This window comes from Penicillium canescens (genome assembly GCF_028828765.1).
Source record: "Penicillium canescens strain IBT 15451 chromosome Unknown utg000003l_segment0_segment0, whole genome shotgun sequence".
NCBI lineage: Eukaryota > Fungi > Ascomycota > Eurotiomycetes > Eurotiales > Aspergillaceae > Penicillium > Penicillium canescens.
In genome coordinates this window covers 2,325,757-3,254,851 of record NW_026703965.1, presented here as the reverse complement: position 1 = coordinate 3,254,851, position 929,095 = coordinate 2,325,757, and the positions used below count along the sequence as shown (strand labels likewise).

At 49.4% G+C, this 929,095-nt stretch overlaps 359 protein-coding genes across 359 annotated transcripts; 172 read left to right on the top strand and 187 right to left on the bottom strand.

Annotated features, from left to right (window-relative positions):
* Window positions 1-26,892: 26,892 nt before the first annotated feature.
* On the bottom strand, window positions 26,893-28,943 carry N7446_004683 (uncharacterized protein). The gene is made up of 4 exons (XM_058513432.1): window positions 28,473-28,943; window positions 28,249-28,402; window positions 27,191-28,191; window positions 26,893-27,142 (listed from the first exon to the last, which is right to left on the bottom strand). The coding sequence occupies exons 1-4, from the start codon at window positions 28,880-28,882 to the stop codon at window positions 26,968-26,970; spliced, it is 1,740 nt and encodes a 579-aa protein (XP_058374761.1). The 5' UTR covers window positions 28,883-28,943; the 3' UTR covers window positions 26,893-26,967.
* A 238-nt stretch (window positions 28,944-29,181) lies between these two features.
* On the top strand, window positions 29,182-30,853 carry N7446_004682 (putative C2H2 finger domain protein; the record flags this gene model as incomplete). The annotated part of the gene is made up of 4 exons (XM_058513431.1): window positions 29,182-29,294; window positions 29,353-30,197; window positions 30,229-30,388; window positions 30,421-30,853. The coding sequence occupies 4 exons, from the start codon at window positions 29,182-29,184 to the stop codon at window positions 30,851-30,853; spliced, it is 1,551 nt and encodes a 516-aa protein (XP_058374760.1).
* A 171-nt stretch (window positions 30,854-31,024) lies between these two features.
* Window positions 31,025-33,000, bottom strand: N7446_004681 (uncharacterized protein; the record flags this gene model as incomplete). The annotated part of the gene is made up of 4 exons (XM_058513430.1): window positions 31,025-31,475; window positions 31,527-32,064; window positions 32,119-32,889; window positions 32,946-33,000. The coding sequence occupies 4 exons, from the start codon at window positions 32,998-33,000 to the stop codon at window positions 31,025-31,027; spliced, it is 1,815 nt and encodes a 604-aa protein (XP_058374759.1).
* A 498-nt stretch (window positions 33,001-33,498) lies between these two features.
* N7446_004680 (cysteine protease ATG4) lies at window positions 33,499-34,940 on the top strand (the record flags this gene model as incomplete). The annotated part of the gene is made up of 5 exons (XM_058513429.1): window positions 33,499-33,625; window positions 33,710-34,009; window positions 34,066-34,234; window positions 34,281-34,508; window positions 34,571-34,940. The coding sequence occupies 5 exons, from the start codon at window positions 33,499-33,501 to the stop codon at window positions 34,938-34,940; spliced, it is 1,194 nt and encodes a 397-aa protein (XP_058374758.1).
* A 365-nt stretch (window positions 34,941-35,305) lies between these two features.
* On the bottom strand, window positions 35,306-35,867 carry N7446_004679 (histone H2B family protein; the record flags this gene model as incomplete). Its single annotated transcript, XM_058513428.1, has 3 exons — window positions 35,306-35,484; window positions 35,554-35,625; window positions 35,693-35,867. 3 exons carry the CDS (start codon window positions 35,865-35,867, stop codon window positions 35,306-35,308), a joined length of 426 nt encoding a protein of 141 aa, XP_058374757.1.
* Window positions 35,868-36,429: 562 nt separating this feature from the next.
* N7446_004678 (histone H2A) lies at window positions 36,430-36,932 on the top strand (the record flags this gene model as incomplete). The annotated part of the gene is made up of 3 exons (XM_058513427.1): window positions 36,430-36,482; window positions 36,536-36,828; window positions 36,880-36,932. The coding sequence occupies 3 exons, from the start codon at window positions 36,430-36,432 to the stop codon at window positions 36,930-36,932; spliced, it is 399 nt and encodes a 132-aa protein (XP_058374756.1).
* A 489-nt stretch (window positions 36,933-37,421) lies between these two features.
* On the bottom strand, window positions 37,422-37,888 carry N7446_004677 (NADH dehydrogenase [ubiquinone] 1 beta subcomplex subunit 9; the record flags this gene model as incomplete). Its single annotated transcript, XM_058513426.1, has 4 exons — window positions 37,422-37,447; window positions 37,515-37,635; window positions 37,688-37,820; window positions 37,869-37,888. 4 exons carry the CDS (start codon window positions 37,886-37,888, stop codon window positions 37,422-37,424), a joined length of 300 nt encoding a protein of 99 aa, XP_058374755.1.
* Window positions 37,889-38,276: 388 nt separating this feature from the next.
* N7446_004676 (uncharacterized protein) lies at window positions 38,277-40,266 on the top strand (the record flags this gene model as incomplete). The annotated part of the gene is made up of 11 exons (XM_058513425.1): window positions 38,277-38,440; window positions 38,504-38,559; window positions 38,616-38,687; window positions 38,744-38,799; window positions 38,873-39,220; window positions 39,292-39,684; window positions 39,744-39,803; window positions 39,855-39,909; window positions 39,962-40,029; window positions 40,096-40,167; window positions 40,222-40,266. The coding sequence occupies 11 exons, from the start codon at window positions 38,277-38,279 to the stop codon at window positions 40,264-40,266; spliced, it is 1,389 nt and encodes a 462-aa protein (XP_058374754.1).
* A 584-nt stretch (window positions 40,267-40,850) lies between these two features.
* N7446_004675 (uncharacterized protein) lies at window positions 40,851-41,462 on the bottom strand (the record flags this gene model as incomplete). Its single annotated transcript, XM_058513424.1, has 2 exons — window positions 40,851-41,266; window positions 41,315-41,462. The coding sequence occupies 2 exons, from the start codon at window positions 41,460-41,462 to the stop codon at window positions 40,851-40,853; spliced, it is 564 nt and encodes a 187-aa protein (XP_058374753.1).
* Window positions 41,463-41,913: 451 nt separating this feature from the next.
* Window positions 41,914-42,678, top strand: N7446_004674 (protein-L-isoaspartate O-methyltransferase; the record flags this gene model as incomplete). Its single annotated transcript, XM_058513423.1, has 2 exons — window positions 41,914-42,015; window positions 42,061-42,678. The coding sequence occupies 2 exons, from the start codon at window positions 41,914-41,916 to the stop codon at window positions 42,676-42,678; spliced, it is 720 nt and encodes a 239-aa protein (XP_058374752.1).
* A 320-nt stretch (window positions 42,679-42,998) lies between these two features.
* On the bottom strand, window positions 42,999-44,613 carry N7446_004673 (DnaJ and TPR domain protein; the record flags this gene model as incomplete). Its single annotated transcript, XM_058513422.1, has 2 exons — window positions 42,999-43,592; window positions 43,645-44,613. The coding sequence occupies 2 exons, from the start codon at window positions 44,611-44,613 to the stop codon at window positions 42,999-43,001; spliced, it is 1,563 nt and encodes a 520-aa protein (XP_058374751.1).
* Window positions 44,614-44,917: 304 nt separating this feature from the next.
* N7446_004672 (putative mitochondrial translation release factor (RF-1)) lies at window positions 44,918-46,300 on the top strand (the record flags this gene model as incomplete). Its single annotated transcript, XM_058513421.1, has 3 exons — window positions 44,918-45,008; window positions 45,062-45,234; window positions 45,293-46,300. The coding sequence occupies 3 exons, from the start codon at window positions 44,918-44,920 to the stop codon at window positions 46,298-46,300; spliced, it is 1,272 nt and encodes a 423-aa protein (XP_058374750.1).
* A 102-nt stretch (window positions 46,301-46,402) lies between these two features.
* N7446_004671 (putative mitochondrial tricarboxylate transporter (Ctp)) lies at window positions 46,403-47,735 on the bottom strand (the record flags this gene model as incomplete). Its single annotated transcript, XM_058513420.1, has 9 exons — window positions 46,403-46,460; window positions 46,509-46,658; window positions 46,712-46,747; window positions 46,801-47,058; window positions 47,121-47,268; window positions 47,335-47,466; window positions 47,517-47,537; window positions 47,595-47,649; window positions 47,703-47,735. The coding sequence occupies 9 exons, from the start codon at window positions 47,733-47,735 to the stop codon at window positions 46,403-46,405; spliced, it is 891 nt and encodes a 296-aa protein (XP_058374749.1).
* A 433-nt stretch (window positions 47,736-48,168) lies between these two features.
* On the bottom strand, window positions 48,169-51,001 carry dhh1 (DExD/H-box ATP-dependent RNA helicase DHH1). Its single transcript, XM_058513419.1, has 4 exons — window positions 50,499-51,001; window positions 50,368-50,440; window positions 49,716-50,312; window positions 48,169-49,663 (listed from the first exon to the last, which is right to left on the bottom strand). The coding sequence occupies exons 1-4, from the start codon at window positions 50,540-50,542 to the stop codon at window positions 48,845-48,847; spliced, it is 1,533 nt and encodes a 510-aa protein (XP_058374748.1). The 5' UTR covers window positions 50,543-51,001; the 3' UTR covers window positions 48,169-48,844.
* Window positions 51,002-51,348: 347 nt separating this feature from the next.
* Window positions 51,349-55,498, bottom strand: N7446_004669 (DNA repair protein SMC6). Its single transcript, XM_058513418.1, has 12 exons — window positions 55,340-55,498; window positions 54,378-55,289; window positions 54,100-54,327; window positions 53,489-54,048; window positions 53,329-53,422; window positions 53,010-53,275; window positions 52,285-52,941; window positions 52,119-52,221; window positions 51,901-52,059; window positions 51,697-51,839; window positions 51,596-51,644; window positions 51,349-51,545 (listed from the first exon to the last, which is right to left on the bottom strand). The coding sequence occupies exons 1-12, from the start codon at window positions 55,418-55,420 to the stop codon at window positions 51,399-51,401; spliced, it is 3,399 nt and encodes a 1,132-aa protein (XP_058374747.1). The 5' UTR covers window positions 55,421-55,498; the 3' UTR covers window positions 51,349-51,398.
* A 316-nt stretch (window positions 55,499-55,814) lies between these two features.
* On the bottom strand, window positions 55,815-57,472 carry N7446_004668 (M20 family dipeptidase; the record flags this gene model as incomplete). The annotated part of the gene is made up of 5 exons (XM_058513417.1): window positions 55,815-55,998; window positions 56,049-57,166; window positions 57,226-57,293; window positions 57,360-57,391; window positions 57,441-57,472. The coding sequence occupies 5 exons, from the start codon at window positions 57,470-57,472 to the stop codon at window positions 55,815-55,817; spliced, it is 1,434 nt and encodes a 477-aa protein (XP_058374746.1).
* A 514-nt stretch (window positions 57,473-57,986) lies between these two features.
* Window positions 57,987-58,583, bottom strand: N7446_004667 (mitochondrial 54S ribosomal protein mL58; the record flags this gene model as incomplete). Its single annotated transcript, XM_058513416.1, has 1 exon — window positions 57,987-58,583. One exon carries the CDS (start codon window positions 58,581-58,583, stop codon window positions 57,987-57,989), a length of 597 nt encoding a protein of 198 aa, XP_058374745.1.
* A 397-nt stretch (window positions 58,584-58,980) lies between these two features.
* N7446_004666 (uncharacterized protein) lies at window positions 58,981-59,973 on the top strand (the record flags this gene model as incomplete). The annotated part of the gene is made up of 1 exon (XM_058513415.1): window positions 58,981-59,973. One exon carries the CDS (start codon window positions 58,981-58,983, stop codon window positions 59,971-59,973), a length of 993 nt encoding a protein of 330 aa, XP_058374744.1.
* Window positions 59,974-60,354: 381 nt separating this feature from the next.
* Window positions 60,355-62,356, bottom strand: N7446_004665 (cystathionine gamma-synthase; the record flags this gene model as incomplete). The annotated part of the gene is given in 6 exon segments (XM_058513414.1): window positions 60,355-60,474; window positions 60,523-60,565; window positions 60,612-60,795; window positions 60,850-61,636; window positions 61,654-62,232; window positions 62,312-62,356. The coding sequence occupies 6 exon segments, from the start codon at window positions 62,354-62,356 to the stop codon at window positions 60,355-60,357; spliced, it is 1,758 nt and encodes a 585-aa protein (XP_058374743.1).
* Window positions 62,357-62,556: 200 nt separating this feature from the next.
* N7446_004664 (rRNA-processing protein UTP22) lies at window positions 62,557-65,852 on the top strand (the record flags this gene model as incomplete). The annotated part of the gene is made up of 1 exon (XM_058513413.1): window positions 62,557-65,852. Exon 1 carries the CDS (start codon window positions 62,586-62,588, stop codon window positions 65,850-65,852), a length of 3,267 nt encoding a protein of 1,088 aa, XP_058374742.1. The 5' UTR covers window positions 62,557-62,585.
* A 205-nt stretch (window positions 65,853-66,057) lies between these two features.
* Window positions 66,058-67,215, top strand: N7446_004663 (uncharacterized protein; the record flags this gene model as incomplete). Its single annotated transcript, XM_058513412.1, has 1 exon — window positions 66,058-67,215. The coding sequence occupies one exon, from the start codon at window positions 66,058-66,060 to the stop codon at window positions 67,213-67,215; it is 1,158 nt and encodes a 385-aa protein (XP_058374741.1).
* A 470-nt stretch (window positions 67,216-67,685) lies between these two features.
* Window positions 67,686-70,510, bottom strand: lreA (uncharacterized protein; the record flags this gene model as incomplete). The annotated part of the gene is made up of 4 exons (XM_058513411.1): window positions 67,686-69,145; window positions 69,195-69,633; window positions 69,684-69,778; window positions 69,853-70,510. The coding sequence occupies 4 exons, from the start codon at window positions 70,508-70,510 to the stop codon at window positions 67,686-67,688; spliced, it is 2,652 nt and encodes an 883-aa protein (XP_058374740.1).
* Window positions 70,511-71,153: 643 nt separating this feature from the next.
* On the top strand, window positions 71,154-72,215 carry N7446_004661 (putative RAS small monomeric GTPase; the record flags this gene model as incomplete). The annotated part of the gene is made up of 5 exons (XM_058513410.1): window positions 71,154-71,196; window positions 71,306-71,354; window positions 71,405-71,421; window positions 71,469-71,903; window positions 71,950-72,215. The coding sequence occupies 5 exons, from the start codon at window positions 71,154-71,156 to the stop codon at window positions 72,213-72,215; spliced, it is 810 nt and encodes a 269-aa protein (XP_058374739.1).
* Window positions 72,216-73,351: 1,136 nt separating this feature from the next.
* N7446_004660 (Zn(II)2Cys6 transcription factor domain-containing protein) lies at window positions 73,352-75,080 on the top strand. The gene is made up of 3 exons (XM_058513409.1): window positions 73,352-73,719; window positions 73,770-73,867; window positions 73,928-75,080. Exons 1-3 carry the CDS (start codon window positions 73,612-73,614, stop codon window positions 74,613-74,615), a joined length of 894 nt encoding a protein of 297 aa, XP_058374738.1. The 5' UTR covers window positions 73,352-73,611; the 3' UTR covers window positions 74,616-75,080.
* Window positions 75,081-75,217: 137 nt separating this feature from the next.
* Window positions 75,218-76,771, top strand: N7446_004659 (uncharacterized protein). The gene is made up of 2 exons (XM_058513408.1): window positions 75,218-76,171; window positions 76,230-76,771. Exons 1-2 carry the CDS (start codon window positions 75,660-75,662, stop codon window positions 76,726-76,728), a joined length of 1,011 nt encoding a protein of 336 aa, XP_058374737.1. The 5' UTR covers window positions 75,218-75,659; the 3' UTR covers window positions 76,729-76,771.
* A 1,246-nt stretch (window positions 76,772-78,017) lies between these two features.
* Window positions 78,018-79,087, top strand: N7446_004658 (nicotinate-nucleotide diphosphorylase (carboxylating); the record flags this gene model as incomplete). The annotated part of the gene is made up of 3 exons (XM_058513407.1): window positions 78,018-78,173; window positions 78,241-78,296; window positions 78,358-79,087. The coding sequence occupies 3 exons, from the start codon at window positions 78,018-78,020 to the stop codon at window positions 79,085-79,087; spliced, it is 942 nt and encodes a 313-aa protein (XP_058374736.1).
* Window positions 79,088-79,350: 263 nt separating this feature from the next.
* N7446_004657 (putative anucleate primary sterigmata (ApsB)) lies at window positions 79,351-84,037 on the bottom strand (the record flags this gene model as incomplete). The annotated part of the gene is made up of 3 exons (XM_058513406.1): window positions 79,351-82,008; window positions 82,059-83,805; window positions 83,841-84,037. 3 exons carry the CDS (start codon window positions 84,035-84,037, stop codon window positions 79,351-79,353), a joined length of 4,602 nt encoding a protein of 1,533 aa, XP_058374735.1.
* A 231-nt stretch (window positions 84,038-84,268) lies between these two features.
* On the bottom strand, window positions 84,269-88,691 carry N7446_004656 (Sec7 domain protein; the record flags this gene model as incomplete). Its single annotated transcript, XM_058513405.1, has 1 exon — window positions 84,269-88,691. The coding sequence occupies one exon, from the start codon at window positions 88,689-88,691 to the stop codon at window positions 84,543-84,545; it is 4,149 nt and encodes a 1,382-aa protein (XP_058374734.1). The 3' UTR covers window positions 84,269-84,542.
* A 988-nt stretch (window positions 88,692-89,679) lies between these two features.
* Window positions 89,680-91,245, top strand: N7446_004655 (unc-50 family protein). Its single transcript, XM_058513404.1, has 4 exons — window positions 89,680-89,930; window positions 89,995-90,100; window positions 90,254-90,592; window positions 90,641-91,245. The coding sequence occupies exons 1-4, from the start codon at window positions 89,824-89,826 to the stop codon at window positions 90,950-90,952; spliced, it is 864 nt and encodes a 287-aa protein (XP_058374733.1). The 5' UTR covers window positions 89,680-89,823; the 3' UTR covers window positions 90,953-91,245.
* Window positions 91,246-91,339: 94 nt separating this feature from the next.
* N7446_004654 (PDGFA associated 1 family protein) lies at window positions 91,340-92,206 on the bottom strand (the record flags this gene model as incomplete). Its single annotated transcript, XM_058513403.1, has 3 exons — window positions 91,340-91,966; window positions 92,038-92,105; window positions 92,158-92,206. The coding sequence occupies 3 exons, from the start codon at window positions 92,204-92,206 to the stop codon at window positions 91,340-91,342; spliced, it is 744 nt and encodes a 247-aa protein (XP_058374732.1).
* A 424-nt stretch (window positions 92,207-92,630) lies between these two features.
* N7446_004653 (putative MFS monocarboxylate transporter) lies at window positions 92,631-94,046 on the bottom strand (the record flags this gene model as incomplete). The annotated part of the gene is made up of 1 exon (XM_058513402.1): window positions 92,631-94,046. One exon carries the CDS (start codon window positions 94,044-94,046, stop codon window positions 92,631-92,633), a length of 1,416 nt encoding a protein of 471 aa, XP_058374731.1.
* Window positions 94,047-94,597: 551 nt separating this feature from the next.
* On the bottom strand, window positions 94,598-98,238 carry orlA (putative alpha,alpha-trehalose-phosphate synthase subunit Tps2). The gene is made up of 4 exons (XM_058513401.1): window positions 98,003-98,238; window positions 97,468-97,934; window positions 95,158-97,414; window positions 94,598-95,102 (listed from the first exon to the last, which is right to left on the bottom strand). The coding sequence occupies exons 2-4, from the start codon at window positions 97,864-97,866 to the stop codon at window positions 94,936-94,938; spliced, it is 2,823 nt and encodes a 940-aa protein (XP_058374730.1). The 5' UTR covers window positions 97,867-97,934; window positions 98,003-98,238; the 3' UTR covers window positions 94,598-94,935.
* Window positions 98,239-98,583: 345 nt separating this feature from the next.
* On the top strand, window positions 98,584-100,149 carry N7446_004651 (uncharacterized protein; the record flags this gene model as incomplete). Its single annotated transcript, XM_058513400.1, has 1 exon — window positions 98,584-100,149. One exon carries the CDS (start codon window positions 98,584-98,586, stop codon window positions 100,147-100,149), a length of 1,566 nt encoding a protein of 521 aa, XP_058374729.1.
* A 311-nt stretch (window positions 100,150-100,460) lies between these two features.
* On the bottom strand, window positions 100,461-105,970 carry pld3 (phospholipase D; the record flags this gene model as incomplete). The annotated part of the gene is made up of 3 exons (XM_058513399.1): window positions 100,461-100,467; window positions 100,531-100,599; window positions 100,653-105,970. The coding sequence occupies 3 exons, from the start codon at window positions 105,968-105,970 to the stop codon at window positions 100,461-100,463; spliced, it is 5,394 nt and encodes a 1,797-aa protein (XP_058374728.1).
* Window positions 105,971-106,592: 622 nt separating this feature from the next.
* Window positions 106,593-107,944, top strand: N7446_004649 (uncharacterized protein; the record flags this gene model as incomplete). The annotated part of the gene is made up of 2 exons (XM_058513398.1): window positions 106,593-107,082; window positions 107,137-107,944. Coding segments are annotated over 2 exons (1,209 nt in total), but the record flags the coding sequence as incomplete, so codon positions are not given.
* Window positions 107,945-108,378: 434 nt separating this feature from the next.
* N7446_004648 (60S ribosomal protein uL15) lies at window positions 108,379-109,136 on the bottom strand (the record flags this gene model as incomplete). Its single annotated transcript, XM_058513397.1, has 3 exons — window positions 108,379-108,597; window positions 108,782-108,980; window positions 109,105-109,136. The coding sequence occupies 3 exons, from the start codon at window positions 109,134-109,136 to the stop codon at window positions 108,379-108,381; spliced, it is 450 nt and encodes a 149-aa protein (XP_058374726.1).
* A 343-nt stretch (window positions 109,137-109,479) lies between these two features.
* chl1 (DNA helicase) lies at window positions 109,480-112,406 on the bottom strand (the record flags this gene model as incomplete). Its single annotated transcript, XM_058513396.1, has 8 exons — window positions 109,480-110,196; window positions 110,251-110,421; window positions 110,470-111,135; window positions 111,187-111,819; window positions 111,867-112,033; window positions 112,084-112,174; window positions 112,242-112,246; window positions 112,295-112,406. 8 exons carry the CDS (start codon window positions 112,404-112,406, stop codon window positions 109,480-109,482), a joined length of 2,562 nt encoding a protein of 853 aa, XP_058374725.1.
* Window positions 112,407-112,910: 504 nt separating this feature from the next.
* On the top strand, window positions 112,911-115,473 carry N7446_004646 (uncharacterized protein; the record flags this gene model as incomplete). Its single annotated transcript, XM_058513395.1, has 5 exons — window positions 112,911-113,020; window positions 113,091-113,826; window positions 113,875-113,994; window positions 114,045-115,412; window positions 115,462-115,473. The coding sequence occupies 5 exons, from the start codon at window positions 112,911-112,913 to the stop codon at window positions 115,471-115,473; spliced, it is 2,346 nt and encodes a 781-aa protein (XP_058374724.1).
* A 416-nt stretch (window positions 115,474-115,889) lies between these two features.
* Window positions 115,890-116,897, top strand: N7446_004645 (uncharacterized protein; the record flags this gene model as incomplete). Its single annotated transcript, XM_058513394.1, has 8 exons — window positions 115,890-115,935; window positions 115,982-116,008; window positions 116,060-116,069; window positions 116,125-116,137; window positions 116,190-116,232; window positions 116,279-116,341; window positions 116,396-116,805; window positions 116,865-116,897. The coding sequence occupies 8 exons, from the start codon at window positions 115,890-115,892 to the stop codon at window positions 116,895-116,897; spliced, it is 645 nt and encodes a 214-aa protein (XP_058374723.1).
* A 421-nt stretch (window positions 116,898-117,318) lies between these two features.
* N7446_004644 (putative spindle poison sensitivity protein Scp3) lies at window positions 117,319-119,054 on the top strand (the record flags this gene model as incomplete). The annotated part of the gene is made up of 3 exons (XM_058513393.1): window positions 117,319-117,484; window positions 117,575-117,696; window positions 117,777-119,054. 3 exons carry the CDS (start codon window positions 117,319-117,321, stop codon window positions 119,052-119,054), a joined length of 1,566 nt encoding a protein of 521 aa, XP_058374722.1.
* A 2,402-nt stretch (window positions 119,055-121,456) lies between these two features.
* N7446_004643 (uncharacterized protein) lies at window positions 121,457-121,870 on the top strand (the record flags this gene model as incomplete). Its single annotated transcript, XM_058513392.1, has 2 exons — window positions 121,457-121,665; window positions 121,723-121,870. The coding sequence occupies 2 exons, from the start codon at window positions 121,457-121,459 to the stop codon at window positions 121,868-121,870; spliced, it is 357 nt and encodes a 118-aa protein (XP_058374721.1).
* A 979-nt stretch (window positions 121,871-122,849) lies between these two features.
* Window positions 122,850-125,850, bottom strand: N7446_004642 (putative RSC complex subunit (RSC1)). The gene is made up of 5 exons (XM_058513391.1): window positions 125,623-125,850; window positions 125,409-125,571; window positions 125,291-125,359; window positions 123,963-125,237; window positions 122,850-123,904 (listed from the first exon to the last, which is right to left on the bottom strand). Exons 1-5 carry the CDS (start codon window positions 125,760-125,762, stop codon window positions 122,981-122,983), a joined length of 2,571 nt encoding a protein of 856 aa, XP_058374720.1. The 5' UTR covers window positions 125,763-125,850; the 3' UTR covers window positions 122,850-122,980.
* A 501-nt stretch (window positions 125,851-126,351) lies between these two features.
* N7446_004641 (ubiquitin-specific protease OTU1) lies at window positions 126,352-127,335 on the top strand (the record flags this gene model as incomplete). The annotated part of the gene is made up of 1 exon (XM_058513390.1): window positions 126,352-127,335. One exon carries the CDS (start codon window positions 126,352-126,354, stop codon window positions 127,333-127,335), a length of 984 nt encoding a protein of 327 aa, XP_058374719.1.
* Window positions 127,336-127,439: 104 nt separating this feature from the next.
* On the bottom strand, window positions 127,440-129,033 carry N7446_004640 (serine/threonine protein kinase CDC7; the record flags this gene model as incomplete). Its single annotated transcript, XM_058513389.1, has 4 exons — window positions 127,440-128,117; window positions 128,169-128,229; window positions 128,283-128,727; window positions 128,781-129,033. 4 exons carry the CDS (start codon window positions 129,031-129,033, stop codon window positions 127,440-127,442), a joined length of 1,437 nt encoding a protein of 478 aa, XP_058374718.1.
* Window positions 129,034-129,432: 399 nt separating this feature from the next.
* On the top strand, window positions 129,433-133,274 carry N7446_004639 (condensin subunit YCS4; the record flags this gene model as incomplete). The annotated part of the gene is made up of 6 exons (XM_058513388.1): window positions 129,433-129,668; window positions 129,753-130,255; window positions 130,305-130,428; window positions 130,476-130,617; window positions 130,668-133,052; window positions 133,104-133,274. 6 exons carry the CDS (start codon window positions 129,433-129,435, stop codon window positions 133,272-133,274), a joined length of 3,561 nt encoding a protein of 1,186 aa, XP_058374717.1.
* A 203-nt stretch (window positions 133,275-133,477) lies between these two features.
* On the bottom strand, window positions 133,478-135,377 carry N7446_004638 (putative oxysterol binding protein (Orp8)). The gene is made up of 6 exons (XM_058513387.1): window positions 135,200-135,377; window positions 135,064-135,140; window positions 134,966-135,005; window positions 134,843-134,912; window positions 134,733-134,792; window positions 133,478-134,683 (listed from the first exon to the last, which is right to left on the bottom strand). Exons 1-6 carry the CDS (start codon window positions 135,274-135,276, stop codon window positions 133,739-133,741), a joined length of 1,269 nt encoding a protein of 422 aa, XP_058374716.1. The 5' UTR covers window positions 135,277-135,377; the 3' UTR covers window positions 133,478-133,738.
* Window positions 135,378-135,792: 415 nt separating this feature from the next.
* On the bottom strand, window positions 135,793-137,258 carry N7446_004637 (ubiquitin C-terminal hydrolase 37; the record flags this gene model as incomplete). Its single annotated transcript, XM_058513386.1, has 6 exons — window positions 135,793-136,325; window positions 136,378-136,559; window positions 136,608-136,789; window positions 136,837-136,936; window positions 136,988-137,082; window positions 137,133-137,258. 6 exons carry the CDS (start codon window positions 137,256-137,258, stop codon window positions 135,793-135,795), a joined length of 1,218 nt encoding a protein of 405 aa, XP_058374715.1.
* Window positions 137,259-137,517: 259 nt separating this feature from the next.
* On the top strand, window positions 137,518-141,835 carry N7446_004636 (uncharacterized protein). Its single transcript, XM_058513385.1, has 3 exons — window positions 137,518-138,301; window positions 138,352-141,315; window positions 141,368-141,835. Exons 1-3 carry the CDS (start codon window positions 137,679-137,681, stop codon window positions 141,552-141,554), a joined length of 3,774 nt encoding a protein of 1,257 aa, XP_058374714.1. The 5' UTR covers window positions 137,518-137,678; the 3' UTR covers window positions 141,555-141,835.
* Window positions 141,836-144,145: 2,310 nt separating this feature from the next.
* N7446_004635 (serum paraoxonase/arylesterase family protein) lies at window positions 144,146-145,515 on the bottom strand (the record flags this gene model as incomplete). Its single annotated transcript, XM_058513384.1, has 2 exons — window positions 144,146-145,108; window positions 145,204-145,515. 2 exons carry the CDS (start codon window positions 145,513-145,515, stop codon window positions 144,146-144,148), a joined length of 1,275 nt encoding a protein of 424 aa, XP_058374713.1.
* A 479-nt stretch (window positions 145,516-145,994) lies between these two features.
* Window positions 145,995-149,255, bottom strand: N7446_004634 (ZZ type zinc finger domain protein; the record flags this gene model as incomplete). The annotated part of the gene is given in 3 exon segments (XM_058513383.1): window positions 145,995-148,049; window positions 148,064-148,228; window positions 148,399-149,255. 3 exon segments carry the CDS (start codon window positions 148,528-148,530, stop codon window positions 145,995-145,997), a joined length of 2,352 nt encoding a protein of 783 aa, XP_058374712.1. The 5' UTR covers window positions 148,531-149,255.
* Window positions 149,256-150,281: 1,026 nt separating this feature from the next.
* N7446_004633 (uncharacterized protein) lies at window positions 150,282-152,237 on the bottom strand (the record flags this gene model as incomplete). The annotated part of the gene is made up of 2 exons (XM_058513382.1): window positions 150,282-151,581; window positions 151,633-152,237. 2 exons carry the CDS (start codon window positions 152,235-152,237, stop codon window positions 150,282-150,284), a joined length of 1,905 nt encoding a protein of 634 aa, XP_058374711.1.
* An 853-nt stretch (window positions 152,238-153,090) lies between these two features.
* On the bottom strand, window positions 153,091-154,194 carry N7446_004632 (putative RNA binding protein Rnp24; the record flags this gene model as incomplete). The annotated part of the gene is made up of 1 exon (XM_058513381.1): window positions 153,091-154,194. The coding sequence occupies one exon, from the start codon at window positions 154,192-154,194 to the stop codon at window positions 153,091-153,093; it is 1,104 nt and encodes a 367-aa protein (XP_058374710.1).
* A 205-nt stretch (window positions 154,195-154,399) lies between these two features.
* Window positions 154,400-157,007, top strand: N7446_004631 (exosome non-catalytic core subunit RRP4; the record flags this gene model as incomplete). Its single annotated transcript, XM_058513380.1, has 5 exons — window positions 154,400-154,482; window positions 154,538-154,654; window positions 154,704-155,488; window positions 155,784-155,961; window positions 156,044-157,007. The coding sequence occupies 5 exons, from the start codon at window positions 154,400-154,402 to the stop codon at window positions 157,005-157,007; spliced, it is 2,127 nt and encodes a 708-aa protein (XP_058374709.1).
* Window positions 157,008-157,550: 543 nt separating this feature from the next.
* On the top strand, window positions 157,551-159,158 carry N7446_004630 (IFRD domain-containing protein; the record flags this gene model as incomplete). Its single annotated transcript, XM_058513379.1, has 2 exons — window positions 157,551-157,741; window positions 157,910-159,158. 2 exons carry the CDS (start codon window positions 157,551-157,553, stop codon window positions 159,156-159,158), a joined length of 1,440 nt encoding a protein of 479 aa, XP_058374708.1.
* Window positions 159,159-159,668: 510 nt separating this feature from the next.
* On the bottom strand, window positions 159,669-162,580 carry N7446_004629 (oxysterol-binding protein related protein OSH3; the record flags this gene model as incomplete). The annotated part of the gene is made up of 2 exons (XM_058513378.1): window positions 159,669-162,497; window positions 162,545-162,580. The coding sequence occupies 2 exons, from the start codon at window positions 162,578-162,580 to the stop codon at window positions 159,669-159,671; spliced, it is 2,865 nt and encodes a 954-aa protein (XP_058374707.1).
* Window positions 162,581-163,091: 511 nt separating this feature from the next.
* On the bottom strand, window positions 163,092-167,490 carry spt6 (chromatin-remodeling histone chaperone SPT6; the record flags this gene model as incomplete). Its single annotated transcript, XM_058513377.1, has 4 exons — window positions 163,092-163,342; window positions 163,390-167,041; window positions 167,095-167,262; window positions 167,317-167,490. 4 exons carry the CDS (start codon window positions 167,488-167,490, stop codon window positions 163,092-163,094), a joined length of 4,245 nt encoding a protein of 1,414 aa, XP_058374706.1.
* A 616-nt stretch (window positions 167,491-168,106) lies between these two features.
* Window positions 168,107-170,412, top strand: ste7 (MAP kinase kinase Ste7). The gene is made up of 4 exons (XM_058513376.1): window positions 168,107-168,522; window positions 168,589-168,746; window positions 168,794-169,331; window positions 169,382-170,412. The coding sequence occupies exons 1-4, from the start codon at window positions 168,235-168,237 to the stop codon at window positions 170,024-170,026; spliced, it is 1,629 nt and encodes a 542-aa protein (XP_058374705.1). The 5' UTR covers window positions 168,107-168,234; the 3' UTR covers window positions 170,027-170,412.
* Window positions 170,413-170,944: 532 nt separating this feature from the next.
* Window positions 170,945-173,210, bottom strand: N7446_004626 (uncharacterized protein; the record flags this gene model as incomplete). Its single annotated transcript, XM_058513375.1, has 3 exons — window positions 170,945-171,467; window positions 171,521-172,679; window positions 172,910-173,210. 3 exons carry the CDS (start codon window positions 173,208-173,210, stop codon window positions 170,945-170,947), a joined length of 1,983 nt encoding a protein of 660 aa, XP_058374704.1.
* A 1,045-nt stretch (window positions 173,211-174,255) lies between these two features.
* On the top strand, window positions 174,256-175,629 carry N7446_004625 (RPAP1 family protein; the record flags this gene model as incomplete). Its single annotated transcript, XM_058513374.1, has 1 exon — window positions 174,256-175,629. One exon carries the CDS (start codon window positions 174,256-174,258, stop codon window positions 175,627-175,629), a length of 1,374 nt encoding a protein of 457 aa, XP_058374703.1.
* Window positions 175,630-175,946: 317 nt separating this feature from the next.
* Window positions 175,947-182,136, bottom strand: N7446_004624 (anaphase promoting complex subunit 1; the record flags this gene model as incomplete). The annotated part of the gene is given in 3 exon segments (XM_058513373.1): window positions 175,947-179,705; window positions 179,717-180,385; window positions 180,418-182,136. The coding sequence occupies 3 exon segments, from the start codon at window positions 182,134-182,136 to the stop codon at window positions 175,947-175,949; spliced, it is 6,147 nt and encodes a 2,048-aa protein (XP_058374702.1).
* A 385-nt stretch (window positions 182,137-182,521) lies between these two features.
* Window positions 182,522-184,531, top strand: N7446_004623 (uncharacterized protein; the record flags this gene model as incomplete). The annotated part of the gene is made up of 2 exons (XM_058513372.1): window positions 182,522-182,548; window positions 182,648-184,531. The coding sequence occupies 2 exons, from the start codon at window positions 182,522-182,524 to the stop codon at window positions 184,529-184,531; spliced, it is 1,911 nt and encodes a 636-aa protein (XP_058374701.1).
* A 1,579-nt stretch (window positions 184,532-186,110) lies between these two features.
* Window positions 186,111-188,782, bottom strand: N7446_004622 (translation initiation factor 2A). The gene is made up of 4 exons (XM_058513371.1): window positions 188,403-188,782; window positions 188,255-188,324; window positions 188,125-188,196; window positions 186,111-188,069 (listed from the first exon to the last, which is right to left on the bottom strand). Exons 1-4 carry the CDS (start codon window positions 188,425-188,427, stop codon window positions 186,287-186,289), a joined length of 1,950 nt encoding a protein of 649 aa, XP_058374700.1. The 5' UTR covers window positions 188,428-188,782; the 3' UTR covers window positions 186,111-186,286.
* A 263-nt stretch (window positions 188,783-189,045) lies between these two features.
* Window positions 189,046-190,240, bottom strand: N7446_004621 (uncharacterized protein). The gene is made up of 2 exons (XM_058513370.1): window positions 190,110-190,240; window positions 189,046-190,037 (listed from the first exon to the last, which is right to left on the bottom strand). Exons 1-2 carry the CDS (start codon window positions 190,178-190,180, stop codon window positions 189,245-189,247), a joined length of 864 nt encoding a protein of 287 aa, XP_058374699.1. The 5' UTR covers window positions 190,181-190,240; the 3' UTR covers window positions 189,046-189,244.
* A 618-nt stretch (window positions 190,241-190,858) lies between these two features.
* N7446_004620 (uncharacterized protein) lies at window positions 190,859-191,788 on the top strand (the record flags this gene model as incomplete). The annotated part of the gene is made up of 1 exon (XM_058513369.1): window positions 190,859-191,788. One exon carries the CDS (start codon window positions 190,859-190,861, stop codon window positions 191,786-191,788), a length of 930 nt encoding a protein of 309 aa, XP_058374698.1.
* Window positions 191,789-192,992: 1,204 nt separating this feature from the next.
* On the bottom strand, window positions 192,993-194,344 carry N7446_004619 (uncharacterized protein; the record flags this gene model as incomplete). The annotated part of the gene is made up of 2 exons (XM_058513368.1): window positions 192,993-194,251; window positions 194,308-194,344. 2 exons carry the CDS (start codon window positions 194,342-194,344, stop codon window positions 192,993-192,995), a joined length of 1,296 nt encoding a protein of 431 aa, XP_058374697.1.
* Window positions 194,345-194,587: 243 nt separating this feature from the next.
* N7446_004618 (ESCO family N-acetyltransferase) lies at window positions 194,588-195,799 on the bottom strand (the record flags this gene model as incomplete). The annotated part of the gene is made up of 2 exons (XM_058513367.1): window positions 194,588-195,710; window positions 195,768-195,799. The coding sequence occupies 2 exons, from the start codon at window positions 195,797-195,799 to the stop codon at window positions 194,588-194,590; spliced, it is 1,155 nt and encodes a 384-aa protein (XP_058374696.1).
* A 1,705-nt stretch (window positions 195,800-197,504) lies between these two features.
* On the top strand, window positions 197,505-198,599 carry N7446_004617 (18S rRNA pseudouridine methyltransferase; the record flags this gene model as incomplete). The annotated part of the gene is made up of 3 exons (XM_058513366.1): window positions 197,505-197,547; window positions 197,811-198,070; window positions 198,123-198,599. 3 exons carry the CDS (start codon window positions 197,505-197,507, stop codon window positions 198,597-198,599), a joined length of 780 nt encoding a protein of 259 aa, XP_058374695.1.
* Window positions 198,600-200,022: 1,423 nt separating this feature from the next.
* Window positions 200,023-202,198, top strand: N7446_004616 (VOC family protein; the record flags this gene model as incomplete). Its single annotated transcript, XM_058513365.1, has 3 exons — window positions 200,023-200,198; window positions 200,252-200,599; window positions 200,665-202,198. The coding sequence occupies 3 exons, from the start codon at window positions 200,023-200,025 to the stop codon at window positions 202,196-202,198; spliced, it is 2,058 nt and encodes a 685-aa protein (XP_058374694.1).
* A 1,328-nt stretch (window positions 202,199-203,526) lies between these two features.
* On the bottom strand, window positions 203,527-207,716 carry N7446_004615 (uncharacterized protein; the record flags this gene model as incomplete). Its single annotated transcript, XM_058513364.1, has 4 exons — window positions 203,527-203,548; window positions 203,620-205,019; window positions 205,086-207,295; window positions 207,353-207,716. 4 exons carry the CDS (start codon window positions 207,714-207,716, stop codon window positions 203,527-203,529), a joined length of 3,996 nt encoding a protein of 1,331 aa, XP_058374693.1.
* A 764-nt stretch (window positions 207,717-208,480) lies between these two features.
* N7446_004614 (putative ubiquitin conjugating enzyme (UbcD)) lies at window positions 208,481-210,178 on the bottom strand (the record flags this gene model as incomplete). The annotated part of the gene is made up of 6 exons (XM_058513363.1): window positions 208,481-209,328; window positions 209,382-209,565; window positions 209,684-209,713; window positions 209,834-209,879; window positions 209,942-210,019; window positions 210,078-210,178. The coding sequence occupies 6 exons, from the start codon at window positions 210,176-210,178 to the stop codon at window positions 209,189-209,191; spliced, it is 579 nt and encodes a 192-aa protein (XP_058374692.1). The 3' UTR covers window positions 208,481-209,188.
* Window positions 210,179-210,281: 103 nt separating this feature from the next.
* On the bottom strand, window positions 210,282-211,990 carry N7446_004613 (acyl-CoA dehydrogenase). The gene is made up of 4 exons (XM_058513362.1): window positions 211,734-211,990; window positions 210,756-211,671; window positions 210,589-210,698; window positions 210,282-210,539 (listed from the first exon to the last, which is right to left on the bottom strand). The coding sequence occupies exons 1-4, from the start codon at window positions 211,936-211,938 to the stop codon at window positions 210,493-210,495; spliced, it is 1,278 nt and encodes a 425-aa protein (XP_058374691.1). The 5' UTR covers window positions 211,939-211,990; the 3' UTR covers window positions 210,282-210,492.
* A 421-nt stretch (window positions 211,991-212,411) lies between these two features.
* On the bottom strand, window positions 212,412-214,809 carry N7446_004612 (uncharacterized protein; the record flags this gene model as incomplete). The annotated part of the gene is made up of 4 exons (XM_058513361.1): window positions 212,412-213,235; window positions 213,290-213,566; window positions 213,613-214,450; window positions 214,511-214,809. The coding sequence occupies 4 exons, from the start codon at window positions 214,807-214,809 to the stop codon at window positions 212,412-212,414; spliced, it is 2,238 nt and encodes a 745-aa protein (XP_058374690.1).
* A 246-nt stretch (window positions 214,810-215,055) lies between these two features.
* Window positions 215,056-216,469, top strand: fen1 (multifunctional nuclease RAD27; the record flags this gene model as incomplete). Its single annotated transcript, XM_058513360.1, has 5 exons — window positions 215,056-215,068; window positions 215,119-215,204; window positions 215,275-215,279; window positions 215,334-215,895; window positions 215,948-216,469. 5 exons carry the CDS (start codon window positions 215,056-215,058, stop codon window positions 216,467-216,469), a joined length of 1,188 nt encoding a protein of 395 aa, XP_058374689.1.
* Window positions 216,470-218,867: 2,398 nt separating this feature from the next.
* N7446_004610 (histone H1/H5 family protein) lies at window positions 218,868-220,110 on the top strand (the record flags this gene model as incomplete). Its single annotated transcript, XM_058513359.1, has 7 exons — window positions 218,868-218,934; window positions 219,030-219,055; window positions 219,212-219,234; window positions 219,342-219,472; window positions 219,592-219,707; window positions 219,758-219,916; window positions 219,979-220,110. The coding sequence occupies 7 exons, from the start codon at window positions 218,868-218,870 to the stop codon at window positions 220,108-220,110; spliced, it is 654 nt and encodes a 217-aa protein (XP_058374688.1).
* Window positions 220,111-222,185: 2,075 nt separating this feature from the next.
* Window positions 222,186-224,874, top strand: N7446_004609 (1-phosphatidylinositol-4-phosphate 5-kinase; the record flags this gene model as incomplete). The annotated part of the gene is made up of 3 exons (XM_058513358.1): window positions 222,186-223,282; window positions 223,331-224,291; window positions 224,341-224,874. 3 exons carry the CDS (start codon window positions 222,186-222,188, stop codon window positions 224,872-224,874), a joined length of 2,592 nt encoding a protein of 863 aa, XP_058374687.1.
* Window positions 224,875-226,668: 1,794 nt separating this feature from the next.
* On the bottom strand, window positions 226,669-228,631 carry N7446_004608 (putative transcription initiation factor TFIID subunit 12; the record flags this gene model as incomplete). Its single annotated transcript, XM_058513357.1, has 2 exons — window positions 226,669-226,923; window positions 227,030-228,631. 2 exons carry the CDS (start codon window positions 228,629-228,631, stop codon window positions 226,669-226,671), a joined length of 1,857 nt encoding a protein of 618 aa, XP_058374686.1.
* A 7-nt stretch (window positions 228,632-228,638) lies between these two features.
* Window positions 228,639-228,842, top strand: N7446_004607 (uncharacterized protein; the record flags this gene model as incomplete). Its single annotated transcript, XM_058513356.1, has 1 exon — window positions 228,639-228,842. The coding sequence occupies one exon, from the start codon at window positions 228,639-228,641 to the stop codon at window positions 228,840-228,842; it is 204 nt and encodes a 67-aa protein (XP_058374685.1).
* A 577-nt stretch (window positions 228,843-229,419) lies between these two features.
* Window positions 229,420-230,827, bottom strand: N7446_004606 (trans-hexaprenyltranstransferase; the record flags this gene model as incomplete). The annotated part of the gene is made up of 2 exons (XM_058513355.1): window positions 229,420-229,581; window positions 229,637-230,827. 2 exons carry the CDS (start codon window positions 230,825-230,827, stop codon window positions 229,420-229,422), a joined length of 1,353 nt encoding a protein of 450 aa, XP_058374684.1.
* A 516-nt stretch (window positions 230,828-231,343) lies between these two features.
* N7446_004605 (proteasome regulatory particle lid subunit RPN3) lies at window positions 231,344-233,406 on the bottom strand (the record flags this gene model as incomplete). The annotated part of the gene is made up of 3 exons (XM_058513354.1): window positions 231,344-231,487; window positions 231,555-232,852; window positions 232,929-233,406. The coding sequence occupies 3 exons, from the start codon at window positions 233,404-233,406 to the stop codon at window positions 231,344-231,346; spliced, it is 1,920 nt and encodes a 639-aa protein (XP_058374683.1).
* A 139-nt stretch (window positions 233,407-233,545) lies between these two features.
* Window positions 233,546-235,332, top strand: N7446_004604 (uncharacterized protein). Its single transcript, XM_058513353.1, has 3 exons — window positions 233,546-233,985; window positions 234,037-234,399; window positions 234,453-235,332. Exons 1-3 carry the CDS (start codon window positions 233,921-233,923, stop codon window positions 234,760-234,762), a joined length of 738 nt encoding a protein of 245 aa, XP_058374682.1. The 5' UTR covers window positions 233,546-233,920; the 3' UTR covers window positions 234,763-235,332.
* Window positions 235,333-236,840: 1,508 nt separating this feature from the next.
* N7446_004603 (SMP domain-containing protein) lies at window positions 236,841-239,695 on the top strand (the record flags this gene model as incomplete). Its single annotated transcript, XM_058513352.1, has 2 exons — window positions 236,841-237,310; window positions 237,382-239,695. 2 exons carry the CDS (start codon window positions 236,841-236,843, stop codon window positions 239,693-239,695), a joined length of 2,784 nt encoding a protein of 927 aa, XP_058374681.1.
* Window positions 239,696-240,367: 672 nt separating this feature from the next.
* N7446_004602 (putative cytoskeleton assembly control protein Sla2) lies at window positions 240,368-244,241 on the top strand (the record flags this gene model as incomplete). Its single annotated transcript, XM_058513351.1, has 12 exons — window positions 240,368-240,375; window positions 240,432-240,478; window positions 240,544-240,561; window positions 240,663-240,738; window positions 240,824-240,981; window positions 241,075-241,155; window positions 241,210-241,267; window positions 241,322-241,506; window positions 241,564-242,609; window positions 242,661-242,810; window positions 242,868-244,082; window positions 244,155-244,241. The coding sequence occupies 12 exons, from the start codon at window positions 240,368-240,370 to the stop codon at window positions 244,239-244,241; spliced, it is 3,129 nt and encodes a 1,042-aa protein (XP_058374680.1).
* A 1,315-nt stretch (window positions 244,242-245,556) lies between these two features.
* Window positions 245,557-246,702, bottom strand: N7446_004601 (Mating-type protein MAT alpha 1; the record flags this gene model as incomplete). Its single annotated transcript, XM_058513350.1, has 3 exons — window positions 245,557-245,777; window positions 245,843-246,220; window positions 246,273-246,702. 3 exons carry the CDS (start codon window positions 246,700-246,702, stop codon window positions 245,557-245,559), a joined length of 1,029 nt encoding a protein of 342 aa, XP_058374679.1.
* Window positions 246,703-248,143: 1,441 nt separating this feature from the next.
* N7446_004600 (DNA-(apurinic or apyrimidinic site) lyase APN2) lies at window positions 248,144-250,221 on the bottom strand (the record flags this gene model as incomplete). Its single annotated transcript, XM_058513349.1, has 6 exons — window positions 248,144-248,950; window positions 249,010-249,785; window positions 249,835-249,967; window positions 250,022-250,067; window positions 250,118-250,130; window positions 250,194-250,221. 6 exons carry the CDS (start codon window positions 250,219-250,221, stop codon window positions 248,144-248,146), a joined length of 1,803 nt encoding a protein of 600 aa, XP_058374678.1.
* A 219-nt stretch (window positions 250,222-250,440) lies between these two features.
* N7446_004599 (cytochrome c oxidase subunit VIa) lies at window positions 250,441-251,248 on the top strand (the record flags this gene model as incomplete). Its single annotated transcript, XM_058513348.1, has 5 exons — window positions 250,441-250,675; window positions 250,755-250,779; window positions 250,839-250,998; window positions 251,055-251,062; window positions 251,203-251,248. The coding sequence occupies exons 1-5, from the start codon at window positions 250,492-250,494 to the stop codon at window positions 251,246-251,248; spliced, it is 423 nt and encodes a 140-aa protein (XP_058374677.1). The 5' UTR covers window positions 250,441-250,491.
* A 793-nt stretch (window positions 251,249-252,041) lies between these two features.
* N7446_004598 (putative ubiquitin conjugating enzyme) lies at window positions 252,042-255,557 on the bottom strand (the record flags this gene model as incomplete). Its single annotated transcript, XM_058513347.1, has 2 exons — window positions 252,042-255,340; window positions 255,395-255,557. The coding sequence occupies 2 exons, from the start codon at window positions 255,555-255,557 to the stop codon at window positions 252,042-252,044; spliced, it is 3,462 nt and encodes a 1,153-aa protein (XP_058374676.1).
* Window positions 255,558-255,997: 440 nt separating this feature from the next.
* N7446_004597 (YoaK family protein) lies at window positions 255,998-256,762 on the bottom strand (the record flags this gene model as incomplete). The annotated part of the gene is made up of 1 exon (XM_058513346.1): window positions 255,998-256,762. One exon carries the CDS (start codon window positions 256,760-256,762, stop codon window positions 255,998-256,000), a length of 765 nt encoding a protein of 254 aa, XP_058374675.1.
* Window positions 256,763-257,693: 931 nt separating this feature from the next.
* On the bottom strand, window positions 257,694-259,457 carry N7446_004596 (uncharacterized protein; the record flags this gene model as incomplete). The annotated part of the gene is made up of 1 exon (XM_058513345.1): window positions 257,694-259,457. One exon carries the CDS (start codon window positions 259,455-259,457, stop codon window positions 257,694-257,696), a length of 1,764 nt encoding a protein of 587 aa, XP_058374674.1.
* Window positions 259,458-259,790: 333 nt separating this feature from the next.
* sC (sulfate adenylyltransferase) lies at window positions 259,791-261,963 on the bottom strand (the record flags this gene model as incomplete). The annotated part of the gene is made up of 5 exons (XM_058513344.1): window positions 259,791-260,986; window positions 261,037-261,182; window positions 261,413-261,595; window positions 261,670-261,697; window positions 261,795-261,963. The coding sequence occupies 5 exons, from the start codon at window positions 261,961-261,963 to the stop codon at window positions 259,791-259,793; spliced, it is 1,722 nt and encodes a 573-aa protein (XP_058374673.1).
* A 781-nt stretch (window positions 261,964-262,744) lies between these two features.
* N7446_004594 (uncharacterized protein) lies at window positions 262,745-265,995 on the bottom strand. The gene is made up of 3 exons (XM_058513343.1): window positions 265,868-265,995; window positions 264,033-265,808; window positions 262,745-263,926 (listed from the first exon to the last, which is right to left on the bottom strand). The coding sequence occupies exons 2-3, from the start codon at window positions 265,456-265,458 to the stop codon at window positions 262,806-262,808; spliced, it is 2,547 nt and encodes an 848-aa protein (XP_058374672.1). The 5' UTR covers window positions 265,459-265,808; window positions 265,868-265,995; the 3' UTR covers window positions 262,745-262,805.
* A 931-nt stretch (window positions 265,996-266,926) lies between these two features.
* N7446_004593 (uncharacterized protein) lies at window positions 266,927-267,819 on the bottom strand (the record flags this gene model as incomplete). Its single annotated transcript, XM_058513342.1, has 3 exons — window positions 266,927-267,440; window positions 267,497-267,594; window positions 267,643-267,819. The coding sequence occupies 3 exons, from the start codon at window positions 267,817-267,819 to the stop codon at window positions 266,927-266,929; spliced, it is 789 nt and encodes a 262-aa protein (XP_058374671.1).
* A 566-nt stretch (window positions 267,820-268,385) lies between these two features.
* On the top strand, window positions 268,386-269,073 carry N7446_004592 (LYR motif-containing protein; the record flags this gene model as incomplete). Its single annotated transcript, XM_058513341.1, has 5 exons — window positions 268,386-268,436; window positions 268,525-268,689; window positions 268,834-268,896; window positions 268,956-269,005; window positions 269,064-269,073. The coding sequence occupies 5 exons, from the start codon at window positions 268,386-268,388 to the stop codon at window positions 269,071-269,073; spliced, it is 339 nt and encodes a 112-aa protein (XP_058374670.1).
* Window positions 269,074-269,690: 617 nt separating this feature from the next.
* On the top strand, window positions 269,691-271,874 carry N7446_004591 (uncharacterized protein; the record flags this gene model as incomplete). Its single annotated transcript, XM_058513340.1, has 3 exons — window positions 269,691-269,702; window positions 269,816-271,043; window positions 271,150-271,874. 3 exons carry the CDS (start codon window positions 269,691-269,693, stop codon window positions 271,872-271,874), a joined length of 1,965 nt encoding a protein of 654 aa, XP_058374669.1.
* Window positions 271,875-272,984: 1,110 nt separating this feature from the next.
* N7446_004590 (arrestin family protein) lies at window positions 272,985-274,522 on the top strand (the record flags this gene model as incomplete). Its single annotated transcript, XM_058513339.1, has 5 exons — window positions 272,985-273,046; window positions 273,107-273,250; window positions 273,314-273,623; window positions 273,687-274,118; window positions 274,190-274,522. 5 exons carry the CDS (start codon window positions 272,985-272,987, stop codon window positions 274,520-274,522), a joined length of 1,281 nt encoding a protein of 426 aa, XP_058374668.1.
* A 1,396-nt stretch (window positions 274,523-275,918) lies between these two features.
* Window positions 275,919-278,502, bottom strand: N7446_004589 (putative histone-lysine N-methyltransferase (Ash1); the record flags this gene model as incomplete). Its single annotated transcript, XM_058513338.1, has 4 exons — window positions 275,919-276,675; window positions 276,729-276,928; window positions 276,981-277,354; window positions 277,410-278,502. 4 exons carry the CDS (start codon window positions 278,500-278,502, stop codon window positions 275,919-275,921), a joined length of 2,424 nt encoding a protein of 807 aa, XP_058374667.1.
* Window positions 278,503-279,004: 502 nt separating this feature from the next.
* On the bottom strand, window positions 279,005-281,129 carry erf2 (palmitoyltransferase ERF2; the record flags this gene model as incomplete). Its single annotated transcript, XM_058513337.1, has 2 exons — window positions 279,005-279,993; window positions 280,047-281,129. 2 exons carry the CDS (start codon window positions 281,127-281,129, stop codon window positions 279,253-279,255), a joined length of 1,824 nt encoding a protein of 607 aa, XP_058374666.1. The 3' UTR covers window positions 279,005-279,252.
* A 1,976-nt stretch (window positions 281,130-283,105) lies between these two features.
* On the top strand, window positions 283,106-283,896 carry N7446_004587 (uncharacterized protein; the record flags this gene model as incomplete). The annotated part of the gene is made up of 4 exons (XM_058513336.1): window positions 283,106-283,246; window positions 283,309-283,352; window positions 283,537-283,738; window positions 283,846-283,896. The coding sequence occupies 4 exons, from the start codon at window positions 283,106-283,108 to the stop codon at window positions 283,894-283,896; spliced, it is 438 nt and encodes a 145-aa protein (XP_058374665.1).
* Window positions 283,897-284,362: 466 nt separating this feature from the next.
* pmt1 (protein mannosyltransferase 1) lies at window positions 284,363-287,450 on the bottom strand (the record flags this gene model as incomplete). The annotated part of the gene is made up of 5 exons (XM_058513335.1): window positions 284,363-284,875; window positions 284,962-286,425; window positions 286,480-286,763; window positions 286,823-287,112; window positions 287,185-287,450. 5 exons carry the CDS (start codon window positions 287,448-287,450, stop codon window positions 284,363-284,365), a joined length of 2,817 nt encoding a protein of 938 aa, XP_058374664.1.
* A 675-nt stretch (window positions 287,451-288,125) lies between these two features.
* N7446_004585 (SURP domain-containing protein) lies at window positions 288,126-289,786 on the top strand (the record flags this gene model as incomplete). The annotated part of the gene is made up of 3 exons (XM_058513334.1): window positions 288,126-288,213; window positions 288,262-288,315; window positions 288,375-289,786. The coding sequence occupies 3 exons, from the start codon at window positions 288,126-288,128 to the stop codon at window positions 289,784-289,786; spliced, it is 1,554 nt and encodes a 517-aa protein (XP_058374663.1).
* A 577-nt stretch (window positions 289,787-290,363) lies between these two features.
* N7446_004584 (guanine nucleotide exchange factor SEC2) lies at window positions 290,364-293,381 on the bottom strand. The gene is made up of 3 exons (XM_058513333.1): window positions 292,917-293,381; window positions 292,244-292,853; window positions 290,364-292,186 (listed from the first exon to the last, which is right to left on the bottom strand). The coding sequence occupies exons 1-3, from the start codon at window positions 292,922-292,924 to the stop codon at window positions 290,771-290,773; spliced, it is 2,034 nt and encodes a 677-aa protein (XP_058374662.1). The 5' UTR covers window positions 292,925-293,381; the 3' UTR covers window positions 290,364-290,770.
* Window positions 293,382-294,042: 661 nt separating this feature from the next.
* Window positions 294,043-294,683, top strand: N7446_004583 (DNA-binding protein; the record flags this gene model as incomplete). Its single annotated transcript, XM_058513332.1, has 4 exons — window positions 294,043-294,066; window positions 294,130-294,224; window positions 294,284-294,294; window positions 294,400-294,683. 4 exons carry the CDS (start codon window positions 294,043-294,045, stop codon window positions 294,681-294,683), a joined length of 414 nt encoding a protein of 137 aa, XP_058374661.1.
* Window positions 294,684-294,944: 261 nt separating this feature from the next.
* coq4 (ubiquinone biosynthesis protein COQ4) lies at window positions 294,945-295,857 on the bottom strand (the record flags this gene model as incomplete). Its single annotated transcript, XM_058513331.1, has 2 exons — window positions 294,945-295,591; window positions 295,656-295,857. 2 exons carry the CDS (start codon window positions 295,855-295,857, stop codon window positions 294,945-294,947), a joined length of 849 nt encoding a protein of 282 aa, XP_058374660.1.
* Window positions 295,858-296,163: 306 nt separating this feature from the next.
* Window positions 296,164-297,786, top strand: N7446_004581 (uncharacterized protein; the record flags this gene model as incomplete). The annotated part of the gene is made up of 5 exons (XM_058513330.1): window positions 296,164-296,355; window positions 296,421-297,017; window positions 297,084-297,201; window positions 297,257-297,371; window positions 297,465-297,786. 5 exons carry the CDS (start codon window positions 296,164-296,166, stop codon window positions 297,784-297,786), a joined length of 1,344 nt encoding a protein of 447 aa, XP_058374659.1.
* Window positions 297,787-297,890: 104 nt separating this feature from the next.
* Window positions 297,891-299,219, bottom strand: N7446_004580 (ketopantoate reductase family protein; the record flags this gene model as incomplete). The annotated part of the gene is made up of 1 exon (XM_058513329.1): window positions 297,891-299,219. The coding sequence occupies one exon, from the start codon at window positions 299,217-299,219 to the stop codon at window positions 297,891-297,893; it is 1,329 nt and encodes a 442-aa protein (XP_058374658.1).
* Window positions 299,220-299,532: 313 nt separating this feature from the next.
* N7446_004579 (Sas10/Utp3/C1D family protein) lies at window positions 299,533-300,310 on the top strand (the record flags this gene model as incomplete). Its single annotated transcript, XM_058513328.1, has 3 exons — window positions 299,533-299,713; window positions 299,766-299,932; window positions 299,984-300,310. 3 exons carry the CDS (start codon window positions 299,533-299,535, stop codon window positions 300,308-300,310), a joined length of 675 nt encoding a protein of 224 aa, XP_058374657.1.
* Window positions 300,311-300,704: 394 nt separating this feature from the next.
* N7446_004578 (uncharacterized protein) lies at window positions 300,705-301,653 on the top strand. The gene is made up of 2 exons (XM_058513327.1): window positions 300,705-300,981; window positions 301,091-301,653. Exons 1-2 carry the CDS (start codon window positions 300,770-300,772, stop codon window positions 301,437-301,439), a joined length of 561 nt encoding a protein of 186 aa, XP_058374656.1. The 5' UTR covers window positions 300,705-300,769; the 3' UTR covers window positions 301,440-301,653.
* Window positions 301,654-301,923: 270 nt separating this feature from the next.
* Window positions 301,924-303,461, bottom strand: N7446_004577 (UBX domain-containing protein; the record flags this gene model as incomplete). Its single annotated transcript, XM_058513326.1, has 5 exons — window positions 301,924-301,968; window positions 302,024-303,029; window positions 303,095-303,213; window positions 303,265-303,317; window positions 303,377-303,461. The coding sequence occupies 5 exons, from the start codon at window positions 303,459-303,461 to the stop codon at window positions 301,924-301,926; spliced, it is 1,308 nt and encodes a 435-aa protein (XP_058374655.1).
* Window positions 303,462-303,661: 200 nt separating this feature from the next.
* On the top strand, window positions 303,662-304,806 carry N7446_004576 (cytochrome oxidase assembly protein SHY1; the record flags this gene model as incomplete). Its single annotated transcript, XM_058513325.1, has 4 exons — window positions 303,662-303,902; window positions 303,987-304,496; window positions 304,550-304,655; window positions 304,707-304,806. 4 exons carry the CDS (start codon window positions 303,662-303,664, stop codon window positions 304,804-304,806), a joined length of 957 nt encoding a protein of 318 aa, XP_058374654.1.
* An 85-nt stretch (window positions 304,807-304,891) lies between these two features.
* On the bottom strand, window positions 304,892-306,513 carry N7446_004575 (uncharacterized protein; the record flags this gene model as incomplete). The annotated part of the gene is made up of 5 exons (XM_058513324.1): window positions 304,892-304,991; window positions 305,041-305,577; window positions 305,632-306,055; window positions 306,123-306,372; window positions 306,430-306,513. 5 exons carry the CDS (start codon window positions 306,511-306,513, stop codon window positions 304,892-304,894), a joined length of 1,395 nt encoding a protein of 464 aa, XP_058374653.1.
* A 291-nt stretch (window positions 306,514-306,804) lies between these two features.
* N7446_004574 (uncharacterized protein) lies at window positions 306,805-307,849 on the top strand (the record flags this gene model as incomplete). Its single annotated transcript, XM_058513323.1, has 4 exons — window positions 306,805-307,135; window positions 307,209-307,386; window positions 307,447-307,598; window positions 307,668-307,849. 4 exons carry the CDS (start codon window positions 306,805-306,807, stop codon window positions 307,847-307,849), a joined length of 843 nt encoding a protein of 280 aa, XP_058374652.1.
* Window positions 307,850-308,214: 365 nt separating this feature from the next.
* N7446_004573 (RNA-binding protein) lies at window positions 308,215-309,310 on the top strand (the record flags this gene model as incomplete). Its single annotated transcript, XM_058513322.1, has 3 exons — window positions 308,215-308,728; window positions 308,789-309,017; window positions 309,085-309,310. 3 exons carry the CDS (start codon window positions 308,215-308,217, stop codon window positions 309,308-309,310), a joined length of 969 nt encoding a protein of 322 aa, XP_058374651.1.
* A 366-nt stretch (window positions 309,311-309,676) lies between these two features.
* racA (putative Rho GTPase Rac) lies at window positions 309,677-311,045 on the bottom strand. The gene is made up of 6 exons (XM_058513321.1): window positions 310,830-311,045; window positions 310,750-310,782; window positions 310,642-310,700; window positions 310,398-310,578; window positions 310,032-310,264; window positions 309,677-309,962 (listed from the first exon to the last, which is right to left on the bottom strand). The coding sequence occupies exons 1-6, from the start codon at window positions 310,860-310,862 to the stop codon at window positions 309,893-309,895; spliced, it is 609 nt and encodes a 202-aa protein (XP_058374650.1). The 5' UTR covers window positions 310,863-311,045; the 3' UTR covers window positions 309,677-309,892.
* Window positions 311,046-311,302: 257 nt separating this feature from the next.
* On the bottom strand, window positions 311,303-311,798 carry N7446_004571 (putative quinol monooxygenase; the record flags this gene model as incomplete). Its single annotated transcript, XM_058513320.1, has 3 exons — window positions 311,303-311,450; window positions 311,565-311,677; window positions 311,742-311,798. 3 exons carry the CDS (start codon window positions 311,796-311,798, stop codon window positions 311,303-311,305), a joined length of 318 nt encoding a protein of 105 aa, XP_058374649.1.
* A 796-nt stretch (window positions 311,799-312,594) lies between these two features.
* N7446_004570 (uncharacterized protein) lies at window positions 312,595-313,248 on the bottom strand (the record flags this gene model as incomplete). Its single annotated transcript, XM_058513319.1, has 2 exons — window positions 312,595-312,739; window positions 312,767-313,248. The coding sequence occupies 2 exons, from the start codon at window positions 313,246-313,248 to the stop codon at window positions 312,595-312,597; spliced, it is 627 nt and encodes a 208-aa protein (XP_058374648.1).
* Window positions 313,249-313,375: 127 nt separating this feature from the next.
* N7446_004569 (transcription factor domain-containing protein) lies at window positions 313,376-316,054 on the top strand. The gene is made up of 7 exons (XM_058513318.1): window positions 313,376-313,733; window positions 313,820-313,926; window positions 313,988-314,314; window positions 314,365-314,802; window positions 314,852-315,117; window positions 315,172-315,678; window positions 315,734-316,054. The coding sequence occupies exons 1-7, from the start codon at window positions 313,551-313,553 to the stop codon at window positions 315,949-315,951; spliced, it is 2,046 nt and encodes a 681-aa protein (XP_058374647.1). The 5' UTR covers window positions 313,376-313,550; the 3' UTR covers window positions 315,952-316,054.
* Window positions 316,055-316,356: 302 nt separating this feature from the next.
* Window positions 316,357-318,781, top strand: rgd1 (putative Rho GTPase activator (Rgd1); the record flags this gene model as incomplete). Its single annotated transcript, XM_058513317.1, has 9 exons — window positions 316,357-316,521; window positions 316,601-316,654; window positions 316,715-317,321; window positions 317,373-317,581; window positions 317,631-318,138; window positions 318,189-318,332; window positions 318,389-318,483; window positions 318,543-318,613; window positions 318,670-318,781. The coding sequence occupies 9 exons, from the start codon at window positions 316,357-316,359 to the stop codon at window positions 318,779-318,781; spliced, it is 1,965 nt and encodes a 654-aa protein (XP_058374646.1).
* A 998-nt stretch (window positions 318,782-319,779) lies between these two features.
* On the bottom strand, window positions 319,780-320,946 carry N7446_004567 (uncharacterized protein; the record flags this gene model as incomplete). The annotated part of the gene is made up of 3 exons (XM_058513316.1): window positions 319,780-320,293; window positions 320,363-320,467; window positions 320,594-320,946. The coding sequence occupies 3 exons, from the start codon at window positions 320,944-320,946 to the stop codon at window positions 319,780-319,782; spliced, it is 972 nt and encodes a 323-aa protein (XP_058374645.1).
* Window positions 320,947-321,747: 801 nt separating this feature from the next.
* Window positions 321,748-322,516, top strand: N7446_004566 (uncharacterized protein; the record flags this gene model as incomplete). Its single annotated transcript, XM_058513315.1, has 4 exons — window positions 321,748-321,852; window positions 321,945-322,000; window positions 322,053-322,200; window positions 322,265-322,516. The coding sequence occupies 4 exons, from the start codon at window positions 321,748-321,750 to the stop codon at window positions 322,514-322,516; spliced, it is 561 nt and encodes a 186-aa protein (XP_058374644.1).
* A 600-nt stretch (window positions 322,517-323,116) lies between these two features.
* Window positions 323,117-324,453, bottom strand: N7446_004565 (translation initiation factor eIF1). Its single transcript, XM_058513314.1, has 5 exons — window positions 324,304-324,453; window positions 324,008-324,082; window positions 323,823-323,915; window positions 323,632-323,765; window positions 323,117-323,576 (listed from the first exon to the last, which is right to left on the bottom strand). The coding sequence occupies exons 1-5, from the start codon at window positions 324,329-324,331 to the stop codon at window positions 323,562-323,564; spliced, it is 345 nt and encodes a 114-aa protein (XP_058374643.1). The 5' UTR covers window positions 324,332-324,453; the 3' UTR covers window positions 323,117-323,561.
* A 355-nt stretch (window positions 324,454-324,808) lies between these two features.
* Window positions 324,809-325,566, bottom strand: N7446_004564 (uncharacterized protein; the record flags this gene model as incomplete). Its single annotated transcript, XM_058513313.1, has 8 exons — window positions 324,809-324,889; window positions 324,957-324,973; window positions 325,038-325,135; window positions 325,185-325,196; window positions 325,269-325,285; window positions 325,343-325,374; window positions 325,432-325,482; window positions 325,530-325,566. The coding sequence occupies 8 exons, from the start codon at window positions 325,564-325,566 to the stop codon at window positions 324,809-324,811; spliced, it is 345 nt and encodes a 114-aa protein (XP_058374642.1).
* A 999-nt stretch (window positions 325,567-326,565) lies between these two features.
* Window positions 326,566-331,625, top strand: N7446_004563 (mediator of RNA polymerase II transcription subunit 12; the record flags this gene model as incomplete). The annotated part of the gene is given in 7 exon segments (XM_058513312.1): window positions 326,566-326,722; window positions 326,737-327,120; window positions 327,171-327,768; window positions 327,821-328,025; window positions 328,085-328,717; window positions 328,770-329,074; window positions 329,124-331,625. The coding sequence occupies 7 exon segments, from the start codon at window positions 326,566-326,568 to the stop codon at window positions 331,525-331,527; spliced, it is 4,686 nt and encodes a 1,561-aa protein (XP_058374641.1). The 3' UTR covers window positions 331,528-331,625.
* Window positions 331,626-332,411: 786 nt separating this feature from the next.
* Window positions 332,412-333,504, bottom strand: N7446_004562 (uncharacterized protein; the record flags this gene model as incomplete). Its single annotated transcript, XM_058513311.1, has 2 exons — window positions 332,412-333,174; window positions 333,230-333,504. 2 exons carry the CDS (start codon window positions 333,502-333,504, stop codon window positions 332,412-332,414), a joined length of 1,038 nt encoding a protein of 345 aa, XP_058374640.1.
* Window positions 333,505-336,447: 2,943 nt separating this feature from the next.
* Window positions 336,448-339,712, bottom strand: N7446_004561 (uncharacterized protein; the record flags this gene model as incomplete). Its single annotated transcript, XM_058513310.1, has 5 exons — window positions 336,448-338,757; window positions 338,806-338,987; window positions 339,047-339,137; window positions 339,193-339,325; window positions 339,378-339,712. 5 exons carry the CDS (start codon window positions 339,710-339,712, stop codon window positions 336,448-336,450), a joined length of 3,051 nt encoding a protein of 1,016 aa, XP_058374639.1.
* Window positions 339,713-340,649: 937 nt separating this feature from the next.
* N7446_004560 (CIA30 family protein) lies at window positions 340,650-341,800 on the top strand (the record flags this gene model as incomplete). Its single annotated transcript, XM_058513309.1, has 2 exons — window positions 340,650-341,013; window positions 341,100-341,800. The coding sequence occupies 2 exons, from the start codon at window positions 340,650-340,652 to the stop codon at window positions 341,798-341,800; spliced, it is 1,065 nt and encodes a 354-aa protein (XP_058374638.1).
* A 189-nt stretch (window positions 341,801-341,989) lies between these two features.
* N7446_004559 (phosphoribosylaminoimidazolesuccinocarboxamide synthase) lies at window positions 341,990-343,078 on the bottom strand (the record flags this gene model as incomplete). Its single annotated transcript, XM_058513308.1, has 3 exons — window positions 341,990-342,363; window positions 342,469-342,844; window positions 342,929-343,078. The coding sequence occupies 3 exons, from the start codon at window positions 343,076-343,078 to the stop codon at window positions 341,990-341,992; spliced, it is 900 nt and encodes a 299-aa protein (XP_058374637.1).
* A 173-nt stretch (window positions 343,079-343,251) lies between these two features.
* Window positions 343,252-346,025, top strand: N7446_004558 (putative anaphase-promoting complex subunit Apc5; the record flags this gene model as incomplete). The annotated part of the gene is made up of 7 exons (XM_058513307.1): window positions 343,252-343,960; window positions 344,007-344,100; window positions 344,150-344,564; window positions 344,615-344,738; window positions 344,793-344,899; window positions 344,958-345,094; window positions 345,148-346,025. 7 exons carry the CDS (start codon window positions 343,252-343,254, stop codon window positions 345,869-345,871), a joined length of 2,310 nt encoding a protein of 769 aa, XP_058374636.1. The 3' UTR covers window positions 345,872-346,025.
* Window positions 346,026-346,474: 449 nt separating this feature from the next.
* Window positions 346,475-347,683, bottom strand: N7446_004557 (uncharacterized protein; the record flags this gene model as incomplete). The annotated part of the gene is made up of 1 exon (XM_058513306.1): window positions 346,475-347,683. The coding sequence occupies one exon, from the start codon at window positions 347,681-347,683 to the stop codon at window positions 346,475-346,477; it is 1,209 nt and encodes a 402-aa protein (XP_058374635.1).
* Window positions 347,684-349,164: 1,481 nt separating this feature from the next.
* Window positions 349,165-351,207, top strand: N7446_004556 (allantoate permease family MFS transporter; the record flags this gene model as incomplete). The annotated part of the gene is made up of 7 exons (XM_058513305.1): window positions 349,165-349,414; window positions 349,477-349,572; window positions 349,640-349,845; window positions 349,910-350,329; window positions 350,425-350,773; window positions 350,829-351,009; window positions 351,156-351,207. 7 exons carry the CDS (start codon window positions 349,165-349,167, stop codon window positions 351,205-351,207), a joined length of 1,554 nt encoding a protein of 517 aa, XP_058374634.1.
* A 1,068-nt stretch (window positions 351,208-352,275) lies between these two features.
* Window positions 352,276-352,643, bottom strand: N7446_004555 (uncharacterized protein; the record flags this gene model as incomplete). Its single annotated transcript, XM_058513304.1, has 3 exons — window positions 352,276-352,478; window positions 352,528-352,541; window positions 352,606-352,643. The coding sequence occupies 3 exons, from the start codon at window positions 352,641-352,643 to the stop codon at window positions 352,276-352,278; spliced, it is 255 nt and encodes an 84-aa protein (XP_058374633.1).
* Window positions 352,644-354,507: 1,864 nt separating this feature from the next.
* N7446_004554 (unsaturated glucuronyl hydrolase) lies at window positions 354,508-355,039 on the bottom strand (the record flags this gene model as incomplete). Its single annotated transcript, XM_058513303.1, has 2 exons — window positions 354,508-354,699; window positions 354,962-355,039. 2 exons carry the CDS (start codon window positions 355,037-355,039, stop codon window positions 354,508-354,510), a joined length of 270 nt encoding a protein of 89 aa, XP_058374632.1.
* A 2,178-nt stretch (window positions 355,040-357,217) lies between these two features.
* On the bottom strand, window positions 357,218-359,580 carry N7446_004553 (glycosyltransferase family 2 protein; the record flags this gene model as incomplete). The annotated part of the gene is made up of 3 exons (XM_058513302.1): window positions 357,218-358,471; window positions 358,524-359,243; window positions 359,299-359,580. The coding sequence occupies 3 exons, from the start codon at window positions 359,578-359,580 to the stop codon at window positions 357,218-357,220; spliced, it is 2,256 nt and encodes a 751-aa protein (XP_058374631.1).
* Window positions 359,581-360,169: 589 nt separating this feature from the next.
* N7446_004552 (glycoside hydrolase family 12 protein) lies at window positions 360,170-361,558 on the top strand. The gene is made up of 4 exons (XM_058513301.1): window positions 360,170-360,561; window positions 360,612-360,670; window positions 360,727-361,145; window positions 361,195-361,558. The coding sequence occupies exons 1-4, from the start codon at window positions 360,264-360,266 to the stop codon at window positions 361,424-361,426; spliced, it is 1,008 nt and encodes a 335-aa protein (XP_058374630.1). The 5' UTR covers window positions 360,170-360,263; the 3' UTR covers window positions 361,427-361,558.
* A 1,366-nt stretch (window positions 361,559-362,924) lies between these two features.
* Window positions 362,925-364,382, top strand: N7446_004551 (uncharacterized protein; the record flags this gene model as incomplete). The annotated part of the gene is made up of 2 exons (XM_058513300.1): window positions 362,925-363,396; window positions 363,454-364,382. The coding sequence occupies 2 exons, from the start codon at window positions 362,925-362,927 to the stop codon at window positions 364,380-364,382; spliced, it is 1,401 nt and encodes a 466-aa protein (XP_058374629.1).
* A 1,198-nt stretch (window positions 364,383-365,580) lies between these two features.
* N7446_004550 (DUF2406 domain-containing protein) lies at window positions 365,581-367,662 on the top strand. Its single transcript, XM_058513299.1, has 5 exons — window positions 365,581-366,404; window positions 366,473-366,550; window positions 366,611-366,724; window positions 366,782-366,835; window positions 366,895-367,662. The coding sequence occupies exons 1-5, from the start codon at window positions 366,224-366,226 to the stop codon at window positions 367,596-367,598; spliced, it is 1,131 nt and encodes a 376-aa protein (XP_058374628.1). The 5' UTR covers window positions 365,581-366,223; the 3' UTR covers window positions 367,599-367,662.
* A 597-nt stretch (window positions 367,663-368,259) lies between these two features.
* Window positions 368,260-369,001, bottom strand: N7446_004549 (DUF3602 domain-containing protein; the record flags this gene model as incomplete). The annotated part of the gene is made up of 5 exons (XM_058513298.1): window positions 368,260-368,391; window positions 368,469-368,591; window positions 368,707-368,776; window positions 368,886-368,916; window positions 368,980-369,001. 5 exons carry the CDS (start codon window positions 368,999-369,001, stop codon window positions 368,260-368,262), a joined length of 378 nt encoding a protein of 125 aa, XP_058374627.1.
* A 13-nt stretch (window positions 369,002-369,014) lies between these two features.
* Window positions 369,015-371,009, bottom strand: N7446_004548 (putative mitochondrial phosphate carrier protein; the record flags this gene model as incomplete). Its single annotated transcript, XM_058513297.1, has 8 exons — window positions 369,015-369,027; window positions 369,190-369,202; window positions 369,585-369,652; window positions 369,715-369,734; window positions 369,785-370,130; window positions 370,197-370,450; window positions 370,505-370,669; window positions 370,731-371,009. The coding sequence occupies 8 exons, from the start codon at window positions 371,007-371,009 to the stop codon at window positions 369,015-369,017; spliced, it is 1,158 nt and encodes a 385-aa protein (XP_058374626.1).
* An 894-nt stretch (window positions 371,010-371,903) lies between these two features.
* On the top strand, window positions 371,904-372,494 carry N7446_004547 (putative cystathionine beta-synthase (beta-thionase); the record flags this gene model as incomplete). The annotated part of the gene is made up of 2 exons (XM_058513296.1): window positions 371,904-372,008; window positions 372,060-372,494. 2 exons carry the CDS (start codon window positions 371,904-371,906, stop codon window positions 372,492-372,494), a joined length of 540 nt encoding a protein of 179 aa, XP_058374625.1.
* A 284-nt stretch (window positions 372,495-372,778) lies between these two features.
* On the bottom strand, window positions 372,779-373,344 carry N7446_004546 (vacuolar ATPase assembly integral membrane protein VMA21). Its single transcript, XM_058513295.1, has 3 exons — window positions 373,224-373,344; window positions 373,077-373,168; window positions 372,779-373,021 (listed from the first exon to the last, which is right to left on the bottom strand). The coding sequence occupies exons 1-3, from the start codon at window positions 373,313-373,315 to the stop codon at window positions 372,882-372,884; spliced, it is 324 nt and encodes a 107-aa protein (XP_058374624.1). The 5' UTR covers window positions 373,316-373,344; the 3' UTR covers window positions 372,779-372,881.
* Window positions 373,345-373,648: 304 nt separating this feature from the next.
* On the top strand, window positions 373,649-376,996 carry N7446_004545 (DEAD/DEAH box helicase; the record flags this gene model as incomplete). Its single annotated transcript, XM_058513294.1, has 1 exon — window positions 373,649-376,996. One exon carries the CDS (start codon window positions 373,649-373,651, stop codon window positions 376,994-376,996), a length of 3,348 nt encoding a protein of 1,115 aa, XP_058374623.1.
* A 615-nt stretch (window positions 376,997-377,611) lies between these two features.
* N7446_004544 (tRNA-dihydrouridine(20) synthase (NAD(+))) lies at window positions 377,612-378,997 on the bottom strand (the record flags this gene model as incomplete). Its single annotated transcript, XM_058513293.1, has 1 exon — window positions 377,612-378,997. One exon carries the CDS (start codon window positions 378,995-378,997, stop codon window positions 377,612-377,614), a length of 1,386 nt encoding a protein of 461 aa, XP_058374622.1.
* Window positions 378,998-379,640: 643 nt separating this feature from the next.
* ipp1 (inorganic diphosphatase IPP1) lies at window positions 379,641-381,060 on the top strand (the record flags this gene model as incomplete). The annotated part of the gene is made up of 4 exons (XM_058513292.1): window positions 379,641-380,048; window positions 380,116-380,235; window positions 380,294-380,721; window positions 380,773-381,060. Coding segments are annotated over 4 exons (1,098 nt in total), but the record flags the coding sequence as incomplete, so codon positions are not given.
* A 165-nt stretch (window positions 381,061-381,225) lies between these two features.
* Window positions 381,226-381,974, bottom strand: N7446_004542 (mitochondrial 54S ribosomal mL53 protein; the record flags this gene model as incomplete). The annotated part of the gene is made up of 3 exons (XM_058513291.1): window positions 381,226-381,588; window positions 381,665-381,814; window positions 381,963-381,974. 3 exons carry the CDS (start codon window positions 381,972-381,974, stop codon window positions 381,226-381,228), a joined length of 525 nt encoding a protein of 174 aa, XP_058374620.1.
* Window positions 381,975-382,115: 141 nt separating this feature from the next.
* N7446_004541 (uncharacterized protein) lies at window positions 382,116-382,642 on the top strand (the record flags this gene model as incomplete). Its single annotated transcript, XM_058513290.1, has 2 exons — window positions 382,116-382,435; window positions 382,540-382,642. 2 exons carry the CDS (start codon window positions 382,116-382,118, stop codon window positions 382,640-382,642), a joined length of 423 nt encoding a protein of 140 aa, XP_058374619.1.
* A 94-nt stretch (window positions 382,643-382,736) lies between these two features.
* On the top strand, window positions 382,737-383,402 carry N7446_004540 (uncharacterized protein; the record flags this gene model as incomplete). Its single annotated transcript, XM_058513289.1, has 2 exons — window positions 382,737-382,782; window positions 382,834-383,402. 2 exons carry the CDS (start codon window positions 382,737-382,739, stop codon window positions 383,400-383,402), a joined length of 615 nt encoding a protein of 204 aa, XP_058374618.1.
* A 263-nt stretch (window positions 383,403-383,665) lies between these two features.
* Window positions 383,666-385,002, top strand: N7446_004539 (replication factor C subunit 2; the record flags this gene model as incomplete). Its single annotated transcript, XM_058513288.1, has 4 exons — window positions 383,666-383,790; window positions 383,844-383,922; window positions 383,977-384,789; window positions 384,838-385,002. The coding sequence occupies 4 exons, from the start codon at window positions 383,666-383,668 to the stop codon at window positions 385,000-385,002; spliced, it is 1,182 nt and encodes a 393-aa protein (XP_058374617.1).
* Window positions 385,003-385,654: 652 nt separating this feature from the next.
* N7446_004538 (uncharacterized protein) lies at window positions 385,655-386,853 on the bottom strand (the record flags this gene model as incomplete). Its single annotated transcript, XM_058513287.1, has 5 exons — window positions 385,655-386,323; window positions 386,376-386,467; window positions 386,519-386,587; window positions 386,682-386,703; window positions 386,770-386,853. The coding sequence occupies 5 exons, from the start codon at window positions 386,851-386,853 to the stop codon at window positions 385,655-385,657; spliced, it is 936 nt and encodes a 311-aa protein (XP_058374616.1).
* A 200-nt stretch (window positions 386,854-387,053) lies between these two features.
* Window positions 387,054-388,768, bottom strand: N7446_004537 (sugar transporter family protein; the record flags this gene model as incomplete). Its single annotated transcript, XM_058513286.1, has 4 exons — window positions 387,054-388,138; window positions 388,190-388,382; window positions 388,438-388,611; window positions 388,676-388,768. The coding sequence occupies 4 exons, from the start codon at window positions 388,766-388,768 to the stop codon at window positions 387,054-387,056; spliced, it is 1,545 nt and encodes a 514-aa protein (XP_058374615.1).
* Window positions 388,769-389,530: 762 nt separating this feature from the next.
* Window positions 389,531-390,008, bottom strand: N7446_004536 (uncharacterized protein). Its single transcript, XM_058513285.1, has 2 exons — window positions 389,883-390,008; window positions 389,531-389,832 (listed from the first exon to the last, which is right to left on the bottom strand). Exons 1-2 carry the CDS (start codon window positions 389,977-389,979, stop codon window positions 389,603-389,605), a joined length of 327 nt encoding a protein of 108 aa, XP_058374614.1. The 5' UTR covers window positions 389,980-390,008; the 3' UTR covers window positions 389,531-389,602.
* Window positions 390,009-391,129: 1,121 nt separating this feature from the next.
* On the top strand, window positions 391,130-393,081 carry N7446_004535 (cytochrome P450; the record flags this gene model as incomplete). Its single annotated transcript, XM_058513284.1, has 7 exons — window positions 391,130-391,328; window positions 391,408-391,540; window positions 391,593-391,784; window positions 391,848-391,999; window positions 392,053-392,300; window positions 392,349-392,620; window positions 392,688-393,081. The coding sequence occupies 7 exons, from the start codon at window positions 391,130-391,132 to the stop codon at window positions 393,079-393,081; spliced, it is 1,590 nt and encodes a 529-aa protein (XP_058374613.1).
* A 1,238-nt stretch (window positions 393,082-394,319) lies between these two features.
* N7446_004534 (FAD-binding oxidoreductase) lies at window positions 394,320-396,276 on the bottom strand (the record flags this gene model as incomplete). The annotated part of the gene is made up of 6 exons (XM_058513283.1): window positions 394,320-394,412; window positions 394,478-394,542; window positions 394,591-395,566; window positions 395,624-395,831; window positions 395,888-395,980; window positions 396,038-396,276. The coding sequence occupies 6 exons, from the start codon at window positions 396,274-396,276 to the stop codon at window positions 394,320-394,322; spliced, it is 1,674 nt and encodes a 557-aa protein (XP_058374612.1).
* A 481-nt stretch (window positions 396,277-396,757) lies between these two features.
* N7446_004533 (carotenoid oxygenase family protein) lies at window positions 396,758-398,322 on the top strand (the record flags this gene model as incomplete). The annotated part of the gene is made up of 2 exons (XM_058513282.1): window positions 396,758-397,332; window positions 397,407-398,322. The coding sequence occupies 2 exons, from the start codon at window positions 396,758-396,760 to the stop codon at window positions 398,320-398,322; spliced, it is 1,491 nt and encodes a 496-aa protein (XP_058374611.1).
* A 362-nt stretch (window positions 398,323-398,684) lies between these two features.
* Window positions 398,685-399,461, bottom strand: N7446_004532 (SDR family NAD(P)-dependent oxidoreductase; the record flags this gene model as incomplete). Its single annotated transcript, XM_058513281.1, has 1 exon — window positions 398,685-399,461. One exon carries the CDS (start codon window positions 399,459-399,461, stop codon window positions 398,685-398,687), a length of 777 nt encoding a protein of 258 aa, XP_058374610.1.
* Window positions 399,462-401,398: 1,937 nt separating this feature from the next.
* On the bottom strand, window positions 401,399-402,297 carry N7446_004531 (alpha/beta hydrolase; the record flags this gene model as incomplete). Its single annotated transcript, XM_058513280.1, has 2 exons — window positions 401,399-401,941; window positions 402,055-402,297. 2 exons carry the CDS (start codon window positions 402,295-402,297, stop codon window positions 401,399-401,401), a joined length of 786 nt encoding a protein of 261 aa, XP_058374609.1.
* Window positions 402,298-403,866: 1,569 nt separating this feature from the next.
* N7446_004530 (Intradiol ring-cleavage dioxygenase) lies at window positions 403,867-404,878 on the bottom strand (the record flags this gene model as incomplete). The annotated part of the gene is made up of 2 exons (XM_058513279.1): window positions 403,867-404,089; window positions 404,151-404,878. 2 exons carry the CDS (start codon window positions 404,876-404,878, stop codon window positions 403,867-403,869), a joined length of 951 nt encoding a protein of 316 aa, XP_058374608.1.
* A 336-nt stretch (window positions 404,879-405,214) lies between these two features.
* N7446_004529 (Pea pathogenicity protein 2) lies at window positions 405,215-406,000 on the top strand (the record flags this gene model as incomplete). Its single annotated transcript, XM_058513278.1, has 2 exons — window positions 405,215-405,342; window positions 405,412-406,000. 2 exons carry the CDS (start codon window positions 405,215-405,217, stop codon window positions 405,998-406,000), a joined length of 717 nt encoding a protein of 238 aa, XP_058374607.1.
* A 256-nt stretch (window positions 406,001-406,256) lies between these two features.
* On the top strand, window positions 406,257-407,864 carry N7446_004528 (aldehyde dehydrogenase; the record flags this gene model as incomplete). Its single annotated transcript, XM_058513277.1, has 3 exons — window positions 406,257-406,741; window positions 406,819-407,212; window positions 407,286-407,864. The coding sequence occupies 3 exons, from the start codon at window positions 406,257-406,259 to the stop codon at window positions 407,862-407,864; spliced, it is 1,458 nt and encodes a 485-aa protein (XP_058374606.1).
* Window positions 407,865-411,797: 3,933 nt separating this feature from the next.
* N7446_004527 (dienelactone hydrolase family protein) lies at window positions 411,798-412,736 on the bottom strand (the record flags this gene model as incomplete). Its single annotated transcript, XM_058513276.1, has 3 exons — window positions 411,798-412,308; window positions 412,362-412,443; window positions 412,496-412,736. The coding sequence occupies 3 exons, from the start codon at window positions 412,734-412,736 to the stop codon at window positions 411,798-411,800; spliced, it is 834 nt and encodes a 277-aa protein (XP_058374605.1).
* A 426-nt stretch (window positions 412,737-413,162) lies between these two features.
* N7446_004526 (putative isopropanol dehydrogenase) lies at window positions 413,163-414,305 on the bottom strand (the record flags this gene model as incomplete). Its single annotated transcript, XM_058513275.1, has 1 exon — window positions 413,163-414,305. One exon carries the CDS (start codon window positions 414,303-414,305, stop codon window positions 413,163-413,165), a length of 1,143 nt encoding a protein of 380 aa, XP_058374604.1.
* A 721-nt stretch (window positions 414,306-415,026) lies between these two features.
* N7446_004525 (fungal specific transcription factor domain-containing protein) lies at window positions 415,027-418,098 on the bottom strand (the record flags this gene model as incomplete). Its single annotated transcript, XM_058513274.1, has 8 exons — window positions 415,027-415,228; window positions 415,584-415,764; window positions 415,831-416,522; window positions 416,591-416,673; window positions 416,746-416,886; window positions 416,940-417,040; window positions 417,115-418,038; window positions 418,092-418,098. 8 exons carry the CDS (start codon window positions 418,096-418,098, stop codon window positions 415,027-415,029), a joined length of 2,331 nt encoding a protein of 776 aa, XP_058374603.1.
* A 1,620-nt stretch (window positions 418,099-419,718) lies between these two features.
* Window positions 419,719-419,997, bottom strand: N7446_004524 (uncharacterized protein; the record flags this gene model as incomplete). The annotated part of the gene is made up of 1 exon (XM_058513273.1): window positions 419,719-419,997. The coding sequence occupies one exon, from the start codon at window positions 419,995-419,997 to the stop codon at window positions 419,719-419,721; it is 279 nt and encodes a 92-aa protein (XP_058374602.1).
* Window positions 419,998-420,302: 305 nt separating this feature from the next.
* Window positions 420,303-421,996, top strand: N7446_004523 (uncharacterized protein; the record flags this gene model as incomplete). Its single annotated transcript, XM_058513272.1, has 8 exons — window positions 420,303-420,428; window positions 420,492-420,849; window positions 420,904-421,210; window positions 421,263-421,318; window positions 421,386-421,499; window positions 421,547-421,778; window positions 421,829-421,880; window positions 421,952-421,996. 8 exons carry the CDS (start codon window positions 420,303-420,305, stop codon window positions 421,994-421,996), a joined length of 1,290 nt encoding a protein of 429 aa, XP_058374601.1.
* Window positions 421,997-422,764: 768 nt separating this feature from the next.
* N7446_004522 (FAD-binding oxidoreductase) lies at window positions 422,765-424,322 on the top strand (the record flags this gene model as incomplete). Its single annotated transcript, XM_058513271.1, has 4 exons — window positions 422,765-423,547; window positions 423,592-423,786; window positions 423,846-424,112; window positions 424,167-424,322. The coding sequence occupies 4 exons, from the start codon at window positions 422,765-422,767 to the stop codon at window positions 424,320-424,322; spliced, it is 1,401 nt and encodes a 466-aa protein (XP_058374600.1).
* Window positions 424,323-425,136: 814 nt separating this feature from the next.
* On the bottom strand, window positions 425,137-426,692 carry N7446_004521 (cytochrome P450; the record flags this gene model as incomplete). The annotated part of the gene is made up of 4 exons (XM_058513270.1): window positions 425,137-425,322; window positions 425,381-425,512; window positions 425,572-426,183; window positions 426,234-426,692. The coding sequence occupies 4 exons, from the start codon at window positions 426,690-426,692 to the stop codon at window positions 425,137-425,139; spliced, it is 1,389 nt and encodes a 462-aa protein (XP_058374599.1).
* Window positions 426,693-427,545: 853 nt separating this feature from the next.
* On the top strand, window positions 427,546-428,084 carry N7446_004520 (uncharacterized protein; the record flags this gene model as incomplete). The annotated part of the gene is made up of 2 exons (XM_058513269.1): window positions 427,546-427,680; window positions 427,740-428,084. 2 exons carry the CDS (start codon window positions 427,546-427,548, stop codon window positions 428,082-428,084), a joined length of 480 nt encoding a protein of 159 aa, XP_058374598.1.
* A 501-nt stretch (window positions 428,085-428,585) lies between these two features.
* On the top strand, window positions 428,586-429,866 carry N7446_004519 (SNG1 family protein; the record flags this gene model as incomplete). Its single annotated transcript, XM_058513268.1, has 1 exon — window positions 428,586-429,866. One exon carries the CDS (start codon window positions 428,586-428,588, stop codon window positions 429,864-429,866), a length of 1,281 nt encoding a protein of 426 aa, XP_058374597.1.
* Window positions 429,867-430,236: 370 nt separating this feature from the next.
* N7446_004518 (ankyrin repeat domain-containing protein) lies at window positions 430,237-431,091 on the top strand (the record flags this gene model as incomplete). Its single annotated transcript, XM_058513267.1, has 4 exons — window positions 430,237-430,413; window positions 430,484-430,612; window positions 430,633-430,923; window positions 430,966-431,091. 4 exons carry the CDS (start codon window positions 430,237-430,239, stop codon window positions 431,089-431,091), a joined length of 723 nt encoding a protein of 240 aa, XP_058374596.1.
* Window positions 431,092-435,161: 4,070 nt separating this feature from the next.
* On the bottom strand, window positions 435,162-435,530 carry N7446_004517 (uncharacterized protein; the record flags this gene model as incomplete). The annotated part of the gene is made up of 1 exon (XM_058513266.1): window positions 435,162-435,530. The coding sequence occupies one exon, from the start codon at window positions 435,528-435,530 to the stop codon at window positions 435,162-435,164; it is 369 nt and encodes a 122-aa protein (XP_058374595.1).
* A 29-nt stretch (window positions 435,531-435,559) lies between these two features.
* On the bottom strand, window positions 435,560-436,618 carry N7446_004516 (uncharacterized protein; the record flags this gene model as incomplete). The annotated part of the gene is made up of 1 exon (XM_058513265.1): window positions 435,560-436,618. The coding sequence occupies one exon, from the start codon at window positions 436,616-436,618 to the stop codon at window positions 435,560-435,562; it is 1,059 nt and encodes a 352-aa protein (XP_058374594.1).
* A 298-nt stretch (window positions 436,619-436,916) lies between these two features.
* On the bottom strand, window positions 436,917-438,944 carry N7446_004515 (NUDIX hydrolase; the record flags this gene model as incomplete). Its single annotated transcript, XM_058513264.1, has 5 exons — window positions 438,867-438,944; window positions 438,110-438,266; window positions 438,004-438,030; window positions 437,326-437,694; window positions 436,917-437,203 (listed from the first exon to the last, which is right to left on the bottom strand). The coding sequence occupies exons 1-5, from the start codon at window positions 438,891-438,893 to the stop codon at window positions 436,917-436,919; spliced, it is 867 nt and encodes a 288-aa protein (XP_058374593.1). The 5' UTR covers window positions 438,894-438,944.
* A 593-nt stretch (window positions 438,945-439,537) lies between these two features.
* Window positions 439,538-441,203, bottom strand: N7446_004514 (MRS7 family protein; the record flags this gene model as incomplete). The annotated part of the gene is made up of 2 exons (XM_058513263.1): window positions 439,538-441,087; window positions 441,149-441,203. The coding sequence occupies 2 exons, from the start codon at window positions 441,201-441,203 to the stop codon at window positions 439,538-439,540; spliced, it is 1,605 nt and encodes a 534-aa protein (XP_058374592.1).
* A 467-nt stretch (window positions 441,204-441,670) lies between these two features.
* N7446_004513 (glycerophosphocholine acyltransferase) lies at window positions 441,671-443,375 on the bottom strand (the record flags this gene model as incomplete). Its single annotated transcript, XM_058513262.1, has 2 exons — window positions 441,671-442,400; window positions 442,453-443,375. The coding sequence occupies 2 exons, from the start codon at window positions 443,373-443,375 to the stop codon at window positions 441,671-441,673; spliced, it is 1,653 nt and encodes a 550-aa protein (XP_058374591.1).
* A 700-nt stretch (window positions 443,376-444,075) lies between these two features.
* Window positions 444,076-445,716, bottom strand: N7446_004512 (DUF2841 domain-containing protein; the record flags this gene model as incomplete). Its single annotated transcript, XM_058513261.1, has 5 exons — window positions 444,076-444,524; window positions 444,593-444,778; window positions 444,832-445,305; window positions 445,372-445,576; window positions 445,630-445,716. 5 exons carry the CDS (start codon window positions 445,714-445,716, stop codon window positions 444,076-444,078), a joined length of 1,401 nt encoding a protein of 466 aa, XP_058374590.1.
* Window positions 445,717-449,141: 3,425 nt separating this feature from the next.
* N7446_004511 (glycosyl hydrolase family 79 C-terminal domain-containing protein) lies at window positions 449,142-450,883 on the bottom strand (the record flags this gene model as incomplete). Its single annotated transcript, XM_058513260.1, has 3 exons — window positions 449,142-449,964; window positions 450,034-450,558; window positions 450,606-450,883. The coding sequence occupies 3 exons, from the start codon at window positions 450,881-450,883 to the stop codon at window positions 449,142-449,144; spliced, it is 1,626 nt and encodes a 541-aa protein (XP_058374589.1).
* Window positions 450,884-452,055: 1,172 nt separating this feature from the next.
* Window positions 452,056-453,168, top strand: N7446_004510 (uncharacterized protein; the record flags this gene model as incomplete). Its single annotated transcript, XM_058513259.1, has 1 exon — window positions 452,056-453,168. The coding sequence occupies one exon, from the start codon at window positions 452,056-452,058 to the stop codon at window positions 453,166-453,168; it is 1,113 nt and encodes a 370-aa protein (XP_058374588.1).
* Window positions 453,169-453,901: 733 nt separating this feature from the next.
* Window positions 453,902-458,051, bottom strand: N7446_004509 (cohesin subunit SMC1). The gene is made up of 6 exons (XM_058513258.1): window positions 457,936-458,051; window positions 457,795-457,888; window positions 454,789-457,744; window positions 454,430-454,737; window positions 454,015-454,381; window positions 453,902-453,948 (listed from the first exon to the last, which is right to left on the bottom strand). The coding sequence occupies exons 1-6, from the start codon at window positions 457,964-457,966 to the stop codon at window positions 453,931-453,933; spliced, it is 3,774 nt and encodes a 1,257-aa protein (XP_058374587.1). The 5' UTR covers window positions 457,967-458,051; the 3' UTR covers window positions 453,902-453,930.
* A 296-nt stretch (window positions 458,052-458,347) lies between these two features.
* Window positions 458,348-459,223, bottom strand: N7446_004508 (uncharacterized protein; the record flags this gene model as incomplete). Its single annotated transcript, XM_058513257.1, has 1 exon — window positions 458,348-459,223. The coding sequence occupies one exon, from the start codon at window positions 459,221-459,223 to the stop codon at window positions 458,348-458,350; it is 876 nt and encodes a 291-aa protein (XP_058374586.1).
* A 175-nt stretch (window positions 459,224-459,398) lies between these two features.
* pdx1 (uncharacterized protein) lies at window positions 459,399-460,802 on the top strand (the record flags this gene model as incomplete). The annotated part of the gene is made up of 2 exons (XM_058513256.1): window positions 459,399-459,732; window positions 459,865-460,802. 2 exons carry the CDS (start codon window positions 459,399-459,401, stop codon window positions 460,653-460,655), a joined length of 1,125 nt encoding a protein of 374 aa, XP_058374585.1. The 3' UTR covers window positions 460,656-460,802.
* Window positions 460,803-461,408: 606 nt separating this feature from the next.
* Window positions 461,409-461,712, top strand: N7446_004506 (uncharacterized protein; the record flags this gene model as incomplete). Its single annotated transcript, XM_058513255.1, has 2 exons — window positions 461,409-461,523; window positions 461,603-461,712. The coding sequence occupies 2 exons, from the start codon at window positions 461,409-461,411 to the stop codon at window positions 461,710-461,712; spliced, it is 225 nt and encodes a 74-aa protein (XP_058374584.1).
* Window positions 461,713-462,675: 963 nt separating this feature from the next.
* On the bottom strand, window positions 462,676-463,116 carry N7446_004505 (ankyrin repeat domain-containing protein; the record flags this gene model as incomplete). Its single annotated transcript, XM_058513254.1, has 1 exon — window positions 462,676-463,116. The coding sequence occupies one exon, from the start codon at window positions 463,114-463,116 to the stop codon at window positions 462,676-462,678; it is 441 nt and encodes a 146-aa protein (XP_058374583.1).
* An 802-nt stretch (window positions 463,117-463,918) lies between these two features.
* N7446_004504 (uncharacterized protein) lies at window positions 463,919-464,167 on the bottom strand (the record flags this gene model as incomplete). The annotated part of the gene is made up of 1 exon (XM_058513253.1): window positions 463,919-464,167. One exon carries the CDS (start codon window positions 464,165-464,167, stop codon window positions 463,919-463,921), a length of 249 nt encoding a protein of 82 aa, XP_058374582.1.
* A 163-nt stretch (window positions 464,168-464,330) lies between these two features.
* N7446_004503 (uncharacterized protein) lies at window positions 464,331-465,202 on the bottom strand. The gene is made up of 2 exons (XM_058513252.1): window positions 464,931-465,202; window positions 464,331-464,875 (listed from the first exon to the last, which is right to left on the bottom strand). The coding sequence occupies exons 1-2, from the start codon at window positions 465,106-465,108 to the stop codon at window positions 464,340-464,342; spliced, it is 714 nt and encodes a 237-aa protein (XP_058374581.1). The 5' UTR covers window positions 465,109-465,202; the 3' UTR covers window positions 464,331-464,339.
* A 2,424-nt stretch (window positions 465,203-467,626) lies between these two features.
* N7446_004502 (glycosyltransferase) lies at window positions 467,627-470,298 on the top strand (the record flags this gene model as incomplete). Its single annotated transcript, XM_058513251.1, has 7 exons — window positions 467,627-467,693; window positions 467,740-468,289; window positions 468,335-468,571; window positions 468,616-469,377; window positions 469,426-469,792; window positions 469,847-469,985; window positions 470,039-470,298. The coding sequence occupies 7 exons, from the start codon at window positions 467,627-467,629 to the stop codon at window positions 470,296-470,298; spliced, it is 2,382 nt and encodes a 793-aa protein (XP_058374580.1).
* Window positions 470,299-471,770: 1,472 nt separating this feature from the next.
* On the bottom strand, window positions 471,771-473,754 carry N7446_004501 (WD40 repeat domain-containing protein; the record flags this gene model as incomplete). Its single annotated transcript, XM_058513250.1, has 4 exons — window positions 471,771-472,535; window positions 472,596-473,179; window positions 473,236-473,363; window positions 473,447-473,754. 4 exons carry the CDS (start codon window positions 473,752-473,754, stop codon window positions 471,771-471,773), a joined length of 1,785 nt encoding a protein of 594 aa, XP_058374579.1.
* Window positions 473,755-474,584: 830 nt separating this feature from the next.
* On the top strand, window positions 474,585-476,439 carry N7446_004500 (M18 family aminopeptidase). Its single transcript, XM_058513249.1, has 6 exons — window positions 474,585-474,731; window positions 474,779-474,840; window positions 474,891-474,992; window positions 475,045-475,180; window positions 475,229-475,321; window positions 475,367-476,439. The coding sequence occupies exons 1-6, from the start codon at window positions 474,611-474,613 to the stop codon at window positions 476,371-476,373; spliced, it is 1,521 nt and encodes a 506-aa protein (XP_058374578.1). The 5' UTR covers window positions 474,585-474,610; the 3' UTR covers window positions 476,374-476,439.
* Window positions 476,440-476,565: 126 nt separating this feature from the next.
* Window positions 476,566-477,813, top strand: N7446_004499 (DSC4 family protein). The gene is made up of 2 exons (XM_058513248.1): window positions 476,566-476,853; window positions 476,950-477,813. Exons 1-2 carry the CDS (start codon window positions 476,633-476,635, stop codon window positions 477,782-477,784), a joined length of 1,056 nt encoding a protein of 351 aa, XP_058374577.1. The 5' UTR covers window positions 476,566-476,632; the 3' UTR covers window positions 477,785-477,813.
* Window positions 477,814-478,276: 463 nt separating this feature from the next.
* On the bottom strand, window positions 478,277-479,346 carry N7446_004498 (ATP-dependent Clp protease proteolytic subunit; the record flags this gene model as incomplete). Its single annotated transcript, XM_058513247.1, has 5 exons — window positions 478,277-478,695; window positions 478,786-478,927; window positions 478,996-479,021; window positions 479,102-479,120; window positions 479,179-479,346. The coding sequence occupies 5 exons, from the start codon at window positions 479,344-479,346 to the stop codon at window positions 478,277-478,279; spliced, it is 774 nt and encodes a 257-aa protein (XP_058374576.1).
* Window positions 479,347-479,680: 334 nt separating this feature from the next.
* On the top strand, window positions 479,681-480,952 carry N7446_004497 (uncharacterized protein; the record flags this gene model as incomplete). The annotated part of the gene is made up of 1 exon (XM_058513246.1): window positions 479,681-480,952. One exon carries the CDS (start codon window positions 479,681-479,683, stop codon window positions 480,950-480,952), a length of 1,272 nt encoding a protein of 423 aa, XP_058374575.1.
* Window positions 480,953-481,248: 296 nt separating this feature from the next.
* N7446_004496 (uncharacterized protein) lies at window positions 481,249-482,280 on the top strand (the record flags this gene model as incomplete). The annotated part of the gene is made up of 2 exons (XM_058513245.1): window positions 481,249-481,363; window positions 481,430-482,280. The coding sequence occupies 2 exons, from the start codon at window positions 481,249-481,251 to the stop codon at window positions 482,278-482,280; spliced, it is 966 nt and encodes a 321-aa protein (XP_058374574.1).
* Window positions 482,281-482,589: 309 nt separating this feature from the next.
* On the bottom strand, window positions 482,590-484,013 carry N7446_004495 (NADP-dependent oxidoreductase). Its single transcript, XM_058513244.1, has 5 exons — window positions 483,751-484,013; window positions 483,589-483,704; window positions 483,367-483,537; window positions 483,186-483,317; window positions 482,590-483,124 (listed from the first exon to the last, which is right to left on the bottom strand). The coding sequence occupies exons 1-5, from the start codon at window positions 483,924-483,926 to the stop codon at window positions 482,655-482,657; spliced, it is 1,065 nt and encodes a 354-aa protein (XP_058374573.1). The 5' UTR covers window positions 483,927-484,013; the 3' UTR covers window positions 482,590-482,654.
* A 2,797-nt stretch (window positions 484,014-486,810) lies between these two features.
* N7446_004494 (LysM peptidoglycan-binding domain-containing protein) lies at window positions 486,811-488,431 on the top strand. Its single transcript, XM_058513243.1, has 3 exons — window positions 486,811-486,890; window positions 486,982-487,160; window positions 487,219-488,431. Exons 1-3 carry the CDS (start codon window positions 486,873-486,875, stop codon window positions 488,222-488,224), a joined length of 1,203 nt encoding a protein of 400 aa, XP_058374572.1. The 5' UTR covers window positions 486,811-486,872; the 3' UTR covers window positions 488,225-488,431.
* A 1,437-nt stretch (window positions 488,432-489,868) lies between these two features.
* On the bottom strand, window positions 489,869-491,741 carry N7446_004493 (uncharacterized protein; the record flags this gene model as incomplete). Its single annotated transcript, XM_058513242.1, has 6 exons — window positions 489,869-490,330; window positions 490,407-490,744; window positions 490,790-491,164; window positions 491,219-491,415; window positions 491,471-491,541; window positions 491,592-491,741. The coding sequence occupies 6 exons, from the start codon at window positions 491,739-491,741 to the stop codon at window positions 489,869-489,871; spliced, it is 1,593 nt and encodes a 530-aa protein (XP_058374571.1).
* Window positions 491,742-492,196: 455 nt separating this feature from the next.
* N7446_004492 (uncharacterized protein) lies at window positions 492,197-493,557 on the top strand (the record flags this gene model as incomplete). The annotated part of the gene is given in 4 exon segments (XM_058513241.1): window positions 492,197-492,409; window positions 492,438-492,546; window positions 492,564-492,957; window positions 493,020-493,557. The coding sequence occupies 4 exon segments, from the start codon at window positions 492,197-492,199 to the stop codon at window positions 493,555-493,557; spliced, it is 1,254 nt and encodes a 417-aa protein (XP_058374570.1).
* A 1,649-nt stretch (window positions 493,558-495,206) lies between these two features.
* On the top strand, window positions 495,207-496,142 carry N7446_004491 (uncharacterized protein; the record flags this gene model as incomplete). Its single annotated transcript, XM_058513240.1, has 1 exon — window positions 495,207-496,142. One exon carries the CDS (start codon window positions 495,207-495,209, stop codon window positions 496,140-496,142), a length of 936 nt encoding a protein of 311 aa, XP_058374569.1.
* Window positions 496,143-496,587: 445 nt separating this feature from the next.
* On the top strand, window positions 496,588-499,918 carry ams1 (alpha-mannosidase; the record flags this gene model as incomplete). The annotated part of the gene is made up of 2 exons (XM_058513239.1): window positions 496,588-499,235; window positions 499,288-499,918. 2 exons carry the CDS (start codon window positions 496,588-496,590, stop codon window positions 499,916-499,918), a joined length of 3,279 nt encoding a protein of 1,092 aa, XP_058374568.1.
* A 394-nt stretch (window positions 499,919-500,312) lies between these two features.
* On the bottom strand, window positions 500,313-501,298 carry N7446_004489 (chromatin modification-related protein EAF6/MEAF6; the record flags this gene model as incomplete). The annotated part of the gene is made up of 3 exons (XM_058513238.1): window positions 500,313-500,585; window positions 500,701-500,928; window positions 501,101-501,298. The coding sequence occupies 3 exons, from the start codon at window positions 501,296-501,298 to the stop codon at window positions 500,313-500,315; spliced, it is 699 nt and encodes a 232-aa protein (XP_058374567.1).
* A 306-nt stretch (window positions 501,299-501,604) lies between these two features.
* On the top strand, window positions 501,605-502,479 carry N7446_004488 (low-affinity Cu transporter; the record flags this gene model as incomplete). Its single annotated transcript, XM_058513237.1, has 4 exons — window positions 501,605-501,688; window positions 501,757-501,961; window positions 502,131-502,308; window positions 502,362-502,479. The coding sequence occupies 4 exons, from the start codon at window positions 501,605-501,607 to the stop codon at window positions 502,477-502,479; spliced, it is 585 nt and encodes a 194-aa protein (XP_058374566.1).
* Window positions 502,480-502,657: 178 nt separating this feature from the next.
* N7446_004487 (putative F-box and JmjC domain protein) lies at window positions 502,658-504,262 on the bottom strand (the record flags this gene model as incomplete). Its single annotated transcript, XM_058513236.1, has 2 exons — window positions 502,658-503,849; window positions 503,979-504,262. 2 exons carry the CDS (start codon window positions 504,260-504,262, stop codon window positions 502,658-502,660), a joined length of 1,476 nt encoding a protein of 491 aa, XP_058374565.1.
* Window positions 504,263-504,749: 487 nt separating this feature from the next.
* On the top strand, window positions 504,750-506,277 carry tif1 (putative eukaryotic translation initiation factor 4; the record flags this gene model as incomplete). The annotated part of the gene is made up of 5 exons (XM_058513235.1): window positions 504,750-504,783; window positions 504,951-505,025; window positions 505,086-505,154; window positions 505,207-505,565; window positions 505,624-506,277. The coding sequence occupies 5 exons, from the start codon at window positions 504,750-504,752 to the stop codon at window positions 506,275-506,277; spliced, it is 1,191 nt and encodes a 396-aa protein (XP_058374564.1).
* An 850-nt stretch (window positions 506,278-507,127) lies between these two features.
* On the top strand, window positions 507,128-507,634 carry N7446_004485 (uncharacterized protein; the record flags this gene model as incomplete). Its single annotated transcript, XM_058513234.1, has 1 exon — window positions 507,128-507,634. The coding sequence occupies one exon, from the start codon at window positions 507,128-507,130 to the stop codon at window positions 507,632-507,634; it is 507 nt and encodes a 168-aa protein (XP_058374563.1).
* A 3,891-nt stretch (window positions 507,635-511,525) lies between these two features.
* Window positions 511,526-512,113, bottom strand: N7446_004484 (uncharacterized protein; the record flags this gene model as incomplete). The annotated part of the gene is made up of 1 exon (XM_058513233.1): window positions 511,526-512,113. One exon carries the CDS (start codon window positions 512,111-512,113, stop codon window positions 511,526-511,528), a length of 588 nt encoding a protein of 195 aa, XP_058374562.1.
* A 1,662-nt stretch (window positions 512,114-513,775) lies between these two features.
* Window positions 513,776-515,807, bottom strand: N7446_004483 (fungal specific transcription factor domain-containing protein; the record flags this gene model as incomplete). Its single annotated transcript, XM_058513232.1, has 5 exons — window positions 513,776-514,601; window positions 514,663-514,830; window positions 514,885-515,465; window positions 515,534-515,616; window positions 515,675-515,807. 5 exons carry the CDS (start codon window positions 515,805-515,807, stop codon window positions 513,776-513,778), a joined length of 1,791 nt encoding a protein of 596 aa, XP_058374561.1.
* Window positions 515,808-516,665: 858 nt separating this feature from the next.
* Window positions 516,666-518,006, bottom strand: N7446_004482 (metal-dependent hydrolase family protein; the record flags this gene model as incomplete). Its single annotated transcript, XM_058513231.1, has 1 exon — window positions 516,666-518,006. One exon carries the CDS (start codon window positions 518,004-518,006, stop codon window positions 516,666-516,668), a length of 1,341 nt encoding a protein of 446 aa, XP_058374560.1.
* Window positions 518,007-518,641: 635 nt separating this feature from the next.
* N7446_004481 (major facilitator superfamily domain-containing protein) lies at window positions 518,642-520,501 on the top strand (the record flags this gene model as incomplete). Its single annotated transcript, XM_058513230.1, has 7 exons — window positions 518,642-518,787; window positions 518,843-518,936; window positions 518,996-519,120; window positions 519,186-519,444; window positions 519,511-519,774; window positions 519,871-520,278; window positions 520,346-520,501. The coding sequence occupies 7 exons, from the start codon at window positions 518,642-518,644 to the stop codon at window positions 520,499-520,501; spliced, it is 1,452 nt and encodes a 483-aa protein (XP_058374559.1).
* Window positions 520,502-521,084: 583 nt separating this feature from the next.
* On the bottom strand, window positions 521,085-521,483 carry N7446_004480 (uncharacterized protein; the record flags this gene model as incomplete). Its single annotated transcript, XM_058513229.1, has 1 exon — window positions 521,085-521,483. One exon carries the CDS (start codon window positions 521,481-521,483, stop codon window positions 521,085-521,087), a length of 399 nt encoding a protein of 132 aa, XP_058374558.1.
* Window positions 521,484-521,804: 321 nt separating this feature from the next.
* Window positions 521,805-522,294, bottom strand: N7446_004479 (uncharacterized protein; the record flags this gene model as incomplete). Its single annotated transcript, XM_058513228.1, has 2 exons — window positions 521,805-522,164; window positions 522,229-522,294. The coding sequence occupies 2 exons, from the start codon at window positions 522,292-522,294 to the stop codon at window positions 521,805-521,807; spliced, it is 426 nt and encodes a 141-aa protein (XP_058374557.1).
* A 3,514-nt stretch (window positions 522,295-525,808) lies between these two features.
* Window positions 525,809-530,644, bottom strand: N7446_004478 (uncharacterized protein; the record flags this gene model as incomplete). Its single annotated transcript, XM_058513227.1, has 2 exons — window positions 525,809-530,442; window positions 530,491-530,644. 2 exons carry the CDS (start codon window positions 530,642-530,644, stop codon window positions 525,809-525,811), a joined length of 4,788 nt encoding a protein of 1,595 aa, XP_058374556.1.
* A 296-nt stretch (window positions 530,645-530,940) lies between these two features.
* N7446_004477 (5'-methylthioadenosine/S-adenosylhomocysteine nucleosidase family protein) lies at window positions 530,941-532,082 on the top strand (the record flags this gene model as incomplete). The annotated part of the gene is made up of 2 exons (XM_058513226.1): window positions 530,941-530,947; window positions 531,004-532,082. The coding sequence occupies 2 exons, from the start codon at window positions 530,941-530,943 to the stop codon at window positions 532,080-532,082; spliced, it is 1,086 nt and encodes a 361-aa protein (XP_058374555.1).
* Window positions 532,083-533,127: 1,045 nt separating this feature from the next.
* N7446_004476 (terpene cyclase/mutase family protein) lies at window positions 533,128-535,221 on the bottom strand (the record flags this gene model as incomplete). The annotated part of the gene is made up of 1 exon (XM_058513225.1): window positions 533,128-535,221. One exon carries the CDS (start codon window positions 535,219-535,221, stop codon window positions 533,128-533,130), a length of 2,094 nt encoding a protein of 697 aa, XP_058374554.1.
* Window positions 535,222-536,539: 1,318 nt separating this feature from the next.
* On the top strand, window positions 536,540-538,281 carry N7446_004475 (cytochrome P450; the record flags this gene model as incomplete). The annotated part of the gene is made up of 4 exons (XM_058513224.1): window positions 536,540-536,662; window positions 536,728-537,447; window positions 537,520-538,022; window positions 538,113-538,281. The coding sequence occupies 4 exons, from the start codon at window positions 536,540-536,542 to the stop codon at window positions 538,279-538,281; spliced, it is 1,515 nt and encodes a 504-aa protein (XP_058374553.1).
* A 788-nt stretch (window positions 538,282-539,069) lies between these two features.
* On the bottom strand, window positions 539,070-539,900 carry N7446_004474 (alpha/beta fold hydrolase; the record flags this gene model as incomplete). Its single annotated transcript, XM_058513223.1, has 1 exon — window positions 539,070-539,900. The coding sequence occupies one exon, from the start codon at window positions 539,898-539,900 to the stop codon at window positions 539,070-539,072; it is 831 nt and encodes a 276-aa protein (XP_058374552.1).
* A 382-nt stretch (window positions 539,901-540,282) lies between these two features.
* Window positions 540,283-541,400, bottom strand: N7446_004473 (fumarylacetoacetate hydrolase family protein; the record flags this gene model as incomplete). Its single annotated transcript, XM_058513222.1, has 3 exons — window positions 540,283-540,753; window positions 540,862-541,073; window positions 541,171-541,400. Coding segments are annotated over 3 exons (870 nt in total), but the record flags the coding sequence as incomplete, so codon positions are not given.
* A 411-nt stretch (window positions 541,401-541,811) lies between these two features.
* N7446_004472 (RraA family protein) lies at window positions 541,812-542,553 on the bottom strand (the record flags this gene model as incomplete). The annotated part of the gene is made up of 2 exons (XM_058513221.1): window positions 541,812-542,438; window positions 542,500-542,553. The coding sequence occupies 2 exons, from the start codon at window positions 542,551-542,553 to the stop codon at window positions 541,812-541,814; spliced, it is 681 nt and encodes a 226-aa protein (XP_058374550.1).
* A 403-nt stretch (window positions 542,554-542,956) lies between these two features.
* On the top strand, window positions 542,957-543,362 carry N7446_004471 (uncharacterized protein; the record flags this gene model as incomplete). Its single annotated transcript, XM_058513220.1, has 2 exons — window positions 542,957-543,004; window positions 543,132-543,362. 2 exons carry the CDS (start codon window positions 542,957-542,959, stop codon window positions 543,360-543,362), a joined length of 279 nt encoding a protein of 92 aa, XP_058374549.1.
* Window positions 543,363-543,536: 174 nt separating this feature from the next.
* On the bottom strand, window positions 543,537-545,120 carry N7446_004470 (glycosyltransferase; the record flags this gene model as incomplete). Its single annotated transcript, XM_058513219.1, has 3 exons — window positions 543,537-543,852; window positions 543,914-544,531; window positions 544,591-545,120. The coding sequence occupies 3 exons, from the start codon at window positions 545,118-545,120 to the stop codon at window positions 543,537-543,539; spliced, it is 1,464 nt and encodes a 487-aa protein (XP_058374548.1).
* Window positions 545,121-545,518: 398 nt separating this feature from the next.
* Window positions 545,519-546,703, bottom strand: N7446_004469 (uncharacterized protein; the record flags this gene model as incomplete). The annotated part of the gene is made up of 1 exon (XM_058513218.1): window positions 545,519-546,703. The coding sequence occupies one exon, from the start codon at window positions 546,701-546,703 to the stop codon at window positions 545,519-545,521; it is 1,185 nt and encodes a 394-aa protein (XP_058374547.1).
* Window positions 546,704-548,533: 1,830 nt separating this feature from the next.
* Window positions 548,534-550,005, bottom strand: N7446_004468 (uncharacterized protein; the record flags this gene model as incomplete). Its single annotated transcript, XM_058513217.1, has 5 exons — window positions 548,534-548,847; window positions 548,901-549,358; window positions 549,413-549,536; window positions 549,589-549,715; window positions 549,772-550,005. 5 exons carry the CDS (start codon window positions 550,003-550,005, stop codon window positions 548,534-548,536), a joined length of 1,257 nt encoding a protein of 418 aa, XP_058374546.1.
* Window positions 550,006-550,887: 882 nt separating this feature from the next.
* On the bottom strand, window positions 550,888-563,235 carry N7446_004467 (uncharacterized protein; the record flags this gene model as incomplete). Its single annotated transcript, XM_058513216.1, has 6 exons — window positions 550,888-553,832; window positions 553,908-555,746; window positions 555,803-558,784; window positions 558,844-561,855; window positions 561,908-562,798; window positions 562,857-563,235. The coding sequence occupies 6 exons, from the start codon at window positions 563,233-563,235 to the stop codon at window positions 550,888-550,890; spliced, it is 12,048 nt and encodes a 4,015-aa protein (XP_058374545.1).
* Window positions 563,236-563,801: 566 nt separating this feature from the next.
* N7446_004466 (FAD-binding oxidoreductase) lies at window positions 563,802-565,393 on the top strand (the record flags this gene model as incomplete). Its single annotated transcript, XM_058513215.1, has 3 exons — window positions 563,802-564,318; window positions 564,372-564,873; window positions 564,934-565,393. 3 exons carry the CDS (start codon window positions 563,802-563,804, stop codon window positions 565,391-565,393), a joined length of 1,479 nt encoding a protein of 492 aa, XP_058374544.1.
* Window positions 565,394-566,142: 749 nt separating this feature from the next.
* Window positions 566,143-567,460, bottom strand: N7446_004465 (Gfo/Idh/MocA family protein; the record flags this gene model as incomplete). Its single annotated transcript, XM_058513214.1, has 3 exons — window positions 566,143-567,131; window positions 567,178-567,311; window positions 567,357-567,460. The coding sequence occupies 3 exons, from the start codon at window positions 567,458-567,460 to the stop codon at window positions 566,143-566,145; spliced, it is 1,227 nt and encodes a 408-aa protein (XP_058374543.1).
* A 396-nt stretch (window positions 567,461-567,856) lies between these two features.
* Window positions 567,857-569,021, top strand: N7446_004464 (zinc-binding alcohol dehydrogenase family protein; the record flags this gene model as incomplete). The annotated part of the gene is made up of 2 exons (XM_058513213.1): window positions 567,857-568,428; window positions 568,496-569,021. The coding sequence occupies 2 exons, from the start codon at window positions 567,857-567,859 to the stop codon at window positions 569,019-569,021; spliced, it is 1,098 nt and encodes a 365-aa protein (XP_058374542.1).
* Window positions 569,022-570,269: 1,248 nt separating this feature from the next.
* On the top strand, window positions 570,270-571,865 carry N7446_004463 (Zn(II)2Cys6 transcription factor domain-containing protein; the record flags this gene model as incomplete). Its single annotated transcript, XM_058513212.1, has 1 exon — window positions 570,270-571,865. The coding sequence occupies one exon, from the start codon at window positions 570,270-570,272 to the stop codon at window positions 571,863-571,865; it is 1,596 nt and encodes a 531-aa protein (XP_058374541.1).
* A 622-nt stretch (window positions 571,866-572,487) lies between these two features.
* N7446_004462 (cytochrome P450) lies at window positions 572,488-574,370 on the bottom strand (the record flags this gene model as incomplete). Its single annotated transcript, XM_058513211.1, has 7 exons — window positions 572,488-572,715; window positions 572,788-572,895; window positions 572,948-573,012; window positions 573,070-573,289; window positions 573,348-573,981; window positions 574,005-574,225; window positions 574,284-574,370. 7 exons carry the CDS (start codon window positions 574,368-574,370, stop codon window positions 572,488-572,490), a joined length of 1,563 nt encoding a protein of 520 aa, XP_058374540.1.
* A 659-nt stretch (window positions 574,371-575,029) lies between these two features.
* On the bottom strand, window positions 575,030-576,058 carry N7446_004461 (isopenicillin N synthase family dioxygenase; the record flags this gene model as incomplete). Its single annotated transcript, XM_058513210.1, has 2 exons — window positions 575,030-575,680; window positions 575,750-576,058. 2 exons carry the CDS (start codon window positions 576,056-576,058, stop codon window positions 575,030-575,032), a joined length of 960 nt encoding a protein of 319 aa, XP_058374539.1.
* A 455-nt stretch (window positions 576,059-576,513) lies between these two features.
* N7446_004460 (FAD-dependent oxidoreductase) lies at window positions 576,514-577,905 on the top strand (the record flags this gene model as incomplete). The annotated part of the gene is made up of 4 exons (XM_058513209.1): window positions 576,514-576,656; window positions 576,706-576,844; window positions 576,902-577,097; window positions 577,163-577,905. 4 exons carry the CDS (start codon window positions 576,514-576,516, stop codon window positions 577,903-577,905), a joined length of 1,221 nt encoding a protein of 406 aa, XP_058374538.1.
* A 421-nt stretch (window positions 577,906-578,326) lies between these two features.
* On the top strand, window positions 578,327-578,860 carry N7446_004459 (DUF924 family protein; the record flags this gene model as incomplete). The annotated part of the gene is made up of 1 exon (XM_058513208.1): window positions 578,327-578,860. The coding sequence occupies one exon, from the start codon at window positions 578,327-578,329 to the stop codon at window positions 578,858-578,860; it is 534 nt and encodes a 177-aa protein (XP_058374537.1).
* A 277-nt stretch (window positions 578,861-579,137) lies between these two features.
* Window positions 579,138-580,494, top strand: N7446_004458 (wax synthase family protein; the record flags this gene model as incomplete). Its single annotated transcript, XM_058513207.1, has 2 exons — window positions 579,138-579,907; window positions 579,963-580,494. 2 exons carry the CDS (start codon window positions 579,138-579,140, stop codon window positions 580,492-580,494), a joined length of 1,302 nt encoding a protein of 433 aa, XP_058374536.1.
* A 470-nt stretch (window positions 580,495-580,964) lies between these two features.
* On the bottom strand, window positions 580,965-582,911 carry N7446_004457 (uncharacterized protein; the record flags this gene model as incomplete). The annotated part of the gene is made up of 7 exons (XM_058513206.1): window positions 580,965-581,038; window positions 581,097-581,528; window positions 581,591-581,981; window positions 582,043-582,150; window positions 582,205-582,463; window positions 582,523-582,690; window positions 582,763-582,911. 7 exons carry the CDS (start codon window positions 582,909-582,911, stop codon window positions 580,965-580,967), a joined length of 1,581 nt encoding a protein of 526 aa, XP_058374535.1.
* A 1,287-nt stretch (window positions 582,912-584,198) lies between these two features.
* Window positions 584,199-585,427, top strand: N7446_004456 (uncharacterized protein; the record flags this gene model as incomplete). Its single annotated transcript, XM_058513205.1, has 6 exons — window positions 584,199-584,298; window positions 584,348-584,491; window positions 584,553-584,620; window positions 584,676-585,050; window positions 585,132-585,261; window positions 585,312-585,427. 6 exons carry the CDS (start codon window positions 584,199-584,201, stop codon window positions 585,425-585,427), a joined length of 933 nt encoding a protein of 310 aa, XP_058374534.1.
* A 1,914-nt stretch (window positions 585,428-587,341) lies between these two features.
* N7446_004455 (uncharacterized protein) lies at window positions 587,342-588,700 on the top strand (the record flags this gene model as incomplete). Its single annotated transcript, XM_058513204.1, has 1 exon — window positions 587,342-588,700. One exon carries the CDS (start codon window positions 587,342-587,344, stop codon window positions 588,698-588,700), a length of 1,359 nt encoding a protein of 452 aa, XP_058374533.1.
* Window positions 588,701-593,386: 4,686 nt separating this feature from the next.
* Window positions 593,387-595,885, top strand: N7446_004454 (putative cell wall protein; the record flags this gene model as incomplete). Its single annotated transcript, XM_058513203.1, has 1 exon — window positions 593,387-595,885. The coding sequence occupies one exon, from the start codon at window positions 593,387-593,389 to the stop codon at window positions 595,883-595,885; it is 2,499 nt and encodes an 832-aa protein (XP_058374532.1).
* A 431-nt stretch (window positions 595,886-596,316) lies between these two features.
* Window positions 596,317-598,188, bottom strand: N7446_004453 (PWI domain-containing protein). The gene is made up of 5 exons (XM_058513202.1): window positions 598,069-598,188; window positions 597,920-598,010; window positions 597,699-597,863; window positions 596,684-597,644; window positions 596,317-596,598 (listed from the first exon to the last, which is right to left on the bottom strand). The coding sequence occupies exons 1-4, from the start codon at window positions 598,170-598,172 to the stop codon at window positions 596,757-596,759; spliced, it is 1,248 nt and encodes a 415-aa protein (XP_058374531.1). The 5' UTR covers window positions 598,173-598,188; the 3' UTR covers window positions 596,317-596,598; window positions 596,684-596,756.
* Window positions 598,189-599,300: 1,112 nt separating this feature from the next.
* On the top strand, window positions 599,301-601,859 carry N7446_004452 (serine/threonine/tyrosine protein kinase MPS1; the record flags this gene model as incomplete). The annotated part of the gene is made up of 1 exon (XM_058513201.1): window positions 599,301-601,859. One exon carries the CDS (start codon window positions 599,301-599,303, stop codon window positions 601,857-601,859), a length of 2,559 nt encoding a protein of 852 aa, XP_058374530.1.
* A 713-nt stretch (window positions 601,860-602,572) lies between these two features.
* On the bottom strand, window positions 602,573-603,617 carry N7446_004451 (rRNA-processing protein NSA2; the record flags this gene model as incomplete). The annotated part of the gene is made up of 5 exons (XM_058513200.1): window positions 602,573-602,588; window positions 602,643-602,855; window positions 602,937-603,479; window positions 603,532-603,542; window positions 603,615-603,617. 5 exons carry the CDS (start codon window positions 603,615-603,617, stop codon window positions 602,573-602,575), a joined length of 786 nt encoding a protein of 261 aa, XP_058374529.1.
* A 459-nt stretch (window positions 603,618-604,076) lies between these two features.
* On the top strand, window positions 604,077-604,841 carry N7446_004450 (mitochondrial 54S ribosomal protein bL21m; the record flags this gene model as incomplete). Its single annotated transcript, XM_058513199.1, has 1 exon — window positions 604,077-604,841. One exon carries the CDS (start codon window positions 604,077-604,079, stop codon window positions 604,839-604,841), a length of 765 nt encoding a protein of 254 aa, XP_058374528.1.
* Window positions 604,842-605,124: 283 nt separating this feature from the next.
* On the bottom strand, window positions 605,125-607,068 carry N7446_004449 (GMC family oxidoreductase; the record flags this gene model as incomplete). The annotated part of the gene is made up of 1 exon (XM_058513198.1): window positions 605,125-607,068. The coding sequence occupies one exon, from the start codon at window positions 607,066-607,068 to the stop codon at window positions 605,125-605,127; it is 1,944 nt and encodes a 647-aa protein (XP_058374527.1).
* Window positions 607,069-607,497: 429 nt separating this feature from the next.
* On the bottom strand, window positions 607,498-608,107 carry N7446_004448 (uncharacterized protein; the record flags this gene model as incomplete). The annotated part of the gene is made up of 2 exons (XM_058513197.1): window positions 607,996-608,107; window positions 607,498-607,930 (listed from the first exon to the last, which is right to left on the bottom strand). Exons 1-2 carry the CDS (start codon window positions 608,103-608,105, stop codon window positions 607,498-607,500), a joined length of 543 nt encoding a protein of 180 aa, XP_058374526.1. The 5' UTR covers window positions 608,106-608,107.
* Window positions 608,108-608,215: 108 nt separating this feature from the next.
* Window positions 608,216-609,625, bottom strand: N7446_004447 (VOC family protein; the record flags this gene model as incomplete). Its single annotated transcript, XM_058513196.1, has 1 exon — window positions 608,216-609,625. The coding sequence occupies one exon, from the start codon at window positions 609,623-609,625 to the stop codon at window positions 608,216-608,218; it is 1,410 nt and encodes a 469-aa protein (XP_058374525.1).
* A 3,133-nt stretch (window positions 609,626-612,758) lies between these two features.
* On the top strand, window positions 612,759-615,419 carry N7446_004446 (fungal specific transcription factor domain-containing protein; the record flags this gene model as incomplete). Its single annotated transcript, XM_058513195.1, has 8 exons — window positions 612,759-612,888; window positions 612,947-613,351; window positions 613,408-613,844; window positions 613,895-614,043; window positions 614,103-614,123; window positions 614,174-614,523; window positions 614,589-614,760; window positions 614,810-615,419. The coding sequence occupies 8 exons, from the start codon at window positions 612,759-612,761 to the stop codon at window positions 615,417-615,419; spliced, it is 2,274 nt and encodes a 757-aa protein (XP_058374524.1).
* Window positions 615,420-615,536: 117 nt separating this feature from the next.
* Window positions 615,537-616,574, bottom strand: N7446_004445 (acyl-CoA thioesterase; the record flags this gene model as incomplete). Its single annotated transcript, XM_058513194.1, has 2 exons — window positions 615,537-616,391; window positions 616,449-616,574. 2 exons carry the CDS (start codon window positions 616,572-616,574, stop codon window positions 615,537-615,539), a joined length of 981 nt encoding a protein of 326 aa, XP_058374523.1.
* Window positions 616,575-618,410: 1,836 nt separating this feature from the next.
* N7446_004444 (TLC domain-containing protein) lies at window positions 618,411-619,495 on the bottom strand (the record flags this gene model as incomplete). Its single annotated transcript, XM_058513193.1, has 2 exons — window positions 618,411-618,944; window positions 619,016-619,495. The coding sequence occupies 2 exons, from the start codon at window positions 619,493-619,495 to the stop codon at window positions 618,411-618,413; spliced, it is 1,014 nt and encodes a 337-aa protein (XP_058374522.1).
* Window positions 619,496-623,786: 4,291 nt separating this feature from the next.
* On the top strand, window positions 623,787-624,769 carry N7446_004443 (RTA1 domain-containing protein; the record flags this gene model as incomplete). Its single annotated transcript, XM_058513192.1, has 3 exons — window positions 623,787-623,985; window positions 624,056-624,148; window positions 624,219-624,769. The coding sequence occupies 3 exons, from the start codon at window positions 623,787-623,789 to the stop codon at window positions 624,767-624,769; spliced, it is 843 nt and encodes a 280-aa protein (XP_058374521.1).
* A 1,839-nt stretch (window positions 624,770-626,608) lies between these two features.
* N7446_004442 (esterase/lipase family protein) lies at window positions 626,609-627,353 on the top strand (the record flags this gene model as incomplete). Its single annotated transcript, XM_058513191.1, has 4 exons — window positions 626,609-626,691; window positions 626,733-627,009; window positions 627,058-627,114; window positions 627,165-627,353. The coding sequence occupies 4 exons, from the start codon at window positions 626,609-626,611 to the stop codon at window positions 627,351-627,353; spliced, it is 606 nt and encodes a 201-aa protein (XP_058374520.1).
* Window positions 627,354-627,369: 16 nt separating this feature from the next.
* N7446_004441 (uncharacterized protein) lies at window positions 627,370-627,691 on the top strand (the record flags this gene model as incomplete). Its single annotated transcript, XM_058513190.1, has 2 exons — window positions 627,370-627,480; window positions 627,527-627,691. The coding sequence occupies 2 exons, from the start codon at window positions 627,370-627,372 to the stop codon at window positions 627,689-627,691; spliced, it is 276 nt and encodes a 91-aa protein (XP_058374519.1).
* Window positions 627,692-628,638: 947 nt separating this feature from the next.
* Window positions 628,639-628,930, top strand: N7446_004440 (uncharacterized protein; the record flags this gene model as incomplete). Its single annotated transcript, XM_058513189.1, has 2 exons — window positions 628,639-628,702; window positions 628,731-628,930. Coding segments are annotated over 2 exons (264 nt in total), but the record flags the coding sequence as incomplete, so codon positions are not given.
* Window positions 628,931-628,968: 38 nt separating this feature from the next.
* N7446_004439 (uncharacterized protein) lies at window positions 628,969-629,424 on the top strand (the record flags this gene model as incomplete). Its single annotated transcript, XM_058513188.1, has 3 exons — window positions 628,969-628,996; window positions 629,046-629,243; window positions 629,288-629,424. The coding sequence occupies 3 exons, from the start codon at window positions 628,969-628,971 to the stop codon at window positions 629,422-629,424; spliced, it is 363 nt and encodes a 120-aa protein (XP_058374517.1).
* Window positions 629,425-630,089: 665 nt separating this feature from the next.
* On the top strand, window positions 630,090-631,136 carry N7446_004438 (SDR family oxidoreductase; the record flags this gene model as incomplete). Its single annotated transcript, XM_058513187.1, has 1 exon — window positions 630,090-631,136. The coding sequence occupies one exon, from the start codon at window positions 630,090-630,092 to the stop codon at window positions 631,134-631,136; it is 1,047 nt and encodes a 348-aa protein (XP_058374516.1).
* Window positions 631,137-633,750: 2,614 nt separating this feature from the next.
* On the bottom strand, window positions 633,751-635,827 carry N7446_004437 (putative C6 transcription factor (OTam); the record flags this gene model as incomplete). The annotated part of the gene is made up of 2 exons (XM_058513186.1): window positions 633,751-635,479; window positions 635,547-635,827. The coding sequence occupies 2 exons, from the start codon at window positions 635,825-635,827 to the stop codon at window positions 633,751-633,753; spliced, it is 2,010 nt and encodes a 669-aa protein (XP_058374515.1).
* Window positions 635,828-636,765: 938 nt separating this feature from the next.
* N7446_004436 (DNA-directed RNA polymerase II subunit RPB4) lies at window positions 636,766-637,396 on the bottom strand (the record flags this gene model as incomplete). Its single annotated transcript, XM_058513185.1, has 3 exons — window positions 636,766-636,893; window positions 636,998-637,125; window positions 637,206-637,396. The coding sequence occupies 3 exons, from the start codon at window positions 637,394-637,396 to the stop codon at window positions 636,766-636,768; spliced, it is 447 nt and encodes a 148-aa protein (XP_058374514.1).
* Window positions 637,397-637,730: 334 nt separating this feature from the next.
* On the bottom strand, window positions 637,731-639,390 carry trm5 (tRNA (guanine) methyltransferase; the record flags this gene model as incomplete). Its single annotated transcript, XM_058513184.1, has 4 exons — window positions 637,731-638,698; window positions 638,743-638,817; window positions 638,870-638,971; window positions 639,036-639,390. 4 exons carry the CDS (start codon window positions 639,388-639,390, stop codon window positions 637,731-637,733), a joined length of 1,500 nt encoding a protein of 499 aa, XP_058374513.1.
* A 931-nt stretch (window positions 639,391-640,321) lies between these two features.
* On the top strand, window positions 640,322-641,295 carry N7446_004434 (uncharacterized protein; the record flags this gene model as incomplete). The annotated part of the gene is made up of 3 exons (XM_058513183.1): window positions 640,322-640,788; window positions 640,840-641,182; window positions 641,239-641,295. 3 exons carry the CDS (start codon window positions 640,322-640,324, stop codon window positions 641,293-641,295), a joined length of 867 nt encoding a protein of 288 aa, XP_058374512.1.
* Window positions 641,296-642,293: 998 nt separating this feature from the next.
* On the bottom strand, window positions 642,294-643,426 carry N7446_004433 (uncharacterized protein; the record flags this gene model as incomplete). The annotated part of the gene is made up of 2 exons (XM_058513182.1): window positions 642,294-643,159; window positions 643,207-643,426. 2 exons carry the CDS (start codon window positions 643,424-643,426, stop codon window positions 642,294-642,296), a joined length of 1,086 nt encoding a protein of 361 aa, XP_058374511.1.
* Window positions 643,427-643,685: 259 nt separating this feature from the next.
* N7446_004432 (ankyrin repeat domain-containing protein) lies at window positions 643,686-645,026 on the top strand (the record flags this gene model as incomplete). Its single annotated transcript, XM_058513181.1, has 1 exon — window positions 643,686-645,026. The coding sequence occupies one exon, from the start codon at window positions 643,686-643,688 to the stop codon at window positions 645,024-645,026; it is 1,341 nt and encodes a 446-aa protein (XP_058374510.1).
* Window positions 645,027-645,660: 634 nt separating this feature from the next.
* Window positions 645,661-647,391, bottom strand: N7446_004431 (cytochrome P450; the record flags this gene model as incomplete). The annotated part of the gene is made up of 4 exons (XM_058513180.1): window positions 645,661-646,652; window positions 646,711-646,963; window positions 647,014-647,186; window positions 647,235-647,391. 4 exons carry the CDS (start codon window positions 647,389-647,391, stop codon window positions 645,661-645,663), a joined length of 1,575 nt encoding a protein of 524 aa, XP_058374509.1.
* Window positions 647,392-648,258: 867 nt separating this feature from the next.
* Window positions 648,259-649,545, top strand: N7446_004430 (uncharacterized protein; the record flags this gene model as incomplete). Its single annotated transcript, XM_058513179.1, has 5 exons — window positions 648,259-648,405; window positions 648,462-648,825; window positions 648,892-649,009; window positions 649,066-649,130; window positions 649,199-649,545. 5 exons carry the CDS (start codon window positions 648,259-648,261, stop codon window positions 649,543-649,545), a joined length of 1,041 nt encoding a protein of 346 aa, XP_058374508.1.
* A 397-nt stretch (window positions 649,546-649,942) lies between these two features.
* On the top strand, window positions 649,943-651,202 carry N7446_004429 (uncharacterized protein; the record flags this gene model as incomplete). Its single annotated transcript, XM_058513178.1, has 3 exons — window positions 649,943-649,991; window positions 650,060-650,315; window positions 650,389-651,202. 3 exons carry the CDS (start codon window positions 649,943-649,945, stop codon window positions 651,200-651,202), a joined length of 1,119 nt encoding a protein of 372 aa, XP_058374507.1.
* Window positions 651,203-654,111: 2,909 nt separating this feature from the next.
* On the bottom strand, window positions 654,112-657,251 carry N7446_004428 (PX domain-containing protein; the record flags this gene model as incomplete). The annotated part of the gene is made up of 7 exons (XM_058513177.1): window positions 654,112-654,339; window positions 654,401-655,544; window positions 655,592-655,688; window positions 655,742-656,369; window positions 656,436-656,744; window positions 656,816-657,045; window positions 657,140-657,251. The coding sequence occupies 7 exons, from the start codon at window positions 657,249-657,251 to the stop codon at window positions 654,112-654,114; spliced, it is 2,748 nt and encodes a 915-aa protein (XP_058374506.1).
* A 776-nt stretch (window positions 657,252-658,027) lies between these two features.
* Window positions 658,028-660,713, bottom strand: ace1 (putative C2H2 transcription factor (Ace1); the record flags this gene model as incomplete). The annotated part of the gene is made up of 5 exons (XM_058513176.1): window positions 658,028-659,222; window positions 659,275-659,559; window positions 659,611-659,849; window positions 659,927-660,177; window positions 660,242-660,713. 5 exons carry the CDS (start codon window positions 660,711-660,713, stop codon window positions 658,028-658,030), a joined length of 2,442 nt encoding a protein of 813 aa, XP_058374505.1.
* Window positions 660,714-662,865: 2,152 nt separating this feature from the next.
* pex6 (AAA family ATPase peroxin 6) lies at window positions 662,866-667,572 on the top strand (the record flags this gene model as incomplete). The annotated part of the gene is made up of 3 exons (XM_058513175.1): window positions 662,866-663,239; window positions 663,305-667,046; window positions 667,101-667,572. Exons 1-3 carry the CDS (start codon window positions 663,050-663,052, stop codon window positions 667,570-667,572), a joined length of 4,404 nt encoding a protein of 1,467 aa, XP_058374504.1. The 5' UTR covers window positions 662,866-663,049.
* Window positions 667,573-668,952: 1,380 nt separating this feature from the next.
* N7446_004425 (GABA permease GabA) lies at window positions 668,953-671,258 on the top strand (the record flags this gene model as incomplete). The annotated part of the gene is made up of 15 exons (XM_058513174.1): window positions 668,953-669,035; window positions 669,093-669,126; window positions 669,185-669,254; window positions 669,311-669,552; window positions 669,605-669,719; window positions 669,771-669,849; window positions 669,901-669,935; window positions 669,987-670,015; window positions 670,065-670,097; window positions 670,149-670,173; window positions 670,231-670,432; window positions 670,487-670,564; window positions 670,619-670,895; window positions 670,950-671,028; window positions 671,089-671,258. The coding sequence occupies 15 exons, from the start codon at window positions 668,953-668,955 to the stop codon at window positions 671,256-671,258; spliced, it is 1,551 nt and encodes a 516-aa protein (XP_058374503.1).
* A 357-nt stretch (window positions 671,259-671,615) lies between these two features.
* N7446_004424 (uncharacterized protein) lies at window positions 671,616-675,380 on the top strand (the record flags this gene model as incomplete). The annotated part of the gene is made up of 7 exons (XM_058513173.1): window positions 671,616-671,822; window positions 671,892-672,037; window positions 672,112-672,239; window positions 672,306-673,018; window positions 673,408-674,166; window positions 674,703-675,002; window positions 675,084-675,380. 7 exons carry the CDS (start codon window positions 671,616-671,618, stop codon window positions 675,378-675,380), a joined length of 2,550 nt encoding a protein of 849 aa, XP_058374502.1.
* A 1,399-nt stretch (window positions 675,381-676,779) lies between these two features.
* On the bottom strand, window positions 676,780-677,133 carry N7446_004423 (uncharacterized protein; the record flags this gene model as incomplete). The annotated part of the gene is made up of 1 exon (XM_058513172.1): window positions 676,780-677,133. The coding sequence occupies one exon, from the start codon at window positions 677,131-677,133 to the stop codon at window positions 676,780-676,782; it is 354 nt and encodes a 117-aa protein (XP_058374501.1).
* Window positions 677,134-678,468: 1,335 nt separating this feature from the next.
* Window positions 678,469-680,361, bottom strand: N7446_004422 (cytochrome P450; the record flags this gene model as incomplete). Its single annotated transcript, XM_058513171.1, has 5 exons — window positions 678,469-678,945; window positions 679,004-679,727; window positions 679,796-679,812; window positions 679,873-679,981; window positions 680,042-680,361. 5 exons carry the CDS (start codon window positions 680,359-680,361, stop codon window positions 678,469-678,471), a joined length of 1,647 nt encoding a protein of 548 aa, XP_058374500.1.
* A 1,030-nt stretch (window positions 680,362-681,391) lies between these two features.
* N7446_004421 (uncharacterized protein) lies at window positions 681,392-682,235 on the bottom strand (the record flags this gene model as incomplete). Its single annotated transcript, XM_058513170.1, has 4 exons — window positions 682,151-682,235; window positions 681,961-682,089; window positions 681,814-681,908; window positions 681,392-681,752 (listed from the first exon to the last, which is right to left on the bottom strand). The coding sequence occupies exons 1-4, from the start codon at window positions 682,229-682,231 to the stop codon at window positions 681,392-681,394; spliced, it is 666 nt and encodes a 221-aa protein (XP_058374499.1). The 5' UTR covers window positions 682,232-682,235.
* Window positions 682,236-683,507: 1,272 nt separating this feature from the next.
* On the top strand, window positions 683,508-684,459 carry N7446_004420 (SDR family NAD(P)-dependent oxidoreductase; the record flags this gene model as incomplete). The annotated part of the gene is made up of 2 exons (XM_058513169.1): window positions 683,508-684,204; window positions 684,260-684,459. 2 exons carry the CDS (start codon window positions 683,508-683,510, stop codon window positions 684,457-684,459), a joined length of 897 nt encoding a protein of 298 aa, XP_058374498.1.
* A 961-nt stretch (window positions 684,460-685,420) lies between these two features.
* N7446_004419 (uncharacterized protein) lies at window positions 685,421-686,266 on the top strand (the record flags this gene model as incomplete). Its single annotated transcript, XM_058513168.1, has 1 exon — window positions 685,421-686,266. The coding sequence occupies one exon, from the start codon at window positions 685,421-685,423 to the stop codon at window positions 686,264-686,266; it is 846 nt and encodes a 281-aa protein (XP_058374497.1).
* A 110-nt stretch (window positions 686,267-686,376) lies between these two features.
* On the bottom strand, window positions 686,377-687,414 carry N7446_004418 (uncharacterized protein; the record flags this gene model as incomplete). Its single annotated transcript, XM_058513167.1, has 1 exon — window positions 686,377-687,414. The coding sequence occupies one exon, from the start codon at window positions 687,412-687,414 to the stop codon at window positions 686,377-686,379; it is 1,038 nt and encodes a 345-aa protein (XP_058374496.1).
* Window positions 687,415-688,389: 975 nt separating this feature from the next.
* N7446_004417 (uncharacterized protein) lies at window positions 688,390-689,048 on the bottom strand (the record flags this gene model as incomplete). The annotated part of the gene is made up of 2 exons (XM_058513166.1): window positions 688,390-688,661; window positions 688,757-689,048. 2 exons carry the CDS (start codon window positions 689,046-689,048, stop codon window positions 688,390-688,392), a joined length of 564 nt encoding a protein of 187 aa, XP_058374495.1.
* A 585-nt stretch (window positions 689,049-689,633) lies between these two features.
* Window positions 689,634-691,016, bottom strand: N7446_004416 (TauD/TfdA dioxygenase family protein; the record flags this gene model as incomplete). The annotated part of the gene is made up of 5 exons (XM_058513165.1): window positions 689,634-689,753; window positions 689,808-689,941; window positions 690,007-690,498; window positions 690,560-690,765; window positions 690,820-691,016. The coding sequence occupies 5 exons, from the start codon at window positions 691,014-691,016 to the stop codon at window positions 689,634-689,636; spliced, it is 1,149 nt and encodes a 382-aa protein (XP_058374494.1).
* A 1,053-nt stretch (window positions 691,017-692,069) lies between these two features.
* Window positions 692,070-693,983, top strand: N7446_004415 (putative transporter; the record flags this gene model as incomplete). The annotated part of the gene is made up of 5 exons (XM_058513164.1): window positions 692,070-692,327; window positions 692,402-693,571; window positions 693,630-693,748; window positions 693,815-693,898; window positions 693,959-693,983. The coding sequence occupies 5 exons, from the start codon at window positions 692,070-692,072 to the stop codon at window positions 693,981-693,983; spliced, it is 1,656 nt and encodes a 551-aa protein (XP_058374493.1).
* A 172-nt stretch (window positions 693,984-694,155) lies between these two features.
* On the bottom strand, window positions 694,156-694,551 carry N7446_004414 (uncharacterized protein; the record flags this gene model as incomplete). The annotated part of the gene is made up of 2 exons (XM_058513163.1): window positions 694,156-694,384; window positions 694,457-694,551. 2 exons carry the CDS (start codon window positions 694,549-694,551, stop codon window positions 694,156-694,158), a joined length of 324 nt encoding a protein of 107 aa, XP_058374492.1.
* A 2,968-nt stretch (window positions 694,552-697,519) lies between these two features.
* N7446_004413 (putative phosphoinositide-specific phospholipase C) lies at window positions 697,520-700,227 on the bottom strand (the record flags this gene model as incomplete). The annotated part of the gene is made up of 4 exons (XM_058513162.1): window positions 697,520-697,685; window positions 698,296-698,896; window positions 698,949-699,720; window positions 699,811-700,227. 4 exons carry the CDS (start codon window positions 700,225-700,227, stop codon window positions 697,520-697,522), a joined length of 1,956 nt encoding a protein of 651 aa, XP_058374491.1.
* A 683-nt stretch (window positions 700,228-700,910) lies between these two features.
* On the top strand, window positions 700,911-701,759 carry N7446_004412 (glutathione S-transferase family protein; the record flags this gene model as incomplete). Its single annotated transcript, XM_058513161.1, has 2 exons — window positions 700,911-700,962; window positions 701,011-701,759. The coding sequence occupies 2 exons, from the start codon at window positions 700,911-700,913 to the stop codon at window positions 701,757-701,759; spliced, it is 801 nt and encodes a 266-aa protein (XP_058374490.1).
* A 263-nt stretch (window positions 701,760-702,022) lies between these two features.
* N7446_004411 (mitochondrial 54S ribosomal protein mL54) lies at window positions 702,023-702,817 on the bottom strand (the record flags this gene model as incomplete). Its single annotated transcript, XM_058513160.1, has 2 exons — window positions 702,023-702,273; window positions 702,334-702,817. The coding sequence occupies 2 exons, from the start codon at window positions 702,815-702,817 to the stop codon at window positions 702,023-702,025; spliced, it is 735 nt and encodes a 244-aa protein (XP_058374489.1).
* Window positions 702,818-703,556: 739 nt separating this feature from the next.
* Window positions 703,557-704,873, bottom strand: N7446_004410 (NAD-dependent epimerase/dehydratase family protein; the record flags this gene model as incomplete). The annotated part of the gene is made up of 1 exon (XM_058513159.1): window positions 703,557-704,873. The coding sequence occupies one exon, from the start codon at window positions 704,871-704,873 to the stop codon at window positions 703,557-703,559; it is 1,317 nt and encodes a 438-aa protein (XP_058374488.1).
* A 691-nt stretch (window positions 704,874-705,564) lies between these two features.
* On the top strand, window positions 705,565-706,942 carry N7446_004409 (spherulation-specific family 4 protein; the record flags this gene model as incomplete). The annotated part of the gene is made up of 3 exons (XM_058513158.1): window positions 705,565-705,794; window positions 705,955-706,312; window positions 706,622-706,942. 3 exons carry the CDS (start codon window positions 705,565-705,567, stop codon window positions 706,940-706,942), a joined length of 909 nt encoding a protein of 302 aa, XP_058374487.1.
* Window positions 706,943-711,168: 4,226 nt separating this feature from the next.
* N7446_004408 (endo alpha-1,4 polygalactosaminidase) lies at window positions 711,169-712,122 on the bottom strand (the record flags this gene model as incomplete). Its single annotated transcript, XM_058513157.1, has 1 exon — window positions 711,169-712,122. One exon carries the CDS (start codon window positions 712,120-712,122, stop codon window positions 711,169-711,171), a length of 954 nt encoding a protein of 317 aa, XP_058374486.1.
* A 3,254-nt stretch (window positions 712,123-715,376) lies between these two features.
* Window positions 715,377-718,193, bottom strand: agd3 (putative extracellular serine-rich protein; the record flags this gene model as incomplete). Its single annotated transcript, XM_058513156.1, has 2 exons — window positions 715,377-715,643; window positions 715,707-718,193. The coding sequence occupies 2 exons, from the start codon at window positions 718,191-718,193 to the stop codon at window positions 715,377-715,379; spliced, it is 2,754 nt and encodes a 917-aa protein (XP_058374485.1).
* A 1,919-nt stretch (window positions 718,194-720,112) lies between these two features.
* Window positions 720,113-728,888, top strand: gtb3 (glycosyltransferase family 4 protein; the record flags this gene model as incomplete). Its single annotated transcript, XM_058513155.1, has 4 exons — window positions 720,113-720,190; window positions 720,278-720,367; window positions 720,424-726,249; window positions 726,282-728,888. The coding sequence occupies 4 exons, from the start codon at window positions 720,113-720,115 to the stop codon at window positions 728,886-728,888; spliced, it is 8,601 nt and encodes a 2,866-aa protein (XP_058374484.1).
* Window positions 728,889-729,369: 481 nt separating this feature from the next.
* dapB (dipeptidyl aminopeptidase dapB) lies at window positions 729,370-732,199 on the bottom strand (the record flags this gene model as incomplete). Its single annotated transcript, XM_058513154.1, has 3 exons — window positions 729,370-729,449; window positions 729,517-729,786; window positions 729,841-732,199. The coding sequence occupies 3 exons, from the start codon at window positions 732,197-732,199 to the stop codon at window positions 729,370-729,372; spliced, it is 2,709 nt and encodes a 902-aa protein (XP_058374483.1).
* Window positions 732,200-732,649: 450 nt separating this feature from the next.
* Window positions 732,650-734,923, bottom strand: N7446_004404 (chaperonin-containing T-complex subunit CCT4). The gene is made up of 7 exons (XM_058513153.1): window positions 734,805-734,923; window positions 734,706-734,757; window positions 734,633-734,655; window positions 734,547-734,576; window positions 734,467-734,496; window positions 733,841-734,413; window positions 732,650-733,788 (listed from the first exon to the last, which is right to left on the bottom strand). The coding sequence occupies exons 1-7, from the start codon at window positions 734,850-734,852 to the stop codon at window positions 732,934-732,936; spliced, it is 1,611 nt and encodes a 536-aa protein (XP_058374482.1). The 5' UTR covers window positions 734,853-734,923; the 3' UTR covers window positions 732,650-732,933.
* A 248-nt stretch (window positions 734,924-735,171) lies between these two features.
* rpt1 (proteasome regulatory particle base subunit RPT1) lies at window positions 735,172-736,677 on the top strand (the record flags this gene model as incomplete). The annotated part of the gene is made up of 4 exons (XM_058513152.1): window positions 735,172-735,266; window positions 735,341-735,455; window positions 735,514-735,743; window positions 735,798-736,677. The coding sequence occupies 4 exons, from the start codon at window positions 735,172-735,174 to the stop codon at window positions 736,675-736,677; spliced, it is 1,320 nt and encodes a 439-aa protein (XP_058374481.1).
* A 518-nt stretch (window positions 736,678-737,195) lies between these two features.
* On the top strand, window positions 737,196-739,983 carry N7446_004402 (uncharacterized protein). The gene is made up of 6 exons (XM_058513151.1): window positions 737,196-737,339; window positions 737,405-737,459; window positions 737,522-737,595; window positions 737,652-737,815; window positions 737,872-739,260; window positions 739,312-739,983. The coding sequence occupies exons 1-6, from the start codon at window positions 737,298-737,300 to the stop codon at window positions 739,529-739,531; spliced, it is 1,944 nt and encodes a 647-aa protein (XP_058374480.1). The 5' UTR covers window positions 737,196-737,297; the 3' UTR covers window positions 739,532-739,983.
* A 380-nt stretch (window positions 739,984-740,363) lies between these two features.
* Window positions 740,364-742,111, top strand: N7446_004401 (uncharacterized protein; the record flags this gene model as incomplete). Its single annotated transcript, XM_058513150.1, has 3 exons — window positions 740,364-741,132; window positions 741,218-741,280; window positions 741,387-742,111. The coding sequence occupies 3 exons, from the start codon at window positions 740,364-740,366 to the stop codon at window positions 742,109-742,111; spliced, it is 1,557 nt and encodes a 518-aa protein (XP_058374479.1).
* Window positions 742,112-742,286: 175 nt separating this feature from the next.
* On the bottom strand, window positions 742,287-743,923 carry N7446_004400 (argininosuccinate lyase ARG4). Its single transcript, XM_058513149.1, is given in 4 exon segments — window positions 742,287-742,886; window positions 742,942-743,223; window positions 743,237-743,773; window positions 743,838-743,923. 4 exon segments carry the CDS (start codon window positions 743,890-743,892, stop codon window positions 742,378-742,380), a joined length of 1,383 nt encoding a protein of 460 aa, XP_058374478.1. The 5' UTR covers window positions 743,893-743,923; the 3' UTR covers window positions 742,287-742,377.
* Window positions 743,924-744,664: 741 nt separating this feature from the next.
* On the bottom strand, window positions 744,665-745,984 carry N7446_004399 (uncharacterized protein; the record flags this gene model as incomplete). The annotated part of the gene is made up of 1 exon (XM_058513148.1): window positions 744,665-745,984. The coding sequence occupies one exon, from the start codon at window positions 745,982-745,984 to the stop codon at window positions 744,665-744,667; it is 1,320 nt and encodes a 439-aa protein (XP_058374477.1).
* A 606-nt stretch (window positions 745,985-746,590) lies between these two features.
* N7446_004398 (uncharacterized protein) lies at window positions 746,591-747,375 on the bottom strand (the record flags this gene model as incomplete). Its single annotated transcript, XM_058513147.1, has 2 exons — window positions 746,591-747,192; window positions 747,282-747,375. 2 exons carry the CDS (start codon window positions 747,373-747,375, stop codon window positions 746,591-746,593), a joined length of 696 nt encoding a protein of 231 aa, XP_058374476.1.
* Window positions 747,376-748,627: 1,252 nt separating this feature from the next.
* Window positions 748,628-749,072, top strand: N7446_004397 (uncharacterized protein; the record flags this gene model as incomplete). The annotated part of the gene is made up of 3 exons (XM_058513146.1): window positions 748,628-748,657; window positions 748,713-748,923; window positions 748,981-749,072. 3 exons carry the CDS (start codon window positions 748,628-748,630, stop codon window positions 749,070-749,072), a joined length of 333 nt encoding a protein of 110 aa, XP_058374475.1.
* A 1,940-nt stretch (window positions 749,073-751,012) lies between these two features.
* Window positions 751,013-752,038, bottom strand: N7446_004396 (uncharacterized protein; the record flags this gene model as incomplete). Its single annotated transcript, XM_058513145.1, has 3 exons — window positions 751,013-751,410; window positions 751,454-751,523; window positions 751,751-752,038. 3 exons carry the CDS (start codon window positions 752,036-752,038, stop codon window positions 751,013-751,015), a joined length of 756 nt encoding a protein of 251 aa, XP_058374474.1.
* An 846-nt stretch (window positions 752,039-752,884) lies between these two features.
* N7446_004395 (uncharacterized protein) lies at window positions 752,885-754,542 on the top strand (the record flags this gene model as incomplete). The annotated part of the gene is made up of 4 exons (XM_058513144.1): window positions 752,885-753,058; window positions 753,133-753,874; window positions 753,929-754,128; window positions 754,186-754,542. 4 exons carry the CDS (start codon window positions 752,885-752,887, stop codon window positions 754,540-754,542), a joined length of 1,473 nt encoding a protein of 490 aa, XP_058374473.1.
* Window positions 754,543-755,284: 742 nt separating this feature from the next.
* N7446_004394 (putative C2H2 transcription factor) lies at window positions 755,285-757,239 on the top strand (the record flags this gene model as incomplete). Its single annotated transcript, XM_058513143.1, has 5 exons — window positions 755,285-755,987; window positions 756,035-756,288; window positions 756,338-756,444; window positions 756,497-756,792; window positions 756,845-757,239. 5 exons carry the CDS (start codon window positions 755,285-755,287, stop codon window positions 757,237-757,239), a joined length of 1,755 nt encoding a protein of 584 aa, XP_058374472.1.
* Window positions 757,240-757,315: 76 nt separating this feature from the next.
* On the bottom strand, window positions 757,316-757,760 carry N7446_004393 (uncharacterized protein; the record flags this gene model as incomplete). Its single annotated transcript, XM_058513142.1, has 2 exons — window positions 757,316-757,418; window positions 757,477-757,760. 2 exons carry the CDS (start codon window positions 757,758-757,760, stop codon window positions 757,316-757,318), a joined length of 387 nt encoding a protein of 128 aa, XP_058374471.1.
* A 1,277-nt stretch (window positions 757,761-759,037) lies between these two features.
* Window positions 759,038-760,896, top strand: N7446_004392 (uncharacterized protein; the record flags this gene model as incomplete). The annotated part of the gene is made up of 3 exons (XM_058513141.1): window positions 759,038-759,110; window positions 759,171-760,179; window positions 760,236-760,896. 3 exons carry the CDS (start codon window positions 759,038-759,040, stop codon window positions 760,894-760,896), a joined length of 1,743 nt encoding a protein of 580 aa, XP_058374470.1.
* Window positions 760,897-761,355: 459 nt separating this feature from the next.
* On the top strand, window positions 761,356-762,933 carry N7446_004391 (cytochrome P450; the record flags this gene model as incomplete). Its single annotated transcript, XM_058513140.1, has 3 exons — window positions 761,356-761,571; window positions 761,629-761,652; window positions 761,704-762,933. 3 exons carry the CDS (start codon window positions 761,356-761,358, stop codon window positions 762,931-762,933), a joined length of 1,470 nt encoding a protein of 489 aa, XP_058374469.1.
* A 2,391-nt stretch (window positions 762,934-765,324) lies between these two features.
* Window positions 765,325-766,870, top strand: N7446_004390 (uncharacterized protein; the record flags this gene model as incomplete). Its single annotated transcript, XM_058513139.1, has 3 exons — window positions 765,325-765,781; window positions 765,857-765,987; window positions 766,097-766,870. Exons 1-3 carry the CDS (start codon window positions 765,706-765,708, stop codon window positions 766,868-766,870), a joined length of 981 nt encoding a protein of 326 aa, XP_058374468.1. The 5' UTR covers window positions 765,325-765,705.
* Window positions 766,871-767,243: 373 nt separating this feature from the next.
* Window positions 767,244-769,929, bottom strand: N7446_004389 (putative actin polymerization protein Bzz1). The gene is made up of 6 exons (XM_058513138.1): window positions 769,753-769,929; window positions 769,678-769,704; window positions 769,080-769,607; window positions 768,950-769,030; window positions 767,749-768,883; window positions 767,244-767,698 (listed from the first exon to the last, which is right to left on the bottom strand). The coding sequence occupies exons 1-6, from the start codon at window positions 769,792-769,794 to the stop codon at window positions 767,304-767,306; spliced, it is 2,208 nt and encodes a 735-aa protein (XP_058374467.1). The 5' UTR covers window positions 769,795-769,929; the 3' UTR covers window positions 767,244-767,303.
* Window positions 769,930-770,310: 381 nt separating this feature from the next.
* dbp5 (ATP-dependent RNA helicase DBP5) lies at window positions 770,311-772,084 on the top strand (the record flags this gene model as incomplete). The annotated part of the gene is made up of 6 exons (XM_058513137.1): window positions 770,311-770,395; window positions 770,496-770,652; window positions 770,717-771,214; window positions 771,268-771,505; window positions 771,556-771,756; window positions 771,812-772,084. 6 exons carry the CDS (start codon window positions 770,311-770,313, stop codon window positions 772,082-772,084), a joined length of 1,452 nt encoding a protein of 483 aa, XP_058374466.1.
* Window positions 772,085-773,018: 934 nt separating this feature from the next.
* On the top strand, window positions 773,019-774,293 carry N7446_004387 (uncharacterized protein; the record flags this gene model as incomplete). The annotated part of the gene is made up of 1 exon (XM_058513136.1): window positions 773,019-774,293. One exon carries the CDS (start codon window positions 773,019-773,021, stop codon window positions 774,291-774,293), a length of 1,275 nt encoding a protein of 424 aa, XP_058374465.1.
* A 238-nt stretch (window positions 774,294-774,531) lies between these two features.
* N7446_004386 (uncharacterized protein) lies at window positions 774,532-776,930 on the bottom strand (the record flags this gene model as incomplete). Its single annotated transcript, XM_058513135.1, has 6 exons — window positions 774,532-774,894; window positions 774,950-775,241; window positions 775,295-775,715; window positions 775,766-776,505; window positions 776,655-776,870; window positions 776,926-776,930. 6 exons carry the CDS (start codon window positions 776,928-776,930, stop codon window positions 774,532-774,534), a joined length of 2,037 nt encoding a protein of 678 aa, XP_058374464.1.
* A 399-nt stretch (window positions 776,931-777,329) lies between these two features.
* On the top strand, window positions 777,330-778,884 carry N7446_004385 (putative GTP cyclohydrolase II; the record flags this gene model as incomplete). The annotated part of the gene is made up of 4 exons (XM_058513134.1): window positions 777,330-777,446; window positions 777,501-778,457; window positions 778,539-778,820; window positions 778,879-778,884. The coding sequence occupies 4 exons, from the start codon at window positions 777,330-777,332 to the stop codon at window positions 778,882-778,884; spliced, it is 1,362 nt and encodes a 453-aa protein (XP_058374463.1).
* Window positions 778,885-779,441: 557 nt separating this feature from the next.
* N7446_004384 (dihydrodipicolinate synthase family protein) lies at window positions 779,442-780,431 on the top strand (the record flags this gene model as incomplete). Its single annotated transcript, XM_058513133.1, has 1 exon — window positions 779,442-780,431. The coding sequence occupies one exon, from the start codon at window positions 779,442-779,444 to the stop codon at window positions 780,429-780,431; it is 990 nt and encodes a 329-aa protein (XP_058374462.1).
* Window positions 780,432-781,847: 1,416 nt separating this feature from the next.
* Window positions 781,848-784,949, top strand: N7446_004383 (basic helix-loop-helix domain-containing protein; the record flags this gene model as incomplete). The annotated part of the gene is made up of 1 exon (XM_058513132.1): window positions 781,848-784,949. One exon carries the CDS (start codon window positions 781,848-781,850, stop codon window positions 784,947-784,949), a length of 3,102 nt encoding a protein of 1,033 aa, XP_058374461.1.
* A 515-nt stretch (window positions 784,950-785,464) lies between these two features.
* On the bottom strand, window positions 785,465-785,662 carry N7446_004382 (uncharacterized protein; the record flags this gene model as incomplete). The annotated part of the gene is made up of 1 exon (XM_058513131.1): window positions 785,465-785,662. The coding sequence occupies one exon, from the start codon at window positions 785,660-785,662 to the stop codon at window positions 785,465-785,467; it is 198 nt and encodes a 65-aa protein (XP_058374460.1).
* Window positions 785,663-787,924: 2,262 nt separating this feature from the next.
* On the top strand, window positions 787,925-789,965 carry N7446_004381 (ferric reductase family protein; the record flags this gene model as incomplete). Its single annotated transcript, XM_058513130.1, has 5 exons — window positions 787,925-788,528; window positions 788,580-788,641; window positions 788,698-789,289; window positions 789,355-789,516; window positions 789,568-789,965. 5 exons carry the CDS (start codon window positions 787,925-787,927, stop codon window positions 789,963-789,965), a joined length of 1,818 nt encoding a protein of 605 aa, XP_058374459.1.
* Window positions 789,966-791,602: 1,637 nt separating this feature from the next.
* N7446_004380 (glycosyltransferase family 32 protein) lies at window positions 791,603-792,649 on the bottom strand (the record flags this gene model as incomplete). The annotated part of the gene is made up of 1 exon (XM_058513129.1): window positions 791,603-792,649. One exon carries the CDS (start codon window positions 792,647-792,649, stop codon window positions 791,603-791,605), a length of 1,047 nt encoding a protein of 348 aa, XP_058374458.1.
* Window positions 792,650-793,833: 1,184 nt separating this feature from the next.
* N7446_004379 (acyltransferase family protein) lies at window positions 793,834-794,979 on the top strand (the record flags this gene model as incomplete). Its single annotated transcript, XM_058513128.1, has 1 exon — window positions 793,834-794,979. One exon carries the CDS (start codon window positions 793,834-793,836, stop codon window positions 794,977-794,979), a length of 1,146 nt encoding a protein of 381 aa, XP_058374457.1.
* A 502-nt stretch (window positions 794,980-795,481) lies between these two features.
* N7446_004378 (uncharacterized protein) lies at window positions 795,482-796,816 on the top strand (the record flags this gene model as incomplete). The annotated part of the gene is made up of 1 exon (XM_058513127.1): window positions 795,482-796,816. The coding sequence occupies one exon, from the start codon at window positions 795,482-795,484 to the stop codon at window positions 796,814-796,816; it is 1,335 nt and encodes a 444-aa protein (XP_058374456.1).
* Window positions 796,817-797,979: 1,163 nt separating this feature from the next.
* On the bottom strand, window positions 797,980-798,627 carry N7446_004377 (CFEM domain-containing protein; the record flags this gene model as incomplete). The annotated part of the gene is made up of 3 exons (XM_058513126.1): window positions 797,980-798,275; window positions 798,329-798,467; window positions 798,547-798,627. 3 exons carry the CDS (start codon window positions 798,625-798,627, stop codon window positions 797,980-797,982), a joined length of 516 nt encoding a protein of 171 aa, XP_058374455.1.
* Window positions 798,628-801,864: 3,237 nt separating this feature from the next.
* On the top strand, window positions 801,865-803,487 carry N7446_004376 (ABC transporter permease; the record flags this gene model as incomplete). Its single annotated transcript, XM_058513125.1, has 4 exons — window positions 801,865-801,954; window positions 802,010-802,197; window positions 802,254-802,910; window positions 802,968-803,487. The coding sequence occupies 4 exons, from the start codon at window positions 801,865-801,867 to the stop codon at window positions 803,485-803,487; spliced, it is 1,455 nt and encodes a 484-aa protein (XP_058374454.1).
* Window positions 803,487-806,147, top strand: N7446_004375 (ABC transporter ATP-binding protein/permease; the record flags this gene model as incomplete). Its single annotated transcript, XM_058513124.1, has 6 exons — window positions 803,487-804,144; window positions 804,201-804,376; window positions 804,434-804,963; window positions 805,027-805,142; window positions 805,201-805,388; window positions 805,473-806,147. The coding sequence occupies 6 exons, from the start codon at window positions 803,487-803,489 to the stop codon at window positions 806,145-806,147; spliced, it is 2,343 nt and encodes a 780-aa protein (XP_058374453.1).
* A 435-nt stretch (window positions 806,148-806,582) lies between these two features.
* On the bottom strand, window positions 806,583-807,581 carry N7446_004374 (putative catechol dioxygenase; the record flags this gene model as incomplete). The annotated part of the gene is made up of 2 exons (XM_058513123.1): window positions 806,583-807,273; window positions 807,337-807,581. 2 exons carry the CDS (start codon window positions 807,579-807,581, stop codon window positions 806,583-806,585), a joined length of 936 nt encoding a protein of 311 aa, XP_058374452.1.
* A 1,671-nt stretch (window positions 807,582-809,252) lies between these two features.
* N7446_004373 (kinase-like protein) lies at window positions 809,253-810,026 on the top strand (the record flags this gene model as incomplete). The annotated part of the gene is made up of 1 exon (XM_058513122.1): window positions 809,253-810,026. The coding sequence occupies one exon, from the start codon at window positions 809,253-809,255 to the stop codon at window positions 810,024-810,026; it is 774 nt and encodes a 257-aa protein (XP_058374451.1).
* Window positions 810,027-810,248: 222 nt separating this feature from the next.
* Window positions 810,249-811,562, bottom strand: N7446_004372 (uncharacterized protein; the record flags this gene model as incomplete). Its single annotated transcript, XM_058513121.1, has 3 exons — window positions 810,249-810,569; window positions 810,633-811,113; window positions 811,183-811,562. 3 exons carry the CDS (start codon window positions 811,560-811,562, stop codon window positions 810,249-810,251), a joined length of 1,182 nt encoding a protein of 393 aa, XP_058374450.1.
* Window positions 811,563-812,688: 1,126 nt separating this feature from the next.
* N7446_004371 (GMC family oxidoreductase) lies at window positions 812,689-814,503 on the top strand (the record flags this gene model as incomplete). The annotated part of the gene is made up of 1 exon (XM_058513120.1): window positions 812,689-814,503. One exon carries the CDS (start codon window positions 812,689-812,691, stop codon window positions 814,501-814,503), a length of 1,815 nt encoding a protein of 604 aa, XP_058374449.1.
* A 1,434-nt stretch (window positions 814,504-815,937) lies between these two features.
* On the bottom strand, window positions 815,938-816,767 carry N7446_004370 (uncharacterized protein; the record flags this gene model as incomplete). The annotated part of the gene is made up of 2 exons (XM_058513119.1): window positions 815,938-816,672; window positions 816,753-816,767. The coding sequence occupies 2 exons, from the start codon at window positions 816,765-816,767 to the stop codon at window positions 815,938-815,940; spliced, it is 750 nt and encodes a 249-aa protein (XP_058374448.1).
* Window positions 816,768-818,481: 1,714 nt separating this feature from the next.
* On the top strand, window positions 818,482-819,069 carry N7446_004369 (uncharacterized protein; the record flags this gene model as incomplete). Its single annotated transcript, XM_058513118.1, has 3 exons — window positions 818,482-818,582; window positions 818,632-818,919; window positions 818,976-819,069. The coding sequence occupies 3 exons, from the start codon at window positions 818,482-818,484 to the stop codon at window positions 819,067-819,069; spliced, it is 483 nt and encodes a 160-aa protein (XP_058374447.1).
* Window positions 819,070-819,392: 323 nt separating this feature from the next.
* Window positions 819,393-820,538, bottom strand: N7446_004368 (Zn(II)2Cys6 transcription factor domain-containing protein; the record flags this gene model as incomplete). Its single annotated transcript, XM_058513117.1, has 1 exon — window positions 819,393-820,538. One exon carries the CDS (start codon window positions 820,536-820,538, stop codon window positions 819,393-819,395), a length of 1,146 nt encoding a protein of 381 aa, XP_058374446.1.
* A 759-nt stretch (window positions 820,539-821,297) lies between these two features.
* N7446_004367 (uncharacterized protein) lies at window positions 821,298-822,697 on the top strand (the record flags this gene model as incomplete). Its single annotated transcript, XM_058513116.1, has 2 exons — window positions 821,298-821,410; window positions 821,482-822,697. The coding sequence occupies 2 exons, from the start codon at window positions 821,298-821,300 to the stop codon at window positions 822,695-822,697; spliced, it is 1,329 nt and encodes a 442-aa protein (XP_058374445.1).
* A 414-nt stretch (window positions 822,698-823,111) lies between these two features.
* On the bottom strand, window positions 823,112-824,371 carry N7446_004366 (pepsin-like aspartic protease; the record flags this gene model as incomplete). The annotated part of the gene is made up of 1 exon (XM_058513115.1): window positions 823,112-824,371. The coding sequence occupies one exon, from the start codon at window positions 824,369-824,371 to the stop codon at window positions 823,112-823,114; it is 1,260 nt and encodes a 419-aa protein (XP_058374444.1).
* Window positions 824,372-824,993: 622 nt separating this feature from the next.
* N7446_004365 (uncharacterized protein) lies at window positions 824,994-827,061 on the bottom strand. Its single transcript, XM_058513114.1, has 3 exons — window positions 826,921-827,061; window positions 826,519-826,811; window positions 824,994-826,396 (listed from the first exon to the last, which is right to left on the bottom strand). Exons 2-3 carry the CDS (start codon window positions 826,646-826,648, stop codon window positions 825,159-825,161), a joined length of 1,368 nt encoding a protein of 455 aa, XP_058374443.1. The 5' UTR covers window positions 826,649-826,811; window positions 826,921-827,061; the 3' UTR covers window positions 824,994-825,158.
* A 303-nt stretch (window positions 827,062-827,364) lies between these two features.
* On the bottom strand, window positions 827,365-828,898 carry N7446_004364 (putative nucleolin protein Nsr1; the record flags this gene model as incomplete). The annotated part of the gene is made up of 3 exons (XM_058513113.1): window positions 827,365-827,838; window positions 827,880-828,290; window positions 828,344-828,898. 3 exons carry the CDS (start codon window positions 828,896-828,898, stop codon window positions 827,365-827,367), a joined length of 1,440 nt encoding a protein of 479 aa, XP_058374442.1.
* A 769-nt stretch (window positions 828,899-829,667) lies between these two features.
* Window positions 829,668-831,574, top strand: N7446_004363 (dolichyl-P-Glc:Man(9)GlcNAc(2)-PP-dolichol alpha-1,3-glucosyltransferase ALG6; the record flags this gene model as incomplete). The annotated part of the gene is made up of 3 exons (XM_058513112.1): window positions 829,668-829,905; window positions 829,960-830,122; window positions 830,191-831,574. 3 exons carry the CDS (start codon window positions 829,668-829,670, stop codon window positions 831,572-831,574), a joined length of 1,785 nt encoding a protein of 594 aa, XP_058374441.1.
* Window positions 831,575-831,706: 132 nt separating this feature from the next.
* N7446_004362 (copper metallochaperone COX17) lies at window positions 831,707-832,348 on the bottom strand. Its single transcript, XM_058513111.1, has 2 exons — window positions 832,086-832,348; window positions 831,707-832,031 (listed from the first exon to the last, which is right to left on the bottom strand). The coding sequence occupies exons 1-2, from the start codon at window positions 832,239-832,241 to the stop codon at window positions 831,891-831,893; spliced, it is 297 nt and encodes a 98-aa protein (XP_058374440.1). The 5' UTR covers window positions 832,242-832,348; the 3' UTR covers window positions 831,707-831,890.
* Window positions 832,349-832,618: 270 nt separating this feature from the next.
* On the top strand, window positions 832,619-833,872 carry N7446_004361 (GTPase-activating protein RNA1; the record flags this gene model as incomplete). Its single annotated transcript, XM_058513110.1, has 1 exon — window positions 832,619-833,872. The coding sequence occupies one exon, from the start codon at window positions 832,619-832,621 to the stop codon at window positions 833,870-833,872; it is 1,254 nt and encodes a 417-aa protein (XP_058374439.1).
* Window positions 833,873-835,018: 1,146 nt separating this feature from the next.
* N7446_004360 (transcription elongation factor DST1) lies at window positions 835,019-835,939 on the top strand (the record flags this gene model as incomplete). Its single annotated transcript, XM_058513109.1, has 1 exon — window positions 835,019-835,939. One exon carries the CDS (start codon window positions 835,019-835,021, stop codon window positions 835,937-835,939), a length of 921 nt encoding a protein of 306 aa, XP_058374438.1.
* A 676-nt stretch (window positions 835,940-836,615) lies between these two features.
* Window positions 836,616-837,011, top strand: N7446_004359 (uncharacterized protein; the record flags this gene model as incomplete). Its single annotated transcript, XM_058513108.1, has 1 exon — window positions 836,616-837,011. One exon carries the CDS (start codon window positions 836,616-836,618, stop codon window positions 837,009-837,011), a length of 396 nt encoding a protein of 131 aa, XP_058374437.1.
* A 131-nt stretch (window positions 837,012-837,142) lies between these two features.
* Window positions 837,143-838,524, bottom strand: N7446_004358 (putative pectin methylesterase; the record flags this gene model as incomplete). The annotated part of the gene is given in 3 exon segments (XM_058513107.1): window positions 837,143-837,345; window positions 837,363-837,714; window positions 837,892-838,524. The coding sequence occupies 3 exon segments, from the start codon at window positions 838,522-838,524 to the stop codon at window positions 837,143-837,145; spliced, it is 1,188 nt and encodes a 395-aa protein (XP_058374436.1).
* Window positions 838,525-839,320: 796 nt separating this feature from the next.
* Window positions 839,321-842,354, bottom strand: N7446_004357 (uncharacterized protein; the record flags this gene model as incomplete). The annotated part of the gene is made up of 2 exons (XM_058513106.1): window positions 839,321-841,902; window positions 841,955-842,354. 2 exons carry the CDS (start codon window positions 842,352-842,354, stop codon window positions 839,321-839,323), a joined length of 2,982 nt encoding a protein of 993 aa, XP_058374435.1.
* Window positions 842,355-851,242: 8,888 nt separating this feature from the next.
* On the bottom strand, window positions 851,243-852,581 carry N7446_004356 (MBL fold metallo-hydrolase; the record flags this gene model as incomplete). The annotated part of the gene is made up of 5 exons (XM_058513105.1): window positions 851,243-851,535; window positions 851,588-851,953; window positions 852,016-852,163; window positions 852,216-852,459; window positions 852,544-852,581. 5 exons carry the CDS (start codon window positions 852,579-852,581, stop codon window positions 851,243-851,245), a joined length of 1,089 nt encoding a protein of 362 aa, XP_058374434.1.
* A 188-nt stretch (window positions 852,582-852,769) lies between these two features.
* On the top strand, window positions 852,770-853,345 carry N7446_004355 (uncharacterized protein; the record flags this gene model as incomplete). Its single annotated transcript, XM_058513104.1, has 1 exon — window positions 852,770-853,345. The coding sequence occupies one exon, from the start codon at window positions 852,770-852,772 to the stop codon at window positions 853,343-853,345; it is 576 nt and encodes a 191-aa protein (XP_058374433.1).
* A 220-nt stretch (window positions 853,346-853,565) lies between these two features.
* Window positions 853,566-855,733, top strand: N7446_004354 (ABC1 kinase family protein). Its single transcript, XM_058513103.1, has 2 exons — window positions 853,566-854,372; window positions 854,429-855,733. Exons 1-2 carry the CDS (start codon window positions 853,630-853,632, stop codon window positions 855,624-855,626), a joined length of 1,941 nt encoding a protein of 646 aa, XP_058374432.1. The 5' UTR covers window positions 853,566-853,629; the 3' UTR covers window positions 855,627-855,733.
* A 779-nt stretch (window positions 855,734-856,512) lies between these two features.
* On the top strand, window positions 856,513-856,826 carry N7446_004353 (uncharacterized protein; the record flags this gene model as incomplete). The annotated part of the gene is made up of 2 exons (XM_058513102.1): window positions 856,513-856,532; window positions 856,589-856,826. 2 exons carry the CDS (start codon window positions 856,513-856,515, stop codon window positions 856,824-856,826), a joined length of 258 nt encoding a protein of 85 aa, XP_058374431.1.
* A 270-nt stretch (window positions 856,827-857,096) lies between these two features.
* On the bottom strand, window positions 857,097-862,044 carry N7446_004352 (uncharacterized protein; the record flags this gene model as incomplete). Its single annotated transcript, XM_058513101.1, has 4 exons — window positions 857,097-858,083; window positions 858,133-859,473; window positions 859,700-861,950; window positions 862,004-862,044. 4 exons carry the CDS (start codon window positions 862,042-862,044, stop codon window positions 857,097-857,099), a joined length of 4,620 nt encoding a protein of 1,539 aa, XP_058374430.1.
* Window positions 862,045-862,802: 758 nt separating this feature from the next.
* Window positions 862,803-864,008, top strand: N7446_004351 (t-SNARE syntaxin; the record flags this gene model as incomplete). Its single annotated transcript, XM_058513100.1, has 4 exons — window positions 862,803-863,058; window positions 863,112-863,293; window positions 863,343-863,915; window positions 863,976-864,008. The coding sequence occupies 4 exons, from the start codon at window positions 862,803-862,805 to the stop codon at window positions 864,006-864,008; spliced, it is 1,044 nt and encodes a 347-aa protein (XP_058374429.1).
* A 319-nt stretch (window positions 864,009-864,327) lies between these two features.
* Window positions 864,328-866,836, bottom strand: N7446_004350 (Zn(II)2Cys6 transcription factor; the record flags this gene model as incomplete). Its single annotated transcript, XM_058513099.1, has 9 exons — window positions 864,328-864,802; window positions 864,859-865,112; window positions 865,159-865,578; window positions 865,631-865,670; window positions 865,718-865,946; window positions 865,994-866,523; window positions 866,574-866,674; window positions 866,730-866,753; window positions 866,828-866,836. The coding sequence occupies 9 exons, from the start codon at window positions 866,834-866,836 to the stop codon at window positions 864,328-864,330; spliced, it is 2,082 nt and encodes a 693-aa protein (XP_058374428.1).
* Window positions 866,837-868,907: 2,071 nt separating this feature from the next.
* Window positions 868,908-871,257, top strand: N7446_004349 (Zn(II)2Cys6 transcription factor). Its single transcript, XM_058513098.1, has 4 exons — window positions 868,908-869,369; window positions 869,426-869,453; window positions 869,506-869,967; window positions 870,018-871,257. The coding sequence occupies exons 1-4, from the start codon at window positions 869,017-869,019 to the stop codon at window positions 871,206-871,208; spliced, it is 2,034 nt and encodes a 677-aa protein (XP_058374427.1). The 5' UTR covers window positions 868,908-869,016; the 3' UTR covers window positions 871,209-871,257.
* A 430-nt stretch (window positions 871,258-871,687) lies between these two features.
* Window positions 871,688-873,259, top strand: N7446_004348 (putative FAD binding monooxygenase; the record flags this gene model as incomplete). Its single annotated transcript, XM_058513097.1, has 1 exon — window positions 871,688-873,259. The coding sequence occupies one exon, from the start codon at window positions 871,688-871,690 to the stop codon at window positions 873,257-873,259; it is 1,572 nt and encodes a 523-aa protein (XP_058374426.1).
* A 671-nt stretch (window positions 873,260-873,930) lies between these two features.
* N7446_004347 (putative phosphatidylglycerol specific phospholipase C) lies at window positions 873,931-875,368 on the top strand (the record flags this gene model as incomplete). The annotated part of the gene is made up of 2 exons (XM_058513096.1): window positions 873,931-874,509; window positions 874,562-875,368. 2 exons carry the CDS (start codon window positions 873,931-873,933, stop codon window positions 875,366-875,368), a joined length of 1,386 nt encoding a protein of 461 aa, XP_058374425.1.
* A 626-nt stretch (window positions 875,369-875,994) lies between these two features.
* N7446_004346 (FAD-dependent oxidoreductase) lies at window positions 875,995-877,212 on the top strand (the record flags this gene model as incomplete). Its single annotated transcript, XM_058513095.1, has 1 exon — window positions 875,995-877,212. The coding sequence occupies one exon, from the start codon at window positions 875,995-875,997 to the stop codon at window positions 877,210-877,212; it is 1,218 nt and encodes a 405-aa protein (XP_058374424.1).
* Window positions 877,213-878,007: 795 nt separating this feature from the next.
* On the top strand, window positions 878,008-879,051 carry N7446_004345 (SCO family protein; the record flags this gene model as incomplete). The annotated part of the gene is made up of 3 exons (XM_058513094.1): window positions 878,008-878,472; window positions 878,550-878,874; window positions 878,930-879,051. The coding sequence occupies 3 exons, from the start codon at window positions 878,008-878,010 to the stop codon at window positions 879,049-879,051; spliced, it is 912 nt and encodes a 303-aa protein (XP_058374423.1).
* Window positions 879,052-879,290: 239 nt separating this feature from the next.
* On the bottom strand, window positions 879,291-881,985 carry N7446_004344 (uncharacterized protein; the record flags this gene model as incomplete). Its single annotated transcript, XM_058513093.1, has 4 exons — window positions 879,291-879,715; window positions 880,168-880,637; window positions 880,694-881,453; window positions 881,517-881,985. The coding sequence occupies 4 exons, from the start codon at window positions 881,983-881,985 to the stop codon at window positions 879,291-879,293; spliced, it is 2,124 nt and encodes a 707-aa protein (XP_058374422.1).
* A 658-nt stretch (window positions 881,986-882,643) lies between these two features.
* N7446_004343 (putative G-patch domain protein) lies at window positions 882,644-885,241 on the top strand (the record flags this gene model as incomplete). Its single annotated transcript, XM_058513092.1, has 7 exons — window positions 882,644-882,785; window positions 882,886-883,184; window positions 883,274-883,349; window positions 883,413-883,615; window positions 883,668-883,728; window positions 883,786-884,132; window positions 884,183-885,241. 7 exons carry the CDS (start codon window positions 882,644-882,646, stop codon window positions 885,239-885,241), a joined length of 2,187 nt encoding a protein of 728 aa, XP_058374421.1.
* A 205-nt stretch (window positions 885,242-885,446) lies between these two features.
* Window positions 885,447-886,040, bottom strand: N7446_004342 (uncharacterized protein; the record flags this gene model as incomplete). Its single annotated transcript, XM_058513091.1, has 1 exon — window positions 885,447-886,040. The coding sequence occupies one exon, from the start codon at window positions 886,038-886,040 to the stop codon at window positions 885,447-885,449; it is 594 nt and encodes a 197-aa protein (XP_058374420.1).
* Window positions 886,041-886,907: 867 nt separating this feature from the next.
* N7446_004341 (uncharacterized protein) lies at window positions 886,908-888,281 on the top strand. Its single transcript, XM_058513090.1, has 3 exons — window positions 886,908-887,236; window positions 887,295-887,435; window positions 887,485-888,281. The coding sequence occupies exons 1-3, from the start codon at window positions 886,925-886,927 to the stop codon at window positions 887,935-887,937; spliced, it is 906 nt and encodes a 301-aa protein (XP_058374419.1). The 5' UTR covers window positions 886,908-886,924; the 3' UTR covers window positions 887,938-888,281.
* Window positions 888,282-888,883: 602 nt separating this feature from the next.
* Window positions 888,884-891,450, bottom strand: N7446_004340 (DUF3433 domain-containing protein; the record flags this gene model as incomplete). Its single annotated transcript, XM_058513089.1, has 2 exons — window positions 888,884-891,327; window positions 891,408-891,450. 2 exons carry the CDS (start codon window positions 891,448-891,450, stop codon window positions 888,884-888,886), a joined length of 2,487 nt encoding a protein of 828 aa, XP_058374418.1.
* A 2,604-nt stretch (window positions 891,451-894,054) lies between these two features.
* Window positions 894,055-894,372, bottom strand: N7446_004339 (uncharacterized protein; the record flags this gene model as incomplete). The annotated part of the gene is made up of 1 exon (XM_058513088.1): window positions 894,055-894,372. The coding sequence occupies one exon, from the start codon at window positions 894,370-894,372 to the stop codon at window positions 894,055-894,057; it is 318 nt and encodes a 105-aa protein (XP_058374417.1).
* Window positions 894,373-894,447: 75 nt separating this feature from the next.
* On the top strand, window positions 894,448-896,990 carry N7446_004338 (putative pH signal transduction protein PalI). Its single transcript, XM_058513087.1, has 3 exons — window positions 894,448-894,978; window positions 895,032-896,456; window positions 896,509-896,990. Exons 1-3 carry the CDS (start codon window positions 894,789-894,791, stop codon window positions 896,511-896,513), a joined length of 1,620 nt encoding a protein of 539 aa, XP_058374416.1. The 5' UTR covers window positions 894,448-894,788; the 3' UTR covers window positions 896,514-896,990.
* A 300-nt stretch (window positions 896,991-897,290) lies between these two features.
* Window positions 897,291-899,448, top strand: N7446_004337 (potassium channel family protein; the record flags this gene model as incomplete). The annotated part of the gene is made up of 3 exons (XM_058513086.1): window positions 897,291-897,458; window positions 897,532-897,638; window positions 897,702-899,448. 3 exons carry the CDS (start codon window positions 897,291-897,293, stop codon window positions 899,446-899,448), a joined length of 2,022 nt encoding a protein of 673 aa, XP_058374415.1.
* Window positions 899,449-900,562: 1,114 nt separating this feature from the next.
* N7446_004336 (uncharacterized protein) lies at window positions 900,563-902,629 on the top strand (the record flags this gene model as incomplete). Its single annotated transcript, XM_058513085.1, has 6 exons — window positions 900,563-900,950; window positions 901,020-901,308; window positions 901,362-901,774; window positions 901,822-902,245; window positions 902,298-902,551; window positions 902,622-902,629. The coding sequence occupies 6 exons, from the start codon at window positions 900,563-900,565 to the stop codon at window positions 902,627-902,629; spliced, it is 1,776 nt and encodes a 591-aa protein (XP_058374414.1).
* A 1,034-nt stretch (window positions 902,630-903,663) lies between these two features.
* Window positions 903,664-904,420, bottom strand: N7446_004335 (uncharacterized protein; the record flags this gene model as incomplete). Its single annotated transcript, XM_058513084.1, is given in 3 exon segments — window positions 903,664-903,945; window positions 903,964-904,298; window positions 904,312-904,420. Coding segments are annotated over 3 exon segments (726 nt in total), but the record flags the coding sequence as incomplete, so codon positions are not given.
* A 438-nt stretch (window positions 904,421-904,858) lies between these two features.
* On the top strand, window positions 904,859-905,531 carry N7446_004334 (uncharacterized protein; the record flags this gene model as incomplete). Its single annotated transcript, XM_058513083.1, has 5 exons — window positions 904,859-904,871; window positions 904,964-905,110; window positions 905,169-905,320; window positions 905,378-905,474; window positions 905,506-905,531. 5 exons carry the CDS (start codon window positions 904,859-904,861, stop codon window positions 905,529-905,531), a joined length of 435 nt encoding a protein of 144 aa, XP_058374412.1.
* A 2,000-nt stretch (window positions 905,532-907,531) lies between these two features.
* N7446_004333 (serine hydrolase domain-containing protein) lies at window positions 907,532-908,810 on the bottom strand (the record flags this gene model as incomplete). Its single annotated transcript, XM_058513082.1, has 2 exons — window positions 907,532-907,666; window positions 907,722-908,810. The coding sequence occupies 2 exons, from the start codon at window positions 908,808-908,810 to the stop codon at window positions 907,532-907,534; spliced, it is 1,224 nt and encodes a 407-aa protein (XP_058374411.1).
* Window positions 908,811-909,540: 730 nt separating this feature from the next.
* On the top strand, window positions 909,541-909,798 carry N7446_004332 (uncharacterized protein; the record flags this gene model as incomplete). Its single annotated transcript, XM_058513081.1, has 1 exon — window positions 909,541-909,798. The coding sequence occupies one exon, from the start codon at window positions 909,541-909,543 to the stop codon at window positions 909,796-909,798; it is 258 nt and encodes an 85-aa protein (XP_058374410.1).
* Window positions 909,799-910,256: 458 nt separating this feature from the next.
* N7446_004331 (fungal specific transcription factor domain-containing protein) lies at window positions 910,257-911,651 on the top strand (the record flags this gene model as incomplete). The annotated part of the gene is made up of 2 exons (XM_058513080.1): window positions 910,257-910,626; window positions 910,699-911,651. 2 exons carry the CDS (start codon window positions 910,257-910,259, stop codon window positions 911,649-911,651), a joined length of 1,323 nt encoding a protein of 440 aa, XP_058374409.1.
* A 458-nt stretch (window positions 911,652-912,109) lies between these two features.
* Window positions 912,110-913,426, bottom strand: N7446_004330 (uncharacterized protein; the record flags this gene model as incomplete). Its single annotated transcript, XM_058513079.1, has 1 exon — window positions 912,110-913,426. The coding sequence occupies one exon, from the start codon at window positions 913,424-913,426 to the stop codon at window positions 912,110-912,112; it is 1,317 nt and encodes a 438-aa protein (XP_058374408.1).
* Window positions 913,427-913,577: 151 nt separating this feature from the next.
* On the bottom strand, window positions 913,578-913,841 carry N7446_004329 (uncharacterized protein; the record flags this gene model as incomplete). Its single annotated transcript, XM_058513078.1, has 1 exon — window positions 913,578-913,841. The coding sequence occupies one exon, from the start codon at window positions 913,839-913,841 to the stop codon at window positions 913,578-913,580; it is 264 nt and encodes an 87-aa protein (XP_058374407.1).
* Window positions 913,842-914,865: 1,024 nt separating this feature from the next.
* Window positions 914,866-916,671, bottom strand: N7446_004328 (general substrate transporter; the record flags this gene model as incomplete). The annotated part of the gene is made up of 4 exons (XM_058513077.1): window positions 914,866-914,977; window positions 915,030-915,282; window positions 915,346-916,376; window positions 916,436-916,671. The coding sequence occupies 4 exons, from the start codon at window positions 916,669-916,671 to the stop codon at window positions 914,866-914,868; spliced, it is 1,632 nt and encodes a 543-aa protein (XP_058374406.1).
* A 1,218-nt stretch (window positions 916,672-917,889) lies between these two features.
* Window positions 917,890-919,500, top strand: N7446_004327 (glycoside hydrolase family 43 protein; the record flags this gene model as incomplete). Its single annotated transcript, XM_058513076.1, has 1 exon — window positions 917,890-919,500. One exon carries the CDS (start codon window positions 917,890-917,892, stop codon window positions 919,498-919,500), a length of 1,611 nt encoding a protein of 536 aa, XP_058374405.1.
* Window positions 919,501-922,445: 2,945 nt separating this feature from the next.
* Window positions 922,446-923,575, bottom strand: N7446_004326 (uncharacterized protein; the record flags this gene model as incomplete). The annotated part of the gene is made up of 2 exons (XM_058513075.1): window positions 922,446-923,411; window positions 923,471-923,575. The coding sequence occupies 2 exons, from the start codon at window positions 923,573-923,575 to the stop codon at window positions 922,446-922,448; spliced, it is 1,071 nt and encodes a 356-aa protein (XP_058374404.1).
* A 2,208-nt stretch (window positions 923,576-925,783) lies between these two features.
* On the top strand, window positions 925,784-926,680 carry N7446_004325 (NPP1 family protein; the record flags this gene model as incomplete). Its single annotated transcript, XM_058513074.1, has 3 exons — window positions 925,784-926,037; window positions 926,109-926,222; window positions 926,275-926,680. 3 exons carry the CDS (start codon window positions 925,784-925,786, stop codon window positions 926,678-926,680), a joined length of 774 nt encoding a protein of 257 aa, XP_058374403.1.
* Window positions 926,681-929,095: the final 2,415 nt, after the last annotated feature.

Here is a 929,095-nt window from a genome sequence, read left to right as displayed (position 1 = left end):
TTTAAGGTGTACTTTAGCATTTATAAGGTCGCGGCGAAGACCTTCGGAGTCCGTACGAAAGCACTATTGTGGTCTAAAGTTCGAGGTTCGCTACACCGAATACTTATCCGAGAAGATCTACGATTAGAAGCTTTTATGCTACTATTTTCGCGTAAACCTTAACCGTCTCCTCATAAGAGAGGGCTTAATTAATATCTTCCTTTTCGAACACCGTTTTCCGACACCGAATCACTTTAAAATTAGCTATGTACTAGACTATATATATCGGCTCTAGGTATATTAACCGGCTAGCTAATATAGTGGCCTTTTTAGCCTAGTTAGTAGACGTATATTACTTAAGTATAAAGGTATATACCTATCCTAATTAGGTAGAGCGCGGGAAATTTATATATCGGAGGGTACCTAAGGGTCGCTAAGGTTAGACCCTAACGCTCTACGGGTAGGGTTACGGGTTATAGCTAGGTCTACTATTTATTATACGCTAGGAAAAACCATAAATCACGCGCCACTAATACAAAAATAACCTAGTGAAAGTAGAGCACGTAGAAGCAAATAGCTTAGGTAGTATGTTAGTTTTAGAGGCTATACCAATAGGTTTATAACCATAAATAGCTAATAAAACTAGCTTAGGTCGAGCGACGACGCCGAATTAAGTTAATAAGAGGAGTCTATAATAATCCAGCCTATAGAAGAACGTAGAATATAAGAGAAGTAGATGCTAGAGAGGTTTAAATAGCTATATCTTTAAGTAAACATCGTCGTGATATTTTTTTTAACGTTTTACTAGTAGAGGTAATAGGTAGGTAGCTAGAATACGTTATTATTCCTACACTAGTTTCTTAATAGATAGGAAATAAGTAGTAATAACAATTTACTAGTTATAAAAACGGACGGGGAAGAAGAGAAGCTTCGAACTTCCGAGGACTATATAACTACGCTAAGGACTATTAGTAGTCACGTGCCTATAAAGTTATGTGACCGTAGCGGACTAAGACGCGAGAATAACGCGGGGTATAGCGCTCGCTTAAGAACGGCGCACGCTTAAGGAATACGTTATTTTATTCTATAGGTTTTAGGTTATAAATTGCGAGCTCTTACTTAATTTAGTCTAAAGGGATTATAAAAGGGAAGGGAAAATATTAGAAAGTGTAATAAATCCTAATATTAAATGTAGTTTTCTTTTTAGATGCCCTTATCGGATTTACCTAATTAGATAGAGGGTTATTAAGCTAGAAAGTTATATTACTCTTTATATCGATTATAATATAGCTTTACTTATTAAGATATAACGTATTCTATAAGCGAGTAGTCACCCTAAAACGCCTAAATACGATATATTCTACACTAATATCTTAATATCGACGTTTTCTATATTATTTAATTATTTGCCGATAGCTATTAATAGGGCTTTTTAACACTATATTAAATTTAACGAAATCTAAAACCTATAACGTAACTCACATGCGAGTGTGCCACCTAGCCACTACCCACTAAATTTAAATGCAATTATCTTAACCAAAACGCTATTAAATTCAATAAGCTAAAAACGAGGTCTATCTAGACATGCATTTCTTTTATGACCCTTATTTCCACATGCTCCACACTTCGGTAAGGCCCTCGTACGTGGCTGTAAAGGTGCCGGAGCCGGTCTTGCCTCACGGGAGACCTATGCTAAAAGTATATGCTTCGGCTACGCTATTAATAAAGAGGCCTCTAAAACTAAGAGGCGTTCTTCGGAAGTTATCTGCCTTATAGATCTAGTCCTTTTCCGCTTCTTCGTCTTGTTTATAGCGCGTAAATCGCTTACTTCTTTCTCGAGCAAAGCTACCGATTGTATTGTGATTTAGCACGTTTTTAAAACCTAATCTATCGTGGAATTAAGCGGGCTCAGTAGGCTTTTTAAGCGCTATTTTAGCAAAGTTTTAATTATACGTAGTTCAAAGGCGTTTTTAGATCCTACTCGCTCCCCTAGCTCGAAGGGGGTGTTAGGGTTCGAAGGCAAATATCGAGCCTCGAGATTACTCGATCGGGGTTATAAGGCATTAAACCGGCGGCGGCGAAGCTATTCTTGATAGTCTCCGATTTAATTGCCTTAATTCATACGGATAGGTAGGCCTCGAGGAAATCAAGTTTATCGATATAATTGATCCGGAGCCGTATTTTACTTTCGATAAGCTAACCGTACGAGCGCTTTAACACCGCAAAACAGCCGATATCGAGAGGCTATAAAAGGTGAGACGAATATAGAGGCATATAAATTAGGATAATATCGTTTTTCTCGCAAATTTCGTCGAATTTCGCGGTTAAATAACTTCCGTGACCGTCGAGTATCAAAAGTCTATACTTACCCTTCGTACGCGAGGAAGTAGACAGAATAAAGAGCTTTTCGAGCCACCGAACGCTAATTTTATCGGACGTCCACACGTTCGGACTAACCTCGAGTCTCTAATCATTTAGAAGGCCGTCGAACTAAGATTTAATAAAGACTTTGCCCTTAAAAATCACGCACGGAGGAAGCGCCTACCCGAGGTATTTATACACTTAATTATAGTTACCTACGCGCGATTTCCTAGCTATAAAAGCGATCGCCGACCGTAGTATTCCCTCCTCGTAATAACCTTTGCGGTTGCGATTAAGCCTATTGCGAATCCGGTCTCGTCAAAGTTATAGATATTATCGGGATCGATACCGTAAGAAAGGATCTTTTTTTAGACGAGAGAAAACCATTCATAGATAATTTTAGGGTCTTCGCACTTTGCACGCTCGTAATTATATCCTTTTAAGAATCGGGAATAAAGGTTTAGATGCCTTTTTACGAAGTTTGTAACCTAATTCTTATCGACCGAAATAACCGGGGTAGATCCACGCGCCGCGAGTAGTAAATCTACTATTTCTCGTATAGTAGAAGGCCGAGGGGCTGCTCTGCGAGAATCTATAGAAAGAATCTATTTTTAAAGAGATTCCTCTTCAATTTCCGTCAATTTTAGATTATTTGCGCGAGAAGACGGGCGGTTTTGAACCCTATTAAGGCGTACTATGAGAGTTAAACGCGGTACGTTAAATTGGCGTGCTGCTTCGCGAATTAAAGCAATTTCTTGCTTCTAAATAGACTAAATAGCTAATAAGATCCTACCCTCTTGCTCTGTACGTTTTTGAGAGGATTGAGTACGAATTGGTGGCATAGTAGGTAGTTGAAAAAGAGAGGTCTAATTAACTGACGCGTTTTTATGTGGGGTGGCCAACTCGGGGGTGTGGCCAACTCACTAGTGAATTACGTTAATACCTATTTTCGAATTAATAAGCCGGCTATAAGTGCGCTTTAATACCGTAAGATAGCTAATATCAAGAGGCTATAAAAGGTAAGAGAATACAGAGGTATATAATTACGATAAATATCGTTTTTCCCGTTATTATTATCGAATACCGCTATTAAATAACTTCCGTAGCTATCGAGTATTATAAGTCTATACTTCTCTATACGTAAAGAAGTAGACGAATAAAAGAGTAGGAGGCCGACGAACTAAGATTCGATAAAGACTTCTGCCTTAAAATATTACCTACGGAAGTAACGCCTAACCTAACGTATATATATATACTTAATTATAGTTACCTACTCGCGATTTCTAGGCTATAAAAGTGATCTCCGAATATAGAATTCCCTTCTCGTAATAACTTCGCGGTCGTAGCTAAGCCTTTTATAGAACTAGTCTCGTCGAAGTTATAGTTATCGTTGGGATCGACGCCGTAGGTAGGGATAATTTTTAAGATAAGAGAAAATTAATCTCTAATAGACTTAGGGTCTTTATATTATAAGTTTAACATTATGCCGTTTTAATAAATAAGATAATAGGATTAAATTCCTTTCTACGAGCTTTATACCCTACTTTTCGCCGACTATAATAACCGGGTTAGATCTACGCGACGCGAGTAGAATGTGAGCCACTTCCTATATAGTAGAGGGCTAAGGGGCTAATCTACGAGAATCTATTAAGAGTATATATTTTAGAAGAGATTCCTCTTTAATTTTAGTTAAGTTAATTTACGCGTAAAATAGCTCGTTCTATATAGCTAGATAAGCGGTTGTATAAAGTCGGACGTAGCACTTTAAATGTACGGGCAGCGAGAGAAATAGAGCGTATTTCTTATTTCTTAATAGACTAGGTAGCAAATAAAATCCTACCTACTTACTTTATATAATTACGAGAGTATTAAGTACGAATTAGTAGCATATTAGGTGGTTACATAAAGAGACTCTTATTAATTAGCACGTTTTTAGATAGGGTAGTATAGTATTACGGTAAGCTAACACTAATGTGTTAATACCTATACGATATCGATCCTCTATAGTTATGAGAGATCCGTGTATAATTCCTAGGGACTCTATAATAATCCCCCCCCCCACCCGGCGGGTCCTATATAGGTGTCTATACCTATACGAGCCTATTGATAGAACGTAGCCTTTTAAAACCCTAATAGGAAAAGGTAGCTAGTTCTAACTAGGTTAAATATAGTTACGTATAGATAGGGAAACGATAAGGAAATAAGAGGAAAGTAAAGGGTAGTTACAGGTAAGACGGTTAGAGCCTAAGCTAATAATAGGATAGGGCTAAAAACCTTTATAATTTCCTAATTAGGGTGCTAGCGAGCTATTTACTTATACTATATACTTTATTATATTGACCTAACACTTTCTTAATCTTAATAGGGGACAGAAATAAGTAAGAAATAATGGATTTATTGGTTAAGAGACGGGCGGGGAAAGAGAGAAGCTCCGACCCTTCGAGGACTATCTAACTACTCTTAGGACTATCTAGAATCACGTAACTAACTAGGTCAAAGGCATCTTAACACTTAGTGTAGCCCACTTGCCTAAATATAGCATAGCCTAAGTATATTTAATTAGATTGATTATAGGGCTTTATTATAATTTTACCTTTATAGATATAAATCCTCTATTATTAATCTTCTAATTTCTCTTTTTTACTATCTCCTCTAATAGTGATATGTTATTATATTATTATCGTTTCCCTAGGGTTTCTCTAGATTTACTATTATATCTCTAGATATACTTAATAACTAATTATATTCCCTAAATCTAATAATATATTACTAACTAGCTATCGTTTTACCGTCCTTATAGTCGATATTTCTTAATTACGCGCTAAATACTATATCTTCCTATATATAAGACTAAGGCTATAATAAGTATTAAGATCTAGATTGAGGCTAAGTCCCTATATCTAATCTAGCTCCCCCTTCTTATTCGCTAACTCCTTTTAAAGCTAAAAGTGTAGTATCCATCTCCGACTTGAAAGACTAGGATAAATATTAGAACCTCTTTTTCGCTATTAGAAAGCTTAGCTATCGCTATTTTTAAAGCGCCTACCTCTAGCAGTCCTACTCTTTATAGGATTCTTATCTTTAGTCTCTATTATACCCTAATAGGTAGAACTAGGAAGAAAAACTATCTACTCCGCCATTTTACCTATCTTTATTACATAGTATAATATATATACTAACGTAATTCACTACCGAACTAGACACACTACCAAGCTAGACACCCCACCTAAAAACGCGTTAATTAATTAGACCTTCCTTGTTTAACCATCTACCATGCCACCAATTCGTACTCAATCCTCTCAAAAACGAGAAGAGCAAGAGGGTAGGATCTTACTAGCTATCTAGGCTATTAAGAATCAGGCTATCTCGTCTATTCGTGAAGCAGCGCGCTAACTTAACGTACCGAATTTAACTCTCGCTATACGCCTTAATAGGGTTTAAAACCGCGCGATTTCTCGCGCTAATTCCTATAAATTGACCAAAATTAAAGAGGAATCACTTCAAAAATAGATTCTCTCTATATAGATTCTCACGGTGTAGCCCCTAGACCTTCTACCGTACGAGAAATAGCGGATCTATTACTCGCTGCGCGAGGATCTACCCCCGTTCTTTCGGTCGGCGAGAATTAGGTTATAAAATTCGTTAAAAGGCATCCTCTCCTTTCCTCCCGATTCTTAAAATAGTATAATTTCGAGCGTGCGTAATACGAAGACCCGAAGACTATTAGAGATTAGTTTTCTCTCGTCTAAAAGACTATACTTTAATACGGTATCGACCCCGATATATCTATAATTTCGACGCGACTAGTTTCGTAATAGGCTTGATTATAACCGCGAAGGTGATTATAAGAAGGGAATACTACGGTCGGCGAGCACTTTTATAACCCGGAAATCGCGAGTAGGTTACCGTAATTAAGTGTATAAATTCCTCTAGATACGCGCTTCCTCCGTGCGTGATCTTTAAGGGCAAAGTCTACGTCGAATCTTAGTTCGATAACCTTCCGGACGACTAGTGATCGGCCTTCGTTAGCTCAAAAAGCTCTTTATTCTATCTACTTCTTCGCGTATAAAGGGTGTTACGGACCTACCAGGCACCAATCGATTATGGGGCCGCAACTTACTGATGGGCCACCGAGAGCCAACCAATCTATCTGTCATCAGATCACGTGCAGTACCTTATACTCCAGGCACCCCGAGTATTCAAGGAAAAGAGAAACGTGATCATGCTCAGTGAGCATGAGCATGATTTACCCTGAGCGGACCCACCCGGCAGACTTTATCCTGTACATATGTGCCTATATATGATGGACAGGATCTACGCGCCACCAAGGCCACTTTCGGCCTTCCGTTCGCCGTCTCATTGTATACCGCAATAACCAATGAGACGACCACCACGTGACTTACCAGTATACCACACGGTGGTGCCAAGGACTGGTACACCGATGGTATACCAGTTGGACTACAGAAGGGAATCAATTGGTATACCCAGCCAGGGGGCAGGGTATCACCACGAAGGATATATAAGGACACTCATTCATGTACTTAGTTTAGTTCTTCGTGTTCAATCATACATTGTTACTTGTGTCTACTGTTCAGAACCTTTGGTGACTCGTACAACTTGATTATAACTTGACAACACTACGAATAGACCCGTACTTCGGTATAGGTTAGTTCGGCGCTCTATCTGGCATCGCTCCTCGATACCCTCAAAAGGACTTAGCCCGTATAAGGCCTGTTAGGCGACGGTACAGTTGAGAGACAGATCGTTGACGTTGGAAGCAGAGAAGCATCAGGCAAGTATAACCCAGGAATCTTCTAACATAGCGACGACCCGTTAGTCGTGCGTAACAAAGGGGAAGTATAGACTTTTAATACTCGACGGCTATAGAAGTTATTTAACCCCGAAATTCGACGAAATTTACGAGAAAAATAATATTATCGCAATATATATACGCCCGTATTCGTCTTACCTTTTATAGCCTCTCGATATCGGCTATTTTGCGGTCTTAAAGCGCTCTTATAGTCGGCTTATCGAAACGAAAATACGTGTTAGAATTAACTATATTAATAAGCTAGACTTCCTCGAAGCCTACCCGTCCGCGAGAACTAAGGCATTTAAAGCGGAGACTATTAAGAATAGCTTCGCCGCCGCTAGTTTAATACCTTTTAATCCCGGTCGAGTGACCTCGAAGCTTAATATTTACTTTTAAACCCCGATACCCCCCTTAAGCTAAGGAAACGCGTAGGAGCTAAAAACGCCTTCGAACGACGTCTAATTACAAAAGCAAGCTTCCTTAATTAAAGCTTTACTAAGATAGCGCTTAAAAAGCCTACCTAGCCCGCTTAATCCCGCGATAAATTAGGTTTTAAAAGCCTATTAAATCATAATATAATCGACAGCTTTGCTCGAGAGAGAAGTTAGCGAATTACGCGCTAAAAACGAGAAGAAGAAGCGAAAAAGAACTCGGCCTATAAGGCAAATACCTTTTAAAGAAGGCCTCTTAGTTTTAGAGGCCTCTATATTAACAATACAGCCGGAGTAAGCAATTATAGCACCAATACCACGCTAGGCAAGACCGCCTCCGGCACCTTTACAGCCGCGTACGAGGGCCTTACCGAAGCGTAGAGTATATAGAAATAAAGGTCATAAAAAGAAATGCATGTCTAGATAGACCTCGTTTTTAGCTTATTAAATTTAATAGCGTTTTGGTTAAGATAAATGCATTTAAAATTGATAGGTTAGGTGGGCTGTCCAGCTCGGTAGTGTCCAGTTCGGTAGTGAATTACGTTATTCCTAGACCTTTTTAGAAAAGTAGGATACTAGCGAACTACTAGTAATCTCCTACTAGGACGATAGTCTATTATTAAAGAGATACCGCTAGTACGCTAGCTATAATAAATAGATATGTGATTTCTATAAATATAGTGTTATAATAGTAGCTAATTAGCGGTTCTTTATAGGTAAAGAAGAGTATTCTTAATAACACGGTATATTTATAGTATATTGTCGACTAGGTTAAGTCCTTTAAGATCTTCGACCTAAATAACACTAATTTTAGTAAACTAGTTTAGGCTATCTAGGCCTTCCTTGCTAGTTTTAATATCCTTTTAAATAGTTACTATAAGTAATTTCGTATTACTTTAGATAAGAAGCCTTAATAGGGAGGGAAGAAGTAGTAATAACGATAGTTTATTAGTTAAGAAATAGGTAGGAAAGAAGAGAGGCTTCGACTATCTAAGGACTATCTTAGAACTATCTAGGATTATATACCTAGGTTATATAATCTTAATAATGCGCTAGCGAAGGTAAAATATTCTATTATTATTTTTGAATATTTTACAAACGGTTTAATAGGATATGATGAAGACTTATAATACGGTTATTTATAACTATTATAGATTACTCTAGCTAATCCCTATTACCCTTAATATATTATCGCTTTACTATCTAGTAACTAAAGCTTCTACTTATCCTAGTGCCTATCTTTCTAACGATAGTTACTATATTTATGCTTTCTATACCGATATTATTAAGACAATAATTAGCTAGGCTAAAGTGTAATAACTTATTAAACGTTTAATTCGACTAGCTTAAGATAGATATAACTAAGGGTTTTCCCGTTAAAGCCTATCTTATTTAATCGTTATCTTATAGAGGTTCCTTTTACTATTAATAATTTAAGGATAATCTAGAACTTCTTTTTATTCTAAAAAAAATTTATTTCCTAGTTATTATCTTCTAGGTCTAGCATAAATAAAGTTTTACTAACGTAATTCACAAGCGAGCCGCCACCCCAAGCGAGCCGCCACCCTACCTAAAAACGCGTCGAAAATTAGCATTTAATTTATTCAACCACCTACCATGCCACCAATTCGTACCCAATCGCCCCGAAATCGTACAGAGCAAGAGGGTAGGATCTTATTAGCTATCCAGGCTATTAAGAACAAAGAAATAAGCTCTGTTGCTCACGCTGCTCGGACTTTTGAAGTGCCGCGTTCAACTCTACGCGACCGCCTCTCTGGCTGTACAGAACGTGCTACTGTACGCGCAAATTCACATAAATTGACCGAAATTGAGGAGGAAACACTTCAAAAATGGATTATCTCAATGGATTTACGTGGAGCAGCCCCTCGGCCGTCTACCGTACGAGAAATAGCAGATCTACTACTCGCGGCGCGTGGATCTACCTCCCCTTTTCGGTCGGCGATAATTGGGTTACAAACTTCGTAAAAAGGCACCCAATCCTATCATCTCGGTTCTCAAAACGATACAATTTCGAGCGTGCGAAGTGTGAAGATCCAAAGATAATTGGAGATTGGTTTTCGCTTGTCCAAAAGACTATACTTCAATATGGTATTGACCCCGACGATATCTATAACTTTGACGAGACCGGTTTTGCTATGGGCTTAATCGCAACCGCGAAGGTTATTACGAGAAGGGAATATTACGGTCGGCGATCGGTTTTACAGCCCGGAAACCGCGCGTGGGTGACTACAATTGAATATATAAATGCGTCGGGGTGGGCGCTTCCTCCTTGTATCATTTTTAAGGGCAAAGTCTTTATCGAATCTTGGTTCGACGGCCTTCCGGACGATTGGAGACTTGAGGTTAGTCCTAACGGATGGACCTCCGACGAAATTGGACTTCGGTGGCTTCAAAAGCTCTTTATTCCGTCTACTTCTTCGCGTACGAAGGGGAAGTATAGACTTTTGATACTCGACGGCCACGGAAGTCATTTAACCCCGAAATTCGACGAAATTTGCGAGAAAAACGATATTATCGCAATTTGTATGCCTCCGCACTCGTCTCACCTTTTACAGCCTCTTGATATCGGCTGTTTTGCGGTGTTAAAGCGTGGTTACGCTCGGCTTATCGAATCGAAAACGCGTGCTAGAATCAACCACATTGATAAGCTAGACTTCCTCGAAGCCTACCCGTCCGCGCGAATTGAGGCATTTAAATCGGAGACTATTAAGAATAGCTTTACCGCCGCCGGTTTAGTGCCTTATAGTCCGGATCGAGTGATCTCGAAGCTTAATATTCGCCTTCGAACCCCGACACCCCCCCGGAGCCAGGGAAGCGAGTGGGATCCAAAAACGCCTTCAAACTACGTACAATTACAAAAGCAAGCTTCCTCAATTAAAGCTTTGCTAAAAGCGCGTTCAAAAAGCCCACCAAGCCCGCTTAACTCCGCGATAAATCAGGTTTTAAAAGCCTGTCAAATCACAATGCAATCGGCAGCTATTCTCGAGAAAGAAGTAGGCGAATTACGCGCTGCAAACGAGACGAAGAAGCGAAAAAGGACTCGGTCTAAAAAGCAAATAGCTTCCGAAGAAGGTCTCTCAGTTTTAGAGGCCTCTACCTTAGTAGCGCAGCCAGAGCAAGCGGTTTTAGCACAAACCCCCCGTGAGGCAGAATCGGCTCCGGCACCTTCACAGCCACGTAAGAGAGCCTTACCAAAGTGCAGTATATGTGGAATTCAGGGTCATAAATTGACTACATGTCCTAATAGAACTAGTTTTTAGCTTATTGAATTTAATGGCGTTTTGGTTGAGAAAAATGCATTAAAAATAAATAGATACAGGTAGGGTGGCGGCTCGCTTGGGGTGGCGGCTCGCTTGTGAATTACGTTATGATATAGATAGAAGTATTATTCTAGTAGGGCTAGCTAGTACATATATTTCCTATAGATATTCCGGGCCAGTCGTTGTATTTAAACCTCTCTCGCTGGGCCGTGGAACGGACCAGCGTTCAGTCTCTTCATACAATACACCTGTAATATACGTATAATTGGGCCATCTACCTCGCTTACCTACCTAAACCTATAGACTGTGGTCTCACAATTATATATTAGGGCCCTATACTACTAAATTTCTTAACTATAACGCTATAAGATATTATGCCCTATTAATATCTAATCATAATAGGATACTAGCTATATCTAGGTTAGATATATTGGGTTTAATACGGATATATTTTTATGTGTCGAAAATATTTGAGTACTAGGATATCTTAAAAAGTATTAATATGCCGGCGATGCATATATTTCTTTATTAAAGATTATGTTCTCCTGAACTTTTTACTCCTACGAAGTAAAGGAGTTAGGAGTAATATAATTAAGATATACTCCTAGATAAATTACTACAAAAAGTTATAGGATCTAAGAAACATTTAGATTTTATAGTAACTCTTCCGGATATCCTATAAAGTAATAGCCTTAATGCGTTATTTACCTATTAAGGTATTATCTCTAGATATTATAAATCCTATAAATTCGACCTGATCTAATAAAAGATATATTTATAGGTTTTCCGTATAGCTATATATATTATAACCTTTATAACACTTAATAAATATATACTATATAGGCCTTATAGTCTATCGAGAAGAGTAGGATATTATTAAGATATACTATATAAGCGACGTTAAAAAGCCCTCTTAAACGCTATATAAATATCATTATAGAAAGTAGCTAGTATATTCGTCAGACTAAATAATATTACTATATATTTAAAGTAGCTATAATAAGTATAAAAGGGCTATCTTCTACTCTTCTCTTTTATAGATAATAATGTAATAATACATACCCGCTCAAAAGCATCTTCCCACTGCACTTTTTTGGGTCCCCTCTCAAAATATATATATCACTTACACTGCATATAGCACCACTACTTTTGGGTCTATAATGCTATAATTAAAAAATGAGGTTGCTTAGTAATAGCACAATGAAAATTTCGCTTAATATTTTGTATCATACCCCTTAGCCTTCCGTACTACTTTCAAACGTCTTCCTATACTTAATATCAGCGTATCTATCTTTGCTTGATCTAATGCCTTCTAAGCTTCTACTAGACATTTTTTAAAGCCAGTCTATCTCCTTCCTTCCTTAGCCAATCAGCTCTAGAAACATTGCAAAAATCTTTAATTTCAACCAACGCTAAACCGGTTTAATTAGGTTTAAATTAGGTAAGTGCGCGGGCTAATCCTCGACGCATACTCCGTGCCTTTTAAACTATTCTTACGTCGCCACCGCTAGATAAATCTTTGCGTTATCTTGCTAAAATACTAAATTAGGGGTATAGATTGGCATTAGACCTTTTTTAAGCGCTTCAATATACGATTTTGAAGTATAACTCCTCCCCGAAGGCGATTCTTCCTCCCGTTATATAATAATTAAGTCTATCCGACTACCTAGCTAGATTCTAGCCTAAACTATTTGCGAAATATCTTTAAGGTGTACTTTAGCATTCACAAGGTCGCGGTGAAGACCTTCGGAGTCCGTACGAAAGCACTATTGTGGCCTAAAGTTCGAGGTTCGTTACACCGAACACTCGTCCGAGAAGATCCACGATTAGAAGCTTTCACGCCGCTATTTTCGCGCAAATATTAGCCGTTTCCTTGCAAGAGAGGGCTTAATTAGTATCTTCCTTTCTGAACGCCGTTTTCCGAGACCGTATTGCTTTAAAACTCGCTGTATAGTGGACCGAGACGGATAACCGGGTGTCGCAGCACTAAGCTATTTATAGGTCTAAAACGGGTGTCGGCGCGCTTATAAATAGAGGCAAGTAGAAGTTCGAGAGCTTAATATAGGAGGACGGCCGGTTCGGGGAAGGCTTTCAAATAATTGATGCTCCTCGAAGCGTTTTAACGTATTGTAGATCGTCCGACGGCTACATTCGAATTTATTAGCTAGCTTTGACTACGAAATGCCGTTCTTATAGCCAAATATAATAGCTGAACTTTGCTCAGTAGATGGTTCAGCCGTTTTACGACGTTTTGAACTTATTTCCATTAAAATCGGACACGTAGGAGAGGTGAGGTGTAGGAAGAAAAATAAAAAGGTGGGTTGGTTGCCGGGTCAAATTGTAGTGGGGCAGTGGAAAGATATTTTTGACTAGTATCTGTAGCTTAGCGGGAAAGTTAAGCGCATCTATATAATTAAGTAAGTATATAGATTAGATACTACAATAGATTTAAAAGTCTTTTATTAGGCGAATATAGGGCGAAGGCCTAGAGATATACTATTAGATTACTAATTATAAGTTAGAATAGCGTAGGAATTATAAATAGCTAATAGATTATAATAGCATTCTAAGATACTAGGTATAAGTATTTTATAAGCGAGTAGTGTACCCTAAAACGCCGTACTAAATACGAGATATCCTAATATCTTAACAACGTTATTATTTTATTTTCTTATTTACCGAAAGCTATTAATAAGGCCTTCTAACACTATATATCAAATTTAACGAAATCTAAAACCTATATTGTTACCGTATCTAAAATTACTTTACTATAAGCTAGAATTATATATATCTTATTCACTATATTACAAAAATTCTCTAAAATCCCTAAAGAGCCTAGATATCGCCTAAAATTTATTACGCTAGTAGGCAAAGTCCCTATAGACTATAGTTATTAAGATACTAGGTTATAATTTATCCTATTTAGTATAGTGTTTTAGGGTACACCACTCGCTTATAAAATACGCTGTATCTTAGTAAATAATAGCTTACGTTAAAGAATTACTAAAAATCTACTATAATAACCTTATAATATATTTTAGTCGAACTTATATTACTAAATTAGAAATATATAAATTCTATCAGGTTAATATATAAAAGGATATAGCCTAATATATTAAAGAATACGTAGTATACTAAGAAGGTATTATACTAAAGTATCGATTTTATAGCAAGCTCTAGTTATTACTTATTCTCTAGCAACCTAGGCTTTATCCATTGATTATGGATACTTTATAAGGATAATACTATTAATGTAATCTTAGTTATTATAGATAGGTTCTTAGAATACGTAAGTAGTATTCCTACCTACCTATTACGTTTATAATTAATACTATATAGTAAGCTAACAAATTAAGCTCTAAGTTAGACCGCCTAAAGTATATTTAGCAAATTCTAGTCTAAACTTTATAAAAGCTACGTTAAGCTAAGATTTTTAATAGTAATTTATCTATAAATTAACGACTAAATAGAATTAGATAAACCAAGTAATAAAGAGCTATCTTTAATACTTTATTAATATAAATTAAATTAAATAGTTAACCCTTCCTGTAATAGCTTAATTCGCTACTAATAATAGTTGTAAACTCTATAATAGGTCTGATACCCTTTAAAGTATTATATAACTACAATCTAAACTTTTAATTATATACTAAGGATAGGACTTTAAGTTAGCCTTACTAACTATATTATAACTAGCAAGGTCATAAGAACTACGTGAAAACCTCTGAAAAGCGAAGCGTAAAGTAAGCGAGGCGAAACACTATAATAAACGCTATAAACTAATGTAAGTATAAAAATGTAATTAACGTATTTCCCAAACGAGCTGGCCAACCCAAAACACCATAGTAAATACGATATATTCTACGTTGATATCTCAACAACCACGTTTTTATTTTATTTTATTATTCGCCGATAGCTGTTGATAAGGCTTTTAAGCACTATATATTAATTTTAACGAAATCTGAAGCCTACATTGTTACGGTATCAAAATTTACGTTAGCTAGGAGCCACAAATATAAATATTTGATAATATCTCAATTATTAAATTATAGAAATTCTTTAAACTCCCGTTAGAGACTAAATAAAGAGCGTTATATTTCAAGAAAAAGTCCCTATAACCTACCGTTGTTGCGATACTATGGTGTTTTGGGGTGGCCAGCTCGCTTGGGAAATACGTTAGTCGCCCTATTAACCTATAACCTCTAGCTAAGAAACTTGTTAAAGGAACTTACTCCTAATATTATTAGGCCCTTCTAAATCCGTAACAAAGTTAGAAAATAAGCGTACTAGCTAGCCCTATTAGAAGAATACTTCTACTTATATGATACATTTTTTAGTCTCCCTATTTTAAGAGTAGTATTAGCGAAATATTAGTAAAATCCTTTCTATACTAGAACTAGATAACAATAAATATAACGTTAAAAAGGGTTATGGCGAATAGGATTCCAGAATAAGCTATACTACTTGAAAAAGGATAGCCCTCTAAATATAACTAATAGATATTTTACTTAAATAGCCGTGTCACAGGACCGCCCCCACCCTCGCGGGTAGGGGGCGTCCCACAGCCATAATGTAATTCTCAATATCTTCCACTTCTAGCTATTTCCTAGGCGCGTAAGGTCTAGGATTATAAGCAGAGGTGTCGAATGCTTAGGGGTTATCTTTCGATAAGGTAAGGCTTATATAGTATATTATTATATAAGCGACAGTGAGGTGTAATAATAGTCACGATAGTAGGCGACAGTGAGATATAGGTATGATTCAATTGATAGATAGAATAAAAGTAGATGGTTATTTTTCTTAGGACCCTTTCTCGAGGTCCTATATATAGCTGACCAGCTTACCTAATAGAATGGCGTAGAATCACCTAGTTCTATAAGGTATTACAAATTATAGGTCAGAAGATCATTAGTATAATAATCATCGATCATAAGACTATAGTCTTAGGATCATAGGAAGGCTATTAGGTTTAAACCATTAATAGACCTTCTAACAATAGGCATAGCTATTAAGCTTTTATATAGATAAGCTTATTGATAATAAGCTTAGATCAAAATAAATAGGCTTATTATTAGCACGCTTATACTAACAAGGATCCATGACACAAAGCCTACCGATAGCCTTATTAGCCAATAATGTATTATCGTCCTCATTTTCAAGCGTTTCCACCAATTCCTTACCTGCTATTTTCACTGCGTCTTTCCGCTAAGCACGAAGCTTCGACTTATCTTCTTTCTTATACCTATACTGTACTAGCCTATTATCTAAAATTGATAAAAGGGGGCTTTTCGTAGCTCCCTTTACCTATCGCTTACTTTTGGCTTTTTCTAGGCGTTTTATGGCTAGGGCGCGCGTAAGCCTTATCTCCGTAAGTTCTATATTATAAGACAATTTTCCGGCATCAATTACGCGCCATATTTACATCCGAATTTTTCGTAAATTAGGAGCCGGGGTATTAAGTAGTAGGAAAACCGTATTCTCTAATTTTTTAATGCGCATATATGAATTAGGCGGAGAATTAGTTGCTAAACTTAGGAATTCGCGGGCGGGTGACGGTAACGGCTCGTTATATATACGTAAGTTCTCTTTATCTACATATTGTCCTAAATTATCTAAAACTTATGTAGGATCTAGTGGCTAGATGCGCGGATATATCGAAAGATAATTGTGTCGCCTAGTGGCTAAATACTAAGTTTAGAAAGAAAAAGCGAATAAATTAGGATGGCAATCGGAAAGTAACCTATTACGAGCGATTCGATTAACTTACTAATACTAAAACCGCTAAACTAGGGGAATATATCGTTAATGTTATAAAGTCCTTAATTATCTAGTAAATAGGCGGTATACAATAACCGCCCTTTATCGGTAATTAGACTATCTAACTTATCGTAAGTTTACTAATTAGAAGGCCAATATAAAAGCACTACTTACGAATACTATATATACTAACTATCCTATATTTACACTATTCACTAATAAATTACCGAAGAAATAGGCGTAAAACGCACTAAAAAAGTTAATACTCTTTATATAAGGAAGCATAGGAATAGAAGCTTTTATAACTACTTACCCTATTACGTCTCCCCTTCTAGTTTATCGAAGTATCTAGAGTCTCGGCAGCTTATTGCCTTTATCTAGCTGACCCCTATGTAACTAGAGGTTCCTTCTATAGTAACAATTTAGTCTCGGCTACGGGTATATATTTAAAAATAGTAGTAATCTATCCTATAGAAGGTTCTTCCTAATATAAAGCTTTCACTTATATTAGATTGCTAGATATCTCTATTTCGATAGGCCTTTATAGCTATCATTAACTATTTTCTTAACTAGGATTAGGTGTATTGAGAGATCCTTCTTAGATTTAAGCCTTTATCTAGGTCCTACTTACGTATAAATCTAAGTGATATAGTTTTAAAGCTCTTTTTAATACTATAAGGTTTTAGATCGAGTGCTTATAGTCACTACTAATAATATACTAAATAATAACACTATAATATCGAGTATCTAAGGATTATTGTAGTCCCTTAAATTTAATAATATTTCTATAATTATTTAGGTTCCTTATATTGCCTATTTTATCTAGCTTAGTCTAAAGAACCTTCTTAGTAAGATAAAAGTAATCTAAAGAATGAGAGTATAGAGATAAATTAGTCTAATAATTATATCCGATCACTTCGTGCTTGGTAATACAAAAGAAAAATTATGAATATACTTAATAAGGGTATACTTTATTATTATACCATTCCTAATATACTAACTCTTCTTATCTAGATTTAAAAGCTATCTATATTAATATAAGCCTATAATAGCGGGAGTTATTCTAATATAGGATATCGAAACTCGTTAGAATCCTTAGGAACCTTTTTAATGCTCTAATATACTAAATGGCTCTAATTAAACTTAATAAGTTTTATTCCTAGTATAATTAAGACCACTTTATGTTAAGAATAATAGCGATAGATCGAATATAATAGTTTATTGGGTATATTAGCTTTTTACTACTGCTTTATTAAAGTATTTTTCATTTTATATTCCTATCTTAGCTACTATATATAGTAGGTCAGCTAAAAAGGCTAACTAGAAGGATAGTTTTTGATAGACGCTAGAGATATAAAAAGCCTTTTCTATAATATTTTAACCTTAAACTCTACCCTTATTAGTTAAGTATAATAGATTAGGTTTTAGTCTAGGAAGTATACTAAGCTAGTTATTCAAGGATAGGGGCTAGTATCCTCTTACTAGTCTAGGGAGATAATTAGGCTAGAAACCTAATATAAGATATATAATTTATAGCTACTAGCTATTATACAGTCCTTTAAATAGTAGTAATATTACCATTTAGAGGGGAGTAAGTTCCTTATAAGGATCTTAACTAACTATACTACCTTATATTACTTTATAACTATAAAGATATTAAATAGATATTAGGCTAGGTGGTTTTAGTATCTTATAGTATTTAGTTTTATTATTAAATATAGGGCTAGTAAGAAGAATCTAACGGATATACTTAGGATCTAGATTATATACCTAAAGAAGATAAGGCGGTAGATAATTCTATACTACTAACGCTATAGTAGAAAATTTATTAGGGTTATAGGTTAGTAGACCCTAATAAGATACTATTAATTAGTAAAACTATAATAGGTAGAATAGATAGTATTTATTCTATTACTACGCCCACGTTAGGTAATAACCTATATAGGCCCCTTATAAATAGGGATAGTCTATTATATAGAAGCCTTAGACTATTTACTAAAGACCTCTAGCTATAAGACTAGGTATAGTATAGGCGAGCAGTCCTAGTTAATTTAAGAAGAAGTTAGAGAGTACGCCTCTAAGCTATAGGAGCTATAAAGGGCAAAGAACCCTTATAAGACGGTTAAGTGCTATATATAGAAAGACTATTAGTTAATAACCTCTAGCCGTAAGAATAGGCGTAATATAGTTAAGAGCACTAGGGCGACTTAAGTAGTTAAATACCCTATCTACTAGTTATAAAGGCTATAAATAGAATAACGGTATATCTAGACTTACTACGCCCCTCTCTTATTAAGTCAATTAAATATACGTAAGCGATAGATCCTATAGGCATTAAAAAACTTAATAGGATAAGGGTAGGCGTATAAGAATAACCTAGTTAGACTAGAGGGTATAGGTTAGACAAAGACGTATGGTAGGCTACTACGCTATAGTCACCGAGTCTACCTGCCGAATAACCTAGCTTTATAGTAGGAGATTATAAAAGTACACTATAATAATCCGTAACGGAGCTATTATTAAAAGAAAAGGACCTAGGGAGCTATCAGCTAGCGATTTTACTAGCACGATATAAAGAGCTTTGTCTTACTATACGTCTAAGAATACGTGGCCTATTAAAGGAACTTAACTAGGCGATATAAGCATATAGGCTTTTATAACTAATACTAGTACTATCCTAATTAGCGGAATAGGTTACTTATATGCCGCCTTTAAAATAGGAAGGTAGGGTATATAACGTAGTTTTAGTGGTAGTCGATATATGTATAAAGTACGTATTATATCTTATATATACTAAGTATATCGATATATAAGAACTAGACTTCTCTAAAAACTAGATTAGGTCTAACCTCTATAAACTAACCTAACTTAATAACCAACTTTTTCGTTATTTTTCTATAAAATTTATATAATGTAATCGATTGTAGACTTTGCTATCTATACTTATAGTTATTCGTAGTTAAACATAATTAATAATAGAGGCTTATATATACCTATAATTAGCACTTTAATTAATAATAGCTATTAAGTGTGAGTATATTAATAGAGTAAAATATATATTTTAATACCACACTTTCTATATATTCCTCCGGATACTAATATAACGCCCTACCCAAAAATTTAGGCCTATATTATTTTCTACCGGATATATTTCTACTACCTTAGTCTACTACCTACCCACTAGAATTCTAGTATAAACTTAAAGTACTTTATTTTACTATATAGCCCCCTAGTAAAATGAAGCCACTCCTATACCCTCCTACCGGTATAGTGTTTTTGTGGCTTGGTATTATCGGCGGGGACTCGGAAATAGCTTTAGGCTTAGAATTAGACCGCGAATTAGGCTATAGGGAAGCTATTGTATAAATCAATAAAATGCGAGAGAAATAGCTAGGAAAATAGGAGGTTTAAAGGTGTAAATGACATTTATTTTGAATTTCTTATTAGTAGTAATTGCAGGTACCCAAGGTGGCGATATATATGTAGGGAGTGGTCGTAATAAATAAAAGTTCGAGGAGGAGAGCGGTGAGGAAAGCGGTCAATAGGTGCCTAAATTTTTAGGTAGGGGGTTGTTTTAGCATCTAAAGGGTTGTGTTTATATCAATCCCCAATATATATAGGTTAGCCTTTTTTTTTAATATAATCATATTAAAATACAAATTAAAATTACCTATACATAAGAAGTAAAAATAAACTTAGAACATGTTATATTTAAAAGCCTAGCTTTCCATTATGCCTATTTACACCCAAAATCGGGACGTATTGGGTACCTAAGAATCCACTGGGTCTAAAATCTAGACCTAAAACTAACCCAAAGATGGGCTGGGTTGGGTCCAGGTCCAATTGGGTCGTGGAGACGTCTACGCTGTTCGTATAAAGGTACCTTTGTAGGGGACGTTATCGATAAGAGTTGGTAGTAAACTGCGAGACCGCGGAGTAGGCCTCGGAATTAAGTAGGTTTAGTCAGTATAACCCTGAGATGATCTCCGTGGGTATATAGAAGAACATATGATAATATTGGGATGGCTGAATGAACTAGACTGCGACATTGCCCGTGGACAGGCGTGTGGGCAATGCCTATGGACATTATATAAGCGGGCAATGCCCTTAGTGGGCCTGCCCGTAGACGCGCCTATGTCAGGACCCTGACCTGCCAGGTGCCTTATGGATGCCTGAAGATATATACCGAGCGTTAGCCCTCGCAGTTGCGAGGGTAGCTGATCGCACGCATGGGCCAGGATGGCCTTGCATGTCGCTAAATACATTAGCTAAGCGCACCATGTATTTATTGTGCTCGCTGGTCCTCGCATGGAGGACCAGCAATTAGTCTCTTAATACACTGCACGTACATTCGCCGATAGACTCTACTTCCCGAACTCATACCGCTAATCTAGGACCTCGCAGGGCCCTAACAGCCTAGGGGTAGGGCCGAACGCCTAATGCCCATTACGCCCGTCTATAGGCATTATATGCTAGTAAGATTTAGTAAACTTATAACCTATATTATTTTGCAATTTTCGTCTATATTCTTAAGGTACTTTAGTTACATAACTTCTTGGCTAAAGAAGCCATCTCCCCCTTTGATGCCTAAGGTAGCTATTAGGCTGGGATCCTCATTATAAAGTAAACTCTTTATATATAATATGTTCTATCTATTACTAAATAGTATTTATAAATGTCAATAACTTAGTTAAAATAATTATGATTTATACTAATAGTATATCTATTAATTATTATCGGGTTTAGTACGCCTCCTTAGTCTCCGTAGCCTAGCGCGTTTCTAAGTGCCGCTTTTATCCTTATAAGAAGGAAGATAGGGACTTATTATATTATTAGTATTAATAGACACACTACGCTATTATCTTCTAGTTACTAGAACTACTATGGTAGGGTAAGGAGGGAGATAGGGAACCCGTTAGCTTTCTATTATATATTTATCCTTAATAATTATAATAGGTTTATTAATATCTTTATCGTTAGAAGTAATAGCCTTAGATTCTTCGCTAGTAAGCTAGGCCTCCTTTTACTTATCCATCTCTTATACTATTATCTATATAATATCTTCGTTTATATAAATATTAGTCTTACAGTTATAGCGCGATTTATACCGAAATATTATAATATCGTAAATTATTACGGAATTAAGTTACCTACACCGATAATAGTAGACGTCGTGTGTAGAGTTAAATAGACGCTTAACCCCTATGCTAGTTATAGGAATTAAGAGAATATCGTGGGCGACACACGAATATGATAGGGAATTCCTATTTATGCTTTTTCTAAAATAGTAAAGTGTTGATTTTCTTCCTTATTAGATATGATTAGTTTATAAGCGATATATAAGTAATATAAAAATACGAAAATTAAGTTACTAGTTAAGCTTATAATCTAAGCTTACTACTAGCTTAGATAGAGGATAGGGCCTATAATTAAAAAAGTTTTTTAATATTACTAGTACTAGTAGTATAATGCCTATATAAGAGATTTACTTATTAGGACCATATTGAAGAGAGCTACTAGATATAAGGATATTATAAAGTCTATACCTATAATATATATCCTAGTCTAAATCGTCTCTAGACCAACCCTATCTTACTTAAGAAGAAGCTTAGTTTATATTATAGCGCTACAATAATACTAATAGTGTAAAAACCTCTATAGATCTCCTTCGTCGTTAAGTAGTAAACTAAGAGCTTCTTTATACATAAATAACGACCATGCTACCTAGTAATTAAAGAGAATTAATTAATTTTTTCGATAGTCTTGACAAAGGACAAAGAAACAAGCAATAACGTAAGTTTATTGGTTGAGAGATAGACGGGGAAGGAGAGAAGCTCCGAACCCTTTGAGGACTATCTAACTACTCTCAGGACCATACAGGGTCACGTGACCTCGACAGATAGCCTCCTAAAGTCGTATTATTTAATATATTATTAGATATAATAGAGAGAACCCGACTATAAATATCGTACTTTTTCAAAAAGCCTAATAAGTATATTACTTAGATTTAGCCCTAAATAATGTCTATTAAGCGGTTTAAATCTAAGAAGGATTTCGCGGTAGTTCTAGTCCTAATTAATAAAATAGCTTATAATTACTATAAAGGCCTTCCTTCTTCTAAAAGGGCGAAGTCTAGTAGGTAAGTGCGATAGAGAGCTTTATATTTCGGGGGAGGGTATAGATAATTATATAATACTCTTTTATCAATAACGTATTTCCCTACCGAGTGGGCCACCTACACCGGTCTATTCATTTTAAATGCATTTATCTCAACCAAAACGCCATTAAATTCAATAAGCTAAACTCGAGGTCTATTAGGACATATAGTCATTCTATGACCCTGAAGTTCATATACACTACACTTCGTTTTTGCCCTCGTACGCGGCTGAGAAGGTGCCGGAGCTAGCCCTACCTCACGGGATCCTTCTGCTAAAACTGCTTGCTCTGGCTGTGCTATTAAGGCAGAGGCCTCTAAAACTAAGAAGCCTTCTTCGGAAGGTATTTGCCTTATAGACCGAGTCTTTTTTCGCTTCTTCTTCTCGTTTTTAGCGCGTAAATCGCTTACTTCTTTCTTAAGAATAGCTGCCGATCGTATCGTGATTTAATAGGCTTTTAAAACTTGATTTGTCGTAGAATTAAGCGGGCTTAGTGGACTTTTTGAGCGCTGCTTTAGTAAAGCTTTAATTAAGGAAGCTTATTTTTGTAATTAGATATAGTTCGACGGCGTTTTTAGCGACCACTTACTATCCCGGCTCGAAGGGGGGGTCAGCGTACGGAGGCGAATATCGAGCTTCGAAAGCACTCGATCGGGGTTATAAGGCATTAAGCCGGCGCTAGCGAAGCTATTCTTAATAGTCTCCGATTTAAATACCTCGATTCGCGCGGACGGGTAGACTTCGAGGAAGTCTAATTTATTGATATAATTAATCCGGAGCCGTATTTTGCTTTCGATAAGCCGAGTATACGCGCGCTTTAATACCGCAAAACAGCTAATATTAAGAGGCTATAAAAGGTAAGACGAGTGCGGAGGCATATAAATTGCGATAATATTATTTTTCTCGTAAATTTCGTCGAATTTCGGAGTTAAATAACTCCCGTAGCCGTCGAGTATTAAAAGTCTATACTTCCCCTTCGTACGCGAAGAAGTAGATAGAATAAAGAGCTTTTCGAGCTATTAAATTCTAATTTTATCGGAAGTCTACCCGTTAGGACTAACCTCGAAGCGCTAATTATCCGGAAGGCTGTCGAACTAAGACTCGATAAAGACTTTGCCCTTAAGATTACGTACGGAGGAAGCGCCTACCCCGAAGTATTTATACACTTAATTGTAGTTACCTACGCGCGATTTCCGGGCTATAAAAGCGATCGCCGACCGTAGTATTCCCTTCTCGTGATAACCTTCGCGGTCGCAATCAAGCCTATTGCGAATCCGGTCTCGTCAAAGTTATAGATATCATCGGGATCGATACCGTGAGAAATGATCGTTTTTTAGACGAGAGAAAACTATTCTTTAATGATTTTCGGGTCTTCACATTTAGCGCGCGCGTAATTATAGCCTTTCGAGAATCGGGAGGAGAGGATTAGATGCCTTTTCACGAATTTTGTGACCTAATCCTTACCGACTAAAGGAGCGGGGGTAGATCCACGCGCCGCGAGTAGTAAATCCGCCATTTCTCGTACGGTAGAAGGCCGAGGGGCTGCTCCGCGAGAGTCTATAGAGAGAATCCATTTTTAAAGCGATTCCTCCTCAATTTCGGTCAATTTATGTGAATTTGCGCGAGTTTCAGCGCGAAAAGGATGGCCGGTAACGCGTCGCTGTAGTGTTGTACGGGGTACGTTAAACTAACGCGCTGCATCACGAATTGATAGAATTTCTTGCTTCTTAATAGCCTAGATAGCTAATAAGATCCTACCCTCTTGCTCCGTACGATTTTGAGAGGATTGAGTACGAATTGGTGGCATGGTAGGTGGTTGAAGAAGGAAGGTCTAATTAATTGACGCGTTTTACGTTAGGTGGCCCACTCGGTAGGGGTGGCCCACTCGGTAGGGAAATACGTTATAATCTATAATACGCTAAAACGCTATTTAGAAGATAACACCCTTGAAAATCGTAAGAAAAGCGGCCGTCCCATAATTATTAGTGAGCACGCTTACTCTTACCTCTATTTATAAGCACGTCGGTATCTATTTTAGACCTATAAATAGCTAAGCGCTACTATAGCTTAGAATCCGTTACCCTCTACTATACGTCGAATTTTAAAGCGATTCGGACTTAGAATCGGCGATCGAAATAGAAAATACTAATTAAGCCTCCTCTTATAAGGAAGAGGCTAAAATTTGCGCGAAAATAGCGACGCGAGAGCTTCTAATCGTGGATCTTCTCGGACGAGTGTTCGGTGCAACGAACCTCGAACTTCGGACCACAATAGTGCTTTCGTACGACCTCGGAGGGCCTTCGAAAAGATCTTATAAATGCTAAGGCTTACGTAAAAGATATTTTATATATAGTTTAGGCCGGAATCTAGCTAGGGGGTCGAATAGACCTAATTATTATAGAAAGAGACGAGGACTCGCGTTTAGGGGGGGGGGGGGGGGTTATACTACGAAGTCGTATATTTCGACGCTCGAAAAAGGTCTAATACCAATCTACACCCTTAACTTAGTATTTTAGTAAGATAACGCGAGGATTTATCTAGCGAAGGATATAAAAGAGTGGTTTAAAACTCACGAAGTATACGTCGAGAATTAGCCCGCGCACTCACCCGATTTGAACCTAATTAAACCGGTATAGCGCTAGTTAAAAGTGAAGCTTTTTGCATTTTTCTAGAGCTTATTAGTATAGGAAGGTCGGAGATAGACTAGCATTATTTTAAAAAAAATGCTTAGTAGAAGCATAGAACGCATTAGATTAGTCGAAGATAGATACGCTAATATTGAGCATAGGAAGACGTCTAAAGGCAGTACGCAAGGCTAAGGGGTATTATACAAAATATTAAGCAACCTAAAATTTAATTATAGCATTATAGACCATAAAATGGTGGTGCTATATATAGTGTAAGTGATATATATATTTTACATAAGGACCCGAAAAAGTGGAGTAGGAAGGAACTTTTGGTAGGGGATGTATCTTAGAAGAATTAATTATTTTAACATAGTAAATAGGGACCTACAAGTATTAGGCGTAGTAATTTGAAGTAGAGGTAATCTATTTTAAAATAAGGTATAGACTACTATAGTATATAATACGCTAGTTAGACAAAAGAGTAAAATACGTATAGGTGTGCCTATAGACACTACCGAACGGCCTATTATTTTGATAAAGTAGCTAATCTTAATAACCTACGGAGTTAATAAAAATTATTTTACCTATAAAGTATCCTAAATAAAGATTAAGATAATATACTATAGTAAATCTAGTATTATTATATTAGGGAATTATGATATTAATATAAATCAATTATTTTTATGAAATACCTTGTTTAATAAATAGCTAGTATAAAATCTGGAAGTCAGCTAACACTTTTAATTAATTATAAGATAAAGTTACTATACCTAAATATATATTTCTATAATAAACGACTTTAACTATATACTAGAGAAACTACCTACCTATAAAGGTATATAGTTTATTAAGATAAGGATTAGTATTAAAGCACATTTACAAAGTTTAGACTATATTATTTTGTATAATTTTATATAGCTTTTTATATAACACTAAGATCGAATATATTATTACTAGAATATAGTGTTATAAAAAAGAAATAGTAATCTATCCGAATAAATTAGTAAGTTATACATACGTTATATAAAACTAGGCGGACCTCCCCTTAGCCAAAATGCCTTATGCCCACCGTGGACGGGCAATAGGCCTTACCTCAAGGCATATAGACAGGCATTGTCGCAATCTAAACTGAACGCCTATATAAGTCCTTAGTAGCTATAATCTCTAGCTAATATATCCTTTAAAATAGGGTTATACAGTGAGTCGGCAAGTTGGAAGAAATGGTGTTCATTCAATAAGGGACACCAAGCTAGAGAGAAGGAAGAAAGAGAACAGGAGAGACGCCAGGAAGCCAGTATAACCACTCCGCTTTCGTCCAGTCATCTTGGACCCGTGTATTCACCGGTTCCCCCTCCAGCAGCCATGTATCACATATACTATATAAAGTAACCCCTAGGCCTTATAGCTATCGGTTTAAATCTATGTCTGTATTAGGATAATTCCCCTGATATATAATAATATAACGCATGTAGGTGTTGACTTGTACATACGAGTTGTGCTAGATCCAGGACTATGTAGATAGGTACCATGTCCACTTGCCCTGGTGGGCACAAGGGCCGGGGATTAGTCATCTGGATACTCATCCTTCATATTACTTATAAAAATCCTACCCCTTTCATCCCATCGTTTGAAATGCTTGCCCGCAATAGCGATCAGGCTCTGTGGCAGTTCTGTTAGGTGAGGTTTAATAAGTTCAATGTTTTCCTCGGCCACATATCGAACACTTCGATCCTCCACGCTAGATATGGTTAGCCCCCGAAGGGAGACGTTGGATTATCATACTTACAGAACATGGTAGAAACTTTGGTGCCTGCCAGCCTGTAATCGGTCAATGCCCATCCTCATCATCCACTGTTCACCCGCACCGCATTCGGAATCCCAGCCGGTGATGATAGCCCTGTAATGATAGCGACGGTGGCAGAAAACCTGACCCACAGTATATCGAATATTTGCGTTGGTACCAGTTCGGGTATGAACCTGCTTTGGGATCTCATCCACGGCCCTCATCACGTGGAGGCTCTCTAGAATATGCTCATGCTCAAATAGGCCGTGGAACAGAGGAGCAATGTATTGCTCGATGAGAAATATGTCCGAAGGGAAATCAGTAGCGAAAAGCTCCATCAGCCATGGCAATTGGTGACGCAGATCCGTCGGTCTTGAATCACCCGATAGGAGCATCACCGACCAAAGTGCAGCATATCTTGCACTCACGGCATCTACTGAAGTAGAATGCAAGTCTGGATTTTGAGATGCGATACGGACCGAGTTCAGAATGTTCTTGCCGCAGCGCAAGACAATCGACGACGTTAGAGACTCGCCAAGTGCGGTAAATTGGTCCGAGTTGGACATTCCGAGGAAGCTTAGTTGATTGCGCAGATCTGAAACGGAAGTTTCTCGTGCGCCTCGGAATGGGTCCAAGTACATGGGCTGCCCCTGACCCATATTAGACAAAGAACGCCCATCCATGTCAAATCCTGACCGGGGGGTGATTATGACATGGACATGGAAAGGAAACCCGCAAGGACGAGCATTGAGGCCCACTCCCTGCGCAACAAAGCAATATATTGCAGCTGATATCAACGGTAGAGAGTTGTGCCCAACATTCTTTAGAGCTAGCCCCAGGAAATTATGCTCCAGGGAGTGGTATTCCCGCTCTGGATCGAGGCCTGTAAGGTTGTTCGCTCTTAGCCAGGATGCAATAGCCAGGGCTTTTTGGCGAGGAGTGAGAGAAAGGTCTAGGTGATCTGCGACGAAGCGATCAAGAATCCCACCAAGCGAGCCTCGTATCTTTGGAAATCAGTCAGATACAGGTGAACAGCAAGAGACCACAAGGATCGAACTCACATCGTCCAAGTCCCCATATCCGCTTTCAGGAATGAAGAGATCAAAGCAGCCCAAGGCTCGGTCAAGTGACACCGGCTCCCCGCGCCTGAGTTTCGCCCACTCCGGCACTGCAATGCTCCGATGGAGACAAGTCAAGAGTGCGCGAGCATAATACCTTTAGATTGCCATAAGCACCGGTCAACTCGACGGAAATAAATGCCAATTGCACAGGATCAGTAGCCCACCTTCTGGCCAGATGATCATCCCCGAATGCCACCAGACTATGCCGCAAAAGAGTGTCTTTGGCATCGTATCCCATATTTATCACAGAGCGAAACTTTTCGATGCGGCCCGTTTGACTAGCGAGGATGCTCCCGAGAAGCCCAGTGACCGAGCGATCGACTTGATACTTGGACACAAAAAGCGCCTTCCAATCAATAGACGAGACTGGGCAAAGAAGCTTGTGAGGCATATCATGACGCCTATCCCAAAACTTGTAATGCGACTGACAATAGTAACGCCATAGTAAAGGCTCGTTCGTCACATTTTGAAATCGAGAGTTGGTTTGTTCGAGGGCGGCACAGGTCTGGGGAGGGCAATCACGTAGGATTGAACTCAAGATCTCGTCTGGAATATGAATGAGAGACCAAACCATCCCTGGAAGTTGACAACGGATGTTTGAGGGAAAGATGGAGAAAGGCAAGGTCACATTTCCTAGGGATCAAAGGTGATGATGTTTTGACGGCAGTTCCTTGATAAGGTGATGCGCCAAGGCTCCATGGTTTTCTTTCTCCCCTCAAACAATTCGAGCTTCGAGCTTCAAGGCTTTTGAGGTCTCCTCTTGATAGACACGAGACCTTGAAGCTCTGGCAGGATACGTTGTTTATCTCTTGTACACTTCTCTTCACATCTGACCTTATTATCCTTTGCATTTCTTCCCCCACCCCCAGGGCCATGGGCCAATTCCATTCAACCAGCCAGGCGAGCTCTGACGCCTCAGAGCAGCAAGGCCAAAAGACCGACTACTATGAGCTACTTGGGGTAACACGGGCTGCAACCGACGATGAGTAAGTTTACACACTAAGTGGTCATATCCGGCGACTAAAAAGTTGTCCGTCTTCACAGAATCAAGAAAGCATACAGGAAAAAAGCTCTCGTGCTGCACCCAGATCGAAACTATGGCAATGTTGAAGAGGCTACCAAACTGTTTGCAGAGATTCAATCTGCTTATGAGGTACTCGCAGATCCCCAGGAGCGGGCATGGTACGATTCACACAGTGATGCCTTCCTGGGGACAAGCGGGGGTGCCGATGATCAACACTCGTACAATGTTCGAATTACAACCACTGATGATGTCCTCAAGCTCTTTTCGAAGTTTAATCCTCGAATGGAATTCTCCGATGCCCCGACTGGGTTCTTCGGTGGTCTCCGCGAGCAATTCGAACAGCTTGCGTTGGAGGAAAGGCTTGCTTGCCAGTGGGAAGCTCAAGATCCTATTGAATATCCAGCATTTGGATCTTGTGATGATGATTTTGAAAATGTTGTACGGCCGTTCTATGCAGCTTGGAGTGGATTCTCCACCCAAAAGTCATTTGCCTGGAGGGATGCTTATCGTCTCTCTGAAGCGCCTGATCGCCGGGTGCGACGATTGATGGAAAAAGAAAATAAACGCCTCCGTGATGAAGGTATTCGAGAATTCAACGATGCGGTCAGGTCCCTTGTGGCCTTCGTCAAGAAACGTGATCCTCGATACAAAGCCAACGCCCAGAGCGAAGCCCAACGCCAGGAGACTCTCCGCCAGTCTGTGGCTGCGCAAGCAGCGAGATCACGAGCGCTTAATCAGGCCAAGATGCGTGACCATGTCCTTCAAGAATGGGCGCAATCGGAGCAACCAGAGGCAGACGACAGTGAGAGCGAGGAGAGCGAGGTTGAAAGTTTTGAATGTGTGGCATGTCACAAATATTTCAAAAGTCAAAAGCAATACGAGGCCCACGAACGCAGTAAAAAAGCACCTCAAGGCTGTCAAGCAACTATGCTGGGAGATGCGAATGCAGAATGATCAATTAGATTTAGAGTCCACCGATGGCTCAAGCGCCAATGCAGTTACAACTCAACCTCTTGAGGTGGGGGATGATACATCCCCCCGGCCGACGTTGAAGTAGTCTGTTCTCAGCTTGAAGAGGCAGGTATCAGTTCCGACCGTGATACTAGGGCGCAGGAAAGCTTGCCTGGCCTAAAAAAGACATCAACGTCCGGCCCGAATGCAGTTGAAGACTCTCCCCCGGCCACAGATGACGAAGATTACGCTTCGAGGGAATCAATCGAAACCAGACTACGAACTGATATGAGTCTTCTATCAGGAGAAATACAAGATTCTGTCACTGCACTGTCTGATCAACTGTGCGCTTCTGATGTCATGGGGCAGTCATTGGCGCCTAAGCTGGGCAAGGCCAAACAGAAACGGGCTAAAAAGGCCGCCAAGGAAACAAATCAATCTATGGCTTTTGTATGTGCAAGGTGCAAAGATTCTTTCGCTTCCAAGTCTAAGCTGTTTGAGCATATCAAAAGAGAGGACCATGCACAGCCATTGTCGGGGACTGTTAGTCAGAAGGGCAAAAAACGTTAGATGTCGCCTTATGGTGCAAGTATACCATACGTGCAAATAGTGGGCCACGGTCATTTTGTAGAGGTCAGAACTTGGCCTCAATTTGTATATTGTCTATCAAGGGGAGTCGTGTCGCTCAAATCTAGGTTGGGTAAAACAAAAACCCCTTCCAGACATGCACAAAGTCCATATTTAGCCTAACCCGGCCCGGGAGTTTTTGACAACATGGGCAACGGGCTGTAGGATGCCCTTGTTGTTGGAAGCTCCGAGGGCAGTACCTGTACTCCATCCCATCTTCTCCAGCATGGCGCGGCCTCGGTTTCCGGCTCCAATTTCCGGGGCAGAGGCGCCAACCACATCGCCTTCCATATAGGTTGCAGCTCCCCCAGATCGTTTAGTTTTGAAGGATTTTGGTGGGTCTGTGCCCCATGATCTGAACAGCCGGCGGTTGAACTTCCTCCCAGACAAGAGATCGTCGACGTTGGAAATGGTTTTGGGGGTGTATGCAGGAGTACGCGCGGTCTTGTTGAGAACAGGGAACCGATCCATTCCATGACCGCGTGACTGTGATTTCAAATTCAGTGCATTGGCCAACTCGTGTATCAGCTTTCTGCGTTGTTTGGTCATGGGTGGCAATGCCAGGCTTCAATAGAGTTAGCTAGGCCTAGTAACAGTTGAAATAGAGTAGACAAACCCGTTTTTGGGAGACAGGAGAAACGATCGTAGTTCGTTCATGAACTGCTCCATATTCATCTCCTTGGAATACTTGGCTTTGAGGTCTGGATTCCCTGATTTTCTGCCAAGTAATCCCTGCGCTCGCAGTTCTTCTCGCTCCTTCTTTCTCAGTTTCTTTTTCCTTCTGTCGTTTTGCCAGGCTTCTTGTAGCTCAATCTCAAATTCACTGTCGGATAGCACCAGCTCAGGGACGGCTTGCTTGCCCTTGGGCTTTTTCCGCAGGCTCGGTCGATCAAAGTCCATGATATCAAACCCAAAGTAAGGATCGGAGTCAAGGGCATCTGCGAATGCCGATGCTGAAGGGAATGAGGGCTTTCCAGACCGGGCGCCTTTCTTACCTGACTTGGAGTACCCGGTCGCTAGGTCCTCGAGCAGTATAAAATCATCCAAATCATCATCAGAATTCAAATCATCGAAGATATCCTTTTCATCCTGGTCAGTTCCACTCGATGTCGCGCCTGATTCTTGTTCTGTGTCAAAATGCATTTGAGCCAGCACTGGATACCTGCATGTCAGCATTCGCCTTGACAAGAGGCGTGGTTCAGACTTACCATCCACTGAGCCCTCGGCCGTGTATGTATTGGTTTGATTGTCTGCGGGTAATGATCTTGGGGGCTCTCTCTGAAAGCCAGCGGGGCTAGAGGCCGACAGGTCCAGCTGCGTCGCAGCTTTTTCAACGTCAATGCCCTCCTGGAGATCGGCGCTTGTTCCCTTGATAATTTCTGCATAGTATTCGCTGTCTATGTTGGCGATGTAGTCGGCGACTGGATCGATGTCTGTTTCTGGTGGCCAGTTTGGTTTGTCTGTGTTGGATTCTGCGTCGTCTTCGTCGTTGGCAACGGGTGGCAGGTCACGGTGTTCAGGTTCAACCACCAGTCTAGATAATGTTTGGGACAATTCAGCAGCGGCTGGCTGCACCATCCCTTGAATCTCTTGCTGGTTTGTTTCAATAACAACGGGTTTGGTGTTCTTCCTCCGACCAGTGAACACAACTTCGTCTTCGCTCGAGTCGTCGGAATCTGACAATTCAACTCGCAGTGTTGGGTTCGGGTGCCCCGTGTTGGCAACTTCATGCCCTTGTGAATCAAAAAAGAAGGGGACCTCGGGATCATCTACCCTATGGTCGAGTGGATTGTCGGTCATTAGTTCTGATGCGTCTCTGGTGGACTTCTGGTCCTCATCTTCCTGTTCCAGGGTTGGTTCCAGACTTCCTGCGCTCACGAAATTGACGGCCTTGTGGCGGAGGGCATTTGACCATGATCGCTGGTGGCTTTCAGTGTTCCGAGCTTCTTGCTGCATGGTAAACTGGGGTGGCGATGGGTCTACGGATGATTAGTCTCAACGAAGTAAAATAGAATCAAAGACAGATGAAGTATACCTCTGCCCACTGGTGCCCGCCTGGTACGGGCCTTAAACTTCCCATGGCGGGCCATGGGTGTAGATGAGATGGTTGAAGGAAAAGTTGTTCTGGCGGGATTTCTTGCTCGACGTTAGTGGGCCGGGCGGTGACCCCAAGTCAGAGAGCCATTACAGTCATTTTTTACAGATATCCATGATCTTGTTTGATGTATGTAAATCTCAAATCTTTCGGTGTCGCATCGATGCAACTTAGGAGAAACCATCCTTTTGACCCTTTTAGCCATCAGGGATCGGTGACGTCTTGGCTCGTGACTGTGTTTAGACCCCTCTAAAGATGTGTAGAAATAGCTTGAACTACAGATGATTCTACTTCTTTTGTATTGTTTTGTGTTCTTACATATATCTCTGTGGTATATTTGTTATTTTGCGTACCTCTGTGATTTCCTTGGATGTTGATCTAAGCTCTAGTCCCACTCCATGGGTAGGTAGCCTTGCATATATATATCCCCTCCGATCATCTCCCCACACCGTCTTAAAGCCCACCTCATCACCATCTACAAACCACAACAGCGATGACGGTGGACATGGAAAAATGCAAACGCATAGTGCAATACTTCTGGGATCCAGAACCCAAGAATGATGTACCTACGGCGTCGATATGGTGCCTGGGTAGAGAGTATGCGACCCCGCAAATCACCGGTAAGTCCTAACCAGACCTGTCCGATGAGTCGGTGGAGATCTGAGTGCCGAATACACGCCACTTGTTTCTAACAGTCAAAGAAGATGGCCCGACAAGGCAGTCCGCAGAAGCTGGCATATCGAGTGAAACGACAGGGAAAGCCTGGCCGGAAGCATTTCTCTCTGATTTTGGATCGAGGCAGTGGATGACATACCGATCAAACTTCACACCGATACCACGAGCAAAATCACCAGAAGCGGCGTCCTCTATGACACTGAGTGTACGGCTTCGGAGTCAGCTCATGGACTCCCAGGGCTTCACATCTGATACCGGGTGGGGCTGCATGATTAGATCTGGGCAAAGCCTTCTGGCAAACACGTTCGCGATCTTATTGTTAGGGAGAGGTGAGAGACAAAGCTTGATATACAGGGGAAAACCAGAGTTAACATTCGCATACCAGACTGGCGCAGGGGAGACAGACCAGAGGAAGAGTCGAAGTTGATTTCAATGTTTGCCGATCATCCAGATGCTCTATTCTCAATACATCGATTTGTGAACTGCGGCGCAGAGTCATGCGGGAAATACCCAGGAGAGTGGTTTGGACCGTCGGCAACAGCCAGATGTATACAGTAAGTGATGCAACAAAGCAAATCGCTTGATACTGAGAGCAGACAGGCTACTTTCAACCCAATGTGAATCACCCAAGCTTAGGGTCTACGTCACCAACGACACATCCGATGTATATGAAGATAAGTTTACACAAGTTGCGCGAGACATGACTGGCCGCATCCAGCCAACACTTATCCTCATAGGAATCAGATTGGGGATTGATCATATCACACCGGTGTATTGGGACGGACTACGAGCTGCACTGCAATACCCCCAATCAGTTGGTGTGGCAGGGTAGGTCCAAATGCAATCGTCTAGACATTAGGCGCATCTACTAACACTTCACAAACATTAAGCGGGCGCCCTTCTGCATCCCACTACTTTGTAGGATCTCAAGATTCCCACCTGTTCTTCCTCGATCCCCACTCTACTCGACCCGCAACACCATATCGACCTGATGAACCCTACACTTCAGAAGAACTTGACAGCTATTACACCAGCCGACTTCGGAGAATCCACATCAAGGACATGGACCCCAGCATGCTGATCGGATTCCTCATCAGAGATGAGGATGACTGGGCCGACTGGAAGCAACAAATTGAATCTACTCCTGGGCGACAGATCGTGCACATCTTCCCCGGACATGCCCAGCCAGATCATGGCCATGGTCGCGCAGGGGCGCTTGATGAAGTGGAAGTGCTGGATGACTCGGATGCATTGGAATAAAATTGGAATTACCTAGTTGGATATCAGTTTTGCATCCCGAAGCTGCTGTAGCTACACAAGGCCCCTCGCTCGTACAGAACTAGTTGGAAAGATAGAATCATGATGCAATGCAATCACGCATTTGGAATTTCGCGTTCTAGTAGGGGAGGTCAATCCGTGCCTGCCCCATACCCGAGTTATGTTACACCGCATTCACATATCGGTAACCATCAAAGAAAATCGCCCATCGGGGAAAAGAAAATTCAAGCCATCCCATGACGCATTAGAAACCCGCAAAACACCCATAACCGACCGCCTCAGAGCCCATAACAGATCAAGAGGCAGTAAAAACAAAGCAAGCTCAAAAGAAAACGTAAGGAACCCGCTTATTTGGCGGAGGAAGAGTACTTGGTAACGGCCTTGGTACCCTCAGAGACGGCGTGCTTGGCAAGCTCACCGGGGAGGATGAGGCGTACGGAGGTCTGGATCTCCCGGGAGGAGATGGTGGACTTCTTGTTGTAAGCAGCCAGCTTGGAGGCCTCGGTAGCAACACGCTCGAAGATGTCTGAAATTTAAAGTCAGAATATGAACCGATTGAGACGCGCCGAACGCGACTTTGGAGAACAAAACATACCGTTGACGAAGGAGTTCAGGATGGACATGGCACGGGTGGAGATACCAGTGTCGGGGTGGACCTGCTTGAGGACTAGAATGGGGTCAGTACAAATGCGCCCAGCAAAATCTCCAAAAAAAACAACGCGCAAATCACTCACCCTTGTAGATGTAGGAGGAGTAGGTCTCCTTGCGGGTCTTGCCGCGCTTCTTCTTCTCGCCAGAGGCAGCGGTGGCAGTCTTCTTGCCAGCCTCCTTCTTCTCGGCAGGGGCCTTGCCGCCAACGGGGGCCTTGCCACCAGTGGAGGGCTTCTTCTCAGCAGCCTTGGGAGCCATTTCGAATGTAGTTTTGAAAGGGTGGGTAAAAAGAGGAAGATTGAAAGATCAAAGGAAGATGAAGGAAGCGTGTGGATGGGAAGCAGAGATGGAATGGGGGAGGAAAAGTAAGTGAGACGCGGTGACGAGGGGAGGCGCGGTCTTTATACTCGCGCACCAACAGGCAGTTGATCCTGGGGGGTGCAAAGGAGGCCGAATTTCAATACGGTAATATGGTGGTATGATTTGTATGATTAAAGAGGGGTTGACGCGTCTTAGGGCGGGGAAAGTGGACCAGATTCACATCAAGACGGGTGTATGGTATGGTAATAAGTCTAAATTACCAAACCTTACCCAAATGGGAATGTCTGATCTGACTGATCATTGGCTGCGCTCTCTAAGCGAGTGCGTGATCTGGGAGGCCTCTTGATGCCGCCCAACGTCACCCTCACCGCGTCCTTATAAAGGTCCTCCGCTTCCACACGCTCTCCCACCTGCTCTTGCGACTTTCCCCTTAACTCACTCATCATCTTTCGACACTTAACCCTTTTTTCAAACCCCCTTCAAAAACTCATCCATCAAAATGACTGGCGGAAAATCCGGCGGCAAGGCTAGCGGCAGCAAGAACGCGCAGTCGTAAGTTGTTTATCCACGCGTTTTTCGACCTCAAAAATATTGACATCCACAAGCCGTTCCTCCAAGGCTGGCCTGGCCTTCCCCGTTGGCCGTGTCCACCGTCTGCTCCGCAAGGGCAACTACGCCCAGCGTGTTGGTGCCGGTGCTCCCGTTTACCTCGCTGCCGTTCTCGAGTACCTCGCTGCTGAAATCCTCGAGTTGGCCGGTAACGCCGCCCGTGACAACAAGAAGACCCGTATCATTCCCCGTCACCTCCAGCTCGCCATCCGCAACGATGAGGAGCTGAACAAGCTTCTGGGTCACGTCACCATTGCCCAGGGTGGTGTTCTGCCCAACATCCACCAGAGTACGTTACCCCGCACTTCTTGCCATCTTCAATTACTAATATGGTTTCCAGACCTTCTTCCTAAGAAGACCCCCAAGGCTGGTAAGGGTAGCCAGGAGCTGTAGAGCGGTGTCTCTGTTGTTTTCGCGGGTTCTTTGTTTTCTTTTCCGGCGCGGATTGGTTCTTTGACACGATAATGGGGTTATGGGACGGGCACGTTATGGCTCTGCGTTTTCTCTTTTTTTCATCAATTTCCTGGTTGTACATTATGTCTACGGACATGGAATGATACCGACGACCTTAGCTCGTTTGAGGGATTTCAACTTTCGGATACTAGCCCAGGGACAGACCCAAATCAATGAAAAGACTCTAGGTCCTTCAAGTGTTGACTTCGTTGTGCCTCGATTCTGTTTGCTTTCTTTGCTGTATTTTGGTTGTCGCGTCGACTTGTATAGATTCAAATCGTCTGTTTTCCTGCTTTATTGTACACAAGTATATCAACTGATTATCGGTATCGATTCGCGAATCTATCTGCATGAATTACGCGTAGTTCATGTTCTCGATTAAAACCCCAGTCTTCCATTTGATATTGTATTTCGCACTTCCGCTGTCCATTAGTGGGCTCCTGAGGATTGCGCATCTGCATTTGTAAAAATATTAGCGTTCCATGACAATTTTCGCTTGCCAGAGATGAAGTATCGACATACATGGCAGGATTCGAGCGGGCAGGTTGCGTTCCCATTTGTTTCCGCCGGGCGCAGTGGGTGCCCGGTAAGGATCCGGGTGCTTCCAGTTCTCCAAGAGCTTCTCCGTTTCGCGCAACAAGACCTGTTCAATTGTGTCAAAGATGGCGCAGTAAGAAAGGGATTGGATCCTATACCTGCTGTTGGCGGGGATCACGGACGTCCTTGTTCGCTTCGAAAAGGGATCGGATATAGACTGCTTGTCCGCGCCACACCTGCCGGTGGACAGCCCAGTCAAGGGCCAACTTCAAGGACCGCCTGTAGAGCGACCTGCAAATGTCAGTATATTCCTCTTGATTAGAAGGGACGGCTACCCACTGAACAGCGGAGGTGGACATGCTGAGATCTCAAGTCTTGTCCCGGGCCCAATTCCGGTCAGAAGAAAGGATAAACGAGAGAAGGTGGTTCGCTATGAGATTTAAGTCTGACAACAATTGCAGACACAGTGGTTCAGGGTTTCCAACGGGGTTGAGTGGGTTTGTCGTCAGGTTGACTATTCTGTGCTTCCTAATTCGTTCATGAAATGCTACAATGGTCCGTGTGGGCAGCCGTAGGATGTAAGAGGAATAGTCCTCTGCCGAAAGGGAGCCCGGTTTTACGTTACCCGATCTAATCCGAGCTTGACCTTCACCTTTTGACCTTGAACTTCTTCTCTGAGAAGCCTCTTTTCTCACTCTTTCCGGTCGATCTTCCCGGTAATTGTTTGTTTTTTTTTATTATTCAATCATGGCTTCTCGGCTCTCTCTTGCGCGCCTTTCGGGTTTGTCGGCTGTGGCCAGGACTACACCTCGGGCGTCTAGTCAGTTCCGCAACCTCAAGGGGTTGTCCACTTTGACGCGCAAAAAGGTGTCGCCTCGTACGGCCTCTGGTTTACTCCAGGTTTCATCGGGGTAAGGAAAAACGCACCTACATCATACCTGGTTGGAGCATGTTTAGCTCATCAAATTAAACAGCATCAATGTCTCGCTCAACATGGCTCCTCTGGGAGGCCACCAACTCAGAACCTATGGTAAGGTCGATTTTGTCGCGACTCTGTTCAATATTGTTAACCAATGTTTGTTGTAGCCGACTCCATCGTCAAGGTTCCCCAGATGGCCGAATCGATTACAGAGGGTACCCTGAAGCAGTTCTCAAAACGTATGGCGCTTGTTCTTCAAATCAGCCATTGTTCACCAGTGCTTATTATAATATAGAGGTTGGCGATTATGTCGAGCGTGATGAGGAAATCGCGACTATCGAAACGGACAAGGTACGTTGGCATACTGGGAGAATTGACAGGCATTAAGGGTTTGCTGAGCTAATTTCTTTTCTTCCGTGATCAGATTGATGTCTCGGTCAATGCCCCGGAGTCTGGTACCATCAAAGAATTCCTTGTGAGCGAGGAAGACACTGTCACCGTTGGACAGGACCTCGTTAAGCTGGAGCTCGGTGGTGCTCCCGAAGGAAAGAAGGACGAGGGTGCCGAAAAGCCCAAGGAGTCTGAGCCTAAGAAGGAGCCCTCTCCCGCTCCTGCTCCCACTGAGGCTGATAAGCCCAAGGAGACTCAGGCCTCAAAGCCTGCGCCTCCTCCGTCAGAGAAGCCCAAGGAGGCCCCCGCAAAGAAGGAGTCACCCAAGCCGCAAGGCGTCGCTGAAGCCAAGCCTGCCCTTGGGAGCCGCGAGGAACGCCGGGTATGTTTTCGCCATGTTTCGCCATACTGCGCACACCGACATTGCTAACATGGTACCTTCCATCTGCTCAGGTCAAGATGAACCGTATGCGTCTGAGAATCGCTGAGCGCCTGAAGCAGTCTCAGAACACTGCTGCGTCTCTCACCACCTTCAACGAAGTTGATATGTCGTCTCTGATGGAATTCCGGAAGCTGTACAAGGATGATGTGCTCAAGAAGACCGGTGTGAAGCTGGGCTTCATGAGCGCCTTCTCCCGTGCCTGCGTCCTTGCCATGAAGGACATTCCCGCTGTCAATGCCTCAATTGAGGGTCCCAATGGCGGCGACACCATTGTCTACCGTGACTACGTTGATATCAGCGTTGCGGTTGCAACTGAAAAGGGCCTTGTAACTCCTGTTGTCCGCAACACCGAGGGCAAGGACCTCGTTGGAATCGAGGAGGCTATTGCCGAGCTTGGCAAGAAGGTAAGTCTCCCAGAGCTGGTATTCTTATGTAGTTTTGCTAACGGATGATCAATCTGTAGGCTCGCGACAACAAGTTGACTATTGAGGACATGGCCGGTGGTACCTTCACCATCAGCAATGTAAATTTCCCTTCCAGATAGATCATGTCCAGACAAGGCTAACTTGAATAGGGTGGTGTCTTTGGTTCCCTGATGGGTACACCTATCATCAACCTTCCTCAGACTGGTAAGTTCCACCATCTCTTGTGTGTCTCTTGGGTCTAACACTCTCTTTGCAGCTGTCTTGGGTCTTCACGCCATTAAGGATAAGCCTGTCGCCATCAACGGCAAGGTCGAAATCCGCCCGGTATGTGACCCCCTCCCCTAGTAAATCACTTTTAATGGGATCTATCTCACTAACATTTGCCGGCAGATGATGTACCTCGCTCTCACCTACGATCACCGTCTTCTGGATGGTCGTGAGGCTGTTACTTTCCTGGTCAAGGTATGTCATTACTCTCCATCTTCAAATATGGTCAAAACACTAACTTTCTTACAGGTGAAGGAGTACATTGAAGACCCCCGGCGCATGCTGCTTGGCTAGATGATATTCACTGCCGACACTGCCCTTGTTGCCCTGCGTGTTCCCGTGTCTAGAGCGGCCTGTTGCGCCCTTTGTAAATTATTAGGTTTCCAAGATATAAATGCCATGTTAAGGACATGCCTTCTAGCAGGCTTAGTCTGGGTGTTGTTCTCACTCGTGGTTCAATAGATACAGTGTCTTCTACAGAGGGTCGAGTCTTCGATTTGACGTATTGGCCGTCAGGGCCTGGGGTTGAAGGAAATGAAATAAAGCAATTAAAACATGTAAAGTTCCCATTTGAGCGAAATATTGGGTTCCCTGACTTTTCTTGCTCGCCCTTTCGGGGCGGCTGCTGGACTTTGCGCGTCAGGATACAGTGTGCTATGCAGGTGCTGTCACATACACTCGCATCTCGGATCCTCTTCAGTAGATGAGTTTGCTTCAGGACTGGCAATATTCAATCACCCGCTGTGTTTCCTCATGGGTCAAACCGATCAGCTGGCCCTGCTCTACTTGCACAAGGAGGGGTACATCCAGGACGTCCATGAGATCCTCAAAGAACCCAGTCAAACGGTTGTGCAGTAATTGGACGTCGAAAATCCGGTCTAGCTCTTCTCGGCTTGCTGGGGCTGCGGTGCCGTAGGGGGTGGCATATGCTCGAGAAACATTCCACGGCTGACCTCCCAGTACGCGTTTAGCTCGTCATCGTTGGTTGTCCATGAACAAAGCCTACGGAGATGCTCCGGGAAGCGGTCCCTTTCTTCCAATATCGCATGCGCCATAAGATGGGCACCGAGGTCAAACCAGCGTTTCTTGGATACATTCTCGATTGAGGTATGGCAAAATTGCATAAATTCAACTGCAATGTGGGACAGGGGCGTGAAATTTGGGAGGGGGCGGCGATCCCTGGGGGCCTCGTAGCGGCAGTAAAGATTGACGATATGGAAGACCCGCAGTTTGAGGTCGAGGTCCCAGGGAAGGGCGGATTCGAATTGGTGGCCCTCGATAATCCAGCGGAAGGCTAGAGGAGTCAACACATGGTTTCGTGATACAACCAGAATGGACTTACTTTCAACCGATTCCACGAGCCATTCCACATCTGGGCAGATCTCGGGATTTCCAATCATGGCAATGAGTCTGCTGACGGCCAGGCAGACGAGGTAGTCCAATATCATCAGATCTACCTCCGCTCGGACATTGGGGGTTTGTTCCGCCATTTCAATATTAACCGGAAAAGAGTATCAATGATGCGGGTTTTCCAGCGCACTGGGTAAGTCCATGTTGCCGTAGGATAGGGGTGTTGTTCCCACGGCGATTGTGTACGAGGCATGGTCAACAACTGGGCAATCTGATAGCTAAGAGTTAGGTCTTACTAATCATCATAGCTCCCCCACTTGCCTAGGTGAGCACTCTCCCGTCTCTATGCTTGTTTATACAGTCTATGACGTTCGGATATGATGATATAGAGCTGAACACATTTAAAGGCGTATAAGGTGTACAACCGTCACGTGTGGAGTGTCGTCATTGCCGTACACATGATGATCCATGGGTATATATATGCATCAGTGATATCCTCTCCCCATCACATCACTCCATGATCCTATGCTTGGACTATTCAGAAAAAAGGCCCTGACAGTAGAATTAAGGCGCAAAACAACGTCTATCAATATGGCATGGTACTGTTCCGGTTCCACCAACACCGAGCTGATCGAGAATTTATTTAAAGCCGAGTTAATTCAGAATGAGCGTGTGAAAGAAGCCATGATAGGAGTAAGTAGATCCCTCATCCCCTTGAACATTATCTAACGGATCCAGGTTGATCGAGCTCATTATGCTCCATCTCGGCCATACTCGGACTCGCCCCAGCCCATCGGGCATGGAGCTACCATCTCAGCACCGCACATGCATGCTCATGCATGCCAGTATCTCATTGATTACCTCAAGCCTGGCTCTCGAGTGTTGGACATTGGATCCGGCTCAGGATATTTGACCCACGTCCTCGCCAACCTGGTGACCGACTCATCCGGCAATGAAGTCCAGGGACAGGTGATTGGAATCGATCATATCTCCCAGCTGACAGACCTGGCCCGCGATAATATGAACAAGTCCGAGCAAGGCCGTGAGCTGCAGGCATCCAAAAAAGTCGAGTTTATCACGGGTGACGGTCGTCTCGGATGGAAAGAAGGTGCACCATACGATGCAATCCACGTCGGGGCTGCGGCCGAGAAGCTTCATCCGACCCTGGTGGACCAGCTACGTGCCCCTGGGCGATTGTTCATTCCCTTGGAGTCGGAGGATGGCGGAAGCGCCAGGGATATTTTTGGCGACGGCCAGTTTATCTGGGTGGTAGATAAACGGGAGGATGGGTCCGTTCACAAAGAAAAGGTCTTCCAGGTCAGGTACGTGCCCCTGACAAATGCTCCAGTACGATGAAGGAAGGGACCAGCGGGTTAAGGATTGGCCTACATTCGGCTTTGCGTGGACTGTTTTTCTTGCTCTTACGATCATCCCTGCGTATATCACAGAGTGCGGGGCCATGGGGCCTCTGGACAAATCACCCATTAAGGGATTGCTAGCTCGCCGACAACAGATGATAATAACAGAAGTATTTCATTGCAACACTTATGTCCTCATAATGACGCCAAGCCTCAAATACATGCGGGTGGGTGTCCAAAGTCACTAAGCGGGAAACTCCGCAACACGCCATGTTCTACACAGAAGAAGAGAAAGAAGAAGACAAATGTTAAAGACTATTAGCGGAATCCGCCTGGAAAGTTGAACCCTTGACCGCCAAATTTGAACTGTGGTCCACCTCCCTGTTGGAAGAAGAACTGCTGACCACCACCGTGACCAAATGGATTGCCTTGGCCCTGGAACGGATTTCCACGCTGCGATTCAGGATCATTGGGATCGTCACCATTGTCGAACCGTGTCCGGAGTTCCGAATCAGATAGAACCTCATAAGCTTCGTTGATAGATGCCATCTTCTTCTCTGCTTCCTCCTTGGTGACACCCTGGGCGTGTGCTTTGTCTGGGTGGTGTTGTTTAGTGAGTTGGCGATAAGCTCGCTTGATCGTTCGATCATCCGCGTCCCGACTGACACCCAGGACCTTGTAATAATCCTTTTGCTTCGAACGCTTCAGGAGGGCGTGAGCCTTTTGATGGAGAGATTGAACCTCCTGAGAGCTGGGGTGGTGTTCCTTGGCTGAGTCAAGCGTGCGTATAGCATCTTCAAACCGGTCTTCGTCTAAAGCGGCCTGGGCTTTGTACAGAAGACCGTGGAGTGAGTGAGGAACAAGTTGTAGAGATTCAGAACAATAAGGGCCAGCCTTTTTAAGCATTCGCATCTGATATACACGTCAGTCAACTAGTCAAAATAAGCGGATGTGAAAAACATACCTCACGGAAAGCCTCGCAGGTCTTCTCGACGAGGAATATATAAAGGTTGTTTGGCGCCAGAGGGTGAATATGGCCAGCCTTCTTTGCCTCCTCAACGTCTGTCTTGGTGTCTGTAATCAATCCACTGGATTCGGCATCCCCGACCATGAGATTGACTGCGTTGCTGAACTTGCGCGCCTCTAGGACGGCATGCAATCTCTCCAACCGCTTGACAAGCTTCCGTTCACGTTTATAGAGGCGATTGCAGGCCTTAGAGTCGGGATCAGCATGAAGACATTTGCGGATCTGAGCAAGGCCACGGTCACTGTCCCCTAAAGAGTAAAACAGCATGGATGACATCTGCAAGTGAGACTCGATCAAGCTAGGTGAAATTTGCAATACGTGCGCCAGGTCGCTGATACCTTCTTCTGTCTCGCCTCGTTCAAAGTGGCAATGGGCTCGCGCCTGCCGTAGAGATAGCGCCGTGTTTGCTTTTAGAATGGCCACATTTGCCTCAGAGATGCAGCTCTCCCAGGCGCCCTGCTTTTCGGCACTGAGAGCCAACGTGGCCGCATCACGCGCAGCCTCCAACTCCTCGTAATCAGTAGATGACTTCTTTCCAGCCCGTTCGAGGTCCTGCAGGGCTTCTGCCCAGTGCGCGGACCGTGCCTTGAGGCGGGATCGTTGTAGGAGAGCGCCCTCAAAGTCTGGCTTGAGCTCCAGGACGCGATCAAAGTCATTTGATGCCTGAGAGTTCTTTCCAATTGATAGATACGCCGCGCCTCGCTGGAAGAGAGTGATATAGTTGGTAGGGTCACGCGAGACTGCGGCGTCGAAGTATGCCACGGCGTCTCGAGGCGAACCCTGTGCGAGGTGGGCTTTCGCAGAAGAGATCAGTTCAGAAAGAGGCGTATCCGGTGGGATTTGAAGGGCATATCCGGTGGAAAAACACGCCAGAAAGGCTGTGAGCAATTCCAAAGAAACGAGCATCTTGGAAGTATGCGGCGCAGTACCGGAGGTGTATGAGACGAAGTAAATTCGAGTAGAATTGTTGATTAATCAGTCTCACTAGGGGCGCAGGAAGTAGGTCATAGTCCGAAAGACAGAATCAAAATGGGCCAAAACGAAGAGAACAAAGAGGACTTTGGAGGGCGAAGTTGAATAGCATGTCGCATACTCGAATCCGTGGCCTTTACAGTGTAATGTTCCGTTACCGTCATGTGACATGGATTGTTTCACGAATTCCAAACCCTCCGAACTCCTCTGTCTATTGGCATCCACATTCCTTCAAAGTATGCTCGGCTTTCAGTCGATATGCCGCCCATGTCTTCTGCGGCCAGCTAGGCTTGGTTTGACACTGTCGCCTTTGCGCGCCATCAACACAGGTACCTGGTCTCCATGTGCTATCGCGATTCAATACAGCTAATGCGTGCCAAAGCATCGGAATCCGCCCCGTCACCAGCCCTCTTAACTAGAGCTCGTCTACTCACAGCCGAGCACACCAAACTTTCTGACCGATTGGGCGAGTCCTTTGATGCCAAAACTGCCAAGCGAGCTGGGGAGCTGGCACCGATTGCCAATGTCCTAAAAGAATGGGTCAATGCCAATGATGTATGTGCCGTCAATCAATCGAGCATCTGGCCCTCTCCCTAATACACATTGTCTAAAGTCTATAAGTGAGCTCAAATCTTTGCTGGACGATCCCAGTACGGATGCGGAGCTGCGGTCACTGGCAATTGAAGACCTCGAAAGCAGTCAAAATGTCCTACCAACGATTTCGGATCGACTGAAAAAGTCCCTGATTCCCCGGCATCCATTTGCAGATCTCCCATGTCTGCTTGAAATCCGTCCAGGCGCGGGCGGCGACGAGGCGGGCTTGTTTGCATATGAGATGTTACGGATGTACATCGCTTTCTGCACTCGAAGAGGCCTCCGCCCAACCATTCTGAAGCAGGAAACAGAGGTTGGGCCATCAGAAGACCGTCTAAGCGAAGCGGTGATAGAAATCGAAGCCGAAGGAGCATATGATCTCCTGCGAACGGAATCGGGGGTACACAGGGTTCAAAGAGTGCCCGCAACAGAGACAAAGGGTCGTACTCACACCAGCGCCGTTAGTGTGATGGTATTGCCAAGCTTCCCAGAAAATGGTAGCGAGATGGACAGTGCTCTGAACTTTGAAGATCCGACCAGCGACTACTATATTGACCCTCAAGAGGTTCGCGTTGAAAAGATGAGAGCTGGTGGTGCTGGCGGGCAGCATGTGAACAAAACGGAGTCCGCAATACGACTAACTCATATACCCACGAATACTGTGGTCTCTATGCAGGACGAACGGTCCCAGCAGGCCAATCGGAGGAAAGCATGGCAGGTGCTTCGGGCAAAGCTGGCTGAAGCCAGACAAGAAGCCCGAGAGCAGGAACTTGTGCAACTCAGACGAGGCATTCTGGGCGGAGTGGCTAAAATGGGCCGAGGTGACAAGATCCGAACATATAATTTCGGCCAGAGTCGTTGCACCGACCACCGCACTGGCATCACGATCCATAACCTGGACGGTGTCCTCGATGGTGGTGATGGGCTGGATACTGTGATGGAGAGTGTACGCACCTGGATGGCTGATCGCGAAGTCGAGGCCATGGTAGCCGAGGATCAGGCCAAAGAAACAAAAGTAGGCACATAACAGTGTCAAACCCGCATGTATTTTTTCTGTACAATAAAATAAACAGATACCATGTACGATATAGCAGGCAAGCAAGGAAACAATCTATTGAACAAGAACAATCTAGAGATACTTCCGCTCTGGGTCTGCGATATCCAGTAGATCCATAGCTTTCTCATACCTATCTAGCAGTTAGCCATAATCCTCAACTTGAGATATCAAAACTGACATGGTGAACACAATTCCTCCACTCATGATCAATCTCGCGAGTCGTGGAACAGCTCCTGACCAAAAAGTCAAAATACCCTCATCCTTGAAGATTCTAGCTGCACAGACAAAGCTGTTCTTGTAGTTCTTGCTGGCCTCAAGAGATTGCATTCTAAGGAGAATATTAGTATATACCAAGGGGCTTTTGTTATTTGGGTTGCCAACCTTGTCTTCACCGTGTCCAGGGGTTGCGTCACATAGCTGTATGCATGTTAGAGCTCAGAATCCTACTGCTTGGACACAAAATGACCTACACAGTGATCAAACCCGCGATTCCTCCGATAGCAAATGTACTGGCAGTACCCAGCTTCTCGCCCGGCGCAACATAGCCCTCTGCAAGTTGCTTCAATGTCGTATAAGCCGTGAACCGGGTAGCTGAATTAGCAGCCTGTCTTGCTGTGGTGGGGACGAAGCCCTGGAAGAAGCCTCGAACACCTCTCTCTTGGAAGATGATTTTGCTACCGTGCAAAAAACCGCGCATGCGAGGGTTGCCAGACTTGCGGTCATCAATCCTATAAGCCATGTATGATTAGAGCCAAGAACTTCGCCAAAGAGGAACATGGAGGCAGCTGACAGTTGAGTCTTGATGCTCTCAAAGGGGGTGACGGCTAGAAGAGACTCGGTGAATCCAGCACCAAAGCCAGCCACGACCGTCCTTGGTCCCGAAATCTTGCCGTTCTCATCCTGGAGAACGGACTTGATGGCATCGAAAGCGACGAATCCTATTGTGTGATCCCTTCGTCAGTCCATGTGCCAATGGCTCATCGATTGCGGAAAGAGAGGCGCACGAATACCCGCCTTAAGCGAGTTCCCAATGATCAGTGTTGTACATCCTGCGTACCACTGGCTTCCGAATGGCGGCCACGGGAGCTTCTTGCCGTGGGCAAGTTGGCGATTGAGTTGCGTCCGGGTCTTTGCGACTAGTGAAGAACCTTAGCGTGGAATTGTTGAAAGCTATAGAATGGCATACATTCAGCAGGATAGGTGATTGCTGGAGCACGCAAAAGTTAGCTAGCTACCTGGACTGGGGGATTATTGAGCTCTTTACCGATCTCCACGGCTCCAGCAGTGGACCCCGCAAGGATGGAGCGGAGGGCGCTGGGCTGTCCATTGGTGAGTTTCAGAGATCCAACAAGAATGTAATCGGAGAGCGAACCTTGGCCTTCTGATCTTTATTCGCTGTTGCCATTGTGGCTGAATGCTGGGTAAGATCGGAGAACTGGGTCCGTTGGACCTCGGAGTAATGATGATATACGGCCACCCTCACGTGCCCCATGCGCACTTCTACACTACGGTTACTGGGCATTAGATTGGAGGGACTTTGTCAATTCACTATATGCTTCATCTAGCTAGATCCATTCAGCAAACAGTGCTCCTCCAAACTTTTTTTTTTTGGTTTTCGTGTTTTTTTGCGTGGTTGTTTTTGCGAGATATCAGGGACACGAGGGCTAGTGTCAATTCTGGGGTCAGGCATCAACTCATTCTCTTGAAACCCTCTCGACACCCTGCGTTATCTGTGGAACCACAGCGCCATGGCCAATGACTTTCGAGTATAGCTGTTGGGTCAAGAAGTTGGCGACATGACAGACAAATGTAAATGTGGATAAAAGTTCCCAGTCGGTGGCTAAACAGGGGAGTGCCGACAAGGAAATGGGCCATGGAGATCTTCAAGGTAAAAGGGTGAAATCGTCACACATTGGGAGCGTGGTAAACAGAAAGAGACCGACTGAGGGAAAAGTCGCATGGGATCGATGTAGAGAAACCGCTTCTTCGAATCCTGTGGAACGCCACAGAGAATCAACCAATAGATCCAAACCATGAACGCCAATTGCCCTGCAAATCTGTGAAGAAAACAAACAATCACGTTGGGCATATGTACACCCCTTCATGGAACGAAGCAGGAGCGAAAAGCATGGTGGACGCCGGAAATGCACGAGTTTCATACCGAAGTTCCAATCCAACTCATGGCGAGATCCGTGAATCAGTGGAACCACGAACAACAGAAGAAGAAACATATGATACACGTGTCGCGCCAGAACCGTATCATTATGACCAGATAAGAAACTCAAATGCCGGGATAGTCCAGCAAGACCTCTGCAAAGATAAAAGGGGATAACAGGGGAAGAAAAAGTGAGGAAGAGAAATAGTGATACTGCAAAGAAAGAAGTGTCAAAAGCGGAACGACTGTGCACCGATAGAGTAACGAGGAGGTGAAAGAAGCTCGATCGCTGCAAAGCCGAGTCAAGAATTAAACCACAGGGTCAAGATGACCCAATGATTTTACACCGTGGCACGTCCTTAGGAAATTGGCGCTTGAGATTGACCACCCATTTGACCTTGAGCAAAAGCTATTCTGTTGGGGTCACTGCCGTGTTGCCCACGGCGCTGACCTTGGCCACGACCGCCACGATAAGAGCCTCGTCCTCGATTGTTGTTGTAGTATTGTCCGTTGTTCGGGTGGTTGCTTTGGCGACGGGGCTGACGGTCTCCGTTGCCCATGTTTACAGATCCAGCCCCAGTTTGAGGCGGGGGGTTGGAGATTGGGCGAGGAATGTTCTCAGGGGAGTCGTACACGTAGAGCTTCTTGTCGATGTTCTGAGGGATAGGCTGGATTTCTGTGCCTAATTCTTGTTCGATCTTGTACAGATTGAACCGATCTTCCCAGTTAATGAGGTTGATAGCAAGACCCAAGTGTCCGAAACGGCCCGAGCGACCAATACGGTGGAGGTAGGTTTCAGCATTCTTTGGGAAGTCAAAATTGATGACAACATTGACGGCCTGAATATCGATACCGCGAGTCAACAAGTCGGAGCAAACCAAATTGCGACACACGCCATTTCTGAAATCATGGAACACTCGGTTACGGTGCTGCTGAAGCATTCGAGCATGGGAGTAAAAGCATGAGTAACCAAGTTCAGTAATTTTCTTCGCAAGCAACTCAACCCGGTTGGTCGAGTTACAGAAGATGATTGACTGGTTGATCTGGAGTTTGGAGAAAAGGGTGTTCAGACAATGAACCTTTTGCTTCTCCTCAACGAATGCGTAGTACTGAGTGATACCGCGCAGAGTGAGTTCATCCATGAGATTGATCTCGTATGGGTTGCGCATGTGCTTGTCCTGTAGGAAATTAGTGGTTGAGCCAATAAAGATATGTGTCATGGAAAATTACCTTGAATGATTTGACAATGAGGGGGAAAGTGGCACTGAAGAGCATGGCCTGACGGTCTTTCGGGTGGAACGACAAGAGTTGCTCAATGACGGGGGTGAACTCGGGAGACAGCAATTTGTCGGCCTCATCCATCACAAAGGTCGGGCATTCGGACAAGTCGGCAACGCCTTTGCTGGCCAAGTCTAGTACTCGTCCGGGAGTTCCCACAAGAATGTGAACAGCATCATTCAACCGGATAATGTCATCCATCAAGCCAGTTCCACCGGTAGTGACCATGACGTTGATGCCCAGATGCTTTCCAAGAGTCTTGCAGACCTGTGATGTCTGAAGAGCGAGCTCTCGTGTGGGGACCAGGATCAAGGCTTGCGTCTTAGTGCTTTTAGGATTGATGCGCTCAAGAGTGGGGATGACAAAAGCAGCGGTCTTTCCAGTACCGTTCTTGGCTCGGGCCAGAATGTCTCTTCCCGTGAGGGCAACCGGTATCGTCTCTTCTTGGATGGGAGAGGGCTTTTCAAATCCAGCCTCAAAGATTCCCATCATGAGCTCGCGCTTGATATAAAAATCTTCAAATTCGAGGCCTTTTGTGGCGGTAACATCCTTTTTTCCCCAGTTAGTTTCATCTTCACCCCCGTGAAAATCACTGGTGACGAACCTCGGTTTGTGGTCGGGCATCTTTCGGGGGAAGATTCAGTGTGTCCTGTAGCCTCTGCTCGGTAGGAGCTTCTCTAAGCGGGCCATATTATTAGTATTTGTTTTGAAACGGACAAAACATGACCGACTTACCCTAGCTTGGTATTGCCGAGTTGTGCAGCAAGTGCGTCGGTCATTGTGATATGGGTATGAGGGAGGGGTAGGAGTTTCAGGAGAATGGAATTTCAATCAAGTCAACAAATCGGGGTTTCAAGGCCGAGGGAAGCGTGCAGATCTTGCGAGAGTTGACCGTATTGCAAGAGTGTTCGAGGCAGTCAAGCGTGGTGCTTGATTGATGGAGGGTGATCAAAGGTGTGGTCGGAGGTAGGGAGAGAGAAGTAGTCAATGACGGAAATTAGTGATATTTCCGGACGTGCTCTGAGGCCGATTGCGACTGAAAAAAAGTCGTATTGTAGGTGGACAGTAGATCGAATGGTCAATCAACGAAGCCTTTTGTGTGAAGCTGAGGGGCTTTCTAGTTATCGCAGTGAAGGGGGATCACAGATAGAAGGGTGGATAGAAGAGACCTGGTGAATTCGCAATAAGGTCTAGGGCTAGAGGTTTAGATGGTGATGGCGGGGAGCGAGGAGACTCTGGACGAAGTCGAACGAGGCTAAAACGGTCCCGCCGGTTCTTGAAGGTCACGTGAAATGACCCTCACTAGCACCATCTGTTCACATAAATTGAATCCAAGCTCAAGAGCTTGTTACTTTGGGAGTCTTATTTATAAATCTTCTCAATTCCCAATGCAGGGATGCATGTAACAGCGTATCATACAATATACAATGTTGATTAGTAGAAGAGAACGTTGACTAATATTCAACCCTCCACGTGACTACATAGCAAAGGAACAAGAGAGAAACGAAGCAGATGCCTATATGGGTTGAAAATCAGAAGATCATATGGTATTACTTTAGTCAAGGGTATTTCGCTGCAAAAAAAAAAAAAAATTTTTGGGAACTCAAAGGGAGAGCTGCAACAGAACCTGGAAGATTAGCGCCGGAATGATAAAGTAGTCTGGCCACGCTCTGGCTCTGCCAACTCTTTCACCCTAACATCAGGAGAGATAGTGATATCGGTTTTCGTGCCAGGCGTGATTAAAATGAACTGTCGCCCGATAGAGCGTCTGGCGGCAATCATCTGCGCAGAGGATTAGCGAGTTGTCTCTACCCGAGAGATTGTGGACTCACAAGCATGTCAATGGCCATTTTTCGGTTGATATGGTCCATGTACACATCGCTGTTGATAACATTAATAAGAAAGCCCAAGAAATATCTGGGTTTGAACGTACAATTCATCCAGGCAACGGATAGGGGAACCCATGGCTTCCCAGAGAGCCAGCAAAAGACACACTTGCGAAAACGACTTTTCACCCCCGGAGAGCGTCTTCGCACCCCGTCCAGTGCTGTCATCTTTGGTAATGTCGGGCTCAACCTGGAGAAGGGGTGGGGTTGGTCAATTTCACAGTCTGGACCTCGGAAGGTGATATCCTTACTTGTAGATCCAACCGTTTCTCACTATGATCAGCCAGAAGCCGACCCCGGAAGCTTCGCTCACTGAGTAAGTAGGTGAATTGAGCTTTGGCTCGAGACGAGATGTGAGATCGGAAGATTTCCCACCGCTTCTTACGGTTACCAAGAGTGTTTTTGAAGATCTGTAACAAGATGTTAGGGCAAGACCAAATTCTACAACCGTGGAAAGGACAATAGATACCTGAGCCAAAGTCGAGAGTTCCTGGACCTGTTTCGTAGCTCGTAAATAAGCTGCCTCGGTTCTCCCTGCTTCAGCAGCAATCTCTTCCCGAGAAGCCCCCAGTCTAGAGTTTTGATAGTTAGACTAGATCACCACAAAACAAGAGGCACAAGGGAAAAATACATACTCCGAACTGTAGCGCTCCAGGTCTCGGATCAACCGGTCAAGCTTTCGATCGAGGCTCTCCGCGGTTTCCCCTTCGTCCACAGAAACTCGAGATGAGACCAAGCTTGCCTTCTCGTTGTATTCGACAATGCGCGCTGCTACTTGCTCTCTTTTGCCGTGAATAGTCGCCCTTTCTTGCTTGTCCTTTTCAATGTTTGCAATGGCGGCGTTCTTATCACTGAGAAGTTTGCTTTTCTTTGAGTTGACAAGCGTGTGCTCGCTTTCCGCAACTCGCAATTTTTGTTGAAGGTTTCCAAGCTCAGAATCCTTGGAGGACAATTCCCGCCTGGTTTCCTTCAGTGTCTGCATAATGGCCGCCATGGCTGTCTCGCTGTCTTTGTAAGAACCTTCATTTAGTTGCTTCTCATCTTCCGCTTCCTTGAGAGCGGAGTGAAGTGCATCGATGCGTCCGTCTTCTGCATTTTCTTTATCAAGGGCATCCCTGAGTTCTTCAACATGGTCTTCCTTGCGTTGCATGGAAATTTGAAGTTCTTTCTCTCTCCTCCCATGCCTCAGATATGCCTGTTTGCAGGCCTCGGCACGCGAGCGAGCGGAAACCATTTCTTGTTGGAGGTCGTTCAGCTGGCGCTTAAGGTCATTAACAACATCGCGTTGTACACTAAAAATAAGAAAGCTGGTCAGTGGCAAGATCTCAAACGTCAAGGCCCTGTGGTTATAGGCTCGTACCTGATTTGTAAAGCCAGGTCTGATTTCATGCGCGGGTGAGCACTGTACATCGACACTGGAGCTTGACTTGGTTCACCGGCTCGGCTGTATGACAGATGGATTCCGCGGCGTCTATCTCTCGCATCAATGCAGTAACAGCGTTTCACGTTCCTTGGGCGTGCACCATCGAAGAGTACGGAGGATGCTTCTTCTAGCGTTTCTATTAACAACATTTGTTCAATGCCATGGTTGATGATCAGTTGTTTCCGAACTAATTGGTTGTCAATCTAAGTAACAGTCAGCAATGATACCTATCCTCGGTTGTACAACCTCAGCTTACCTGGAGGATTCTCAAAGCAGTGTCGAATTGAGGATCTGGTTCATGCGCCGAGGTATCCAAATGGCCGCCAGTGCCAATGAATATCGGAGAGTTACTATCATGGGTGGTGTTAGCCATTTAGCCCTCGCAAAATATTTCTGCGATATACAGATATACTTACCAGCCTACTCGTCGCATGATACTAGACAGAATGTTCATGTCTCTTTTTGAAGTCACGATGAAACTGCCAAGTGTACCACCGAACGAACTCTCCAAGATGGAGGACCACTTTGGCTGTAGCAAGGTGACGTGGTGACCGATTGGACCGACAGGCCGAGATTCGAAGGATTGTTCTTGCTGAATGGCCCTGAGCAAGGTTGACATCTTGGGATGAAATCCGGACTGCCTTGCTCCACCTTCTCGAGTGAGTGTTTGCAAGCGGTTCTCTGCTTGATCAAGTTCCAATTTTTTCTCCTCAATGGGTCCTTGAGTTGCTTCAAATTCCTTTCGGGACGTTTCGACGTCTTCCCGTAGACGGTTCACACTGGAACGATGCTCGTTGTATTCTTTTTGAGCAGCAGCGGCGTCATTTGCAGCTTGTTCGCACGCCTCTTGTTTTCGGGCATAACCCCCGCCGCTTGCATCGGCGAGACGCTGATTCTCTTCGTAAACTTTTTGCTGTGTTTCCTGGATTCTAGTCTCTGCTGATCTTAGGTATTCCCTGATCTGACGCTGTTCGGCCTGGAGAGAGGGTTAGAAAGTAGTCAAACCGGGTGAAGGCTCAGATCTTGCCTGTAGATCATGTCGTCTATTCATCTCCGCGTCCAATTTTTCCTTGATCTTTTCCTTTTCGCTTGTAGCTTCTTCCAATGCCGCAGCAGCTCGCCAAGAATGTTCAGCAGCGGTTTCACGCTCTGTCTCGACCGCTTGGAAGGCATCATCAAACCTAGCGAGTTCGGACTCCGCGTTGATAATCAATTCATCCGCCTTCGCAATTTCTTCGGTCAGTGAAGCGTGCATCTGAGGCTTGTTAGACAGCAGAGCTGGAAATGAGGAGAAATGGCACTGACTCGTTCTTGCTCCTCAACCTGAGCCCAGACCATTTGGCTTCGGAAGTTCCTAATACGAGCTCTCAGGGAATCGTGCTGGTCAGAGATCTGTAGCTTTTTCTTCGCTGCATCTTTGCGGGTTTCAAGCACGCGGATGTCTTGTGCCGTAGTTCTGAGTTTCTCCTCAATCTGGTCCACAGATTCCTCGATCAAACGATAATCCTGGTCGAGTTGTTCGAGCTGCACACCTTTAACAAAAAACTTGTATTTCTCAGCCGGACTTGAGGTGCTGAGGAATTGGCGAGCCATGTCCTGAGAGAGCACGTTCATAGGATTGTCGATCTGCAAGGAGAAATAGTCTGTGATGGCGTCCAACTCGGCTTTTTTGGTGGAAATTATGCGCCCATTCTCCGCCTTGATCTTGAATCCACTGGAACCACTTCTAGAAAAGTGACGTTCGACGATGATAGATTTTCCATAATCATCCGACATGTAGGCACCATCGCCTTGGTTCTTGATACGAACGATGATTGTGCCGTTCTCTTTGCCCTCTTTGATGAAGTTTTTGAGGCTTTGCCCTCGATTTGTGGCAGAAGCTTTGCCACCAAGACACAGAGTAATGGCAGTAAGAATAGCACTCTTGCCGCTGCCATTCTTTCCCACGATGAAATTGATCAGAGGGCCCAATTCCACGTTGAAGTGGTCATGGCACATGAAGTTGTAACATTCGACGCGCTCCAAGATCCCATGTTCAGCAGGCACGTTCGCCTCATCGATAAGGTGGGCATATTTGTCTTGAATTATTTGTGTCTGGCGGAGTTCTAGCTCGTCCTCATCATCGAGAAGCGCGTCATCGTTGACGGAGAGATATAAGTCTCGGAGGGTCTCATCGTCTTCGGGGTCTGGCGGGTCAGATGTTCGTGGCCGTTTTCTCTGTTAATGATGTTAATATCTTATCATCGATTTTAGCTCGAAAATCATACCGTGTGAGGAGAATTCATGGTGGATTGATCGGATGCATCGTCGGAGTCGGCAGACGTCTGCAGGCGCTTGAGGGATGGCATTTGAAAAACTGAGAATGTCGGCAGATTCAGCAGCTAGCGCATGGTCAAAAAAGTCAACGTCAGTCGGGTTGGCTGTAGACACAAAGAGGTACTGATAGTCGCGTCGCGCAATTCGCGTCAAATGTGGCCCTTACTAAGCAAATTGATAGGCGGGGGGACCTCACAGAGGGGCCCGACAAGTGCGATAAGAGTGAAATATCAATTTTACTCTAATTAGGTGTAAAGTACATCTGGACAAGATGATAATTTATACTATTGGGAAGGTTTAGACCACTTTCAGTGTTATTTCATTATTCTGTGGGTGATCACCAAGTCTGAGCATATATCTTATCATTATGGTCAGCCGAGACAGCTGAATGTGTACTGTACGTCGATGAAGAACTGGAGTAGTGATCTACGCCGAGGTAGGCTCTTCCGCAACGTAGTGCAGATATGCTCCCAACAGCTTGGTTCCCTCAATGTAGTTTCTCTTGTCAAGCTTTTCGTTGACAGAGTGAGCGGCATCAGTCGAGCTTCCCATAGGGAGAAGCAAGACATTCTTGCCAGTGGCTTGCTCAAAGGTCAAGGTGACAGGAATGCTATCAACGGTTAGAGACAATGTCAAAATTTGATAGTAGGAGAATCTTACCTTCCACCCTCGCGAGTCATATCAGGCTCAACGCCAAAGACCTGCTGGACAGCCTTGCCAGCGGCAGAGAAGTTCCAGTGCTTCGGGCTGGCGACCCACCACTTACCATCATGCTGCAGCCACACATCCAAGGTGTTCTTGCTGTTCAGCTTGGCAAACTCGGCCTTGACATGATCAAAGACGAGCTTGTTCACGTCGGCACTCTCCATGTTTGGAACAGTGCGAATGGAAAATTTACCAATGACCTTGGCGGGAATGACCGTCTTGGCACCTGGGGCAGAGTAAGCACCTTCGATGCCGTGAATAGACAGAGAGGGGTATCTCCATCTGGCCATGAGAGTGCGCTCCTTGGTCGGGTGGATGCCAGTCTCGCTGCCCAATGACTCGTGGAGGTTATCCATAGTGTAGCTGATGTTTCCATATAGGGTCTTCTCATCCTCGGAAAGAGGAGCCACAAGGTCCATGAGACCCGGAATCAGGATGTTGCCTTGAGCATCAACAAGCTTAGACAGAACGTTAACCAGATCGGTCATGGGCTCGTGGGCAGAGCCGCCAAAGACACCACTGTGCAGGTCCTGCGCAGGACCCGACACGCTGACAGAGTAGTAGTTGCAGCCTCGCAGACCGTAGGTCAAGCAGGGCTTCTCGGTACCGAGCCAGTAGTTATCAGAAATGCAAACAGCATCCGCGTCCTTGAAGAACCTCTTGCTCTCGGCTTGGATGAAGTCATCTAGGCCCTCGGATCCGTACTCCTCCATACCTTCAAAGCAGCAGAGCAAGTTGACGGGGAAGTCGATGCCAGCCTTTCGGTGGGCATCAATCACGTTGAGCCATCCAAGAACGGGGCCCTTGTCATCTGTGGCACCACGACCGTACATCCGATCTTTCTCGTCGATGGTCAAATCGAACGGCTCAGTGGCCCAGCCGTCTTCCTTGAGAGCCGGCTGCACATCGTAGTGTCCGTAGACCAGAATGGTGCGCTTGCTCTTATCGTTACCATACCTCGCAATCACCACTGGGGGGAGCTCGAGGTGCTCCTTGCCGGGCTGCTTGCCCAATGGACGCTGGTGGACCTCGGCTCCAAGAGCTTCAAGCTCATCGGCAAGAAATTGGGCCATCTTTTGCGAAGAGCATATCAGAATACGATACTATATTTGGGGGATCCAGCCCTACTTACCCGGAAGACATCCTTTCGGTTCTCATCTTGCGCGGAGACCGAGGGGATAGCAACTGCTTTTCGCAGACCTTGACAAGAATCAGCTTATTGGGGACCTTTCAAGAATTGGCGGGTGACGGGTCAAGGTAACGTACGATCGATGAAGGAGTTAGACGAGTCGTCCACCCTGAAGAAATGTCAGTGTTTGAAGAGGTGGGCTAGAGAGCTTGACTTACTGCTTGAAAAAAGGCTCCAACTGCGGCGCCATTTTGGAATCACTGATGTACCCGTAGTAGAAGCGACGAGAGGAAAGGCTAACAGAGGGAGAGAAGCGAGAGAAAAGCCCGATTTTTGCGAATGGAACGCGACGGAGGGGAAAGAGGGGCATGTCCGTCTTTGCCCTGAGGTAACCGGGGAGAGTCCAATGTCTAGAGTGACTTCTTATCACGTAATTTTTTCGCCCTATCACAGTCTGGGCGATTCAAAGGAGCTACTTTTGACAGTTCCACTTTGTCCAAGCGAAGAGGTGGTATATTTACGTTTCTGATTTAGATATCTTTTATGTTATTATTTGACTGAAATCTGGTTATATCCATGTGGGACGGTATGAGGCATAATAAAATAGTATGAAATACAACGATGCTACATAGCTCGAATAGTAGAATACATGGGGTTTCTTTACAAAGTCCAGGGTCCCCATTCCTGTCTATGGGAACCGACATCTCTCAAGACTTACAGCGAGTGGGACATACAGATAGAAAGTTGTCACTGCCGCTGGCACACTATGCATCTCGTCCCCAGGCCTCCCGCCTCAACTGTCGGTCCTCCCGTGCCATGCGACGCTTAGGACCCCATCGCGATTGCACGGCCTCCAAAATCCGGGCTTGGATCTCCCTCTTCTCTGGACTAGCCTGGCAGACCATGGCAATGAAAACGGGCGAGCATTCAAACCGTTTGGCAAGCTTGTTTCGGCTCCAAGTCATGGGATCATTCAACCGGAGATTGCGGATTTCTTCAATATCTGAAGGGGTGAGGTGATATTTCCTCTCTGGCATGGATTTGTAGACGCTAGGGAGGTCTTCAGCGTTGGTTGTCACGGTAGTAGGGTTCGACGATCTGCGAACATCATCGGCAGGCAGAAACTTGGATGGCGTGTGATAGACGGACGGAGCGCTTGATGGCGGGTTATGGATAATGTGATCTCGACCCTGGTGAGACGGGCCGAAGGAGGCATCGGGCTTCACACGTAGACGTTGCTTTGTTCGCCGGTATGAAGATTGGTTCCGTCGGAATACTAGCGCCAGCGAATCGGACAAGGAGGGTAGAAGAAATGGAAGTGTGAGGAACGGCCGCTTCGTTGCGGCAATGGAGGTCGCCATGGTCCCAAACAAGAGCCAATTGGTCAGGAACTAGAAGAGAGAGTACAATAATTAGTCAAGCACACAAGTGTACAATGGATATTTAAGATATTGACATACAAGGTGAGAAGGAGGGCGAGCTGGAGGTAGATGGACCAGGGTGGACGTGTTGGCATCTCAAGTCCAAGCCCGAACTTTTTCCTCCTGGTCTCGTGACCCCCCTTGACCTGGACAATACCACAAGAAAAATACAGCGTATTTAAATTACTCAATACGAACATACGTCAATGTATTCCCGACCGTTGGGGAATTGATCACCTGGTCTACATCCCAGATGTCATCTTCTATTCTATAGTCTCACTAACTCTAACCCACACCAGACTTTCTTGGTCATGGAGGTTTGACGGTAATTATCGCCATGTCGGACTCTACGGACTCTACGGACTTGCGCCAGTTCTCGCAATACCCTCAGTCAGATCAGAATGTGTCGGACTCAAAGAGTGGACGGGCCCCGAAGCCTGCCGCTTTAACCTGGAGCCAAATGAAGGACAAACAACCCGGCCTGGGGTCTACCACGTCCGGGACGAGTAAGGACATAGGGGGCTGCATATCGCCTGTGAGCTCATCTGAAGTCCTGCGAACACCAAACCAAGACACGAGATTCATAAGGCACCCTTCCTCTCCTGAAAGCTCGTCTCAACTACCACCCCGCTTGCATTCTCCCGCCTCTCAGATATTTGAACGAAGCGTACAGGAAGATATAGTATCAGCACAAGCATCACCATCGATACCCGCGCATATTCGCACAGAGAACTATATCCCTCCTGTCCTTGAAGCTTCCTCGGCTGCCATCACAGATGACCACCTTGATCCAGACTCGGTCGAGATCGTGACCCATAGCCTCCACCAGCCCGCGGGTGTCCCATCTGCAGAGCAATCAATGTCGTCCTCATCCATTGATGCCCATCATCTGTCTGATATGGAAGATATCTCCTCAAGCTATGGAGCACTAGACACTGCCGATGTGCGTCGGTTGAGCTTTATCTCCTTTGCAGATGTTGTCAATGCCGAGCACGCAGAAACAAACGAAGTCCATACCAGTGTTCCAATCCGCGAGCGAGGGATTAATCGATCACCGTCCCCATTGCGGTCTCCCTCTTCTTCGCATGGATTCGGTACTTCCCCGCCAACAAGCATTGCGACCTCTTTTACAGGGTTTGACATGCCCCCTACTCGGTTGCCTACTGTCAATTCTGCCCAGAGCCCGGTCTCTTCCAGTTTTGGTGGTGATCTCAATGTTGAGACGATGCGACAGGCCTTGAGAAGAACCGGCAGTGGTGATCTGGGTGGCGTGACAAGCCAGGCTGTGAGTACTATAGGGATCGATGATGTCTCGGACCGCACGTTCTAGCGCATCGATCTCTCGTACATATTCACTCTTTTTCCACCTTGTGATCTTTGGCGTTTGATTGGGCAGTTAAGAACAATGGAGCTGGAGCAGCATCTTGAATGGGATGCAATTTCAAGGATTCGTAGGATCTCGATTTTCCTTCCTGAGAATTCGTATATTGAAATGATAATGCTGTCTATTTTTCTACGTATCATATTAAATAACTCAATACACGGACCTCAGGACCTTTAAAGACTGCATATCCTCATTGATTGACACCGACGGCTCCTGTTGGGGGTGGGAATTTCCCCATGGTGCATGGAACAACCGGAGAATAAATGATCTCATTCTTAATTGTTCTAATAGTTGGGAAGTAAGACATGCGATATTACTTGTCTTTTTTCACTTTCGGACATTTTGCACTGCATCTAGAGCCCGCTGTACCCTAGCGCGTAGATCTGGCACCTCCTCTAGCCCGACACTTACTCTCACCAAATCAGGATCCACGTTGAAAGATCTTGCCTATTTGCATGTTAGACATTATTAGCAAGCATTTGAGGCGGTACATACCCAGTCCAATTCACCGTAATGAGCAAGCAGAACATATGGAGAGCTGGAAAATTAGCAAGATTCTTTCAAGGAGGCTCAAGTCCACTCACCTCAATGTGAAATTGGTACCGAGGCTGGGACCCTTCAACACCTCCAAAGTATCAAAGAAAGCAACTGCTTCATCCGTTGTGTGAAATGTGACAGAGAATAGTCCACCATAGCCACCGTTGGGGTTGCGGAGGCCATCGTAAAAGGGTTTTGTGGGACTGTATTTGGGGTAATACACATTTTTCACTATAATTTGGTCAGTATCATTGTTAATATAATATCGGTTACGACTTGGCGTACCTAACGGAGATTCCTTCAGCATAGCCGTGATATTCTCAGAGGTGCAATTGATCTTGTCGATACGGGACATAAAGTCACGGCTATTTCTCTCGAGGAAGACGGCATCTTCTGCCCAGTAGATGTCTTCAAAGTCCCGGTCATAAATTTTCTTTAGGGCTGCATAGTACTGCCCATGGGGATTGAGCACTGCACTTCCTCCCATCACATTGCTGTCTCCGCTAAAGATCTTTGTCAAACTGCTGACGACAATGTCTGCAAGGTGGAGAACATTGATATTGATGAAGTTGCTGATAGTCTCGTCAACCACCACGGCGAAATCGTACTGGTCTGCCAGCGCACGGATGCGTTTCAAGTCTGGTGTTTTGAGAAGAGGATTGCCTGGTGCCTCAGTGAAAAGCCCGAGGAAACGTTCACCGGCCTTCAATCGAGATTCCAAATCATCCAGGTCTTCTGAGGAGCCGTGGCCATAGAAAACGCAGCCTGGTCCCCACTTTTGGAGGATTTTTAATGTATCCGTGTAAGGAAAACCGAAGCAGATTGACGGCAATTCGCCTCGAGTGGCCAGCAAGGTCTGATGAGCGTTGAAAATGGCGCTCATGCCTGAAGGATAGAGGAGGACATCGTCCTCGGAGATGCCAGCGACACGCCCTTCTGATGAAGTGGTCTCTAGAGCTTCGGGTAGCTCGACATCGGCCGTCAAGACACCTGCGATGCGTTTGCGAACAGCTAGCTTGGCCTGGTTGGCGAGAGAGGTGCTGAGGTTTCGACCAAACCGCTCCTCGATGAACTGAGCGTAGTCCCGACCATCTTCGTTTCCCCTGGGGGCGAGTCACCAATAGAGCCCTTTCTCGCTCCATTCTTGGCTTGGTATCTTCGGGGACCCTTGCAAGGACGTTGCGAAATCGACTCTGCCGTCGCAGAGCCCTTGTCTTCCACCAAGAATCCATCCTCAAGGGCACCAAGGCAGAACTCGCCCCGTCGGCTCGAAATACCATTGCCAGAGTGTTGCCATACCTGCTTGGCGATGGAGGCGTACTCTTTTGGATATATGACACACGACAAGGTAGACGTTACCGCAGTGGATCCGGCTTCGGTGTGCGGGGATGGGATGAAATTGATAATGCGGACTTTGTGCGCCTGTTCAGCAGGGATTTTGCCGAGCAAAAAGGTATGGCAAATACGCGCTGTCTTAATTGACGCAAAGAGGGTCGCAGTCTCGAGGTTCAGATCACCGACACGACGGACGATTTCCTGGGCGAGCTTTTGAATAATAGGGTGAACGAAGAACCGGGGATAGCCACATTTCATCTTGGTCGTGACCCAATCTTCTCCTTCTTCGTAGCCGACGTTTGCTCTCCATGTTGGTAGTGATACGCTGACGGCCTTGTAAATATGAGTTAGACCTGAAGTAGAAACAATTCAAAGGCCCATGGAGGGGTCTATCGCGGGGTTCGAAACATACATGGTCAGTGTTGGGAGGCACAGTTCCTCCCAAAGCTTGCAACATTTTCGAAGTTCAATCAAGCTTTTCAAGAAAATCTGGATATGTAAAAAATAAGGAGAGAAAAGGCAATGGAGAGATTGACTCAAATGATGTACTCAACTGCGACTTCGGCGATGTGTACCTAATGAGTCAGCACTGACGATACCAATACCAGATTACCGTACCCGTTATCTTAAAAAAAATCATTCGACAGTTTACAAACTGCTTATTTTCTACTCGGCTCTCCAACAAGATGTCGGCACACACAGTCAAACGACGGAAGCTCAGCCCTTCCCCAGAGAATGCCGCTTCTTCGTCTCATGCCAATTCCTCGACCGACGCGAAACGGACGTCGCCGAAAGTGACTGACAAAATGGATCAACCCAAACGACAGGCAACCCGAGGGAAAGATGAGCGCTCTGCAGAGCTTGCAATGGCCAGCGGCTTCTACAAATCCAGCTTCTTCAAGCTGCAGATGGATGAGCTGCTCACGGGATTGAGACCCAACTACACTAAGCAAGTCTCCAAGCTCCAAGCAACCCTTCACCAGATCAAAACCACCATTGAAAACATACCCGAGAAAGCTGCGCGATCCGTGACCGATGCCGAGAAGGAGCTGCGTGCCTCTGGCGTATTGATTCCATGGCCCGAGCCGCGGCCGAACAAGGATGTCAAATATACCATGTCGTATGCGAAGCCAGCCAACGTCAACGTGGTGGGTAGTTTCGCTTTGAAGACTGGCGCCCGCACTTTGGAATCGCGCCCCGTTGATTTGGCTGTGACCATGCCAAGCTCACTCTTCCAAGACAAGGACTATGTCAATTTCCGATACTTCCATAAGAGGGCCTACTACATTGCGTCCGTGGCTGCTGGTATCCAAGAGACTGTGGCGGCTCTTGGGTTTGATGTCAAATTTGCTCCTCAGGACGGAGACAGCCTTCGTCCCCTTCTCTTGTTGGAACCACGTCAAACTGAATCGGCTCAAAAATCCATCCGAATCCTGCTCGCAATCGATCCTACGCTATTCCCAATCATGCGAACACTCCCAATGAAGAACAACATCCGACAGGGTTCTGCTAACAGCTCTGAACCTGGCGAGCCGACTTCGTTCTACAATGCTAGCCTCCGTTCAGATGCCACTGTCTCTCTCTATCACAAGTCTCTCTACGCGGCTTCAAAGAAGTGCGACTCTTTCAGTGATGCATGCATTCTTGGTCGCACTTGGCTGCAGCAACGAGGCTTCCATACTCCTTTCCAGAATGGAGGTTTTGGAGGCTTTGAATGGACGGCGCTTTTGTCTCTGTTGTTTGAAGCAGGTGGTCCCTCGGGACAACCGGTCCTCTTGCCTTCATATAGTTGCTACCAGATTTTTAAAGCCACCATTCAATTTTTGGCTGGCAGAGACTTGACTACTCCTCTGTTCTTTGGCCAAGAGGTCCTAGTACCTTCTGGGGTCCCGGTTGTTTTCGATGGCCGCAGAGGCTTGAACATTCTTTACAAGATGACTCCTTGGTCTTATGCGACACTACGCCATGAGGCCGCCACAACCTTGAAAATGCTCAACGAGAGCCGAGAAGACAACTTTGACAAAGTCTTCATTCTCAAGGTCGATGAACCGGCTCTAAGGTTTGACCGCTTAATCTCGTTCCCTGAGTCGTTCAATGGGGAGACCCTCCGAGCTCTCCAGGAACAGACAGCTCTGTGGCAGGTCCTTTCTAGGGCTCTAGGTGACAGGGTCAAACTTGTTTCCCTCACGAGCCACTCCATTGATTCGTGGCCAGTTAAATCCAAGCCGAACAAAAGATCGAACCAGGGCGTGTCTGTGGGACTTTTGCTTAATGCAGAAAATGTCGGACGTATCGTTGACCACGGTCCGCCCGCAGAGGAGAAAGAGGAGTCAGCCTCATTCCGATCCTTCTGGGGTGAAAAATCAGAGCTACGTCGATTCAGAGACGGCAGTATCTTGGAGAGTCTTGTGTGGACTGATCAATCAGAAGAGTCTATCATCTACCAGATTCTGGAGTATATCCTCCAACGGCATTTCAAAATTACAACAGAAGATTTCGGGCTCATGGGCGATGAATATGATCAGCAACTCAAGAAGTCCGGTGATGATATTTTGGCATACTCTAGCCCTGCTTTCCAGTCAATCAATGACGCATTCAAGGACCTGGAGAGATATATTCGTGACATGGAGGAAGTGCCATTGACCATTCGTCATCTGGCTCCGGCCAGTCCCCTCCTTCGATACACTGCACTGAGACCTAACGGAGCCGCCGACGTTGTTCTTCAGTTTGAAAGCTCTTCTCGCTGGCCAGACGATTTTGCGGCAATCCAAATGACCAAGGTTGCATTCCTCCTTAAGATTGGTGACTCTTTGGAATCCTCCGGCGCTGCTTCTTCCTGTCGCGTTGGCTTGGAGAACGAATCGAGCAAGGTGGTCAATAATGCATACCTGGATATCCCTCACACTTCGGGAGTCTTGTTCCGCTTGAGGATACACCATGACCGAGAACAGATATTACTTGAGCGCAATCTTAAGGATCGGACTCTCAGCCCCCGGGAACGGGAAGAGGCTGCTCATGCCCTGTTCGCTTACAAGAAGTCGTTTGTTCAGACCCCACGTTTGACCCAGGCACTGCGAAGTCTATGTACCCGCTTCCCTCTGCTGTCGCCTACCATCCGTCTCACCAAACAGTGGTTCAATTCTCACTTGTTCAATGCCCAGATCAGCGAAGAGTTGATTGAGTTGCTGACGATTCGGGCATTTACTCAGCCTAACCCCTGGGAATGCCCATCGAGCGTCATGACTGGATTTTTGAGGACTCTCCACTCTCTGTCCCGGTGGGACTGGCAACAGGAACCGTTCATCGTTGACCTGGGAGGAGAGCTGAGCCCAGAAGTGACTGAAAATATTCGCACTCGTTTCACTGCGTGGCGTAACATCGACCCTGCAATGAACAGCCTGGCGCTGTTTGTGGCTTCAGATGTCGACCCCGAAGGTGTGACATGGACACAATATGAGATGCCCTCTAAGGTTGTGGCTGCTCGGATGTCCAGCCTGGCCAAGGCTGCTGTGAATCTTCTGCGAACCCAACCTCTTGATATGGAGGTCTCTGATCTGTTTGATACCTCTCTTGCTCCCTACGATTTCGTGATCCATCTCCGCCCAAAGCTGTTTGGTGACCGTTCTTCAGTGGCCAAGTTCAAGAACTTGGCGGAACCCCGCTCTGGAATGATGGCAACCGTGAAGTCATTTGTTCGAGATGTGCAGGCCTGTTACAGCCAAAGCATCCTGCTTTTCCACGGAGACGAGCGCTGTGCTGTCATTGCTGGAATTTGGAACCCCCAAACTTTGAAGCCGCGGAATTGGCACTTGAAAACGGCATTCTCAACAGCCCCAGCAGTGGACTCGAATACTCAGGTTTTGATTAATCAACCTGCCATTTTGAACGAAATTGCTCGGTTGGGTCATGGTCTCATTGAAAACATTGAGATTCATGGCACTGCAGAGGAATAGACTTGTTATTTAATCAAAATTGACAATATTTGCATATATGATCTGCCTTTCTGTAGCATTATGAGCAGTTTTAATCGACCATGAAGCCTAAGATATCTGTCTGTTCGGCTGGCTCCTATGTACTTGTATTATGCGGCCTGAGGTGTCAATAATTGATAACCTATCTACCCTCACGATGTTGTCTTCTTTCACCTCTCACTTCGTAATGGCGTCTAGAACTCGGGGTCGAGGCATCCATGCTTCATTGCAGCCTTGGAGCAACTCTAGTTTTCATTATCAAGTCCGATCTCAATTGCAGCCCGTCTGTGTGCGGCCCAGTCAACTCTTCTCAACCTCGGCTTCAAGTCAACAATCTCGCCGACCCTCCCCATCATCACCTTCGTCCTCCGTCTCATCTACCACTATAGTCACAGCCCCTTATAAAATTGAGGTCAATGCTCCTAGCAGCACCTTTCCCGCCGAGATCGTCACCCCTGCTCCCATCTCTCCATCCGCTGGACTTCCGGACAAGCTGAAACGCTTTGTTGAAATCGGCCGCACATACCTCACCTTCTACAAGACAGGCTTGAAGAATGTGTACCGGAACTACCGCATCTCAATTCCCCTCCGGAAAGAGCTGGGTCTCTCAGTATATCTTCCCGTGTCTCCTCCACGGACAGTCTCACACAATAACGCCAATGCCCCTTCTATAAGAAAAGAATCACGACTAGGACGGGCGCAATTCCAGCTTGTCTGCCGCTCAGCTCGTGATGTCCGGCGCATGATCCCCTTCACAATGATCTTGATTGTCTGCGGGGAATTCACGCCGCTGATTGTCCCAATCTTCGGGTCCGCCATTACTCCAGCTACATGCCGAGTCCCCTCGCAGGTAGAGAAGGAACGCGTTAGCGCAACCAAGAGAAAAATCGCTGCGTTGGACGTTCATGTGACTGCCTCCAAGGACAACTCTTTGAGCCTGCTTCGATCTAGTAGTGATGAGCAATTGCATCTTCTCGCTAAGCAATTTGCCGACCCAGCTTGGGCGGCGAGCGCTGACCCTGCCTCTGTGCTGCGTGCCGCTGCTGTTTTTGGCCTGGTCAAGCGTCATGACCGAGCTGCCGCGACACTTCTGGCTGGTATGATCTATCGGCCCCGGCTCGCGCGGCATGTTGAGTACCTGGCCATTGATGACGGGATGATTCGTGCTGGCGGCGGCGTTCGAGCTATGAATGCGGCCGAGGTTCGGATCGCGGTTGAAGAGCGTGGTGGAGTTGATGTCTCGGCCTGTGCCAAAGACCGCAGCCAGGCGGAGAATGTCGAAAGGCGCTGGCTGGAGCAGTGGCTGGCTATTCGTGGAGGCAGCCCAAAGTCCAAGAAGCAGTAGCTCTGGGGTTGCGGATTTTGAGGACCCCTCTGTCTGTACAGTATAATTGCTTCTAGAGGATCCTTTGTACTAATTTCAACCATTTTAAATCTCACATAATATGTCGGGAAATCGTGCTGCTATCAAGGTCTACCAAGAGTTCCTCATAGAGCATGATTATCTGAATTAATATATACCATTGGAAGCTACTCGGCATTGGAATTTCGAGACGCGGAGTGGCTGATTGTTTAAGTAAATTTCGTAATATCAAATTGCCAACATTTGCTAACATTCAGAGAAATCAACAAGACATGATGCGTATGAAAACAGTATAACACCAACTTGGCTTGAAAGACAACACTTGTGGCAATTTCGACCAAGTCAATGGGGGTATCAAGAAACCAGCTCTCCAAAAAAAAAAAAAAAAAAAAAAAAGGAATTCATGTTACGAAAATAAAGCCAGAATTTAGACAGACACTGCTTTATAAGTTTCAAGCACCCGCAACTGCCGACGCAGAAGCCCCAGCCTGCGCCTGCGCCTGACCACGGACTTGCTTGGCCCACCGCAGACCACAACTGTTGCAAAGATCACGATTTCCACTAGGACCGCGGCGCCACTCTGGAGTAACCTTGGTCCTGCACATGGCGCACGTCTTTTCTACGGAGGCAGCGCTCTGCTTGCGCTTGCGCTTCTTGCGTCGGGCCAGCAGACGTTGCAGTTCATCTGCCAGAGTGCGGTTCTGCTTCTCTAGTTCACGCAGCTCGATTTGCCAGCTTGATCCGCGGGTGGGGTTGAGTTCTGTGAAGAAGGTTGCTGGGTCGGCAGAGGATGAGATGCTGCTGTTCCCAGTTGGCAGACCGTTGAGTCCAATGAGGTTTGAGAGGTCGGGCTTTCGTTGGCCAAGAGCTCCGTATTGGCGGGGCGGTAGAGGGTCATCAACGGTGAGGGTTGTGTTTCGTGCGGTGCCGGGGAGCGCAGCAAGGTTTTCGTCCCCGGCAGCTGTTATAGCGGTGGAGGATGGAGGGAAAGATCGAGCAAATCGAATCTGGGCGACAAGGAAGGACGGTTTGACTCCTTTTCTGGCATCACCAGCGTATATAGTAGTATGCGCCGAGAGGACGTGTCCTTTCTTGTGCTGCATCTGGTGCCTGAAAGACGGGAGATCCTCGGTGTTCTTGTTGCTGCCCGCGACGGCGGTCATGCCCGCCCCCTGGCCACGAGACGCCGCATCCAGAGCTTGTGTGATTGTGGCAGGACCACCAGACTCGGGCTCCATGATCTCCTGTAAGCCCTTTCCAATAAAATCATCGGGCGAGCGGCCGAGAACCGGCTTCACTTTAGTAGTGATGAATAGAATGACACCGGACAAAGAAATCTTGGCCCAGATGTCGTTTTCAGCCAGCGCGGCAGACGAGCCCAGTCGGGCAATTTGATCCAGTGCGTAGACCGGTCGAGGACGGCCGGTCAGGACAAGATGTCTCCGGCCATGACTCCGGTCAATGTGCCATGCACCATGACTCTCGAACCACATGTATCCCCGGTACTTTTGTCTGATACGATATACCACACTCACTGGAGCAGCTGTCGTGCTCGCCCTCAAGTCACGCATCACGGGACCAATATCGCTAGGATGGCAGATCGTAGACAAGGTCTTGCCAACCAGCTCGACCGGGTCATACTCGAGAATCTTTTGGCAAGACGGCGATAAATACAGGAATTCACCGTTGAACGAAACCACATGGATCACATCATCGGTATTCTCAACCAAAATGCGATCCAAGTAGTGACGGCTGACTTCATTGCCAGATGCACTCACTGCATTGAGGATGGCAGTCACTTCATCATGACCAAATTGCGCCACGAGGTCTGGCCTAGTTGTGTACGCGTCTGGAGGTGGGACCACATACTGAGGCAGTTGATCCCGTTGATAGTTAATGCTATAAGTGCCATCTACGTAGTCGTCAGTAGAGGCACTCTCCATAAAGCAATCCAGGCATACCAGGGTTTCTCCTCGTAACGGCATCGGGCTTTTCAACCAGGTCGACTTGGAACCCGACGTAATACCGATACTCCTCCGAGTCCCACTGGATAGGGATCATAGTGATGAGATTCATAAACGGCTGTCCGCCCTTGCGATAGTTAATTATACTTGCTTGGATCTCACTGCGATCATCAATGGTTGACCGCAGCCGGTAGACCGTCTGTCCATCAACAAAAGTCCGCTTCGCACCAGGGGAGACCTTGCCATCAGGCCCTTGAAGGAATCGACAGTTCCGACCAACAATCTCCTCCTTGTTATAGCCTGTCAATCTTTCAAAGGCCTCTGAGACATATATAATGGGCTGATCTTCGCGTAAGATATCACACATCACAAAAGCACAGGATAGATCCACTGCGCCAATGTTGATTCTAGGATTCGGGCGCATTGCCACACGACCCTGGATGGGTTTAGTAAATATCGCTATCACGACGCATTTACAAAACGTACCAAAGCACCCAGTACATCAAATCCACTACTCGAGTAGATACCGGTATGCTCGGTCTTGCCAATCTCGGGCTTTTCCAGCCCCGGCGCGATAACACCTGGAGGCGCAGTCTCCGCGTCAGTCATACCCTGTGCCAGAGCCAACGGCTCGAGTACCGGGCGCACAACTCACCTTTAGCGGGGACGGGTTTCTTGGGCTGGATCGCGACCGGTTGTGAGGCACGGTACGGGCTCGCAGGCTGCAGCCGGCGCTCCTGGGGTGGGGGCCGATGAGGACGCGGCTGCATCTGTAACTGCGACCGGTCACTCATCTGGCCTGAAAAATCCGGGTCGTCAAAATTGGCCGTGGCATCGGTGCTAGTATCGTGGGGTTCCTTGCGTGCTAGCGGGGCCGCCTGCGGGTGCGGCTGTGGAAGCTGAGAATGGGTCTGGGGGTAGTAGGAGACCGGCATTGATTGTGGGAAGGACTGGTAGGCGGGCTGGAACTGTGACTGTTCCAACTGCGTCAGGCCCATGGAGGTTGCCGGGTAGGTTGTCGGGATACTGTAGGTATAGGCGCTGTTGGGATCCAGGCTTGTGGGCATTGAGACCGGGTTGGGCATCGAGTCGTAGGTGAGCATGACATTAGACATACGTCCTTCCAGGTCCTGGGGTGGCCGCTCGAAGCTCTGCACGGGTAGATTGGCGTCCTGGGGTAACATGGCGCTAAAGGCATAATTGCCGACATGGGTGGGAAAGGCCATGTAGGAAGGATCCAGGGGCTGTGAACCCCCGGAGTCCTGAGATTCATCAGGACCATAGTCAAGGTTGAAGTCCATAGAGTTGGCCATAACGTCCGTGGGGTTGAATGCAACGCCCGGACTGAGTTCCAGAGCCCCGGGTTAGCTAGGGACCAAAGTCTGGGGGACCTCCACTGTTGGTCTTTGGTCTCAGTCTCTGTGGTCTCTGAGGTCTTTGAGATCTCTATATCTTCGAGGTCTTGGTTAGTAGTTGTAGTCCTCTCTGAGAGAAGAGAAAAGGGTGTCTCTCCTCTTCTCAAAAGTGCCCTGTCACTTTGTGTGGACCCCGGAGAAGTACTGAGCGCCAATAAGCAACCAACAAACCCAGAGATGAGAATTGTTGTGGATTCTAGAACTCAACAAAAGGCGTAAGTTAATGTTTCGGTATTTCTGTGTTCATCTCTCTGGGTTGAGTTGAGTTGTGTCTGTGCCTAGAGGAAGGAAAAGGTGGGAAAGTGTCAAGAGGCAAAATCGCAGTTGATCTATCACAAATGCCAACTTAACTGTCGACACGAGTATCTCCAGCAGTCAAAGATCGTAGTGGTACAAGATCAGACGCTATTGAGTGAAACCTGAAGCATCTACTTGCGGTACTCTTATCTTAGCCCCTTTTCCTCTCTTCTTTTACCTTCTTCCTCTCTTCTCTCCTTGTTTTGATCTCCAATGTCCCCCCACGTTTCCCCATAGCGTGGCCATGGACAAGATCTCAATCACCATCTGTGGAGATGGCGGATGCGGTACGTTGCAGCAACCTTCTTCTTCTCCTGGGAATATCCCGATACCGTGATTCGGTGCCGCCTCTCCGGGTCTGGTGCGCGATCGAGATCTGATCAGATCGGGAATCAGGCAAATCGTCCATCACCCTGCGGCTGGTCCACAGTCAATGGATTCATGAGTGAGTCTCGCTGCCCCTGCAGGAAGCAATCTCTGATAGCTCATCTTTAGATATGACCCAACAATTGGTACGGCAGCCCCCCGATGCAGCGAGTTCACGTCTGATCGATTGCAGAGGACTCGTACTCCGTTACCCGCAATGTCGATGGTCTCCCCTACTTCCTCTCTATCACTGATACAGCGGGCCAAGAGGAATACCGCGGCCTATGGACGGCCTCTACGCTGAAATCCGATGCCTTCCTCCTGGTCTACGATATCACCAATCCCTCAAGTCTCGAAACGCTGGACTATTTCATGGACATGATTAATATGGAGGCGGAGCAGCGCGTGGAGGACAACGAGCGATTGCGCAAAGAACTCGGGCCCCAGGCTGCAAGGGCACAAATCGGCATGCCACCGCCGGTCAAGATTCTCGCCGGCAACAAATGCGATCTGAAAGATGATCGCGCGGTGACCTCACGCGACGGGCTCGAGTATGCGCGCAAACACGGATGCGGATTCATGGAGACCAGCGCGCGCGAAATGGTCAACATCGAAGAGACATTTTCCCGTAGGTGCATCATGACAGTCAACAAGAAAAAGGCTAACGGTGGTAGATCTGGTCCGTCGCGTTGTCGAAGCTCGTCGAGTTCATTGCCAACAAGATACACCACGTCCTCCCCAATGTACTGAGCCGGCGCACACGACAGCCTTACCGCGGACCAGTGTAGATGCCACGGTCGATGGTCGAACCCGAAGTCGCGTCTGGCGATTCATCAAACGTCGGAAGACAACGGAACCATACGAACAGGTCCAGGAACAGAATGCAATGGCTAGGACAGAAAAACAAACAAGGAAGCATTGTCTCTGTTGCTTCCGTTAGGATCATTGTCTCTATATCTATCTGTATATCCCTGTATATTAGCAGTCCTGAGAGTTCAAGGTACCATATACATATATCGTCTCCCCGGGAGCATCGACATGTTGCACATGGAAGTTATATCGAGAGCAACGGGAGCCCACCTTCGGCGCGAATGGACTCGGAACGTGTCTCCGGGGGGACCAGGGACATTTAGTTCTCCACGGATCGAATGGCCCGAGACCATATGGCAACGATCAGGCACTATTTTGACCAGAGCCAATGAGGGTATCCGCTGTATATTTCCGGATTCATGCATTGCCTGAAGTGGTAAGGCCTTCCGCCAAGCTTTGTGGATAATGAAGTAATGCATCGCGCAGAATTCGAAGCCGGAATGTGAGCCGAGAAGAGTACAAGTATTAATCCTGGTCTAGGCTTGATGATGCAACATTAAACATGAAAGACCAAGATTCTGTACGAGCAGATCCGGGGGATTAAGATCAGGTTAGAGTGGTTAACGTCATGGACTCGAGTGGCGCATGATTACTTAGATTATGCTTCATTGGTAATCAGGTGATGAATCACGATTTCGGACTACAGTACTTGGTGCTTAGGTTGTTACCTAGATAGCTGCTTATTACTCAGGTTGGTGTAAGAGCTTTGAAATTCCTTACATTTCTACTCCACGGAAGATTCCCTCGGCAGGGTCTTGCCGAGTCGCCGTGCATAGAATTATACACGTTATTATGCAGTTGAGCGCTAAACATTAGACCTATAGACATATTATTTTCACTTGGGGCATTCAGGTATACTTTCTAAATAACGTTCTATGCTTTCTATAATAACCACTAATTGTCCCGATGATCGTATTCCGGAAGTGTAGTCCATTCGGATATACGTCAGAAAGACTCCGAAGGCCGAACAGGAAGCTCCGTCTCCGTTGACTAGCGAACTCTGACCAAATGCCGAGTCTTCCAGACTTCTCCACTTCGAGTAAATCGTTAAAGAGAAAAAGGGAAAAAAAAAAAAAAAAAAAAGATTAAAAAAAAACCAGGAAAAAAGAAGTGGAGTACACGTTATGATTCGATCCGATCTTATGCTTCGACATGTACAATAATCCATGACTCTTGTAATCAAAATTAGTTGTAAATCCGCAGCAACCCCCCTCTTTTTCAAGTCCTTATATATGCACTGCTCCCCTTTTCTGACCCAAAGATCATCTGCATCAGTCTACTCTATAACTTAATTATCTTCAAGAGTCTGGTTTCCATCCTCGACATTATTATATCATTGACCGTGATTGACGTCGATCAGTCCTGGTACTCGCCGGATCTGGAAGTATAGCTCGAAAAGCTCAAAACCCCCCCCAAAAATCCGGGTCATTATATCTTTGTCCTCGACATCTTTCCCTATATACATTATGGCAGCGCGCCAATCAACACCAGCCTCGGAGCATTCGCATTCTGATGGTGGAATTCGCAAAAGAGTATGCAAGGCCTGCGATCGGTGTCGTCTGAAGAAATCCAAGGTATGGAGCACATAGAAGACGAGCAATCGTCCATAAACTGACCCGGACAGTGTGACGGATCTAGCCCTTGTTCGCGATGCCGAGCTGATAACGCCATCTGCGTCTTCGGGGAACGAAAGAAGGCGCATGATAAGGTGTACCCCAAGGGGTGAGCTGATAGAAGCTGTATACTTCCGTTCAAATCAATACTAACTACGATCTCCTCTAGATATGTTGAAATGCTCGAGCAGCAACAAGCCTGGCTAGTCAACGGTCTCCAGGAACTATATCGACGCAACCTCGACGGCGAAGGCTGGCCCGGCGAGCAGCTGAAGCTCGAACCCAACGGCCACCCACTTACACACGACCTGCTGATGCGTCTCGGCGCCCTCGATGGCAGCAAAGGCGAGCGTTTTGAAGAGCACCCCGAAGCCCTGCAGCAGGATCTATGGCGCACCAACACAGGCATGCAGCGACAAGAATCATCCGACGGAGGCTCTGACAGTCCACAGTCCCCCGCCCGCTCGCGCTTCTCATCCGATGCCTTCTCGCAGCACACCATGCCGCCAACACCGCCCACATATAGCCCATCAGCACGCGCACCCATCAAGACTGAGCCACAGATGCCCAACACTCCACAGTTTGCGCAGCCGATGCCTATGGGGGTTGTCAATCCCTTGGCTCTGCAGGATCAACAGTGGCCTGGCAATGGGTTCAACCCGTTCGATGATATGGATCTGATGCCCGCCGATTACTCTCATTTGCCTTTCGACGACCAGCAGCTGTCTTCACCCATGTTCAACCGCCAGGTGCCTATGAACTGCATGTCACAAGGGTCATTTCTAGATTCCAAGAACGACTACGATGATTTCAATCAGTTCTTGAATCCGAACCCTACGGAAATAACCTCTCTCTGAGGGATCTGAGGTTCTCGACTTTAATGCCGTATGACGACGCATGTATACCGTACATGTTTCATTCTCTCTTCTCTCTGGGGCTATTGCCCCCCGATTTCAGGCGCAATTGGGTTTATGTACAGTGAATGGGTTTGGGGGCGTTTCAAAAAGGCGGGGGGGTGTCATACCCTACATGTTTTAATTCCAATCTAATGAAGTTCTGTCACACCGTCTCATCATTTCTTTTCTAGAAGCAATTCAAGGACCGGAGTTGGGTGCCGAGCCTATACTACATGCTCCACAATACGCCCTGTCTCCTCATCGATTAGTGTTGACTAATCCCAGTCAGCACCGGGTATAATTCGGGTTTAAGAGATTACTGATTATGAATCGGAGCTGACTCAGCGGAACCCACTTGAGGCATTTGACATTTGAGCCATTTCTTTCTTACATGTTGAGAAAGTCGCCGAAATGCCGAACTTCCCGATTCACGGAGTTTCATATTCCGATCTCTTTTATTTTTTTCTTTTATTTTTTGGATTCATAATATGGAGTGCATGCCAAGTGTGCAGTAGACACTTGTCCGACTAGTATAATCCTTCGTATTCGGTTTCGTACATGTAATTCTTATGACCCCCTGAAACGGCCGAAACCTGTTTCGCCCGTTGGTCCACCGAGAAAAATGCCTGCCTAAACCAATGCCCCAATATTGATGGTTTGGCAAAAGTTGGCACTTGGCACTCCGGGGTAGAAACCCTTCGGGCACCGGAACCCCGTTTTGTCCGACCGGATGCTGACTGTCCCTAGTCCCGGGCAGCCAAGTCTGAGCCCGAACTTAACTTATACAAAGTACGAGTATACCTGGATCTATAAGCACGTGAACTGCACATGATCTAAACAATGATATCCAACATGGGTCGGGTAATTGGAGCTCAAGCTCCTGTTTAGCCTAATCCCTGAATCCATCAACATTTATGCTAAACGGAGATTGATCCCGCAGATTGCGGGGTTCCAAACGTCATGTCGACCCCGAGAATAATAACCTTCCTCTTCCACTAACTTGGAATGTCAACCATGTCTGTCCCTGAGCAAGCCGCATTTACCTTCCTGCCTTTGGGCGCCATCATCCAGGAGTTCCGTGTCGGTGACAAGAATATCGTCCTAGGCTTCCCAACACAGGTCGACTATGTCAAGCACAACACCCCGCATTTCGGTGCCACGATTGGCCGTGTCGCCAATCGTATCAAGGATGGCCTTATCCAGAACCTGAATGGTCGGGAGTACCAGCTGACAAAGAACAACGGTCCCAATGCGCTGCATGGCGGTGAACAGGGTTGGGGAAAGCGTGTCTTTGACGGCCCCTACACCGTCAAGCGCCACGGCCATGATGCCCTACTGTTCAAGTATCTTTGCCGGGATGGTGAGGAGGGGTACCCGGGCACTGTTGAGGTGCGCGTATGGTACACCGCCAGCAAGGAAGATGATGGCGCCGCCAAGACCGTGCTGACGGCAGAGTACGAGGTGGAATTCATTGGTGATGAGTGTGACGAGACCGTTGTCAACCTCACCAACCACAGGTAAGTTCTCACGCTACCCCAAAGCATATATCAGCAACATCCACTCACAAGCATTCAGCTACTTCAACATCGGTTCTGGTCCCGACATATCGGGCACCACCGCCCAACTCGCCACAGCCGACTACCTACCTTTGGACGACACCGGCATCCCATCAGGCGGAATTGCCAAGTTCTCACGCGATGTGACCAAGCCCTTCGAGCTGACCGCCACAGGCGCTCACATCGACGACGTCTTCATCATGGAGAAGGATGCCTCCAAGATCCCGCTGGACACACGTGGCCTGCCACTGCGCCGCCTGGCGCAGTTCAGCAACGCAAGCACAGGCCTCCATCTCGAGGTTCACAGCACGGAGCCAGCATTCCAATTCTACACTGGCAAGTATATCAAGGTGCCCGAGATCAATGGCGCCCCAGCTCATCATGAGGGTGCTGGTTTCTGTGTTGAGCCTAGTCGGTTCGTCAATGCCATCAATGAGCCCGAGTGGCGGTCTATGGTTCTGCTTCGGCAGGGTCAGATCTTTGGATGCAAGAATGTGTACAAGTCGTGGAAGGCTTAGACCTTCTAGTGTGGAGATTCGCGGCAAACGGCAAACGGCAAACATGGAAAATATAGCAAACAGGGACCAAAACGTATCAGATCTGGCGGAAGTAAATTTCCAATCAATCCCGAGTTTTGAGTTCCGTGACATCTGCCCGATCCGATATTCGGCCCGTGACACTATCAGGTTTTTAACGTCTGAACAAAACAATTAAAACCAAATTAAAATTGGAGATAAAAATATAAAATATATAAACGAAAGAATCGAAAATAGCCATCCCTAGTCTCAACGCGTATCATATTAAAACCCTTGAAACAGAAACCAGATAACTAAATTTCTAAGAAAGTCCGAAAGCCAAAGCGTTCGAGAATCCTCGAAAATGCGCCCAAATGAGAAAGCTCGGCAACGGATCCACCAAGTCCCACAGTGATTCCGTTCGATGCCATTTCCCGAGTGCTGATTCCTCCGGAGAACGGCACCCAGAACCGAGTTTGCTTCCGGATATAACACGGATATACATAACACGGATGTTTCTTCACCTGGATGTTACCCAATTAGGCCTGGATCGAAGGATCTGCTCACTAGTCAGGTTGACTATCTTGTTTGTGGGTTTGCAGGCTTAGACTATGGGCTTATAGGGGTATAGTGCCGAGCATGGATCCGATAATGCGGTTTGATGGCGTCGAACGGTTCTGAATGTATATGCTTGAAGATTGTAAGGGTCTATCAGATTTCCTAGTGATGATTATCGGATTTGTGGATTGATGATCAACTGTTTTCCTAGTTGGGCTGTTTTATGCTACATTCTATGCAATTTCGCGAAGATTATGGAGTCGATGATCTCCATGAACTTTGGAGAACTGGTCCATGATTACCATAAAACACAAAGGGCAGTGGGAGATTTGAAATTACCTGTCTAGACCCGCACTTCCTCTACTGAGAGTTCTAGTGAAGGGCTAAAGAGGCATGTCGGCTAGGATGGAGTCTGTGGCTGATCGACAGGACGGCCAGACGGCCAGACGATCATGAGGGGAAGCTATGAAGCTAGCTGGTTCCTAATGCAACCATATGCCAAAGCTAGCAAGATATGCCCCCTAATTAGCCGGAAGCAAAGCAGTTCAATGTCCCCAACGTCCAATGTACATGTATACTTCCACGTGACATCGGCCGGAATCGGAGAATCCGGAGGATTTCCGGGCCGACGCACCCCGCGCGGGGAATTTCCATACTCGATAACATTCACAGACCTCTAGGGCTCTAATTGATCTACACCCCTAGACTCTCACAGAATCGCCAGCGAATTTACAATGGCCTTGACTCACGGTGATCTGCGGCATCTACTGCCCGGTAACTACAAGGGCCTCATTACATCCTGGCTGGAAGAGGACTGTCCCAGTCTCGACTATGGCGGCTTCGTGGTTGGAGAGTCAGAAGGTGAAGCACGCCTACTGGGCAAGAGCAAGGTAAGCAGCCCCATGTACTTATAGCCCAATACCACTTAATGTTACCAACAAGCTAACCACGAAACAGGGCATCGTCGCCGGCGTACCATTCTTCGACGAAGTCTTCACCCAACTAGGCTGCACGTACGTCTAATACTCCGACCCCACACTATACCCCCACAAAACAGCAAACTAACAACCCCAGAATCGAATGGCACATCAGAGAAGGCGAAACAATAACCCCAATCCAGCACTGCGCAACAGTCCGCGGGCCGATCCGCAAGATCCTCCTCGGCGAACGCGTAGCCCTAAACATCCTAGCGCGCTGTTCGGGAATCGCCAGCAAAAGCGCCTCAATGCTCTCCGCACTCCGCGCCCAAGGCTGGCAAGGAACCCTAGCTGGAACGCGCAAGACAACACCCGGTTTCCGGCTCGTGGAGAAATACGGCATGCTAGCCGGCGGCGCGGACCCGCACCGACACGATTTGAGTTCGATGACTATGCTGAAGGATAACCATGTATGGGCGTGTGCGAATAACCGGGCTGCTGCCGATGGGGGAGTAGCAGATCCGTCATCTATTGAGTCGATTGCGGCTGCGATCCCGCGGGCTGTGGCGGCTGCTAAGGCTACTGGCGGGTTTTCGACCAAGATTGAGGTTGAGTGCCGGAGTGTTGAGGAGGCGAATGCTGCTATTGGGGCTGGGGCGGATGTGATTATGTTGGATAACTTTACTGCGGAGGGAGTGCGGGAGGCTGCTGCTTTGTTGAAAAGGGAGTGGGCGGCTAAGAGAGCATTCTTGATTGAGGTTAGTGGAGGGTTGACTGAGGAGAATGCGCCGTCGTATGTCTGTCCTGATGTGGATATCTTGTCTACGAGTTCTATTCACCAGGGGACAGGGATTGTGGATTTCTCGCTGAAGGTGTCGTTGCGGTAGAGGTGGCGTGTATCATACAATGCTTGATTTAAAATTATCACCTGGATAAAAGATATGTACTTCTATAGAGTACATAACAAGAAACGAAAACATAATAGGATGTTGCAAACTCCCATAAAACAGAAACGCCTTCCTCTCATGACCCTCGTGAATGATCATTGCAAGCATATGCGATAAGTGTAATGTGGATGTGGAATAGGTGAAACAAACTCCGACGAGGGGGGTATATAGTACAGGGGTGAACCGCAGCGCCAGGTAACAAATCAGACCTCGATGTCTACCGTGATGCCCTCTCCTTCACTGGAGCTAGGCGCTTCATCCGAGGTAGGGGGCCGACGATTGCCACCAGCAGGAACAGGTCCTGAAGGACCACGCCGTGTGCGTTCCCGGCTGAGCTGGTCTCGAAGCTTTTGGTTCTCGGCATCACGCTCCTCGAGTCGCTTGCGAGCGCCACTGCGGTCCAGGAGACGACCTTCACGTTCGGATTTCAGTCGCTTCTCCAATTCATGAAGACGGTGAACCCATTTCTCATCACTAGTATCCCATCCGCCTTGCGAGCTGCGCGTGCGATGGACCATTGCTCCAGCATTGTTGGTCAACGTGCTACTGGACGAGGAGTGAGAGGGCTGTGGAAGACCCGTAGCACTGCGAGTAAGAGTCCTCTCTGGACGAGGTCTGTCACTGGCTGAGGAGTTTTGACGAGCCAAAGTGCGTTCCGCATCTGCTGTTGACGCTAGGGATGGGGACTGGGGTCCTGATCCCATCACTGCAGACGCAGCGGCAGATGCATGTCCGCGTGAATTGGTTTGAATCAGGTTGAGTTCGGCTTTCAGGAGTCGGTTCTCACCACGCAGCTTGGAGATCTCTGGCGAGGAGCCCGACTGGCCACGGCTGGTTCGCATATTTTTGACTGCCTCTTCAATACGCTCGAGCTTGCGGATCCGTCCATTATACGACTGCTCCAGAGTGTGGTAGCGCTTGGTCATCTCGTGGTCAACGGACTTGATACGGCTCTTGAATCCAGCAATCACAGCCTCGACGGTCTTCATCGCAAGCAACAAGTTGCGGCTGAAGCCAGGCCAGAAAAGGATGTTACCAATGACCTCTTGGCTGGGAAGATTGCCATTGATAAGACTGTTGGAGTGCGCCCAGTCTGGCCCGCAAAGCCCAGACATTCTCTTCCAGATAGTGAGGAACATGGTATTGCGCTCGTTAAGTTGGTCCTTGAATTGCTGCTCCAACGATGCATATCGCTTGCGGTCCTGAGTACGAGCATTCTCCAGATCTGTGATGCGGGAGTTGTTCTGTGTAATGGTGCGCGAAGCTTGTTGGTGAGATTTGAGCGATGATTCAAAGGACTGCTTGTCTGCCCGACGTGCTTGGCGTTCGCGTTCCAGAAGTTCCGAAAGTTTGCGAGACTCAAGTCCATGGCTTTCGAGCAGAGCGTCGCGGTTGCGAAGCAGTGTCTCCTTCTCATCTAACTGCGAGCGTATGCTCTCCAGCTCAAGTGCAGTTGACTCGAGCTCCTTTTGCAGCTTCATGATGTTGGTGATCAAGCTGGATCGGCTGCCGCTAAGATCACCCAGAGTTTCTCTCAAGTTGTTCTCAAGGTCCATCAGACGTTCTCGCCAGGTAGAAGTTTCAATCTCCTGCGCGGACAGACTCTTTTTCAATCGCCGGACTTCCTCCTTGGCAGCAGAGGCTTCGCGGTTCAGCTCATTCATGATGCGCTGAACATCTTGCTTCTCCTTACTTCCGACCACCTCTCGCTGGTGTCTTTCATCGGCCAGTCGTTGCTCGAGCTCCCTGCTCTTCTCCCTCTCACTCATTAAGCTCATGTGATAGTTCTTGAGCTCCGACTCGAGGTCGCCAATGCGGATCTTGTCGCCATCTTGCTCTTCCCGGAGGAAAGCAATCTCATTCTGACTCGACTCGATTTGCACCGTCAGTCGTTGGACCTTGGTGTTGGCCTCGAAGAGACTCTTCTCCACAGATTCCATCTCGCGGTTGGTTTCCTCGAGCTCTTGCTGCACGGACTTGTATGCCGCCAAGTTGTTCTGCGCATCTTCCTCGAGACGGATGATACCCTCGCTGGCAGAACGCATTTCCGCTTGCAAGACCTTGAGACTTTCATCCTGGTTTCTTAGGTCCTCATTCATGCGCTGGCACTCCATGATCTTTTGATCAAGCTCGTCTCCGAGATTATCTAACTCATCCTGCGCCTCAGCTCGCAGGTCCTGGAAGGCAGCATCCCGCTCATCTGCGATTTGCATGGCGTGGTCTCGTTCCTGGGTGAGGCCTAGAATCTCTTCCTCGGCTTGATCTACATCTGCCTGATATGCCTTGTCAAGAGCCTCCAGTTCTCCGGAATATTCCTCGACCTGGGCTCGCAGGGCTTGGTTATCGAGTTTGAGGGTTGAGACTTGGTCCCGCAGATGTCCGTTCCGGGCTTCGAGCTCATCACGGTCTAGGTCGCTGCGAGACAAGCCTCCGTCGCTAGCCTGAGACGATGGTCGGATATGGGCGCGTGAGGCGGAGCGATCAAAGATACTGTCGCCGGCCACTGATCGGCCAGTGTCGCGACGCTGACCCATTTTCAACTCCTCAATCTCCTGGTAGAGACGTTCCTTCTCGCGGTTGCGAGATGTGAGCATTGAAGTTTGAGCGCTGACCTCCTTTCTCAGCTCCGCGTTCTCCTGTTTCAAGAGGCCAAGCTCCACAATAAGTGTGCTGCTGGTAGCCGGAACGCGGTTGCCATCTCTGTCAGAGAAGTATGAGACCTCACTTTGATGCTGACCAGACTTGGCAGTCGAGTACATCTCACTCCGCAGACGGATCGACTCATCACGAAGTCTCCGATTCTCATCCTCAGCCTGCTCACGCGCGGAGGTTTCTGCGTCGAGCATGTCCTTCCACATGTCCTGGACAGCTGATTAGCCTGGAAATTATCGATTATTTGCATATGACTTACTCGCTCTTCCCTCGCACCGGCATCAGACTCGCCAGTGCGGTTCTCGCTGAGTGACTTGACCATCTCAGCCAATCGTCGCTTCTCACTTTCTCTCGCAATGCTTTCTGACCTCATGCGCTCAATCTCGAGCTCAAAAGTTTCAACACGCTCACGCAGGAAGACAATCTCCCCATCTTGCGCTGAATCACGATCGCCGTCCTCTGACCCATCGGGGTCATGGTTGACCATAGATTCCTTGTCTGACTGCTGCTCCTTGACTTGCTTTTCCAAGTCCCGGATCTTGCGCTTCAAGCTTTGGTTATCCTTTTGAAGTTTGACCTTGTCCGACTTAAGCTCAACATTCTCCCCGATCATCTCTTTAATACCTTCCTCGGAGCGTCTGTTCAGCGCCTCATTGAGGAAATGGACTCGCATTTTCAGGTCAAAGTTATCCTTTGAGAGTCTGTCAATGGTGCTGCTCTGCTCCTTGAGAGTCAAAGTCCGGCCACTTTTGCCAAATGCCGGGGTTGAAGCACCAGGTCTCTTCTCAGGAGACGGCTGGAAGTCTTCCCGGAACCGCTGCGCAAAGCTAGTAGGAATTTGAATACCTTTGACGCGCTCTGCAATTGCTGTATCCGTAGGAGGATTGCTGTCTTGTGGTTTCGCCTTTGGCGTCACCGGTGCAGACACATCATCGTAGTTGGCTTGTTGCGGGGAGCCAGCTCGAGATCGTGGCGAGCTCTCCTCCTCCAATGTATGAAGGCCTTTATCTGTTGGACCACTTGTATTGCGCTTCTCGACGGAGTTCTCTTCACTATATCCAGAAACACCCGATGCCATGCTTCCAAGGCTAGTAGTCCTTGCCATATGAGCCCGACTTGGAGCGTGGAGGCCACCCCAGTTTTCGGGGACTGCACCTCCAGTTTGAAGAGCATAGTCTGCGCCCAATGTAGCATCGCTGTTTGTTGTTTCCGTGTTGTTACTCGCGACCGAGGAGTGAGAAAGGCGATGGGCTGATTGGCGGCTAGTCAGATATTTGGGCCGACTGGCCCTGCGACTACTACCGCTCTGGTCACTAAACAATCGCGACGCGCCGGGCGACAAGCTTCGGTCAGTGTTTCTAAGCTTGGAGGGTGTGAGTTGCGATTCGTTTCCAGCCATAGAGAATTCCGATCTGAAGGGGCGCTCGTCTTGAGAGAACTGGCTGTTGTCCGGCGCATTTTCGGACAATGTAGACTGGTTACGGCGGAGGGCTGCTGCGGCGGAGGGCGACGAGGTGCGTGAATCAACCATACTATCGCCATGTTGTTCCTGCTCCTGCTCCTGCTCTTGTCCGGGTTCCTTAGGGCCAGTAGGTGCCGACTCGTCGTCTATCTTTGGTTCGTCCTTTCCGACATTCTCCTGATCCTGCGTGTGGTGTGCTTGGGTCGGTTCACGGAACGAGAGCTGTGAAGAATCGTTCTGCGAGATGTCGTGATCTTTCGGGACACCAACCAGGTACGTGTCATCCGCGCCAGCTGTAGGGCCTTTCGCGGCGACATCAATTGTCGAGGGCTCTGGGAGAAAACTCGACTCGATGTCCATCAGCTTGCGGCGCATTTCGTGCTCCTCAATGAGAGTCTGATTGTTGGCGCGTTCGTGGTCGCCATTCTCGCTGGATAAAGGGAATAGACTGCTCTGGTCGTGGTCAATCATAGAAGGAGTAAAGCTGTGGTCATCAAGGTCTAGTTGCGCCGAGGTCATGGTAAATTCAGGGTCCTCGATCTCGCTTTCCGTAGCTGTTGGCGCGTCGTGCGCTGTTACCGAGGGGGGTGTCCCCCTGCTTCCTCTGCCATGAAGTATTGGGAACTGAGATCATCCAAGTACTGTGCTGGCGTCTGGAATGCCGACACATAAGACGGGGAATTGATCGGAGTTGAAACGGTGACGGTGTCTAGGCGTGTTTGGGTCTCCACACCCTGCGACTCGCTACCCGCTTCGATCGGCGAATGAGCGTTCATCTTCGGGATGTATCAACACAGGCACAGGCACAAGCACAGGTTCAGGTTCAGGTTCAGGTTCAGAGTCATGGATGTGATGGATGTGATAGATGAGAATTACAGAGCTGAGCAGATTTGTATATCATCTGGAAGGAGCGACTGCTCACTTGATGTGTAGGATCATGTGCTGCTACGTATAGCTGGTATAGTTGACCACTTAGCTGTCTACTGTACTCTATTTTACGTGCAACATGTAGACGATTCATAGCATTCTAAACAATCATGGTATCCATAACATCACATAACCGTCCCAAGCATTAAACAGAATAATCAGTAATCCACGCCCCAAGTATCACCAAGGAGCACTATAGCCACAGAAGAAAAGTATACAGAAATTGGTAGTGTCAAATACCAGAAAAGACGGTAGATCGCTTTTGAGGTATTCATCAGGAACAGTTTCAAGCTGAGAAGGTATGTACAAGTCGGAGGTTCGTTCGGAGGGTCGGGGGAAACGGAGGAGAGTCAATTATGCGACTAAAGTTTGCTCCACGGTCGCCTCCTCGGCTGGAGTATTGTTTTCGCTGCTAGAAGCGTAGATCTTCTCCTTTGAATTGATAGCGTTGCGTAGGGAATCGATATAAGTGCGGAATTTGACAATCTCCCGCAACAGATAGGATGATTTCCGTTCCCAGTTGGCCATGGCTTTGGCAGCGTTGGGGTGGCGTGGAGAGAACGCCAGGTTCATAGCAGAACGTAGTTCATTGTGTCTGGAAAGGTCGTCTTCGACGTTCTTCACATAAGACTGCAGAGACTTGAGCTGTTCCTCCTCATTGAAGTTGGAGGCAACCATGCTTTGTTGCGGCGGACTCCAGTCACTAATGTTGACCCGGTCTGCGGGAAGTCTGGGCCGCACGCCCTGTTGATCAATGGAGCTTCGGATGGAGCTCTGAATACTCGGCCGTGCACCCGACGAAGGCGGCGGGGATCGACTTTCACCACCAACCAGGGCGCTGTTGATGACAGCGTCACTCCATCCATATTCGATATTGCTGACACCCCCAACAAGGGGTTGCTTAGACAATCGAGCACTCCAGTAGTTGGCAGTGGAGACGAATTCTCGTACAATCTCGGGGGTTCCAGCCTGGAAGAGATGAACCGCTCCGGTAGGCAAACTCAGTGCCCAGACATGAGGACGAGACTTGGAGTAACCAGGCGATGGCAGAGCGCTGGCGATAGTCTGGCGCAGCATGAACTTCCAAAGCTCCTCTGCATTTTCCGTCCAGTTACCACCACCGACCACAACGCCACCGCGCTGTTTGGCCTTCGCCCGCATCGACTTGGTGGTGTTGGTGAATGAGAAAAGACGCATCCAGCCTTGTTGGATGACCGCAAAGCAGTCATTCCAGTTGCGGTCCTTGGCTCTCTTATCCACCGCATCCAGATGATGCTTGTGCTTGAGGCTTCCTTCTTTGGCCCACGGGGCACCGGCAAGGGCCAAGGTCTCGTCCGCAAGCAGAGGAGTGGCTGGCTCCTCGTAGCTGTATACAGAAGTAGCTGAGTCCTCGCGGATGATGGCTTGGCTCAGAGCATTGGCGAAACCAATAGATTGCTGGTATTCGCCGCGGGGGAAGTCCGAGCCAAAGGAATCCACTGAAGCTGAAGTGAACTTGCCCAGAGAATATTTACTCCAGGTGCTGGACCCAGTTGGACTCCAAACGGAAGATTGATCGTCCAGGCTGGTTCGACTGGAGCCCATCATTGAAGGAGGATACAACCTGCCAGCACGCGAGCGAGGCTTAGATGACCATCGTGCAGCTCCGTGGCGCGAATCAGCAGAGCGGCCGCGGGGGTAGATGTCGGAGCCACTCTTGCTGATTGTGCTGGGACTTCTGCGAAGCGTGCTGGAAGAGGGACCCAAGAAATTGTTGGACGCCATACGTGAGACCTCTCTCTCAGGCTGAGCACCGAAAAGAGGGAGTCTTTGTTTTTGAATGGAGGTGTAGAAATCCTTGAGAACAATCTCAACTTGTTGCTCCCAAGCTCTCACGGTTCCATTGAATGGCGTGTTGACCAATGGCCCCGCATCAACGTTAGCTTCGCTGTCTTTGTCCAATGAGCTACGATTGGCATCGGCTGGGAAAGTTGCAGAGCGTGCCGATGTAGGAGCAGAAACAGAATCTGGGCGTTGGTTTTGAGTTTTGGAGCGAATTGGACGCAGGGTTTCGAATCCCTCGGGGGCGGCGTCCATTGCCACTCGATGAATAGTGGGCATGGTGTTGCGGACGAACTGGGACTTGGTCATCTTCGAATCGATGTCAGCCAAGTGTAGGTCAGTATTGAGCAATAGAATGGAGTAGCAAATGGTGTGAACAACGTCAGTAGCCTTAAAGCCATGACTCGGGTTGCAATCACACCATCGAGTCGAGAACGCATCTAGTACTCGGTCGACTTGTTGGGTTTCTCCCTTAAGCACCAAACGCTCACAAAGAGCCCGAAGGGCTGCAACAATATTGAGGTTGGACCAATTGAAAAGTCGCATGTACGCTTCTCGTATCATTGCTCGATCAGGATCGCCCAGCCAAGCAGCGGCTGGCTCACTGCCCACAACCTCGTCCTGGCTATCAAAGAGTTTTTGGGCCTGTTCTCGATCGGCCGCCGTGGGCCCATCTTCGATCGCCTCACCTGGCCCGTCTGTGCTGTCTGCAGTGTCGGGTGCCGCCTTGGGTTCTTCTTGCTCAATAAGTGGAGTGTTGGCAGCTGTTTGATACTGCGATGCCTCTGAAACAGACTCCACGGGAGATTCACAGGGCTTCTCATCAGGAAGTACCAGTTTGGTCACATTGATGCGAGGAGCCTCTGTAGTAGATTTGACGCTGCGCGAGAAATCTTCCACCACGGGGGACAAAGCTGAAGAAGCACTATTATTCTGAGGCTTGTCTGGAAGAACCTGGTCGGTAGACACTTCAGCCTTCGACGATTGAACACGAGTATCTGCGGGCGCCAAGTTCTCTTGACCACGAGAGGGAGCAGAAGGCTGAAGAGAAGTCCTGGTTTTGGGGGCACCAGGAGCCGATACGCTTTCCCGTTTCTTCTGTGCCTGCAAGAATGATGGCTCTTGTACCTGAGCATCCCAGTCCGGATTTTCTTTGTTGTCTGGTACGTGGTCGAGATACGGATTCATGACCTGCCGCAGACTGCTCACGGGGCTTGGCTGTGGTTTCATGGTATCCATATTGTTAGGCGCAAGATGCTGAGGAAGCACAATGGGCGGAGGAACGTGCTCAGCCACCGACTTCTTTCTTCTACGGAAGAACGAGGACTTTTTGTTCACAACCTGAGGAGGCCCAGTGCGAATAGAAGACGGAGACGCACCCGCAGAGCTCTTGGGGGCTTGTAGGTTTCGTGCCTTCAGGTTGGCAGTCGCCCCATTGTTGTCCTTGGGCTCGGGGTCCTGGAGGTATGATAGATCGTTGGCGTTATAGCTGGGCGAATCTGCAGGTCCAGGAGCCTGGTTCTTGGATCCGAACACACGTCTGAAGAAGCCTGGGCGTTCTTTTGCGTTGATACTGTTGCCGTTGGATGTGATGGTTGTGGTTGTTACTATCGGGTCTGCTGGAGGGAAAGCTGGTTTGTTATAGGAAATAGTCGGGCTAGGAGCGGGAGGATTCAACGAATCCGAGACGGCTGGAGGGGGTTCAAGATCCGTATCCACAGTTTGGAATTCATTATCCCGAACTCTCAGGGTCCCCGTGCCGATGTTGTCAGGGCGAGTCTTTCGAACCTGGGGTGCAGCCGATTTCGGGCTGGTTCGCCGCGATGCCACTGGTGTTCTCGAAGAAGCAGCAGTTGGTGTCTTGCTATAGTCGGGAACTTTTCGCGGTCCAGCTGGGACACTCGGAGTGGGCGCAGCATCATTATCGTCGTACAACATCGGATCCTGCCCAACATTAGGTTCCGCATACGGAACATACGCTCGTTTTGGTCCGCAGTCGAAACTGTTTGAGCGTCGGACCAAACCCTGATCAGTCCGTGCTCTCGGAATTGTAAACGAGTAATCTACCGTGGACGACGAGCTCCCCTTGCTACCTTGACGGGTGTTGTTTGTTCGTGGCATGGTTCCAGCACCCACACGTGAGCTCATTGCGTCCCCGCCGCGAGAGCTTCCCATCCTCCTCGGTGCGGTTTGATGGTTGGAACTGCTGTTGCTTCGTCGGGCCTTGGTGGCTGTGATAGTTGCATACCGGCCACTGCCATCGTCGTATCCATAGTCTGGTTCCGATGACAATGACGATGAGAAGGTGTGGCCCCGGTATCTGCCATGCGAATTCGACTCCTGCGAGTAATGGCTGTGCTGGTCGGATTCAAAGGCGGAATTAAACAGGCGGTAGTCATCTAGAACGGACGAGCTGGGGGCGAATTGGTCCAACGAAAGGAGCATGTTATCGACGATAGAGGTTCGAGCTGCATGTTTCGGAGACAAAGACAGGTCATGGGGGTCTCGTTCGTCTCCGGATTCGCTGACTCTTGCGGTATTCTCCGTGGGGGCGTCGGGAAAGGCATCGCGGATGGAAGGTCGGGCTTGATATCCGCGCTTAGAGGGTTTGTATCTTGCGGTCTGAGAGGGAGGGGTGCGAGGAGGGGAATTGGCAGCTTGTGCTTCCCGTTGCTGGGACATTATCGCGCTAGGCAATGTTAATACTTTCTCTAGGGGTGTCGATTTTGATTTGCGCGAGGGGGGACTAGCACAGGTGTAATCGCCCTTGACGTGGGATAGGAAGTAGAAGATCAAGGGACTGCCAGCGCATACTGCAACGTACCTAATATGCCCAAGGCCAGACAGGTAGGCCAAAAACAAATTGGGAGTTGGAGCCCGATAGCCGTCTGGACCAGTATCCCTCCGATTTGGGAATGAATGTTCAGTTCATTGCAAGCAAGGGTCTAAACCCGCAAAGAGTGGAAATGCCGTTGGCCTTTGCAGGAGAGAAACCGGGGGCGGGACGAACTCCTGAGACTTGGCCGAATTAAAGTTACCGAACAATTAATCTCGAGGGTTATGACTGAACTTGTAAAAGACACGAGTTCATGTATGATTCAAGAGACCACTTCGAAACAGGGGAAATTACTTGGGGATCTCTGACCTGCCAACGCACACTATACATGCAGATTCAGGGGTTTCAGGTTCATTGCTTATATATGGAGCCTTTTGAGTTCTGCTTATCACCATGAAGCTTCCAAATTGTCTTTGACTCTGTACGGACTCCGTCTAGGTGGAGCAGTGGGGGAATGGATCCAATATCGGCAATTTCAAGGGAACTGGTGTATGTGTGTGTGTGTGTGTGTTCGGAGGTTTCAGATGTGATATATCATCGCCGGAAGAATCAACCCAGAATCAGAACCAAACTGGGTTTATGCGACAGCCAACTCTAAGTCACGAAATAGGTCAATCTGAGAATGTCAAGGCAAAAGCCATTGACTATTCTCTAGCCCCTTGCAGAGTGGATACTGAAGAGGCAACTCCGTACATGTACAGTAGTACGCTTTTCCGATACGAGTGGAATGATGGAACGACCACTGGTCCGGAAGTACGAAAGAGGTGTGTGATATAGTCCAGCTTCGTGCAGCTGCAGAATTGCTGTCAGGCACGCAAGTTGTAGACTGATTTGCCAAACATGATGTTATTCGAGACAATGATATACACTCCTCACGTGATCCCGATGACATAACGGGCCACCTGCATGGATACACACGTACAACTGCTACATTGCACCGATTCCCGGGGAGCTCTTTGAACAACCGGGTCTTCGATCATGAACCCTCACATCTCCCTGCCCCGCCAACATGCCGGCTCTGCCAACTTCGGCTCAACGCCTGCAAACCGCGGGTCGAGTGTACGCATGCCGCGCTTCTTCAAAAGGTAGGGACCAGATGAGACGAGACGAGACAAGTGAAAGGGAACAGTGGCTGATATGCAACGGGAGGGACAGGCTCTTCAAGTTCCCTCAAATGGACTTTGAGATGGCCATTTGGGAGATGACATCCTTGTTGATTGCGCCCAAGAAAGTCTTCAAATCGATATATTACCATGTAAGTGGGATTGACGAGTCCGTTCTCTGGTACTGTGCTAACTATGGGCTATCAATTATAGAAACGTGAGTGCTACTTCAACCGGCGCCCCGGTACCCGTGGACATGACCCGGAGTCACCAACCACCCTGATCAACATTAACCTCTCGATTAGAAACCAAAAACACATGGCATCGCCCTGATCCGTCATTCACCTACCTCCTATCATTCTTCCTTCTCCTCACAGCCTTTGCCTGGGGCCTTGCTTACACCCCCCTCCTTCGGCGCAATTGTACGCCTAACGCTCCTCTTCGTGTTCGTGCACTTCATCGGCTCGTCGCTCTTGATCTCAACAGTTGGATACTTTGTGATTGGCAAGCTCTTTGGTCCCAATGGTGCAGCGGCCTCTCTAGCTGGCCTGCGGGGCTCTCGTGGCCGGAGAAGAGGTGCCGCACAGGGTCTGTTCATGCAGCCAGGAGAGAAGGACCAATTGGAGTTTGGATATTGTTTTGATGTGAGACCGCTTACCACTTACTCGATGGACTGTTCTGACCTCTGCTAGGTGTCCAACCGTGCCTTCTTTCCCCTCTACCTTCATCTATATGTGGTGCAGTTCCTCCTCCTGCCCCTGCTCACCCGCAGCCCGAGCAATTTCCTGGCGACTTTCCTTGGCAACTCGCTCTATCTCTCCGCCCTCATTTACTACACTTACATCACCTTTTTGGGATACAATGCTCTTCCCTTCTTGCACAACACCGAGCTACTCCTTTTGCCTATTCTCATCTTCGCTATCATGTGGCTGGTCAGTTTGATTGCCGGTTGGGGCATCGTTATGCAAGGCCGCAGCGTTGAGGGATTGTTCTGGGGCGTGTGAAAAGGAAGTTCGAAAGTTTGGAAGCTTAGCGCAATAGACTCTGCTTTCCGGATATGATCTCTTCTCCATGAAGAGTCTGGGGTGATAAAAGCCCCGTGTATGAACCTTCCTGTCAAGGTTTTCTTTCCTTTCCTTCTGGCTCATACATTATCAAAAAAGAGCTACTTATGCTGTGTCTATCTAATGCTGGAGGCGTCGGTGTACATGATTTCCATTTCAGGGCCAGGCATTTTTGTTACTCGTGTCTAATTAATAGATGAGTATATCAACGTTTTGTTTGAATGCACCTGGTGGTCTAAATATTCAACATTTGAACCCACATCCTACCTGGGCATGCATTTCATAATCACATAACCATTCAACATTGGAAGAAACACCGCTCATCCCTCATTTCTTCTTACCACCAAGCTTCTTAGATCCCTTTCCCATGGCAATTTGACGCAACTTCGCCTCCCGCTCCTGGTTAATAAGCTCCCGCTCCTTGGCCTGCTCATCCTTCTCTTCCTGCTCAGCCAGCTTGCGCAGACGCTCCTGCTCACGCTTCTCACGCACAATAGCCAGACGCGCAAGATCAGCCTTGGCCTCATCAGTCTTACCCTCAGCATGCAGCTTCTGGTAACGCTCACGCGCCTGCTGGGCCTGCAGAGCCTCACGCTCCCGGCGCGACAGCTGCGAGATATCCTTAACCTTAGCGGGCTTCTTAGGCTCCGCGGTGGGTGCATCGGCGGTCTTGGACGTCATGGAGCGGGACTTGGCGGTGTGATTGGGGTTGGCGGGGAGGTCGTCGTCGGATTCTTCCGAGTCAGAGGGAGGCAGGTCACCGGGCTGTGCAGCTTGCTGGCCACGTTTTTTCATGGCTGCTAGCTTCTTGGCTTTGGCGGCTGCGCGGCGCTCTTCACGGGTTCCTGCGCCTGTGGATGCTTCGGGCTTGGTCTCGTCCTCGCTCTCTTCTGAGGAGCTCTCCTCCTCCGAGGATTCTTCTTCGCTGGATGATTTGATACCGTCCTCTGGTTCCTGTGGTGGGGAGATCCGGGTCAGATGGGCGGTCCTTGTGCTGTGGTGAGTTGGGCTTTTGGTCCACGTACCCGCCAGAGACCAACTTGGTTGCCATCCTTGTCTAGGGGGTTGAGATCTCTGCTGAAATGCTTGCCTCCTATCGTTTGATCAGCGTCATTGCACCCTCTTTGCTTGTCACACGATCATACCTCCACGAGAGGGCTTGGAGAACTTTCCTCCACGACCACCGCGCGCCATTTTGTAGTTGTAGGTTCGGGGAGGGTATCTCTTGACTTCAAAGGAGCAATGCGTATCTAAGAAAGAAGTGAGGTTAGAATAGGGTTTTCACAAGGGCTTCAGGCTCACAGAGGGGTAAAGCGGGGTGACTCTAGAAGACACAATGCGCCAGAGAGCAGGGACCAAATACCAGAGACTCGAAGACCCAAAAAATAAAACTTACAGTACCTGAATGTGCAAATGTATCGAGTGTTGAAGGAAGATCAGGCAAAAAGTGGAAACGAGTCACCTCGCAGGCATTAATCACATGTGGGGGGAACTTTTTTGGCAAACCACAACGCTTCGATTTCGAAGTTAGGGCTTCGATCATTATTCATTAACTATTCATTAGCTATGTATGCCATGCTATATGTATATGATATGCTATTTACACCTGATCCCTTGCTTATACTCGCGCTAATCCAGTGCCTACCTTGGTCACTCGGGCCCCAGACAGGGTGATTCCACCCGCGATGATCGCACTCCCCATGAACATCTGAGCGTAGAGATAATTGCCATCGTCACGCTCAACCAGCGCACCCGCAATAGGCGATCCAATGAGAGCAGCCACAGCTACCACGCTGAGCACCATGCCCATACGCACGCCGATCTTCTTGAGATCAGTTGTGAGGGTGCTGAGAGTCGCGGGGAACAATGACTGAATGCCAGCTGCGAAGAGACCATAAAACACAGCAAATGTCCACAACCCTCCCATGCCTTTGACAGCCGCCCAGCAATAGCCCACCAGGGCCGTGGCGAAACTGAAGGGAATCAACAGGTTGAGAGGTCCGGTGAACTGATCAGCGAGCAAATTGGGGACAAGTCGACCGGCCAGACCGACTCCGTTCATGACCAACAGCAGATCGATCGATCTGTCAGTGGAAACGCCGATAATGTTGCGACTGAAACTGCCGATATAGAAGAAACCGATGTACAAGCCCCAGAAATTCAAGAACATGCCAATAGCAAACAACAGGTACGGCATCTCCGTGAAAGCAGCCCATTCAACAAGCGGGCCACTCTTCCGTGGTGGAAGACGCTGCTTCAGGAAAAGCACACAAGGAATCAATGTGGCCAATGAAATAAAGCCCAGCGTCCGCACTGTCCATCCATACCCGACTCGCGGCAGCATACGCATGATAACAGCCGGGAAGACTAGCCCACCTGTCGCCGAACCCGAAGCCACAATACCAATAGCAATGCCGCGATTCTTCACAAAATAAGTCGAAATAAGAGCCAAGGTCGGACAAAACATAAGTCCACATCCAATACCCTGACCAAGACCCTGAGCCAGGAATAGCTGCCAGTACTTCGTACACAGGGAAGTCATAAAGATACAAAAGACTTCAAGTGTAGCACCAACCGCAAGTGTAACCTTGAAATACCCAGCGTCGGTGGCGCGGCCAGAGAAGGTCCCAATAAAGAACAGCAGGAAGATCTGAATGCTTCCCACCCAGGAGATATCCGAGGGCGGGTGACCCAGCGTCTGGGTATAGTATGTCTGGAATACTCCAAAGCTATTGATATAGCCCCAGGTATTGAAGATGACAAAATGCGCCAGCGCAACCTGCGACCAGGCCTGGAAACCACCGTCTGGGGGTGGACCGAGAGATTTGCCGGATTCCCGTGTGCGCACAGCTGATAGCGTGCGGGCTATGGCGCTTGCTGCCGTAGGAACGCGGTCGAGGTCATCGTGTGGTCCTTGGGGTTCGTCGTAGCCGATTGCTGATTCTTCATCTGAGGATGCGCTGCGTAGTCGAGGAGTGTGATCTATGCTGGAGGATTTTTCGAGGTCTGTTTGGTGTTTTATTTCGGAGGCCATGCTTAACGGTCTCCTTCCTGTGTCTGTTGATTGTGGCAGTGTGTTGGCCATGGCGGTTTAGAGTATGGCACGGTTGACCATGCCGAGGTGCAGATTGCAGACTGCAGACTTGAATTCTTGACCAAGACCCTATTTGAATGAGATATTTGAGGACAAATCCAAGTTGAATGAGTCAAAGTGAAGATCGGGGAGAAAAAACTTGCCCGACTTATAGCGGGATTGGTTCCGACTCCACGGCTCGCAGAGATGGCCGAATGCGCCCTTCCGATGGCACGGGTCCACTTCCGTGGCATGAGACATAAGATATTAGTTGCATATGCTCAATCATGGTGAATTGGGCACAGGTCTATGTGAGTATGGAGGTGTGTAGGTGCAAGTTACATGTAAGTGTGATTTAAAAGGATGTCTGGGAAGTATAAAATATTTACTTTTCCGGAGCTCTACAGTACCTCGGGTGTCCTCCATTTCCCCTAGAACTAACTTATAGAACTAACTACATGTACGATGGTATTGAATATCCCATGGAGTTGCAGATTACATTGTACCTGGTACTGTACTGCATATGGAGACCCCACAGATATTGTATACTTGTATACTCCAGACTGATATGGCGCAATTCTCCGGGGTCCCCGCAAAACCGGCTGTCTCGATAAGCTTAAAATTCGGACACTTTCTAACATGTACATATTCGCATCTATGGGATTACAAACAAGCCACTCCAGAAATAAAAAAGTAAGGGGTGACTGGTGAGCGCACAATGAAAAGGAAAGAAAAAAAAAGAAAAAACAAAAGGCAGACCATCTTCAAGATCGTTTGCGATGAATCCGGCATGTCGATGTGGAAGGCCGAGGCCGGTGATAGTGAAAGGTCGTTTATCTGGTGATTCGTCTCAATGGTCTTGGTTGGCGCTACTAAAGAGCATTTGGATCGATCCAATGACATCGGCCGGCTCTAACAAGTGCCAGCTGGCATCGGTTTGCTTCGAACTGGCGCCAACTGTGACTGAGTACACATGATCGCGAGGCAGTTCAAACTTCTTCAAAGCTCGGAACATATCTAAGATGAGGTTAGCCAAGCGGTTTCAGCAGTTAAGTATGTTGTCAAGACTTACCTTCGTCAGTGAAGTCATCACCCAGACACAAGATGAACTCCGGTGCTTTCCCTGGTCCGGTGCCGTATTCATTGACCAGACGAGTTGCGATGAAGCCCTTGTTGACAAATGTGGGCCGCACTTCCAGATTGGCCTTGCCTGCCATGACCTCCACATCCCACCGTTTGGCAACGGTGTTCTCCAATTCCTTGCGACATTCACGAGCTTGGAAGGCACCGTACTCCGGATCAGCCCGACGATAATGCCAGGTCAATGCCACCCGCTTCCGTTCAATGAATGAACCCTGCGTGCGTTCGGTATAATGCTGGAATACCTCGACGACTTCCTTCTGCCAGCCCATGTCACTCCTCTCGGCCAAGTTTTCCCAATCATCCGACCGAGGCTGTCGGATGAAACAACCGTGCTCAGCACTCAGTCCGAGCTCCGGGATATGGCCCATCCACTCATCCAGGAAGGCTTGGTCTCGTCCACTGATAATCCACACGGCGTTTCGCGGGTCGGCGGACAAGCTTTTGAGAGTACGAAGCACCCGATCTGAGGGAATGGCCGCCTGTGGGTCCTTGACAATTGGTGTCAATGTGCCATCATAGTCGAACATGAAGAGACGCTTTCGAGCCTTGCGGTACTGTCTTATCATTTTTGCGCGATCGAGCGCGGGTGTAGCAACAGACTGGTCGAAAGAGGAAAGGTTGGTCAGCAGACGGTTGAGATACTGCCTTGACCACATCGCAACAGTGTTGGTGAGCACATGCTTGTAGAGCTTTACGTGCTGGTCCTTGCGCTGATCTGGGGGCATGTTCAATGCTTGGTCAATAGCTTTGGCCACGCCACCAAGATCCCACGGGTTGATGTGGATAGCGTTAGGCAGTGTACCTGCGGTACCAGAGAATTCCGAAAGAATCAGGGGGCTGTGGTTGGTTTGCTGGCAGACGATATATTCCAAACTGGTTGTGTTCATGCCGTCTCGTACCGTGGTGATCAATCCGACATCAGCCACGCGCAAGAGAGCGAAATACTCGCGCGGAGACAGGTACTGTGGGTAGTACTGGACGGGCGAGAAGCTCAGCGAGCCAAATCTGCCATTAATGGTCGAAACCAAGTTGGAAATTTGGCCAGCAATCTTGTTGTCGGGGTCCTCCTTCTCCTCTTCCACGCTAGTGGGACTTGTCACTTGAATGAGAACGACTTTATTGCGCCACTCGGGGTAGCGCTCCAAGAAGATTTCGAAGGCTTGCAGTTTTTGCGCTACACCACGAACGCTGTCCAGCCGATCACGACCGACAATAATTTTCTTCCCCGCATAGAGCTTGCGAATTCCCTGCACTGCCTTCTCAATATCCGGAGCTCCGAAGGCCGCTTTTTGAATCGCACGTGCGTCAATACCAATAGGGAAGACATCTACCGCGACATGAGCACCGTAGGCATCGACACCGGCAGAATTAGACTCGAAGCCTAGAACCCGTGTGCAGCATGAGGTAAAGTGTCGAGAGTAGGAGAATGTTTGGAATCCAATCATGTTGGCACCAAGCACTCCTTCCAATATCTCTTTGCGCTTCGCCAGGCATCGTACAAACTCGCTGCTAGGGAAAGGCGAGTGGAGATAGAAGCCCAATTTGATGTTCGGAATGCGTTGCCGCAACATACTGGGCAGAAGGAACAAATGATAGTCATGGACCCAGACCACATCTCCCTCCTGGTACTCTTGCACGATTCGATCCGTGAACAACTGGTTTAAACGGACATAATCGACCCACCAGCGTCGCTCAGATCGACCATCTGTTGGGCCGTGCTGCTTGTAGTGGAGAAGAGGATAGAGTTCGCGTTCTGCGTAACGGCGCCACCTCCCCTGGTCTTTCAATAGGATTGTCTCTTCGGGTTCCTCGGGGGCGTCCGATAGCCACACAGGCACCACCCTGCCATGACGACCTGAGCTCAACTTCTCTTCGAGCTGCTCTCGTTCCTTTGGGCTGATCTTCATTCCTTCCACAAGTGGGTGAGCAGGTGGCTTTTGGGTTGCATCTACAGGCACCGGAGCAGTAGCCTTGTTCAGTGTTTGATTGACAATAGAGTTGTTTGGGGTTGCAGGCAACTTGGCTCCAGCATTGGCGTGAATCTGCTGCAATGGCGACTTCAGATCCACAATTGGCTCGACCTCTCCCGTCCAGCCTACCAGGGTATGGGACCAAGATGTCTCGTCCGAAGCAAGATGTGCGAATGAGTCAAAAAGTGCCGAGGTGCCGGATCGCGGCTTGAGCTCCTGTTGTGCCGTTAGTTAGCGTGACCCTATGTAGAATCGTCTTCCTCACGTACCCAATCCGATCCTGACCGAAAGCCGATCTTGTATGGTATACAAAAGGCGGCGCTGATAAGGCGGCCACTCAGACGAAGGCCTGGATGTTGTACACGCGGGTCCATCTCGGGCGATGTGGGGGCATCAGATGTCAAGCTCAGGCGGCGTAGCAAGTCCATGCCAGACGATGCTTTCCTAGCAGTCTGCACTGGTTTGGATATGTCGGTAAGGTCGATGTCCACAGGTGAGTCCCCAGGGACGTTGTTAAAGTATGAAGGCGTCGCATCCCTTTCCACGGCGGGGGTCGCACTGGTCGCTTTGGTATACGCCTGCTCGCTAAGGGCCTTTAATCCCGGACCAACAAGCACAGGGTTCGGCTGGCCCTGGGGCACTTCGGCGGGGCTCTCGGGTTGAGACATGATAACCGCGGAGTATATCGAAGATCAAGATCTGGTGAGACTACCTAAGTAGCAATGGGACGAGATTCCTGCAATCACATGCGTCAATGATGTGGAAACCTTGAGGTGGGCAAGTTGGTGAATGAGAGGGAGGTACCTCGGAGGGGAGTCGATAAGGAAGATCGACACGAAACAATCTATCGTAAAGCCATGGACGATTTGGAGGGGTACAAGTCAACAGTTCATCAATATAGGGCAAATTGAAGAGTGAGAAGAGGTAAGAGTGCTGGTAGTCCTTGGAACCCTAAAGGAGGGGCAAGCGGTGAGATCTTATCAAGGGACCAACTGGGAAACCGGTCAAGTGAGGTGAAGGTAAAGAGAGAAGTTGTCAACTTGAGATCTTGGGGGGTTTGGCGGGTTTGTGGATATTTCCTCAATGCTACGTCATGATGCCCTTGGTCGATCTACTTTTTCCTTGGTATACTCTTATTTCTTAGCTATACATGTATTGCAATCAGGATGTGTCGTAGATGGTGAGACACCACTGACAGTTATGAGGTCAAATAGTATAGAATAAATGTGAATTCCAAAACTCCTCTATAATTACTCTACAAATTGTGAAAAAAGCAGTTATTCGCCCGGTTCTTTCTCCAATCAAGTCACATGGCTCTTTCTGCCTGAGGCTGCAATTCTATACAAAGTTCCGCGTCGAGAATGTTACCTGCATGCATCCTCGGCATGGTGACATCCACTCCGGTGTCTCTGATCTCGACATGCCTCGGTGAAGCTTCTATGCAGCGATATTTCCGACCTCTTCTCTCCTTCCGTCCATTCCACAGCTCTGTTGCGGCAGCCAAGACACCCGATCTCTTCGCTAACAGCCTCCGCAAGACCCTAGAGGCTCATCGATCCGCCAATCGGGCTCGGCTCGTCCGAAAAATATACCCGAAAGAAGATCCCCCGGGACTGTGGCGCCCTGAGATCCCAGTCGAGAGTCGCGCGGGCTACCAACCGCCGACGGAGCCAGCTCTACCAAATTCAGAATACTCACCTGATACCCCCAAACCGACATCTAAGAAAAACCAAAGCAAGCGCAAAGATAATATTGAGGCGCGGTCTCGTCAACCATCCCTTGATCGAGCTGGAGGAGATGCGATTCAACCGGCAGGGAATGGGCGGCCGGAACAATCTCCATGGCTGAAAGGTCTGGCTCTGCCTCGTGCCAATGGCGAGACAAGCCTGGACATGGAGATCCGCGCATTGGACCAGTACCTTATGCCCACTTCTCAAGAGACAGACCAAATCGAAAAGCTCAGGGCAGAGGTAGCCTCACTTCTTGAGGCGGTAGTTCCGCACGCACCCAGAATAATTGGATCGCACTGCACCGGTCTTGTCCTGGCGCACTCAGATCTCGATTTCATCTTACCATATGAGGACCTTCCACGTTCACCAGATCGCGATCGAAAACCCAGTCCTACCCGGCCTCAGATTCAAGATGCCCATATCCGCCTCCTCCGTCAAGTCGAGAGAGCCTTGCAACATACTGATGCGTTCAATGGCCAGGTTCAATTATCTGACAAGCGCAACCCTGCGTTATCAGCTCGGCACCGGCCAACGGGACTTTTGCTCCAATTCTACTGTGGTGAGGGTGTCCCTGCCATTACGGAGTATCTGCAGGATTACCAGGCCGAGTATCCCGGCCTCCGGCCTCTGTATGCCACAACGCGTACATTGCTAGAGGCGCGCGGCCTGTTCGGCTCACCTCAGGCGAGCATTGGACCAGATGGGCTAGCCATGCTCATCGTGGCCTTCCTCAAGATGAACCACGGCCGTTTCACAGGGCCCAATCGCCTCGGTGACCAATTCCTTGCCCTCTTGCATTTCTATGGCACTGAAGTTGACCTTCAGTCCGTCGGCATCGCAGTGGATCCTCCTGGACTCTTCGACGCGAGCTCATTACTAGCTACCTCAGATGTTGATGAACTCGCCCACCAGCGCGGCCAACGTTCTCTCATCAATACCAAGCGTACCGCCGCAGCAAAGGGGAACCATCTTGTTGCACACCGGCTGTGCATCCAAGATCCGACCCATTATATGAACGATCTGGGCCGTTCATGCACTCGCACATCTGAGTTGCAGGGCGCTTTCGTGACTGCGCATCAACAGCTTCGTCAAGCATGCGACAATTGGACGAGTAACGGCAAGAACAGGAATTTGAGTATTCTTACGACTGCCCTGCATGCCAACTTTGATACCCTGGAGAACGTTCGCAATCAGCTCGTGTACCTGGGTAACCATTCCTAGATAACACGGCGAGCGACGAAGCAGTAGAAAAAATAATCCATACAGCCTAATAATAGTTCAACACCTTTCCCCTCTTATATTTTTCCGATAGTAGGGATTGAAAATTATTTCTTTTAATATACTCCATGCGCAGGAGCATGCAACAAAGACAGCCGCCAGCCGAAAAGCTAAGAACAAAAGTCTAAAAAGACCGAGTGAAAATGCATCAATCGCTATAACGGCGCTCGAGACTTTGAACAAAGCAAATATTAACAAACAGTTGGAAAAAACAGAAAGACGCCGACAAGTGCAAAGCAATACAAGCAGAGAGATTAATTGCTATATATCGGTTAGTATTTGTTCATGTGCCAACCTAGGCTGGAGGTCGAGGAGTCAACTTACTAGATCTCCAATGGAGAGATCTGATCCAAAGCATAGAGCCAGTTTCCACCCTGCTCTTCTTTCTCGAGCCTATCAACATGTTAGTAAATAATACACACATTGAAACCAAGGAGTCAACATACCAATCATACGGCCAGGCGATGAGATGGCCCTGGACCTTGTTGAGGAGATCCTCTGCGCGTCCCTTATCCAGGAACTCGTCTCCGCCAAGGGGATCACGCTTAGAGCCAATAGTGGTAGCCCTCCGTCTACGTCTGCGAGACTGGCTGGTCGAGTTCAGATTCACAGCTTCGGAGTAATCGACTTGGACCGATGTCGCGCGAGGCTTCTCAATATCGTCGCCTGCGACGACACTGTCATCGCCGGATCCGTTTTGCGCGGTAGTCAACAGATTTGGGTCTGAAGCCACCTTCAAAGGGGCCTTTTCGTCAATGGAAGACAGCGTCTCTTGCTTAGCCAACTGCTCGGAATGGGGGCGGTTGGCATCTGAGGGTCGAGCGCTGAGCTTCTCGTCGATTGTCTGAGGGGATTTCGGATCCGTTGGCGGAGTGTCGATCTTATTGGGACTGATGAAAGATAATGGAGAGGTGATTGAGATGGGTGAGCTGACTGAACCAGCTCCAGGAGGTCCGCTTTGCTTTTGCTGGGCTGGCTGGGCGGGTTTGTTGCCCTGTTGGCTCTGCATTTCTGCAAAGCGCTCGCCATATGCGGCGTACTCCTTGTACTCCTTCCAATTCTTGACCTCGCTGTCCGGCATGCAGCGGAACACAGATCGGTAGATTTTTGTGTTCTTTTCAGCGACGGCTTGCCATGTGTCCAGGTAGAAACAATCGATGACTGGGTCCCTCATGCAGTCCTTATCAATGAAGATACGCTTGAGGTCTGGGACGGAAGGATGTGGGTGTTTGAATGTCTCGTGGTCTTCTCCCTTAGACATAATCAAGCCGACACCGTTGGTTTCAGACTCGCGACTTGATGTTCCAGAGCCGCCATGGTTCTGTGCCGAGGCATCTCCATTTGCTTCAAATCCGCGCATGATATCGCTCGAAGACCCAGGCCGTAGATCTTTGCGGGTCGAGGCTGAGCGGGACGGCTTTTGTGAAGAGTATGGCCGCTCAATCGTACCCTTGCCTTCTGAAGCAATTGGCGAGAGCAAGGCCTCGGATTTATTAGCCACCATCTGCGAATCACGGCCAACTCCCAATCCAGCTGAAGTGGCAGCTTTCAAATGGTCAGCGCCGTCACCATTTACGTCCTTCCTATGATCAGGGTTATCAGTGACTCGCGGGTCAGCAGTGAGCTTTCGGTTCGATTTGAGGTTAGGGTTGCTACCCTGTTCCCAATCGACGTCATGGTTGAAGCTATACATGTTCTCTGAGCGAGAAAGGAACTCGTCTTGGACACGATGGCGACGCTCGATCATCTCCCTCTCATCTTGACGTTCGATGACCGATGACCCAGAGTTTCTACGCTCGCGGTTGTCAGCTGGGCGGCCATTACCCTCGGCGACTTGGATCTTGCGCAGCTCTTCTTCTGTAGCGAAGTCGTGCTCCATGAGTTCGTCGACATCAATTCCAAGATGCTCTCTCATCAGGCGCATGCGCAGTGTATGCGGGAATCGACCAACAAGGTATGGCTTGCCATTCATGCTTGACATGATCATATCAGTGTCTCGCACGATAGACGCAACCTCGGAATCACGCGATCCCAACATGGATCGTTCGTTGATATTTGCTGATCCAATAATAGCAGCACGATCATCCACAACCATGCACTTGGCGTGAATGTAAAGCTGCTCGGTCACCAGCTGCTTCTGCGGTCCGATCTTGCCCCAGGCTCGCAGACTGAAGAATTGAATATAGTCCTCGGGTTCAATTCCAAGAGCGCGGAGGCGGCCGAAGATGGAGGTTTCTCCACGGCAGATACTGCGGTATTGACATTGCATGATGAGACGCACACTAGTACCACCTTCGCTATCGACTGTGTTCTGGAAGCCGGGCATCAACGGAATGACAATGACCGCGCGCCATGCTTCCTCGTTCTTGGCAGCTCGGACGATACGTTCAACCAGGGCATCTCCAATGAGGTTCTCGATCTTCCTGCCATCAATCTCGCAAGTACTGATGAAGAACTGGTTTTCGATGTAGACGAAATGTTCAGATTCCTCGATCATCTTGACGTAGGCATTCATAATACTGTGTTCGGTGACATCTGGGGTTCCGGTCGACCACATGCTGCTGGAACGGAGAATCTGTACTTCACATGTTCCGTCCAGACCCAGGGCTTCTAAATCAGCGGGGTTGAAGTCGGGCGGTGGCAAGAGGAAGGGAGTCGGTCGAGTGGGCTTGCGCTGGCGAAGGATATAATTCCAGCGTTGCACGAAGTGACGAGTAAGATCCCGAGCAGGCTGGCCGACGACATGCATGGAGATATCGTGCCAAGGCATACGCGGCACAACGTTGCGATCATACATCTCCTCATATGGCTTATCAAGATCATAGAAGTCCTGAATTCTGGGGTTGGAGTAGTCCTTTCCAGGCCAAAGCTGACAATGGTCTGCATCCTTAGGACCATCCGTGGTTTCGAAGCCAGTGGGCTTGTCATCGGTCAGCTGATGCTGCGGAGTATCCCAACGACCAAAGCATAGATCAATACCTCCAACAAATGCCAGAGTGTGATCAATAAGACAAAGCTTTTCGTGGTGGGCCCAGAAGAAGGTGTTTTGACGGAACTGATTTGGTGAACGCTGGACGAAGATATTGGGGTGGAGGTCAAGGAGAGAGAACTTGGAATACTCCGAGTCAATGGGAATGGCAGAATTAATATTGCGATACATGATCACAAAGACTTTGACGCCCTCACGAGCTTTCTGCTGCAGGAGACGGTCCAGCCGCCATTTCTGACTGATGGCGGCAGGGCGACGCAGGTACAGCTCTGGACTCAGCCACCAGTCGTGGATGTAAATGACATCCTTCGCCTGGTTGATTGCTCGCGAAACAACCCACATGTGGTCCCGAGCATCAACTAGCCATTGTGCAAAACACTTTTGTCGCACAGGCGCAAAACTGTCGAACCGGTTGGGCTGCATCCAGGGGGTGTTGTCAGCCATGAAACGGATCGAGTCTTCAAACTGCTGGAGTTGACGCTCGTTTCGAGCCAGCAGTTTCAGCTTACGTTCCGAGTTCTCAAGTCGGAGGGTGTGGTGCTGAGGGTGTCTTGCAGACTGCTTCGCGGACTTGGCAAGATCCTTTGGATTTTGGTTGCGAAGGCTGATCTTTTGTGTCTGGATCTTGAAATGAGCATCCACCAAGAAAACATCGTAAATATTCATCTCCTCTGGGGAATCCACGCAGACGACGTAGCTGTGTCTGACCAAGAACCACTTGGGCCAATGCCGCTTCTTGATCAGAGAGGGAGTCAGGGCTTTCCGGAAATCAAGACCCTTTGAGGACTGAATGATCAAGAACCCTTCTTTGCCGTGATAACTACCTTCTGCGGCCAGACGAACACCAAGAGCAGAAAGTTCCAAGAATTTGCACAGACGGTTACTGTCAGCTCTGAAGATCAAAAACCTGATCATCTTTTGCAAATAGAGCTCGAGCTTCTTTCGCTGCTTTTCTGGGTATGTTTCTTTTTTCCCGGTCACTCCTTCGTGGGTAGAGGGAGGTCCTGCAGCTGACTCGCCTTCCTGGTTGGTAACGCTGGACTTTCTGCGGATGATTGCTCCAGAGACTCGACGCTGGCTTGGTTGTTGGCTCTGTTTCCTCCTCATCGGCCTCTCTGTTCCACTCATTCCCTCAGCACCAGTCTCGTAACCACCTTCCTCATCTTCATCCTCAAATTCGCTTTCAAGACCACGCACACCACGCATGTAGGGGAAGGCGCTCCTGGGGAAACGAGGGAGACTCGGGCTGTTCTCGCTCGTCCGTAGCTGGATGTATTTTTGTGTGCCCAGGTGGAGCTTGTACTTGAGATGCAGATTGGCAAAGTCTCTCAGGGTGCGGAAGATGATCCACTTCATCCGCGTCATACCACTGCCATATTCCATCTCAATTCGAAAGACCAAATGGCGATCACCCGAGCTGGAGTCAACGCGGCTGTCCGTAACACGAACCTTGAGCTGCTCCAGGAGGATAGGGATTCGCTTGCTGCCATGTTCGTCACGTTGGAACGCACTGGCCAAAATCAATGCAGCGGGCACAGCCGAAGCGAGTTCAGCAAGAAGCTCGGCGGACTTTTTGCTGTCCACAGTATTGTCTGGCTTTCGTCGCTGGCCAATAAGCTTGAGACCGGCTTTGATCTGCTTCCATCGCTGAGCACTGGCGCTAGTACCACGTTCATTCCGATGGCGTCTCCAACTGGCTGCTAAGCTCTCTTCATTTCCAGGCCCGGCGAACCCAGTCAATCGTCTCAGATTACTGGGCCGCTGTTCGTCCTGGGTGCCATCTGGTTGCCGCCCGGTGTAGCTCAGGCCCCGATTGGCAGCCCAAGGGCGGCTTGTACGACGGTTGAGCCTCTCACGGCCTTCATCTTCCGAGACACCCTCACGCTGCTGGGGTGTGAAGTCCGTAGTGCTGGCTCTTCGGGGGAATAGATTGGTCCGATAGTTTTCAAAGGGCGCAAAGGAAGAAGCGAAATGGAAAGATGGTCGGCGTGTGGTTTTAGGTGTTGTAGGTGCGGTGTGAGATTCCTCCTGTTGTTGCTTGCGACGCCTGGGCAATTTCTTCTTTTCCCGGCGCTCGCGTTGCTCACCTCCGCTCTCTTCTGCGTCGGCATCAATCTCACTCCCCTCCTCTGCCAGAGGCTCTGGGAAACGGAATTCTCCCCTTTCTGAGCCCGGGGTCGCAACGTCGGGTTGGACTGGTCGGAAGTCCGCACTGGCACTGCTCGGGGATCGTGAATGTGAAGTAAAGGCAGGTGCAGCGGCCAATGATTTGAGCTTGCCGAACAAAGATTGTTTCCCTTTTGGACCCTCCTCCTCGTCACCGTGTAGAGACGCGGGCCGCGATTGCGGCCGGGACTGAGCTTCGGTATCGGTGTCTCGGAATTGCACGCTCTGGGCACGGGATGGAGGGGAGACTCCAGGAATAGATGATTGGCGTTGATGGCGAGGCCATGGTTGCTGCTCGTCGGTCGACCGGTTTGGCGGTCGAGTACTCAGGGATGATCTGCCCCTCGGAGAGCCATGCTTTAGTGAAGACGGACGATTTTCGGTGTCCTTCAGTATCCTTCCAGCTTCCTTCATCTGATAGGAGTCCAGGCCTGCATTCTCGTCTGTGGTCGGCGCCCGTTTAAGGGAGGCTGGTTTCTTCGTATCGGTAGGGGAAGGGAAGGGCGACGCTAATTTTGGACCGTTTGAGATGGAAAGGGGCTCGGGTTTCTTCGAGTCGGTTTTGAGAGAGCCAACTTCAGGCTCTTTGTGAACTGAAGAGGCCGACATATTGTCAGGGTGGTGCTAATGCAAGGTGATTAACAGTTGCGGTTTATGTGGCGAGTCAGGAACCACTTTACATACGTGTGGATCAATCGAGACCCTGTCACAGTGCAAAAGTTCTTCGCGTCATGCTAGGATTGAAAAGCGCAAAAAAAAATATATTAAAAAAAAGACAAGTGAAGATGGACACGCGAGTGTTGACATTAAAGGAGCGTTGGAGATGATTTAGTTCGGTGGAGTTCCGCCCCAGTTGATGCGCTCCGACTGGAGAAAGGCCCGCTGAACAGCCACAGAGCGGGCGGTCAGACTGAAAAAGGGGTTGGGCCAACTACAGTATATTGTAGTATAGAAGTATGAAGTACGACAGTGTTTAGATGTAGATTCATTGATTAACAGGGCTTTGCAATATCAAAGTGTTCTAAAGGTATATATATATATATATGTCTCAGTAGCGTAGCAGTACATCCTTAACCCAATTAAGTACATTTGCAAAGATTAGAAATTCAATAATTAGATGCTAAGCTGCAGAGCATAGATTTATGCACTGAGATATAAGTCTAGATCAACAATAAACTATACGTTGAATGTGCCTAGGGACAATATGTGTAAGGCCCTCGGCTTTTCTTAGTATACCCGAGTCGCCGTTAAACAACCATCTACTCTCCCCGCCATTTCACCCCTCAACCACTCACCTTGCTTCTCATATCCTACTGTCCAATTCCAATATACAGTCTGTCCCGTCCCAATGACCGACCCATTGAAGTCCTTTGACGACTCGGGCCGGCCGAAGCCGGCCAACATCTCCAAGAAAGTCTACGCAATTGCCGGCATTTCAGTAACAGTCTTTGGATTGGAAGAGCTCCATCCAGAGGCATCCGAAGTAGCATGCTTATGGCTCCTTCACCCCAGACTGGCTACTCAAGAACGAATGACCGGCATCGCCAACTCAACCATCACCGACTGGAATACAAGAAATATAGATACGCCTTCGGCTAAGGGATTGATTGCTGTTTCTTTTGACCAGCGGAACCACGGAACTCGTATGGTTGATCCTCTTGCCAATGAGGCATGGAGACAAGGCAATCCTCGCCATGCGCAAGATATGTTCTCTATTTTCCGTGAGTGAAAGTAATCGAGGGTTGTATTGGTACGATTTCTAATGTTTGAAACAGAGGGCACTGCCAGAGATACATCGCTGCTGATGGACTACCTCGCAGCCTACACTTTCCCCAGTGGTGAGCACAAGATCACCGAGAACCTAGTTCTGGGTGTCTCATTGGGCGGACACGCAGCGTGGAGCTGCTTGCTGCATGAGCCTCGCGTTAGTGCCGGTGTAGTTATCATTGGTTGCCCGGACTATATCAACCTCATGGCAGACCGCGCACGACTGTCGAAGCTTCCATCATGGACAGAGAGCAACCCTCCAGGTGCGAAGGTTCTTGGCTCGGAGGCTTTGCCAACATCATTCCTTGATACGGTCAAGCAATACGATCCTGCTAGTATGATGCTGAAGCATGTGGACTGCGGGCCCTCAGCTGGGCCATTGCGCGAAGGAACCTTGCCTCAGCCATCGGAAAGCGAGCAGCAGACACTGCGGCCACTCTTGACCAAGTGCTTGGCTGGTAAGCGCATTTTGAATCTGTCTGGCGGCGTAGACAAGCTTGTGCCTTATCATCGCGGAGAGCTGTTCCTCAATTGGTTCAAGCAGGGGATCTCGTCCGATGGGTGGTTTGGTGACGGTGCTGTGTCTTTTGAAGACATCATTGACCAGACGGCGGGTCATGAGGTGACTGAGAAGATGGTCGACGAGGCTGTTCGGTTTATCAGTGAGACACTGGCAGATTCGGATAAGGCCGGCCGACGAGGTTCGGTGCGGGAGTCGAAGATCTAAGATGTACATATGTGACGAGTTGAACGTGTAGAACGACACAGTTATATGCCATATGATTTGACCATAACAAAGTCGAACATCAATCGCAGCCGACATACCTTACCACGACCGATGATTCTACGAAGACGTAGCCCATACCTAATCGGGACACAACATTGGAAGCACATGCCCAGGACTAAGCAGCTTTGACCATCCAATCTACATGAGCAAGTCTCAGTAACACTGACACGTCGCCCTCAGATAGCGAGCGCATGAACAAGTTGAAAAAATCCTCCTTATGGTATTTGTTTAACACAATGTGAAATCGTAAGGGCATTCGGAGGCCATGCTATGCTGATTTGCATACACAAAAAACCCTTTTTCTTTTCGATCGCCAGTACCGATACTTTCGATCCCGACAGTCTCATTTTGAGTTTCCGATCGTCCTCCGTGCGAACGAACTTGATTCACGCAAGACCGAACACAGGGCTGATGTTGCCCCTATTCACCCGCCTTTTCCAGAAACACCAACTTGAATCAACGCTTATGCGACGAGCTCAACAACACCACCGGCGGCCTTAATCTTCTCCTCGGCGTCACGGCTGACATAGCGGGCACGGACGACGACGGGGATCTGGGGGAGACGGCCCTTGCCGAGGACCTTGGAGTAGCCGAGGGGAAGGAGGTCGATGACGGGGGCGACGTCGGTCTTCTTGCCGCTCAGGTAGGCATCACGCTGCTCGGTGGGGACGAGGGACCAGAGCTGTGAAAAAAGAGACCATTGGTCAGCGATATTATCCAGATAAAAATTGGTGCCGTATTCCATCGTGTCAATTGGCCCTTTTTGTTCGTTCGGAATTCGCTGTCGGTTCCATTTCTCCATACACCCGGGACCAATCCACACGAATTTTTTCTTTTCACGGCTCGATTCGGATATTCAAACGTACCTTGTCAACGTTGACAGTGGGCTTCCAGAACTGCTGGTTGGTCTTGTGGAAGTACCGCATACCAACCTTACCGAAGTAACCAGGGTGGAACTTGTCAATGTTGGTACGGTGGTGGTGCTGACCACCGGCCATACCACGACCACCGGGGGACTTGCGGTGCTTGCCGATACGACCGTAACCGGCCGAGACGTGGCCGCGGCTGTGTGAAGAAATCAAAGGTTAGTGACATGTTGGATATGCGATGTCGAGATGATCTTTTTGACGTCGCGATCTGCGGGAAAAAGAGTTCGATTCAGACGGCACAGGAAAGGGTGTCGACTCACTGCTTCCGGGTCTTCGAGAAACGGGTAGGCATCTTGTCGGCGGTGGTGTTTCGACAAGACCGTGTGTATTGGGCGTTGAAGGGGGAGGGTCGTTCCGTCTTGGATGTTGAAATCCAGGCTTGGGCAAGCTAGAGTGTGCGCTAGCAAATTCGCTTGTCCCGTGATAGGGTCAAGCCCTGACCCTAGCTTTGTCATGACCACGTGAGCTGCTGATAGTACACCGCCTACTATTTGTTTATTCTGCCGGGTTTATTTAGGGCTGTTTAGTCCAAAATTGACATCATAGGTTGGACTAACTTACATTAGCCTGAGTTACATGTAGTCAACACTGCTTTCCATGTATGCAACCTGTTGGTCTATTTTCGCCTTTAATTTTTACTTTTGCTCTGTGCTACGCCTCTTTTCGGCGAAAAACTTGAAAAGTCTTTGTACGGTCATCTGAGCCGCCCGCCTGGGCGGTGCTGGCACCAGACTCCCTCGAATCCAACCAGGCAATTTTCCCTGGATGCGAGGCGAATCATATCGGCGGTCGATCATGACAATTGCAGCATAATCATTGACATGTCGAATAGCTCGCCCAATACATTGGTTCACTGCTCGCATGCAAGAATTCTCATAAAAGTCTCTTCCGGCCGCTTTGCCTGCTGCTTTCCTTTCAGACTCGGAACCAGAGGCCTGCTTGTAGGCCTTTTCCTCGAGGTACTGGATCTTAGCCTGCCAGACAGCGCTGCGAATGTTAGGGAATGGTAGGCCAATGATAAAGACGCCTCGCCCCAGCTTATCAGAAAAGTTGATGCCTTCTGACAACTTTCCACCTACGATAGAAAGAAGCAATGCCCCAGATCCCGATTCAACTGCATCGGTATACTCCTGTAGCAATGCGTCTGTTGGTGTCACTGCTTCACGGGACTCGTAGAGAACCTTCTTCTTTCGTTCCAGTAGATCGAGGGTGGATTGACCGTTACCGTTGGGTATTGGTTTCTTCCAGATATTCACAACCTGGCTTAGGTAGTCATAACTGGGGAAAAAAGCAACAACGCCATCTGGGATGATTTGGCAAAGGGCTGCTAAGGTGCGTCCAAGGTCGACAATCTAGCGAAAATTTTAATAAAGCACAATAACGTGTCTGGGCTGTGGATATCTTACCATTTTTTCGGAATTTCGTTTCTCATAGGTGAAATCGAATTCAGACCCCAAAAGCCCTTGCGTCAAGGACTGCGCCACTAGGTTGGTTTGTGGAATAACATGGCCATAGCTGAAAGTACCAAGTCGCTCCGGAGGCAGATATGAGAACAAATGGTTTACATAGTCTGACATCTATACACAGAGTTAGGGCATGGTATTGTAAATGAGAAGAAAACTTACAGGGGACATGGTACCGCCAGCCAATATGACGGCCCTGGCATCTTCAGCAATCTCTCGGAAGTGGTTGGTAGGGTCCAGAAGCATGTATTTCAGCATGGTATCGTCTTGACTTTTTTGATAGAAGAGGCGTCCCTCTTCTGAAGGGTTCATCAATGTAAGAAGAAAGCTTTGAATATGGAACAAGACCGGCATAGTGGTCTTGTCTTTGGAGCGGCCAGGTTGTGCCTCTTGTGTCGATTCAACGTACCCATCCACTTTCCGGGCGAGTTTGCTTTCTTGAAGATACCGAGTTAGCTTGTAAGGGTTGATCTGATCAACTCCTTTGCCAGCCATGAGATCTGACGCCTGCACTGATCCTTCTGATTGCCCCTTTTGTTGGGAGATTGACCGTAGATGATTTGCAATGGAGCTCACCAGCCGAATGACTTGGGCAACATAGTTCCGATTCTTTCCTATTAGCCGATTCTTGAACTTGCGAGCATATGCCGTCAGCTGCGTGATGGCAGTTTGCAGTTGATTCAGTGTGACTGATACCGAATGGATACCGGCGATTGCATCCATCAGGTTGTGGGCTTCATCAATTATGACAACGTGACCCTTGACGGACAGATTGAGAGCTTCACGGGCAGATCTTTGCAGCAGCAGTGGATATGGGAGTGTTATAATCTGGAATTTGTTAGCTTTGCAAATGTCGTAATTGCATGCTGTAGAACTGACCTCGCTATGTTTGATAACCGGACGGGATGCATAGTAGGGACATATTCCAAGCTCTTTACCGACCAAGCCGATGTCTTCAATATCCTTGATTGTCGCCAGAGTATGGTCCCGAAATTGAAGAGCTAGAGCCTCATCGTCTTTAGATGGAAGGAATGCGCACTTCTTATCAGCCGCAACACCGGACTGTTGTAGATCTAAACACATTTCGTTGATTGCGGTATTGTTCTCCAAAGCCCGAACTTTGGGGTTGATGCAAAGATTCTTCCTAGAACCTAGCGAGAGATGTTTCACACGCTCTTCGAGTGCGAAGAGGTCATCTTTGCTCTCTGGATCAAGGTCGCTAGGTATACTGGACGGGAACGTGACTCGCCGCAATTCGCCGGCAAATTGACTCAGTTGAGAGTGCGTTCTTGAGCAATAGAAGATTTTCACCTCGTCATCCGCATCGTCGCCTTCTTCTTTCTTCTGGGAAGAGAACTGCCCTTTGAACCGTTCTAATAAAGCCAACGTGCTCGCAGACAGACCATCGTTGCCAGAATCAGGCTTTTTCTGCTCTGTGTCGCTGTCATAGTCATCGAGAACAAATTGTCCTTCGTCGGCAGTCTCAGACGCTGGCGCTGGTTCGTCAAGTCGCTATCCAGGTTAGTATATGGCCTTTCCCAAAGCAGGGATATTCATACCTGCTTTTTTCTAGGCCGCTCGGCGCTGTCCTGGGCCTGCTTTAGGCGTTCTTCCTCCTGGCGAACCTTGGCGAGTCGAGCCTCAAATTCCTGTCGCTTCTCGGTGATGGCCCGGCGGGATTCCCGCTTGGCAAATTCGATCATCCACTCTGGCTCACCATCATCGCCTCAAACATGTCAGCTTGTAAGCTTATCTCACTGATAAGAATAGACATACATGTTGCATCGTCGACCGTCTCTTGAAACGCCTCGCGCTTGTGGTCCCGTAGCCATGTCAAAGAGCCACAGATTAAGCTTAGGGATTTTCCCTAATTGGGAGAGGCTTAGCATTGATGTCACACGGTTGAGATCCCTGTCTGTGGCTGATGCACTTACAGTACCTGCACGGCACGTTAGATTGGAAACAAACAGCTAGTGGCCGCGCTTACCAGTAGGGGATTCAAAGATGGCGATCTTGCTCTCTTCCAAACAGCCATACAGAGCCTGCATAAATTGCTGTTGGATCTCGTATGGCGTATAAGGATGGTGGAAATCGCGCATAGTGGAGGACATGACGTGAAAGTACTAAGTTTCGGTATAGTCCCCGAGCAGGAGGGTTTGAAGGGATAAAAATGGAACACCGCGGTGGAGTTCATAAGGCTCCAGTCAAAAAGGAGACAATAACTTGCGGGTCCCGGGGCTACTGCACGACAGAGAAGCCAATAGATGGAAGTCGAGAAGTGCCCTTTGCCATCGCCATTGTCTTAGACCTGTCAAATATGAGGCTAAGGGGGGACTAATAGATCTCCCTATTATTAAACGCGGATGTTTGACCTGGCGGGGGTGGGGAAGGAGTAAAGAAGAGATGTTTGTGTATGGCTGTCCGCAAAGTGGGCTGGTTCAGTTACCCTCTCTTGGCGCACTTTTTTCATTTAGATGCCCCCCTCTCTCTCTCTCCTTTCCCCTCATATGTGTTCGATGTGCGTCTATTGCTAAGATACGCGTCTTACACTCGGTCTTTGCTAGCTGCTCTCCATATCATAGGCCTCCCCCCTCATTTCCATAATGAACAGACCGCCACAGGGCCGTGGTCAGCCACGCGTGGGTGCGACATGGTATCCAGGGGGCCAGGATGACTTCTACATGCCAGAGGTCATATCCCCCTCTCCTCAGCGGTAAGTCAATCTACTCTCTGCCATATATCTACAAGATGCCGAAAGTACGAGTATTGATTCACCCCGGCAGAGTCATGGCCGACGTGCCGGAGCACATGCAGGACAACATTGCTCAGATGGAACATAACGCCCGAGACCCCCGCCGTGGTCAGCAGTCACCCGCGCAGTACCAACGCGCCCAGGCTCACTTCCCCGAGCGAACCTCGTCCGCTGCCCAAGGGCCACCACAACACAATCAGGTCCACGACCCCAGTTCCTACGCGCAATCTGCGACCTATGACAGCATGGATCACCCCAATTTCTCGCCGTTTCCCGTGCTGCGAAATCCACCACCAAATGTCCCTCCCACCGATGAACAGCGAGAAGCCAGTTTAGAACGCGCGCGGATGGCGGTGCTTTCGACCACAGACCCGGAGATGCAACTGGCGTGGGCTCTGGACGCGCTGGCGTTCGTCGAGGTGGCCGCACAGAATGAAGCCCGCCTCTGTTTAACCCAGCCGCCGCGCCCGCAGACTCCACAGATTGAACGGCAGTTGCGGGTCGACGCAATGAACATTGTCGGCTTCTTAGCCGAACAGCGGCATCCCAAGGCGGAATTCATCAAGGGCATGTGGCTTGAGTTCGCTAAATTTGGTTATCCTCAGGATCGCAAGGAGGCATTCCGATGCTATTCGCGCGCCGCTGAGAAGGGGTATGCGCGTGCCGAATACCGGATCGGAATGCAGTTCGAGAGCTCGGGGGAGCCGGAGAAGGCGATTAGGCACTATCAGCGGGGTGTTGCACAGGCAGATTCTGCCTCATATTATGTGAGTATTTCGGAAACAGTGTTTTGAGCCGAGGCTTACATTCTGCAGCGCCTCGGAATGATGATTCTCCTGGGACAACATGGCCAGATCCAGGATTTCAACACTGGGTTGGAGTACATTCGATTGGCAGCTCAGTCCTGCGATCAGAACGCACCTCAGGGTGCATACGTGAGTTTTCTAGATCACTTCGGCCTGAATTATGCTGATATCGGACAAAGGTATACGGTATGCTTTTGGCTCGCGAGCTTCCTCAAGTGAGCGTCCCAGAAAGTTTCCTTCCTCTCGATCTCAATTTGGCACGTGTCAATATTGAAAAAGCTGCATATCACGGGTTCGCTAAAGCCCAAGTCAAAATGGGTGCTGCATATGAGTTGTGTCAGTTAAGTTGCGACTTCAACCCGGCGCTGTCGTTGCATTATAACGCACTGGCAGCTCGTCAGGGCGAACCCGAAGCTGAGATGGCGATCAGTAAATGGTTCCTATGTGGGCATGAGGGTGTCTTTGAGAAGAACGATGAATTGGCATTCACGTATGCGCAACGTGCCGCCCAGAGTGGCCTTCCCACTGCCGAATTCGCCCTTGGTTACTTCTATGAGGTTGGTATATTTGTGCCAGTTGATATTAAAGAAGCCCGGTCTTGGTACGCCAAGGCCGCCGCCAGCGGCAACAAGGATGCTTCGGGTCGGATTGAGAGTATCTCGCGCTCTAAGACGCTCTCCAGAAAGGACCACGAGAAGGTTGCCATCTCACGCATTAAGTCCACGCGATATACCGCTCACCAGCGAGGCGGGTCTTTGGATACGACGCCCGAGAATATACAAATGCCGGATCCTTCGCGAATGACCTTGTCTGACGGCCCACCGTCTGCTGCTCCTTACCCTGATCGTCCCCAGACCTCTCGTCCCCGGCCTCCGGGCCAGGGTTACCAATTGCAAGATACCCGCCCAAGCTCTGCCTTTGGCGTCAACCCGAACCTCCGGACCAATGGCCCGCCTGGCTATGGCGGTCCTTCTCCTGGTGGACCGGGATCTCGTACCCCGTCCTATGGACAGGGACCCTCCGGACCCATGAACTATCGCCAACCTGGCCCTGGCACACCCATGAGCGCGCCCGCCGGACCAGCAAGCCCCCAGGCTGCCAACATGATCAGTCCCAGCGGAACCCCGCGTCTCGATGTTGGTTACTCTGCACCAATGCCACCCCCAGGTGACCGCAGACGCCCGCCGCCACAACTCAACCAGGCCCCTCCGGACCGCAAGCCCATTAGAACTCCTGTCTCTGCCCACTCGGCTCAGTCTGGGCTGCCTTCGCCTAGAACTGCGGCCTCACCACGCCCACCGGGATCTCCTTCGTTCCCTCCCCGCATGGAATCGCGGCAGCCATCTCGAGGATCGGGCACCTCCACGCCCCAACCGCCACCCTCTATCGCATCATCGACCTCCTCAGCACCTCCCAAGTCTTCCGCTGGTAGCGCTGCTGGAAGTGCTGCTGGAAAGCCTGCCAAGTCCAGTGGCCAGCTGCCAGGCAAGGGACCCAAGACCTTTGAAGAAATGGGTGTCCCTAGTGCCAAAAATGACAGTGATTGCGTGAGTAAAGTAAAACCACTGGCAAGTGAACCAGAACTGACTTTTCTAGATTGTGATGTGATACCCCGGTCCGTTTCTGTCTTTCTTTGCGATGAATTCAGTGCGCTGTATTGCAGACGAGGTGTTCAATTTCATGTTTTGCATTTCTTTCCTTACACATAATCCCGGGATCCCAAAAGTTTCGTCGTCCGGGGGCGAATGGTCTCACCTTTTGAGAAAACTGCATTTTCACCCAGGATTTATGACTTTGGGGTATCTTTTTGTACATATGGTTATCTGGTCTTTTTTTTTTTTTTTTTTTTTTTTTTTTTGTGGAAATTTTTTGGGAATTAGATATCAGGAGTAACTATGAACTATTGTTGTTCCAATGTTTTCACTCTAATCCCACGTGAGGTCCAGATCCTTAAGATAGTTGTACCCGTCCTCAACTCAGTCTCTTACAAACCTTTCATCTTTCTGTCTTGCTATCTGTACGCCATGGCTCCTCGTAAAGTAAAGACTGGTGCCACTGCTGGAGAGGATGGTGAGATCCCAATTGGCTGCTTCAGGTCAAGGCTGATCACTCGAAGATGTCTCTATCGTCCGTGAATACCTTCGTGAGTATGCTTGGAGACTGTTGTTTGCTCAATGGCTTACCTCTTGTACAGGCCAACAGAAGTACCACTCTAACCATCTAGGGTATCCTCGAAGTAACTAACCCTGTCTGGTACAGCCGTCCTTATTCGGTTTGCTCCCCAGTATTCGAGACGCCAGAGGACACATTGTTGACAAGTTTAGGCCATCGATATATCTGCGAACCTCCACAACAAGGTTACCAAAAGTTAGTCTGGCATCACGAGCTAGTCGGCCTGTCTAATATATATCAGCCCATGCTACGAAGATTCTCCGGGATTTGCACGAAAAGAAGCAGATCGAAGGACGAACTTCTGGTAAGTCATGTTTATTTATATGAAGGACCTGCTAATTCTATGGCATCTACACAGGCAAACAGACAGTCTACCATGCACTGCAAGATCCCTCGGACACAGCCACCCCCGAAGCAGCAGCCGCGCTAAGCCGCGATATTGCAAACCTTCAAAGCCAACTCGAAGCATTCAAAGCCAATGAGAAGAAGGCCCGAGCCGCTCTGACAGCCCTGAAGGCCAAACCTCGGGTGTCTGATCTTCGCCAGGATATCACCCGCCTGGAAAGCGAACAAGAGGCGATCCAGGCCCGCTTGGCAAGCCGCCACGAGGATGATACAATTTCAATCTCGCCGGCTGAAAGAGCAAAGCTTGAAACCGAGAGGAAACAATGGCAGCGCCAGGTCGGCATTCGCCGTCGCATCTGTTGCGAGCTGTGGGGACGATGCTCTGAGGTTCTTCCGGAGAACGTGACTGCCCTGGAGCTGTGGGTAAGCTATGACACGACCAGGCGCTTCAAATGTTAGATCAGAATGTTGACAAATGCCAGGAATCTTTGGGGCTTGAAGGAACGCTCCAATAAGAGGTGCTGACGATGATCGTGTGGTGATCCTTCCAGTCCCCACTCGGTCACATCATTTGACATTTGCGGCTTTCAGTCTGAGCGGAGACTTGCTTGAGCGTGTATTTCCGGTGTGAACATTTGATTCGACAATATGCAGCAATCTGGAATGGAGGCAACGGTGGGAGGCAAAGGGAAATCAGATGGGCCTTGTCATGGGAACCGAGGAAAGCTTAAGCGAAAGGTGAGATTGTATAAGATAATGATGTTATTTCAGATACCTACGTCCGTAGTTATTTAGCTAGTTTGTGCGACTATTTACTCTGTACTGTTCTATCTATACCTCACTTTTGTACTCGGAGGTTGCTTTCGACACTCCGCCCACCGCCCGCCGAGCCTATCTCTTTCCCCTCTCCAATCTCCAAACCCCTCCCACTTCTCCATGCAGGTGTCTTCTCGCCCTCCTTCATCTCGTCAACACAGTCAAGCAGAGATGAGAGGTCGTGCGCCTCTTCCAGTTTCATCTGGGGCGGCGCCCCAGAACGGTCATACCCGCAGTCACTCGGGACTCGACGTTGCCCGCAGTCCTCCGAACCAGAGCAACAAGAGTAAGTGAACAAATTTCACTGAATCTCAGATACTCCCATTGTCTGGGCGGAGAGCAACAGGCTAATTATGTGCGTCAATTGCCTTTGCAGACACCAAACATGTTCCATGCAAATTCTTCCGTCAGGGTGCCTGCCAGGCAGGCCCCGCTTGTCCGTTCTTACACTCCACTGATGCAGGAATTGACTACGCCCCGTGCAAATACTTTACAAAGGTATGGAATTGATAGGAGCACTTACTTGCGGTTCGCATTTTGGGGGTATCGGAAGTTAACGGGCTGTGATTTGGTTTTAGGGAAACTGCAAGTTCGGCGCCAAATGCGCACTGGCGCATATCCTCCCCGATGGACGACGAGTCAACCGACCGACGGGAGGCATGGGTGGCCACCTCAATTTGGGTGGTCGAGTGAACCCACAGGCATACGTTAACCAGGACTCAGCCCTCACCAACTCCGTTCTCTCTCAGCAGCGCATGAACGGTCACGAGCAGCCTCGATATGCCCCGCAGCTCCCCCCGCAGGAGGAGTACGCATCGCTGCAACAGGCCCCCTACGATGCGATTCCGACGATTGACACGGGCCTTGCCTCCGATGCCGGATCTAAGTATGGGTCCCCGGCCGAAGATGTTCGTTTTCCGATGTCGCCCAACAACAACCACCTTACCGCTCTCGATGCGGGGCTCCCGGCTTCATTCGACAGCCAGGGTATCTCGCATGCTGCTCGTTACGGACCGGTGGCTGCTTCGATGCCATCGCAATTCGGATTGGAATCGCCTCCGGCTCAGAGACCGGCCCAAACCGACGCTTTCCGCAACCTGCGTGACATCTACGGCTCTAGCTTCCAGAGGAAGCCTTCTTCGAACATTGGATCGTCGCCTCCAGCCCCCGAAGACACCATTGGCCCCCGGTTCATGCACTCTGCCCGCCCTGTCAAGCCGCGCATGCTTTCCGCTAGCGTTCCCCGACCCACCGCCCTCGAGGACTGGGACGAAAACTTCCCGATGGAGGAGGACTATTTGCCAGTTAACTTGCACGACGATGTTCTCACCCCACAGGAGAAGCTGCGCCGACTCTCTCGGACTGACAACGACTTGAGCTCTAGTCACCGTGACATCAGCGGCCTCGGCATGACCAGTACCAGCTTTTCCAAGACTGGCTCTCCTTTGGCATCGAGTCCGTCTCGTTTTGGGGCATTGTTTGCCAAGCAGCGCCAGCGAAAAGAAGAGGAGTCTCATGGCTCTTCTTTCCATATTGGATCTCCTCTACGTGAATCGTCATTAAACCCAATCACCAGCCCTAGCCTTGGTCCTATTGGCAGCAGCCGTGCTTCCCATGATGGCTCGCCGTTTGTTTCAAGCCCTGGACGTCAGTCCTCGATGTCGATGATCTCTGAGCAGCTTGGTGGCATGTCCCTTCATCCTGGTCCCACTCGCCACACAGCAGTACCCCCTGCTCGCCTTGACCGAACCATATCCTCCCCGGTCACGAACAGCAAGATCGAAGAAGAGGAGCAGAGCGATCTGGTCTTCTCCATGGAGGAAGAAGAGGGTAACAAGCGGAGTGGTGCCCCGTGAGCCGACAATGAAGAGATAACCACCGCCTAACCCGCCCTATTTGTTCAATGTCCAAACAATCATCACGAAGATACGCCCCATGAGACGTCCACACCTGTGGACGATGTTGATACACATCAAAAGACCAAAAAAAGGGAAACTGGAGTTCATTGGACGCATAAGGGAGCATCAGAAGAGAACCAAAAAAAGGGTATCCCAGGACAAATCCAACCTTGGCTGACATTTCTCACGAGAATCTGTTTTGGCAAAAACAAAAAGGCAACAAAAGCTTCCTCTTCATAGAACTGGCCCAACAGCATCTTTTCTTTTCCTGATCACATTCGAAATCATCTAGACCAGTTATGTCACATGTGCTTTCCATTGAGCTTCCGGCCAGCCATCTACTGTATTAATCTCTGCTTTTATCTCCCCCGTGTGTTTACTCCGTGGGATCATTTTCCTCGACTATCATGTACATGGGTTGTCATCTCGACTCTTTGTTATTTTCTGCTTACTTCTACTTCATTCAGTTGATGAATTCACGACCCTATCCCGGTGTTTACTAGTATCCTGTATGCTCTCCACCTTTGCTTTCTCTCTTCATGTTCATCAGTGTGTCGGCTCCCTAAGAATGTACTGTTTCATCAGTTTTACATGTTAACATAACTACCTTGGTCCTAGGACTTCAACACAGGATTGCATTATGCTAGTCAATTGCCTCTTTGCTTCTTATGTTCTTTATAGGACTCATACACTCATTGCAAACTGGCCCCCTAGTACTGCAAAATTCCCGTCGCCTTTATGCGTACAAGCAGGGTCCTAAGAGTTGCCGGACAAGTTTTCAAGACACCACTTTCGTCAAGATTTACATACAGCATCCTGAATGTTTTCTTGCACGATGAAGGGGGACCGTTAGACGACATTTGGGTTCTAGAATGCAAGCCCTGGATAATCGAGATGGGGCCTTGTTCAAGTCAAAGAGCAATTCTCGTATCGCTAGGCACACTGTGAAGAAGGAGACTTGGCTAAAGAGATTGCAGGTGGCCCTCAGACTATATGGGAGAGAAGATGCTGCCGATGATGATGTCAGCTCGATGCCAAGGTGTTATTACGATGCTTTCTGTTTCTGTTTGAGTAGCAATCCATGAAGGTGCTTGTGTCAAGAATTTGAGGGAAAAAAGAGTAATAATGTAATGACTAGCTGTGTGAATTATGATGATCAATGAAACATATTTCGAAAGCCTCAGTCTTCGCATCTGTAACTGTTTAATCAAACCATTGCAGTCCAATGCTAGTTGGTCAACCCAGGGTCGAAAATGGCCAATGAATCTACTAAGGTGGAAGTGTATAGAACATACGAATGTACATTTGCAGCAGATGCTTGATATAATGCTTATCAGCCTGGGATGCCACCCAAAAACCAAATCAAGAATCTCATCGTATCATGCATCGGCTTTCATTGCCATTCTATGTGCATAAGGGTCGAGGATAGGCTGTGGCCACTAACTGCTTGTAGAATATGGGTTTTCTCGGTGGATCTTGGTGGATATTGGAATGCAGATTGCAACTGTCAGCGCTAAAATAACTACCTATCTGCCCTGTTTGTGTCGTATTGAGAAAGGTTTTTAGTATGAAGCTACTAGGCTTATTTTTGGATATTTTCGGGAAAATCCTCAATCAGAGATAGTGCGGGTCAGCGCAACTATCTGATCGGATACAGTAAGCAATACCAAATACTCCGGTGGTGATATGTACGCTGGTAGAGTGAGCTAGGGTATAGGGTATGCGGGCGATAACTAGGACCCTGCATGTCTCGAACCACCGATTGACCCTGACACCCACTCTCTTAGACGTTCGTCTTTCTTCTGTTCTTTTTCAAGACTCTGCTCTACATACTACATCTCTCGAAAATATAGGGATGCCATGTGAAAACTAATTCAGTTAAGCTTTTAAGGTCGATCCCGGATGTGACCTCCAAACAGCTTATGTTCCATGTGGCTGAACCCTAGTTCATAACACGTAGACTAAACAGTGGATAGTAGACTCCAATCCACGTAATTAGTATAGGAACGTCCAAGGTTGTCTTAGCTGTTTTACTAACAGTCCTAGCTACAGCATTAGACACATGCTCGCCCTAACCTGTTATAGACTACTATAATTAAGTCCGTGTCGTGGGGCGTAGCGGTGTATCTCTCACTCCTTGACCGTGCAGGGGAAGGTAGGATTACGATGATATGACAAAGTAAAACTAGGGGTCTATTTCGTGGAAAGAGAAAAGAGAACCAGTACGTACTTGGAATCCAGTGCGCTGCTTCCAGCGGACAAAGGTATAAATAGGACAGGAAGCCCACGTCTGCATGACTTTCTATCCATTATCAATCCCAACTACCTCTTCTCTTCTTAAATATTTCCATTCATCTAATATGAAGGTCCCCTGTTTCCTCGGTGCCCTTGCTCTGGTCGGCAGTGCAGCTGCCTGGAATGGTCAGTTGAGTGCCGATGCCTACAACCCAGGCGAGGGTGGTACAATTACCCAGGAAATCCACCTGCTTGACTACACTACTGGATCGAGATACGACGGTGTCCTTTATGGTGGTTTCAATGCTTGCACAAGCACTCAATGTTCCGTCTAGTAAGCTTATATGCCCCGAAAATAGCATCCAGATACAAAAAACTGACATACGACTAGCTTTCAGGAAGTCAGTGGCGGAAACTATCAATTCTCGACCAAGGTCTGGAGAACTAACGATGGATGCCACAACATTGATTTCTCGGGTGCTTTCGATGCTGGCCATGGGTACTGCTGTGGCTCGCTGCCTTGCAATATCTCGGCTTAAGTGTGAGGGTATATGTTCTCGTATCCTCTGATTATCTGGGGGAGATTGAACTGACAGACCAACAGAGTATGAGGAAGTTATTGCACCGAAGTCCTCTATGCAAAACGGATCTTCGTATAGAGAATTATAGCTAGTATACTGATACAAAAAATTCATGTTCAACTACCAACCTCTTCTTTGTAAACCATAATAAGCCCCGAGGTCAGATCGTACGCATGTCCGAACGTTCAAGCTTGAATCAACAACTGTCAAGTCTAAGACGATCACAGCCACGAAATTCACTCTCTTTTCTCTTCAAGTTTCTTTCATTCTCTACCTGACATTGGTTCAATCTCAACCATCTTGACAATATGGCAAAAAGGAAACATGATTCAGTCCAATAGTGGATATTCGAACTGATAATCAACCAAAAGTGCAACAGGGTCTGTTGCGCATGTCTGGAAACATATGCATACGACTACCTCTGGTCGCTCACAACACAGGATCTTTTGCTATCGGGCTGGGTTAGCATCTCAAAGGCAATGGATCGAGCCGATAAGCTGTCTAAGCTATTTGCAAGTCACATGCTATGTGCATATGGCAGAAGCATGCATTGTAGCAACGTGAAATACCGACGATGGGGCGAGGAGCTGGTTGTGCACCCAGAATGTTTCAAATGGGGCTCTGTCTACACTGTGTTCGGGCAAATAAGATGGAGTTAGCCTACTGTCATGTTGAACATTAGCGCCAGTCATTAGCTCGATCAGCTTCATGTGGGTAGAGCCTTGCTAAAGCCCTTGCTCCCGAGGAAGTGTCGTGCTCTGAGTCGAAATTTGATATGACCGCACCACTCGAGCACAAAATGTACCCAAGCAAGGCTTCGTTTTACTATCTCATTTGATCATAACCCTAGTGGCCAAGCTACAGTGACCCAATTTCAAATTGCACCTTAGTCTATCACAAACATATGGAATAGCAGCACAGTAGAAGTATCATTCTAATCGACTTAATCATACATTAAAACCACGAGTCCCAGCCAGAAAGACGCCTTGACCAGGAAAAGAATTGCGCCATTTCATAACAAAAACCATGCCGAACCCCGACTATGTTCACCTCTTCATTTCCTTGCACCTACATCTCATCCAGGTACATCGCACTCCCCTTCAGATTGACCAATCCCTCGCCAGTAGATTGAGCCTGAATCTGCTGCGTCTGCTCTCTGGCCAAACGATCCGCAAGAACACCACGCTCACGCGTCCTCACATCCGCAGCACGAGCACCATCCGCTTGGTCATGGTGGAGATACTTGTAGATCTGATCCGTACCAGAAACGACACGTGAAACGAGGGTCTCGAACGCCTTTCCGGTGAGAGCGTCGACACGGCTCTTCAGGGCGGTCTCGGCACCAGCACGTAGACGCTTTGCATTTTCGTCCCGCTCGTTCTGCTCGTCGGCTAGCTTGCGCTTGCGTTCTTCGACCTTTTTCTGGTGCTCGTCTTTAGTGGCCAGGTACTTGAGGGAATGACCAAGTGTTTGCGGCGAAGCCGGGATGTAGTCCAGCGGCGGCGCGGAGAAGAAAAGCACGCGGCCCAGGTCATCGCAGTGGAATTGGTGGCGGATATCCTCTGGGATTGAGGCGTTGGCTGCATCGCTGAGGTGGAAGACTTCCACTGGGCGCGGTGCGTTGGGGTTATAGACTGCGGCCGGGGCCTGCATGCGGCCTGAGTGGTTGAATGGCGAGGGCTGGGCTGAGGCTACTGGGGGCTGCAATCCTTGGTAGCCTGCCGGTGTTTGGGGAGCGGCGAAGTTGCTTGGTCGCCGGGAGAGGGATGCCTGGTACATCTGGGCAGGGGTCATTTGACCCGCGAAGGCTGGGGAGGCACCTGGGACGGGTGACGTCTGGACGGCGATTGGGGCTGCGGGTGAGCGTGCTTGGAGTGCAGCTGCAGTATTTGGACTGCCCAGATTACCTCGTAGGCCCATAGATTGGCGGGGTGCGACTGTCATGGGTTGTGGAGGTGGTGGAGATGGAGTTGGTTCTGGTGGTGGGGATTCCTATTGAATGTTAGGTATGAGTTCGCTTTTTGTCAAGTGATTTTGTAGCTCAACTTACGTTCTCATCGCGGGGGCGCCGGTGAACGGCGCCAACGACAGGGGGTGCATTGTCTGTTCCCCACGTCGGTCGAGGGAGGTCGTCGGTTTCTTTTGCGTCGTCCTTCAGAAGATGCTTGATCGGACTGGGTACCTTTTTGATCTTGCGCGGAACATCAAAGAGGTCCATTTCATAGTCCTTTTCGCGCACCTCATCTGGTAGACAACTGGCCCATGTTTTGATCTTGTTCAGTTTATGCTTTTCCTCATTGTAGCGAGCCTCGCAGACATAGATTTCTTTGTCCGGTGCGAGATCTCTTGGGCGTCCACGGCTGTAACGAGTAAAGAACATCACGAAGCAACGGTCCACAATTTCATCAATTCGGTGGTCTCGGTATTGTCCGGTTTTGACCACCTCATTTGGATAGAAGTGTTTTTCGAAGTGATGGACGGTCTGCTCTGGACGGTAGTACCAGCATGCATTGATCCATTTCTCCCCTTCGGAATCCTGCCAGGTCCGGTAGATCTGCGCAACGATCGGCTTGGTCACGTCGTTTTGGTTCTGAATGTGAACCCAATCTCCAACCTTCCACAACTCACCGCGGTGGAGAATGCCATCGGGGAGAGGGAAGCGACCATCTTCCATCAAAAACTCGCTGTCGGGCTTCTTCTTTTCTTGCTCGGCCAATTTCCGTGATTCGTTCTGCAGGTCAACAGCATCCTTGAAGATCTCGCTGTCGGATTGATTGTATGTTTTGGCGTTTTCGAACATGAGATCAAGATCCCGCATGAAATGATCGACCGAGTTATACTTCTTGCGCTTGGATTTGCGCTTGATGATGTCGATAGCAATAGGATCCTTGATCTCCATGTAATAATCCGGATAAGTTGCCTTATCGGGGAGCCGTTCAAAGTGGGTAATCTTCAAGTGGCCACCAGCACCCTTGAATTTGCGGATTCCTTTGAGAATGGTCTTGATCCTAGTCTCCATGGGAGTATCCACGCGTGGAGGGCGGCCTCGTTTCTTGCGCAGGTCTGGCTCCGGTTTCTGAACCATTCCGCGCTTGAATCCAGGCTTGGGACCGGGCTTCTTCCTTCTTCGGCCCTCATCCTCAGAACCCTCCATCTCAACCTCGTCATCGTCCTCGTCTTCTTCTACTTCCTCCTCCTCCTCCTCTTCGTCCTCATCGGGCAGAGGATCGGCCTCGGGGATTTCTCCTAGATCGGGAAGTTCTGCCTCATCGGCAGAGATCACACCTTGGGCAGCTAGCTTCCTGAACTCGGACGCAAAAACATCCTAATGCTGTCAGTTTGCCAGTCAGTCGATCACTTTCCTTGGGTTTATCTTACCCTAATAACCAGCGCATCCTCGTAAGCTTGCGATCGAGGTCTGTTATAGGTTTGCGCATTGTGTGGGATCTAGAGACTGTCAGTCAACGAACCGGAGATCTGGGCGCAATAGACGTACCAAAGCACAGTCGCGGACGAATTCCGAAAAATGTTTGTATTCCCGCTTGTTGATGCGGGCTTTCAAGATGCTGAGGGCCATTGGCTCCTTAATGATATCGTAGTAGTCCGGAACAAAGCGCTTGTTGACACTGCGATGGAACAATCGCGACGGATCATGGCCACTTCAACAATGTCAGACAAAAGTTCCACACAGCTCTATCAAGACAACTTACTCGTCTTCCCGATAGTTATAAATCGCCATGACCACATCCATCATCGACTTCCATAGTTCTCGGGTGATTACACCGTCATCCTCGATGGAGTTGACGGGCTCCTCGCGCGGGGGATGCGACTCTTGCTCGGAAGTCTCCATGCCGCTGGGAACGAGCGCGTTTCCACGCAAATCACAGGCTTGTGCGTTGCAATAATCGGGTGAGCGCTCAGCTAGAAAATTGCCTAAGTTGGATCGTAGGGGGAGTCGGAGAATGTTTTACGAGCGCGTGAAGCTACTGCTGAGTCAGCAGAATTGACGTTACATACGGTAATCTCATTTCATGACGAGTTCGAGCTCTGCGAATCGCTTCACTTCGACAAGGTATTCTGCATTCATGGCCATGTCTCTCCAGGATAGTATTGCCTTATATGGCTGCTATTATATATATCAACTCTGATCCTTTACATTCCTTGAAGCTGATTCTTTTGGCTTCATTGTATTCCGTATGCTAAAACCGACCTGTTTGCGGATTTCAGATCTCAAGAATTCTTCAGACCTGGACAAAGATTCCTTGAGCTCGTGAGCACCTCAGCAACAAAGGGACTTTTGCTTGTTCTTTGCTTGCATCGCATTCCGACAGCTACCCCACACGGCATCGTCATATCTATCGGTGGGACGCCCACATCACCGCCCTAGCTTCTTTTCGCCTCTGCAACTCTTCTATCTCATATATTTCATCTATTGCATCATGAGGATCCGAGTGCGCGGGCCATCAGGCCAGTCAACTGTCACTCTAGACGACACTGCAACCATCAAAGATCTCCGAGACCAAATTGCGGAGAAGACTGGTCTAACTGCCTTTGATGTGAAATATGGATACCCTCTCCAGCCGCTCGAGCTAGGCAGTTTTCAACCAGGCCAGCCTATCTCAGAAACAGGGGTCAAACTGAATGGGGAGTCACTTATCGTCGCTCCTAAAGAGGGATCCAAACCTCCTAGCGAAGCAACGAAGGACCCAACGGCCACCCTGTCGCAACTGTCCACCTCGTCGCAAAAACCACAAACCAATAACGCCGACGACCCCCCAGAGATCGCTTCGCCGGAACATGCAGGAACCTTTGTTCTCCGCGTCATGCCGGACGACAACTCATGCCTTTTCCGAGCAGTCGGCGCGGCAGTCATGGGCGATATGGACACAATGGTCGAGCTTAGATCGATCATCGCAGGCGCCATCCAATCAAACCCAACAGAATATACAGCAGCGATTTTAGGCAAGAAGCCGAACGAATATTGCCAGTGGATCCAGAACGAGGATTCTTGGGGTGGTGCCATCGAGCTTAAGATTCTGAGTGAATACTTTAACATCGAGATCTGCTCGATTGACGTACAGACTCTCAACATGTTCCAGTTTAACGAAGGAGCACCTACGCGGTGTATCGTCGTCTATTCAGGAATTCATTACGACGTCCTCGCCCTGTCACCCTCCCACCCGCCATACACTCGTGCCAACCCCTTGGCTGATGGTGATACAAAGATTTTTGAGGCTGTCGACCCTGTTGTTTTGGAAAAAGCCAAGGAACTATGCAAGGTTCTTCAGGGCAAACATTACTATACCGACACTTCTGGATTCACAGTGCGCTGCAACGTCTGTGGTGGTACATTTACTGGCGAGAGAGGTGCCACCAAGCATGCGGCGGAGACGGGGCATTATGATTTTGGAGAAGCAGGCTAAGCAGTTAGAATAGATGATAATGCATTTTGCAGCGATTATAATCTGCTTGGTATGAATAGCGTATGGCATCAAATCGATATCACATATCGTACATAAATCGGGTCTCATAGCATAGCGACCTCGTCTGCTTCATCTTCCCCTTCGTCTTCCTCTGCCGAGTCTGCACTCTCTTCAGGGTTACCGCCCCATTCGACATCATGATGGACGGGATTTGTGAAGAATTCATGCTGCAAGGCATCTGCGGCACTGAGGCGCTTGGACGGGTCCAGCTCCATCAGGCCAGACAATAGACGTGTTGCCTGTTCCTCGCTTTCTGTCAAGTCCTCCACACAGCTTGACCATTTCACCAGCTTCTCCCAGCTGTAGCCTTTCTCGCCGATGGTGGGGATGTTTGTTTCGAAAATTTGTCCGTGCATCGCTGCTGCGGTCTTCATGCGCCGAGTACCAAAGATGCTAGACATTTCAATCATCGCATCAATGTCGTCTGCAGAGTTAAAGAAGGGGAATCGACGTCCCAGCAATGTCAAAAGGATGACACCAACGGACCACATGTCGATCTTTGTGGTTTGTGAAGTGCATTTGAAGAGAACCTCTGGGGCTCGGAAGCCTCGAGTGCCAGCACGATTTGCTCGTCTCGATGGCCGTGAATCGTTCTTGGGGTAGCCGGCGGACAATCCCGCCGATGGGGGATTCTTGGAGTAGTAACTGGAAAGTATCCGGCTCCGGCGGATATAGCTTTGATGAGTACAGAGACACGGGCTAGTGTATTCCGAACCTTGGCGCTATTGAAACTGTCAGCACGCAAGTCATAGTATAGAAGATGGAAGTCATACCTCTGCAAGTCCGAAATCAACCAAGACGCCTTCTTTCAGGTCTGGGTTGTAGAGGAAGTTGCTGACATAAAAGTCAGTATGCAGGCAAAATTAAAGTAAGAACAATGAACTTACGTTGGTTTGATATCGCGGTGTAGAATATCATGTTCGTGAACCGAGTTCAATGCAGTCATAAGAGATCGCAGATAGTGGCGCATGTCTGCTACCATGAATGTTCGGTACTGAATGCGAAAGTCCGTATGTGGGAAGTAGGGTAGCACGGCAACGACTTGATCTTGGTATCGGAAAGCAGTGATCAGCGGGCAAACAGACCCGCAGCCTCGGAGATCATGTAGCAACTCCAGCTCGTTTTGGATTCGCAGCGGGCTGCTCGTCACATAGATCTTCTTCAAGGCAACGAATCGTGCCTTTTTCCGCCCGCTCGAGTCACCCTGTACTCGTCTTCGTTTAGACGGAGGGCTGTCGTATGTGTCTTGCTGTGCTTTGTCAAAGATATCCCAGTCATTTTGGTAGTGATCGTAGTGTAGGTCTTCTGCCTTGTACACGGTGGAAAATGTACCTATAGTTTGTCCGTCAGTAAACAGACAAACAAGCCATAAGATAAAATCATACCCTCTCCAATCCTGTTTACTAGACGAAACCTGTCCGAGATCCCTGGAAAGGTATCCTCGAGCTTTCTCATGTCCTCTCGAACGGATTCGTCCACTTCTTCTTCAAATTCGCTCTCCTCTTGAGGCGCAGCGCCCTGGGAAACCGAATCATCCTCTTCTGCTAGTGTGTACTGGGGCTTCAATGCATGTGGTTCCTGAAAAGAGCTGCTGCGTTGCAACTCAAAAACGCCTGGGGCGGCGTGGAGGGCCGACATAGCTTGATAGAGCCCCGGAGAGCAAGTATAAGAGGGTTTGGTCGCTCTTTGGTTCGGAAAGGTCTTAAAGGGTCGAGGATGTGGTCTTGGGCGTCGCGTGTCTATGTTTGGTGCTTGGAAAGGTTCTTTGAAGTTTGATTGTTTTCTGATGTCAATTGCCAAAATAATCCAAACGCGGTAGGTATACAGGCAAAACGCGCGGTGACAGTACCGAGAGCCCTTGGGGCTGGCAGATCGATGGATACAAGGCGGTAAGGAGGGGAAGCTGCAGCGTTAGCGGTAAACTATGACGAGTTACATAAGATTATGTAAGAATCGGCCCTTTTTGGCAAAAGCCAAACAATCGGCGTTATCAACAAGTTTCCTCCCCGCTTTGATCTCTTTGCAACAACAACAACCATGGAGGACAGGATTCAGTTCGACATCAACGACTCGCTCAAGTATTACTTGAGTGACCCAGCGACACTCCCCACCCCGGATGCAGACCCGGAACTGCTGGATTGCGAATCGGATCCCGAGTCAATTTCGCCCGCGCTGGTTGACAATGTTTTGAACCCGATTGTGGACGCGGTAGCGGAGAACCCTGAAGGATTAACGAGATCATCCATATTTGACTCCCTACAATTTTTGCTAAAGTGCGCCCCGGTCCCTTCCCAACTTACCCATGGAGGCTTTCGCCCGTCAGGAATCGACTCTGACGAACCTTTTCACACTTGCAGATATTCCACGGCCCTTCCCACGAAATCCTTGAGCAAACTTCTAGATTTGGTCGTTTCTGGCCTCTCCGTCGAGGCCGACATCATCCATGGAGACTTGGAGTCAGACGAACAGGATGCCATCCAGGCCCACAAGCAGCTGCTGGAAATGTACGGATTCCTTTTGCAGTGGGCCCTTTCTGCTGTTGAGGTAAAGGCAGCAGAAAAACCAACCGAGGCAGCTCCTGTGCGACGAGGAGGACCCAAGTCCAAGAAATCGGCCAAGGACGGACAATGGGACTGGACACCGCAGATCCAAATATCCATGGAGACCATGTGCAAGGTGATGAAGCTCAAACTCGGACGCATTTTCCTGACGACTTCGGATCGGGATACCTTTATTAATCTCTTCACGCGAACCATCTATCTGGTTCTCGAGAGTGAGCAGCGGGTGAAGAGCATGGCTATTCGCATGCACGCCTTCAAGGTCCTGTGTATTGCAGTGAAGCACCACGGTCATGCATTTGGTAGGCTTTTCGGACCCGTCCCAGCGCGACTATATTAACGTTGGTATAGGTGCCCAAACGTCGATTGTGCAAAGTTTGACCTACTTTGAACACTTGTCTGAGCCTATGGCCGAGTTTCTGCATATTCTGGCAGAACAATACGACTACCCGCAGCTCTCCGATGAAATTTTGAAGTAATGTCATTCGCCGTTCTGTCTTGTCTCGCACTGACGTTCTTTAGGGAACTTGGAAACAAGGAATTCAATTCTAATGACACAAGAGGGCCCAAGTCTGTTTCGTCATTTATCATCAAGCTGTCTGAGCTTGCCCCCAGATTAATCATCAAGCAAATGACACTTTTGGCAAAGCAGCTTGATAGTGAGGTAACTATGGCCAATAAGAAGATATGTTGTTCTTTCACTCACGAACACAGGCATACACACTCCGCTGTGCAGTCATCGAGGTTTGTGGAAACCTCATTGCTGATCTTAGCCGACAAGAAGAACCCAGCGACAACTACAAAACCCAGATCAACGCCTTTTTCGATGTACTGGAAGAGCGTTTCCTCGATATCAACCCTTACTGCCGCTGCCGTGCGATCCAGGTATTTATGCGAATTTGTGATCTTGAGCAAAAGTTCCCCAAGAGACGACAGTCCGCGGCCCAGCTGGCGGCTCGAAGCTTGGAGGACAAGAGCAGTAACGTCCGACGTAATGCAATTAAACTCTTGTCCAAGCTTGTCTCCACGCACCCATTCAGTGTGATGCACGGCGGGCAGCTTTCATACAAGGAGTGGAATGAGAGACTCGACGCAGTTGACGCCGAGCTGAATTCTCTTCGCCCTGCGGAGACCCCTGGCTTTGACGCAGGTGATATGACGCAGGTCGACCCTGAGCTGCTTGACGATGCTACACAGCTGCCAGACGACTCACCCTCGAAAGCACCCCGGATGACTGAAGAAGAAAAGGCTGTGGCTATTCAAAAGGCCCAAGAACAGGCTGCAACTTCTGAGCTGTTGACACGGCTCCAGCTGACCAGAAAATATTACAATGAGGCCATCCGCTTCATTGAAGTACTTCACTCGGCGTCTACCATTGTCTCGCAATTGTTATCTTCGCGGAACAAGAGCGAGGTTATCGAAGCCATGGACTTTTTTGTCGTTCTTGATGCGTACAAGATTGAAACGGCCCGTGGTGGAATTCGTCGCATGCTGCGTCTGATCTGGACCAAGGGCAACAGTGACGAAGGAAAGGGTGTCCAAACACATCTGATTGACTGCTACAAAGGTCTTTTCTTTGATGCGCCAGGCTCTTTCAGTCCCAACGACGCCGCCAATTATATTGCTCGCAACATGATCAGTCTGACATTTGGTGCGACACCTGCAGAACTGACTTGTCTCGAACAACTGCTCAGCACCATGATGAAGGCTGGGAATATATCAGAGGCAGTCATTGCCAAGCTATGGCAGGTTTATGGCATCCAGAAAAAGGAGATCTCGCGGACTCAGCGCCGGGGTTCGATTATAGTGCTCGGCATGCTAGCTCTAGCAGACCCCGAAGTTGTGGTCAAGGAGATCGAAGCCATGCTGCGTATTGGCTTGAGTGGTCATGGCAAGTCTGACCTCGTGCTCGCCAAGTATACTTGTATCGCTCTGCGACGCATGATTCCTGGGCGACAAGCCAAGTCAAAGGAAGTTGGAGTTACCAAACTTCCCAGTGACCACTCCGTGTTGATCAAGCTTGCTGCCATGCTCGAGATTGAGACAAACAGCAAGGAATGGTATGGAGTAGCAGAGCATGCGCTCAATGCGATCTACACTCTCTCCAAGCACCCGGATGTGCTCTGCTCAGACATTCTTCGACGGAAAACAATCTTCGTCTTCCAGCCACACCTTCAACAGCGCCCACCTTCTTCCCATGCCTCTGCTGCTGATGGCGAAGAGGAGCGTCCTGGAACCGCATCAACCGAGGGACAGGGCTCCAAACCCAAGCCAGCCTCCGCAGCACTTTCGCAATTGCTGTACGTTGTTGGTCACATCGCAATTAAGCAGATTGTTCATCTTGAACTTTGCGAACTCGACTTTAAGCGTCGTAAGGTTGAACAGGAGAAGAAGAAGGCTGCCTCCGCCCCTCAAAAGGAAGACAATGCCGACGAGGACGAGCTTGATCTCATCGGTGGAACTACCGAAGATGATTTCCAGGATGCTATGGCCCACATCCGAGAACGTGAACTTCTTTACGGAGAGAACTCTCTTCTGGCCAAGTTTGGTCCCCTTGTAACAGAGATTTTGGCCAACAACAATGCCTATCCGGATCGTGATCTGCAAGCCTCAGCGACTCTGTGCCTGGCCAAGCTCATGTGCGTTTCTGCCGAGTACTGCGAGAAGAACTTACCACTTCTTATCACGATCATGGAACGGTCCGAGGACCCGATTGTGCGTAGCAACGCTGTGATTGCCCTCGGTGACATGGCCGTCTGCTTCAACCATCTGATCGACGAGAACACCGACTTCCTCTACCGTCGCTTGAATGACGATGACGATTCTGTCAAGCGGACATGTCTCATGACTCTCACCTTCCTCATTCTGGCTGGTCAAGTCAAGGTCAAGGGACAGTTGGGTGAAATGGCCAAGTGTCTGGAGGATGACGACAAGAAGATTGCGGATCTGGCTCGCATGTTCTTCACCGAACTTGCAACCAAGGACAATGCAGTCTACAATCACTTTGTCGACATGTTCAGTCTGTTAAGTGCAGAGCGCAACCTAGAAGAGGCCTCTCTGCGCCGCATTGTCAAATTCTTGATCGGCTTTGTCGAAAAGGTACGATCATGCTTCATTGACCTATTAACGGAATTGACTAATATTTTTCAGGAAAAACACGCTCGCCAGCTGGCCGACAAATTGGCTGCTCGACTTCCTCGGTGCGAGACAGAACGCCAATGGAACGATGTCGCCTACGCCCTGTCTCTTTTACCGCACAAGAACGAGGAGATCACCAAGACCGTCAGTACCGGGTTCAAGGTTGTCGGTGCGGCAGCCTAATCAGAGGCAGCTTATGTATTGATGTAATTGATGATTTGGGTCTGGTTTGTAAATTCTGGCGTTGTCGGTTAGGTCTTGGAGGGGTTAAAGCAATGCATAATTTTCATATGATTCTTCCCAATGAAAACACGTACCTTGACTACATTCTATAAGCCGGATTATCCCACCGAGGCTCTGCTATATTCATTCTGGAGGCATAAGGTGCAGGATATGCAATAACTTCATTGCAATACTAATCAACAGCTCCATCGGCCATGTACTCCGATGGAGCAGCTGCCAAAAAAGAGTTCTAAAGGGTGAAAGATGCGCAAGATCTAAGTATGTGATGAGAAAGTAACAGAGACCAGACATAAACACAGAAGAAAAAGAGAAACAGACGCCGAGTGTGTGATGGTCGCATGCCAGATACGCCACGTTTGTGAACTGCACAAGCCGAGGAAGGGGAAAGGAGATATTAAACTGATCTATGCGCCCCTCACTGTACTTTCTGTCAAGGTATACTCGCCAGACCGAATCCCCTGCAAGACCTTCTGTCCCTCCTCTGTTAACTCGGGCTTGCCAAGCGGTGTCACGGCGCCAGTGAAGAAACGCGGGCTCCACTCGGTGCCCTTCTCCTTGCGCTCTGCTGCGCGTTCACGTTGCCGTTCCTCGATATCTTGTTTCAACTTGGTGGCCTGGCCGAACTGTTTGTCCACGATGGCGTTTGTGACATCGCCCCAGAACTTTAGAGACTCATTAGACAGCTGTTCTTCTGCTGGGGGGATGTTCTTCGGGACGGGAAAGAGAGGAGCAATGTCGATGAGCAGAGACGGCTCCTTGGTGCCTGCCGGGGTAAAGTATATCTTGCCGTGCCAAGACCCGGTGATGCGAGCGATGACATCGCTCTCTGGCACGTCCTTGATTCTTGTTACGGTGTCCTTGTCCTTGTTGTAGCGGAAGATCACGCCTTCCAACTTGTTTTGTGATCGGCCAATCCATCCTTCTTCCATGTACTGAAGGATCGCCTTCATGCCTGTCTTTGGGCAGGTGATGTAGCATGTGTCGGCGACTGTGATAGCCAGCGCGCCTCGTAGGATTCCTCCGAGGTGGGCGTCTGGGTGAGTCAACTGGTATTCCTCGTTGTCTCTCTTCTCGATGTTGACGAAGATTCCAAGGTTATGTTGGCCGGGGCTCACGCGAATGCTGGTGCCTGTGAACTTGGCACTGATTTGGTCGAATCCGCGCGCGGTGACTCCCCGCTCGGGGCAGTCAATGTAGAAGGCCGAGACTGGGGGGTGGTGAGAGGTCTGTTCGGTGAGGTAGCACACTTTGACTTTGTCGTCGCCATCGTGGACGCCCGAAGAGCCGTTAGAGCTGATTCCGGGGAGGTTTTGTTCTTCGGGGATGTTGTCATTGACATCCCAGCTGCACTAGAGGGGGTCAGCGAAAAACCAACAGAATACCTGTAGAGTAACTCACTCGGAAGAATTCACCCAAGGTGGAATTGTATGGCTTGCACGGTTTCCCCTTGATGTATTTCTGGAACCAAGTCAACGATATATCCGGCCAACCGACGCAGGGAACTATACCAGATCCTTTGTGAACCAAAACCTCAACACTTCCAACATACGGCCTAACTCATCATCCGACTTGCCAATGCTGTAGCTCTTGGGTCAGCACATGAGCGTCTGCCAAATATGGGTGTTGCTGACCTCGCAAAGGTCTCCGGTCGGTCTAAGTAATGCCAGTATTCTTCGCCACCAACCCGTTAGCCTCCAACTCCACAAATGCTAGCACAGCAATGACCTACCGAGATTCGGTCTCGGCTCCAGCAGTTGCGCCGGCAGTGAAAAGCGAACCGAGGCGATATCTGCCACACCCACGAACCTAATAGCCAGCATGTTAGCGCCTAGAAACGGCGGTGCGGGGCGACCCAAGAGACATACTTCCGGAGAATAGAGAGGAAAGTCTTGAGCTTGGAGGAGTCATCTGGGGCCTTTTCAGGCACAGCAGCGGTCGACATGGTGATTTAACGTGTGCAATAAAGATATGTTGAGGAGAGAAGCTGGACTGTTGAGTAGAAGATGTGGCGAACCGGTCGCCAGTAGGGGGGTTGAGAGGGGGTTCTCGGGCCTTGCGTGCCGAAACAAGGACGAGGAGTGTCGCTAGAGTCGCAAATTGCTCACGGTCAATCTCAATATGGTCAAAGGCAGAGAAAAGAAAGGAGGTAAGGGAGCTTAGAACTCGATAACAGTCGAGGCGGTGACGTGTGAACTATTTTTTGCCCAGTGGGGTTAGAGGGTGCGGTGTACGAGTCCTCTATGGAGAATATGTTTTATTCTTTGTTCTTTATTGTCTAAGTCCAAGTCTATATTTGTATACTTTCGACACTGGCCTGTCGAGTTATGTGTCTTAGACTACGTCACCGGGACGGGTCAAATGATAAGGCGCGGATCTACATGTACGCTGCACTCAGACTGGAGATCAAAGAAAGTCACTTGAATTGAAATAATTGGAGTAAAGGGGTATCATCGGCCAATCAGTTGGCCACGAGGGCGGTTTGTAGCTCCTGCAGCTTCTGCTTCCGCGCCAAGAGCCGAAGCCACGTTCGCACCGCCGGACTGTAGTCAAACCGCCGTCTAGTTGCGTACTCATCATCTGTTCTGTGTGCCTGCTGTTCTTCCCGAATGCGTGCTCGTAGTTCCTTCTGGCTCTTGCTAAGCTCCTGCTGATACTGCTGTAACTGTGCCACCGAACACGATTGGTATTGCAGGACCGTCTCAGGGACCTCCGCCGCATCGATACCTTCTCTTGTCAGGCACAAGGATGGCTCAGGACCGAGGATCATTTCATTCCAGGCGACTTCAATGCCGGGAGGCGGCAGGGACATAGCGCGCTGGCTGAGAATCTCCAGGCTTCGCACGTTGATGGCCAAGGACTTGATGAGGTCTGGTAGAGGGTCACGCACGAGTCCGAGGATCGAAAATTCAATCTGGTCCTCTTCGTATGCGGTCATTCGGGTAAGAAGATTGGGCCGGACCAATTCTAACCAGTTGTCCTCTGAACATTCGCCTATCAACTGGTGTTAGCAGGGTCATCCTGACATATTTCGCTTCCAACATACCAAGTGCTTGAGGCTGTCGCTCGAGACCATCAAACTTCCACAGTTGACCCATAACAGGCATGAAGGCAATAAAATGGAAGGTCGCATCGTCATGATCATCATCATCCTGATCCTTAGAGCGATGCTTTTTGGCCGTAGCTTCGATCTTGAGTTGTAGATCTGAATTGAGAATATCCATTTTCCTAACAAGGTCAGACCGGAACAAAGAAAAATCTAGAATATTGGCATACCGGGCGAATGAGTTATGGATTCTCTTGACAAATTCGAAGTTATTGATGGCATCTCCACGCAGAGCTGGGGTAAAAGGCATCGTGAATTCCTTGAAAGACTGCAAATTGTCTCCTAGATCAATACCTGGGATATTGTTCACAATGTTGAGTAGTGCCACGCTGGCACAGGCGTTATTTGCGGTCTGTCCCGTTAGTAAAAACACCATTTAAATAGTATCAAGGGCCTTACCTGGTTGGCAAACCAGATTCCCTCAGGGCAACTAGCTTCTTGTTTGCCGTGGTCATCCTCACGCCAACGAAACAAAAAGATCAAGCCGTAAACAGGTTTGCTATACATCTATTAGCGATTGAGTCTGGGACAAACTGGGTTGGGTTCATACTTGAGAAAGGCCATCATCTCCTCGTCAAGAGAGACCACTTCTTGGACCTGGACACCCTGGACGCCAAATTCACGCAGCATGACATTGAACAGAGCCTGGAATATCCGTTATTCTGTACATATATGTCAATGCTGAGGGATCATACCGGCTCTGACTCTACCTCGCAGAATCCATTCCAGCTGTCTTTGTCCAGGGCAGAAGCAGCCTGGCAGATGTCGTCGCTTTCGTCTTCCGGATCTGTCAGTCGGCGCCGCTTAATACGTGGACCCATGGCTCTTTAGATGGAAGATATGAAGTCGCTTTGCGATGGGTGGCAATAATTGAACTGGGTGAAGAAGCTAATGTGCAATGATGGAGTAGCTGGGCATCAAGTGAAAATAAAGACACCGCAATTACATATGACAGAACTAAAGATAAAATGAGGTCAAAGTACAATAGACAATAGACAAGAGATGTACAGTATGGGAGAATGTCGTCTAGTGGACCGAGCTTCCCCCGACGCGCTTCCCGCGTCTCCACCAAACTTCACTTTTTTGTTTCCCTTCATTCTCCAACTTTACAGCTATAGGCGCATCCTATACCACAGCCCCTCAACCTGCTCTAGAAGGTCTTTGCAGCTGACCCGGATCCTCCTTTGGGTTCTATCTTTTTCTCTCCTCGAAAGGCCTAGCTCTGGCAACCACAGCATGCCATGAACGGCACACCCCTCCTCGCGTCTGCCTTTCCCCAGACGCCTACAACAAACCCAGGAGACTCAGGAGTAAGGAGGAAGCTCTTTACTCCTTCACGATCGCAATCGCGGGGGACCCGTACAAGGTCGCCGACCAAATCACCGTTGAAATCCGCCTCCAAAGCACCCAGACCGGCTCCGATCTCAAACATCAATGCGCCGCTGATTCCCGAGAGTACAGTCGATGCACCCACCCAACGACTCTATGTGGTCGGCTTTTACTTCGCCCTGCATGCGTGGCGATTGTATGAATCGTGGACGGAATCCGATGGCGAGCCCACGGGGCTCCTCGTGAAATGGACGTTGGTTGATTTGGTCTTCTTGTTCGGCTTGCAGGCTCTGCGCATACCTTGGCTAGAGTGGACTTTCCCGACTACACTTGCCCTTTTCCTGCTTCATGTCGTGGGCAATGCCTTTCTGATGTTCCGGATTCCAATCCCATGGGGTGCATGGATTTCCGGACTGGTCAAGGTGGCCTATGATCGCGAACTGTCCATCTCTGAGCGTAAGGTCAAGCCAGGGGATATCATTCACAATGCGTCTTTGATCCTCGGAAAGCAAATCGTCCATATTCTGCCAGAGGGGTGAGTTTTTACCTGGCGTTAGCTATTGAGCGACATGCTAACTGATTCAGATCCGCCGTTCTTAACCCGGACCATGATGCTCTTTGCCTCGACTCGTTGAAATCCATTATCGACCTCCCAATCCGTGTCAACCAGACCGACCCGATCATGATTGAAATGTTGCGCATGGACCTTCACACCGGCGAGAATGAAACCATTACCATTCCGACAAAGCAGCTGAAGAACATCAAACGTCAGGCGGAGAAAAAGCATACTCCCGGGCAGTCCCACCGGGATCTGCAGATTCCTATCCGCAAGACTGGAATCTACCGTCTTCAACGGGTGGTGGACGAGTCTCAGCTCGATGTCCATACCAGAACTGTCGATGCGTTGGTGGTTTCCTGCCCGCGCGCTTTCGTCAAAAATTCGCACCTTGACAAGTGCAAGGGAGAATTGTCCAACTTCGCCCTGGAGGTGGAAGGCACACCTCCATTGAAGATCAAATACAGTCGCCAGGTCAACAATCACGATCGTGGATTCTCGGTTCTCAACATCCAACCAGATAATCTGCGCTCCCCGCTACTGAACCAGAGGACTACTGGTCCATTGTTCAGTATCAACCAACCCGATGTCTCATGGGCCCAGAGCCAAAAGATTGAGGTCCCGCTAAATGAGTCATTGAATGTCGGCGGAGAATGGTTTTATACCATCGAGGAAGTTCATGATGCTGCTGGCAATGTCGCCAACTATTCTACAATCTTCGAAGAATCGGATCGGCCATCTGCAAAGTCGCAATCCCAGTGGTACCAATTCTCTGTTCATGAACGTCCGCGTTTGTCGTTCGAGGACTGCAACGCCCAGAATCCATTGCGGGTCGCCAAAGGCAAAAGCGTTCGATTCCCACTCCAATTCCATCCTTCTGGAAATGGATACTACGATGATGGACCTTTCTCCGTTGCCTATTCTTACACCGGCGACGAGCAAGAAACAGAGGATACCAAATCTCTCTCTCAAATGACTATCGACCGAGTTCATCAGATCAAGGAGCCTGGGGTGTATTCTCTGGCATCGGTTTCCACACAGTTCTGTCCTGGAGAGATTTTGGAGCCTTCATCCTGCCATCTGCAAAACCCGCCTGAGCCTGAGGTTGCAGTAAAGGCCGAGAAGATCTTTGACCGCTGCGCCAACAATGCCATTGGGTTACTGGTTGATATCGATCTTACTGGATCTCCACCATTCACTCTCCGATACAGCATTGAGAGCTCCAAGGGTGCAACGCAAACCAAATCTCAAAAGATCGACAGTGTGCGCACACAGCTCGATTTGACCCCGTCGGAAGCCGGATTTTACAGGTATTATTTCCTGGATATCGAAGACTCTGTCTATTCGCCGCGGTCTCTCAGGGACAAGACACCTATACTTGAGCAGGACGTCAAACCACCAGCCTCGGCCCATTTCATGGGAACTGCCGGAGTGCGCCGGGCCTGCTTTGGGGAGCAAGTTGCTGTGGATGTATCTTTCCTTGGAGAGGCACCCTGGGCCCTCCAATATGAGGTCTTCCACAACGGCAAGAAACAGAAACTCACACTGGATTCTGACGTTGATACGGCCACTATCAGAACCGATAAACTGGTTAGCGGGGGCGAGTACACCATGTCATTGACCAGTGTCAAGGACAAGTCTGGCTGCAAACGAACCCTAAAAGAAAGCATCAAGATTCAAGCTCGGTCCCAGCCACCACACGTGTCTTTCGGTGAGATCGACAAGAAGAGAACTGTATCGGCCTTGCAAAACTCCAAGATTGATATCCCAGTGCGACTCAAGGGTGAACGGCCTTGGACTATCAGTTACAAGAATGTCGACCTGCAACAAGAACCCATTCAGCAAATTCTTTGGGAAGAGAACAGCATCTTGAAAGTGGATAAGCAAGGTCTCTATGAGATCACTGGAGTCATGGACAGCGGCTGCCCGGGTACCGTGGATCAGGCTGCCAACGAGTTCGAAATCTCGTGGATCCCCCGACCTCAAATCATTGCAGTAGACGGTTCTCCCGTCGCTGCTGCGAAGGAGGTCGCCAAATCTGAGGTCTGCCAAGGTGACGATGATAGCATGGAGCTTCGGCTGTCGGGCAACCCTCCGTATAATCTTCAATACGAGCAGCGACGCAAGACAGATCGTGGCATGTCTTCGGCCAAACCCAGAGCCCTGAAGTCTGCTCTTCATGCCACTTCAATGGAGATGGATACGTCAGAGCCTGGTCAATACAGCTACAAGTTCACGCAAGTTGGGGACAATCTTTACGACCATGACTCTCGGAGCGCCCCGCTGGTTGTGACGCAAAAAGTGAACCCGCTGCCCTCCGCCAAGTTTGACTCCCCTGGCCACATCTATGGCTTCTGCAAGGAAGATGTCAGCGGCGAGGAATCTATCCCCATTACGCTGGAAGGTGTCCCGCCGTTCTCCCTGGAGATCACCATCAAGCACCACTCCAACGCCAGACCCGAGATTGTCACCATCCCCAAGATCAACACCAACCGTCATAACCTGCTCATTCCTCGTCGTCACCTCGATCTGGGCCAACATGTCGTCAGTATCCACAAGGTTCGCGACTCTCGAGGATGCCAAAAGACCACCGAGTTAGACTCTTCATCGGTGCGGGTTGCCGTTTCCGACGTCCCCACCATCATCCCGCTTGAGTCCAAGGTCGACTACTGTGTCGGCGAGCGGCTTTCGTTCTCGCTGTCAGGACACGCTCCATTCGACGTTTTCTACAGCTTCGACGGCGCCCAGCGCAAGGCTTCTTCTGCCAACACCAACTTCCGCCGTATTGCCGAACGCCCTGGTGAATTCACCATCACTGCGGTCAGTGATGGTGCCAGTGGCAAGTGTCGGGCTCACAAGGACATCACCAAGGTTATCCACCCGATGCCCAGCGTGAGGATCAGTAAAGGCAAGACAACCATCGTGGACATTCACGAGGGTGGAGAAGCCGAGCTTCACTTTGAGTTCTGGGGTACACCACCATTTGAGTTCACGTAAGTCATTCCTCTCCAGACTTCTTCATTCCAATTTACTGACAACCAGCAGGTACATCCGAAGTTCCAACGCTGCCAAGGGAAAGAAGTCCGAGGTTCTTGATATCAAGCATGACATCTCCTACGAAAATATCAAGACCATCAAGACCTCCGACGAGGGTACATACGAAGTGATCGCGATCAAGGACAAGTTTTGCTCATTCTCCTCCCAAACGACGCCATCCGGCAAGTCAAAATGATGTGATTAATGTGGTGTAATGCTGGTGCTCCCTTTTATGATTCGTTTTGTTATTTATGGTCTTTTTCTTTCCTCTTAACTCTTTTCTCCGACTTGTTTGCATTGCAGCGGCGCTAGCACTGTCTTCCATCTCAGATATCTACAACCTGTTTTCTGTTTAAGAACTAATGAGACTGTCGTCTGCTCATCTTGGGTGGGTCTTTCTTTAGAAATGAGGCTACGGTGTTGGTGTTGGTTCCGTATAGAGGCATGGGATAAGGATTGAATGGAGTCACTCTGGATGATATTCTGTTCTAGTTTTGTATTGTCACCATAGCTCGTGGATCTACTGTTATATGACCCTGACATGCAGATGTCTCCTTTCCCAGATGTAGTATATCAAAGTCGGGAACAAGAACAGGTTGTCCTGGGCCTGGCAAGGACCGCACTCTCTTCTTTTGTGGGCTGCCTCGACTTTTTTGTCTCTTGGTCGATGTTCTGACCTTGTGGTGTGTTGAAGCGGATTGTAGGTGGTTGTCGAACTGCGGACAATGTGACAGGACACTTGTTCGTGAGGTTCGAGGTTAATGAAAGCAGACGTGTATCAAGCTCCCGAGGAATGTGTAGGCAAGAGTCAAAGGGAGTAAGTGAGGCTGAAGCACGTACATGCAGGTTTGTACAGAGGCGAGGGTTGAATAGCCTCACCCGGGCATCTATTCGCCCATTCGCACCACAGAACAAGACGATAGACATCCCAAACTAGAGAGAGAAAGAGATAAATGCGAATATGTCCGTATTGAATGGCGTCTTGAAGCGTACGGCATCGAGTGCTGGCAAAAATACAGATATTTCCCGATTGGGACGGGCAGGTGCTGGGTATAAATACTCTCACTTCCCCCAACTTCTTCCTTCTTTTCCTCTCTTCCACATCTCCCATTCCTTCCACTCTTACCATCCCGCCTGGGTTCTGAGTATCCGGGATGAGGGATGTCTCTGTGGGCGTTGGCTTTGTGGGCGTTGGCTTTGTGGGCGTTGGCTTTGTGGGCGTTGGCTTTGTGGGCGTTGGCTTTGTGGGCGTTGGCTCTGTGGGCAGTGTTTCATGAATGGGAACAGGCACCAGATTACTCAGTATGGAGGTGCTTGTTGTTGGCTGCTAAGTTCTGCTGTTGGCATGCACTGGGGTGGTGTCGAGGGTTCTCGGCCACCAGGAGGACTTGGTGAAATTGCGTTCGCCATCTTCTTTTCTTGTTGTCAAGACATGCATGTTCTACGGTTCAGGAGGGCATCTGATGGAATGAGTTCAGATCCTTACGCTTTCTGCTTCGGACTTGTCCAGGCAGTCTACGCCACGGGCCGGGGGCACGGATGACTCTCGAGAGTAGCTTCCTCTTGGGTCCTCTTCGTGTTTTCTTTCTCTTCCTCCATGAGTGGGCACTGGGGTCGTGGGCACTCCCCTGGTCAGGAAGTGCTCACTTTGTCATTTGACAGTTGTGGGGGTAGGGCATGGGCGCGGGCGAGTCTGCATTCATGCAAGTTTGCATTTTTTGAGGCTAAGTCGGCAGAGGTCAACCTGCACAATCAACAACATTCTCAGTCACTGAGATCACGGTGGCTGAGGAATACTCAGGTCTGCAGCTAAGTGTTGGTTCTACTTGAAGGCAAAGATCCTGCAACTCCATTCTCTTGGGGGGTAGGCCTTCAACTCTAACCCCGGAATCCTCATGGTCTCTCAATCATGTCAATAGGTTCCATGACCTTGTTTTTCACGTCTGTCAGATAGCGAAGAAAGAGAGTTCAGACACTTGCTTTCTTGCACGGCATGTTCTATGCAGAGGCAGAAATCGAGGGTCGGGAGGGTCTGAAAGGGTCTCAGGACTGGCCTCTTGAGCCCTTTCACGATCCTTTTCTCTTTCCACCCAGTATGGGCACCCGGTACCCGGTGCCCATACGGACTCTCACTGGGGATCTGGACACTGCGAAAGCACACGCGGGTCAGGATGGATACAGTCACAGATGTGGTGCGCTACTCTGTGACTCCTTCCTTGAATTCCGGTTGCAGCTATCAGCCTCTGAGAAGACTTGTCTTTTCTTAGGACGCGGCAATTACTGTTGAAGACACGAAACTGTTGCTTGGACTCTTCCGAGACAGGGCGCCAGTTGGGATTACAGTTCTGGCACGAAAGTGATCCAATAAGAGTTGCGACTTGAGGGCTTTTACTTGGCTCTGTGATGACCAATAGCAAGGGACATTGTCTGGACTTCGGTTCAGCAAGCAAATTGCTTCCTGGATATAAATCTGAGAGTACTACCAAGACAAAGCTTCTTGATCTTGTCTTTTTCTGTTGGCCTTTCCTGTTCACATCTCCCGTTCAGCTTTTTCGTTCACCTTTCCTGGTCTTCTCCTTCTTGTTGTGTCTCTCCATGTACCTGTTTTAAGTAGGAAAGGAGTTTCTATATGCATGGCAAAGTATAATGTCACATCGTTATGTTTTGAATTCATACCATGCTCCTACCACATACACTCTCCAAGAATAAACAATATACAATCCACCTTCTACAAATACCAGAAGTAAGAAAGACAGACAACTACACCATCATCATTTATAGCGACATCTACAACTCAACCTGCACAGCCACCATCCGCTCAGACATAAAGCCAGTAACGAAAAGCCAAGCCCTCTTAACCCCATCGCCGTTCATCTCAACAGGAACAAGAACAGCAGCACTAGCCGTCCGAATCCTAGTCCCATCATCCTCAAACAAAAGCCTCTTCTCCCACCCAGCCCCAACCCCAGATCCAGAAGGGCGAGCATACCAAACCTGCACGGGATCAATCCCATCAGGATCCTTAGCAGTAACTGGTAACCGAATCCCTCTCGAAATACCCGCAATAACAACCCCACTCACATCATCATCACTAGTAGCATACGGATCAACATAGTAACTGGGATTATCAGTGACAATATTAAAAGTAACAGATTCCGAAATCGAGAGTGAGTGGTTGGAGATGGAAATGTCAGGGTTCGGTGTTGCGATGTATAATTCACCACCGACAGCACTGGAGATTATCATTTCGTTGGTTGTGCGGCCGTGAGCGAGGCCGTTGTTGTTCCATAGGCCAGTCAATGCAACCGAGGCTTGGATTTCTGTGTCCTTGGTGTTGGTTGGGAGTTGGACGTGGATGATACTAGACCATTTCGCACTAGGCCATACATCCTCAATATGGCGCATTGCGCCCTCACGGTAGAAATGATCGTTGGTCACGTAGAAAGACTCCGGAGATTCGGCGTAGATATCGTTGGGTGTTTCGATGAGCGGGTGGTTGATTGAGCGAATATGTTGGACAGTCTTAGAGCCCAGGATATGGTGGAAGAGTTCGACCTGGGAGCGGGCTTTGTGTGTGCCCTCTGGGATCTCTGAGTCTGATGTTGCATTGAAGTAGGCTGGGTTGGGCAGGTGGTTCACAGCGAAGATGTAGACTGCATCTTCATGCTGTTGGTCTTTGATGACGTCAATTCCGTGGGTGATGAAGGGACCTTTGAAGTTTGTAAATGCCAGGCGGGTTGATTTCATTGTCTTGGTTGGTTGTTAGATTGGTTTCTTTATATAGAAGAAGGGGGTATGCGTGGAGTGTGAAGCAGATCAGAAAGAGGGAATATTGTAGTGCCCACCTTTGGATCAACAAGATGAATAGATCCACTAGTAGTAGACGGCACCAAATTCCCCAACGGCGGGAACCAGCTAAAGCGCGGATTTTTGTAATCTTCACAAGCAGTGAAGAGCAAGTTCGCAGGTCGGTAGTGGTGGACATCCTCGCAATGGATTGTATCCTCGATATAGACTGGGCCCTGGCCCTCACCCAGGACCGTCGGATTGGGAGTGAGGAAGACACCTCCAATGCGAATGATATGAGATATTGGGCCAGACAGGAAGGCGACCAGGGCGACGAAGATGCCCAGACTTAAGGTGCTGAGTAGACCCATGTTGTATGTTGGAGACAATCAATTGGATCAATTGACTAGACTGGGATTTAATGAGAGGGAAAGAAGAAAATGAGGGTCGGTCTTGGAGACCTCGGAGACCCTGTCATTACTAATTGGACCTCGGGATTATATTAATACCTTGTGGGGAGGAAGAATAGAGAAAGGATCATCATATGGGGGGAGCACAGTGGGGGTGAGCTTCGGAGTATAAAAGGAATTGATTGCACCGAGAAGCTAGAAAATAGAGCAATTGAATTTGGGCAACTAACTTATCCTATGGCAATGGACATGTTTTTGGGGTGTTTGCTTAGTTTCCAAAGGCCAAAAACATCATTAATTGCTAGTCATGAGTGGAGTGACTAGGTGCAAGTCCGAAAAAAGAAAGATATAATAAAAAAAAGATGATTGCACTTGTGCAAATTCCCGATTCCATAACGTGTCGTGATACAGTTTCAAATATTATTCCCCGCAAATGCTCCTCAGTTTGCGGACTGCTTGGCCTCCAAGTACTCCTGGTCGCTGGCGTCGAGGACGTCATATTCCTCGTCGGTCAGGAAGCCAGCATCGGTGCTGGCATCGTCAAGAGCTAGGCTTTCGACATCCTCAACATCGACTTCGGAAGAATTGGACAGAGTGGGTGCCAGGGGCGCAGGGGCCTCTTGAATGGTGCTTGACTCGGGGGACTCCTTCTCCAGCTTGGGGAAGATCATGCCACTTCCGCCAATCTCAGACACGGGAGACTCCTCGACCATAGCAGGAACAGGCTCCTGCACCTCAATCTCGCACCACAGGCTGTGGCCCACAGCCATGCCGTTGGGAAGCTTCAACCGCCAGTAAGAAGTTACGTTGCACTCACGCTCAGGGGCGCGAAGGTTCACGGTGAAATCGGCCGACTCGCCGGGCTCCACAGGGGCGAACAGCTTGTTGCTCTGCTGTGCCGAGTAAAGAGACATGGTGTCTGAGGGGTGGCTGGTGTCGACATCGAACATGGCGTCTCCACCAACGTAGCGCACGTCACAGCCAACGGGCCATGCAGCGTGGCCGTTGTTGACAAGAGTCCAGGTCTGGGAGAAAACATTGCCTGGCTTCATAATTGTGCCGTCCTCAATGGTATCCTTGAGGAACTCTGCATTGTAGCCCGGTACACCAGAGCTGGAGGCAGCTTCAACCTCAGGCTTGAAGGCCTTGGGCATCTCCACGGACTTAGCATCCACTTCAACGGGTTCCTGCTCATCAACCGCCGCACTGTCCCAAGTGCGGCTTTGGCAGCGGTCACCCAGGGCAAGTGCTCCCTTAGAGCCGTCATCGCCCAGGGTGCTCACAGTCACGCTGCGGACAGGAGTCTTAAACTTAACCAGCGGGTGGGTGCGGTTGTGGTGGTCAGTTGGGAGAGCCTCGCAACTGGCACAGAAGTCGCAATCATCACAGACAGCACACTTGTAGCGAACGCCAGTGATGTAGCTTTGAGCAGGCTTGTTCTTGCACAGAGGACCGTCACAGAAGATACCATAGTGGATTTCATGCTCACGAGGAGCCTCACTAATAGTATCATAAATCTTGACGAACCGGTGACCAGGGTGGTTCTCAGGTGCTGTAGCAATGCACTCAGGGCAGAAGTCCCAGTCGGGGCAAGCCAGGCACTTGTGACGGACGCCAACAATACGCCTGTCACAGCCGTCACAGACAGCGGCGTGGCGGAACTGACGACCAGGAAGACAGCGAGAAGTGATCAGATCTTTCAAGGAGAAGTTACGGTCAGAGCCAAGGTGGAAGGTATGACCAGGGTGATGACCGTGCTTATCTCTGAGGAGACAACGAAGGCACAGGTCATAGTCCTCGCAGTCATTGCAACGGACGAGATAGCTGCCATCAGCTTCACGACAGCAGCCATTGCACATTGGCTTCTCTTCTCCCTGGACTGCAGCATCCAAGGACTCCGATGGCTTCACATCCAATTTGAGAACCGGCTCGGGCATGGTTTCGGGAAGAGCCTGGACCTGGACAACCTCAGCCTTCACAGGGACATGAGGCTTGGTGATCACCTCAGACTTAATAGGAAACTGGTTGCGAGGAGGAATCGTCTCGGTGGTGCTGTTCGTAACGACACCATCTTGAACAAATCTCTTAATCAGCCAGTGACCATCGCCGCCGCAGGATGATCCGTCTTCGACGCATCGTGGGCACATGTCATAGTCTCCGTTCTCACAAATACTGCAGTGATAGTGCTCGTTTGCAATGGAGCGACCACAGTTATTGCAGTCGATGCAGAACATCCCATTGACGGAGTTGTGAGAGATGAGAGGGAAGTGGTGCTTCTCCTGGTCCAACTCGAAGTTGCGGTAACGAGGCTGGCCAATGGGAAGCGACTTTGGAATTGGGGTTGAGTCGATGAGAGGGGGTTCTGGGAGCGAGCCTGAAGATCGGCCGGGCTCAGAACAGTCTCCAGGAAACTGTATCGAGGCTGTTCCGGCACAGAGGGCTCTTCGGCCGGTGCCGAGGGCTCCGAGGACATCTCGGGCTCTGTGACGGTGGGACTGGGGACAGTGACCTTTGAAACTTTAATTCGGAGCTTAGATTTGGCCTTGGCAGCCCGATAGAGCTGTTTGTAGACTGCGATGTTGTCACAGTCCAGGCGAATATAGGAACCGGCGCTGTCGGAATAGCGTTCAAGGATGACGTTGACATCCGCCGGAACGCCGAGGAGGGTTCGGAGCTAAACCAAAAACATCAGTCACTTTCCCTTATTTCCCCAAACAGGTGTTTTACTATGAAGTAAAGACAGGAGTGAGAGTGTAGACGTATTCAGGGTTGATCAAGATGAAGATCGGTGATAAGGAATGGAGTCGGACTAGAAGTCCGGTCGGAGCTTGAGTGGAGACATACCATTTGAGGGAACACCTGAGCCTTGAGCTCCTTCAGAGGGAGTTTGAAGCGACGGTTGCTATCGTTGTAGAGCACCTTGACCGTGACCATATGATCCGGCCCCGGATGAGAAGGAGAGGATGGAGTAGCCATGATGTGCAAGCTCTCTATCAGAGGGTCAAAGGGTGGATGTCCAAAGGGCACTAGTGGAGATAAGGCAACAGTCACAGGAGAAGGGAAGACTGGCACTGAGAAGTAGCAGGTGAGGAAGTCAGTGATGCAAAAGGAAGAAGAAGATGAAAAAGGGAAAACTAAAGATGAGGCAAAGTCTACGAAAGAGAGGGGATTGTACAAGCATTGAACTCTAGGGAAAAGCGGAGAGAGACGGTCAGCTGCCTCACAAGGCGGTGAGTGGGTTACCTAATATGGCGTCAAAGCCGGGGGGAACAAATTACTGCAACTCGTGTCATTTCAAACCGGACACATCACTATATGAGGTCATGAATTGATTGCTGACCGGGAGTTGTTCGCCCGATTGGAGGGCTGGGGGGTGGAGGGCTAGAATCATGCATGTACATCGATGTATAGTGTGGGGAAATGATGAGGGGAAAGTCCAAATGCCTCATGTAGATCCCACCGTCACGAACTAGTGGACGGGATCTCGGAAAGAAGAGACGGTTTCTACAGACGGCACTTGACCTCCCGACTTTGGATGTTGGAACGTTTAGAATGTTGGCAATTTAACAAAGACCTGGGAATCTAAGGTTAGATGATGGGGCTGTGTACATCCCCGGGCTGCAAGATGCACATCTTTCACATTGTATACTCCCCGGATGTGTATCACCATGTCTAAACTCGGTCCATTTGAATGTGCCCCCGACTACAACCTTGGCAAAGCCTAAAAATAGGGGGATTTAGATATCTGGCCCATTTGGCGAGCCTTGGCCGAATATAGAAAGATAAGGAGCTGCATAACTTCGTCAATGTCTATATAGATGTCGATACAGACTAGGGGAGTTGCCACTTCAGCAAGCCACGACAGCCCAAGCAAGGATTTTTTTTATAGATTCTGCCAACCCAGGCAACCGCAATTTCATCAGTGCATGTCCTATCCCTTTGTCCGAATATCCTGCAGGGTTGCTATGCCGATCTATCTGGTTCACTCTGCAGTCGATTCTAGGCTCGAATCTCATGGTATGACAGCAATGGCATTCAACGGTCTCCGTCGGGGCATACTGTCACTCTAGAACCGACCCTAGCCTGGTTACCACGGTGTGTGCTGTTGGTTTCTACTAGAACCTCCATATAAGGCAATGACTGTGCTGCCCTTTCAGAAGCACAATCTTGAGCCAATCCAAGACGTGTTCTACATCGTTCCACATCGCGCGACAGATAGCAGATAACAGTGTGATTTTACAAGACACAATGTACATGACTTTGCAATTACTTTTATTGTCAAAAACCCGAGGTGGTGGATCAACATAAAGAAATAAAGTCATAGGTGAAGAATTGAGATTCGATATCCCGATTGGAAGAAGAAGCTGGACCAAGTACTTGAGTCTAGCATGGATGTACCTTGGAGGTACTGTGGAGGAGTTGCGGAGACATGAGGGGGGGAAACGCTCAAATGCATCAATAATCCAGATCTAACAAGGGCCGCAATGAGTCATATCGGAGATACCATGAAAACCAGAAAGATTAAGATAGAGGAAGACAAAGTCATGCAAGTGAATGTGGCTGGATGAAAACTGAGAAATGAAAAATGGAAGTGGAAGATGAAAATGAAATGACCCCTGTTGATCAAGATATTCAAAGGAAATGACAACATAATAAATGCGAAAGGTGGGAGGGAAGGAAAAGGGATCCGAAGTGAAGCTGAAGTCAAAGAGAATTGATATCGTCGATCATTGACCGTAGTACCCGGACTGTTGTTGCGGGTAGTAGAAGGTTGTGCCGGGCGGCGTCATCATCCCACCCATGCCGACCACACCACCAGGTCCAGATCCAGGCCCGGGTGGTGCCGCTCCACTGTAGCCAGACCCAGAGTACATCTGGTTGGCATCGTAGAAGTAAACAGTGCCGTTGGATTCATGAGCAACTGTTCCAGGTTGAGATGGCTGCTCGCCCGCTGAGTAGGGTGCCTGCTGGCCCGGGAAATTCGGCACAGATGCACCAGGCCCCACTGGTCCGTTGTAATAGTCGGGGCCCGAGTTCGGGTAGTACATGCCTCCCGGAGGATAGCCCGAAGGGTAGAAACCAGGTTGTTGGTACGTGTAAGGTTGGAAAGGCGGAGCGTGGATGGCTCGCTCCGGGATCTGAGAGAGTGGGGTGGCAGAGGGTTGGCTAGGTGGACCTGTACCATCGGGGTGTATGGCAGGAACCTGGTGATGAAAGGGCTGCTCTTGCTGTGGCTGAGGAGGGTTGAATGGGAACGGAAAAGTAGCCGGACTTTCGATGTCAGCCACAGAGACTGTCTTTTGGGGACGAGGTTGATGCATGGGGATCGGGGCGGGGCGGCTTTCCCGATATGCGGGGTGAGGGAGCGGCATGGCAATGGGCCCAGGAGGGAGAGTCCCGAATTGTGGAAGCCCCATAGGCGGGCGATTTGGCGGGGGCATGCGAACAATGGGTTTTGGCTCAGTGGGGATCATGGGTCTGGAGTAGGTGGATCCTGCGGGCGAAGGCCACCCATCCTGACCCAGCGAAGACCGACGGCTCACCAAACTCGGCGTGTACGATGAGTTGGGGTAGTAGCTGGGACGGCGCCCACTGTAGAACCCACCACCACGACCACGCCCACGGTAGCTTTGGTTCGGCCGCAATGCGCGAGGAATGAAGATGAACGAGCGCTCCACTGAGGGGAAAATGTACCGGGGAGCCTGATTCGGGAGAGAAATCCGGACCGGCTTGTCGCGCCTCAAGGGAGGCCGATGCTGAGGCAGCCGAGTGTGGAGTTTCTTCTCAGTCACAAACTGGACAGGGTTGGCCATTCCAGGCAAGGAGACAACCACCGGCACATTTCCAACCAACGTTGTACTCGAGAAGGATCGGTTTGGCGGCGAGGATCTCGGGGCGGTAGGGACAGGCTGTCCCACGGACGGCGTTGGGCGTTTCGGTGCAGCAGCAGCGGCAGGTCGATCGTCTGCCACGGTATCGTGGAGGTCATGTGCCCACTGTCCTCCGCTGGCATCGGACTTTGAAGGCCTAATTCCGTTAGTGAGTGCTATCACTCAAGGTTCGTAGGAAAGTACACACCTGCGGGAGTTTCCGTCCACGATCAGACCGTATGGACGAGACTTGCTCTTGCTGAAAGGCCGGTGACCGTTTGTGCCCGCTTCAGCGGATCGTTTATCGTGAAGGAAGAAGCTGCCCCGGGTGGGGACGAAGGCCGGGTTTTGATCACGCTCCTTCACATACTTTTCATTCTCACGACGCTTCCTTGAAGCCAAGTTATCTCGCCTCGGTTCGGTCGGAGGGGCAGAGGGTGTTCTAACCTCCTCTAGGTGGTCGAAGTTGACTTCAGCATCACCAGAGGCATCCGAAACTTTCAATCCATTCATCATTGCCTCAGTATCCGAAACCGTTGTCTTGGACCCTCGCTTCTCGGGAAACGTAGAGCTGTGCCGCGTCGACTTATCCCGTTGACCGTTGACCTGTTTACCGTTGACCGACGGGGCCACCTCTTCCTCGCTTTCCTCACTACCCTCTGCATCTGCATCTTCATCCTCCTGGTGACTGTCGGCCGAGCCTTCACTCAGAGAGTCGTCTCCCAGATCTCCAGCCATTGAACCCTCATCTTCGCCATCGTCGTCCCGTCTCTTTCTGCGGCTAGACCCGATATGACGTCGAGCAGGAGCCATGTTGGAATACAAGGGATACCGAAGGTTGAGATGGCTCAAATGTTCCCTGCTGGTAGAGATTTACCTCGAGACCAGGTGATCGGGACGGGTACCGGCTGAAGAGAAAGGAACGGAGTCTGGTGAGGGCCAACCCGGATTCAGCAAGGAAACGATACCCAGGTAAATGGAAATCAAACAAAAACAACAAACCAAATGGCCTAGAAGAAAGAAATGAACACCTTGTGCAACAGATGTACCAAAGTGAATAAGAGAAGAAGAAGAAAGAAGAGCAAGGGGTGAGAAGAAGGAGCAGCCCAACAGTGAGAAGCACAGAGAGTCAATGAAGGGCATGACATCGCGACAGACGTCAGGCCTGATCGGGCCTAGCCCAGGCGGTGAGGGTGGTTCTGCCATGAACGGGTCTAGAATTTGTTTACCTTATATTTTTAGTTCCAACTATATCTTCGAGTCTACTACATACTGACCTGCTGATCTGGACTTTGTGTGCTTCATCTCTTGTTTTGATTTTTTTCCCTTTTGGCTCGAACAGCTTCCTATGCGGGTTGGATGCTGTGGTATGTTAGTCCGGAAGTACATGCATCTCCTCGCGCATCTACAACCTGTACCACCACCCGATAAGATCTTAAGAAGAAGCGCTTAATGGTTATCCTACCATCGAGTCACAAGGAACACCGTAAAAGAGGTGATATCAATGCCACCTCAACAAAATACAGGCTGTAAACAGCAGATCATTGACAGGGATCAGAATTTTAGATATCCGGTACGAAAAGAGTATACAACGTGTGGGAGGACCGGTTCAAATGGTCATACATCGAGGGGAAAATCGCAAATCATCCACAACATAATACCGGTTTTAGTCGAATGTAGTCTTCTGACCTTGGCCTTCGACAATGGCACCGCTGAGCTTTTGCACAGTCTCCTTGGAATAACGAGACTCGTCGATAGAGGGACGTCTCTTCTTGTACCGGGGCTTCTCTCGTGATTCGCCGTCGACTTCGGTGATTGCAGGTCCATCCTTCTTTTCGGCATCCTTTCCAAAGCGCTTCTTGTACCGCGTTGACGCATCCTCTGCGAACTCCATTCTCATGCGGCGGCCCATGAGCTGGTTGACCCACACCCTGCGCATCCTAGGCTTTCTTGTCTTTTTCGCCTTCTTCTCAGACGCCGAGTCGCTCTCGCTCTCGGAAGATGAATCTGACTCCTCGTCCTCCTCCTTAATGAGTGTGAATCCTCTCACCGCTGCTTCCGCGGCAGCGAGCTCTTCAAACTCCACCCAGGCATATCCCTTGCATTTCCCTGTATCCTGGAAAGTCGCCATATGCACATTGTTGACCGTTCCACAGCGAGCGAAGTTTTCCTCGAGGAGTTCCTTGGTCACATCGAAGCTGAGATTGCCGACAAACAGTCGCTTGGAGGGAGGGTGGCCCGACTTGGAGGCCTCGGCACCGGTTCCTTGGCTCTCAGTCTTTGCAGGACGACCCTCGTAGCTCTTTGCGTCCTTGATGAGTACGCGGCGGCCGGTCATGAGCTGCTCGCTGAGGCCAATTGCCTCCTGCAGAGCCTTTTTGCTGGAGAAGTCGACATAGGCGAAGCCTCTGTTCTGAGAACGGCCGAACTTTTCGGGACCCTTGGGGAGGTGAATACGAGTAATCGTAGCGTCTTCGATGGAGGTATCGTTGGTAAAGAATCGGCGAAGATCGTCCTTGGTCACGTTGAACGACAAGTTTCCAATCCAAACACCGTATTCAGACCGCTTGTCCTGGGCATTTTCTTTTTCGGACTTGGGCTCAGACTTGCTGGCCTTGGACTCTCCACCATCAGTCGCATCACCCTTACCCTTCTTTGCTTTACGCAGAGCCTTCTTTGAGGGTGGCTCCGGCGCAGACACATCGATCTCAAGCTCAGGACCTTCCTGCAGCTTGCGCTTCTTCAGACTGGGATCAGTGACTTCGGACATTGTGAAATGTATGCAAAAAATCACTAGAAAACACAATATTCTCAAAAAAAAAAAAGAGAGCGCAAGATATCCGATCGGCGATAATCTAATTTTTTACGGCGGTCCGGACCCGCCTCCCACGCAGTCCGCACTCCGTGTCTTGGCGTCCGCAGGGTGAACATCCCCTTCACCATCCCATCTCTCTTTATCCCGTCTATTCTTCACAATGGAGCCAAACGGAGCGCGGCCCGCCATGGACACCTTACCGGATGCTCCGACTCCAGCCAAGCAATCGGTCCGGTCTTTCAAGTACGTGATCCCAAGCAAATCAGCCCGTAGGGATGAAGCTGACTCGTCTCTACAGGAAAAAATACGCCAAGCTCAAGGTCAAATTTGAGCTAGGAACTCGCGAGAATGAAAACTTGATCAAGGAAGAGCTGCGCATTGAGGATCTGTCCAAACGCATTCAGGAACAAAACGAGTAGGTACTTAGCAGTCCTATATGAGCTGTTGCTAACCATCCATTCTAGTCAACTGCTAGAGGTCCTCCTTGAGTTCAATGAAAGCCTTCATATTCCACCCGATGTGCGGTTTGATTTGAGCATGCCAAACGACCCTCCCTTGCTACCGACCCCCGAGCAGGCAATCGCGCCTTTGGTCAATGATGCGACACTGGCAAAGACAGCGTGGAAGGAAGCCAAGGCTGCTTTGGCCGAGGGCAGGATCAATGCGGATGCTTACCGTAGCGTTGAAGAGAGCATCAAGCGGAACAAAGCCTTTGCTCCCGCCAATCACTACAGCTCTTTGTCTCAGTCCCATCACCCCAGTCTAGACGTACTAAAGGCTGGAAACGACGACACCGATCGCAAACTCGGTTACTTTGCCCCCGATCATGAGACTGAGTACTACCTGGCCCTGGATGCGAAGCTTGGAGACGAGGCAGCCGCCCAGCAGCTCGCGCGTATCCCGGATCGTCCCACACTTGCAGAGCGCGAGCGCGACGCCTCCATTCGGAATCCCGCGTCGGTCTACAATTGGCTACGACGCAATCAACCGCAGACTCTGCAGGATAACGAGGCCGCTTCGGAAAAATCTGCGTCGCGTCCTTCCAACCAGCGCGCTTCCAAGCGAGCACCAGCTCAACGCAAAGACGAGGACATGTATGATGAAGATGGGATGGATGCACCTACTCCCAAGAACAAGCGCAAGCGTGACGAGGACACGGGATACAGACCAAAAGGTGGCAGCAGCCGGTCCAAAAGAAGAAGGATGAGCCCACTTCGACTCCTAACAAGGCTGTCAAGAAACCCTGACGGTTGGTATTGCTCTCTGGGATTTATGTGTATTTCTATGGGCGTTGGGCTTAATTTAACAGGCTTGGTAAAGATCAGTTGCATTTCAATATTGAGGCATATCGGTCATATGTCAAAGAAACAAATTCACAGTTCACCTTTTCACTATCAAATGTAAAGCTCCGTAGATGTAATGTGGAACAGTCATGTGACCTTTCTTCTCTCAGAGCTTGTCTCCGACACTCCACTCACATTTCTGAGATACAGAATCAACCAATTAATTCGCAATGCCAATTACCATTCTGCCTCCCGTGGTAGAGGATGTTGGTCCCTACGCTGACTCGGACGACTCCATGTCAGTGGACTCAGATGAAGACGTTGAAATGGGCGGCGTCTCTCTGTCTCACAAGCGATCCCGTCTACAAGGGGACTCGAAAATCGGCACAGGAATTGTCACACCAGGAGAAGTGGTCACAGATGATCCGCAATGGATGAGGTTCGTATTGAATTGAAAAGACTTTGCGACCTGCGAGGCTCAATCTTCACTTTTTTTCGCGAGCAACACTAACAACCCGCAGAGGTCACGGCACCTTTATGAACCCGCTCTCAACATCCATCATCGCCACTGTTGCCGGTACAGTTCAAAAAACGAATAAGCTACTCTCTGTACAGCCCATGCGCGCCCGCTACACCCCCGAGATTGGAGACTTGGTCGTTGGTCGCATTGTGGAAGTGCAATCGCGGCGGTGGAAGGTCGATATCGCCGCGCCACTACTCGCTCAACTCCCTCTTTCCGCGATTAACTTGCCCGGTGGAATTCTGCGCCGACGAACGACCGCCGATGAACTTCAGATCCGCACATTCTTCAGCGAGGGCGACCTTGTGATGGCCGAGGTGCAGAGCGTGCACCAGGATGGTTCAGCGTCACTACATACCAGATCTGTGAAGTACGGAAAGCTGCGCAATGGTGTTTTCCTTGCCGTGACAGGAACCGGAGGCAGTGGAGCATCCAGCTCCAGTGTGAAGGGTGGTCATGGAGCTGGGCCTGCCGCAGGTAGCGCCCTTAGTGCACCTGGAGGCTCTGCTACCGGTGGTGTGGTGCGGTCACGGCGACAGATGTTCACCATCACCTGTTCCAACGGTGGCGGCGAAGTGGACATTATCCTTGGTGTGAACGGTTACATTTACATCTACAAGCATGTTGAAGGTACGGATGCTGCATCTTCGACCACAGATAGTGTCACTATCACTCGCATGGAGGAGATGGTCTCGAGCTCGATCTACTCTAGCCAGAACGACGATATCCCACCACAGACCCGCCGCGAGATTGCGCGGTTGACACAGTGCATTCGGGTTTTGGTACAGAACAGTGTTCGTGTGGACGAAGACACTGTCAAAAGTGCCTACGAAGCTAGTCAGCAGGTGGATCTGGAGGTTGGGGATGATGAGGATGAGGAGGATGAGTGGCGCCACGAAGGTCGCGAGTATCTCGAGGGTGTCAAGGCCCGACGAATCATCGAGCTGGTGGTTTCACAACAATAGAATGTATGATAATGATACCCAAATAATCAAAAAGGGAACAATAGGCAATTGTCCACAATGTACGGGGACCTTCTCCGGTCTTCTCCTAATGATATCAATGGCCCACGATCATCCAATCGACCAACCACATGGCTGCATTTTATAAAATGATTAGGCAGCCAAAGTGGGATCTCGATTTTATTTAATAAGAACAAAGAAAAATATCTGAATAGCAACAGAAATAGTATCGCACGTCCATTGGTGGAATCTATAGAAAGTTCTCCAGGACTCATAGTCGATTACATACTCGGTCACGGGCTCCATAGGAAGGGGAGTCCGTTTGACTTTCTCCCTTTCCCTTACTCTTCTCTTCTTCATACTCGACCCTGCTTGAGATCATGCCCAGTACTTTACCCATATCATTCTCACTTGATTATTGCCCGGTTCCTATAGGTTAATACATCTTTTTCTTATCGGCTTATCGATTACTTGGACTTCACATCTACACCTCGGCTGCCCGAGGACTTTCTTTCAAACACCTAATTTGCGGCACTTCTCTCCAAAATGCCTGATCTTCGTCGCCAAATCTTTGAGAGCGGCAAGACTGTCTCGCGCAAAGCTGCTTCCCGTGAAGCGTCTCGCAACGGTTCTCGTGCCAGCTCCAAGCAGGCCTCGCGCCAGGGTTCTCGAAATGCAAGCAGACAACCCTCGGACGAAGAAGACTCTGGATTTACGTCTGACGACACTGCTATGAGGTACGCCCCCTGCCCTCCCTTTTCCTCTCACCGCGCACTTTTTTTTTTTTTTTTGTTTGTGCATTCCAAGCTATATTCACATGCCCCCACTCCCGTGGCGGGATGATGTCACTACCAATGATGTCGGGAATTTATTGCAAGCAACGGCACTAACCAAGTATGGAACAGCATCGGTTCTCTCGACGATGAGAACCCCGAGACAGACAACCCCGACTGGGAGCAAGAGCTCGGCGATCGCATTCAAGAAATCCTCGACCGGAAGCGCAGCAGTGTTCAAGGCCGCGAGGAGGCCTTGCAGGCATTCAACCGTCTAACCAAATACCACTACACCGTGGAAGAACTTAATGGCGCTGTCCCCGATCTTCTGGCTGCATTTGCTCGCAGCGTCCGCACCGAAGTCAGTACCCGTGAAGCGACCCTAGCACTGCGTGCGATTGAACTGCTCGCTCTCTCGGCCTTTGACAACACCATCTTTGAAAATGCCGAGCCTTTGCTCACTCGCACCGTCCGCGACGCCACCTCTGCCGTTGTCAAAACAGCTGCTATTCACTGTCTGGGCGCATGTACCATTTTCGGGGGTGCCGGTGAAGGTGGCATTCTCGAACAGATGACCTTCCTCCTGGACATCATCGCCTCTGATGGTCAATCTATCGAAGCTACCGACGACCCCACCGTGGTGACTGCTGCAATCCAGCAATGGGGATTCCTCGCAACTGAGATCGATGACTATGAGAGCGAGAGCGAAGAGGCCGTTCAGATCTTCATGGACCAGCTAGACAGCGCCGACTCCAATGTCCAGATCGCAGCCGGCGAGAACATCGCCCTCCTCTACGAGAAGAGTTATACCCCCCAAGAGGATGATGATGATGAGGAAAGCGAAAACTCAGAAGAAATCGACGACCAGAAGGTGGACAACACCCCTGGCCCCAAGCTGGTGAAGCGCTACAACGCATACCACAACACCCCTGAGCTGGAAAGCCAACTCCAAAACCTGGCCACAATCCACCACAAGCGCATCAGCAAGCGCGACAAGAAATCCCTGCACAGCAATTTCGCCTCCATCTTAACCACGGTGGAGAACCCACGCCGCGGTCCCCGCTACAACACAGCCATTGACCAAGATACCAACCGCCACTACGGCAGCACTCTCACCGTCAAGATCGGCCGCCATGGCATCATGAGCATCGACCGCTGGTGGAAATGGATTCGTTTGACGGCTCTGCGCCGCGTTCTCCAGGGTGGCTTTGCTGAGCACTACTTCCAGGGTAACCGAGCCGTTCTCGACAGTCTCCCTGTTATGATGCGCATGCCAGAGCAGGGATCTGGGGCGAATGATCGCCATGGTGCGCGGAAGGCGGCTAAGATGCGTAACTCGCGTCGCTGGACTGCTCAGCATTCGGATGACGATGAAGAATAAACTGGGATAACTGGATACGATACGACAATGGTTATGGATGTGCTACGGGTGGAGTATTCTTACCTTGCACACAGTGTTTCTACGATTGAATTCGGCTGCATGTTACTCTTTCTCTTCCCATTCTTCTTTCCCTGTTTATATGTTTCTGCTACTCCGTACTGTTGCATTCTTATTCCAAGCATTTCTTGATTTGACTTGACTTGATCTTCTTGACGACCCAACGCTTGAACTTTGTGCATACTTCAATGATACTCAACCTGCCCTTTTCACTACAAGACCACAACAACCATATGTAGCATACCAAACGGTACTGAAAAGTAGTCACGATTTATCTCTATAGAGCGAAGAAGGTCCTGCCCAATCCAAATCTCCCGCCCACAGAGCGAAGATGGACGATTCTCACCATGCACGCAGAAAGTAGAAGCAAAAGACAGACATTCATCCAGCATGACCATAACTTTCTCATCATCAACATAAACATCAACATCCTCAACCAACCAAACCCCAACTCTACCCCTCAAAAACAGGCACAACATTCGACCAACTCCCCCTAGCCCTTTCCTCCCAATACCCATCCTTACCTCCCTTCAACCTCCAAACAACCTCACCATCCGAATCCCCACTAATCCGCGTAAACCAGCGCGGAACCCAAACCTCGCCCGCATCCTCCATCTCCCGTCTACGCGCGCGCTGACCCTCTTCAAGCTGCACCTTGACTTCCTCCGCACGGTCCAGATCCCCATCCTCCAAAGCCCGCTGATCAGGGCGGAGACGGGAGTCCGTGGCGGGGAGATGACCCTTTTCAATCGAAGTGATCTCATTGAGTGAAGCCGCGAAGGATGTCAATCCGTAGTGTTTTGGCGCGGATGGGACGAGGGATCCGGCTGTCCAGACTGTCTTGCCTGTTGGGTTTCCGTCACGGGTGAGGGTCAGCGATGAAGGCCATGCACCCGACAGACCAAGCGGGAGGGGTTTGTTATTGCTGTCGACGGCGCGAGTGGAGACTTCCTCGCTGCGGCCGGAGAACATGCCGCCGGCTTTGAAGGTTGAGACAGTGCGGTTGCCAGAGGATTCGTTTGTGACTGCTAGTTCGCCGACTGGCTCGACGTATTTCTCGCCTGCGATGATATTGCGCAGGAAGGAGGTTGCGGGGGTCCAGCTGTAGTGTTCGCCTGTGGCGTGGAGGGTGATGCGGACGCGGCCTTCTGTAGTGATTTCGGCGGACTTGCCCCAGAACTTCTGGCTGGGCATAGGGGACTGGCTGAGGGACCATTCCTTGCTGTCCGCTTGGTAGGCCAGTTGGACGGGGCGGTGCGAGACTTTCTCCGCTACGAAGCGGAAGCCGCGGTCTTCGCGGACGAGCTCGTATGTCTCGCCAAGCATTGGGTTGAAGGGTTTGCGGATTGAGCGTTCGCGGACGCGATTGCTTGAGAGGGAGGAGATGGCGAAGGCGGTTACGTACATTAAGCGTTCGGTTGCGTCTGTTGACTGGCCTGCTTGGTCGAGCAGAGAGGAGTATTCGAGGATCTCTGCTGCGCGTTGCAGGAGGGACAAGGGCTCGTTTGCGGAGACAGGCATGGAGATGGTGGACAGGTCCTTGCCGACGTTCTTGCGCAGGAAGCCGATCAAGCTCGGAGGCATGACGGTTGGAGCGAGGATGTTCGCGCGACGCTTTACGGGATCCAGAGGCAGCGGGATCAGGGATTTGGGCTTGGTTGGGAATAGACCTGATACACTGCCACTCTCCTGTCGAGTGTCGGATTCGCCATCGCTGTCGGAGGGGGCGTCGTCTTCGACTTCCTCGGCAGGAGAGGCAGGTCGGTCCTCCTCGGGGCGTTCGTCGTCGCTGTCTTGAATGGTCAAGAGGGGAGACCTGTCACCACCTCCGTCGGTTGCATCGAAGAACTCTTGCGAGATATCCGACTCCATACTCCGCCGCGGAATGATAGATTGCCGAGGCAGGTGCCGTCTATCCTTGCTCTCAGCAATCAACGTAGAAAATTCCGAAACAGCAGTATCAAGGTCGTGCAATACAGCCATCAGATGGTCATGGATCTCATCCATCTGATCTGTATGACTATGAATACTAGCAGGCTTTCCCTTTCCATCTGTAGGAGGCACCACAAGTTGCGAAGAACTAGAGTTCGAAGTCACGGCATTTGGACGCTTGCCACTAGCATGCGACTGTCCACTTGTCTTGCGCTTCCAAAACGGCCGTCTAGGCTCCTCACCAGGAGTGGCATCGTGAGAGTTCGGCTGAGGACTGGGCGACCGGCCACGAGACTTAGGCCGGTCAATACCAGTCGGCATCGGCGAAGTCATGTATTTAGGGTCCGTATCTTTAGCCAGGCGACGCACGGCATCCCGTGACCCAGAAATCTGGCTCACCAGACGCTCAACGCGGGTCCACTCGCTTTCCTCTGCTGGCGAGGGATGCGATGGTGCATGCAGGCGCAACTCCGGAGGAGCGGCCAGACTGGCATTGCTATCTTTCTGAGCATCCTTAGAGGAAGCTCTCTCCAAAGCACGCTTCCACGCGATAAAGTCTTGATCATCACTGGCGCGGAGATGCCAGATCTCAGTACCAGAATCGATCGAGATCTCACGCGATTTTTCGTTGGTCGCGACAGCCGCTAGCGAGAGCGGGATCGCGCCTCGCAGAGCGGCTGAGTTGCGGTCATGATAGTATGACAGGGTGCACGAAGTAAAGTCCAAAGAAAAGAACCGGCGTGCCCAGCCCTGGTGACGCTTTCGCCGCCGCTTCTGCAGCAGTCCCGTGTGGACATTTGCGTTGGATACATCTTGCTGCCCGTTGAGCGTGGCGCGACTGTTTCCTCGGCGGCGGGTCTTGGGCTGTGGCAACGAGTCGGTCGATGTACCGATCTGAGAGCGTGGGAGTGTATTCAATACAGAGCTGTGTGGTGGCAAGCCGGTTGGGTAGGTGAGGAGGACAAGTGTCAGGGTCTTGGAGATTTGTTTAGAGAAGGTATTGTCAAAGACGAGCGCGTAGTTGCCGCCCTCGCTGTTTGGCACATCGTATGTTCCCTGGGTGATCTTGTCCGCTTCGCATTTGCCGGTCCATTTGATCTGTTTAAGACCAATGCCCGTCAGCTTGTCGATAACAGCGGATTGTTGATTGCGGCCGGAATTCGCGGCTGTTGCGGGGAGGTTCTCGGTCGAATCGGTACTCTGGGAATCGGAGGAAGGGAGAACAGAGCTCAGTGCTGATGTCTGGCCAGGGTGCTTGAAGATGCCGAAGTTGACGGACTTCTTGTGCGGCTGAATGCTCCACGAGATGGTGTGGTTGGCGTTGACATTGATCCAGCGGACAAAATAAGACTGTTATGAGATTAGCAAGAAGCCGATCATGTATTCACAGCACATACCTTGCTGTGGATTTCCAGCTCCTCCATGGCCGCCATGGTTGCGCAGATAGAGGGGTTGAATGAGCCTCAGCAATGTGTACACCCGTCGCGGTCCGGCGGTGCGGCTGAAGGTGGCTTTGATGCCGAGCCAGTTAGTCCACAGCCACACGATCGAGGAGCAATTGAAGAAGTTTCTATAAAAGGCCCGGAGAGCTCACATTAATGATATCTGCGATCTGAGATCAGGGGAAGAACTTGGAACATGTTGAAACCGAGGCTGCACACTCGCGGTTCACATGGCTCGGAAGTAGATCCTCGTGTCCTTACGCCACAGTCTGGGGTATTCTACACTCAAGCACATCATGAAAATCATGAAAATCAATGCTGTTCATTGAGGAAATAATGGTTACATGCACGCCCAATGCCCCCCAACCCATAGGTGTATCAAATTAAAAAGAAATTCCATGCAATGCCCAGTTCTGAGGTGGGGGACCCCTATTTTTAGCCTGGAAGATTTCAAAGTTGGCGAGAAAATACAATAGTACACTGTATAGGCGAAAGAAAAAGCTCATCTCCGGCCGCCCTTGCTCATGTTCTGGAACATCAGCTTGAAGCCGTTGCACAGAGCATGCATGTCTGGGTAAGGGTTCTTCTGTAGTTCGTAGCCTTGCGGAATCACCTTCACCGGCCAGTTCTGAAGTCGAGCGTGTTCGCCTGCTTTGAAACAAAGGAAAAAGTAGCCGGGATACTTGGCGTTGATGCAGAAGGCATATGCCGAGCGGCGGGGGTTGGCTTTGGTATAGGTCTCGAGCCATTGGTCTGCAAATGTTAGCAAAGAACGAAAGGAGTAAATTCAGAAAACATACCCGTCTCGGTCTTACTGCCTGGCTGGTATTTCTCGTGGTGCACCATCTCATCCACCTTCTTGGCCATCGCCTTGACATGGTTGACAATCAGTTCGTCGAGATCGCTGTAACTGTACCGACCGCCGACCTTGAGGACACGGCCGACGGAGAACTCATTCTCCTTGTCTAGCTCAAGAACGTCAATGTGCTGGTATACACCTGATGCCACCTTCCAGGTGACTGCAAGATGGTCGTGACCCCGGGAAGACGGGCGGATCACAACGTCGCCAAGGCTCTGAGCGCCCAAGAACTCCTCGGCCTGGGTAGCGTTGAAAGGGCGGAAGAGCGGGTGCTTGATGACACGCATGGCCTGGCTGCCACGCTCCGTCTTTTCTTGTAGTGACTGTTTGTCATTGCGTTCTTGCTGTTCATCCCAGTCGTTGAAGCCGTGCTCCTGGTTTCGGCGAGCTGGATGGCTGACCTGGTCCTCGCGCAAAGATGCATTGCAGGAGAAAGTCTTGCGGTTCAAGTAAAGAATCTTTGCTGAAACAGTCTGGTGGATGGAGTATACATTACGCACAGACATAGTGTAGGGAACACCAAGTTCTGTCTCAGCGACAAGGACATCAACTCCGCAGTCTAGCTTAGCCTCGATATGATCATCAAACACACGCTTGATGGCAATTGGGACAACCATGCCAGTGGTGAGCGAGTCAGGCGTCTCGCCAGTGAGCATTGTAAAGATGTCATCAGTGCTGAGGAAGACAAAATGCTTACGCAATTCTTCGTATGGCTGTTGCAACTCGGCTCGAATTGTCTCAAGAGTTGCACGCTTGCGCTGGTTCAGGTTTCTCTCGAGCTGCTCGGCGTACTCCTCCAAGATCAGATCGTTGACACGATCCTGTGCTTCTTCCCGGAACAATTTCCGCATAATAGCGCCAGTGCCGTTCTCGTCAGTCTCGGCCTTAATATCTTCCTCATCCAACTCAAGGGCATCAGCGGCCATCTTGCGGGCAATATCGTAATCTTCAGGATGCACGCGAGTGTTGTCCAGCGGGTCGGCATCGGGGTCGGCGTTCTCAAAGTCGATATAAACAAAACTGGCGCAGTTGTTCCATACCTTGACTCCCATAGCCGGGTATTGCGCATTGACACCAAGCAATTCCACGCGGTTGTTAACGACGCCACCGTTCATGTTGACGATCTTGAGCAAGTGGGCGGCTTTTCGAGGGCCGAGACCGCAAACATATGGCAGAAGGTTGGCTGTCGCGGTGTCGGCCACTGCTTCGTTGAGATCAACACCAACTAGATTTACCATATCCACCAGAGCAGTCTCGAGCTGCTTGAGCACTAGGTCTTGAGACACGAGCTGCTGGCCTGGTTTAAATTGAATGGAGACAATATCACGACCCAGAGAAGCATATTCCTTGAGTGGGCTCTGGAGGTAACGGCCAAGAGCCACACAGTAATGGGTCAGAGGTCCGAAGCCTGGGTTATCGCTTCTGGCGCGAGGGCTGTTGTGATACAATCGAGCAACCTCGTCATTAACGATGACCACTTCCAATGGGTCGCTGACCTCTTCGTCACGGTCATTTGTGAAGGTAGCGCCGCGCATGTCTTTGAGTTCGACAAGCTCAGATAATAGCTTGTAAAGACGGCGAGTATCTGGTGTCATGCCTGAAACACCAATGACATCCGGTCGGCGGCGATCAATCAGTTCCACAAAGGCGGACACACTGTCACCGTCTGCAATGCCACGGCTCTGGTCGCCTACTGAGAGGTCAACAAACTTGCCATTTTCTAGCACGCGGCCATCCTCTTCTGTATAGGCCCAATGAATGGGGTCCCGGCCAACTTGTCCAGATCCAGTAGACAGGGTGAGAACACGGGGCACTGTGCCCAGCACCATGCCCTTGGGCTTGTAAGGAGCCTGATCCAGTCGTTGGGAGAAAGCCTCGCGACATTCCCTGGCGACATGATTCTCACATTCCTGTCGAATATGTTCTTTGACGCTGCGGTTAATCAATTTCTCCAATTTGCCGAGAGCCAAGTCCAGTGCATCGCGGCGAACACGGTTCCACGCATCGGCAAGCTCACTGTAGTTGTCTGACTCGATGTCGGCGTACAGGCGTGAACGGAATTGTTCAAAATTTTCGAATCGGACCTTGACATCCACAAGGCCTTCTTCCTCGGCCTTGAGCATGCGCAAGAACATCTCTGGGCGACGGGCAATGTCAGTGAGCTGCTGGTTACGCAGGTATTTGAATTCCGCATAGGGGTGCTGCTCATCGATGCGGCGCAGACCCTTTTCTGTGCGGAAACAATCAACCACGCCATTCATATAGTATGCTTGGCGGATCACCTTGCGCATCTTGGGGCTGAGGACCAGTTCTTCAGCAAACATGGATTTAGCGGCCTTGAGGACGTGAGAGCTGCTGGAGAAGTCATTGTCGACAAATTGATCGGCCAACTCCTCGGGGTGTTCACTGGGGTCTTCGGTGTACTGCCGGCGCCCTTCCTTGGATGCATTCTGAGCAAATGCATCGGCTGTGATACCGAAGGCCTGCACCAGACCATAAGCCTTACCATTGCGGACTCGCTCAAAGAAGGATTTCCCGGTGGCTTTCCGGCGCTGTGTTTCTCCATTGGCTTCACCATTCACTTGTGTCAGGTCGCGAAGCTGTGAAGAATATTGGAAATGAATATAGTCCTGCACATCTTGAAGCTCCTCCATGTTACCGGCTGTAGCCAGTAGATCCTCCACATTGGAGTCATTCACGCTGAACAAACTCTGCAGACTATGGTAGGATTTTTGAATTGTGCTACGCTTGTCAACCAAAGCGCGGAATTTAAGGTCGTGGTCGAAGATATCCCATAGATCGGTCATGTTGAGAAGCTTTTCAGCACGGATGCTGTATTGAGCAGACTCATCGGCGGGATCGGCACCATGAGCTAGCTCCTTGACGGCGTGGATCATATAGTCCTTGCGGTGCTGGAAAATGAATGGCACTTCCCAATCGTCTGTGATCAAGAATTCCAGCATCTTGGCGACGGAGCGCTGGAAAGGCTCCTTCAATTCTGGCTCAATGCGTTTCTTGAGCAACATCGTGTTAGAAATCCAGACTGCTTCCTCCCGGAATTGATCCTCGGTCAATGTCACATGTCGGTATGGTTTGCGGGCGACCTGGTGGCGTTCAGGTTCATCAAGGAGACGGATTTGGTTGTCATCCTCTGTCAACATGCGTTCTGCGAGTTCAGATGGTTCGAAGACATCCTTCAGGTCCAGATGACGTTCCTCGGTTTCCTTTTCTTCGTCCTCCTGCTCTTCCATTTGCAGTGCAAAGTCATACTCAGTGCCGTCACCAAAGGCAGCGCGCATGTCCTCAAGCGCGTTCTCGTCCAGGCCAGAGATATCAGTCGGCAGAAGGCCAGTCTTGTTGGCTCGAGACGCAGGGGCAACTTCCAGGTCGTCCCGTTCACGTTGGGCTTCATCGTCGGAAAATGTGTCCTCCTCGATGAAATCGTCCATCTCGTCGCGCAGACCGCGGCGCTGACCTGGGCGAGCATACTGTTGTGCTTCCTCTTCTTCATCGGAGTTGAAAATATCGTCGACGCCTTGGGACGGTTGGTGACTATCACGATCCTTGCCGCGCTTCAGACGCTTGAATTTGGACTGTAACGGGCCAGGGTTAGCAGTTGTGACCACAACCTATATCGCCCGCATACCTCTGGGACCGGACCCCGTTGAAGGCCCGGGACATGTTCACCGATGAGTTCCAGATCCTCATCATCCAGATGCTCTTCCTCACGGGGACGGGAACGTTTCTTATGTTGTCTGCGAGCGCGCCGTTCCTCCATTTCCTCATCTTCGTCGACAATGAAACCTTCACGAACCTATTCGGCCAGTATCAGTAAGCAGATCAAGCTTCAAGTCTAGGCAAAACTCACCGCGCGAGCAGCCTCCTCGTCGTCTTCTTCTTCTTCGTCCTCTTCGCTCGAATCATTGTAGTGATTGGAGGTACCGGCACCCTCATGGACCTGCCCATCATAGTCGTCGGGGACCTCCTCATTCTCATCATCGTCCATGAGGGCCTCACCCTCGATCAAATCGCGAAGGCTCATTTTGCCCAAAGGTGACGATCCCTATTCCTAGGGACCAAGGACCGATTGAGCACGCGGCGGGTGAAAGATTCACAGTGCAATAGCGCTAATGCGACACCCGGTAGTGCCGAGCTCGATGAGGTGGTTGAGATGGAAGAGGGGAAAGCGAGTGAAGCAACAGTTGCCAGAGGAAGAATCGCGGCCATCGGCGAGGGAGGACGCAGGTCACAGTGATTGGCTGGCGGTGTGGCTGACCACGCTAGCCCTCTATAGGCAGTTTCCGTGGCTAGGGTATCACGTGCCATCTTTGTTTGACGCCTCAACTGGCTCATCTTGCTCAACTCACCTCCTTTTCTTTGTTATTCTTAGCCATCTCATCCTCTCATTCGTCATACCGTGTGATTCTCGTAAATCTTCAACCCAAAACTTGCGCCCAAAACTAGTGGATCCCACCCCGAACACCTGTTGTTTCATAGTAGCCTCAGTAGTTCCGATTCAAAAAGACATTCTAGTTTTTCTCTTCCCCTGAGTATTCTGCAACTCAACTTGGCCTTGACCAAACTTGATATTTGGCGCCGAATGGTACTGTAGTTGGTTTCTACGCGCCCGCCAGACCCAATCAGCGCCAAGAACATAGGTGATATCGGCTTCCCCGCTGTTAGCTTCCTCTGACATCCCATCGGCTTGGGGTTGTGACTTGCTCTTTTTCTTTGATATTCTTCTCTCTTTAGCCTCCTTGAATCGTGCACCTCCAACAAAAGCGCCATGGCGGACGCCTTCCAGGCCCGGACGTTGAAACGCAAGAACGTCAAGGGTCTTGCTCTCAATGCAGCCCCTAAAGCCACCTCCAATCCCTCCGATGGTGATGCGCAGGTCCCTGGCGCCATCGGGAACACCGAGGCCAACCGCACAGATACACTAGAAATCGGTCTCGAGTTTCGCCTCGATCTTCGCAGCGAGGACCTGGTCACATTGAAGGAGCTCGGCGCTGGAAATGGAGGAACTGTTTCCAAGGTGATGCACGCATCCACCAAGGTGGTGATGGCTCGAAAGGTACAGATTCTCTGTTTGTGTCGACTTGGTCACCCCGTATGCTGATTCCGCATTTCCTCGCATTAGATTATCCGTGTCGACGCCAAAGAGAACGTGCGGAAACAAATTCTACGAGAATTGCGCGTGGGGCACGACTGCAACTGCCCCAATATTGTGACTTTCTACGGTGCATTCCAAAACGAAGCGAGAGATATTGTGTTGTGTATGGAATATATGGATTGCGGGTAGGTCGACCGCCTGGGATGGATGTGAATATGGCTGACAGGCACAGTTCCCTCGACCGCGTTTCCAAAGACTTCGGCCCTGTCCGCGTCGATGTACTGGGAAAGATTACCGAGTCTGTGCTGGCTGGTCTGGTGTACTTGTATGAAGTCCACCGCATCATGCACCGCGATATCAAGCCCTCCAACATTCTGGTCAACTCCCGCGGTAATATCAAGCTTTGCGATTTCGGTGTCGCCACAGAGACAGTCAACTCTATTGCCGATACCTTTGTCGGCACATCTACATATATGGCCCCTGAGCGAATTCAGGGAGGAGCCTACACGGTCCGTTCAGATGTCTGGAGTGTGGGTTTGACAGTCATGGAATTGGCCGTTGGCAAATTCCCATTCGACCACTCTGACTCTGCCGCTGGCAACCGTGCCAGTGCCGGCCCAATGGGTATTCTGGATCTCCTTCAGCAGATCGTTCACGAGACAGCGCCAAAACTGCCCAAGAGTGATGCCTTCCCACCCATTCTGCACGACTTTGTCGGCAAGTGTCTCTTGAAGAAGTCCGAGGAGCGACCAACCCCGCGAGAACTATATGTATGTGTATTTGCGGCGCTCATTTTGGACCATAAACTGACCGCTCATAGGACAAGGACGCATTCCTGCAAGCTGCCAAGCGCACGCCCGTCAACCTCGAAGAATGGGCAATGAGCATGATGAAGCGTCACGACCGGAAGTCCTACCTGGGACCACCTGCACCAAAATCCCTCCGTGAGGCATCGACCCCAACCTCCAACTCGACCTCATCCCCAGCGCCCACATCAGCAACGGGTGCCAAACCCCCACCCATCAGCAAGCCATCTCGCACGCCCCAGCAGTCTCCTTTCCCATCGAACCCAGTATCAAGCGACCTCCCTCTGAACGATCCCTCCGCCAACCACCGCTACTACCCTCAGTCCCAGACTAGCCACTACGTCTCCTCGCGGTCTCCTCAACCCCCTTCCCTGGAGCACCTCTCACTGGAAACAAGTGACGACAACGACATCCGTGCTGGCCGCCACGCAGTGCGTCAGCATCTAGGAGACCCGGTATCTGCTATCGATGCCCCATCTCGCCCGTTCATGAGCCCTCGCTCTGCCAGCTCGAACACTTCCTCCTCTAACTCCCGCACTAACTTGCACTCGGCCACACTGCCTATGCGTCCTGCTCCTCCAAACGGTGCGCCTCCTGCCCCACCAGTCTCGGCCGGTGGGACTCGGCGCACTCAGCCAGGACGTGATGCATATCATTAAGCCATGTACTGGGATATGATATTTTCTCGTTTATTCCTATCTACCTCTCGTGATGGACCTGCATATTTTGAACTTGAACCCGATCTTGCGTGGTTAGCTCGTTATTTATCGGCCATGGACTTTTCTAGCTGATTCTCTCGTTTTCCCTTCTGTCTGTGTATTCGGCGCTTTCTTGAGATGAATCAAAACAAAAAAGATATGAAGACACAAGACACACTACGCCCCCATAGCATTTTCCTTTTCTTTCTATTTCTCTCGTCATTTTTGTCTGGCCCTTCATCAACATCAACTCGCATTCCCATCTACCTGTGGATATCCCTCGTTCTGCCAATGTCGGTACTTTTGTTGGGTTTTTTCTTCTACTTCTTTCCTCAATGATTCTCTACCTGTCTGATTGGAATGTTTGATTTGGCAACGACACCCCCTTTTTCCCTTTTCTTCTTCTCTGTTTCTGTTCATTCTGAACTCGATCTCTTTCTTGTTTGCTGGGATATATCTTCCTGCATTATTCGGCGTACATAATTGCAATTTCATTTTCTTTTTTTCTTTCTAGCCTAGCTATGTTTCAGGAGTTTTTACGTGGTAGTCAAGTTATTCGTACAGTTGGGTCTCTTATATGTGTGGACAGCTCGTCAGTACAAGAACAGAATGTGTTTCACCGTCAGGTGTAAACCAAAGCACGCAATGCAAAGGAGATATCATTGAATTCTTCAATCAATTGTAAAAGATGATACGAAGTCCAGCAAGGTATAGATACAGAGCTCATGGTAAAAGACTTTAACAAAGAAATGCGGACACGAACAGCACCCAGAGCCCAAGACCGAAAGCAAACACAAACCAACAGAAGATCGCAAATACAAATCAAACTCAAATCCCACAGGGAAACGCCTGACACCGTGAGCATGGAATCAATCAAGTCTATTTCATCATGAGCTCCGGCCCAGCTAGTGGGCTAGGACCCGGCGGCGCAGGAGCAGGAACAGAAGCAGGAGCAGGAGCAGGAGCAGGTGCAGGTGCAGGAGCAGGAGTAGGAGCAGGAGCAGGAGCAGGAGCAGGAGCAGGAGGTGCAGCATTAGGCGTTGAAGGAGAAGGCGCAAGACCAGGCGTCGGGGTCGATAGTGCAGATGCTTTTCCACCTCGAGTGCTGGTGCTTCCACCTCGGCTAGAGCTGCCTGCACCACCACCGCGACCACCGCGGCCTTCATTTGCCGCGGAGGCAGTAGTGCCGTTACGGTCAGCGTGTTTCTCACCGTCTGCTTTCTTGCTGCCACGCGGACGGCGCGTTGTACCACCTCGCGAACCAGGTCCGCGCAGTGGCAGGCCGGTATCCTGGGAAATAGGCACAGCGGCGGCAATGGGGACGTGAGGATGAGAAGCCGTAGACCGACCTCGGCCTGTGCCTCGGCCACGGCCACGGCCGCGCTTGATTGTACCATCGGCCCTGTGAATTGTTAGAATCCGTACCATGCTATCATGAAAACCATGAGAACATACCGTTCCACTTGGATTTTCTCTCCCTCTGGCACCAATGGCCCGCTGTAGACAAAGAATCCATCCTTACTAGCAGCAGCCTGCTCTTGCCAGACCATCTCACTGTCATCAACGAATGGGTCATCACGGTCATACTCTTCAACCTTCTTTCGGCGCTTCTTCTTTCCATCGCTCGCTTCGGAGGGTGCACCGTTGGTTCCGACACCAGTACCACCCATCGCAACATCGCCATCCACGTCACTATCACGTTCAGCATCAAGGCTCAGGTCCTCGTCAGCACTCTCGCCCGCTGAAATGCCCTTGGCGTTCTTATCGTTTCGCTCTAATGCAGCACCAGCAGCTGCCACACGGGCCAAGCGCGCTTTGTGAGCGGCCAGTCGCGGATGTAAAGCCGCAAAACCATATTGTTCTTCGGCCAGTCGCGCGAAATTGACAATCTGATTTCCCTTTCCTAGAGGGACGTGGACAATGATATTCGGGGTGCTGCGCGAGTCTGGCGATTTCGCAGATTCATCTACTCCGAATAGGGCGTTACTGATCAAGCCAGAGCCTTGCGGTAGTTGCGGGGCCTCTTTAGCAGGTCGAATGGGTTTAGGCGATGGAGCCTTTGATGCAGGAGTCGCCGTCCCCTTTTCCTTCTTAGCACTAGGAGCAGATTGTTCCTTTGGTTGTTCTTTGGGATCGACTTCCATTACCTCGGACGGTTGGGGTCTGGGTGGGGTCGGCTGCTTTAAAGGTTCGGGGTGCGCGTGGGATTGTGGTTGAGGTTGGCGCATAGCGGGTGGAGAGAGCTCAAGTTTTGGCGGTTGTGATTGCACAGGCCGCTGCTCAGCGGGTGGGTATGGAGTTGTGTAGTGATTCGATTGCGAAAACGCATGCGGTGTATGCACGGCTCCATGAGAAGGCGACGAGATGGGGAGGGGCGAAGGGGCTACGGATGGATGCGTGGGCGTGGGAGCCATCGGAGGCGGCGCCGGTGAAGAGAGAGCAGAGACATGACCAGAGGAGGTACGCTGGAGCGGAGTGTAAATTGGTTGGGAGGTTTGAGGGGGGTCGATGATACTCGAGATCGCTGGCGATGCACTGGCGCGATAAGCGTTATGTGGGGAGACTGCGTGAATCGGGGGACTGTATGCTGGTGCCGGGGAAGGGTTGTCAAAGGCTGACCGAATCGGATCGAAATTTTGTCCACTGGTCCTTTGGGGAGGTTGTGGTTGTGGCGTTGGCGGTTGTGATTGCGGACGCGGGGGCTGTAGCGGTTGTGACAGCTGGTATGCAGCTCCCGGAGCTGTGGGATGTGGGCTTTGGGAGTAAGGCGATTGGGCTGGTTGGGCTGACTGAATTGATTGGGGTGGTTGAGCTGGCTGGGGTGCTGTAGGTACTTGGACAGACACTTGGACAGGGCTTCGGGCGTCTGCCGAAGCGTCACCCCCGTCGCATCAGCGGATGGCTCCAGCTTGGCTTTCTTCCGAGAGCCGGCGGTAGTTGTTGACTTTTCCCGAGGTCGACGCGGAGCTCGAGCTGGCTTCTCCTTTGGTTCTTTGTCCTTTTTAGGCTTGGCGTCGGGCTCGTCGTCCTTCTTACGACGCGACCGTCTGGCGGTACCGGAGGCACGTCGGGCGTTGGTGTCGGGTTTGGGATCAGACTCAACAGGTAGGCCTTCTGTAGGCACCACGGCCGGATCCGTAGACATAGTTGTGCACAATTGTAATCTTATCAAAAGGATGAATTCTGACGAAAGTGGACAAACTGGACAAAGTGGGCAAAGTGGATGGAATCGGTCGCTAAGACGTGTTGTCAGGAATGAAAGTTGGGGGAATTAAGGCACAGATAAGAAAGATCCGAGTTGAAAAGGAACATCAAAAACATGAGAGAGATGGAAAGGGGAGAGGGAACACTTGAAAATGAAGGAAATGGGAAAAGGGAAAATGGAAGATGGAAGGGATTAAGCCCGGGGAGGGAAAGGGAGAAAAGAAAAAGGAAAAAAAATGGGAAGAAAGGGGAGATTCATTACAGAGTAGAAACTACTAACTGAACGGCCAGTCAATATGTCTAGGAGAGTCAGAATGCAAGATATACAGAGTAGAGAGTGAAATCTCAGAAAATCAAATGACAGTGACAATGCTTCAAACTCCCAATACTAATGAGTTGTTCTTACTGAGGTCATTGGTATCATATCCAGTTTCCTGCAGTTGTGCCCGTTGTACCTCAGGTACTTATACAGGAACTAACTATATGGGGCAGTTGATTTGAGGCATTTCCAAAATTCGGAGTGATTAGACTCGAGTTATTGCCGTGTGTCTTGTGTCACTTTGGAGGTTCCATAGCATCTTCTTATAGCCATCAACATGAACACAGTATTGTCTCGCATCCCGAAGCTTATGCAATACCTGGAGTGTCATAAGTAACTTAGTCTACTGTATTGGATTCACGTGTAGATGCGATGGTTAAGTCATGGTACGCTAGCTGAGTGTCTATAGTCTGGACTATATCAAGATTTCGAGGGATACGTCATACACCAAATGCAGAACATCCTGTGTTGAGAAACAGTCCATGAAGTCAAGCGAGGTGTATAGATGCAACTGAACCAGTGTGAGGAGTCCCGATTGGGCCTAGCACATCCGTCATCTACCGCTAACCCAATGTGGTTAGTCCGTTCTGCAGACCCATTTTAGGCTTTGGGAGCCGCATCCCCGCGCTGACATAACTTTTTTTCTTCTCTTCTTTGTCTTGACAACATGGCTTTCCGCGGCGAACGTTTCGTCCTCGATCTGGATGGTGACGAAGGTGCTCCTGAGATCCCCTCTCCATTCTCTCTCATCGGCGAAATCCAAGAACGGACCCCCTCCGCCGTCAAACCCCCTGCCCCAACGCTATCGAGCTCATCCACCGGCTTCCCGGCTCCTCGCCAGCGCAAGCCATCTTCCTTCAAACAGCGACGAGCTAAACAATCCACCAAGCCCGATACGTCTACTGAGGAACCTGTTCAAGATGAAAAGAAGCTTATCGATGAGGAAAACCGGCGACAGCTGGCAGCCATGTCGGACGCCCAGATCAACCAGGAACGAGAAGAGTTGATGGAACAGATGGACCCCGGACTCCTGGAACGGTTCCTCCGCAGAGCTAGAATCGACGAGGATGAGCAGAGCGACAAAGAGCCGCCGGCATCGGCACCCAAAGATGAAGCTGCGTCTAAACCGAAGAAATCAGTTTCATTCGATGTGCCCGAGCCAACATCCAGACCACGAGCACCATCAACAGCTCAATCTCACTCTCTCCAAAAACCATCCAAACCACACCCAGTCAATGAAGACCGCCCACCCAACTCTCTCCCCCAGGACCTTCATCCAGCCTCCGAACAACCCTCCCTCGACCCAGCAACCCTCGAAACCTTCCACTTCCCACAGCCCTCAACACCCATGCCAATCCTCGACCCCTCTTCCCCCAACTTCCTCGCAGACCTCCAGTCCCACTACTTCCCCGAAATCTCCCAGGACCCATCAACCCTCTCCTGGCTCCAACCCCTTAGCGCCGACGAAGAAGACCCCGACTCAACGTCAGCCTACCACCCGGCCAGCAGCGCCATTTCCATGGCCCCCTCGGCAATCCGCTTCTCACTCACAGGCACAATCCTCGCTCCCGAAACCTCCCTTTCTCTCCCAACAACCATGGGCCTGCACCACCACGGCGACGATCCACATGCGGCGGGGTACACAATCCCCGAGCTGGCCATCCTGGCACGCTCGACATTCCCCGCACAGCGCTGTATCGCATGGCAGGTTATCGGCCGGATCCTATTCCGCCTGGGTCGCGCGGAGTTCGGTGATCGCGGTGGGCCATTGTCCGAGGGTTTGTGGTTTGTGATCGAGAAGGAAGGTGTTGTCGCCGGTATGCTTGCTGAAGCGGATGGTGCTGCTGGCCAGAGTACTGGCAGAAACAGGGATTTCGATAAAAAAGGCTCCGAGGGCAAGAATGGCGGTACGCCTGTCGCGTCTGGCGTTGGACGTCATGCTAGTGCTGCTGCTTGGGCTGTGGAAGGTATCTGGCTGTGGCAGAAGGGTGGTGGTGGTGATCGTGGGCTGTTGAAGGAAGGACAGCACCGTTCGTTATAGAGCATACATTTACATTTCGTTCTTCTTTTATGTTTCTTACGAGTGAATAGCTTTTGCATATTATGGATGATGAAATGAGACTATAGATATGGAAATGAGGAAATGACATCTAAGTTTGTTGATTTAGTTCAAGAATATGAGACAGGCAAATGGACGCTGATTAACATTGATATCATAAGAAATCATATTCCGATTCTCTTGACCTACAGTCAAGCATATAAAATACACATAGCATATGGGAATAACTCTAGGGCAAGATGACCCTCTCTCTGTCTTACACATAATCATCACTACACAAACCCAGCCCAAACCCCATTCTATTCATCAACCCGATCCCCAATCTGCACACCCCAAACCTGCCACCTAGCATCATCAACAAAGTCCCTCCTCAACCAAAGCCCCGAAGGCGGCTGCACAGCCTTCATTCCAGGATCTAACGAATCCCGTTCCACAGGCTGTGTGCGATCCAACCAATCAAACAACAACCGCAACTGCCAGATGTGATCACGGACTTCATCCGGATCAGCGCCGCGGCCACGCGCAGACTGCACGATATTACGCACCGTATGAGACAGTGCGAGTCGGGCGTCCACAGCTGAAGTGCGTAGCCAGGGTGGCGCGGAGACGACGTCTGAGGTGATTCGTTCTCCGCGCATTGGGAAGGAGGATGGGAGGACGAGGGAGCGTTCGCGGATGTCGAGGCCTTGGAGGGCGGGGAGGTTGAAGATCCAGTCCCAGGGGGATTGGGAGGGTGAGGCTGTGGGGGAAGTTGCTGAGAGGAGGGTTGCACGGGTTGGCCAGGCGGAGGGGGGCAGGCCCTTTGCTTGGTTTGAGGTTGTTACTGTTGCGGTTGGGAGAATGTCTTGGGTTTCGCTGAGGCCTGTTAGGGTAGAGGCGAAGACGGAGGTTGAGGAGCCCGAGGGGCTGTAGGTTGCTTTGCGGCGGAGGTAGATTGATGGGTCACCACGGTGGAATTTCTCGCGGAGAGCATCGTTTTGGCTGAAGTCTAGGACTAGAGGCCAGTGGTCTGGGCCGCGGATTTCGATGCGTGAGATGCTGCTTGGGTCTGGGAGGAGACAGGGAGCGCCGATTGTGCGGGTTGTTTCGTCGTTGAAGGTTATGGTGATTGGTGTGGAGATAGGTCGGCGGGTGTCGAGATCACGGGGAACGAGGCAGCGGGGTTCGGCGGCGAGGACCCATAGATGGCGGAAGGCTTGGAGATGGCATTTGTTGTCTAGGACGGAGGTAGGGAAGATTGGGTAGAATGCGCAGATGAGGGAGACTACGGCGCGGTTGGATGTACCGAGTGTGTAGCTGCCTCCGCCTAGGAAGAGAACTCCTATCGCCATGTGTGCTGCCATGTGGCTGCCATAGGGTGTGTCGGCGTCGATGCGGCCGTGCAGTGAGCGCAGGCGTCGGAATAGAGCTAGATCACCCGTACCAGCCATAACTGCGGCTGCGGCTAGGGCTACCACATCCTGGCAGTTGCGGACAGAATTGCGTGCCAGCTTGGCATCGTAGTTGCGCACAGGCAGCCGTGAAATGCGGATGAACTGATCTAGATAGAACAGCAATAGATCTCGCGCTTGTGCTTGTCCCGACCCAGCATGGCGGAGACCGAGAGCAAAGCAAAGACCGGCAATGATATTGAAGAAAGGCATGTCTTCACTGCGCAGGCGGCGCACATCGACAAGTCGCGGTCTGCCTCGGTATACCTCAGGAAGACTTGAACTAATCCACTCAGCAGTGGGCTGGATGCTGTCCCACATGATAATATGCCGAGCCAGAGTTCGCAACAGGAACAGATCTGGTCTTACGTAGTCGAAGCGAACAGTTGTATCGGGGATATCAATTTTTTTGGCCAGAACCGAATCGTTCGTCTTCATAAAGATGATCATCAAGGCAACTGTTGCGCCAGCTGTGGCACGGTCAAGCACATGGGCGATATCGACGTTCTTGGTGCCCACAGCAATTGCCAACAGCCGTTCAACAATGTGCATGTCACGCATACCACGCAAATCATCACCCTTGCCAAGGTTGATGAAACCAAGTGCAAATCCTGCAGCCAGGCGATATCCTTCATCACGGAGGTCTTCTTGGGTAGCAGCTTGCTCGTCATACTCACTATTTTCAATTTCAGAAAGCATAACCTCGCTCATGCGACGATGCTGAGAGCCACAGTAGAGCATACCAATACCCATAATTCCGGCAGTTTGAGTCAAAGGCGAAAGGTTCAGCTCAGCTGCCCCCATTGGGAGCATTCGTGTCACATGTACCGAGAGCAGGCGTGTGATGAGGGTATCCATTGTACCGATATACGATGCAGAAAGTCCGAGCAAGAGACCAATAGAGGTCATGGTATGCTTGGGGGTGAGGTACTTGAAAGCAACCCACTTGGCTAGTGACTTGAGATGTCCATTCAGACCCAGGGCCAACAAGAAGCCGGCATGGCGATTGGTAAGTTCCTGTGGCTTGTTGAACAAGATCCATGAAGTGTCGATTCCCTTGGACGCCTTGGAAATTGCCAGGCCGGTGGAGACACCATTGTGGAAGAATGCCCAACAAACTTTCTCTTCTGAAAATGCAGATCTTTCGGCACTGACTGTCACATTAGATGGCTTCATGACACACTGTAGCGAAAAGGACGGAATCGGCAGTTTCTCGGTCAATAATGGAAGCCGTCCACTGAAGGAAAGCATTCCACGGCCCGCAGGAGTAGAAAGAGTGCGGACAGTCACCAGCTGCACAATCTCCTTTTGCGCTTCGAGAAGATCAGCATCGCTCCAATCTGGCTCGGGTATGCACTCTGCCACGGGAGCTTTAGATTGGTTAAGGAGTCTGGCTGCTTCTAGGAACCGCTTATCCTCTTTGAATATCAATCTTGTCACAGAGAATCGATCCGCCTCCGCGGAGGCCTCAAAGGCGTTGATGGCATCGATGTCCAACGCCGCACTGCTGATATAATGGAAGTCTCGTACAGCGTCATGAGACGGTACATGTTGCTGTGGTGCTGGTAATGAAGTGGTTTGAGCGGGATTCATCGACATGTAGAGGTCCTCCCGGTCAATTAATTCCAGAAGCGATGCGTTCCAGGAGGTGGAGGCTTCGATCTGGCATTGCATTACTGCTTCGTATAACGGTGCACTGACACCTTCGGGGAAGCTGTCAATGACACTCTTGGTGAATCCCCAACGTTGCAATAGTTTAATCTTTTCCAAGGGCGTTGATACATCATGAACTTCGGTGAAGAAGCCATTCAGCGCCAATGTCCTTGGTGTGAGGCTGAAACATTCACGCCACATGCGGCCCTTTCTAGGACTTCGCTCGGACGCAGTCACAATATCAAGGAGTGTGACAAATGGCGTCGGGTTTTTGTGAGCGGCGTCCATGAGGAAAGCAAAGATAGATGGAGGAGAGAAAGGTTCTCGAGGCACATTAAGTGCGGAAATTTTAGTATCCTCAAATTGCCAGCGCTCCATACTGGCCATTTCGTTACCGAAGTAGGCATCCTCGGTCCATTTCCAAGAGTCCCAGCCCAGCCAGCCGCCCAGTTGTGCGAGAACAGGAGCAAGCAGACCCAATGGTCTCCGGGACTCTTCCGAATCACAGGTTGAAAGTTTCTGTTCTTCACGGAGCAAATGCAAGGCCACAACGACACTGCATAAAGCGGTGCATCTTGTGTTTTCAGAGAAGAGTTCCGAAATAGGGAGATAACCTTCGTTGCCGGCAGCCCTGACGCCTTGGGGAGTTTGAAGGAATTCACGGCTGAGAGAGATGCATCGAAGCAAGTACGAATTGTTGCGGTAGGTGGATCGGCTCGCATTGGGCTGGTCAACTTTGGGTGTACGCGACGTTGTTGCGAGATCCTCGATTGCATCTTGTTCAACAATCCATCCCCAGGAGCTGTCCATCATCCAGGGCGCTACAACACCTGATGAGCCAGACTCCAGGTCCAGCATGGTCTCCCAGCTTTCGAGATCAAGATGGCCGCCACTACTCGACCTTAGCAAGCCCTTCTTGCGGCGTGTTCGCTTGGGTGTTGGGGTTTTGGGGGCGTGACGAATGGAACTGCTAAGCTGAATAGCACAACAGTCATAGCTGTCCACTCGAGGTCATTTTCAATGTCCTCTTTACCCCGAAGCCACTTGATGACTTCCCACCAGGCGACCATGATGCCATCACCTGCTCTGTCGGAGTCACGCAGGGCAAACTTGCAGACCCTAATTATCTTCTTCACCAGATTATTGCGGGGCTCCATTCGTATTTGGAGTCTGTGTCGTTGCTTGTCAGTGTCCACCAAGTCAATCTTGCCTCGAGAGCACACATGATCAAACTTGGTGAAGACGAGATCGGGGTCAGCCATAACTCGGTTAACGCCGCTTTCTCTTGGGCGTGCCTCGAGTTTGTTGGCAGAGATCCCATGAGGCTCATACAGCTGTAGCGGTATGGGAACCTCGATCTTTGTCGGGCTACCCCATAGGGTCTGCAAGGATAGCTCGCGGTGGCCGTTTTCTGTCTCGCTGAGTGAAAGTATTCGTGAGATGTCTCCATCGGAGATCTTGCAAGCATCTGAGATATTTGGCACATGCTTAACCTTGACCGCATGGACAAGCAATGGGCTCTGGTCGGACTTGTTCTTCTTCTTCCGGCTCTTGGAGACAGAGACTCGATCCGCTTTGAGGTTCACAATGGTCATGTTTCGTGTCTCTTGGTCCATAATGAATATGGCAACAGAAGCAGTGCTTCCCTTTGTGCGCTTCCATAGTCAGTGGAAGCTAAAGTAGAGACCTTCAACCGACGGGATGCCGGCTCTGGTGTGGACTTTTGGAAGGTTCCAGAGAATTTTGACGGGAAGCTCTCGACCTTGTTCAATAGGAGCTCCTCTGGAAGTCCAGATGCCGATTCACGAAGGGCAATGTTCTCAAAGCCTTCTGATAGCGCATCGTTATTAAGTTCTTCGAGGAGCCTATCCACCGGTGCATCCACAAAGCTGCCTGCAGTGCTATAGACAGATCCTGTTCCAGGGGGAAGAGAGCCTCGCGGGTTGAAACCAAAGCTTCCACGTGTGCTTGCTCCTCCTATAGACTGGCGGAAACTACCATGACCATGAGGTACGGCGCTAGACTGACTTCCAGTGGCCAGCTCTGAAAACGTCATGCGGTCCTGACTGGTTGCAAGATCCGTTCGGGCGAGCAAGGAGCTGACACGTCTGGATGTCTTCAGGGGCACACCGACATCTCCAAAGTCCTGCGCAACTCTTGAAGCGAGATCGTCTTCATGTTGCTGGGGTTCAGTTTGCTGACTCTTTTCGGTCCAAGCTCCAAAGCTCTCTCTACCTGCAGTGCGAGCAGCGGGTGTTGTTGTGCCAGTTGCCATGCCGAAATGTGAGCTCCGCCTCACTGACCGAGTGCCGCCTGTCTCCCGTCTGGCTTTGTCTTTTATCGAACCACCAGATTCATCATCTTTGTAGCGTGCAGTCCAAATTGTATAGATGCCTGTAGTAGTATTGAGGGTCACCACTAGGATCAATGGGCCGTTGGTTGGGCCTCTGCTTGTGCCCAGAAGCTCGTCTTTTGGAGAGATGTATACAATCTCATCTAAGGGATCCAGCACCTCAAGCCCGGATGGCCGTCTTCTGGTGCTGTTAACACTACTTTGGAGCCAACGAGAGCTCTGCGCTGTCACAACAAGGCCCATCTCTGAATGAGGATCGATGAGAGAGAAGACTCGAGGTAGGTCGTTGCTCGGGCTGGAATTAGGCATCCAAGAGCTTGGAGCAGAGAGCTTTATCGAAGGACGCCTGCCTTTGCTGGAAGGTGGTTGCATGCCAAATGATTGTGAAGCACCCGGGTCGAATAGCGAGCTGGTCATGAAGGAATTGGGAGGCGCGGTTGGCTGCTCGCGTCCTTCGGTGGGTGATGGAATCTTCCTCTGGAGAAGAAGACCGCGAGGAGTTGCGAAGACAGATTCCACCTCGAAGGGCAGAGGAATTGTATGGCTGTTGCCCGCGACAAAGAAGATATGCGCTTGCGATTTCAGGACCACCACCAGAGCTCTGGAGAGGCTCTCACTAGATTTCTGAGGAGCGATCGCTGCCACTCGTGCATCTCCGTGTAGATCCAATGTCGAGCCTTGGATTTCAAACATCGACTGTTTCCCATTTGGCTGGCTTTGTTTTGTAGATCTCTCGGTGATGGGTGGTCTCGTAGGTGTGTTTCCAGAGCGCTTGATGTTGGCGGCCGCAAACTGTGTGAAGAGAGCATGTCGGATCTCTTCTTTCTCAGGGTCCATTCGAAAGACTCGCTTCACCATCCCTGCGCGGGACCATACAACGCAATGCTTCGTCCATACCAGATCATCGTCCACCGGACCGGTCAACCCGCTTTCGTCGACGCATATCGTCCATTTGTAGTGGTCTTCCGAAGGATCAGGAGGGAGGATACCCTCTGCGACAAGATAGGATACAGCCGAAGGCTCGTGGAGGCCGAGAGATCGAACGGATGCCATGGTGGGCTGATTAGCAGCCGGTGTAGCAGTTGCAATGCGCCGTCACAAACAGTTCTCTGGTCCAAACCGTTGAATTGGTCATTTCGTCCATGTAGCTTAAGTAACGGTGCGCCGGCCACAGGACATGGTTGTTGAATGTCGAAGTTGGAAACGCGCTGGAACGCGGATTGGATCGACTTTCTCGCCGCCCAAAACAACTTCCGTCAACACCTCCCCTCGCTACACTTTTTTCCCTACTCGTCTATCGATCTCCGCTCAAGGCTTGTTTAGGAATTGAGATTCTACTCATCGATCTTTGGGTTGTCTGTTATCCTTACGGTGCCCTTTGGCGCCTGTGCTTGAACCTGGAAGCTCTGAACAGCTCGACAGCATCGCAATTCCCACGATGCCCTCATTCCCAACCACCCCTCTGGTTCGGCCCAGAGAAGATGGCCTACAGATAAGGTAGGGTTGATTGCGGTCTACTCGCAATACTTGAATTGATGCTGATTCTGTGTCTGCAAACTTTTAGCTATCGCCTCCCTCATCGCGTTCACTCAGCCAAGGGCTACCCCTCCGAGCTCCTAATGGCTCCTCTATCATTGTTTACGGTTACGACACCGGATTGAAGGTTGTCTGGAGAGGAGGAAGACGTTTTGCAGAGTCGAAAGCACCAGCGCCTACCGAGAAGCCGAGGCGCGCAGAAAACAATGTGGACGACTCAGTAATGATCATTGATTCTGATGAGGAAGAGCCTGAACAACCAACACAAGTAGAGCCCAGCTACGATTTCAGTCTGGAGGAGACCGAGGTCGATCCTGCTGCTCCGTACGAAGAGATTCTACGACAGATTGATATTCCCCTTGGAAGCCGAGTTCTGGATGTGGCGGTTCCTCAGGTCCTCCCCGAAGAATTGCGCTCACCCCTTGACGCCTTCCCGCCTATTTTGAGAAACACAATTGTTGTATCTGCAGTTTGCTCTGACTTTTCAACACGAGTTGTGACTTTGCCGCTTGCGCCTCCTCACCCTACACAGACCGACCCTGCGAGCTGGCGCATTCGGAGTCTCACGGTCACTGGTGCCACTACTCATCAAGATACTCCCCGAGGAGTGTCTCTGACCTTCACCTGTCAGGAGAACGAGGAGGAAAGCCCACGCAAATCGCGGGGCCGGTTCGGCAATCATGGAAAATGGGATCTCCTTGTGGCCACGCATTCTGCAGAAGGGTCCGGCGCACTGTTGTTGCACCGGATCCCAATCCGAGAGGATTCATCGAGATCAGCCTCCTATCGCTTCCTGGAGGAAGACATCGTTTCTCAGCGACGACTCCTGCCAGCACCTGCACAAACGATCACCTTTAACCCTTCACCATGGCCATCCCCCCGCCATTCGACCCTGCTTGTTGCATTCCACAGCGGATGTGTCAAGGTTTACTCTTGTTTCTCCGTGAAGAAGGCCTCTAAGACTGCGCGACGGGCATCCATTCCTCAGGAAGACTATGAAACTACCGACATGGAAGGTCGGTGGCTGATTAGCCTGTACCCCGGCTTTGAGCAGGGTCCCATTGGACTGCCCCGACGAAAGACAATCATTGATGCTGATTGGGTGCTGGGTGGTAGGGCCGTCATGGTCCTTCTAGAGGATGGCGAATGGGGCGTCTGGGATATTGAAGGCGCTGGTCCTGGTGCTGCCAAGGGCCCGCTGCACCGCCAGACAAGCATTCAAGGTGTCACCGGCGGCTCATTGACTGCCTACGCAGTCAGTGGCCGTATTGTGACGCCGCTTTCCAACAACCAGTCTGAAGCAGAGCAGCGATCCCGATTTGCGCCTATGACACCATCCACAAGACGTGTTCGTGAAGATGGCCTGTTGAAGGGATCGTCGACTGCAGCCAGCCCATCCCACCGCGGCCAGATCTCCGTTTTGCAAACCAACTCAACGCAGGATGCACTCCCCGACGAATCGATTCTGCTCCGTCATGGCCGCCAGAGTGCTGTCATCCCAAGTCTGCTGTCTCTATGGCGGAACGCCGTCCAAGCCAAGGGTACCTTCGATGCCTCAAACCGCTGCCGAGTGTCTCCGTTCCAAGATGTGAACCTGATGGGCCAGAACTTCCAAGCGATTGGCCATCTACCAGCACCTGTCCGCCGTTCTCGCCAAGCACAGCGACAAGTCTTCGATGTCCTCGTGGCAGCAGAGCACCAACTCATGATCCTCGCCCCGGCATTGATCGAATCTGACGAACCGAGCCAACTTTCAGTGAAGCAGATAGCAAGCCCAGAAACCGATCAACTCATGCTCCGACGTGGTGAATTGGATGTGGAAGGAATGGGCCGACTATTGAATGGCATGGCCAACGGAGCGGCGTCTCTGCGCATGGGCAGCCCGATCAAGCGGACTCGTGTTTTCGATTGAAACGGCCATCGGATTTGCCGTAGATGATACTAATACCCATTTCCATTCTATTCCAGTGCTTTCTGGTCTGTCTTTCTCTCCTACTCACATTATTTCTCTCTAGTAGACCATTCGCGCTGTAAGGTGGAGCGCAAGGCGAGATCAATGCCTTGAAATTCCATCTTCGGATGTGAATAAGCTCTGTATCGGATGCGATATATCGATGACCATTGCAAACACAAATGTGCTACGCACGAGCCCTTGATATTGTGACTTTCGTCGCAATCCTCACATCTAACGTTGGAGCTCTGTTCTTGTCTCTGTTCTGCTGCGGATGCCGATCTGTCTCTTGACGATTGTTACATCGGTGGCCGCAGTGGGCGGAGTAGAGAATGGCCAATGTTGGGAGTGAGGGAGTTGGGCATAATGGGACATTCCAATAGCTAGCAATGAATTGACTTCACTAAAATCCATGCATCTATACTCCGTCATACCAGAAGAGCCGCATTGGTAACCCAAACCCCAGCATCACCACCAATACGACCACCAATACCACCAAACCGGCCCAAGGAACAATTACCCCTTTATAGCCTTCTACTCCACAATCTTCCCAGCCTCAGGCCTAAAATTCCTCAAAGCACGCGGAATTCCAGCACAACATGTCCCCTCCGTAACACCATCCATAACACGCAAGTACGCGGCAGACCCACGCTTTTGCAGAAACATGGAATAAACTCATCGTCTTCTCGCAGGAGGAGTATGAGCAGATCGTTCTGCTCGATGGGGACATTCCCGTGCGAAGGAATATGGACGAGCTTGTGGAGATGCGATGCCGTTGGATGACAGAAAAGTCCTTGAAAATGGCAATGGAGAAGGCCAAGCGAGATGGGTTTCCGCGGCTGCGCGTGCTTGTGCTTGTAATTCTATCACGAAGGATCATGATCCTGATACTTAGCATGATACTCTAGTCTCTCACGATTACCTCTCTATATATGTCTCCATATATACTAACATGCTCCCACAGGATCCCCGCAAACTGCGCCTATACAACTCAACACCACACACCAGAAACACCCCACTCAACCGCACCTCCCACCAGGCTCAGGCGTGGGAATGCTCGACAGCAGCGTCTTGGTCCTAACGCCGTCAAACAAGATCTACGCCCAGACAACTACAGGACTACAAGATACGGCGCGGATAGAGCGGTATGGTTCCCCAGACTGGGAGCTCCTATCTGAAGTTTTTTGCTGGGCGGTGGGTTGCGCTGCCGTATATTTATAATGCGTTGAAGTCGTTGCACATGGAGGGTGTGCATGATTGGATATGGGGGATGGGGAGGTGAAGGCTGTGCATTGTATTTTTGGTATGAAGCCTTGGCATGAGAATGTCTGCTCGGAGGATGTTTCCCGGCATGGTGAGATGGGGGTTTGGTGGTGGAGGGCTAATTGGGAGAGGCAGGGGTTGGAGAAGGGGGTTGTGTTCAGGATGAGTTTTCTGGGTCTGGGTGAGATGGATATTGTAAGTTAGACAGAGGAAGTATATACGTAAACGTTGGATCTGCCAACATGTTACAAAAGCTTATTGATAGACCGTATATGGATGAGATATCGATAATGGTATTGATGTCAATTTGAACAGCTCCTATAGTGGATGCATACATGCAGATCGATCTAAGTATATCCATGGCCAGCTATGCAGGTGCCATTTGCGTCATCATCCATCGCATCATCCCTCTACATCTTCAACATCAATGCAACTACACCTTCGGCTTCAACTTCAACCATTGTATCCAACAGCCTCGAGATCCTTCCGGACCGCATCCTCGGTCTGGATCTTCTTCATCTGTGTATCTTCGAGCTTTTCGCCGCCAGCAAGGCGCATCTTAAGCTCGTCGATAGCCCGTATCTTCTTCAACAGACCACGGATCTTCTTATCCTGGGCGGAAGGATCCTCAGCAGGGGCAGGAGGAGCGGCAGCAGGGGGAGGAGTAGACTTGGCAGCACCGTTACCGTTAACGACACCGTTCTTGCCGGCACGGTTGCGGTTGCGGTCTGGGCTAGGGCCAGTTGGGGCGTTGGCAGGGGGAGCGTTATCGGTTCCCTCCTCCTTGGCCTTCTTGGCAGCTTCGCGCTTCTTCTTGTTCTTGGCGGCAGACTTGGACAAGTTCTCGGTGGGCAGAGCAACACCGCCACCCGGTGCGGCTCCAGGAGGAAGGTATTCCTCGGCGGGCTCGGCACCGGGAACCTCACGGCGGCGAGGCTTGCCGAAGCCGTTCATGCTGGCGCCGGGAACGCCATCGCGGACAAAGGCAGCACCACCCTCGTCTTCACGCTTGAAGGCGAGAGGGGTCAGCTGGCCGCGGGCACCGGGGGGACGGTAGGCGCCAGCAGGCTTGACTGGGGCCTTGCGGGTGCCCATGTAGGCAGTGGCAGAGGAGTGGGGAACAGGGAGCTTGGTGAGGGGGTCGCCCAGCGGGTGCTGGGAGATGCTCTGTGGCCGCCAGGTGACATCGTACAGCTCCGTCATATCTTCGTTGTACATAAGGCCACCGCTGACGTGCCAGATACGCACGCCGTTGTCGACGCGCAGACGAGGGCTTGTCGTCGCGGTCAGAATGTATTGTCCGTCGGGGGACCAGGCGCAAACACTGGCGTTGGAGGCCTCGACGGTGGTAATCTTGTGGTAGTTCTTGTTCATATCATAGAGATCCATTTGTCCTGCCAAGTTACCGAAACCGGCAACCAGAACGAAACGGCCATGCGGCGAGAACTGGATGGTGTTGCGGGGTGCGAGGGGGAAGTTGTGGGTGGCCACACCGCGCATGTTGAAGATAGTGGTCTTAGCAGGCATGTAACCGTACACAACACCGAATTCCTTCGAGTTGGGGTTCCAGCTGACATCGTGAATAGGACCCTCCTTATCAAGATCAATACGCGAGTCGAATGCACCGCTAGCGCTGAGCAAGTACAGAGTTGTCTCGCCATAATAACTCTTGCCAGTGCGGTCGACCTCAGTCTGTGCGAGCACGATCAGGGTGGTTCCAGAAGAGTTCCACTTCAATTGGACCTTGTCACCTTTGAAGAAGTTCTTCTGGGACACAGGGGCACCGAACTGCGGCACAATGAACACCTTGACCGCGGCGGGTTGACCCTTGCGCTCGGGAATGAACACCGCAATCGACTGGGTCTGACCCGGCGAGAGTGCAAAGTCCGTCACACCCTCCACGCGCAGCTTGTTCCAGACAGTTGACAAATTCTCGCTCTGGTAGAACTGGACCTCGTTGGTCACAGTGCGGGCGCAGAGTTTCTCATCGGCGGTGTACTGCAAGTTCCATCCAGTCTGCGACTTTTGCACAAAACTGCCCACGACCGCATGCTCATCTCCGTTCTCAATGGCACGCCACACCTTCAGGTTCTTCACGGCGTCTCCGTTCTCGTCCTTGGACGTGCGCTGCCAGGTGATCACGTAGGTACCGAGCGGCGAGAAGCCCAGCTCGAACACGTTCTCGGCGGCGATGGTTCCGACGATGTGACCAACGGAGGCGTCGACAATGGAGACCCTGCAGGCAACAACATTAGTATAAGAGTAACCGGAGAAATAGAAGATCAGCTTACTTCTCGGGCGATGCCCATGCGTAGTACCGGCCACACGGCGAGTAGGCGCTACAGCGGAGGTTGCCCTCAGGTCTGACAGAAGCGCACAAATCAGCTTGGTGTTCCCTCTTCATTCAGAATCAATTCCTACCTCACAAACCCGGGCAGAGGCTCATAAACAGGGGCGGCATCCATGATACCAATGCCCTTGAGCGTGCGGTCTGTAGACAATCAGCGTCCATCCATCAACATTCGCATCGATCTACTCGAGCCGAGATTTAACGATCGGGGAAACCCACAAGCAAGCTGCGTAGGAGCTGCCATCTTGACTTCAACGGTTCAAATAAAACCACCAACAAAAGTACTTCAGAAAGTTTATGCCTCTCGATTGCGTATCCCACAAGTCGAGAAAGAAAATCCGTCCAATACTCTGGGACCAAAATAACCACTTGTCGCGACAAAGAGTCCCAATGTAAGAAGGGGAGTCGGACAAAGCGAAGCGAAACTTCGAGAAAGTAACGTAGTTGGGCGAAAGAGGTTGGAATCAAGAAGAGACTCAATTGGCGGGGTTTGGCGGAACAAAAGACTTGGGTCTTCAGTCGGTCAGTGCTAGACAAGTCAATGCCAGCAATGAAAGGTCGGAGGCGAAGAAGAGGGAGGGTAGTGGTTTGACGGTTGGGAGGTTGAAGAGTGAAAACGAAAATTCGGGTGTCGCGATGTGGCTCGGCGGCATGCCGTCATCTGCTATACAGGGACATCACCAACTACGGTTTGACTTGGCTTGAGTTGGGCTTAACTAGTGGTTATTTATGCGATCTTATTGTATGTTATAGACAATTTGATTCCCTCTACTCGTGTCCCTTTAAAAGACAGGTGGCCATATTTATCCTACATAAAGAGGGGAATAACCCAGTCATGTGCTCAATATAGCACCGCCACAGGCCACAGAGTAGAGTCCATAGAGATAAATAGCTTGCATTAAAGTCAATACTCCTCTCCTACACGTCAGTCATATCCACCGACCTTCTCAGGGATCCCTGTAGAATTACATACATTGCCATTGGTACCTGAAAGCAGAGCCCAAAGAAAGCAAAAACGCCATTCGTAATTTCTTGATCTAACAACCTTGGAGACACCCATTCTAGTCCCGGCCTGGTGAGCCAAATCCATTGCTGTGCGCAGATGGAGTAGCCAGACGCGGGGTTCTGGCAGTAGTATCAATCACATCGGGATCAAACGTCATACCATTCACCATACGAGCATCCTCATTCATAGGCTCGGGGGTACTCGATCCAGCAGGAGAAGGGGACCTCATCGAGCTTTCGCCAGCATGATACTGTTGCTGCTGAAGGTAAGAGGCAAGAGGGTTGGGCCGGCTAACAGTGCTGCTCATCGAAGTCGGACGCGCCCCAGGACCTCCAGAGGACAAGCGGTTCAATCCGGCAGGACGAGAGGTCGGTCCACTGATCGTACTGTTGGCGCCCTCACCGAATCCTACAAGACTGGCATTGCCCTCATCACTGATATTGCTCACGCTCGAGGTTCCATCATCCGGGTCGTGATCTTCACTCATTTTGTCTGCGTCAAATGCATCGCTTCCACTCGCCCAGGTTGTGCGGCCGCCGATACTCCCCGTGGCGCTGGCGCTGCCAACTGTGCTTCGCTCCTTCATGGCTTGGCTTTCGAAGTATCCTGGTGCATATGAGGTGGGCGCGTTGGACTGGCCGCCCGCACGTGCTGTTGCGACCCGCTCGAGACCAGCTAGGCGGGAGATGCGATCTGCGCGCTCGGCTTCTAGGGTTGTTGTGGAGGATGTGGAAGCAGAGGACTGGTGCGCGTGGCGGCCGTGGGGAAATGGTTCGCCCTGGTGGCCATCCTTGATGGCTGTGGTGGACAGCGCGGATAGGGAAGTGGTGCCAGAATTGGGAGTGCCTCTAACCAATCCATTACCCAGGTCAGTCAAACAGAAATTCCAACTGAGATAGAAACAGAGATGAAGGTCTTACGGTCCCATATCGGACGGGGTGACAGGGTCCGACGGGGGAGGTGGCAAGTTGATCAGCGTAGGAGTAGACATGTTAATACAAGAGATCCTGGGTATCAGCCAGTGGTCAACAAGTTAAGAAGTTCGGAGTTGAGAAGTTGAGGAAAGACTGCGGGGAGAAATAAGCAAATTTGGACTAGACGTCATATTACCTTAAACGGGCAAACATCCATGGGTATTTCTATAAGATTCTCACACTTTGTTATACTATGTTAGTTGTTTATTATATATTAACTTATATCTCGTTCAATATAAGTTGTTATGCACATACATACACATGTGTCTACGTAGATCGGTCGTAATGACTCACATTCCGCATTACTACATGTAGCAGAAGATGAGTGCAACAGTCCTTGTGTCCAACGCAATAATCTAATAGAGCCAAAGTGAAAGAAACTTTGTATTCAAACCCAATAGAAGCAGTGGCCATATAACTATAACGGCCCAACGCTACTGGCCCAGATCCACTTCATATCACCCAATATTCAGCCCTCTGCTCGTACTCTGGACTCTTACCACTTAATCTACTTATTATATTGCGGCTGAGCACACCTATCACATCAAATACATACTGTCGAAGTCTTCAGCCCTTTGTAAATGCGGGATGGCCCAACCTTAATGTCAGAAAGTAAGCAGAATACGAGGCCACAACGCTATATGACTTCGACTTTTCCCTCTACTCCCCTTGTACAACCAGAAAAACTCTCCAAGATGATGCGCAAAAGAGAAGCATATACACAAATTACACCCATCCCCTCCAACGTACCCCGCCAACTAGCCCTGGACATCCTACACAGCCACAGCGAAATAATCACCCTGAACCCACTAGTCCTCTCGCACCACCCGATCAAAGCCCCACGAGATGCAACCTCAGACGAGTACTACTCAACCTGGTACGAGATCATTGAAAGAGTGCAATACCTACCTGGTCTAGGAAAGCTGGGCTCAGGCAAGATAAGCTTCAAAGGCTGTTTCCACGACACAACCTGGGGTATACAGACCCACATGTACGCACCGATGGGCATCGACCTCCAAAACAAATGGCGCATCGCGGGCAACCAGCCAGACGAACCACCCGATCTAGAAGGACGGGAACCGCGCTCGGCGGGCGCGCCTGCGAATGGACTCTATCTGCGCGAGGATGTCGAGATCCAGTGTAATTTGACGCTGATGTCGTTTGTGAAGAATCAGTTGAAGGCTGCTTCGAAGGTTCTGGTTGATCGGTTGATTAAGAAGGCCGAGTTGCTTGATGCCGGTGCTTTGCAGGCTATGATGGAGGATGGGAAGTTGAGGACTTATAATCCAGCTGATCGGTCGAGTTTGGGGATGTCGCCTTCGGTGCGGTATTCGGGTCGGGATCGAAGGTCGTCTAGGTGGTCATCTCAGACGCCGACTTCGCCGGTTGAGTATGAGTATGGGCATGAGCAGGGACGGTCGGGGTCTGTGTCTGGGTCGACGAAGTATTCCTTGCCGCCGAGATATAGTCAGGAGCAGAAGAGTTTTGTTGCGGAGTTGCCGGCTGATTCACATCATCCGCAGAGCGGTCCTGGGCTTGAGAAATATCCTGAGCTTCCGAGTAGGGATAGGCGGTTTTCTTCGAGTCGGCATGATAAGGAGTATCCTGCTGAGCTTCCCCAGTGAAAGAGGGCGTGGGAGCACAAGTATAATGAGCAAGATGGGAAAGACTTATATACAGTCTGGTGATGGAGTATGACTTGGAGTTCTGTTTTGATATTCTAGCATACCACCTGTGTGATGTATTCTCAGGGATGCATTGAATCTTTTGGTCATTTTATCTATTTTGTATCGAAACAATTTGAAATAATCAGAGCATATCTATTATATCCAACGTAGGAAGTAATAACGAGCCAACATAATATCAGAAGCACAAGACGGACCTGACTTTCCTTTCCCTTGGAATCTGGGCGAACAAACACCTGAACCATGAGGCACAATCATGGTCGATGCACTGTACCCATCAAGTACAGCTGTAGAATTAGGATTAATTCGATCAGGAAAAGTCTCGCCTCATATGTTGCGATGAACACAATACTTCATGCTTACTTGCGGCCTTGATAGAAACGAATCGCAGCTGCGTAGGCGCATTTCTGTCGGAAATCTGCTTGGCAATTGGACATCGTCCACGTATCTTCAGCTGGAAGTTGGAGAGGAAGGGAAGATCGTTATAACAAATCAGAACCGGGAGTAACGAGAGCCTATGTTGCTATATTTCCGATGGCCATCAAAATCCCTCCCACCACAGACCATGTTTTCAATGATTATGCCTTTGCATGTAAGCCAGAGCAATGCAGATCACTTTGTATGTCATCTCTTCATCTCTTGAAAGAGAGAGAGGGATATAAGAAAGAGGTATACAAGACAGAGGGCACTGGATACCTATACCAGTGATTTCTCGTCTTCTTGAAGCATCCTATGATACGTGCAAGGTTACTGGCAGGGATCCATTTTAGTCAGTCGATGGCATGGCAGAAGGAATTCACTGAATGTAGGGATTTAAATGGGTACGGTTGACTGTAAAAACAATGGAAAGGAGGAGGGAGATGTAGATATGATATTAGGAGGGCCCGATGTTGGGATCGATGAAAACGAAAGAATGAGGAAGAAGAAGAAGAAGAAGAAGAAGAAGAAGAAGAAAGGAACAAAACAAATATATATATATATATATATATATATAGAACACAAGCAATATACCGGTCACACATTGACATAACGATACGCCAACTTCATACAATCGTTCATTCATGTATACAACCACCTATGCCACGCTATAAAGAGAAAAGAACAAGAGAATACAGTCCCGCTGTACCACTCTAGCCCAAACCCATCACTCAACCTTACGATTCTCATAATGACCCCTCAGATCATCCACCTCCTTCTGCAATTTCGTCAAATCAGCCAAGATATCCAAAGCATTCGACGGCTGCGGAAGAGGCGCATCCTCATCAGTGGCCACCCTCGACACCGGCGGGCTATCACCTGCACTACTACGGATAGCAGAATCCCTCGTCCGACGAGGCGGCGGTGGAGGAGGAGGCCCAGACGATGAATTGGACGGAACACTTCCATAAGAGGAAGCACGCCGACCAGCTTTCAGTGAGGGGGATCTAGAACTAGGAGAACCCAATGGATTGAGAGAGACATCCCCTGAAGGAATTGCAGCCTGGAACTCCCCCGATGATGAAGGCGGAGGCATACTAATTCTCTTTGACGCCAGGGATCGAGTTGGACCCGGACTTGAAGGCAAGGAGCTATTACTCTCACGCTCTGAGTCGTATGAGGACATGGTTAAGCGGCTAGATTTGGACTGGGTGGATTTTGATCTCCGCATTTGACTGTGTCGTCGACTGAGGGGTGGAGTCGGGGGTCGTTTCTGAGAGTGGCTGCGTTGCAGGGAATCCGTCGGTTCTGTTGCTGCTTGGTTCTCTGATACCGAGAAGTAGTCTGCTGCTGAGGGTAGGGATACCGAGCTGGGATGGGAAGCGCCAGGCGTCACCCTTTCCGTTGAGGAGCCATGGATTGATAGCCTATTACTAGATCTCCAGCGAGCTGCTGATTGTGAAGAGTGTGCATCTGCATCTACATCGCTCATAGTCGTGGCTGTATGGCTAATCCGTTTCCCGTGATGACTCTTGGGCGGAGGCGGGGGCTTCTTCTCCCTCGTCCGGGCGGTACTTTCCTGGGAGGGGGAAGATTGAGCCTCGGAGCGTAGAGAGCGCTGGGAGCGGTCTCGGGATGCGTCAGGGGCTACAGGTCCATCTCCTGATGCAGACTGCACATTGCGGTCTGTTGATATAGATGGCTGCGTGGAGGATGGCGTAGAGGATCCATCTGGGGATGGAGCAGGAAGTGGAGCAGACCCAAAGAATGCACGGCGATCACCAGGAGCTGAGCTCTTGGAGGCAGAGTCGCTGGCCTCGCTGTCGCTAGCCAAGGCGTCCGGGTTGAACGGGTTCTCGTCTGAGCTTGAGTCGTCTACCTCGAGCTCGAGGGATATAGATGACTTCCCCGGATAGCCGTTTGCTATGGTGGGGGTGGATTGGGGAGGGTTGGGGGCATTCTTCGATTGAGGATCTGCGGGATTGCCTGTCTTACAATTAGAGGTGCGTTCGGGATATCGGACAGAGAGGAAGAAGACTTACCTAGGTTCCTTGCGCGGAAGGGATTTGATCCAGACATCGCGAAGTGGATGGGAGAAGATTGAGGGGAGAGGGGAGTCCCCCGCTGAGTTTCTTATCCATGAGGTTCCTACGCGCCGCGTTCCGATCGAAGCGTCCGGCGGCCCCGAGAGGCCGCATTGTGAATAAAACATTGAAACATTGAAACGTTGAAACTCGAATTTCAATTTGAAATCCCAGATGCTATGGGCAGATATGATACAGGTAAACACGCTCTCCTTAATAATAATAATCTCCCCTCCCATCACCGCTCGTTATAGACATGCCATGTCTCTTCATCCTCGAAGAATTTATGTGCCAGACGCTTCCCGCTCTCGGTGGGCTGGCTGAATGCAATTTGTGCCTTGCTTATTTCCATTCCATAAATAAAGTTGATCACCACACAGTCGAGGAGATCCAAGGCGATTCCCTTTCGCCGCGAGGATCCGGAGGTCCAGATACGAGACACTCCGACAATGGCCGGGCGTAGTTCATCTCGCACGGAAACCGAGGAGCCGTTTGCGCCATTTTGATCCGGCGCGACCGGGCGCGATTCCCAGATGCGCTCCGTCAGGCAGAGCCCAACACAGCGACTGTCCTTCATATGCAGAAAAACCCGATACCGATCCACTTTCTCGGTCGGGCCATCCTGCAGATGTTTGGGCGGTTCCGTTTGGCTCCAGAGTGTTTCATCGTCAATCTCTGGCGATGAGAGTTCTTTGTTGACCACCTCGAGCACCTTCTTGGCTTGGCTTTTCGCACTGGGGGATGCCTTGCGATCGACAATCACCACGTATCCCTCGTCGAACCGAGTAGCTTCGTAAACCCAGCGCGAGGCGTTCGCGCGCATAAATGCCTTGCCCAGGTCGATCCCCGTAGCATTCATCTCGTGGAACTTTTTATGCAACGCCGCGTCCTCGGTGTTGGAGGGGATATATTCCATGCCACAGGTAGCGCACGTCTTTCGTGTGTCATTTCCCAGGTCAATCTGCATCTGGCGCATCACTGGTTTCTGCCCCTTCTTGGGTTCCACCGACGAGCGCACACTGTTCGAGTTGACCTCTGTCAGCGGTGACCCGGCATCCTTGTGCTTTCGCTTGAGAAAGGCAAATGTTGGTTTGCGAGTATTTGCTGGCGGCGGAGTTAATCGTGGAGGTGGCGACGAGGGTGGTGTTGTGAGATCGTCAATATCATCGAGCGTGCCTTCCGACAGTACGACGGAATTGCGACGCGACGGGCTAGAGAGCACGGCAGCTGAAGATTCGCGAATAGCATATTGCAGGTTGGTCTCTGCCTCATCCGACTCATCCTGTACGCGTCTTTTCTTTGCAACGCGCTCGTCATCGTAGACGCGCCATGTCGGTCTTCCGTATGTTTTCATGAGGCCTCTGGACAAAGTTAGTGAGTGAGTGTGGCGCATAGAGAAGATAGAGAAGGAGACATACCGCTTAAAAGAATTGGTGACAGTCCACGGCATCCCTGCTTTTCCAAAATGGTTAAGTGGGAGAAGTTGAGAAAGTTCAAGTTGAATCGGTGACGGCACGCGTGGGACGCTAGTCTGTTTTAGGTCATATTGTTTCGACTGCGATTACAGCCACTCACCTATCCCTTGCTGTGTCTGTTGTCTGTTGCCTTTTGTCTGCTGGTGTTTGGTGTTGTCTGCTGGTGTTTGGTGTTGTCTGCTGGTGCTGTCTGCTGGAAGCTTGCTTGGGAGGTAAGGTGTTTATATGATCAACATGTGGAGAGTTTAATGACCCTCTTCGCCACCTAGCCAGGATTGTGGCTGGAATCACAAAGGAGAGACGTGAATATGTACAAAGTCAAGAGTGAAGGTGTGACTTGTATACAAATACAGCCTCTCAAATTCCTTCAAATTCCTTCAAATCCCTCCAAATCCCCCCGTTGGCATGTTGGAGTGGCACGTCGGGCACCCCCTTTCATGGGCCCAGGAACCAGTCAATCACAATACATCATCTCAGCCAATCGTACCATCGTGACACTCCTGAGAAATTAAACAATTGCGACACCCTCTGGGCGTCAAGAACCGCACGTTGGGTCCCCACTACCCACAGGCACCAACTTAGGAGACAGTATTTCCACCTTATTTCCCCCTAGACCGAAGTGCCAAACGGGCCAACGAGAGCGCATTTATGCTGATTGGATCACAACCTGTGTGAGATCGAAGATCACCGACAGTGATTGGCTTGACACGAGGCCAGGTTACGAGGTCCCATCACAGACACTCTTGGCCCCCGGATTTCACATTGCATGGGTATACAGCATACAGTAGAGTTCATGGCAACTTGACCTGATTTGACATACCTAGTCTATATCCTAGTCAAAACTGGCTGGCAGATGCAGGCTGCGCGTCCTTCATTGCTTAGATGCAGCCTCGCATGGCGCGCCTTGGGGCTGACTTCGTATCACTCGATGGCCCCGAAAAGATAGCCTTGTCCTATAGTCCATGGGGCCTATGGGAGACACCGGGCTGATTGGCGTCTGCTTCAGCACGACTGCAGGATCTGTTACACATGCTCATCATCTGGTCCAACTCCAGTGTCCTTTTGCATCGGAGAGTTCCGTGGGCGCCAAAGGCTGCAGGGTTTGAGAGCTCTCACATCATCCGGGCTCTGTTTCTCCGGTTGTAGTTGTGGAAGGCTGTCAGATTCTAACAGTGGACAGCTGTTCTCATCCCAAGTCTTCAGGATTTTCAGGGTTCCAATGTTGCATGCATGTTAACGTTAGTGCTTACTGAGATGTATAGGCACGATTGGGGGTAGTATGTCGATCCCACCCCGCCAGAATCGGTGCGCTGCAGAAGATTGTCCAACGGTTCCTGGACTATATATACATGTAGCATAAGGGTGTAGGGATAGGGGGATACTAGATGAAATGGCTATAAAATAGAAGCTAATTGGAAACTAACTGGAGGCTGTACAATTATAAGTGTCTTGTCTGAATGTTTGTCTGTCTGTAAATGACAGATAAGAATCCCGTAGAAAGTCCCCGAAACGATCGGGGACTTCATGCGAGTATCAGCAGAAGCATACCAGGGCTATGTACTCTAGTGAGGTTGAGGTATATATGGCCGATGTCTGGACGTCTGGTTCCGCTTTTCAGCGGATCTCCGACCGGACCCCCAAAATTTAACAAAAACTCTTCAACTCCCAACCAACTTCACAATGTCCGACTCAGCTCAAGCAGCAGGAAAGCGCAAGCGTGCGAGTAAGTATCCTTGTTCTTATGTTGTCCTTTTTCCCCCCTCGGTGGCGCCAATGTGGCCACTCTGCGCTTCTCCGAGTTTTTCGAACCAGACCTGTTCGAAACCATGCCCAAGCCCTGAGATTGGTCCCCAGTCCCCTCAAGTTGTGATTGTCACTGCGGTGTGACGTTGCTGGGCCAATCGTTCCTCCTTACAGCCCTTTTTCTACCTCTCCCGCTTCTGTACAAGTTCAGAGCCGACAAGATGTCTAACTCTTCGTCCCCAGGGACCCAGTCATGTCCTCCCCCAGAGCTCCCCCAGCTCGTCGCAGAGCAGCATGTGGCTATTCCAACTCATGATAAGGACACCCAGCGCCTGATCGTGGTTCTCTCCAATGCCAGTCTGGAGACCTACCGAGCTGTCTCAAGCGGACGTAATGGATCCAAAGATGAGAAGTACTCTCTGCTGAACAGCGATGAGCACATCGGTATCATGCGCAAGATGAACCGTGATATCAGCGAAGCTCGCCCGGATATCACCCACCAGGTATGAGTTGGCAATGCCATTGAAAATTTTGCCTTGACTAAACCTTATCAAGTGCCTTCTTACTCTCCTCGACTCCCCCGTTAACAAGGCCGGTCGCTTGCAAATTTTCATCCACACGGCCAAGGGTGTGCTGATTGAAGTCAACCCCTCCGTTCGCATTCCCAGAACTTTCAAGCGTTTCGCCGGTTTGATGGTCCAGCTGCTCCACCGTCTCTCCATCCGCTCCACCAATTCCCAAGAAAAGCTCCTCAAGGTCATCAAGAACCCCATCACCGACCACCTGCCCCCCAACTGCCGCAAGGTGACCATGAGTTTCGAAGCCCCCGTGGTCCGCACCAAGGACTACCTGGAGTCGCTGAACCCGAACGAGTCCGTCGCCATTTTCGTTGGTGCCATGGCCAAGGGCCACGATGACTTTGCCGACAGCTTCAAGGATGAATCTATCAGTATCAGCAACTACAGTCTGAGTGCCAGTGTCGCCTGCAGCAAGTTCTGCCACGCCGCCGAAGAGGTCTGGGATATCCTGTGAGAGACTAGACTAAATCGCGCAGCTTTAAGCGCGCACCTTGCCGTCGCGACGGCATCTGCCATGAGGCCACGAATTTTTCTTACGGGCGGGGATTGAGTTGCATGACACAACGCGTGCCAATTGCTGAGTGTAAAAGCCCATCTCTACCTTTCTCTCGGTTTTGTTTTTAAGGAGATTCCAGTGTCGGGAATCACTTGACGGGACACCAAGCCTCGGGATTCGATCCCAGGTCGTTCTGGTTGGGGACTTGTGTCCTTTGGAGGTTTTTTTCTCTCCCCTGTCTCCGCATGACACGTTACGGGCTGGAGGGCATTTGGTTCCTTTTCGCCAGTCAGTCCTGATCCGTCTTCCATCCACAGGTTCAACCTCGACTGTGATGGGCAGATCAGAAAAAGTGAACAGCATATAGATCAGGACCCATTGACTTGGATCCTGAGCCAAGGCACATATCTTCAACTTCTGTGTTACAAATATAGCTATTTTATTCATTTCGTATGCGACGTGGCATGCAACTAGCGCCTCACTTTGGATGCAATGGGGATCCGCCGACATACAGTAGTGTACTCTACAGTGTACTTGTGTAGTATTGTCTTCATGATTCGCTTCCTAATCAAATCCTTTTCCAATAATTAGGATCCTATCAAAAATCACTACTACTATAGTGAGTCAAAAGACAAGAATAGTGGCGGTCAGCACATCTGCCCAAGTTGAGATTGCTTGGAATCCCTCACTGGCCACCACTTCCTCTCTCCACCAACCCACTTGAACTACTGCATCTCGGCCAAGCGCCCCATCCGCGTCCACTTGGACTCCCCGCGGTGACCTGGCAGCCCTTGAACCAGTCCTAAATTGGGCCTCTAACCAAACAAAGCAATTTGCCAACTTAGCGTCCGCTACAGCACACCTTGGGCCTTCATATCCGACACTACTCGCCTTGCTCTGGCTGTTTCAAGCTGCTGATCTCTCGGGCCATTCAGCATAACCGGTCGAACACAGCGATGGCTAATCAAAAATCCAAGAATTACCCACCCTGACTCCATCGAGAACTCTCATGTCCCTCTGTACGAGGCCCACTGTCATCTCGGAGGGGCTGGTCTCCAGCTGTGGCTCGCCTGGGACGACTGCTGGCAAGTTCGTCCTTTGATGACACTTGGGCAGGAAATCGGGAGACTGCGCGTGCCTTTACCGCGAATCTGGAAAGCCGCCGATGCTGACTGGCTGGCTGTAGGGGGTAGCTTCGGCCTCGTTTTTCCCCCCGTCATAGTATATAGACTTGCCTCTCACCGTATATATCCAGGCCCTCAAATCCCGGCTCTGAGTTAAATCCAACTTTCTTTCCATTTTCAACTCTTCATTCTCACATATTCACCCTTGTCTCTCGCTTTCCCTTTCCACTGTACGTGGCTTCGTACATACTTCAACCATGCCTGTTTCACATATCACCCTCACGGTCTCTCATCTGCCGACTTCTACGTCGTTCTTTCTATCTTGTCTGCAGCCTCTGGGTTACCAGTTCATTGGGAGACATGACGATTATATAGGTTTCGGTCAGAAGCAGGGGGAGCCTGCTGATTTCTGGATGACCGAACAGAAGCCCGGGTATGTATATCCAAATATCCAAATATGGTTTACCACAAGCTAACCCGACGTAGAGTCCCTCCTGGTGCAGTTCACGTCGCCTTCCCAGCCCCGTCAAGAGACGCCGTCGGCTCATTCTTCATCAGCGCCTTAAAGGCTGGTGGAAAGATACACGGCGAGCCCAAAGAACGGGATTCCCGAACTGGGTATTTCAGCGCGGCAGTCATCGACTTCGACGGCAACAGCATTGAAGCTGTATACCGGCCGACCAGCAGTGGCGCATCAGTCGTCTCCGCCGCCAGCGGACCGACAATGGCCTTGCTGGAGAACAAAGACAACCGGTCTGTGGTCTCCAAAGTGAGCAGCAAAGCTGGCTCCGTCAAGGCCGAGAGCGTCAGAGCAGAGAGCATTGCATCACCAAGGTCCGAGGCCCATTCTCGCGCTGTATCAAAGGCGCCTACGGCCATTGAGCGATCTGCTCCGACAGTCGTATCCCGGGCTCAGTCCCACGCACCTTCGCAACAACAGTATGGGCTCCAAACGCCTCCGCAAACTCCCCGAAAGCCGACGATGGCAGCAAGGCAGCCAAGACGATCGTCGGTACTCTTATCGGTGCAGCAGCAGGCGCAGCTATCGCCTATGCAATGGTCAAGGGCGAAAATTCATCCGCAACCGAGCAGCAAAGTCCCATGCAATACGTGACCAACTTTCCCCAGCTCAAGGCGGCACCCTCCCAAGCCTCTCACGAGGAAGAAGAGCCGGCCCCAAGCCAATTTCGGGCCCTGGAAGCACCACCCCCGCGCAGCGAGTACGCCCCACGCAGCGAATACGGCCGCAGTGAATACGCCCGGAGTCAATACACAGCAGCCTCAGCCCCGCGCACAACGCTCACGCGCAGCGTGACCTCCAAGAACCCGCGCGCAAGCACAATTTACGAAGGAACAGAGTTCATGCACGACGACCCGGGCCGCCGCGCCTCAGAGGGAAGCATCTACAGCATCCCGGAAGACCTCCCCTTCCGTGCAATCGAGTACCCACCCCCGAGCAACGCCTCGCAGCAGCGCTACCCATGCAACCCATCGACCTTCATCAGCAGCTATGCAAATGACAAGCCCCGCAACAACTCCAGTGGCAGCATTCACAGCTCGTCAACTATCAAGGCCTCCCAGGCCAACATGCAGCGTCGTCACAGCCACGATGATAGAGATGGATACTCGACTCATAGCAGCCACCACAGCCAAGTGCACAGCCAGCACACCACCTACCGCGCAGCCTCCGTCAAATCCGCCTCAGTATCCCCATCCTCGCACCGCGGCGGCTCGCCCTCAGCAACCGGCAGCGCCAAAGAACCAAGCATCGCCCCCTCAACCTCAAACCGCTCAGCCCGCAACGTCCCCCTCCCAACAGGCTCACAAACGACAACATACTCCAGCCCAAGCATTCACAGCAAAGACAACGGTGGCGGTAGCACAGCCAAAAACTCCCACGTCTCCGCCCGTCAAATCCCCTTGCCCCAGGGTTCAATCTCAACCTTCTACTCCAGCCCAAGCATCCACAGCGGCGCCGCAGATGGCTATCACGGCGCCGGAGGCGAAGTAACCCGCTCCGCAGACAAATCCTCCTACGTCTCCCTCTCCCCGCGAGACATCTTTCTGCCCGAAAGCGTCCTCGACGTCGATGTCAACTCGAACGTCACCCCCGATGACTCAATCAGCCAGGTTGGAGGCCATAGCCACCACGGTGGACGGTCTAGATCTAGACATTCGACTCATAGTCATGCCCGTTCGCATCGTTCGCGCTCGCGCTCGCATCGGTCTTCGCATTCGCGGGCTTCGAAGAGGGAGCCTTCCGTTCATTCAAAGGCTGTTTCTAAGGTTGGGTCGAAGATTGGTTCGGGCTCCAAGGCTGGTTCGAAGTTCGATGAGCCCGTGAGACCGGCTGATTCTGTTAGTCAGGTTTCTAGGGCTTCACAGCGGACTGCTAAGGCGCCTGAGAGTCGGAGGGGTAGTCAGGTTGTATGATTTTGAGTTGTGGTGATGATGATGTTGATGTTGATGGGTGCATTTTCCTTGCGTAATATTTGCATTTCTCGCCTTCGTTTCTTCTCTTTCCTTTTCTTCTTCTTTGGCATTGATACACACCCTTTGGAAGGGGTATATCCAGTTGCATTCTTCTACTTCATTAACTTGCATCTGCCTTTGGCTTTTTGGACTGGATTTACTCTTTCTCCTCTTCCTGAACATGGCTCATCTTGGATCAAGTCTGAGTTTGAAGAGGTTGAAAGGTATGAATTCAGTTCGGGGATTTCGATACGACAGACCAGACCAGATTGATTCTATAAAGGAACCAGGTTTTTGCTTTTTGCTTGTTTCATTACTGTTCTTTTTGATTTGCATTTTACACAGATAGAGACATACTATACTATACATACATACATACATCATATGGCGGAGTTTTGGGAATTGATATTGGGATGCATTTTCGAGAGAATCAGCCTTTGATTAGATTTATCTGTGTCGAGTATAAAACCTTGTCAGGATGGATGATGTCAGTGAAGAGATGTTGGCAAGACTTGTGAAAGATGAAGACAAGGCGTGGTAGCGAATTGCGAAGGGTAAATGCGAAGGGTTAGTGTGTTGATGCATTCAAAGTGATACTGGCCTCGAGTAATACAAGTTCTATTAACGTTAACCCGTTGCAGCCTAAGTAGTATTATGATGTCTATCCAGGCGCTTCTATTCTATTCGAATAAATCATTAACTTGTTCGTACGTCTAAACCTACTAGCAGTAGAAAGCAGTAGAAACAAAAGCTGCAAGAGAATGTCGAAAGGCCCCAAAGCGTCATATCCAAAACGATAGCCCTAACCCGATATTCATACCCGAAACTGATGAACCCTTACAATTGAAATGCAACAGAATGAGTGCATAGATTGCACTATCCACCTCACCATGTCATCTCTGCCTCTCCATGACATCTCCCTTCACTATCTGCTCACTGCAGTGAGGTCAAGTCCGTTTCCGATGCCTACTCCGTTCTCAATTGATACTCTCGGTGACGATGACCCGGAGGCATTATTAGTGTTCGAGAACGCGAGGAATATAATACGGCCTGACGAACACCCAATTGCTGCAGTTGCTGCAGACATGGCAAATAATGAATGGTTATCTGGTCGATACTCAGGAGGTAGCCAAAGGAGATTAACCCCATTATGGGTTATCCAGGAACTGTCATCATTCAAACCATACCCATGTTTCTGTGGTAAGGAGATCAAACAGTCAACAGAGGGTTCGGCAAAGGCAGTCGGCATTATGTCACCGAATAGACGATCGAGTTTGAATCCAAAAGACTCAAGCAATCCATAAGATGCGTCTTGAAGCATTGAGATGCACCTCCCAGTAGCCAGATCCCAGATATTGACTATATCATCAAAGCACGCTGACGCAAGTCGACTTCCATCTTGTGACCAGGCAACTGAGATGGCCAAACCACTGTCAACCTCGAGCGTTGTTATACACTGACCAGTGTCCGGATTCCAGATTTTGACCGTCTTGTCTCGGGATGCTGATGCAAGTCGACTTCCATCTTGTGACCAGGCAATCGATCCGATTTTATGACCCCTTTCAACCATTGGGGTGTAATAGTCGGTAACTGTATCCCAGATCCTGACTGTCCGATCTAGCGACCCTGATGAGAGTCGGCTTCCGTCTTGCGACCAGGCAACTGAGTAAACTGTTCCGGTGTGCCCCTCGAAAGTTGACACACCCTGGCCGTTAACTGTATCCCAGATCCTGACTGTGTCATCTAGTGATCCTGATGCGAGTCGGTTTCTGCCGTGCGACCAGGCAATCGAGTAAACTACTTCAGTGTGCCCCTTGAAAGTGAACACATTCTGGCCAGTAGTCGTATCCCAGATCCTGATTGTCTTGTCCCAGGACGCTGATGCGAGTCGGCTTCCATCTTCTGACCAGGCAAATGGCCCAACTGCATCTGTATGCCCCTTAAGTATTAAGTTGCATTGGCTGGTCAGAGCCCATATGTTAACTGTGTTATCCATGGACGCCGATGCGAGTCGACTGCCATCTGGTGACCAGGCAATTGAACCAGCCTGCTTGTTATATCCCTCTAACGTTGAAACACAGTGATAATCGTTTAGCTCCCAGACTTTTACTCTTCCATCAGTTGACCCGGATGCAAGTTGGCCTTGTGACAAAGCAATCGAGATAACCGGACCAGTATGCCCATCGAAAACATGCACGCACTGGCCAGTGGTAGTATCCCAGATTCTCAGGGTCGTGTCAAGGGACGCTGAAACGAGCCGTCCGTCTTGCAACCATGCGATTGACGTAACATGGCCGCCATGCCCATAGAGGGATAGCTTGCATTGACCGGTAACAGTATCCCAGATCCTAACTGTGTTATCAGCTGCCCCTAACGCAAGCCGGCCTTGTGACCATGCGATCGAGCTAAAGTGTCCATTAATTCCCTCGAGCTTTAACGTGCAATGACCGGTGACGGGATCCCAGATCCTGACTGTCCTGTCCCAGGACGCTGATGCAATTCGGCTTCCGTCTTGTGACCAGGCGACTGAACGGACATCCCGAGTATGGCCCTCTAAGGTTTGCAAACATGTACTCCAGCCCTTCTCCGCTTCTGGTCTGTTCAAAATCCAACTTGGACTTTGCTCTTGATAGCACGTTCTCGTGATGCTTTGCATTGGGCTGAAGATAAGAGGGGAACCGTAGACCTGAAGGGGGCTGCTTTCAATAGCAACTTTGTTGTACTGAAAAAATCGAGCGGCATCTGAGACTCGATGTAAAAGGACTTGTGGCTCGCCAATTTTCTAATTCGGCATGCTCGTTAGTAGGGTGGACCTGTTTCTGGATAAAACTGATGCATAAACACTTACCTGAAGTAAGCGTTCAAGCTTTAGTATGGATGCTATGCCTGTAGGTATGCTTTCTAGAATGCTCAGGGCTTCCAGCCAATGAAGGTAATCCCGCCGTAAGAAACGATCGAGTGAGCCACCATCTTCAAAGTCTTTGTCCAAATTTTGACTGGAACAGCATGCACTTAGGTGTTCAACCCAGTGGACAACTCCATACCGTGCTGCGGCTAACGGATCTGGATTTGGCCTCTTGACCTGCCGAATCGGATATCCGGGGTCATTTATGCTGTAGATGTCACGTCGCAGAGCCATTTCCATAGCCCGTAGAGATCTTGAGAAAAGATCATAGTGCACATTCTCAATGCCGCCAGGGTAGACCATATCAGATTTCCTTTGGAGGAAAAAGTCTTTGGCTGATTGGTGAACCAACGAGATTGTGTGTTCTCGGAGATACAAGAAAGAACCACAGTGTCCTATAATGTCTTTTAGATCATTGGCATCATCTTCAGACATTTGAATATAAGACGGTATCTCATCCAATGTGAGAGGGCGGTAGACAGTTGTGGTGACGCTGAGAAGAGACTTGCAGATCTCAGCATCGTCCGATTCGGTGATTTGGTCCAGCATTCGGGTGTAAAGGTCATTTAGACCAGGGGGTAAATTATCCAACTTTTTCAGAACGTGTCTCTTCGGGACGTTTGCGAGTTCCTTGCAAACCAAGGCTACCCAAAGGAATGTGCCGTTTGCATTTGAAACGAGATAATCTTGGGCTTTATCCCGTATTTCGGCGGTGTAGTCGTGTCTTTTTGCTAAGACATTGATCTTATGCTGGATGAAGGAATCAACAGCAGTCGACAGAAGTGTCTCATTCTCAAGAATAAGTCTTGTTTGCTTTACGTCGCGGAGGTCTTTCTCAATACTCGGCCAGTTGCGGCTTGAGACTAGCCACTTGATATGCGTGTGATCTGACGAGATCTCAACAAGGAAACTAAGAAGCTTTTCCAAATCTTTAGTGCACTCGTCAAGTGCGTCGATAATCAGGTAGGTTAGTCGCAACATCGGGTCTTTGAGAACATTGATGAGAACTTTGCGTAATGCAAACCAGGCGTTTTCGCCTTCGAATGGGCCTTCGCCAACATGACTCTGGAGCACGGGCTGCTGCTTCACAAGCATAGATATAAGTCCTCGTAAGACCGCAGTAGCATTGTTGAGGGTTTCACGATTTTCTTGACAGAAAAAGAACGCGACGTTGGTGTCGTGCGTGGGTAATTCATTAATGATACCGCAGAGCAACATTGTCTTGCCCTTGCCGGGCTCTCCTGTGATCCAGAGAAGATGGCCACAGCTATTTCTCCAGCTTTGAAAATGGTCGTTTTCGAGCACCCAGCGGTATGAGTCTTCGAAAAGGCGGCCTTTATCAGTCTCGATTCGTTCTTTGTCATCAATAGGATTCGTGGCCTTCAGATTTCCTAAGCATCGGCGATACTCGGCATCAGACATATGTTGCTCAACCGCCTGAGCATGATTGGAGATGATTTCTAGGGTCTTGCGCGATTCCCGAGCTTCCTTTTTAAGCTTCTCAAGTTGTTGTAGACTCGCACCGTTTAAAGCCTTCTTAAGGTTCTTATGCAGAGTATCTTCTCTCTCCTTGAACAAATCCAATTGGACGTCCCAGCTGTCGTATTTGGTGACGTCTTTGACGTATCTTTTGCCCGAGCTGCTATAGAACCTTAGCACGCTCTGCACCTGGAAATCAACCACGAGTTTGTATAAGTCTATCAAACTCTTGATGAGTTCATCTTTCAAGCTGACCATCATAGACGGGGAGAGGAAAAGTGGCTCCATCGCTACATAGTAACGAATTTGTGAGCTAACATATCTGAGTCCCTCCTGGTTATCAGTGTCGACAGCAGCCGGATTCCTCAGGAAAACAAGTAGGATCGAAATGCCTGCCATCGCAACCGGTGCATAAGGGACATCCTTGAGTGCATCTCTGGCGTAGGCTTGGATCCAATCTACACCTTTGGCAAACTTTCCCACCGCGTCTCGCAGGCCCATCTTCTTTCCAAAGATTGTCATTCTGAGCCTCCCGTCTTCAATGTGCTTCAGACCCAGCTCAGCTATCTGTTCTAGTTTCTCCCGGCGGGCTGCCACGTCATGTTGAGAGATCTGGTTTTTGACGTCGCTAGTATCTGCCTCGTGTTCTGACTCTGATGTCGAGTTTTCCAGAGCTAGATTGTGAGATCAACACTACCGAGAAACAAGCATGACTGTTTTCAAATACATACCTTCGATAAGTACTAGGGACAGAAGATTCTCATATGTGGACCACGCATCAGGTTGTTCTAGTTTCAAAGAGTCATATGCTTTGTCCCAGAGAGAACTAGGTCCGGGTTCGGTGACCGTGGTGTCTGTTGCTTGTATTTGAGCTGGAGTCGGAACACTTGTACCCTGAGCCTTGAGTTTTTCCGCCCCTGTTTGGGGTGACTTGTCGGTGGAGGCGGAGGTCTTGTCGAAAAAACGTGGATTTGACTGCTGGGTCCATGAAGCTGTAGACGTTGACCGTATATTGTCGTTTGACTCTTTTGCTTTCGACAAGTTCCACTTGACGAGCCGTTTCAACCGGGGTCTGAAAGCTTCTCTGTCACTCATCGCCTTTGCGAGCTCGCTACTTATAGAGCAAGGTCTTTTTCAGTAACCGAACAAAACCATAGGATGTATTCGAGGGCGTGGAAATGAACGTTCCTTGATTAAGACATGTTTTTGGAGTGCAGCAAGGCGTCGATTGGTACTTAAGTTCTTCATGATACTGTCTCATTTTGTTTCGGTGCCGCTAGAGGTGGGGTCAATCACTTTGCAATTCCCTGCTGAGATGTATGGTGATATGGACATGCATTAACGCCTTGGTTTAGATTTGGAAATGTGCACAGGGCCAATCATTTGTCGCTAAGGAAATGTAGACTGGGGCGTTGCTATGCATCAAAAACCAACCTACCTAAAAGCGAGCCTTGGCACTCCGCGGGCCGAAACCCAAGGCGCCAGCCTACATTTACTATGTAGTTGTCTAGTAAGATTGGCACTGTCATAGTAAACGCAAGTACCTCAGGTTCCATTTCCCAAGTGATGCACGTAGTTGGTGAGGGAAGTCTAGGCCGAATTCAGGCAGGAGGGTCCTGTAAAAATGGCGTCTTTCTCTTAGACTAATACGGTGGTGAGATTCAGGTACCTAACTTAGCGTTTCGTATGCCACCTGATACCTCAGGCATGAATAACGTGATCACTTGCTCGTCTTGCCCAAGTTTCTAAAGGGATATAGGGGTTGACATGCTTTTTATGTATGACGTGAGTGTATGATTTGAAGCTACATGGCTACTATGAGGTTACTTATGGTTACTACGGGGTATAGACCAAATCGACACCGAGGGACCTGCCTGGATTGTGCTATTCATAGAAGAAAAGAGATCAGCCACTAGCACCTAGCACAAGAGACACAAGACCTCATGATGACAAGTCCACATAATCGGCAACTGCATCTAGCCTCCACCTTCATCGTTAATCGTTCAACCGCATAATCCAAAAAAACCGAAGCAACCCGCAGAGCAGCACTGTAGAAAAGTAGAAGTTCTCTGAAAGCAGAATCAATCCTTACGAAAAATCTCAGAAAGAAACCTTGGAAAACAAAATGCCATGCATGAAGAAGTTGGTCATAAGGATCGTTGGAGTATGACATTGGGTCCCAGGAACTCTCAAATTCAACGACCACGAAACGTCACCGCGCAAACACGCGGGCAAAAGGAAAGCAAGCAAGCGCGATCACGGAGAAGAGACAGGCATTTGAATTTGAAGGTGACATAAAACTGGATCAAGTAATAGTGCAAGAAGACGGCAAGAAACGTATCTACGACCACGGGGTACGCCAGACTTTCGCGGGTTCTGATTCTGAATTTGATTCTAACGTGGGTTGCGGGGCACAAGAACGGCGAAGCGGAAAGATGCAGAGCGACGAAGTTGGAAAGAAATCGAGAGGTATTTTGTCGTCGAGTGGGAGATCATAAGGGCCGAGGAGAAAGGTGGGAATGGAGGAGCGATAAAGAAACATGATATTGATTTGTCGTTTCAAATTCTCAAATAGCGTACTTGCGGGTCCATTCTCGAGCTGTCGCCTCGTAACGAAGGCGGTCGGTCTTATAGACGTGCGCGATTTCGGGGACGAGAGGGTCATCCGGGTTGGGGTCTGTGAGCATCGAGCAGATGGAGAGCAACACTAGAACATGTTAGTCATATGATATAGATGTATGGTAGGGCTGGGTTACTCACCCTTGGAAATGGTGAGTGCGGGGCTCCATTGGTCCCTCAGGATGTCCAGACAGATGCTGCCGTTCGAGTTGATGTTGGGGTGGTAGATGCGAGTGGTGAAGTTGACCTTGGGAGGCTTGAAGGGGTAGTCGGTAGGGAAGTGGATGGACAGGAAGAAGACACCGCCTGAGTATGGGGAGTCACCCTAGAGAGAACATTAGTACCGTGCGGCTGAGAATTGATTGCTCTGTGCTTGGTGGGGGGACAGATGGCCACCCTCTCACCAAGGTCCCCAGAGAAAGAGCGACGAGAAAATGACTTACAGGACCCATGATCGTTGCTTGCCAGTGGAACTGTAGCAGAAACACACCAGTTAGTTATCCATGTCCATTTGTATCAATATCAGGCCACTGATCAGCAGGGTACACGTGCCCCGCCACAGCGCCAACGAGCACCAGAATCGGGTCTCATACCAGGTCATCGCCGACGGGACCAGCGGAGCAGGAAGAGGGCGGGTCCCTAAACACAGTCAAAGTCAGTTCTGGATAGATCGCAAATCGTCATCTCTGGGACAGGCTTACCGGCCGAGGTCAGTGAGTTCCTTGTTAATGCGCTTGAGAGCCATGACGAGCAAAGAGAAAGTAAAGTCAAAAAGAGAACTAGAAGAAGATCGTCAGAAGTGAAGAGGAAGAAGAAGGGGGGAAGACTTACGATTACGTCTTTGTGTGGAAAAGAAAGAGAAAGAAGAGAAGATTGAGAGGGGGAAAAGTGGGCGGGTTTCTCCCAATACAATACCAATACCGCCACAGATGACACATCCTGAATCATCCGGCTGTATTGGGCTATTGGGCTATGCTACATAGAAGAAGGCAGAAGAGGACGGAAATAATCTATTATTCATGAATCTAGGCTAAGAAATAGGGCTGATCTAGGGTCGGGTTCAGGTGAGATTGAACAATTTTACAGATCCAATGTAAGCAGATCCTGAATATTCTACCTATACAATGTTATAATTTGATAGTAATCATGATACCGTACGGTATCTGCCCCTCGATGATGTCACGTGCGGGTGAGGCGTTAAAATCCCGGCTTAGATCAGACCGTATACTTCTTGGGTATTATATCCGATTCTCTAGACAAAGGCCTGTACGCCGGTGATGGCACGGCCTAGAATCAATGCTGTATCTCATTAGTCTCTGCCCAACATAACCAGGCTTGCACGACTTACCGTGGATATCGCTTTGGCCCTCGTATGTCTGCACCACAAATAGGTTAGCCACATGGCGGGCAATATGGTATTCATCGCTAGCAGCATTGCCACCAAAGATCTCTTGTAGACTAATACGAATGTCAGCAATTTAATCAACCACCCAGAGCCCAAAACAGGAAACATACATTCTCGAGTTGGCCAAGGCCCGGTCACAATTCTGACGCTTTACCATGGAGATCATCTCAGGTGTAGCCTTGCCAGCATCCTTAAGACGAGCCACCTGAACAGCAGCCAGGGTACCATAGGCAGCGTCCGTAGCAGCATCAGTCAGCTTCTTCTGAACAAGCTGATACTTGGCCAGCGGGTTGCCCTTGAACTGCTTGCGCTCCAGACTGTATTCGCGCGCACGGGCAAGACAATCCTCCAAGGCGCCCATGGCGCCAAAGGCAATGCCCAACCGGGCACTGTTCAAACACGTAAACGGTCCCTTTAGGCCCTCGACCTCGGGGAACATATTCTCCACCGGCACGGGACAGTCATCCATCTGGATCATACCGGTGATAGAGGCCCGCAGCGCAGTCTTGTTCTTGATAGCAGGGGTCTCGAACGTACCCGGTGGGCATCGCGAGCGCTCAACAACAAATCCACGGATCTTACCCGTCGACTCAAGCTTAGCCCACACAAGGGCGAGGTCACAGATGGGCGAGTTGGTGATCCACGTTTTGCTACCAGATAGCAAGTACATGCCCTTTTGTGTGGGATGTTCCCGCGCCACGGTCTCCATAGATCCAGGGTCGGAGCCGTGATTGGGCTCTGTCAGGCCGAAGCACCCAGCCAGCTGGCCCTTGGCCAAGCCAGGGAGGAAGCGTTCCTTTTGCTCTTCTGTACCGAACTCGTAAATACCCGTCATGGCGAGCGAGCTCTGCACGGACATGCCTGACCGGTATCCTGAGTCCACACGCTCCACTTCCTTGGTGATCAGGCCGGATGCCACGGTGCTGACGCCGGCGCAGCCGTATCCTTCAATTGAAGCGCCAAGAAGACCTAAGTCGCCCATCTCTTCCAAAATGCGCCGGTCATAGTCCTCGTTGCGGTAGGCCTCTGTAGGGGAAACACTGACGTCAGATCACTATGTGGACGCAAGGTGAAGGAAGAATACATACCCAAAACTCGTGGCATGAGCTTATCTTGGCAGTACTGGCGTGCTGTGTCTTGAACGGCCAGTTCTTCTTCTGTGAACAGCTCCGCTGCTGCCAAGGGATCTTCCCAGTTGAAGACGGCGGACGAGGCGTATCGGCGGCCTGCAACGGCGGTAGGGCCAGCCTGGATTGAGCGCGCTGCTGTGCGAAGGAGAGATCGATTCATCATGATCCAATATTATGTAGTGAACGTTTTTGTATAAGGAGAGTGTGAACCCAATAGACAATGTTGCGGGGGAAGCTTCAAATATGCACTGACGGCGGAGAGACCTCGGCAATTTTGCAAGTTTGGGGTAAGGAAAATCACCGAGAACGGGGCCTGAATTACATACAAAATGAAGATTGTTGGACTCGGCTTGTAATTTAATTATTAAACGAGTCTGATTCGGCGGGTTCCCCGAGTATTTGGGTGTTCGCCGTGTGTTCAACCGACTCGGACTTTTTCGGTTTTCTTGCTTCGGTGTGCCAAGCACCGAGGTGTATACTCCGTCCTCAATTATAACTTCAATCAAGGCTGCTCTAAGTGCATATGTCTAATAGCCATATTCAGCTCGGTGCTAATTGGGCCGTCATTACTATGTACAGGTAGTGGAACGATCAAGGGGCATGGCAACAAGGAATGCCAGGTCTAGGATCCGCATATCACGCTGGCATCTGGCTCTGGAGGAAGTCAAACACTCCCGTGGGGAAGTAGTCCTCGTCGAATCCCCACAGATCCGCCATCATTGGGTCTACCGAACCCTCAGAGAGACCAGGTTCCTGCTTTCCGGGGGTACCAGGCGGCTCAAAGCCATTGCGGCGCTCGGCAGACAGCGGCGCAACTCCGAGCAACGGAGGTGGGTGATTCAGAATTGTATCATGCTCGCCCAGAACCTGAGCTCCGGGGATGACCACTGGCTTGAAGAGGGATGAAGAGTCGTAATTCGAGCCCATGGACTGTTGTGTCCCTGAGTTGCGCTTCTCCCATTCCTCAAGTCCCGTGAGCATCTTCCGTAGACCCCTTGCGATGTGATGACTGAGGTGGCGCTCGCTTGCGCGCTGGCTGCATGATACCATGAGCTCGACGACTCGTCCAACGAGGACACGCACGTAGCCGACATCGACGTGTAGTCCTGCAGAGGCGATCGAGGTCTGTTGGCCTTGACTCCCGGGAATGGCCCCGTTTGAGCAAACCTTGGCTGCAATTTTCAGTAGGAAGACTGCTGCAAACGTGATCATGCTGTGAAGATACAGTGGGACGCCGACAAGTGCACGCTGGATGTCTCGCTCATCTAAACAAACTTGGAGAGTGGCAATGGCTGATTCGACGGCTATGTTGGCACGCTTTCTCCGTTCAAGTGACATTTGTCCTGAGGAGGTAGAAGAATGGTATGTGCGAAGAGCAACTGAGTTCAGCTGTAATCGAGAGAAATGATAATGCATGTAGACGGCCTTGTAGGGGTATGCACCGACGTAACGGCTCCCAGCTGGATTGAGTGTCAGAACGTATAAACAGACACTGTGGATTGTCTACTACTCACCAAGTCGAGGGAGCCACGCCGATTTCCAATCTCCTAAATCAAGATCGAACTGGTCGATCTTGGGGAAATCACTCTCGGGAACCTCCAAGTCGACGTCGGGACCAAATGCAAAATATATACGGGTTAGAATTATAAACAAGTCAACTTGACTATGAAGTCGAAGGTCGCCTTGGGATATTGACGGCGACTGGGTGAAGATATTGTGTTGAGTAACACTAGCATCTTCGTGGATCATCGGTGGTCGACCATATGCAATAGAAAAATGATGTTCCAAGGTCTGAAACGCGTTAGCGACTGACAATCTTTGCTCCAAGGATTCTTACGTAGAGTAGATACCACAGCCTTGCCTGTTCGATGTGCTCTGATGACCCTTGTACGGCCTTGCGATAGAATTGGTGCAGGTTGCGTTCGGTTGCAATACGAACCGCATAGCCAGAAAGCTTCCAACTTACATCCGCAAGCCAAAAAGCTCCGATACATAGGGCGCGGATATCATCCATGGTGTGATGATGACCTAGCATGGATTCTGATGCTAGCTTTGCAAATTCGGTGTAACAAGTATCGAACGTGCGTTCCTTGGTTGGCATGTGAAGTGCAGTGACAGCCAGGATGGCAGCGGAGAGCATTGATGATGACCGTCGAACCGATGTCAAGTCTTTATGCGCCAATAATGCTCCATCCCATAGGTATCGGTTGAGTACCTGATCAAACTGAAGAAACAGCTCCTCGGCTTCTTGGATATTCACCACGCCGCGCGAGATGAAATCGGTGACCAATGCCTGGTCCGGTGCAAGCTTTTGTCCTGGCGAGCTCTCACGGTTCTCACTCAATTGTGTCACCTCGTATAGACTCCCCATTGGTGCTGTAACTAAAGAAGTAGCGCCGGTTTCCTCTCGGTCAAGAGAATATTGCGGCTGCTGCTGTGAGAAGCTATAGTTCGATGGCCTCGAACCTGTAGCATGTCGGGCAGGATTTTCAACTGACTCCGTTCGATTGTGTTGTGCAGTCCCATTATCATCAGTCGAAACGGTGGAATCTTTCCGGTTCCTCTTCTTCGAAGGTGTTTCGATCGAATTACCGCCGGCTTGGTAGTATGATAGCTCGGGTAGCTGAGACTTTCTGAGTAGGTCCGTCATCGCCAATTCGATCATCGTCTTCCACCTAAACAGCCACAGGCGCAATTAATACTTGGCAGCTCTAAACCGGACCATTGGCACTCACTCGGCTTCATCCTCTAGTAACGTTTGAAGGCTTTTGTTTACGACACACTCTAACCCCATGCGCCGACACCTTGAGCACACAGAGTCGGTTGCCTTCATGTCGCAGCGAACCTTATGCCGCTTACACTCCGTGCATGCTCGTATCCGTCGAGAAATCTTCGGGACGTGAGGCCGCGAGTGGTCCTCGGGCGTGAAGGCGCCTTGTGGAGAAGCGGACGAAGCCTCTCCATTGGCCTCGAAGTTGGTGCGATTCCGCTTCATGTTGGTATGGAGGTTGAGGTCATCCTCCGCATGGCGCATTCCGGGGAGAAAGGCGGGGTCGCATGAAGGCGCCTGGACCCGAATTACTCACATTAGACGCCTGAGGCATCCATGCGTGAGGCAGTAAGGCATAGAGCTTGGCAGATATCACATGACTGGTAGTCACGCTATCCCTTTTGGGGTTTAATGGTGTCGCGCTCTCCAGCGCGTTCGCGTACTGCGGTGTCAAGCTCAACTTATGATCCCATTCCACCTTGACCAAGACAGCTCAAGCCCACCGCCAACATGGGTATTAAGCGTGAGTGGTTTCGAATTTGGTCGTCTGTGATCCATCCTAATGAACATCAGACCTCTACCAAGTTATTTCCGAGAACGCTCCCGATGCGATCAAGACTGGCGAAATCAAGAACCACTTCGGCCGCAAGGTCGCAATTGTATGACTTCCACATCATCTACTTTGGACAAATTGTATTGAGCAAAGCTGACTCGTGATAACTTGTGTAGGATGCGTACGTCATTGGTTCACCGTCACGATAGCTCAACTAGTTGCTAACCCAACACAGGTCCATGAGTATCTACAGTTTTCTGATTGCCGTGCGATCAGAAGGTCAACAGCTGATGAGCGAGTCGGGCGAGACAACATCCCACCTGATGGGCATGTTTTACCGTACACTACGGATGGTGGACAACGGCATCAAGCCTCTCTACGTTTTCGACGGTGCCCCGCCAAAGCTCAAGTCCGGCGAATTGGCAAAGCGTGTTGCACGCAAGGCTGAAGCTACCGAGGCCCATGAAGAGGCTAAGGAGACTGGAACTGCGGAGGATATGGAAAAGTTCTCGCGACGGACCGTTCGTGTCACTCGCGAACACAATGCTGAGTGCAAGAAGCTCCTTAAGCTTATGGGAATTCCCTACATCGATGCTCCTACTGAGGCTGAGGCTCAATGTGCTGTTTTGGCCCGTGCCGGTAAGGTATATGGAGCTGCATCGGAGGATATGGATACGTTGTGCTTTGATGCGCCGATTCTCCTGCGCCATCTTACTTTCAGTGAGCAGCGAAAGGAACCTATTCAGGAGATCTACCTGAGCCGAGCTCTAGAGGGTCTGAACATGGATCGTCCACAGGTAAATTCCCCGTCAACATATAGAAGTCACGATTACTAACTACATAATACAGTTCATCGATCTCTGCATTCTTCTGGGCTGTGACTACCTGGAGCCCATTCCCAAGGTCGGGCCCAGCACTGCCCTCAATCTAATCAAGGAACACAAATCACTGGAGAAAGTTCTAGAATACATGAAGAACGACCCCAAGAAGAAATACGTGGTCCCCGAAGACTGGCCATACCAAGATGCCCGAGACCTATTTGTCAGCCCAGACGTCCGGGCAGCCGATCACCCAGACTGTGATTTCAAGTGGGAAGCACCTAACATTGACGGTCTAGTCGAGTTCCTGGTAACAGACAAGGGCTTCAACGAGGACCGTGTACGCAATGGCGCAGCACGTCTGTCAAAGCATCTCAAGTCCGCTCAACAGTCCCGGCTAGAGGGATTCTTCAAGCCTGTCGCTCGCACCGATGATGAGAAGGCCAACCTCAAGCGCAAGCACGATGAGAAGCTTCAGGAGCAGAAGAAGCGCAAGAAGGACGATGCCAAGGCCAAAAAGGACGCCAAGTCAAAGCCTCGTGGTGCGGGCTAGGCTCTGATACGAAAAATCACTCACTAAATTGGCAACCCTGTGTCATTTTGTCGAGGGATGTGATACCGCTACAAAATTTGCTGATCTAACATGAGCTGGGCTGGCGTGGGCGTTATGTGGTTTCTTGTTTTCTATGCATTGTCTTCGCTTCGGCTGTGGAGAATCCCCATTTCACGGAACGGGATGTGGTATGGAAGTCCTGTGTATAATAACCTCTCTTCATATTTGATATCAAAAGAAACAAGAAAGAGTTGACTTCGTTGTCTTTATTGTCTTAATGACATTTTCTAACTCCTTGGACACCGAGATCAGATAAAAAGGAACAATATCATGGTACCACTTTTTGTCTGATCCTCAACGCCATAACAAAGTAAAAGACCAAAACAACTCTTCCCTTGCTAATAAACCAAGTCTCAATACCAACATCCTAATCAAAAATCTTATCGCACGTTGTGGTGCAACAATCGCAGGGGGTGAACACCCAGCACGGAAGTATAGGCCGGGCCCAACTTAGTGAGAAGAATCCAACCTCCGAAACAATGACTGATCTCCACAACAATAGCAAAAAAGATTTAATAAAATAACTAAAATACATAAGCAACATCTATTAGAATCAGTTCCCACCCTCACAGAACGCAAGCTCAGCCAGGTGGTGCAAGATCAACGATGAACCCAACCCAACCCTTGATTCGACCCGCCGGTTGCAGGTGCAGATATGCAGTAATTCCTGATCCCCATCGACCAATCATCCTGATGAACCAATAATCGGGTCCATACACTAGCTAATCATAGAAAGTGCACAGCCGCAAGGGAAGAATTAGTATTTACTTGGCTTTGGGTGATTTGGAAATGGGTCAAAACGTGTTTCGCCGGATTGGGGGCTAGATCTCGCTATACTTGTGACGAAGTTAGGCTCCAGAATGGGGAACTGGCCTTGGAACGCTGGGAACGTGCAGCGGCGGGGATTTGATTGGGCTTTTTGAGCTTTGCTCATTGGTTCTTCTGCTGCTGATCTTGGGGATCGTGTGTGGCGTCGGTGTTTTTTCCCTCTCTTGCTGCTGGATATATATCGCGTGCCAGTGCCACCCTCTTTTATTCCTTCTGAAAAGTCAATCTTTGTTTGGAATGGTTCATAACTTGCCTGTATTATCTGGAGAGTGTTTCTCATTATAAAGATTAACCCAATACGAGGATATAATCAATTTATAGGTCGATTATGTATAATGTTTGTTTGTATATCTGTGTTGGAAGCTTGCTCTTGCGGTCCCACGGAGACATGAGAACCAAGAAATCAAGATGCTGCCGCGTATATGGATAACCAAGTAATGATACTCATCCAAAGAGTACAATATGCCGGTGTGTTGATATAGAGTAGTTCACATGACACGCCCATATTAGCGGAACCGTTATGCCCCGTGATCCACCTTAACTTCTATACATTCGCCACCAGGCACCAAGTCTACACATCATTGAGTCACTTTCCCGTATCGGACCATGGAAATTGACAAGTCACCAGGTGTTCACAAAACGGGTCACTTTCGGGATCTCCAACGGGCACGAGGATGCAGGTCCCCAGCAAGGGAGGGTAAGCTTCGATGACTTCAGCTGCACATCACAGCATGGAGATCTCATGCGTCAATTATTCAAGGTGCAACCCTTGACACATAGCATCCATATACACAGTTACATGTACTGTATGCACCCCGAGTCTGTGCTTCATGTTCCATTTTTTTTTTTTTTCGCAAGCGTCCAAGCTCCTTGGATTCCATAGAGGATCGCCAGATCCGGCCAGAAAAGAGGGATAGAACGACCACCCCGGATGGCATTGGAATGTGTCCATCTCCAACCCCTGGAGTTATGCATCTCGCACCGAAAATGAGGAATATATGCGCGATTTCTATTGATTCTACTGAGGGGAAGGCAAGACGCGAGACTCTTGACTGTGATCGCGCTACATGGACGAAATTATAATAAGTTCTCTTGTACTTGTTGACTTATGAGTCCATTATTAGAATTAAAGTCGTTAATGCCTTAAGAATTTCTTCATTTCATCCATGAGTATAGGGGAATGTGCAGTACCTGTACATCGACAAATGAACGCGATCTGGGAAGAGACAACAACTCAAGGTAACGAAACTCTAAGCAAAACAGATATAAAATAAAACATCCAATACAAGGAAGAGAAACCAGAAAGAAGAAAAAGAGAAACGAAGTGAGTGCTTTTTCTGATCCTGTGTCAACACCGATCGCCTATAAATCGCGGATGCCCCGCGGCCTTCTTCCCTTTCCCTTCTCTTTTTCCCTCCTTCCTACCACCACGAATTCAGATTCATTAATTCTCTTCTCGGTTCCTCGAGCTTGATCTTCTTCTCTTTCATCTTCTTCCACATCTTCAATCATGCCTCCCAAGAAGTCTACCGGCGCGTCCAAGAAGGCTGCGCCTGCTGTCCACACCTCTTACCGTGGTAAGTTTCCTCTGATCCTGCTTTCGCATCACATCGCGTAAACGCGATTTATGCATCATTATAGTCGCGAATGACTGCTGATTTGAATGATATAGATATGATCAAGGATGCCATTGTGAACGTGAGTTGATCACTGCCGGCGCGAGCCTACCTAGTTGTTGTGATTGTCGCGCCCGACCGTGACACGTCTTTGCCTTTGGGCATGGACAGCCACAATACCAAAGGCTTTTGATCTTATTTGTTGTTTTTGATTACTGACTGGTCTTTCTGTGTGTAGCTCAAGGAGCGCAATGGTAGCAGGTATGTTTCTTGTGTTTTCCACCTCGCGGTCGCCGGTACCCCAGACGGTATCGGCGGCCCGGATTTTTCAGCACCGGAACATGAAACTGACTGGATTACTCCTATAGTCGCCAGGCGATCAAGAAGTACGTCTCGGCCAACAACGACATCCATGTTATGTCCCCGGGTATCTTCGATGCTCAGTTCAACAAGGCCATCAAAGGCGGTGTTGAGAAGGGTGAATTCACCCAGCCCAAGGGTATGTTTCGTTCCAGTTTTACGCGCATTGCCCTATTCTACTTGCGATGCTTTCCAATTCCTGCACTTTGCGCTGTTTTGGATATTATATGACTGGTCAGCTGACGCGTCGCGCTCTAGGTCCCTCTGGCCCCGTGAAGCTCGCTAAGAAGGAGCCTGGTGTCAAGGCCCCTGCTAAGCCCGCGGCCAAGCCTGCCGCGAAGCCTGCTGCTAAGCCCGCTGCTAAGACTGCCAAGGTAAGATCTATCAAGGTTGTCCCTACTTCTCCTGCTAATTGTCATTGAAGGCCACCAAAGCCACCACCAAGAAGGCTGCTCCCAAGAAGGCTGCTAAGACTGCCGGCACCAAGAAGACAACCACCAAGGCTACTACCAAGAAGACTGCCACCAAGGCTGCTGCTAAGCCCAAGGCCAACTCTGGCAAGGCCCGCAAGACTCCCGTTTCCGTATGTATTTCCTGGGTGCCCCGCGCACCCCTTGATCGACAATTCACTAACGAACATTCCAGGCTCCTGCTATCGTTGAGCAGCCCAAGGTCCTGGGCAAGACCAAGTCTGGCCGTGTCACCAAGACCACTGCTCCTCCCCCGCCTGCTCGGACAGGTCGGGCAGCTCCCAAGAAGCGGGTTACCAAGAAATAGAGGAAATAACCTCCTTTTCACCAAGCCCTCCCTTATTTCACGAGCGCATTTCCAGGGAGGGCATATGGTCTTTTGTCCTTCTCCTGTAATTTCTTTCTGTCGATCCCTTGATCTTTTCGTGGGTTTGGCGGTCTTCTTTTTTATTGCTTTCTTTTGGGATATCTTCGTTATGATGGCTCTTCTTTCCAAAGTCAAATGGATGGCGTCCTGCGGTGGGTTTTGCAATGGGGAAACTACGGTCTTTTTTATTGTTCGAATTCTGTACTTGATTCTGTGAATTGGATTTTTTTTTTGGTCGGATCTAATACTTTGGTCTCAGGGTCCATGGTAGACTGTAGATCGCGTATCCTGGGCCGCGTGCCTGTAAACAAACCGTAGATCGGCTCCACGATCTATTTTTGCTTGAATGACACATGTCTTTTAATCTGACCTCGTTTTGCGTCCTAAGTCCTTTTCATCCGAACTCGCTGTATCTCCAATGCTTTATTCTCATCAGAGATACAGTCTCATTACCTTACTAAATGAGACACAGTTGGAAGAATCGTTTCATCTATATAGACAGTTTCAACCCCCGCATAAAATGTCTTTCATGTATGAAAATTAAACATAATAAAGCAGAGTAGAGCCTGTCAGAACAGCCAAAGGGGCAAGTGTCACATCCAGCCCTGTCACCGTAGCCAAGAAGTCCAGCCCATAAGTATATTACGCCCAATCTCCGATCTCCCGACCTAAGTATAGTACCCATATTAACATACCACAGGGGCCATAAAGTGTGTATACAGTGCAGTAAAATATTGACAATTTTCTACGCGAGAACCTCGAAGCGAGTATACCATTTCATGCATTATTGTCGCCCGCCTCTGGCCTTGAATTTTTCACCTCTTTCGCCCATTTTCGAGTGCCTCGGTTCATGTAGATTGTATAGAGGTCGGAATGTGAAAGGACTTCTGGCCTATGACTGTAGATACAGTACTGTACTGTACAGATACATGTCCATGTGGCTTGGTCTAACTTACCCAACACTAAGAACGGAGCACGCTGTATATGAGCAGGCGTCCGTGTGTGGAGAATTTCCCCTGTGGCGTAGCACGAAATGATTTCATTATGGGGCACTATTTTTGGCACTTTCGTTCTGGAGATGGTAAATACAGTAGAATGGCGATGGAAGGAAGGGTAGAAGGTTCTATGTGATTGGATATGTACGGCGATATTCGTCTTATCTTGAGGGGGGTTGGCAGTCGATGCTACGCTATACTGTAGGGTCCGGGTCAGGGACAGCCGATAGTGGTCTGTTATTGGTTGGACTTTACCCTGTATATCGTCTATCGTATCATTTTGTACGGAGCACTAAATAGCCTTGGAGAATGTCGACTGTAGGTGGACTGTAGACTGTATGTGTATATATGTATGACGTTCGTATACTTGGATAGACCTGGTTGTGCGACACCGCCGATCTCCTTGCATGGGAGGGGTTGGGACACATGGTCCAATAGTAGTAATGTCAGGGATTAGTAGTAGAGTAGTGTAGAGTAGTGTAGAGTAGTAGTTTAGTAGTAAGTATCTTACAATACTATAGAGTAGCAGAGTAGCGAAGATGAAATAGTAATAAGGGTAGGAAGTGGTCCATATCGAATTTTTATGCAGCAGCCTGATATCCCTCCACCCTGGCACAACTTAAAAAATAGGGGACTTGAAAGATCTATGTCGGAACGGAATAATAAAGAGAGAGGAGAATTAAACAGAGAATACATAGAATAGAGAGCTGAACAGTGGAGTCGACGTACAGTAATTACGACACGCACGTCTTTTCTCCCCGACAACCATCTTCCCTCTCTCTTCCCCTTCTCTTCCACCCCCCCCATATTTTGCCCCATCTTCCCCTAATTCTTTGTCCCCCTGCGCATTGTGTTACCGAAACATGTTTATCGGTTGAGCACCTTCACCCTGAGCACTCTGGCTCTCTTCCTCTCTGGAACCCGGCCTGGTTTACAACTTCCCTGGTCCGCCCATAAAGGCCGTCACTTCGGGTTGCCGGTCCACGCAGGGCTCACGTCACTTCCTTGAAAAACGCAGCCATGCCCTCCTTCAACGACGTCTCCTACCAAACAACTACTGCCACTGCCACCCACCCTCGTTCCTTCGAATCCCCCCGAAAGTCGCACGACAAAAACTCCGTCGGAAACACCTTCCTGTGGACCAACTATCCCAACGACGCGAATCACGACTCCCTCCAGAATGACCGATCCCTTCTGACCGACTTCAAAAACGGCAGTGCATACTCCCTGAATGGCCCTCGGTCAAGTGTCAGCTCGTACACGCGCGATCCGCCGCTTTCCAAGGACGGCAGCATGCACTCGGTGGCCAATGGGTCCGCCAATCCCCGCGAGACTAGCCGGCCCTCCATGTTGGACCGGAAACCTTCAGACGCTGGGCCGGGAGCGGGCTCCACGACAGCATCAACCAGCCAACAGATCAATGGCAATGGGAACTATCGCCCTGTTCCAGGGAAGCTGGTGGTCAATGGGGATACACACCGGCCCTCCGCCGACGAACTCTCTATCTCTCCCTCCGCGTCGCTATTACAGATTCCCCAACCCGACGAAACGGGTCGTCACTCACCCGATACTGATCGCTTGACCCCGACCTCGAAGCCTGGCGGGCAGCGCCACTCCTCTCCTCCTGCCCCGGCAATTCTCGACGCTAGTCCTATCCCCGAATCTCAGGGCTCTAGTATGCGCCACCGACATTCGTTACAAGTCCCGAGGGCACCTAGTGTTCGACGGGATAGCAGGGAATATATCGACGATGCCGCATACAGCACCGGCCGGATGTCTCCCACTAGCGGCTTCCGACGCACATCCGTTAGTTTGATGCGAAGGGCGACGAAAACCACTCAGCCTGATAGTGCCGTGGACGAGGCGCCTCCGGATGAAGATGCGGCTCGATGGGCCGAAGCCATCAAGCAAAAGCGTGCATCGCGACGCCGACGAGAGGAGGAGGACGATGAGCGGGTGATTGTCGGAACCAAGGTTGACCAGAACCACGTCAACTATGTGACAGCATACAACATGTTGACTGGTATTCGCTTCACGGTTTCGAGGATCAACGCTAAGATGGACCGGGAACTTACTGCTGCGGACTTTGACGCCAAACACAAATTCTCCTTCGACATGTATGTTTGTTTGTTCGGGGTTGACTTGGTCGTGACTAACATTAGCAGTACTGGAAACGAACTGATCCCCTCCGCGAAATACGATTTCAAGTTCAAGGACTATGCACCTTGGGTCTTTCGACACCTGCGCGCCAAGTTCCGTCTCGATCCCGCCGATTATCTGATGTCCCTAACCAGCAAGTACATTCTGTCCGAACTCGGCTCCCCTGGCAAAAGTGGGAGCTTCTTCTACTTCTCGCGCGACTACAAGTATATCATCAAGACCATTCACCATTCCGAGCACAAGCTTCTTCGGAAGATCCTCCCTGAGTATTATCGACATGTGGAGAACAACCCGAACACTCTGATCTCTCAATTCTACGGACTACACCGAGTTAAGATGGCCTATGGGCGCAAGATTCACTTCGTTGTGATGAACAACTTGTTCCCGCCACACCGAGACATTCACCAGACATTCGATTTGAAGGGATCGACTATTGGCCGTGATTTGCATGAGTCTGATCTCGAGAGGAACCCGCGAGCCACCATGAAGGACTTGAACTGGGTTCGTCGGAATCGTCACATTGAAGTTGGTCCGATAAAACGTGACTTCTTCATTGAACAACTCAAGCGTGATGTTGTGTTGCTCCAAAAACTCAAGATCATGGATTATTCATTATTGGTAGGAATCCACGATGCAGCGAGGGGCAATGAAGAGAAGCTGCGCGATAAGACACTGCAAGTTTTCCAACCGGGAGGCGACCGTGAAGAAGATACAAGTCCCAACTCGCTGATACGCACTCCATCGAAACTGGAGAATGAGCGCAAAGCCCGGGAACTTCGTATGCTCATCAAGCGGGAGCGCCCCGTTCCCCTGGATAAAGCCGCAGCAAAGATGCCGGACGAAATTCTTGACGAACGGAAATATCACGTCTTCTACGCCGACGACGGAGGTTTCCAGGCCACCCATGAGAATAACCAACCTGGTGAGGAGGTTTATTACCTCGGTATCATTGACTGCCTGACCCATGTAAGTACTGCTTCTCAAATGGACGAAACACAGCTGACATACTTCACAGTACGGAACCATCAAGAAAATCGAGAATTTCTTCAAAGGTCTCTCGCATGATCGCACACAGATCTCTCCAATTGCGCCAGAAGGCTACGGAGAACGCTTCATTAATTTCATCAAGGGCATCACCATGTCCAAGGAAGAAGCCGAGCGACATCGAGAAGCTCAAGAAGCTTCCGCTGCAGCTCAAACATCAACCGATAGGGGACACTCAAGATCCTCCTCCGTGGAACGGACCATGCAAGCAGCAGAGAAAGAGGCATCGAAAGACGTTTCTATCACCCATCCCCGCACATTAGCCACAGTCTGGGACCCTGCGGATGCAGGAGGCCCTGGCCCAACATCGACTCTTCCCATCGTGGACGAAGCCGGCGAGGCAAGCAGCGTCGGAGGCCACAGCTCTCATAGCCGAAACGGTCCTCCCGCATCTGACAAGGCACTCCCTCCTGTTCCTAACGATGTTCCCCCGCCAACACCTAGCAAAGGCAAGGAACCTGTCCGGGCCAACCTTCTGACTCCGACAAGTCCAGCCCGTCGTTGATTTTGATGCCTTTACCCTGCGTTTGCAGTGGCATCTTTGACGTGCGCTTTCTTTTCGTCTGTTCATCTGATTTTTTGTATTCAGCGAGATATCCCCCCTGTTTCTCTTGATAGATGTCGCCTATTTCATTTCCTCAGCATGGGTTTGCGCGAGGCATCTCATTCCGCTTCCTCCTTTTCCCTCTAACTCTCCATCTCCACTTTCTGCAAGAAACTGATGTTCACGAGTGACATGTGTATAATTTTTTTGATTGTTGAGCGACTCGTTCCCGTCTCTTCGTGTTGCCTTTGCCTCTTCGAGGACTCGATCTGGTGTTGGGCTAAGCCGGAGCCAAATCCCATCACCACACTGGCTCTTTCCCCCATCTTATCTCAATTGTTTTCCCTCTCTAGAGCTTGGCTCTAATTTACTAACAAGATCATGTACCACCATCAGTGGATGAATAGATCTCCCCTTCGTTGATTGTCGGTACATGCCACGCCGCACCCTCTATATCATATCCAGCTCCCACCCCCAACATTCTGCCCAATCCAATTCTGTCTTTCTATCATCTGTGTCATCACGCACACACCCACACCAGACTTATCAGTCTCCCTTCTACCAACACATCTTTTCCTTTCCTATTTCCTTCTTCCCCTCAAGGGTCGGTCCTCAAAAGAAGAGGACTACCCTCAAACCTACCGGCCTAGACAGCCCATACAAATTCGTTCCAAGAACGCAATCCTTTTGCCCCTTTGTTTCTCATTTTTCTGTTGCCTTGCCTTGTCTTGATCGAGTCTCTCTCCATACCCTGTACCAATCAAATCACTATACCACATGTTTCCTCGAGATTTTCGCTTTCTTTCTTATTTGTCTTGTGAGGTCCTACTTAGCAGAATCCAGCGTACGAGCTTTTTATTGAGTTATTTTAGTCGTCCAGTATAGCCTTTGTAGTTCTTTAGTGTTAGGTAGAAGGTTAGAGGGATTATAGAAAGCCCCAAGTGTGGCTCTAATCTTGATAACGTTATTAGGTGTTTGTAACTAGAACATAAGGTACGGGCAAGTCTACTAGTCTTAATGAGAAATACGGGTATCGATCGACCACTACAAATGTCCATTTAAATTAGACAGGACATGAAGCTACAACAGGGTTCATAACTGTACACAGTGCCATTGACGAAGTATTGGACAGTCTCTGCACGAAAACCTCGAATTATAGTTGGTTATATAAATACAGGTAGGGGCATGAAAGGACTTATGGCCTATGACCGTAGTCTTGATTAGAGCGATACAATCTAGACTAACCAGTACCACCAGCACTACTAGATATAAAATTACGCAACAAAAAGAAGCCGTAATAGGCAAATTCATTATTCAAGCACTGCTTGTAAACGAAGCGAGAATAATCAAGAGAGGGGGTAAAACAGGGGAACTATCGTAAAAGCCACCTTCCTTCCATCGCGCAGAAACAGAAATAAAGAAGATGTGTAAGACCTGCCCATCCATCACTAGACGCCAAATCCTCGAATAGAGAAAAGGATTTAAAAAACGAGAAAAATCAAATGTGAAATGTCAAAAGCGAAAAGAAAAGTAACACCGCGCCCATACCCCGCCCCCGATTGACCATTGAGAAATCAGAAATTGGAAGTTGTAAGTTGAAATGGGCATAGATATTGTGCAGTGTGCAGTGTGGAGTGTGGAGTGTGCAATGTGCAAGGAAATCAAAGACTAGATTAGCCAACAGTGCAAGGAACAGAATGCAAAGAGGAAAGGAAGTCTGATTTCATTTCCTTTCTGCTGTAGTTTTGGTTTCGACTACTCCGACCTGCCCTGGGTAACCTTGGCCGCCTGGATAGCAGACATCTTCTGCGTCCAGGCCTGGCTAGGCTGGGGTTTCTTGACGGTGCGGAGGTCATCAGTTGAGAAGCCTGAGATACGCATGTTGTAGTTGCGTTCCAGGACGAGTTGGATATCTCGTAGCTCGAGGGTTGATGAAGGGCGGAGTTTGGCGAGGCGGCAGGCTTGGGTGATAACGTCGTCGACGAAGTCGTCGGCCATTTGGAGGATGAACTGGGTGAGAGTGGTCAGTTTTGGCTGTCTTTTTGCTTTGCCTCTCACTTTTCTTTTGGAATTCGGGACTTGGAACTTGATATTTGAAAGTGATTGGGTGACTTACCTCTTCTGCGTCCGGAGTGAGCATTTCTCCTTCGCCGCCGCCGGTGACTTGGCGCACGAGGATATCGAGCATCTTCTTGCTTAGTACGCGCTGGCCTTCACCTTCGAGGACGTAACCGGGGTGCTTTTGGATTGCTGGCTGGCCCATCATACCGATGGCGCTGTGGCTGGGGCCACCTGAGAGGGAGGGACGCGAGGCAGGCATTGAGACGGGCTCGGGGGTGGAGACGTTGAGGTTCTTCGGGATTGCCATATTGATGTTACGGGCGGAGGCTTCGGTTGAGCGGTTGGCGAGGTATCCCTGGGGATGGGCCTGGTTGGCTTGGGCTTGCTGGTTCATGGTGTTTTGTTGTTGTGGGGTAGGGTTGGTGTAGGTCTGCGCGGCTTGTGAGATCGCAGCTTGGTGAGACAGGGGACGTGGCGGGCCTTGGTTCACCTGTTGAGGAGGCACAGTTGGTGTTGGTGTTGAGCCGTCCGGATTGGGGGTTTGGCTGAAGGTTACCTGTGCTCCTGGGGTTCCTTGCTGTGATGGGGGTTGCGGACGCTGTGCCTGGGGTTGTGGTGCACTAATTGGGACGGGGGTATTTCCTGCGGATTGGGATGCTGGTGTTTGTCCGGGTTGCATGGCCGAGGGGGACATGGCAGTTTGGCCAGCTTGGTTGCGTGCCGCATTCACGGCGGAATTGATTGTGTGGGGTGCTGGGGTTGGAGCCTGGCCAGATTGCATGTTGTTTCCTGTGTTGCCTCCCTGAGTATTCGGAACAGCTTGGGTTGCTGCTGGAGGAGCAGCTCCTCCAGCTGCCTGATTCTGAGGTGGTTGCGGGACTGCTTGTTGTCCCGCTTGATTCATGGTCTGACTCTGGGGATTTTGCTGTGACTGGATTTTGAAGCTTTCTTGCTGCTCCTTGAACTTGTTTAGGAACTCACTACCTTCCCGGAACAGCTTTTCGGCTGCCAACTGTCTGTTCTTGAATTCTTGGATTTCCTCCTGGTTCATATTTCCCTGCGCCTGTCTCTGAGAATATGATGAGCGAAGCTCAGCAATCCGAGCCCGCCCAACCTGCTGCTTCTGCAGAGCAATACCATATCGCAACCGAGCCTCCGGAATCCAGGTCTGCACCTGCTCCGGCGTCACGTTCGGAGGCAGGAAAAAGTTCAGCGAGCTAACCTGAGCCTGGATCTGGGGAAGCAGTTGATTGAGCGACTGCGGGTTATTAGGTTGGGCGCGCTGGCCCGGTTGCGCCTGTGCACCTTGTGGCCCCTGGTTTCCTTGTTGTGGCTGCTGTCCCTGCTGCGCGGCCACCTGGGCCTGTTGATGCTGTTGCATAGCCTGCTGTCGGTTCGCCTGGAACATGCGCATCCCTTTCATCAAATTCTGCGACAACTGCGACAATTTCGTGTGTGCCTGTTGATATTCGTGTGTGTTCGGGTCGCGTGTGTTGAGCAATTCCCACAGGCTGCGCACCAGCTGGGTATGCTGGGCCTTCTGCTGGTCGTTAAGGTGCGGCAGCTTCTGCACTTGGTCGGTTCGAATGAGGTTCGAGTGTTGCGGTTGCTGTGGCGCCGCCATGGGCTGTCCAACTTGCCCCTGAGACCCGTCCATCTTTGCGATGAGGTTCCGATTTCTATATGGAGGAGCGGAAGAGCACGAGGAGCCCTATGATGTCGGCGACGCGTGGACCGATGCAGAAACGTTCGGCGGAGATATCTGCAGTCGGAAATTATTGCAGCGGCCGGTCTATGGTGTATCCAACGAGATGGCGGAGCGAGAGAGTCTGAAAAGAACGAAGCTCGATGGCGGGATGCAACTTTGACGGAGGTGAGGTCGACGGTCCAGTGCTGGTCTTGGCACCCCGTTTTATAAGGGTAGGACTACTACACGGTTACCGCCGCCTAACTACGCATCATGTACATTGTTTTCTCTTGTAGAAGAGTGTTACCGGATATTTGTTGCCGTTGCAGATCTGTCGGTAGGAATTGAGATTAATTGGCGAGCTGTGGGCATCGCGACGAAGCATTTAGATGGGTACTACAGTCATAGGCCCTGAGTCCTTTCACACCCCCATTTGTGTATAAACAATTACAATTCGAGGTACTCGAATACAGGCAAAAGGAGGTGAAAACAGAGAGACCAAATTAGGGCGAAAACCCTACATGAAGCGGTCCAATAGTTCATCAGTGGCACTGTATACACACTTAGTGACCCCTGTTGTCTAAACATATGGGAGATCAGAAATTGCATCCATTGGTAAAGATTCAGAAAATGTATGTATCCAACCATCTAAGATATATAAGTATACACAGGCATAAAAGAGGCAATGACCTGGAGAAACGACACAAACAGAGCTGAGAAAAGAAAAGGACATATGTTTACATGGGAGAAATTCCCCTCTACTTTCTCCGCTTCATGGTCTTCTCACACATCTCAATCAGACCGGTCTTAGCATCGCTGTCAGGGAAATCGCTGATGGCAGCAATGGCCTTGTCGGCGTATTCCTGGGCCAGAGCGCGAGTCTGCTCGACACCATCGCTGCGGTAGACGATTTCACGAGCCTAGTATGATCGTCAGTATTCTGTGTTAAGGAAAGTTTGAACACGGATCACTCACCCGCTGCACATCACCCTCCTGGCGGAACTTCCGTCCAACTAGAGGACCCAGCTCAGGGTTACTCTTCCATGCGAACAAAAGCGGCGCAGTCGCCAGACCCAACTCCAAGTCCGCACCAACTGGCTTGCCCATCTCCGCCTCGGTAACCGTGTAATCCAACATATCATCCACAAGCTGGAACGCCAATCCCAAGTTGCGGCCGTAGGCGTACGAGGCTTCAATGACCTCTGGCGCACTCCGGCCCAGGACCGCAGCGGAGCGGCAGGACTTGCTAATAAGACTGGCAGTCTTCAGGTAGGTCTTCTGAAGGTAGTAGGAAAGGGTCTCGTCGGTGTAGGCGGGCTTGGATTCGTCTTGCGCGGTGTTCTTCAGCTGCATGAACTCGCCCTCGACCAGATTAGCAATTACAGTGGCCATCAACTCCGTCACCTCGGGATCACGGAGACGAGCGAGTGCCACCGAGGCACGCCCAAGCAGGAAATCACCCGCCAACACAGCCATCTTGTTTCCGAACGCCAGGTTCGCGGAACTGTTGGCGCGGCGTGTCACCGCATTGTCGATGACATCGTCGTGCAGGAGAGAGGCTGTGTGGATCAACTCGGTGATTTCGGCCAGGCGCCGCTGCGAAGGCAGGATGTTCTCGTCTCCCGAAAAGTCATATTTGCTCTCGGCGGATTTGGACACCAGCGGGTTCATCTCTGGGTTGGCGTCATCGAGGATCGTCTGTGCGGTAAAGGAGTCATCGACGGTGGCGGGTTTATCGGTGTAGGTGTGATGCTTGCGCGGGTCCAGGGCCGTGGCCTGGGACATGAGGAGGACCAGCAAAGGCCGCATGTGCTTGCCCTCGCTGTGAGTGTAGTATTTGGCGACCTTGTCGAGCGCCGGGTGGCCGGAGCCAAGCAATTGCCGGATGTTCTTGGTGAGGAACTTGAGCTCTTTTCCAACAATTCTCAACGGGTCGACGGAGATGCCTGCAGGCGCCTTCGGCATACCCTTGAAGATGGTCTGGGCCGCCGACACGGCAGCTCCGAATGGCGAAGCATCCCTCCGGCGGGTAGGGTGATATTTTCGGGATTGAAGAGCAACTTGCGTTAAGCGGAGGTCATCGCGGAGGCATTGGGTGCAGACAGATGTCGCGGTCGGTCGTGATGAGAGGATCAGCCCAGAGGCCGATACGGTTCGAGCTCCCATGCTGGAAGATCAATTATAAAAGAATGGAAGGTTCCAAATTACACCATGGGAACCCAATCCCAGGAATCGACGTTGATGCAAGTATTCGCGGAATATGAAGACAGGTACAATCTTGAACGGGAAGATTTCGAGCTCTCGGGACGGCACGGACCCGGTGCAGCTCAACTCCTACAGATATCACCGTCCTCTACATATTTGTCTGGATATTGGTCTACGGTGGCATTGATTGCCTAAACAAATACTGTGTCCCGAAAATATGTGTAATTCTACATTTCAGACTCTACAGACTTGACAAAAGTAGCATCCGATGCACAAATAATTCCAGTATAAGTGACACAGATTGCGCCGACCATCTTAGTCCTGCACATCCACCGTCGTACACATCCGAATAAAGTCCAAAGCAAAATTGCAGAATTAAGACACAGGTTGAAAGAGGCCACTACGGGGTGAATACCATGCATGGGGCCAGTGTGAAAGAAAAAAAGCTGTATCGATTATGGAAACATCCACTCCCCTTTACATGGCATCAAAATCGCCGCCGGCATCTTCATCGTCTATGTCGCCCTCTTGAATCTCCTTGGCAAGTTCCCGCTCCCGCTCGCGGGCTTCTTGGGCACTCTTGAGCTCCAGACGGTGCTGGTTCATGGGGAAACGCATAGCCTGTGATGGGACGAACTATGTTAGACGACCCACAGGAAACAATGTGGGCAGAGATTAAAGAACATACCTTGACACTCTCATCGTGAAGAGCGAGACAAGCACGAATACGCTCGTGGAACGCCTCACCGGGCTCTCTGGTGGCGTAGATATCACCAACCTCCTTGCTCTTCATGAACCCGTGCTCGTGGTCGAGTGTGGCCTCAATCACACCGTCCCGAATAGCCTTGGCTACAATGTACTCGGCAGACTCTTCGCTGTCAAGTCCGAGGCGAAGACAGATATCGCGCAAAGAGATACGGGAGTAAGACAGCGACATCATACGAATACCGGTCTTGATGACATTCTGTCGGAGGCGCAAAATCAGGGTGTATGTGCCATCCTTTCGGAAAGTCTCACTGTGAGTGTTGACAATGTTGAGGAATCCATCGAGGTCACCTGCACCGACTGCCTGCGAAAGCAACAGGTAAGGATGCATGGCCTGCTCCAAAGCCGGCTGGCGGAAGACAGCACGGTCTGGAATGTCACCCATCAACAGCTCAACGACTACCAACAGCTTGTGAGAAGCCTGGTAGAACCCGCGAGCAACGGGGCTGGCAGGCGACTTGCGGGTAGCGCCAATCAGATGACTGTGAGCCTCCGTATATTGCAATTGGATGGAACGGATGCGGCCAAGGTAATATAGGTACCGAGCAATCTGGTTGTTGGAAGCAGCGACAGGGAATGGGTTGTGGGAGATCAGAAGATCTGCCTGTGAGATGTGAGACGTGGACAGGTAGTTGCGAAGCAAAAGTGTCATCACAGTGGCCTGTGTGTCGACGTCTTTCCGGAGCACAGCTGTACGCAGAGCAGCCAACAGTGGCTGACGGATAGTGGTAACAGCCGCTGCGGGAGAAGGAGGGAGCGGAGAAATTTGTTCGTAGAAGAGGGAGTAGTAGAAGTACACGCGGGCAGCGAGGGAATCCAGCGTACGGCGGTTGAGTGCACGCAGACGCTCAATCAAGTCTGTTGAGAACTGAGCGCCCTTCTGGATGTCCCGCTTGTCGAAGAGATAGATCTGAACCAAGATGGATAGGTAGGCGTCCACCTCGGCAAGAGTCTCCTTGGGGACTGCCTTGCTCTTCTCCGAATCCACCTCCATCTGCGAGATAGCCGGGGTATTCTCGAAAGCATCCGATTTACCGAGAGCCTCCAGCAAGAATGAGGCTGTCGAGTTGGAAGCGGTGTAGGTGTCGACAATGACTTCGGCGAGGACCTCGGGGGTGATGTGTTTCCGCATCGAGGATATGGACCGCAGGACACGGAGGGTAAATCTGGGGTCGAAATGGGCAACGGCTCGCTCGAGCAAAGTGAAGTTAGTCTTGATGTCTGAGTCCAAGTCGAATAGAGGGTTGTTTGTTAGCAATGGATCTGTCTTTTTCTTGACCAAGAGAAGTTGACAAACCTTGAATGGCCTTGGTCGTTGGGTCGACCTCAGGCTCCTTCTCATCATCATCCTCTGTTCCCTCCATCACCACATCCTCCCCCTTGTCCTTGCCGGATGATTTGGAACCCTTGGTCGGGGGCACTACTACGGTCATCTTCTCGTCACCTTTGCGGTCCTTGTTGGTGTTGAATCCGGATGTAGGCGCACCTGCCGTATCCTCTCCCATCTCAACATCTTCAGAACCATTCACGCCATTCTCGGTTGACTTCGATCCGTTCGTATGCGAGTCTTTTTCCCCCATATCACCGTTCGATGCGCCCTTTGCGTCTTTCTTGGCCGGAGCTGACTTGGCCTTGTTAGCGGCTGCACGGGTGGTAGGCGCGGCCTTGTCTTTCGCACTCGAGCTCTGGGAGTTCGAGCGAGCCTTTTCACCGTTAGCAGATGAAGAGGCGTCGGATTTGTTGTTTGATCGCAAAGAACGCCTTTCGGCCGGCATCTTTCTCAAGCTGTCGAGCTCAGGTGAGCAGCCACCAAGCTACCGGGAGAAGTAAGGGAGAAGGGCGAGCAAAGTGTAGAGACAGGAAGCAGAAAGGCAAACCCTAGAGATCCTAACTGCCAATAACACGGAATATGATGAGAAAAACCCTGTGCGGACAGATGGATGAAGTGGATGGGTGATGTGATGTCAAGATGGGATGGACGGGCGCAAGAGACCAGACGAGCAGCTTAGTCAGGGGGAGCTTACTGGTCGAGTCGCCGCAGTACACTCTCGATAGAAGCTGCGAGAACAAAAAGAAAATATTGTGAAATCAAATTCAAGACGAAGAGCAGAGTTGTATTCAATCCAGAATTACTTTCCAGGCCTCAATTTCGGTGTGGCAGTTGATGAACAGGCGGATTCTGAACATTCTGCCTCAGGCAACACTGCAGCTCGGAGTAAACAACGGCGCAAGAAGGAAACACTCACTCTAAGCAACTATTCACAGTTTAGAGCTCCAAATACCGCAACTATGACCCTTCTCAGCTCCCACCTGGAGCAGATCACACTCTCCTCCAATGCTATTGCCGATTTGCCGTCAGTTCCTTTGATACCCTTCATGCTGTGCAGACTAACGCAAGCGTCCAGGTTCCCTCCCCCGCGGATTTTCACCACTGCGCTGCTAGGATCTCACGATATCACAGCCCTGATCCGAGACACAGAAGCCCATGAGCGGGCTCTCTTCCAAGTTGATCCCTCCTCCAAGGCCCATGGACACAAACGCGCCGCACGACGCGGGACTATGTTCCCCGCCGAGCCTGAAAACGAGTCAATGGCCAGCCGAATCTATTCAGCACGGAATAACCGCAACCAGTCTGCGGTGGCAAAAGTCCTTGGACATGATATGATGGAAGAGATCAAGCGATCTGCGGGCACCTCAACCCGAGGACCCCGCGGGGAGGTCAACATTGAAGTTCTTCTTCGAGGCGCTGAGATCCTGTGCAATGTTTAGTAAGTCTCGTCGCCCCAGCAGAATACATTATCTTGGTCTAACGGACTCGAAGCCCCGTTGCTGGAGCACAGGAAAAAATCTCCAGCCTCCGCTATCGTCATGAGATCGTTACCGAGTCTATAGCTCGACTGGAAGACCGGGTCGCGACCAACACAGCGGAGCTGGATCAGATGAGACACTCCTATGAAGGTGATCAGGATGACTTTGCTCCTGTGTCCGTTGCACAGCCGGAGGTTCCAGATGTCACCGATGAGGATATCGAGCGAGAGATGGCTGAAATCAGTGACTTGGAACGGAGAAAGCGAACACTGGAACAACGAGTTGCAGGCATGGAGCGAGACCTAGGAGGTCTGATTGGCTGAGCTTTTCACGAGCTCTAGGGTTTCATTCTCTCAGTAAAGGACCTACTATCAACCGGCTGGGGCTGCGTTCCTGTCCCCCCAAACACCAGACATGCATGGGCCATAGATGCGCAATTTGACTGGCTGCCATGTTTCTTAGTCAAGGAAAGCCAGGCCCCTGCCTTGTCCCTCATGTTCCACGGCGGCTTTATGTGTCTGGCTATCGTCAATTGTTGTTGGTGACCATGGGGATTCAAATGAAGTTTATCCCGGGTCACCACCAATTACTCGATGTCTTAGTCCGCGGCATATGCTGCACATTTTATCTGGCCAAAGAAAGCTCTTAAATCATGTTTGATCATCACTAACGATGCTCTATCCGTCTGGGTCGAGGACAACGATTCTAGGTCGCTACTACACAACCTCTGACAATCATGTCCGTGTTATGCCAACTTCCAGTGACAAGATACATATGGCTTGCTCATTTCATGTATTACGATGGTTATGATTATCAATATCAATGATTCTTAGTTTTACGAAGGTTTTCATGCAGCATGGGTCAGACATGTTTATACGGTGCCATTGATAGAGTATTGGACAGTCTCTACACGAGTATACCATGGTTTTCACCCCATTTTAGCCTTTATTTTCATCATCTCTTATTTGCCCATTTTAGACTGCCGCGAATTGTAGTTATTGTATATAGTAGTCCGTTGAGTGTTTCCTCCGTCAGAACAATGCCACTTTCGGGGAAAAAACAGGGGCTCGGGAAGCTACTAAGTATACATCGTCTGATTAGCTCAATGCCACGTAGAATCGCGGCTGTAGGGGGTGCGAAAGGCTTGTACACTAATATTAACTATTGAATGAAATTCTAGTCATTTCTCTATTATTTGCATCAAAGATTGATTAAATTGGGTAAGAATTGACTGAGGTAAACGTAGTTCCTCCATGGATACCAGAATCGAGGGCTTGTGCTATATCATACGCTTCATTGTTGGATAATCTAACGTAGTGTATTAAATATCAATGCTTAATTCCCTGCTAATACACCGTGATAGGTTAAATGCAGTATAAGCATAATTTAATAGTTCTTTATATAAGAGTACGCTTGATCTACGAGGCATGTATTCTCCTACTACGAATCTACGATATTAAAGCTCTTACGCTGCTAACCTACAGCAATAATTATCACTGCACCTAGTAAGGATGGCGGCCCCATCGTGTTGTCGTCCCATGCCTTGTTTGACCGAGGTGTATGGGCGGTAATCCTCCAACTTTTGCTGAGAGGAGCCCTAGAAAGCTAGACAAGCGTATCAATTGAAAAGCTCTTTTTTATATGGGCCCATATCTCTTCAATAGGGTTCAAATCTGGTGAGTGAGCAGGCATTCTATGACATGAACCCCGGCAATTTTAGAAGGCGATATCTCGTTATGTGAGGCCTATAAACATAGCCGATCGAGTCTCATGAAAAAGCTCCGCGTTTCCAGCACGATTTCCATTTAATTCGGTACCAAAACGACGCATATTGGTGGAGTTATGAGGTAGAAGATCCGACCAAATTGTCAACAGACTCATGACACCCTTGTATCATAGGCTCGGCGCTACGGGGTTGAAGCTCCTCGCACCGGTGTTTCACGGCAGAGATATTCAGAGCTCAAGACTCGATTGAAATGGCTATCTACCAAAATTGACCTTATATAGCCCCAAGCCAACTGAAGCAGTCGCAGTTTCATGTTCCTGACAGCTGGTCGGATCACGCGGGGTACTAAAGGGCTACAGAGGTGGGCCCAGTATGTAATGTATGTACAATATAAATACACAAATGACATACATTGAGGTAGGTAATATATATGAATTACCAAGACCATACCAGTAATGCCGAGGTACCCAGGACCTCCGTCATCCCGTGCAAGCTGCAACTCCACTTGCTCTAACTTATCTCTTGCTCTCTCGCTCTGTCTTCGTCTCCCACGCTATCTCACTCGTTTTACCTTGGAGCCGGTCTCTTCATTTGCTCCTTGTCTATTCGCTGTTGGAGGTAGCTCTCCCAAATTATGGAGCTTTCGATACTCCCGCATTGATCGACTAGTTCCCGATGGGTTCGCTTGGTAGCTTCCTCTTTGTTTACGCCCTCGGTGGAATCACCTTCATTCCTCTCGTTCTATCCTTAATCCTTCTGTACGCCTACTTCACATTTCAAACTGCCCCGCAAGCGCAGCAATCATGCGCCAAAGCGACCGATCCGATCCGCCAGCCTACCGATGACGACTATAGTCTCAAATCCGGCACCGACCAGCTGGCTGAGAAATTCCACCGTACCCACGAGTCCGATGTCGCTGCGGGATATTTTGCTGTCTGTCGTGAATATGTTCCCGGGGGCGTGAATGGGAAACCGCCGGAGAGGACGACGCCCGCCGGGGAGGTCGTCGCGACTGAAAGTCCCAGCGTCTATCAGGCTATGTACCGGAGTTTGTTCGATCGAAAGCAGACGCCTAGTATTGAGCCAGCGAAGTCGAATGGAAAGACCACTAAGCGGGCACGGAACGTCTTTTACATTGTTCTGCGGTATGTGTTTCTGGGGTGGGTGCGAGCTGCCTTGTAAGTGCCGGTTGCTAACAATCAATGCTGTCTTCCAGACATGGTCACTTGATGCTCTATGACGATGAAAATCAAGTTGAAGTTCGTTATGTCATTTCTCTCGCTCACCATGATGTGACAATATATGGCGGAGAAGGGGAGATCCCAGAAGGAGAGCTGTGGCTCAAGAGAAATGCCATTTGCCTCTCGCGGCGACTGGATTCGCTTGGTGACCTGGGAGGCCCGACTCCGCCGTTTTACCTCTTCTCTGAGAATCTGTCTGAGAAAGAGGATTTCTATATCGCCATGCTGCGAAACCAGAATAGGCTGTGGGACTCACCTGATCGCCCGCCTAAGCACCAGGAGTTTGATACCAAGCATATTGTCACGTTAGTTCAGAGACTGCATTCCTCTGAAGAGCAATTGCAGACACGCTGGATCAATGCTTTCCTTGGGAGATTGTTCCTTGCGCTATACCGGACACCTGAACTGGAGGAGTTTGTGCGCAGCAAGATCGTCAAGAAAATCTCTCGTGTCAACAAACCCAACTTCATCAGCAAGGTGGGCTTGCAGCGAATCGATATGGGCGAAGGGGCGCCATTCATCACCAATCCAAGATTGAAAGATCTGACTGTCGATGGAAACTGCTGCGTAGAGGCAGATCTCCAATACACTGGGAATTTCCGAGTCGAAATCTCAGCCACCGTACGTATTGACTTGGGTCCTCGATTCAAGGCCAGGGAAGTCGATATTGTCCTTGCAGTTGTATTGAAGAAGCTAGAAGGCCACTTGTTGGTACGCTTCAAGCCTCCACCCAGTAATCGAATCTGGATGTCCTTCGAAACCATGCCCAAGATGGAGATGGACATTGAGCCTATTGTCAGCTCCAAACAAATTACATACAGTCTCATTCTGCGCACGATTGAAAGCAAGATCCGCGAGGTGGTGGCAGAGAGCATTGTTCTGCCTTTCTGGGACGATGTCCCATTCCATGATACTTTGGGACAGGCTTTCCGTGGTGGGATCTGGCAGCGGGACGCTCCAGACTCGGGTGACCAGGTAGAGATACCCGATGAATCTGGTGAAGCCCCGGCGACCCCGAAGAGTGTCGGTGGCGATCCCCTTGAAATCCTCAAGTCCAAGGATGATCGCACAATGAGCATGCCTACCCTTTCCGAGTCAGCAACGACCAAGAAAAAGCCACGCAAAGGCCCGAAATCGTCTCTCTCAGACCTGCAAACATACAGCTCAGCTGCAATTTCCACTGGCATTGAGAGGCCAGAAAGCACGCCATTGCCTCGAGCAATCCGGTCGCAGACCTTCTCTAATGCTGCAGACCCTGTGGTCACAGCAGATAATGCCAAAGTTGACAAAGTCGTCACTGAGAACAAAGGAGACGAAAAGAGCCATGCAACCAGCGCCATGATCGAGATATCAAACCGCTCCCCACCCACATCACCTAACCGAACCCCGAGTAGCTCGCCACCCACAGGTGGCATCACAGTGCCAGAAAGTGTGGTCCATAGTCGCGAGTCATCGATTGCAGAGTGTATTGACAGCGCTAACTTCCGAAATGACAATGGCATCCAAAGACCTTCTGCTACTCGAATGGAGAGCAACTCCTTCTCCAGCATGAGGAGCTCTCGGGGTAGTTCTACTACTTCGCTCATCAGCGACAAGGCTCGCCGACGCAGCACGATCGAAACCATCACCAAATCCTTCACCTCAAGCACATCATCCGATGACAAACCTTCTGGTTCTATAACGATCGGGTCAGCCACTGCTGCCGCAAAGAAATGGAGTTGGAGTGTGTTCGGCAAAGGTGATCTGAACATGGGCCAAGAATCCTCGCAGGCTCCTGCTGGCACACTTGACCAGCCCATTGGGCGTGGGCATCCTCATCCACCGCCCGGAACTCCGTTACCTCGCCCCGACAAGTATGCCTTGAAGAGAAATCCCACAAGCTTGCCCAAGCGGAAACCGGTGGGGACACACACAGAGTCTGAACGCCCAAAGACGGGAGACTCACAAGCACCACCATCACCTTTACCTCGCAGAAAACCAATGCGTCCTGGGGTGCACACTAATGAAAGCACCGATGAACTGCTTGTGGTGGAGGCACCCCAAGACTCCGAGCCAAACAGCCCGGCCCCTGGTGACCTGGACTCGGACCAGAGTCTGAAGAAATCGACTCTTGTTGAGAGTGAGACTTCTTCAAAGGCTGAGCAGTCTGGACTCGACCACGAGGAGAAAGAGGAGGCCTCTGAAGAGGCTTCCGATGTGGAACCCATAGGCTCTGTTGATCAGAAGCCTTCAACTCTAGGCAGCAACGAGGCCCTGCTATCTGAAAGACTGGAAGTGCCTGCATCGTAATGGATGTTGTTTTTGCTCAGATAACAAAGGAAATAGAGGTAGTCTGTTCTCTATATCTCCCTCTGCCTTGGTGGATACTTGGTGTTCATGGACTCATGCTGGGCTGGTTATCCCTGCATGTGATCGCTTCCTCGCATAGAGTAGTGCAAGTGCCAGTCATATAGCTATCTTCTTGTGTTAGTGGGCGACCCAAGTATCCAACATATTGTTCGCTACTTGATGCCATTTAAAAGTAGACCGTATTCTTCGTAATGTTAGAATGGCCTGCCACAATAAATACTGATTCCTGCTGCCTAGCCTCCAGTGCATGTTTGACGCGTATGCTAAAAAGCACAGCCTCTTCATTCGCAAGGGATAGAACTCACAAAGTTGAATTCTTCAAAGTGTCTCGCCCAACCCGCATCGGCTTAGGCGTCGCCAAGACTCCCGACAGGCGCCAACTTTCCCGTTCCCCATCAACGTCATTGCTCGAACTCCCACGTGTGTCTTTTTGGTGCTTCACCAATTCCCCTTCACTCTGCGTTTTGAATAATCCGATTTATCCGGTCGGCGCAAGCTCACTTAAGCGTCTCTGCGCTGTCCGGGTTCGGGATCTACCAACGCGACAGTGTTGTCCAACACTCCCACTCTTCCGCCCCCTGAGCCCGCATCGATAGCACTCCGTCCGTCAAGATGAGTCGGTAAGCAGGATCCCTGCAGAATCCCTGGATCCTGTGTCTCACACTGAATCGTGCAGGACCGAGGCCGATTTGGCCATCAATATTCGCAAGGCTACCAGTATCGGTAAGTGGTTGATCGAGGATAAAAGTGACAGGAACTCGACGAGCTAACGAATTGATTGTTAACAGAGGAAACCGCTCCTAAACGTATGTCCCCACTATATCCTATTGCCATTCCTCGGATCGATTGATGTCGCCGTGGGCATTGGCCTGTCCGAATCCGAGCTGACCACCCTCCGCGCCTGTAGGGAAACATGTGCGGAGCTGCATCGTCTATACGTGGGACCACAAGTCGTCGGCGGCTTTCTGGGCTGGCATGAAAGTGTATGTTTCTGAGATATCCGGAGGCGATATAAGGGTGAGGGGAGGTGTTGTTCGAGTGTGGCTGACACGCATCGGTTCTTCATAGGCAGCCTGTCCTCGCCGACGAGGTCCAGACGTTCAAGGCCCTGATCACGATACACAAGGTTCTCCAGGAGGGTCACCCCATGGTTGTGCGCGAGGCGCAACAGCACTCCAATTGGATTGATAGCTTGATGCGAGGTGTTGGTGGCGATGGCGTTCGAGGTATGATATCCGCACTGGGCAATTGCGCAATGGTCGTCGGCTGGAGGAGTTGCGATGCAGACGGAGTAACAGGATATTGACGGCTTTGGATAGGATATGCGCCGCTTATTCGGGAGTACGTCTTCTTCCTTGAGTCGAAGCTAGCGTTCCACCGCAACCACCCTGAATTCAACGGTAAGTCATCCCCGTGGAACGATGTTGTGATGTGCAGATGTTTGACAAATGTAGGCCTTTTTGAGTACGAGGAGTACATTAGTTTGAAGTCGATCAATGATCCGAACGAAGGGTGCGTAATACCCGTCTTTGTGACAATACAGATGGAGTGTTAACAGGTCTGCAGTTACGAGACTATCACCGACCTGATGGCCTTGCAAGATCAGATTGATTCATTCCAGAAGCTCATCTTCTCGAACTTCCAGTCCGGCACGAACAATGAATGTCGAATCTCAGCGTTGGTGCCCCTTGTGCAGGAGAGTTATGGTATCTATAAGTTCATCACCAGCATGCTGAGAGCTATGCACACAAGTATGTGTCCCTCATCTTTTGAGCTGCGTTCAATGGCAACTAACTGACTTCTTGCAGCCACTGGCGACGACGAAGCTCTCGAGCCTCTCCGGGGCCGGTATGATGCACAGCACCACCGTCTCGTCCGCTTCTACTATGAATGCTCCAACCTGCGCTACCTGACTGGCCTTATCACCATTCCGAAATTGCCGCAAGACCCTCCCAACCTGCTCGCCGAAGATGACGATCGCCCCGCTCTTCCCAGGCGACCCGCAAAGGAAGTGGAAGCACAGCCTTCACCACCACCCAAGATGGCTGCGGAACCCGAGCCGATCAATGATTTCTGGACCAACGAGGCCAGACGCCAGCAAGAAGAGTATGAGGCAGAGCAGGCACGTTTGCAACAGCAGTGGGAGGATCAGCAGCGCCAGCAAGTCCTTGCTCAACAGCAGGCCCAGAACGATTTCGAGGAGCAACAGCGTCTCCAGGCAGAGCAGCAACGATTGGCACAAGAGCAGCTTCTTCGTGACCAATACCAGACACATACACAAGGCCGACTGGCAGAGTTGGAGCAAGAGAACCTTAACGCTCGTGCTCAGTATGAGCGTGACCAGTTGATGCTGCAGCAATATGATCGACGTGTCAAGGACCTTGAGGAGCAGATGAACCACCTGAACTCCAACCTCAACTTGCAGAACGCCTCCAAGGACGAGCAGATTCGATCCCTGCAGGAGCAGGTCAACACCTGGCGGACCAAGTATGAAGCTCTGGCCAAGCTGTACTCCCAGCTTCGACAGGAGCACCTCGATCTTCTGCAGACCACAAAGAGCCTCAAGCTCAAGGCTGCCTCCGCACAAGAAGCAATTGAACGGCGCGAGAAGCTGGAGCGTGAGCTCAAGACCAAGAACCTGGAGTTGGCTGATATGATTCGGGAACGTGACCGTGCTCTGCATGACCGGGATCGCCTGACTGGTACCAACAAGGATGAGCTGGAGAAGGTCAAGCGCGAGCTTCGTATGGCGATCGAGCGTGCTGAGAATGCCGAACGCTCAAAGGGCACCGAGATCTCATCCATGCTGTCCAAGTATAACCGTGAGATGGCTGATCTGGAGGAGTCTCTCAGAGTGAGTATTCATCCTTCCTGTTTGACTGTCTGATTTATACTGACCGCATAGAACAAAACACGAGCATTGGAGGATATTTCCAGCCGCAACACAGACCGCGATGGCGATCATGACCTGGAGCTTCGCGAGAAGGACGAGGAGATTGAGGTGTACAAGTCCGGCATGGAACAGGCTCTTATGGAGCTTGAGGAACTGAGGATGGTAAGCAGTAGTCCTGATACCGTGGAGTATGTGCATGCTAACCTCGTGTCATTGTAGAACCAAGGCGATGCCGACCACGCACTGGATAGCCAGATTGATACTGTGCTCCACGGCACAGTGGCAAAGATCAACGATATCATCGACTCTGTGCTCCAGACTGGTGTGCAGCGTGTCGACGATGCCCTGTATGAACTGGATTCGTCCATGCAGGCTGGTAACCAGAATGCCTCCCCGCCATATGTGCTTTCGCAGATTGAGAAGGCCTCAGCCTCTGCGACCGAGTTCTCAACAGCCTTCAACAACTTCATTGCCGATGGCCCCAACAGTCCCCACGCTGAGATTATCCGCACGGTCTCCATCTTCTCTGGGTCTGTTTCTGATGTGTTGAGCAACACCAAGGGTCTGATGCGCTTCGCCAATGACGACAAGAGCTCCGACCATCTGATGAACGCTGCCCGCAAGTCCGCCCAGGCTACTGTCCGCTTCTTCCGTGGTTTGCAGTCGTTCCGTCTCGAGGGTCTGGAGCCGTTGCAGAAGACTGATGTGGTTATCAACAACAACCTGGAGGTCCAGCGTGACCTGCAGTCGCTGTCGAAGCTGGTCGACTCGTTCGCTCCTAAGAACAGCAAGATTAGTACCAGTGGTGATTTGGGTGACCTGGTCGACCAGGAACTGCTCAAGGCCGCTGATGCCATTGACGCTGCTGCCCAGCGCCTGGCCAAGCTCAAGAACAAGCCCCGCGATGGTTATTCGACTTACGAGCTGCGCATCAACGATGTGATCCTTGCCGCGGCCATTGCCGTCACCAACGCCATTTCCGAGTTGATCAAGGCCGCCACAGAAACTCAGCAGGAGATTGTCCGTGAAGGTCGCGGTAGCTCTTCTCGCACTGCCTTCTACAAGAAGAACAACCGCTGGACAGAAGGTTTGATCTCTGCTGCCAAAGCCGTGGCTGGCTCCACCAACACCTTGATTGAGACTGCCGACGGTGTGATCTCCGGTCGCAACTCGCCCGAGCAGCTCATCGTCGCTTCCAATGACGTCGCCGCCAGCACTGCCCAGCTTGTCGCTGCCAGTCGTGTCAAGGCCACCTTCATGAGCAAGAACCAGGATCGCCTAGAAACAGCCAGCAAGGCCGTCGGCGCCGCTTGTCGCGCTCTCGTTCGCCAAGTGCAGGATATCATCAAGGAGAAGAACCGCGACGATAACGAAGCGGAGGATTATGGAAAGCTGAGCTCGCACGAGTTCAAGGTCCGCGAGATGGAGCAACAGGTATGTGATTCCCCCGTCCCCCCAGGTCCCCCTTGTGGTGTATCCGACCCAATACTGACATTATCCCCTCAGGTCGAAATCCTCCAGCTGGAGAACGGTCTGGCTCGTGCTCGCCAGCGTCTGGGCGAGATGCGCAAGATCTCCTACCAGGAGGATTGAGCAAAGCTGTTCCATTCGCGCTTTTTTTCCATTCTTGGTTGACTTGTGTACATTCCGCATCCCAATTCCGAGGAGTTCCGTCCGTGTCGGTCGCATTTTGTGTTCTTCGATCTGGACCTATTCTCCCCATTCCCGTAGTTAGTCTCTTTGAGTTAAATTTCCATAGCGAATGCAAGCAACTTACACAGTTCACTCCAATGAGCGTAGTGCCTTGTCCCCATCTTCCCCCTGTACTCTGGTCTGTATGTTCTCCTGGCACCAGTACCAGTAGACGATCCCGTAGCACGGTTGCATCTGCATCCTGGTCTTGTCGACCGACTCCCTGCATGCCAAGCCTTTCCCCAGACTGTGGAACCTCGGGACGGCTGCGTGGAGATCCGTGGGTCGCTGCACTAGCGCCGACTATCAACAAAGAGAATCGAGACGTCACCTCATATCCCACACAAAGAGGGAGTGTGCCACGGCGTCGACGTATTGGTCGTAGCTTCGAGAAGAAGCGTCATGGCGGGACTCGGTTCGATGGTTCGACGGGTTGACAGGCTCGAGGGATTGGAGCTGGCGGGTATTCGAGTTCTTCAGGTGGTGAAGCTACAAAGAAGCCTGTCAGTCAGAGAAGCACAACACGGCAAACAGGGAAGAAATCTAACCAGGTCCATGAGCCATGAAGAGGATTCTCCAGTCCCAAGTCTACAAATCTACGAATCGGAGAACCAGGATTTTCTGCATTTGCATCATATTGACTACCTAAGCCCTAACTGAAATTCTGTAAATGATCACAACTGGTAATGCCCACGCAGGAGGAAAAGGAGAATTCGGTAGCCCGGAGGGAACGTAGACCGATGATCATCCTCTCTTGATGATTGCGCGCAAGCAAGATAGATACAAATCATTGATAGGGACATGGTATGATTGAAAAAAGAAAGACTGAAGAGCGCTCACAAAGCAGATAGTAGTACAGGGGAATTGTAAAGCAAAGAGGCAGCGCTGTCCGATTGGAACCTTCACGAGAAACCCTGATCAATGACTGACCTCCGGCGCAGGATGGCGCAATGGGATAAACAAGAGAGAATGGAATGGATTGAAGTTGAATGATGGCCATGAATCAAGAAAGCTGGTCAGGGATGACAATAAAGGCGCGACATTGTAACCGTGAGTTCATGCGAGACCCTCATGGACGGCTGGTTGACCAGCAAGGTGGACGCTGTGAGAGGATCTGCGAGTGAATTGTAAGATGTGCATCCTTGATGTCGTCAAGCCGGAGAGCCGGAAGTGAGTTGCAAGTAGGCCTGGGCTGAAAGGACTGTGGTGTAATTGCTTAAGCAAGATTGCCAAAGGCGATCGGATCCAGACCAGAGACCAGGTAATTGTTGACCGCATCATCGGACAAAGGCTGCTGGAACTCGGCACTTGTCTGGTAAATGATGTCAATGCCCTGATCGCGCTCAGGGTCCAGGACCGAGTACATCTCATCAGCTTCGAACTCTTCAATGGGCCACTGAGGGACAGTGTCAATGATCCAGTTTTGGGGCTCTGCGACTGTTCCGTTGTAACCAGGGTCGACAGCAAAAACGGCACCGTCCGGAAGGATGTGCCGGGGCCACTCCCATCACGAGGCTTAGCGTAGCCCGAAGCCTCGCAGAACTGGACAACCTGGTAGACACTCAAGGGGTTGGGAGAGAACTGTCGAGGAACATTGCTGTTTCCTTCGCGAACGATTTCCATGTGATCGTCGGCCTGTCGGATTTTCCAGCCACACGCCTTAAGGTAGACATCGGGCTCACCAAGACCTATGAGGGGAGCAACGAGTTTGACAAATGCAGGGAGCGAAGGATGATCAACTTCGAAGTGGTCACGGATAAGGGTGTAAGCCTTGGCAAGGACGGCCCACTGAGGCTTCATAGTGTCTTCTTCCCAGAGCTGGCTGATGACTGTAGACTTAACCTTCTGTGGGATGCCAGGAAACATGGGCGAACAGAAACCTAGAGTACAGTTAGAAAATATCAAACGAAGACGAGAAAAGGAGCTGCTTACTGCGAAATATCATGAAGCTGTTCAGAGGACGAAGGCGGCGCTGAGACAGAGGGGAAGGCAGTACATCAAGAATCGAGGTGCCAACACATCCGGTGGTCGAATCAGGGTGGAGCTGCTGCATGGGTAGTGCCTCATCAATGCGTGCGAGCGTCAAGATTCCGTTCATGAAAACAAAGCGAGGACCAACCGGCAGGAGTCGGGGCTGCTGGAAGTAGTTGGCAGGAAGGGCACCCAGGACAGAGGCGGCATAGACACCGGGAGCGGAATCCTCGGGCCAGCGACCGACAACACGCATAGCATGGTTGATAGGGAGGGTCTCAATGTAACGGAAAAGGAGCATTTCAAGGTGGGCAGATGAGTGGCCATGCAGTGCCTGAGCATGCAACAGAGTTGACTGCAGCTGGGCAGGGGACGGAGCACGAGAAGACATCTTGAAAGATATCAAGATTGGCAAAGAAGCAAGAAAATGTAAGCAAGCGAAAGGTAGAAATGGGAAGAAAGAAGAAGGTGGGGATGAAAAGGAAAGAAGAAAAGATAAAGGGAATCAGAGAAATAACCAAAGTGGACGATGCGATGGACATTTCTTTGTTTGGGAGGCAGCACCAATCAGAGTATCTCACCCCAATTGGGATTTCTTTGTTCTGTCAATAAAGGGAATTAAAATAAAATAAGATAACCTACGAGATCAACTTGATTCAAAGTGACTTGGACAGCATGTACCTGTTCAACAGCCAAATCGAACACCCCCAACACTTCTGTGTACATGTGTCCCATTTACGCTGCCGGGCTGGTCTCCGTAGCGATACGAGGCTGCAGGGCTTTGATAAATCATCCTAGGTGCTATCAAGACATGCTTATTATATTCAAACATATCAATTTCAAGTGTGCATATAACATATCGATTTGTGCTACTGCAGACAGTAAGTCAGGAGGAAAACAAAACATGGATGTTCTCCACGTGGCACTGCAGATCCGGGGATTAGCGCCTCCACCCACAATTAAGCTTAAAACACACCATGGTCCATGCACTATAAATTCGATGTGATTTACCTATTCTCCACTCCCTAGAAGGTGCCAATTTGGGAATAACTCGCCCAGTTCCAGCTCATCTGGCTGGGGTTACATGGCAGTCTATCCAATCTATCTTGAGGATGTTGGTAAGGTACTTTCCCCTGAGGTACTTCCGATTTCGAATTTACGCTGCAAAATATCATGAGTCATACCCTAGCGAACAATGGTTCGCAGGAGCCAATCAGAATATCAGGAAATAAAATAAACATTCACTACGATGGCTGAATGGCGAACAAATCCCTGGGCGACCAATTACGACGAGGGAGGATAAAATACAGTTTGCGAAAAAGCGCTCAATGGGAAACAATAGAGAACGACTTCCCAGTCGGCCATTTAGAAACCAAGAATCAAAAAGGGGCCGGAAGCCTTACCACCAAGGCATCCACAGAGTTTCATCCCAGATCATGTCTTACAGGAGAACTGCTCTGAGCCTCCCCAGACAGCCATCGATCTTGTAATAGTGGGCTCCAAGTAGCACCATGGGATTGCCGAGAATATACGTAACGAAACATCTGCATGGACAAGGCAGTTAATGCTAGCTACGGGGACACGAGATGAAGAAACCGTGCAATGCGGAGATGCAATCGTAGATATTGCTATTGGTTACCAAGCGCATCCCTCAATTTGGCACATAAGTCTATATCATTGCTCCGGTGTCGTAGCAGAGGGGTTCCAATCACTAGCCCAGATAAAAGTAGGACAGCGCCACTGCGTGCCTTTCTCTTTTTCTCCACTAGGACCCAGTGGCCGAGGGCAAATCCAGAACGAGCGCCCGCGATTCATCCCTGGTTTCTTAGTTGTCAAGCTGATGCAAGGCTCGTGGTGTCCGTCACACGGTGGGACGGGCTTCTTAGTAAAAGCTTCGACCAATCCTCCTTGCTGACGATTGGGTCAATGACTGTATCGCTGTCCATGAGCTTGCTGGATTTAGGTGTCTGGACAGATGAGTCGTATGTGTGTGCTTCAGAGGGCTGCGATCCGAGGTCTGGAGCTGTCTGGTTCTCTTCTGACGAGGAAGGTGTTTGGATGTTAAGCGGTGTCCCCGAGACAGGGATTGGTATCGAGGACTGAGTAGATTGATCGCAGTTCACGACTTTTGGTTTGAAAAACCCCATCAGTGACTTTTGGCCTGCTGTTGTGGCCCCTGGAGATGCTGTTGCTGAGGACTTGCTGCGTTTCGTCAGTGGAGTTGGGAGAGGTTGCGAGCGCTTGCGAGAAGCAGTATGATTTAATTGATTGTCGGTTTTGATGGGCGCAGAAGAGCTTTGAACAATTCCACTAGATTGGGATGTTGTAGTTGCGACCGGTGATTCTGGAGTTTGAGCCTCGGATTCTGTAGTGAATGCCAGGGCCGAGTGCACCGGTTTCGTTGGAGCACTGGCCGGTTTGCGAGCAAACATATCCTTGATACTTTGGCGCTTATTAACGTCAAACTCTGGTAGTAAACGTCCTGAAGCAGGCAATGCAAATTTGACCGAGTATTCCTGTTGGCGCTCGCCATTTTTGAACATTCCCGGTGGGTTAAGAATGTCCCTGATGTTCACCGGGCCTTCCGGCTGCGGTATGGAGTCTTTGAAATCGACGAAGACAGGGCAGTGGTCCGATCCCTAAATAGCGATCAATCATTAGCCATCAACCCTGTACCAGCTATTGAACGAACTCTCACCATCAAACCTTCCTGGATATTGGATCCTGAGAGCCAGTCCTGCATATTCAAGCTGCAAAGCACATAGTCGATCCTTGAACCATAGTTTCCTGGCCGAGTATTAAGTTTCTGATCCCAACACGTATACATCCCAGTACGATCTGGATGGAACGACCTGCAGATATCAAAGAGAACCGGCTCTTCCCTGCCGCTATCGCGTTCACCGATAACGACACCGTCAGATAGCAGGTGATTGAAAAGACGCCGAGCAGGGCTAGATATGAACTCCTCCTCCGACATTGTGCCCTTCCGTATAGCTTCCATCCCATGTGCTGCATCGAATCCCCGTTTTGCAATGTTGATATCTCCAGCCACGATCACGCGTTTTCCCATCGCTGTCAGGTTGCGGACCCGAGAATCCAAGGCATTGAGAAAGTCCATGCGGAAGGTATCTCGACTTTCGTCCCGATTTGCTGGACAGTATACACCAATGAGGACAAAGGCGGGAAACTCCAGAATAACACAGCGGCCTTCGGAGTCAAGGGTAGATGCATCGATTCTGGCTCCAGGCCTCGGGTTGGAGTCATCTTGCTCGTCTTCTGAATTAGGCTCTTCAGGATCTACCACTAGTCGGGAAAGTTGCTCAGCGGTGGGATATCCACCAATCTGTTGCTCTTTTGGAAGATCACAGAATGATACCGCCGAGTTCGGCGGGCAGAGAACACCGGTGATGCCTTCTTCGGCCCGTATGGGAGCACATGTGGCATTGCGCGTGTATATTACAACACCAGAGTATCCTTTAAACTGTCAGTAACAGGTATAGAATACGTAGCAGGAGCAGCTTGCCTTTCTTAAATCGAGGGAGACTGAAGTAGCAGTCCCAACCTGGCACCAAGACCATGTCATCGCGGAGGTCTTTGCGTTGGATCTTGGTCTCTTGGAGAACGACAATATCAGATTCCAGGATGTCAAACATGGACTTGGGTGACTCGATTAGCTACTCATATCTGTAAGGAAAGGGATGGACGCTTACCTCGAACGTGCGCGTCCCTCTCCATGGCTCATAGGAAAACGGATTTCTTGACAGGTAGTGAGTCTTATATCTTCAGCCTACAGGGGCTTAACATACCGGATACCATTGACTAACCATGTGTGATTAGCATATATTTCATCCACTTCCTGTCAACAAATCAGATGGAGCTCACCATTCCACGTCGTGATACGGAATCCCATGCTGGAGGCTAGTGTTCCAATAAGCACAGCAGCATGTCCAGTAGTGAGCGAATAGCCACAACAAAAAATGCTGCTCAAGTCGTGGCATCGACAGCTCTGTCGAATCGCGGTGCATACGTATCCCGTGACATATCTATCACGTGATATAAATGGGGTGATGTCAACTTACATAAGCCGGGAGATCACGGGGATACGCTAAAGGCGGCTTTTGCTTCAACGCACCACCTCCGGTCCACCACCTGCAAAAGAACCCCTTAGCACCCACCCACCATGTTCTCTCAGCGCAACATTGCCCGCCTGTCCCAGCGTGCTTCGCAGCAGATGCGTTCCGCTCCGGTCCGCTCGACTGTCCAGCGCCGTTTCAACAGCGCCGAGGCCAAGCCCTCATGGATCGTCGACAACGAGTTCAACCGCGAGAGAGCTGCCGTCAAGCACCACGCTGCTTCCACTAGTGGTGCGTAACCCACTCAATTGATTCATATCCAGGTTATTCCCGGCGGAAAATACTGATCGCTAACCCAATGATTGTTTAGACCTCTGGCGCAAGCTGTCCATCTTGTATGTCTCCAATGGCTTTGATGCCCGCACTACCAGAACAGAAACTAACTGCCCCGCAGCGCTGTCATTCCCTGCCTGATTGGCGGTGGTCTCAACGCCTACAACCTCTGGAACGAGCACTGGGAGCACTGGGAGCACATGCCTCCTATCGAGGAGCGCACCGAGTACCCTTACCAGAACATCCGTGTGAAGAACTTCCCCTTCGGTGACGGTGACAAGGTACGTTCTCTCCTGACTTTGCGATAAAGATGTAAGCTAACCAATATGCGATACAGACCCTCTTGTGAGTTTCAACCCCGCCATACATTATCAATCTTCCTGCAGAACAGTCGGCTCTGCACCGAACAAGTGCAAGCTGACTTGACACCTGCTTCTTTTCTTCTTATTTCCCACAAATAGCACCGCTAACTGATCTATCTCTAGCTGGAACTCCGAAGTCAACTACCACAACAAGGACAAGGCCACCTAAATAACGCCATTGAGGGTCGAGAAATACCTCAGAATCTTTTTGGCAGACCCTCTTCTGCGCGTGCGAGGGCTGTCTTCTTTGGGTGCATATCATGTGTATATCTATCTCGCTGTTGTTTTAGGGGTGAAATACAGTCAGATGCTTGGAAAGATGGGGTCCAGTTGACAGAATGAAGCGACGCTTCGTATTTCTTAACATTCATTCGTGCTGCTACTTATTCCTTTTGTCCGCTCTTGGATTCTTCTCTTATATTGATCTATCCGGAATTCAATATCTACTTGGGTTGTCGGATGTAACCTAGCTCAGTAAGTAGATAACGCGCCTCCAACTGCCCACAGGACGGAATATACCAGAGATTGTACCGGAAGGTGACCGGCAAGTCATATGGATAGCTGGGTCGACGAGTGGCTCCAGTCCCTGTTAGCTTGACTGGATGCTTATAGGATTATTGCGCTTGCATTATTTGATATTGAATTGTTCAAGGGGACAATTGAAAGTTTTAATGGCGGTTCTCTATTTCCCCTGTACTAAGCAATGGGTTAATTAAAAAATATAGATCGAAGAAAATCATTTGAGTGTCAGCAATATCTACTTCCCTGTAGAAGAAAAGCCTTTTGGGAGAATAACCAAGCAAATTGCAGTCAACCACATTTGGATTTGTTCTGCAGTGCGAGCCCCCATCTGTTTCTGAGAAAAAGAAAGGAAAAAGAAAGTAAGTAAGAAAGAAACTAAAGCAAGTCCTCGAATGCCAAACGAGAATAAATCTGCGCACAAGGAAGGATCTCGTCAGGAATCACCAAGCAATCCGCTTAAGGTCACTTGAGACCTTCCATCCATGCGCGCGGCAAGCTCTAGTGTAAGCAGCCACTGCTTCACCAACCGAGTAGTCAGTCTTGGAAGAACCAGGTAGCAAACGAGCAGGTCTGGGGTCAGTGGCAGTAAGAGCCATGCGAACCTGCAGCAGGACACTCTCAATCGAAGCAGAAGGCAACCAGCCAGAATGAGTGAGGAGCTCCATGCACATCGCGCCGCCGGCCGTAACGTGTCCGCCACCGCCAGCAGCAAACTCAAGGAAGCGAGGACGGATGACCCGCACAAATGGCGGGTCCATTGGGAATTGGGGAGGGAATCGAAGCTCGAGGACAATGCTTTTCAAGTTGGCGGCTTTGAGATCCTTTGCGAGTGGGAGCCTTGGGTCGAAGGTATGTAGTTCCACGATCCATTGGTAGACTGTTGTAATCAGGTTGACATCGACGTACCAGCCCAGTTCGCTGAGTGGGACTTGTTTCTGGACTTTGATGGTTGCGTTGAGATGCTGCTGGAGCATCTTTGTCGCTGGCATGGTGGCATACTGTGGTGGGTTGAGCAGAGACAATGTTTCCTCCGTCAGGGTTCCAGGTCGGAAATCAGTCTTGGGATCAACGGGGGTGGAGCTTGCTTGTGAGCTTCCTGTTGGTGTATCTTGCATTTCGTTGTCTGAGAGAAGGATTGTGATATCTTCTATATCGGTTTCGATGCTGTCATTATCATCGTTGTCGTTGTTATAACTCTTGTTGGTGTCATTATTGTCATTATTGTCATTATTATCGTTATTATCGTTGTCATCAACGTCCATGGGGTGATTTTGAGTGTGTCCGAGTAAGAATTTGCGCCTTTTGGGTGGTGCAGCAAAGTCAATAACCACAGGCGTACTTGGCTTTTCTGTCGCAACATGAAGAGTTCGACCACGCTGGCCGCTTAGTGCCGATATTGGTATCCTGATGGGTGTTCCATCGGGGCCATAAACACGACAAGAAGGATCCTGTTTGTAAATGAAACTTCCATCTTGGTTGGTGTTTGATGGCTTGGATGTTGACGTCGAACCCTCGGAGGGGCTGATGAGCTTGACGAAAAGGTATCTTGGTTGGATCCAGTCCAAATTTCGCACGACGTAGTGTGGAGTTTGACACACGAAGTCGATGGGAGAATTGACTACTTCGTTCAACGAAACCACTGTCGTGATGTCCATTCGATTCTGGGGCCAAGTGCCAGAAGTATGGCGATTGGTGTATCCCAACGAAGTGTGGAAGGTATTGGACATGTAGACTCCATTGCCACAGGAACGGCCGTTGATCACTCGTTTGAAATGAAGACCTTCGCGGAGGATACTGTGCCAGTTATGCACAGGGCTCCCATGCCAAGCGAAGAGCGTCGGGTGCTTGGGTTTGGTTTTCATGGATACGGAATTGACAGCATCCACAAATCGCTGCTCCTTGTCGGCGGCACCCTGCACAAGTCGAAACTGGACATAGTCGTCCATGCCGCGCACTTGGTGACGAGTCTCCTTGTTGTCCATTCTAATGAACGATCGATTCGATGCAACGATCCATCGTAACAGATCCAATGCAGCGGGAGAAATCATTTCTTTCCATGAAGAGAGAGACCTTTCTTTTCCATACTCGCCGATAAACGCCTTCATGTCCTCGATTTCTGGAAGCGAGCTCAACAATACGGAGATCATAGTTTGCTTTTGTGGGGCTGGCAAATCATCAAAATTTGTGTTATAGATCACGAAATTCACCTTTTTCGGCTGATCTATCAGGTCTGTTGCCTGAATCTGACGACCGAGGGCGATTGGTAGCGAAATTCGAATATGGTTCGAAGATTCGCCGACTTGGTCAACACGGCAATGCCAGTTTTCCCTCCATAGATCCTTATCAGTAGAGGCCTCGGGGCGAACGATGGCAATCCAATCACCTACTTTTACCTGAGGTGGTTTGTCTGTGCAAAGGTCAAGCTTTGATGCAGTCAATCGCCCGACAAGCAACGGACCGGATTTGGGGTCCTTTCTCGAAAGCATTTCGGCGGGAACTCGAAGCGCAAGACCGGTTGGGAAATCTTCAAGAAGCATCGATGTAGCTCGGGCGTATGCCAGGCTGATCAGCAAGTCGACGACAAAGGGCTGCGAGCAGATCTCATATTCCAGACCTGGACCCATGTCCATTGCCATGTATTGATACAAGCACAGACCACTTGAGCAAACATACGGCTTGAGTGCCTCGAAAGTATCACCGGTCTTGCAATGGCAGACAAGGCAAAACTCTGTGCATTTAACAAAATGGCGCAGGGTAAACTGCATGGCAAGAAGAGGCAAAGATAGGACATTCATATTCTGATCGATCTCAACCATATGATCAGCCGCAAGAAATGTTGGCGTCGAAGTAGCCCAGCTGTCCGGCTGACGATATTCATCTGAAATGGTATCGAAGTCAACGAGGATTTTGCCTTGGTTGGTGTGGAAGTATAGTTCGGCTCCCGTCCATGAAAGTCCATGCTGCACCCGAAGTCCGATTATCTTCAGAAGTCGTTCTTTGAGAAGCGAGTTGATTGATCTTCCGATGAACAGCGGCCTCATAGGGTGGCCTGCTAGTATATTGTGTGAATCGGGGTTCGTGTGCTTGGCCGTTTGAGCATGTGTGCTTTCAATGGACTCCACAGCATACTCCAGAGACGGTTTGTATGAATCACAAAGTCCAACGTGCATCTGAACGAAGGTAGGTTTTGACTCGCGCTCCGCCTCGAAGATTGTTTCGAGATCCAGGTAGGTTGGCCGGTAACGAATCAGTAATACCAGGTACTCCGAGGGACGGACGTTCCATGCATCCATAGCCTCCTCGGAAATTCCCAGTTTGGCAATGCGACAGGAGACAGAAACGATGATATCCCCGTGTAGTGAGCCCAGGTGTCCCACCTTGAATCCCGCATTCTTGGCAGCAAGCAAGTCCCGGCGAATCTTCTCACGTATCATCTGCTCACTTTCAATGCCCACGGGAAGAAAGTCGCCGGCTTCTTGATCTTCCCAGTCTGAGTCGCCATATCCAGAGACCAGGTCCTCGTCGCTGAAACCCAATCCATCATCTAGCAGACTGGATGTGTCATTGGGGTCAACGATGGTATCGGTAATGACATTCTCAATGCTACCCAGCATGTCATGGATCGTTGATCCTGTGAAGAAAGAGACACAGTTCTCAACGGCTGAGGTGACAGCCTTGGGACAATCTTCGGACGTCGAAAAGATCAGGTAGCTGTGATCTTTTGGGTAATCATGAGAATCTGTTATTGGTTCAGTAAGATGTTTCGAAAAGAAATGCACATAAAATAACCAACCGGATAATATGACCTGGAACTCAAGCTCAAGGTTTGTCCCAGGTGATTTGAACATAAAGGAGACCGATCCTTCATATTCCCCAGCCTTAACATCTGTTATGCTGGAGAAGGTGCCAGGGATGGCAGCCGCCTCAAAATCCCTCAAGAAGTCTTTTCGTGGCATGATGACGAAGGGTCAAATGCGCGGACCTGAGAGTTCTTGATTGTAATGTGACAGGCGAAGACCAACCAAGGTAAGAAGCGAAAGGTCAGGGAACCCGATGAAAAGAAAGAGGCCCAGTGACAAACATGAGCAGAGATAGTTGTGGACGAGAAGGTAGAGAAGCGAGTATTAATGAAGTAGAAATCAACACAAAGCCCAAGAAGTTCGAATATGAGGTACAGCGGAGCCCCCACATCGGTCGATCAGCCAGGCTTGGCACTTGCTGCCTGAGGCGGTTCTATACTCTTTTTTGACTCACTTGGACCACTACACGTCATTTTTCATGCTATTGTGCGTCCTTACAGTGATCCAAGGTAGAATGGTACCAATAATTCATGAGAGGACCTCAGCAAGACCGTTATTCCCAAATATATACGCTGAAACTGACCAAACAGGGTATACTATTCCTTCAGCCTCTCCAAGTCCGTCACAGCCATAGGCCGATTAAACAAAAAGGCCACACTAACCAGCCCCTTCCCAATGGCACAAAGGAGAATAGGAAAAGTCGAACTAACCTCCCGCTTCGCAAAAGCACCAACAAAACACCCAGCAGTCAACATAATCAGAAACATAACCCTTCGATTCCTCAGCCGATTCTTCAACTGGCCCAAACACGGATCAACAACCACATCAATGAACGCAGCTGTCGCCATAGCAGTAGTAATTTCCGTGATCTTCAACGACCGACTCATAGCAACCTGCCCACCAGACGAGAACGCCAAACAAGCAATAACAGCCATAGCAGCGGGACCGTCACGGCGAATGGGAAAACAATACTGGATAGCGACAGCCGTGAAGACAAGAGCGGTTTGAATAAAATTACTGATGAGGAGCCATAGTCGTCGTCGGACACCGATATAATTCCCTAGTTGACCCATAACGAAACCGCCTGCCACGAAATGGCTCAGACTTACCCCAATATTGGGGAAGCTGTATGCATTGTTGGTCAGGCCTGCTACGCCAATTGCGAGGAAGAGTGTGTTTCCTGTTTGGTTGGAGGCGAAGCAGGTGTAGTCGGGCCAGGCAGCTGCATCTTGGATGCCCGTTGCGAAGGAGAGGAGTAGTAGTTCGCATTCGAGGAGGAGGTCCTCGCGGATATCTTCCATTAGGAAGTCCCGTAGCCGGAATTTGCGGGGTTTGTTGGTTAGAGGTAGTGTGTCGTCCATTTTGAGATTTGCTACTGATCAATGTTAGTATGTGATGCGGTCTAGCAAGTTTGTCTTATACTCACGGTAATTCCAAATGACACACGGGGTTAGACGGGAGCAGATCGCTGACCAACACGAACTTGTGATCTTAGGGTCCACAATATCGAAGATCTAAGCACGTTCGTCTCGGGTTCCGGTATCAAGATCAACGAATATCAACGAGCTACCAGTTGGAGTATGAACTGAACCACGCCGAAATGTCCTCAACATAACGAACGCTTTCAGCTTGGCATCCGGCTATATACATGTACATGGCACTCAATTCCTTGAAGCAAGATCAAACCCTACCGACATTCCATGCTGACGTATATCCATCATTCCAAAAGAACGAAGAATTCCAGGCCAGCAGCGTCGAAGATCGACGATTGTGGAGTTCAGCAAGGTGTGCAGTATGTGTGGCTTTGATATCCAGGCTAATCTGGCGTCTTTTATGGGTTGATGGGCTATCAGTGATGGAATCTAATTCGTGGCCTTGTTTCTATTCGCTCCACGTATATCGGGCTTCCACCTTAGAACTTACTTGTATACAGTAACTACCGGGACATGCCAAGGTTGAGACTTGATCATCGGTTTAATATAGGCATTTGGACTAACTGTTACTGTCGAAGGTGTATGTTTACGTTGATTATTTGGAAATTCTTATCAGTCCCATGCGTGGACTTGTTGGGATCGGGGCTTGGGTCGTCATTCTGAGATAATGGTATAAGTAGAGAGGTATGTCGGGCAATAAACGCCATTCTGTTATACAATTGGAGGACTGCCTAGGTAGAAAGTATATACACATCAAACTCAACGCAAGCGCTTTGAGAAAAGAAAGCACCAGCAGATAAGAACTCCAACTCCACACCAGGCCTGCACAAACCTATGTGCAGGTATACAGTCCCAATATTTAAACGAACAAAGAACTATTGGGAGCAAGAGTATCCAGCCCAGACTCACCCTCCAAGAGCGGGAAGAGTCTGCGAATGCGATCCTCAAGAATAGCATCCTCAGCCTCCCAGCGTCTGCGATCAAGAGTCTTAGCCTGAGCACGACGCTCACCACCAAACCAAGCATTCTTGGCCTGCTCTCTGCTCTCCTGCTCTTCCTTCCGGGAACGAGCAACTAGGGAAGAGACCATAGTTTTCCAGTTCTCCAGGCCAACCTTGACACACTGCGCACAGCGAGTGCGGGCATCGCGGTTGTCGGAGTTTCCAAGGTCGAGCATCGTAGACTCGGCCATATCGACAGCATCCCGAGTCCAGGCGAGGCCTAATTCTTTGTTTGAAAAGGCGTAGAGGATCTCGCCGATGTAAGTCATTAGACCTGCTTCTTCGCAGGCAGATGCGCTTGTGCGCTGTGGGGGCTTATCGCCTGATGGGAGGGGTTCGGGGTAGGTAACAGGGACGAGGACGTTTTTGATTGATTTGAAGAGGGAGGTGAAGATGTCGTTGGTATTTTTGTGAGGGGATGGGAAGGAGGGGAGGCTGAAGTCTTCTGAGAGGGGTAGGTTGCGGCGGGCTTGAAGGACTGATGTGAAAAGGGAGAGAGCCATTGGGAGGTTGCCTTGGCGGGCGTTGTGGACTGCAAGAGCTGTAGAGACACGAAGGAGGTTCTCTGATGGTAGATCCCCACCCTTGCTGTTCTTCAGAACTCCGTTTTTCATGTCCACAACCTTGTTGACGTCTCCTTCCAGTCCACCAGTGGCAATGTCCAAGGCCCAGGTGTACATGTCACCGGCTGTCTGGCCGAGACCCTTGAAATCAAGCCAATCGGCATATGCCAAAGCAGCGTCGAGTTTCTGCCTTGTATCAAAGCCCCTAGTCGTCAAGACCTTCATATAGAAACTCTCCGGAGACGGAGAAGCCTGTTCGCAGTCCTCCTCATGCGGGACCTTCTTCTGACCAACAGGCATAGGCTTCGGCCTAGGGTTGGACGGCCCAACAACATACTCCGCGGGGGCAGAGATACGCTGCTTGCGATCCGTCAACCAGCCATCCAGATTCTCAGCAGCCTTAGCAGCGCCCATGAGCGCCTGGAAATAGCCACGACGCCAAGGCTCACTCTTCGCCGAAACATCAAGCCCAGTCCGGCCAACACCTTCAACCAAGAATCCGCCCTCGTCCTGCTCGATAATGCCCTTGCCTTCAATCTCAGGATCTTCTAGACGCTCCAGCAACTCACGCAAATATCCAGCAACCATAGGCCAATTGGTCATAAGCTGACCAATCTGTTCAGGGTTCTGCTGTGCCTGCGCAGAGCGCAAACACCAGCGACTTTTCCAAGACCATTCCGGCGGCGTGGGCCACGAATGTTCAATATCTTCTTGGTAAACGCCGAGCTTGACGACGGAGAAAAGGACGAGAATGGCGTAGAACGACAAGCCAACCTTGATACCGCGCGATAATCGGCGCTTGTAGTGTTCACGACTTTCGGTTGAGATCAGACGGCCGAAGTGTTGGCGAAGGTGGATTGATAGAGGTGGAAGTGGTCGGGCTGGCGCAAGCGGTGATAGGAAGGGTAGTTGTGGTCGACCTTGCGCCGGAGAAAGAAGTTGTAGGCGTGTGCGTTGAGTGAACGGCCGGAGGTGGACGTTTGGGCCAGGGGTCCGAGGTGGTAGCACCGGCCGGATATGGCCCTGTATTCGCCCAATAGCGCTGCGAGGTGGCAACATTGTTGAACTGTTGAAAAGCAGTGGTGAAGCCTCGACGACCTGGGGATCCGATATGCTCGTTTGTCTTGTTTGTTTGTCACGTGACCCGCAATTGCCGACCTTAAAGTGACCAGCGAGAATCCAATGCCACTTTCCAAGGATTTCACACGAGTGCCTACGATTGGAGCAAAGTATGAATCAAAAAATCTTCGATAAACCGAAATCAAACGTCTATTGGCAAAGTATCTAAGCCAGGGGAATCCAAATAAAGCCCACTACCAAAAACCAGTACACATTTCTATGCACAAGAGACCAAAAACTACTCCAGTAAATTCCATCCAATCAGAAAATAGCTTACTGACGCTCCAGGAAGCCCTGGCTCTCGAGAATGAGAATGATCTCGTGGACGATGCTGCGCACGCTCTGCTTGGAGAAGTCGACGACGAGGTCAGCCTTCTCGGGAGTCTCATAGGGGTCATCGACACCAGTGAAGCCCTTGATCTCGCCACGGCGAGCGGCGGCGTAGATGCCACGCTTGTCGGTCTTCTCGCAGTGCTCAAGGGGAGTAGCGACGTGAACCAGGAAGAAGGAACCAGCCTGGGAGACGGCGTCACGGGCGTACTTGCGGGAGACTTCGTGGGGAGCGATGGGGGCAGCGATGACGGCGGCACCGGCGCGGGTGAGCTCGGTGGCGACGAAGGCAATACGCTGGATGTTGGTGTGACGGTCCTCGCGGGTGAAGCCAAGCTCGGAGGAGAGCTCATGGCGGACGGTGTCACCCAGCAGCAGGGAGACAGAGCGGCCACCCTGCTGGTTCAGGGTAACCTGGAGGGCACGAGCAATGGCGTCCTTGCCGGAGTTCAACAGACCGGTAAGGAAGATGGTGAAACCTTGGGTGGCACGAGGGGGGTTGGACTCGCGCAGGATCTTGACAACCTCGGGGTAAGAGAACCACTCGGGGATGTGAGCGCCGGAGCGCAGACGGCGACGGAGCTCGGTACCGGAGATGTTGAGGGTCTTGACGCCAGCGGGGACCTGGTCAACGGGACGGTACTCGTCGGTGTCAGGGAGGTAGGTAACCATCTGGAACTCGACGACCTCGATGCCGAGCTCGTCCTTGTACTTCTCGACGGCGTGCTGGGCATCGTAAGGACCGTAGAAGTCCTCACCCTTGGAGTTGGAACCAGGACCAGCGTGGTCACGGCCGACAATGAAGTGGGTGGCACCATGGTTCTTACGGATGATGGCGTGCCAGATGGCCTCACGGGGACCACCCATACGCATAGCCAGACCGAGCAGACCCAGAACGGCCATGCCGTTGGGGTAACGGGGGAGGAGAGCCTGGTAGGCACGGACACGGGTGAAGTGGTCAATGTCACCAGGCTTGGTGAGACCGACGACGGGGTGGATCAGGACGTTAGCCTGGCGAGAGCGGGCCGCGCGGACGGTAAGCTCACGGTGAGCACGGTGCATGGGGTTACGGGTCTGGAAAGCGACGACACGGGACCAGCCCAACTTGTCGAAGTGGACGCGCAGCTCCGCGGGAGTGTCTGAGGTTATATTAGTCCAAATCCCAGTCACAATCGGGATTCCAACATACAGCGGAGAGCGACATAGTCGTAGTGGTTCAGCTTGTTGACAGCCTCAATCTTTCCACCAATGTAGAACTCCTCAACGGTCTCGTTCAGGTACTTGATGGCAGGGTGCTCGGGGTCACCGCCGAAGACGAGCTTAGCCTCTCTGGCCCTAATCAGGGGGAAATTCCACGTCAGCGAGCCCCACTAAAAAAGCACAAGCCTCAATGGGCTTATACTTGCGTAACGCTCGAGGTTTGCGACACCGAAAAGAAACGCCACGAGTGCTTTTGGTCACTCAATATGAAAAAACGAAAGCACTGGTGTGTGTTCCAGGGATGCATCTCTAACGATCGCCAATGCAATCCCGAGACTCGAAAAGCAAAAAGGTCCAAAACTCACTTATCGGGGCGGTAGATGTCGTCAATGGTCAGGATGGCCAAGTTGCGGTCGTCACGGAAGTCACGCAGGGTAATACGGGAACCAGCCTGGAGCTTGTTCTCGCTGATAACCTTCTGGCTGGCATCGAGGGTGATGGGCATGGAGAAGACGTTGCCATCGGCAAGGCGGTTGTCCTCACAGACGCTATATGCACATCATCAGCATTATGCATTTTGTACAGAATGACCGGTCTCATTCCAATGGCTCATAATACATACCCGTCATAATCGGCCTGGTTCATGAAACCTGCATGAAGATCGGCGTCAGCTATGCCCCTCCCCAAAAAATACAGATCCAATCCCGCCACACCACCAAGCGGTTCCAAATAATCAATTGAACATACCTTCGAGAGGAGAGAAACCTCCGTTCATGATCAGCTCGAGATCACACAGCTGGCGCTCGGAGAGCACAACAGCGGGCAGGGTCTCGGCCTCAGTGGCGAGCTCAGCCTGGCGGGGAGCATCGCGGGCGAGGAGATCCTTCAGGACACCACCGTGGGGAGTGTTGGCCATTGTGTAATTAAAAGATAAAAAGAACTTTTTGAAAGTCTCCCTGAAAATGGAAGATAATGTACAAAAGGGAGTGGAAGAAAGGAAGGGAGAGCCAGTGACTTTATGAAATTCTCACGGAGGGGCCACGACATGGCATCAGTCGTCAACAGTGGAGCATGGGGGGCTTGGCTTGGCCGATTCCGCCATCCAGAACAAGTAACCAGATGTCTATCAACTTCCGTTTCCTTGAATTGCACGTTTCATTTTCCACTATTCGTTCCAGGGGACTAAGATTCGTTTCTGTGGTTTCACTCCCTCTATTTTCTATCTACACGTGGTCCCTTCATCCCCTCTAACTCTACTCTGCTCCGAGCTGTACCACAGGTTTCCATATCTCCGATGTCTCCGAGGCGGAATGGCGTACGTATTCGTAAATGGCGGGGATCTTCTGGATTTTCAGGGGGCGGCATATTCTTGGCCCACTGGATAGTGATCCTCGTTATACTGTAAGTCTGCAAAGCATCAATTCCATCCCAGGTCACCCAAAGTCTCTATACAAGTTTATACATCGAGCGAACAAGAAATGTCTCAGCCCAGCCTTACGCCATTCTTCAAAGTCACGTGTTGCAGCACGCAACCTCCACGGTCAATCACGACATTGACCCGTCCCAATCAGGTAAGGATCGTCTTGGCATTCTATCTAAAACCCTAAATGCCGCAATCTCTACATGGAACAGCTTCATCTACAGATGTACACAGAAGTACAGAAGTACATATTACAATCAACGATAACATACAATAGCCCTATATTACATCAATTACTCACTACCTATGTACAAACTTTTCCACCTCTTCCTCATCTCTCACTGCGCCGTCACCGTACTGTTAGGGAGTGTGATGGTCAGATTCTTAAAGTCCAGAGTAAACGCCCCCTCCTTCATCGAAGGATGGGTGGCATTCGTATAAGAATCAATTAGATATCCCTGGATATGATCCCCAGAGGCCATGGCCGAATTGAGCGAGCCAGTCTTCTGCAGAATGTACAGCACAGCAACCTGGGAGAACTCAACCACTTCTGAAGGAACAGCCGTCGCAGTTGCAGTAGATGCGGCAGCAGATGCCTCGGTGGCTGAAGAGGGCTGGAAACTGATCTTGGTGGCTGTACCGGTGGCCGTTGAATCGGGTGCGTGGTCTGGTTTGGTGGCTGATATGCTTGGTGCTGCGTCGTCGTACAAGATACCGTTGACAGTGGCTTCGGCGCGAGATACGAGGACGGGCGTTGGGCCGGAAGTCACGAGAGGAGAAGAAGCGTGGTTCTTTTCGGATGGGATTGAGTCTGCTAGCATGTCGAGAGAACGACGGCTGTTGCTACTGCTGGTACTGTTGGTAGTCTCAACATCACTGAAAGCAACTAGCGCATTCTCCGTCTTGCATGAGATATTGTTCATGCTGAAGAGGGCCATGATAGTGTAGGCGTCGAGAGTGATATCGAACTTCTTCTTAGACTCATCGAACAAATTCGCGAGTGAGCTGCCCATGGTTGCATTCTTGGTCGAAGTGCCGCTCAGGATGGCGTGAGTGGTACAGCTACCGTCATTCTCAACGGTGCATTGCGAGCCGGTATAGCCATTCGAGCAGACGCATGAGCATTCACTGCCACTCGAGACACTAATGCCTCCATTCTTGCAGGGGTTGCTGTTTGCACAGGCTGCGTCTTTATTCGCCTTTTCGCGAGGGACGGCGATAAGGAAGACTGGCAGAAGAACTGCAAGGATGACGATGATGAAGATGATGATGCAGAGAATCACGAAGACCTTGCGGGACATTCCGCAGCAGGTTTTCTTGCGCTTGGGGGCGTTTGGCTCGTCATCGTTGGAGTTGAGTTGCTCGACGTTACGCAGGTTTGAGCGGCCGAAGAAGATAGGCCAGGATCCACGGCCTTCGGGAGTCTGTAAGCCTGGTGGAGGGAAGGATGCGAGGATATCTGACAGGGGAGCCAGAGTTGCGGCGGCGCTTTTCACCATTTCCTAGACAAACGTTAGTATTCTCGGATTTTATATCCATACACAGATACAGGATTATAAACTCACCCATCGCAGACTTAAATCCTGTCTCACCACCTGCAGCCAAATCAGCCCGGCTGGCAGTCCTCCCATGGTCCAAGTTCGACGCAAGCTTCGTAGCACGACGGATCAAATCAGACAAGCTTGAAAGACTTCCACGAGCCTCTGCATCCCGCAACGCACCCATGTTCAGAGCAGGGGGCTTGCGACCTCCGGGTCTCTTATCGCTCATAGTAGGTGCAGCTCTAGGCAGATCCCCACCGAAGACCTCAATCTCCTTCTGTAGAGCAGCACTGTACGAAGAATTGTGTTGTTCGCGCTGGGTAAAGGGTGGCTTTTCCGGGTCAATGCCGTTCAAAGAGTCACTCGATGCGGTAGATGTAGATGCCTTTCGTAGATTGCTTGGTGGATAGAGCATTTGGTTGGCGGCAGCTCCCGCTCCCACTCCAGCGGCTGCGTCTACAACTGCAGCCTTGTTTGAGTGCTCCTTTGGGGTGGGTGGTGCATCTGGAATAGAAACCACAGACGCAGGATTAGACTTGAGGATCGTGCGCATTGTTGGCTTCCCACGCTTTCCAAGACTAGCACTTCGGACAAGGGTTGCATTTTCCTCTTTGGGACTTGGGCGAGGCTCGTCATCGTCTGATTCTATGTCAAGATATGCACCCAGGATCTCTGATTCCGGAGGGCCAGAGCCCCAACTAGACGGGATCGCTCGGCTGGATGCGAAAGAGCCCTTGGTGAAACGGGGATCGGGAAGATCCTCCGGAATGGGAGCCACGGACGATTGAGCTCGAGGGGGTCGTCGAGCATTTGGAGGCGCGACCAGACCTGCTGTCCGCTGGAAAGGATCTTGGGAAACATGGGGTTCAAGCGGTGGGATTGGAGGAGGGAATGGTGGCACATCTGGAATTGAAGCCGTCGAGGAGGCGGTCGACTGTCTGAACAAGTCATCGGTGGCAATCGAGATGCGAGGAGTCATGTCGACTGTACTAGTGGGACTAACAGGAGGCTCGGCCTTCAAGGGCCGCCGAGGTTGCAACGGCGGAGGCGGCTGCAGCTGTGAAAAAGATCGGGGAGGCCGTGATGTAATGTTTGAGCTTGTTTCTGAGTCCTGGCCATCCCGTTCTGAATAGATTGACGGTGAGGGAATTTGGCTCTGGCGCGAAGGCATCTCACTTGGACGTGGCGGTCTTTGTGGAGGAGGTCCTTGTGGGAGCAAATACCTTGGATGGTGGTTGATTGGATTTGGCGGTAAGCCTGAGTCAGGCAGAGGCCATTGTGTCCGGTGAGAAATGTCTCTAGGCAGGGGTGACTGTCTCATCTGGTTGGATGGCGATGCTCGTTCCGGACGCACGCCAGCCTCAAGCAACTGTCTGGCGTGCTTGACTGACCCTTTCCTGTCGAGATCCCCGGACGGACGAGGACCCGGTCCGTAAGTTGGTGCACTCATTTGGTTACTTTGTTGATATGCCAAGCCTTGGGTTAAGTGTTGAGCAGGATCTCGTGTGTTGTTGTTGACGAGAGGTTAGGGCTTGTAGTACATCAAGCAACTTGGAACTGCGGCTCAGTAGAAAGAATGTTTTCATCCCCTGATTAAGAACTGAAAAGGAATGATAACTGGCTCGATACCCTGATCGAGTGAAGAATGAGAGAAAAAGAGGCTTTGAATAGCGAAAGAGAGGAACGGTGACAGCTTGAAGCAAGTGTCTGATAGAATGCGGATAGGGTGATCGACCAAAGACTTGATAACCACAGGATCAAGCTTGAATCGCTAAAGAAAGGAAGGGACATTCAATGCCTCTGTTGAATAAGGTCAGATCAACCTATCCCAGTGTTTTTCAAGGCTTACCACTGCATACCAATAAAAACGAGAGAACTGAATCGCTAGTATCAAACCGCGTTCAAAAGGCAAACTGGCGTTCCATTACCCCGAGAAAGGGAGAACAAGACACAGTCGAAGGAAACGAGCCTCCAAAGAAAAGAAACGGAGGGGACATCTCCTGACGGGGGCCCTGACACACTCCGGCACTATCTAAAACCTTGGGCTAAAATAGATTAAACGGGATATTTTGCAAGCGAGGTGGAGGCTGGCGCAATTAATCTTTAAAGGCATGCTCCGTGTAATATAACAGCCACATCAATGCCCATATATCAGAGCAGAATCCTGCATAAACACAGTGCTGACCGACTGGTCGGCTCCCACGACCAGTCGAATTTGCAGCGAAGCAAGCATCCGGCAGTTGATGGACCGCAAATTCAGGAAAATGGAGAGCTAAACATGAGACTCTAGGCGAATCAGCCGACCATGATGGGGCCAAATGCACGAATCGCGCTGTCAGATCTCGAGGATGTTGCGCCAGTGGGGTCTGTTCCAGGAGTTAGTCCCGGACGCTACGTCTCATATTAAGAGTGGGCTCCCTGGGCCAAAGCGGGCAACCTGAAACGCGAGTAAACAATCAGAATCTGACGTATGGTCAAGGTGTATACTGTAACGTTAACCAGATAACGAGAAGTGGTAAACAACGTTGGAAGATAACAGCTTTAGATGAGTGGGGAAATGTAGTCGGCTCCAGCGGCTCGGGGATTTTGTTCGTTAGCGATGGCCTGGGCTTGGCGGGACGGGTCTACTTACTATCTGAGTATGTCTAGTGTGTTAGATCAGGAACATTCACTATGTCTACGCCTATAAATATTTCATCAATCGCCCCCTATACCACAATGGGGCATATAAACCCTCAATGGGACTTGAAGCCGAGGGAATCCACCGTTCGCATACATGTCTCTCGGTGGAGCACTTCTGGCTGTCTAATTTTTGATTGCTTTTACTATGCAGTTGGTCACATTTGGTAAGAAAAAATAATAGTCCAGTCTTGGGAACAGGCCTGTGTGACGGTTAACGTCAACTCTGCTTCAGCTGATCATTTGGTACCACGTTGGACAAGATCATGACGTTCCCCTAAATCTTCAGGTACCAGCTGGGCCCGCAGCTTGGTTATTTGCTCCTCCAGCGTCCGCATTTCACTTGTCGTACTAGCCAGTTCAGGGACCTCGGTGTCAATCGCATTTGCGAAAGAGCGCTGTGCCCTGCGCAGCGACTGGGGCACTAGGATTCCATACCAATGGAGTGGATCATCAGAATGGAACTTCTTGCGGTTGGCCTTCGGCTTCTTCTCGGCGGTTGGACTGCCGTCCTCTGAAGTCTCGGGGGTTTCTGGTGTTGTTTGTTGGTCCACTGCAGTCTCTCCTGTTTCGAGTTGGACACCCTTCACGGGGTCGGAGGTCTCAACTTTCTTCTCATCTATATCTGCTTTCGGTGGAGTATTGGGTGTGGACTCGGTAGCGAACTTGTAGTCAGAGGGTAGCGAAGCAGCACTCTTGTTCTCCGAATCGGTGGTGCATTCGTCCGCAATGTTTTGTTCGTGTTTAATTGAGCTGCCGATTCCAACGAGTCAATAACTGAGAATATGCAATGGAGTTTGTAGCATTACATCTTCCTTGTCGCTTTCATGCGCTCGTCGTAGAAGTCGGGCCCATAGCGGCGGCCAGGAGGACACGAGAAATTGGCCTGGGCGAGAGCGAAGAACCCCTACAGTATATCAGCCAACAGTCGCGTAAACCATGCCAAGAAGCATACCGAGGACAACTGTTTTGCTAGGCCTGTTTGCAGCTTCTGCTGCTTGTCCAGTAGGTTCAAATATTGCTCAAGAAGTGTATCCAACGATTGAACCAGATCCGAGGCTATGGGCTTCGTTTTTGCTTCAGGTGCCTCCGAGCCTGGTCGCGAATCCGGTGGTGTAGGTATTTGAGTCATCGCGACAACAATACAGACTGAACAAAGACAGACAATGCAAGTTACAGTCAAGCGACGTGGAGATCAGAGGAAAGCCCGAGATACGGGAAACGTGGATCAAAGGAGCTCGGCCCCGGTAACTCCGTCATTCTCTCCGACGCAAAAGAATTTCCCGCCCTTCAACCAACTCTGGACTCACTTCAGCCCACTGTGCTTTCTTAATTATAAGAGACTGTGTTGCAACATATCAATTGTGATAACCTTGTGTGGGTTGATATTGTTTCCCCGGATCTTCGCGCTCCTGCAAATCCGAACCGCCACCTCCGATCTTGACAGTTGCGCCAACCCCCGTGAACCTCACCACCTCGGTATTTCTCGACGAGCGTTACTCGTATCTTCACCCCCTACCGAACATTTGTGGCATTCTTGCTGCTTCCGTACCGTCGTATCGACATAGCGAGCCAGACGACAGTGAGAATCTGGGATCAAACTGAAGCAAGCATTCTGCGCATCTTTCAGGTCATTACATTTAACGACCTTCTTACTTCCTCTCCACTCTCTCCGTACTCTCGGTACACTTAATCATCATGTCCGTCGCATCGCTGCACCGTGATGCTGGTTTCCAGGTCCGGTCTTTGGTATGTCCTTGATTCTGATATCCGCACTCCAACTGCGAGTGCATCCATGCTTGATGATAGGAAGGCTAATCATCTTTCCTTTGCTTAGTTCCGCTCCCTTCTGCGTCAATCCGGCCAATTTTCCAACTATAACTTCCGTGAATATGCCCGTCGCAAGACAAGAGATTCGTTCCGCGAGCACCAAAACGTGACGGAGGAACGTCGGGTACAAGAACTCATGCAAGAGGGTCTTAAGAGCCTGCGCTTGCTCAAGGTCAGTGGAACTCCAGGGATGTTAATGCAGGACTCGGTCAGTGGCAGACAGATGGTCCCCGCACTGAGGGTCAAATCGTCGCGCCTTGCTACACTGCCATATACTTTCTTACATTGATGGTTCATGGAGCTGACAATATCACAGCGCCAAACGATCATCAGTCAATTCTATCAGCTGGACAAGCTGGTGGTGGAGGGCCAGAATGCCGTAAGTTGACCTCCAGATTGAGACATCGTAGGGGCAATCAGTCTCACTCATTCCCACAGGGCAAGGAAACAGGCGACCATGGAGGCATTGTGCGCCAGAAGGACACTGGGTAAGTTGCTTTGAGTCCATTACAGTACATCCACCTTGCATCGACTGACCTGTTGCAGCTGGGATTAAATGTCTCATCATTCGTTGAAGGAGGCCTGTAACTATCCCATCTCTTTTTTGAAGTACCAATAGTGAATCATCGGACACCTGATCCTTTTCTGTATTTATACACCCAGCGCTGCTGTGCAATCAATTCCCATCGAGCACGAGAAATACATCACCACTCCACTCTGGACTACGCTCACTTGCTTTCCTATGGGTGGATCATGCCATAATATGAATGATTCTTGACCCGCAGTAGGTCAAATAGATTGTTCATTGTCCTTGTGCAGCGAATGTCCTTCTCAGGGAATTATATAGTGTTGCCACCGTAGCCTGGAAACTTATGTACGAGTAGCTGACTGCTATTGACATTTACATTCAAAGATAGTGGTATTTTCTGGCTATATATGATCAAGTATAGTATTCTGGACTAGATTCGTTGCTGGTTTCCTTAATACCTACTGATCACGTGATATATCCTTATGGCGCCATCGCGCGACGGGGAGGCACTGCCTATCATCTACTCCCTCCTACTATCCCACGCAACAGCTCCGCCAACTGATTGACCAACATATTTGTGGCTTATACACTTCCTATTGGTTTATCAATTTAGGGGAAGCCGACCGCAGCGGCATTGACACATAATGCCTTCTACGGTACGTTGACCACCATCGGATCTCTCTAGCGCAACCACTCCAACAAGGACACATGAGCATTGCAGATGCAAAGAATACTTGGTTCAGGGAACCAGCTAGCTAATACCTCATAGTTCCGAGCTTCGCGCTCAGGGCGGCATCTTGACGGCCCCAACCGCACCCGAAACGGCCAAATTGACCACGATGTCTTTGAAGGATTGCCAGTACGGCGCTGGTCGAAACAACCACACACCTTCTCCCAAGCTCCCAAGCTCGAAGATTCCGATTTTGGCGTCCAGGGCCCAGGCGGAGGACCAACTCTACCAGAGCTCCCCATGCCAAGAGACAGCCAGCTCCTACCTCCAATCAGTCGCGCCCTTCTTCGAGCAGCCCGTGCTGGATGTGTCCATATTCGTCAGAGTAGTCGCGCGGCCGACGAGGAAGAGAAGAGCGTGGCTGACGCAGAGGACCCGAATTCAGTCAATGCCCATGCCGCCGATCGAAGCTTCACAACTCGCAAGTGGCTGACGCTTCCTAAGCACTTGGAGCCTGCGGAGGTCGAGTTTTTGGCGAAGAGACGGCCTGGTCTTCCTTCCTTGTATGGCGCTGCTGCTGGTGATGCAGGAGCGCCGATGCGCAGGACAAAATTCAAGAAGACAGACCCTGAGACGGGTAATATCTCGATATACGAGGCCTGGGTACCTGAGGGCCATCGTATTGAAGGAGAGATTACCGGCGACGTGCAGGCGATTGCCGCGCAGAGCGAGGTGCCTGTGAAGCCAGAGGCGCCTGCGCCTGGAACCGTCGTTGAGGGTGTCGGGATTGTCAATGCCGAGGGCGTTGTTGTTGCAGAGGCTGGCTCAGCGGCTGTGATGACGCCACCAAAGCGACGCCCCCCTCCCCCTAAGCGCAAGGGCAAGGGCATTGGAAAGGGTCGGAAGAAGAAGGTCATGTTCGCGCCAGGCGAGGGAGCTGATGCCGCCACAGTACATGGTATGGGTGACGGTGCTGGTGATGGTCAAGGAGGAAGCCAGGATGGTTCACGAATGTCGATGGATCCGAATGGTCAAGATGATGACGATGAGGATGGCGATGAGAGTGACGAAGGTGATGAGGGAGATGAGTCCATGGTGGATGCGAAGACTCCTGAGACCCCTCAGCCTACGTCTGGTACGGAGTCTGCTGATCAACCTTCGATTGAGACCCCCGCTGAGCAGTCAGTTGATGTCGATATGGCAGACACTGGTCCCGACAACCAACAAGCTGCCCAAGAGCCATCTTTATCAGTTGGCGCTGAGACACCTTCGCAACTGCAGACCACCGAAGCTTCTCAGCCTGAAAAGGCACCTGAGATAGACAATAGTGTTATGGATTCCAGCGTGCCTCCAAAGACTGAGATCACTGATTCGGATGAGAAGCCTGCCGCACCGGAACATGATGATGCCAATCTCTTCTACTGAACCCGCAGCAGCCTCAAATGCAGCTGCTGAGCCATCAGTTGCCGTTCCCGAGACTGAAGCCTCAAGGCCCACCAAATCTGAAGCCACAGAAGTGACGGCTGATATTGCACCAAAGCAAGAGGAGCCCGACGTCAGAAGTCAGCCAGATATTGAAAACGTCGCACCATCTGATGGACCCGATAAACCTTCAGAACCCGTGCAACCTTCACTCTCGACCGAAGCTCCAGTCGAGGCTGAAGAATCTCAACCCGCCTCAAATGAGGCCACCTCCCAACTCGACACCGAACCCCTTTCAGCAGCTGTTGAAAATGACCAAAACAACCAATCCGAAAACCTCCAGCCCGACGCAGACCCAGCTGAAGCAAAAGACGTGGAAATGAGCGAAGCTCCAGCAGCGCATGAGCAGAACCCACTACTTAAAGAAATCCAGTCTCCCTCAAAGCCCGAATCGCCTCTATCAGAACCACCAGCCGATGATCCTCAGCCTCCTTCATTCGAAGTTGATTCTACCGTGACAGATCTCGCTCCGGCAGAGGAACCAACACCCGCTGCTGAAGATAAGACAGAAGATAAGACAGAACAAGCGGATCAGCCAGCAACTGAGCCAAATGTTCCGGTTGCGACAGCTGCTGCAGAACTCGATCAGAGAGATGATCAACCCGATGAAGTGAAGGGCGAAGTTGAGCAGCCCTCGGATTCAGTCCCTGAGGGTGCCCCGGCCGAGTCTACATAGGCTGTTTCCTTGGGTTGATTGTTACTACTGTCCATTTCATCCAGTTTCCACGGTGTATGATGAATACTTTTTGTCTTGTTTATTACTCTTCTGGCGCTCTTTGTTTGTTGCGGTTTGTAGGCTGGAGTCTGGATTCTGGGTTCGTTCGTTAGTCATTGATCATTTCGCTATTACATTCTTGTAGGATCATATTGTTTGTCAATTATTGGAACGAGACTTGCTTATTTGAATTTCATCAACTTGTTGACTGTTTCAATTAGCCCTGTAAGAACCGCGTTTATCTAGCTATTCTAGCTATTGCCTCTTAACTGATTACCTCGATGTAACGAATCTGTCCCAAAGGTTAGGTAGCAATTTTCCATGGTAGATATCCTGCTGTCCTTGTTTAAATGTTTGCACGAGCGAGAAGAAGTTGATACATTGTTATATCAAAGTCGAATGGATATATATACATATATCTCCACACAAAGCCCGAAAGGGTCTTGGATAATATGTTGGACTTAGAGAATGTCACCATCTGACTCATCCGTTGTTTGATTTGCAGATATTCAGTAGCAGCTGAGCTGGACGTATCTCACCCCTGATAGTCGAGACGGTCATTGCGTTGCTTAGCGCAACTGAATCGTTAGACGCAAGATGGATAACAACGCCATCGTTGTATTTTTCTTTCCTATTCCTTTGATTATTACCTGCAGCCCTACGAGATCTTAGTTTTCTTTTATCTTGATCCTCTCACCGAGTTCACCGAGCCTTCTTAAACAGAAATTTGAGTCGTTAGGGCTTATTTGGCGGCGAAGTTTCCGCATTAGGAAATCATCCGATCGATCAGGTCACCCAGCGGCCCTTTCAAGACATCATGACACTATTTTATAGCAAGACCTACGCTTTAATAGCATATGATAAGGATGTTTAGCCCAAACCTCAAGCTGCAAATTACCCGAAGGGTTCGGAATCCCGATCGGCTTGCCGAGTCAGGCCAAACAGCCCCAGTAGCTAACTTTAATATAAATAGGGAAGCACCTCTGCTAATCTTTTCAACTTCTCTAGTCATACTATTAAGTGGACTAGTGTATCCATTCTTAATCTTAATTTAACATTATTCACAGCACTATGGCGTCTTGGCTGTTTGGTGGTTGTCAGGCCGCGAATGTACCAACCTACTTTGACATCAGGTTAGAGTATACCATACTCCATTATGTTTCTACTCACTGACTGGTGGATTATATATTAAGACTCGATAATAATAGCCTCATGCTTCCTCGTATTGATGAGGATACTAGCTACGGCCACCTCAATGGCACTGTTGTTCTATGCTTGAATAAGCCACTCCCCATCAAAGAACTCAAGGTCCACACGAGAGGGATCCAATATGTCAAGTATGTTTTCACGATCCCTATTTATGCTGCTGGTTAGAAAACTCAAGCTAACGATTCAATCAGCTGGGACTCGGCAACACCAGAAGGCCGACATAAGAAAGCAGCCTGGCGCGAAACAACATTCTACCACCAAATATGGAGCTTTCTTCCAGAGTCGAACAAAAATCAGAAAAGTTTACAACCCGGCAACTACGAGTTCCCCTTTTCAGTTACCCTACACAACAGTCTGCCAGAGAGTGTCGAAGGACTAGACGACTGCTACATTCGATACGAGTTGACAGCCGGGATCAACTGTGCATGGGGATTGATCACAAGATCGAAGGGTTTGAGGGTATCCAAGGCTCTGAATCCTCTATCATTCCTTGAACCTGAGGTATGCAAAAGGACGAGACCCAGCGTTTGACCGAATGGTACGACTGACATGACAACTACACAGAGCATTGAAAGGACATGGCCTGAAAAGATCGCATATCGAATCAGTATTCCAGGACGAGCATATCAGCTCGGGGCCCCTATAAAGATCGACTTCCGATATATCCCACTCCGAAAAGGTGTTCATCCTGCCTCAATCAAGGTGCAACTTGTGGAATCCCACGTCGTCATTTCAAGGGCTGGGGGACCAAGACCTATACGCCAAACTCGAGAGAAGACTATAATCGACGATTTCCTAGAGTTCGACGGTTCTTTAGGGAACGCGGCCGTCACCGAAGATGCAGATGGTGAGGGATGGGATGCATTATCTTATATCATCGTACCTTCAAAGTCCATCGAGCCCTGTGTGCCAAGTTGCAACACGACTATTATTAATATATCCCACACACTCAAAGTGTGTATCAAGCTTCTAAACCCCAATGGGGCTTTTTCTGAGGTATGTGTGCTCACTGGACACCAAAATAAATACAGAAAAGAACACAGTTAACGACTCTCTCCCCTTCTTAGATTGCTGCCTTCTTCCCAATCTCTTTGTGTCGTTCCCCAAGCACATTCTCCTCTTGCTCCTTGCTACACAAAGAATGTCTGAACGGCCTCCAGCCTGCTCCATCTTACACAGACTATATCCATGACAAACCGTATTCAGAGTGTGATGTAATGGATATTCCAGACCAACAGGCTGTGACAGGCCAAAGTGAGGCTCCTAGACCGGCATACGAGGACAAGGGCTTTTCAGAGGACTTGCTTGGAATTCCTTGTTATGAAAGTGCGATATGTTCATTGGCTCCACGGAGTGGGGGAAGCCCTTCTTACTGGGATGTTGTTTCGAGTCATGAATAGGTTCGGTTTGGATTTTTCTAGGACCTAGAGCTCCATTCGATGTCTAAGTGCGCATATACCTGAGAGACTTACCTAGCCGGTCCGAACTTCGTTTGCTGTTAAATTTCACGTGTTTGCTTCTTCTTTCATATACAGGAGCTCGCGTAAATACCTACATATAATGATCTTAAGAAGGTAATGGGCCATGAGACGATGTAGAAAAGGATGGTTTGTTATCATAGGCGAGCTATAGATCTATATAGTAGGATATGATAGAGAACCAGGGCTGCTAAGCCGGAAGCCCTAAGGAGGACTGCATTAGTATCAAACGGTGAGCAAACCGGAGGATTGTATGAGGCCTGAAACATAATCATCAGTCCAATACATTAGGCAGGTCCCTTGTCCTGACAGAAAGGCTTGACTGACATTCCAACTAGTCCCAGAGTCAAACGTGCTGTCTGTCTGTCCACTCCTGTCTTCCTCATCTCTCGCCACTTTTCCATCACGTTCCATCACTATATAACGTTGATCACCGGATTCAACAATCATAAGCCTAGGTAATTATTACTAGTCTCACTTGACCTTCCCTATCTTCATCGCATTCTCCCAACTTCAAACGTCATTCTCAGTGGCTTTATTAATTCATCAATTCACTTATACAGATCAACGGAAACCGTAATTGAGAAGCTCTATGTACATGACCAACATCACCAATTGAGGACTAAAAACATACCTAGACAAGCATACTCAATCTGAGTAAACCTGAAATGGGGACATTTATCTGAGCTAAGTGTTAACCATGTTGAATTTGGAAACATCTACCTTAGCTATATCAAATCCGATATCAAGGTCACGCACCAATCTGAATTGAACACTCAACAGCGGCCCAGGGCAATCCCTCACTTTCATGACCATGACACATAAATAGAATAAGAACTCGAGCGGAAAAAAAGAAGCCAGAGGGGGAAAATAATAGATAGGAAGAACAGAAGGCAGGGAAGGCAGAATAAAGTAGAACAAAGAAACCACGAACGCCTTCTCCGTCAGGGAGTAAAACAAGAACAAATAGGGATGTCGTACAAGGGGTAATTAGCTAATGAACACGAATGTCAGTAGTCGAGCGAGGAGGACCAGCACGTCAATGAAGAATTGAAGACGGAAATTATGGGTTAGAAAGAAAGGAAAAAGTTACTGGTGGAGAGCCATATCAGAGATGGGTGACCCGAATCACCTGTTGCGTCAAGTGTCAAGGTCGACAGAAAATGAGATAGTAAAAGCCGAAGAAACTCAACAAGTCCACTTCCCAGCTGCTGGCAGTAGGTCTGCAGTTCGTCAAAGAAGACAGGCATTTTGACAGCCAAATCATGTAATCCAAGCAGGGCACTGTCAACGAGTAGTAAAAGATTGACCAAGGCGTTTAAGCTCTCTTTGTACCCCTGACAGATCGCACAACACGCCGAGCGACGCTCTTGACATCTTTGCCGAAGCCCTTCTTAGCAGGGCTTTTAGCTTTGGTGATGGGCATCTTAGCCCTGACGGGACTCTTGGAAGGAGCCTTTTGCGCAGCATTTTTGCGAGGACGGCCCACGGCGCCCTTGGAAGCAGTAGCGAGGATCTTTTTCTTGGTCTCGGCAGATGGCCGCTTGAGCGCTGTAGACTTTTTACCAGGTGAAGCCGGGGCCCCCTTGGCAGCCTTGGTAGCCTTGGTAGTTTTAGTGCCACGGGTAGGGCGGACAGCCGCCTTCACTCGCCCTGTAGCCTTGACCTTAGGCAACTTGACATTCTTCGCCTTGGTGGTGGCCTTCGCCTTGGCTGTTGTCTTCGTGGTCTTCTTTCCGCGGACAGTTGCCACGGCCTTCTTGACGCCGGCGCGGATGGATTTCGTTGAGATCAGCTTGCGACGTTTGCTCTTTGGAGGCTCGTCCTCCTCGGACTCGGACTCAGATTCAGACTCAGAGTCAGTTTCGGAATCAGACTCGGACTCGGACGAAGACTCTGCCGCGGCTTTTCGCTTTTTGCCGATGGCTTTCTTAGTCTTCTTCAAGCTATCGGCCTTTCGCTTCTGCTCAAGCTCTTTAGCGCGCTGTTGCTTATCCTTCAGCCGTGGGCCCAGGAAGCCTCGACAGTTCGCTGATCCACATCGGCATTGTTGCACGTTCTTGTTGGAATACGGGCTGGTATAGTATTAGCACAGAGTCTATCTGTTTGAGCACAAGAAGATGCTCACTCGAAATTGTAGTCGTAACTCAATTCCTCCCCAGTAGAAATACCACGATCTCCCGCGAAGAGAGCCATGCGAGGTTTTCCAGCGACAGTCCATTTCTCCATACGACAGTTGGGCTCGCAAGCGTGATTAACGAAGCGAGCAATGGACCCACGAGTCGCATCAATGATCATATTTTGATCAAAGTACATGAGATAATAGCACTAAATGATAAGTTAGTAACATTTAAGCAGCGAGGGAAGCAAGGGCACATACGTCATTGTTCTTGTATACTGTTCTCATCCTTTTCTCGCACTCAAACTGTGTGAGAATCTCTCCGGTGTACTCCACAATAATCTGATTAGGCTCGAAGGAACGGTTGCTGCGGACGCCGTATCCACGGTCTTTGGTCTTGATGACCTCGACTCCGATGTTATACTTGCCTCCAGCCTTGGTTCGGTGCTTGAGTCCCTCGAAATTTCGGTTCCCACACTCTGGACCCAGCCTGCAGTTACCGTTGTCACATTCGTAGAACATGTAGCGATTCTGGCAGTTCTCGTCACAGCCAGTATCCTCCTCACACATGCAAGTAGATAGCTCGAGATTCTTGTTCGCTTTCCAAAAACTTCCGGCGTCACCAACAAAGACATCTGAACTGTATGTTAGCCATCACTTCATAATGTGAGATTCCGACACATTGCTCACTCTTGTTGGTCTTACGCCACTCATCTGGCTTGGGCTGGCCAGGCGGGAGAGGCGAGAAGATGTCGAATGGCAGCTGGTAGTCTCTTCCATTCTTCAACAGCCGAGCACCCTTGAACATGGGCATAGGAAGAATAGTACGGTGCCTGGGTCCAGTGCCAGTCTTCTTGGAATTTTTGCTCCGGCGCTGTTTGGGAGGGGAGTCCGAGGGTTCCTGTCCAGTGTATAGACCGTGAGACAGCCACAGCTTGCGCTTAGGCCGAGGCGAGGATGGTGCAGACGGTTCTTCGGGGGCAGGCGTATCCTGAGATTTGAGTTTGGACAAATCACTCTCGGAGACTCGGCGCTTCTTTGTTGCATGCCCATTCTCCTCCTTTGGCGGATCCAGATTTCGAGGCCGGAGGCTAGCACGACGACCAAGATCTTTATCTGCCATACCTCTCGTACGCTTTCCCAGAATACTGTTCGCCCGATCAACGAGATCCGAAGCCTTATCCAATAAACCTATGCGACCTGACCGCCGTAGAGACTTGCGGGAAGCGGTACGAGATGGAGCTGGCTTAGCTTTGGGTGTTCCCTCATCTTCCTCCAATGCCTTCTCCACACGCTTTCGTAGTGCTCGCTGTTGAAGTGACACATTCATATCCCCAGCTTGCAACTCTTGAGAAGACTTTGAGACCGGGGTATCGGGGGCCATTGGGTGGTCATCTACCGCGGCATCCTTGTCTGCAGCACCACTCCACAGGGAATTTTCCATCACGGCAATACTGTGGCGCAGAGAGGAATGTGATCTCTTTGCGTTGGCAAGGCTAGCTACGTAAGCCTCGCTGGAGGAAGCGACGGATCCGTCCTTCTCAGGTGCGTCGTCTAGTGGCTGACCGGCCAGCGATGCGCGTGCGACTCGTGTTGACCTCCGCCGTCCCGCGGTATTTTCGTCAGTCAACGCGTTTTCATTGTTGCTCGATGTCTCAGAGCGGCTGTTCTCGGGCGTCAGCAGTTGTTCTGGAACGTCGAGGCTCGTGTTGTCTTCGGGCTCGTATGCCTTGTCGGCAGTCGCGGACGCGGACGCGAGGAATCGGGACGTTCGGGGCGCCATATTTAAAGGACTGCGTAAATGAGAAGGACAATTCCACGAGGAACCGCCTTTCTCGAAATAAAACTGGCGCGTGTGATCTGGGATGGGGAAATATAAGGGGGAGAGAGTGCCAAACGGAGGATCAGCTCCCGCGCGCTTCTTATCAATTTAGGGCGATGCGATGCCTGACGCGTGCAACACCAACACAAGCCCAGCCTCAATGATGCAGAATTATCCGAGAATTGCGATACAATAGAGCGAGAAAAGATTGGATAACAAGGGAGAAGGAGAAGAAAGCCCTCGCAGGAGAAGGTGGAAGCTTACGAACTCAGATTTCCTGGAATGCCGAAATCCCTCATAACTTCCACCCCGCATGAGAGATTCTACGCGTACTGTAGCTGTGTATACGGAATGGGAATCTATATGTGTGATGCACAGATCAAATGTCATAGAATGAATATGTTCCAAAAAGATGATATGGAAGTCGAGGTAGACTGCTCTGGTAGGTGCTTTATTACCAGGTAGTCACACAAGTGGCAGAAGTGTAATAACAGAATAAGAAAATGATCAAGGATCAGTAAAAAGACAGGATTATGTCTTTGCCAAGTACAGCAAAGCAAACAGAATTTGTAAGAAGAAGGGTATGGATAATGTGGTGATTAGAAAGCGGTATGTGGGAAGGATTTTGGAGAGAATGGGAAATAGAAAGGAAGATATCATGAAGATCATGTTCAAGGGTCGTGACAGGGAAAGCACAGAATGAAAGTTTTTTTAGCCCTGTTCGGGACCAACGTGTTGCATCTCAATATCTCCTTGGGATTCAACGTCTGGGACACGATACTTACGCTTTTGCGTCCCCAATCGTTGATCACCATCCTCATAGCGTTTCTTGAATTGCATGTAGGTAGGAGGCCGAGGACGTCCAAGAACGGCAATCCAATTCTTGAGGACATTTCCTTGAGTGAACGGTCGATGGCGGTCGGCCTTGGCAAACTTGTGCGAGTTGAGATACTCCCTTGTTGTCTCGCCACGACCGACTAGGAAGAGATGGTACGCCCAAAGGGACGTAGGATAAGGCGCTGCAACGATACCATAAATCACCATAGCCCACGGCACCCTCCATTTGGAGATTGCGGCCCCAAAGGAGATGTGCTCTTGTGACCTGTAGACCAAGATGTGTGCGAGGCTGGCGCCAAGTAAGAAGAAAGATAGGAGGGTACAGGAGCTGACAAAGGTAAAAAAATAGCGATAGTTTCGGCGACCAACACAATTGTTGAGCCACACGCAGTGGTGGTCGAGGGTCTCGACACAGTTGTCGCAGACACGACAGTGATAGCAGCGAGGAGGCCGCCAAATACTACACGTCTTGCAGTATTTGACAGGTACGTCCATGGCAGCCACCTCGGAAGTGGCAAGCTTGACCATAACCCAGTCATTTGTAGGGGGGCCAAGCGTCAACGGGTCGTCTGAAGGATTCGGCTGGGGCATAGGGTGTATATTCCGGGGCATAATCTGGTAGAATCATATTAGCAATAGTCATGTTTCATCAAAATCGAGTCACTCACTCCAGGATCGACGGTGGATGCATGTACGAAGGATGAGATGCAAATGTAGAAAATATAAGCAAACAAGATTGGAATGGCAGGTGAGATATTATGCCATAGCCAAGGTGCCGAGAAACCGAGGAACAAAGCTGAAGGTACGACGACTAGAAGGCCTGTTGCAATGTTGACAGGCTTGTCTCTCGCATTTTGGAATCGCCCTCCACCGCAAAAGAGAGTATTGCCAGTGAAATATTCCCAGTTCTTGCCCAGATTGGATTTTGGCAGAGGTGGCTTCTTCACATCGAGAGGTCCCGGAGAAGAGCCAGCGGACGAAAGATGTTCATGGCCCCGAGAGTCATGATTGTGTGCTGCTCCCCTATTTTGTTGAAATGACAAGAATGAAAGTGGTGATTTCGGTGGTACATCCTGAGCGGCCTGTCCTGAGTAATTCGCACCCAGATTGAGACGGCCAGGCTGTGGAGTCTGTCTCTGGTCTCTATCTCGCAGCAGCCTGACACTGTCGCCCAAGCTCCGGATGGTTGTGTTGCCGGTAGGACTGGCGTTGGAGGTGTTGCGGTCTGGGATGATGGGATCCGTGAACTCTGTACCCCGAGACGGTGGAGCTTCCATGTCTGTCTGAGGAAGGGATCCTTGCGGGACTGTGCTGTTAGAAACTATGCTTCTCCGGTTCTGACTTCCATGCTCGGTCCAGTCGTCGGACGAAAACGTGCCCTTGGTCCTAGGGCGTGTTCCTCGATGTGCTTGCAATCGCTGCGAACTCATTGGCCGGAAGAACGCTTGAGCCGTCAGGGACGGAATATGGGTTCTACTCAGCCGGCTACCCGAGCTACCAGGTCTGCTGGTGACCTGGCTGGACGCGGTAATGGAATTTCGCGTCGGTGGCGGACCACGCCTGGAAACCGAGGGCCGATGCTGGAGTGACGGGGGAGGTGACGTAAAAGATGTTGTTCGTTCTCCATCGTCATCCGTCACTCGGGATGAAATCCCTCCCATTGAGGGAGGGCGAGGGATGCCCAACACATGTTGCTGTGTCGAGGTCGGGTTCGTGTCGCCGGTATCTGGGCGATCTGTGGGGTTTGCCATTGTGCTGAAAAAAGGTGAATATTAAGAATTAATTAGATCGAAATGCGCGCTATCATATTGCGATCCGAGTAGACAATGGCGAAATGGCGGAAGCGAATCGCGGTGAGCGTAGGCAGCTATCGAGCACTGTGACGAGCGAAACCACAGAAATGAGTGACAATGGAGTCGAGACGGGATTGAACGAAGGACTAAGCAGATCGTCCAGGTCTTATGAGTTTATTAGTCTCGAGTCCCTGAGCTGCGTTCCACCAACAAACGCGAAAAGCCAGGGCCAAACTGCAGAACCCCTGATGGAGAAAACCGGAGTCACGCACCTTAGAACAGCGATAGACAGACTCAACCAAAGCGTAGAAGCCAATTACATCACAGGAAACTAACCCCGGAATGATTGTACAGTCGTCAGCGACTCGAATTAAAGAACCAGAGAAATCGACCCAAGCACCGAAGGGGGCGATGGTATTGAATTCTTATGTAATCGAGATCGGGTTGAGTTGGTTAACTAGTCACCAAACTAGTTAAGGTGGGTCCGGTGCCAGATATGTCAGGCAGAATAATGATATCACGTGTGTTCAGCCTCATGATTGGTAGTTTGGAACTATAACAAATATTACTTGGATGCAATCAATCAGGACTTTACATTTAATGACTATAAGCGTGTTCATGGATGCTGTAATATGTGGTTAGATCAAGTAGGTTATGGCAACTTCAAAACACGGTAGCGAACATGCATACACCAGGATCGAGCTCGTGAATATACAATTCAAATCCCTGAGCCAGTAAGCGTACCTGACCGAAATACCCTACAGCGTACACACCTTCCATTCTATCATGAGTTATTATCATTTCGCTTCTCACTAGATCCTCGGCACGAAATCTTTTAGCCAGATGATGGCCATGTTCTACATGCATACAGGCTCAGTATCTTGAAACAGTAAATCTCCATATAATTTGTCCGCTTGTAGATCCGCATCAGGCTCTTTAGATTACATTGTATAATTTTATGGGTCCCCGGTAATACTGCCTAAGGTCCCTAAGTGACGCAGTTCGAACACCTAGGAACCTTCGTTGGCTGAATAGCAGCTGTCTGGTTACTGCCATTTTGGCATGGGGATCGCTTGATATTCAAATTTGTACAAGCATATGGAGAACGGAGTATATAATTTCCCTACCAATCTTGAAGCCAGATACAATGACTTAAAACTGCCTGCCAGTCCTAGGATATTATACTCAGGCAGCCACTTGCAGCTCTGCTGGTTACGACTAGTTCGGTCTCATTTTGTTTGATTAATTGCATCGAGCTAATGGTTCTACACTCCATGGTTGATTTTGAACGTTTCTGTGTCAGGCTTCTTGCACGTATATATTACAGGATACACGGAGCCGTGCGAAACACGGCTCTTCAGCCTCGGCGGTATGCAGGAGTAATGAATATCTTTCGTATATAGTCAAAAATGAATAGATCCGGACGCTAGATTTCCGATTAGCAAGTAAAAGGCATATATTCGCTTCCAAAAAAAGAGGCGGGAGGAGTGGTAAGCAGCCTAGGAGCGCACACAACAGAATGTATTTGGCCTTCAACCTAGTACCTCATTAGAGATTCGGTGGCATCCTCTCTATTGCACTGATTGAACCCGAGGTGCACTTGGTCGCAATTGGAAAGATACACCGTAGTATCGGATAAATCCAGGGGCTCAGATGTGATAGGTATTGAGGTCTTTGATTAGGCTCAGTGATGGCAATGTATATGGCATATATGAATTCTCAGTTCGCACCCCCTGGCCAAATATAAGAACATACGCAGGTTGCAAGTTGCAGTCAAGTGAGGTCGGAACATACGAAGCAAATTCTGTGAGATCTGATTGGCCAGCTTACATAAGGTCCGTTCGTGGCCGGCAACATCATTCGATTCTCTCCCACACCCGTCACCAGTTCACCCACAAATTACCAACCCAACGCACGCTCGACTCGCTGCAAATATGTCCTCAATCGCTGCTCTGGCTGGCCGCCGGGCTTTCACCCGCCAGGCCCTCTTCCGCGCTCCCCCGCGCCGCTTCAACTCCAGCAAGGTCGAGGAGGCTCACCTTGACAAAGCCGGCAAGCGTGACCCCGAGCTCTACGTACGAATCCCACAGGCCATTAAACCTCAACAGAGCTATTTGCCTAATTGCTATGTCTCCAGGTTCTCCTCGGTGTTATGTCTGGTGCTTTCATGATCGCCGGATGGTGAGCATCCCTCCCAATATTCCCCTACATCTCCCGACCTCCGAATATTTTGCCCTATTTGCGCCATTGTGACGTACCGGCATACTCAATTGAGCACCCCGACCGACTCACGTCTATCAATGGCGCATTTTCAAACACAATGCAAGCTTGAGCACTGGCTAATTCGTGATTTCGCAATCATTAGGTACTTCGGCCGCAAGCCCACCTCCGTCAACTCCGAGAGCAACGTTCGCATTGGTGAGAGTGCCATGCCTTGGGAGAACGTCTCCGAGGATGGCAAGGTCTACAAGTACCAGTACCACCCCCACGGTGACAAGAGCCAGCCCCTCCGCGCTGCCCCCAGTGCCATGAACACCGTCATTGTTCCCAATGTCACCCTGCCCGAGGTATGTCCCATTGGATTCTCTAACCAATATGCCATGCCCGATAACTCGGTCCAGAATACCGTGGTTTGCTTGGTTGTCTCGATATAGAATGCTGACACGTGCTTTAGGACCTCCACGAGCGGTTCAACAAGTACGGCAAGGAGGAGTGGGACTACTAAACGGCTATTGATTAGCTGTAAGAAGTGCCTTTAGAAGTTGAATGAAGCGAACCGCCGTATCTTGCGGCCGGCTGCTGTATACTAAGACTGCTAAGACTGCGGGGAGAAGGGGTTGCGTGGTTGACCCATTTGGATTGCAAGGGTTTTTGTGCATAGTATTCGTGTGTTCAGATAAAGAGTCAATTGGGAATCGATCTCTTTTTTGCGCTACATTTTCATCCGCTAATGAAATGTGTATGTTGTCTGGCCGCTAACATGCCCAAGTCAAGTTAACTTCGCACAAGTTTTGAAAGTGATAAAACTGACTCATGTTACCGATGTACAATTGCGTCCAATTTGTGGATATCAGTGTTGATTATGGAAACACTAGCGAGAAAGCTAAGGACGAAGAAACAACAACTACTCTATCGAGTCTCATTATACATGGGCCAACAAACTCTGATCTCATACACCATGTTCCACAAATTCACTGCTTAGTAGCCTCATTGCCCTCACTAGCAGGTTTAGCCTCCAGGGAGCTAGGCTGCTCGACGGAGCTTTCATTGCCCTCAGCCACAGAGGCCGGGCTCTCAGGGGGCACGGAGTCCCCGGGACCGCTAGCGGTCTCAGGGTTCTGGCCCTGCACATCCGGGTGCGGGGGCGCGAGCTGTCCGTCGACGACGGGGACTTCGTGGGCGTTCTCCATGCGAGAACCGGGCTCATAGCGAGTCTCGAACTTCACCTTACCTTCGGCACGGAGCGAAGCGACCAGATCCTCGGGGAGAACGTTGCCGTTTTGGTCGCGGTATTCAACGCGGGCCATGGAGCCTTGGATCTTGGGCGAGGTGACGGCTGCTTCCCCGGAGCTCTCGGCGGGCTCAGCGACGGGAGGTGCAGACTCCTGGGCCTGGACTGATGGAGGTGCAGGAGGAGCTTGAGCTGCGGTTGTTGGGATGGCCTGGGGAGGGTCGGGCACATATTGGGTGATGTATTGACGCAACTATTGGTGGGAGCAATTCCATGTCAGTTCATGGTCACGTCGATTCAGTAACCTCGCCGAGGAGGCTGCCATTTCGGAACACTTACGTCGGTGTGGAAGGTGTTGCAGTCGAAATCCCAGGATCCGAGGAGCTTCACCTGGTTGCATGCGTCCCGAGTCCAGGGGTTTCCATATACGAGTGGGGCGTAGATGGTGAAAACCAAGACGCTGAGACCGAGGAATACTGCCATCAAAGCTTTTCCGATCACGGGCCTGGAAGCAAGTCCCAGACTCTGGATACGGTTAGTGATGAAGTCAAACTCTTGGCAGAGAACCATAACGGCGAAGTACAGGGCCGGGAGATAGTGGTGCAGGAAGAGCTGGCGAGCCATGAGGTAGAATGGAAAGTAGTGGAAGAACCATCCCAGGACGCTGGTACCAATCTCATAGTCAAAGCGCTTGAAGGCAACGTTGTTGTAGTCACCACAGCTGCGCTGCCAGCGAATAATGGAGATAGCCTTGAAAACAAAGTAGATACCAATGGCCAGGGTGGTAGACCACCAGATCAGCGGGTTTCCAAGCAGGTAGATTTGGCGGTTGTCCTTGCCCCAGAAGTTGATACCGCGGAGGAGAGTGGGCCAAGAGGGAGGGCGAGAGTCCCAAGCGTGCGATTCAACCAAGCCAGCGTTGGTGGTCCACATAACCTTCTGCAGCTCCCAGAACTTGCCGAGGAATCCAGGATTACGGTAGTTGACTCTTTCGGCATCTGCAGGCATGGCGGGATGCTGGTTGTCCTCGACATACCAGACACTGTTGGGAAGGGTACCACCACGGGCACAGGTCACTTCCTGCTGCTCCCATCCCCAGTCCGGAAGCTTGACCTTATGGGAGAACAGAACACAGCCGGTCATGACGTGCACCAGCTTGAACTTGGTTTGGATAGTTCGCAGACGCTTCTTGGATTCCTCGGTCTCGGACATGGATGGAACAATCTCAACCTTGAACAAATCATTGGCATCACCAGGGAAACCTTCGTATCCATAGGCAGACACCTCGTACTGCCAGTCAGCCTCAGTCACAGGAGGGCGCTCATCGTGCGAGTGAATTCTGCGGTGAGTAATCGAATGGTAAAGTCTGATGACTGATCCGTCCTCGATGAATCCAGGAGCAGTCAAGTTGTCCCAGGCGAAGGGACCCTCAACCTCTCCATAGGGGCCAAGAGGCTGAGTCTGGTTCTCCAAAAGGAACAAGTTGTTCTCATCCTTGTGAGGGTAGAGAGTGACTTGCTGTTGCTTGCTGCCAGTGGGGTACATGTGAGGGTGTGAGTGCAGGTAGCCACCCTGGGTATTCAGGTGACGAATGCTGACTCGGGAGCCAAAGGAAACATCCGCGGGAACATCCTGCATAGACTTGGAGTTCAAAGTTGCCTGGAACTCCGAGGACATGAATCCGTCACCTTCTCCAGGGTTGACCAAGCACATGAAATGAATAGCGAACATGGCAAGGTAAAACCCAAGAGGGATGACAATGAGACAGAAGACTCGGGAGAAGAAATGCTTGAACCAGAGGCGCTGCATCAAAAGTTAGCTCTGAACATCAACTGATTTCCGTTCAGAAATACATACCGGTGTGACAGTCTTGGAATCGCCCAGCAGCACCCACAACTGGAGAGCCGTAAGGGACCCAACCCACGCCATAGTGAACAGACCAACCCACTTGACGCTAAGGGTAGCGCCGAGAGAGAGACCAGTAAACACCAGCCAGAACCACCACGGTCCGCCAAAGGCATAGGAGGGTCCCAGCTCCTGCTGGTTGGTAAAGCAACTGAATGACAGAGTGGTCAGAGCAGTAAAAAAGATCAACGGAGAATCGAGAAGAATAAGACGAGATTGAGTAACCAAGGCGTTGTCTGCAAAGTCATTAGATATAGGTCCAGCATGAACCAATAAATCCATAGATCAAGCATACCAAAGATTACAACACCGGCACCCATGACGGCAGTCGAAGTCCGGCATCCAGTGACCCTAAGAGTGAGGAACATTAAAGGAACAGTCAGAACACCCAGGATAGCTGGGAGCATGCGCATTGCCACATATGGAACACCGGGCTCCAGGTAATCCTTGCCAATATCCTTGAAGTCGAAGTTTCCGTCAAAACCGGCCAGCCAGCCAGCAAGGGTAATCAGCAGTTTAGCCAGCGGAGGGTGAACATCCATGAAGAATTTCCCCTTGATATATTTGGACGCAAAGCCACCGAAGCTGTTCAGAAGCACAACGTTTTAGCACCCCACTTTCTTTTCAGTTGATACACGTATTTGGCGAGGAACATACTGGACTTCATCGAAGACAACGCTGGTGGGCTGGTAGATTCTGAACAGACGAACAGCTGCCGCAATCAGAGTGACCAGCACAACCAGCTTGTAGTCCGAGCCGGGAAGCTTGAAGATATCATTGTTCTTCACGCCATCTGAGGCATAGCTCTTGGGTGCCGCGGCCGCCATAGGCTTGCGGTTCTTGGGCTTTGGCGAGCGACTAGGCGAGCGGCCACCGCGGCTCTGAGGCCGCACTGCCAATGTGTCTTTTGATTTCTGCCCCATTTTGTTCCAATTGTCTGATGCGGATGCGAGACGACGTCAGCGGTTCAGGAGATCGGCACGAGGGGCGGAATTTCGAAGGAGGAAGATATGAGATAGGTCGTAGTTGAACTGTGATATAATCACTAAAGAGAGGCTTGTAGATAATGGATAAGTGGACGTCGAGAGCAACTTTTAGCCTCGAGCTCCAAGCAAGCACCGCACCGATTAATGATCGTGTAACGACGAGAAAGAAGGCCCCATGACAGGGAAGAAATAAGAAAAAAGAAAAAGGGCTGAGGAGGGAGAGTAAGAAGAAAATAGGAAACAGTCAAGAGGCGAGAACAGCGATGGACGAAAGCGTTCAGTTCCGCCTTAAGGCCAGATCGACCGCGGCTGTGGACGACTGACCCCCTTAACTTTTTAGCCCCAGTACTGTTACGTTGATTTTACTAGCGAGATTTGGGGTAAAAGTGCATATTGTGACTACGACTTTGCAATTAATTGAGCCCACAAACATCCTCGAGTCCATGAAATACAAGTAAACAGTTCCATTCCGGACGTGGAGTAGACAAAGGAGAGAAACATGGCCGCGCACGGGTACTGCCATGGTTCACCGCCACAGCCTGGAGTAGTCAGCAACGTCTATCTATCAATCCTGGAAAAGACTGGCACCTCTTCATATCCTCATCACCCGCCATGGAGTCGAATGGAAATACCCCTATGATGGAGGAGACAAGCAAGCCGCCAGAGGGCTTAGTGCTCCCCCCAAGGATATTAGAGGTGAGTTACAGGACTGCTCCCTCAGAACCAGGTGGCTAACATCGCGATCTAGCAATTGTCGAGAAGACCGCAGGCTACACTGCTCGCAACGGCGCTGTCTTCGAAGGTACGTCGCCCCCACGAACCCACACATAGCGCGACGGGAGCTGACTTCTGGGTCTCTAGACCGTGTTCGCGAGAAGGAAAAGGCTAACTCGAAATTCTCCTTCCTGCACGCCGGTGATGCCTACGCGCCCTACTATCAATGGCGCCTTGCGGAAATCAAAGAAGGCCGCGGAACTTCAGTATCAGCAGGACGCACTGGAGAGACTGGAGCTGTCGCAGAACCCGAAACGCCCAAAGGGCCACCTGAACCCGCCGCTTTCCACTTCTCGGCGCGCATGCCCAACATCAGCGCACAGGATCTGGAGGTAGTCAAGCACACAGCTTTGTTTGTCGCAAAGCGTGGGAAATCCTTCATGACCGCACTGTCCCAGCGCGAGGCCAGAAACTTCCAGTTCGACTTCCTACGACCCCAGCACAGTCTCTACCAATTCTTCACGCGATTGGTCGACCAGTACACTATCTTGCTCCGCGCGGAGGGTATCGACGAAGCTACCTCATCTGTGAAAAGAATTGCTGAGCTGGAACAAAATGTGCAGAACAAATTCCGCGTCATGGAGCGCGCCAAGCAGCGCGCCGAGTGGGTGAAGTACCAAAAGCAACAGAAGCAAGAGAAGGAAGACCAAAAAGAGCAGGAGCAGATTGAGTACGCCCAGATTGATTGGCACGATTTCGTGGTGGTAGAAACCGTCGAGTTCACCGAGGCCGACAACAACGCTGGACTCCCACCGCCGACCTCCCTCAACGACCTCCAATCCGCCTCCCTCGAGCAAAAAGCAGCCCTCTCCCTCAACACACGACGCATCGAGGAAGCAATGCCCACAGACCTTGACAACCCAATATACTACAACGCCTACCCAGCCCAGCCCGAACCAGTCATCGCCCCCCAACCCTCCACATCGCCCTACCCAGCCGGCCCTTACCCCCCACCAAACCAGTACACAAACCCGGAAGAGGAGCAACGCATCCGCGAGCGCATGCAAGCACGCGACCAAGCCGCGGCCGCCCAAGCAGCAGCCACAGCAATCCCAGGCCAGCAACCAATGCGCATCCGCTCAGACTACGTACCGCGCGCCCAGGCCCGCCGCCAACAAGCCGGTGTCATGGCCATCTGCCCATACTGTAACCAGAAGGTCCCCTCGGCCGAGCTGGACGACCACATCCGTATCGAGCTCCTCGATCCACGCTGGAAGGAACAGCGCGCCAAGGCCGACTCCCGCAGCGCAACAACTAACCTCTCCACCGTCGACGTCGTCAACAACCTCAAGCGTTTGGCCAGCCAACGAAGCGACGTCTTCGATCCATCGCCCGCCGACCCAGAGGAGGAGGCTCGCCGTAAGCGCATGGCTATGGATGGCTCGGCTGGTCAGCAGGGTCCGACTGTTGGACCGGCTGGTGTGCCTAACCCCAATAATCCTCAGAATATGAATATCGAGGATCAGTTAAGACACATTCATCAACTTGCCAAGAAATGATATATCCCCACATCCTAGACTTGGATGGGGTGTTCCAAAGATTTTTGATCTTGAGTTAGGGTTTTAGGGGTTTTTTGCTTTTCAACTTCACGTATCCTGTTGCTACAATTCGGAGTTTGGGAGGGATGATTCGGATGATGTGTTTTGTTTTCTTTGTACCATAGACCCCTCTGACTCTACATAAATCTACGAAACGTCTCGTCTAATCTGTGCTTTAGTTCATACGTATACCGGAGGTGATTCTGTACTCGAGGCATAGTCAAAAGTCAACATTTGGAAACAAAATTAGTAATATACTCTGTTTATTACCTTCTCTTGAAGTAGTTCCTTGCAACTGCCTAATCTAGATTGCTCACATCCCAACTCGAGGTAAAACCATCTCTGAATTCAATCTGACTCAATTCATCTATCATTGACCAAAAAGTCCCACCGGCAATAGCAGCCAGACATACCATCATTGCGGCGAGTCGAAAATTGAAAACAATTCAGAATAAAAAAGAAAACAGAACTAGAAAAATGAAGTCCATCAGTACCACAAGCACCTGGGTCCCATTGCCCGCAAAAAAAGGGAAAAAAAAAAAAAAAAAAAAAGGAAGAACAACACAGAATAAAACCAAAAGGCAAGCAAAACACATTATGTATACGTAATTGAAAGGAAAAGGGTAATAATAATACACGGTGATATGCTGAAAGCAGAGGCGAAAAAAGAAGACACCGAGGGAAGCAAGATGATGAGTGAAAATCGCCACCATCACCACATCGACGAAGCAAATAGCGCCTATAATTAGAGAAAAAGGTATAAGCAGCATTGCCAGAAACCAGAACCAGGTCTGTATCAATGATAGAAGGAGAATTAAGTGACTTGGGAAATGCAATGCCAAAAAGAAAAGGCAGGGAAAACATTAGGTGGGTGAATCATGAAATGCTGGGCAAGCGTGCAGTCGTCTCACTCGTGGTGAGTGCTCATAGAATCAATCAGGCAAGTCAAGAGGTACCGGTATGTTGTATGGGGGGCTCTACCTCTGCCTCTGCCTCCGCTTCCGTATCTTTAGAGCGAGCAGGTGTGGAAGGCTCGTTGGAGACATGTTCCTTAATGTCGATGGTCATGTCCGCATTGGCCTCTTCGTAAACGCTCAGGTCGGAGTCGGCAGAAATCCGCTTCAGCCCCTTTTCGCTCATGGACATATCGTCTCTATCATAGACGGAGCTTTGCGGTCGAGGGATATCAGATTGAGCTGTGTGGTTGTCGAGCGAAACTTCGGCTGCTTTTGGCTGGAGATAAGTGACGTCCACGGGCTCAAGGTATTGCTCATCATCGTCCTCGTTGGTGCCATTATTAAAGCCTGTAGGCTCAGTTTCGAGTTCAGACTCGTTTTGTCGCTTGAACAAAGGGATGATGCCGGCTCCAATGCGAGACCAGAACATCCTCTCTCTTAGGCGAATGGTTTCATCCCAGATTTCTTTTTCTTCTTCGGTATCACCAGCACGAAGGTGTCCGTCAAGAATAAGGCGCAAGTAACCAGTGAACTCGCAGCAGGAGCGCACTCGTTCCAAGCAAAGAAGACAGAGCGAATATCTTTGGGCGTTCTCACTGTCAGATGTGCGGAATCGATGGGTTCTCTCATTCTCTGTGCCGGTTCTGCGTTCACCACAGACGGAGCAGGGGAACTCAAACTTCTTTGAAGCCAAGGGCATTGGCTCCACAACAAGACTTCCCTCGCAGATGCCACTGAGTACAGTTCGTCGGGTCAACCACGAGATTCCTGGAGCCAAATCCAGCCGCAAGGTAGGCTCAATGTCCTCCATAAGGACCCGCTTGTAGAAGCGTGTTTCCTTCAAAGGAATATGAGATCCGGTTGTTGAGGACATGCTCCCATTGGGCGAATGGGCAAATCCTTTGGTAGGCGAAGAAGTTGCTGATGAAGCTCCCCCACTTGCGAAGCTTGCCAACCCCATTCCCATTACGTTCAACCCACCGTACGAGCCACTAGCAGCACGGCTGGGAGGCTTGGAGCTCCGAGAGAGGACCAACAGATCACGGAAATCCTCATAAGCGGGTAGATCAGTCCGGCATATCATGCGGAGCATTTGCGGGAAGTTGCAAGAAGGGCCCGGGGTGAATTCCTCGGCGTTGCAGATTGATGCAGGAACCGGTTCAAGTTCAGACTCTTGCTTTGCGGAACTTTGCACTTGCGGGGGCCCAGCAGGGGATGGTGGGGCCGTTGTAGTACGGGCATCGACGTCATCCTTGGAGATGTGCATCCCTTGCATAACGGACTTGAGCTCGGCGAGCTGGTCTTGGTGTGACGCCAGGAGCAACTCTGTGTCTTTGATTTGTGCACGCAATTGTTCGTTCTTCTTCTCCACGGCTTCGCGTTCAATCTTAGCCGCAGCTACCATCTAGAAACAATGTCAGAATTGAGTTAGAATATGCAGAGTAGCCAAGATATGACGAACCTTATTGGCTTCTTCGAAGAGAGCTGCAGTCAGAGTTTCCAGCTCCTGCTCAATGGTCTTCTTGCCCTTTTCAACAGCAGCACGCTGTGTCTGCTCTTCCGCAAGTTCATTTCGTAATTGTAGGATTTCGCGATCAGAGTCGGCCTTTTTGGTGTAGACTTTGGTATCGATGTCACGGCGGTATTTCTCATTCTGGAATTCGAGAGCTTGGATTTTGCCCTGTGCAAGCTCTAGCTCTTGTCGGGTAGCGACCAAGCTGTCGTCCAAATTTGTTTGATTGTTGATAGCCTGAATCAGTTTCACAGACAATGCTGCAACCTCATTGCTCAGGTCGGGGTGGTGAGACGATGACGTCGAATGTGAAACCTCCGCTCCGACAGCCAATCGCGGATCCTGCAAGGTGCTGAAGCTGCTATCGTCGAACCTGGAAGATCGTTTCGAACCTGAGGAGGCAGCGTCGGAGAGATTGGTGGTGGACTTGGCTTTGGTGACGGTTCTGTCGGGGGATAGGGAGCGGTGCTCGGAGGAGATGGACCTCTTATGGGCGTGGCGTGGAATCATATTGGATGTGGAGAAGAAACTATGATGAGAAGTTTGAAAGGCAATTAAACTGCCCCCTGAGCGTCAACAATTTACTCCAACCCCAAGAGACATCTTGATCTCGAAGACTTACTCGGCCATGGTGAGTGACGTAGACGGCGTTCAAGGAATGTGAAGCAGGCGAGATATGTGCCCACTGATCGCCAAATCAATATCACGCACACAAAATCTGTTGTAGATAGGTCACTGCTGAAGCCATTCACACCGGAGAGAGAATGTTTGAGATTGGTAAGTCTGCGCGTGCGTTCGGGGTGTCGTGTAGGTGATGGATCGGGAGCTTAAGTCCGGATCGGGAAGAGCAGAGATGGAGAGGCAAATGAACCGACAGAAAGGACAGCGTCGAAGTAAAGAAAGAGAATTGAATGGCCACACGCAGGTCCGATGGGTACTATCACCCCGATGATGGCGCTGGAAGAGTTGGGAGGTTGCAGCGCGAACGTCCACGAGGAGGCAACGCTTAGTCACCCTGAACTATTGAAAGGATCGGCTGCGCTACTCCAAGCGCAATACGTGAAGACTTTAATATGAATGAAATTGGTCGATGCGCTAGATTGAGGGGGAATTAGGCAGTCTAATAAGCTAAACCGGAGAAATCCTCCATTTCCGCCACCCGGGGACCGAGACCTCCGGGCGCTTGTGCCGTGATAGAGAGATACCTGAGAGCAGGGATGATTTCGAGCTAAACTCGAAGTTATCACCCGGGATCTCACGTTTGCGACTCGGCTATTTTCGATCAATCACGGCCGTATTTGCCCCTCGCATCCCCGTGAGGCGCAGCATTGGAGATATAGGGGATATGAGGCTCCACGTTTACTCCAGACTGTTTCATCCCTGTGCAAGATTGACGGCATGTTGACCTCAATTTGCAAGGGAGTTGACTTTTCCATTGACTATTGCCTAATTGTAAGTTATATTCGTGCATGTAGATGTATGATACAGTATCTGAGCCACGCGGTGGATAAGGAGTCCGATGCGAACGCGCAAGTAATTTCCACTCAATGAGCATATAACAACGTATCAGGCAATTAGATCATCTGTAATTCCCAAACATCCTATGCCTCTCAGCAGTATACTATACTCATACCTTACTTCATAGTTCAATGTTCCACGTGCAATTCCCCGCGTGGCGGCCTCAGGCGGAAGTGGGGTTCAATCAAATCTTCAATCTCGACCTTAACATCATCACTTGACTTATCATCATGGCGGACGCAGAGCTAGAAGAGGTACTGCCTTACCCCCCAGGATAGACACCCAACTATCCCCGACGGTGCTAACGCAGAAAGCAGATCAGACGAGCTCGCCTCGCGCAACTCCAACAGCAACAAGGAGCACGTGGCGGCCCCGCTGGTCAGGATGGTGGCGATCAGGCACAGCAGAGACAGTGAGTATTTGATGATAAATTGCGCGATGGGACAGACGTATACTAATTCCTGCAAATAGACAAGCTGAGGGTAGGTCTCACGACCCAAAGTCCTAATCCACGTGAAACCGCAGTGGATAAACCTCCAACACCGTGATTGTATCCCTGTATATCTGACGCAATCTTTCTACTCCAGCCGAACGCCGCGCCTCAATCATGACCCAGATCCTCGACCCCGCGGCCGCCGATCGCCTGGGCCGCATTCGCCTTGTTAAGGAATCGCGCGCGACAGACATCGAGAACCGTCTTATCATGCTCGCTCAGTCGGGTCAGCTACGACAGAAGGTGACAGAGGAGCAGCTCAAGGAGCTGTTGGGTGCTGTTGCGGAGAACCAGCGCAAAGAGGAGGAAGAGCAGAAGATTGTCATTTCTCGTCGCAAGGGCGGCTGGGATGACGACGATGATCTGCTGGACCTGTGAGGGTCAAACAAAAAAATGCTGTGATCTACAGACTTTTGAAATTATTGCATTCGGATACCTTTTTTGGGTTAACCGTCCTCTTGGGCCACTTGGGATATCCCCTATGGGCGTTATGGTCCCATGTTTTACACTACTTTGCAGCTGGGCGGAATTGAAGGCAATCCGCCTCGCATTTGCGAATTGGTAATATTCTTTACAACCCTTTAATCATACACACCTCTCTCTGTCGAGGGCTACATCTCGAACAAAACAAGAAACACCTCACCCCGAAGCCTGCAACTTTTCCTTCTCCCTCTTCTGCTGCTGCCGAATCATCTTCCGAATATCCCTTAAATCCGGCGGCCGCTCAATATTAAGCTCAGCCCTAAGCTCATCAACATCCTTCTCGAGTACTTCCTCCCAATAAACATTAATAAGCTCATTACTCCTCAACCCACTTCGAATAGCCCACGGCAAATGTAACGAAAGGAACCTCTCTTTCTCCGCCGGCTTCATACGCACAAAAGCAAAAAGACTCAAACCCGTCATAGGCAGAAGCGTATTCAAGAACTCCAGCGCTTTAAGCGCCAGCTCGCCCTCAACGAAGATCGGCAGTCCCGTCACGGCGTGGTAGAAGTCGTGGCACTCACGGTACCGCTGCATGACATAGGCGCATTCTTCATTGTCGATGTATTGTACGTTGTCGCGCGTGTCGGGGGATACACCTTCGCGGTCTAACCATGTAGCATAGGTGCGGCCAACGGAGTTCTCGGGGAGGGTGCGGAGGTGGGTCATTTGGAGGGTTTCGGAGGTTATGCGTGGCCGGTCGCGCAAGATGCGTCGTCCTGTTGGGCTTGAGAGCATGGCGTCGCGGAGTCGGTATATGAAGTATGGTGTTGCGGTTGCTTCGCCTAGGGCTGCGATGAGATCTATATTCGTTGTTAGACTCGGGATTGCTGGTCGTTTTTGGGCCACATTGATGGGTTCAAGTACCCGCTCTTCTGGGATTAATTAGGGATCCCAATGCTGAGCCCACAGCCAGAGCTCCGCGTTCAATTGTAGTCAATGGGACATGGCCAGGGTAATTCGGTGGTGGGCGGTTTAGAACGGAGAAGGGTCGTAGAGCACAGGATATAGTCGGCTTGGTAGTTAAAGATCGAAGCTCAATTGCTCCACGCCCCCCGAGGACTGACATTATGAGTACCGGAGTATGTGAACTTTGAGCATGTTCTCGGAAGCTGAATTGGAGGTCGTACGATTATCAGATCAGAAACAGCGTGGATGGTCGTTATGGGCTGCCGTAGGAGATAACATTATCGATAAACATCTCCACATCTACTCAATTTCACTCATTTGTACGGTCCGTATTGTATGCGCAGTATAGATCAGCCTGCTTTGAAGCTTCTTAGGATTCGAGAGACCGACCCGTAACAGGTATTTCAATCCAAAACCAGATTTATATCTGGAGCCTAATATCCATCTCTTGGCACAAGTTAATCACATGCAGTCACGTTGCCTCAAATTCTCCGAGAAGCACATCCATTCTCTCAAAATGAAGCCAGAGTGGTGGCCAGGCAAAGAGCACGAAGCTTTCACAGAATGGGCAGTCTCCAACGGCGTTGACACCAACAATGTCACCCCAGCTAGGTTTCCAGGTCGAGGCCTAGGAATGATGGCCACGCAAAAAATCAATGTATGAGTCCAAAGCTATGTCACTTTGTATGTACATGGACCTATACTTACAATTGGCCAATCCAGAAAGGAGATGCAGTTCTCCGGGTCCCAACAAAGCTAATGATAATTGCGGACTCTATCCCTACCACATTCACCAAACAGTTCCCAGAAGACATGGCCGTTCAAGCTCTTCTAGCAGCGTACCTCACGCACGGGGATGCAGAAGATCTGTCAACATGGGAATTATGGCGCAAGTCATGGCCCAGTCGTCAAGATTTCGCGGACAGCATGCCGATCCTATGGCCAACTGTTTTAGGAGGACCGAAATGGCCCCCAAGCAACGACAAGAACGAGGACGTTGTCGACTTAAACAAGCCAGGTTTCTTTCCCCCATCAGTCTCAGGTCGCTGGAATACCTTGAATCCCGGACCGAAGACGAGGAAGTACGAGCTAGATCATCAGAATATTCTTCCGAAGCAGGTTCAGCTCTTGAGTAAGGCATGGTTTGATGTTGTTGCTGTTTATCCAGAGACTGAGTGGGATGCATTCTCTTACCACTGGCTTATTGTGAATACGAGAAGCTTTTATTGGATTGGACTGGGGCAGGAGCCTCCTGAGGATCCTAATGATGCTATGGGGTTGGTGCCTTTCGCTGATTACTTTAATCATGCTGATGTTGCTGTATGGTTTTTTTTTCTCTTCTGGGAATGGGGGAGTGCTTTGTTTCTGGACTGACTCTACTCACAGCGAGATGTGAAATTTGATGAAAATGAATACGTCTTTTGCGCCACGAAGGACTATGAGGAAGGTGACGAGGTTTACATGAATTACGGAAGCCATCCGAATGATACTTTACTGGCAGAATGTGAAAAATTTATGGAATCACAACTCTCAGTTTAGCATACTAATACTCTTTACAGATGGATTCTTCCTCGATGTGAACGAGGCAGACTCAGTGTATCTCGACGATATCGTCTTCCGAGACCTTCATACACCCGAGCAACAAGAAGACCTGTGGTTAAACCAGTATTATGGGTAAGTCGATTTGTTTTTGGGTTGATATATTACAAAAGATGTCCAATTCCCATGCGCCATATCTACACCAGTTCACCATTAACACAACGCCAGCAACTACCAAGTCACACCGCATGGACCATGCTACCGCACCGAGGTAGCCGCATGTCTGAGTTATATGAAGGAGGAGGACTGGCGAAACCATGTACTCGAAGGTATGACCAAGGGACTTGATGAAGACAGGTCCGAGGTCACGCTCAAGAGGTGGATTTTGGCATATGCCACCGAGGCACAGGCAACTATCATTGCACTGCAGACAGCGATCGAAAACGATACCACGGTGCAGGCACATCGCCAAAAAGCGGAGACGTTGTTGAGGCGGTGGGAGCAGATTAGAAATCTCTGCGAGAATGCTTCCAAGACAGTCTCGACATAGAGGTCGTTCCTGACGAAAATAGATCACTATTCAATCTTCTGATCTGGTCTCGTGTGGGGCGATAATGGGAAGATTCAATTGAACGATTACAACAGTAGTGCAGATCATTGAGGTTCCTCGCCATCAAACATGATATCCTCATGACTGAAAGGCACCTCGGCGCGGTCTCTCTGCGCTAGGGCAGTCGCTTTGCCGGTGATGAGATGCTTTATCATGTAGTTGAGTGCGCACTTAATACCCAATTCTTCACCACGACGCACAATATAGCCATTAAAGTACTCGATCTCTGTCGTCCTGCGGTTGTTGATATCCTGCAGCATGGAGCTTTCATTTCGAGCCGTCATACGCGCGATACTCACGACGTAGCGACGCAGACGTTCTGCAGAGAAGCGATCTTCAATACCCGGGACGCCTTGCAGCTCAGGAAGAGCACAGATCACAGCCGAGATCTCGAATAGCAACAATCGCATGACGCGAGTGTAGCTGAACGAGTAAAGGAGCTCGCCGTTGTTACACTCGCCCAATGCTGTTATGGGGTTGATGCAGCAATTGACTGCCAACTTCTCGAGTTGATATTGGATCAGACCTGCCGGTGTTTCAGCCGTGGCAACCAAAGCCGGGGTCAAAGTCAAGAGCTGCATCAGATATTTTGTTGTTGGCGCCCATGATTTCTCGGCGTCAGGTCCAGTGAGATGTGCAACACGATGCCCAACGGGACTGAGAATTGTAGTTCCGACTCCCATGTGGGCTATGCTGAATTGTTCTTTCCGGGTCAAGCCATGACTGAAGACACCCTGGATGTAATTGGGTCGTGTTTCGGGATTCGGGAAAACCTTCTGGTTGAGGATATCAATCACGCCCATACCATTGTGGATAAAGCAAACAGTCGATTCAGGCGTCAAACGGTGAGCTATTTCTTCCATAGCAAGCACTGTGTGGTGGGCCTTGGTGCATACAATCAGGTTCTCAATGGGACCAGAGGCTTCCGGGTTGAAGAATGGTGACTCTGTCCCGCCCGGACCCCGGTCGTGCTTGGAAGGCGCTGGGTACCAAGTTCCATTAGGGTCCACTACTTCAACGTCGAATCCCTTCTGTATATTGTCCATGCCATGGATGCTCACGGCAATACTTTCCTTGCGTTGACGGTAGGCATTGTAGAGGAGTTTGTTGTGCATACACAAGGTGATGGGCGGTGGGGAGCTTCGAGCAGCCAGAGAGTGAGCGATGAATGATCCGACATTTCCAATGCCGAGGATATGGACTCGTCCGGATAACGGGGGTCCATTTGAGCCCCGATTTGCTTCTTCCGCGTCTTGTGCCCATGTCGAGGCGAATCGTGCCTTTGGTTCTCCGTAGACATGGAGCCGAGATCCAAAACATGTTTCAAGAGTACTAGCTCGCCATAGCGAGCGGCATCGAAGGATGTGTTGCATCTCAAATCAGTTGGGGGAAATCTCCCCAAGAACTGTGGTTGGAGCTCAAATGTTCGGAGGTCGAGACGAGAATTCGGCTGGAGGTAGTAACTGAGCCCCAAGGCACTATCAGAAAGGTGAAATAGACACGGAACTGGACAACCAATTGTCTGTTTAAAAAGTAATTTAATATCCACTACATTCGGCGATCTCAGATGCGCAAGTGGTCCTGAAATTCTCACCGCCCGTTCTACCGCCTACGTTGAGCCCGACCTATTTTTTTTCTGGTATCAAGTAATTTCCCATCAACACCACACTCTCCAGAGCTACCACCATGGACCCAACGAACCTGCTACCGCTGCTTGAGCAGCTGGACGACAATGTTGATGACTTAGAAGAGATCCTGCAACCCCTTTTGGCCAGTTCCTTGGCCAAAAGCTCAAACAAATTGCCCGTCATGGACAAGGCCAAACTTCACGTGTTGATCACCTACACGCTTGAGTCACTAATATTCTGTATGCCAAACTCATTTGCTTTTAGGATTTCTGATACTAATGACTCGATCAGCTTATCTACGACTTCACGGAGTTGATGCCAAGCAGCATCCTGTGTTCCGGGAATTGACTCGTGTCAGGCAATACTTTGCAAAGATCAAGGACTTGGAGACCGAGCCCGAACAGCGCTCTATGACACTCGACAAGGAAGCCGCTGGCAGATTCATTAAGCACGGTCTGGTGAGTACCAATCTGGTTCATATGACTATGATAGTTGCTAACACATTACAGTCTGGTAATGATAAGTACGACTTGGAACGGGCAGAAAAGCAAGCCAAGGAGAGAGCCCAGGCCGAATTTAAGGCTGCTCAACTTGCCCGGAAGAACGCCGCAGCTGCGTCACAATCCAATGACCAAGTTGACAAAGATGAATCCGAGGAAAAGACAGACGAAGCAGCAGCAAAATCCCAAAAGAAGATCCACAAGAAAAAGAAGGAAGACAAACTAATAAGCAAGGGCAAGATAGAACGCAAGAGCAGCAAGGCAGACCGATCTGAAGAGAAGAAGGAACGCAGACAGAAGAAGGAGGAGTTCCGGAAAGCTCGAAAGGCCCAATGAGTGTTTTCAGATCATCATGAATGGTCCATGTACTATGAGACGCGCGCATGTCTCCATGATTCTAGATACCCTTCCACAATGGAAACTGCATTATGCTTTAACATTATCCATGTAATGTCTTTTTGCAGAGACCTGCTCATTCTCGGTCTCAACTATATCTCGTTCATTCCACAATAGCATGACGTATAGAGAAGTAGAGAAGTGAATTGCATCTCGGAAAGACCTCGGGATCTCCGTATACTCCGATAGCCGCAGGGATATCCCCCATGTCCGATTCCACGTGATACTTCACAGTTCTTACCTAATCACATCCACCAATTAGCATCCACAGAATTTGCATCGGAGTTTGCCTCACTCGCCGAACTTACTCATCTTCTAGCTTGTTCTTTCTCCACCAAACTTATACTTATATCAATTCAGATCTCTACCTATCCCAACAATCCACACACATCTATCAAAATGCCTCGTCAACGCCGCGGTGCCGCCCCTACCCCTGCGCGTAGCGCTCCCTCTCGCCCTACTGCTGCTCCTGCTCGCCCGGCCGCTCCCGCCCAGCAGCAGTCGCAGCCTCACTCGACCGCCGCCCACCCCCCTCAGGCCCAGCAGGCTCCTCCCATGCAGCAGCAGAGTGCCGGCCCCGGTCTCTTCGGCCAGATGGCCTCCACCGCTGCGTAAGTACCAGTCCCAGCTTTGAGGCCTTTGTTCAATCTAGTCCCGAGAAAATCCGGGGTTAGACTCAATGATTTTCGGCAAATTGCTAACATGCATTTTCTGTCATAGCGGTGTTGCTGTCGGTTCCTCCATCGGCCACGCCATCGGTGGCTTCTTCGGCGGCGGTTCCAGCGCCCCCGCTGAGGCCCAGCAGGCTCCCCCGCTCAGTCCCAGGCCATGGACAGCGGTCTCTACCAGAGCAACGCCAGCCAGACTTCATACGAGAACCCCGCCTGTGAAGTTGACGTCCGTAACTTCCGCAACTGCATGGATGAGAACCAGGGCAACCTCGGCATCTGCGGTTGGTACCTTGACCAACTGGTATGTTTACACTTTGCCTCGGCTTTCTCCTTTTTTTATTGTTTCGTATGCTAACTCCATGCAGAAAGCCTGCCAGGCTGCCGCCAAGCCTTACTAAGGGTTTTAGATCTCTCTTGGTGTGCTTGATTGGAAAGACAGATACAGTTCTATCTAGTAATATGTGATGGGAATATTCGGACTTGATCGTTCGTAGACCACCTATCTTTTGCATAGCGATCTTCACATCGCCTCTTTGTACTCTATACCATCTCTCCTCGATAAGGAAATAAACATTTGATTGTAACCTTCACAATCAAAATTGAATGCATGACACCAAAACAACACTTTTCTTTTCTCTTTCCTTAACAGTAGAATCCTAACACCGTTTGATGGAGCCTATGCTATACCAGGTATTATTGTATAAGATCCCAACAGCATGGACAAGCTTGTGTATTAAAGCTGCTCACTTTACAGTTCAAAGCTAACCCCCAAGTATGTAAATGTCATACATAGTACAGTGCGCTACAGCTAACCAATCCATCAACGCCATAGAAAATCATCAATACAAAAATTTTTGAGAAAACAGAATATGTGCCTGATTCTCATTTATCCTTCCCATCTTGGTTATTCCGCGGCTCGAAGTTCAACTGAAGAGAATGTTAGCAAATCTATACCAAAACGATTGCGTTAGACATCACAAACCTGGTTCCCATTATAGAGCTGGCTATCACCACGCTCATTCTGCTGGTCTCGCAAAGTCCGAATGTTAGGCCCCGGATTCCTGGTACGCGAATTGCTACCAGGAGCCGGAGAGGAGGATGTAGAGGGGCCTGCGTCGTTGGCTGGTGCGGATGAGCCATATCCAAGGAACGAGCCTACAAGTCCCGTTGCAGTGCTTGCAGCAGAGGAGGCAAGATTGTAAACGGCGGAGATGCCACGGACTGGTAAACTACCAGCTGCCGAATAGGCCTCCGTGTATGTGGACACTGGGACCATGACTAGATTTGCCGTAGAACCAATACCTAAGTTCTGAAGAGTCTGCGACTCCTGTGTGACGGAGAGCGTTTCGCTGGGGAGGGGGTTTAGGATGTGCTTGAGGTTGTAGGGTCGGTTGTCTCCTTCCATCTGTTGGTCAAGCCAGGGTCGCACATCGTTTCGAATGCTCTGAGTGGGTTTGAAGCTAGACCGCACGGAGCTCCCGTCAAAAAGGCGTACTTGTAGCCGGTATTGCGCTGGGGGTCCACGAGGAATTGCGGGTTTCAGTTCTGAGGGCTCGCTGGGAGCTGCGCTCTTCTCGGCACCATTGTCGGTAGGCCTTTGGGATGCCGGCGCTTTGCCTTTATCTTTCTTATACTGGGGTTTGACTTGTTCCTTGATATCTTTTGCCGGCTGGCTGCTCTGGGAAGCAGAACTTGCGGGTGATGCATCTTTCTTAAGAAGCATTGTGGTCATCATTCGCTTCTTTATGGCAGCTTCACTGCCCTGTTTAGGTGCAGACCGTGCAGGACTATCACTAGGTGGCACTTGAGCCTGGGGCCGAGGAGTCGCTGGCGTAGGTGAAGGACTAGCTGAACTTGCAGGAGCAGCATTGACCTGTGATTTCGGCGCAGGGGTTGGCGCACTTTCATCTCCCAGAGCCACAAGCAATCTACTGCAGAAGTCCTCCTTCGAGACGTCTGGCCCAATATATTCCTTCAGCGTGCCGTTCCTGGAGGCGGGTTAGTCCATGCCACAGGAGGGAAACAGTCGCGTATTGAGATAATAGGCACGCACTTAATGAGTACCACTGTCGGAAACTTCGAGACCGGACAAAAAGAGGCCAGGAAGCCAGCTTCCTGTGAGCCTGCCGTCAAGCGCAACACAACGGCTTTAGCATTGAGTGCTTCCACAACCTGTATAGGGGGTCAGAAACGTGAGGCCATGGTTGCAGCAGGCAAACATACCTCCTCTTCAGTAAAGTAGCTATCCTCCCATGAAGAGCTCAACTCCGAGTCATCTGTATCCGCGTTTGAAGATCAGCGACATGTCACTCAATGCGGGGAGAAACCAACCGACCTCGGACAAAACAGGTAACCGCCTTAGCATCTCTTACTGCGAGAGCAATACCCTCCTGAAGGGATCCTTGATAAAAAAGCGTCATGATCGCATCCCTGTGCCGTTGTAGAAGTAACAAATGCGAAGAAGAGCTAGTGCGGAGAGTACAACTATAAGATTGGGGAAGCCCACCGCCTAGAAACCTCCGATCCCGAAATCCCAACTGCCGCTGACCAGACTCGCCTTTTTTTGTTCTCGCTACTAACACCTCAATCGCTCTGCATATTCTCCCTTGAAGCCGTCAGCATGCGGCCGATTTTCTCCGTTATACGGAAATCCGCCATGGGGCCTTGGGCATCCCCGACTCGGACTGTGCGAAGCGCTCAACTACGCTCGAAGCTCGACTCTATCTGCGCCAAATGCCGTGGGCAGCAGTTCCGCCAGATATCGCAGTCGCGTCAGCTGGCTGAGAGTCTGAATATTGTGGATCACCCCGCGAAACTTGTTCGCGTCAATAAGAAGCATGGGCCTGGTCTGATCATTCTGGGTATGTTCAATGCTATCTGCTTCCGAGGACAAAGTCCGTACCCCAAGAGATTCACTGCTAACAGATGCACTTATTCATTTATAGCTCTTATTCCTATCATCTCATTTGGCCTGGGAGCGTGGCAGATACAGCGTCTGGACTGGAAAACCAAATTGATCGCCAAATTCGAGGACCGTCTCGTTAGACCACCTCTCCCGCTACCACCCCGAATTGACCCGGATGCGATCTCAGAGTTCGATTACCGCCGTGTCTACGCTACCGGTCATCTCCGACATGACAAGGAGATGCTGGTTGGACCCCGTATGCACGACGGCGAGGATGGATTTGTGGTTGTTACGCCACTCGAGCGAGAGGGACAGAGCACCGTGCTTGTGAACCGGGGCTGGATTTCTCGGAAATTGCAGAACCAGAAAGACAGACCTCAGGGACTACCACAAGGGGAGGTCACGGTTGAGGGCCTACTACGAGAGCCTTGGAAGAAGAACATGTTTACGCCAGATAACAAGCCGGAGGATGGAAAGTTTTACTTCCCTGATATTAATCAGATGGCGGAGTTGAGTGGCAGCCAGCCTGTTTGGATTGAGCAGACTATGGGTGAGATGCATGATTGATCATCTAAGTAATGCGTGACTGACGACTTCCCCCAGTGCCTGACCTGGTCGAATCGTATGATCGTGAAGCCAAGGGCATTCCCATTGGTCGCGCTGCAGAGGTCAACCTGAGAAATAACCACTCACAGTACATTTTCACATGGTATGTTGAGTCATTTTCTGAACGCAGTAATATGTTGCTCACGCTCTGCAGGTTTGGTCTGTCTTTCGCTACATCTGTCATGATGTGGATGCTCATTCGGAAGAAGCCCAACGAGGCAATGCGCCGAGTGCGCCAGAACCGAAACTGGTAATCGGCGTCTTGAATGTCGTCCTCATCTTTGCATAATTCATTGGTGTTTGGGGGCGTTTGTTTTATGGAGCTTTAGCTTTGGACATTCATGGTGGCATGGCCAATCTCATGTCTTGCTGGAGCTCTTTGGGGAGATGTTTCTGGGCGAGGGAAAACACGGTCGTTGAGCTGTTGATATGGCGTTGTCTGGGAAAGTCAGCAATTGGTCTGCGAATAGTTCTTTGTTGACACTGACCTCCTCAATAACGCCGTGACATCACTCTCGTCAATGGTCTTCCGTCCTGCATGCTTCGAATAGGCGGCCAAGTCTTGGCTCGCTTGCTCGAAGTACCACGCGGATGCTTGCTCGATTGCGGCCAGTGCAGCCTTGTTGATTTTCGTCTTTGAGCCTCCCTTCGAGTGTGCAAAGCGAGTGGCCAGCTTTTTGACCACGCCTGCAGGCAAGTTTGGCACAGGAATTCCGTGTCGCGAAATCTTCTTTTTCTTGGTCTCGGTGGGGACGTTTTCATCGCGCAATCCGCCTCCGACAATTCCAGGGCTTTCGCTTGGAGACGCTGGGGGTGCAAGGTCAAGCCCGAAACCGAAACCACCACCGGCATCGTCATCATCTGATGGTGCTTCAACTGTCTCAAGTGGCTGAACGTCCGCGGCAGACAGCTGGAAGTCGTCAAAGTCGTTCACGTTGTCATCAATCGGATCCTCGAGCGGAGCGGCAGCAGGGGATGGAAAGTTGAGATCAAAGTGGAATCGGCCCAGGTCTTCCGTCTCTCCCCTATTTGTGATATTAGCATCTGTAACATAGACAATCCAACTCGCGTATACCCACCCTCTATCAAAATCGCCCCCGCTCATCATTGTATCCTCTCCACCTTCCTCGCCAATGATGCCGGTTTCGTCTGCATCATCACTGTCATATCTCGTCTCCCTGAAATCCTCACTAATTCTGCCAGTAGCTCGGCTCATCATCGATAAACGATCCCGATCTCTAATACTCGTATCCCGAGGATACTCGACAGATCGATATGTAATATCCATATCCTCTTCTCCGAGGGCAAGAGACATCCGAGGTGGGCGCATTTCAGGACTTGCGTCTTCGTCTTCTTCCTCGCTTTCTTGGATAGGCAGCGATAACCTCGGCCGCTCAATCTCCGGTTCGTTGTCTAGCTCTTCAAATTCATCTTTCGGCTCTTCAACGGGCTCCGGCTTCTCCTGAGGCGAGGACTTGATAACTTTGGAAGAAGGAGCGAGCGCTTGATGCCGGCATACTAAATCAGCAACATTCCTCACACATCCAGTGACATTGAGGTTCTTTCTTACCTCTTCCTAGATTCCGGAGAATATCAAAAGTAGTCTCTCGCTGCATTCGGCCACTTCGTCGTCGATCTCGACCAGGTGTATTAGCGGCGCGCTGTTGTCTGGCACGAAGTCCGTATGGTGTTGCAGGTGCGCCCACGCCCCGAGCACGCGGTGTGAATCGAGAGGCTGATCGTTGGGCGGATGGAGTGGCTGCGGTGATGAGTCGACTTGGTGTCAGTGGGTAGCGCGTGTGACTGGGTAAGCGCTGAAGCTGTATCGATAATGTCAGTGATGCCCTGCGCCCTTAACATCAAATTGCACAACTTACTCCTGTCAGTGTTGTATCTCCTGATGGCGTACTTATCCCGGGTGAGATGCGCCGACGCGCGTTTGGGGTAGCGGTAGTAGCCATTCTGTCTGATTTCTCTCAGTAGTGTACAGCTACTTCATGCAAGGTTTATCAGACTGCATATAGTATCACCAGGGTGGCAACAGCACAAGTGAACACCAAGCAATGAATACAAGACTGAGGATTGTCGCGTCTAACAACAATTGCGGGCCAAAGCCTGGGCGGTGGGTCCTTATCGATAAGTCTGGCTGAATCAGCCGGCTTTTTTTTCGCATCGAATTGAGCTTCGGTTTTCCCAATTGAACATTGCGATTATTTAGATTCTGATTTGGATACTCTGTGAATATCGCAAAAATGCCCGACGCAGTTGCCTCCACTGGGCTCTCTGACAAGCTCCAAAACAAGCGCAAGAGGCAAGCCGACGATTCTTCCAAGCAAGAACAGCCTGAGGGCGCTGCTACCAACGCCGAGGGCTCAAAGAAGAAGAAGCAGAAGAAGAACAAGAAGAACAAGAAGAAGACTGATCAAGATGGAGAGCAATCAAAGAAGCCGGAAGACAAAGAGGGCATTGACGATTCGATTGGCAAAATGGATGGCCGTTTGCTAGGCGACCACTTTGCGCAAAAGGCCAAGAGACTCGACAAGCAGCTGTCTGCTGTTGAGCTTAGTGACCTCTCTGTTCCTGGTACGTATAGATATTGTCTTTCTATATGGTGATGGCCAAGAGTTCTCTAGACTAGAAATCTAACCTCCTGCAGATTCCGCATTCCTCGATACCTCTTCCTTTACCGCCGCCAGAGATCTGGACCAACTCCCCGACTTCCTCAAGGCATTCAGTCCCAAGGGTACCGATCTGTCAAAATCCTCCGAGCAGAACGGCACGCCACATACACTGGTTATCTCTGGTGCTGCTCTGCGGGCAGCTAATGTTGTCCGGTAAGTGGACTGACAGTCTTTGAATTATTGTCGAAAATAATGCTAACAATATATCCCCAGCGCCCTCCGCTCTTTCCAAACCAAGGAGAGCATTGTAGGAAAGCTATTCGCAAAGCACATCAAGCTCGAAGAAGCGAAACAGTTCTTGCAGCGTGCCCGTAGCGGTATCTGCGCTGGAACACCCACCAGGATAGCCGATTTGATCGAGTCTGGTTAGTTTTCCCATTTGCTACGAGCAATCGTTCTGTTCTGTCATACATATACTAATTGTTGATGTTTAGGAACTCTCAAGTTGGATGAACTGGAGCGCATTGTCATTGACGGATCACACATCGATCAGAAGCAACGGGGTATCTTCGACATGAAAGAGACGCATATACCACTGCTGAAGCTGCTTACTCGACCGGAAGTGAGCAAGCGATATGGGGCGTCCAAGAAGGGCGTTAAGATCTTGGTGTTCTAATATAGTAGACGGTAATGATGATTGATTCTGCTTGTCTGGTCTTTTGATACCTAAGAAACATGAATATATGCATTATACTGTTTCCCAACATGCTTCGTAGAAACTAACGTTAAATGCGATCTATAAAAGTTGATGTCCTTGTCGGGAAAGGTTGGCCTTCACCGCCTCCCAGGTACGCGGCAAAAATTTAATTTCACTTTTCTCTCCGCCTGATTTTTTTGGAGCTTTGAGTCTCGCTGCACTGCAAAGTTTCTCCACTTCTTTGTTTGCTTTTTCGAAGATCAGCCGGTTCAGGTTTACTCGAACCTACATTTTATCCCACCATTGAAGCATCTAATCACAAGTCTTCCGACACAACAGACACAATGGGTGACAAGCGCAAGCTCGTCCAAGATGAGGTCGTTGAGCCTGAGGGCAAGAAGATGAAGAAGGACAAAAAAGAGAAGAAAGAAAAGAAGGAGAAGCGCAAGTCGCGCGATGAGTCCGAGGATGTTTCTGTCGAGACGCCGGCACAGGATGAAGTGAAGAGTGAAAAGAAGGAGAAGAAGGAGAAGAAGCAGGAGAAGGACCGCAAGGAGAAGAAGGAACGCAAGGAGAAGAAAAAGGGCACGACCAGTGCCGATGAGCCTGCTGCTGCTTCCGAGGACGCCATGGATGTGGACGAGACTCCCGCCGAGAAGGAAGAGAAAAAGGAAAAGAAGGAGAAGAAGGACAAGAAGAACAAGAAGGAGAAGAAGGAAAAGAAAGATAAGAAGCAGAAGATCGAGGAGAAGTCCGAGGAAAAGCCCGCAGAGGAGCCCGCAGCTGAAGCTCAGGCTGAAGAGGAAGCCGAGGAGGCTCAACAATCCGGGAAGGCCGCTCGCTTCATCTGCTTCGTCGGTGCGTTACACCAGGTCAATCATCCAGCACCAACATCAGCTCTAACCAAATGACATGCAGGCAACCTTCCCTACTCCGCCAACCACGAGTCATTGACCAAGCACTTCGAAAAGAACCCACCAGCCACAATCCGCGTTGCAACAAGAAAAGAAGACCCCAAGAAGTGCCGCGGCTTCGCCTTCATCGAGTTCGACAACTACGACCGCATGAAGACCTGCCTCAAGCTGTACCACCACTCCAACTTCGACGACGGAAAGTACCCGCCTCGCCGGATCAACGTCGAACTGACGTGAGTAACCCTAAATCACATTCAAACATGAGCATGACCATGAGCATACACTAATGCACAACCACAGTGCCGGCGGCGGTGGCGCCAACTCAGAACACCGCAAAGCCAAGATCCAGGCCAAGAACGAGAAGCTGAACGACGAGCGCTCACGCCAGGCTAAGGAGATCAAGAAGGACAAGAAGAAGTACGAGAAAAAGCCTGCTGCTGATACCTCCGGTGCCAATGCCGTTGAGGTTCCTGCTGACGATGATAAGTGGGCTGGTGTGCACCCTAGCCGGAGAGGACGTCTCTAGGCGTGTCTCTTTCTTGGGAGGTATGTAATGCCCAACTAAGACTTGCTTTTGGGTACTTGAATTTTTCGTTGGAAGATCGCTGTACAGTGAAGTGCCTGGAGCAGGCTGGATGTTTTGGACGCCTTGGTATGCATTTTGTATTTTGTCCCATCCGCTTTTCTTTCCTTTTGTTCACAAAAGTACCATTATGTCTCTCTGTTATTTGGATAGAAGATACCAATCTCATTGCTTATATTTTTGGGTTTGCGGCCATATCAATACGATATCTTATAACGTTACAATAAGCTTCAACTATGCGCTTTTCGAACCGTCTAGCCCATCCCTCCTCTTGTCTCCATGACATACTACCTGCCAACTACAGTAGAATTTAGGAAAACACGCATAGATTTAAATAAACTATAAACATTGTCAAAGAGCGAAAGATATAGAGCGACAGGATAATTCCCAAAGAAGATAAACGGTTAATGGATTTCATCAAAACAGAGGCCGAAACAGCCTCCAATTACCCAGACGCCGTATTAACTATATATTATTCATTATAGCATACGAAGAAAATGGGAGAGACGAGTCAAGCCAAACGCTCTACAAGATCATGCATTTGTTGACTCCCTTCCTCCCGGATTTCGTAGCGGGACGGGGGTTGAGAACGGCCCTGGAAAGATGATAAGAGTTAGGAACGGATTCCTCGCGTGTTTTCTGGTTTGTAGAAGGAATGGCATACCGGATGGCTTCGTCGAACACGCTCTTCAGGTTGCGTTGTGTCAGCGCCGAACACTCGAGGTACTTATGTGCGCGAATCTCCTTGGCCACAGCCAGGGCTTGTTCGTACGAGACAGTCTCCATCTTGCGTGCTCGGAGGGCTTCGACGGTGTTGCGGTCGTCTCTCAGGTCGAGCTTGGTGCCGACGAGGATGATGGGGACATTGGGGGCGTGGTGTTCGATCTCGGGGAACCACTAATTTTGGTAGAGTGAGTTACATGTCCAAATTAGGGGAAATATAAACAGAACCCTGTGGGTGCGGGTGCGGGTGCATGTGCATGTGTAGGATATCTCCCTGGATGTGTAGATTCTAGGGCCAGATCCGTACCTTGGCTTTGACGTTATCGAATGATGGAGGGCTGACGATGGAGAAACAAATGAGGAAGACGTCGGTTTGCGGGTAGGATAGCGGTCTGAGGCGATCATAGTCTTCTTGTCCGGCGGTATCCCACAGTCCCAGGCTGATCGGCCTGCCGTCCACCATAACACTAGCCGTGTAGTTGTCGAAGCTGTCCTGGCATCAATGTCTGGTTCGACAGAGCGTTGAGGATGAGGGGTAGGTGGGCACGTACACAGTAGGGATGTACTCTCCCGGGAAGGCATTCGTCGTATAGGAGATGAGAAGACATGTCTAAGACCGGTCAGAGTCATTGTCGATTGGACGGAGGGTGTAGACTTACTTTGCCAACTGCACCATCACCAGTCACCACGCACTGGATCTCAATTAGCGCATCCCTAGGAGTGGGCGCGATCTACCCACCTTCAATGATTGAGTTGCCGGACCCGTCGCCATGTGCGCGAGTTTAGATGAACAAATTCCAGCGATAAGGGTAGGACACGGGGGTATCTGGTTGTTATTAGCCTCAGGGGAACAGCTGAAGCTAGGAGGTCGGAGCTCGGGAAAAGAGGGGGGGGAGTGTGGAGACCACGTAAGAAATAAGATATGAAGGGAGTTAGAGATACTCACCTAAGGAAATCTAAGGCTTGGAAAGAAGTTGAGAAAAGAGAGAAAGAGGAGAAAATAGGGAAGGGCGATCGGATCACTAGCCCCCTCTAAAGAGATCCCCCACTGTGTCAAATCCGCTATATTTAATTGTGATAGGATCGAATTCTGGAATATCAACCCAATAGAGTCCAAACAAAGGCGCCTACATCGTCTTATGCATGTCTCTATTTATATCCCGTCCTGTCAGCTGATATAGGCTATTGGAACCTATGGTGAGAAGTTTGGATCTACAGTCGCGACACTCCCCTCCAACCACCTAAGAATCCACCCGCCTTCAGCTCCGTCGGTTTCGCCAACAAAGCGGGCAATTTGCCCGCGAATTCACGGAAATAGGGTGCCTTCATGTGGGCCTGGACCGCCGCTTGGTGTTTATACCTAAAACGGATCAGGACTTGGTGGCAAGAAAATACTTGTATAATGTAGAAAAATGCCGAGGCACGGTCACCCTCAGGGGAGGGGGCTATAGGGTCTACGGAAGGATTGGCTTACCTCTCAACCACCACGATCTCGTTGGTCTTCTCGATCTGGAATGCGTAGTAGAGCAGGGTATCTGGTTCGTGTTCTTGAACCTGTTTGGTGACTGCGGATACGAGTGCCGCCACCTGTGATATACATTGTGTGAGATGTTTGGCCCGCCAAGATATAGAGAGGACGGGCTGAGCTGACCTCTGCGAAATTCTCTGGCTTTGGCGTGATCACTGCGGTGACGTTGATTTCGGACATTGTGGGATATGAACGGGAATCCGGAGTATGAATATGAACACTGGTCAAGTGTTAGTCTATGGATATGCGAGATAACAAGGCCATGAGGACAACCAACCGTTGTAGTATATGGAGGTATAACAGAATGGGTTAGATATCAAACCGCTCTTGTAGGGCAGGGCTTAAATATGTACAGTAGGTACAATGCGGATCATATAATCCACATTGACCTCGGGCCATGGCAAGTGGGTCTAGACGTGCAGATGCGCCACATTTGATCATGTTATGCACTGGAGGTGCTTCGGAATTTCTCTCACCAGCAAGCAATATCTATTTCATCAACTTATCGCAAATGTAGCAGTGTTCCTCTTCTGCTTTCCGTTTGCCGCTTTTTGCTCGTATGTGATCTCATCCTGCTCAATGTCCGTCCCGATATCGTTCTATAAAACCATCCCAGAGCATGCGCATTTCTACTATGATGGCGCTATAGGTAGAGCCAGCCATCCTCTTATCGATTACCTCGTTGGGAAGCCAAACGACGTACATTATATATTTTTCCCTGTTGAGGCAGCGGTGGCTGAGTTCCAAGGTTGTTACCCATCTAAATTATAATAATATGATGAATGGAAGTGATAAAGAATAGAGGGAAACAAATAGTGGAGATATCATCGAGCTAGACATGGGGTCCTGGGATCTGCCGAGTATTTCTACCCGACAGGGCCTCTTCCCGATTTATATCCCGCCGTTGTGATAGCTTCCTGACGTCCTGCGGGTTCCGGAACTTTTCCAGATAGTGAGAAGCTTCCCAGAACACCTCTCAAACGGCCTGCATAGCACCATCGTATGGAAATCCCCGGGGGCCATAGGGAAATCCATTCTCCCCTTTCGTTCGATCAATGTGTTCATTAACGGCATAAGGATCTTCATTCGTGAGCTGTCGTGTCTGCCAGAACGCGACGGTTCTGGCTAACTTACCAGTATATACTCACTGCGACGCTCGAAGCAGTACCGGTATTTTCTCTGACCGTGAGCTACTGAAGGAGATGCAGTCTGGAGGATCTTCTTCGCCGTCTTGGATACATGTCTTCCATAACCTAAAGCAGCGTACGCAGACCTTTGGCATGTGTGGATCACCCATAGAACTAGATGCCGAGACTGGGCGATGGGATATTTCTGATTGACCCGTCCCTCCAGTCCGGCTCAAACCAACCTCCAAGCCTTTACCATCCATTGGGGTGTTGCGCTCCGGGCCAGTCGCCGAAGTGCCACTCGTCATAGTCCCACTGGCCATAGTTTTACTGGCCGTTTTGCCCATAACTTTGGCAAGGGCATCCACACATTTTGACAATTCAAGATAAGCCCCAGATACCGCCTGTGCCGCCTGCATAAAGTCCTTAATGTTTGATTCACTCATGCCACTTTGTGGGGGATTGTTGACACTGGGTTGGAAGTGACCACGGGTTGAGTTCATTATATCGCTCGCAGGAGTGGCTGACAGGGCCGAATTGGAAGGCTTCACGGTTTGGATCCATTATACCGTTCCGTGGGAGATTGTTGACGAAAGGTTGGAGCCCCAATTTTATAGAAATATTGATAGCCTCAGGCAGCAGCTGAATCAGCTACCGCCGAGATTCGCGTCACTGAACAAACCAATCACCATCGGCACTCAGCACATAACAACCCCACTTCCCCCTTCTGCGGCACCGATTTCTCCGATTTCCGGACTCACGACCTCTCACATTTGGCGGCTTTATACTGGACTGCAGGCTCCTGATGGACTTGGGGTATCGGAACATTCTGGCACCGGGGCCAAACTACCCTCCCGACTTTCGGTCCACCTTACCCCGGCCTCTGCAGAGAAGTTCAGAATCTTGCGAGATGGAGAAGACCCCGCCTGTCACGGGCAAACGCCGAGGTGGCAGCCGGAAAGCCTGTAATGAATGTAAGCAGCAAAAGGTGAGCCACATGCATTGCCCCAGTTACTACTCAATGCTTTCCCCAGTTTCCGGCTGTTTCAGTTCCACCCCGCTGATGCCTGATAGTTGCGATGTGATATTGTTCAAACCCCGGCTGCGTCTTGCTCGCGCTGTCGCAGGCTGGGGATAGAATGTAAAATCGAACAGTCTTTCAAGCGAATTTCCAAAAGAAGGTATTTATATACGTCGTTTTCTATTCTATGTTTTTGTATCTCTTATTGATTCGATCTACAGGCACAATGCTGAAATGGAAAAGGAGATCGCAGATCTCCGACGCCGTCTTGGAAACGGTTCAGATCATGAACAGACAGCAGAGCAAGAACCTCATGAGTCCCATGGAGGTGATGACCTGTCTCGGTGCTCAGAGGACGTCTTTGCCCGCCGGGACTCTGCAGCAGTTGACCGCTCACGACCCGTCTCAGTTCCAATTGAAACACATCCTTCTGTAGCAACTCCGTTGACTATGAAGAGAGATGGTTCCATCATATCGCAAGATGAGGGCCATTGGAGATTGGAGGATATCTCTATTTCCAAAGCTCGAATTGCCCGGCTTTACGACCAGTATGGATTGGTTTCTCATTAGACCCGCGTTGCAGCTAACATGAACTCAGGTACTTCACATATTACCACCCATTTCTCCCTCTACTAAACCCTCCAAAGCCACCAGAGGTGTATTTGCATCGTTGCCCTCTTTTAGCATGGACTATCATCTGTGTTGCAAGTAGGCGGTCTCCTTATGAGCCTGGTCTTCTAAGTGCACTGTCAGGGCCATTCAGCAGGCTGCTTTGGTCAACAATCACTAGCGTGCCGCAGGACTATCGAGTGGTCAAGGCGCTTTGCGTTCTATGTACTTGGCCTCTTCCAACGACAAGTCAACGTACTGATGCAACCTTCATGCTCAGTGGCTTGATGATGCAAATTGCCATGCAACTTGGTCTGCACCGTCCAGTACAAGCTGAAGAGTTTACAACCTTTCGTATGGAAGTCCAAGGCGAAGCGCTGAAGGATCGATTACATACATGGGTCATTTGTAACATCGTGGCTCAAAAGTGAGTGTAATCATTAATATCCGGTCAACCAAACACTGACTTGAAACAGTGTTGCAACCGGTTATGGACAACCAGCAAGCACAATATACGACTGGGCTCTTGAGCCTGCATCTTTGAGGGATGCCGATTACCGTCTTCCCCATGACCTGGCTATCCGCCTTCGGATTGAGAAATTCTGTGATAGGGTGACCAAGGCTTTGTATAGTAGCAAACCAGAACCAGCGGAGTTCGTAAGCGCCGACAAGCTGGTGGTCGTGCAGATCCTTGAGAGTGAACTCAGAGAGATGGAAGTTGAATTTGGCAGGGAAATTTCAGGTATGCGTGTAATCCCGATGCATCTAATGATTGGCTAATTCTAACATCTTTAAGCAATTAACCTCATCCACCTTCGTGCCGCTGAACTGCACTTCCGGTACTTCATGTTCTTGGGATCCAACGCCCGAGTCGACGACTTGACCAAACTATACCTTGCAACAACTTCCTTTCTCGGCCGTGTTCTCGATCTCGAAACATCGCCAGGCGATTTAATTGGCCACTCTACCAATTATATCCTTCAAATGATTGTATCGGCCGCGTTTGCGCTTATGAAGTTGCTGAAGAGTAGCTTCAGCCGACACATCGACTTCAACCATGGCAAGCTATTGTTCAATGGAGCAATCTCAGCTATTCGCCGAATCAGCGTTATGGATCATGACCGTCCTATCCGTCTTGCGGATATTCTCGCTCAGATGTGGAATGCTACTAGCTTAGAGCCTGCTGAAGAGGATGCTTTACAGCTCAAGGTTCGCTGCCGCATGAGTATGAGCCATGTCTATGATACGGTCTGGCGTTGGCGACAGAGGTTCCGGCCTGTTAAAAGCTTCGAGGAGATGCAGGGTAAGGCTTTTGCATTTTACGAAAATGTTCTATTTTGTTCTAACTTTTCTTTCAGCGGCTGCCATAGCGGCAAATCAAGATATCTCTACCACGACGAGACCCCTGACAAGGCCACAAGACAGCTCCCTCGAGGATTCATCTTTGATAATGCCTGCTCAGTTTGACGAAGGCGGCGCGTTCTTCAGCGAAGCAGGGTTCTCAGAGGTGTTTGATTCCCTCAATTGGGTCTTTGATGGCATCCCCGACTCTTTTGTCGCACCGCCGGTGCTATAGACCGATGTGCCGTTTTGCTTCATGCCATTGCCAATGGTCTGTATAATTGTAATTTGATTCCTAGCGACGATACCAAACAAAAGTGAATTTATTTATATCTCGGTGGCTGTGCATCTAAAAACGGAGAATAACGTAGTCAAGCCCAACGAGGTAAAGATCGAATCCACTTAAAGTGTGGCTGACCCAGCATTACGTCTACCAGCAACCATCTTGGGTAGAACCGTTCGCGCCACTGCATTGCATGTTTTAGCCCAAGGTGAAACGCGCAGGCTCCAACATTCTTGTACCTGACCTCATCGCCCCTAACCCACCGCCAAGCATTTCAAGTTCCGGTGTCATTGCGGCCCGTGTTACTCCCCATCTCCCCTCCTGACACTACCCATACCACTTGAGACACCAGCTTCCATGTCGGATACAGCTTTACACGAACCCGCGCTACCTCAGCTCTCCGATGCGCCTCCCTCCAGCGCCGGTCGCTCGTCTCCCGGCCACCCCGGAGCCGAGCAGCCCCACGAGGAGGCCATCTCCGACGAGCTGAAAGCCCGCCTGGATAAAGTCATCTACTCCGATGTGAGCAGTCGCAAAAAGCCCGCCGAGAACTGGCAATAAAATGAAGCAATTAGACTAACCGCGCTCGTGTCGCATGCAGATCGGCATCACCACTCTCCTAACTCGGCTCAAGCAAAGCGTAGCCTCCGCCAGGGTACGTGGGACGCCAACAGCCCCCAAAGAACCGATCGCAATTGCTGACTATACTCTGCAGGATTTCTCGACATTCCTGAAAAAGCGCGGATCGCTCGAGGAGGAGCACGCTCAGGGGCTTAGGAAGCTCTCCCGAGTGATCAACGATGCGGCGAACCGTACCGAGAACCGACAAGGAACATACAGCTCCAGCTACAAGGATATCCACCGACTGCAAGAGCGGATGGTCGACCATGGCCTCCAATTCGCCGTCTCCCTTCAACAGATGGCCGACGACCTGCACGAGCAAGCGGGTAACATCGAGCGCGGCCGCAAGCAATGGAAGCAGACTGGTTTAGCTGCGGAGAAGCGAGTCGTCGATGCAGAGTCTTTGGCTGAGAAGGCAAAGGCTAAATATGAGACTTTGGCTGAGCAGTACGACCGTGTTCGCACCGGTGATAAGCAGGGTGGCAAGTTTGGCCTGAAGGGCCATAAGTCTGCTGCACAGCATGAGGAGGAGTTGTTGCGCAAGGTTCAGAATGCCGATAGTGACTATGCGGCTAAGGTTCAGGCTGCTCAGGCTGCGCGCCAGGAGCTCGTTTCTACGCACCGGCCTCAGGCTGTTGAGAACCTTCAGAAGCTGATTAGAGAGTGTGACTCTGGCTTGACTTTGCAGCAGCAAAAGTTCGGTATGTTCTACTTATTTGGAGATTGGTTATGCAAATACTTATGGTTTGCAGCTTCTTTCAGTGAGAAATTGCTTCTCGGCCAGGGTCTCTGTGTCAGCCCTCTCAAGACCGATGGCAACACAGGGTCATTTGGTCCCAAGAGTCTTGCCGAAGTTGTGCGTCAGGTTGACAACCAGAAGGATCTCCATGAGTTTATCCTGAGCCACGAGGGCAACCCCGGGGCAGTGGCTTCTGAAGCGGTCAAATATGAGCGCCACCCCGTGAGTCTCCTAGACGCCCCCAATTGCTTTCTTCATTAACGCAGTCAAGACCCTTGGTGGAGGCGGTGCTGCCGCAACCCCTGCTCCCGCGGCGCCTTCGCAACCTAGCTCCCAGAACAAGCGCATGTCGACATTGCCGCAGGCGTTTTCCTCCCAGGCTAATCTGTCTTCACCCGCGCCCCAGCAACCACAGAGCGCTGATAGATTGCCTCAACAACCACCCTATCCGTCCCAACCAGATACCTTCTCCCCACCACCAGCAGGCCAGCAGCCGCCTTACCCAGTCTCAGGACCTCCTGAGCCTGCCCCCAAGGTCCAGGCGCCAATGGCAGGACCTCCCCCAATGGAAAAGGGCTTCCAGTCGAATCTCCCTCCCTTGAAGCCAGTGTTTGGTGTTTCACTAAATGATCTGTACGCCCGGGATGGAACTGCCGTTCCGTTCATTGTGTACCAGTGTTTCCAGGCCGTAGAGCTGTTCGGTCTGGATATGGAGGGTATCTATCGACTTTCGGGAAGTGCCAACCACATTAGCCATATGAAGGCTGTGTTCGATAATGGTGAGTTTGAAACAAGACCTGAGGCATGGCCAATATCTAATCTCAACCAGATTCCTCGCAAGTCGACTTTACCAACCCGGAGAACTTCTACCACGATGTCAACAGTGTGGCAGGACTCGCGAAGCAATTTTTCCGGGACCTTCCTGATCCTCTGTTTACTTCCCAGTATTACTCTCAGTTTGTTGACGCAGCTCGTAAGTGACATGCCATCAAGTCGTATAGAAACAGGAAACTTACCATGGGATAACAGGTATCGACGATGATATCCAACGCCGAGACTCGCTGCACGCCCTTATCAACAGCTTGCCCGATGCTCACTATGCCACTCTTAGGGCTATCATACTGGTATGGCACTCCCAACTCAATATAGATACGATTACTCAGAGATACTAAATCCGCTACAGCATCTGAACAAGATTCAAGAACACTACACCCAGAACCGGATGAACGCGGGCAATCTGGCTATTTGTTTCGGGTATGTTCCACATCGCAACAACCTTCACGACCAATTCATATACTAACTTCTCTTAGACCAACCCTCATGGGCGCCAACTCCGGCGGCAACATCGCCGACGCAGGGTGGCAAGTCCGAGTCATCGAAACGATCCTGAATAACACATTCCAGATCTTTGATGATGATTAGACGTATCGCCCCATCCACCCGTTTCATATCATAGTCCAGAGCCCAGTGCTCACTCTACATTATGCGGTGCACGAACGTCAGTCCACGGGCTCACGTCCTTATGTCCTTTCCTTGTTGCATCGATTTCGGTGCCTCTAATGCCCTCCCAAAGTACATCCTCCTTATGCTCTTTGCGTGTCATGTTCGTCTTCTTATCCACACATCTCCATCTGCCGTGCGCATTCTATTCCTGTGTTTCAGTGATACCTTGCTATGCTACACATTGATACTGTGCTCATTGAACCTTCCTTGTACATATACATATTGTTCTTTTTCTCTTGCCTTACCTTATCTTGGTATTGGTATCGGTCTTGGTTTGTCCACCTCCACTCGATATTGTCAGTAACCAAGTCGTGCATATCCATGGCGCCGATGATTTTGCGTAAAAGGATATATCGTTGTATCCACTTAGTTTACTATCATGTATTGGTTAAAAGGTTGTGACAGATTACTGTAGTCTCTTCATAGAGTCATGATTATGGTTATAGTTATAGCGGACAGAATTCTCGAAACAAGACATCAATATCATCTATAAGAAGTGAAGGCTTTGGTAAAAACATACGAAGTTCAATCCAAGTAATAAACAGTGTGGCTATGGTACATGAGTGTAAATGCTTTCTATATAGATTCCTTTGTGTGCCAAGGAGAGAAGACAGGTACAGAACGGGCTTCTGTATCCAAGTTGTTGTAATGTTGTTGGGGTAGGGACGTGTAGTTGGTACAAACGTTAACACAAGGATGAATGGAAGATGACGTGCTGAAGTGCCAAACTTGAGCAGTAGCGATCCCAGTCCAAAACGAAGGCCAGAGATCAGACGATCCGAAAAGTATAAAACTCGGGTTCGAGTCCCTGCTTATAGAATCTGCAGGTATCCGCGTGTTCCCAGATCGGCGAGTTAGGGCATGTAATATATGAAAAACAAGCCTAGGAGACAGGATTTAGACAAATCTGTTCAAACTTATTTCTTAGGTCCTGAAGGCCCGTTCATCATAGATTCCTTGATTTGCTCCATGCGCTCCATGGCCGACAAGCCCGGCGCGAAGTAGGGATCTTCCATAACCTGTTGCATGGTAGTCGGGGTAACATGGCCCCAAAGCATCCAACCATTATCTTTGCCGTTCCAGCGCAGGTTCTGGACAACGATATACTCAACGCAGTCCTGTTCCTTGGTGGAGACAAGAGTTTCCACGGGCTGGGCTCCTCTCTTGGCTTGTTCGACCTTGCTGGTGGCCATGGACTGGCGACTTGTGACGCGCACGACGATTTGGCGGATGCCGGAGTTGTGGAGTTCGGGGATTGATGTTGCACGGTCTGACATGACGCGGAGGCCGAGGAAGTTGGTGCTTGGCTTGCGCAGGTACTTGACCAGTGTCCATTCCAGTTTCTCGGATGCGTCTCGAGCTTCGATTTGGCCGACTAGGCGTCCGGAGAGCCTCTCACAGCAGAATCGGCGGATCTCGGGAATATTGCCTCTGAAAGTTTGGATGTTGGTTACTGGTTCGAGGAATGGGATTTGGTGGGATGGGACAATGTATGCTTACTGGGCAAATGATGTGTACATCTTTTCCATTAGCTGGGAGGCGATATGACGACGCTGTTTGAAATTGAATGGGAAATTGTTCTCCCGCTTGCAATATTGCAGCAAACTGTATCATAGTTAAAAAATTATATTCTTTGCCAATGTATATGATGCATGCAGCGTTTGGTCAATGCGACAGCCACAAGGTAGACAAAGCATGCTGCTATATTTGTAATATCGAGGGAAGACTGACCTGCCGTAGTTGGTGAACAGGGTCTTGAGCCATGTCCACTCCATGTGCAATCTGTCGCGCGGGTGTTCAAAGATGGAAGGCCGATCCCTCCACAATGGCTTAACGAAGGTTCCAGGTAATATACCAATGTCATTTGGCAATTGATTCATCAGCATGTCCTTGGTGCGAGTCTTGAACGAGGGCTGAGACTGGGAGGGCTGGCGGAAGTTCATGGGCCTGCCAGCCAAGTTTTGAGACGTCTGTGAGAAGGACCGACATTGGTATGAACCAGCCGTACAGGATTGGGCGATGAAGGACCCAGACGGCACAATGCGCGCGGAGGTGCCCGTAGGCAATCGTAGGGTGGACGCCATGGCGAGTGGTTGCGTTGCGAAAGGAAGTGGTTCCTGGATGTCTAGGAAACACAAAATCCGCGGAATTAACAGTCACGTGAATCACTCCGCAAAGTCCCTGTCCAACACTTTAGATAAAGCTCGACCCTTCACAAGGTCCTAAGACCATTTACACTCTCCACTCTACCCACCGGCTTACTCGGTGCCATTTACAACCCTTGGACTGCCTAGTACTCAGTCATCAAACTGCCCCCGAAGCAAAGACACCGCCCGCTATCGACCGGGTCCCATATTTGCCCGATTAGGGGAGCCACAAACAACTTGACAACACCTAGTCTTTTCAAGGCCGATCGCAACGGTCACATTTAATAACCCTTCCAATCATTGCGTGGCGGCCGCATATGCCGCGATTCAGAATAAAGGCTGGCTCCTCCTCGACGTAATGCCTCTCCTCCGCCATACACTCCCCACGAACACCTATCTCGTGCCGACTTGAACCTCCGATCAGCTGTTCCACCCAGCTATCTCAACCCTCCCACCCCATTGCCGCAAGGCCAATTAGCTAAAGCGGTGGCTTCCCCATCTTCTTCCGCCGTCCCACCCTCCCCGACCTCCTCGACTTCCCCTACCCCACTCAGCAGCGATGCCGGCCAGACTGCTCCATCAGCACTTCACCCTCGGGTGGCTGTCATTCTGGGTGTCGACCGCAGGTGGTATATTCCCTTGTTGGTCTGTCGCGCGCTAAGCACGCTGCCCGCTGCTTGGTGGGGACTGCGATGTGCGTTTACCTTTTTGGCTGAGCTTCTGCATATTCGGCCGGGGATGGGACGGGAGGGGTGGGCGGCGGCGATTGTTGGTAGTGTTGGACAGGAATGGGATGTTGAGAGGAGGTTCCGTGTGACGGAGGTGGCTTTGGCTATTATGTGGGTATGTTATCTCTCCCCGGCCTATGTCTATCTTGATTGATATTGATATGGGGCTCAATCTCGTATGCGTCTTGATACTGACAGACTCACCAGTGCTGTGCATCCGCATACCTTTCATATTTCTTCGCTGATTGCATGATGTCTCGATGGTTGGTCGTTCAAAGCCTCCTTGTTATTCCTCATACTCATCCTTGAATCCAGGCTTCTAAACTACACACCGCCAGCCGTTGTGATCCGCCTCTTAACCACAAACGGCCTGATAGCGTATATAACATCTTGGGTGCTCTACCTATCCGGCGCATCCTCGGACCCTCGACTACTCCTACCGGCCTGGATATCCATAACAACTGTACGTTACCATATATCCAACTCCAACCCATACACATCCGCATACTGATCATGTCGCAATACAGTCCCTAACATTCGTCTACCACGCAACCCAAAACCACGCCACAATAAAACGCGAAACAGCAGCCTCCCTACTAGTCGTCTCAGTAGCAAGTTTCCTAAGCATGTCCTCACTCCTCATGCAGCTCCATCTAACGCGCGAAAACGAACCCGAAGTCCCTGTTTTCGTTATCACGCGCAAATTGTGGGATTGGGCCGTTGCTATCTTCCTGCGTATGCGTATTGCGGATGAGAGGGTAGTTGTTGGGGAGTTGTAGGTTTTCTGTGTTATTAATTCGCTTTTGAGGTTGTTGCTTTTTATCTTTGTTCTGTCTTTCTTCTTTCGGGATATCCAACAGAGTTTCTTTCAACATGACGATTCGAGTCGATCTACAGCGTTCGGTAGTGGTGGTTTTTGTACATTTTCGGGATTGGAGGGCTTTCTTCTTCCTCATACTTGTTTGGATTTTTGTTACGGTCTTTCTTTGTTGCGGTTTTATACCTCTGGCCTAGGGATTTCTTTTCTAGATAGGTCAATTCTCTTGGGACTTTCATGCATCAAAGGATTCTATAGTTGGAAAGTGGTAATCCCTAAGACAAACTCCTACTGAGTTGATGGAGTCAGGGTAGGGATTGGTCATGTTCTTTAGCGTATGAATGATTGATAGATCTAATCAGTCCTTATGGTGGGTTAGTTCACAATACAAGGATCCCGTGTGGAGTTCCACATCGGGTTCTACGTTTACACCCAAGCCTGCCGTCTGGAGTATTGGATAAACAGTTGAAATTCCTTGTTTCCAAGCAAAAGCACTGAATCACAAAACAAATAGTAGAAAAGACAGTACGAAGAAGGGAAGAAAGTTGAGACTGCATCGCATGCCCCAGTCCCTGGATCTCCTTGAGAAGCCAGGTTGACAAATTGACCAAGGCAATGAGCAACAAGTAACCCTCTCAGAGAGGAAACGAATGCGAACACAGTCATAAGAAAAAAAGAGATAAAGAATTGTCTGGCTAAGCAGGTAATGGGTATCTACCAACGCGTCGTTCCGTCATAATCCCGTCCTAATGATAAGCGGTCGAGCCCCCGCTCTCCTGCCGACCATGCGGGTATCGGCGCACACAGGTGTAGCGGGTCATTTCGACAAGGCCCAGCTCTACGCCAGGCACAGAGTGGTGGGGGGAGAAAGCAAGAGTCCTGATCGGTTTGAGGGCCAGTACAGAGAGAGGCCAGCGGGATAGAGATGCATGGGCAAGCTTCCTATACCACCGCTCACAGGGCAACAAACTGGGAAGAGGGGATCGGAACAAGGCATGTTGTTGGGATTAGAATCCGTGGACCTGAGAGCGCTGGGTTAGATGGTGATACTACCGAGCAGGAAGCGGGGCGACATACCTTGATGGTCTTGGCATCAAGCTCCAGGCCCTCCTTCTTGTCAGTCAAGAACTCCTGGACATCCTTTCGCTGGTCTCCTTGCAGCTGAATCACCTCGCCCATCTCGGTGTCAGCGACGATGGTGCCATTGCAAGCTGAGAAACAAGTTAGGTGAGTCCGCACGAGAAAAAGCAATGAGGCCAAAAACATACCGAACTTCTTCTTGATGACCTTAAGAATCTTCTTCTGGTCGAACTTCTTAGGCAGACCCTGGACAGTGGTCAGAGTCTTACGACCATTGCGCTCTGTGAAACAAGACGGTTAGCATGGTACCCCTTTTAGCGCCGGCGAGTCGCGACGGCAGCGACCGACGGGAAGGACAGGAATAAGGACGTACGCTGAATCCGTATGTGGATATAGTTCTGAGACTGTTTGGTCTCGCCGGTATCTTCGTCGGCTTCGGCGAAGGGGTCTGTGACGGTGTAGGGTCAGCCTCAGTCCAGTACCAAATTATTACCCCGCCGCAGTAAGACGAGGTGAGACGAGGTGGGGGTAGGTTGGAATCCACATCTTATACTCAGCCCGGGAGCAGATGCATCTCGAGGTCGCGTCGAGAGTGTACAAAGGCGTGGGAATGTATGAAAATGGGTTGATGCCCGACACGCGCTGGGAGGGGGAAAGTGGCGAACTTACCGAAGGTCTTGAGGTTTTCGATGGACATAAACTCGGCCTTTGCGTGATAAACGGCTCTTGAAAGCGTTGTTGGTAGAGAGAGCGAGAGGCGAGATTCAATATCTCTTTGAAAGACGAGGTGTGTGTGTGGAACGGAGAGAGGCTTGAGGCTGAAATGTTGGAAGAATCAGAGAGAAGAGCAGAGCCTTTTGAGGAAAGAGTCACGTTGTGGGGAAGGCGGTGAGGGGAAGGCGGTGTGGCCCAGGTACATCTACGACCAGGTGGCAATATGAGGTGTACTGATGTACTGAATACTTCTAAACTAAACTGGCAAACAATTATGCCCAGATGACTTTGATTGCGGCAATATTGAGGTCTGAGCGAAACTCATGGATAATGGTACAGCGTTACAATATGGTGGATCCCCCAACCTTTATATCAAACCCAACACTTTTACCAATTGTAATTCAGTGAAGATTGCAGGAAAGTATTATGTCTGTTGTAAAAAGGTATCGAATTCGCGTGTTTAGGCCGAAGGCAGGGGAGTCGGTGTGGGGGCAGCACGGCCACCAGGAGCCTGGGGAGGCATGAAGAGCGGGAAGTAGGTCTGGAATGGGGTCAGAAAGATGCCAATGGCCATGTAGATCGAATGCCATGCTGTTCGGGGCACATACAACAACCAGGGCCATCACTATACCACGATATTAGTCGAATTCAAGGAGAAGGGGGCAGGAGCACACATGGGAAGCACGAACAGGACATGAGAACCGACATATAAGCCGGTGTAGCAGCATTCTTCTTCTGGTCTGGGGATTCACCGAGCCAGGTCTGGAGCGAAAAGACGAATGAAACCCTGTATTCGAGTCAGATCGGGCCGATACCACTGCCTGTCTCACACTTACCATCCGATCATACTGTGTCCCGCGAGTTGTTAACAGTGTTCTTCGTTCTTGACCTGTGATAAATGCGCGGCGCGTATCGCTTACCGGTTGCGAGTGAACATCTAGGAGGCGAAGTGTCAGCACAAACGTATGCGACGCGAAGCTGGGGAGGCACTTACAGCGGCCATGGGCATGGTGCTCGACATTGTGCCTGTTGCATAACATCAGTCCTGATCCTGGGGCTGGGTTATCTGAAGACGTGGCGTACTGGAGATATCGGCATCGCTGCTGCTCTTGGGAGGATCGACGTAGGGGATGGCTGGGGTTGTTAGATTGACTGCAATGACCGAAATCGAGTCCACTCACCGAGGTCAGCCCTCCGCATATCTTTCTTTGACGACATGGTTGGTGTTGGATGGTTGTAAGAAGGATCGAACTGACCCCGTACGCCAAGGCCAGTCTGGGCCTCCCTCCGAGACCCCCGGATTGAATATCTCCGACACTTCTCTTTACGTTTACTTCTTACACCTTACTTACATCTTACACCGAATATACGGAGGGTCGGCAAAGTAGATCATTGCATTACCCACCGAGAACATGTCATGACCGGGTCCAACTGCCTGTCGGTGTGATGCCTGTGCATTGGTCACTTTCAGCCCCCTTGCAGTCTGATTGCCAGAGCACCTTGCACGGCATCTGAAAGCATAACCAGGTCAAACATGCCTCGGAGACCAAAGACCAGGTTGTGACAGCTCACCTCATGTCGATCAGTTATGTGCTCCGGGTGTGGGCCGACGCTCTACGGAATGTGGACGGTGGACAGTGGCCGGTGGACTTGATAAGCAGACTTGAAGCCTCGGGGATTATTTGGCCAAGACTGCTCTATGACCTGTGTAACACCGTTATCAAGAGAAGAAAAAGGAAGTGTAATCCCGCGCGGCTAAGACTTGTAACGAAACAGGCAAATCGCCACGGACAAGGACATGGAGGGCGGGGGGGGGACTTTGACGGGAGTTGGCGGACTTGGCTGGCATGATAGGACATCTCGGTAAAGACTCGGATATCAGGGGCAAATAGATGTGGCTCCATCATTCTTGGTAACACTGAAGTTGTAGTTAATCATATGATATGGAAATCATTCCGTCGATCCCTAACTGGACACTGAGCACTTCGGCTTCCTGGACTTGCTTGTTTCGACTGTTCCCCATATCCGCTCTATATCCGAGTCCCCGATCATTCAGCCCTTAACATTTTTCTTCACTTCCAACCTATCACGCCTTAACCTCGTCTAATCTCTGCACTTTCTGTACTTTGGTATCTCCGATCTGACCGACGATTCGTTTCCTCCCACATATCGCCCGAATGACCTGATTATACCCCCATATCGCATCATGAGCCTAAGATGATACCCCAATCTTCCGGCCAACCGTGGGGCCCTTCTCTACGAACGGTCAATGGCCCCGGACGGGTTGAGAATGCGATGTTAGGCCATGATCATCTCGACAGGCCTATGCCGCAGCCGCCGATCCGCCCAGCCGTCGTCGACCTGACCGCAGGCGGTCCAGAGTCGCAGGATCGAGAACCACCCCCAAACGACCGAGATTGGATGTGCCAGGTGGATCAAATGCGACGGATACTGGTGCGACTATGAGCGCAGAGGCAAAGAGTACTCCTGGAAGCGCAACTTCGCGACCTACGGTGTCGTGGCGCGGCCGGCCGCTCTGGTCCTTTCAAGCCGTGGTGTCGGAACTTCCGAACAGCGAGAATCGAGGCGATGGCACCGGTTCGAAGCCTCTATCGCCGCCGCCGTTACCTGCTCAGCCATGGGAGATCCCCGCTGTCGAGCCCCCGGCAACCACCGTTGTGAAGTCGAGGGAAAGCTCACCCGTCGGCGCTGTACAGACGACCCCATATCGCATTGAGACTCCCTCCGCTGCCCCGGTATACAAGAACCAGAGTAAGTGATCGCCATATCGCAGGGTGTCGCTATCGGACTAACATCTGCAGAACCCGCCGATTTCACCCCATGGACCGGGAATCATCCCGAGGACATCCTCAACGAACAAACCGCGAAACAAGGCTACTACGACCGGACACAAGTCTCCCAGAATGAATCCAATACCGCAAGACCAGCTCTTTACGCGCAGTTGAAACACCGGACGGGGTTGCAGATGCTCTCGTCGGTCTTTGCCGCGACACTAGAGAAACGGCAAAACCACAACACCATCCATGCACCATCGACCTTCAAACCGCCTCCTCGAGTCACTCTCACAGATAACAAGCGCGAAGGCTGGCTTCGCGATCTCGCCAATCCAACTGTTCCGCTGCGAAAGCTGAGCCGAACCATTCCACACGGTATCCGCGGCAAGGTTCTTCTGGACCAGTGCCTCGGGAAATGGATTCCTGTCGCACGCGCTGTCTGGCTCGCCAAATGTGTCGGCGCCAATGAGATTCGTGCGTTCAAGCGCAAAGGCACAAGCGGTGCGCTGGCTGTCGGCTTGGAGGCGAAATGGGTTCGGGAATGGACGGCAAATGTTCAGCAATTTGTCGAGGGTGTATTCAGCGCGCCAAAATCCTCGGACTGGAAGGCCAAGATGACTTATGCGTATGTGTTAATGGTTTCCCTCTTGTGAACAGCATGCTTACTCTTACCGCAGCGTCGGGTTGACTGCTCGTCTGTTCTTCGAAAACCTGCTCGACCATGATCACTTTCTTGAGTGGTTTCTGACATCCTTTGAGGCTGCCTCGCTCGGTACAATCCCCGTCTGGCTGTTGATGCTTGGTGTATATTGGAATAGTATAATGCGATATCGACGAAGAGGGCGACGACTGGCCGAGCTGCTTCTCGAAAAGTTGCGTCAGGTGAGTTATTTTTGAGAAAACCGATATGTGTCTGCCGTCAATACTGATGGTTATCATAGGCAAATGAAGCAAAACTAGCTTCTCTTCAACCTCTCATCGATCGACTTGCTCGCTTCATCAAACGTCTCGTTTGTGACCATACGTCCTCAATGATCCTCCCGAACACTTGGGAGACGTATAAACAACAAGTGTCATCGGTACTCGACCTAGAAAATGCATGTGAAAAGGCCCTATTCCAAAACCTCGCCGAACGCAATGCGCGAGTGCAGCGGCCAAACCACTCCAAACAAACCAACAACCGCTCACCACATCAACGCATCATTCGACTCCTCGATTCCATCCGCTCCGCACACGACATCTCCTCCATGTCCTCCTACTTCGACACCTTTGAAGACAAGGCTGAGTTGGTCTCCAAGCTGCTGGAATGGCTGTCCACGCCCTTCCGCCATGGCCTCTGCCGGGTCTACATCGGTGCTCGCCTTCTTCGGAAATGGAAATCAGCTGGCGTGGACATAGACAGCCACATACTCGCTTTTCTCTCACGTGGACGGAATAATCAGAGGTTGGTCATGGACCAGATCTATCATGTTATCTCTGAGCTTGTCAGGTCACAGACATTCTCAGTTGGTCGCTATCTTCAGTGGCTTATGGCGAGAGGTGTTACCAATAGCCCTTCAATCACAGATCATAATGTGAGTGTTGTATCTTGGAGGAACGAAGCCTCTAATTACTGACAAACTGCAGATAAAGGACTTACCAATCGACATCGGACTGATCGCGCAACTTCCCGTTGGTCGTCTTCCAGAACATGTTGCGAATTTGCGCAACACTCTGCAAACCAGGACTGGGCTATCTGTTTCTGAAGAATATGCCGTAATTGACAATGTGAAAGAGATCATCAGCCAACGTCTGCCGGGAATCTTTGGTGACAATGCACACACGACAATGGCAGTAGATTCATTACCATCGAGCCTAACATGGGCCGTCAAGGCGGAAATTGGTCAGTGGCTACGCCGTGCCATTGCCCAACACAATCGAAATGCGGCAGAGTGAGTACATTCTTTCTACCTAGTTTTTCCTCCACTAATATCTGGATAGATCGACTACTGGGGCATTCCCTGCTGGTGCTGTTCCCGTGGTATCTGCGCTAACTCCCACCGAGATCTATACTGTCCGTGACATTCTGGAATCATTTGGGGACATCTCAATGCTAGCTGATGTATTGAACTTCGCATCAAGCTGCACCGACAGCACTGTCCTTGCATCAGTAGCAGATACCACAAACTGCCATTTCGACTCTCTCTGCGTGATCGGCGCTACAACCGATCTCTTCCGGCGACTTATTGATGCATACGCAGGCATCAAGAGGTTCGGCGTGCCAGGCCTTGATTTGGTTTTCTCTCTTATCGAACTTGGCTTGCGTATTCCGAGCGAGGTCAACACTGTTGCAATTCTTCGGCAGGATCTCTCCCGCATGGAAAACAAGTCGATCATGGCTGCGTACTCCCCCGTCTCTGACCACATCCCCGACAACTTCGGTGACACCGATCCTTTCCTTCGAGAGAAATTGGATCAGATTTTACTGACAGGAAATGTCATGGATGAGCCCACGTTGGACGCGATATTCAGCGCATTGACGAAACATCTGGAGGCCGAGCAGGGTCACTCGAAACTGTCAGCAAACGACACATGTCGTTACCTGGCACAGTTGAGGTCTTTCCACCCAAAACACTTCGATGTCATTCTCGCCCGCTGGGTCTGTGGCCATCTGCGATCGCCTGACCGTACTACTTTGCTACGGATTCTCCCGCCGCTCATCGGTGTCGGATGCGTTACCATTCGAGCATTCCTGGCCCTTGCCATGAGACTTGCGCTGTCTACACCAGCGAAAATTCCCAAAACAGCTCACTTGCCAGCAGACCTCGTCCAGCTTCTCTTGCCTTCCACTAAAGAGAACAGACGGTTTGATCTGGTCTCCTATCGGTTCCAGCTAGCACAACAGGAATTCCTCACCAAGAATACCGAGGAAGCGCTCAAGATCGTTTGCGATGCGGCGGCTTCAGCCAATACCGGTGATGATGCTCCGGTTAAGTACAGTGATCTGGAGAACTCGATGGTCATATTGCTACGTGATCTTCTTGTGAGAAAGCCTGAGTGTGTGGCGCAGAAGTGCATGCAAAAGCTCGCTGAGCAGTATCCGGCCGCTTTGGGTATGGTTCAGAAAGCACTTGATCTTCTTCTGGGTATTGATCCACACTCAGATGGAAAATCAGTTCTTTCCGAGATTGAGAAGCTGGCTAGTATGACCGACGACTTTTCGCTTCCATTCTGCCAACTGAAGCTGCAAGTTCTATTCCACGCAGATTCGGGAACTGAGGATCGCAACAGTATTGTCGATGCCATGTTCAAGACGGCTGTGGCAGATTCCCGCGCCCACAGGCTTCATTGGGTTGATCTTGTTGCGCTGATGAGCCCTGATGCAGTTCGACAGATTCGCGAACGTGCCGAAAAGGAGTTCTTCTCTGTTCCACTCTTGGAAAACTCGACCAGCGATACGCCTGATCAACCCGACAAGCTGGGGCCACTAGAAACAGCCAAATTGTATCTCACTATCATCGAAGAACTCGCAGGCAGCGTCCCCGAGTCCGGAACCTCATCCGTCGGCTCAGTCTTGGTGGAGAAGATGGACGCACTCCTGCACAAGATCATCACAATGCACAGTACCCTCGTCAACACACAAAGCACAGCCAGCCAAACCCGCTCAAAATTCGAACGCGGCCTCGCATTCTGGTTCTCAGCGCTCCTCCGCATGGTCGTCATCCATCGCTCCGCCTTCATCCACCAACCCCAAACCTTCAAGCCTAACCCTCCCCACGACCAACTCCGCCTCCTAATCTCAATCTTCTGCATCGCCCTCTCCCGCCTACCAGGAAATGTCCTTCGCCTCTTCCCAGCAGCGGACTACTTCCCTCACCCGACGTCAACCCCGGAAGACTACCGCCCCTGCCCAGGAATCCTCCTTCAAACCCACGCCCTCGACGTGGCAGCCTCCCTCATCGATATCTTCCCCGATGAAGTCCGCTTCCAATGCGCCCGCTTCCTCAAAGAGAAATGTCCCTCTTTCGTGCCATTCCAGAATGACTCCCGTTTCCTCTACCTCCTCGGTCCAACGCCTGATCAGTCTTCTGTCAATCCACAGCACGTCTCTGCCCCGTCACCGGCGGCGTCGGCATCGACTCCTACCCCCACGCCTGCGCCTTTCCCTGCTGTCGGTGCATCCGCTGCGCAGCAGTCTGCCGTTGCGGCGTCTAGCTTGTCGAGTGGATATCCCGATGATACAAATTGCATGGCGAGTCGATTGCGTCTTCAACATCGGGGCAGAGTCGTTGGGCCTTATCCTGTAAGGCCTTGGGAGTTGCTTGAGGATGCGGCACCGTTTGTGGGTGTTAATGATACGGCCGTTAATTTGGGCTATTTCGATGCTCGGCGTGTGAGAGCTTGATGACTCGTTGCGTATCTTCTGGGGAGGGTTATTTAGGGCTGGCATCCTCTTCAATCCCGGTTATCTCCATTCCTCCTCTCCGACCTTCTCTCGACACGTCCCATCCTTGATCTCTCGATCTTAAGAGATCGCCATCTCTCCCTCCCGTTTCACCCTCTCAACCCGACTCTATAACCCTACACACCGTATTCCCCCTCCCCCTTCACTCCACGCTCTCCATCACCACCATTACCTTACCTCAACATCTCTCCCACTTATCGATTACAACCGTGAGCGCTTGCATTAAGATAATTTTTCCGATCTATTTCACGTTCTGTTCTGCTCTTTGCTCTCCATTTCGGCCCAGTTCTTTTTTACTTCTTTTCGTTTGTTCGGGACATCTCATCGGCGTGCATCATCTTCTGCTTTCAACCACACTGGCATTCGGTATCTATGACATGACATGGCATGCAACATGCAGGATTGCATCGAGAAGCATTTTTGTATATATATATCCACCGGCTTCCTTTTCGGCGTTCTATTTTGATTTCAACTAGGCAAGGAGGGAAAGGCCTCAAGTGGTTCTTATCTTTGCCGGGAAATCAATATCACTTGCAACCATCAATATCAACTATGATCTGCTATGGGCTATTACTTCTGCCTTGACTTAATTTTGCATCTATTCTTTATCCTTGATATTCTTCCCTTATTCTTGGTTTAGGGCTAACTAACCATTTTGGGATTTTGGAACTTTGGGACGGGAAACCGTTAGAACGGGACTATCCGTCCCGCTCCCATATATAATCTCTACTTCATCCTTCTACAACACCAGCACCTCTTGTACATGTCACAAGTCAATACAAAAGACTAGAAATGATTTTCCAAGATACACCAAAGGAAAGCAATCAAGTCATCATCTCATTCCAAGTATCCGCAGCCGCCTGCCCACTCAAACCAGCAACGGCACTCTCAGCAGCATAGCACTGATCGATAGTAGCCTGAGGAGCATTGCACGGGCTACGAAGACGGTTGCAGATCAAATCAGCAGGAGCATCGATTGTAGGCGACGATCCGAAGGGGAAGTCCTTCTGGTTGTTGGTGGTGTAGGAGTAATCCGTGCGTCCATCAAGACCATACACCCACTTGATTGTGGGATCGGTGCACGTTCCGTAATCAAGACCACCACCACCAGAGTCGCCAGTATTGCTGCAGTCATCCGCCGTCACGGTGGTCGTAACCTCGAGAGTCTTGGTATCTGTCGAGGTGACGGTTGAGACTTCGGTGACGACCTGGTTGTTGGTGATGGTGCTTGTGTCGGTTGAGGTGATTGTATCGGTGACCGTTTCGGTTTCTGTAACGCCGGGCTCGGTGACAGTTGAGGTGCCGATGTATTCGGTTGTGGTTGAGACGGGGCCTGGGGTTGTGATTGTTGATGTTACTGTTGGGCCGTCTTCTGTTACGGTTGTTAGGTCCGTGGTTGTTGCGGTGCACGAGCTGATTGTCGAGACGACGGTTTCAGTCTCAGTCTCTGTGGTGGTTGATCCGGCGATGTTGTTGTTGCCGGTTGTCACAGTCGCTGTGCAGGCAGTGATTATTTCCGTGATGGTGGCTGAGCCTGTGCCGTCGCCGTCGATAGTGACGGTCACGGTGGCAGTGGGCCAGACAGGGCTGAAGATATTATCGTTAGCCGCTTGGCTTCAATTTTTCAATATGTCAGACTCACCAGTCAGTCATAGTGAACGGCAGTGGAGAATGGTAACCATAATGGTGGCCGCAGTGGTTGTCAGATCCTCCATAGCCCCCTTCTGGGCCACCATGGCTGTAGCTATAGTCTCCATCGATGTTGACGTTCGCGGTGTCTCCATGGCCGGAACCTCCCCAGAATGTGTCCTCGGCCCAGGCGTCGGGACCAGAGCCACCGGCCGCAGGGGCTGCAAGGGCAGGAAGCACCTGCAGCAAGGCCGCCGAGAGAGCCGCAAGATTGGCGTAAGATGCCATGATCGGATTAGAAATTATTCTATAAGATCGATTATAATCAGATCAACAAAAAGTATGGGAAAATAGAATGGGACTACTCCGAGTCCCTATGAAAATAATTCGACAAAAGAGTGTGGGTGATGTTCGTGACTTCGACAGTCGTCGCATGAGGCTAACTTATATATATACACTCACAAGTACGGAGTAGGTAAATACACATTCTTGGGAAGGAATGATACGCGTGTGGAGCCCGATTTATATACGTATCTATCCTACTTTGGTCCTCTACAGTCAACTCTCGCTTATACCACGGTGGGATATTGCACATTCTTGATAATAACACATCCCTTGCTTGGATGGCCCCTTCATTCCAGTTTTTTCCATATAAATTGACAGAATATAACACATTTTGTTTTACCACACTTTCTTCCTCTCAAATCTGCTTAGTCAGCGCAATCAACCAATCAGAATGCCTCAATCTACAAGCTCTCCTACCCTCCCGACCCCACCCAAGCGCGTCAGAATGGGACCAAAGCGTACCAAATTGGGTATATCAGACGCGCAGAAACAGGCACTACGGGCATTTTGGTCTAATACTAGCCCAAAGCCCACGCAGACTGCATGTGCTAAGTGGTTTGAGGACCAATTCAAACAAGTGATTGACCGGTCAACCATATCAAGGATCCTTTCATCCAAATACAATTATCTTGATACGGGCCCTGCAGGGGCAAACAAACGATCTTCATCCTCTCATTGGCCATTATTGGACCAAAAGCTATATGACTGGGCAGATAACCATATTGGCAATGGAATACCAATAAATGGCCCTTTGATCCAAACTAAAGCAGCTGAGCTTTGGAGACAAATACCGGAATACAAAGATCGGACCAAACCTCAATTCTCTGAGGGTTGGTTAACTCGCTTCAAACAACGCCACTCTCTTCAATATCATACTTTCCACGGAGAAGCTGCCTCAGTCCCATCCTCGGTACATGATCAGATCAAAAGCACCAAATCGATTTGCAATCAATTCAAACCGTCCGAAATCTACAATATGGATGAAACTGGCCTATTTTGGCGACGTATGCCAAATGGTGGTCTTTCAAAGGGAAAAATTGCTGGCAAAAAGCTTGATAAAACACGAATCACTATTGTTGTTGCATCAAATGCGGATGGTTCCGATCGAGTCCCTTTATGGTTGATTGGCACAGCAAAAACCCCTCGCGCACTCCGGGGGGTTAATTTCCGAGCTCTGGGATGTGTTTGGCGTCACAACAAGGCAGCATGGATGCGTCATGACATTATGGAGGACTGGTTGCGATCTTTCTATGGGCGTATTCCCTTAGATAAGAAAGCTTTGCTCCTTTTAGACAATGCTTCACCACATGTTATTGGACTCCAGCGAGCGCCACCACCACCCCGGATTACGGTTGTTTTTTTGCCAGCAAACGCAACTTCAATTTATCAACCCTTGGACCAAGGTATTATCCAAAACTTGAAGCACCATTATCGGAAGAAATGGATGCGCTATATGATTGCTTTTCTTGATCGTGGGATAGACCCAAAACAAAGAATGAGCATTTATTATACTGTTACCTGGGTAACGCAAGTTTGGAGAACAAGTGTATCAGACCAAACGATTATCAATTGCTTTAAACAAAGTACTTTGATTAGTCCAAAGTCTATACCTATACCTGAGTCCGCGCCCGAGTCCGCACCTGAGTCTGCACTATTTTCCGAGCCCGGATTGAGTGATGAGATTGAAAGTCTATATAATCAAGCAATTGATAAGCTTGGTGATAAAGATATTGTGCCATTTGACGAGTTTTTGAACCCTTCGGACGAAGACATGTTAGAAGATGGGACTGAAGGGCGAGATGAGACCAATGAGCAAGATATATATATTGCCCCAACAACCTCAGAAATTCAGGATATTGACATTGATGGGCCCCCACCTGAGCTTCTGTCTAATTCTGCTATATTGGACAGCCTCCAGGATATCCTACTATGGGTTTGTAGCAAAGAAAAGGGTACCTCGGACCATATTAGACAAATTGAGAGCTTAATCAGCGACTTTGGCAGGATTCAGATTGATGAGAAACGTCAGGTGACTTTGGATCAGATGATGGGATGGAAGACTAAATAGGTATTAGGGCTTAGAGTTAGCTTGTCAAATATTATGTCATCCTCTCACCAAAACACAACTCAATTATACCACGTAATTTGGCTTGGATAGTATGCTGTGGTATAAGCGAGAGTTGACTGTACTGTATTCCTCATGACGTCGAGTTTCTAACACTTGCTAGGGTGACCTGATTCAAGAGCAATTAACGTTATTCTAAAGAATGTCACGCCACCATTGCATGGATCCACTCCAATATACCCTCGCCAAGGGCAAGTATGCGAGCCCTTATCGCTAAAACGCTCTCTACTGATATTATCCATATATATTGTGCCAGTATATTCGTACTTGTGTTTCTTACATCCAACAAGATCTAAACTACAAGATACAAATAAAAATCCTCTAGAGCTGATATCCTGTAGTTAAATAAGATATCCATGGGCGTGTAAGCAAGGAAAGCATTACAATGCCGAGGTGGTAGGGACACATTCCAGAAACATATTGCTCCTACTTTGGTGAGAACTAAGGGGTCGACGAGCTGGTAACCCCTGATTGAATTTCAAATTGCATAAATAATCCCGGGCCATTTCTTTTGGTTGTTTTCTCATTTCTTATTTCCGTTGACGTGGAAGTCCACAAATACAGATAGACCGGGGGAATAAAATCAGCAAAACCAGATAAAAGAAAATGACAATAGTGCAGGCAGATCGGTATCCATAATGCACAAAAGAAAGAAAAAATAAAATAAAATAAAATAACAATAGAAAGGTCAATGTCATCAAAACAAGGCACATATCCTCTGTCGTATCCACCTCCGTTTCCATATCCATTTCAACACTGACTTAGTTGTGATCATTCCATTCTTCGTCCCAAACATTGATCGGCTCTTCCTCATCCCGCGATGAAGCAGATGGACCGTTCGTGAGTGCAGGAGTAGGAGGAGGAGAATCCTCATAATTGGCGTTCTCTTGGTTGGCCGTCTCCTCGTTTGGGGTCTCTTCGTTAGCATCATCTGCATTGGCGTATTTCTTCCTTTGTTCATCCTCCATTTCCATGATAAATGCTAGCAGCCACGCCTCTTCCAAACTAATCTCCAGCTCAGTTGCCTTGTCCATGACAATTTCCTCCATAGCATATTCCTTGGGCATAAAATCTTGTGGCAGGGGCGTGCGGTCAGCAAAACGCTCGCGGATAAATGCATCCATTCGTATTTCCTCTTCGGCTTTTGCTGCTGGTTCAGATGCTTCCTCTGCCACTTCTGCCTCCTTCTCTTTCTCTTCCTCCTTCTCTTTCTCTTCCTCCTTCTCTTTCTCTTCCTCCTGCTCTGTCTCTTGAGCCTTGCCTTTTGCCTTAATGTAAACCTGCTCTGTCTCTGAAGCTTTGCCCTTTCCCTTGACGTCCTCGTGCGCCTGAAACTTGCCCTTGGTATCATCTCTGGTTAGATCGGGGGCGGGTGGCTTGCTCGGAAGATTGGAGGAGGACTTTCCCCCGAATTTAGCGGTAGGGGGGGAATTTGGGGTTGGTTGATCCTGGGATTCGACGTTGGTAGAGGCACTGGGTGGCTTTGGGGCAGTTACTGACTTGGGACTGTGAGATTTTACGGAGGCGGGAGCGGCAGATCTCCAGGAGCTTGCTGTGGCAGAGTACTTGGGAATTGTTCTCTGGGGCTCAACTGTGGTGGATGTCTCGGAGGCAACTGCTTTCTTGGACTCGGCTGGAGCCGGCGTCTTGGGGGCTGCCGATGCAGAGGACTCAGCCTTGATTGGAGACTTAGTTGGAGACTCCAGACTCGCCGCTTTTCCTTCTCCGTATGCAGCTCTCTTAGCATGCAAGGGAATAGTGGGTATCAACTTGGACTCATGTTTGGGAGTTATGGAGCGGAGCACTCCCTTGCCCTTTCGATCAGCAACTTGTTCAACACTGGGCGGGGCTGCCAGCAGCTGCTTGGTCTCGTCCTTGGGCGTTTCATCATCTGCAATTTCCTTCTTATCCTGAGCTGGAGCTTCAACGGTATTGCGCGAGCTTAGAACAGGCTCGCTCACAGCGGTCTGCGTGTCGTCTTCCTTTTCCGCATCACCCAGAGGCTCGGAAGGGGTATCAGTGACGCTACCACTCTCAGAATAGTCAGGCTGGGTTGGGGGAAGGTCCGAACTTCCATCAGTATCATGGCGCACAGGGATCAGACGAGAAATCTCGGAGTCAATCATTGGACCCTGGCGCTTGGGGCGCTCACATCCCTTTTCCTTAGGGCTGCTGGGGGCAGTGCTATCACTGCTAGATCGGCAGCTGGAAGCGGTCTCTCGGTGCAAGCCGGGCAGGTTGTTAATAGGTTGATTGTGGGTGTACCCCTCTTGCAAACCATAGCCAGTTGAGGGGCTGTGCCAGTCGTTTTGCATGCCAGTGTATCCATTGTCAGCCATGTATGAATCTGGGTAGTATGGTGGTGAATGTTGACTAGGTTGTATGTCGTGCATTGGTTGACTGGAGACAACGAGAGGGCCAGTCGTGATGGGAGGCAGATATGAGCCAGGACCAGGACCAGGACCCACGTTAGCCATGTGCATTTGCTGAGGCAAGTGTTGCGGCAGAGGTGGTTGTGGGAGGAAGCCGGGTTGGTTGGGAACAATGAAAGGGTAGACCGGTGGGAAATGCTCGGCAGTGTAGTATGGTGCAGGCGGGCCTTCTTGGAATTGCATCTGGGGGTTAAACATCATAGGCTGGGCAGCGGGGAAAGGACCTGAAGCTGGGAAGCCTTGGTTGGGATAGCCCTGGAAATTGTTTGGATGGTTTTGATGGAAGCCAGTGCTGTTGGAGTAGCCGTGGCCAGGGAAGTGATTGCTCGGGAAGCCGGCTGGAACGTTATTGTTTGCGAAGCCCTGGCCATTGTAACCGTTTGGGGAGGTTGGACCGTTCATGTTCTGATGATTTCCGTAGCCGTTGGAGTATCGATTGTTTCCACCATAGTTACTGCGGGCATTACCTCCACGAGTTGGGAACTGACGACCGCCTCTGGGACGGTTATTGTGGTTGTTGTTGAATCTCTGGCCGTTGCCACGGGGTGCCATTTGGTTATTGGCTCGCCCGGCTTGATTGCCCGGAGATCTCTGAGAATCCATGGGTGGCCGCAGATAGAAGGTTTCGTCGGAATAATCCTACTACCGTTAGCAAACAGCTTAGCGAAAGGGAGGGAAATAGCGTACCTTGATGGCTTCCTCGTAGTCGCCGAGGAAGGCAAAAGTGACTCGGCCGACCTGAAGAGGCTCGCCTGAGTTCAGTGACTGCTCGATGGTGACGTTTTCAATAGAACCCCAGCTGTTGAGCGCGTAAGCGATGTCGTGCTCAGTAATGGGCTGTCCGGAGTGGTGTCCAATGATGGCGTCGCCTGATAGAAGTTAGGGAAGGTGAGATTGGGGAAGAAGAAAGAAGGTGGAAGGACCTTACGTTTACAAGCAGCAGGTTCAACCCTCAGTGTGCGATCATGCAGTTGGATCCTGGGGTACTGCTCGATGGCATTTTGTGCAGACTCGGGGTTCTAGTAAGTGTCAGTTGTGTTCTATCAGTACGCTTGAACACTCGGCATCACTTACATCAAATACCACAAACGCGCCAGGTAGGGCTTTCTGTCTGCCTTCCTTGACCTTGACCCAGCACTGACCAAACTCGGAGAACGCCTTGACTAGGTCTTCCTCCATACGTGCAGGAACGATTTTGGTAGACAGACTTGAGTAGCCTTTAGTATACTTCATGACTGGTCAGAGCGAGGGACACTCACTTTCCAACAAAGATAGAACATGAGTGATCAAAGAAGCACTGGGCATTCTTAGCCGTAATGGCTTGATTTATGCGATCCGCACGCCGAGGATATCTCGGCTGGTAGCATCTTCCATTCGGTTTAGTATGTGACTCGGGAGTGTTACGTCCGGAAGTACTCTGATCAGGAGTAGAAGGATCAGGAGTACTAGGGTCGCGAGGGGCATATTCGACATGCTTGATGCCATTCTTGCGGGTATCATACACAGTTTCAGAGGCATTTGACTCAGAGCCACAGCCACTGGACTCAGGAGTCTTGGGCTCCTCAGCACCGGAGGCGATGTGCTGAATGACCATGTTTGATATATAGTATAACACTGGCTGGATTTTTTTGTACTGCTAAACGAGAGTATTGCTAAAGTGCAAATAACGAACGAATGAATGAGTAAGCGAACGAGTGGGATAGATGAAACGGATTAGTAGAAATATGAACACAGAGAGAGAAAGAGAAGGGAGGACAGTGGCGACGAGGGCCTTATATGAAAAGGTGGGCAGAGAGGCCAGCCCTTAGAAGAGCAGAGGTAAACCAAAGGTCCCATCATGACTCTTCTGCTGCTGCCAATCAAAAATTACAATTCTATTATCACATAGCATAGCCATGGATAGAGTATCGTGACCTTCGAGTATGAGCTAGAGCCAGCCTTTTCCTGGTACCGAGGTGGTATTTCCAACACTCATGACTCTATATAGAGTTGTTTATCAGCCAGGGAATAAGGACCATGCAGTATTTGATTGGCTCTCAGAGGACTGTATTGGATGTCGGCCTGAAGCCATGTATCAGACGAGAGACGTACTGATCAGAATGTCGTCAGGGGACGGCACCTAGATGGTAGTTGCATATATCACAAACCATTCTCTCAATTGTACGTGGGAGGAGAATTGCCATCCCCTTGAAGTATACAATGGGATTCTACTTACTATATACATCTGCTGTCGATATAGAGTACGCTGAACCTCAGGAATACCCGGTTTGGTAACTTCAGTTGCAGAACTACCAAGGAAGACCATGACGTGATAGAGGATAGAATGAGAGAAATCAAAAGAATCAGACTAATAAACCCTTCGAATCCAGGGAGGGTAGTAGTGCAGTAAGTATAGTAGAACTATAGTAGAGTGAAGTGAAGTGAAGTAAAGTTATCTCTTATCGGATCAATTCACGCCACCTCGGATGCCGGCCGGCGGCATCTCCAGCTCCCGAGCTCTGGACCTCATCTCTTTTCTTCAACTTCTCAAAATGTTCCCAACAAAACGTCTAGCCCAAGGCGGGTTCTTCAGACGCAGTGCTGATGAACTTGGTCGCCTATCCAAAATCGGTAAATTACACGCAAGTGACGTACCAATCGCGAAGACTAACAAGGAACCAGCCTGGAACACAGAAACCCTCCACACACCCACGAAACCTTACTCAATCCTCAACTTCGAAAATGAAAGCGAGGTCAAAGCCTGCAAGACCATGGCCGACCGCGCCGTAGGAGGCTTCAGCACCGCCAGCTTAGACTTCGAGCCAGCAGACCCTTCAACAAACACACCTTCGCATGCCCGGTTCCACGGCACCATCTCAACTAAGCTCCCAGAAAACTGGCGCGTCGAAAGAACCGGTAAATCTAGAAATCTCCAGCCCAAGACCATTTGCCGATAGGCGGTCAGAGAAGATTCAAAAGGCTAATCACTGGCACATGCACAGGCTACGCCGCCTTCCGCAACCAAGACAGAGGCCTTTGGCTTTTCGGTCGCCTGTTCTGGGATGTCGATCCATACGCGTATCTGGCGTTACGGATTAAATCCGATGGTCGACGATACACCGTTAACGTTCAGAGCGACTCCATCGTCGACACCGATATCCACCAGCACAGACTATACACGAAACACCATCGTGTGCGCGACGCTGAAGATCATAATGACAACCCCGACTCTCTAGACGAACTTTACCCCGAGGGTATGCCCGCGGCACTTTCAGATGTACCGCCCCAATCCACAATCCTTGCATCATCGACTAGTACGACGACATCGGGGGGAACGGGATGGGAGACTGTTCTATTGCCGTTCAACTCGTTTGTTCGCACGAACCATGGCTACGTCATCGAACCTCAGACATCGCTGATGCGCCAGCGCATCAAGAGTATCGGTATTGGCTTGACGGATCGTGTGGAGGGGCCGTTTGATTTGCGCATTCATAAGATCTGGGCGACTAATGGGATGGGTGAGGCAGAGCATGAAGAGGAGGTGCGGATTTGCGGTGCGGATGCCTTGCCTATTGATGAGGGTGTTCGGACGGGTTGGACTGAGGAGCCCGCGCCGAAGCCTGAGAGGGAACAGCGGCAGCAGCAGGAGCAGCGGTCCAAGGAGAAGGGGCTCAAGGGATTGAAAGGGGAGTGGGATGAGTGATCTCATTCATAGCTGTTGTATGTGTATATTACCCCCGGTGGGATCTCGGTTTTGTTACTCCCGTCTAGAGGGACAGTATAACAATTTGGACATGAACTGTAGTTTCATTTCATCCTGACTCATTCAAGAAATACATGAGGCGTAGACTGGAGTGATATACTCGATAGATAGCGTCTAGATTTGGTCACTCTATTTACCACCGGTGATCTTCTCCCATGCCTCCTTATACTTCTCAGCAGTCTTGAGAGCAATATCCTCGGGCATGCGCACACCCTCCTTACCCTTCAAACCCTCCTGGACCAGCCAGTCACGCAAGAACTGCTTGTCGAAGCTGGATTGGCCCCGACCGATAGCGTAGGAATCCTTAGGCCAGAAGCGGGATGAGTCAGGCGTCAAAACCTCATCGGCGAGAACCACCTCGTTAGTCTCCTCATCGACACCAAACTCGAACTTGGTATCGGCGATGATCACGCCTCGCTCGAGAGCGTACTCGTGCGCGGTCTTGTAGAGCTGGATAGCCAGCGAGGCAACAGTCTCGGCGTGTTCGCCCAGGATAGCGGCAGCTGTAACACAAATGTCAGTTCCTTGTATCTAAACAAACCCACCAGTTCTCAAAATCAGACAAAAGACCGCCTCCGCGGAGTCGTCCAAGCTGTACATATACATACCCTGATCAGGATGGATATTCTCATCATGCTCGCCCTGCTCAGCCTTCGTGCTGGGTGTGTAGATAGGACCATCAGGGAAAGCCTGACTCTCCTGCAAACCAGCAGGGACCTTAATGCCGTGCACAGTGCCAGCCTTCTTGTACTCATTCCAAGCCGAGCCGGTGATGTATCCGCGGACGATAGCCTCAATGGGAAGGATTTTCAGCTTGCGCACTTGCATGCTGCGGTTCTGCAGGACTGGCCGCAAGGACTCCGGGATCTGGGGCGGGAGGTCGAGAGTGAGAAAGTGCGTGCGTAGGGAAGGGTGTGCCTCTTTCAGGGCGTTGAACCATGTTCGTGTGCAGAGGGTGAGGAGGACGCCCTTGTTGGGGATACCCTGTTGATTGTGTTAGCGAGTAGGTCAATTGTACGTTACGGCAAGAGAGTCGCAATTGCAATTGAACTGTGGTGGGGGTTGTACATTCTCCATGATCACATCGTAGGCGGAGATGCGATCGCTCGCAACGAAGAGGAGAGTCTTGTCGTCAATCTCGTAGAGGTCGCGGACCTTGCCTCGGGCAATGAGGGGGAGGGCACCCTGCAGGTCAGTGGTAGTTAGAGCTTGAGACATGGTGAATTGTGCTGAAGAAGTTCTGCGTCATCGTCACTTTTTTCCCGAATTTTGGCGGGGTCCCGATTTCGGCCTTGTTGCCTCAGGCAATCATTTATATCGCAACGCGCCCTTGAGAAGCTCATCGTTGATACACAGGAACTGCAAGATGGCACAGCAGTAGCGAACACAAAATGACGCGTTATTTGACTCCCTGGAGGGTCTCGCTGCTGTGTTTGGTCACACTCTATACGGATGGCGTTGTTCCCAACTCGTCTGCCATCCACGTCCTCTCGTTCTTGACCGCGGGTCTATTTCCGCTCGACCCTGCCGATAAGCAATGGCAGGAGCACTACTTGCCAAGCATTGCAGAGCTGGAGGTCTGTCTCGCTGGTCATGAGTCCTCTGTTCCTGGGCGCTCGCTTTGGGACCTGTTTCTGAAGAACCTGTGGTCCCTCGACTCAATGGATGCGCTGGAAACATTCTTCAGCGATGTGATTCCATCTCTGCTGGCCAAATCACGCGATGAGCAAATCCAAGACAGGGACAATGGGCTTGCCCCGGAGCCCGAAGATCGCATGCGTTTGTCGAGAAGTTCGCCGCTGGGCGCGTTCGTGCGCAGATCATATCTTGAATACACGCGGTTGCAGTTTCATGATTCTGTGAAGCTCTGGACTGGCTTTGTCAAGTACCGTCTTCCAACCTACACCTATTGGTCACGCAGGCATCGGGGAGCTGAGGGGAAAACTGTTGATGTCAATCTTCGTGCCTTGGGACTGGATTCCACGAGCCACCTGTCACAGGTAGTGTACGGCAATATCGAATATGACGAAGAGGATGAGGGTGTGGTCAGCATCAAAGATGCAGAGAGATTGGTTGAATTCCAAGTTGGTGAATTGCAAAGTACGTGCTCCTCCAGTGTATCATGGTCATGCGCTAACGGATACAGGGATGGGAGGCAGAGTTCCAGACGAAATGAGAGCTCAATTGAAACACATCATAACCTCGGAGTCAACAACGCCGGTATTGATGTACTACCTAGAGTACGTTCCAATGCACGAAGGCATTTACCAGGTGGCTGATAACATCTAGATATCTCGACGCCTGGAGGGCGGGGGACTACACATCAGCGTTTGATAACCTGCACCGGTACTTCGACTACACCATGCACACAAATCTTGACCGAAGTGCATATCAATTCGCCCTCCTGAACTTAGCAATCATCCAAGCGGACTTCGAGTGCTTCAATGAAGCCATTTCAGCCGTGCAAGAGGCGGTCGCAATCGCCCGCGAGTCGCACGACATGAATTGCCTGAACTTCTGTATGAGCTGGCTGTATCACTTCGGCAAGGCTTTCCCGGTGCAGATGCGAGAAGTTCAAAACAGCGGCATGTTGGGTAATGAGAAGGAGGGTCTTGCTTTCCTCAAAGCCAAGTCTAAGGAGACTGACATGTGGTCTCTGATGAGTACTACATTGCTAAGCGAGGCTAAGTTGGAGATGCAGCAGGTACGGATCTTGCATGGCTTTGAAAAATGGAAGATACTGATCTTTATAAGGGAGAGAGTCTTGCGTCGATCGTGGAATCTTTTGTGCGAGCGTCTCATGTTAATGTGACAAAAAGCCTCACAACACCTACAGGTGCATACATGCTGCTACAAGGCTCCATGTACGCTCGGATAGGTATGTATCTTGAGAATAAAATGTGGCGATGACCATGCTAACTGTACAATATAGGAGCTACTCACCTTTCTTGGCTAAATACCGAAGTATTCCGCGAGTGCTACTTGGAGGGCCAACCTCATGATGACTTTGTCAAGATTACATTCCGCAACTGCCAAATAGTATGTGAACTGGCTGTGCCATTGGTACTCATGACAGAAAGCTGATTACTCTCTACAGTTAGCACAAAAAGGAAACTACAAAGAAGCATTTGCACGGATGAACAAAATCGAGCCAGAAAAGCTGCGAGCCTTCAAATACAACAACGCCTGGACGTATTACTCTGGGCTCCTACAACTACAACGGCAGATCTGCCGGTAAGTACTCCACACCAACCAAGCCAAGCCACATCCAATCTAACACACAACAGCGACGACAAAGTAGCAGTGGAACACATCCTCTCCCAACTCCAAGCCGTCCAACTCCTAGACTTCGACATGCGCCTCCTCCTAGCATTCCACTCGATAGAATTCACAATCCGCCAAGGCGACTACGGACGCGCCCTAAGAATGGTCGAACAAGCCGCCCACTCCATGCAACCCGAGAACTTCGACGTACACTCTCAAATCAAGCTTCTCTGTCTAAAAGCGCAAATCCTCGGGAAATCCGGGCAGCCGCAACGCGGTTTCTCGCTAGCAATGCGCGCAGCTAACATCGCGCATCGCTCAAAGGTCCTAGCCGACCTCTGGGCGGCTATCTGCACGCTGGCAACAGTCCTATTAAGCCTCCACGAATTTGAAGCTACAGGCGAGCTGGTCGAGAGCATTATGCCACAAATCTTGGAGTCAGACGACTACGCACTCATTGCGCAGGCGTATTCGCTTCTAGTGGATGCGAATATGGGTATTGCCGGTGAGTTGTGGAGACTTCAGGGTCGGGACTCGACATCTACAAGGAAAGAGTATGTCAATCGGGCTCTTGGGTATATCGATTCGGCGTATGATCACTTCGAAGAGATTGAAGATATTAAGGGCCAGACGGAGATGATGGCTAAGAAGGCTACTGTTATGCATCTTACGGGTGACCCTGTCTTGGCAAATGATTATGCGGCGAAATATCTGGATCTGCGGAGGAGACGGGGTGCCGAGGCGTGATGTATTGGTATCTTTTACACATAATTAATGAACACTGGGCCTCATCCATACGTCAAACTGTTGGGGAGATTTACTGTTATTATATTCCGAGGTAATGGTCAAAACCTTTTAAACCCTCGAGCCGTCTGAGAAGTGACCAGGGCTTTTGCTGTTTATCAGGGGCGTCTATTATGCATTGGCTCTTCTTAGATTGCCGTAGTGGCGTTTAGCGTGAGGGACCAGTAATGGACTATCGTGAACCTCAATCGTATTTATCTTTGGTTTCCGTTCAATATGATGTAAAATAGCTCTGATAATGTCCATCACAATCGGTTTCTTGTTCGGTCATGCTTAAGGCACGGTGATATCCCATGATATTAGACAGTACTAAAAATGTTCGAGTCATATAATGGACTTTGTTAGTTCAAACGAATATAGATCAGACCAAATTTGGCCTTGATCCATTTAAAGCTTCTAGGCGTTGGTGTTTGCATACTAAATCGATCAGCAGCTTTGACATGCACGTAGTAGTCCAATAATCCATTATAAAACAAGATATACATGGCATCGTTACAATAAGTAACGAGTTAGTAAATATACATAGAAACCAATCCTCGCACCGACTCAATCACTATCCCTCCAACCAACAAGAAACTCATCCAACAAATCACAATTCGCCTTCTCAGTCCGCTGCCGCAAAAGTTCAGCCCCAATATCAAATTTCGCATCTGCGTCCGCCTGCTCTTTATCCGACAAGGGTTCACAGCGCCTGGCAGTATTTCCACTCCTATTCCTCCCCGCAGCCGCAAAGGATGGCTTGGCTTCCGGCATATCAAACTCGAAATCCACCACATCAGAACCAAGATTGATCCTCGGCTGCGTGTCTATCCCATAAACTCTAGGAGCGCGAGTTGAACCGAACATCCCATCAAATGAAGAGATCTCATTCCCGGAGTTGAGATCATGATATTGTCTCGGGGGATATTCAGGAGATTCCGAGCCGGAGATTGTATGATTGTCGCTATGTTCCATGGATTCATAGCTCTGCGGTGACCAGGGCTGTGTTTGCTGCGGTCCATCGTGGACTCGATCTCGATGGTTGTTTGCTTCGGCAATTTCCCGATGTACATGTTCCTGTCCAAGCTCATGTTCATGGTCATGTTCCCCATCACAATGCCGACGAGTACACCCATCATTGAAAAACTCCTTAAGCAGCAAACTCAATTGACAAAGTCGCTTCATCTGTCGCGGAGGAAGTTCTTCTTCTTCATCTTCTTCAGTGGGAGTCATCATCTTTCTCTTCCGCCTCGAGCTATCCCGCTGTTCTGACATAGCACTCCGCGCCACAATCCCATCTTTCACACTCGCACCTGGTGAAGTTTCACGTCTGACACCAGACTCTAATCTAAGCGTCTCTTCCTCATCATATGCAGTCGCAGGCTTGAAATCAATATTATGATCTATCAAGACCTGCTTGAGATATCCGACGCGACTTTCAAGGAAAGAGACATAGCTGCGCGGTAACTCGCGCTTAGTGAGAGGGTCATAGCCCACACAGCGGGCACCTGCTTTTTCGCAGGATTCACAGCGTGGAAGGCGCTGGTCGCAGCGGTGTTTGCGGAGGCGGCAGCGGTTACAGGCCGAGACGTTGCGGAATGGTGGGGGTGTGGGATTTGAGGTTGAGAGTGAGGATCGTGCGCTTGAAATTTGGCGTTGTTTTGGTCGTGTCACTTGTGTTCGTGGAGTTGTTGGGTTATGTTTTGTCGAGTTTGGGAGTTGGTTGGTCCATCCGCTTTCTGGGACTGGAGATGTTGGAGATGAAAGGTCTAGCATGGCGAAATCGGGTTGAATGAAGAGAAGAAAGAAGAGAAAAGGAACAGATAAGAAAAAAAGTACATTTGGGGTATATTGGAGCTTTGTCTTCTGCTATCAGACAGCTATGGAATAATTATAGCCCTTGAATTCCGAAATGACAGCTTCACAGTGTGCGATAAGGTTCGAATTCCGGTTGAACTCCGAAAGGCATTTAAAACTCCGAGACATTCCTTGGAGAGCGATCTGCTTGAGGGGCTGTTCCTAACGGGGTTATTTTATGTGCTGATCTCTTTGAGCACATGAGGTTGCCGATGTTGGCCATGTGGCTGTAGATATTTCCCATAGGTTGCTATACCTGTCAAATGGCTTGCTTATAGCTCCCTCACCAGGCTTTGACATTCCAAAATACTTCTAGAATCAAAATGCACAATTTTGATTAGCTATACCATTCTAGGCTGGCTAAAGAGCATGGACGCACTCGGCTGCACTAATTGGACTGCGTGGAGGCACTAACACGTTGGTGTTGCATGTGGATAGAGTGGGTGGAGAGGCGTTAGATAGAGTGCTCCACTATACACTGTAGAACTGAGGACACGAAGGTCAGGCTCACTCATTTCCCGCGGCAAACTAGAAGTATCGAGGGAAGTTAGCATAGTAAAGAGGGAAATAGGGAGGAAGTTAAGACGCCAAGCTTCGGGGCGGGTGCACGGTCCGTCATGTAGTATGCGGGGTGAATTCTTATAGATGCCGGCTATTCAACTTGCATCTCGCCTGCGTCGGCATATGGCTCCAATCGGATATCTTACGGGGTTCTATGGGGGACTCCAGAGTCCGTAACACCGGTCAATGGGGAACTATCAATATCCAGAGGTATGGGATCAACAGTTCCCAGGGAGATACAGAAAGAGAATTTTAGAGGAATTGACACGAATTGGACGAATTGGCCGTCATACAATCCACTCAGATGTCCATGCTGGTAAGGCTGATGTAGTAGACATAACCATACCATGGGAAGAACCCCTAGGATCAAAACGGAACGGATAACTCGGGAACCAGAACGAATTGCGCCGTAGAACAGAGCAGGAAACAATATCCCCTTTTACTCCAAGACATGCATTCTCTCATCTGAAAGTCAAATCAAATAAAGCTTCCACAAGCACCATGGATATGGTGGGGGAGGCACCCGCCCTCCTCTGCCGATCCCTTCTTCTCCCATTGAGCAGCATCCACGCCAATCCGCGGGGCCCCAGATAATCCAAATCGCATTTCGTTGTCAATTATCAAAGGCTAATTGTATATTCCCTCAATTCAGGTTTCCCCAATGACTCAGGGTCCTTTTTCAAGGCACTATATAACGCGCCTCTCGACCCACTGTATCCATGATATCATTCAGTATTACATAGTTCATGTTCCCAGCTCGGTCCCCCCATCTCCCATAACTCCAATATCCTTATCCTCTACAAAACAATCCTGCGTCTTGCATTATTCCGTGCCACATAATGGCACAAGATGACACCGAAGATTCGCGGGGTGTTCCCATGGCCGTGGATATAGAAATGACCGTGACGAACGACGACCCCAAACTGTTGAAACATGCGCCCGATGCAGATGAGGCTATGAAAGCCTTTGTAGAGATGCAGGGGGAAGCAATTGAACTGGATGAAGCAACGAACCGCCGTCTTGTGCGTACGATTGACTGGCATATTATGCCGATAATGTGTTTCGTCTATGCAATGAACTTTCTCGATAGTATGCTATTCAACAGTGCCAGGATATTTGATAATTTATGATCTACAACTAACATGTTCCAGAAACTACATTATCTTACGCCAGTATCATGGGTCTGAAAGAGGATCTCCATCTGGTTGATGATCAGTACCAATGGCTTGGTAGTTTGTTCTACTTCGGTGAGTTAAGGTTATCTTGTTATACATTCTCTACTAAGAGGATATGACATTGACTTATACGATCCAGGCTATATCGCCTGGGAATATCCAACAAACCGCCTCCTGCAACGATTACCACTAGGCAAATACTCCGCAGCATGCATAATAATCTGGGGATTAATCCTCAGCTGCTTCGCCGCAGCGAAGAACTACCCAGGGGCAATCGCAATCCGCTTCTTCCTAGGTGTATTCGAAGCAGCCGTCACACCGGGTTTTGCACTCCTCACCTCCCAGGTATATACATACCACCCCTACCCTCCCCTTTCCTAACCAAGCCCCAGAACTAACAAAGCAAAAGTGGTACACCCGCACCGAACAAGGCAAAAGAGTAAACATATGGTACAGCTTCAACGGCTGGGGCCAAATAATAGGCGGCCTCGTAGCCTACGGAATAGCAACCGGAACGCGAAAACACGGCTCCCTAATAGCCCCCTGGAAAATTGTCTTCCTCTTCACGGGCCTGCTAACAATATTCCTGGGCCTGGTCTTCCTCTGGGTCGTACCAGATAGCCAACTCAACGCTCGCTGGCTGAAGAAACAAGACCGCGTCCTTGCTATTGCCCGTGTGCGCATTAACCAGCAGGGAATTGGGAATAAGCATTTCAAGTGGTATCAGGCTAAAGAGGCATTGCTGGATCCTATGACTTGGGCTTTCTTTCTTTTCGCGCTTATTGCTGATATTCCGAACGGGGGGATTACGAACTTTTTTAGTCAGTTGGTATGTTATTCATGTTTTTACCTACTTCTTCATTTTTACGGGTCTTTCTATATTGGAAGTTCGGGCTAACGAATGCCACTCTTGTTGTTGGACAGATCACCAGCTTCGGCTATACACCCGAACAAAGCCTACTATATGGCACACCAGCGGGAGCAGTCGAAGTCGTGGCCCTACTGCTAAACGGCTACATGGGCGACCGGACCGGGCAACGAATCCTATGTAGTCTAGGCGGACTACTGACAGCGACGGTTGGAGTCGTCCTAATTGTGGCATTGCCACTGGAGAACAACATCGGGAGACTGATTGGGTATTACATGACGCAGGCATTCCCGACGTCATTTGTTGCGCTTCTGTCGTTGATTGCATCGAATGTTGCGGGATATACTAAGAAGACGACTGTGGCTGCTTTGTATCTTATTGGGTATTGTGCTGGGAATATTATCGGTGAGTCCGCATTAGAGGGCGCTATTTTTGGATCTACTATATACTAACCGTCCAGGCCCATTAACGTTCCGCCCTCAAGATGCACCGCGCTACATCTCTGCCGAGATAATCATCATCTGCTGCTGGGGCGTGTCAGTGCTGATCCTGCTTTATATTTGGTGGTGGTATAATAAGGAGAACCGACGGAAAGCTGCTATCGTTTCGAGGGCTGACTATGTGAGAGTGGAGAACCGGGAGTAAGTTGCTTCTCTTTTCGTTTCTTGAGTTACTGTCTACAGTGTCCACCAATATACAGTATAGTTCTGGATACCTCGTACTCCGGACTGTATCTGTATCTGCATCTGTTTGAAATTGGATTCACTGACTGACTCTTCTATTTCAGGTGGCTGGATCTTACAGACCGGGAGAATCATGATTTTGTTTATACGCTGTGACTTACGCTTACGTTTACGTCTATATTTACATTAATGTAGACGTTGACGGTATGGAGACTTAGTAAATAGTTCCATGCACATGCACATGTATCTATTTCAAAATGGTGTCCTGTCTATAGATTGTAGATACTGTACAGATTATGACGCGGCAGGATATATGATATTTTCCGTAGCACAAGTGCGGTCAAGGTATACTTTACTATACATATGTAGGAAAGCATGTTTATGTATTCCCGTGCAGTGCAGACAATGACACTACAATACGTACTGCATGCCAAGTGTATAGCGGCGGGAAGGGAAGGAAAGGAAGGGAAGGGTCAAAAATACGATAACGGATATGTAGAGCAAAATATAACTTTAAGTTCCGGAGCGCTCCTTTTACTCTACTATAATTTACTTTAGTTCACTTTATTCTTCAAAAATATTTAGAAAGAACTCGAGGAGCGTATTACACATACTATATCACGTAGGTTTATATATAAATATTTTTGCTTCGCTTCGCTCAGAAATTATAACATAGAAGGGACACGAAGATAATATTATCTACTACCGCGAGCTCGCGCCTACGATACTAGAAAAATTACGATTATATAGCACTTAAGTAGACTCTATTAACTAAAATCTTATATTTTACTAAATATTAGTACATGGAGGCCTAGGAGGGTTTAGGAATCTCTTTGGTACTAAGTATCATGACTGCTAGCAATACAATCATTTTTAGATGATCGATGCAATCCAACAAGCATGCAGTCAACTAGCTATGTGGCCTAATGCCTAGGAATGGGGGTTTAGGGATATCTGTCTCACTAAGTATAGACAGCGGATTTGAGTATATCCTATGAGCCTACAAATGAGACTTACTTGAACTAAGCTTAGTCAATTGGAGCAAAGATAGTAGTAACTAAAGAGCGTGAGGATATCGAAAAGATTGTGCACGATCTTAACGTATATTCCAAACATCGACTGGCTCGCCAGTAAAGGAACAAGGCCTCTCTTTCCGGTCGAATTTCCTCCAATATAAAAGTGCCACGCAGAGCCATGGTCAATTCTACCAAAGCTTCACCAGACTTAGATGCAGCACTTCCAGGCTCCACTGGGACATCCGAAGTCCCAGAAGACACTTCTTCTGTTGGATGGGCAGTTGGGCTTGTAGCACATAGCCGGCCTGCTGGAGGTACCCTGCTGGTAGCAACCGATGTCTCGAGCCTGGATGGCTTCGGATCTCTCGATGAGAGGCTCAACTGCCTCAACGGACTCGACGGCCAGAGTTTCTGTAACTGTCAGCAGGATTGAGTAAATCAATAGTAGGGGTAAACTGACGCTGGGCGGCGAGACTGGGGAAATTCGTGTTAGTCTTACAACTCTCTCTTTTCCATATCAGAATAAAGAATGACATACCCGAGGATGGCAAGAGCGACAGTGGCACTGAACTTCATTTTGGCACGGGATGGCGACTTGTTTTCACTGATATGACTTGGATTGCAGAATTTGCGATTTTGGATGATGAATGATTATGAGCAAGATTCATGGAGAGAATGTGTAGTATTTATACCTGATAGTTGGGCATCCTGCTCTGCTAAGTGAGCACAATCAAATTAACTATCCGGCGGCATAGGATGTGAATACGACCCTTTTGGTCACAATAGCTAACCCCGATCCTACGCAGGGTGCCCAATGTTGAAACTATGCAAGTAACCACCCACTTCTCGTATCCGGCTTCGCCGCCGGTGCTTAGACTGGCTTTTTTACTCGTCTGGGTATTATATTGCGAGATTTTACGAAACCCAATGTAACCTTTCGCTCGTTTTCCAATGCACCAGGCTTGCATCTTCGATTTCTTGGCCATTGCGCCCACTATCACGTCCATCACGTCCATTCCATTTCGATAATTTTATGCTTGTCATGAAGTTATACCTCGCTATGCGTCTTTTGGTTTTTTCTTCAATAATGTACATATTTCAGGCCACCCATACAACTATGAGTGCTGCTAATTTATGTACAGATGTGCCTGTTGATCGATGTGGTTTTGATTTGCAATGTAGGGCTTGCGGGGGCGGAGGACTTGGCAGAAACGGAGTCAATCTTGGCATCTCACCCTTCCTTCAATAGGCCAATCCTATCGTAGCCCGTAAGAATGATCTACATTCCTATTGTTGTACCCGCACTTACCTCGTACTGTCCAACCTGTTTGTCCTCACCCGATATTCAGCCACTTGGAGAGAGTTGCATCAGGGCTACAGTATAATACGAGTTCTTGACTAAGAGGTTTCTGCACATCTCCCAGACAGCGATAACAGGTGGACGCTGGTGCGAATAGATGCAAAGGCCTAGAGATATTGCTAGGCTTTAAAATTTCTTATTCAGACTGGGTTTGAATCTCTTACATGTCCAGCTGATTTTGAGTCGCATTTTTCCTAGGGACATTGTATACGTCGGATTTCAGGGCGCGTGGAATGGCCTTCCCTTTCCGCTTTAGTGCTCACCCCTTTTCCTTTTACCCCATTTCCGACTACCTATCGGTGCAAAACTTCGGATACGGGCTAGTGAGCCTCTAGGATAAAACTTACTGGAGACGCCAATCCGACCTAACCTTGGCCGGTATATGGTCCGTAATAGAGTTAGGGTTCGGGGCTGGTCTACCATAGAAATACTTTCGGGGCGCATAGTCGCTAGACGGCTTACATTGTGAAAGGGGTGGATGAGGCCAAACAGTGCACCCACTTAAATTATGTATATTGTATCATGTGGGCAACATATGTGGAATGGGCTAGCCCTAGGTTAATGTAAAAGATTTAAGAGTCGTGGAAAGAGAATTCCTGTACACAAGATCTATATATCGTCCATCCGAAGGGCAGCATTCGATCGTCGCAACCCAAATCAATCCCATATCACATAAACGATTCCCCAGCTCCAGGAAGCAGTAATCCGCATACACTAGGCCATGATTCCAGTACCGTTCCGGGAAGTCACCGTTGAACATAGCTGTCAACTTCTCCAGAATGGCATCAAAATGAGGACGGCCACTATCACATGCTTCCACCCGAATGTTTCCATTCGTTCCATCGATATTCAAGCACATCTCGTCCAGATTATAAGCCAATGCAGTTGTATCATTCAGAATGCGCATCGCGTACTCCAAATATCTCCAGACCGATGCATAGTTTCCGAGACTGGAAGTTTTCCGTACAGAACCAACATCCCGTTAACGGCGACTATTCCCGCCGAGACATCGCGCAGAGGAGCCATCCGATCATTCTCGTCGGTGTTGGTAATCGGAGCCGTGAAAGCTCAAAGTGGAACTCAACGGCCGCGGCCGCCGTGTTGCGGTTCCTCTACTGCCGCTGGGACGGATTCTAAAGCGAAAATGAATTGCTCCGCTGCTCCCGTGGCTGCGTCGAGGAAATCCTGTCGCTTTGTGCTGGTGAAGGTTTTAGCGTAGCCCAAAACCGCCCCAGGATTGCCCACACGCCCACGTCGAGCTGTAGGAGTAGCCTTGGAAGGTGTGTTTTTTGTTCAGAGCTCTATTATTGGATGGGGAGAAATTTACAACATGGTATGTGGAATAGCGATTTACTTCATTTGGTCTGGATTCCTTGCGGAGATGGCTGGATAGGAGCGTAGTTGCATGGGTGGGTGCAATGTTAATGAGGCGTTCACTCTTGAGATAGTTGCCCGCGTAGAACAGAAGGTCGATACCTAGATAGCCAAGTTAGCTGAAGCTCAGTGTGGGATCTGGAAAGGCGTCATTTCTTACTGCAGCCATGTCACATGTTCCCCTTCCACGCAACGAGCGGCTCGTCAACGCGAAGCTGTGAAAGATCAAGGCAGCCATTTTAAACGCCACAATACGCAATTTTGCACGATGTTTATTATGGCTGCAGACGGGAGGTATTCTAGACAACTGTTGTCCGAACGTGAAGTTCTGTCGTCGGGGTCAAAATTTCATCGTACCCAGAGATCCCATATCCCATGGACTGATGGGTCTGAGGCCTACTGTAGTAAACCTGTAGTAAATTCTCAGACAAAAATTCTGAGTTCCATGTTCAACGTGTTGTAATGGCTAGTCATGCTACCAAGACTAGCTAAGAAGAACGAGGAGCTTCTCAATCATATAGTCGCTCCTCATCCGCAGCAGCAAAACCAACCCCCCTCGGACGGACACAGCATGCGTTTCCACTTCTTCTCTCGCGATAATGTCTTTGTACCTGTTCAGTAGCAATTGTGTGGCGGGTTGCATCGTGGGCCACTCCCTAGAGGAAATTGTGTCGGAAGATGAGATGTGATCAGATACCGCTTGTAGATACTGAATGGTATCATTTATCATCTTTGTACTGCCTTCTGCAGCTTTTGGACATCTTTTTCAATGCATCTTTTGGACCTCAGTTTTCGTGGGAGTATCGAGGGTTCGACTGCTCTCTTCTTCCCTTCCAGAGGGGATGAATCTTGAGTTTCAGCGTTCATGGTGCTTTGCTGCGATATAATGTCCCTTGCGCTAACAGCAGAGGTAGCAACAGAGGTAGCAACAGAGGTAGCTACAGAGCCAGACGGGTACTGGTCAACGGACGGTTGCAAAACCGGGCTTGCATTGCTGCGATCCCCGTGGTTGAATTGGCCGACGATCTGATGGAAGTTTTCACCTGATTCATTATCTCCATGGAACAGGCTTGTTAGCCCATGTATCCCTCGAAAAAAGGAACCTAGAAGGATGATACCAGCTTGCCATGTATGTCCGTTTTGATCTTCTGTGTCTGGAGTAATGATCCTGTTTGATACCCTTGGCAACTTGTAATCCATATTTGCTTGGCTGCCCTAATGAGGGTATTGTAATGACAAGATCCTGTAGCGAGAAACGAACTTAATAGATTCGACTATAAGAACAATCATGAGCTTTTAAATAGTTTGGACTAAAGTGGTCATGTCAATTCTGAATCGTATAATCACAATCATCTTTTCGCGCGTTAGCCTTATCACTACTGGCTCCTAGGAGCACTGTGGATATCCATATGTTGCCTCAATCGCGGTACATGCACCAAAGCAACAACCGGATCAAGGATATCCGTATCCACATTGCGCCTCTGCCACCAATTGATCCAAAGGGTAATCCTAGGAACAGCATGGCTGTCAGAACAGAGTTGGTCGTTTGGGTTCGTTTTTCACAAACAAAGAATTGGTGCTGGCGCAATTCCTGCGTGAAGAAGAATCGGCGGCTCTATGATCAACGTGTGGGCTAAGGTCATTCGATGGGGCCCCCACTACACCTAGGCCTTTCATCAGACTTCCAGGGCTCTAGTGCGAAGGAAATGGATGAGTCGCCAGTGGATGAACTGAGCCAATTTTTTATCTCTCAGATGAAGAGACGGCATGGCAGCAGTGAAAATCCAACCCTGTCGCGGATTGGCTGTTGATATGGTAATTAATGTTAATATAAGCACGCGACCCTAGCAGAAGATGAGGGTCTACCCCTAGCTCGAATAATACATAACAAAATATATTTTATATCTTATCTGAGGCTGGGATGGATAATCCGAATTACGAATCAAAGATTAACGGGAAAAACACTGCATGATGCATAATCTCACAGGCTACAGGTCACATCCATGGATACCCAGGCAACGTAACGCGCGGCGCCCCTACAATAAACGCCGATCACCAACCATTGGACGCGAGTTACAAGCAAGGTAAACAACCTTAGAAAGCAGATGTATCAATTCAGCCGATCTCATCTCGGATGATATAATGTATTTATAAGATTTGCAACGGCAAATCAGATGTAAAGCCAAAAGCCTAACTCCGTCGATCCAGGGTCCCTGATTGTTGTAGGTAGATGCACATGTAGAAAAAATAAAAAGAAAACAAAATAGAGAAACAGGGAGAAGAGGAAAACAGGCATAACATAACACTCCGGGAATGTAAATGGACAAACACCGCATAAGATTGGACCATGTGACACGTTATCTATACAGTTAGATTGCAAAAGTGTACCTGGGAGTTCAAGGCCAGGTAGCTAAAATTAGAAGATGAAGGAGTAAACGAAGACCAAGATGGTCGCCACGGTGGCGACGCTGTACTCGAGTTCGAACCACGCGGCTTGGCCACCGAAGGCGATCTTCTTGCTCTTCTTGGTTGGATGGGCTACGCCGGTCTTGGGGTCACGGGTGAGGAGGTCCTCGCGCTCCGGCATGGTGGGTGGATCGATAGCGTAGGAGACCGGGGTCCAGAGGGAAGTGCAGATGAAGAGGAAGGTGAGAGGGGGCCAGAAGGCGTGCGTGATAAGGCACAAGATGATGTCTCTGAAGCTGGTGTTTTGTGCGAAGCAGCGGTAGGAGGAGATCACCACTGCCACGAGAGTGACGTACACAAAGGCTAGGTGGAAACTGGCCATGTAGTTGACGAGGATGACGCGAAGTCGGACAAACATGTTCTTGGACTTTTTGGCATCGCGCTCATTAAGAGCGGAGCCGAGAGAACCGGTTGGCTTGAAGGCTTGTGCTTGACCACCGAGCCATTTGGGCAGGATGAAGGATCGCACGATGCAGAGAGCAATGTAGGGCGACATCCACAATTGGTAGCGCGAGCCTCGCTGACCAGTGTGGTAGCCAGCCGGGATGAAAAGAGCCATTTCGCACAGACGGTTGGAGATGGTTGCAGCGAAGCAGGCCCAGATCAACCAGCGCAGTTGCTCCTCGGTCGCAAAGGCGACTAGGCGCTTACCCCACAGGAGGATGATAGGAATGGCGAAAAGAGAAGCTGTCAGCAGCAGAGTATACACACTGAGAGTGGCGTAGAGGAATCCAGAGAAACGCTGAGCGACGGTCATCTTGCGAACGGCATCACCCCAAAGACAGAACTTGAGCTTGGCAGCTGTGTCCACAGTACCAATAGCCCATCGTGTACGCTGCTTGAGATGTCCACCAAAGTCCTCAGGCACGGTACCAAATTGAAGCGGTTCATGCACATATGCCGTCTTCCATCCTTTGCCAAGCATCAGCGTTGAAGTCGCGACATCCTCAGCCAAGGAACCAAGCGGAAAGTTGCCGATCTCTTCGAGAGCCTCGCGTCGAACAACATAACCCGAACCAGTACACCAAGCCACACCGAGCGCGTCCTTGATCGGCTCAATAACATGCACGAAAAAGTCCAGACTCTGCGCCAGGGGATCGGATGCAGGGGTATTGTAGAAGAGCTGAGGAGGGCATGCAAGGGCCATCTTAGGATCCACCAACAAGTGGGGAAGGATCGCACGAAGCCAGTCTTGTTCGGGAATCTGCGAGCCGTCAGAATGTATATTTGAATACGGGCGGGAAATTTGTAATTACCATGTCGGCGTCCAGCGCAGCCATGAACTGACCTGCACCGCCGGGCAGAAGGGTAGTCTGTTCCAGACCGTAGTTGAGGTTACCGGCCTTGAAGTGGTGCGGCTTGCCGGGGATTTTTTCACGCGCCATGTAGTAGACGTTGGGGTAGATCATGGCGATTTGGCTGCAGGCTTCTTCCAGGGTCTTGGACTTGGCGTCGTCCAAGACAATGATGCGGAACTGGTCGCGTGGGTAGTCCTGGTCGCAGGCACCACGGACAGTATCGAGAACGACTTCATCTTCCTCTCCGCAGCAAGTAATGAAGACATCGACAGTCGGGCAGTCCTTGCCGGTCAAGCGCAGCTTTGGGCGGCCTCGCTTCTTCAACGCCATCATCGTCCAGCAGTTGTGCATAAGTGAGGGAATGGCAACAGTGATTTCAATGGCCACGAAAACCCAGGCTCCGGCGTACGAGACCTGGGCCACATTCTGTGCCATGATGATGCATGCAATACGCAGACCGAGATAGAACAAGTAGATACCCGTGTTGGCAAACGTGAGGAATGGGACCAGAGCGAAGACCCAGCGCTTCCATCCTTTCCAAGTTTCCGCATCGTCCCGGTCATAAAGACGAGCAATCGAGCCTGATTTGACCCAATCTTTGGCGAATCCGGGTGAAGCGGGTTCGGTCACGAGGGGAGCAAGACTCATGTGGCTTTCGCCGATTCCATTGTTCTGGTACTGTTCATCGAGACGGATTAGAATGTAGCCGAGATAACAGAACGGGGAGCATTACCAGTGTTGGAGAGGCCGACCGCGAGTCATACGGTGTTCGTGAGTCCCAGGGTGTGTTTGGGAGCGAGTCCGAGTTTCCAGACATGCGCGTGGCGGGCTGAAGCCACACATGCTGGCCATACTCATCGACAGGGAAATGGCCCGGTCGCACCGGAGTCAAGGCTCTTGATGGGGAGTATGAAGCATATGGCCGGGGGTGTTCGAAGCTGCTGTTGTTGCCATAGCCTCGATAGACATCCATCTCGACCTTTTCCTGATCGTCATGACCATAGCGTCCGTCCATAGTGTCGGGAGGCACTAGCCTTGTAGAACAGAATAAAGTAAAGAGAAGAATGTAAGATCCGAAGAATGCTCCCGTAACGAACGTGGTCAGCCAGTGCTGGAATGTGAAGAAAAGAGAGAAAGTCTCTTATCTAAGTAAATCGAGGTAAGACTTCCAAGCCCTGAGACTAGCGTAGCCAAGCAAAGGTACAAAGTGGGCTGGAGAGGGTGGAACCGCATGCGGCGAGATGTGATACGCCTACAAAAATAGATTACCATTTAATTGCGTATTCTGGGGGTATTTTGCTTAGAAATTGTAATTTTCTCGGACTAACTGCGGTGTTTACCGTTTGCGGGTACCTTTTTTCGATTTCCGTGGTATGGTATTGTAACCGCATAGGGTCTTTGTCTAATTTCCAACTGGAACCCTAATCTGACCAATCAGAAAACAGCCTGTCGATCAATCTATGGAAATTGTGCATCGGGTAACAGCGTTGCATGTGCCGTTACGGTGCCTGGCCTGTATTGTTCCTGTTCCACCAGATGAAAGTGTGGTTCTTATCAGGTGGCTCAGGTGGATTCTGTCCTAGTCTCGATCGTCTGAGACACATCCACTGTCGATTGCCTCTCAAATTTCACTCTTCACCTTGCTTTGCTGTTTGCTTGCTTCTTGCTATTTGCTGCTCTTTGTTTGTGAATTGCACCATGGTGTTTGGAGTAGGATTGATCATCAACGCGGTCCTAGTGGCCATCCCGGTCGGGGGAAGCGTTGGAGCATTGATGGGCATCGACGCCCACCGAGCAGCAACAGGACAGAAGCCTTTATTCACAGGTGGAAACACAGAGGATGGCTCTAGCACAGGCGGAGGAAATGGTGGGAGTGGAAGTACAGGCGACGGCGGCAACCACAACAGTACCTCTTCGGTCCACGGCACACAAAGCACAGAGTACTGTGATCTCTCATGGGGAATTACACCACCATCCAAGTCCGAGCAGTATACCCGTGAGTGAACTCGGACTCGAGTAACTGCGAATAATGACTGACAAATACAGTGAACCCGAATCAATGGGGTGTGGTGGAAGGCACCACTGTTGGCAAATTGTGTATGAATGTGTGTACATCCAACCCCGACTCGATTGAGTGGCTACTAATCTATCTCTGCTACAGGTGACTACCTTCAAGAACGAGACTTATCCCACCAATACTGCACCGGAATTCTCCGTGAACTGGATGTTCGACGCTGGTCCAGAGACCCAGCCTGTGCACGCTTACTCCAACATCCGGGTGGATAATGTCTTGCCGCTTGCTTTGGACTCGATGCAAGAGCTGTATCTCGACCTGCACTGGACATATGGAGTTGGCAACACCACCGCCGAGACCACATCCCAAGCCGACTTGACCGCTGCGAACCTCAATACCAACGTGGCTATTGATATGTTCTTGGACAGCGACAAGGATAAAGCGGAGAACGGTACCGATGCTCAGTACGAAGTCATGGTGTGGTTTGCGCAGTTTGGTGCTGCCACCCAGCCGATCGGTCTCAGTGACAAGTCAAAGGCAACCAGAGAGTTGAATGGAACTACATTGTAAGTTGTGCGCCCATGAACGCTGGATGCACTGGCTAACTGATCTCAGCGATCTCTTCGTTGGCAAAAACGGTCAAGACCAGACTGTTATGTCTTGGGTTGCGCAAGAAGCCGTCGGCGGCGGTTTCACTGAAAGGTTCACTGGTGACATCTACCCTCTCATCACCGATCTTTACTCTCTAGACCCTTCGAAACTGCAAGACCTTTCTCCCCCAGCAAAGGTGACTTCCTGGGCAGTTTGGCTTTCGGAACCGAAGCCTTCTACTCCAACAGCTTTGTGACATTCTCGGTGCCGCAGTATAAGATCGACATCCGGACTTGAGGTCAGGGTTTGTAAAGTGTATGATTACGAGCATTGTGCTTTACGTTAGACATGAAGCGTTCTACATGAATCGAGTTTAATTTCATTCTACTTCATTTTTCTCCATCTTACTTGGTATGACTTGTCCAGAAACCACTCGGAAAAGAAAACAGGTTTTAGTTGTTACATTGACTATATGGCAAATGACCTAGTTGCCCGTATAATTACAAAATACCGTCAGTCTGTTTCCGGCGATGAGAGGGTAACCTCCCCCGCACTCCACGTTGCAGACACAGATGGCACCATACTCATACAGCAAAGAATACAAAAGCAACTTCCAGTTATGCAGTCATACAGTCATCCCAAACAACGCATTATACGCCAAGTCTGGCTCAAGCCTTGACTCGAGCGTTAGCTGAAACCAAAGTACATAATACAACCAATGAAACCAATTAGCAATATCAGCACCACACAGCCCACGTCGATGCCATATTCACCACAAGTTAATGTCTACAAGTGAATTGTCTCACATTAACGCTTTACCATTTAACGGCGCTGCCTATTATGTTCGCTCTAAGGTGCGGGCTATGCTGCTGATCGTCCCCGCAGTTTCTGAATCACTTGAACCTTTGTCTTACATTTCCAGTTTAGAGTGGGTTTGCCTTTTGCTTGTCTGTGATGTTGCGGAGACGGGATGGTTAGTTGAGTACATCATTACCAGCTTCGATGGATGCTCCGGGGTACAAGAACACCGTACAATTCGCGCATTCCGGTTTAGGGATTGTTTTCATTTTCCTTTTTTACATGCATCGTTTTTTTGGTTGTTTTTTTTTTTTTCTTTTTTTCTTTTTTACGGTATAGTGTGTACTAATGTACTGCTATTATTAACAGTGATACTTTTCCACTAAAACATCTTGCAGATGTTAGCCCGCTCCTGCGAGCTGAGCGCTGTTGCTATGGCTAAGGATACCGAGCGCGTTGTCGGTGCGGCAAGTATACCGACCGCATCGGTCTGGCTATCCCGGCCTAGACTTAAATTTTTCAGAATCACGCCAGCATCACGCTACTACTGCGCCAAATCCCGATGAGCTTTATTTTCAATCTATTTATCACCCCATCGCTGGTGGCTGGTCAGTTTGATTTCTTCATGGATCGGGATCAGCACGTGCAGGGTATGGGTGGATTTGATATGCAAATCATGCCTCAAATTGCCTTCTATCGAAACCACCATGTCCCTTATATACTCAACACACGAGACAAGTTGCCATTTTAGCAACGATGGCGAAATAAAGAAGCTGGTTCCGATGTGTCAAACTCTGCGGCTCTCCCCTTGGCATTGAGCACGACATCTTCAGGACCCACTTTGCACGTTTTTTTTATCAATCTCCAGATGGTACTTTCTTCCTTTTTTCTTTGCCATTCTTTCTTTAATATTGTTTAATATTGTACATAGGACTCGATAGAGTCTCGCGCTTATCATGTCCACCGAGGTCCCAGCAGGCGAGATCGAGCATGAGTTGCCACAGACCCAGATCACCCGTTCGCGGTGGTCATTTTTCCGATCTATCCCCTTCCAGATCGCTGTCGCGAGTGGTGTCTCATTCACTGCACCCGGAATGTGGGATGCGCTGAACAATGTTGGAGCTGGTGGTGCTGCTGAGCCCTACGCCGTCTCAGCGGCGAATGCTCTCGTCTACGGTCTTTTCGCGGTTGTCTGTGTCGCTGCTGGCGCAATCAACAATCGCATCGGTCTTCGTTTTGGTCTTGTTCTTGGTGCTATCGGTTACCCCATCTACGGTGCTGGTCTCTATACCAACAACTACCACCCCACGACTTGGTTCATGCTATTCGGTAGTGCACTGTGTGGTATCTCTGCTGGATTTTTCTGGGCGGCCGAGGCTGCTATTATCATTGGTTATCCCAGCCCTGGCGAGCGCGCTTTCTATCTCGGTATGTACATGTCCTACACTTGCATACATTGGATATCTTATACTAACAACCTCCCAGCTATCTGGCAAACAGCCAAAGCAGCCGGTCCCATTGTCGGCGGCGCAATCAGTCTGGGCCTCAACGCGCAGACCTCCGGCAAAGGAACCGTCAGTGCCTCAACCTACATCGTCTTTATTGTGATCATGTGCCTGGGCCTCCCAATCGCGCTCTGCCTCAGCCCGGCCGAGAAAGTCCAACGCAAAGACAAATCCCTCGTCCTTGTACACAAGCAAGAAACCTGGGCAAAGGAATTCAAAGCCGCCTTCAAACTCATCGCAACCCGCCGCGTTCTCCTCCTCCTGCCATCCTTCTTCATCAGCTACTTCTACAACGGCTTCCTAAGCACCTGGCTGACAGACTACTTCACCGTCCGCTCGCGCGCCTTCTCCTCATTCTTCACCAACTTCGCCGGCATCGCCTCCTCCTTTATCCTCGCCGGGCTTCTAGACCGCCAGTCCATCTTCATCAAGACTCGCGCCAAGATCGCATTCACTTCCATCGTGGTCATTCTGACGGGAACCTGGATCTGGGCTACAATCCTCCAGAAACAATTCTACGACGCCCCCGAACCTCCTCTCTTCGACTGGTTCAAGGGCGGTTTCAACAAATCCTACGCCCTGGTCTTCTTCTGGACCTTTGGTGGCCAGGCTTTCCAGCAATTCCTCTACTGGCTCATCGGCCAGTACAGCACAGATCTGTCCTCGCTTTCCTACCACTGTGGTATCCTTCGTGGATTCGAGGCATTGGGTCAGACTGTTGCATGGGCTATGCAGTCCCAGGGTAACGCGAACCATTTCGTCAGTATCGGACTCAACTTCGGTATTACTTTGCTTGCGTTTGTTCCTACGTGGATTGTTCTTAATGAGTTGGAGCATAGTCATGAGGTGCAGGTTACTGCTGAGGAGCAGCACGAAGCAACCAAGACGGCTGATGGTTCTTCTGCTTGAGGTTTGATACTTCTCGGTCTTTTTTGTTTTGCATCATTCTCGGATTCGGTTCTTGAGAATGCTTCATTTTATGATTTTTTTTGTACTATAGATATATACCCCCCCGCGCTCATACTCAACGCCGAGCCTTGTGTTAAAAATGTATAACCTTTCAACAGCTATCTATCTCCACAATTCGCATTGATCAATGCTAGTGCTAGGTAAGAGACTGCCGAGGTCTACGGTGTTAGACCTATGTAACGAGCCCTTCTAGAACACCATAGAACAACCACGCCTCAAGCGCTAGTACAGTCCAGATACAGAACGCCCTAGACCAAATTGGAAAGCATACTTCCAGGAATAGATGAGGCTCGGTCACGCGCAATCCAATTCTAAGTGGCTGTGGACACATAGTACTGTATCTGTACTAGAATGGATATGGTATTTATCGGCACCGTTGCGAGTACAGTAATTGATACCGAGGTAGGGCTAGAATGTGGCGGAGATTTCGGCCTCTCTAAGGGTCCACATCTCGATCTCAACGTTAAATAACTTAAAGAGTGAGTGCAGTACATGTATATATCATAAATGAGTAAATGTAGTCAGAGTGTCTCATAAGTTTATCTAAGGATACAAAAGTGCAACAGATAATATAAATTAAAACCAAATTGAATAACCATAATTCGTACAGTAATGCAAAAGCATAAAAACCCAACTATTTTTAGACGGCAAAAAAAACGCTCGCCCCACTTGAACATTCGACGCGCAATACAGATCCATGCCCTGTCCTGATCCATTATTCAATATTTACTAGATCATTGTATTGTAACGCAAGTTGATGCATCAGCTGATTCTACATCTCATCAGGCATCAGGTTCCCGAACCCCTGCCACCCGTCCGGGAACTTATGCGCGTATTGACATACGCCAGGGTGCCTAGTTCGCATACGTAATTGGCGTTCATGTATATGCAACCTCACAGAACTACAGTACAATACATGTGCACATATGCACATGTGAATGCTGGGAAAGGAATCAAATGTGGTGATTTGGCCAATTGGATCACGCCGGAATCAGCGGATGGGAACGGGTTATCCCGAATTTTCTAGAAGGTGAGACTTTTATGGTAAGTTAGCATAGGGGAATACCCTGTAGAGAGTGTAGAATGGCATCGTCGGATATGTAGGGACTTACGAGTTAGCATAGCAAACGTGGAGTTTCCTGTATTCCTCAGGCGCAGGTACTGTTGCACGGGGCCCTGGGACCGGAGATGAGTCGCTTAAAATTCGAGTCTTTAGGTTGCCACTTGGTCCCTTGGGAGCGGAGGAACATCACCAATCGCGGGATGCGGACTGGGCTGTGTATTGAATATCTGAAGAATTAAGAGGATTAACAGAAAGTGAATAATTGTGGAAATAGTGCATGAATTGAATTGAATTGGGCTGGGCTGGTGACTGTGCAAGCCGTCCACTGCCGCAGGTTGCGTGGCTCAAAACCATCCAGTTCCCCATCTCTGCCTTTTCTTTTCTTCCCTTGATTTTCTTCCTTTTTCTTCCTTCGCTTGAACTGAACTTGAACAGTGCTTCATTTGAATTCTTCTCGGCCTGTCCCTCATTGTACTACACGTCTCCACTGCCATCTCGAATCGGGCCCAGTTCGCCTCTCAAAGAGTGTCTCACATAGACAACTTGCAAACACTACAGACACAGACATAGACACAGACCAGTCCCCAGTCCACTTCACAGTCCATCGTTCTCTACAGATATACGCTTGGCACATCCACCCAACTCCACAGCAGATCACAACCGTTTCAGACCTGCCTTGATCTCGGACGCTAGCACCAAGTACGGTGGACCTAATAAAATGGCGGCCCCCCAACCTCGACGAAGCCGTGGCTTCAGCATCAAATCCGACAAGTCTCTGTCAAAAGAATCAGGCACTTCCAGCCATAAACGTGGTCCTTCTGAGTCTTCTCAAGAGAAAGCACGTCGCAATTTACACACCAAAGCCGATCCTCTGGTCGCCATGAACGAACTCCAGCCCAGTACGTGTTGTCACTGCTGCTTTCCTGCTTTCGCCCGGTCGCATTTGTTCCATTCTAACCCTTCACAGGTATGATGGCCCTGGAAAAGTCCAATCTGGGCTCTCTCCGCGAGATGGAACACAAAGATCAATTCGGGAATGTTATCAGTGAGTCCTCGTTCTCCGCTGGCCGTTGACCGTTGGAATCCTTGCTAATCCCTTGCGTAGCCGATCCTGACCTGTCAAACCCCACCCGACCACGTTTCGAGCGACCGTTAGATACAATTCGATCATTTGAGGCGGCCATCTACGGCAGCAGTCGTGCGGCATACGCTCGAACAGGTACGTCCAATCCAATAGGCCGACTATCGGGCGGGAAATGAGTCTAACATCGAGTAGAAGATGCGGGATCACAAATGGGCGATTTCAGCAGACGAACAAGCTACTACGGAGGTATGCTACAATCCCAATCCCAATCCCATCCTCAATATCCAACCTCTAACACCATTCAGGCCAAAACAACCACTCATCCCGCTACGACCAACAAAACCCCTACGGCCAATCCCAATCACGCCCAGACAGCGTCATAAACGCCTACCAGAACACACCCCAAGCCCTGGAAAACCCCTACCCATACAATAACGGCAACAGCCGCTCCTCCCGACGGCCCCAACACCCACGCGGCCCCTCAACCTCCACAGCGCCCGCCTCCCCGATCTCCCAAGACCCACAATACGGCAATATCGCAAACACAATGCACAACAACAACAACCAATACGGCTACCCGCAACCCGGCCACGGCTACCAACGTTCCTACGATAACGTCACTGCGCTGTCTGGCTCCGGATCGGGCCATACGGACGTCTACCAGACTACAGACCCCAGCTCCCTGAATAGCTCTAATGACCAGTTGCAGCAGCAGGCCCTGCACCAGCAGCGGATGGATGAGCGTGCTCAGGCTGAGTATGGGTTCAATGGGTTTGGGGCTGGGCCTAATATTAAGGGTGGACAGCAGGGCGTACAACCCAATGGAGATCCGAATTGGGGTGGGCCCGTTGGTGGACGGCCTGTTCCTGCTTATGCTCCTGCTCCTGCTCAGGCTCAGGCTCCTATAGCTATGGGTGGGGGTAGAGCTGGTGTCCTTCAGAAGAAGGAGAGTCAGTCCGGTGGGGACAAGAGGAAGAGCTGGTTTAAGCGCCGGTTTAGCAAAGATTGAACTCGTTGATATTCGGTCTGGATGATGGGTAATGCGTTTGTTGTGTTGACCTGGGGTATTCTATCTGTATACCTGGAATTATGTGCTTTATGCTTTGAGATGCATCATCCCCTTTTTTTCTGTGGCTTGTTTGGGGTCTGGCGTTCCTCATCTTTCTTGTTTTCTTCTCCTGTTTTTCGTGTTTGTTTTCATATCACAAGCTGTAACGAGGTTATGATACATGGGACCATGGAATATGCGATGGACTGGATTCACTTATTTATGCTACCTTGTCTTTTCTTTTCTCCTAGTGTCTTGTATTCTCTTGGTCGGGCATTCCTTTGTACTCTGTACTTTATCTTCATTTGCAAAAATCGATAAATTCAGATTCGAATCTCATTCGGGAATTTCCTTGCTTTGCTTCATTGAATAGGTTTATATGTACTTTACATATCTGACCAGAGATACCTGCAACAAATCTATACCAACAGAGATATGCGGCCTACCTGAGATAACGTTAAGTTATAGTATACAACAAACCAATATGCAAGAAAACAAGATCAAAAACGCATCCATTCCATTAACCTCAAGCAAACATAAAATGGGAATCACAAAAACAACAAATCCTAACAACCCCATCCCTATCTCTCTCTCCCCTTCTCCTCCCTTCTCTCCTAACAATCTACTTCCTCCCAAGCAACTTATTCTTCAACTTATCCGCCAACCCCTCATGCGAAAGCGACTTCTCCTTCTCCTTCTCCTTCTTCTCTTTCAAAGAAGCTTCGTCGAGGTGGATATTTCCCTGGCCGCCGCGCTATATCACAAAATACCAGTTAGCAACCGAACCCAAGCAAGATTGATCTCAAGCAAAGGGCAAATGTGTCTACCCACCCCAGTATGATAATTCTCATCCGTAGACCCCCGAACCGCTAACTCGGGGATCATCTCAGCGTCGTGGGGGACTTTCGAGGTTGGGCGCACCATTGGGGAACCGATGTTTCCTGCGCCGCCGCGCTGTTGGGAGCGTTGTTAGTATATATGAGGTAGAGACTTGATCTGTAGTGTATAGTGGAGGAACTGGATCTGGACCTGGATCTAGATCTTGGAGTACACCTGGGCATGTACTTACACCGGCAGAGTAAGCACCATCACCCTGGTCACCGTAGACGCCCTCGCGAACGATCTCGCCGTCGACGTATCTGTTTCCTGTTAGGCCTGGTCTTTCCTTATAATATAATATCACATCATATCGTATCATATCGTATTGTGTGGTATGGAGTGGTGTGGGATGCAAGTGCGGGGACGTACTCGGTATCATCATGGCCGATATTGCCCTGGCCTAGGTACATATCAGTATTATATCCATAGGGTAGAATAGAATAGAATAGAAAGCGGGTAATACCTCCACGACCGTGCGAGACCATAGGCTTATCCTGTTCACCCATTGTACCTGTTTGGGATACTGTTAGATTGAGGATATGAGGAGGAGTGAGGGGCGATGGGGCGATGGGGCGATGAGGGACCCTTATCACTATAGATCACAAGACGATAAGGTAGAGGGACCTCCGTATGCAGGTACAGCTTTAGGATTCTAGATTGGATCTCCACTTACTTGTACTTGTAGTCTAGGGATGTCCGTTGTATATTAGATGTTCGATGTTGATCTTGCTCGGATCAGATCAGGAGGTGGAGGGAGGGGGGATCTAGATTGTTAAATATGACAGGGGCTGGCTATATAACAGTCACTACGGTAGGATTATTACGACTTATTTTCTATTAACTTGCCTGTTTGTAGTGACGTTCTGTGATAAGATAAGAGGCGCCGATTGGTGGAAGTGTGACTAAGTAGTATATATCCTGATAGCAAGCTTGGCATATAGTTACAAGCTTTATAATTTAGAGGGGATATTGGATATTTGCATACATTCTGATTAAAACAGTTCATAGCAATGGCACATTTTGAGAGATACTTGTCAAATTAAGGATCTTATTAGTTGCCTCACTTACCCTTCTTCTTGTCCTCACCCGAGCCTCCGGTAGTAGGGAGACCCATGAAGATCTTGAAGGAGTCATAGCTGCGAATGCAAGGTCAGTATACATCAACAACAAACACAAAAGGAAAAAATAAAAGACATACATCATCCACTGCAGACCAGTCTGTCATACCATGTTAGCACGGCTCAAACCACTTTCAAACGGGAACTCACCAAAGTACCAATCATCACAATTCGAACAGGCAATCCATTCCACAATCCCCGGAATCCAATATCTCCATAGATCCGACTCATAGCGGCACCAAATGCCTCACCGAACTGGCGATTGGCATTCAATTTGCTGACCATCACATCGGCAGGATGCGATACCACAGCACACAGGATACCAGCTAGGTAACCACCGGTGAAGGCAACAGCAGTCTGGGCACCCTTGTTGTAGTCGGCCTTGTGGCCTGGCAGCTGGCGGTAGATCAACTCGACAATTGTTTCGAAAGATGCGAACTTCATCATGGTGTATGGAACCTGACGGCCCCAGAGGGGGTAGAGGCCTTTATAGAGACTGCGTATAGTCAGTATACTGACTGAGATATGTTGACTTGGTTTGGGATATGGGAATGCTACTCACCCGGCCACACCCTCTTTGGCGACAACATCGGAGATACCACTGAACGTGCCCCGGATATCAGGAGGAATGGTAGTTTGCGTGCGCACTTTGACAGACTCGAATGGACACAGAGCTACATCGGCAATGACCTCGGCCGAAGCACTGGCTGTCAGGTACAGGGAGGTCTTCCATTTGTGGGCATTCTCCTGGCCAACGAGGTCGCTGTAGAAGCTCTTGAAGAACTCGTAGCCTCCATATTTAAAGGCACCTTGGGCCTTTGTTCACCGAGTCAGTATATAAGATCTGTGCATAAGGTGTGGTAAACTCACGCTGTATCCGAAGAAAGTAGGGCTCCAGCCAGTGAAAATACCTCGGAAACCCTCGGCAGCACGGATGGTCCGGTAAGCCTGAATATTGCTCTGATAGAGCTTGGGGTCGACTTGGCGACGGCATTTGATCAGGTCAAGAGGTGTCACAGCGGTGTGGGTTAGGCCCTGGTAGGAAAATGGTACATGAGTAGTTGTCACGAGAGCGTGGATGGGAAGAGTTGCTTACACACGCGAGCATACCACCAAAGGTGCATGATGCATAATACTTGAGAGAGCCAGGCTCGATCTTGCCTGTCCTCTCTTGGACTTTCTTGCTTGCCAGATTGAATTCGCGATCTGCTTCGTGGGCGATTGCATCAGCTTTGCTTTTGGCGTTGTCAATGGCACTCCACGCGGGGAACGGCGCGGGTCTTTTGGGGACCGGCTCAGTAGGTTCAGACTGGGCAGCTGCAGTGCCCAGAGGGTGTCCAGCAGCCAGCGTGTTTATGATTGACTTTGGAAACATGATGGTTGTTACCGTACTTTGTGTACTCCGTAGAGGGAGAGAGAGAAGAGGAGGGAAAATGGCGCATTACATCATTTTAGCTTAAGCGGCTCTCCCACCCTAGAATGTTGCAGCCCTGCTCTGGAGTTGGGGGCCAATGTAAGATATGATGCGGGCACTTGATGCCCCGTAAGCTGTCGGAGCTCAAGTGTAACTATCCCTTCTTGGCTACATGTGCCCGGCTTTGGGAATCATGAGGGCTTTGCCGGCATGGTTTGCACTACATCGCACAATTTATTGAGAGCGCCTGAACCGAACTGTTGTTCGAGTATACTTCTGCCATCGCAGTATACAATTGTCGATCATTCCCCACATTGCTCCTTCGTGGCGTATATCGTTTTGTGGTAGTCCAAGGGAGTATGATATGCACTCCAAGAGAATCCCCAAAACGCTCCTCAGCTGATCTTATTGGTCTACTCTCTAATATAAATCTCAGATCGTCTTGAGGGACACTTCGATGTGGATATCAAGTGGAGTCATGTCTGAACATCCGAACGCAGAATGCGATCCCCACCAACGTATGGTGGGGTGAACCTAGGTACATGTAGACCAAAACAGAGAGGGACTTTCTTTTCGTCAAGATCATTGAGAGAATACAGCGTTGAAGTGTACGCTCCGTAGAATGTGTAGAATGGTAAAATGTCACTTCAAGATGACGTATGAGCTGGTTGGTCTTGGCGGTGGAGAAAGAGGAAAGGCGCCGAGTTTGATCAAAAAGTTAACGGTTCCTCTCTCTACACACGCAGCTTGCAGATATCTCACCTCTTTCCTAAGTCAATTCTTCACAACCTCCACCTCGGTCTTCCGATACCTCCACCTCCCATCCACCACCTTCCCTCCGTGATCACACCCAAAATGGCATCATACCTAACCGGCAGCGAGGCCTTCACTCGCGAGAAGCTACCAACCGAAACCTCAAACGCAGGCCCCCAAGCAGCCTGGGCAGACAAATACCGCGGGGTCCGCACCCACTCCCAATGAAGCCCACACACCAAACTAACCAAAAAGCAGGCAACAATTGAAGACCTCGACCCCCCACCCGCGCTCTCCATTTCCTCCCAAGACCCAATCTCCACCGCCCTAATGGCCGCCTACGAGCGCGACTACACCCACCTAACCGTCATCTCCCCCACCAAGCGCTCCCTCCTCGGCTACCTCAGCATCCCGCGCCTAAGGGAGCTCCTCCAATCCGGCGCCGTCAAAGAGTCCGACCCCGTCTCCGCAGCGATGCAGCGGTTCAACCGCAAGCGCGGCATCTACCAAGTTATCACGATGGAGACGCCCCTTGAGGAGTTGGAGCAGTTCTTCGAGAGCGAGACTGGGCCCAATGGCGATAAGCGGGAGAAGCAGCAGTTCGCTGTTGTTACGGATGTTTCGCGCAAGTTTGTTCTTGGTGTTGCTACTAAGGCTGATCTTGAGGAGTTTGTTAAGCGCAGACCTACCTGAGGTAACTTGCCTCTTACTCGACGTAGTGTGTGTGATGTGTGATGTGGGATGTGGTTTCCTTTCGGCACAGCATATCGGCGTATTCTGTCTATCTGGGCATCGTCTTTTCTCTATATGCGGTTCCTTCAACATGAACCGGGTATATCTAACATGGGTTGGCTGGGATGGGTGGATGTGTCGAGGCTTTATAAGTCTCGGATTCGTCCGTGGTGTGTGTGGGTTGTTCTTGTGATATCCAATAACACGAATGATGTGGTCAATCTGTAACTTTTTTTGTTGGAGATGGTTGATGTGCTTTCGTATACAAAATAGCCCGTAGAAACCCGAATTGAATACCGCAACGCCGAAGTAGAAGCCATCCGCAGACCCGACTCGATGCGGAGCTGCTCACTGGGCTTTCTTTGAATTTGACTTGGACTTGTCCGTCTGTCTGTCCTCTTGGTCTTCTTTCCAGGCTACATAAATGTATGCGAACAAGACCACGTTCGCAGTTACGGCGGCAGTAATTCCAGCCAGTGTGGAGCTGCCTATATGATATTCTGGTTAGAAGACATTCTTGTAGATGGAAGTGAAGGCGCATACCACTGAAAATGGTGTTCACCGTCAGGAAATACATTCCAATGGGGGCAGCAACCATGGCTGCTGTGAAGCCAAGAAGCTTGTAGATCACATCGCTATATCAGAAGAATATGAGAGCTGGTCTTGTACTTGGCGGGTAAGGTATCTTACGCAGGGACGGCGGGGGTCACATCGGAGGTGCCTGGAGCTGGAGCTTTGGCGACGTCCGCGTAGGACTGGCCATGAGGACGACGGGCAGACATTGTTGATTTAGTTGTCTAGGATAGATAAACTGTAGATGTAGCAAGACGAGTGGAACAGAGATGAAGGGCGGAGACTAGTTCCCGCAGTCACATGCCAACACTTGATTGGTTGGGAGTATAGACAGTATACAGTATTATGTTCGGTGATGAGATGAATAATTATTGCTGGACTATTTTATAATTTATTCCTATTCTTCTTCTATGCATTGCTTTGTCCTGTTTAATTGATAGACACGTGATTGGGCGCGTCCAAGCATTCGCGTTTCCGCCCTGGCAGAAAAAACAGTTCCTGAATCGCCATCGATAGAGCCTCAATGCTATTCAAAAGTCGCTATGGACTCTGTTCCTGACATTCCCCACAAGACACCCTCTCCCGACCCCGAGTACGAAACTATAGCCACTCTCCCTGTCGCAACCCCATCGCAGCGCTTAACACAACCGACCCAACTCGTCGACAATCCCTACTCGCGGAATACTGTTATCCAAGTCGCCGCTTCTTCGCCTACCGGTCCTGCGTCTTCCCCACCTCGAAGACCTCAAGGAGGTTTGCTCTCGTCTCTCATTGCCCCTTCGGGAACTCAGTTCCGCCCTCCTTCCGCAGGACCTGCCAAAAGAAAGCCGGTGTTCGATCTTGACGACGGTCCAACGTATCGAGGCGGCTCGTCTGAAGACGAGCAACCCCTTCGCAGTACAGATATCAAACCTGCCATGTTTGAAAAAGCCGTTCGGAGTCCCGAAAAAGAAAAAGTCATGGAGTCCCCTGTCCGTCCCGACGCCGGTCCAATGGATCGATTCCGTGAAATTACTGCCTCCGCAATGTACGATCCCAAATCTGCTCCTATGAAACGCTCCGCAGACTATATGAGCGACTTCAATCCCAAGGGCGTCGCTATGAAGAGAATTCGACAGGATGCACCCTCCCGCGCACAGCCCGTCCCCCTTGTACCAACCCCCGATATCACTTTTATCCAAGATTACAGATTGCGCATCAAGGTCGAGCGCATTCTCAAGATAATGCCTCTTATACCCGTGCAAACAATTATCAATGCTGTTGTTCAAGCCAATGGCCATTACGACGACGCCCTCAAAATTCTGGGCGATAGTGCCCAGGCGAATGGTGTCCAGACCGTGGAGATTGAATCATCGGAAGACGAATTGGCCTCGCCAGCAACTACAGGTCCGGTCCCCGTGGCCAAGCAGAAGATCAAGGCCCGTGGGACTATCCAGGACAAGTGGGCCGCCATGAATCTGCCCGCCACCAAGACTCAGGACTCCGACGAAGAGAATAAGCCCAAGCGCCGCCTCGTCCGCGGTCCCAAGTCCTCCCGCACTGCCTCTCCGGCTCGCCCCATGATAATTGACTCCGATGACAGTCCGCCAAAGAAGAAGCTTGGCCGTCTCCAGAAGGGCCGCAAGATGGCTTCGCCTCGCTCAGAATCCCCCGAGGCTATGATGAGTGATTCGGATGATTCAGATGTTCAGATGCAGGAACCCACCGCTGGCGGACTGGATTCCAAGGTCCTGAAGTTTTTCAACACTTGCGCGGTCCGTGATCTGGCTGATATTGCTGCAATTCCCGAGGAACAGGCCCAGATTATCATAAAGAACCGTCCCTTCCAGTCCCTAGATGATGTTCGTGTTGTTTCTGCTCCTGTTCCCGAGACCAGCAAGCCCAAGGGCAAGCGGGGTGGCAAAGCCCCCAAGCCAATTGGTGAGAAGATTGTCGACAAGTGTGTTGACATGTGGACTGGTTATATGGCCATTGATGCGCTTGTTGCTGAGGTCGAGGCAATCGGTGAGCCCATCACCGCGGAAATGAAGAAATGGGGTGTCGATATGTTCGGCAAGAAGGACGGTGAGCTTGAGCTCACTAAGATTCCCAACACCAAGGCACACGATTCGGGCATCGCGACCCCTTTGTCCGATCGCCAATCACCTGACGAGGACGAGGATTCGCTCGTCCCGATGCGCAAGTCCCGGTTTATCGGTCAGCCTGCCATCATGGCAGATGACCTTGAAATGAAGGATTACCAAGTGGTGGGAATCAATTGGTTATCACTTCTCTTTGAGCAGGAACTGAGCTGTATCCTGGCTGATGACATGGGTCTGGGTAAGACTTGCCAGGTCATTGCCTTCCTGGCTCACCTCTTTGAGAAGGGCATCAAGGGGCCTCACCTGATTGTGGTGCCGTCTTCTACTATTGAGAATTGGCTCCGCGAGTTCCAGAAGTTCTGCCCAACTCTCTCGGTCATGCCTTACTATGCCGGTATCAACCAGCGTGCTGAGATCCGAGAGCAAATTGAGGACAACCGCGACAACATCAATGTTGTCATTACCACTTACACCATTGCAAAGGCGAAGGTTGATGCCAAGTTCCTTCGCGATGTAGATTTCACTGTTTGTGTTTACGATGAGGGTCATATGTTGAAGAACCACCAATCTCAACTTTATGAAAAGCTCATTCGCATTCCTGCCCGCTTCCGACTCCTCTTGACCGGTACGCCTCTTCAAAACAACCTGCAAGAACTCGCTTCTCTTCTCGGTTTTATCCTACCGTCTGTCTTCCGTGAGCACAAGGAAGACCTCCAGGCAGTCTTTGCGAACAAGGCGAAGACCACCGATGAGTCCCACGCAACCTTGCTCTCGGCGCAGCGTATCGAGCGTGCCAAGTCTATGCTCAAACCATTCGTCCTCCGCCGTAAGAAGCACCAGGTCATTGATCTTCCCGCCAAGCATTCTCATGTCGGCTGGTGTGAGATGAAGTCCTCTCAGATCGATATCTACGAGCACGAAAAAGACCAAGTCCGCCAGCTCCTTGAAGACCGCGCAGCCGGCAAGAAGACAGGCTCGAAGTCTGCCAACATCCTCATGAAGCTCCGTCAAGCAGCCATTCACCCTCTCCTCGCTCGCCGTCACTACACCGACGAGATCCTCCAGAAAATGTCCAAGGCTTGTCTCAAGGAAGACAAGTGGTCGCTCTCAGACCCGAAAGTCATCCTCGAAGAACTCCTCCCCTACAACGACTTCGAATGCCACCACATGTGCGTGGAGAACCCAGGCTCCCTCGGCAAATTCAAGCTCAAGAACGACGAATGGATGGACTCCGGAAAAGTCGAACAGCTCCGCGAACTCCTAACCCGTTTCATCGCCAACGGGGACCGAACTCTAATCTTCTCCCAATTCACAATGGTCATGGACATCCTCGAGCACGTCCTCGAAACCCTCAAGATCGAATTCGTTCGCCTGGACGGCCGCACCAACGTCGAAGACCGCCAGTCTATCCTCGACGCCTTCCACGAACGCGAGGAAATCCCCGTCTTCCTCCTCTCCACCAAGGCCGGTGGTGCCGGTATTAACTTGGCCTGCGCTAACCGCGTCATCATCTTCGATTCTTCCTTCAACCCGCAGGAAGATGTCCAGGCTGAGAACCGCGCTCATCGTGTTGGTCAGACTCGCGAGGTCGAGATTTACCGCCTTGTTACTCGTGGCACTATCGAAGAGCAGATTTATTCTCTCGGTCAGACCAAGCTGGCGCTTGATCAGGCTGTTGCTGGTGAAGATGAGGCTGTTGCGAAGAAGGGCGAGGAGGCCGGTATGAAGGTTGTTGAAGGGATGATGATGGCTGAGCTTCAGTCAAATGCCAATGGCTCTAAGGAGAAGGAGAAGGAGGCAGAGGAGTAAGTAAGAAGAAAACTGAGTCTGAGTGGTAATACCTGGTTCTGGTTTTGGTTAGGTGAAGAAGGTGTTATGGTTCGAATTTTCTCATGGAAATGTGATTGATGGCGATTTTGAGGTTAATGGCTAATGGCCGTGGTGAGGACATGCCTTTTTTGCATGGTGAGTTCTTGACATATTGAAAGTATGGCATTATATCAGTTAGAACATGGTGTTTTTGGGTAGCTTGACTTGTGATTTGTGAGGAGATTTGGTGCATATTTTTATTCTGTATCTGTGCATTACGGTCAGGAATTTACTGCCTTTCAGCCGTAGCCTTGCTTCTTTGTTCGGAAACTGGGTTATAACTAGGTTGGTGGAATATGGAGATTGTAGTGATATACAGTAGAGGTAGAAGCGCTTGGATATGGTGTTGAGAATGAACACGAACATGAACATGTACACCGGAGGCATGTTTGTGTATTTTGTCAAGTGGGGAATCTATATGAACATGACAAAGGGATGGAAGGAAGAACACCTTGGATGCAGACAGGAAAGAAAGAAAACCAAAACCGGTAGCTATGCATGTTGACCGAGACCGTTCTGAGGGATTAGAGTAAACAAAAAGAATATAGAGCACGGTTAAACGGTCACCTGGGGCTGACTTTGAGCCTGAGTCTGAGCCTCCACCGGAGGAACAGTGGCATCAGCAGCCGGCTGCGCAGCATCAACCTTGGCCTTTTGCTCTGGCACAGAAGTCCTACGAATAGGACCACAGCCATTAGGCACAGCCGGGGCAGCCTTTGACCGAGCAGCACCACAACCAGCAGCGCGAGCAGCCTCCGACTCCATAGCCTGTTGCACCGCCTTGGACTTCCCCTCAGGGGCCTCAGCATTCACATGCGCAGAGGCAGGGGCAGAGGCAGGCACAGACTCCCACTTCTGCGAGAGATCCAGAATCTCATCAACACGCATAGCAGCTGGAACCAAATCATCGAAACCCAAATTCCGACAGATATCAAGATAAGTCTTGCACTGCTTAGCCTCCTTGAATTCCTTATTCTTCCCAGGAATCAACATATTCATAAGATACTTCGTATTCCCAAGCCGGTTCTCAACCTCCAAACAGAACTTGAGATACTCATAGACGACCTCTCTCCAGGGCGCAACACCGCCATCCGCCTCAGCACGGAAACAAGACGAATTCGTCTCGGCTGATGTAGCAATCATCGCTCCGTCAACGCCGTACTCGGTCATAAGCGCGAGTCCCTCATCGCGCGACGTGACGTCGCCATTCATGACACATGCCACGCCGGCTTCGTGGCAGATTTCCGCTACCATGCGGAGTTGATCGCGGATTGCGCGCTCGCGGGGTCGCATTGGTGTTGTACGGCAGTGGACAGTCAGACCTGTGATGCCAGTTCTAACGAGACGGGAGACGAGAGCGCGGGTTGCGTCAGGTTCGGAGAGGATGCGAATTTTAACTGAGATGCCGATTTTAAAGGGCTCGCCTACTTCCTTGACGAGGGCTTCGAGGATCGAGACGAGGAGGTCCGGCGTGCGGAGGAGGGCGGCGCCCATGCCGCCGGATGTGCTAAATGGTTTGGGACAGCCCGAGTTGACGTCTATGCCGTCGACGTCAGCAGCCACAACGCGGGCAGCTTGGACGGCTAGGTCTGGGTTTGCGGTTCCCATTTGGAAGATTAGACGGCCGGATTCGCGGGCTCGATCGATGCGGTAAATTATTGAGGCTTTGGTTGGTTTGTCTGGGCGGCCACCGTTTGATGGCATGCGCGTGAATTCGATCGTCCCGTTGCGAGGGTTGATGCGTCTCTCGGCGCCGATTAGGGACCGGTCGATTGTCTCTGGACCCCAGACTAGGTCTGCGCCGTATTTTAGGGCGAGGAGGCGCGAGGGGAGTTCGCCGGAGCGCACCATAGGTGCTAGGACGATCTTGTTGCGGTAGTCGACGCCGTTGGCGGGGATGGGCACGCGGGCCACTGTGGCCGGGGAGATTGCGTTGGTCATTGTGCGGAGGAGTCTGATCATAGCATGCTGCGGGGTTGAGGGTGAGTTCTTTTTTTTTTCCTTAGTTCCCCGACTGGATTGATATCACGTGGAGATAGTATCTATTTTCACTTCACTTGTGTCTATCACGTGCAAGTCACGTGGTTAATCGTCAGTGGATTTCAAGTATTATTACAGGTTGCGTTGGTCCGGTTTTTTCCGAGAGTTGGCGCCAATCAACAGACAATATTCCCTGCCAAGGATCACGACATCGTGAATTTGATTGTACCTCAATACCTAACTAAATGTGAGTTTCGTCATAGTTAACTTAACGTTAATTAGAGTAGACAACTATATATAAAGCATACAACTGGAGGGATATTTATTGTAGGCCGCGTATAATATACCGATATCGGCACTCTCGCAGTCTGGGGTATCGTGTACATGCAGAGTGCATACTGTCAAGCAGATCAAATCTATGTCATAAGTGACCTTAAACATGTAAATGTACACCTGGGCATATACGTATACGTGGATGTATGTGACACAGTCGGGATGTCAATCTCGGGGACACTATTGATGCCGAATCTCGGAACCACAAAAAAAATATCAACCTCCGACAGGGGTAAACCAACAGAACTGGAACACACCACTTTCCAAGGTTGTCCAGGTTGTGTATGTTCCGCGTAATACACAATTAACTCATCTTCTGCAGCCAATGACTCGTCCTTTGGCCCGACTGGGATTTCATACCTCCACCGCCTCCCGCCGTGTTTGGCGCACCTCAGCAACGGTGGCTCCCCCCACTTCCACTGCCCCTCCCTCCTTTTCTTCCTTTTATTCTCCCATTTCCCGTGCGGCCCAAATATCTAGACACTTTTCGTCACCTCCCAAAATGTCTTACACCGTCCGCAAGATCGCCCAGCCCTACACCCTCGAGCACCGTGTGTTCGTCGAGAAGGATGGCGTCCCCGTCTCGCCCTTCCACGACATTCCCCTCTACGCCAATGAGCAGCAGACCATCCTTAACATGGTCGTCGAGATCCCCCGCTGGACCAACGCCAAGCAGGAGGTAGGAGACCTCAACCACAACGTCAATTGAACCCTATGTGCTAATTGCGTCAACCCGGAACGTACAGATCTCCAAAGATGACTTCCTGAACCCCATCAAGCAGGACACCAAGAAGGGCAAGCTCCGTTTCGTCCGCAACTGCTTCCCCCACAAGGGTTACCTCTGGAACTACGGTGCCTTCCCCCGCGTAAGTGTGCCCTCGTGACTATGCAGGAGGAGGGGTAAACTAACAGATTTTGAATCAGACCTGGGAAGACCCCAACTCCGTCCACCCCGAGACCAAGGCCAAGGGTGACAACGACCCTCTCGACGTGTGCGAGATCGGTGAGCTTGTCGGCTACCCCGGCCAGGTCAAGCAGGTCAAGGTCCTAGGTGTCATGGCCCTGATCGACGAGGAGGAGACCGACTGGAAGATCATCGTCATCGACGTCAACGACCCTCTCGCCCCCAAGCTCAACGACATTGAGGATGTTGAGCGTCACCTCCCTGGTCTTCTGCGCGCCACCAACGAGTGGTTCCGCATCTACAAGATCCCCGACGGAAAGCCCGAGAACCAGTTCGCCTTCTCCGGCGAGTGCAAGAACAAGAAGTACGCCGAGGATGTCATCCGCGAGTGCTCCGATGCCTGGGAGAAGCTCATCTCCGGCAAGACTCCCCGTGGCGAGATCAGCCTGTAAGTTCATATTCAACGTCCCATTGGGGATCTTATACTAACATGTACTAGCGCCAACTCCCAGGTCGAGGGCTCCGCCGACCGTGTCGACCAGTCCCAGCTCGCTGCTATTCCCCGCGGTGAGAACCTTGCTCCTGCTCCCATTGACGGCAGCATTGACAAGTGGTTCTTCATCTCCGGTGCTGCTGTGTAAATGTCTTTTTTGCGAATACCAAATCAAAATGTTAGCGTAACCGCCTCTAGGCGGGGCTTATATTGAATGTGAATAGCTTAAATGTCAAGCATGTGTCAACATATTGGCAGCAAGTCAACCAATCGATTGTGTCCAACCTCGTACCCGGACAGACATCAACCATAGTCCGTTCTATACCAGTGTCTCTATACTAGTAAGCATACCAAAGAAATCCTCACAAAATGAAAATAGATATAATATAATATAATACAATACAAATGCACAGCTCACAAAACACCCATAAGTTATATCACATAAACAAAAACAGAAAATCACCCCTTTAGACTAGCTTCACGCTGCAAAGCACGACCAACACGAGAAACCTCCTCAATGACATCTCCAATCTTCAACCCCCGCTTACCAACATCAAGTGTAAGCTCCTTCCCACCCTTAAAGCCGATAGTCATAGTCGGGCTCTGCGTCGACTCACGCGGCAATTGCTTGACCTGGATATCGATATGGGTGGGACTGCTTGTTGGGATTGTGCTTGGTGTGCGCAGCATGCCTAGGAAGAGGCGGCAGGGTCTTGAGGCGCGGGAGAAGGGGTTGTACGCCGTGCGGAAGGTGGTTATTGTGCTGATTGGGATGGTCATTTTGGCGGTGTTGGTGGTTGGTTTAAGGGGGAGGAAGTGTCTCTGTTAAGGACATTAGTAATTTGAATGTCATGTGAACCAAAGATATGTTGGTTTAGATTTGGTTGTAATATTGTACCTGGATGGAGGGAGTCGGGTTTGACTCGGGAAGTTTTTTAACGGTGGTTTCTTCTCTGGATTGAGCCACGCAGCCGTTGGGGAGGAGAGTATCGGATGTGGTTGTTGTAAGGAGGGAAATAGAGTCAGGTATGATCAGTTTGCGACAGGTCTGACGGGAAAGGCGCGGTGGTCAATTGCAACTTCGTATCAACTGAAGGTCTCCGATGCGAATTGCGGTTGAGAAATGGGGCATGTTTGCTCCGAATGCAAACACAGTAAACCGAATGACGCCCGTCAACATGGCAACTTCGACATACAACTTGACACATCTTACGGACCTCGTTACCTTTTTATACTTGAGGACACATTCCCCCGTGGTAAATTTTATCTAGGAATCCTCTGCGACACCCACAGCTGGCGACATTCGAATGCGTTAAACCGACGGAGCACCATACCAGTCGTATCCCAACATGTCCTCCACAATAGGTCTCCAAGGCCGCCTGAAAGAGCTCTCCACTGCCCTAGGCCAGACCCAACCTCTCGTTAACCGATTACGCGATTTTACGGCTTCCATTGGACAAGGCGATGAGGCGCGCCTCGAGCTTGGGAGCGAGATACACTCTCGGTTGAAGGAGGCCGAGCAGGAGTTGGAGTTATTGCGGGTTGATGTTGAGGCACTTGAAACTGGCACCGATAGCAGGCGAAAGGCTTCGGCCTCTCAGGGCGAGAAGGAGGCTGAAAGGGAGCGGGTTGCTGCCATGGCGGGGCGGTTGGCTGAGGAGCTTAAGAGGTGGGTTATACTGGCCTAATCTGGAACAGCTTGCACATGTTGGAGATTATTCTCTGCTGCATCGCTGCTGTCGCTTGAGATACAATTTGCTAACTTTTGTTCAGAACGCGAGGCGACTTCCGAAATGCACAGTTGCAAGCGAAGCGGAATGCAGAGCTCGCTAAGCGGAAAGAGAGAGTTGCTGCTATCGCGGTCAACGACTTCTGAGAAAAAGCAGCCGTCTGAAAGATTCACGCAAGATGATCTTGTTCTCAATGCTTCGAATGATGTGACATCTGCTCTGCGCAGAACTCATCAACTTATGCAGGCGGAGCTTTCTCGCAGTGCATTTGCTCAGGAAACCCTTGGTAAGCTCTTGGCTGCATTCAACTTAATTGGCTGCTAACACGTTTGGATAGAACAATCCACAGTTGCTATCAACTCTCTGTCCGAGTCCTACAGCGGTCTCGATACTCTTCTCTCGTCATCCCGCAGCCTTGCTAATTCTCTTCTCCGCTCCCAAAAATCCGATACTTGGTATCTTGAGACTGCATTCTATGTTCTTGTTGGAACTATCACATGGCTTATCTTCCGACGTGTCCTATATGGGCCTCTTTGGTGGCTCCTATGGCTCCCCTTGAAGCTCATTGCTCGTGTTGTGTTTGCAGCTCTAGGTGTGGCTGGATTGTCTAGCACAGCTGTGCAGTCATCTACTGATTCACTTTCTGGCGATATCTCGTCCGTTATTCATGAGACAGCTACGGCCGTTGTGGGCGGCACTGTGACATCCACTGCTACATGGGAAGAACCGTCAGTACCAGTTGGAAGTGACCGCGTGATCGATGAGATCGGTCGTATGGTTGAAGAAGCCAAAGAGAAAGGCGGAATTGATGATATAACCCCCGAGGAGAGGGAAAGGCAAGAAGCACTTCCTCGGAATACGAAGAAGAGGATGTACGAGGATGAACCGGTGCGGGATGAGCTATAGAACATGACCAATACATTAATGATGCACCATGCTACCACTAGGTTTCAGTCGTCCTAATGTGCTTAACACTAGTAAAGAAATGTATTGTTCGAGCCCTGTTGAGCTGAAGTATATTGGGCCACTCTGATTGGTCAATGTCCTTAAGTGCTGCGCGTATCACGTGGAGACGCGTCTTGGTTGTGGAGGGCGTCGGGCGAGATCTTTTAACACATCGACCAGCTTCGGAACCATTCTCGCCTTCTAGTCCGAGCCTTCTAATAATAATGGCTTCCTCATTCTTCAATAATAAGGCCCATGCCGCCGCCGTTGCAGCATCCAGCAGCTCCAAGGCCAAGGCTGGCGACAACAAGGAAGACTCGGCTCGTCTCCAGCCATGGGTTGAGAAATAGTACGCCAATGCTCTATCCAAAGCTTCCAGACCAGCACACTCACGTATCCCAGTCGCCCCAAGACCCTAGACGATGTCGCCGCGCAAGACCACACAACAAAAGTCCTCCAGCGCACCCTGCAAGCTTCCAACGTCCGTTCCTAACATTACCCCAAACCACCACACCAATAAACTAACAATCCCAAGCTCCCCCACATGCTCTTCTACGGACCCCCAGGAACAGGAAAAACATCTACTATCCTCGCTCTAGCCAAATCCCTCTTCGGACCCGCCCTTTACCGCTCCCGCATCTTGGAACTGAACGCCTCCGACGAGCGCGGCATCGGCATCGTCCGCGACAAAGTAAAGAACTTTGCCCGAGCCCAGCTCTCCCAACCAACAGGCCTAGACGCCGCCTACCGCGCCCAATACCCATGCCCACCCTTCAAAATCATCATCCTGGACGAAGCCGATAGCATGACACAAGATGCGCAGTCTGCGCTGCGCCGCACGATGGAGCAGTACAGTCGCATTACGCGTTTCTGTCTGGTGTGCAACTATGTCACGCGCATTATTGAGCCGCTTGCTAGTCGGTGCAGTAAGTTCCGCTTCAAGATGCTGGATAATAGTGCGGCTGGGTCGCGGATTGCGGGCATTGCTGAGGCTGAGGGACTGACACTTGATGATGGGGTTATTGATACGCTTATTCGGTGTGGTGAGGGTGATTTGCGTCGTGCTATTACTTATTTGCAGAGTGCGGCGCGGTTGGTTGGTGCTACTAAACCTGCTGCCGGTAAAAATGGCGATGATGATGCTGAGATGACTGACGCTGGGAGTGAGAGTCACATTATTACTGTGCGGAGTATTGAGGAGATTGCTGGTGTTGTGCCTGAGAGTATTCTTGATTCCCTTGTGCAGGCTATGGAGCCTAAGAAGGGTGTATCGTCTTATGAAGCTGTTTCTGGTGTTGTTACGGATCTTGTTGCTGATGGGTGGAGTGCTACTCAGCTTCTTAGTCAGGTTTGTGCTTCTCTCCCTGGGATGGTGGTATCAACTGACATGTTTCAGCTCTACCGGCGTGTTGTCTTCAGCGAGGCAATCCCCGATATTCAAAAGAATAAGATCGTCATGCTCTTCTCCGAGATGGATAAGCGCTTGGTCGACGGATCTGACGAGCACTTGTCCATGCTGGATCTGGCACTGCGGATTTCCGGTATCCTGAGTGGAAATTGATCCCGCAAAAAGCCAGTCAAGGTCCGCAGATACAGATTACATTATTTGATCCTGAGATTATCGAGCCTGGCTGGATGAATAGATGGCGTTCGGAATCGGGATGGTTCCCATGTTTGAGGCGTTGCATATGAAGTTTCTAGCATTTAGTCTCTTGTTAAAATGGAATGATCATGATACCCTTCCAATATCTGTTTCCTCCGTTTAGTTATGGACATTAAATTATGAGCCACAAAAGAAAACACGTCCATACGGTGGCAATCAAGAGTAATACCATTCAAAGAGGCTGGTGTGGTAAGTGTGCCTTTCCTTGTCGCCTCCATTCCTCAAGCTTCTCTTCCGTCGAAATCCTGATCAAAAGCACTCCACTCCAGATGTCCAGAAACGAGATCATCCTCACTGCGCGAGCCACATCTCCATGGACCTTACTTGACCCCACAATCAAATTCTCCCAAGCCTGAAGCTTCTCAAGGAAAACCATACATAAAACATCCTGTAATTTATATAGATATCATCTAGCTAGCACACGGTTAGAAGTATACAGCAAAGCGGGACTTACTTAAAGCAAATCATTTATAGTTGGCTAATGCATTGAGTCGCGCGTATATATCTAAACCTAACATCTATCAAACCCAAACAAATCTACTCTAACCGTCTACTCAGACTCAAGCAGATCAGAAAGCTTATCCAAATAGACATGAGGCTTAGAATCCCCAGAAACAAAGTCCTCCTTAGAAGAAACACCAGTCAGCACACCGAGCGTGCCACCAAGCTTTCCCTCAAGCCCAAAGCGAATATCAGTATTAGCCCGATCACCTACCATACAAGCACGGCTACGATCAAATTGGAACTTGCCCTCAATAGCATCCATCATCGCCTGACTAGGCTTTCCAAGCGCCACAGGCTCCTTATTTAACATCATAATGAGTGGCGCACTCATCGATCCAGCACCAGGGAACAGAGTCCCGGAGTTGGGCAGTGTGGAGTCGATGTTGGTTGCGAGGAAGACGGCGCCGCGCTTGATGTAGTGGTATGCCAGTGCGATCTTGAGGTAGTTCATGTGGAAGTCCAGACCGACGAGGACGACTCCGACCTCTGGGTCTAGGATTGATTCATCACCTGCGGCGATCTTCTTGTAGTCTTCTGGTGTGACGTCGCGACGGTAGGCTGGGTCTGTTCCGCCGATGAAGGGGACATTCTCTGATTGAAGTTCTTGCTCGATGCCTGTTTCGCCAATCACGTAGACCTTGCGCTTGTTTTCGGGGAGTTTGAGAATGCGCGAGATGTATATTGAGGAGCTGTATGACGAGGAGAAGATTTCTTCCTGCTTGGTGTGAGACATTGGGGTTCAATATTAGACCAGGAGGTTGACTGACGACTGTGCTGGGTATACCGAGGCCCTCCAGCTTCTTGCGGTAGTCTGCGCGGGACTTGGTGCTGTTGTTCGTCACGAAAACGACTTGCTTTCCTGTGCGGAGGATTAGCTTCTACTTTCATTCGCTCCATGGTTTACGCGTACCATTCTTCCGGAGAAGCTCTAATGTCTCCACTGTCCCGGGGAAGAGGTGGTCACCGGACCATAGCACTCCTATATCACTTTCCTCTCAGCTGTTGTTTCAATGCGGTGATTCGCGGGGGTCGTCGGAGGGAAAGCCGAGATTCGCAGTACGTGAGATACTGACCATCGCAGTCGAAGAGGAATACCTGCAAGATATCCGGTCAGCAATTGGCTCTCTACAACAACCCTGCGCGATCATATCGGGGACTTACATCAAACTTGTCCAGGAACTCCTTGAGACCGGCCTTATCGCCGGTCAGATAGCGGGGTGCGCTTTGCACAGATACTTGCGTCATGATGCGAAAGATATGGACAGAATACAGAAGGGAAGAAGAGAAGAAAAGAAATAGAAATCCACGAGTTCAGCTCTGACTCCCGTACGACCCGAAGAGAATCTCCGGTGAATCGTGGGGCCGCGGGGTTTCGCATTCTTGGCATTCATCATTTCTCAACTATAGACGGAGTACACTACAACTTCAACATTCCCATCTTTTTCCTACGCAATGTGCTCTGTCTGAGGCTTGTCTTCATGCTCGCTTGAATCTCCTTGTTTCCGGAACTGGTGCTGTCCAATCTCCGCCAAACTCACGCCTTGCGCGCGCAATGTCTCCAGATGCAGAGCAGCCTCGGCCTCTTCGTCTCGCTCCTCCTGCGACATCTCAGGTCCCCAGAAGAGGAAAAACAACATGAATGCCCAGACTGCGCCCATGAAGATGGCAATAACCTTGCCATAGTTGAACCGTGCCTTTCCATTTAACCCAGGCGGTAACGGAAACCGCTCGCCAATGATAGACTGGATCGTTGCCGAGGCGGAAGATCCAAGGTTACCCAGCTGGTAGGTCAGTCCAACCATTAGAGTTCTGAGTGCGATCGGGGAGAGCTCGAGGAGATGAATTGGCATCGGACCCCAGACGCCACCAACAAAAAACTGCTCGAAGAAAGCACAAGCGGCCAACGACATGTTTCGAGGCAATATGTACGCCGGGATAATGGCGCCTCCGAGAACACATGACACAAGCATGGTCAGGCGTCGGCCAAAGAAAGTGCTGATGTAGCCAATTGTGCAGCCACCGATCAAAGCACCGATCTGGCCTACAACCGTGATGACTGTGGTTTGAGTCGCATCCATCCCGACCTGATCCTTCAGGAAGGTCGGATAGAAGTCCTGGCTACCATGGGAACATGAGTTGAAGCCTGTCATCAACACAATCAGGTAGATGAACAGTACCCAGTTGTCACGAAGAGCCCGTCCAGCATCCCGGAGGAACACGCGCAAGCCCGTCGGGTGGGTACCATCGTCACTCACTGCATTGGCTCGTGCCTCGCGCTCTGCTTTCATGACTTGGAAGTGGTTTGTCTCTGGTAAGCACCAACGAAACGCGATGATGAGCACTGGTGGGCCCGCGCCGAACCAGAACAGACTTCTCCAACCGTGACTTGTTGTCGGCACAAGGGCGCGATAGAAAGCCGCCGCAAGGAGATACCCTGTTGCATAGCCCATTTCGAACAGTCCGGAGAGTAAGCCGCGAGCTTCATATGGAAGGTCTTCCAGAGCGGTGGCTGCTGCTGGACCGAACAGCCCTGAAGAGTGTCAATAAATACCAGTCAAAAAACACCGGATTGAATGCATACCTCCCATCGCGATACCATAGAGAGCACGCACCCCTAAGAACTGGGGAAGTGTCTGACAAAACCCAGAACACAGCTCGAGTATGATGAACAGGAACAGGTTGATGATCATTGGCCATTTGCGTCCATATCTATCCGCCAGGACTCCGAAGATGATAGCCCCAACCGACCGCAGCATAAGTGTTACTGTCATACCCTTGTGTATGTTAGAAGTGTTGCAAGTACATGTACACATGACCGAGGAGACCTACCCATGAAACGTCCGAATACGAAACATCAAACGCCTCGGATATTTCAGTGATTGTCATAGACACCGTGAAAAAGTCGAATGCATCCCATGTCCACCCGAGAAAGCCAGCCGCAAACATGAGCCATTGATGGGATGTCAATTCCCTCAGGATGGCGTACGGGTTTCTCAGCTTGTTCTGTGGAGACTGGTTAACAATCTGGCCAAAGACCAAGTTTGAGGGTCGCTGTATGTGAGCTGACCTTTGGTGGACTCAGGCTTGATACTCGCGTCGCAAAGTACCGGATGATTTGGCTAGGGGAGTAAAACCACCCGGCTGCCATATGGTTCCTCATGATGCAGAGTTGTTTTCGCAGGTAATACCTGCTACATCCATCCCACGGCGCAGTCTCTTTATATTCTCGCATTACCGAGGTATATGTCGATCATGTACCCGGACGAGCAGTACTCAACATTTGTATCTATGTCTTGGCCATAACAATTAACCACTCAGAATTGCATTGAACAGGCAATATCCCGCCATTCCTGTCCATCTCACCCCCATAAATACCTTATCCAACGAATCATCACAATAGAGACTTATTTCCCCGCATTTCCACTGCCGGCTTCAAGGAAGTAAGATATTAAGCGTGAAGCTTAAGCAACAGTGCGATATACACTCGGGGCTGTCCTTCCCCACTACGGTCATCAGCCGAGATCAGGGGCTCGGCCTATTGTCCGCTTGTGCGGGGGGAGTTGGGTCTGGCATTCCAGAGACAAACATAGAATATCTTCCTTTTCTCTTGCTCTGTGGAGCTGTCGAGCGGAGCTTTGGGCATCGCACTAAGTCTGTATTTTCTTGGCGGACATCGGGTTTGAGTTGCGTCACATTTGATGGAATGTGAGTACTTTCACAATGGAATTTCTTGCAGCCGAATCCAGACTGCTCAAATATAAATGGCTATCATCATTGCATTATTTCACCCTCTACAGTAGAAACTGTTCCAGGCCAAACACCAGAATCCGGGGTAAATGCGGGGTTGGCTACGCAGTCTAGCATCTGGGATGTTACAGCGCATCTATCGCTCCATACTCCATAGTCCGTATGTAATGAATATCGCGAGTAGAGATGAGTAAAATTAAATTTCAACACAGAACTAATAATACATTTCAATTTCTTTGCACAGAAATTACATCAAATCTCCGTAAGTCCTTCCCTCCGCCTCCATATCCTGATCCTTCTTCATATAGTCCTTGACCCTATCCATTTCACCCTCTTTCTGGGGCTGGTCTTCATGCTGCTCCTGGTCAGGGTCATGCTCATCCTTGGCTTGATGGGCTTGGTCCTTGTCTTCGTGATGATCACGGTGGAGCACTTTATCCATGAAGCCACCGAAACTTCCCTTGCGGTGCTTCGGTTCTAGGGGTGATATTAGCTTGGAAATAGGTACTTCTAGGAATAGTGCTTACCTTCAGGCATGCTTTCTCTCCTTGGAAAATGAATTTTGAAATGTGGTGTGTACTGTCGCTGAGTGTTTGCGATATAGAACGTCGTGACGACAATCATATAGAATGTTGGAGGAGCATCGTTCTTATAACGGGCAAAGAAAACAATGGAACTGTCGTCATTCCACGGATGACCTTCATCGTGGAAGCCAATACAAATGCCATTGACTAAGATTATTTTCCGACAGTTTGGATTATCGCGAGTGAGCGCGTCATCGATATTTATTGCTCTGGGAGTTAACTACGGACCCAAAACACAACGGCATAATTTAGTACTCTCCATATCATTATGGAAAATATGCATGTTACTCACGCTATTGAGCAATTCTTGAACTCTGATGTCATTCGTTGTCTGGAACACATGTATTCGCAAAATTTTGCCACCTCTGAGGGTATCTATACATTTCTCGTAGATTGTAGGCTGTCTGTAAAACCACCGAAGATCGAGTTGCGCCACGACCACTTATTTCAAACCTCAACCTCTACCAAGATGAATACCTATTGTATTTACATACTGTTGTGATCTGAGGGGCAAGGAAACGCCAAGTCATGAAGACTCCACTATATTTGAATTCTTATTCGTACTCGGTATTTCTGTATCCAACTATCGCGGGCAGATACCCAAATATAGCTTGCTAGCTAGATCGTCTACATTTTCGATCCTGAACCGTCGTTATGGAATATCATGTCGGCTAATCTTCGTCCGCGGACCAAAATACCTGGCACTCCAGGTCATCCATATCATGGTAGTTGTTCATCCTAGATAAGGAATCTCGGACATTGCAAACTCAGAAGTGCCAGGAAGCTATTAGATGTCTTTCATGGCAGTGCGCAAGCGAACTAGCCATAGGGGGCTCGGGGCTCTTATTTCATGGAGCTGACTCTACCGTCAGACGTGGCAGCATCAGTGGGGCGGCCCCCGATATTTAGTCTTCTTTCGCGTCAGCAATACCGCGCTTTTCATTCGTTTGGAAAAACTATTATGAGACAAAATGGCCAATAGCACAGGGACCTTGAGTTTTAACCAACAATAAGACGTGACGGGAGCGGGGAGGCGTGTATGCACTAACGAGATATGCGTACAGCGGAGCTCTGTCAGAGCCCAATATATATCAAATGTGACAGGGGCCCACAGGCGTTATCTTCATTCATTGTAGCCTCCTTCCTCTTCCCCTCTGTCTGCCTCAGTCCTAGTCCAAAGGCTCCCTACGATGTCTTACAATGTCTATGTTGGCTTAATATTGGGGATAGTAGGTCTCTATGTCACCAAGATGCTCTTGACCCGCAAAGGGCCTCTCGGCCCGCTCCCACCGGGACCACGACCTAAACCTGTACTTGGCAATATCGCCGATCTGCCACCCCCAGGGACACAGGACTGGATGCACTGGCTCAAACACAAGGAGTTATATGGTATGTAGGACTGAAATCTTTCCGTTGGCTCCAAGTACGTAGGAAATTTTCTATCTTCAACTTGCTGAGAGATGTTCAGGTCCAATTAGCTCTATTACGGTGATGGGTCAGACAATTGTCATCCTCAACGATGCAAATGTAGCATTAGAACTGCTGGGCAAACGTTCTGCTATCTATTCATCCCGTCCGAATTTAGTATTCGCATCGGAAATGTTAGTCCACGACTCTTTCAAAACAACCATGTCACCCAGCTAATATTCATAGGGTTGGCTGGGAGCACATTCTAGCTATGCAACCATATTCGGCTCGGTTCCGTGCCTATCGCAAAGCATTACACCCATACATTGGCTCCGAGTCTGCTGTTGCTCAGTTCAACTCACTCCAAGAGATCGAAGCTCATCGATTTCTCTTACGCGTGCTTGGAGATCAATCCAAACTCTCGGAGCACATTCAAACGTTAGTACAGGGTTCAATTTCGACGACTGTGTCGAGCCCAATCTCTGAAAACTGCGTATCTAGGGAAGCTGGCGCTATAATTCTCAAAATCGCATACGGCTATACAGTTGAGGCACATGCCCGCGACCCCCTAGTGCATATTTCTAACCTGGCTTTGGATCATTTTTCCAAGGCTGGAACACCCGGGGCTTGGTTGGTTGATATGATTCCAGCGTGTACGTTCCACCCTTTCATTTTCGACAATTGGGCGATTATTGACTGTGAGCAGTGAAATATGTCCCTTCATGGGTTCCTGGGGCTAGTTTTAAGCGAAAAGCGCAGGTATGGAAGAAGAATCTTGAGACTGTTGCAGACAAGCCATATGCATTTGTAAAGCAGAAGATGGATGGTGGCCGGTACGTGTCATCCTATCTCTCGAACTTGTTCAAAACGGCAGGCTATCCCCTTCCTGGCTCAGAGGACGAGTTAATTGCAAAATGGACCGCCGCGTCACTCTATACCGGAGGCGCTGACACAGTAAGATGAGATACAGCCCATATTCTCCGCTAGTACTGACATAATTAGACTGTGTGCGCCATTGAATGTTTCTTCCTGGCAATGACATTGTTCCCCGACGTCCAGCGCAAAGCCCAAGAGGAGATTAATCGCGTGTTAGGACCTGACCAGCTTCCTAAAGTCAAGGATCGAACTCGCTTGCCATATATTGATGCTGTGGTGAAGGAGGTCCTACGCTGGCATCCGGTTGCACCCATGGGTATCCCCCATGCATCAAGCGATGATGATACCTGGGAAGGATATTCCATCCCAAAAGGTTCATTGCTGATGCCAAATATCTGGTGTGTCTATACCGTCTAATAATAATTCTTGACAAATCCTTGGACGATCTATTGACTTGTATGAAAGGGCCATGACGCATGATCCTGCAGTCTATTATGATCCTATGATATTCAAGCCTGAGCGTTTCATTGGTGTGGACGGCCGAGGACCTGAAATGGACCCGAACGATCTTGTCTTTGGGTTCGGGCGTCGTATCTGTCCCGCGAGGTTTTTGGCTGCAACTACAGTTTATCTGAGTGCTGCGCAAACCCTTACCGTCTTCAACATCAGGCCTGTCGAAGAGCGGAAAGAAGTCGATGTTCAGCCGGATTTCAAGCCGGGAGTTATCAGCCACCCAGTTCCATGGAAATTTCATATTGCACCTCGTAGTGCAGCTCATGAAATCCTCATTCGCTCAGTGGAACAAACACATCCGTGGGAGCAGAGCAATGCCTTTGAGTTGGAGGGTTTACCAAAATGATCACTATCTTGGAGAACAGCGTAAGATATTATCAAGGGGAAGGTGAATACTGGGCAGAATGTTCGTTCATTCAATCTACGAGAAACATCCCGATGTGAAGAATGCTGAAGATCCCCCGAGGAACGGGAACAAGAAGGACTCCCCCATTAGTTACGAGTCCAGTGAGAAACGATACTAGTAGCTAGGTATACTTCGAATCTACTGCCCGTTCTTTAGCTCTGTATAAATCGGTCTTAACGCACTTTTCGACTTTTTAAGGTGAGTGAAGAGTTTGTTATAGATACTAAAGATTAGATGAATACTAACATCCTTTGTCTTTAAAAGAAGAGTTATAAATTTGAAGAAAGGCTGGGTGATCTAAAGAAGATATTCGATTTGTCGCCATTCTTCTTGACTTAACGCACGATGCATCGTGCCACAAAATTGCTACAAATCAGGTACGAAGATATCATCGCTAAGGAAGAAATGGATACAGAAGCTGTGCCGAATCCTCCTCCTACACGGATGCAACCGGAATACGAGTGCCAAAAGTGTGCTGTTGCTGCTGAAGAGCGGCTGTTTGACTGAAAACTGATGAGGTATTTTATAACTCGGCCGGTATTTCTTGGCTGGCGTGGCTGACCTCGATTACGGCTGAACAAAATGAAGTGGCTAAAAGCCAGGCATTGGAAGCCTACTAGGACACAAAATTATCATTACGTGTTATGTAATTTATTCAGGCCCGACAACCTGTTAGAACCTTTAACTTGAATACTAATACGGGGCTGGCACTCTCCTTTGGTACTTGACAGTGGGAACTAGTCCGCAGATAGCCCGCGAGATGGCTTCAACCTTTCGACTTCCCTTTTCCAGCAGGCCCAATTTCGTCCGCCAGCCACCACTACCCACGAGGCGCTTCTTCGGGTTGGAAAATATCATAGTTAATGGGATATGATCATAAATATAAAGCCGAAGACAATGTCGTATCATGGGCTAGCTCATTGCTCTTCTTGCTACGCAGTGTATATACATGTCAATCCCATGAATTTATATTATCTAGGGCATCATACTCGGCCTTGATTATTATCCCCACGGGTAGGAGCTGAAGTCGTTTGTGAAAAATGAAGAAAACAAACGAAAAGGATGAATTTCCCACCCCGGAATGGCGGTGCTTTGCGGTAAATAAAAAGCCTTTCAATCTTGCCTATCAGAGCTAATAAACACACACCAGACTTTGTATCCAAGATGGAACTTGAAAATTATTGTTTAGGTCTAGAGGCATACGAGATCGTCTTGACCGGCCAAATTCCCTGCTTCCCAGGGGAGATGATGCCGTTTGGGTCTAGAGCAGCCTATTGAACATCAGCAAGGCTTTCACAGAGGAAAACAGTAAATGGCATTCAAAGTGTGAACGCACCTTCAATGTCTCAACAAATCTCCGGTAAATGTGGCCATTATACCCATATAGGTTTTGAACCGCATCTGGCGTAGCGTGAGCATTGCAATATCCCAGGGCAGAAGGAAACTTACCCATATGTTGGATGTGAGATCGGTAGTTGGCAAACCCGTTCTTTTCTGCCTCCGCGAGCAAAGACTTTATAAATCTTCGGCCGCCTTCACGGTGCTGCGGGTTAGTTTTGTCAAAAACATATTCCTGAACAAACAGGATGTATTTTGGGAACACGTGGCAACCAATGAATGGATCAACGCCTTCAACTTCTATGATAGACTTGGCCTTTTTGAACCAAGCTGAGACCGTTGGACCGTCGCACGGCAGGATGAGCGTCGTGTCAATGTGGCCTCCTGATCCAGATCCATCTGCGGGGAGGTTGTAATCTGCTAGCTTTATAGGATTCATGCTTGGGACACCAGCATACAAGCTGTCAATTTTTGTGTTATCCAGGGGTTGACCGTTTTCTCCTTCGTAAAACGTATTTTCGATCCTACTGGACGGAAGATCCGTGGATACAACCTCCTGGATGCGCCTCCAGCGGGCTTGGACAAGGCTTTTCGGGCCATACAGTGCGACCACGCAGCGCCAGTAACCCGTGTTGTACTTCTTTTTCAAATAAACGATGGTTTCAGGTGTAAGTGGACCTTGGGTACTTTGCTGCTCGTGCTTTGCTGCGTCGTGAGAAGCGAAATGGTTGATGTTGGTGATCATATGGTGGCTCTGTGTAATGCTTTCGCGGTCTAATTTCTGCAGCGTATCAATAAGGGGTGAAATGTCATCCACTTCGGGGCAGTGGATTTTGACATCCATAAAGGATGCTGGGGCGATATCAACGGCTACCGCAATCTTGGTGACAATACCAAGGTTGCTTTGCAGAAACAGGCCGTCCACCTGAGGACCGAAACTGTTGGCACAGGCGTGTGCGCTTGGGGAATTAGGCACCGCCCATTGACCAGTACGGAGGACTTCCCCCGAAGGCAGCACTACTTCCATGCTACCGATAAAGTGCTGCCGGTCTCCCGAAATGGTGTACCCATGGCCACGATCAAGAGTCTATAGCGGTCAAGGTCATGACTCAAGGGAGATAACTGGACACTCCGAGTGACTTACGTTACCCAAGACACTTCCCCACCCCAGGGCTGGAACTGACATCCAGAGGTTGAGTTTGTTCTCGGCGAAGTGGTTGAAAACGTCGAAAAATGTCACGCCTGGCTCCACCACGATGTACGCAAGCTTCTCGTTAACCTCTAATATGCGCCTCATCCTCTGAAGAGACAAGACAACTGTGCCAGCAACTCGAGGTGCAGGCCCACCGTAGCTAATGAATTAGAATGAGAGATTGGCGTACTGACAGGTATTGATCGGGAGACTTACCCAAAGTTCTTCCCCTGTGAGCAAACCCACAGGGGCACATTATGCTGATTGGCAACTCTGAGAATCGCCTGGATTTCCTCAACAGATGCTGGACTGGAGTTCATGTTAGGATTCTATCTCTCCAAACGTCAAGATTTCGGAACATCAGACCATAAACCAGCAGATGCCTCGAATCCCTCCTCGAATAATGGGTATGGATCTCGAAAATTCACCAACCCTTCATCAACAATGACGTGTTCATCGCCGACGATGGCCCTGAATTCTCCCAGAGCACGCTGGAAGCTAGTTTCATCGTGACCTGGTGGGAGAGTGCTTGCCCCCGGCTTCCGTGATCCAAAAGCTTGGTCATGGTGCAACTGAAGCACTGGGTCACTATACCACTGAACCATGATGGATGATGTGGGTGGTTTAGAAAGCTGGATTGGACAAGGGATGAGAATGCTATTCGAATAGCAGAGGCGACCACCGTGGGTTTTATTGGCCGTCTATCGAAGAATGGAAGGAAAGTTGGAAAAAGGCGGTGCTCAGCAAGGCCTGATATTCGACATACATAGAATAGTTAGTTGGATGCTGCCTTGGTCCCAGATGGATGGTCATACCGCGTATGTTCTGCGGAGATTGTGCACCGTCCATCGTGCCACAATGATGTGGGTGGGGAGGGGAGGTTGGGACTCCCCACCGAGACGTAGACGTAGATGGGTCCGATCCAGCCCAGGCGAGAAAAGGCGAGAGAGAGCCAGGTACTATATTATTTAAAAACCGATTAGAGCCAGTTACTTTGATGCCTTAATATGCCCGCTTCCAGAACAATTTGTAACGGAACCGACGTTCAGCCTTCTTTTTGTATATTTTTTTATTATTCCAAACTTCATGGCACACATCGTTCCCGGTGTCCCCAGCAGCGGTGGGACTCGCTTTCCTAAGCATTATGCCATGAGCCAGTGGAATGAAGACCACCTACGCTTCGAGGCAGATGTTTTCGAGCTTGAGGTCACTGGGGAGATTCCCAGCACGATTCATGGTACCTTTTACCGAGTTCAGCCTGATCATGCATTTCCACCAAAGTTCGCCGATACGGAAATCCCTCTCAACGGAGACGGCAATGTTAGCTCTTTTACCATTAAAGACGGACATGTGGACTTCAAACAGCGGTACGTTAAGACGCCAAAGCTGCTGGCAGAGCGCAAAGCCAGACGGGCCGTCTTCGGCAGATACCGCAACAAGTACACCGATGAACCGCTCGTCCGGGACGTGCTCAGAGGCACAACAGCCAACACTCATGTCGTCTTTCATGATAACAAATTGATGGCACTCAAGGAAGATGCCCCCCTATGGAAATGGATCCAATCACCTTGGACACTATTGGACCGATTGACTATCACGGCACCCTTCGCTGTCCCACCCATACCGCTCATCCCAAAGCGGACGCTGACACTGGAGAAATTGTTTGCTACGGCTACGAGGCTGCAGGGGAAGCTTCTCCCGATATCTGCTCCTTTACTGTTGACCGCTCCGGAAGGATCACCGAAGAGGTCTGGTTCCAGGCGCCCTGGCCGTGTATGATTCACGACTTCTGGGTTACAGAGAACTGGGTCGTGTTCCCAATCAATGGACTGAAGGCCAGCCTCGAGCAGATGAAAAACGGCGGCGATCACTTCTACTGGGATGAGACACTGGAATATCAGCTCCTTGGCGTGGTCCCACGAAGGGGAGCAAAGCCGGAAGATGCCAAGTGGTTCAAGACGCCTCAGGGCTGCTACTCGCACACCATCAACGCCTACGAGGAGGGCGGCCACTTGGTGTTGGATGCCAATGTCTGGACCGACGCGCACTTCCCCTTCTTCCCCAACAGCAAGGGTGAGCGTTTCTTCACCGATCCGACCAAGGTCACGTCGCCTATTCTCCGGTACCGATTCGACCCCAAGGGTAGCACCGACACGATGATCCACCATGAGGCGGTACACGTCCCGGGTGTGAACGAGTTCGGTCGCATCGATGATCGTCTTCTTGGCAAGAAGTACTCTCGCGTCTGGATTTTGAAGGTTGATCCCACCAAACCAGTGAGGCGCAGTGACCACGAATTTGCTGCCCCGAACGCCGGTTTCAACACTCTAGTGTGCTACAACTTTGAGACCAGGGAGCTCCAGACGTACAGGCACGCCGACGACACCACGTTCCAAGAACCAGTGTTTGTGCCTCGCCACGAGGGGGCTGCCGGGGAAGATGGATACCTCCTTGTCCTGGCCGATCGCTATCGTGAGGGCCGAAATGTTCTGTTGCTATTTGACGCGTTGGACATCACCAAGGGCCCAATTGCCGAGATCAAGCTGCCATTTAAACTCATGGATGGTTTGCACGGTAGCTGGGTAGACGGTAAGGAGGTCGAGGCTGCAAGGAAGGCTGGTGCGTCTCAAAGAAATGCGGACGGGAAGTAACATACCCCTTAACATCGCCTTGCTTCCCCAGCCATTGTCGTGCGTGAGTCCTTTTCTTTCCTTCGTTTTTGTAGGGGGGATCTGAATAGCTGAGTTCTGAGGTTGGGGGTTACATTAAACCAGGAGGATTTAGGCGAAAGGCTCGTATGTCCTTAATCGTACTGTGTTATCTTCTATATGTCCATGACTTTCTACTTTGAGATCTTTTATAATTCACAGCAACTCTATTTTGCGAAGACGCTCCTGAGAATTCCTGTTGTTCATATCCGAAACATGACTAACTCCACGACAAGACGGGTGGCTTACATCGTCTAACTCAAGAAATAGATGGGTTTCTCTAAGTACATACACCACACGAACTACTAGAAGATGGCACTTCCTCCATTGGTAGGTATAAAGGCTCCATTGACCCAGCCTGCCTTTTCTTCCGCCAAGCTCGCCACCACCCAGGCAATCTCCTGCGGCGTACCCAGGCGCGGGGCGACGGGAGTCGCGTCAACCAAGGGCTGCAAAGCCTCTCTAACAAACGGCGGGGCGGCCAAAAAAGCGTCCGTGGCCACCGGACCGGGAGCAACCGCATTGACAGTGCAGCCGTACTTGCGAGGCAGTTCCGTTGCCCAACACTGCGTGTAAACTTCAACCATGGATTTGGCACCGGCATAGATACTGGACTGCGGGCTTGGAGTACGAGATGCAGAACTGCCAATGTTGATGATTCGTGAGTTCTCTCGCGAAAGATGCTTGAGGGCAGCCCTGGTGAGGAAGAATACTCCTCTGCCATTTAAATTCACAATGTCGTGCCATGTCCTTTCAACATTCGAATCGTTCGGGTCGTCCAAAGATATCGGGCGGTTGATCCCAGCACTGTTGACTAAGATGTCAATCTTACCAAAGAACTTGACAGCCCCATCAACCAAGGCCTGCGGCCCGTCTCGCGTCGACAGATCGGCCTCAACCGCTATGGCTCTTGTGGAATCACCGAGGCTCTCGAGGACCTTGTCTGCATTGGCCTTTTCGGTGGGAAAGGGGTAATTGAGAACAACTGAGGCACCACGAGCGAAAAGCTCTTGGGCAATTGCAGCGCCAAGTCCCGCGGAGGAGCCGCTAACCAGTGCAATCTTTCCGGCCAGTGATGACATGATTTCTCGGGTCGATTGATTGTTTGTTACGTCGAATTGGGAGAAATGTGCTGCTAGAAGATCCAGACGAGACATCGATGACAATTGAGGGATATATCAACCTCGCTGGATGCCGCGCGATGCTGATTCGGAAAGAAGGGTCACGGACTGGTTCGCCCGCAAATATAACACCCCACCAGCGTCTGCTGGGTGAATGGCCGATGGTGGATACATAACCTGCCTTTGGTTGCCACCGTCATTCTGAGCCCCTCGGAAGCCTCGGTGGGACTGGGTGGGGAGCAGGAAAGGCAAACAGGGGAGTTATGATAAGGGCATTTTATGCGGGAATACTCATTTTATGCGATAATACTCATTTATGCGAGAATACTATGGAGGCAGAGCAAGTCATCCCGCCGTTTAACTGAGTCATTCGAATCATGTTCTTGAGAATTGTTACTTACAGTACATGTACATAGTCACCGTCCATTACCAAAACGTGAAATCTGAAATCCTTGCCCCGCCCATATACATGAAGTTAAGGAGCTCTGCAAATGTAGCTTCATAATACGTGTGCACAGACTTGGTACCTAGAGAACAGCCATCATCGCTGCCCAAGATCTCAGCCTCCACCACATGTGCATCAAGTAATCCATGGGCCAGTGTGTCGCCTTCGCTTTCGGTTAAATCGCCATCTCCGTTCCATGTTGGATCATAATAGGGCTTCTCGGCATTTGGGCCTGGCCTCGCCAAGCCATCTGTAACAGATACTGTATCTTCTGTTGGTGTAAATTGATCCTTCATAGTGAAATCCGTGTGGGGGAGCAAAGACCAACAATTGCCAGGCCTGTTGGTTGATGAATCAAATACGTGGGAAGTCGAGCAGGCCCTGCTCTGTGGAGTTCTGCATTTATCGACTGCGAAGCACCTGGCTGGCATTGTGGATAAGTTGACGCCATTTGGAACCGTATGCATGGACCTGGTGCTAGGAGAGCAAGGGTGAAGTCGGGCCGGAATTTTCGGTGATGAATGCAATGATGACTGCCTTTGAGAATCTTCAAATGGTGTGGTGAAGGGTTTTTGACCATCGGATGCGGACTTCTGAGTGTTGTGTAAACCAGCGGGATTCCCACTATCAATAGCTTTGGTGGCAGATTTAGATAATAGGCTATCCAGCTTCGTCCGGAGTCCACTTCTCTCCCAGGTCTCGCGCAGAAGACCCGGATAGCGGATAAGATTTGTGGCAATCGCCAATTGACCACGAGAATCCATGGTAAACTGTATCTCTTGCAAGATCCTCTTGAGTATATCGATGCTATTGGGCACAACTGCGAACATGAGAGCCCATAGCAGTTCCAAGGATCGCACGTAGCCGGTAGGTAGGCCGCGCCTCTTTGCCATGGCATGGTCGTAACTGCATAGCCGTCTCGCTTTGAAGCAGGCCGCACACGTGGGCCTTCGACCATCACATCTCTGCTTGCGAGGCCGACAGTTATTACAGGCCTGGGAAACGCGCTTCCCCCTGGCAGCTCCAGACTGATTCGCGGTCGTGTCCATGACTGCTCATGTTTCAAATCAGTTCTAGTTAAGCTTAATGTGGGGGTTCGCGATTCACTTCTTGATGTAGATACTTGACTTGAAGATTCGCCGTCTGAGTGTCTCGGCCGTGACGAAGATTTTTTCTTACACAAACCATGCAGGCAAAGAAGTTTTACTTTCGCGACGTGTGTGATTTGGGCCGGGTTTTCCGAGTACCAAAGTGGACGCGGGACGTCACAGGGTGGTGGCGTCTATGGTTGCGGAGCCTATAGCTAGTGCGGCATTCACTTCCAGGGTCGTATTCCAGGTTTTATATGGGGCACTATTGAGCGGGGACTATGTTCTATTACACTCATCTTCATGTTTGGGATGGCAAAAGTCAAGGATATAGCATCACCCCGGCCGGCTCTGGCCCGAGATCATTAAATTTCTGCATGAGTCCGAAGGAACTCGAATCCTTTGCTTACAACATCAAATACGTAACTTCCAGGCTCTGCACTTTCATCGAACCCATGCTGGCCTCCTTCAATGATAACAAGCTCAGTTTCCGCCCCGGCGTTCTCCAGCTCGTCGTGAGCCCGCTGCGAAAGTTCTGCTGGGACTAGGAAATCCTTTGCACCGTGGATGAAGTAGGTCGGTGGGAATCGACCCTTGGAAAATAATCTCGCGGGGTCTACGCGTTCATAGTTTCCATCTCTCACCACCTCTTTCATTAATAAGCCCTTACCCAGGACGTCAAACATCCATGCGACACGGGGGTTGCTAAAATCTGGTCCAGCGGGTCCCATGGGAGGAGGCGCGCTACTCGGAGGAGGAACGTCCTTCCATATTTGGCTCAAAAAGCTGTTTTCAAACGTCGGACTGTCCGTGGGAGGAGGGGGCAGAGCAGTATGGAATGACTGATCGTTGAAATACTTCATGCCGTACAAGTCAAGAATAGCAAGGGGAGGGTTGGGTAATGCAGCCTATCTCGTGACGACCGGATCATTAGCATCGTTCGGCATAAGTAATGGGAAACTTGGTTAGGCATCCAAAGGAGACGGACTAGGTTAAACAACGCGCCTTATGCTTCACGTACCGTTGAAAGTGCCAATGCAGCACCGCAAGATTGGCCAAAAGTGACGATCCGAAAGCCGTCAACAGTGATCCCAGCATCGTTCTGCAGTAGATCAGGTAGCTTTGTCTGGCACCAATCATAGGCGTCCAAAGCGTCAGTCACTGGCCCGTCATGGACAGTGATTGTCGGGCAAAGTCGATAGTTGGGGGATGCAACAACGAACCCCTTATCGACTAGATCCGTGACCTGGTGTTGGGATAGCATATCCTTAGACCCTACGGTAAAGTTTCCTCCGTGAAAGTGGAGGGCTGCATAGGAGCTTTGTTAGATGCCTGAACAGCTTTGAAAAGAAATTGAGGGCAGATCGAACCAATTGGTGATTTTTGCCTCGACAAAGTCTTTTTGAAATAGACATCTGCCTTAATCGGGACGCCATTGGCAATCTTGTAGATGTATTCCTTGCGTATGAACATAGTGCAGGGCCAAAGGGTGCTGATAATTGTGACGAAGGACGAGGGACGAAGGCTGAGCGGATGTACTCTTGGAAAACAAGGAATACAACACCGGTGCTCAACGCCGCAGTCGATCTGTATCTGTACACAGGGTCTTGGCCCCACCGTACGCCACCCTGAATTACTGCGATCTCCTCCCGACCGCTTCGTACTTAGGGTGGCGCAATTTCCGCCACGGTATATGGAGGGAGGACATATTTTTCACCCCTTTCTATCAAGATAGTGTAGTACAGAACAACTAGATCCCAAAAAAAGCGTTGATACTGGTGCATGAATCACGCCCCTGCCTGAACCCATTATAAGCGCCATTCGTGACTAAAGGCAGGTTATTGATATGCATTAGCCATTGTTCCCCTCCACTCCTCGCTTTCTTGTGCTGGTGAATGCGAGCCTTCGATGGAGCATTCGAGCCGGTTTGATACAGAAGCAGGTCATCAGTAAACAAACAATCAAAGGTCGGAATGAATATATCTAATGATGATGGGCTGAATAATCAACCATACAATCGTTCTGTACGGGTCGTCATGAATATTTTTTTGGCAATTTCCATAGCTCCTTGACCAAGTGATAAAGCTTTCATACTTTCCTTGATCCAGAACTGTACTTGTAGCATCTATCTACGATAATACTAAGTGTCCAAGAAAATCCCACCTGGTGTACATTATATTTAGTACGCTTTTGAATACCTATTATCAGTCTGCAGTTATATTTATCTCATATATAAACCTATGCTGTATAGCCATACCTCCCAAAAGCCACCTACGCGAAAATAGAGGACAAGTATTAGCCAAACCTCAGATAGCTGAGGGCTGGTGCCTCATACTCCATCGCTGGCCTGGGATGGCAGGACTACGCCGATGGCACAGTTTCGGGCTACATGGCAGGTGCCTACTGACCAAGCCAGAGCCTACTCTACGTTCATAAGCACGACACAGCTGGCTATGGAAGCTCCGTGGTTGATGAAGTCTTCTGTATCCATGCTTCAAAATAGTACGTTCGGCTACACTCAAGAGGCTTTTTGGTCAACAAGGCAGACCTTAGGCCAATTGAATCAGGCGGTGAAAGCAGAAGTTGTTAAATAGGACGTCAGTTTAAAGGTGGGCATTTAGAGTCATTTTTGATAAGGTATTTGGCTGCTACGTACTGCAGGTTCTCGTGCATGTTAATCACGTACGAGACACGACTGTTTAATGTTTCGGTTGGGAATGTACGGTCCCTCAACTTGAAGATAGGATTTTATTTGGCACGTATCGTTTGCTGTTTACGTTGGCTTCATGCCAGACAAGATCATCACTCCATTAGCGGCACAAATCTTGCCCGCTTAGCGAGCGGCTTCCGTCTGTGCCTTATTCCTTAAAGCACGCGTTTCCTCCTCGGTGATAAGTACGAAGTCATACTGTAACAGTCTAGTGTCGGATGAAATACTGTGCCTCTCCGCAAGCCCTGGCACATCACCAACCCTTTTCAGGTCAATAATCAGCGATTCCTTAACACCAAATACAGCATCAGATGATTCGAAAGGGTCGCCACGTAGGTAAAGGGCCCTACAAAAGATGCATTAGTCTTGGTTGACGGCAAGCGTGAAATGGGGTGTGAAAGCTTTACGTGATAAGTCTGTCGAATCCTTCCTTTTTAAACATGAAATGGATGTGGCTCGGTCTGTAGGGATGACGATTTAGCACACTGAGGAGTTTTCCAACTGGCCCATCATGCGGGATGGGATACGGAACTGGCACGATGCCCTTGAAGTAGATCATGCCATCCCAATCGCTGGTGAGTACAGCTCGGCCGTCTGCTGTTTCCCGCCCTGCATATTGAACATCATAGAACCCCTTTGAGTCCGTCTCCCAGACGTCAACGCTGACAGCAGGTATCGGCCTCCCTTGAGTATCCTTGATTGAACACACTGCAAATAGCGCTTCTCCGTGCGGATCATGAGAAATAAGGCCTCCCGGTTCAATCGTATTCGCATCCTCTGTATGGAATGGACCAAGGATGGTGCCTTCTGTCGCGCCGGGGGGTTTAGGGTGGTCAATAGAATCGACAAGCAAAGAAAGCCCCAGTACATCCGAAAGAAGGATGAACTCGTGTCTAACATCTGTACTGATTTTGCCAACATCGACCAAGTAACCGAGGGCAGTTTCCCATTCTGAGGTATTGAGGTGAGTTTCTCGTGCGAAATCGTGGAGATGAACGATAAGTCTCTCGAAGAGATATTTGGTGCGAGGATCTCTGCATTGGGAATTTATGGCGTGGACATTCGCAGTGATATTGTCAATAGTAAGATCCTTCAGCGGAGGGAGGCCCGCTGGCGCGTCATACTTCCGGCTCATCGTAAGTTAAGGAGGAAGCTTAGAGTTAACAGGTCAGGTAGGTTTCGTGACAAGTAGCGGAAAGGCTGCTGTTGCCTTGATATGGGGATTCCTATGAAACCCGCCCGATGGACGACAAAGCCCGGGTGGCTACCATGCAAACACATCAATGGTACCCATCTCGGACGCCCCACGGAACCGGAACCCAGAGATTGTACATAATATGGATCAGGCCGTGGCTGGCGTGACTCAAGGCGATTGGCAAGAATTCCATTACCGCGGACTCGCTTCCGAATCCACTCAAACTCACTGAGGCGAAAAATTCTATCATCAACCTTTTTTTCTGGGACGAAAGCCATGCCTGATCTCCACAGCTTGCCTGCTGGCTCTAGACCTGTCGCGGCCATTCGAAACAATGGTCCAGATCACTTGGTTTTGGAGCGTGTGAAGCTTCGAGAGCTCGCTGAGGGATGGCCCCTCTATAGGTCAGTTCCAACCGTCGCCGCCAGCAGCCTATCAATGGAGAGGGGCGAAGGTTCTGACGACTGACGCAGAGACTCATGCGAATGGGAAAACTTCGAGTCGATATTCCACCCTAATGCCCATGTGTATACCACTTGGACTGGTCAGGTGGCGTACAACGAATTCATTGCCGCCTCAAAGACAGGTATGGACAGGGGAGCGTTCATCATGCATCGCTGCCACGGCGCGAGCACTGATATCGACACAGCGGGAACCCGCGCTGTGACCAAGCTCAAGGCAACTATTACGCAGCGTTTTGAAGTAGACGGCATTGAGTTTGATGTCGAGACTGATTGCCGCTTCTGCTTCTTCTTTGAAAAGCTTGAAGGAAACTGGGGTGCCCGTCTTGTCAGACACTGGTACGAGAAAGACAAGATGATCCCGACGAATCCGGCCAAGTTACCTACGCTGGATGAAGAACGTTTGAAGAAATACCCACCGGGATACAAGTACCTCGCGTATTGGCAGGAGGTCACGATGGGGGTGACGGTTCTGCAGGACCTGCCAGGGCATAGACGGCATGTTGGGACGGTAAATCTAGACAAGCACGACTTGCTGTATCGGCTGGTGAAGGGATGGCTAGAGGGTGGACAGCTAGCCAGCTTGATGATGGGAAACTAAGGTTACGAAACCAAACCTATCGCAAATAACTAGTTACATTTCTATTGTTCAGAAATCCATGTGATGTTTGGCTCTTGAGTGGAGCTACCTACCACCCGTCCTCTTGTCCCCACCTTGGCCTTACCAACGCGCCACCGATGCAAATCTCTAGATATGTAGCGGCGCTGCCATATGTTGGGTTCTATACGTTCGTTATCCTTGTTAAGTACAACATTTCGCTACGCATATCATCTCAACTATGACACAGCGGGCAACAATGGCCTCGATCTCTGTGAACAATGGTCCATTTAAGTGGGAAACTACCACGGTCCCCCTCATAATCAACGGTAAGGATGTTACCTTACCATCGACATTTACTGTCGTCAGTCCAGGCTCAGGCGAAGCACTCTGGGACGCATCGGCCGCCTCTGTTGTCGAGGCAACACAAGCTGTCGAAGCGGCCCAGGCAGCTTTCGTGTCATGGTCCGCCACAAAGCCCAGCGTACGAAGAGAAATCCTTTTTCGTGCCGCCGACCTATTGCTCAGTAGGAAGGAGGAATTAATGTCCTACCAGAGCCGAGAGACCGGTGCAGGAAGGGCATTTATGGAATTTGGCATCAATGCAGCACACCAGATTCTGAGAGACATTGGTGGCAGGATCGAGTCGGCCCTTGAAGGCTACGTGCCTGTCACGGCCGAACAAGGCTCCCATGCCATGATGCTCAAGGAACCTTACGGAGTTGTCCTTGCCATTGCACCATGGTACGTGTGGATGCAAACCCTCGACTTTCCTCTCTGCCGTTCGTTGTACGGCATCAGACAACTGACGTTTTTATCAGGAATGCGCCTTATGTGCTGGGGGTCCGGTCAGTAGCTTTTGCGTTGGCTACGGGCAATACGGCTGTCCTAAAAGGCTCGGAGCTTAGCCCTCGTGTGTTCTGGGCCATTGGTGACGTTTTCAGCCAGGCGGGTCTCCCCGACGGGTGTCTCAATGTGATCTACCACCGAACGGCGGACGCAGCGGAGGTGTCGGAGGTTTTGATCGCTCATCCAAGTATCAAAAAGATCAATTTTACTGGGAGCACGGCGGTCGGTAGCATCATCGCAAGCTTGGCTGGCATGCACATAAAACCCCTCTTGCTAGAACTCGGTGGAAAGGCTAGCGCCATCGTCCTCAAGGATGCTGACGTCGAAGAGGCGGCTGCCAGTTGCGCTGTTGGTGCATTCATTCATGTAAGTTCGGCCTGTACGGGTCTGCTGTGCGGTATGGAAAGGGTCAACTGATGGTTTATGTTACTTGCCATAGGGAGGCCAGGTATGCATGTCTACCGAACGGATCCTGGTGCACACCTCGATTGCCGACAAGTTTGCAGCTGCTTTGGCGAAAGCCACGCAGCAGTATTTTGAATCACCATATGTACTCATCAATCCGGCGGCAGTGACGAAGAACAAGAATTTACTCCATGACGCGTTAAATAAGGACGGCAAGGTGCTGCTTGGAGACCCAACGGCTTCCGAGGATCAGCCGACAAAGATGCGGCCGGTCATCGTGTCTGGCGTGTCCAAGGAGATGGAAATATTCCACACCGAGTCTTTCGGGCCTACCGTGTCTCTGATGACGTTCGAAACGGAGGAGGAGGCGCTTGCGCTCGCCAACGACACCGATTACGGGTTGTCAGGCGCCGTCTTCTCTCGGGATCTTAGCACAGCCTTGCGCGTGGCCCATCAGTACGAGACGGGAGCTGTCCACATCAACTCCATGACTGTGCACGACGAGGCCTCCCTTGTGCATGGTGGCGTGAAGAAGAGTGGATATGGCCGGTTCAACGGGGCGCAGGGCATGGCAGAATTCTTGCGATACAAGACCATCACCTGGAAAGATTGAGGGGTTCAGATGCCGTCTGTAAGCATGGCTTGCAAGGTCTGCAGATTGGAGTGTATTGAGATTGAATGAGTGGAACTCTCTGGTGGGGATGCCAATAGAAGCTTCATGGAGGGCTACTGACTCTATACCTCGTTAATCCCACAAGAGATAACCTCCTTCTGATCGCAACAGCAACATAGATGTATCATACACCGCAACTTTTCTTTGTGTTTTTTCCCTTGCTGAATTTTCAGATAATTACTTTCAAGGATTACATGGACATGAATATTATAGTAGTAGTAGTAGTAGTAGTAGTAGTAGTAGTAGTAGTAGTAGTGTTCATTGACCTGTCTTAGCTTGCCTATCTAATGGCTGCCATGCAGGATTGCCATCGCACAGTAAGGCAGGAACGCTGCCTGCGGCGGCCCAAATAGGAATAGTTCCCGTCACGTTGCTGTCCACCCAGCACCTGTGGTGGGTGGGCAGCGCCACGGGTACTTGCGAACACCCCGCTCACTCGCTCTATCCTCCCCTCATTAACCTCCTCTGCAGCACCTCCGCCTCTGCGGTTTGCTTGATCGGTTCATTCGGATACTCAGTATCCTGGGAGCCTAGGCCCAGGCTACTGTGTGCGCCTCCTTTATTACTTAGTCTTCTGTTTCTGCATCCTCAGGATCATCTTATCTAGGGTCTATTACTCCTAGTCTTTCGTAACACTAGTAGCTGTAGGATCTACTACTTCAAAGTAGAGTAGGAGATTACTTTAGATTATAACGTTACATTCTGCTACTACTAGTGCAGCCTGCTCATCCCTAATTAAGTTATGTGAACCTGAAAAGATACCGAAATAGACTGTATAAAGCCCAATTAGTGCGTTCACACTTTTTGTGGCCTAGCGGTCTTTTTGGTTGACAAGTTATTATATCTCGTCCCTGCTATTACCCGAAATTCCTGTTGTTTCACCTTTCTCTATATCTTCCGCCTCAGGGTTTTGTGTAGGGGACACTATAGAAGGACAAGGACATATTCAGGGCTTCACATCCCTGAGTTTGTGTCACTTGTATTAGTGCTCTTTAGGTAATAATCTAGCACGACCCTGCCTGTACGGACCTGGATTAGCACAGAACTAGTTGCCCTGAAGAGCCCCTTCCAGTACTTCAGCACCTTGCGGTATGGCAGTTCTACCAGGCGCTTTATAGGACGACCGTTCTTCCCGTGCTTCTAAGCCCAAATTCATGCATCCTGGGGCCCTGGCTGCAGCCAGGCGCCACACCATCAGTTGGTCCTGACTCAGGCTGTTGCCTCGCATGGCCGCCTCCTTAGTCAGTTGATCTGCCTCCTTGTTCCCCTAGGTCCCTTCGTGTGCTGGGATCCACAGAAGTGTCACTCCCACGTCTGCCTACCACAGGTCTTCCGCGGCCCTAATACAGGCCATCAACTCGTTTTACCCGGATACTATACCCGGCCTTACTAGCGCCCTGAGAGCCGCCTAGCTATTTGAGAAAATGACAACGCCATGCTCAATCCTTGCTTCCAACTCTATACTCCATACCCCTTCGTACCATGGCCAGGGCCTTGCGGATGCCCCGGAGTTCCGCGGCGTATACGGTACACCGTTGTGGTCGATCCAGGCCCTAGGTATGCAGACGCTCTGAATAGGCCTGGCAATACTGCCGCGGCCCCCACCTGACCCTGATACCCACTGCCGTCGGTGTAGATTGCCAGTATAACTATTCAAAAGACTCCATCTCCACCTCTAGCAGAGACTATCCGAAATCCAACAACACTACGGTCAGTTCAAAAAGAAAATACTACCATATAAAAGGCTATGACTAAGCCTATACATACTATAAGTAATGTGTTTAGAGGTGTGCTGTTTAATGTGGAGAAAGGCACGCAATCATCAGCCTCATTGAATAACCTTTTGTAGCCACAGAATCGACTTTCTAGCCCTACCACCAGATCACGCTGTCAGGCCAAAGCAATTATTAGGATAGATACAGGGTATTATAGGCATCGTATTGATGCAAAAAGAAGCAATAATTCGAACGTCTTTTGAAGGCTGCAATATGAACCGCAAGCAGAGGCAAAAGCAGAATTCAACCCGCGCCTGCAATTTTCCCCAACCAACGGAAGTGGGCTACTGGGAAACAGGAAACCCGGATTCTGGTTCTTTATACGTTTTACATCCGCATGGAAGTCTTAATATAGCGTCATCTTTGCTTAAATAGGTAGTTTCTCGGCTTTTTCATAGGAATCCAAATTGTTTGCATGTTGAGCTGCCGCCGACCCACCCGGGCAGTCAGATGGGTTGACTACGCGACGGGTACCCACCGGGATATGCTCAGTGGCATATGCTCTAATGTGTAGTTTTGTAATCCCACTTGGAGTTCCGGAATAACTAGTATGTAAATCCCGAAGCTAAATAATCTGCCACGATTTAGAGAACCTCTTGACGTGGGAATTTAAATACTGTACTTTAACCTACCTGAGGTCCTTACCTCCAACAACTTTATTACATCCCATGATAGTGCCACCGCTTTGATTCAGAATGGACGATCAGCAATACAACAAAGGCTTCGTCTACCAAACTAGTGCGTCGCGCATCGTGTTTGGTAGCGGAACGATCAACAAGATTCAACTGGAGTTAGACCGGCTAGAATCTACCAAGCCACTTCTGTTATGCACGCCTCAACAGGTCGCTCAAGCAGAACAAGTGAGATCTGCCCTCGATGGGCGAGTATCTGATATCTTTGCCGAGGCGACAATGCATACTCCGGTCGAGGTGACAGAACGGGCTGTCTGGATTGCACAATCAACCAAATGTGACACTATCATCTCCATCGGTGGCGGAAGCACTATTGGGCTGGGGAAGGCCATAAGCTTTCGGACGGGCCTTTACCATATCGCCATCCCTACGACATATGCTGGAAGTGAAGTCACGCCTATCCTGGGCGAAACTCGAGATGGCCGCAAAACAACGCAATCGAGTCCGAAAATATTGCCGGGCACTGTGATTTACGATATCGATTTGACCTTGTCTTTACCAGTCAGTCTGAGTATTACAAGTGGCATAAATGCGATGGCTCACGCGGTGGAGGCACTTTACTCGCAGAATCAAAACCCTGTAACATGCCTCTTCGCTAAAGAAGGCGTGACTGCTCTAGCTGAAGCGCTTCCTGGGTTGCTTTCAGGTGATGCAGCTACTGCAAGGGCCGCTCGAGGCAGAGCGCTTTATGGCGCCTGGTTGTGTGGTACCTGTCTCGGTAGTGTTGGAATGGCCCTCCACCATAAGCTGTGCCACACGCTAGGGGGCAGCTTTAATCTTCCACACGCCGATACCCACGCCATCATTCTTCCGCATTCACTGGCATATAATGCCCCCAAGGTCCCAGCGGCCATGGCAATGATAGCAGAGGCGCTACCGGATAGTGATGGAGATGCTATTTATGGGCTGAACCTCCTACTGGAGAGGTTAGGTGTAACGCGGGACCTGAAAGCGTATGGATTTAGAGAAGATGATGTTCCAAAAGCAGCGGAGATTGCTTTAAGTAATCCGTACTGGAATCCGCGTGAGTTGGAGAGGAACGCGATAGAAGAATTACTCCGGCGGGCTTGGGCGGGTGAGGATGCGAGAGCCGACTTATAGAGGTGAAATAAAGTAGCATTACTTTCTACAGGGTTGGTTGGTTGGTTGAATTTGTACGCCGACCCCTCGCCCCTAGTGGCGATATGCAGGCAAATACTTCGTGTCAATAAATATCGGTACTCTTCGTACACCAAAGGTAGTGGTTACAAACGAATGGATTGGAGGTTCTGAATCCCTTAACTAGCTGCTCATCCTGAGCTGCATAAATATCCAACAGTTTAATTAGTTGTGATCATCATTATGATGGCTGAATAGTCAATCACGCAATCCGTTTGGTACAGGTTATCGGGAATATTGGCGGACATCTAGTATAGATATTTTGCAAACCAACTAACCATCTGATCCTCAGCTTGATCGGCCATTTCAACCTCGGCCTTGTTATCGAGGTTGCCCCTAACAGCAAAACCGTGTCTCGCATTTGGAATAACCACTACCTCACTGGGAACTTCTTTCTTCCTGTCGAGGATTTCAGCAGCCTGCTGGATCCCATGTACCGGTAGTGCGAAATCCACATCACCAACGATCATGCTCCAAGGAAGTTTGATCTTGGAAATATCGTCTGGGAGATTCAGTTCACTCGGGTGAGCGGTAAAAGCTGCATCAATAAGTGTCTTCCCATTGCTCGCCAGCCCACCGTGCGCAAGATGAGTGGCACTATACCCTCCCCAGCAGAAACCAACCACACCTACCTTGGTGGTCTGTTCTTGATCGCAGCGGAGCCGATCCATGAACTTCAAGATACCAGGGTAGCGTTTCTCCGGGCTGTTTCTCAGAACGAAAGGCACGAGCACCAAGGCAGCCTTTAATACTAGCCAACTACCCCAAGGGGTGTCAGTGTGAAAGAAAAACTGGGTAGGAGCAGAACCTACGGCTTCACCATCCATGCCCAGAACCCCCATTCACCTGTGATCTGGTCCAAATTCCTCTTCATCCACGCAGGCGCTGAAGTCCCTATAGACCCGTTTAAACCACGTCCCATTTCATATCTGCGGTTGTAACGCACCGTGCATGAAGTCTGGGACGTATACAACACAGCCAGTTCGTTCGGCGTACGAGTCGGCAAGTCTCCGCAGATTGGCCGTGTCCCATCCGAACATGTCCGAAAAGACAACAATCACGGCTTTGTGTCGAGGATGATCACCTTGTGGCCTAGCAACGTAGACCTGGTGACCGTAGAGACTCTCCTCGGCACCATTACAGGGCCCGGGATGGTCATTCCCCTTGAAGCAGTCTGCACAGGGCATGTTGACGGTCAAAGACGGGCAGAGAATTAACTGTATGCAATGGATAGGAGCCCACCGGGTACTGACAGGGAAATGTTGAGAGCTCAAGGACTTTGCTTCGTCTGTTTGAACCCGAGTCTATATTTCCCCCACCGTGCGGGCAGAAGAGCAGTTGTATATAGCTCCTCCAAACCTAGCTCGGACAATCTCGTTCCCACCGGTGCACCCCATCTAATCCCACCGGAGTCGGAACCAGTTTTCCGGGTGGGCCGGCCCTTTGCAACCTTGGCTCCAACTGGAATGGCTCATTCAGCTATGGGAAAATCTTCAGGGATAAATCAAATGTTCTCAACTTTTACAATGACAGGATAACAAGTTACTATGTACCCTTCCAAGACACGATACTATATTCTTTTCTGATATCTGTATCTCAGGACGCCACACCCTTCACCACGCGTTGGGCGCAATATCTGTATAGACCCGAAATCCGCTGTTTTTGGCTGCGTACCGGAATGCTTCGTGGTGTTGCTCCAGACTGTAGACATTGTGCGTCGAGCCACCCCGCTTCCCGAGCTTGAGAACTCCCGAGTTGGCCATCTTCAAGGTCAGATCCACTCCAGTCCTCGTGACCATGAGTTTCCCAATGATTTGGAGGTTGAGGTGCATTACGAGAGTGTAAGGCACTTGAAGGTCGCCAGCCGGGCCACCGCTGAGAACGATCCTGCCCCCTGGGCGCACAGCTCGAATGGCCGCAGAGAGGAACGGGGATCCATTCAACTCGCCGGACGCCCAGTCATTGAACACCTCGACACCACGCCCCTCTGGAGTAGCCTCTCTAATTGCGGCTGCGTCAGCCGCCTGATCTCCAGTCATGACAACGTAGCCGAAGCGATCATGGTTTCCCAGCTGCTTGGCCAACCGTTGGAGTTTCTCTTCACTGCGGCCGAGTGCGATAACATAGGCGCCTCTTGCAAGCGCTACGTCGCTGCTAATACCACCAAAAGTACCGGTGGCTGGCCCGATAGCGATGGTCTCACCGGCTTGAATTTTGGCTGCTTCACATATAGCACCAACCCCGATGACGTAGAACGACAGCTCGTGGAGGTCTGCAGGACTATATCCCAATTCTTCCACCAGACGTTGTTCATTGAGCACGAAGATGGCCTCCAGTGGCACCTTTTGATACTGTTGGAGAGCCCCGTCACGCCACTCTCCTTGCATGAGCTTCCGGCCAGCGTCACCTTCCCCACCATGATGGCCTTGGATGATGCGTACATCCGGATCGTCTCGCGCCTGGATGGAGCCAGAGAAAAAGACGAGATCGCCGGGCTTCGCACGCACCGCATCCGGCCCAACGGCGTGTACTCGCCCGATGTGGCTAGGATGCGGCACTAAAGGCAGAGAAAGATTGAACACTGGTAATTTTCCGGTGTGGATATCCTCGGCGTAGGGCTGAATAACAGTGTTGAGGACCTGTACAACCACCGAGCCGACTGTTGCATCAGGAATGGGTAGGTCAACTAGCTCCAGAGGCTTGTCGAACGAACTTAGCCACAGGGCGCGATTTTGGGTCACTCGATTAGAGTCCATGATGTAGGATTAGGTTTGGTAAAAGTATGGAATAATTTGTTCCCAGGGTCAAACAGCTGGATATTCCAATGTTTAAAGAGAAAATATGCAACCAATGGGCGGCCCGAACCCCGCCTTACATTCCATTGAGGCTCCACCGACCAGAACCAAAGGGTGGATGGCACATGAATAACTGGCGTAGTCCCACCTAAACGAGGTTCCTTGCCTCTGTCGTAGAAATTTCAATGTAGCTATCCCGCTTATGACCCATGGCCCTCAATCGGTTTCATACTAACCATCATCAAACACCTGGCTTCCAGGCTCTGCACATTCGTCCAGCACATGATAGCCTCTTCGACGACCCTTCCACTCCAACGGAATATTCGGCTCATCATACGCCCGTCGCGACAGTTTTGTTGGAACTAAGAAATCCTTTGCGCCATGGAAGAAGTAGGTTGGTGGGAATCGGCCCTATGAGAATAGCCTCGCGGGATCATCATGGGTTCCGTCTCCCAGCACTGCTCTCATTATCAAGCCCTTGCCTATGACATCAGATATCCATACGACGCCCGGGTTGCTAAAGTCTGGCAGTCGGTCCCATGGATGGAGGTGTGCTGCTTGGAGGAGGGTCATCTTTCCAAGTTTGTTTCAGAAAGTCTTCGTCAAACGATGGGTCACCCGGTGGTGGTCGGGGGCGGGGAGCGGTTTGGAACGATTTAATGGGCAGCTTAGTCGGGGAGACTCAGGAGAGGAACCAGCCCAGGCGAAGCGCCTCGTGCTTCACATACCGCGAAAAGTACCAACGCAGCACCGCAAGATTTGAAGTGACGATCTTAGAGCCATCAGTATCGATGCCAACATTGCTCTGCAGTAGCTCCGGTAGCATACGGATCCTCTGACCCCAACCCCACTCGGCGCCACCCACGATGGCGGTGAGATGTTCTCTAGATGATCTCGTATTCTGTCAGGGCGGCACATTGTCCATCACCCTATATGGATGGTGCCGCCACTGCTCTAACAATTTTCAAGGGAATGCGTAGGATATCTAGTAGAGCTTGGGTGGATAAAGCAAACCTCAGCTGGAATTCAACTCATGCGCTATCCGCACCTGAAAGCAAGCTTATGAAACCCATAATCTATTGCCATTCCCCCTCCTGTGCTGGTAACCGTGAGCTATTGATAAAGCATTCCAGCCGAGCTGATACAGAGGCAGGCCCTAAAGACAGGGATAAGTCAGTACTCCAAGTATAGTCGGGCAGGTTATGTAATACAACGGAAGTCTCACATTGCCAGACTGACTGATCAGATAATAATCTACTCGTGATGACCAGCGGAATGATCGCGATTTGATCCTGCAGCTGTAGCTCCAAATCGTGGACTTCGGAAAACCCCTCGTTGATCAACTTACGAACGGTATCGCGTAACTCTAGCTGAGGGAGAAGAGGTCGGACAAACTCGAGGTACCAATAAAGTAGCAAATCTGGCGACCAGTCAGCTCAGCACCGAGAGTATTGCGTGGGAGAAGAAGGGAACGGGATCCACATACTTCCTTCGAAAGTGCTCATTGCACACTCTGGTCCAAACTCATGAGTCACTCTCTGCAGGTAATCCAAGCCTAATTGGCAGTCGATACGTAATTGGTCCGCCGCTCGGCCCACTCCCTTGTAGTACAAGTGTGATGAACTGACCCGGTCAAATAAATGCGTAATATCCCCCAGCATCATCGGCGGGGCAGAGGGGCTAAACAACTTCTTCATACTTGCTAAAGGGAGACTTCCGTATAGATGATAGAAGATTGAGTTTAACAACGACTTGGCGCATTGCAGGGTTGGATCTGGTGGCAGGCCAGATCTCACATTACTCAATCGATCCCTTAGCATATCATCGAGAGCCTGTACTGCCTTTTCCATCTTGCCAACGAATTCGGGGAATAGCTCTTCGTTGAACGAGGTGGTCATCGTTTCGAATGAACAGACACGGTAGAGTATCAGCGCTACGATGGTAACTAGACCGAACTCGCTGACAGGCAGGTTGGGTTTTCGCCCGGAGAGAACGCTCCTTGCTGCGTCTTCGAGAGAATCGGTACCACCAGGAGGATTCCAATTAGGTTCGTCCACTAGCCAATCGGCGGTTCTAGATGGGAGAGCAAATCTAGTGTTGCTTATTGGGGTGACAAAGCATTTCTCCTTCCCTAGTGAATCAGGGGCCGCGCCAATGAGAACTGTCACTGCAAGGCACCTAGATGGCCAGTTATCGTCGGCAAAACGTATGCAAAATTAGATGCAAAAATAAAGAGAAGGGCATACCTGTTGATACTTTCCTGGAGCACCCATTCTTTGTATGTCGTGACCGGATATGCTTTTAGTTCCCTGAGAGCCCCGTTCGCACACTGCCAGTAGAGTATTTAGCCATTGAAGTAGTTCGACCACCATAGAGAAGCTTGGATGCCAAGGGCCCATACATTTACAGCGAGAGGATAGGCATAAGCGGGCCACTGTTCCATTCCGCAGTGTATGCCAATATAACTTAGAAGCAGATGAACCTGAAGCGTCGCTAACTTTGTCGTGCAGTCGACTTCTCCAGCCGCCGTCTGGCAGTCGTGCTTCAGGAGAGTTAGCGACACAAAGATAAATCCTCGTTCACCCTTCGGCTTACCTGGAAGATCAATTGCACGGCAGCCGAGCACATGGAATTAGCCACGGTCCGCTCACTCAAGAAGGCCGCGCCGCTCGCCATTATCGCGAGCAGCAAAGGTGCTATTCAAGAAACTGAGTGTCAAAACCAGCACTTGATAATGTAATTCCATATGGAACACGCATAGAATACTCACACGATGCTGCAGCAAGGCTGAATGTTGGCTCGTGCACAATAGGTACGTGCCGAGCGACATGCCTGAAAAACACTCGGACAAAGCGCCTCATGGTGTACTTGGAGGGAACCCGCACCGAGTCGAGGATATGCTTCGGATACGTGGCGAGCTTTGCGCATGCCTTAGCGCAATCGTCGTCGTCTATCGCCATGGCCGACTCAGAAGACGCGGTGTCACTGCTAGTGTGGCTGTCTTTGCTTCGTGAGGCGGACTCTGGTTCCAGGCGAATGGATACTGGGGATTGCCCCGCAAAATTGGTCGACTGCCCGTTCACAAGGTCTTGTGCGCTCGAAAAGAAAGCTTGGACGTCGATGGTATCTGTGAAGGCGCTATTAGAAACTGGCGGCTCCATCCACGACCCAAGAATTCCCATTGGGCTATTTTCAAGGACTGGTGGAAACAAGTCATCGAGAGATAGCAAGCACTCATCAAACTGTGCACTCTGGGCCTCCTGATCTTGGTCCATATGATTGTCCAGAGGATGGTCGTGGTTGTGATGCCGGGGATCGCAGTGCCCCAGCTCTTGTGGTCCTTGAACGCCTTCTGCTGGTGCTGCTGGTGCTGCTGGTGCTGCTGGTGCTGTTGATGCTGCTGGTGCTGCTAGTGCTGTTGATGCTGCTGGTGCTGCTAGTGCTGTTGATGCAGCTGGTGCTTCTGGTGCTGTTGATGCAGCTGGTGACGTTGGAGGAGATACACTGCGCGGTGCTGCATCGGGTCTTGAAGCTTCTGCGCCGACGTTGGTTTGTCGGCTTTGTTTCGCAGTGGAGGAGGCATGTTCGTTGCCGACAACATGCGGGTGGAAGTTTCGTATGTGACGAACAATGACATCCTTGCGCGACGAGGCCACAGGACAATAGAGGCAGGTATGTGGCTTCTCGCCTCGATCTATATGCAAATTAGTCGTGGACGAGCAAAAGATAACGTCACGCAGGACAGACGGGTCATTTGGTGCCGTCGGAGATGAGCTGAGCGATTAAACTTGGCGTTACATTGCAAACAAGAGAGCTTGTTAGGCTTTCGCATCGGGGATCTCGGTTCACTCCTACGACTCGGTGGGAGATGGATTGTCCGGTCCTCAGCAGGACCCCCTTCCCGCTCCGACATGTCCGAGATATTGAATGTGAGGTTGCAAGTGAAGGGCTCCGGAGCAGGAAAACTCTGTCGCTGGCTACTGAAGAAGCGAGCATCCCAGGAGAAAGGATAATTAACTGTAGAGGACTTGGGGAAAGTTGCGGGGTGAGGGGTGAGGGATGAGGAGAACCACCACACGAGACTTCTGGCTGGACCGACGCACTTGGTACTCCACAGTTTGTGGGACCTTGGCCGGCAGTTCCGAGGTCGCTGTGGGGAATGGTCGCACGAAATGACCAGTCACGGCGATTCGGAAGTAGACAGAGTCCGAATGATCGTCAGCTCCACAACTGTCCACGCACTAGGCCCAACCGAGACAATATTCACTCAATCTAACGACTAAGTTACGTATATGATTTGACTCCACGTTTACTCGCCACTGTTGATCATGCGTTTGTCGGTAACCTCTCTTCCACTCTACAGGTTCTCACATCTGTCAATTACACATGCCCGGATTTCGGAGATAGAGAGATCCGGACCATCCAGCCATCGCCCCGGATGATAACTTTCCAAGCCCTCTGCCGTGTAGAGAGCAAAGCTTCGTTCAATTACCACCTGTATCATTATCTGTCGAAAACACTCGACACGAGGACCTTCTGGTGGCGTGACGGGCACTCTCAAGTTCAGCAAGCTCTGGGTTCGAAGGACGGTTACGAGGTTTAACAAAAGGATTTGCCACTGCTGATATTGGCGAGGGCGAGAACATGACCGACGTCCCTCGATAGGAGGCAACGGACGTTATTAGAAGTGACAGGACAAGGAGTTGGCGGATGTGTCAAGGGCAACGTGTGCACCGAGACCTAATTTTCATCAATCTATCTCTGAATCATAACACCCAGGGTTCCTGGCGCGGTATCGCCTATGATGCTCTCCCACTTCCTCCTGGCTTGAGGTGCAAACTCTGGAGATGTGGAAGAGAATACTTCGCAGCAGAACTGGTTGGTCGCGGTTCTGCCGTTACAGACGGGTCAAATCACCATTCATTGCCTGGCTGACTCGTCGGGGCTTAATTAGTGGAAGGCGGTATAGAGTCCAACGGACTTGTTGAGGCACTACCACAGGAGACTGAGAGCCACCCAACCTTTAATAACTGTGTGGCGGAGACGGCCACCCCCATGGAGGTCTCCAGGATCTAAGGAAATCAAAATCGAACGGGCAACTGTACCTCCGAGGAAGTTCATGCTGCCAAACACGACGTGTAAACTTCGATCATAGACTTTGTGCCGGCGTAGTCGGTCGATTGTGAGCTTGGGGTATGAAATACGGAGCTTCCGACGTTGATGATGCGCGAGTTCTCTCGTGAAAGATGTTTGAGAACCGCCGTGGTGAGGAAGAAGACTCCATTTGCACTGAGAATGTCGCGCCACGTCTTCTCAACGTTCGAGTCTTTGGGGCCGTCCAAAGATATTGGGCAGTTGTTCCCCCCACCGTCAACTAGATATCAACCTTTTTCAAGACTTTGAAGGCTCCATTCACCAAAGCCTGTGGTTCGTCTGGCGTCGAGACATCGGTTTTGAGGCAAATCGTTCTTTTGGAGTCACCACGAGTAAAGAGCTCCCGGACAACTTCAACGTTCAGTCCAGCTGAAGAGCCGCTGACCAAGACCACGTTTCCTGAGAGGGATGACATAGCTGGCATAGCTCCTGGGGTCGGTTGCGTGGCTGCTTCGATGAAAAGGGGGCGGGCTTCTAGAGACCGAACAAGACATGGCATCAAGGTCGAGGAGTAACTTGAGCACCAAAGAAGACGTTGATTTGGAGAGAAGGTGTTACTGTACTAGTTCGCCTCGTGAGCAGTCTTTAGGCACTCCCCACCGGTGCGGGCTCTATTGAGCAGTCGACTATTCAAGTGGATAATTTGGCATTCAAGTGGCAACGTGTTTCCACCCCCCCAACAAAACCCCCGGAGTGGCGGGAAGGCGAGTAAAGTAACCCGGGACCGAATGTTATGATAAGCGGCATTTCTCTGGATGACAGGGGTGAAGCAAACTCATCTCACCATCAGATTGAGACTCTTGAATGATGCCATTGAACATTGTTATCATCGGCGCCGGGCTTGGCGGGCTAGCAGCTGCCCTCTCGATCAAGCAGGAATCACCCCATCACGATGTTCTGGTTGTCGAATCAGCCCCAATGCTGGCCGAGGTTAGTGCTTGCTTTTTATTTGAGTTATCGTTAGAAACCAAAACTGAACGTCTCGTGAACTAGATCGGTGCTGGCCTTCAGCTGACCCCCAATGCTACGCGACTGTTGCTCAGATGGGGACTGAAGTCTAGGTTGGAACCCTTGGCGAGCAGCCCAGAGGAATTTGTTGTGCGTCGCTATGATGGCAAAAAGCTTCTTGGTGAGCGTCAAGGCTTCGCTGCAGAGATGTTTGACAAGTTTGGGTCGTATTACTGGGACATGCATCGAGCCGACCTTCAGCTTGCAATGTACGAACGGGCGGTATCTCTCGGCATTCGATTTCAATTTGGCGTTCTTATCACAGAGATCAATGGTTATCTGCCAGAATTAACGTCTGACAAAGGTGAAAGTTTTACTGGAGACTTGGTAATTGCAGCAGATGGTGGGTCATACCTGGTGGCATTTGAGACTCCGTTGTGAACTGACAATGCGACAGGGCTCTGGTCAAAGGCACGGTCAGCGGTCAGTGGTCACCCCACCCCTCCTCTACCTACGGGAGATCTAGCCTACCGGATTGTCCTCGAGGCAAAGGATCTGAAGGATCAAGAGCTGCTAGATTTTACAAGGAAATCTAGAGTGTGTTTATGGGTTGGCCCTGGCTGTCACGCTATATACTATCCTCTTCGAAATAACAGCATGATCAACATTGTCCTGCTAGTTCCGGATAATCTGCCGGATAATGTGGCCAAGATGCCAGGGAGCATTTCAGAGATGAAGGAAATATTCAAGAGCTGGGACCCACTGTGCGCTAGCTACCTATTTTCACAAACCTGGAGAGACATTAATTCAGTACAGTTTGCGAAAGCTTTTGGATCAAGTCGACGGGGTTGAGAAGTGGAAACTTATGCATTGTAAGTGAAAGACCCAGCCCAGAGACTGGATATCAACCTTCTTGGACTTTCTTTAACTTGTCGACAGTACATGAGATGGAAAAGTGGTATAATGAAGATGCCACTGTGGTATTCCTGGGTGATGCCTGTCACCCAATGCTTCCGTACATGGCACAAGGAGCTGGATCTGCTCTCGAAGACGGTGCGGCACTAGGGATTTTATTGTCGAAGGTACAAAGCCGAGAGCAGTTACCACGGGTATTGGAGACATATCAGAACTTGAGAGCACCTCGAAGTACTGCATTACAGAAATGGAGCCTGAAACAGGTAAAATTACAAACATTCACGGCAGAGTACAGAAAACTTACACCCCCTCCCAGAGACACGTTAACCATCTGCCGGATGGCCGGGAACAAGAAGAGAGAGATCGGCTGGCAGCATCCCAGATCCATGACCAGCAACCCGGCTACCCTTTTTACTGGTATGTTGACAGTCACCGCACAAAATGAGCTGTTGATCTGACTTGCTTAGGATTGACCCTGCGGCACAGCAGTTTACTTATGGATACGATGTTATTACGGAAGTCAGTCTTCGTGGCCTACTCATTTCTTAAAAATCATGACTTTCGATACTGACAACCTCATTTCCATGCAGTTGAAAAAGATTGGTGTGGAAGCTTCGGTGATGCCAGGTCTCTGAACAGGGTTATATAGTTGATGGCATGTGTTGTGATACGAGGCGGATGACGATCGGGAAGAGGACTGCAACATTGGAAATAGTTTCATACTCTTTATAGAAGCAAGTTGGTGGAATTAACTCGTATCACACGATGAAAATATAACCTCATGTATTCCTCTAAAGAAGACAATAATTCAACTTTTCCTCTGATAAAACAACAGTATGACATTATCTAAAGTTTTTGATAAAATTACGCTGTTGATAAAAGAGTATTGCATGTATGAAGATCGGGAGGAAAACTGTTGTGGACCTACTTGGGGCCTATTCACCGGCTGTTGAAATATTGTCATCGACGCCAGGTTGCCACTCGGTTGGTCGCGGTGGGTTCGTTGTGGTAGCACCTCATTGCAATCAAGAACGGAGTGGTATTGGACCAGTAGTTCCCTTCGGGATCGGTCATCGTTCACTCAATTGCCCCTAGCATGGTGCCGTAACACGCCAGAGTCAGTCTCAGGAGATCGTTCAACACATTTTAATACCCTCAATCTATCGACTGCTTCGATTGGACGTTTGCCGTAGTATGAGCATATACCCAACAGCACTTTTCCATCCAGGTGGGTACAGGCGTCGACTCGCTGTTTTGCATGTAACAGGGTGGCGACTTGCCAAGGAGGGTGGGTTCAATGATGCTTCGCGTTCTGAAAAGGCGGAATGACCTCGAAAAGCAGAAGTGAGATTCGTGGCTTTTTGTTTCACCTTCCCTCTCACGACGTATCCCAGTTGGCAATCATGGCTCCATTGCTTGCTAATTCTGTCTCGAAGGGATCTCCAGCCTACGACAAACTTCGCCGCAGCTTCTTCAACGAACGAGTTCCTGATGTCCATCCCACCGAGATTGTCAGCCCAAAAACCACGGGGGAAGTTGTGACAGCCGTCGAATCCGCACGTCAGCGCGGGCTGAAGATCGGTGTTCGTTCTGGTGGGCATCTGTTCTTCTGTAATTCGCTCCTTGAAAATGGTCTCCTCATCGACACGAGCAATCTCAACCAAAACATTAAGTACGATGCCGCCACTGAGATCGCTACGGTCAGCCCAGGGCATAGAGTGGAGGCTGTCATCAATTATCTCCGGCGAATCAACAGGTTCTTCCCTGCAGGCCATTCTCGGAGCGTCGCCCTGGGCGGCTTCCTCCTTGCTGGCGGCCAAGGGTGGTTCGTGCGCGGATGGGGCTACACGGCCGACCGCTGGGTTGCCCAGATTGAGGTTGTCACTTCTGACGGGAAAGTAGTGATTGCCAACAAGTCTCAGAATGCTGAGTTGTTCTGGGCGGCACCTGGCAGCGGCCAGGGCTTTTTCGGGGTGGTTACGCGGATATGGATCAGGACAATTCCGGCACGAAAGCTCTACGACATGACAATAATCATCGATTCCACCGAGATTTTCAAGAAGTTGCTCAAATATGTCATCGAGACCTCGAAGAAGGTCCCAAAATATGGCGTCGATTTGTTCTTTTCGACCTTCTACGCAGACAAGGATGACCCTAACGGTGGACACGAATCCAAAGCCAAGCGTGTTTTTTCCTCATCAATGAAATGATGTTTGCCGATTCCATCGAGGAAGCTCGGGTGCTGGGAAGCCCATGGGATGCCCTTCCCGATGAATTTAAGAAATATACCGTTGCTACCATCCCACTGGCAGAAAGGACATGGGAGGAACTTTGGGCTGCACAGGAGAGCTTCCAGCCGCAGGGTAACGGCGAGAGATGGAACGTTGACAGCATTCTGGTCGACCCAAATGCTTCTGATGACGATGTGAGCGCTTCTCTCGACATACCTTTAGCGCTCGGAGAGTACTAATGTGTTTGCCCTAGGTGATTGACGCTGTTACTCCGGCGCTCTTTAATCTACCCACTCGACATTCATCCGGAACATTCTGTCCAATTGACTACTACCCAGACGAAAGGAATCATGCCCTTAGTTTGCCCCAGAAGACCTATGTGTCGACGATGCTTTGCTGGAAGGACGCGAAGTATGACGCGGCGATGGACAAGTGGCTTCTAGATGCCTATACCAAGGCCGACCGAGTCTCTTCCGGTGTTTACGTGGCCGACTTCAACGTCAAGCACAGGAAGCCAAAGGTATGTTCGTTGCAGGCTACGGTCAATATGCGCAATTTGGACTGACGTGATCAGGTTATGACCGACTCTGCACTGAGCAAGTGGTTGCAGATTAGAGAGAAATGGGATCCTTCCGAGACCTTCATCGGTCATCGAGGTTTCGCAAGCACTTTAGATCCTAGTTATGAGCATCGTAACAGCTCAACCAACCCCAGGAGTAAGCTATCGTAGGGCGGACCATATGTATCCACCCTACTTGTCTTATTAGTTTTATTAGGAATTTTTTATCTGCAATAACATCGGCGCACTTCTAAGTATTGATGGGTAAAAGTAGTCAACACTCTGATTGTTGAAGACGTAATCGCGAAGAATTACAATGAGTATTTGCATGAGGATATGATACACAGCGAATGGGCGTTCTCTAAGGGCTACAAAAGCCGCCCATGCTGAGGACATGTACAGCCTCTCCATGGTCACTGCGTTATATACCAGTTGTCAACAAATATCGGTATTCTTCGTACTCCAAGGTCACGGTCATATATAATTGAATGGATTGGAGTGTCTGACTCTCCTGACTACAGTATCTGCTAATCCTAGTCCCTTAAGTATTTGAGTCCTAGTATTCCTGAGCACGTAGATCAATAAACAAACAAACAAAGGTCGGAAGAATGTAATGATGACAGCTGAATAATCAACCATACAATCGTTCTGTACGAGTCATTATGAAAATTGGTTGACACTAGTCATAAAACCTCTCGAACGCGGGCGTTGGTGGTGCTATGCATTTCTACAATAGCTTGGATTACAGATAACTTGTGGCCTGCTGTCATCAACAAAATATGGTTGAGGACGACATTTGAGTGACCAGCTAGGGTAGTAGTCCAATATGATAAGCAGGACAAGCATTCTTGCATTGTAAGAGAAATAACTTTACAATAGGCCAGTAGGTAAGATATTGTGTAGGCTTGAAAATGAACTTCAATGCCGATGTGGATGGCAACCAAGTTAGTTCCCATCTGTGCGACCTTTGGTCACACCTGGTGTCTTACTCTCCTCTTGCCTTGAACCATCCTTTGTAATGGGTATATACAAACCAAGCACACTCAGTATTCATCGGCTCCCCTGGCTTCTCCAGCACGATGTCAAATTTACGCACCAACTGGGGTATCACTTTTGTCATTTCCAGCAAGCTAATGTTCCTGCCGAGACAAGTTCGAGAGCCACCTCCAAACTAACAGGCATGGGTAGTTAGCTGTCAGTCACGGACTATCAAGAGCCGCCACACCTACTGCAAACATCATTGACTCCATGATGGAGGTCTTTTCGTCGCCAATCCAGCGTTCCGGACGGAACTCCTGCGGGTCTGGGCCATAGAGGTCTTTATCATAATGCAAGGCCCATGCATTTGCCCCAACTTCAGTCTGCGCACCATCGTAAGCAACAGGCAATGAGGGATGGAAACCAATTTAGAGGAACGTACACCTTCTGGGAAGTAAGATCCCTCTATATGCATGCCGCCTTTCGGCACAACGCGAGCTAACATTGTGCCCACGGCTGGGTGAAGACGCAATGCTTCCTTTATCACAGCCTGCAGGTAGACCATATCTTGGGCTTCTCGAAACGTGACTGGGTCAGAGATTCGGCCATCAGCAGCCATAGTATCAATCTCATCTCGCAACTCCCTGAGCTTGTCTGGATTTGTGTAAAGGTAGTACAAGCATGAGCTTAGGCTAATCGCAGTGGTGTCCGAGCCAGCCGTAATGTTGCTTGAACAGGCATCCAAAATATTAGGTTTGCCAATAGACCCTGTAGCTTCCATAGTGAGGACCTTGTTCAAGAACGTGTTGTATTTCTTCGTCTGTTTGGTTGGGTTCACATTCATCTCACGGTACTTATCAATCTGTTTCCACGTGTAGCCCACGATCATCCGAGCGTTGGAGGTCTTGCCCAGCAGGGTCGCTAGGCGAGCAAACCACGGGAGTACATTTGGGACGACTCCGGCATAGGCTAGGAAATCGTTTGCTTCACGAATTCCCGAAATCATTCCTGTTGTGTCTCCTTCGTTCTCCATCATCTTGAAGCTCTCGTTGAACTGAAGACGGCAGATGATTAGGACTGACCTCCATGTTTGAAGCAACGGACAGGGTAACTGACGGTGATTTCACCAATGACATCAAATGCGTAATATTGCATCCAGTGGGGGATATCAACCAATCGACCCTCCTCGGCGAATTGTGATATCTTCGTAATACACACTTCGTTCAGCCTGTCGACCGCACCTTCGTAAGACACCATCGTCGACATTGTATAAAGAGGGGAGATCTTCCGTCTTCTCTCCTTGTGTCGATTATTATCTATCATCGGGAAGATGTGCTGAGTTTCGGGGTCCGGGCTCAACAGTGGCGTGTAGTACTGGCTCTTCTCGAACTTCCCACCCAGTTCGTAAATCTTCTTTACAGCCGGTGGTGAAGTGAAACTGTATCGATTTGGTCCAACCCGAACGACCGAGCCTAAGTGGCAAGTATCGACTGTCAGTGTACTTTCTAGGGCGAAGAGCATAGGACGTGCATAACGAACCGTATCTTTGATGAAGCCGAACATAGTTTTGATGTGAATCACCTTTCAATATCTTGACGTATTCCCACCAACGAGTGACCCGGGCGAAGAAGGGACCAGGAATGCCTCGTAACGGTGACAAGAAGAGGTTGTATAGAAGCGTTGAGACATGATAAACCCCCATCAATATGACACTGGTTAAGAGAGCCTGCTGCATCAGACGTGTGGCATCAAACCCGTGCCCCGTTTCGATATCCCTGTATGGTGACATAGTGAGCAACGGTGATAGTAGATTATCCCGAGTTTCTGATCTTCTTGTCCTGGTGCTTCGCACGTCTTTATCTATATCTTTCTCTCTCTCTCCTCTCTCTCTCTCTCTCTATCTATCTTCTCCTTTTAGAAGGGTATAGCCACCGGGAGGTTCTCAAGGCTGATCAAATCATGGCAGTATTAAACATCAACATCATTTTGTGAAAGGACTACAATTCGGATCTTATGCAGCGCTCTACCCACATTGAACCCCACTGGGGCATGTGATGTTGGGACCCCAGAAGATCCGTAATTCCAAAGAGGGATGGATGGTTGGTTACGTAACTGAAGCTACAGGAAGGACACGATGTTCCATGGGTCATACCCAAAGGGGCTAGCACACTCTACACTCTCACCCTCGTCAGTCACTCCTTGTCTGGTGGACGACGCAGGCCCCAGGCGGGTCAACAAGGACTCCTGTCCTGGGTGGCAACCTCCCTAGCCCTCTCCACCCAGCCCCACCCAGGGGTTCCGATGTGCCGATGGCACCAAAGAAATTTAAAAGAGTTTAAGGTGGATAGCACTCGTCGTCTTTCAAGCATAATCATTGTCATCATTACCTCATCCCTGCCAGCGAAGTCACTCAGGCATGTCTCATACGGCGGCGGCCCTGCCGTTTGGTACCAAATCCATCCGAAACTTGTCGGATATCGAAGACTATCTTGAGGGGTTGAATACCAATGACCCGCGTGCCTTTACACCCTACTACTCAAAAGATGCCATTGTAAGGTCCAGGAAGTTGCCGAGAGCCGTTCAGTCTAATCTGGTCTAACATACTCACAGTTCAAATGGAGTGGTCAGCCTGAGAAAACTGTTCACGAGTTTTTGGATTGGGTCATGAACGTGCATGTTTCCGTGACCGAGGAACTAAGTCTCTGCAAAGCTATTTTCAATCAAGACGGCACCGTCATCGCTGCTGAAATTACCATGCAATTCCGAGGAAATGGTAATTTCCAGACAGACAATTTTGTCGGGAAATGGGGCCCAGTATGGCCTGGACATGGCCCGCTGGTGAAAGCTTACGTCTGGTATACGTTGACCACGGATGGGCATATCATCGAGGCGATCGAAGATGCATATCTGATGAAAGCTGCAATGCCGCCAAGGACCATCAAATCACTGTTATAAGAGCCAGTCTTATTCGTGTATGATAGCGTAATTCAAAATTAGCCAGAGCACATCGCTCTTCCAACTTGAGCCTCTCAGACCACTGGGCTTGTTTCCGTATAGGAATCCTTAATTTCGATTCACTCAATCCGCCCCATCACCGCTCTCCTACAAAGCTGCTTTGCAACTGGTGGGAATCTATTACATGATGGAACTCTCATTGCATTCCGCAGACTGTGGAGCTGAGTCAGCGGATTTCGGCCTCGACGATCAAAGCCCGAGAAATATGTGGGGTTGTCGGTTTTATAGTATTCGTAAATCGCCTTAAATTAGGACCTTGGGTGGGTATTGCCAATTGTTGAAGTCTCCTGATTTCTTGCCCATCGCCACCCAGACTTACGGAGTATATCATAGACTTCATACGCTACGATATGTATTTGACTTCTCCCATCCCATTCGTTCCTTATCTCTTAATATCACTGTCTCGTTCCTTGGCCCTGTTATTTTCTTGTTCTTTCGATAATGGCTTTCCTTAGTCATCGATCCTCCTCGGCCGATGCCTGGAAAACGGCTCGCTCTGGTTTCTTGACTGCTCTCACAGCCAGCTGTATCTCCCTTCAGGTTCTGTTACTCGCAAATCTGGCGTACCTGTATGGGACGCAATTCGAGGAACCAGGCCGTGTTCACAACCTCAATCTCCTCTACGTTGATTACGACGGAGGTGTTATTGGACAGTCTGTCCTGGATGCCTACCACCTTATTGAGGCCAACACCTTTCCGACCATTCAGCAATCGACAGTTGATCAGTTTCCTACCACGGCCGATGTTCGCTCAACCGTCTGCAAGGGTGACTATTGGGGTGCCATCTATTCGCTCCCAAATGCCTCGGACAGCCTGGCGACGGCTATAGTTGACGGCAGTAGTACCCCCGCCACCATTGAATACGTTTGGAATGAGGGCCGCTACGCGGCATTTATGCAAAGCGCCGTCTACGCCAATTTCATGACTTTGATTAAAGTTACTCGCTCAACATACTATGCAAACAATGCTTCGAAAATGGGCCCTATGCTCTCCGATCCATCTGCCATGCAAATATTTCTTAATCCCATTGAAGCCACCGAGATCAACATCAAACCCACCATCCAGGGAACGAGGGTCCTCTATAACACCGTGTCCATGATAATGCCCATCATTATGCAGTTCTTCTTCATGATGGCCCTCAATGGAATCTCCGCCCAGTTCAATCTCTTCACCACGATGAGCTGGCACGTGAACGGCGTTATCCGGATGGGTGCGTCGATCATCTACACCTTCCTCAGCTCACTCTGCACGATCGGCTACATCTGGGGCTTCAAGGAGGCGTGGGATCAGAATGGCAATCAATTTGTGCTCAGTTGGATGGCAATGTGGCTCTTCATGCATATTAACCTCCTACTCTTCGACATCCTTACTACGTTTGTGCCTATGCAGTTCATGCCGTTCTGTGTCTTGACGTGGATGATTGTCAATGTTGCCAGCACCATCAGTCCCTTCGAACTCAGCCCCGGGTTTTACCACTGGGGATACGCACTACCGGCCCATGAAACATACAAGATTCTGGGACAGATCTGGAGTGATGGCTGCAACAACGAGCTACATCGCGCACTGCCAATCCTATTTTCATGGTGGATCGTGGGCATCGTTCTTGTTGTCTATGCCGTCTATTACAGATGCAAGGACGCTTGCGCCCTGCAGTCCACCCCCACTGTTGATGACGATTATTCATTCCCGGTAGAAGAACCAAAGACATCTGTCGAATCATGAATGACATCCAAGTGCGCAAGCGGTGTGGTACGATTGAGTCATTCCGGCTCGAGCGTCGCCTTTATGGGCCCAGCTACCCCACGACGGATGCTCGGCAGCCTAGCGGACTAAGCTCCTATCCCCAAGTAGATCAGTATCCTCGATAGACTATACTGAAATGGAGGGTTTGAAATATGATGAGGACGATACTCAACGTTTTTTGAGATATTCCGCAGTACATTGGCCCGATCACGTACGAAAGATGGCTTTGGCTTCAACCCAAAAGGAAACCGACCGAGTGCTTCGATTGTACGACGTAAGTGGGAATCGGTTTTCAGTGTGGTTTCCTATTTTTTGGAAGGCAGTCAGACTGTACGAGAGAATATCTGTAATGAGTGCACTGCATCTTGCAGCATTCAATGGTCACGAACAGGAGGTACATTCTGCACTTCGTGTGAACAAAAGTGATATCAATGTACCTGATGATACAACAACATACCCGGTCATGTGGGCTTCATCCAATGGACATGATAGAATCGTGGGATTTCTGCTGGAGCAAGGAGCCGACGTCAACGCCCAGGGTGGACTCTACGGAAACGCCCTTGACGCAGCTCGTCGGAGAGGATACCACCATATAGTACAAATCCTCCAATCTAGAGCCTGAGTCCATTTGGAGAGAATTTCCCAATATGCCCACACCGCCACCTTGCCCCGCAGAAAATGGTAGCTCTCCGTGCTCAAACCAACCAATCAGCGGATGCTTCAGAGTATAGCATGGGGATAAGAGTGTGTCTTCTACCCTAGCTATGAGAAGTTCTGCGCCTTCAGCTGGACTGGGCCGGATCCGTTATCCCACGACACGTGCGCCGATGCTATTTTCCTTTATGTATCCGCGTTTTTGCTTTTTGAGCGGGTGAACTGGATAGAACCCCGACTCAATAAGCTCAGTACGGAGACTAAAGAGGCTGTCGAAGAGTATCCGTTCTTCCTTCCACGGGTTGAGTCAATGCTGGGCAACTTACGAAGGATACGTGGTCAAATAAGTGACATTCTCTCGCAACATTCTACTATGGGAAACGTATGAAGCGCTAGACAAGCACGGTTTCAGTTAGCTATATAGCCGCGGGTAGAGGTCACAGACAGTTCCTCGATGTGGGATTCGGTTCTATTATCTCGCATTCACCCTTCTACGTCTATGCTATTTCTTGATCCACAAGTCTTTGTGCAGAATATAGTGGGAAACTAGGAAATCTGAGCGTTCTAATTTCGTTTCTCGCCAGTTCTCAGAGTTAAGGGCTGGGCATAGTGCTTAAAGGCTTGCCTCAGGATTCTTCGCCTTTAGCCCAAGCTTTGCTTGTCAGTGATCCTATAGGGCTTTCTAACATGGTTTCTTTTCCTTTTTCTTTTTGTCTCTAAATAGAACCTTTCACCTCACCGCTAGTGTTCTATCTCGCCGTGAAGGGGCGGATCGAAATTAGTTTCACTATATTCTCCGGGTGTTTACTTCTATAGCAACAGTTTATTCACCTTTGCCAATTCGGATCCAATCAATATAGTGGCTTCCTGTTTCCGGTAGTCGCCTCTCGTCTATTTTCGGTGGTCTTAATTTTTTGATCCAACCTAAGCAAGGTTTGACATATCCGTGAACGGAAAATGCCTTTTATTAATGACTTCATCCTCTATATGCCAGCTCTTAACTAGATACCTCGTAAAGTGTCTTTTGCCACACTAAGATACATAAGGTCGGTCTATGGTCTATGGATTTCTAGGTCAAACTTTAGGCCATTCATAGGGATGAATATTTGACAATAGGTCCAACGAAATGGAGGAGCTCTAAGACCGACTTAGCTACCACTTCAACTCCACTCTATTGTTAGAAGAAGCTTTGCATCTAGCTGGAACTCGTCCGCTGCAAGGCAACAAGCGTCTAGCACTCCTTAGAGACTCCGTTCTGTCCACTTCACTTCTAGACGAATGGTACGATAGTGAAGGTACCATCGGCACGTTGTACTGTAAAATCGCTAATTTATAATGAATTCTAACTAGACACAGAGGACGGGGATCATATACCGCGAAAGAACGCTTATAACAAACATTTGAGCTGCAAAGGTGAGACGTGTGAGCTGGACGACTTTATAACCGGCCAACCGGCACAAAGGGCGAGATCACCAATGGCACTCGTGCAACGACAGTGGAAGCCATTCTTGAATGAGCATATATGCTGTCGATCGTGTAAAAGCCAATTTGGGTATCGGTGTGTACTACTGACTAGTGCGGAAACTACTGCGATGTTCGATGTTCCCATGATTTTGTGATTTCGTTTAATTAGGAGGCTACTTAGATCGGTAGGCAATGACTTTAAGAAATGCAATGATATTATTGTTTGTTCCTTCCTATCTCTTCTTTTATCTATTTCATAGGCAATCCTAGGTTGTTCCACAACCGGTGACAAGTAAATAGGGGCGTGTTATAACATGCGGTGGTCCCATTCACGGCGTAATAGGTCTGCTAAAAGTTGCTATAGGACGCACTGTTGTGGCACAGTTGGTCTTTGTTGGAGTACTAGGAAGTGAAATTACTCGTGACGGATATATCTAACTACTCTTACTGTGCCAATGAGCGATTAATTTAAAAACTCCGAGAAATGTAGCCGTTGGAGATATCTAGTGCCAGAACCGAGCCAGTGAATTGGGTGGCACCAAAACCTCCGGTGCAGTTAAGCTGTGTCCAGGCAATGAGTTGAACTGGAGCACAAAGCATCTAAAGCTCGTCAGCGTGTTGAAACCAACTAGGCTCCTAGCGAGCGGAAAGATGCTCATAGTTCGATGACAGTGATAGTAGGCTTTCAGCGCCCTGTGCCTATCTATTTTCCACCCACTTCGAGTGGTTGCTTATTTCGACTTTTCCGGTTTCCGTATCAATTTCTGTAGGCGATGAATACTGTAGATTACAATTGTCCACTAGATTTCGTCGTTCTTAGTGGATACGATTACCTCTCCCGCTCCCGAGACTGTGTGTTTTGGATCCTAGTGGGCAACTACAGACTCGCTACCGGGCAAATCTTCATCACTATCCGGTGTAGGGCTTATATCGGGGTCGGGAACGATCAGCTAGAGATTCCTTCCTACGTGTGGCTGTACAGTCTTCGTCACAGCCTTACTTATTGACGGACCTACACATACTACATAGGTTGTTAGCACTATAATAGCGATATTGCCCTTTTCGGCGCGCGATAGTAGATAGAGGTTAGACTTCGGGAAACTCACCCGCTACGGCCATAGCTCCGTATTGGTTATCGAGATACTTTGCTACTTCTTCCTCAATCTCGATCGAGCCATATAAGTAGCAAAGCATTGCGTTATGCCCGTAGGAAAGGTTTTCCTTTAGACTTGATTGAGTACGCGGGCAGTAGATGCTAAACCGCAAAATCTGAAGCACATCGCAGCACCTACCATCCCCTACCAAATGTTCTTACCCACTCCACTTTTTTCGGGTCCCCATGCAAAATATATATATCACTTACACTGTATATAGCACCACCATTTTATGGTCTATAATGCTATAATTAAATTTCAGGGTTGCTTAATAATAGCACAATAAATTTTTCGCTTAATATTTTGTATAATACCCCTTAGCCTTACGTACTGCCTTTAGACGTCTTCCTATGCTCAATATTAGCGCATCTATCTTCGACTAATCTAATGCGTTCTATGCTTCCACTAGGCATTTTTTAAAATAAAGCTAGTCTGCTTCCGACCTTCCTTGGTCAATAAGCTCCGGAAATAATATAAAAAGCTTCACTTTTAACCAGCGCTATACCGGTTCAATTAGGTTTAAATCGGGTGAGTGCGGCGGCTAATCCTCGACGTATACTCCGTGAGTTTTAAACCACTCTTTCGTGTCCTTCGCTAGATAAATCCTCGCGTTATCTTGCTAAAATACTAAATTAGGGGTGTAGATTAGCATTAGACCTTTTTCGAGCGTCGAAATATACGACTTTATAGTATAACCCCTCCCCGAACGCGAGTCCTCGTCTCTTTCTATAATAATTAGGTCTGTTCGACCCCCTAGCTAGATTCCGGCCTAAACTATTTGTGAAATATCTTTTACGTGAGCCTTAGCATTTATAGGATCTTTTTAAAGGCCCTCCAAGGTCGTACGAAAGCACTATTGTGGTCTAAAGTTCGAGGTTCGTTGCACCGAACACTCGTCCGAGAAGATCCACGATTAGAAGCTCTCGCGTCGCTATTTTCGCGCAAATTTTAGCCTCTTCCTTATAAGAGGAGGCTTAATTAGTATTTTCTGTTTCCATCGCCGTTTCCGAATCCGAATCGCTTAGAAATTCGAAGTATAGTAGAGGGTGACGGATTCTAAGCTATAGCAGCACTTAGCTGTTTATAGGTCTAAAATAGATGCCGACGTGCTTGTAAATAGAGGTGAGAGCAAGCGCGCTCACTAATAATTACGGGACGGCCGCTTTTCTCACGATTTTCGAGGGTGTTGCCTTCTAAATAGCGTTTTAGTGTATTGTAGATAGTACGCCGAGAGCAGCCAAAGTCATTAGCTACTTTCACCTACGAGATACCGTTCTCATAAGCAGATACAATAGCTGACCTTTGTATACAGTAAGCTGCGCCGTTTTGCTAATTTTTGCAGCAATTTTCATTACAATCGGAGCAATAGGGGAGGTGTAGGAAGAAAAATAAAACGGTGGGTTGGTTGCCGGGTCAAATTGTAGTGGGGCAGTGGGAAAGAACATTTGACTAGTATCTGTAATTTCAGTGTAAAGCAAAGTAAAGCATAGGAATAGAAATACGGAATAGTGGAGATCCAACTAAGATTATTCATAGCCAAGCCATCCGGAAAATATCCACAAAAAAAGAAAAAACGGAAGAAGCAAACTGACTCAGACTCAGAAGAGTCCGTGGCTGAAATGCAAGTGAAATATGGACACCTCGCCAAGTGCGCCTGCGGAAGTCTATACTGATAACAATGGTCCGATAAACAGATAATTATTAAATGGGAGATAAGGCAAAGGAGTGGGATGGGATGTGGACATGCCATGCTCGAAATGTAATATCGAAAGGAAATAGACGTATAGCAGGGAGTGGAGGTGTCGAGGGGAATAAATCCCTATAAGATACAACCAAGAAACTAAACACAAAAACAGAAATAGTAGCAGATCGGAAGCGAGGAGAGGGTATGTGGTATATAGTCATGAGAGGTCGTGACTGTGCAAACGCAAATGTCAACGAGAAGAAACGAAAAAGAAAACAGAAGGCCAACCAAGTTGCGAATTGATGTGGCACAAACAGCTCAAACCCAAGGATCCCTCCCATAAGTATGAGGATTAACAGGTCCAACAAACTTAATCTGGGCCTTCAATAACTCCCTCCTCTTCTCCTCCTTCGACTCGGAATTCTTCTTGCCTTGCAGAGCCTTCACCGCACCACGGGTATTCTGCAAAAGCTGCGTCTTGAGTGGCGGAGAAAGTGGCGGCGTTGGATTTACAAATGTGATCTGGGAAGCATTCATAACCGGAGCGGAACCGGGGTATGGATATGCCTCCGGTCTGAGAGTCAGAGACGAAGGCGGCTTGGAGTATTTAGGGAATTGCACGCCCCGTTTCTTCGATTTCTTGGGTGCTTCCCAGATCGACGATCCGTATTTCTGATACGGGGACATTGGCACGGCGAGTTGTTTTTGGCGAGGGATTATCGGGGTGGTTGGGGAGACTGGTGAGAGGGGGAGTGGAGCGGGTAGTACATGTGATGGTTGGGATTGTCGTAGTCACTGGCACTGAGACTAGTCACTCTAGCGTTTGTTCCGGCGCTGGTGCTGTATGCCGACGCCGATGTCGATGCTGTCGAGACGGATATCGCTCGGAATGGGGCATCCACGTCTAAGGAAGAGTGCTGTGGTATGTAGCCTTTGCTGCCTAGACTCGTCCCCAGGATGCTGGTACTACCTGCGTCATCGATGTGGCGGTCCATTGGTGCTGTCGATGGACGTGTCACTTCTTTGGCTTTACTCTCTGTGCCATCGCGGGAGAGAGTGCGGTGGACGTAGGTCTTGATTGACTCGCGGACTCCGCCTAAACCTGTGCGATCGAGCGAGTGCCAGCGGTATTTGGCTTTTGCGAAGTCCAAGGCGGAGAGATTCTTCCTGCGCTTTGAATTGGCAGATGGACTGATGCGTCCGCTGGCTTGTAGGGTGGATGGAGCCAGTTCGGGGAAATAGTCCCACTTCTTCTCGCGGAAATAGTGGCTGGTACCGGGTCGATTCTGGGCCCAGTGGACTGGTCGACCGTACTGTGTGTCTGACCAAGATGACGAAACTGAGACTGGTAATGGCGCTTCCTCTGCAATCGATGCGACATCGTCAAGCTCATCTACCTCGTCGAGTTCGTCTATCTCATCTATCTCATCTATCTCGAAATTGTCCGTGCGGAGTGGGGTCACGGGGAGTGGATCGGCGGCTGGAGCCGGGTGATCCACCAAGTCGAAGTCATCAGCGCCGGAGACGAAGATTGGGTATTCGACCGAGTCGCGAGGTTCGGAAGGACTGGCGATACTGTCGACGGTGGATTCACTATCGCTGGAGTCGCTCCACATGGCGGAATACTCTGGTTCTTCGGGGAGTGGCTTCGCGGGGAGTGGTTTATTGAGGAAGAGTCGGGGTGAGAAGGGCGTCTTAGGCGACAGAGGAGAAAGAGGAGGAATCACTCGTTCGAGCCCTTCGAGGGAACGGGATGGCCGGACCGGGGGAGCCATTCGGTAAGATGGAGATAACATTTGCCAGAAGACAGCCCTTAATACCCGGAACCCGATGTAATGCGATGTAAAAATAACATCAAAGAATGTGAAGAAATGAACAAAGAGATAAAGAGAGCATCTTGAAAGAGTTGAGAGTCAAGAGAGGAGGAATGAGGAGCATCATCAGTGCACGGACTCCATGCAAGGAGACATCACCAAACGAACCGATGCCACGCAACTTGGATCACCTTGCTGTGGTCATATATGATTGGTCTAATTACTTGACAGGTATAGTCTAACCCCAACTCAGAGATTTCTAGCTAAGTTTGGACGCCTTTTCCATAGTCTCGCGGGTTAACCCATCGGAGGCCTTGCGAACTGCACTCAATCGGCCTAACCGACGAAGCTTGGCGATCATGGCTTCATCCCCGAAGTGGCTGTTATGCTCGAACTCGGGTTCCTGCGCATATGCGACTCGCGCCGCGTCAACTAGCATGCGGGCTGTCATGCCGAATACGCGATAGCGAGTGTCTCCTTCTACTTTGACGTTGGATGTTGTCGATCGATGTTTGACCGTTTGACTGGGGACAAAGAACTGGTGCACTAGTGGCGTTGGATCCACAGTCAGCTCGACACAAAGAAGAACAAATGGAAGAAATAAACAAAAGCATCATCCCCACCCTTAGCTACGGGTATACGGGGTATAGGGTATAGAGTGAACTTACTCCGCCATCTCGAGTCATGCCACAAACTCCACGACCCACGATACCACTCTACATCCTCAGTAATAGATAAGAAATCTCTAAATGGCGCCGTAAACACCGCAGCAACCTCCCGAGCATCCAGCTTGGGGATCAGCGATACCTCCGGATCAGCCTCCAGCCCCGTTACAGGATCGTAGCCATGCAGCAGCGCGACGCAGGAACGCACGACCAGTTCGGTTTTGGCAAGGTTTGCCGGGAGCTCGCAGAGATGCTCCACGCGGAAGGGAGGGAGGATGGAAGGCTCTCCTTCATCTTCGGGGAGGCCGATCTCCTCGCTCGCTTCGCGGCGGGCGGTTTGGAAGGGCGTTTCCTGGAGGGTGTCTGCTCGGCCTGGGTTTGTTAGTTTGTCTGTAGTGTAGTGTATGGGATAGCTCATATGTGCGATGAGTTGGATCGGAGTGTGGGCGTTTCTTTTTCTCTTTCTTTTTCCTTATCCTCGTTTTTCTTTTTTTCGTTTAATTGTTTTTTCTTTTTTGTTTTCTTTTTCTTTCATCTCCCTCGTTTGCTTCCCCCATTCTCCCCTTTGGGCGTATATTTTCTTTCCACCCCCTTTTTTCCGGTCTCCTTCTTTCTCGAAATAGAAAACGCAGAAATGTAAAAATGTAAAAATGTAAAAGTGTAAAAAAAAGCTAAACTTACCACCTGGCAAAGCCGCCTCTCCTGCATCTACATGAAGTTAGCGTGACAGTCTGCCATGCGACAGGGCCAGACCAGGCCGAGAAAAATCAATAAATATCAAACATACACGAACTGAGTGTCTTGGCCCGGATCGTAACCACCACCCTAAGGTCCCCCTTAGCGTCGGCGTAGAGCAGTATCAGCACGGCTGCACGCCGGCTTAGTGGCACTGAGCTGTATGCTGTTGGCGGGGGGACATAGCTTCGGAGTCGGGCTATTGCGGCCTATAGTGGGTATCAGTATATCAGTGTGCTGTATATTCCATTGTGTTTCTTGCTTCCTGCTTGCTATATTGGATTTTGAGTTTGAATCCGGGTGTGTTTCAATGCTATTTCTCGGGGTGGACATCCACGGCATGGATATTGAATCAAAGAGTAGGGACGTGAATAGGAGAATTAGATCAGGATCAGGATCAGGCTCAACGGGGATCGGGGAACGGGGAACGGGCAACGGGGAATAGGACCGTTCACTCAGATACGAAACCTTGACTTTGACCTCTAGTCTCAGTCTCAGAATAGATCGAGAGAATGTTCCATATCGCCATCTACATCCCTTCCCCTTTCCTTCCCCTTTCAAGGATCCATTCTTCCCTGAAGGATGGGGCTGTACTGTACACACACAGTAAGACCCGAAGCCGAAACTCAAATGAACCATGCATCTCTTCAAAAAGGGGGAATAAAAAGAAATAAGGCAAAAAGGAAACAGGGATCAACGGCAGGGGGTGTATGCATCCATGGCAAATGAGCACGACAGGACCTGCAGCTGGACAGGTTGAACACGCGGACTGTTCGGGTACTTGCAGGCTAGTTTCCACATCCACATACCTCAGAGGCGGCATTTAGGGGCGCCATTCTTTTTAGTTCGGAGTTGGGGCGTCGCGGTTGGAAAGGGGTCTTGGAGCTGAGGGTGCTTTCGGATCCTGGTCCTGGTCCTGGTCTTGGTCTTGATTTTGATGTTGGGCTTGGACTTTGCCGCGTGCTGAAGGCTTGGCGTGTGATGCTTTTGAGGAGATGGGTTCTCCTCATTGCACTAGATTGTGGATGTGATATGTTATATACAAACTTGGAAGTTCTAGATGTATGGGGAAAGATGGGGTTCGTTGTAGCCGAGGTAAGATCTGACTAATGATGTAACCGAGCAATATTTACATCTACATCCACTGCTTTACAGGTAGTTTGGATGAATTATTGAATTGATTGTTTTCATTTATAGCCATACTATCCACATGCAGCCCAAGTCTGTCTTGACAAGGAAATAAGCCAGGCAGAAATCAAAAGAATGCACCAGCAACAGCCAGAGATCAAGCAAAGAAAAATAAAGAGGTAGGTGGGGAGTAAATGGTCTATCAACATAGTGGAGAGAAATAAGACAGGACAAGAACTGAAGGGGAAACCAAACAACCATCTATATGAGAAGTGCGCAAACCAAACCTGAAACCAAACTAAAAACACATAGCCGGCTCAACCCAGCATAATCATAACATCCATGGAGATGCCTACGAGCTCTCGCCCTTCTTGGCCTCCTTGGAATCACTGGTCTTCTCAGCACGGTCACCTTCCGCCATGGCCTCATTAGCCTCGGAAGTCTGCTTCTCCGCGCCATCAGTGGCCTCGACTTTGGCCTCCTCCTTCTCGTCGATATCCTCGGTATCCTTAGGCGCAGCAACACCCTTGCCCTCGTTCTCGCTGTTCTGCTCGTTCTCCTCCTCGATCAGCTCCTCCTGCTCCTTGATAACCTCCAGACGCTGCTTGTTAGTGGCAGCACCCTCGGCATTGTGGACCTCGAGCTCGATCTCGTGGAAGAGCTCCTCGGGAATACTGGAGAGTACGGACTTGAGTGCGTCAATCTGCGACGCCATCTCGGACTCCTTGCCGCCCTGGGTGTACAGGTATGCGTTGCTCAGGACGAGCAGGGTGGAGGGAACGCCCTGCTTCAGACGGAGTTCCAGCCACATACCGAGATCCTCACGCAGGCGAGCGGGGGAGACGCCATGTGTGCGAATTCCGCGCGAGGCACAGGCCATTTGCAATTCTGGGACAGAGAGCGAGTCTACGCCCTCGTAGAAGATCGCGCGGTCGTCACGCTTGATTTGACGCATGCGGTGGCGGATGGTGTAGCGGAGCATGGCGTCTGTGCCGAACGAGTTCAGGTTCATGTATCGGCAGATGCCGACCAGCTGGGGGCGCGACAGGTTATCAAGGGTCAAGTCGTCCTTGAAGATCTTGCAGACCTTGATGACATCCTCGGTCGAGGGCGATTCACCGGTGGTGCGAATCTTACGGAAGAAATCGGCGAACTCGTCGTTCTTGACAGTGGCCATCGTCAGGGGGAGACCAGTCTCGCGCAGGGTGTTGCGGAGGAATCCAGAGACCTCCTTACGGGTGGAACTGAGGTTCAGGGCCTTGGTCTCACGGGCCTTCTGTCCCTCGTAGGTGCTGGGAAGGAGGTTGGGGAAGATCTTCAGAGCGACGGGGAGGAGCAGCTCGGCGAAGGGGACGATGAGGAACATCGAGAAGGGAACCAGACGGCCCAGATCCTTGGTAGTGCGCTGGAGCTGGCGGTGCTCTCGCCGACTCAGTTCGTATCCACCGGCCATCTTCAACGCCAATCGCGAACTAATCTTGACTTCTGTGGCCAACAGCTTGGTTCCATCCCAGTAGTGCTGAATCTCCTTCTTGACCTTCTGGCCGAGCGTCAACTTCTTGGCGTTCTTCTTCTCGGCCACCTTCTGGTCCTCTGCGGTCGACTTTGCCACAGTTCCAGACTGTGTCTTGCTAACAGCCGAGGTCTCAGACTGGGGCTTCGCAACAGCGGATGGTGACTGCGTAGTCTGGTCCTGGGGGAGCGGCTTCTTCGCTTGCTCGGCGTTGAATCCCGGGGGAGGGTAGGATTGAGAAGAGTTCGATGTAGACTGCTCGGTCGCGTATCCACGCTGCGGGATCAGAATGGCGAGAGCCGATACTTGAGATGGGAGACTGCGGCCATTTCGGAGGAGGTTTCGGGCTGCAACAGAGGCCGGGCTCGGCGCACTGGAACGGTGACGACCTGTTCAAAAGTAAATATTTCCATCCTTATCAACATTAATATTCCTTCTCAAAGGTCTCACCAGCGAGCGCTGCCCGAAAAGCAGGGGTGCCGCGAACCAATCCGGTGGATCTCATCGTGGCGGACATTTGCGGAATTGTTGGGGGGAAAAGGAAGAGCTCGAGACAACGAGCGGACAGGGTGTAGGAGCGACAACACTGAAGGAAATAATCAATTCAAATGTCCACGGGATGAACAATCAAGTAAATAGAAATAATTCGATGGTTACGGAAGTTTGGAATGGACCGGAAGCGATGAGTTGTCTGAGATCATTTTGCACGTGACTCGGAGATCGGGGATAAAAATAATTGGTCTAGATCTGGTAAGGCTTGTTTAGGGGCAGTGCAGGGGGCAAATTATATCTTCATGTTCATGTCAATCTGGTCAATTTATACAAATTTTCGCTTCAAATAAATATCGAAGTAAATATTAGAAACCAACGAGGAGGGTATAAAGAATGGCAAACGCTGGTATAAACAAAAAAGCAATTAAACTATATCTCGCCAGGGTATCGTAGATTAAAGAAAGGAATTGTCCCTAGTGTTTAACTTCTCTCTCGAACGGCAGAGTCAGGGCTCAGACTGGCTTGCAAAGCACTCGACGAGGCATCGGCAGAGTCCAGCAACGGAATACGGTCAACGCTGGAGCGCTTGTCCCCACTGAAAGCATTGACAGCTTCACTGAGAGGACTAGGCTCGGCGGCAAGGAGTGGGCTGGTGACTCCATCAGGAGAAGATTGCCATCGCGCAACGTCCTTCTTGAGTTCTTCCAGTTCCTTCTGGAAGCGCTTGCCAAATACGTCGATGTAGTAGGTTGCTCCATTGTGAATGCTCCAGATAAAGAGGGCGGCCATGTAAATTCCACTAGCCCATTTGTACCAGAACCAGATCGGGCAGGGAATCATTGTTGAAAGGGCAAATCCATACTGGATGAACATGAAGCAGGGCTCCTGCAGCGCCTCGGGGAGGCTCAGCACAAACTTGCCAATCGGGGCCTTGGAATATGACTTGCGGAGCCAGGTAAAGCTGGTTGGGCGACCTGCTGCAATTTGGTCACGGCGGCGGACGGTGATTAAGAAATGGTACAACAGTTGCCACACTAGATATGGAACTGTGGCCCAGATAATCATGGCACCAAGACCATAATGCTCAGGGTCCCCGGACTGACTGAACTTGATGCTGTAGACTGCAGGGAAACGCTCCTTGAGCCTCTCAACTGGGGTCAAATGCACGATACAGTGTAAAGTCACCGGAGGCATGATGTGAATGAACAAGCTAATATTGAGTCAGCTAATTTCCCCTTGTGAAACTTGCGGATCCAACATACCTGACAACCTTATCCATACTATGGAAGACCATTGAATTACGCCACATGGCAATGGCAGCAGCGTTATTTCCAAAGGTCAGACAGAAGGTGCTAATGAAAAGGCGTTTCGAGTTGGGGAAGACCCAAATGCTCAGCATGCAGAGCAAGTTGACGAAGTAGCAGAGATCAGCCAGGAAGTAGTGGTAGCCCTTGGCGTGGTAGGTGAAGTATCGAATAGGCATGAAATACAACAGCTGGGCACTGAACCAGATGTGGAAGTATTCCGGGCAAGCACCGATCAGATAACCACTGATGAAGATATTGAGAACACCGGCAATGAAAGACGCCTTCTCGCGGAGGGTCACAGTGGCCGTCTTGTTCCACTGCTTACCCAGCCGCTCGACGCCCTGCTTCATCCGGGCACGGTATTTCTCCAGCTTCTCATCGGCGGTTGGGGCTCGGCGTTTCCACTCCCCTACAACACGATCCTTGGCGTTCAGCGATGACGACTTAATCTTCTCCCGCTGCTTGCGCACTTTCTCTTTCTGCATGGCGATAGTCTGCTGCCACTTCTCCAGGCGCTGCGAGAGCTGGATATTGTCCAACAGATCGAAGATAGTCAACTTGTCCAGCGGCGGGAAAGTCTCCCAGTCCTCCTGATACGAGCTGCTGTTGGAGAAGGATCCGTTGCGTGATAGCCTACCCGGAGAGGCAGGAGGTGAGTAGAAGTCATCGTTATCGGCGAAGTCGTCCGCAGGAAAGGGCGCATCGATCTCCTCCAGGCCGGGGGTGGAGGCTAGTGACTCGGCTGGCATGGCGGGATCGGACTTCCTTCGCGAGCTGGTTTCCATCAAAAACTGTTGCTGGAAGAAGAATATCGTTGGACCGTCCCGGTGATTGGGATATGGTCGACTGAGGAAACGGTTGAATGTTAGCATCCCCATTGTGAACACGAGAGCACGTAGATATGTGAAAGAGCGGCGCAAGTGCTCAGCAGACACCGGCCTTATTTAGACATGAGGGGCAAGAAATAGATGGCAACCCTACCTTATCGGCGATCACGCCCTGGGCGGATTCACGAGGCAAAGATGGTAAGCTGTGGTTGGTGATCCAGAGGATAAACAAATGCAAATCCCTAGCGCATGACACGAAAATGGCTATAGTGAGAAGCTGCAGAATGTCAAACAGTGCAAAAGATACTCTTACAAGGGAAGAGATGAGCCAGCGAGAATATGAGGAATTGACGTGTGCTTGTGATGTGGCTGGTGGTTGGTTGGGGAGCTGCGCTGGGGGATCGTCAACTCCACCCAATAAGAGAGCGGAGTGGGTGCAGGTGGTGTGTGGCCTAAGGCAGAAATCTACTCGATGGAACACACTACTTTTGAGGAACTATAAAAGTTATATGTATACACTGTCCATTGAATCTGTCTCATAATCATGTCACATTTTCCTACACTTCCCGTATACAAAAGTGAGGTCATAGCCTAGAACCTATCCCAAAGAAAAAGCAAAACAAAATTATAGTCAATAGAAATCGTATCCTGATCCCAATGCTCACAAACTCCATGCTTAACTCATCCAAAAGGTAAAAGTGAAGAATAGAAAAAAGTAAAAGAATAAAAAAGAAAAGAAAGTGAAGCAATTTCAATATCCATACTGCGACACAGGACTGGCATGTGGCCAGAATCCCTGGCCCTTGTCAGACATGAAAGGCTGCGCGTAGTAGCCAGACATGTAGGACGGGTCATGCATTGGCTTAGGGACAGTTGGAGACTCTGGTGGAATGACATGCACCGTTGGAGGGGGCGCAACCAATGGGTACGAGCTAAAGCCGCCAGATCTCGGGCTGTGTGGGCCACTTGACTCACTGGTTGTGGGTGACAAGGGCAAGATATGCGAGTGAGGCTGGAGCTTGGACTCGTCTTCGTCCAACGAGGGGATACTGTCATTGTGTGCATCGTTTATATCGTGGTCTTGTTTGATTGCCGATGCTGATGCTGATGCGGCTTGGGTGCGCGGTGAGACCTCATCGACGTCGTGGTAGATTGCTTCGGGGAGGTGTGTGTGGGTGATCTGGATCAGAGTACTGGCATCTATAACAAGGAAGGGATATTGGTTAGTGATTGTATAGGTGGCTCGTTTTTGGTATGTTGATACATACCGATTTCTCCGTCCAAGAACCGTTCTTCCATTTGTCGAACAAAGTAGATCTCATCGAGAACTTGAAGTTTGTTGGCGGGTGTGATCTGGCGTCGGACATCCTGACCAGCGTCGCGCAGTTTTTCAGCGGTGACCCCATGGCTGTCCTTCAACTCACAGAGGATGTGGACAAGGAGTCGCAGGCGGTCTAGTTTGGAGTCAGATAACCTACTCATACGCACACTCCAACAACATACTTACCATTCTTAAGTAGATGATCAGGCTCCTTGTGCAAAACACCAGCTGGCCACCACCCCGGCTTCGTATACTCTGGGTCAACACGCTGCGAGACACCGGCGATAACCCTGCGTCCATTGTACGGGAAATGAACCTGCTTCCTTGGTTCAACAAGTTTGATGTAAGACTTTGCGATAGCACGACAGTTGAGTTGCTGAAAATCCTCAAATGCCTTTTCATAGTACCGTCGTAGCAGAGCGCGATTCCCCACTCGAAGAACAGTCCGTGTAGGCGGGGGTGTCGCCGTTGGCGGCGGAGAAAGAGACTTGGACCGAGACTTGACAATGCCAGCCGGGTTTGGTCTACGCTTTTTGTTTCGGCTGTTTGGCGTTTGCCACTCAAACGGGATCTTCTCCATTGGTCTCGTCTGGCCGGATTGAACCCAGTTGGGAGACGACTGCACGTCCCAGGCTGAGAAGGATGCTTGGTTGGTTTGGTCTGGAGCAAGTTTAGTCAACCTTGCTTTTTTTTATATATATACTGGCTCCCAAGACTCTGACTCACCTGTACTGAAACTTGGGCTGGCCTGCGTCCCTGGACAGGTCATTTCAAGAAATCGGTCTGTGACATCCGGTGTGAAGATGGCTCCTCCACATCCGGCCATTGAGGCAGAGGTCTGTAGCTGATATTCCCCATTGTGGTCGATATAGATCATAGCAAAGTGTGGATGAGGGAACTCTGGGTTGAGGGGCTGTTTAGGAGTGATCGACTAGTCAGTCGTTAGCTATGAACCGGATACATTGCATTCACTGCCTATATTACCATGTTCATGGGTTGGTGTGGAATACAGGTATCAGAATGTCTTCGCTCGAGTTCCCCCGGGAACGGATATCCACGATTTGTATCCATATTGAGGTACTGGGAAGTGCGATTGTTGTATAGAGTGCTTCGATCTAAGATTGAATGGGTCAAACCCCGCTGCACATGTTCGACTCAGCAAGGAGGTTGCGAGAAAATACAAGATGGAGGTCGGGGAGCAACCACGATCTGTACTTAATAGAAAAAGGATCGAACCCCACTCTCGACAGGGATGGACACGGACTTCCAATGGATATTGTATCCGGTAACGCTCAGGGGAAGGGTCCAGGCGATCTAGATATACACTATGACCATGATCTGCTCGACTTCCGAGGCCAAACTCTCAAGTCCCCACATGACATAGGCGTCCCCTGAGAGTACGAATCGGCTACTGTGTCAATGCAAGGAAAAAGAAATAGCTGCAAAAGCTACGTGTGGCGATAAGGAAGCTTCCGTGTCACTTTGAGGGCCGAGTCCACGCTGCGCACTGACTTTCCTTAGGGCTGTGATCCATGGTTGAATATCCGATTTGAGTCGCGTTCCACGGTTCGGGGGATCCGAGAACACTCTTTTGACGTCTCAACTTCTATATTTCTATAGATTGTCCCGAGGACTCCACTAATCAGCTTAGTCTCCGCTCTAATACGATCGCCTAGGTTAGCAACCGGTGTATCCATCGTTTGTATCTTCGAAGAAATGGCCCTAGTTATAATCTGTACCTGATCGAGCGATGGGCCAGTCAATCCGTGCAAACAAGGATAGGTCCAATTTGACCGCAGGATTGCCGATCTCTTGGCCTGCATCAGCCACGACAGGTGATTAAAAGTTCAGTGGCCTCCCTCGACGCCTCTGGGATCATCGTATGCAAGCCAGGGGAGAAGGCCCCAAGAGAGGCTGATGGATCACTGACTAACGCAGGCCTAGGCGGATCTTGTGGACTCTCCTCGATGGATACTTACGTTGCGCGTGGCGTCAGCCCACAGAGTCTGATGGAGCATTTGTCCGGCTGCATGCAGCCCAAATCCCGCAATCTATTCTTTTCTTTTCCACTCCCTTTTGCCCGGGCATACCGTAGTGTGTGTTGATGTACATGGCCACTAAGTTTATCCCCACTGGCAGCTCCACGACCGAAGACCAATACGATTGTCCGTGCGGTCGCTCCCAACCTAATCTGAAACGGGGTCTGAAGAGTGCAACTTTTTTCTGATCTCTGCCCTGGCCACCTCAAGGTCCAGTTTGGACATTGGACGGCTTAAAGTTCCGCGAGAAGGCTGTCGACGCGACTATCGACCATCAAACTTGAGCTTATTTCCAACACACGCGGAACCGAACCCTTCGTTCCCGGCATGCGGGTTCCAAATACGATGTAAGTCGGGATGGGCCTGGCTTACAGTATGCTCTGTGATTCCCGCTCGTTTCTTTTTTACTGGATTTTCTTGGCGGCTTCCTCGAACTCCCTGTTTTTCAACATTGTTTGTCTACTAGTTCGAGGCGCTGTGCTCACGCTAGCATGGTCGTCCCCAGGAGTACTCGGCCAATATTGCAAATTCTTCTTACTCTCCTGCGGCATCGTGCAGATGCCGACGTGGCAACCCGGGGCTAGGGTCACCACATCTTGTGAACTGATTGTCGTTTGAATCGATAAACAAAAAGATATTCGAAGTTAATTCCTGTCCACCATTAGGATGGGTTCCTCGCTCCCGGATCGACAGTGTAACAGTCCTGAGAGTGGGGGACTGCGGATCGCAAACTCAGAATCGATTGTCGCTGGTTTGCACAAAGGACAGTGTTCCCTTGGATTTCGACGCGTTGGGCCTTTCCTGGAGTATGCTCTGTATACCCAATATTTCAAAGGGGTGATTATCTGGCGACGCCACCAACACGTTGGCCTATGGCGAACAAAAGCCACCTGTAACAAAGACCCAATTTAGTCATTGATTGTTGTATTCTCCACCGTCTCTTTACATTATACTGTAGTTTTTGCTTCTTTGTTTCCTATCACGCACCCACTATTGCCATCTGCACTGGCCCACACAAACACGGAAAATTTAACCGATTCTTATGATTTGATAACTCAAGGGCACATACTATCGCGACATACCCATGGTAGCCCCGCTTTGAATAGTCAAGAGGTGAGATAACACGAGTAAGAACAAGAGTCGAGTGCGCACTATACTCTCCTGAATTAGGGGGCCGAAAATATGGCGTTTAGACGTTTTACCGGTCAGCCTGACGGCTTGTTGCCTGTGTCTTCTGACATCTACAGAACTATTGGGTAGTCCGTATTCACTTCTCCCCATCAGGCAGCCTCATTTTTGGGCAAGGCAAAACAGACAAATATCAGAAGAGGAAACAGCAAAAGCAAAAACAAAAACAAAACAAAACAGGAAAAAAAGCAACATAAGTTCCACGCAGTCAATAGCACAGCCTGCATTGCAGTACATTGCTGTGAAGCAAAGCAACACCATTATGTGCAATCCGTACTATTGTCTGAGCTGCATTGGCCTCGAACTTTGTAAGCCAAAAAAGCAGCAAAAAACAGGGAACAAAAATCGCACTGTAGTAAGTGGCGCAAGAAAAGCCATGCGTCCCTTGCGTTGAAGTGCGGGGTGGAGCACAACACTTGGGCACCCAACAGGTGAGTTGATGAACAGCGGGATCTGGAGACGCAAATGCCCCAGCTTTAGGTCTGCAGTAACGAATCAGTGCCTGTTATTGTCTACTGTTACCATATATGTACTGTTGCACTGCACATCTGCGCATCCCGCCTATCTGTCAGGGATGACTTTCTTCGAAGGACCGAAGCACCGAAGTCCCCGTTTTCTTGTCAATTAGGGACTGCACTATGTGCTTGACCGCGGATGGGGCCTTCCGGACCCCGGTTTCTGACATTCCGTTACCTTTGCAAGCTTGATGCATATGGTGGGATCCTAGCACCAGGATAGCAGTGCAGGAGGCGTGCATGTTTGGAACTCTGACCTCTAACTAGGAATTTGGTGTCAAAGCTCTCAGGCTTGTGAGTTTGATGGTGTTGATTTGAGTGACGTCCGGAGTCCGCGGATGGTAGCGGTGATTATGGAGTACCTGGACATGGAATGACATGGCGATGTTGTCTTCCTCACCGTAACTACAGTAAGGTTGGATTTTAAAAGTCATCCAGGGACAGGGTACTAGATACTTTAATCCATTGTAGGCTTCCGGATGCCTCGTTCTCACTACCCTCGGCCGTAGTTGCTCTCTTGATGAGGCGCTAGCTCAAACATCGCCACTTTCAAGGATAGTCCTTTAATATCAGATCCCGATCTTGCTCTGGGACGTTGTATATGGAGATAAGGAACCAATCCCAAATATAGAACTCAATCGTACTTCTGATCTGTGAACGTATGTAAGACAGGCTGAGTCAAGCCTAGGCACAAGTGGAGCTATTCTGACTCGCTTGGGGTTTGTCTCCGCTAGGACAGATCCCTTGTTGGAACCTAAAGATTGATCATCGCACCACTAGAATAAGGTACCTCAATATCAATCATCCCTTCCTTGCTCACAGACAGCGATTCACCAATCGTGACATTGGACTGCCGCACAGGCTTCCCGCCCTGGAGTTCATAGTTATATGACCAGCCGTCCCAGGTGATACCTGTAATGGCATCGCTGCCATTTGCCATAAGCCTTTGGACGGATAACGATTTTGCCAAGGTTGCAGGGATCTGGAACGAGTACTTTGCCACGGGACGCTGCGTCGAATCTGAAGGCGAATCCGATAGCGAATCCGAGTCCGAGGTTGTGTAGTTGTATTCTTGCAGATTGACCACGGCAATCCTGGCCAGATGACCGTTCACATATGCCGCGTAAGCAGCCTCTGTCTCTTCCGATAAGGGGAGATTGACAACCTGTACATCGTCGCTCTCCTTGTTGCTCTTTAGCATTGCGGCGACCATTGCGTTACCGTAGTAGGGTGCCTTGGTTCCAATGGTTGTCTTGTTAGTTTGGACAGGCTGCCAGGATGCGTAGCGGTAGTCGGTGCCCTGGTGCATATGTGTTCGCTGGATGCTTTGTGATGCGCAATAGAGATTGAAGTCCACAACCCAGAGTGCGGCACCGAATGAGTTTGATAGTCCTGGTTTGCCTTGATGGTAAAGTGAATTTGTCTCGCCAAGAATGTAGGGAATACCCTTGGTCAGGCCTTGTGTGTTGAGCACTTGGGAAAGCTTGGCATGTTGGTCGACGCTGTGTGCGGTTGAAGTATGGTTCATAAGGGTGTGGCGAAGGGTGACACCTGGTTGGTCTGCACCGCCGATGTAGCTAGATGATTGTTAGATGTCCATATAAGAGAAATTCACACTCTACATGATTAGGGAGGTGTGTTCATACTTGTGCATGGAGTTCAAACCAACATTGTGGTCCGTATCAAGCCCGCTTTGCCAGGTCTTGAGCGGGTCCAGACTGTTTTTTATACCTGCAAATGACGGCGCAAGATACTTGTACTCGGCATCCGTCGCCATTTCAGGGCAACTCTTCTTGAGCTGACGCTTGATTACTTGTGCCTTGGCCAACCATTCTGTCACATAGTCACTCTCAGTCCAACTCGTAGGTCGTACACTGTTCGGTCTGGTTGTCCTGAAAAGATCTGGCTCGTTTCCGATCTCCCAGTATGCCAGTTTTCCGTTTTTAAGTGCTTTGCATGCCAGTGGAACGGTGGCAATGAGATTATCCATGCCCGCAGTGCCATTCTTACCCATATTGAAGCCGTGACTAAATTTGACGCCGGGCCAAGTCGAGTATGACTCGAAGTATGAGGGTCCATATGAGATGATAGATGGATAATCTTCAGACACAGCAGGGACATATGTTCCTTGGATTCCTGTCTTTAGATCCGGATCGTACAAGGCAAGGTCCCTGCGATAATGTTAACAATGGCAATATCTATGTCTCGGATCTCATACTGAGTGTTTCCACCAACGCGAATATGTGGCTTTCCACCTTGGAGCTTACCAAGATTGTCGAGCAGGCTCTTTGAGAACTTGTTCGGCAGGGAAGAGTTGCCAGCGAAATCGGGGAAAGAAGAGAATTCGATCGAGAATGATACAAATGGATTCAAGATGGCAGCTCCAGCGGTTTGGGGAACTCGTCCACTAACAGCAATAGCGGGTGAAGCATCTCGCTCAACATTTGTGCGCACTGCCGCCACAATGGTGGCTCCTAAAAGTAGATCAAGAAACATAGCCCTGTGGTATAGATGATATACCGACAATGCAAAGCGTATCCTATCCTGTAAACAAGTTTTCTCTTGAACTTCCTCTAAACCAAAAAAAAGATGGTGTTTTGAGGGATATATATATGTATACCCTCAACCGTCAGAAGGGTATTGAATTTGGTTCTTCAATTGCCGCTTGGCGCCAGGCATAATGTTTGAGGCGGGACATGCCGACTTCAAGACAGGCGATTGGAGTATAATCTACCTAAGTCTCGGTTATATGATAATTTCTCCGGATTGTCAATGCGGGGGTTGCATCTGAAGTTGTGGAGAGCCGATCGTTGCACTGGCAGCGTCAGGGAGTCGGCAATTGAACGTCATTTATGGATGTGATCGTCGCATATAAGGAAATTACTTGCCATTTCAAAATACTAGGGTTTTGAGGGTTATATAAGTAGACGCGTACAGGAAGAAGCGCCCAAGACCCCGAGATGAACATCCGTGGACTGGAGCATGCAATATCGTAGTTTCACATTCCTACAATCAGATGTTGCTCTTGCATCGGTGCTGATAAAAGCACTCAGATTATTTGTGTCGAGATGAATATGTGCTTGACGCATCCCTAGCGTTGTTCTCGGCAGCCCTATCCCAGATCTGTCGATCTATATAGTCCGGAGATCAGATCGTGAACAACGGGGATATCTAATTATTTTCTACAGATCTCCTGACTGTAGTTATTCTTTACTTTAATCTATGCCCCGTGTTAATTAAGTGACCCCAAGGTCAACCATGATCAGAGAGAATTCTATCAAGCATCTTACGATTAACGTTATCGCTCATCTCACCTGCTCTCATCACTTTGCCCACCCATAGCAAACGGCATTTGCCATTTTCGTATTTCAACTGCTTGCCTTCCCAAGCATCACTTTTCTTCCTTCAACACGCTTCAACCCTTTGACTAACCCTTTTGTCTGCGTCGCATCTTGAACGAAGCATTTCGGTAAGCTCGATAGCCCATTCAGTCCTTTGGCTCACTTGCTCTGCTTTTTGCAGATGTAAGAGCAGCTGACCTTCTTTCACTTCTTCCTACTTCCTTTGACCACTTATCTCCTTCTTGCGTCCATCCATCACCTTCCGGTTTCATCACTCACTCTCCTACCCATCAAGCCCTCACGTCATCCATCAGTGTCACAGCAAAGATGGCACAGACTTACCTCTCGAACCTTCATATGGAGAAGTTCATCTCGGAGTTCGAGCAGAATCCCACCCACGAAACCATGGAGGTCATGGTGTCTGCCTTGCTGGTTTACGCTTTTGACTCGGAAGCCAAGTGGGCGATGAATTACAAGCCTGACCCTACCGGTGACGGCTCCTACTACTTTGCCATGCAGCTGGATGGTCGCAAGAAGATTCTCCACGCCATCATCAAGGTCATCTCTACCGCTGAGAACGTCTCTGAGGACTGGGATTTGCCCATCACTCCTCTCGCGGTAGCTCCTCTTCCCAATGAGCGTTGCTGGGCCGTCCTCTTCCAGGGGATGACCATGAGGCTCTATGAATACCACCGTGACCAGCCTGCTGGTGCTCGACTCCTCGTTTGTGATTTCAAGGTTGACGGAAAGAAGACTGATACCCTGCACATCCGCGACAACTGCCGCCAGGTGAACAGTGTTCTCTTCCAGATTCCCGAGCAGCACCCCAAGCCTCTCAGTGATGCTTTCTTGCAGCTTCAGGCTAAGGCTTTGGAGATTAATACCGCTGAGGGCAAGCATGTTGATGGCAAGACTCCTGGGGTCGAGCCTGAGGGTGAGAAGGCCGCGGTTGAGGTCCAGCCTATGGACGGTGCTTCTGCTGATGTCAAGCCCACCGCCCTGTCCACCGTCTATCCCGCCTTCATGCCTTCTATTATTCCCGCTCCGGCTGTGAATACCAACACCCAGCCAAAGGTCTTGCCCAATGTCCAGCACACTCTTCAGCCTACCGTCCAGCGCGTTGTCAAGCGTGCTGCTACCGCGTTTAAGCCCGGTGCTCCCGCTTTTAATCTTGCTGCGTATGCCACTGCTAAGATTGGCACACTCAGGCCGATGCCTAGTCTCGCCGAAAAGACCAGCACCCAGCCCAAGGTCCAGCCCACTTCCAAGCCCGCTGTCAAGCCTGCCGTTAGTCCCGCTATCAAGACCAACACCAAGCCCAAGGTTCAGGCTGCTGCGACTCTAGCCCCTTCCGTTGATCTCATGACCTTTGCGGACTTGAACGTTGGTGCCGAAAACAAGGCCAATGGTCGTGCCGCTCCAGCTCCCAGTTTGATCTAAGGATCGCATTCATACAAACTTCATGAGTGTCTTACCATGCTCATGCATCAAATCTGCCGTGAATATTTCTTTTTCTTTTTTCCCTAATGAGTGCGCCTTACAACAATGAGAAAACAACAAACACCAAAAAAAGGTCGGGTCTTGGGCTTCGACACCGTTCATGCGGGGACAGTTGCTTTCGGGTTTTGCGGGACACAGGGAGAGAGGAAAGCCTCTGGCTTTCAATCTGCAAGTGGTCATGGTTCTTTATGATGCCCCTGGGATCCTGCGACGTTGCAAAGGGGTGATTCTTTGGGTTATGGGAGTTTCTAACCGAACATAATCGAATGCAGTCCATGGCATCTCTGCTTTAGTCAAGATATCATTTAGACATGTAAATATCCATTGAGGTAGAACAGAATACCAAATAGTTGATGGAACGACGGTTATGGAGCACGCCCGGGTTTTTATACAAAGATCTACTGATATCATCAGCACCACAGGAGCTATGGGTTGATACGAAGTGGCCGGTAAGCAACGAACCGTGGAGATAGACTACGGGCAAGGAATTGATGGGAACAGAAAGAAAAATACGGAACTGGTATCAATTAACTGCCTCGTGGATAAAAAGAAATGCCAGGCAAGATAATTCCGAATTTTCAGCAAGTGACTCCGGTAAAAACAGGGTAACACCCCAGCTAGACTTAATAATCTACAAACGAAGAAAGAAATATCAAAGCAAAGGGTTATCACTATAGTCCGCATATGTCCCATCTAGAAGACTTAGGTGTACTTTCGAAGCTGTGAAAAATACTTGTCAGTATGGTGGAATATACGGAAGGATATGTGCAAAGGAAAGAAACTCACATCAAGTGTCAACGATTTGCTGCTGTTCTCAACCTGATCCCTGTAGATACCGACGAGCGCCTCACTGTTCTGGAATAGACCTGTCTTCAGACTGATCACGATGAACTGCATGCCAGGTGCAGCGTGGTCATGGATATAGTTGGCAATGCGGGCAACGTTGGTGTTGTCGAGAGCTGCGTCAACCTCGTCTAGTACGAAGAAGGGCGAAGGCTGGTACGAGTGGATAGCGAAGAGCAGAGCGAGCGCGGCCATGGTCTTTTCACCACCGGAAAGGTGCTCCATGTCTCGGAAACGTTTGAGCGGAGGCATGGCGTGGTATTTGATGCCGTCAAGGTAGGGCTCATCAGAGTCCTCAATATCCAGGTAACTGTAAATTGTTAATAGAGATACAAAACTAAGGCCGGGGAAAACTTACGCTTGTCCACCTAGCGGGTAGTTGGCACTGCGTGTGAGTTCTCGATAGATCGGGCCAATTTGTTCAGAAATGTGAGCAAAGGCCTTGTTGAACAGGTCGGAACGCTGCTTCATCACAGCCTCGAACTCATCCTTGGCCTTTCGTGCAGACTTCCGGGCATCTTCAAAGTCTTTTTCGGTGCTTCGAAGCTTGTTCTCGACACTCTCAAGACGTTCCATAGCACGGGCATTGGGTGCCATCTTGTCAAGCTCACTGTTAAGAACACGGACCTTCTCGAGTAGTTCATCCTCGAGCTTGTCATCGGCCTCCTATAGAACAGTTAGAATTTGAAATTAAACGTGGTTATGATCTGTGCATACCTCCTTGAGACTCTCTCCAAGAGATTCGAAGTCAACCTCAATGCCATAATCGTGAACCACAGGAGCATCGTCCAGCCCATCAGCCTCATCCACATCCATGGCATCGGGATCCGCGGCTTGCACAAGGTCATCGATAGGAAGCTTATCCAGGGCGCTTGAAGAGTCGGTCAAAGGAATATCAATATCCTCAAGTTTGCAGCGCCGCAGAAGAGCATAACGACTAGATGAGTTCTTCTGGATCTCCGCTTCGAGTGCGTTAACATTCTTTAATGCCGCCTCAACGTGCTTGCTGCGCTTTTGGAGTTCGCGCCTCTGCTCAGTTAATTTCTCTGCGGATTGCGCATAGATATTCTTCTGCTCCTCGAGAGCCTCCCGGAGGAGTTCAAGTTCGGCATTGAACTCATCAAGCTGGTTACGAATCTCCTCCTGCTGGATTTGAAGTTCTTCAATCAGGCTCTTGTCACGCTCGTACTGGGCCTTGAGACCATTGATTCGGTCCTCAGTTGCCTGGATACGCTGCTTCTCGAAGCTGAGCTGGTTCTCAATACGACTCTTCTGTGTGGTGAATTCCAACTTCTTCTGCGCAGCTTCTTCTTGCAGGGAGCCCTGTTGGGCTTCGTATTCCCGGATATCATCGTATCCTAGACGCTTGCAGAAGCTGCGGTAGACCTCATCCTCCACTGTGCTGACAGCAGCCTGGGATGCCTCGATAATTTTATCCAGCTCGTCAAGGTTCTCCTTCCGCTCGGTGTACTTAGGGCGCAGGTCCTCCATTTGTTGCTTGGTGAAGTCCAGCTGGCTGCGCTTGCTCTGAAGGTTCCTTTCAAGGCCCTTTAATTCCTCACGCGAGTAAGAAAGACGCTGCTCAAGGCCGACAAGCTCTCCCTGCAGATTTTCCTCCTCGGAGCCCCGACGGTGACTCTTGGGGAGGTTTCCGAGATCGCTCATTAATTTTTCCTTCAGCTTATACAGGTTTTCAACCTCGGAATCTTCCCAGCGCTTGGAGTTTTGCTGAAGACCACGTCCACCAGTCATGAGACCACCCTTGTGAATGACGGTACCATCCAGGGTGACCGCCTTGGCATCGACATTCTTTTCGTAGCAGAGATACTTGGCCGTGGCCAGGTCATCGCATACAATAGAATTTCCGCAGGCATAAATAATCGCTCGGGAAACTGATTCGTCGTAGTCGACAGTCTCAATCGCAGGACGCATACCCCGGTGCATGCCCTTCAGGTTGGAGTTGAACGCCTTGACTTGAATAGTCTCGAGTGGGATGAAAGTAGCCTGTCCTGCGCGTTGGTCACGCAGATGTTGAATGCACTCTTTGGCGGTCTTCTCGTTGTCAACGACGATGGCGTCAAAGTGTCGACCCAGCACAGTGCTGACCGCATCGGAGTATTTTTTCTGCTTTGGTCGGCAGAGGTCGCTAACGCGGCCTTTGACACCGGGGAAAATGCGCTTCAGGGTCGAAATCAATTCCTTGGCGCGGACCTCGCGCTCGGTCTGCTTCTTGCCATCGTCGGCTTCAAGCAGTTTCCTCAATACGACCTGGAGCTTTTCCTCCAGCTCGGTGCGCATTTGCGAGACCTTCAAACGTTCTGAGGTCAATGTATTCAGCTCCTTCTTCTTGCGGTCGATGTCCTTGGAGGTCGTTGTGATTGTGTCATTGAGCGAAGATTTGCGCTCGCCCATGTTCTGCGCCTCGGATTCAAAAGACTTCAGCTGCCACTCGGTGTTTTCAAACTTGCCCTTCAAACTGTTGACAGCTTCAGCTTCCGTCTTTCTCTGGCGGCGGAGGTTGTCAAGGTTCAAAGAATCCGCAGATGAACGTCGATTGACCTCTTCTCTGAGCTTGTGGTACTCCTGTTGATCGGCTTCGCTCAATTGGCCGCCCTTCTTGCTCATTGTCTTCTGCCACTCGGCTTCCCATTGAGCCTGGGCCTTTTCAACAAGTTTGAGATCCTTCTCGAGGTGCTTGCGGTTGTTGGATTGGGATGTGCGTTCCTTGCCAATTTCCTCAATCTTCGAAGCGTATCTTTCGACCTTCTTCTGAGTGATGTCGATTTTCTCGTCAACAGGAACGAGCGAGTTGTTGAGCTCTTCAATTTCATGCTCCTTCTTGGTGATGTTCTTCTCGGCCTTTCCGACGTCCCTACCAACTCGAGCATGATCCTTTTTGGCGTCTTCAACGTTCTTTTCGTACTTCTCGACACCGCGGCGGTATTCCTTAAGCTCATCCTGGTATTTCTGGATATCAGCGCTAGAATCGTCAATCAAGCGCTGGAAGTGGAATAGCTTCCATAGGATATGAGTGATAATAGCCTGGTCACGTTCTTCGGCCTTTTTGGCGTAGTTTTCAGCTTCTCGCTTCTGCTCCTGGTACTGTTTAACCTCGGAGTTGATGCCTCGCCGACGATTGAGCTGAACGGTTTGCTGCTCTGCGGCTTCCTCCGCCTCGGCCTTGAACTTCTCGTAGTCAGCCTTGTGCTCCAGACTGCCAGAGATCTGCTCAATCAACCGCGTAAGATCGCGAGGAGACTGAGACGCAATGGCCTCAACATCACCCTGGAACACAAGGAAGTTGCGCGCCTTGATCAAGATGTTCTCCTCCTCGAGAGCCTCGTTGTATTGCTGGGCGGATACGATTCGGGTGTTGATGCGATATTCGCTGACACCTTGGCTGGTGATAGATCGGCGCCAATGCTGCTCCTCGCCCGCATCGTCTTCATAGACTGCCATAACCCAAGCGGTCTTCGGATCATTGACCCCAGTATTCTGGGTGGAATCCATATTGTCCTGGTCCTCCTCTTGCTCGCCATCCTCGCCGTCAGCGGCAGGCTCTCCATCGACTTTGGATGTGCGCAGGACACGACCACGGTAGACGAGATCGCGGAGGTTGGTCGATCGCAAATGGGACGACTTGATTCCTAGAACGAACGAGATGGCATCCATCCTATTGCGTGTCAGCACACGTTTCTCCAAATAAGGCCGAGAAATACTCACGAATTCGACTTGCCAGACCCGTTCGGTCCGATAATTGACGTGAAATATGCATCTCCGAATAGGAGCACATGGTGTCCCTTGTAGGACTTGAAGTCTGACAAAGTTAGCTCATGCTCGCGGCGCACTTTCGGTGTTACGTACTGAAAAGCTCCAAGCGAATGAGTTTTCCCATCTTGCCGGCCGCTTCCCTGAGGGAGCCACGCAGTGAGGAATTCAAGCAGAGCTCTGCAACTGTTAGTGCGGGAGATTGACGTGTGGGCAAAGTTGGTTGGGAGGGGCGCGATAACGGGGAGACCGCGTCCATCGACGCGCCGGAGCATCACGTGGATCACAACTTGATTTGCGACAACTCTAGTACAACCCAACTAACACAATATGTGACTATAGGTCTTGAGCAATACATTTATGGTAAATCTATTTTATATATGTTTGATAGTGGTACAAATGCTGCGCTGTTGCCCATCAGAAAGGGCCAAAATGGTGTACAAAAAGGGATATCAAAGCTGTGCTGATGGCCTTGGTATCGCTTCAAGGCAGACATCCAACAATTAGATCAACGCTGCAATGGCATCTTCATGTTCACGATACGGCCAAAGTTCAAGAGCTCATCCGAGACATAGCCATTGGAGTCGACACGGAACTGGGTCTTGCGGCCAGCAACCTGTACGACAATAAAGTCCTCGTTCGTGAAGACCTGGCGCAGGGACTGAAAGATCTGCCAGCCCATGTAGCTCAGCTTCTTTGCCGGGGACTTGAAGAACTTGATTTCTTCTTGAATCCCACGGCCAAGTCTCACTTTTTCCATCTCAAACCGCTGAGCAGCTTCCGGAGAGACGGTGATCTGGCGCTTAAAGAAAATCTCACCAGGGCTCACCTCAACCCGATAGGGCTTTTTGAAAGGTGCCATGCTTTGAACTGTGAAGAGCACGCGCATCTGGCCATTGGATTTGACCGCTTTGATGCTTTTGACCAGAGAGCCTGTCCGGGCGATGAACACAGTACCCATGACACTCATCACAACACAGATACCGCCGAACAGAGCCTTCTGCCAGTACGGACGAGGAACCAGAGGATCCCGGAAGACCTCGTTCGAGTTGTAGAGCGAATAGGCGAAACAGAACCCGGCCAACCCGTACGCGGTCAGTTTATATGTGCGATGGGAAGGAGCCTGGAACAAGACCATCTCCCCTTTGTGTAATACCTTCGCTTCCAGCTTTGCTAGGGCGCGAGGGTCTCTGTTACCCCCGGAGCTGTGTCCGGTGGATGTCCACGGGGAATCAACGGTTCTGCGGACCCCTTTGGCCGAATGAGGCGCACTTGCATTGAAGTAACGCCATGCTGAGCCCGATTTCGTTTGTAAGCCCGGCCGTGCTGGCTGTCCAAAGCACTGGTGCCATAGTACGCGGAAGGTAGGTGGTCTGACCGACATCACTGTGTTGGGCCTATGCATAACGTCAATAAAGCCATGACAGCAACACAACGTGTAGGAGCGCAGTGCGCCAATGCAGTGACAAAATCAACGAACTTACCAAGACAAGAATCAATTGACCGTTGTTCTCCTCGGAAAGCCCCGACACGTCGAAAGCAGCCGCAGCGGCAGAAAAATGTTCCCGTCCCGGCCGCCGGTGAAGCTCCCAACACCCTCAACACCTCCGGCCTGCAATCGCTTTCGTGACCAGACTCTCAAACTCGAACAAATTGAAACCTCCGGACTTTGCGCGCCTCTCCGTGGTGGTGGGCTCTTGGTTGATCCTGCTCGTTTCGAAAGCTTCCGCGGCGAGTTGCGACACCGGTTGAAGATCTCCATCCGCAACACCTCCACCAAACTTCCAAACCCCTCCAGGTTCCTTTTATACACAATGGCAGCCCGGATCACAGTCGGCCAAGTTCCGGCCATGTTTGCTCGTCGTCAGCCCAAGGTTTTCGGTATCAGCAAGCGTGAGTTTCCCGTGCACAGAAGCAATAGCTTCTTTCCGCGAAAGAAAGCCGCTCTCCATTGGGCTGGATTCTTTGACCGGACTGCTTGCTATACAATACATGAGACCAATCCGAACTAATTACCGTCTCTAGGCTTCCAATCTACCGCTCCCACAACCCAGAACCCCGCCTATCCGCTCTACCCCTCGGTCGCCCAGCTACTCCGTGAAAAGGGCATCTCCAAGGACGATGTCTCCAAGATCCCAGCATCCGGACCCAAGGGCCGTCTTCTCAAGGGTGATGTCCTCGCCTACCTCGGGCAGATCGCGTCGGACTACCCATCAACTCAGGCCGCAACCCTGGCCAAGCTCGCCCACCTCGACCTGAGCAACATCAAGATCGCCCCGGCCCCTGCACCAGCCGCGCCAGCCCCAGTAGAGAAGGAAGTCGTCGCCGCGTCCCCTCCCATGGCTTCAGTCGCTATCTCCATCTCCCTAGCAGCCGTGCTCTCCGCCCAGAAGAAGATCCAGGACAACCTGGGCGTCACAGTCCCTCTGTCCCGCTTCCTTGCCGCGGCCACCGACCTCGCCAACGACGAACTCCCCCGCGTTGGCTCCAACCGCTCCGCTGATGAGCTCTTCGATGAACTTCTCGGTGCTGAGCCTATCAACACCTCTCGCGGTGACTACATCCCCGAGCTGAATGCCTTCGAGGCTCCCAAGACTCTCTCCCAGCCCAAGCCTGTCGAGGAGGATCTGATTGACTTCCTCAGCGCTAATTCTGTTAAGAAGTCCGCCCCCTCAGCTCCCGTTGAGCGTTTGACCGAGGCTGCTGCCAATGTCTTCAGCCTGACCGTTCCGGCTGGTGAGGAGGTGCGCGCCAAGGCATTCTTGGAGCGCATCAAGTCTCTTCTCTCAGTGGAGCCTGCCCGCTTGGTTCTATAGATTTGTGTTTATTATTTAAATCCCCCCTTTTCGAGCTTTTTCGTTTGTTGTTCGTCATCTGGGCCCCTAAAAATGGGCCAGGGCTCATCCATGAATGTATTCAGTGTAGCATAGTTAATCGGATATTGACTTGGATTTACATTACTTGGCTACACGTGCCTATGTATACAGGATAATGTCTGTCAGTGTTTTTTCTACCTGTGCTAGTGTCATTTTTAGGCGTTCCAGCTCTAGCTCACTGAGTAGAAGCATGGGAACCGTGTTGGCCGATAGAGACAAGACCGGAAGTTTATGGTTGATATACGCACAATAAGTAATAATGATAGGGGGGTTAACAATGACACCGGGGTATATGAATGTCCTCTTGACGGATCGGAAATCGCCATACAACTCGGGTGCTGGGCCACAACAGTTCGATACAGATTGGTTAGTTCAAAGAAGGCGGGTCTAGATGCAACCCCTGTTCTTATTGGTGGGGACCAGACTGCAAAATAGAAATGGAACCATCCAATGAACAGTGGTCAAGCAGTTGGTTTACTCCATATGATTGGCCCTTACCACAATTCGTACCCTGCTGAGTCGACAGGAGAGTCGCTTGTTGAGTCGACAGACGCATCGCTTCTTTACCAAAAATCGATATATGTCTTTATACATCAGAATGTTTTCCTGGGATCAACTATAAGATGATGAAAGACTTCCCTTATCCCGAAAAGAATATTTTTCGTGTCAGAAGCTCCTTTCATGATCAGAAGAATGGGGTGGTCACTGGAGGCAATCATCGCACTCATGACTTTACTGATTACCGGCCCACCATCGCTTGTGCTACTCTGGATTCATTTTCAAGAACGCAGGGGGTCTACTCCGACTGGTAAGTTTCACTTTTGACCAGAAAAAGAGATTCTCAATGGAAGAAAGAAAGGTTACCTACATCTAATCCGGCTACTTAGATCGAGAACAGTCTGTCAGTCTTCTGTGGATATCAGAAAGTGAATATACTGGATACAACGAGCGCCTTATCGAGGATGGTCTTGTCGACTATCGCATTCCAGCTAGTTAGTGTTCATGATCCTTATATGGCTACGTTCTGTTTTCATAAGTTTATATATGGGCAACTAACAGAAACAAATGGATTCTGTAGAGAGGTCCATCTGTCGACGAGCCGTTACGAAAGTCCATGTGTCGTATAGGTCGATTGGTGATCAATAAATTATCTCCATCACAGGAAGACAATGATGGGACAGGCCCAAGGAGAGGGCAGTGTGCAGTAGTGAAAATACAGGACTATGCCTGTCCAAAGGAGACTTCTCTCATACACGTCGCATGTTGATAGAGACGCGCGATGAGATTAGTGTGCAAAAGATGGTACGAGTGTAGTATAGACGGAATTTGATCTATCCTTTTCTTTGCTAATCTAGACTAATAGATACTGTTTTCTGATGCCTGACTCTGTCCGATCGCCTTTCCCGCTCGGCATTGTTAAGCGAAGGGGGAGGGCATAAAACAATAGCTATGCTATAAAAGGCCAATTCGCTTTCCGGGATTCCTGGTGGTTCCAACTTTTGACACCATCGAATCTGACCCTTTCGAACTCTGATGCTAAGTGTGGATTTTATGATTATACAGTGGTACGGAGACCAGAGAAAGAAGAAAGATAAGTACCCTGGCTTTCGAAGATTACGGCTGTCGAGGTTCTCTCTTGAAGCCCCTGTATTGCCAATAGGCCCAAGTCCGAGTATAATCCCCATGATCAGTTTATAATACCATAATAATTTGAAATCATAATTGTCGTGGCATGTGCTAGTCAAATCAAGCCCCCTTCGTAATTATGCTTTGGATGAGATACGATATCTCCATCTGGTCGCAAGGGGACGACTTACTTGTAGAGCAAATATATTTGATAGAAATATCAATATTGTTTTTTTCAAAGTAGACAATCTATGCAAAAGATGATCTCAAAGAAAGGCAAAGAAAAAGAAAAGGAAAAAGCTATCGGAGTCGTATGAATATCATTATTCCTTAATCAAAAGCTCATCGGGTAATCGGAGGCTGTGTAGGTCCTAAGCCATTCTGCTATCCTTATGTGACCGTAATTTGAAGTTGTCCAGGTAGTATTGACACCTGCACCACGCTCGATGAGAACCCTCACGACGACTTCATGGCCTCGTGCGGCAGCAGCTTGTAATGCAGTCCCAAACTCCAGAGTGACCAAGTCCGGTTGAGCTTGAGCATCTAGAAGGAGGCGAATAGCTTCCACCTCTCCCTCGGAAGCAGCACTTATAAGGGGGAAACCTCTTGGTTTGTCGGCGACAAAGGTTTCTGGGTCTGCGCCGAGCTCGAGGAGCAAAGAGAGAATCTTTATATTCCTGGTAAACCATAGAGAGCCGTGAGTCTGGTCGGTTCGAATCACAGAAATTTCCAACACTTCAGGAGTTGCCCCTAAGGCACAAAGGAGCTCGACCATCTTCAGATCTCGGCTTCCAACCGCAAGTGACAACGGAGTCTGAGACTTTCCCCAAATTGGAGTTGAAACAGACAACTTTAACCTTGTGAAAAGTCAACATTCAGCCTACCGCCCTTCTTCGCAAATGTGGATAAGCTAACTAATCTCTAGGATATCTTCAAGAAGTGAAGAATTTCTTGGATGGAAATTCAAAGAAAAATATTCCATGGCTCTTCTGCAACGACAAATGGCTTGAGAAGTTACAGCGTACAGACGCGGTCTGGGATTCTAATAGAAATCTGGTCATGGAAATGGCCGAAGATGGAACTATGAGCCCGATAGCAATCGAAGATGTCAAGAATTACTTGCCATACCTTTGGAAAAACCCAGTCACAAAGAACAAACCAAATGGCAATATACCCTGGTGGTCGGATGACTTGGGAGAATACCTTTTCGACGGGGATTACGGGAAAAAACATATTGTACGGTTTCAAATGAGCATTTGGCAGCTACACAAGATAATACAGTCTCTGCCAGTACGATTACCTTATGCCCAGTTAGCTTCAAAAGCACAGCTGCTTCTGCCAAACTCGGAGGAAAGAAGCCTACGAAGGGTCTGTCTGTTGAAAAGATTGTTCCGCGAAGTGGAACCTTTTATCACGAGCTGTTCCATCTGGTTCTAGGCAATGCCCGTACCTACGACATAACTTGTGAGTCCCAAAGCCTTTCCATTCAGAAAAACCAGCTAATGGATTCAAGATTTTTGGGACAAGCAGCAGGAATTCCTCCAGACGCCCGATGACTACCCCCGGTAGATCCCGACTCATATGAAGATGAAGACGGGGACGTAAACACGGACGAAGATGAAGACCAAGATTTGACTTATGTTCAGCTCATTCGTGAGAATCCCGAAACCTATCTCTGGTTCAGCGTTGGGTATTGGTACTTCCAGCAGACGCAGTGGAGCAAGCAGACAAATCAGAGATGGAGTTTCCACAATGGCGCAGGTGAACTGGTTCAGATATAATTTCTTGGATGGCATCAGAAGAGCCTCAGGGGGGAAAAGAGGCATCATAAAATTGGATGTGATGAATGCTGGATCGCGTGCGAGAGTGTATTCCAAGGTTCTACATGCTACTAGTATTTACAGAGTCTTAAATTTCAGGGTTGAACTTAAATAGACCAAGAACCTTGGAAGAATCGATGCAAAACGAGAGGGTGAATGCCCAAGTGTACTTCCTAAATCAAAGATATGGTATTCTTTTGAACTTACAAAACTCTTCTCTCCATTCTATAGCACCAAGTTCCTTCAAATTGCCAATGAACTTCTCCATGATGGTCTGTGTGCCTATTGCCACACTACCTGATAGTATATAAGTCTCCGTATGCCTCCACTCAGCCTTCTTAGCATTCGCCCAAAAGTGTGGCCACAACACCAACTGAGCTTGTGCTCCATTCAAGTGCTCTGTCTGAGTTGTACATACTGGCTCAGGAAGGTGTCTTGTTATGTGGTGTTTCCTAGGCACCGAGGGGCCCAGAGCTGCTGGACACATGCCTCTCACTTTATAAGTCCGAGCTTCCTGTTCCTCGGTGATAGGAGCCTGAAAATAAACCTGGAATAACTGAACATATGATCTGCACAAACATTGAAACCAGTTCCCACTGTAAATTGATTCATATGAAGTCAGAAGGCTTATGCCCTTGGCCCCCAGATCTTCCCAGAAGAGCTGAGCGGATGGGGAATCTCTAAAGTCCTTCAGGGCTGAATTAGAGCACCATACTATCAGAGGGAAGTTAGTGGGATGTCTTTCTTGGTTTTGTAGGGTAGTACCAACATGTCGCCATAAGCACAGTGTCGGGGCGCTCTGGAATCCTTGCCCATGAGGACTCATCGTGACCTAGAGCTTGAATCATAGGTTGAAAATGGCTGTTCCATTGGTCACTAGGTTCTTCGCTAGGAACCCGAAGCTCCTGCCAGACAATAATTTCTGGTTCAATCGATTCATCTCCCATCGCTTCGGGTCGATGTTGTATTTGCGAGGGCACAAATACTCTGTTTGAATTTGATGGCGGATAAAGTGGGAGGAAGATAGAGACAAACAGAAACTACCTAGAACTAGGCCGTAGACCTCGCCAAGCAGGACCGAACCCGCCTATAAAAAGCCACAGAGAAAGTGAGACAGTTGTGGATACTCTATAGACACTTATGAATTACCTACAATATCCATGGATGTGTACTAGTAGCAACCCGGGACTATCATTGCTCTGAATCCCGGATAAGCAGATGAATCTTATCGTGGCCCGCTGACTGTACAGAGTGATCAAGGATTGTATGTACTTGCCTAGGTACGGGTGTCCATGTGTACGGAAATGGAGCAATTATAACTCCGGGTTTCTGCGAACGCAAAACATTCAATGTTTCCCGTGTATACGAATTATGCTATGCATCTTACTAATTATGACACCTTTGCCAAGGCAACTAACCTATACTAGGGTTCAACTTTAAGTGTAAAGTATGGTATACTATCTTCATATATTGCTTTGATATATGTTTTTGCTATTATTTTTACTTAAATTTCTTTGACTTTATAGGATTAGTATATACTGTAGTGTTACGAGCTGGTCCTGCTGTACTGTGAGTAGACACAGTCCTTCGGTCTATACTGCAAAGACTTCAATTGCCTAGGATATCAAGGTGCGGTTTTCCGCCCATTTAATCTATCAAACACTAACGACGGTTAATTTCCCTCTCAGTGAGCGCATCTAGCACCTGTGAGCTACAATTTGGCAATCTGATCATTCGTCAACACCCTTCGAAGGTCATTGGGGAACAGTTACCCACTGAACGCCCGGTTCGCCTGATTCTAGAAGTCGATGCCCCGTCTGATCTTTTAAGGCAGTTAAAATCGTTCATACGCCAATTGAAAGCTGCAGAGACAGTTTTAGCTTGTGGCAAGGTCTCTGTGGACTCTGTTAACCAATATATAGGGTTAGTAGGTCTATATTCTTTAGTTCTAATCTAACCACTGATCGAACCCTAGCCTTGTGCATTCTCCATTTAACCCACGGCCGGCTAACACACTGCTTCTGAGGGACATTAACTCAAGGCTGATCAAGCCACGGAGCCATATAAAAAAGAGATCTTTCGTACAACAGCTATTTGGAGGACTCCCGGAAACTCGCGTTGGTGCCGATAAAGTTCTCCGTTCGAATATTCAGAAGGACACTGAACGAACAATCGGCTGATTTGTTCTACAATTGGTTCGGTCGAATTTGGATTTCACGATGGTCATTCGTTTGACTAACAGGCCACTTAACTTCTTCCTGGATCTTGGGATGAACCGCGGTCTGTTCCCCGTGCTCGACAAGAACGATCTTCAGCTGAAGACTAGGTAGATTCTAAGACACGTTTTCGATGCCACAGCGAGCATGAGGTGCAGGTCTCACTCCCACTTGAAGACGAATCTGGTAAGTTTACGCTCGTGGTCCGACTGCAGATGCAGTTTGCCTGCGAAGAAGGTTTGCGAACACTCAAATGGCCTTGTTTGTAACCATATCTGACTCTGTGCTCTAGAGCTCAACAACTTCCATCGAAAATTTCTTCCTGCCCAAATATTGGCTAAATTAGTCACTTCTGATGTAGCATGTAACAGAGTGCCCTGAGGATATACATACTGTACTTAACGAATAATAGGAGACTTGAGCATGATTGGGACATGTACATTCCTAATGGCTGTGGACTACTTGTAACGCCGGCTAATAAAGCCAGTCAATCCCAGTAGGTCACACTAGTCCACCAGGATAATTTATTTTGCTCGTGAGTAATGTGTGTTCAGTTCTTCGTAGCACAGTATCACTACTCAGGCTTAGGGGTTTTGTCGATTAAAAACCTCATAATGGCTGAATGTTCTCTGCCAGTCTGCCTACCTTAGCTTGTTAACAGCATTCATAACGAGCTGCAGATCTTCGGAGACAACGGTAAGCTTTAGATATAGATAGCTGCAGTCTTACTAATCATTGACTTAAAGACGTGAGCGTTGCCCGGTGCTGATAGCCGAAGAGGTGGAGAGAACCGTCGTGTGTGGGTACTAACACCTAGCTTAGGTAGACATCTATATACGGGGTTCTATCACCTTAATAATTGTCACCCCTTCTGCCCCGATTTTACCTCTATCGTGGAGGCGAACCTTATAATATATAGAGGATGTAACCAATAGGTGACAGCGGCCTTAGGGTCTTATAGCAGACTACCCTGTCAATGCAAGATCGATCAGGGGCCAATATGGATAAAACAAATAGAGCCCGGCACAACCGGAAGCAATGCGGGGGTCCATCTTGACGTAAAAGACACTCCGAGGGGGTTCCAGCCAGCCTTATATGACGTCATGGCAGTGGATCTCAACTATTTGTTATGAGCAATTAGATTGCTGCTGATCAATCTTTGCCTTAGGTAGCTCTTGATGAAGGTCAGAAGACAATCCAATATAATGTGAAGGCCACTTGCTAATTCTATCTATTCACGACCAACAGCATGGAGAAAAGGGGATCTAACAGTAGCCTTGCCGTTAATTCTGAATCCGATCATGTCGAAGTCCTAGGTATGATCTACACCGTTCGGGTCAAAATAAATTACTAACTAGACAGGGGATGGCCGGGTCAATCTTGGCATGCGACACGTGTGGCGTGTAACACAGCAAATACCCCTGTTGAGAGACCAGGGGACACCAGACGATGGCAATGTCACCGTGGAGCCACCACATATGAACATAGTCATTCAGGTTGTTGGTTCACGAGGCGACATTCAGCCATTTGTTGCGTTGGGGGTAGCTCTAAAAAAGGCAGGTCATCGTGTCCGTGTCGCAACACATGAGACATTCCGTCCCTTTGTCCAAGACGTTGGCCTCGAATTTTTCAACATTGGCGGTGATCCAAAGAGACTGATGGCATATATGGTAAAAAACCCCGGTCTTCTTCCCAGCATGAAGGCCCTTCGAGAAGGCGCTGTTCGCGAGAAGAAAGACGACATACGTGAAATCCTTGAAGGATGCTGGAGATCATGTTTCGAGCCGGACGAAGGCGAAGGCGACCAAGATGTAACGCCGTTTCTTGCCAACGCCATTATTGCGAACCCTCCTTCATTTGCACATTTGCACTGTGCAGAAAAGCTAGGGATCCCGCTCCATCTGATGTTTACGTACGCCTATCTATCGTGATCTGAGAATTCTGCTGATATGACCAGAATGCCCTGGTCGCCGACACAAGCATTCCCTCATCCTTTGGCCAATATTCAATCCACTTCACTTGATAAAAAGATCACAAATTATCTTTCATATATCCTCCTTGAGGAGTTGATCTGGGAAGGGCTGGGCGATACGATCAACTCATTCAGACGTAAGACTCTCGGTCTACCAAAAATTAACAGATCATCGGGTCCAAATTTGGTATCCCGATTAGCAATACCATATACATACTGTTGGTATGCATTCCTCTGCCTACAAGTAATATTACTGAGACTTTTAGGTCTCCCGCGTTAATTCCAAAGCCTGAAGATTGGGGGACAAGTATATCAGTGTCAGGCTTCTACTTCTTGCCGTTGGCTTCCGATTACACTCCTCCTTCAAGCCTACAGACATTTCTTAATGCAGGGAGTCCGCCAATTTACATCGGTTTTGGCTCGATTGTCATTGATGATCCAAAGTCGCTCACATTACTGCTCCTGGAGGCTGTGCACCTAGCCGGTGTGAGAGCTATCATTTCAACGGGCTGGAGCGGCTTAGGTGATTTAGATATGCCACCTGAGATACACATGCTAGCGGATTGTCCCCATGATTGGATTTTTCAGCGCGTTTCATGCGTGGTGCACCACGGAGGAGCCGGCACCACGGCAGCAGCGATTGCAGCAGGAAAACCGTCAGTCGTCGTACCTTTCTTTGGGGATCAACCCTTTTGGGGCAATATGATTGTCAGAGCAGGAGCAGGACCCGACCCAATACCCTTCAAAAATCTCACGGCCATCAGACTTGCGGGCGCGATTGAAACCGCACTCACGAGCTCTGTGCAAGCAAGGTCCCATTTATTGGGGGGCATTGTCAACGACGAAGACGGTGTTGAGGCTGGAATCCGTTCATTCTACAAACAGTTGAATTTGTCGTTATTACAGTGTTCATTGACTCCGATGAGTGCGGCAACCTGGCGAATTCGGAAGACCAATATCAGACTCGGTTCAACTTCTTCCGCGTTGTTAGTAGACACAGGTTTGCTTGACTTGGAGAAGCTCGAGTTGTGAGTTCACCCTTGGGTTATGGGTACACACTATACTAAGATTATAAGACTACGACCCTGTAGTTACCATATTCATGTTGGACCGCAGGATCCCATCTCTGGTATGGCTCTGGCAATGCTTGATTCAGCTGGCTCAGCTCTTCAAGGCTTCGAGGACATCGGCTCTTCAGTAACTAGGAACTTCAAAAGCAAGCCGAAGGCCCCTGGACACGAGCATCGATTAAGAGATTCGAGAGCTGGCGTTTGTCTAAAAGGGATGACCCGAATCTCAGCCAGCCTAGTGCGCGCGCCGGTCCACATGGGGGTGGCGCTGACAGAAGGCCTACACAACACCCCGAAGATGTGGGGAGACCGCACAGTAAGACCTTTGGATGATGTTCACGATCTCCCCAGTGGACTGAAAGCTGGTGGCAAGGTGAGCTTCTGGGTATCTCCGCACTCATACACCGGGTGGTAGTAACTGTATCAGGAAATGTGCTTTGGTCCCTACGACGGAGTGTCGAACCTAGGCACAGATCTTGTTTCTAATGCTCGGCACCATCGTGCGCTGAGCGCAATATCTGGAATTGGAATCGACATACTGTCGGGTATTTTCAAGGCTTTATCTGGTAACTCTGCCCTCCTCTATGTTTATATCGTATCTACTTACAGTATGAGCTAGGTGTATCAGCCATTGTCACCTATCCTTTGGGAGGCTTGGACGCCGAGGTTTCTCAGTGGTTCGCCCGGAGATACGTATCAACGATGGATATTCAATTGGTGGAACAAGGCCGAAGCGAGTACGCGAAATTGAGCAGCGAGGATCGCGCGAGCATTACCCACGAGTTTCGAGAAGCGACATCGGGTATTCCGAAAAAGCGATTGAAAAACAGAATTATAAAAAGCAAAAAGGTTGACATGAATCCAGGGAGGACTAAATAGTTGAAGAAAGATTCGCCAAGAGCGCACAATCCGGGTTCAGCTATTGCTATTCTCTTGAATCATTGTTACAAATGGCCCTGGAGGCGCCCTGTGCATATCAGGATAAGGATCATACTGAGACTATCTTGGTCTTTGTCTACACTATGTACTATAGTTAATTTGATATTAAGTTTACTTACACTCAGTCTCAAAGGCCTGTGGGAAAGAAAGGGATCCAAAATCTATGGCAAAATACCGCTTGACCACATATATCCGATACGCCAGGGACGTTCAGGTTCAGTCCTCGGCTCTCCAGAGCCAATGGTACTTGATTGCACTTTGCCCAATTATGGAGCCCTTTGGTCATCTTAATCTTCAGGAGCTGGGGCGAGTGGGCGGGCATCAAGCCCAGATATCCGCTCTTTCATAGAATCCAAGCGCTCCAGAATCCGGCGTAATAGATTGAGATGATCATTATTGCCTTGTGGCTCAATTTCACGAGCTTGTTCAATGTTCCAAGTTCCATTGGAAAAATGATGTCGCTACGATTCAACGGTTGCGGGCTACTGAAGGATGTTGAGATTCATGGCTTCTCCAGGCATGAAATGCCTGCTTCGCTAAGCATGAAGCTCATGATCAGCATTGACCTACCATGTAGAGTATAGTTCAGGAGAAATGCTTCTCATTAAATAGGATCTCTCTCTCATGGAGGAGAGATCAGACCTAAACCACCTCGTTAGCCTTGACATACATGCTTCCGTAGCGTCATTCATCGTGTAATTTTAACAAAGGAAATGACAATATATACCCACCAAGATACAGTATTTGCTTTGATGAACCAAGAGAAAGACACATTCAATTGCAATTTTCATTTCATTCCTAGCATAGAAAATATCCAGTGCAGGATTGTATGGCTAAAGATTTCTATGAAATTGAAAAAGAGGCACGAGGCTCAAAGCCGCGCCGCAAAGAAAAAGAAGGGGTCATGTCATCATCAAGAGCAAAAGAAGAATTGCAATGAGAAACCCCGCGCCACGCAATGCCGCATACCGGCAACCAGATTGGAAACACCACAAGCGCCGCCGCTTAAAGCCACGAGTAAAAAGAAGTGTATGAAAGGGTCCGCCCGAAATTCAAGCCAGCCGCCCAGCCAGTTGGGGAAAAAAGGATGCCCTGAAGGAATAGCCAGAGACGAGGCGAACCAGAGAGAAACAGAGAAGAGGGAATAAGCAATGAAAAAAAAAAGAAAACGATAATACAAAAACACGCAAAGTGCGTAGTCCGTTTAATTGAGCGCCGGACTTTCACCGAAACGCCCGAACCGCACCGATGAAAAGATGCAATAGATGCTCACGCGTTAAAGATGAAGATTCAAATCCCCCATGACCATACCATGCAATGATGTCCCCCTGGGATCAAGTCAAAACCGCAAACCGAAAAACTCCTTGTCGAATGCAAGTGAGAGAACAAATTAGAGATAGGGTGTGGCGGGACTAGCGGATGGTGCCCCATTCTGCTAGTTTGCTGCCTTCGCGACGAGTGTCTCTTGTAGCCCGTCTGTCGAAGATTTTCCAGAACCTGAGCGTTTCATCACCAGCTCCTGTAACGACTGTCTGGCCGTCGGGACTCATAGCCAGATAGAGAACGCGGAAAGTGTGGCCGGTCAGTGAGACAATTTGTTCCATGCGCGGGTATTTCCAGATAACGATTTGGTTCTGACTGTAGCCGTGTGTGCTGATGATCTCGTCTGAATTTTTGGACCAAGAAAGGTTGCAGACCTGGCTGCCAGTATCGACTTCTTTGATCATTGAACCGGTTTGGGTGTTCCAGAACTTGATCGTGCGATCAGCTGTACCGCCACCGGACGCGAGAAGGTGATGTTGGTGAGGAGACCATGCGATCGCCTTGACTGCGGCATTGTGGTCCGAGAACCGGTAGAGAGGGGTCTCACTTAACTTGTCCCAGACCATCAGTTTGTTGTCGTTACCTCCTGATGCCAATTGGCCATCTTCGGTGTTCCACTTCAATCCACAAATCTCTTGCTTGTGACCTGCAAGCTTTCGGAGATACTGATCAGGAGAGCGGACATCTCGATGGTAGATGAGACGGTCCCGAGAACCTGAGGTGAGGATGTGATCATTCCAAGCTAAAGCACCAACACGATTGGTATGTCCAATCATGGTTCGTAGCCGACGGCAGTGCTCGGCATCCCAGATTTGTACCAAACCTTTGCCTGTGCCAATTGCAAGATGTGTGCCCTGAAGTTCAATGTTAGTCTTCATGATATGCATGGGCAAGCTTTAGCGGCTTTTGCTTACTCTCTGAATCCAGCTTACGCTGGTCACGGTGTCATCTTTCAGCTCGCATAGCCGCGTGACTCTACCAGTTTGGGAGTTCCACATGTAAACAGAATTGGCCAAACCAACACCAAGAACGTTGCTGCTTCCCCAGTCTACTAGGTTCAAGTAGAAGTCGTCTTGCAGATCGGGGGCATCCAAGACCTTGTAAGGGACCTTGTTGACGTAGCGGGACTGTTTGCGAGGAGTCTCAAGAATACGTTGGCTGTCGTAACGGATGGGAGAGAGGCTGTAGAGTTCTGAGCGGACATTCAGATTGGGAGCATGAATACTTCGGGGTGTTTTTGAGGGAGTCGGTTGTCCTGAGCCAGGCCGTGTGGGTCCATAGTTGAAGAGGTTCTTGTGTGGAGTGGTGGGGGTGATGCTAGCGGGAGGTAGATTGGCGGCGACATGAGGGGGTGTATGAGAGCGGGTCTTGTCGTTGATTCCGTTGCTGAAGCCAAGCAATGGATCTGGGGATGCTGAATGCAAATCAGGCTGTGGGACTGTATTTCCAAAGAGCTCGCTGCGCAAAACTCGAGAAAATGTCCGGTTCGCTTCCTCAGCTGTTGCCTCAAAGTCAGTCAAAAGCACTTGTTCCAAGAATCAATCGATAACGCACTCTTTTGGAAATGTAGCTCCGAGTGAGGGGCGCGTCTCTTAGACTTGGATGGAGTGGAAGGACAACCATCTTCATGCAACAGACTGTAAGTCGCTTGTAAGTCTTGACCATCACGGTTTGGAATGAATCTACATCCAAGTCAGTCTTCACAGGATCTCACTGATAATCCCGTCGCAGGTATCCGTTTCAGGCGAAGTTAAGCATGACATACCGGTCCCCATAAACACGCTGCCGTTTCCGACACGGACTAGCTGTCGGTGTCCTCTCATTGCGACTCCCAGCATTTTCATAATCCTTTAGCGCCTTCGCCAGAGCACTAGGATCGACCGGCTCTGCGCCCTCTTGTGCCCGTTGGCGATTCCCCGAGTTGTCCGGAAAATACATTGTGCGCTTCGTCGGCATGCTTGGTGGCGTCTTCGATCCAGGTGGTGATACGATATTTGAGATGTGCGACCGCATCGTATCCTTGGCTACCGTCCCATTTCCGGCCTTTTCTGAGTTATGAGCTCCGTCTGCCATCTCCGTGCCTGTCTCCGCGAGACCCAGAAAACAAAGTGCTGCCGATCAAGACGATAATGAAGATTTCATGCGATGGAAGTGAATCGGTTTTGACGGGTCAAACGAGGGAGTCGATTGCGGCTATTTGAGCGGTGATTCGACTCGCAGTGTTGTTATGATCCAGATGGCGATCCAGTAAGTCAGTTGTGATCCTAGGAATTGCAAATTGAGATGCCTCAGCATGAAAGACGTGAAGCACCCTGTCTCAAGCAACAAGGGCATGTGTAGAGCCAAGGGAGTGACGGAGTTGCGCAGGGCGACTCTGGGTCACGCGTCGGGTGCGCTAACCCGATTCGGACAGAACATTGACTGGCCTTTGCTTTCTTTACATGAACGTCTTTGACAGATCTACATGTATCACTTAGTGGAGCCTAAGTGTTTGATACTGTACATTCCTAACAGTTTCATGCTGGTTGCCGACCCGTTTTCCTGATCTTGGTTCTTTGTTATGATCGAGAGTGCACTTTGTTTACTGCACAAAGACAGAAACGCGCCCACAGAAACGCGCAGTTTAACGGGCATTGAAAGTGGGGGAAGTGAGGGATCTGTTTGGACTTGGACTGACGCGAAACTTGACGAATACGCGCCCTGGGGAGAACGCGACGCGAATAAGCTTGGGCCAGATGGGCATCACCAATCAATTCCGCCTGGAAGTCAGTTGGGGCATCTGTGGGGTTAACGCTAAGTTTTAGAATGTGATTTGATACAATTTAGTCTGTTTGTTTGCAATATCGTTGGCTCAGATGTAGAGTTGGCTTTAGTGGTGATATCCGTCACCGCCAAGCGAAAACCTCAACTTCTTTGTATATCCACTGCTATGGTCTTCAGACGACCTTTGTCTTACATTCTTGGCACTTCTCGTCGCTACTCCACTTCAACAATGGCTTCTAAGCAACCTGCCCTGGACTTTTTGTCCTTTGTTAATGCCGCCCCTACCCGTAAGGCTTTCCATCCTATGACGTGGAATTGCCGCTGATCTGTCTAGCCTTCCATGCCGTCCACGAAGCCAAGGAGCTTCTGGCCAAGGCTGGATTCCAAGAGATCAAGGTATGTCTATCTTGAACATGGTGTGAAATATGTGTCTTATCCATCAATAGGAGAAAGACTCCTGGGCGTCGACCTGCCAACCGGGAGGGAAGTACTACTTGACTCGCAACACCACCACTCTCGTGGCTTTCGCGATCGGCAAGAAATGGCAGGTACGTATCAATTTAATTACATCAATGGCTCTGTTGCTCACCGTGAATATAGCCGGGTAACTCCATCTCCATGATCGGTGCTCACACCGACTCTCCGGTGTTGCGGGTCAAGCCTGTGAGCAAGAAGAGCGGGGAAGGCTTCGTCCAGGTCGGCGTTGAGACCTACGGCGGAGGCATCTGGCACACCTGTGTGTTGGCCAAAACTTCAATGATGACTTTCAGCTAATTCTCTCTAGGGTTCGATCGTGATCTGGGTGTCGCTGGCCGAGTGATGACCCGCGCCAGCGATGGATCCATCGTGCAGAAGCTGGTCAAGATTGATAAGCCCAGTATGTCTAGACCCAATTAAAGTATGATACTCGCTAACGTCGTAGTTCTTCGCATCCCGACTCTGGCCATCCATCTGGACCGCCAAGAGACATTTGCTTTCAACAAGGAGACCCAGCTGTTCCCCATTGCTGGGTTAATTGCTGCTGAGCTCAACCGCACTGGCGAGACCAAGGCTCCCGAATCCGACAAGGATGGCGAATTCTCGCCCCTGAAGGCCGTGACCGAGCGTCATCACCCTTACTTTGTCGAGCTTATTGCTGCCGAGGCCGGTGTCAAGCCTACCGACATTCTGGACTTCGAGATGATCCTGTTCGACACTCACAAGTCCTGCCTTGGTGGCATGCTGGACGAGTTCATCTTCTCTCCCCGTCTGGACAACCTGAACAGCACCTTCTGTGCTACTGTCGGTCTGATTGACTCCGTTGCCGACAAGTCTGCTCTCGATAACGAAGACGCCATCCGTCTCATTGCCCTCTTCGACCACGAGGAGATTGGCAGCCGCACAGCCCAGGGTGCGGACTCGAACATTCTTCCATCCATCATCCGCCGCCTGTCTGTCCTCCCTTCATCCTCTTCCAAGGATGCCGACCTGTCGACTGCCTATGAGCAGACTCTGTCGACCTCGTTCCTTGTTTCCGCTGACATGGCCCACTCCATCAACCCTAACTACGCAGGCAAGTATGAGCCAGACCACAAGCCAGAGATCAACAAGGGCCCGGTGATCAAGATTAACGCCAACGCCCGCTATGCCACCAACTCGCCTGGTATTGTCCTTTTGGAGGAGATTGCTCGCAAGACAACCAAGGAGACCGGCGAGCATGTCCCCCTGCAGCTGTTTGTTGTCCGCAACGACTCCAGCTGTGGCAGCACCATTGGTCCTATGCTGTCTGCCGCCCTGGGCGCACGAACCCTAGATTTGGGTAACCCCCAGTTGAGCATGCACAGCATCCGTGAAACCGGCGGTACCCACGATGTCGCACATGCCATCCGCCTCTTCACTGGCTTCTTCAAGCACTACTCAGAGCTGTCGAAGACCATCCTAGTGGATTAAGCCTGTGATGTTTCAAAGTAGATAGCAAACCCATTAGAATACACAGTAACTCAATCCAACATGAACATTTAATTACAAATTAAATATCAAAAAGTGAAGGAAAGAAAAAGGTACCTTGATGGCTCAAAGCACGTGTTCGGACCAAGGAAACTCCGCCTGACACCCGTCATCTCCAACACCCTAGCTCACCAACGGGGAGTCCCTACCTCGACTCCTTCACACTGCCTGTTGGATACCGTCCAATCCCTCATGACCCTCTATGACAGACGTCGACCCCTATCGGGATGCGGAATACATCGCTGACGTGTCCGGCATTACCTATGACGATGCGGAGCCCCCAAGGCCAACAGGCACGCTCAGCAGCCAGAACGCCCGCGTAAAGAAAGTTCAGTCGACCGCCAAAACCGCCTTCATTGACCGGCTACTACGCGATCTCGACATATTAATTTATTGTCAGCTCTCCGCGCTGTACTACATGGAGTAAGCTTGCCCCAGCCCACCCCAGCCTTGCCTGCCTAGCATGGACCACCCTCTCTTTGCTGCGACAAGCTCCTAACATCCACGCTTTGTGTCCAGCTGCTCGATTATATTATTCGCCATACGTGCCATAGTGGAATTGATCTTCTTTACACCCAAAGCCGCCCCCTTCGAGCCGACGCGCAACCAGCCATATGTCGGCGCCATCATTGCCAGTAACCTCATCTGCATAATCTTCCATGCATTCTTTATCCGACCAGAAGCCGGCGAGGAAACACGCGGCTACCTCCATGGAGGCATATTCATCGATTTCATCGGACAGACCCCGGTGCCTGTATACCGCCTCATATCATTCGATGTCCTGATATTCCTACTCGATTTCGTCATGCTGGCTTTGGTTATCGAGCGGGTTAAGACTAATGGTTCTCCCACCCCACGCCCAGCAACCACAAACACAAACACAAGTACAGATACAGTTGCAGGAACGGAAACAGGAACTGAACCAGGGGACGCCCAGACCCGGACCCAGACACAGGACCACGATGCCGAAGAACGCGGCGTGTTACGACCAGATGGAACGGATGAAACAGGCGAAATAGCCACGTCAGCCCGCAATAGTCCTGATTCACCATTGCACAGTAGCATCGACGAAGAAGTCGACGAAGAACGCACCAATCTACTAGCAGATCCCAGCGACACAACATCCGGGATCAGCGCTCGAGGCAGCCATCCTATGGACACATACGCCTCTGGTGAGGCTGTCATAGTTGAAATGAGTTTCTTCGGAACACTGCGGGATCAATGGCGCCATACGAATACGCCAACTCAGCCAAGAACGAGTCTCGTCCCGTCTCCCGAGACGGCGACTTTCTTGCGTCAGCGGTTTGGGTTGCAGGTTGGTACTGATGGTCGTATTGAACGTGTGAATCGGTAGATGTACTTGGCGTATCTCTTTTGTACTCTAGCTCTAGATAGATTCATACCAGTCGATTGTCGTCTCGGGAGATAATGTATGATGCGTACCCTTCTGCAACGATATGTTTTCACGTAATTCTACTCAGTCTGCGCGAGAACGGTTCAACATAGCTCCTCTTGACATAAGGTACCGCCATGTAGGCCATCGATTTATAGTTTCTGTGGAAAGGGCCAAACATGATAGAGCCTACCGAGGGAACGTCGTCTATATTTGTCTATGGGTGGACAGCTTGCATCTTTACATTCCAGTGCCTGGCACATCCTGCAATTGAAGCCTGATACAGATCTATATGAGATGAATCAGCGAGAAAATACAAAAACAAACAATCGTGATAAGATATATCTTACAAAACAAACCACGAGACACCGACAGACAGTCAAGAATCAAGAATCAGAATGAACACATAAAACCCGCACCATCACAGAATCACTCAGACGCAAGTCCAACCGCCTAAGCAGTAGGAGGCTTATCCCCCTCCCCATTGGCCCCCTTCTGAACCCTCCGATCAAGAATCTCATCCACAATTCCCAACTTAAGCGCCTCCTTAGCCCCCATAAAGTAATCGCGCTCCATAAGCTTCTCAATCTCATCAAGGGACATCTTATTCTGGCCGGTAAGATGAGTTTGATAGATCTTATTGAGCTGGTGACGGACGCGCAGGATCTCCTTGGCGTGGATGGCGATGTCGGTTGCTTGCCCGAAGTAACCGCCTGAGGGTTGGTGGATCATGATTGAGGAGTGGGGGAGGCAGTAGCGTTTTCCTGGGTGGCCGCCGCAGAGGAGGAGGGAGCCCATTGAGGCTGCTTGGCCGACGCAGATTGTGCTTACTGGTGAGGCTATGTAGGTCATTGTGTCGTAGATTGCTAGGCCTGGGGTTGTTAGTAGGTTTGGCATGAGAGGTAGATGAGGGGTGGGGATGTTGGGATTGCTTGGTGTTGGAGATGCTGGGGGTTACGTACCGGCTGTTACTGAGCCGCCTGGGGAGTTGATGTAGAGGTGGATTGGTTTGGAGGGGTTGTCGGCTTCGAGGAAGAGGAGTTGGGCGACGATGGATGCTGAGAGGGTTTCGTCGACTTCGCCGTTGAGGCAGATGATACGCTCCTATAAGAGGAAAATCGTAAGTATGATGGAACTGAAGTAGGTACTTTGGTTGTGTATGTATTCCATACCTTCATTAGTCGAGAGAAGATATCATCTGCGATGCGCAAACATGTTAGCTGAGCGTTGTTTTGGGTGACATCCAAGCTGGTCAATAGATTTGATTGCGCAACATACAAGTATGCCATCCTCCTCCCTATTTGAAGATATTAGCATATACTCATTGAGTTGGTCGTAGTCAAGGAAAGACATACCACTGTCTCAGTGACGAAAGGTGTCGGTGTCCAGCTCCGCGGGGGCTGGCCCGCAAACGACGGAACTTGGCTTGAGAAGCATCGCGACAAGCTGATGACGGGTCTAGCAAGAGGAACTGGGGACAGGACAGCCCGTCCTAACTGCCGGAGAGAGACTCTTGGTGGCATCTTGAAGTGTGAAGTGTGCAAGTTGGAGATGCCGCGTCGGAAGACGGTGAACTGATGCGATAACGATCGGCGCTAAGATAAGGAGCTCAGGTTCAACCATGAGGTACAATGCCGAATATGAAGCATATATAGGCCCTAGAGCTTATTTGATGCTGTCTGTGATATTTGAAGCAGCCAATTGATCAGCGCGAGGTATTTCAATGGTCGTTTTGCATCGCTGCATTCTCAGGGACTATTCCGCAAATAAGGGCCTCCGATTGGTTCCTGCGCCAACTCCGAGACCATCTTTTCCAACTTCCAGTCTCCCGCTCCTTTCTACTCAGCATCAGCCACAATGGAGTGTCTTAACCCGCGCATTCCATATGCGAAATGGCGCCTACATGCGTTACGGCAGTTGTTTGCAAGCTCGCGTTTCCCCGCGACTGCTCACGCAACCAACCGAGGCATTTCAACCACACCACGGCGACAAAACAAGAGCGCCGACGAAGCTCCTGAACTTGAGAAAACAGACAGCAACAACGCAAGCCCGAATAGCATACCACCTTCTAAGCGCCTTCCTCAATCTCCACTTCTCACCCATCCGCGCCCCGGACCCGAAAAGAACCGCAAAAGACGCCCGACAACGCACGAAACAGACCAACTGAGCAAGAATCCATGGGCTGTAGCTCTAGCATCTCCGATCCGCATGTGTGGTGTAACAGGAGCGAGACTTCCGGCTGCCCTTCTTGGAGAATGGGGCCTGGTGCGACAACAAGAAACAGACCAGCTACATTTCATGCCCGTGGGTCTACTACAAGACTCGCTGCAGCACAACAAAGCCCCAAACTCCAAACGCTCTTCAGATGTAACCACTGCAGAGGATATCGAAGATCAGAAAGTGGACGCGGATGTATCTGGCGAGAGCAAGAGCCCAACTGCCGACACACCAACCCCTTTGGTCCAGCAAAACAACCAACAAGGACGTCAACTCCTACTTCGAATCGTTGAGCTTTTGCCACTTCTTCGATTGATGTCAGTGCCACTTTCAAAGAAAGGTGGTAAGAAACCCGCCGTTCTGCGGTTGTTGCCGTTCCGATGGAAGCATCCCCAAGGCCCAATCAAGGCGAGCGAGGAACAGAAAATCAACTGGATGTCGAATATCCCCGATATCGTACTCCAGAGCATGAGAAGACATGTCTGTAAGAAGCTGGATGCTGCCTCTAACAAGTACAAGCATGTTGGTAAATTCAATGGCGTGTGGAGAGCTGTCGATTTGTATGAATACTCGGATTCTGCAGTGGAAGATGCCCTTGGGCGCCTAGAGCCGTTCGAGCGCATGGAATGTGGAGGGCTACTGCTGCTTGGATCAAAGCCTGATGGAGCCTCTCCTGGGTCAAATGGCTCATATCTGGACTCTGTTGCTCTCCCACAGACCAGATCCCAGATTCCGGTGTTTGATCTACCGAGTCTTCTCTCGGAGTCTGACCTGGCCAAGCTGCGCGAATCCCATCCGAAGTTCCAACACACGGCATTGTTTTTCAGACCTGACAACGAGATGACCATTGATGCAATGATATCTTTGTGGAGGCTAAAGCGACTTCTTGCCAAGCTGGATTTGCCTGAATGAGCTTAATATACAAATATAGTAGTACGAAAGCTATCTAGCAGAAATTAATATCCGCTTCTCAAGTTTGCTCTTAGTAAGTTACAAGGTGTACTGGAAGTGGTGAAGGATTTAGATAATGCGAAATAATCACTACCACAGAGTGAACAACATCGACCTCTGAACTACCTTGTATAAACTTTATGCAGACTCCACTTCCATATGAAAGTCAACTCGGGGAGATGTTACTCCGATCCAAACCATAAATATCGTGAAATGCGACAACATCGGATATTAAAAATAATCAACCACATTTCACAATGGCAGGCTTCGTCACAGCGTTTATGAACCCCCTCAACTACGTGGGTGGAGTCAGCTTCAGCCCAGAAACGGACATCCCAGATCTCTCAGGGAAGGTCATTTTAGTGACGGGCGGTATGTCTAAACCCTAATTGATCGGATTTGTTATATGCCATGCAGCTAATTCAATGGACAATTTAGGAAACGCGGGCCTAGGAAAAGAAACAATTCTCCAGCTGATCAAGCACAACCCGAAGAAAATTTTCCTCGGAGCGCGTTCTGAGTCAAAAGCGCAGAATGCTATCAAATATCTGAAATCCTCCGTCACAAATGATGTCGAACTCAGCTGGCTTCCTTTGGACCTGATGTCAGGCAGATCGATCAAGAATGCCGCAGCGAAGTTCAACGCCGAGTCTTCGCGACTCGATATCCTAGTTCTTAATGCCGGCGTCATGGCTCTGCCCCCCGGGGAGACAGAAATGGGCCATGAAATTCAATTTGGAACGAACCATACCGGGCATTTCCATCTTACGAAGTTGCTTTTGCCGACTCTGCTTAAGACAGCCGAGGAAGCAGACTCGGATGTCCGCGTTGTTTCGCTCTCCTCTATTGGTCATAACCTTGCGCCTTCGTTCGAGACGATTTTGGATCAGGAGAAGCTTAAGAAGGTTAATACCAATGCGCGGTATGGAGCGTCCAAGGCGGCGAATATTCTTTTCGCTGCTGAGTTGGGTCGTCGATACCCGTCGATTACTTCTGTTTCTGTTCATCCGGGTATTATCGTGACTGATTTGTACAACTCGATTAATGAGAGCTCGCCTTATGCGGCGATAGGTACGAAGACTCTTGGGTTCTTTGGTTCGTCTGTTCCTCAGGGTGCTTGTAATCAGTTGTGGGCTGCTGCTGGGGCGAAGAAGGCCGATCTGTCGAATGGTGGATACTATGTTCCTGTTGGAAATTTAAAATGTCATAATAAATATGTGGCTAATGAGGATATGGGGAAGCGTTTGTGGGAGTGGACAGAGGCTGAGCTTGTGAAGGCTGGTCTGTGATTGGATTTGTTGCCATTTTGGAATACGAATATGTACGGGATGTCTCGAAGATATGTGCTGTGGGTTCATGAGTCAAATTGGTTTCATGTATGCCTAGGGCTCCAAGTACCAAATTGGTTGGAGTCATACACCGTAAGTACTGGTACTCCCAAAATAACGTTGCATTTTGCCAATCCTAGCCGACAAGATGACGAAGTAGCTATACTTGGTCCACTATGGGAGATTAACTTATGTGTGATCGGCAGTAGAGGCACTTCAACAACCATCCCAACTCAACGTGACTCAAGGAAGTTTTTTTTTTTTTTTCTTGTTTGACCTTTGAAATCTGAAGTTCACGTTGTAGCACCAGTACGTAAAAATGCCCAATCGAAGAATCAAACAACCTTAACCACCGTCTTCCCAAGACCCCCCTTCCCACTATAAACAACCTGACAAGCACTCCGTACAGCTTCAATATCCGCAAGCTTCACAGTATTCCCAACAACCGTCCTCAACCTTCCATCCTCAACATACCCACGCAAATCATCCAAATCTTGACCAGTCGACCCCAAAAGCAAATACGAGTATTCCGCTCCATATCGCCTGGCCCGTAACTTCCGCACACAGTCCATGACATTAAGAAACATTTTCACAGCCATGGGCAGCCGAGGATTATGTGGTAATTGCATCAATGCTGAATTCTGTAATTCGTCACCTGATGGCATAGTAGCGACAGATACAATGCATCCAGATTGTGCTCGCATCAGGCAGAGATGTTCCATTGCAGCTCCGGTTGTATCGAAGAGGAAGTCCACTGAGCCAACTTCAATAACGGTTCTTGGGTCTGATTTTGTGTAGTCGATTACTTGAAAATATTAGTTGTTTGTTTCGATTATTTGGTTTTAAATGGTGGATGCAGGACTTACTTTCATCGACAGTTCCTTCGCCTAGTAGCTCCCTCACTTTGTCGACTTTTGAAGTTGAAACTGTTGTGATTACCTTTCCGGCTTTGAAGACGTGCTTGGCGAGTTGGCATGCGAACAGGCCGGTACCACTTACTGGGATTTTGTTAGTATAGAGCTCGGAGAGTGGGGTTCGACTTCATACGGCCTGCCGGTACGAAAACCGTCTTTCCCGCTAGATCGCCTTTGTATCTCCTAAGTGCCTGGAGAGCGGTCATGCCCGCAAGTGGAATGGAAGCTGCTTCCTCGAAAGATAACGATGGGGGTTTGATAGAAATGTATTGCTCTGCGCAGGCGACGAATTCACTCAATGAACCTAGATGGAAAGTTAGTATGATATTTTTCTAATAAATGGTTGAATAGTTACCTCGGGATACCTCTGGAAGTCGAGTATAGACTTCATCACCGACTTTACACCGGGTCACCTCTGATCCAACTTCTGTGACTATACCGGCACAGTCATAGCCAATCTTATATGGGAAGCTAGTTTATTATTAGCGTGGTTTGAGTAGAATAAGAGGGAGCTCACGGATCCTGAAGTGCCATTTTCAGAGCTCCATCGGCCCTTTTCACGTCTATTGGATTGATACTGGCTGCGTGGACTTTGATGATCACATCTTTCGTAGCTCGAAGCTCTGGCTTTGGAAGCTCGGATAGCTGGTACCCCAAGGGACTTGTGTATGATGAGATGTTAACAGACAGCATGGCTGGTGAGTTTTAGAATTAAAGAATTGATTTAGTTATATAGCAGCTAAATCCATGGACTTCGGGATGAAGTTCGACATGACAGAGACGGATTTGGTTGATGGGCCCACACCGACGGGTCAACAGTCTCTCCGCGATGAATCCGGTGCCTCGGCTCATTATTGTTGCGAAATCCGAGTCTAGATATGCAATTCATAACTACTTCGCACCTGAAGCTTTTATATTAGACATTGCGATCATTTTGAAATCCGAATAACTGGGCGTAGTTTTGTATAGACACTCAGGTGACGGAGCAATGAGATTACGACGGAAGATGCTAGACATTCAAAACTTCAGACAAGCGTGTGCTTGTTTAATAAAACAGATTCAAAGCTTAGACTAAATGTCCTGGATAATCTTAAGAATTCGGTTCCTATAAAGTTAAATACTGTGCACAGAGCGTTTTGCACTCACCTATAAATGGTCCGTTGGTCACACTGGGTAGAAATGTTCAGCAGTTTCAAAGTTGAGACAGTCCGTACTGACAGAGAAGAGTAAATGTAACGTTAAAAATTATTGTAATCCTCTCCTGGTTCTCTTCAGTAACAGAGAAATCCAGGAGAATAGGGATGTAGGATTTTCAGGGGCTGGTCAAGGAGGCTGTTCAGGCTGATCATTATAATGGCAAGTCAATAAATGCTGATTGCGAAAACAACCGTCATACTTGACATCATGAAGGAGAGGGAGTCTCGCTGGGGTTGTACAAAGATTGAAATCACACTGGAGGCCGCCAAATTGGGATATCGATAACTTAGTCTTCACTATCACTTTCTCGGACGCCCCCGAGATTCCTAGACCTGTCTTAGCCATATACGCCACTTGGCCCCCGATCCACCAGATACTAGCAACACCCCGTAAATGAGACACAATACCACCAAAGTTTTATTTTAGTATCATTGCTCAGGACCCAAGTCCTCTGTCAACTGCATGTAGCTTCATCGACCCACAAAGGTCCGAGGTCTGCTCAGCCTCATCCCCAGCCCCCAACCCTTACGTAGCTGAAGCCACTATTGAACCCCGATGATTTAGACTCGATTGTACGACAAGTGCACACGTGGGCAGAACACTCGTAGTCAATTCCGAAACGTTTTGTCCGACTTGCGTCCGGGTTAGCTGGATTCAATATGTCTTGGCACTGCCAGCATATACAGTAGAACACGAGAAAGCCAAGATGAAGGCAAAGCTGACAGCGCCCGAATCGGCGATTAGACTGGCTGTTTAGCATGTATATCCTCGTCGTCTTGCGTTGTCCGAATTCAAATTGATATATGTATTATGATTGCGTGCACAGATATATTGCAGCGCCTGCGAAGAATTGCATGGTCTTTACGAACTTTGCATAAGTTGCATCTGCAATTGCAGATGCGAGGTCTGCCCAGAGGGATAGATCGAGTTTACAATTCCCCAGGAACAGAGCAAGGACGCTTCGCGAGTGTGGACCCGAGGCTTGAATTGGCTGTCGTGGCCCTCATTTTACAGTACACTACAGTATGCATATCGGTGTGCCGACCCGATCTGCTTGACGGGTCTAATGCTACCTGTGGATTTATCATCTCATTGAAATGCAAACAGTATATGTATTTCAGCCTCGGAAGTCCGAAGACGCATTCGTGGCCAAGGCTTGCAGTCAATCTCAGTTTGCGGATGTCTTTGTTCAATTAATCTGCGATATGCAAGTGGCTACTGTGTCGAAATCGAGGATCTGGGGCTTGATGAGGATTCTTTTTTACTTTAGCGTGGTATGTTTCCTTTCATACAATTGCTGGTTAGGCACGGAGGGGACGCGTTGTAGTTGGGTTAAAAGAAACTGTCTCACCGGTGATGAACACCGGTGTACTCTGTCCACCTGCACGGAGCACCGATCCTACATTGGGGCGGTACCAATGCGGATTGTCTCCACTGGGTTTAATCGAGGCCCTTTGCGAAGGGGTGTTGTGTGCGTTGTGGCTAGTGTGCTAGGAAATAGCGATTGCAAGCGACCGTATTTTCGTAGGGGGCCGAGGGGGCTACAGGTCACAGATCATAAGTTGCTGTTACTGTATGCATGTGGTTCAAATAGGAGACCATAGAGGAAATTGATACCATCTACAAAGAAAAAACAATAAAAAGAAAAATAAAAGAAAGAAAATGGCCGACTATGTTGCGACCACATGGCAATTTAGGTTGTATAATGCCTGAGACGCCAGGCCACAGCGCTTGTGCTTTTCCCACTCCCCTCAATACGACGCTACATATTAGCTCGGCTCTTTATTGCCACCTTTGTGGGACCTGCATGCATTCCACATGCACATGTAGGTCGAGTCTTTTGAATACGCGCCCGTGAAGTGATGAGAGTATAACTGCACGTCAGAGCCTGGAACACAACACGGGTAAATCCTCCCAGGAACCAGGGGCAAATTCAGGAACAGAACAACCCTCAGACCAAGCGGGAAGGCACAAAAGACACAAAGTTTGCCCTCGGTCCACCTCGGTGATCGTTCCCCCCACAGATAGCCAATCGCTGGCCCATGAACGGGGGTGATGAACACCCTCGTCAGCTCCGCAGCCCCTAAAATTCGCTCACAGGGGCCGAACGAATATCTGAAACAGACCAATCGCGACTCATCCAGGTACCTGGGACCCTCTGAGTGTTTCAGCCCTTACAGCAAGGACCTAAACCAGCCCGCCATTGGGCCACTTTCACAGCCACCGTGATCGTAATTCGAGGGACGTCTCCGCTGCGGAGACTTGGACTGATCAATTGACCAAAAGAGACAGGGAGAGGGCAAAGCGCACACAGTAGTGCCGAGTACATATACTTTGGCCGTGGCTCCCTATTTTTCTTTTCTTCTTGCAAGCAGGGCTTCTTGTAACCATTGACCGTTGATCGTTCGCTGTTCGTCGTTTCGTCACTCCCTCTCAGACACAATGTTCTTTCCTTCATTGGTACGTTTGTATAGTTCGCCGAGAACTCTGGGCGAACCCATGGTCCACCGAACCTCCACATACATGAACCGTGGCTAACAGCTGTATATAGATCCTGGCTGCTGGCAGCCTGTCTACTCTCATTCAAGCCGTTCCCCATGGTGCGAACGGGCACCACAACTTGCACCGTCGCGGCGCCTTGTCCGCTGCCACCTATGCTTTGATGGGTGGTAGCGGCGAGGTATCGGACGGATGGCCCTCGCTTTCAGACTGGAAGGAGTACGACATTCTGTAAGTAAACTAACTGCACAAATCCTAATACAAAATATAAACTAACAGACATCTTCAGCTGGGAGCTCAACAAGATCCTCATTTCCTCAGCCTGCGACAACAGCGACACGGAGACGGACCAAATCAACGAACACATTAAATCGATTGCCAGCTCCAGCGGCGTCGACGAGCGCTTCATCCTGGCAGTCATCATGCAGGAGAGCAAGGGCTGCGTCCGCGTCCAGTCCACCAACAACGGCGTCCAGAACACTGGCCTGATGCAAAGCCACGACGGCTCCGGAACTTGCGTCGGCGTCACCCCTTGCCCATCCAGCATGATCAAGCAGATGATTGAGGACGGCACCACCGGAACTTCCGCTGGCGATGGCCTCCAGCAGTGCTACCAAGCCCAGAGCGGAAGCGAGGTCGCAAAGTACTACAAGGCCGCCCGTACCTACAACTCCGGCTCCGTCGATCCCTCCGGTAACCTCGGCCAGGGTGGCGCTACTCACTGCTACGCCTCTGATATCGCCAACCGTGTCCGCGGCTGGGCTGGTGATGTTAGCGAATGTATCGAGGGTACCATTGGTACCTTGACCAGCGGCACTGAATTTTCTACGGACTCTTCCGATTCCGGCTCCGGCTCCGGCTCTGGCTCCAGTGACACTGACAGCTCTTCCTCGTCTACCTCTACCGCTGCCGCGCAGCCAACAGAGACTGCTCAGCCCCAGCCCACCGAGACTGCCGAGCCCACCGAGACCGCTGCCCCTACCACCACCCCCGCCGCCGCCTGGACCCCACAGGTCAATGTGCAGAGCGCCGCCCCTACCCCATCCTGGACGACCAAGTCTGCCCCAGCGGCGACAGCCAGCTCCGCGCCCGCTGCTTCGTCCTCCGACGCGCCTCTCTACCCATACGCTTCGCCTTCATGCCAGAAGTACTACACTGTCGTCAACGGCGACATCTGCAACGCTGTCAGCGAAACTGCCGGTATCTCATTCTCCGAACTGCGAAGCCTGAACTCGCGTCTCAATGAGAACTGTGACAATCTCTGGCTTGGTTACCAGTACTGTATCAAGGCTTAAACAAAAGTCCTTGGCTTTCCGTTTAGACTTGCGTTTTTTGCATCTTTGCATCTTTGCATCTTTGCATCTTTTGTTTGATTACCCTTCTTTACCCTTAAGGCAGTGCCTTGTATATAGCGAGAGCTTACTCTTGACAAAATGGTTGGCTGTGGACGATGCTGGGTCTCGTCTATAGTTATTTTTTTATGATGAATGACATCAGCGAACTTCTTTTAAAAAAGTGATTATTGTATTTTGGATATGTTCAGGCTGTAGTATATTTAAAATATTAAAAGAGGGTGGAGGACTTAATCGTCCTCGAATCCACTTAGGCTTATAATCAACCTGAGTAGCAAAGTCTTAACGACAATAGGTACCTTTGTCGCGCTATCTTGGACTTCCCCGCGATATTCACGGTACTAGTATTGTAGTAAAGTCGTTAAAGGCAATAAAAGTCACGAAGATAGATAAACCCCCGGAACCTCCTAAAGGGAATTAATTAGGTATCCCTACTACAACGAGAACATAAAAGGGGAAATCGATCATTCCGACTATAGCAGACGCACTAGATCCGCCGGAGGCAAGGATTCCGTCTATAGCATAGAGATTGCTCTAGGCATTCTAGTATTTATCTAGGTAATCCTTCTAGGCTTCTTTCTCGAGAGCGCTTAGGGCATCCTTATTTCGTTATTGCAATCTAACCGCGACTATAGTCTGGCCCTAAGAGCAGCCCGTAAATAGCAAAGAATGAGGGATGTGTGTCGCAAGAACGCGCCAGAGGGTCTGAGAGAAGTCAATATAATCAGGGGAAGTAAGTATTATTTGAGTAGACCGAAACCTTACTTTGAAACAACCCATGACTTCATGACTTCTGTGCCTACCGACGGCATATTTGCATTAACTAGTAGTCAATGCTTTTGTGCGGCATATTCCAGAGGTCATCGACAAGAAGAACGACCACAAGTCTTCCCCTGAGCATGAGGTACATGAAGCATTGTCCTGCCGAAAAAGCAAAATAGAAAACCCGTTGGATAACAAAAAGCCTACAAAGAACAGCTCAGAATTTGTTCGAGTCCCCAGTTTACTCGTGTGATTTCGTTACTCCATGCTTCTAGGGAGTCGTCCCTCAATGAAATTGACCAAGAGTGACAGCAGAAAGAATGATCCAAGTAGTAATTCGTCCAACCAAAGGAGGTATTGACGTGGAGTGATAGCAGAACAAATAATCGACGTAGAAAATCCGCCAGCCAAAAGAAACATTTTTGTAAGAACTGTGTAGTCATAGCAGACGAAGGCATTCAAGAGATCATTCCGCGGTGGCGATAGGGAAAAGTGGCTCTTGATAGATTTCAAAGAAGGTCGTTTGGGTCGAGATGGTAGAATCCGGAAAAGGCTGTGCCTAAAAGAAAACATTTCGAATAAAGAGAGGGGCTTTAAGATATGAGAAGGGAGTAGATGAAACAGAAGGAAGTTTGGGAGGCGTACATACTTATATGAGGGGGCATAACAAAGGCCACTCCTTCCTTTCAACAGAAAGCCGAAAGGAAATTTGGGCTCAATGTCTCAAGCGTTGCTGAAGCACCGGCAAATGCAAACGCCCGATTCTACTAACCATGGCATACAACCGCCGTCTAAATTGAAACCATAACTACCGACACGAGAACGTCACTTCAACTGAAGCTCGCCGCCCTCCACCACCAACCGCACAATATCCTTATTCAAACCCTCCCACCGAGTCTTCCCCTTAACAAACCAATACCCAAAAGCAAACAACGTCGTAGCCCCAAAGATAGGAGCCGCATAATTCATATTCTCCCCAGTAACCGGCAACGCAGAAGGAAACGCCAGCCACACAGTCACCCACGCCGTATAAACCAAAGCAAAAACATTGACCGGCAGCCCCAGCCTACCCATATTCCAATTCCCCATCGGCGCCGCATCGTCCCGGAATCGATTGTGCACCATGCAGTTGATGGCAATAAAGTACGACACAAACAGACCAATCGAGCCTAGTGCAACGAAGGCCCCGAACGCTGCCGTGTCTGCGATGTTGAGGCAGGCTAGGGCCATTACGATGAGGACAGGGAGCCATACGGCTCGGATGGGGACGTTGTGTTGTCGGTCGATCTGTGGGTCTTGTCAGCTTGTATGGATCTTTGTGTGACGCTGTTCGTGGTACTGATACTTAGTATTTGATACATACATGAGCAAACCAACGGGGCAGGGCGCCGTCTCGCGCCCATGCCCATGTTAGTCGTGAGACCGATGCTATACTTGCCAGGTTAACCGACAGTGAGATTACGAGTAACCCGGATACCATTGCTGTTGCGGCTTTCACAGAGCCCGTTGCTTGTTGGCAGATCTCGATGATTGGGAAACTTGATTTTTGGGCTTTTTCTACTGACCCCATTGTGAAGAGCATACAGACTACCATGGCGTAGGCGAGGATGCCGTTTGTGACAACGGTGTAGAATATTGAGCGAGGCACAGCTTGTTTTGCTAGGCGGACTTCTTCGCTCATGTGGACTGCGCCATCGAAGCCTAAATTCTTAAAAGCTGTCTTATATTGGGTTTCAGCTTACTTACCAACGAATCCCCAGACAGGAGTCAGTAGGCCGATGTTCCATGCGGGAAAGGTCGCCCAGCCTGAAGAACTCTGCATACGCAAGAAAACAAACTCCGGTGTGTGACGAGGTGCCAGTGCTGTGAAGACAACCAGGAAGACGATCAGAAGGCAGATGTGTAGGATACCGGCCAACATCTCAATCCATGGAATGAGCCAGAAGGTATACATATTCATCAAAGCCTCGACGACGAGCATTCCGACAATGATCAGTGTCAAATGCCATTGCTTTGGCTCGTATTCGGGGTAATTCACGCTCGCTAGACCTTGGATCATAGTAGCAGTAGTGTTGGCCACGCCGGCAAGTGTCGAGATCCATGCGAACCAGGTTATCCAGCCTGTATAGTTTATCCGTTAACCGTGCCTCAGATAGACCTTGACTGATTACCAACCTTGCATCCAGGTAATAAACTTCTTCTGGCCTTCGGGTGCCAGGTAATTAGTCCAGTGATACTGGGCTCCTGCAATTGGTTGCATCGAGGCCATTTCTGCTAATGATGCTGATTGTGCCATTGCACCAGATACCACAATCACGATTCCCCAGGCGAGGGCTTGAGGACCGCCGTTTGTAAGGACTGTACTCAGGTTTCTATAAGGATGGAACGTTAATGCTGCATGGATGAAAACCGAGAGGAAGGAATTACAGTGCCTGGGTCTCCCAGCTAGACAAATAAGTAAGTGAAAAGAAGAAGATCTGAGTAAAATTGAACAGTCGCTGTATACAATCTTAGCTTGGCACCTTCTATTGACTCGGGAGATTAATACCTTCGGCGAAGTCTCTGTGGAACCATTTTTGCTGGTATTATCATAGGCATTCGAGACATTGACATCCCGAACAGGCACGTCGCGGTCAATACTATCGCGGTCAATACTAAGATTTCCCATCTTCAATGGATGCATCTCATGGTGCTCCATGATAGCAGACAGAAACAGAGAAGCAAGAAAGACGGAAAAACCAGAATACCAAACAAAAGTCCCGAAGGAAGATCGGAGGAAGAAAGAAAAAAAAAAAAAAAAGCAAAACTGGCACGAACGGCATGGATGGCATTAATAAAAGTCCGCCAGGATCAGGAGCCAGGTGTTACAGCGGAATGCTCTTGGCTGAGGGGATCGGCGCAACCTGCATCTTGAGCCCGGTCTGGTTTCGAGACGGGGCCAAATATGCACAGTGGTGGAACCTTAGATCAACTGGGATCAGTAGCCCAGCGGGGCATCCTACATCCTTTTTAGCATGCTAGTGATCTTATCTTACGTTTCAGTTTAGGCGAAGGAGTTGGGTTTGCATTATATCATGTTACGCTTTCGCCTGTCTGTTGCAACTAGGAATATAGGCTTTGTATGTTGCATCCCACTGAGTCCTGTTAGCTGCAATGGCTTTTAGCCAAGGGGAATTGTTGCCGCCTCTCTTGCCTGTTACTCCAGATGATCATGGAGCTTGGGTTATAACTGTGGGCACTATCCTACTGATTATAACTATTCTGGCGACCACAGTTGCCTTGATATCCCGCCTCCGTGTCTTGCGCAAAGTATCCTGGAGTGACTCGGTTGTGTTTCTCAGTTGTGTAATCTACCTTTGCCCTGATGTTTGATGTGATCTAACCAATTAACTAGGTTCTTTTTGTCCCTCAAACTGTATGCATAAACATAGCAAGTTCTCATGGTATTGGCAAACACCGACACGCGCTGAGTGATTCCTCATTTGAAACATATAGCAAGGTGAGTAACTATATTCTCTAGGAACGGACTTTGCTAACAACATGGAGGCTCTCTATGCTAGCCAACTCTTCGCCGTCCTCATTTTGGCATGCTCCAAATCTGCCGTCGTCCTCCTTGTTCTATCATTGAAGCCTTTCGAGAGGATCTCCGCGGCATGCAAAATTACCTTGGGACTGATTGGTGCATGGACACTGGCCGCGCTCGTGGCGCTCGGTGTACAATGTGATCAACCACATCCGTGGAGCTCCAGCCCTGAACGATGCCTAGACCAACATGCCCTATACATCAGCTTAGCCGCATTTCACATGTTTTTGGATGTGTGCATTATTGGATTACCAGTGGCTCTACTTCACCAGGTCCAGATCATCCAATGGAAGCGCCATCACATCTCAGCTCTATTCGCCATGCGTGTTCTGTAAGTACACTTCCCATTGACTTCCATAAGAAACCTGGTATAACGCAAAACACACAAAACAGAGTCATAGCACTAACAATAGCCGGACTCCATTCCCTCCAACCACTCTTCAACTGCAAGCCTCTCGACCGACCCTGGCACGCTCTAATGCCAGCAATCTGGCTACAGCTAATTCTCAGCTCTTCAATCCTATGTACCTGCATCCCAACCCTAAAACGCGTGCTTGCCGATCTCCAAACAGGCATGATGGCAGGAACCGTGTCAGACTTCTTCGAGCAATCAGTCTCGGGCCAGAACTCGAAGGATCGATCGGCATCCAAGTCTGGGAGTGGCATTGGGCAACGATCAGGATCTGCGACCCACTCCTCAAGTCCAATTTCCGTGTCCCACGGGGACCGTCCCGGCGTGGAGCGTGTGGATAGCCAGAAGATCTTGCGCGATAATGCTATTGTACATACTGTTGATTATGATGTGCGCTATGAGGAGGCTGAGCTGGGTAGGGCTTTGTCGTCTAGTGCGGTTGATTCTTTTCTTTTAGATAATGATGCTGAGGATGAGAGGGTTAGTGTTCATCATATGGTTGGAGGTGACCGCGGCTAGCAGATTCATGATATTCAGGGAAAGTTAGAGTAAATTTATTTTTGGAGAGCGTGATCTATACCCAATTGGCTTCTTCCGTGTTCGGTAATTGCGCATATCTCTTCTAGGATATCTTCGTATAATAATGCGCCCGTGTTGAGCTTCGTTTTGTTGTTATCGGGTCGGTGTTCGTGACCCCTACACAAGCTTGCAGGGGTGTGTTGATCTCCTGCCTTTGGGACTGAACATTTCAAGGCAACCTATAAGGTATCTTCGGGGCTACTTGGCGAGAAGCAGGGATGTTCCTAACCAGACTATACGTATTTCCACATTTAGTGTCATGAAGGGACCAACACTAAAGGATATAGCACTAAAAGTGTTGCAACGGTTGGCAAGCTATCAATTGAAACAACAAATTTGACATGGATATCTTGCGTATTAATCTCATAGCCGTGGCCCATCGACGCGTCTATATATTTGCTTTGTTCTGTACAAATAAACATTTCCTCGTGGCAAATCATAAATTCCTGCCGCCCTAAATACTACTTACGAGCATCTGCTGATATATAAAGACAAAATCCCAAACCATACCTGCAATGCAAGTGGGATGTCACTGGCTTAATCTCACATTTGATCTCCGGATGGTCCCAATGAATCGGTATTTGCGTCACGCACACCTGGATAAATTTCCAAAGGCTGACCTATACCTATTCCACGTAAATGTCAGTCAGCCCCACGCGTGGCGCTTGCTAGGTCAGGCACAGTCGTCAACTAGATCAATCACATCATTGTCAACTCCGCGGAGCTGGCACAATGACGAGAAGTGGAGAATATTGCCTCATACTCTCGAGCTATGTTCATCGGACCTCGCTCTTCTCGTACCCATGTGATGTTGTCGCGCGGCGTTGTAAAGTAAAATATCTGTCACAGATCGGCACGTGGCTGCCCAATGTTTTCATAGAAGAGTGTGATGATAAAATGGCATTTGATGAAAGATGTACAATACGCCAATCGCGGCAAATATGCGACGAGCTTGTCAGCATAATCTTATTTTAGCGTTTTGCCTTGTTTGGGTTGCCTGTTCTGTTGAATCTTCATGACCAATAAGTAGTTGGGATCTATAATCTTGGCTTTATGTCAATCTTATCTCGAAATATTGTTTGGGTCTATTATCTGACTTGGTCAGGGGTCTTTCTTTTTTAGACAGTGAATATGTACATGGATATTCTTCAGCCTGAGTGATTCTCATATACAGCCGCGATACGCACGAGAAACAAAGTGTTACAATGGTAACTAGGACCTCCTGTAATGTACATTTACCTGGAGGTAGTCGTTCAGCTTGGTTGTGCCGATTGTAATCTGTAGGCCCGAGCACTCTTCACGTTTCATCATCACATTGATGATATGGAAAAGAGACCCAAAACTGCACAATAACATTACAAGCACCCTCGTATTAATGAGACAAAACTTAAAATGACCTCGTTTCAGGATTTTAGACGTGAATCCAATCCTTGTGAGCAAGGTTGGCTCATATTGAAGCATCTTGAGTAGGGGGGCAGAGGCGGGTGCATCCGCTCGAACCACGAGGTATAAGAGACGTCGTACGTATGTGCATTGGAATACATCTGTACATATACAATGGTGACACATTTCTTGACGTGATAGGCCAAATGCCAGGCCTCTACAAGCTATACGCACAAATATGCTTGATCTACTCAGTTCCCGACACATCTTCGCATGACAACATTATCACAACTCTGACCAACGGACTTGATCGATTGGCAGAAGGCTTCCCATGGCTTACTGGCCAAGTTTTCAACGATGGCGCATGGGATGGCAACACCGGCGTCTTCAAAATCACCCCTCTTGACAAGATCCAGCTCGTGGTGAAAGATCTACAACATGACGCCTCTGCACCAACAATAGATGACCTTCGCCAGGCCAAGTACCCGTTCACCATGCTCAACGAAAACATCATTGCACCTAGCACGACCATCAATTTACCTGGTGCCCCGCCGGGAATCATCACGGAGTCAGCGTTGGTCTTTTGTGTCCAGGCGAATTCCGTCAAGGGCGGCCTGATGCTCACACTCGTTGCCCAGCATAATGTCATGGACATGACTGGACAAGACTTCATCGTCAATATGTTGTCCAATGCCTGCCACAATGAGTCATTCACAAGCGAGGAAATGGCCACAGGAAATATAGACCGGAGCAATATCATCTCACTAGTGGATTATGCATACGAGCCAGGTCCTGAACTCGATCATCAGCTTGTGAAACCACCCCTCCCCCCCGGAGTGTCAGTGATGCTGCCTCGGAACAACTTGCGCCTCCAAAAATCCACCTGGGCTTATATTGAAATTTCTGCGAGAGACATGATTCAGACAATATCCGAAGAACCTTTAGGAGTGGTTGCTGCACAGCTTCGAACCCAGCTCGACCCGAGTACCAATGACCTAGCGTTTAATATGCGTGCTTTGGCTACTTTCCTTAGTCGACCGTCTGACAAGACCAAAACTTCGTTTACTGCAACTGTTCAGATTCCGTCGGATTTTATGATTAGTTCTTGGTCGAGGATTAACTGCTATAGATCTGGACTTTAATCTTGAATTGGGGAAGCCTGAGTCTGTGGGAAGACCGCACTTTATCCCTTTTGAGAGTTTGGGGTATTTGATGCCTAGGTCACCTGCTGGTGAGATGGCTATTGCCATTTGTTTGAGAGACGACGACTGAGGGCGGACGAGGGTAGACATGCGACATACATTGGGTAAATATATAGTTAGAAGTGATTTGATCTTATCAACAAACAATGGTATACAAAACAGAGAGAGCATTTGTATAGTCACATCGTGTCGATCCGTCTCCACATTCCGTCATGCCTCCGCATTTGGGAATCCCTTCTCTCTTCTCTCTTCTCTTCTCTCTTCATCTCAACCTGCACATTACTCTCTTGGCCTTACTTACTTGTACACTGCTAGATTTAAGATCTCCAATTCATCTCTACTCCTTTCTACTCCTTTCCACTCACATACCTTCAGAACAATAAGCATGGGTGGGGAAGTTCCCTTTCGCCCCGCTCCCCCAGCTCTACCCCGGCTAGCTGAGCGCCCGGTCGGTCAGCGCATCAACAGCATCTACACCGATCGGCTGAAGCAGTTCACCTCAAGCGGCCAGTACGAAGGCCAGAACCTTATATCGAAATACTGGGAAGCCACAAACTCCGACGAAGACCATGTCAAGCTCTCTGTTTACTCGGTCCCAGACCTACAGCGACCGACCTTCGAGGATGCAACCTCCCATGAGTTCAAGCCAACCCATATCGGCGCTTCTTTTGGCCCTAGCTGGTCCACACATTGGTTCCGCATTCACCTTACAGTCCCACAGGACATGCTTGACCGGGAGCGGTTGGAGTTCCACTGGGATGCCAATAATGAGGGTTTGATCTGGACGGAAGATGGTCGCCCGCTGCAGGGTTTGACTGGTGGTGGAGAGCGGACTGAGTTTATTCTTCCCAAGGAGTGGTGTGATGGGAAGACTCATATTTTCTACATTGAGATGGCTTGCAATGGCATGTTTGGCAATGCTCCCGGTGGCGATTCGATTCAGCCGCCCAATCCTAACAAGTACTTCACTCTCAGTACGGCTCGTATTACAGCTGTGAACCTGGCTGCTCGAGCTCTCTACTATGATTTCTGGATCATTGGGGACGCTGCGCGAGAATTCCCAGGTGATTCGTGGGAGGCGCATGAAGCTAACGTGGTGGCCAATTCCATGATCGATGCCTTCATCGCCGGCGATGGAAGCAACGAGTCTATCGAAAAAGCACGGAAACTTGCTAGGGAATATCTCGGTGACAAGGTGGATTCGTCCGAGGTTTACAACACGGACACTCAGCCGATCGTTTATGCTATTGGCCATTGCCACATTGATACCTGCTGGCTGTGGCCTTGGGCAGAAACAAAGCGCAAGGTTGCACGCTCATGGTCAAACCAATGTGATCTGATGGAACGGTATCCTGAACACCGGTTTGCCTGCTCTCAAGCGCAACAGTTTAAATGGCTGAAGGAGTACTATCCAACAGTCTTTGAGCGCGTGAAGAAGTGGGTTAAGAAAGGCAACTTCCAGCCAATTGGTGGCAGCTGGGTCGAGCACGATACAAACATGCCAAGTGGCGAATCATTAGTCCGACAGTTCCTGTACGGACAGCGGTTCTTCGAGGCAAACTTTGGCAAGCGAGCCACGACCTTCTGGTTGCCGGACACCTTCGGATATTCTACTCAGATCCCCCAGATCTGCCGCCTGGCTGGAATGAGCCGATTCTTCACCCAGAAGCTCAGCTGGAACAACATCAATAACTTCCCCCATACTACATTCCAATGGGTTGCACTTGATGGTAGCCAGGTAATGTGCCACATGGCCCCAGCAGAGACCTACACGGCCGAAGCACATTTCGGTGATGTGAAGCGCAGTGTCACTCAGCACAAATCCATGGACAAAGATAAGACATCCCTGCTTGTCTTTGGAAAGGGTGATGGAGGTGGCGGTCCGACTTTCGGACACCTCGAGAAATTACGTCGCTGCCGTGGACTCAGCGACAAAGTCGGCTCACTTCCTCGAGTGAAGATGGGCGAGTCTGTTGATGATTTCTTCGCTGGTCTGGAGGCAAAAGCTGCCAATGGTACAGACTTTGCTACCTGGTACGGAGAGCTTTACTTCGAGTTACACCGTGGTACATACACAACCCAGGCGAACAACAAGCGCAACAACCGAAAAGCGGAGTTCCTTTTGCGTGAAATTGAGCTTCTCGCAACCTTGGCTACTGTTCATGATTCCAATAGCGAATATAAGTATCCCAAGAAGGAGATTGATGAGATGTGGGAGGGCACACTCCTTTGCCAGTTTCATGATTGCCTGCCAGGCAGCTCGATTGAGATGTGCTATGATGATTCTGATGAACTTTATGCCAAGATCTTTGAGATTGGCACAAAGCTGCGGAAGGATGCTCTTGAGGCTTTGGGTATTATTGGAAAGTCTAACAGTTGTGAAATGGTGGCTCTCAACACTTTGCCGTGGCCTCGAACGGAAGTCGTCAAGGTCCCTTCTGCGCTGTCAACATCGACTGGGCCCGAGTATGCCGTGGCTACCGGGTCCACTGGACTGATTAACTTCAACCAGGATAACGAATCGGGCATGGCGGTTACTGTGAAGGAAGTCCAGCCTGGTGTCTTCCGTCTGCAGAATGACAACCTCAAAGTCGATGTCAAAGATGGTGTCATCATCTCCCTTTTCGATATTGAAGCAGACAGGGAAGTCGTCGCAAAGGGCGGTAATGCTGGTCAGCTAGTCATCTTTGATGATAAGCCTCTCTACTGGCAAGCATGGGATGTCGAGGTGTTCCATCTCGAATCACGCAAAGAACTACCTTCTGGAAAGACTGTCATTACTGAAAACAACCCGCATCGGGTCAGTGTCATGACCGAGACGAAGATCAGCGACAAGAGCTGGATCAAGACAACCATCAGCCTGTCGCGATCATCGACAAATGAACCATCCTACGTGGAAATGGAGAGCGAGGTAGAATGGCAAGAGACCATGAAATTCCTCAAGGTCGAGTTCCCCGTAGATATCACCAACACCGAGGCATCCTACGAGACTCAATACGGAATCATCAAACGCCCCACCCATTACAACACAAGGTACGTACTACTCACAGCATCTTAAAACCACCACAACACTAACCTGATATAGCTGGGACATGGCCAAATTCGAAGTCTGCTGCCACAAATGGGCCGACCTCTCGGAGAACGGATACGGTGTCTCAATCCTCAACGACTCCAAGTACGGCTTCGCCACATGCGGCAACCTAATGCGCCTTTCACTGCTCCGCGCCCCGAAAGCACCAGATGCACACGCCGACATGGGCCGCCATAACATCCGCTACGCAATCCTTCCACACGCAGGCCCTCTCGACGACCGAACAATCCGCGCAGGCTTCAATTTCAATAACCCACTCGTTGTAGAGCAAGCCGGGCCCAAGGCATCAACCGCCGCTGCAATTTTCAAGGCTGTTTCTATTAAGGGGGCGCCATCTTTGATTTTGGATGTTGTCAAGCGTGGCGAGGATGATGAAGATGTTGCTCGGGATGGCGTTCCTACGCGTCCTGGGAAGAGTGTTATCCTACGCATCTATGAGTCATTGGGTGGTAAGGCCCGTGGTACTATTGAGACTTCTTTGCCCGTTAAGAAGGCTTGGAAGTGCAATGTACTGGAGGATAATGAAGATCTTTTGGATCTAAAGCGGACTGATGATCGTGCTATGCACAATATTGATATTGAGTTGAGGGCTTTTGAGGTCGCTACGTTCCGACTGCAGCTTTGATTTGTGATATCGATGTGTTTCTCAGCAGACAGGATAGGACTGTCTTGTTCCAGTCTCTCCTATTATTCTGAATATGAGAGTAGAACAATGTGCCCTTTGCTCGCGAGCAATATTAAGCCAAAGTCGAGATATTATTAAGCTTGTGCCTAGCAGTATACCTAGCAACACTGAAAGAATCAAGCAAATGTTGTAAGCGACAACCGCTGAAGTCTGTATAAGTTCGTGATGTACATGATATCGCATCAAAGAAATACCCCCATTTTCCACAGCGCCGTATATTACGACTCCCCCCAGAAGCCGTGAATAGAATAAAAGATTCAAGATAAACCCACCCAACTCCAAACCCGAGAAACCCCGAGCAGAATGCACGACAGTGACAGACACGGTTAAATTTTCAATCCCGTCCATAGCTAATCTTCAATCGTTTCACAGAAGGTTTGTCCTCATCAGAGAAATCCTCAGTCTGGTTCTTGCCCTTGGTATTCTTCGATCCGCCCGTCGCCTTCTTCTTATTCTTCGAAGCACCATTCGAAACCTTCATCCCGCTAGCAGCGGCGGAAATGTTAAGTGAATCGTTACTCCTACTAAACGAGCCATTCCCGTTTGTAGATGTCGGTGTCGCCGCGTGGGAGGGCGTAGTTTGTGCGGAGGATGGGCCGGGCGAGTCCTGCAATACACCGAAAAGGTACCTCGTTAGTCGTACTCTTCAAACCAGAGATATCGGAAGCCACCCGCAATGTCTGCACCTGCGTCTGTTGGGTTTGCTGCATTATTCCACATACCATCATGTAACTTGCCGAACTGCGCGAGAACACTCGATCCGAGTCTGTGACTTGGGCTTTGCGCCTTGAACCGGCAACGCCGCCACCAAGACCAAGGCCCGAAGCGCCGAGACTTGATCCGCTGGCCGAACCCTTGATGTAATTGTCAAATCCTCTGATGATATTTCCGGCGGTTGTTTCTTCAAGGTAGGATTGTTCAAAGCGGAAAATTTGGTCTTCGAGTTGGGCCTGAGAGGGGAGAGAGTGCGTGTATTAGCAGGGTATCAATGAGAGAGACAATTTGTAATATCCATTGGAAAGCCAAAGATTCGCGGTAAGAGGAAGCATTTCGTGCACGCTATTCTCGCGCAGAACGTAACCCAGACTAAGTTAGGGACGCGCGACTGGTCTGTCCACTCACCATGCTCTTGTCCATCAACCGTTTCTTTTGCAATGTGTCTCGCAATTCTCGGCGCAATTTCTCGTAGTATGGGAGTCCGCGACTGCCGGCATTTGCGTCGGCGGGCGCATTCGGTGCGCTGGCTGCTGCGCCGGTTGTGGGTGCTGTAGCTCCGGTGGTCGCGGGTGCGGCTGCTGGAGCTGGAGCTGTGTCTGCCATTGTGAAAGGGAACACACAATCAAGTGATAGTGATTTAAACAGTCGAAGCGAATGGCATGCGAGAGCAGATGATAGAGAATTGCGTCCGTAGCTGGGAGTTCGTTATGACCGCGTTTGGGAAATGGAGAGATCTTATCGTGTTTGACGTGTTTGCATTCCCCTCTCTTGTCGTCAACGTTACTTGTGTTGTTTGTCTCTTCGTAAAACCCAGCTCCTTGCGAGTACTTTGACATTCCGCTTATTTGTTTGTGTTTGGGAGCCCACTACTTTCTGTTGTTTCTTTGATTATTATTCCCACCACTCAATATGGACCACTCGATGCATATGGATCACGGCCATGGTGGTATGGACCATGGGGATATGGATATGGGCGGGCAATGCAATATGAACGTGAGATATAGCTCTGAGCCCCGGGATAATACCTGTGTTGGATCCCGCTAATCTCTGCTAACCACTAGATGCTGTTCAACTGGTCCTCCGAGAACCTGTGCATTATCTTCCGCAGCTGGCGCATCACCGGTCCCTTCTCCTTCCTGTTCTCACTCGTTGCGATCGTCATCCTCACCGCTGGCTACGAGGGAATCCGATCAGTGACACGGAAATACGAGGCCACTCATGCCCAGCGTCTGGCTACGTTTGTGGCCACTTCGGCCAATACAGGGGGTAAGTCTTCTACTCTTTCCATGGGTCAAGGTACTTGTCAAGGATGGTGCATTCCAGGTAGCTAGGTGCTACCTGGGATGTTCGAGCTCTAAGCTCGCTGTTTGAGAGGTGACGGGGAGGTGGCGGACTCTGGTTGAGCAAGCTTCTCATTGATGCATTGCTTCTGCAGACGATGAGATCGCCGACCCTATCATTGCCAACGGCCTGGAGGACGCTATCCATCACACCCGCAACGAAGGCTCACCACTGCTTGTAGGAAGGGATAACAGAGCGGCGCTGGCGCGTCGTGGTAAGGTTACCATGGCTGCTTTGTATGCCATTCAGGTGTTCTATAGCTTCTTCATCATGTAGGTGTCGAAGAATCATCGTGGCTTTTTGGGTTGCTGATTTGGTGCTTTAGGCTTCTGTTTATGACCTATAATGGCCCAGTAATGATTGCTGTCGCAGTGGGCGCGTTCGTTGGATACCTGGCTTTCTCGGAGGGAACTCCAGCTTCCAAGACTATTGCGTGTCATTAAAGCATCCCAGCGTTGATAAACTTGCAGGCCCGCAGGGCAGTAGCGGAGGATAACGAGACTTGAACCAATCTTTAATCTGGGTATCACATTGCAGTTGTTGATTTTGAATGCCTTTTGTTGGATGTGACGTTGGCTTGTAGAGCTGATTTTCCAGCCCACCTCGAAGTATAGTAGTGGCTCATGGGACTTCGACATCACTCCCGTCATCTCCAAACCCAAAGCTGAAACCTCCTCCGTTGTCATCTCCATCTGGGGTATCCTCAGTTTTTCCATGAACAATGTCTTCCCACTTACGCTTCTTGCCGTCAGTCTTCTTCTGCAGCTCCTCCAAAGACTGCTCCAGTAAGTCAGGGTATGACTCGCGCATGCCGGCCACAAACCGCTCATACGGATTAGCCACGTTCTTCCTGAACCCGGAGATCTGATCAGGCTTGTTCGACAAGAAATCCAACGCAGCATCGAGATGGCCACGAGGGACGAAGTTCTGCGTAATGGCGATCGACGGCTCCAGATTCACCACCAGATGCCACCACCCAGAAGGAACGTGCAAGATTTCACCCTCGCCACAGATTCCTTCTACACATCCCGGTGTCCGGCGTGCTTCAGCGTGGAAGCCCAGTAGCCACTCGGCAATGCTTAGCGGAGAAGTGACCTCGCTCTGGTCATCCGATACAAACACGCCTGGTGGTGGGGCCTGCTTTGCACCAGACGGGAACATAATCCAGTACTTGGGACCGCGTAGCACGGCATTCCAAGCACTCGTGGCATTCGGGTCTTTGTGGAACTTGCTACCGGAACGCTCTGGTCCGATAATCAACCATTGGTGATCTGGACGGTCATCACCGAGCACGCAGAAGAGATCTTCGACGAAGCAGGATGGCGGCCAGTATGCTGCGTCGAGTGTCATTTCTGGCTGTCCAACCGAAAGTTCCATCTTGGAGACGAAGGATCGGTCGAAGAGGTATAGCGGGCTCTCGTCAGAGTTGTCTGCCATATAGTCGCCGTAAGTGCGCATAGCCCAGTCCACAGCTTCGGCGCGGAACTTTTTCTGGCCATGTTGGGCGAGTAGGGACCCGACTGACCAGTTCTTGTAGGCTGGCCAGGCTTTCACGGGCTTGGTGAGGATGAAGGGTCGGTCTGTCCAGTTTGCGTGGAATTCCTCTGGCGACAGATCTGGCATGCGGGCGATCTGGTTCCGCGCGGGGATCTTGGCCACATACGGGTCTAGTGAGATGTGTGCACAGTTGAAGGGCCGGTAGAGGGCATCAGAGAATAACTGAGAGCAGTCAATCATCGGCACCTTGGTGGCCGGGAGGTTCAAATATGTTCCTCGCCATGTTCCCCGCCATGTGAAGTTCTCCTTTGGATCCCTGGAGCAAGACTTAGTACAAGATCTGGAACAATGTGTATATTGATGCTATGGATATAAGAGACAAAACACCGAAAGTCGGTATCGGTCTACATATTTAAGACGGAATTGGGGCTGGGGTTTGGCTTACCGAACAAACAGCGCCTTCCACAATTCCTCTGCCCGGGTAAACGCATAGAAAGCCTTGCATGTCCGTCCGATGCTCAAAAGACTTGCCCCATCAAGTGTCTCCAACAGTGACAGGATTAGCTCATCTGGCAGATGTTGAAAAGTGCCAATGGCGTCGCGTAGACTCCACGTTGCCAACAGGGCATTTCCACTGGGTTTGACTCCTAGTGGATGGGAGGGGATAGCTTCGCGTATAGCCTCTGCATCCTGAGGTGGATGGCTCACTAAGGATGTGATGTCTGGCATCTGGAGTGGCAATGTTAGGGCTTCAAAGATTTTCACGGGTCCCCAACGAAAGAAGGTCACCAAGCCAATGGGACCAGGAGTAAGCGAATGAAGAGAACCAGAAATGTCAAAGCCAGTAAATGCGCCACATCAAGAACATCAAGTACACCAAGAACAATAGCGACAATGTAGAGAATAACTTCCTCGCTTGGGCCAAGCCCTGACAGGAAGGCGGTGAGGCCCTCGTGACCCGTAAAAAAAAAAGCATTGCAGCAAATGAGGCGGCACGGTGGCATCCGATTTTTCTTTCCCTTCTCTTCTCTCCTCCCACCATTCTTGTGATTTCTTCACATACATCAACTTTCTCTATTTTCTAGTATTCAAAGACTTCTTGGAAAAGGAGTCTGTAGTACTAGCCTTCTGCTCAGCGAACACCCCACAGTTCGCTTAAAAAACCCCCCACCACAGATCACAGCGATACCTGTGATCCCCTCCTACAACCGCAATCATGGCTGACAAGGGTCTTGAGGATCTTCCCGAGGGTATGTGCAGCGCCTTTTTTTGCAGGTTTCTGGCCTCTTTATCGCCTTTCTTCGCTTTTCGCTGTCTGCAGCCAGGGGCACTGGTTGGCAGACTGGTGGCGTGGGCAAGAGACAGAGAGACGACATGGAGAATATTGAGGCTAACGTCGCTTTTTTCGCTTCCACAGGACAGATCGAGTCTAACTACGATGAGGTCACTGACTCATTCGACGCTATGGACCTGAAGCCCGAGCTGCTTCGCGGTATGTGACCCTAAACTCTTATCTGGTGGGGTGGATGAAAAATACTGACCGGTGGATCAGGTGTCTACGCCTACGGTTTCGAGCGCCCCTCTGCTATCCAGCAGCGTGCCATCATGCCCATCATCAAGGGTGAGTTACCTTTTATTCCTAAAATTATGGAATTTGCGCCTAACAAGGTCAGGCAACGATGTTATCGCCCAGGCCCAGTCCGGTACCGGTAAGACCGCTACCTTCTCGATCTCCGCCCTCCAGAAGATCGACCCCGAGGTCAAGGCCTGCCAGGCCCTCATCCTCGCCCCCACCCGTGAGCTTGCTCAGCAGATCCAGAAGGTCGTTGTCGCCATCGGTGACTTCATGTCTCTCGACTGCCACGCCTGTATCGGTGGTACCAACGTCCGTGAGGACATGAACGCCCTCCGCGCCGGTCCCCAGGTCGTTGTCGGTACCCCCGGCCGTGTCCAAGACATGATCCAGCGCCGTGTTCTGAGCACCACCGCCATGAAGCTCTTCATCCTCGACGAGGCTGACGAGATGCTGTCCGTAAGTGATATACAATTGGTATCGCGTATCTCAACCAGGTCTAACTTCCTTTCTACAGCGTGGTTTCACCGAGCAGATCTACGACATCTTCCAGCTCCTTCCCCAGTCCACCCAGGTCACCCTGCTCTCCGCTACCATGCCCCAGGATGTCCTTGAGGTCACCACCAAGTTCATGCGCGACCCCGTCCGTATCCTTGTCAAGAAGCAGGAACTCACCCTTGAGGGTATTAAGCAGTTCTACATCGCTGTTGAGAAGGAGGAGTGGAAGCTCGACACCCTGTCCGATCTCTACGAGACCGTCACCATCACCCAGGCCGTTATCTTCTGTAACACCCGCAGAAAGGTCGACTGGCTCACCGACAAGCTCACTGCCCGTGACTTCACTGTCTCCGCCATGCACGGTGACATGGAGCAGGGCCAGCGTGATGTTATCATGAAGGAGTTCCGTTCCGGTTCCTCCCGTGTCCTGATCGCCACTGACCTTTTGGCCCGTGGTATCGATGTCCAGCAGGTTTCCCTGGTCATCAACTACGACCTTCCCGCCAACCGCGAGAACTACATTCACCGTATCGGTCGTGGTGGTCGTTTCGGTCGTAAGGGTGTTGCCATCAACTTCGTCACCGCCGACGATGTTCGCATGCTCCGTGAGATCGAGCAGTTCTACAGCACCCAGGTCGAGGAGATGCCCATGAACGTTGCTGACCTCATCTAAACTCCTTAACCCCCTTGACGGCTTGATGCGAATTACGATCGCAGAATCTGCGTTAAAAGTGGCTTTCTGCGTTTTTCGCATTTCCGCCCGCAGTCAGGCTGGGAGGAGCGATCCAGGGCTGTGTCTCCGCGCATTGAGTTGACCTTTGTCGACGCCCTGGCGCGTTTTCTTTACCTGCTGCTATGGCTTCCTATGTCTTGCACTAACGGAGATGTGACATGTTTGTGTGCGTTTACCTTTTGCTACTACGGTTTTCTCTATCTTTCCTGCATTTTCCCACGTTTCCTTTTCCTCGTCTGTATCTAGTCCGCTCTTCTTGGTTAAGGATGCTGCTCTTATCGTACTTAATCAATAGATCGGGCCAAAATGTGACTTGTTTCTCAGGGCGTTGTCCTTGGATATGACTTATGTGTTCCAATGACCTATCTAGTCACAGTACTAATTGTAGGTTCTCTCGCTATTTGATACTGCTAGCAATCGCTCTGATGCTAGCTGTCTGGTGACTTTGCTATATATTGCTGCTCAGTATAGACGCTGGTTATAGTCCTTACACACACCTAGTCTATATATTTCCATTCTCCTAGGGCATGCTATGCTCAACGAGTCGCACGTGCTATATACTGCCAACCCCCAGCGGTCTAAGATGTTCATCGCCTGGTCACCAACAGCGGTATGGATGTACTGCCACTACTCAGCGGTCTTCCACCCTCGTGATCTCAATGCCTGCACGCGTCTCCTCTTGTTTCTCTCCTCGACGCGATTTCGTTCTCTCTCATCATCTTCCATCACTCATATCTCCCCTAGATCAGAAAGCCATACTCATTCCATTACTTCAAGATTGACCATCAACATGTCATCTCCCAACTCTGACCCTCTCACTACCCCAATTACCAATGGCGTAGCCACCACCACCACTCCCAATGCCTCAGCCAACACAGACGGACTCAGCCCAGCCGCTATGCTGCTTTGGGCCCACGAACTCCAACGCCAAAATGAATTCCTGACCAAAGATCTCAAACGCGCCAACAAACGCATCGACTCTGCACATGAGGATGTGTACAGGATGCGTGAATGCATAGAAGAGCTAAACCTTTTCGCCACGAGCTTGGTCATGCACCAAAACGGCCGCTCTACCCGCGAATACTTTGAGGCTGCCGATGATTTTCGCTTGTGGCAGTTCACCTTGCCCGTCACGCGGCCAGATAGCCGGTGGTCTGATCTACGCCATGTTAATGTATTTTTTGCTGGCTTGGATGATGAAGATGAACGGAGCACGTTCTATCATGGTGGGCCTTGGACTTGGGATAGCCTTCGCGAGCACTTTGATACCGCCAGTGATGATGGCGTCGTGGTCTAATAAAGTCGCTCTGGAGATTTTGTTGGTGTAGGATCTGATGATTCGATTTGTTCCTTTATCAGTGCGTTGAGCGACCTTCACTGTTTTGTTTCGTTTTCTTAATCAGGCGTCGGCTGGGTCTTTTGTAGGACTTTTTTTTCCCTTCTGTCTTCATTCAACCTTTACTCGCTCACTTACCTTTCTCTCTTTTCCTTGGATTCCTAGCCCGTAAGCTTGCCTTTTAACCTTCAAATTTCCGTGGCTAGATGAGAGGACTCTGAGGGCTGAACTCTGTACCCATCCCGTATTATGGGATCTTCCTCCTTATTGGAACTTATACCCCCTCCTGAAGCCGTATTATGCCCATTTCCTCTCATACGAGGCTTACTCCTCGTCTGTATCGAGCTTTCTATAATTATCTATTATTTTTTATAATCTTTTTTACTCAAAGAGACAGGAATGAAGGAATGAGAAGATGAGCTCATAGGACTCAGGAATCTACCGAACTGAAATCATCAGCACACTTTCTTGCAGTCGAATTCCTAATCATTTAGTGGTTACATCTCTCTTATGATATTCTCACTTTTGGCGGTACTAATGACCTTTGCCTACAACTGTTGAGGCATCCGACCCTCCAGTCTGAATATGATCAATATAGACCTTTCAAATATATATTTCCAACCTCGTGGCCCAAAACAACTTCTCCCCCATAAAAGCATATGAATAGATGGCAGTTGTTATCTTGTTATATCAATAAAGAGAATCATACAATCAACGAATGGTATAAGTTATTGACAATTTCGATCACTTTTAAGTGTTAGGGCACGGTCCAGCGGGAGAACGTCACGTGCCAGCACTCTACCCTAGCACCGAGGTATAGATTGCACCTCATGCTCGTAAACATCAATGTTAATTCATGTGTTTTTTCTTTATTAGCGGGCAAAGAACTTCTACGGGAGAGAGAGGGAGAAGACGATGATGATTCTCTACGGCAGAGTAGCAGATTACCTAGTCCTATGGACTAACTTGGGGTAAACTCACCAAGGAGCCCTGACCCCCAAGGCAATCATGCCATGCACTAATTACTGCTGGGAATAGAAGAGCTTTTCCCACCCGGGGCATCGATGGGCAGCACCGGTTGAAATCGCATAGGTCTCCATTTTAGTGCGATTGGGGGCCATCTATCATGCGTGGACCTCTGGGGTTGTTGTGATCATGATCTTTTTTGACAAACGCTCTAGGACAACTTGAAGACGCATTAGTGCATTCGATGTGAGCTAGGTTAAACGTGTGGAATGTGTGTAGAATTACGAGCAGGCATTTACATGCTGATAGACAGTAGGAACCGAGAAAAGTGATACGAGAAATGAGGATGCAGAACGTAGGAGGACACGTACTCATAAGGTATTGGTGTAGAAGTGTTTCACATGTCAAGCCTTTTACATGAGGATGAGCAAATTGCCTATTTGGTGTAAGTCACAATGTCCATAACGTATACTTGTAAACATACCTGACGCAGTGTTGTGCAGAGCCAGCCACATAGCAACAATGTCATATAATGATTATTTTATTACCCTCCCATAGAGACAACCAATGTACAAATATGAATAGAAACCAATAAAGGCCTATTATAACAATGCTATAGATAGAGATATATAATGAGGAACAAAAACACATGATCATTGTGGGCTCATAGTCATCTACTTATACCTAGCCTCCGAAAGTAAACAACCGAGCAAACAAACAAACAAACAAGGCCTGAACCCGTATGAGCCTTACGCATACAACCTATTCGATATTCTATGTACTAAATGAGTCATAGAAACCATGCAATCTCTGTATAGATCAAGCAGCAGAGGTTGGCTGATATTTCACACCTGTTGATGGTATATATGAAGCTGAATCTTCAATGGAAATAATTTAGAAAGGTAAAGCCTGCACACGAATAAATCGATCTATTCGTACCCACGCATCCTGATACGCGTGCAATTGGCACATTCTGCCACTTCCATTCTGTCGATATACACTATTTAGAACTTCAACAGGGCCTTCCCTTTGTTCTTTCCTCCAAAAATCCCCACGGTCCCTCGGCAGCGTTGTCAATACCCACGGTCTCGTGAATGAGGCTTTTGATAGAACCTTTTTTGATCCATTTTTGCATCTTCTTTTGGTGTACCAGGAAATAGGCTTGACCAAATTTTTAGGTCTGCGACAATAAACCCACGCATACTGAGACGCTTTGTGATAACGGTATTCAAGACTTTGATTACATATGGCGCACTGCTGAAATCGAAAGTCACACCACAGGCAACGATGCGTCCAAAATATTTCGTCGCGCCAAGGGCAGCCTCAAGGTGCTCGCCACTGATGTTGTCATATTAGATGGCAAGAGCCTCTCTCGGCTTCTCCTATTTGTAATTGAATCCATAATCAAAGCCCAATTTCTCCATTATGTAGCTCAAGTTCTCATCCGAACCAACATTTCCAATGATAAAAAGTCCCTCGTGTTTCGCCAGCTGCGCCACAATCTGGCCAACAGCACCACTGGCAAGGAGTCGAAAATAGTATCCCCTATCTTCGGTCTTCCGATTTCATAGAAGGAAGAGTACGCCGTGAGACCGGGGAGACAGGGCATTCCCAATGTCAACCTTATGAACAGGAGCTCAAAAATAGAATTCTCATTCTTGGCAGGTTCATTCAATATTCAAATGTTGCTTTGGTACATGCTCTAGCACCTGGAGAGATAACTCAACTCTCCTACGGCCAGGTTGCTTTCGGTTTTTCTTTCCTTGCAGGGAGCATGTATATCTCTCCATCCTGTGGTAAGCGCAAATGAATATCTGTTGAAAATGAAAGTCGAGGTGGACCAGTAATGCCTCCCGGGAGGCTATCTGAAACAACACCTATGCTTAAAGGGAATAGATGCGCATCAAAATCCCCGTCCGGTCTATGGCACAGAGATTCGATATGGGCACTGCTAGATCCCCATTTCAAAAACTCTTGTGGCACGTCTTGATGATTTCGCACCATAGAATTGACAAGCAGCCCTATCACCATGACACCTCCACATATGGTCGCAAGTAAAATGGGAAGTATTGAGTATCCGACCACTGAGCCATTGAAGCTCGAGGAATTCAATAGCTTGCCGTTGGTATCGAAACCTATAGTTTGTACAACGAACAGACTTTGGGACACAAGCCAGTGAAGTAATATCATAGCGATGATGAGGGCGATTGAATATGTGAGGGGAAGGGAGAGTATATAGGACGAGCGCTGCATCCCAATCGGCGTGGATACGCGCAGTGACTTCTTTCCGTTTGGGTGTAGAAACCGCACCCACTGGTCGCCAACAAGTTGATGCGTCAAGATATTGTTGTAAAATAGATAAAGAAAACTGACTATAAGCTGGACAGCGTTGGCAAGAAAAACACACTGTATCAGGGTATAGTTGCGTGTTTCACTACCCAGGCCGATAAAATCAGAATTTAGGCCGAAGCCTAGCCTGAAAATAGTCGGTATGCTTAGATCAAGGCCCCGAGGCTTCCAATAAATGACGTTATCGATCAATATAGCCATTGGTGCCGCTATTACGATGATAAGTCTAGTGTTTCACCCATTAACCTTTAGCTTCTATACATAAATGGAGTGTTCGTAAAACTTACAATGTCAGGGACATCGCCCATACGTTGCGGCTAACAGCTTTGAACCACAAAAGCCGGCGTTGGGGGCACCAGACCTGTGGATGCATACGGACGGCCTGGGAACTTGACACATCTCCCGGATGCTCTAAATACTCCGCGATAGCATCACCCATCAAGACCATGGTGCGCTCGCCTTGGCAAAAGCCAGCTTTCTTGCGAGAGAAACACCAGACAAGCGTAATAAAGCAGCATTGGAGCAACGTGCATACACTCACGACAGTGAAGACCTGTGTTCCATAGTGCAGGCCACACCGAGGGCTGATGGCGCTGTCGGCACCGACAAGGCAATAATCGACCTTAACCCGGAAAGGCCACCAGGCTGACCTTTTTCCTCATGCGTATGTGTGAGGACTACCCAGTCGTCAATAAAGGTATCGGCCCATTCTTCAGAGCATAAAGACTTGAACCCAGGGTTATAAGCTTGACATATCCACCAGGGCGACCGGCTCCAAATATTATACCCTGTGATCAAACCACTAAGAAGAGTGTTGCCGTAATTTTCAGCAGCTGTGATATTGGATGCAACAACAACCAAGGGTTTCTTAGGTGTGAGAGGGTCGATATATTCAAGCATGCAGTCTTGCTTGCTCAGGCGTGTGAAATTGGTCATCTGGGAGTACAACTCGAGCACTGGGGTCCAGTCGTGCGTAGATTCGTATTTAGAAAGCCAATCTGGGAGAGGATCCAAGGCCCAATCATGCCCTTCCTGGAAGTCGCTTGTAACCGTAGCTGATACATAACTGACGACTGGGGTCGAAGCGAAGGTGAGAGAGTTCCAGCTTAAAGACACGCATGGCATACGTCAGCATCATTCACAACATATATACCACCTGGCAGTAGGCAACTCACAACAGATGCAAACAGATTGACAAGACCCCGATCCCTAACCAGTGAAATATTCTGCGCCACTCGATCCACCGTAGGTTCCAAAGACTCCGTACCCCAATATCGAGCGACACGCCTCGAGCATGCGCGTCATCCATCTCCCGTCGAGACGGTGCCACCAATATTTGCATGCAGTAGCTGCCAGAACCAAGGAATAGATATCATTCTGCCTCGCTCTATCGACTTCATGTTTGATACCACAGGCGAGGCTATGGTGTTTCTCTCCCGAATGGTCCCTGAAACGGGACTCATTGTCTCCATTTCCACAAAACCCTTGGCTACCGCTCTTCAAGCCTCGAGCGTCATGCAGCGACCCGACAACCCTCGCATCCTGTTGACGGGGCGTGTGTTTCTCAATGCAGGCGACGCAAGATAGACACTCTTTCGTTCTTTCTTAGCGCCATATCTGTACGCTAGTCCATAATAGGATTAGACAGTCAATTAAATATTTTACCTATTGTATTTGACGTTATGAGACAGGAAATGCGGTATAATAACTGTTCTGTAGCATACACCGAGATTCTACAAGATTCGTTGCAAACCAGGCAAACTATAAACAAACCAGTGCACACACAGAGAGAGAAGTCTGGAAAACCGTTATCTATCTATACAGGACTCTTCTAAAGCTGTTTGAACCAGCAACAGTCTTGATCATCAAAGAGTGCTTTTCCTTCTTATCAGAGCACAGCCGGGTTTTCGGCTATGTAACACGATCGATACATGACCGGCCCTTTCCTCAAGGGAGTATTTCACCTCGGTCGATGCCTATAAAACCTCGAGTTACACTAGTTAACTTGTTGCCCACGCCTACTCGTAACCGCAAAGAATCATACTCTGGACAAAGTAAACAAGCTCCAGGACAGTCATCTATCCACATCCAAAACTTTTTGCTTATCGACGATTTTCTACATTCCAAATATATCCCCACACAGCTCCCGAGAGACACGGTCTTCGCACGGACCAGGAAGTCTTAGGAGGCATATGATGTGCATCATTTTACACCAGACCGCGGCGGCGCGAGACGCTAGCGCAATCCTTAACCCTAAGATCACATCACATTCACCACGTATTTCATAAATACTGTGACTAATGCGCCAGGATCTAACTAGTGGATGGGCGTTTCAAGTAATTTCTAAAGCCAAATATCTTCTTCGTTTATTTTGTATACGCTATACCTAAGTAAGTTAGTTTACCCCTTCCCGTACCATTGCCAGTATTCCTGGTATGGGCCATACGTTGTCTAGGACAATTTCCCTCGCAAACGAGCCAAACAGGCCGGGAGAAGTCCCCCACCTCTGATATAGGTATTGGTAACGATTTCGCAATATCCGCTCCATTTTCTGTCTAGCTCGATAATCGATCCCTCGTGGAGCTCTAAGATAGGGTAACAATGACAAGAGAAGCAGATGCTGAAACGACAATCCGACAACAGGAAAATTGAAAGTAAACGTTTTGAAATATCTAACCAAAACAACAGCTCGTTCTTCCCCGCATTCGTCGAGCGCGTGGATGCAGAGTATAATTGCGAAGGCGCAAGACCCTTTCGATATAAAAATAAACTTTCCTTGGTTCTATCCTACATTGGAAAATTTGGATCAAACGTAGAGCCAAAGCCGTCAAATCCGAATAGCGTCAGATATTGCTCAGAATATTCGAGCAGCGATGGCTCCAGGTCCGCGAAAAGAGTCAGGTCAAGAGGGGCAATATCAGGGGCGGCGTCGTCACAAGCAGTATCATTCGCAGCAGTAACGTATGGCATGTCTCTGGCAAGATTGAGGGTATCGCTTTGCGAAAAGTTCTGACCAGGGGGCTGTAGAGATGATAGCTGCTGATCAAGAATACCTCCTCTACCAATCACGCCAGTAGTCTTATAAACTCCTTCTTGCAGGCGTTCAACAAGTCGCAGTGCGTTCATCGCCAACGTGCTGCCGTTCGCCATAAAGCGCAGGGCCTCTATGCCACGAGCGATGGGCAGCAATTGATGACAGGGAGTTCGGAGTAAAGCGTTTAAAAGCAGTACAATGACAGCCGAGCTGCATGTATGGAAGTCTGTAAAAGAAAATCTGGCGAGCAGATTACGGCTGTGCAATTGTTCAATCCAGTCAATGACTATTGTGGCCGACTCTGTGCATCGTTCCGCCAGTTTCTGGGATCGGAGATACATCTCATCGCATTCGGAGCTTCTTGAGTCTGCGACAACAGGATACAGTCGTCTGCGAACAAGACGCAGTGTAGCTCCGCGACCAATGTTTACCCAAATCATGTTATACATGATATCGAGGTGAGCATTCGCTCGAAATGAAGACTCTTGGGTGAACAGCAAGTGAGCCTGAACAGATTGTTTCCAAGATTCCAGCTTGCACCAAGCCCAATCATAGGTCGTAGAGCTTTGTTCAATGCGGCTACGTATCCATGTTAGAAAATGTGAGACTTGTCGTGAGGTCTGGTGTCTCTGCTACGTACCCGGCGTTGATGATTTCGTCCATTACCATTGTTAGCTTGGTGAATGCGACTAGTCGATCCACTCGTTGAGAACCGTCTTTATCTAGGTCCTGTCGCTTTTGCGGGAGGGAGACTGTGATGTCTTTGAGTTGCAGCATGGTTGGAAGTCCGATAATAACAGATGTCTGACTAAATACGCTATTAGTTCCAAGCATTTTTCGGGACTGGCGCTGCCTGTCGTACCGCTCGATGCTATAGATAGTCCAAAACAGTCGGACTTTCATCTCATGAGCTTGAGCCGTCTCGTCGTTTTCCATTCCCATACGATGCAACGAGAGACCGGTGGCCAAATTCAAAGCCAGCCCTAGGTATGTATGGTGATGAGAAATGTCCTCGGTTCCAAGAAGGTACAACGACGTCAAAAGACAGCATATCACACTCTCGACAGAGTTAGCCGCAATGACTCTCGGGATTAGCTTTATGGCCTGCACGAAGAATGTGCTACCTGGGATCCCTCGGTCTCTAAATAGCAGGTCGGCCGGCCGGAATATATGCTCAAACGTACTCCCAAGTGCCAATACGAGGAACACAAGACAAATTGTGGTGCATTGCTTCCGCAGCGGTGCACTGGCTTTGTTCATGTACATCTCTGTGAGCAAATTGCGAAACCAATTTTCGTCAAAATAGTACCAGTTGGACTCGAGGAATGTGAAGAACACGTCAACAAGGACTTGAGCATCTTCGTAAGGTGGAAGTTGGTTGAGAATAGTGACAGGCACGAAAGCGTCCTCTTCTTGGGCAAGACTGCTTAGGTTTACAGGACTCTGTGTACAGGGTTAGCCAGAACCTTCTAAAAAAGCTTTGAGGCCACAAGATGGTGAGCGCTACTTACATCTTCGCTCCTGGTATGTACTGGTGGGATTGTGTCCGAGATTGCCGCTAGAAAGCTGGCATGAGATGCCGAAGGCGTACTATCTGTCAACTCAATCAGCGGATACTTTTCGTTGGCAAGAAATTATTCTTGTATACTTACCGACTACTACTGTAGCTGATGGATCAATGGGTTGAGGCTCCATATTGGCTCTAGGTCGAGAGATCCGTTGAAGCGAAGTGGATGACTTCCCGCCAGGAATATCGATCTCGGGGACCAAATCCTGTTCATTCATTTGAACAGCCTCCTGGAAAAGCTTTGAAACTATTGAAAATTGTTCAGAATCCAAGTTGATTCCAGGAAATCTTTCATGGAAGCTCCGAGAGACATCCATGGCTACCGCCTCCCAAACCGGGCTACATGCTAAAAGATTAGTGAATGCACTTTCCACACAAATTGGAATGATTAGTTAGGGCAGCTAGAAGATGGGCTGACTTGTTCCATTTAAGTGGTTCCGGTGAAAGTGTGTCGTCCCGGTGGTTCGGTTTCATTTCGAAAATGCAGACCTGGCCGGCGCGAGTGCAACTTTGGCACTGATTTGCTGAAGTCAGAACGCACTTCTTCTTGACATTCCGACAAGCTATACATGCTCGTATGGCCCTCTTACGCTTATCTAGAGGTACGTGAGGGCGGTATCTCTTTGATGGACGTGTCGGTGGAGAAGGCATGGTAGACCCGGTCAATCTGGTCAGCGTGATGACCAGATCAGTGAGACATCGAGATACAATGAACTATAATGGAGTATCATATGCGGTTTGTTAGATACTTGATGAGGAAATGACGACGAGAAATCGTTGTGAAGAGGAATTATTGATGGACTAAGAATTGACTTTGCGAGAGTGTCTTTATAGGAGAACGCCACCAATGGCGATCACGTGAGGGAAAATCAGCTGGGGAAAGTAGACTATCCGTGTAAGTGACAGGATGGTATCCATAGCACGACTTCCCGAGGAGCCAAGGAACCCATGACCTTAAGGTGATAGTCTTGGGTCTTTTACTCTCACGATTATGTCATATTTGGAGAAGTCAGACGAAAGATTTGTGACACGAAGATGCCATTTTACGCATCGAAATTTATTTTTCAATCTATCTGCTAAGCAATATTGACAGTCCGATGCAGATCGGTCCCAAGCTTTGACCATCTCGACGCATGAACGCGTCCGTCCTTGATTGTTGCTAAAACGTGTTTCTCGGGCACGTCCAAAATGGTGATGTCTTCCAACGGATTCGCGTTCAAAATCAACAAGTCAGCTGCAAAGCCTGGGGAGATTTGGCCTAAGAGCTTGTCTTGTCGGAGCATTCGGGCAGCGTTGACCGTAGCACTACGCAGGACTTCCAGGGAACTTTGAACTTGACGCCGCATACCGAATTCTTGAGACTGCGCGAAATGTAGCTTGCCAAGTAGATCCGTCCCGAAACAAATGGTCACGCCAGCTTCGGCGGCAATCTTGATAGCGTGTAATCCCTTCTCCAACACCTCCTTATTCTTCTTTGCTGATGCTGGAGGAAGGAAACCGTCAAATTTTGCCATCGTGGCGTAAGTGATGAGGGTTGGCGTGAGAAAAGCCCCCTTCTCGGCCATGAGCTTTGCAGTTTCTTCGTCAAGTAGATTGCCATGCTCAACTCCCAGCACTCCTTGTTTAATCGCCCGCTGGATAGCTTGGGGTGTGTAGGCGTGTGTGGTCACATATGTGCCTGCGTTTGATGCGACTGTGACGATAGCCTTGATTTCTTCGTCCGAAAACTGAATATTTTCGATCTTGTCTGTCGGGCTGGCTACTCCTCCGCCACCCATAATCTTGAGAAAGTCTGCTCCCTGGCGAATCTCCTCTCGGGCGTACTTCAGGCAGTCGGGCACGCCATCGATGACCCGACCGACGCCTTGCGTCGTTCCGCCACAACACTCATAATTATCCAGTAGCCCACGCATATCTCCGTGACCTCCCGTCTGTGACAATGCATGTCCGGCAATGAACAGTCTTGGGCCTGGATGCACATCCTCCTCGATGGCTTTTTTCAGAGGAAACAGGGCACCTCCACAATCTCTCACGGTCGTGAAGCCCCTTTCTAACATGGACCTACAGACCTGTGGCTGGCGCAGGAGTGAAACGGATGGATTCATACTCTTCAACTCTTCAAGTCCCTTCTTTCCAGGAACTGCCATCAAATGAACATGACAGTCTATCAAGCCAGGGCAAACGAACTTGCCCTCCAGATCGAGCTTTATCGTGGAAGAATCGTCCTCCCATTCGTCAGGATTGCCATTGACAGACTTCACGACGCCGTCGTGAAGATGGATTGTCACGTTGGTCAACACCTCGCCTTTCGCCGGGTCAACGAGATTGGCTCCTGTAAAAACATATCTCGGCCGCGGAGGGAGGTTCCAAGGAATGGTGACTTCGTCAGGTAACATGGGGGTCATATTTGCTGCCATGATAGCACGTTGGATTCGAAGTTTAGAGTCTGCAGGAAAAGCAATGAGTTGAGAAAAGTTGAGTTGGGAGATATGGAAAAGAAAAGGTTCCAGACGTTTTCCAGCCTGGGATGAGCAATAACCTCCGCAAACGGCAGTAGAAAGCCGGAGAAACAACCTTTGCTTCGCGTACTTGTACCCGCCTAGTGTGGGGGAACGTTATTCAATTTGGGGTGGGGAACATCGGCACGCCCATGTCTCGTAGCAAACGACGTCCGGGGTCGAGTGGAGAAATAGGTTTCTGCGAGTCGGGTACGAGTACCCGACGACTGGGGTTCCCCAGCATGATGGTATAACGAGGTAATCACTGGTATACATACCTGCTAAGTGCATCCGATGATTACAATTGAGTTTCGAGAACCACATTACTTATCGGTTTAGATCATGGGCTTGTTGAGCACTACAAGATCTTCATCACGCATTATATTTGGGTTACAGAACATCACTGCCTATTTATTATCAACTGTGGCTTGCCCTGGGTCATTCATAAAGAACAAGACAACTCCTGCTCGACAATAACTTACGTTCATGATACTTTGGAACATCCAATTCGAAGAAACTCGTATCGTGTCAACCCCATTCACCCGTCATTCGCTATGGCCTCAACTGAAAAGAACAATTCCATCATGGCAAAGACCTCAATCGATTTTGCAACCCCAGATTTTAGTACAGGAGAGGCAGAGTCAAACTTGGTCATGACCCCTGCTGAGGAGCGAAAACTCGTCCGGAAGATTGACTTACAGTAAGTAATTGGGCAACGTTCCGTAATGGTCTTTGCGGGACTGATACCGGAACAGTTTGGTTCCGCTGATGTTTGTTCTGTATCTGTTCCAATATCTCGACAAGACATCCCTTGGCTATACCGCGATCATGGGCATCATACAGGACGCAGTAAGTCTGCCTACTACTCAGGCCAATAGGATCGTTGAGCAATATTGACATTATCACAGAAACTTGTGGGGACGCAATATTCCTGGGTATCCAGCTTCTTCTATGTGGGATTTCTCGCAGCAAGCCCTCTAGCTTCAATCCTGTTGGTCAAGTTCTCGGTGGCGAAAGTCGTAGTAGTCACAGTGTAAGTTTGCTCTTCAAAAACCGATCGAACACATCGCAGCGTTAACATTGCTGGCTATATGCTAGACTGATATGGGCGGGTATACAGATGTGTATGGCAGCTGGCAATAACTTTGGGAGTCTTGCTGCCCTGCGCATCTTGCTGGGGGCTTTTGAGGCTGCAGTGAACCCAGGGTTTACGATCATAACATCTACGTGGTATAAACCGTCCGAACATGCTCTGCGGCATGGCTTATGGTACGGAGGATCCAGTGTGGCCTACATCTTCGGTGGCGTTCTTGCATATGGCATCTCCCATATTAACAGTGCGATCAAAAGCTGGCAGGTATGTAAGGTCTTGAGTGGTGATAGCCAAATGCCGCTTCAGCCCGTAGCTAACCTGCCATCTTAGTTCCTGTTTATCATCTTCGGGGCCGCTACCTTTGTTTGGGGGCTGCTTGTTCTGTGGCTTTTGCCGGACAACCCTCAAACCGCATGGTTTCTCAGTGAGAGGGAAAGGAAGTTGGCTTTTGCCCGTGTGCAAGGTGCAAGACGCTCAGCCGAGACCAGGCAGTGGAACCATGGGCAGATGAGGGAAGCACTAATGGATCCTCGATCCTGGCTGCTGTTCTTACTCTGTGTATTTACCACTCTCCCAGGTGGTGGCATGACGGCGGTATGCAGTGCAGTATCATCAGATGCTTCTTCTATCTTTCCAATCCAGTCATACATCCAACCAACCCGAAGCAGTGCTAATTAGACTATTTTGCAGTTTGGAAGCGTTATCCTGACGAGCTTCGGCTACAGCGTGTTGCAGACCCAACTTCTCACCATGTCACAAGGCGCTTTTCTCCTGTTTTTTGTCGTCTTCACCGTGGGTATATCAATGACATTCAAGAACGCCCGATGCGTGTCTATCGCTCTGCTCAACGTCATCTCCCTGGCAGGGGCCTTGATGATCAAACTGCTCCCAGAGTCGCACAAGCTGGGTCGCCTTGGGGGACTATGGTTGATCAGCGCCTACGCCAGCTCCTTTCCTACAATTCTCAGTCTCGTGTCAAGCAACATCACTGGACATACTAAGAAGTCGACAGTCAATGCAATGCTCTTTGCTGGCTTCTGTGTAGGATACATTGTCGGCCCACTTACCTTTTTGCCGCGAGAAGCCCCAACTTACCAGGTGAGTTCGCAGTGGCGTGTTCCGTTCTGTGGCAAATATAACATGAATGCGTAGTAACATATATCAGACTGCGTTCAACATCATGATTGCTTGCTTCGTTCTTAATGTCATGATCATTATAATCATGAGACAGCTGATGGCGAGATGGAACAAGAAGCGCGATCAAGAGTCTGGCACTGAGGCCAGCTCAAGTGAACAAGCTGTCGAAGACAGTGCAGTTTAGCTCGACCTAGATGAGACAGATTGGGAGAATAAGAGTATCCGATACTCTTTATAAGATCCGGGAGCGTTGTGGGTGGGTGGTACTGTGAGGACTTGGACTACCTGTAGTTTAGACCTTAATGTGAAGTATTCTTGCAGACAGTAGCATGAACATCCGTCATCACCCAGCCAGGGTCACCGCATTTGCCACTGTTAGCTCGTCAAACTATCAACGCTCTTTAATCCTCTCATTTTACCGCTCAGATCCAATGACAGGCATCATGTAGTGTGTCTTGAGTTAAGATTTGGGGGACCTTGTCTTAGTGTCTTGTCCACTATATGTGCTTCGGTAATACATTGGATACTTTCCACAATAATAATGATCTTTCATAAAGACAAAATCTTAATACTCATTTGCTTGGTTGCTTTTTTACAGTCTCTTCTGCCACTCGATGAACAAAATATGCCACAATTTGTGCTATCAGGATGTCCAGCTTGATATCGGCCGCATCGTACCCATGCTCCTTGTCAAGGATGTTGAGTGATCCTATCGTGACACCATTCAGACGGACTGGAATGTTCATCACTGATCCCAATCCTGCCTGTCAAAGTTGCTCCCAGTCTTCAAATGCTGCCTTTAGATCCTCGGGCATGGAGCCACGCCAAATATTTCCCTCCACCAAGACCTGCTGGACACATACTGCGCGGCAGGGTGGTGGAGATGGAGTTCCAACGTTATCTCTGTCATAATCCGCAGTGGGGGACTCCTTTCTTATTCCTAGCGGATGCAGGTCTCTGTTGGTGCTGTAAAGTCTTGTGACGACCCCTTGTTTCGAAAACGCTAGAACAGTGAATAAAGAATATCCGAAGAAGTCGGCTAATGTCTGTTCTAGTGCAAGCCAAACGGCAGTCTCCGTGCTGTTTGCGTGTAAGTCAGTGCCTAATTGAGCCAGTCGAGCTAAGCGTGCACTGGAAACATTGTCTGGTTGAGGAGATGTTGGCATATTGGAAATTGAATAGCGAAAGTCTGGAGATCACTAGAGCAGCTCCTGTGCCAGAAGACATGCACAAGACCTCCGGCGCAGGAAGACGTATTTATATCTCTAGGCGAGACGTTTCTGCCGATAAAAGACATTTAAGTGACTAAAATAGTTTGCAAAGTTGTTGAGATAGCGATATCATAACCTTGATCGGGTACTAGTACCCGTGCAACAGCCTTCTTTGCCGGTCAAGCCGGATCTCCTCCTAATTGGTAGTGTTGAAGACATATCCCCGGTTTGACACAGCCAGCTGCTATATTCTCTGAAATTCCATTAAAGAAAATCCTAGCGGAGAGTCGCCCAGGCCTGGAATATAGCAGCACCCGCCGTCACGATTCCACTCGCTTTTAAGCCCCTTCCGATGTACCAGGCAGAGCTAGCCCAAGCAATGATAGCAACTAGAGCAGCCATAGCACGATTGAGTGGATCTTCCAAAGATTTTGGATTCCGAGCCCATTGAAAATTAAGTAAGGCTAAAGCCGAGCTTGTCAGAAAAGAGATTTCATGTTCCAGTAGCTGGAAAAGAGAGATACCAGTAAGGATTAAATAGCCGCTACCCTGATACCATCCAACCGTGCTACATGTGTATGCAATATTTGGCAAGGCTTGATATTGAGGAAGTCGCTGGAATTGTCTTCCAGAAGCCTGAGGGAATTAGCCGATTTCCCTAAATTACATCGCCTTGTGTGGGTCTTTGAGGAGGACTTACAGCATGCTTTATAGCAACAAGTAAAGAGCCATATCCGGCGGCGTTTAGCAGAGTAGGATTTGGCATTTCGGGGCAAGCAACACAGTAAATCCCCTGGGATCAATCGGAAAGGAAATGGAATTCAAGTAGTGGTGTTAAGAAAAATATGTTGAAACACCTGATCGCATGGTAGTATCAATCCAAGAAATATCAAGAAATATTTCATGTGGACTTTAACCTCGGTAGATAACTATCAATTCCGCTCTGCTCATTTTCCGAGGATGATGGGTGGTAAGCAGCCCCCAAGGGCCGGAGAACGGGTGAACAATCGGTCCGCCTTGTAGATCACCGTGTAATACGAGGCTCCTCATAACCGTGACCCATCTCAGGATCTACTGGAGTTGGCATAGGATTCGTAGCTATGCATGTTCTCTAAACACGTTCAATAACTCCCCTAGTAGCGGCTATATTACAGTGCAACGTGAGGGCAAGATGGGAGGCGAGATATATGGAAAGGCATACATTTTTATTTTAGCTGACCTTGATTATGTGACAGAAAATCGACCGACCACAGATGCCTAAACGACTTCACGCAGCTAACTTGGGGCGTGGCTTAGAGTCTAAAGGGATAAAAGGTGGGCGTAATCACGTTTTATTCTGCCAAATGGCAGTAATTGACCACTAACGAAGTGGCGATAATGTTCCATCCGAGACATCTCTCCCAGTCTAGAGCTATTCCTCTGGCAGAATCTGTTGAAACGCCGGAATTTAATGAACTGACGTCAATGGAGTTTGCAAAGAACGACTCAAATTCCTCCAGTGCCAATTATAGAGCTCTTGAAAATAATAGTAATCTAAGCAACATGACCGGCGAATATCACCGGCAGAAGTATACGAGGGGCTCTTGCCTTCATATTTTGATCGGTACGATCTTTCTCCTATGGTGTCTAGGTTTGACCTATAAGGGTATTGAAACAGTGCTTCACGCGGTGAGCCTCCTCGATATATAGTCGGATATTATCTGCAACAAAGATATTGACGAAGCATCAGTGCCAAACTCGGAATATGGAATGACCCGCAGAGATTTAAGGGCTTCCTTCACTGGGAAAATCGTCATTGAGAAAGCATCCGATTCCATCGTAGGAAGATATCCTCTGTTTGACCTTCTATCACTGTCAACTACCTCGGGTAGAGTCAAAGTGACTGTCATTCACATCGAAAGCGGGTGATTAGAACCCAGATGAGCCGGCACGGCTACAGGCTCGAACGAAATCAGGTAGTATCACCGTCTCACTTGCCGTCCCGGACGCGGTTTTCCAGTTAGATGATAATTCCAATCTAAATCTTAACGACTAACACGAAAACTGCACCGTGAGCCGATTTCTTCGGTTTCGTCCGTACGAGTTTGACGTCGAGACAGAAAGTGGATCTATCTCAGGACAGTTTATGTTTTCAACCTCGGCGCGTCTCTCGTCCGAGAGCGGCAGCATCAGTGCAAGCCTGGTACCAAAGCAAATACTGCATCAGATCTGACCTAGACGAGTTCAGGAAGTCAGGATATTCAAGCGACAAACCCGTATATTATCAAAACCACTTTACCCCCCCCCAACCACCACCAAACACAGTTTTTAGGATAACAATCCCCGGATTTGGGCAATTTATCAAACCACAGGCTCGTCACATTACACATGATAGAAGAATAAATATAGAATACCCCTAAGCATGGGCAGGCAACGTACATGCCCGAACTGGGAGTGGAAATATAGCCCTCGGTGGACGGGATTTGAAAGTGACTAGGAATGTGGATGGATCGGCAGATGGTTTCAAACGTGAGGATCAAAACGAGTGGGGAGAAATGAATGTGGCTTTGGGATCAAGACCTGGAGCGATACTGTTTTATGTTGGCTGAATGTGGGCTATTCATTATGTGGAAACGTTATTGTTTCTCGTGACCGATTAATATTTTGGCATATGTACTAAGTTGAATTTGTCGGAAGAAACTAGAAACGTTAAACAATTAAGCAGCAAAGCATAATGAATGCGGTATTGAAGGAAGTGGAGAATATCCGCTACATTTAGAACGTATGAACCTAAACCGATACGGTAAATGACCATGCGGAATCGACACGAAGCATTGTATGACCACGCGCAACAGGGCCGACAGCTAATAGAAGTGGATAGCAGTGTATAGGATAGCAGCCATAAATGGTCAAAGGTGGTGCTAAAAGCGCCTAGTGCGTATCGGACTGTAGATACGGCTCGATTAACGCCCCTTTTTCTGTGGGTCATTCGAATCTCGCAATTATGAATCTACATGCATCGGGCTGACATTGGTGGGGGAGGCGGATCGTGGCGCTTCTATGAACCCGCGCCATCTCCGCCAGCCCTTAAAGTCAGTCAGTGCCTGTACGCAGCCCCGTTCCGTCACCTTCTGTTTAAGCCATAGGAATCTCACGGGCCTTTTTGTAGTTAGTACTGACTGGAGTAGAGGGGTTTAGATTTATGAGGACGTGCCTTAGTTAAGAAATCGTTGCAGCTAGCAGCTAGTGCTTTATGACGATCGCTTTGCAAGCTGCTAGCTGTCAACGAGACAACAGCCACCGGGTCACGAAGCAAAGAGGCATTAGCCAGAGTATCCTCCTTCAGCTAGTCAGCGTTGGGATCCTGGTCCCTTTGTCGATGGAGACTTACTAGAGCGACCGGAATCTGTCTTGGAGAAGACGCCAATACCATCTAATCGCTCTAGCCGCCGAATTTCTTTAGTACAGGATGGATCGAAATCAGTTTCACCACTTTCCTTTCATAGAATCATTCTGGAACCCTACATCAAAACACGCTAATCTAGTTCAGACTTAGCTCGGTTTCAGATACCGAATTGTATTGAAAGTCATTGTCACGTGATAGAAGGTTTCTAAATTACTTGCAATAGTCTTGCTGAGAATACTGGCATCTCACAGGTCTTGGGTCACTCGTTGACGACTCTACTTATCCTCAATCAGTTGGTAGCGATACTCACTAAATGTGATCAGTTCAATCTCTTTCTGGTATCGTGCACAAAGTTAATATATGATCTGAAGAAAAATTTGGGAACCGCTATGATTCCTCGGTTATTGACCTGTTTCCACAATCCCAGTCCTTACTATTGGTGAAGAAGTTCGAAGTGGTATGGTCAATCACTTTCACGTAGCGCATACCAAGTCCGTAGATGATATGATGCTTATTCTGTGTAACCAAAACAGGAGACAAGGCATGTCAGCAGATCGTGGGAAATTCAACTATTGATTCTATTGAGGCATTCAAATTCACACCCAACTCCGTTTCCAATTCCAGCATTACTTCAAAACTTGATGAGGGACTCTAGTTGTTCAACCGCCATTGCTTTTTACTTTGCCTGATCAATCGGTGTCGTAGTAGATTGATATCTTGGCGTCGTGAACTGATAATTTCCAAATGGAAGCGGGATTAACCCTACTCCGCAGCTCTCACCACTCCTCAGTGATAGTTATCTGGTCTCCGCAGCGGTCTAGAAGTAGTGCCATTACTCTTTGCCATTCCCCCAGTTTTCAGCGGCAGTTCTCACTACATCTTCGGTGATAGAGATCTAGTCTCCGTAGCGGTCGAGAAGCAGTGCCATCACTTCTTGGCCAGACCTATTTCTAGCTGCAGCCTTCATCACCTCGTCGGTGATATTGATCTGGTCTCCGTAGCGGTCAACAAGCAGTGCCATCACTTCTTTACCACTGTGCCAATTGCCTGCCGCAGCGCTCACTACCTCGTCGGTGATAGTTATCTGGTCTCCGCGGCGGTCTAGAAGTAGTGCCATTACTTCTTTGCCATTCCCCCAGTTTTCAGCGGCAGCTCTCACTACATCTTCTGTGACAGTGATCTGGTCTCCGTAGCGGTCGAGAAGCAGTGCCATCACTTCTTGGCCAGAGCTATTTCCAGCTGCAGCCTTCATCACCTCGTCGGTGATATTGATCTGGTCTCCGTAGCGGTCAACAAGCAGTGCCATCACTTCTTTACCACTGTGCCAATTGCCTGCCGCAGCGCTCACTACCTCGTCGGTGATAGTTATCTGGTCTCCGCGGCGGTCTAGAAGTAGTGCCATTACTTCTTTGCCATTCCCCCAGTTTTCAGCGGCAGCTCTCACTACATCTTCTGTGACAGTGATCTGGTCTCCGTAGCGGTCGAGAAGCAGTGCCATCACTTCTTGGCCAGAGCTATTTCCAGCTGCAGCCTTCATTACCTCGTCGGTGATAGTGATCTGGTCTCCGTAGCGGTCGAGAAGCAGTGCCATCACTTCTTGGCCAGAGCTATTTCCAGCTGCAGCCTTCATCACCTCGTCGGTGATATTGATCTGGTCTCCGTAGCGATCGAGAAGCAGTGCCATCACTTCTTGGCCAGACCTATTTCCAGCTGCAGCCTTTATCACCTCGTCGGTGATATTGATCTGGTCTCCGTAGCGATCGAGAAGCAGTGCCATCACTTCTTGGCCAGACCTATTTCTAGCTGCAGCCTTCATCACCTCGTCGGTGATATTGATCTGGTCTCCGTAGCGGTCGAGAAGCAGTGCTATCACTTCTTTGCCACTACGCCAATTGCCTGCCGCAGCGCTCACTACCTCGTCGGTGATAGTGATTTGGTCTCCGTAGCAGTCGAGAAGTAGTGCTATCACTTCCTTTCCACTCACCTCGTTCCTAGCCGCAGCTATCACCACCTCGTCCGTGATAGTGATCTGGTCCCCGCAGCGGTCGAGAAGCAGTGCCATCACTTCTTTACCACTGTGCCAATTGCCTGCCGCAGCGCTCACTACCTCGTCGGTGATAGTTATCTGGTCTCCGCGGCGGTCTAGAAGTAGTGCCATTACTTCTTTGCCATTCCCCCAGTTTTCAGCGGCAGCTCTCACTACATCTTCGGTGATAGTGATCTGGTCTCCGTAGCGGTCGAGAAGCAGTGCCATCACTTCTTTGCCATTATGCATATTTCTAGCCGCGGCCTTCACCACCTCGTCGGTGATAGTGATTTGGTCTCCGTAGCGGTCGAGAAGTAGTGCCATCACTTCCTTTCCACTCTCTTCGTTTCCAGCCGCAGCCCACACCACCTCGTCGGTGATATTGATCTGGTTTTCGCGGCGGTCGAGAAGCAGTGCCATCACTTCTTGGCCAGACCTATTTCCAGCTGCAGCCTTTATCACCTCGTCAGTGATATTGATCTGGTCGCCGTAGCAGTCGAGAAGCAGTGCCATCACTTCCTTTCCACTCTCCTCGTTTCTAGCCGCAACCGTCACCACCTCGTCGGTGATAGTGATCTGGTCTCCGTGACGATCGAGAAGCAGTGCCATCACTTCTTTGCCATTAAGCCTATTTCTAGCCGCAGCCTTCACCACCTCGTCGGTGATAGTGATTTGGTCTCCGTAGCAGTCGAGAAGTAGTGCCATCACTTCCTTTCCACTCACCTCGTTTCTAGCCGCAGCTGTCACCACCTCGTTAGTGATAGTGATCTGGTCTCCGCGGCGATCGAGAAGCAGTGCTATCACTTCTTTGCCATTATGCATATTTCTAGCCGCGGCCTTCACCACCTCGTCGGTGATAGTGATTTGGTCTCCGTAGCGGTCGAGAAGTAGTGCCATCACTTCCTTTCCACTCTCTTCGTTTCCAGCCGTAGCCATCGCCACCTCGTCGGTGATAGTGATCTGGTCTCCTCGGCGATCGAGAAGCAGTGCCATCACTTCTTTGCCATTGTGCATATTTCTAGCCGCAGCCTTTACCACCTCGTCAGTGATATTGATCTGGTCGCCGTAGCAGTCAAGAAGTAGTGCTATCACTTCCTTTCCACTCTCTTCGTTTCTAGCCGCAGCCGTCACTACCTCGTCGGTAATATTGATCTGGTTTTCGCGGCGGTCGAGAAGTAGTGCTATCACTTCTTTGCTATTAAGCCTATTTCCAGCCGCAGCCCGCACTACCGCGTTAGTGATAGTGATCTGGTCCCCGCAGCGGTCGAGAAGCAGTGCCATCACTTCTTTACCACTACGCCAATTGCCTGCCGCAGCGCTCACTACCTCGTCGGTGATAGTTATCTGGTCTCCGCGGCGGTCTAGAAGTAGTGCCATTACTTCTTTGCCATTCCCAGAGTTTCGAGCGGCAGCTCTCACTACCTCCTCGGTGATAGTGATCTGGTCTCCGTAGCGGTCTAGAAGTAGTGCCATTACTTCTTTGCCATTCCCAGAGTTTCGAGCGGCAGCTCTCACTACCTCCTCGGTGATAGTGATCTGGTCTCCGTAGCGGTCGAGAAGTAGTGCCATCAATTCCTTGCCATTCCCCCAGTTTTGAGCGGCAGATCTCACTACCTCCTCGGTGATAGTGATTTGGTCTCCGTAGTGGTCGAGAAGTAGTGCCATCACATCTTTGCCACTCACATCGTTTTTAGCCGCAGCCGTCACCACCTCGTTGGTGGTAGTGATCTGGTCCCGGCGGCGATCGAGAAGCAGTGCCATCATTTCTTTGCCATTGTGCATATTTCCAGCCGCCTCCTCCACCACTTCTGCGGTCACTTTCCCTCCCCGACCCAAAATGGCAACAACGACATCTATATATGTCGACCGAGCAGCGCGTTCAAGGGGAATGCTACCCTCACTATCCATGCAATCAATATGAACAACATTAATCGACTTCTCTGTGTCGGATAGCTGAGCTTCTAAGTCAGAGGCATAATCCACTAAAGCGGAAACCCCCCACTGCGCAGCCACGTGAAAGATAGAGAAATCATCTGGAATCACTTTGTAGATAGAAGTGGAAGACCTTAAGTCCTGTAGCCAACGCTCTCGACAAGGAGAATCAATCTGGAAAAACTGCGCTTGCGAATACTGGACCTTAAAATTTGACTTAGCCATGCGCGCATGGTTAGCCCATTCTAGAGTCGCATAATCGGAGAAGCTGGTATGCGGTTGATTTGTGCTGTAGAACTGCTTAATGAGGAGATCAATACAGCGATATGCAAGGCGGGCATGTGTTTCGGACACTTCTATAAAATATCCCGAGCCAGCCCCAACCAGGAAGTCCTTCACTGATTGATGTAATAAAAGAACCTTTTCGTCCTGAATGATGATTAACAAGCGGCAAGAGTCGATATTGTCGTGTGTGAACTGGATCCTTGTCTCAAAATCTTCTTCCTCCTGGTACATTTGGCATGCTTCACAGAGCTCCGACACAGTCAGTGGTCGCGAACTAACAGCCATATAGCTTAGGAGGCGTCGGATATCATCGCTCCTTATCTCATTCTGTTTTAGGGCCGTCTCAAGAAGCTTATTATAGATTGAATTAAGCCCTTTTGGTATGTTTTGTAAAGTACGGATGACGTGGTTTGAAGGGACATCCTTTAGCTCGTCACACGCTAAGCCAATCCAGAGGAAAGTACCTTCGGCCTTGTCTCTGAGAATTTCGTGGACTTGGACTTTCACCTTTTCGGTGTAGTTTTTTCTTCTTGCCAACTGGCTAATTCTCTCTTTGACGAAAAGATCAATGTCCTCCTGTCTCTCGGAGAAAGAAGCTAAATCTTTATGCGGGAAGCTTTGCAAGCTTTCACGTATCTCGGTATATGGCCTACTAGTGATCAATATCCGGATATTAGGCGAGATATTTTCGCTCTGAAAGGTCTCTTCAAACTGGTGTAAAAGAGTCTTTTGTGATTCTCGATCGCATTCATCCAGCGCGTCAATAATGCAGTATTTTCGACCCGTGTTCTGATCCGCCACCATAGCCATGAATATCTCCCAGAGGGCGTCGAAGGACATGAAGAGCTCAGCCCCACGCTCGTAGTATTTAGGCAGGAGGTAATCAAGAAGCTGCTGGTGCTGCCCAACCAGCTGATAGAGAAGGCCTCTGACAATCGAGGTCGCAGTCTTCCGTTTGTCGAAGCCAGAGTCACAGAAGAAGTAGATTAGCGCTTCACCGTCCGTGTTGCAAAAAGTTTCAGGCAGCTCCTCCGTAAGGTACATGGCCATAATTGATTTACCAGTTCCTGGGTTCCCAAAGAGCCATAGGACCTGGGGCGCCTGTCTCTCAGAGTCGACCGTCGGTCCAGAACCAAGCCAAGCTGTTAGTTCTTTGGTGCGGAGTATCCACTCGCAGGTTCCGGGAGCGTAGCCTCCTTTCTTGCGTTTTAATGCTTTCTTATCCTCATAGGGATCTGTCACAAAGAGGTCGCGTTGACAGTCCCAGCGCTTCTCCGTCCAGTTGCCTAGCAGTCCGTCAGCAGAGATTATATATAATACAGGTAAGACCATACCTATATTTATATCCCGTCCCACTGTGATATGTCCAGTTCCGCTATTTTGTAATCCATGCCCATAAAAGGAGGATTTAGCAGTGTCCACCGCTTCTGCGGGTCGCTTTCCGGGTCTGGTCTCTGCTGGTGATTCCTCGGTAGCCCGGCGCTTCATGACTTTGTCATTCAAGAGGGACTATCCTCGAGCTCTTTGCTATAGCCAAGCACAAAGACAGGAGGACAGGAGGTGAACTCGACGGGGAGTTAGCTTGGGCACCAAAACTGCGCACAGACCACCTTGGTTCTCCACATCTCGCATCAGCTGAGACTTCTGCCTAATGTAAGCCTCCCCCTAACACCTATCAACTATACTAGCTGCTATCCTGCGTGTCATGATTACCATCGGGAACACCATCCTGAAGTTCCAAATTCTCCCAGATACAAGTCCTACGACAATTCAAAGCTACTAAAATGGAAGGTAGATATGTCACAGCAGCCCAGCCAAGAAACACCGTGATCTAACCAGTCGTGCAGTTCTTAGCTATGAAGCGTACACTGTCGGGATCGTGTGCGCTCTAGAATTTGAGATGAGTGCTGTCCGCTATATGCTAGACAAAGAGCATGCCCGTTTGCCTAGACAGCTTGGCGACTCAACTCTGTATATCCTCGGAGAGCTCAGTGGCCACAATGTGATCCTTGCTAGCCTTCCGGGCAGTCAGGGGAAGAGCGCGGGAGCCGCGGTCGCGAAGGATATGGCGCGTACGTTTCCATCGATCGAGCTACGCTTGATGGTCGGAATCGGGGGAGGCGTACCGAGCGTAAAGAATGATATCCGCTTAGGCGACGTTGTTGTGAGTATGCCTGATGGCCAGCATGGCGGTGTGGTTCAATACGACTTGGGTAAGAGCACGGACGATGGCATCGTCCTAAAAGGATTCCTTTGGCCGCCATCAGAGATTTTAAGAAGTGCTGTGTCTATTATGCGGTCTGATCATAGGATCTCGCAAAGCAAGATCCCCGAGTTCATATCGGCTCTGTTTCAGAAAACCGACGAACTTCGGCTTTCGTATCAGCGGCCTGTAGAGCCGGATGAGCTCTTCCAGCCGGAATATCGTCATATTTCTCACCAAGCAACCTGTCAGCTCTGTGACAAGACGAAACTGGTCCATCGTCAACCCCGGAAGCCGATTCCCAAGATTCACTATGGGCTCATTGCTTCTGGAGATCAAGTCATAAGGAGCGCGTCTAATACGGCAGAAGTAAATAGGAGGGTAGGTGGTGATATCTTATGCTTCGAAATGGAAGCGGCGGGCATCGCGACGGAATACTCGTGCATCACCATCCGGGGCGTCTCTGACTATGCAGACTCTCACAAGAACGACGCCTGGCAGTATCATGCTGCCGCTACCGCTGCTGGCTGCGCTAAAGAGCTCCTTTCATACGTCGACCTGCCGCAGCCTTCCACCACGACTGAAGCCCTTAGTCGGCATAGGTCTGACTTATTCACCGACAGCGGTCTAGCTGCGCAATCTATCTTTCGCGGTCGAGGAGTTCAAAACTCGGGCTCTGGCAATATCTCCATAGGAAAGGATTTGAACATCGGCAAAAATTAACCCGTAGTGAAGGAACTCGGACTCCAATTGTTAATTAATGAAGGTTGTGCGGTTGAAAGTCATGGGTATTAGAGAATTAGCGGTCATCGTCTTCGTTTCATGTCTCTAACTGACCCAATGTCGGCATTATCACGACTAGTCAGTCCAACGGATATTCTTCCTCTATTGAAAGACCAACCCTGTCACAAGAATCATAGAAACACCATTTGCTGGTCCTATCTGTATACAACTCGCTTGTTCGCCGTGGTCACTCTGAGGGCAAGTGGTTGACAGAATGGGGTTTCCAATTCCTGTCACGTTTCCAAACGAGCAGGCATCTATCTATTTGGCTTGTTTGTCGGATCAACGTTCAAGAAGCCCTGGGAACATACGAGTCTAATACAGGAGCTATTTTTAAGTTGTAATTTACGGCTGTACTAGAATACTGCCAAGAACGGGGCTCAGGGGCAGGCTAACCGTTATAGGCATAGGGTGTTTCGAAAGAGGGTTCGAGAAAGAATCTCTGTGTGCAATTGGTGAAGCTGATTTCGATCCTCCCTGTAGCATCCAACCTATCCATGATTAGCAACTGGATGTCCATCAACACAAGGTGAAAACCGCCCTATTTCCATTTCCGCACTTCCTCTTCGCCGTCCGCCGCACACTTCTAACGCACGTTCAGCCATTTCATAAATTTTTCGAGCAGCTTCTGGTTGATAATATTGTCTTCCAGAATGATGACGTTGATTGGCGGCATAGTGCCATCAATAATCAACCCGCCAAGCGCTGCACCTGGCGCGTACGACAGCCAGGCTTTCGATTCACCGACTAACAACTCAAGCCGGTCGCTCCATCCACTCCTTGTCCCCAGAGCGCGGCCGAGTTTATATAGTTTACTATGGTGTCAGTCCGGCAAAACCTTTACTGTTTTGGACTTCTGAAGGCACACGCAGTTTACTCAACTGGTCGCCGTATACGCACTTTGTCTAATCGTTATTGATTTTCAAAGTTACTATCTTCGCAATAAGCTCAGCAGAAGTTTCATGTAATTTTCGAGTGCAATCCATCAAGCCTGTGGAGCCGGTCGCCTTGTCAATTGTACATATCGTCCGAGAGCCATCATCGGGAAATAGTGGGGGTAGAATGAATATCCCAGGTAAAAGTGGTTGGGAAATCCAGTCCCGGTGTACAGTGTCTCGGGCCAGGATGCCTCGCCTTCATTGTCGACTCTTGTTTGTGTCCGCAAAAGATACCTCACTCCATCTTGTACCACCTTTTCTGTGGGGGGAAGAGATGAAAGCAACCCCATGAGCGCCCACGCAGTCTGTGATGCCGTGGAAGGGCCTTGACCGGCGAGTCTTGCGTCTTTGTACGACATGAGCGTTTCGCCCCACCCGCCATCGGGATTTTGAATCGACTTCAACCAGTGAATTGCGGAATCTATGTGCTCCTTAACAGCATCGTCGCCTTGCGCTGTACTGGTACACCCAGCAGAGAAGTACGCCAGGCCACAGAGTACGTTGCTCGTCCCGTATATGTAGTTGGATCCCCAGCGGCCGTACCATGACCCAGAAGGCTCCTGGTGATGGGCAAGATAGGAAATGGCACGGCAACAAGCAAGGTTCATCTGGTCGATTAGATCGTCAAGCGAATGATTGCTGGGATCGCCGAAGGAGAGTTGCATGATGAGGCCGAACGCCTCTAAGATACGGCCGGTGACATCAGCTGTTGAAGGGTCACACAGACTTTCCATATCGCTGAATGGAATCTTGTTGAGGAAGAGCTTGTCGTTGTTGACGTCGAATGCACCCCACCCCCCATCGCAGTTCTGCATGCCGAGGATCCACACCACGGCCTTTCTTACGGGCAAGGAGTTCCTCAATTGTGGATCTTGTTTGAGCATGGCCAAAATGGCCGCGGCAGTGTCATCGACATCCGGGTACCATCTGTTGAAATACTCAAAGCTGAAGCCACCAGGCGGAACATCCGGCTTGTATATCCGCCAATCCCCCTCCGTCCCTAGAAGCTGACGACTGGTAATCCAATCTATCGCTGTTGATAGTCGGCCTTTGTATCCTGCATCACAGAGCCCGATGGTCATTAATATGGTGTCCCATACTGGCGACAGACACGCTTGTATTCTTTTCTTGCCGCCGTCGAGCCAGGCGAACCGCTCAATCGCCTCTAGTGCGGACCATACCGGCAAGTCGTCATGCTTATACCCCTCGAGACACAATGCGAGAACGCCAACATGCATCGGGGGGAAGATCCCTGCCCAGTCCCCCTCCTCTTCTTGGTGCTCCAGAATCCATTCAACGCATTTTCTTCGGGCATATGCACGACTGGGGGATGATCGTAGGCCACCGACCCAATGAAGGGCAATGTCAAGTGCAGTAAACGTGAAGGCAACGGCATCCGTTTTCCACAACCCCCATAGCGACGGGGAGTATGGGACATGTTTGTTGCTGGAGTCCTGCCATATTTCGTCTAGGAAATCATTTGCTGCCGATTTCCCGTTTGGGAGAGGATATATTGGACGGTGATGGCTCACTATCAGCAACGGGACAATTGTACTGCGGGCCCACGAAGACAGTCGGTAAATACTGATGGGCGCTATCGCGGGCACCAATATGAGCTCTGCCGGTAGCTCTGGCACCGCTTTCCATGGGAACAGACCAAATGTGGCCAAGTAGATACGGGTGAAGATGCGGACTTTGGCGACCCCGCCCGCAGACAAGATGTATTCGCGGGCGTGACGCAAGGGTGCCATGTCTAACTCAGCGCCCAACAGCTTCAGTGCGAAATACGCCTCCGTTGTCGTTGAAACATCACCGGGGTATCCAGGTGCAATAGCCCATGAGCCGTCCCTCTGCTGATCCGCTAAAAACCACGCGACCAGCTCATCTCGGTCCAACGACATATCTAACCCCAGAGCCTGTCGCATCATTACATATTCAGCGGTGATGGTGGCATTGGACTTGAGCTCGCCACACCAATGGCCATCATTGTGCCTGCGGTTAAAGGCGTATCGGGTGGCCAATTGGAGTGAAGAGCGAACTTGGTCGACGAGCCACTCATCCCTATAGTAAGGAGTAATAGACAAGGCAGGGGTCTTGCATGAGTGCTTTTCATCTGTGGTGGTATTTGTTTGAACGGCCATCTTAACGACTGCCCTCGGAAAACCGACTATCAGAGGCACGTACTCAGCCTGATATCCTGGAGTAAAGTCTCTCTTTTGTGAGGACCGGTAATGTCATTAATTTACCGACTTAATCATAAGTGAAACTTTAGCGACCAGAGGAGAAGATTTCGGGCTAGAGTTTTCACTATCGACCAGTTTGGCCATCCGAGATATGGAAATATTAAGCTATCTAAATAACTCACAAGTACTCGCAGGCTTGCAAGCTGCCAACTCGCAATGATACCTTTAAGCTTCGGAGGTGATTTAATCATAAACTTTTTACAAACTTTGCGCCACAGGCCCCACAGGCCCCAAAGTAGCATACCTGAGGAGTCGATTGGACACTCATGATTGGTGGGCTCACGGTATATCAATATCAGGTTTAAGCAAGACCGACTCTTTCGAGTGGCACGTTGAAGCCGATGCGAGCCAAAATAGCTGAGAAATAGCACCGTGCGTGCTGACCAGTACACTCTTCTTACAGCGGTGTTGCATAAGTATTTGACCTCGAATACTTCGGCCTAGGACCCACTTGAATACTGCGACGCAGAAAACGCAGAAACCTCCGAAATTCAATCCAATTTAGTAGCTAGTATGCCATCTTTTATATCTAATGACACCAGCCACCCTATAAGCTAGCGTAGGTTTGCTATTTAGTAGGTATATAAGGCTGCGTACATGCGAGCGCGTTGAAACAAGCGATCTCTGGCATACTAATAAGTAGGCGGTATAAAGGGCGGTCAGGCTAGAAAGTTGGATCCCGAAGTACTTGAGGTCAAATACTTATGCAACACCACTGTAGATCAAGGAAGTATATTGACCCCACACCGGAGATGATCTCCGCGCTCTGTCTACTTCTACGTCTTGAAAACTCAATGCGTCATGCATCTTCCGATATACTGGACTTGCATTCATCAGCGTGGTTGTGGTTAATGGAAAGTGAATGCTCCTGGCAGACGGTATGGTTCTACCGCGTGGGCCTGGATTTCGGTACACGACGTGACATCAAGGATATGATCAAATGACACGGTTGTGCCAATTTTTCGAGATTGCTCTGCCACATATTGCCATATATTATCGTTTCCAGGCGTTTCCAAGCCTATGTCTATGCACGATAAACCAGAAATCCCTTCGAGGGGTGCCCCTTATATCTTGCATTTTTCAAAGCTGTGCTTGTAAGTCAATTTGGGATACGAATTTCAAGATTACGGCCCCTATTATGTTCCTTACAGAGGCTTGCGTGGCGACATTATTAGCCGTCACGCTGGTGTATGTGTTTATTCAATCATGGATCAGGATGCAACGAATTCCTGCATCCATTGAGTGGGCTGGACTCCGAAACGAGGCTTTCGGAACTGTCAGAGCTTGCTTCCGCGAGTTTTCATCCAACCTGGAGACTATTGCATCAGGCTATAAAATGGTTCGATGCCCCGTAATTACCTTGCCTAACCTAAAATCAACGATATACTAAGCTTCTTATACTAGTTTTCGAAAAAAGGGCGGCCATTCGTTGTGCCTACGACAAGCTTTGAGCCGCACATTATGCTGCCCAGGGATTATATCAAATGGCTGGTCGATCAGCCAGAAGACATTCTCTCCCACGGGCAGGTCCATGGTGAGAAGCTGGGGCTCCGTTATCTATTTCCAGGATTCGATTACACCACAGATATAGCGCTGATCACCGCCATCCGTCTTCATCTGACTCGCAATCTTGGGAACATTGAAGGGGACCTAATCAAAGAAATTCGCTCCGTTACTGATGCGACGTTCGGAGTGGATGATCAGACTTGGACTGAAGTCAACCTCTTCACAGCCATGAATACGATCGTGTTCAATTCCAGCGGCTTTCTCTTGTTTGGAGAGCCTCTTTGCCGTAATGAAAGGTTTATGCGGTCGATGCGAAGATTTGGGGATATATTTGGCGCAGGAATGCTTTGTGTGGGTCAACTCACTCCCCGACTCTTTCGCAGGGTAGTTGGCTGCCTGTTTGTTATTCCAACGGCATACTACCAGGCTATATGCGCGAGATACCTTTGGCCGGTGTTCGCCGACCGATTGGAAAAGATGAAGCGGAACAGAGTCGACCCGGCATTCAATTATAATGCGCCAAATGACCTCATTACTTGGATGTTCCGCGCGGCTCTCGACATGAAAGACTCAACCATTGAAAGCCCTAGACCGCTGGTAAAGCGGTTTACACTTGTGGTAATTTTCTTCAATCGCTGTTTCCATTTTGCTTCAAATCAGCTAGCTAATAGCATCTGTTCGAGGGTGCAGACATCAGGTGCTATCTCATCGTCATCCGTGACCGCTACGAATATGTTGATTGACGTACTAAGTTCTGATTTAAATTTACACTACTATCGGACACTTCGTTCGGAGGCCGAATCTGTCTTCCCAACAACAGATCACTGGGCGCGTCCAGCCAGTCTGCTGCAATTACGGCATATGGACAGTACAATACGAGAAAGCTTGAGGAGGAGCCCCATTCTTGTGCGAGGTCTCTGGAGGGAAGTAATGCCAAAAGACGGCGTCACTCTTCCAAACGGGCAGCGCCTTCCGCAAGGTGCTTGGCTCGGCGTCCCTGTTCCGGGAATCCACAACGACGAACGTTACTATCATGAACCGGAAGTTTATGCACCTTTCCGATTCGTTCCTAGCAGCTTGCAAGATCGAAACGTTGCAAAAGGGGACGATACGAATGCTGAGAATTGCAAACCAGCTATTTTGACTATGACCAGTGATACTTTTCTTCCATTTGGATATGCGCGTCACTCTTGGTAGGTTTCTTTCTTCTGCGTATTCTCTCCATTGGTGACAGGATTTGTGTTCCAAAACAGCTGAAGGTCAATTGGCTGATCTTTCTGCAGTCCAGGTCGTTGGTTCGCCTCGCACCATCTTAAGCTTGTCTTGGCGTATATCGTTGTACACTATGATATTCAACCCCTCCAAGAACGTCCTCTGAACCACATATGGGGGGAGCACCCTGTTCCCTCACCAAACACATTGATCAAAGTGAGGAGGAGGAAAGTCACTTAAAACAAGATCTTGGTGTCACCTTTTCGTTACCTGTTGACAGTGAGGACTCCCTTTTGGTGATTCTGTTGTTTGGATTTCGATATGTCTTTCCATCGGTTGGTTTTGGTGAATGTCAAGTCTCTTTTGCTGCAGGATTTGTCTCCGACATCACAAGAAGAAATTTGGATCTGGCCTCTCGCAGATTAGAGCTCGAAGGAAAGGAAAATTTTCGCTATCTGTTGTCAGAAAGATCCCCTGCTACCTATCTCGTGCTTATTTGTAGTTCCTAGCCATACATGGCTTCTGTCTACAGCAGTCTGACACACTAGTCGGTTTGCTAGCTATGTTAGACAACCAACCATGGTACAAAGAATGTCCAAAATGAGAAAGCTTTTGACCTTATATCACGACATGCAAAAGTACAGAATCAGACCGTCATCAATTCGGGCAGTCTTAGTAATCATGTTGTCTTCCACCACTTTCTGCCGAGAGGCGCCGTCTTTTTCTCACCTGCCACCTTTATTTAAACTTCTCCAAAACCCAATTTGACTCGGACCGAACCCAATCCAACCCAGCCCCACTTTGGGTTGCACCCGGACCCGCCCAAAGTGAGGGTCGGTCCGAGGGTCGTGAGGGCGACCCGCGGGTCACAGCCAGGTCTATGCAGAATAGTGGTGTTCTTTTTACGTTTGGAAAGGCGGCCGTTTCTAGCCTCGAAAGCGGCCATTTTCGGCTCAATTCCACAGGTCCTCATATTCTACGTGTAAACACTGGAAAGTACCTTGAATTTTATTGCCCTAACTCAGTACTCATGACTTGATAAAGTCGAGCAAATCCTTGTTAACTTCATCAACATTGATGTTGTGAATTGCGTGAGATCCCCCCTTATAAATCTTGAGCTTGCCTTGAGGCAAAAGCTTTGCCGACTTGAGTCCAGCAGCCCCAATAGGAACAATCTGATCGTCATCGCCGTGAAGAACCAGAACTGGGATATTGATCTTTTTAAGATCTTCCGTGAAATCGGTCTCCGAAAAATCCTTGATGGAGTCATAAGCCGACTTGAAACTAGTATTCATTCCCTGCTGCCACCAACTCCGGATCTGTCCCTCGCTCTTCTGCACACCAGGTCGATTAAACCCAAAGAACGGTCCGCTGGGGACATCTAGGAAGAATTGTGCACGGTCTTTGTGCATGGCCTGTCGGAACGAATCGAAAACCGACTTGTCGAGCCCCTCGGCGTTGGCGCTAGTCTTCAGCATAAGAGGAGGCACGGCACCGACAAGAACGGCCATTTTGAAGCGATTCGTGCCATGCTTTCCGAGATAGTGAGTGACCTCTCCTCCTCCATGGGAGTGTCCAATCATGACTGCGTCTTTGATCTTAAGATGCGCAAACAACTCTTCAAGGTCGTCGACGAAGGTATCCATGTTGTTTCCGTGCCAAGTCTGAGTGGATCGTCCATGGCCACGCCGATCGTGTGCGATGACACGGTAGCCGTGGTCAGCCAAGTACACCATTTGGTTTTCCCAGTTGTCGCTGCTTAAGGGCCAGCCGTGGGAAAAGGTGATGATGGCGCCATTGCGGTTGCCCCAATCCTTGTAGAAGAGCTCGGCTCCATCGCGGAGTTTGAGGTATGGCATGATGATCTAGTTGATGGTAGTTGATAATTCTGATGTGTTTGATACGGCCTTTATAAATTGATTTCTAGAAACAGATGATATGTTGGAGTCACGGTATTAGGTCAATTGCGTCATGACTCAGGGTTTGGCCAAGTCATAGTGTTTGACGGCCAGGATATCAAACATGTCCCAAACCGGAACAATGACACAGACTGAAGCTGTGGAGAAAGATCTAGCCCACAGGCCGAGTCTTAGATATTGGGTGTGGGTGACGTGGAGTGACCGAGGCGGCGGTGGAGCCGTTTGGAGTCTTAAAACCATAACAGTTGATCACATATCACGTATGAAATGGCATGAACACAGTAGCATCCATAGAGACATGAACGCATCTGATAATTTTATATTCTGATCAGTATATACAACTTAAATTAACATAGACAACAAATCTAAGTCTCCTTAAACTCGTAACGCCCCTCACGATCTTGCACCTCAACCTCAATACGACCCTCTTCAATCTCCTTCCCATCGACCTCAATAGAAGCCCTCATAACATCACCGGCCTGAACCTGTCCAACACCCTTCGGCGTACCAGTCAGAACAATATCACCCTTCTCAAGGGTCATCACGCGCGAGATCTGAGCCAGCTGCTTCGGGATACGGTGCAGCATCAGGCTAGTCGAGTCAGCCTGGCGCTCAACCTGGCCGACCTTCAGGCGCAGGAATGCGTCGTGCGGGTTGGGGATGCGCGACTTGGCGATTTCCTGTGAAATCGGGCAGAAGGTGTCGAAGCCCTTGGCGATGGACCAGGGGAGACCCTTCTTCTTTGCTTCGTCTTGCACGTTGCGGGCTGTCATATCGATGGCGAGGATGTAGCCTATTGGTGGAGAAGCCGTTAGCGATTTGCTGGTCTAACGCAATGTCTCTGCTCGTGTCCCAGTCATTGCTATCGTGCATGCCGTTCAGAGGCTGCGGTTGTACTCACTCTGAATCGCGTCCAGTGCGCCCTGCTCATCATTCGGATCCAGATCCCGCACGGTCTTGCCCATAATCAGACCCAATTCAACTTCATAGTGGAGGCTGACGCCCTTGGGACGGAGGACGGGTCCGGAGCCCGGGAGGAGGATGGAGGACGAGGGCTTGAGGAAGAAGAAGGGTTGCTTGGGGGTTGCGCTGTTCAGCTCGGTGATGTGATCGCTGCATTAATCCAGACATGTTAGTATTTTGCCAAAGCAGAGTGCTGACGCCCAGCGCCGCTGTCGGAACTTCCGAGACTGGGCGCGGGGACACTCACGCATAGTTACGGCCGATACACATGATCTTGCGGCAATTGGCGCGGATGGAAGCCATTGTGTAGGATATTGAGGTTGTGCGATTGGGAGGGAACTGCGATTGAGGAGGAGAGAAGTCGTCGGGGAACTGGAGAGGAAGGGAGGTCAATTTTAGACGTCGGGTGTTCTCCGAGCGCAATGCGGAGAAACTGTCATCGGCTTCCGCACCGACCGCTTGTATCTTTACCCAGCTCTATAGAACGCTCACGTTGGAAGTAGTTTGTTTATTCGTAATATTTTTCTATGAACCGATTATTTCCAAACTCATTCATCAATCCATGATTTAAATTAGAGCTCAATAGAGAAAGACAATGATACTAAAGCCGACAGCGATGTTGCCTACCCTAGGATAGACTTCATCTGAGACTATTTATTTGACATAGATAACACCAGTATTTGCTACCTTACTGCCAGTCTGACAAACTTCTGACTAAATACCCTGTGTTACTGGCGCAAATGACTCAAGCGTCATGTCGGCTTGGTGCTCCGAAGATCGGAAGACGTGCCGAGCTGAAGTAAGTATAGTGTCAAATTCGCAGCTTGGACTTCCTGGGTGGGGCGTCATGCTCCGACACTATAGAAAGTTCATAGAGGAGAGAGACTCCTATTTCCGCAGCTTCTTGATAGTAGGGCCCATCTCCTCACCAGCATCGAGACACTTCTTCGTCTCCTCATCAATCTCCAATCGCTCCTGGCAGAGACGAACACACTCCTCAATGTAGCTGACAGGCACAGCCACAACACCATCCTGATCACCAAGGATATAGTCACCAGGGGTAATAGTAACCTTCTCATCAACCTCCACATTCTCGTACTCAACCGGCACATCGAGCTCCGATGAACGGGTAAACGTATTCGAACCAAGAATGCTCAAACCACGAGCAAAAAGCCCAATATTCATTTCGCGATGTTCAGCAATATCCCGGAAACGACCATCAATCACAACACCGGCCGCGCCGAGCTTCTTTGCTCGCGTGCTCATTAGACCGCCCCAGCATGCGCTGATGAGACCCTTCGGCTGGGAGATGAACACCACACTTCCCTTTGGGATTGCATCAACGAAGTGGTGAGGTGGGTTTGGTGAGGTTTTGTCCGATGCATGCACCATCCGGACTGTGTATGCTGGTCCGAAGATCTTGGCGACGGTGCCGCTTGAGCCAGGGCTATACATTTTGAGACCGGAAAGATAGCCTCCATGACGGAGTCCCAGATTCACGAGAGCATCTCCAATCTACATAGGTGGGTTAATAACTATGTTCCATCTGGGGTTGTGTAGTGGGAGGTGAGCTTACGTCACAAGACGCGAACTTCCCCAATGCTTGGATTGCCTTTGCGCTTGCAACCATATTTGAATTTCGCGAAGTTTATCGAGAGCGATGATTCCAGGCAGGTCGATAAACTTATATCTCAGCCTGAACGCGTCTTCCGCTGTAAGAAGTGACAAGCAAAAAGCCAATGAGGTTGCGGAGTTGACCCGGACCCACCTGGCACGCTCCGGGACGCGATTTGCGACATTCGTAGCTGAACGTGTATCTGTAAATTTAGTAAGGAGTGGTGCTCTAAGTGTTAATTAACTAATCAGGTCTGATATTTGAGACTTTTAAAACAACGATCGCTGTGGTCCTTGACCCTGAAAAGCCACTCTATACAACGGACCTTGCGTCTGCCAAGATAACATCCATATTTGGTGGCAAGTCCATCGCAACCTGACCGCCCCTCGTCAACAACTTGCCAAATAACCACATCATCATGCAAGTAGCAGAAATCCTATCAGACATAAATTCCCTCCGCGTCTGTGTAAGTGTTCCCGCCACTCTTCCGGGTTAGAGCCTCGATGAGGGGCTCCACATGCCGACAAACGCGCGCAAGCTGTATTCCAGAGACAGGAGCCACACAGAGTGACAAATCTAATAACATCCTACAGGGCCACAATGAGGCACTCGCCTTAGTCAATGTGCATAAAAATATCGCAAGCTCAGAATCTGCCGAGGCTTCCAGCGCGTCAACTGATAAAGATGATCTCCGTCGTGCAAAGGAGCTGGTTGAGTTACATTACGAAGTTAAAGCACGCCACGCCAATGGCACAGTGGATGAGGAGCTGAGCCGTGCTCGCGAGGATGTCCGACGTGTTCTAAGAGAGTTATCGACTGTGTGACCGTGTTCTCTGGAAGGGTGTTTTGTGCTCGGGATTGCATTCTTGTATGACCTCTACGACTGACTTTATGGATAACGATGGCTCTCTCTGGCTGGTCATATTACTATTATTATGTTGGTGTTAATCTGAAACTTTGTCATTATTTCCATTTCTGAATCCCCTGTCCTGCAACAATTATACAGAGGTCCCATATTTCAACGCGCGATTGAACCCCCCGAATGCTCCGATATCTTCCTTGGAATACTGTAAAATATGATCATGAGCAACAACCCTTCCTTCAGTCGCCATGCAAAGATCCCCAATGGCCCTAGCCCGTCTCTGGATCCCTTTATCTTTCAGAACTCGCAATAACGCCGAAGAGAGTTCCGACGCCCCTATCTTCGGTGCCACATTGCGACTCCCATGCACGCCAATTCCAAGCCACTCTATCCGCGACGGACAATCATACGTATCGAACCACTGTGGCAGAACAACCTGTGGAATGCCTCCTCTAGAACATGGTAGTCAGCGCTATATCTTCTTGGTCAACTGTGAAACTAACAAAAACTTACTTGCAAGCTTCAAAGAACGAGTTTGCCCCGCCGTGGTGCACATAGGCAACTATATTCCCGCTTTCCAAGAGCGATATAATCTCCGGCTGGATCCACGAGACCACTCTCACTTTATCAGAGTAAACCAGTGGTCCAAGAATGGCTTTAACTCGGGGTGAAGTTTCCCAGTCATATCGCAGCTTCCATAGGACATGGATATCAGAGTATTTACTGAAAACCGTTTGGATAGCCCGTACCATTTGCATTGCATCATTTTCTAGGGCTTGGACGTGGGACCCGAGACATATCAGAATAGTTGGTACTGTCAACCATGCGTTTAGGGAGGGGTCGTTTGCTGCTAGTGATGAATGAGGTCGGAGGATTGGTCCGCAGCTAATCACATTCTCGGGGACATGTAGCGGGAAATCCATCGCTGGAAAGCAGGGCGATAGATGTAAATGCTCTGCGCAGTAGGGCAGCAGATGAGGAAATGGTGTCACGATCCCTGCTTTCTTGCGGCATTTCAAAAGCTCCCGCATTGGTTTGCCGAGGCGGACAATAAGACCGAAACAGAGGACCATGTAGGTGTTTGGGAGAATTAAGTGCCAAGGGAGTGGGAAAGGGTAGCCTGACCCCGTGCTAAACAAGAAAAGTCAGCTTAATCCTTTGACTCATTGAAGTAGGGCATGGTGGCACACAGAGGATATTTCCACAGAATCCCAAGCTTGGGTTGTACCATAATAACCACATCTTTCAATGGCACAGGCCAAAGAATGACGATTTTCATCTGAGCACTGCGAGCAGCGTCCAAGCCAAGATGCAAGAGCGGATCAACAACCACGACGACTGGTTGAACAACCTTCAAAATCTCAAGACAACTCCGGTACGATCGCAGATACTCTTCAGGACTCCAAGCAAGAACAGATTTGTTAATCTTTTCACAGCCATCCAGCGTACCTGCAATCCCGGGCTTATGGCATATATTAGGTGTCCCGCGAGCGACGAGCTCACTCATTGACAGACCTGCGATTGTATGAAAGCGTGCAACTCGGTCGAAACCAGCTTGATTGTTGATTGCTTGGACGCGTGCTGCTAATGGATGGAAGGACGCTATATGCACTTCGTACTCTCCGCTCTGGAGGAACTCTTCTGCTACTGCGAGTCCCACGTTTGATTGCCCGTGTTCGGGACTTGTGAGGAATAGGATACTTTGGATTGCGGGTGTCATGGTTGTTGATTCAAGTGGGACTTCCATCGGCCGGGATTGAGAAATGATGGGCGTTTTGTAATGTATGTAATCTGATTGCTTCTTCACGAGATTGCGTTGTCGTACTCTAGGCAGGCATATTAGCCGATGGATGGTTACTCAGACGAAATGTCATTGGGTAGATATAGGGTTGTCATTCATTTCCTATGTTCTCGGGAGGGGAAGGTAGTAGTTGAAGGGTGATTTTATGGCCAATTGCTGGTGAAGGCTGTATCCGGGTCCAGAAGCATTCTTGTGAAGTGGGAGAGCGCATGTCAACTGCATGGGTTTACTCCGGCTGCGTGAGAGATGAACGTCCGAGAACGAAGTAATATTGATGCCATTGGATAGCCGAATTTGAACAAGGTTGGATGGACTAGCTATGTTAAATTTAATGTGCGTCCCAGGTATCCAATCTTCCGCAGACAACACAGGGTGATACCGAGACCGACTATGTTCATTACAAACAAAAACCAAAAGGCTGCTCGATAGCCGCCCATGATTGCCTCTGGGGACTCCATGAAAGATGCACTTTCACCAGGAACTCGACTTTGAGACGTGGTCACATCATATGAGATAAATCCAGCCAACGACATGCCAATAGACGATCCGACCATGGCAACGGTGCAAATGACCCCTGTCGCCAAACCCTGAGTCTCGAAAGGCAGACTTTCAGCAATGATCATGCTAGAAATAAGAATGGTGGCGCTCGGCGCGATTGAACCAAGTGAAACGGCAAAGAATTCATATCCCCAGTACGACGACGTAGGTTTGAAGATAGCCATAATAAATGGCGGGAGACTCGATATGATGATTGCAATCTCAAGGATCTTGTTGGCGCGAAGGCGCGGCAGGAACTTCCCTGTAATCAGACCGCCTAATGCGCCAGCAACTGGAACTGGCAGGAATCTCCAAGAAGATTGAAGAACCGAGAGACCCTGTACTCGTTCAAATACCAGAACAACAAGTTGTGAGGATGAGTGAAAAGAGAAGTAGACGAAGAAAACAACCAGACTGATGCATATGAAATGGCCCTTCGTCCAAAGTGAATCTTGGACACCTTGTGTGCTGTCTCTATCCCAGCAGTCCTGCCAAAACAGAAACGCCACTAGGAAAAGCCACCCAAGAGCGAGAGGGATAAAAAGACCTGATTTACAGATATCCGCAACATGGTTTGTAATGGCACTATCCAAGCCGTCAGTACAATGTGGTCTCCGAAAGTCAATGGGGGTAGCTGGGTATACATACGCCAGCGCAAAGAACAAAAGTGCCATGAGGAAGCTGGCTAGCAAAGTCCCAAGCCAGTCAATATCTTCGTATAACTCCCTCCATGGAATACCCTTGGGTTCTTCAGCTTGTTTGGGAATAGTCCATATCGAGAGAAGGAAGCCGCATAGGCTAACGATTGCAGCACAATGAAAGCCTGATCGCCAGCCGGTAGTCACTGAAAGAAGCCCAGCGAGTATGATTCCCGCACCGTGGCCGACATATTGGCATGCAGTGGTAGAGGAAAAAGCTAAATCACGCAACTTCCCAACCTGCAGATTCTCTCTATGAATGCTCATGGAGGAAAGGAGGCACATTGAGTATGCCATGCCGGACACAATTCTAGAAGCAATGAGCTGCGCACCACCTTGAGCAAGCCCCGTAGTCAGGTAACAAACAGTCTGCAGGAAGCAACCTGATAGGAACACCCTTCGGCTGCCTAGGACATCTGTCAATGATCCCGCCAGAATGAAGGTGCATCCCTGCGTAAGAAAGAACAAGGATATTGGCCTAACAGTTTGATCAGATTGGGATATTCATTGTAGCCTATGACCACTAGATAATAGTGTGGGGGTGGGCGCTCACCATAATTCAACACCAGGGGTTAATTTGAGTTCTGACGATATTTGCGCGATATTGAGCGTGAGCAATCCATTCAGGGCACAGCAAATGAATAATGAGCAAATAGTGCATATAATAATGAGAACTCCGTGAGAGTCGACACGTTTCGTGTCTGACTGGGGCAGGACGTCTAGGAGCGGCTGATATTCAGGGATTTGATAACGGAGATCGCGGTCGGACTCCCGAAGGGTCCCGCAGTCTGAGCCTAAATCTGATTGCATGTCCGGCATCATTTGTTTAATTGAGGCTAAGAAGATTGGAGAGTTGGTGCATTGCGGGCATTTCGGCTGATCTGATGAACATCAGCAGTGGAAGAGGCAAAGAAGAAAACGAGCATGACACGAAAGAGCAATCACGCGCAGGAAGCCGAGAGGTTGCAATAAAGGCAAATTAGAGAGGTGTTGTGATTGACCAATTTGGATCCACTATAAGCCCCCTTTATCATTTCCAGTGTTGTTATTGGCCAGATGTTCATTCGTGTGTCTCGATGGTTCTATTCGCATCGTTTAGGGGTTTTTTTTTTGCGACCCTTGTAGCTAGGCTTTGACTTCGATTAATATAGAGAAAAGATATGAAATCCCCTAGAAAGCTTCACGATATATATGTACCTCATCCTATGTCCCGACCAACCGGTCTATTTTGTAAATTCCATGTTCACCGTGTTAAACACCATAAGGTTTGACACAGATTTGCGTATAGGTTACATCTGAAAGTCCAGGAGCTAGTGCTGATATAAACCGGAGAATAGAATTAGTCGTGATTGCTTGGTTTTCTACACGTTTTCAGTTATTTCAGAACATCATATATGAACTAGGACACTTCTTTCAGCTATAAAAGGTCGTCGGACAGAGTCACTAAAGTTAATGCTAGCATTTTCTGATAAATCCTGACTCCGATGAAGCAGCATACAATAGCCAACGGGTGCATAGAAGTGAGACCTCCCGGGCACATCTGTGGGGAGTGGAATACCACTTGAGGCTCAAGATTAAGGGCATGGTCACCCTTTGGGTCCAAAAGACAAGCACAGTGAAAAAGAAATGTGGAGAGCAGCTGTTCTCTCCGGGTTCCAAAGATTGTTGTTCTTTTCGGTCTGCAAGTGCCGGGCATTGAACCCTGGCGAGGACGGCGTCAGATACCGCTAGGCTACCACTAGGCTACCGCCGCCGTCCTCGGAGATTATGAAGCACGTGACCAAGAGGTACTGACCGCCTTTGGTGTCGAGGATTCCCATTGGTCCGACGTCGACAATAGTTTGCCCTGTTTGTCTTGTTTGCAATCATGAAGGCGGTAAAGAAAGACGGGGTTACATGTCGTAGTTTTGCTCGCGTCTGCCTCCTTCCTCTCTAGCTTAGTGTCTTTATACGAATAGATCCTTTTCCTCTCTTAGGCTTGCCGCTCACAGTAAGTATAGGAACACCCAAGGTATCGCGTTTTAGGATTTAAATGACCACATTCCTCTTCGAACACCTAGATACGCAGGGTACTCTCGGTTAATCGGACCGTCTAGTCTATATCAAAAAAGCTTCAATGGCAGCATAGTTTGTCCCTGGGGCAATAAATGTTCGATGAAGCTGGAATCCAGCCTTGCTCAGCATCGCCTCCCATTGCTTGAGAGTCCTTTCAGTTCCCCCGAGAGCCATCATAGTCATATCCTGCCAAGCGGCCTCGACCCCAGTATTCTTGCTGGGGATAATGTTCTCGGCAATGACCACTCGCTGTGAGACCTTATCGGTAATGGCCGTCGCGATGTTCTGCAAGATGTTGACGCAGACCTCATCAGACCAGTCATGTAGCACTCGACGTACATAGTAAACCGTAGCTCCTGTGAAGTCGAAATTAGCGGAAACTTCCTTAACTACAAAATCAGAAACATACCCTTCACTGGCTGTGGCTGGAAGAAATCCACTGCCTGGACTTCGAGGCCCGCCACTTCCTCGGTTGTGGCATCATCCAGCACCACCTGAAGGTCCTGAAGAATAAATCGACCAGTGACATCTTTGCCCACCAGCTCCCGGATCCGTCGTAGAGCGAGTCCCTTTCCCCCTCCAATGTCGACCACCAAAGGCGTATCAGCTGATGATGGGACTTCCGCAAGAGCCTGAGCAAATGGATACAACTCCACGGTCCAGACAGTGGCGCTGGTCTGCGCCTGCATAGCATCATTGAAGGCTTGGAAACGTTCGGGGAACTGCGCGAGATACTCCCAGGCTGTTTTGTCCCCCGTTCCATGAATGAATGACCATGGGCTTTTTACGTTGTCAACAGGATTGACCCATCCGTGGGTTTGGAAGAACTTGGACCATTGCACCCAGACCGGGTGACCCTCATCCGCCCTATATAAGGCGGTTAGTTCATATAATCACATAAGTTAGGTAACTTGATCTAACATTAGCTTGAAAGTACTTTGGAGGCCAGGAATGAGATAAACAAGCGAGTAAGGTGTGTGACTGTACGTCTCGATATCGTCTTCCTTGAATGGACCCCAAATTGTGGTGATCCTAAGGAGTCGAACTGGGTATATCCCATCAGCACACGGTAACAAAGATCAAATATTGGAACTGACCGAGCAAATCTTTGTCCACACTCAACTCTTGAGCCAAGCTGTCGGCTGTTTTACTACTGCCATCTTGAGGCAGAGAAGTAAAGACCCCCATTTCCATCAGGGCTCGAAGCGCACTGGTGTGGGCTGCCTATATTGACAGGGTAAGCACAGCTGATGGAAGTGATAAAAACTTTGAAGTCTCACATTCTCAAAATGGCTGAAAATGGAATCCACAGGGCCCCGAATGGTGTAAAGAAGCTTCCAAACCTCTTCCACGACGGCTCTATGAGTCTGGTTACGTTGTCCATTTTCGTCCAGTGTCGGGTCCTGTCCTTGAGCGATAGAAAGGTCACAGAGCTCTTCTATCAAATCTGTCACTTGTGAGAGACGGGCTTTGATAGCGGCATTGCGCTCGATTACTTCCACGCTTGCGGCCATGTTGATATAGGGAAGAGATGTGATGTGAATGTGAAATCGTCCGAAAGAATTTCTCTCAGACTTCTTAGTATGTGGTTTACATTACTTAATCTCTTTTGTGGTTGCTGCTCCCATCACTAATTGGATCAACCTTGTTCGGGCTTTTGTTCGGTGGCATCTTCGGGGCTTACTTCGGGCCACTGGCTCGGTGCCGGGACTTTGCTTCGGTGTCTTTTCTTTTTCAACTCCCAAGTGAAAGTGATCGGGAAAAATGAAGGCCTGCGGTTTTACGCTGCATTGGGCGATTAAAATTCTTGTCGCACAATACGGGAGGGGGTATATTCTATGTGTGAATCATGGATCACAGAGAACTGGGATTTATACCCAAAGCCATTTGTGATACTGAATGCCGCCAGGCCTAACAACCTCCATGCTCACCTAATTGCCACCAGTGAACTTACACGTTGCTTGCATGTTTGGCTCCTTTCTCTGGTATGGGTATATTAGGTCCGTAAATGTAGATAGGGAAGTGAAATCAGTCCATCGATGTAGAATGGTATTCGGACACTCTGGAGATTGACAGCGACCATTTACCTGCGGCTTTCAAATCTCAACATACAACCCCTTTGGTAATTGGGAGACATTTATAAGGGCAGCGCAGTCTGAGATCAAACGCAGTGGGAAACATGCAGTGAATAATTAGTTGGAAAATTGATAGATAATTCACATTTTGAAGATAATTCTATAAAAGAAATCCAGAAGCAAATCAAGAACACCAAAGACCAAAACCAAAACCAAATCAAAAGAAACTGAAAGCCTGAAACAATATTGACATGCCGAGCATGTAACTCATGATATCCTAGCTGTACATCTCTAACATCTAAAAAGGCCACTATAACTCAATCACCTTCGCGAGGTAAACTTGGCTCCCTCGCCCGCTCCATGGAGGTTTTCGACAGTCGTCTCTTGGGAGGCCAAAACATACGCAAAACCAAGAGCTTTGATTCGACCCATCCAGGAGAGTGCCTGCAATCGCTCCAAGCCACGGCCACCTCGTTGCTCATCAATATGCTTCTTGAGCTCAGCAACTTCAATCCTGATGGGGCTCTCATAGTGAGTGAACTGGATATTTGAGCACATGGCAGTACTAGCAGCGTTTGTAGCTCCTGGGCGCTCAGATAAAATAGATTCACATAGCCATTTGCAAAGCTGCTGAACGGGAACCAAGTCAATGTGGCCGTCCCAGCCAGTGGTATCAGGCACTGCGCCGGCAAGGTCGATGCAGCGAACAAATTCATCCAATACCGCATGTTTCGCTTCGCTTGTCTGCGGCTGGAAAGACGGGTGGAAGCGGTGGATAAATGACGGGACGCCCAGTTTCCGGGATGAACGCTCGAGAATACGCTCGCTCGCCCACTTTGTTGCAATGTAGCCATGAGTGCCATCAGTTGGTGGCTCTTGAGAGGCAGCTGAAACGGCAGTTTGGACGGTCGCAGAGACGCCCAAAACGCTTGAAGTTGAGATGAAATGAATGGGGATTCGGCGTGTGGCAGCCAGTTTGACTAGCTCCGTAGTCGGGTGTACATTGCTTGGACGAAGGATGTTGTAATTATCCCAAAATGAGCGTACGGCGCCAAGATGTAGAATCACGTCAACGTCGCCAGACAAGCGTCGGAACTCGTCCTCTGTCAGCCCCAGTAGCGGCTCGGAGAGATCACCTCCATGGATTTTAATCTTGGCTGAACTAATCAGCTTACTCAGTTTATTACAGGTCTTGTCTCGCACAGCGACACAGTGAATCATGTGAACGCTGGGTTGTTCGGACAGCAATGGGAGAAGGTGGCGTCCAATGTAACCAGTGACACCAGTAATCAGTACCGACTTGGTGCCTTTCTCTTTATCAGATACAGCCGAGAGAGCACCAGCAGCATCGACAAGGAACTCAGGAATAGGTGGTGGAGCGGTCTCCAGGTCCCAGTCAATGCGCCCAACGTTGGGGCTGCTTTCGATTTCTCTTGCCATTTGTCCGAGCGTGTTCGCATTGAGAAGGTCGACAAGACGGATGACAACGTTAAAGGTTGAGCGTATCTGGCTCTGAAGTCGAATTGCTAGAAGGGAGTTTCCACCGATCAAGAAGAAGCTGGTTGAAGGAGTGATGGAAAGCCCGAGTTTCTCATGACTCTTCCCCAGGGCCTGTCGCCAAACTCGTCTCAGTTGGACCATTGTTTCAGTTAGCTTTCCTTCATCGTGAGTATTAACTGCACCTCGCTCAGGAAGAGCCAAGTTTTTGACTGCACTCCGATCCACCTTGTGGTGGCTAGTCAGAGGAAGTTCGTCCAACGGGATTGCGAGGACAGGAATCATGTATTGAGGAATTGGAAGACGACCGAGCAGGTGTTCCAGGAAAGTATTCTTGCTCCTCACGTCATGCTGCGGGGCAAAAACGACATGTGCGACGAGGAATTCAGGATCACCTGGTCGCAGGGTGACAATGGCTTCTTTGAGAGCACCGCCGGCAGTTTGAATAATATTGGTTTCGATGTCACGCAGCTCAATGCGTAGGCCGCGGATCTTGACTTGTGTATCGCCCGCCATGCGATTTCGGAAAATTAAGCACCCATCATGTTGCAAATGGCCAATATCGCCAGTGCGATGCATCAGTGTCCAGCCATTGGACACATACTCTGGAGTTGCATAAGGATTTGGCACGAAGTGATGGGCAGTCAGCTCCTTATTGTTCAAATAACCTGCAGACACACCGGCACCGCCGATCACCACCTCCCCGGGCATACCAACTGGCAATCGCCGCAAGTTCTTGTCCAGAACGTAAGTGGTGTAGTTAGGGAGAGAGTAGCCACATGAGACAGGTCCCTCTTCTTCAGGTCCATGCAAACGGTATTCGATCTCCATTTTATGGGATGCAATAGAGATTTCAGCTGGACCGTACGAGTTGTGAACACGCAGCTGTGGCAGACCTAGGTCGGCAAATTGTCGGAGAACAGTTTTGGTCAACGGCTCACCACCGCCAAACGCAAACTGCCAGCTGGTTGCCTGACATAGATTCTTCGCGCCGTACTGCATCCAAAGCGAGTACTCCGAGGGAGTGACCTTCGTGTACGTGATAGCGTGGTCGCGGATAATTTCCGTAATTGAAATTGGATCGCCACGTTTGCTCCATGGCACAATATAGACCAGGCCGCCGTTCACAAGGCCTGTGAAGATCTGATCAACAGAAAAGTCAAAGGTAAAGGCACTCTGTTGTATGACTCGTTCCGCTCCAAGATTGTAGGTCTTGTTATAACCTTCCATCTCATTTCGAATACCGGAATGTTTGACCATGATGCCCTTGGGGGTACCAGTCGAGCCACTGGTATACAGAATAGCCGCTGGCGAGTCGGGTTGTGCGCGGTTGGTGACGGGCGCCGACGGTGTCGCTGGTACACGAGATATGTCGATTGTGAGAGCAACATTGAGCTGGGAAACGTCATCTCCCGAGGAACTACCGTCCACCAAGATGGCAGTGGGCTTGCAGTCCTTTGCTAGGGATGAGAGACGTGAAATGGGGTTTCGAAGATCCAGCGGCACATATATACCTCCAATGCGCATGATTGCCAACATAGAGCAGACCCAGTCTGCCGAAGCTCGTTGGAAAACGAGGATCCGGCAGGATGGGCCAGCTCCAGCAGATAAGAGAGCCTCAGCAATGGCTTGAGCACGATCCATCATTGCCTTGTATGTGAGACTGCTACCGTGACCGTCCATTAAAGCAGTCTTGTTGGGATTTTCTTGGGCGATTTGATCTATGCGATGGGGTAGCGTTGGCGGCCAATCTGAGAGCATGTCCGGGCCTGATTAATGCACATAGGCCAGCAGGTCAGTGAAATGTATTTTCAGACAGAGAATTATGTGGGTATTAAGCTCACCGCGGCCAACTGTAACACCATGAGCAAGCTGCTTTTCACTAAAGAGCGGGGTGTCCTTCAATCGGAGAGAAATGTCCTCAGACAGAACGGTGATAAATTGGATATATGTCTCCAGTAGCAGATCTGCTGCCGTCTTGTCGTAAAGCCCTTTCTGCACTCGAAGTACAACATGGGCGTTGGTGGTATTGTCCGTCACATCCAAGGCAATGTCATATGCTGATCTTCCCGGGTGTGCCTCTTGCAAGTCGAATATGCAGTTGCAAAGACGTTGTTTCTCTCGAGGCGTTTGTCGGTAGTCAAAAAATGCCTGGAAAAAGGGACTGTAGGACGAAGACCGAGAAACGTTGAGCTTCTGGAGAAGCACATCGAATGGCAGTCGCGAGTGCTCCAGCGCTGCATAGGCGGTTGTGCGAGCCTCCAAAATAGCGTCGGCAAAACTTTGGTCGGGCTGGCGATGGAACTTAAGGGTGAGCAAATTGAGGAAGAAGCCAATGCTGTTAATTACATCACTGTCATTGCGATTGGCATCTGCAATGCCGATAGTCAACTCCTGGGCGTCAGTGAAGGAGAATAGCATCGCCTTGAACGCTGCCATGAAGAAGTGGAAGGGTGTTGATCGCTGCGTCTTGGATATCGACTTGATTCTCGCAAGTACCTCTGTTCCTAGCTGGGTATCAACCTGGTGAACCTTGTAATTTGTGATGCCCACTCTGGAAGTAGTCCGAGCCATAGGCAGCAGTGGCAAGACCGGTGGCTCCTCGGTAGCGGGGAAAACACTATGCCAGTAATTGAGTTCATCACTCATTTGCCCGTTCTCTAAGGCTTTGTGTTGAGCTGCCGCAAAGTCAGGATATTGCCGGGGTGCAGAACCGAGAGCTTGGCCATTGTAAGCCTTTTCCAGGTCAGATATGAAAACTTGGAAGCTAGCGCCATCCATAACAATATGATGGTAGTTGACCAAAAGATAATGGCAAGTCGGCGACAAAGTCAGGAGAATAAGTCGTAGCAACTTGCCACTGGCAAGATCAAACTGGTGAGCGCGTAACTTAGCATACTCGGCGGCAACATCCTCAGCCTTTTTGATATTCTTGCGCTCCAGCTTAATCTGAGAATCAGCCATGACGTTCTGATAAGCTACGTCTGGCTCGGTGTCTGATCCAATAAAGCATGTACGGAGTGCTTCGTGTCTTGCCGTGACAGCTTGAACGGCGCGCTCAAGGTGCCCGACGCGAATGTGACCAGTCATCATAAAGTAGAAGGTGACATTGAATGTGGTCATGTCCGTGACGAGGCGTTGGAGAAACCAGAATCGTGATTGCCCGAGTGAGATGGGTTCACTCTTCACGAAGTCGAGGGCGGGAGGAATTGGAGCAGGAGACGCAGTGCTGGCTTTCGTAGAGTCCTCCATGCTTGTCAGCGCCTGCGTAAGAGGAGAGTCAGATGTGCCTCCACTTTTTGGGGTTTCTGTTCCAGGAGTTGCCTCGCACCCTGAGGTAGAACTATTTGCTGATGAAGGAGAGGGTGCTGAAGATACCGACGATGATGGCACGGGTAAAGACTTCGAAACAGACTTCGCAGGGGCTGCAACAGTATTCCCGGTCTCAATCTTAACTACAAGTTGCTCGGGTAGCTTTTTCATGACTTGTTCACAAATCTCAACCAAAGTGGCTCCGCCAACAATCTTCAGCACCGGGACATCGACCTTAAGCTCCTTCAGGAACCATGACCGCACTTCAACAGCGACGAGTGAGTCAATTCCGAGATCAACTAGAGGGGCGTCATACTCGATTTTTTGGTCATCGATCTGCAGAATGACACGTAGCTTCGCTGAAAATGACTCTAATAGGATTGTGTTAGCCTGGGTACATGACCCGATATCAGTCTTTCAGACTTACCCTGCAGCAGCTCGAGAGCTTCCTCCTTATTTGCCGACCGCAGTAGCTGCTCTGTGACAGGGAGAGCTTTGGCCTTCGTTTCACTCTCATTATTCGCATCGGTCTCGGAAGCCTTGGCGTGCAGGATGCAGTGAGAGAAGACAGGGTTGGCATACCAAACCACGTTGGTCTCGTCGTCCGTCATGGTTCGAATACCGGTTGTCAGAACTGCGTCAGGGAAGTTTTCCTTATCTTGCGCGCTCACATATCCAGCGAGGATAGTCTCCGCAAAGGCGCGGCGGAAATCCGACTCAGAGAGGACAGTCATACCATATTTCCCCAGCTGATCAACGACATGTTGAGCGGCACTCTCGACGTATCCAATACCAGCCACAAGGCCAATGTCAAATGTCGAGGCACGCAGGCCGCGTCTGCGCCTGTGTCTGGCCAGACCATTCAGGTATCCATTGGCTGCCGCATAGTTGGCCTGGCCCGAATTACCAACAACACAAGCACCAGAAGAAAACAGGACAAAGAAGTCAAGCTCATCTTGATAGAACTCCTGGTCTAGGTTGTAGGATCCGTCGATCTTAGGCTGGAGCACGTCTCGCATAGCCTCAAACGTCATTCCTGTGAATAGGGCGTCACTGAGTACCATAGCTCCGTTGGTGACTCCAGCGATCGGGGGACAAGTGAGACGGATGGTCTTCACGATATTCGCCACGCTGTCTTTGTCGGTCACGTCCATCGCGAACACCTTGACAGTCGCCTTGGTCTGCTGGAACGAGTCCAACCATCTCTGGTCAATCTTAGGCTTACGACTTGTAAGGCACACAACGCCCGCTCCGTTAGCAACCATCCAGTCGCAAAGCGACTGTCCGAGCTGACTGCTGAGACCAAAGAGGATGTATGTCTTGTCCTGAGAAAAGAGCTTTCGGGCGTCCAGGGGACGTACCTCGGCCTTGACACCTGCACGTACGGTCCAGTCAACGACAGTCGTTGGATGGTGAGGTGCTGACCGAGACGAGATTTGGCTGACATCAATGACAATATCCTGCAAACTGTCTGGACTGATAGATACCGCCGATGTTGTTGCACGAGCGACGGCATCTGCTAGTAGGAGCTCGAGCTGTTCTTGGTCAAGTGATAGGGGAAGCACAGCCTGTTGTTGTAACAAATCTGATTGTGCAATCTGCTTGCATCCTGGGGACAAGGTTTCTGAAATGTTCAGACTAAGGTAGCTTGGAGGAATGGTCGAATCTGCTGTCAAATCGAGGAAATGAGTGGGTTTCAAGCGAAGCACCGTTTTCCGGACCACCTGTCTGGATGTTCGAGCAGTCAACCGGATCCATGATGATTCTGATGCGCCTTGGCTCTCTTTAGTGTCAGATAAAAAGGTGACAGTGAGATCGTTACCTCCCGCAAGTCTTCGTGATAGAGCAGCGACGAGGAACCGGTATCTCTCGGAGCAGCAAACCAGGAGACTGCTTCCCGCAGGTAGGCTGTCAACCAATGACGTGGCGAGAAGTTCGGCCGTAATTGCGATGTGCAAACAGACCGAAGAGGTATTGACTGTGTCAACAACTGCAGTGGTGGATGCGACAGGTGTCGCCGTCGATGAGTTTGTCGTTGACAACGCAACCACAATGCGCGTATCTGCATCAGATTTGCTGGTCGCCAGGAACAAGAATGCACCAGATGCAACATGTAATGCCATCAAACCTGAAGTTTCAACTTGGATAGATTGCTGATCGTCCTTCATTGCAACAGAAGTGGCGTCATCCACTAGAGCAAGAGGAGATGTTGCACTCTGCTCGATAGAGAACTTGGAATCTGCGACCGAAACTGTCTTGGTGATGGGACGCCTTGAGGAATTCAATCTGGCATTCCTTTCCACGTCGTGCAAAAGGCGAGGGATCTTCAGTTTTCCGTTTTCCAGGAAGGTCTCTGGTTCCTTGGTCCACAGAAGCTTCTGGTGCTCCCATTCCTCGAGGGCACATTGCCGCAGAAGTTGCTCCGCAATGAGTTTCGGACTGTTTTCGTCAAGGAAAGAGATGTCGAGGTGGTTCAAGCTGATATGTGTTGCCTCATTCCGGATAGAGCGGCTAAAGGCTGAGCTGGCCATATGATACGGCTCTTCCACCAGGGCACCACGGGTTACCCAAAGCACGTGTCTCGCCCGTTCAAACATTCGTTTCAGCCCATTCATCTTCTCCGACGTGATATTTCTGAAAATCGGGAAATCCAAATCTACCAGGTTGATGAATGTACTCTGATCATCAATTGTTCGCGCCTCGGCTTCACTGGGCAGTCCATTAAGGACAGTTGTTTTGCCGGAGAAGCGTCCGAGGCTGTCCGCAACTTCCTCAGCAATCCGATCAGTTTCCAAGCTCTCGGTTCCCAATATAACCAAGCTCTGGATGGCGATGGGAGAAGAGGGCAATGAAAGCGGTCGTCGAAGGAACATAACTTGGTCATTCACAGCCTGACTGGCAATGATGGAGAAAGGCCAGGCTGGGCCGTCAACCTTGGGAGTGATTGCATCTATACCCCCAAATCCAGCTTTGCGCAGTGTTTTGTGCCAGACCGAAGGAGAAGCAGTGGGCGCATATCTGCGGCCGTCGTCAACACCAAGCCACCACCCTGGAAGACCACCCATGATGGTGCTGCACCGAATGGGATCATTATCCGTAATTTCCAGGAGCATAAGGTATCCGCCTGGCTTCAGAAGTCGGCGCGTGTTTTCCAGGGTCCTCTGGAGATTGGCTGTCGCATGCAAGACGTTGGAAGCGATGACAATGTCGTATGAGTTCTCCTCATATCCCTGGCTCGCCGGTGTTTTCTCGGCATCTAGAACTTTGAACGTCATCCGATCATTGTATTCCTTGAAGATCTCCGAGGCTCTTGGGAAAAAGCCCACTGATATATCGGTGTAAGTATATGAGGACATGGTGCCCCCAACCGCTTCAAGGACGGACTTTGTAGCTCCACCTGTTCCGGCACCTGATACATGAAACAGTCAGTCAAATAGGCACCTGTGGGAGCTGCACTGGGTATTTTACCTATCTCAAGAATCCTTGCATGCGGGTATCGGTGGACCACCTGCTTCATCATATCTGCCAGAAACATGTTGTACCTTGAGAACCCTAGTCCGTGCCGATAGAAGTTATCCAGCATGCCGTTCGGCAACATGTGCTCCAGAATCGTTGTTCGGCCTCGCACAGCAGCTGGGATATTGTCTCCGACTGCTGAGAGGAGTTGAACATCGATATCATTGGCGTGGTGGGCAATCAGTTTCTGGATGTCTTCCGAAGTGTCGTCCGCCCATTCCTTCTTCAAGGTTGGATGCTGTCCCCTTCCCGCGCCAGCGAGTGTGTGGTCCACAAAACCACGAAGATAAGAATGGTGGGGTTGGCCGTTTGCCCATTCGTCATCTGTGATTTCCAACTTCCACTTGCGAACATAGTAATACGAGATCCTCTCGCACGCTGTAGCTAGTTCAACTTCGGCCTCTGTGGGACGGATCGAGTTCAAAATGGAGGAGCCATCGGGAGACGCATGACTGAACTTTGTGTACGAAAATAGTCGCCGATCGTCCGCCTCTCTCGCAGGGGCAAAAGGCTTGATAACAAGGTCATCTACATGAATCATGCTTTGATGACCGTCTTCGCCGAAAATGTCGATGCTTGCAGAGAAAGACTCGGATTCCCCATTGAGGGACGCAGTTACTGGCACTTTGGTGCCAGAGATTGGAAGCGATGCACAAATTTCTGGATTGACGCGAATGCTCCGAATGGCGGTAGGAACATGGAGAGACCAGAGATGTTCATCCCCTGGGGCCGAGTATGCCAGCATGGAGGATTGGAATGCGACATCAAGCATGCTGGGATGGACGAGATAGAAAGTTGAATCGCTATCGGCATAAGGGTATGTGTCCACCAGGGCAGAAGACTGGGTTAGTCGACGTTTCATCGAAGACATTCCTCGAAATGAGCCGGAATAGCCGTATCCTAACTTGGAGAGAGCGGCATAGAAGCGATCCGGGTCAACTGCGCTCATGTTGTAATCATCTACTGGAGTGCAGAACAATGCTTCAATGTCAGGTGTGCCAAACGAGATTTTGACCGTGCCGCTCGCCATGAGCTCCATGTCGTGATCTGAACCAACGCTGACATTGGGGCAAGAATAAATTGAAAAGTCGGCAGTGGCAGTCTTATCCTGGCGGTGCTCGATCCCGGTCAGCGTAACAAGAGTTTCGACACCCAAAGTATCGCCTTCCTCGAAGGTAATGGCTTTCGGAATGGAAAGATCGTGGAGTTCAAACAGCTCAACCGGTTTCTCCGTCGCAAGGTTCCGGCACGCCTCGAGGGCCATAGCGACATAACCGGCAGCAGGGAAGACGGTTTGACCTTGCAGCTGATGACCTTCAAGCCACGGAATCTCTGAAACCTTGAGCAAATTTGACCAACGCATATCGTGGGGATTGGAGTCTGGACACAAAGAACCGAGTAGTTCATGTGGAGCCTGCTTTCGACCACGAATCTTTCGTGATTTACGAGATTCCGTCCAGTGGACTCGTCCGTGGTTCCATTGATAGGATGGGAGACCAACCACTAGCCCGTGGGGATGTAGGTTTCCGGTCAATGTATTTTCGTAAGCCTGCAAGTCAATTCCCTTGCCGCCAAGAATGGTCCAGATAAAGCCGAAAGCATCGGAGAGAGCTTCGACGTCATCCTTTCCACGACTTAGGAGGCCGGTATATGGCAAGGCACTGAGGCGTACTTCGGCAATATTCTGGCTAGCTGGGCCTTGGAGGGCTGGGTGAGGGCCAACTTCAACAGCGACGTTGATTTGCTCATCGCCAGTAACGGCATTGTTGACTGCATCTGCGAACAGCACGGTATTGACCATGTTATCCCTCCAATAGATATCCTGCAGCTCCGGGATAGCTTCCATTGCTTCCGCTCTTGGACTCACGCTCGAGAACCACTTGCAGGTGCTGTTTCGGTCCCGGTTGATTCGGATCCCGCAAGCTCGCAGGGCGGCAACATAAGGATCACCACATCGTAACATATGGTGAGAATGATAGGCGGTGTCGACTTTCAACAGTCTTGCAAACTTCTTTTCCTCATCGAACACCTTCTTTGCCTGAATCACGGCATCGGCATCCCCTGACAACGTCACGCTAGCTGGAGAATTGTGGGCGGCGAGACCCAGCCGACCAGTGAAAGCTTGCAAGCTAAGCAGCTCCTGTGCATCCTCCAAGGACGTTCCAACCGCAAGCATCGCGCCTTTCTGGCCATTATTATCATTAATAGCAAGTCGAGCATAGAATCCACGGTAGTACGCAATGCGGATAGCATCATGGGCGGAGATGAAACCAGCGGCATATGCCGCGGCGATCTCGCCTGAGGAGTGTCCGACAACAGATGCAAAGGTAAGGCCAGCTGATTGAAGAAGGTCGACAAGCACGATCTGGATTGCGGTACATAATGGTTGCGATACTGCTGCCTCGGCGATCCGGGAGGTATCTGCTCCAGCGAGGATCGCGTCTGTAAGCCGCCACTCTGGCCGATCGGCAGGCGGAATTGTGGCCAAGGATTCTTCAAGTCGCTGGATTGTGTCACGTACAAATTGAGAGGAACGAATCAAAGCAGCACCCATGGCTGGCCACTGGGCACCTTGGCCAGTGAAGACGCCCAGGATGCGAGGCGTTGCGGGCTTACCGCTAGAGCGGATGCCAATAGTTGCGGTGGCATTTTCCTTAGCAGCCGCAAGCTTGCTGTCAATCTTCTGAATCAGCTGCTGGATGGTACGCGCGGAGAAGGCTGTTTTGACGGGCAACTGGCTTCTACGCGAATACAGAGTCCACGCTAGATCGGAGGCATCGAGTTCATCTCGGTGGGCGGTTAAATACTGGGAATACTGCTCCAGAAGGGCGACCAAGGATTGCTCTGATAAAGCTGAAAATACAAACGGCGTGAGTGATGATGACTTCGAAGGGTCTTCCTTGGGGCGAGCAACCAATGGCACATGCTCTTCCAAGATAGCATGGGCATTGGCACCACCAAAACCTATTATATTTGGTGAGGATCTGTTTGAGTAGGAGAAGGTCAAATAACATACCAAAGCTGTTCACACTAACACGCCGGGGAACACCTCGAGGCAGTGTCGGCCAGGGTGTCAGCTCAGTGGGTATATGTAGGTTTTTGTAATAGGGCTCCACGCGTGGGTTCAGGCGATTGAAAAGTAGATTCGGAGGGATTGACCCATTTCGAATACTACTAATACCCTTGAGAACACCTGCTAGACCAGCAGCACCCTCTAGATGACCTATGACGGTCTTCACAGACCCTACGTAAAGAGGGGTGGCGCCGGCATCGATGTGCTGACCGAAAGCCTCATAAATAGCGGCGGCCTCCTTGGGATCTCCTGCTTGAGTGCCCGTTCCATGTGCCTCGAAGAATTGAGGACGGTGGTCGGGGTTGTTGACAGGATCTAAGCCGGCTTTCGCGTATGTCTGGCGGATCAAGGCGGTCTGGGCGTCCGTGTTGGGCACCGTGATGCCGCTTGAGAATCCATCCTGGTTGGCGCCAGTTTCGCGAATCACACATTCAATATGATCACCATTCGCAATCGCATCACTCAATCTTTTCAGCACAAGGGCGGCGACGCCCTCACCACGAGCGTAGCCATCGGCATCGGCATCCCACATGCGTGATCGACCGGTCGGAGAGAGCATTTTCAGCTTGCTCTCGACAATGTACATCTCATGTCCCAGAATAACTTGCGTGCCACACACCACGGCGACCCGTGACTCGCGGTTTCGTAGTGTCTGGACTCCCTGGTGTACGGCAATCATGCTAGAGGAACAGGCCGTGTCGATGGTCATGCTCGGCCCATGCCAATCGAAGAAGTAAGAGACTCGGTTCGATATGATAGCACGATTAGTTCCGGTGGCAAAATAGGTTGGGATAGTATTGAGGTCTCGAAGTAGTGTCTCGTGATAGTCGACGCCTGAATTCAATCAGCCCATTTTCGCGAGGGAAAGTTGCGAAGATAGAGATGTACTTACCCATCGTACCAACATAAACAGCCGTATCGGAAGCACGCAAAGCTTCGAGTGTATGACCACCACCTTCGAGGGCTTCATACACCGTTTCCAAGAGCAGACGTTGTTGCGGGTCGATCGAGTCCGCCTCGTTAGGGCTGATATTGAAGAATGCAGCATCAAATACCCGTACATCTTCCTGCAAGAAATAGGTATGTTTCACATTTGTTGCGCCATGCCTGGCACCATCCTGATGATAGAAGCCCGTAGTATTGAAACGGTCGGGGGGAATTTCCTGGCATACATCTCGAGGATGCTCAAGCAGCTTCCATAGAGCAGAGGGTGAGCTAGCGCCTCCTGGAAAGCGACAACCGCTACCCACGACTGCGATTGGCTCGTTCATTTTGAAAGAAAGTATAAGATGTGATCTATCAAACAACGTCTAAAAGTGGTGGATAGAATGAAGACTTTCCCCAATGGTAGCTACAAGAGGCGTCTATATACTTGCTAATTGTGATTTTCAAAACATAGTCCTGATCTAGCCTCAGGAAGTTGCTCTGCAGCCTCCGTTATCCAAGCCGACATGTCTTACTTTGCATGTAGTAAGATTCCCTATCCTCCGATGCCGGAAAATCAGATCAGCGCCGAATGGATTATGTTGTCCAAATCGCCGAACCACGCAACTATATGCACCGAACACTAGGTGCAGGATCAGGCGGCTGTGTGGACCGAACGCACGCACTTCGATCTCAGGCGCATCTCTGAAGGCTGAACATCTGAAAGCTGATCTAATTTTGGGCTCGTATGATACCCTCATGCCTTCTCTAATGATGAACTCCTTTGGGGGCCAAATTAGCGAGGCAGACCTAGCGTCTCAAGGGGCGATGCCTAGTATAAGAGCCCACAGAAAGGCGCTGTTACAGTGAATCTTGGTGTAGACAAAATAACAAGATCTCAAATTATCTCAACATGGTCCGATCTTCGCTGCAAGTTATCGGGTGTCTTTTACCCCTGGCGATCTCCTCTCGATTGCCGTCCAACCAAAGCAGTCTATGCCACCTGGCTGACTCTCGTTTCCCAGGGAAAGTGTCCTATGCAGGTAGTTCGGCTTACAGCTCGTCGCAGTTGGACTATTATACTGGCCAGGAGCGTGAGCTCAACCCAGGCTGCGTTTTCACTCCCAGTAATACGGCGGACGTCTCTGCTTTCGTCAAATTGGTGGCCTCGAGGGACATTTCTTCTCCCAAATTTGCCTTCAGATGTGGAGGACATAGTTTCTTCGCCGGTGCTGCCAATATCAACAATGGGGTCACTATCGACCTGCGCTCGTTGAACTCCTTCGAATTGAGCGCAGATCAGAAGACTGCTTCTGTTGGCGGTGGCTCCATCTGGAGTGACACCGTGTACACCAGCCTTGAGGAGCATAACCTTACGGTCGCCGGAGGCCGAATCCCTGGAGTAGGAGTGGGTGGGTTCGTCACTGGTGGTGAGTTTTATAATCATCAATTTATACAAGGTCTCGTACTAAACATTTTCTAGGTGGGCTCAACTTCCTCGGAAGAAGAGATGGCTTTTCCTGTGACAAAGTCTACGGTTATGAAGTTGTATTGGCCTCAGGAAAGGTTGTTTATGCCTCTGCGACCTCACACCGGGACCTTTGGCTTGCCCTCAAGGGCGGTTCGAACAATTTCGGTATTGTCACTCGTTTCGATCTCGCAACTCACCCTCAAGGCCTACTGCTGGGCGGCGCTCTTGTCTTCGACGCCACCCAAAAGGTGTTAGACAACCACGCTACGGCTTTTAGTAACTATATGGACCCTAAGAACTTCGACCCGCTGGCCGCAATGGAGTTCAATCTGGTCTACCAGGCTGGAAAGTGGATTCTTTCCGATGCGATCTACTACTTGGATCCGGAGCCCACGCCATCAGCTTACCAGGAATTCTTTGATATCCCCGGTCAAGTTGCGAATACTCTGATTGTGGCGAATATGACTACAGTCGTCACCAATTCCGGAGTCCTCGTCCCCTCCACTGTTTCTCGGTAAGTTCCTTGCTTCCAAAGCATAGTGTCTCACTGCTGAGTCAATGACTCCTGAACTAGCGCAACGCAAATGAATTACTCCTTCAAGAACGCCAACGCAACCGTGTATTCGCAATTGTTCACGACTGTCCAAAGCGCGGTCAATAAACTTTCCAATGTGGAAGGCCTGGTGTTTGACTTCCTCATGCAACCGGTTCCGGTCACAAATGGCACAAACTCTTTGGGTCTCGAACCCAACGTCAAGGACCTGGTACTCGTTGACATTGGTGCGGCATACAACAGAGCGGCCGACGACGCCACTGTTCAGGCCGCTTTGCAGAAGATATTTAACCAGCACGTGCAGATTTTGAAGAAAGCAGGCCTTTTCCTTGATTGGACATACCTGAACTACGCCGGATCGAACCAAGACCCGATCGGCACCTACGGGAAGTTGGCCACGCTTAGAAGGGTCAGCAAGAAATACGACCCCAAGGGCCTTTTCCAGACCGCCGTTCCTGGGGCTTTCAAGCTGTTCAAGTAATGTGTGGTACGATGGGTAGCGAGAGAAGAATTTGCGTCATGATATTTGCCTTCAGGAGTTTATATATAGCGGGTTGTATATATGGTACAACCATGCATAAGGTCGATCAAGCTTTCTAGAAAGTCGAGCTCATTTTCCTTATCAGAAATATATCAAATTTTAGAAAGAAGCATATAAGCTAGATTGATAATTCGAGAGAGCTCAAGAAGGGGCATTATAGAGTAATTGTAGAAAATTAGAAAATTATCAAGGAGTGCGAAAATACGGCAGGTGAAGCTTGAATGGACCAAAGACGGCCGAGCCCGGACCGGACGAAAAGCAGAGGACGGTCCCCTGTGCAATATCGGCGTTGATCACTCTAAGAGGGGACAGAGTGTTCAGACCAATCGATCAAAGTACAGTTGGCGCAGAAGCGAGAAGTGACGGGAATGGAGTTCATTTCCACGTTGATTATGGTGATGCTTACGGCAGTTTATAGGAGCGCGCGTGTCTCCCAATATAGTAAACAACAAGGAAAATATCTGCTAGGATATATGGTAAAACATGGCATGAACTACATATCCACTCTTGTGAAGCTACCCAAATAGAATGATCGCTCGGGTCCATGAAAAGAATTTGAAGCCTATAGTAGCAAGACCGTGGAGTCTATTGACTGGCAAGTAAAGATAGATAGTATTACCCTGCCTGCGGAACCAACAAGAAAAAGACAACACAAAACGAAAATTTGATCTTCTTCCAAAACGCCTTAATCACCGGAACTCACTTGTTGGCCGCAATCCCAGCCCGCTCTTCTCATACGCCATGTCAATCATTTTCATCTGATCCCATGAATCCTGACCCTCAACCCAATAGTGCGTGGGACGCCCCTTAACACAATTGACAAACTCTTCAAGCTGGTACCGATATGACATCCACCAGTCCTCACCGGGGAGGTTCGCAAACTCACCCCCGGCCTCCTTGTAACTGTAAGCCTTGTGCGATTTGGACTCGGTCCAAGTCTTGAGCGGTGTGCGATCACCTTTGTTACGGATAATGAAAGTATCCTTGACATCGATACGGTGCCAGATAAAAGCGTGGATAAAACCGTGCAGCGTCACTACCCGGGTGCGCAGCTTCTCCTGTGTTGCTGGGAGGGACTTATCATCGACGACGACTTCCTTGTGCGTGACGCGGGCCTCGGACGGTTTCCACCAGATAGGCCCGCGCATGGTGGTGGAAGCTTCGGCAATACCGCCGTTCGGGAACCGGAATTTGGCTTTAAAGTCGGTGTCGCACTGGTCGTGGATGCCGTCGCCGAAGATGCCAGGTTCGCAGGTTAGACACTCTACAGGGTCGTCGTCGAAGACCATGCGGATGACGCCGAAGTTGTATGTGCCCAGCATCATCATGCTGCCGCCGGCGAGTTTGTAGTTGAACCCAATGTTGTCCTTGTCGAGCAACATCCATGGGATCATGGAATCTGTGTGGACGTGGACGACATCAGCCGGGGTGATGAAGGAGCGGAACTTGTGCACTGCAGGATGGAACCGGTTGTGGAAGGCCTCGAGCAGTACGGGGGCATTTGGCAGTGACAGTTCAGGTAGGTTGAAGAGAATCTCGGCCTCGGTGGCGTTGGAGGTCGAAGGCTTCTCTAGAAGGACATGCTTGCCGGCGCGAATGGCGCGCACTGCCCACTCGAAATGCAAACTGTTGGGCAAAGGGATCAAGACTGCATCGATCTTGGGGTCTTCGAGGATTTCTGTTCACAGTGAGTCGCGGTTCTCTAGTAAGCGAGTCTAACGTACCGTCATAGGATGTGCGAACATCGGGGATGTTGTGCTTTTTGGCGAATTCTGAGGCACGAGCATGGTCCCTAGCGGCGATCGCTTGCACAATAACCTCGGGATGTGAGAGGGCGGGTGTAATCAAGGCGAGAGGTCTGAAGATGTCAGCGAAGCGCGATTAAGCATTGAATGCGGCTCACGCAATCTGGGCCGCCCCCAGGACGCCAAAACGGATAGCGTCGTTCTTCTTTTCGACTTTCGGAGGGCCGAACGCCGTGAATACTCGCATAACCATTGCTGCCATTTTATTTTTGTTATTTGAAAGCCAGAGATCACAGACGCAAACAAGACATGAATTTAATACGAAGGTGGGAAGGGAAGTTGCGCCGTCGGGGGGAAGATTGGACCGGCTGACAGGGTATAGAAAGGGGAATGACGGGGGTTTTGAGCCACTAATTTCTCTCATTCTTTGGCTCTTTCACAGCCTCTCGCTCGAAACATTCGGACCATTACATTTGTCACCGTCGGCGCTATTCCAAAGTTGATAGACCGGTGCGCCGATGCCGAACGTTCAAACAAAGAAAATGGACATTCTACATTCCCACAGCGCCGAGATTATGTGGTGGTTGGTCTTGGATAAAATACAGCGAACACGGCAGAGTGCTAGCCAGATCCCCTCCCGCTTTTCTTTGATTTCAACATGACTTTCGTGGAATCCCCTCACTTGCCTCAATTCCAAACAGCCGTCGTGGCTCAAGGCCACGGCAAGCTTGGTATTCAACACAATGTGCCGATTTCCCCTGTAGCCCCCGACATGGTGCTGGTGAAGACAGCCGCCGTGGCCATCAACCCAGCCGATGCAAAGATGCTGGACTACTCGGCCGCCACGGGGGCCATTCATGGCTATGATTTTGCCGGAACCGTCGTTGTATTGGGTTCAAATGCCCGCGCAGGACTGGCGGTGGGGGATCGGGTGGCGGGCTTCGTACATGGGATGAATTGCTTACAGCCTGAAGTCGGGGCCTTCGCCGAATACGTTGGTGCTACTGCTGATCTCCTGCTGAAAATCCCTGATTCGCTGAGCTTCGAGGAGGCGGCGACCTTGGGCGTCGGGGTGGGAACAGCCGCCTTGGGGCTGTTCCATAAACTGCGTATCCCTGCGTCTCTGGAACAGCTGGCTGAAGCCAACGGGGATTCTTCGAAGGGCGAGTTTGTCTTGGTTGCTGGTGGAAGCACTGCCACAGGAACACGCGCGATCCAGTTGTTAAAGCTGTGAGTATTTCTAGTGAATCACTTACGTGGTGTGACAGGGGTGGCTAAATATTTGACCCTTTCCCAGTGCCGGTTTACGACCGATCGCGACTTGTTCACCTGCACATTTCGGTCTCGCGCTCAAATTTGGCGCAGAAAAAGTCTTTGACTATCATTCTGTTGATTGCGCCTCGAACATTCGCGCCTACACCGGGGGCCAGTTAGCCTACGCACTTGACTGTGTCAGTTTGGCGGACACAACAGAACTATGCTACAAAGCCATCGGTCGGGCGGGCGGTCGCTATGTCTCCCTCGAGCCGTTCCGTACTGCAGTCACCCAGACCCGACCCACAGTGGAGCCGTCTTGGCTGATGGTTTTGTCGCTATTCGGCCACCAAGTGGCCCTTGATGGCGATTACGGGCGCCCGGCCCGGCCCGAATATCGTCGATTTGGGGCAAAGGCTTTTGCGGCGGTCCAGGCATTGCTTGATCGCGGCTTGATCGACACGCACCCAACGAAGATCATGGCCGGTGGGTGGGGTGGGGTAATCGAGGGAGTTGCTCTTATTCGCAGCCAGGCTCCTTCAGGGTCAAAATTGGTCTATTCAGTCTAGTGTGCTTAGTGATCGGCTCGGGAAATAAATTCTGGCTAAATCTCAAAACAGAAAATCGATTGATGATCCTATCGGCCAAGCAATTCTAATTCTGGCTCGTATTCGTCACATACTCATCTTGTAGGCCACCACCTAGTTAGGCTACCATACCTAGAATAAGCCCATTAGATTCCAGCTTGGCTAAAGAGCCTTGGAACTGCAACCCCAAAGCCGGTAAAATCCGGGCCTAACGAATTATCTGACATGGTGTAACTACACGGAGACAAACCAACCAGACTCTAGATGGCTTGGGGGCTGAGACGAATATACGAGCTATGTATATAATGGTAGCCTACGTTACTTGTTGTCATTATGTACCCGACGCGCTACAATTGCGTGCTCGAAAAAAGGGGGCTGACCTTGCCTTGCGTCTCTTCAACACTCCGTTCTTTCTGACACGGTCAATTCTGGCGTAGTGGGGTCTTTACTGAAGACACCATTGTTAATTACCATTACACTGATAACGAATATATTCTGTAAGCGAGTGGCCTAGGCATATGTAAGCGAGTAGCCTCTCCACGCATTATTCTTGCGTTTTAAAGTATTCTCTTTCTTATTAAGGTAGTCTATCAGTTGTGGAAACTAGACCAGGTTAAGTCAATATTGCGGTATTTGACTAAGCCGGGGGCCTACTGCCGACGCCTATTTTGGCCGGTAAGAGGAAACCACAGCGAACGAGGTCTGAATAGCTTCAATTTCAATAAAGCATTTAATGGTAGTCATAATTAATAGGGAGGCAACTCGCTCACGAATAACATTATTTCTGCAGGAAACCTTAGCTTAAAATAGCCGTCCTCTTTTCTTTTCTTTTCTTCTCTCTCTCTCTCGCTCTTCTACTTCCCTTTTTGAATATTGCATATTGCGTATTACATGTCCCGAGTCAGGCAGTGTGGAAGGATTAACGTCCACCCTAGACTCTTATGTGCATGCGTGCGATGGAATCAACTAAGCATTGAGCCTTGAAAGCATTGAGTCTCGCCAACCAGAGCGCCCTTTGATACGCGAGGGGCGGGTGTAAGGATTCGAATCCTATATCGTATCCGAGTATCTCATCGATACCGCAGCATTAATGTCCCTTGATTGGTGGTCTCCGGTAACCATCATCCATGTCAATTTGGCTGAGGTATCATTCATTTGGGGGCCTGATACTCCTATGTCGACCTTAAGAACTGTCAGATCCCACACGTTCCCCTTGATAAGATTGGAAGGATGAATAACAAAATAGATAGAAGCGCGCTTCCCCGGCGCCAATCGTGCGATCGATGTCACAGACAGAAGCTGCGATGCGTCCGTCAGGGTAGCAGCAGTACGACCGGGGTGTGCGACCGGTGTCTTCGTCAGGGAGCCCCTTGCGTGTATAGCTTCAGTCTACCCAAGGGACGCCGCAGCACGTATGCGGGGAATGCAGGCGCACCATCTGATTCTCCTACATCACGATCTGCAAGAGCGAACCCCACATGCACACCTACATACTCACCCAACCTGGCACCAGAGCTACCAGCAGAAACATCATCGGAGCCAGTATCTGCCGCTAGAACACCTCTCTTGCCGATCCCTGAGCATCGGAACGTCAATGCCCGTCCTTCTTTTCTGCAACTCGAGGAGACCGGCCACGAAGCGCTCCGTAGCATGGCATGGCTGGAAAACGTGGAATTTGGTTTGGATGCAATGGGAACATCGACAACACATGGAACGGATGTCAGCGAAACACAATGCCACACTGGCTTTGAGGCATTTCTCAACGGCACCGGCTTCGAAGACATACATATGTCCGACATCGAGAACATGAGCTCCTGGTCGGAACAAGAATCAGTGAAAGAGGTTTATCTCAGACACCATGGAATATCAACAGACCAGGAACCTGTCTCTCGACCACGGAGTCAGAATCATGAGCATCGTCCCCGTCAAGCTCTGGAGAATCCTACACCCCCAGAGTATACGCGAGATAATATTAACCTCGTATGTATTGACGACGGCATTGCTCAGCTGTCCCAACTGAGCTCTCATCTCTATACCCTATATCGTGCTAGCTACGACCTAACAGCGACAATCGGGTCTTGCGGCCCAGAGTCACGACGGGTTCCTTTGTTTGATGATCAAGCCTTAATTTCCGCAACAACCTGGCTATCCGCCCCTAATATCAATATCAATACCTATCCGCCGAGATCACCCTCTCTTGCCCTGATAGGACCGGCAGCCGGACCGCTATCCACGCCTACAACGCCCGAAAACACCCTCATCAACACATTATCAGCCTCCCATTACCTTCTGCAGGTCCTGCATCAACTACAATCGCTTTCGATTCCCACCACCCAAGGGCCACCATATCCCGACCTCGACGAGGATGTGGGCATCCAAAAGACGTCACGACTGAGATCATCATCCCTCTCATCTACGACTACCAACTCTTCTGGCGGTATGCGCGACTCGGGCGGAAGCCAGCATTCTGGTACCGTCATCCGCCATTTAATCATCGCTTGCTACAGCCTGGTGCTCAGAATGTGGAGTGCACTGTTGGTCGCCTTACAACATGATGCAGAACTATCCGCCGAATCAACGTCGTTCCCAAATACCGGTAAGCTGGACAGAGAGGCCGACGAAGACACACCCCAGACATCAGTACTTGCCAATATGCGCCTAGTCCTTGTCGTTCATCTGAGTTCGTATCTTGTGGACCGTTTACGAAACGCCTTGCACACGTATCTTGCATTGAAAGCAACAGGTTCGGCCGATCAGGGTTTGAGCGAATTGGAATCGGAGTTCCGGCAACTCCTGAGGCGATTGAGGCGTACTCTACATAGTTGATTACAGTACTATACAGGATGAAGAGCTGTTTCATTACAAAAATTTAGACTACCTACGATTATTCAAACGGAAAGAAATTAGCATTCCCTTTTTCTCCCCTTTTTTTTTTTTTTTTTGTACCTTGCAAAAGCTCGTATAGCCTAAATACGAAGTTCGGTGCATTAAACCTAAATGCTACCGAGCTAAGTTGCGTATTTTTAGTCCACAATGCGACATTCGTGCCTGATCTAAATTAATTCCTTTGCTGACACCAGGGCTCCGACAGGCTCATCCTTCAGGCCTCATGCAGACACGAGTTTACGCGGTGTAACCCGAGGGCCAGCCACGCGTTCGGTGAATTGTCCAAGCTTGCATAGATTTTCCAATTGTCTCAACGCAGATCCAGAGACATGCATGTATTTCCAGCCCCGAGTTACTGCATGGCCCCCGCATTATTCTTACATGTAGCTTTTTAGCGCAGTACGTAGGATTTGGGCCTGTTAGGAATCGAGCAGCACAATGTGGCTCTGTTTAGTTGAATATTCAAATTGATATTTCTCAATCAGTACACTGCTCTTCTCTATTTGGACATGTCGTAAAGTCTCAGGCATCCTTTCTACTCCCTATCTTAAGAAAGCCCAACTTAGATACTCTCCACCACATCTCGTCTAGTCAACTGCAACGAAGCATCCGCCTTAGGGGTCCAGCTCGACTTATCCGTATCATAATTGGCTCCGTCACGACCATCCGACACTAAGACTTCATACTGGTGGAAGAGATGAACTACCAGCGATTTAGCGATATGACCAGCCAGGTACTGGCCCATGCACTTGCGGCTGCCGAATCCGAACACGTGGAGATTGTATCGAAGCTGTAGAATAAATGTTAGCGTCTCGGCGATGAAATTTCAAAGGTACCAGTGTTCTGATGGAGTCATACGTACATCAGACTGCTTGATGGTCTTGAACCGAGATGGGTTGAACGCCTCACTGTTGGCACCCCAGAATGGGTTGCGAATGTTGATACCCAATACATCTACAAGGACTTGCGTCTGGATTATTTATTAGCACGGCATGTTAGAAATTGAATGGTTTTCCACTCACATTAGGCTTGACCAAGATACCGTGGAAGTTCTTAACGGTAGATGCACATTCTCCAATAGTGAAGACTGCCGACAATTAGCGCTTGAGACGGGAATTCAAGCTTCACTGTTCAGAGGACTCACTCGTGAATGGTCGAATCCGCATCGATTCATAGAAGGATCGGTGTAAGTGTGTGTCTGTCTGAGCCAAGTATCCAAGGATATTGTCTTTATTTGCCGTCACTTCATCGCGCAACTCTCGCTTAATCGCCTCGTGGTCAGCGACAAGGGTAATAAACCAGGATATGACATGCGTGAAAACGTCAAGGTTAACCATCAGCAGCTCGTCCAATGTATGCAACAGCTGATAAGAAGTCACCCATATTAGCACCACTCTCTACTTGATGGAATAGGAAACTCACCTCTTCCAATGTCAGGTTCCCTTTTTCATATTCCTCCCAGTACGAGACAATCGCCGCCTTTTCGCCACGTGCACGCCGCACCTGCACCATGCCATCGTTAAATTCATGCCACTCCCGACTGTACTCTCGGAGCTTTTGGACAGCCGCAGTATCAAATCCCTTGGCGCCTCTTTCGAACCGATACGGACCTCCGCCGAACATGTATGGATTCAACGCAAGGCGGTTCTCAGTTACCGTCCACAACTTTTGCTCTTCCTTCTCTGACATGGGACCATATATGGATTGGGCCGTGAGGAAGTAAGGGAATTTAGTAAATGTCTTTACGACTGGTATCGTGAAAGAGTGGCCAATTTTCTCAGTTGAGGTCTTTTGACAGTTATCGGTGATGAGCGGTAGCTCCTCCACATATTTCCTGGCAGCACTTTCAATTACCTCAATCTGGTTGACCGCTGCTGTGTGCGTAAATGGTGGGTTGAAGATTTGTCGGACACGTTTCCAGTCTTGACCGGCAAGGAGACCCATACATTTTCCAAGGAGTTCTCCGAGGAACCATCCCATATTGGAGTTTGGTGGCTTGCCATGGTTATTGGAGTCCGATGCAAAGTATTTGAGATCTTCTGGTGTGGTGATGACACTAGGGGAAATGTATCAGAAAACGTTAAAGAATGGGAGCGGGAGGAGACTTGCATTTCAGGATGAGGACCGGACCAGATACGATACACAAGGCCATACTGTCGCCATTTTTCGGAATTGACTCGACCGTTAAGAAACCGTTCAATTACGGTACCGTTGGGGAACTCCCATTTAGGGCCCGAGATGGGCTTGCCCAGACTTGAAACGCCCGAATTAAATGTTTCCAGGTACAATGACACCGTAGTCTATTGCGTTAGTCAAGGAGACTATGGAGGGTGGTGTTTCTATGGATAGTGTGCATACCTCCAGAATCCATAGACCGTATATCCGAATGCCATAATATAGGCCACCGAGGACCAGTGCGAGGGATACCCAGCTGACTACAGACATATTGCTTTTTCTCGGAACAATTGTAGGAGAATTTTGATCTTTGCCCATGCAGCTGCGATCTAAGCTTATAGTCACTACAGGATCGTCGGGGCAACTCGTATCAAATCGGTGATTTGAAATCCACCGAACGAGCTCAAGGGGTCCAAGCTGTCTGTCTACATCTACACTGGATATTGCCTATCATGCGCTGATGAACCACGTCATTGTCCTTCTCTTGCGGCTTGTTGTATATCTAAAATAGCATATGGTAAACTCGTTGTGTAGACCTTGAATTCGGTGAAGGTTCACTCGGCGATGTTGTTCGGCAAATTATTGATCGGCGCTTTTCGATCATCTAATTGGGCCTGGCCAATTTAAATTCCGATAGGTAAGCCATGAAAGTGACAGACTTGGAAGACGTTTTCTAGTAGGCAGCTAGAGTGGATATAGCAAGAGGGAGCACAAAAAGTAAAAAAGATATCACAACATGACTACGGAGTATCCATCTCGATATGTATCGAAGGATGGTGTCTGTTCTACTATGGGAAAAGTAAAATTTTCTATGCAACCGAAAAGTGATCGAGTTCAAGTAATAAATTGAGCAGTAAGTAAAAAGAAGCAACTCTGTTCTCATTAAATTGAGATGTAATATTTGGAGAAACTATCCAGATAACACACCATCAGGCCGCACCAACTTGGGCAATCGACTCTTTGGTCATGGAGTATTGATTGCGGAAACGTTTGACCAGTAGCTGGCCAACCGTCTCACTGTTCAGATCATTCGGGTTTAGTGGGTTCGTGGCGTTAATATCACCATGCCAAAATGTGGCACACGACAACCGCTCACCGTGGGATTTGTTAATGACACGGTGCTTGGCACTCTTATATTTACCACCAGACCACCTCTGTATCATATCACCGCAATTGATCACATACACATCCTCCAACGCGGGGACTTCAATCCACGTCTCCTTTCCCTCGTGCCAGACCTCAAGGCCATCCTTGCCAGGCTGCTGGAACAAGATAGTAACGCCACCAAAGTCGGTATGGGCGCCGATGCCGAACTGTCCTGGAAGTGTGGTGCTTTGTGGCGGGTAGCGAATCATCTTCATCGGGACGATGGCCCTATGCGCGAAGTTTTCTACCAGGCTGGCAGGTTGGCCGAGTCCCTCGAGCAGGATCGACCAGATCGTCTTGCCGAGTTCGCTGGTCTGTTCGTAATACTTCCAAACTGGATCCCGGAAGTCCTCTGTGGGGAGGTTGGGCCACAAGTTTGGGCCGTAGAAACCGGAGAGCTCGATAATGGGATCATCCCGGGCTATATAGAAGCACTGTTACTTTGTTAGTAGCTCTACATAGCGACAGCTTAAGCTGAACTGGAACTGACAAGTTCATCTTACCTCCTTTGCGTCTGGCAGAGGATCTCCTTCCCGAAGAGACATCCCCGCGGCTTCGTATCCTCGACGGCATGGATTCTCAAGGAAAGACATCTGGAGCTTCTCCTCTTGGGGCAAGCTAAACAGATTGCCCATGCTTCGAACAAGATCATACTGGAGACTTGGAGGCACGCCGTGTCCTCGGACTTGGAAAAATCCATACTGCTGGCTAGCATCGTGAACCTGTGCGATAACGTGTTCCCGGTCCTCTGGAGATTTGGGGTTTAGGTATCCAGACAAATCAATGATGGGCAGATTCATCTCGTCAGACATGTTGACGTTTTGGTCTGTTGGCTTCCTGGGATGGCGGGTCAAATGAAGAAGCAGGTTGAGATCAATACCCTATCGTTCCTGTTTTCTGCAGAGATATCAAAAGTTTTGTCCCTCTGGACACATTCACGCTAATATCGTAATATCTGACAGGGCTTCCGTGGTTGATACAGTCAGAGATCCTGTCACTCCGAAAAATTGGATGATCTGACTTCGGCGACGTTCGTTCGGCGCTTTTGACGCAGTCAGCCCCGGCAATCAGTTGAATGAAAAGAAAGGGGCCGAATGTACCGGGTGGCCTTATGTTATTCGGCGTTCATGGTTATATGGTCATAGGTGATTGTTTCGCATCAATGGGGCGTCATTGAAACTACCAAACTTATCAGTGTTGATTCTTCAAGCTCCTCAGCATTAACACTTCTTCGAAGCTTCGAGTTTCGTGGTTGAACCCATTCCCAATGCACGTCTTGATTGTTGGAGGAGGTCTAGGCGGACTCAGTCTCGCTCAGAGCCTACGCAAACAAGGTATCTCCTTTGAGGTTTTCGAGCGCGATGCCGACGAGAATGCCCGATTCCAGGGATGGGCGATTGCCCTACACTCGTATCAGCCCACCACCCAACGCAAAGGGAACTATCCTAACATGTAGCAGCATCATCGATCGTTTATCGTCTTCTGTTCCATCCGATCTGCCAGATCTCAGAGAATCGACGAACCATCTATCGCCTTTGAAGCTTCCACCTCAGATAGCGATGTATCTACCGGGTCGGACGGATCGCGTCGGTTTCCAGGTATAGCTGTGTTGACAACCGTTAGTCTGCGTTTTGTTGACTCAAGATCTTTTTCAGGACTCTCCTCAGTTTCCAATCATCCGTGCGGAACGTGGTCGTCTTCGCAAGTGGCTGGCGACCAACATTCCTGTCCGATGGGGCTGCCAAGTCACGCGCATCGAGCACGACGAGCATGGAGTCTCAGTCCATTTGGGAGATGGATCGATTGCGAAAGGAGACTTTCTGGTCGGTGCAGACGGAATAAATAGTGTGGGTAAGTCAGCCCTTTCCCTATTCTCCGTCCCCCCAGAACGTATTCGGAGATCTGATTGAGTACAGTCCGAGAGCATCTCCTCCACCGATCTAGCAAAGAACTCCTGCAGGTTGTGCCTCTTGCCACAGTTGTCGGTGAGCTAACCCTGTCGGGGGAGGCATTCAAACGCCAATTATCCCTTGGTCACAGCGGTTACATGTGCATACGCTCAGACCTTGGGTTCATCGCCTTCGTCGGGCTGCACTACACACTGCCAGACGGACTTTCTGGTCGCTACTACTGGAATTTCATGCAAAGCAGTGACGTTTCAGATCCCAACCACTGGCTCCAGACGGCCAGTCCGCAGGAGAAACGGGATCGTGTACTGAATGCGATCGGTGGCATGCCGGCTGAATTACGCGAGATCTTTGAGCAGACCCCGGTCGAGGGAATCCGGCCCGAGTCGCATGTTTGGCGGGATGTCGAGTTGGATAGCTTGCCAGTTGGTCGGGTCGTCCTGGTAGGAGATGCGGCGCATGCCATGACCCCATTCCGTGGTGAAGGTGGGTATCATACGTTGATTGATACACTTCTCTTGGGTAATATCTTCGGAGATATGAATACTGGTGCAAAATTCAAGGATCCTGCGGTTGTCGGGGAGATAATTGCTGGTTATAATGAGGAGATGCTTCAGAGAGGCAGAAAGGCCGTGCAGGATTCTAGAAATCTGCATGGAAATGCAGGACGAGTTGGGCCTGATGGGAAACCCTTAGTTGTGGAGATGATGCCATTGTCAGATGTGGAAATCAAGTTGGGAATTGATAGTTGATGTGTATAAGTTTAGATTGTTCGTAGTGCCTTGGGAAGTTACGAGGCCTACTCGTGGGATAGTTCCACGCCCGTTGAAAACATACAGTATATGCCATATATGTTTTCAAAGCAAGCGTTTCATTTTAGCCATAGCGAGCTTGAAAGTCACCTAGCATAATCAGCGATGAGAGATCAGTAAAAGTCGGTTTCAAGTTCGTCTGATCTGAAGTATTTATACATTAGTCATAGTTACAACTCTTACAACTCACCAAAGGCCCTTTCCTCACATAGATTTGAATGATGAATGATAAGTACTTCTTTGTCTATTCTCTTCCCCGAGATGGCTGCACATGACGTAATCACCGAAGGCATCCCATTCACCTGTGCAGCGACCATCACCTACCAAAACAACCCTCAATACTCGAAAGTTGGATGTTACAATGAATCGAACGATGACTACGAAAGCTTATGAAAACGTCCTTTCCTTTTGGTTCGGCTCCAAATCATCCCGCGACTATCTCAAGCAAAAGTCATTCTGGTACGGCAGCCCAGCAGACGACACCTACGTCCGCAAGAACCTAGGAACATCCTACGAGGCCGCAAGAAGTGGCGAACTGGACTCATGGACACGAGCCGGCGAGGGCGAAGGCGCCTTGGCTTTGATATTGCTACTTGACCAAGTACCCCGAAACATCTTTCGGGATAAGCCACAGGCATACGCTACAGACTCTAAAGCTATCTCTGTTGCTCGAGTGGCTGTCGGAGAAGGCTGGGATAAGAATATGCCTAGTATTCAACGGCGATATATCTATTCGCCCTTCAATCATTCGGAAAACTTGGAGGATCAGGAGTTGTCCGTGAAATTGTTTACGGAGTTGGGTGATCCTTATCATTTGCAGTTTGCGACGGATTACTATGAGCAGATTAAGCGTGATGGGCGGTTTAAGCGCCGTGATCAGATTCTTGGACGGTGAAGGACATTAGTGGCGGTCGGGCATTGAGTGTGCGCTCAATAGGTGGCTTATGAATTTCTTTTTCATGATGTTTTTTGACTGTGTTTTGGCTGTTTTTACAAATGGTCTCTGTATAAAATCCTAAAAAATGGTAATGTATGAGTCGAAGTGATACATTATTTCTCGATGGAATGTTCGGTGGTGTGTGCGGTGGGGTTTAAAAGTAATCGCAGCATAAGCATCGATTTTTCCCATTCCACCCAGACACCAACACCAAATTGTCGAGACCAATGTCAAAATGTACGGACTATACGACTCTACAGTCGCAAACATTCTGGTATTCGGGTGCTTCTACGTGATCCAGATAACAGTCCCCGCCGTCGTCCTCATCAGCACGCGCAAAGGGTCCCCCTTACGCTATCTTTGCGTACCATGCATGGTATGGGTAGCCAGTCGCTTTATCAGACCCTTCGGCGCGTCCGGTAGTCCAGAATGGTGTCAGGCAATAACTCAGCTCATTATTGTTACTATGCAAGCCCTGAACTTTTTGCTGATCACTTCCATGGACGGCCAAGAGATTTCGCGCGGTGCGAAGGGTATCCAAACATGTGGATCTCGATTAACTACGGCACTTCGCTTGCTTGGTCAGACTCGCGCCGTCAATACGCCATGGCAGGTCAAAAATGTGCCTTGTCATCCGCTGTATTACGCCCGACGGGGTATGGCGGTCCCAAGAAGAGGGCGATTTCTTCTGCGGCAGTTTGCAATTGCAGCATGGCAATATCTTGTTCTTGATATTGTTCAGACTATAGCGCAGCAGCAGGCTATGGGAAATGACCCTCAAGAACCAGTGCCGTCAGCAATTGAATGGACTGTGTCGGCGGTCCAATGGGTAGAACGGATCGGCACACATCTGTCTATCTGGTTTATTGTGAATCGGTTGATTGGTGATCTGGCATACCGAGTTTTGTCAATCATTTTCGTGGGGATTGGATCTGACTCCGCCTCCGACTGGCCGCCAGCCTGGGGGAGAATGGGTGATGCGTTTACATTGCGCGATTTTTGGGGGTGAGCTTGATCAATTATATATTAGTGGATGGCCTTTTTCTAACATATTATACAGAAAGTTCTGGCATCAGTTTATGCGCCGGCCCTTTACATCTATTAGCAATTTCGTTTCGCGAGATGTCCTAAACTTGACGCGATCTTCGTTATTGGAGCGATACACAAATATTTCTATTGTTTTCTTCGTCTCTGCGGTATTCCACGTCATTGTTGATATACTGCAGAGTATTCCGACGGAAAAGTCTGGTTCTATACCATTCTACCTCGCATTTATCCTCGGAATCATGTTGGAAGATGGCGCACAAGAGCTTTGGAAATATTTGCAACCCCGAAACGAGCCTGAAAGGGAAGCAAAGACATCAACAAAGGAGGTTGTTCCCCTTTGGAAACGGTCTATTGGACTAGTATGGGTTATGCTATGGCTTGGAGTCACCTCGACCTGGTACTTTACGCCAATGATTCAAGCCACCACGGAAGACATGCGCATGGTTCCCGTCAGTGCCGCCAGAAACATTGGTCTTGGTCCACTGACTGGAATCGTCGCGATCAGTGGTGCAATCATTGCATTCGCATTCGAGATCGAGATATAAGTCGAATATAAATTATCGGCACCACTATCAATCGCCCGATTTATTACCTGCTTCGTAGTCTTGGCGCAACCTGCAACATTCCAACCTCAATGGCGAAGAACGGGAACCTCACTGGGAGTTAACATGGCTCCTTTGCATGACCAAACTACTAAGAACGGCCTGTCAAGGCGTGCGATAATTATTCCCAGCAAAAGGTACTTCCTGTCCTTCCTTTGGATGAGGAGTGCCGATTAGGCAGGTCAAATGCGACGGGGAGCCCCCTCCTTGCGAATCGTGTAATCATCGTATTGTATCTCACATATGACAGGAACGTCAAAAGGGCACCCAAATGGTCATCGAATCAGTTAGACTATACTACCACATCGAGTTCACAAGGATGAGGACATGTAAAAATGGAGAAAGCGTCAAATTCAGATACTAAAGTCAACAATCATACCAAAACATCATAAGATCTCGTCTCCACAAGCTATCTAATCAAATGAAGGCCTAAAGTCATATCTCACACAGCTATAATCGATGGAGCCACCAGCACCCCCATTGTTGCCTATGGTATATGTTAGCTTTTGTGCAACGCAGAGAGACGAACGGCCGGAGGAACTTACACTTCTGCCAATCATCCAATAAAAGCTGCCAACAGGTGTTCCCAAGATTATGCGCCCCTCCAAAAGGATACCGTGCATCTTGCTCGTCTCCCTCGCAGTTCTCAATCCAGGACATGGTAAACTTAAACTTAGTGCTTCCGTACGTCGACTTTAACTCAATTGGATCCGAACCTGCCTTCAACTTGGCCTTGTCGTCGGAAATTCCAGCACAGCCAGTAGCTGCCATACTGATCTCACTACCGCGAACATCTCCATGTGATCCAAACTGATCTGCTGTGTGGCATTTCCTTTCTTGAAGCCCGTGCTGAGTGAATGTATCAGGCTTTGGCTTAGGCTTGTCGGGTACAGTAATTTTGTAGCTGAAGCTTGCACTACAGTCATCGACCTTGGCGCTGGCTTCTGGCTGGATGGAATGGCTGTCATAGCCCTGGCCTATGTACAATTAGTAAGCATGAAGGGCAATTTATATCAAATGCAGTGGTGAGGAGACATACATTTACCAGCCATGGACTTGAAGGCTGCTTTGCAGTCAGTCTTGCAATTCTTCCCAGGATCGAGCTCAAAGTGGAACTTGTAGTTCTTATAAGCAGAGGACGACACATCTTTGGCTGTCAGGTCCTGACTGCGCTTCTTGCTCGTATCCCCGCTGCAGAACTTGTCGGCCAGCTTGCTCATAAACGAGACATCGACTGAGACGGCCTTGCTGTAGTCAGTGCTAGAACATTTGACTTCTGGGTCTTTCGGCTTCTCAGCCTCCTCGTCCTGTTTCTTCATGCTATCAACCAATTTGGTTAAAACCTTCTCAAAGCTTTCAACCTCGGACTTTGTCCCTAAGGTGTAGATTTCCGACGTAAGCTCATAGCATTCACAGCCCTCGTTCGTGCCCTGTGTCAAGTCAATACCATGTCAGCAAATCGAAATATAATTTCAAGGCGAGGGGCCGTACAGTTGTGCATTTGTTATCTTTTCCTTTGCAAGTATCATCACTGCAAACTAGCACCTCCTTCTCCGGCTTAGGGCATTCTGCCTTACATTTGCAGTCCTTGTAGTGGCCCTGGCTTGATGTTAGTAGCTAACCAGCAATTGAAAGCGTATAAAGGTCACGAACAACAGTACACGACCCCTTCTCTCCTTTGCAGTCATCGGCTGAGCAATCGGGCTTCTTGTCATCCGCAGGACATTCCTCCCTACAGGGACATCCAGCTTGATCGCCCACGGTACACCAACCATCCAGAGGTTTGCAGTCCTTGCAACTGTTCTTTGTGTAATCTTCATTACACACTTTCTTCGGATTTGGAACTGCGGCGGGAGGGGCGATGAACCCTACTGGTGAGGGTGGGAATGGAATAATAAGTGGTAGACCGGAGCTATAAGGGATATGGTATTAGTTGAACCGCATCCGTAAGAAAACAAATTGTATTCTTACCCTGGCTTGCCTGTCTCCTCAGACACGCATTCGCAGGTTAGGCCACAGCCTTCTTTGTGCCATTGCTTGCATCGATTATAATCGGACCACCACCCCCGACCCCTCTCATTGTCACAGAATCCTTTCTTTTTGCTGTCTCCTCCACATGTAGAACATTTATTGGGAGGGCTAGGCAGTGTTAGCTCAACTGTCGTCAGGGTAAAGAAGCCTCTAATGTCTTATGGGGAGTTAGTGTCATACTTTGGACAGGTAGCGAAAACATATTGATCATTGAATCCTCCTCCGCGCTGTTCGATTATGGACCCCGGCCCTGTAGAGTCCTTGGGAATAGCCCATACAAGCTGGCATGCTAAGGCAAGAGCCAGGAGAGAATGTTTAAGCTGAACCATCTCTCTGATAATGAAAAGGAAACAGGTGATGACTGTCAGTAGAAAGGTAGTGAGTTAAGCCGGTAGGTCTAAATGGGAGCAGTTATCGAGGATATATATACCCCCCGTGGGGAATATGATGGAATGAAATCTCCAAGCTAAACTCCGAGAATATCCTCTGCATTGTTGGACATCTTGAACTGAGACATGACAGTGGTAGTGCAAGGCGTTTTTGCCCCATTTTGTCAGGAAGGAGTGCAGGGCAACCAGCGGCCCCCGAACACTGTTACTTCTTAGACCCTTGTATTCAGATTTGAGCATGAGGAATTTCAGAACGGTCTCTATACAATCAAACTCACCAAATTTAGACGTTGGAGGGGGCGGGAGTAAGCCACAGCCACACGGCTAAGGTTTGGCCCGTGCAGGACGACCCTGTCAGCATTTAGTGTTGCGCTATAAAGCATCAGGATCCAATCAAGGCACTTTGGCTCTAATCAGGGCGAAGAAAGGATTTTCCGCCCGCTGAAAATGGCTTGGACCCTGCGGCTCAACATTGGTAGCCGGAATTATTAGATACAAAACTTACTATTCTAAGCTCCTTGTAGCCCTCGTCAAATAGACATGGTAGAGGATGATGCAGGGTTCATTTCCCTCTCACACAGATTCAATTCCTACGTAGCATAAGTCAGTCCCCGGGGCGTAACCCCGAGTGCTGGCGCCGTGAAGATACAACTAGGCTCTCCATCTCAGAGCTTGGCCTGAATATAGCCCGACAAAAGATAATGCGGTGAATATAGTACAGTGTATTACTTTAGTCGCCTGTAAATACAAAGCTAGATGATGGTAGTGTGGAAATCCCTCGCCCGCTAGTTAGATTTCTGACTTGATTTTCGGATACAAGCGACGTTGTTGGCCCCCGAACAATCCTGCTTCTTTCCGAAAATACTATTTTTGGAGTGAATGAAGTTTCAAAATGAGTTGATGAGCCTGTGTTAGGGTGAAGTAGCCCCAAAACCTCAGCTGCCAAGTATCTGGCATACTGCACCAAACTCGAACCCGGCCCTAAACAAATGCCTCATGTCAATCTGGATTAAACTGATGACCATAAGCAAATACATGATGGCAGTTTGTGCCTAAGCCAATGCCTCCATTGCATTGGGGGCTATCCCAAGGCTGATTTTCCTGATCCAACTCATTCTGTGATGAATGTCTCAAGAGCTAGGGACCAAAGTCTGTAAGACATCCCAAAGACTTAAAAGCTGTCAGGATCCCCTTCAATTGTCTTTCCAACTTCAACTTTTGATCACAATGGCTACAATGGCGTGGACCAAGGTCGTAATTCTTCTTCCTCTCTTTTGGCTGCAGCTCGCTTGTGTACATTCCTATAACATTGACAAATCATGCGATTGTTAGTATTTTATCTCCCGGAATTTGGAACATGCTAATATGTGAAATAGCGATCAAATCCAAGTTGGAAACGGCCGTCCAAAAATCGATGGCCCTGGCTAAACTTTCCTTTGACGAATTGGGCGAAGATGACCCAAATGTCAAGGAGCTTAGAGGGTGGTTCTTCCTCGACAAGAATATTGATCAAGTGAAAAGTACATCTTGATGCCATTGGAAAAAAAGATGCATACATTGACCTAATCCTCTATCACACAGTGGTCTATCACAACGTGCAAGAGTTCGGAACACTCAACAAAGCCGACGCGGATGGTGTGATGCAACCAGTAAGCTATTTCCAGAAGCTCCAAACCGAGAAGAAGCTCCAGCTCACAAACCTAGACCATCTACTGTGACCTTTCCCGATATGAAGAGACAACGAGGAAGACGAAAGATGGAAAGGACGAGCCAGCCCTCTTTGACAAGGAGAGAAAAACAGTCTCGGGTTTGAGCAAAGAGTATAAAGGTTGCAAGACTGGCGACACAGTGGCCTACAGGAGCAAAACTGAAAGGTTGACGGATAAGAAGATACTTCACAACGATATTCAAATCTGCCCTTGGTATCTTGCTGTCCTTGGCCACTCACCTTTTACAACCCTCGATAACCTTCCTGATCGCACGGGCAAGCCAAGCTATGATCCTACTCGGGCTTTCTCTAACAGTGAGCCTAAGGCAAATGTATTTGCTAGTCGGCTCGACGTTGTTCTATTACACGAGGTCAGAACCCCTAGCCCCTGCTCTCCTTTGGACGGGTTTGAGCCATGGGCAAACTTGTATTTGCTAACTGAGTTATATTAGTTTACACATGCATTGCCGGACTATGCGGGATCCACCTTGGATCATGCTTATAAGTGGACTGACTGCACCGCTGTAGGGAATAGGGAAGTAGGGTGCATGAATGCGGATTCATATTCGTTATTCGCCACAGGTGAGCCTAGTTCTATTTTCATTCTTAGACTGTTTACTAATGGTTTCCAGGCGTGGATATGATCAAGGTCCGCGGGTTCAAATTTACCAAGGAGGGGGGTGCTCAGAAGATCAACAAGGCGACAAAGCGAGCTGAACAATTGGTTATGAAGCCTTGGAATGCGTGATGGTTGATATTTGGTTCAAGTCAAGGATTTTGTTAAGATTGTGATTCTGTTTATTTCACCCAACCGGCAATTAAATGGCAAGATTGGAGCTGTCTATCATATGGGAATTCCTAGTGTGCCAATGATTGCTGTAAAAGTATTCCAGTCATCGCCGTCTAACAGCTTCAGGAAAAATAAGCGCCTCTTCTATTGGCAATCCTGTTATCCTCTTTTGGAATTGCTTGAAAGCCCGTAGCCTTAACGAAAACACAGAAATTATTCAAGTCAATCAATACAAGTGACAGGCATAGAACAGGTCACGGTTTCCATCACCAGCTCGGGTTTTTCAGGTATAGGATCGTCATTCCTCGTTACCTGAAATGGCGCACCGGGAAGCAAGCTTTCAGAACCTCCAATTCCCGGCCATGTTCCCTCGACTTTGAAATCTTGTATCCAACCAAGTTCCATGAGTGGCGTGAATAGCCTTGCCTCCTGGTCGGCAGTCATCATATTCCCTGACTCTTGGTCCATCTTTACCCAGGCTTGGACATGCAAAAGCCCCTTCATACATTTTATCACATCCCACAAGCCTGTCCATTGATCAAACCACTCCTCATCGAGGATTTGAATCCGACGATCGAGGCATGCATGTAAGAACGAGATTTCAAGCGATCGAATCGCGTGGAAGCTCCGAGGCGGTATGGCAGATCTAATATCTGAAAGAATCCGAAAATCCGATGAGTCCATGATTTGGAGATGAATACTACTGTGAGACCATAGGATATCCACAGATTCGGAATAACTGTGTAGATCCTGTGAGTATATAGAATTAGAAATCAAGCAGAAATGAGAACATACATCTGGCGACAAGTCAAGAGAATTGGAAGCCGTTTCCGGCTTGTTGGATCTTTGTCATGTGTTACACATTCACACCACGAGCCGTCTTGGATTTTGTATGATAAAAAGTGATATTTGCGGCCTTTGGAAGGACAAACACAGTGTCGTAACTTTGGGCCTCCGCTGAGCATAAATGCTATTACCTTGTCTCCGAATATGAGTTCATAGATTTGATATCGAATCTCCACAGGGAGTTTCACCAAAAATGCACTGTCGTTTTGTTTGGCTGTTGAGGTCACGTCCATGGTGAGTTAGTTGCACCAGAGATAATCCTGGGAAGTCGCGTAATGAAGCCTCCGACGCCCTTGAAGCTTTGTCTTCCAGAGAAGACAGTCGGTGGAAGTATTTGCGACGGAAGCTATCACAATTCAAGGTAGGTCCAGCTCACTAGGTTGACACGTAGTTGCTGGGGTAAGAAAGTTATAGACCATCCGACCATCCAAATATGGCGACACCACGTGACCATGGGGCTGAATGGGGGTTCTTGGAATTTAAATATCAAATAAGATGGGTTGTTGCCTTGGGCGAGTATATTTAGAAAGAGTATTTTAAGAGAACACCTCGCTCATTCCAGGGCGGGTTGATCGTAGTGGGGTAATTGGGGGCGGATTCACAGCGAAATGTACTGGAGATATCGGAGCGACATTGACTGTATGCATCAATACTTGCCTAATAGGAACTATTTAGCCAAACAAAACTTCGCTTGGCTCGCTCAAAGCGACGATACCGGATGATCGAATTTATCCAATACAGCCTACGTTTACGGGGTAGCCGAGGGGCCGCTGACAGAAATGATATTATTAGGAGATTTGACTTGTTTGTAGGCATCGTTGTGGGCTCTCAGACATTTCAGAGATTGATTTTATGTATAATTACAGATTACAACTTATTGTTTGCTCGAGGAAATGCCGTTAAGGTGATGTCGCGAATCCGGTTTCACGGGGCTCGTGCACAGAAGAGCCGCATGTTGTCGGCATCCCCTTTCCTTCACTTTTATTGTCGCGCTGCTCAAGAAGATCGCTGTTGAATTGAGTCAAAATGTCCAGAACCCCGATCACAGCATGTGACCATTCGTCTCTCTGCTTTTCGTCCTCCCCACATGCGACGGTGGCAGGTTTTAAAGGACTAACCAAACGACAACGTGTCGCCGCCACGAAATCACAAAACAAAGTCTCTGATGATCCAAATGAAAAATTTCTCCAAGAAGATGATCGAGCATTCCCTGCTCCTTTACTCCTTCCGGGGGATGATCTATCCGAGGATCCAGATTACCCTGCGCAGAGCTTCCAAGAATGGGTTGACGATGAAGACCGCAATCCGGTGACTCCCAAACAGAACAAAATTTATCTTTGTTCGATTCCAGAAATCTATGATGGTGTTGAGTTTCTCCGAGAATGGAGACCACAAAAGCGTCTCGAAACTGTGAATGAACAGTATCAGCCACCGAGTCCACTCGTCGTACAGGGCTATCTGGCTGCTTTCTATCATGGCTTGCCTGTTAGTATGGCACCGTCACATAATATGCGTTTTACGAAATGGGATGAAAACAAAAAGTCATCCCGGAAGCAGAAAACCTCCAAGTACGTGGGTCTGGATCTTGGGGGTGGTGAGATTGTGCGAATTCGTATACGCGAAAGACCAGAAGGAGACTACGCCGGCCAGCTCAACTTGGATGATCTGCTCGACGCCGCCATTACCGTGCTACCCAAAGATGCATACGCCCTGCTTCTCCTTGTCGATTTCGATCTCTACGAAGACGACGAAGACGACTTCGTCTGTGGTCGTGCATACGGAGGGAGTCGAGTTGCGGTGGTATCTACTGCAAGATACAACCCCCTATTAGACTACAACTACGATCATAACATTGAGCGTGTTCATCCCTGGCCTGCGTCCCATTGTGAAAAATACATGAACACCTACACCGAGGAAGAATCAGACGGCAAGCCACCACCGAAAAAGGCTCGGACAAGTGCCAAAGCGTCGCATAAACCAAATTCAGCACCGTATGGACCAATAAAGGAAGCCATATCTGCCTATTGCACTCTGCAGCAAGCCAAACCGTTCGAAGAGCTCCTTCCTCGACCGCTTAATGACCTCTGGCTAGGCCGGGTGTGCCGGACAGCAAGCCATGAGCTGGGTCATTGCTTTGGTATAGACCATTGTGTATATTATGCATGCGCAATGCAAGGCACTGCGTCTATTGCTGAGGATGCTAGGCAGCCGCCTTACCTCTGTCCCGTCGATCTGGCTAAGGTTCTCCACGCCACTTCTGCATCTGCTTCCGATCGGTATAAAGCTCTTCTCGAATTTTGTGATCGGCCAGCACATAGAAAGTCGTATCTGTTCAAACCGTTTGCTGCTTGGATTAGGAGTAGGCTGGCTGATGTTGAGGGCTGATCTCACCAACTAGGTTTCTGTGACGGGATGCTCAGTCTTATTTCGCAGAGCAGCTGCAGATTGATTCGGGGTAAATAGAAAATTAAAATTGGTCGTTGCCAGACCCATATGAGTTTTGAGAGTAATTTTAGAATACAATGAGACAAAAAAGTCAAGTCGCTCTCGTGGGGGACGCACACAGACCATAGATATATATCAGTATAGCCCCATACAAATGAAGCAGTTACACCACCACTAACTTTCCATTACAAGTTTTCTTCATATTTTTTTTGACAAGAAACATCTCACCAGCAGTCATCTCATACTAATCTGCGTAGGGCGATCTATATTCAACAATACAAAGTTCAGAGTTCCATGGTTGTATAAGCGCAAGGTCCCAAGCCGGACTAGCCCGCCATCAACCACCTGGTTTAAACTCTTTACGCATCCAAACATGTATGTTCTAGTGAGATCAACAGGGAAACTCGAAGTGAGATGATTTATCCTAACCCAAATCCAAATTGTGACTCAAATATCCGCCCAAGTAAAAAAGACAATCTCACAAGCCACGCAACATCTCAATCTACTAACAACGATATGTCGATCCGCAAACTCTGGACTCTACTACTATTATGGACCGAAAAGCAGCTCACAAATATTGGTAGGTTAGCACTCATTGAGATACTCCAACGCAAGGGACATGACTCAGAAGAAGAGGGACTTGGTCCCATTCTGGACTGGTCGCGTTCGATAATCCAACAGAAAATCATACTCCGGAAAATCATTAAACGAGAAGTTATTCTTCAGAAGAAATGCAGGGAGCTCTCTAAGTATTAGTCCTATATCTTGAAGAATCAGCTCACGGAATCTATCCTGGAACTTATAGAACTGGAACACGAACATCGGCACCTCAAGGGAATCATTCTGTCGTTGAAAGAGCCTGTCCATGTTCTCCTGTAGCATGACATGTTTTGACTTTCTTGTTGCTTCATAGTGGATACACGACTGCGCATTCCGTGGTAGTTATGGAAGGTACTGTAGAGGACATATCTGAGCACCTGCAGATTGATGTCATAAATTGCTGAATATGGAGCCGTCGTGCTCATGGATGGAGATCTAGTCAGATGCTTAAGAAAGAGGCCGGTTCATTTCTACTGTATATCGATGTCAATGTTTCTCAAAATTGCTCATGGCGTCAGAGGGTGTACTATGTTAGCATTTGGGCGTTTTCTTTGGATGCATCATCATGTTTTGATCGAGTTTTGCTTTGCAAAGCAGGGATCTGTCACTGTTCATTTTCACACGAGTGCTCAACTTACTTAGTTACTCAATGATTCTGATGTCTCCTTTCGAAAAGTGCCTCAAGCATCCTTTTTCTTTTTTCGTTTTTTTCTCTTTTTCTCACTTTTGTCGCTATGTACCTTGGTGGCACAATATCGACGTCGCTAGTTTCAAAGACAACTGTTTCATGTAAACACTTGAGCCCACCTGCATCTATCTTGCTGTTGTATCCTGCTCTGAATGTATTATTCATGGAAAGCAGGGCTCCGGTCGGCTGTATGAGGGCATTATTTTCAGGGTAGTATTGGAAAATATTTTCCCCGGTAAGTTCTCTAGCTCGATTATTCTTGAACTGCTGATCTCGAAAGCGGGTGTTTCACGCTAATAATTGGGGCCATTGTTTCGAGTTGTCTTTCCATGGCCCCAGATCGATCCGTGAACAGGAGGAAGACAGGCGCACATTGTTAGTATGAGCGCATTGTCTTCATCGGCTTTTGGTGAAGTCCACCAGTTCTCTGATTGATTAGTCTGTCGTCAAAAATAGCAGCGTTTCAAGCAGAGTGCGAACCCTGGGGCTGGACGGAGGGGCTCAAAGTTCACTTGCTCAATTTTTTCTTGTTTTTCGCTGGGCAATAAACATGAAACAAGGCCGAAGCCCCGAGGAATGGAACACATCCACGTGAGAGATCCAGTGAGAACGTAGCTCAATTTTAAGCTTTTTCCCTACGTTTCGACATTCGAAACGAAGCTATTGTTATTTTTAGGCTCTTTTTGTGGTAAGCTAACGCTAAAGCAGAACATAAAGCCATAGGGCGAGGAACTCTGTCGGCGAGGGTTCCGAAAAGGAGAATACTATTGCAGCCAAGGATATACGCGTTGCACTAGCCGAACCTTGTGAATTGTGCTCGGAGCACATGTTCTATGATTCTCTTCGCACTATTTCAATTCTATATTGACTAAATTGAGACAGTGGCGCTGGTATTATTGTTCAATAGAAGGGGGAAAGCTTTAGTTGAGGGCTCAGGGATGAACGGCTCCTCAAATTCCAAGGCAGAGATTTTACCAGGCAGTTTTCGGACTTTTGGCCAGGAAAGTGATGCGAATGTGTTGTCTTGCCTTTTTTTTTTTTTTTTTCTTTTGTTGTGTTTTCTTTTGCAATGATATATCTCCGAGAAAGCCGTTCACAATGTGACTCCTGCACTTGATCGATCGCAATAAAAACATGTGCAGGGGTAAATCCTTCCAGCAGAACCCGGCCACCTGCAGCTAAGAGAGCAAATGCATGCTGCAAGTGTCCCACTATTTCCTTTTCGACCTGTTAAAAACCAGCCGAGAGGCAATTTGGCACAGGGGGAAGATGATTTTGCCAGTTGCGAGCATTCCCATATGCACTGCGACGTGGGTTGGCTCGTGAAAATTGTTCGCGTGGAGTGAGACATGCCCAATCCATACTAGACCATACTCAACCTGATCGGGTGCCTGTTACAACCTGTGCATGTGCCCTACTTTGGCTTCCGAGGTTGATCACCCGAGATGAAACCTCGATCGCGTCAAGATTGGAGTTCTACTGGCTAAACGAACCGGTGCCAGAGAATGGGGGGAAGAGGCACTGGTTAGCGTGGTTTGAAGATGGTAGTTAGTGGATCGTACGACGAAGGAAGCTTGAGGCGCTATGTACATGTACGGAGTAGGCAGTGAAATCCTTCCGACCTTTCCGTACCTTCGTTTAAGTCCTTATGTCGAGGTTGGTGGGTCCCCCTTAGGGCTTTCTACCGAAACACACCATTCGCCACTATGTCACGCTAGTCCAGGGACGCTTTTTTAGGGCGTCTGAATAATAGTTCCCACTTGAAAATTCAATACAATTTATTCTTATTTGTGCTTATGGATCACCGCACCACGCCCGAAGTGGAGTCTCGCTATGCTGAATTGTGCTTAATACACTTTCACCGTCGTTACAATTCTGACCCGGTGGCGTCTGCTAGTGCAGACTGCTCTACTGCTAGTGCAGGCAGCTCTACCTCGAGGGTCTAGATGTTGCTTGTCCTTGTTTTGCTCCCCATAACTTTCACCCCACGGTGGAGACCAGACGGGTATATTGTTGTCTGTGATTTGATAACATTGAGTATGTATTTGCATTGTCCGTAACCGTGTCTCTTCACATTATTGCTGAACCATGGGCGACCGTGGACCTTAAGATATTAACTTATACGATTGTAGATATAAACCCGAATGTTGTTTTTCGTTCTTCCGCTAGTCAGTTAGTACATCCACAATCAGCAAGACCAAAATTTAGTCAGTGGCTGGCGGGTTAGAGCCATTGGATTTGTGGTGCAGCAGGGGAGCCGAGTCTTGATTTGACAGATCTGTCTGACTGCGAAGCCAAATCCGACCTGTCTATCTTTGCCTAATAGGGTCAAGAGCCTGCAGTTGTTCCTGGTCTAATTCCCCGCGGCTGTGGATCATGGGTGGATTCGTAACGGGGCACTCCAAATCGCATATACTTACCCCTGCAGACGTTCCTGGGTTATACCTAAGTATGTACTTTAGTTTCTGTTCAGACTCGACTCCAACCCCATTGGAAGTAGTGTATTCTCAAGGGGAAAGGGAACATTAATTGCTAAAAATGTGGAAAAATAGATTTGTCTATTTTGAAACAATACGCCGTTGGCGGGTCCGGACGATCTTTTCCGGCCTCGAGGCGATCAACGCATGGCCTAGTGATGTGCAGTCGTCTTTGCCCTTTTCGACTTGGCATCATGTCACTTGCCCGTGGTGTGTTTGCTTTAGGAAGGCACTTTTCTTTGTCTTTTAGGCGAATTGATGCTCAATTCTGAGAGAAGATATCCACTTAGGCTCAATGGACTACCAAATGGGTCCGCCATTCTCAACTCTTCTCAAAGTAGGATGGTACAGTCAAAATACAAGATTTAATAAAATAACCTGATACACTGACTCCATACCCAAGAATAGCACGCCCAAGAAGTGATCCACCTATGCTGTAATCAATCTGTTGTTGACTTCTCACTGGCCTCTAGCAAGATCCACCCGGCCGTGAAAGATCCAGGTCTCCATTTCTCGACATCCCTGAAGCCTAAGGGGTAGATAACTCCAATTGTGGACATCAAGGCCGGGGTAGAGCCAGTATGCTTCTATTCCGACCCGGTGGCTGAATCGAGCCGGGAGTGTCCCGGCGCAGGCATCGAGGGACCAGGGGGTATAAAACCTAAGGTCGATCACTCGTTTTGTTCTTGGATATTCATCACTGTTTCTTTTTCCTTTTGCGCCTTTCTTTTACCCAGTCTATCGTTAATCTGACGGCTTGTCCCGTCCATTTCCGGTCTTTCGCTTTATATCCTTCTATATTGCAAGCGTTTGGCCTATACACTCGTTATCACACATTTCGACACATTCGAACTCTTAAACATGCGTTCCTCTCTCGTTCTGCTCGCCGGTCTGGCGGGCTCGGCTCTCGCTTACCCTACCGATATGGCCGTTGAGCGCCGTACTTTCGGTCTCCTCGCTGAGATCCTCGGCGGTGTTTCCGATCTCACCGTCGACGTGACATCCATTCTAGGTGCTGTCCTCGGTGGCGGACACCACAGCCACTCTTCTTCCCTCCTTGCTGGTCTCGGAGCCGAGGGTGCTGCCGCTCTTCAGGGTGGTGCCTTGGGTTGCAAGGCTGGTGTCATTCACGCCGAGGCCCGTGCTGCCCTGAAGGTCTGGCTGCACCTCCACGCCAACCTCGAGGCTTCTTTGAAAACTTCCCTGATCTCCTGGTGTGAGGGTGACGATGAGCTCGTCCTCTCCGCTGATGTCTTGGCTGCTCTTGCCGTGTACATCCCATCGTGCGCCGATATCGCCGCCAAGGGTCAGCTCTACGTTACCATTGATGGTATCTTCGGTGCCTCCTCCCTCGAGTCTGCTCTCGTCCTGAGTGCGTCCCTGCAGTCCTCTCTTTCTGCTTGGATTGAGGCCGCTGTTGGCCTTGATGTTGACGTCAAGGCCGGTCTCAATGCCTGCGCTGCTGGTGGCGTTGTCACTAGTCTGACTGCTGATGTCAAGGCTAGCCTCCTCGCCTGGATCAACGGTTCCAACTGTGATCTCAGCGCTGAGCTCAAGGTCTCCGTTCTGGCCTGGATCAACGGCCACCATGGCCACGGTCTCGTTGAGATCGGTGCCCTTGGTGAGGCTGCTCTCTCTACCATCTCTGTCGGTGCTTCCGTCGGCGTTCACGTCGAGGAGTCCGGTATTCTCTCCGTTGGAGGCCAGGCCTCCCTCGCTGCCTTCCTCGGTGCCGACGTCTCTGCCGACCTCAGTGCCGATGTCCAGCTCGCTCTCGAGGCCTGTGCTAAGGGCAAGCTCGCCACTGCTGTTGATCTCGACATTCGTACCAAGCTCGCTATCTGGCTCTCCGGCTCCGACTGCTCGCTCGGTGTCGAACTCAAGGCCGTCGTTCTCTTCTGGCTGTCCTTCGGTGTTGATGCCTCCGTCTCCGTTGACCTCGTCAGCGGTGTCCTATCTGATGTGACTGGTCTCCTCACCGAGCTCCTCTCCAGCCTCAGCGTCGACCTCCGTGCTGCCCTCTCCGTCATCCTTTCCGGTGGCAGCCTCGAGTCTATCTCCCTGTCTGCTCGCGCTGAGCTCGCTGCCTTCCTCGGTGGTTGCACTGGCCTTGAGATTGACGTCAACATCCAGCTCATCATCATCGAGTGGTTCACTGGTTGCTCCATTCCCGGTGCTCCATCCGGCATCAAGTCGTCTTCGGTCCCCAGCCTGCCTTCCAGCACCCCGTACGTTTCCAGCACTGGTGTCCCCTCCGCCCCCGGCGCCAGCGTCTCTGTCTCCATCCCTAGTGGCCCTGCTCCCTCCGGATCTTCTCCCTCCGGTGGTGCTTCCGGCTCTGCTCCCTCTGGTGTCAGCCCAACTGGTTCCGTCCCCAGCGGCCCCGGCGCTAGCGTCTCTGTCTCTGTCCCTGCCGGCCCTGCTCCCAGTGGCTCTTCTCCTTCCGGTCCTGAAACCACCCCCTGTGACACTCTCACCGGCGTTGATGTTTCCAGCACTGTGATCCCCGGTGGTTCCTCGCCTTCTGGCTCCGTCCCCAGCGGCCCTGCTCCTTCTGGATCTTCTCCCTCGGGCCCTGCTCCCTCTGGCTCCGTCCCCGGCGGCCCTGCTCCCAGCGGCTCTTCCCCTTCCGGCCCTGAGACCACCCCCTGTGAGACCCTCACCGGCGTTGACGTTTCCAGCACTGTGATTCCCGGTATGCCCGCTCCCTCCGGTGGTGCCTCTGGTCCCGCTCCCTCTGGTCCTGCCCCTACCGATGGTGCCTCCGGTCCTTCTCCCTCTGGTGTCAGCCCTACCGGCACTCCCGTTGCCCCCGGTGCCGGTGAGAGCACCACCCCCTGTGACACCCTGACCAGCGAAGAGATCTCCAGCACCGTCATCCCCGGCATGCCCGCTCCCTCCGGTGGTGCTTCCGGCCCCGCTCCCTCCAACTCCGACGTCAGCCCTACCGGCACTCCTGTCCCCAGCGGCCCTGCTGCCTCCGGTCCCAGCGGTACCCCTGTTGCCCCCGGTGCTGGCGAGACCACCACCCCCTGTGACACCCTGACCAGCGGAGAGATCTCCAGCACCGTCATCCCCGGCATGCCCGTTCCCTCCGGTGGTGCTTCCGGCCCCGCTCCCTCCAACTCCGACGTCAGCCCTACCGGCACTGCCGTCGTCCCCAGCGGACCCGCTGCCACCGGCGGCTCATGGACCGAGAGCTGGGCTTACACCCAGACCAAGGAGACCACCATCTCCGCCACTGTTCCTTGCGAGACTGGCTCTGGCAGCGTCCCTACCATTACCGCCCCGGCCGTGGCCTCTTCCGTCACTACCGTTACCGCTACCGTCACCGCCACCGTTTGTGGCTGCGACGAGTAAACGGAACAGTACACTTGTTTCTCAAATCATACCCACTGAGAAAGAATTTCCTTAACTTTTTGTTTACGTTTCTCTGTCTTTCATGACAAGATGACCTTCGCCCCCTTGGGGAGTGGTTGGCCGGGTGGTCTCATGGACTCCGCGCACATCTCGCCCCCTTGGGAATCTGTCGTCCTTGCCTCTGTCCTATCTGTAGATATCTTATTATAATTCTAATCTGCTTGTGGAGGTTCAAACCTGATCATTCTTGTATGTGTGGTTTTGCTGAGAGGAGGCTTGGATAATGGTACGGATGAAGTTCCCTTGGCATATATTTTGATGACTTGGCATATACCTTCTTTCCCTTTAATGGAGTACATTCCTTTCATGTATTGATATTTGGTTACTTGCTTGTTTTATAGAGGTGAATTCTACTAGATGTATTGAATCATGCAAAAAGTTCGTTTACTGCTAATTTTCTGGAAAGACGAAATTTCACAAAATCTTCCTACATGCAATTGCTAATTGTACGGCGCTAAATGAACTCGTTTCACTTGTTTTCAAACGTATTGAGAAGCCCTCTGTCAATGATTTGGATGTTTTCACTGCTTGTCCGTCTTCGGTGAGCTGCTCACCTTGTCGCTAGAACGACGCATAGCGAGGATTTTCTCACGGAGTAATTTCTCTCGAAATTCCGTTGAAGATAACCGCTTGGAGATTGGTTTTTCGGGTTTCTAGATGAGCAATTATGTATTAGTTTTGAAAAAGTCAAGTCGAAAAGGAGGTAACAAGTGTTCGGGGTAGAATTGGGAAACAAACATCAGACAAGATATCAATGTGTCTCGAGAGAGGTGTAGATTGAGGGCGGATTTGGACGTTCAATGACCAACGTTCAATGACCAACCTCATCAGCATCTTTCATATCTTGATCATCTGCTTTGGAAGGTCGTCTGGAATATTCCTCATCTTCATCAGCCTTCTTGCGTCGTTTCTCATCGGGTGAGGATACAGGAGATTTGCTACGCTGGCTCCTTTCCGTAGGATTGTATCTATCCATTGAGCGTCGACGCTTCGTGTCCTTCCTCGGGCTTCGGCTCCGGCTCCGGCTATCACTGGGACTGCGACGCCTGCGAGTATCACGGCGACGGTCACGGCTGTGACTACGACTGCGGCTGTGACTGCGGCTCAGGCGTCGAGGGTCGCGGTCGCGGGTCCTGTTGGATCTTCCTGAACGGCGGGAGCGAGAGGGAGATCTGGAGCGAGAGGCGTCTCGTCTGCGGCGGTCTCCTCTGGGAGAACGTGAGCGGGATGCATGACTGCGGGTAATGGATCTAGCACGGTCACCGTAGTCCGGACTGCGCCTTCGCGGTCCTCCACGTCTGCGTCGATCCGGGGAGGTTGAATTGCTTGGGGAGCGGCGACGGCGTTCACGGTGTCGTTGGCGCGGCGCATCGCGGTCGCGGCGGGCGGGTGATTGCTGCGGGGATCGAGAGCGAGATTGCGCAGAGGTCCCAGATGGCCGACGACCTCGGCGGTTATCAGGCGGAACGTACGAGTCAAAGTCACGCCGGGGCCCAGCTTCACGGTATCGACCATGGTCCCGGTCTCTGGGAGGGGGAGATCGCCTGTCAAAATCTCGACCTCCACGGCCACCGCCTCTTCCCCCTGCTCTTCCACGATCCGAACGCTCTTGGCGTCTGATGTTGTCAATATCGCGTTCACGTGTTTGCTCCTGTTCCTTCTGTCGGCGTGACGCTTCAGCAGCTTTCTCGGCCTCAAGCTAGGTCGAGGTCCGGTTAGAAAAATCCAGGATATAGATAGGGTTGGGGTGTACCTTTTCCTGTATGAGCTCGAGCTTCTTAGCTTCCAGAAGCTCTTTCGGAACACCCTGTGGGTTTTCTTGGCCGCTCAGACACAATGACCATAGCTCCTGGCAAAATTTGGGGGTATCTTTATCGAGAAATCCAGTTAGTTGGATCTGGAGGGATTTGATATCGGGCTAGGCGTAGAGCAAAGTCAGCAAGCTGCAAGACGATAGTTGTCCGATGGCCATACATAGCGTGGTCCCTCCAAGTGCCCAAAGCACATCTCAATAACAACGTCATCCTCGTTGCCTAAAATCTCAGATATGCGTTTGGCGATCCATCTAGGGAGATCTGTCAGTCCGGGGGTTCAAGGTCGAAAAGCCGGGGAAGTTTGCTCACTTCTTCATAACCTCGACGTTCACTTTCGTCATGTCCACCTTCCGATTGAACTCGGGAGGGAACTTGGTCTGCTTCAGCAGCTTGGCATCGACACTTGAGGCCATTTCGCGAGAGATGGAGGTGAAAAAGAAAGATACTTGAACTCCAAATACATCCCGTCGCCGAGCCGCACTCTTGGTCTTTCGCGTCTTCCGGAATATTGCCTAAGGCGGTAACGAAGCTTTGACCACAGTACAGAAGGACAAACGACTAACATTAAACTAAGAACTGATGGAAAAAAACGTGTTGAATGAAATAATTACGTTCTTGTATAATGGAATTTAGATTATTCTATTCTGAAGTGTCACCTTGCGCTACCTGCTGGGTTACACCATAACATATATATTTATGAATGGATATCCTCAATAGCCACTCTATATATATATGAATAACCACTTCCAAACTGAGAAGAACAACATAGTTTTGGATCAATTCCTTTCTCTTCTAACACAGCTCAGCTTCGCAAGTAAAGAAGAACTTAAGATCCAAATTGAAGATTAATTACAGTTTGCATTTTGGGGTGTCAATATAGGTACATGCTAGCTGATGATCTCTCCTTGATTGTGCATGTTGGCATAGCAAGCCGAGGCTAACTTCACCACAAGGAAAAGACAAATGGGCACTGATCATGTCTGTCAGCCTCAATTCAAACTACTCATTAGGCGCTAGCTACTCGAGCGTCATTGCGGGGCCCTAAGCGCTCGGCAGTTTAATTAACCTCAATGGGCCAGTGCTGGCTTATGGAGTATCAATTAGACAGAATGCCGAGAAATGTGTCAATTCGAATGCTTCAAGTGGCACTCTACCCTATCACTTGGAAATGGGCATGGGAGACCGAGTGAATCAAAACAATCCATGATACATACACAGGTCTGGTTGATAGATCTACACTGTAATGGCAAAACAGGGGTCGATCTAGCGAGAGTGATCCATTTTATTGATCTGATAACAAGCTGGTTCAGTTAACATATGACTCGATACATTCATTCTCCTCGACATACGCCCCAATTACTGTTTTTCAGATTCTATGGCATGTTGTTGTACCAGCGTCGCCATAGCAACATCAAACACGTGACCGTATAGCGCGGCACTCGCGAAACCTCGAGATAGGCCGTTCCCTACAAGAACAACAAACAGTCGACAAACTTGGAGGGGCTGCATTGATTCACGACTTCAATGTAGGTATCGTCGCCATGGCGTCCCCGAATTCCCTCCCATCCGTATACAACAGCGAATACGGACAGCCTTCCCGACCGATGTCCCGAACTGCGGTTTCACGCTCGGGATCCAGACGGGTATCACCCGCAGTTCAAAACAACGGCTCTCTATCAAGGCATTACTCCGCCGGCGACAGCTCAGACGAAGAGGTTCCTGAGCCAAAATTTAGCGCGTCTGTCAAGGCACTTTTGCATGGTGATGGATTAGAGTCGTCGCCTCATCTGCAGAAGGTACAACCGTTGTCGCACCAATCGCGAGTTGCGACGTCACGTCAACAAAGCCAATCTCCTCGCAACTCCTCTCCCCACGACCGTTCGACAGGTAGTCCGGCCCCCAGAGTTGTCCGTATTGGAGCGCTTTCATCTGGTTCCAGGCATTCACGCGAAGGCTCCCCGTTGTCCAACAGCCAGAGTGCAGAGTCGGAACCTCACCACCACCCCAATGATTTTATTACTCCCGCCCCACGCCAACGCAGTGTTCGAATCAATGTTTCTCGCAGCCACCCACGGTCTCCTTCTTCAATCTCGCCTTCAGGGAGACGTTCAGCGGAACGTAACTCGAGTGATGAGTATGGTAGTGCCGAGCGCTCAGACAGTGACCGCAAATCACAAAATGAAGATGATCCCATGACACGTCTCGGGACTTCCTCGGTACTCCGCGGCCGCGGTGGCGAGGAACCTGGCCCCCAAAGCTCACTGCGTGTCAAGAGAGTCGGCCGACTGGCTGGTAGCTTCTTGACAGGACCCGCCCGGAGGGGTGTTCTGCGTCGACAGAGTGAGGAGAACAACGACGAGGACCACCAATACCTCTCGGCCGATGGTGTCAGGGAGGATGTGGAAGCAGAGGAAAATGCCGAATACCGACCTCGCAACCCAACTAAACCATCCTCCCCAAAGGTATCATGGGCTGACCCCAGCCCCCCTCATTCGCGCGAAGGGCACCGCGCTGAATACCCCCTTCGCCCGGCTGCGGTTGAGGGCCCATTTTCAAGATCATCGTCACCAAAATCGTATGGATCAAAGTCGACGCCCGCTTCATCAGAATTGTCATCCAAATCCTCAGGCGCCAAGGAACAACCTGCCTTCAAGGTTCCGTCAATGCCCCATCTGCCATCAGTCCGTGACCAGGAAAACGAACCACCGCCAACTTTCCGGCGAACAAAGCCTCAGGGCTTGAATGTCTTGGACAAGCCCGACAAGTACAATGTTGTTTATGATACCGAGAAGAAAGATGCCGCCGACACGCCAGCAGGTACCTCTGCACGAAAGATACTGGCCACACGAAGCAACAACACCCCTCACAGAGCCGCCCCTCCTCCTCCCAAAATGTCAGTTCTTGAAACTGCCACGTCAACGGGAGGTGCATCGACCTCCCAATCCCGAAAGAAGAAGACGCAGGTCTCAATTAACGGCAAGCATTTCACTCGACTAGATTGCATTGGCCGAGGTGGTAGCTCCCGCGTTTACCGAGTGATGGCGGAAAACTACAAGATTTTCGCGCTCAAGCGAGTGAATCTTGAAGATGTTGACCCTGTCACTTTGACTGGATACAAGGGTGAAATTGACTTGCTGAAGAAGTTGGAGAATGTGGAACGTGTGGTGCGGCTCTTTGATTGGGAACTCAACAATGACAAACACGCTCTAAGTGTGCTGATGGAGATTGGAGAGTCTGATCTTGAAAAAATTCTTACATATCGCTTGAATGCCGAAGATGCTGTTTTCGATATCAACTTCACCCGCTTTTATTGGAAGGAGATGCTTGAATGTGTCCAGGCTGTCCACGAGTTCAACATCGTCCATTCAGATCTGAAACCTGCCAACTTCCTAATGGTTCAAGGCCGGTTAAAGCTTATCGATTTTGGAATTGCCAATGCAATTCAAGACAACACCGTCAATGTTCACCGCGAGCAACAAGTTGGCACACCCAACTATATGTCCCCTGAAGCCTTGGTCGACTCCAATGCATCACTCGGCCTGCCAGCAAGCGTTGGCAAAATGATGAAGCTGGGCAAACCCAGCGATGTTTGGAGTCTTGGTTGTATCCTGTACAAAATGGTCTACGGACAGCCTCCATTCGCCAAGATCGCCAAATATTACGAGCGCATCATGGCTATCCCCAACCCCCGTGTACAAATCGATTTCCCGGCCTTTGGTGTTGGCGGCGTTCCAGTGCCCCCTGGCCTTGTCAGAACCCTCAAGCGCTGCCTACAGCGTGATCAAACTCTCCGACCAACCATCGAGGAAATGCTCGGTCCCCGCGATCCATTCCTGCACCCCGATGCTCAACTCGAAGGTGCCGTCCCTGTCACTCAAGATATGCTTGGCCGTATTCTGGCCAATGTCGTCAACCACTGCAAAGTCCGCGGCGTGCCCAGGGAAGAAGAGCTGGCCGCATGGCCTGCAGGCTTTTTTTGCAAAAATCAAAGCAGCACTCGAAGAAGAGAACGCATAACCACAGCCCCTCCGCTCCTTTATCACATTTCTTTTGTCTTAACTGCCGTGTTGGCCTCTTTACCTTGTTCCGTTGTTGGTTAGAACGACTTAATGATCGGTGTTGGATGTTTTACTTTTCTCTTGGTCTGCCTGGTTTATTTGCGAGATATCTTTCTGCTTGTGTTTCTTCTTTGCATTGCCTCTTCTTCTCTTGCATCAGCCTTTGGGGTTTTGTCTGACCTTACCGTTCCATCATTGTGGGCATTTTTTTTTCTCTTTTTGATGATATTCGGTTCAGCGCAGCGTGTGGATTTGCATCCCTGTATATGATTTGATCAACTCTTTTGCTCTTAGGATACTGTTCCAGAGCATAGGGTCTTGGAGTTTGAACTCCCTTATTTGGTTAAAATGTCTAATTGAACACTTTTGCCTATCTTGAATTTTTGGATATCCAGTTTCACTTCATCAGTTTGTGTACCTCTCTTACAAATCATGTAGATTTGCTAGCCGTTGACCTTGGGTTTCGCAGGGATAACGTGCACTTGAAAATTAGATAGATTGGTGTCTTCATAAAATCATGGTTATATGCCTGACTATCTAGAAACTAGCTATGTCCATTCAGAAGCCAAACATGCAGAATACTTTTCGTTTGAAATCAATGGACTTGATTTTGCGCCATTAACACCGCCCAAGAATAGAACGATCGTGATCGATCGTATGTATCGAGAAAGGGAAATATAGAACTGCCTGAGCAAGGAGGTATCAGAGACAGGCTGGTGCCTATCGGAAATGAAGAGGAAGTGTTTGTGGTTGATTTAGACAAGGAGAACCCTATTTAAAGTTAGTTTCTGCTGCAATAAACGGATCTAATAAAGGGAAACTCACGCATTGACACATCCGTCGTTCTCGGGAGTGTTGGTAACCTGGGCCCATTTACCCCAGACGACCTTACCGGTGGTGGTAACAAGACCCAACTCAGAAACGTTCACCTCGATGATTGTTCCCTTGGTGAGGACACCCAGTTGGGTATAAAGAGGGTTCTGGGGGTTCTTCTTGACGGAAAGGATGGGCAATTGAACGGTAACAGCCAGCTCGGGACTGAAAAAGAAAAAAAGTTAATACCACATCCAATACGGGAGAAGATCTGGGACAATGGAAATCCCCGCTGGTAAAACTTACTGCGTAACGTTGGCCTTCTTGTAACGCAGACCCATGGGACGAATGAATCGCTCGTACTTGACGGGGCGACGAGTGAAGTCGTTACCAACGAAAGTAGGCTTGGTGATCATACGCTTCCAGGACTTCTTGTGTGTCTTCTTTCCGGTGTTGACAACCTTGAACATCTCCTCCTCACTGATACCCTTGACCTTGGGCAGGGGAACGGCAAACTTGGCAGCCTTCTCGTTACGCTTGTCCTTGATAGCACTGGAGAGGGCCTTGGCGTTGGTCTCCTGCGACCGGTCGAGCAGGTACTGGGGCAGAGGGGTCTTGGAGGGCTCGTCCGGTGCGGCGGACTTGACGTTCTTCTCCTCCTGGGCCTTGATGCGCTTCTTCATCTGAATCTTCTCCTTGTGGCGCTGCTGCTGGTACAGCTTGGCCCGCAGGCCACGCAGGTTCTGGGCATCGTGGGACTGCTTGTGTCCCTCACGAGCCTGGCGCTTGCGCATGCGCTCATCATGATCGAGACGCTTACCATGCTGCTTCTGCCAGCGCTCAATGTACCTGGGAAGATGTCAGTTGGGGGAATTCGGGCGGTGGCTGGCGGGGAACGAACTCGTTCTGAGGCTGTTGGCGGGAAAAAGGTTAGTAAACTCGGTAATTGACCAGGAATACGACATATAATAGCGTAAAACATACCATGATAAAAGCAGAATGAGGGAATCTGCTGAGATGGGAGATGAAGTTATTTCCTTGAAGATCTACTGCAGACCGAAAAAGTTGTGATGCGGCAGAGATAGCAGGCCACGTGACTGGCTTATCAGTAAATCTAATTCCTGAACTTCATGTTCGGACATTTTCATAGGGAAAGTTGGTAAAATGTGCTAAATATATATTAAATATGTGTACCATAGGGCCTAGGCTATTCTATGACTATGACAAAAGTTTCAATGTAAAATTCCCTCTTTATCTGCAGTAAAACTTCCTGCGAGGAATAGTTAATAAATCACGTGACATAAATACGGGTGGCAAAGCGGCCATTTGCGCAAAGTAGACAATTTCTCTAGTTACGGGGCCAACTACAAAGCGTCTCGAATTCCAACTCCCGCGAACCACTTTCACGCCGAGCTCCAATTGAGTAATTGGAAGGGTTCAGCCAACATGTTCTCTCGCTCAGCTCTACGGAGCCTCGCCTCCGACCTTCGCCGGACTGCACCATCCACAATTTCATCCGCAGCTTCCCTTCAGCAACGAGCATGCCTGCACCAGACAACATCATGGATGAACTCGCAAGAAACCCGGACCCAATCGTCATCCCCGAACCGTGAATCACCACTCAGCGCCACTCCTCGTGCACAAGACTTCCAGCCCAAGGCCGAGGCGGAGGCGCCCCGGTTCGTGCCCACAACACGCGCCCACCTCCCCATTGAGAAACAACCCATCGCGCCCAACTTCACCGCCCCTCTCCAAGTGACGAAATCCCTCATGTCACAACTCCCTCACCTCGCCGGCCAGAAGCCGCACTACGTGGTCGCTCAACTCCACGCAAAACCATACCTCTTGACGGAAGGTGATCACCTCCGGTTGCCTTTCCTCATGCCTAACGTTAAGGCGGGCGATATCCTGCGCTTCAACCGTGCTTCCGCCCTTGGATCTCGCGATTTCACAATGAAGGGCGCTCCTCATATCGATGAGCGTATCTATGAGTGCCGGGTTCGTGTGACGGGTGTCGAATCGGAGCCGTTGCGTATCAAGGAGAAGACCAAGCGGAGACAGAGGCACGTTAAGCAGGCTAAGAGCAAGCACCGCTATACTATCATGCGCGTGATGGATGTGCGGGTTAAGACTCCGGATGAGTTGTTGGAGGAGGGCGCCATTGTTGTGGAAGATGGAGAGGACAGCTCAGTTATTGGACCCCGGTCATGAGTGCATAATTGGTTGTTTTGAAGGTTCCCTCAGGCGAAAATTTGTGATTCCGGACCAGTGTCCGACGGTGGTTTGAGGTATGGACAATGCCGTTGAGATGTGGCCTGATTGCGGCCATTGGTTGTCCTGCCGTGATGCATTGATATCTCTGCGGCATATTTGTACAGATAGATGGATTTGGACTGTTCTCTGTATGCATTGTATTCTATAGTGTTCAATTTTTTTTTTCAAAGTGTCATTTGACAGCGTGGATTTGTAAGTTACATGTTTCCCAATCATATGGTCAGCTCATATCACGAAGAGCCTGGTCTGATCTCCTCCAATCACTCTTCAAGATCTCATCCGCAATCTTCTCGGCAAAAGCATAGACGGTAGACTGGGGATGGCCAGGCGGCAGAAATGGGAAACTGCTAGCATCGACAACCCTCAAGCCCTGCATACCATAAACTCGAGCATGACTATCTACCACAGCCATCGTGTCATTCTGGCGTCCCATCTTGCAAGTTGCTGACGCATGGTAGACAGTGGTCATACTTTGTTGGATGTACTCCCGGATCTGAGCATCAGTGGAAACATTAAAGCCAGGGAAGTACTCCTCATGCTCTGCAACTCCCAACTTAGCCAACTCAGCCCAAATCTGCCGCTGCCGCTTGAACATCTGAATAGCAAGGTCCATATCGGTTGGATCCACAAGCCACTGCGGATCAATGACAGGCGGAAAGCCCATACTCGGACCAGCGAGCCGAACAAAGCCACGCGATAAAGGTGCAATCAACGCTCCACTGATAGTTGCATATTGATGACCGTCTTTCGGATCAGCTGTCACCTTGTTGAGGTTGTAGCCATTGAATGCACTGATAGGCAGCCATTCCAGTTCCGGCCAGTCAGATGGAAGCTTCGACAAGGCGTGTCTAGATTCGCGACTGAGGTTTGAGCGGAATGGATTGGGCAGTTTCTCCCAGCCGTAATAACCCGGCCCAAAGATTGATAATGCCCCTGTGGCATTCTGGATGTATTCTTGCACCGCAAGAGCTGCCACTGTTGCATTGTTGGCGGAGGCAGAGGCCGTGAGGACATTAACGCGATGTGCTATCCCGAAAATAGGATGGTCTTGCATGTTCTGACCCACCCCTGGAAGGTCTTTGATGCATGGGATGTTGAAGTTGCGCAGGTACTTGCAGGATCCGATGCCGGAGACCATCAACAGTTGTGGGGATTGGAAAGCACCGGCTGAAAGAATGACCTCGTTGCGAGCATGCAGTGTAAAATTGATGGACTCAGTGCCGAAGGTACCTGCAGTCGATACTTGGACCCCGGTTGCGCGCTTGTTGGTGCGATCAAACAATATCTTTTGCGCTATGGTGTTTTTGTATATAGTAGGGCTCACACCTTTGCGTAGCACATTCTGGAGGAAGCTTGACTCAGAACTGGATCGATGTGCATTCCGCGGGTTGATAGTGAAAGTCGCAAAGGCAGAGCCAATCAGTTGACCGCTGTTGAATCCATCAATCTGTTTCATGCCGAGATTGATGAATGCAGTCTGGCACCATGTCCCGAAAGCATTCACGAGATTGCTAAACGAGACTTCAAGCGGCCCACCAAGAGAACTGAACGCATCTGCGGTCTGGCTGTTGCTGGAGTTGCTGTACAAGTCCTCGTTGGGAGGCGTATAATGAACTGAATTCTTGTAGTAGGGCAGCAAATTCTCAAAAGTATAGCTCTGGTCATCCACCTCATCAGCCCAACGCTGCATACTGTCAACCGTCGGCCGTTGATAGAGCATGTAGTTCCTGGCAGAGGAACCGCCCAGAGTCTTGCCCCTGGCATAATGCAAGACTCTGCCCCCTGATCCAGGCTGAGGCTGTGTACTGAAACCCCAGTCGATGAGTGGTTGGTAGTCGATCGGGTCTGAACCCGTGTAATAGCTCGAATACCCCGGTACAATGGAGTAATTGCCATTGTCTGTTTCGTAGAAGCCGCCCGCCTCGATCACCGCCACGCTCACCGTTTGGTTCTCGGCTAAACGGCTTGCAATTGTGAGGCCGGAATTGCCTCCTCCCACGATCACATAGTCGAAGGTTGCGCTCGCGCCTGGAGTGCCGAAAGATGTTCCTAGCAATGGGCCTGTGTTGCCATGCGCAAAGAGATTTAGCTCTGGGGAGGTTGCCAATGCAGATCCCACAAGAGTTGTTGCGAGCAAACGAATGTCAAGTGTGGTTGTGTACATTTCCAGACCATGCTGACTGGAATTCTTCGAGGCAGGAAGATTTGTGTTGCGAGTCACTGGGCAGACGCATGTCGATCACTCAGACAAGGCTCGCCGGTGTGCAACCTCGGACTGCTGTGCAGTACCTCAGCCTCAAGAATGTATTGCTCACCAAAATTGTTCCAGTCATGCCATACTTCGTTAATAAACGATTAAATGGTTTGAGCAAAATTATGATGCATAGTTAACTATGAAGGGGGCTGTTGATGCCCCATTTTTCAGGTGTAAGATTTGGATCTAACTAACTAACTAGTTAGTTACAGTAAAAGCTCTAATATTGAAACAAGCCTAAAGGGTAGTGAAATATCATAGATGAAGACTTTTAGCTTGGGTATCTTATGCAGTACAAGTAAAAATATTATACAGCTGCATATCGCTCTAGAACAGCTTTCAAGCAAATGATTCAGCCGCAGAAACAGGGCTACTCATCTCGTTTGTCTGAGAAAATCGAGAAATAGGACAGATATCACCCTGGCGGGACTCTGAAGATTGGTTGACAGTTTGGAACATGTATAGCTGGTTTGAAGTGGCGCGAATGTGCGCATGCGGTGCAGATGACAGGGTAGTTCCCATGATACCACTCTCCTCGTCAACAGGCGCCGGCAACCGTATCTGGGAGTCAGAAGCAGGACTGCTCAAAGATGCCACCGAAGAACCGAGAAGCCGTCGAATAAGAGGTCGAAGAGTAGGAAGACAGGCACAAATTATTCCAAGAGACTGCTCAACTGAGGACCAAGTTGATGGATCGATACTCGTATAAGTGGGATCATTCACGTCTGAAAGGTCGAAACTGACGATGCGGAGAATTGAGACTACACAGACACTGTGTTATTGTTAGTGGGCTATTTCATGTTGATAAAAGTCCCCCAGAACTGGAAAATAACTTACAAGCCACCAAGCAGAAACACTCCCGTCAAAACCCACTTCTGTCGAACGGTAGTCTTCACACGCCACGCCATAGGAATCGGGAGGCAAAGGACCAAAAGATCGAGAAACATATTTATTTAGTAACGTTATGTAGTTGATTCGAACGAATATTAACAAAAGCATGCATTACTAATTCCAAAGCAGCAGCAGAAATTTGATGCAGATATGAAGTTGCTCCATGCTATAATAAAATAGCCCCCAGCTGTAGTTTCTGCCGACAACCCTCCAATGATTCCTGTTGCATCTCGGCATAAAGGTGGAACTCATCTGCCACACACGTCCCAAGGAATCGCTGGAAGCCATCGAGGTCTGGATCGGCGCTCGTTATAAGATCCTTTGACTGAGAGACACTGCCAAGATTGGAATTAAAGATACCGCCCGCAGATAGTGGTAGGAAATCTTCGTATGTAAGAGGCTTATAATTTAGAATCCCGTTGCTGAGAAGATCATGAAGCGAAAGTTCAGCCTCTGATATGCCTTGTTGAGCCAGCTGGTCACCCAGTGGCGTCACCTGATAGGAAAAATATGCCAGCTTCAAGTCGTGGAGCTTTGAGAGGCTGTCAGGAAACTCTTCAAAGTGATCTTCCAATAACTTGTCATAATCACTTCCCTTCAATCCTCTCTTCACAGAGTCTACATTGACTCGCTCCAGAATTTGGTCATATAACTGCCGCCCTTCCCGGGTCAGAGCATAGCCTCTTTGCTCAACCTCACCAAACCTTGCTGTATGTGAGCCTTTCACGTAGGACCCCGATATATCCCGGAAATAGACAGTTTCTTCAAGTGCCTTGAAGCTTGTCTGCCGCAGAAGTATTGGGCATGTGCGTTTCGGCGGTCCTTCGATGCGTTCTTTGGCAGGCATCCCATGGTCCAACATCAACTGCTGAACAAGATCGATATCAATGGTCCGAGGCGTTAAGTGGTTGATATGTGAACTGGGAAAAGAGACAATGTCGGCGATAAGAGGATGCTCAGCTTTCAGCTGGTCGTATTCGTCAAGTGTGACAGTCGCTTTTGAGTGCCATCGGAATGTCTCAAGACCATTTGTGATAAACTCCGTACACTGCTCCGGCGTCATGTATCCTTGAGACTCTGCAATATCCAAAAGACCCATGAGCCTTGGAGTAAAAATATTCCTCTGCTCCAGTGCTTTCTGGGCCAGCGCCCGGGTCTTCTCTGTCAATAGTTCCATTCGCAAAACCGTCGTGAACACACGGAATGGGTTCTTATCGAGGGATTCTTGGGTTTTCGGGCGGAATGCAGTAGCGTGCATAGGGAACCCCGCAAGGCTAAGATCATAGTAGCCCACTGGATGCATACCCATCACAGCAAACATCCGACGGATTGTGGCGAGCTCATGCGCCGTTCCTAATCGAATAGCGCCATGTCTCTCAACACGATGCCGTGAGGGCAGAACATCATCTGGATTGATGATTTTGGAACTGCCGTTCGTCTGGCTGTCTTGGATTGCTTTCGCGTCTGCTTCCCACACTACGTCGATGAGGTCTCCGTATAGGGGAACTTCGGTCTTATACATTTCTGAAAGAGCGTGACAGAAGCGCGAGCGCATATCGTTTTGGTCCCAGTCCATGGTGGGAATTTGTGTAGGATGTATAAATCGAAAAGTATGATATGAACTGAGAGGTTGGAGTATAGGAGACTTGTATGAGAGGGTGTGAAAAGTGATGTGGTAGAAAGTAAAAAAAGATTCAAATGAAGATCAGACTTGTCTTACATGCCGTGTCTTATATATGTACACTGCTATTCTCTTACACATCGGGTGGTATCGAACCTGTTTGCCGTCGCCGTGCTTATCCGCTATCTAACCTCTTGGAGATAAGGGATCGGCCCCGGGATGATCTACATAACATAATTTAGCTAAGAACTAGGAACCATCTTAGATCCGATTCGAGGGGAGTGAGTCATAGATTGCTTTTTGCAATCCATTCATTCTCTATAGCGTAATATTAATGCCAAAGAAATGACAAGTCGTAAACAAGGGTCACTTGCTCGTGGGTATGTTTCCGAACAAACCAATGGGATGAGGTCCTCGGATCGCTTCATCGCCGAGAAACACCGTATCCCCGAGGTATATAGACATAGAGTAAGTGATTCCGGTGCAGTTGGCATAATTATCAGTTCAAAGCTGTAGGCCAAGCTAATAGCTGATGATTTATAAAAGAGTATCTAGTTGTTTTTTTTGCCTGATATGTAAGCTGATCGGATGTTGCAAAAATTCAACTTTGTACTGGTCCTATATCTCTTAATGTTAGAACAGTATATCGCATATCTAACCAGTAACAATTGATTAAAATCTCTCGAATTACCATAACATCTAGAAGTGCTAGGGTCGGTGTGATGCCACCGCTCGTTCATTCTCGGAAGAACCCGGTCTAGCGCCAAAGTTCATTCTCATTCCTAACTTCCTAACTCTAACCAGGAGGGACAAACTTTCATCCTTACGACGTCGAGATGGATGCCAGCTTCGGTGTGGCTTTCGCTACGCTAGACAGATCTTTGCGTGCCGTTACCCTCGGGATCCGCCGTCCTTTCTTTGTTCTTTAATATACCGCAGACTAGTTCTCTAGGGACAACCGCTTATACGTTAGTAAAAGCGCACGGCGTATACTATTACTACGCACCCTTCTGGGGGCGATATAGGCTTATCGTTATAACAATAAGGCTCAGGGATCCGTCTACTCTTTAAGGCAGTGGCTGCATCTAGATTAGAGTACCGCTCGTTCATTCTCGGAAGAACCCGGTCTAGCCCCAAATTTCATTGTCATTCCTGACCTCCTAACTCTGACCAGGAGGGACAAACTTTTATCCTTACGACGTTGAAATGGATGTCAGCTTTTGTGTGGCTTTGGTTACGCTAGAAAGATCTCTGCGTGCCGTTACCCTCGGGATCCGCCGTCCTTTCTTTGTTCTTTAATGTACCGTATACTAGTTCTGTAAGGACAACCGCTTATACGTTAGTAAAAGTGCACGGCGTATACTATTACTGCGCGCTCTTGTGGGGATGATATAGCCTCTTAGTGATCTTTCAGAGAAGCCCGTCCCTAAACTAGAACATGCTACCAGATATAAGGGGGTACGTAGGCACGTAGACCGTTGTTAGGCAGGGAGAGAAGGATGATAATATTGCTCTGTCTTCCTGCCGGGGAGGATAGCAGCACAAAGCGGAGACGGCTGCAGCTGCAGAAGGAAACCACCGACTTAGAAGCTGCCAGGAAGCAGCTCCTAGGTTAATCATCGAAAGGTTCAAGCGTCTAGGAAAAATAGCTCTAGCATTACAAATCGGATTGCTAGATGTTAGTGAATGTCATTCAAGTAGAGGCCTTTGAAAGGTAAGGAGGCCTAGAAGATATCCACCATGGTCTGATTTCGACGTACTCAGATGTTTCTCAATCTACTGGATATCGCTCGGAACCTGCTATCCGCATTGGCCATCGCATTCTCGTTACGTCCATTCGTCTGGTGTAGCCCATCAATAGCCGAAGGTCGATAGGTCTAAAAGCCTAAATTAACAGGGATTTACCAAAGAAGAACTGTCTGGGTCGCCTCTAAGTTCGGTGCTATCGGATAGATTATATACGGTTTCGGATGAGGAACATTAGCCTCAGTTGTGCTTGCCATCCTTAACCGAGCAGCCTATTATTATCCCCTTTATTTCAGGTGATTTTGTCCATTTTGCCCAACGCTTCGTAATGCTTCGTAATGCTTCGTTCTTTTTGAAGTTGAATGACGGTTGCAAGGTCGTTCCGTTGCATATCCGTCGGAATGTGTTTGGCTTCCGTCGGAAGCAACATCGCGTACATTAACAACATTCAGTTTTGTCGCCTCAATATCTATTTTGACCAACATTTTCTTCTTGTGACATATAAGCCATCCGAAGATAACTGTAGCTGTATGAAGAAACCTAATCCTGTGATAGACACGTTTGGGGCAGATATAGCAGCCCTATCTGGATCGGGAGTAGCCACAAAGCCCGACATATGGATGTCCCGGAATTAATAGACAAAAGTATATACGGATAAAGAACTTATAGAAGGCCCAAAGATTTCCCCAGACCCCGCATGATAAGGGTCCCTATATGAGATCCATGAAAAAGATATCGGAAGTTGAGTGGGGATTGGCTCGGCAAAGCGAACGACTTAGTGCTGCCTTCCGATCCGGTCAACCTTTCTCAAACATCACAGCATGGTAATTTCGCTCAGTCCGAATACATAGGGCCATATAGTTTTATAGCGATGATGGATGCGTCCGAGATGAAAATAAAACGGACTTCACATCATCGTATACCGCGAGCGTCCCGCGCATGCGAGACATGTCGCACTCGGAAAACCAAGGTGGGCCTCATCAGCTGGGTTCTTTCTGCTCTTATTTTGAGTAATTTCCTGATGGAGATATAGTGTGATCAAGCACAACCCTGCTCTTATTGCGCATGTATGCTCCTAGCCCCGTGACGTCAATGGAAGCCACGTTAACTCTGAATCACAGATCACTCGTTTGACTGTGTATTTCGAGGATCAGGAGGTCGTGGTACCCCCAGTGTATCGAGTCAGAGGAAACGGGCTACTCGTGAGGTTCAGCAAAGGTTGGAATGCTCACCTGAGCCATTTCCGAGGGTTCTGACTGAATAAAGCGAAAACAGTGTCAGTCGGCCATCACCATGGCCTGGTGTACAACAAAATGGGATACCTCAGAGTTTGCCTGAAACTATGAAAGATACACGGCCAGTAGACTCGTCACCGAACCGGTCTCCGGGCCTGCTAGAAGATTACTCGCCCGGTGTCAACATTGCACTCGAAACACCGAGTGTGTCAATCGCACAGGATAACTGTTGCCACAGTGAGTATTGTGCTTTCTTGCACCGAAGAGTCAGAAGCTTACTCGTATCGAAACTCAGTTTCCGAGGTAGGCGATGCAGCGTCGAGGGATGGTTTGAGCGGAGTCAATCTGCACACCAACGGGACCGAGTTCTATGGCAATTCTTCCAACCTAGCATTCCTTGAAAATCTGTACGCAAGAGCTCGAAATCAAGCAGGCAGCAGATCCCAGAATCTACTCGATCGTGGCGCTTCGCAGCCAACTCCGGTTTCTCCTGTTAACCAGCGTGATCAGCCTTTGTCTCCAGAGACGAGCCAAGATCTCAATGGCAGAAAATCGGGCAACTCACAACTCTCAATTGTAAACCTGCTCTACAATGCAGATTATCCTGGTCACCCTTCGCCTCAATCTCAGAGCGATCGAGTAATTGCGGCGCATACAACTCCCTCTGTTCAAGGTAACTCGAGAAACAGATCCAGCAATGGTAGGACTCTTTTCAATTCCTAAACGTATGAGCCAGTTCCTAATTGGAAGTTGCAGACCGTGAAAATAACCTTGCAGCTGTCTTTCCCCGGCTTACGCAGAATGCACAATTGGAAATTGAGAAAATCTTCATTGGCAGCTACTTCGCCAACAAGCACTACATCCACCCGATACTTTCCAAAGGCTCATTCATGAGACGCTGTGAAGGTGAAGCATGGCCAAGTTCAAGACGTGCAGGCCTCTTCAAAGGCGTCACCACATTTTCTGGACTCTACTTGGCAGTTGTTGCCTTGGGCGCGATCAATGCCAGTCCAAATGAGACTTCTTTACTAGACCACTTCTGCCTGCTGACGAACGATCAAACAAGAGGCCGGACAGGAGCTGCGTTCTCTGCTCTTAATTTCGCCAAGTTTTATTTTGGGCTCGCGAGACAGACCATGGGTGATTTGTTAGAGAGTTCCTGCTTGGAAACGGCTCAGGCTCTTCTGCTTCTGGTGGGTTCCTGTCAACCTGGCCTAAGAAACAAGCTGACCTCCAATCCAAGAGTGTATTTCGTCAAAATTCGTTACAGCCTCATAGCTGTTACATGTACAGTGGAATGGCCGTTCGCACAGCAGCAGCTATTGGACTTGGGTCGAGTTTGTCTTCGCTGCCTCCTAGTGCTGCTCGACGGGAGGCTCGACGTACATGGTGGTATGCTAAAAACTATTTCCCGATAGTTAGGATCATATCTAACGTTGGTTGAACTACAGGTGCATCTATTCCCATGAAATGTAAGTACTTTGAGCTAGGATTGTCTTGCGACCATGCTAACATACTCCAGAGAAATGTGTTGCTCCTCAGGACGTCTAGACAGCATGAAAGAGCTGCATTATTACCAGGCCTCCATTCCCAAGCTCAAGTCCGATGTTGGTGATCTTGATCCCGACGCTGAAGATAACGACATCGCAATGATTCCAGTAATGGTGGCCTTGAGCCAAATCAACACGGAAGCATCCCACCAACTATACCACTCCACACAGCGATCAATGAGCGAAAAATCCCGTCTAGCAATGGCCCTGGATCAGCGACTTCTTCAATGGAAAGCAAATATGCCTGAATTTTTGGATTTAGATGCACATGCATTGAATGATCCTGAATGGGCATTCAAACAAAAATTGGTTTTGAGATTGAGTGAGTTAATCAATGTCCCGGATCGTAGAATCCGAGCTGTATACTGATGATGATTGGTCCATAAGGATACTACAATACTCGAATCCTCATTCACAAACCATTCCTCGTAGCAGCAACAGCGAGCACAGACACCGAAAACGATCTTTCCATCCATCTACATACATGTCTCACAGCTGCACGTGATAGTATCAATATGCAGTACGAGTCATTCATGCATAGGATCTACATCCGCACCTGGTACGCCATTGTCACCAATTACTCTCTGAAAACAACTAATGATTAACAGGTGGTACAACACAACATACGCACTTTACGGTTCAATGATTCTCCTCCACGTCATCCTATCAAACTACCCGGGCCTCCCAGACAAGGAGCTCCTCGAGGACGTCGAGAAATCCCTCGAGATTTTTTCCTCCATGGAAGATATCATTGTCGCGCGTCGCTGTGCTGAGATGCTTCGGGAAGTGCTCGAGGTAGCGCGTACGTGTCTCACGCGGAGGCGTGCAGTTCCTTGCTCTGGGCAGCACAATGCCCAAAATCAGACTCAGGCTCAATTACCTACTCTTGATACGGTTTGCAAAGCAAGAAGATCATCATCAATACAGCAACACACCAGTGCAAATCCAGTGGCTAGTGTATCGCCCCAATTTCCAGGAACTGCATTTCTGCCTACATCGGGATTTTCTCTCGACACGCCCTCGTCGATCATGGGACACCAACCTGTCACAGACCATGGGATAAATCTCGATGATGAGGACTTCTTCTTTTCCTTGTTCAGCAATGAGACACAACAGCAGCCCGATCGCACTCGAGCTAAGATGTTGGCGAACCTGGTAAACCCGAGTATATTGGAGGACTTTGCTTTCGGTGCTGGGAATGATTTTTCTTCCTTCTAATTTATCATGTACCACCCACTTAATTCAATCAATGTTTTGCTCAATTCTTTTAAGTGTATAGACTTTATCCACCTCGTAACAAGAACCACTCCAGCTCTATAAAATCAAACATCAAATCTAGAACTTCGAAAAAGCAACATCCTCATTAAAATCAAAGGGAACCCCCTCATCCGACGAGTTGATACTCTGCGCAACCTCAAGTCCTCTCAACCGTCTTTCCTCAATAGCCTTCGCAATGACCATTTGCTGATCAATTGCATTCACCCTCAGCTCAGAGCCATCACCAGCACCAGCATCATCAACAGGCTTACCCATAGTGCGCGACCCAAAAGAAGCACCCTCCTCAACAGCAGGAACAAGCCCACAATCACTCAAAACCTCGGCCGGGGGTATCGTCTTCCTCCCATGCTTGAAAACCATTTTCCCCATAACAACCGCCAAAACAGCATCTTTCCCATCTCCATCACTCTCACTCTCACCAAAGTTCCCCTTCTCCAAATCCCCATTTTCATCCCTACCTTCTTTCTTCACCTTCACTCCCTTCCCCTGATCCGAAAAGGCTCTCGGTCTAAAGACACCCTCTTTCACAAAATGCGAGACAACAAAACACCACTTCTGATCCCAACCAATAATCCTAGTAACGATATCATATCTCTGACCCGGTTTGATAGACCTCCGAAATGAACACTCTACACCACCAAGAACAGGAAGAAGAGCAAGAAGGCCACTCTGCTCCTTCGACCACTTATGCAATCCCACCCGCAGGATCGATGAGAGGTGGTAGACGCGCGCGGCGTCGAAGTCTGTCAGATATGTTGCGTTTGACTTGTGACCTAGGAAATCGAGTTCGCCTAACGGTGTACTGCTTTTCCAGATTGTTGGTTGGAAGACCATTAGGTTTTTGAAGGTTGAGGGTGGGATTGGGGTTTTGTTTAGGCGCCAACGGAAGAGCATTGAGTAGAAGACTCGGGCCTGGCGATGCGGAGGGTTAATATTCGGCTCTTGGAGAGGGGGAGATTGCGTACATACATGCCAGACTAGTGGGAAGACCTTAAGGCTCAAAATAAAGTATATAGTATTCCATAATGCCAGGAAAGGCCACATGAGTATAGCGCGTATCCTGACGATTGGGTTGTGAACAGTTTTGCGTTCCATTGTTGTGGGCGCTGTGTTTTATTATACTCTTGCTGATATATTGTGGATCTTGATCTGTTTCTATATTCTCCTGGGATCAAAGCTGAGGGGTTACTTTTATAGCCTAGGCATCACCCTCGTTGAAGGACTCGGCATTTCCGGTTAACGTGCATATCATACACCCTCATTCCAAATGCCGAAGTTGGTGACATCATAAGAGGCACAGAGATCATCGATATCTACAATAATGCATCGTCAGTGGGAGATGGTATAGTCTGGTACAGTATAGAATAGGGAAAGTTCGTGATGGGTGGGGCTGTACAGTGTGAAGAATGGTCGATCATCGCCAGATTGTTTTGTAGCAAGGGATGGATAACATCATTGGCTTGATATTCTGACGCAGGAAACTAGAATTGGAAGGAAGGTGTTTGAGTGTTGCTTATCTCGACTTGTGCTATATAGATCGATTTTTATCTATTGTTTGAATAGTTATTTGGAAAGTAAGTTGATGACTTCAATAAGCCTCAAAGATACCCCAAGCTCGCGAGGATAGTGAGTTCCACCCGTAATTCCTGACGTAGTAAGAATAAAATATCGAATCAATCACAACAAAAGATCATGTCGGAATATACAGGCACATCCGATGGTCAAAAAATGTTACACGGTGATACCCACACCATACTTCGGCCTCTGGCTAAGGTTGCACAACATGTCCAATGAAATAGTGAGGGCTGCTATGTCATCACAGTGATTATTTTGTTATAATGTACAACTGCACCTGATCTTTTGACACTATACTGCTATTCATAACTCTACTGAATATCCTAAGAATAATCCGCCAAGTGTGATGTTACCTTTGTGTTAACCTTATGCTCTGAAACGAACGAAGTGAAAGTAAGGGGAAACGGATTGCACAAGAAGATGAGAGGGAGTAGATACAAAAAGAAATAATGATCTGCGGTACTACAGAGAACAATAGTTTGAGAGTTGGGATGTGATAGCTCTTAGTCTCACTGCTAAAACCCCAAGGAACCACATCAGTGCGAGACCTATTCGCTAGGCAGCAACTATTATCATCGTCGGGATATGTCAGAACAAGCTGACGGTATCTCACCGTTAGCGACTGACAGATCAGAACCCTTGCTTGGTGTACGCATTCTCGCGCGGAGCTGCGGCTCCGGTGTTGTGACCGCCGAGGTGTCCGCATATGGGGTAAAAGGGTTATCTTGAAATCTGACCTGGGAACAGAGGAGACACACACATGAACCAAATCAACCTTTGCTTACATGTAGAAGCATAAACTGTTCACTTAACTGTGTACACAGTACCTAACTGGTGATACCGACAGCATCACACTTCGCATAAACAGGGCATAGGCCATGCACACCTAAATTTTGCCCAGCCGGCTAGTTGTGGTGGATCCTAGCGCCATGGGAACTTGGTCCTGTTGTTGAGCGTCGGTGGATTGACTAGACAGCCTTGCTCACCAACGCCTAATGAAAAGAAAATCTCGTACAGAAAGTCATGCAAAATATAATAAATGGTTTCCATGGCTATTATGGTTGGAAATATACATAGTACAGGTCTTTTAAGGGGATTTGGCCTGACCATCACAAATTATTGAACGCTGGTAGTAATTCGCTGTTCGTACAATAACAGACCACATATGAACCAATGCAAACGGTGTCCCGCGCAATAAACCTAGTACAGTATATCCTCCAGGGTGCCAAAATCTAAGTCTAATCTCTCAACCTCCAAGCTCAGTCGTCTCTTCTGATCCTCTTCTTTTATGGCTTCCCTCAACCCGCACCTAATGTGACCTTCTTGCAAATGGGATTGTCTTGAGGCAGGCCTCCTTCATTGTACAATTTTGCAGCTTCCATAAGACTTGGTCAAAAATTTCCCCTTCGATTTTCCCGTTGGTTGAGATTGGAAGCGCTTTAGGACTGCCTCGATCATCTTCGAGAACCAATAGAAGTTCAAGATATTGAGGATTGAACTTGAAACAACGTAAATCAAGACTAGCCACATTGGTATTACTCTGGCTCTGGAGGTAGAGGACTTTGAGATTTCGCGCGGATCGTCGGGACAGTGGTATCCATCCCACTGATGAGAAGCTTGAGTGGCGGCCGCCAAATACTGAAATTGCGAAGCAGGTGCGAGGCTGGGCTGATAGAGAGCATGCCACATGTCGTTGTAGACGAGTGCAATCTGCCAGGTTCCCCAGGCAATCCGACAGCAGAAAAACACCAAAAGCAATAACATCCCGTTATACCATTGAAGCTTGCTCCCGCTCATACCAGTTTTGTCAAGAAACCAGTGAAAGTTGAGAAAGGGACTGGAAAGCTCGTAGAGAATAAAGACAGGCGAGTAGTAGGTTAGGAACGGTCTCTTTTGCTCTGCTCAGCTGAGGTTCTCATGCGATATAGGGCTCTGGTCTATAGGAAGGCGAGACGACTTACAAATCCGAAGCTGAATACACACGAAGCAGTAATGGCGTGAAAGAGCATGCCAACGCCATATATTTCAATATGAACGGCGCTAATGATTAGGTCATAGAGAAAGTAACCAATGGCTAGAGCTCCGAGCATCGCGCAACCACCTGAGTATCCATAGATCCGCTCGCTAGTGTTCATCGTCTTGCGCTCCTTGTCGGCGAAGATAATCCACAGTGCTAACGAACTGACAACGATAGACTGAACTAAAGATACAACATGAACATCCCAGTTCAGTTTAGTACGCTTATCCAATTGAAGATAGTACTGAGGGAACAATCGTCGTGACATCCAGGGGCCGAGGAAAAATTGGATAATTTGGTATCCAGCAAAGGAGATTAAGATTTCATGGATGTGGTTAGAGAGAGCGGGGAGATTGAGGAAGAGCACCCCAGGCTCGACAAGCTGTCTGAGCCATATTGGTGGAGGTGGGAAGGGATCCAACATGCTAGTTGACTTCTTCCCATGGAAAGATTGACTGGGAACAGATAAAGGTACAGAGAAAAAGGTGCAGTGGGTGTACAACAAAGACGTACCCTAGCCATGGAGGAGCCAAGGTATTTAAAGCTCATGAAAGTCAAGGCATACCTGACACTGAGAGCCGACAGATTGACTGATAATGCCACTCTATTGTTTCCAATGAGCATATAGGTTGCCATCATTTACTTAATCTGGATTCCGTTCGGGCATGACTTGGCAGCACCCGGGTGCGACTTGACGTATCGACTCTCAAAATCATATATCCAATCCACGAGTCTAGAAGTAAATGAGTAAATGTGGGACAATCAGGGACAAAGAAATCCGCTATTCAGCAATAACTGAATGGTTGCATAAGATACATCAGATTTAATCAATATCCGATAAACGCTAAAAACCATTCAGGGGTAGTGTTAAGTTCAAATCTACTTGTAGGGTAGAAGGCCTGCTGATCAGTTGCAGGTAAGGATGAAAAAATTCAATTGTGGCAAGACTGTTTCTTGAGTTCCGGACCCACTCCTCACGGTCTATTGATATACAGTCTTCTCTCACAATAGAAAGTACGATATAGAGGGGTAGGAAGTTTGTGTAACCAGCCGACGTGGTCCTGCGTGCAGGGCTTCCCTTCAGCTACACCACCGGAAGGGTGACGATCGGCCACCTGGAAGTCCCCGCTTCGGCAAAACCCTCAGGCCCCTTAAGAGCCTGGGGCAACAACATATGGACGGCTTCATGACAAACACGGGTAGTCAGTTTTTATGATTAGATCAAGTCCGTGCTGTATCCGCCTGGTCCCAGAAGTATGCGAGTTGACGGTAGCAGGTCGATAGCAAAACAGAGTATATGTCCCGTAAAAATAAATGCAATCACTAGAACAACAGTTAGTTAATGTGATGGAGATACAAAGACAGGATATTACCACTTCCCCCACTCGATAACCGCACAGAAATCTTTCTTCAGCACATGATGCCCCAAACTAAAGTAGAAAACAATGCCTAGACCAGCTGAAAGGGTGCCGACCCATGTCCTAATGGCAAACAGTGTAGCCAAGTTTTGATGTCGCCAACTGAAGAAGATGCAAGACTCCAGAGCATAAACCCAGAGCAGGGCCGCGCTAATAGAATATGCCGATCTAAAGCCATATGTGAGTACGTATTAAATGATGTTCTGTTCACTAACAAGCTCACATAAACATGGTCAAGGAAGCATAATGGAGACGGGTGTAATAAATATAATCAAAGTATGATAAGGAGACCAGACCAGCACTTCCTATCATAGAAAGTGTGATCCAAAGGTATGGGCAGACTTGGTTGATTGTTGTCCTTTCCCACTTCCACGTCCTTGCACGTCTAGCTGGCCATTGTTGAAGGATTAAGCCAACATTCAGAAAAAGAGTGGAAGCAAGGCTTCCAGTGACAAATAATAGCTTGGTGTCTGCTCCTATGTTGGAAATGTACCTAGTGTGAGGTTGTCAGCCAGGATTGCTTCAGATAAGAACGTGCTGGAGGGGATAATCACGGGATTGTTTGCCCTTCTACCATTGTATTATACCTCGGCTTCCCTGACATTACCCAGTTACCTATCATCCCCAGGAGCATTGCTGCTATGAGTTAGCCCAGAGTTCATGGCGTACAAAGTGATGGGCATCAGACTTGACCAGACAGTTCCTGAAATTATAGGGAAGATCCAAAGGGCGACACCTAGCATTGCCATATGGGGGTGGTATAAGGTATAGTGTTGTATTGCAGGTCCTAGCACTCGACTTGAAGTATTATAATCCCCAAGATCAGCAAGGATTTTGGGCCAAATCCAAAACGTAAGCTTACCAGCAGAGGTAAATAAATGAGCAGAATTCTCCAGGGTACAATATGACAGAGGAAAAAGAGGCAGTAGAATGGAGGAAACAAACGAGTGGACAATGTGAGGTTTTCGCGGGTTAATTTGAAGTAGGGTGAATACATAATATTTAAGAATTATCATAACGTAGTTCACATGCGAGTGGATCACACAAGCGAATGGATCACCGCAGAACACTATAGTTAAGGCGATAAATTACAATACTATTTCCCCACAACAGATGCTTAGACAGATTCTGGAATCGAGAGTATATTTAAAATACTTAATATAGCACTTTGACAAAGTTTAGAGGAAATTTATAATAAAATATGGAAAATATATATGTTTACAGCTGAGATAGCGTAATTACAAGGTAATTTATGGTATCGCCATTATTGAGCCTTTCAATTCACTTCAAAACTCTACAGGCTATATAAGACGCTTATCGATCCATAGGAAAAGAAATCAATTCAGATTCAAGTTGCGGTTGTCAAAATATATAGATATCGAAAAACAGCCTTAACTATGGTGTTCTGCGGTGATCCATTCGCTTGTGTGATCCACTCGCATGTGAACTACGTTAGCTGAATTATTGTGACATTATCATGGAGACACTTATTGGGTAGTAAGCCAGATCCCTGGATAGTAGATTAATCAGCGAGGGAAGCCTCGATATTCATGCAAGTAAAGGGCGTTGGACCGGTCAATATGCCACCCTAATACCAAATTGTGATTCTACTACCGACTTCAGAGATTGCCTAGAACCCCCTAACCCAGGTCAGACAAGTCTAACAGACATGTCTCAAAGTAGTCAGTGATTACAAGCACTAGTTAGCTACTTGCAGGTTGCATGAAAGAATTACTTCGGCATGCGTCCCAGCCCGCGAATAGGCATTCCAGAAAGCCATGTATTTATTGAATTCTGCGTGTTACCAAATGCTCCCATAGCCCTGGTATCTTGAAGATAGGTATACCAGAATATGATTTACTTAACCTGTATATTGTAGTGGTGGAACCCATGACAGTAGCGTATTAGTGGCCTGAGGTATCACAAATGCCTTAGGAAGCTTGCATGCAATCTTCTCCTTCGAGGGCAGCATCCTACCATCATCAATATGACTACAGTTTTTCCACCAGATTCTTCATTCATCATATAGCTTCGAGATCAGTACTTCAGTCGCTTCCTGAGACTACTCTCTATGCCTACGGTGGGCATGGGAGTGGTTGGTTGTCTTCTCTCCATTGATATCGACCCGTCTGCCATATCAGACTGCCATCGAGCCATCCCCATTTCAATATGTATATTGGTGTGGTAGTAATGGTGAAAGGTAAGTCCTACAGGTCACCTTGAATTAGCTTTTAGTTTCCTCTGGAGTACGCTGTTATAAAATTGAACTAGTCGATAACTATATATCTATGATGAGACTTAATCCGATAGATCATCAGATACATATTACTTCCTGTTTAATATAAGCTCCACTAATAAACCCATTCAGTCCTGCGCTATCTGTAGCTTTCACCTTAATCCACTATTTAAAGTTTTCCACGAAATTTCCGTTGTTTCTGGCCACCTAGAAGATAGTAAGGTCTAGCTGGGCACATCGCCCTGTATAGGATGTGTCTATAATTTCTTTTTCCCTTCCTTATTAGTTGAAACTCAGTACTCAGCGGTAAATATGTGGTTAGAAATTGCCCCCTATCCTGTATCCTTGCGCGAAGCTGCGGCTCCGGTGTTGTGACGGCCGAGTGTCCGCGTGTGGGATAAAGGGGTTTCTCACCCCTTTCAAAAACATGGTATCACACTGCCAGCTAAATATTGTGCGTACAGTTAAGTGAACAGTTTATGCGCTTAAGTAAAAGTTTCTGATTTTCGTGTGTTCTTCCCCCTCCTCTGCTCCTATGTCAGGTTCCCAGATACCCCTTAATCTCATATGCGGACACTCGGCAGCCACAACACCGGAGCCGCAGCTTCGCGCAAAAATGCATACACCAAGCAAGGGATGTTATCTCTCGGTCACTAGCAGTGAGTTACCGCCAGCCTGTTCTGGCCGAATGATAGATCCCGACAATGATAGAAGGGAAGCCTCTAGTTAATATTGGAAAAATAACAAGCCTGTACGACTACGCAAGGTGTATAGATCACATGCAGGCAGCATATTTAATTTGAACGCAAAATTTGATGTAAAGGCCTTGCTAGAACTATCGATTCTAGTTTACCTGGACATGTGGACCAAATATTAAAAGAGTAAGGTCTCTTGTGATTCGGTAAACTCGTATGAAGTGATCAAAGATTTCCCTAAAGCAAATAAATATATACGCTGAACTTCTTTACCGTTGGACATCCGCCCAGCTCACTGAATACTGTTTCTTTAGCCCTCTTTCTTTCCCTGGTGACTATTCTTTCTTATACCGAAAACTTTTACTGATGTTAAAATCCCAGCAGCTGCTCCAGGCGGGCTGCCAGTCTTTGATTCAAGGTGTACCAACGCCGTATAGCTATCAACCCTCATTGGCCGCAGGAATCGTTTTTTCTATTCTCTTCTGCTTTCTGACAGTTGCCCACATCGCTCAGTCTACTCATGGAAGGAGGTGGTGGTCACTGGTATTTGCCGTTGGATGCTTCAGTTCGTCAATGCCTCTCCAATTCGTCTCTTTTTATTCTATGCACAAGAAGCTAAATTAATGATGATACAGTTGAACTTCTCGGATGGGTCGCTCGAACCTGGTCTGCTGTATGCCCATATAACTTAAATGCATTTCTCATGCAAATTTCCACACTTATAATGGGTAAGTAGAAATAATCTTCTGGGAAATGAAACGGCTGATACAACATCTAACATGTCTCCGTTCCTCGTAGCTCCAGTCTTCTTTGCAGCCGGGCTTTACATCCTCTTTGGCGTTTTTATCAGCATACCGGGGTGCCACTCGTCGTATCTAAGCCCTATATCTTATTTTTGGATTTTTATCCTGGGCGATTGCACCTCGTTGCTTCTCCAAGGCATAGGAGGCGGCCTTGCTTCGTCAGAAATGGCGCGAATCAATGGGGACTTATCCCAAGGTACTCATATAATGCTAGCTGGTATTATTTTACAGATAGTGTGGATGACTGGCTTTATCTGTTGTGTTGTTCATTTTCTTGCTGGTGTCATCTTCTCCGCCTCTTCCTCAACGTTTGCAAAGACTCCAATTGTACCCTTGCTGCGCGCGATGGTCGTCTCAGTCATCTGCATCTATATCCGATGTATCTATCGTACGGCTGAGTTGCTTCAGGGATGGAGTGGATATTTGATCACTCATGAGGTTTACTTTATATCTCTGGATGCAGGGATGATGCTACTGGCAGCTCTTGCATTCAATATCGTCCATCCTTCTGCGTTGTGCGAGCTCCCTACCATTGGCCTTCACTGATATGACGGAAATATGATTAGACGAGTGAGATAAGCCTCCGCGATGCCAGGATGATATTTCAGGTGACTAGCAATATTATGGTAGAAGATAAGTTTGCTACTATGGGAAACATAATAACGAGTGGGATGTCTATTTGACCTACCTTAAGTCTCTGTCTTAAAACACCCTTCCAAAGTTTTCTGCCTTAAACCGTGTGAACATAACAATGTGTCAGAACTATCCGGCAGTACTTAAAGTCTCACCCTAGTCGAGGAGTGTTTGATTGCTAGGTGCCATCCCCTTAGGGTTGTCTTGAAGCTACGCCCCGGCGGCCGCACGTCTCCGATATCTTACCGTGCTCTGCGCGGCCACTTTGTCGTCATCCTATAGGACCCGGAGCCGCTCCTTGAAATTCTCCCGAGTCTAGCGTTAACGCTGCACGATATATTTAGGGATTTCTAGTTAGGAAAACAATCTGCCACCTACGCGAATCTATCTCTATTTCTATTAGTACCGAAACATAGGGTGATTGCGGCTCTCTAGTATTTAACACGTCATAATCATGCTTATAATGTGACCATCAACTATGATATAATCGGCACGTAGGATAACGACTTCATTCTAGCCGATCTTCAAGAAAATATTATTTCTGTCGATCTGCTAGATGGTCATAAACGAGAAGGTTACTTAGTTCACTTAGATATAGGTAACTATAAGAATGATTTCTAGGCTGCATAAGCTAGTGATCTATATATAGATAGCAATGCGCCACTAATAACTACATCCGTCTCTACCAATATTAATAGTGAACGTCAAAATCCCGATAGGCGCCTCTTAAATGCTTTGTTAAGCGTGGTTTTAAGTCCTTCCGTGTCGTCTACCTAACGTACGCTTAGGCACGGCTAGCAACGGATCCCTACGCTTTTTTACAGAATTTAGGGCTAGGCCACACTCGTAGATCATTAGGAAGATCTAACATACTTTACTGCCGCCTTTCTAGCTTTGTTTCCGCTTGGTATTAGTGGCTATCTAGACGACCGTCTACTTAACGTTTCCTTGTCCTCTTTCGTCGAATAGGCACTAAAGCACCATAGCAGGAGGTATGCTTTAACGCTATCACCTAGTGAGCTACCGACTCTGACTAGAGCAGGTTCGCGCGCCACAAAACCTTTATGTATCTTATATACGACGTACTACAAATTCGGAAATCCTCTCTCGCGAATAAATTAGTCCTTTAACGTCGTCACTAGCTATCAACTATCGACGATATTTCTTCTCTTACGGAAGATCGGCGTCGCAATGCGCTGCAAGATCTAGAGACTAGCCATAAAGTCAAAGATCTAGTCATTTCCCGTCTACTACATATTATGAGAGCCATTGCCATATGGGTCCCTATGTTAGGGCCCTGCGAGGTCCTAGGGTAGTGGTATGAGTTCGGGAAGTAGAGTCTATCGGCGAATGTACGTGCAGGTGTATTAGGAGACTAATTGCTGGTCCTCCATGCGAGGACCAGCGAGCATAATAAATACATAGTGCGCTTAGCTAATGTATTTAGCGACATGCACGGCCAGCCTGGTCCATGCGTGCGATCAGCTACCCTCGCAATGCGAGGGCCAAAGCTCGCTATATATCTTCAGGCATCAATAAGGCACCTGGCAGGTCGGGGTCCTGACAGATATAGCAATAATGACGATGCCGTAGGTCGGCTGATTTAGCGTCGATTCGAAAGCGGTATCATTCTTAATAAGTAGATAAGACAGTCCGAAGATCCTTTATTTCGTGACTTCTTAACGCGCATAAGAAACGCAAAAAAAAAAAAAAAAAAAAAAAAAAGATTAATCGCACCAAAAGAATACGAATATGTATGGGTCAACACCGACACCGACACAATCATTTCCTTCTGGAATCATTTCACTTCATGTTCCTCAGAACAGTGTAGTCGAGTGAGTTCTCCCTGAATAACCCCGAAGATACCAACCTAAAGACATTCTTCAAATGTTTGTTCTACATATTATTATATTATCGTATTCATACATGGCCTCACCGAAGATCGCGAGAGTACGTGGAGAGCGGCGGCGAATTCAAGTGATCCATGGCCAAAGACCTTGCTCTCACCCATAATTCCCAATGCTCGAATCCTTACTTTTGGATATGATGCCTATGTGACTGACTGGAAAACCATGTTGTCTCAAAACAGGCTAGGCTGTCACTCGTGGAACCTGCTGACAAGGCTTGCAACTCATAGGGAGGCTGATAACACTGTGTGCTCCAATGGATGGGATTGATTGGTATCTAGCTGATTGAAACAGAATGACCGCCCCATAATCTTTGTCTGCCATAGCCTGGGAGGTCTTGTTTGTGAATATGTGTGTTATCCACAATGAAATAACCAAGATACGATATTTGACGATTACAGGCATTGACTATTTCTGCACGACGTTCTGATGAGCATCTCAAGAAAATATCAAATTACACTCGAGATATCGCGTTCCTGGCTACACCACATCATGGGTCGGGTCTCGTCCAATGGGCAGAAAAGCTCGCGCATGTTGTTGGGGTGCTCAAACAAGTTAACAGGGATATCTCGAAAGTGCTTAAGGGATGACTCCGAGGTACTCGCCATGATCCAAGACACTTTCCATCATCTGGTTCAGACAAGAGTCCAAAATGGGCTTCAGCCGATTGCTATTACTTGCTTTTTTGAGGAATTACCATTAAGGTTTGTGGGGGTTGTGAGTATCCTTTGCTCCATTACAGTACATGACTAATACTGATCAGGTTGTTCCATCCCATTCCGCTATCCTGCCTGGGTACATACCAATAGGAATACATGAGGATCACATAGGCATGACGAAATTCGATAGTCACGCGAACCCTGGTTTCACGGCTGTTTCTGGTGAGCTTCTTCGATGGGTGAGGGATCTTCCTAGGTCAGAATTTTAGGACGGCTGCACTTCAAAGAACACGAGCATGGATGGGCTCTTGACCTTGGATCATCCCTTGCGAGGCATGACCTTCTCCCTGGATCCTTAACGGATGAAGAAGTTCCCGGAATCAACAACGCACGACGTAATCTAATCGATTGCATAAATCGGACTTTCCGCCGGTACTTTACTTTCGTGCCCGAAATAATGATTGGCAACAACTAGACACATGAAATGGGACAAACAATTTTGATAACGTTGCCTCCACTGCGGTGCTCTTTTTTCTGCCATACCACTTATTGAATTTTACGATTCCAGTACAACACACTCATTACTCATCCTTCAAATCGGTTTGACCAACACACATGATAATTATTTTTTGGACTGGCCGCCAAGGCATTCGCGCAGATCAGCCATTGAGGCCCGCATTTAACCGAGGGACACTCTTTTCATGTCCTCAGTGCCCACTCTTGACTTTAATAGTATTCCTTCTTACGGAGGGTGGATAATTAATTATGGCTGGGTTTATACAATTATCACTAATTATTAACAAAAGGGCATAATTCTTGCCTCTTCGAGTGAATGAGGAACCTGAATTCCAGACGAGTCGTTCCTTGGTAGCGTACCTTGGAAGCCGGTAAGTCACATGGTAGCGGGTTCGCGATTATTCCTTCTTAAACTACATACGTGCAGTAATGGCATCTACAGTATGATATGACGGTCCAACCCAAGTGGGGCAGAACTATGTCAATCCGTGTCAGATGAACAGGAGTCGCTATGCCACTATTAACCGCTGTGTCACCGTCTTCTTTTAAGTTTTTCACCATGTATAGATCGCGATCTAGAACTGTGATATATTCTCTTACGGGTCTCTTTATAAATTACAAACAAGTCTTCTACGAGATTGAGACTGAGATCAATGATCTGATCTGAAAAAATCTTCATCTTTATAACCCCTAAAAAAGTCTTGAACGTCTTTTCATCCCACGAGCAGTTGGTTTTCACTGGCAGGAAGACAGGCTGATATTTGGTAAAAATAAAACACAGATCTTGTCTAGTAAACTCTCTCTATTCTAACGAATCAAAGCCTAAATTTGCTCATCCATACTATGTGCTCTCACCTCACGCCAACTTAACTATCGCGTCTTTTAAATGGTGGCTATGCACCTTCAAATCCTGGCTCTACAGAGGCCTACAAAAATTATCCGCAGTGTACCGAGTTTCTACAGCTAAACTCTGTCCTCTGGGAGAATACTGAGTGAATTTCGACCTTCCTTAGGTGCGCAAAGGAATTCGATGCGATCTTCTACCCGGGAGGACGGGCGTACGTTTTGTGCTTTTAGAGCTATAAGCCGTGATTGACCACAATACAGTAATGTTCGATCTTGCTACTGATAGCCACTCTATCGCCTTGATCCGGCAATTCTGGGAGTCGGCCAAGATCGTGTCCACCGTCTGCCATGGTACCGCAGCCATACTCAACGTCAAGCTGTCAAATTCGTCATTCCTTTTATCCAACACCCCGGTCAATGGCTTCGCTAACTCAGAAGAGGATGAAACGAACTCTTCAGGTACATGCCCTTCATGCTTGAAACCGAGCTGAACGAGATATTAGGAGGCAAATATGAGAAGGCATCCGCTAACTGGGCTTCGCATGTGGTCGTGGCGAAGGATGGCAGATTGCTGACTGGTCGGAACCCAGAGAGCGCTAAGAATTTGGCGAAGGTGATATTAAACAAGTTGAATACGTGAGCAAGTGGTAACTGGGTGTTATCTTGAGCTAGTATTGATAAAAACTCTGAATATGGTGTCCTTCCTTTCTAAGAGATACTTATAGTTCAAACTATCTCTTATAGTTCAAACAAAAGTCTCGATTGTAGCATGTCGTATTTTATTTCTTTGCTCTTTCCTCTTTTTGATTGCAATTCAACATTTAAGGTCCGGACCACCTGTGGGGCGGTGTAAGTCATTCTACCGGTACACTATCCGCAACGGGTGAAATGATCTCATTTCTGTGTCTGAGACCTCCAACTATAAATCGTCAACCCAACCGATTCTACTCTTTTTGTCAATATAGTATGTTTATATATTGAAGTAGTTGGATAGGGTCGTTGTATCGTCAACAATTCAGGCTCGACGTTGGACCATCAGATTGTTAAGCTGGTATAATAAAACAAATGTTTCGTGGGGAAATAGGACAGTGTCATTATGATTGATAGCGCAAATGTTCTAAATCGTCATGATGTTAGTTTCCCATTGGTTTTAAGGCCTAACCGAAAAGTTTAGATGCCACATGGTAAGTGATGATATCAGGTCATTATGTAAGGACATACTACATCTAGGCATAAAGTGTCGATTCTCCTATGTGACTTCCTCAAGCTATTCTACCCAACTCCAGATTTCCATATCCGCCAGCAATGTCTGACCAATTGATCCTAGTAACCGGTGCCTCAGGCTTCGTTGCAACCCACATAATTGACGTTTTCCTTCGGTCCGGTTTCCTCATTCGTGGCACGGTGCGATCTTATGACAAAGTTGAGAAAGTCAGCCAGGCTTTTCCGGAATACGTCCGGGACAGAAGGTTGACCTTTACGATTGTGCGGGATATAAGTTCATTCAATGCTTTTGACGAAGCAGTGAAGGACGTTACGGGTATCATTCATACAGCTACGCCGTTCCAGATGCAAGTCGAAAACAACGAGCGCGACCTTCTCATACCTGCGATTGAGGGCACTAAGAACATTCTTCGGTCGATCAACGAAAAAGTACCTAATTTGCGACGATTGGTTCTCATATCATCATTTGCATCCATAATTGATCTGTCCAAAGGGAATAGACCAGGTTATGTATACAGCGAAAAGGACTGGAATCCAATGAGTTACCAAGAGGCTGCCAAAAAAGGGACTTCCGGCGCGGAAGCGTATTGTGCAGCAAAAGCTCTCGCCGAACGTGAGGCTTGGGACTTTGTAAAAAGAGAATGCCCTTCATGGGACCTGACGACAATCTGCCCTCCTATGATTTACGGTCCAAACAAAAACGCAACGACAGATTTGGCACATCTAAATACATCCTCTGCTGATATCTACCGACTCATGTCACCAACATCAAAGCCAAGTGACCCTGTGCCAGCGAATGATTTTTGGGCTTGGGTTGATGTGCGCGATGTGGCCGATGCCCATTTGAAAGCGTATGAGCTTCCAGAAGCAGGAGGACAACGATTTTTTGTGGCTGAAGGAAATTTTAGCTACCAAATGATAGCAGATATCCTTCGAGAGAAATTGTCCGAAATCAGAGAGCGTGTGCCTATCGGTATGCCTCAGTCTGGTTTGGGTAACGTTGAGGTCTACGGTGTTGATAATTCGAAGTCCAAACAGCTCCTCGGGATTAAATACCGTACACTCCAAAATTCAGTGTTGGACGCTGCCCAGTCCCTTTTGGAGTTAGAAAGGCGAGGACAGACATGAACCCCGTAGATAGTGGTTTTACTTTATTTGATTTACTATCTGTTTGACGGATTGTACCACGCCATTTTGGCCCCTCATACTAGTTCCCTTTCTATCCCATCTTGTTATGTTATATTCAAAGGTAGTGGCTTGTATTTACTGCCATTCACTATCAAAATGCACTACATTCGGCTCGGGTAACATGGGAAGCGTAAATTGTAACTGAGTCTAGTTGGTACTGTTACGAGAAGTGCTACCCCATCTTCCGTAAGTACTTCAATCTTACCACAGGTCTAAATAACACTCTGACAACTAGGCTCAATTGGTCCGAAGCCCTCTTGTCCCGCATGGAGCATGTGGCATTACTTAGCAACCCAGTTTCCCCCAAACTAGGCAGAGCCAGTCCGGATGCCTATAGCGTACCTCCTCCGTCGCTTCCACTAAGCAGTAATCAAGGGGAATATTCAACAAATCAACTCGGTTGCCTGGTCGCAAGAAAGATGTTGACTCGTATCAACGTCAAATAAAGCAGTCAAGATGTAGGATCCGGTCACCGGGCAGTGCGAACAGAAAGTTCCTATTCGTCCCCCTGATTTCCTACATTTTGATGAACTGAACCTCAATCATCTATGCACAGCAGCCAGTACCATAAATTTAACAGCCACTGGTTTCGTTATATATACTCCTTACTCCTTGCCCTCGTCAGAAATACATAGGTTTAGCTTGAATAATGACCATTCTTAGATGACTTAAATTGGCCGCCGGTGATTCCAGGTGAGATTGGCCTCCTATGAAGTTGACATTGATAGGTGCGCAATTTCCTAGAGCGAGCATTCTGTTACAGTTCTTCTGAAAAGTGTTGTTTACGAATAGTGTCGGGGATATCGTCTTGAAACTCCAGAATGCCACCCACTTTACATAAGCGGTCAGGCGATCAAATGATATGTCCGTAGCTGATAATGGTGTTCCCTATGTGGGTGTTGCCAGTAGTATGGACTAAGATAACGAGATAGCGGATGACAACGCATCAAGTTATAGACAACCTGCTAGATCAATTGTTCCCTAGTTATGTATTGTTTGGCGTCAAGTTGTCCATCCCACTCATCGCGCATCCTTTTGGTATTAGATGACCTTCCTCTTTTCTCGTTCCAGCCTATTGCGATTCTAGGGGGGTGACTAACCTGTATATAGTTAAAGATACCCAGCATAAAACTTCCCCCACGCAGTCAATGTTGAGGACATAAAACTGCTTTTCAGTCCCATTACTTAGGCTAATTGACTTACAAAATAAAACAGGTGTCGTCCGACCTGACTCTTCGTTTGTAAGCAACATTCTCCTCCATGACCCTTATGCAGGTTCCCCCTAAGGACCAAAGGCCAGTAAGCACTTAGGGTCGGCTATATCCAGTTCCGTATCCTTTGACACGGATTGACTATTCATTTTGACATCCACTCGATCGTATATCGTCCTCAATGTCTAGTAAATCAAACTTCAGCAAATTTTGGTGATCCAGGGTTCAACAGACATAACTCTCGCGTGGTTGCTTCGAGCTTGTTCCCCTCAGACATATGCACTTCATATATTCGCCTGTCTATAGCTGAATTTGAAAAGGGAATGACGGTTGCAAGCCGAGACGTTGCTTGTTCTCGTGCGGCATGCCTGTTCCCAGTACTAACATACGTCGAGTTCTTCAAGGAGGATCCTATAGTAGGGCTAATAGAAGGATTACTCAATCGCTGCGGCTATATTGACGGCTTCCTGGAGCCTGTGCGTGCTATTCTGTACTTCTACGAGGTTCTGCTCCAAAGTTCTCGGCCGAGAATAAGATCAATCTCGTCCTGTGCCAATATTACCCCGAGATTCTCAAGGATCTCACTTTTACCGACGCAATCCATGTTGCCAAGTCCCACCCGGTAGAGGTGACCGTGAAGCTGCGTCCTGGCGGTCGATTATCGACGGCAAACTACAAATCTTTTCAACTTTTCTTCCTGCCTTTCCTGGCTTTCGTTTCAGGGCTGATGCGCGCAACGCGTGTCTCTTCCAGTATTAGTTCCGGTATTTTTGGACGGATCTAGTCCAGATCCAGCTATAGCGCATATTTCTATACGGCTCTATATGTACTCGGTACAGTAAAAGAGCCACACATCACATCTCGTTCAGGTAATGTTACACAGATGTACATACATGTACAAGGTACGCAAGGAGAAAAGTAAATGAAAAAGTAATCATAATCCATGATATGATCTATGTACAAGGGGATACAATCCATCTATAAACATCCAAAATAGAAGAAGGATAAGAATAAGAAGGATAAAATCCAAAACAGTCCAGACCAACGCAATAAAACAAATTCAAACCAGATCCAATTCCAAATTCCATTCCGAGCCAGGGTAATTCCGTCATCACAAAGCACAAACGCACAACAGCACACAAAAGTGAATAGTGAGTTCTGCATTTTGCAGAACTGCGTACATGGGTAAAATGTGAAAATGCATACATGCATGCAATATCAGTATAATCAAATATATCGCTTGGCACAGAATGTAGAGATAGAAACGCCAAAGGGTGAGAGTCGTGAGGAGGGTCGTTCAAGTTGAAGGTAATAGAGGTAAAAGAATGAGCGAAGAAGTGAAATCAAAGAGGCGGCATAGAAGCATCCCCGTCCTCAATATCACTAACAGAAGTAGCAGGCGAAGCCAGTCCCGAAATTACAGACGAAGAAGTCCCCGTCCCTGCCTCCATCATAGCCTCGTCATACGTACCATGCGCGGTAGTAGGCAAACGCGGCGGCGCAGACTTGGTCGTAGCCATCAACTCCTCGATACCCGGTTTCGCGGGAACATGCTTATGCAACGCGGTAGCATTATCCAGACTCTGCAGCGCGAAGCCCATGAACGCGGCGTTCTTGTGGCTTACGCCTAGCGTCCAGCGATACTCGCACAAACGCACGCGGTAGAAGTCTGCTTCTTCGCTTGTCGGCGCTGTGATGCGGAGGAGCATGCCGAAGGAGCCGATTAGGGAGAAGTTTGTGCGGGCTGAAGCGGGCCAGAAGGAGCGGAGGTGGGCGGGTCGCAGGCGGTTGACGAAGTCCATTGCGGAGATTAGGCGGGTTTTTGCTGCTGAGCGGCAGATGTGTGCTAGGTAGGGGTCTGTGCCTTCGGCGAGGAGAGAGCGCACGATGCAACGGTGCAGGGTGATTTCGGTGGCGAAGTAGGCGAGGTGAAGGGCGCCGTTCCGTGCGTGTTCGTCTGTTATTGTTTCGACGAGTTCGCCGGTTGAGGTTTCCATTTTTAGGGACGGGGGCAGGGAGGAGAACCAGTCTTTTAGTCTGATTTGGGCGGGTTTGGCTTTTTCGAGGATCATGCGTGTGCGTTGATTGCCTGCGGCCTGGAATTCTTCAATGGCGTGTAGTGTGTAGAAGCGGTCGAGGATGTCGGAGAGGATGGTTGTTAGGGCTACCATGTGGCAGAAGAGTAGGGGGCCGTGGCCGACGGCTGTTTCGTCATGCGAGGAGTCTGTGCCGGACGCAAAGGCATCTGAGAAGTCCTGCTCCACGAGATCCTTAACCGTCCAGTTAAAGGCGAATATGTGAGACGGGCGGCCGTGGACAAGTGACGACCATTTATCCTGCATGTACAACGCCCAAGCAAGTCGTTTCCGAAGGCCCTTCTCCCACGTCTTCATGCGCCAGTTCGTGCAGTCCTGGTGCAGACCCAGCTCAAAGCCAGCTGTAACCAGCTGCCCATTCAACGAAGCCGTAGCCAAAGTTGACTTTTGCGTCAACAACAAACCAGCCTGGATAGTCGAGTGACTAGGGGAAGGCAAAGAATCCATCAGCAACTTCAACGCCGTAGCCTCCAAACGCGCAGCATCCGGTTTCCGAGCCGTCTGCGAGCTTGCACCGACGTCAACAAACTTCAACGTCAACACATAGACAGCAGCCAGGAGAAGCGGCGACAAGCCACGACGTTCCCGATACGATTGGCGGAACGCCTCCTCAATCAGGATCGGGAACGACGGGTGTACATGGTCGAAGAACTTCTCAATCAAGGTCGAGCCATACGGTGCCACCAAACTCTCAATGGCATCGAGCGACACAGCCTGCGAGTCACCGACAGGCACGGTATCAACGACACGCATGAAGGTAGCATCATCAGCACACCTCCGCACACGCGAGTTAGAAACTGTGCATTCATCATATTCGTCCAGCGGGAGATATTCCAGCAAAGTCGGTTCCAGCTCAGTGGTCATACCGATATGCTGAGTAGACTGGTTAAAGAAGCCCGGGCGAATCATATTCCGGGCCAGCGGAAGCGGGTGTGCCGACTCGGCTTCTACAGATTGCGATTGCATAGTGGCAGGTCTGGAACCATTGTTAGGACAGTGTTCTTGCTCCGCGGTTCTCAGCTCTGGATTGGTAGTGGACATACCGCTTGACCGATTCTGCTGGTTCCGTTTCGGATAGCTTCCTTTTCTTGGGAGCTTCGGGAGCGGCAGTGAGGGTGAAAGTACAATCCTGGCGATGGAAATCGCATGAATAACACTTGTTGACCATTTCGTTCATAGCACACCTGCTTTTTCTTCGGAGACAGGCGTCACAGGCTCCATCCCGTACGCGGGGAAGGGTCGAGTTGATGGATATGGGGGATGGGGAAAGAGTCGGGGTCTGGGGGGAATGGGAGTATCCCGGCTGGAGAGTGATTGTAGCCATTGTAGATAGGTATTTTACTGAATTCTGGTCAGTTTCATTGGCAGAGACCAGAGATAAGACGAGATGTACAATTTGGCTTATCAAGAAAAAAAAGTTGGTTATCTCCGAGATCACCGAAGTAATCAAGCAGACGAGTCTGCAAGTGACTGCAGTAGAAGGAGATGCCGAGTAGTTCGCTCCGTCATTCCTGTTAAAAGGAAGTCTTGAGAGTAACTAGGTAACCGGGGTGAGGAGAAAGTAAAGTGTAGAGAAAGAAAGAAAGAGAAATGGTATATGATGACATCTCTGTATACTACAAGTACCGAGAACAGTAAGGTCGGCACCCGAACCAGACGATCACCTTTTGCTCTCGTAACAAGAACTTGAACCCGTTGTGGCCATTATCCAAGCCAAATTGTCAAAGATAAGGATTCACCACTGCTGATTGGTGGATGTGCTGAGCTCCCGTGGTATTACGTACTGAATACGCTTATGTCAGCATTTCCAAGTCGACCCTCACCATTCAAGAGCCGCCAATGGAAGGGTGTTAGATAATAAGAATAGACTTACAGGCTAAATATGGGGTGGTAATAGGCACATCCATGTAAGTGTGCATGACTGGTCTCATCCATAGTACTGGGATCTCCGGCCCAATCACAGCCTCATGATAACACTCTTCTCCCCAGCCAATTAGATCAAGACGCAGTAGTGCCCGAGGCAGAACTGGGGAAAAATAATTGTGGAGGAACCATTCAGAGAACACGCGATGTACCTTATTCAGGTAATACTTTGATGCCGGAGTGGAACACGCCGGAGTCAATGACTCCATCCCCGGCACATGCTAAACACTATCCCGGTGGCAAAAGTAATTAACAATCCTAGTTTCTATTACATACACCTCAAAACGCCATGCTCCCAAATTTGAGCTATGCTATGCACATGCAACCTTGACCGTAAGTTTACTCCGTGAAGTTGCGCAGTTTGGTCAGCTCATCCAGCAGCTCCTGCAAATCCCCGTCAGAAATCTTATTCTGGAGACTCGGAATCAAAGACTTGGCTTCCTCGGCGTTGTCACAGCACAGACTCCCTATCCCAGACGTTAATATCAAATCTCCCCGAAGTTTATCCAATCCAATCCATGGACTAGAAGGCAGGGGCTGTGCAAAAGCAACACAAATACAGGGTACTCACCAAGCTGCGACCGCTCAAACATCTCCAGCTCCGTATGCGAATTCAGCAGCCGCTCAACTGCCTTAATATTCTCTTCATCCTTAAACCGCGCAAACACATCTAGGTAATCCAGCGTCTTAGTCAGGTTCCTAGACAGTAGATAATATGTCAGATAAGCGTTTGATCGCTGGAAAATCGGACCATCGTTCTTCCATCTGGAGCTACTTACTCCGGCTCTTCATACTTGTTGCCGCCGCGTCGCTTGTTCTCGAGGACTTTGTGGATGACTAGGCGGGCTTCGGAGAGGGAGAGCGTATGTGTGTTTTGGTCGGCGCCGAGCTTGAGGGTTGATGCGGCTTCGAGCTCGCCTTGGGGGAGGGCGCGCTTGCGGTGCGTGGCGGGCGGGAGTTGGACGCTCATCTTGCGGTGTGGGGGCTGATAAGTGGGTGACGGGGAGCGATGTGCGAATTGTAATTTCAATGATGGAACACTTGTCTGAGGCTGAGATGGTGGGGTTAATGAGATGCGGTTATTCCTCTTGACGTTGAACTCTGCAGTTTCTCTTTGGCAGTTTCGGGCGGTGATGAACTCACCGCTTTTCTGTCAACTAGTTGAATAGACACCGTCCGATGGTTATAGACTAGACTATACGTGCGACCATTTTAATTACTTCAAGGTATGACTCTGATAGAATGATCTCAGGGTATCGATTTTCTTTTGGTCTATGATTTTTGAACGCCTCTTATGTAACCATTTATACCTTGCGGAAAGCCACCTCCCTCGGCAGGCGGAAGCTAGCGCAGAACATCTGCTTCTTGGGACTGACAAGCCTCACATTATGAATGGCAAGCTCCACCTCCTGGTCACCGCTACCTCCAACACAGTCATCAACGGTAATCTTGTACCCAATACGCTCAGAGATTCTCTGACAGATATCGATATGGTCATCCACCTCGTTATCAGAGTTCCCAGAGAAACAGTAGACATGGACCATGGGCAACTTCTGCTCAGTGTGAGGCGCAAAGAGAGCATCCTTGCCGCTGTACACCCCAGGGAAGGCATCGAGGAACTCAATAGCATCCGCGGGCAGGTTCATAACATAGTGGTCGACAAAGGAGGGACGAGTATAAGTTGGCGGCGGGGGTAGCTGTTCCTCCTCCCCGGCTTCAATCTTGCGCTTCTTATCCCTGCGGATCTTGTGGTGCATGGTAACAGTAACAGGCTCTGCTTCGAGGAGTCTGCGGCCTGAGGCACGGACGAAATCCCGTCCATCTTCGTTGAACGGCGTCACGAAGTCTGCCACCTTGTTGCGCTGAACTGCATCCTGCATCACCTCGTACCCGTGCGGGTTGAGGTCGTTGGCCCAGACGAAGATCTTCTTCCGGCCTGCTGGCACGGCGAAGGGTCCTACACCCGCCATCACGTCGCATACCATCTCGCTGGGACGGAACTTCTCGACTAGTCGGCGGTGCTCGGTCTCCAGGCGGCTGTTCCAGTAGACGCGGGCGTAGTCGAAGCGGAACTCGCAGTCTTGCTCGTGTTGGATGACGTTTAGGTCGTTCTCGCCTGCCAGTAGTTCGAATGGGAAGGTGCGGAATTGGCTGTGCGAGCCGACGTCTTCGGTTTTGTTGATCACGGTGCGAATGGTTGGGTTCTTGTCCAGGAGGATCTCGGCGATCAGATTCTTATATGGGAGATAGTTTGCTCGGAGGTTGAGGTGCACTGTTGGGTTAGTATTGGAAGTATGGAGGATGGGATAGGCTTACAGACGTGGCCCACTTGCGTGAAGCCTTGGGGGATTTCATCCATATCCTCGGGTAGAATGGAGTGGATGATTTCAGCTGCATGTAGGTAAGTATCAAGTAAATCCGCTGTGTAGGATAACGGGCGTACGATATGTCCAATAGTCATAGTCCAATGTCAAGTCATAAGGTCCCAGATCCACAGTTCCCTTCTCCACAAGCTCTTTAATAGTCGGCGACCAAGTTGACTTGTCTGGAAAGTCCCATCAGTATGAGTTCCTCATAGCCCGCCTTCAATTCGACTCGAAACAACCCACCATCGGCCTTTAAGTCCTCCCGCAACAACAAAGCCTTCAGCGATGACCCATCCTGACCTTCCACCTGACGGATGGCATTGAGGCGAGGAACAGACAAAACATCATTGCTCTTGGTCAGCTCCTTCCGGATCTTCGAAATATCGCTAGCTTTAAATATCCGCGCGGCGGAGAGGGGCACGCTTCGTCGGAAAAATGATCGGTCGAGAGTGCGCATGGCACGGTTGATGGGCGGTCGAAACATTTCGGGAAGCTCGCGGGGAATCGGCTTGCGCTCGTTGTATTTTGACTCCATTGGAGGTGGAAGGGGTGGTTGTGGCGGTTTGCGATTTGCTGTTGATCGGCGCTCGAGGCGCATGGCGGCCTCGCGATTTATTTCTTATCGGGCACGTGACCGTATCTAGATCTATAGATCGACCTCGGACATACTGGGTTTGAATATATTTGTATAGGGATGTGTAGTTTTGTGGTATAGTTTATTCGTATAAAGGAGAGAATTTATCTTAGACCATGTCCTTTGCTGTTGAAGTAACCTCAAAGAAAAAAATTGAGTGCAGACAAAAATCCATATAAAGCGAGATATGAAGTAAGTATTGCTTAAAAGAATGTTAAGCATACATAGACATTATTTTGTATCTATAATTAGTCCTTGAGCTATTAATCTGCGGGGTATAGCTTGAAGATGGTGATCGAGTCCCATTTTGGCTATAACCAGGCATGATGGTATGGAACCATCGGGGAGCCATCAGGGGAACTGCAGGTCCTATCTCATTGAGAACAACAAATTGTATTATTCCATTGGCACCCCAAGACTAGACCAAGAGGCACTCAATACATCCCGAAGCCATTCAACTTGCCATATGTCGGACTCGGAAAATGGACGCCGAACGGTGCTTCAGTGTCCATAACGACCAGATGATCTTTTACTTGTCCTATAAAGTTTGTGGTAACAGGGATAACAGATTTTGCAACTCAAGTTACGGAATTCGCTTTCCATCTCAAGCTGCAGATAGACGTCACGAAGAAACCATGCAGTGTGGCAGACGTGATGTATGCCGGAAGCAATATACCGATCACCAACAAACACTTAATGTGAAATGATGCTTATACCGCGGAAAATACTGTCCGGGTGGATCAATATTTATGACTTTGGACACGGGGTATATAAGTCTCTCCCTACATCCCCTCAAACGAATATCAAAGCAACCAAGTTTGGAGATCCATTTCAAGCACATATCTTATTGAAACTTTCAAGTCAACCTCGCTTTTGACAGCTTCAACCCGCGAACATGGCCGTCGCACTCCAACCCGCTCCAATCTCCCTGGAGCAAGTATCCGACAACATCGACGCAGTGAACGTCCACAAAACAGACTTGAAAAAGCAAAAAGACCTCTACGACGAATCCGAATTTGACAGAGCCAAAGACAAAACCGGATTCCGTCAATTCAACGACGCCTGCGACCAAGTCAAGAACTTCTATGCGCAACAACACACCCTTCAAACCGTAGCCTACAACCTCAAAGCGCGCAACGATTTCAAGAACAAGACACGCGCCCACATGACAGTCTGGGAAGCAATGGAGAAACTCAACACTTTCATCGACGAATGTGACCCAGACACATCCGAGTCCCAAATGACACACCTCCTCCAATCCGCCGAAGCAATTCGCAACGACGGAAAGCCACGCTGGATGCAGCTTGTGGGACTCATCCACGACCTAGGCAAATTGCTCTTCTTCTTCGGTGCTCAGGGGCAGTAGGATGTTGTTGGTGATACATTCGCTGTTGGCTGTGCCTTTGATGAGAGGATTATCTTTGGCACGGAGTCTTTCAAGAATAATGAGGATTATTACAATCCTGTTTATAGTACGAAGTACGGCATTTATTCTCCTAGGTGTGGACTGGGGAACGTTATGCTTGCTTGGGGTCACGATGAGTATCTTTATCATATTGTTAAAGATCAGTCGTTGATTCCTGAGGAGGGGTTGGCTATGATTCGGTATCACTCTTTTTATCCGTGGCATCGGGAGGGCGCTTATCATGAGCTTATGGATGAGCATGATCATAAGCTGTTGGAGGCTGTTAGGGCTTTCAATCCCTATGATTTGTATAGCAAGAGTGATGAGGTTCCTGATCCTGAGAAGTTGAAGGTGAGTCTGGTCTTCTGATTTTCTTGCGATGAGGGCTAACTTGAAAAACATGACAGCCCTACTATTTGGAGCTCATTGATGAGTTCTTCCCTAAGAAGGTTATCAGGTGGTAGTCAGTTTGGCTGTGCTAGGTCAGCTAATATATGGGGGTCAAAGTGTGTCCAAACAGGCTCGTTGAGGTATCTTTGTATTGCTCCTTTTTTTTTTTTTTTTTGTGTGTTATTCAATTCCGATATGCATTTTTCTTTTTATAACTCCCAATACCAATCAACTCGAGTAGCATGATAAGCACCGCTTCAGAGGTAATTGACACGTAGGATTGCGTTTAAATGCAACAGACATGTTTGTGGATTGGAATTTTGAAACTAGCTGTTGGTTTTGGAACTCGCTTTTTCAGCGGCTCGGAGAAATCAATGCCAGAAGCGGCCTCAGCAACTTGTACCAATACACCAAAGGTAGCATTGCTGTAGTTCCACCAGGTTTGAAAGCGTTGGTCGGATTTGTTAGAAGCTCGCAGTGCATTCAGCATTGCAATGTGGTCCTCCGCAGTGTTGGAAAAAGTTTCTTCGGGTCCCACGTATACAGCGTTAGGGTTGGCAAGGCATAGCACTATCTAAAACGGCGTTGAATCAAGATCAGCTATCCCATCTTCAATTATATCGGGAATATTTGCATCAGTACTGCATACACAGCACGGACTGAGAGAAACTTCAAGCCCTGCAAATGTTCAGTAGATGATACTAGTCCCTACGTGTGTTCTTGTAGCGTTGATCTACAAGATTTGCTTCTCATTGGGTGTCTGCGCCAACTTGAGAGATTAGTGGGAATGAGTGGACCTTACCGCCACTGATACCATGGGGCAACCCTAAAGCTAAATCTAATTAGACAAACGTGAACGAATATCTCATTGTTGCTATATGGTCGCGATGGGTATAGAAAGACGCGAGATTCGATTCCTATATACTGTCTAGAGCTGAAAGGACACCAAACACCAATTGCAGGCTATCATATCATCGTAATTTCATAAAGTAGTTATACCAAAATTACACATGCAAGCAGATACTGGCGTAGGCCCCAGTCTGAGATAATATCTGCTAGACACATGTCTCCTTTAAGATGATTTCATCCCCTCAATAAGGCTGCGATCCAACTCCTTCTGAGCTTCAAGATTCGAGATACGCTCCTTCAGCTTGACGATCTCGTCATCACGTTTTTTGAGCAGCATGCGTGCCATGTCTCGCCCTTTGCTAATGCCCTTGGTTCTAAGATCGTGCTGATTGAGCAGCGCGACCATCTCTCTCTGTGCATGACTTGGTAGCACAACACTATGCTTGTCCAGCACATCTAATAGATTTTTCGACAGATCTGTCATGTCATACTTCGAGTCTGCGTAGAGGACATCGCTATATTTGCCCGGCGTAGGCGTCATACATAGCTCCGCTGATGATGGAGGGAACTGCTCAGTTCGAGAGGAACGGGATGAGAAAGGTGTGGCAAGTGCAGATTGAGTCTGAGGAGAGCTGGTATTTAAAGCTTCGGAGAATTTCCGTTTGCCCGGAGAGGTAGATAAGTGTGTGCGGGGCACCTTTGATGGTGATTCGCGGTGGAAGTCTGGTTGTGACACGAAAGGCTCCGTAGCCTGGCTGGATGATAGCACATTTGTGAGTTCCTCATTCTCATCGGAGTCGTCATTCCATCCAAATTCGTCAGAGGCCTCGGAAATCATTCTGGCTTTGGCCGTTTTCGGAGGGGATATGAAGCTGCGTGGAGGGTTGTCAATGAATCGGCGCTCGGTTTGAGGGGTCATAAGACCATTTCTAACGCCGCCAGGGGTTTTAGGTTTGGAGGGTGTCAGAGACGGAGGATCGACTTCGGATCGAGAGTTGGAAAGAACAGTCGCTTGTTCGCGGATCTCGGCGTCGCTTGCCCAAAGGAAGAACTTGCATCTAAGATGCTGGGGTTGATCGCAGGTCCAGACTATTCATGTCAGCCGCCGCTCTTTTCTTGGTGTAAATTTGACTTACAATATCTCCCGTGGTTTGGGCTCTGTTTCTTAACTTGATGTTGTTTAGCAGCGGGCCGATCTGGGCAGTTACAGCACCAAAGGCCATCCTTGAAGAGACCAGGCCCCGTCGTACGGGCCCGTGGTGAAGACGGAAAGTCTTTCTGGGGGAAGCCATTATATCCCTCCTCTGCAAAGACGTGCTGAGGTTGAAGGAAGATCAAGCTGACAAACGTCGCCATGGAGACGCTCTTATCGCTTATCGCCCCGGACTCTTGGCATCGTCATCTCCAACTGTCTCACTTCTAATTCTTCGCTTGAGACAAACACTGAGACACTGATAACTTTTAATCCATTTGCCTAATGTGGAGATAGTGGTATGCTTCGTGTCAGATCGTTGAGGTTGAGTCCGCATCTTCACACCCAATTTAAGAAACCCAGACCCACCCTTATAACGAAAAGTCCATACTCCATGCTTTTCTACCTGAATAAAAGGTCCAGATGCATACACCATGCACCAACCCAGAAGGACCATTTGCGACAATCCCTAAAGAGCTCTACTTTACAATTTCAGATTTCTTCCCTGAGCTAGCGGACCTGAACGCCTTTACACGCACCAACAAAACAATCCACGCCCTCCTAAACAGAACCCTCTACAAAAACGACGCCATATCTCCCGACCCAAAAGCCCTCTTCTGGGCCAGCACACATAACAAGCCCTCAACAGCCCTCCTAGCCCTAAATGCAAACACAGACCCCAACTCCAAAACAGACAAAGACCCTCGCCTAAAAGGATGCACCCCAATCCTCCTAGCATCCTTCCACAACAGTCTGGCAGTCCTAAAACTTATCCTGTTGCACGATGACGCAAACCCAAATACCCGCGATCACAAATGGATCAGACCACCAATCTCCTGGGCTGTAAAGCAAGGCCACACAGAGATCGTACAAACACTCCTATCAGACCCACGCACAGATGTCAATCTCCAAGATAAATCCGGTGATACAGCGTTGATGATCTGCGCCGATCATCAACCCGCCATGATGACGACGTTTTTGCTTAGTGGGCAAGTTGATCCGCGGATTGCCAATCGGCATGGGTGGACGCCGTTGTCGCGCGCTGCAAGGGATTTCAATTGTGAGATGGGGTTGTTGCTTGCAAGGCACCTGCGGTTGATCCTTGATGGGGATGACAGTGCAAAGCATTGTCAGCACGTGTTTTTTTATGCAGCTGTGAGGGGTCATGCCGATGTTGTCGAGTATTTGGTTAAATTTTTCAGTGAGAAGTTGGATCCGAATGCTGGTGGGGAGAGGGTTGGGCGTGCGGCGTTTTCTTATGTTGATGGGCAGCGGTATGGGCGTGGTGCGTTTACTATTGCTGCGGCGGCGGGGAATTTGGATGTTGTGAGGATATTGCTTGGGTGGGAGGCTACGGATCCCAATCTGCAGACGCATTGGAAGAGGCAGACGCCTTTGTTTACGGCTGCTGAGGAGGGGAGGGAGGATATGGTTGATCTGTTGGTTGAATGTGACAGGGTTGGGTTGGAGATTGCCGATATGCATGGGACTACGCCGTTGGGAGTTGCTGCGTATGGGAACCATGAAGGGATTGTGAGGCGTTTGTTGAGTGGGCCGCGTAAGGCTGATCCCAATGCTCGTGATGAGAATGGGCAGACGCCGCTGTTTAATGCTGCTTTTTGTGGGCATCTAGGGGTTGTGAAAGCACTACTATATGCGGAGGGGATTGATCCTGGATTGGGAGATATGGAAGGAAAGACACCGGTTGAGGTGGCGATGGAGAATCAGTACTATCAGGTCGTGGAGGTATTAGATAACAGGTAACGCATATTCAAGTAGCAAACTTGATAGGAAGCGTGGCATATATACTCTTAACCGATCTTAAATGAGAATTTTCCTAGGCCTTTGTATATAGATCTCTTATCTCCTTCAGAAGCCGTCGTTTTCGCCATGAGACAGCCGACTTCTGTTGACGGTGGCATGACTTCGTCGTCTACTTTCGCGACGAGTCTGTCCACAACTCGCTACATAGATTTTCAGTCCGGATCCAGACCTGGTGAGCTGCTCAGTGACATTATAAAAGAGCCTTGTAGCCGGAATATACTGTATGAAGTATCTTCCGTGTATTTTATATGCATTGAGAAAGTTGACTAGCGCGAGGCGGATCATGTTCTTGTCCTCTGCAGACTCTGTTGTTCTTACTATTATTCTCTTTACCTAACCAATCTCTTCTTTCCTAATGAGTGCCTTCGACATGTGATGACATGTCCGGTACCGAATTTACTGCCAAGACTGCATGACACATGGGCTGAAATGTATATGCACTCTCATTGCATAGAACCCTCAGGTAATCCAATACTATTTGACTTCAATTGTAGGGTCTCCACTATTACAGATAGATTGAAAGACCTATGGTTGTCACACGGAGTTATCTTCATTGTTTGTAAATCACAGTACCCTAGGTCCGACGCGACAACCTCACCTCGATACCAGTCTGTCGAACGAAAAAGCTGTTGTGGGTCACCCAATCCCGATCTGGATGGACCAGCTTGATATCGTAGCGCGAAACAAGAGTCGCAAGCACCTTGTACACCTCCAGCAGGCCCAGATGCTTCCCGATACAGACACGACTCCCACCCCCAAAGGTTAGGTCAGCGTCGTTCATCAGACGCAGACGTTGCTGAAACTCATGTTCAGTCTCCTGAGTCTCATCGCGGATCCATCGCTCCGGACGGAATATATCGGCATCCTCACCCCAGACAGACCTATTGCGGCCGACAACGTAGGGATTCATGCCGACTATGCAGCCCGCTGGGACGTAACGCCCATCAGGGAGGGTAAGTCCATCCTCCGGTACGTAACGTTCGAGGAGCATTGCGACCGCTGGATGGTATCTCATTGCCTCGCGTACCACAGCATCCAGGTATGGGAACTCTTTTGCCGATTTGTAGGACACCACGGGTGTCCCAGACATGTGGTTGTGAGCTGGGATCTCGGCTCTGAGGCGCTCCCAGACGCTTGCGTGCTTTAAGGAGAAGTACAGAGCCGCGTTGATCGTGATACTTGTTGTATCGGCTCCTGCAATCATGTTGATCATCAGGTACGAGATGATTTGCATTTCATTTACAATGTCCGGGAACTTTCCCTTAGCCTCGATGAACTTGTCGAGGAAGTCCGGTTTGCCTGGGTCATGATGGCCGGCGTCTTTGCCCTGGAGTCGGTCCACTAGGTGCTGAATCGATATGTTGGTAATAGTGCCGAAGGACGGCGGCCCGATCCGGTAAACAGGGTTCTTGTCTAACAGGTGATCCAAGATCGGCATTTGACCCACTATGGAAAAGTAGTCCATGGCAGTATTTGCGGTGCTCAGGGTGTTGTCAAAGTCATAGCCCTTCTCTAGGTATCCAATAGGCTGGCTGAATGTAGTCTTACCGACCACATCCCAAGTATCTGCATGGCATTAGTTCTCGCCCTAGTCGGGAATGTATGCAGAAGAGGCTGAACTCACAGAGCGCAATCCATTTGCCCAGATCGCATGCTTTGGTAGCGCTAGGTTCATGGATGAAGTTCTCCTCCAGGCGTTGACAGAGGTACTGGGTCATTTCATCGATATGAGGCTCCAATGGAAGCACTCCGCTCATGGAATAATGTTTAGAGATGGGTCGCTTCTGCCGCGCATGGGCCTCAGGTTTGCATTCGCTGAAGATGTTATAGATTATCTTGCCATTGGCTTTGGCGCTACTGCCATGATAAAACTCGGTCTGTTACAGGTTAATAGCAGTATTCACCACATGAGGCACAAGACTCTCACCTTCAAATAATCCGCTTTGGTGTTGTAGATTGTTCTGATCAACTCGGGGATATCCAGGTCTAACACGTTGGGTGCTATACGCACCACTGGACCGTACTTTTTGTGTAGCTCTTGGACCACCATTTGATAGTTCCCCTGCCGCACATGAAACATCCGCCACAAGTTCGTCCATCCTAATGAAATAGGTCAGCTCGATTAAAGTACAATCCCGCTTAGCTTACCTGCGAGGAAGGGGCCAGGAAACTGGCGCAGGGGGGAGAAGAGATACGTTGTCAAGCTCCAGATGGACAGAGCTGCCAGAATAGCATAAACAAGGATGGTGGCGCTATCCCAGACGCTGAAGCCAGACACCGCTGCGAAAGATACCTCCAATATCATGATGATATAAATACAAATAAATATGGTATGTGACAGGGAATTTTGGGGGATTTTGACACACCCGAGAACCCCGCCCAGAGCATCTGTGATATATAGATGGCTCTTACATAGTGCAGGCTTGCTCCCCCTGACACTGCCGATCATCAGCACTCTAGTTGGGTGCCTCGTTTGCCTTGCCTGGATTCTCCCGAATGGACGCATTGCATGGTCTCCAAGTGCGACCGTGGGTCTATTCGCGCGTGGCTTAAACTAAATTGATGCAGCGTTGATTTGGCCAATGATATGTGGCAGAGATCAACTCTGAATGACGGGCCGAAGGTGCTTAGACCGTTGCGACGCTCCCGCTGCCAGAAGCCTTCCCGCTGACAGTTGACCTGTCGAATGCGCGGACTTCATGCAGTCGAAATGGCCCACATCCCCATTTCCCCGGAGTCAACACGAGCTCTGGCGCGAGCGCCACCACGCATTTTCGAACTAGACGCTGCTACTATCCCAACATAGTATGTCTTTCTCGAGTTAACAGAGGCCACTGCAAAATGCGGCGTTATTCTCGCGCCTGAAACAGAAATGAGCAGCAATAAGTTGGGATCTTCCCAATCAATTATAATCATCCTCACTGATGCTGAATCTGAAGGGTCTGAATGCAATAATTGATAGCCCACATCATTCTACAGGGTGTCATTTTGTTATCACCTGTCATCATTATGGGGATTTGGGACGACAGTATCACATATTTAATACGCGAGGAAGCCATCACCTGTGTTCTCAGGGTGCTCTCCTTCCGACAAAGCTTTGTGGTCTATCGATCCTCGGCGCATGCTCATTGACCGTCTCTCATTCCAAAAGCTTTTTACAAGTGTATTAAAGATGTTGGCTGGCAAAGGTATTCGTGCCGTTGCGGTGATGTGGGCGATGACATTTATCTCTTTCATTCTGGTCCCTCTCCGACTCTATACGCGAGTATACATTATCGAAGCACTCGGGGTAGACGACCATGTGTTCAACTTGGCTTGGGTAAGCTACAGCTCGTTCGAAATCGATTTCCCGCTTAAACGCTCACCACGTTTCAGGTGTTTCTGCTCCTATACACTATCTTTATCACAGTCGCAGGCGTGTACGGATTCGGACAGCCCATATCCACCTTGCCGATAGACTCGGCTGTTCAAGCTGTCTACAACGAAATGATTGGACAGACCTTTGCAGTGATAGGAATGGCTATTGCGAAGCTTTCCCTGGGCCTTTTTTTGCTGCGCATTGTGGTTAAGCAATGGCATCGCATCTCCATTTGGGTATCAATGGTCAGTTTGTCGATTGTATCCGTGATGACAGCAACTATTTTCTGGACCCAGCGCGTGCCGTCCAAATCCATATACGACCCTCGCGTCCCAGGGCGTAGCATTATCAATGTCACGCCATTCTCTATCTTGCTTGGGTGTATGTTCCGTGTCTGATGATTTTTCGCTTTTGCTATGAGCTATATACTGATGTTGCTGTTAATAGCATGGTGTGCTGCCGTGGACTTCTATTTTGCCCTTCTTCCGTGGATTTTCATTTGGAATCTTAATATGAAGTTCAAAGAGAAGATGTCTATTGCAATCAGCTTGAGTTTGGGTTTTATGTGTGTCGCTACAGCACCCCATTCCCCTATAAGCGTCAACTAATCTTCACTTACAGAGCTTGTGTATGCGGAATAATAAGAACTATCGATCTGGGCGGCTTATCCAGCACCAACTACACAGGTAAGCACTTCAATCCAGTTTTCACCAGCTGTGGGCTCGGCTGATTTATCCGTGGCTCTCTGTTCCAGAGGATACCGTCGACCTGGTCATCTGGTCGGGCGTCGAAATGGCCGTCACCTTGATCTGCGTTGGCATTCCCACTGTCCGCCCCCTCTACCGCATTATCGTCCATGGTTCGAGTGTGAAGAGCTCAGAGAGCAGATATGTCAAACACGATGACTCTTCTCATTCGTCCCGCTTTCGCATGCAGAACCCGACGAAGAGATCTACAATGTTTAGTGTCGCGCAGGAGAGTATCACTGAGGCATACATTGCTCGCAATAACCAGAGTGATGAGGAAATCCTTATGGGTCAGTATGGGAACAATATTGATGGCATCCGTATTCGTGAAGAGGTACGGGTGGAGAGGATTTAAAGCCAGACCAACCCGTTTTTCTCCACTGGAAGCAGTTTATCTGGGCTTTACTAGGTAACACCTCCCAAACCCTAATTTCACTGCAGACATGGGGCTAAGAGGCCAAAAAACAAGGCCAATGGGAATTATAGGTGATTGAGCTTTATAGACCCTCTTCTGTCTTCTACCCTGATTACAATCAAATTTTGATACTAGGGCGAAGTACCTCCCCCCCTTAAAGTGCTCTCTTTGCCTTTAAAGTTGGGTGGTGGGGAGGCTCTCTCTATGAAGTATGAACTTTTTTTATGTAAACGGCGGACCTGTGAATTACTCTATGTGGTTAATTTTGCCATTCCCGGCCTAGCGCTCCAATGTTCCTTCTTCGCTCTCCTTTCTTCCAAAAAATAAATCCACCACCATGGGGGCCAGCTGGTCATCAAACCACCCTGAAAAAACCTCAGACTCGGGTGCGGATCTAGAACAGCCCCCGATCCACCCAGCCAGTCCAAATACCTTCGCTGTTACGGGGACGTAGTGCCCTCTGTTTGTGGCGACCGCTTCGAGGACTTCTACGACGCGTTGTACGACAAGATATATTTCGTGCAGCATAAAAACCAAGACTCCATTGTGGCCTTTGAAAATTGCGAGAAAGACAATCCACGCGTCGACCCCGAGGGATGGTATATCCTTGCCCAGCGCATCCCCCGGGTCTATGAATATCTGGCCCATAGCACCAATACCCCAGATGTAGATCTCGATCGACCGATTGATCTTCACCCCCGCATCGTCAAGTGAGTTCACCCTCCCTATCTGTCACCCTTGCGATCGCTGCTAGAACACCGCATTTCTGCGTGGTGGGAGTAGATACCTCGGTCCTCTCCCCGTGGGATATCTACTGGAGAAGCTGGATCCAGGGCCACTGGCCTCTACAACACTGCCACTCTTGACCACCTTTCCTGCGTCGCGCACGTCTTCCAATGACCAGGACTCCTCCACCGATAAGGCAGACAGAGAGCCTCTCCTACTGCTCTACTATCGCTGGGCACTGCAGTCGCTCAACATGCTAGCCTTCCTGCATGAACACGGGGTCTACCTCATGGATTTCAGCTCGAGCACGATATGGATCCGCGAGGATCTCTCGATTGCCCTCTCAGGGTTTGTGAACGCAACCATCCCGACCGATGAATGGCCGTACTCTCCGGATGGGACCAGATACGAAACAGAGATCTATTATCCCACCGTGCCGGAAAATGGGTTTCCGGAGCTGACGCCAAAAATCGATCTTTCCGATTGGGCGACCTTTGTCTGGCAGTTGATGCGGACGGATGCCAACAGTGAGGGGAAGAAGTGGTCACTGCCGACTGATCCATTGGATGAGACGGAGGGGCCTGGGGAGGATGAGGATGCGTGGGAGTATCATAAGGAACGGCTAAAGGAGGGCAAGCTGCAGCTGTTAGAAGAGGAGCGATTAGGGCCGATTCTGGTGAAGGCCTGGAACGGGGGATATGAAAATGCCCGGGAGATGATGCAGGAGGTGCGATTGTATCTCGAGCAGATTGGGGTGAAGATGGAAGGGGAGGATGAGGTCCTTCTGGATGGTGGGCGAAAGTGGGAGGATGTATTTACGGTCGTTCGGACCGATGGCGTGCGCTGGGGGAGGGAGATTCGATATAAATGATACTGGAATAGGCACCTAGTTAAACATTCTAAACATTGTCAGATGTGCCCAATGACCACCAGTAGACCAACAAACAGAGTGGAGTATTGCAGTACTAAGCCATAGCCAAATGATTACTTGGAAAAATATGGTTGACGATGTCTCTGCTTTTTGGCTTTTGGTCTTCGGTTGAAGTGCTGGAAGGATTCGACTTGAAATCATACACATCCCAAATGACACAATGACATGTGGAACCGAATGAAACAAACCCCCTTCACCATATCGTACCTGAAACCAAAACGTTGGAGCATCCAAACTTCAAAAGTCAGGGACAACCGTGTCCGGTTTCAACCCCCACAACAGACCGCGATCCACAGCCCTAACAACACAGACCAAAACCAAGCAACCCCTTCTGTATAATCCCAATCAAGCGCAAACAACCGTCCACACACAACCTTTCCATTCATCCAATTAGCCTCCCCAAGTCATCCCTACATACAGATTACTGCAAATTACCCACCGGAAATTCTCCAACCCATCCGAGAAACCAGCGCTTGCATTCTGCACAACCCCCGGCTCTCCGGGGCAGGTAATCTTCAGCCTGAAGATTGCAGGAAAAACCCCCGTTCCAGCGGGGGAACCACCACGATGATATGCGGGGAAAAGGAAATAAAGCCCGTCGATCACCTGGCGGCATGGCGCTTTCGTGCTTGGCTGAAACATGCCTGGTTTTGAATATGCGCGTTCCTGGACCACGGCCACGGCGCGTAAGAACGGACTAAAAGACGTTTTGTCTCCGCCCAGGGCCCGTCGGCTATCATATCTTCCGGGAGCTTCCCGTCATTCGACATGACGCGTGAATTCGCGCCGACCTTAAACTGGGCCCCAGCTGCCTCCCAGCCTCCATCAGTTGCAAGCAATCGGTGTAGTGCGTTGTACCAAGAGTTGTCCTGGCAGTTGACATCTGCTCCGGATTGAAGGAGCAGGGCGATGATCTCGTGGGATCCGGGCCCAAATGTAGTTTCGGCAACGTGGTGCAGAGGCGACCGCCCGTGTAAGTCTGTCGAGTTGGCCAGGGCCCCATGCTCGAGCAGTTCACGGGTCAGCTCGACCGATCGGGCCCGCGCGGCCAGGGGCAGGGGTGTCCGCTTCTCGTTGTTTTGAAAGTGGACATTCGCACCGAACGAGAGCAGCGTGCGGACTCGCAGCACACCCTCCGGGCGATAACTATATCGGGTGGCATAGAACAGGGGGTTTCCCCTACTTTTCCACCGGCCCAGTTCACATCGGCACCGCTCTCGACCAGCCACCCGATCATGTCGGGACACCAGATCCAGGCCGCCGTCGCCAGGTGGAGTACCGTCTCGCCATCGTTGTTCCGTGCCGAAAGGCTGGCGCCGTAGTGATAGAGCGCTTGCTTGTTCGATGGCTCCCCGCGAGATCGCATAGAGGAGCGGTGTCTCGCACACATCGTTTGTCGAGTCGACCTGAGCTCCATGCTCGATGAGTGCTCGAATGATCGCTTTATTATCTTTCTTGGCTGCCCTAGGCCTTTTGGTCGCGTAGAACAACGCCGTCTGCCCTCGTGGTAATCTCGCAGGTTCGCGACGTTCGGATTGGCGCCATGCTGGAGGAGTAGCCGCACTGCACGAGTACACGATCTATCGGTATACCTAAGTCGACCAGTATCTCCATCATCTCCTGGCCCGCATTCCTCGCAGCTGCAACGTGGAGCAGGTTCATCGTGCCCCGGCGCTCGACGATATCCCACTTGGCTCCATGTTCCAGAAGCAGGGCAACCTTAGATGCCTGGTTTGACCGGACAGCTTCCATGAGCGGGGCACGTCTTTCACAGGGGATGGCATCCACTTTGGCGTGATGCTTCAGGAGTATCGTTGTGATAGTTGCGTCGTTTCGCATCGTAGCGGCAACCGTCAAGGGCCGTCGGCCCCGGACGTCAGCCAAATCCGGCGAGGCTCCATTGTATAGAAGCAACCGCACCACAGGCTCGTGATTATGGATGACCGCCTCCAGCAGAGCCGTTGACTGTGCACCTTTCGATGATCGGCCGTTAACATCGGCTCCGGCACGGAGCATGGCCCCAACCCCCTCTTCATTTCCGTGAATTGCATACCAGATCAAAGCGGACCCGCCATCCACTTTGATGTTTTTCAGATAAACCTGGCTGAAAAGGAGATGAAAGAGCTGTCTATTGGCTCGCAAGAAGTTGAACAAATTGCTGACCGACGTCAAATGCTCTGCGATCAGGAAGATGATTTCTGGTGGAAGGGAATGCAGGGGCATTTTATAAGACTTGCAGTTCTAAGATCTTGATTGAAATATGTATTTGGGATATCTAATCGATTGATACCTTTTCAAGCCTATCGTGTATTTAGTTTCCTTGATGTGTTCTTCGCCTCAGATTCTAGTTGTAAAGTTTGAAAGTTTGAATGCCGTGGCTAGAATTGAGATTGAACATTTTGTGGTTTTGGTTTGTTGATACAGTAACAATGTACGAAGGAATGGCATATGAAATACAGTATTGCAGCCCGTGAGAACTCTTAAGTGCTTCTCCTAGCTATTTATTGCATGCAGGAAAAAAGACCTCCGATATCGTACCGATCGACGCCGTAGATACTCTCATTTGAGATCGGGCGTTGAGAGTACTGTCCAAGTGATTCAGTGCCTGAAGCACGACCCTAGGAAGCCTGTTTCAAAAACCTTATTCACTGCCCTATTGGTAATTTTTAATGATTCGACCACCATCTACCCTTCCATACACCCACAGCCAAACCAAGGCCAAGGCAGGGAGAATCTAAAACACGATGTATCAAGAGAAAGTCAAATAAAAGCAAGCACAGAGAGCCATGTCTATGGCGGTATCATGGACTATGCGAAGCAAAAAGAATCGCCCAAAATACCGATCCCATCTAATCCGCAAGCACATGCCGCAACATGACAACAAATGGTTCGCCCAGCTTGAGAATCTCGGTGACCTCCGGCTTGACAGGTTCACCGGCTGTACGGCGGAGTTGGTCCTGTTTCTTTGTGCGACGGCGACGCTCGACGGCAATGGGGTCATCCATGTCTTCGTCTTCGGTGTCTTCGTCTGAGGCGTCAGATGCTTCATCTGAGATTGTGAGGTCTTCCAAATCGCCCTGGGGAGTGGGTTAGTATGACTTTTTAAGTTTGAGTCTGGGTCGAGTGGGAAATACATACCTCGTCAAGACCGAAATCACCACTACGGAAGGCACCAGTGCCAGGGATGGTTTCCCCTGCTGTACCTTCAGTGGCCATCTTCTGGCGGGTCTTGTTCAGATGCCAGCGTTTGCGGTCTTCATGCCACTTAATCAAAGCGTTAATTTCGGTCAGGGCAATATCTTTGTCGACCTGGCCGACGCCAACAGCTCCTTGGAACAAGGCGTTGATGTCCATTTTGCCTCCTGCGGGGCCATTGCGCAGGAAATCGAGGATCTCCTCGATCCAAGACATTAGAGACTGGAACAGACCATTGTCATGCTGGTGCACTTCATGAATAAATTTGTAGAAGTTGGCCTCGTGACGAGCGCACAGGTCGATGAAGGCCTGCACAGTCTGGTTTGGATCGGCAGAGGCATCCTGGCGCTGGGAACTCTCAATCACACCAATAGCGTCGTCAGCGAATTGCGCAAAGTCGGTAATACTGCTGTACACGTTTGCAGACTTGTAAACTCGGACCAGGGGTTCGTAAAAGATAGTGAAGAGATCACGGAAGAGCTGTAATGTGACAGGCTCTTCAACAATGCTCAGCATCATCGACTTATCCCGTTGCCGGGTGTAAAGCTTGAGAAGCTGCTTCATGTGAGCGAACCATTGAGCGCCCTGTTGCATTTCCAGGTCTACATTATCGACTGCGTGGTTCCAGGCAACGTAGCCGTTGAATACCTTTCCAATCTGCTCTGGCGTGAGCTCTGGAGATATGAGTTCAGAGCGAAGGATGGCGACAATAAGATCAACGTCATCGGCCACGGCCTCTGCTCTGATCTCATTCTTGATTTCTTCCTCGGCATCCGCGAAGGCCTTAAGCTTCTTGGTGAGAACTTCATCCTCGACCTTGGCAGCCAGCGAGTTGATATGCCGCTGGAAGTCTTTGATGCTCTCGTTCAATGTCAAAGAGAAAATGCGCTGCAAGAGTGACCGCGATCCGAAGGGTTGTGCCATAAACAAGTCGAGAACACCAGACATGACTGCGGCTGGGTTGGCAATGCGAATGACATTCTTCATCAGCGTATAAGGGACGAGACCGTGGATCCTCTTCGCTTGCGCGAAAAGTTCAGGGGAGTTATCCTCAGCAAGGAACAAGTGGTATATCGTTGCAGCAACTCTGATCATTGTTAGTAGTTGAAGACCCTTGAAGCTTGAAGACCATACTCAATACGAAGCCACTCAGCAAACTTCTGATATTGCGGGCTGAGGTCTGGAATAGAAGGCTTCTCCCGGATCTCAGCGAAAAGCTTTGTTAGTCCATCTAAATTCAGCGAGATTAGCAATCTTCCTGACGAAAGGCTCACGTTGACTAACTGCTCTCCACAATATCCCGACGGAACTGCTCCATGTAAACGTCCAACTCGGCAGCTCGCTGCCTGGCAATTTCATAAAAGCGTTTCTGCTCCTCAATTCTCACCGCATCCATGGCTTTCCGCTTCTGAACATCAAGCTCCTCTTCCTCATTCAACTTAATGGGACGCGCAGTCAAGAACTCTTCCATTGCCTTGGATTCCGAAACGCGCTTGTTCTGCAATATTGTGCGCAGGAACGCGCGCAGCGATACACGTTGTTCCTCGCGGTATAATACGGTCTCTCTTGATACATCGGTAGTCGATGCACGGGGTGATTTGGTTGATCGCATTGAACTCCGTGAAAGCGAACGCCGAATGCTACCCGTGGAAGGGGCAAGGGTTCGCGAGGAAGGCAGCTCCTCGGGCATGCTGTTACCCTGTGTAGAAAGAGATGAGACTGAAGAGGCATCATCATCGGCATTTGAACCAAACCAGCTCGAAGTAGAAGTCTTGTTTTTGCGAGGTAGAGGTGGAAGATGTTTGCCAGGCATTTCAGTCCTCAATCTCTTGTGGAGCTTAACAAACTCTCCATATCTCCTCCCAACATGTAACTCGCCTTTGCCATCTTGACGAACTCGAATGAGAAATTCCTGTTCATGCTGTCGTGAGCAAACGTCTCCAACAAAACGAAAAGAACTCGAGAATATACTACTTACTGCGTGTTGATGGTATCGCATCGTCCGCTTGACAGACGTCGTCCGAACAGCGGCAACATTCACATCCCAGCCATTAATCGAATTACCCTCGGGCATATTAACCAGCAAGCCCGACTCCTGAGCTCCACGCTCCACAACCTCCATCTCAGAGAACTGAATGCGCTCCTCATAGCCAGACGCGGTCGGTACACCCGAAACCATCATCAGCTCCACGAGCTTCTCGCATTTCCGTGCCAACTTCCGACGCTTCGTTTCCTCCAGCCGATCCTCCGAAGACGAAACATGTTTATTGGCGAACGATTCCAAGAACTATATCGCGAAACGGGCCAGTCAGCAAGTCTCCCCCACCATGATCCCATATGGAGAAAAGAAAGACCCACGATTTGTAGCTTATCCTGCCAAAACTCCTTTTCCCGCGCCTGGTCAAGGAACGGGAAATTCCGAACGTGATGCACGAAGATATACCGCAAAATAGGTAGCTCAGAGTCGACAGGCGCAACCTCACCAAACTCAGACCTAAAGGGCGCACCGAATCGCTGCAGCGCGGTCGGGGAATTCAGCTCGGAGATTTCGGCGCGGACTTGACGGGCGATGAGCTCGCGCTTGAGGTCTGTGGAATACCCCACCTGTCAGCAACTAATACTGCAACTACTATCACAAATACCACACAGTTTCCATCACGATTGCGACCATGATCAACTCACAGTGTTCTTGCTTTCCGGTTAGGATCTGGCCTGGCGGGGCAGCGGGTTGCGCAGGCAAGTCCGCACCCTTGCCGCTGGGGAATGCGGGATCAGACGATTGTGATTCCGGCATTGTGAATAGACTCGTTGTCTCTCCTGGGATGAAAAATCAGGGCTTGCTTTTCCCGCGCGAGGAAATAGACACGGACAAATAGTTGATTTGTGGTGACTGTGACGAAGGGTCGTGAAACGAGGGGAATGCGTCTGCCTAACAAGGCTGGTTGACGCCGGAATTCCAACAACGGCTAAGTCAGGCTGTTGGATAAATCGCACAAGCTCTTTAATCTAGATCGAGAGAAAGGAAGAGAGTGAATGAATGGGGAAGAAGGCGAGCGGGAAAGGAGGCGGAGAAGAGGAGATGTCGTCACACCCGCTTTGGCAGTTGCAGGTGGCAGGTTGTAGGGCTGTTGCTAACTTTGCTAAACTGCGCCCCCGGAACTATTCTGATCGGCTTCCTGACGCGGCCTTTTGTCTCCACTGGCTTAGAGACTTACAATGAGGTCTTGGATGCCAAGGCTGATTATGGTGTTGCCTACTCGTTTGCGAGCCTTATGAGGCGGGGATGTTCTCGGCGTCTGTCATGGACTCGACAGGGCGTAGCCTGATCTTGGTATGGTTATGATTCTGATTATGACTATTTAGTCTGCGTGATCAGGCCTCTGATCTCCACCTGACTATACAAGTACAGTATTGGCATGATTTACGTGGAGAGACGAGAAAGAATCACGTGGAGATTTCTGTGGACTAACTAAAAATATATGAATACGAATACGTAGAGCCTTATTATCATCGCTGGGTCGCTTGGGAACAGGAAAAAATTAAAGGTGCGATATTGTGGGTCCTCCTCTTTTACTTGAAATCCATCTCCATATTGTCGCGGGGCAGGTAGTGGCCCTGGATGGGCTGTCCGTTCCAGGAGTTCATGAGAGCACGCTGCTGCTCATTCAGAGAATGGAACATAGTCTGCTGGGTCCGGTGGTACTGGAGTGCCTCATTGCTGTTGGTCTGCGTCATGCGGGGAGCAGCATGACCCATCTGGGAGCTTGGGTCAAACAGAGTGAAATCGTTTCCGGCCTGGGGCTGGAGAGCATATTCGTAGCGCTCCGAGAGGGTGTCGCCGACATTGGATGAGTCAGGAGAGTACAGCATCGCGTTGCCCTGGGCACCCGGGGAGAGGCCGGACACTTTGGTGGGAAGGGCGTAGGACAGATGGTTGTTGTTCATCTGGGTGAACTCGTTCGAGTAACCCTTCATGGCCTCCATGGGATGGGTAGGCGCCTGCATACGCATGGACATAGCGTTGTACTCGTCGTTGAGTGGGTACTCGAGGTTGTTCCACTCAAGGTCAAAGTTGATGCTGTCGGTTCCGGCGAGAGGGGATCCATCAAATGACACAGGTCCCATCAGATCGGGAACAGACTCTGACGAAGGGACAGACATGGAGTTCATGGACTGTCGGTGCATTTCCAGCGCTGGAATCAGACTGTTTGGGTCGCCAGCCCCGAATTGAGCCTGGAAACCGTCCAGATTCATCGAAGTCGGGAAAGAGTTGACATCATTCATCAAGTAAGGCGGGGATTCGCCGAACAAGGGGAAGTCATCGCTGTGAGGCGCAGGAGGCTCCGCAAAGTTGAAGTTGGGGTTCTCAGGCCAGTTGTAGGTCTGGTCGCTGGGAGAGGGGCTGGGCCCAGTGATTGGGGTAGCAAAGTCGGTGACCTTGGAGGCAGGAGTAGAGACACTGGGTGTCTGAGGAGTTGCCTGGACAGAGGAGTCACGCTTGCTGCCGGTGCTGCCACTACGACCATTGTTCTTGGATCGGACATATTTCCATCCATGAGCCTTCTCCATGTGCTGCTTACAGTTGCTCGAGCGCTTCGAGGCATAGGTGCATGGCTCAAAGCCGCAGCGGAAAAGCTTGGGGGCATCCGAGTGCTTGTCGTTCATGTGGCGGTCGCGCTCTTTCTCGGTGGGCCAGCCAACCTTGAAATATTTACACGAAGTATCCTCGCACTTCCAGGGGCGAGAGTGGGTCTTCTCGTGTTTGCTAGAACAAGTTAGCATTGTCAACTTTGGTTTGAATGAACAAGATCACTTACGTCAAGTCACAAGGGCGCTTGAACACCTTGTCACAGTGGGAACACTTCTGGTTAATGTCCATAGGAGGAGCATTTTTCTTGCGGCGAGCCATCGAGCGCTGCACGCCCTCGTCGACTGCATCGTCGAGGTTGATGGTACGCTTGATGGAACTAGACGAAATGGAAGAATCCACTTCATAAGGCTTTCCAGTCAGCATGGAAATGGGCTTTCCATCTTGCATGACGACAAGCTCCAGGGGCTTTCCGTCCTTGGAAATGCCATGTTCCAGATGAGCTTGGTGCACCCTATGTCGGATTAGCACAACTGCATACTTGGGATGAAAGGGTAATACATACAGATTAGATTTCTCCTCGGGCTTGCCGCCCCGGGTCGCTGGGACCCGCTCACGCTCAGCGCGAATCATGGCGGCGTATCGTCGAACCTGTGAAACAAGGTCAAGGAAGTATCCGTTAGTATAAGGGCGATCGGCAGGTAGTCGTTGATCGCGATCGTTAAGATGAGACGCCGAAGTATGCAAGCATTGAATAGTGAACTCGCAGAAGCTGAGATACGAGAGTCGAGAGTTTGCAGACTTCTTTATAAGAAGAAGGAAAAAACGATAAGCTTTCGCCGGAACTCCAATAACCCATTGAGAACAATATATGAACTTACCGGTGCCAACCACAATAGGGTTTTTTCAAGATCCCGCAGACAGACAATCTGCTTATTGACAATACGTTGAGGAATGCTTCGTACCAGTGGGTGGAACGGTTTAAGGCGAGGTTCTTTGAGGATGGGAACAAGAACATATCGTTCAATTTGCTTGCAGGCAGCGGGGCCTAGTTGACGCTTGGATGAGGATCCTGAAGCAAATGCGGCAATAGAGTCTGTAATGGCAGATTGTTTGTCGTGAATACCATTATCTGCTATTCGTCAGAGCCCGGAACCTCAATGAAGGAACAATACAGGAACGATGTGTGAGCCTACCTTTGCTGTTTGAATCAGAGAGCTCTTCCTCGCTGCTGACCGATGACCCAATGCCACTGTCAGAATCGTGACTATGATCTTGCTCCTGCTCTGTCCTTTTCTCCTCGTTCGAGGAACCGAGGTTCGACATGGAATTAGAGTTTCTGCGCATGGTATCAGGCACAGTACTTCCTGAGGCTTTCTGTTTATCCTCGGTGGTATTGAGGCTAAGACGACCAAGGATAGAAGTCATACGCTCCTCGGCGGCGGTGATCGCTTCCAAAGATGTCGGCGAACGACGAGGCAGTGACCGAAGGTTCAAGACTGGATCACTGTCACTGGACGGCGGGGAGGTGGGAGTGTGGAAGGTCTCTCCTTTCTTCAGTCGCATCTCAGATTCAACAGGGTCGGTCGACAGGGTGGGCAATTCAGTGTTTAAGATGGGCCGGCGACGCGGGTGCAGCCGCGATGGTTCTGGCTGGGCGGAAGACATTATTGGCGGTGCTGCATCAACCCAGGCGTTAGCACACTGATCCCAACAGGAAAGGACAGGGCATTGCGGCTGATTGGCCGACTCCATGACTCACCGAGGATCTGTGTCCAGATGATTCGAGAAGTGACGTACGGTCGAGTCAGAGATGTAAGCCTCTGATTTCCGACTCCGTTGGTATATATATCAGGCGACCACTGCTCGTGGATGATCTAAAGCGACAGAAATCGACACCCTTCAACAGGCGCAAGGCTGTGGAGATCTATCACGATCGCGATAGTCTGATAATCTCCGGGTGCATATGCACTCCTGAACCAAAAGTGTCGGAGGGGTCTGAAGGCCTCAAAACGTGGTCCAAGGAGTATCGGACTGATATAACCAGGCAAAATGGTGTTCAGTCGTCAACGGCGATCGTCCAAGAGAATATGATACCCCAGAATAAAGATGCGATGTCTTCCAGTATCTGGATATCAGAAACGATAACGTCTTGAGATGGCGGACAGCCCCACTACAGAAGCCGATATTGGAAGTTCTTGAAGGCAGCTATGGAGGACAAAAAGGGCAGAAACGAAGAATAAAAAGAATAAGCTTGACAACGATGGGGGGAATAAGCGGATCAAGGAAAAGAAGAACTGGAGGCTCTGATGGCGCGTTGGATGTCTGCCTGATAGACGAAGACGCTAACCCGAAAGTAGTATAGACTGCGATGGCTGAGCACATTCTACGTCATGTGATTGGTAGACTGGACTGTATTGTAACTCAATACTGGTAATTACCAGGACCAGCCTTGTTGGTGGCACCCCAGCGGGTATCGTACCGTTTCCCCACTGCTTTATTTGGAAACTCGGAGTCGGAGACATTTGTTCTCCGAGAGCCTCATTGAGTTCAGGTAACTGTTTTGTTCTTTCATCTTCCCGTTTGTGGGATACGTCACTCAGGATCATGCCATAATCCCTGAATCACAGGGCATGATTGGCGTTGCGCCCGACATGTTCTAAAGTCTTGGCCTCTGGACAAGAGAGAGGGTCTTGAACAGCCAATCCACACTCCCACACCCCACAGGCCCATACAATGACTCGTTCTAACTGTTTCCAATACGAGGATACGAGCTGCGTGCGCATTTGAACCTGCGCAATTGAGCCGCCTGTCACCGCTGGTCACACACCCTCCAGCCCAATAATCGGCCGAAGTCGGACCAACTTGGACTGCAACTGTCGGTGGACGAAGCCCCGGGGCGTTTGCTTTGTTGTCTGCCTACAGTACATCTGCAGAACACGGCTGGACCCTGGAGAGGCATTCGACTGCGCCCCATTTGACCCCCATTGCACAGCCCACCTGTCAAGCCCCGGCGCAGGTCAAAAGCAGCCCTCTTCCTCAGTCTTTGTGGCATCTGCAGTACTGTAATTCACTATGCATCGGGCATTATCTGCAAGGGCACTGGAGAAATATCTTCACCAACCACATTCTAAATGACGTTGTAGATACCCGGATTGACAGATCATTCTAGCCCTTCAGTCATGGCAGCCTATTCCTGCGATAAGCCGGGACATCAGTCAACAGTATTTGGTTCCTTGGGAATGTGGCAGCCTCACATTGTGTTGTCATCGGCACGCGATATATGTCGTTAGCTCTACAAATTCAACTGCCTAGTGGGCTTTTCCTTTTGTTGAGGCTGTGAGATATCTTGGTTGATTCTCAAAAATTCAGGCATACATTTTACAGATACCAATGTTTGTCAGAGGCGGAAATATATATTCTCAAAACATTAGATAGCAACGAACCTATACACCAATAATATCAAAAGTCTTACCAATATAGCCTATAGCTTCGTTAGAATCGGTTGACAAAGCTATATCCCCAAATAAAATGATGTCAGTTGTGTGAAGCTGGGGAAGCTCATCGCAATCACAGGCAAGGAATAGCCAATAGCGTCAGGGCACGCTTGCGCGTTCCCAAACTGCTAAACTCGAAACCATATTTACACCATTTATTATAGACTTCTCAAAGCTCCAATTAGCCATGACCTATAAACCATGCACTATACATATACCTCAAGTGCTTCTACTACTCAACGACATCCATCGGCCGATTGGACCTCGGCTTCGGGACATGGCAGAACGGCGGGCGGTGCCGAGATGCCCGCGTGTTGATTTCCCCCGGATTCTGGATCCGGCAACCACTCATCTTCTCCCCTCAGTACCTCTGTCGGTGTCGGATCGTGTGTATCCTCTGACAGGAGCTTGTTGGCCGGATGATCTGGTGATTCCAATTGTTATTCACCACCTCTCCCTCAATCTCCCCCGCTTTACTTCCCGTCGACAACCGGAGACACCGCCCCCATGGACTTCGAGCAATATGGACAGAGCTCCCACCAACCCAGACAACGGAGAAGGAGAGCCGGAAAGCGGCGATTGAATAACAAGGCTCCGATCGCAGCACGTCTGGCGCTGGACCCCCAGCTGCGTGGGAAGATCGGCATCTTATCCGAAGATCTAGCGAATGACCTGTTCCAGCAGCAGGCCCTCCAAGGTGAGTGTCAACCCAGTCGGCCATCGTCGATGAAAAGGCTAACCAATTTGTCTTGCTTCTATTAGATGTCACGACCTCAGACGATGGAGTTCTCTATGTTGCAATTGCCCCGCATACCCCTACGTATACCTCGGTGGAGGACCAGGCCTGGACGATACTTCCAGTACGCATCCAGCCCACAGAAAGGTCGCCAGTCCCGTTATCACATTCGACTGTTCTGTTCCCAGAGTCAGCGGATTCACTGCAGCCTTTCCTCCAGGCTCTGGGGAAGGTTGATCCATCGCGCAACTCCCTACAGGCACATCGGTCCGTAGAGATTCGGATTCTGGATGTCGCCCCAATTCACCTCGATACAATATTTGTTACCGTAGAGCGCCATCTCCTCCGCAACCACGATGACGTTCAGAACAAGTTTAGTGGTGGTTTTCAGAATGCGCGGGGGCCCAATGGTCTTTGGGGAAAGGCGGGGAAGACGGCAGAAGCCAAGAAGTATTCGAAGAGAGCGGCAGCGGATGCCGAACAACGGCTCACCGCAGCTGTTCGTGAGGCATTGGGAGCGCAACGCATTGTACATACTGGAGACGTACTGCCCCTTCCTCTCCCCCCGCACCCTATCACCTATGCGCCGCCACCCCCTGCGCGAATCTCATTCTGTGAGCCTGTTTCGCAAGGCCTGTTGATGCCCGCAACCAAGATTGTCCTTATCCAGGCTCGTGCACAAGGAATTCGTGCCCAGCAAATCGTCCCTCCGAGGTCTGCCCTTCTCAAACAAGTGACCGAGGATGAAGCCGATGACACTTCCAACGAACAATTCTATTCTGCGGCAGAAGACAAGCCTGGTGAAAGCGGGACCGAGATGGAAGCTACATCGGCTGCCGAGGAGTCTGAAACAGAGGGATCGGCAGGCTCAATGAGCGACTCGTCGGATGATTCTTTGGAAGATATGATCTCCCTCAGTGCACCTGAACTGCCACAGCCAGCATCCGGAGTGATGTCCTCATTGACATCGGCAACCCCAAGAGCCGGTGGTCGACGCACAGATGGAATCCATACTCCAGGATCAGTGGCATCGAATTTTACATCGGCCACTATGCGCCCTGGCCGTGGTGGAGGTAAGACCTTCAAGGTTGAAGGTCTCTTGCAACAAGTCCCGAATGATGTGTTGCACCCCAGGCCGCGCGACGATGAAGACGTTGACTCTTTTGTCTTTGTAGACATCAGCACCCTGGCCAAGATCGGTTGCTTCTCTGGCGACTGGGTTCGGATTGAAGCTGCCGAGGAGCCCCAGCTGAACATGTTTGCCTCTCTCAAATTTGGAAGCTTTAATGATTCCCCCGAAGACTCAGGCGATTGGCGCCCAGTCAAGATCTTCGGTCTCTCTGGCCTTCCGTCCTCTAAGCCGCGTTATGCCATTAACCACTCCGGCGAACGTCGGTCTAGCGTCTCTCAACGCCCACCCACCCGCTTGACCCCCTCTGTCTTCGTTCCTCCACTGCTTCTGGGTAACATTGCAAACCCCAAGTACCTGCGGATCTCTCCTATGACCTTTGCTACACCCAACAGTTCTTCAAAGCCTGGTCTTTTGCACCAAATGAAGAACACTGCTGCCAAGAACCCGCCTTTGGCGAAAGAGGTTACATTGCTTAAGGTGTCTACTCCACTTTCCATGGATCGGGTACTTCAGCCAGCACTATTTGCAGGACTGAAGCATTACTTCGAGTCTCGCCGGCGTATCCTCAAAAGCGGCGATTTGGTCGGCATCAGTGTTGACGAAGGACTCGGCAGAGCAGTCTTCTCTGGAACCGCTGGTGGGGACAGTGCCAATCAAGAAGATGATATCACCACTAGACTCGGCCAGAATGTCGATGCCGGTAACGCGGGAGCTCGCAAAATTGGCGTTGCTTGGTTCCGCGTTGGACAGGTTGCACCGACTTCTGTGGAGGAGCTGGAGGAGACAGGCGAAGACCAATGGGGTGGAGTTGCTGTCCTTGATCCAGCGACTACTAGGATGGTTCAGGCCGGAAGCGACGTGAGCCGGGTTCCTGGTGTGCTGAATAATGGATGGGAATATTGGCTTGGTGTCAAGAGAATCCCGAAGAGTGTCACTGACACTCCAGCTCCCCATGGCATTGTTGCTGAGCCCCCTCAGGCCTTTATCCCTCCACTGCAGCAGCGAATTCGGGATCTCATGTCTGCTGCGACTAGCCCTCGAGCTATCCAGCTCGGTATGAAGCCCGTTTTCATTCTCCTCCGGTCTCAGCAGAGACATGTCGGAAAAGCAACTGTAGCAACTCGGGCATGTTCCGATATCGGTATCCACACATTCCCCATTGATGCATATGATATTTTGACAGAAGGCGGTGCCAACGGTGGCGATGTTAAGACTGAGGCATACCTAAAGGCCAGGGCAGAGCGGGCTTTCCATTGTGGAGCCAACTGCACCTCGCTGCTGATCAGGCATATCGAAGTGCTTACCGCTGATCGCATTGTGACAGCAATGACTGATATCTTGAATGACGCGAGAGTCATCATTGCCACCACCACCGACGTCGAAAACATTCCCGAAGGCATTCGTGGTCTCTTCACTCATGAGTTCGAGATGGGTGCCCCGGAAGAGAAAGAGCGCGAAGGAATCCTCAAGAACGCAGTCGCAGAACGCAGTATCAAGCTGTCTACTGATGTGGACCTGGGAACCGTTGCCTTGAAGACCGCCGCGCTCGTCGCAGGAGACCTGGTTGACGTCGTGGAACGAGCTGCCGCAGCGAGAACTGCTCGCCTTGAAAGCCTCGCTGAAGCCAGCAAGCAACAGTCTGGCTCGGAGGTCTTCGTCAGAGATGTTCTGCTGGCAGGAGGCGACGGTGCACGAGGTGTCACCAAGGCAGACTTCGACTTTGCCGTGGAAGCCGCGCGCAAGAACTTCGCCGACTCGATTGGTGCCCCCAAGATTCCGAATGTAGGCTGGAATGACGTTGGTGGATTGACCAATGTCAAGGATGCGTTGATCGAGACTATTCAGCTGCCACTTGAGCGCCCCGAACTCTTCGCCAAGGGTATGAAGAAGCGTAGTGGTATTCTGTTCTATGGACCACCGGGTACTGGAAAGACCCTGCTGGCCAAGGCGATTGCCACCGAGTTCTCTCTCAACTTCTTCTCTGTCAAGGGACCTGAATTGCTTAACATGTACATTGGTGAATCCGAAGCCAATGTCCGTCGTGTATTCCAGCGTGCTCGTGATGCTCGTCCTTGCGTTGTATTCTTCGATGAATTGGATTCCGTTGCCCCCAAGCGTGGTAACCAAGGTGATAGCGGTGGTGTGATGGACCGGATCGTCAGTCAACTGCTCGCAGAATTGGACGGCATGAACGGCGGTGAAGAGAATAGCGGCGGTGTCTTCGTCATCGGTGCTACCAACCGTCCTGATCTGCTGGATACAGCCTTGCTCCGTCCTGGACGTTTCGATAAGATGCTCTACCTGGGTGTCTCGGATACACACAGAAAGCAGGCGACTATCCTCGAGGCCCTGACTCGGAAGTTTGCTCTCAATCCCAATGTCTCGCTTGACCGTGTTGCGGAACGTCTTCCTCTCACCTACACCGGTGCTGATCTGTACGCGCTTTGTTCTGATGCCATGCTGAAGGCTATTACAAGGAAGGCCACGGCAGTCGATGACAAGATCAAGAGTCTACCCAACGGTCCTGTCAGCACTGCTTGGTTCTTCGACCACCTCGCAACACCAGAGGATGTATCTGTCACAGTGACAGAAGACGACTTCCTCTCCGCTCAAGGAGAGCTCGTGCCAAGTGTTAGGTATGTACCCCCACTCACCCGTTCTATAAACAAAATACTAACACACCATCCCAGCGCCAAGGAACTAGAACACTTCGAAAGAATCCGCCAAACCTTCGAATCAGTCGACAAACAAAAACAAGACCCAGCAGCCTCCAACGGCGCCCAAACAATCGCCGAAGCAATGGAAGCCTTCAACCTCGACGGCGGTGCAGCAACCCTACCACCAACAGAAACACCCCTCCCAAATGGCGACAGCCACGGCCCGGGTAGCATCCACGACCGCATCAAAGGCTTGAAACAATGGCCTGGCAGTATGATTCGCAGTCCTAGTGGGCAGTCTACCACTAGTAGTAATGGCAAGGGCAAGGGCAGGAGTGTTAGTAATAAGAAGGGGAAAACCCGAGGTGTGGACGGGGATGCAGATGGAGATGGTGATGGTGAGGGGGATGGTGCTGGTGGGGGTGCGGAGGACGGGGATGAAGATGAGGATGATTATGTTGTGAGGACTGGTCATCTTGGGAATCCTATGGAGGAGGTTGAATAGATGGGTTTTTTTGTTCTAGCATGAGTACAGTTTCTCTCTTTCTTTGTTCGTGCTAGCGTGTTGATTCATTTGGCCTGGGGATGGTGGTCTTTGTATTTATTATTCTGTTGATATATATACACCTGTGGTCTTGTTGTGTAAATTCATGATATGATTTGAACTAGGTTTGGTTTATTGTGGGTTTAGAAGTGATGATTGAGGCCATTTGTGACATAGGTTCGTAGGTGAGTATCTTCATCGGTGCTCAAAAATAAGGGCATAAAAGATCACGTGGAAAGAAAGGAACCTGGAATGTTCTGAATAGAAGATAGTTGCTATCAGAGCTATTCTGATGAGGGAACTGCCAATCTTGATGGCCTCAGGAACTACTTGTATGTTCGGTGACTCCGATGACTCGAGATCGACATTTTTCTTTGTCTCTAATTTAAAATGATGATATCATCCATCTCACATGTCATCATGTCTGATTACTATTATGCCATCCCTCACTATAATATTGAACGAGTGGGAAACGTTGCAATCCCTATTTATGTAAGCAAACTAGGTGAATAGAAAAAGGCCGCATATTGTACGTGCGTACAGCAGTTAGATAGAGAACAGAAATTAAGGTCCGACTAAATGATACGTTATTCAGCCCCTGCAGATCTCGATAGAGTTCAGGGCTTGTTCCGATAATAGTAGAACATTCCATTCCGGTGAACCAGCCCTCTGAGAGATATCTTTACATAGGAGTATTTGTCTCCCCCAGATAGCAAGGTTTGCCCGCGACCCACGCGCTCCACAAATACGCATCCCTATCAGGGAGACACATCGGGCCGAATCATTCAAACCGGACAAAACCCGCGTAGTACAATCCAAGCCAAGGGCTCCAGCCAAGGCCGGAATTGACTTTATATACACGGAGCATGCAGACTATGCATAGAACGTTACCCTTAGCCCACAATCCCCAAGGATCGCCCACTTTCCCCAAACTGCATCTTCCCCCGCGTCGTCAACTAGGTGGATTCAACGACCAATCAGAGGGTAGTACAGGGATAAGCTCTGGGGCTGCCGCCACGAGCCATGGATGCATCGGACCGCGATATGCCAAGATTTTGGATCGTCCGCCGGTATCGCTGTCTGTGATTGGTGAATAGTGCCGCATTCGGTGCTCCTGGCCAATGAGCGCCACCCCTGTTTATCGCCTTGACTGGCCCTACCCCAAATTCGTTACCTAACAGCTCTTACTGTATGTACTCCCCCGCGTGAAGTGAGCGTGGAGAAACATAGGGAAGGTGATGTTCGAAGGTCGTCATATTAGCTCGGGGCATTCTTATTCTGCCTGCTCCTCGGTTTCACTTTTCTTTTTTACCCTCCCTTGCTTTGATTTGAGCATTCACCATGGAGAAGGAATACAACAATGACGACGCGCAGCTGGCCCAAATGGGCCATAAGTCTGAGCTGAAGCGTAGCTACTCATTGATGTGAGTTCCTACAACTGATCGATATCTCGGAATGGGCTAACCGTGATTGTGTGACAGATCCATGCTCGGTCTTGCTTTTGCTATTCTCAATGTACGTGACTCAACCAGCATGCTTAACAGCAAGAGGATCGATTATTGAAATCGCACAGTCATGGACCGCATTATCAGCCAGTCTGTCCCTCAGTCTGACCTCCGGAGGTAGCGCGAGTGTTGTTTGGGGTATGCATCTATTCCGAATCGGTACTACTGCACAGAACTGACATGAATCTTGGCAGGCTTGGTTACAGCGGGTATCTGTAACCTGTGTATGGCCGCTTCCCTGGCCGAGTTCCTTTCCGCTTACCCTACTGCCGGGGGCCAATACCACTGGGTTGCTGTCACCTCCTGGAGAAGCTGGATGCCAATCCTGTCCTGGATCACTGGCTGGGTCAATTGCTCTGGATGGGTTGCGCTGGTCGCGACCGGTGGTCTGCTGGGCAGTCAGCTTATCCTCGGTGTTATCTCTCTGATGAACCCGGTATGTTGTTTTGATCTCTGGCTTGGAACCTTTCACTGACCATCAATGTTAGACCTACAGCCCTGAGCGCTGGCACCAGTTCTTGATTTACCTTGGCTACAACATTGTGGCTTTCCTTATTAACGCTTTCATGAACAATGTCCTGCCTTACATTACCAAGGGTGCCTGTGAGTTTTTGAACATACTCTTTACAGATGGTCTGTTACTGACTTTCTCAGTCATCTGGTCCTTGACTGGTTTCGCTGTCATTTGCATCACTGTGCTTTCATGCGCCTCGCCGAACTATAACTCTGGAAAGTATGTTGGTCTTGCAGATGAAACACTTAACCAATAGGCTGACATATACAGGTTCGTCTTTACTGACTTTATCAATGAAACTGGATGTAAGTATACAATCTTGCCATTCTTTGCAGTTCCTCAGCTGACTTCTATAGGGCCTGACGGTGTTGCCTGGTTGCTCGGGGTATGTTCCGCGTTGTAGAGACATATGGTCAAATCTAACATCTTCACAGCTCTTGCAAGGAGGTCTCGGTGTTACTGGATTTGTGAGTACTCTGTGAAAGTTAAAATTGAACACAAAGCTAATGATATATCAGGACGGTGTTGCCCACATGATTGAAGGTATTTTCGAGGAATTGAGCTCTGAAATTGACCGGGCACGAAACTAACAGATTATAGAAATCCCCAACCCATCTATTGAGGGACCTAAGATTATGATTGCCTGTGTTGGCATCGGTACTGTCACTGGTACAATCTTCCTTGTTGTCCTGCTCTTCGTGGCTGGTGATATCAAAGAAGTTATCTCATCTGCTGCGACTCCCCTCCTCCAGATCTTGAAGAATGCTACTTCTAGCAACGCTGGCGCCATCTGCCTGTTGATGTAAGAACAACCTCTTCCCAATTCTGGTATCCGGTAAACTCACAGGCCTTCCAGCTTCCCTCTCGTCTGCGTCCTGTTCGCCGCCACGGCTATCATGACCACCAGCAGCCGCATGGTCTACGCATTCGCACGGCACGTCACCCATCAATAATTTCCCAAGCCGGCATATGCTGACATCTACTCCAGTGACGGCGGTCTCCCTGCATCCCCATTCTTCTCCCGCGTCCACCCCAAGCTCAAGGTCCCTTTGAACTCGCTCTACCTTAACCTGGCCCTTGTGACTATATTCGGTCTCATCTTCCTGGGCTCCTCAAGCGCTTTCAACGCTATTGTCTCAGCATCAGTGGTGCTTCTCGACCTCTCATATGGAATGCCGATTGTAGTCAACTGCCTTCGTGGGCGGAGAATGCTCCCGGAGCGCTCCTTTGTTCTGCCCAACATTGTTGGCTGGACTTTGAACCTTGTATGTGGCTTATCCCATCCTTAATTTGGACTGCGACTGACCGTATATTTCCAGGTCTCATTGGCTTACATTGCCCTCACTACTATTCTCTTCCTCTTCCCCCCTGAACTGCCCGCCACTGGTAGCAGCATGAGTGGGTTTTCCGTGCTCTTTCCCATCACCAGAACGAAATGCTGACTTCATGATCTTACAGACTACTGTGTTGCTGCTTTCGGTATCGTTTTTATCATTTCTACTATCCAGTGGTTTGTGGACGGACGCAAGAACTTCGTCGGTCCTCGCTTTGAAGTTGAAGTTCTGGCTGGAGAGGTTGATCCCCAGTCAGAGCAGCCGATTCCAGTTATTGAGCCTCGCAAGGATTAGGCTGGAAGCATGGAGTAGTTTATGCAAATTGTAATTCATAGATCAATTATGTTATATTTCTTCTCGAGCTTTCTTGTAGGATAATGTAGATCTGTCTCACGTCTGAATATGTACTAGGACATTGACCAAATTCACCACATCTGCAGACAGTCCACAAGGCCAAATAATGACGTTTGGCGTATTTGAGAGCTGACCTTGTAGTCCTGGCCAGTCAACTGTTCACCGCAGAAATAACCACCCCACGTGACCAGATTGATAACCCAAATTATGTCATAAGACTATTCTGCCTCAGGCCACAATTCCCAACAATCCCAGCCAAACCTCTACCATTTACACCTATACACAACTGAATCCACAATGTTCACAATCTCATGGCCATCACTACCGAAGCTCAGCCTATCACTCTTCTCCAAGAAGGGCGCGATCGACCTTCGCCCAGTCAAGGTCCATGAGAGCGAGACTGCGCAGGACAAACCTGGCCGGGCCTTGAAACACTTATTGAAATTGAATCATGTTGAGCATGGTTTGTTTGTGCAGCGCTATTTGCCGAGTCAGTTGCCTGAAGTACGTGTCTCCTAGCCCTTCCCGGATAATACTGTTGTTTTTGATCGATGACGCTGATCCATATTTTAGCTATTATGCGCCTCTTTTCTGCAAGGCGCGGGTGATGAGGATCTAGGGCGGATTTATGAAGATCATGTTAATTCTCAAGTCAAGTGGGAGGATTCGCCTGCTGAAGTTACTCATCTTGATTGGAAGGGTTATTTGGGATGTCGAGAGTGAGTACCCTTGTCTTGAGCCGGCCTTTCTCTTCTTTTAAGGTCCAACCGGATACTTATACGCATGGATATAGATATGACCGTGCATTTGTGAACTTCTTTGAAGATGAGCTAGCTCGCCTTGGCTATGACTGGAGAGAAGTCGTTGCTGAGTACCTGTTTGATGACAAAGAGCCTATGTTTAATTCTATCATGGGTGGCCGTATGTTCCCTCCCTCTTGAAGAGCAATATATCTCCCAAATTTTGAATTATCTAACCAGATTCTAGTTGGAGCCCCCTTGGTTCATCTTGCCCATGCCTTTGAGTTCTCCAGTCGCGAGATGGCAATGGAAACCCTCGGCCTTGCTGCAACCTGCCACAGCAGTACGTTCAAGGATCTGGAAGATGCAGCGCCACTGAACAAGGCAACATACGAATCAAAATCTCTTTTCGAAATCTTGGAAATTGTCCGCCAAGATAAAGAGTTAGACAATCTGTTCAGCAAGCCAGACAGTCAAAACCTCAAGTCCCTTATCACATCCCGCAATCCATTGTTGCTCAAGCACTGGTGTGCATGGAGAATCGAGAGCGCAATGGAACAGTTCCGCGAGAGTCAAGAACTTGCCGCTGCATTGCTTGTTGGAACATCCGACCCAGAAAATGCCAGAAGCGGGTCATACAATTCGCTCTTTGCTGTTCTTCTCACAACTAGCCATGCCGTGCGTGTGGTGCTACCCTTAATCCCTGCACAATTCCAGATTCCACTTCTGCGTCAGTGGTGGCTGACCACCGTCTCAATCTACATCTCCCAGCTGCGACCCGAGATTGATTCAGACCGAATTCTTGGTTATGATCTCAAGGGAAGGGACTGGAAATGGACGGCAGAGAAGGCTGTGAAGGGGAAGTTTTCGACAGATGCACAGTTCGTCAAGGTTATCCGCGCATTGAAAGAATTGTCCTTGACTTGGGGTGATTCGGAAAGTTTCTTCCTTAAGGCTGCTGTGAGGTTTACTGATGAGTTCCAAGGCTGGAGGGGGATTTTGTTGGGGACGAATTGTAGGGTCTTTTTGTCTCTTTTTATGCATCTAAAAATTCCATGCCAGTTATAGATCCCACATAATTAGTTGCATTGTATGGGTATGGAAGTTATTGTAAAATGCCAAATCATTTTTTCCTTTCTACCTGCCTAGTTGTGATCAAAACTCAAAATGTTGGTATCGCTGTATGGAGCCTGTGACTGCGTTGCCAAATTAGATGTTTGTGCAGTTTGCACCAAAGACAAACACAATACACGCAGAACATCAAACACCAACCAGGAACCTTGAAAGCTCGGAATCGTGCACATAAACCACTCTCTCCACTAACAAGCACCTCCGTCCCTTCTCACCAGGACGCAGACAGAAACTCAGAGATGCAGGACATCAATGTGCCCCTGTATCTCCACGCAGAGTTCCTACCCAACATCCGCCAAATAACCCTCTACGTCTCCCTCCCGGGACGTCCAGAATTCAACGGTATCCGACCAGATATCCAACTCTCAGAGTCACGAAAAGCAGTGATAGTCTCATTACCAAAGCCATTCCTGGATGTGGTTGAGACGATTAAATTGCCAGCGCGTGTTAGTGACGCGTCTCGGCGCGCTTTGAATGCTACAGCTGACCCAGCAACAACATCTGCTTCTGGCTCGAATAGCAGCCATGATTATTCTTTCCGAATGCAAGTCGATCCCAATGAAGAGGCGCTGGCGCCTCAGGATGAACTAATTGATGATTTTGTGCCCTGGACAGCTGTGGAGATGTCGCATTTAACGAGGATTCGATGTCGGGAATGTGCGACGCCTTTTTTATTATCTCCCGCCACTCATGAAAATCAAAACGAGCACTCCCAGGCCTCTACCGTGGGCTGGGTTTGGAAGGATCTCCCCAGTGGGAACTGGGCCGAAATGATGGACTTCTGGCATTGCCATAAACCCGACCCCCATGAAGGCCATGAAAAAGATGAGAAAGATGTTGCGCTCCAGATTGAAGACCAACATGCTCATACAAAAGGATATGGAGCCGATAGTCAAGTCGTGGCTATACCAGGAACAGTCCTTATTGACGTTGCCACTTTCCTTCTTGCCGAATCAGACTGCACATCTTTGAAAAAGGTAAGATTGACAAATCTCTCGTTTGAGTTTACAGCATGACTCGCCCTGTTCTTAAGTTCCTTTTGCTTTTGCTTTTTCGACCCGGGCAACCAGAAGGAGGCCGCTTAGTTCTCAGTGAAGTGGTCTCCGATACTATTGCCCAAGATGAAACGAAATGCACTTTGTGTACCTGCGATTCAAGACGATGGCATATCAAGCACCTGTCCAGATTCACGAGCAACAATCGCAGTTATCCTCCCTCGCAGATGGATTTCGCTTTTGTCATTCGCGTTCATGGACTCGTCCCAGGCTGCCATCTTATTGTTTCGTGACTCGAAGCGTCCTCATATCTTCAATGCCGGTTTTGGAGCAGTGGAGCTGGCTTGATTAGTTGAGGTACATACCTATACTCGTCTTTGGCAATGTGATGTGGATCATGTCTATTAAACGATGAACTTGAACTTGAATGCAATATAATGTCTTTATCTCCAATTTCGCCTTATTTTTGTTCCCTGTATTATGCAATGCAACGACCTGCTAACAGCAGCATGTTATAGGGCAACGAAGAAGAACAAAACTCAACCACTGAGACGATCCAGCCTTCCAACCAAAGAACACTGGACTGCGCAACCTGCAACGCAATAATCGGCATGGAAGACCCCATCGCCAACGGATGGCGTCTCCTAAAAGCAAACGTCTCATTAAACACCGCCCCGGCCAGCGATTCCGACACAGGAACCCCAGAATGGAAATCCCAACCGACAGAAATGATCATCGCAGCCCAACTACTAGAATTAATCGAAAGAGAAAGCGCACGCCGATTCGTGGTACATTGTGGTCAGAAAACCGGCCTGGTGGTAAGTCCCACTCCCAACCCAGCCTGTCACATTCCCATTTCCCACAAGACACACCCCGCTAACGTACATATTCACTTCCAGCTCTGGGTCTTCAATCCAGACATGCGATACTCGAATTCCAGCGCAGACTATAGTATCATGGCACAACAAGCTATGAAAGTCTTTTACCAGGATTGCGCTGATGTGGATGGATTGCTTCATCCCGAGATTGGGAATCCGTCGCCTTTATCGGTTGAGGAGCTGGAGTTGCCGTCTATGATTTTCGAGGCTTTGTCTACTGCGCTGCGGGGGAGCAATAGCATGCTGCCGCTTTCTGCGAGGAGATTTGGGGAGTGGGATATTGGGCTTTTGAGTCGGTTTAGGCGGGATAAAGATTGAATATGTAAACGGCGGACCTGTGAATTACTATATGCAGTTAGCTGTTCTGTAACCTCTCCCATCGTCGCCTCGACATAAAAGACCCGACCTCGCCCTTTTGGTATGTCTTCTCCTTCTTCCACTCCCTGGAACTCCTCTATCTTGCACTCATCGCCGCCCCCTTTCTTTCCTCTCGCCCCCCACCGACCACTGCGCCTTGGCTTACAGCCCGACGCACTGCCCCTTTCATTTTACCGGAGATGCCGCTAGATCCGACGCCATCTCGATCGCGCCCCTAGGGCTGGAATGGTAATTGCATAGGAGCAGAGCCACTGAAATGATCCAGCCCGCAGCGGTATCGTGTACCTTTAGTTCGATACTTCTAGTTCATAAAAGCAGCGACGACCTTAGCGAAGATAAAGCAAGCATGAGAACTCGGACGAGCCCTTAGCCGATGTAAAATGAACCTAGCAGATATGATCGTAGCACTCCCGAAGTCTATACCCCCCGCTGTGCGACACCCAGATCGCAAGCGATGCAGCCGGACAGCTCAAACGACGCTATGATAGCTTTTAACAGACGTGTACGGGATCTTGAAACGGCATCGCTCGCAGTAACAATTGATAACAATAGCATTATCAATGTTAGTGTATCTCCGGAGAACTTTTCTTTTATATAACAAGCCAAGAAGCGCACCAGTTTGTTCAAGCGTCAATTTCTACAGGCATCCTCGAAACTGAAGCGCCAAGTATCCGACATTTCCATCGATCAATCTGATAGCTACCCCGGGCTTCCGCAGCGTGATACAGAGGACTCATCGGCAAAACCGAGTTACTCACCGCGAAATGGGCTCTTCCACTGTCGTCATCCGCCATCCAAGCTTGAGTAACGCACTTCTTTCGAGTCTCAATATCAGTCAGGTAGTGGTCCTGAAAACTATTCTGCGGCCATGCCACTATTCAACTCGTCGAGTTCTCGCATCCACGATACCGTCTCTACACAGTCGTGGAAAATATCCAACCACCAATTTTTGGTTCTACAATATCTAGGGATATCTTAGAAACACCCAATTGAATAATTTGTAAATTTTGTTTATTATTTGGATTTTGTTTCGCTTGAATAACAACAGATCATCGCTCCTACTACCTACCGCTTGCTCCTAGGAATACGACAATACCTCTAGCGACCTAGATATCCGCAAAAATGCTCTAGACAACCGAGCGTGTCTACTAGGTGATCTAGCTACCCCTGGCGAGTTTTGCGGCCCCTTATTTGCCTAATATATTCCAACTAGCAATTAGAAAATACCTTATTCTAGCTACAGTCTATAGGACTTCCTGGGAGCTCTTAAACCTTTCGTATGTGTACCTACTTCAAAAAAACTTTGGGCAATCTTGACATTGCCGGACACAACATAAGCTTAAAGTATCTCTCTATCAAGATAGATAACCTCCTGATCTTCATCAATTATAAAGATCTTCCCATGGTAGCTGACCAAGAAACTACCTGGTTCCGGCACAAACTTGACCTTTCGCTGGATGTAGTAAAGAAGATCCTCGTGGATTTCGCAGCACGCATCATATCCCATATCCCCTAGATCCATGCGTCGGCGACCCTCTTGCTCCAAGTTGAATGACTCGAAATGTGAACCACCGTTGTCGGCGTCTATATACACAAGCCACTTCGAGTCAATACGGATCAAATACTTAGTATAGCATCCGAGTCTTTGCTCTCGCATCCAGATAATATCCCAATCATCATGCTTGGGTTTCATAGCGACAAGTACTTCGTTTTGTTGACCTATCTACCGAAAAGTGACGGTGGGGTGATCGGAGGGCGCTTTCCCCATATTCACTCACCTTCTCGCCCGCTCCTCACTTCAGTTTCTAGACTTTAAACACAAGTCACCTACACTTACCCTGATAGCTACTCTCTGTCGCTTTACAACGTCCGGGCCCTTTTACAGCTTATAGTTGGGTAGGTGTCGCCCCCGGGTGAGTGCGCTCTCTCCTCGTATTTGAGCGATCGCGTGGAAGGAAAGAGACTAAACACCCTCGCGAGTGACTATATCCTTCTTCTTTCACCCAGGTAAACTACCTGGGGTCTTTCGTGTCATGTGACACGCTAGTAGTAACTGTGGTCTGTCTTCTATCTAATTTCTTGATACTCGCACCTTATATGACAGCGGCTAACAAATGAGGCGCGTAAGATGAGCAACGACTTATTCTACTATTTTTTTGCAGCTACCTGCAGAGCTACGCCGTATAATCTGGATGCACTGTCTACCGTATCGTATAGCAGAAGAAGACACCCCTGACGGCTTTTTCGATGGCTACGAATCTAAACATGTCTGCTGGAACCTACGCATGACACTCCAAAACACTCAGATACCGGCTATTGCATACGTCAACCGCGAGTCTCGGCAAGTCGCACTGGAGCAAGGACGCCTATTGGAGCCGGCTGATGTGAGAACCGTGGAGTCGCTATGGGTGCAGCCGCATAGAATAGCTCTCGGTTATCTAGTTGCTAATACTATAGCGCCCATGTGTCGTTATCGTCGGTCTCTCCTGCCCCTCCACACCTGGTCGATGAATATTCGAAAGCACGGCCCGGCGATATAAGCTAATGGCGAAAATACAATATACGCCCGCACCCTTAGTCAATACTATATCTTACGGCTAATACTACACTACGACTACGAAAACTATACTAAGAACCTACCGTCACCTATCGAATAACTAACGGGATATTAACCACCCGATAACTTGTGTAGGTTTATATCGTAAGGGCTATCCGCGTAGGTTATTAGGAACTGTTACTGGTGAACTTTTACGATTTTATCCACATAAAATCGTTCCCGACCTTTGTTTTGAATTACGCTGGGACTTGAATAAGCATTGGCGGAATGTATCTGATTGAAAATTCAATACATAAGTAGTTCGCATCGCTGATACAGTACAGTAGGATTCGAAAACAGATTCTCCCACATACCTTGAAGTATTCTAATCAAGATTTGGTTACATACTCTCTTAACAACCCCTGCTTGGTTGTATCGTATCGACTGGCGGTCTTAAATGAATCATTGTAAAATACTTCAAGGCCAAAATTCTCAGTCCCGAATCCATCGTAATTGCACCGCCTTAGCATCCCGCACCTGCAAGGTCAACTTGGAAACAGAGTTGCTCATCAAGTGCTGCAGTCTCCGCTGAAGGTCCTCCGGATTATGTGACCCAAGAGTCGGGATAGGCTCGCACCGTGCAGATCGGAATAGTGTCGCCATTGCCGCCACAAATTCCACCTGTGACAACTTCATCCCCGGGCAGACCCTCGGTCCGCCCGACCACGGCAAAAATGTGCCTTTTGGTGGCGTGATAATCTCGCCGGCGTCATTGAACCATCGCGATGGCTTGAAGTCCTCGGCATCCGGACCCCAAATTGTAGTATCCAGGTGGATGCTCACGTGGCTGACAAAGAAATCCATCGGAGGCGCGAGGTGGTGAATACCGTCGGCGCTAATAAGCCGCTGCGGTGAGAGAACGGCGCGAGTGGAATGAAGAACTGCTGGGAAGAGGCGGAGGGTTTCCAACTGTGGGAAGCAAGTCAGCTACCTTTTATAATGGTGGCAAGGAGAAACGGAGAGTTACCAGCACTGCCCGTGTCCGTCGGCATTTGGGGTACACCTCCTCATAAGTCCATGTCGACACGTCCGCGTCCAGACCGCAAAGCTCCTCACGAATCCAGTCCTGCCATTCCGGGTGCGCAGCCAGCAGGGTCACCGCATAGCCCATGGTATTAGCGGTCGTTTCGAAACCCGCACTGCTGAAGATGAACAGATTCCCAGTAATCTCCTCATCTGTCAGTGAAAACTCTGACTGTCCGCGGCGTTTCTCTTCATCCGAGAGCTGCAACAGCAAGCTCAAAAAGTTATGGCGAGGGACTGACCCGATCGTGGCAGCCTGTCTCTCTTCCTCGAGCACTTCCTTGGTGTATTGGGGGATTCTCTCCAGGTGCTTGCCCATGCTTCGAAGCGCCGGTGGCATTAACGGCAATCTCATCAGCTTTGTCGGGAGTATCGCCGCTTCGAGGAACATACTTGTCACCATGGAGAGCGTCGTAAAGTATGCCGTTCTCTCACTTTTTGCCTCCACGGTAAACTCCCGCGGATTGGGTGACCATGACCGCTTCTGGCTGTACCCAGATTGACCGATCACATTGATCGCAATACTGCGCAAACCATCTAATGTCTCGCCACCCGGATGGTCTACCACGTATTCGAGCATAGTTTGCGCCTGCTGACAGCTTTCAATCCAAACCGTTCTGCTGATTCGCTCATCCAGATTGACGGCAAACAACCTGCGGTGCCGCTTCCTGAGACAGCGCTTCTTTAGCAAGAGGGCAGACTCAAACATGAGCAAGGGTTGAGGGAAGCCACCGACCATTCATCACCATTAACCTGGATTTACTAGGTCAGTAAAAGAAGCTCTGGCCCTCTTCTGTCAGGAATTTCACACACCGTAAACACATTGGGACCCAAGAATCCTAAAAGCTTAGCCGTAATAGGTGCTAGGAGGAAGTCATGCCTTCTCTGTAAGATGGCATTGCCGACGGCGGGATCGGCCACGCTGGACTGAATCAGAAACAGAAACGTCGCTTCCAAGGGATGACCATTAATTTGAACTCACAAAACCGAGCATTCATCAGGAGTGACGACGGCAAATATGCTACCCAATCGGTCGTGGAACTCTCTTTTTCTGCGGAACTCCCAACCATGAATCAACAAATCTAGTCGCTCATAGATCCATCCCGGAAGATATTTCTCGAGCTGAGGCTGGAAGGCTGGCGCGAGCACAAGCCATGGAATGCTTTTGGACAAAACAGGTGACAGGTACACCGGAAAGCCGGCACGGCGGGCATGGATATAAAACCGGAGGAACGATATCGATTTATAAAAGAAGTAGACGAGAATCAGTATCACGACGGTTGAAAAAATGGTGAACCTCATCGTTGCGGTATGGTAGACAGAAGGGAGGGGCAATTGCAGGTCACATATTGTCTGGTAAAAAACTCTCCATCCATTCTTGGAAAAGGGAGAGCTACGGCTAGACCATCATTGGGCTCCCTCCACTTGGAACTGTCATCTCTTGGCATCTGTGCATAGCCACCACGTGAGATGCAGCCACGAAGAATAGTAGGTTTTAACAGGCCCAATTCGCGGAAGAACACCAAACTTCTCTGATCATAGTCAGTTGCAGTACTGCAAGATGGCGAAAGCTGTCTTGCCCGTGAAGTCCGCGGACCCTTTCTTAGCAAGAGACTGCGCTACCAGCAGTTTCACAACGTCAAGATACCCGCCAGCTGCGGTGCACCAGAGTGATGTTCTCTCCACATCATCGCCCTAACCGGACACTTTTTTTTTTTCTTCCTTTGTAACAAAAAAACTAATTTCCAAAACTGAAGCTCGCAGTCTGTTTTCTTCTATCTTTTGAGTATACAGGCGCGGAGAGACGCTATATTTCACCGGAGGTTACCACTGGGCCTAGTTGGTCAAAGAACAAGCGGAACAAATACAAAAACATACCCGCACACTGGTCGGGGCCAACAAATTATAGGGGCTGGGAAGCGAAAAAGTAAGATCTGAACAATGATTTCTGAGGGATGGTAATTGAAGAAGGCCATTATAAAAATGCAAAATCCCAACTTATCCAAGTACGATTGTTAATGGTAATTATGTATCAACCTAAAGGACGAGAGCAAATTGTTGAGAGTACTGGTATTGAAGTTTGGGTCGGAATCATGGCAGGGAATGTGAAGTGGTGATTCGACGAGGTATACAATTTGGTCAGTTGATTGCTGAGCAAAATTAGTTATTTTACACATACTCATTCCACCAATTTGTCCTGACGATTTGATTTACAGGATTCTATGTCTCTATCACTATCACAAATATTGGGACGCCTATCGGGGAATTGCTCTAATAAAGAGATAGCTCCTTGTTGCGCTCGTATACCTAACATCCATCAGATTCAAAAACACTATATTACCATAGAAGCAACAAGCATGACAAGCCCACCAAGCCCATCCATTCCCTCGCACCACTCTTCCCAATTTGCAGTAGTCCTTTCCTGGTTCTTGGCAGTGATAGACGTATGAAGCAGCACTCCCTCGCTACATTCCTCACCTAGTCTGACCAGCTCTCCACTGCTAGCTAGACCAAATTTAGTCCGAACTCCACCTTGATTCTCACTTTCCAACTTCCACAGCAGCTCATTACTCGCTTCCCAAAGCTGTTTATTCCCTGGTAGCGGTGCGAGAATTAGATCCGCTGGCAGATTGCACATCGCTGCTGGCTCAAAGTAGAACAACATATTGACAACTCGGTAAACCACGGATAGTCTTGGATTTGATCAGTATCTTCACGGCCGATCCAGTGCAAATGAGTTAGTAGATTACAAACCTTCGCCTTGATTCCTCGAAGAGCCAATCTTGCCATGTTACGTCCAGACTGTAGTTGCACGCAATGCCACTATCCATGAGCCGCTGGGCTATGAGCTATTCTTTTCATTAGGATCAAGTTAATAGGGCGTAATCGGGCCAGACTCACAATCACTGTTGCGAATAAAAGTGAATCAAGGCCATTGTATTCCGTCTCGCCTTCATCCAGCCGGATAATAATGTAAATAGAAAGGGCTTGCATAGCAGCAAGGAGTTCCCATTTCGTCAATTCCAAATGCTGAAGATATTCATTAGCTTCTTGTGTGACAAATCTCCGAATAATTACCAACACCTCGCACCTCAGCACACAGTCGTTCACACTCCATCCGCACATTTCTCCAGAACAGCTTTCGACCCCTTTTCATCTCGCCGCTGACCATATGGACCAAATTGATGCAGTTATCAAGTGGCTCCATGGCAAGTTCAGCAGATACCAAATATGGATGGATAAACGGTGGAAGTGAGTTGTGACGCAGCATTTTCAAGACATATGATTTTAGCATATGCCGGATGAGAGTGGCGGTTCTTTCCGTTCCAGCCTTCGTATTTGATCTTTGGATAAATGAACGAGGATTGGAAGTCGGCACTGCTGGTATTGACCGGCTGGAAGGAGGAATGGGCTGCCTTGTTTGAACTTTTTCGTTGATGGGAGGTGCCGTGCGAGAGATTGGAGACCCCCCTGACCCTCCTGTTGAGGGATAATGGTCGATTTCGTCTGACTGAAGATTCAGAAAGTCCCCGAACCCGTTATCTGGTAACATAACATCTGGTACATCCCAGTTGAAATATTCACCTCCAAAGTCTGGGAGCTCTTGGTTTAAAATACCAAGCTCACTATCGCAAATTGTATCTCTATCGTGATCTGTTTCTTGGTAGTTCGGAATACTCAGAGAATTGCCGTTCTGAACGCTTTGTCTTCTGGCTTTGGGCGACTTTGAGATATAATGGCATTCAGTGCCCTTAGCTTTGCACCTCGAGCATTCGGGCTGCTTCTTATCACAACGCGTCTTCGTTCTTGCACAATAGAGACAAGATCGAGACCGAGGAATTCTTTCAATTCCTCGAGACCGACAATAGTACCCATGTCGCTTCAGCGTAGACTCTAAAATTTAGTCAATGTTGGTAAAAACTCGTGGCCATATAGTTGTATTCAGTGGAAGTGGAACTTACCCTTATCGAACGGTTTGTTACATTGCCTGCACCGCAAAACGGATTGTACATCTTTTTCGGACATTTCAAGATGAATTGACGCTTGTATATCCTGGGAACCATGAATAAGTGCCATATTAGAATTCCATTAGATTCGTTGGGATCAAGGGGCTTGCCCCTCCAGGGCGGCAGGAATCGATGGGCATTTGTCAGCTCGGGCGAAACATTCTGTAATGCCGAGCATATCCAAAGATGCATTTCAACGATTCCGGGACGTTTTTCTCTGGCCACGTTAGTTAAGTGTGGTCAGCGATTCTACTATTCAAAATTTGATGGAACCTTTTGTAGTTCCGATAATTACACTAACGGATGCAAGTTGCACAGTTCCGTCACCAAAATGGACCAAGAGACCGGACAACATATAAGAATACATATTGTTCTTTGAAAAGTATTCTCATCACTGAAAAATTAATCCAATATCTCTACCTATTCATACATCTTGCAACTATGGCAGCACCTTTTCCATCCCCAACTACAAAATGGCACACGGAAACGTACCAGTCCATATCCCCTACCCGTCCCGAGCTTTCTGCCAAAGGAAGGACGGTGGTAGTAACCGGAGGGGGTACGGGCATCGGTGCAGAGACAGCTCGCCAGTTTGCCGAAGCAGGCGCATCTCGAATCGCCCTGCTTGGCCGTAGAGAAAATCCTCTTCTCGACACCAAATCCTCCATTCAGCACAAGTTCCCGGGCGTCGAGGTATTCGTGGCCGCTACAGATGTTACAAATAAGGACCAAGTGGACGCAGCTTTCGCCGAATTTGCCTGCGACGGAAAAATTGACGTTTTGGTTAGCGGTGCTGCTATGATTGGGCCCCAGGATCCAGTCGGAAATGTGGACAGCGACAAGTTCCTTGAAGCGATTGGGCAAAACCTCAAAGGGTCATTGTCGGTTGCCCAGGCGTTTCTTCACTATGCGTCGTCAGATGCGGTCGCTATCGATATCAATTCGTCTGCTGCGCATGTGAATTTTGGACCTGGATTTGCTGCATACAGCGTCGCGAAGTTCGCCGTATTCCGCCTTTGGGATTCTTTGGCCTTTGCGAACCCAGATTTAAGCGTGTTTCATATCCAGCCTGGTATCGTGGATACCGCAATGAACAAAGAAGCCGGAGGTGTCAAAGCCACTGGCATCGAGGATCACGGCAAGTGAAATGTCGGTTCCCTGTATAGGAGATCATGAATCTGACTTTTGTTTAGTTTCTCTACCGGCGAGCTTCAGCGTTTGGCTTGCAAGCCCCGAAGCTCGCTTTTTGAAGGGAAAGTTTTTGTGGGCAAACTGGGATGTTGATGAGCTCAAGACTAAGGCCAAGGAGATCGAAGAGAGTACTCAGCTTAGTATTGGGCTTGGCGGGTGGCCTTTTCAGGATGCAGGCTGGAAGTCAATGTGGAAATCTTAGCCCTTGAGAATTTGTCGACATTGGGGGTTATATTTACTAGATAAATCGTCGACTCACACGCACGTCGGGTTTCAGTATGTAATCAATGAAGTAGCTGTGAGCTCAGTCAGATAAAGCTATTGGGCGCTGAGTTGACCTAGTTAATGTTGATTTCTCTACAGTGAAAAAATCTCTATCGGATAGTTTCCTTATCGCAAATGAAGTGTTTCACCGCCAGCGTGTGCCTTTGGTCGCTAGTTAGGAGTATATCTATCCACCGCGGTTGCAGTCGCCCCCGTGAGCCTTTCGGCAGCCGTGCGGCCCATGGGATTGCAAGAAGTCGATCAGTTCCCGCGCATCATCTATAACCCTAGGTTGGATGTGATTGCCGCCGTATGTTGGATGGTGGCGGTTGGAGTCTTCCGAGAGCACGACGTTTGTTGACCTTCGATCGTCCTGGAGAACGGTTGTTATTGTGTTTTGGATGGCTGTGAGAGCTGGTTACGCCGACGCCTCTTCGGACATGTGCCTTGGCACCAGGAGGGGGAGATGTAGACTGGAAAGAGAAGGATATGGGAGTCGGAGGGGCCGCCAGGTTATTATGTCGATTCCAAGAGAAGCGGTACGTGTTGGTATACGAAAAGATCAATGGCAGGTTCTATAACATATATTGAGCGTGTTCAACTAAACTGTCTAATACTGCCAATATTTAATAAGGGGGAATTCACTCCACCAGTGATATGTCTCTCTACGGGCACTCTATTTGACGGACATAAGATAGGCTAAACCCGTGGTCAGCATCATGCAACGTGGCGCTTGAGTCATGCAACTTGGCGCTTGAGTCATGCTCTGAATTGCATATAATAAGCTGAGTCTGCCGAATCATGTTTATTTAGAATTACTACGGCGGCACCTTGGAGGAAGTTTACGTTGACAGCATTCTTTCAACTCAGCGTATAAACTATTTGCCCTGGCTATTACAATGGCACCAACCACGTTTCAACTTATCTGCCTCTCTCGACCTATAGAGCCGGAAGTGTTAGCGTCAAAGGTTAGGGACCTTCACCCTCATAGTCAACCAACCTGGGTTGGAAAAGTGCACCACTGGCTTCTAGAGCCGCGGTTGTCTGCGGGGGCTCTCATTGGGACCGGAAACATCATGACCAAATGGGACTATCTCCTTGTGGGACCCAAAGATATAGCAGAGCAGCTAGGCCTCGAGATTGCATCGAGCTGGTCCATCACGGCAAACGTTGCGGATGATGCTCAGAAGCCGGAGGTGGTGGCTGAACAACTTCTTGCTAGAGAACCTCATCTCCCCTCCGGGTGGACTGCTGAGGACCCCAGCGAGTTGGAAGCATCTTTTTCACCAGATGATCTGAAACTGTCATTAACCACACGTTCTCGGCTCCTTGGGTCACAGAAGGACATGGATGGAGTGACAGTCAAAAGTTTTACCCAAGATTTTGGTTCGTCCCATCAAGGCCCGGTTGTGGTTCTGAATCTGCTTTCGTATGCCCCAGGCAAGAGACTAGCTTACCTGGAAGGATACGTCGCTGGTTTTGGGCGCACAGTCGGACCGAAATATGGTAGTGATGCAATATGTTTCGCTTCTGGCACCACATCTTGGTCCTCAAGACTGGAAGAGGGAAGCAAAGATTCTAACTGGGAGGATGTTGCCCTCGTGTGGTATCCGTCGATATGGCATTTTGCAAAGATGCTGGATGATGCGGACTACGCTCGTCTTGACCGGGAATTTAAGACTGGATTGCTGGAAGACAATCCGCTCCTATGCTGCACTGAAGTCAAGATGGTGCAGGGGAAATAAAAGATTAATGTACTCTAGTATCTCCCTGGCCAGACTTCACGATATTTTCATTCATCAGAGCAAGTAAGCAATAGCCATCAAACAGCGTAAGAGATATCCATCGAACAGGATTACACAACAGCATATCCTTCCTCAATGAGATGGTCCGCGGCAACAGACAAACAATAATCTCTGAAAATCCCTTCAGTGAGCGCGTAACGGAAGAAGCCCAGGACTCTATGGTCTACATTCCACAAAGCCGAGCCACAGACTCCCTCTACCATGTCACGATTCGAGTCTTGGCCGATATAGTCCCAGCTACATCTAATCCAAATCTGCTTTGGTTCTAGTGGATCATCAATGGGGATGCGCTGTAGAGAGTGGGCCATTTTAGTTCCCATGACGAGGCCAGAAAAAGGGCTATCGAAGAACACAGGATCCCCAAGCCGAGTCTCGGCAGCGCGAATGAAAGGCTGCAGAGTGAACGAGGGGGACGGGTAGACACTATTCTCGAAGGTCTCGTTCACAAAATTCACGCCCTCATTCAGTCTAATGAGTGCAATATCTGTATGAGAGATTTCCATGATAAACTCTCCGATGGGTTGGCCTAACGAATTTGGGTGATAAACCTGGCCCGATGAAGTGAATCCATGGCTAGCCGCTGTTATAAACTCGATGCCTTGCTGATTCCGAAGCAGAACTCCCGAAGAAGTCCGCATCTCTTCTCCTTTATCGTTGAGACCAGAGCTTAGGATTATGCCTGGCCGTAAGGTGTCGTAATGAGACTCATCGATTGTGCCTAGGCTAGCTTCTTTGATTCGCTTAGCCAGCAAGGTAGTGGGCCTCCCGATTTCTGACTCGAAAAGGTAAAAACACTGGCACGTTGCGATAGATCTAGGAACAGCACGTAGAACTTCGTCGCCGCCGGCGTTGCTTTCCAGAACAATGATAACCAGATGGCCCCAGAACTGTATCTCAGTGATAGAGATGCGGGCATTCACGAAAAAATCCCGTGTCAAATCGAAAATCAAGCCCACGGCTGCCTCGTTATCTCGTAGATCAATCGAGGGAGAGATCGTGATAGCCGAGCGACTTCTTCGAAAAATGGGAAGCAAGGGACCGCGGTCATTCGGATCACTTGTGAAATAACATGGCACACCAGCGATCATTTTTGGCCACGGTCTCGGTGGAAGTTCAGTGAAAAGATAGACTAAGATGCGATCATCAAATTCTACCCGTTGAACGTTAGGCATTGCGCAAAATAGAATGTCGTGATTTTCCCGTTCTAAAAACTTCGCCGGGTGTTCTCTAAGGTTGAACGATGTTATGATCTCACGAGCGGTGGGTAAAACAAGAACTTGAGAGCCTCCGTGCGGATGACCGTGAGTCAAGTTCTGAGAATCTTCATGTGGGCTGGGACGACTTGGTTCTAAATCGCAGTTAGAATTGAACATTCTTAGTAAATAGGAGTTTGAATTACCGATGACAGTGAAGTTAAACTCTTCCGGTGCAAAGAGAATCTGTGGCTGTATCGTATCGGTGCACAAAACGACGGAAGTCTTGGGCAACAGGGATTCGGGTGATGGTGTAGTTCTTCTTCTCTTATTCGGGTAGGCGTCTCGCTGTCGTGGTGAAACAAGCAGTACATCTTGGATCGGTGATGAAAGTGCCATTCTGATCTCGTCGATGATGGTTGTATTCGAGGCAAAGATCTTCCAAGGAAGGAAGGCCGACCCGAAGAGTCAAATGGCCTAACTTTGTTTATGTCATGTGCACAGCCAACAGCAGATATTCTATTGCTTTACTTTTGAAAGTTGAAAACTATATTGGGCTAATCCGTAAACGACCCTTTTCTAAGAACAACTCACTTCATAGACCCACTGTCTAGTTGGCTTACTAGTATATGAGCCGCTCATAGCAGCCGTATAAACCGAAAGCGGCTGCTTTCGATATATAGAGAGCAAGCAAGAACAAAAGAGAAACTTATTTTGAGAATAAGACACCCGTAGAGAGACTAGCTGGTGTGATCAACACAATACCAACCAAAGCAACCATTGGCCACTCGGTCGCTTGAAAGCACTACGAACTAGCCGGTCATTATCTGCGGGATTTAAGGCGTAACGATAGATTCTGTTCTGTAGGATTCAAGGTTGCCAGGTATCCCAAGGAATAATTTCTGCACCTTCTTTGCGGAGCTTCTCTTCAACTTCCCGCTCAATCTCCTCTGCCTTCCGACTTCCTATATCATAAGTCGAATGGGCTCCCTGTAGCAACACAACTTTGAAGCCAGCGGCTAATGCCCCCTCACAGGTTGATTGAACGCAATATTCACTCTGAATTCCAAAAGCCACAATCTCTTCAATCCCTTCGGCTTTCAGATGATCTGCGAGTTGCTGGTTAGACTCGAACGTGTCCCCTGTATAAGTATAGTAAGTTGCCGGGACACTATTTTCTATTGTAAAACAAGAGATCGTGTTTGTATTGAAGCAAACGGTTAATTTTATAACTTACTGGTAGTCTTCTCTACAATCCTCTCTGTTTCATTGCGTGGATTGAAAACTAACTCCCACGGCTTGCTGCCCTTCACCAAAGAGCCATTTTCCGGAGTTTCGTGGTGTTGGACGATGATTATGCTAAGATTAGCACGTAGGCCGCGACTAAGTTCATTATCGATGGCCATTCGTGCCTTTGAAAGAACGGCGGTCCCGACATCTCGGATTCGAGCGGCGTGAGGAATTTCAGTTCGAGGATCCTGGGCTAGATCGGCCTGAATATCGATCACAAATAGGGCGGTGCGACCCATGGTCGGGGAAAGGGAGGGTTGGGAGGATCGGATGATGAATAGGTCAGCGAAGCGAAGGATACTATGCTTGTTGGTGGAAGAAAGTCAACGCTAGATTGCATAGGAAAAGGGCAGCGGGGAGGAGAGTGAGTCATAGGTCAGTGTCAGGGCAGATAACGACAATACATACTAGGCTCAATTTAATGGAACACAGGGAAGTTGATCATATCGGTTAATGGTGGAAATCACAACAGGCCAATGGCTCTTAAGTCACCTTTTCCAATGCCGGGAAGTGTAATTACGGTATTTTTTATGATTTACCAGAAATACATCAACAAAAGATGGAGGAGACTACCCCCGACCGAATTCAGTTTAGTGCGACCGCAGTGGGGCGCTGGGAGAGAAAGCGCGAGTGTCTAAATGGTAATCTGTTTTTCACCTCTACAGTAGTCCAGTCCGGGTGCACCGACCTGCATAGCGCAGTCAAATGCACTAGGCAGCTTCATTAGGTACATACATACATACATACATATCTCGAATTGGTTTTATCATCGTACGCAATTCACTCGTTATATAAAAAGAGTCTCCCAGCGACTCATTCATCGCTTATTCCTCACCCTCAAAAGGCGTCTCATATGGAGGTTCAGCCTGCGGCGTGAGACGAGCGATATGCCGACGCTGGCCATCCTCCCAGTCGAAGACGGCCGAGTGGCATGCCACGCGGTTCTGCGAGGGTCAGTATATGGTGAACCAGCATATCAGATTCGGAGGGAAACTCACATCCCAAACAACGACGGTACCAGCCTTCCAGCGGACACGCGTTTGGGTATCCTGAGACAGGGCAATGTGATCATACAAGAACTTTAGGAGAGCGTCTGATTCCTCTTTCTTGTAGCCGACAATGAAGCGGGTGACTATTCACCCTGTTAGTCCGCTTCCCACGCGGGGGATGGCCATGCTGCGAGATACGAAAACTTACATTGCGGGTTAACATAAAGTGCCTTCTCGCCGGTAACAGGGTGTGTCCGGACGATAGGGTGTTCGGAGGTAATAGGATCGCGACGGGCAATACCGCCACCGTTCAGACTGGCATTGACCTGCTCAAGACCAGAATGCACGGCTTTCAATCCGTGCAGCCGTTTCCTGAATTCTGGTGACAGTCGCTTGTAGGCTTGCACCATATCGGCGAACAGAGTGTCGCCGCCTGTCGTTGGGCCGTCGAGAACATATAGGAATGTTGTGCCCGGGGGCTGTTTCTCGAAAGTAACATCCGAGTGCCAGGTGATGGTGTTAGTGCGCTGTTCCAAGAACTTTGCGCCGGTGCGGTCGTCGGCGCCACGGAATACCAGATGAACTTCTGGGAAGCCCTTGGGCGCTCCGGATGTTTGGTGGACGTGGTGGCGGCCGAAGTAGCCGGCGTAGTCGACTACTTCTTGGATTGGGCGGGAGGCGAAGTCTTGGTCGCGGAAGGCTGGGTTATATGTTAGGTTTGGGAGCTGGGTGGGTGTTGAGAGTAGTTGCATATCACATACCTACTACCCGTCTCTGTGCTACGTAGAGAGCTAGTTGGTCCTTGCCCTTGTCCGAAAGTTGGCTCAGTTGCACGCCGTGCACTTCAGAGCCGATGAAGGGTGTGATCTCGTCGACTTCGACTTGGCCTTTGGGCAATAGGTCTGGGAAGGAGGCATCGGCATCTTTCCCGTGGTCGTAGTGCTCAAAAGGCTCTAAAGGAGGATATCTGTAGGATTGTGAGTGATGGGGAACATCTACATTGCTTTAGAGATGTATATACCTCTCAGTCTCGTTGTCCCAGACAGGAAGATAGTTAGGGTACGAGGCGGGAGGCAACTTGTCTGTTCCCTTGATCTCTCGATCTTTTTCGTACTTGTAGCCAATCAAATTCTCCTTGTTATGACCGGCGTCAGCCTTCAATGGAGGCGCAACTGTTGGGGCCCGGAGGGCGACTGTTTCTGTGAGACCTGGAGCCATGTTGTATACTTCTAGTATGCTTTGGCTTTGGATATGAAGCAGGGTTGTCTATTGTGTCTAGACCAAAGATGATATTTTCTTCACATACAAGGGTTTACATCGATATATAGCTGACTCGGCACTTTGTACCCGAGGATTGCGCAATGTTGCGGGGTTGCAATGTCTGATCAACGACAACACGAAGAGTTGACAGTTGACTTTCCGACTGCGGGGTTGAGTGTTGAGCAACTTCGCTATCCTTGTCGTAGATGACGTGCTGAACTTCGTCCTCTCACAGTCGTGATTCTTATCAGATTTGGTGTCAAGTTCCCTGTTGATGGCGTGATAGCCTCACCAACATCACTTTTTTTTAACAAGTTATTCGGACTTTTATTAATAGAGAACAGTAAATAGATCCCGATCCTGAGTCGCGAGTATATCTAATATACAAAACAAAACTAAGATTAGGCATTAGGGGTCGATGTAATGGAGCTCAAGTCTATACATCGCAAGGCATCACCCTCGTTAGGGCTCCGAGCACACCAACCTCACGTCACCGGAACTTAACTTGCGTGATCCAACCAAGATGAGATGCAAGTGGTCAACACTTTCGGCTCTTTTCATTTTGCCAAATCGCAAGCTCTGATTGCTCGGTATCCGATGCTTTTCTCGGAAATTTCCCGATACTTTCGATCGACACGCCTATCTCCCTATATAATCCACGTCAATTCGAGGACCCAGAATTCTGAAGCGATGCTCGAAACAAGGTGTCCGAAACAAGATAAAAACATGCCATGTGGGACCCAGGGTTGGTCGCAATCGAGTCTATAGATTGCACCTGCGCGCGACACCCAACTACTGCACGCACCCGGCACCTTCCTAATTGCGCCGGTAGTTCCTCGTGGGTACACTTCCAGATGGAGGTGTGGGATAACATAAGATTCTGCCACAAATGGCGTGATAGAAGGACGCAATATCGTATCTGAAATCTTCCCTTTATAGGAGCGTACTTCCCATCCAGTACAATTTCCTTGTATCTCTGACCCAGGCCTCGATCCCATATCTAGTTTCAAGATGTCGGTCGAAGAAGTCAAGAACAAGGCCTCCAACGAAGGCCTGGACTCCAAGGCCACGGGAAAAGTCTCGTCGGCAGAGTCTTCGTCTTCGTCGTCCTATGATGGTCCTGGCGCATATTCCAAGCAGATGGACTCTACGTTCGATACAACGGAGGATCCTCGCTTCTATAAGCCAATTCCGGAATATGAGGGTATTCACCGCTGGGACCCTGATTTTGAGTGGACGGAGGCAGAAGAGAAGGCGGTTGTGCGGAAGGTATGATAAATCTCTTCTTTTACTTGTGGCATCAGGTATTGTTTTGTGTGTTCGAATAATTGACCGGATTTCAGATTGACTGGCGAGTATGCACATTCGCCTGTGTCACTTTCTTCGCACTGCAGCTGGACCGCGGTAACATTGTCCAAGCCACATCAGACAACATGCTAGGCGACCTGGGCATGAACACAAACGACTACAACACCGGCCAAACAATCTTCTACCTAACATTCCTCTTTGCCGAACTCCCATCGCAGCTCTTGTCAAAATGGTTCGGACCGGATCGCTGGATTCCCATCCAGATGGTAAGCTGGAGTCTCGTTGCAGCCTGCCAGGCGTTTATCAAGGGCAAAGGTGGCTTCTTCGCGACTCGCGCTATACTTGGTCTTCTCGAGGGCGGTTTCATCCCCGACACCATTCTTTTCCTCTCCTTCTGGTACAAGTCCAAGGAACTTCCAATCCGCCTCAGTTACTTCTGGGTAACATATGAGGCAACCTCGATTATCAGTGCCTTTTTGGCATTTGGATTCCTGCATATCCGCATGTCAGACGGTACCGGTGGTTGGCGATACCTGTTTGCCCTCGAAGGCTTGATCACCGGGCTGATTGGTATTGTCGCTGCTTTCTGGATGCCGGCGTCGCCTACCCAAACCGCAGGCCGGTTCCGTGGAAAGGATGGATGGTTCAGTGAGCACGAGGAGAAGATCATGGTTAATCGCGTGCTGCGCGATGATCCCAGCAAGGGAAGTATGCACAACCGCCAGCCGGTTACTCCCAAGTTGCTATGGCAGGCCCTGAAGGACTATGATATGTGGCCAATTTACCTACTCGGTCTGACATGGATGATTCCCAATACCCCTGCGACATCTTATATCAGTCTGCAACTGAAGTCGCTTGGTTTCAGCACTTTCCATACCAATTTGTTGACCATCCCAGCCTACGTGATCTTCATTATCAACTTGCTGTTGTGGACTTGGATCTCTGAGCGATTCAACCAGCGCTTGTTGCTTGGGGTTGGTGCTCAGATTTGGGCTTTGGCGCTTTTGATTGCCCTCGAGCTGCTTCCCGCAGATGCTAGTACCTGGGCTCGTTGGATTCTTTTGGTCCTTTTGATTGCTATGCCTTATGTGCATGCTATTATTGTGGCTATTACGTCTCGTAATGCGGGTTCTGTGAGGACTCGGACGGTTGCGAGCGCGGTTTACAATATGATGGTCCAAGCCAGTAACATCATTGGTAACAATGTGAGTCCCACCTGTCTTTTTTTCTGGTTCGGGTCAGTTTTACTAACTATTATATCAGATCTACCGTGAAAATGATAAACCATTGTACCGCACGGGTAACAAGGTACTTATTGGCATCGCGTGCTGGAGTCTGGTGATGTTTATTATTGCCAAGTACTACTATGTGTGGCGGAACAAGTATGTTGACATCCCCTAGTTGGTCTGATAACAAAGTCCTCGATGCTAATTTTCCCTCTCTTACAGGAAAAATGCCTCAATCTGGAACAACATGTCCAGCGAAGAGAGACAGCGATACGTCGCCGAAAACAAAGACCTTGGCAACAAGAGGTATGTCTTACTCCATATGCTCTGTCAAACTTATGAATGTGTATACTGACATCTCCACAGAGTCGATTTCAAATTTTTGCACTAGATATACCCTTACAGTTGGCATACATGGGATCCAAAAAACGACGAAGACTCGAAGATGAGATAAGATAAAAATAGAACATACCAAGAGCTGGGCTCATTGGATAGAGATACATAGAATTAAATCAACCGTCTGTCACCGTTATATTCATCAAGTAAGCCGTAGCGCGAAGATACTACTCAAGTAACTCCCCAATAACATATTCACACCCCTGATCCCCAATCCAAACTTCATGGACCTTCCCAGCAGGAACATCAATCCGCTCTCCAACACCGAATGTCTCTTTCTTTACTTCGCCGTGATGCAATTTGGCATTGTCATCTGGGTATGTGATTGTGAAAGAGCCCCGGCGGATGAGATGTGTTGTTAGCCCGCCGTGGGAGTGTGGTGAATAATGCGCGCCGCTAATGAGATGGTTAGTATAAATAGATGCCTCGATTGGCAGTAGCAGAAATATGGACAATGAATATTCATACCTTCCATCTGACCAGGTGAATACATGTTTGAACCCCCACTCGGTAACGAGATGCTCGCTCTCCTTGCGAGTGCCGATGGGGTATTTCTCTGACATTTCGTTTTGAAGTAGAAAAGGTGATCAGATTTAATAGAGACCTTGGGATGAAAGTGTGTAACCCTTATTAATGATTAATGCCACCCCTCTGTATGGTCAAGGAGGGAATGATGTCACGCGGGATAAAGATCACGTGGGAGCCAAGGGATCCATCTATGCAGTGCAAAAGTACAAGAAGAACCCATCGAGCATAACTACCGATAGTGCTAATGAGAAGGATCGAATAAAGTATTTCTCGTACTTCTGAATGGCGGAGAAAAGCCGTGGTGGGACTCGGCCCGATTAAGAAACATGGACCCCGATATTAACTTATATTTGTTAACAATACATGCGAGAGATAAAAAGCAAACATGACCCTGTCATGTCTCGTTATATAAAAAGGAAAAAGCAAACAAAGAAGTGACACCGTAGTATGAGCCTATTGCGCCTTTCGCTGATTGAGACGCAAGAAACTCCAGGGCTGGAATGCTGTCTCCAGGGCCTTTTCCATTGTCCCTTTCGTGTTTTTGGGCGCATGGAGATTGTGGCCTGGATGGAAAGTATCCGGAATGATGTGGGTTTGAACCGGGAAGAGAGTCAAATGAAGAAAAGAGGAATGTGCATGTCCGCACAGAAGTTTTCGTGTCGAGGGAGACGAGGATAGCTTCCCTCGAGTGAATGATATGTAGAACGCCTTGTCTCATGCACAAGGAGTGTGGCAGATGTGGCAGCTCTTGCCTGGGATCACCCAGACCTCTTTCCCCTGAGCTTGACAGTTGGGGCATCGCACACCAGGCATCTTCGAAGTGTAAGCATCTCTACACAAAAGTACAGGTACCACACATGCAGTGCGGGAGATAGACGAACCTTGCTGATAACAGGGATTGTGCACGCCGTGGCACACTGTGAGGAAGTCATAGTGCTAGAGGGTATTCTGGTCAAGGGGAACGGTGAATAGAGTTCTCTGACTCTAGACGATCGCGAACAGGCGTGATTTAAATATTCTGAGTGAAGTCTAAAGATAAGGCAAAGAAGTGAGGCGTCGACGGTCCTTATAAGGTCCCAGGGAGAGATCTAGTTCACAGGGCCCCGCGCTTGGATTGGAACCGGCTAAGTGGAAAAGTAAGGAAACGAGATGAAAGGGAAAGGCAAGAAAATAAAATAAAATAAATTATCCCACCTGTGTGGAAGCTCAAGTTCCCATTTAAAGACTCTTTCATAGTTTACATGTAGGATCTGTCGATTAGCCAGTGAGGGCTGATGGATCGCTGCCGTCATGCACGGTTTGGCTTTCAGGGATTCGAGCCAAAAAAGGTAGTCCACTTCGTCGGTTTCGCGCCACTACTTCATTGAAAGCCAATCACATTACAGTCGGTACCTCCCGAGGCCTCCAGCTTCACACGTTTGCGATTCTTGATTGTGCTCAAGAATAGGATCAGCAGTTACAGAGTATACTGCGAAGTTTGAACGCGAGTCAGAGCAAATTGACTCGCAATGTAGTAAAGAACCCCCTGAAAAAGGGGGGCAACTAAGTAGGGGGAATGACCCTCACAGTAATTCAAAGTTGACGTATCGACCCCAGCACCCCAGAGAAGATCGAAGATGGGCCTAGCGCGACGCCCGAGCGCTGTGATTTGCCGACAGACAAGGATGTCCAGCACTGAAAAAGCGATCAGCCCCGATTATTGGTGGGTTGCATTTTGGCTGTTTGCTGCCCTGGTGGGCTCTGTGAATATGCATGCAAACTCATGGTTGTTCGACGTCACGCATGAACCCCTCCGCACTGCGAAATTCACAAATTGGCAAACTAACAACTGGTAAACGTGTCCAAATGGCGCGAAAAACCGTCTGATATTTGCCAGTTTGCCGGCCTGGGGGCCGACCTATAGACATAACTTCTCGCAGTGGTGCGATCCCAACAGGCAACTTTATCGTCGGAGGATTTACCGATCAACTGTGGTCTTTGTGACCCCACCAGGCTGTTGATCAATCTGATGCATGTCGCTTGGCGTGTTGATCGCTCCCTGAGTGGACGCGGCCTTCCGTTCACTCTCGATTACTTCGGAGCACCTCGGTCTCACCGATATGATGGGTTCAGCGGCTCGCATGCATGCCGTTCTTATTTGCGTGGGAACAAAAGTGGACTATCCAACCCCACGTTCTCTTTCTCGCCCTGATGTCCCTATTTTGGCCTCAACAATTCTTTGTTCCCCCCGGTCACCGCCACTTTTATGATCTCACACCTGGATACATGGATGCATGTTTCGCCCAATTGTGATGGTGCCATGCACATAATGTGCAAGCATCCAGCTTCTGCACAAATGCCCGACTCTCTTTGATCCTTCAGGTCTGCACTGCACCGATGCCGCGCATGACGCAGCTAGCCTTCAAAGATAATGACAGCCTTCCACGCTAATGAGGCTAATGAGGGTGTCTCTTAGCTGGAATGTGGAATCACCGGTACTCCGCTCCCTGCTCGGCGCTAGTGCCTTTCTTCAGGTGCCAAACCCGACACTACAGTACAGGGCGAGTGATCCTCTCTCAAAGACGGTTATCTGCCTACGCCGTTGTTCCAGTCGTGCACCCATCCACCCGTCCACCCGTCCACCCGTCGCGCATGCAGTAGAAAGCGAATTCGTCGGTGTAACCATTGCCTTACGATTTCTTGCTATGGTTTGTGCGATTACCCACCCACGATCGAGATCAGATCCCTCTTCACCTTACTCGGAATCATATGTACGTGATATCGGCGTTTGAAGATCGATCAGACTCGACTTCCAAGGTCACTCTCGCTGGCCACCTTCCAATATAGGAAATGAGCCGTACGACACGCCCGATAGCCTGACCCGAGCGCCAGATCGAAAATCAGGAACTATACAGTACAGTAGTAGATTGTTTATCACATCTACAGCGACCGACAAAAATCTCACAATATGTCTCCAATGTTGCGCTAGCATCAATCTCCACTCCACAGGCCTCTTCCTCTCGTCTAAGAAACCACTTTGGAAATCTTCACCAACAACACACCCCCATTCTTCTCACCTGAGCAATCATGGAGGTGAACAAGCCGATACCCCTCCCGCAACCGGTCTAGCCGGATGCAAGCCCACGCAGCCAACGGATCCCGACCGATCTCATCGTCTTTGATCTTGACCCTAAATGAAATAAAAATGTGGAGTCAGTGGGACCTGTGCATAGATATTCAAGTAATCATATTGGGACACATGACACGGCGAGGACATGTACGCGTGCGCCTGTGCGTGCGCGCCTGTGTCTGCGTGCAGGTGGATAACCACGAAGAAAGAAAGGGTGCGTGACCGTGAGTGAGGGAGGGAGGGAGAGAGAGATTGTGTGTGTGTGAGAGAGTGAGAGAGGATGGTGTAGGTGTCCAGCCGCAAGTCAAAGACGCATCAGCAGCCCGAATGGGAATCCTGGAAGAAGCAAAAAGAAAAAAGGACTATACCCAGTCCTTCAGGACATGCGGGCGTTTGCATGGGGGTGGTGGGTATGTGCTTTCCTTTGGCTGGTATCACAATGCAGGGTGTATCCCTGCATGCATGAAGAAACGAAATGTGATGTTATATGATACGCGATGGGGACACGAAGGGGACGTGCAGAAAATGTGCATAGTATGCAACGGACAAATATGACGCATGAGATACAGCACAGAACATGGCTTGATATCTACTCCGTATGCATGTGCAGTACTGGAAGAACATGTACTGTAGGAAGGGAAGGGAAGAAGGGGGATGGATGTGCACTGACCGTAGGAAACTCAGTTCCTCGACTATCCCCGTCACGGTCGGGAAGTCCAATTTCTGGCCTTCAAAGTCCGGGTTTATACCCGAGGAACTCTTCGTGCAGCGCTTGTAGCTGCTCTTCTCTGTGTCGGAGCTGGCGTCGTCTTGGTCCGGGGCGGCGTCGCCGTCTGGTTCTTCCACGTGGAGTTGGCAGTTCACGTAGGGTTTGAATCCCTTTCCGCTGTGGTCACCCGGGGGTAGGGAGAGATCTTGTGCGGCATATACCTCGATCGAGAGGGTTACGTTGCGGCGTGGGATTATACTGGTTGATGCTTCGCTGCTTCTGTAGCCTGGTGGCTTGAGTCTCCAGCCGTGGGTCCCAACGAACATGCCGTGGTTGAGCATCATGCCCTTGTCGAGGTTCTGCCAGTTAAGTGCTACCAGCTGGGCGCCGCGTCGCCAGTAGAATGTTGGGTCGAGGTTGGAGGAGGTCACTCTGAATGCGTATGGGTAGATACGCATCATGGCTGCTCGGTTGTGCTCGAACAGGGCATCGCGATGGGTGGCGTGAGCTTCGCGGGCTGCCTTTTCAGACAGTGAGAATACATGGACGGGGACCTTGGCCTCTGTGGAACAGATTAACATACTAATGTCTGATTAGGGATAGGTGATGCATACCGGGCTGCTCGAAATGGCTGAAATGATACGCGCGAGTATAAACAGCCATCTTAGCAAGACCTTCGAAAATCTTCGACGGTTTCGATGGCTTCGGCTGCGGCGATGCAGAAGTATCATCCGACTTTTGCGGAGTGAGGCTCTCTTCAGATTCATTCTTCTGCTCTTCACCACCTAGCGGGATACCCTTGGTCTTGATCAGGATTTTTCCTCTCAGATCAGCGAGCGACGGTAATTTTTCCTCGCCTTGGGGCGCCTCAATGAGCATCCCCTTCCACGCCTCCTCCATGATATTCACCATCATCTGCTGCTGTGCGAGACACGCATGGACCTCGAGACTGACGACCACAGGAAGGTCACTAGCAACGAAAGCACCATCGCGGATTGCATAGCAGATTTCACGGAAGGTCGCTCCCTTGGTGAGAGTGTGACCATGTAACACACGAGGTTCACCTCGAATTGGAAGCTGGCTTGTAGCAGTCTCCTCGCTCACCTGTGCTGGCGGCGACTTGACAGACTTGCGGCGCAGCACTCCGCCCAGTTTAGATTCCAGTCTCGATGAAACCGATTGTTTAGGTTCCTTGGCGGGCTTCTCCTGCTTATCAGACTTCGAGCTGATTTTTTCTCTCAGCTTGCTCCCGAAGGATTGGCCTTCGTCTTCAGAGTCGCTACTGCTGCTACTGTCGCTGCTTATCTCGCCGTCGCTCGAGTCTGGGGTTGATAACTCTCCATCCCAGACATCGATCTCAACGCATCTGCACCCACGCAGGAGAACCTATGAGAGGGTTAGCTATGGACTTGGACCCTGAGATTCCAGTGTCCATGGGGAATATGGAATTAGTTGCAAAGCTGATTTGCTACTCACTGATGTATAAGCACTAGCGGCGGCATCACTGTACAACTGATTACCAGTCAAGTACGTGTTGTGACTAGACGAGATAAAGTAATCCGACAGAGGAGCGGAAATATCCAGGCCTTCCTCCGGTGCCATAGCACAAGAAGTCTCACTCTTCATGTATGCCCGAAAGGCATCAACAGAGGCTAACGGATCAGCAACTGCCTCCCCAGTAGGAGCTGGGATAGGAGAATCATGCTGAATCTCGTTGACGAAGTAGTTCGTTGTTGGCGCATTTGTCTGAAGAGACTTGTATAACCTCTGGATATGATCGTCGACAGTCGAGTGGAACCTGTCGACAGTGTGTGCCTCTTTAGGCGGCTCACGCAATGCTAAATGCCGAGCACGGTCCACAAGGCCTTCGACTTTCTCCTCTACTTTCTCCATTTGCACTGTTCTCTTGTTAGTGTTCATTCCATGTAGGCTGATAAGAAATGTAACCTGATATGTTGCCTTGGAGGGGCAACTGTGCTTATTGACAAAGGACCACAGGTGCCCCGCTAGCTTGTTTCAGGGGCTGTTGTGTCTCGGAGTTGAAGCGTTTATAGCGTATTGTAATGATAAGAGAAAGGGGAAGAGATGATGTTGGACAGGAGTGAAGTCTTGAATGTGACCCGTGCGTCCACGAGACTCTCCCCACAGTCAACGTGGCGTGAACTTGGCATTTGAACATTTGCATAGATATACATTTACAAAGGTCACTTCCAAAGTCAACTGGTCTCTCTATATCCGAGGTCTTTCAACAACCCTGTACCATGTTTATCTTATGAGGCGTGGCCAATATGTAGATGATAGCCTTGCACGAGTCGGCATCTCTACGCCATTGGACACACTGCCAATCAACAAAGAATAAGCTCAAGCAAGAGTATATTGAGCCAATGCATCCAATGAGCCTCCAACATCGAAATGACTCAAAGAATCGCTAGTAGCCCTCACACCGGATCTCCGAGCTGATAAATCAGATGCCCCGCATTCCACCGAGGCAGCTATATACAGGCATAATCCCCCTAACCATTTCTCAGTATCAACCCCCCCCAATATCCAAGACAAACACTCTAGACAGACCGAAAATGACTAACCCCGAAACAATCCACTTCTTCGACCTCTGGTCCGACTTCCCAGGTACAGCACCAACCCCCTCCAAACATTCCCAAAGCTAACCAAAGCCAGGCGCGGACAAGTCATGGTCCCCTAACACTCTGAAGACCAGAATGGTCCTAAACTACAAGGGAATCCCCTACACCCAAAGCTGGGTCTCATACCCAGACATCGCACCTCTACTAAAGAGCATGGACGTCCCACCGCACAAGGTATCAATGCCCTACACACTCCCAGCAATCACCCACAAAGGCGCCATAAAGTCCAACCCAGAAGGCGCACTCATGGACTCCGACGCCATCGCCACATACCTAGACAAGCTGTACCCCTCGCCGCCGCTCTTCCCCTCCGGCGACGCGAGCTACGCGATCCTAATCGCCGTGCGGAAGATCTTAGCGCTGATCTCGCCGAGTTTCAGATCTTTGATTATACCTAATGTCGTTGGGCATTTGGATCCTCGGGGTCAGGAGTACTTTGAGCGGACGCGTACTGAGCTTTTTGGGAAGCCGCTTGCTGAGGTTAGGCCTAAGGATGAAGAGTCTTTGATTGCTTTGTGGGATATCATTGAGAAGGAGAGCGAACCTTTGATTAAGATGCTTAAGGGGCGGGAGGGGAAGAAGGGGCCGTTTTTGGAAGGGGAGAGGCCTGGTTATGCGGATTTTAGTTTGGCTTGTATCTTGGCGTTTTTTAATCGCTTTGATCGGGATGTTTTTGATAAGATTCTTGTTCTTGGCGGTGGGGAGTTTAAGGCGCTTTATGAGGCTTGTTTGCCTTGGTTGGAAGGTCAGGGTGAGGAGAGGGAGTGGCCGATTCCTCAGTAGATCGATGGATCGTGCTTGGCGATGATGCATTTTGCGAGGTGGTTTGATGAATCTATGCTCGTGAGAAGAAGTGAGATTTAAGACAACTGTCATTTGATATATAGCACAATCGAAAAACCAAATCAATGTAATAATACATCCCGGCCATGTATAGTCCGGTCTATCAAATATTCAATGCAATGTCGAGGCGGTTTGGATCGCCTGCGGAACAAGAAAGTATAATCGCTTCACAATTTTTCAGCTGATCTTTCCATGAGATCAGCTTACAGACCACGCAGGAAGTTAGACTCCTTGATGGCCTTCCGTCTGGCCTCGCGTGCACTCTTGATGACCTCCGAGCGCTGCCCGAAGCTATCGGTAGCATCGGCCATGGCGTCCGTTGAGGCACCGTCGCGGTTGTAAGGAGCGGGAGTGATATCGTGGGCGTGGTGGTGGGCAGGGATCTTAGGGGCGAGAGGGCCAGTGCGAGCGGCAAGCTTCTTTTCGTAGCGCTTCCGTTGCTTCTTGTTCAAGGCTGTCACGGGGTTAGCACTTCACCTATAATCACCAATAATCAACAATCCAGGGAACATACTGCTTGGGTCAACACCGCCCTTCTGAGTCTTGGCATCCTTGCTAGCATCGCCGAGGAGACCCCAGAGCCAGTCCGGGTACTCGGAATCTTCCTTGGCGAAGACGTCCGGCTTGTTTTTGAAGTAGTTGAGTCCGGTCATCTTAGTGCCGGCTGGGCAGCTGCTTAGTGGGCGCACGGCGGTGGGTTTTGTGGAGGCACCGGGGTTGACATCGACGTGGACGCCTTCGGAGGTGCTCAAAGGCTGGGAGACGCCTGGGGTAGCGGAGGAGACGGCGGACGGGGTGGTGAGGTCGCCGACCGTGGGCTGGCGGGGAGCTGATGGAGAAGGAGGAGCAGAGACGGAGGCATTGTTATCGCTGCTGTATGACCGGAATTGTGTGCGAGCAATGGGGAGTTGGCGCGCGCATGAAGAGGCTGTCCGGGTCACAACGGGTTGCTGGTTGAGCCGAGACAGCAAAGTCGAGCGGCAGCTTTTGCAGATCATGATGGCGAAAGAGAGCGAAAAAGGCGTAAATTAGTAGAGTGGCCTTTCAAGGTATTCAATTGGGGCCTGAGATGATGAAGAATCCCAATGCGTAGAAGTTACACCTGATGAGACTGTCGCGTTGGCGGAGTCGCAGAAAACTGCGGCATATTTGATGCCAAGCCGGAGATTGGTCACGTGGTTAACAATCTGCAGTCCAACCTGGAATACGTATCTTTTTTGCTATGAGATCCTCTATTTCTGTAGATGAAGAATCTCTACTGCGCTCAGCCCACCAGTATACTACAGGATCATCGTCCTTGGCATCATCCTACTACACGATGTTCGCTGATTGATACTAAATCACGTGATGCCATCATCCATCATATTAGTGCCTCAGGCGTTTACAGTTGATTTCCTAGGCTGCTTCCCCTCAACAACTCCGCACTGCTGGACTGTTCTGAACTACAAACTTGACCAAGCCGAGCTACCAGTTGCCAATGTTCACTGATAAAACTTTTGATCGATTCGCATCTAGCGATACAGAAAAGTACATGGATGACTATATGCATCCCACAAAACACAAAAACTGAGAATGCAGACAGGTGATGCAACTCTAATCAACAGGCTGATGCAAATAAATAACACATAATCATTATACCGGGATATGCTTCCAAGGGACCCCTGTTCCGGGAGGCAGGTATTAAGAACAGGGGAAAAGTAACAAATAAAATAACAGATCAGACCACAGTAGATCATGCTACGAAGACAGACCACTGACCTCCAAGAAGTTGCAGATATCCTGGCAAGCATCCTTCAGGCTCTTTTCGGTCTTCCACTGGAGCTCTTCGGTGGACCGATCGACAACAGCAACGCATGACCCAACGTCACCCTCACGACGCGGCGCAGCCCGTCGAGCAATGGGCTTGGAAATGACACCTTCCATGGTGCTAACCACATCCATCACGGAGTTGCCCTTTCCGGTCCCGAGGTTGAATGTACGGAAATTCTCACTCAGCTTGCCTTCGTTGGCAGAGCTGAGTGCAGCAATGTGACCACGCGCTAGATCACTGACGTGGATGAAGTCACGAACAGCAGTGCCGTCCTCGGTCTCCCAATCAGTTCCAAACATTGAAAGCTCGGAGTACTGGCCTGTCATGACTTTGACCACGACAGGGAGCAGATTTGTTGGTGCTTGTCTGGGGTCCTCGCCCAACAGACCGGAGGAATCACAGCCGACGGGGTTGAAATACCGAAGGGCAACGATGGTCCACTCAGGGTCTGATACGGCCAAGTCGGCCAGGATGGTCTCACACATCCACTTGGTGCGTCCATATGGGTTGGTGATACCGGTGCATCCTGGCTGAATGGATTGTTGTGTACCTTCCTCGTTCGTATACACCTCTTCCTTGTGCACACAAAGTTCCTCCTTCAATGGCAGACCAGAAGTGGCCAGGGTTCCGTACACAGTGGCGGAGGATGAGAAGATGAAAGTCTTGATGCCAAAGTCTCCAAGAGTGGTGGCAAAGTCGACCAGGCCACTGACGTTGTTGGAGTAATACTTCAATGGATTGCGGATGCTCTCCTCGACAGCCTTGTAGGCTGCAAAATGAATCACGCCGGCAATTCTTGACTTGGCGTTTCCCCAACGGGAGGGCATTCGATACTCCTCAAGCAAAGGCTTGAGGGCCGTGGTGTCGCGGTAGTCGTGTGCGTGCAACCGCAAAGAAGGCATCTTGGTACCATTCTCTTCGTGGTGCTTCTTAGCCAAGATGCTGATGCGGTCGAGAACATTCTCGAACGCGTTGCTGAGGTTGTCGATCACAATGACATTATAATTGGCCTTGAGGAGCTCGAGGGTGGTGTGACTTCCAATAAAGCCGAGACCACCAGTGACGAGGATATGGCTCTCCGAAGGAATATTGCGCAATAGCTCCTCGATATTATCGAACAAGTCACCACGCTCTGTTGCTGGGGTGTCTACAGCCACAGGAGACTCAAGCTCTGACGGAGTGCTTGCATCAGAGCGTCGACGACTGTCCGACCTTGAAGAAGGCATTGATGTGGGTACAAACATTGTGATAATTGAACAAGCAACCAAAACCTAGTCAGCTGTACTACCAAAGGCAAAGAGATGAAATGTTGGTGTTAAACTGTGATCAAGACCGAGATACCCAAGCTCTCTAGCGGGCCTCCCACCAAGGTTTTATACAAAAAACCAAGACAGCCGCCTATATTGCCTCACTCAGACCTTTCGCTTCAGTTCATCTATTGTATCATCCTTGCCGGACGAATGAGCAGTCAGCACAGTCCCCCGCCGGCAAAAATGGAAAGGCCAGTAACATACGGAACAAGCATAAGCGGATTAAAAAAAGAAAAAGATACTATAATAGGGGCAAAAGCAAGCAAAATCGGAATAGAACCATCGGGCAGGATCCCCCTTGTGGACCATACATGCGGCTGGGCCTTGGGGATATCATTTTGTACATCGAAATGCCCTAGAAAGCCTCCACCTGGCTGGTACGTCAGGGCCTCAACTCAAACGAAAAAATAAATGTATTTTTATTATTTTTTATTATTATTTTTTTTCTCATCCAAGACCCTTTCTGCATCTTGGGTCGAGACCCGCTCCGTATTTCGGCCGCAAAGTCTTGGGGGTGGCTAACTACAACTCGTTATTGTTTTTTAGTTCTGTCCAGATCCAGATATCTAGAGTGCTCTTGAATCCACTTCCTTCAACTCTCAACTCTGTAACAACGTATACCAATATGTCTGATACCTCGGAGAAACACGTGAGCAAGCGCGGATGTTTAAAATCCACTCGCTCTCGAATCATCTTGGCAATTGTCGCTCTCGTCGTGATTATTGCCGCTGTCGTCCCCTCTGTCGTTGTCACTACTCTTCACAAAAAGAACAACAGCATGGGTCCTAAGGCTAAGGTCTTCGTGCCTCTCTACGTATACCCTGCTCCTGGGGCGTGGACACCGCTGGAAAATGTGTATGTTCTAACCCTTTCCATCCCACCCAACCCATCCCCCCAGATCCCATATTGCATCTCAGGCGGCCGGTGGTCCGCCACACAATCGTTACGCCGTTCGGGCGCCAAAATTATCACATCTCCAGAAAAAAATTATACCTAACTGCTATAAACGCCACAGTATCTCTGCCCACCCTGATGTCAACTTTACCGTCGTAATCAATCCAGGAAACGGACCAGGGCCTGACTCGCTCCCAGATGCGAATTATACCCGTGAAATTCCTGTTCTCTCCTCTTACGCAAATGTCCGTCTTTTGGGTTATGTTTACACCTCTTACGCAAAGCGCAATGTTTCGGCCATTCGCAATGATATCCAGACTTACGCAGACTGGCCAACCAATTCCTCTAACCCCAACCTGGCGGTTCAAGGAATCTTCTTCGATGAAACACCCCAACAATACGATGCCCAAACCTTGACCTACTTGCAAGGTCTGACTGACTTTGTCAAAGACCTGGAGGGTCTTGGTCCTGATCAATTCGTGAGTGCGATTCTCAAAACCCGCCATTGTTACCTTACCATACAACCCCCCTGTCTTTTATTCTACTCTTGCATTTACATTTCTTTATTTGCAATTCCGTTTTACCTTTCCCATTCCAAGGCTCCCTTTCCCCAGGCGTATCCAACGCCCACTCACATTCCAAACTTGCTTTATTGCTTTTTCCCCTCCCCAAAACGCCTCCTATATTCCACATTTCCATACAGGTCTTCTCCAACCTGTGTCACATCGGGTTCCCCATCTGGGATAAACAGGCGAACCCCATAACAGTAGAACTGACATGTCCCGCAGGTCGTCCACAACCCTGGGGCCGTCCCAGATTCCCGGTACCTGGCTACAGCTGACTCCACCGTCGTGTTCGAGGCAGCGTACAGCACTTTCCAGGAACGGCAAGGCGCGAAGCTATTCACAAGTATCGAGGATAGCAATCGCTCTCAGCTTTGCGCCATTGTGCACTCCGTTCCGGAGACTATTGAGGGCAAGTCGCTTCGAGGGCTTGTGAAGGAGGTGCGCAGAGTGGCTGATGAGGTGTACATCACCCATTTGTCTACCGACTACTATGCTTCGTTTGGGCAGAAGATGAACGAGTTTGTCGGTTTGATGGCGGCTTAAGTTGGTTTGTTCATTGGATCTATATTGATATGGGGGAGGCAATTAAGCGTGCAAATTGTCATAGCTAGCATTTCTTGGGTCATGTTTTCGATTTTGTGGCTATTTTCTAATGATTTACGATAACATACTTTTTTTGATACTGTTGGCCTCCTCAGGCAGCAACTAGAATGAAAAACTTTTGTGATTTGCCTGACAATCTTCTCTCTTTGTTTGGGTGATCGGTCTGACTCTGTTAAGGTGGAGAGCGTATAATACGCGGTATTTTTCAAATTTTCAAGTTTCCGCCAAGGATTCAATACATACTTTCCGACACTAGGCTCTGCGGTGCATTTGTTCCGCCCATTCACAGAAACTTATGAAGGGGGTGGCAATAATGAAAAGTCTGGTAGGTTCAAGAAGTCTTACCTGGTGACTGGGACCGGATTTAAAATGTGCTGCCCTACAGGGGACTCGCTCTTTCTCGATCCAGATCTAAATACGAGATGACCGAGCATCCTATATCGTCAGAATAAGAATATAGCAGTGAAGACGCTGACATTCCCTTCCCGGATCTCGATCCAGACTAGGGTCCTTTGCAATGTCTCTGAGTTACCGGGGATCCGATCAATCCATGAGACCTGCATGTGGTGTCATGTACGCCCAGGACCAATACCGTGTCGCGGTTTCGAAATCCCCCAAAATAGCCCTGCAGTGTTGGCGCTCTAGTCTTGGCAAGGTATATCTGAGCCACGGGTGTTTCAACAGCATGGAGACCATCGTATCCCATTTTGCGAGACTGATCTATTGCTGCATTAGTCTGGAACATCTTGAGACGAAAGTCTAAGTCGCTCTATTCAGCGTTCTTCCTTCAATCTCGTTCAGGTGTCGATTATAGTGAGTCATATGACTGAAACAGCAGGTGGGACATAGCATAGGGCCAAATGTAGATTTCGGGGTTTAGCACTGCCATAGCCCCAGTCATTAGGTACTATAAGTGAGAAAAAAGCACGATACAACGCTGCATTGAAACAGGAGCAATGCATGTATGTACAACGTGGTCGAAGTACGTCTGGCCAGGTTCACAAGTAGACCTGTTCCATTTCAGCGGAAACGGAGCCACAGTATATTCCAGGAACCAGACTGGTGAGACATGACGCACAGCTGTAAGTCGAGTCGCGCCTTCAATTTCCTGGGAAGCTCTTGCCCAGCCGCAATACTACTGTAACGGATAATATTTGGTAGTCTAACCGGGAGATATATTGGGATGCATGACCAATATGACGCAGGTTTATCCCTACGTGAATCGCTGGATGATACAGTTAATGGAAATTCTCGATATGCCTTACCCTTGTCTCTTCAGCGCATGCTCTTTGCAGGTGATACCCCTGAGTTGGCCGCTGGTGGCGGAAGCCACCACCTCGTGGCATGGGTCGGCTACTTCGGAACCAGTGATGGCGACGGGGATTTGCGGACTTGCATAACTGTCACTCGCGTGGCTGGCAGGATTTACGATCTATCCCTTGGCTAGAACTGACTTTTGTAGTTGCCGAGCGTCCCTAGACAAATACAGTAGGAAGGTTTGTAAATCCCTTCTGTCGTGCATAAGCGAACTGACCCGCTCAGAGTCTAACACCACAGGGCAGTTCACTAGGGTGCGTTAGTACCGCACTAAGGGTATAAAGTACAAGATCGGCGTTTGTCCGGGAATGGACAGGAGGCCGGGATGGGTCCATGGCTGGGGCTTGCGGCGCGATCTGTTTTGAACATGCAAGGGTGGACACGCCTAGATCTCAAGATTTGGCGAGCCGTTCTTTCTGCGTTCGCCGGGGCGCGAAGGCAAGTTCAAGAGCTCGAAGTATAGGTTGCCATGCATGGTTAGTTCATTATAAGTGGCGAACCACATTAAGAAGCCATACGGCCGAAATGACCATTCGCGCCGAGCTTGCTTGCGCCGCTTGGGACCGTCGTGGGCCGACCATTCTGGAACCCTTAGCCTAGTTAGCCCAGCGGGGACCACAACCGACCAGGCAACCCGCCCCTTCGGATCGCCTCAGAGTTAAGTTCCCACCGAGCTTCGGTTCAGGGGTGCGTGCAATGCAAAAGTTTTGGACTCCTCACGAAGCCAACGGTAGCATAAGTGGAGGTGATGATCAAGGCAACCGCCGAACATCCAAAGTGCATCGCCAATGAGGTCGAACTCTCCAATGGTTCGTGGTTTGTGGTTCAGGAACCATGCAGATCCGCCCGGGAGCCGCTCGGGCTGCCGATTTTAGCGCTTTCTCTTTCTATTACCTAGGCCTTTGCGTTTTTCGACCCGACGGGTTTAGCTTGTTTTATTGGAGTGGATATAGCAAAGGAATATGCCCGAGGCGACGTATACACGGCGATTCCGATCGGACAGAAGATCGTGGAGCTAAGGAAGACCCAGTCCGTGTTCATCGGCACTTCTATCGTGATATATTAGGACTAAGAAAATTCTCTCGTTTGATATTATCTAACTATAAACGGTAGAACTTGCGAAGGGCCTTTGGGAATTTTACATGCCCAGGTACGATGTGCGTGCGACTTTATTTTCAGGCCGCGGGTGAGTTATGCAAGGGCGATGGCTAGTGCCATCATCTCGCACCATAACATGTGTGATATATCCAACAGGATTGGTCGGTGAAGCTCGTCTCGTGTCTTTGAACAAATACAAACGAAGTTTGAGAATACACAAGTTACAGTACGGGACTGATTAATTACATGTATTGTAAATAATGTACTGTAAATGGCGACATCAAAAAGACCAAAATGAACCTTTCAAATACCGGATGAATCCACTTCCCCAAGCTGCACACTAAACAAGCTAACAGTACCCCTTGAAACCTGCCCAATCAGGTTCCCCGAGAGCATTAGACACCGCAGATGCCAAGACCGCCAAGACAAACAATCGAACATCAACCACCGATCTGGTCACAAAAGTGCCCAAAGAATCATTTGTTTTCCCCTCTGTCCAATGAAGGCCGTCGCATATTGATTGATAGTGGCTCAGTTGAAACCTATCAACTAACAATCTACAAGAGACAGCCAAAGAAACAAAAAAGCAAGGATGAACTCCTGTTTCTGCTAGTCAAAGAGCGAAATCAAGGATCCAAAACCAGCTTCCGAAGAAAGAAACAACTACTGCCAGACGGCTGACTCCGTATCAAGCCCGTGCTTGGCGGCCGAAATTATTCTGACACCTGTAATCCGTACACCGTAAGAAAATCTGGTTCAGCCACACCAGGTACGCCAGGCACGCCTGGAACCGTTTCTAGTATGGGGTAATTCACTAGTTGCAGAGGAGTAGCTTACCGGGACGCGTCGGATGTGAGTTAGCGAGGAATCCAGAGCCAGAGAACAGAACACGAGATCACGCGGTGGCTATGCGCGATGGGCGAGAGCGAGAGCAATTACACCTTGGCTCTGCTTATGGGTGTGATGCGTGTAGGTTAGTTCCTCATTCTTGCTGGCTATGGCACCAACTTTCCGGTGTGGAATGGAGTTCGCGAAGGCGATGACGATTACTAGTCAGTCTGAGTTGCGCCTCTACATGTACCCTTTTCGGACGTCACTAGCGACTATTGAAAGGCTAAGTTGCAATTGAGGTGCGAAATGGCGACTCGGTGCTCGCATTGGTGTCGTGCTTAGTGAAGGTGGTTGGGTTGGTGTGCTATGGCGCTTTTGGTTCCTTGGGCTTGCGTGATGTGGTTCTCTTGTCTGTTGTCAGATTTGTCTTTGGTGGTTAGAAGAGCCGAAGTTGATGCCGAATTAGTATACTCTGGCTCAATTGAGGAGGTTCATGCAATTCCATGGACTCGGGGGATCCGACGGTGTGCGCTGTGTGCTGGCATGGCGGATATACAGTTCCTGATTATCCAGGGTTCTTGCGATATCTAGGCGTCATGCACATCGTTGCGAGATGCCTGTTTTCTTGTCATCCTTGGGGTCTAGCTGAGGTTTAACGGTTTGGGCGAACGGGGGATGGAAGAGAGTGGAAGGAAGTCTATGTGAGATTGTAAAAAGAGAGTTAAGAGCGAAGATGTTGGATACAATTATTAGACAACGCTTAGAAATATGAAAAGAATGGATTTGCTATGTCATGACGCTATAAAGAACATTCATTGAAGGTATCAGAAATATACTTCTTATTTATACATGCAACATCAACTCCCAATTAAAGTAAAATAAATTTGCACCGAGTCCGGAATTAAGTCTGCATTCCCAGATCAAGGGCAGTACTCAACCCAGTTGTTCAAGTTCATGTTTTTGATGACAGTCGAGAAGTTGCCTGAGCTGCTCGCAGTACAAGCAGAAGACACCTGCTTGGTGGTGACAGAGATATCGTTGTTGGTGTCACCCTTAGGATACTCGATGTGGAAGACAGGCTTGTCCGCGTCGATGAAGGCCGCATAGGTATCACACTCGTTGTACTGAGCACACTGCTCATTGACACTCCACTGCATATTTCCAATGACCGAGCCAATGATATCTCCACCGTTCTTTAGTCCAAGGGAAAGACCACGGTTGTGAGACTGAGTCGCAAGCCAGTTCACGTAGTCGATAGACATCGCCTGGGTAAGATCAAGTCCGTTGTCATTATCGTATCCGTCAATGTTGTCAGGGTCAACTCCATCACATCCCTTGGTGACGGCAAGATCAAGACGTTTCTGCATGATCTTGCGCACACTCGTGGACTGAAGGTTGAGCCACTTCTCGCCGGGCCAGTCGTCAAGGTTCTTGCCGAGGTCGGCCTTGTCGAAATCACCTGCGTCGGAGCGCCAGTCCTCGTAGGTTCCAGCGGAGAAGTAGCAGATGACCTTGCGACCCATACCCTGGAGTTCGGAAATCATGGACTTGGGGTTGTCGAAGAGATCGATGTCGTAAATGGGCGCGTCGATGGAGGTGTCGTTCAGTGGGTATTTCAGCACGATCTGCCACTTGGTGCCAGCGGCGGGCTTCCATTTCACGGTCGTATTGGTGGGGACTGTGGTATTAGTGCCGCTACCGGTGTCATTGCCGCCGCTGTCGTTGTCGTCGTCTCCGCTGTTCAAACCGATGCCGAGTCCTGCACCAAGACCAACGCCCAGTGCGACGATGATGAAGCCAATAGTTCCGAAGATGAGAACCTTCTTCTTGGTGGACCAGGCCCACCAGCCGGTCTTCGAGGATAGTTCACCCATTGAGGAATAGTGTAGGGCTAAAAGAACGAGTGATATAGAAAGAGGTGTCTTGGGTGAGATCAGGTGTGTCAACCCCGCATACTCGATCAATTAAAGTGAAGGAGGTCACCCCAGGTACAAATTAATAGAAAGAAAGACTTGAAGATCAGCTAGTTCGGGAGATGGGTATCTTTAAGCTTAGGGTGAGGGTGCCGGCCAGACCGGGCTGAGGCTGTGGCGATCCTTCAGGGCGGTTACAGCGATCGCGATCCGAATGTTACCCTGGGGAATGTAAGGCTAAGGCCCAGAAAAACATGTCAGAAGACCCTGAAAATATGCCTTTCAAAGGGAAACCTAGACAAAACAAAGAGTAGAGAATTCGGGAGCCTAGAGGCGGTGGAAGGGGTCGCCAAGAGCACTGAGCCACAACATTTTGCTTCTTTGACTTGCAGAACTTGCAAAACAGACCAATTTACCCGGGAGGGTCCCCAAGGTTCATTAGGGCGAATTAAGGTGGTGGAACCTGCTGATCCAATTGAATATCTCTGCCGAAAGATATTAAAGCAGAGTATATAGTACTTCGCAATATAGTGCCTTTTGGACAGCAAAAAAATTCTACAGTGTGAGCGAAAAATAATCGAAAAGTCACCGCCAGTCAAGGACTTCAGGGGGGCTGACAGTCGGATTGGAAATTGCCAAGGACATTATTACCGGGCCCAAAAGACTGTGAAGCGACGGGCGTTCCTAGAGTACAGTAGCGCCGCCTAAAATAGACACCACCAATCCCTTGGCTCTTTAGCTCAACAAAGAGTAAAATCTCTGTTCGCCAAGAATGACTACACCTGAACAGGCCTGGGGGCCGCCAAACGCCAGCCCAAGTCTGGAAGCTTTACTGTATAATCGGGTCCATGACGTCTCGGAGATCACTCGAGCTATAAGGTATGAGTCTTTCGCCTGATTGCCTCCGATTAAACAGATCACGAAATGATGGCACCAGCGGCATTGGACGGAAAATCTAAAAACATCAGAAACATACATTTGGAACATTGCCAATGGCCAAAGTAAACACCAATGCATGCGCTGGCAAGCGCCTTAGGTGTGAGGTGTCCAAAAGAGGTCACAAATGTCCCGATTAGGTGGGGACGTCGATTTTTTGGGTCGATCAGGTATTTTTACTTTGTTTGGTATTTGTGTATTGAAATATTCGGATCCGAGGGAATACACCGTATTTTGCAAATATATTAGCCCTAACCGAGAACTAAATCGGGGTCAAAACATTTGACTTTTGATGATCAGTCGACTTGCAAATCCGTCCGTGCGAATCCGGCAATTCGGATGGGATGATCATCAGTGACTTGTCGGGCCTGAATCATGGACAAGGAAAATCTCAAACCTTCAGGGGTCGCTTACACCGGGATAAGCAATGGGGATTTCAAATTCGAATCACGCCCTGACAAAGGGGTATTGTAGCAATGTGTCTGTGTCGCTTGACTTACCCGTCGGATTTTACGGACCCGCACTCCAAGACTCGTGAAACCATTTACTATCTGCGTTTTGGGCTGTGCAGCCGAGGAGAGTACCTAAAGAAGATGGAAAACACGCTAAGAAACGCTAAAGACGCTAAACAGTATGGCGCGCGGATCTAGTCCCAGATAACCCAATCGCTTGAATCTCCCCTTCCCGCAAATCCGTTGGACGCCACACCCGCCTACTGAGACGGCAATTTAATGTATACGAGATGATTTTAACGAGTCGAGAATATACGGAGAATCAGGAGCCATCATCCCGTTCCAAGATCGCGCTTAGGTGGTTTAGTAGTGAGAAGTCGTCATGAATGAAGTTTATCCGTTGATCAGACGATGTAAAGTCAGAAGTGAGAAGTAAAAAAATAAACCTTGCCTCGGGTAGTCTCAGTGAAGCTGACAGCTGAGCATGCAAGCAAATTTTTTTTTCCTTCCATGCTTTAGGTTACTTCTTACACACCCCGCACCACTGCATGGCCGAAGCTGAGCTGCAGAGTTGGGGAACAGAAAGGCAGGAGAAACGAAAAGCCGGATGAGGTTACATGTAAGTGTAAATGCAAATGTAGGTGTACATTGTAACCGCCGAAATATGTATCTCGGACTTAGGTTGTAGGTACTGTAAATGGTACCTACGTCCCTAAATTAAACCCGAGGGCCACGCAATAATGCCGACACGGGGAAGCGGGATGGTGGGATGGCTTCAATGTCTGGGCATGCACCCCCCGTCTCTATTCTCCTGAAATGGACACATTCTGCGGTCATTCTTCCACTTTGAGCCTCCTTGCTGACTCAATCGAGACCCGGTGCATAGGCGAACATCGTATACATGCACTCCGCCGCCACCGCGTGGACCTTGGGGATTGCCCTATGCATCAACAGTGTACCAAAGCAAAGCAAGGCAAGACATGCTGTGCGCAGTGCAACAGGGCAGATTGGATGGGACAATGGGCTTGCAGGTTTCTTTTTTCTTTGCTTGGCTGACGAGTACATGTAGACTTCTGAGACATAATACAGATTTTTTATTCCCCGAGGGATCATTGGGCACGGATGTGATTGTTTGGTTGACAGTTGGAGCGGGATGTTGAGAGACAAGTTGGGTTCTAAGACATTCGTATTGTTGGTCCCGATGGGCCCTTGTCGCTCCCTTCTTGCCAAGGACGATTGGGTTTTTTTACGGAGCTTAGCCTCATCTGTAGGACCCGTTTTTCTTTTTTCACTCTTTTCTTTAGTGTACACTGTAAGTACTTATACGATTCAGTGAAGAGATTTTTCTGGAAAACTTTTCCTGGATTTGACAAGCTGAGGGACTGATGTGCGGGAACATTGCACATGGCATTGTAATCATTGTTGCTTCCGGACTGCAGTGCGGGAATACTGTCTGTCCCGTTGTCAGACCACCGGATGGCATGTTAGAGTGAGCTACATGTAGACCAGTTTCTAGTTTGGGAAGGAGATATGGATTCGACTTGGAAATTTTTACATCGTTGAGGTCGGGAAAATTGTTTTCTGAAGAAACCACTGAATATTATACATTAAGTATACTTCATGTTCTTCCAGGCATTATGAAATGTAGGGCGTTCAGTCTTCGTATCAGTAAAAAAAATAGAGGGTTTTCCTTCGCATATCTGGACACCATTATTGACATCTTGAAACAATATCCACAACATTATCCGAGAAATTAGGCGATCAACAAAATGCTGGGAGGTATATGAGCTCGCCAAATCAAGACGAGTCAATTCTCTTCCGAGGTTTTTAGAACGAAATGGGAGTGGAAAGAGTGAAGGTGACCGGGGAGCCAGAAAGCTTGACCCAGACGGTCAGGGGATCGGCACCGAGCTGCTCAGTGGTGAAGCCCTGGGTGCTGGTAGGAGCAACAGGGAAGGTCACCGGGATGGGCTCAGTGCAGGTGTTGCCGGTAGCAGAGACTGTAATGGCGGTGATCTGCTTATTGTCGGTAGCGTACTTGAGAGAGTAACCACACTTGTCACGGTTGAAACGGGCCAGGAAGGAAGAGGACAACTATAACCGGGTCAGCAAATGAACAAAATACTATCCAACGTTTCATGAAGAATCTTATCTTACCTCCTGTTGGGTGAGAGTGATGATGGGCCACTCAGCGAGACGGACGAACTCCTGAACCACGGTCTCAACCCAAGCCTGCATGATACTGTACTTGTCGCTGACACCGTTAATGGTAATGGGGTCAACGTCAGTGTTGCGAAGGTTGGCCTGGTGGAACATGTAACCATCGTGGTAGAGACCGAACAGGTGACGCATGGTGTCAGCCTTCTCGGTGGCCAGGAGGTCGGCAAAGGTGCCACTACCAGCCGAGGTGTCGATCCACTCCTGGAGAGTACAGGCAGGGGTATCACAGTTGTAATAGATACGAGTGGCCCAGCGGGGGTTGACCTGCATACCAGCGAAGCCGTTTGCCTCAACGGTGGTGAATAATGGCCACATGGCGTTCTCAGCGTTCAGGAGAGCAGGGCGGGTGTTGTCACCAACACACTGGGTAATGCCACGTTCCCACCAGGCGCGGAGAGCATCACCGTTGTGCAAACCGGTAATGGCGGGAGGGATAATACCATTAGCAGTGTAGTGAACTGCCTTGTCAATGCCGACATCAGCTAGCCAGGCCTGGTTGAAGGTAATCTCGCGGAGGACGTCAGCGTAAGTGGCGTTGTTCTGCTCCTCATGAGTGAAGGTGTGGGAGATGTGACCGAACTTGTTCATGTTGCTCGGTGTGGTCCACCAAATGAGGAGCTCATCCATGTTGCTGCAAGTGGCGCTCCAGTCGTAGGCCTTGGGGGTAGTGGGCCACAGGTCAGTGCCGGTTCCAATGGGTTTCATCCACTCAAGAGGGGTATCGGCAGGCGACTCATACTCGATGGCACCATTATTGCAAGCAGTGTTGCCAGCGTCAGTCGAAGAAGAGTTCTCGATGTTTCCGTTACCGTTGTGACCAACTTCAACATAGTAAGAACTACCAGCAGGCATTTTCGCGTTGATGGCATCAGTCCAGCTAGCCACGTTGGCCATATCCTCGGGGCGAATACGGAAGGTGTTCCCAGCCGGGTAGTAAATGTCAGACTCAAGGAACATGTCATCAATCTGAGTGTTCAGGTTGACGCGACGGTAACCAGCGTGGAGTCCGCGGGTAATCCAGGTAATCCATGCGTGCTGCAGGTAGCTGGAGGTAGCACTCCAAGTAGTGTCGAAACCAATGAAGAAGGCCATCTGCTGACGGCCATCGAAGTCGTTGATGACGGCAGCGACACTCTCGGTGTCAAAGCCAGTAGTGGGAGCAAAAGCGGCAATCTTCTTGGTCGAGGTTGTGTTGCTGATAGAGGCAGGGTAGTGCCAGAGACCACTGGTGCTAACACCCGCACCGGTCTTGAGACCGGAGGTGGGGAAGTCACTGATATCACTGAAGGAGACGAGCTGCTCGACACCATTACAGCATCCACCAAGAGCGGTGGCACCGTACTTGGGACCGGGGTAGACATCATATTGGACCATTCTGACACCGTACTCGAGCTGGTAGGCATAGAGCTGGTTCCACTGATCAGTGGTCAAGGCACTCTGGAATCCAGCAGTACCATAGTCATAGCTGACTTCAGAAGCAACGACAATACCGCCGAAGTTTCCACCGGCAGTACCATTGAGCGCAGGGAGAGCAACACCACCAGAGGGAACAATCAGGCTGGTGAACGGAATACCGTAGGCATTAAGACCGGAGCTTGCAACACCAACCGAGGCAGCATCTCTGGCGATGACCAGGATGTTAGCTGCTACAGCAGCGTGGTTGAGAGGGGTAGCAGAGGCCGAGGCCGAGGCCGAAATGGAGACAGCGGTGGAAGACATGCTGGGAGTCACGGTAGCACTTGAAGACAGAGGAACAGACGAAATTGCTGAGGATGAGACAGCAGAAGACGAAGCTACCGAAGACGAAGCAACTGAGGAGATAGCTGACGAAGAAACGGCCGATGACGAAACAGCCGAAGAAGAGACGGCTGAGGAGGACAAAGGCACAGATGAAACAGCACTTGAAGAGGCGGCACTCGAAACAGGCGACGAGGTTGCTGGGCTAGATGAAGCCGGGCTGCTGGACACAGGAGAGGAAGCAGAAGCGCTTCCAGAAGATGAAACAGCAGAGCTAGAGGCCGGGCTCGAGGGAGTAGAAGTACCAAGAGGGCTCGAGGAAGGTGAGACAGTAACAATGACAGAACTTGAAGCAGAACCCGACGGGATGGAACCCGAAGAGGAAGCGGTAATGAATGTAGAGGGTGCAGGGGTACTGGTGGGGACAATGGAGGATCCGCCAAGAGACGAAGACAACGACACAGACACAGACCCAGACCCAGATGGGGTCACTGAAGGGGTAGAAGTAACGACTGCAGAGCTAGTCACACCAACAGAACTGCTGGGAGTGCTAGAAGGGGTGGAGGTCGGGGGACGGTAGGCGATGACAGTTGGAGTACTCTTAGGCCAAACACCTGGGGCCGAGTCGCAGGTTATAAGGCCATAGAAGCAGCCGACCTTCAGGGCCCAGACTGGAATGGCGACCATCTTGATCGTATCCAGGCACACACTTGGAAGGTCACACGGAGCTAGATATGCAAGCCTGTACCACTAACGACAGACAGCTAGGAAATGCGATGCGATGTATGTAAACGAATGGAATCGGCTTGCGTGTGTCTACCCATAAGTGCATGATCGTCATCTTTATACAACCCCCTGTGGAGTAGGTTACGGGCCCAAAGACCTATCGCCTTTTCTAGCTAACTATTTTTGTACGTCCATACAGAAGACTTGCTCTCGCACGGAGCCGAAATCACACTAGGTTGCGCCCATATGTTCTCCATGTGGCGTCAAGCGATGGGATGGGATTGACTACGGCAAATTGGCCCTATTTCCCGGGGAGACGAGATCCGATGAGTTGGGAATGGGGGAATTAGAGAGACATCTGTAATGTGCTTTAGCGAAAGGCCACGCATACGATTGGCTAGTCACCAATTGTCCTTGGCAGGGCATGGGAGCAAATTTACTGCAGGGGTCGCCATGGCTTCGGTGGATTCGAATAATTCCTTTTTTTTTTTTGGGTCCTGGGGAAAAAAAAATAATAATCGAATAATTTGAAGGAAAGGACTGTATTAGGCAATCGAGTCGACGAACCGAGACATGAAAGACGCCAACGCAGGGCTAAAAGTTCCGAGAGCAGGCACATTGCTTTGAATGCGCTGTTCGGGCTCGGCATCGCCGCAAAGACCTCTTATCGCCGAGTGCACAGCCCTGACTTGGGGCTCTTACAAAGTCCAAGTTCGGAGCACATCCAGACTTGGCGTGGGGAAAGGGGCGTCAATGTATGTAGACCTGATTAGGGAGGTGGATATGTATAGTAAATCCGAGGTATCTCGGGTACGGTACCGCGTATGGTGTGACGGTGTAATTTTCAATACCTGTCCGTACATGTATGCCAAATTCTATTCCCGACCACTTCCCACTTCCCCTTGGAGTGTGGCTGCACTCTTAGTTTCAAATCTCTTCCCCGCTACGCGAATTTCACCATTTCCTTTCTTTCTGTTTTGCCAGTGCTGCCAAGATTTCACCATTCCCGGTCGTTCTGTCCAGCGAATCCTTGCCTTCTAGCCCGTGTCTAACGGCACGCATAATTTATTTAAAATTTCATATTTTCTTTTTTCTCTTGCAGCCGAAGGCGAAACACGAGAGAATTCGATACATGAGAATTGAGATCAGTAACAAGTAGACCAGAATGAAGAATGGATAGCTCCCCGGAAGCACAGCTTGTGTTCAGGTACCCGGCCCAAGGCTTCGGAACGACGACTCCGGTCAATAACTATGGCCACGATATTGATCGCATGGTTTTGCCACATACACATGGCACCGCACTGAAGCATGCATGGCCCCACTCACCTGTCTCATCGGTCAGCCCTGGTGCGTCTCTTAGGCCTTTTTAGTCCTGCATCTAACAAAAGACTTAGTGTGCTATTTTTGCCCCGTGTTTTTTAGATATCCGCCTCACAAACGCCTAGACTTCCCCCGGTCATGAATTATTGGGTCCTTTTCCTAAAACAGTCTAAAAAAGGCGAAACCATATATATTTTTTTTTTCAAGCCCCTTGACTACAAACTTGACAAGGGACCCTGGGAGGCGAACTTATTACTCGCGAACTTATCACTTTTTGTGAAGCTTGGAAAAGTGGGTATTCACTTTAGCCACTGTTCCCCCCACTACTCTTTTTACCTTATCACCCTGTCGACCAAGCTCCTCTGTGCTTCTCCAATTCTATCCTGTGTCGCCATCCTTCGCTTTTTGCACCTGAGGACAAAGTATAGTCATTCGTTCAACCATGTCGCTATGAGTGTTTGAGAACATTTCAGCTCCATTAGTTACAGGTTATCTCCGACCTTGTTCCTCTTATATTGCGTCCAACTCTTGTTGATACGAGGACTCCTCGACACCTCGCTATGACAGAAAGGAAGCTCCTTCCCGTGCAGGCCCACCCTCTGGGCTGGGGTGCCATGAAAGGGCATTGGTGGCAGTTTGTATGTTTATTCTGGTCCCTTTTACAACCTGACCTTGAGCATTCATGGGTGGATACGTGGAGACAGCGGTTCTGACAATTCTTCTAGATATTTATCGGAGTTCTGCTACTAACCATCACTATCGGAACGGTCTCTATTATATGGTCCGGAGCGCGAAGACTCATTAAATACTACAAGGTAACAGCAGCTCGAGAACTCGATTGTTTTACATATTAACTCGAGTTCATCTTTAGTCGAGACCGCCACCAGACACTGTTCCCTCGAATGTCTCTAAACGCCTCGCCCAGCTAGCCAACCGTGAACTCAATCTTGTTGACACACGTGCACGCAAGGGAAAGCCCTTGAGCTTTGGCGTGTATCTCGGTGGCTTCGAAAACCCACCGACTGCTTCACAAGAACGACTGCTGGAAGAGTGGGATCTTCTTATCGTTGATCCATTCCAGCCCGGTGTTTCCAAAGCTATCTCCAGACATGAACGTAGTCAAGTGCTGGGTCGTGTCGATTTCGCCCGAGTCGTTACCCCGAAGTCCTCGGCCCTGACCGTCATCGAGAAGGTCGAGGAATTACTCGCAAGCAGTTTCAATGAAACAAAGTTCTCTGGTATCCTTCTCGCCAACTGGGAGGATGTTCTCTCTCCCTCTATTCGCAGAAAGTTGCTTGAGATAATTAGCAGCCTCGGTTTGGCAGTCTATCTCGAGTCAGCACCTCCGCATTTCTTGGAAGACAGAACGGCTGTTCAAACCGATGCCGTTGCCGGTTTGGTCATTCGCAATGCCAGCGTCATGCCTGAGGGCGAGAAGCGCGACTACTTCGCCATGGCCGAGCTTCAATCAACCATTAAGGCGTTTGTCTCCGAGTCATGCATGAGAGATTTTGTTGTGATGGCCTGGGAAACTATTGACGATAATGTGACTGTCACCAACGCGATCGTTCGCAGATCTCTCCAATGGACGAGCTTCTACAGCGCAATTACCTGGATCGGTCCCGAAGCTGCTTTGCGAGATGCGGACTTGAATATCACGACTCTCGAGCCCCTTCCCGCCTTCGGATGGTTGAAAGAAGCTGAGATTATGAAGGCTCATGACACCTGGCGTTCCAACCTGAACATCCTGCCTTCGCCTGATATGAACAATGGTTGGGATGCTCTCCAGCCCATTTTCCCTGCTGTTAATGAGCTGCTTAATTCCGAAGAATACAACTCCAAGGCCCCCGAAAGCCCGACTGCTCGACTGCGTGATCCCCCTGAATGGGTTGCTCAGGTCAAATCGCAGGGTAGCCCTCTCTCGATCTCCATGTCGGGAATGGCGTACAATTCTCTCGGTTGTTTCCCTCTCGGTTCCGAGTCATCACCGATGGTCTTCGCGGAAATTGTTCAATCCCAGCAGCGTCTCAAGTCTCTCAACCTGCTCCATCCTGTTCCAACGACAAAGATCCAGAGCATCGGACTTCTCCTTCGCCAATTCCATGACAGCCTGGACCTCTCTGAGGATGAAGATGAGCTCGCCAATTCCATCAAGGAACTTGCGAACTGGGCCTCTAATGATCTCCTGCATGTGAACCTTGCTCTCGATTCTGGTCTGCGCAAGAGCTCCGATTTCCGCTTCTGGGCTGTCTATGAGATGGACAATGAGGGTATTGAGATTTACGTATCCAAGAATGCGCAGGGTCTCGCTGGAACCATCCTCCATACATATCTGTCAGCCAAGGGTTTCCCTCGGCATGTTTGCTTCGAGGCCGAGGCCACCTTCGCGACCTGGTCTAAGGATGTTTCCGCTGAAACTGGTCTCCCCCGCCGATTGATTCAGGATATCGATGTTCTCACTCCCGAAGAACGCCTCCTCATGTTGCAGCATCTGTCTTTGACCGATGTTCACAGCGAGCTGGTTGAGGTCATCTGCGCTTATATCCGCAAACAACTCATGGATGCTCCTTCATTCGCTCTCTTGAAGGCACACAACACCGTTGGTTACCTCGATCAGTCTGTCTCCCCCGAGGAATTGATCAGATCTCGTATCGAGTGGTACCGAGACCAGGGGTGCAAGCATCCTTCCATCAAGGCATGCCTTTCTCTTTTCAACCAAGTCGAAACTGTGCTTGGTCGGGTTCTGAGAGTGCGCCGTGAAGATGACCTTGCTACTATCACTAATGGACTATGCGCACTTCTCAAGGGTGGCTCTGTTGACGCCTATGTCGACATGATGGCCCTCGCCCTTTTCTGTGCCGCGAGAAAGGGTGCCTTTGACGAAATTTACCAGGAAGTGACCGATCGCAACCCCCTGTTTAACAATCATTCCGATCAAGCTGCCGCATTTGCCGAGTCATTCGCCCTTGGTTCCCGATGCGAGGCTTACTTCGATGTTTCTCCCAGTGTTTTCGGTAGGCTCTTGTCCAATCGGTTCAGAGCCTACTACAACAAACACCAGCCTCCCAACTGGGCGAACGGTGCTCCGCAGCTTGCTACATCCTATGCTGGAGCACAGATCGATGTCAACCCGGATGAACAGCCCAAGGTTATGCGTGGCTACCAGCGTTTTACCTTCCTGAGTGTCTTCGCTATCCCGGCCTTGATTGATATCATCTTGCTCACCATGATCGGTCGCGGTCTTTATCTCTCTGCTGACATGAGCCACGAAGAACAAGACAGCGCAACAATGGCCCTGATGATTTCCTTGCTGCTTTCTGGTGCAATTGGTACCTGGATCGCATGCGGTGGTCCTTACTACCTCATCTCAATGGCCTTTGCAGCTGCTAACATGTTCGTTCTCATCCGCTTGATTGCTGGTATTGCCTTCACTGTCGCTGGTGGTTTGATTGGTTTCGTTGCCATCTCAGCCGTCAGAGGCCCTCGTGCTGGTATAATCTTCTATCTTTATCTGATTGCTCTAACGATCTACTTCTCGACCTTTGCCTCGCTCGCCAGTTTCAGTTATCCCGGGTCAAGCTTTTTGTCCGGTCGCAAGGCCATTATCTTTTGCATCCCGATTCTGTTCGTGTCGCCGATCATCACCACCTGGGCCGGCAACGACTCAGCAATCTATCTCGCCGTCATTTACATCTTCATCGGTGTGCTCTTGCTCTGCTTGCGTTCGGTTACCTCCAAATGGGTCACCTGGTACCAAGACATCCGACGCACTGACGATACTGAAATCCGCAAGTGGTACATCAGTGCGTATGGCCACGATGACGAAAAGGTCTTTGCGAACATGAGTGACCCGGCTGCCCTCAAGTTGGCAAGAGAGGCCCTGTCAAAGGATGTCCTTGCCGAGCAGAACCGTGGCATATTCTCCAAGGCAACCAAGGATAAGCTAGTCTTCGAACTTGCTCGTGATTGGGAGTCAACCAACTTCCTCCTTGACTGGTACTGTCGTTATGCGGATGTTCCGCGCCCAATTGCGTTCAGTTCTGGTTGGAATATCCAGACAAAGGTCGCATTGGACGTTCTTCGCAACTCCCAGAAGGGTCTCCGTCTGCACAATGCATTCATTCATTGGCGCCAGTCGAGCAAGGAGATCGGATGTGGTGTTCTCTACTTCGTGATTGCCCTTCTCGATAAGTGGATTCAATTGCTCAGTGGCGATCGCAATCTTATTTTTACTGGCGCTGTGAACGACGCGAACCGGATGGCCGTTGGCTTCGCTCTTGCCTACTACCTGATTGGAGCTGTTCTCATTGATACCAAGGCTCAGGAACTCCACGACGCCCTTGGCAGCAAGACTCCCACCGCTGTCAAGTCTGCTAAGGAGATTCGCATCGCCCAGAAGAAGGAAGTCGAGCTTCGTCGTAAGGTCTACTGGCGGGTACTGCTCCGTTTCCTCTTGTGGCATGTATGGAGTCTGGCTCTAGCTACTGCTCTCATTTGGACTTTCCAGTCAACACTCCAGGGTATGATCATCTTCTTCTCCTACGTTCTGGCCTACACTGGCTTGATCTGGTACCAATACACCAAGATCTTCACCGGTCCTCATGCGCTCAAGCCTCTCATCACTGGTATCTGTGTCGGACTGCCGGTCGGTATCGCTCTCAAAGTCGGTCTGCCTCACTTCAGGTACCCTGAGATCATCGACCTGTACTCTCACATCATCGGTCTTGGAGCTGCCACCTGGACTGTCGCCTTCCTGTCAATCTGGAATGCCAAGATGGGTATGCCCAACAAAGTTGACTCTCCAGTCGAGCTTGGCCGGACCTTCCACGCCTTCACAACGCCCTGGTCCGACCCTGAATGGTCTCAGCAGGAACTCCAGACTTTCTTCGAAAACTACTCTCTGCTTCCATCTGACTCACGATTCAAGCTCAACCCTGCTGTTCACCCCGGTGTCGAGATTAAGAGTGCTATGACGTCTCGCAGAGAGGAGCTCCGCATTGAAGAGGCCTTCCCCAGCTCCAAGGAAATTGTTAACACTGCGATCTCCTCGTGGGAAAAGGGCGACATTGTTATCGAGCTTGTTCCAATAGGCTCTCTCGGACCGGGTATCCGTGCTTTGAGTTGCAGCACTGGTAATCAGCTGAAGCTGGCCATCAGTGTTGGAGGTCTTCTGGATGAGCGCCTTGACATCAGTACAAACTGCCAGGTCATCGCTGAGACTCTACTCCACGCTGTCACTGAGCTCATGATGGGTGTTCCCCACGAATACGCATCATTGGCAGGATCAATTGTCTCCGGCGGAGTCACACACACCATGGCCCGACAGCTTCGTGAGGAGGCCAATACCTCCACCGTCGTTCGTTGGGCCAAGAAGGAGCTTCTCCGACAGCTCTGCCTCGGTTTCGAGGCTGATATTCACTGGGACAAGCTGCCTACCGAAGTTCGTGATGTACTACTGAAGCGTTGCTTAGGACAACAATGCAGTCTCTCTAACAGCCAGCGACAATGGCTTCAGGAAAGCCTGTGCACCTTTGACACCAAGGATCTTGACATCCACGTTGCCCGTTGCAACCTTGGAGCAGCCACCGCGATCAGTGTTCTCGACTATGCTCACTGGGGAACCGGAGAAGCCGCTCTTCCCAAGGAGTCGGAGACTTCTGAGTACATTTCTTATGTGCCTCGTAAGCTCCCTCTTGTGTTGTCACTGTTCAGATCACCCGTGAGCTACATCTACCATACGCTGGGCACAACGGTCAAGTTCTTTGTCGTGGCTTTGGTCGCAGACCCGGAATTCCAGAGAGAGTTCAACCACGTCATCAAGAACCTTCCTACCGTTGTCCGTGTTCCTACTGTCTTCTTGTTTAATATGCTTTGGGTTTACTCCAAGCTTGTTCAAGACCTAGGCCTGTCATTCTTCCTATTCTACGGTCGCCAGAACGTCAAACGTCTGTGGGAAGAGACCAAGGGCATGACTATCCACATCAAGAAGAGCAGAGTCATTGTTCAGAGTCTGGACGGCACTTTCACGGCATTCCGGCATCATGAGATTGACGGTGGCTTCAAAATCTACCACTATGCAGGCGACCACAAGACCGAGCCTAAGGAGGTCAAGGCACTGAAATATGTCAGCACCTACTCCGGTGAGATGTTGCTTCTTGTCAAGCAGGAGTTCAAGGATGGCAAGGTCACCAACGAATACCACTACGACTACCAATCCCCGACTAAGAAGGGCTTCAAGCTTGGCAGGTCTTCGGCTCGCATTCCGTTGGGCCGTCGCTGCGTCTCCGGTGCCAATCACCTGCAAAGTGTCCAGTATAACCGAAAGGGTCTCATCGAATCTGGCTCCTACATGAAGGATGGTAACTTGATCCGTTTCAAGTACCACTATCGCAAGAACCCCCGTTTCGGTGATGAGCTGCTCCGCGCAGAGTTCGTCTTGTCTCACATCAGCTGCACAGTGTCTTGGTGTGCGCCTCCCCGCCGTCATCCCGAGAAGGTTGAGCGCTGGATTCCTCACTCCAAGGTTACAGAGGCCAGCTTTGTTCAGGGCGCCGATGTCTATGAGAGCCGCTGGCTGTATGACCACAAGTTCCATCCCACTATCTTCACAACTATCAATGGTCAGAAGGTTCAGACCCCTCCCATGATCGAGCATGATTACCTGGGTGTTCTGGCCAAGCCGAAGTATACCAGTTTTGTGCATGACAACCCCTTCTTCTACTGCGACAGTCTCCAGTCAAACCTGTTCACCCGCACACTTGGATTGACCAAAAGCGCTTCGTGGTCTCAACTTCTCGTGCTCGCTCTCTTATGTGGAAGGCCTGGAAGGATCGTGTTGACTTCGACGCCATTATTGTCCGCTGGATGGATGACCGTATTCTACGCAGAGACCGAGTCCTTGCTCCATACTGGCGCAGTCGTGACTGGGGTAACCTTGGATCTGCAAAGAAGTACATGGATCTCCGTGCCGATGCCATCATGGCTAGTGCCGATCTGGACGACAACATCTCCAGCTGGACTCCCCTCGCTGTGAAGATCACCGATTTGCTCAACTTCGGCCCTGGAGGTGACGCTGTTGTCAACACTCGCTCTAAAAATTTCGGAACTGATACTGACAAGACCCTGCATGTCATGGCCGCTGACAATGGTACCTGGCCCAATGAAGGTGGTGGTGTCTCTGCCTGTCGACGAGACATGATCAACTCCCTGCGAACTATCAAGTGGCACATGATTTGCGAGTCTGCGAACGACTTTGGTGTTCCCAAGCACCAGACTGAGCAGAACATCCAGTCTCTCAAGCTGATCCCTCTCTGGGGTATGGATTTCCTAACGCCAACTCACGGTTTGTTCCATAACAAGCTGGATGCTGAGGTCGACAATGTGACTTCCGCCAGCGAGTTTGATATCAAGATGAACTTTATTCCGATCCTGACAGCCTTGGTTAAGGGTGCGCGCGCAATCAACCTCACGAAGGCCGACATTCACCAGGCGACTCGTGCTTTGGTAAACCTCAACACATACTTCCAGGAATCCCGTCATTGGACCCAAGTGTGGAACAGTGAAACGGTGAAGCAGAGCTGGCGTGAACTGTGGCTTACTCAGGAGATGTCGAATGCCATGCCATCGTCGGAGTGGTTCGACACTGAACTTCCTACGCTGGCCGCTCTCGATGTCGCCCTGGAGCTCTGGTACCGCTATCTCTTCATTTTCTCGATCCCTGTTCCTGAGAAGATTCCTTCAACCTTCCAAGCCTCGCACCACAGTGTCAGCGCCTCATATGGCGTTGTCTGTAAGATCAAGCGCAAGTGTACTCTGCAGATTTGGGATCACGCTATCAGTTGGCGTGAAACCAACCTGTGTCTGTCATCTGCACTCTGCAAGCTCTCACCATTTGTTCGTAACTCGCTGCTTGGATTGATGCGCATTACCTCCGTCCTGACTCTCCACCACGCCGATATCATCCTTCCATGTGCCGACTTCTTCAACCCCGGCTGGGAGGTCGAGATTGGTACATGCCAGGGAACAATTGAACACCGCAACGTCTTCCGTCGCAAGATTGATCCCGTTGTCAACGGTATCACTGACATGCAGAAGTTCGCCCCAGTCAAGGAAATCAAGTCTGAGCGCCCGACTGTCACCATGTTGTCTCACGTCTGGTATGCCAAGGACATCAAGATCGCCCTTCTCGCTGCCGATATCATCATCAACCAGTGGAAGTTCGACGACTATCACCTGGACATCTATGGTGCCATCGACAAAGCCCCAACATACTCCACTGAATGTCAAGAGATTATCGCCTCCAAGGGTCTCCGCGGTAAGGTCACACTGTGTGGAACTGCCGATCCCATGAAGGTCCTGGAGAACACCTGGCTCTTCCTCAACTCGTCTCTGTCCGAGGGTCTCCCTCTCGCTCTAGGCGAAGCCGCTCTCACTGGTGCTCCCGTAGTCTGCACAGACGTCGGTGCCTCCCTCCGAGTTCTCAGTGACCCAGATGACTTCTCCCGGTTCAGTGCCGTGGTCGCACCTAATGACGCCCTTAACCTTGCAAAGGCCCAGATCGGCATGCTTGCCATGCTGGGCGAATGGAGCAAATACAGCGAGGACACCGAGCCCGCACCAGTCCTGACCAACTCCCCCACCGCAGAGGACGTGGCAGCCATCACCCGCCGCATGTACACAAAGAGCGAGCACCGCCGCAAGCTCGGCATGATGACCCGCAAGATCGTCCAGAAGTCCTTCAGTGGTGACCGATACCTCCGGGAACACGAGCAGATGCTCTGGATTGGCAAATCCGCTAAGATGATGGCCAGCCGCGCTGCAGGTGATCCCATCGAGCCCGCCGACGTGGCAGCCGCCATTGAAAACGGCGTTGATGAGGAGATCATCACTATTCCCCGTGGTGCTGTGCACTCGTGGCGCTCATCTGCTGTGTCTGGTGTCTCCACGCTCTACAGCTCTGTCTCTCACGTTCCTGGTCGTGGTGGCTACCACCGTCCTATGTCTGATATCTCAGCCATGAGTATGAGCAACGTCTCCACCGATGCCGAGTCCTTCGCTCGTCTGCCCGTCTTCGCTCCTAGACAATCTATTATGTCTACTGGTGGTTCCCCTGGCAACAGATCTCCCATGTGGACTTCCAACCACCGCCTCTCTGTCCTGGGCAGCCGCGCCCACTCTCCTCGCCCTCAGTCTCATAGCCGCTCTATCTCCACTGCAGGTCGCGAACAGATTCGCGGCCTGCACCGCGAGGATCTTGCCCCATATCGCAACTCGGATGTCAGCGTCGTCATGAGAGATGAGTTCATTCGCTCTGGCGGCCTGAATCCCAGTGGTTAAGGGCCTCTCTCGTGTCTTCTGACACTCACATACTCACTCCCTACTGCACATACTGCACTCCTGTATACTTTCCTCCTATATTTTGTTTATATCCGCATTTGCTATTTGCATTGTTTGGTGTCAGACTTGGTTCCTCCAAAGGGCCAACGGAAGTATTTACGAAAAGCTCCTTGTCAATATGGTTGTTTGTTTTTCTATACCAGTTCTGTTTTTGCGAAGCGAAGCATCGAAAATTGTGGCATACCTGAGCGACTACTGTCCCTTACTCTATCTATTATTAGTGTTAATTCACAAAATATGCAATTAATTATAATATGCATTCAATGTTCCAAAAGTGCCTAGTATAGATGGTGTATTTACGGTGTACTTCGAACAATTCTAGGCAAGCTATTAACCCGCCAAGGAGGCATGCGCCAAAAGTTAAAAAAACAAATATATATCCCGAAATAAGAAAAAGTTATGAGGAGCGCTAGGCCGTTCGTCATGTAGACTCCTCCGGTTTCGGATTCTCGATTCGCTGCCATTCGCCGTTGAATGCATTGATGAGCCAGCTCGAAAGACCTAGATTTGGAAATTAGTTTTATGTCTTCGTGTTATGCGTATGGGTGCACAATCGAAGGGAACTCACGTTCATAAACAAGCGTGTGCGCCCTGTGGAAATTGATACTATGGTCTGAATCAGGGAAGACCTGCATGTCGTAGTTGTCGATGTTCGACAAGTCCAGCTTGTCAATCAACACCAGAGTATTCTGCAGGTGAACATTATCATCGGCAACGCCGTGCATAATTAGGAACCGAGTATTCTGGCCCAATGCCATGACGTTGTTTATGGAGGCATTATCGTAGCCTGTGGGGTTGTGCTCTGGGGTGTGCATATAACGTTCTGTATAGATAGAGTCTAGAGGAATGGAATGTTAGTAGGAGAGGCCCAAGCACCTTGAAAGAAACCCACCATAGAATCTCCAGTCTGTCACTGGCGCCACGGCCATGCCGTATTGAAATGTCTCGCCCGCGTCTTGTTCAAGTACCTTCAAGGCCATGAAGCCGCCATAGCTCCAGCCCCAGATGGCCATGCGAGTTTCATCAACATAGTCCTTGTAGGACCAGAGTTTGGCAGTTTCAATCTGGTCGTGGGCTTCATAATGGCCGACGTTACCGCGAACAATGCATCGGGCTTCTCTCCCGATGAATCCTGTTCCACGACCGTCCATGGTGACCACGATGTACCCTAAGCTCGAGGCAACATACGATTGAAAATCAATGGTGAATTTGCGGTCCACTGTCTGCGAACCAGGTCCGCCATATAAGAAGAACAGTACAGGGTACTTTTTCTTTGGATTAAAGTGTGGGGGGCGACGTTCGAGAACTTGAAGTGTGTAACCATCGATAGTCACATTGGTGTAAACCTCTGCTGGGAGGGCAAAATCCTCGACCATCTTAGAAAGCTTCGAATTTTCCTCAATGAGACTTTCGAATTCGATCTCGCTGCCGTGAGTGTTGATCACAGCCTGCCATGGCACTGCCGGACCTTTATAGCTGAGCAAGCCGTATCCGGCTCCGTCAGAAAATGAAACATCGAAGAAGCCGGGTTTAGATATGTCGGTCAGCGGTCGAAAGTCGGAACCATCCAGTTTGACCGAGTATACGTGACGCTCAGTTGGGGCCTCCTTCGTAGCAACGAAATAAACCAGACCTTTCTTCAGGTCAACGGCGGAGGGTGCCTGAACCACCTCCCAATTGCCCTTGGTCAGCATAACTGGCTCGGGGTTTTCGAAAGGTGTGAAATAAGCCAAATGATCATAGCCTTCATATATAACAGTGTCGATATAGCCGTCGTGCGGCCGGCCGTTTTCTGCATCGGCAGGAATGAACCGAGTCGATTGGGATGGTTCAACCCAGCCACCGTCCAGGGCCGCAATATCGTCGGATCGCACAAGCTTTCCCGTTCGGGCCTTTGTGTCCATCACGAAGATCTTGACGACATCACTCTCACGGTTGGTCTCCCGGATCAAAACCTTGCCCTCAGACGCCCAAACGATCTCAATGATGATTCTTTCCTCGTCAACAAAGTCTTCTGGCATGTCAAATGAGAAAACCTCATTCTTTTCGACATCATAGAATTGCAAGTTGACGATCGGGTTCGGGCTACCTGGTTTGGGGTACTTGATCTGGCTAACTTCGGGGTAGTTCTCGAGGCCTGGCAGGGGCTTTTTGCCTGATGGCCGAGAAAGGAAATACTGAATAGGGTATTCAGGCACCGCCGACTCATTCGTTCGAAGAAACGCGACAAACTTTCCGTCAGTGGACCACCAGGTTCCGGTGTTGCCTTGGAATACTTCTTCCTCATAGACCCAGTCTGGGACACCATAGAAGAGGTTCTCGCCACCATCCTTGGTAATAGGAATGACGTCCGACGAAGCTAGTTTGCGCAAGTATAGGTTGTTTTCTCGCACGAATGCGACCGCATCAGAAGTGGGTGCCCAAGCCGCAAGCTGCACTCGCGCACTTAGGTTCTGAGGGTCCAGCGGCTCAGCCTTCTGCGTGGCCACATCGAAGATCCAATATTTCCCGAAGTACGAATGACGGAAGTTGTGCTGGGAGTTAGACATAATCAAGACCTTGTTCAAATCAGGGCTTGGCCATGTCTTAACTGGAGTGACGATCTCGCCATCACCCCAGATATAGCCCTTCTTCATTAACACTCTCGTCTCGAGGCTATCAACTCCATCCTTGCTATTGCGAATGTCTTCTACTCGTAGATAGGCATCCTGCTTCTCACCCCGCTCAACAAGAAGACCATCTTCGCCATTGGGTCCTGCAATCCAGGAGATCGCGTGAGAGCGCGGCAGCCAGTCACCCGTCAGAACTTGCTCGAGGGTCACCGGTTTCCCGTAACTTGTGCCCCCAGTAGCTGAATCCGGCTCATGGATTTCAACTGTTGAGACAGATGACAGCGCTGCGGCGTCAGGCCGCTTCTGCGTGAGGAACAGCACGAAGGCAAGCATCCAGCCCCCCACACAAAGCACCACGAGCAACCAGACGATCTGGCGCAAACGACTTGACGAGCCTACCTTCTTCCCGCTGGGCAATAAAGGTATATCTGAGCCAGGTTCTCCTCCATCTTCTATATCGCGGTATCTCTCCCCGTCCCCTTCCTCCATCGGTATAGTGTTGGCACGCTTGTGGTTCTCCATGAAGGCCGCGGAGGCAATCGATAAGCCGGAATCGGTGGATGTCTGGGAGGCGAGCGATTCGGACCGCTGTCGCGTCAATGGCACGGACTCGGGATGGCCTTCGTCGAGCTTCCCCATGGTGGATGGAGTTCACACGGGTCGAGCTGACGTCCGATCGTCGCTCTATCTCTTATCGATGCGGAGGCGAATGCAAACACACGAGCGATCACTCGAACGATTGTATAAGTATATAGTCGCCAACTCTTGAGAACCGGCCTAGAAAAATGACAGGATTGAGCTCCCTGAAGGCAAGAACTTGGGGGTGGCTTTGCAGGCGTTCCAACTCCCCGTGGACCGAGGCGATCTTGGCACCAACAAAGAGCCGCTATTGACGCCGGCTACTGCTTATTGATTCTCGTTTTCGATTGTAAAGATTGAAATATTTTAAAATAGGTATGTATGGTAATAATGATATTGGTAAGAGGATGGTTGGTGCGGCATTTTGGTGTTCGGGAAGTTGCTATATATCTCAAAGGTTGATATTGCATGCAATGGGCGACAATTAATGAGCAACTTCTATGGGATTTCTTTTAATCTATTCATTTCTCGATCGGACGAAAAAGGAGAGCAAGACCTTAATATCACAAAAATATTGGCTCAAAGCAGGAGGTAAAGCTCATTTCACTTTGATCTCAATTATCCTTCCCCGACTCGTACGTGACTACATAATACATCCAACCAACATTACAATCTTAGAAGTTTGTACAAGCCTGAGAATGGTTCTTTGTAGAAATGGGATATTTTTTGTAATTACTCGTCGCGAGAACATCGCTTTCCATCATACAGCTCACGTTAGCGGCCGCCGAAGGCGTTTACCGCGACAGAGCAATGTCATCAATTCTCATGATCATCTTCACAGTCTCCGCAGCCAGCTCAATTGCGCTGGTGCTGACCAGCAGAGGCTGCAGGATGTTCTCTTCTGTAATATCGTCCTTCACACCACCGCTGCGAATGCTGACACCGGCGTTGTGCTGACCCTGTGCGTGACGGTGACGGAGGTCGGTGACAACCTTGATGGAGTTGAGACCAGCATTCTCGGCGAGGGTAGTGGGGATGACCTCCATGGCATCGGCGAAGGCCTTGAAGCAGATGGCCTCGGTGCCGGTGAGCTCACGGGAGCGCATGGCAAGGGCGTGGGCCACTTCGACCTCAGGAGCACCACCACCTGCAATCATGGCGCGTTTCTTAACGAGACAACGGATGACACACAGAGCGTCGTGCAGCGAGCGCTCAGCCTCATCGAGAATCAGGCTGTTGGCACCGCGGGCAACGATGGAGACAGTCTGGTTGTAAGCGGCCAGAGGGGCCTTGATGCCGGTGATCTTGACGTAACGAGCACCGGAAGCCTGGACTTCCTCGACGAGGTCGGCGGTACCAAGCTTGTCCTCGGTGAAAGAGTCGACATTGGCGACGGGCTTGCAGCCGAGACTCTTGCAGAGGAACTCAACCTCATCACGCTCGATATCCTTGATGGCCAGAATCTTCAGACGGGAAAGGAAGTGGAGGGAAAGTTCGTTCACGGCGTCACGGAGGATGGACTTTTGGATCAAAAGAACGTTACACTTGGTCTTCTGGATCTTCTTGACCATGTTGAGCAGGTATTGGCGCTCCTCCTTCAAAATCTTATCCATCTGGCGGTAGTCGTTCACGACGATTTGGTTCTCCATCTAAATTGCAACTGTCAGTGAATGTCCGGAAATAACCCTTAGGAGAACATACATCAGGCTTCGGGGGGCTCAGTTGGAACTGGATGAGACCTATCCGGGCCTTCTCAATTCTTGTGGGACCACCGCTGCTCTTGATCACAGGCTGATTGAGAACAACACCATCGACCATCTCGCTGTCCTCAATTGTTCCGCCAACCTTCTTCACAATACGAATATCACGCAGGTCAACGTTCTCTGCCGTCTTCGGGTCACAGACCTTCAAAACGGAGTCGACGGCCATTGGGCCCAGGAGTCCAGAGTGCTGCGACACGATCTTCGAGGAAAGCGAGGTGGAGGCGGCTTGCAGGAGGGTAGCACGATCGGAGAGGTTGATAGGGCGGGACATGTTGTGAAGGATCTCGACGGCAGCACCGGCAGCTCTCTGGAAAGACTCGGAGATGACAGTGGGGTGAATGCCCTTGGACAGCAACTTCTCGGCGGCACCGAGCAGACTGCCAGCAATGACAACAACTGATGTCGTTCCATCACCAGCCTCAACATCTTGTGCGGCACTCAGATCGACAAGCATACGGGCAGCCGGGTGCATCACGCTCATATCCTTCAACATCGTGTTTCCATCATTGGTCTGCGGGGGTCAGTTGGGGTTCCGGAAACGTTCGAATGGGAATTGATGCGTACGATGATGGTCTGTCCCTTAGGCGTTTGGATCTTGAAAGACGTTAGAATCTATATAGAGTTAAAATTTGATATGGACTTACCATCTTGTCCATACCCCTGGGTCCCAAAGACTGTATTCCTGTTAGCCCCTCATCTATGTATTTGCAGATAGCTTGAGCATGCGTACGGTTCGAATAGCATCGGCAACAGCTATGATCTTGTTAGAAATGGTCCCCCTTAACCCGATCAGAAGTACATACCCCGAGCAGCGAGAATGTTGGACGCACGCACGGCCATAGGCTTCTCCTTGTCCTGCATTCAATCAGAAATGGCCCACACATCATTTTGAGGGCTCGCACCTTGAAGGCATTGTTGCCGGCGTTTCCCTGGGCTACTGCGGCAGCCATTTTGAAAGTCAATATTCAAAATGAACCGTAAAAAATGAGGGAAAGGGTGAAGTTGACTGTTGATGGTGGAGGACACACAGGAAATTCTGCGAGGTTCTGGGGCGGTGATGAAGCTTGGCACTGATTAGTGAGGTTAGCTCGGCCACCGCAGCTCTGCTACATCACCATCCGTCTCTCAATACCCAACTATCCATCTTTTTCCAAATCGTCGCTGTTTCCGGAGCAAGTTAGATTTGTTTTACTTGCACATACCTTTTCGACCTTATTACCCCGGAACCTCCCCTAGCTCCTGGGCCTTGGGCTGTCAACACCTTTCATCATGCCTAGCGCCACGGGTCAGAACTGGGAGAAGTACCAAAAGAACTTCGCAGACGACGAGGAACCCGAGAAGAAGATCACACCTCTTACAGACGAGTGAGTTCTCACTCCATTTGGATTCGATTTTGGTCGAAGCGCGATGGCAATGATTGGCTGACGTCCCCCTACAGTGATATCGCAGTACTCAAGACCTACGGCGCCGCGCCCTACGCGACAGCACTGAAGAAGCTCGAAAAGGATATCAATGACAAACAAGCGAGTGTCAATGAAAAGATCGGCGTTAAGGTGACTACTTCTCCAGCTCTTTCGTCCCCTTGAGCAATCGAAGCTTACGCTTTACCAGGAATCCGACACTGGTCTTGCACCTCCACACCTTTGGGATGTTGCGGCCGATCGACAACGCATGGCAGAGGAACAGCCACTCCAGGTCGCGCGGTGTACGAAGATTATCCAGGATGAGAAAGACTCTGACAAGAGCAAATATGTGATCAATGTCAAGCAGATTGCCAAGTTTGTTGTCAACCTAGGAGAGCGCGTGAGCCCAACAGATATCGAAGAAGGCATGAGAGTTGGGTAGGTTTTCTGGCGGAATGCATTTCCCTCACGGCTACTGACTAGGCTCTGCAGTGTCGACCGCAATAAGTACCAGATTATGCTGCCCTTGCCGCCAAAGATCGACCCTAGCGTGACGATGATGACGGTCGAGGATAAGCCCGACGTGACTTACGGCGATGTCGGTGGATGCAAAGAACAGATCGAGAAGCTACGAGAAGTTGTCGAGATGCCGTTGCTATCGCCAGAACGTTTCGTGAACCTCGGTATCGACCCGCCCAAGGGTGCCCTGCTATACGGACCTCCCGGAACCGGAAAGACCCTCTGTGCTCGTGCAGTTGCCAACCGAACAGATGCCACCTTTATTCGTGTCATTGGTAGTGAATTGGTGCAAAAGTATGTTGGTGAGGGTGCCCGTATGGTCCGTGAGCTCTTCGAGATGGCTCGTACCAAGAAGGCTTGCATTATCTTCTTCGACGAAATCGACGCCGTTGGTGGTGCTCGCTTCGACGACGGTGCTGGTGGTGACAACGAAGTGCAGCGTACCATGCTGGAACTGATCACCCAGTTGGATGGTTTCGATTCCCGTGGTAACATCAAGGTCATGTTCGCTACCAACCGTCCGTCCACACTTGACCCGGCCCTGATGCGTCCTGGTCGTATCGATCGTAAGATCGAATTCTCGCTACCTGATGTCGAGGGTCGTGCAAACATTCTCCGTATTCACGCCAAGAGCATGTCCGTGGAGCGTGACATCCGTTGGGAGCTGATTTCACGACTGTGCCCCAACGCTACCGGTGCTGAGCTCCGCAGTGTTGCGACAGAGGCCGGTATGTTTGCAATTCGTGCCCGTCGCAAGGTTGCCACCGAGAAGGACTTCCTGGCTTCCGTTGAGAAGGTTATCAAGGGCAACCTCAAGTTCAACTCGACGGCGACCTACATGCAATACAACTAGAGAGATCCCGACTGGACTTGCATTACGGATGGGATGTACGATCACTATTGTCTTGTTATGTCGGAGTTATTCCAGGTCAATGCATCTATAATCTAAACTATTTGTATGTTTCGAGTGTAACTGGCACCTATAGTTCCCTAATTGGGCCACGATCATGCCAATTGATCATGTGATAGCACGTGATCCACGACCTATAAACATCCCTAGATTCAAAGAGACATTAGGGAATATTAGCTAGCTGAAGTGGAAATAAAGTCAGGTAGAATAGACAAAATCTGCTGATAGGTCCCAGGCTTTAAACAATCACCCTTGTAGACCTGACTGAGGCTCTACCGTATCCTCCCGGCGCACACTACCTCGCGGCAAAACGGACGACCGGCGAACCCGAGGCATTCTCGCAGTTGCCGATGGGGTGGCCGAACCAGCCAATCACAGGCCCCGGAATACTAAGAAATTTGCTGAGTCATCCTGAAACTGCCAACCGCATCCCGACTCCAGATGAAGTTGCTCTGGAAGGAGTTCGCTATTCCACCATCTCCTCTCTTTAGCTCATTTTGGACAATCCGTGTCCCTATTTTCTCTTGGTTCATTAGGGAATTACAATTCTCTGTTGATCCATCATGAGCTCCCTGAGCCTGCGGAGCCTAGCTCCTGCATCCAAGGTGAGACCGCGGCACGCAACGATTTTCGGCTCATGTGCAACCGACTGACTGGCTCATTTCTTCAGGTTTCCCGCATTTTGCGGGATCAGAGACGTCTGTTCTCTTCTTCAAGGCCGGCAGGTACGCATTGAGCCATTCAAACCATCAATCCACGTTCGCACCACTAACTACTCTTGCGCCAGCCCGGATTTGGTCCAACCAGCCTCTGCGCGCTAAGGAGTCCAGCGGATACCTGACCGACAAGTACCCCATCATTGTAAGTTAACATTTCCCCTGGATGAAAAGGAAGACCATCGGAACTGACTTGTGCAGGACCACGAGTACGATGCCGTCGTTGTCGGTGCCGGTGGTGCCGGTCTGCGCGCCGCCTTCGGTCTGGCTGAGGCCGGATTCAACACTGCCTGTGTTTCCAAGCTATTCCCTACGAGAAGTCACACTGTTGCTGCCCAGGGTGGTATCAATGCTGCCCTTGGAAAGTAGGTTTCCCTTGACAATTTCGCCAGATATCGAGTCGCGTCTAATTGGAATTTAGCATGCACGAGGATGACTGGAGATGGCACATGTACGATACCGTGAAGGGTTCCGATTGGCTTGGTGACCAGGACGCTATTCACTACATGACGCGTGAGGCCCCGGCCAGTGTTCGCGAGCTTGAGGGTTACGGTTGCCCCTTCTCCCGTACCGAGGATGGACGTATCTACCAGCGTGCCTTCGGTGGTCAATCTAAGGAGTTCGGTAAAGGTGGCCAGGCCTACCGTTGTGCCGCTGCCGCTGACCGTACCGGTCACGCTCTTTTGCACACCCTTTACGGACAGTCTCTTCGCCACAATACCAACTACTTCATCGAATACTTCGCTCTCGACTTGCTGATGGAGGACGGCGAGTGCCGTGGTATCATTGCCTATAACCAGGAGGATGGTACCCTGCACCGCTTCAAGGCCCACCACACCGTTCTGGCCACCGGTGGTTACGGACGTGCCTACTTCAGTTGTACCTCGGCTCACACTTGCACTGGTGATGGTATGGCCATGGTCGCCCGTGCTGGTCTTCCTAACCAGGATCTGGAGTTCGTCCAGTTCCACCCTACTGGTATCTACGGTGCCGGTTGTCTGATCACCGAGGGCTCCCGTGGTGAAGGTGGTTACCTCCTGAACTCCGAGGGTGAGCGTTTCATGGAACGCTATGCTCCTACCGCCAAGGATCTGGCTTCCCGTGACGTTGTCTCCCGTTCCATGACCCTCGAGATCCGTGAGGGCCGTGGTGTCGGTCCCGAGAAGGACCACATCTACCTGCAGCTCAGCCACTTGCCCGCCGAGCTCCTCCACGAGCGTCTGCCCGGTATTTCCGAGACTGCCTCTATTTTCGCCGGTGTTGATGTCACCAAGCAGCCCATTCCCGTCCTCCCCACCGTCCACTACAACATGGGTGGTATCCCCACCAAGTACACTGGTGAGGTTATTGACGTGGATGAGAAGGGCCAGGAGAAGGTTGTTCCCGGTCTGTACGCCTGTGGTGAGGCCGCCTGTGTGTCTGTCCACGGTGCTAACCGCCTGGGTGCCAACTCCCTGCTTGATCTGATTGTCTTCGGTCGTGCTGTCTCTCACCGTGTCCGTGACATTGCCACCCCCGGTAAGCCCCACAAGGAGCTCGCCTCCGATGCTGGTGCTCAGTCCATCAAGGACCTCGACTTTGCCCGCACCGCCGAGGGCCCCAAGTCCACTTTCGATGTCCGCAACGCCATGCAGAAGGCCATGCAGACTGATGTTAGCGTTTTCCGTACCCAGGAGAGCTTGGATGAGGGTGTTCAGAGGGTCAACGAGATCGACCAGTGGTACTCCCAGGTCGGCACCAAGGACCGCTCCATGATCTGGAACACTGACCTTGTTGAGACCCTTGAGCTCCGTAACCTGCTGACTTGCGCGTACGCATCACCGACCTAGATTTAAGCAGCATTTGCTAACATCATTCACAGTACCCAAACCGCTACTTCCGCCGCTGCCCGTAAGGAGTCTCGCGGTGCCCACGCCCGTGAGGACTACCCCGACCGTGACGATGAGAACTGGATGAAGCACACTCTTTCCTGGCAGAAGGAGGCCCACGGTGAAGTCAAGCTCGGCTACCGTGCCGTCGAGGCCAACACCCTGGATGAGAGCGAGTGCAAGGCCGTGCCGCCTTTCAAGCGTACCTACTAAGCTCGCTATTTGGGGAATTGACCCACAGAGAATTTGGAGGATACCACGGAGTTGTCGCAAATGGACCCTATCAACGCCCTTTCCCAGCCTCATGGATTTGAGGTGAAAGTAGGGCTTGTGGCGTCGAGGGGCCCCGTTTCAAGGGGATGAACCCATGCAAAAGACCATGTTTTTTATTTGACTGTGTTACTTACCATCTTGTATAGCCATATTATTTTCCTTTATTTCAACAGGCGAAGAGTTGTACTGGGTGCTTTTTTTCCTCAGTTTGTTTCACATTGGATTTTTAATCTTGCCCTCATCCCGTAGTTCTCCACGTGCCCGTCCTTTGTCGGGTCTTGGCTCGAGTCAACAAAGAAAGCGTTGAACCCTGACTGATTTTGGATCTGATATTGTTGCAGCAAACACTGACAGACGCTGTTGATTTGCCCTAATGCACATTTCGGGGATATGTTCGATAACCACGCCTTCGTTTCCACTCCGCCAAAGTGCAAGACAACCTTACACAACCTAAAAAGCTATGTAATTCTTACTCATGCTACTTTCGGTTCTATATTTGGAGGATGCCATTGCCACCAGGGGCCGTTACCAACGATACTGAACAAAGAGTCTCACCCCCGGACTTCTTTGAGGGAGAGGGTCACGGCCTCCCATGGCCTCCACCTGGTGGGTATGCCAGCAGCAACAATATCTGTCATGTTTATTCCATTTGAATTCGGTTGCCCTTTTCTACTGGTAGAAAACTGTCAAATGTCGAGTTCCCATCGAATGGACGACTCCGCTCGCTTCCAATCGTTGAAAGTTGTCCCTAACTGGCATACACATCGAGTCCATGTCTTTTATCCGGGGATTCCTTGACATCTTGAATGCCAAACTATCTCCAGGAATAACGTTTGACATGAAGAATTTGCTTCCCCGAGCAGCTAATACCTGCACAGGGAGCAAGCAGTGGTATGTTTGCACTGCAGGGAACTTTCGTGGATGCTGCTCCAGTGACCCGTGTACGAGCGGCATTTGTCCGGATTATGATAAAGATGATACCTCGAGCACTTCAGTTCCTGGGGCTACATCCGTAGCGGGGTTGACAGCAGTCACGGCGAAAATAGGGATTCCGCTTGTCTCATCAGTCACAACATCCTCATCAACATCGTCAACAATAGATCCGGCTATGCCTTCGTCTACAAGTTCAGACACGACCACAACTTCAGGGACACTGACGGCAGCAGAGACGCCCACAACTTCAGCGACATCCACAGTCTCGACAACTTCAGGAGCCACGCGTGTCACTGGGTTGTCCTCTGTCCTTGGTGTGAGCCATGTAAGCACCGCCGCACCATCATCGGCATCCATCAATTCAGGAGCCGCATCCAACCGAGGTGCCTTAATCGGTGCTGTGGTGGGAGGCGTAACAGCCTTGATAATCTGTGCCATCCTACTCTTTTGTTGCTACCGCCGCAGAAGAAGACAAGGCAAACATGAGAAACGATCATCCATAATCTCATGGTATCCACATGGAGCATTTCGATCTCGCTACGACCGAAATAGATCATCCAAAGCAAAGGCGATATCACCATCCGACAGCAATGGATACACAGCAAGTGGTAAGCTTAGGAACCCCAAACTAAACCACCCACCATGAACCCAATCAACGAACTAACCCAAACAAACAAACAGTCCCATCAACAGAACACGGAAGAACAAGCACAACAACCCTCACAACGGGCAGCTGCAGTTCACATCCCGGTCCCGGTCCAGGCTCCTCATCAACAAATCTAATCCCCGGCCCCCTAAGACTAAAAACCTCCTCCTCAATCCCCCCCAATCCCACCCTTCTCAAACGAACTAGCCGCATCAGTCCCAATCCCCTCCCCACAACGCCGAGGCTCCACCCCGGAACTACCAGATATAAGCTTCTACCGACTCCGCTGCGAACTAGCCCCGTATTCAAAGGGCGAGCTTATAAACGTCCAGATTGACCAGCGCTGGCGCCAGAATCAGAATCAGAATCAGAATAGTATGGCTATTCCGAGGGCTTGGGAATCGGCGTCATCCATTCCACTTGCTTATACGCGTGGAGGGACAAGTCAGAGCCCTGGCCAGAGTGGGAGTAAGAATGGGAACGGGAGCCCGGTCAGACAACACGCTGGCCGGGTCATTACCGCCGATGGGGTTGTCCTAGGTGCAAATCTAGATCGGTATTTCAGTGAGATGGAGGTTGGGAGGTCGTCGGATAGAGGGAGGACTGTTGGGAAGGGTAGTGATGAACATGTTATGAGTTTCATGCATTATGAGAATGGGAGGAGGGCTGAAAGGGCTGAGAGAGGAGGAGGAGGGCTGGGGGATGGACGTGGAATTGAGATGTGGGATACGGCGCATGAGCTAAGGATGGTGAATAGTGCTTCGAGGGAGGGGCAGAGGAGTCAGGATGCGACGGCCATTCTGGAGGACGATCTGAGGACTTTGGATTGTGATGGCGATGGTGATGGTGATGTTCCGCCTGCTTATGATGGGAAGGATGCTTCATCTGAGCTTGACATTAAGCCTCCTGCTGGGGGGATGGAGATAAGTGTTCGGACTTGAGGTTGGGGGTTTGGGGTGGATGGTAATGCCTGTTTGTTGTTGGTTTTATGATGTTTTGGTTTCCTTTGTTGTTCATTGTGTTCGATATTCATGGAGATGCAGGTGACTCTGGTGGGTTGTAGTGTGAATTTAGTCGAAGTAAATCACGAAGTTAGAACATAGTACGGTACTCTGACCCCCCAAAATCAACAATTCAAGTCATATATTCATTTTGTCTACCCGAAAGCGCAGCCCTTTTTCCAGTCATATATCGTATCCAAAAGAATTTACAAGAGGTTCTTCAGCACAGCAGTCTGCTCCAGAACAGCGCGCTTGCTGGTACCACCAATGGCATCCTTAAGCTCGACCGCACGCTCGTAGTCAAGGCAAGCCTGGACGTCAGCGTCGAAACGAGAGTCGACCTCCTGGAGCTGCTGCAGAGAGAGGGTGTCCATGGGGACAGAGGTGTTCTCAGCGAGAGCAACAACACGTCCGGAGATGTGGTGGCCCTCACGGAAAGGAACACCCTTGCGGACGAGGTAGTCGGCGATCTCGGTGGCCAGCATCTCGGGGGCGAGGGCGGCGGTCATCTTCTCGGGGATGACGGTGAGAGTGGAGAGGACACCGGTACCGATCTGGATGCTGTCGCTGACAGTCTTTACGTGGTCGAGCATGGGCTCGACACTCTCCTGCAGGTCCTTGTTGTAGGTAGTAGGCAGACCCTTGATAGTGCACATCAGGCCGGCCATTTGGCCGAAGGCACGGCCAGCCTTACCGCGGAGCAGCTCCAGGCTGTCTATAAGCGATGTTAGTATACTTGTTTATCGAGAAAAACTTAAGTGCATGCTTACCAGCGTTCTTCTTCTGGGGCATCAGGGATGATCCAGTGGAGTAGGCATCCGACAGGCGGACAAAGCCGAACTCGAGACTGCTGTAGATGATCAAGTCCTCGGCCCAGCGAGAGATCTTGAGCATGAATGAGCTGCCCCACTGCATCATCTCCATGGCAAAGTCACGGTCGGCAACAGCGTTCATGGAGTTGTACAGCAAGCCATCGAAGCCAAGCTCCTTGGCCATAGCCTCACGGTCAATGTTGAAGGGGTTACCAGCAAGGGCACCGGTACCGAGGGGGGCTGCGGTTAACACGGCGGATAACCTCACGCAGACGCTGCAGCTCGCTAGCGAAAGCAGTAGCGTGGGACAGCAGCCAGTGCGACCAGCGGACGGGCTGGGCCTTCTGGAGGTGGGTGTAGCCGGGCATGATGTAGGCGATGTCCTGCTCAGCGCGGGCAATAGAGACCTTGATCAGATCGCAGAGGTGGCTCTCGATAAGACGGAGCTCATCGCGCAGCCACAGGCGCATGTCCGTGGCGATCTGCTCATTGCGCGATCGGCCGGTGTGCAGCTTGCCGCCAATCTCCTTGCCGATGATCTCGCCCAGACGGCGCTCGTTGGCGGTGTGGATGTCCTCGTCGTTCTCCTTGGCGACGAAGGTGTTTGATTGCCATTCCTCGGCGATCTGCTTGAAGCCGCGCTCGATCTCGGCGAACTCTTGCGGGGTGAGGATGCCGGACTTGGTGTTAGCGCGGGCGAAGGCGATGGAGCCGGCGATGTCCTGCTTCCAGAAGACACGGTCGTAGGGCAGGGACATGTTGTACTGCACCATCAGGGGGTCAAGGCCCTCTGTTTTTTTTTGGCGTATGAGTCAGTGGGATTTTTGGTGGGATGGAAGGGTTGGAGTACTCACGGGTGAAGCGGCCTCCCCAGAGCATGTTCTCGGCGACACCTTTTTGGTTACTCATTTTGAATGTTATGAGAAGAGTCAATGGCTTGAAAATGGAGTTAAAGGAGGAAAAGAAGAGGTGAAGTTCGACTGCGTGGTTATCACCGTGGCCGATCATCGGTACGCTAAACCCAATTGGGCATATCTGGGGTGTTTACGGCTGTTCACATTCAACACTTCTTACAAGTAAGCAATGAACTGGATTTGGTTCTCTCAATAAAATTTAGAAATAGGGATTGAGTTTTTAGCATGTATTAATGTTGGCTGAAAATCTATCTGAGAGACGAAACTACATAGTTCGCCCCCAAAATATATTTTGGGAACGACTAGACTACTTGGCGGTTTTCTGTCTCATACAACGTGGTTTCCGCATACAAATCGTGATTAACCGAGAAATGTCTCGCTATAATGGATTGAGAAGTACGGAAAGCTTTGCTCTATAATATACTAAGTACACTGGTAACTGATTCGAGATTTGATAGGCGACTACAAGTCCAACCTGCTTAATCAAGATATGATACTATGAAAGACTACAGAAGAGTGGGATCTGAAGAGAGAGGCTGAATTGTTTCATTCGAGAGGTACCACCGTACTATCATACCAGCAATCAAGTTCCATATCGGAATAGCACTACAAGCAAGGACTTTGGCTTTTATAGGACATTCCTTGTACATAGCGACCAATTGGACTATCATAACGCGCATATTCTATTTCTCGCTTCATGAATATTCCCAAAGCAAACAAGCCGTGGCTACGCTATTATTCTACAAAAATAATAAGGAGAAGCAAGTTTAGTCGCAGAGCTCGACAACAGTCCAGGTAACTGTTGTCAACACCTTACCCCCAATCTTCTCCATAACCCTCCGACTGGCCTTATTATACCCAGCCACCTCAGTATGCGTCCACTCTCCCACCTGATCTCGAGCCAAAGTGTTCCCAGGCTGAATAGTCCCAGCCCCAAAGACTCCATCAGCCACCATACCATGACGCATGACCGCCTTGGACAAGAGAAGCGCAAGACCTCTGCCACGATGTTCAGGCTCAACATGCAACGTAGCCAACGCTCCATCAACCCCAAGGAACCCCCAGGCAATAGGCATCTCATCACCACTCTCATTCTCATTATCCTTAGAATCAGAATCAGAATCAGAATCACAATAAAGCGCCATACCAGGCATAGAAGAAAGCTGCCTCCTAGACCTGGGAATATGCGTCCGACTCTGCACAAGATCCAAATGCACGTCGAGAACACCTACTCTCCCGCGACGATCCCGGAACCGATAACCAGGCGGCAGGGACAGACCAGCAAAAAGATCACGATCAGCCACACTGCCAGGCCCGGATCCGTCCGCAGGAGCGAACTCGGATCTCCGGAAAAAGTACTTGTGGTATGGGGGATTATCAAAACGATGGATCCGGATATTAGGTAGCGAATCGTCAGCTGTGTATTTGCCAGATCGCTGCAGCAGGCTGAAGAGACCTGTATGAAGGCTTCCGATTAGGAAGGCCTGTGGGTCAGGCGCGGGGATTAGGGGCACGCCTTTATTGGCATGTGCATTGGCATTGGCACTGTCAGAGACTGCCGAAGCCACGCGAGTCTCTGCATTGTCTCGATCGACATCGACATCGGCTGGCGTAGCTGAAGCCGGATCCCCGCCCAGGGATGACAGGTATGGCGACAGCAAGTGGGTTTTGACATATGAAAGTAGAGCCAATAGTTGCGCGCGGGCCAGGTCGCGGACGGGCTGGCTAGCTGAGAGGCAGTAAACAATGGAATTGGATTCTGGACTCGCGGCTAGAGAGTTAATTTGGGCTGCACTAGAGCTGACAGCGTCGATCGGGTCGATTGACGTGTGCTCCGCTTCGAGGCTGGAATAGATGTGCATCTGGGTCTCGCGGCCGAGAAAGAGATCCACCCGCGCAGCCAGCCACGGTTTTTTAGGGTCAGGGGTTGAGCTGGGCGGGAAAGTTGCTAGGACCTTGGCGGTCGGTGATGGGTAGGCGTTGCCGTGTTGAATGCGTCGGAGTAGAGTTGTGGAATACGGCAATTGGGATACAAGTATGGGCACTATTGCTGCTGCATCGTGCTCGTAAAAGGTGCAGGACTCCATGCCGATTCGCGATCTTCCCGGTTTCCTGGTTCAGGGGCTGGGTGTGCAGAAGACTGATCTGATCAAATGCCGACACTATTGATGCTAAATATTCACGGAATGGACAGAGGTTGACTGGCAGGCTGACAGGTTGACAGGCCGGGTTGTTCAAGTGACATGACTCAGAGGGCCCATGTGGATCATCCCATCCCAGTCTACAGCAAGACATAGGGCAGGGGCCTGAGCTAAACCACACCAGGTTAAAAGGCTTCGGATCTTAGTTAATATCGCGAATTCACTAGTTCGAAGTATTTGTCACTCTTTACTCGGTCTGTGCTTGGTGCTTGTGGCGGTGCGGCACTATTGATTTCCACGATCTACGGGCGATCTCTGTCAACCCTGCATTGGCGCTATGCTAATTGTTATGACGCAAATGATGTTATTATTCTACTAGTTTCCGGAATAATTTTCCTAGGCCAGTGGTTGAAAGAAACTATCTTCAGGGACTGACATACCCCACTGTGCATTGAGGACCTAGCCCCTTTCACCAGATTTTTTTGGGATCCGAGAACAGACAAAAGAAACGGAAAAAAAAAAGAAGATTCGTCTCTCATCATGCGCCCTATCCTACCAGGGACTGCGCGCTCCAACCATCCAATCCTCCATAGCTAGCCATTCACTCCACCGTGCCTCGGCCACTCGAATCTCGTCCTCCGAAGGGTCACGCAGGGGCCTTAAGAAAGGGGTTTGTTCATCTGGGGAAATATCGTATGCGGCCTTGGTTGCTGCCCAACCACTGCTCTTGGCTGTGAATAGATAGTTGGCCCGCTCTTGCTTGTAGATCACCCCCACCCCAGCTTCCCAGTCATTTCCAAAGAAAGCATTCATGACAGTCGGAGAGTCTTGAGCAGTGACAATTAGTCTGCGGATATAAGGCCGGAGAGAAACAAAAGGCATTGAAGTAGATTGAGCAGCCGGAGCCAGCTCAGCAGGTCGCTGGTTTGGAAGTCGAATATTGATAAAGGCGGCAACAGACAATACTGGCGGGGTATGCTGGCTATAGTCGACGAAATGCTGCACGCAGTTCTTATAGTGCGGGAACCAGCCAGAGGGATCGACCCGGCCAAACTCGCCGTCTGTCAGGATCGACTGCAGCTCTGGGTTCATGCCCTCATCGCGAGGACGCTCACGCCTATCCGAGATGCGTTCAGTCTCTCGTCCGACGGATCCTGGACCAAGGGCAAAAAGTCTCAGAATGCTGGTCACGGCGCAACCGGTGCGACAAGACCGGAGGGGAACTGGGGCATTGATCACTCACTTTGAGCGTGTTGCTCGCGCGAGCAAGGCTCGCGCATGTCCATATGAGAGTTTTCCCAATACTCTCTTCCTGAACCCTGCATGCTCAGTGACATGTTTGACAGTTGACATATGTGGATTGATCTGTAGAAGGCAAGTTTGCAAGTTCTAAGAGAAGGTTGGAGATGTCTGGAGTTAGAATGATGTATCTGGGTGAGGCGAACGGGGGCCCTTATAGCTCCGCGCTGGCGGGCTAGACGGAGAAGACCGAGCCATCAAGGGTGTCAATAAAAAAATCGATAACCTTTGAAGATCTCAAGGGACGGACTAGTTCGGTGGTGGAGAAATCAAGCTATCAAGCCACAGGGAAGCTTGAGCCACAGATCACTAGCCACGGTCAGCCCGAAGATGTGGCTCGTGCGCTTATCCCCTTTTAGCAAGGGATGTGTGGCTGTGACGACAATGTGATTGTCAACTAGCCCTAACTTGGTAACCCCCACCGTCAATCTCGTTCCTTTAGTCTTCCAATAGTTCCCCGCTAGTCTCGGTCAATCTCGTCTTAGATTGAGGGAGGATTTGAGATCTGATCTTTGTTCGCTTGATATACTTTGGGGACTTCGCTTAAGGCTTGCGAATTACTCGCCTGTCTTGCCCTGTGCGATGTGCCTGACACTTTCGAGGCCCACTTCTCCCGCCCAACATAGGATGTTATTCGGTTTTACCAATTAGGGTTCAAAGCCCGGACATGTTCGGTGGATCTGAAATCACATCATGGGGATCCGCAGCGAGTCTCCAGGGAACAGGCTTTACATTGCATACTCGTGTGGTAATGTGTTGCAAGGAAACAGAAATACAAACAACGTGGGAAGCAGGATGCAAGGGGAAAACCAAAAACGAGAAGCAATTCGTGGCATTTGCAGGGATCACCCCAGCTCAATAATTTAATTCTCGTATTATGACACTATCCTCATCGGGCACTCCGACAGATCGGTGAATCGGCCCTGACGCTCAGACAACAGACTTCCGCCAATGATCGTCCCTTGTTGCTGTCCATGGTGGCCCTGGAGTCCCGACTTCCTGGATGCGACAAAATCCTATCAGTCAGGATGGGACACACTAGACGACCACTAGATGTACATCAGTCTGACGTTCGGACTCCCCCGCTTCCAAATTAACCTGCGGCTGAGGGTTTCCAAATCATGTTCCAAGTCATTTAAGTGCAGCCTCGCCTCTTGAGACCTGCATCTCAACACTTCAACACTTCAACACTCTGCATAGTTTCTTGCCCCGTCATCTTGCATTCAGACGGTCGCAACTCAAGTTCAGGAATACACAGCCCTAATTCCGACTCACCACTTTTCCCTCACCATGAGTTACAAGACCAACTATGAGCTCTACGTCAGTAACCATCTATATAATTCCACAAAATATCTTTCTAATGTTATACTTGCAGTCTCGAGGGAGCATCGATAGCAGACGCTCACCACCGCCCGATGAGCTTCTCTCACCGTTGGCAACGCTTTACCCACATGTCGCAGCCCTGCAGCCCAAATACGACCCCAGCAACTGCACCTTCACCGGTTATCACCACACGGGATATTGGGCTGCAGCCTATACGACACAGCCTCTCGAGGATCCTTTCATGCCCACGCGTCGCGGCAGTGGTAAGCATCTATCTGATTCATTATACTTCGGTCGCATCAGATTCTAACATTACTCAGATGGCCTTCCATGTCGATTTGTCTCTAAACTGCGCCGATTTCTTAGCCGGGACGATTTAAAGTCCAGACGGGGATCCCGGGCCACTGCATAAACTGCATCTCTTTTCTTTTTTGAATGTTCCTTTCGACACCACACACTCGACTGCATCTTATCCTTCTCTTTCACCTCTTGCCTTCTTATCTGAGGCCATTCTGTCGGACATTTCAATCTTCGCCATTCAGGTCCTAATATGCGGGATCCTGAGGTTGCTTCTTTTCTTTTGTCTATCTTTGACTTTGACTTTGACTTTACAAGCGCATCTTTATTTTGTTTTACTGGGAAGCGAGCTATCAGCGAGGTGTTTTGGGAGCAACACGCCCGGATCGGGCTTTGATTTTGAACATGGCATTGGCATTTTGCAAATATTCTATGGTTGGTTCTGATGTATATAAAGGAAGACTGCCTGTTACATACGGAAGCATGGAAGCATACATGGAGGATTAATACAAAGTCCACATTTACCAACAAAACTACCGCTTCACTTCATTATGCGTTAGAATCACCCATGCCAAACCGTACCTGAATCTGGCAGCAGTGACGTATTCTCTAGCAGGGAGATATGACTCAATCGACAAGATACATGTCCATTCTATCCTTAACCAGAAACCAAACGCAGGGGCCCTACCTAATCGGGCTAGTCGCAAATAAACCAAGGCAAGGCAATGACGCAACAACAACTTAATTGCTTTTTCCAGACCCCAAATGCCTCGTGGATAATCCGGATACGAGGGTTAAGGGGGGCAGACTACGCACTAACATCTCAGAGTCACACAAAGGATGCATTAGGCGCAAATCCCCCAATCCAGTTCCCATGACTCGCATTGGGCCCCAGCGCGTCGATCACCCCAACATATGTACTGTGCCACCGACCAGTAGTGATTGACGAATAACCACGCTATCGGCGACCCCCGCAACTCCTCCGACAAACGCCTTATCTTGTGATCATGGGCACGAATGGCAAACCGGTTAGGCTGCATCACTAGATGCAGGTCCCTGGGATAATTCCAATAACCGTGCAGTAACTAGTTGGCGAACATCTTGTTTTTTTTTTCTTGCAGGACTATGTGATACAAAGTTTGGGATATGCGTCCTATTGGAATTGAAGTTTAGTTTTGGGGATAGTTTTGAGGTTTGGGCAACTCGAGGCTGGGCGGGTTCCCAAGGGCCGACCCGTGAAGATCATTTAGAGTGGGTTTGCGCATGGTCAAAGTATTTGAGATTCTACCGGCTTTTGTGTCGGTTTTTGTGTTGATCTTCGGGTTATGGATGTGAGGTTGTAACGTTGTACATGGATTTACTTTCTATAATTGTTTGATTCTTTTTTATTCTTATTTTAAAGAGTATTATGGGAGCTAGGGTGTTGCTTTGAGGCAACGCCCAATAAGTTGCTACAGTATAGTATTTGTCTTCATTAAGCGAAACGGGGCAAGGAAACTGCTAGGAGATCTGCCGGCAAAAATTATTCAAGGCAGCCAATAAGGAGAGGCACGTTTTGGAAGTACGTGATTACGGTAGCAAGGAGTGCATCTATTAAGGTGATCTGTATTCCAATTTACAGTCTATTCCATGGAATTTCATGCAGGGGACTATTGAATATTATTGGCTGATCGAGCTTCTTGTATGTATAATATGACGACTTGTGAAATTGACGACGAAAATAATCGCTTCAAGGCCTTTGAAGGCAGCACTTTCACCCGTAATGCCCAGGGCCAGTGGTCGCTTGACCATTTACTACCCTATATTACCACATTTCTGCATAGCAACCTTTACAGTGTAGGGAATATACCACAAAGACGAAGGGCTGGTCTCTTTAAGGATCCAACGAATTATTCTAATATGTGAAGGCTAGTTTATACTTCTATGACCCTAGTAACGAGATCGAAGTTTGACTACACGTTTGTTCCGACGGAAAGAAGACTTGAGATTCAGTGCATGAAATATAGTGTCTGGGAGGACTTCTCTCCCTTCAATACACGCGAAAGGGTGGTGCAGTTAACTCCAGGTTATGTCAGGCAAGTCTTCGCGAGCCCGGCCATAGTTGGAGTTTCCGGTGTGAGTGTAGCAAAGACCTGCCACTCCAACTGTCCAAATTGCGCCGCACTCCCACATCACAATAGCAAGATCCCACAACTCAATGATCTTCTGCCCGTGGGAATAAGCCAGTTCAGCGGCGAGGACGGCCCCCACATATTCACCCTCAGAGGGTAGGCTGTCAGTCCCTTTCACATCAGCGATAAGAGGCTTTACCAGGAGCTCGACGACGGTTCGAGTTTCCGGCAATGGATCCGAGGAAATGAGGGATTGGAGCTGTGCCCCGGCGTCAAGGAGAGGACGCTCCCCACGTTCGATCGTAGCGCCGTATGCCCTAGAGTGCTCTAACGAGGGCCTCTCTTTAGATTGTGGGAGCAACGACCGCGCCGACACTTAGTCTACCCTGCTGAGGAGAGTAATCTGTGTCAGCAGTTAGCGACCTGCTACCGGTGAGTGAAGAGGAGGCAGAGAGCTGCTGGGTTATAAGGATCGTTCTCCCGATACCAGATAATAGCACTAACCAAGCGTGAGTAAACCTCTGCTAGCGACCCTTCATCTAAAATTTCCCTTGTCAGAGAAGGAATGATGTGGCTAACTTCTCCGCAGGTGAAGTCCGCCCCGAGATCAACCCAGTCTTGCGCAACACACCAAGAACGGCGATAGCAGCCATCTGCTCACCGCAACCCGCTCGTAACATACATGGTAGAACACGGCATCTGCGAGCTTATAGCGAGCAAGATTGGCGAGATCATCCCATACAACCATACACGGGCGGGAAGGGACAGGATAGGCATCCTCCACGAGAGTCTTCTGGCGCAAGCATCCATAATTACAGCCCTTGACAATCCACATGTACGTGATATGCGGGCCTGCTGATACAGATGCTTCAGCAGAAGCAGCCACCTCCGCGAAAGCAGAGGAGAGCTTATCCGCCATCTCAGAGCTGCCGGTGCCTACAGAGTAATCCGAGACGAAAGCCGCGTCCATGATAGACCATAGGTCAGAGATTAAACCACCATGGACTCTCCGACTGTAGCCCAATGCCATAGAGAAGATACTGGTGTTGAGCAGAGGCCGATCGGATATTGAAGCGTAAATTTGCCGCGTTAGCTTCGAGCACGAACATAGATTAAATATTGTTGGCATTTAATTAAGCACACGTAATATCACATCGAAATATGGCTGCTTTATCATAGATGAGATAAATGTGAATTATTTCTTGGACAGATCAAACACCTTTGCGGCAGTAACTGACTTATCTGGGCCTACTCTTTGGAAGGTTGACATATCCAGCAGTTGATCACCGGTGATCAGAACGTCGCTATTGCGGTATTTATAGGCAACGAAATGATACATGCAAATTGTTATTTAAGTGATATTCGCTCTTAGTTCCGGATTTACTTCTGACACATCCTGGCACTACCTTCGATGCTAGTAACAGATCAAGAAATATTTGGGTTATTAAAAGCCATTGAGTCAAAATGCCAATTGGTATGAGTTACCGCTTGATTATCCGGGAGCCAAAGATTATGCTCTATATTGATCATATACTTTTGAGCTTATTCGGATTGAAGTGTTCCAAAGGATTCTTCTCGGCTACCCAGAGTAAAACTCGGATAAGCATCGGATAAATCTCGCAAAAGGCTTCCTTGAGACTGGAATAATATACCCTATATCCGGGACCCTGTCCCCCGCATTTCCTCACTAATGCTTAACCTGGCCCACTATTACTATTCCTTACCTTTGACTTCCGGGGTACGGGCTGTTGCCAGTTTGCAGAAAAAGCGGTCTTCTATCGAATACCTGAACCCTCCCGACAAGCCAAGATTTACAATGGAGACCGAGAGTGGAAATAAACAGAGCGTGGACCATGCTGAAGATGCGTCCCTCAAGGGTTTTGTAGACGAAATTCAGGAGCCCATCGATCCCGTGGAGGAGAAACGACTCGTTCGCAAAATAGATTGGATCATACTTCCCTCTCTATCTGTGTGCTATATCTTCTTCTATGTCCGTGGCCCTCCTTTCAGCCCTTCCGAGGAGATGTTTGGATAGTAAGTGTAGTATACTGACTGCTTGAGCAGGTTGACAAGACCACTCTTTCCTATGCGGCAATTTTTGGAATCAACGAAGACTTGCATCTCGTCGGTAACCAGTACAGCTGGTTATCCTCGATTTTCTATTTTGGATTTTTGACCTGGCAATTACCAACGAATCTCCTTATGCAACGACTCCCGACTGCGAAATATATGGGCGTGAATATTATTCTGTGGGGTGTCTTCCTTGCCCTTCAAGCCGTCTCGAAGAACTTTGCAACACTTGCCGTACTCCGGGGGCTCAGTGGTGCCGCGGAGGCCTGCGCTGATCCTTCTTTTATGATTGTCACCAGCATGTGGTATAAGCGAAGTGAGCAACCCCTTCGAATCGGTCTTTGGTATTCTTCTCTAGGCCTGGGCATTGCGGGTGGTGGTGTCCTTGGTTACGGAATCGGCCAAATAAAAGGCTCCCCCCCCAGCTGGCAGTACGAATTTATAATCATTGGGGCTCTATGCATTTTCTGGGGAATCGTCATGCTAGTGGTACTTCCTGATTCACCACTCACGACTCGTTATCTTACGCCGTCACAGCGGAAGATTATGGTTGACAGGCTTCGTGAGAATCAAACGGGCATTGAAAATCGGCATTTCAAAATGCACCAATTCATAGAAGCACTGGCGGATGTCAAAGTTCTCTTTTTCTTCCTCATTGCCTTGTTACAAGCTATCGTGAATGGAGGAGTCACCAATTTTGGTACAATGATCGTGAAAGGGTTTGGCTTCTCAACGCGTAAGGCTTTATTTATGGAAGACAATTGATTGACGTATCACTGACTGCTGGCAGTGGGAACTACTCTGCTTCAGATCCCTTACGGGATCTTCATCTCTATTATTATCCTCTCCTGTGTCTGGCTTAATAGCAAGATGCCACCAAACAGCAGATGTCTTATATTACTGATCTTCCTCACACCAAATATTGCTGCTGCGTTTGGCCTTCGGTTCGTGCCAGAAAGCGCCAGGGTAGGTCGCCTTATATGCTACTATGTAAGTTCCCTTCTTCAACTCTTTGGTCTTGGAATACCAACTAACAGTCAGTAATAGCTGACTGGCTCCTACAACGCGTCATTTGTGATGTTGCTATCCTTGACCACTGCCAATATCGCTGGACATACCAAAAAGGTGACTGCAAGCGGGATCCTCTTTATAGGTTATTGTGTGGGTAACATTGCCGGTCCTTTCTTTTACAAATCTAACCAAGCTCCCGCCTACTCGCTGGGTATATGGAGTATGGTTGTGTCTGACTTGCTCGAAGTCATCTGTGTGGCCTTGCTATGGTGGTATTTGCGATCCGAGAACAAAAGAAGAGATGAAAGCCAGGGCATTAGCAATGAGCGCTGTGTGGGCACACTGGAAGACATGACAGATAAAGAGAACCCAAATTTCCGTTATATTTTTTGATCCATATTGAGGACTCAAAAGGGAAGGAAACTATTCAAGCTTCATATTTGAACCTGAAATGTTGATAAGTTTGTGGAACTACCCAGTTGTCTTCGAAATTTCTACCCTAAAGCTTCCCTTGTTCTTATGTCTCCTAAAACTTATCCCATAGAGACCGAGAAACATCAAATGCCGAAAGTCTACATGAGCAAGAATGGGGCTTTAAAGGCACATATAAATGAGTCGTCAATTACCGAGTATCACATCCGCGCCAAACTCTAATAACCCCACACCTCCCACAACTTCCCCGGACTTAGACCAGCATCTCTCAACAATGTCAGATATTCCAACGGAGACTTCCGACTCCGTTCAAAAGTATCAGTGCTCAGTGTGCTTCAAGCGGTACAAAAGACGTGAGCACCTCTTTCGCCACTTCAGCTCTCATACTTTACAGCGGCCTCACCAATGTACATCTTGTGACGGGGCCTTTCAACGGGCTGATGTGCTGAAGCGCCACTTAAGGACTTGTGACGGTGGAAATTCAAGAGGAAGTCCCAGAAGACGCGCCTGCGATCGCTGCGTCCGACAGAAAAAGGCATGTAGCTCGCATCAACCATGTCTCAATTGTGCTAAGAGAGGCGCTGCATGTTGGTATCCGACCAACCCGGGTTCTGCAATACAGTCAAATCTTCCTGGTAAAAGAAAGGCATCAAGTGCCGGGAGCATCGGTAGTCAGTCGATAGACCACATGCCACCATCAAATATGATGATGCCGTGGGGCTTAGCCACCGAGGACCTGCCAATCTTTGGGACGAGTCCAGTTGATACACTATTTGATCCATGTCCTGCCCAGAAACCAAGCCCGAGCTGGCAGCATCTCTTGGATCTAAGTCCAGGAAGCCATGTGGTATCTGAAGCTTCGGCATCGAACATTGGCAATCGGGACTCGCTGCGTTTTCTAGACAAATTCACCAGCAACACCGGCCTAGTCATGAGTTTTGACTGTGGCACACATGAGCAACGAGAACGAGTGGCTGCCAGCATAGAGCGGGAATTCCTGTCGCAAGTCCCTCAAGCAACCCAAGCAACTATATCCAGCTTCGATTTACTGCCAGACTTTGGCTCGGTCATCCCATCTTTTTCAATACTAGAAGATACCAGTAATGACAGCCTCAAGGATGAATTTCCACTGGACTGGTTGAACGATCCACTCTCATTAAAGACACATGAGATTCTTCTATTAATTGAAGAAGTGGTAATGGTAAAGCCTCGCAACAGCTCTGTCACGCTAGATTGGTCCCCAGCACTGAAAGATGCATGCTTACATTTCTTTTCACCCCCGAATTTGAGGAGGTTCTTGGGCTTTTACTGGGCAATATGGCATCCTAATGTGAACTTTGTGCACCGGCCTACTTTCGACCCACTAGCAGCGAAGCCGACAGTTTTGGCAGCAATGGCCCTGATAGGTAAGTCGTACTTCACTATGATAACTGCAGGAACTGATTTCTCTGAGGTGCCTGTGTTTCACCTGACATGCTGGACAATGAAGATGCGCGAACTTGGCTCAACTGCGTTGAAGAGATGGTCTTTATCGACGACGACTTCAATAGTGAACTGAGCTATTCACCTTCTGGGGGCATGGCCAACCAGAAGCGAAAGATACAGGCTTTGCAGGCCGCTTATATAGTGTGCCTCTATCAAAACTGGGAGGGCACGGATGCGAGTAAAAGCCGCATTCGACGCTATCGCTTTGCGACTCTTGTTTCTGTACGTGCTTGCATCTGTTCCTTTTGAGAATGGTGCTAACTTACCAAAGACCGCACGAGATATTGGCATTGCAACTGCAAGGCATCAAATCTATAGTGAGCAAGGACGGCCCGAGTTTGAATGGAGAGAATTTGCAGCTAAAGAGGAGCTCATACGGTGAGTTCGGACCTGGTACTAAGAGGATAAAGTTGGTTCTAACAGAATACAGAGTCTTTACTTGGATATTCCTACTCGACACGGCATTTGTGATTTTCAACAATCTGCCGCCACGTATGGTGATAAAAGAAATGAGAATGCACATGGCAATGCCGGAAACCTGCTTCCAAGCCACGACAGCAGACCAATGCCACCAGCAAATCCAGTTCTCATTGCCTACACAAAGCTTGTATTGGAAAGTCTCATTCCGTGGGGCGTTCGAATCCCTGTGCAAAGACAACCTCTCCTTCGAATTGCGCCACACGGTTTCTTCTCTCGGCCCGTTGGTTCTATTTGCATTAGCCTCCGGTGAGTTCCACAAGCCAACGATGATCATTCCCACTAATAGCTAGTATTTCAGCCATCCACTCTCAAATATTCCAATTCCGCAGCGCAGTGGGAAGTTTTCAGCTGCTCACTCCGATAAGCAACGCCCTTAGCAACTGGCGCGATATCTGGCTGTCGTTCTCATCGATATCCTGCCTAGGGATCCTTCCATTTATTACCATAGAAGATAGCCATATTGAGCCTGAAAACCTGTGGAGAAGAATGGGGTTCTGCCGCTACGCCCCTGAATACTGGCTCTTGGCCAACCTGATGGCAGACCGACTGGCTGTACTCGGTACATCACAGCCGGAGAGTGAATTGGAGCTACTGGATGAGGGACCGCTTGATCCAATCTTGAATCATTATGATCAGACTAGCATGCGGCAAGTCAATGACCTTATTACGGGATTTCAGACATTTCAGATTTGAACCACGCTTATGATGCGGCAAAGTTGATGTGCAATCCAAATGTTCGAATATATACATATTCAAGTATTAAACAGTGTCATCTCCTGCAGTCTCTCAAAATCTTGAGAATACACACTACTATTGCTGAAACCACACAGAGCTGAAGTAAAGGCCAGTAGTCCAACGAGGATGGGTATTCACTAGTGGTAAGTTGTGTTAGAGGTTGGTAGATCCCCAAAGAATTAGATACAAACTCACTCGTCCTCTTCGTAAGAGCTTGGAAGAAATCCAGCCTCGCGCATTGATTCGAGTCTGAGGACCTCATCTTCTCTCCAGTTTATTCTCGAAGCGTCGGCATCGGTATCGGTATCGTAAGTTTCGTCAAGTGCATTGTTGCGATTGGACCTAGAGTGGAGGGCGGCGACTTCCACCGAAGGGTCGTTCTCTGATGGTGGCGATGACAACTCCGTGTGAGTTGTTGATTGGAGAGTGGCATCAGTCTCGGAGTCTTGCGTAGACCTCACTTTTATAGTCGCGGACATGGCATGTAGACTCAGAAGCAACACAAAAAGCACCGTGGACAACGACCGAAAATACATATCGCTAGAACGCAATCGGTCACAAAGACTTGTTCTTAAAAGGAATCGAGAAATGTTTCAGCTTCGTGGTCGTGTAGTATTGCGAGCAGCTCCTTGAGCCTTTATTAGATTGAAGGAAGAAGAACTCTAATCTTGGGGGTCATGAAATCATAAAGGTTTCCTCTACTACAGTACAAACATATTTAAGATTTCCGAACTTAAGCCGGTTAGACTTGGTAGATCAGCATTGAGGATCCTTCTTGGCGCTTGTTGGAAGATAACGTGTGATGGTGGCTGGGGGCCTTGGCACGGAGTTAAGTACCGTTTGCCGGAGATGCTGACAGCGGAGATGTTTGGCAGAGGGTCTCAAATATGGCACTCAATTGGATCCCTTGATAAACCCGGGATGATTGTTCAAATCACAGAAGATTTTCCAGAATTGGCTTTTTAATGTTGGTTTTTGTTGAAGAATCAAGCGTAGAACCAGTATGTCTCTCTCAATCCGTTTGCCTGACCTAAGATACCAGCTTCACTTCTCTTTCTCTAAGACAAATCTATGGCGCCCTGGTAAGTCCAGCTAGTTCTTACGCCAAACCCAACGTAAACGAGATTACCGACTAATCGGCAGTTTGCGACAGACCCGCAGATCGACATCATCCGAAGGGTTTACCTTAGCTTGACGTTTTCTAGACCCGAACTAAGATCTCGATCGTGGCTGAGGAAGGCAGCAGCATTTCAAGATGAGTATTGATGCAGGTGGCTGACAGGCCAAGGTCTCCACAGCGGATTGGATTATGCTCATCATACCACAGAGTCAAGCTCACGGTGAAAGTCCGCACTAAGATTACAAATGCACATTCTTATAGATCAAACTGCACATTTCGTTTTCGTTTAGATTAGATCCCAGGCAGCCAAATATCGGCCATCCATGGGTCTTATGTGGTTCTTATTCTAGCCACGCGTCCAACACTCACCTATTCGCTTTTCCATACTTGGCAAGGGTCTTTCGTTCTTAGTTCCTGGGGGGCTTAGACAGGCTCGCCTAAAGCCTTTTGGTCTATTGATACTCATTAGCTATGGATCTTTGCTTACATCTTGGCTATGGCAGAGACTTCATATGAGACGAGACACCTGGCGGTGGGGCATAATCTTCATAGACAGAGTCTATATAACACTGCACATCATCATCACTTATCGGGCAATCAATCATACTTCGCTGAAGACAAAGTATAACAACTGGGATGAAGAAGCCGACCTTGTCCTGTACTATTCTAGTATTGCTTGCTTTTATTGTGCTGACATCGGCCCTCGGATGTAAGTATACAATGTGTTTCAGCAGTGTCAGCTAAACATAAGCCTGACTATTTCATCCAGTTGATCCGGTGTCATTTCGTCTTATCGACCCAATCCTCTCTCCATTAAATGCTACAAAGAAATTCAGTATCACCGCTTGGATCGAGACATACAACCAAACCATCGACTTCGTTCTAGAAAACAATGATGATCTCGTATCACAAGACGTGCAAATCCGATATCCTGATGTCCACGGACATGCTAATGATGCAGGCGCTCTACCGAACACTCAAGTTCGGTTTACAAAAGGGTCAGTCTGGATGCAGGACACTCTTCGGGGGAGTCGGGAGAATGTCGGATGGGCAAGACTTGCCGTAATCGAGGACGGAGAGAGCCTGCTCTTCGATGGTGCATTTACAATGATGGGCTCGCACTATGCCATTGAGCTCAACACCCGCGAGGATGGATCTACTGAGATAATAGCCCACGAACACGAATCGGCATTCTCAACTGGCAACGGATCGTCACTCCCTTCGCTCTGCGCAACTGCACCCGAAACACACTTGGATAAGCGACAGGTGTGGAATGCTTGGGGTGACGATGACCTCACGTCAAATATCGGCAGCACTTCTGGCTGTCCAGACACGAGAGAGATTGCATACATTGGTATAATGACGGATTGTACTTACACTGCAAGCTTCAACTCCTCCGACTCTGCCCATCGATACATTCTGAATATGATCAACACTGCATCTGTGGTATTCGAGAACAGTTTTAATATCTCTCTTGCCGTACAGAATTTGACAATCAGTGACGCTGAATGCCCGAGCAGTGTATCAGACACGACGGCATGGAATGTTCCATGTTCACAGGGAGATCTCAACACGCGCCTTCAGACCTTCTCAACGTGGCGAAGCTCTGTGAACGACGAGAACGCATACTGGACCTTGTTGACTGGATGTTCAGTCTCTGCTGGGGAGATTGGGGTGTCATGGATTGGAGCACTGTGCAACACGGGTTCTGGTTCTAGCTATGGCGGAGCCAGTGCTAATGTCGTTGCTCGAACACAAAATGAGTGGCAAGTCTTTGCGTAAGTTATCAAACCAGTTACTCACAAGGCGATCATGTCTTTAGCTGACAGAAAAGTCACGAGTCGGCCCATACATTCGGAGCAGTCCACGACTGCACTTCAAGTACATGTGGAAGCGACTCGACACAATGCTGCCCGCTCTCATCAAGTGCTTGTGATGCCGGCGGACAGTACCTCATGAACCCCGTATCTGCATCTGGTATGACGCGATTTTCGCCATGCACGATTGGAAATGTCTGTTCGCGGCTTGGCTCTGGGCGGGTTGACGGCCGATGTTTGGTGGACTCTCGGACCGGCAATACCACTGGTAATAACGGACAGTGCGGAAATGGCGTTGTTGAAGCTGGAGAGGCATGCGACTGTGGAAATGGTGCCTGTGACGAACAAGAGACTCAGTGTTGCGACTCTGTGACATGCCAGTGGCGAGGAGGAGATGGATGTGATCAGACGGATGATGGAAATACTGGAAATACTGGAAATACTGGCAACAATGGAAACACTGGACAAGGAACCTGGGGAAATGGCCGGCCGAGTGGTGATGTCTCATCCTGGGTTCAAAATCATCTTTCGCTGGTTATTGGACTTGCTGCTGGTATTGGAGGAGCTTCGTTACTGCTCATATTTGGATGCTTGATTTGTTCCTGCAGGCGCGGCCGTAGAGAACAAGTGGTCAATGTCAAGCCCACTGCAATCCCACCACCACCTCGATATCAATAAAAATAAGTTTGTCTGTTTCGCATCAATGCTTGGTTGATCTTCCATCTTCCCCCACCCCCACTCCGCTACCCACTTTGCCCGCAAGTATCCCACATCGAACTCCGACGTCAAAGGCACAATAGACATCATCCAGGTGACATCGGATATTTTACAGGCTTGTGACAGTGAGTGTATATATATATAAGAAGAGACATGAAAGGAATAGCGGTCAGGACTCAAGAATTTGGATTCGACAAACCCTAGCCTGAAACTAAATATCAATACACCCAAGATGCAGCCGTTTACGGTGCTATTAGGAGCAGCTATTGCTGCAGTTGTTCTCTTTCGTGTCTTGAGAATCGGACAGCGACCAAGAAACTATCCTCCGGGTCCGCCAACATTGCCTCTCTTGGGAAATATACACCAGGTGACTGATATAAATATCTAAGACGAGATACTGGCTAACAGATTTTCCTCCAGATGCCATCCCACAACGCTCATATCCAGTTTGAGAAATGGGCACGGGAGTACGGCCCGATATATAGTCTCATTCTAGGCACCAAGTGTCTGATTGTACTCTCGAGCGACGAGGCAGTCAAAGAACTTCTCGATAAACGAAGCGGTCTATACTCACATCGACCGGAGATGTATATTGGTCAGACATTGTGCAGTGGCAACTTGAGACTCTTGATGATGGTATGTCTTGAAAAGCAGCACCGAGTATAAAATGTGCGGTTAACAAAACGTTTCAAGTTTTACGGGCCAACATGGCGTGGGGTAAGATATGGAATTTCATCTTTCAAACATTCAACGCTGACGTGCTATTAGTTCCGCAAAATGGTCCACGGTTTGCTTAATGTAACCACCTCCAAGAAATACGTACCGTATCAGATGCTAGAGAACCGACAGATGCTATATGAGCTCCTCACACAACCCCAAGGATTCCTCAAACACATTCGTCGATACTCCAATGCCCTCACAACCACGATGGTCTTTGGATGGCGCACACCTACATACGAGGACGAGAAGATCGTTCAACTTTTCAACGGCTTCTCTGAATTCGCAGAAATCAATCAAACTGGGACAGCTGCAATCATTGACTTCTTCCCATGGTTGCGATACCTTCCCGACTTCCTACTCCCAACACAAAGGAAAGCGAAGGAGCTTCATAAGCACGAAAAAGCGTTATACCTGGGTCACTGGCTACAAGCTAAAGAACAGATTCGACAAAACACAATAAATCCATGCTTCTGTGCGGGAATGTACGAGGCACAAAAACAAGATGAATTTAGCGACGACCAGGCCGCTTACATCTCAGGAACCCTCCTTGAAGCCGGCTCAGACACCACATCAAGTACACTGTACGCCTTTGTACAAGCAATGCTCCTATTCCCCGATGTCCAACGGAAGGCCCAAAATGAAATCGAAAGATTCGTCGGACCAAACCGCCTGCCTGTCATGGAAGATCTCTCTGAGCTGCATTACGTACGAGCTTGTATGAAAGAAACAGTCCGATGGATGCCAACAACCATACTCGGAGCCGTTCCACATGCAGTAACCCAGGATGATGAATACAAGGGTTACTTTATCCCCAAGGGAGCCGGAGTCCTGAACAATGTCTGGGGTATCCACATGGATCCAAAGCGCCACCCCAACCCGCGAACATTCAATCCGGATCGGTACTATGAAGACCGCCAGAGTTTCAGCGATGCAGCAGCCAACCCGGATCCCTCAAAGCGGGATGTATTCACCTTCGGTGCAGGGCGGCGTATCTGTCCAGGAATCCATGTTGCCGAGCGTAGCCTGTTTCTTGGCATTTCGCGGATCTTATGGGCTTTCGATATTGCGCCTGAGGTGGATAGTAAGGGGAGTCCGATCTTACCTGATCCGGATCGGTTGACGCAGGGGTTTGTGTGTATGCCTGAGGAGTTCCCGGCGAAGATTACTGCAAGATCGAAAGAGAGGGCGGAGCTGGTTGTTCGTGAGTGGAGGGATGCGGAGAGGGAGTGTTTGGACCCCAAGACGGGACAGTGGATGCAGTCCCCTGTTTCTGCGTAAGTCGATGTATCTACACGCTGTATATCGCTTTTTGATTCGAGAAATGACTTCACTCAATTAATACTATTCCAAGTCTTGGCTAGGCAGTGGGCAAATGTCGGTCAGATGCGATACTGATCTTCTAATCAAGATTTGATATGTAAATTATGCCAGAATTGATCTACTGTGACACATGGTGCGCCACTTGCATGAGTGCGTGTTCACTTAAGAAACTGCATAGTGAGGTTGGTAGATCATAGTCATCGCCAGTGTGACATAAATTAAGGATAAAATGAGCAAAACGATTGATGTCCACGCTTAGGCATCTACTACGCGCTTCGGGTAGCCCTGCTGCCCAGGACCGGCGCCCCAGAAGATCAACGAGCGTAGGGCATACGTACCTCGCCTGGGCAGGGTAATTTGTCTTTCTCTCCTTCCTTCGTGTTCGATGCTTCTTTTTTCCCTCGTGTCTCGTTTCTCTTCTTTTGTCTGAGTAAGCTTGTTGTTTGGGGTTGCTGCTGATGGACGTGACCCTGTACTGTACATTGACCCGACTTCCTAATACGGAAAGGAAAGCCGTCAATCGTGCCTATTTTTTTAGTGATAACATACCGGTCGCGTCAGTTTTTCGTGAGGTGTTGCTCAATCAGGCAATAATTCCTTCGCTGGCATATGATTTTGAAAAACGAAAAAGTAATGTTCTCGTGCCAAAATGCCAGGTACCTATACCTGACCATGATGGATCCAAACATAATTTAATGCGACAAAAGGATTCCAGGATCAAGCATTTAGTAAACCCGGTATCCGAAGAGGGAATTACCGTTGCCATAGGCTCCCTGGATTCAAAAATAGACAGCATATGAGCAATATATGATAGCGAACAGCATGTAATCTCTCCGGCCTCATTAACAGATAGCAATTTACAACCCCGGGAAGTTCTGGGATATAAATGTGGGCGATGTTCCCTTTGTCGTTTGTCTTTTCTTCTCGAAATATTTCTTTTTTTCAGATTCCACCTGTTCGTTGCCAGCGACCGAGGAACTTCGAGACACATGTGCCCAAAATAATGTTAAGCAGCAACATATAAGCGCGAGTTCTCAAGCTTAATGCGTCCAGTTAGATACCAAGTCTGCGCGTGGAACAAGCAGGGTATCTTGTGAATCCCCTTGGAAGGTCAGTTTCTGCAGCATGTACCATTTTACTAACAGGTTGTTAAACCGACAAGAACCATGCTCACAGATACTTGTTTCTTTGATTAGGATGAATCTGACCCGAAGAGAGTACAGTCATCTCAAGTATCCTGAATCCGTGAACAAGAACGGGTTCCGCGGGCTGCGTATATGGTTCTTTTCACGTGTAGGATATACTGTGCGCGGACAGAAACTAAAGAAACCGGTACTTTCTTCACACCGACGGAGAAACAAAAAGAATGCCCACATTCCTAGCGGGCATCTCACGGTTACCGTCGTTCCAACCCGCTGTGACGCTCCAGCAGGCGACAGAATTTTTCAAATTGCAACGGGATTTAATTGAACGGTGAGCAACCGGCAAGGAACAACAATTGGAAAAGGAAAATGCCTCAGGTATAAAATGGCGCATACTAGACCCAAGTGGGGCACATCACCTATGGCAGCTCGGCGGCTCTCGCGGGTCTGATCGGTGTTTTCATTCACGCGACTATGATTGGAGTATGGTGGAGCTTAATTTTCCTTAATTCTGCTTATCTCTTTACAGTGTAAAAACTGTGAGGCCGAGGGAAAGAAAAACATAACTAAAAATTGGAGAGTGGCGGTATAGTTTTGTGGTTGCCTACCAGAGTCCATGTACGTTACGAATAATATTGTGGTGAAACAGTCCAATTTTCGAGGCTCCTGCGTTTGACAGGAAATGGTACAGTGCGACGCCACCTAAGCGAGGTTCAGCACAGCCACCTCCAGATGCAGATGTGACTGTGAATGACATGGTTGGCTTGTGTGTCTCGGCGTGCATTAGCATCAATCCACGATTTCACCAGCCCCATGGTGGAACGGGCGTTGTGACTGCCGAGTAATTGTTATATTGAACAGGTATTCAATTCGAGGAGTTGGCTGTTCCACGTTTCAACATTCGGTAAACTGGAAACAAAGTAGCCCGAAAAATAAGTTGGAGCACCGGTTAGCCGAAATGTATGAGGCATTTCTCGCCAAGATCTAGCACCGATCAAGTAGCCCGGGAACATTGCCAGCTGGTCTCTTTAGTTTGCTATGACCTGGTATCTGGGAAATTGTCTCCTGGGGATTTTTCCGGTGTCAATCTCCGCTCTGGTTGTAGTTCAAGTGAAAATTCATCTACCGAGGTGGGAAAATCCCTCATACCTCAGAGAAAATCGGTTCCCGGGCTACTTTTCCACGAGACTAGTGCTGGCTATAGATCATTTTCTTTAGCAGCTTGACTCCATCCGACCCAAAGTCCTTTTTCTTGTGGTAGTAGCTTGACAGACCCACGCCCGTGCCTGTGCAGAAAGTACCTCATACCCTGCAGCCACATTCTACTCTGGCCCAAGCTTCCACGCCATGAGGACGGAACGGAATAGACGAAATGGTTCCGACCTTTGTCTGCATGAGCCAGTCCCACCCACTCGATTCTGTGGCTGTGAGTCGAATCATAATGCGAACCCAAGTTTCTCGCGACACACAGAAATAAAGGGAAATCCCGTGTCATCCTATGTCATAGTCCTCAATCTCACCTTAGACCAGCGGGAAGGGTATAAAGGCTGGTCCCGTCCACCATGTTGCACTCTCATCTTAACGAGGGATGCTGATCGACGGTCAAAAGTGGGCTTGTGAAGCTTGCATACGAGGCCATCGTGTGACCAGCTGCAAACATCATGGTGAGTACACATAACACAATACATAGTTACTCCCTATTCTACCATCGCCAACATTCCATCTGACAAACCCTCCAGATCGACCATTAATCCGCATAAAACGCAAAGGCCGGCCCTTTGCAACCTGCACAATCTGCAATGCAACGCCCTGCACAGCTCCAACCGAGCACGCGCGCGCAAAACGCGACGCAGAGCTCAAATGTTCAAAAGTAACGCAAACACAAAACATCAGCCTCGGAAGCCATATCTTCGGCACATGAAAGAAGACAAAATATCGCAGACGATATGGTGCTGATGCTGTATGCTTCTTTTTTCTAGAAAGCCCCAAACGGGAGACTCTATCCGCGGCATCATAACACGGCCGGTTTCCTTCCTATAGCGCCTCGTCCCGGGCCCGATCCGGGTGGGAGGGCTGCGTCGGTTTCCACGATGTCGACCACCGTCCCAGTCGTCGCCAAGTCGAAGTCCAAGTCGGCGTCGGGTTCTCGATCGGGGTCGGTCTCGGCTTCGGGCAGGCCTTCTCGGGCTGGGTCGTCGGCTTCGTTGTCGGCTAAGGGTACTGTTTCTCATTACTATGATGCTGCTGGAGCGGGCGATTGGTCGGGTTCTGAGACATCTGGGTCTGGGTCAGTATCTGGGGCTGAGGTCTCGTTTCAGCAGCGCGGTTCTTTCCCGGAGGCGGGTTTGACTGTGTCGAGCGAGACTGCCTTGGCTGGATTTGGATCTCATGTTCCGCTTTCGAACTCCGCTCCTAGCTCCTTGGCTGATTATCCCGCTGTTTCGGAGGCGCTTTTTGATTCTGCGTACTCCCTCCTCCCTTCGTCGTCGGCGGTTTCAGATGCCCAGCTTGGGCAGGCGTTGCCGTCGGTTAGTCCGCTCGAAGGGGCGAACCCCTTTGAATTCCCGCTGGACCCTGCGCTGGCGTTGGGGGATATCGGGTTGGGTTCTTTGGATGATGTGGATATGAGCATGGATGTGGAATTGCCACCTGTTGAAGAAGGCTTTCATGTTGAGGATTGGTCGAGGTATATGTGGTCGCCAGAGACCGGGTTTGAACATCTAGATATGGGCATTACTCCTGTGCTTCGATAACACGAGTGGTTTGGTTTGCGAGCCACTCGAATGAAATTCGCATGATGATTGATGATTTTGATCCATTGGGTTTACTCTGCAGGATGGTTGGGGTGCATCAAATGTGAAAAGGGTGGTAAAGATGGCAACCCTTTGTCTCGGACTTCAGGCTACACTAATGTCAGATTCCATGACCCTATCGAACAATAGTAGATTGATGGAGATTCACGGAGCAAAACGACGTTTCCTATGCTATATCCAAGACTCGCGAATGGATGCCAAGCACGAATGCCCCCAATGCTCCTTGCTGATGCGAAAAAGGCAACGGCACTAATAATGCCGACTGTACAAAAAGATGAAGAATATCAACATCGAACCGCTCTGGATCAGAACGCACGAGATATACCCGCCGCAAAATGTATGTTAGCGATCCATACAATACATCCGCCCGAGTCTACACCTCCTGGATGTAGTTCGCCGGAACACTCTTAGTGACACCACCCCGTTCAACATCAGCCCAGCCATCACCGCTGTCCTTGTTGATGAGAACAAATCGATCTCCTTCGGCCATGTTCCATTCCATATCGCTGCGGGCTTCATATTCGTACAATGCCTCGACATATTGCAATTTCTTGGCTCCTCTTCTCGGTGCAACGGCTGGACCGACGCGCTTTTGTGCTGCGCTGCCGGCAAGTGATGCGGATGAGTTGGAGTAGACAGAGCCTGGCCGGTCGGTCATGGCAGGACTGGGGGATGGCACGGGGGAAGGTGTTGGGGCGGCCTCTACATATGCAGTCGGAACGAGACCTTCGTTTCCTCCGGTGCGAACACGCATCCATCCAGATCCATCTGCGCAAATGTTAGCTTGTGTGGAATTATGCAGGGGAAACGGGACGAACCATCCGCTTGGACAATCACAACATCATCGCCGTCTTCTACAGTAAGCTCATCCGAGCCGGTGGCCTGATAAGCGTAGAGCATCTTGCCGCGCGGCTCTTTAGATTTTGAACTCGACTCGGTTGGGGGAGGTGCAGCCATGTATGCTGTCGGTGGAGGCGCAAGGACGCGGTGCCTCTTAGCGGCAGCTGGCTTGGTCTCCGCGACAGGAGTGGGAGCCTCCTCTTCTGGGTTTTCTGGAGTAGGTTGAGAAGCCACGTTGGACACTGATCGAGTCGTACTGGCCGCATATCCGGAGCTTAGAGAATTCATCGTGTTTTGCCGTGTAAGTGATGTGGGGCGAGCGGATGCAGTAGGTGAATCGATATCAATAGCAGGCATGGCACCGGCTTGTTCTTGCCGCGTAGCCTTGAGCTTCTTCTTGTCTTCCTTTGATTGCTCACCCGGACACTCGGCTGGCACCTTCATTTGACACTTGCTGTGGCAGGTGTATCCACAGTCGCGACAATCAAAGCCCTTGGCGGACAATCCCCAGATTCGCTCGCCGCAAAGATCGCAGTTTGTCGGGATCTTGAATGTTTGGGAGCGGAAGTTATGGTTCTGGGCACCGAACGACAAATCTCCGGCCACTGCCATGATTGTTGCCGTCTCCACTTCAGCTGTCACCCATTTCCGATCGACCTCGTGCAACGCCTCTTGCATGTAAAAGATTGAGCGCACTACATCTAGTTCGTTTCGATTGTCTTTGCCACTTTGAATGGCTTCCCGGACCTTCTTGCTAGCTTCAACTTCCCGCTTCTTCTTATCAGCCTCGACTCGTAGTTCGCGGACCTGGCCTTTGCTTTTACCCAGAACGTTGCGCAGAAAGACCTTTGCTGCCTCGTCTGTGATGATCGAAGCATCATCGTGCCATACCGGGCTTGGCTCGAAGCCGAGGTTTGCAGGTTCCTGCGATTGCGTCACGTTGTGCTGGAGGAACATCAAAGAGTCCAGTCGGGGGTTATTGCGAGGGATTTCGACAAGGAGATTTGCCATGTGCTCAGTGCTGTTTGCGAGGCATGACTTCTCGAGTTGAGCTGCAAGTGTCCACATCGTGTTCATCTTTGCGACTCGGGTTTCGTTGAGGCTTTGTAAACCCTAACACACAACGTTAGTACTGTCGCGAACTTGACAATGTAGGGGGTAACTGGACTCGATTCTTACATCGAGTATCTCCGGCACATATTCATGGTAGAACTTCTCCTTCAGTTTATTTGTCACGTTGATGCTAATGAGGTAGAGGTTCTGTCTGTGAGTTAGCAACAGCATGGTATTTTGGGAAATCGGACTATACCTTATAGTTGTTCATCTCCAGTATTTGTTGCTGGTATGCCGTTTGCGCCTTACTTTTACCATGATCGAACGACGACTCCATCTTCTTTCTGCGAGATTCGACTTCCTGACATGCACCATCGTATTTTCCCTTGGCTTTCTTGAGATCCCCATAGGCTGCCTCTCGTTCCTTTTCTAACTTGCCGTGGTAATCGACATGACATTTGCGAATCTCTTCATATTGAGCTGCAGCGTGTTTCAGCGGATCCGCCACTTGCACCACCAGATCCGAGCCAAACTTGTCCCGCTCAGCGGCGTGGGATTCCACCGCATTCAATTGTGTTGTCCATGTTGTCAAGGAGGCGCTCTCAAGGGATCCGGGAGTCAGGGTAGGAGTATCGCCGACACTCAAGGGACTGATCTTCTTCGACTTGCGATCATAGTACTTCTTGCACAGAGCGGTTAACTTGGCCGCATATTCCTTTTCAATAGCACTGCGCTCGCGATAGAATTGGTGGATTTCGTCCACCCACGATATACCGTTTGAGACCTATGCAACATACTTGCATTAGCTCCACTCGCGCACAAGACCATCGGAGTTGCGGGGAAGGAAGACATACCCAATTGTTGACCGGTTTGAAGGAATCCTTAAATGAGTTAGTTCAGCTCTTGCGACAATCATCCGGCATTCCTACCTTTAGCTCTGCCCCAAACTGGGGAGCGACATCGGCAGCCATGGCTGGGTTGAGGTCGGAAGGCAGACGCGCATGGAATGGGCGGAACAGAAGGTCGGGTGGCGAGAAAGGGTGTCAGCGCTGATCAACAGGGTAGGGCTGCAGTGAAAGAATATCGCGACAATCAGACAATAAGAGACAATGAGACAATGGTGATGGCGATCTGAGACCATTCAGGCAGATAACCAAGGCGGGGAGAAGCCCGGTGCCTGTGACAATACGAAACATCCACGTTGCGGCTTTTGACTACTGAACCGATGGCTCATTACAATACCATTTCACAGCCCAATGCAGTCTAGCGTGGGTCAGTGTTCTTCGGGCGTCATCTGTTTTTGCTCTCGGCTTCACCTTTTCTCGCGGCACTTCCTTGCCTCCTGTACATTTCTTCTCTTGTGAAACTTCTCTGAGCTTTTCTCACCCCAAGCGAAGTGGTTCAATTACATTCCAGTTCTCAATCTACCCCGCCTCGCCAACTTGCCATCTCCAACATCACCCCGCCAATCGTCGCTTTCTTTCAGAATGTCTTCTGAAGCTACCGAAGCCCCCCAGGGTGCTGGATCCTTGGCTGATCGTATCACCAAGCCCGACGAGTCGACGCCTGCCGGTACGAACGTAGACCACACCCACCCTCTGATCGCCCAGTCCCCCGCGGCCGTGACAGCGACGAGGCTGCGATTGATAGCTAATCATTTCATATTTTACAGATGCGCCCAGCACCGGAAATGAGGATGGCGCCCCCGCCGGCCACAAGGGCTCAGAGCTTGCTGAGCCTGACTACACCGTCGAGGTCAAGCTGAGTGATCTGCAGGCGGATCCCAACAACCCCCTGTTCTCCGTCAAGAGCTTCGAAGATCTTGGCCTGTAAGATCCCCCAATGGAGCTGCAGCGATTGCGCATTTTAGAATTAACTCAATTCCTATTTCAGCGACGAGCGCATTCTCAAGGGTCTCGCCACCATGAACTTCCGCAAGCCTTCCAAGGTCCAAGAACGCGCCTTACCTCTCCTCATGAGCAATCCTCCCAAGAACCTCGTCGGTCAATCGCAGTCTGGTACCGGTAAGACTGCTGCTTTCGTTCTCAATGTCCTCAGTCGCCTCGATCTCTCGACCCCGGAAATGGCGAGCTCGCCACAGGCTCTCATTCTCGCCCCTACCCGTGAGCTTGCACGTCAGATTGTTGGTGTGATTCAAATTATGGGCCAGTTCCTTGATGGGCTTGTCATTGGTACTGCTGTTCCCGCCGATTCCAATGCCCGAACCGGTAAGATGGATTGCTCGGTTGTGGTCGGCACACCCGGCACCGTTCAGGATATGATCAAAAGACGCAACCTCAACCCGGCCCATTTGAAGGTGTTGGTTCTAGATGAGGCCGATAACATGCTTGACCAGCAAGGCTTGGGAGACCAGTGCATTCGTGCCAAGGCGTGAGTTCTCCGCATATTCCACTTACAGTAGTGTTGACTAACCTTTCTTTCAGTATGCTCCCTCGCACTGTCCAAATTGTCCTGTTCTCTGCCACTTTCCCCGCTCATGTGTACCGTTACGCGGGCAAATTTGCTCCCAATGCAAACGAAATCACCCTACAGCACGAGGAGTTGACCGTTGAGGGCATTAAGCAGCTCTATATGGATTGTGATAATGAAGAACAAAAGTACCAAAATCTTGTCCAGCTTTACGGACTACTTACCGTCGGGTCATCCATTATCTTTGTTCGGGTATGTATCCGTATTTTCCAAGACATGCGCATTTACTGATCCTGATTTAGACTCGTACCTCTGCTATTGAGATCGAGCGACGCATGGTTGCCGAGGGACACACTGTTGCATCTCTCACTGGTGGTGTTGAAGGCTCGCAGCGTGATGCCGTCATCGATGCCTTCCGTAACGGTGACGCCAAGGTTCTTATCACAACTAACGTTCTTGCTCGTGGAATTGACGTCTCCACAGTCTCTCTGGTGGTCAACTACGTGAGTTCTTCCCCCGGATATCTCATCCGATCAATACTAAGACCTTTTTTTTCAGGATGTTCCCGAGGAGTACGCTCAAAACCGACCATCTGGCACACCGGACTACCAGACCTATCTCCACCGCATTGGCCGTACTGGTCGTTTCGGTCGCATCGGTGTGGCTATTTCATTTGTCGCCAACCGAGGCGAATGGGAGATGTTGCGCAAGATCCAAGAGCACTTCGGATGCAACATTGAGCGTATCGATACCAACGACTGGGATGAGGTGGAAGAGATCATCAAAAAGACCATTAAGAGCAGCCGCGCCCAGTCAAGCTTCAAGAACTGATCGCGCCAAAGATCGGGGTCAATCGCATTCATCGGCTCCTCCACTAAATCTCAACTCTTGGCCCAAGGCCGCTTATCTCACGTTTCCATGTCTCGAAGAGTGATGTCTTCTCTTCTGTTTTGCGGGTCGGCAGGGGTTCTGGGAGGCACAATTGATACCAATTTGCGGGCACGCTGCCTCTGCAGCCCATTTCATACACTGTTGTACCTGCTTCTTCTCCTATCAGTGGTACAGCGGACTACTGCAAGCTTAGCAAATATCAAAATTAAACTCGCTACTGCGAGGAAAACCTTATACTTCCCCTTTTTTTCTCTATCGTCTCTGTCCAGACCTGATATCTAGACAAGCATTCTTTTTCGCACCTGTCGATTTTGTTCCACATGTCTTTTGGTACACGCTGGCTCTCTATGCGGCCAGGGAGGGCAGACCTCGTCACAGCACAGGTCAGATGATGTTAAAACACAGACTCCACCAAATTACCACCAGGACCCTTACGTGAAAATTCACGAGCTCATGAACTCAAAGTCCACTCAAGGCTTGGCTGTTCGTATTCACCCGCGCTCAGGCCAAGGACCGGCGCCCGAAGCCATTGAATACGAGCCCTAACAAGCAGTCACCGAACATAATCCTATGCCAAGTCTCTTCAGCCCAATCACATTCCCCTAAATTATCTCGTCGGTCGATTCCAGCATGCCCTAATCTTGGCCCTGTCTTTGGACCTTATTCCTTTCGCTGAGAGAAGGCTTTTTCCGTTAGATGTGGCTACATTGGGTATAGTTAGATGGTGGAGCCTCTTCAGGGACTTCGAAAAGTTGTGTTTGGATGGATATATAGAGGGAGGAGCCTCCTTTATCCCGAGATCCGTCCTTTCCCTTTCTTGTTGGCTCTTGCTCGCGACACCCCAGGTCGACAGAGACCAGCCCAACCAGAAACAATGAAGCACCTCACCACATACACCCTCCTGGGACATGCCCTCCTTCAGTTCGCCCTCGCTTCACCATGGTTCGGCACTGAATACGTCGCAATAGTCGAATCAACCATCGCCGACGGCTACACCGGCGTATACATAACAAATGACCCAATAGTCCGAACCTACACAGAAGTAATAACACCAACCGAGAGCAACCCAGCCGTCCTGAGCACAATAACCTCAACGGAAACATACTACGGCGACGTCACCGCCATCCAACTAGTCGTGGAACCGACAGCCGGCGTCCAGAACACAGGCTACGACTATGTCAATCACTACGCAACAGTCACATATACAGCGCCTTCCTCCTGTTCCTACACTACAAGCCAGACCCTCATAACCGCCATCCCCATCAACGTTCCGCTTGATGCGGAGGATCTTGTTCATCCCAGCATGTATACCAGTACGATCACCTACCAGTACAACACGTACCGCTATACGCGGACCATGGCTTTGTTGGATATCGATGATATTCCCACGAGTGTGTTTTCTTCTGCTAGTTCTCTTTACAAGCCTTCTATGTATAAGACTTGTGATAGTTACTACAGTTCGGGAAGGAGCACGTACTACAGTAGCGGCGATGATGATTCAACTTCCTATGCTGGCTGCAGCAAATTCATCTGGTATCTCGGGAGCTCTGAGTTTTCGGGTGGATACTGCTGTTCAGATGGATGCCATTATACATGGGGAATCCCACCATGGGGTCTCGGCCTAGCCATTTTCTTCGGCTGGTTTGGTCTGTTCCTCATCATTGGGTTGATCGAGAGCTGGTTCATATTCCGCAGGGCTATGGTCGGCAAGAAAGCCCGACGTGGTCTCCCCTACGGTTTCGCTCTCCTGTGTCCGATCTTGTCGTGCTTGTTCCTCATCACGGTCAAGAAGTATCCTGCGAAGACACCCGAGGAGCAGGCTGTTCTCGTGGCGAATTGGAAGGATATGTCCGGTGGACGGAAGTTGGGCATGTGGCTGAAGTATTTGTTCCGTCGTAAGGATCCGGCTGCTGTTGCTCTTGCTCGACCGGGCCCTGGCTCTGTTGTTGCTCCTTACCCTCCTCCTGGTTCTTGGTATCCGCCTCCCGGGGCTGCGGGTCCTGTTGTGCCCCCGATGGCGGCTTATCCGTCCGGGTATCCCCCCAAGGGTATCCGCCTCAGGGATATCCTCCCCACGGTCCGCAGGGATACCCAACTCCGCCGGCTGCGGAAGCGGATGCTACTTCCCAGCCTAAGACGGTGTCTGTGAGCGAGACTGAGCGCACTTGATGTGATCTTGTTGGAGCGCGATATAAGGTAAAGCCCCTCATAATGTATCCTGTGGTGAACAATTCCGATTGCGATTGAGCTATAGCTAGTCCATTTTAATAATTTCCATCAAATTACGTGATTCATTGAGCAGCATGGCCTCTCGAATCGATATAATACAAAGAACCCTCTTATTCTCACGAAAATATACACAAACAGTCCCAACCCACAAACCATCCTCAAAACAACCATTGATTAAACGCAACCCCGAAATCCATATTATTAAACAAATCCAACCCATCAACATCAATCACGGGCTCGAAATCCATATGAGCAGCATCCCTCAGACTAGAATCCGATACCAGAGACTGCGGCTCAAGAATCTCATCTATAATCTTCGAGAATACCTGGCTTGCCCGCTGAAATAGTGCATAATTCGCATTATCCGGTCGAACAATTGACTCAAGATGAGAGATAAAAACACTCAAATTACGAATCAGCGCGGACCGTGATCCGTCGTAGAGGAATGGTTCCCCTGTTCGTTTTTGGTGTTGGAGGGCTTTTATTAGGAGACTTGCGCTTGGGAAGCCGTATAGTAGGACCTATGCATAAACATTAGAGGAGACGAGAGTTTAAAGTACATTGTGCGAACAGTACCGTCCATGTGAAATCCGGTCGTATGTCGAGCATTTGCTCGCGCTGCGTGCCGAGTATCAAGACTGTAGACAAAATATCTGCACTGACAGAAAGGAGCGCTGTGTTCCCGCGAGGGTTGTTCTTTCCAGCTATCAGTCGTTGGATGAGGAAGTCGTTGTAGAGGTATGCGAGGTAGGAGATGATTAGCATGAGACACACTGCTACGGGTGAGTTATTATCCCAGCATTGTGGTGTATAGCGTAAATGGATGGGTAGGGCTTCCCATGCTAGATGGCAGCGCTGGGAGATATTACTGCCCTCTGTTAGTGACTAAAGATGAATTGTAAAGATGAGCAGTTGACTTACTCCAGCATATCCTCCATCTCAGGCGTCATCTTCCGGAGGGAAACCTCTAAGATCTCATCGCGGAACGTGCTGACGATGAAACGTACTCGCATCCAGGATGACCGTTGCACGACGCCATGAAGACTCCACCCGTTGGAATCAATGTAGTCGTGGGAGTAATCTAGAACCATATTGTCGGTAGCGAGTGCTTCGTCGCTTATATCCAGAGGCATGCGACAGTCGGCATATCGCCATGGCATTCTAGGTGGCCGGCCTAGGAAGGTGGCTATGCTTTTGTCGAGTTGGTATGCTGCGGTGAAATGCCGCCGGCGCGTTTCTAACAGAAACTCTGGTAGCTCGGGGGACGTCTTGGTATCGCGATGGAGACCGAGCGCAAAGATGTCTGTTGAGAGTTCGCCTAGTCTGTTCCAGCATGATGGACCTAGATATTGTTAGTGGGATTAATGGTGCAGGTAAGATCAATTGACGTACTCGAATCGCCATTCACCAAATCTGTCAGCAAGAGATTCTCATGCACCAACCATATTGTCAGATCATTGAGTGGAGTCAAGATCTTGCAAATATACAACGCAGCATCACCGGCTGCCAGCATCTTGCGCGCATATTGAGTCCGAGATGTTTTGCCATCACACCTATCACGAGCGAGTCCCAGATATCTCGCCCGACCAGCGAGGGCGCATAATATCCCAATGATTTCAAGACGAATGGCCGGACCGGTATAGAGCGTATGGAAATCCCTCCCCTTTGTCGTTGCGGGCACCTGGAAAATTTCCGCCGTGTTTTGGATTATACGTACAGTAAGTGAGGATGTCGAGTCATCCACATTTGGAGTTGAGACAAACTCCTTGCACATGGAACTGACTGGTCCAAGGCTATTCAGCACGAATGGCGCTGCTATCACAGCGCTTTGACTAAGAGCGTAATACTCGCGGATCAAAGCTTCGACTTTGGTGAAATCACCCAGGGTCGATAGTACCTCTGAGATCTTCTGTACCCAGTATGGTGGAAGGACTCGCTGAGAGGCTTCCACTTCTAGGCCTTGGCCTGGAACCCCTAGGTCAACATCATCGGTGAGAGGGGATACGAAACTCGTTGGGCCGAAGTATCCAGAAAGTAACGGCTGAGTCCGCGACATAGTGCGGGATGCAGAACTATCTTGAACTGTATTGGGCATATATGAATTGAAAGAAGTTTCACTCATATGAGGGTTTCTGGCAAGCGGTCATCAGACTCCATTCTGCGCACGGCTAACTGCAGGAATGCTTCGGGCGAGAACATCCGACCATTGGGCAGTCCATGATCGACAAACTGACTGCAATCGCAAGAAAACCATAAAAGAATACTGTCGTAAATGACGCACCTTATCGATGGAGCTCGATCAAATGGAACACCCTCTGCCAATGGGAATACACGACGTCCTTTGGCCCGCGTTAGGGGAGCTGGGTGGTAAAAGCAGCGGGTCGAGACTCCTCGGTCTCGACAGCGCGTGCAGACAGGCAATGCATGGTCGCAGCGGACTTTGTCTCGGCGGCATGGCTCACATGAGGCCGGTTTGCCATTGCGACGGCGCGAGGTGCTGTGGGCGGTTAGCTGGGGATATTCAAACAAACGGAGGCATGTTTATGTGTTACCTCATTAAGTTGGACAAATGCGAAGGCTACGGCTTTGCATATCAAACGATGCAATTATACGAGTGAGTGGAAGAGTGTTCGGTGTTCGCTACTCCGGCCAGTCAAATTGAGCTCCGAAGAACTCCGGTGGAAACCGGTGGAGATGATCAGTGTCCAGTGGTGGAGACGTCTACTCTGACATCAAATTACATAGTGACCGCTAGTTCTTTTATACTAGTTAGCCTATACTATCAATACTACGTGACTATCTATATCCTCAGTAGACGTGCAGATAAGCCCCTCCGATAACATGCGGAGAGAGAAGTCACGGGGTACTCCTGTACTCCCCCTCTCTTCCTTTTTCTTTCTTCTTCATAACTTCATAGCTTCATTCTCCTTGTCTGTATTCCCTTCTATTTGGCATAATGACCAACACAGAACCCATCACCACCACTGTGCCAGCCATGCCAACCCAGCAGCCGTCTCCAACAACTCCAACCTCCCCCGCGACCTCAACCCCAAAGTTCAGCAAGCACATTATCGTATGCATGGTCTGGAAGTTGGAAACCAATGAGATAATGCTGATTCGAGTGTAGTTGACCACGTACCCAGGCCAAAGTGGAATTGAACCCGTTCCACTCGAGTGGGGCGCATCCGACGCCAAATCCCGGGGTCCAGTAGTTGTATCGCGGAGCGGCAACCTCGTCAAGCGCCGAAATGCCATCGGCGCCCACGGCGGTAGCTATAGCATCTACAACGCTCTCGCAATCGCTGCAGGTGACTTGGACGCGGATTTCCGACCGGATTTCCGCAACAGCGAGCCGACCTTCAGTTTCCCTTCGCAGAAGGCCTGGGCCGATAAGACAAAGATCGTCTCTATGGACCCCTATGGCCATGACATCGTTAACCAGTTCAAGGAGGAATTAGAAGCAGGATGGGATATCCGCCCTACCATGGCGGTGACCCGGGCTAACATGAAGCTGGCGGAGATTGCCGACGATGTGAAGAATGGACTGCTTGAAGTGGATGGGTCGATTCTCGTTGACTCCTCTGGTGAAGTCCGCGTTACTAAGGTCGCTGCCGAGCCAGTCTGGTATCTGCCGGGTGTTGCCGAGCGATTCGGCGTCGATGAGGGAACACTCCGTCGGACATTGTTCGAGCATACCGGCGGCAGCTACCCGGAGCTGATCACTCGGCCCGATCTCAAGATCTTCCTGCCCCCGATCGGAGGCCTGACCGTATACATCTTCGGCCCACCGGAGCGGATCGCCGATGAGAATGTCAAGCTGGCCTTGCGTATCCACGACGAGTGTAACGGCAGTGATGTCTTCCAGTCGGATATCTGCACGTGCAGGCCATACCTGGCCTTCGGTATCCGGGAAGCGATCCGCGAAGCTCAGAATGGTGGCAGCGGTGTAGTGATCTACTTCCGGAAGGAAGGACGAGCTCTGGGCGAGGTGATCAAGTACCTCGTCTACAATGCTCGCAAGCGCGGAGGCGACACAGCCGATAAGTACTTCACCCGGACAGAGAACATCGCCGGTGTTCGAGATGTATGGTTCCACTCCTGTCCCTGACCCTATCCCTGTTGCCCTAGACATCGCCTCGCTCACTAACTACTTACTCCGCTGTAGATGCGCTTCCAAGCTCTCATGCCGGATATTCTCCACTGGCTCGGCATAAAGAAGATCGATCGCATGCTTTCCATGTCGAACATGAAGTATGACGCCATCGTGAACTCGGGCATCGAGATAGTCGAGCGTATTCCTATCCCCGAAGAAATGATCCCCAGTGACTCGCGCGTCGAGATTGATGCTAAGATCAACTCTGGATACTTCACTACTGGCAAGCAGATTTCCGCTGCTGAGCTTGCTCAGGTTCAGGGACGTGGCTGGGAGAAGTGGGAGGATATTGCTGTAAGTTTGAGGGATCGTCCTGGCTTATTGTGGGTTCGTGTAGTTGACATTTCTGCAGCATTAAACGCCTGCCTCGATGGCGCTCTGGTGGACCCGGAAGATAGAATACGTCACTTTCAGTTTCGGTAGTTCTCTGCTTTTTATGTGTTACCTACATACAGTTTTCTTAGTAGCATTGTCACGGATTTGTTTGTTGCATGAATTGGTGTGCAGGAGATGTGGATGGTTCAAATTGTGGCCAGCTGTCAGAAACAGAAAGATGTAGGAACACAAGGTACTCAAAACATTCTCGGAGTATTGTAGCACTTTAGGCTAAAATACAACTTTCTCCCAATCTACAAATCGCTGTGTCAACTTGTACAAGTAATACCAAGTCCGCTCGCAAACTCGGCACACCTCCGAGGGGTAAGAGGCCCAGTGTTGATAGGCGGCTTATCATCGGAGTCGGGGCCGACACGGATTCTTTTCCTCTTCCCCGCACGTATACAGGTGACTATAAAACATACTGAACGTGCAGTGGCATTGATACTCTATTTGGATTATCAAAGCGGTATAATCACTACGTTTAAGAACCTCCTTCTTTCGCCACCCGGTATCCTCTACGCCTTAAAGTTATTCACAATGGGACAAACCCCTCGAGTCTCCCCGCAGCCCCGAATCCCCAAGTCTGGAGTCTGGTGCCCAGCCGTGACGATATTCGACAGCGCAACAGACACACTAGACCTCGAATCCCAAAAGAAATACTATGCATACCTATCGCGAAGTGGCCTAGCAGGGCTAGTAATAATGGGCACGAACTCCGAAGCCTTCCTGCTGACCCGAGAAGAGCGAGCACAACTCATCGCAACAGCGCGCGAAGCCGTCGGACCAGACTACCCTCTCATGGCAGGCGTAGGCACACACTCAACGAAACAGACGCTCGAGCTAGCACACGACGCAGCAGCCGCCGGCGCGAATTATCTCTTGATCTTACCGCCTGCGTACTTCGGCAAAGCGACAAACATGACAGTCGTGAAACGGTTCTTCGCCGACGTCGCAAGGAATAGCCCCCTCCCAGTGCTGATTTACAATTTCCCCGGCGTAACCAACGGCGTCGATATTGACTCGGAGACAATTACCGAGATAGTCAAGGAATCAGCAGCAGCCAGTCCCATCGGCGTCTCGAACGTCGTCGGCGTTAAATTGACCTGCGGCTCGGTGGGGAAGATCACACGCCTAGCGGCGACATTTTCTCCTAGCGAGTTTGCGATTTTCGGCGGTCAGTCGGATTTCCTTATTGCTGGGTTGACGGTTGGGTCGTCGGGGTGTATTTCTGCATTTGCGAACGTCTTTCCGAAAACGGCGTCGAAGGTTTATGACTTGTTTAAGAATGGGAAGGTGGCTGAGGCGATGGAGTTGCAGCGGTCTTCGGCGTTGGCGGAGACACCTTGTAAGGGTGGAATTGCGTCGACCAAATATGCAGTGGCATTGTTTTCGGCCCCCGCAGCTGGAGTGGAGAATGCGCTTGAGAAGCTCAAGCCTCGGACTCCATATGAAGAGGCTGGGGACGGGGTCCAGAAGTCGGTCAGGGAATTGATGGGGGCTATTGCCAGCGTTGAAAATGCGATATAAGCTGTACTATGAGTCTGCAGGCCATAATCATGGATTGGGATTGTTAGTTTGTGAATTCAGTGTATACTTTGTGAGACCAAAAAGCCGAGTACCAGCCGAAAGGAGCCCGATTGGAGTTGAAATGGATCTCCAAGGAGTTAGCGGAGAACCTATGACGCATGGGCGTTGGTGTTTCTACAGAGACATCCTTGGGAATGTCTGAGAAAGTGGTACTGGGTTCTCCTTTTAACGCCGACACCGGATTGTAGATCCACAAAGTCTGTGCTGGTTGATTGATCTCATTCGTGTTCTGCGTCGTCTCGATGGGTTCTGGTGCTACTGGCGATGGAGGAGTGGAGACTAGTTCGATCAGATAAGATCATAACGCGCCCTTTTTTTCCCGTGTTGCCTCCCTGCGGGGCGCCAAGGCGCCACATTATGACGTGTCGAGTTAGTCAGAGGGGGGATGAGCTGATTTTTGGCCGTGGTTTTCCAAGTGAATTACAAAGGTTCAAAAGCAGCAAAATACGGAGTTGAGGACTGCGAGATGGAGTGAAACCTGGAAGTCACATGTCCGTGGGAAGAGGCTGAGTCATCCCATGTGGGTGGGGATAGTATCAGCCAATGGTAACCGTTATAAGTGACTGTAATTAAACCACCAATACATTCCCTAACTAGTCTCACGTGATCGGGATTTGAAATTAACACTGTAATGACCATCAGGGGTGGCAGTTGCGGAGCCGGAAGGGCGGCCAGCCGCGATCATACGACCGAAATTGTTATCCCAAGCCTTGCCATCTCGGTCCAACACCGTCTCCCTTGATCTTCATGCATGGAGATACAGTCGAAGCTCGATGCCTCTGACATAGCTTCATCGTGCTTTTCCCGTTTTGCAGCGCGCCTTGATCCACCCTCCTTTAATGCTCTAATGCGCGGACGATCACCTTCGCAACAGAGAACGGATTCGAGAACCCACTTGGTCCCAAGGCTTTGACTGCCTAAACCACCGTCCGTTCAGGTGGGTATCTGTCGCACCCCTGCTTTTTGTCCATCCAATCGCCTGCAGCACCCGTGACTGTGACTCTAACATCTCCCCCTCCTGGCAACTCAGTCTTTACATCGCACTTTCCGTATTTGCATCTATTGAGTTTTACGCCGTGCAATTCGAGCATTGTTTTTGATATTGAACCCAGTGAGTGTCAAATATCACCCTATCACAGTCTAAGCTAGCCTGTACGGGCTTAGCCACTTATTGTACCTTGAGCATGTCCAGTTAGGCAGCTCAATTGCGCTGTTTCAAGTCGCTTGCTATTTAAATGTCTACTATTCATCAGGTCTAACGCTTCAAACAGTGCTCAATATTCGGGCACTCGGTTACATCACCCAGGTTTAGACTGCTACAGGCACTGGCCAAGGATCCAACCGGATACCTCCAGTATGTCTGGTCCCACCATGGACAACGACTTCCAGCTATTTTCTCCACGTAACTCTGGTGGAGATGAATCACGAACAAATGGTCACTTAATGTCACATCAAAATGGAGAGAATGTGAATCAAGATTGGACTCAATGGATGCGATGGGATGAACCGATGTTCTCGGAAGGCGACCAGAAACCAATGGGCTCATCTATAGATCTGCCCTCTATTTCTCCTCATACCGACATGAGCTCACCGTCCCAAAATCAAGCTTTCTCCCCACATCTGCCTCTCGGGTTGATGGAAATTCCATCTCAGCAGAACAACAACGTCCACGGTCACCCAAGTAGCTTTTCGCAGAGCTGGGGAACAAACCAGCAACCACAGTCTGGTCTTGTGTCTCCCATTTCCAGTGTTGGAACTAGTCGGAAGCGAAAGACAGGCAGTGACGACGATGCCACTACAGTGACGGGTCCAGTGCAACCAGGCAAGAAGATGCCAGCCAAAAAGCGCGCTCACAACGTCATTGAGAAGCGGTATCGAGCCAACTTGAACGACAAGATTGCGGAACTTCGCGACAGTGTACCAAGCCTTCGAACAAATAAGACCGGAGGTTCCGCTGATGACGATGACGAAGCGGAAGCAAATTCTGCGAGCAAGCTCAACAAGGCTTCTATCTTGTCAAAGGCCACCGAATACATTAAACATCTTGAAATTCGCAACAAACGTCTGGAAGATGAAAACACTGGTTTAAAGAACCGCCTTCGCCAGGCCGACAAGGCCGCTGATCAGGCTGCCACATCATCCGCATCTGTTTCCTCGCCCAGCAACTACGCCTCGACCGACTCCGGCTCCGGTACATCCCCTAGTGTGTTCTCCCAGGCTGAAGAGATTTCCAGCGAGAGCTCTCACAGCTCCCACAACCCTCCCGAGGGACTACTCCCAGTTTCCGATGCGTGGAAGCGGATGCGAGCAGAGACTGCACAACAAGGAATCTTCGCCGAGTCATATATCAAGTACCCATCATCTTCAGCCCACCAACCTCAGTATGCCAGGGAGGACACCTCTCGTCGGCGTTCAAGAATGCCCAACAAATACATGCTGGGAGCGCTAGCTGGCCTGATGGTTCTCGAGGGCATGGGCTCTGATGACTCCGAGAGCGAGTCAAAGGGTCTCTTTGCACTTCCCATGCGCCTTCTGGGCCGTTTACAAACACGAAATATGGCACACTGGGAATATTACCTGAAGCACTTCTGGTACTCGTGGCAGGCCCGCGCATTCTCTCATTTCCTCCTCCTGGCAACGCTGGTCGTTGGCTGTGCTTTCATCGTTTTTGTCTACCTCTTCAATGCCCAACCCGTTACGCAACGTGGTCCATCCAAGTCGAATTCCGAGAACCAGATTGCGCCTCTTACATCCAGTAATTTCCGCCGACAGGCCTGGCTCACGAGCATGCAACGAGTCGGCGTTCCACGTCACAGGTTCTTCCGGGAGTGGTATGTCGTCACTTCGAGATGCTTCGAGTATGTGTTGCGCTGCATGATGGGTTGGAAGCTGTACTCCTGGGCCACAGGGATTACCGAGGAGGATGAGAGGGGCCGTGTGAAAACTTGGGATATCGCCATTGATGCACAACTCACAGGTGGGGATGCTGAAGTTAGCAAGAGCCGCCTCGTGCTCACTATATTTGCTGCTGGCACTCTCCCTACCAGCCCCATGAGAATGATCTTGAAGGCCTTGCATGTCCGTGTTCTTCTCTGGTGTGTCGGAGAGCCAGGCTCTTGGTCATTCCATATGTCCAACGACATTGCTCGGTCTCTCGCACGATTCCAGTGGGAGGTTGCTCGTGACCTTAACAATGCCTTGCCTGAGACGCACCCTGACCGGCTCCCCAGTCACCTTGCAGCCCTAGTCAAGTTAGATTGCGAGGAAGTTATGATTGATACTATTATTCAACGTGCAGTCAACTTGACCTGGAACCGGCCAACTCAAGAGGGTACCGGTGATGAAGAGGTACTCCTCGACGTTGTGGAAGAGGATCCTGCCATTCAATGTTCTCAAGACGCACTCGCCGCCTGGTGGTCCAGCCATCTTCTGCAAACCGCTCTGCTCAACTATTTCGAAGCAAGCGAGAAGGGTCCCGTCTCCAAGGCAAGCCGCGATGCCTTCAAGGAGAAGATTCGCATGTCTCTCGACGTAGCGCCCCGGCTGTCTGCGGCATACACCCGTGCCCTGGTGATGAAAGCAGTCTTCTTTGAACAACACCGCGTCGAAAATGTCGGTGCAGTCCTTGCAGCTCTGCCCAAGGAGAAGAGAAAGGGAAGCCAAAGCCATGCGTCCAACTTCCTAGATTCCTCTATTCCCGTTTCCGTTCGCGATGAAATCTCCATCGCGGTACGCTGTGCTATGATTGCTGCCATCGTCACAGCACGATCCAATGGCGACTTCACCTCATTGCCCGAATTCTTCACCATCCAAAAGGCCATCAACTGGTTCAACCAGCTACCGATTGACCCGGTTGAACTGTCCCTCCTCGGCTTCTCAGCAGTCTACCATCTTCTTCACCTCCTCGCTTCCGACGTAGATTACATCGCGTCATCCGATTCATCCTCACCATCCACCCCCGTCTCAGAAGCAACCTCTTCTGCCGACGACGAAGCCGAAGAAAAGCCCCGCCCAACCCGCAAGCTCTCCATCTGTCCCCGCGACATCCCAAACCTCGGCCGTGTATCCGCCGAACTCATCTACTGGGCCCGAAACGCCTACAACCCGGCTTTTTATGGGTTCTCACCTACCCTCGTCGAGGTAGTCGTCAATTCCTGCACAGCAATTTGCCGGAATGCAGGTATAAACGTCGACGATTATGTCCACACAGCACCGGACAAGAACCGCTCAAAAAGACGCAAGCACCGTCGTCGCAGGGCCGGCTCTAATGAGTCCTCTCAAAGCGACGCTGACCAAGATATGTCCGCCTCCAATGTTGGCAAGCCGCTTCGTCGCGAGAGATCTGCTAGCAATGACACGGGTTACGGCAGCCTTTCTGTTGAGGAGGAATTGCATTGTATCCCCCAGGTCCACGCCCACGCTCAGGCCCCTGTTACTGTGCAAGAGGTCACTGAATAAGATGTTCTTAGAAACTTTGATCTGCTATGCCGCTCTAATAATGATTCTGGCGTTCTTGGTTTTGTATTTCTATTTGGTTTGTGGTTTGGGTATTTTGGGTTTTCTCATACGGAAAAGAGGGAGGGTTGGATTGGTATAGGAAATGGAATCATGAAATGGCGCTTTTTTAAATAAGCGTTAGTTAAATAGAATATTGTCTAGGCATTTTATGAAGTCTGCGAAACAACATTATTGAGTATTTGGTTAAGTTCCTCTCGCTACCTAGATAGTACGTCTTGGCGCCGACCAAAGCACGTCACTAAGTTTTTCCAACCAACTCAACATCATGTGTTGATTCCCTCCTTTTTCGAAAGCACAAACAACCACATGAAACAGAATACGATAAGAGAGCGAACTCCTACTAAAGCTCAAAGGTCTTGATGATTGGAATGGCCCTCGCCCACACACCCAGATGAGCAGAGACAAGCATAACAGCGAAAGCCACCGGGCGAACATATTACGCTACTTTCAGATGATCACTCTGTGCACTCCAGAGATGCATTGGCCCATCGTATGAAGGTGTGAACTCGGAGTGTAGCGTGGTGAATGCTCCAGACCAGGTCGTATTCTTCAACGATTGGTCCCAAGGCGTTGCGGAAATGGTCTCGTGCTGCTTGGTCGGCAGGAGTCCGATATTCGTTGGCCCAAACAAAGAAAACGAGGACTTGAATCATTGTGAAGGGATGGTGCAGTGACGGCGACAAGGGAAGGAGGTCCGAATAAGCCGCTTCACTTGTTAGTGAAATTTACTTTTTCTTTCTTTTTTCGTTCTAGTCAGTCATGATTCCTCGGAATCTCAACTCCACAGCCTTTGGCATCATGTTGCTCAACCCCATCCAAAGACCTCCTCGGGCTGGTATACGAGATGCCGACTGCGGCCCGGTTCAATGTGCGTATCGTTGGTATGAGCTTGGCTGGCCTGGTACTGACTGGTGGTACTGGCGAGCACGTCCGAACACTACACATGGATGTATGGTGCGTGAGACAATACATGGATAGCAAGAAAACATGACAAGATCGCATCCTTTCTCAATGTGATTCATGCGATATCTTATGGGGACAGATTCCTTGCATCGTGGTATGCCTGGTAGCCATACAGTCAGTTTGACTAGGGGGAATGGCCAGGCTTTACTCCAAGATACTTTGGGTTTGTCATTTAATGGAGCTGGTAAAATATACGTTCATCTCGGCAATAAGTCCAGGAACTTTGGCGGCTTTTCCAGCATCGTTTACTATGACCCTCGACTGACATTCTATTTGCTCGGGAATATCTGGCTTTTGTGTACCTGGGAGTTCCTGAAACTGGCTTACTTCGAATTCTGGCAGTGTTCACCGGCATCATCATTTCACGGGTCAGGCAGGGCGGCAGATTTGCCTATGGTAGAGTCTTTATGAACTCCCTATTGATGCTCGGACTCACATGCCATGATCTTCAGCAAATTTGGTCCAAATTTGCATCCGGGGCTGAGTATCCCGTGAAACTCCTTTTCCACTCAACTTGTGCGGTGTCCGAGAGACCACGAATGACTCGACATGAACAGCATCCGGTTTTTGTCACAGAATTATCTCATGGTCCTGGCCCTGGAAATCTTGACATCACTGGCTCGCTCCTTCCTGACGAACAAGACCCTAGTGCGACGAGAACCTGTGCCTTGCAACATTTTCTTGATGAATTCCTACCCCAGGATGCTCTGCGGCGAGTCTAGAACATTATGCTTGGAGGTTACCATGACGCTATTCCCACTGGGACCTGTGACGAGCCAGTGGGACTATCTGTCGATTTGTCTCGGCAGACTTATGGTGCATCTGTCAAGAAGAACCAGCCCCGTTGCGATTCCACGCTGCTTTGGCTCTCACGCTGCTTCGGGCATTTCGTGAAGCGCAACGGGGTAGTGCGCGTGACAAGGAATCAGCCAAGTTGGCCTAGATTGCCTGATCTAAAGTGAGACAAGTCGTTTGGTAATGGTCGCAATGGCATCTGTGACATCTATACACACGGGCCCCTGCCCGGATTCAACTATGGCTGGATCGCCAAATCATAGAAGTAATCGCACTCAAACTTCGACGGGATTTGCTGTTGCGTACCATGGCGTCATATCTGCTACGCTGCAGTCTCCACTTACTCGAACTTGACCATTGTTTATAGCGTTGCAGTTGCGTCCCAGTGAACCGGAGATCCGGCCTGAGCCCTCGTCCAGACTTCTAAGAAATGACGTCGGGATATCGGACCCTCACACAATTGCTGGACAAGATCGTCTGGAAAATAAAGCGATACAATGCAGAAAATACGATCAAAAAGGGATTCCTGTTTTCTAGATGTTCATATTACCCCTTGACCGAAAGTGGGAGGAATGCTGCAGGGCGGCTAACAACATTCCGTTTTCGGATTGACGAACAACGGCGTCTAGACCCTATACCTTTCTCCAACCCGCAAATGTCACTATTAGCGCCTGAATTACGCAGCCTTTCTACGTTTGTTCATGACAAAGCAGTTCTCGAAGATCTAGAATTCCTGGTTACCGCGCGCATCTCCTTCCCGAAGAACCTAAATAGGTGCCATTATCTATCCTTCCCAATTCGGCGTTACACTCACCCACACGGGTCATGTGTCCTGCTTTGTCCAAAATGCGAAGATGCTTTCATTCGTCCCGACAAGAATAGACTTGCACCTTGCAGGGGTCAATGACGGCATCCACGTACGTCAGTCCTGGAAATTCCAATACAACGCCATGATTTGAATTTACTTTCTTTCCCACGCGACCCCAACCCCATTTATAGCATCAATTTGTTAAAAACCTTGTGCTCCTCTTCCCCTCTCCTCCCCTGGCCTGGAGTTCTTCAAGGAGTCGCCGGATACTCCACGCTGTACGTGGTTGCGACAGTATCCATACCAGCGTATTGCAGCTCAAGCTCCACCTGCCTCTTCGAATGGCACAATGGGTGTAGAACTGAAAGGAAATGGCCATGGGGAGGCGCCCATGAACCCTACGATTGCGGTCCCTCTATTCGTCGCCGGTGGACTCGTCGCCATCTTGTTCGCCTGGAATACCGCCATTCGCATTCGACACCGTCAACGTTCGAAAGAGGCACGGGCAGGAACAGACCAAACACAGTTGTCACGGACAAATCGCTTCAATGCCTCCCTGAAGAAGCATCTACTATACGCTCCGCTATGGGGTAATCGTCATAGTCGCGAGTTCCGGTTCCTCAGACTCCACATGGGATCGCTTCCACTGCGACTGGAAGTGATTTGCCTTTTGATATACCTAGGCTTGAACATCATTTTCATCATTGTGACAGTTGATTGGTGGATCAGTGATTACTCCATGAAGATGTTCCAGCTTAAGTATTCTGCAGGCCATCTGGCTGTCATGAATACACCGGGTTTAGTCCTGAGTGCTGGGCGGAATAATCCGCTGATTCATCTGCTTGGTATCTCATTCGATGGCTTCAACTATATGCATCGCTGGGTGGGACGTGTGATCGCTACCAATGCGGTGATCCACATGAGTGCAGTGTTGGCTAACCAAGCCTATATGCGTGAGTCGGCTGAAATTACATGACTTAAGTATGCACTAACATCAAACTCAGACGGTACGGAATATGTTCTCTATGCTGTCTGGCAACAGCGCCTCTACATCTGTGGCCTTGTGGTATGTATTCCGACAAATCTATCATCGAAGAATCTATCTAAAACATATTCATACAGGCCGTTCTTGGATTCATTTTCATTGTTGTTCAATCACTGTCGCCGGTCCGACATTCATTCTACGAACTATTCCTTCACCTGCATATTGCCTTGGCAGTGATGTCTTTCGTTGCCCTCTGGTATCATCTGCAGAACCTATTGCAACAGCAAGTGCTTCTAGGTACATTAATCCTATGGGGCCTCGATCGCGCAGGTCGGCTCGGTATACTACTCTGGAGAAACATTGGCAGACAACCCACAACTGCCACCATTGAAGCCTTGCCTGGGGCTGTCGCCCGTGTCGATGTCGCTGTCTCTCGAGCCTGGCGCTTCCGCCCTGGCCAGTACATGTATCTCTACCTGCCGTGTTTGGGTTTGTGGACATCACATCCTTTCACTGTTGCGTGGACATCTACTAGTTCAGATTCTTTGAATATGGGCGAGAAGCGCAGCTCAAGTGACTCCCTGAAGGCTCTTATTGGAGGGTCGGAAACTACTACCATGTCTGTCCTTATCAAGGGACAGGATGGATTCACGAAGAAACTTATTCAAAAGGCGGAGGACTCCGCCGAGGGACGGATCAATGCTATGGCTTTGGCGGAGGGACCATTTGGTATCAACCCATTTTTGAAAATTTCCCTGGGGTTGTACAACATATCCGCTAACATCACTTCCAAGGTGGTATCCATTCACTCGACTCGTACGGCACTCTGCTTTTGATCGCTGGCGGCATTGGCATTACACACCCAATGTCGTACCTGAACGAGGTCGTTGGCACCTTTGCCGAGCAGAAAACAGCTACACGCAAGGTCCGTCTGGTTTGGATCGTTCGCAGCCTAGGTAATTCCACCCCTCCACGCACACATTCACCAATCATAACCATATAAATAGACCACCTCACATGGATCCAAACATTTATGAGAGAGATCCTTGGCCACGACTCGCTGTCAAGTCCAATAAACCAGAACGGCCACTCATATTTCCAATTCCCAAAGCTACTACTATCAATCAGCCTCCATGTCACAGCACACAAAGACACCGTGGAAGAATATATCCCCGCACCAGATACGCCATGGACTCATTGCGCCCCTCCAAGTGTACCAGTTAGTATTCACCATGGCAAGCCATGTATCCAATCTGTCCTAGAAAAGGAAAAGGCAGAGCAAATTGGTGCGATGGCGGTTAGCGTGTGCGGTCCTGGCGGCCTGGGCGATAGCGTGCGTGAAGCTGTCAGGAATGTGCAAGGCGAGAAGACAGTTGATCTGTTTGAAGAGACTTTCTCGTGGTAGGGGGTGTTAGCTTGTGTATATTCAGCTCGCTTTGTGGGTTTGCTTTTGCCTTATTTCTGTCTATACATTTTACTGTAAGAGATTTCTAGATATTTAGAATACATTTTTCCCCGCGGGGGCTTGAATGTTGTTCGTGTTCCTCCCTGGATTCGTCGTCAGTGATATAGGGCCAAGGTCTAACTGGCCGATTTTTTGTATCTACTAAACATTTTACCCATCTTTAATTGTGCTTTTCTATGTCTTAATTGCTTATAGGTGACGGAATATCTGATGATATCGTCCTATTGCATCATTTGACAACATTCTAGATCTCATAGACAGTAAGACCACCAACATCGTGTCATGCACGGTTCTCGTGCCAATGAAGATCCCTAAGTCAGAAGATTGGTATGGCATGAAACATTGGCTTCACGTTTCCTATCACAAGCCACTGATATTTCAGCGACTTTCAGCCCCGGTTGACTGCAAAACAGCCTCATCATCCTGCGATCAGGACCCCTAATCTGGTCGCAGCACAAAATGGACGCTGACGCTCATCTCCCATACCTTTCCCGCGAATAGGGCCAATTTCAAGCAGCAAAAACCTCCGCACCCACATTTTGACCCCCACTAACCACATATTAAGCCATTCATAGACCGCAAGACTGCATATCGAAATGCCACTTCCGGATAAAATCGGCGGTGACACTGGGGCTCGAGGCATAGCCGATGTCTTGGGCCTCCACGCTCAGCCATGCGACAAAAATAAGCTCAGTCTTCGGGGGCCTTTTATTTCCCCTCTTTAGGGGTTCGATTCTCCTTATACTGAGAAAGGAGATCTAAGATGTTCCGCTCAACAATACTCCTACTGCTTTGCTGGCAGTTCTTCTTCAAATCCGTCTACTCACTCCGGTCAATACAATCTGGCTCATGTAACAGTATCTGCGATGGCGCGCGTGGGACACTCGGAATGGATATTGTTTGTGGTGACTCTGATAGAAGCCAAGGGAAGCCAAGGGAAGCATATGAAACGTTGTTTGTCATGCCTTGAAAATAGCACCTCCTATGAAAGCCCGCAAGATAATGATATTTATTGGTTCTTGTGTGAGGATCTATCTCGCGTCGAGTCGCATCAGGAACGTCAGTAACTTAAGTGAAATACTAACTTACTGTACGATTAGAACAGTGGAAAGATGCGTTATCTATAACTAGTACGGACTTTAGTTTAGGCCATCTCCCACAACGGCGAGAGATTGCTGCCGGGCTCATAACCTGTTGTATGTCAAAGGAAGATTGATTGTTCTTATAACAGAGGGAATACCGAGGCTATATATACAATGAGAAGATCAAGTTGATTGAAAATCAACTTGGTTCTTTGTATAGACAATGCAGGAATTAATTCAGCTGGGGCGGCTTGATTCCTGATCTGCACCAGCCTCATATTACAACAGGCTCTAGTGAGGGTTCTGCGAGGGCGTACCGCTTATATCTAGAACACATAATCACATTGTCAGAAAAGAAAAATCAAAACATTCCCTACTCAGGGGGTGGTTCCATATTTTTTAGTGCTTCCCCTATTGCCTGGAATATGGCAATCTGCCGTTCCTGCTCTTCCTGAGGCAGAGCAGCAAAAGCACTTGCTTCTTCGTCCCACTTCCTCACACAGTCCACATTCCAATTGCACCTCTCGACCTCTCCAAAGATTGGGTGATAGAATCGTGGGTGACGGTTTGGCCACGCAGATGCATGGTAATGGTGCTTGACCAACGCCGTGCGCGAATTATGGGTGCCCGAGTCCGAATGGCCTTGCCCAGCGGCGAACGCTTCAACCGTGAGAACCAGAAACCCCCGACAACTTTGGACTCTGGTATGTCATGGAACATACTCCATGTGACATCCTTGCCCGTTGCACGGCTCATTTCAGATAGTATTGCGCCTGTAAAGGCAGAAGGCCCGGTTCCTGTGATCACATCATCGAAGTCCAGCTGAAGCTCTGAGATTGGCCTCCCTTGCTTGATGGAGAGCTGGTTGAGCCAGTGGAGGATATTCTCTACTAGTCGCATCATCACGGGCTGTCGAGGCTTGCACATGAATGTCCATTGACAGAAGGATTGAGATTTTTGACCTAGTATAGGATGATCGCGGAAGTGTGGCTCATCGATTTCGACGCCAATGACCATGTCGATCTCGCTCTCATCGTGGCCGCTTGGGATGAATCGCTCAACTGGTCTCAATGCCTCCACGTCTATATCAGCATAGACACCTCCCTCCATGTACAAAACAAGATACCGAAGTAGGTCGGCCTTGATGATTGGAGCCGTTAAAGATCGGTATGTTTCAACGATATCTGGTCGATTCAGCCCAAGGGGTCCGAAGTTTGTTTCGACATAGCCGAGGTCATTCTGGTCGGTCAGAACCTCGTACCTATAGCCCGGGTTTTTAGATATCCAGCTGCGCGCTACCCCGACATCACGCTCGTCGAATTCCAATGGATTCACTTTCCAGATCTGCCAGATTTTCCTGGGAAATTGTTCGCCAATATTGCTCGTCAGCTGAGCAGAGTACGATTTATTCTCGCCAGATTTGTGCGACGTCCTGGTGACACAGAAGTAGATGAACAGACACAAAGCCACTAGGCCGCCATGTGTGAATCTGCGTGCCTTCTTCGGAAAGAGACTGGGCGACACGAAATTTTTCTCCAGCATGACTGGGCCTGTGATGGGGTTCAATTCAGTGGCCTCCTGTCTGAGACAAGCATCGAAGTCGAGAAAGGAGAAAGATTGTTGGTACAGGAAGGCAGGGCCTTATTTCACTGATAAGTAGATTACATACAGTAAATGTCATCGTAATTAACATGTGGTATTCATTAAGTCTACAATGCATTGCCTCGGGTCACGTTACTCCCTATCATCTTCGCAGGTTTGTACCTGGTTTGCTAGGCTGTATTGTCGGTACATTCGCGAACGCAATAGTACCTGTTGCTGGCACGGAAATGGTCAAGGGTTGAAGCTTAACTGATTGGATCATTCCTAGAGCCGTAAAACACCTTCAGCCATTCGGGTGGCGGGGCCAACAGTAGAGACCTCGTGGGGGCAGTCAATAATGGATTTAGTTCAAAACGCCATTTAGGCTTCCGTAGGTTTTATCCGGATTGAATGGTGCGTACTCACATGCGACCCCAAGCCTCGTTACATTGCAGGGGTGAGATCGTGGCTGCATGGCGTTAGTCACATCGGGCCATACCCCCGAATCTGCGTTCAGGCCCTGACTTGTGGGGAAGGGAAGAGGGCCGCGGGCTTTAATTAATATGAAACCCAATCTAGCAGCAGGTCTTTATGAGCCTCGGCACGACTGGGCACTGGGGTTCACCCGCTAACAAGGACTACTCACTGTATGCACTGGATTCACGTGTTACAGAGTTGTACTGAGAGCTGTGTAATTCTCAAGCGGTGAAATTTGGGTTTCTATTGATCTTTTCTTAAATTTTCAAAGGACTCTCTTCACTTTAATCCACTCGCCCGATGCCTATGCTACACCCCTCAATCGAGAACTCTTCACCTCAGTTGTTAAAATCAAGCCCAGAGCGAGCCCTCGAGGATGGACAGTGGAAACCACAGTTTGCCCATATGACACGCTCTCGGCATTGGATGTCACTCTCCTCTTGCATGGTTCCCTTCCTACCCATACTTACTGGGCGGACAAATAGCGACAACAACGCGAATGAAAAGCAAAGGGTACTTAGCAGGCCCACCGCATACCTAGATGGATTGCGAGGTTTTGCGGCTCTACTAGTCTACTGGGGACATCACCAACTTTGGGCCCACGATGGCGGAGGGGTGGGAAATGCCTTCGAGCTGGCCTACGGTTACGACAGCAAGTATTATTTCGCATGCCTTCCTGGTATTCGAACATTGTTTTCCGGGGGCATTTTGCCGTCAGCGTCTTTTTCGTGCTCTCTGGGTACGTTCTTTCAATGTCGCCACTGGTAAGCATCCAGGATGGCGATTACGTTAGACTAGGTAAATGCCTTTCCTCAGCCGTATTTCGCCGATGGTTTCGTCTATATATTCCTGTCATTTGCACAACATTATGCTACATTACATTTTTGCACCTGTTTAAGATCACCGCTGTCCCAGAGCTTCAAGGAAGCTACCGCGCGGAGCTATGGAATTGGTACGCCGAGTTCAAGAATTTCAGTTTCCCTCTCCGAACAGGCGGCGAGCCCTGGTTCACATACAATTTCCATGCTTGGTCTATACCCGTCGAACATCGAGGCTCTCTGGCTGTATACATCGCCGTTCTCGCCTTTTCAAGATTTCGCCGCGATGCCCGGCTCCTAGGCGAAGTCGTGTTGGTTGTGTACTTTTTGTACGTTGCGGATGGATCACACTATGCTATGTTTATTGCCGGCATGCTTTTAAAAGATCTCGACCTCCTCGCCATGCGAAATGACTTGCCCCGCTTCTTTCTCAGACTGGGTCCCTTTAAGACAGCCATCATGACTGTTCTCTTCTATGCAAGCCTTTATCTTGGAGGGGTCCCCTCACATACGGACAATTTGCAACAATTACGTGACTCACCAGGGTGGTACCTCTTGTCCTTCCTAAAACCACAGGCAGTGTTCGATTACAAGTGGTTCTACCTGTTCTGGGCCGCTGTCTTTCTCGTCGCATGCACATCTCACCTTCAGTGGCTCAAGACATTCTTTAACGCCCCATTCAACCAGTACTTGGGCCGTATATCGTTTGCATTCTATCTGGTTCACGGACCGGTTCTGTGGACTTTGGGTGACAGGCTCTATGCTGCAGTGGGTTTCGTACGCGATTCACACTATGAGAATTGTCCCTGGTGGATTAATCGCCTCCCCTTGCCTAACGTTGGTCCTCTTGGGCTTGAAGTCAACTTTCTCGTCGCGAATCTGGTTCTGTTGCCCTTGACTATCTGGCTGGCAGAGGTCACGACTAGACTAGTTGATGAGCCGGCGGTGAAGTTCTCTCAGTGGATCTACCAAAGGGCGCTGATTGACAAAACCTGACAACCCTCTGCATGTGTCCATGATCTGCCTGGTTTGCTTTTGAGTATCTAATGCAAAGCGTTCCTCTAAATGATAAATTGCTGTATAATAAAAGTCTTGCAACCGGAAACGAAAGTTACTGCTAGCCCGGAGCCCGGAGCTCAGGATACCAGTTGATCATAAATTCTTGTAATGGCATCGCGAGGTTCACCTTAGATTTGGCAGTACTATTTGCAATATTGAAAATTCTCTGCTGGAAGCTGTTTTCCTATAATTTGCAAAGATACCCGGGTCACTAAGCCATGTTTCGTGATCATGGTGGTAAAAATTGTTAAGAGTAGTGCATGATCGCCCTAATCGCCATTGTAACTAACAAACTATAACCCCTCAATTCAGCCACTGCCTGTGTCAGTCAAAGCCCCCTTTTTAGTCAGTGTCAACGACCAATCTCGGCAAGGCTTTCTCTGAAATAAGACTTATAAACTCTTACTGTTACATCCCGTCTACACTCGTCAAACTGAACATGGCCAAAAAAATAGCCACACACCTGATACTTATTGCAGGGCTATTGTCCGCGGTGATCCTCGTCGCCAAATTTAAATCCAACCATCTCAGCTTGCAATCGGGATTTCTATTTACGGACTATTCGTCGGGTGGTCCATATAGACAATCACACATTGATGCCGGACAATCCGACAAAGATATGTTTCGGACACACCACGTAATATACTCGGTATCGAATCCCGATCGAAAGTATTTTAGGATCGACTTCGGAAGAAGATCCGTCTTGAATCCCAGTATAATCCCCCACCCCGAGCTGCTTGACACCTGGATCATCACTGCACAACTTCACAAGCCTCCTTCTGCACGAACTGCCTCAGTCTGGTTCGCTGAACTCGTCTGCAATGCCGCATTTTCGGACGACAAGAGAGTCTTGAGCTGTCTGGAGCCACCACTGCAATTGCCCATCCCAGCGACCTTTGGTGACTCCAGCAAGTGTCTCGGCGACCTTTCGTACTTTAGTCTCAGCGTTGGGCCTCATGATGCGAGGGTGTTCTACGGGCCCGAGATCCCGTACACCATTTACGGCTCCAATTCGTTCTTTACATGCTTCGGACAATGGATATCTGACTTTCGAATCTTGGTGGATTGGGGGATAGACACCATAAATGAGCACGAATTCCGGCAGTATCGTGAGCTTCAACGTCCAATGCCATGGAATGCTGTTGAGAAGAATTGGTTTCTCTTCTGGGATGATTCGGGACAAATGTTCCTACACCATGAAATTACACCGGCACGTGTGTTTTCGAAACTCGAGCTAGATGGCTCTGTTGGACCAAACTTGGCGCTGACGACCTCTGCTTCTGACCAAGAATGTCTCACGAGATTCTTGCCTGAGACGGGAAAGATTCATCAAGCGACAAACTCGCTAGCTATCACTCTATGTGCACGATCTGACCAATTTTGCCAACCTGATGCGACCAACACCTTTGTGCTCTTCATCATCCAACAAAAGACACTACACGGTCTTCACCCCGTATATGAGCCCTATGTGGTGCTGATGCGGCGTTCGATGCCATTTGAGATCTATGCGATCTCGTCAAAACCAGCCTGGATCTTTGGTCGCAGCATTAGAGCAGAGAAGTCAAATGAAGATTCTTCCACAGGATTACTGGAAGATACCTCCGAGATGCTCTACATGACTAGCATCAGTTGGAAAAGCCATGGCCAAAAGTACCATGGGTTCATTGATGATACACTGTTCTTAGCTTTTGGCAGGGAGGATTCAGACGCTGGCGGTATCGACGTCACGGCGGGGGACCTTCTAGCAGAGCTGGGTACATGCGCAGGATTTTGATTTAATTCCCTAATACTGTAACATTTATGCGGGCTTGCATGTTTTGTTCTCAATGGGCCTAAAGGTAAATGCGACACCACTTCTAAGATGCGTAGTACGCAGGCGCGTTCGGGCAGGGGGGAATTTAATTTATGGTACTGTACATAATAAAAATTACAGAACGAAGAAAACGAAGAAAAGGAACCCCTTCAAGGTCCGTACTATTCCAAAAATCTTCTCCAACCCCTCTTTCTCGTCCTGTCTTCCTAGCTTTCTCTTGCGTAATTCTTTGGTCGGTGGGCTAGGTGGCTATGGTGGCGTTGTCTAGCGCCCTTTGCCGCATAATTAATTTCTCGCTGTGGAAAGAGTTGGCATGCTAGAAAATTGTTGTTCATATTTTCACATGTTTTGCTACCAAATTCTGCAAGAGATTCATCGACCGAGGTTCTCCAAGTTCTCAAACCCCCGGACCTGAGCGCATCCCATGAGTTTTTAGCATATGTCTCAAAGTCTAATTGATTAGGACTTACGGGGTATGGGATGGGCCAATTGAGGTTTTTAAATCTCACTGCCAGAACGCCCCTCTGGCCGTTCGATCTTATTTCGACTAGATATCTGTTGGAAGGAGCTGATTTTGTCGCATCTAGCCAGCTTAGACCTCTCGGGGAAATGAGCTGTCATCAGGGACAGAATCGCAATGAAGTTAAATGCCATGAGTGGTTTCTCCACGCACGACACTAATCTAGTGGCTTCGGACGACGGACATATTTCCCCTTTCCTTCCTTTTTTCCTTTCCATTTTTCCTAGTTCGCTGTTGCCGATCTTGCATCCAATTTTCCCCACACTCGGTTGTAGGAGGCTGGCATAGTGGGATGCTTGTATGATGGTGTATTGATGTCTGTGACAGTTCTACCTGTTTGGTATTTCCTATATAGTCACCCAAAACCTGGAGACGGGAGTCTCACTTGAGACTATGAATATATCTAGTGAAGAAATGCGCCTTGGAATTCAAACTCCCACCATTCGATGTTTGAAAACTCTATTCTAGAATAGTAAGGTATTAAAATGAGTGTAGCTTGATATGGCTTGGTAGAACCAATGAAAATGGAAGGAGGTACCAGAGCGAAATTAAGTTTAGCAGACAGCAGACAAAAAACCATTATATTGTCTCTCCACACAACTCTTCAAACAAAAAAGATCATGCTGGCTAACAGGATAGCACTACCAATCATCTGAACAGCCCCGGGTGCAATACCGGAGGCACCGTTGAACTGGGAGGTGCTCTGAGGCGAAGCTGTGTTGATCGTGGACGAAGTCTTGGAGCTTGACCCGAAACCACTGACCGTGGTAGAATTGGAGCTCCTCGCTGAGGTTGGGATAGCTCCTATGGCAGTCGTTGTGGGAATCGATGTGTCCACCGCGGGGATAGAGACCGGATGGCCAACACCGGAACACAAGGATTCAACGACACTGGATACGGCTATAGGGCCTAGTTAGACCGGGTCATACGAAAGGGAATGTGTCTTCTCATACCTCGTCGGTCCGTGATATCACAGGCTTTATTGATGCAGGGCACAATCTCCGCTGCGAGGCCAGGCTTTTGGCAATGGCACGCGAAATCCGTAAGCTCAGAGCAGCCGTCCCCGCCAAGGGTCGAAGTAAAACAGGTAAGCTGGAGGAGAAAGAAGAAACAAGCACGGGTTAGTTAGAAACGAGACACTGAGCAGAGATATTGAGCGGATAGAGCATACAGAGCATTGGGGGATATTAGATAGTTGAGCTCTAGCGATGGCACCGGCGGCGAGCACAACAATAGCAGCAGTAAGACGCATTTTAACTATGGTGTAGAACCGAATAGATGAATAGCCTGGAGTCGGTCTGGCGTGGAGGACATTTAACGCGACCAGAACAACGAAGTCTGAAGGTATGCACGAGACTAGTTTTATATGACTCAGTTCCAATCCAGGCTCTGTCTCAGGCTAGCGGGATATACCGGTTACTAGACCATCATTCATGTCACATTATTGGTCACATAAGAATTATCGTGATTTCTCTCCCAAAAGTACAGTCGGCTCGGTCCTCTTACTACTATTTCGACTAGTGTAAACCCTGTTCCTAGTCCGGTAATAATCTGAACGAATGAAATTCAATCATCAAACAGGGTCGCAAAGCTTACACAAAGGTGGTTTAGTGTGGATCTATAGGACGCTAAGTCATTGAGTTTTTGTAGCCCCGGACTTAATGACGTTACCCGCACATGTCTTTAATTAAACATGGTGGATGGTGGACCGAGGCGGGGGTGCGGGTAAGCCAAGGGACCATTCACTAAATTGGTACTCTACGTTTTGGTTAGTAAGCATCAGATTAGGTTGCGTTGTCCACGGAAGAAGTACAGTAGAAAGCTTAGAGGTCAGTAACCCAGCCAATTCTTATCAAAAAAAAAGAAAGAAAAAAGAAAAAAAGAAAAGAAAAGCACAGGCTTACCTCATTGTCAATAAAAATGGAAAAAGACGACTGCTGAGGCTCAATGAAATGGAAATAAGACTGTTCTGAGGTTCTGTTCGATATAAGGGGAGCCGAGAGGTTATCATCTTCATTGTGAATATGTACCACGTATGCGTAGACCGTAGAATGTGAGAGAAGAGCTGCGTATTTGAAATCCTTTAAGACCATCAACTTCTGTTCATATTCAACGCCTCTGGTAGTACATCTAGAAGAGCTTCGTGAGATATTTGAATGTATCTGCTTTGGCCTTACCATATCTTGAAGGTTTCTACACATTATCTGCAGGAGGGTCAGCCTTCCCACCAAATGAAATAAACAAAAAAATTACATAATTTATCATTATAATTTCTCATCCAAGAAGAACGTATAGATGGACGAAGTAGTTACCCTTTCAAGGCGTGTTTACCACTACCCCCTCACATAATCTTTTACCGATCGAGTGTTCGCCCTCCAATAGCTGAAGACGAAATCCTTATAGAACAAAGATGACTTCTATTGTTGAACGAGCTCCAAGGCCATCCACAATAAAAATACACTCTACTCCTTTGGAAGCAGATCAACTGGATACCCTCAGTCCAGACCATACGTCCACTCTCACTACTGTCAACAACCTTGGTCTTCTTTACTCTGATCAGGGAAAACTCAAGGAGGCATAGAAGATGTACCAGCGAGCACTGGCAGGCTACGAGAATGCCCTAGGTCCCGATCACAGTAGGACGCAGCAGGTTATGGAGAGATTAAACGCGTTAAGGATGACGAATTGGAAATAGATTATTACTGTGCCCTGCCTACACGGTACATAGCACATAGTTGCTTTGGTCCGGTGGATTCTTACAGTAGTAGTTGGTCCTGTACTTGATTTCTCTTCGGTTGAGGCGAAACCCCATTGACCACGTAGACAGCATCCGAAAGAGACTCACATTCTAATCTGTCCGATCTCTAAATACCAGGTATCATTGGCTGACGGGAGTTTTGGGGGTGACCTGATATTCCTGGTTGCAGTTGTGTACTACTGTAGTAACAAGTATTTCAGATCCACATCGTGCAGGCTGGCAGGAGAGTTGATGCTATGAGGTAGATCTTCTCGGTACAAGGCAACAGGGGATCTCGTGTTGTTGGATTTGACGAGATAGACTGTGTGGTTCCATGGAATTCTACGGACAGTTCGTTTGTATAGTGTATTACAGTCTCAGTACGGGGTACTGTAATTCACAAAGCACCTTTTGCTGCGCCCCCTCTATTTCAGGCGGCCCGCTCAATAAATGATCTACGCTAAAAGCCTTGGCGGTGGGGCTGAGAAAGAGTGTATAAATATGTACTGGTCAAGCTGATTTCGAGAATGGCTGTACGTGCATCCTTCTTCAGAATGAATCATCTAACCATCTGATAGCCCTCAAAATGGGACTTGCTCAACTACATCCCTTATATTCTCTCGTCTAATATCAACATTCGCTTTGCCCCCTCGATGAGACACCAGCCTTCTATTGTCACACTGTAAGAAATCCGAAGTGCGAAAGACCTATGTCCGCATAGTATGGGAGGCTGCAAAATCCTAGAAACCAAGGCATCACTATTGCAAGCGGGACCTATGGTTCAAATGAAAGAAGTAGACGCCCTCTTTCTTCTGAGGAAAAGGACATCAGTCCCTGTCCCTGAAGTCTTCAATGCTTACACAATTGCTGATATCGGACTCATTTTGATGGTGAAAATCCCTGGTATCCCTCTGGAACAATGCTGGAAAGATTTGACTCAGGATGTCAAAAATTCTATTATCCGATAGCTCGGCGGTTTTATTCGGGAATCGCTTAGATCGAAGGACCGCTCTTCGGATCTATTGATGGCGGTTTATGCGAAGATGTTCTCTTCCAACATTCATGAGATGCAAAGCCCCGTCGCTATGGGCCTTTCTTGACAAGAAAGGAATTCAATTAAGGAGTGGTAGAGGCTTTCCGCAACTCCAGACCCAATGCGCAGCTCACGAAGAGAGATGTGTCACTTGTTGAGAGAATTCTAGTATCGGGTGACCAAGATAAAACAAAGGTGCTCACGTATGGTGATTTGCACCAAAGCAACATTATTGTGAACGGTAATGTCTTGACCGGAATCATAGATTAGTTACGCCTGGGTTAGATGCGTGCCTGAGGGTTCAGGCCTCCAGTTGGTTTGCTGGTTTGCCTTGGCCACACGAGAAGGCTATGGATAGCAGAGATTAAACATAGACACTTTCTTTGATCGATCATCAGTAATAACTGGCCCTTATTGCACCTTAAGGGTTGGCTAGGTAGTAAGAGAAGACGGATCGCCCGCGCAGCCCGCGGGTCCCGCGGGCCCCGTCCGGATTCTGGGCCATAGTGGGTCAAGATAGCTTATTATCCTATGAGACAGGATGCTCACAGGAATAGGTAATACCAATGATTGAATAAATCTTGGCCTACTAGTACATAATGAAGTATAGGCACTGCTCTTTTTCGATGGCGGGTACTTCGTGTGTCATTCTAATCCATCTATCCTTACTTACATACCAGCCTAGGTGTTACCCCAAACGCTAGCAACGATTTGCCATTATGGGGAAAGAGCTGGAGAAAGACGAGGTATCTCTCAAGGAAGAAACTACAGGAGAAGCAGAGGCAGGAGGAGCCTTCAATGGCTATATGGTTCGTATGCCTTTCGTCGTCGAGTCTACAAAATCCCGTATCTGATGTCAACTAGAGAATCTTTCGTTATGGCTCCTCCAAAGAGTATAGCATGCAGGCATGTGCCACAGCCTGCGCACTTGGCTCTGGCATTGGCATGACCCTTGTCAACTTGGTTTTCGGCCAGTTCGTCACACTCATTGTTGACTATACTAACGATCGTACTGACGCTGCCGCCTTCCGAAACGGCGCTGGAAGACTAAGGTATGTATAAAGCAAACCAAAAAGGACTTTGCAGATGAGAACTAATATAGAAATAGTCTCTATTTCTTTGTTATTGGGCTCGCTCGCTTTATCTTCGCCTACGGGTACAGCACATTATTTACACTTGCTGCATACCGTATCACACGAAACATTCGTCGTCTGTACTTGAAAGCAGGGCTCAGTCAAGATATCTCCTTCTTTGACATGGGAAGTAGCGGATCTATTGCTATGCAAGCGGCCTCAAATGGGCGACGTATTCAACATGGTGTGTCCGAAAAACTGGGCCTTGTCGTCCAGGGAATCTCGGCGTTCATCTCAGCCTTTGTGTTGGCATTTGTCACACACTGGAAGCTTACACTCATCTGCTGCTGCATTGCCCCGGCTACAGTTCTCGTGATTGGTATTACCGCAACTATTGATGCCTCAATTGAGACGAAAATTCTCAAGATTCAAGCCCAAGCTGGAACTTTCGCGGAGAGCGTCTTATCGAGCTCGCGGACAGTTCATGCCTTTGGGCTTCGGTCTCGCCTAATTGGTGAATACGGGAAGTATTTGCAGGCTTCTCGAAAGCTTGGGAACAAGAAGGGCGCTCTCTACGGCTTCATGTTCTCAGCAGAATACTCGATCATCTTTGCAGGGTTCGGTCTCTGCTTCTGGCAAGGTGTTGGGATGATAGCCAGTCGGGAGATAAAAGATCCTGGCGATGTATTCACGTGAGTTTTATCTGCCTCGCTGTTCAGGATAACACAACTCTAACCTTTTTACTGCAGTGTGCTCATGTCTGTTATTGTAGCAGCTACCAGTTTGACATCCATTGCACCCTACTTCATGGATTTCACGCGTGCTGCATCCGCGGCATCAGAACTTTTTCAAGTCATGGACCGATCCTCGGCTATTGATCCATTCGAGGATTCAGGAGAAAAGCCAAAAACTACGGCTGGCTCCCTGGACTTCGACAAAGTCTCCTTTGCTTATCCGACTCGTCCTGTCGCACAAGTTTTGAAGGAATTCTCGCTTCACATCCCTGCTGGTAAAACAACGGCGCTTGTAGGGGCAAGTGGCTCTGGAAAAAGCACAATCATTGGACTTCTCGAGAGATGGTACAACCCTTTATCAGGACAGGTGAAGCTCGATGGCAAGCCTATCGAGTCGTTGAACCTTAAGTGGCTTCGACAGCAAGTTAGGCTTGTCCAGCAAGAACCCATTCTATTTGCTGGCACAGTTGCTGAAAACATCGCATACGGACTCGTTGATACACCGTGGGATAACGAGTCCCAAGAAAAAAAATGATGCGTATACAAGAGGCTGCCCGGATTGCTTTTGCTCATGATTTCATCATGGAGCTTCCCCACGGCTACAATACTGCTATTGGGGAGAGAGGCGGCTTGCTATCGGGTGGTCAGAAGCAGCGAGTCGCAATTGCTCGAAGTATTGTTTCAGAGCCACGAATTCTTCTACTTGACGAGGCAACTAGTGCGTTGGATCCTCACGCCGAGGAGGTTGTTCAAGAAGCCCTCAACAATGTGTCTCAAGGACGCACGACTATCACCATTGCACACAAATTGGCCACTATCAGAGATGCTGATAATATTGTGGTCATGGGAAAGGGTTGCATTCTCGAACAAGGTGCGCATGCGTCACTTTTGGAACAAAATGGGGCTTATGCACGACTTGTGCGTGCTCAAGATCTCTCTGTGGACGCGGAAGCCTCCGAAGAAGATACAGAGGATGAGCAGCAAAAAGTCGAGCAAGACCACCTGGAGCTCACTGGTGAATTGAGTCGGTACTCCACGTTGACACGATTAGCTGTGGCGAATCAAACTAGCCGCGATGACTTTGACCACTGGGAAACAGTTGGGCTTCTTCATACCATCTGGCGACTTGTCAAGTCAACCCCAGAACTCAAGTGGACATATTTGCTTCTTGTTTCTGCGTGTCTAGGAGGAGGTAGACCCAATACTTGTCAAACTCTGAAGTCCAACCCGACACTAACCAAGTCGCAGCTGCTGCATTACCCGGTCAAACTATTCTGATGTCCGGATTCATCGAAGTATTCAAGCTTACTGGAGACAAAATGCAAGTTAAAGGAAATTTCTTTGCATTGATGTTCCTTGTCCTCGCAATCGGTACTTTTGTTATGTACTTCGTCCTCGGGTGGACATCAAACATTGTGGCACAGGTATGAGTTTTTCTAGTTCTAACTCGGTTCATGAACCATCTCACTAAATCATCAAAGACCATAAGCCAGAAGTACCGGAAGCAACTAGTCAACGACATGGTCAAGCAGGATCTTCAATTCTTCGACCGCGCCGAAAATACCACAGGCGCCTTGGCCAGCCGGGCGGAAACTCATCCGCAGGCCGTGTTCGAACTGATGGGATTCAACATTGCTCTCATTCTTATAGCATCTGTCGGTGTCCTAGCATGTAGCATCCTCGCCCTGGCATATGCATGGAAACTCGGCCTTGTCATTCTCTTAGCGGGACTTCCGCCCATGTTGGTTTCCGGCTACGCTCGCATCAGGATGGAGGGTGCAATGGACCATAAAATTTCGAAATCATTCTCCAAAAGTGCTTCGATTGCTTCAGAGGCAATGAACTCCATCAGAACAGTATCGTCTTTGGCCATTGAGAACTCTGTATTGGATCGTTATACTCAAGAGCTCGACAAAGCGGTTGATGCTGCTACGAAGCCCCTGCTTCTTGTCATGTTTCCTTTCGCATTCACTCAAAGTGTTGAATATTCCTTTATGGCACTCGGGTTCTGGTAAGTCCTCGAGGGATGTCAGTGAAAGCCCACAATGCTGACAATGATATTTTGTGTCATTAGGTATGGATGTCGACTTGTCTCAGCCGGAGAGATAACCATGGGAAACTTCTTCATCGCCTTTTTGGGTGTGTTTTTCTCAGGCCAGCAAGCCTCCATCCTGTTCGGATTCTCAAGCAGTAAGACACTCTCAGGTTCCCTGTATCCATCTGCAGATGCTAATACGACAGGGTATAGGTATGACAGCTGCCACAAACGCGGCAAATTACATCTTCTGGCTGGAGCAGCTTCAACCAACGGTTCGGGAAACCGAAGAGAACAAACACGTGGGACCGGAAGACTGGAAGAGTCTTGAACTGGAGAATTTGTATTTCTCATACCCATTAAGACCCCACGCTTGCGTACTTCGTGGACTCAACCTCCAGGTATGTATACTCTTTTCCACGATGTACGCTTCACAGTCAACAGGAGATAAACACCCCATGCACTCAAACTAACTGACTGCACAGATTCAAAAGGGCCAATTCGTCGCATTCGTCGGAGCATCCGGCTGCGGAAAAAGCACAATGATCAGCATGCTCGAACGGTTCTACGACCCGGTATCCGGCCAAATCAACATTGACTCCACAGCCCTGGCAAATATGAGCCCATGGCTATACCGAAGCCAGGTAGCACTCGTCCAACAAGAGCCGACATTGTATCCAGGAACAATACGCGAGAATATCTCTATGGGTGCGCCAACTAATGACGACACAACAGTCTCAGAAGAAGACATCGAGGCTGCTTGTCGGGCAGCTAATGCGTGGGAATTCATCTCTTCTCTACCAAATGGTCTGAACACACCATGTGGACCTAACGGCACCCAGCTATCGGGTGGTCAACGTCAACGTATTGCGATATCCAGAGCTCTCCTCCGTAACCCGCATTTACTGCTTTTGGATGAAGCGACCAGTGCGCTGGATACGCAGTCCGAGAGGGTTGTTCAGGATGCATTGAATGAGGCGGCTTCACAAGGTGATAGGATTACGATTGCGGTTGCGCATCGGCTTTCGACTATTCGGCATGCGGATATTATTTGTGTGTTTGACGGTGGGAGGATTGTTGAATCTGGCACGCATGAGCAATTACTGGCGAGGGGACGGCTTTACCCTAAGATGTGTGAGGCGCAGAATTTGGGTACTTGATCATTTCAGGCAGTGTTTCTTTTCTTTGAAGGGGGGTGGTGTTAGTATTGAATTATTTGGTGGCTCTTTTCTTATGGGTTAATAGATGGTAGGTAATTATGAGCATCAAGTTTTTTTACATTTCTGTTCTCTGCCACCTTCCATGGCGAATTTAGGTGAGATACGTTGCCAAGATCTGCATAAACAGAATCCGGGGTCAGGGTCCCGATTTACACTTTTATGCAGCGACTAGGTGAGTGGCGCGAGGGAGATCGTCATTGTTTAATCAAGCCACATACCGAGATCAAGCAAGGGAGAGGCGAAGTCATGGTGGAACATATTACATGATATAAAAAAGGGAAAACTCCATTGGAAGAAATGTCATTCATGCGTGAGTATATGAAAATGCTAACTATACAAGAAGAAGAAAACGCCGTCCCATGGTGCAATGGCTTTCTACAGCTTTCCAGCGGCCGCTTTGGCGTGACGCTCGAAAGAGGACACAGGGGGAGCAGAATTGGGGTTGGGGTGGTGCTTCTTGAGGGCCATGGTGACGTTGTACTCCATGTCGAGAGAAGCCTTGGGGTCGTTATCCTTGGGCTTGAACTCTACAACGAGGTCGTCCTTGACAGCGAAGACGGAGTCGATCTCGAGGTGAGGGTCGTCGCTGGGGTAGAGCTGGTTGATGACGGTGGCGTAGTCGGGGTGGGTGATCATCAAGTGGATATGGGCGGGACGCATGGGGGAGCGGTCCATGAGGTTGAGGAGAACACCGGCGGGGCCGTCGGTAGGCAGAGAGTATGGGGTGGGGTGGTAGCAGTACCAGAAGAACTCTCCCTTCTCATTCGAGGTGAACTTTCCGCGGAGGTTGTTCTCGCTCTGGGCGGGGTCCTGGAAATCGTATTGGCCGTTGGCCGAGGCTTGCCAGATGTCGAGGACGGCGCCCTGGATGGGCTTGCCGGTCTCCATGTCCTTGATAACACCGTGCATGTAGGTAACACGGCCGTTGGGATTAGGGTCCTGGATGATGCTGTCGCCGAGAGCGCGGAAGGGAGCATTGGGAGACCAGAAGGGACCGAGAATGACGTTGGAGGTGGGGGAGAGACCGTCCTCAGTGATGATCTTGTTGGCGATCTCGTCAACGAGACTATAAAATTAGTTAGTAAAAGTATGATTTGAGAAGGCTGAAGCCGGTCGCGGGCGGACTTACGACTCAAGGCCAATCACATCGCAAATGCGGTGTCCCTCGTTACGGATGGGAGTGCTGATCTGGCCAATAGAGTTGATGAACTCAACACCGAGCATCCACTCGGCGGAGGTAAGCTCAACCTCACGGGCGAAGTCGTGGATGTGCTTGATGAGAGAGCCCAAGACCACGCGAGCACGCTCGGGGGTCTTGGGGCCCATGCCGTTGATGACGGAGGGGGTGAAGTTGGGGTCGAATTGGCGAGGCATGGTGTCAGTTGTGAGTGTGTATGAGAATGAGAACCTCAGAAAATCCAGAGAGACCGTGGAGGTCTATATACACGGACAGCGACGGCATATCGGTCGGCTGGCTAACCTTGTGGGGGAGATCCAACGGTGCCAACCCCAAAAAATACCGTCGCCACCTGCCGAACGGGTTGATCGAATGAATTATCGAGCGGTGTTTCGTGCATCGGTCAGCCCCAACAGCCGAGTGGCGGCTGCCTTCGCTATTATAGAAGCGTGGGGTTGCCGGAGTAGCTCTTACCCGCGGGTAAGCCCCGGCCTATTCCCCCATATGTTACCCGCGCCACACCAGGGATCCTGACTCAGCTGGCTTTGTGCGCATTCTGGTTGGTGCGGATTGCCCTTTCTTGGCGCGTTCCCGGCTTTTGCTTTTCCGAACCAGCCGGAAGTCACGTGCCACACAAGGCAGTTCATCCCGCCATGTTACAGAATTCATCCGGGGAAAACCATATGGCATGATTGGCCAACTAGTGCCATCTAGGTACATAGCGCAAATAGACGAGCAAATAGAAAACGTATACCCGCTTGGATCCGCGATTGATCTCCGGTAGCGACCCCTCCCCCGGTTCCGTTTAAAGTTGGCAGAAAGCTTTGAGTATCAGGCAGACTGGAATATTAGTAGCACTGAACCCGAAGTACATACCGGAGGCAATAGATCTCGTGCGCCTGGAATAGTTCTAGGCCCAGAAGATATATAAATTCCTTCTAGAAGATCCCTGTATGGTTTAGGAGACTCGTATGTTTCACGATCGCATACTCTCCTCGCATTTCAAGATATATATATTCCAGAACCTGTCCCGGACCATCCAATCCCTTGTTTTCTTGTTTGGTTTTGAACCATTTTTGCACAACTCATTGGAGCTCGCGGAAACAATTACGAGGAACCCTCTCCCTCCCACCAAGTAATGCTTCAACGATCTCCCCAAGTCAAAGCCTGATTCGGACTTTGGGAGAAATTTGAGTGGCTGCGTCGCCACTCACAACTGGCTTGCAGGGTCTACACCCGCCCATCAAATCCACAAGGAAGCTCCAAGGGTTGCATGCGGATATCTTCCTGTAAAACCCCTCATTGAATACGGTGCTGCTGGTAGTAGTGGAAACGCCAAAATCGCGAGTAGGTTAACAAGCCCACTACGACCCCGGGTTCTATAGATGGATAGAAACGTATGCGCTGTATAGGTCGATTAGTATCCCGACGAATAGTCCGACTATCATCGCTCGCCATTCAAGCTCCTAGGAGCGGGTAAAATGCGGGGCAAGACTCTTGTGTTACAAATATGTAGTAAATGTGTCGAATCGGAGTCTGGCTCGTATTGAGGCTCGCGTATCTCGCCCGTGGATGAAAACATCGCAAGGAGGTCAGATTCAGACATAAGTCAATTCAAACAAAACATCAGCCCAGTCTCTCATTCATAAAGCGCCAAATATTTCAACCACGTGATATGTAATTATAAATGGTTTGACAGGGATGCTGCAGGTGTGCTGGCCAAGGTGTGATCTTTGGGCTCCTATCGTCTTTGGACTCCCTGGCTACGATCGTCACCTCACCCCCCAACCACGTACCACACCTCCACACATTCTATTGCGAGCTGCATCGTTTCCAGTCTAGCTCGTAATCTAGTCGGCCTATGTAGCATGGAAATTGTGCAAAAAAACGAGGCCTTTAAGGTCAACGGCAAAATGGGATTTTCATACGTCCAGGTCTTTGTCCAGCAAGACGGCATTTTATATTGCGGTAAATGGAGCAATCGATTTAAAGTTCCCAAAACGTTGCAAGATCTTCAGGAAGTTAGGCAAATTCCAAAGGAAAACAGGGGCCCGGAAGTGAATACTACTTGGTCAGCGGTCTACGTGAAAAGACCGAGTCTTCTCGCCTATGCCAATGATAATCTCGACACGCAAATCGCCCGCGAAGTGGATGTGTGCGAGATTCTGCGCCAGAATCCACATCCGAACATTGCGATCTATTACGGCTATGAAGAGAGTCACGGTCGAGTCGCTGGGGTATGCTATAAGCGGTATACATCCATCCTACTTGAAGCGGTAAATCCAGGACGCTTAGACAAACGGCGTTTTGCTTCAAGTGGACGTGAGCTGGTCACCGACAAAACCATATCTAGCTTAGAGGGAGTTCTTGATGGCATTCAACATTTACACTCAATCAGCATTGTGCATAACGACATCAATCCTGCGAATATTATGTTTGACAAAGACGGCACCCTTGTTCTTATTGATTTCGATAGCTGCCGCTATATTGGGGAGTCCTTGAGCAGTACCAAGACGAAAAGAACCCACCAGTGGCATGATCCTTCTGTCGATGTCTCGTTGGAAAAGAACAATCTCGACGCTTTCCAAGAGCTGCGAATTTGGCTAATTGGATCGGCGGACGACAACTACAATTTCGTATGATTTATTTCTCCTGTATGTTGCTATACAAGCAACTAGAAATAGCAGCAATGAATCACAGAATGTTGGAGTTGTCTTCAAACGCGATCCCAAACTTCTCCTTTACTCTACAAAAGGTCCTCCGTCAAGTGCGTTATACTCTGGATATCTATATGTTATTTGAACCAACCCTTCCCTAGGGCCACAGCTCCATAATTGTTACATACAAATCCCGTCCGGCTATCTTCAGGGACCCCAGATTGCGATAGGAATTTCCCCATCTAAGGTCTTTTTGCTGAGAAGCTTTCCTGGGCCACCAGTTTGTGCATTACCTTCAATCAAAGCAACCTCATGGCTGTTTTGCAAGGCCACAGCAATGTTTCCATTGTTGCCGTTAAAATCAAATTCTCGGGGGAAGGGCCCATACGCAGGAAACAAGCCGACAAATGAGACATTCGTGGCATTGCTTCCGTGGAAACGAGCACATTTGAAGACAGCAAATGAGTCAATTTGCTTGCCAAAAGTAGCGTCGCCGCGATTTGAGACCACAATATGGTCATTTCCGGGCTGGAGAAATATTGATTGTTAGATTCAGCACGAAGATAATACTGCACATGTAGTTGGACGTACCGTGATCTGGATTCCAGAGGCCTTCGAGCCATCGGGTGCAGCCTCTTCACCATATGTGCTCTCTTCAAAAACCTTGGTAAAGCCCAGGCCATTCCGGGTATAGCGGATTTTGAATGCACTCAAGGTATTATCTAGCTCGGAGACAAGATACATCACAGTATCATGAATAGATACAGCTTTTGAGCTAGGTGTCCAGAACACAGCATGTCGCGGACCCGATCCAGGCTTTACTAGCAACGGCGCCTGGGGCTGAAGGCGGCCATCTGACGGAGAGATCTCAAATATATGGATCCGATCCATGCCCAAGTCAGGAACCAGCACAAAGCGACCAGTCGGGTCAACGATGGCGCCATGTGGATGAGAAGCATCTTGTCGGTCGGGCACTGGACCAGAGGCAGGCATTTGATATGTGAAAGTCTGAGTTCGGGCTAAGTGACCGGTTGAGGAATTCCATGTATAGGCTGTGACAGCGGACGCTTCGCTAAAACATCCAGTCACATTAGCATGACTTCGAAAGTTCAATTTTGAGCAATCTTCGAGTGATACTCACTAGTGTGCAACGGCAACAAATCGCTGCTGAGGGTTGCTAGGTATGGTGTAGACAGACGACATGACGGGGCCAGTAAGGGTTTCAAGGACATCCAGCGTGGTCAGAGACCCATTGGAATTTGTTCTGAAGGAAGTAAGACTACCATTTGCAGCCCCTATTCCTTCATTGAGACAGAGCATCAAGTTGTGCTCACTATTCAACATCAACCACGATGGACTGATTCCACAGTCATTAGACTGGGCAACCTTTGACAGCGAATAGCTTCCATTCTTGCTCTGTGAAGACAGAGTAGTCACAGTGCCTGCATAGGATGCCGCATATATATGGGTAGCCGCCGAAGTTGCACCCGAAAATACTGTAGATAGAAGAGCGAGACGCATTTTGACAAGTTGTTGTTGATTGTGGAAAGAATTGGAGGGCGAAAGCAGTCAAGCAGGACACATCAATGAAGTGAGCAGGCACGGATGGACTAAGTGGGAGATCGCGTGAACCTTGAAAATTGCTGCTAACGCCACCTCGGATTACTTTCCAGGCAAACTTCTGGGCGTTGTCAGCAAACGCGATCTAGATTGCCAACTATTTTATTCAGCATAGGGGTATTTCAATGGCTGGATGTCATTTCAAAGCAGAGCAACTCTAGAACAGCGTCCCTCAATTGTCCTCGGTGTAAACTCTAAGGATGATCTGCAATGTCTGACCGGTGGATACGAGGATGATGCTACCTCGGACCGAATGTCTGCAGAAGCACGAGTGTCGTTGGCGTAGCTGGTTGGCTCGATAGTCAGGGGAGCGCCAAGATTAAGCAAGATTGAGCAACCTTCATGGCGGTGGAACCGGCATCCGTTGACCCGCCCTCCGCTTGGCACTGGCGGTACTCAGGATGTGTACATCATTTTCCATCTTGGCTGACTTGGCGATCATTATTCGGTATGCCGCGAAGATAATCGGCATGCCGATCTACCCATGTGCTCACGGGCCAATACCTGGTTGCACAACGTGACATCGACGAAGAACGGCAACCCTGTGAAATTAGCTCCGTCAGCGCGGGATAGAAGAGCGCCAGATGCATCATTTCGCAATTAAAGTATACGAGAAAGGATCAAATCTCGGTTGCCATGCTTGAGTTGCATTCACCGACACGATCAATGGGGTAAAAACCATACTTCAGGGTGGATATGATTCTCGCCCACCGTTGGCGAACCATCGTGTTTGCCATCCTGGGCGCCAAGATCTCTATCTCCTTCACTTCTATCAGTAATGAGAAATGGTCTCAACAGCCTGGTAAGACTTTGTCCATACTTGTGGGCCAATGGATTTGACCGTGCGTATGCATATGTGTTGCTGTAGTTGGAGCCAACTCTCATTTGTCGCTTTCGAATGGATGTAGATATAAAGGTGCCCGAATATCCATCCTATCAGGAAGAAAATATACTCTTCTCTGTAACTCATCCAGCCCCCCTTTCCTCGCTAGGTTATCTTTTAATTCAATCTGTGACCTCTTCCGAGATGAAGACCCTTGCCCTACTTCCCGGGCTCATTCTCGCCGCTGCCGCTCTTCCACATAAGGATTTAGACCTCCAGTCTAGCCTCCTCACCGATCCAACAAAGATAGCTGGAAGAACTTTTGACTATGTTGTTGCTGGCGGAGGCTTGACTGGTTTGACTGTTGCAGCCCGACTCACTGAAAACCCCAACATCACGGTCCTCGTTATAGAAAGCGGTTTCTACGAATCGAACAAAGGCCCCATCATTGAAGACCTCAACGAATACGGCGATGCCTTTGGTACTTCCGCCGATCACAGTTTCCAAACAGTTCCGCTTGCGATTCACAACCGGACTGAGCTCATTAGATCAGGAAATGGGCTGGGGGGATCAACTTTGGTGAATGGAGGTTCCTGGACACGCCCACACAAAGCACAGCTTGATTCTTGGGAAAGTGTGTTTGGCATGGATGGATGGAATTGGGACAGTCTGCTTCCGTACATGAAGAAGATCGAAAAAGCCCGTTCCCCGAGCCCTGAGCAGATTGCTGCCGGACACCACTTTGATGCCAGTTGTCATGGCATGAATGGCACTGTTCATGTTGGCGCTCGCGACACGGGAGAGAGCTTCTCTCCAATGATCAAAAGTCTCATGAATACTGGAGAGGCTTTGGGTATTCCTGTTCAAAAGGATCTAGGCTGTGGTATCCCTCACGGTATCTCGATGCTTCCTAACAGCTTGCATAAGGATCAAACTCGGTCAGATGCTGCCCGCGAGTGGCTTCTTCCGAACTACAAGCGGACAAACCTTAAGGTCTTGACTGGTCAGATGGTGGGACGCGTGTTGTTCAACAACAACTTCTCCACCCCTAAGGCCGCTGGAGTGAACTTTGGAACCCACAAAAATGTCAATTTTGATGTCTTCGCCCGACACGAGGTGCTTTTGGCCGCTGGCTCTACTGTCTCTCCACAAATCCTTGAGCATTCCGGCATTGGCTTGAAGTCTGCCCTCGATAAGGTTGGCATCGATCAGCTTGTTGACCTGCCAGTAGGTCTCAACCTTCAAGACCAAACTACCACGACTGTCCGATCTAGTATCAAAGCAAGTGGCGAGGGTCAAGGCCAGGCTGCCTATTTTGCAACCTTCAACGAAACTTTCGGAGACGATGCCCCTCGTGCTCATCATCTCCTCAACACCAAGCTTGAGGAATGGGCAAAAGATGTTGTCTCCCGTGGTGGCTTCCACAATGAAACTGCACTCCTGGTCCAATATCAGAACTACCGTGACTGGATTCTCAGCACAGATGTCTCCTTTTCCGAGCTTTTCCTTGATACTGCTGGCAAGCTAAGCTTTGACCTATGGGATCTGCTTCCTTTCACACGCGGATATGTGCACATCATGGACCGTGACCCCTATCTGCGTCGCTTTGCATACGATCCCCAGTACTTCCTAAATGAACTTGACCTCCTCGGACAAGCAGCTGCCTCAAAGCTGGCTCGTGATCTTTCCAACACGGGTGAAATGACCCAATACTTTGACGGAGAGACTATTCCTGGAAACAACCTAGCGTACAATGCTACTCTCGACGACTGGGTGGACTATGTCAAGCAGAACTTCCGTGCCAACTATCACGGTGTTGGTACATGTTCCATGATGACGAAAGAGCTAGGTGGTGTCGTGGACGCGGCCGCCCGTGTCTATGATGTTGAGGGCCTTCGTGTCATCGATGGCTCAATCCCTCCAACGCAGTTATCCTCTCATGTCATGACCGTCTTTTATGGGATGGCTGAGAAGATCTCCGAGGTTATTCTTTCTGACTATCATGCTCACTCTGAGTGAACTTCTTTGGCAATTTGGTTCTTTTAACTGTCCACCAATTTGGAACAAACCTCCGTTATAGGTTTGGGGCCGTTTTTCCTTCAGATCGATCCCATGTATATTTGCTGGAGGACTTGGATTTGAGCTCGGATGGGCCACTTCCCTCTTTTACTTCTAGACTAGTTACCTTTTATAGACATTTTTTCTACTCTTCGTGGGCCTTGGGCAGAAACATGACGAGACCCTAGTAATCCAGGAATTATTTGTTGCTTTCACTCTTCGTGAGCCCGATCCATAATACAAAGCTTGTACAGTGCCTCGGATACCGGTGTCACCACTTACACTCTTTGATTGTTTCTGTAACCCTAACGCTAAATCCCACTAACCCACATCCACACACACTAGGGATATCTGTTAATCCGTAGCTGTAATGTAAGATAAGATATCAGACGGTATCATAACCAGATCTGTATTCTTTCGTCGCCCAAAGACCACATGTCGTTCTGCGCGTCTGCAAAATCCATTTCAGCAAGAACAACCTTGGTAGTTGAACACCGCTGCGCTGTAACATTTGAATGGCTCCTAATCTAGCTCGATCGACTTTCGATCTCATCCATGATATGTTGATCAGCGGAGAACTAACAACTTCTCAAATGGCAGAAGCTCCCGGGGTGCAGTAAACGCGCAATCATCAGACTCCGTTCAAAACTTCAACTGTTTGGTAGCCTCAAAGCGCCCCAAATCAAGGGTGGCCGGCCGCGAAAAATACGCCTGTGGTGTATCCTAACTGTATTCATGATACAGGATTCTGGAATTTTCATTGCAAACAGAAACAGTAAAGGCGTTTTGGCAATCTGGCAGTATTAAAACTTGAGGCTCCTGTAAACCCCTCGTTCAAGGAGTGCTTCTATTTGAAAAACTGTGCCTAATCACTTGATATGAAAGTGGTCATTACACTGATCTGAGCAGTTAGGGAAAGCTGAATATATCAACTAATTGGATTAGATTACTGCAGCTTTCCATGGTAATTATATCGGAATATGCAAGCTTCGGTACTGGCCTTCATCTGCTGCAGACGCAGCTGGTACGGATTTGACATCAGCTTAATTAACACAACCCAGCCTTGCGACAAGCATGCTTAGTTTCTTAAATAATCTTATTTGGTCCTCCACCCCGTTTACCTTGCGATTACCCTCTATGTAGGTAGATTAGTACAGGTTTTAATCATGTTTTCATGTGTGCGGTCTCAGCATTCTGGCGTTCCATATTCATCAGCAGGGGACCCAATGTCTTTAACAGGGCTGGCCAACGTCGATGAAGGTGCATCTGATTCCTACAAAGAAGCCTGAGATGCGTGCTGCAGTGACCCAAGATTGAAGAAGGAATGATTTGAACCTTCGGAAATTGTAGGAAGCCGAGATGCATTGCCCAAATAATAAGCCAGAAAATATAAAACTAGGTAGACGGGATTGGGGCTGTAAGCGACAAGGCAGATGGTTGGGCATTTAAAAAGTCCAACAAGGTTTTTTGCGCATTTAGACTCTTCTCTTGAGCACGAATTGACGACTCAAGCGCATCTCTTACAAGAACCCCTGTTCCACAAGTCTGAGAAGAAGTATCACCCGCACTCGGCGCAATACTAGACGCACCATTGTTCGAAGGCTGGAGCTCTTCATCACTTCGCCTTGTCTCACTATCAGGGATTACCGTCATTGGGAGGAATGCGTCAAAAACCATGACCGCCGAGACGGCGATAAAGAAGATGAAAACCCACATATTGGCGTTGCGGCCTTCAAGGTTGCCCAGCCCAACTTGATACACGCAGCCGAGGTAAATGCCCAACGCAACGAATAAGGAGAGAATCGACAGCCGGAGTAGCTTGCTAGGCGTTGTGAGAATTATCGCAGATGCGATAGACGGGACTTTATCTTCGAGATTCGTGGCACGTTCAGTCCCAAAAAACATCCAGTACAGCCAGTGCCGGTAAGAGTGTCGTGTCGCCGTAAGCCACACGCGAACATCCTCCGGGTTGTGTAGATTGCTCAGAAGTTGCTGGACTACAAAGGCAAAGAATGTTGATAGAACGCCACAGATAAGACTCGAATATGCACAGGCTGTGGCAGGCCAATATACGGTGTTGAAGTTAGAAAGGCTGAGCACGGTGATGGCTATCTGGGCGATGATTGCCGACTTCGCGGGAGTTTAGCGGTCATTATGGTTCTAGATATATATTTCAAATTGTAGGAATTCCACAATCTGAAAACACTTACTGCAACAGCTTCCATCGCCAAGGTGTCTCTGTAAGACTCTTTCAACCTCACACGTTTCTTTTGAGTCTTTCAACACGTATCGTCGTATCCGACGGGTGACCCCCAGGACTTCGATATTAAGAACGCATTGCAGTAGTAGTGGATCGCCTTTATTTTCCTTCCAAAGGCGGATAAATTCTGCATCATAAAAAATAGTGACTAATTTGTGTAGTGAAGTGGCGCTCCAAATCGCAGGAGGTGTATACCTAGCGAAAAATCGCTGCATGGTCTTTGACGTGGTAGATGGAATATCCATAGCTGTCTCTGTAAAAGTCGAAATATTTGAGTACTACGTAGTGGCGTCGCAGCGGGCTTTATTACAGGGAAGGCAAGGCTATCAACTGCGGTATCAGCCACAGAAACCCAATGCCAAGACGAGGCTACTTCGGGCGACTGTCTGCATCACACTTCCCTAGGTAGGTACTCTACGTAGTTTCCTAGTATTAGTTCAAGTCGCCTAGACTCAGCCACGCAGTGGAGTGACTGTCGATGCATTCTGGCAATAAAGTCGCCTCGCGAGACAGTCGCGACAATTCCCATGCTGTGCTCGCTGCCTGGCCTGCTCGGCATGCCCCTCTCCCGTCAGCCTCGAGAACTTGACATGAGAATTAGCAACACTTTACTGTATCATAGCAATACTTTCGCCATGGAGCCACTGACTTGCGCAGTCAGTATGATTGCAGTTATTCAGCTAATGGAGAGCATAGTGACAATTCTTCCTTCATCCCTTCAATGAGGTGTAAGCATGGCGCCAACATATCTAATAAGCAGCAGGTGAAGAGTTATAGATTAAGTATTGCCATACCAGCGAGTTCCACGTACTGTAATCATGTAACTTTCCTTTACCATACAAACAGGCCATTCTTACTTGCATAAAAAGTACATAATCCATATACAAGCTAGCTTGGCCCGCGAGTTCTGAAATTGGTATGTGGCAGATCTATGGATCTTATGCTAAAAACAATCAGCTACCCCAAAATCGACACCGTTGCTTTACATCCACCGGTTAGTCTCCTTTGCGGAGCTTACAGCTCTGTACTTTGTATCTGATGTCTGTCTCCTCACTTCAAGCCGGGACGGGATGAACCTTGTTGCTTCCGAGTACGTCGCTTGCCAAGAGGCCCCGACACGGCCTATTGGTGCTCTCTGACTTTACCGGTGCAGCAGCTTTCATGAAACACGGCAGTCTGTTGTTCAATCCTTCTAATGCAGATGGTCTCTCGAATGCACTTTACGATGCTATTACAGCATTTTATTCCGCAAAATTTACTTTTCCTCTTTCCAGCCAATTGAATCCCCATGTCAAAAGAGCATTGAATACAACTCTATTTCTGCAATTCATCAAATCCCCCAGGAATGTTTCGGTCCATTCCGTACTGAGGAAAATAGTCGTTAGCTATCCTGGTTACTGGACCTGACGGACTTCTGGGTGGTAAACGAGGGAATTGGGAAGATTGGAGCGTGAAGATAAAACGAAAACAACTAACCTTATGTTAGTGGTAATGAAACTCCGCAACTCTTTGTACATTGCCTTCCTGTCTTTTCTTCTCCATCGTGGGTGGCCAGCTCGCTAGGGAGATACGTTATACGTCATCGCTACGACATAGGCTAGTAATTTAGCCTGCTTCCCCAGGTTTACCGTCGCGACTATCACTATCCACATTCACACCATATAGAACGGGACCATAACATGTCTCGTCGCCCTACCGTCCCTGAACGGCCTTCTCGGCCCATCGCGCTGGGGAGCTGCATCATCTACGGCTGCGGAGCAGGACTGCTTGGAGTCGCCGCGTAAGTCGTACTCAATCCTTTTCAAGCAACAACACACTAATACAGGCAGAATGACGATCGGAGAAAAAATCGAACAACACTTCACCGGTAGGCCTAGCTCGTACGTCCCTGGACATACGCTTGAGCGCCTCCTGTCGCTCCGCACTCGACCTGATTCAGAGCGCTTCGGGCTAAACATGGCCATGCATTACGGACAGGGAGCAGCTGCGGCGATCATCAGAGCTCTCATGAGCGCCAATGGTCTTCGCGGGCCCTTTTCCGACTTTATGTTTATCTCTGTACGGCTTCTGATTGATCAGACCCTGGAGAATATGACTGGCGTTGGGGCGCTTCCGTGGTGAGTTAGCTTTACTTTACACGTAATTTTTCGGAATTGGCACTGACGGGCTGCAGGACGTGGCCAGTTAATGAGCAGGTCATTGATATTCTCCATAAGGCAGTCTTTGCATTCGTGACGGGATATTTCACCGACAGATGGCTTCAGTGATGACAAACACTTAGTAAAGACACATTTGAAAAAAATCATTTTAATAAATGCGATGAATGCGTGGCATACATATATATTGTTATGTTCCGCCATCCTGGATCGAATTTAGGTGGGAATGGCTGTTATAACTGTTGAGGAACAGTGATGTTTTATAAATTTGCCCTAAAGGAAATAATGCCCCGTGGAAGTGCCCAACCCTCCGCATTGACTTCTGATATTCAAGACACAAAACATAAAACGTTGACGCGTGTGGTATAAGAGGGATTAACTATCATTATCTACATCAAAGCGAATGTGCCGAATTTTGTCACCCTTCGCTGGTCTCAACCTGTTCCGGTATCTGAAAAAACCATCTGCAGGGGCCATTGGAGCCATGGGGCCCACCCCTCATCAATCGTGTCTCTGACGGATTCGACGATTGGTGGTGGCCACTCCTTAGTCCACCATCTGGAGCTCGACATGTAGAGCAGAGCACAGTAGTAAGCGAATACCAATAATGCCTCCGGTCTCTTCTCTTCGAGAATGATGAGATAATCTGGGTCAACTCTGATGGGCCAAACGAATGCAAGGACATGGTCACTTGATTGTTTCAATTCAGCCACGATGCCGCAGAGCGTCTCAATCGAGGATTGGCAGGTTTGAGCGATTCTCTCATCATAACAGTGCTCCCCGATAGCTTTTGATAGATTACGAAGTCGAAGGTAGACAATCTCGCTCTCCATTGGAGGTGTCCCGTCATCTGCAGAGTGGTCCTTTATTTCTTTTATGAGAGGAGCCACGGGTCCGTTCTGAAGTGCTGACAGAAATTCGTTGTAGGTAAGGATGGACGGAAGGCCTTTTATCAGAATGATCCATTCCGATAACTGGTAGCCGAGCCATATATGTGCAGGAAGGTGGGGCTGATTTGGTTTATCGTTGCTTTCTGGTGGCCGGGCGAAGGACGTAATGAACAGGAGACAAGCGCAACCAAAACTGGCATGACAAGTGTCTTGGTTCAAGGTCGACAGGCATTGACGATAGCCTTTTAGCGCAATTTCATGATGGCTATATGCTGCTCGAAGATAGATGTCCTTCGAGTAGCTCAGACCTATCAACTGGGACGATTCCGTCTTCCCATGTTGATTTGCCATATGGAAGGCTGATAAGCCCAGGATACAGTGAAGCAAATAGTCGTTTTGCATCGCAAGCTGGACGAATTCCACACCAAAAAATTTCTGGTTCTCGACATTCTCTGATAGAGAGGATGCTGTTTTGGTGGTGTAGTTGTGGAGTAACTCAAGGTCCAGACGGGATGTCGTGGAGAAGTTTGAACCAACAACTGGAGGAGAGAAGGAGCAGACATGCCGGCTTTTGACACATTGTGCGCAAGGAATGGATCCATTTTCGTCACATTTTATTTTACGCTTCTTGCATTGGATACAGCCGTTGCGGCTCTTCAGATGCTTCCGTCGGGTAGGCGCAGACGTCATTGTGTCTCTTTCGGAGGCATGCTTGTCTTCGAGAGCAATTCTGATAAACTTGTTTTCACGGGACCTGAGGCAGAGAACAAACTGGATTCCAAGTTGATACCCTCTGCAGGCCTCAAATTTGAGACGTATGAGGGAAACCTTGTTAATCAGCATGCCCGTGGGCCGTGGACAGAGCCCCAGGTGCCCTCGATATTAATTTTGATGTCAAAGCAAAGGGATATGGTTACATTGAAACATAGTTGGAACCGGTGAGATGGAGACAGAATGTTCAAATTCGAGGAATACGGCATACAGGAGGTCTACGTGTAAGTAACCAACGTTAAGGTAATGAAGTTTGACTAAGTTAGGTTGCGCAATAACTTGCTTGAACTGGATTAATACGACCAGTTGGTCGAGATCTGGTTATTTTGCTGCCTTGGGTACTGCCATCTCTTCTGTTAGATATTTATAGAAAGGTCGACCTTCATGTATTGTTTCAGCCTGATATGCGTGTTTTGGCCCCCACCCGCATCTAACAGGGGATGCCAACCGCAAAGTACTTTTAATTCGCGCTGTTTCCATTACTGTTTCACGGATCTAATTTGCACTGCTAGGTTCCTAGCTTTGTCCTTATTCAAACAATCCTAACATGTTGACCAAGAGACTGCGCCGGAGTATGCCCAAGGTCCGCACGGGGTGCTCAAACTGCAAGTTAGTACGTCACCCAGTATTTATTAGAATGCAACTCTAAGAGGAATAGGATACGTCGGATCAAATGCGATGAGCAGCGGCCCAAGTGCCGAAAATGCGTCTCCACTGGCCGCAACTGCCCTGGCTATTCTGTCCCGATCCGCCAACCAACGGCGATCACAATATACAATCTCCCCTTCAAAGTTCCTGGTAGTCGAGCAGATCGAGAATTACTTCATTTCTATCACTGTCAGGCATCTGAGAGTATCTCTAGATTCTCAGACTCGACACTATGGATGGACCTTATGATGCAGCGTATGCAGCATCAACCGGTGGTCCGTAACGCTCTTATCGCCCTCAGTTCTTTATACAAAGATTTCCTACAGCAGGGAAACCTATCTCTTAGGGCATCCCCACAGAACATCTTAATCATCACCAAAGCACACAAACAATTACGCACCCATCTTTTATCGCGTGATGCTTCGCCCGAAGTGGCCCTTATCTGCAGCCTCATCTTCTACATCCTCGAATGCCTTGTCGGCAACTCACAACAAGCAATCTGGCATCTAGATCAAGGATTGACTCTCTTGCAACGGTGTCAGAGTGAATATCCTGATGTTGTTTCTGCGCCAGAATTTGGGCACCTGATGGCAGTCTTCTCGCGCCTTGATATTCATGCCAGCATCTTTGGTAATGACCGGGCTCCCATATTGAATCTTGCAAAGGCCCCGGAATTCTCATCTACTGTACCAGATTCTTTTATTCGTTTGTCTGATGCTGAGCATTCACTAACAGTCATGCAAAACTGGCTTATACATCATCTCATTTCTTCGCTTGAGCACAGAGAGAAGGCTCAAGAGCAGATTCCTTTGGATATTATACATGAGAGACAGCAACTGGAGATACAGTTTCTACGATTAGAGTGTGGGATCGAGGACCTGTTTCTTGGGCCACATGAAAAGGCCCAAAAGCCCCAACAACAACAGCGCGTGCTGCTACTACATATCCAAGCGATGATTTTCCATGCAGCCTTACTGGAGAACATATTTATCTCTTCCGATAAGTCGAACATGGCAATTGAAGCCGACCTCAGGTTTGATCTCGCTCTCTCCAAAATCAAATCACTATTGTCTTCGTGCCCCGAGTCCAGCTCTGCTTCCTCAAATCGAGAATTTACATTGTCAACAAATATCATTGCTGTGCTATACTATATCTGCATGAAGACCAGGAATCACCGCATCCTGAAAACGGCCCTTTCTCTCATCCAGAGTTGTTCAGTGTCGACCCGTGATGGTCTTTGGGATGCTAGTATGGCAGCAAGTGTTGTGCAATATTTGGCTCCATACGATGTCTCTGAGGGTTGTGGGTCGGAAATTGTAAAATTGGAGGATGTTGGTTCCGGAATTGTGGATACTAGTGGTGGCCTAGATGAGGCATTCAGGTTACTTAGAATTATGGAGAGCTCAGAGCCCGAAGTAATACAGTCATAGGCCGTAAGTCGTTTCACACCGCCGCCTTTATAAAATACCGTTTTTAAACAACCTCTAGGCACTCGAAAATGGGCAAAAATTGGGTGCAAAAAAAGAGAGGGCAAAGTCGGGCGAAAACAATGCATGAAACGGTATACTCGCTTTGAGGCTTTCGTATAGAGACTGTAGACCGTCCAATACTTCGTCGGTGGCACTGTATACGCAATCATGACCACTGTCGTAAACATGGAAGAGGCATAGATCAAGATGGAAATTATAAGTCAATTGATTGAACAGTATAAACATTCACCAAGACCAAAGATTGAAAGCCACTTCGCGACTTTTTATAAAAGTGCAACTGAATCAAAAACTCAAAGGCATGACATGACCATCGCAAATAACAATCCCAAGATACTCAAGATCCAAACTGTGGCATTATTCTAGCACAGCCGAGAAAGAAGAAGAATCCCTTCCAATACCACTACTCTCTGTGGAATTCCCATTCCCGTCTAAACGCTTCGCAAACCTCATCTCATTTCTCCCGAAATCGAAAACCGCAACAACATTCTTTAAAAAGGACACACCAAGGATATTCAGAGTAACATCACCAATAGAGACACTCTCCGAAGAAACAAGACTAGACATACAAACCCCAGCAGAAGTCTGGAATATTAAATCCGATCCATTATGAAAGAAAGTCTGGTTACCGATCTTCAATCCAAATTCAGGAGTTTTGGCGGCACAATCAACTATATATGCCTCATATTCCGGATTATACATAGCAGAGGGATCGATTAGGGCGTTGATAGGATCGACAACAGCAGATGGCAGGTAGGTAAGGTAATTACCAGAGTCAATGAATGCCTGGAACGAAGTCGAGTTTGTTGTCAAATTGTTGAGAGAGAGGCCGAAGCTGACTTCGCGGATTGTAGTAGTCCAGTAAGAACGTACTCGTTTGCCGGACGTATAATTCAGAGGGAGAGTCTCTGTTATCTCAGCTGGAACAACTGCGAACTCGGGATTGTGGTTGACAGGTGGAAGGCCGCCAAGCGTCAGGTATCCTCCGAAAGCCGTAGATTTGTTTTGGGGGCCTCGTGAAAGTGCGAGGCTGAAGTATGGTTCGATCAGTCCTTGCTGGTGCATGGTATTGACCAATGGATCGTATGGCAGACGATTGAACCAATATGTCGTATTGTCTGTCTTGTTCGCTGGGTGTGCGGAGGTGATGGATGGATACGCCAGACCGAGAAGTCCGCTGTTGACTTTATCGCCCATAGGGTTGGAGTGATCTGCGATGGCGATTTTCTGGCCTCTGGTGGTGACATCGCCTATTGAGACGTCTTCGATTGCCATGATGCCGCTTGCAAGACCGGCTCCATATTGAATTCCGAAGATATGGTTCGGGATGCGCTTGTATGTGCTGGATATGTGGTATGTTTTGTTTGAATATAGGCAGTCTTCCTGGGGGGTTTCGAGGTTGTCCGTTGCATTGATGCAGGTATAGCCGGATTTCATGACATAGGTGTCACTGCTGCCGGTGTCGACCAAGAGTTGGAATGTTTGGTTCCCTATCTTCACGGGGGCATCGAATACTGTTCCAAATTCAGTGGATACAAGTGGGATTGTTGTGCTTGACAAGGCAGTCGCCCCGGAGACTGCCATCTGGAACGCAAAGAGGGTATGAAATGGACGCATCGTGAGATGATTAGATTTGAATATACAATGTGAGGACATCTTTCTTTTACTGCTTTATATGTTGCAAGGTTGCTGGCCGAAGATGAGAATGATAATGCCGAGAATCGTATATTTTAGCGTGAGGCATCTGTTAGGATCATTTATGAGCAATTATGACCACGTAGGCAGCTGCATACTAGAAATAGCAAACGGGCTTACAGCCCTGCGAAGCTCGTATATTTTAGCCTCTTTAGCGCGGTGGGGACCGGAAAGGTGTTTGCGTGATTCGTCCATTACTCTGGGGCTTATAATATTGGCCTGCAGTAACCAACTCAAGTGCGACTGATATGATCCCTGAAATATGAATATATACGATGACTTTAGGTGGAAACAAAGTAAACAGATTGCGATTCTGGCATGAAATCATTCAATGATCAGGATAGTATGATAAAGAATGAGGGTATAGGTTAAAGACTGCATAAAATCATATCGGAAACACCATGAAAAATCCAACCGAGACTAGGCGTAAAGCATCATTTCTTCAAGACAAAAATCGCCTAGTCCAAGAACGCAAGAAAAAGATAGGCGCCATTTTTGATTACCGAGAGTCTACGAAAGACCCTTCACATAACCGCCCCTCCATTTGACAATCCGGGCCAAATGGAGGAAGGCAGGATGAATATCAACCAAAGAAAGCAGTGAAACACCATGATAATGGAGGCATGCGGGCCGAGTGCCACAATACATCATGGCAACATCGTAATTCGTTTTAATCATTTTGGCCATGCATAACAAGGCATCACATCATTTATGCGAGACTGGCAGTCCCTGCGGCGGCAGTTCCCCAGCGCAGTTTTCGGAGTCCGCCCCGGACTGCTTCCTGGCCACACGCGGCCGATGACCGGGGGCCAGGAACACTGTCTCCCGTCATGCCCACCTCGGTTCGGCCAACTTCACGGCCGAGCATGTACCCTGCAGAAAAGCTTATCGCAGAGAATAAAACCACAACACCGGCACTAATGACCCAGGTCATGATCGTGGGGCTGACAGGAGTTGTGGAATCTGCCAGTGTCGCGCGGCGGCTTTTCTTCGCAGCACTGCGGTCTTTGGGTGAACTTGACCGACGCTTTGCTTTGGCAACAGCTGGGCTTGATGGAATTGTCGGTGGGCGTGTATCCCTCCCTGGAGGCCCTATCGACGGGCTTGTCTGGGGGTACTGAGGGGAAGATCCAATTGCCTCGTCGCCGCTCTCTTCTCCCATAACTACTGATTCGCCAACAAGACGGAATGCTGAGGGCTGTGCAGTGGATGGGGGAGCAGCTGGTGAGGCTGAAGGTTGATTGTCGTTCTTCGGCAAGCCTCTTGCGGCAGCTGCACATGATAGAAGGGTTGACAGGCTAGCGCGAAGGGCGGCATCATGATCTGCATGATGAGAGGGGGAGATCATATTGTAAGGGCTGTGCTGATATTGATTTCTTCGGGATGACCGTGAACTGGGATATGACTCTCTTCGAATCGCTGTTTGTCGGCTCGAGTTGGATACACCGGCTTGATGACGGCGAGCATCAGAAGGGTGAGACCACGATGTGTCCGAGGTGGCTGGAGGGTGTGTGAATACGTTGGGTTGGGGGACAAATGGAGACGGGCTGATTCCCATTCCCAAAGCAGTAGAGGTATCATCTTCATCGTCACTGGAGGCAGCATCGGAGCCGGACGAGGGTGGTTCAGAGGGCATCGGTAAAGTAGTTGGGAAGGTCGGGCGGCGCATCTCTTCGTTTGAGCTGCTGAGTACTCGGTCGGATTCACTTTCGCTCTCCTCATATTCCTCTTGGCTGCTGCTGGCTTGACTGGCGTCGTGTGATGAATAAGCCACCTGGGCTGTAGTGATAGCAGCGAGATGTTGTAGACGACGTCGACGGTTACGGCGTTGATATGCCCCCGCCTCTCCCTGCTCGACTCGTAGACCGGTGGTTATTATATCATCGTTGGTAGCAGCCGATGAGAAGGAAGACGATGACGGCTGCGACGAAACATCGATCCATGAATCTATATAATAGCGCAGTGAGTACATTGTGCTGAGGATGTGAAAGCGACCTGTGTATATGCATGTTGAAACCGGACCTGCAGGACAGGGAGGTACCAGGCAGATTATAAAAAGGACCACATACCCTCTGATCTCATGGGTGCACCGGATGGCTGGGGCTGACCACTTTGATGCGGCTGGCCATCGCGCGTCATCCGACTCGCGGCTCTGGGCTCACGCACCTGACCCAGAAGGTCGCAGTGATTCGGTTGCATGGCTAAAGGTTGAATTAAAAAGTAAAGAAGGGGAGGGCAATAAATAAAAGAGGAAGGGGATCAGGCCACCTGGGTACAATAAGAGCGGTCAACGTGGGGGATGCGATAATCTTATCAATGTGGAGCTGACGATCTCTCCACTGATGCCCAAAGACTTCAACTTCTGCCCAGGTAGGGTAAGCCCAGAGATACTTCCAAAAATGTCGAGCCAAAGCTTTGCAATAGTTCCAGGTTGAACTTGGTGGAAGATGCGGTCATGAAGGGAGACCAACCTTGGGAATCGAATGATGAGGTGATCAGCAGACCAAACAGGTGATTTGCTGCCCGTGACGGGGTTGGCCGATAGAAGATGTGAGGGGTGTCAAAGGGGAGAGCATATTCTGGAATTCCGGAACAGAGTGTCTTAATAGGAGACAATCGATCCCCAAGAGATCAATGAAAGCAAAGATCCAGACAGTGCGACATCCGTGGATGTGGTGATGCGCGCAAACAAAGAAGATTGCGGGGAGGGCGGTCACCAGTGGCAGTATACTCGTAAGGTCAAGCTACAACTACAAGAGAAGAAATAAACATTGAAATGCTGTATCACATTGAAGATACTTGAACGAATAGCCTATTATCACATAATTAAACACGAACTTTTTGTTTCCCAGTCAAAGAACCGTTGACACCGTTAGTTGCAAAATTCAAACGTATGCAGGAGACAATTGACGAGCTTAGAAGGTCATCTTGGTGCCCTTGAACTCGGGGATGCTGCCCTTGCCCTTGTTGAGGCCACCGCCGCGGCCACCACCGAAGCCACCACGGCCACCTCCACGGCCACCACCTCCACGGCCGCCGAAGCCACCGCCGCCGCCGCGACCACCGAAGCCGCCACGGCCACCACCGCGACCACCACCACGGCCGCCGAAGCCACCACGGTCACCACCCTGGGGACGGGGAGTGCTGAAGTCGAGACGGATGGCACGACCCTCGATCTCCTCACCCTGGAGGGCACCGTGGGCGGCCTTGGCCTCATCAATGGAAGAGAACTGAACGTAACCGAAGCCCTTGGGGCGTCCGGTCTCCTGCTCGGTGGGCAGACGGATGCCGAGGACGCTGCCCTGGGCACCGAAAACCTCGTGGAGAGCATCCTCAGTGGCACTGAAAGGAAGGTTGCCAACGAAGAGAGTGTCGCTCTCGGGGCTGGTCTGGTCACCGTAAGAACGGGCACGGGCCTGAGCACGGTCACCCCCTGCTGGTTGTTCTGGCGGCCAGTGGCGTAGTCAAGGTTGATGGTACGGCCGTCGAGGTCGGAACCCTTCTTGGCCTCCATGGCCTTAGCGGCATCGGCAGCGTTGGTGAACTCGACGTAGCCGAAGCCACGGGAGCGGCCAGACTCACGGTCGGTGACAATGCGGCAGCCGGAGAGCTCACCGAACTCGGAGAACTCACGCTGGAGCCACTCCTCGTCGACGTTCCAGGAGAGGTTGCCAACGAAGAGGTTGGCGGAGGCACCCTCGGGAGCATCAGCAGTCTTGGACTTCTTGGCAACAGCCTCGGGTTCGTCATCAGCCTTGCGCTTCTTGGAGACAGTCTCCTTCTCAGACTCAGACTCGGAGTCAGAGCTGTCGGAGCCAGAACCAGACTCAGAGTCGGAAGACTGAATATGGGTTAGCATCATGATTGTAATGAACGATAGTGCAAGACACATACCTCGGCCTTCTTGGCATCCTCGGACTCGGACTCAGAGTCAGAGGAGTCGGAGGAGTCGGAAGACTCCTCCTTGGCAGCGACCTTCTTTTCAGCCTTCTTGGGAGCGGGCTTCTCATCCTCAGACTCAGAGTCAGAGGAGTCGGAGGAGTCGGAAGACTCCTTGGCAGCGACCTTCTTTTCAGCCTTCTTGGGAGCGGGCTTCTCATCCTCGGACTCGGACTCAGACTCGGACTCGGACTCGGAAGAGTCGGAAGAGTCAGAAGACTCAGCCTTAGCGGCGGCCTTCTTCTCGGTCTTCTTGGGGGCGGGCTTCTCCTCCTCAGACTCGGACTCAGACTCGCTAGAGCTGGAAGCATCCTTCATATCCTCATCGCTGTCGGACTCGGACTCGGAGCTGCTAGGGGTAGGCTCCTTCTTCTTGTTCTTCTTGGAGGTCTTGTCCTCCTTGGCGGCGGTCTTGGCCTTGGTGGCCTTGGTAACGGCAGCGTCCTTGACCTTGTTGACGGTCTTGGAGGGCTTCTCAGCCTTGGTGGAAACCTTAGTAGTCTTAGACATTGTGTCTATTGAAGAAGAGGTTAGCCAGTGATCTTCATAACAAGCAAGTCTCATAGGAGGGGAGGCTTGGGGCTTGGAGCTTGGGTTGGGTAGGGTGGCACATACTGAGATAACAAGTGAAAATTTCTTGTAGTATGTGCGGCAAAGCCCACGATCCCTCAGAAAACCCGTGTAAAGATAGAAAACAACAGCCCTCAGAAAAGAACTGCCAGGAGTGATCTAATCACAACCGGACGTTAACCCACAAGCCCACGATGTTTCAAGCCCACAAGCAACTGACAGCCAATACTGTCTATGATATGTAACCCACGAGGAAGATGTCCCACAGAGCCCACAGAATAGATGTATACAAAGCCCACAGCCCTCAGAGTGACAATGCCCACAGAAAGTCTGAACTTACGAATAGAACCCACGCGACTGCGTTAGTTAGTGTAAAGAAAAGGTGTTATTGAAGTAAGCAACCGGAAGATTGCTTAGAGGAGAAGGGGGAAGCAAAAAAGTGAAGAGGATGGATGAAGAAGAAGAAAAAAAGAGCAGCTCTGGGGGACCGTCAGCTCTGATAAGGACGGCCGAAAAAAAAAAATTTCAGAGGCTGGCAGAACTACACCGCCTGCCAGAACAAATTTAGTACGGTGGAGACCTCTCGGGTACCTCTTGGACGACTCACCGTCCCTGGTGCCTGTATGTTTGGCTTGACAGGTCGATTCTCCATATTCCCATTTACGGCCTCATTTAAGTCAATGGTACACTAGGCTACTCGTCTATCGCGATGGCTCCTCACACGCCGTCTTCACACCGTCCCCGCAAGAAGAGAAAGTTCGCGACTTCCCCGGGCTCCAACAATAACCTCATATTGGACAAGGGTGATGGAAAGCAGTCCCCGGCATTCCCGCTAGTCTCTTTTCTCTGGGGCGCACGCGCAGGAGCCTCACAATGGCTGGTCCTCCCTCTTATTCTCATGACCGTTGGCCTGTTCCGCTGGGCTGTGAGCTTATGGGGATACTCTGGTATCGGAGCTGGTTCCTAGCTGCAAGCAATACGCTTACTGACAGACTATACAGGCTTCCAGGTCCCCCCGATGCACGGTGATTTTGAAGCGCAAAGGCATTGGATGGAGATTACCACACATCTTCCAGTCGCCAAATGGTACCTTTACGACCTACAATACTGGGGCCTCGATTACCCTCCATTGACCGCGTATCACAGCTGGTTACTTGGCAAAATGTATGTCTATGGTGTTTGATTCAATTGTTGGATTTCCTTGGACGCTGCTAACCTGTTGTTCTGTTTAGTGGCTCCGCCGTTGAACCAGCATGGTTCGCCCTAGACAGTTCCCGGGGCATTGAAGATCCCCGTTTGAAGGTTTATATGCGTGCAACTGTCGTCATATCCGAGTACTTGGTTTTCATCCCCGCCGTCGTCAATTTCTTGCGCCGCTACACTCGGATGCAGGGTGTCCACGCTTGGTCCGCCTCAATTGTTCTTGCGGCAGTTCTCCTTCAGCCAGCCAATATTCTGATCGACCACGGCCACTTCCAGTATAATACCGTCATGCTAGGATTAGTGGTCGCGAGCTTGGACGCTATATTGGCTGGGCGCATGCTGTGGGCCTGTATCTTCTTTGTGGGTGCATTGGGATTCAAGCAGATGGCGTTATACTATGCCCCAGTCATGTTCGCCTACCTCCTTGGCGTCTGCATTTTCCCTCGAATTCGCATTTTACGTTTCCTCAACATCTCCCTCGTCACGTTAGCTACTTTTGCATTGCTACTAGGCCCGCTTCTGGTCTGTGCCTCTAACGATGAAGCCCGAAAGGTGTTCGCATCTTCCCCTGTGCCACCCTTGATCCAGGCAATCCCTATCTCTCTTGACAAAAGATCTGTACTCTATGGAGTGCTATTTCAGCTAACGCAAATAATTCACCGCGTATTCCCCTTCGCGCGCGGCCTTTTCGAAGACAAAGTTGCCAACGCTTGGTGTGCCATCCATACGTTCTATAAGCTGACTCGCTTTGATGCTACTCTGCTACAGCGGGCATCTCTCGGTGCTACCCTAGGGTCGATCATTGTCCCCTGCGCCATCATTTTCCGTCATCCCCGGGCTTCGCTTCTCCTCCCTGCTCTATGCTGTGTCTCATGGGGCTTCTTCCTGTTTTCCTTCCAGGTGCATGAGAAGAGTGTTTTGTTGCCTCTGCTTCCGATGACTCTGCTACTTGCCAGTGATGGTGGACTGAGCAAGGAAAGCCGCGCCTGGGTCGGCTGGGCCAACGTGCTTGGATCCTGGACTATGTACCCTCTCCTCAAACGCGATGAACTTCGGGTTCCCTATATCGTCATGACCTTGCTTTGGGCCTATCTTCTCGGTCTTCCTCCTACTTCTTTCGAGACTTACCGCAGTCGGCCAAACCTAGAGAACTCCAGTACTCATCTTGAGCCCAATATTTTCACCACGCTCTTACATTACGCTTTCTATCTTGCCATGATTGCCTGGCATGTTCTTGAAGCATTTGTTTCCCCTCCGCCAGGCAAGCCAGACCTATGGGTCGTCTTGAACGCCCTAATTGGGGCTGGTGGGTTCGGAATTGCCTACCTTTGGTGTATGTGGAAGCTGCTCACTCAATGCCGCAAAATTGATCGTCAAGCGGCAGAGGAGGATAACCAAAAAAAGAAGCAATAAACAAAATTATTCTTGGGTGGATGGCGGTGCGCTTTCAGAGATACCCTATTTTTATTATCTAGCGACCAGTTTAGCTGGGAGCTTATTCCAATCTAGTATTGCTCAGGATATCAAAATTGTCTTATGTAGGAGATGAGATGTTGTATTGGGAATTAAATGCTTATCATCTAAACCGCAAATGCTCTCACCAAGTCAAATATGCCACCAAGCAGGCATACCCAAGAACCAGATGATATCAAAAGAAAGGAACAAAACTCCCACCAATGAATGCTATAATACAATGTTGTATAGTACAGGCCAGACGATCACTTGCTGTCTAGACCTTGAAGCCGTACCCAGCCATGCACGCCTTGTACTGCTCAATTGTGGACTTGCATTCCTGCTCCGGGTTGTCGGACTTGGAGAACAGCATGCAGTCGTCGCGGGTGGTCTTCTCGGGCTTGCAGACGCAGCAGGGCTAGAAAGCAGGTCAGTCGCTACTTGTGCTTACTTCGGCAGTGTCGGTTCATACCTTGGGCTTCTCGGTTTGGGCAGGTTGAGCGGGTACTTGCTCGGGAGCAGCGGGTTTCTCTGTAAGTCCATGTGTTAGCCACTGTATTGATTCCCCGGGTGATGGGTAAGCCAGGCGCATTGCGCGAGTGTCGGGTTCGGGTTTGATAGGAGACATTGAAACTTACCACTTGAACCGAACAGCCAGGACATTGTAGTAGATGTAGATGTGGATGTGCTTCGTGGATATATCCAGGAAATGAAAGACAAATAGCGAGTGTGAAGGATAAAATGTGAAATGTTAATTCCGTGACTGACACCATCGGACATTATTAATGACAGCGCAACTGGTCTCTCGCGTCCGCCGTAGTTATTTTTTTTTGGTTATCAACAAATTATTGCCCCGGACTCGCCTCCTTTTCTGCTTCACTGCCTGTCTGGTTTTTTCATCTCATTATTGGGTCTTGGGTCTAGTTCTGGGATTTGGTTCGCCATTGACTACCTGGTTTATTTTTCACATTTCATTCTTTCACTCTCCCACTTGACTACCCCACCATGGCCCCTCCTAAGGTCTTCTCCCTCGAGGGCAAAGTCCTCAAGCTCGACAGTGCGGAAGACATTGACGCGCATATCAAGCCCCTGATCGACAACACCGACTACACTGAGATCCGTTTTGGAGGAAACACCCTGGGCATTGGCGCCTCCCAGCGCCTTGCTGAGGTCTTGAAGACCCAGAAGAGCCTTGAGGCTGCGTACCTTGACGACATCTTCACCGGCCGTCTCCTGTCTGAGATCCCCACCGCTCTGACCTTCCTCCTAAACGCCGTCCTTGAAATTTCGACCGTCCACACTGTCAACCTGAACGACAACGCCTTCGGTCTCAACACCTCGGCCCCACTCGTCGACTTCCTCTCCCGCCACGTGCCCCTCCGCCACCTTATCCTGAACAACAACGGACTCGGCCCCGCCGCCGGAACCCAGGTTGCCGATGCGCTGACAAAATTGGCTGAGCGCAAGGAGGAAGCTCGCAAGGGCGGAAAGGAGATTGCGCTTTTGGAGAGCGTTGTCTGCGGACGGAACCGCTTAGAGAACGGCAGTATGGAGGCCTGGGCTCGCGCTTACAAGGCCCACGCCGCTGGTCTGAAGTCAGTCAAGATGACCCAGAACGGCATCCGCCAGGAGGGTATCTCCCACCTCCTGACTCGGGGTCTGTACCATGCTCGCGCCCTGGAGGTTCTGGATCTGCAGGACAACACTTTCACTGTCATGGGTAGTACAGCTCTCGCCAACTCCCTGGCAAGCTGGTCCTCGCTGCTCGAGCTTGGTGTTGGCGACTGCCTCCTCTCTGCCCGTGGTGGAGTGAAGGTCGCCCAGGCTCTGGCCGATAACAACAACCCGAAGCTTAAGACTTTGCGTCTGCAATACAACGAGATCAAGGCTGAGGCTGTCAAGGGCTTCACTCACGCTGCCAAGACTGCGCTGCCCAGCCTGCGCCGTGTCGAGCTCAACGGAAACATCTTCTCCGAGGATGACCCCTATGTCACCGAGCTCCGTGAGCTGCTGGAGGCTCGTCAGGAGGAGCACGGCACCGATGACGACCCGGAGGACACCTGGGGTGTTGACGAGCTTGATGAACTTGAAGAGGAGGATTCTGAAGAGGAGGAAGAAGAGGAAGAAGAGGAAGAGGAAGAGCGCAAGGCCGAGAAGGACCTCAAGGAAGCCGATCGCGCCGAGGAAGAGAAGGTTGCCCAGAAGTCTGACAAGGATGTCGATGCCCTTGCCGATGTCCTCGGCAAGACCGGTATCTAGACCTCTTGAGCCGTTGGACAATTGTCACTTCCCTCGGTACCTGCCTTTCATCACTGGAATAGGGCTCGCTCGATCCAGATTCGAGCAATGACCAAGACATAGCCGCGAGAGACATTTGTCCGTGGCTCAATTACTGTCTCGACGTTGTTCATGGTCCCTCTTATGACCGAGATACCCCAAGTCCTGGGTCCCGTGTACGAGGATGTGACTGACGATGCTTACGCTTTACCTTCAAAAGACCCCATTTGTTATACCCCCTCCCCTACACCCTACGATGACGAACCGCATCTGCACATAATCCTGTTTGCTTCATCCATATCCTGTTTGCATAGCCATGGACCCTACGATTCTTGAGAAGGATACACAGATAGATGTGAATACATTCTGGACAAGCAATATTAGAAATTCTTTAGATATCTAGATGTGTGACATGCAAACTGTAGCCATCCCAAAACAGAGCAAGTGAAGTCTGATAGAAATTTCCGAAAAGGGAAGCAAAATCTTGGCGCAACCTCGGACGGTCCAACTCTTTCACCAGGACATTTTTTTCTTTGCTCCTCCCACATCCCATACACCACTCTCGTTGTTCTCATTGCTTTCTTTCAATTGAGACCTCAATCTTTACATCTTCCACAGCTGCAGCCCCAGACGGCCAACCCTACGACGCGACCGTGAAATACCCTAGGTAAGTACCTATGCAAAACACCCCTCAACCGCATCGTGGTTTTGTGCCAGACCCCAATGTTGCTTTGGGCGCAATAGCTTTCATAGTATGCGCATCAGCTCCAACACTCTAGAGCATGCCTCAGTTTGAGACGAAGTCTTAGGGAGAAGGTGGACACGTGCAATTTGGCAGCGTGCCACCTTCACTCACATGGGCTCATATGATGGGGTACATCGAGAGCCATACTCTGTGCGACGTGTACTGAATACATGTGTGCTCTGTGATATGTGATTCCAAAGACCAAATGCGCGTGCTGTGACTATGTGAAATGCGCCGGCATCCGGGGCTTTGCGAAGACCCTGCGCTTGAACCATTTACAATGATTTACTGACAGCTTCGGCTTCTAGGGTCTCTGAACCTTCCAAATCCTCTCCTGTCTCCTCCACCTTCTCTGGTCGCATTATCTACCTACCCCGCACACTATGGCCATGGATGCCAAACAAATCGAGGCTAAGGCCAAGGACCTAGGCAAGGCTGCGACATCGAACGAGTCCTCAGCCGTGATTCTGGGCCTGCTGAAGGATATCCAAACCGGCGTGCGCCCAACGGAAGATCTGCTGCGAAAGACCCGCATTGGTATCCTTGTCAACAAGTTCAAGTCCAGCAAGAGCCCGGAGATCGCGCGTCTCTCCAGCGAGATTGTGTCCAAGTGGCGGACAGAAGTGAACAAGCAGAAACAAGGCGGAGGTTCAGCAGCTAGCCGTGGCTCCAGCGGCTCGCCCCGGCCAGGGCAGAACGGCACAGGAGCTTCAACCCCAGCCTCAGCCACACCGTCAGACAAGGCGTCAAAGCTGTCTGTGCCACCAGATAAACGAACCTGGAAGGCGGATAAGGTGGAAATCAACCACAGTGGCAGCAAAGTGCGTGACAGCTGCACGGGTCTGATGTATGATGGACTGTGCATGGGCTCGACCGAGCCTCCCAAGACTATTCTGGCTCGGGCTATTGCCGTGGAAATTGCTGCCTATGACCATCTCGGTCCTGAGACGAAGGAGCAATACAAGACGAAGATCCGCAGCTTGTTCCAGAATCTGAAGAACAAGTCCAACCCTAAGCTGCGTGTGCGTGTGGTTTCTGGGGAGATCACCGCTGAGCAATTCGTGCGCATGACCTCCGATGAGCTGAAGTCTGTTGAGCAGCGTGAGGCTGATGCCAAGCTTCGCAAGGAGAACATGGACAAGGCTATGGTTCCCCAGCAAGAACGCAGTATCAGTCAGAGCTTGCAGTGCGGCAAGTGTGGTCAGCGAAAGGTGACCTACACCGAGGCTCAGACTCGCAGTGCTGATGAACCGATGACTCTGTTCTGTACGTGCACAAACTGCGGCAAGTCCTGGCGGCAGTGAGTGTGGGAGGTTGAGAGCTCTTCGAAGGGGGTGTGTACTATTTCTCTGGGACTGGTGTTTGTTTTCGTTTCCTCTTTTTCCCTCTTCGGGCTTACTATACAACATTGGACTACAAGCCAACACTGGAGTTTTTTTTTTTTTTTTTTTTTCGCGGACTTTGAGGGGTGTTTTTTCTACTTCCGTTTCCTTTCCGGTGTGAAGCCTAGCAGGCTTTTACAGAGAATGGAGAATCAGATGAGCTATTATTTACTAAAAATGAGATATCCTATAGTTGCATCCAAGACACAGAAGAAGACGTGTAGCTATCAACAAACATAAATTAAAACGTCATGGTTATGTAAGTTCGCATCTCTGATCAACCTTATATCAACCTTGGAAGATCCCATAGATCAACTCCAACCTCTCCTCCGTATTCAAACCCTGAAAGAAGAAGCACAAATGACACCCCGCACAAATCTCACATCTTCAACCCAAACCTTCCTACAAGCCCTAACAAACCCTCCAAAAACAAACCCCCTCAAAACACTCCTGGCAACATTCACAACATCCCCACCCCCAAAATGCCACGAACACGGCCTCCCCTCACCTAGCCCCCTTCCTCGGCCGAACATTTACCGGCCAGGATGGTCTAGTCACCTACTTCAATCTCCTCTCAACGCACCTAGATATCCACAATATGACCTTCGATCCTGAGGATGACTGGGTCGTTGATGAACGGTGTATGGCTGTTTGTTTGCGTGGGAGGGCTACGTTCTCTTGGAAGAGCACTCGGCAGGCTTGGGATGAAATGTTCGTTTATCGGATTAAGCTTGCTGAAGAGCTGTCTGGAGATTTGGCGGGCAGGGGGATGTTGAAGGTTTGTGAGTATTTTGTTTGGGCGGATACTGGGGCTGCTTATCTTGCTAGGCTGGGGAGGTTGGGGGAGTTACTTAGGGATCAGGGTGAAGGTGGGAAGGAAGGGATTTATCTTGGTTATGATGGAAAGACCCAGAAAGAGCAGAGAGAGAAGGGAGACGGTCCATCCCAGGATGTACTTGGAGGGGGTTTGAATGTCTATGGAAGCTGTGGATGAGAGAAGAGAGAAAGAGGAGAAAACAAGCTTGTACTATAACTTAGTAACACGAAACAAAAACTCACCAAATTTCATTATACGATCCCCCCTATCAAAAACGATCCCATCCACTTCCAATAAGACACCCTGCTCTACACCTTCTCGCCAACAACCCCCCAGTCAATCCACCCAACATTCCCAAACTCCCCAGTGGGCCTCTGGAACACCCTCTCCGGCTCACTAAACCCCCTCCAGCCCTCCTTATCAAGCAAAGTAGTAACACCCCCCTCAACCCTCCCAGTCCGATTAAACCCAGGCCCAGAAACAGCATACTCAGCCATAAGCGTGACCCCTCCTGGAACCTCGCCACACCAGAAACAACCCAATCAATATACCCACTAGCGGTGATACTCCCGTCCTCAGTACACCGCGCAAAGATAGACCGGTGCTGACTATTCCACGGCCGGCCGAGTGCACATTCGCCAATGATATCGGGTGCGATGGATGTATTTGCCGCGCGGACGTCTGAGTCCACGATGTAGACGCCGTATTTGTTAGTGAATGTTGTGTTTGTGCCCTTCCAGGCTGTTATGCCGCCGCCGCAGCCGCGGAGTTGGATGCTGCTTGATTGGATCCAGGCTGTGCCGAAGCCGTAGAGGAAGTCGGTTTGGCCGGCTATGATGCTTTTGTAGAAGTATGCGTTGCCGAGTTTGCCTACGTAGACCTATGGTTTCATTTGATGTTAGAGTTGGAGTTAGGCTTTGGTTTGGGTTTGGATTTGGGTTTCGGTTTCGTTTAGCTTGGAACGGTATGTTCTGGTGTACGATGTAGATGGCTGATCCAATCCAAAGCAGTATCGAATCGGAACCAGAACCAGAAGTAGGAAATAAAGTAAACTCACGGTATCCTGATACGAAAAAAACCCACAATAATAAAACCCGCCATTAGCACGACTCAAACTCAAAGCATGAGCCGGCCCATCGGAATAATCCGACCACTCATTCACAAAATCAACATTATAAACCCTAAAATCCGTATTCCCAAACGGCGTATCATCAGGGACAGGATACCCTGTAGTCCCGGAGCCCGTCAAACTCGACTCGAGCGTCGGCGCCACGACAAGCACACTCGAGTAGACATTGTCGACGCTCTGACCGGTAGAGTCTTTATTAGCGGCGGCCCAGGTGATGCGGACGCGGTTGGCTGTTGCGTCTTTTGGGTTGGTTGTTTCGCCTAGGAAGGTTATTGGTCCGGCGCGAGTAATATTTAGTTGTTCGTTGTATGTGCCTGTTTTTATTAGGATCGTTTGCGGCGTTGTGTTGTTTGGTAGGGCGTTTATTGCTGATTGGATTGTGTTGTAGGTTGTTGCTTCTTTAGAGGTTTGGGAGACGGTTATTGTTCCTGCCGGGCAGTTTTTGCCTGTTGTTTGGCAGCGGCGTAGGGTGGATATCTTGTGGGATTCGGATTGAAGGGCTGCTGCTGAGGTTTGGGATAGAAGGAGGCCTAGGAGGGGGAGGAGGTGGGAGAGTAGCATTCTTGCGGTGGTCTCTTGCTCTTGTGCTGGATGGGGTTAATGAACGGTTGGATGAATTGGTTTCTTTTATAGTATACACTTCTACACCAAGTTTCGAGAAGGGTATAGTTCTTCCAGTCAATTGCGGCAGAGACGGAAAATTAGAGATTCATCTTGCGCCAGTCAAGGTTGGAGCTTAGATTTGACCATAGTTCGGAACCAGGAATCCAGAAATTGAAGGCATTGGACCATCTCCGCATATTCACGAGTAGGCTAAAGACTCGTCAAAGCTTCTCTCGCCGCATGGTGGAAAATCATCCGGGGAAAAGCAGTGGGGGAGTTAGGGACGGAGAATTGGGCTTCCACCTCTTAGCGGCGAGGATATCAGGCAAGGAAATGGGTGAAGACAGGGGTATGAAGGCGAAGTGGAATCCATGAGGAATGCAGGCCAAGCATTGTTAAGTGGGAACATCGGAATGCTACGATTACAATGTTACAATTACAGAGGAACATTTGATTAGAATCCCTTAGATTGACTGAGTGCCACTATTAACGACATACATACACGTAGAGAAAGAAAACTTGACTCTATCAACTCGAAAGCAAACCGCAGCCAAGGGGTAAATGAAACACAAAAGTCTATGATACGGTAAAGGAGCAAAAAAGACGGGAAACAGCCTTTTTGATCCCACGGCATGCATGTCCAAGTAGGTGGCACAGCAAAGATTTGCGTGTAGTGGTAATCGCGGGAAAAGAAAATAAAGGAAAATTATGAACTCGGATCAGTAACGAGTTTGAAAGCTGGCGAGCGAGTAATTTACTCGTCCTCCTCGACATCGTCGGCGCGAGCACCGAGAGTGTAGCGGGAGTTGCCATCCTTGTCCTGCTCGTGCTCGATAGCGAGCTTGGAAAGGTGGGCGATCATGTTCTCGATCTGAGTGTCGGCCTTGGAGCGAGTCTTGCGGCCAAGGTTGTCCAGAGCGGGGACAATGGTCAGGAGGTAGTACACAACGGCGATGATGACGGTAACACCGATAGAGTAGGCCCAGATGACAACGACGGTGACAATGTCAACATCGTTGTTCACGGAGAAGGTAGGGCCAGCGGGGTCAGGGGGAGAGGTCTGCTCCCAGTCGGGGGCGAGCCAGCCGAAGACACAGAACAAGGTGGCGAGGACATCGACAATGAAGATAGCGATGACCAGCTGCCACGAGGGCCAAGTCTTACCACCACGGGTGACGAAGATCAGCCAGTTCTCGGTCAGAGCAATCTCAAGGAAGAGAATCTCCTGAGGAGAACCGAAGTTCTGGATGATACCACCGTTCTCGAGGAAGAGGGTACCACGGATGATCCAGGTGGCGGCAGCGAGCATGATTCCAAGAACGACGGAGATGACCCAGATTTTAGGCAACTGCCACTCGACGGGGCGGGCTTCGAAGTGAGCGTTATCGTAGGCGACGGCGATGGTGGCAAGATCAGCGAACAAGGCGATGAAGACAATCAGGGAAGAGTCGACGGTCTCATCGATGATGATCATGGAGGTAACCAGGTAGATCTCAAGGTGGAGACACAGAGCGATACGGTACTGAATGTAGGCCTTCATACGCTGGAAAATCTGACGAGCAAGCTTGATAGCATCGACGATGGTGGACAGACCGGGGGCGAGGAAGACAATATCGGCGGCAGCCTGGGCAGCCTCAGTGGAACCCTCGACAGCGATACCACAGTCAGCCTTCTTGAGAGAGGGAGCATCGTTGACACCGTCACCAGTCATGGCAGTCAAGTGACCACGCTGCTGGAGCATCTCGACAACCTGGTACTTGTGCTCGGGGAAGACTTCAGCGAAACCGTCAGCCTTCTCAACGAGGTCGTGCTGGGCGGAACCAGCGAGACCACCGTGGATCAAACGCTCGGAGTCGTAAACCTTGGTACCAAGAGCAAGCATCTTGCAAGTCTCCTTGGCGATAGCGATGGCGTCACCAGTCAACATCTTGACGGAGAGACCGAGAACCTGGGCTTCAGCGATGGTGTGGGCGGTATCCTCACGAGGGGGGTCGAACATGGGGTACATGCCCAGAAGCTGCCAGGGCTCACCCTCCTTCATGACGGCAACACCGAGAGAACGGAAACCACGACGAGCGAACTCGGCGGCCTTGGCGCGGTAGAGATCAGCCTCCTCCTTGGAGCACTCAGACATGTTGAGGATAGCCTTGGGAGCACCCTTGGCGCAAATGTAGCGGACACCGTCGCAGGTACAGACAGTGGTAATACGCTTGGAGACGGGGTCGAAAGGAGTGTACTTCTCGGTGATCCAGTTGCGGGACAGGATCTCACGAGCCTTGGGGTAACGACGGAGAGTAAGGACAGTAACCTTGTCAATGGGGTCGAGGTTCTTGATGTTGTGGGAAGAAGCAATGGCAGCGACGGCCATCATCCAGTTGACATCAACACCCTCGGAGACATAGGGCTCACGGATGGAGAGCTGGTTGGCAGTGAGAGTACCGGTCTTGTCAGAGCACAGAACGTCGACACCAGCGAGGGACTCGATGGCGGTGAGCTTCTGGACAATAGCCTTCTGCTCGGCGAGGTAGGCGGCACCGACAGCGAGGGTGGTGGTGGTAACAACGGGCAGACCGACGGGGACACCGATAATCAGGAGAATCAAAGTGTAGTGGAGCAAGTTGTTGTCGCTGTGCTCAGGGGTGGCGATCTTGAGGTGACGGAAGAAACCACCAATCCAAGCAGCGAGAATCCAGAACATGACGAGAACGAGCAGGGAGGTACCGATGTTGTCCATGACGGCCTTGAAGTGACCAGAGTCCTGGGCACCCTGAACAAGGGCAGCGGTACGACCGACGAAAGAGTGACGGGCAGTAGCAGTGACAATACCGTAGGCCTTGCCGCGCTTGCAACCGGTGGTGTAGTAACAGGTGTCGGCCATGTACTTGTCGACAGCGAGAGACTCACCAGTGATAGCGGACTGATCACAAGCAATGAGGGAGACACCCTGGTGAACGTCGACGTCATCCTCATCATCATCACCGTGCTTCTCCTTGAGGGTGTCGTCGGTGGCGTTGGCGAGGTACTCCTTGTAGGCCTCGAACATCTCGGGCTTGGAGTAGTCACAGATCAGACGAACATCGGCAGGGATAACGGTACCCTCCTCGACGATAACAATGTCACCAGCAACGAGCTCACGGGCGAGGATCTCCTCCTCCTGACCGTTACGGACAACGATAGCACGCATAGCAATATCACCCTTGAGAGAAGCCACGACGTCGGCAGCCTGCTTCTCCTGGTACCAACCGACGAGAGCGTTGAGCAAAAGAATACCACAGATAACACCGAGATCGATCCAGTCACGGAGACCGGCAGCGAGGAGGACAGCAAGTTCCATAACTAGAGAGGATATTAGCCATTGGATCTAAAGACGCGTCGAATCTCAACTCACCATAGAGAATGGGGCCACGGAAGTAACCAATGAACTGGATGAAGATGTTCGTCTTCTCAGTAACGAGCTCGTTCCAGCCGGTCTTCTTGCGGCGGGGCTCGATGTCGGAGGAGCTCAGACCGGTGCGTAGGTCAGTCTCAAGCCATTCATCGGGGGTAACAAAACCGTCGGAGACACCGTCGGTCTTGCCACCAAACAACTTCCACCAGGGCTTCTTCTTCTCCTCGCCAGTGCTCAGAGCAGCAGCGGAAGAAGTCGAACCACGACGGCCATCGCGGGCAGTCGAAATATACCGGTTCAAGGCAGAGTACTCGTCGAGGTTACCCTCCTCACCGGCTTCACGGTTGTGACGTTCGCCATTTTCGACGTCGACAGCATAGGAGATTCTCCGCTCCGCCATTGTTGCTGTTGCTTCGGCTCACGCCTGTAACAATATGAGCAAAAACACACCAACGGAAGACTGGTATGGCAGAGTCGGAATAAATCCTATAGAAAGGAGGAAAAAGAGAAAACGAGAGGGGTGGTTGGAAGGAGGGACAGTTTTATAATGAGATACGGGGGGCCACAGAGAGGGAACCGGAGTGGGTGGGTGGGTGGATAAAGAGAGAATTAAAAAAAGAAAGTGAAAAAGGGAAAAATTGAAAAAGACGGAAATTGATTGAAATAGGAAAAGAAGGTATTTGACTTGATCCCGTAGATACTTCGTTGCTGGGGGAGAAGCGTGTAGCTCTTATTTTTTTCTTATTTTTTATTTTTTATTTTTTCAATACCACTAGCCCCCTTGAACCAAGTAATCACCTTAACAGGGTTGCCTCTACCCAATCAAGGATCGTCAATTCGCATAGCATTCAGTGGATCCTCCCACTCTCGGCCTAGTCGAAATATTAAAAATTCAACTACGATACACGCTCAATACGTAGACACCACCGGCAGGCCAGTGCCGAGTTGGCCTCCACAGAAGTGCCCCGGTTCTTACACTATGCGCGATTTTTGTCTGGGGAGAGGATACCTAAGTAATTTCCCTTACTCTACGGAGTAGAACTAGAGAATTGGCGCAGATAGATAACTGTATGTCTCGAACTATTTTCCTATTTCCCGGAGAATTCACGTATAGAATAGTATACAAAATAGTTATCAGAATGCCCTTGCAGGAGAATGTTCCTTCATCAAGCTACATGGTCCGTGATAGACGTATGGTACCGTCTTACCCGGACGCGTACTGCCACGCTCTTACTGCCACCGCCTCGCCGAAGCTGCCTCCTACGACAGTCGATCTTTGCTTTGTCGGCCTCCCCCTGGCCTCATGGAGCCAGAGTCATTTAATTCGGCGCCCCTCACTGGCTACAGTCCTCCGCTAACATGTCCTAGTCTCTTCCGGGCCACATCGCTCGAATCACCGTGTGCAGAGACCCGACCGATGAAATCATCGCAACTAGATCGGCGACTCCATTCCCGACTCCCAACTGCTTCGAGTATCGTATCACACGCACATGGTTAGGATCCTCCACGGAATATGAAGTATGGAGTAGACGGCCGAGATAATGTATTCCAAATGGCTTGGCTGCAAAGCGCTGGGATGCGGAAATTATGATCTGAAATTACTGTACTTCCAATGGCGATGATTCTCCCCGAACCATGTGCCAGCGCATAAACCTCTCCCACCTGACATTGTGCAGGACTGTGTGCGTTCAAGGCAGAATCCCAGCGCGATCTCCGAGTGCGGGAATACTCAATAGAGCATCGCATATCAGAGATCCGCGAACTTCAAGCTTCCCGGTGCATACAGCTGTCGGCAGACTGGCATACCATTGGATGGAACGTTGGCGAAAGTACAGTCACAGTCCCATTCATTGGGGATGCACCCCGGCTTTCCGATTTTGCCTTGGCAGGTTATATTCCCCAGGCCAAACTCCAATCTCCATCTCCTGGGGATTAACCGTGCACGGCCGACACCAATACTCTACAGTACGTTCTAGACAAGTATTAACTTATAAACTTGCAGCAATTCCCTGTTTAACGGCTCTAGAGAGTCTGGTAGCCATTTGCACATTAATATATATTGCCGGTCTCGTATATATACACGATCCCAGGCGCGTTCCGCGGCAGGCGTGCCGCAGACTACAGTAGGAGCTAGCACAATTATGGGGGGTCGATAATGATACCTAATAAATATTACTCACCCCATAAGATACCACTCTTTCCCACGTCACTCTGGAGCCCCTGTCTCATCTCCATAATCTGCGAGAGGAATAGCTTAAGAAAACATAAGCCAAACTTGTTCGGGAAACCGACCCCGGCAAGACAAAGCCCACGCTCCTCCCGCCGCCCCGTGCGAGAAACGGAAAAAAAAGGCAAGAAAAAATAAAAAAAGGCCTCGAATTGAGTTATTCCGGGGGATTATCGCCGTTTAGCCTTTCACACAACCACGTCAGCCAAGCCAAATTCGCCTCTTGCAACAGTGCACAGTAGCAGACGGATAGTCGGATAATTGCGCCCTACAGTATTCGTATTCTCTCCCATTGTCTCGAGTTTTCAATGGCGCCGCACGACCCTTCAAAATCTTTAAACTGAGGTGCATAAGTGGAGAGCTTACCGACTCCATCGAAAATTCGACCATCGAAGCCTACAGAAATTTTGGAAATTCGTGTCCAGGTTCATCCCCACGCGCGACCCGTGGATCCTACAGGCGATTTGCGTAGGGGTGAATGGACGCACAGGTACTGGCAATTAAGGCGTCAATTTCTCACAGTACATTGGCAGGGGGTGCTACCGTATTCTCATCATATTAAACCCATGGGCGATCCAACATACATGGGACGGGGCAGGGTACCGGCGTTGCCGTAAACGTAAATCGGGGGCTGGGACTGGCCTTGTTTCATGATCTCCAAGAGCGACTGCACCACCTGCGTATATACTATCGCGCATCTAATAAGTGGTCGAACGAATGCTCACCCTCCCCTAGGCGCAATGTGCATGTAAATGTAATCTCGTGGCGAATCGCCGCCGGTCGGAACTGTGATGCGGGATATACTTCTACACATGTACTGCACACATGTTAACTGCAAACTACGCCGTCTACATGTGCACAGGCAAGCACCCAAAGCGATCTGACGTCCTCTCAGCCCTGGTCGATCACGCCGCTGATGTCGTTAGGGTCTGGGGAAATGTCGAAGGAAATCCTTTCGCACGGACACTAGTCGTCGCCTCTGAACAAAATGCCTCATGGAGACACGTATACCGGGTCCGAATTCACAATAGACGGTGAACAGAAAAATTCTGGTGGTTGCCACCAAATCCATGCCCCGATTAGGCAAGATTACCAGAGCTGCTGTGCGCAGAGTAAACTGGAGGCTAGGTGGACCTCAGTGCGTGTCCGTATTGTTTTAGGGTGATTCTGGGCGTCTTCTAGAAGGCCTGTTCCATGGGTACGACCCTTTTTTTCCTTGTCTTGCATATGCCCAGTACAGTACTTTGTGGCCGGGAAATCGGCATGCATGAAATGGCTCATTGTATATGGGAGATAAGAATAAACTGACGCGATAACGTCATGATCCTACCCTTGACCATACCAATACCAAATCCCATTACGAGAACGCCCTGAAAAGCTTTCATCTTTTTTTAGCCAATCATAGCCCGCATAATCTCCTGACTCAGCGTCTCGTTCCTGAATCTCCCGCTGCCTTTGTGACTTGCCGTGTTTTAAAATTGTCACCCTAGAGGTGATGATGTCGATATCTGCCCAAAACATATCCCGGGAAACCCACCGCAATTGAGAGTTACAATCCCAATCTGCCACATCGGTACCTCACACATCGGTTGCCATTACCATACATGTATCTCTGTATCGACCAAGTCTTGGCTTCACCGCGCAGCCGTGTACCTACAGTAGTGGGCAATTAGTGCGATGGGCCCTCCATTTGCCCAGCAATCACACGTCCCAATTGCGGAAGAGAGGAGCCCACACCCATCTGAATCAAACCCTCACCGGTGGGCCAGAGGAGCATCGTGAGGTGTCCCCACTAGACGATCGCCCGCCTGCCAAATCGTTGCTTGATTACGGTATCATTGGTACCGGACTGGTGTCCGACAAATTTTGCCGATTGAGATCGTGAGGCATTTTCTGCTTCGCTGTACATACTGTACAGCAACCTCATTTTACAACTAGACTAGCCTCTCACTTCTGACCTCTAGATATCCGCGGAGGCTTTCCTTCTCCGTGGCTAGCATATCCCGTGTCAATTGCACATACTGCATTCTCGTACTGTACACCAACTCCGTCCGCACAATATATCTCCAAAGTACCCGTACCAAATACATATCTTAACGTTACTAGTATAGACTATTCCCAACGCGCCGTTCGCCAAGCCCAGCTTTGTTCACCCCCAGGATTATTGCCCATGGAGAAAACAAAGGCGGGTGAAATAGGCGTACGGAGTACGAAGTACTGAGTTTTGCCCATGTAGAGGCCAAGGCGAAAGGCCTCACCCTCGGCCTATTCAGGAAAGATGCCATGCAGCTCCCGCTGCAGAACAAAAAGGCAAATACGGTCTGAAACGGGGCCCCGGTCCCGAGATGAACGTGGTTAGCTTAGGATGGAAAATGCCTCTCTCTACAATATGCCCGTAGCTACAGTTGAGCTTCCCTGTACGTATACGATAGTCCCTCTACATTCACTACTGTCCACATTCCAGGCGTGTTTTCGGTAAGAGGGGCGCGATGGCCATAGCTCATGGTACGGTATACATACCCACGCTTTCTTTTCCTGTCATTGTCTAGAATGTAGCTAATGTAGCTCTACATAAATGAGAACAATAATCGTCATCAGAGTCCAATGTCTGTGCTTTCGCCCTTTCACCGTTCCGGTACGAGTCATTCCGAGAATTGAGGATTCCCTCTGACCACATTATTGGAGGACCTGTCCGACTCAATCTGCCTCGGTCTTGGCCGTCTTTGCCCTGCTTTAATTGTTAGTACACTCGGCCAGTGTCGGTCGGAATCCCGTCTTAAACCCGTCCTTCTTCTCGGGCTACGCGGCACACGGGACTCGGCACGCCTGCGACGGTTTCACATATTAGAACCAGAATTGTGTCTTTTCAGGGTGCACTGTACATGTAGATAATCGCTAATTGGCGCCACATTGTGTGAAATATTTTTTTTCGTGCTTGGCCCTATTTCGCCGATGGCTTGGGAGGCCGGGTAAATTGTCCAATTCGTTTATTGGGGTTTTTATCCACACAAAGTTGTTTAATTTGTTCGCCTTATCAGCCCTATTCAGCTCGACACAATATCGATTATTGTGCTCATACTGTAGTTAGCTGACTTGTGCCGGTTACCCTGATATCTGCTTAATTGTCTCTTTCCTTTGCTGCATACCAACCCTGTGCCGATCGAACGTTCAACTTGAGAGGATTTTTAGGACACATCCCCGATGCGCACAGGTCGCTTTGCGAAGCGAAAACGAGTGTGACTTGGCCAGACCGATTCTAATCTCGGCTTTTGACGTGAGATTGGCCTGCTAATCTGGTGTCTCTTTAACGGTCGGTGTTTGACCTCTCGGAGATTCTAGGGAGTAACTACAGTATTTATGTGGAATTGAGTAGTCACAAGTGCTGTCTGTTCTGTTTACTCTCTATTCTCTACTAACCAATTCATCACCTAGAATCTACTGTGATAGCTAGAAATAGACATGGCTCATGTGCACATCAAAATACTGTACAGTATGACTTCACCAAGCTAAGCCTCTTCCAAATGACAACATACCTCACAAAAAAGGCAAAGAACAGCACGACAAACCCAAAACAATGACCCAAAAACACGTCGACGCGAAACCTCACCCCAAACAGCCCCAAACATTAAGTTACCATAAAAGGCCACATGTTGAGAACTCCCCCTTCGGGCCGTGATCGACAGGAGAAGCAAGCAAAACCCCACATCCCATTGCACAAAGACCCTCTCGTATCCGCGAATGTCGCAAGGGGATTTGTCTGCGCTTGTTGTTGTCTCCATATTTTGCACATCACTATTAAATGGGGTGATTGGCGCCAACTGCAAACCGGTCTTGGGGCGGTTCGTGCCTTTAACATCCCCCGGTGATACATGTAAACAGTACGGTGTACCCGGTGCAGGATCCAGGGGGCATCGTTTCTCTATTTGGTATATGGAGAATGACATAGGTAGCGCGCGACACACTATGTTGTCATTCTATGTTGTTTGCTTGGAGTTTGGTTTGGTTTGGTGCGCCCCCATTCTGTGACGCAAGAATGGAGCAATATACCGTCTGGGGATGTATGTGCGCGATGCGATATGCGCGCTATGTTTCCCTGAGTAGTTGCTACCGCCGTGCTGGACTATACCTATCTACTATACTCAGTTCCCCCTGCTTCGCGCTACAGTAGCGATGGAGCTATAGCACTAGTTTAGCCGAGGTGATTAAGATGAACGTTAAGCATAGGATACAGGTACAGTAGCCGCTTGACGTGATGGGTAAGTAACCCGACCAGTACGCCATGGCCGTCGACAGAGGTGCAATGCACACGCTCCGTATCGCGACGTGGCAGTAGAAATGCTGGTATTACATGTACTCTTGGCTGTGTCTATCGGTAACAGGGGCAGGCTGGTCTCATGGTCTTACAATCATACCTGATACATGCAGTGCTTTGCTCCAGAGATTTACAATGTATATGTAATTAGACGTCATACGGTGCTCCGTATTCAGACTCGGGCTGCGACAGTCCTGATACTGCCAATGTCACTGCCACTCGGGCAATGGTGATCGGCTATACCCCATACTGAATACCATCATGCGATAGTGACGACTTGATTGATACGCTGAATTGAAGCACTGTTTCTATTGTTGGATAATTCTGCCTGGCAGGCTACGAGATAATCATCAGACGATCTGTGTATTGAGAAGCACATCGACTGCATAGCCACCGGTGAAATGCGTCTGATCCTAGTGTCGATTGCCAATTATTGCCGGTGCCTGATACAAACCCTGGGGCTGGGTGCATACAGACTGGAATAGGGTTCGATTCTAGATTTACACATACCGTATACCGGGTTCATTGAGACATGATAGTATCACTCGCCCCATGTACATGCCTGCCAAGCAATGGCAGGGATGAATTCGTGGGGAGTTCGGTTCGGGGGACGCGGGTGGTGATCGGCCATGCTGCCTGGCGTGCAGAGACGGAGGGATCTATAGATAGCAATCGGGACTGTGAATGGACGGATGATGTATTCCCCCTGCCACACCGAGGGCGATGATTGCATGATCGACGATAAACTGGCAGGCCAAGATTCGAATCAATACATGTAAGAGGGGGCGGGCAATAATGCTCTAGTGTCAACAGTCTGCATTGAGATTTTGGGTTTCCTTGGCTAAGCAAATTGGATACACGGCATTGTCCAATTATGAGACTTATTTTGTGTCAAAAGGAAGGGGGAAGAGGATCGACTTCCCGATGTTACTGTACATGTCCTCATCGTGGGTCCCGAACTGTCAATAGTTTCTAGTTAGTTGGGGTTCGATGACATGCATGCTCCGATATGTTTTACCCCATCAAGAATCAAGAATTAGGGAATGAATACATCACATGGTCATAGGAGAAAGGGAGAGAAGATCCCCCCCGACCAGATCCCAAACTCAAGCGTGCAAATCAGATCATTCTCATCCCTGTCCTCTCCGGGCAAATCATTCTTGGCGCCCAGCGTCTCCCTAAAAACAAAACAGACACTATTCAAAGTCCTCTTGGCAATGTACAAGGTTAGACACTACTGTATTATATAGAATCAACACGGGGTAAAACAATGCCAATGCCAATGCCAATGCCAATTGCAACTACCCCTCCTATCGACTCCCTTGATCGGCCGATCTACTTCTCTCTCTCGTACCTGTCCACCGAGTTCCAAGCAACCCCGCCAAGACGCGCTGTGCATCCCTTCCTCCCGCATTATCGTCTTGGCGAGCATTGCCTAAACCCAACCCCCTTTTTTATTGCCATTCAGAGTTCAATACGGAGTACAGCCGGTGATATCAGGCTGCATTTCGATGTGGGATCTGATCTTCGTGGGGGTGGAGAGGAGAGGGAAGACTGGCGCAAGGGCTGGTTATTGTAATGTTCGCGTCTTGGCGGGGGCAGTGTGCATGCTTCCTCTCTCATGTACTTGGTACGTTGTACTCCGTCCTGTAGAGACGGGATCGGAGTTACATTCGGGACGTACGTGTTCGGATTGGAAGCGGCAGCGTGGTTGGACGTGGCTATCGGTCGCATGCTTGTGTCCGTGCTTACAGTGTCAGCGAGGGATTTATTTCCTCCGGCCAAGATGGCGGTATGTTGCTGGAGAGTCTTGGGTTTCTTGGTTGTTCGGTAGATATTGTACTTCCATGGGATCTTGGCTTTGTAGAACAGCGCGCTGTGGGTTGCAGGTTTCGTCCGGCTGAGCTCAGCGTGCTTGTTGGTGCTGGTTACACTGTATTTTGTTGGTATGAGGTTTGCAGTGTGGTTATCCTATAGTAGGACGTAGGCATAGGTTGGAAATGTGAGTTGATGTGCCTGTTCTAGTTTGTATCAAGGTTTGTAGACCTGGTCGACAGGTGTAGATATTTGCGATATAAAACTGTCACTTCTGCTTGAACTTATCTATAGCTGATATCAATATTTGTTGAGCTTTCTTCATATCATGGGTTGTTGCTATCTGGGACCGGTGATTGATATCAATATATGTTGTGTTGTCAGATATATATCGCAGGCTAATGATTTAGCAAACATATAAATTCTCAGGATATATATAAAGAGACCATTATTTCAACTCGTGTATCTCCTAGATATACCTGTATGCTTATAACCTGGATATATATGTACATCGAACGTGCTACTGACTCTAGAGTCACTCTTTACCAGGCCAGGAGCATCACTGAACCCCAGCTTGCTAAGACTGATGTCTACGCCTACTCTCAATCTCCAGTCATCGAACATCACCAGTATAATAATCATTACCATTGATCTAGACCCAGTCACCAGTAGCTATCCCGCATTCTCCCGATCTCGCAGAAAAGCAGCAAGGAGAGCTTGTGATGTCCAAGATAATCGGAATGCACAGAACAAGCTATGCTGAGGACCAATGACGAAATAGCCCCTTGATCAACCTTCATTAGAGGTGTTGCACCGAGCAACCCATGCCACGCTGTCTCGAATCAAGACCCTGCATCCTGCAACCACGTGGAGACACGATACTGCAAGGAACAGGTCAACAAACGTCGTATCAGATGTATCAAAATGACAGGAATCAGAATGCGATTCTCGACCCTACAGTGCACGGCACCATCGAGCCAGGCATGTGTTTCTCAATGGCGAACTTGGCTCGCCAGCCTGAACAGTGGCCTGGCATGAGGACAGCCGGATCGAGTTTTTTCAAGTCGGTTACTGTGCTCTCGATGTGATCTGGCTCGCTCATGGCGAGATGGAATCCACCAACTACGGCATGGAGAGGGACTGTTCCACCGGTGAGTTGCACGGCGTGTTTTGATGTGTTTACTACACCTGCGTGGCTGCACCCTGTGAACACGACCAGGCCTTTGCCTAGAGGGTTTTAGTACTTGATATTCAGGATCCGGGATAGATATCCACGCACCCTTCAGATTGCAGATGAGAGACCGTTCGTCGGTAATGCTTTCATCAGAGAACCAATCGTTCTCATCGGGATCATATCGTACTGCATTTCGCAGACCGGTCTCGTACGGCGTGACTCGCGGGATCTCCCCGGAGACGAGAAAGAAGTCATCTAGCACAGTGTGTGGCTCACTTCTCTTGTCAACGAAGGAACCTGCGGCTTCTAGTTCCTCGAAGGTCGGGTCTGCTTCGAGAGATATGATATGTTCCGGCAAAGCAATACCTCTGTATACCGGTCGATCTGGATGCAAGTCCACAACGAGTTCGTCGGAGCGGTTCTCTGCTTGTCTGGCTTTGTTTATCATGTGGATCGCTCGCAGAAGTCCCCCTGGTTGACAGTCAGATAAGTGAACATGCAACTATATGTGCTGTTTTATCATGGCCACAAACCGGAGTGGTCTCGATGCCAGTGAGATAGTTGGACTACTTCCACCGAAGAGAGATTTGGTCGGAGCCGTTTCACATTCCGTTCCCATGCATCCTCCTCAGGACCAGCATCGAAAAGAATAGTATGGCTCTTATCGCCTTTCGTGGCTGTCTATCAAATGCTTAGCGCGGGTCCATATTCACTTCAGAGTTAGATAGCTTACCACAAGGATTGACAGGCCATGGGCTGCGCAGCAAACATCTCCCAGTCTTAGTTCCTTGCATGCCTCTCCACGATCAGTCAATGTATGCCGGGAGCTCAGCGCGATAGTTCCCAGGTTTCCAGTGAGCTGCACCGTGTCTGGCGCCGGGGGTGAGAGCGGATCTAGCTCATTGTCAATGATGACAATGGCCTCGAGTGAGTCTACCTCTTCGAGGTTCACTGTGGGAATATCCTCGCTGTCATCACTGTCCATATGCGATCACATGGGTCAGCTTGGTCTCTGTTCGCTTTACCGCCGAGGTCTGAGTAACACGACATGGGGCGAATACCTGAAAGGATCATGGCGGACTGGGTTTAAGAAATCCATGATAAATATGGGAGCGGATAACTGCGACCAGAGTGCAAATACAAGTCCGTAGACAGCTGAAATAAGCAACTTATATATCTCCACTATTGCGGGGGATCACATCTCGGCCCCTAATGATCTTCGCTCCTATCGCAACTTTTTCCTCTTTTCTCTTTTCTCTTTTTGTCTTCACTCTTTGCTCTCGCACAATGCGCCTCTCCCTCGATCGCTTCCTCTTGCTCCTCGTCCTCCTCATCTCCCCCGTCTCCGCGATCGGCGCATCATGCTTCAAAGTCGTCTCCGCGCTTGTCGGCCGACCGACTCACCTCTTCAACAAGTTCCAGAGTGAAATCTGTGACCAAGGATGCAAACCGACAGTTCCGCACTGGGATCTCTGGACACGAAACAACACATTCGTCCCCGCCGTGCGCAGCCTCATGCAGCGCATGAATGTCCCCCACAAAGAAGATGCTCTGCTGAAGATGGGCGACGACGTGGCTGTCACTATCAAGCAGAACTGCAGTCCGATGCTACATGGAGGTCTACATATTTGCTCCGACCCGGAGATTCTGGCTGGCTTTGGCAACTGCTTCAAGCGCAATTTCCTCAAGGCTTCGATCAAGCATTTGCCTGTGCTAATCCCAATGGCCTCGGATGCCTCGTGCAAGGAGCAACTGAAGTTTTTGGAGAGTGATCAGCTGTGGGAAGAGACTATCCCGAACAATATGAGAGAATATGCTGCCGTTTGCGACCAGTTGGGGCCATTTGACCATGATGAGCTGTGATGGCGAATTGAAAATTGGATAATCTATAGACACCTATATGTATACATAATCCCACAATAATATCATCTGTCCCGTATTAAAAAGAAGAAGAAAGCATAGCAAACTACTCCGTAATAATCCCCGAATTGCCTAACTCCGACTCCGCGGCGTCACCGCGGATGACGACAGACCGAACTTCGACCTCCGGATCTTACTCCCTCTCTTGATATTCCCCGAAGGTCTCTTCCAGGCCCTGTTTAATAATACAACACTATGCAGTGATACAGAAACGACCTAATTTCTCTATGGCGCCCGCGACACTTCTCCGCACTTTGCGGCCTGCCCTGCGTCCCTCCATCTGGCGCCCCCAACCCCGACGATACGCCCACCCAGGCCAATTTCAACCCTTCGTACCACCCTCTCCAAGCTCCCTAGGCAAACCAACCGCAGCGAAGACCTACACACGAACCCGCAAATGGCTGCGCCGGATTGTCTACGTCTCACTGGCAACGGGCGTGATCTACGGCATTGACTCGCAGTTCTACGCATCGTCGCTGACCCGCACTGCCCGCACCTTCTCCCTCGGTCTCCTTGTTGCCCTCGACTACAAAATCAACTTTCGTCCGCACCCTCCACTCGCCAGTTCTATTGCTGCCGTGCACGCTCGAACCGCTGAGCGGTTATCAGACCTGCTGCGGCATAATGGCGGTCTCTACTTGAAGATGGGCCAGGCTATCGCTATGCAATCTGCGATTCTGCCGCCTGAGTTTCAGCAAATGTTCTCGCGCATGTTTGATGATGCGCCTCAGAATGATTGGAAGGATGTCGAGAAGGTCATTCGTGAGGACTTTGGTAAATCGCCCGAGGAGGTCTTTGGGGTCTCGTTTACGGGCGAGGCCGGCAAAGGTGTAATGGAGCGCAGAGCCCGAGCTAGTGCGAGTGTTGCTCAGGTCCATTGGGCTCGCTTGCAGGATGGCCGAGAAGTTGCAATCAAGATCCAGAAGCGGGAGATTGTGCAGCAAGTAGCCTGGGATCTCTGGGCTTTCAAGTAAGTTACCAAATCTTCAGTGGCGGGATGAGTATTTACTGACTCTGGATTTCTAGGGTTGTGGCATGGGTATACAGCAAATGGTTCGATATTCCTTTCTATACTCTGGTTCCCTATGTGAGCGAGAGGCTCTCGCTTGAAACGGACTTCGTCAATGAGGCAGACAACTCGGAAAACATGGCCAAGTTAGTTGCCGGTGAACCCCGCCTGCGCGATCGCGTGTACATCCCTCGGGTGTACCGTGAGCTGAGCTCAAGGCGTGTCATGACTGCCGAATGGGTGGAAGGCGTACGGCTCTGGGACAAAGATGCCATCACGCGCCCCTGGCGCGGTGGTTGGCGCGAAGGAAGTCCAGGCTGCCGCGGGACACCCTTGGACCGCAAGGGTACGCCCGAAGAGAAGGACCCGCGGGCTGCCAAGGTCAAACCTGAGCGCGATTACTGGAGGGGTTACAAGAACCGCGGCGGACTGGGATTGTCATTAAAAGATGTGATGACTACCATGGTAGACTTGTTCTCTGCCCAGATGTTCCTATGGGGATGGGTTCACTGTGATCCACACCCTGGCAACATCTTCATCCGCCGTAAGCCATCTGGAAAGCCGGAGCTCGTCCTGATCGACCACGGCCTGTACATCCACATGGACCCCGGATTCCGTCACCAATATGCCCGATTCTGGAAGGCCCTGTTGACCTTTGATAACCGTACGCTGGGCGAGGTTGCCAATAGCTGGGGCGTGAACAATGCAGACATCTTTGCATCAGCGACATTGATGCGCCCCTACCGCGGCGGAGACATGTCGACACAGCGCGGTATCTCCGGACTAAGCAAGTCCGAACGCGCCGAGCGACACTACGAGATGCAACAAGCAATGCGCAAGGCAGTCCGTGAAATCCTGGGCGATGAGACTAAGTGGCCAAAAGAGCTCATTTTCATCGGCCGCAACCTGCGCATCGTCCAAGCGAACAACCAATTTCTAGGCTCGCCCGTGAACCGCGTCAAAATCACAGGCATCTGGGCTTCGCGCGCACTCATCGAATCGCCAGATCTGCCGCTGGCTGAGAAGATCCGCAACATTGGCCGGCACCTCATATTCCGGATTGTGCTGTTGACTACTGATATTTTCTTCTACTTCACCAAGGTGCGCCAGTTTTTGCATCTGGGTGGTGGGATGGAGGATGATATTGAGGCTCAGATGCAAAATATGGCTTCGGATATGGGGATTGAGCTTAACCAGAACGTCTTCGAAGGGTAGATTAGACTGCCTTTGATCTTGCTTGTATAGACTAGTGAGTCGAGAGGTGGGTGGGTGTATGGACACCAGCCAACCTCTATCATAGAGAAATCTCCCACATTTCCCACATAGTAACACTCTCCCTATCATTCCATGAGACGGCATTGTATACCTATATTAGTTGAGTCGAGTGGTCGAATTACCCGCACTCTGGCCATCAGAGACCGAATGCTGCTACAAAACAGCATTTAGCTACATAGACCTGGGTGTCGTCCCAGGAAGCATTCCTAAAGGAAGGAGTCAAACAGACGTAGCGACAATAGCAGGCGGCCATATCCAAGAATTCCAATACCCACTCTCAGTACAAGGCCCAGCAATCAACCACAAGCGATGAATGCTAGTCGGCACATCAGGCCTTTGAGAAGCAGCCAGACAGATCCGCTCACAGATATGCATATTCTCTCGATATACTCTAGGGTCCTAATTTCAGCTTTTGCTCTGCCCTACCGTAACACAGCCTGATATTCTCTCCCTTGATTGGATAAATATAAGAAGAATCTCCTCTCCCTGTCATTGATTCTGTATCTCACAGCAGTTTCCCTCAACATTCTATTGGAGACATCAGAGGCAAGCCTTCTTGCATGGGCTTCTCTACTTTGCCATGTTTATCGACTGACCGCTATAGCTGAAAGCTTTGATAATCGATAGGAACCTCTGCTTCAATTGTTCTCTTTGACCCGTTACAAGGTACGTCCATAGGAGATCTATACTACAAAATTATGGAAGTATACATGGCCCCTCCGGCGAAGAGATAGATGATTAAGTAGCCTATAGAGACCCCTAAAAGTGCCCCTCCATGCAATCCATCTTCACCTCCCTTGTATACTTCCTGTGTTTCTTGACCACTATGGTTGAAGGCCTTACCCGGTACCAGACCAACCCACCCCCCGGGCGAAGCGACGTTACTCTGTCGTCCACGATAGACAATCCCTCAACGCTCTGGTTAGGGTCCACCCGGAAACAGTTCTCTACGCCGAGAATGGAGGGTACTACCTGAAGAACATGGATGACGAGGTCGTTGCCATCACTGCTGACGACCTATGCATGGAGCTGGACGTTGCTTTTGCCAGCGTTGATGCCGATGTTGTGACTCTGGATCTTTCGGGGGGCAAATGTTACGAGGAGAAATATTTGTCAAAAGAATCGAAAAAGTTGATGTAGTCTTTCGTGACCATACAAAATTTGTCGAAAAATGTCGATTAGAAATTGGAGATTAGCACTCCAAAAAATGAGGTGGTTTTATAAAAATCATATGACGCTAACGTTATAAAAAAACACACAACTCTACATAAAACCCTCGATATACATGATTTCTATCATTGAACTGTACAAAAAATGCCATGCCGAGAAAAGTAAACTCGATATAAACAAGACGAAGGGGGCATTGTAGTAGATGGGTATCACATCAAACGCTCAATAATCAAACATCAATTACAAATGCATTGGTGTCCACTCCTGCCCCGGGTAAGTCGTAGGAGACATAACAATTTCTTCACTGGAGTCATCAGCAGTAACGGCAAGTTCCACAGGCTGAGGCGAGTCATTCACTACCCGAGCTTCGCCTTCGCTGCGATGAGGGTGAATGGATGAAACCACAGACGCGTTTGAGACGGCAATGTTGCGCGGTGCAAAGTGTCCAGGCGTCGAGGCGGTCGAGTCATTTCCGACTGGTTTCCGAGATCGGACACTGAGTTGTGGATTAAGACCGTGCTGCTGCTCTGGCTTTTCGATTTGCACATTTTGTGGCTGCTCGAGTGAGGGATGTCCTTTCTCAGCCTGAGTTGTCTCTGTAGGAAGCTCGTGTCCGCCTTCTTCTTCTTCCTCCTGCTCTTCCTGCTCCTTATTTTCACACAGTGTACCAAGTGGCGCTTCTTGACTTTCACCGGGATCTCGTGCTTCACGCTTTTCCTGCCCTTGCCTTTCCAAGTTTTGGGCCTGGTAGTCTTGCAATTCCTCGAGCGGTGACAGTGGCTTCATGGATCTACCCTCATTGATTGAGATGGGAGACGGTGAGCGGGACTGACCTGGGAGAGGCGGACTCAGTGTCCTGGTATGCTCGTTCATAGCGCCAGATTGAAACTGTGAGTAGAACCGACCAGAGCCCAAGGTGTTGGTTGAAACACTAGGCGGAAGGGAGATACTAGCACGCTGGTGAGTATCAGGAGGTAGAGGCTTCGCGTCGCTTGGGGGTGAGGGTGGAGGGATCATTGATTCGGGGGGCTCAGTCGGTAGAGGTTTTGCGACGAACGGATCTTTAAGTACTGGTGGTTTGTCGTCCGCAGTGGAAGAAATTTTGTTTGCGTTTCTGTTTACCGGTGAGAACGAAGGTAGATCCTTGCCCAACGGTTGTGAGACGGTCCTAGTAAGATCGGACGACTTCCTCTCGGAATTCTCACTGTCTTGACGGTTGAAGAGGCCCTGCTCCAGTTAGAAAAGGAATTCAAAACTAGATATAAACAGAACATACACTAATCCTGCTAAGCGCCCGTTTCCGCTGGCCTCCAGGTGGACCCTGGATCCCTTGAAGTTGAATTCCAGACAAGAGATCTCCCACCGAGGCGCGTCGTCGCCTCCCGAAGCTTTTCAACTTTCCGAAGGTAGACTCCCCGTTTTGCACCGGAGATCCCGATTCTGAAGCTTGCGATAGACCGTTGGCGGGTGTAGAAGGGCGGGTTCCTTTGCCATTACCGCTTTGTCTGCCAAAACTTCCAAAGCTGAGCATACTGCTTCGGGTTCCCGGCGAGTACCTGACTTCGTTTCTCAAGGGGCTTTGCACTCCTGGATTAGAAGGCGGAAGGCCGCTGATGGACTTCCTCTTGGATTCGAGAATGTGAGCAGAGCTTGGATTTTCCGACGAATAAAATGGTCCAAAGCCATGGGTATTGTCCTCGGCAGACGGAGGAGAGCTGCCAGGAACGTTCTCATGGGCTCTTTCCGGAGAGACGACCTTGTTTTCAACACCATCTGTCTCGTTCTCGGGCTGGTCCATGGGGGATGGAGGTTCCCCATCGAGATCATCTTGAGATGAACGTTGACCGGGTTGCTCTTCGGGTCCGAGTGTCGAGACTGACGGCTGGCGTTGGGATACGCCATCAGGTGCAAGGCCGTTGTCCTTTGGGGGAGGGGATGGAGCCTTGATGCTTTCGTCATACACCGGACGAATTGTTGGAGCAATGATCTGTGGAACGCCCTGGCTAGGCAGATCCTCCGAGCCATTTGAACCCGGAAGAGGGACGACAAAAGGGTCATGGGGAACCATCGGTAAACTCTTTGACGTGGTTTCCTTTGTTGGCTTTTGAGCAACGGGCTTCTGGACAGGCGTAGATTCCTTTGGCTGTGAGAGTTCATGCGTAGACCTCTTGTGCTCACCGTTAGTCTGGCTTGAATCCAATGCCGTGGAAGTACTTGGCTCTTGACGAGAATCCGTGGGCGAAAGACCAAGGGCAGCTATCATTTCCTGCTCTAACTGGCCAGCGTAGTCAGACTTTCGATACGGATCATTCTGAGGAAGGACTCCGTTGGAAGAGGACTGAGGTTGCACAGCCGTGTCAACGCCGTGTGACAAAGAGTAATCCCCCGAATCGGCCACTCGGGCATGTTTTCGGGTGTTATCTTCATTCCGTGAAGCATCTAGAGAGGAATCGGCAACTCTTGTCGCAGACTCAGAGCCAGTCCCGGCTTTTCCGAACTTGAAGATAGGCAGGCTCCCAAACGAAGCAGAATTGCGGCGAGGTTTACCAGTTTCACCAGACCCTGATGGTAAGGAGAACTGAAAGCTGCGGCGAGGAGCACTCGGTGTTGATTGACCCTACAGCATTACCAACATCAGAACGGGAACATATTGGGGGTATTGAATTGGAAGGTCAGATGCATCAATCGTGTCGCATTCTAGAGCTCAATGCAAAGTGCTCGAAATTACATCGTGGTATCCGGGGGAAGAAACAGTGCAGAATTAAGGGAGACATTAAAGCGACGGGCACTACCGTGCGAACCCCCAACGAATAGCCTCAAAAGAAAAAGAATCAGGAATCTACCTTGTCAGAACCTCCACTGGGTCGGAATTTGCTTCTGCCCTTGGCAAACAGGCCCTTGGCAGCTCCGCTTGCTTTACCACTAAACGCTCCAGCAGTGTGAAGAAATTCCTTGCCCCGTTCTCCGACGTTCTGCTTGTTCATCACAGTGCCAATATGACCTGATGGGCGTCTGATATGGGTGGCGCTAGTTGGTGTGCCGTCATTTAGATTCAAGGTCGACCCGAGATTTCCGAGGGAGGTCAGTTTTGGGAACCTGCTTCTGGAAGGCGAGGCGCGTGGCACATCGGACAAACTCTGGCTCTGCTGGACAACATCGGCATGTTCGGGGTGTTCATGGACCATAAACTGTAGCCAGTGATGCAAACCAGAGTCAAGGGTTGAAAATTGGTCCCGAGTGTGCTCGAAAGACTTGATACGCTGGTCCACAGATGTGATACCGAGAATATCGCGGAAGCCCAGAAGCTTAGACTCATCCAGAGAAGAGCCCCCAACATTCGACAAAACTTGAGGTTGGGGTGGGGTAGGATCCGGTCCCATAACTTGCTCTGGTGGTGATATGTTTTCGGGAACAGGAGGGATGATTGAAAGCCGAGGCTTTTCAACGGTACGTTTAGCATCTGAACCTTCATTGTCAGATGACAAGTAGTCGTGTGGCGCCGCTTCCGATGCAGGAGGCGCATCCTCAGCAATAGGTTCAGGCTCCTGGGTAGCGAGCGATGTACCCAGAGGAGGAGGGGAGGAATAGCTGCCGGGAATTTGAGGTTCAGGTTCTTCCGTATCCGAAGATTCCCAGGAGAAGCGTCTTCCCAACTTCTTTCTAGGTTGATCGACAATTGTTGACGAAGAATTAGCTAAACCAGGACCGTCTGCATATGGGTCTCTGGACGCCAAAGGATGCGGTTCCGTCCTGTCTGGAAGAGTTCCTGACACCAAAGCCTTGGGATCATCCTCCTGGCTCGGTCCGGTTTGGCCATCCCAGTATTTCTCAAACTGATGGGGAATGGAATCTTTGGGTGGTTGCGACTGGGGTTGGTTGCTTGTGTCAGGGTCCTCGGATGGGGTGTTCTCCCGGCTCAAGGAGCGAATGATTTCTTCCCTCAAGCGATCGTTGTCTCCGTCCTCTGGCGAAGTTCCGGCTCCCACAATAGTCGGGATGTCGCCACGATAGCTGTCAGGGCCTGATGCACTGCCGAATTTGAGAGGGGCAGGCAAGTCCTGCCCATCGTTTGTGTAAGGCTGCATTGCTGGATCTTGGGGGAAGGATCCGGAGGTGGTTGACTCTGGAGAAATAGTCTGGAGTTGTTGATGAATAGAAGATAAAGCTGTGTGTCCCGTCGGGGTGTGCTCGACTTGGGGTGTGCGGGAAGGACTGTTGTCCCGATCAGGAAGGCTCAGGTCTCGGCGGTGACCGGGTTTGAACACAGGGCCGTCGGGCGTAGCTTCCTTCTCGGTTTCATGAGGCTCCTCGGGAATAGTTGGTGTTCTGTCTTCGTCGATGTTACGACCACCCATGATTGGGCTGATCACGGAAGTGCCGTCGCTGTTGGACCGCTCGACACTGCCGCTGGACTGAGGGGTTTCTGGGACATCAAACGCCTGGTGAACCACCGATCGGAATCCAGATGAGTTATTGTGCTGCAATGAAGGTTCCTGGGACTGGGACTCGGAGCTTGCGTCCTTGGGCAAACCGGAGTCTGCGCCTCCCAGGAAATCGGTACCAAAGCCAGACATACGTTTCACTTCTGGCAAACCCATGGGGGGGTTGGCCGCCTGTGTTTGCGACAGCGCAGATCCGTCGAGCTTGCGACTGTCATCAGCCATGGGCGACGACACCTGTGGACTGAGAGCCGCACCCTGAGCTGCTTTCTCCTCGCGCATCCGTTTATAAAGATCAGCCGGCCTGACGAAAGGCAGGGTCTTTTGATCTACGCTAGGATTTCTGCCCCTGCCATCAATTGCAGTCGAATCATCAGCTCCAATGTGACCAGACAGACGCCTCGAGCTCAACTCGGACGAACTACCGGTATTGTGGGTGGCATAAGGAGGCCGAGGTACCGGCGGCGGCGCCTCCTCCTCTTCTTCCTCGTCGTCGTCGGAGCCCCAGTCACCTCCGTCATAGGAGTATTGTCTAGCCTCGACCCATCGTTTCGTCTTCGACCGATTGACATTCGGTTGGAATGAGATCGGGGTACCCGCGCTGCTGCCGCTGCCTGGAGATAGGGGACTGCGGACGTTGTTTGGCGGGGAAGGGCTAAAGTATGTCTCAGTATTTTTGTACGACTGGGGACTGGAGACTGAGCTTACCGTTGAGCTCCAAGCCCATGCGATTGAGTAGGGTCGGCCATAAGGAGAGTCGTAGGTCAAAGAATGGGGGCGAGCTCGATTACCAGCATCGGCTGCTGCCTGGTGGTTCCTAGAAAGTCGGCGCAAGCACACACAAAGGGCTTCGGAGTTGGATAACGACAGGAACAGGACTATGTTCGAGTACCTGAGGTCTGTCCGACAACACCAGCGAGTGTAAGGGAGGACAAAGGTGGCGATCTGGCCGGCGTTGGGCAAGGCGGCGACGATCAGCGTTAGGTGGAGAGTTGGACTTGAAACAAGATTGTACAGAGATGACGTGTATGCACAAAAAGAGAGAATAGGGACAATAGCGCAACTATAAGGACAAAAACAGTAAGTATAAATTAAAGAGAAGCTATTTAGTCCCCTGAACACCAGGTGTATTCAAGATCTTTGGAGCTGTGGCGGTGCGGGGGCACGTGACGTTGACGTTTCCGATTTGGGTACGTGGACCAACCGGGCAATTCACATAGATTCACTCTTCATCTCATTTGCTTTGGAGACCATTTGCCCTTTGCTTTCTTGTCTCTCCTTCAGCTCACTTTAGAGCTACCTGAAACTGAACACGTCTTCGTCTTCCAAGATTCGCCCCTTATCGATTGCAGATAGATCAGTTCAACTTCACCTTCGAGACCGAATCCGGCCCCTCCTTTGAAATACGCATTGATCGGTTTTTGTACTTGGAAGCAGCTACTACTTGAGCACGACAGTTGTCTTCTCTTCCAACCCAACCTTTCACACATTGCTTCCGCCTCGCAAAATGGCCGGTCCATCGATACAAGATCGCACCAGCGAGTTCAGCGCCATCCTGGGCCAGGCCCAGAAGCGCATGGGCACCTCGAAAGTCGGCTCACAGCGCCAGGCCTTGCTAACAGACGCGCAAAGGCGACAGGCCGATCCCTCACCCCCTGGCGCACAGGATGCCAAGGTAGCGAGGTCGGAGTTCGCACGGAGAGCCCGAGATATTGGCAGAGGCATCACGGGAACAATGGCAAAGCTGCAGCGACTGGCTGAATGTGAGTATCGTCGCGAAATTATTTCACAGTGACATGCTAATGGTGGGGTTTAGTGGCGAAACGGAAAACGCTCTTCGACGACCGCCCAGTCGAGATCTCCGAATTGACCTATGTGATTAAGCAAGACCTGGCTGCCCTGAACCAAAATATTGCCTCGCTTCAGGCACTCACCCACGCGCAACACCCCAAGTCCAACCGGTCGAAGACGGATCAGGAAGGAGAGCACAACGACAACGTAAGTGAGGCCAAAGACGCGTACAGGCGGTTGCTGACAATTATTCCAGGTCGTCGTCATGCTACAGGGAAAGCTGGCCGATGTAGGCGCCAGCTTCAAGGAGGTACTCGAGGTCCGCACAAAGAACATCCAAGCATCCCGAACACGAACCGAGAACTTTGTGTCTTCGGTATCCTCCAAATCACAAACTGCCCTAGATGCGCAGCGCTCGGATTCTCCTCTGTACAATACATCGGGGCGACGAACACCCCAACCGGGATATCAGGGCAACTCTTCCGATATTTTGACCCTGGAGCCACAAAATCCCTCCCCTCTAGGACGCCCATCATTCCAATCCGATCAACAGTTGATGATCATGGAAGAGGGAGAATCAAGCAACACATATGTTCAAGCACGAGGCGAAGCCATCGAGGCTATCGAGCGAACCATTAGTGAACTGGGTGGAATCTTTGGCCAATTGGCGCAGATGGTCAGCGAACAATCAGAAATGATTCAGCGTATCGATGCCAACACTGAAGACGTTGTGGATAATGTCCAAGGCGCCCAGCGTGAACTAATGAAGTATTGGACGCGTGTTTCCGGCAATCGCTGGCTCATTGCTAAGATGTTTGGTATTTTGATGGTACGTTCACCCATGTTTCATCTTCACATTTCCCTGGATATTTTCTGACTGCCACTCTAGATTTTCTTCCTCCTCTGGGTCCTGATTTCATGATAGACATGAGACCGATCCCCCTTCTTCATATTGTATTATAATACTTGGCCCGTGTGTTTTCGACAGATCATGGGCCTTTTGCATGTCCGCACTCGCTGAGCATTGTCATTTCTGGCTAGACTCTGGGATGTCTAGACCGTCACACTCATTGCCTCTTTTTTTCTTTTTTTCTCCTCTACTTGGGACTGTGTCCCAAAGGGTTACACGAGTAAATATACCTCATGTACTAATCAAATCCAATCCATCCATGAGATAAATGCCATGAACCACTTCTCTGAATCCGCTCTAATTCTCAAGAATCTCTCGCACATTTCTTACCTTATCCATCAAACTGCGCCATCACATCCCACAGCTCCGACTCCGCCCATCCCAACGAGGGCTGGTTATTAAACAATTCCCAAACAAGACTATCATCCCACCCTTCAGACCTCGGAGCATTAGGTGGCACCCCAGTGACATTGGCAGACTGAAGATCGACCATAGCCTCAGCAGCAGCGCGGCCAAATGCATCATCTTGAGTCTCGAACTGGTTTTCGGACATGCCAGCTACATTCTCCGTAACAGCTGGTTGCCCGGGGCGAGCTCGTTCAAGATTTCTTTTGATAAGCGGCGCACACAAATCAAGGAACTTGGCGAAGAGCTTGTATAACTTCCCAATGGAAGCATTCGCCTCGGCGAATTGGTGTAGGTCATCGGTGATGGTCTTGATCATTGTGAAGTCTTTCTCGTTTGATGTTGCGATCACGTTGCAGAATAGGACGAAGAAGGGCGCTAGAGGGAATAGTAACATTGTCCTGTAAAGGCGCATTAGCTTTTAGAGCTGTTTGAATTTTCGTTATAATGTACGCACCAGGTAAGAAAATATGGATAAGAGTCAATAGTGTTAACCTGACTCGAAAATGCTTCCTGTAGCGCTCTGAGGGTAGTCAGGGATTCTCGGGCTGTATATAAACAGTTCTCGCACACTAGGCGGGATTTCAAAACCGAGGAGCGTGCTTGGATGATTGTTGTCAACACTGAATAGTAATTGAAGTCCATTGATAGCCATTCACGACGCAGGTTACCCCATGATTGTGAGAATTCTTGTTCTTGGAGACGGCGAAACTGAAAGCAGTTAGTTATTGCTCCAAAGAAGGTTTTGGTGACTTACCATTTGCATATTGGAGTGGATTGTATGTGCCCGGGCTACCAGGTCAGACAGTATATTGGCCTTTTCGCTGTCCTCTATCGCCTTGGTATCAAGAAGTACACCCAGTAAAGCGTTTTTCAACTCTGCATATTCAACTATTCCCGTGATCATAGCGAATGTCGGTAGATCCGGATCAATATGGATCAACTCCGTTGCCTTAACTTTGAGATCTGGCAATGACGGCGGCCGGAGTAGCAGCAAGCTGAGAGTTTTGTCAAAATAGTAGCATGTGTACACACAAGCATGAACGCTTTCTTCAATCTCGTTTCGAGGATTGGGATCAGTGATGTTGTGGTAGTTGAGAGAGACGATGACCCGTGAAGCCAATGCCGTGAACATCCAACAGCGTGACATATTTCCTAGATACTGCATCAAGCGTGTCTGTGATGGTTAGCTCTATGTCAGTAAGAGTAAGGGAAGTTAGGGAACATACTGCAGACATCAACGATTGAAGTAAGAGAAGACTAGGGCAGCTGCCAGGGGAATTTGATTCAGCATTTCCAATGCAGCTGCTTCATACCTCTTCTTCAATTTTCGAAAATGAACTTTCAAGGCCTCACTCGCGATCAAAGGGGCCAATTTCGATATTACACCCATAGCCTTGATCCAGACATTGATTCGATAATGTTGGAGTACTTGCTCGCATTCACTTCCTTCAATGATAGCAAGCCCCATACGCTCCAGGGCTTTATCGGAGATGTGATCAGGCCAGGAAACTGTTCCCTGAGAGTTCGTCTTCTTGTCAGGCCCTACAAGAATGTCAGTACTGCTCATTCGTATTCTACTGTAGGCTGACCTGGTAGCATCATGTAGAGCAACTCCGGGGTGAGAATTGGCTCTTCTATATTTTCTTCAATGGTCATATCATCCATAGCCCCTGTCTCTTCCCAATGCAGTGTCGGGTTTGACAGCTGGCCGACGAATTTCTGCGCTGATTCGAGTGCGGTGCGCCGGTCTTTTGATAGAGCTGGATTGCATTGTAGCTCATGCTCAATGTACTCTCTAGCTTCGCTAGCATGGTGTGTTGACCCAGGAGAATGTATCTCATGGTGAGTCTTTTGCTGTAAAACACTTTGTGATTTGCGGCGTTTGTTTGCTGGTGGTGCGAATTGAGCTATCTCTTGCGAACCATATGGTACATGTCGTTTCTTTCCACCATTTGCTGGTTCTGAAGATCTGTTGGAAGTAACCTCGGTGACACCCATAGGATTGGTTCGAGGTGATGAAGATGCGCTGCTAGCAGCATGGTTGCTTGCTGGGAAGTTTGGTAGGTCTTTACCACTTAACTCTTCGAGCTTTGCTAGTCTCTCAGACAATGCCTCGATCCTGATTGTGTCAGCAGTCTACTCCGTGGACAAACAAGACAGTCAACATACCGAGAGACTCGTGGTCTATGCACTCGTGCTTGGCGTTGACGGAGACATTCTGCGCCTGCGTCGACGCAGTTCATGCAAGGATCTAGGCGATCGCATTTGACCTTGACGTGTGTTCTAGGTGAGCGTATGTTATATCACATTGTCCGAGTTTGTTACCTTTCGGGTATGACATAGATCGCACTAGTTAATGGTTAGCCAGGTGTCCCAGTATAGCTCCCGCCATCTCAACGCCCAAAGGGGTCTAAAGGACTAACTGCAGACATGTTAGGTTTTCGCCTCGGGATTTCGGATTCTTGGAATGACAACTAACTACTCGCGCAAAGGTGGCAGGTTGAGATTCACAGGCACCTATCTTTCGGATGTCGCCTATTCGGATGCCGAAATGCCGGGGACCGAACAGAAGCGGCTAGCGCATTTTAGACGCCTATACAGTATGGCATTTTAATACTTACTGCTTCACACATAGTTATGGATTATATCCGCAATCAAAAGAGAAAAACGAGATACCAGAATGATGATAACAAAGTGTTGTGGCTGGTTGACGAGGTGAGATCCAGGGCCCATAAGCAGGTTAATGAACGAACGGCCATAGCAAGCACTTCGATCGGGGATCCTCAAACTCTTTGTATTTATTTAAGATTTAAGCAATTATTGACATAATTGAATTGATATATTTTGGAATATGTTACCTTGATCTCATAGATGGCTTTCAGTTATTCCTCATCATAAGCATCATAACAGTAAGTACATTCCAATTTCACAACAGAACCATGCAGAACATGCACTTCCGTTTCTTCAACGGTATGAGGAATGGCCCCTCGTTGATACATCTCATTTTGTGCTGCATGGAACCAGATATGGTTCAACTTCGGCTCGAGCGTTCGTTCACCATAATGGCTCTCAGATGCCATATACTCGTTCAAATCTCGCCGCATCGACAGCAGAAACTCCTTCCTGTGCGACCATGCAGATTCATGCGGACCTTTTTGTTTTCTTTGGTCGTCTCTCGCTATTGATACAAAGAACTGGACGATTCGCTCCATGGTGGATGTAGTCAGAAGTAAACTGACCCAGCTTTCTGATGTTGAATGAGGAATTTCCGGACTCATCAAGCGCTGCATAGTCGAAAATAGGAGTTGCATGCAGTGATGGGTCGACAGGAATATCTGAGTATCTGTGAAAGGCGCCTTCCGGAGAATTGACCGTTGCCTCTGAACCGATAAGGCCAGGCTGTGAGGATGATGGTGGTGGAGATGGTGGAGATGATCAGGGGAATCGGAGTCATCAGGAGACGAGGCAGAGGACTCAAGGAAGAATATAGCGTATGCTCTAAAGAAACATTTTGAATCAGTGCAAGTATGCCAAGGATCGTACAGTGGGTCCATACATCGGATGCAAAAGCTTGGCTTGGAGCGATGCCACAGCTTTGCTGTAGACAACTTCCTTCTCTGTCTTGGACGACGACCACAAAGGCTGAGCTAATGGATCAGTCTCTAGGTGATGCTCGACCACGTGGTCGGCCAAATGGTAAGACAGTCGAAGACACGTTTTCCAGCAACGATGCAAATCACCAAGATAGCCAAGAGAATATCCCGCGTTATCATGATCCATACCAGTGCTGTATTCTGGCGGTGGTGGAGGAAACAGCTCAGAGATAAAGTGGACGTCATCTCCAGGTGACAAACCACCATAGACGTACTGATCGTGATGGCCCTTTTGCTTGCGAAGTTGAATGTATGCCCAAGCTATAGCAAATTCCAACTTAGCAACTCGATCGTGCAGTAAACGACAGGTAAGAGACAAGGAGCCAATGTCCTTTAGATTGCAGGTGGCTGCGATCGCGACAAAGACGTCAGATGGAAGTCTTTCCCATATTGACTCCTTTGGTCCCACGGAGATCGAGCTACGTTTGCTTCTCCGGAGGACTGTTCGAACTCGATCGAGAAAATGTGGCATGGCTGACGCACCCAAGGAATCATCTGAGATATTTCTTGGGATATCTTTAATATCTTATATAAAAGGCACAATGTATGGGGAAAAACCAGTTGGGGTGTGCTCGTATTCTCAATGCCCAGGTATGGAGGCGTAGTCATGAGATCAAATTGAGTGATGCCCAGACACAAAAACTGAAATATAGTTACAGATCTCGCCAGGTAGAAACCTTGAAAAATAACGAGCAGATAAATCGAATTTGTAACAAGCGAAATTGGGATGATGTCTAAGGTGGATAACATGGTGGATAAGACGCCTAATATTTGAGGCAGCAACTTGTCTCGACGCGGAAGGTTCCGCGTCGCGACGTCGAAGGATTTTGGAGTCCTCCAGGGCTGTACGGCTACCACGGCATCACATACCATCAAGAATCGGGAGTAAGAGTGTTTCATCCATCAAATATTTTCAATGTTACATGTCTTAGCGGTATTGCTTCAAGGGCCCTGAAGAGATGGCTGGCCCCGACCCCTTGAATCAGAGCGCAGATTCGTCATCAAAACAACCCACATCAAATTCATGTGTGGTCTGCCACAACCGAAAGGTCAAATGTGACCGGCAAGACCCATGTTCAAATTGCGCAAAAGCGGATGTGGAATGCATCTACCGGGCTCCACCCCCTCCTCGTCGTCGCAAGAGGGAGACTGGGAGCGTATCTCAGGGACGCGGGAAATCTCTTAGACGCGATGATCCTGACGGCAGTGGCTCTGTCACTCCGAACCGAGGGAGAATGGGCCAGGCTTCCACAAAGAAAAGTGGATCTGGGAGGATGATCATGAAAGATGGCAATTCTGTCTATCTTGACACGTGAGTTGGTATTCTCATCGGGTTCGACGCTCATCTAACCTATGAAATACGTGTAGTAATCTCTGGACGAGTGTTAGTAATGAGGTAAGTGGACTTCTAAGGCTTCCACTGATATCAGTTCTGACCATTCTTCTAGCTCCCAGATGCAGCAGACGTATTGGGTGATGTATCGGATAGTGCCGCCGATGACTTTGATCAGGATGCTGACGACGAGGTCGTATTACTGTCGACTTCGGCGACCAGGGAAAGCCTTACAGGATTGCATCCGAATCCCTTGCACATCTTCAAGCTGTGGCAGGCATTTCTCGAAAATGTGAACCCACTCACTAAGATCATACATGCCCCAACAGTGCAGCAACAGATTCTGGAGGCAATGAGTGATCTCCCCAAAATAAGCAGGGAGCTCGAGGCACTGATGTTCTCCATTTACTGCATCGCATTGGTTTCTTTGCAAGCAGCAGATGTTGAAAAGTCATTTGGAGAAAGCAAAAAGGCCCTCCTTTCAAAGTGCAGGCGAGGAGCTCAACTCGCCTTCAAAAACGCATCGCTCCTTCGAACTTCGAGCTCCATGGTTCTTCAAGCTTTTATGCTGTATCTAGTATGCCACCCTTTCTTTCTTTATTGAAACTTGCCCTAACCTCTTGATAGCTGTGCATGCGTTCGTTTTCTGACCCGCATACCATCTGGACTCTATGCGGTATCGCAACGCGGATTGCACAGCGCATCGGCATCCATCGCGATGGATCTAGTCACGGCATTTCAGTATTCGACACTGAGATACGTCGCCGCATCTGGTTCCAGCTCATGATCATAGACGCTACATCTGCACAATTCTGTGGTGTAGCTTCAACGCCCCTACCAGGAGCAATCGATGTACAACCGCCAATGAACGCAAACGATAGCGATCTTGATCCACGCATGACAGAGCCAGCCTATGAAAAGGAAGGGCCTACAGAAATGATATTCTGCCTCGCTCGAAGTGCATTTGGAAAATGGCTTCATCGTTGGTCGAAAGAAGCTGAAGGATCAAATACTGGTCCATGGGCTTTCCTCACTTCGTCGTCAATGACCCTCAGTGAGAAGGACAAAGCAATTGATGAGCTCGAAGCACACATGGAGAATAATTTTTTCCACCATTGTGATAAATCCATTCCTCTCCATATCGCAACTTCCATGATGGCAAGCTCGGCTATACACTACACCCGACTAATGGCACATCATCCTCGTCAATACTCCGATCCCTCTCGCATCCCCCAATCAGAGAAAGACATCATATTTGAGCACGCTCTGAAGATGACAGAACATGCCGACTACGCTCAAACCTGCTCCGCTGTACAAAAGTACTCCTGGCACATGGTGAACCACGTGCCATGGGATGCTATTATCCTGATGCTCTCCGACATGCGACATCGACGCGACCCAGACGAGAAAAGCAAAGTCTGGCACTTGATAGGAAACGTATACTCACGCAATCTTCGCGAGAGCAAGGGCATCCAAACACCTCTTCATAGGGCGATCCAACATTTGATTGTAAGGGCTTGGCGGGCATACGTTGAAGAGTGTAACCAACATCATCGTACTCCAACGCCTTGTCCAACAATCGTTGCCACATTGCTAGCCAACGCGAAAGGCACTCATGAGTCACAACCTGTAGAGGATATCGTGACTGTGGAGAATGGGCCGTCACAAGACCAACCCGAACACGACTTTAGGACGGCACGGTTTAACCCGGAGGCTGACGGTTTCGAGTACTTGCTTGGCGACAGCCCGATTGATTGGAATGAATGGGATACTCTACTCAATCAATTTCCGGCCAGTCTGACAGATGATGCAATATAATTGCCAGGATTTGCATATTAGATCAGATCGTCGGAGATTTTGTCTATCGTGGTACGAGAGTTGACCTGACACGGTCGTCTTCAGAACCATTCTATCTCAAATTAATCCTACCCCTTCAAGTTCGAACAACACAAATTACAATTCTCTACTCTTATTCAGGTACCCAAATTTCTGCCAGAATCCGGTATACTGCCAACCTTGGAACATCCCGATCGGGTGGTGACGCCCCGGTCGCGTGGGGCTGATAATGCTCGGGGTCGGCGACTAAAAGGCCGAGTGCCAACTGAGACACTTCTTGGTTTTTTGTTGCTCATAGAACAGGTGATAATGGAGTCTTGGAAATGTTATTTAAAGAGCTCTCAGTCTGCCATTTATGCTAATCCAAAATCTCCAATTCAATCATCCATCAAAGTCTAATAGTCTTCAGACCGCGATCTAGAAGACCATTCCTATCACCCCACAACGTGCACCATCCAAAGATGAAACCTCAAACAGAAGTCCTAATCACCGGCGCAGGCCCAACAGGCCTCGTCCTCGCCCTCTGGCTCCACAAACAAGGAATCAAAATCCGCATCATCGACCAAGCAGAAAGCCCCGCAAAGAACTCACGAGCACTCGTCGTCCACGCCCGCATCATAGAGATGTACCGCCAACTCGACCTAGCCGACGCCCTATTAGAAATAGGGTACAAACTCCCGGCCACAAACCTTTGGGTCCACAAACAACACAAAGCACGCATCCCGCTTGGTGAATTCGGCGTCGAGTTGACTCCATACCCGTTCATGTTGACGGTTCCACAAGATGAACACGAGCGCATGCTAGAGAAACGCCTCAATGATCTCGGGATCCGTGTTGAGCGACGGATGAAATTGCAGGGTTTCGTGGATCATGGGTCGAACATTACTGCGACTCTTTTCCGGGAGGTTGATGGGTTCTCGGAGACTTGTGATGCGTCGTTTATTGTCGGTTGTGATGGGGCACATTCGGCTGTTCGTCACGCTATTGGTGCGAAGTATGAAGGTGAAACGTATAAACCACTTTTCTATATCGCCGATATCGAAAGCAGGGACGAAGCTCTCGCCAATGGAGAAGGCAATTTGATGATTTCGAATGATACTTTCAATTTGATTGTGCCGTACAACAAAGAAGGGCATGTTCGACTTGTTGGGATTACGATCCCGGATAACAATGACACTCACCACCATGAATCAACCGAAGAAGAGCACAAAATTACTTTTGATGATGTTCGACCTCAGATCAAGGAGGCTATGGATATGGAGATCGATAAGGTTAACTGGTTCTCTACCTACCGCAGCCATCACCGCGTCGCTGATAAGTTCCGGAGTAATCGGGCCTTCCTTGTTGGTGATGCCGCTCACATACACAGTCCGGTTGGTGGGCAGGGAATGAATACTGGTATTATGGATGCGATTAATCTGGCATGGAAGCTTGCAACTGTCTTGAAAATGGACTTGGAAGACGAAGCCAAACATCAGCTCCTGGAATCCTACGAGTCCGAACGCCGCGCCTTTGCTTTGAAGATTGTTACATCCACCGACGCGGGTTTCACTACGTTGACATCGAAGGGGATATTCCCGCACATTCTTCGGAATTGGTTGATTCCCTATCTTGTCCCGTTGGCGGTGAAATTTGAACATGCCCGGACTCAGATCTTCCGAGGAGGATCGCAGCTCATTTGCAGCTATCGGGGTAGCAGTCTGAGTCAAGAAGGTGCAGCTGGGGTTGTGCAGCCTGGCGATCGCCTTCCGTGGGTTAGAATGGACCCGGGGGATAACTACTCCATGCTGCGGGATATTGGCTGGCAAATTCATGTGTACGGAGAGACCCAGCCTCTTGTTGACGAATGGGCCCAGCGGATGAATATTAAAACATTTGGTTTCCAATGGGATGAGCAGTATGCCAAGTCCGGGCTGACAAAGGATGTCGTTTATTTGTTGCGACCTGATCATTACATTGCAGGGATTTTCGAGGGCCCTTCTATTGTGTCAAGGCTAAACGGTTACTTCTCTGCCCGGGGGCTTGGATGTTAGATGTTTTTTGAAACTCAGATCTCTCCACTCCTGTTCATATGCACGAGCGTTGTAATTCTATTGCCTATTCTTCCTGCACGTGTCAGATCTTGCCTCCTATTTAGGCGATGATATGCATCGGTCTTTGTTCCGGGCTTCCCTGCATATCGAAGCATCTCTTAGTGCAAGGCATGCGCCAAGGATCCGTCGTGATTGGCGACTTGGCAGAAATTATAGCGCCAGTCAACAACTCTGATTGGTGTACCTGTGGGGCTAAGCTCATCAGGACCCACTCACGCTTATACTTCGGCAGGCACGGTTCTCTTCCTTGCCAATCTCTGCGTAGCAATTGACAAAATCGTTTGCATATCAGGAAGCAACGGCATAATCCCATCTGTCAGACTCCACAAGGCTATGCCATGCCTTGCCGGTCTTCACGCTAGGCAATCGTCCGGCCTTGGGCAATTTAAAATATCAACCCGTGAAAGCTGACCGCGGGAACATGTGGTCAGAATGCTCATTTCTCATTTGCCGTAAATGAGGAGAAAAGATGTACTTCCCCAAGGTGGTAAGCTTTTCTTTTCCATGCATGTTGTGTCAAGGCAGGGATATAAAAGCCTTGTCCCATCCAGGAATGTGATTATCACACGCACCTCAGTCAAGCACTATTGTCCACTTCAATTCTTGGCACGATGAAGACCAACACCATCATCTCTCTGCTCGGTCTTTCCGGTAGCGCCCTGGGCGCTGCCGTGTCCAAGGGCTCCCAGGAGCCCTTTGGGTACAAGTCCGGTTCAAAGGAGTCCATTGCCAACATGAAGGACAAGATTGAGAATGTTGTCTGGATCTTGCTGGAGAACCGCGGATTCGACAACATCCTGGGTGGTGTGAAGAAGGATGGCCTCGACAATGTCGTCAACAATGGTCCTTTCTGGAACCCCCAGAATGTTAATGATACCAACAGCAAGAAGTGGTACAGCCAGTACAAGGACTACGACTCCGTGCTTCATGATCCTGATCACTCGGTTACTGGTGTCAACTTCGAGTTGTATGGTACTTACCACCCCGATAACGAGGCTATTGCCAATGGCTCTTTGACTGCCAACCTGGAGGGCTTTGTCAACCGCCAGATGTCGGCCTATCCCAGTATCACTGCCCAGCGGGCCGCCGATGAGGTTATGGGATACTACTCCGAGGATGAGATCCCCACTCTCGTTGACTTGGTTGATGAATTCACGACTTTCAACTACTGGCACTCCTGTGTCCCGGGTGTAAGTACTCTCCATGGCTGGCAATCTATACACGAATCTGACAGTCAAAAAGCCTACTAACCCCAACCGTCTCTGTGCCATCGCAGGTACTCCTGACGGCCACGGCTCCAACGATGAGAGCTTTGATGTGTCTGGTATCGACACCAGCAGCATCTTTCAAGTTGCCTCCGAGAAAGGTATCTCGTGGCGCAACTACGACGGCACCAACGGTGACTTCCTGTCCGACGCCATGTTCTTCAACTGGACCGCAAAGAACGCCAAGAGCAACGTCGTGCCCCTCGAGAACTTCTACCAAGATGCCTACCTTGGCCTGCTGCCCCAACTATCCTACATCAACCCCTCATGCTGCGGCCTGAACACCAACTCCATGCACCCCTCAGGCAACGTCTCCTTCGGCCAAGTCCTCCTAAAGCAGGTCTACGATGCCATCCGCACCGGCCCCCAGTGGGAGAAGACCCTCCTTCTCATCACCTTCGACGAGACAGGTGGTTTCTTCGACCACGTCGCTCCCCCTCTTGCGGTCCGCCCGGACGACAAGACCTACACTGAGACCGCCAAGGACGGCAAGGACTACACTCTCAACTTCGATCGTCTCGGTGGCCGTATGCCCACTTGGCTGGTCTCCCCCTATGCTCCCCGCGGCTATGTTGAGAACTATGGTACCGATCCCGTTACTGGAGAGTCCTCTTCGTACAGTGCTACCTCCGTCCTGAAGACTCTTGGTTACTTGTGGGATTTGGAGGATATGAGCCCTCGCGTGGAGCACTCGCCTGCCTTTGATCATCTTATTGGTACCACGGCTCGTTCTTCGGCGCCTAGTGTTCTTAAGAACCCTCACCCTTTCCCTGATGCTGTTTAAAAATTTTATAGCTCGTTTGGGTTGAATGTGGGAATGTTTGATGTGAAATAATGACAATATCCTAACTATTGGTAATTGTTTTCGATGCAGTTGAAAAAATATGAATTTTCTTGATGTTGCAAAAGGGAGTCTTTGAATTCCTGATTCTGTTGTTGTTTATGACTTTCGGAGACAAGCTCACGATATATATTTCGAGTCGGTTGAATTACTTCAGGCTTCTACAAGATTGAGCGGATCTGACAGCCAAAATACATAATACCTTTCGTATGTTAAAAATAGAATAGTATAAAATACCATATGTACCGAATAATTCTGGCTGTCAAAACCATACCCTTTCTATTTTAGTGCTCACGACGCTTTTTGATGGAGCATGTTAGAACGACATAGATGTATTGCACCGGACGGACGATGTTATCTCCGTCGGATCCGAAGAACCAGATCCATATACTTGCCAAGCTAAGGCTTCCCACTTTCATATCAGCTTACGAGAGCATCAAGGACATGCACGGAAAAGAGGAACACATAAAGACCAGAAGCCCCCAGATCCATGGTAGAGGGAGATATCGGCCAAGGTACAGAAGCAAAACAATCATCAACACAGCTCCTGCAATCATTCATCTGATAAAATGACCTCAAACCACGTCGCTATAATAGGCGCTGGCCTCTCAGGCCTCACCCTAGCACTATCCCTCCACAAACAAAACATCCCATGTACAATCTACGAATCCCGATCTGCGTCCCTAGACATCGGTGGCGCACTAATGCTCTCACCAAACGCCCTCCGAATCCTTGACTCAGTAGGAATATACAAAGACATTAAAACCCGCGGTTTCAACTTCAAAGACCTCCACTTCCGCACCACAGTCCCACTAGACTCCTACGAGTTCGGAAGCCAAGAGAAATACGGTTACGACGCACTCCGCATCTACCGCCACGAACTAATCGACGCACTCCTCGCCGCAACGAAGGACCTCGGAATCGAAATCCACTACGGAAAGAAATTCATCCAAATCCTCACCGAGACTGAGACAGATGTATCTTGGGAATTCGAAGACGGCACCACCGCCACCGCGGCTTGTCTCGTTGGCGCGGATGGTATCCATTCCCGAGTCCGGAAGTATCTCTACCCAGACCTTGAGCCGATGTTCACTAATGCCGTCGGCGTGAATGCGGCTGTGCCGACTGCACAGTTGAATCTCCCCGAGGGATTCGATCTCCCTGTCACGATCATGAATCCTAAACATGGAGCTTTTGTTATTGCACTGCAACTCCGTGATGGCTCTGAAGCTTTCATTGGAAAACCGAAACGCGCACCTGAGCTTGATCGTGAGGGCTGGAATGCCTTGCTTGATGATAAGCAGTGGTGTGTCGACTTCCTCCGACAAGGCGCGGAGGATTTTCCGCAAGTTGTGCAAGATGCTGTCTCAAACATCCCGCTCGATAGGATCAATCTGTGGCCGTTCTATGTTGTTCCCAAATTGGATACTTGGACTTCAAAATACTCTCGTGTTGTTATTCTCGGTGATGCTGCGCATGCTATCCCGCCTACTGCTGGCCAGGGTATTAATCAGGCCTTTGAGGACGTTTATACCTTCGCTGTTATCTTGGCGCGGTGTAAGTCCCAGGAACTTGAGCGTGGATTGAAGATCTGGCAGTGGGGTCGTCAAGAGCGGGTTGATCGGATTTTGGAGCTTAATGCTCAGATTGATGCTCGTCGTATGCCTAGAGATCCTGGGTTGGGTCCGTCGGAGATTGAGAGTAGGCCGTTTGATTTGGAGTGGTTGTATAGTCCTGACTTTGATGAGATGGCACAGAAATGGCTTGAGGAAGCTGCTGAGATTTGAATAACTTTGTTGATTATTTTCTTGTCGGGAGGGACGGTGGTCGGTTGGGTTGTCGGGTTTGCAAGTTTATTAGATGCCTTTAGTAACTGCATAAGTATTGCGAATTATTATACCCAGCTTTTACTGGTAAATTAATATTAGGGAAGAGCTGTGTAGAGGAAAGAGAGCTTCAAGTTCCAGTGTGTAGACCAGAACCGCGACAACAGCAGAGGTCGAGCAAAAGACACGCATCCAAGACGAGAAAGACTAGAGCATGACTTGGTTTAAAGACAGGAAAAAAGACAATTATGGAGCAGATGCCTAAAAAAATTGACCTCTAGGGATGGTTATCGGTAAGTCTTTCACTACTTACCCCACCCCTCTAGATCCCTTCGGACCATGACTTCACCCCTGCCACGGCCCTTGGTGTCCCCCAGGAGGGAGATGACGAGAAGTAAGGGGAATGGGAGGGCACACGAATGACAGCGTCAAGGAGATGGGGTTCTCTCCCTGACTACGCCACAGGGATCCCGGGTTGAGGTACTAACTCTAGTTTACCATGATAACACCACCTTATTCAGCTTCACGTCAGGGTTCAAATCCGTCCGTGGTCAAATTACTTTTTACAGGACATAAATATCTGCTACACACTCTACACATGACCCGATGTAAACATCGCGACGGATATAATTTGAGGTGGGTCTACTGCCTGAGGCAGCAGCGCTAGTCCCAATCAGGTGTCGATCTGGAGATTCTCGAATTCCACCAGCCCGCGGACCACCGACCCTCTTACCAACCACACCCCGAACAAACAGAATGCCCTCCCCAATGAGAATGGCAGGGCTTTTCAGCCGGGCAACCCGCAATATTGCCATTGAAGCCGCCCCCTCACCACGCATCCTCCCTCTCCTCCGAAACAACGCACCCCAATGCCGCGCCTACACCCAACAGCGACCACGATGCCAACAGAGCATGCGCAGCATGATCTCTGCCCAGAACAAGTTCTCCACATCTGCGTTCCGAGCTAAGGGCAAGACAATGGGCCAGATGCGTCAGCGTCACACCACCGGTCCGTTCTCGTGGAAGGCTGCGCTACTCTTCGTCCTTACCGGTGCTGGTATGATGCTCTACTTCCGGGTTGAGAAGGCTCGTCTGGAGCGGAAGCGGATGGCAGAGATGAGTAAGGGTGTTGGGCGGCCGAAGGTTGGCGGTCCGTTTGTGTTGAAGGATCTTGATGGGAAGGAGTTTACGGAAGAGGATTTGAAGGGAAAATATAGCTTCGTGAGTCAATTCCATCGATGGATCCGGTCATCACCCGCTTGGAATATGTGTTTGCTTACACGCCATTTTTTTGTTAGGTCTACTTCGGCTTCACTCACTGCCCCGATATTTGCCCCGATGAGCTGGATAAGATGGCCGAGATCATCGAGAAGGTTAAGGCTTCTACCAAGGATGACAAACTCTTCATGCCCGTCTTTATTACCTGCGATCCTGTCCGTGATACACCTGAGGTGCTGCGCGAGTACCTGAAGGAGTTCCACCCCGGCATCATCGGCTTGACCGGTACCTACGAGCAGGTCAAGAACGTGTGCAAACAGTACCGTGTGTACTTCAGCACGCCTAAGGATGTCAAGCCTGGCGAGGATTACTTGGTGGATCACAGTATCTACTTCTACCTGATGGGTGAGTCAATGAGATGGCTTTTTGGTAAAGCCTCGATATGCTGACAAATATACAGACCCCGACAATGACTTCGTCGAGTGTATTGGTCGCCAGGATACCCCCGAGTCTGCCTCCAAGGTAATCCTTGACCATATCAATGATTGGAAGCGCGAGGGCAAGCCGCTCAAGACTGAGTAAGCGCTTTTGCAAAGTGTATCGTGTATCTATGTACAATATAGCCATTTGAATATCTGAATACCCTACTCCCGAAGCTGCGATTGATTTCCTTTTTGTCGGCCACGGACGGAAAGGTCCGTTATAACACCGAATACGACCCGAACGTGGTCGCCTTAATACATGCACAAACTGTAACCCAAGGACATCACATCAGCACATCACACTTATAATAGCCACCCAGGACCAAAACCAACCAAACCCTAAATCCCCTCCCCCTTCAAAAGCCTCCCCTCCCCATCTCTCTCAGCATTAGCCCTCCACTCCATCCCCCCATCAACAAACTCCTCCCTCTTCCAAATCTCCGCCTTCTCCTTACAAGCCTCGAGAACTTCCTCGCCAGCCCTCCACGCTGCACCCCGATGTCCCGAACTAACAGCAATAGCAATGGAAGCTTCGCCAATAGGAACAGTCCCCAACCGATGCGCAATACTCACGCCCACCAGCTTATGCGTTTCAACAGCCGCCTCCGCAATCCCTGCTAGCGTCTTCAGCGTTAGCGGTGGGTAGGCCGTGTAGCTCAGTTGGCTGACGGAGCGGCCTTCGAAGGTGTCGCGTGTTGTTCCGAGGAAGAGGATGTTTGCGCCGGCTGCTGGGGAGGAGGTTTGGGATAGTTGGGTTGTTGCGTCTAGGGGCGCGTAGGTTAGGGTTAGGTGGATGTTTTTTGTGGTGTCCGTGTAGGTTCTTGGGTAGGTATTTGGGTCCAGGTGTGCTGGGGGGGGTTGGCTTCTTGGGTTGTCATTTTGTTGTCATTGGCATTGAGAAAAAGACAGAGAGTGTGTGTTTGTTGGAGGGAGAGAGAGGGACGGTGGGTTGTTATCGCTGTGGGGATGGATAAGAGGGTCCCGGTGTGCGGAGAATGCCGAGAGCTATTGGGGTGGATTCTATACTTGCTAACTTACCTATATTTGCAACTCTGCTAATTATCTTGTTTCAATTGCTTCCAATTGATTATATGAAATGGAAATGTCGCTCAGTCCAATTGGTGATCTATCTATCAACCGCCCAGCCTCAAAGAGGTAAGATGACAGCTTCAAAGAAGCAAGACAACAGCTTCATACGGTCGAAGCGACCATTTACCACCAGAGAAGCGCTGAGAAACAGCGTCTGCACTCTCATAAGTATCAAGCAAAACGTTCTTCACACCAGTGATCCCGTTGCCAGCCGCATCCCACTCCAACGTCTTCTCAGTCCAATGACACAGAACCAAAACCTTCTGGTCGTTATACTGGCGTGTATACGCAAAGAACTCCTGGCTCGGTTTATCCAAAAGGGTGAAGTCGCCATAGACAAAGACATCGAGATACGCCTTGCGCAATTTCAGCACAGTGGCCCAGTAGTGGTATGTCGAGTTGGGATCCTTGACTTGGGCTTCGGCGTTGACACGTGGGTAGTCTGTGTTCACGGACATCCAGGGCTTCACGCCGGGTCCGGTGAAACCTGCATTCTCGGCGGCGGACCATTGGACTGGGGTTCGGCCGTTGTCACGAGATTTCTTTTGGTATTCCTGCAGTGCGATTTCTAGGACCTTTGGGTCGGATTTGGGTAGTCTGTAAAAGTGTTAGAGAAGTGACTTCTCATTTGGTGGCCGGTAGAGGGGACATACCTGTTCCAATGGTTTAGACAGTCAATATCTTTGTACTCTTCAATGCCCCATTCTTTCGGCACGTTTCTCGTACCAATCTCCTGTCCTTGGTATACAAATGGTGTACCGGCCTGCAATGCCAGGGCAGTAGCGAGCATCTTGGATGCGACTAGTCGATACTCTTCCGCCGCGTTGGTGTAGCGATCGATAGATCGTGGCTGGTCATGGTTCTCCCAATAGAGCGCATTCCAGCCGTCATTGTCATACATGAAAGTCTGCCAGCGTTCAAAGAAATCCTTAAGATCGGTAAGTTTCCAGCTCCCAGGCTCGAACTTGTCGTATTTGCCGTGGTCGATGTCGACATGTTCAAAGTTGAAGATCATGTTGATCTCATTGCGGTCGAATTGGACTGCCCGGAGTACTTCTTTCTCGTCTGTGACGAATGGCATCTCGCCAACACTGAATGCATCATACTCCTTGAGGATTTTACCTAGGCCCTGCAGGTACTCATGCAGACGTGGGCCATTGGCATACCACTTGTCCCCCCACTGCCAGGGTGTGCGTGGATCCTTGACAGGAGCATCGGGGAAGCTCTGTTCCTTGCTAATGAAGTTGATCACGTCCATTCGGAACCCGTCGCAGCCCTTATCCAGCCAGAACCGCATGATATCATGCACTGCTTTGCGCACTGGTGGGTGTTCCCAATTGAGATCGGGCTGCTCAACTGCATATAGATGGAGATAGTATTCCTGGGTATGTTCATCCCACTGCCAGGCGCTCCCTAGTTCGTATCACGTATTAGGTGTACATTTCGAGGATTATGACAAGAATAATTGATACATACCCTGGAAATGCGACACCCAGTTATTGGGCGGCTGACGATTCCCCTGCTCATCATACTTGGCCGGCTTCCAGACATACCAGTTCCGATACTCATTGTCTTTGGAACTACGGGATTTCTTGAACCATTCATGCTGATCGCTGGTATGGTTGACTACCAGATCCATGAGCAGTTTCATACCCCGCTGGTGACACCCTTGAATCAATTTCTCGACATCTCCAACAGTGCCGTATTCATCAGCGATGTCGTAGTAGTCGGAAATGTCGTATCCCATGTCAACCTGGGGTGACTTGTAGGATGGACATAGCCAGACGATATCTATGGCCAGATTTTTGATGTAATCTAGCTTGGAAATGATACCAGGAATGTCACCGATGCCATCATTGTTTGAGTCCTTGAAAGATGCGGGCCAGATTTGGTACACTGAGCTTTCTTTCCACCAGGCACGGTTGGTGGAGTTTCCAGGTGCCATGGTGGGAATTACGAGTGAGGATGGGAATGGGAATGGGAATGGGAATGTAGAGGGAGATATGAGATAAGTTTGCAGATAAAACGATGTCTAACGAGGACGCTCATATATGTTCTGAGGACACCTGTAGCTTGGCCCACGTAGACCGCGGGGCAGCGGGGAATAATCGGGCGATTGATATGTTCTGATGGGCCAACAGGGGTCTGCAGGTGTTGAATCAGAAACTCAGGGATTTGGTGGAGATTCTCCACACCGATAGTGGCTATGGTGTAGGAGACTTTCCTAGGCACATCTATACAAGTATGTCTTCACAAGCATGTATACAGACACAGGAAGCAGAAAGCCGAAACCAACAGACGAGTCTGAATAACTCGTAGATCTAGTGGATGTTGAAAGTGTACTTCCAGGTCATGTCATGCAGTTCATAAAGATCAGCCACAGCTCAAGGACAGCTCAAAAGAATAGTCAAGAACTGGCAGAGCAGGATAATAGATCTGCAGGCTTCCCCTTTGTCCTCGCTGTACCCGTTTGAGATGCGTAGCAAACAGAAGGTCGGGCGGTGAAGATTTGACGTTATCGGCTTATCGAAGCCTCCAAGGCGCACCTCGCCTCCGCATCACTCTTAGCTTTCATTCTTTCATTCTCCAGATGGTGCTCCGCCATGGCGCCTCCATACTCTGATCAGAGACATCATTCCGGCCAGAGCCGCAGGCCCAATCCTCCCCGTGCCGACCGGGATGGCCGAATGTATGATGATCGTTCGCGTTCGCGTTCACCTAGCGGTACAAGCTCCTCCCCGCACGGTAATGGTGTTTGATCCAGACACATGCCCCGCAGGAAAGAATATTTCCAAGGATATCAGACCGTGGCTAATATGAATTTGGTTGGAATTGGGCAATAAAGGCCATTCCGGCTCCCCTCCCCGCAGACCGGCAGCAGACCGCAGGCGCGAGTACTCCAGAGACCGCGACAGCCACCGCAGTTATGATCGAGATGACCGCGCTCGCCGAACCTCGCGATCTCCACCTCGTCGAGGTAGGCATGGATATCGAGACCGTGACCATGAGGGATATCGATCACCGGGGTATGAGGGCAGGAACTACAGTCGCAGTCGCAGCCCCCGCCGTGGTCACGGATACTTTGGTGAAGAAAGTCGTGAAGTAATGCTGGAAAACTTCCCAGTGGACATGACCGAGAACGATGTGAGTTTCGCCGCCAAGAGCTGGAACAACGGGTCTCCGATGACCACCTGCATCAGCAAGGTGCTGACAGTGACACGCTCGGTGGATAGATCGCAGCTGAACTCAGAACTGCCTATCATGTTGATGGCCTCGAGGACATTCGAGTCATTCGTGATCGCCAGACGAGTAAGTGAAATCGGTAGACCGATGTTGGTTGCACCATGTCTAACGTGGTATCCCACTCGATAGAATTGTCGAAGCAGCTAGGCTTCTTGCGGTTCCCCACGATAGACGAATCGCGAGCATTCGTTGAACGAAACCACCGCGGGATTTACCTCTATGGACCAAGTGCCGGCCCCAACGACGGCAGTACCAAAGTACGCATCGCGTACAGCCGCGAGAGGGAAGACCGAAATCGGGCAAAGGGAGAAGGTGATTGGATGTGTCGTATGGTATGTGATTTCTGGTGCGCCAAACGTGGAAGGCGCTAAGCTAACCCCCCAGTGTGCTATCGTCAACTATGCCACGCGCCTGAAGTGTTTTAAGTGCAACGCCCCGCGACCCGGTGCGTTTCCCTTTCTTCCCCTTCAATCCGTCGCTTGGTTACTGACAATGCGAGCAGAGATGGCCTCAACTGGCATCCCGGGGATTCCTGCTCCCAAGGTAGTTAACAACGGTGATAATGATGCTGCACCTGAGAGTCAGCCGTCTCAATTTCTTCTATTCCGCGGGCTGGAACCCTCTGTCACCGAGGAACTGCTTGCGAAAGGCGTGGCCAAACTGTATCGTCCATCTGGAAACAACGACAACTCCTCCGGCATTCAGAAGAAAGGCGCAAAGGTAGCCTCAACAACTGGTGATAGCAATCTTGGAGCACGCGAAGGCTCCATCCGCCGTGTATTGCTTGTACGTGATCGCAAATCCAATGAAAGCTGGCGCTATGGATTCGCCGAATTTGCAGGAATACTGGTTCGTCCGCCCCATTCACACCTTTCATCTCTTCTAACCCTTTAATACAGGATGCCCAAGCTGCGATGACGCGCTTGAAATCTTTCGAAAAATTCACCATCTCGTCAAAGCCTGTTATGGTCAGCTACATACACGCCGGAGTGTTTATTCCAGTCATGACCCCCACGGCCAGCACTGCTCGCTATTCATTCAGCCCATTGAACAACCCGGCGTTGAAGCTTATGTATTGGGATGATGAAGGCTTTGTCAATGAGCTCACACTATCACGAGAGGAAGATGATGTCAACGAGCAGCAGAAGGGGGACAAGTCCGCTTCGTATCAACATGAAAAGGGCATCAAAGATTCAGAGAAGTCCAAGAAAAGAAAGGCGGATGCAGCGGCCAGCGCCAACGCGAAAAAGCTCGCAATGCCATCCCAGCTGCAATTCTGGAGCAACCGCCATGCCGAGCTCCACGGGATCCCCAAGGATGACGACGGAAACCCTGTTGATACTGCTCCAGAACAGGCTGGCCCGGCAACTGATGAAGCCGCTCCGCCACCCCAGTCCTACGCAGACCCCAACCGTTACTGTTGCTACCTGTGCCTGTGCCAGTTCAAAGACCTTGCCCATGTCCGCCGGCATGAACGACTCAGTCCCCTCCACAAAGAGAATTTGCTGAAGCCAGAATGTGTAGAACGCGGCATGAGCAAGCTTATCAAGCATGGCATTATTCAGCAATCTGCCAATGATGTACAGCAGCCTACGAATGAATACCGAGACCGTGCAAAGGAACGCCGTAAGGCATTCGGACCATCCACCACCGTTGGCCGCCCAACCCCAGCCGCACCAAAGGAGGATGAAGCCCCCGTGCAGTCGACTTCGAAGGGTGCCTCTCTACTCAGCAAAATGGGATGGTCGGAAGGTTCTGGCCTTGGTGCCCAAGGCACCGGTCTGACAGCGCCAATTGCCACCGAGGTTTACGCCCAGGGTGTGGGACTGGGTGCCCATGGAGGAAAGCTAGGCGACGCAACCGAAGAAGCCGGTCGAAACACCCGGGGCCGTTACGATGAGTTCCTGGAGAAGACCAAGAATAACGCCCGCCAGCGCTACGAGCAGATAAATCAATGATGATGCCGAGGATGGGGGCTTCCCGCCGACTGAATGTACGATTAGAATTGATATCCAAATGACTTCCAGGAGCAGTGACGCTCGCAGCAATATTCCCACGGTAGTAAAGTAAAAGCTATGCTCGGTAAATGCATAATAATGTACAAGGTATCGAGATCATGAGTAGAGTAGTATCAACAAAACAAACGACGCAAAGAACCTCAGTTCAGTTCTCTTTATTCCCCTGCTCAAACTGCACTAATCTCTTTGCCTTCTCCTTCTCAAGCTGCTTCTCGAACCGATCACCGAGAACCTTGCTAACCCACTCCGTAACCTCAGCCTCCAACTCCTCATCACTCTTAACAGGCGTATCACTCCCACCTTGCAAACCAGCCCGAACAAACCTCCGCATATCATCCAGCCCATTGATATTCAACGCATACCCAGCAGCACCACCAGCCATCATACCAAAAGACAGCACGTTTAGCGTAGCCAGATTCAAAGCCTCGAAGGCATCCATTGCGGAGTTTGAGTGGGGCTGGTGGTAGATCGAGCTTGTGTAGAATGGTGGGATGCACGCGATGCGTTTTTTGTTGAAGGCCCGTCTTGTTACGAGCACTGAGAGCGCGAAGAAGGTCATTCCTCCGAAGAGGAGTTTCAGGTTTGTGTTTTCTGACGCTGGGGGTCGGGGTAATTGCATTGGGAGCGTTGTGGGATTTTCTTCTGGGCTCTGGGGTTGTTCGGGGGTTGGCTTTTCTTCGGGCTTTTGTTGGCTCTCTGAGGATTTTGGGCTTGAGCCCCAGCCAAAGAATGATACCATTGTCTTTTGGCGTGGATGTGGATGTGAATGAGGTTTGCTTTGCTTTGTAATTGAGGTGTGTCGGACAGCTCAAGGAATGAGAGGATGGCTATCTTGGAGCTGGAAATGAGGGCAATGGTGCACTGTACTTGGGTAATTGATCCCCTGGAGAGCTCGAGACGACTGAATCTGCGCGGGACTATCGGACTGTTGGAGAGTGTTAAATCCGAGGCGGAGATGAGGATATCTCCATCACGTGATCATTTCGTCTCGGACTTGGCTTCTGCCTCACAATCTGACGAGCTATATTTAACTTTTGTATAAATTGACGATGTTGCAATAGTTGTCAACTTGGCTTGGGGCAAATTTCGCCCTAGTATCGTATGAAGCTCAAATACCTCGATGCAGGCCAGATGATACATCCGCGCCAAGAGCATCTCACAGCTCATGCAGACATTCCATTGATCCCAAGATATCATATAGATCGCCATGGTATACGGCGGAAAGCCTAGCACAGGATGCCGAAATTGCCGGCAGAGGCGTATCAAGGTACCTCGCCCTCCGATTCTCACTTAGTATTGTCATCTCACAAGCTCAAGTGCGATGAAACACGTCCTCACTGCAGGGCATGTACAAAAACGAAACGGGAATGTCCTGGCTATCCAGACCCATTTGATTTGATGCTGAGATATCACACGAATTCATTCAAAAAACAAACAAGAGCAACCCGTTCCCCTGCAACGAGCGCCGGCTCGCGCTCTCGCTCGCAGACTATAGAGCTGCCGAATCAAGTAGTACACGCAAAGGGGCAATTCGTATTAGGCCCTGTGGATCTACATGAAAAAGCGCCAATGATCATGACATCTTGGCCTCCACTCTTGGGTCCTGCTGATCTATACCAGCCAATGGAGGATACTGTGGTACCGCTTTTCTTTAATTCTTACCTCTATCTTCCGAAAGATCCTCATATTCGGAATGGATTCATGGAGATCCTGCCTGGGGCTTTCTCGAACGCAAAACCGCAATCTCATCTCTATGTTAGCTCGTTGGCAGTTGCTTTCTTCTCCGTTGCAGCCTGGACCGGCCAAGGTTCCTTGCTTCGAGCATCAGAGCAGTACTTCACTCAAGCATTGCCGAAGATCCGGGAGTCTTTGCAAGATGAGAATAGTGATCTGGATTCCATTCTACTTTCTATTCTCCTACTCTCGACATATGAGGTGGGTCAACGAGATTTTCTTTGGCTGCGGATAATCCTTTGAACTGACAATCTCCAAGGAGTTCGTTGCCATGAAAGACTGGGAGAATCCCGTGAAGGCTCACCTCCGAGGAGCTGTTGCCCTCATCAACAACCGAAAATCAAAACGATTACAAACAGTGGCATCAAGGGCAATTGACAACGCAGTGCAAGCTCAAATTGTATGTTGAATTCACACACCTGAAGGCTCTCTGTTAACCCAAAATGAAGATCAAAACTAGTCGAGGCTTGACTAGTCCCACAGTACCAACCCCAAAAGTCTGGCCATTATTCCAGCCAGCACCTTCTTCAGGTCCTCGGCCACTCCTAGCCTCAGCGGCATCAGAGATCGTCAACCTTCGCCTCTCATGGGAGGAAATAATTTACAAACCACCGAAAAGAGCAACCGTCACATCTCTATTAACTAAAGCGATCGAAATCGACACGAATCTCGCAGCGTGGGCTCACCTAGTCCCACCACACTGGACACCAGTCGCAGCAAGCATAATCCCCAAATCTGTCCGCAACGCTGGGATCTACCAAAACCGCGTCGACTGCTACACCGATATGTGGATTGCTTCAACTTGGAACACATACCGCGACTGCCGCATTTTAGTCCAGAGCATCATCCTCGGCTGTCTCCGCATGACACCATCTCAAGATCCACAGGGCCTAAAAAAATGATGGCTATCTCTACTGCGCACCGCCTCGCGGATGAGATCTGTGCAAGCGTACCGTTCTTCCTTGGAAGCCAAGTTGAATCTGTCCGCATGAAAGCGGGTCTTGTTGAGTATCCGTTCGCGGAGACGAGGCCGGTTTCTCAGACGCATAAAAAGGTTGCTCCGCTTATGGGTGCTTGGTTTGTTTTGCCTTGTTTGAGGAATCTCCAGGCTGGGGCTTTGGGGTTGCCTTCTGAACAGATTGATTGGTTGACTGGGCAGATAGATCGGGTGAGGGTTATTTACTTCCAGAAATGATTGACTACTTTGGTTTCGGGCTATAATTGGCTAGATAGATAGATTGATAGGTGCCGGTTGTACAGTCATAGACCATGAGGCCTTTCACTCCCCCACATTTATGCACTCTCCATGATGAACCGGAGGCTCTCAAAATCGGCAAAAGAGAGAGGCGAGAAAAGAGAGGCCAAAGTAGGGCGAAAACATTGCCTGAAACGGTATACTCGCTTCGAGGTTCGTGTCTGTTCAAATCTTCATCAGCGACACTGCATTCACACTTATGTCCCCTGACGTATGATTTAACGATTTGTTTATGTGATAGAGAAGAACAAGTTCAAAAAATAAGGTAGATTGGGATAAGATTCGATTTGACTCTATGCTATGGTTCGGAATATTCTATCTAATATGAGTATGCAACACAACGCTCATCTGAGATATCAGATGGTAGTGATACATAAAAAAAATGCAAAAGCGCCCAAAATGCAAGTGTTATTCTAGAAAAAAGCAAAGCAAACCCAAAACATTCATAAATATACCGAAACATGGCATCACAAGTTGTCACATAGTCGCAATATAGCGCTCGCAAACAAACATCAATATGGGCTCATAATCAAAGATACAAATCATAATAACATTACAAGACAAACACGCTAAAGATCAAAGTAAACGAAAAATCATTTCATAGTCCCGGTAGTAATAAGCATATCACTCCTACCAGGACGGTGGAAGCGATCAATACCGAGATGCTCCTTACCGTCACGACCAACATAGATCCCAAAGCCGTAAAATGGCAACTGGCGATCTGAAGGCGGCGCAACAATAAGACGGGTAACAAGATCAGTCTTGCTCCTCGGCTCGCGGAGGATCTTGTCCGATAAAAGCGGCGATTGGTAGAGATAACTCATCATATCAGCCAGGGTGGTGATATCGTGTGGCAGGTAGCGGCGGCGGCCGGGCCAGATTACCAGGAAGGAAATGGCGTATAAAGCGCAGAAGGCAATTAGGGCGTAGAATGCTGGCATTAAGGCTGAGATTCGGATGTCGTCGTGAGAGGGGTACCAGAGAGCGATGAAGACGCCACCGGCGAGGATGGGGATTGCCAGGGATATCAGACACATTAGGGATATCCAGGCGACTTTGAAGTGGCGGTTTAGGAGGGCGAGGATTGTGACTTGGATTGGGTAGCAGGATGGATAGGCGAGGAGGATGCTTTGTTCGGCGGATGCGCCGCTTGGAGAGGAGAGCCCGACGAAGGGTTGGAGGGCGCGGAAGTAGACGTCAATTGGTTGCCAGGCGAGGAAGAGGATGTTGCCGATTAAGGCGGGAATGAAGCTGTAGAGGAAGTTGGAGGAGGAGAATGCACTTGTTGATGGGAGGGTCGGGAGTTTGGGTGGGAATCCACCCTTGATCGCGTCGTTGATGAAACTGACGGCGACAAAGGCAATAAACAAGGCGAAGACGATTGCAGCCCAGATAAATACTGAGATTTTGCGTAGGAACCACGGGGTCCAGCGGTAGCGGGCGAATGGCGAGTAAAGGGAGTTATCAGATGAATCGTTGGAGTCGCCTTGGTGTTCGAGATCGACGCACACTTTGGCAAGACCGTGTGGCTGCTTCTCTCTGCTTTTGCCGGTCTGATGAAGTGAAGGAGTGCGAACTGGGGCGTCCACCTCGCCGATGCCGTAGAAGACCTCAGGCTTGCTCGACAATCTCCAGTAGCCCAATCGAAGAACACGAGGGTCAAGCGAGTCTCGCACTGTGGGAAGAGTTTCAGATCGCTCAAAGTCATGGAGAATATTCGATCGCTGGATGAGCGAGATCAGATCCGCCAGGCTGACCGGATCCCACATCAAACCAGACCAGCTGCGAAGGAAGCGCAGTAGCAGTAACACCAAGCCAATTGTGAGAACGCCGTATAATGCGACCAATGTCCAGCCAACAGACTCAACCGAGGCCCATCTCCAGACACCTTCTCCATCAATAATGTAGTACTTTGCCTGGAAGAGACAGCTGAGAAGAGGGATTGCGAAGAAGTTGTGCAGCCAAACTGTGAACAAGGAGAAACCGAACAAGTGTTCACCGTGTTTGAAATGGGAGAAATCCGGGAATACAAAGCTTTTCGACAGGATAGGCAATGCTTGAATAACCAAGCCTTTTTGTCGTTCAGCGGCCATCATGGCGAAAGGTGCTGTGCGATATACTGCAGCTTGAATGACAAAGGACCAGATGATGATCGGCGCGGCGAGGATTTGTGGTAGGAACTGCAGCACAAAATAATGCCCACCTCCTTGGCCCTGGTAATCCCAAATTCCCTGGTGACGATGAGACCAAATATTGCAGAAGAGAACTCCCGCAATCATAAGCAGACAACAAAATATCGTCAGTGCCATAGCCCACGGCCGCAGCACCACAGGCAAGTAGTTCAAGGGCGGATACAGTAAACCTTGCTCTGGGGGCTCAACGGCAACAAAAGACTCGGGGTCTACTGAGACAGGTCGTTGTGGTAAAGCTTGCGGCGAAGGAGACGTATAAGATGGCCTCACTGGAGGCGTTTCATGTCGAATTGGTGTCCTCAAAGGCGTTCTTGTGCGGGTAAAGTAACCCAATCCCTCGTCCCATACCAGTTGATTATTTGTATACTCATCTCCTGTAGTCGTGGTAGATAAGGAGTCCTGTCTTGAAACTCCCCGAGCCCTGTCCTGGGTGAGCTGATCGATTGCAAACCGGACGTACGGGGAGTCATCCAAGCCTGGGGTGGGGGCTGGTCCTGCGTAGTCACTGGGCACACGACGAGCAGTCTCATCGGATCCTGTGCCATCAGATTTGGCACTAATCCGAGCGACCCCGTCCTCTCCGAAGCGGACAGTGCTTGATGTTGGTGGACGCGGTGAGTCGTGATCTTCTTGGGCAGGTTGACTGGACTCCCCCATGGGCAAGGGATGTGCCGGCATGGTTGGAGAGTGACCTCGAGAAGATGGTTGAGAGTCTGGAGTCTGGAATCGTCTCACTGTAACTCGACTATCTGGACTCGAGGAAGCTCGGTCTGAGAATGAATAGTAGTCGTCTGATGCAGCAATAGATTGCTGAGAGTCCATTCGGTGAAGCTGGGGCTTGCTGGCTATATAAAAGTCAATCGACATTGAATGAGGCCTTGGAGCATTGGAAAGACAGCGGGGCGGGAGGGTTTTATGCACCTACTATTAACGTTGCGCAGGCTGAAGTTTCTCGCCGGGGTCGACATGGCTGTGGAATGTGGACAGTGAGACCACGCGCGATATTAATCCAGAAGCATTCCTCGACCTGGAGATGCAAAGGGATTTTCAGGACCAGCAATCGCTGCCCAGTGGGCTTTTGTCTGTCACTGTGCTGGGTTGACGTCTCCCAGCCTCCCCAGCCACACACAGAGCTGCGGTCAAGCAACAGACCAATAGGGATAAATGAGACATGGGGGTCGTCTACTCAGGCACTATTAATTCGATGAATCAGATTCAAATATCAAATCAAAATTCAAGTCTATTGAAATTGGTTGGGTGTATTGGGTTGTCTATCGGGCCGAACCCCAGCCCATCACAAGAAGCTTGGCTCTACCTAAGTACATTGTGATCTACCCGACATCTCGATCACTTTTCTAATTGAGTATTTTTTGATCGCATGATAATTCTGGAGCTTAGTTATCGTGTTGCTGCTTCCTGTCGCTCTTCCCAGTTGCCATGTAACATCTAGACCGAGTGAAAATCAGGTTCCACTCTGGAACCTCAAATCGATAATTGCCAACAATTACTAGACTAGTTTGTTGCTATTAGCAATAACTAAGCAGGGCAGTTTCGCACAATTACTCAAGCTCCCAGCATGATGATGCAGCGTGATACAATTGGTTTCTCTCCCTTGCTGGCGTAGGTGGCTGGGCCCTAAGGCTTCGGGCACAACCCCAAAACATAAGACTGTATCCAGGGCAGCATATGAAACACCAGGCTGCTGATCAATATTTCTTAGACTTTGTTTTAATCGTTCGTGTTAGTCGCTCTCGGATGGGGCCTCATGTTTCATTTCTATGTCGGCCAAACGGCTCGTCTGCTACGAATTGCTATCTCAAGGTACGAGTTGACGTGGAACATATTAAGATAAGTAAATTATTGCGATCGCTGTCGAATTTGAATGTCAACTAGACAGGGCATATATATCTACACGTCCTGGAATCTCCCTAGGGTGGCTATTGTTTGAGCTGTAACACCTCATACCATCTGGAACTGCTGCCACTCAGCCAATCTATCACACCACCATTGCCACGAAGAAATTCGTGCAGGTCAATACGTAGTCGTATGCCAACTTCATCAATTATTGCAAGGTACTCTCCAACCCTCCGGTAGATTCATATGTCTATTCGTCATTTTATTCTTCAGACCATTTGTTTCAATCCAACTTTAAACCGGTTCGCAACAACGCTCAGCATACATCAGTATGTATTGCTCGCCCATTCCGCATAATGACCCTGCCCGCACAAGTCGAAGTCAGTGACGGACAGTGAAGTACATCTAACCTATCAATAGGAAAAGGAAGCAGGACTTGCGAATATTTCCAGCACCCCCAATCCCGGTTCTAACACAGCACTCCTGAACAAGTGGTTCACTCTCATCGCCCTGTGGCCTATTGTTCAAAATTCCTCCCTCAAGTTCCTCTCTATAAGATTTACCTGAAGCCGTATCATTCTGTCTCGGATCTGTAGTGGCAGTTGACCTTCTTCGTCCTCGGGTTTCTGCCGCTTGGACCATCTGAAGAACCTCCACAGGCAGCGCATCTTTTGATAGGTGATATTTAACAGTAACAGGGAGGCTGGTGGTACGACTAGTCTAACTTGTCCTTTTGGATCAGTCTGCTTCCGTGGGCCTTGATATTGACGTACTGGACTCACATGGCTTGGTAAACTGTGATCGGGATTAGGATTATGAGACTGGCTAAAAGTGCAAAACATTATGGCCTTTCGGATGCTAGCTGTCTTTAGATATAAATGAATGGTCATTAGACGTGACGTGATCAAGTGGGTTACGCAGACACTGTATGACCTTCTAAAGAGTCTATTTGTATCCCGAAAAGTTATTGCTAACCAACTGCAGCAGGAAAACTACCCAGAAATTATTGCTGAAGCACATTTTTGGGGTCGGTTGCCTCTTAGATAGGAAAACGTTTGAGATTTGGAATGCAGATACTTTCTAACTTGTTAACTCGCCTAGTCAGGTCCAAAAAAAAAAAAAAAAAAAAAAAAAAAATTGGTTCAAGAAATGATCACAACCTCGTAGCATGTAACTATCGCTGCTGGTGGCTTGTGTCTCCCTATTCGGAGCTATACTCAGTCTGTTGTAGTGGTGTGACCGGGGTATAAGTGGTCAATGCCACCTGAGCACTCCCCGGATGGGGGAGTGACGTGGTCCATGTCACGAAATAAGCTTAATTTGCCTTGACCGAATAAATTCATATTCCAGATACTGCTGTCTGTCCAAGTGACAAGAACCCTGAAGCGCACAAGACGATCTTTATCTCGGCTGATAGTTATCAAGTCCGATCTCAAGGTGGATCTGTTTCACCTTGATCAAGTGGACCTTAACGGCTCTCAAGTCCAGACTGCGGGTCCAAGCGTTTGGGGCCAGATATGCGAGCTACTTAGATTGCTGTGCCGTGTGGACATATCGAGATGGCAAATTGCGAAGTTGCAAGGATTGCGATGGATCTAGATAATTTCTGGTACACGCAAACCTCAGAGATGCGGATCTTGTTTCACCAGCAAGACTTGGGGTACCTGAAACCAACTGCCTCTATTTCGCAAGTTTCGCCATCTTTGACGGAATAAGCTTCAAAAGTTCGCTCGCTGGTGGCGATGTGTCCCACGGAACAACGGTGGACGGAACCGACACGAAAAGTCTTCGCTTGCAATTAGACTTGCCGGATTATCTTGGTTAGAGCCAATGGCAAGGTTCTCAAGGCTCAAAGAAGCTTGGGGAATACTCCGCCGCGCGCCCGGACTTGGCGACACGGGCAGTCCTGCCCCGAAGCGACGCCTCAGCCGCATAGAGCGAATGAGAGCCCGCATCGGCTGGGAGAGAACACCCCAGTTTTTGGAGACGGGATCTGTGCTGCGTTTAGCCTCAGCCACAGTTAACTCCAAAGCCATGGAAGTCGTGGATAAGGATATCAAAGAGAGGTTGAACAGGTTGAACAGGAGTAGTGTAGATAAGTTAGAGAGAAAGAGGGGATCATCTGACCACGGCCTGAGGCGCCCGTCCTCATCCACGGCTTCGCCTTCATTTATCAACCCTTGTCATTCTTGTCATTCCTTTTCTTTATTCCCTATATTCCCTATATTCCTTGGCTTTTCCCCTCATTCGCTACTTTCACTTCTTTTGCTGCGAAAAGCTTCTCCCTCTGCTCTCGGCTGCTGCGCCAATGCGGTTAGAGTCCAGTTCGAGTCCCCGCGTTGGCTATTCTGGAAATTACCACTCGTTTCATTATCCTTCCCTTTGGCCTGAGGAAGATCAAGGTTCTCTTAAGGGCGTACTCTAAGGGCGCGCGTTGTCGCCTCCCCTCGCCATGTTGCTCAAGCCCGCGACACCCCTCACCATCCTATTGCTGATCGCATTTGCGCTGCTACTGCTCTCATGCCTGTCAACCCCCATTATCAAGGGAATTCCCTTGGCGACCTTCAAGGACGTCGATTACGGTGTCTTTGGATATTGTAAAGGCAATGCCTGCACCAATATTCATGTCGGATACACCAGCAGTTCGTCGCTCCCTTTCGTTTCTGCCTGTTGGCTGTGGCTAAGTTTCGCGCAGATGATATTAATAGCACCGGCGATGATTTCAATCTCCCGTCCAGTACCCGCAAATCCCTCTCCTCGATCCTCATCATTCACCCAGTCGCCGCATTCCTGACCCTCGTTTGTCTCTGCCTGGCGGCCGCGGCCCACTTTCATGGGCCCTCCCACTCGCCGCGCTTCCTGTTGGCGCTCCTTATTCTGCTTTTACCAACACTGCTCGTAACTCTGCTGGCATTCCTGGTGGATATCTTGCTCTTCGTACCGCATCTAGGATGGGGTGGTTGGATCGTCCTGGCGGCGACTATCATCCTGGTCTCTTGTGGGGTGGTCACCTGTGCCATGCGCCGGACCCTTGTGAGCCGCAAAGCAAGGAAGCGCCGGATCGCAGAGAATGCTGAAATGAGCGGAGAGAACTATTACAATCGACAGAATGCTACTGCACCTCCGGTGCCTGCTCCCGCCGCTTCCGAAACCAAGGAAGCCTTTGTAACTGGGTCCCCTTCCTTCGAGGCAGGTCCGACCTTCGCGACCTTCAACACTGAGCGCCGTGACAGCGACGATGACCGGACCCCTCTCAATTCGCAGACCCCTATGAACGACGTGCCGCCACCTCCAGACCGTCGCGGAACCCCCTACGGCGCGCAAGATGAACTAGGCAACATGCCACCCCAAGGTCCTTATGGTGGCGGTCCGATGACACGAAATCCCTCCGACCCCCGAATCCGTCCTCAGTATTCGAATAGCAGCATGGGCTCTCAACGGGGAGGTGCGCCGCCTGGCTTCAATGGACGCGGACGCGGTGGATATCCTCCCAGGGGCGGCTATGGACGCGGGGGACCCTATATGGGACCTCGCGGACCTTCTCCTGGCCAACGAGGTGGTTACATGGGACCTTCGCCTCCCCGCGGAGGTCGCGGAGGCATGATGCCACCCCGGGGTCCACCCGCTGGCTATGCCGCCGCCCCTACTAACTTCGATGCATATGGCCGGCCTGTATCGCCTCCCCAGAATGATCCGTACGTCTATGAATCATCACCGGGTCCGATGCGCCAGCCCTCTCCCGGTCCAATTGGTATGGCCGTGTCACCAGAGACGGTGGGTCAAGCCATTGAAATGCAGCCTCAATCCCGACGCTACGATGCGCCTGAGCCCAGCCAATTGATCAGCGGCGGTCCTCATGCACTTTCGGTTGACGGCCGGCATGCTCCTCTTGAAAGTCCGACGAGCATGTACAGCCGACCTGAGTCCTACGTCCCTCCTCGTTCGGGCTGGAATTCCAATGACCGTCAGACACTGTCACCGCGGCCAAACGGATCGCCTCAGCCAGGTAGTTACACTGGTACAAATTACTACGAAGACGTGGATCCGCGTTTCGCTCGTCGACCATCGCCTCAAAACGATGCCCCGGTTCCCTCATCTTTGATGCCTGGGGCTCCTCACAGTAAGTACTCTATAGACTGATTGTCTTTGGGATTAAGCTGACCATTCTCCAGTTTAACGACTCTCTTGGTTCTGTGGTATCATATCACACTTGAAACGATTGACCGGCTCATTCGACGCTCTGCGATACCCTTTTCACTTCTTTGGCTAAATTTGATCACGATTTATCTCCCCAATACACATCCATACCACGGCGATGTGGTCTTGGCTGGGGATGGAGTTCCGGACTCTGCTCTTTCTTTTCTCTTCCCTGATAAACGATCTCTCTGGGCATACTTTTCGGCGTTTCATCTTGTCCCATCTGCAAAGTCAGATACATGGTACGGACAACCTTTGAATGCTGAGCCGTGCTCTGCCTGTTCAATGTATAGCAGTAGGTGGGTGCGATGTACAGAAACGATATTGAGGATTCTGGACCTTTTCCCAGGCCCAAAGTACTTGATGCTGCTTTTGGTTTGAGCTTCCCTTCTACCTTATTTTCTCTTCCACTGGATGTTTTGAATTGTACACAACGCAAATCCACATACTTATCTCGTTCTCGTATTCCATCGGCGACAGTTAAAAGTCTGTACACGTGACATGACGTAGATATACCGAGGACCAAGCACTGCAGATCATGACGACGCTGTCACTTGGTCTTTAAAAGCTTGGTTGAATATTGTGCCACTGACATCGGTTGATTATATGGACCCCTGTCCCTGGCCTTCTTCCAGTGGACAATGTTTCGTCACCTCTCTTCACTCGGGGCTTTTGATCCTTGCTCCATACTCCCTGCATGATCGTGATAGATTAGCCAGGGCTTGGATGAGACTTACTCGGATCGACGGAAGCTACGATGAATGACCCTGGCTTTGACGACGCTATTGCCGATGAGGCAGTGGCTCTTGATCACACCTCCAGCAGTCAAAAGGACCAAACGGATCAAGATGCAACAACTCGAGATGCGAAGTACCCTCAAACTGCTCGGTGGTGGTTTGCAAGTACAACATATCCTCTCACAGCTGTATGTCAACTCCTGCCATGTGTTTCTTCCACACTATCGCTTGCAATAATCAGAATGTTAACAACTTCAACAGGGCACATTCGGCCCAATGGCCAGCGCGTTCAACGTATGCTCCCTGTCCCAACCATGGCGAATGGACCTCACAAGCACCGGCGGACTAAACGTCCCAGATCCAAAATGGTACGAAGACCAAACGATTCCCATTTACTACAGATGCCCCATATTAACCTCGAACACAAATAGGGTCATCGCCGTCAACGCAGTATCCCTAGTCTTCGCCCTAGCAGCAAACCTCGCTCTATCCCTAAACATGGCCCGACGCATCCGCTTCGAGATCGCGCAACCAATAATTATAATCGGCTGGTACATCTCATCAGCATTATTGATAGCAATCCTCATCCCCTTCGGCGTACTCATGTACAAACCAGAGAACGACGGCCGTATCTACTCACAGGCCTATTTCTACGGTACTTTTGCGGCGGCGATATACTTCATTATCTCGTCGTTGATGCTGGTCACCGGGTACGGTGCCTGGAAGGGCCACTATAGTCGTGAATTCAAGTTAACGACTAGCCAGCGGACGCTCATGCTGCAGACGATCATCTTTTGCATCTACCTGCTCGGCGGTTCAGCTGTCTATGCCCATGTTGAGGGATGGCGGTTTCTAGATGCGGTTTATTTCGCGGATTATACTTTGCTTACTATTGGTGTTGGCAATTTCGCGCCGGCTACCCACCTTGGTCGTGGACTATTGTTTCCCTATGCTGTTGGGGGTATTATCATTTTGGGATTGATCATTTCTTCGATTCGGACTCTTATGTTGGAAACGGGGAGACAGAAGTTTGGTGATATGCTCACGGCCCGCACGCACAAATTCCTCATCAAGAAGGCCTTTTCGGAGCGGTCTCGTTTGCATAGGGTTGTACCTGCGCTGGGGAAGGAGAGTGCCGAGGCGGAGGGCCGGAGTGAGCGCGAACAGCGGAAGAGGGAGTTCATTGCTATGAATCAAGTGCGAGAATTGGCAACTGCTCAGCATAAGTGGCTATCGCTTTTGATTTCTCTTACGCTTTGGATGGCTATGTGGCTTATTGGTGCCGTGGTCTTCTGGCGCTCTGAGTCGGCGCGGCAGTGGACATATTTCGAGGCGTTGTACTTTGCGTACACGACTCTTCTTACTATTGGGTATGGTGATATCTATCCGATAAGCAGTTTGGGGATGTCTTTCTTCGTTTTCTGGTCTTTGCTTGCTGTTCCGACTATTACCATTCTTATTTCGAATATTGGAGATACTCTTATTCGGTTTATTCGTGATATGACGCTGTTCATTGGCGAGATTACTATTTTGCCTGGTGATCATTCTTTCGTCGATAAGATCAAAGAACTGTTTAATACCTCTTTGTTCGGATGGTGGCTTGAAGAGACGACAGGCGAAAAGACAGGATCGTCCAAAGAGCAGACCAGTACAGCTACTGGAAACCCCAATAACTCAGCTGCGCCCAACCATGTCAGCAGCCACCTCGAAGCAGAAGAGCAAGAGAAAGAAAAACACGCTCATCAGCGGGGCGACATAGTTGCTGAGAATATCTACCATTATCACTACCACCTTTTCCGGGAAGTACGCAAGATGATCGAATATGCTTCCAATTCTCCATCTCGGCAGTTCGACTACCTAGAATGGGAGTATTATCTCGGACTAATCGCCGGCAATAATCGTCCTGATATCTCTGGCGATGAAATCAACAAGAAACAGGCACAGGCGGTTAATGACTGGAGTTGGATCGACAAGGAGTGTCCATTGTTGGGGCATAAGAGTGAGGTTGAGTGGTTACTAGAGGCATTGACAAAAGCCCTGGATCGTGAGTTGAGGGAAGCCTGTGGAGGTCAGATCTTCGAAAGCGAGAATGAAGCCCCGGGTGAGGTAGACGGCGAAGCAGAGCTTGCCAAGGGCAAGATCCGAGGCGAAAGGCAGCAAAATGACGCCATACCGTGATATGTATTAAGAATGAGAAGAGTACTCTGTCCACCGCGGCGCTGGTTTATCGGTTAAGGACCCCGAGCATTTCAATCTGGGTTATCGTAGCCACTCGTTCAGTTTCCTATGCCGATCGCGTCTCGAGTATAACAAGCTATATCGATTATACAACACCTACTTCAAATGCTGGCCTTCAGCCACGGATGATCTCCAACCCATACAGCCCAACGATTTCTCTACGGCGGCAATATCGAGGACGCGGGTCTCTTTCACCTTGAGACACCTGGTCATCCCAAATTGACAGGGAAGATCGAGAACGATCACAAAGTTCAATTGTGTCTGTCAAACGAGGACAAAGAGTACCAGGGTATTGCTATGTTGTTGGACTTCCACGACTGGGATGACCATATTGGTATCCATGACTACTCCGACAAAGCGTATAACTGGATTATTTACACCGAGTTGGAGTATGCGCCTTAGGATCCATGGATATTACTTTGGTCCTCGCTTTTATGAGAAAAGTGAAAAGTGATTAGGTAGTGACAGTTAGGTTATGCAAAGAAATTTCGGGTTACAGGATGAATCGAAATCAGTTTCACCACAGACATTCTTTCTCCGACCTTATAATGAAACATACACACCTATACCTGGCTTAGCCTAATTTCAAGATCAAATCATATCGAAAGACAGTATTTTGTAAGGCTGCCTGTAATAAATTATTCCAGATACTCGTACCATCAATACTACCACGTGGTTGTCCCTCGTAGCTCACTAGTGCGATATGTTTCTATCATGACCGTCAGCGGTCTTAGCAGCAAGGTCCACCGAAGTGGTAAGGTCAAACCTTGTGCGTATCGCAGTATACACTCGGTCAGTCAACAATGGAAAGATCGTTCTAGGGAGATAAACAGGAAGCAGAACTTGTTTTTAAACATGTTGTGAGTAAAGGGTGGGGGGGCGAGGCGTTCACGGGTAGCGGGAATTGCGGATGGGGAGAAACGAAGGTTGCGGAGCTTGCGGAGTAAAGGGCCATCCTCATTTCTTGCACTCATGAAACCGAAAGATTTAATGTCCTTTTCGTTTCTCTGATATTGTTCCCTCCAGTCGTGGAATTCGTTCGAGATATTCAACAATGCTGCGAACAGCCCCGGTTGCGGTCACTCGGAGTGTTCTATATCTCGGCGTTTCCAGGCATCGTCGACAGAATCCCACGATGTCATGGCCACCAAAATACATTAAGCATTTCCATTCAACAACTACATACAGTGATAACTATCAGCTTCTTTCAACTATCCGTAAGGCGGGGCGAGCCGAGGATGTGTTCCATGAAGAGCAGATTAGCGAAGTCGAGCGGTGGTGGGCGAGTCCCCGTTTTCAAGGGATTATGCGACCTTATTCTGCTGCCGATGTTGTAACCAAGCGAGGCTCATTGAGACAGTCGTACCCAAGTTCCGTCATGGCGCGAAAGCTGTTTAATTTGCTCAACAAGCGACAAGAGGAGGCTTGCCCTGTTCACACCAGTAAGTCTTATGGTTTGGGGGGGGGGGTTATGGACTGAAAGAGATCGCTAACGGATAAACTTTTGCCAGTGGGCGTGGTTGACCCCGTGCAGATGACCCAACAAGCTTCAAATCAAGAAGCTGTCTATATTTCCGGTTGGGCATGCTCCTCTCTGCTTACAACCTCGAACGAAGTTTCTCCGGACTTTGGGGATTACCCCTACAATACCGTTCCGAATCAGGTTCAACGCATATTCAAAGCACAACAACTGCATGATAGGAAACATTGGGATGAGAGAAGAAAGTTGACTGTGGAACAGCGTGAGGAGATACCTTACGTTGACTTTCTCCAGCCCATTTTTGCGGATGGCGACACCGGGTAAGGGCTGGGAATCCTCTATGTGAAATGGGAGTGCTGAATTGTTTCAATAGACATGGTGGCGTTACCAGTGTGATGAAATTGGCTAAATTGTTCGCAGAGAGTGGTGCAGCAGCTGTGCATTTCGAAGATCAACTGCACGGTGGGAAGCGATGTGGTCACTTGGCCGGGAAGGTGATTGTGCCTATGAGTGAACACATTCAACGACTCGTTGCTGCTCGTTTCCAGTGGGATTTGATGGGTACCGAGAATTTACTCTGTGCGCGAACCGATTCTGAGAATGGAAGACTTATCAGCAGCACGATCGATACGCGAGACCACGAGTTTATCCTTGGTGTTACCAAAGAGACAACACCCCTTGCAGAATCACTCATGGAGATGGAGGCCAGAGGAGCCGGAGTGAACGAAATTAACGATTTTGAGCTCAAATGGCTTAAGGACCATCCGTTAGTCAGTTTTGATGAAGGTAAGAAAGCCATTCTACGACCCGGGGTTTTAACTGATAGTCCTTAGCCGTCGACGCACAAATGTTGGTTGAAAACACGCCGCAATCTATACGGGATACCTACTGTAGCGAAGTGAAGGCAAATCCGGATCTTTCTATTTCTCAGCGCCGTGTTATTTCCGCCAAGTACACTAGGTCACCGGTCATATGGTCTTGTGAGGTCCCTCGCACTCGCGAAGGCTACTATCACTATCGGGCCGGTTTCCCTGCAGCGACGAAGCGAGCAAAGGTATTTGCTCCGTATGCAGATCTCTTGTGGATTGAGACAAGCACGCCAGATCTGGAGAAGGCAGCACAGCTTGCCAGGGATATCAGAAGGACTCATTCCGACAAGAAGCTTGTCTACAATCTCAGTCCGTCATTTAACTGGATCGGAGAAGGGTTTGACGAAGAGAGTCTCAAGTCCTTTGTGTGGGCATTGGCCAAACATGGGTATGTGAATCTTTGTCCATTTTGTGCCCCTTAACACTACTGACCGAACCAGATTTATCTTGCAGATTGTCTCACTAGCAGGTGTGCATTCTAATGCGTTAATTACAACCGAGCTCTCCCGTGCCTTCAAGCGTGACGGCATGCTGGCTTACGTGAAGTTAATTCAGTCCCGTGAGAAGGACCTAAATGTGGAGACGCTCGTTCACCAGAGATGGAGTGGCGCATCGTACATTGATGGCATCCTGGCTGCATTGCAGCCTGGATGCAGCAGTAACCAGAGTATGGGCAAAGGAAGCACTGAAAATTGTAAGTTGATTTATGTCTGCTCCCAGCCATCACATGAGGATTGTATTTTGCCGCTGACGCAGTCATTCAGATTTTTGAGTGAACCTTGCAATTCTACGAAAGGATAGGCAGGTTCCCAGGTTATCTGCGAGGCTATGGGATGGCCTTGCCAGGCTGCCAAGCCGCCGAATCGGGACCGGACTATCAGCTTATGCTTTCTCCAGGCTATGACCTCAGTGGTGTCCTTGTCATGACAATAGATCTTTTCCGGGATAACCGCCTCATGGCGGAGTGCACACGCGATTTTGCTCGTTGGACCAATTTTGACCTTCGTAACCCTAAATTTGTATTTTCGCTTTAGACCTATCCTCCGTTCTGCCTATTTCTTCTTTATGTAAACCCGAAGACCTTCATTTATGGTATTATAAAGGAACAGCAGCCGATCGCGCCTGGATGCATGCAAGACCCAGGATTTGCTGGAGATCGCCGCCCAACTACTGTATCTCTGATATGCGACTTATGCCATAAGTCAAGACCGAAGCAAGTCTAATTTTTCTGACCATTTTATCAGTCTATTATTTGACATGACCAGATTTCGCAAATTTACATAGAACTAATTTAGTACAATGATTAAGTACAGCACATTTTTCGAAATAGCTCCACATCGGCCATAATGCTTTAGGAAATGGTTTGGAGCAATCTTTCTCTGAAACCTGCAGATGAGCAAGCCAAGTTCAACTTAGAGTTGGACCAACGATCTGCTCGCAAAATCCTTTCCGTGTCTCTTGCTATTTTTCGAACAATTTCACCAGCTCGCAGTACCTCACCAACGAGGCCCACACTGGTTCCGCAAAACGTATCGATGCGACCATTAGATCCGTATTTCTCCCTCTTTCTCAAAGCCTCATTGTATCGTTGATAATTGTCGAACTCCGTGGTGTTACCGGCTATAAATTCTGTGTAAGTTCGGTTGATGACTCCCCGAAGCCTCGGCCATTGTGAGGCTCTGCGTGCTGAGTCGAAGACATGCGAGCGAACAGTATTAGCCCCGCCATCTCTAGCCTCAATAATGGCCTGTTGGTACTCCTTCGGGATATCTGCTTTGAGAGAGGCGAGAAAACGTGTTCCCATAACTATGGCTTCAGCCCCAAGGGTGAACACTGCGGCGGCTCCACGAACACAGCGTCGGCTCCACGATCATCCACCAAACCACCAGCTGCAACGATCTTCGGGATAAAAGTGTTCGATGAACCGTCGAAAAAATCGGTCTGAACTCTATCGATGATTTCCGGCACGCGGGAAAGCACACTTGCAGATCGGGCAAGCCTATGGCCTCCTCCGTCGCTACCTTGCAGCACAAGAATATCGGGTTGCAGCTCGGCCACAGCAGCACAGGCATCTTCGATGTTCCCAACCTAAATCCAGATTGTGACATTACTGTCAGTTTGCTCACGGATTTGCTGCACCCATGGGATCTGATCGGAAGCACTTTCAGAAGGTGTAAACAGCCATACGGTGCAGGGGCAGTATTTGACGATGAGTGGAAGGGCGACGTTGAAATCTGCTCTCCAATTGATGACCCCAATCCCAACTGGAAGTGATGAGGAGTTATGAAATAGTAAGGAGTTTTCATCTGGAAAGCCCCGGCGAGCTTCGTGCTCCGTGGCAAGGCGTGCGGCCTCACTGAGCTTGTTTTCCAATCCTGACACATTGTCCCCGCCAGGAATGAAGCCTATACCACCTGCTGCTGATGCTACGGTGGCCAATGCTGGTTAGGAGACATCTCGCATAGGCGCTGAGACTATCAATAGCGCCGTTGTCTACGGATAGATATGGTGGAAGCTGTGGTACTCCAACATTTTGAACCGCGTTCCGTTGATATGCGATAGTCGCTTGAATTCAACCTGTCATCGGGCTCTAGAAAGGAGAGAAGCCAATCAAGGTAAGTGGCAGCCGACCAAGACAGGAAAAGCCGTCTCAAATATATGCAGGAAAAACAGAATCGATCCTGGGGAACTACTTTGGAACCTTGGAATACATATGATCCGTGCTCATGTTGAATAGGCCACCGAAAACCCATGACGCATGCAAGGCCTCGGAACATCTGTGTTTACAAGCAAAACAGGTAAATGGAGAAAAGAAACCGTCCTTGTGAACTCTGGTCAGTGCGCCGGTTGGGGAAATCGGAGAAGACGATTTCCGCACCATCCGCACACTCCGCGAGTGGCGTACGGAGGCATTTATCATTTGTAATTATGAAATATAAAGGCTTATATAGTCCAAATACCAACACCCTACATTGTCAAGCGCAGGATATCCAAATTCAACATGGTCAAAGCAAGTGGGTAACCTGGTTCTAATTCACCCAAGAACAAGACTTATGCTCACCCTATAGAATAAAGGCAACAGTATGAAGCGATTCTGCTATTTCAGGTACTATTACCTTCGAGCAATATGATGAGATAGCACCGACAACAATCACTTGGAACATTCGTGGAAATGATCCTAATAGAGAGCGAGGTTTCCACATCCATGAATTTGGCGACAACACCGACGGATGCACCTCAGCTGGTCCTCACTGTATGCTTCATACCAGTCAATTTGAAGCCTTTTTATCGGTCCTAGCGATAAAGCCTAGTCAATCCCTATGGACGGACACACGGTGCGCCATCTGACCACGAGAGACACGTCGGGGATCACGGAAACTTCCGTACTGATGCAGATGGAAATTCAACGGGAATTACGCAAGATAAGATGATGAAATTAATTGGACCTGAAAGCGTCGTAGGAGTACGTTCCTAATGATTAAATAACTAGGACTTTGGCTGACTATATCCGATACTGCAGCGTACGATGGTCATCCATGCTGGCACTGATGAACTAGGTCGGGGATCCGACCTTGAATCTAAGAAGACAGGAAACGCATGCAGTAGACCGGCATGCGGTAAGTGAAACACTTTCATAACCAGCTACAGTAGACTCCCAACCACCCCTTTCCTAGGTGTTATTGGTTTTACTGTCGGATCTACCGAGGGCCAGTTTTCGAAGCGCACCCAATCAATCTTCAATCAATCAATCAATCAAAGTTCTATTAATCTGTTAGAGCCTAACTAGTATCGTAATAGCTATGCAGGCGCTTCTATCCGGTTGAAGCAAGAACTCGTGTCCGTACGCCTGATCATGCTCCAGTACAGAACTTGAGCTGGTCCTCGAAGCGAGAGAGAGTATTGGCTCTACATGTATGCCAAAACCCATGAAACCCATAAAAGCCCGCAGTACAAATTTAGTGTGAAACATATTTCATCGTTCATGCAGCGTAACTATATAAAGCCGACCATTAGAGCTTCTCCTCTCATCAAAGGACGATCTACTTGTGAGCTTATCTAAAATCTCGTGGACACGCATTACATGAATTCCAATTTCGTGGCTTAAATACCCAAAACAAACCCTCACATTGAAAATAGCTCAACAAAGTCGATAGTAAAATGCAAACTTCGAAACCATGACAGTACTTAGATCACCCGAGATATTCTATCACGTTCGCGTGCTATGTCTCATTCGTATCACTAGGAGCATGAGCTAACAGAAGAACCAGACTGAGTAGTCGAGGATGAATCGGACGCAGCAGTCGAGGATGAGTCAGACGCAGTAGTCGAGCACGAATCCAGTTTAGGCAATGAAACCGGAGATGAGGCAGAGGACTGATTTGCATCCTTTGTGCGATCACCTACTCGGAAAACCGACCTTATACCTCGACGAGATGGCGATTTTTCTGTGGGACGAATTCGCTCTTTAAGCAACGAAATCAAGCATTAGCCGCGCCCTCACGTCTAAAGGCTGGTTAAAAAAGACTGCCTATGTCAAGGCCCGAGAGCGCAACTTAGACCTTCGTGACGGATACCTCCACTATATCTCAGACTTTTAGTCCTACTACCTTGTCTATATAGATAAGTCCGGATATAATAAAAGGATAGGCTTCAGGAAACCGGGTTGGGCCCCACTAGGTATGGCGCTAGTTTAAATGTCTAATTCCATCGTGATCGGCGATATTAGATACTACGAGCCTATTCCTAAGATGGTATTGTTCTGTCTCGAGTGTTTCAAGGCTTAACCGATGCATCCGTCTTTAAAGATTTTACTAAGCAGCTTCTACAGTATTGTGGGAAATGGCTCGAACCGAAGTCTATGTTAGTTATAGATAATGCATCCTTTCATCACTCCGACAGAATAGAACAGATATATTCAGAAGCCAGGGTAAAGCTGGCGTATTTGCCTCCATATTCTCTAGACTTGAATCCTATTGAGGAGTTCTTTGCTGAGTTGAAAGCCTTCATTCGGCGAAATTGGCAGTCCTACGAAGAATATCCTAACCAAGGATTTGATGCCTTCTTCGAATGGTATGTTGACGTCGTCGGTGCAAGAGAGAAAAGCGCAGAGGGACACTTCCGTCATGCAGGTCTGTCTGTAGAGGAGGCGTAGCACAGCTACAGCGAGATTCGAGATCAATTTCACCGGTTGACTTACCACCAGAACGGGTTCCCTGTGGACTCTTTGCGAATCCGTAATATAGTTTAGATTAAAAATGATGACTAGGTCAAAATGAGTTTCCTAGTGAATACAGTACCTCTGCTTCTGGTGAGCACTTTTTATTTGTCTGTATGTAATTGCAATTTCCTTGCATATATAAAGAGTCATGTATTCAGGCGGTAAGAAGATATGTCAAGACTAGCGAAGTTACTATCGTAGGTATATCTTCCTTTGTCATGTTACGCGTTGCTAACTGGTCACGGTGAGTTGCGTGCGCGGGGGTAGTACGTACCAAGTAATGGTCTTATTCTTATGTATAGTGTTAGGATTCTCCGTCTCCCCTTCGGGTTTAGCGTCCCGACGTAATCCGCTATATATTGGGGTATATAGGCCAATAGGAACGCGGTGTGCTTCCCGACTCTCACATAGTTATAGGTCGGGACGGTGCATTCATAACCCAGTAGCACCGACGAACTATTGACCCTCTGCCTGGGCAACTCTATATAGACATTTCTCGAATAGCTGTATCATCTCTGCCACAAGTTTATCCCCAGGTGGAAGGACCTGGGTACCAAAAACGCCACAAAGATCCGAGTCTCGGTCAATGAACTAATCATCGTATCAGCGTTCCGTTGGATATTATGTCATTTTACTTCCTACTCACCCAGAACAAATTTGGCTTTCCGCTCCAGAACAATGTACCCTTCTTCCGGCCAGACAACTCATCATCCATGGCCAGCATTCCACCCAATCCCCAGTCATATGCATGACTGTTATCTGATATGCCAATAAAAGCCGCATTGAGACCACAAGACTTGATATGTTTGCGAAGTGACTCCCTACTGGCATCACCGAGCTGAGACTGGAACATTGTGGCTGTTGTATCCTTGGTCAGGAGCTTCCCATCATCTGCGAGGATTGAACGAAGAACCTTCATGAAATCCTCCATCGCGGCATATGCCCCCTGACCACCAAAGCACTCGCTAACCCCTTCGGCTAAGAAAGGCCTCTGCAGAGGAACAACACGTCCCGAAGTTTCGTCACGTACTGTCATTCGCATACGTTCGGTGTTCATATCGATACGTCGAGATGGCCAGAAAGTGATTCTCTGGATCGCCAGAGGGCCCCAGATATGCTCCTGCATATAGCTCTCCAAGTCTTGTCCGGTGAGATGTTCCACCAATTGACCAACCCAATCGATACCCGTCCCGTACTCCCAGCTGGTACCCGGTTCGAATAACAGAGGGTAGCCGAATCTCTCGTTGACCGTAGCGCCAACATTTATCTCTCGACCATGAGACATTGTAACCCTTGCCAGGGCTGGATTACTCATGTCATAACCAGCGCCACTGCTGTGGGTAAGGAGATAACGAAGAGTGATGACATTTTTCCTTTTCTGCGTAATATATCGCCCTGTTGTATCCCAACCAGTCAAAACCTCTTGGGCAGCCAAAGTAGGAACCAGAGGTGAGATGTCCTGGTCAAGATGAACAAGTTGACGCTCGACCAATTGAAGGGCGGCGATGGACGTCAAAAGCTTTGTCATAGATGCAATTGCCATAATGGACTTCGTCGTGAGCGGATCTCCGGTACTATTGACTCCATTGTTCCCAAATGCTTTAGTAAAATGAAAGCTCCCATTCCCATTTGTGGCGGTAAGTACAGCGCCGGGTAGGACACCGTCCCTCACGGCCTCAGAGAAGGCTTTCTCGAGGGCTGCGAATACATCGTCCGCGTTTGAGTTGCTGTCCATGTTGGAATGTCTGAGGCGCTGAACGGACTTTCCAGAATGAGCGTTATCTTTCGTGACAGGGGTCGCTGGTGAGCCTCTTACTTGCTCTAGTTTAGTGATATGATATTAATTATAATGCAAACCTTTCGACAACCTGTCAAGTATAGAATGCAATTAATCGAAGAGACATTGGTTAGGCTTCGCACGGGTGGAGGATATGTGAGATTTCCTCGGATAGGCGGGTATTGCGGAAAGACTCCTAAACGCCATTCTTCCAATAGAAGTGGCATTTCCAAGTATGGTACAGGCAAGAGTGAGTTCCCTGCGATCCGAAATTGAATTTATTTAAAAGATAACAAGCTTATCTTCGATAATTGGATTATAATCTTTTATAGTTAGATTATAACCGGAGTATTGAACAGCAATAATACTTGACTGGAGCATGCGGTGGGGCCCAGCCTCAGCGTTATTGTAGATTGCTCTGTGTTCTTTGATTCCATTGCTACCCTAAGCATATATTTGAGTTTTATGGTACCCATCGAGACCGTAGATGCCATCCTCGCTCCAAGGAGATGTTTACGGAGGAGTGAGGGGTACGATCCGGGAACGAGATAGATTCAATGCTGTGATACACATAGTGTTCCCCGCATTTTCCATATAACAAGACCGGGGACGAACTGAGAATGGAAAAAAAGAAATCGGCTGAGACTTATTATATTTCTATATCGTTTTACAATCTTAACAGAACAATATGTCCGGTAAACCCACGAAAAACCACCTAGAAGCCGGCATCGACATGCATGCACCCACTCGCGCTGCGGAGATTGTTCTCCTTCCCACCCCTCGGGATACCTTTGAGAAGCTCTACGTGAGCCCTAACGTGCGAATCGTGGGAAATATACGTTGCCCTTTTGGTAACCCAACCCCCACTGCGTTGATGGGTATCTTGGTAGCTGCAACACCTAACGCCATGCTCAAGATGGGATGGAGGGGCTTTCCCTATTTATAACGGATGCAACCGGAAGGAGACGGCAGAACCCTAACACCAAGGCATAGATACTTTGAACCCCTCTTCTGGTGTATTACTGATTATCCGGCCGTTTTCCGACAACACCTACTGACCATCGACCCAGAACTGACATGAGACCACTTTCAGCTTGCAATACTTGCCGGTACGCCGCGCGTTTCGCATTCCTCCGTATCTCGATATACCGTCGCTGACATAGGATCTCGCGGGTATTTAGCGCTCGGCGAAAGAAATGTGACCGAGCCCGGCGCGGAACGAGCTGCGGCTATTGCCTACAGCACAGGCTGGATTGTACATTTGTGGAGCCCATCGAGGCCCACGAGACGTCTCTGCGGGGTTATGCGCCTCTAGTGGATCGAAGTGGTCAATCTTCCTCAGCGGCGTTACCTGAGAGAGCTCTATGCCTGGAACTGGGCGATTTATTCTTTACCCACAATCTCATGGGTATTCCCAGTCTCTTCCACAAGACATCCTTTTTGGCGTCTTTGGAAGACGGGTCTCTTCCAAAGATTCTCTTCTTTGCTGTTATCGGGCTTTCCGCTCGGTTTTCCACCCATCCCAGTCTTGCAGCTATCCATCCTTGGGACCGTGGCCGTCCGTATGTACGGGAGGCAGAGAAGCTACTTGATCTCCACGAGGTTTCTTTGGTGACAATCCAAGCTTGCATACTTTTGGCAGCCAATGTTATGGCTGACGGCGAAGCCATGACGGAGTGCATCTATTATGGTATTGCATGCCGGATTGCGTTACTGCTGGATCTTCCTAATCGCCCTGCTAAGACGCAAGTGGAGCAGGAGCTCAATCGCCGAGGTTGTTTTCTCGCCTATACTGCCTCGTTACCGGACTACCAAAATTGCTGTTACTAATATTTGGCCTCGATAGTTTGGTGGTCCTTGATAACGACCGACACCTGGAATAGCACCTCCCTGTCTCTACCCAGGGCCATCCCAGCTACCAAACATGCTGCTTTGCCAATGTGCGAGATCGAATTTATGACTCTTGACCCCAATCAGCTCGCCCAGAACGCCGAATCGGAAGCCTCGCAAGACTTGTCTGTAGGCAGGACTCCACGCCCAATACTGGCTCAATTTATAGGATTGAACATGATTCTCTACGAGATTCATGCTCTTAACACTAGTATTGCCACAGATGATATGGGCCAAGGCCTACTTGAGTTAAATATTAGACGACTTGCTGGTAAGTTGGATGCGTGGCTAGCCAACCTGCCACTTGAAATGCAGTACAGCGAGGAAAATGAGGCACAATGGGTGAACTTCGGCCTCGGATCAACATTTATCAACTTGCATCTGAATTATAATAACGCGGGGCAACTCCTATTTTACATATCCTTGGGTTGGAACCAAGGCTTGCCCCAAGATTCACTTTCTCAAGGGGCTTCAATCGAGTTCCTAGACCGATGCAAATGTCATGCAGCCAGCCTGTGCGATCTTACCTGGCACGCTATCCAAAAACCAGCGATAAGCCATTTTTCTTTGACAGTTGGCCATTTAATCGTCGTGTCGTCAACGATACAGATTCAAACGTTGCTTTCTAGCGAGCACCCAGAAGAGATCTCATTGGCCAAAAGTCGCCTGGAGCGGAATTTCATGATTATTACCACTCTGCACAAGTACTGGCCAGTTTTATCTGCGACCAGCGGGAGACTGAGGGCCTTCCATAACGCTTGCATGAAATATCATGAGGCTGCATATCGCCTAGATCGTTGGATGCTGCGATTTATCCTCGGATTCCAGCAACCAATCTCAGAGCGGCCCGAGAATAGCTCCAGCAGCGGACGCGGATTAGAGCCTCTGGATCATTTATGGATTTCTTAGAAACGAAATACCCTACTAAGTTATCATGATTTGAGTGATAGTATGTTGTAAACATACAAAGCTGATTAATGCTACAACATTATAATGTAAATCCCAAGCGATCTGGGCAGCACAAACACCATCACAAATATTACGTGGTTATACTCCTATGTTTCACTATCATAATCTGAATTGACACTAACATATGAGTACAAGCTGTTTTGAGAATAAGATAAAAGACAAAAGAAACACGCCGATTTTAGGGCATTTAAAGAACGATGTTATTCCATCACGTATACCAGACAGGACAATGTAAGTCAACTAGAAACGCAGGTAATTTCCCAACTTGAAATCAAGTATATAGTGTCTAACGGGTGATTGTCGAGTCCTTCCCCTGAGCCTTGTACTCATGTTCACAGTTATGCAATTCGGACTGCCTGCTCCAGGTTTCGGCCATTGATACATAGGTCGCAAATAACCTAGATCTCTTCGTTCCCCAGAGAAAATAGCTCCAGTTCAGCAACAGCAGTACGAGCCAGAATATGCACGGGAACGATTTCCTCTCCATAGTCAGGGTCATCGCTGGGCATGTTCGCTCGTTGCCCGCTGTTCGACTCATCGCCATTCAAGGTTCTTTCTGTCCTCAGTTCCCCAGTCTCCTTATCAACGCTTTTCTCCTCGAACCTCAAGATCTCCGTGTAGGGGAGATCTGCAGACTTATGTTTCCATTCCACCTGGAAACCCTTGCCAATCAAAAGGAACTTTGAAGGCTCCAGCTCCATCACCATTCCATAACCCGCAGATTGTTTGCCAAACACGAATGCTCTACCTATTGTGAGCACGTAATTTTGCAAGCATACTATTATGGGCGGAGTCGGGTCGGGATAGCCCTCAGTTGGGGGATCTTCAAATGCAAAGCCAACAATGGTCCTGTTCTCTCTCCGCGCCTTGAGAATATGGTTCGCAACTGAGCCCAGAAGCTTATACATATCCGTAAAGGGTGACACATTAGCCTTTTGCGTGTCAATTCCGAATGGGCTGGTACCAAGGGCTTTGTAGGTTCCAATCGAAATCCAAATGCTCCTGGCGCCAACTTCATCCCTTCGTTGTTCAGGGATAAACAGGGGTTGACCTCGATGACTGTAGATCCCACAGACCTCAGAGTAAGGAGCATGATAGATATCAGGCGAAAAGAAATCCATACTTGGTGCGAATTTCTGCCAGACATCGAGAACCGTGCTCACAGGACCGCCCGAGGGATATTCGCCTGGCTTGCCGCCGCCAGAGGCAACGCCGGCTACACCGGGTCGAGGCAGCCAGGCATTAGTGAATAGCGGGATATTGTACTGCTTTCGACCCGTAGAAGCGACGTGCTCGACATATCGGGCATAGTAATATGCCATAAACAACTCGTCAGTCCAGATGCTTTGACCAAATTGCTCCTCCCAGTTTCTTGTCTTGTCCTTGGAACCGTCCGGAATTATATTAAAGTTAGCCAATTTCTTCCTCGTATCGATGTGAAGGCTATCCCAATCCTGCTGAAGGAAGCTAACAAGCTCAGCTGGGACTGGCAAGTCGAATAGCTTATTTGCCGCAGCACTGCGATCTCGTGAGTCGAGCTGGAGGCCAACTTCGTTCTCAACTTGGACCATGATAACAGTGCGGTTTTTGTCGTTGTCACGGAGATGCTGAAGGAGCTTGGTAAATGCCTTTCCGTCTGCCTTGTAACATTCCTCGTTGAAAATTGAGAGAACGCCAAAGTTATGGATTTTGCCCTCTTCATCCTTAATATACATCCGTGGGAATCGTTTAGGGTTTGTCTTAACCCATGACGGGGCGTAACTTGATCTACCTTCATGAAATTAGTACACATTGTTTCAGTAAGAGCAATTAATATACCATTCTTGAATGATCCGAACCAGAGGATAATAAGGCGGAGATTGTGTTTCACTGCCCCTGCGATAACCGCATCCAGCTCGTGAAAGCTAAACGCCCTTCCTCGGGTTCAATGTCTTCCCAAGTGACTGAACCTAGCACGGTATTGATGCCCATGTCGGTCAGATTCTGCCAAACGGTGTCCATGTAATGAGCCGAACTCATTGACGAGTTGTGGAGCTCGGCTCCAAGGATGAGATAAGGCTTGCCATCCACCAAAAGCTCCCACGTATTGCCCACCTTGTGCAAGTGCGGAGTCTTAGCTGTGGAGATCATGATGCATCAAATTCAAATAGGACGAGGATATAGAAGGCAATTCTTTAGGATGACAGATTCACTTGCCTATCGAGGCATGCCACATGATTTATACCTGACCCCTCAGCTGTTCCGTGGAGCATCCATGGGGATAAATCATCCGCGGTGGAGTCCGCACATGCCAAGCCATGCGCAATCCAATGCGCTCAATTGTCTTAGTGTGGCATTGCGGAATTGGGCGGAAAACTAGCTGTTCACTAAGCTGATCAAATGAGGCTAAGATAGAGGCGATCAAATCACTGTTGACGACATTCAGGTGCTACGTGCCGAAATGGTCCATCAAATCAAATGGCTCTCTACGACGTACCACAACGCCCAAAGCAAGTCCGTAGTATCATATGACATTCGTTCAATCGGCTAGTTACTTTGGTACATGTTTTAGTTGATTATCAAGTCTTAAATACAATCGCCCTTGTCTTATATGCTGTCTCGCTGGCACTTAGTTTGATGAGTTCAGGGTGAGCTCTCATATGTACGCAGCCAGGTCTGGCGCGTTGATGGACTGGTCAGAGCTACAACTTGAAACTTTCATGCCAAATGCCACGCAGCACATAATCCACTTTGAATAAAAGTTCCCAATCACACCGAGAGGCGTTGGGTTTCATCCAACTTCATAATTTAGGCTGAACATATGGACTTGGCTAATGTCTGAAAAACGGCTTGTCAGGGAATGGAAAAGATCAGGGGTATTGGACCAAGATGATATCCGAGTTCTGCGAGAACACACTAAGACTTGTGACTATGTACGCGTAAAACTTATTGTCACACTGTAAGATTTGCCATTTCTGAAAGAGCAGACAGTATTTGTGTAACCAATGCACAAAATATCCAAATCTTCGTGTTGACTATCTGATGTCTGCATCATTCCGTGGTACAAAATTCGTCAAGAGCTCCGTTACTTCCTCCGCATTCCAAAGCCCTGTACAAGGAAAGTCCGTCGACGCATCTGCTTGTGCAAAAAGTCTCAACCGCACCCCATTACAGATCACTGCTCCCGCTCAGCCTTGACCAAACGCTCAGTCGCAGTCTCGGTCTTATGGAATCGCCACGGCTTGATCTTTCGTTCGAAAAGCTCATCCAACTCGGCGGCGGATCGACTACAGTATGTTAGCCAAATCATGCTGCTGAAAACGAAGTAGAATAAGTTACCCAGCAACTTCGGGGATAAGGAACCACATCCCAGCGACAAATGGGGCGCCCACACCGGCGTAGAAAAAGCCGGTTTTCAATCCCCAGTTCCATTCATTAGCATTTACCATGTATGGCATGAGGACAGACATAATCAATCCTCCGAGGGAGTTAGCTGACGCAGCGAACCCCGATGTGTAAGGGCGGAGACGCTGCGAGGATATCTCGCCGATGAAGCCCCAACCAGCGGCACCGTTGGCGGCAATACCGACGTCTAAGAAAGGAAATTTAGTCGGTTGATCCATTACTACGGCAGCCTATTACTGATATAACTTACTCCACAACGATGCAAAGAGGACAAAAATATAGGTGACAGTTTTCGTCTCATGGAAGGTGCCAAGGATACCGACCACGAGACAGGTCAGCCACATGAGCGTAGTGGCGATGCAGGCCATGAGTCGTCGACCTAGCCTATCGACGAGGAACACAGCTGCAATGACGGTTACAATCTGGAGCGAGGTCGTGATAGCCTTGATCGAAAATGGATCGGGCAAACCAGCCTGCTGGAAGAAGTAGGTTCCAAAGGTGCTAAAGAGCGCCAGACCAGTGAACTGCTGGGCAGTAATGGTCCACAAGGCTGTCAGAGTCCGGCGGCCGTCAGTACCACGGAAAATAGCAAGCCAGCTTTCCTTTCGCTGTTCTGTTGCAACACTGCGCTCGTGCTCAATGGCGAGTTCGAGGAGGTGATATTGGTGATCCACGTCGTAGTCTTCGACGCCGCGATGCAGCCACTTCAGAACCTTCTTCGCTTTTTCTTCTTGGCCTACAGTTGCCAACCAAGCCGGCGATTCGGGAAGGAAGACATAAATTAGGATCATCAATCCAATCTGACCCCATTGAGTGTAAATCGGAGTCAGCCAGTTGTACGGGTGAGTCTTGTTCATTCTCTGCAGAACCACGTGGGTGAGGAAAGATCCAAGAGTCCACCAGAAGCTGTAGCACATTAAGAGACCACCTCGGATTCGAACAGGAGCTACCTCGCTGATATATCCAAGGACGGTTGCTTGGAGACAACCCACACCATAGCCGGCCAGCATCTTGGCAACCAGCCAGACACTCCAATTCCTAGCGAGAGTTTCGGCAAGCACACTGGCGAAGAGGAAGAGCCAGAGCCAATACATGCCTATCTTTCGACCGAATCTGGCATTGACAAAAGTCACACCGGTCTGGCCGAGGATCTGCCCGACGTTCATGCAGGCACCCCAAGAACTGATAATATTCGAAGCAAGATATTGTTTGCCGTCGGGGTTGATCTTGGTTGCGAATTCTTTAACGAAGCCTTTATTGGCGATGATACTCGCACTCATACTATAGCCCGTTAGCGTCTTGTACTTCACTGTGGCCTTTAACGAAAGGAGGTTCCTTACGCCACTTGGTATCCATCGGTAGCAGCACTAAAGGCAGCCATGAAGCAAATAAAACTCACGAGCTTGAACTTTCTAACGGTTTGCCACCAGCTCAAGGTCTCATAACCAGAGGTGACTTGACCTTTGGCCACGGCATCCGTAACGATCTCGCTAGGCTTGATTGGAGTCTCGATACGATCTTGATGCTCAGTGGCGACCTTCTCGGTCGCGGTCTTGTTGTCGATATTGCTGGTCATGGTGAAGTGGGAGACCGCAGCTTGACTGATGATTAGCGCTTTGAAACTGGATGTTTGGTCGTCTCCTTTTGTAGTCGGGCAACGATCCCCCTCAGACGCTAGCATAGACCGTTGCTGAGCGAATTGGAGATCGGTTGACATTAGCCTGAGTTGTCGATCCGGGGTACGGGGTTTTAGGTTGCAGGAAGTGGTGGGGCTTGGACGGTTGCCTCATGGGACGAAGTTGCGAAGTTAATTCCAGACCAGTCTGTCGCTTTACTCTCCACGCTCGGACAATCGCCACAGTGATCACATTGTTTGCAACGTGTCTCTTTCCGTATGTCTCGGCTAAAAATGGACCGAAGGTCGAAAACTTCCCTGAACAGAAGAAGAATGTGAAATTTGGAGTAGCCCGGCAGCAACGAAGAGGGGTCAGCCACTTTAGAGTCTTGTGACTTGACTTCGTACGATTGTTGGTTCTTCACAACCCTCAACATTCGGATGGAAACCACGGTCTCAACATACAGGAAGCTCCCCGCGATAATAGAGAATTAGCTTAGCCCAACACCTAAGCCTAGGGTAATTGGAAGAAGGAAGGCCGCGAAGGAGACTCTCTGCTGCCCTCGAGCACAGAATTCGCCCTGCATGGCTATTACACTAACCTCGGTCTATAGCTATTTCCCAGGGTTATGTGGTAGTTCATCTGACTTTTTCCCTTCCATGAAGACTAGGTTTGGCCATGCTGAAGCCACATGGTCGCCTATTTGTTATTCGACCTGTTATGTGTAATCTTGCTGATGGAGACGTCGTTGAAGTGCAGGAGAGTTTTGCAGAGCAGGGGGTCCACGAGATAAACCTAAACGCCACAGGAGTCTGCGAGTTCGCTAATGTAAGCCACACAAGTTTCCCGACAGTTTTCCGACATTTAGCTCCTTTATAGGTCCAATCAGCTGAAGTGGGGTAAATAGAAATTAACAAGATAGCATCATTTTAGGGCCTTGGGGCTCTCTTGTCTTCCTTCAGCTTGCGGACAACCACTAATGCAACCCTTGCTCTCGGTGTTCCCAGACTAATTCGTCTTTTCCCGTCTAATTATCCGGTAGCAGAGCATGGTATACAATCCACAAGTTTCACCATGCTCACACAGCCGAGATATATAACTCATCCAACTCCAGCCCATCATATTCCCTCGTCTCAGATTGACAGCCTTGGAACCCACGCTAAGACATTACCATCACAATGCCCACGCCACGTGCGATTAACCCCATCATACCAGGCTTTGCACCCGATCCATCAATAGTCGGAGTTGCCGGCTGGTACTTTCTCGTCAACTCGACTTTTCACTTGTTCCCAGGCCTGCCCATCTACGCTTCCAAGGACCTCGTATCATGGCGGCAAATTGGTGGGCGGCTAAACTATTCCCCCTTACTCCGTACTAATGAACCGAGGTTAGGACATGCCATCAATAGACGAGATCAACTCAGCCTCTCCAAGTCGGCAACGAGACTAAGCGCCCCGAGCCCATCAACAGGAGGCAAAATCCTGCCAGCCACCGCCGGCCTCTATGCCCCGACCATCCGTTATCATGCCGGGAAGTTTTACGTTGTCTGCACCAACGCCCTATACAACAAGAATACGGGTCAAGTAGGCAAGCAGAACTTTCTCGTGTCGACGACAGACATTTGGTCTGATATCTGGAGTGATCCCGTATACTTCGACTTTGTAGGTATCGATCCAGATCTCTTTTTTGACGATGGCAAGATATACATTACCGGTTCTGCCACTCCGGGTCCCTGGACGCGAATTAACTGTTTTGAGATTGACATTGAAACTGGCAAGCGATTACTAGACGAAAGAACGATTTGGACAGGCACTGGAGGTGTTTACCCCGAAGGACCACACATTTACAAGCGTAATGGATGGTATTACCTTCTTATTGCTGAAGGTGGCACACACCTGACCCATATGATTACCATGGCTCGTTCTAGAAGCATTTGGGGGCCTTATGAATCGTGTCCTAATAACCCAATCCTAACGGCAAACGGCACCGACGAGTACATTCAGCATACCGGCCACGGCGATCTTTTCGAGGATAATGACGGCCAGTGGTGGGCTGTCTGCCTAGCTGTCCGCAAGGACAAGCGGGGAAGATACGCTATGAGCAGAGAAACCTTCCTGACGTCCGCCAAATGGCACGGTGAATGGCCGTCACTCGAGCCAGTCAAGCTTGTCCCTAGAGCTCTTTCTAATAGAAATGAGACTCCGTCACTCTCTGCTGGACCACTTATCGACTACGTTTATATCCGCGATGTCTCCTTAGGCAAATATTCGTTCAATGAGTCGAACTCGAATATCACCCTCACCGCGTCATCTACCGACCTCTCGGATCCTGAAGCATCTCCCACATTCGTCGGAAAGAGACAAAGATTGCTAGAAGGACAAAGCAGCGTAACGGTTGCCGGTATCTCTGACACTTGGTCATCGGCACGACTAAAGTGCGGTCTAGCTTACTATAAGGATGAGCATAGATATATTCGCATCTTCTTCGACGCATCGGATTCATCAGTTGCCTTTGAAGAAAAGAACAGTGCTCAGGAAATTGTTAGGACAAGCTGCCAAGCTCTGGAAAAGACCCCTGATAGTATTTCGCTACGGATGGAGTATACGGAGCAGGAGTTTCACTTGATGTATGCTTTAGAATCTGGACCTCATAAAGTTTGGATTAGACTTGCTCTTGTTGACACTATGGACATGACGGATCCGGATTTTGTTGGCCCTGTCATTGGGGTTTTCGCTGTTTCTGAAACAGAAGGAGTCAAGGTTAACTTTGAACAGTTTTCCTGCAGTTAGAGTCTTAGTGGCTAATACTTCTTTGAGACATGTTTGTGCATTAATATCCATTATAGAGACACTTGAAATGCATAGTTTACCAGGGCCTTGCATGACAGCAAGTTGGTAACTCAAAGTATCGAAATGGGGACGGGTGCATGCACTCGGCCATCGGAAATCGTCACCATTGTTCCCCAACCATGGTGGGCCAGAAAGACCCCTCGTTTTTGTAGTTATCCGATATTCTTGTCGGTAGAACCTTGGTCCATGGCCTTTGGAAGAAAGGTAGTTACAGCCTGTCCACAGTGTGTGCTCGCTGCGCTAGGAGGTTTAGATGTGTGCAATTAGCCAGCGAAAGCAATGTTTCATTCAGCCTATGTATTTAACCTTCACCCACATTAACCTTGACCGGGCAATGATCTGGTCTAATGTCGAGATTAGCATATGTAATATGTGGTAGAATGGAGATCTCCACAAGTCGAAAAACACTGAAAAGAAAACAAAAACTGACTAGATTGTTGACTACTAGGAAACATCCTGGTGGGCAATTTTCTATCTGGCGCTACAGTGACCGATAGGAAACAACACTAAAACCCACGGCTACATAGCATATGAAAGCTTCGCTAGAAAATACATAACAGGGCAGATGAGCTGGCAGTTACACAGCGTCCAATTGAAAACGTCCTGCGGGAAGAGAACCGTTGCGCTAGTCGAGCGAAAGGACTGGGGATAGCAGGAGATATTTATAGGGGCCTCTCGGCCTTTCTTGTCGTTTACATGCTTTAGCTGCCATCAACTTGTCAGTTGTTAGAAGTGGCAAATATTGAAGGATAATTGTGAGTTCGACAGCCAAAATCTGAGGCTGGTTAGGAATCGTGCTTCTGTTTAAAGTTCACTAATTTGAGCGACACTCGCCGGCTCTAATTTTTGGCTGGTCTCTAAGTCCTCCGTAAGGAGCAAGCCAGAAGAACTAATAGCTCTTACTAATAGTGATATTGATCCTATAGAAACGGTGTGGTTCCTTAATTAATTTCCCGCCAGGTTTCTATATTGATACCTTAAAGTGGAACGAAAACTGTTTCGCTAGCGTTAACAAAATTTATTTTACGCTATATACTCTAATACTACGGAAATGCACTTGTACCCTTCGCTTAAACTGTCTTATTCGTTAAAGGCGAAGCGGTGCGTTATATCGTTTACAATGCTAATCTTTAACGATCTTATGGTCCGATCCGTTCGCGGTTAATGATAACACAATGACCACAATTAAATTTACCCTAAAAAATGACTTTCCACTATAACCATAGCCTTACCTACGATAAAAGTGTTTCAATAGGATTGTACCCTAGTATATTCCCATCTACGCTGATATTCGGTTGTAAAATAAGAATGGTTCTAGGGTTTGTATGATTGAGCCTGTCAATTAGGTAGGTTGAGGATGCCTGAGGAACATGTGGTATGGGAGGAATACATAGACTGATTCTGGGAGAAGTTCTGGGTCCTTCTGGAAGAGGCTATTTAATATGAAGGGTAGCGTTGTGGTGAGTCAACGCTGACGTGTCGACACCTGTACATTGTCGAACCTCCTTGGTTGCGAGAGATCAATACATGATTGCGAGAGATCTGTGCATACTCCCTGGAGACTCCGTCACAGAAGGGCAATACTATTAGAGCGAGCTTGGATCTTACTAATAGATCGAGCTCCTTTAGTACTAGCGTCCCCAGAATTCCTACGATCTAGTACGAAGGTTTAAACTAAGGTATCGTGCGGGAACCTAGATTCCCTTTTCCGCTGAGTCAGCGCAAAAGTGCTCTTCCAAGTTTGCTTGTGAACAGACCTCGTACCTTCTGCTGCGTACTCCTGAGCGGCTTGTTCGTCTTCCGTTCCGATCCAAAGGCCCAGCAAATCCACGTTAATATTGTGCAAAGAATTCCAAGGTGAACTCAGAAAATCCCATGCACGAATAGATATGGTTTCGAAAGGAATAATATTATTCCTGAATATTCATGATTATTTACGAAAATGGATAATACGGATACGAATAAGTCCCTTATTCATACTTATTCATATATGAGCCTCTTCCGAGCCAACTGCGAAGAACACTCAGCTATTACTGTGAATACACGGCTTCCGTCCAGTCCCTCAAATTGCACCGCTTTTGATCGATGGCACTACTGCGCGGCTGCGGATCGCGTTGCTGCCTTCATTTGTGGACTAGTGCGAGCTTACACTAACATAACAGTGGTTATTGCCCTTTCTTTACCTAACCACTACGGGAGAGAAACTATGCACTCTGTGTTTTCGTTCTCGTCTGCCAGGCCCTCCCAGCACGCAGGTGTGCTATATCGTAAATCCACATCGCTAGGCCATGATTAAGACCTGGATTGGTGACTTATTGTTAAATCATATACTCCGTACAACTTCCGTACTAGTTCGGTTCACTCGATGTCCATAGAACAATGCGCGTCCAAATTGGCCAATGACCCGATAAATCACGACTTTTCTTGACCAGAGGCTGCTTCAAAGGTAACTTCTGAGGCCTTTGTGCCTTCTAGGTTAGGAGAAGATTATCCTAGGACTTACTTAGAGAATTTCTGCGCTTTCACGCCGAATACATGAGTATAAAGGCCGACTACCATAATTTAGATTCAAATTCCCTAAGTATGCAACATCCACTGCAACACTCAGCCTAAACTTATTCGTCACAACCCTCACTTTGTCGTCTTATTAATTTACAATCATGTCTTTGCCGGACTTGCTGAAGAAGTATGAAGGGGAACGCCAAAAAAGGCTTCGGCCTGAAGGCATGGATATGTTTATTAAAAATAAAACAAGAGTATGTCAGCATAATAGTCTATAATAGGATAAACTAGCGAGATTTTACAGAAGCGAATATTTATTGGATATCCAAGTCGTATGATATGCCGCAGCCTGTGTCTCAACTGAATAAACACAGGAACCTCTATCAAGAAGCCGGACCTGGTGAGTTAATCTCAACAAGGCCGTATCCCTTGACCTTCTGGCCGTCATTGTATACACCGCTGACTGTGGCGAAACCTTCGTATGTCGGGAATAACCCACCCTCCCCATAGAGTTCCTGGTCTTCTCTCACACTGGACGCGCAGAATTCGGTCCCGTCGGCTAGCTTCAAGGTCCAGTCAAGGTTGTAAACAATGCCCGTTACTGGTGAAGTGAAGGTTCTACTAGAGGTCACCATGGATACCACGGGCACAACTCTTTGTATACCTGCTGCGTCTCTTAGAGTAGCAAGCCCTGCTGAGCCCCCTGGTGTATCTTCCCCCCAAACCCAAATCGAATATGGGGTCGCAGAAGCTCCATGATTTCCACTCTCGATGTGCAGCTCAAACCAAGTCCACGACGCAGGTGCTCCATTCCATTGTCTGTCATACCAGGTCAGAGTGCGCTCAGCATCCACACTGACCTTCGATCCGTCCACGCGGAACCACCCCTTTGTCTTTCCCGCTGGCACACCCCACTCATATGCCGTGGTATTGCCCGCCTTGAAAGAGCCGAGGCCACCATTCAACAAGGCAGGCGAGGACAGTTCGAAGGTGAGATCAAACTCGGCTCCGGAAACGGCGCTCCACGTTCGCATTGCTGGAGCTTCATCTGAACCAACAGAACTGAAGCCGTAATCTGGATAGCTCGTGTTCAAGTTTCCAGTGTCCGAGTATACCTCGGAAATATTGGAGAAGATCTCAAAGCGACCGTAGCGGGATGAATTCGTAATATCGAGTATAGATCCTCGATACATCGAAGGTGAGACTGGCAAGCCAGCAAGCACATGAGACACGATCATGTAGTCATGGTTGTCGGATCCGTGGATGAAAGAAGATGACCAGAATGACGAGCCGGCAGGTACGCCACTCTTTGTTTGGGATTCCAACAGGTCATATTCAATAGGCAAAGCCTTTGCGAAAAATGTCAGCTCCCTAAAACACTATCCGTCGAATTACGCGGATTACATACCAGCCCATTCGAAAGAAGACTACCCGCTTCGGGACGGAACGCCCTCGCCTTAGCCTCCAGGGAGAGGAGGAGGCAGATGATCGCCACAGATACAGAAGTCTGCATATTTTGAACCGGAAAGACGGAAGGTTTGTCGAAAGAGACAGGTGTTGATTAATTGATTAAAAAGAAGATTTCCTGATGAGATTCTAATAGCCGGAACTACTAAAAATGTGCAGACTGTGCAGGCTACTTATATTTTGCGTAACTGGCCGATGTTGAGCTAATCGGACTGTAACTCCCGAAGCACCTTCGTTCGGGCTAAATAAGTTAAAACTACAGCGACGCCGCTTAGTAAACATTTCCTTCGCCGGGAGAGTGGACTACCGTAACTTCAAGACGATTGTACGAGGGAGCTAAGTGGTCCCGCCACTCCGTAACTACGTCTCATCCTGAGAGGTGGTACAGTATTTTATCAATTAGAACTGGCTGATTGCGCGACTACCCGCTCCTCCAAATGATTTTGTATGGTAAATCAATTGGGAATACCCACGCTGTAACTTCTACTATAACTAGCTCCTGAAGGTATGAGACGCGTTCAACAGCGATCTCCCGGATAGTTCTTCAACCAACTCGTTCATTTGGTTCCCTCGGCACTAGTATGTACCGAAATTCTAAGATCCCTTAACCTCGCATATCCTCCCCAACAAGCAGCTGAAACGGGACGGCCCATGGGCCTGGACCGAAAGGCGTGGCTTCCGGCCTGCCGATTTGTTAGATTAGTGCAACGCCTGTAACCTTAACCTGCCTCGGGAAAGGCTTCCAGGAACACCCGAACGCCTATTCTGCGTTTACACAGCGGAATGAATATGAGAAAGCTCAGGTGACGGTGGGTATCTCACCAGGATTTCTGTCTCGGATTTACGGTTTGAGAGACAAATCCGGGGACTCCGACTTGATACCCCTCTTCCTTTCTTGCTAATCGTGGCTTACTAGCCCACCCACGCCGTTTTCCGCGTTGTGTATGGGCTACGGCAGTTTGAAATTCTACCTACATGTTCAACAATATATCTCAACTATTTCAAGCAAAAAGGGTAAGGATCAATAAAACAAAATCCTTGATATCTTCAATCACCGTCTCTGCATCTTCTACAATATTTTTGGTATTTTCCGACAGATAAAGGCCCACTAGTCGGGACCTGGACACGGCACTTCTTTGGGTTGCGTTTTCGTGGCCGGATTTGGGTTTGGGCGGGTTTTGGTGAGGCCTTGTTTTAACAACCTTTTAACGTCAATAAGTCAGTGATTAATCAGACATAGCTCGGGAAATCTTCGGTGTGTCTCACCGATTGAGATCTTGTTTACTCCATACAGATCCTGCCCGCGGATTTCGGTAATTAATGAAAGGGCCAGTAAAGTGCAAACTGCGATGCCAATTCCCGACCATACATTCCATGCTCGCAAGGGGAATCGTTTGAACGGAAAATTGCAATTGGCTGGAATTTTTCCAGCGTACGGTCGACTACGACAGCAAATTGATTTCGCCGTTGTCGCCGCGCTGCCCCTAGCCGCAATCTGATAATGCACGCAGTCCCACCCCCAGGTCTCGTAATCTCCGAATCTGCTGATTGGTCGGCGCAAGTCCGGTTTAGGATATTTTCGAATAACTACCAAACACAGCCTTTTGAGTTTTGCGTACGCTGACGAGAAACTCAAATACTGTTCTTTCTTTCAGGATACGGAACACAACCTCGTCGCTGAACTCATACATTATCAATGATCCACCCGAGAACAAGAAAACTGGAGAGTACAGCGCTAAAAAGTGTATCCTCAGCGGCGTTGATTAACACGCATTTAGTCCTAGAACCCTACCTTTGTCGATGCGATGTCTCGATAGCCGCTCATTTTTGATTGGCTTTCCAGGCTGAGATATTTATCCACTCTAGAGTCCGTGGTATGCGGATAATGTCTCTCCTCTTCATATTAAACCGTTGCCAGTATCTCTCCCACGGTCTACATCTTCTCCTAACCAGTGTACATGCCAAAAGCCTGTTCTGAGACATGTCGAATTCCATGGGGAATATGCCGCACGTGGGAGCATTTATGCACTTGAAGTGGTCATGGTACGAGTAGAGGATTCCGGGAATGGACGGAGAGGAGTACTGTGCAGAATGGGTATATAAGACTATGTCTTTCTCTCTATTCTCCTGATTTTTTCACAGTGTTAACTACGGTTATCTACACTTTCTTCATTTCATTTGTCTCTCGCGAATCTTTCAGACAAATCCTCATTCTAAGCAAATACTCCCCGGGTTCTCTTCACTGCACCTTACAATGCGTGTTTCTGAGACCTTCTTCTTCTTAACTGCCCTTTGTGCAAGCACGACCCTTGCTACGCCTGTGGCTGAGCCTGGCTATTCCAAGCTAGAGCGGCGTGGCGCCGAGGTTCACCATGATTCCATTAATGCCCTGGCGCAAAACTTGGACAACTCTGCCACTGCCAAGACCGTCAAGACATTTCAACCAAGCTTGTATATTGACAGTGGATGCCAACCTTATCCTGCCATAGATGACAAAGGTAATTGGAGGTATGTCTAATTACTCTTCTACATGGCAAACAATTTTCGGTTAGCCTTTACAATCTAACCATGCAAATTAGTGGCGGCGAAAATCCAAGTGGTAGTCCCTCTGGTGGCTGCCGAGACCTGACGAAGGCTCAGGTATATGAGCGTGGCGGCTGGCATAATGGAGCCTACGGTATCATGTATGCGTGGTATGTTATCCACGTGGCCAATTCTTCTACATAGCCTTTACTGATTAAATAGGTACATGCCTAAGGACCAAGGAGGCGGTTCTTTAGGACTAACTGGTCATCGACATGACTGGGAATGCATCGTTGTCTGGGTTAATAATCCAGCAGTGGCAAACCCTACAGTCCTTGGCATTTCAACTTCTGCGCACGGCAAATTCCCAGAGAAGGAATCTGGGGCACTAAAGGATGTTATGCCAGGGACGAAACACCCTAAGATTAAATATTACCAGGACACAGCCGTTGTTGGCACCCACAGCGTCCATACGACTGGTAATGAGGGCAAATATCAGCCCATAATTGGCTGGGACTTCATGAATAGCGCCATGCGTTCCACTCTCAACACTGTCGACTGGGGAGAAGCCAACTGCCCAATTAATGATGCCAACTTCAACAACAATTTAGGCAAGGCCGCCCTTTGAATTTGGGAGGTGTGTCATACTATAAGAGCTGATACTGAAAACGGTCACTAACGAGTTAGAGCTGCCGGCGTAGCTCGAACCCTGAACAAGCAAGACTGCACATACCCTAGGAAACGCTTACGAGCGGTTTACAGTGCTGCGGCCCGAATAGAAACTCTTCGTTTCGGCGATAGGGTGAGCTGCACCAGATCCTTGAGGGCCATTCCAATTGGATTGGTTCAAGGCCAATTTTGTACTATTTGTACTGGGAGATCGGTGAATTTGTGCTCGTGGTGATGGGATACTATGTCTCAGAAGAAGTGGGCACTTAACCTGCCGAAGCAAGCGGTTAGTTCGTTGATAACCGCTTTGTTATGCGTTTTTGTGTATTTTTGGATTTCTGACGAACTCTGGTATTGCAACACCGAGTCTCGCTTAGTTTGCTGAGGACACTTCAACCTGTCCTCGAACGCAGTGATTATTTTCTTCTCTTAAATCAATCTATCAATCATCCCATAATTAGTTAGTTCCGTCTAATCTCAATCGCCTACTATATAACTAGGCGATACTGGCTTTTTCACTCTAATAGTTATAGTGCGAAGGGACGTAAGACGATATTGATTCGATTAGGGCTGGGCCACCATGCTGTCTACGACAACCTTGAGGAAAGGTGCGGAGGACGTCGAGGATAGCGGAGCAGTTACTTACAGCTGTCACGTATTGGTTTCCTTTTTACCCTACTTTCCTTTGTCTTTTGTATGTAATTTTGAGGCTCTGGGGCGCACTGTCGGATCGACGGATAAGTGTTAGTGTTGAGGTGTTCCATTGAGATGCGACGATGGGCGTTGTAATATAGCTAGATCTCGCTATTGACGTGCTCTCAGATCTCAGGAGTACGACGCTGGTATCCAGAGAACATTCCTATCATTAGTGGTAAAATACCGCCATCTCACCGTTCGACACACTTTCAACTCACTCTCCAGTGCCCACATGTCCTCCGAGACATGGTAAAATTGGTTCTTTCCACTTATCAACCCTGAACCAACTCTACAGATGGGTATTTAACATACAGACGGTTTCGAAAAGTTTACCCCTTGAGAACACAGTTCGTTTCTGGGCCCGTAATAAAAACAATGCTCTGCCTATTTTAGCTAAGCTATAAATTAAAATTAGCTTTAAGTGGTATATTACCGCTTCCCCTAAATAGGACTGGCGTTGTTTCGGTAAATTGGACGGGTGTTTCGGGTACGGACCGAGAAACAAACCGAACGTGCTCAAGGGATAAACTGTTTGCGAAATCCTCTGTAATATCCTGCTTGCTCCTCTCTTAATATCAATCTGTCAATTCTACCGATTAGTTCCTGTTTTACTAGATTCCCCACTCATTGCAATACCTGTCGTTACTGATTTAGCTTGTTCTATCAGAAGTATATTTATGTGAAGCTTCTGCTGGGGGAGTCCAATAGAGAGGCGTACGTTACCAACGGGGTCCAAGTAGAGGTTCATATTGAATATATATACAATTCCTCTTAAACCGAATAATTGACCTTAAGAGCAGTATTCCGAACTTCCTGGAGGCCATCTTACGCCACGCAATGTCCACCTGCAGACCTCGAACTAGTCTATTTCTCCCACGCAAGGAAATTCGATCTCCCACTCAAAGACCGTTCGAAAACCAAGGCTATGTCGCTGTGCCGCTGCGCCGCAACGTAAACGTAACCATGGTAACCCCTAGGGATCCGTAGGCAGCCAGACCCATATCTCCATAGTACATCATGCTGTAGTATGGAAAGCGGCTCGCTTTATCGTCAAACTACAAACAAAGTCTGGACTCCGAAAACACTATTCGCAATATACCCCCCTATGGAGAGGACAACCAGGCTCAGGACAAATTGAATGCAACCAAAGGAACATCGGGCATCATGTTCTCTGGTCGGAGTTGAGGGTGGGCCACGAAGACAAACACAAAAAAAAGGGATACTAACGATAACGTGGGAATGGATTGTAAAATGTGCGGTGATATGGAGTATGTTCAACCTTTTTGGCTTTTTATTGAGATAATGAGCTTCTAAGGCCTTTAACTGCATGCGTTATTGGCAGAATCACATTGACGGAATTGGAGGGACGAAATGGGACCCTTCCGTTAATGAGTTGCGTCCCTGTGGGGAGAGTTGCTCGAATTCGATTCCCTCTAAGCTCGGGATTCCAACAACTGAGCTCTCAACCTATGAATGTTGGTCAAGTTTGGATCGAGCAGATTGCACGAGATGCATTTCAGTAACCGTCACGTCATTCCGCGAAAACAACGAGCCGAGCGCAGCGACCCCGGCAAAAGCACTGTGGTATCGGTCATTGCTTTCAATGTTGACTGCGACCGCTCTTCGAGACGTTGGAAAATAACTTGACGGTTGACCAATCCATAACATGGAGCGACCT

What these genes read in the sequence shown, in the direction of transcription:
- N7446_004683 (XM_058513432.1), bottom strand. Translation starts at nt 28,882, where the DNA reads ATGGTTTGGTCTCTCATTCATATTCCAGACGAGATCTTGAGTTCAATC. An exon ending in GATGATCATCTGGCCAGAAG is followed by an intron (nt 28,403 to 28,472) that starts GTGGGCTACTGA and finishes GGCAATCTAAAG; the next exon opens with GTATTATGCTCGCGCACTCT. An exon ending in GATATGGGGACTTGGACGAT is followed by an intron (nt 28,192 to 28,248) that starts GTGAGTTCGATC and finishes TGATTTCCAAAG; the next exon opens with ATACGAGGCTCGCTTGGTGG.
- dhh1 (XM_058513419.1), bottom strand. Translation starts at nt 50,542, where the DNA reads ATGACCGACGCACTTGCTGCACAACTCGGCAATACCAAGCTAGG. An exon ending in CTCGGCAATACCAAGCTAGG is followed by an intron (nt 50,441 to 50,498) that starts GTAAGTCGGTCA and finishes TGGCCCGCTTAG; the next exon opens with AGAAGCTCCTACCGAGCAGA. An exon ending in ATGCCCGACCACAAACCGAG is followed by an intron (nt 50,313 to 50,367) that starts GTTCGTCACCAG and finishes TGGGGAAAAAAG; the next exon opens with GATGTTACCGCCACAAAAGG.
- N7446_004669 (XM_058513418.1), bottom strand. Translation starts at nt 55,420, where the DNA reads ATGCCATCCCTCAAGCGCCTGCAGACGTCTGCCGACTCCGACGATGCA. An exon ending in ATAGACGACATGATCTACAG is followed by an intron (nt 54,049 to 54,099) that starts GCAAGATCTGAG and finishes CCCTCTCTCCAG; the next exon opens with GCCGAACAGCGTCAGATCAG. An exon ending in ATCCGTTGCCTGGATGAATT is followed by an intron (nt 51,645 to 51,696) that starts GTACGTTCAAAC and finishes TGTTATCAACAG; the next exon opens with CGATGTGTACATGGACCATA.
- N7446_004660 (XM_058513409.1), top strand. Translation starts at nt 73,612, where the DNA reads ATGGCAGCGCGCCAATCAACACCAGCCTCGGAGCATTCGCATTCTGAT. An exon ending in GTCGTCTGAAGAAATCCAAG is followed by an intron (nt 73,720 to 73,769) that starts GTATGGAGCACA and finishes TGACCCGGACAG; the next exon opens with TGTGACGGATCTAGCCCTTG. An exon ending in GATAAGGTGTACCCCAAGGG is followed by an intron (nt 73,868 to 73,927) that starts GTGAGCTGATAG and finishes GATCTCCTCTAG; the next exon opens with ATATGTTGAAATGCTCGAGC.
- N7446_004659 (XM_058513408.1), top strand. Translation starts at nt 75,660, where the DNA reads ATGTCAACCATGTCTGTCCCTGAGCAAGCCGCATTTACCTTCCTGCCT. An exon ending in GTCAACCTCACCAACCACAG is followed by an intron (nt 76,172 to 76,229) that starts GTAAGTTCTCAC and finishes ACAAGCATTCAG; the next exon opens with CTACTTCAACATCGGTTCTG.
- N7446_004655 (XM_058513404.1), top strand. Translation starts at nt 89,824, where the DNA reads ATGAACCCTCACATCTCCCTGCCCCGCCAACATGCCGGCTCTGCCAAC. An exon ending in ATGCCGCGCTTCTTCAAAAG is followed by an intron (nt 89,931 to 89,994) that starts GTAGGGACCAGA and finishes ATGCAACGGGAG; the next exon opens with GGACAGGCTCTTCAAGTTCC. An exon ending in AGTTTGGATATTGTTTTGAT is followed by an intron (nt 90,593 to 90,640) that starts GTGAGACCGCTT and finishes GACCTCTGCTAG; the next exon opens with GTGTCCAACCGTGCCTTCTT.
- orlA (XM_058513401.1), bottom strand. Translation starts at nt 97,866, where the DNA reads ATGTCTCAACCCGAGAGCCCCGCCGAAGTGCCCCAGGGCCAGCCGAAC. An exon ending in TTCGGTCAGGATCGGATTGG is followed by an intron (nt 97,415 to 97,467) that starts GTACGTGAGGAA and finishes ACGGCACAACAG; the next exon opens with GAGCTCAAGCCGCGATCCGG. An exon ending in TGATGACTTCACTGACGAAG is followed by an intron (nt 95,103 to 95,157) that starts GTAAGTCTTGAC and finishes ACCTCATCTTAG; the next exon opens with ATATGTTCCGAGCTTTGAAG.
- N7446_004642 (XM_058513391.1), bottom strand. Translation starts at nt 125,762, where the DNA reads ATGGAGACTTCCGAGCAAGAGTCGCATCCCCCGCGCGAGGAGCCCGTC. An exon ending in TCGTCCGCGACTGTGCTTTG is followed by an intron (nt 125,360 to 125,408) that starts GTACGTCTATTG and finishes GACAGTCTCTAG; the next exon opens with ATCCCACACAATGCGCAAAC. An exon ending in AGGATGCGCTGGTTATTAGG is followed by an intron (nt 125,238 to 125,290) that starts GTAAGATAAACC and finishes TGACAGCATTAG; the next exon opens with GATGTTTTTGCGTCCGAGTT.
- N7446_004638 (XM_058513387.1), bottom strand. Translation starts at nt 135,276, where the DNA reads ATGTCGACCGCTGCTGTGCCTGAAAAGGCCCCAGATGACTCCTCCAAG. An exon ending in TTTGGTTCACAAAGGATCTG is followed by an intron (nt 134,793 to 134,842) that starts GTATAGTTCCCT and finishes ACTTGGTTCCAG; the next exon opens with AAATACATCAAGGGGAAACC. An exon ending in CCTTGGGTGAATTCTTCCGA is followed by an intron (nt 134,684 to 134,732) that starts GTGAGTTACTCT and finishes GACCCCCTCTAG; the next exon opens with TGCAGCTGGGATGTCAATGA.
- N7446_004636 (XM_058513385.1), top strand. Translation starts at nt 137,679, where the DNA reads ATGAACGGCACACCCCTCCTCGCGTCTGCCTTTCCCCAGACGCCTACA. An exon ending in GTCCATATTCTGCCAGAGGG is followed by an intron (nt 138,302 to 138,351) that starts GTGAGTTTTTAC and finishes TAACTGATTCAG; the next exon opens with ATCCGCCGTTCTTAACCCGG. An exon ending in ACACCACCATTTGAGTTCAC is followed by an intron (nt 141,316 to 141,367) that starts GTAAGTCATTCC and finishes GACAACCAGCAG; the next exon opens with GTACATCCGAAGTTCCAACG.
- ste7 (XM_058513376.1), top strand. Translation starts at nt 168,235, where the DNA reads ATGGCGGACGCCTTCCAGGCCCGGACGTTGAAACGCAAGAACGTCAAG. An exon ending in ATGGAATATATGGATTGCGG is followed by an intron (nt 168,747 to 168,793) that starts GTAGGTCGACCG and finishes TGACAGGCACAG; the next exon opens with TTCCCTCGACCGCGTTTCCA. An exon ending in CAACCCCGCGAGAACTATAT is followed by an intron (nt 169,332 to 169,381) that starts GTATGTGTATTT and finishes GACCGCTCATAG; the next exon opens with GACAAGGACGCATTCCTGCA.
- N7446_004622 (XM_058513371.1), bottom strand. Translation starts at nt 188,427, where the DNA reads ATGGCAGCTCCTACGCAGCTTGCTT. An exon ending in AGCTCCTACGCAGCTTGCTT is followed by an intron (nt 188,325 to 188,402) that starts GTGGGTTTCCCC and finishes GATTGTCTACAG; the next exon opens with ACCGCACGCTCAAGGGCATT. An exon ending in CCTCTGCCCGGGTTTGTGAG is followed by an intron (nt 188,197 to 188,254) that starts GTAGGAATTGAT and finishes CGCTTCTGTCAG; the next exon opens with ACCTGAGGGCAACCTCCGCT.
- N7446_004621 (XM_058513370.1), bottom strand. Translation starts at nt 190,180, where the DNA reads ATGTCTACTCCTACGCTGATCAACTTGCCACCTCCCCCGTCGGACCCT. An exon ending in ACCCCGTCCGATATGGGACC is followed by an intron (nt 190,038 to 190,109) that starts GTAAGACCTTCA and finishes TGGATTGGTTAG; the next exon opens with AGGCACTCCCAATTCTGGCA.
- N7446_004613 (XM_058513362.1), bottom strand. Translation starts at nt 211,938, where the DNA reads ATGATGAATCGATCTCTCCTTCGCACAGCAGCGCGCTCAATCCAGGCT. An exon ending in GCTCATGCCACGAGTTTTGG is followed by an intron (nt 211,672 to 211,733) that starts GTATGTATTCTT and finishes TTTCCCCTACAG; the next exon opens with AGGCCTACCGCAACGAGGAC. An exon ending in GGGCCAAAGCGATATCCACG is followed by an intron (nt 210,540 to 210,588) that starts GTAAGTCGTGCA and finishes AATGAGATACAG; the next exon opens with CATTGATTCTAGGCCGTGCC.
- N7446_004604 (XM_058513353.1), top strand. Translation starts at nt 233,921, where the DNA reads ATGACCCTTCTCAGCTCCCACCTGGAGCAGATCACACTCTCCTCCAAT. An exon ending in AATGCTATTGCCGATTTGCC is followed by an intron (nt 233,986 to 234,036) that starts GTCAGTTCCTTT and finishes GCAAGCGTCCAG; the next exon opens with GTTCCCTCCCCCGCGGATTT. An exon ending in GAGATCCTGTGCAATGTTTA is followed by an intron (nt 234,400 to 234,452) that starts GTAAGTCTCGTC and finishes ACGGACTCGAAG; the next exon opens with CCCCGTTGCTGGAGCACAGG.
- N7446_004594 (XM_058513343.1), bottom strand. Translation starts at nt 265,458, where the DNA reads ATGAGTGCACCAACTTACGGACCGGGTCCTCGTCCGTCCGGGGATCTC. An exon ending in AGGATTTAAGTCTGCGATGG is followed by an intron (nt 263,927 to 264,032) that starts GTGAGTTTATAA and finishes CTCCCCTGTCAG; the next exon opens with ATATCCTCGCATCCTTCCCT.
- N7446_004584 (XM_058513333.1), bottom strand. An exon ending in TCTTCGAAGAAGCCAATAAG is followed by an intron (nt 292,187 to 292,243) that starts GTTCGTCATATC and finishes CATTGTTTCTAG; the next exon opens with ATGGTAGCTGCGGCTAAGAT.
- N7446_004578 (XM_058513327.1), top strand. Translation starts at nt 300,770, where the DNA reads ATGCCTCGTCAACGCCGCGGTGCCGCCCCTACCCCTGCGCGTAGCGCT. An exon ending in CAGATGGCCTCCACCGCTGC is followed by an intron (nt 300,982 to 301,090) that starts GTAAGTACCAGT and finishes TTTCTGTCATAG; the next exon opens with CGGTGTTGCTGTCGGTTCCT.
- racA (XM_058513321.1), bottom strand. Translation starts at nt 310,862, where the DNA reads ATGGCGACGGGTCCGGCAACTCAATCATTGAAG. An exon ending in GGAGAGTACATCCCTACTGT is followed by an intron (nt 310,579 to 310,641) that starts GTACGTGCCCAC and finishes ATGCCAGGACAG; the next exon opens with CTTCGACAACTACACGGCTA. An exon ending in GTGTTCGACGAAGCCATCCG is followed by an intron (nt 309,963 to 310,031) that starts GTATGCCATTCC and finishes TCATCTTTCCAG; the next exon opens with GGCCGTTCTCAACCCCCGTC.
- N7446_004569 (XM_058513318.1), top strand. Translation starts at nt 313,551, where the DNA reads ATGGACTTGGGGTATCGGAACATTCTGGCACCGGGGCCAAACTACCCT. An exon ending in ATGAATGTAAGCAGCAAAAG is followed by an intron (nt 313,734 to 313,819) that starts GTGAGCCACATG and finishes GATGCCTGATAG; the next exon opens with TTGCGATGTGATATTGTTCA. An exon ending in ATTTGGCAGGGAAATTTCAG is followed by an intron (nt 315,118 to 315,171) that starts GTATGCGTGTAA and finishes AACATCTTTAAG; the next exon opens with CAATTAACCTCATCCACCTT.
- N7446_004565 (XM_058513314.1), bottom strand. Translation starts at nt 324,331, where the DNA reads ATGTCCATCGAAAACCTCAAGACCTTCG. An exon ending in CGAAAACCTCAAGACCTTCG is followed by an intron (nt 324,083 to 324,303) that starts GTAAGTTCGCCA and finishes ACACCGTCACAG; the next exon opens with ACCCCTTCGCCGAAGCCGAC. An exon ending in GGTCATCAAGAAGAAGTTCG is followed by an intron (nt 323,766 to 323,822) that starts GTATGTTTTTGG and finishes CTTGTTTCTCAG; the next exon opens with CTTGCAATGGCACCATCGTC.
- N7446_004552 (XM_058513301.1), top strand. Translation starts at nt 360,264, where the DNA reads ATGGTGTTTGGAGTAGGATTGATCATCAACGCGGTCCTAGTGGCCATC. An exon ending in TTGGCAAATTGTGTATGAAT is followed by an intron (nt 360,671 to 360,726) that starts GTGTGTACATCC and finishes TCTCTGCTACAG; the next exon opens with GTGACTACCTTCAAGAACGA. An exon ending in GAGTTGAATGGAACTACATT is followed by an intron (nt 361,146 to 361,194) that starts GTAAGTTGTGCG and finishes AACTGATCTCAG; the next exon opens with CGATCTCTTCGTTGGCAAAA.
- N7446_004550 (XM_058513299.1), top strand. Translation starts at nt 366,224, where the DNA reads ATGGCGGCCCCCCAACCTCGACGAAGCCGTGGCTTCAGCATCAAATCC. An exon ending in CATGAACGAACTCCAGCCCA is followed by an intron (nt 366,405 to 366,472) that starts GTACGTGTTGTC and finishes AACCCTTCACAG; the next exon opens with GTATGATGGCCCTGGAAAAG. An exon ending in TCAATTCGGGAATGTTATCA is followed by an intron (nt 366,551 to 366,610) that starts GTGAGTCCTCGT and finishes TCCCTTGCGTAG; the next exon opens with CCGATCCTGACCTGTCAAAC.
- N7446_004546 (XM_058513295.1), bottom strand. Translation starts at nt 373,315, where the DNA reads ATGTCTGCCCGTCGTCCTCATGGCCAGTCCTACGCGGACGTCGCCAAA. An exon ending in GTGACCCCCGCCGTCCCTGC is followed by an intron (nt 373,169 to 373,223) that starts GTAAGATACCTT and finishes CTTCTGATATAG; the next exon opens with CGATGTGATCTACAAGCTTC. An exon ending in GGTGAACACCATTTTCAGTG is followed by an intron (nt 373,022 to 373,076) that starts GTATGCGCCTTC and finishes AATATCATATAG; the next exon opens with GCAGCTCCACACTGGCTGGA.
- N7446_004536 (XM_058513285.1), bottom strand. Translation starts at nt 389,979, where the DNA reads ATGATTGTCGTCACGACGTTCTATATCGCAAACACTCAGCGACAGTAC. An exon ending in GAGAGAAAGCATGCCTGAAG is followed by an intron (nt 389,833 to 389,882) that starts GTAAGCACTATT and finishes TATCACCCCTAG; the next exon opens with AACCGAAGCACCGCAAGGGA.
- N7446_004509 (XM_058513258.1), bottom strand. Translation starts at nt 457,966, where the DNA reads ATGGGAAAACTCATTCGCTTGGAGCTTTTCA. An exon ending in GGGTCTGGCAAGTCGAATTC is followed by an intron (nt 457,745 to 457,794) that starts GTGAGTATTTCT and finishes GACACGCAATAG; the next exon opens with GATGGATGCCATCTCGTTCG. An exon ending in TACCCGCTAGGTGGACAAGC is followed by an intron (nt 454,382 to 454,429) that starts GTAAGTTTTCCC and finishes AACAATTTACAG; the next exon opens with TTACCTGGATATTGAGGACT.
- N7446_004503 (XM_058513252.1), bottom strand. Translation starts at nt 465,108, where the DNA reads ATGGGAGATGAATCGATTGAACCAGAAATTATTGTCTGGCAGGAGCTT. An exon ending in CACTGTGCTTATGGCGACAT is followed by an intron (nt 464,876 to 464,930) that starts GTTGGTACTACC and finishes TCCCTCTGATAG; the next exon opens with TATGGTGCTCTAATTCAGCC.
- N7446_004500 (XM_058513249.1), top strand. Translation starts at nt 474,611, where the DNA reads ATGGTCTTCAGACGACCTTTGTCTTACATTCTTGGCACTTCTCGTCGC. An exon ending in CTGGATTCCAAGAGATCAAG is followed by an intron (nt 474,841 to 474,890) that starts GTATGTCTATCT and finishes ATCCATCAATAG; the next exon opens with GAGAAAGACTCCTGGGCGTC. An exon ending in GGTCAAGATTGATAAGCCCA is followed by an intron (nt 475,322 to 475,366) that starts GTATGTCTAGAC and finishes CTAACGTCGTAG; the next exon opens with TTCTTCGCATCCCGACTCTG.
- N7446_004499 (XM_058513248.1), top strand. Translation starts at nt 476,633, where the DNA reads ATGACAGACGTCGACCCCTATCGGGATGCGGAATACATCGCTGACGTG. An exon ending in TCCGCGCTGTACTACATGGA is followed by an intron (nt 476,854 to 476,949) that starts GTAAGCTTGCCC and finishes CTTTGTGTCCAG; the next exon opens with CTGCTCGATTATATTATTCG.
- N7446_004495 (XM_058513244.1), bottom strand. Translation starts at nt 483,926, where the DNA reads ATGCTGTCTGTTAACATCTCATCATACACAAGTCCCTTGGGGTACCAG. An exon ending in GGTTTTCGTACCGGCAGGCC is followed by an intron (nt 483,318 to 483,366) that starts GTATGAAGTCGA and finishes ACAAAATCCCAG; the next exon opens with TAAGTGGTACCGGCCTGTTC. An exon ending in CGAAGGAACTGTCGATGAAA is followed by an intron (nt 483,125 to 483,185) that starts GTAAGTCCTGCA and finishes AATATTTTCAAG; the next exon opens with TAATCGACTACACAAAATCA.
- N7446_004494 (XM_058513243.1), top strand. An exon ending in TGGAAGGAGTACGACATTCT is followed by an intron (nt 487,161 to 487,218) that starts GTAAGTAAACTA and finishes AGACATCTTCAG; the next exon opens with CTGGGAGCTCAACAAGATCC.
- N7446_004453 (XM_058513202.1), bottom strand. Translation starts at nt 598,172, where the DNA reads ATGGCCTCAAGTGTCGATGCCAAGCTGCTGAAGCAGACCAAGTTCCCT. An exon ending in AACGTCGAGGTTATGAAGAA is followed by an intron (nt 598,011 to 598,068) that starts GTGAGCAAACTT and finishes AGATCTCCCTAG; the next exon opens with ATGGATCGCCAAACGCATAT. An exon ending in TCGAGCTCATACAGGAAAAG is followed by an intron (nt 597,645 to 597,698) that starts GTACACCCCAAC and finishes ACCTCGACCTAG; the next exon opens with CTTGAGGCCGAGAAAGCTGC.
- N7446_004404 (XM_058513153.1), bottom strand. Translation starts at nt 734,852, where the DNA reads ATGGCTGCCGCAGTAGCCCAGGGAAACGCCGGCAACAATGCCTTCAAG. An exon ending in CCGGCAACAATGCCTTCAAG is followed by an intron (nt 734,758 to 734,804) that starts GTGCGAGCCCTC and finishes GATTGAATGCAG; the next exon opens with GACAAGGAGAAGCCTATGGC. An exon ending in CTAAGGGACAGACCATCATC is followed by an intron (nt 734,414 to 734,466) that starts GTACGCATCAAT and finishes TGACCCCCGCAG; the next exon opens with ACCAATGATGGAAACACGAT.
- N7446_004402 (XM_058513151.1), top strand. Translation starts at nt 737,298, where the DNA reads ATGAGCTCCCTGAGCCTGCGGAGCCTAGCTCCTGCATCCAAG. An exon ending in GCCTAGCTCCTGCATCCAAG is followed by an intron (nt 737,340 to 737,404) that starts GTGAGACCGCGG and finishes TCATTTCTTCAG; the next exon opens with GTTTCCCGCATTTTGCGGGA. An exon ending in CGTAACCTGCTGACTTGCGC is followed by an intron (nt 739,261 to 739,311) that starts GTACGCATCACC and finishes CATCATTCACAG; the next exon opens with TACCCAAACCGCTACTTCCG.
- N7446_004400 (XM_058513149.1), bottom strand. Translation starts at nt 743,892, where the DNA reads ATGAGTAACCAAAAAGGTGTCGCCGAGAACATGCTCTGGGGAGGCCGC. An exon ending in CTGGGGAGGCCGCTTCACCC is followed by an intron (nt 743,774 to 743,837) that starts GTGAGTACTCCA and finishes AAAAAAAAACAG; the next exon opens with AGGGCCTTGACCCCCTGATG. An exon ending in GCCCCAGAAGAAGAACGCTG is followed by an intron (nt 742,887 to 742,941) that starts GTAAGCATGCAC and finishes CATCGCTTATAG; the next exon opens with ACAGCCTGGAGCTGCTCCGC.
- N7446_004389 (XM_058513138.1), bottom strand. Translation starts at nt 769,794, where the DNA reads ATGGCTGCCGATGTCGCTCCCCAGTTTGGGGCAGAGCTAAAG. An exon ending in TCAAACCGGTCAACAATTGG is followed by an intron (nt 769,608 to 769,677) that starts GTATGTCTTCCT and finishes TATGTTGCATAG; the next exon opens with GTCTCAAACGGTATATCGTG. An exon ending in ATGTGCCGGAGATACTCGAT is followed by an intron (nt 768,884 to 768,949) that starts GTAAGAATCGAG and finishes GTTGTGTGTTAG; the next exon opens with GGTTTACAAAGCCTCAACGA.
- N7446_004365 (XM_058513114.1), bottom strand. Translation starts at nt 826,648, where the DNA reads ATGCAACCGAATCACTGCGACCTTCTGGGTCAGGTGCGTGAGCCCAGA. An exon ending in TGCACCCATGAGATCAGAGG is followed by an intron (nt 826,397 to 826,518) that starts GTATGTGGTCCT and finishes GCTATTATATAG; the next exon opens with ATTCATGGATCGATGTTTCG.
- N7446_004362 (XM_058513111.1), bottom strand. Translation starts at nt 832,241, where the DNA reads ATGTCTCCTATCAAACCCGAACCCGACACTCGCGCAATGCGCCTGGCT. An exon ending in CCCAAACCGAGAAGCCCAAG is followed by an intron (nt 832,032 to 832,085) that starts GTATGAACCGAC and finishes CCTGCTTTCTAG; the next exon opens with CCCTGCTGCGTCTGCAAGCC.
- N7446_004354 (XM_058513103.1), top strand. Translation starts at nt 853,630, where the DNA reads ATGGCGCCCGCGACACTTCTCCGCACTTTGCGGCCTGCCCTGCGTCCC. An exon ending in TGGGATCTCTGGGCTTTCAA is followed by an intron (nt 854,373 to 854,428) that starts GTAAGTTACCAA and finishes CTGGATTTCTAG; the next exon opens with GGTTGTGGCATGGGTATACA.
- N7446_004349 (XM_058513098.1), top strand. Translation starts at nt 869,017, where the DNA reads ATGGCTGGCCCCGACCCCTTGAATCAGAGCGCAGATTCGTCATCAAAA. An exon ending in AATTCTGTCTATCTTGACAC is followed by an intron (nt 869,370 to 869,425) that starts GTGAGTTGGTAT and finishes AAATACGTGTAG; the next exon opens with TAATCTCTGGACGAGTGTTA. An exon ending in GGACGAGTGTTAGTAATGAG is followed by an intron (nt 869,454 to 869,505) that starts GTAAGTGGACTT and finishes CCATTCTTCTAG; the next exon opens with CTCCCAGATGCAGCAGACGT.
- N7446_004341 (XM_058513090.1), top strand. Translation starts at nt 886,925, where the DNA reads ATGGAGGATACTGTGGTACCGCTTTTCTTTAATTCTTACCTCTATCTT. An exon ending in TCCTACTCTCGACATATGAG is followed by an intron (nt 887,237 to 887,294) that starts GTGGGTCAACGA and finishes ACAATCTCCAAG; the next exon opens with GAGTTCGTTGCCATGAAAGA. An exon ending in ACGCAGTGCAAGCTCAAATT is followed by an intron (nt 887,436 to 887,484) that starts GTATGTTGAATT and finishes CCCAAAATGAAG; the next exon opens with ATCAAAACTAGTCGAGGCTT.
- N7446_004338 (XM_058513087.1), top strand. Translation starts at nt 894,789, where the DNA reads ATGTTGCTCAAGCCCGCGACACCCCTCACCATCCTATTGCTGATCGCA. An exon ending in TCATGTCGGATACACCAGCA is followed by an intron (nt 894,979 to 895,031) that starts GTTCGTCGCTCC and finishes AGTTTCGCGCAG; the next exon opens with ATGATATTAATAGCACCGGC.